General features: G+C 37.9%; 10 protein-coding genes, 1 long non-coding RNA gene and 2 pseudogenes across 28 annotated transcripts; 6 read left to right on the forward strand and 7 right to left on the reverse strand.

The window, feature by feature from the left end:
* Positions 1-31289: 31289 nt before the first annotated feature.
* On the forward strand, positions 31290-51232 carry MRPS14 (mitochondrial ribosomal protein S14). Its single transcript, XM_079697110.1, has 3 exons — positions 31290-31344; positions 45390-45548; positions 50788-51232. The coding sequence occupies exons 1-3, from the start codon at positions 31300-31302 to the stop codon at positions 50968-50970; spliced, it is 387 nt and encodes a 128-aa protein (XP_079553236.1). The 5' UTR covers positions 31290-31299; the 3' UTR covers positions 50971-51232.
* Positions 51233-74813: 23581 nt separating this feature from the next.
* On the reverse strand, positions 74814-80644 carry CACYBP (calcyclin binding protein). The gene is made up of 5 exons (XM_079698051.1): positions 80454-80644; positions 78525-78621; positions 78199-78298; positions 76865-76962; positions 74814-75162 (listed from the first exon to the last, which is right to left on the reverse strand). The coding sequence occupies exons 1-5, from the start codon at positions 80557-80559 to the stop codon at positions 75006-75008; spliced, it is 558 nt and encodes a 185-aa protein (XP_079554177.1). The 5' UTR covers positions 80560-80644; the 3' UTR covers positions 74814-75005.
* Positions 80645-96951: 16307 nt separating this feature from the next.
* RABGAP1L (RAB GTPase activating protein 1 like) lies at positions 96952-727454 on the reverse strand (the record flags this gene model as incomplete). Of its 8 annotated transcripts, XM_079698674.1 has the most annotated exons (25): positions 96952-97104; positions 98334-98531; positions 100623-100694; positions 104148-104231; positions 106530-106634; positions 113464-113574; positions 123541-123633; positions 230448-230576; positions 280426-280467; positions 322345-322488; positions 324684-324809; positions 341961-342035; positions 384916-385029; positions 587623-587773; positions 595884-595977; positions 650877-651018; positions 676126-676292; positions 679333-679435; positions 685367-685433; positions 704731-704841; positions 706330-706487; positions 713815-713989; positions 717137-717347; positions 725634-725826; positions 727317-727454. In XM_079698674.1, 25 exons carry the CDS (start codon positions 727452-727454, stop codon positions 96952-96954), a joined length of 3156 nt encoding a protein of 1051 aa, XP_079554800.1. The 8 variants fall into 8 exon arrangements, with proteins under 8 accessions (XP_079554800.1, XP_079554801.1, XP_079554802.1 ...); XM_079698675.1 differs by lacking the exon at positions 98334-98531; XM_079698676.1 differs by lacking the exons at positions 280426-280467; positions 322345-322488; positions 324684-324809; ... (12 more) ...; positions 725634-725826; positions 727317-727454 and adding an exon at positions 239101-239442.
* GPR52 (G protein-coupled receptor 52) lies at positions 548497-549582 on the reverse strand (the record flags this gene model as incomplete). The annotated part of the gene is made up of 1 exon (XM_079698683.1): positions 548497-549582. One exon carries the CDS (start codon positions 549580-549582, stop codon positions 548497-548499), a length of 1086 nt encoding a protein of 361 aa, XP_079554809.1.
* Positions 727455-746784: 19330 nt separating the features above from the next.
* On the forward strand, positions 746785-747736 carry LOC307049067 (large ribosomal subunit protein uL18-like; the record flags this gene model as incomplete). Its single annotated transcript, XM_079698428.1, has 1 exon — positions 746785-747736. The coding sequence occupies one exon, from the start codon at positions 746785-746787 to the stop codon at positions 747676-747678; it is 894 nt and encodes a 297-aa protein (XP_079554554.1). The 3' UTR covers positions 747679-747736.
* A 95671-nt stretch (positions 747737-843407) lies between these two features.
* LOC307048209 (heterogeneous nuclear ribonucleoprotein H-like) lies at positions 843408-844754 on the reverse strand (annotated as a pseudogene). Its single transcript has one exon. The product of its transcript is annotated as a heterogeneous nuclear ribonucleoprotein H-like (transcript).
* Positions 844755-940421: 95667 nt separating this feature from the next.
* RC3H1 (ring finger and CCCH-type domains 1) lies at positions 940422-996453 on the forward strand (the record flags this gene model as incomplete). Of its 2 annotated transcripts, none has more annotated exons than XM_079697980.1 (19): positions 940422-940652; positions 949190-949310; positions 950326-950565; positions 951015-951190; positions 962584-962784; positions 966978-967110; positions 972909-973027; positions 974383-974495; positions 977278-977559; positions 977872-978086; positions 980346-980716; positions 981214-981381; positions 986820-986972; positions 989366-989579; positions 990025-990115; positions 990240-990372; positions 992477-992656; positions 994021-994136; positions 995623-996453. In XM_079697980.1, the coding sequence occupies 19 exons, from the start codon at positions 940422-940424 to the stop codon at positions 995771-995773; spliced, it is 3408 nt and encodes a 1135-aa protein (XP_079554106.1). In that variant the 3' UTR covers positions 995774-996453. The 2 variants fall into 2 exon arrangements, with proteins under 2 accessions (XP_079554106.1, XP_079554107.1); XM_079697981.1 differs by having other exon boundaries at positions 992504-992656.
* Positions 996454-1014058: 17605 nt separating this feature from the next.
* Positions 1014059-1024081, forward strand: SERPINC1 (serpin family C member 1; the record flags this gene model as incomplete). Of its 6 annotated transcripts, none has more annotated exons than XM_079698643.1 (7): positions 1014059-1014099; positions 1016150-1016519; positions 1016830-1017045; positions 1017735-1017872; positions 1019602-1019992; positions 1021128-1021192; positions 1023897-1024081. In XM_079698643.1, 7 exons carry the CDS (start codon positions 1014059-1014061, stop codon positions 1024071-1024073), a joined length of 1398 nt encoding a protein of 465 aa, XP_079554769.1. In that variant the 3' UTR covers positions 1024074-1024081. The 6 variants fall into 6 exon arrangements, with proteins under 6 accessions (XP_079554769.1, XP_079554771.1, XP_079554770.1 ...); XM_079698645.1 differs by having other exon boundaries at positions 1019659-1019992; XM_079698644.1 differs by having other exon boundaries at positions 1017735-1017851.
* Positions 1024082-1041114: 17033 nt separating this feature from the next.
* ZBTB37 (zinc finger and BTB domain containing 37) lies at positions 1041115-1053754 on the reverse strand (the record flags this gene model as incomplete). The annotated part of the gene is made up of 4 exons (XM_079696938.1): positions 1053640-1053754; positions 1050884-1051843; positions 1048864-1048963; positions 1041115-1041603 (listed from the first exon to the last, which is right to left on the reverse strand). The coding sequence occupies exons 2-4, from the start codon at positions 1051804-1051806 to the stop codon at positions 1041115-1041117; spliced, it is 1512 nt and encodes a 503-aa protein (XP_079553064.1). The 5' UTR covers positions 1051807-1051843; positions 1053640-1053754.
* A 310-nt stretch (positions 1053755-1054064) lies between these two features.
* LOC307048853 lies at positions 1054065-1057995 on the forward strand. The gene is made up of 12 exons (XR_013810724.1): positions 1054065-1054077; positions 1054639-1054704; positions 1054904-1054936; positions 1055138-1055179; positions 1055496-1055548; positions 1055866-1055904; positions 1056186-1056222; positions 1056398-1056427; positions 1056629-1056684; positions 1057355-1057382; positions 1057566-1057605; positions 1057786-1057995. It is a non-coding gene; the product is annotated as an uncharacterized lncRNA (long non-coding RNA).
* Positions 1057996-1061064: 3069 nt separating this feature from the next.
* Positions 1061065-1062978, reverse strand: LOC307066593 (ADP-ribosylation factor-like protein 5A; annotated as a pseudogene). Its single transcript has 2 exons — positions 1062972-1062978; positions 1061065-1061820 (listed from the first exon to the last, which is right to left on the reverse strand). The product of its transcript is annotated as an ADP-ribosylation factor-like protein 5A (transcript).
* A 2414-nt stretch (positions 1062979-1065392) lies between these two features.
* DARS2 (aspartyl-tRNA synthetase 2, mitochondrial) lies at positions 1065393-1090263 on the reverse strand (the record flags this gene model as incomplete). Its single annotated transcript, XM_079696579.1, has 17 exons — positions 1065393-1065607; positions 1067100-1067175; positions 1069408-1069518; positions 1069722-1069940; positions 1072506-1072655; positions 1077506-1077568; positions 1078897-1079004; positions 1080405-1080584; positions 1081481-1081550; positions 1082346-1082452; positions 1083467-1083513; positions 1084106-1084229; positions 1085642-1085737; positions 1086130-1086231; positions 1088176-1088242; positions 1089384-1089483; positions 1090143-1090263. The coding sequence occupies 17 exons, from the start codon at positions 1090261-1090263 to the stop codon at positions 1065393-1065395; spliced, it is 1956 nt and encodes a 651-aa protein (XP_079552705.1).
* Positions 1090264-1095355: 5092 nt separating this feature from the next.
* CENPL (centromere protein L) lies at positions 1095356-1107172 on the forward strand (the record flags this gene model as incomplete). Of its 3 annotated transcripts, none has more annotated exons than XM_079698433.1 (4): positions 1095356-1095532; positions 1099021-1099272; positions 1104554-1105096; positions 1107091-1107172. In XM_079698433.1, 4 exons carry the CDS (start codon positions 1095359-1095361, stop codon positions 1107160-1107162), a joined length of 1041 nt encoding a protein of 346 aa, XP_079554559.1. The 3 variants fall into 3 exon arrangements, with proteins under 3 accessions (XP_079554559.1, XP_079554558.1, XP_079554560.1); XM_079698432.1 differs by having other exon boundaries at positions 1095359-1095532; positions 1099021-1099206; XM_079698434.1 differs by lacking the exon at positions 1104554-1105096 and having other exon boundaries at positions 1095359-1095532; positions 1107091-1107162.
* Positions 1107173-1128144: the final 20972 nt, after the last annotated feature.

Genomic DNA, 1128144 nt, shown 5'->3' on the forward strand with positions numbered 1-1128144 from the left:
CAGGCCTAATCCACGGTGGAAAGCATTGATTTGTCTGCCTGTTGAACAGCCTTGCCCTTCCTCTTTCCCAAGAGAACCCCAATTTTATTTAGATATCCACTCACCTCTTCCTGATCTTGGGCTTCAGGGGAGTCTGGGCTCCAGGAGATGACTTTTGACTGACCTAAACCAACCAGTAATCCCATGATCTTTGCCACTGACTGATTCAGACAGGAACATGCGATGCATTTGGGATCAGTGAGTTGTGGGGAGAGGCTACTGGCGGGGCTTCAAGGAAAGGTCTTCACTCAAAAAATAAATAACTGACACAAAGAGGAGACAGACATCGTTACATCTTTATATAATGCCTGAAACTGTGTCAGACACCTTGCAACCAAATGTAAGGGGTCCTAGCCAAAGACAAAGAAAATGTACCAAGTGTGGCCAAGCAGAAAGATGGAAGGAATCTGGGTTTTTTATGACACTACTGAGCTACTGGATTCACTGCCCCTCAAGTTTTTCTACTTCGGAACTTTCTTGAGTTAAGATTTTGTTTCTTAGAATTGAAAGCATTCTAAGGGATTCCACATTGCTCAGTTAATTTCTTGGTAGCAAAGAAATTTATTGACATCCTGTTGAGAACATAGAGAGAGAGATGCAGGGAACTCCAGGAAGAAATCGTTACAGCCAGGGACAGGCCATAACTTAGAGTCTGGGAAGTCAGTTTCCAAAGCTTTCTGTTCTTCTAGCTACACTGTATTGCCTTCAGTTTGAGAGTCCATGGTGGATTTTAAATGGCCATAGATTCTTTGCAGCTTCTCCCTGCAAGAGGTTGGGTCTATTTCCCCACCACTTGAACCTGGCCTACCTTTGTGATTTCCTTTGCCCTAGAGAATGTGACACTAAGTGACACTATGAACCTGAGCTTGGGCCTTAAGTGGCCTTGCAGCTTCTGCTCTCACTCTCTTGGAATACAAGTGCCTTCTGAGGATGAAGGAGCATGAGGAGAAAGAGGCCGCACTGTCCTAGCTGAGGCCGCAGACACATGAATGAGCCCAGCCAATACTATGTGGGCCATCCCAGTTCAGTCTACCCCAAACTGCCAACCCACAGAATGATGAGCAAAGAAGTAATTATTTTAAGTCTCTGTATTTTGGACAGGTTTGCTATGCAACAATGGAAAAATGATACAGAGCCTATATCCAAACTAGGGGAATGGTTTAACTCGAAACTAATTTCACCCCTTTATTTCATCCAAATAAGTGTAACCCATTCCAGAACAACCTGGAAAAAAACAAAGTTGCTGGATCAAATGGTGGTTCAACCAACATGTTATTATATCAGCTTCTTTTATTTGAGAAATATGTTGGAAAAAGCATGCCAGCTGCAGTCATATCCAATTTTATTTGTCTTAAGAAATCACCCAAAATCCAGAAGACCAGTGTGCTGGCTCTGAGGGAGCTTGAATCAGTTGTGTCTAGTTTGGAGACCTGGAGCTGGTTTGGGTCTGGTCTGAGCTGGTTGGAAGATATGTCTTAGTATCTTTCATTAGGATTCTGCTGAATCTAAAGGAACTGAAACCAAACCTGAATAGACCTCCACTGTCAAGATCTTGTCTCAGCTCACTTGCTCACTCTCTCCGCTATAAATTATATCTATTCTCTACCCATAGGAACACTTTCCCTTCGTGGTAGTTTCTAAATTCAAACTTCTAATAGCGTTTATAGGGACGTGCCATCTTTGACTTTAAATGCACAAGTGTTTGCGAAATAAACAGAATATGGCATTCAACAGACAGGAAGTTTTATTACTCCCTTCAAGACAATGGAAGACCCTGATTCTTCTTCCATCAATATTTTCTTCTCTGGTTCAATATTTTTTGATATCTATCTCAGTAGAAGTCAATATCTTCTTATTAATCTCTTTTGGCTATAACAGTTGCTATGAGCCAATGACCTGAAGTGGATGGGGTCAGAGGGCTAGATTTGCAGCTAGGGGCCTGGAACCGTGTAGGGGATGGCAGTTTGGTCTGTAAGAGGCTCTTCATGTATCACTTGCCCATAGATCACTGTTTTGTAGATATCATTGCTATTTTCATTATAAAAGTAACATTATTATAGACCAACTAGAACATGGAGAAAAATGTAAAGAAGAAAATTAACGTTTCCTAAAATTCCCACAACCCGAGATAACCAATGGTTTTTTTTCTACAAATGTATACCTATATGAAGAGATGTATATATCTGTGCACACGTGTAAAAAAAGATTAACAATTAAGATTACATTATATATTTTTTCTGCTCTTTGCTCTTAACATAGTAAATTTTTTTCTCCATTTCTTATATGTATTTTCAAGGACCTGCTTTTTACTCTTGCATAGTATTCTAGTACATGCATCTAATACATCGGGGAAAGGACTGATTACAAAGGGAAATGAAGGCATTTGGGGGAGTAATGGAAATGGTCTCTATCTTGATTGTGGTGGTTATCAAAGGACTGTATACATTTGTCAAAATTCATTAAACTGTATACTTTAAAAGGGTAAATTTTAATGTATATAAGTTATATCTCAATAAACTCAAGGGGGAAAAAAGAATTAGCTAAAGAACCATCTCAAACTATGAACCAGTGCTACCCAGATCTTGGTCTACTTTTTAATTTCTGTCTTGGCAACACATGGGAATCACTTGGGAGTTTTTAATGAAATAAGATGCCAGGGATTTGGGGAAGGAAACCAGAGACTCTGATTTGATTGGCCATGGGTGGAGCCAAGGCATTATGTTTTCTGAAAGCTCCCTTGGTGATTTCCAAAATGTGCAGCCAGGGTTGAGAACCACTGATCTGTACAATAATTCTTTGGACCAAAGAGGCAGAAGGAGATAAAATGGAATGTGTAAATTTTAGAATCATAAAAGAATTTTGTAAATTTTGCAAACTAAACATTTATTAGCCCACTGATTTTTTTTTGTCCAATTCTACCCGCCCCCCCACCAAGGCCTGAGACAGTCCTATAAATATTTTTGTTGTAATATAACTCAAATACTATAGAATTCATCCTTTTAAAGTGTACAGTTCAGTGGTTCTTAGTATATTCATCAGGTTATGTAGCCATCACTATTATTTACTTTGAGAACATTTTCTTCAACCTAAAAACAAACCCCATATCCATTAATAGTCACTTCTCATTTCCCCCTCCCCCAGCCCGTGACAAACCCTAATATGCTTGCAGTCTCTACGAATTTATCTATTCTAGATATTTCAAATAAATGGAATCATACAATATATGACCTTTTGTGAGTGGTTTCTTTCACTTAACATAGTGTTTTTAAAATTCATCCATTCTATAGCACATATCAGTAGTTCATTCCTTTTCCTGGCCAAATGATATTCCATCATATAGATATATCACATTTTGTTTATCCATTCATCCATTGATGGAAATTTAGGTTGTTTCCACTTTTTGCCTATAATGAATGTTACTGCTATGAACATTTGTGCACAAGTTTTCGTGTGGATGTATGTTTTCATTTCTCTTCATATTTACCTAGGAATGAAATTGATTGCTAGGCCATATGGTAACTTTATTATGCTTAAATTTTTGAGGAACTGTCAAATGGTTTCCAAAGTGGCTATACCATTTTACATTCCCACTGGCCATGTATAAGAGTTCCAGTTTCTCCATGTCCTCTCCAACACTTGTTATTGTCTGTCTTTTTTATTATAGTCATCCTAGTGTGTGTGAAGTAATATCTTGAGGTTTTGATTTGCACTTCATCAATGATTAATAATGTTGAGCTTCTTTTCATGTGCTTATTGGCCATTTGTATATCTTCTTTGGAGAAATGTCTATTCAAATCCTTTGTCCACTTTTTAATTGAATTATTTATATTCTTATTGTTGAGTTGTAAGAGTTCATTATATATTCTGGACAAGAGACTCAATAAATATATGATTTGCAAATATTTTCTCCCATTCTTTGGATTGTCTTTTCACCTTCTTAGGTTTTTTTTTTTTGTTTGTTTGTTTGTTTGTTTGTTTTTTGCGGTACGTGGGCCTCTCACTGTTGTGGCCTCTCCCGTTGTGGAGCGAAGGCTCAGCGGCCATGGCTCACGGGCCCAGCCACTCCACGGCATGTGGGATCTTCCCGGACCGGGGCGCGAACCCGCGTCCCCTGCATCGGCAGGCGGACTCTCAACCACCGCGCCACCAAGGAAGCCTCACCTTCTTGATAGTGTACTTTGAAGTACAAAATTTTTTAATTTTTAAAAATAAAAATTTTTTTATTATTTTTTATTTTGTTGCTTATGCTTTAGGTGTCATATATAAGAAACCATTGACTAACCTAAGGTCGTGAGATTTACAAGTTTTCTTCTAAGTTTTTTATGGTTTAGGCTCTTACATCTAGGTCAGTGATCCATTTTGAGTTAATTTGGGTATATGGTGTAAGGTAAGGGTTCGACTCTACTCTTTTGCACGTGGATATCCAGTTGTCTCAGCACCATTTGTTAGAAAGACTATTCTTTCCCCAATTAAATTGTCCTGGCACCCATCTTGAAAATCACAGTCATGTATTTTTTTTTGAGTGTTTACCTCTGCTCACTTGGAAGAAATGTTTATTCTATCAGTTGATTAGGAACTCTCAGTCCAATTGGCCATGTCCACACATCAGTGGGTCCAGTGCCTAATAGTTGTGACTTTTAAGGGCCAGGTTCCCACTAGGTCCTTAACAAATACTTTTTGATAAACTGATCTTGAGATTAATCAATTAAGTAAACATAGCATAATTTGTTTCTTATCAAGTTGATTGACCTGATTCAAGTGGCTCTCTCCAATCAGTCAAAAGGACCAAACTGGCCTGTACAAGCCAACAGTCTTAGGATAAGAACAGTAAAAGAATCCTTGGGATGACAGTTGCCTATCAAACAGGACTACAATATTGTCTGTGTTTACCTCTCTCTCTGGTTAAATCTGATTTATTCTAAGCTAATCATAGTGATTTCAGTCTCTGTGAAATGGTTTGATTTAGGAAAGAATATTTGACCCACTTCTGTCAAATGGGGTTTCTGAAAACATATTCGTGTATCAGAAGAATTGGTCCTTCTCCTCCCAGAGGCTGTTGCCATGCTTGCCTGGGATATGGCAGCCATCTTATAACCATGAGGGGAGCTAAACAGGACAATGTATGACAGAGCAGAGCTATGAGAGGAATCTGGGTCCTTAATGACATTCTTGAACCCCTGAATTAACCCATCTTGGTGATTTCCTACCTTGGGACTTCTCATTATCTGAGATAATATATTTCTTCATTATTTTAAGCCAACCGGGTCAGAGTGTTTTGTTACTTGTACTCAAATCGTTCTAACCAACCAGACCTCCTGACTCTTCACAGAAAATGCCTTCAAACTGCAAAACTTTAAGGGGACTGTAAAACTGAGCACAGTGACCCAGGGACTTGACATTCTCCAAGGGGAGTTTCCAAACTTAGCCGCAGATGAGCTTCCCTGAGATCTGCAAGGAGACCTGCCCTCTAGTCTGATGATGATGGCAAAAGTATTGTACCTAGGTTGAACTTCATCCCAGCACTGAGTCCTTGGCTTCCTCAGGAAGGACAGCTCATCTCTACGGCTTTTCTACAAAAGGAATAGTTATGATATTAATGTGTTTAATATATTCTTATGCTCTCAAGATGTTTGGCTATGAAGGAAGTGCTTTTACGTTCCAAGTGGAACAATGCAATCTCAACATCTTTGGCATGAGAGGGAGCCAGGAGAAGACATACATACGGAGTCTCCTCCCTGATAATAGTCATTCTGCCTACATCTGAGACCTCCAGCCAGGGCTACTCACCACCATGGTAGGAAGGAAATTTCAGTTGTATGTTGAAGCCAGCATGTATGGGATTTTGAGAGGTTCCTAACTCTTCCCAGTTCCACACTCAGTGACATCACATTGGTAGCTTAAAAATCAGTGAGAGTATTTATAGCATGGAAATCGGCAAGGAGCTTTTTCTTTCTGGAGAACCAGGTGTTCAACGTTACCAGCACACCACTGGAAATTCCTCTCTCGGTCATTCTGGGGATTAGAGGTTCCTTTATACCACCAAGATATTATAACATCTCTTAAACTTCGTGGCTGTAAATCAAAGAAAATATGGACCCCACTGTCCTTCCCTGAAGATGACTGACTGCTGATATACGATAGGAAAATTCAATCAATTTCTTTACAAACTGAGTCATAACTTCCTATCTCAAATTTTCCTTCTACGGCCAGGCTGTTCAGGCTTTTGTTTATGGTTTTTGTTTTTATTTTTAATGCAACTTTGATTCTGCCTAATGGCCTAACTGCCAGCATTTTCATTTAAGGTTTTTTTTTTTAATTGTTGTATTCTCAGAGTGTAGGATTACAGCAAGGCTGCTGTGCAGTAACTATTCCATTGCAAGCAAGGGCAAAGCCACAACTAATGATAAGGTTTACTGTGGAACTGCTGAGGTCACCCATTTGAGGCCAACTGTGGTCTCTGGGAGATGAGTCTACGGGTGACTCCCTGGTGACTGAGGGTACCTCTGTAGACTGCCATCTCTCTGGCCCACTCTCCTCCCATCTCCTTCCATCTCTATTATCCCAAATCTATCCCCAACCAGGCCTTACAGGCTCCTCTTTCTCCCACTCCTTCCCAATTTCAAGTTTGGGAAAGTGGGCAAAATTCATTGTCAACACAACATCATTCCCACTGGAGTCTAAAGCTGAAGACAATATTATTTTGAATTGTGGAATATTTTAGATATACAAAAAGGTATAGAGAAGAGTATTATAAACACTCTTGTACTTCTACCCAGCTTAGGAAATAAAACATTATAAACACTGTTAAAGTCCCTGCATGTGCCTCTCTGATCATATTCCCCTCCCTCCAAGAGAGAAACACTTTCCTGAAATTGGGACTATTATTCCAGTGCATGTCTATATACTTTTTTTTTTTTTTTTTGCAGTATGCGGGCCTCTCCTTGTTGTGGCCTCTCCCGTTGCGGAGCACAGGCTCCGGACGCACAGGCTCAGCGGCCATGGCTCACGGGCCCAGCCGCTCCGCGTCATGTGGGATCTTCCCGGACCGGGGCACGAACCTATGTCCCCTGCATTGGCAGGCAGACTCTCAACCACTGCGCCACCAGGGAAGCCCTATATACTTTTACTGTATACATCTGTATACATCTATACATAAGCCTAAAAGCAGTATACAGAATTGGTTTGTATGTTTTTAAGCTTTATGTTAATGAATATGTTAATGAATAATACTGTGTGTCTCTTCCTGAAACTTGCTTTATATCTATTAATATTATGTTTTTATCAATGTTTATATTAGGCTTTTTTCTTTTCTTTTTTTTTTTTTTGCCACACCTCACAGATTGTGGGATCTCAGTTCCCCAACCAGGAATTGAACCTGGGCCACAACAGTGAAAGCACCAAATCCTAACCACCAGACCACCAGGGAGCTCCCTGTATTAGTTTTCTATTGCTGTGTAACAAACTACCCCACACGCAGTGGCTTAAAACAACACACACTTATTATCTCATAGTTTCTGTGGATCAGGAGTCCAAATGTGGCTTAACTGGGTCCTCTGCTTGGGGTCTCATGAGGCTGCCATCAAGGTGTTGGCTGGGCTGTATTCTCATCAGGAGGCCTGACTGGGGAAGAATCTGCTTCCAAGCTCATTCAGGTTGTTGACAGAATTCATTTCCTTGAGTTTGTGTGGCTGAGAGCCCTGGATCCTGGGGTACACCCACTTCCCTGCCAAGTGGCCTGCTCCCTAGGCAGGTCACATCATAGTAGCTTGCTTCTCTGAAAGGCCAGCAGAATCTCTCACTCTAGTCTGCTAAAATGGAGTCATATAATGTATAAGATTTATTTCATCAATTTTGTCATATTCTATTAATTAGAATCAAGGTACAGGTTCTGCCTGCATTCTAGGGGAGGGGATTGCACAAAGGTGTGGACACAAGTATATGGGAATTATTGAGATCTGTCTGCCTAGGATCTACCTGACACAGCATTGATACATGTTACTCTGGTCCATTTATTTCTGTTGTTATGTACATTGTATTCATTGTACAAATATACCACAAAAATCTACCCATTTTGCTATTAATGATTATGTTAGGGTGATTTCAGTTACTTACAATTATAAATAATGTGGTGCTTAATACTTTTTATAGGTCTCTTCTATACATGGGAAAAAGTTTCTAGACCCTGAAGTATTCACGTCTTCAACTTTATTAGATATGGCTAAGTTAGTCTCCAGAGTAGTTATACCTATTTCCATTCTACCCAGAAGTGTATGACTCTCCTACCCTTGAAATTGACAAAATTACTTTAATTTTTTTATATTATGGGCAATCTGGCATGTGTGAAGTAGTATCTGCTGGTTCTAATTTTTATTTCCCTAACTAATACTGAGGTTGAGTATATTTTCATATTTTTGTTTGTTTCTCCTTCTGGGAACTGTCCTGGATTTTGTGTATTTTTCTTATTGATTTGTAGTTCTTTATGTATTCTGGTTCTTAATTCTTCGTCTGCCTTATTGCACTACTGATATTTTCTTCTTATCTGTGCTTCTCTTTTTTACTTTTTTTCTGGTATTTTTATGAGCAGAAGTTTTTCATTTTAATTTGGTAAAATGTATCAGTCTTTCTCTTTATGATTTGTTCTTTTTATGACTTATTTAAGAAATAGTTTCCTATCTTGAGGTCAAAAAGGTAGTCACCTATATTTTGCTATAAAGGTTTTAAAGTTTTTCTTAACACATTTAGGTTTATAGTATACCTGGAATTTATTTTTTTTCCTAGGGTAAAAGAAGGGAGGGAGATGCATGAGGGAAGGGATGTGGGAACAGATGTATAAGCATGACTGATTCACTTTGTTATAAAGCAGAAACTAATAAAAATAAAAATAAATAAAAAAAAAGAAAGCATCCAATTTTATTCTATTTTTCTATGCAGATACCTAGTTGTTTTAGCATCATTTATTGAATAGGCCATGTTAGCCCCTCTAATATGCTATGTCATCTCTCAATTATCAAGTTTTCATATACGTGTGGGTTTGTTTCTCGATTGTCTATTCTGTTCCCTTGATCTATTTGTTTATTCCTTTACCAATATACTCTGCCTTAATTATTACAATTTTATGTTAGGATGAGATCTAATAAGTTTTAATACACAATCAGGCCTTCCCTACCGTCTCATTCTTCTCTTCAAAAATAATTTTAGTCTATATGTGACCTTTGCTCTTTCATATATACTTAGATTCAAGTTCCATGAAAAGCCTTGCTGGGACTTCACTGGGGTAGTCTTCAATTTGTAGATTGATTTAGGGAATGTTATAGGCTGAATATTATCCCCCCAAAATTTATATGTTGAGGTGCTTACACCCAGTACCTCAAATGTGACTGTATTTGGAGATAGAATCTTTAAGGAGGTAAAGTTAAATCAGGTCATGGGGTGGGCCCTAATCTGGTATGACTGGTGGCCTTATAGGAAAAGGAGATTATGGCACAGACATGCATGACCGTATGAAGACACTGAGAAAAGATGACCATCTACAAGCCAAGGAGAGAGGCCTCAGCAGACACCAACCCTGTTGACAGCTTGACCTCTTCTAGTCTCCAGAACTATGAAAAAATTAATTTTCTGTTGTTTAAGCCACCCAGCCTGTGACATTGTTATAGTAGCCCGAGCAAACTAATACAGAGAACTTTGACAGAATCACAACACTGAGTTCTCCTACCTACAAACGTAGGCTATCTCTCCATTTATCCAGATCTTCTGTTAAGAAAGTTTTACAATTTTCTCCATAGGGATCTTATATATCTTTTGTTAGATTTACTCTAAGGTACTTTATATTTTTGTTTTTATTCTCTTTTAATTCCAACAATTGTTCCATAAATTTTCACAAGTTTCTATGTAAGGACTAATATCTTCTAAATAGTGACCATTTAATTTCCTTCTTTCCTATCCTTATAATTTTTGACATAATTGAATAGAAGCACTGAAAGCTGGTGTCCTTGTTTTGATCTTGATCTTCAAGGTGATGCTTCTGCAGTTGCAAGGATATACTGTACATTTTTCTGAAGGAGTTTTGCCACCTGACATCCTACAGCACAAGCTCAGTAAATCCCTCTCCTGCCCCCTCTTTCTTTGACCCCTTCTCACTCCTCTTCCTTCAATACAACCTATCTGTTCTGAGCCTCATGTCTTAAAAATAAATTGAAGTCATGTGGTAATTCACACCGAGATGCTGATGGCTAATTATTAATCAGATGGCACATTCACATTTTAAGACAAAAGTCTAGGCCCAGGGAATAAATGTGACTGTTGGGGTCTGAGTGTTAACATCTTCTCACATCCCAACAGTAATGGGAAACATCTACAACCCCCTTTACAGCTTCCTTTTAAAAATACCACTTCTGGGACTGCCCTGGTGGTCCAGTGGGTAAGACTGCACGCTCCCAATGCAGGGGGCCTGGGTTTGATCCCTGGTCAGGGAACTAGATCCCACATGCATGCCGCAACTAAACATGTTGCAACAAAGATCCCGTGTGCCACAACTAAGACCTGGTGCAGCCAAAATAAATAAATAAATATTAAAATATATATATATATAAATACCACTTTTCTCTGGGCATCCACATCAGACTAGCTCAGATGGAACCAGGAGAAATTCCAAAAGATGGGGACTTGATGTGTTCCCTTATTTATTTATTTTTTTTACCATTCCAATAAAGCATCTTTTTATTTTTTATTTTATTTTTTATAGTATTTCTTACATATTCTTTTTTTTTAAACATCTTTATTGGAATATAATTGCTTTACAATGGTGTGTTAGTTTCTGCTTTATAACAAAGTGAATCAGTTATACATATACATATGTGTTCCCTTATTTTAATCAAACTACCCAGGTTCACACCCCACTTACTTAAGTGGCCTTGGGTAAGGTGCTTCCTCTCTCCTGCCTCAGTTGCCTGACCTATCAGATGGGGATCATAGTAGCACATACTCATGAGTGGGGTTAAATGAATCACTGATGTAACTTATTGGGAACAGTGCCTGGCACATAGTAAGCACACAATAAACATTAGCTAAGCCCATGGGATGCCCACCTTTGCACTACCATTCAGTTACTTAATGGGTTTTTACTTTTTTCTTTTTCTTTTCCTTAAAAATCTCAGAATATGGTATTTAAGTGTTACCCCATCCCGTGTATTCCACACTGTGGCCTGGCACAGAACACCACTCTAGTTCATTTGTAAAAGTTCATCCAACCCTGCCTGGTAACAATCACATTACTACTCTCCTTGCCTTTTTTCTAGTATTTAGGGTTGAATTCCACTGGTTTTCAGGCCAGCTTTCCACAATGAACGAAATGCTGAGCAAGAAGCAAGCAATGCTGAAAAGACCAAGCCGAACCTGGCCATGGAGAAGCTAGCATGCTGGGGGGACCCCAGGCATGGCCTGGTTTGCAGCCTCATCTCCTAGAAAGTCTAATGCTGCGCTGGGGGTTCAGTAGGCCTGGTAAGCTTGATGACATTCACGCCAAGGTCACAGGGAGAGGGGGTGGGAATAGTGAGCAACAGGCCTCATTTCTTTTCAGTAATACCCATTGATAAAAGAAAATTTCACATATTGAGATATAGGGAAGTCATTCTGGCTTACACATGAGTTAACTTGAATTTTATGCTAAACAAAACAGCCTGTTTGTGGCCTATCAAACATACATTGTACATCTGCTTTAATTATTCAAGAAAAGGGCACATTGACTAGAAGTAAAGAATGTCCATGTTAAAAATAAAGATTAAATGCCCATCTTCCTGGGACGCCAATGCTGGTACTTCTTAGATGATAAGTCTCCCTTCCCAGGTGCCAAGGCCATACTGTCCATGCTGTATATGTATGTGCTGGCATGTTTTTTGAAAACTTGAAGAAATGTATCCCTGACTTGTTTAGTATTCTTTACTCTGACAAGATATAAAACTGCTGAAAACCCTGCTTTTCTGGAGCAACTTCTCAGAGAGAAGCTGGCTTCTGGGCTAGTCCTCAGTTTGGCTCAAATAAAACTCTTTTCTATTCTTACTATTAACTGTTTATTGATTATTTTCATCGACACCATCAAGCAATGAGATGGCTAGACGGTAATTTCAGGAAGGGGAGACAGCTGCTGCTCTAGCACCATGCCTGGTACATACAGGCACTTAACAAATAGACACGAGTTTGTTTTAATTTTCCCCTGCATCCAGCCCCCATTAGGCCTAATGCCGGCCCTAGACACGCAATAGTTAAAAAATATTGGTGGGTACTTCGAGCAATTATTGTGCTGTAAAATTGGTGTTAGCCTCAGTGAGCTGAGTCACTGACAGGTATTCACCTGCCTTAAGTACTTTTCTGTTATGTTTGTGTAAGGACACACATCCTCAATATGTTGCTGTAGAGGAGAAAGTTAAATCACTAAACAAATGCAGCTGTGTCCACTAAGTAAGTTGTTTTGCCTGCAGTGATGAAGTATCAGGTTTACTGTCATTCACAGCAGCAGCAAGTATGTGTGAGGAAATAAGGCAGGTTAAGAGGGTACAAAGAGGCACCAGACACCAGCCCACAGGAGAGTTCAGCAAGGCTTTGATCAGAAAAACAGAAGCCCTAAAACAGAAGGCAAGAGGAAGGGACAAAAGAGCAAAGGCCAGCTCTCACGTTTGCCTCTACCCTTTAGAAAATCAAGAGCTTCCAGGACTGCGAGAAATCACCACTGATGATCCCAGCTGCCTCCAGCATCAAGGTAGGAAATTTTCAGGGGACCACCCAGCCACACAGGTGCTTCCACAACCAGAGGAGCAATAAAAACACTTCTGCCTCTCTTTCTCACTCGAAATCTCAGGCGAATGCTTCTCATTTGTGGAATCCAACTGGGAACATGGGCCGTAAAGGATTCTGGGGAATGTGGTTCTCAGGCTTCCAACCCCTGAGATAAGGGCAGAGTATAGAAGGGATGGAATGATGTTGAGCTGTCAACAGACAATTCAGCATGAAAAGCTTCTAAGGTAAATTTATTTATTTATTTATTTATTTATTTATTTATTTATACAATTTTATTGGACTATAATTGCTTCACAATGGTGTGTTAGTTTCTGTTTTATAACAAAGTGAATCAGTTATGTATATACATCTGTTCCCATATCCCTTCCCTCTTGCGTCTCCCTCCCTCCCACCCTCCCTATCCCACCCCTCCAGGTGGTCACAAAGCACCGATCTGATCTCCCTGTGCTATGCGGCTGCTTCCCACTTCTAAGATAATTTAGAAAAACAACACTAGAAGGCAGTTAACCTGTGCTAAGGACCTGAGAAGCAACACAACCTGTGCTTAAAGACAAGCATTGTCATTAAGACAAACTACTATGTATAAAATAAATAAGCTACAAGGATTATTGTACAGCACAGGGAATTAAGCCAATACTTTATAATAACTATAAATGGAGTTTAACCTATAAAAATTGAATCACTATGCTGTACACCTGAAACTAATATAATATTCCAATATAGTAATGAGGTAAACCAACTATAACTCAATAAAAAATAGTAAATTTTTGCAAAAAGATTAGGATTGGCATGAGAGTTGGAGCCTTTGAAGAAGGTTTTGGATAGAGTCAAACCCCAAGGCAAGACTTCATCAAATAGGTAACAAAAAAGAGGAAGAGCACATGGAAGTGAGTAGGCATACATTTATTTACTCATTGACTCATGCATTTAGTCATCCATTCAGTGAATATTTATTGCCAAGCATTGGGCTAGGCACTTGGGCTTCTAGACAGTAAGGAGCCACCGACTGTTTCTAAGAAAGGAAATAATATGATGAGATTTTTAGTGTAAAGAGATCATTATGAAAATGCATATGTGCATAGACACAACTGAAAGGAAATGCACTTCAGTGTAATCAGTGCTCGTCTTTGGATGGTGAGATTGTGAATGAATATTATTTTCTTTTCTAAATCTTTCACTATTTTCCAAATATCCCACAATAAATGTGTACAATTTTTTATCAGAAAAAAAAAGTTTTAAGAAAGAAGATAGAAAGATCAAACTGGTAACAATGTGAAAGAAATTCATCACACATTTGTCATTTGATATTTTTCTGTAGGGGTACCCTTCCTTTGCTTTCCCTTTCTTCCTCTTGTTGTCTCGTAGTCATTGCTCCATTTTCAGTTGAAACTGTCCTTCACTGAAAAGACTTGCCTGCCTGCTAAGGCTAGGTTAGTTGTCCATGTTTGACACTCTCAGCCCCTGGGAGTGTCTCCCACCACTTGCTATACTTACAGGTATGGGCTTGATGCCCGTCCTTCTCATCAGAATGTAAGCCCCATAGGGAAGGCATCTTACTGGCCTTGTTCACAGCTGTTTCCCAAGTACATTGGTCATTCCATAAATATTGTTTGAATGATCAACTACCTCTATAAAATATGTAAGACTGGAGACAGGCAGATTAGTAAGAAGGTGATTATGATAGCCTGTACAAACTAAACTAAAGAAAGGGCAGAGTAATGAAGGGGAGGAACCAGCCTGTGGAGCTGTTATGGTATCAAATCTGCAGAACCTAGTGACTTCTTCCTGGATTCATTCAACAAGAAGCAACGGTTTGGGGAATATTTTGGCGGTAGAACTTACTAAGACTTGCTGATGGATTAAACGTGAGAATGATGGAAAAAGAACTACCAAGAAGGCCTCAGGAGTTTTGGTCTTGAGCAGCTGGATATATCATGATACAATTTCCTGAGATGGAAAAGGCATTTGTGGGGGTAGGAATCAAGAGTTGCAATTTTGGATGAAAAGTAAGGATGGGGGAGAAATGTAGGGGAAATTGCCAATTTGGGCTAGGGAGTTATTCTCTCAGGCAGGAAATACAGAAGGTGAACCAAGCTTGAGGAGAAATATGAATTCAGTTTTGGATATGTTGAGTTTGAGGCGTTCACTGAGACATCCAAGGTATCCAACGAGATTATCGGGGTCTAGAATTCATGAGAGATTTCTGGACAGAGACAGAGATGCAGACTTAGTGGTGGTAGTTGAACCCATCGGGTGAATGAGAACATGTACAAAATGAGAAGGGCAGAAAGATACCAACATCAAACCCTTGAGAAACTGATATTTATGGAAGAAGAGATGCCCTAAAAGGAGATTGAGAGGGATTCAGAGGAGTGAGAATATCAGATTACATGAAACAAGGAGTGCCATTTTGATCAAAACAAGAGTTCAAATAAGGGAGTAATACATTGGAGTGGTAATAGAAGCCAGATTTTGGAGGTCCTTGAATGCAAGGCAAAGAAGTTGATTCTTTATCCAGAGCCTTCGTGATTAGTGGTGGTGACCGTGTATATGTTCTGGCTGTACCTGACTGAGCCTCCCAGCCCTGCAGGGAAATTGAGAAACATCGGTAGGTGAAGGGTCCAAAATCTTGATCCACATGGTCAAGACTTGGAGACAGGAAGTAGAGAGTGGCCCGTTAAGAATATATTTCTTAAACAACATGTCATCTAACCCAAGTCACCACTGACTTGAGTAAGCTGAAGGGTACAACCCAGACTTTCAAAGGCCATCATTATTTTTGGTTGGTTCTTATAGCCAGACCTTCAGCAAAGACAAAGGACAAAAAACATCCCCCAGGAATCCTCCCAGTCTAGCCAACTCCAAAACCAACCACAGTGCATCCAATAGCCTCCGTGATAGCCTCTTTGGCACCACACGAGCCATATGTTAGTTTATGTTCCAGAAGGAGCCATCAGACAAGTGCAGAAAAAATGTCTGTCTTCCTTTCCATTACAGTGTTCCAGAAGAAGAAGAAGAAGATGGCCTGAGGCAAGGGAAGACAGGCACCATGACTCTTCTAAACCCTGGCAGCTGTACCTTCTACCATACCACCGTGGTTTGGGGAGAGTTTTGAAGCTAAGCTTCAAAAACAATTACAAACTAAGGATCTGGCTAAACATAACCACAGAGGGAGAGGAAGATGAGCTGGATCTTTGCAGAAGGCATCAGGGTGTATGGTGAATCTGTGAACCTGAATGTCCAGGAAGGTGCCTCAGCAGATGTCTTGGTGGGCAGCTCATATTAGGGAGCATGCATGTCACAGAAGGATACGTCTCTCCGTGTAGATTGGAAAAATGAACAGCAATTCAGACCCATGGAAAGAGTACCAATGATGGTTAGCAACTGGCAGTGTGTTTGTGAATGTCTGCATGAGACGCACTTGGCATAAACACTTTGCAGACACACATTGTGTGGTTGTTTTCAGAAAGCCCTAAGGTTCCAGTCACTGACAGAAGACAGAAGCTGCAGAGTCTTGACTGGGAGATGAGCTGGACAGGTCTGCTGCCCTCGGGGAAATGGGCTGGCCCTGAGAACTCTGTGCTCGAGAGCCTGGTTAGGGAGAAGAGGGAAGAAAGAGCAAGGTAAGCCCAGTTGAATAGGAGGCTCTTTGTTCCAAGCTTTTGGTCAACTCTCTCCCCAGTCCCCAGTTTCACTTCTAGGGGAAGGTGAGTGAACAGGCAGAGAAGTCTTTTAAGGAGAGAGGCCACCTCTGAGGGATGCAAAAGCCAGAGCACGAGTAGCTGATGTTCTGAAGCACAAGAAGCCTGTCGTTGATCCCTTTAAGTGTCCTCAAGATGAGCCTTGTTGAGGCAAAAGAAATAAAAGCAAAAATAAACAAATGGGGCCAAATCAAACTTAAAAACTTTTGCACAGCAAGAGAAACCATCAACAAAACAAAAATGGGAGAAAATATTTGCAAACGATGCAACTGACAAGGGGTTATTATCCAGAATATACACACAGCTCATACAACTCAATTGCAAAAAAATAAACAACCCAATCAAAAAATGGGCAGAAGACCTAAATAGACATTTCTCCAAAGAAGACATACAGAGAGCCAACAGGCACATAAAAAGATGCTCAACATCACTAATTATTAGAGAAATGCATATCAAAGCCGCAATGAGATATCAACTCGCGCCAGTCAGAATGATCTATCATCAAAAAGTCTACAAACAATAAATTCTGGAGAGGGTGTGGAGAAAGGGGAACCCTCCAACACTGTTGGTGGGAATGTAAATTGGTGTAGCCACCATGGAAAACAGTATGGAGTTTCCTTAAAAAACTAAAAATAGAGGTATCTTATGACCCAGCAATCCCACTCCTGGGTATATATCCAGAAAAAAGTGAAAACTCTAATTCAAAAAGATACATGCACCCCAATGTTCATAGCAATATTATTTACAATAACCAAGACATGGAAAAAACCCAAGTGCCCATCAACAGATGACTGGCTTAAAAAGATGTAGTATGTATATGGAATATTATGGAATCTAATAGTGGAATACTACTCAGTCATAAAAAAGAATGAAATATTGCCATTTGCAGCAACATGGATGAACCTAGAGAATATTATACTTAGTGAAGTTAAGTCAGACAGAGAAAGACAAATACTATATGATATCACTTATATATGGAATCTAAAAATAATATAAATGAATAGAGAATGGATATGTGGACACAGGACAGGGGGAGAGGCGTGGGATGAATTGGGAGATTGAAATTGACATATATACACTACCATGTGTAAAGCAGGTAGCTAGTGGGAATCTGCTGTACAGCGCAGGGAGCTCAGCTCGGTGCTCTATGGTGACCTAGAGGGGTGGGATGGGGTGGGGGTGGGGTCCAAGAGGAGGGGATATATGTACACTCATAGCTGATTCACTTCACAGCAGAAACTAACACAACACTGTAAAGCAACTATACCCCAGTTAAAAAACAAACAACAACAAAAAAACAGAAATAGACTCCAGACAGAAAATAGACTATGGCTACCAAAAGGGAACGGGAGAGGGAGAGGGATAAATTAGAAATATGGGATTAATAGATACAGACTACCATACATAAAATCGACAAGCAGCAAGGATTTACTGTATTGCACAGGAAACTATTCAGTATCTTGCAATAACCTACAATGGAATATAATCTGAAAAAATCTACAGTTGAATCACTTTGCTGTACACCTGAAACTAACACAATATTGGAAATCAACCATACTTCAGTTTTTTAAAAAAAGTTGAGAAGATGTGCCTTATTGGAGAAGACAGGCCTCTCTTTACTCTTGACTCTGTGGTGAGGCCCAATATGTTTAGTGAAATCAAGGAGGCAAAACTGCAAGAGGGAAAGTCACAGGTAAAGAGGGACCAAGAAGGGGTCAAGGATAATAATTAGGCCTAAAAGTGAGGTCTGAGGCTAAGGGTATGATGTCAAAGCCGGAGTGAAAGAGGAAGATATGCACCAAAGAGACAACCTCTGCTAGTTCCGCCCAGTCCTGCCCTGTCCAACAAACACACAGGGCACCAGGCATCCTTCTGGGTGCTGCAAATCCAAAAGACAAGGTTCCCGCACTCACGGAGCTCACAGTATTATAGCCAAACAGACTCCTAAAAGACTGTTAACACAGTGAATGCTGCAGGTCCGGGGTGCTAGGAACCAACAGAGGAGCAGCCCAAACCCTGTCTGGGGTCCCTAGAAAAAAGCCTCCTGGAGAAGACAGGTATAGGTGTTTTGAAGGCGGAAATAACATTGTGTGCACACGTGTGTGTGTGTGTGTGTGTGTGTGTGTGTGTGCGCCCACGTGTGCACACGTGCACGGGTGTATAATCTATATTCCCCAAGGTCCTGTAGAGCATTTTGCATATGACAGATAATAATAAAGCTCGCTGAGTGAACACAAGGATTAGTTATTTTTTCTATTTGTATCTTTCTAACTATTCCTCTACTTTCTTCCTAACGCTTATTCTTCTTTTCCTTTGCTGAGAATGATCAGGGACTTTCATTTTGAGGTAAGGTCCAATAATCTGGCTGTCAACAAGATATAGAAATTGCCATTTTGTGACATGAGGCAATATTGGAGGAGAGGATACAGTGGCCTACAGTAAGAAGGACAATCATCGTCATCATAATCATCACAGAGCATTTATTGAACGCAAACATCCAGGTGCTGTTTTAAGGGCTTTTAATAGGAAATGTACTAAATCATTTCATCCTCACAATAACACAAAGAGGTGGTACTGTCACAGGTGAGGACTTCAGTTGATGTACTGACAGCTCGTGTAACTTGCGCAAGGTCCCAGAGCGAGTAGATGGTGGAGCCAACCCGATCTGGCTCCAAACCTGCACCTTCTAAAGCATCCCACCCTCAGGACTGAAGACGAAGGGCAAAGCATCTTGAGCTTGCCCCCAGTGTACCGGCCAGAGACCGCTGATTATTTTTAAACTTTTTAAAGCTACACAATATCCATCAGTTCATTTTCCCTATTTCCTTCTGTTTCCCTGTAGAATTGAGCAGATCCTAAATTCAAGGAACTCTATAGATGATCACTTTTGCCTCAGCTTTTATTCCAGTGGTAAGAAATATAAGTCGTAAAAAAACAAGATAATATTAGAATCACAGAGCATCTTACTGTCTTCATCAGATAATAGCAGGAAGCCAAGGACCTACTGCTTTCTGGCAACAGGAGCTCAGGAGGGCCTGGGGATTGGGATAAAAGACCACAAGGGCAGGACTGGCTTTACTGGCCTCAGGTCAGTGTCCATGCTTTGGTGTCACCATCCAAAAAAATAGAGCTAATGCTTTTCAGGCCTTGTTAGAGCACTACAAGATGAACAAATTCATGTCTGTATCTGAGAAGTCTGAGCCTTCTCAGAGGAAACAATTATCACCAAGATCAATTAATCCAAATATGACCAACAAGGACTAGTTGGTGCCAATCCTCTTTGATTCTTCCCCCGTATTAAAATCAACATTAATCAAAACCCAACCTATTACTATTGAGGGGTAAAGGATAACTAAATGAAACAAAAGGAAGAAAGAGAATCCTGCAAGAGGCTTCTGTGGTAACCACGGCTGTCCCACACAGGCAATCATATTCTACAGTGAAGTGGCCACGTGTGCGGGCCTGTTCTTCCATCTTCATTACATCAACTTTTCCTACTGGGCAGCCACTCCCCTTCATGACTGCAAATGCTCCTTCTCTTCCAGAAGCAGACCCTTGTGGTTACTGGAAGCATGAGGCTGAGGTTTTGTACCAAATCCCAGATCAAATCAGAGTGGGAGACACTTGGCCTGAGTCAGACCTCAGATGCATGAGAGGACAAGTCTAGTCTCTGCTGATTAACAAAATCTGTAAGGATATACCAAATATAACCTGAACTCTATTCATTCAAATATTTATTGAATGCATGATATGTACTAGGGACTGTTCTAGGAGATGGGGATATAGAATTGAACAAAATAGACTCATCATTGTCACTGCCCTCTGGAGTTTACATTTCTAGAAAGAAAGACTGATTAGCTCTCCCTGTAGTAGAAGTGAATCAATATTAGTGAAGTACTGCCCTGTGGTTCTATGAAAGAAGTAAATGAATGAATGGCAGTTTATGTTCTTCATGTGTCTTTTAGGGAATATACACTACATTTCTCAGTGCTGTATAGGATACTAATGACCCTACAGCCTGAATCCTATGGAGGTGTAGCAATTTAGGTAATTACCATTGTACTTTTTTTCTCTCTTCTCTTCCCTGAGCAGAGAAATCGAGGATGCTTCCTCACCATGAATTACACCCAAGGAAGAAAAAGACAAAACCCCAAGTGGAACCCTGAAAGCAGATGTCCAGCAAGTCAAATTCAATCCAGTAATTTAATTACTTGATGAAAAGGTATTTACTGAGGACTGAATGCCCATTATGTCCTGCACATTGTGTGAAATCCAAGAAAGTGTTATGACATGAATCCTACCCTCAGAGAGACTAGACATAAAACAATTAGTGAATAACACCAAAGATTATATTAGCTATCTATGATGGCAAAGAGCAGAGAATGAAAAACACATCTAGAAATGTAATTTTTGGGTGGTAATTTGGTTTTGCTAATTTTTATTGAAGTGTAGTTGATTTACAATGTTGTGTTAGTTTCTGGTGTACAGCAAAGTGATCCATATATATATTCTTTTTCAGATTCTTCTCCCTTATAGGTTATTACAAGATACTGAATATAGTTCCCTGTGCTATACAGCAGGACCTTGTTTTTTATCTATTCTATGTATAGTAGTGTGTATCTGTTAATCCCAAACTTCTAATTTAGCCCTCCCCACTTCCCCTTTGGTAACCATAAGTTTATTTTCTAAATAAAAAAGTGTCTGTGAGTCTGTTTCTGTTTTGTAGAAACACAATTTTAACTTCCTTTTCTAAAATAAATCAGGACAAAATCCAAATTCACCCGGTTTTCCTGACAACTGATAAACTCAGCAGAAGACAAGGTATATCCAGGAACATTTTTCTTAGTGTAACTATGTTAGCCTGGAGGTGAGGGATGGCAGAGAACTTAAGGATTGTGGGTTTCTGGGAGAAAGCCATGGAGAGGGCTGCTGGACAGACATGTAAAGTGAGTGTGCTCTCCCCTTGCTCCTTCCCAGGCCCCAGCATGGACCATGAACATGAGGACACGATACACACTTCTGCTCCCGGGGCTGCTGGGTGGTCTGCAGAATCACACCACGTATCTTCTCCAGAAAAGGGGACCTCTGCCTTGTGCTGGCATCATCAGGACTCACCCTGTGGCTTTGCAGAGGTTTTCTACCCTTGAATCCCACTAACTTCTGACTCTTTGGTATTTTTGTCCCTATAGCTACCAAAAACGATGCATTTCAGCTAAACTGCTAATATTTTGCCTTTTCTTCAGGGTTTGAAATTTAGAAAACTTAAGAAAAGGAGAAAGAAAAAAAAAGGGGGGGAAACAATGTGAAAGAAAGAAGCTATTTTCCTATCAACTGTTTATTCCCCCAAATGAAAATCTATTAAGAACGTTGCAAAAGAAAATGGGTGTGACCTTATCCCTGAAACCACACGAAACATTTTGTTTCAGCCTGGGCCACAGCAGCTGGAGGAGAGGGCCTTGGAGGCCCCTGAGTTGGATCCAAAACCTCAGAGTAAGTGTAGACTTTCCTTTGGTAAGAGGAGAAGGAGGCACCCACACAGCTGGAGAGGCAGGAGTGAGCGACAGAATCAGCTTGACAATCAAGAGGACCATGCGGGGGGTGGGGGGAAGGGCAGGGGGAGGGATAAATTGGGAGATTGGGATTGACATATACACACCACTATATATAAAATAGATAACTAATAAGGACCTACTTATAGCATAGGGAACTCTACTCAATACTCTGCAACGACCTATATGGGGAGAGAATATAAAAAAGAGTTGATATATGTACACATATAGCTTATTCACTTTGCTGTACAGCAGAAACTAACACAACATTGTAAATCCACTATACTCCAATAAAAATTTAAAAAAAAAGAGGACCATGGTCTTGGGCAAGGAGGCCACAGGGAAAGAGAATGTTGTAGCCCTCCTGGAATTCCACTGAGGCAGGAAGTCTGGAATCCACAAAGGCCAGGTAACCCTGGGGGTCCTCTCTCTCCAGGTAGCAGGCCAGGCTCTCTTGGGCATTCCAGGGGATAGCAGAGTGACTGCATGTGCTTGGGTTTCAGACAGATGAATAGGCATTGTCATCATTATCCAGGGTTTGTTGGGTCTGGCATTAGGCAGGGCAACATGCTTGATCCTAGGAATAAGGGGGCCAAGCCTCATCTTTACTTTCTTGCCAGGGGACAAGGCACTTGCTTTATGACTATGTTTTAGAGAAGGCCATGAGAGCCCTTCACTCCCCCATCGTCCTCTGAGGCAACTCAGGTTCTTCTCCAGAAGAGACTAAATGTCTATGTTACCCCATCAGCACTGCAATCATGGTCTTCGCCATGCCTGGAAAGGGAGAGACAGAAGGGCACTTTTTGCTAAAATACTAGGCCAGCAAGTTGTATTCATAGAGGCTGAACTTGAAGGGAATAACCACGAACCAGGGAGAATTTTGTGCCAGTCCAGTCTTTTCCCATTCAGATCGACCATGTCTGGTTAGGACATGGTCAAATATAAGAGTTTGAATAATTTCGATCCAGCAAATATTTATGAACACCTACTACGTTACTAGACATTCTGCTAGGAACTTGGGTATTAAGTTGAAAACAACGTGTTGCCTTCAGGAACTTTCAAATAAGTAGGGGAAATTAATACAAATTAATAAAACATGTCAACCAAGTACGGTATTGAAAGAGCTATATGTGAGTCTATCAGTCCCACCCTCCCTAACCTTGACTTCATCCCGTGAGAAATTCTAGTAAACAGGTGCTTACCTTTGGATATCTCTTTAGAAAGTCAGGATGGCTGAATTTGGAGCGCACAAACTACAAGTCACTCTTAATGGAGTCAGATAGGAAAAGAGGATCTTGGAAATGAGACTGGAAAGAGCATTAGAAGTAGACGTGCTGCACTGCCATCTTGATAAAGCTGATGAGTGTAGTGGGTTGAATAGTGTCCCCCCAAAATTCATGTCTACCCAAAACCTCAGAACGTGACCATATTTGAAAATAGGGTCTTTGCAGATGTAATTAAGGTTAAGGGCTGAGATGAGACCATTCAAACGACCTATATTCAAATGAGAATGTTCTTGTAAGAGGCAGGAGAGTGAGCAAAGACCACACAGGAAAGACGGCAAGGAGCAGAGGTTGGAATAATGATGCTGCAAACCAAGGAGCGCCAGGGGCCACCAGAAGCCGGAGGAGGAAGGAGCTTCCCCTAGAGCCTTTGGAGGGAGTGTGGCCCTCCTGACATTTGACTTTGGACTTCTGGCCTCCAGACCTGTGAGAGAATAAATTTCTATTGTTTTAAGTCACCCAGTTTGGGGCAATTTGTTGTGGCAGCCACAGGAAATGAATGCAATGAAGAAAAGTAAACCAGGTCCTTGGAATGGGGAATTAGCCCGAGAGGAAGGAGGTAGGTAGCTAAGATCGAAAGAGGAGTTGGTAGTAGGTGCTTCTGCATGCAGATACCAAGGCCATGACTGAGGTTATAAATCCTGGGAGCTGGATGGAAGGGTTGGGAATGACCTGCTGAGCTGTGTCTCATTGGTTAAATAAGATTATCTTAAACCATATGTATCTCAAGCACCAACATACTTGACATCTCTGAATCATGGAAGAATTAAAGAAAAGCAATGCACCTACGAGCCAGGGAGCCAGGCCTGGCAAAACGAGGGGGCCGTCACCTTAGCCAGTGCCAACCTGCACACCGTATCCAGTGGCCTGCCGCAGAACGAGGGAGGTGGAAAATCAACAATTTCAAGTCCTCGAGTCAGGAAGATACCGAATATGGGGATGGAACCTGAGACTCAGAAAGGAAAAACCTCTTTGTATGCATATTATCTGCAACAAATCAAAACAAATATGCAAGCATCTCCTTGGAACTGCTGGGAAGAAAATGTAACATATTTCTTTGAGTCCGGGATGGTAAGTGGAAACTGAGTACCACATCCGCCACTACTAATTTAAAATGTGTAAGATATTAATCGCATCGCCTTTATTTAGATATCAGTCTTTATGATTAATGTAAAAATAAAAAGGCTTTTTATATATTTACCCCCACTCAGAGCCTTGTTTTTCCACAAGATCTCAAGTTCTACAAATGCAAAATTTCCTATCTCCTTACCAAAACCCCAGCAGTGGTTCTGGCCTGGTGAAAAAGTATTTTCAGTCCTCTCCACTGGGGTGGACTAGCTAAAAGCCTTTACGTGGGATTGTGTCCACACGTGACATATCCTGTGCTAACCCCAGTAACGTGTAGAGTCTTGAACTAAACAGAACTGGATGGAAAGGTTGCCTGAAATAAAGTCTTCACGAGGAAGAGCCACCGAAGGGAACCTTGGAAGGGGGTAATCGGTGTGTCTAGGGGCTCTTGTGGGGATGGAAAGGGAGCTGCGGAGGGCTGGACTTCATTTTGCAGGAGAAAGGGATCTACCAAACGTGAGTCGTTGCAGTGTTTTAGAAAGTTCACTCTAGTAGCAGAAAAGCATGGAGGTTTTGCGGGGGAAGGAAATGGGTTACGTTTTAAAAAGAAAGGAGGCAAAAGAGCAATTAGGAATACACTTAATACTAGAGATAAAAGAGGGTCTGACCAAGAGGAGCAGCACTAGGAGAGGAGAAAATGAAAAAGACAATTAGAAGTAGAATCAGCAAGATTTGGACGATCTGTTGGATGGGATATTTTTGTCTTAGCCTGAGTTCCCCTATGCACCCACCACTTGCCAAAGCAGATTCCGTGACAGAGGTTTACATGCAAGTGGTTGATATGGGCAGCAACCCCAGGGAGCAGGAATGAGGGGTGAGGATGGTGACCAAGAAAAGGGGGAAAAGGAAACACAAGGATGTGTTACTGCATTGGTGACAGGTGTTTCTATCGCTGAGATCTTCCAGGAGCCACAGGAAGCACGTTAACCATAGGCTTCCATTGCCGGTTGGTTCAGGGTTTCCCAAGGGCATCCACAGCCCCTGCATTTGGTGGCTGTGCATGTGTGGGTGCCAAGCTGTCCCTTGGTTCCTCAGGTGTCCCACATCAACCTCAGAGAAGACCCAGAGCAAGAAGTGAGACGTGCCTGAGGTAAGTCCTAGGGGCTATCTCACTGCACCTGAGCTCCACTGGATATTTTACTACCTTTAACAGCAGCTTTTTCCTGCTTTATGAACAAAGGGCTCTACATTTTAATTTTGCACTGAGCCCTACACATCATGTAGCCTGTCCTGCTCTTGAGTCCTACAAAAGAGGCAAACTCAGTTGCAAACACAGGTCGTACCTGATGATAGGCAACCTGTCATTAACTTACTTGGAGGACAGGTGTGTGCGGGGCACAGCTTCCTGGCAGGTGTTGGAGCTCAGATGTGCCGCTACTGCCACTTTGTGTTCAATTCCATGAACTACACACAGCTCTAGGAGGAGACTTCCGGGCCGGGGCCACGGCAGCTGCTTCTAGAAAGAAGCGCTAAGGCCACCACACTCCAAGTTGGTACAGCAATAGGATTACTTTTCAGCTGGTGGTGTTTAATGAAGGCAGACTATCCATACACACTATTTCAGAGCCACGGCTGAAAATGCTTGTGTGTGTGTCTATGCCTTTCTCTCTCCCTCCAACACATTCTTTTTCTCCTCTCCCACCTTCCTCCTCTTTGTTTTTCCTCTTTGCTGTCCCCACACACAGACCACCACAAGCCCAAGAAGTCTGGTTCTTTTAAGTCAAACCATATCCAGCTTTCCACGTGGGGGAGGCCTGGCCCTGGAGGCCCCTCCGGGAGAACGTCGTGGATGGGAAACACTGCAGGGGTGAAGCAAGGAGGGTATTCAGGTCCTAGGAAGTTGCTGAGTCAGCCTGGGCCAGACAAGGTCTCTAGGGACAGGCATAGACAGGCATATCACCAAGTCAATATTCTTACTCTGTGACTCGAAGGGCTGCAGCCAAGTTAACCCTGTTATTTACTATTTACAAAACAATAAAAAGGAATAATTAAATAATCCTCCCCCAAAACAAAGAGGCAAAGGACATGATCAGTCCTGTATTAGGTATAGACTAGACACCAAAGGAACAACTTATTTGATGGTAGACACAGAGGAGCCAGAGACATGAAACCCAAAGGGAGAGTGAATGACTAGTACTAAATAGGAAGGCAGCAAGCATCCCTGGATTCTTCATTTCTTCCTGCTTTGTCCAGGGTTCTGACTGTGCCTGTCCCCAAGGGTTAGCATAGGCTATTGACTGGGGCCAGGTCGTGACCTTTTCCTTCATGCCCTCTGAGAAACACATTTTTCAAATATTTTAGGTGAAATAACAGAGACATAAAAAGACAAGAACAGGTTAATTTTTTTTTTTTCTTGGCTGCACCGGGTCTTAGTTGCTGCATGCGGGATCTTCGTTGCTGCGTGCGAGATCTTCATTGTGGCATGCAGGATCTTTAGTTGTGCCATGCAGGCTCTTAGTTGTGGCATGTGAGATCTAGTTCCCTGACCAGGAATTGAACCTGGGCCCCCTGCATCGGGAGCACAGAGTCTTAAAACTGGACCACCAGGGAAATTCCAGTTAATATTTTTAAATCAACTTCAACATTTTTGTGAGTCTAAAAGTAAAATCTATACATGATAAGGAAATTGAAAAAACTTTTAAAACATAAATATCTCCAGTAATCTGGTCACTCAACCTATTACTCTTAGTATCTGAGTGTATTTCCTTCTTCATCTTTTTTCTATCTATCTGTCTATCTAACCTATAAATATACCTGTATCTTTAAATATATATATTTAAAATTTTGGAACCCATCAGATTTTTTAAACTAGAATTATAACATGTTATTTCTTAATTCATTTAACTCTCTCCCTACTGTTAGACTTTTAAGTAATTTATTTGCTCTTATTATAAATAATCCCAGGGTATGTGTCCTTGTATATAAATTTTAGAGTTTCCCAGTATTTCCTTGGTATAGATTCCTAAAAGTGCCATAACTAGGTCAATAGATAAAAACTTTGAAAAGAACCTTGCCAAATTGCTTTGTAGACAAGTTATACCAATTTATTTTTCTACCACTAGATGAAATCTACCATTTCCCTATACCCATAACAACACCAAAATTTTTTTTAACCTTTGTTAATTTGCTAGATTAAATTGTCATTGTTTTAATTTGCATTCTCTTGGAAACTAATGAGGTTGGATACTTGTAATGTTATTAGACATTCTGAGATTTGTCTACTGGGATTTAAGTTTTAAAATATGTTCACCTAATAAGAACCTGCTATATATAGAAAAATAAAATAAAATAAAATTCAAAAAAATTAAAAAATAAATTAAATTAAATTAAATTTGTTCACCTATCTTTTCTTCTTTTTCAAGGCATTGTTAGCATTTAATTCTTTAACTTATCTAAAATTTATTTTGATAAATGGTAAGAGGTAAAGATATAATTAAAACAGTTTTTCCCAGTTCTTTAACCAAGTGTTCCAGTACCACTTGTTCAGTGATTTTATGCTTCCTTTAAGATATAACAAATTTTAAGTTTCTTTCTGACCTAACTAATCTAGTTCAAATACCTGTCTGTTGATTTTGGCATCAGTATCACACTAGTTCAATCACAATGGCTTTATAATATATGGCATTTTATAATCTGGTAGAGCAAGACCATTCATTATTTTTCCTCTTTGAAAATTTCATAGCTTTCTACCTCTTTCCCATCCCACTTAATCTTTTATATACATTTTAGTAGTATTTTAAGAAAATTTGCATTGAGGGTTTTTATTGAAATGGCATGAAACCTATACTTTAGCCAACTGATATGTTTTATAAGTAAGGATCCCATGACAGCAGTCAGGCCTTTGTCCTGGAGCTGTTGTTTCTCCAGAGGACAGTGTTGAGCAGGGATTAAGGTTGTAGGTCTTGCTCTGGGACTAGTTCTGTGAGCTTGGCAAGTCATCTAACCTCTCTGTGCCTCAATTTCATCATCTATACAATGGTTCCTCTTATTTTATTATACCGAGAATCAATATGGTAACTAGAACAGTCTCTCTCAATCAAATCTCAAAAGGTTTAACAATTAACTTTTAATCTGTCTACCCAAAAAATAACGTTTAAGCCTCCAAGGGAAGGACTATCTGAAAAACCAAAGGCAACATAACTGGCAATGCTGAATATCTCCACCTACATCTAAATAATGCCCACCTGCATCAGAAGGGCAGGGATTTCTTTCTGTCACTGTGCCTCACGCACATACACCATGGTACATGACAGGCATTTAATACATGTTTCTTGAATGAATAAATGAATGAATGCTGATGTTTCTCCTGATCTTAGAATTCCAGGACAATAAGGCCAACAGCTTTCCCAACTTTCTGTCAAATGGCCAGGGAGAATCATAGACTTTTTTGGGAGAACACAAGGTAAAGTGATTCTCCTTTAGGCTTTCCCAGGCTTCCCCACACACTAATGGAGGAGGGTGCACTGGGGGAAAACTCTTAGGCTGTTTTACAAAACCAACACAATGAATTAAAGAAGATCCTGGAGTCTTCTCTTACTATCTCAGAGCTTCCCATCTTACCAGCCATTAAATTGCTTTAATCTCTTCTAAAGAAAAACAGCCTAATAACATACTAATACTGTTTAAGATATTTGTACATACATATTCATAGTAGCATTATTCACAATAGCCAAAAGGTAGAGGGAAAACAAGTGTCTATCGACAGATGAATAAAGAAACAAAATGTTGTACATCCACACAATGGAGTATTATTCAGTCATAAAAAGTAAGGATGTATTGAACATGCTACAACAAGGATGAACCTTGAAGACGTTATGTTAAATGAAAGAAGTCAGACACAAAAGAACAAGTGTATGATTCCACTTATATAAGGTATATAGAGAGTAGTCAAATTCATAGAGACAGAAAGCAGAATGGTGGTTGCCTGGGGCTGGGATGCAGGTGGAAGAGGAACTTACTGATTAATGGGTACAGAGTTTCAGTTGGGAAGATAAAGATGTTCTGGAGATTGATGGTGGTGATGGTTGTACAACAGCATGAATGTACTTAATGCCACTGAACTGTACACTTAAAAATGGTTAAGATGGTAAATTTTATATAATGTATATTTTACCACAATTTTTTTTAAGTTACAATGCTGTTTAAAGATGCTTTCAGAACTAGATTTACAGAAAGAAAACAAAAGGCTGCTGTGTATAAAGCTGACTCACCTACTTTGTGAGCTAATTGTGTTACCGAGTCTAAGCTCATGCTGCCCACCACACGACAGGCCAATAAATCAAGAGACAAGTTGTTGGGACAAGGAATAGTGACTTTATTCGGAAAGCTGGCAGAGACAATGGTGGACTAGTGTCCCGAAGAACCACTTTCCCAGAGTTAGAATTCAGGCTTCTTTTATACTAAAAGGGGAGGGGGTAAAGTCTTGGTTCTGGCCAGACTCTGGAGGGGATGAGTTAATTTCTTCCTTCCTGCAGCCATTCACAGGTGGGCCTGGTCAGGATGTTTCCTGTGAGCTAAATAAAGGTATTTTAGCTTAATGCTCATTGTCTAGAAGGCAGGGTTCCCAGAAATGCACCATTACATATAATTTAAACTTATAGTAACATCCCTTTAGTGATTAACTTGTAATAGAATACAACTGCAGAAGATAACCCTCAACTGTGCAGAGGTATTACATGGGCTAGAATTAGGACTAGATGCCTGCCTGACACTGGTTCAGGAATTTTCTGATTCTACCATGACAGGGGCTTATGCTGTCCTTTCCTGCCAGCTGGCCTCAATCAGTCCCTCCCCAATTCATTACACATATTCCAATAAACTTAAATCTCTCTCTAAAGAAAGGAGTCTGCACTCAGCTTCCCTTCCCAGAAGACTCCTGTCCAATAATGTAGACACAAATAGCACACAGGGGCATCTCCTCACTTCATCAATCAGCACATCTAAAATACAGGTCTTTGCCAAGCTAATATATACTCCTTGATACTCTTCTACCAGGATGGTAGGTGGGTGGTACTTGCCTTACATCCACACAAAGTAAAGGGGTCCCACAAAGGGTTCATTCCAGACCAAGGACATTTGCTATGAAGATGAACTGAAAGTACCCTGTACTACAGACTGAAAACAGCAATTTTTAAATGGCAATGCTCCCCGCCCCAGCCCCGCCCCCGAAAAAAAAAAAAACAAAATATTTTAAGCGCTTTTCACCTAAAGCTCCAATACACAATATACATATTTTTAAATATATATATTTTAAACCCTAGACATATAAATGGGAAGTATAGCATTGCCATTCTCATCATGATCACTATGACCTTTATAGCAGAGAGAAGGAGAGATTTGCAAAATCCACAGGAAGGAGGACAAAGAAGGAGCTGTCCATACTTGTAGGCTTCTGGCAAGTAGCATCCTAAACTAATGGAGGATACAGGAGAAGTAGGTTGAGCGAGAAGAATTTGGGGAAAGAGAAATTGGTAACAATGAACTGGTAGGTAAGGGAGGGTGGAAAAAGGAGTTGGGTGGGGACAAAGGTAATTTAAGAGGGTGTGTAAAGCGCTCAGGAAACGAGGAACAGGTAAGGACCGTCAGACTCCACTATCAGTACCACAGCTCCGCTCCCAGAGAGTTAATTTGCCTATATTCCGTTGAATACCGCGAGAACGTACATCCAATTAACTAACCCCTCCTTCCGGTACGCTAAAGACCCTCCTGCCGCCCCGCCCCCTGCGGCCCAGGTCCCGCCCCTCGTGTCTTCGCCATATCCGGCAGCGTTAATAAAGTTGCGGCGGTTTGACGTTTGCGGCGGACAACATGGCGGCCTCCACGCTCGGCTCTCTGCTGCGGACTCTCCGTCAGGTCTGGGCCTTTATACCCTCCTCCCCCTCTCCTCTGAACCTCCAAACCCACGGGGTCCCCCACTATTCTGCCAGCTGTAGCGCCCAGTGCAGACCCGTCTCAGGGTTTTCCCTCTGCCCACTTCCCTCCTCCGGCCTCCCTCCTCCTTCAGGGGAGGGCCGAGCTGCAGATGTAAATTTGGTATTCGTAAGCTTAGAGCTGACAGGCATTGAAAGCTACAGATTGACTCCAATTTATAAGGAGTGTAGGTGGGGAGAGAAGGTGTCCGAGGAATGAGGCCCCAGAGCCTTCAATGTTAAGAGAGCCGAGCAAAGGAGACTTGAAAGAAGCAGAGCAGGGAGGAGAGCGTGGCGGCCCGGAAGCACTCCAGGAGCAGGGAGTGGGCAGCTCTGCTCAAAGTCAATTAAAAGACGAGCTGAGAATTGCCTGTTGGGTTTAGCAGAGTGGAAATCGTTGGGACCTCGATCATAGCCGTTTCGATGGCGTGGTGGGGGCGAAAGCGTTCACGACAGAGTAGGAGGAAAGAAATTGGAGACTACGAATATAGACAAGCCTTTGAAAACGTTTTGCCGCAAAGGGGAGCAGAAAAATGGGTCAATAGCTGGAGAGGAGGTGGGTTAAGAGTGAGTGTTATGTGTTATTTTTTTTAACGTGACAGAAGTAACTGCATGTTTTTGTGTTAAAGGGAAAGATTCTGTAAAGTGGGGAAAATGGATGCTGTAGGAGAGGGAAGAATTGCTGGAGCTGTACCCCTGTGTAGGCAAGAGGTGATGAGTTTCGTGTTCAATTGTTTGGTCTTAGGAACATAGTTAATCTGTAATAGCGTTGTCCAGTAGAAATAAAATGCCAACCACATATGTAACTTAAAAGTTTCTAAGTGGCCACATTAAAAAAAGTAAAAAGCAGATGAAATTAATTTTATTAAAATATTTTATTTAACTAGGTATGTCAAAAATATTATTTAAACATGTAATCTTATAAACGTGATGTATGAGATATTTCCTTTTTTTTTTTTTTTTTTTTTTTTCGGTACGCGGGCCTCTCACTGTTGTGGCCTCTCCCGTTGCGGAGCACAGGCTCCGGACGCACAGGCCCCGGACGCACAGGCCCAGCGGCCATGGCTCACGGGCCCAGCCGCTCCTCGGCATGTGGGATCTTCCCGGACCAGGGCACGAGCCCGTGTCCCCTGCATCAGCAGGCGGACTCTCAACCACTGCGCCACCAGGGAAGCCCCGTGATGTATGAGATATTTACATTCTTTTTTTCATACTAGATCTTCAAAATCAGGTTTGTATTTTACACTTAAAGCACATCTTAGTTTGGATGCTAAATTTTCCACCATTAAAATGGAAAATGTAGGAGCTTCACTGGTGGTGCAGAATCTGCCTGCCAACGCAGGGGACATGGGTTCGAGCCCTGGTCCGGGAAGATCCCACATGCCGCAGAGCAACTAAGCCCATGCACCACAACTATTGAGCCTGTGCTGTAGAGCCCGCGAGCCACGACTCCTGAAGCCTGGGCACCTAGAGCCCATGCTCTGCAACAAGAGAAGCCACCGCAACGAAGACCCAATGCAGCCGAAAATAAATTTTAAAAAATAAATTTTTTTTAAATGGAAAATGTAGTCCTACCAAAACACTAAAGTTTATGTTTATCTTGCTTCAGTTTAAATTTTGTAATTAATTGAAATTAAATAAAATTAGGAATTACGTTTCTCTCGTTACATTTCAAGTGCTCACTAGCTGTGTGTGGTTAGTGGCTACTGTATTGGACAGAGCAGATCTTTAATAACAGGATGGAATGTAGTACATGTGATTACAGATGCTTTTTTTTACAATTTATTTTAATTGAAGTATAGTTGATTTGCAATGTGTTAATTTCTGCTGTACAGCAAAGTGATTCAGTTGTACATATATATTTTTTCATATTCTTTTCCATTATGGTTTATTATAGGATATTGAATATAGTTCCCTGTGTTATTCAGTAGGACCTTTTTGTTTATCCATTTTATATAATAGTTTGCATCTGCTAATCCCAAACCCCCATCTGTCCCTCCCCCTTGGCAGCCAGGAGTCTGTTCTCTAGATCTGATTACAGGTGCTTTTAATTTCGTAATTAAAGAGAAATTGAAGTCATCAGCTAAACGTGGGGATGTGGGAGCAGGTGTCAGAGATTTGAGGAAAGACAAGATGGTGTAAAATAGTCAAGAGTAGATAGGGAAAATAGTGGCAAGAATTAGAGCCAGTACAGTGAAGTGAGAGAGGGACCAGGGAGTTGAGGGTGTATGAAAGACAACGTTGTGTTTACGGACCATGGAATTCAGGCTGGGTAAGCGGGAGATAGGAAATCAAAAGCTGAGAGACAGTGAAAAGCTGGTAGGAACAATGGATTAAAAGTCTCAGAGGAGCTGTTATGAGGTGTTAGAAGGAACAAGCTAGAAAGAAGTGATAGAGAATGAGATAACACACAGCTGAGACAATGGACGGCTTGCACCTACTGGTAATAAAAGACCTAGGGTTGGGGCTTCCCTGGTGGCGCAGTGGTTAAGAATCTGCCTGCCAATGCAGGGGACACGGTTCGTGCCCCAGTCCGGGAAGATCCCACATGCCGCGGAGCGGCTGGGCCCGTGAGCCATGGCCGCTGAGCCTGCACGTCCGGAGCCTGTGCTCCGCGGCGGAAGAGGCCACAACAGTGAGAGGCCCGCGTACCACAAAAAAAAAAAACAAAAACAAAAAACAAAACAGACCTAGGGCATGGAAGTGAATAGGTAAAGAAGAGTGGAGGACAGAAATCACTGGAGGAAAAGAGTTCGAGGAATGGAGAGATCACAGTGTAATTTCATGTGTGTTGAGATCACCAGGAATTAAGACAGGAAGAATATTGGAGAGAGCGACAGTGAGCCAGCATTTACAGTGAGTGAAAAACGAAAGGGAATGGTGGGGGCTGTGGTAGATGACTGCAGTCGTGACGGGTGGTGGGAGTATAACCCAATGGCACGAGAGCCGAAGCTTCCTTTCAGGAAGGAGGGACAGTCTGGAAGCTGCAGCAAAGAGCAAGGAAGCTTTCTTCCACTCGTGGGAGAAAAAAAGAGCTACTGGGAAGCTATCTGGGATTCAAGATTCTCTAGAGCAAGCATCTGAAGGAGATGTTAAGGAATTGAGGATTTAGAAAATTTCGACAGTGGTAGACCATGAGTTGAAGAGGGCCCAATGGAAGAGTTACAGGAGGTGAAGAGGGGTGAGAGAGGGGCAGGATAGGATAAGTACAGAACAGAATGCAATCTTAGTATATAAAGCACTGTTATCAACTGGTAAGAAAATGCTGACAATAGAAATGTGGGCAAAGGACATACACTGTTTACAGAAGAAATTACTATAATAGACCAATAAATGTTTATTTTAAGTGTATTGCTTTTATAGTCAGAAAAAAAGTTGTGCAAAAAGAATGGAAGATGTTTTGTTTTCTTAAATAAATAGAAACCTGTTAGGAGATGGTAGAGAGGATGTTGATTAGGAATAGTCTGGAAAAGAATTGAGGGGGAAAATGTTTAATTTTGTTTTCTAATTCTCTTTAACTTTCAATTTCATAGATAAAAACAAACCTTGCATTGACCCTTAATGTGAATTGTTTTTTTCAGCCAAAATGATCTCCTCAGACCTTACCACTATATCTTGTTCATTTCCTCTTTTGGTTTGGAAAAACTTCACCGTCTCTCCCTTCCTTTCCGTGATGCTCATTTCCAGCCACAGTGACCACGTGTTCATTTGACTCAGTCATGTCAAATCGATATTGAAATTTCCTTCATGCTGTCTTATTTCCAAAAAGCAGATTTTAGAGTTGTTGTATTTCCCCATGAGACTTTGAAGCATTGAAGATGCTCAGTTTATCTTTTGTTCATAGATTGAAAAAACGTTTTCTTTCTAATCTAGTATTCTCATTTTCAGCTTTATATTCTGTATAATGCTGTACGTATATTTGTTTCTAAAACAGCAGTTATAAGAGACCATCATTATTTTCTATAGCTGCAATTTAACGAACATATAATATTTGCTGTGGTTTGGGGGAGACTAGAGTTTCTAGTGGCCTATACTCTCTGTGCCTGTACTGTCAGTCAGAATTGTAAACTCTCACCATGTAAACATGTGACAATGAGGAGCCTACTATTTTATTACTGGACAACTCATGCTAAGAAATATTAGGTCAATGATAATTTCAAATTATCATTTTGAAATAATGCTTTGACCCAGCAGTTCTGCTTCCAAGAATTTATCCTACTGATACATAGAAATATATATGAAATGATTTACATAAGACATTATTCATTGCAGCATTGTTTATAATGATAACTGGTGAGGTATGGTCTGGCTGTCCACCAGTAGGTCACAGGATAATAAATCATGATGCATCTGTGGGGAGGAAAAAGTAACTGCTTTATCTTCTTCTAAGTTCTCAGCTGGGGCCCTTGTAACAAGAGAAAAGCATACAAATTTGTAAGTTTTACCCGACACGGGAAGTTTCATAGGGAAATGAAGACCCAAGGAAGTTAAACCTGAGTGGTTTTGTGCTAGGTTTGATGAAGCCTGGAAAGTCATGGGGAAATGTGATAAGACAAATGGTATGGGCTAAGTGTAGAAAACTAAGGGAAACTTAGCAAGGCCTGTTATTCAGATTCTTCTCAGTGTCCCTCCGGCTTCAGAGATAAAGATGCTTCTTTCATACCCTGGCTATAGGGAGGGCACCTCTCACATAAGGGTCTTATGACCTGTTTCAGGGGAAGGTCAGAAAGTCCTTCTTGCACCTGCTGTTTCTCAAATTCCATTTGCTTGAAATAGTCAGTATGCCAAAGGAGCCATATTTTGAGGTAGTGTCTCCTGAACCTGGTCACATCCATATAGTGGAATATTATGTGACCTAAAACAACGTGGAAGCTTTTTGGCATATGGATATGGATAGATCTCCAAGATGTATTGTTAAATGTGAAAAAAGGGTGTAGGGGAAGAAACATGGGAGTGGGCGTGTGTACATGTATTTTACAGACAAAAATCTCTGGAAGGCTGCATAAGAAACTAGTAACTGGATACCTCTGGAGGTGGGGGTGTGGTCACTCGGCTGGTGAGGGACGAGGTGGGAGGGTGAATCCACTGTATGTCTATACTTTTTTAAAATTTTATTTTTTTATTGAACTATAGTTGATTTCAGCAAAGTGATTTGGTTATATTTGGTGTGTTTTATATATATATTTTCGATTCTTTTCCATTATAGGTTATTACAAGATATTGAATATATTTCCCTGTGCTATACTGTAAATCCTGTTTATCTGTTTTATATATGCTAATGTGTATCTGTTAATCCTATATTCCTGATTTATCTACCTCTCCTTCCTCCCGTCCTGTTATCCCTTTTGGTAACCATAAGTTTGTTTTCTGTGTCTGTTTCTGATTTGTAAATAAGTTCATTTGTACTATTTTCTAGATTCCACATATAAGTTATATTTGTCTTTCTCTGTCTGACTTGCTTCACTTAGTATGATAATCTCTGGGTCCATCCATGTTGCTGCAAATGGCATTATTTCTTTCTTTTTTATGGCTGAGTAATATTTCATCTTCTTTATCCATTCACCTATTGATGGACACTTGGGTTGCTTCCATGTCTTGGCTATTGTAAATAGTGCTGTTATGAACATTGGTGTTCATGTATCTTTTCTAATTAGAGTTTTTTTCCAGATATATGCCCAGGACTGGGATTGCAGGATCATATGGTAACTGTATTTTCAGTTTCTTGAGGAACCTCTGTACTGTTTCCCATAGTGGCTGCACCAATTTATATTCCCACCAAAGTGTAGGAGGGTTCCCTTTCCTCACAACCTCTCCAGCATTTGTTATTTGTAGACTTTTTGATGGTGTCCATTCCGACCTGTGTGAAGTGATACCTCATTGTAGTTTTGATTTGCATTTCTCTAATAATTAGCAATATCGAACATCTTTTCATATGCTTGTTGGCCATCTGTATGTCTTTTTTGGAGAAATGTCTATTTAGGACTATTTAGGTCTTCTGTCCATTTTTTGATTGGGTTTTTTTTTTTATATTAAACTGTGTGAGCTGTTTGTATATTTTGGAAATTAATTCCTTGTCAGAAGTATTGTTTGCAAATATTTTCTCCTAGTTGGTTGGTTTTCTTTTTGCTTTATGATTTCCTTTGCCGTGCAACATCTTGGTTTAACTGGGTCCCATTTGTTTATTTTTGTTTTTATTTCCATTACGCTAGGAGGTGGACCCAAAAACATATTGTTGCAATTTATGTCAAAGAGTGTTCTGCCTATGTTTTCTTCTAGGAGTTTTATAGTATCTAGTCTTACATTTAGGTCTTTAATCCATTTTGAGTTTATTTTTATCTATTGTGTTCTAATTTCATTCTTTTGCACATAATTGTACAGTTCTTCCAGGACCTTTTAATGAAGAGACTGTCTTTTCTCCATTGTATATTCTTGCCTCCTTTGTCATAGATTAATTGACCATAGGTGTGTGGGTTTATTTCTAGGCTTTCTATCCTGTTCCATTAATCTATGTGTCTGTTTTTGTTCCACTACCATACTGTATTGATTTCTGTAACTTTGTAGTATTGTCTGAAGTCAAGAAAGGTGATTCCTCCAGTACCATTCTTCTTTCTCAAGATTGTTTTGGCTTTTTGGGGTCTTTTCTGTTTCCGTATAAATTTAAACATTGTTCTAGTTCTGTGAAAAATGCCATTGGTAATTTGATACGCCATTGGATTACACTTGTCTTTTTCTTGTGGTTGATTTCTATCTATTGCCATTGGATTGCACTGAATCTGTAGATTGCCTTGGGTAGTGTGGTCATTTTAACAATATTGATTCTTCCAACCCAAGAACATAGTATATCTTTCCATCTGTTTGTGCCATGTTCAGTGTTTCTCATCAGTGTCTTACAGTTTTTGCAGTACAGGTTTTTTGCCTCCTTAGGTAGGTTTATTCATAGGTAGTTTATTCTTTTGATGGGAAACTTTAGCTGTGCCGTCAACTTTGGAGAAGTATCCCAGTTGTACCGTGTTGGGTTGGCATTGTACAGAAATCAACAGCCATATTGGTCTAGAAACATTAAACATAATTTTTTCCATTTGTACAGGGGTAACACACTGTACTAAATGTGTAAGGTCTTCATGGGTTTGATTACAGAAACTAATAAAGTATTCTCTAAATTAAAAAAATTGTTTATATTATTGTTAATAATATAAATTGTTTATATTGTTCATATAACAATATAAATTGTTTCCTCAATTTTTCATTCTGATATTCCATTGTTTGTGTATAGAAATGCAACAGATTTCTGTGTATTAATTTTGTATCCTGCAACTTTATCAAATTCGTTGACGAGCTCTAGTAGCTTTCTTGTGGCGTCTTTAGGATTTTCTGTGTATAGTGTCATCTGCAAACAGCAACAGTTTTATTTCTTCTTTTCCATTTTGGATTCCTTTAATTTCTTTTTGTCTCTGATTGCTGTGGCTAGGATTTCCAAAACTATGTTGAATAAAAGTGGCACGAGTGGCCATCCTTGTCTTGTTCCTAATCTTAGAGGAAATGCTTTCAGCTTTTCACCATTGAGTATGATGTTAGCTGTGGGTTTGTAATATATGGCCCTTATGTTAAGGTAGGTTCCCTCTGTGCCCACTTTCTGGAGAGTTTTTATCATAAATGGATGTTGAATTTTATCAAAAGCTTTTTCTGCAACTATTGAGATGATCATATGCTTTTTATTCTTCAATGTGTTAATGTGGTGTATCACACTGATTGATTTGCAGTTATTGAAAAATCCTTGCATCCCTGGGATAAATCCCACTTGATCATGGTATATGATCCTTTTAACCTATCGTTGGATTTGGTTTGCTAATATTTAGTTGATTTTTGAATCTGTGTTCATCAGTGATATTGGCCTGTACTTTTCTATTTTTGTGTGGGTTCTTTGTCTAGTTTTGGTATCAGGGTGATGGTGGTATCATAGAATGAGTTCAGAAGTGTTCCTTCCTCTGCCATTTTTAGGAATAGTTTCACAAGGATAGTTGTTAACTCTTATCTAAATGTTCGGTAGAATTCACCTGTGAAGCCGTCTGGTCCTGGACTTTGGCTTGTTGGGAGTTTTTAAATTACCAACCCAATTTCACTACTTATAATTGGTCTGTTCATATTTTCTATTTCTTCCTGGTTCAGTCTTGCAAGATTGTACCTTTCTAAGGATTTGTCCATTTCTTCTAGATTGTCCATTTTATTGGTATATAGTTGCTCAAAGTAGTCTCTTATGATTCTTTGTATTTCTGTGGTGGCAGTTGTAACTTCTCTTTTTTTATTTCTATTTTATTGATTTGGGACTGCTCCCTTTTTTTCTTGATGAGTCTGGTAAAGGTTTATCAATTTTGTTTATCTTTTCAAAGAACTAGCTTTTAGTTTCCTTGTCATTCCTATTTTTTTAGTCTCTATTTCATTTCTGCTCTGATCTTTATGATTTCTTTCCTTCTACTAACTTTGGGTTTTGTTCTTCTTTCTCTAGTTGCTTTAGGTGTAAGGTTGGGCTGTTTATTTGAGATTTTTCTTGTTTCCTTGCATCTCTGTAAACTTCCCTCTAAGAACTGCTTTTGCTGTGTCCCATAGATTTTGGATTGTTGTGTTTTCATTTTCATTTGTCTCCAGGTATTTTTTGATTTCCTCTTTGACTTCTTCAGTGATCCATTGATTGTTTAGTAGCATATTGTTTAACCTCCATGTGTTTGTGTTTTTGCAGTCTTTTTCTTGTAATCGAATTCTATCCTCATAGTGTTGTGGTCAGAAAAGATGCTTGATATGATTTCAGTTTTCTTAAATTTACCAGGGTTTGCTTTGTTGCCCAGCATGTGATCTATCCTGGAGAATGTTCCATGTGTACTTGAAAAGAATGTGTGTTCTGCTGCTTTCAGATGGAATGCTCTATAAATATCAGTTAAGTCCATCTAGTCTAATGTGTCATTTAAGGCCTGTGTTTCCTTATTGATTTTCTGTCTGGATGATCTGTCCATTGATGTAAGTGGGGTGTTAAAGTCCCCCACTAAAATTATTATATATTCTTGTATTGATCCTTTAATCATTATGTAGTGTCCTTCTTTGTCTCTTGTAACCGTCTTTTTTTTTTAAAGTCTATTTTGTCTGATATAAATATTACTGTTCTGGCTTTCTTTTGATTTGCATTTGCATGGAGTACCTTTTTCCATTCCCTCACTTTCAGTGTGTATGCGTCTTTAGATCTGAAGTGTGTCTCTTGTAGGCAGCAAATATACTGGTCCTGTTTTTGTATACATTTAGTTAGTCTGTGTCTTTTGGTTGGAGCATTTGGTCTGTTTACATTTAAGGTAATTATCAATATGTATGTTCCTATTACTATTTTGTTAATTGCTTTGGATTTGTTTTTGTAGGTCTTTTTTTGCCCTTTTTTCTCCTGTTCTCCTGTGTTGTGATTTGATGACTATTTTTAGTGGTATGTTTGGATTCCTTTTTCTTTTTTGTGTCTGTATCTATCATAGATTTTTATTTTGCAGTTACCATGAGGTTTTTGTATAGGAGTTTATATTTATACATGCTTGTTTCAAGTTGCTCATCTCTTAATTTCTAATGCATTTTAGATACACTGCATTTGTAGTCTCCTTTCCTCACTATTACTGTTTTTGATTTTACAGTTTACGTCTGATTGTTTTGTGTATCGCTTAACTGCTTACTGTGGTTACAAATGATTTTACTACTTTAGTCTTTTAACCTCCCTACTAGCTTTGTGCATGGATGATTTTCTACCTTTATTGTATGTTTGCCTTTATCAATGAGCTTTTCCATTTTGTAATTTGCTTGTTTCTAGTTGTGGCCTTTTCATTTCTGCCTAATGAAGTTCCTTTAGCAGGTGCTGTAAAGCTGGTTTGGTGGTGCTGAATTCTTTTAGCTCTTGCTTGTGTGTAAAGCTTTTGATTTCTCCATGAAATCTGAATGAGAGCCTTGCTGGGTAGAGTATTCTTGGTTGTAGGTTTTTCTCTTTCGTCACTTTAAGTATACCATGCCACTCCCTTTTAGCCTATAGTTTCTGCTGAAAAATCAGCTGATAGCCTTATCGGAGTTCCCTTGTGTGTTATTTGTTGCTTTTCCCTTGTTGCTTTTAATAGTTCTCTTTATATTTAACTTTTGTCATCTTTCTTACAATGCATTGTGGTGTATTCCTCTGTGGGTTAATCCTGTATGGGACTCTCTGCACTTCCTGTACTTGGGTGACTGTTTCCTTCCCCAGGTTAGGGCAGTTTTCAGCTATTATCTGTTCAATTATTTTCCCAGACCCTTTCTCTCTCCTTCTGGGATCCCTAAAATGCCAGTATTAATGTGCTTGATGTTATCCCAGAGGTTTCTTAAGCTGTCCTCATTTCATTGTTTTTTCTTCTTTCTGTTTAGTGGCAGTGATTTCCACTACCTCTGTCTTCCAGCTCACTGATCCATCCTTCTGAATCATTTAGTCTACTATAGATTCCTTCTAGTGTATTTTTCATATCAGTTATTGTTTTCTTTAGTTCTTTATATTCTTTATATTTTCTAATTCTTTTTTTAAAACTTCTGATTTCTTGCTCTGTGCATCTATTCTCCTCCCAAGTTTTTTGATCGTCTTTACGATCATTACTCTGAACTCTTTCTTGGGTGGATTGCCTATCTCCATGTGACTTAGTTGTTCTTCTGGGGTTTTATCTTGTTTATTCATGTGAAACATATTCCTCTGTTGCCTCATTTTATGTAAATTGCTATTTGTGTTTTTATGTATGTGGTAGGTTGGTTTCAGTCCTCCATCTTGGAAAACTGGCCCTCTGTAGGAAACGTCATTTGTGTCCCAGCAGTGCACTCCTCTCTCATCCCTCAAGGACCAGGGGCCAGCTGGTCCCAGGGTAGTGTCTGGCCTGTGTTTGTGGACTCACTCTGCAGGCTGCGGAACTGTAGTTTTCTTGTTTCTAGTGACTGCCCCCTGGTAGGTGAGCCTGGTGTAGAGGCTTGTGCAGGCTTCTTGGTGGGAGGGGCTGGTGCCTGTCCCCTGGTAGGTAGAACTGGGTCTTGGTCCTCTGATGGACAGGACCATGTCTAGGGGCGTATCTAGAGGAGGCTGTGAGCTCAGGAAGTCTTTAGGTAGCCTGTCTGCTGATGGGTTTGACTGTGTCCCTGCCCATTGTGTTGTTTGCCTCAATGTCTCTCAGCACTTGAGCCTATGGACTGCTGGGTGGGGCCAGGTCTTTGTGCCAAAATGTCAGCCTCCACAAGAGCTCACACATGCAGATGAATGCTCCCTGATATATCAGGCACCAGAGTCTGTGTCCCCAGGGTGGGCCACAGCCACCTCCCCAGGAGACCCTCCAAGACCAGCAGGTAGGTCTGGCCCAGGCTTCTATCAGATTACTGCTTTTGCCCTTGGTCCAGTGCATGTGAGATTTTGTGTGCGCACTTTGAGAGTGAAGTCTCTATTTCTCCCATTCCTGTGGAACTCTTGCAATCAAGCCCTGCTAGCCTTCAAAGCCAAATGCTCTGGGGTCTCCTCTTCCCCATGCCAGACCCCTGGGCTGGGGGTGGAGTCTGACAGGCTCAGAACTCTCACTTCTATGGGAGAACTTCTGCAATATAATTATTCTCTAGTTTGTGGGTTGCACACCTGGGAGTATGGGATTTGATTATATCATGAGTGTGCCCCTCATACCCATCTCATTGTGGTTCCATCTTTATGTATTTAGATGTAGAGAATCTTTTCTGCTAAGTTTCAGTCCTTTTTAACAATGGTTCTGCAGATTGTTCTGATTTTCGTGTGCTCATGAGAGGAGGTGTGCTTCGGGTCCTTCTCTGCCATCTTGGCTGCTCTCCCTTCAGCATTTTTATTACTTCCTTTTTGGACTTGGGGTCATGTAGACTGGAGAGGTCTGTTTCATTGCTTGTTCTTTCAGGGGATTTCACCTGTTCTTTTAATTGGGAGTAATTCTTCTGCTTTTTCATTTTACTTATATTTCTCTTATTCTGAATTTATTTTTTTAAGTATTAAATTTATTTATTTATATTCTGTTTTTGGCTGTATTGGGTCTTCGTTGCATGTGGGCTTTCTTTGTTGCAGCAAGCGGGGCTACTCTTCATTGTGATGCATGGGCTTCTCATTGCAGTGGCTTCTCTTGTTGCGGAGCACGGGCTCTAGGTGCACAGGCTTCAGTAGTTGTGGCACACAGGCTCAGTAGTTGTGGCTCACGGACTCTAGAGCACAGTCTCAGTAGTTGTGGCACACGGGCTTAGTTGCTCCATGGCATGTGGGATCTTCCCGGACCAGGGCTCGAACCTGTATCCCCTGCATTGTCAGGCATATTGTTAACCACTGTGCCAGCAGGGAAGCCCCTCTTACTCTGAATTTAGGGAAAACAGTTGTCTACTGTGGTTTTGAAGGGCTGTTTTTATCTGGGAGTGACCCTGTGTAGACTGTATGAGTCCAGTATTTTTGGTGCGAGGGCTGTTTTTGGCTTGCTGTGTGTTTCCTCAGGGTGTACTGGCCCTTGTCTCCTTGATATAGGTGGTGTGTTTGATATTGTGTTGACTGGAGCCTGCACTGGATGTTGGGCAGGGCCTCCTCTTTTCTCTGTGATTGTTACAGCCCTGTCAGGGGTAGAGTCTGCTCCCCATTTGTTGGAGTGGAAGCCCCTAGATCCGATTCTAAGCTTCACTGTGAGGTAGGCAGGACTAGAGCACTCCCTCTGGGAAAGGAGCCCCTGTGTGTTCCTCCTCAGGAGCTGTTTGCTGTGATGTGCAACTCTGACACTGCCTGCCACCTGGTGTGCACACCCACAAAGATCACTGTTGCTGGCACTGCCCTCGGGGGCTGCATCTGCTGTAGGAGTGCTTGGAATCGGCTTGGAGATTAGGTATGGGTGAGAAACCCTCACAAAACCATGGGCGAGAAAGTCCTCTGGAGCTGCAGCCCCACACCTAAAGCAGGAGTGCCAGTGATCACCTCAGTATTCAGTGCCATCTCCATGTGTGCATGCCCACAAAGTTTGCAAAACCCGCTGCAGTTGGAGCTGTGCCCTGCTGTGAGCATGCTGATATTGAGGCTGCTATAGTGGACCCATGCCCCTCCCTTCCCATGTTGACAGTGGGGCTCCTATGGCAGCCCTATGCTCCATCCTGTGCACACCCCCAGTTGTGGCTTGGGCCATACTCCAGGCCCTTTGAGCTGTCTTCACACAGCCAAACCGAGTCATCTCCCCAGGTATGTCTGCTGAAGCCTGAGTTTCAACACCCAGTCGCTATGCACACTAGCAGTTGCGCCTCAGACTAGAAAGTGTGGCAATGTGGCAAAGACTGTCTGTGCTGGTCTCTCTACCCTGTGGGGCAGCAGACCAGCTCCTGCACTCTGCTTTTGAGCCTCTGAAGCTCCCTATCTGTCCCAGCAGACCTCCCAGCCAGTGAAGGAGGTCCCCAGGGTGAGGGAACCTTTCGTCTTTCACAGCTCCCTCCCAAGGGTGCAGGTCCCATCCCCGTTTCTCTTCTCCCTTTTCCCTTCTTGGAAATCCTTCTTGCAGCTTTGGTTGTCTGAGATCTTGCGCAAGCTTTCAGTAGATATCACGTATGGATTGTTCCATGTGTAGATGTATCTTTGATGTATTTGTGGGAGCAGGTGAGCTCCATGTCTCTCTACTCCACCATCTGGGTCTCCTCCCCCTTTCTATACTTTTTTGACTTTTGAACCATATATTTATTAACCTAAGTAAAGGTAAAACAATTATATTAAAGATCTCAGAAAAATTTTCACTTTCCAACCCACGTTATTGGCATTGTATTAATTACCACAGAAGTTATTTGTTCTGAATTAAGAAGTCTATTATTTTAAATTATTAAAGTTATCCATAATTACTTGGGGGATAAAAGGTCATAAATAGTGACTAAAAGAGGATCACAGGATGGAGAAACTGGCAGAGTCTGGGTCTGACTGTCCTTCACTTGTTCCTTCTCTCTGTCTCTTAGGTGGTTCCTTCATCAGCTTCAGGCCAAGTTCGAAGTTACTACGTAGACTGGAAAATGTTGCGTGATGTGAAGAGAAGAAAAATGGCCTATGAGTATGCAGATGAGAGGCTTCGGATCAATTCTCTCAGGAAGAATACCGTTCTGCCAAAAGACCTTCAGGTTAGCTAAGTAACATGAGTATCTACCATAAAATCATTAACTCAAATCAGATCACTTTTAATACTGTTTGTTATGACTTAATATCAATATACTTTCTGGAGAATATAATCAGATTTTTTTCAATCAACGTAAAGAAATACACTTGTAACTGTTTTTGATGAGTTTCAAATTAAAAAAGAACTATTCATTCTTAACTAGCTCTTTAACCATTTCATTAGGTGCTGCTTAGAAAGTACTGATGCATGGTAACCACACAGAAATTGGATAGTTATTTCTCCAATCATCCCAATCATTCAACTCTCAAGGCATTGGGAGTCTTTGCCAATGCATGGGGCCAGGTGCCCAGCACATGGCCTACACAGTTCCTTATCCAGGGCCATCCCTAAGCCTGCTTCTCTGAATTCCTCTGCCCATGAGGTGGCCTTCCATTTAGGTTTACTTTCTTGTCACACTCTTTAACTTGAATAAGAGAATGTCAACTCTGTTTGACTCCCTGAATCATAAGTCCTGCCTAACTGGTGACATAAAATACCTGCATTCAAGAGTCTTATCAGAGAGTATAACTCAAATTCAAGGCCATTAAACTTATCAAAAGCTCAGAGTAAATAATATTTCATTTATATAAATTTGGAGAATAATATACAGGCCCCTCATTACTGTGGATTCTTTTTAAATCTTGTCTAAATTAAGCCAGAGAAGCAGAAAACTGAGTGCCCTGGACCATTCTGTTATGGCTTTTACTGTAGTGACATTAAGCTACTTGCCTATATTTAGGGAGTAATAAGAAGTGGCTCCTGAGAAACTCAGCTTAAGATGTTGTGGAGGACAAATGTATGAAGATCCCCAGAAGAGTCTGTGGTATGAGAACCAGCAATAGCTGTGCAGAGACTCTGTGAATCATGGGAACTGATCATGGCACTATGTTGCCTGCCAACTAGCTTACAAGTCAAATTTATGCCCCAGTGCTAACAAACTTACAGGCTCTCACAGAATGCTCTTTTGTTTCATTTTCCCTTTGCCCAGTTTCCTCATTTGTACACTGCCTTAAATCTTTACATTCACACATATGTAAACAATTTGTAGGTATTCTTCAAGTTCTGTCTCCATGAAACTTTACTTCAGTCTGCCAGCCCAATCATTTCTCCTGTCTCTATAGCATTTACTATCTACCATTCATTGACTTAATCATGTTGTTTTATATAATTCTCCCAGTATTTCTTAATAGCAGCACATGCATAAGCTTTTGGAGATCAGGAACTACTCTTAATGCTTAATAGTTGATATAAATTTAGTGGCTTTCATATACATTTTCTCATTTATGTACTTTTAATATGTTAGAGTAATTGTTTTGCTTCCATCATAGTCTAGTACAGGGTCAATCACACACACACACACACATGCACACACACGCACAATAATACACATACTTTAACCACATACATAAGAATAAATCTGTACTGACAAAACCTTAGTGCTAACTACTGCAGTAATCTGTGTTTTTCTCCCCTGAACCATTTTTGCCCTTACCATATTTATTTCCCTACATTGCAAATCATCTTTTAAAAATGTAAATCTCACTTGATCTCTCGTCTTTGCATCTCCAGCCGACAGAGTCTTTAGGTGTCAAGGTTCTGTGGGCTCCTGCCCTTCCTTCTTCTTCAACTTCACCTCAACCACATTTTCTTCCTACTTGATGTTCAGTCCAGAGGTTTCAGACTTTTATGATTCAAAAATCTTATGGGAAATAACCTAACTTACACCTTAAGGAACTAGAAAAAGAAGAACAGGTAAGCCCAAAGTTAGCAGAAACAAAGATCAGAGCAGAAATAAATGAAAATAGAAACTGGAAAAACAGTAAAGATCTGTGAAACTAAGAGCTGGTTTTTTGAAAAGATAAAATTGATGAGCCTTTAGCTAGACTAACCTAGTAAAGAAGAGAGAAGACTCCAGTAAAATCAGCAATGAAAGAGGAAACATTACAACTGATACCAAATAAATACAGAGAATCATAAGAGACTGATGAGAGCAATTGTATGCCAACAAATTGGCTAGCCTAGAAGAAATGGATAAATTCCTAGAAACATATAACCTATCAAGACAATCATGAATAACTAGAAAATCTGAAGTGACCAATAATGAGTAAGGAGATTGAATCAGTAATCAAAAACCTACTAAGAAAAGCCCAGGACTGTGTGCCTTCATGAGTGAATTCTGCCAAACATTTAAAGGGGAATTAGTTCCAATCCTTCTCAAACTCTTCCAAAAAATTGAAGAAGAGGGAAACATTCCCAAAGTCATTTTACGAGCCCAGCATTGCCCTGATACCAAAGCCAGATCAGGACACTACAAGAAGAAAACTACAGGTCAGTATCCCTGATGAATAGAGATGTAAAAATTCTCAACAAAATACTAGCAAACCAAATTCAACAGCTTTTCCTCTAAGATCAGGAACAAGACAAGGATGCCTACTCTTGCCACTTCTGTTCAACAGAGTACTAGAAGGCCTAGCCAGAGCTATCAGGCAAGAAAAAGAGATAGAAGGCATCTAATCAGGAAGGAAGAAGTAAAATTCTCTCTATTTGCAGACAACATGATATTATACATAGAAAACCCTAAAGACTCCACCAAAAAACTGTTAGAACTAATCCATAAATTGAGTAAAGTTGCAGGTTACCAAATCAACCTACAAAATTTAGTTGTGTTTCTACACACTGACAAAAATAAAACAATCCCATTTACAATAGCGTCAAAACTAATAATAAACCTAGAAATAAATTTAAGAAGGTGAAAGATTTATACACTGAAAACTATATGCACTGATGAAAGAAATTGAAGAAGCAGAAATAGAAAAAATAATCTTAAAACTTGCATGGAACTACAAAAGACCCTTGAATAGTCAAAGCAATCCCAAGAAAGAAAAACAAACAAAAAAAAAACTGGAGGTATCACATTTCCTGATTTAAAAGCTGTAATATTCAAAATTGTATGGTATTGGCATAAAAACAGACACATAGACCAATGGAACAGAATCAAGAACCCAGAAATAAAGCCACAGATACGTAGTCAACAAATATTTGACAAGGGAGCCAAAAATACTCAGTGGGTATTGGATAGTTTCTCCATAAATGGTGTTGGGGAGACTATATTCACATGTGAAAGAATGAAATTGGACCCCTATCTTACCCCACTCACAAAAATTAACTTGAAATGGGTTAAAGACTTAAAGGACAGACCTGAAAGTGTAAAACTGCTAGAAGAAAACAAAGGGTAAAAAAGGTCTTTGCCATTTGTCTTTGCAGTGATTTTTTAGGTGTGACACCAAAGGTGCAAGCAACAAAAGCAAAAATAAGCAAGTAGACTGCATCACACTAAAAGAAACAACAACATGAAAAGGCACCCTACAAAATGGGAGAAAATATTTGCAAGTCATGTACTTGATAAGGGGTTAATACCCTGAAAATGTAAGGAAGTAATAAACTCAATAGCCCCTCAAATTTTTTTTTGATTAAAAAATTGGCAGAGAACCTGAATAGACGTTTTTCTAAAAAAGACATAAAAATGGCCAACAGGTACATGAAAAGATGCTCAACATCACTTATCAGGGAAATGCAAATGAAAACACAAAGAGCTATCACCTCACACCTGTCAGAATGGCTACTATCCAAAAGACAAGAGATAAGTTTTGGCAAGGATGTGGAAAAGAGAACCCTTGTGCACTGTTGGTGAGAATGTAAATTGGTGGAGCCACTATGGAAAACAGTATGGAGGTTCCTCAAAAAATTAAAAATAGAACTACCATGTATGATCCAGGAATTCCATTTCTCAGTATAAATTTGAAGGAAATGAAATCACTAGATAGAAATAGAAGTGATATCTGCACCCCTGTGTTCACTCCAGCATTATTCACAATAGCCAAGACATGGAAACCACTTGAATGTCCATCAACAGATGAATGTGACACTCAATGTGATTCATACACAGACACAGAGTACGATACTATTTAGCCATAAAATAGAAGGAAATCCTGCCCTTTGCAATAACGTGGATATACCTTGAGGGCATTATGCTAAGTGAAGTAAGTCAGAAAAAGACAAATACTGTATGATCTCTCTTACATGTGTTATCTAAAATAACAAATTCATAGAAACAGAGTAGAATGGTGGTTACCAGAGGCTGGGGACTGGGGAAAATGGGGAGATGGTGGCCAAAGGGTACAGACTTCCAGTTTTAAGGTAAATAAGTCCTGGGGTTGAATAGGTACAACATGGTGACTACAGTTAACAATACCATATTATATACTTGAAAGTTGCTAAAAGAGTAAATCTTAAGTGTTCTCACGCACACAAAAAAGTAATTATGTGGGGTGATGGAGGTGTTAACTAACCTTATTGTGGTAATTATTTTTCACAGTATATACATGCATCAAAACATCACATTGTACACCTTAAACTTATACAGTATTATATGTCAATTATACCTCAGTAAAGCTGGGAAAAAATCGTTTGCGGAGACAACAGAAATGCACTCATATATTTTCCAAAAAAGAAATGAGAATGTCTATAGCAGCTCTATTTGTAATAGTTCAAGACTAGAAACTACCTGGATGTCCATCAGCTGTACAATGGATAAATGAATTATGGCATATTCACACAACAAAAATTAGCACCAATGAGAATGAACAAATTACAACACATGAACCAGTATGAAGACTCTCACAAACATTTTATTGAGTGAAGGAAGCCAAACAGAAATGAATAAAAAAGAATAGTTTTTATTATACTCCATGGTTACATTTATATAAAATCAAAACAAGAAAAATTCATCTGTGGTGTTAGTAACCAGGTTAGCTCTTAGCCAGGAGGTCAGTGACCGAAAGGAGGCAGAGGGAAGGCTTGGGGTGCGGATAATTTTTCTTAATCTAGTTGCTGGTTACACAGCTATGTTCTGTTTGTGAAAACTTGTTGAGCTTTTACACTTACGGTTTGTGGATTCTTGTGTATCTACGTTGTTTCAATTAAATTTTGAAAAATTACATTGTATGTCAAACATTTCTGTCATTTTTCTGATCTGTTTGTCTCTACTCAGAGCTTAAAGTTCACTATGGTGTCCAGGGTTCTTTTGCCAAGCTTGGCTCCATTAATTAATCTAGCCCTTTGTTCTCTTCCTCTGAGCATTGACTAATCATCCAGAATAAGTAAATGCATGTGATCTGTGTAAATAATGTTGTGACTTCCCTTAGGAAGTGGCTGATGAAGAAATTGCTGCCCTTCCCCGGGATAGCTGTCCCGTTAGAATCAGAAATCGGTGTGTTATGACATCCCGTCCACGAGGTGTAAAGCGGCGCTGGAGGCTTAGTCGTATCGTCTTCCGTCACTTAGCCGACCATGGGCAACTGTCTGGGGTGCAGCGAGCAATGTGGTAATAATAATCAGCTCCAGAACCTACTGAGCTTACAGGAAAACCAGTTCTGGCAAGAAGAGACTTCTCTAGTAGACAAAAACCTCGTTTTTATGGGGGTCCAGGATAAAGGTCTTCTCCACCTGATGCTGTCTATAGTTAAATTACTTTTAAATTTTAAATGAAAAAATTTGGAAGTTTCATTCTGTCAGTGAATTATCTTTTCTCTTGGACCTAATAAATTACTGTTCCCAAGCATAGTGTGAAGAGTAGAGTAATAAAAAATATTTCTGTGGAAATATGGTCTGTATAGTTGTCTTTTCGATCATGTTTATCTTTTAGCAACATGTAAGTGTTCCTGTACTTTAAGAGCATTATTTCATACAGCAGTATTATCTTCTTGTTAATTCAACTTATTGACATACATGTCATTGCTCATCTATTGCAGTTTTTAATCCTGGGATGGCTACCCTGACCTGCACAGCTCACTTTACTTTTAGTTGATTGTTCGACAGACAGTACATTGGAAGGTAAAGCTGATGCTCTGGATTATCTAACTAATGCTCAACTTCTTTATGTGATGGCTGAACAAAAACAGAACCACTAATTGTTTTCTTTTTCCATCTTCAAGGGCCCTTAGAACAATATATGTCTCTTTAAGCCCTGAAAATCTGTTCAAAGAGGATGAGTTTTGCTAGAATGGTATATATTCTCTATATTCATATTTATTTCATCTGTAACAGAAATGAATAAAGATAGCAAAGTGTTGTCTCGTGTGGTAACTCAATAGTGTCATCAGCCCAGTGATAAAATGTACACAGGGTGGTATGGATGCACCTACCTAACATCCATCTGGAAGGTATTCCTGGAGCTGACACCTGAATTTAAATCAGGAGGCAAGGGATGAGGTTGTTTGCAAAGAGAACAGTGGAAGCAAAGGCACTAAGGTGAAATTGCAGTCACTTCAGTGTATCAGAACTAAGCAGCATACGACACAGGCCGTACATACCAGCTGTTGGAGAGTTTTAAGCAAAGGAACGACATGATAGTTTGCTCTACAGACAAATGACAGCTGTGTGGTAGACAGCCATGAGAGGAAAAGACTACGAGCAAGATAAGCAGCTAGGAGGATGTCTTAATTGTTCAGGAAGACTGGGGCCTGATCTAAGGTAGTGAGTGGTATTAGCAAAGTAGACGAGGACAAATTTTAAAAGTGTTGTTTAGGAAGGAAAATTGGGCAACACTTAGAAACTGATTATGTTTAATTGGTAAAGAACTTTCTCTGGGTTCCTGGTAAGGGCTACTATATAGATGGTAGAAGGCAACTCCAAAATAGATAATTTGGGGGATAAAAGAATGGGTTTAGGGGAAACAGAAGATACGTACCTGAGTTCAGATTTCAGTTGTACAATGTTTGAGATGCAAGTGTCATCCCGATGGGAAAGTCAAGTCTGGAAGTCAGGTGAGGTCATGAGAGGGAATTATGATATACCTTGGATTCGTATTTCCTAAATTTATATTACAACTTACTAACTGAAATGCTCTAGCTAATATCTCAACTAGTAACCAGTATTAATCAAATCATAGCTAGAACAAGAAAGTTGCTGATTTCTGGCATATCACTGATAACCTCCCTTTTCCTTTGAATCAGTGTCCAAGCATTACCCACATATTTGTTTTGATTGCCATCTCCTACTCCTCCCTTTTTTCTTCATATCATTCATTTGTTGAAGGAGCCAGGTCATTTGTCCTGTCGAACGTCAACATATGGCTGTTTGCTTCTTTATGTGTCCTTTAGCTTAGTCCTCTGTCCCTATAAAGTGGAAGTTACATCCAGAGGCTTGACTAGATTCAGGTTCAGTATTTCAGGAATGAATTTTCTCAAGTGTGCTGTGTACTGTGTCCCTTCACATCAGAAGGCACATATCTGGTTGTCCAACTGTTAGTGATGATTTATCAGTGGATTCAGGTGGGGTTAGCCTGATCCCTGCATTTGAAGTTCACCATTTATTAACCTGTCACCTAATGATTTTAGCATTTCACTGGTGTATGTTACCCTGACCTCTATTTCAATTAATGGTGATTTTCTAAATTCCATCACTTTTTCTGCATTAGCTGGAATTTTTCTGTAAGGAACTTAACAATTTATCTTCCTGAAATACATTTCTTAAAGACCAGATAAATGCATGATTCTCTGTCAGTTTTTAGAGTGAGTTGGTGCTCTAGAAACTTCCAAAGGAAACAAATGACTTTTCACTACAATGAGCTTGTAGATTTCCTGTGTATTTAATGTTTCAGTCTACTCCAGACATTATTTTGATGCTCAAATTAATCCTTCCACTCTTGGGTCCTGTATCTTGTTGACTTGATACACTTTGACTTCATACAGGACTTTTTGATAGTTCCTTGCTTTCTAGCATAAGATAACCCAGGCTTACCTTGTATATTTCCTGCCGCAGACACTTTTTTCAAGGGTCCCTCTTTTAGTAGGTGATGGTAGAGACCACATCTGGATGTTGTAAATAGTGCTACTGTGAACATTGGGGTGCATGTATCTTTTTGAATTTTTGTCTTTTCTGGATATATGCCCAGGAGTGGGATCATATGGAAACTCTATTTTTAGTTTTTTAAGGAACCTCCATACTGTTGTTCATAGTGGCTGCACCAATTTACATTCCCACCAGCAATATAGGAGGTTTCTCTTTTCTCCACACCCTCTCCAGCATTTATTTGTAGACTTTTTGATGATGGCCATTCTGACCGGTGTGAGGTGATACCTCATCATAGTTTTGACTTGCATTTCTCTAATTATTAGCAATGTTGAGCATCTTTTCGTGTGCCTGTTGGCCATCTGTATGTCTTCTTTGGAAAGATGTCTATTCAGGCCTTCTGTCCATTTTTAATTGTGTTGTCTGTTATTTTACTATTGAGTTGTATGAGCTGTTGGTATATTTTGGAAATTAAGCCCTTGTCAGTTGCATCGTTTGTGAATATTTTCTCCTAGTCCGTAGGTTGTCTTTTTGTTTATGGTTTCCTTTGCTGTCCAAAAGCATATAAGCTTGACTGGGTCCCATTTGTTTATTTTTGCTTTTATTTCTGTTACCTTGGGAGACTGACCTAAGAAAACATTCCTACAATTTATGTCAGAGAATGTTTTTGCCTGTGTTCTCTTCGAGGAGTTTTATGGTGCCATATCTTGTGTTTATCTTGTCATATCTTGTATCTTCAGTTTATTTTTGTGTATGATGTGAGGGAGTGTTCTAACTTCATGGATTTATATACAACTGTCCAGCTTTCCCAACACCACTTGCTGAAGAGACTTTTTTCTCCACTGTATAGTCTTGCCTCCTTTGTCGGAGATTAATTGACTGCAAGTGTGTGGGCTTATTTCTGGGCTCTCTATTCTGTTCCATTGATCCATATGTCTGTTTTTGTGCCAGTACCATGCTATTTTACTTAGTGTTGCTTTGTAGTATTTTCTGAATTCTGGGAGGGTTATGCCTCCAGCTTTGTTCTTTTTCCTCAGGATTGCATTGGCAATTCTCGGTCTTTTGTTGTTCCATATAAATTTTAGGATTATTTGTTCTACTTCTGTGAAAAATGTCATGGGTATATTGATCACATTAAATCCATAGATTACTTTTGGTAGTATGGCCATTTTAACTATATTAATTCTTCCAATCCAACAATATGGCATATCTTTCTGTTTCTTTGAATCATCTTCAATATCCTCTATCAATGTTTTATTGTTGTCAGCATATAAATATTTCACCTCCTTGGTTAGGTTTATTCCTAAGTTATTTTTTTGTCATGATTTTATTTTATTTTTATTATAATTAAATGTTTTATTGAAGTATAGTTGATTTACAGTGTTGTGTTTCAGGTGTACATCAATGTGATTCAGCTATACATACATACATACATATTTTTCTTTCAGATTCTTTTCCCTTATAAGTTATTTTAAAGTGATTATAATTCCCTTTGCTATACAGTAAACCCTTTTTGGCTATCTATTTTATATATATAGTAGTGTGTGTATGTTAATTCCAAACTCCTAACTTATCCCTCCCTCTCCCCTTTCTCCTTTGGTAACTGTAAGTGGTTTTCTTTGTCTGTGGGTCTATTTCTGTTTTGTATATAATTTCATTTGTATCATTTCTTTGAGATTCCACATATAAATGATATCATATTATATTTGTCTTTCTCTGTCTGACTTCACGTAGTATGATAAAGTGTAGGTCCATCCGTGTTGCTGCAAATGGTATTATTCATTTTTTATGGCTGAGTAGTATTCCATTGTGTGTGTATATATGTGTGTGTGTGTGTGTGTGTGTATGTGTATATATATATCACATCTTCTTTATCCATTCATCTCTTGGTGAACATTTAGGTTGCTTCCATGTCTTGGCTATTGTAAACAGTGCTGCTGTAAACATAGGGGTGCATGTATCTTTTTGAATTATGGTTTTCTCTGGATATATTCCCAGGAGTGGGCTTGCAGGATCATATGGTAACACTATTTTTAGTTTTTAAGGAAACTCCATACTGTTCTCCATAGTGGCTGTACCAGTTTATTTTGCCACCAGCAGTGTGAGAGGGTTCCTTTTTCTCCACGCCCTCTCTAGCACTTATTATTTGTAAACTTTTTGATGATGGCCATTCTGACTGGTGTGAAGTGACACCTCATGGTAGTTTTGATTTGCATTTCTCTATAATTAGCAATGTTGAGCATCTTTTCATGTGCCTTGTGGCCATCTGTATGTCTTCTTTAGAGAAATGTCTAGATCTTCTGCCCATTTTTTGATTGGGTTGTTTGTTATTTTACTATTGAGTTGTGTGAGCTGTTTGTATATTTTGGAGGTTAAACCCTTGTCAGTGGCATCATTTGCAAATATTTTCTCCCATTCTATGGGTTGTCTTTTCGTTTGTTTATGGTCTCCTTTGCCATGCAAAGGATTTTAAGTTTAATTAGGTCCCATTCATTTATTTTTGTTTTTATTTCTATTACTGTAGTAGAGAGATACAAAAAGATACTGCTGCGATTTATGTCCGAGTGTTCTTCCTATGTTTTCCTCTAAAAGTTTTATAGTATCCAGTCTTACATTTAGATCTTTAGTCCATTTTGAGTTTATTTTTGTGTGTGGTGTTAGAGAATGTTCTAATTTCATTCTTTTACATGTAGCTGTCCAGTTTCACAGCACCACGTATTGAAGAGACTGTCGTTTTTCCATTGTATATTCTTGCCTCCTTTGTCATAGATTAATTGACCATAGGTGTGTGGGTTTATTTCTGGGCTTTCTATCCTGTTCCATTGATCTGTATTTCTGTTTTTGTGCCAGTACCGTACTGTCTGGATGACTGTAGCTTTGTAGTATAGTCTGAAGCCAGGGAGCCTGATTCCTCTATCTCAGTTCTTCATTCGCAAGATTGTTTTGTCTATTCGGGGTCCTTTTTGTTTCCATACAAATTAAAAAACTTTTTGGCCTAGTTCTGTGAAGAATGCTGTTTATAATTTATTAGGGATTGCATTGAATGTGAAGATTGCCTTGGGTAGTATAGTCATTTTGACAATATTGATTCTTCCAGCCCAAGACACAGTGTTTCCATCTGCTTGTGTCATCCTCAATTTCTTTCATCAGTGTCTTACAGTTTTTGGAGTACAGGTCTTTTGCCTCCTTAGGTAGGTTTATTCCTAGGTATTTTATTCTTTTTGATGTGATGGTGATGGGATTGTTTCCTTAATTTCTCTTTTTGATGTTTCATTTTTAGTGTATAGAAATGCCACAGATTTATGTGTATTAATTTTGTATCCTGTGACTTTACCAGTTTCATTGATGAGCTCTAGTAGTTTCCTGGTGGCATCTTTAGGATTTTCTGTCTGTGGTATCATGTCATCTGCAAATAGTGACAGTTTTACTTCTTCTATTCCAATTTGAATTCCTTTTATTTATTTTTCTTCTGATTGCCATGGCTAGGACTTCTAGAACTATGTTGAATAAAAGTGGCAAGAGTGGACATCTTTGTCTTGTTGATGATCTTAGAGGAAATGCTTTCAGCTCTTCATCATTGAGTATGCTATTAGCTGTGGTTTTGTCATATATGGCCTTTATTATGTTAAGCTTGGTTCCCTCTATGCCCACTTTCTGGAGAGTTTTTATCATAAATGGATGTTGAATTTTATCAAAAGCTTTTTCTGCATCTATTGAGATGATCATATGGTTTTTATTCTTCAATGTGTTAATGTTGTGTATCACACTGATTGATTTGCAGATATTGAAAAATTCTTGCATCCGTGGGATAAATCCCACTTGATCACGGTATATGATCCTTTTAACCTATTGTTGGATTTGGTTTGCTAATATTTAGTTGAGAATTTTTGAATCTAAGTTCATCAGTGACATTGGCCTGTAATTTTCTTTTTTTGTGTGGTTTCTTTGTCTAGTTTTGGTATCAGGGTGATGGTGGCCTCATAGAATGAGTTCAGAAGTGTTCCTTCCTCTGAAATTATTTGGAATAGTTTCAGAAAGATAAATGTTAACTATTCTCTAAATGTTTGGTAGAATTCACCTGTGAAGCCATCTGGTCCTGGACTTCTGCTTATTGGGAGTTTTTAAATAATTGATTCAATTTCAGTGCTAGTAATATGTCTACTCATATTTTCTGTATCTACCTGGTTTGGTCTTGGGAGATTGTACTTTTCTAAAAGTTTGTCCATTTCTTCTAGGTTGTCCTTTTTATTGGCATTTTATAGCTGGCAGTGTCCGTTTTATAGTTGCTTATAGTAGTCTCTTATGGTCCTTTGTATTTCTGTGGTGTTGGTTGTAATTTCTCCTTTTTCATTTATAATTTCATTGATTTGGGCCCTCTTTTTTCTTGATGAGTCTAGCTAAGGGTTTATCAATTTTGTTTATCTTTTCAAAGAACCAGCTTTTAGTTTCATTGAGCTCTTCTATTCATTTCTTCTTCTCTATTTCATTTTTTCTGCTATGATCTTTATGATTTCTTTCCTTCTACTGACTCTGGGTTTTGCTTGTTCTTCTTTATCTAGTTGCTTTAGGTGTAAGGTTAGGCTGTTTGAGATTTTTCTTGTTTCCTGAGGTAAGCTTGTATCACTATAAACTTCCCTATTAGAACTGCTTTTACTGCATCTCATGGAGTTTGGATCATCTTGTTTTCATTTTCATTTGTCCCTAGGTATTTTCTGAATTCTTCATCTCTTTAAATTCTTCAGTGATCCATTGGTTTTTCAGTAGCATATTGTTTATCCTCCACGTGTTGGTGTTTTTTACAGTGTTTTTCTTGTAGTTGATTTCTAATCTCATAATGTTGTGGTTGGAAAAGATACTTGATATGATTTCAATTTTCTTAAATTTACCGAGACTTTCTTTGTGGCCAAAAATGTGATCTACCCTGGAGAATGGTCCATGTGCAATTAAAAAGAATGTGTATCCTGCTGCTTTCAGACGGAATGCTGTATAAATATTAAGTCCATCTGGTCTAATATGTCATTTAAGGACTGTGTTTCCTTATTCATTTTCTGTCTAGGTGAGCTATCCATTGATGTAAGTGGGGTGTTAAAGTCCCCCACTATTATTGTATTAGTCAGTTTCTCGTTTTATGTCTGTTAACATTTGGCTTTTATATCGAGGTGCTCCTATATTCGGTCATATATATTTACAGTTGTTATATCTTCTTGGATTGATCCTTTGATCATTATGTAGTGTCCTTCTTTGTCTCTTATAACGTTTATTTTAAAGTCTATTTTGGGGACTTCCCTGGTGGTCTAATGGTAAAGAATCTGCCTTCCAATGCAGGGGACACGGGTTCAATCCCCAGTCAGGAAACCAAGATCCCACATGCCGCAGGGCAGCTAAGCCCACACACCACAACTAGAGAGAGAAAACCCACATGCCACAACTAGAGAGAAGCCCACGCACCACAACGAAGAGACTGCACACCTCAATGAAAGATCCTGCATGCCACAACGAAGATCCCACATGCTGCAACTGAGACCTGGTGCAGCCAAAAATAATTAACTAATTAATTAATATATATTAAAAGAAGACTTCAGAGACAGACAATTGCAATGTAAAAAAGAATCAAATAATAAAGTCTGTGTTGTCTGATATGAGTATTGCTCTTCCAGGTTTTAACTGATTTTCATTTGCATGGAATACATTTTCCATCCCCTCACTTTCATTCTGCATGTGTCTTGAGATCTGAAGTGGGTCTCCTGTAAACAGCATATCTACGCGTCTTCTTTTTGTATCCATTCAGCCAGTCTGTGTCTTTTGGTTGGAGTATTTAATCCCTTTACATTTAAGGTAATTATCGATAAGTATGTTCTTACTGCCATTTTGTTAATTGTTTTGGATTTGTTTTTGTAGGTCTTTTTTCTTCCTTTTCTCCTTTGTTCTCTTCAGTAGTGATTTGATGACTCTCTTTAGTGTTGTGTTTGGATTTCTTTTTTGTTTGGGTTTTTTGTGTGTGTGTATATCTATTACAGATTTTTGGTTTTCAGTTACCATGAGGTTTTGATATAATGGTCTCTATACATACATGACTGTTTTCAGTTGCTGGTTTCTTAATTTCAAATGCGTTTCCAATAGCCTACATGTGTACTCTGCTCCTCTCATGATTACCTGTTTCTATATCATAGTTTTGTGTGGATAATTTCTTACCTTTACTGTATGTTTGCCTTTAATGGTGAGCTTTTCCATTTCATAATTTTCTTGTTTCTACTTGTGGCCTTTTCCACCTAGAGAAGTTCCTTTAGCATTTGTTTTTTGTGTTTTATTTTTAATAGCCTGACGTCCTAGAGGTCATCTCAGTGTTTACATAGCTTAATGATAAGTAAATGATTTGGACACAGATTTTGCTCAGACACCTCAAATCTGGTAAGTCTTTTACCCTCTGGTGATGGGTCTGGTTGGATATGGGTTGGGGAGTTCATTTAGTGTTCAGCCAGTTATCAAGTCTGTCTTCGGTTTTTGTTTTTTTTTTAAATTTTTTAATTATTTTTTTATACAGCAGGTTCTTATTAGTTATCAATCTTATACACATCAGTGTATACATGTCAATCCCAATCGCCCAATTCATCACACCACCACCCTCACCACCCCTGCTGCTTTCCCCCCTTGGTGTCCATACATTTGTTCTCTACATTTGTGTCTCAATTTCTGCCCAGCAAACTGGTTCATCTGTACTTTTTCTAGGTTCCACATATATGCATTAATATACGATATTTGATTTTCGCTTTCTGACTTACTTCACTCTGTATGACAGTCTCTAGATCCACGTCTCAACAAAACAAATTTTGTTCCTTTTTATGGCTGAGTAATATTCCGTTGTATATATGTACCACATCTTCTTTATCCATTCATCTGTCGATGGGCATTTAGGTTGCTTACATGACCTGGCTATTGTAAATAGTGCTGCAACGAATATTGGGGTGCATGTGTCTTTTTGAATTATGATTTTCTCTGGGTATATACCCAGTAGTGAGATTGCTGGGTCATATGGTAATTGTATTTTTAGTTTTTTAAGGAACCTTCATACTGTTCTCCATAGTGGCTGTATCAATATACATTCATACCAGCAGTGCAAGAGTGTTCCCTTTTCTCTACACCCTCTCCAGCATTTGTTGTTTGTAGATTTTCTGATGACGCCCATTCTAACTGGTGTGAGGTGGTACATTGTAGTTTTGCACTTTTCTAATAATTAGTGATGTTGAGCAGTTTTTCATGTGCTTCGTGGCCATCTGTGTGTCTTCTTTGGAGAAATGTCTATTTAGGTCTTCTGCCCATTTTTGGATTGGGTTGTTTGTTTTTTTAATATTGAGCTGCATGAGCTGTTTATATATTTTGGAGATTAATCCTTTGTCCGTTGATTCATTTGCAAATATTTTCTCCCATTCTGAGGCTTGTCTTTTCATGTTGTTTGTGGTTTCCTTTGCTGTGCAAAAGCTTTGAAGTTTCATTAGGTCCCATTTGTTTATTTTTGTTTTTATTTCTGTTACTCTAGGAGGTGGATCAAAAAAGATCTTGCTGTGACTTATGATAAAGAGTGTTCTTCCTATGTTTTCCTCTAAGAGTTTTAGAGTGTCCAGTCTTACATTTAGGTCTCTAATCCATTTTGAGTTTATTTTTGTGTATGGTGTTAGGGAATGTTCTAATTTCATTCTTTTACATGTAGCTGTCCAGTTTTCCCAGCACCACTTGTTGAAGAGACTGTCATTTCTCCATTGTATATCTTTGCCTCCTTTGTCATAGATTAGTTGACCATAGGTGTGTGGGTTTATCTCTGGGCTTTCTGTCTTGTTTCATTGATCTGTGTTTCTGTTTTTGTGCCAGTACCACATTGTCTTGATTACTGTAGCTTTATAGTATAGTCTGAAGTCAGGGAGTCTGATTCCACCAGCTCCATTTTTTTCTCTCAAGGCTGCTTTGGCTATTCACAGTCTTTTGTGTCTCCATACAAATTTTAAGATTTTTTGTTCTAGTTCAGTAAAAAATGCTATTGGTAATTTTATAGGGATTGCATTGAATCTGTAGATTGCTTTGGGCAGTATAGTCATTTTCACAAAATTGATTCTTCCAATCCAAGAACATGGTATATCTCTTCATCCATTGGTATCATCTTTAATTTCTTTCATCAGTGTCTTATAGTTTTCTGCATACAGGTCTTTGGTCTCCCTAGGAAGGTTTATTCCTAGGTATTTTATTTTTTTTGTTGCAGTGGTAAATGGGAGTGTTTCCTTAATTTCTCTTTCAGATTTTTCATCATTAGTGTATAGGAATGTGGGAGATTTCTGTGCATTAATTTTGTATCCTACAACTTTACCACATTCATTGATTAGCTCTAGTAGTTTTCTGGTGGCATCTTTAGGATTCTCTATGTATAATATCATGTAATCTGCAAACAGTGACAGTTTTACTTCTTCTTTTCCAGTTTGTATTCCTTTTATTTCTTTTTCTTCTCTGATTGCCATGGCTAGGGCTTCCAAAACTATGTTGAATAATAGTGGTGAGAGTGGACATCCTTGTCTTGTTCCTGATCTTAGAGGAAATGCTTTCAGTTTTTCACCATTGAGAATGATGTTTGCTGTGGGTTTGTCATATATGCCCTTTATTATGTTGAGATAGGTTCCCTCTATGCCCATTTTCTGGAGAGTTTTTATCATAAATGGTGTTGAATTTTGTCAAAAGCTTTTTCTGCATCTATTGAGATGATCATATGGGTTTTATTCTTCAGTTTGTTAATATGGTGTATCACATTGATTGATTTGTGTATATTGAGGAATCCTTGAATCCCTGGGATAAATCCCACTTGATCATGGTTTATGATCCTTTTAATGTGTTGTTGGATTCTGTTTGCTAGTATTTTGTGGAGAATGTTTGCATCTATATTCATCAGGGATATCGGTCTGTAATTTTCTTTTTTTGTAGTATCTTTGTCTGGTTTTGGTATCAGGGTGATGGTGGCCTCATAGAATGAGTTTGGGAGTGTTCCTTCCTCTGCAATTTTCTGGAAGACTTTGAGAAGGATGGGTGTTAGCTCCTCTCTAAATGTTTGATAGAATTCACCTGTGAAGCCATCTGGTCCTGGACTTTTGTTTGTTATAAGATTTTTAATCACAGTTTCAATTTCATTACTTGTGATTGGTCTGTTCATATATTCTATTTCTTCCTGGTTCAGTCTTGGAAGGTTATACCTTTCTAAGAATTTGTCCATTTCTTCCAGGTTGTCCATTTTATTGGCATAGAGTTGCTTGTAGTAGTCTCTTAGGATGCTTTGTATTTTTGCAGTGTCTGTTGTAACTTCTCCTTTTTCATATCTAATTTTATTGATTTTAGTCTTCTCTTTTTCTTGATGAGTCTGGCTAATGGTTTATCAATTTTGTTTATCTTCTCAGAGGACCAGCTTTTAGTTTTATTGATCTTTGCTATTTTCTTTGTTTCTATTTCATTTATTTCTACTCTGATCTTTATGATTTCTTTCCTTCAGCTAACTTTGGGTTTTGTTTGTTCTTCTTTCTCTAGTTCCTTCAGGTGTAAGGTTAGATTGTTTATTTGAGATTTTTCTTGTTTCTTGAGGTAGGCTTGTATAGCTATAAACTTCCCTCTTAGAATTGCTTTTGCTGCATCCCATAGGTTTTGGATCGTCGTGTTTTCATTGTTATTTGTCTCTAGGTAGTGGTTTTTTGGTGGGTTTTTTTTTTTTTTTGCGGTATGTGGGCCTCTCACTGTTGTGGCCTCTCCCGTTGTGGAGCACAGGCTCCGGACACGCAGGCTCAGCGGCCATGGCTCACAGGCCTAGCCGCTCCGCGGCATGTGGGATCTTCCCGGACTGGGGCACGAACCCGTGTCCCCTGCATCGGCAGGCAGACTCTCAACCACTGTGCCACCAGGGAAGTCCTCTAGGTAGTTTTTTATTTCCTCTTTGATTTCTTCAGTGATCTCTTGGTTATTTAGTAATGTATTGTTTAGCCTCCATGTGTTTGTGTTTTTTACGTTTTTTTCCCTGTAATTCACTTCTAATCTCATAGTGTTGTGGTCAGAAAAGATGCTTGATATGATCTCAATTTTCTTAAATTTATTGAGGCTTGATTTGTGACCCAAGATGTGGTCTATCCTGGAGAATGTTCCATGCACACTTGAGAAGAAAGTGTAATCTGCTGTTTTTGGATGGAATGTCCTATAAATATCAATTAAATCTATCTGGTCTATTGTGTCATTTCAAGCTTCTGTTTCCTTATTTATTTTCATTTTGGATGATCTGTCCATTGGTGTAAGTGAGGTGTTAAAGTCCCCACTATTATTGTGTCCCTGTCAATTTCCTCTTTTATAGCTGTTAGCAGTTGCCTTATGTATTGAGGTGCTCCTGTGTTGGATGCATATATATTTATAATTGTTATATCTTCTTCTTGGATTGATCCTTTGATCATTATGTAGTGTCCTTCCTTGTTTTTTGTAACATTCTTTATTTTAAAGTCTGTTTTCTCTGATATGAGAATTGCTACTCCAGCTTTCTTTTGATTTCCATTTGCATGGAATATCTTTTTCCGTCCCCTCACTTTCAGTCTGTATTTGTCCCTAGGTCTGAAGTGGGTCTCTTGTAGACAGCATATATATGGGTCTTGTTTTTGTATCCATTCAGCAAGCCTGTGTCTTTTTGTTGGAGCATTTAATCCATTCACATTTAAGGTAATTATCGATATGTATGTTCCTATGACCATTTTCTTAATTGTTTTGAGTTTGTTTTTGTAGGTCCTTTACTTTTCTTTTGTTTCCCACTTAGAGAAGTTCCTTTAGCATTTGTTGTAGAGCTGGTTTGGTGGTGCTGAATTCCCTTAGCTTTTGCTTGTCTGTAAAGCTTTTGATTTCTCCGTCGAAGCTGAATGAGATCCTTGCCGGGTAGAGTAATCTTGGTTGTAGGTTCTTCCCTTTCATCACTTTAAGTATATCATACCACTCCCTTCTGGCTTGTAGAGTTTCTGCTGAGAAATCAGCTGTCAGGCTTATGGGAGTTCCCTTGTATGTTATTTGTCGTTTTTCCCTTGCTGCTTTCAGTAATTTTTCTTTATTTTTAATTTTTGCCAAGTTGATTACTATGTGTCTTGGCGTGTTCCTCCTTGCGTTTATCCTGTATGGGACTCTGCGCTTCCTGGACTTGGGTGGCTATATCCTTTCCCATGTTAGGGAAGTTTTCGACTCTAATCTCTTCCAGTATTTTCTCTGTTCCTTTGTCGCTCTCTTGTCATTCTGGGACCCCTATAATGCGAATGATATTGTGTTTAATGTCGTCCCAGAGGTCTCCTAGGCTGTCTTCATTTCTTTTCATTCTTTTTTCTTTATTCTGTTCCACAGCAGTGAATTCCACCATTCTGTCTTCCAGGTCACTTATCCGTTCTTCTGCCTCAGTTATTCTGCTATTGATTCCTTGTAGTGTAATTTTTATTTCAGTTATTGTATTGTTCATCTCTGTTTGTTTGTTCTTTAATTCTTCTAGGTGTTTATTAAACATTTCTTGCATCTTCTCGATCTTTGCCTCCATTCTTTTTCTGAGGTCCTGGATCATCTTCACTATCATTATTCTGAATTCTTTTTCTGGAAGGTGTCTATCTCCACTTCATTTAGTTGTTTTTCTGGGGTTTTATCTTGTTCCTTCATCTGGTATGTAGCCCTCTGCCTTTTCATCTTGTCTGTCTTTCTGTGAATGTGGTTTTTTCCCCACAGGCTGCAGGATTGTAGTTCTTCTTGCTTCTGCTGTCTGCCCTCTGGTGGATGTGGCTATCTAAGAGGCTGGTGCAAGTTTCTTGATGGGAGGAACTGGTGGTGGGTAGAGCTGACTGTTGCTCTGGTGGGTAGAGCTCAGTAAAACTTTAATCTGCTTGACTGCTGATGGGTGGGGCTGGGTTCCTTCCCTGTTGGTTGTTTGGCCTGATGCAGCCCAACACTGGAGCCTACCTGGGCTCTTTGGTGGGGCTAATGGTAGACTCTGGGAGGGCTCATGCCAAGGAGTACTTCCCGGAACTTCTGCTGCCGGTGTCCTTGTCTCCACAGTGAGCCACAGCCAGCCTCCACCTCTGCAGGAGACCCTCCAACACTAGCAGGTAGGTCTGGGTCAGTCTCCTATGGGGTCACTGCTCCTTCCCCTGGGTCCCAATGCACACACTTCTTTGTGTTTGCCCTCCAAGAGTGGAGTCTCTGTTTCTCCCAGTCCTGTTGAAGTCCTGCAATCAAATCCCACTAGCCTTCAAAGTCTGATTCTCTAGGAATTCCTCTTCCCGTTGCTGGACCACGTGGTTGGGAAGCCTGACGTGAGGCTCAGAACCTTCACTCCAGTGGGTGGACTTCTGTGGTATAAGTGTTCTCCAGTCTGTGAGTCACCCACCCAGCAGTTAATGGGATTTGATTTTACTGTGATTGCGCCCCTCCTACTGTCTCATTGTGGCTTTTCCTTTGTCTTTGGATGTGTGGTATCTTTTTTGGTGAGTTCCAGTGTCCTCCTGTCCATGATTGTCCAGCAGCTAGTTGTTATTCTGGTGTTCTCGCAAGAGGGAGTGATAGCACGTCCTTCTACTCTGCCATCTTGTATGGAAGTCTCTCCTTTAGCATTTGTTATGAAGCTGGTTTTGTGGTGCTGAATTCTCTAAGCTTTTGCTTGTCTGTAAAGCTTTTAATTTCTCCATCAAATCTGAATGAGAGCCTTGCTGGGTAGAGTATTCTTCGTTGTAGGTTTTTCCCTTTCATTTCTTTAAATATATTGTGTCACTCCCTTCTGGCCTACAGAGTTTCTTATGAAACATCAGCTGATAACCTTTTGGGAATTCCCATGTATGTTATTTGTTGCTTTTCCCTTGTTGCTTTTAGTATTTTTTCTTTATCTTTCATTTTTGTCAATGATTATTATGTGTCTCAGCTTGTTCCTCCTTGGGTTAATCCTGTGTGGGACTCTGCGCTTCCTGGACTTGGGTGGCTGTTTCGTTTCCCATATTAGAGACGGTTTCACCTATTATCTCTTCAAATATCTTCTCAGGCCCTTTTCTCTCTCTTCTCCTTCTGGGACCCCTATAATGCAAATGTTGGTGTGTTTGACCTTGTCTCAGAGGTCTCAAACTTGCCTCTTTTCTTTTCATTCTTTTTTTACTTTATTCTGTTCTATGGCAATGATTTCCACCACTCTGTCTTCCAGGTCACTTATCCATTATTCTGACTTATTTGTTCTGCTATTGAGTCTTTCTGGTGTGTTTTTCATTTAATTTATTGTGTTCTTGAACTCTGTTTGGCTGTCCTTTATATTTTCTCTTTGTTGAAAACTTCTTGTAACTTCTTGCTCTGGATAGTCATTCTTTTCCTGATTTCCTGGATCATCTTTACAATCATTACTCTGAACTTTTTCTTGGGTAGGTTGCCTATCTCCACGTCACTTAGTTGTTCTTCTGGGGTTTTATCTTGTTCCTTAGTCTGGAACATACTCCTCTGCCATCTCATTTTTTAAATTTCTATTTGTATTTTTATGTATATGGAAGGTTATTTATGTTTCGTGACCTTGGAGAGGTGGTCCTCTGTAGGGGATGTCCTGTGCGTCCCAGTAGTACACTCCCTTCTCTGGCCCTCCCACCCAAGGGCCAGAGACCAGCTGTTCCCAGGGTAGGTCCTGAACTGCTTTTGCAGACTTGGTTCCACAGGTTGCTGGATAGTAGTTTTCTTGTTTCTGGTATCTGCCCACTGGTGGGTGGAGCTGGATCTTGGCCCTCTGGTGGGCATGGCCATGTCAAGGGGCATGTTTAGAGGTGGCTGTGGGCTCTGGGAGTCTTTAGGCAGCCTGTGCTGATGGGTGGGACTGTGTTCCTGCCCTGTTGGTTGTTTGGCCTGAGGCCTTCCAGGATCCTACAGGCTGTTGGGTGGTGCCAAATCGTGGCCTCCAGAAGAGCTCACACTGATGAATATTCCCCAGTACTTCCGCCACCAGTGTCCTTATCCCCACAGTGAGCCCCAGCTGTCCCTGCCTCCCCTGGAGACCTTGCAAGACTGGCAGGTAGGTCTGGCCCAGGCTCCTATGAAGTCACTGTTTTTGCCCTGGATCCCAGTGAGCACAAGACCTTGTGTGTGCCCTCCAATGGAGTCTCTTTTTCCCCCATTCCTGTGGAGTTCCTGCACTTGAACCCCGCTGGCCTTCAAAGCCAAATGCTCTGGAGGCTCCTCCCTATTTCAGACCCCCATAGGGGGGAGCCTGACGTGAGGCTTAGAACTCTCCTATTAGAGAACTTCTGTGATGTAATTGTTCTCCAGTTTTGGGGTCACCTGTCCCAGGGGTATGGGATTTGATTATATTGCAGGTGTGCCCCTTTTACCGTCTCATTGGGTTTCTTCTTTATGTCTTTGGATATAGAATATCTTTTCTGTTAGGTTCCAGTCTTTTTTATCGATGGTTGTTCAGCAGTTTTGATTTTGGTGTGCTTGTGAGAGGAAGTGAACTCAAGGTTCTTCTACTCTGACATCTTGTCCTTGTAATAGTTTTAAAGGGGATTGTTTTTTACTCTATGATATTTCATTGTTAGTGTAAAGAAATGCAACAGATTCCTGTATGTTAAGCTTGTATCCTGCTACCTTGTTGAATTTATTAGTTCTAATAGTTTTTGTGTGTTTAGGGTTTTCTATATAGAGTATCATGTCATCTGCATATAATTACAGTTCTACCTCTTGCCTTCCCATTTGGTTACCTTTTATTTCTTTTTCTTCTCTGAGTACTAGGACTTCCAATACTATGTTGAATAGAAGTGGTGGAGTGTTTATCCTTGTCTTACTCTTAAATTTAGCAGGAAGACTTCTAGTATTTACTGTTGAGTATTGTGTTGGCTGAGGGTTTGGCATAAATGGCTTTTACCATGTTGTGATATATTCCCTCTATACCCACTTGAGTGAGAGTTTTTATCATGAATGGATTTTGAATTTTATCAAATGCTTTTCCCATGCCTATTGCAATGGTCATGCGGTTTTTGTCTTTTCTTTTGTCAATGTGGTGTATCACTTTGATTGATTTGCCTATGTTGAACCATCCTTGTCACACTGGGATTGATTGATTTGCCTATGTTGAACCATCCTTGTCACACTGGGATTAATTCAGCTTGGTCATGGTGTATAATCTTTTTTATGTGTTGTTGGATATGGTTTGCTAATATTTTCTTGAAGATTTTTGCATCTATATTCATCAGTGACATTCGCCTGTGATTCTCTTTTCTTGTGGTATCTTTATCTGATTTTGGTACCAGCATGATCACAGCTTCTTAGAATGACTTTCGGAGTGTTCCCTCCTGTTTGGTCTTTTGGAAGAGTTTGAGAAGGATAGGTATAAGTTCTTCTCTGTATATTTGGTAGAATTCCCCAGTGAAGCCATCTGGTCCTGGACTTTTGTTTGTAGAGAGTTTTGGGGGGGGGGGGTTGTTTTTGTTTTTGTTTGTTTTTAATTATTATAGATTCTATTTAACTTCTAGTGATCATTTTGTTCAAATTATCTATTTTTTCTTGATTCAGTTTTGGTGGGCTGTATGTTTCTAGAAACTTGCTCATTTTTTCTAGTTTGTCCAATTTGTTGGCATATAATTGTTCATAGTATTCTCTTATGGTTTATTGGTAATTCTGTGGTATCAGTTGTTATTTCTCCTCTTTCATTTCTTATTTAGTTTATTTGGGTCCTGTCTCTTTTCGTCTTGGTGAGCCTGGCCAGAGGCCTGGCAATTTTGTTCATCCTTTCAGAAAACCAGCTCTTGGTTTGATTGATTTTTCTATTGTTTTTTTAACCTCTTTTATTTATTTCGTCTCTGATCTTTATTATTTCCTTTCTTCTGCTGACTTTAGGTTTTGTTTGTACTTCTTTTTCTAATTTTTGTAGGTGGTAAGTTAAGTTGTTTGAGATTTTTCTAATTTTGGGGGGAAAGGCTTGTATTGCTATGAACTTTCCTCTTACGACTGCTTCTGTTGCACCCCATAGATTTTGTATGGTTGTGTTTTCATTGTCATTTGTCTCAAGGTATCTTTTAATTTCCTCTGATTTCATCATTGACCCATTGGATATTTAGTAGCATGTTGTTTAGTCTCCCGGTAATCGTTTTGTTTTTTTTTCCTCATTTCTCTTTATGTGGTTGATTTCTAGTTTTATGCCACTGTGGTCAGAAAAGATGCTTGAAATTCTTTCCTCTTAAATTTGTTGAGGCTTGTTTTGTGTCCTAGTTTGTGGTCTGTCCTACAGCATGTTCCATGTGCACTTGAAAAGAGTGTCTATTCTGGGGGTTTTTTGGATGTAATATCCTAAAAATATCAATTAAGTCTAACTGTTGTATTGTGTCATGTAGGGTCTCTGTGGCTTTATTTTCTGTCTGGAAGATCTGTTCATTGATGTCATTAGGGTGTTAACGTTTCCTACTATTATTGTATTCCTGTCAATTTCTCCTTTTATATCTGTTAGTATTTATTTTATATATTTAGATGCTTCTGTATTCCTTGCATATATGTAAATGAGTGTAATATCTTCTTGTATTGATCCTTTTATCATTATATAGTGTCCTTTAGCTTTTTTTATGTCCTGTTTTAAAATCTATTTCGTCTGATATGAGTATTGCTACCCCCTGCTTTCTTGTCATTTCCACTTAACCCATTGACATTTAAGGTAATTATTGATAGGTATGTATTTATTGCCATTGTAAACCTTGTTTTCCAGTTGATTTTGTACTTCTTCTGTGTTCCTTTCTTGTTCTTTTTGTTTTCCCTTTTGTGTTTTGTTGGTTTCTTTTCTATTATGCTTGAGTTTTCTTTTTGGTTTTTGTGAATCTATTATATGTTTTTGATTTGTGGTTACCCTGGTTTTCAAGTACGTTAACCCATTACTATATCTACATGCTTTAGGCTGGTAGTCATATAATCTCAAACACGTTCTTTTAAAAATCTACATTTTCTTACTCCTCTTCCCCACATTTTGTGATTTTGATGTCCTATTTTATATCTCCCTATTTATCCTTTTGGTGTTCATTGTAGTTACAATCACTTTCACAAAGTTTTTTTTGATATTATTTTCATCTATGTACTGGCTATTTAAGTGATGTACAGTCCTTTTATATATTTGTCTTTCCTACTGTGACTTTCCCTTTCCTATAGATTCTTGCTTCTTTTTTATTTAAAGCAGACCTTTCAATATTTCTTTTAGGATAGGTTTAGTATTGCTGTATTCTTTTAGGTTTTACTTGTCTGAGAAATTCTTTCTCTCTCCTTCTATTCTAAGTGATAATCTTACTGGGTAGAGTATGCTAGATAGTAGGTTTTTCCCTTTCACAACTTTGAATATATCTTGCCACTCCCTTCTGGCCTGCAAAGTTTCTGTAGAGAAATCAGCTGATAGCATTATAGAGGTTCTCTTGTAACTGACTCCTTGTTTTCTCTTGCTTCCTTTAGAATCCTCTGTGTTTAGCTTTTGCCATTTTAATTTTGATATGTCTTGGTGTAGGTCTGTTTAGATTCATCTTGTTTGGGACCCTCTGTGCTTCCTTTACCTGGATATGTTTCTTTCTTTGGGTTTGGGAAGTTTTCAGCTATAATTTCTTCAAATACATTTTCGATCCCCTTTTCTCTTTCTTCTCATTCTGAGATCTGTTATGTGTAGATTGGCATGCTTTATATTATCCCATAACTCACGTATGTTGCTTTCATTCTTTTTCATTTGTCTTTCTGTCTGCTGTTCTGATTGGGTGGTTTCCATTATTCTATTTTCCAGATCATGTATTCGTTCTTCTACGTTATTTATTTTGCTATTTATTGCCTTTAGATAGGTTTTCATCTTGGCAATTTGTCTTAATTTTAATTGGCTCCTCTTTATAGTTTGTTACAGTGATATGCATTTCTAAAAGTATTTCTTTCTTAATCCCTTCAGCATTTTTATTACCTCCTTTTTGGACTCAGGGTCTGGTAGACCGGAGAGGTCTGTTTCACTGTTCTTTTAATTGGGAATAGCTCCTCTGCTTTTTCTTACTTATATTTCTCTGAATCTATTATGAATTTAGGGAAAACAGTTATCTACTGTGGTCTTGAAGGGCTGTTTTTATGTGCAAGCATCCCTGTGTAGCTTGTGTGAGTCCAGTATTTTTGGTCGTAGGGCTCTTTTTGTTATGGATGCCTACCACATCTTGCCTCAGTGTGTGCTGGCCGTTTTCCCAACAGAGGGAGACAGAGGGAGTGTTTGGTGTTGTGACCAGAGGCTGCACTCGATGTTGAGTGGGGCTTCCTCTTTCCTATGTGGTTGTCATAGCCCTTTGGGGGCAGGGTCTGCTCCCCAGTTGTTAAGAGTAGAAGCCCCCAGATCTGATTATAAGCTGTGGTGTGAGGTAGGTGGGGCTGGAGTGCTCCATCTGGGAAAGGAGCCACTGCGTATTCCTCCTCAGGAGCTGTCCACCAGGACCTGTACTCTCTGATGTCATTTGTCACTCACTGTGTGTGCTCACAAAGTACACTGTTGTTGGCACTACCCTCAGCCCTGCCTCCACGTGTGGGCAACCCACTGGTGTTTTGTCTGCTCCTAGAACTCATAGTGGCTGACCTGTGCCCACTGTGAGCAAGCCGAGAATGAGGCTGCTATGACGGGGCCATGCCCCTCTCTCATGTGTGTGTTAACAATTGGGCTCCCATGGCGAACCCAGGCTCCATCCTGCACACCCCCACTTGTGACCCTGAGCACATTCCAGGCTGTCTCCAAAGAGTCCTCTCCCCCAGTCTGTCAGCTGAAATCCAAGTTTCAGCAGCGACTTGCTGTGCACATCAAGCAGGTGCTTCTCTCCTGCTGAGAAATGCAGCAAGGTAACAAGGACCCTCTGCGCTGGTCTCTGTCCTGCTTGCCACAAGTTAGGTGTTGCACTATCCTCCAAGTCTAAAGCTATCTTTCCTAGCTGACCTCTCAGCTGGTGTAGGAGGATCCCAGGGTGAGGAAACCTTTCATAGCTCCCTCCCAAGGGCACAGGTCTCATCCTACCCAGTTACATGGTGTATTTCTTGCTGCTTTGGTTGTATGAGATCTTCTGCCAGAATCCTGAGTATTATTCCACATGTAGGTGTATTTTTGATGTATTTGTATGAAGAAGTGTGCTCCACATCCTTTTATTCCGCCATCTTGATCTCATTCCCCAAGTTTTTATTTAGGTTTCAAATGCTTAAATTTTAGATGGTCAAAACTATAGAAAAAGATAGTCACAGTATTGCTTCCATTCCATCTCTTTCATCCCCCTATTGGTAACCATTTTTATTTGGGTTTACTCTTCCTTTTTGAATTTTATGCAAATACATGTATTATATATTCACATTTCTCTTTCTGACACTAAGGTAGTTAAGTGTAGCGTAAACAATGTTTCTGCATGTTGCTTTTCCACTTACTGTAGCCTGATTGATCCCTGTGTATCAATATCTGGAAATAATCATTTTTTGGTGACTATTAGTACTTCCTGTGTAGATGTCCCAAAGTACTAGTTTACTCAGCTAGTCCCCTATGAGTTGACATTTGGGTGCTTCCAATCTTTTGTATATATCACTCCAAATTTTTGCCAGTGTTATTTTTGGGAAAGAGCCTAGAAGTAGAATTGTGAATTAGAGGATAAATGCACATATAATTCTGGTAAACTACCAACAACTACTCTTCTATACAAGTTTTAAGCTTCTCAGCCTTTTCATTCCATTACCATGTATGTATTTCCCCATACCCTGAATAGACCGTATGTTTTAGTTTTTCCAATAAAAGTTAAAATACAGTATGTTCTTATATGTTAAATTCTTTTTATATGTTAAATGGTCACTTAGGGATTCCCTGGTGGCACAGTGGTTAAGAATCCACCTGCCAGTGCAGAGGACACAGCTTCGAGCCCTGGTCCAGGAAAATCCCACACACTGCAGAGCAACTAAGCCCACACACCACAACTGCTGAAGCCCGTGTGCCTAGAGCCTGTGCTCTGCAACAAGAGAAGCCACCACAATGAGAAGCCTGCACACCGCAAAGAAGAGTAGCTCCTGCTCGCTGTGACTACAGAAAGCCCATGCACAGCAACGAAGACCCAACACAGCCAAAAAGGTTATAAACAAACCAAAAAAAGGTCACTTATATTCCTTTTTCTAACGAAGTGTTTGTTAATAATTTTGGAATTCTCTCAATGTGTCATGTTTTTGGTAATTGTGGGGGGGTTTTGCCATGTAAACATTACATAGTTAAAATTATCAATATTTAGCTTTGTTACATCCAGATTTTAAGGAAGTCACATAGTATAGTTTTCCCTCACTGAGGTTATGATGGAGTCTTTCAGTACTCATGTGGCTTCACTTTTACATTTAGATCTTCTGATCAGTTTGGAATGTACCCATATGGCTATTTTTAGTTATCTCAATAAGAGCCCATCTCTTCCCCATAGTTTTGAAATGCTATTTACTGTATTCTAAAACTTCCATACACCTTAGGTCTTTTTTATTCTGTTCCACTGGTCTGTTTATTCATGTGCCAACATCACAGCTTTAATTATAGAGGTTCTATAATGTGTTCAATATTTAGTAATAGTTATCCTATATATTGGCTGTTTTTTTGTTAATTTTAAACCCCACCAAACTTTACCCTAGTACTTCTACCAAATTTTCGTATTAACTGTAGTAGTTTTGGATTTCTCCTCTATGCATTTAATTTGCTCTTTTCTAACTGCAGTGGCAAATAGCTCTAATACAACATAGTTATGGAAATTACAGGCATCTTTCTTGCTCTTACTTCTGATTTTAGGGGGAGTAATACCCTCTGAAATAAACAATTCCCCTAAAAGCCTGACTTTTCTGACATACATCTGGACATCTGCTAGATGATAGGTTTTTATTCAGCAGAATAGATGGATTTTCATATTTATTTTTACAGTTATTGTTTTTACAAGCCATCTGATCCATGGCAAAACGCACTTACCGGTACATATGTTTGTGTATTCTCAAGTTTTGATTTATTTCCAATTTATTCATAAATATATTTAAATCTAGAGAAAAATATTTGTGATTAGATTATTAGGGCATGATAATTCATGGTATATACATTACTTAAGCTGTGAATACATCAGTCTCTGTAACAACCATGAAACACAGGTATGAATTTGCATTTTATGCAAAAATTCACGTTTTATTTTTATTCTTACATTGATGGGAGCTGATGTCAGAACTGAAAGGCAAGCAATAACTTTTGTTTCTACCTCTTAGCTGAACAGTAATACACACAATGTGGCATTTTCATTAGGTAAGATTTGCTTCTTTACATGTCACACTAGAATACATTACCCTTTTCTTGAATAAAATGACCCAGTTACTAAGGAAACCATCTTTGGAGGGAGTGTGTTTAATAAGCATATTTTATTTAAATAAATCCTCCAGCAGGAAATGGAGGATTCAATGCCTTTACTTAGACTGTGTAAGTAGTTATATGTCAAATTTATCTGTGCAGCTCACCAACATTTCCTTATTGGAAACATCAATATTTCCACATCACAGTTCCCAAAAAGACTTTGAAGTCTCAGAATTCTGTATCTCCTTTGGCTTGCTTCTCTCTTGATTCCACCCAGGCTTTATTAATGGTTCGCTTCATATCATCATCTCCATCTTCATAAATTTTCTTTAGAACATTCATTAATCCCTCACTAGGATCTGTTTCAGTGTCGTAGGAGGGCTTTCTATTAAAAAGAAAACACATGCAATCAATAATGGGTAAATATATATAATGTACATGAAACATAATAATAATACTATATGGAATAAAGAAATATATATAAATAATCCCATTTACTAACAAATTTTATAGGTATGATTACTAAGTATGAAAAGATACAAATTAGTATGTAGGAAGTACAAGAGTGGAGGTAAGAGGAAGACAGAGTATCCAAACATGCCCTGACAATCAAAACACGCACAAATTCATCTTAAACAATCTATAACCACACTTAGTGCATCAAAGAATGGGCATCAAAAACGGTTAAGGGGGACTTTCCTGGCGGGCTCAGTGGTTAAGAATCCACCTGCCAATGCAGGGGACACAGGTTTGAACCCTGGTCCAGGAAGATCCCACATGCAGCTAAGCCTGTGCGCCACAACTACTGAGCCTGTGCTCTTGAGCCCACGTGGCCCACAAGCCACAACTACTGAGCCCACATGCCACAACTACTGAAGCCCACGCATCCTAGAGCCCATGCTCCACAACAAGAGAAGCCACTGCAGTGAGAAGCCCACACACTGCAACGAAGAGCAGCCCCCACTCGCCGCACTAGAGAAAGCCCGGGTGCGACAACAAAGACCCAACACAGCCAAAAATTAATTAATTAATTAATTAATTTAAAAAACGGTAAGGGGTTATCAAGACTATGGGATTTTAGGTTAATTTTTAGCAGGAGAAGTAAGGAAATAAGCTTTTACTTTTCTAAACTTTTAATTTTCTTAAAAAGCATGTTTCCTCATATGAAACAATTTGAGAAAAAACAAATGTATGTTATATATGGACACATACTGAAGCTCATATTTTTTAATTAGAAAAGCCTTCTCTTAAGCCTGAGATACCTGAGTTTTGGGCCTGGTGGTATAAAAGCACAGTCCTCAATGTAGTCAACACTTCTAGTTCAATCAGTGTGCGAACTGGGCTCATTAACCTTATACTTAATTTTTCACTTACCTCATTTATTAAGTGCCAGATTCTGTACTGGACCCTGGGGATACAGTAACAGTAAAACAGGTTCCTATACTCAGGTAATCCATTCCAGATTTAAAAGCAATTCCACAGATAATGCCTAACACCTTAGCCAACCACATCCCAAGTGCACACTGGCTATGGGAGGGAGGAGTGAGAGAAATGTGGGTGGCTAATTGACTCAACGTAGTACATTACCACTGCAGGAAAGCAGAGGAATGTTTTACCTAGGATGGAACTATCTTTGAATAAACATTTTTCAGAATAGCCATTATTAAGTAGGATAAAAATATTCTCTTTTTCACTCTATACCAGTGATAGTGAAATTCTAACCATATATCAGAAACTTCTGTGGAATTAAAAAACCATAAATGGGTATCTGGGCTACTATGGAACTACTGAAATGTAATCTCTCGGAATGAGCACAGTACCTATATAGCAGCACCACTGGCCCAGGGTTAAGAACCAGCACAAAAGAACCAACCACAAGTACAAAGACCTCCTTAAAAAGCAACTTGCTAGATACATGCCCTCTTCAGGTGCCCTCTGACAAGTGAAAGCAGATATAACTGGGTTAGTCAGAGGACATTAGAAGGTAAATGGTCAAATTGCAGACTATACACCTCCATTATTGATGAACATCCACAACCCTAGCAGAGAATACATTATAATTTTTAAATAAATGAAAGTAGACTCACTCTTTCTCTTTGCATTCTTTTTCAACCTGAGTCAGGTAGTCCCACCGTGTGTTTTCCGCTTTCTTCCTACATAAGATAAGAACTGTATCTGTCTTAATCTGGAAGAAAAGTGGAAAACAGGTACAACTTAGAACACATGGAGATAAGCATGAATATTTAGAAAATAATTATTTACTCAATTACTCGAGTTACTGTTACGTACAGGACCCGTTTTAGGTGCTAGTAATACTTTTATGAATAAGCTGGAAAATCATACACAAACTGTAACTCCTTCAAATACTAGGTGCTATCAAGACGAAGAGGATGTTAATGAGTATTGGGGAAGGAACTTCACTAGGAAAGCCTCTCTGGGGTGAAATGTGAGCTGTGGCCCAAGCTCCAGGAAAGAGGGCCTTCCAGGCAGTTGACACAGGAAGAGATGATTCTGGTGTCTTTGAAAACGAGGAGGAATGGCTGGATTCTGATGATTGAAGGAGAGAATAAAACAGTAAGAGGGGTCAGAGACAGGCAGAAAATCATGTAAGGCAGTATCGGTTAGGGAGTTTGGAAGGTGGGCAGAAACAGCAAGAATATACAACCCTTTCAACAATGATCCACATAACTCTAGGACTCTTGAGTAATACTTCAACATGTGATTAGTGGACGAAGAAGGGAGCAGGGAGTCACAAGTTAATCATTAAATTATATTCTGATATTACCTTTAAGCTGCTACATAACTCTATGTAAACACAGCAGAATGGCACATCTGTGTACCAGGAGCATTAAACTTCATTTATTTAAATTAGGTAGGAACAGAAGGATTATCTGAATTAGTGAAAAATGAATAATATTGTTTCAAAGACAGTTTATTTCAATTTTGTAAAACAAATTATTATTCCCATTGTACAAATGAGAAAACTGAGGTATAAAGTGATTAAGTGAGCTGCCAAAGGTCACAACAAATGTGATAAAACTGGCATTAAAAACTCAAGTCTCATTCTTAACCATTTTCAGTTTATTCAACACCCTCCTGATTCTAATGCAATATTCTTATAATCTATTTTTCTAGAGCAGGAGCTGGCAAACTTTTTCTGTAAAGAGCTAGATAATTAGTATTTTAGGCTTTGTGGGCCACATGGTCTGTTGTAGCTACTTAACTCTGCCATTGAAACACAAAAGTAGCCACAGACAACACATACACAAATGAGCACTGATATGTTCAAATAAAACAGGATAAATTAATTCTAGTTCATCTTAATTCTAAACTGGCCAGGTAATTTCATGAGGTTTCACAATATTATGAAAAAAATATTATGACAATTATGACAATATTACAACAAAAAAAGTAAACCTACCTTTTTTGAACTGCCTTCCACAGAGATGGGTTTCAAGAGATTGTTAACAATCATGGAGTAACTCTTCCCATTTAGATTCTTTACCAAAAGATCAAATGACCTACAACACAATAGTGAACACTTTATCTTTCTGGTTCTGTGAAAGGTGCTCTTCAGTCGTTGTGGAAATAAAGCCAGTTTTACTTTAGGATGTGCACCTGGCCATCCCAGATGATAAGACTCAACCTTTAAAGCAGATGTAAAGGATAATTTTAAATTTGAGCAGAATTTTAGAAGCTGAAAAGAACCCATAATAAGGCACTGTCTTCCCCATTATGAGAACTCACCTCTCTGTGAAATGCACCTGCACATTCTCAGCGGGGACTTGATGAACTCCAGTTAAGGTAATGTAGATTTTCACAAACTTATCTGACTGATCCCATCCTGGTTAACAACAACAAAAAATGCACCCTGAATAAAGTCTGATACTATCTCTGGAATGGCAAATGCACACAGCTCATAATAAAACTCACTAAGATAAAAATCTAGTAATAGAAACATGAAAGAAATAAAGATATAAGAAACTTTTTAGATGGAAAAATTGAGCTTCAAAGCAGTTAAGTAATCTACCCAAAGTTAGGCACCTAGCTAGTGAAACAACCTGGATTCAAATCCAGGTTTACTGAACACAAAGCCCATGTTCTTTTTATTCCTTAGAGTAAGCAATATGGTCGTTAAATACTTCCTTACCCTTTTTATGGATATAATTTTGTCCTATTCCTAAATATTGATAATCTCCACCAAGCTGGATGGCTAAACATCAGCTTTGTCTAATCAGTATTAGCTAATTCCATAATTCTACTTCTCTAAGAAGTTCAACAAATGTAATCCTAGCTTCCTCAATTCCTTTCCCTGATAAAGCAGAATATAAATTTAGAGTCAAATTCATACAAATCTGCCAATTTAATTAACCTACCAATATCTAGAAGTTATTTCATTTTTTTTATTATCAAGCTAGTCTCTAACCTAGATGAATTCTGCTAACAGAAAATACACAAAAGTCACATAAAAAGCACATCATATAATAAAATATATATTTATGTATTGTACTATATGACTTTTTCTTAGTCCTATAGAAATCTAGTGTTAATAATAAAAAAAAAAGATGTTCTAGAGGGTTCTGTACTTCATTTAGTTTCTTCCCATCCATTCAACCCATCCTCCACATTGGTAACTATTTCTCCCTAAACACAAATCTAGGTTCCTAGTTACTATGCCAGAATCCTACCACCTTCAGACCAGTTTCCTATAGTCAACGAAGTACACAGAGTATCTCCTATAGTACTGCAGTACATCACTTAAACACCACACACACACTGCTTTTTGCTATGACAATACCCAAAACACATGATGCGTTTCACGTCTCTACTCATGTCCTCTGCTCATGCAATTCCCTTCTTTTCTTCATACTTGATGAACTCACCTTTTAAACTCAAATGTCTCTTCTAATTCTCCCTGACTGTTCCTCCCCTCCAGCAGAATTACTTTATCAGCTATATTCTCATAATACTTTATATTTATAAATCTCTATTCACTTAATGAAATATTTATTAAGTACTTACTATGTGCTAGATACTGTGAGCACAAAGAAAAATAAGACTGTCCCTGCCCTCGTGAGAGCTCATTACTCAGACTTCAAGTTGCATTGCTTCCAAAATAAAAAAAGTCTATAATCAATTTAGGGAAAATGGTATTATGACATTGTTATGGTATTAGTTGTACGTCTATGTCCCAACTACACCATGAGCAGGGATTGGGTCTTGCTCACTGTTGTGTATCCACAAGTCCAAGTACAATAAAGGCACATACTAGGTGCTCAAAAATGTTTTTTGAATACAACTGGATTCTCTTCCTCAGTTAATATCGGTGGTTGTTTGGCAAACAGAAATGCAAAACAGGAAGAAAAACAAAACAAAAAGCTGTGTCCATATATACTGAATATATTTCAGAATAGGTTCCTTCTTGCTGCTACTCACATTGTACTAATCATCTTGCTCTCTTATTAATTAATTTGCTTTTAGAATGTAGCATTTTCTTTTTAATCTCTTAAAAAGCATCTTATTAAATAAGAACTAATGGGTCTTCTCTTTAAAATCGCCAAAAACAAACACTCAAAACTATTAAAAAATTGATTTTGTTAGTGGGTCACTACTAAGGAATATGTTGCTCAGAGGCAGAAAGAACTGTATAGAGCTGTATGTAGGGGCGAGTCATACCATAATTACTGATTTTCACTGTATATCCTGTTGTAATAGGAGCAACCACAGCGGCTGGCTTTTCGTTTTCCAGAAGTTCTGCTTTCCTCTGTGATTTCTGCTGCATCTTGTTCTTGATTTCTGTCTCAATCCTGGATTTTTCAACTGTCAGGGCATCACGTACTCTTTTTCTAGTGGCTTTTTCCAGCAGCACCTTCACCTCTTCTAGATCTTTCTGTAGCTGTGTTAAAATAAAAGATCAATTAGCTATGATAAATAAGACAATAGTTTGATATTGTGCATATTGGTCATTTCAATTTACTGAATAAGAGCTAAGAATAGGAGGTTCATTTAAATTTCCTAGGGTTGGGTAGCAACAAGGATTCTTTCCTCCAGCCTACTGAATTGTAAATAACTCAAGATTCCTTTCTTTTAAAAAGGAAAACTTAATCTTGAAGTAACAATAGGTAATCAAGCCAAATTTTTCCAGTTTGGTAGACTATTATCTGCCTTTGTTTTATAACATTTTATTTACAAGATACGAGTGTGATTTATAAACATTTTCTGATTATAACATGAAGAAATCCAACAAAAGGGAATCGTGGATTTCCTTGTAACATCCAGTCCTAGTCATGAGATATTAGGAATTTTTTAAATATTGAAATAAAAGAGATGAGTGAGTGCATGGTAAGTGTGGTGAAATGCTACAGCAACTTGACTGAGGTAATTACTCTACTTTCCGTCAGTGATGGGTCCTCACTGATCTTCCTACCCCAAGTAATACACATAAGAAAGTTTAAATTTTTAAGACAAAAGATAAAAAAATAAAGACATATTTCTTCTTCTAAGAAGTTAGACAACTTCTTAGTTCTAAAGCTCCTGGTTAATTTTACTGTCAAAAGTCTGGGACTTGGTTGCACAGCAGAGGATAAAAACCTGGACAAACAATCCAACATGCAATGCACTCCTGGATCACTGAAAAAGCCACCTGTTTTTTTCTTCTCACGCCAATACACTGCCTACCCAAGTCTATTTCTATTACTTTCTAGAGACAGAGTCAACATTGTGTTAAGTTTAAGAGTTAAAGACACTGTTAGAAAATCAATGGGCTTAAAAGCTTTTTCCCAGTTACCCTCTGACTTACTGCAAATGCATGAGATCTTTATAAACAAGGGATTCATTTCTCTTAAAATGACTCTACATTCTGGCTTGATACTAGCTAGCAATCTGACAGGAAGACTTTGACATTATAGCCTGAGATCATGTAAGGCTCAATATAAAAATCTTTAAATGCTTGGTAACTTAGTATAATATCCAAAGTACAGCTTGAAAGTCTTTAGATTTCTTGAGTCTTAGAAAATGCAAAACAGAAAAACACATGCTTTTCTTTTATCCCAAGTCTTTTATCTCATTTAACTCAGATGCCCTTGTTTCACCTATCTGTAACTGCTAACTTGGTATAAAAAGTCCAACTGTGCCCAGTCTCCTGCCCAAATTCTATCCCCACCTCCCAAAACTCATATTACTAAGAAAAAAAAATTGCAAACTCATCTTTCAATCATAGAACCAAGATGCTTTTAGTTCAAAGCAATCTTTTTTGTTGTAATGGCTTTCAAAATTCACACTCATTCTAATAACAAGATGAAAAAAAATTAAAATGTTAAATGAGTATATTTTGTTTCCAGAGTAAGGATTTAGTTAAAAAAAAAAAAAAAAAAGAAGAAGAAGAAGAAGAAAGTAAACGTATAGAGTCTAAACAAAAGGTTTTACTTCTTGACTGGAATAGGAATCCTTTTTCTAGGAGACTCAGAAGAGAACTCTGAGAATTAAGCAAGAGATCCCCAGGCCCTCTTTACAGCCAGTTTGGCTCTACAGTACTACAAAAATAAGATATCCACTGTAAGTCTGAAGCATTTTACAGCAGGCCTGTTTAAGGTAATTCCTCAATTCTTCTCTGTTATTTGCAGATCTGAAACCAGTAAAATTGATCCCTTTGGTGCTTTTCCTGCACACACATTTAAGATGCCTTAGATACAGCATTTCTTACCTAATTTATCTAGGCATTCACTTGTTTTCCTTATGCAAAATCACACCTCCCATTTATCCCTATCCATAAACACATTAAAGCTTTCTCTTCTATTTCCAAATTCTTCACTAGGAAGCAATAAAACCAAAGTGCCTCAAAATAGGCAAAGACCTTGTGCAGACATTTCTCCAAAGACAGACAAATGGCCCTCAAGCGCATGAAAAGATGCTCAACATCATCAGGCATTAAGGAAATGCACATTAAATCCACAACGATACACCACTTCACATCCACTAGGATGACGAACAACAACAACAACAAACTCCAGCAAATAACAAGCGTTGACGAGGATGTGCAGAAATCGGAAGCTTCATACACTGCTTGTGGGAATGTAAAATGATGCACTTTGGAAAGGAGCTTAGCAGTTTCTCAAAGTTAGTTACCATATGACCCTGCAATTCCACTCCTAGATATGTACGCAGAGATTTGAAAACGTATATCCACGTAAAAAGCTGTACAAAAGTATTCATAGCAACACTGTTCATAACAGCCAAAAAGTGGAAATCATCCAAATGTCTATCAATTTATGAATAAACAAAATGTGGTATATCCATAAAAAAGATTATTCTGCCATAAAAAGAAATACATGTTTCACCATGGATGAACTTGAAAACATTATGCTAAGTAAAAGAAGCCAAAAAGCAAAAGGCCACACATTGTAAATCTCCATTTGTATGAAATGCTCAGAATAGGCAAATCCATAGAGACATAAAGTAGACTGGTGGCTGCTGGGTGGGGAGGAGTAACGGGAAGTGACTGCTTAATGGCCACTTAATGGGTTTCTTTTGGGGTTGATGAAAATGTTCTCAAATTATATAGTGGTGATGATTGCACAACACTGTGAATATACTAAAAAGCATTGCACCGTACACTTTAAAATGGCTAAAAACTGAATTTCATCTCAAACAAACAAAAGAAAGTGTCTCTAAATGTATACACCGCAATTAGAAAGCCCCTTACTTTAAAGAGGATTAATACTGAACACGCCAAATGTAGGACTGTAACGTCACTTCAGGGATTCTTTCCTCAGGGCACATGGTACCACAAGGCCAATCTTTAACACCCAACAAACTTGTGGCAAGTTATCCAGAATAACACACACACACATACTTTTTCTTCATTTAAAGCAAATTCTCAGACTTAAAAAGTCAAATGTGAGGTTTCCCACTCTTGTTCATATTAAGCAAAAAGATTTCCGGAGAACAAATCTAGTCAATGGATACCCAACACTTTACTGTGAATAACAGTACTGTCATCTTAAGTCAAAAAAAGAGCAACCCAAGTTTATTATTCCCATGCTGCAACTGTGCAAACTAAGTCTCCAAAAAAGTTAAGCTGCCTCTGTTTAGAGTTTAAAGAGCTTAAAAGAGAAAAAGCTATTTCCCACCACTAGTTACAACTAACTTTCCAATTTATTTATTTTTAAAAACGCCTATAGCAGACTGTTTTGTCAAGCACTGTTTTGAACATTCAGAACTATTACTTGGTCTTTACAACCCTATGAAAAGGATACTGTGGCCCAGAGAAGCACCATAACTTGCCCAAAGTCTGTGTAGAGAAAAGATGACTAAGAGAATTTAAGTGCTGGGACCGAAGACTTCTCACCTTCCAAATGCCCTCTACCATGGGACGAGACTCAGTTTTTTGTAATCAGCTTTAATTTAACGACGCTTCACGTCCTCAGGCTAGTGTAACGCGGGCGGAAAGGGCCTGAGGATAACGTGAAGGTGACCAGCCCTCAGGTCCACCATCGGACCTACCTGCCGCCGGGAACCACGACACACACCCCCGCTCACCTACACCACCGACCAAGGCTGAGCCGGGGGCATCGATCGTCAACTTTCCGGGAAAAGCGAAGGCCCCGAGGCCCGCAGTAGCCGGGTCGGCAACGGGGCGGCTGCAGCTGGGCGGGTGGGAGGCCGAGGGGAAGCGCGGGAACCCGAGTACGCAGGAAGGCGGTCCGACAGGCAGGTGCCGCTTGCGGCCGCTGGGCAGCTCCGCACGGGAAACGGCGGTGGGGCGGGAGACGGAGCGGAAAGCTCCAACAAGGCCGAGCGAGGAAGATGAAGGCCGGACCCCTTACCTCCTCCACAGTTGAAGCCATGCTCGGGCTGCGTGAGGGAAGGCCCCAGCTGCAGCGGCGCAGGGGCGAGAACAGGAAACGCCGCACTGACCGCGCTCACCCCGAGCGCAGACCGCACCGGCACCTTTCACAGTGGCCGCGGCCTGAGGGCACACCCGAGCCCGCTGGAGATCTCGGCCCGCCTCCCGCACGCGGCGGCTCTAGAACGTTCGCGACTCCGTCGAGGCCGCCCCCGGGGCCCAAGCACCGCCTGCAGGGCTCCGCCCCGCCCCGCCTCGCCTCGCCTGGCCCCGCCCCGCCCACCTCGCCTCTTAGCAACGCTCAACTCTCGCGATCAAACCGGAAGTTCGAGAAGAGAAACGCCTCTACCTCCACGCCCGGGCAACCGTACGTAGTATACTTTGACCCCGTAGGTCCCGGCTGCGCAGTCGCAGCTCAGAACCGCTGCTTTCCCGTACCATAACCCAACCCCGGAACTCACGCACTGATCTTCAGGGGTCCAAGCCGGAAGTTGCCTAGAGAGTCGGCTGTTTCCGTGCTCTCTAGGACCCAGTGCCATCGAGGCGGCCATCTTGTGTAAGGTTAATCTGTGAAGTGCGAGAAAAGGACAAAAAAGGGGAGAAAAGGAAGCCTGTTTATGATAAGACGGGACAGAATGAGAACGTTAAGTGTGCCGGGTCCTGAAGGGAACAGTTTTATTTTCAGTGACTGCTGGCGCTCTGGAGACGTCATGATTTAGCCTGTACGACGTGGTGACGTCATCATGGATTGCGGGAGGAGGTGGGGTTGCGTTGGCCACGTGACGGGACCCAGTAGCCCCGCGGGGGAGAAAGCGTGCTAATATAGCGGGCACTTCCATGTGTCACCGCATTTGGGGTCCCGGTTTCCCTTCCTAGACTGTTGAAGGACTTCCGTAGTACCTTCACCTGCGAGTCTCTAGTTGTCACCCAGGTTTGGATTCGGTTTAAGTGAGCCTATTCGCTAAAGAAAATGTGGGCTGAGCTTTCCTGGGGCTGCCTTCTGCTCCTGTTCTGGCTCCCGCAATCCCGCTATGTAAGGCCCTTGAGAACCGCCCCCCCCCCCTTTTCAGACTGTTTTAGCCTCTGGCCGACTGAAAATGTCTGCAGCCCCGTTGAGAGCATAAACAGTAACCCCGGAGAAGTCAAATAGCCCACACTCGGCTTAATATATCGCCCGAGGTAGCGATTAGAATCAGCACGTCAGAGGAGGAAAAAAGGACTAGAAAAAGGCAGGCTGACCATTATGGTAGTAAAGAATCTGAAGTACAGCACAAAAACAAATTACAGCTACGTACAACGTGCATGAATCTCAAACGTGACGTTAAGGGGAAAGAAGCCAGACAGAGAAGTTCTTCTCTTTTGGTTCCATTTAAATGAAATCTAAAACTGCGAGACATTCAAAATCGGGTTCGTCTTTCCTTCAGTGGGGAGGACAATGACAGAAAGGCGCCAAAAGGGGACTTTTGAGGTTCAAGTAACGTTCTGTTTTCTTTCTTTGGATGCTGGTTACAGATGTGTTCACCTTGTAGAAATTTCATTGAGCTGTAATTTGTGTACTTTATTTTGTATGTTATAGTTAACTAAAAGTTATATTTAAGTAGGCCCAGGAGGGAATTTTCCAGAGATGATAGAATGTTACACTGACACATGCAATTGTCAGAATTCACAGAACGGGGACTTTCTGGTGGTCCAGTGATAAAGAATCTGCCTTCCAATGCAGCGGACGCAGGTTTGATCCCTGGTTGGGGAACTAAGATCCCACATGCTATGGGGCAACTGAGCCCGCGGGCCTCAGCTAGAGCCCGTGGTGCTGCAAACTACAGAGGCCACACCACAACTAGAGAGAGAAGTCCATCCGCATGCCACAGCTAGAGAGAAACCCTCACACCACAACGAAGAGCCTGCGCTACAATGAAATATCCCACATGCCACAACTAAGACCAGAAAAAGAAAATAAAAAAGATTTAAAAAAGAGGCCAAGAAAATATTTTTTAAATGTATGCTGTCTGTAAATTAAAATAAAAAAAGAATTCATAGAATGAACTCCTAAGATCTGTGCATTTTGTTTAGTTATACCTCAAGTTTTTTAAAAAGTGTCTAGGGAGTTCCCTGGTGGTCCAGTAGTTAGGACTCCCGGCACTTTCACTGCTGAGGCCAGGGTTCAATCGCTGGTCAGGGAACTAAGATCCCACAAGCAGCACAGCACAGCCAAAATAATAATAATAAAATAAAATACTCCACTTAAAAAAAGAGTGTCTAACTGGAAGCCTGGAATTATTTAGGTACTTAATTAAATAGGAACAGATATCCTAGTCCTCTGCGTGAGAACTTGACCTAATGCAGTGATTTTTAAATTTGCTTGATTATGCACCTTGGGCAACTTCTCCGCCAGATATCCTAAAGCCGCAGGTTTTAAGTACCACCTGTTACCAGTGACTCCCAAATCTATACCTTCAGTTCCATGGTATCTCTGAGCTTCAGACTCTGCCTTTGCTTCGATGTCTGACAAGCACATCAAATTCAGCTTGTCTGAAAAACAAAACCACCAAAAAAACCTCCAGATTTCTCATCCTCGCACACCAAATCAGTTCTTCCAGTTATTCTCCAGCTCTGTGAATGGTCACCTCATTTTCTTAATTGCTCAGGCCAAGCATACTTGAGCTCTCAAGTCATACTTGAGCCTTCAATTTCAGGTCCTACATCCCATTCTCTGGCAAGTCTTGCTGGTTTTATCTTCAAAATATAATGAGAATAAAATCACTTCTCTCACCTAATCTGTGACAAAGGAGGCAAGAATATACAACGGAGAAAAGACAGCCTCTTCAATAAGTGGTGCTGGGAAAACTGGAAAGCTACATGTAAAAGAATGAAATTAGAACACTCCCTAACACCATACACAAAAATAAACTCAGAATGGATTAGAGACCTAAATGTAAGACCAGACACTATAAAACTCTTAGAGGAAAACATAGGCAGTACACTGTTTGACATAAATCGCAGCAAGATCTTTTTTGATCCACCTCAGAGTAATGGAAATAAAAACAAAAATAAACAAATGGGACCCAATTAAACTTAAAAGCTTTTGCACAGCAAAGGAAACCATAAACAAGACAAAAAGACAATCCTCAGAATGGGAGAAAACATTTGCAAACAAAGCAACTGACAAAGGATTAATCTCCAAGATATACAAACAGCTCATGCAGCTCAATATCAAAAAACAACCCAATCAAAAAATGGGTGGAAGACCTAAATAGACATTTCTCCAAAGAAGACATACAGACTGCCAAAAAACACAGATGCTCAACATCACTAATTATTAGAGAAATGCAAATCAATACTACAATGAGTTATCACCTCACACCAGTCAGAATGGCCATCATCAAAAAATCTACAAATGGGACTTCCCTGGTGGTACAGTGGTTAAGAATCCGCCTGCCAATGCAGGGGACACAGGTTCGAGCCCTGGTCTGGGAAGATCCCACATGCCACGGAGCAACTAAGCCCGTGCGCCACAACTACTGAAGCCCATGTGCCACAACAACTGAAGCCCGCAAGCCTAGAGCCTGTGCTCCGCAACGAGAAGCCACCGTGATGAGAAGCCTGTGCATTGCAATGAAAAGTAGCCCCTGCTCACCACAACTAGAGAAAGCCCACGTGCAGCAACAAAGACCCAAAGCAGCCAAAAATAAACAACAATAAAAAAAAGATGTTTAAAAAAACATCTACAAAGAATAAATGCTGGAGAGGGTGTGGAGAAAAGGGAAGCCTCTTGTACTGTTGGTGGGAATGTAAACTGATACAACCACTATGGAGAACAATATGGAGGTTCCTTAAGAAACTAAAAATAGAACTACCATATGACCCAGCAATCCCACTACTGGGCATATACCCTGAGAAAACCATAATTCAAAAAGACACATGCACCCCAATGTTCACTGCAGCACTATTTACAATAGCCAGGACATGGAAGCAACCTAAATGCCCATCAACAGAGGAATGGATAAAGAAGATGTGGTACATATATACCATGGAATATTACTCAGCCATTAAAAGGAATGAAATTGGGGAATTTGTAGAGATGTGGATAGACTTAGAGACTGTCATACAGAGTGAAGTCAGTCAGAAAAACAAGTATCATATACTAATGCACGTATGTGGAAAAATGGTATAGATGATCTTATTTGCAAAGCAGAAATAGAGACACGTGTAGAGAACAAATATATGGATACCAATGGGGAAGGGGGGGTGGGATGAATTGGGAGATGGGGTTGACATATATACACTATTGATACTATGTATAAAGTAGCTAACTAATGAGAACCTACTGTAGAGCACAGGGAACTCTACTAAGTGCTTTGCGGTGACCTAAATGGGAAGGAAATCCAAAAAAGAAGGCATATATGTATACATATAGTTGATTCACTTTGCTGTACAGTAGAAACTAACACACAACACTGTAAAGCAACTATACTCCAATTAAAAAATTAAAAAAAGATAAACTCCCTTTCTACATGATACTATTAAGAAAGGTGGTTGCTACTCTGGACAAATTCTTTTTTAATTTCTAGTGAGTATAATAGTGAAATTAAGTTTAAAAACACTGAAAACATTTAAAAGATATCAGACTCAAAATTTTAATTACCTCATTAAATGATTAAATTTTTAAAAAATAAATAAATAAAACCATTTCTCACAATCTCCACTGCTACTACCCGAGACCAAGACATCATTATTTTGTCTGGATTTTTAGCCTCCTAGCTGGTTTCTCTGCTTCCCCACTGTGCCTTTACAGTTAGTTTTCCACAGGATAGCCACAGTAATCTTTTCAAATGATTATATCCCTTTGCTTAAAAACCTCCAATAACTTCCTGTTAGGCTTAGAATAAAGTCCAAACCCCTTACATAACCTGGAATGTTTTGCATGATCTTATATCTCATCTTTATGAGTTCCTTTATCTCACGGAACTCATCTCTCACCAGTTTCCCCTCTCCCTGGTTTAAACAGTGGCATTTTTGTTACTCCTTGAATCCACTGAGTTTGTTCTCACCTCCAGGCCTGTACTCTGTGCTTCCTGTCTGGAACGGTTTTCCTCCAGATCGTCACAAACCTTTTTCTATCTTCCTTTTGTGCCAGCATTTAAAACAGCTCATAATTCCCGTTCTTAAGGGTCAACAAACTCAATGCTGCTTCTCTCCAGCTGTATCCTATAATTGCCCTTACATCTATCATGTAGAAGCAAACTGACTTCTTGCCCTGCTACCATTAGGAGTAATTGGGTACATCAGATCCCAAAGTCAAGAAAAAAAATTAAGAACTTTGCATCCTGAGATAAATCAAAAACAAAACATCATCAACAAGACATACACACATCAGGGTCATTGTGTCCAGTTCTAGTCCCCCAAAAAATGAAATTCTGAACCTGAGCCTTTCCTGTAAAATTGGACTCCCTAAAATCAAACAAACACTTTATCTCTGACTTTTGCAATGCTGATGTCTAAAACTATGGATAGTAGTGTGAGAATTGCTGTTTTCCCACCATGAACAAACTAATTATAGATCCTATACTTGGAAATTGTGTAGTTTTTTCCTATAAATAGTTGTAATTTCTATTTGGTGAGCTTGTTCTTCTAAAGCCTGAACTTCCTTGCAAACTTTCTTTGCAAGTAAACTTTCAAAAGATTTTGCTCTGAGTGTCCCTTTGACAGTACTGAAAAGTTTTGTTAAAGTATAATTTCAAAAAGGTGAAATCAAGATTCTCATGCAAATATAAAACAAATATTAACAAATACTTTATGCAATTCATTGCATAAACCATGAGGGTAGCAACAAGTTCTTAAAACTATCAAAGAGTACATTTGCACAGGTGGGTACTTTAGGCAATTTAACAATGGAATATTAGTGTAAGGTTGCAAAGTTAGACACAAACTAGTTAATGTCCTACAGGGTAGTAAACTATACATAACCTTTCAAGTCATCTATTCCACTGGAAAGAAAATAGGGATTTGCATCCCTACTGGACAAAAATCTACAGGTTAACAGGTAACTTCACTAAGTGTAGGGCCTTTAATCAATAATGAACAGTAAGTTCCACTTACTGTTCATGTCAAGACCACTCATGACCTCCTCACTGCCAAGCTCAGTAGATATTTTCTGAATAATTTGACTTTTTTTTTTTTTTTTGCGGTACGCGGGCCTCTCACTGTTGTGGCCTCTCCCGTTGCGGAGCACAGGCTCCGGACGCGCAGGCTCAGCGGCCATGGCTCACGGTCCCAGCTGCTCGCGGCATGTGGGATCCTCCCAGACCGGGGCACGAACCCGTGTCCCCTGCATCGGCAGGCAGACTCTCAACCACTGTGCCACCAGGGAAGCCCCGACTGTTTAATTTTTATGTAAAACTTCTCATTTTTTAAAATACTGCATAGGCCAAACAAAAGATGTCTGTGGCTGGGTGTGGGCCACAAACTAATTTTACAATCTCTGATTACTATTTTTTAATACATGCTGAATTCTAAGAGGAGCTGACTAATCTGGCATTCATTCTGTTCCATGGACACCCAAAACAAAATTCAAATTAGAACAAAATGCAAATAGGGATTCTCTGCACCCTGCCTCCACTTCAAGAGAGCCTCTGGAGTTCTGTTTGAATTATATGATGTCACCCACTGTGCTGTACTCTGAAAGATGAGCAGCAGCAGCCACCCAATCCAGGATTAGCCAATAAGATTTTTGCAAGATTTTGAAACTGGGACACTGAGATGCCAGCCCATCTCTGCCGGTCACTTGAAGAGAGGACATGTAAACTTGGAAGTTGTGCACTTAGAAGCAGGGGATGCGTCTTTTCAGAGAGAGAAGCAGCAGCAGATAAGCATCACCTGGCAAGACAAGCAGAAGAGTGATTATCAGAACAATTGCTTAGGTTGCTGATGGCAGTCCAGTCCCTTGTCCCCGTGCCTCTTCAGGCCCAATGGTTTGGCCTTTGGTAGCTATGAGCTAAATATACTTTTTTCCTTTTAATTAATTGCCTTATTATTATTAAGCTAGCTTAAGAGAGTTTGTTACTTGCAACCAAGGAATCACTATAGAGAGGAATACAGGGCACTTGGCTGTACCTGCTGTACAGGATATCATTTTGCAGGGTATAACCTGGAGCAAACTCCTGTATATTTCTTCTTGCTAAATTCACTAGAGTCTAGTGTCAGATAAGTTTTTCACAAACATTGGGTTCAGATGATTCAGAATAAAACCAACTAGAAAAAAATTAAAAAGCCATATGGATTTCAGAACAAATGTTTATTACTGCTTAATGGGGCCAAAGGAGCAACACAAAGCATTGAAAACATCACTGGCTCACAAAAACAGTCATCTTGCTACCTTCTCGGTTGCATTTGTTTATTTCACAAGGCTTCACTCACACATGAAAACAAGATACTAATCCAATTCAAGTTCATAACAATTATAAAAGTAAACATTTGTTGGGACAATGTACAATAAATTGCACTTTTTTTAAACAAGCATTACATTTACATTTATAGAGTGTACTATACATAATACATGGAATTATGGAAACATCTAATTGGTCAGTGTTGATAGAGGAGAGAGGCTGCTCACTAATTTCTTTTGAAGTCAATTAGCACTGTTTGAGCTAATCAACTCCTTTATTCTGGAACCTGTTTTCACTGGAGAAGCCATGGGCAAAATCATAGAATTCATAAAAATAGATGGCACAGAATTTCTACTACCTCCTCAGCAAGGGAAAGGTAGGAGTTGAAAGAAATGACGTGGGGCTGACTGAGAAACGTTCTTCCTTATTTGAACTAAGGATTCATACATTCTGCAAAATACCAAAAATAGAGAAACTGATGCAAAGGCTATTGGGATCTTGGATTCTGGGGCCATTTCCAGGCTTTATTCTTGTGCTTTCATGACACCAGAGTCTTGATGTGTTTATGTCCTTATCATTCAGTTTCCTATATTTTATTCCATATATAATATATAGTTATTAAAAGTTACATTTTAACAGAAAAGATTTTACATGTTAACTTACTGCCAATGAAAAAGGAAAATAACTCAAAATATTCATCTTCTACTCAATGATTCTTTTTTCTTAACGTTTTCAGAATACCACTAATGATAAACCAGGGGTGGAGGTGGGGAGAGTAGGACATGTTGATGAACATGTTTTTATAGCAGGTAGCAAATACATTTGGAGATAAGCTTGACGTGTAGTCTTTTAGATGGAAGCTAAGAAAGGGACTTCTGACAATTGACTGTAGTCACTAAGCTACTCATAAACATCCACTTTTCTCCTTACAACTCAAGATCATCATCTCCTATTGAGGTGCAGCCTGCACTGAAGTATTCATTTTGGTAGCTCTTGAAAGATAAGGAAATCCCTAAGGGCTTTACCTATATTATATGGAAGCCACTATGAGAGAGGAAGGATGTTTTCGAGCAGTTCCAGTTCAATGTGACAATCAGCATGGCAACTAGAGAGAAAGAGTTTTATATATCTGGTAGTAGGAAACACAGGCCACTGAGCTGTGCCTGGCCTTCTGTATCTGATCGCCATGTACATATTCAGTTGCGCGGTACCTGGGTATACCAAAGAGGCAGGGATACTCCATATAAAATTCTACCAATCACACACACATACACAAATCTCACAGCATTCAAATCAAACAACAGAGTTTGTCCATGCTCTCATTTACCTGTAATTGAAGCAAGAGAATTGGAGCTACTTTAGAGTGGTTTTTTTTTTTAAGAGTAAGTTATACAACAGAATAATCTTACTAAGTAATTAAAAGTGTTCTTTTCCAGAAAGATAAAACAAACAGGGTACTTAATTTTTTGAAAGCTTTTTTTCCCTAAAAGGGTCTTGAAATCAGACAACCACCTTAGCAGAATAATGAGTAGACTGATTTCAGCTCAAGAAAAAGAAAACTCAATCCCTTACATTAGTTACATATGCGATTCTCATCCTCAGTAACTAATCAATTCCTTTAAGGATCTAACTCTCATCTCTTGTGCCCTAAACTGTGTATTCTCTTGTTTTTCTTACTTTAGGTAGGAAATGAAGCTACTAGTTATTAACTAGAAAGTATTTTAAGAAAATGGAGTAAGGGTTTGAGAAAAATGAACATTAATACACAGTATAAGAGGATGGAATTTTTGAAAACAATGAAACAAGATAAATACTATTAAATACCCCAACATCAGTACAAACATTACTTTTCTACTTTATTATGGAAATTTAAGAAAGCCAATGCAGAACAAATTAATACCTTAATAGTTGGGAGAGATGAAGAGAATTATTGGTTTCACGGAAAGATAGGGTCATAAGCCTATGTGACATTCCTATTAATGTTTCTGATAGGCATTCATATACAGACAATTAGGTAACTGAGAATTTATTTGCATTAAATTGTATGTAACTAAATATAACCAAATTGTGCCATGGCTCAGGATGTGGGAAGCTAGCAAACATATGCACTGCAAAATTCAGCTTGGTTTCTTTCAGCTTTAAGGAAATGTGTTAAGATTCTCAAGATATAAAAGCTAATGACTGAATTATCCAATTGAATTTCATTCTCTTAAGTTATTCTGCAGAATTTAATGAAAGGAGAAATCGTCACTTCTCAGAATGTTGCAAATGTTGGATTTTTGGAGGAATGTTTTATATAATGTATGCTAGGAAAAGATGAATAACACTCTAGAGTATCGGAAAATTTCCTGGATATTTGAGCTGGTCAATCTCTTTCTAAAAGAAATCAAGAGAAGAGTAACAATTCTCAAATATACTTCAAAAGAAGAGAAATTAAAACTAGCAGTTATTTAATGCTGGAATGCATGAGTTTTCAAACAACACATGGTGAAGGGCATGGGGTCTGGGATAGTGCTATTATAATATTGTATGAATAATATCATACACCAACTTTTGAATTTTCTTTCCTTCTGTATTTGCTATTGCTACTTACCCAAAGACATTGCAGTGAGGGACAGTTTAGACTATGGTACCAATACACATACCCAAGTATGATATGGAACTGGAAAAGGAAAAAAAAAAATCTATGGATGGCCACTGTAATCTTTTAAAAGAGTTAAAAGAAAATGAAAAAGACAGATTTATTAAACATTTGGAATATACGTACCTAGTTATTTTGTTTAAAGAAAAAAATGTAATGGGCTATGAAGTTGAGCCAGGTCTACAGATAAGAACTGGACCTAGAGCTATTTCTCTCTCAACTACCATTTAAGGAAAATTATGCAATTTAGGCATTCTGTGAAATGTAAAAAGAGCTCTGTACAGTAGAATTATGAGATTCACAAAACACAAAAGAACATTTAATTTAGCTAGCCATTTGATAAGGCAACTTGTACAAGGCTTCTTGGGATCAAAGCATAAAGTACCAGTAAAGCTAACAAACTGTATTAAAAGATTTACAGAAACAAGTACCAAGATGCAATTTTCTAGCCATTATATTCTGCAAAAAAAAAAAAAAAAAAAGGAAAAAAAAGTTAATTTTTCTAAACCACCATGTTGGGAATGTTAAAGTCAACACAGATACTCAGAATGCTATTTTCCTTTTGGGTGAAAGGAAATGAAAACTATGATGAGAGATGTCAGGACAAAAAAAAAAAAGAATTCTGTAAGAAAAGTATTATTTGATGAGTGTAAGGAAGGATAACAAACAACCACATCAGTTTTATGGGCTGTAGATGATACGAACACTTACCGATGAAGGGGATTTCACTTTTTAGAGTTTAATGATTACTTTAGAGGAAAGGATCCATCATGAACAACTTGTAGTACATGCTCCTGGAGTTGAGATGGCTCTTAGATGATTTTTACTTCCAAGAGTGTGTTACTTTTAACTGCAACATATGGCACAGATGAGAGTCACTCTGGCACTACAGAGTTTGAGATACTTTGCAAAGAATATGTTCAACAGTGAAGCCAAGCATGAGTATCAATAAATGTTACTATACATAGCTGACAGTAGTTTGGTTGCTGTAAAGGACCAAAGCCCTCCAAAATAGCTTAAAAAATGGGAAAATTAGTTTTTCCCTTACCAAAGGATTTCCTGCAAGGACTATTTATAAAGACATGTTAAATATAATTGAAAAAAATATTTCCATCAACTTTTAAACAATAGCTTTACCTTTCCATGAGATAAGCATTTCTATAAAGGTTGTATATGCAATCAAAAATGTTACAAATGCATTTGCATCTCTTCATCTAGGGGTACAAAGGGCACATTTTTAGGAAGCTACAGAAATCAGAAAAAGTTGCCTAATATTAAACTAAGATGATATGAAGCTGACTTCTATTTCCCATTTCATAACTTTAACAAAGTTACAGTATATTAGTGTTTCCTTAGCAAGTATATGTCAACATTAAATGAATACTCTGTCCCTGGTTCTACATTCCATTCTAAGCACAACAGCTGTTCCTTTCTAGGGCCTTTCTAGGCTTCTCTGGTGAAGGTTTCCTAAAGATGTAACTCATAATATCCACTTCTGACTTTACATTTGTCAGAAGTCACAACTGTGTTCTTACTTAGGAACTCGCAATTCCCATGTGGAGTTCTTAAAAGGACCTGTTAGAAGACCAGGACCAAAATGATTTATTTTATCCTGCATTTATCAAAATCTCAGTTCTTTTTATCTAGTGTGTGTTTTCAATAGCCTATCTTATTCCATGGTTCTTGGAACTTCATTTCCACATGTACCCAACAGAAAATGAAAATAAACTGTCTTCGGGAACTGTTCAATCCCAGGTCTGTTCTTTCCTTTGGATAGGATTACCGCTATCCTGGGCATCACTTTCAGGAGGAAACCTGACAGTGGTCATGACTGGTCTCACAATGTGCTTTATCTGAATGAATCCTGAAAAGTTAAGAGGTTTAGGTTGCAATCTCTTTTTCTTGCTGTGACAAATACCTGCCTATCACTTCAAACTTGGAATAAAAGACAACTCCATTTTTATGTAAGATAAAAATAATATGAATAATTAGTTCTAAATAAAAAGCATTTAGTTCTGAATTACTTATTTCCAACCAAACATCAGGCATGTAAAATAATGTGTAATACTATGATGGATCGGAACACAGTCTTCCATGAAGAAGCACAAAAACAGGTATTCGACATAAATCAGGTTAGTTTAAATAACATCCCTTTTTTAAAAGTGTCAAACAAGAAAGAGTAAGAGCTACTGAAAGATCCTGGCTTGCTTTCTGGCCTCCTTTCCTTCCTTTTAAAGGGACACCAGGAATCATCCTGGGTTTCCGTTGCTTTGATCGTTGTGCTCTTGTACTTGGGTGAGGCTGGACCTATGTGCTCTCCTTGGGGGGCTGGGTGGCCTGTGGCGGCTGCAGTGGCTGCGTTCCCGTGGCCGTTTTGATAGAGTTAAGGGTTTTGCTAAACCAAGAGTTTTTTGCAGCTTGGATTTCATTCATAAGGGCTCCCCTCTGATGTTCAAGTTCCTAATTCAAGAAAGAAAATCATCTGAGTTATATAAATATCTTCTCTCTGCCAAAAAAATTAGAGTATAGCTTTTTGGAATCCACAGGTCTACACAGCCGCAGTTTTCTTCCTACAAAACCCAGGTGAGATTTAGTTGGCTTCTGAATGCAAGAAAAATAATTAGAGCTAAAAGAATTACCACTAAAAACCAGAATCTGTGCTTTCTCTGATCAGTGAAATGAAACCTCATTTTATCCTTTTTTCCCCCGGCAATTTAGGTCTAAATCTAGGTTTAGGCTACAGCCTAAGAGAAGATGTTTAAAACCACAGGTAAACGTAAACATACAGATGGAATGAATTTTTACTGATAGTGTAAGCATGAATAAATTCTAGTTCCAAACACATGGCCTGTGCCCTTGAGGATGTACAAGGTCAGAAGCAGAAAGAGTTCAGGATCGTTAGTGTGGTGCAGCAGGTGCCATGGCAGGATACGGCAAAGGTGAGGGTCACTGGTAAGAAGGAAGTGGGAACAGTCCATCAGAAGCCAGGACTGCTTTTCTAACTCTGATATCCTCCAATATGGAAAGAGATTATGGGGAAAGGGATTTGGCAAAATCAGGTAAAGATGAAAAGAAGCTCCAAAGAAAGAAAAGAATGGCTGTCAGCCAACATTCAACTGTCAGGGGAAGGATAACAGGAGGGGTTTGGCCTTTCAACTTTCAGGATCAGCTAAGCGACCAAGTTCAATGGGAAAGGACCATGGCCAAAAAATATCAGGGTAAACTAAAAAGGCATATGCTTAAGTTCTCACAAGATATATATAATTTTAGTTATTAAAATTTTATTTAAAACTATGTGTTTATATCAGTGTTTAAAAATGATGTAAGGGCTTCCCTGGTGGCGCAGTGGTTGAGAGTCCACCTGCCGATGCAGGGGACACGGGTTCGTGCCCCGGTCCAGGAGGATCCCACATGCCGCTAGCGGCTGGGCCCGTGAGACATGGCCGCTGAGCCTGCACGTCCGGAGCCTGTGCTCCGCAATGGGAGAGGCCACAACAGTGAGAGGCCCGTGTACCGCAAAAAAAAAAAAAAAAGATGTAAAATGCAACTCATTTGTGGGCAGAAAATGTATTCATCTTATATGGTAACATCGTATGATTCTGAGCTCGATAGGCCGACTCTACAGTACTAGACTATCCTAGACCACTAACTGTTTATTTTTTTAATTGATCTTTTATCAAATCACCAACCTGGATTTTACACTTGGCCTCCACCAGCTGCAGTTTGGTTTGTGCCAATTCCAGCTCCATCTCCCTCAGTTGCTTCTTAAGAGAGTCCTTCTCATCATCCAATTCAATTCCCTGGTCCTCTCTGCTTACGGCTGCTACTTTCAAAGCACCCTCCTTGCTGAAAATGTCACTGCAGTGTTTACATGCCATCATTTTACCCTGAAATATCCAAAAGAGATAACCAATATCAAACTGCATTTCACAGCATAAATCATGTCCTGAAACAATGCAATATGATTTTTCTTTAGACACTGCTTGTCGTCATCAAATGCAGGCCCATTTATAAAAGTAATTATTTTTCTTGTACTATGACCAAAATGGTTATAGTTGGCACAAAACCCAACTATCCAAGACAGGTGCTACTTTTTCTTACAGTATCTCTAGAGAGACTCTGGGGATAGAAAGTATTATAGCATTTCTTTGAAATCTTTTCTAGAAACTTTGTGCTACCATTATCCTTACTAGACGCCAAGCCCCATGGCATATATGCTACATGCATTACCTCATTTAGTTATGATTAGGTGTTATCACCCCCATTTTACAAATGAAGAAATTTAAGAGTTTAAGTAACTTCCCTGTGGTAGACTGAGGAAGGTCATTATGACTAACCTAAGTCTACCCCTGCAACAAGTGTAGTATATGTCCTTTTGTTCAACTTTAAGTGAAGATGATCATTATCGTTCAAGGTGATAAAAGCAACTCCGCCACATGCCTGGATGGCCAATCAGGCACAGAGCACTGAACAATGGCAACTCTTTTCAAAACAACAGTGCTACTGTTTTCTTAAAATATCTTCAAAAAGTTTAGAGATAAGAGATACTACAGGGCTCCCCTGGTGGCGCAGTGGTTGAGAGTCCGCCTGCTGCTGCAGGGAACACGAGTTCGTGCCCTGGTCTGGGAGGATCCCACATGCCACAGAGCGGCTGGGCCCGTAAGCCATGGCCACTGAGCCTGCGTGTCTGGAGCCTGTGCTCCGCAATGGGAGAGGCCACAACAGTGAGAGGCCCGCATACCGCAAAAAAAAAAAAAGAGATACTACAGAATTTTGATCTATTTTGATGTCCTACTGTTACAAGCTCAGCATGTCCATAACTGTAACTATACCCCTCTCTTCACACACACACACAAAGCAACTCTGCCCACACTTCTGTGTCACTGTGCATTACCCCACCATTTAGGCCTAAAGACTTTGGTGTCATCTTTCCATTAGCTTCTCCTTCACTCCATATTCAGCTGGTCATGAAATTCTTCCTCTTGATATGTCCAAGCATGTCTCCCAGGCCTGAATCCCAAAAAGTCACCTTCTCAGAACAAAGTTCCTATTTTCAGTTCTCATGTCTCAGATTTTCAGGTTACAACTTTAAAAATATGTATTTACTGAGCATTTATTGTGTGCCAAGTAGTAGACTAAGCACTTTATTAACAGGATCTTATTTAATCTTCAAAATGACCTTATGAGGTAGGTAATATTATCTCTATTTTACAGAACACAAAATAAATCTGAGAGAGGTTAAATAACTTGTCAAGTTAAGTGATATACGAAAGTGCCTAGAATGCATTTATTTACTAGTATAAAGCTGAATATATTCAAATAGAATTATATCAGGTTTCTGTAACACTGGCCCCAAGAGCTTGGTTTACTGCTTTTTCTATACAATAAACAATCACTTTTTTCAAGTAGGTAATCACCATAAGGAGTTTTACCACCAGGGGGCAGCATAGAAATAAATGCTGCACGTTTTCTTTAAAAACAAATCTCTACTTTTGGTGGAAAAATCAGTTACCCAACATGTTTCCTCCAGCTGAGTTCTATACTGCCCATGGTGTCCACTGTTTAAGAGATTAATGGGATGATCCTACTAGGTTGCACAATGAAGTCACATCAATTCAGGCACAGTTGGGATGCAGGCTGCTGAGGGTTCGGGTTTCCAGGTTTCCAACAACCAAGAAAGCTCAGGGGCCTCTTGTGACAATGCTGAAATCCTACCTCCTTTCCTGTTACCTGTCTCTGACAGCCCAAAAGATTTCTGGGAACATAACCTTTCATCTGGCCCACACCCCAGTCAGAAGAGGGACCCTATTCACTCTAACTCCTAACTCCTTTAAAACAAAGGTGGGGTGCGGTCGTGTCTACAGGCTGTCCTGCCTGTGGTGCATCACCATATATTGGGATCCTCCTATCAGGTGCCCACTCAAGACTACATGAATTTGGAAGAAAGTGTATCATAGGACTGTTTCATTCTTCCTCACCTTTACCACTTCCAGCTCCTCCTTGCTGGCTGCTTGCTGTTTCTCCAGTCTGGTACTCAACTGGGAACAGATCTACGAGAAAGAAAAGAGCTACTTTACTAGAAAGTAGAATGTCTCTTGTAGCATGTGCACACAGCTGTTTATTCACTCACATCTCGGATGCTATAAGAAATTTTGCAAATGAGTAGCACTGCAAATGCCGGTCATTCCCATAAAACAAGCAGCAGAAAGCCTGAGAGTGTTCCGTGTGTAAAGCACACCTCTATCTCGATCAGTAGAAGAAACACATGGGGTAGACGCTTTCTTTCTGTCACTAGCTTCCGTGACTGGTCCCAGTGAATTCCTGTCCTCACTTTGGAATCAATCTATAGAATCTTTGCTGAGTATCTACTTTGGGCAAGGTACTATCCTAGGAATCTTTTTTTATTTTTTTTTATTTTTATTTTTTTTTGCGGTATGTGGGCCTCTCACTGCTGTGGCCTCTCCCGTTGCGGAGCACAGGCTCCGGATGCTCAGGCTCAGCGGCCATGGCTCACGGGCCCAGCCGCTCTGTGGCATATGGGATCCTCCCGGACCGGGGCACGAACCCGTATCCCCTGCATCGGCAGGCAGACTCTCAACCACTGCGCCACCAGGGAGGCCCTATCCTAGGAATCTGATGAAAAGAATTCTGAATTTCTTCATGACTGAAAAGTGCTGTGCTGTGATAATCAGTGAGAAAGAAAATGTATGTGAAGGGTTTAATATAGAGCACCATTAAATAACATCTCATTATTACTGATTCTGAAATAAGGTGCTAACAAGTACCAGGAACAGACAGAAATAAGTGCTTTCAAAGCCCCCTAAAATTGTATTTAAAAAAGAAAACAAAAAAACAGAAGTTCAAGTTTTGCTAAACTTGAGTGAAATAAGAATTTTTTATTTTGGAAAAAAATGGAATAAAAAAGTTAGGGGATGTCAAATTTTCAAGTGCAATTTGGACTAAAAGCATAAAAGTTCTACCTCTATTATCAAAACGGACATTAAAAAAAATCCCAGTCTACGCAAAAATAGTTCTAGAGACCTGGGACCAGGTTGAGTTCAGTCTCCAATTTGTCCAGATCCAAGCCTGGAAACAATAAATAGGACTATAGGGCTGATGTTAAAAAGAAGAGATTTCTCAAGCAATTTTGGCAAACAAATAAACCCTTTTAAATAAGCCCAAACATATAGCCAGTAATAGCCAATTCCAACTACAGAATGCATTTAGATTACGTTATATGTTTAATTGTCTTCAAAGAGATGGGTCTGTTGCCTTTTACATTACTTCAAGTGCTTGCCAGATAATATTCAAGAATAGTCCCAAAGATTGCTCTTTGAAGAGTGCTGCATATGGTGGCCACTCAGGGCCTGATGAAAAAATGATGAAAAAAATGCATTTGCAGCAATGGCAAGCTCCATAGCACACGGTCTTTAACGTTCCTTTTATTGCTTAATGGCTAACCAGCCCTTCTCCTAGTTACCTAAATTCAAAATCTCAGGATCTCTTCCAGTATTTTCCCTTATCTAGCAAAAAAATGACTCTTGTGTTTCCTGCTTCTCCATTTTCATTACTACTTATAGTAGTTCAGGGCCCTATTTTTTTCTCCCCTGGACTCTGCTGTTGGCCTCTTACTGCTCTGTGTCTTTCTTTGCCCGTGCATCTCTCCACTTGGTTCCACATTTCTCCCTGGACAGAGTAGTGCCAATTATATGTCCCTGGTCATGCCACTGTCCTCCTATAAACAGAATAAAATCCGAACTCCTCAGCCTATCCATGAAGACCTTCCTTGAACTAGGCCCCAACGCACCTTTGCTTCTCTTGTCTGTACTTGAAACTCTTGCTAAACAAGACTCTTTGTCACTAATCTACCTCCCATGCCTTTGCACATGCTGTTTCCACCTTTCCACCATTTCCATCCTCTCCTTCTCCATCTCCAGATACCCAAACCTCACCTAGTCTTTGAAGCACAACTCAACTCACTTCCTTCTCCAGGAAGGGATTCCTCATTTCCCACATGTAAGAAATTCCCTCTCCTCTTAATTATGGACAGGTTTTACCTCCGTATTACAAGATCAGCTTCCAGAGAAGAGCAATTGAATGAATTTACCTTTTATTCCTCCAAAGTAACAAGCCTCACATGTAGCAGGCATTAAATAAACATATATTGATGTTGTACGTCTGTATGTAGATATAGATATATAGATATAAATAGATTATAAAAGAGAAGAAGATAGCTCTGAAGCCTTATTTCTAAGCAATCTTCCATGGAGGGGCAGAATCCTTATGGAAAGGTGTTCATAATATACAAATGAACTAGTTTCCCCCAAAATGCATGAACAATATAACTTACATTTTTATTTATATAGCAACAAAGCATACTCAGTGTATTTAGTGATTCTTTCTAGTTGGCAAGATTAAGGGAGGCTTGTTTTCCTTGTGCTCTTCTGCACTTCCACAAGGAATGTAAATTTCATTTATAAGCAAAAAAACACTTTTTAAAAAAGTAAGCCTAGGGCTTCCCTGGTGGCACAGTGGTTGAGAGTCCGCCTGCCGATGCAGGGGACACAGGTTCATGCCCCGGTCTGGGAAGATCCCACATGCCATGGAGCGGCTGGGCCCGTGAGCCATGGCTGCTGAGCCTGCGCGTCCGAAGCCTGTGCTCCGCAACGGGAGAGGCCACAGCAGTGAGATGCCCGTGTACCGCAAAAAAAAAAAAAAGTAAGCCTTAGACTTCAAACTCCTCTGTGAGGCAGGAGACCCCAGGGAAATTTCTGGATAAGTAGGTGGCATACAGTACCTTAACAATTCTGGAAAACTGGAACTTGAACAGTCCAGTCAGAGTACTTCGGCAACAAGAGGAGTCCTTGCCATGTCCCAGCATAACCAGCAGGGACAGGAAGATACTACTGGAGCTGGAATGAAGGCTTTCTGAGACACGCCGCCACGCCCCCTCCCCCGCGATGGGACTAGACCTCAAGGAGAAGAGCGCCGCTCCACCATTAAAAGATCTTTTTAAGGTTAACAAGAGGAGGTTAACTGCTAGCACTGGCCCCTGTTGGGTAAGGCCACATAGCCATGTGGGAAAAAGAGCTCCCATGTTCTCTACTGTGACAGCAAAGGACTCATGGATCTCCTAGCTGTTGCCATTTAATAGTGACTAAACTTTAGTGCTCCGCCAAGAGGCAAATGTTACTAGTGTGATCTATTGGAAATTAGCTTCTGAGTAAGGCAGAGACAGGATCCCAATGGTAATAAGATTTCTTGTTCCTCTAAATCTATCAAATATTGAAAACAACCAACAGATTGTTTTGCTCAATTAAACTTCTCATGTTATCAGCAAGCAGTTCCAACCACTGTCTGTTTCAGAGGAGAAAATGAGCCAACAAATATAATCAATGCAGTACAGTTACTGTTCTGGAAACTCTGAAAACAAACAAACTTTCCCCAAAGAAAAGAGCAAAACAATTAGTTTTATAGTGTCGAAGCCCACAATGGCACATTACCTGTTTATACTCAGCAATGATAGCTGTAGTCTTCTTTATTTCATATTCTGCCTTCTCTAGCTGTTTCCTGAAGACTTCTTTCAGCTAAAAGAGTAAGAATGAGAAACATCAAGACTCAGTCAAAATCTTAATAAATTTCCATGAACATCCATATTCAAGTCTGCCTGATTCATAGTCAACAACAATGTAAACAGCTGTAAGTACACACATTTTTCCTACTGCAGTTGCATGTTGGTCATTTGAAAAACCTAATCATCTCCAGAGATACAGAAATCTTACTTTTTTTCCTGCAGTGTATAAGAATATGAGCAATCCTAGTATAAAACTGCTTATGCTTTTTACTACTTTATAAATATATTGTTAAATAAGTGTCCATTCAGAAGCTATCTTTATCCTTATGAGAGTCTAAAACAAAACATCAAGGCAGCATTGCATGTACTCTTGATGCTCTGCAATAAATTACTGAAAAAACATTTTAGGGCTTCTTCTTTCGTCCCATATCGACACTGCTGTTACCCCTCAGGAGGTAGGAACAAGAGGCTTTGGGGACTGGAGTCAGACATGGGAGATGGGGACTGAAGAAACACTGACTTTAGAAGAAGTTAAAGTGACATAATGCAGTACTTGTTACAGTAGCAGAAATACTAAATTATGAATGCTAAACCTAAAACCACAGTTATTTCTTAGCCTGGCAGCTCTAGAATTCTAGGTATAGAAGAAGGTTAAGGCGATGAAAAAGCTCAGGTGCCACCAGATAAAAAGGAAAGAATTCGATTCTCCCAAATTGACCAAACAAAAAACAACTCTGGTTAATCTTTAAGTACACAATCAGAAAAAAATGATGAATTCTGCTTTGCAGTATCCCAAATTATGAATGGAGTATACTCGGTACTTGTAAATTCACAAGTTACTGCAATTTATAACTGGTCTTATCATTACAAGATTTAGGAATTTCTTCACATTTGCTACATTCTAAAATTCTAACAGCATTTGTAGGTTATACTGATTCAAACTTAGTTGTTTATATTGGTCTCTGTTCTCTCTGTTACATAATTCAAGGACTTCAGCCATACCCTTCGTCCCTTCTTCAATAAGGCCACACTGACTCAGGGTCAACTGAGATAGCTGAGATGCTTTGAGCAAGTTCATTTAATTTCTCTAAGCTATAGCTTACTCATCTGACAAATGAGAATAATCCCTATCTCACAAGGGAACCACAACAATTAAAACAGGATATACACACATATATAAACACACATACACACACACACACACACACACACACACACACACACACACAGAGAGAGGAGAGGGGCATGGATTAAATTCATTTGCTAACAGCTTCATTCTTTACCTGAAGTACTGAAGTGGGCCACCAAAAAGTAGGAAGTAAAGAAAACAGCAAAACCCATCCAAAGGGCTAGATCAAACTGGATAATCGGCCCCCGAATATTTTTGAGTATGTTAAAGAAAAACAAAAATCTTGGTCCACAGTAATTGCCGAGACTCATTTCATCATTAAAAAAAAAAATCATGGAATACTTTTTATAAATCCCGGAAGGTGCTAAATGACACATCCCTCCATTAGTAACTTCACTGGAACTTTTTCTGGTTGCTTGGATGTAGGTCTTTGAAATGCTTTGTGTGCTGTTTTTATTTAGTATTATTGATGTCTCCGAACTGAACTCATTAAAATAAGTGAGCTAATCATGCCTGGCTGGGATGGACAGAGATGGAGACCATGGGTGAAGCAGCCTGCTCTTCCTCAGGGAAGCCGGAAGCTTTGACTCCTAGGGTGGAGAGGTCCCTCCTGTCACCTCTGGGTCCTTGGCAATGGTGTGTCTTCCAGGTGCTCGGCCTCACAAGCCATATGAATACTGCAGAGAGCTAACTTCAGGGCTGGCTCCCAAAGGGTTTCTTTTTATTCTCTCAGGGAAGAAGATTTGAGAGCTCTGCCACGAACTGAAACGTGGGTGCTCCTTCTTCTAAGGCATGAATCGGGAAAATGAAGCGTGACTGATGGAAGTGACTCCCAGCAGAGATCTCTGTAGGCTTCCAGCTTAGCAATCCTCATAAACTACTTCAGAGAAGTCAAACATCTTGGAGACACAACACGAAATCTGCGGATGCCTCAAAGCTCTTGGATCATAATTCCAAGTTCCTAAACTTGGAGAAAGCGTACCACTCTCGCTAGATGTCTCAGTCAAGGCAAATCCCTAAAAGCTGTTCAAGGGTGGAAAGGCTGCCTCAATTCTACTCACATGTACTGCTTCAGCATCGCCCTTGATCTGAACAAATTTCATGTGACTTCTTGTTTACAGTATTAATCAACTCCGCATACCAATACACCTGCGTAAGGACAAGCCCGCCTACGCCTGTTACCTGAGCTGTCTCCTCCTCTTGTTTCCTCTTCTCTTCTTCAGTCTCTACCAGCCTCTGCTTGGTCAAGAGGAGCTCCTTATTCAGCACGTCTGCCTTGTCTTCTGCCTGCAAATCAGAGTCCATCACAGTCATAAAGAAGGTGAAGAAAGCACGTGTATACTTCCTCCGACCTCCAGTTATTATTGTTCTAACATTACCGGAATCCTTTCTATTCCCTCTGGCTCACCCAGGGGGTGGCTGCTTTCACTGAATGCCAGCCAGGTGCCACGCACTTAGCACACGTTATCTCTAATCCTCACAACAAAAATTATTTTCTAGGTAATGACAGTGAGGTTTGGAGAGATCAAATAAACCTGACTGGGACACACATCTAAGATCAGAGCCACGATCTGAATTCAGATTTGAATGGCGCTGAAGCCCATGCTCTTTCTAAACACCTCTTCCACATTTTCAGCTGTCACTACAGCACTCACTCGGAGACTGCGTGGTAAAATGGGATGAAGGGGTGGAGCCTCACTTGGAAGCTTCCACCTGGTGGTGCGTGGGGCGGGTCCAGAGAGGATGAGCGGACAGGCTGATCCATGGACCACAGTTAGGTGAGAACATTCCAAGAGCAGCCCAGGTTAACCTGGCCCACCAGGCCACTCACAATAGCAACGAGTACAGGAGGAGAAATTAAGACCAAAACCCCGTGATAGAGACAGCCCTGAGGAAAAGTGAAGGACCAGGAATCCAGGCAGAAAAGACCATATTTCTAGAATAGCCAAGAAAAGCTTGGAGAGAGTACACTGCTCATAATTTGGCTACAGAACCAAAATTCACCGTGAAAGCACTGTGTGTTTGTATATTTAACTTAGTTAACGCGTGTCTGCTTTACGCGTCAGGACACTTAGCTCGCCCTTTACGTCTCGGCTTCCGGTTCATCCCTGCAGTGCAGCGCGGCCTGAGTCCTGTTCCCCTCACCCCATCCGCACCAGCTCCCCACCCCACCGAAGCTCGTATCTCCCTTGACAGCACACGGCACGACCTACAGTGACAAACTGCGTGTGTGATATGTGTGCCTCGCCCAGCTGTCTGCAGCTGTGGGAGGCGGGAAACCTCTCTCGTTTGCTTGTCACTACACCCCCAGCCCTGAGCCCAGGACTGGGACAGAGCAGGTGTTCCATAAGTGAGTGAATGGACGTGGCGCTCTGAGGCCCTGGAGAAGCAGACAGGGTGGAGGGGGCGCAGAATGAGCTCAGCAGAGAAAACCGCAGTCACAGAAGAGAGGCAGCTCTTTGAAGAAGCCATCCCGGGCTGACAGCAGCAAAACGCTGTCCAAGTCTTTGTGAAAACTGGCCAGGTGGCCTTCTGTCTGTGTTTCACCATATCTCCCACATGTCCAGATGGCCAGGCCAGCACAGTCTGCTGGGTCCTGGCAGAGAAACTACATTCCAGCTTCTCGACTCTGTGTTTCAGTTCCTGATGTCCCAAAGCCTAGGGCTTATAGCTGTTTTCAGATAATTTGGAACTGTCGGGTAGTTAAAGTGAAAAAGTCTCTTTTAAAGACTTTGAAATTTGTTCTGATACATTAGATTTTAGGGGGGAAAATCTACACAGCAGAAACGCATCCTAAAAGTAGAGGTGGGTCTCAAAAAATGCAACATGCATGTTGCAAGTTTTAATAAATCGTAAGATATCAGATGTAGATCATGGAAACTCAAAACTGCGAATTCTAGAGCTGCAAGGCAGATGACAAGTTACCTACAAAGCAGGAGGTCCTTCCCAAGGTCTCCAACAGAGGGTCTCCCGGTGGCGAATCATGAGCTTGCATTGGCAGGTGCTCCTCTAATGCCCTGAGAATTTGGTTCAACTGTCCTTTGGTTGTTCCACTATGGCATTAGCCTTTGAAAATATTTTTAAATAAAAAATCCAATTTTTCTAGTGGAAAAAAAATGCTGTCCTGATGGCCTCAGCATTCTTAAAAATCTTACCAAATCTGTCTCCCTAGAATGGCAGTCTACTCAGATATTCTACCCCAGAATATCTGAGCGACCCCTGCTAATAAAGAAGACTGCACTTTAACCACCTCGTACCGTACCCTCAGCAATCTCCATTTTGTGAAGAAAATAGTCCTTTTTATAATATATATCATGACATACTGAAACAAATGTTTTCTAAGTTTGGTTTCTTGAAGGGAGATTCACTCAAACTCAAAAGTGAGCCTTTTGACAACTTCTGAATAGTCAATGCTGTCCTGACATTCAGCAACAAGCTTCTAAAATTCTGCAGCATATCTAGATGTTGTACTATTTTGGAAATATCTATAAGAAAAGGGATGGGACTTCCCTGGCGGTCCAGTGGTTAAGACTCCTCACTTCCACCACAGAGGCAGTGGGTTCGATCCCTGGTTGGGGAACTAAAAGATCTTGCATGCCGTGCAGTGAGGCCAAAAAAAAAGGGAAAAAGCTCACTTCCCTGAGGAAATTTTTGACGAGAGGGACTTTTTTTTTTTTTTTTAAGATTTATTTATTATTTATTTTTGGCTGCATCTGGTCTTCGTTGCGGCAGCAGGATCTTCGTTGAGGCATGCGGGGTTTTTTCATTGCGGCGTGCGGGCTTCTATCTAGTTATGGTGTGTGTTTTCTCTTCTCTAGTTGTGGCGCGCAGGCTCCACGGCACGTGGGCTCTGTAGCTGTGGCGCGCAGGCTCCAGGGCACGTGGGCTCTGTAGTTTGTGGTACGTGGGCTCTAGTTGAGGCACGTGAGCTCAGTAGTTGTGACGTGTGGGCTTAGTTGCCCCGCGGCATGTGGGATCTTAGTTCCCTGACCAGGGATCGAACCCACATCCCCTGCATTGTAAGGCGGATTCTCTACCACTGGACCACCAGAGAAGTCCCAGGCCTATTAGTTTTATGTACACATTTTCTGTTGCACATTCTTCACTATGCCAAGGTCAGGTGACCTCCCTCTATTTCGGTTGTTATCAGATCTGACATCTGCAGAAATTGCTGTGGGTCCCACAGGAAGCTGTATCCAGAGTTTCCCCTCCATGCTAAACAGTAAAGTAGGACTGATTCTGCTCATCAAAATAGAACCAGATCTGAATTCTCCTTTTAAAAGGTTCTCCTTTTAAAAATGGTCTTCTGGGTCTCTATATAGCCAACCTCTATACCTCACTTAAGTAGAAACCATCTTTACTGTTAAAGGAATCTCCAGGAACAGAATACTAAACAGATAGATACTCTAATTCTATCTGAGCCCAAATGATAAAACCTTCACCATAATTTGATAAGACTGAGTGGACCATTGTCATTACTGTCTTCTAATCACCTACCAACATCTTTTAATGCCTTATTGATATGGAAACTTCTAATTGCTCTCTAACTTCTATGACATATATATATGAGAGAAACAAACACTGCAATGTGTGATTAAATCATGAACCAACTGATAACCTGCTCAGAAGGCTCAGCTCTCACGTTAGGGATGAGGCTCTTTCAGAAATAATTTCTCAAAGAACTAGCCAAGGCAATTGTTCAGTTTAAAACAGAACAAAAGAATGTGCCACTTGCGATATGCAGCTTCTGGTTTGACACGAACTCCCTCTGGTCAGAAGGGACCTGGGCCCAGGCTGCAGTGGGAAAGCACTGGTTGTGTCTCTTGTTTTTTGTTCTTGGGAACAGAAAGAACAGGAAGGGCCTGAAAGCAGATAGCAACAGAAACTGAAATGGAGATGTTGTATCTTTTTTCATTTCTGATCACTGAGAAGTCCTTATTTAAGGAGTCTCAGGGAGGGCAAGTTGTCAAAAGAGAAGGCTGTCAGAGAGAAAAATGAAGAGCTGCTGGGGGCCAGGAAGCCTGAAGCCAGCCCTAAAATGACACAGGTATGAAATAACTTACCTAATTACCTAATTAGGTTTGTTTGCTTTACATATTATCTCAAATACAATCTGCTCTCATATTTGTTTAATGTATGCCAATGTTTTGCTATTTTAATTAAAAGATTTGATTTTGAAAAACTGGGAATGGAAAAGTACTGGGCAAACTGGGTGAAGGCAGGCAAAGCCTCACGCTAATATCCTTCCTCTCCTCAAAGACTGGAGGGGCAGGACACCTAAACTGCAGGGACAGCTTTTTGATGTGCAAATAAACCCTGCTCAGGCAGAAACTACAAAATTAGATGTTAGGAGGAGATAGCAATTTTTGAGTTAGCAATTCAATGAAATGGCAATTTTTATTCTTTCATCTAGAAAATAAGCTTCAAAAGGCAGAGGGGCCAGGTCTTAACTACTTTTTTAAAAAGAGAAAGAGAGGTATGAAGGGAGGAAATAAAAAGAAGGAATAAATGAAGGGATGTTTTCTTCAGGGATTGATCTAGTAGCTCCATGAGGTACCTAGGTACTCAATAATTTCAGGAGGACCCTAGCAATTGTTCCGGACTAATCTACAAAATGGGTTTTTTGGGTGGTGAAACAATTTTTTAAAATAAAATATTTTTTCTGATCACTAAAGAGTTATAAGGCACATTATTACTTAACCAAAGGTGGTTAAGTAATTTCAGGTCTTCTTATAAAAGATATATAATTGAAAAAAAGTATAAAGATGAATATAAAAATTAGATTTACTGTTATCACCCAGAGACATCTAGTAGTAACATTTTGATGTATTTCCTTGTAGGCTTTTTTTCCTGTCAATGTATATTCCAGCCTCCTTTCTTTTCCTACAGGATGGCCCTTTGCCAGCATATATTCCTTGCAATTTAGATGCAAACATTATATATAGATAAATTTACTTTTTAAAAAAAAATTATTATATCATTACCTTCCCATTGTTTTTAAAAATGATTCCAGAAAGATATTTTACAGATATACCTTCATCCTCTCCTTCTATTGGACATATACATTATTTCAATTTTTTATTCTTGCAAGTAACGCTGCAGTAAACAACCTTGTACCTATATTTTTGAGCAAATCTCTACTTTTTTTAGGATAGCTTTCCAAGTCACAGTATATACGTCAGTTTCCTCATTCATAAAATGGAAGATAAAATACTTGCTTAATGGCGTCATTAGGAAAATTAAATGAGATAATGCTTATACATTGCTGAATGAAGTGCTCGGTGCATAGTAGGAGCTCAGTAAGTATTTAATTTCATTATTGTTCAACCTTTTAAATATACCAAATGTACATTTTAATGTACCAAATACATTTCCCACATAACTTTCAATTTACAACTCTAACTTATTTCACTGCATCCCTACTGAGTCTAACTGCTTAAAACTTTTGTTCCTTCTAGTTTTATTGAGATATAATTGACATACAGTACTGTGTACGTTTAAGGTGCACAACAAAATGATCTGAATTACATACATCATGGAATGATTACAATAGATTTATTGCAAAACTTTTTCATTTAGCTAGCCATCTTAAGAAAACTATTAATGGATAAAGATATTCAAAATGGCAGAATCAAGTGTCAGCCATTTGGAAAGCTAATATGGAACCAAAAATTTCATTAGAGTACTGAGTCACACTGTGGTCTTATTGCCACAAAAGTACAACAGCCAAGGGCAGGCTGGGTGTGGCCCTGTTGAATGGGGACCCCTCTACCTTCCCTGGTTCTGACTCTCTTAGTCACACATTTTTCATACCATCTCTAACAACCTGCAGAGAGGCTCGCTGAATGGGGTTTGCAGTTAAAAGGGCCATCCCCCTGCCTTCCACCATGGGGCTGCTGCTTCTACCTTCTACATCCTGTGTCCCTAGCAGCACAGTTTTTGTTTTATTTTCAAACTCCATTTAGTGTTGACGCCTTCAGCTTCCTCCTCTCCCCCTTCATCACAATTTTCCTTAACAGTGGTTTTATCTCCCATCTTACTGTGACTAAAACTTCTGAGCTGCAAAATTAGCTGTTTATCTGGGAAAAGGAGTTGTGGCAGGGACCATTTTTAAACATTAAAAAAATTCCTGGAATTCTAAACATCCAATCATATCTATATTATTAACGGATTTGTATTTTAAATATTGTCAATGCATAGTCAGAGCACAGGTAATGCCTCTTTTTTACAGATTCAACCAGCTAAGTCTCAACTTTTCTGACCCTGCACCATTGGGAATATGGGCTTTTTAAAAGTCAGAAAATAGAGTGATGACTTTAAATCTGTGCAAGATTCCTTCTATATTGCCGATTATTTCCCAAAACACAACCAATGGAAAAACAGTAAGTCCTAAAGCTGTGAGTACTGTTGGAAAGGACAAGGAAGTTAAAGAATTTAAGGGCTTCCGAGCAACAGCTAATGTTTATTGAACACATACTCTTGTAGTGCTTTACCTCATTTAATTCTCACATCATCCCTATGAGGTCAACACTTTTTTAAACCTATGGGCAGGTTAAGAATGGCCCTGGGTCACGTGATTAGTGAGTAGGGATGCCAGGATGCACACCCAGGCAGGCTTGGCTCTCAACCTTTAGGATGCCTGTCAATCCAACAATACATATCTCAATGTACATACTTCATATAAAATCCTCACATTTACTGTAGACGAGAAATCTTTTTGGAATAAAAAAGTACAGTGCCTACAGATATTAGAGTGGCACTGTATACTCTTGGTGACTGATATTCTCAGGTAATGATGCTGGCAGTCCTTGGTTTAGGAAAAGTAGAGATTAAGAGAAGAGACACCAGAGAAGCGTAGAGCTTTTTTTTAAAAAAAATATGTTGCACATGCTGTTTGGAAATGACCGAAACCTATCTCAAAAGCTTGCGCTTTCCACCATCTCCGGTGAGCACAGCAGTCCCCTCCCACTTACCACCCACCCATTCACCCATCAGGCAGCTCACTCAGGGTCAAGTACAGAGCAAGCCCTGGTGGGACTGCCCAGAAAGCAACTTGGTCCTTGCCCCGGAGGAGGCTGTCATAGTCTTATTTCCGCCTAGTGAAGGACAGGTTTACCTGATCCAAGTCATTCCGCAGAGCAATTTTGCTGGTTACTAGTTCATGGGCAAGGTCATCATTCTCTTGTTCCAGCCTCATGCTGGCCTCTTGTAATCTCCGGTTCTCCCTCTGCAGAAAAAGAGCAACAACAAGAGGTGGGCATTAGGGCATTAGTGCCTGGACATACTACCAGAAACAAATGGAACCGGTGAGGAAAAACAAGCAGCAACAACAACAACAAAGTGAACTTTTCAAGGTGTAAAAAGGAGAAGGCGCGAGTGGCACAGGAAGGCAGGATTGCTGTCTGGGAAACAACAGTGAGTTAAGCGAGCAGAGCAGATGCGGAACTCTACCCAGTGAAACTTACAATTGTCCCTTAAGCCCTCCAGACAGGACTTCATCATAAAAACTGTGCCATGAAAAGCAAAATTTCCAAACACACCCCCAATCTTGTGAGGTTTCCATATAGACCTAGAATACAGACACAGGCAAGTCTTTGTTTGAAACATGCACGATAATCCCACCCTTGACCTCAAAGGAAACTGCAAGACACCGTAAGGATGAAATTGGGGAAACCACTAGACATTTCTCTAAGTGGTTTTTCCCATATCAGAGTTTAAATTAATTGAGTATATTTAAGATACACGGTTTGGATTTGTTTTGCTATCAACTGACATTTTCGTTCTTTGGATATGAATGTATTTACTTTTCTGAACGCCAATTTTTGTGTTAGTAAGAGCAACTGTCCTTATGATAATGTCTCTGAATGTTTGTTTTGCTTTTTTTAAAAACTTCAGATTAAAAGGTTCTGGGTAAACTAAATTACTGAGTTGTTTTTTTCCCCTTGAACTCCTAGAAAAAAAAAATGAAACAGTTATATGATGAAAGAAGCAAGTCACTAATTCTTAGGAAGCAAGATCTCCCCTTCACCAGTCATTATGAACTGTGTACATTCACTCTGTTTTCTGAATAGCAATTTAGCGTCCTCCCTTCCAAAGTATCAAAAGTGCTGTCTCTGCTATTGTTAGCAGTTACGGAAGATTCAAAAGAGAGCTGACAGGAAAAACATCAATGTGTTGAGACCTTCCTGTTTTTCAGAGTTACACTCCTAACAGTGTTTTCTGCAAGGATGGCAAAAACTCAGACAAAGCAGTGGTGTACAACCAGAAGACAAATCTATGCCCTGGAAGATAGTTATCAGAGCATACTGGAGGCAAGGCAGGGATGGGGGGAGGGAGTGAATTTTATCTTCTGTAGAACCACCTGGAGTTTGTTATATGGAAAGAAGAGCCCTGATTTCTTTTTCTTTTCTTTTTGTTTTTTAAAAAGGGCTAAGAAACAGATGGTAAGGGCAAAGCCTGAGACTTTCAAGGAGGTAGAGGATCCAAAAACAGGGCCAGCAAAGATGCACTTTGACTACAGCCAGCCAACAGGGTCCATTGCTGCCTTTTCCTTTGTTAAAGGTAGACTGCGATAGTTGGGAACAGTCAAAGCATTTTTGAAAAAGAGATCTACTAAAAAAGAAAAAAAAAACAATCTTAAATACTTCTAAATAAATTAATGATAGAATTCTATACAGTGTTAAAATATAAGTGAAAAATATCTCTCTAATGACAGGAGAAATGCTTATGCTATTTTATAGGGAAAAAAAGACAAATAACTGGAAAATCTCATTTTCATAACAACATAAATAACATTAACCCTGGGTAGTGGATTATTTTAATTGTTGTCTTTGTGCTTTTAAAATGTTTCCAAGCTGTCTACAATGAATATATAATACACGTGTTTAAAAAGTTGTTTAGAAAATAAAAAGCAATTCAGAATTTCAATTCCATTGGAAAGGATAAAATGCCAAAATGAGAATTTTTTAAAAGTCTTCTCCTATTAGAAGCTCATATTCTATGTGAAACCCTAATGGATCTTCCTCTGTGACCAAGATACAATGTAACCCCTCACAAAAAAGGACGCCTTGCCAGGAACCCTTTCCCAAGATATTCCTGAAAAGACAGTGTACATATTTGTAGGGGCAAATTATACTCATCAAATTCTGTCTGTCTCCTCAATCTACAGAAGTTCTACCCTCCCACAGAAGCATAATAAAAGTGGGAACTAAAATATAAAAAAAGCCAGGGTGTCTACAGCTGAATCTTTCAATCTTTGCTGCAGTCATCCAAATTCTAGCAGGGGCTAGAGATTAGTCTTTCATCCTGATATATCAAACTATTACCCCTTTTTACAGGAACAACTTACATGCTTGTTGGAAACATTAAAAAAATATGGTTCAAAAGCTTCTCCAACAAATTTCCTCCTTGCCAGGAACAAGCAGCAATACCAAGCACAATTTCATCATACCATATTTCACAAGGCAGACTGCTTTAGGCAGGGAAGAGATTTTTCTCATTTCTTGATAAATCCCCTCAAAAGAGACCGTGATAAGACTATTCGAATACCTATTCTTAAGTGTCCTATTTCTACTGAAGTTGTACTTAGGTCTCCAAGATACAAACAGCTCCCTTAACTACTAATTTACACTGCGTTAATTTGGCACAAGCGAAAAATGTTGCAGCTACCAGTTTTTCAGGTTACAGTGACATATGCTTAGAATCAAGTTAAAATAACCTCCAGGTAAAGTCATACAACGCTATGGAAAAGCACTTTGTTCAAAGTACTTAAAAACTGCACCAGGAGCTACTTCACTACTGATTAGAGATACATGTCTGATGGGTTATGTTATATTATATATGAAAGAGGTGTGAGCTCGGCTGAAACCTGACTGGTCACTTCCCATTACCATGACTGTCGCAACTCAAACCTTTCCTCGCAGACACATAGCTAAGGGGGTGGGGTGGATAGGGGAAGACTGGGGAGAAATTAGGGGTGTCTGAGGGTCCCTAAAAAGCAAAATAGCCTAGGGGGCAAGCCTAGTGGCTTTTGCTCTAGCAAGAAGCTTCAGTTCAGTGTGTGCAAAGCAAGCAGCACAGTGGGAAGTGTGCAACTCCTGCTCTGCACTCAGACACGTGGGAAAGCAAGCTCTGGGGCCAAAAATGCAGTATCGTCCTCCAAAGTATGAACCTGGGGGCGGGGCAAGGTGGAGATTTTCTATGAAGAAGAACCCGCCCACGCTTACCAAGGGTTAAAGAGAGACAACATGACTTGGCTGTCTTTTCCAGCCTTTCCCAGGGAGCCAAAACTGTTTTTAGAACTGACTGAAGAAAAAGTCTGCCTTTATACTAGAATAAAGAAGACAGTTTAGCTTTGGGAAAGGTCGGAATCTTGCTTGGTTCATTCTGAAATGTTGGCAAGGGCGGCCCACCCAAGAAAGACGTGAAGTGGCCCCATAACCTCAGCCAGTGCAGAGATACTCACATGCCCTAAGTCTGCACAAGCGGATGTGCTGAACGCTCAGAGCCCATAAACAACACAGGCAAATCGCTTCCCTTGCCTTTCGGAAAAGGCTACAGGAGACAATGCTTACATAACCCTTAAAATTCACAGCACACTGTTTGAAACCTCCTCCATGTCACACAATTAACAACATTCGAACAAACAGCAGACAACAACTTTCCTCATTAGTTCCCTCCCCTCTTGCATAGGAGATGTGCAGCTGGGAAAGTTGGGTTAGTAACTTTGGGGAGGAGGATACTGCATTTTTCAGAGAGACAGACGCTGATATTACAGACATACATAGACAAAAAACTTACCTCCTGAAAAGCCATAGACCAACTACCGTTTTCAATCATAGGTACAAAGACAATTGAAAAAAAAAAGAATATCCAATGAAATTGCACACCTACTAATACAATTAGGAAATGGCAATAACAAAAACAGACGCTTGTTAATGTTATTTTGCTCTTTTGTTTTTCCTTAGAGTGTCATTTACTCTAAGTTCTCTCCAGGACAGCTAACATTTGATGCAAGAAAGTATACTTGAGGCAGCCAATGGGCAAAGTCTCAACTCAGGAAGACTGATACACTAAACTCCGCCCTCTCCACGCTGTTATTTGCAGTTTGCATGACTGATGAAAACGCTGTCTGTGGAACTATTTGCAACTACGGTGTGAGTTGTTTACACTGTTATTAGAGCTGGCTGGAAGGAACTTCCTTATATGACAAAGTCAGAAACATTGCAAAATATTTCATCTTCAGGCAACAGAATGAAATTGCTGGGCAGGGAAATGCAAAAGAAAAATGGATCCCAGCTCTCCTCTGTGTCTGGGGGCTGGAGTTTGGGTGAAGCAGTATAAGGAATGGTGAATGTGATTTTTTCCAAGATGAGAAGCCAGAGAAATGTGAACTGGCAATCAGAAGAAAATAAACTCAGCCTCAAAGGAAAAAATGATGAGGAAGGAGGCAGCTTTACAACTCTAGCTCAGTATTTTGGGTGTGCTGTCTGCTGCTATAATGAATTCTTGGCACAGACTTTTAAAGACGTTTAAGGGTCAGGAGAAAATGTTTTCCTAAAAGACCCAGTGCAATTTTATTAGCAACAACACACTCAACTCTCACATCTTTTCTTCTGGATGCCTCTTTCAAAAGAGTTGACAGTCATCATATTCAAATTTCATCAAACAGTTTTTTGACATTCAAAGACAAATGCCTATAGATGAAATGTTTAAATGTCTACATTATCTGTAGATGAAATTTGAGAAAGAAAATCTGGATGTCTGAAATCATTTTATGCTCCTACTTTACCCAGCATATCCAGTTTTATCTTTCTGGTGGAAATTTAAACAATTTTAAATGCCAAACTAAAGAGAAAATCTTGTCAGTACTAACTAACTGGCAGTTGGCAAACGAGACTGCATTTCTCATAGCACTTAAAAACAATCTTAGATTATTACACTTTAGCACAGGGGTCAGAAAACTTTTAATGAAATGCCCAGAGAGTAAATATTTTCGGCTTTGCAGGCCATATGGTCTTTGTTGCAGCTACTCAACTCCATCATTGTTGTGCAAAAGCAGTTATAGATAATAAGTATGTGGCTGTGTTCCAATAAAACTTTATTTACAAAAACAGGCAGTGGGCCAGATTTGGCCCACAGGCCATATGGTTTGCAAATCCCTGTACTATTCTAGCATACAAATCAAATTTTTAAAAAGCAAATGGGTTACAGATGACGTAGAAACATAGGAGTGTGATGTAATTTTCTCCGTCAGACTCCTTTAACAGGAAACAAGACGTACTAAAAATTGAAGAAAAGTTTTGGAGAATTAATTCTGAAGATCATTGATAAATATACCAAGAGATTCTTAATATGCATAACATTTATGCCTCTCCTGAGTGTTAAGTATAACTCAATCAGCGGACAAGCATCATCAGAAACCACCTGCTCCTTCTTAGCTAAGTGGCTCGAGAAGCATCAGGAGAACTTAGGCTTGCCTTCTCCACCATCCTATAACAGTGAGTTCATCGAGTTACCCAAGTGCAAAAAGAAAGAGTGGCAGCCTTTTGAAGTTTATCATTAAGTTGTTAGAGGCAGATAGAAATCATCCTCTTGACTATCATTGTTCATTAAAAGCACATGATTTCATAACATAAATATTTCCAAAAGCCAGCAATATCTCTGTGAGGTGAAAAATAATAAGTTTATTTTCATTGGAAGAAAAATACTTTTCAAAGATTGATTCACTTATCTTGACTTCTCTGAGTAAGGAAGGGTCCAATACAGTAAAAAAAAAAAAAAAGGGGGGGGTGTCTTTTTTTGCCACGTATGTTTAGCATAAACTTCTTCACTTATCAAGTTAAAAACAAAATGTGACAATTGTTCTAAATTATTTCCTTAGATATGTAAGGATAGCAAATACTACAAGTTACGCTTTATTTAGAAAATCTTGTTTGTACTGTTTGTACTATTTATAATTAAATAGCTTAATTTTAAATCACATGCAGGGATGACTGCTCTACAAAAATTAGTATGGGCAAGAAAAACCTTCTGTGAACTTACAGGAATCATTTTCTTTCTATTTGAATTACATTTTGATAAAAAAATGTACTATGTCTAACCTCAAGAAAGAAGTTAAACATTCTAGATTTAATTATACTGAACACAGATAAGATTCTTCCATTAGAAATTATGTATTTATAATACTGTCTCCCAAACCCAAGAGAGTTTAATCATTCCTGATTCTTTCTAGGATTTGCCCATCTAGAACAGGTAATAACATAACCTTCATTACACACTGGGAGATTCACTGAATTTAATTAATTAGCTGTGCTTTTTGAAGGCTTAACCCACATTTGTACAAGTAGTTCTTTAATTAAACAAGAAAAGCATGTCATCCTCTAAAGACTGATGAAGGCTGTAGTTCTCTAAAATTGCCATCAGTAGATTACATCATTAGAAAACTAACTTCCCCCAAATGAAAACAATTCATCACCTTAAAATAGCAAATAATATTTTAATTTATGAAGTTGATAGCTGCTTTTTAGGGGCTTGGCTACTAATTTTTAAAATGACTAAAACAGCTGCACATATCCATGAATGTTTGTTTTCTGGGGATTTGTATGAAGATAAAAGTATACATGATGTATTTCTACAGACAAATCTTTATCCTGCATTTCACTTCACTTGAAATCTATAAATAAATTTACAAACCAAAATATCAGAGCAGATAAATACCACTACACAAATCTGGCCAGGTCAAACTTAAGAAGGACAATAAAAGAGGCTTAGAATAAATACTGTATTTTCTTCTTCCCATAAAGTTTCCTTTCTGTGTCTTGGAATCTAGTCAGGAAGATAAACAGAAAGAGTACACCAAAGGCTATAAGTAGTCATTATAGAGCTCACTGGTTTCAAATACAAACTGATGCCAACACCAGGTAGCACAGGCAGTGTGTATATATATGCATTATCTATTTATATGTTTATGTCTGTGTGCATGTATATATGTATGCATATATACTACATATATATATACACACACGTACGTATATATACATGAAAATGAATGCATCACCCACTTACGTTGGCCTTTGCCTTATAAATATGAGTACACATAAGATCTATAGTCATTGATTAGCTCCAGTTCTGACAGGAGGTCTCCCTCCCACAAGTATGGCTTGTGCACAGGTACCTCTGGTGTGATTGAGGTTTACGAAAAAAAGACGGCAGGCAGATGCCAATTCTCTTCAGACATCTTGCTTGGATTTTTTTTTTCTTTTGAGATATTCACATACCATAAAATTCATCTTTTTAAAATATACAATTCAGTGGTTTTACTACATTCTCAAAGTTGTACAACTGTCACCACTATCAAATTCCAGAACATTTTCTTTGTGCTTAGGGTTCTAAAATTTAAATTTATACCAACACCATTTCATCAAGTGTTAGATACAGGTGAGCACAGTGACATAACCTCAGAAGTAGGTATTTGCATATATCATAAAAATAGACACAAAACACATGTTTAGATAGCTACAGCAAGAATGTGACTACTGAGCACTATCCTCTTTTTGTACCCCACCATGCCCAAGAGAAATAGTATCAAGCTGAAAAAAATCTCTTGGCATATCTTAAGGTATGACATTTCTGGGCCTTCTTTTTTTTTTTTTTTTTTAACTGACACAATCTTCCTAACTCCCTTGCCATATGCCAAGCTAGAGGATAAACAAGGCATTTTAAACACTATGGATCCTAACGGTTGAGGAGCGGTTGTCAGTGAACTGGTGTAAGTTCTGACTCAATGCCTTCAAAGATCTTCCCAAGTTACTCTTGAGAATTTTTGGGTTCCCAGTCCAAGAACTATGAATTATAAAGTGCTTATTCCCAGGGCACAGATCTTATTCTTGACGGGATTAAACTTATAAGTTGCTAAAATGTATTTCCTAAGACACCTTCCTACTTTAATGAATACAACTGTAATTAGCTTCTTAAACTAGATATTGAATATCTGAAAGAACAAATCTGTTGATGGTTGGACACTATGTTGTCAACTGTCACCTTGAAAATGTAATTATAATGTGAGGACTATAACTACCAAGTTTATCTCCAGTACAAATTTCTAGACATTATTAAAAGTGTATAGAAATATTAGTTGGATGACGTATTGACAAGCTATTACAATAATACAAAAGAAATAGCTATAGAGGGTATCTGATATGCATAAATAGGGCATTCAAGCTTAAAAGTAGTACCTGTTTGTAAAACAAAGACCAAAAAAAAGTTTAATTCTACTTTGTCCCCTCAGTAAAAACTGTACACATCCATAGTATATGTGTGATAATTACTTTTTAAGAAATAAGATGCATTGTACTATTTATTTATACATAGCTGCTTTGACACAAAAAGGATATAAGAAATAATAAGTCCAGTTCCAGGCTGATTTTAAATACACCATTTTAGTCTTTCATTTCCCTCTCTTCTATTTTGAAGTATCCTTCCTAGGTTTTACTCATAACGATGGCAGCAATAAGAAAATCAGAATGATGCAAGCAGTAGGAGAGCTTCACTTTGGATCCTTAATAATATTTTATAATTACTACTTCAAGCCTTTCTAAAGCAGCATGCTACATAAGCTGCATTAAAACAGGTTCTATTGAGGGGTGGAAATTAACTTCGAACTTTATCTATGAGCACCTTATATGGTAATAGTTATCTGCCACAGCAATATGTAGGATTTTATTATCAGCTGGTTTTATAAACAAGGGCAGTAACACACTGATGTTAGATTATTAGGTAGCAATACTCGAGAGAAACAGGAGAAAGATAATCAAGGGACTGGTGGAGCAGACACAAATAAGGTGATATTATTCTAGTAATAATTGGGTAATTAGAGGCAGTAGACCTAGTAAGGCTAATCAGAACCATTTATTGAACACCAACTATGTGCTGGGTACTTAACATATAACATCCCTCATCCACACAACAATCTTTCAAGGAAATGTGTATACTATATGTTTTACAGATGAAGAAGAGGCTCAATAATTAGTCCAAGATGCTGAACAATGGCATAGGGATTAAAACCCCCAACTTGGACTCCAAATTCTGTCTCCTTTTTCAGAAATTCAGGTTTTGAACTCAGATCTGACTACAAAATCCATACACTCCTTCCACCATTCCCCTATGTGAACCTCCAATGCTATTCAATTCAGCAACGGAGACGAGATACACTGTGTAACTGCAACTGTCCGTGTCCAGCTCTCTGACCACATAGAGGCAACTCTAGTTATACAAGCAGAAGTCATCCCACAGTGGGTGGTTTAATTAATAATGTCATTGCAGTACTTTTTGGCATTGCTGGTGCTCAATGTATGAATACAATATTCTCTTGTCCTAATGTACTGATGTGGAGAGGGAGGGAATCATTCTGTATCTGTAGGAATCTGAAGAATTAAAACATGTTGAAGAGAGACAGGAATATTTCAGTTGGAAAAAAAATAAGTTTGAAATCAGTACTTCCCCAACATTGTTTCATGGAAACACTGTTGCTAATTACCATTGAGGAGATCTTTATGACTGGCCCCCATTTCTTAAAATACTACAATTAACTAAGATGTTAAACTGAAATCATCTTGATTCTTGAACTGCATACTGTAATGAAATGTCACTGTTACTCATAAATTTGTTTGTGGAAATAAATGTTGCAACAAACACCATGACTGTGCTCAATATAGCTTTGTGGTTTTTATTTTTCCTTTCGAGTGGGTTTGTATTTTGAACATTGGCTACAGACAGAGGTAAGTCTGAAACATTCTTGTGCCAGTCTTGGAGCAGTTCGCCTTCTACAAGTCTTTGTGGATGTGACTGTGCACAGCTAAAACCGTACTTTGCCATTTTCCTTTTTTCTCATTTTTGAAAGTAGTCGATAGCCACTTTCTCTCTTTCTTTTTCCCTCTCTTTCTCTCAGCTTCTTATGAAGACTCCCAGTATAAATGCAACGGGTGAAGTTACCTACAAATATACAAACTGAAAGAAAAGAAATATTATGGTTGGCCACTCAGGAGTCTCCTGAGATGAAAACATACCTGGACATTGAGCATGGTCAGAGAGTCTACATCAACCAAGAAGGAACAGAGGGAACAAACTTCCCACAGCTGCTACTTTAGGGGAAAGAAGGCACTTGGCTCTGACAGGTGACCCCTGTCTCCCATACCTTGTATCTATCCATTGGGTCTTCCTGCTGCAGCTGACTCTCTCGCATTGTCTGATATTCTTTCTCATATTTCTTTAGCTTCTTGGTCGGTACCTGCAGGGATTAGAGGACAAGCATGTTAGTCAAGGAGATCATTTAGGAAACCATTTTCTGATGTGTTTCCCAACGAAGTCTCTGGCATTCTAAAGGAGCGCACCAGACTCAATGTAGGGGGAACATCTAGATTCTAGAACAGGGTCTGCAAACTTTTTCTGTAAAGGTCCAGATAGCATATATTTTAGGCTTTGCGGGCCACACAATCTAGGTCACAATTCCACTGTTGTTATTGCACAAAAGCTGCCATGGGTAATACACAAACAAATGAGTATGGCCGTGTTCCAATAAAACTTTATTTACCAAAATGCGCTGTAATCTGTTCTACAACATTGCTGATACAGCATCACTTTTACTTGTTAATGTATTTAACAGTGGTGTTAATTCTGTTAACTAACTTTCTTTAAGTAAAATTCACTCTCCCAACATGTTAAAAATGAGAATTATTATTTTATAAAAATAAAATATTGGGCAACACAAAAAATTCTTAATGGAGTTAATAATATACCAGAGAGAAAACAGATTCTAAAATTGGTAGGCAAATTTCTATTTCATAATGGTTGTCAGGAGAATTAAATGACAAAATATCTAAAATAATGCCTGGTTCATTGAATTTTTTAAAACTGTGTTTTCAGAAAATATTCGAAAAAATTAATCCATTTTAATCTATTACATGTTATATATAATAGACTAAGTCTACTCTTAGGCTTTTCTTGGACAATCAAAATTATATAATTCCTTTAGACATCAAAATCTTTCCTTAACGTTTAGGTCCTAACGTAAATGACTTGAAATGAAGAATAAGTTTATCTAAATTTTTAAAAAGATAAGTGCATTATTTGGCTAATTACTGGGGACTCAGTGAAGGCAAGGACCATGTATTGATGCCCCTCAGCATCCATCGTGATGCCTACCAATGTAATTGGCCCCTAGGAGGCCCTCAACAGATTGTTTCTTGTCAACTTCAAAACATGGTATTTAGAAAACATGTAAGTGTGTGAGAGAGGGAGAGCAAGAGAGAATGGAAAGCACCAATGAAAATAAAATTATCTTATGGTTTTCCGGGATGAGGATACTTTCAATTCTCTTAAATCTGGCCGCAGAATTTGTTAAATAAAACGCAAAGACACCAGGTGTCATTCCCCAGCTTATTCTAATTACTTTGTTCTTCCCAACCAGGAGCACTGTGAGTACTGGAATCATATGCTTCTCACCACAACTGGGAAGTTGCACACAGTCCAAACCTGTCAGGTAGTGTAAATCATTCAATTACCACATGATGACAGTATTCACCTGGCTGACGGGGGACTGCCTACCCAATGAGACTAGAAGAAAGAACATTTTCCAGCACGTAACTGAATTGCAAAACCACTGCTGAATATTGGCATGAGAAACTCTAACCCTTTACTACTCCATCTCCAGAGACCTTTAACAGTATGCTGTGACCAACGAGAGTGCAAGAGAAAGAAAAACACCACCTGCCAACTGCGTGGCCTCAAGATCATCGATAAACAACAAGGAAAATATACATGATCGTGTGCTAACAAAACAGCAACAACATTATTTTTCTTGACTTTGAGAGGCGCAATTTCCTCTAGTTTTCTTTTCTCTGTATTAATCATATACTCTGAAAACCAAAACCAGACTCTCAAGACCAAGTGGCAAATCACTGGCACTGAAGTAGCCCTGGAGCTGAGGAGAAAAGGGAAGAAGTCCCAGAGTTTTAAGCAGTGGCAGGGGTTTCCTGTGGATCTCTAGAAGGAGGGGTCAAGGGAGAAGTGAGAGGATTTGTGTGGAGACACTGTGAGCAGGGAACCTACTCCAGCAGCCACTTAGCACAAAATGAGAAGGAAGTACAGTATGTTAATATTTTTGTAGCTGAATACTGGGAACATCAGTCTTATGTGGAAGTATTTTCCACTTAGTTCTAAAATGGATCCATTCACCAATACGTGAATTACATGTTACAAGCTTGTCTCTAGAGAATTTCTTCTAAAACTGTATTTTTTAAATTGGAACTATTACTGAGGGGTTTTTTTTAATATGTAAAAGAGTGTCCTTTTAAAAGTCAATCTTGGGGCCTCCCTGGTGGCGCAGTGGTTGAGAGTCCGCCTGCCGATGCAGGGGATACGGGTTCGTGCCCCGGTCTGGGAGGATCCCATATGCCGCGGAGCGGCTGGGCCCGTGAGCCATGGCTGCTGAGCCTGCGCATCCGGAGCCTGTGCTCCGCAACGGGAGAGGCCACAACAGTGAGAGGCCCGCGTACCACAAAAAAAAAAAAAAAAAAAAAAAAAAAAAAAAGTCAATCTTGTTATGTTAAGAGGTTCATTTCAAAGTGAAATTTTAAAAAATGCATTAAACGCCCCTCAATAAGCTAATCCTTTCCCATCTGGCTGAGATTCTAGGATGTTTGGCTTCATCTTGTTCAGGGAAACAGAGCAGGTTCCCAGAACAATATGTTGCTAGGAAACCTTCCAAGCTTATTTATCTTGTGCTGTGGGGTGATATTGAGCATCCACCTGTGATTGGCACAAAGTAAAAGGGGAAAAAAGGTGGAGGAGGAAGGAGAGCTGATATGAAACTCCTGTGCTTTATGAGATAATCAAAGAAAACAGACTTACAGTTTTCAAAACTATATTTCAGGACAAAATTGATTTTATTTTAGGGAATGTAATATTGAGCTTGAATTTTTTCTTATGAAAGAAAGGAATTAAAAAACCTCTTTAGTATGTAGTTTTAATTAAAAAAACATAAAGTCGGGCTTCCCTGGTGGCGCAGTGGTTGAGAGTCCGCCTGCCGATGCAGGGGAAACGGGTTCGTGCCCCGGTCTGGGAAGATCCCACATGCCGCGGAGCGGCTGGGCCCGTGAGCCATGGCCGCTGGGCCTGTGCGTCCGGAGCCTGTGCTCCGCAACGGGAGAGGCCACAACAGTGAGAGGCCCACATACCACAAAAAAAAAAAAAAAAAAACATAAAGTCATTAAGAATTATTAGAATTTAAACAACCTCCTGTCTCAAGAGCAGTATAGGCATCTCTCCCCTTAAGTTAAGTAAATTTAGTGTAAGTGTGTACTTGAAGAATGACATGTATAGGGAAGAGGGGACTTCCCTGGTGGTCTAGTGGTTAGGACTCTGAGCTTCCACTGCAAGGGACATGGCTAGATCCTTGGTCAAGGAACTAAGACCCCACATGCCTTGCAGCGTGGCCAAAAACAAAACAAAACAAAAGAATAGGGGAGGATCTGCGTAGGTTATATGGAAATACTATGCAATATATAAGGGACTTAAGTATCCTGGAGTTTGGTATTTGCGGGGGGTCCTGGAACCAATTCTCTGTGGATGCCAAGGGATGACTGTAATTACTAATTTGCATTACTCTTTCTAAAGGTTAATCATGCAGGCCTCAGGTGGAGATGTAGGCGGGGAAGACTGAATAAGAATACAGTAGTTCCCTCTCATCCACAGGGGATGTCTGAAACTGCAGACAGTACCAAGCCCTACATACACTCTATTTTTTCCTATACATACACACATACCTATGATAGTTTAATTTATAAATCAGGCAGAGTAAGAGATTAACAATAACTAATAATAATATAGATAACATGCTGTAATAAAAGGGTTACTTGAACACAAGCACTGTGATACCACGACAGTTGATCTGATAACTGGGGTGGCTAAGTGACTCCTGGGCAGGTAGTGTACACAGAGTGGATACGATGGACAAAGGAATGATTCCTATCCTGGGCGAACTGGGGTAGGATAGTGTAAGATCTCATAACCCTACTCAGAACTGCTCCAAATTTAAAACTTATGAATTGTTCACTTCTGGAATTTTCCATTTAATATTTTCTGACTGCAGTTGACTGAGGGTAACTGAAACCTCGGAAAGCGAAACCACAGATAAGGGGTGACTACCGTATGCTCAACATTCTTCGTTTCCCATGCTCTCTCTCTTCTTTTCATTTAAAGCACGTATTTCCTGTTTTTATACGACTCTGATAGAATACATATATATATACATATAAGTATACCAATTAATTTTAGATGAACTTGTCTTAATAATCTTTACCTCAGTAACCATATCCACCTGAGTTACTTTATTTCATATTTTTTACTTTTATTACATTATTTTGAATACTCCTTATAAATACTTGAATTTCATGTGCATTAGTTATTTCTAATAAAACATACTTCTCTTATGTATATGATTTGGTTAGGTTTCCTGCTTATCAAATGTGATTTTTATATATTTAAGGAGTTCAGGTGCCTTAAAACAATAAACCTGAAATTTTGGGTAGTAATTAATGGAGTAATAGAACCCTTAAGTCACAAATTTGGAATACACCTATTATAGTAACTTAAGGAAAATTTATACATAGAAAGAGGGAAATGACACAATATAGCAGAACACATGTGTGGAGATTTTCAACCTGATCTAAACTCCGCAGTATATATGGAATGATTGTTGACATATGCTGATCTTATAAAAATAGTATTTCAATTTTGTGAAAAGTTGGTTTTGAATTTAACTAGAGAAAAGAATCTAGGAGCCACTAGTGTTTCTCAAGGTGGGGGAACTTCTGGCGTTTTGGGTGGAATAATTTTTGGTTGTTAGACCCCACTTCCCATTTCTGAGCCTCTAGCATCCCTGGCCCATTTGACATATCACCTATTAGATGTCAGTCACGCCCTCCAGTCATTGTGACACCTAGGACTCACACACACCTTTCCAAACAGAAAGGGGAGGGCATTGGGGGATGGGAGGTGTGAAGGGTAGATGCTTGGGAAGTGGAATTCGTACTAAAAACCACTGTGCTAAAAATTATCAATGAAGGACTTCCCTGGTGGCGCAGTGGTTAAGAATCCACCTGCCAATGCAAGGGACACGGGTTCGAGCCCTGGTCCGGGAAGATCCCGCACGCCGCGGGGCAACTAAGCCCGTGCACCACAACTACTGAACCTGCACTCAAGAGCCTGCAAGCCACAACTACTGAGCCCACGTGCCACAACTACTGAAGCCTGCACGCCTAGAGCCCGTGGTCCGCAACAAGAGAAGCCACGACAATGAGAAGCTTGTGCACTGCAACGGAGAGTAGTCCCCACTCGCTGCAACCAGAGAAAGCCCACACACAGCAGCGAAGACCCAACACAGCTAAAAATAAAAACAAATAAATAAATTAATTAAAAAAAAAAAAAAGAAACCCTCTTCTTTAAAAAAAAAAAAATTATCAATGAAGACAAAGGAGGCCTGGCCAGCATGCGATGTTTTCAGCACTGCATTCACAAGGGACGCTCTGCTTTTGATCAGCAGTAATCGGCATTAAGAAAAACATGAAATGCCTCCACGTCAAAGAATTTCCTAACAGTTTTAAAGCTATAATTTAGAGAAATCTATATTTAAGCCTATCAACAACTCTGTGAAGTAAGTATTATTTGGATTTTACAGATAAGAAAACTGAAGAGAGATAACTTGCCCAAGATCATATACAACTAGTAAACAGAGTCAGAAATGGGATCCAGGCAGTCTACCTCCAGAGTCTACCCTCTTCAACCACCTGGATCTACTGCCTGCGACCAGATGATTAAGACAAAGCTCCTCAAGAAGTTGACAGTCTAGACACAGTGCCGATTATGTGTCTAATTACCATATAGTTTTATAAGTGCAAAAGCAGATGTTCATAAAAGGTACAAGGGGGATCAAGAGGAAGTTTGTTGGGGTTGGGGGGAGCGCCTCAGTGGAGGAGGATTTTCATTATGACTGGTTCATGTAGACTCCCTTGCCCGATTAAATAATGCTGTATTTCCCTGTGCTAAATTTTAACAGAGGGCCAGTCACTTGTAAGAACTATTTCAGGGCTTGACGAATCTGCTTCTCTATTTCAGAAATAAACAACATAAAAATATTTAGCGATAGATACAAACGCTGGCAAAGTAAATCACAAGTTTTGAAAAAGGCTGATAAGATCTAGTCAATATTTTCCTGATGGTCAGAGGCCTGAGTGCCTAAAAAATGAACAGGATGAAGGTATTAACCATTACATACTGCTCTTGCTTCAGATAATTTCTTAGGATAAACAACAATGATCCCAATTTAATATATTAATCACTGGACAGAGAAAACATAGATAAGTAGCATAGTTCCACATTTCTTGGTGATGGGGGGAGGGGTGCAGGCTGAGAGTTTTGGGGTTTTTTTGGCTGCGTTGGGTCTTCATTGCTGTGTGTGGGCTTCCCCTAGTTGCGTCAAGCAGGGGCTACTCTGTTGTGGTGCGTGGGCTTCTCATTGCAGTGGCTTCTCTGGCTGCGGAGCACGGGCTTTGGTGTGCGGGCTTCAGTAGTTGTGGCACGCGGGCTCAGTAGTTATGGCTCGCGGGCTCTAGAGTGCAGGCTCAGTAGTCATGGCTCACGGGCCCAGTTGCTCCGCGGCATGTGGGATCTTCCCGGACCAGGGCTTGAACCTGTGTCCCCTGCATTGGCAGGCGGGTTCTTAACCACTGTGCCACCAGGAAAGCCCAGGCTGAGAGTTTTTAATTCAGAGTCACTTCTGTGAAGACCTATCAAGATCTGTGGACAGAAAGTGGATCAGTGGGAACCGAAATTCTACGTCAGTTTGCAGAAGCCCAAAGGACGTGGAATGAAATAGATGGGAAGAAATCAAAAGGAGAAGTCATCTAAGAAGAGGGAGCATGTCCTTATAGGCTTCACTTAACCCTCTTCATGGTATTCAGCAAAAGAAGCTATTCTGACTCTTTTAGAGCTTTTAACATTAGGAGGAGGGGAACAGAGTCAATTTTACCCCAGGGTACTGGGGGAAAAACCTTCAGAGAACATAAAAGCGTATAAATGATTATTCACTGTGTTCCTTTTTATTGAGGTATAATTGACTTATGACATTATATCAGTTTCAGATGTACAACCTAATGATTTGATGTTCGTATATATTGCAAAATGATCACCACAATCAGTCTAGTTAACATCCATCTCTATTGTTACATATTTTTTGTCTTGTGATGAGAACTTTTAGGATCTACTCTCTTAGTAACTTCCAAATATGCAATACAGTATTATTAACTACATCCCCGTGACTTATTTACTTGAAGTTTGTACCTTTTGACCCCCTTTCACCCATTTCACACGACCCTGAGCCTCTGGCAATATTAGTGGTATTCCAATACTTAAGGAATACAATGGTTGAAGGGAGTGAGAACAAGAAAAGTATTTATCTCTTGCTGTAACTCTAACATAACTCCCAAGGCTTATAGACATCAAATGACTAGGCATTCTTTTCCTGAATCCACACATTAGTCCACAGTGCTGCACTTCCTGTCATTCCACTGGGCATGCTCAGTTTCCCCAATTACTCAAGCCTAATGGTGCACACACCTGTGACAGGTTCCTGTCCTCATTCATGAATAATTGTATGAAGTGAGTCACTTTCCGGCATTCATGGCTCACTCCTGAATGTAGTGTGCTCGTCAAAGTATCTATGAAAGCTTCTGAAATATTGATTTCTACTTTCTTTACCATGTTGTAATATAAGCTGTCTGGTCCCAATGCTGTAGCAACTTTAAGAGACACTTGCATTTTATAGAAACTGCTTATCTGTTCATTTCTAATTTCTCATCTCCAGGCCTAAAATCTAATCTCGTATACTATTTTTATGGAACTCCTTGGCACTTCTGCTCTAGAGCTTTCCTATCAATAAATAATATCTGGAGGTAGAGTAATTTCTTTATTATCTATGTTTTGACAACTCCTAAATTTATAGTTCCCAGCCCAAGACTTCTATTGAGCTCAACCTACATAATTCAACTGCAAATTTCATATTATCTTTTTGGATGTTTCACATTTGAGATTATTTTCAACCTGGAGACACAACCTACTCCCTACCCCCCAACTTACTCTTCCATGGGTCATCTTCATCCAGATGCTCAAGCCAGAAACCCAGCAGTCACCTTTGACCTCTGCCCCCATCAATGATCATGAAGTAAGTCACTAGATTCTATAGTGTATGCCTCCAAATATATCTCTAGCTTGTCTTCTTCTTTTGAACCTCATTGGCACTGCCCTAGTTCAAGTCATAATCACCTCTCATCACTGCAATAACCTCCAAGCTGGTCTCCCTGGGTCCATGCTTGCTATACTCCCAAAGGCAGTCAACTTTTTTTTCAGGGTGCAAATCTGATGTCATTCCCTTTCCTAAATTTTTCAATTGCCTCTTGTGCTTAGGATAAAGAGAAAAATACTTGACATAGTTCTGCTGGTGCTATAGGATCTGGTCTCTAGCTACCTCTCCCCCTCACTTTCTATGCCTATATTTCACAAAAGTGGGGTTCACCCATCCCAAGGGGTATATAAAAGGATCCAAAACATGGAAAAGGCAAAAGGCAATTATTAAAACTTTCAGTTCTACTTCTTTTTTTTAACCTCAACTTTTAAAAATGTCTATATTTGTGCCTATTTTATCAAAGTACCTGTACATAATTTACTTTTAAGTGAATATTCATATACTGGAGGTATAGGCTTAAATTCCTTTTACTGACAGGAATGCACGATCAAAAGAGTTCAGAGACAACCAGGCTCTGCTCCAGCCACACTGGACTTCTTTCAGTTCCTCTGACGCATCATACTCTGTCCTGTTGCAGGATTTCAAGCCTGCTGTTGCTCCTGCTGGGACGGATCCAGCACATTCACCTCAAGATTCTAATTCAAAAGGTCTGAGGTATGGTCAGGCACCTCTATTTTTATAAATTGCCTGCTCCTCAGGCAATACACTGTCCATTTGAAAACCACTGGATGAGAACATCAAGTGCTGGAAAGGGAAGAGTGACAGACAGGCTAGAGAGGCTTTTATGAACTGGCCTGAGAACATAATCATCGGTTTCTGAGGGAATACCCATCCTGAGTTTCAAACAACCAATTATTAAATAAACTCTAGGAGAGAATAAATTTCTTAAGATCAGGAAGAATCTCAGGAAAAACTGATATTTTTAATGTTCTAAAATATTTCAAGAATCTATTATATAAGCAGTTTGGATATAAGGACAAAATCAAGTTTTAAATAAGGGAAAACCCATACGCTTCAAGAACAATTATTTAAACAATAGAGTTACTTCTCAATATTATATGTAGGGTGATTTAGGGGTTAAACAGGCTTAGTTTATACTTGAAATCTTGCTCTGTCAAATACTAGATATGTAATTATAGAAGCAATTCATTTAAACCTCTTAATCAGGGGACTTCCCTGGTGGTCCAGAGGTTATGACTTTGCACTCTCAATGCTGAAGGTCAGGGAACTAACATCCCACAAGCCGCGTGGCAGGGCCAAAAAATAAAAAAATAAAAGAAAATAAATTATCATGCAATAAACCTCTTAATCAGAGCTTCAATTATTTACTTTTTAAAATGGGAGTGTAACACAAATAACAACTACCGTGTCCATCTCCTTTTATTAAGCGCATACAGCATGCCATGGCACTGGGCTAAACACTCAACATATTTTATATTACTTAAGCCTTACAAAGTTGAACTGGGTTTACTATGCCCATTCAATAAATTGAGTACACTGAGAAAGATTAAGTGACATGCACAGGGACCACGGTAATGACTGACCCAACAGGCCTTTTTGACACCAAAGGTAAAGCCTTAATTGCAGTATGTTACATGCCTGTCATCCACCCAGCACACAGAGCTCTCAAACCCAAGACCCTTGCTAAGCCTCATCAGTCGCCTGCTGCAACTAACTGAGCAAATCAACTGCAAGATGATAGAGACACTTTATTTTAACACCTGACTGGGAGATGATGAACCTAGGATATCTGCTATCTTACCTGGCATAAAGCAGAAGCTCAGAAATATATACACCTCCTCCCTGAACTTTCTGGGCAAACTAGAACAAAAAAGGGAAGGTCAAATAGACCCTAAGGTGACTGAACCAGGAGTTTAACTCTGGTAGAAGCCTGCTTAAAATTCCGTAAAGTCTCAAGAGGGGGCAGATTGAAATGATATATTTTCCTTCTCTCCCAGGCTTCTGAAAAAAGTATTGAGGCATAAACAATCCAGGAGATTTACAGCTTAAAGCAAATTATCTTAAGGTACTGGAATCAGTCAGAGCTTAGATGGAACATTTTTTGAGGCCTACAGCTTCATTGAGAATGCCCTTCTCTGGGTATTGTTTCTCATATCTATTTCTTTCTGTTCCGCCTGCTTCATGTACTGATTTGTACAAAAAAAAAAAAAAAAGATGGGTTCTTTTTTTCACCCACATGCAGCAGTTGCAACTGGGTCACAACTATTCCTTCTGTTGGTTTTTAAGTCTTTTTCTCAAATTTTTTTATACTTGAAGGAGAAAAAAAGACATTTTACCTGTTTTTAAGCAATACAAATCCTTATCTCACTATGTTGGTTAACTTCCATTTTAGGCTGAATTATGGAAATCCTGTTTTCTCTTTGGAATGATTAAAAAGCAATGATATCTTAAGTTGGTATACCATACTGGATGCTTTTGTTTCCTTTGGTGGGAGGTGCTCAAAATCCACTGTAATATCTCATGTAAAATTCCACTTCTGAATGAGTTTTTTATTAGAAATGTATTGCTTAAAATGTTTATTATAGTTTTGGAAAATAACAGAATGACTACCAAGTGCTAAAAATTAAGACTGTAAGATGGTATGTAATACACTAAATCTGGTTACATGTTGAATTGTATTGGTCTGATTCCAGGGAGTAGATTAACCAGATGTAGTCCCCAAACTGGGCCACAGAAAGCTGATACAGCTATGCATTCAGAGCAAGCTAATTAAGCTAATTTAAAACTAGACAATGAGACAGAGGGGAAGAATGATAGGGGAGCTAAGTAGGACACTGTTTTTTATTACCATCAAATGCTATGTTCATTAGAATAGTGCTGGCCTTTGCACTGAGGATGCTGAGAAACCTGAAGCAGTACTTTTATGTCAGTTTCTACTGGCAATTAGATCAGAAGTAAATATATACTATTGCGAAAAATATTCACAGTAGACAGAAGGCTATAGATATTTATGCTACAAGATATTTAATTCAAGACTAATATGCCAAACAGCAGCTGTATAAAACAGTCTGAGTACTTCCGTCTTCAGAGGGATTCACCTTTACCATACCAGACTATCTGAAAAGGAAAGCAGTGGGAAAGAAAGAGAAATGGGGAAACTTTTCTGTATTCACCTATCTTTAAGGTACTACCTTAAAGGTAGTAAGTCAAACTGGTTAGAAGTTATCAGCAGCAGTATTAAACTGCATGATGATTGCACTGCCATTTTTTTTTTTTTTTTTTTTTTTTTTTTTTTTTTTTTGCGGTACGCGGGCCTCTCACTGCCGTGGCCTCTCCCGTTGCGGAGCACAGGCTCCGGATGCGCAGGCCCAGCAGCCATGGCTCACGGGCCCAGCCGCTCCGCGGCATATGGGATCCTCCCAGACCGGGGCACGAACCCGTATCCCCTGCATCGGCAGGCGGACTCTCAACCACTGCGCCACCAGGGAGGCCCGCACTGCCATTTTTATACACCAACTTTTTAACATGGGAAGAAAAACTCATCCCTCCTTTGCATTTTTAAAAATCACCCATTCAGGGCTTCCCTGGTGGCACAGTGGTTGAGAGTCTGCCTGCCGATGCAGGGGACACGGGTTCGTGCCCCGGTCCGGGAGGATCCCACATGCTGCGGAGCGGCTAGGCCCGTGAGCCATGGCCACTGAGCCTGCGCGTCTGGAGCCTGTGCTCCGCAACGAGAGAGGCCACAACAGTGAGAGACCCGCGTACTGCAAAAAAAAAAAAAAAAAATCACCCATTCACTCACTCATTCCACAAGTATGTATTGATTATATACAGTGTAGCAGGCATAGCCATCCAGGAACAAATGCACAGTGTGTCCCCTCAAGGAGATCAGTCTGGTGGGGAGGAAGTCTTTGAAGAAATGATCACACAATTGAAATAAATACTGCACTTACATAAGGTGAGTGCTCTTAGGGAGAAGTAAAGGTGGAGGGATAACAGTGCACAAGGTTCTAATTTTGATTGCTTCTCTGAGGAATGACAACGAAGCTGAGACCTGAAGAGTAAGTCAGCCAGTGAAGAGTAGTGGGGGAGAGTGTTCCCAGCAGAGGGCACGATGGGCACAAGATGGGAAAGAGGAAGACCAGCTACATAATTTGCCAGGACCAATACAAAATGAAAATCAAGTCCCCTTGTCCAAAAAGTGAGAATTTCAAGGCGGCAGTAGAGCATTAAACCAAGTGCAGTTGCGCAGGTCACATGCCCGTGAAGCTGGCTGGAGGGACTGAAGGCCAGCTGGAGCACAGTGAGGAGAGAAAAGGCTAGCTGAGGCTGAAGAGGTATGAGAGGTACACAGGCACCAGCCCAAGGTACAGGGCCTCCAGGGACCAACCTCACAGACCAACCTACTATTGTCTCCTTCATAGTTCCACAAATAGTTACTAAAGAGCTATTGTGTAAGCCAGGCTGTTATGCAAGCACTCTTCTGTGTGCTAAGAGGAAGACAAAGAAGATAGTCTTTGCTTTTAAGCAGATTACAAATAATTGCATTATTTAGGGTAGAATGTGATAAGTTCCACAAGAGAGTATAAGCACCAATTTGTGGGAGATTCAAGGCATGAGGATTACTCATTTGAGGTAGAGTGTGTAAACACACAGACAGAAGGACTTCAAACGGACTGAAATTAGCATTCTTCTGCCTTTAGAGCAATGATTTGGCCATATCACTGTAGGAGCAGCAAACACACCGAGCACTGCTTTATATACCAGGCACTGGACGCTATATGCTTTACATGTATTAATTTATTTTAGCCTCACACCTATGAGGTAGGTGCTATTAATTTTCCTCACTTTACAGAGGAGGAAACAGAGAGCCAGAAAGGGTAAATAACTTGCCCAAGGTCACAGAGCTAGCAAGATGGGGATTCATTCCAGCCCAGGCAGTCCAGATCCAAAGTCCTTGCTCTGAACTACTATATGATACTACCATTTTTACAAACATTGTTTTATTTTGCTTTTGAAAGTCTCTATGTTATTCTTGTGCCTTTTTTGTTTCTTCTCCCTGATCTTCTGTTGTTACTTTAACCTTTTTATGTACTTGATTAGCTCTATGTACTGCCTCAAATTGGCTAAGAGATACAGAACAAGAAAAATAATTTTCCTAAAGATTTTTCCATCGTCATCCTCTAGAGCCAGAGTTGGCAGAAATAGCAACGTGAGATACATTTGAGTATGGATTTCTGAAGATGACACAGACAATGCTACTTTCCTCTGCTACTGATGACAGTCCTAATGTATCTTTGTACTGATGGCCAACTAGAACTGAGGTAGTTATGGACAATTACTACTGACTCCTTGAGAACTCTGAATGCTGAATTAGTGGAACACTGGGAACCCACACATTGGCTCCCAGTGCCCCCATGACCCAATGCTGGATCTGTTCCTTACAGAATTGGGAAGTGCATGTATGTGCTCATTCATTCAACAAATATCTACTATGTACAAGGCACTATGCCGGATGCCATGTGGGATACAAAGATAGCTATGACACAATCCTTTCATCAAGAAACTTACAATACACTACAGACTTTGATTTATGCCATCATTGAAATATGAGCCTCATACTGTTATGGCTTAGAGGAGAATATTTTCACAAATCTACAAGGAAATTTAGGACAGACTTTAAAATGGAGCTAGCATGCAAACAGGCATTGTCCTGGAGGGAGCTGTTGCTATTGACCATTTGCAAGTGTCGGGATTTTTCTTTTCATCTTCGTCTTCTTCTCCTTTTTTTTTTTTTTTTTTTTTTTTGGTAGAGATCAGTAGCCTCCAAGGATTGGAGATAAGCATGGCCATTCGTCTCCTCCCCACTACCTTTCTACCAGGCAGGAAGCATCGTTTGTTAGGTGAGAGTCGACAAGCCCAGTGTATTTGGCTGCAGGTGCCATCCTGCAGGTTTCAGACTGCTAGCTTACCAGAATCTTACATGCAATCCATGTAAGGCTAGAAGGCCTATATAGCATTTCTAGCCAATCTAATTAAAAATTATTTGACATCCTTTATGCTAATTAGAAAACCCTTTAGTGTAGAGTTAAATATAAGTAGGTTGAATTTATAACAGTTATCTCCTGGTTAGGGTCTTTCCAAAGCTAACCAACTACCCCTGGACTGTGTATTACCATATCAGGATGCTTCAAATATCAAGTCCAAGGTGTAGACTAAAACTAACACATATTATATCACACTGTGTAGGTGTTAGTATTTTAATGTAAATTACAGAGAGTATAACAGTAGGGTAGGACTGTAAGAGCTACAGAGAGGGGCAAGATAAGGAGGAAACAGCTCATTATGGCTTATTTCTTTCTCCATTCCATAAAGGAAGCTGAAGTGCTATAAGCAAAGGTATGGATCTAAAAACATGGGCCTACAAACTGTGCTACACAGCTATGTTTGTCTGGGTGAGGACCTAGGTGCCTGGTGTATGGCACCTGCAGAGCAGGCTGGAAACAATACCCTGGAGCCAGGTCATTAGAAGATCTAGGTCGCTGCCAAACTGATGAAAGTGTGAACCTATTTTGGTAGTTGCTAGTTCAGTGACCATATTTTCTGCAATAAAAAGCAGGCACATGGGCTTAACAGATGTTTGTACCCATTCTGGATATGAGAAGCAATCTAGAATATGAAAGAACATAAAATACTAAAATTTTAAATTGTTTCGGTAACTTACAGGACTTAGAAGGTAGAATATTTGACATTAGAACTATCTTTTAAAAAGTCTTGTCCTTGGACTTCCCTGGTGGAGCAGTGGTTAAGAATCCGCCTGCCAATGCAGGGGACACAGGTTCGCACCCTGATCCAGGAAGATCCCACATACCGCGGAGCAACTAAGCCCACGAGCCACAACTACTGAGCCCGCATGCCTAGAGCCCGTGCTCTGCAACAAGAGAAGCCACCACAATGAGAAGCCCGCACACTGCAACGAAGAGTAGCCCCTGCTCACTGCAACTAGAGAAAGCCCGCGTGCAGCAACGAAGACCCAACGTAGCCATAAATAAATAAATAGATAGATAGATAGTATTTTAAAAAAAATAGTCTTTTCCCAGTTATGATAAGAAGTCACTGAGGTTTTTAAAATAGGGCAACAGGAAGATCCTAACTGTGCTGGTAAGAATGTTCATTGGAAATGGTATACATGCTAAAGTAGAAAGGGGGATAAAGAAAAGGAGGAAGGTGGCAACTGAAAGAATATTTATAAAGTTATGAAAGTAGTTCAGGAGACAATGCCTTTGTTAAGAAGGTGACAATACAGGAATTCCCTGGCTGTCCAGTGGTTAGGACTCCATACTTTCACTGCTGAGGGCCCATGTCTGATCCCTGGTTGGGGAACTAAAATCCCACAAGCCATGTGGCGAGGCCGAAAAAAAAAATTTTTTTTTAAATAATAAAATTTAAAAGAATAAAAGAAAGCAACAGTAGAAATGGAAAGGAAGGACCATTGAAACCAATACAAGAGAGGTCTTCTAAAGCAAATCTTCCCCGGTCATTTTGGTTAGGCCAGGTCATCCCTCCCCTCCTAAAGCTTCTTTAGAATTAGTCTATTCCACTTTTAATAATCACATATGGCTGTAATGAGTTTTTCCTGGGTTTGAACTTTCTTAACCCAATTAGGATGCCTTATGGCAAAAAAAAGAACCCTGCCTTATTTAAAATTGTTATCTACTGCTTTAATCGAACACAAAGCCAAATACTCAGTAGATGCCTAATGCAGATTTGTTCAGTTAAGTATATTCTTTTTTGGGTTTTTTTGTTTGTTTGTTTGTTTTTCGCGGTACACGGGCCTCTCAGTGTTGTGGCCCCTCCCGTTGCGGAGCACAGGCTCCGGACGCGCAGGCTCAGCGGCCATGGCTCACGGGCCCAGCCGCTCCGCGGCATGTGGGATCTTCCTGGACCGGGGCACAAACCCATGTCCCCTGCATCGGCAGGCGGACTCTCAACCACTGCACCACCACGGAAGCCCCAGTTAAGTATATTCTTAATGTCTCAAGGTTCAAAGGGATTTTGTGAAGTAGTTTAAATATTGGAATAAAAAAGACAGATAAAGACTATGCCCATGTATTTTCCTTGAGTATGGGTATTATGGAGATATGTGATGACAGAGAGTTGATAAGTGGAAAGACATAGAAATCCACTTAACATAGGATATTTTTGTTACCTAAATGAGAAGATTGTGATAACCAATTAAAAATGGCAGTTTTCCTTGATATGTTTGACAGAGCCAATAATTACCTCTGCTCTGTGGGGCAATTTCTAAAGCACTGCATAACAATGAGACTATTTGAGGAGACTTTTTATGCTATGCAATTGGATGCTGTTTCCTAAACTGAAATTCATTTCTTTAATCTTGGGGGGAAAGACATAAGTAAAAACATCACGCATACTAAATGCTTAAAACACGAAGGACAGATATATAGACATATACCTGACAATCAACAAGAGTATGTCTAAGACAATTCTCACTTTGAAAAAAAGGTAATATCAAACTAACTTTCTAAAAGTTAATTTAATCATTTTTGAGGGGAAGTAGATCAAATAAAAATATATTTGCAATTAGGCTTGGCTGCACAAATAGAGAAAAGGCTGTAAGATTAGTTTTTTGTGTATGCCTGTTTAAGGCCCATCTACTGCTGTTTACACATGAATGGTTGTTCTCCAAAGCTTGGGGAAGAGTGGCTTTTATGTTCCCATTTCCATGGCAACTGTGAGGAGGCAAGAAAAATAAGGTATGGGGAAAGTGTATGTCAACCCTCACTTCCCTTCCACCCATCCAGCCCTCCTCATTTCCATGGGAACAGAAACTGAAAGACCTCCAGCAGCTGAAAGTGAAAGCTCACTCACAGATTGCAGCTGTTTGAATGTCAGCTGAGAGCTGACAAATGAGAGTTTATAGCAGCTGTTAAAATTTTTAAATGATGTTTTCCCTAATAAATTCCCTACTGTAATAATTTACAAGGGGGGAACTGACTATATAACTAGCATGAGGAAGAACACTCGAAGGGATCTCTTGAGGCTTAGTCTGTTGCTGTCTTTCATAATTCCAATATCATGTATCATTTTAAAACAAATGACTGCGATAGGACAGGCAGTGAAATGAAGAGTGTGCTCAAGTCACTCTGATGTCACAAACTTCCTCCAAATGGCGGACGTGGAAAAGTGTGGAGGAGCTAATTAAATGGAGGAAGGAGAGAGAAAAGGAGAGAGAGGGGGAGGAGGGACCTAATTTAACTTTTAAAATTGATTTAATTATATCTTATTACAAGAAACTATGTGAAGATTGTCAGCTACACCTAGAGTTGGAACACTGAGTCCAATGATGTTGGTGAGAGATCTTGACTTAAGCATTTGTAAAGAATTCTATAAACATACAGTATTGTATTCAAATCTCCCTGGTTGGAGTTCAAATGGGGAGGTATACCCATATATATACATATATATATATATATATATTTTTTTTTTTCCTACTGTAATTGAAAAGGACAGGCCAGAACTTGCTAAAGATTATCCATTTCCCTTCTACATCCAAGGGCTAAAGGATACACATGTAAAGTGACTTATAGATAGAAATCTGTTTTAAGCTTTTAGCTCAAGGGGAAATATCCTCTTCAACATGATCCTTTTAAACATATGCGAAGGTTGAGAAAGAAAAAGAAGAATTCCTTTTGTTTTATATGTCGGTGACTCAATTTTATCTCTGAGGTGCTTTTTCACTCTTTATGGAGAGGTTGTTACTCCAAATTGTTCCCTATAACTTGGCTTCTACTCACACATGCCTCAGGCAAATACAAAACCTGAACATTATCTAATACAATTCAACAGAAAGGTGTCAAGAGCATTGGCCAACAAGATAAGTAGGAATATTATGATAAACCTTTTGGGGCCTAAATGGGCTTTTTATTCTTACCACAATCTCCAACGTGATATTTCCACAACAAGGATATAAGAACAAACTATAGAGGAGCTCCAAGTTAGGATATCCAGTTTTCACTGTTGATTCAAGTAAAGTCTAGTTTCATTTACATCAGAAAGTACACATTGAGAACCTACTCATCATCTAGCTCCAGGTGCTAGTAATACTAACTTTTATGAGTAAGACAGAGTTTCTGCCAGGTACTTTTTATTTAATGAAATATTACTATTTTAAAGTTAATCTTATAAAAAAAAATATATGGAGCTCTCCTTCCCCAGCTTCCACTACTATAGACCTTGGTATACATAAGGGTTGTCCTGAGACTGTGTAAATCATTTATAATGTAACATATAACTTACGCTATAAAATGCAGGTTAGTAGTTGAAAAAATGAAAATGAAGGTGAATCTATAAATATGGGACCAAAGTTATTGATAAATTCTGGTACTTTCCAGTTCTCCATAAATGTTTTTTCTTTCTCTTTTCATAAGCAAATTTTTACTGGCTAACATAATAGTTAAGATAGTTTTATGAAGCACTTTGCTGCTTATATAAAGTATACAGTGATATAGGTTCATAGCATAGATAGACATTACTATGAAACTTCATAAGTTAAAGCATGCTTTAGCTTATTCCAAATTTTTATTTTCTTGCTTAAAACCATAACTTCCTTGGCCTTCATGTTCTCCTCAATTCTACCATCAGCACTAGTAGCTGGCTCTCTCTTCGGAGATGTTTTCCACTCGGAAACAAAGTTAAGTTGGAATCTAGATGCTGAAAAGAAGTCTTGGCTCATCAAGCCTTGCTCCTCAGCAACCTCACAGGGTATATATTGACAATCAGGACTTCTGCAAAATTACAAAATATTAGTGTCATGGCTCTCAGGGGAAAACTCACAAAAATGCTGAAATCACAAATCATAAATTCATGAATTTAAAAATCTATATCATAAATCTTGGAATACTAAGTTTTTCAAGTTTACTTTTTCAAAGCTAATGATTTTCTGTGAAACATTTTCAAAAGATTACTCATAAATGCAAATATGTAAGGACCAGACCAAATTAAGCCAAAGTTCATACTAAGTGATTTACTTCATCTCCTAGACTCTAAATTTGAGTGGGTATGTATTTACGTATCTACTGTTTCCAGTCCAGAAAAAGTCAAAGGTATTACATACCTAGATATTCTCAAAACTATTATTCACATGAACACAGAACAGAGAACCCAGAAACATTTACAAAATTTTTGTGAAAAACAGTAATAAGGTCCTTCTTTTAGAACAAAGAAAATGAAAAAAATCAGAAATATCAATCACTTTTTAAGAAGGGAGTCAGTTTTAATTTAAGGGAACCTTTAATACAAATTGAAAGTATTTTTAATTCAGGTACTGTGTCATAATTATCCCTTTTTGCTGACAGAAATGCTAGAGGATACAGAATATATCTGGCCCAGGAATCTAAACAAAGAACAGATTCCCTGATAATCCAGTTAAGGTGAAGGTCACAACACTGAACCAACTATGCTTTGTTCTCTAGTATAGACACAGGTATTTTTGGCTTATATTTTTATGCCATTCAGGAAAAAAAGATGTTTTCATAATGATTATACCAATTTACATTGCCACCAACGGTGCACAAGGATTGCATAGAATATTTTAATGGCTGCAGAAAACATAGCTTGTATGTATGGGAAAGTAATAGTTCATTAATTGTATATCTTTATATGTGACCTTAGAATTAAAAAAAACAACAACTGTACAACTTCCATTGTTTTGATATTGCTGTTACCATTTCTGATCCCTGCTTTAACTGTTTCTGTTAGGCTTTAATAAAAAGGTTTCTAAACCAAAAAGACGAAACGAAGTTTAATTCTTCTACAACTTTATAATTTTCCCTAGAGGACTGGGCTTTCCACAGACTGTGAGTTGATCTGGATAGATACTCCAGTCTGACCCACGCAAGGCCATAAATGCTGGGATGGCTCCAAAACACTAAAAATGGTCCCTAGGCACACCTGACAACCAGGGAATCTTCATTATGCAAGAGATAACCTCAATAAAGACTGGAATACTAAGTAGAAAATCTATCTTCCCCAGGACAGTGGGTCTCAAACACTAGTGTGCATCAGAATCTCCTGGAGGGCTTCTTAAAGCACACATTACGGGGCCCTATTCCCAGAGCCTCTGATTCATCGAGTCTGAGGTAAGGCCTGAAACTGTGCATTTCTAAGAAGTTGCCAGGTGATGTTGATGCTCCTGGTCTAGAGAACACACTTAAAGAACCTCTGCCCTAGTTTTCTCTTATTAGGGCCATTTCTTGAGTACTTGTCAGTCGTCCAATTTCCTTTTGTAACCAACCCATGAAAATAGAGTGCAGGGTGGCCTCAAGCAGAGAGACTGGGCCCAAGCAAAGTGAGGAGGGTAACCATGCAAGGAGATGGCCTCATGGGGGACATCAGAGCCCAAGAACGGTGAGGAGGGCATTTACACAGAGAGGCAGCCTGGCATGGATGTGCTGCAGTTCAAGTGGAAGACGTCCATGAGAGGGGTGCAATCTGACATGGGGAGTTAGGGCCCCAGCAGAGTGAGGAGGGCAGCCACACAAGGTGGGGGTGAGGGACAGCAGAAATAACAGACTTATGCATACAAGGGGGTTGACGGAACAAGTTAAGGATCCAGATTTCTCAGTGTCAGAGAAAGTAGTTATAATAATGGAAAGAACACCTATGTTCATAGCAGTACTATTCACGATAGCCAAGACATGGAAGCAACCTGAATGTCTATCAACACATGAATGGATATAGAAGTGGTACATATATGCAATGGAATACTACTCAACCATTAAAAAGAACAAAATAATGCCATTTGCAGCAACATGGATACAACTAGAGATTATCATACTAAGTGAAGTAAGTCAGAAAGAGAAAGACAAATACCATATGATATCACTTATATGTGGAATCTAAAATATGACGTAAATGAAACTACGAAACAGAAACAGACTTATGAACACAGAGAAAAGACTGGTGGTTGCCAAGGGGGAGGGGGATGGGGGAAGGATGGAGTGGGAGGTTGGGTTTAGCAGATGTAAGCTATTATATATAGACTGGATAAAAAACAAGGTCCTACTGTATAGAACAGGGAACTATAGTCAATATCCTACGATAATCCATAATGGAAAAGAATATAAATATATATATATATGTATAACTGAATCACTTTGCTTTGCTATACAGCAGAAATTAACACAACATTGTAAATCAACTATAGTTCGATAAAAAATGTTAATAAAAAATTAAGGGAAAGAGAAAAAAACTAGGCTGAACCCTGTAGTGTTGGATTGGAAGTGGAGGTAATGGTGCAAAGTCAGAGTTTTCACGTGTGTGTGTATGCATGTGTGTATTCCCTAGCTCTGTCTGCTGAGGGGGCCTAGAAGCAATGATACCTCCCTGGTGAGCATAGCTTCTGCACAGATCTTGGTTTCTAAATACCATTCTCTACTAAAAAGAACGAGGGCTACTTAAATAAATACCTGGTTTCAGGGCTAGAGCCAGGAAAGCACAAAAAAAGCCTGGAATATCTTGTTCCAAAAGCAAGTTATGCTCAGAGAATAATGGGAACATGTCAAATGACACAGACACCATCTTGGAGGAGCTCCTAATGGCCAAAAAGGGGATAATTTGAGCTTTAAAATGAATAATGATAGGAACAAAATAGAATATTGAATAGGAAATCACAAGTCCACATAGATACAAATGAAATAAATTTAAAGTTTGATTAGGAATGGGATACTGACACAATTTCAAAGCCCTCACCACAAAAATCTTATTAGTTATGTAGGGGAATAGAGTAACTTTACATGGAGAACCTGGCAGGAACCACCATTAGTCAAACGATCAAAATGAGCATCACCAGTAATGGGACAAATCAAAATTGTGCTCCCTCTGATAGAATGGACACAATGAGAAAAACAAAGCAGCATCTCTATGGTATCTGGTCAAAATGTATACCCTCAATCTAATCATGAGGGACCATCATAACCATCAGACAAACTCAAATTGAGAGACATTCTACTAAATAACTTAGTCTGTAATCTTCAAAAGTATCAAGGTTATGAATGTCAAAGAAAGACTGAGCAGCTGTTCCAGACTGAAGTTTTCTAAAGACAGAGGTTGAACACAGAGTCTTGCTCAGAGTTCATCTTTAAAAAGTTCTTTTAAATAAACGAATAATTTGAAATATTAAAGAAGAGTACTGACTTTCCAGAGTGGTTCTGACATAGTCCTACATGAAGAAAGGAGAAGTACAAGAGGATTTCTCTAGGTCCTTTCTAGTTTACCAGTTCTATCCGGTTTACTATCTACCTTCTCATCTATCATTCAGAGCACATTGAATAGTAGAATTTGAGTGTGGATAGCTCAGAACTGCACTGGACAGGCAAATAACCACATACCAAAGGAACGTGATCAGTCTAAGGAAAGCTGCTTTATAATTTAAGTCTTAATACTAAGAAGGCAAATCTCAAAAATCTATATACACCTGGACACAAAATGGGAGGCAGACAATGTCTTCCACAAAAGAGGCCAGCACATGCAGTCTTTCACATGGTATTTCTGCCACTTGATTATAGGCTCAACCAGGAAGTAATCAAAAACAATACATTTACATGTTTTTAATTTTTTTTTAATAAATTTATTTATTTTTGGCTGCATTGGGTCTTCGTTGCTGCACGCGGGCTTTCTCTAGTTGCAGAGAGCAGGGGCTATTCTTGGTTGCGGTGCGCAGGCCTCTCATTGCGGTGGCTTCTCTTGTTGTGGAGCACGGGCTCTAGGCGTGCAGGCTTCAGTAGTTGCGGCACGTGGGCTCAGTAGTTGTGGTGCACGGGCTTAAGTTGCTCCGCAGCATGTAGGATCTTCCCGGATCAGGGTGCGAACCCGTGTCCCCTGCATTGGCAGGCGGATTTTTAACCACTGTGACCCCAGGGAAGTCCCTACATGGGTTTTTTAAGTTAACTATTATCCAAGCCTTCTGGTATAAAATAGGAGTCATCTTTTTTGCTTCCTACAGTGCCTAGGTCTGCTGGCAAGTAGTAAATGTACATCTAAAGTACTATCAGTTTATTTTATAATAGCTTGAGGTGGATACAGTTACCAGTTGGTCAGAATCTTTAACACCTTTAGGCAAAAAGCAGCGCAGAGCTATATATGTTATACAGATCCAAAAACTCCCTGCCTTCCTCCTTCCCTCATAAATACTCCCATTGGCTGAGACAACTAATTCTGGTTCAGTATAGCTGAGTAAAACACATGACAATAGCTGTCCTCCCTAATCTCTCTCTCCTTGTATTATTATTATTATTTTTTTAAAATATAAGTCTTGCCAGGGCTGAAGCAAGCTTTGATTTGGCCCAAAGCACTCACTTCTATTAAGCTTGAAAAGCCTCACAAAGAAAATCCCGGAAAGAAGATCAGTGAAAAAAGCATTAACTGTTAGAAGCCATAAGAAATGACTTCCCTTATTCAAAGAATTCAAAGCTAGGCTTAGAGCTAGAGTATTAAAATATCAATCTTACTATTAGCACTAGGGATTCTGAATTTTATTCTTAAATATAATGCAAAAGACATCCCATTAGCTTTCTCCTTTAAAGCAGATGGGAAATGTTCATCATATAAGAAAGTACTGAGTTTCACTGGACACATATATTCACTCCCACCACCCAGAGCCTGGCCTGGAGGAGGTACAAGTATATTGTGAAGTACCCTGAGTGTAAATAAAATCAGGCATTAAGAGCATGCACATTGCTTACTTTATCTCTCTCCTTTAAAAGAGGGGATGATGATGGTATGATTTTTTAAATGTTTCTGGTGAAAACCAAACCAGAACAACAACAAAACCTCACTAGAATTGGGGGTTTAAAAAAAAAAAAAAAACTATTCCCCATTTGGTAAATCAAAACGGATAAATTCCTTTACTTGGACTTTGGTGGTTTCATATTCATCTGGATTTCAAAAATGCACCATTAGATTATTGTTAATTTTATCAGGTATGATATCAATATTTGGTTATAATTTTAAAGTTCTTATCTGTAAGATATATACTTAAATACTGATGAATGAAATATGTCTGAAATTTTTACTTAATTCCTCCGCAAAAATAGTCGAGGAGAAATGAAAAAAGAAAAGTGGGAGACTGATGGTTACTAAAGCTGGGTGATGGGTACATGGATATGTATGGTACTCTTCTCTCTACTTTTGTGTGTGTTTAATAATTTCCATAATACTAATTAATATATATGTAAAACAAACAGACTCACAGATATGGAAAACAAACTGCTTACCAGAGGGAGAGGGGAAGAGAAAGGGGCAAGTAAGGGGTGTGGGATTAAGAGATACAAACTATAGGGCTTCCCTGGTGGCTCAGTGGTTGGGAGTCCACCTGCTGATGCAGGGGACACGGGTTCATGCCCCGGTCCGGGAAGATCCCACATGCCGCGGAGTGGCTGGGCCCGTGAGCCATGGCCGCTGAGCCTGTGCGTCCGGAGCCTGTGCTCCGTAACGGGAGAGGCCACATCAGTGAGAGGCCCGCATACCGCAAAAAAAAAAAAAAAGAGAGAGAGATACAAACTATGTATAAAATAGATAAGTAACAAGGATATATTGTACAGCACAGGGAATTACAGCCACTATCTTGTAATAACTTTTAATGACGTATAATCTGTGAAAATACTGAATCACTATGCTGTACACTTCAAACTAATACTGTAAATCAAATATACTTCAATAAAAAAACTGTGAACAACAAAAAATTTCCATAATAAAAAGATATTTTTATTGCATCCATTATTAAAGCTCTTATGTATAATTATGGCAATGACTCAATAAATTTTGGTCTGGATTTCAGTCCTTTCCATTTAAAACACTGGTTAAGAAATCTAACTCTATCCTTGATATTCCAACCACCTAATGTTATAATTAGAGATATTTAATAGCTATAGTCAACCCCAAATATAACATTACCAATTTTCATTCACATTCAGATATACCATGGAGCAAACATTTAGTAAAAGTTAGACATAAAGGTTTATAAAGTAAGTTGGTCCTATTTCCTAGTGCCCATGTTGTAAATGACTTCATCATAAGTGGATTCCATTATATTTCAATTTCTGGATCATAGTTCTTTAAGACACATTTTTCCTTATCTCCTCCTCAACATGGAAAATGAAGAAAATAAGTACCAAGTAAATCATCACTCAACAATAACAAAATCAAGCTCATTGAATTTTGCTTTATAATCAATAGGAATTTACACACTTCCTACATTTCTAATTTCTAATCTAACCAGAGCACAAAAACCTAGTCATATAAATATATATATATATATATATATATATATTTTTTTTTTTTTTTTTTTTTTTAACGAGTCTGAGGAACAGAATCTTTCTTCAATACTGACAGTGGAGAACAGAAAGAGGGCAATAAGTAAAATAAGAAAGTGGCCTCTCAGACAATTTCTTCCCAGCACCCCATCCTCAATCATTTCCAATTACTCTCTTGTTCACAAAACACAACTCTTAAGACCAGTAAGCAGCAGACTTCCTTAACAAGGTAGAGGTCACAGTGGAAAAATGAGAAGTAGGATAATATACAAAAGCACTGCTATATTTGTTTGTTAACAAGTTTGTATCCCCTACCAGCCAGACAGACTCTCCAGGGTGGGGACAGGCTCTAATTAGTTCCAGCACTAGCACTGAGCATGTGCACAGAAGGTACTCAATAAATATCTATCGATCAAATACATAAATGAACTTAAAAGAAAATAAAATCTCCAAAAAAGAGGGAGGGAAATTACAGAAAAACAAAAATGGCAACAAAGTTGCAAAATACTGCAGATGGAAAGCATCAATTTCAATCAGTCAATCATTAGACAATCATTGCAAACATTTTTGGAGTTCCCTAAGGTTCTACTCAGTGCTCTAGGTAGATAATGAAATTAACAGTCAAAGTTAAATCTTTATAGGCTTTTTGCTTATAGTATTTTCCTTCTGGATAATCCCTTTCTCTTGTATCTCAATGATTGCCTGTGTGTCTGTTCCTTTGTTCATCCATACAATACGTAAGTGAGTAAAGACCATAAAGTGTCAAAAGATTAACCAAGATCTGTATGGGGTACAAGTCAGGACAAGTATCACAGAGGTAGGTAAGTCCTGGGCCTAGAAAAATAAGTGCTGAACAGCTGGACCAAGGGAAGTACACCGAGAACGGCCCCACAGAATGACCAGTTCTCAGGGGAATCAACGGGAAGTGGGGTGTAATGAGAAGGGGTTGCAAGGCTAAAGAAGGGCCAGATCCTGAAGGGCCTCATAGGGCACAGTGAGGAGTTCAGATTTCTAGATATTATGAATTAGGGAATCACTGAAGGATTTTAAACAAAGGAATTTCATGCTCTAGTAGAAATATGGAAAATGATTAGGCAATGAGAAAGGAATCAAGAGGTGAGGACAAAGGTTAAGAAGCAGAAAATGAACAGAACTTGGTCACTGAGTAGATGTGAGCAATGCCTAGACCAGCTCCTAAGTTTTTTGGCTGGATGGTACCATTCTCTGAAACACAGAAGTGAGAAGGAAGAGCAGGTTTAGAAGATAAGCTCAGTCTTACATCCCGGATTTTGAACCGTGTCATTTTGCCAATTATTTAAAATAGTATTAAATAAGAAGAAATATTACTGTAATTCACATATTCGATTAAAGAAGAGAAATGATAAAATCACCTAAACAGATGCACAAACAACTGATAAAATTAAACAGCCACTAATAATTTACAAAAACATTTAGCAAATTAGTAATAGAAAGGACTGCTTTAGGCCCTACAAAGGCTATCAGTCTAAAACCTAGAGTAAACATAATATTTCCTGACGAAATCTTAGAAACATTCCCTTTAAAACCAGGAACAAGACAATGATGCTCATTATCATGGCTCTTTTAACAGCTGCTAGAAGTTCTTACTGATGCAATTAAAAGGGAGAGGACTTCCCTGGTGGATCAGTGGTTAAGAATCCGCCTGCCAGTGCAGGGGACATGGGTTCGAGCCCTGCTCCGGGAAGATCCCACATGTCCTGAAGCAACTAAGCCCGTGCACCATAACTACTGAGCCTGTGCTCTAGAGCCCATGAGCCACAACTACTGAGCCCTTGTGCCACAACTACTGAAGCCCGTGCGCCTAGAGCCCATGCTCCACAACAAGAGGAGCCACCGCAATGAGAAGCCCGTGCACCGCAACAAAGAGTAGCCCCCGCTCACCACAACTAGAAAAAGCCTGCGCAGCAACGAAGAGCCAATGCAGCCAAAAATAAATAAAATAAATAAATTTATTAAAAAAAATAAAAAATAAAAAGGGAGAAGGTAAATATAAGGGTTAGAAATCAGAAAGGAAGACAAAAACTATCATTTTTTACAGATGATTGTAATCATTTAATTAGAAACAGCTAAAATAATCTATGGATAAAAGAATAAAACTATTTAGAGATTTTTAGCAAGTTTATCAGATACAAGGTCAATTTACAAAATCAATAGTATGTCTTTACAGTAGCAACAACCAGTTAAAAAACATAAAATAAAGCCCGTTCATACTTGCCACAAAAACAAAGGTCTCTGGGAATAAATCTAACAACAACAACAATAACAAAACCCTCCTGTGAGGAAAAATTTTAATTTTGTTAAAGAACTTAAAAGAGGACCAAAATAAGATAGATGGGAAGACAACAGCATTAATATATCAACTCTTCCAAACACAATTCCATTTAATATCCCAAAAGATTTGTTTATATAAGCCATGGTAAGCTGACTGAAAAAATTTATACTGAAGAGCAAAGGGCCAAGAATAGTCAAATTTTAAATAAAAATAAAGGAAGAGGCATATGCCCCTCTTAGATATCAAAGATTTATAATAAGTTTTATTAATTAAAACTGTGTCTTAGGGCTTCCCTGGTGGCGCAGTGGTTGAGAGTCCGCCTGCCGATGCAGGGGACACGGGTTCGTGCCCCGGTCTGGGAAGATCCCACATGCCGCGGAGCGGTTGGGCCCGTGAGCCATGGCCGTTGAGCCTGCGCGTCCGGAGCCTGTGCTCCGCAATGGGAGAGGCCACAACAGTGAGAGGCCCACGTACAGCAAAAAAAAAAAACAAAAAAAAACCTGTGTCTTAGAGCTCAGGGATAGACACAATGACCAATGGAACAGAATTAAAGAGCCCAGAGACAGGTCCATGTACATACGGGACTTGGTATAAAACTTAGGTGGTATTATTACAAATCGGTGGGGAAAAGATCGGATAGTTAATAAGTGGCGATTAGACAACTGGTTATTAAAAAGAGGAAAAAAAAACAACTAGGTTCTCTACCTCACATTATAGAAAAAATCTGCACAGATGAACTGAATACATAAATAAGAAAAACAAATATTTTTAAAAATTTATATATAGAACACTATCATCTCTATGAAAATCTATAAAAATCAGTTTTTAAAAAGTGCCTGGCACACAGTAAATACTTAATAAATATCATCATCATCATCATCATCATCATCTATGACCTCTAGGTAAGGAAGAAATTTAAAATAAAAAACCAAAAGCACAAACCATAAGAAAACAGAAACCACATGCCTTACCGTGGCCTACAAGGCTCTACCCCATCTGGCTCTCTGTCTTCCCTCACTTTTCCTCCCTACAGTTTCTCCAGTGCACCAGGCACACTTCTGACTCAGTCTTTTCACTGGCTGTCTCCTCTCCCTTCAACACTTTCTCTTCTATACAGCCACGTGGATCACTCCCTTGCCTCAGCCAAGGCTTTGTTCAAATGTACCTTTTCCGTGAAGTCCACCCTGACCCCTCTATTTAACACTGTACCCCCTGCCAGCCCTACTGATCTCCCTGACCTTCTTCTACTTTTTCTGTATTACCTATCAACTTCTAATACACTGTATAGTTTTACTTAATTATTGTGTTATTACCTGTCTTCACGTAAATGTAAGTTTTACATTTTGCCTCCTTTATTTACTATCATATTCCCAGAGTAGAAGAGTGTCTGACACATAGTAAGTACTCAATAAATACTGAATGAAGGTAAGTCTAACTCATTAAAATTAAAAACTTTGGGGACTTCCCTGGTGGCACAGTGGTTAAGACTCCATGCTCCCAATGCAGGGGGCCCAGGTTCGATCCCTGGTCAGGTAACTAGATCCCATATGCATGCTGCAGTGAGGAGCCCGTGTGCCACAACTAAGGAGCCCTCAAGCTGCAACTAAGGAACCCGCCTGCTGCAACTAAGACCCAGCACAACCAAATAAATAAATAAATAAATAGATAGATAAATAAATTTTGGTAAAGAGAAACACATCACAAAGTTCAAAGCTAAGAAAAAATCTGAAAGATGTGTATAACAAATATAACCAATAAAGGATTAATACATAAATATCTATATAAGCTAATAGAAAAAGAGACAATCCATTAAGTGAGCAAATGATGTGGATAGGCAATTTAAAGAAAAGGAGAGCCATCAAACACATGAAAAGAGGCACCATCTCATTAGTCATCAGCGAAATGAGGAAACCACAAGGAGATGTCTTTTTTTCCCTTTCTTCCCCCCACCCAGCTTAACTGAGATATAACTGACATATAACTTTGTGTAACTTTAAGATGTACAGAGATACCATTTCATTCATAGACATAAAACTGGAAAAAATTAGAAAATCTAAAGATACCAAGTGCAAGTGATGATGAGGGGATGCTGCTGGAGTGTAACCCAGAATAACCACTTTTGGGAACAAGCTGGCAATATCTAAAGTTGAAGTTGTACATATCCTACAGTCTAACACCTCCATTCTGCAGTATATACCCCAGAAAAGCTCTTGATCAGGTGCTCAAAGATATATATACAAGAATGTCTGGGGGAATATTATCAATATTTATAATAGCAAAAACAAGAAATAACTAAATGACCGTAAAGAAGAGAATGAATAAACAAACTATGTTACAGTCATACAATGGATCGCTAGTAGATGTACATGTAATAATACAGGCACATCTCAAAACCAATACTGAGTGGGAAAAGTAAGCTTAAAAAGGATAAGCATAGTATAAAATCATTTATGTAAAATTTAAAGACGCATAAAGTATAGAGATTCTAGAGCCAGGCTTTCTGGGTTGCAATCCTGGTTCTACCACCTGGTACCTGTGTGACCTTGAGCAAGTCACTTACCTCTCTGTGCCTCAGTTTCCTCATCTAAAAATGAGAACAGTAACTGTACACAGGACATTATGATGAAAGCAGTTAATGCATGAGATAGTTAATGTTATGTGTCAATTTGGTACGCTGTGGTGCCCAAATGTTTGGTCAAACACCAATGCAGATGCTGCTATGAGATTAACATTTAAATCAGTAGACTTTGAGTAGAGCAGATTACTCTCAGTATGCGGGTCCTCATATAATCAGTTGAAGGCCTTAAGGGTTAAGACCTAGGTTTCTTGAAAGACAAAACATTCTCAAGACTGCAACATAGGATGAATGGATAAAGAAGATGTGGCACATATATACAATGGAATATTACTCAGCCATAAAAAGAAATGAAATTGAGCTATTTGTAATGAGGTGGATGGACCTAGAGTCTGTCATACAGAGTGAAGTAAGTCAGAAAGAGAAAGACAAATACCGTATGCTAACACATATATATGGAATTTAAGAAAAAAAATGTCATGAAGAACCTAGGGGTAAGACAGGAATAAAGACACAGACCTGCTAGAGAATGGACTTGAGGATATGGGAAGGGGGAAGGGTAAGCTGTGACAAAGTGAGAGAGTGGCATGGACATATATACACTACCAAACGTAAAACAGATAGTGGGAAGCAGCTGCATAGCACAGGGAGATCAGCTCGGTGCTTTGTGACCACCTAGAGGGGTAGGATAGGGAGGGTGGGAGGGAGGGAGATGCAAGAGGGAAGAGATATGGGAACATATGTATATGTATAACTGATTCACTTTGTTATAAAGTAGAAACTAACACACCATTGTAAAGCAATTATACTCCAATAAAGATGTAAAAAAAATAAAAAATAAAAAATAATATAAAAAAAAGACTGCAACATAGAAATCCTGCTCAAGTTGCCAGCCTGCTGCCCTGCAGAATTCAACCTCAAGACACAACATCAATTCTTGCCTCGATTGCCAGCTAGCCAGCCTGCCCTACAGATTCCACACTTGCCAGCCTCACAATCACTAAGATAATTCCTTAAAATAAATCTCTCCTGCTTTCTCTGTATCCTATCGGTTCTATTTCTTTGTAGAGCACTGACTAATGTGATATATGCCAAGTGCTTAGAATAGTGGCTGGTACATAGTAAGTGCCACATAACTATTAGCTCTTATTAAATATAATGTATTAAAAATATTAAAAAGTTAATGGGATGAATACACACCAATTTTAGGATGGTAGAAACTCTGGAAGAAGGGAGGATAAAGTGATTGAAGGTAACTGAGTGTTTAACTATATTTGCATTGTTTGATTTCTTAAAATATGATCACAAATAAATATGACAAAACATTACTATTTATTAATGGGGGCACAAATACTTGGGTATTCATTCTGTAATTCTGTTTCTGAAATATAACTGACTCAAACATGGGTTTGAGCTACGCAGACCCACTTATTAGCAGATTTTTTTTCAGTAGTAAATTCTACAGTACTACATGATCCATGTTGGTTGAACCCACAGATGCAGAATCATGGCTACAGAGGAACCACATAAATGGAGGACCATCCATAAGACATATGTGGATTTTTGACTGTGCAGAGTGTCAGGTGCCCCTAAACCCCACATTGTTCAAGGGTCAACTGTAGTTCATAATGAATAATGTTTTTTAAGTATGCAGAAAAAGTTGAGACAAGTATAAACTCTTCATTGATAGAGTTTGTCTTTAAGGGAAGCAGGGACAGGGAGAGGTGATTATCAGTACAAGGGGGCCCAAGAATTTTCTGGCTGTTTTTTCTTAATATGAGAAAGATAACATGTTCCAGGTTTAAAGAAAGAGTCACCAGAGGAGAAGTTGAAACTGTTATGTCAAGTGAGATTATCCCTGGGGAAGATGGGAAGGGATCAGATTGGGAGCAAGGCCGAAAGAATTAGTGTTGACCAGAGGGGGACAAATCTTTTCCTAAGCCTGGAGAAAATAAGAAAGGTAAGTTTAGGAGTAAAAAAATGTATCTGAGCAGAATCTGTTTACCCTAAATTTTCTGGAAAGTAGGAAGCAAGGTTATTATTTACAGCTCCCCATAAATGTCATTTCTTTCATAAACCCCTCCCTTCTGATTATGCAAGGAGAACTGTTCTTTCCCCTTTTCCAGATTTCTATAGTATTTTGTACCTTTCTCATGAAACTGACCGGACTGTAGTTTAAAAGCGAAGCCCTTAGAAGCCTTAGGTACCTCTGACCCAGGTGTGATAACTCAGCCACGTTTATATCTCCCAATGGAACCACTTGGCAACGTAAGTTTTGACTAAATACTTTTTTGATTTAACCTTAAAGGTGACAAAGTCTACAATTAAGCAAATGACTTTGCAATCTTTTTTGATGTGGAATATACTCAAGTGATTAACATTACTGTGTAATTTGACTACATATCATTTATCCAGACATGGCACTAAGGCTTTGGGCTCCTGTTCATTGGGAAGGTTCTAGCAGAATTCGGCACTGTGAAAATCGTGGAGAAGGACCATACACTTAAAATAAACCAACCCTTTAAAACCTGTCATTCATTGTCTTTGAAAAAATAGTCATTTATTCAATAAAGGCTCCATATGTACTTGATATATTTTTAACTATTATCCAACATTCACTGAATACCTACTATGCTTTACACAAACCATCAGCCTTAAAGGTTATTTCAGTTGTTTCTAATATCCAAATACCTAATAGGTAACAGTATAATGACTAGTATTTATTTAGCCTTTCCTATGTACCATATGCTGTTATAAGCATATAACACATTTTATCCTATTTAATTCTCAAAACTTTACATACATATTCTATTACTGTCCACATTTTACAGAACAGAAAGCTGAAGTACAATACGGTTAAGTCGATTTGCCTGAAGTGGCACTGCTGGTAAGTGGCACAGAAAGGATCTGAACCCAGACAGACTCCACACTTTAACAACTATATTGAATTTCTTTACCAGAAAATGAAAAGTTTCGGTATCTTTGAGATGTGAATAATATGCATGTGTTCCAGTTTTAGAAATAATGTTGTCATCTGATTTCTCAGTTGGAGGAGACCAAGAAATCTCACAAAACGATCAAAAACCTGGTCCTTATTCAGAAGCATTTCTCTCCTGGTACATGAGTAGGTCATGTTCTTAAATTCCATGGTGAGAAAGCAATGCTGGGAGAGAAAGCCAGTATCTAAAGAACATGTCAGGAAAAAAAGCAGTTTTAAAGATTGAAGGGCAGAGTGAATGCCTCAAAACAGCAGTTAACAATTGAAAATAAATGTCCTTTCCCATACTGATTTCAATAGTTTGTTTCAACAGTAGAGACCTCAATGCAGTCACTACATCCAATTTGGACTGCATGTACTCAAACTGATACTGAAAGATAAACGAAGACCTTCCTTGTTAAAGCCACTGTCTGTTTAGGTCTATTTGTTAACCTGTATTTTAATACAACAAATACTACATCTTTGTGACTATAATTTTTTTCTTCCTTTTTTGGAAAAGGTTTCAACCTTTTTGCCTTCTGTACTTACATCTGGCCTGTGAATATAAAATTTTGCTTAGTTCCTGTGCTACTCTTTTCAGTGATGTTTAAGTGTTATGAGGTCATTTTAAGTCCCATCACCATCTAGACTGGATGACAAAGAAAGAAGATAAGTTCAGATATACTACTGTGAAAGTCTTAAAAATCTAGCCAGGTGAGGATAAATATATAGATCAATGGAACAGAATTGAGAGTCCAGAAACAAACCCTTACATTTATAGTCAATTGAGTTTTGACAAATTTGCCAAGGAAACTCAACAGGTTTTTCAACAAATGGTGTAGGAACAGTGGATATCCCTATGTGAAAAAAAAAAAAAATGTATGTAGACTCTTATACACCTCCCAGCAAAAAAAATGAAAACAAAATAGATCGTAGGCCTAAATGTAAGAGCTAAAACTAAAAAACATTTAGAAGAAAACCTAGGAAAAAATCTTTGTGTTAGATCAGGCAAAGATGTCTTAGATATGACACCCAAGGCATAATCCATAAAAGAAAAAAAGATGGTAAATAAAAAATTGTTGCTGTTCAGAAGACATCATTAAGAAAATAAAAAAGAATAGCACAGGGAACTCTATTTAATACTCTGTAATGACCTATATGAGAATAGAATCTAAAAAAGAGTGGATATATGTATATAATAAACTGATTCACTTTGCTGTACAGCAGAAACTAACACAACATTGTAAATCAACTATACTCCAATAAAAATTAATTTAAAAATTAAAAATAAAAGTAAATAAATAAAAGGGCAACAGAAAGGATCCTTGCAGTGATGAACTTTTTCAGCCTCTTGACTGTGGTGGTGGACACACAAACCTATATATGTGATAGAAGTGTATAGAAATCCAATCTTCCAATTCATCCCACTCCCCCATTCCCACCTTGGTGTCCATACATTTATTCTCTACATGTCTCTATTTCTGCTTTACAGATAGGTTCATCTGCACCATTTTTCTAGATTCCACATATATGCGTTAATATACGATATTTGTTTTTCTCTTTCTGACTTACTTCACCCTGTATGACAGTCTCTAGGTCCACCCACATCTCTACAAATGACCCAATTTTGTTCCTTTTTATGGCTGAGTAATAGTCCATGGTATATATGTACCACATCTTCTTTATCCATTCATCTGTCAATGGACATTTAGGTTGCTTCCATGTCCTGGCTATTGTAAATAGCACTGCAATGAACACTGGGGTGCATGTGCCTTTTGGAATTATGGTTTTCACCTATAACACTATTGATACTATGTATAAAACAGATAACTAATGAGAACCTACTCTATAGCTCAGGGAACTCTACTCAATGCTCTGTGGTGACCTAAATGGGAAGGAAATCGAAAAAAGAGGGGATATATATATATGTATGGCTGATTCACTTTGTTGTACAGTAGAAATTAACACAACATTGGAAAGCAACTATACTCCAATAAAAATTAACTTCAAAAAAAGTATATTGAACTAATCCATACATACACAAATGAAACAAGTAAAACAGACACAAATGATTATATCAATGTCAATGTTCTATTTATAACATTACACTATATGTTTACAAAATGTTACCATTGGGAAAAACTGGATAAAGGGTAAATGACATTTTTCTGTATTATTTCTCACTGTTGCATGGAACCTACAATCATCTCAATTAAAATTAAAATTTAAAAACAAACAAAAAAAGTAAAAAAGAAAAGCCATAGATTGTGAGAGAATATTTATAAATCATATATCTGATAAAGGACTTATACCCAGAACACATAAAGAACTCACATAATTCAACAAGACAAATAACCCAATTAAAAAATAGACAAAATCTTTGAAAAGACATTTTACCAAAGAAGCAATACAAATGGCTAGTAAGGACATGCAAAGATGTGCAACATCATTAGGAAAATGTAAATAAAAACTTCCAATGAACTACTACTACACACCCACCAGAATGGTCTATAATGAAAAAGACTAACAACATTAAGTGCTGTTGAAAAAACAGAGAAACTGGAATCCTCAGATGCTGCTAGTGGGAATAGAAAATGTTACCGCCACTTTGCAAAACAGTTCAGCAGTTTCTTAAAAAATTAAACACGGGCTTACTATACAACTCAGCAATTCCACTCCTAGGCACCCACCCAAGAGAAATAAAGACATGTTCACACAAAAACTTGTATATAAATGTTCATAGGAACATTTCTCACAGTAGCTAAAAACTGAAACAAGCAAAAAGTTCACCAGCTAGTAAACGAATAAACAAAGTATGGGATATCCATACAATGGAATACTATTATGCAACAAAAGGGCAAAAATGACTGATATATACAATAGCAGAGATGAACATCAGAATCATCAAGCTAAGTGAAAGATGCCAAGTACAAAAGATTATACATTGTTTAATTCCACTGATATAAAATTAAGAGAGAATGCAAATCTATAAAAACAGAAAGTAGATTACAGTTTGACTGGGTCTGGGAGTGAGATGGGGACTGACTGTGAATGATGATGAGGGAACTTTTTGGGGTGACAGAAATATTCTAAAACAAGATGTGGTCATCGATGCACAAGCCTATAAGTAATTATCCTTCCTGAGTTTCAACTGGGCTCATGGATACCCATCTAAAGATTATCTTTCCCAGCCTCCCCGAAGCTTGATGAGGCCATATGACTAAGTCTGGCTTTAAGCAAAGATGATGTATACCATTTTGCACCAGTGCTTTTAAAAGGGAAGGGGTTTGTCCTCCTCTTCTTTCCCCTATTGGCAGTGAGATGGCAAAAGCTCTAACAACTTCTTGGACCCATAGATGGAAGCAGCTTGTGAGGATGGCAGAGCCGTCCTACATCCTACCAGCCTCGGATCTCACAATGTTGGACTGTATGTGAGAAAACCACTGAACTTTAGGAATAGTACAATTACATTTGAGAAAATGAAGAATGGAGTTCACCACTCAACATCTGTTGACTGTGAAGTATCTTAGGCAGCAGCTATCTTTATGAACTGTCTGCAGACCAGCAATAAGAATGTTCTTATCTAATTACAGAAAAATTTATGCAACAACTTCTGTTAGTTTTCAATATTTAAGATCCACTGTAGATAAATATGTGGGGAAATCTGTCCTGGACACTAGTATATATCTGAAGTATATGTGCTGAAAAGTTATTGAAGCTTTGTAACTTCCTTCTATCTTTTAGATGTCAATACTTATTTTCTGAAACAACGAATCACCAGTCTTTCATTTCATACAATCATTGGCGTTAAAATAGTGCTAAGTAAAATCTGTCTTTTTTCTTTTTCCTATCGTTCTCCAATAAAACTTTAAGATAGCTAAATACTACAAAAAAGCCTTTTGGGGACAGCTCATTTATATAAAGAAGCTAGGTATTTCCTTACCTGCCACCTGACTTAAAATAGAATGGTGTGAGAGGAGAAAGCTGAAAATCAGAAGGCAGTTATTAACCTTATAAGTGATAAGGTTAGGTGGTAGGGTTAATAAACTTTGTGAAACTTCCACAAAGTAAGGGTTTGGTAAACATATTTACCTCATCAGGAAGACTCTATCACAAAAATAGGTATGTTCTTCAGGCAAGACAAGAGAAGCTGCTTGTCCTAACTGACAGTCCATAGGGACAAACATCTTGTCTCTAGAAACACAAGGTTTAGTGCTGATACCCTACTCATGTGGCAATGATGTGCAAGTCAAAACCTCGGGGGAAACAATCAAAATCCTTATAGTTATATGGCTTCATCACATGGCTCTTATAAATAAGCATGCAGAGTGGGCTATGGATGGACACCACTACTTAGAGCCAATGGTACAATCTGTGTCATATACAGTAGAGACATAAGCTTTCATAAAGTGCTAGGCAATAATTAAACTTTGAATTATTTTGCTGCTTAGTGGGTATACCAGATGACAATAGAAATGACAGCAGTAGGAAGTTGATGCCATTAAAATGGCACATATTTCATTTATTTTCACTATTTTCTAGGTTAAAAAATCTGAAAACATACAGGCTATAAATATCTGAGATAAATTTTATTGTTAAATGAATCCTTTTCTGAAAATCTAGAAGAGAATGGAATTCACGTAATTTCAACTACCTGACATGACTTCTCTCTCAGATGGATACACATTTCCATAAGAAATAAACTTATCTGAGTAGACACAGCTGGTGCTGCCCCAAACAGATTCAGTTTGTGCTTGCTCATCTGTACCTGTTTATACTTTGCTTTTAAGACATTTCTAGATGTGGGTGTGTTCTTTTCTGAGAACATTGAAACTTCTTGAGATCAATGATCATGTATTTGGCTTTTTTTGATAGCTCTAGTAATAAGGCATGGTATACTCTTGTCACATATAAATGCACAGCTCCAGCTTGTATAAGGATGAAACAAGTATCCAATCCTTTGCGTTACTTTTCCAGGACAATGGATGTGAGCTGGTCTGTTCATATTCTCTTGCCTGGTCCCTTTTGTGAGATAAATTTGAGAGGCTATTGGCAGAGAAAAGTAGTAAAATCTACAGAACAGAACATCTGTCTTGTACGGATATGGAGCATATGGCTTGTACGTCATCAATGCCTGCCAGCCATGGACAATGCCACTGACCAATATTTTATGTTTTATCAAACAATGAGTTCATGAAAACATAAATGCTTACCCAACTTGATTTATACTTTAAATTTTCAGAAGTAAAAATCAAATCTTATCTATTTACTCACTTGACCTACAAGGTAAAAACAGGGCTGCCAAGGGTAGGAGCTACTGTGAATAACAATGCCAGAAACATAGCAATAAGAGGAAGTTTCCAAACTGAGCAGAGCTTATTGCATTACTCTGAGCCTACTCAGCATAGCACAGAAGCTCCAGGGAGAAAACTGGGATATCTGGAATAAAACACATCCTGGTTCTGGGAGGAGTTTAAAAATTACTGTCTCCAGAGTCATCTGTATCTCCTTTCTTCACCTTCAAGGTAAGCACAGCCTGATACCTGGAAGCAGTAAAAATCTCTTACTGTTAAGTCATGTGTAACTATATTCAGCAGTTTAGAAGAATCCTAGGAGTAACAAGGGAGCTTAAATTTTTATAAAAATAAATGATGATTCAATTACATAATAGGAGTATTTGAATGGGCTACTTTTAACATCTTGAAATCCAATAAGGTATTACTAAGCAGATATTATGCTCACAAAATTTACTGCCAGTCTTACAAGCACATTCTCAGATTCTATAAGCATTAGTTAAAAATCTCAAAATATCCTTCATAGGTAAAATGGAACCTTTTCACGGAAAGATAAAGCTTAGAGAAGGTAACGAAACTACTCAACTCACACAAATTTTCATTCAATTTAGCTACTATATTATTCTGCATGTATTCAACTGAACAGTTTGCATTCTTATTATTAAATTACATAAAGGTTCACTCTAAGTTTTTTTTCCTTCTGTTTTTTAGCCATGCCACGTGACATGCGAGATCTTGGTTCCTGGACCCAGGGATGGAACATGTGATGCACCCCCTGCACTGGAAGCTTGGTGTCTTAACCACTGGACCCCCAGGGAAGTCCCAAGGTTCACTCTCTTAAATAGATGTTTTAATGAATTTTATGGTGCTTTATGTCAAGTAAAAATATCTTTGACACAAGAATAAAAAAAAATAAGTTGGACTTCGTCAAAATTAAAAATGCTGTGCAAAGAACATCAAGAAAGTCAAAAGACAATCTACAGAATGGGAGAAAATATTTGTAAATCACATATCTGATAAGGGTTTGATATCCAGAATGTATAAAGAACTCTTACAATTCAACAAGACAAACGACAGTTTAAAATGGGCAAAGGACTTGAGTAGATATTTCTCCAGAGAGGATATATAAATAGGTAATAAGCACAAATGAAAAATGCTCAGCATCATTAGTCATCATAAGGAAATGCAAATTAGAACACAATGAGATAACCATTTCACACCCACAAGGATGACTAGAATAAAAACAAAAACCAAAAAAAACGGAAAAGTGTTAGAGTGTCAGTGAGGCAGTAGAGAAAGTAGAACTTTTGTACACTGCTGGTGGGAATGTAAAGTGGTTCAGCTACTGTGGAAAGCAGCACGGTGGTTCCTCAATATGATAAATCTATATTTAATATACTAGCAAGCAATTCCACTCCTAGGTATATACCCAAAAGAATCAAAAACAAGGACTCAAACAGATACTTGTACACCCATGTTCACTGTCGCGTTATTCACAATAGCCAAAATGTGGAAACAATCCACATGTCCAGCAACAGATGAACAGAGAAATAAAATGTGCTCATATAGTATATACATACAACAGGATGTGTTCAGCCATAAAAAAGAATGAAGTTCTGATACATGCTACAACATGGATGAACTTTGAAAACATTATAGTAAGTAAAATAATCCAGACACAAGAGGACAAATATTATATGATTCCACTTACATGAAATATCTTGAATAGGCTAATTCACTGAGACAGAAAGTAGATTAGAGGTGAGCAGGGGTTACGAGAAAGGGGGGGAATAGGGAAGAACTGCTTAATGGGTACAGAGTTTCTGTAGGGAGGGGAGGAAGGTGGGTAAACCTGTTTGGGAAATAAATAGTGGTGACTATAACTAATGTCACTGAATTGTACACCTAAAAATGACATACCGAGAAATCAGTTAAAAACTTCAGGCATCTCTTCAAAGTCAAGACACCTAGCAGCTTAAATTACTTATCTTTTTCAAGCAGGTATTAAATTATTCTTCAGGTCAATTATGTGTTCATCAAAATATGTAATGAATTAAAATTCCAAAATAAAACTCTTAATATGGAGTCAAAGTTCATATAATTTAACTTCCCATCTGATGTTGGAATTTCCTCAGTAATATCCCTAGGTGACTACATACTGCTTAAACATATGTAGTAATTTACTGGAACACCTACAGGCATTCAGAGGAATGCCTTAGTAACCTTCTGGTGCATGAACAGTTCTAATTGTTAGTTCTGTTTTTTCCACTTCTGAGTTGAAATCTGTATCTCTAGCAGCCTGTACTCATTAACCATGATTCTGCCTTTTATTCCAACTTCCACACAATACTCCTTCAGAAATCTGAAGACTATTACTGGACCTCCAATATTCCCGTCCCAGCAAGCACTATTTCCCTTTCGATAAGACTTCAGGTCAGTTTTACCAGCTTGTACCCTTCACTCTAGCTATATTCCAAGTATTTTAGTATCATGGTATCCATCATTATGATTTCCTTCTCATTCATTTTCCACATTTAAAATTTTTCCATAATACATCTATATTACCTTTATGATGACAAAATTATGTTTTAGAAAAAAACCACCACATCATAGGAATAATTAGAGTACTTTCTGTAAAATACTGACTAAAATATGTTTCATAACAAAATTTATATTCTAATCTGAAAGGAAGAAAAATAGAATCAGAGCAGAGCAGATGAGAAATACTGTGTTACTTCTTCCTAGACATGATACTTTCAGGATGTTTACACGCACATTAGAGATCTTTGATCTGAAAGGGCTAACCCAAGTCTCTCGCTCTAAAGATGAGAAAATTTAGAACTAGAAAGGTCAAGTGAATTGCCACGTTTAAATCATTAGCCTAGTGTTTTTGACAGTGTCATAAAATTAATGCCTTCCCTGTTGAAAACCTTGAAAGTGTTCCATCGCCCCGTGTTTGAAGTCCAATTTCCTTAACACGGCCATTAAAGCTCCTCGTGATCTGGTTCTATCTTCTCTAGCCTAATTTTGAGCCACTCCTTGCTTCCCTCACCCAGCACTCTCCGCTCCATTTCTTTAAATTCTTCTGCTCATTTCTGAGACTTAGAATATACTTCCTCCTCTTACTGGAACACTCTTCCCCTTATCCTCATTCTCTTCAGTTGACTAAATCCTACTCATCCCTCAGGTCTTCCTGATCTCAAACTTAGATTAGTTCTCCCTATATGTTGCCACAGAACCTAGACCCCCTAAGTTGGACTATATCTCCCTATAAGTCCCCTTAGGACTCAGGTCTCCCTCTCTTCATAAAACCCATAACCTTTTGTGGAGATTGTTTAACATCTATCTTGCCTACTAGATTGTAAACCCCATGAAGGTAGGAACCCCACTGACCTGGCTCTCTCACGGAAGCTCAGCACTGACTCCACTAACGTTGCTGGGCTCAAAGTACATAGTTAATAAATACTCAGTTTTACAAAGGCTTAAGTTAGCTTATAATTACTAAAAATACCTATCAAATGCTGTTAACATGCTACACTACACAGAATTCTTTTGGACTTGAATCTCATATATTACCCTTAACCCTATTATGTTTCATGGACACATTGTTCCAGCCAGACTCTTCTGGGTCCTGATTCTGTCAACCAATACACTGGCCATCCACATTGGGTCCTCTATACATTTGATAAACATGCTAACAAAAAATAGACTTCCTTTATATAATTAAGTGTCCTTCCTTTAAGAAACTGTCCAAAGATAATTTTTACTATAAGCCATCTTTGTACCTGTCTGATCTTCTTCTAAACTGCCAGTTTCTAGACTATCAAAGTTTTTTTCTATTACACTAGTAAGTTCACAGACTTATTTGAATAAACAGACTAAAAAAATGAGATTCAAGTAAGACGGCAGCAGTTCTACATTCGAACAATAACTTTCTCATTAGCATATGCCTTCTCCACAGTCAGGGAAATTCAAAATAGACAGAACTGTTAACTGGTTTACTTATTCTTTGTAAGTATGCTTGCTATATAAGAAGAACAAGGCTCCCTTTTCATGTATAGAATGCAGAGTCAAACATGGAACTTTTAGAATGTAAATAAGCACATTTACCTTAATATCCACATACCTGAAAGAAAGTGAATAAAAATCTAATAGTAACAGTACCAATCATCGTTGGAGCAATCTTTCGCCTTCAAGATCCATGCTACAGAAATTAAGGAAACGTTAATTACCGTTTTAATGTCTAACTGATCACCTTTCCTTAGAAACTGCTGAAGTGTAGCAAAGTTCAGGATTCTGATAATTAAAGGTATATAATCAAAGGAATATTTGGTATAACTAATGAGTGAGAACAAAGCATAACACCATGCATTTTGAATAATGATGAAGAGCACTACCCTAGAGCCAGGGAGCCTGTGTTCAAATTCTGACTTTACTACTTTCCTGCAGTGTGTTCTTGAGCTAGTTACCTTAATTAATCTGTGCTTCAGCCTGACCATCTGTAAAATAAGCCTAGAATTTTGTTAAGATTAAATGAGTTTAAAAAGAATACTGAATTAAGTGAATTTAAGATAAAAAGTAATGTGTGATTATTTTTATTGTGTCATTTTAGCACTATTAAGATGCAACGCAGGTTATAACAGTGTAGGACTTGTGGACCCTGACCCCTCTAAGTTCCTTACTATGTCAATTTCCTTCCATCCTAATTTGCCAGTGTACTAATTTCCTATAATCACTCCAAATCTCTTAACATGAAGTCACTGCAGAATCAAGAAAGGAAATTAATTCTTTCTCTTTGTAGGGAGTACCAAAGGCAAGTACATTTTACTGTTCTATGAAGAATTCTCTAAAAACTGAGGAGGACCAATTATACAAGCATCTGGGCCACTGAGGCACTTAGAGCAAGATGGGTTAGTCTAATGTCAGCAGTGCTGTGGTCACACAGTCATTGTCACACTTATCCTGGCACAGCTGGGCCCAGGCTCCTGAGGCCAGAAGCAAGCTGAATCCTATGGGTTTGGTCTAAATAGGTCACAAGTGAGTGAAATTTTTCAGTATGAATTCAGTCATTTTATATCATGTTCAAATATGTTCAATATATTAAAAACTTCCACATAGTTTAAAAGATTGAGTAGGGTGAATGCCTTCATTTCATTCTGGATGGAATTAGTACCTTTTACATTATTTTAATTTCTGTTTTCCCCTTGAAGATTGCTTAGGGGAGGCAACGAATGGTAATTTACTGTGGGATACCAATATCACTTCAAATTTGTATACCCTTTAAATATTTTCAGTACTCTATTCTCAACTCTGCAGAAAATACTTGGGACAGTTTCTATTATTTCTAATTAACAGAAGTGAATAGTTTCATTCAGTTATTCCATTTACTTATTTGACCAATTTTGTAGACTCTCTACCATGTTTTGATCTGGTAAGGTTTGAGAAAAAGTCCTTGTGTCTTGGCAAGTGTTGTTAACAAATGACCTCTTTTCTCCCCTAGGTCCAGTCTCAATCCTCTTGCATCAAATGCAGTGCGCTAAGCTCCACTTCCATCAATGATTATAAAGAGTGCTCACTTCCTGAGGAAATAGGTGAAAGTCCTTCTTAGGAGGAAAATGAACTTGTGAGTCCAGCCACCTCAGTCATGGCCGTCTTAATTAGACAAAATATATTCAGATGTACCCCAGCCTTCTCTCATATCCTCTCTGCAGCCTTCCATCACTGGGAAGGCTGATCCTTGAAAACATCTCATTCTTGTTTGTAACAGTCTTGAGTGCTAAGTTACACCTTGTTTTTCATATCTTCTTTGAAGAGTTCAATTCAATGACAAATTAGACTACATATTTACAGGTGACATTAATCTTCTAAATGGACATAAATCTTGTGTCTCTTTAATAAGAAGAAAGCTGAACAGCCTACACCCAAGAGAGAAAGCAATTTGCGCCTTTCAGGCAGGAGCAGTAAAAATGATCGTTTTACATGAAGGAATCAAATTAACGTAAGTGTGTCTGTTAGGTTGGAGGGCACTGCAGAGCTTTTGGGCTTCTAACCAAAGGTCACCTTTTAACGATTAAGAAAGATTTTGCTGATTCCACCATTTATCACATGTGTATATGTATGGTTTACCACTATCTTGTATATACTGAATTCCAAAACATCAGAATTATTGTCACAATCTACCAGCTTGGAGTCCTTTAATAGACAGCTCAGTAAATGCACCTAGGACCTTCCTCCCCTTCCCCTTATAATTCTTAGGATCTAATCAAGGAGGGAAAAATTATTTGAAGGTACCTGTGAAGCATGCATTGGTAGGACACATGTATTTAAACAGAGCATCAGTGACTTGGAGATGACGTTTCTCAAATCCTATTCTCAAAGAACAGCCTGAAAAGGATCTGCCACAAACTGTTCCAACAGACCCTACAAGTGGAAGACTTGGCTATTAATAATACTAGGATTATTCCACAAGAGGACTACTGAGTATGAACTGTGAACCCCAGCTTTCTGAAACTTACCATCCTTCCACACATTTTGTATGGCTGATAATTGTTGCGATCCTAATTAGAGAAGTACCTGCCAGTGAAATGCCACAAAGAGGAAAAACAGTACATATAATCAGGATTTATTTAAAACAGGGGTGCCCAAGGGACTTACCTGGTGGCACAGTGGATGGGACTCCACACTCCCAGTGCAGGGGGCCCAGGTTTGATCCCTGGTCAGGGAACTAGATCCCACATGCATGCCGCAACTAAGAGTTCACATGCCACAACTAAGGAGCCCGAGTGCCACATCTAAGGAGCCGGCAAGCCGCAACTAAGGAGGCTGCGAGCCACAATTAAGGAGCCCGCCTGCCACAACTAAGACCCAGGGCAACCAAATTAATTAATTAATTAATTGTTTTTTAAAAAATAAAAAATACAACAGGGGTCCCCAACCCCAGGGCCAAGGACCGGTACGGGTACAAGGCCTGTTAGGAATCGGGCTGCACAGTAGGAGGTGAGTGGTGGGGGAGTGAGTGAAGCTTCATCTGCCGTTCCCCATCACTCCCCATTGCTCGCATTACCGCCTGCACCATGCCCCCCAACCCACAGTCTGTGGAAAAACTGTCTTCCACGAAACTGATGCCCGGTGCCAAAAAAGGTTGGGGACCACTGATTTCAAAGGTTGTAGTAAGGCCCTTAAAGAAAATAAAAACAAAATGGTTCTTTATGTCTCTAAAAGGCACCCATATGTTTAAGAAAAGGCCTTCATTATATATCCCTACATTAACAATTATGCTGTGATTTATGCAGGAATAATTATTAGTTTTTCTTTTCTTTCCGGAAGAAATTACAAGAATCTCTTAACAAGTGGCTGTCTTTGGAAATCATTGTCTGTCTTTTTTAACCTAATACATATATTGATTTTATTTTATTGTTTTAAGGACCACAGGAGTTCTTTGGATAGAGAGAATCTCTGAGTGATAAAACTTTGAGTAATTTCTTTTTTAGTTTTTATTTATATGTCATTTTCCAAATTTTGTGTAATCAACATTATTTTACTCATTAATGAGAGAAAAAAAACCTTTAAGTTGCAAGATCTTTAGGGAATAAACTTATTTGGTATGCTTCACTTTAAATAAATGATACAAATGGCTATTCTTTCTGTAATATGTATTAATCAACTTTAGTACATCATTTCCCTACTCAAAACTTTGTCTAGAATTTAAAATATTGGTCCCTTAGCATAACACACAAAACCTTTCATGACCAACTCCCATTCTTTTCCTACTTCCTGGCCTTCCTCTCATATGCTAGCCAGATGGAACAAGATGAAATCTCCAGACGTGCTACCTTTTTCTCAGTCCTGTGTGCTTCTGAAAGTGTTCTTCCCTCTACCTGGAATATCCTTCCTCTCCACGTGACCACCTGAAAATTTTCTACTTCTTTTCTTTAGAATGTTTCTCAAAAGTTTCCACCTTTAAATGGGCACAGAAATACATTGCTGGTGGGTGAAATGATGCGTCTTTTAAGGAGAGCAATTTAGCCCTATATATCAAAATTACAAATACACACACCCTTCAACCTAGCAATTCCACTCCTAGGAAATGAACCTATAGATATTCTCACACTTTTGTGAAATGACATAAAAAAGATTATTTACAGCTCCATTGTTTGTAACAGCAAAGTACTGGGAACAACTCTACATACACATATATTGGGAGTTGGTTAAACATATTACAAAAACAGTGAAATACTATGCGGCTATCAAATAAATAAGGAATCCTTGATGTACTGACATAGAAGAATCTCTAACACATATTGTTACATGAGAAAAGCAAAGTAAGGAAAATAATGGGACACCAAAAGTTCTGTAAAAAGGGAAGGGAAGAATACACACAAATTTGCTTGTATTTGCATAAAATATTTCTGGAAGGATACTTCTGAATAATAAAAACCTCACTGGAACGACACGAACAACTTCACTGGATACCATTTTATACTTACTGAAATTTTAAACCATGTGAATGTACTACTTATTGAAAAGGTAAAAGTGTAAAAGTTTAAAAATCAAAATGCTAAAAAAAGTGTTCACATCTTTTGATAGTATCTCTGTTTCCCATACTCTCCTCCATCATCTCCTTCAGTCATTCATTAGAATATTGGACTGCAGATATTTTGTGCCAGGTGCTGTGGTAGGTAGAGAGGGGAAATAAAAACGACGTGCAAGGACATTGAACCTCAAGGTACAACTCAGAAAAGCAGACAGAATATCTCATTTCAGTGAGTGCCCAGGGTGGGGGATGTGACAGGCACACAAAAGGAGAGGCAGGGATCTAACCCATCTCTAACAGTGCTCTCACACCACTGCTTCATAATAACTGTTTACATGGCTGCCTCCCAAACTAGATTGTTATCTCTGGGAAGGTACCATAAAGGTTAACACAGTGCATTGCACATAGGAGGTATGCATGTTAAATGAGCCACTGAATAAGCCATAACATAAATAAGCAATGCATTATTTTTTAACAGTTAAGAACTAATATTTAAGTACTCAGCTAGACTCTAACCTAATTCTACAATCAATTTGATAAGAATTTAGTAAAAAGTCTAAGGATAAAAAGATTTTAAAGATAACTTTCCCTATCTTATGTGTACAGATATTTATGAATGCATCCAATTGTCACAAACATATTATCCACTGCAGACCATGATTATACTTATGCAGTGCTTCATTCCCCCCCCCCAATACTATCAATTAAATATGTACAGAGAGCATACAATGCACCAGGTACAATGCTGGGCTGCAGATACAATGGTAAAAAAAAAAAAAAAAAAAAGACATAGCCCTGTTCTCATGGAGGTTACGTGTTAATGAGAGACTAATCAAATAATCACACAAGTTTCACAAGTATTTTTCTATATACTCAAGAAGAAGACAAAAACTGACAGGCATGGTCAAAGTTCTCCTAGGTGGCCATAAGGAAAGGAAAAGTTACCTTCATGTCTCAGAAAATATAAGTTAAATGTTATTTTAGGGAATTATGGAGAGAATTCAGTGTCCTTGAGCTTGGATGGAAAAACTATCTTTATTTTCCTGAACCTCTGAAATTTATCAGCTCTTTTAAATCATGAATGTAGGCAACAATCCACTGCACTATTTGTGATTCTGTCATCAATAGACCTTACAGATATTTTCATTCACATTGCAGTAATTGCATATATCTCAAAATACTATCTATATTTATGACTTTTTTAGAATTATAGTAGTTATTCTACTTGCTACCATATCTTGTTATTTAATGTGTTAATAAAAAAAAGCACATACTACTGTATCATAAATCTGATTTTGGGGGGTAGGGAGTGGGCAAAATGGGTGAAGGTGGTCCAAAGACATAAACTTCCAGTTATAAAATAAATAAGTCCTGGGAATAAAATAAATCCTGGGGTTGAAACATTAACTTTAGTTAATAATACTCTATTGTATATTTGAAAGTTGTTAAAAGAGTAGACCTTAAAAGTTCTCATCACAAAGAAATAAACTACGTGCAGTTAACTAGACTTATTTTGATCATTTTGCAATATATACATATGTAGAGCTATTACGTTGTACACCTGAAACGAATATAATGTTATATCTCAATGTTCAAAAATCTTATTTTTCTCTATTTTGATACCTATATTTCAATATAATTGGTTTCCTTTAATTTAGTGTATTTTATTCATTTAAAAAGTTTTCTGATAAGGGGTCCATAGACTTAACCGAACTGCAAAAGGAGACCGTGACCACAAAACTGCTAAGAATCCCTGAGCTATAAAGGTTGGAATAACAATGCCAACAATTCCATGGTTGGCACACAAGGAATCTCACTGGAGAAAAGAGATTTCTGTTTTTAATCATGTTTGGGAGGGACAGGAAAGAATAGTACTGATCCACTTCAGTTCCAAGAAAAATGAAAAAGGGTAATAGAGTGTTTGCTAAGCTTGAATTTCAATCAGGTTTTACTGTATTTTCAATGCGTGTATGTCATTTTCTGATGACAAATCTGTGGATATACAGCTTTGGTGAATATAAACTATGTATGCTGTTGAGAAACACAGTGTTTATATATTTTAGATAGCTAACCTAACCATGACAATCACATAAAAAGTCAATTATTATACATGTGGTAGATGATTGTTCAGCAAATATTTGTTTTCCTCTCTTCCAACCTCTAAGATGGGGTATACTTTCCTGACCCACTATGTTGGAAGTGGCCTTCTGACTTGCTTTGGCCAATGGAACATGGACAAAAATCAAAGTGTGCTAGCTCTAAGCCTAGGCCTTTAAGAGCCATCAAATGTTCCTAATGACCACTCCAGGAACTTCTAAACTCTGTCATGAAAAGAGCACACTCCAGATAGCTTGCTGATCTCAGAAGAGTGAGAGGTGTGGAACAACAGATCTAACCAAATCTGGGTCCTGAGCCCAGTAAGCTCAGCCATGCCCAAGTATGCCCAGCCATGTTCTGCCAAACGTTGCCACCCAAAGACTCATAAGGCAAAAGATACATGCCTATTATTATCTGCCACCACCAAGATTTATGGTCGTTTGCTGTGCAGCAATATCTGACTAAGAATATATGATAAATAATACTCTTTAAAAACCTCGACTGACTAACTAATGCTCTCGGTTTTCTCTATCAAAGAAGTCTGATACTCTGGGCATGCTGAACTCCTATGGCTACTAGGCTGCTCCCACAACTGAATTTATGCTTAAAAAAGAGTTAATTGCTGGTTCCCAAACATGTTTATGATCATAATAAAATGAATGTGAAAAGAAACTGAGCTGTTATTTCTATAAAAACGAAGTTGAGCTATTTGGAAAGACAACAAAGATGACTGGTTAAATACAAAAGTCACTGTCACATTAAATGGTGGCAATGCCACCATCGAAGAGGTAAAAATAGTTATAAAAAAAACTGTAAAGTTTGCTTTAGATTGCTTCATGAGTTTATTAATTTATTGCCCCTCTTCAGGAAACTGAAATGACAAAGCTTTATGTATTTCAGAACTCCTATTCAAAGGCATTAGGGCCCTATAACAAAATTGATAATATGTATTTATGTTTTAAATTAAAATAAGTGTTTATGTGAGTTAGTATGTACTATTTTTGTTTTGTTTTGTTTTTGTTTTTGCAGTACGCGGGCCTCTCACTGTTGTGGCCTCTCCTGTTGCGGAGCACAGGCTCCGGACGCGCAGGCTCAGCGGCCATGGCTCACGGGCCCAGCCGCTCCGCGGCATGTGGGATCTTCCCGGACTGGGGCACGAACCTGTGTCCCCTGCATCGGCAGGCGGACTCTCAAACACTGCGCCACCAGGGAAGCCCTGTATGTAATATTTTTAATGCTTCACCTAAACCAACATTTTCTGTTAACCAACCAACCAACTACAGGCCTGGCTGTGTCAGATACGAGGGTTTCCTCAATGTTTCAGCCTGTTAGAAATTCTATTGTGGGCATTACAATGATCAGAGCAACGGTGTTATTCTTGTTTGTTTTGTTGCAAATCCCATTCATAAGCTAGCCTGTAGTCCTTGCATTGAATTTGAATGCTACAATTTGATTTCATATTGAGCTTGAGCACTGTGGTGAGTTGTTGTTTTCTTTTTCCTGAAAAGATCTTTGCCTCATGTTTATTTTTTTCTTTGGTTTTGAAAAACTCTTTCTTGATTTTGACAACTGGATCATTTCATTTTTTCCAGATGAATAATCACAGGGCAGCGTAAATAACAATTAAAACTAGCATATGCATGAACCCACCGATGGATTTCCGTGAACATTTTGCTTTGGGTTTTAGCAGTGTCCTAAAAAAAATTTTTTTAAACATCTTTATTAGAGTATAATTGCTTTACAATGGTGTGTTAGTTTCTGTGGTGAGTTTTTGATGTAATACTGGCTTCTCTAATAATTTAATCATCATTTAAAATTTCTGTTAGCCAAGTCTAAAATCTGATTCATTAGACGTAATACAGGCCATGATATAAGGAATAAAACCTCAATTCCTTCTTCTGACTTACAAAGTCCTATGTCATAACCTGACCCCCAACTCCTTCCCCAGCCTCATTTCTTACCACTGTCTACCCCTGGCACATGGTGCTCTAACCACACTGATCCTACTGTTTTGCTAATATACCAAGCTCTGTACCACTTTGGGGCCTTTCTCTCAGAGATTTCCTCTGCCTGAGCTACTCTTTTTTCCTTATTTTCCCTTGGATGTCATTCAGATCTCAAATGTCACCAGTGAGGTACTCACTGATTACCCAACATAAAGTCTCCAATTAAAGACTTTAATTACATTACTCCATTTTAAGTCTCTGCATAACACTTATCACTGGCTGATAAGTGATATCATTAGCTAATATTCATGTCTTACCTCTCCTCCAAATAGTATAAGATTCACAATTGACACAGGTCTTTATTCCTCACACCTAGATTCCCAGGGCCAAAAATACAGCATAGCACATAGGAGCAGATCAATGAATATTTTGGATTAATTACTAAACCGAATGCAAATATGGGTGCTAAAACAAACAAAAAACTAGAATAAGAATTTTCAATCATTGTAGACAAGCTATGATTTTTTAAAACAAAAATTTTATGTATTATATGTTTCATGTCAACTGCTCCTATAACACCTTCTGAAAAAAATATTTTGAATTGACTCACAAATCAACCCCACTCCCAGAATCAAGTATAGAAAGATTATTTTTCCACATCTGAAACAAGATTAAATGCAGAAGAGTTCTAATTATTATCATAGAAGCTGGTTTAATAATTTCATATTTAATAGCAAAACAACCTAAATGATCTTTAGATAGTGAATTTATAAAGTCTTGCTAAATGTTAATCTTTTATTTCATGATTTTGTAAAGGAAGAATCAGTTTGGAATTATATCAACTTATATACATATACCTCTTACTATGTGCTGGGTATTCATAAGTGCTTTAAGGTATTAACTGACTTAATCCTATAAGGTGCTTCTAATATGCTTCCAATTTCATAGATGAGAAAAATGAAACTCAGAGAGGTCAAGTAACCTGCCCAAAGTAAATGAGCTAGTTGGAGGTGAGGTGGGATTTGACCCAGATAGTTTGGCTCCAGGGTCTGTGCTCCTGGGCTCCACTCTATACTATGTCACCTCCCTTAACACTCAGATTTTTCTCTGAAGAATCTACAGTTGTGATTCAGGGGTAGCAACTGAACTCTGCAAATGACAGAACTATAAATTTGAATGCTGTATGGCAGCCATATTCAGCCATGGGATTGAAGAAGCAGAGAGCTTGGGGAAAGAGATAAAGTAGATGCAAAGAGAGAAGTTAATTAGATGGCATGAGATACGGAGAATGTTTGCCAGCATCAGTCTAGTACCAGCTCTGCTGAACTCCTGCTCTTGTGTTTAAAGGAACACAACCTGGTGCCCACATGATAAATTCCCTTCCTTGTTTAAGATAGCTCAAGATTTTATTACTTGCAACCATAAGAACCTTAACTCATATCAAAACTGATAAAACCACATGAGGGATGATTTCGCTCCTTGTGCTAAACTGAAGTTGATGAAATACTACCAAAATATGTTCACTTCAATAATAATGAGAATGTAAAATATTCAGATAATAACATTTTTTAAAAATATGGATGAGTCAATTGGTGTTATAATGCTTTATTTTAATCAATATTCTTGTATATACAGTGAAGATTTAGAAATAACTACTGATTTCATTGTTTTCTCTGTCTCTGGCACAAGGAATTGCTCTGAATTTTTTTTTTTTTTGGCATGCTAGATGAAATCTATGTGCCAACCCAATAAGAAGGAAGTAATTTCAGAAAGCCTACCCTCATCTCCCAGTTATACAACAGAGAAACTGGAGCTCCCTGAAGAGCTCCCTTCCTTTATTACACAGTGCTGCTATTTTGGTATCTGTCCATTAAGAACATATATCCAGTGCTAATAGAGTATAAACATGTGTTAGTCTGGGTAAACAGTTTTTGTTAATGGACAAACCACTGAACAACCAAGTCTCTTACAGTGATGCTGTGATCTAGAATTTCAAGACGTGGAACATAATAAAGCCAAAATGGGCCATCTTTTCTCCATTACATGCTTGATATCCAACTTTCCCATTCAAGCTGACACAACAACAGTCTTGCCAATTTTATAAGGTGGAAAGCTTACAGTAATTTTCAACTTGTCTCAATCATTTACTCTTCTTGTATAGATCAGCTGCTTGCTTCTTCCTAAGGAATACTACTGTACCTATCCACTGCAAGAACTAAGCATCATGTGTGGACTAATTTCTTTATTCACACTGCTCCTGTCAAAGTGTCAAGCAGTCCAGACTCCTGTCAACTCAATTTTTAAAGGGCATTACAGCAGGTAATGCCCTTTAACTTTTTTTTTCCGCACGCGATGCGGCCCCCATCAGTCCACTACTGCCTATTACTGCAGTAACTGATGTATCTACTCAGCAGATGGTTTGGCCCACATAAATCCCTCTTATTAATTCCATTGCATTCGCACCATCCTGAGGCTCAAACCTAAGATCCTCTGCACCCCCAACCCAACGTCGCCAACCCCAGGGCTGTGGACGGGTACCGGTCCGCAGCCTGTCAGGAACCGGGCCTCACAGTACGAGGTGAGCGGTGGGCGAAGAGGGAAGCTTCACCTGCGGCTCCCCATCGCTCGCACCGCCTGCACCACTGAACCGCCACCCAGCCCCCAAACCCCTCCCCGTGGAATAACTGTCTTCCCCGAAACCGGTCCCTGGGGCCAAAAAGGTTGGGGACCGCTGCTCTACACCATCTTCATGGCAAAAGGCTTCAAGTTTCCTGTAGGACTGATATCCTGATAGTGATTCCCTAATCAAACAAAGCAATTAGCCAGGGTTACCCAACTAGTCCATTTTGTCCATCCCATCCCCTGCCTTCTTCCACATCCCTGTGATACCTCATCTACTCACCACACTCTTTCCTTTAGGCCTTCTCCAAACAGTTACAAGGGAAGACAGTAAGAGCTTTCACCGCGCTAAATACAAGTGCTCTCATTTAATCCCTGAAGTAATCTAGTGATGTAATGCTACTATATGCCTCATTTTTCAGATGAGGAAACTGAATCTTAGAGAAATGAAGTAATTTACCAGTAAGTAACAGATGTAAAATTTGAACTGAGGACTGTAACTTTAAAGCCTCTGAAATAGTTAACTTCTTGGCCTCTGCACAAGCTGTTCCCCCTGCTCAGAAAGGTCCTACTACTTTCTATTCACTGGCAACACCTGATCAGCCTTCACAGCCTCACTCAATTGCTTCCACCCCCTTTGGAATTCTGCCTCCACACTGTTCAATCAGAGGTAATTATTCTCCACTTCGTTCTACCCTAAAAGAGTAAATATCACCCCCATAAATACTGATTTTGCTTCTCTTTTATCGTGAGGTCTTTGGGGGAAGGGATATTGTATTTATACCCAGCATGTGCAATAACCCAAAAATGTTTGTAATATTACATACTGGCCTCTACTAACATACTTTGGAAAGCAATGTTCCCTTCATAACCACTTTATAGACTAAAAAGTTGAAATAATTCAGTAGAAAATAAATTAACATTTAACATGAAATATTCAAGCTCGACAGAGTATGCATTGGTTATTAGGCTTTTCACTGTTTAAACATTAAATTGTATATTCTGAATTTAAATACATATTCAAAGCTTTCTTTTGGAATGCATAATAACTGTAACAGGTGTGATCTTTTCCCTTTATTTATACTAGTCAGATATAAAAATAATTAGAAGTGGTGGAGGTGGTAGAGGGGAATGCTGGCCATTCCACTAGGAGACAGAAGGTCCTGACAGGAAAACTTCAGAGACTCCCTCCTTCACTTATTATTCCTTGTGTGAGCACTTGTGCTAAGGGAAGGATTGAGGGGAGGCGTACAGTTTTGTCTCACAATGCAAGAGTTAACAACCAAAGCCTGTGAACAACCAAAGAAAAAATAATCTGTTGGATTTAAGGAAAGGCAAGAATACTGCGTCCAATGAGGCAGCTTTATCAATGCTCGAGTCATTTTGATTAGACTGGATTTTCACCTTACATACCAACTTATTCATGTTGTAATTTAAAAGTTGTTAAGTTCTGCTAGTGGTGACTCTAGGCTTTTGTTTAGTTTATCTTAGCAAATACAGTACTGACCCACGTAATCTTGTGTGTGTGTGTGGATGATCTGGATGATAAGAGAAATTATGCTTGACTTTCTTATCCTTTTTCTTATCTGTCATTTATGAAAAGGACCTATATAAAGGGATCTGTGATTTTCCTGCAATATCATTCATTTTTAAAGGATCAATAGGATCTAGCCATATTTTTCAAAGTGTGAATCGAGACATTTCTGAAATTAATGGTTGCTCACAACTAGCCTTTAAACAATTAAATATAACAGAGCAGAAGAAAACACTTGAATACATCACCTGGTTTAGTCAAATTTTCTTTTAGTCTTGTGTGTACAGTGTCTTATATTTTTCACTATGTGTCTCCATCAAAAATGTCAGAAAGGGCTTCCCTGGTGGCACAGTGGTTAAGAATCTGCCTGCCAGTGCAGGGGACATGGGTTCGTGCCCTGGCCCGGGAAGTTCCCACATGTCGCGGAGCAACTAAGCCCGTGTGCCACAACTACTGAGCCTGCGCTCTAGAGTTCACGTGCCACAACTACTGAGCCTGTATGCCACAACTACTGAAGCCCAAGTGCCTAGAGCCCGTGCTCCACAACAAGAGAAGCCACTACAATGAGAAGCCCGCGCACCCGAACGAACAGTAGCCCCCGCTCACTGCAACCTGAGAAACCTGCACGCAGCAACAAAGACCCAATGCAGCCAAAAATAAAAATAAAAAATAAATTTATAAAAAAAAAGTCAGAAAGCCACAGAGCTACTTATGAACATGAAAAGATTCAGTGTCCACACCAAACACACTGTACTTACTGGTATTCTACCATTTAAGGAATCAAGATAACTCTTATTATGAAACAAAGTCCAATTACAGAAAGATATTTAATTAATTCTGTACTAAGAAAGTTTCTAAATACCCTTGCAATAGTCAACCTAAACCCAGGGGATTTTATATGTTAGCAAGAATATAATTTGCTTCACAGTGCAGTAATAAATCATATTGAGAAGCAATATGATTTTATTTTATACTATAGAAAATCTGAGTATTTATCTCTTTCATACAATTTAAAGGGTTCATCTCAAAGCAAAAAATTCAATATGGAATCAAAAGCAAATGATAAATATTTTATCTTACCACAATTTTAGTATAACTTTCTCAGATAAACTAAAACCAAATACCACCTCCAAAAGATGTTACCAGTAAATAAACTATTTAAAATTTCAAATCTGATAAAGAAAACTCAGTATCTCCAGAAAGTTCTGCAATTAAGTTTAACACCCAAACGTCTAGACTATTTAAAAGTTTGGTGTACAGAGCAGTATTTTGTGTCTTTATCACACCTCTGAGACTTTCCATATTAGTGACCAAATTTCATATCAAATAAACTCCAGGGCTAAATCCCCTTTGGGGGAGCTAGAATTGCATCAAGGCGTAACATATATCAATATGTAGAATATGGAAGAATGTTCCCTGGTAAGCATATTAATATTCATTCATTCATTCATTTTTTCTCTTCCTGTCTCCTGTACATGTGTGAGCACACACCCTGCACACCCCACAACGTCTTTTATTTATTGAGCACATGACACTCTCCATGACCTGGTCACTGCCTACTTCTTCAACCTCCTCTGTCCTCTACACTGTGTCACTTTACATCTCCCTGTTTTTGTTTCTTCTCCCCTCTGGCCTGGAAAATTCCTATAAGGTTTTGAAGACTCAGCTCAGACCCCTTAAGAAGATCTTAATAGGACCATCAGAAAAAAGTGAAATAGAATTCTGAATTCTTTGGTTAAGTTTTCATGATGGAATATTGCACAATTAATGGCTAAAATGAAGCTTAAAGATTATCCACAACTGTGAACTAACCAATCCTGACTTGGTATATATAGTAATATTTATGGTTAACTAAAAATTGGCAATAATCTCCATATAATATATATAATTATAAAAATAGAAATTATATTAAATAGGAAAAGAATGCAATAGGCTGGATATTTCTTTATTAATGAACACTTACAGAAGTATATTATGGTTTTATATTTGTTTTGCTTTTGCTTTTTTTTGTCCAGCTGATTCTTTTAAACTGCAGCTATACAACATCTACAAAAGGAGAGAGTGTAATGAATACCTGTGTACTCACCTTCTGTTTCAACAATTATCAACACATATTCATTTAGTTCACCCACATCACCAACCCCTCTACTGGATCATTTTGAATCTTTGCAGACATTAACTATCCCTACCTATCTTAATCATCATCATTAACTATATCCATAAATCTCTCTAAATCATCATTTTAAACATAATCAAAATATTACTGCATACACAAAAATTGAATAATTCTCCTAATATCACTAAATACCTAATTAGTGGTCAAAGTTTCCCTGACTGTCTTATAGATTTTTTTATGGTGTGTTCAAATCAGCATTGAAACAATGTCAGTACACTGCATCAGGCGGATATAACCCTTAAGTCTTTTTAAATCAACCTATGAGTTCACCCCCACCCTTTTTTTATCATTACAATATATTTTTGGAAGAAATTGCCGTATTATGTTTAAGATTCCCATGTTGTAAAATAGAGAATTAGGATTTCATACTAGTAAGATAATTATTATCATATACTTGTTCATTCTGTTGCTTGTGATGAATACTACTGAATATAATGAATAAGAGGTTACTACAACAATAGTTAGGAAAGTTTGTTAAAAGGTATGGATCAATGGCCATTATAAGGATGACATCTACAGAGAAGAAATAACAAACACTCACAAGGACTTCGTTTTTCTATTATGCCAGGACATATAATCTAAGACTCTTGGAGAATGGTTAAAAAAAATTTTACAAATCCCAACTAAAATTATACTCATAATAGTTCTTAGTAATAATGTAAAGACTCTGAAGGTAATTTGATTTTTAGATAGTTCAATTCTTAACGTCTACGTTATGGCCCACTGGTAAAAATGCTCCACACCAGAAAGACTGAATTATACGTGTGTATATAGTCTTCACCTAATAATCATACACATACATACAAGGCAAACATGTGGGACAAATTTATGTTTGGCACTATAAAATTCCTCTCAACCTCACTACATAAGAAATCATTAACCTAAGTGTTACTCCTAGGACACTTTTAAATGTACTATTAAGGTATAATACTGTTTAGTTATGTAAATAAATCCTTGAAAACCTGTAGACCTTTTTGTAGCTGTAACAATGCCAACAGCAATACTTCTATTTTAATTCCCAGGAAGTTATGTCTCAATTGCTACAGGAGTATAACTATCATATTAGAAAAGAAAAAAGAGCCCCAGAGTAGTGTGCAAGGCCCCACCTACCATAGACCTGGGCTTGCTGATGGCCACCAGACTAGTGAGGAAGTCTTCATCGTGCAGCTGGCTGAAAACATGGGCGTCATAGGCTACCATAATGGAGATTTCTTCCATCATCTTGCCAGCTGGCCTTTCCACAGCAGCAGCTGCTGCCCCAGCTACAGACCAGACTATCCAAGGGAAAATCCTATTGCAGCTCAGTGCCAATGCACACACCCACCTGAGTTTGAGGGGGTGGAGTGTCAAAATTCCAGAAGGAGAAAAAAAAAGCAGCTGCTATCATAGGCTTGTCTAGCAATTCATCCCCAGTAGAAAACTGAGAGAGGTCTCTTATCTATGGAGGAAGTATAAACTATAAACACCTTCTGCATTCTTAACAGAGCAGCTGGGAAAATTCAGTTTTTGGAAATCTTCTTTAGACTTCAAAAAGAGAAATAAAAGTCTCCTATGTGGAAATATCCTATAGCAAAAATGAAAAACCAAAAACCAAAAAACACAAAACTTGATTTATTGTTATGTTCTTGATAATTAGAATTTTTTTTAGTTTATCTTCTTACTTCAGTATTATATCAAGATTCTTCTTCTTGGAGGAGAAGTGGATTTTCTTACTGCTTATTTTTTCACATTCATAGAAAATAGATGGCAGCCTTTAGATTTTCAGAATTTATAGAACTCTTGGTGCAGTTAAAAATTATTTCCTGAAGTACGACAAAAAAAAAAAAGGTTCTTTTTTCCCTCTGAGTATTTCTGTTAAGAAAAAAAGTACCAAAATATAAAAATGAAACAGGGACTGCAATATCAGTGAATAACCATTTCCTCTTCTCCCACTTAAAAAAACATGACTATTTTAAACAGAATTCTTGATATTGAGAGCTTAGTTTTTTGTTATTCTGAAAGCAACACAAGGTCCTCATTTCTAAACTGATTATTTTTCTCCCATAGATAGATGTTCTCTTGGTCTCTATTTTTAAGCTTAGAGGTTTCTTTTAATTACCCAAATCAGCAGATAGTAATGAACTATTGGTGCCTTAGCCACCAGAAGCGTTTTTTTTAAAGTACAGCTGGAGACCGTAAATGAACCTCAATGTGCCCTGAAGAAAAATGTGAAAGCTGCCCATAATTATCATTACAAGGTTGCCTAAATCACCAGGAAATATAATGTATGCTAATTTCCATGGGAAAAGTATTAAGCAAATAAAAAAGGGGGGGAGGACAGATAAAGCTCCTCCAAAAGTTGTCTTTCCAGTATTTCTAATTAAGCTATTATCTTCTCTGCTTTTTATAGATTATGACACTGCAGTACCAAGAGAAATAATATTTATTAGAATTAGAAATCAGTTTGGCAATGTTTGTCTACAATCAAATACAGATACTGTTTGGAACTTTTAGTCCTAATTACCAATAGCAGTATTACGTTGTCTAAGTCTGCTTTTCAGAAAACAAAACTTGGAATGAAATTTATAGTGTCTATTTTTCCTTGTTTTTCAAAGTATTTCCACCTAGATGAACATGATTACTTAAATAGTACCTGGTTCCATTTAAATGTGATTAGAAGAGTTTTGCAATACTATAGCATTCTAGATTACAAACGCGCACACACACATACATGGAAGGGGGAAAACACCTTATTGCTAGGAAACAGAAGCAAGACTAATAGGCTTATTTAAACAGAAAATGCAATACTTTAAATAAATCCTCAAGATTAAAACAGCTTCAAACTGAGTTTGACCCTTGTTGGAGCTGGTAAAGCATTTTCACTTCATTTTTTCCCTACAATGCAGCTCTGCCCTTTAAGCATTATTTTCCTTAAAAATTCTTCCAGCACATTCATCTTAACGCTGACTAACCAGGTAAAAATTAAATGGTCATCAGGAGACAAGGTATTATTAAAGCGTCAGGCAGTTCATACCTTTTCAATTCCTTTTTATCTTTCAGAAGTACTTTAAAGGATACTGTGAATCTCTTCGTGCATTCACTAGCACCAGAAGGTTTCCGATTTATCTTACAGGACCATTTTCTAGCTGTGAAAGCAATTCCTCTGACTTTCATATTTTCCTTTGCTCCAGTGACTCAGTGCTTCCACAATGGTATCTGACTCAGGTGCACTGACAAAGACACCTGTTGTGGAAGGTAAAGAAACTACTTCCCATAATGCCTTATTCCCTGCTGGCAACCACCCAGGGGCAAACAAGAATTATAACCGCATTTGAGCAGTTGCCTATGCACCCTGGGAGAGCACATTCGGTGTAACAATAGGTAATCATCTTGGTTAAGAACACTCTAACCAAGAAAAAAAAAGGGCCAGGGAAAACAATAACAAAGAGTTTCAGGTGCTGTGTGTTAAACTCATAAAACTTCTAAGGCGACAGGGCTAGAAGAGTGCAAAACACTTTTAGAAACATAAAGGCTGTAAAGACAGTTTTAAAATTACAAAAACAAAAGCTAACAATTTCAAATAATTAAGTCCTTTGAGAATTCCACACAGGTTCTTAGGTAAACAATTAGGTACCTTTAAAATGCTTCTGATTTATTACCTTCAAAAGACTCTTTTAATTAGCCACAGTGCCTTAGAATTATTAACAACATTTCACGCCTAAATCCAAGGGGTCCTCTCTCATAGCCACAGTGCATATGTTTTCTAGAGCAAGGACTCCTCTAAGTTTGATGGGCATCCTTCATTTTTTGTCACCCTTAAATGTTTCTCCATACTTCAGGGTCTGGGAAGCAAAAATTCAAATGTTCCTTTTGTCATACAGTTAAATGTATATTTGTGGTCCCAACAAAAAGCATACTTTTTGCAAACCAATGATCTATTTAAAAAATTGTCTTTGTGTTCTCTTTTCCTAAAGATATTTTCTCCAGTGTCAGAAATAACAGCTAACGTACCCTCCCAAACTTCAGGAGTCATTGTACACAGCCATGTTTACATATAGTACTTCACTCCCTTGCAAGACATCTTCCTGACTCTTTTGCCTTTTTCCCGGTGAACTGAGACCCACTGATCTCCCCGGATGGTTTCCACCTGAGCTTCTGCCGTCCTATCGACTTCACACTGTGCAGCTCCACTGAAAAAAGGCGTGGGGGTGGGGAATTACCTGAGATCAAGGAGTGAAGTGCCGACAACACCAGTTGCTGCTAAAATTTACCAGGAGAGGATTGGGTATCAAACAGGCAGCAGAAAACAAGGCACTCGTGGTAACCAACAGAGGGGCTCCAGTTCCAGCAGGAACCATCTAGCTGTCTATCCCAGGGCAAGTCATTTAACCTCCTGAGGTTTCAGTTTCCTCATAGTCATGTAAATTGAGAGGGATGGAATATATCGGAGGTTTTCACGTGTGCTCAGTGTGCTCAGAAAGAGTCAAAAGCAGTGTGTCCTATTTCCCTCCACTAAATAGGCTTATTGGGGGATTTGAAGGTGAAAATACCTTTTTAATCTCTATCAGAATAAAAAACAAAGAGGAACAGTAATCCCCGATGTTAAGAAAGTACCCCCAGCGTTGCTATAATGTGTCTCGACAAATGCAGTCTACTTTGTACCTTAATTTGGATTTTCTAGTATCAACTCTTCTGCTTTTAAAAGAGGATTTGGTGACAGTTGCTACACTTTTTATTAGCTACTCTTTACAGTCTTTCTATTCAGAAGCCAAACTGCCTACAAAATAATTTTCAAAAGCCTCTCTAGATCTCATTAAGATAAGAACAAATTAACAAATAAAATATCTCCAAATATTTTTAAATGCTGTTTTAAAATTTTTACACAGATTTTACTCTGTTAGCTGATTTGTTCCAACAGCCATTCTTCTAGGATTATTACTGTTTAACAAAAACATACCTGGGTCATACTAAATGAGTATGAGTCTAATAAACCATTCCTGGCCTTCAGAGAACATCTATTCTCAAGTATCAAATTTAGAAAGAGCCAAAACAAAAATCAAGAGAAGCCTGAATAAGATGTGAACTTTTTTCAATTTCTGTGTTCTCCCCAAATGCAGCAAAGCAATGTAGTTTAATTATGGGAGTAGTATTCTTTTTATCCACCATCAAAGTAGCAAATACATTAAAAAATGATCACACATCATTAAAAAATTATCTCACGTCACAAGACTGGCTGTAAGGACCCTTTTTCCCATGCCTCAGGTTCTACTTGTTGAACATTCTCATCACAACAGCCATAAAATCAGGACAAGACAGAAAGGAAGACAAAACCACTAGGACAGAAATATGGCCTAGAGGGCAGAAAGGTCTTCTATATCCCCCACATGTACTGGCAAAGCCCTGTAGAGACTGTTCTTCATTCCCCAGTGGTCTTTGTCTAATTATTCAGGAGCATCTTTATAGATTCAATTAATATATAATAGATTCAGTTCAATATAAACATTCATGAGGTAAACATGACTCAATTTTAACGGACTGTCACAAAATGTTCATGGTATTGACATAAAGAACTCTAAGAAAGACAAAATTCTACAATTACTTTCTTAATCACAGGAAAACAATATTCCAAGTAGGTTTCTCTTTACACTTAGGAGTGCACATTACAGAGCCCAAGTGCTCTAAGTGGCGGAACAAAAGATAAAATGAGAGAGAAACCATTGAAGTATCAACAGAAGAAAGCTTTTCAGAATATTTTGGATTTCAGAATAGTCCAGTTAACATGCTGAGTTTTTACAAAGGAAAAAGAACATGAAGTAAAAGATAAATAAGTGAAATCTTAGTTCTGTTTAAAATCATGCAAAGGTAAATAAAGAAAACCATTATTCTCGCGTCAAATTCCAACCATTCAGCTCATTATCTTTGCTATCTTTGCTAGTAATTGCTAGGCAAATTCAAAACCTCAGAAAACACATATTCTTTAAAAAAAAAAAAAAAAATCCCCAGAGTTAAACTAAGAAAACAAAAACCAGTGGGACATAAATACTTGCTTAACAGTTACACTGGGTATCTTACTTCCTCATTTGCATCTCACTACAAAGAATGAGGGTGAGGTACATTCCAGACTATGAAAGAGTAGCTGCAACTCTTTAACAAGTCAGCTTTCTACCTCTTTTGTAACTCTGAAATCCACAGCCAACTATTAAAAACAAGACAACAGGTCCAACATGGAGTCACTTATGCTAAGCCCCATGTCACCAAAGACTTTATTACAGTTTCCACTCTCCCAGAAATGAAATCTTAAACCAGGAGTCACCTCATCAGCACTAGTTAGGTAATCTGCCTGATAGACCCCTGCTATCCCCTAAAGGAAAGTAATCTTGTGATAACCAATCCACTTTTTTGCTTCATGTAACTTTCTTGTTCCTGCTCCCTTCTGCCTATAAAAGCCTTTCATTTTGTACGGCTCCTTGGAGCTCCTTTCTACCTGCTAGATTGGCTGCCGCCCTTTCGTGAATTGTTGAATAAAGCCAATGAGATCTTTAAAATTTATTCAGTTGAATTTTGTTTTTTAACACAACACATTCATTTAAATTTTACCTAACCAAAAATAAGCATTGCAAGTGCTCCTAAGCATTCACTGATATTTGCTATCACCCCAAGTGAGGACAGTTTCAAACACATCTAAGAATATGAGTAATGCTTCATCTTGTCTCATTTTGAGCAGAATATACAACTGAATTGTAATTGCAAATAACTTTACCTTAATTTCTAAAGCATTTGAATAACTTTTTAAAGTTTTACGGACCACTAAATCAAACCATTCCACATGGAATATGTTTCAAATTCCTTTTTCACAAGGTCAGAAGGTAGGTTTAGAGAACAACAAAGTGTTAACTCGTTTTCATTCAAGTGTTCATTTGTCTCAAGTTCTTCCTGTAGGGCTGGTGACCCAACCTGAATAACTCTTCCAAATGGGCCCTCAGATCCCTGCAGTAGGTCATATACAGAAGCTTGCAGTGGTGGACTTGGCTAAAATCCTGCAGTTAAAACTGGAAGAATTTAATGGTATGTGAATTATATCAATTAAAATTAAAACAGCAGCATTTACTAAATGCATGTAATGTGCATGAGGAGGGCTTATAAATGTGTAATATAGTAACATATAATCTAGTTATAATAATGACTAATATATACTAAAAAATTCTTCTGTAATAATAATGCAGCTAGTATTTAGTAAGCACTCACTATGTCCTAGACATAGAATCTCATTTAATCTTTGTGTAAGTCAATGAGCTAGGTACTATAAATATCCTTGCTTTATAGATGAAGTAACTAAAGTGTGAAGTTTAGTGATTTGACTCCATTCTCACAGCTAGAAATGGAGCTGACAGGATTCAAAAACAAGCCTGGCTGCAAAGTGTGTGCCCTTCATGACTAAAGAAAGATAAGGGAAGTAAGCAAACATGTACAGAGAATCAGCCCTGTGCCAGACACCACTGCTTCTCCCACGCTGGGATCTCCTTGACACTCACACACTTAAGGTTACACAATACAATACACCATGTCTGTCAAGTCATATTAGGATTGTAATAGAATTAAGTCCTTCTGCAGACAGGAAAGTCTTCATGGAAAAAATGGATTGGATTTTCATAAGCAAAGTGAAGTAAGTTTTTTAGAGAGAAAATAAAATTAGCCTGGCCAGAGTGGTGAATTTATGTTAGGTACAGTAGGAGGTACAGTTTCAAAGGCAGATTTGAATCAGCCTGTGGTAGGTTTCTAATCTCAGGTCAACAAATTTGGAATACAAGGTATGTAGGCCTTGAAGACCCGGTAGTCTTCAAGGGCAGTCCTTGAAGACTACAGGGTTTCTGCCTTTCTAGCCTCCATTTTTTATCATTAGAGTAAGTATAGCATAATGGTTAACACATGGGCTCCAGGGTTCAAAATACCCTGGTTTGATACAATGCTCTGAAATATACTAGCTGTTTGACCATGAACAAGTTCCATAAGCTGTCTCACCCTTGGTCTTCTCATCCATAAATGAGAAAATGATAACAGTGCTGATATTATGAGGAATAAGGTAATGCACATAAAAGCCCTTAGTAAGGTGCCAGGCTCTATAAAGTATTTGATTAGTGATAGTTGCTGTTATTATCAACATTAATAAAAATGATGGAGAGTTCCCTGGTAGTCTAGTGGTTAGGATTCGGGGCTTTCATTGCTCTGGCCTGGGTTCAATCCCTGGTCAGGGAACTGAGATCCTGCAAGCTGCACAGCACGGTGAAAAAAAAAAAGAAAGAGAAAAGATGACTGGAGCGGTAAGATCATCTGCCAAAAACTGAGGAGAAGATGGAATATAACCTTTAGAAATGAGGTGGGGTCTCTTCTCAGTACGTAAGAACACAGACAATGCCTCCATTTTCTATTTTCTTGTCCAATTAACAAAAATCCTGAAGGGAGAAATAAAAGGTGTCACACAACTCCAATCCTGTACCAGTTTTCCCTATACAATGAATTTTTCTAGATGTTGCTTTGTTTGAGAGCAATTTGGTAATTTACACAAGTCCTTCTGTCAGAAACAATTGAGGCAGGTCAGAGGAGGTAAAAGGTTGATAATGGGGTGGGAGGGGATCTCTTACAGTCTAGCTTCCCTCTCCAGTTTCCTGACTACAATGCAAACAGAGCCTAATCAATTACCTCTTATTAAATTGAGCAATTGTGACAAGAACAGGGAACAAAGAGAGCATTTGTTGTATAACGATATTCATCAGTTATAACCTGATCAAGAAAACACTGTTACTATGGGCTATCATGTGGAAATACATAATCCTTCTTTATAACTGTATTATAAAAAGATTTTCCAGTGTTCATTTGGATCTTAGAGTCAAAAGAAATATCCTATGCAATAGTTTAGAGTAACAGCTTATCCAGAAGCTTAGAACTGACCAATAAACCTGTAATCTACTTCCGTTCAAAGATATCAACTGAATTTGATTAGGGGTGAAGAGGAAGGAGGGGAAAAAAACACAAATTTAACAGTTACTGTGCTGGGGGGAGCTTTAACTGCATTGTATCTCTTAGTTTTTGCAACAATACTGTGAAGCTGGTTTTATTATCCCCATTTTACAGAAGAGGAAACCACTGCCCTAAGTTTATTTGAGATCACACCACCAGTAAATCAGAGACATGATTAAAACCGAAATACGTGATTACAAAAGCTCTGGGGTTTTTTCTGCTTTTTGTTTTTTCTCCACCTACAACAAGTTCTGCATAACATGAATTCAAGAGAGAAGAAAAAAAATTCAATTTGGAGATCCTGAAATAGAAACTTTAAAATTTCTAAAGCGGGACTCTATTTCTCTTCTCTTAGTATTTTGTTTTTCATATTATATCATTATATATTGAAAATATGAACTAAAAACTTATTGCATCTGATATTATTTATTAGGCATTTGCAAGCACAAAGAAAAAGAAAAGACTGGAGGCAAACTACTGCCAAGTGCAATGCACATATTAACAGTCTGTTACAACAGAAAATACCATGTGGACTGAGGCAGCGTTCTTTGAACTGTCAATGGTGGCTTTCATGATGCAAAAAATTGGCTTTTTCTTTGCGTTAAGGGCAATAGTAAATTGCTTCAAATTGGCTAATAGTAAAATAATAAAAAGTATTAACTTTTTAACAGCAGTGGCAATGCCCAAAGCATTCTAATTTTATTCATTTTGATAAGTTTATTTTTTATGTTCAATTTAAAATCTTTTCCCAAAAAGTGATCATTTCAGGTTTAAGAATTGTTATGTGTCATCATAGAGAACATCTCTCTAATATCATGAGGATCATAAAAATAGCTAAAATCCATATGCTTTAATTCCTCTTCAAATTAAGCAGGAAGTTAAGAGATAATATTAGTGCCTGCATAGCTGACCAAAGATTTTATTTTCAGTAAGATATTCTAATATGATAAATGCCTTTAGGCATAAGGACATATGTATTCTGCAAAACATCTTTCTTATTTTAAATGTCCATTTGAGATCTAAGTAATGCTGCAAATGTTTAGGTGAAAAAGGCCTATTTACTAGTTAACCAGATACATAAAGAATCAAAGGCAAAACAAGCAGCTGTCAATTTCTAGAATTTCTGGCTATGCATTCCTTATTATGTTGTCCTTATTGTCCTGTACTAAAATTTTCAATGTGTTCTTAAATATAAATTTTAAATGTTCAAAACTGCTATGAAACTGTTATTTTATATTAAACTTAGCATGCATTTAGGGAGAATTTTAATTATGCAATGTAATATGAGATTATGACTTATAATACTAAAATGACCAACATTTAACTATTATTGAAATAATGGTGTAACAAAAAATTACTTTAGCTGAGATTATATGTTTCTATACTAGCAAATCTGAATAAATGGTCAGATTGTAAAACCAAATACAAATATGTATTAAATATTAGTGGTTTGTGGAGAATTTAAATTTATGTAAATAGTGTCTTTTGCTTCTCCTAATGGCCAACTAGTTCTTTGTCACTTCACTACTTGTATCTCTCTTTCAAAGAGTGCAAAAATAGGGAAAGAAGGAAAATCTCTCATTTGTGACTCTAATTGGTAGATGTTATTTCTAATCATCTATGTCAAATAGGCTATGGGAATAAGTTAAAATTAAGAGCTAAAATAAATAAAAGTTTCAGTTTATGAAAATTTCAGTTATCAAATGTTCTAGCCATACCTTCAATTTTCTATTCCCATGTATAAGGAGAACTGCCTAAAATAATTACAGGAAAACTGGCTCATAAGCCTGGATAAATAAACTTAATGTTAAGCAGAGTTCTGGTATTAAACTTTATAAAGGATAAAAGAAATTGCCCATTATCTACGCTTGCAAACACAGAATTGAAGCATTAATAAGTGGCTGCTTTTATTAACTATTTTATTTACTATTAACAGTCTTGTGAATTTTTTTTTTTCTTTTCCCCTGGAAAAACTGAACAGTAAGCTGGTCTTGAAGCTAACATGTTAATGTTCAAACAGTTTTTTAAACTTCAACCATAACATTATTTTGTCTTCTCTCCATTCTTCTCCCCATTATCTATCTCCCTTTCTCTGTCTCTCTATCTCATACATACCTCTCTTAAAAGATTATTTTTTGTCCTAACTATTTGACTCTTCGGCATATACTGTATTTATATCAGATAGTTTATTATACTAAGTATTCATTTTTACATACATCTTTAAACTTAACTCCAGTTATTCTGCACTGTTCTCTTTATACAAGGGTTGACCATATGAGCTGTGAACATAATATATATGGTTTTACAGATTATAGTTTATTAATGGGTCCTACATTAGCCAATTATAGGTGAATTACTCTATTATTTATAGCTATTGCAGTTTTCGGTAATTAACTATTATTTTTTTTAAAAAACACTATTTTACATTAGGATAATATTTTACTGAAGATATTCCATTAAAAAAAAAAAAGCACCTCCGACATGTGGAGGGGATAATTAACCATTATGCAAGATGATATTCCAGGAGTTACTTCCTGTGAAAGAAAATAAGCTATAAATTTGGCCAAAGCCTGCAAGATAGTGGCCATTTTGTAAAGGAGTTTCATTCCAAGACTACAGCTCTCCTGAAAGCACATGCAATTTCTTTTTAATGCAGATGGCCTTGGCACTATTAATATAAGTTGCCTGTGTTCTTTTTATTAATATTTTTGTAGAAGTGGTCTTTAACTTTTCGACACCGCAGAATACAAAAGGAGCCCCAGGGCAGTTGAACAGAGCAGAGTGAAGCAAACAGGTCTCAAATTTGGATAACACTAAAGCGCTATATGCCAGAGTGGGAAGACTTAAACTTCTGACAAGCAAACAAGCCAAGGCTAAGTGACAGGAGTCTGATAGGAGACTGCAATGAGATAGCACCACTTCCCACCCCAAGCCCTTAGCTCAGATGACTCTTCTGAGATACTTCTGGGTCAAAAAACCAAAAATAAAACCATTATGGGTAATATCAACCACTTCAATCGAATCTCTAAGTATTTCCCTCTCTTAAAACCTTAATGTATTTCTTCCTTAAAAAATTAGCCTCTTAGGCATTAAAAAGCAATATTGTAGAATTCTGTATCCAATGAAGTAGAAAACATTTCTTTAGTCAGCATTATCACTGATAGGGTATTCTGTTAGAAAAGAATAACTAAAGCAAATGGTGAACACAGAGCAATGTTAAGAGGTTGATGGGAGAAAAGAGACATTCATGTTAAACATACTATGTGTTTTGTTTCTGGTACAAAATATGTAGCCTATGTAAATTAACCAAAAAAATAAAAAGCAGAACTTGAAAGAAATTCAAAGTGAAACAAACTTCCTCTTGATTTTAATGGTCAATAAAGAAATACATAAATTTAAAATAAATAAGTCCTTTAAGGCTTTACTAGATATAGGCTTATTAGTTATTTTGGCGGTTGCTAAGCAACATTCTCTTCTGTAGGGCTAACACACATGAAATTAGCAGGTTTTCAGAAAAAGATAAATTGAACGCAAAATCAGGGAACAGCATTTGAAAAGCAAAAAGGAAAATGAGTTAACCAGCTAATTAGGCGGTAAGAGAGGTTTAGTGATTTTTGCAATAATGGTTAAGCATTTTCTTTTCCACTGGCACCAAATGAGATGGTACTTTAGCACATTAATATTTCAACTTTATTGAAATGATGATGATTATACTCACCTTTACACTCAACAGCCTAATTATTTTGAATATCTCAAATTAAATCAGATCAGGATATACTCCAATTACTACTACTAATAGTGATCTCTATAAATCTCTTTCTCTGATAGTATTTTCTTCAACTCCCCAGTTTCAGGATATGTCATAAGCCTGGTTTACACTTTATCTTAGTAAAGCTATGGCTTCATGATGTTGCTTAAACTACTAGATCCCTGAAAATTTTGTTCTTTAATGTCAGCATTTTGGAATAATCTTTTTTACATCTTACTATAGCAACTCAGTGAGCAAAAAGGAATGCTATTTAATCTATTAGGTATAATAATGGAAACTTTTTTAAAAAGGAAAAATGCAAATAACCAAAGGGAAAATTACTGTAGAATTTGAACTGTTGTTGGGAAAGGAAAGATAGTAAGTAGAATTCCAGTTCTATCATATTGAGGATTCAAGGGAAATTCCCCACCCTCCGCTTGCACTTCTCTCCCTCCTCATTTTTAATATTATGTTGCAAATTGTGTAAATGCTGTAGGGTTGCAACTATCAATCCCGTTATTCACAAAATCAATTCCTCCCTGAGTTTTCTTAAAGTCCAGGTTGAACAAACCTTGATGTAGAGTCTAGTGAGGGTCAACTTTAACAAATGAGCCAACGAAAAGAACCTACAAATGTGATGAATATCTACACGGAGGAGAAGGAAGTGCCTTGTGCCTCGGTTGTAAACATGGCTTGTATTAGTTCTGCAACCAAAACGCCATGTGAGCTTAGACAGGCAGCTTCTTATTTTATTTTAAAACAACAGCATTGGACTAGATGATCTGTCGAGACCACTTTAGCTTTATAGTCCATGATTCCATTTTGAAGCATACTATTATACAAGAATTGTTATCTATGAAAGAATTACTCAGTCCTTAAACCTGCTCAGATGGGACAATTAATACCAATTAGTAGTATCTTTTAAATGCTTTCTCTTGAGGGAGGCACAAGAGGGAGGGGATATATGTATACATATAGCTGATTCACTTTGTCCTACAGCAGAAACTAACACAACATTGTAAAGCAATTATACTCCAATAAAAATAAATAAATAAATATATGCTTTCTCTTTATTGTTTTCCCATAGTAATAACATTGCTTCCGACTACACTCAAGAATCCATTGTCAAGATCTAACTATCCAGGTAAAAGTAAAATCTAAGAGTCAGCAAGCAGTTTGTCATGATGTGCATGGCTGAGAGGTGAGATTTTAATGACCTTTACTGTCTTCTCAAGACCTACCAGAATTAAACATGAGTAGACACTCCAATTTGAAGAACTCATCCTGAGTCACAGAGTCACATATAGAAAAGTTTATCAACCTTGGTACTATTAACATTTTGGGATGGATAATTTTTTGCTGTATGAAGTTGTCCTGTGCATTTTAAAATATTTTGTACCATTACTGGCCTCTACACATTAGAAAACAGTAGTACCTCTCCCCTAAGGTTGTGACAAAATTTTCCAGACATTGCCAAACGTCCCCTGGAGGTAAAAACTGCCCTGAGTTGGGAACTGTGGATATACAGTAAATTAAATTTATGGAGAGGGATTATTTTTGATCCCAAATTGACTTCTAACCATCAGACTTTTAAAAATAATTTCTGTAGTTTCAAACTCAACTGATGGTGTCTCAGAATTATCCAAAAGGGACTTCCCTGGTGGCGCAGTGGTTAAGAATCCGTCTGCCAATGCAGGGGACACAGGTTCGAGCCCTGGTCCGGGAAAATCCCACATGCCGCAGAGCAACTAAGCTCGTGCACCACAACTACTGAGCCTGTGCTCTAGAGCCCGTGTGCCACAACTACTGAGCCTGCGCTCTAGAGCCTGCGAGCCACAACTACTGAGCCCGCATGCCACAACTACTGAAGCCCACGCACCTAGAGCCCATGCTCCGCAACAAGAGAAGCCCCCACTCGTTTCAAGTAGAGAAAGCCCACGTGCAGCAATGAAGACCCAGTGCAGCCAAAAATAAATAAGTACACTTATTTAAAAAAAAAAGCTAATAGCCTCACTAAGTTTAAATTATGTTATCTCAATTTAAAAAAATTATTCAAAAAATGAGTCATTGATTAATAGCTGTGACAAATTTTCTTTCACTTTGACAAGGTCTTTGCCTCAGAGATTACAACCAGAACATTCAAATACTTTTTTGTTTTTCAGCTTTTTTGAGGTATAATTGATGAAAAAGTATGTATTTAACATATACAACTTGATATTTTGATATTAAATATTCTTAAAATTGGAAAATCACAAATCACCTGTGGGTATCTCATTGTTATAGGTATTGTCTATGTATCAGTATTAATTAGTTACATGTTGAAATATGCATCATTCAACTTCATCAATCAGTTTTATAAAGTAGTGAAAGGGAGCAGAATATGCCACCAAAAAAATGCCTCTTAGGCATAATGATTATTTTAGGGTGACTATTTTTAAGAAACAGCAGACATAGGAAAAGCTCTGAAAACCAAGTAAAAGTTACCCTTTTGTAAGAGACATTTGCATTTTATAAGAGCAGTCTCCATTTTTAAGTGTGTGTCCCTCTCTGTACAGGAAGAGAGGATGATTCTAAATTTCTAGAAACTCTTATCATTGGAGAAGGCAAGGACTTAACTGTGCATAACAACCTTGCCCTTGTTTACTGTGCTTTTCCTGGCAACCTCCCATTAATGGCTGTCCCCCCAAACATCATCTGCTTTTAGCCAGAGATGTTATTTAAGGTGGTTGCTTGGGCTATGTGGGGAAGGTACTCAGTTTTCCTAGGTATCTCCCATGTATACAGGAGGTATGCATGTTATTAAACGTCTGTTTGTTTTTGTCCTATTAATCTGTCTTTTATTACAGGAGGTGTCTCAGCTGAGAACCTAGAAGGATAGAGGGAAAATTATTGATGCCTCCCCTACACTAGTATCCATGAATTTCAGAGACACAGGCTTCTAAAGGGTTTTCAAATTCTTATGTTTCTGAAGGTGATCACAATACACCACCCCAAAATTATGCCAAGGTGACTTAAGGATTATTTGGAGCTGAAGGCAACTGAGAAACAGCAGACACAGGAGGAGCTCTCTGCCCTCCCCCATCTGCCCAAAAGCAGGGCATACGTTTCCCTTTTGCAAAGGAAATTTCCATTTGTAAAGGTGTCCCCTCTGCAACCCTTATCTACCATGTTTCCCCCATACGTTTCCTAGTCATCTTCCTACAATTCACCCCCCTACAAGCCCCAACCCCTTTTTCTCTGTCTGGTCACAATTCATCACCCTTTGTTAAATGGTCCCCAGGTCTAACGGCCTCTTTGGTTTTTCACTGCTTTTCTGTGAAGCTTTCATTCATGTAAAAATATTAACATCTATAAAGAAACAGATGCCTTTTGTCAATTTAATTCACAGGCCCCAAGAAACCAAACCTGAGAGGGTGGAAAAAAGGTTTTCTCCCCACACTCATACCCCACCACCATAAAACCTGAGACTGAGAGCCACGTGGTAGAGCAGCTCTCCTGGGTTCCCTTGCCCTGCTGCTCTCCCCCCGGGTGCCCCTTCCCAATAAAGGCTTTTGCTCTGTCTGCACATGTGTCTCCTCGGACAATTCATTTCTGAGTGTTAGACAAGAGCCCACTCTCGGGCCCTGGAAGGAGTCCCCGTTCCTGCAACAAAATGAGGAAACCAAAGCCTAGGGGCTTAGGCAACTGAAAGGGGGGACACGGAAAGGATTTGTACCTGGGAGGGCCCCACTGTGTGCTGCTAGGTTTCAACAGGAAGCACTGACTCTGATCAAAGCTATGTAACTACACCCATCACCTCTTTAGCTCTTATTCTATATGCATCCCAGGGGCTGAGGTCTACAGCTTGTCAGGCTTTGGTTTGCCACACCCTGGCACACCCCATCAAAGACATTGTTTTTCTCCCACTTGGCTTTGTTTTCTTCTTCCTTCTTATGCTACTTTCTCCCTTTCATTTTCCTCTCATTTTTAAAAATATAATATATTCTTGCCTAGACAGTCCCTGATTTCCAAAGAGCAGATTCAAACAGCTACTAATTAGGGAAGGGAGGGAATGCAGAAACAAAGGAGGAGCAGTCAAGAAACAACAGTGCAGGGCTTCCCTGGTGGCGCAGTGGTTGAAAATCTGCCTGCTAATGCAGGGCACACGGGTTGGAGCCCCGGTCGGGGAAGATCCCACATGCCGTGGAGCAACTAGGCCCGTGAGCCACAACTGCTGAGCCTGTGTGTCTGGAGCCTGTGCTCCGCAACAAGAGAGGCCGCGATAGTGAGAGGCCCGCACACCACGATGAAGAGTGGCCCCCGCTTGCCACAACTAGAGAAAGACCTCGCACAGAAACAAAGACCCAACACAGCCAAAAATAAATAAATAAATAAATTAATTAATAAAAAAAACAAAAACAAAAAAAACAACCGACTATAAATATGAAGGTTTATTCTGCAAAAAAAAAAAAAAAAAGAAAGAAAGAAACAACAGTGCACTGATAAAGCAGGGTCTTGGTTCCTCCCTCAAGGGATATATTGATACATAAAAATACCTTTGAGTTCTTCTGCTGGAACTAAGGCCCCCACCCAGGTGGAGGATGGTAACTTCGCTGAACACAAGATTCCTGGAGCACCACCCTGCGACCTCACCACCAACACATCAGAAGAAGGTCACATACCTGCAGCCCTCACCCCAAATTTTGCCTATAAAAACTTTTTCCCAAAAACCATCAGGGAGTTCAGGGTTTTTTGTTTTTTGTTTTTTTTTGCTGTACGTGGGCCTCTCACTGCCGTGGCCTCTCCCGCTGCGGAGCACAGGCTCTGGACGTGCAGGCTCAGTGGCCATGGCTCACAGGCCCAGCCGCTCCGCGGCATGTGGGATCCTCCCGGACCGGGTCACGAACCCGTGTCCCCTGCATCGGCAGGCAGACTCTCAACCACTGCGCCACCAGGGAAGCCCCTGGTTCAGGGTTTTTTTGAGCAAGAGCCACCTGTTCTCCTTGCTTGGCCCTGCAATAAACCTTTTGCTGCTCCAAACTCCGACATTTCTGTTTGTTTGGTCTCACTGTGTGTTGGGCACATGAACTTGGGTTTGACAACACTGTCAAGGGGAAACTGTTGCTGGTGGAGACCTATAAAAGCAGGTGATGGGGTGGATAGAGCCTCGATGCTTTTAGGGTTATACTACTTGATTAACTTGATTTGCTGCTATTAGGTGGGATGTAGATTGGGAGGAAGAGTGTGGTGTTGTTTTAAACTTAAACTTGGAAAGGTTTCCTTGTGTGTTTATCCTGGGGCTTTTTAATCTAAAGGTATAACTTAAAAATATAATAAATAAAACAGAAAAAAAAAAAGGTAGACCCAGTAAAATGTAGTGGTGAACCTTTGGTTGCTTCTGTATAAATTTTATTTTATTTCATTCATTTCATTTTATTTATTTTATTTTTTTTCCTGGGCCACACTATGTGGCCTGTGGGATCCCAGTTCCCTGACCAGGGATCAAACCTGTGCCCTCAGCAGTGGAAGTGTGGAGTCCCAACCACTGGATTGCCAGGGAATTCCCTTAAGTTGTATTTTAAATTGGTCCAGGTAAGATATGGGGATATATGTATATGTATAGCTGATTCACTTGTTATAAAGCAGAAACTAACACACCATTGTAAAGCAATTATACTCCAATAAAGACGTTAAAAAAAAAATAAAAAATTTAAAAAATAAAAAAATATATTGGTCCAGGTATTCCAATATGTAATTAGTCAGTTTGATCTGAGAGCATTTGCATGGGAATAGGACTATATAATATTTTAAAATTAAGAATGATGCCAAAAACTTGGCCACTGTGCACAGGTGTCAAATTGAATCTTGGAGACAGAGTTTTGGGTGAAGTAGAAAAGAATAGCTTTATTGCTTTGCCAGGTAAAGGGGAGACACAGCAGCCTCATGCCTCAAAAACTGTGTGTCCCAACCTGGGAGGTTTTGATGAGGAGTTTTATAGCAATGGTTCAAGGGCAGATTTGCTAACAAGGATCAGGGTGTGTGCAGGGCCTGCACCCCTTAATCTGGCCTCAGGTGGTCTCCTGATGAGCTTCTCTAGTTTCTTTGATCAGGCCTCCCTTGTCTCTGCATTCCCTCCCTTTCCTGATTAGCAACTGTTTGAATCTGCCCTTTGGAACTCAGGGAAGGTCATGGAGGCTGGAGTCTATTCCCTACAAACAAGAAACGGGGGACACAGAAAGGCTCCCGTGCCCAGGAGCCCCACAGGGTCCTGCTTGGCTTCAAGAACACAAATTATCTTCTCATTTGAACTGTCCATTTAATGAAGGCTATGCTCTGTTAGTACAAACAAATAAAAGTGGGCCACGGCATAAACATCAATCAATCATTAAAAATTGGCTTAAAACAATTCAAATACTAAAAGGCAGTTGATAACTTTACTTTTTAAAATGGTACTTTAGTGAAATTCAAGAGAACACATAGTTGCTGAGTTTTTCCTATGTACAGAGGAGAGTGCTAAACATCTGGGGTACCAGAATGAAAAACTCAAGGAATTCGAACTTTAATCAATAGGCTGTAGGAAGAAAATGAAAGAAATTTCTATACACGATGAAAATCCATGTATTAATCCCTCATTTCCTATAAAAAATAAACAAATGTCTCTTCATCTCATTTCACTTAAAATGTCTTTGAGCCTTTCTTTCCTGATTTTAACAGTCCCTCTATCTCAAGAGCCTGTATCTTTGTTTACCATGTGCAGAAAAAAAGGCCCATTGAAGGGGAGTAGAATGCTTACTTCAGGATCCTATGAAATCACAGGTGGAATTTAGACTAATATGGTGTAAGAGCTGTACAGGGCCTCTGGGGTCCTCTAACTCAACTGCTTATATCAAAGGCCCCAAATAAAGCTATTCAGTGGTGAAGTTAAGGTGGGAATAAGCACTCTTGACTCTTAAGCAAGGGCCCTAACAGAAGCCATGCCTGTCTTGCCTTTGTTCTATGTATAGGATGCAGTCACTCCCAGTCTTCCACAGAGCACAGCTAAACTCCTCGGGCTAAATAAAGTGGAAATAAGCTTCCTCCAGCACCTTTTAGACTGGAGAATCTCTAGACCCAAATAGGGCCATCAGAATGGTCCATGGTGGCTGCTCTGTCAGATTGTTATAGATTCCCAAAACAAGACCAGAAATGGATTAGTCTCTACTACTAAAACACAGGATCTAGGCTCAATGGTAACTGACTCCCCACACTCAATATAAACTAAGGCTTTCCTCAAAATATGATTTTAGGTAATTTCTTCTCCTTACTGAGAATACTAGACCTTCAAAAGCGCTGGGATAAGAGAGGAGAGAAAATGTTTTAAAAAGCATTTTTAAAAAAGCATTTACATTGGGTATTGCAGTTAGAATTTTTAATAGGCAAGAAGTTTTACTTCAAATTCACTAGTGGAATCTATAAATATATTGCTCATTTCCTGGCTGCTTAGGCCATTAAGCATCTAATCTGTTTCCTGAGCTGAAACTAGCTAATGGAAAAATATTTAGAATACTAATCATCTAGTGAAATGGGCATCTGGCATTCATTCACCCAAAACATATTCTTGGTCATATTTCCCTTCAGTAATTTATACGGTTTCTAAAGGAATAATCTCACTTTTTACAATAAAAGGTCTTTGCTATTAAAACATGGAAAGGCTCCTCCTTCTCTACCCCTAATGTTTTATGAATAAAGGCACTCCTCTGTATGACATTCTTTAGCCTCAACACATACATAATATCAGGTTGGGAAGTGTATTACGTGCTTTTCTACCAAGCAATTCATTCATGAAATCATTGAACAAAAAATAAAAACAAAAACATGAGGATAATATTATTACCATAACAAAACTGAGATTTTTATATTTACTTGATGGAACTCTGTTAAATAAACTTATTATACCACCTGTATGCAATATTGCCCCAAAGCTGCAGAGGTCCAAATTACTGAAGGCAAACTGTGTGCTGATGCTGAATTTACCAGGCGCTAGATTTTTCTTTTCTTTTTTTTTTTTCTTATTAGTCAAGATTTTTCTACAATATGACATTCACAATACTTCTCAAAGCCTCATTCCCACAGGTTTCTTTCTCTTTTGTGGCTAGCATATCATTACCATCAGCATGACTCTGACACATCTGTTATGAGGTGGAGGGTTCAGACAGCAAACTAATTTTTTTATATTTAGCCTAGGAGAAGCATTATTCAGAAGGTAAACATGCCAGAGGAAAACCCCAAATGCAGGAGAGAGTCAACAAGGATTTTAGGGTGATCTGTACCATTCCTCCTTTCCTTTAGCACAGTTCATCAAGAGTCTTTGAAAATAATCTACCAGAGCCAAGCTTGGGCTTTGGAGGAAAGCTAGCTTTTGAGTTGAGAACTGGAAGTGTGACCCCCCTAAATTATGCACAATTCCGAAATTAGAATTTCCACTAGAGGGAATTTCTTTTAAATCAGTATCTGTAAAGTATGGTTTATAAAGGAGACAAAGCGCACTGTAAGGTGTAGTTTGATTAGATAAAAAGATTACTGGACTTCAAGAAAAGCACCCTGCTTTCTTCCAAACAGCATTCTTCTATTATACAAGTTTTTACCTTTTCATAATTTAGACACCAATCAGTGACAGGCATTATATATGCTTTGGCACAGAGCACTAACATAATTAGTGTGGCTGCTCTGAATGCCTCCATCCACAACAGAATTAGCAATAATACAGTTCCCTTCCTTTTAGAAATATTAAAGACAAAACAAAAATATTCAACTTCATTTCCTTAAGAAAAATGACAAATTTCTGCTAAACATGACCAATACCTTCTTTAAAGAAATTTGATTATCAAAGCAAAATGTGTCAAACGTGTTCTGTCAAACAGAGTCATTTTAATGACCCTGTACAGTCATTAAAATCAGTTGTTTAAAATTTTCCTCCTGGGTTTCACATTTATCATAGATAAATCTTTTTATACCACACTGCTCAGAGGTGTTGTACATGAGGCAGAAGCATTTCCTGACCTCAGTAGGCTATTGACAAGCCCCTGGAATGGGCCAGGAAAGGAAAATTGGACAATGTAACTTAACTAAAAAGAAAAGGCATCAAAACTCAGTATTAGAGATTCTGTATGTTATTGCATCTGCTGATCATGCTGGGCTCCTGACACTGACTTGCTTGTGAAATGCTCTGTGCTTTTCTACTTGGAATCTGAAGTGATGGAGACCACAGAAGCAATTCCCCACACTCTTGACTCTTCCTGTGCTTTTTGGAGACCTGAACAGATATGCTTCTCTTCTGCAGTTCTTGGGGTTAACATTTCGAGGCAAAAATTTACAAAATTCCAATCAATTAAATAAAAATTAAATATTTGATTCCCACACCACTAAACTCAAATAATTAATTGAAAGATAACTTTTAGTGTCTACCAATTTAAAAGGTAAACCATATTCAGTCTCAGATAAAATTGCCATTGGAACAAAACTGGGGCAAGTCTAACAAGTAAGACTCTGGAAAAACTAGTCAAAGAATTACAGTGTCATTTGACCCCACTGCCATGATCAAAAACTGTTCTAATGACAAATTTAACATCTAGGTCACAAAAACAAAGAATTTTTAGAAAGGTAGGGGCTAATTTCCTAAGATATCCAAAGAAAAAAAATTCCAACTTCCTCACTGAAAACAGAAAAGATTGTTTAAAATGGAAATGCCCCCCAAATTGCTTTCAAGACTATAATCTGAACAGGGAAAAAAAACAAAACAGGTATAAAAAATTTATTCTCTTCATTAAGATAATAAAATTGTTATCTGACACACTGAGACCCTGACTAAAAAATAATAATAATAAAATTGGACTTCTACACAATTAGAGAAAATAATGAAAATACAGCAGAGTATATTTTACTTACGGCACTTAACAGGAATCACATAGACCCTGACTCTACATGTGGTCCCTGTGCCTGGGGCTCTGAAGCTGATTTGCACCATCTACCACCTCCAGACAGGAGGAAAGATGGCTCCCATTTCTAAGTCCTCATAAAGCCCCACATGTTTGGAGGTTTTAAAATATAATTTTACTCTACTACTTTTCCATTACTGTGTAACAAATTACCATAGACTTAGTGGCTGAAAGCCACAGCCATTTATTATCTCACAACTCTGAAGGTGAGAAGTCCGGGTGGGTTCTGCTGGGCTTTGCCCAGGTTCTCATAAGGCTTGAAATCAAGATATCTGCTGGGCTGGCCTCTTATCTCAAAGATCTGGGGAAGAATCCACCTGCGAGCTCTTTCAGGTTGTTGGCAGAATGTAGTTCCTTGTGGTTGTATGGATGAGGTCCAGTTTCCTTGCCAGCCATCCCTGGGGGTGGGGGGCAGTACCCTCAGCTCCTCAAAGCTGCCTGCCTTCCTCCTCCCATGGTCCCCTCCATCATCAAAGCAGCAGTTGTGCATGGAGTCCCTCTCATACTTCCTCCCTCCTTGACTTCCCTTCTGCCATCAGCCAAAGAAAGCTCTCTGCATTTAGGCTCATATGATTAGATCATGCCCACTCAGAAAATCCAGGATAATACTCCTATTTTATGGTCAACTGTGACATATAATCAGAGAAGTCATACCTCATCATATTCTCAGGTTCCAGGAATTAGGCTGGGACATCTTTGAAAAGCATTTAAGAAATTCTACCTACCAAAAAATTAAGGTAAACAAAACAAAATAACAAAAGCCAAATGGTGTCATGTACTTGTCCAAGTGTGAAACAAAGGTATTCTAAATTCCTCACACTTGAATAAGCAACATATGCAAATGGTATAAAATAGTAAAGGTACAAAAGATATTAGTAAAAAATAAGACTTCCTTCTAATGTTGTCCTTTAGTCCCAGTTCCACTCCCCAAGAACAACTGTTTACTAGTTTCTTATGTCTCCTGTGAGAAATCTCCATGTTAGGTAAAGCACATATATTTGGAAGGACTGGTATGATCTGGTCCTGAAAGGTTATTAGCATTCCTCTGCTACATCACCCGGGCCTCACTCAGGCTTCCCCTGAGGGTGCTGGGGGGAAGTTATTCTGTGATAAATAGTCAGTTTAGATTTTCTAATTATTTGAGATTAGTATTGATCATTTCTGTTTTCCTAGAAAAGCATCCATTCCTTCCAGGTTCTCAAATTAATTTGCATAGTACTGAGCAAAATATTTTCTTATAATTATTTTATTCTTTTCTGTTTCTATCATTTCCCCATTATTATTTCTCATTCTGTGTTCTCTTCCTCACCCAAGTTTCAATTTTATTAGGTTAGCTACAGATTTATCTATTTAATTGATTTTTTAAAAAAAAGAACCAGCTCTTTTATTTATTAGTCTGATTAATTTTCTTTTTCCAATTCATTAACTTTTATTGTTATTCCAACTTTCTGCTTTCTAATGTTTGTTTTATTGATTATTTTTCTAACTTTTTGAGTTAGATATTTAATTCAGTTATTTTCTTTCTCCATCAAGATAGGTGCTTCTGAATTCTACTTTTCGCTATCCCATAGGTTCTGACATGTAGTGCTTTTCCCCCTAGATTTTCTATAACCTGTTTGGTTTCCTCTATGATGCAAGAGTTGTTTAAAAACTTTTTAAAAATGTTCAGGTGATAATACAATTTTTTTCTATTTATTTTCTTAATTTCTAGTTTTACTGCAATGTGATTAGACAATGCTATATGTATTCATTTTGCCTTTTGGAATTCACTGACATTTTCTTTATGGTCTATTTTGTTTTTATTCAGCATTTAAAAAGGTCTATTCTTAGCTTTCAGGACACAGAGTGACAAATATCAAATAGGTAGTTCATTCATTATTTTTATTCAGGTTTTCTTTTTCTTGTTTTTTGTCCACATGGTCTCTTATGAACTAAGACGAGTGAATTAACATTTCCTACCGCTATCATGTAACTATTTCTTTTCACATTTCCTGTAGTTTCTGTTTTATAGGTGACCAGTAGTATATTGCTGCTATGAATCATCTTTCTTTGCCTTATTTAAAGCTTTCTCCTCGGGACTTCACTGGTGGCACAGTGGTTAAGAATCCGCCTGCCAATGCAAGGGACATGGGTTCGAGCCCTGGTCCAGGAAGATCTCACATGCCGTGGAGCAACTAAGCCCATGCACCACAACTACTGAGCCTGCACTCCAGAGCCTGCAAGCCACAACTACTGAGCCCGTGAGCCACAACTACTGAAGCCCACGTGCCTAGAGCCTGTGCTCCACAACAAGAGAAGCCACCGCAATGAGAAGCCTGAGCACTGCAACCAAGAGTAGCCCCCGCTCACCACAACTAGAGAAAGCCTGTGCTCAGCAACAAAGACCCAACACAACCAAAAATAAATACATAAATTTTTTAAAAAAAGCTTTCTCCTCTAAATCTACTGCTGTCTTATATTAAAGATGCGATCCCTACATTTTTGTTTGTGTTTTCCCAGTAAGGTTTTGTTCACGTTTTCAGCCTTGTCTGTGTGATTCTTCATTGAACCCATTACCCTGCTTCTTCATGCCCAAGGAAGCTCCTGCTGCCAGCCCATACATCTCGTCCTGTTAGTCTAAACTGGGCATTACTGGTTTTGTCCCTCAGAGAGTTCTTTCAACTTCATCTGGGATCTGAAGCTGTGGGTATCTTTCTTCAACTGCATTTATTTGTTCTTTATCACATATTGTGGCGTGGGGTTGTACACGCCTCCTACTTTCCTTGAGATGGGGTCGTGTTTCTTCTTTTTGTTCTCCTAGTGCAGTTGGATGCCATGCCATTTGCTCTGCCATTTAAAAACTACAATCTAGAATTGGTTTTTTGCCAGTTCTCCACTGTCTATACCTTACATCATGTTCTCTGGTGAAAGGCTTTGCTGTACTGCGCTCTGCAGATGTTCCTGATAACAGCATGTTCTGGTCCTTAGTCCTATGAATGAGGAAGGCAGTTTCTTATCCGGCTCTTTGAAATTCCTTCCATGGTTTCTAGGCTATCCTACACTATCTATCTCTACCTCTCCCAGAAGCTTCTGGGAATTCTACTCTCATCTCTCACTCATGTCTCTCTCTTCAGTTCAGTTCAGTTTAGTCTGCCTGAAAGTATATTTTTTTACCAGTCAATTCAAAGAAGATACTAAACTTTAAGACAAACTGATAGCTGGGCCACATTATGTGCTCAATTTTGTGTTTCACCTGCTAGGTGCAAAGCCCTCTTCTTGGCATTGGAGATGCATACCGCGATGAATGCCTTAAGAACTCATACTGTAGTGGGGGAAAAGAAGAAATATTATTCTTACATTATTTTGTTAATGCACATTTCCATGTAGGCTCCTCAAATGCCATGTTTTGTCGTTAGCATTACCCATCTTTCTCTGGTCCCTCCCTATATCACATCATCTTTAAGTTGCCTTTTCTGTTCAAAGTCTGTACCCTCTTCAGGTGGACACAAAACTGCTATTGTAAGGGTAAGCTGGGACAAAGTGAAAGTGGCATGGACATATATACACTACCAAATGTAAAATAGATAGCTAGTGGGAAGTAGCTGCATAGCACAGGGAGATCAGCTTGGTGCTTTGTGACCACCTAGAGGGGTGGATAGAGAGAGTGGGAGGGAGGGAGACACAAGAGGGAGGAGATATGGGGATATATGTATATGTATAGCTGATTCACTTTGTTGTACAGCAGAAACTAACACACCACTGTAAAGCAATTATACTCCAGTAAAGATGTTAAAAAACAAAACAAAACAAACTGCTATTGTTCATCAGTCCTTGCCTTGGCTGCAGAGCCAAAGTAATAAAAGTTGAACTTGTAGAGCAGTTGCGTCATTTAGGATCCTTTGGCTACAAAGAATAGAGAATCAATTATCTCAAGTCACTGTGTGTGGCTGTACATGAGGGTGTGTGAGAGGAGTACAAGTGGGAACGTTATTGCAAGGATTCCAGTGAAACTCTGGAACAAAGGTATGCCATGTGGCTAGGCCTCATAGTAATCCACGGAAAGCAGCTTAACCAGGCCTCATGAGAAATACAGGAACATAGACTGAGAACTGCAAGTTGCCCAGGATGAGAAAGATGTGTAATGATTTGTTTAGTTCCTTGTGCCTTTGGCAACAATAATTTGTTGATCATGCTCCTCCCCTACAGATATTAAGTAAAATCTTTGTATCTCACCCACACACAATTTTTAAAAATTTTATGACCTAGCTTTTACTTACTCATCACTCTTGCTTACTCATGGCTTCTACTGACTCATGTCATCTCTGTCTGCCTTTTTTCTGGTTAAGCATTTGACTTCTGTTCCTACCAAATAATTCTCTCTACTTCAAACTTTCCTAAGAGAGGATCTGATCAGCCTACTATGTCACCATCATCAGTTAGGTAAGGCACACGTGCTAGGTCTTTTCCAAACAGCCTGACTGCTTAAACATTTTTTTTTTTCTTCCTGCTTTAGGTCAAATGTAGGTGGTATGGTCAAGCAATACAGAACATGGCCACCTATACGCACTGTGTAGAGCTGATATCTTCAGGAAGAGGCTACAGGTAGGAGCCCTTAGAAAAGGACTGTGGGTATACAGATACTCCTACTACAGTAGTTAAGCTTTCCTCAGTTCTGATACATAAAATCATGCATTTTTCCCAAGGTTCTCTATGAAAAAAAAAAAAAAGCTTTTCTTTTATACTTAAACGTAACCACTAAGGGCTTCCCTGGTGGCACAGCGTTTGAGAGTCCGCCTGCCAATGCAGGGGACACGGGTTCGTGCCCCGGCCCTGGAAGATCCCACATGCCGCGGAGCGGCTGGGCCCGTGAGCCATGGCCGCTGAGCCTGCGCGTCCGGAGCCTGTGCTCCGCAGCGGGAGAGGCCACAACAGTGAGAGGCCCGCGTACAGCTAAAAAAAAAAAAAAAAAAAAAAATGTAATCACTACCAAGATAAAAGTCCATATACTATACCACAAAAGGCATGGGAATTTAGTCCAGCCAGCTAGAAATTCCCTGGAAAGAGTTATATCAAATAGTACCTACTGCTAGTATTCTAAGGAACTAAAGTTATCAATATACCGACTTCTGTAAAGGAACTATCCATTCACTATGGTTAGGCACTAGCGTGCCTAGAAGAAATTGGGGTTTACTTGTAATCACATTTCTGTCATCTAAGACCATATAGATGAAAGCTTTTTATTTCACTTACAACAATTCAGAACTGAATTTCATTTTGCTTATCATGATCCCTATGAGAACAGGTTTTATTATCATCTTATAGACTGGGAAAGAAAATAATTCCAGAAGCCAACAATGCCATATTCTAGATTAGAGGTACACTGTATTCAGAGAATAAACTGCTACGGCTTTAGAATTTCAAGTAGGGCAGAGCTGTAAATTTCAGCCTGGCCTAACACCTGAGCTGAGACAGTAAGTGCCTGATTTGGTACAAACATCTGTTTACCCAAGCCTAGCCATATGCCACTGGAACTGAAGAGAAGGCAATTACCAACAGGGCTACAATGCATTCCTTTAAATCTCCTGTAGGGGCATGTGCCCAACTTGTCCCTACGTGTGCAATTTGCCTAATTCTTGCAAAATTATAAACTCTGTCAACTGTATGATGTGATAGTTTTTTTAGAGCACACAAATTGAAGATATAGTCATCAAAAGGGATGAAAATTTTGATAAATTCCTTATACAACAAAGATTATAATAACAATGTTTTTCATAAAAATACTTTCAATTGCCAGATAATGGACCATATCTATTTTAAAAATTAATTTTTATTGGAGCATAGTTGCTTTACAATGTTGTGTTAGTTTCTACTGTACAGCAAAATGAATCAGCTATACATATATATATATATATATAGCCCCTCTTTTTTGGGTTTCCTTCCCATTTAGGTCACCACAGTGCATTAAGTAGAGTTCATGTGCTATACAGTATGTTCTCATTAGTTATCTATTTTATACATAGTATCTATAGTGTATATGTGCCGATCCCAATCTCCCAACTCCTCCCAGCCCCCACTTCCCCCTTGGTATCCATACATGTGTCTTCTATGCCTGTGCCTCTATTTCCGCTTTGCAAATAAGATCATCTATACCATTTTTCTAGATTCCACATATACGTGTTAATATACAATATTTGTTTTTCTCTTTTTGACTTATTTTACTCTGTATGACACTCTATAGGTCCATCCACGTCTCTACAAATGACCTAATTTCGCTCCTTTTTATGAATGAATAATATTCCATTGTATATATGTACCACATCTTCTTTATCCACTCCTCTGTTGATGGACATTTAGGTTGCTTCCACATCCTGGCTATTGTAAATAGTGCCGCTATGAACACTGGGGTGCACGTGTCTGTGTGAATTATGGTTTTCCCTGGATGTATGCCCAGTAGTGGAATTGCTGATTGACCCATACCTTAAAGGCACATCACTGATGTGGTTAAAAAGAAATTCTCTGCAGCAAATAATCCATATACTGCACACTACTAGGAACACTTTTCCCATCAGCCAGATACAAACCATACTACTTTCATCATTCATTTGGTTTTTAACCAAGGAATTACTAAGCACTTACAATACCAAGAAGCCAGGAATTATGTTGGATATTTAGTACATGGAACTGAATTTACCTCCTACCTTCTCTCGAGGGAAGGAGTCCTAAAGGTCCAGCAAGGCAAATAGACTGGTAAATAAATTATAAGAAAATGGTGTAAGAGAATGTTTAACTGGCTAATCCAATGGCCAAAGATTCAGAGGGGGATGTTCTGATTTCAACATGTCCTATGAGAGATGTACACATCTTCTGATATATTTTGCATCTCTCCCCAAAGTGTTTACCATGAGAGACCCTGTGGCGTCTATTATCAGATGTATAAAGGAAAAAAAAGTTTTAATTTTATGATTATTTTGCATCCTAGTGTGTAAATTTGATTATGTGAATGTCAAACAAGGCAAGGGAGAGGTGATCATGGTCTTCATCAACTCTGTTTTGCAATGAGGGTGCTATCAACAGGTGGGAAGAAGTGGCTGCAGGAGTATAAATCTTTGAAATGAATTATACAGCCAGACAGAGGAGGAGTGATGGTTATATGGTTACATGGAGAATAGGAGGCAATTATATCCTTCAGCTCCTCTCTCATACCTCAAGCATCTCAAATTCCCTCACTCCCTATATAAACCTCCTAACATCCTAACCTACTCGAATTGCCTGGTTACATATGACAGCAAACATGCATGGAAGAAAAATGGGGAAAAAAGTGAATGGACATGAAATTAGGTCCTTGATATCACCTTGAAAGAAAATCAACATATTCTTTTAATATGATGCAAACTACTGAATCTGTTAAATCACAGAATCTTGGTGATTTAAAATAAAAACAGTGTATTTTTAGTTCATGCAAAGTTCAGCTAGCACGAGGGTGGAGTTGGGGGTTTCTGAACTCTGTAGTCATTTAGGAACTCTGACTGATGGAGATTCTATCACCTTCAGTATGTGGTTTCCAAGGTCACTTTGAGGTCATCTAGTTGGCAAAAGGGTAGACAGAAAGCATGGAAGCTATATGGGAATTTTGTTTGTTTTTTTTAAACAGCCAAACCAAAGGAATAAATGTACATCACTTGAACTCTCATTCCTCTGCCCAAACTCAATAAGATGACTATACTTAATTGCAGAGGAGGCTGGGAAATGTAGTTCAAGCTGTATCAGCAGGAAGAAAGGAAAATAGGTTTGTTGAACAATTAGCCAATTTCTGACAGTGTCTTTCCCAGAATATTATACTTTATCTGCAAATATATCCAGTTCCTGCATCCTAGGGATGTGAATTTAAATGGGTATTTATTACAATAAAATCCTACTACTTAACAAATTTGCCTCTCAAGTAAATTTACTATAAAACGGATTGCCTGTAAAAGGTAAATTTCCATTATCATTACACACTGGCTTATTCAAATATGAGTTTGACTATATAAATATATTTTAAATACCTTTAGTTCTATTACATCGAATTGTGGTTCTGTCTCCACTTGCATTTCTTACTTGTCAAACTTAGCATTTCTAAAACTCAACATCTCTAAAACCAAACTCATGATCTTCCCTCTCCCTATCTCCTCCTGACTTCCTCAACTCAGAGGAAGACCTCTGGACAACCAGTTATTCAGGCCAGGTGCTTGGGGATAGCCCTTTATATTCTACTCATTCTCAAACCCCCATCCAATCCATCAACAGGTTTTACTTTCAAAATATATCTTGAATCCATTAATGTCTTCCAATTGCCCCTAATCCAGCCAAATCTACTCCTCACCTGTATTACTGCCGTAGTTTTCTCTCTGCTTCTATCTTGAGAGTAACTCTCTACTTTTATATTTTCTCTAATCTATTCTTTCTTACATAAATCAGATAATCTCTTGAAAACGCTTCAAAAAGATTTGCATTGTACTTCGGATAAAATCCAAAATCCTAGCCAAAGCCTTTGAGGACCTGCAAGGATCTGGTTCCCGGTTTCATCTCCAACCTCATTTGTCAGCACTTATTTTGCTCAATCTATACCAGCTATCTTAGTTTTTTGTAAAGGTCAAATGCCTTTTTCCCTAAGGGCCTTCCCACATAGCATTTCCTCTGTCCAGAGAATGATTTTTGTTTTTGTTTTTAATAATGAAATTCATTTTCTTTTTACCATGAAATATCTTTTCATATAGAAGAATGTGATTGATGTATATGACTCTCACTCACTCAAGCACCAAAGCCAAGATAGGTGATTATCCCAACTGTCTTCCTCTGGGAAGACGAGGTATACGGAGTGGCTGGGCTTTTCCCTCTAGCTCACCTATGAAACAGAAGCCTTTCAGAAGTCCCAGATTTGTCTTTGTCTTCTGCACAAGGCCTGCTAAAGGCCAAGATATAGGCCACCAGAGATCAGTAAACACCCAAAGAACAAAATATAGGTTTAGAATTTACTTGTATTTCAGAATTCAGGTTTTCACATAATTTCTGGCTCCTAAAATTCTTCCTTATTGTCTCACTCACTCAGCCACACATTTAAAAATATATTTTAGGGGGCTTCCCTGGTGGCGCAGTGGTTGGGAGTCCACCTGCCGATGCAGGGGGCGCGGGTTCATGCCTCGGTCCGGGAAGATCCCACATGCCGCAGAGCGGCTAGGCCCGTGAGCCATGGCTGCTGAGCCTGTGCGTCTGGACCCTGTGCTCCACAACAGGAGAGGCCACAGCAGTGAGAGGCCGGTGTACCCCAAAAAAAGATATATATATATATATATATATAGCTTTTTTTTAAATTATTTTATCTAGAAGTTTTAGATGTTCTGTACCAGAAGAGTTTATACCGACATTTAGTCCACTGTTTTGCCAGAAACAAAAGATCTTCTATAGCACAGTTTGCTACTCCTCTCCAGCTGGTTAGCTTCTGTTAATCTTTTAGAGCTTCAGCTTAAAATGTCACAAGTTTTCCTTGATCCTCATTCCTCAATCTAAATTAGATTCTAACTATTTTCTCTCTTGTAACAAACTTCTTTCCTTTTGCAACCTTTATTACAGCTTTTGATTATACTTTGTGTTATCTGCCCCTTCCATAACTCTGTAAGCTTCAGGAGGACAGGAATCCTGTCTGTTGTGATTATTACTGAATAGAAAGCCTAGTGCAGGACTAGGACACAGTAGGTGCACAAGAAATTTTAAATACTTATTAAGCAAAAGAATGAACAGATGCAATGTAATGTAATCATATTGAGTCACAGTAGTCTTAAACCCTGTAAGCGACCAATAAATACTGGCACTATTAAACAACATTTAAATGGACTGCCTTCAAAAATTATGTAGTATAGTGTAAGATGAATACAAAAAATAGTATACAAGAGGAAGTAAAGCACAGACTCTGGAACCAGACTGCCTGGAATCAAATTTCTTATCTGCCACTTACTAACCAAGTGACCTTTGTTGGAGATTTAAACATTCTGTGCCTGTATTCTCTGATCTGTACAATCAGGTCAGTAAGAGTACTTGGTGATGTTAAGGTGATGATTAAATGACAAACATGCCAGTCATCCAAGGAAGCAAGATGTAATTGTTGTGCCTGTTATCATTACAAAGCTAATGATAATCAATGGTCTCATCAAAGAAAAAAAGAAAGTTACACAGAATCAGACGGGGAAAATAAGTAGGAGCAGCAAGCTGCAGAAAGGGAATTGGGTTGCAGACGTGCCGGCAAGAGGCAGGAGCACACAGGGACATCCGCAAGGGACACAGGGAGTAGCGGGCTGCGTGGGTGCCCAGGGCCAGCACGCAGACACTACTGACACAGTGGCTGGAGAGAAGGGGCTGCTGGAGAGAGACTGAGACAGGCCTGCCATTTCCCTGTGCCACATGTTCGGAGCACTTAGTTCACTCGAGCCATCCACCTACTCGCTGTGGGGAAGTGTCTTTGGATCTGATTTTGGGCTCAGTTAATAGAAAATAGTTGGGAACATCAGCCAGTAGGCAAGATTAAGTTGTGCACCTTTTGACAGCAGCAAATATCTCTGGGAATTAAAGGCAAGTTCTGTCTCATACGGCAGTTTTCCTGACAAACGCTGTACTCTACTCGTGGATCCTAATGGGGGAAAGTAGTTTCTTCATTTTCTTTTGTCTTCCTTCATTTTTCAATGGCATTTCCCTCACAATACTGAGAACATATTATACAATCTCCTCTCTGGTATCCATTCCCCACTCCCCAGATCCTGGATCCATTTAAAACAAAGTCATTACAGTTTGGATCTTGTGATACTACACTGACTAAAGGTCTGATTATTTTATAAGAAATAAAGTTTTACCCTTTTCTCTAGCTGTGAAACTAGTTCTTTTTAAGTTACCCCTGAGACCATCTACACATGGCCCACCATGAAAAATTTACATTAAGATGAGTTTAACTACATCACCCACATTAAGAGTCTAAAGTTACATCTGTTGGGATAAAATGACTACAGCTGAACCCTGAGGTGATTTAAAACAAAAACAGATGAACTAGGTGCTAAGAAAGAGTCTGCCTACAGCAAAGCATTGAATAGCTAGGTTGGTATCTTGTGGCAAACTTTCATTTGTTTCTACCATATTTTCATTGCTCAGTGTCAGACTGTCCTTTCTTTAAAAGAGGGTGAACTCATCCTATCAGAAAAAAAAAAAATGTGGGACATTTATCTTGAGAAATCAATTTCAATAGTCAACCTTAACTTCCTAACCAGAATATGTGAATCTAAAGGTCAGCTGATGCTCTACTTTGGCCAAAAAAGTAGGTATTTTAGGGGATTCAGATTTGTCTCTAAATCTTTGATTGCAATATTCTTATGTACTATTGTGTTAAGAAGGTGTTCATTTTGGCAAATGTATTCTTCACTTCCCCCAGTGATTTATGTCATCTGAACCTTTTTAATCAATAATGTTTGATAAGGGCTTCCCTGGTGGCGCAGTGGTTGAGAGTCTGCCTGCCGATGCAGGGGACACGGGTTCGTGTCCCGGTCTGGGAAGATCCCATGTGCCGCGGAGCAGCTGGGCCCGTGAGCCATGGCCGCTGAGCCTGCGCGTCCGGAGCCTGTGCTCCGCAACAGGAGAGGCCACAACAGTGAGAGGCCCGCATACCGCCAAAAAAAAAAAAAAAAAAAAAAAAAAGTTTGATAGAAAACACATAGCACAATGGAAATAAACCAAAATATTTTGAAAATAAAACAGTTAAATAATATTTATTTCAAATCCCCTATAAATTCTTGATAGGTATGAGGTAGAAAACCTTAAAATTTTTGTTTCCTCTGAACTCTGGAAACCTAACTTTCTCATGTATGATAAAACTCAGTATCACAGGCTGGATTTTCTTTGTAATCAGAGTACCTCTTCTCATGTTTTATTAAGAATTCATAAGCAACTATTGCTTCTGCTATCAGGGAACCCAAACTGAGGATGGTTTACTCACTCACTTGCATTGTGAAAAAAGTTTTGGTTTTTTTTTTTGGTCAATTGAAGAAGCAATACCAGTAAAAGAAACTGTATAAAAGGATATTATTAAATAAAAAGTATTAATAAATGAAAGTAAATATATTAAATGGAAAGGAAGTCTCCTTTCCACATTAAACTCTCAGCCCTCTCATCAGAAACTAAGTTAATGTGGGGGGTTGTTTGTTTGTTTTTATGTACTGAAACATAAATTTGCCATGCATGTGTGTGGTAGATTGTTACAGGAAAGGCTCCTAATCAATCATGTCTCCTGGCATCATTTTCCCTGTATATCCACTCTAACATTGACTCTCCATGTAATTTGCTTTGGTCAATGTGACAATGACAAATGTAACACAAGCAGAAGCTTGATAAGTGCTTATGCCATTGGGTCTTGCCTCCTTGGAAACCTGAGACCACAAGGCTGAGAAGCAGCCAAGGATGAAAAAACATGTGGAAAGGCAAATCCTACCCTGAGCTGCCCCACCAGCTGAATGAATCCAGAGATAACAGCAGAAGAACTACCCAGCTGACTCACAGAACTGTCAGAAATATTGTTGTTGTAAGCCAGAAAGTTTTGGGATGGTTTGCTACTCAGCAATAGATAACTGATACAGTATGCAAGCACAAATAGGCAGATATATTGTTGACATTCCTTGATTTCAGTTTAAAATAAACTGAAGAATAAAATAAAGAAGAATAAAATATAACTGAAGAATAAAATATAACTGATAATTATGAGATACATAAAGAGAATGTCACAGAAAATATAAAACGTGATTATAACTTCATCATACATAAAGAAGGAACAGACTAGTCTGTCATTTGGGATCTGTATTAGCAGTCTTTTGATTATAAACTCTACTAATTTGGTATTTTATTTTATCTTATTTATGTGTTGGTCGCATGGTCTGTGGGATCTTAGTTCCTCGACCAGGGACCGGACCCGCACCCCCGGCAGTGGAAGCTGGGAATCTTAACCACTGGACCACCAGGAAAGTCCCATGTCTACCCTATTTTAAAAGGATGTGGCATATACATCTTAGCTTCAGTTCTTTCAACAGTTATTTTTACCATAGACAACCAAGAGGTTTATGCAAGTAAGACTTGAAAAAACTTTTACAATTCTAAAATGATTAAATAATCTGAAAAATCAAATAGTTAAAGATAAGAAAGGGCATCTGGTTACCCAAGCATCGAGGAAGAAAGCTGACCTTCTATCCAAGTCTTAAAGGTCTTGAAAGATGGAAAATTCACAAGTTTATATTTCATGATCCCTGTAATCTACACAATATGATAGACACCCTTCTTAAAGCTGAACTCAGACTAAAAAACTCAGATACTTCACTATTCTATAGGAAGAAACCTGGAATACTATTCAGTGAGATACATGAGGATTTTTCTGTTTATTTCCAGAAGTATTTTCAGAGAGGATTTAAAGCCCAACACTCCTCAACCTAAATGAATAGGACAAAAAAAAAAAAAAAAGGAAAAAAAAATGAATATGTTAACTGAATAAATATTTAATGAGTGACTTCTTTGATCCAGCTATTATGCTAGGGGTTGGACCAGGCCCAAGGCATCTAGAGAAGAGCAAGGTAGAGACAAACTCTTGAGGAACTCACAATGACAGAAACTGACTCAAAACGATTACGGTAATAATGACAAACATTTTTTTGTATACTAATGATGCACAGCATTTGCTAAGTTTCTTACATATATTATCCCACTTAATCCTCACAGTAATCCTATTGTATCAACAATGTAATCCTCATTTTACAGAAGAGATAACTGAGATACAGGTAACTTGCCAGATATCACACAGGTAATAAATAGAGAAGCCAAGGTTTAACTCTAACAACATGGCTTCAGAGAACCACATTCTTAACTCCAACTGTGGTGCTCTAGTGGAGGAATTGCCAGAATTAGAATAAATAACAGCCTAGGTTCCCAGAGGAAGTGGTGTCTGTTCTGGGTCTTAAAGGATGAATAGGGGTTTGCTTGACCCCATAACTGCAAAAGGAATTGATGGGACTTCCCTGGCATCCCAGTGGTTAAGACTTCCCCTTCCAAGACAGGGGGTGCAGGTTCCACCCCTGGTCAGGGAGCTAAGACACCACATGCCTCGCAGCCAAAAAACCAAAACATAAAACAGAAGCACTACTGTAACAAATTCAATAAAGACTTTAAAAAATGGTCCACATCAAAAAAAAATCTTTAAAAAAAAAAGGAATTGATAAATAATTTAGCCAGTGCTTCACACATGTTTAGCTTTCTTAATTCTTACAACATCCTTGTGCAGTAGGTATTAGCCTCACTTCATGATGAGAAAGCTCATACTCAAGGAGATTAAGTAACTTTCTCAGGATGGTGAGTAAGAGTTCCAGGTAGAAGGCGCAAGATGTGACGAGCGAGGCCAGGAAAGGGCATGGCACATTGATGTGAAAAATGGGGATGTGTGCTAAGCTGAGAAGGCTGTGGGGTTTACCCCACAGGTAACAGGGAGCTGGTAGTGCTCTCTGAATGAGGGGTAGTACAAGGAGGTTGGTTCTCTGGGCAGAAAACTCTGGTGGTAGTGAGGAGAGCAAACTCTAGAAGACAAAAACTTAAGCCAGAGAGACGAGTTAGTTAGTCTGAGGCAGCTATAGCAGTCCAGACAAGCAATGTCAGGGGCCTCCCACTATGAATTCTGAAGGTTCTAAGAAGATCCTACCATGTCAAACAATTTTTTTTTTTCAAAAATTTTCCCTCACAGGTGCAATGTCTACAATCTGGCTTCTTAAACAATGGCCATCCTAAAATTTGATGAAATAGTTTAGAATAAAAGGTTTTATGCAAATAATTCTAGAATATAAACTAAGTCCTTTGGTTCTATACAGTATCCAAATTATGTTGTTGCTTAAAATACTCATTCTATTACAATAGAATATAGATTTTCTTTTCTCACTGGACATCCTGCTAAGACATAACTTATTTCCTTGCACAACTCACTGCCTCTCTTTTAGGAAAAAAGGGGAATCAGGGAGGTTATCGTTGTATAAGATATGATACAATAGATAGACAGGATTATAAGGAAGTTAATGCATTTAGATCATACCAGAGCAGGGTATATAAGTTAGAACTTACAACAAGCTAACATGCATGCCAGAGGAAATTCCTTGCCAGCCAAGTGGGCTGATGGAAGTGAAGGGTGGAATTGTGAAGAAAAATAGGCTATTTTAGAAAATCTGAGAGTTTAGGAGAAAATGGAAGAACTTGGGTAGGCTGACAAACACAGGAAACTGTCATGTGTTATCAGATGTTGGAGACACAGTTCAGGGCTGCCAAGAAAGATTCATGTTCAGAAGAGAATGTTTTCAGAGAAATTGGGTTGAAACTAGCATTCTGTTGACTATGAGAAAGACATTGCTATGAGCTGAACTGTATGTCCCCAGAATTTATATGTTGAAGCCCTAACTCCCAGTACTGGTATCCTTATAAGAAGAGGAGATTAGACACAGATAACACAGGCAGCAGGATGACCATGTGAGGATGCAGTGAGAAGACGGCCATCTCCAAGACAAGGAGAGAGGCCTCAAAAGAAACCAAACGGCTGATACCTTGATCTTGAACTTCTAGCTTCCAGAACTGTGAGAAAATAAATTTCTGCTGTTTCCCAGCCACACATCTGTGGTAATTTATTACAGCAGCCCTAACAAACTACCACAGACATGAAACTGGGGGCAGACATGAGACTCAGGAAAAAAAAAAAAGTACTGCCTGTTTAGGAACCAACTTAGTGAGAAACTTCAATATGTAGTAAGAGCTGGTAGGAAGTACAGTGACCCTAAGGGCAAGGGATAACAGAGGGTAATGCAGTGCCTGGAAAAGAGGATGAATGAAACGCTGCACAGAACACACTGACAGAGGCACTGAGCCTGTGCCAAACTGAGTAACTGAAGCCTCCCCTGACCTGAGTGACACAACAGAACACGAAGCTTTACCACCTCTTCATGTGGTTTGTATGCCAGTATTCCCTCACATAATAATAATGATACTAGTGATGATGATGATGATGGTGACGGTGATAAAACCATTTGAACTACATATTACAGAGATTTGGATAGATTACAGGCATAGAAAAGGAACAGGCTAGACATTCCAGATGAAAGAAATCGCTCCCTCCCACAGGTGGCAGCAATAAAAAGTCCCCAAGCCAGAGGAATTGACAATAAGAAGGGAGTGCCCATTTAATCACAACTATCAACTACAGCAAGGAATATAATTTTCCCCTGAGCAGTTTGTTTGCCTTTAAGCGGAGCTTCAGAAAGCTTGACAAACAGTTGGAGATATGTGAAGAACACTTAAAAATCTTCACTATCTTTTTTTGGTTGCTATTCTCATTTACATGTTACTTCCACCATTTCAAAAGAAAAGAATTTTTCATGGTTGAGCGGGGAGGGGGAGAAAAAGGCTTAATAGTAAAATAAGTAAGTTCTCCAGAGTACTACTTAGACTCACTCGGTCATCTCCCAGCTAAATGCTAAATGGATACATGAGCTTGCGAAACAAGAACATGACTAACTAGGTAAATATAATATGATTATACTTCATTCGCCCCAGAGAAGAGGCACTGGCATCTGACATAGCTGTGGCTGAAGTGTTTGAAATACCCCCAAGATCCAATGGCCCAGCCTTCCTAACCTAACCTATTTTAAACACCTAAGACGTTTAAATTTATTAAAAATAAATGTAAATTTAATTAATTAAATTTGAATTTTAAAAAAAGTTAAATTATTTCCAATGAGCAGCAACAGGGGCACAGAGAAACACATTTATTTTCTTGTCTAAATCAGATCCCCAAACACAAACTGAAGCACACTTTAAATATAATCTTAGCATGAATTCAAGTAGTAAAAAAAAAAAAAAAAAAATCAAAGAGGTGTGGCTCTCATTGTAAATAGCTGTGGGAAAATTATTTATTACCTCTGCTTCCAAAGAATGAAGACAAGTTCTAGCTTTATTCTCCAACACAGATAAACATAAATCATAACAACTGGATAAGAGGTAATTGGCAAAACACAGCAGAAAGTTATATGAAATATGGAAACTCCCACTTAAGAGCAAAACCATTTGTCTTACTATGTCTTTAGAAGACTGCTGAGAGTGAATTAGCTGCAGGGAAAAAGAATAAAGTTTGAGAGGAGAGGAACCACTAGTTGAAACAGCAGTTCTGAAGTGTCCCTTTTTGTCGTTAATGTATGTGGAGAGCTCTAACGACATTGTACCAAGTTTGGGATGCAGGTAAGGGCATGTGCTTTATTCTTATGATTTATTATTTCTTTTTCTGAAAAAAAGAGATGCCCATATAAAAATCAATTTTTATATCCATTTATCTTATTTTTCTTTGGAGTAGGACAATTTAATGATTTATATAGATCGGTTCATGATACAATATCCAGGTTCACCCATCAAGTTAATTTTAAAATGTTTCTATGGCTTTCTCTTTAATAAACGGAAAGAAATGACTGGCAGAAGCAGTTATGATGGTAGAAGAAAACAGCAGAAGTAATAAAGGATACAAATGTATTCCAGATGATTAGGAACAGACAGAAAAGCAGAGTTTTCTTAATGTGGAGGGTGCCTGAGGCCTGGGCATCCGGAGCTCTGGCCTGTTTTCTCCACCTGTTATAAACTGCTTCAGAGCATGTCTAACATTTACGTGTTTTCTGCTCATTCTCACAATGCATGATTTGTGAGAGGCAAGATCAAATTGTTTAATCCCTGTTTGGGGGAAAACAATGCCCCAAATCTCAGACACACTGAGGGTTATCAATGTTAACAGAAGCCTCAGAGGAAAAATGAAGCAACTGTTTTGATATAAAAACTACTTCAGGGCTTCCCTGGTGGCGCAGTGGTTGAGAGTCCGCCTGCCAATGCAGGGGACACGGGTTCGTGCCCTGGTCCAGGAGGATCCCACATGCCGCGGAGCGGCTGGGCCCGTGAGCCATGGCCGCTGAGCCTGTGCGTCCGGAGCCTGTGCTCCGCAACGGGAGAGGCTACAACAGTGAGAGGCCCGTGTACCGCAAAACAAACAAACAAACAAACAAAAACTACTTCATTATCAGTTTGTTATCATACCACTGTAGCCTATAACAAAATTAACATTTGCCTGGGAGAAGATTATGACACTCTAAACCAAATATTCCGAATTGTGGCTGTCAATGTGCAGAGGTCTTTATAGGAAAGGAACATGAAATGTGGTTCCATTAAAAATGAACCCTTTCCACGGTGCACATAAGGGCACATATTTTAGATTCACAGAGTCAACAAAAGCCTCTGTGTGGCCTCATTGCTAATGCAAAAAAAGCCTCTATTTGGGAGATTACATTCTTGTTTATACCTAGCAACAATAGCCAGAAAGAAATAGCAAACAGCATGAAGAAATTAGAGGTAAATTGCTCTTAATACAAATGTTCTTTATAGTTTTGCTCTAGTGTGAAAGTTATTTTCAAACAGTTAAATTCAAATCCATGGTTACAAATATGGAGGTCTGAGAGAGAAAAATATTAAATCTCTAGATAAACGAATTTACCTCTATCCCATTAAAAGCATGACTTGTGAGAGGCAAGATCAAATTGTATTAATCCAGTTTGGGAGAGTGGATAATTGTCTGTCACAATACATAGATAACTGAGCTGGAGCAGAGCTTAGAGTTTTCTGAGGCAGGTAGTTACCATGGTAACATATAGTCAATGATGGCCTCCTCTCTAGCATGGGTTAGGAAGACAATTTTGGTGTGAAAGAAGAAGATGCTAGGGCAGGACTTTGTTTTTAGTTGCTAGGGCCTTCCTCTGCCTCTTATTTCCCTTACTCTTACTGCCTCTGCCATCTTTGTTTATTCCTCCTACAATGCATTTCAAATCTCTATGATTAGAGTAAAATGGTAGTGATGGTGGTAATGTCATTAGGACAGAGAGAAGCAAATCACAGGAACTCGCCATAGATGGCAAAATAGCAATTGGCCTGATTTTGCTGCCACTAAGTAACCTGAGCTACCAACTGAAAATTTTGAGCACAGGTCAGTGTTATCTTCTGATGTCACTAAACTGTCCTTAAAATATAAGTGGTTTTGGAGAAAAGATGTATTCCTCTTGGGTAATCACCAACAAGTCATTTAGTGTCCCCCTCCACTGCTCTCTGTGTTCTTAGAGTTCAATCCTTGGTACCTCTCCCTCACTCCCTTGTCCTGCAGTCTCTCAATCCCTATCTGTCTTTGCTTTCTCTTCTACTAGTTCTATTCCACTATCTATCATGTCAACCACTCTCCTGCTACTAGCCTCATCTTCCTGACCCTGTAGCGTGCTGGGGTTAGCAACTACCAGTCCAAAAGAAGTGACTTAATATTCGCAAATTGTGTGCCACTTGTTAAGTCACTGGTGCCTTGAAATTGGCCATATTTTACCTGGAAATTGGCAAAAGCTACAAATCAGAGATTCCCCCTTTACTCCTCCCTCTCGTATCCCCAAGGTCTGGTTTATTAGTGCACCACCGCCCTGGTCCCACTGCCCTTCCTTTGTCTCATGCCGGCAAGCCTCAACTATAGGTGAAAGTAACTGCTTTCTTCATGTATACGTTTGGATTGCTGGGTATTTCTAGAGAAACTCCCAAAACATTGCACGTTTTTGCCACTATGAATTCATGATCTCCAACAATTCAGCCCAAAAATTATTTTGTCTTTTCCCAGTTAGTTCTTCCATTCTTTGCAATATCTAAAAGTTTGTGCATGTTCTTTGAATCTCTAGCTCCACTACATTCCCTTAGTTCTAGATCCTGCTTAATAGAAATAAGAGAAACCTTCAAATGGAATATTCTCAATTTCTTTCCTCCTCACCTTACCTTACCTTACTTAACCTGCACATTTGTCTTTATCCCCATCTATTCCTTGCTCATTCTCTCCTGCTGTAATGGAAGAAAAGTACATTCTTTAGAGTCTAATCCTTTATCTCCTCTGAGGTCTGTCTCTGTTGATATATTCCAATTTCTTTATTGAGTCTTCAACGTTTCTCTTGTGGGTCTTCCCTTCTTATTTGAAGAGGGATGGTCTGCCCGGCCCCTGGATATCAACCCTCATCATTCCTTGAGCCATCTCCTAGTTTCTTAAACATACCATACTCCCTCCCACCCCACAGTGTTTACACATGCTTCCTTCAAGTCTGAAATGCCTTATAATCTCAGTGCAAGAAAGCTTTTCCTAAACCATTGAGCCAGTCAGGTTCCTTTACTCTTTGTTCTTCATATATCTTTATTATATCTCTTCTGAGCATTTGTCTCACTTTGTAATTATACATTTATTAAGGCAATTATATAATTAACAACTTCTGCATGATATAAACTCCATGAGATCTGGGAGTGTATGTGCTTTTGCTCAACCTTGTGCTTCCTGGACCTGGCACAGTGCCTGGCATATAGTAGGTACTCAATGAAGAAATTGACCATGAGCGTTTTTTAAGCATTTAAAGCCATCTTTCCCATCCTCCAAAAATTCATCTCAACCTCATGTCTACTTATCTCTCTCTCTCTTGTACTTACTCTCTTACTTACTCTCAGGCTTGCTGACTGTTTCTTCCATCCTCCATCGTCTCCCCACACTAACCTCCTTAGAAGAGTTGTCTCATCTTCCTTTGTCCATTTACTCACCTCCTGTTTATTCCTTGCACCATAGGCTTTTATACATCATCACTCCACTGAAACTGCTGTCACTAAGCCCACAAGGAACCTCTTTCATTAACTGTCGCACGATGTCCACTTCCACTCTCAGTACCTTATGAGACCTCTAAGCATCACTGACATTGTTCAACTTCTTCCTTCTTGAAAATATATCTTTTCCCTTAGCTATCACACTTCACACTATTCTGGGTTTCTTCCTGCCTTTTCAGTCTCACTAGCTGCTGTTCCTCAGCCCATCTTTTATATGTTAATGAACCTACCCTCAACCCTTCTCTCTGCTCCTCTGAAAATTCACCCACTCCCATGGTTCAACTACTGATGACATCCAAATGCCTACTTTTAGCTCAGATCTGGTTTCCATTCCATATCCACCTGTTTGTTGGATATTTTTACGTACTTGGATATGAGACTGTAGATATACACCACAAACTTAACATGTCCAACACTTAACTCATTATCTTCTATCCTTGCAATTGGTTCTCCTTTGTGTGTTCCCCTTCATAGAGTGACTACTACCAAGTTGCCTAAGTGAGAATCCTGAGCATGATCTCGGCTCTCTTTCTCTGCCCTAATGCTCTCATTTAATCACTAAGATCTGTTGATTCTATCTCTTGAATATTTCTGGAATCTGTCCACATCTCTTTGGCCCATAACAATTAGTCTGGTCACTTCTCAACTGGATTACTGCAACCACCCCTGAATTGGTCTGTTACCAATATCTAATCTTTTTTTTTTTTTTGCGGTACGCGGGCCTCTCACTGTTGTGGCCTCTCCCGTTGCGGGGCACAGGCTCCGGACGTGCAGGCTCAGCGGCCATGGCTCATGGGCCCAGCCGCTCCGCGGCATGTGGGATCTTCCCGGACCGGGGCACGAACCCGTGTCCCCTGCATCGGCAGGCGGACTCTCAACCACTGCGCCACCAGGGAAGCCCTCCAATATCTAATCTTATCCATTTTAATCTATTCTCCACAAACCAGCCAGAATAGCCTTTCTAAAACATAAATCTGATCATTTCTGTCTCCTCTTTAAAAACCCACAATACTTCCCCCTGTCTGAGGATAAAATCCAAGTTGCTTACCGTTGGATTACAGGCTTACATGGCTCTGTACCAGCTGTTTGGCTCCTGCTTGCCTCTCTAAGTCTTCTATCTACTCCCCTCATTCCCTCCGTCCTTGAACCCCATTCTCCAGTCATGAACTGCGCTTAAGTCTTGGACAGCTCCATCTTTTCTTACCTCTGGGCCTCTGCATATTCTCTGCAGGGAACTTCCTTCCCCCTCCCTCAATATACTACTTAATTCCTGCTAATCCTTCAGGTCTCATCTTAAATCTTACTTCCTCTGAGAAGTCTTCTTGCATAGTTCCTGGCACACAGTAGATACTCAATAAATGACCTTTCTTTCCTAATTCCCTTGTTTTAGTTTAATGTCAGATTTTGCAGTTTTAATATTGTTCAAGTTATTTTACTACTAAAATACAAACAAAATAGGCTATTTTACTTTTTAAAACATTCTGTTATGAAGATCTACCAATAGAATATTTTGAGTGACATGATGAACTTTTCTACTAATGAGGTTCATCATAACTGTGGCACTTGTAACACTGTTCCAAATAAAAATCAACTTTAAAAAAAAAAAAAAAAAAAAAGACTTGCTCCCCAGCTTTTGGAGAGTAATTCTCAGGAAAAGTTGACATGGCCATAGAACTAATGTGTATTATATATATATAGTACTCTAAATTATGTTATAGATGTTTTACTCTTTTAATTCATCTCTTTATTTTTATCAGAGCAGTGCCCACTAAGTGATGTTTAAAAGAACCAAATTTTTAATATTTCATCATCTACATACATGGCACCTATTTGAAACATAAGGAGGCATAAAATATTGCATTAAATCACATACAATGTCTAATACCTGGCAGTTTTTGACCGACAAGAATGGTAATTTCATCAATTCAACCTAATACAATATAAGTGAGTGATATTGAATAAAATTATGTAAAAAAAAATCAAGAAAAACTATAAAGGTTATATGTATATGAACTTGAATATATATAGGTATCACATTTATAAATTCTTATACTCTAAAGAAATATCAATTTTCTTAACAAGCTTAAGATGATCCCACAGCAAAAAAGTTAATTTTTTTGAGTCACTGAGTTCCCTTTAAGAATCTAATAAAAGCTACATATTTTCTCACCAGGAGAAACAAAATGCTTAAACGCTTATATAAAGAAAGTCAAATTTCTAGTGACTCAGAGTCCATGAAGCCAAGATCCAAGTTTAAGAAGCTCTGCAATAGCAAAATTTTAAACTATAAGCTAACAACTGAATAACGATATTCAACAAAAGTTGCCTTCCTGTGAAAGTGCAGGATATTCATATATTAAGTAACCACATTATTTTTCAAAGTAAAGTCTGATGGGTGAATGTATTTTCTCATTTTAGCCTGGCTGGATCATAGGAACAGAAGGGATATCAAAATGATTTAAAGTCATGTTAGTAAATTAGAAAAAAATAAACACCGAAAAATATTCCTGATATTTAATGTCACACGGGTTTCAGAAGAATAAAGTTATTTACCCAATCCAATGTGCTTTATTAATAAATCCTGTTATCCACACACAGAGGTAACAATTTATTTTTTACCTGTAACAGTTGCATTTATTTTAAAACCAGTCAGTTTACTAAAATAACTGGGTCACCTAGTTCCTTGAAGTTAGAAGAAAGTGATTCATTTTTAAGGATAATTAAATGAGAACATGTCCATTCCAAGACTATACGACCGTACACAAATCCTATAAAAGTAATTAAAATCAAAAAAAAAATGTATTACCTTTGACAGAAATTCTATTGTTAAACAGGCTGTGGATAAGAAATCATGAGTTCCAACTTTTTTGCCTGTTCCATGCCTGTAGTCACCTTTGTCTGTGAATGCTTTAACATGCAGCCGTGGTCTGTAAGTCCATGATTTCCTAACATTTCCAGTTCCCAGCACATGCTGCTGTAATGATGGCACGATGACTCACATCCTTACCACACTCCCACTTTCATTATTCAGTGTAACACCTCATCCTCCACAACCTCTCACGGGTTACAGCATATCAGATTGGGGAACGCGGAGGAGGGGCCGACAGTGGAACAGGCCTAAGTGCTTTTTCAAAACTGCAAGCTGCTGTGAAATCCATGTAGTGGGTTGTGACTAGCAGAGGGAAGGGTAGAAGTTTAAAATGGAATAGAATATAATATAGTAGAAGAAAAACATCAGAGTGCATCATACATTGTAGCGTAAGTATCTCTTCAGATGTGTATGCGTATGTGTGTGTGTGTATCTGTGTGTGTGTGTGCACGCGTGTATGTTTAAGGTCTTGATATAAAAGCTATTTCAAAATGTAGGTCTTGGTTTAAAAACAATCTTAAATTTTCATGTTGGAGATCTACGTTCTAGTCCCAGCACGATCCCTGAATACTGTACAATTTATGTCTTCCTTCTTTCAGTTAAACCTCACATCAGCCTCACGATCACGCTATAAATTAAAATGGTGTCCCTTGGGTACTGTTTTAAGTATCTAAGAGAAAGTTACTCTCCTTAGATAATACAAAAAAACTGAAACAAAACACAAAACAAAATAACAACCATATTATTACTTTAAAAAATTCCTATCTATCTGTTCATGCCTAAATAAATCACTCTGGTTGCACATAGCACTTTCATCCCAGGAACAATCCATTCACATCATATTTTGAACTTGTCTTCTAACGTTTTATGTTTCAGTGTCTCTCAGGTCTCATGTTTCTGGCTTGACAATCGTTAGTTACCTCCATCCTCTGAGGAGCTTCATAAATTATACCAGGAAAAAATCTTTCCCTGTACATTTCATATTTTTAAATCACTTTCCTGAGTTTTTTGTTCTCAGTTATTTTTCCACAGTTCTAGATTTCCCTTGAAAACACTTACCTATACCTCTTAACTCTCTACTCTTATTCTTAGAAATGCATGCTGTGTTTTAATGGATCCCTATAGCACTGCCCCAAGTTATAGTACTTCCTTCTGACAGCTCTGGAACAATCAGCTGGCTGAAGCCTACCTTTCAAACCTACTACCCACAAAATTCAATCAAAGGCACCATGACCACTGTGTTTTCAACGTCTACAGACAAATGTGGCTTATGCTTAGTCATCTGGCTTAGCCAAATAAAACAATCAGTCATAAAGCCTTTAAAAGTTTGCATTTCAGGATGAAGACTTCAGAGGTCTATCTTTCTTAATAGCTTTGGAATATGATCTCTCTGAATATAGAGTTCATTTGGAAGACAGTGTAATCTTTTTCTCCTCAAGTTATTTACGTTCCGCATTGAGTTGTACTTTTGAAACGTTTAGAATTTAGTTTAAAATAACTTAAAATTCAAAAAAAGTCTTACACCAGAAAAGTGTTACAGTGGGTATTGTGCTTAAGTGAAGCCTGTGTCAAAATACATTTTAAGAAATGAGCTTAATAAATCAATGGCTACTCTATCTTCTAATTGCTCAATCCCAAATCCGTGGAATCACTTTGACTCCTCTTTTCCTTTCATACCCATATTTAATACATCATGAAATCCCGTTGGTTCTCTTTCAAAATATACCCAGGTTCCAACCACCTCCATCTCCAATCCATCTTTAACCCCACTATTATCACCCTGGTCAATCTATCATCATTTCTCTACAGGGTTACTACAAACCCCCTATCTGATCTCCCTACTTCTACTCTTACCTTCCTATTGTCTGTTCTCAACACTGTAGGCACTATAATCCTCTAAAACCTCAGAGAGATCTTATCACTCTTCTACTCAAAACCTTGTAAGGGCTCTTCACTGCACTCCAAGCAAAGCCTAAAAACCCTTATAGTGGCCTACATTTTTAGGCTCCTTGTGAGCTCTCTAACTTCATCTCCTATTGCCCTCATTTTCATTCACTTCTTTCCAGCTACACTGGTCTTCTTGCTGTTCCTCCAACTCACATGGCATGAGCCAGCCCCAGGGCCTTTGAACTAGCGGTTGCCTCTGCTGAACTGCTCTTCCCCTAGACATCTCCATGACTAATTCATCTCCTTCACCTTCAGTGAGGTCTACTCTGACTACCAAACAACAACTATAACTTTCCTTCTCCCCACCAATCCAATCTTGCTTATTTTGCCCTACTTTTTCTTTTTTCATAGCTATTTATCACCTTCTAACATATTAAATATATTCTTTATTATGTTAATTGCTTACTGACTCCTTCGGCAAGAATGTAAAGTCCATAAGACCTGGGATCTTTGTTTTTTCAGAAAACAAATTTATATTTTTGTCAATGGTTAGGTAAGAAGATTCCCTAGTATATTCCAAAAGTACAAGAATTTACATCAGTAAATTGGTTCCAATTTTTTTTAAATGTGCTATCTCACCTTGATACCACAATTCTCTAGATAGAGATTTCTATTTTAACTTATTTATAAAAGTTGTTTATTTTTATCAGACATCTGATAAGGAGCAATGTATCCACACACATTTGTCAGGTGTGGGATGGAAATGGGTAGATCAAGACAGAGCTTTCCAAGTCTCTTAGAGAAAGAAAAGCACGGCCTAAGCAGGCTTTTCTTGCTTGGTCCTAAATAATCTTAAAACAGATGGCAAAAGCTAAATACTAAGTCTGCTGCTATGGAAACCACTATCACGGCAACCCATTCTAGAGCCCCACCTATGAGATAAATGTTTGTCTTCCTCTTATTACAACCTGAACCTGCTAACGTTCACTCTAAGTCCTACTAGAAGGTACAGCCACTATAGATACATATCAGCTTGACAAAAAAGTCTGAGAGAAACTAGGTCACACACCATTTCACCTTAAACATAGTCAAAATCCAGCAACACACTGAGAAAGAGTTTTATATAATTTGCCATGTTATTCTGCATTCAAGTTCCACCTTTATTATCTATAAATTCATATTATCTTACCTTAATATTGCAAGCCTGCTCCATTAACCTTCTTGCATTTTCCTCTGCCCTGTATCTCTTTGGAAGCTGGACTCTGAAGAACTTTAAAGCACCTTCAAAATCAGCCTGCAGAAGATCTTCCTTTGAGGTCTAAAAAATAATCACCAAGAATCATCAATTACATTTTAACCTACATTCAGAACGAATACATTGAAAAAGGAATTTCTATTTTCCTGAATGTACTTTTATAGCCAAGATCTAGGTGAGCTCCAAAAATTTTTAGGAAGAGATTTCTAACCTCTTTACTATAAGCTGAAATAAGTCACCATAAATCCTAGACGTGACAAAAGAATTAACAGACTAACATATTTAATTTATATTACCTGAAGATTTGAATAGTGGATCCTGGCAAAGCTAACCATGTTATGGCTCTAAAAAAAGAAAAATGCCAGAAAAGGAAACACTTTGAACTCTGGGACTAATCTGTGATTTTAGCTTGGTAGGCATTTTAAGGATATTTTACAAAGCTGGCTGAAGACATAGACAATGCAATCAAAGCACAGCAGAGTTATATAATAAACACCTAATGAAAGGATGACTTTTCAACTAGTGACAGTAGCAGTTCAAGTGAAGAAAATAAGAAATTGTACCCATATCTTTTTTTTTTTTTTTTTTTTTGGCAGTATGCGGGCCTCTCACTGCTGTGGCCTCTCCTGTCGCGGAGCACAGGCTCCGGACGCGCAGGCTCAGTGGCCATGGCCCACGGGCCCAGCCGCTCCGCGGCATGTGGGATCTTCCCGGACCAGGGCACAAACCTGTGTCCCCTGCATTGGCAGGCGGACTCTCAACCACTGCGCCACCAGGGAAGCCCTGTACCCATATCTTAAAGATTGCTATAAAAATGTAAATGAAGCAAACCACTTAACTACTGAACTTCTTATGAAAACTACTGCTTACCAGATTTACTTAGGAAATAACCACCACTTATAAATATATGTATGCACAGAAAAAAGACTGAAAGGAAATAAAAGAAAATGTTTCTCTGGATAGTGGGATTATAATTTTTTTCTTCTTTATATTTTGCTGTTTTTTCTGCAGTAAAGATTTTGTAATAAGAAAGGCAATAAATATTTTAATAAACAACTATAAGTAATCACTGGCAAACACTGAGACACAAATTAAGAGATTGAGAAAGACTGGGTACACAGAAGTAGGCCAAGACAAAAAGAAATAAGGTGTTTTAAAAGAGTCAGCACTTAATTGTCAAAAACTGCAGAAATAAAACAAAAACAAACAAAGAGACAAAAACAAACAAGCAGACAAAAACAAAACATGGTGGCTAGAAATCACAGAACTACATGCTAGTTCAAAATATTACTTTATTTACATTCAAATTTAAAACTGATTAACCTTAAAGACTGCATTGAAAGAGTATAAGGAAGTCAGAGGAATCCTGCTCATAATGAGTTGTTGTCATCACCACCAGCCTGGTCTAAGCCATTGTCATCTCTCAGCTGAGCCACTGCAGTAACTCCCCAACTGGTCCCCCTCTTTCTGCTCTTGCTCCCCACAATCTACCCTCCTTACAGCAGCTAGATGATACTTTTTCAAATCATGTTGTTCTTCTGTGTAAAGCTCTCCAGTGGTTCCTACTGTGCTCAGAATAAAACCCAAAATCTTTACCATTGTCCATAAGACCCTTCAGGATCTGGGGCCCTTGCCTTCCCCTCCAACCTCATGTTGAATCACATCTCCCTCCTTGCTCTCAAGCTCCAAGCACACTGGCCTTTCTGTTTTCTTGTACACACCAAGTCCATTCCTAACTGAAGGCTACTGCCTATTCTCTCTGCCTGGAATATTCTTCCCCCAGATCTTCATAATGATAACAACTTTTTGTGATCTAGATTTTAGCACAAATATAAGATCTGAGTTAGGCCTTTTCTGAGCACTTAAATTCTTCCCCCCAGCCCATCAAGTCATTTTCCATCCAGTCATTTTCCAGTTTTACATCTGTTTTTGTCCTAAGGAAAGGGGATTTGTCTGTCTTGTTCTTTGCGGTATCCACAGCGATAAGACTACTGCCTAGAGTACAGAAGGTACTCAACTAAAATTTACTGAATAAGTGAATGAATTCTACTTCCGGCTCTCTTTCACTATACATATATAATTTTTTCTTCCCTTCTCTCCTTCCCTTTAAACAGAAACATGTAAAATAGAATAATATGTTAATTCACACAGCAGGCATTTTCACAGGGAACTAGGTTGGCCCAAGTTTGGATTCACAAACTATTAATCAGAAGACAGAGCCAGGCTAATAGTGCCAGGGAAAGAAACAAGCTTCAGTACATCTCAGATTTATTTCCTCCCTCACAGATACTGAGAGATGGTGGCAAAAAGCAGTGGAGAGAATATTTAGCATGATAAAGTGCTATCATCTCACCTTAACTTAGTTGGAAAAGGCAGTTACTGGAAACAACTTCAGCCCCAAAGAGGGCCTCTTCAACTAAAATATCAACAGCTGAATTACTGAGAAAGCAACCACCTACCAGTTATGCCAGACATACTACATCCTTTTTCACCTGTAATACTGGTTCTGATGATTATCTCTTTGGCAATTGTTGGGAAAGTTCAACACAGGCTGCTTACAGAGTTTGTAGCGAAACAGGATTAGTAGCTTTCTTCATTAGTCAAAAACCTTTTAAGGGCACCTCTTCTATTGCCAGTGCAACTAACCTCTAGTTACCTGCAAACAGATGCCCAAAAATGGTGGGGAGCAGTCTACTGCCTACAGGCAGCAGCATGGTTACCTAATTTTCTAATACGGCCCAAGGCCTAATTTCAAGTCCAGCCTCTGAGTTCATACAAAAGCAGAAAGATTAGGATTAAAGATGAGAAGTCAAATATCCTGTGACATTTGCCCTCTGGTCAGGCAGGGATGGCCAGGCACACAGAGATGCTGTTTGGAGGAGGCTGTAGTCTCAGGGGAGGTACAGCAAGGAGCTCCCTACCCAGGTGGGGCTGAAGCCCAACTCAGGTTGAGTCTCTGGAAACCAGAATTCAGAGTGCCCTGTGACTGCCCTTTCCAAGACACCACTGGTGTTAGTGAAGCTCCAGATTGCGTGACTGGCCCAACTCAAGCCCCTGAAGAGAGGAGTTCTGATAATCATGAGGCAAGTGTAGAAAATGCATCTTATTTTTTTTTTGTTTTTGTTTTGTTTTGTTTTGTTTTTTGCGGTACGCGGGCCTCTCACTGTTGTGGCCTCTCCCGTTGTGGAGCACAGGCTCCGGACGTGCAGGCCCAGCGGCCATGGCTCACAGGCCCAGCCGCTCCGCGGCATGTGGGATCTTCCCGGACCGGGGCACGAACCCGTGCCCCCTGCATTGGCAGGCATACTCTCAACCACTGCGCCACCAGGGAAGCCCCAATGCATCTTATTTAATCCTCTAATTTTAGCCTCTAGGAAGTACTTGTCAATTAGAGGTCCTCAAGCAAGGTTGCAAAGGATGTAATAGTCATTTTAATTCCAACTATGGCTAACTCATGGTACTGCATAATTCTCCACTGTTCTCCTACTTTAAAAGTGGGACTGTCTTCAACCTTGAGTATTTGAGAATGAAAAAAGTTAAGGCATATGAGTATATTTTGTGAACCCCAAAACAAATGTAAGGGACAACATTTTGGAAAGTTGTCTCTGTTGCTCAAATATGCTCAGATACTGAAATTTTAGTATAACATTTTGTTACATTACTTATAGTCCTTTTTTCCTAACCTTACAGATACATCTCATATATATTTAACAAAATTTGAGTCACTTTGTACATATTATTTTGTTAAATATATACACCTCATAAATGTCAAGCATTGATGTAATAATATTAGTCCAAAATATAGGTAGTGGTGCTTTCTATGAAACTAAAACATGGCTTCAATCACACATACTAATTATTAATGAGCTGACTATGGAGATATTAACTTAATTAATGGTTATAATTGAGTTTATAATTGCATGAATGCTAACCCTCCACTCCAACAAAGAAGAGAAGTTTAACACATGATCTTGTGATACGACCCAAGCTTTAAAAATACACCCCTAAAAGGCAGACTAACATTTCAAAAACTAAACCAAGTACCTGAAAGAGGTTGGGCTGGCTTCTGGATAACATTATCCATTTGTACTCACTACACAGAATCCCATCAGGCTAGAAGAATTGATTTAAATTGGAAAGGCTGTTCTTCAACTGGGAAATTCTTAGAGTTTTTCTATATTACCTTCAGAACAATAGTGAAGGAATAGTAAAATAATGAAAATGCAATTACTTTCCTAACATTATTTGCTAAGTAATGTCAGCCAGAAGATAATATAGACAAGAACTAGGGAATTTGAATAAGCAAAGGCATGTTTTCTTCCCTTGTACAATAAAGGAAAGAACTCTACCAGCTTTTAAGTAAGAACTAATAAATGATAACTTTTGAAAATCAGTGGCTCTACTAATACTCATCTTTTGCTCTCCAAACTTTCTGTCAAATCCTTTTAAGTGATGATAGGAAACATGTTTACCAATTAGACCTTCAAAGGTAACATTACTTCTTCTTCATTTCTATGAATAGAGCTATATAAAAAGATTGCCTGGATAATTAAAAAACATTTAAACAAGTCCTACTTCTATTTCCTTTCAAGTAGGTAGAAATAAATATCCAGAGGGAAAGGTAAGTAGGATGTTAATGTAGGAATCCTTCCCACTCACCCTGGTAAAATGAATTAAGCACATTGCCAGGCACACAATAGACACCAACATATATCTGTTCCATGAGTTTATAAAGGATCTACTTCAAGCATACTCACTATTAATAAGTCAAAAATTTATAAGATGCAAATTAGAAAGGAGATGTAGGACTTACTTTGATATAAAAATTGACTTTTATATTTGGGGGGCATCAGAAGTATACATGGCAACTTTTATACTTGAGTCTTTAACTTCTTTTAAGAGTTATCATCTCTCTTCAGTGAGTAATCCTTGCAGCCATCAGTAACAGAGGTAAAAATGGGAGAGAAACTTTCTCCTCTGCTCTTTTATTCCCTCCTTAAAATTAATGTTTTAAGGAAGTCCACAAATTAAAAAAACAAAACTAGGATGCAGTTTGACAGCATAAAGAAATATGATCAAAATTAAACTTTAAATGGTTACTGGAGGGACAGCTGGAACATTTGGCTATAGATATATGTCAATCCTCTTCAGCCTGAGAGTCCTTTGGATTCACCGTGCACAGTGCCCAGAGTATCAGATAGAAACTATAGCCAACACTGGTACCAACATATAATGATCTGATACTAACTTCCCATGTCATATAAAAGCAAAAAGAAAAAAATCTAGGAGGATAGGGAAGATTTTGAACCTGAGTAAAAGTTTTTCCTCTTTCTCCAAATTTCACACACTTACAGAGGAATATGAACTCTGGCTATGTGCCCCTGCTAATACCATTTGGAGTGTGTTTTTCCCACTGAAAAATTCAGTGCAAGAGTATCACATTTTAAAGTGATTTTTTTTTAAAAAAAAGAAGGGAGGGTGGGTGGAAACGAACAGTTCTAACATTTGAGTGTTAGCTCCAGATGCTTCTATTCGAAACCTCTCATTTTCTTGGATGACAAATCTTTCTTTAAGGGCCTCTGATAAGCAGCAAAATCTAGGCTTGATTATTTTAGGGGATTATTTGAAAAAAAAATCTAGGCATGTTTCTCTTTCTCACCTTCGCTATATTCACCACAAATGGCTTTTCTTCCTTTAGTTATAGTGTCTAACAGGATTTCCATTCTGTTGAGAAATGTTTCTGGAGGTCTGAGAATCATTTGGAAGCACAGGCTTTAGAAGAGGACATTACTTAGCTGGTATCTAGGATACGTATATCCCTTGCTTTGGTATTTTAATTTCACCAAAGAAACGTGTGTTTGGTGAGTCTGCACACAGAATTTATGCCTTGTGGTAATATCTAAAATGGAGTACTTGTACTTGATTTATTAAAGGGAAATGATTCTTTACTAGGTATACCTTTGAAGGACAATAAGCAAAAATTCCAAATGTGCTTGGTGTTCTCATAGCTTGATGGTCTCTCTGTGAATCAGGGAACAATAAATAAGGCTCAAAGTCCAAATCTACAATACTGTCTTGGTAAATCTTCATTTATTTGATCAGTTTCATTAAGAAAATTAACTTGTCTTATATGAAGAAAACTACTGGCATCTTAAAAGTAAAATAAGGGATTTGGGGCTTCCCTGGTGGCACAGTGGTTGAGAGTCCACCTGCCGATGCAGGGGACATGGGTTCGTGCCCCGGTCCAGGAAGATCCCACATGCCGCGGAGCGGCTGGGCCTGTGAGCCATGGCTGCTGAGCCTGCGCGTCCGGAGCCTGTGCTCCGCAACGGGAGGCCCGCGTACCACACACACAAAAATAAATAAATAAGAGATTTGTATGTGTTTAACCCCCACACACATTCATATTTAAAACATGATTAAAAACCTAAACTTCAGTGCTTGCCCTCTTGACTGGTAATGGAAAGACTGCAACGTTGCATGTGGCAGGATTCCTCTTAGGATTACCCTGTGCAGATTAGCTGCTGATCCCACATCATTAGCCAGTCCAATAACACAAGGCTGAACAACTGTACTTCCCTCTGGTACACATGCTAAACTTTGAGCAATAACTCATTGGATAGCTGATCCCAATTCACAGCCATATTGCAAATTAAAGGGCATGTGATTTCTCAGAATGTAGAGTACCCTAGTTCTATCGACAATCTTTTAAGTACAACACTGTACAACAAAGTCAGAGATTTCCAAACGGCCCTATACACAACGCAGCACACATTTTTCACATATAATGCAAATGGCACTATTACCTGCAGTATTAGAGGCCAAAACAACCTGAGGGCTGTACCACCACCTCAGGTACCTAACTGAGCAACCAAGCCGACTTTGTACAGTTGCAACATATAGATATCTATGACCTCCCACAGATCTGAAGCTTGTGAAGCTTATGGGTTTTGTTGTTGACAATCGTTTTACGCTAGAGTCATCCGGATTTTGATGCAGATTTTAGTATGAGTGATATTGTTAGTTATCAATTTTATGTTTTCCTTCAAAACACTGAAAATGTAAATGCCAAAGAAAGGCAGCGCCGGATCACTGTAAAGTTATCAGTGGAAGCCCGTGAGACACAAAGTTAAGCAGTCTTTAAGAATATGGAAGTGTATTAGACCAAAAACTGATTCCTCAAAGAGAGGCAGAGAATTGGTTGAAATATATTTTAGCACTTCTTAATGTCAAAGCTCCTGAAAAAAAATGCTTTTTATTTCACTGTTAAAAAACAAAAACAAAAAACTCCTTTCTAATAGAATCATGAATCTTCAGTTTTCTCCTTTATTAAGAAAAAAATGCGATGATTCAGGGGAACAAAATTCAAGTGAGCACTGATGACCTCACCTAGGCATTAAAACATATATATTGATCTCTTCTTTCTTAAATGACAAAGGAACCATATTTCTCAAAATATACCACCCCCTTCTCTATAATTGTATGCTGGTCACTGCATCTAACTTCACCTTGCAATGATAAACAGACTTTCTTCTGGGTGAGAAATCCCTTATGTGCACGGCTACCTAACATGTCTGTTATGATGATACAGGAGAGATTGTATTTACATGCAAATAGATACATGAGACTTAATTAATAATCGTAAACATAAGCATAAACAGAGATGAACTATACGAGAGGGAGATATGTGAGAGAAAAGAGTTAAATTCAGTCAATATTGTACTTCTGAAAAAGACTCAAATATGAGAGAACCAAATGAGGGAACAGTCTAGAATGGTATTAAACTCCATTGTATAAAATAAACAAAGCAAAATTATTCTTGCCCAATTACCAAATAATGGTATAGGACTACCACAGACCAATCACATTATAGAACAGTTGCTAGGTATAGTTCTCAAACCACTAAAAAGAAACACTGCAGCAGTGATTGTGGGTATTTAATTTTAACCCTTGGTAGGAAGTGCAGAAGGGTGATTTTTCTCTTGTTCAGGAAATCAAAAAACAAGCAAGGCAGACTTCCCAGACTCAGCACAGACCCAACAGCTTTAAGCTGTTTCATAGATACACAGTCCGAACATTCCAGGAGAGAAATCTGTAATTTCCTAACCAATGATTTTTAAGGGGCAAAATTCCCTATTAACACAACCAAATTGGCCGTCAAATGGAGAGGTTAGAAAGCAAACCAGGCATAGTCTAGATAAGTCACAATAATGTCTGGTGTAAAATTTAACCCCTTGGAGACAGAAATAACAGAATGCATCCCTCAAGCACTTGGGTATTCTGCTTTATTGCTGAGCCTGGCCAGCCATAAGATCTTTTTTTTTTTTTTTTTTTTGGCTGCCACAGAGATAATGCCACTAACATGGGCTTGGAGAGGAGAGCCATATCTCCTCTAGCCAATTAAGGAGTGGCACAGACCAGGCTCGGACAGAGCCCCATGCCTGTGGCCACTCAGCACTTCCTTCTCGGTAGAGTGGGGAGAAGGGGAAGGACACAGGAGACCACAAGCCTCTTCCAGGGATACAGGGAATTCTCACAGAGGGTGGCAGATTCTTTACAAATGAAGTTCAATGAAAAACAGTCTCACCGCCAGAAGCCGAGGCACAAACAGACGATGCCCCATCCCCAGAAGTTCCAGCACTCGACACGCATACTCATTCACCAGCTTGTTCCTCTCGTCGTGCATGTCCTGGGACTTTTTGACAGGAGCTGTGAGCTTAGCAGCTGGGGCTGGGCAGGGCACCCCTTCTTCCATGAGCAGTAAGTAGTTATCCAGAATGAGAAAGCTGGATCTCTTATCCACAATTTTGAGAACTGCGGTGGGAGGGGAGCCAGGCTTAGGTCTCCCCAGGAGCACGCACAAGCCAGTCTGTGGTGGGAACTGCCAGCTAACGTCTCCACAAGAAAAACATTTTGGCTAAATTATCTACGGCGCAAGAGCCCCAAAGTAGACTGGAAAGGAAATCAAATGCTGATCTAAATAAAAAAACAGCAAAAGCAAGTGAATGCAAGAAAATGGCCAAGAGTGATGCAGGAGAGTTCACATACATGTGTAAAAATGGACAAGCTGCTTAGAAGGGTCTAGCATGTGAGTGTGTGTGTGTGCTGTGTGTATGTGAGAGAGTGAGTGTGTGTGTGTGCGTGAGCAAAGAGCAGGAGCCAGGAAGCCAGGGCAGTTGTGAAGCTGCAAGGAGAAAAGGATGAGCTCATTGCAATCCTTGATTCGTGACAAGCAGCTCTGCTGTTGCTGCCTCTGCCGCTGCTGCCTCTCGCTGTGAATCAGTAATGAAGGGGTAGGGAAGGAAGGGGAGGGAAGAGAAGGAGGTAGGTGAATGAGCATGCAGAGTTTGTCTCGGGGGAGAATGCTGTAATAGGAAGCCAATGGCGAGCCGTTGGACAGATGCGCTTCCCCTCCCAGTCCACCTTCAATCAGTGTTAGGCTGACAGCTTATGCTGTTGAATCTTAAACCCACAGACAGATGAGGTAGCTTCTCCTAACATGTGATGCTCACAGAAAAATCAGACAGCCTGCCAGCTGAAAGGCTGACCTTTATTCATTCTTGCTTTCTAATAATGGTAACAGATACAAGTCTGATTTTTTTTACTGCATATTTAAAGTGGGATGCTCCAATCCTTGTTAGATTACTGAAATCTCTAACAGAACAGAGGCTTAGGGGAAAATGATAGAGTATGGGCAGAAGAGCAAGGACCGAACACCCAAGAAACGACATGCCCTCAAGTTGAAGTGTTTATGCAGTAATGACTTTTTGCAATGCTAGGATATACAGAAGTATTTCAGCATTCTGGGAAGGCTAGCTGCAATTAAAAGGAAGATTCTTTTTAATGTATTTTTATTTTTTATTGTGGTATAGTTGATGTACAGTATTATGTAAGTTTCAGATGTACAACATAGCAAAAATGAAGACTTTTATAAATACACAATATGATAAAGCATAAAAACCTACAACATAATAATAAGAGTATACCTTTAAGGAACTATTAAAGTTGAGATTCTCAAAGCAAAAATAACTTTCCTAACCTAAAGACTTTGATAAACACTCACTTAATATTTCAAAACATTGTTTTGATGCATTCTGGTCTAATCCTTCCCTTGTAATAGTATAACTTAGAGTTATTCACAGTTTAAAATTTTACAATCTTACTATTGAAGTTTTATATTAATTTCCTTGATGTGAATCATCAGTTTTAGCCAAATCAAGGCAGAAGGACAAGATTCCCTTTAAGGGTAGTTTCTTAACTTTATCCTAACAATTAACTACTATATATTCAGAATCTTGGAGCTACTGTTCTGTAGTTGGTCTCATATGAGAATACCAGACCAGTTTCTCCATGCAAGCTGTAGCATGGTGCAAAGACTAATGGGGCTAAGAGAGCTGGAGAAAGTTCCTTCTGAGTCTTAGTTTCCTATTTTGATAAATAAGTTACAGATCTCTGCAAGTAAGAAAAGAGAGACATATTTATCAGCATACCTCTGTGATCTTCGTTACAGAAATACATTAATTACAGAATTGGGGATAAAGGGAAATATTGCCTTCCTTGAGAGAATACTGTTTGGTTTATTTTTCCAAAACCTCAGATAAACAAAACTTTTTTTGGTTAAACATTTAAAGTATTAATTAACAAAATATCTTAAATAAGATATGTATATTTTGCTGTCAGGCCTTCTATTTCTTCCAAAAATGATTTCTTAAAAATCTATACAAAGTAAAGATTTTAATGTAAAATGATAAAAGCCATTAGAATATGATATGTATATATATATGTGTGTGTGTGTGTGTGTGTGTGTGTATATATATATATATATATATATATATATATATAAATATATATAAATTTCAGTTCCCTAAGATTTTGGAGGAAATGTCTTATGGGCTACCCAGGGTGGGAGTTGGTTTAGCCAGAAGGGGGAATAGGGAAGAGGTTCTGGGTCTCTCATTACTCGTGCTCCCTGCCCTCCCCCCATCAGCAGCAACAGCTCCATTTTCATCTTATTTACATAGTGAAGTTCTGCAAGAGATTTTGTTTGAAAAGACTGTGCTACTGCTGTGTAAGTGTGAAAAGCACTGCCATAGAAGCTTTACATTGAAGAGCAAGGGGACATTTTGACTTGCAAAAGAAGAGAAAATTCAGTGACTCCTTAGCTTATAGGATTTTTTATGATTGATTTTTTTAAAAGATAGGGTAGATGTTTCCATCCATCTGACTTGGTCTCAAAGACCACTGGCAGAAGCATTTTTTTTTTTTTTTTACTTATATAAACCAGAAACAAAAAATTATTGCCCCAAAGGAATTAAATTTAAAAATTAATCAAAAGACTTTGGAACTGGTTTGGCTCTGATGCTCACAAAAGAAGTTAAAACTATATGCACTAAATATTAAATGTAATAATTAAAATATGATAGTTTAATAAGCAAACCAAGTTACACTTAAAAGATTTAGGTACATTTAACAAAATGCTGTGTAAAAGGCACTACAAACAAGTGGTCATGTGTTTCAGTTTTCCCAGTCTCTCCATCATCCTTCCCCTCAAATACATATTATCCTTGAGGAGGTAAAAGGTACAGGCTCAGCTCAGGCTCTGAGTGGGCCCTGCTGGGATGGAAGAAGCCATTTTTGGCAGCAGGGTCCAGGGCACACCTACCCCAATGAGGCTGAGGAACTGTCACATCAGGGGCCTACAGAAGGCACTGGGGATTAGAGGAGTGGAGAGCCTGAGGAAGAAGAACAGGAAGAAATGGGGGCAGGTCCAGCTAGCTGCTCCTACCAGCCCCTGAACCAAGACCCCGAACCAGAAGGGGCAGAGCTGGCACCAGTGGGGGGTGCAGAAGATGGAGCTGCTGACGTCCAGGGTTGGAACTAAGGCCCTAGGGCTTCATTCCCCGGACAGGCCAGCCAAGAGTGAGGATGAAGATGAGGAGGGAGCTACAGCACTGAGCAGTCACAACTCTACAGCCATGGACCCAGAACATGTAGAGTTGGTGAAAAGGTCAAAGGAGGTGATATCAAATGCCCAGTGGGAAGATGTGGTACAGAAGGCCCTCCGAGCCTGGCAGGTGTCCCCTGCCTGCCAATGACCACACCGAGAGCTGCCTCATCTCCCTGCATTCCAGGGCTGATCATATCCCAGGTTGTAATGTTCATCCCCATGCTCCCATCCCCCTTTCCACATCAAGGTAAACCAGACTTCTTCTCCGAGACTTATTAATTCAGTTCTATACACATGGGGACATCAGCCCAAGCCCAACCCACCTTAGCATGTATCACTCTATGGAGAATAAAAGCACCATACATACATAGCCCCCTTCCAAAAAAAAAAAAGAAAAGAAAAAAGAAAGAAAGTGTCATCCTTGCCTTCAAAATTTCCATAATTTTCCAACCCTGGTCCTGTTTTCAGGTTGTCCCTTGAGAATAGGCTGTTGATCAATATCAGGTAAAATAACTCTTCTAGAATATCACTTGGCAAAAAGAATGTATTCTAGCGATTTTTTTTTTTTTGGTACACGGGCCTCTCACTGTTGTGGCCTCTCCCGCTGCGGAGCACAGGCTCCGGATGCGCAGGCTCAGCGGCCATGGCTCACGGGCCCAGACGCTCTGCGGCATGTGGGATCTTCCTGGACCAGGGCACGAACCCGCGTCCTCTGCATCAGCACGTGGACTCTCAACCACTGCACCACCAGGGAAGCCCTCTAGCGATTTTTGAAGCCCTATGAGAGTGAGTAATCTCAGTGAGCATTTCCCCTTATGCCTCCCCAACTCCCCAAGTAATTTATTTATTGCTGATCAGATTCAGCAATAAATACAGTGTACTTATAACTCAAAGATAAATTTTTGAGTTATAAAGTAGTCCAAAAATGAAACTAATGATAGAAAAGAAACTCTTCTGAATTAACCAGTTAATAATACATGATTTCTCATATTTCCTTACACTATCATAAAGGAGATTTAAAAAAAATCTCTGTGAAGGAAGTTCAACAGCAAATTGAAGATAATATGGGAAATTTGGATGAATGATCCAATGAGGCAGAGTGAGAGAGAGGTAAAGAGGGCCAGGCAGTGGTCCCAAAGCCATGGTCTAAAGAACAGGAGCCTCACTCTGGAGTGCTAGAAGCAGGTGGATGGTGGTGCAGTCCTAATGAGAGCCCTGAGCTTGAGTGCTCTACCTGAGCCGCTCCACTCACTGATTGTGGACATGTGCAGGACATAAATAGATTTCCACTGTAAAATGAAAAGATACTTAATTTATGGAACTGTAATTAAGAACTGTAAGTGCACAGTAACACATGAAGTAGTTACTTCAAGGGTTACAAAGGTGAAAAAGGAAAACACTTTCCAATCTGTAGGAGCTTAAAATCCGGGAGGCATTCAAACACAAAGATAAAGCAGGATGTGGACACTGTAAAAGGAGGAACACACTGTGTGTTATGATCTAGTCATGTCTTTGTTGTCCACAGTGGATACAGTCAAAAATGGGTTTAGACTAGTGGGACTGTCCTGGACCCAAATGTAAGAGTAATGAGAATTAAACATACTTCTAAGAGCAAAGCAGGGCATTGTTTATTACATCATCTTTTAGTCACATTTACTGGCTGAAAGACATGGGTAAGTTACTACTCTCTGGGACTCTGTAAAAAGGCAGTATCACCTACCTGGTCAAGTGGCTCTGAAAATTTAATAAGTTAAGGTATGTAAAGGAATATTTCATAGTGCCTAGCACAGGATGGGTACCAGATAACCAGTAATTTCCTTCATTCTTTCTATGAAGTCAGGAAAAGAGGAGAGCAAGTGTAAAAGCATTTTGTTCATCTGGGTTAGGGTTTAGAAAGACAAAAGACTCTGGATGTATTAACACTAGAAAAAGAGTTAGCCAATATATACAATGGAATATTACTCAGCCATAAAAAGAAACGAAATTGAGTTTTTGTAGTGAGATGGATGGACCTAGAGTCTGTCATACAGAGTGAAGTAAGTCAGAAAGAGAAAAACAAACACCATATGCTAACACATATATATGGAATCTTAAAAAAAAATGGTTCTAAAGAACCTAGGGGTGGGAAAGGAATAAAGACTCAGACTTAGAGAATGGACTTGAGGACACGGGGAGGGGGAAGGGTAAGCTGGGACGAAGTGAGAGAATGGCATGGACATATATACACTACCAAATGTAAAACAGATAGCTAGTGGGAAACAGCCGCATAGCACAGGGAGATCAGCTTGGTGCTCTGTGACCACCTAGAGGAGTGGGATAGGGAGGGTGGGAGGGAGATGCAAGAGGGAGGAGATATGGGGATGTATGTATACGTATAGCTGATTTACTCTGTTATACAGCAGAAACTAACACACCATTGTAAAGCAATTATACTCCAATAAAGATGTTAAAAAAAAGAAAAAGAGTTAGCCAAACACTGATAAAAGACACTCCTGTAAGACCAACTGCCTCTTCAGTTCACCTTTATGATTTAGACAGCTAATAATATGTAGCAAAGGATCCATGCTCTTCTGAACTAGGAGAGGTGAAACAGCAAAACTCAATTCTCTGCCTATTTCTTTTTTGTCTTCTAGACTACTTTTTAAAAGATGAGCCCTCAATAATTTGGCAAGTTCCTAAGATCCAACAAACAGGTTAAATAAAGGTGACACAGTGAGTAGTCCGGTAATTTGGTACTGTAGAATCCCAGGCAACTCACACTCTGCCATTCAAGTCTTGGTTCTTCTCAGCACTGTGCTATATGCTTCTGGAGGTAGAAAGGTACATCATATGCTTCTTCTAACTTTATGCATTATTCAAGCTACTTGAAGAAAAGGCTAAAATGAAATGTCAATGAGACTGAGCATACAAGTTATATGACAGGGGAATGAGTCTCATCATCTTATAGTTGGAACTCAACACATTGAGGAATTAGAGTTCAAAATAAAAAAGTACATAATTAACTGACACCGTGGTGGGTACTTCAGGTAACCAGACTGTTGGAACTCAAAAAGAAAAAAGATTCCTATAAAATATTATAGACTTACTAATTTTTTAGGAATGTTCTGACCTCTTGTGACACTTCAAGCATAACTATTTTAAAGGAGTTTTTTGATTTGTTTCTGCTTTTCAATAGAAGAGAGAACTTTCCCCTACCAAAAGCAATTTAATAACATTCTGAATAGTCATGGTAGTATCACTATTACCTTATTACCTACTCTTGTGATCAGATTTAAGAACAATGCCTTTAGTAATGCAAGAACTTCTTCTACAGTCTCTTTGAGAGTTAGTCATTTTGCCTCTGCTTCCTTATCTTCATTGACAATTAGCTGAAAAGGCTGCCTATTTTTATTACTGGACATTTATATTTGTTTAAAAAGGACTACTTATGGTAAGCTAGAAATCTGAAGCTTCCAGTCACTCAGTTGAGGCATATACTTTATAACAACACAGAATGGGTTGACTTTTTTCCATGTGATGTTAGTTAAAATATCTGAACACAGTTTCCTTTTCTTGAAGCTAATTATCCCTGCTGCTAACTAGGCCTCCAATGAGCTGGTTTCTGCACCATTCTAGACTGTCCTACTTCCTGCCCCAAGGAGACACTTTTTTTGAACAGCGTCTCTCAATAAAGTATCAATATTACCATCACTGACATACTCGATACTCTAGATATAACAGAATCATGAAATAATGCAACGTTGTTAGACCCTAGAAACATCAAAGTCTAACATGTTTGTCCTATTGATGAAAAGAGTGAGTCGGCAGATATGTGACTTGCTCACAATCATAAAACTTGTCTGAGGTAGAGCCAGGAAGCCAAGATCCCAGAGCCCTGCTACATAGCAGAGAACCTAGCATTTCCAGCTCTGTAACTTGCTCTGTTTCAATTAATGTAGCCCATTAAAAAAACCTATCTCATTAGGAAGACTGTGCTCCACCATTTTACTCCACATGGAATTGGTCCAGAGCCTGTGCCTGCCATCTGGTATGAAAGAACCTAAGATTCTTAGATCTGAGTTGAGAGGAGGCTTCCAAAAGCCTGCCTTGAGAATAGTCACTTCTAAACACACACCTGTGATAATAAAGCACATCTGCCTTCGTAATTTTTAACTGTGAATCACTCTCTTTTTTAAAAAATTAATTTATTTATTTTTGGCTGAGTTGGCTCTTTGTTGCTGTGCACGGGCTTTTCTCTAGTTGCTGGGGGATGCTCTTTGTTCGGGTGCGTGGGTTTCTCATTGCAGTGGCTTCTCTTGTTGTGGAGCACGGGCTCTTCAGTAGTTGTGGCTCGCGGGCTCTAGGGTGCAGGCTCAGTAGTTGTGGTGTATGGGCTTAGCTGCTCTGTGGCATGTGGGATCTTCCCAGACCAGGGCTCGAACCCATGTCCCCTGCATTGGCAGGTAGATTCTTAGCCACTGCGTCACCAGGGAAGTCCCTCTCTTTTTCAGTCAAACAGAGAAGCTACATCCTTGGCCGCTCGGTCACAGTGTCTACATAACAGCAGCTTTTTTGAAGCCATGTTAGTGATGCAGGCTTAACAATGGAAGCCTATCTCAGTTCATTTATCCCCTCCTCTGGACAGTTTGTATGAGGCTCATCTTTATTTCCAAGTTTAGGCAGAAGGCATAAATTAATGTTAGCAGAGGTCTATTTTTTAATTTTAAATTGATCAGATTAAAATTATGACATGGAATCTAGACTATTCCTTGATGCTCTCAAGCTAGATCAGCACTTTATCTTTGTGTGTGTGTGTGTATGTGTGTGTTTTGTCATTGTTGTTGAAAATAATGAGGTGCTATATTCATCTTGATAAGTTGTGAACTGCCTCTACCTCCTTCCCATGGTCCACCTCCAGTTCTCTATTAAATTTGCTATCTCTGGCATCTTCGTGTTACATAGAATGCTAGGTGTAGTTTAACATCTGTCACTGTGAAAAACAGTATTTTCAGTGGAGGAGTTATATGGGTCAGCCCATGTATTAGCAAGTGAATTTGTCTCCACAAAATGAATATGTCAAGATGGGGACATTTTTTTTTTGAATAGACAAGTCCATATTCTGAAACAAAGATGGTAATAGATTGTACAGCCATACTATTTCCCTCTCCCTACCTCCCACTCATGGCTTCAAAAGGGTTCAGTAGACTTTCAGAGGTAGCAAACTGGTGACAGTGGAGGTGATTTTTCCTCCACTTTCACTGGACGTGATTGGATTCCTCTCCACCTCCCTTCTGAGCTCAGCACTCCTATACACAGAGAGTTGCCACAAGATGTCTTGTATGATGATAGTAACAAGTGAACATGTGTGTACAGGTCTTTCCTGCTTGGTGGGCTCCTTTCTCTACCTCATAGGCATATTTGTTCCAAGCAGGGCCTAACAAAACAACTTATACACCACAAAGTCTTGATAAATATTTCAGTGACTAAAAGTATGAATAATAATAGTTACCATTTATTTAGTATCTACGACAGCCATAAACTACACCAAGCGCTTAGAGTATGCAGTATTGCAATTAATGTTAACAACAAATTACACTCATTTTACATAGGAGACACCTGAACTTAGAAAAGTTAAGTGACTTGCCAGAGATCATGTAGCTACTAAGTGGTAACTGCAACTATAATTTACACATCTGCTATATAAGTGTTTTAAATCTAATTTGAGTTATTTGAAACAATGAAGGAGGTAGAGTCAAACAGGCTAGATCCTAAAAGCTAATCAAGTTAGTCCAGTGGAAACAACAGGATTTTCACAGTCCAGTCACTATGAATATATAGAGGGACTAATGTGTCTTGGTTCTAAAAGAAATGACAAAAAAAAGCAAAAACTTATGCTCACTGTACCCTGGTGATCTTATCCATACCTTTCTTTTTTTTACTACTGCTGAACAACCCAATCCTGAGATCAGCCCTCTCTCCAGAGCTCCCAATCTGGATATCTCCTTGTTGGACAAATGCAGCCTCACACGCAAATTAATCCCAGCATGTCCAAAGTCACCATTTCTTCCCCAATGCAGTTCCTCCCTTACATTTCCTGTCCTAGCAAAGAGTGTCCTCATCTACCCAATTATACCAGCAGACACCTGGGGGTCATCCTAGAGTCCTCTTTTTACCTCCACTTCCCATACTCAACCCATCATTCAAGTCCGGTTGATTTAACCTCTTCAGCATCTCTCAAAACTATCCCCTCTTCTCCATTCCCATCTCTTCTGGTTTGAGCTCACCTCTTAGTATGACATGCTGGGACGTCTACCATCTGCAATACTCAAGTTACTTGAAGTTCCTCTGCACACGCCAGGTAACTGCATACCTCAATGTCTTTGTTCTTGCTTTCTCCTTTTCTTGAACTGTTTTTCCCCTCTAGTTCACTTACCTTTTCCTAATTTGTTTTTATTTATTTATTTACTTGGTTGAACCAGGTCTTAATTGCAGCAGGCGGGCTCATTAGCTGTGGCATGCAAACTCTTAATTGCAGCATGCATGTGGGATCTAGTTCCCTGACCAGGGATCGAACCCAGCCCCCTGCATTGGGAGCGTGGAGTCTTACCCACTGTGCCACCAGGGAAGTCCCACCTTTTCCTAATTTGTTAAGACTCAACTCTGGTATTACCTCCTGCAGGAACCCTCCCTCAATCCTAGGGTTGGGGTACATGGCCTTCCTGCTTGCTCTCTTTCCACCCTTGCTGTCTGTCTCATAACACTTGCAGGCTTGTACTTTAATGAGCTGCATTGAAATCAACACACAGGGTCCTTCTCCCCTACTAAGGCACTTAGAGATAGGTATCATGTATTATCCTTCTTTTTGTCCTAAAAACTTAGCAGAGGCAATTACTTAACACATAGTGGCTATCCCAAAAGTGTATGTTGAAATGGTTCAGCATTCAAAATGGATAAAATATGATTATTATTCATGGGAGGGATAGATAAGCATTTCTCTGATTAGAAATATTGATGCTTTAATATTTCTGAGCCTTTAAAAATGTTCTTCCCTCTTTCTAGAATGTTTTCCTCCATTATTTTTCCTTTAAAAAATTTAACAATCTTGGGGCTTCCCTGGTGGCGCAGTGGTTGAGAGTCCACCTGCCGATGCAGGGGACATGGGTTCGTGCCCCGGTCCGGGAGGATCCCACATGCCGTGCAGCGGCTGGGCCCGTGAGCCATGGCCGCTGAGCCTGCACGTCCGGAGCCTGTGCTCCGTAACGGGAGAGGCCACAGCAGTGAGAGGCCCGTGTTCCGCAAAAAAAAAAAAAAAAATCAACAATCCTGCAAATTGATGTCATGGAAAAAATAAAAGCTGAGATGTCGGAGAGATCTGGATTTAAAACCACAATTTCAAGTCTAATTAGCTGCATGATTTCAGTAAAGTTAGCCTCTTTGAGTCTTAATTTTCATGAAGAAAATGAGGTTTAATATAGTAATATTATTAAGTTGCTAATGTTATTAACATCTGTGACATTTCTAGCTTGGTAAACTGGTGTGAGAGTAAAGATATTAACTGATAGGGAAAGCACTGGGGACAGGAAAGTATGGAGGATGAATGCGGTTAGTGAGGAACATGTGGTAATCCACTGGAGACGTTCCATAGGCCATGGGAAATAGAATCTGGAGCCAAGAGTTGGGTTTAGGAATCACTGGTAGCCATATGCAAGATGGAACATGGGAATAAATGAAGTAAATTAGGGAAATAGAGAAGTCATGAAGAGATGTTCTCACAGTATACCTTGATATTCTTCTTAATCATCCCAAATGTAATTTAGTAACTAGTTGTATAATTATACTGTTAGGGAAATTAGTCTACCCTACCAGACAGAAAGTTCCATAAGGGTAGGCATTGCATTAGCTTCACTCATTAGTATTTTCCCAGCACTCAGTACAGTAATTACCTACACAAGGAGCTCAGGAAACGCTTACTGAGTTGATGAATGGTTGCATTGCGTATAATACTCACCAATGGGCTTTCTAATCATTTGCTTTTGAAATTTGGTGACCTAAATAAATGGTAATGTGAGAATATAAATTCCTAATGAAAATGTCCTGAGGTGGGGGTAAAAATAAAAATCTCACAAGTTCCTGTTGTGGGCCAGACATTGTGCCATCTGCTTCCATACATGATCTCACTTCATTCCCATAATGTGCTGTAGTAAAATCAAAGCTAAAATAAATGATTTGCTCATGATGTGAAAAACCAGCTTGCTCCATCTCTACAACATCCTTGATTTCTCACTTTCCCTCAGCCTTCCAAATCCAATTTATCTAAATATAAGTCAGCCCTGTCAGCCCTATCTACAAAGCTATCTTAAATCTGTCCTCTTTCTCCATCTTAATTGTCACTACCTTGGTCTAAGCTACCATCATTTCCTGACTGGTCTTGAAATAACATCTTAACTAGTCTCCGTGCTTCTATTCTTGCCTCTTTTCTTTTTTTTCTTTAAATTTTTTATTTATTTTATTTATTATTTATTTTTTGGCTGCATTGGGTCTTCGTTGCTGCACGTGGGCTTCCTCTAGTTGTGGCGAGTGGGGGCTACTCTTCGTTGCGGTGCACGGTCTTCTCATTGTGGTGGCTTGTCTTGTTGCGGAGCATGGGCTCTAGGTGCACGGGCTTCAGTAGTTGTGGCATGTGGGCTCAGTAGTAGTAGCTCGCGGGCTCTAGAGCGCAGGCTCAGTAGTTGTGGCGCATGGGCCCAGTTGTTCCACGGCATGTGGGATCTTCCCAGACCAGGGCTTGAACCCATGTCCCCTGCATTGGCAGGCGGATTCTTAACCACTGCGCCACCAGGGAAGCCCTATTCTCTCCTCTTTTCAATCCACATTCCACACACCAGAATTCCTCAATCAAAATGATGTCTTAAAACCATAAATCATATCAAATTTCTTCCTGCTTAAAACTTACCCTGGCTTCCCATGTTACCCAAATGCCAATGCATTTCTATTCCTTATATGTCTCTGCTGATCTGGCCACTGCCTCAATCTCTGACCACATCTCCTTCCTCTTTATATCTTGCTCACTTCCTCACTAGCCTCCAGTCACAATGGCCTCCTTTCTGTCTTGAATATACAAAGCTTTTCCTGCCTCAGGGCCTTTATTTATTTATTAATTTTTTAAATTTATTTTTGGCTGCATTGGGTCTTCATTGCTGCGTGTGGGCTTTCTCTAGTTGCGGTGAGCAGGGGCTACTCTTCGTTGCAGTGCGTGGGCTTCTCATTGTGGTGGCTTCTCTTGTTGCTGAGCACGGGCTTCAATAGCTGTGGCTTGCGGACTCTAGAGCACAGGCTCAGTAGTTGTGGCACGTGGACTTAGTTGCTCTGCGGCATGTGGGATCTTCCCGGACCAGGGCTTAAACCCGTGTCCCCTGCATTGGCAGATGGATTCTACACCACTGTGCCACCAGGGAAGTCCCTGACTCAGGGCCTTTGAGCTTGCTGTTGCCTCTGATTTTCGTAAGGCTGGTTCCACTGCATCATTCAACTCAAATGTTATTTTGCTCATAGAGGATTTTTCTTAACATCTTATCTGGTGGCGGGTAGTAACACATTAGACTCCTTTGTATTATTTCTTTCATGACATTTATTACTATTTGAAATTGTTTACTTCTTTCTTATGTATTTTCTTTCTCTGCAACTGTAAAATATAATGACAAAGCTCACAAGGGAGAGGAGAGAGACCTTTTAAATTATCTTGATTGACAAGTTATTCGACAAATATAACCATAAAATAAGATTCTTGTCTCAGCTTCTTTCATTAATTCATTCATTCATTTTTACTTTAAAAGATTATTATTTTACTGGGCCTTTTGAATCTCTCTTTTCTTTAGCAAGCAACAGTCAACTAAAGTGACCCCTTGACATATTTAGATTTAATATTTATTGCTTCAGCTCCCTGAGAGACCCCGTGAGGCCACAACATAGCACCTTGTGGGTTTGCTAAGGAATGAATTTAGTTACTCTCATGTAGCAGATGGTGAGTAAGCTTTGCTTATAGAGTCATTCTCAGTTATTATATGTTCTTATAGGAAGGCAGTTATTTTATCTCAATTTTATTAATAAACTGAATAAAAAAACATAGTGGTATTAAAAAATTAGGAAATTTAAGAGCATCTTAGAATATAGTCTTCATGAATGTCAAGTTGTTTCCCCAAATCTATGTCTATACACATTAAAGAAAGAGATAATACTCCAACTAAATTGGTCTACCTGGTTAACTACAGTAATGCCATGATTAATAACAAATGTTATGCTTCCAAAAAGCCTACTATTAATCGATAACCATCATAAAGACTGGCCACAGAAAAATGCAGAAACCATTTTAGACATGCAAGTAGCTGAGTCACTGTGGCTTTTGGTAAAGGATAGGTTTCTATATTTAAAAACAAAGATATCATAATATTGGTTTTTAAAGTGTCCTGCAAGCTGTGGATAATATATGCTATATAACTGTTGACTTATCTTAGGAAGGAGGAAGAAATTAAACACAAAACAACCAGAAACAGCCCTTAAACCCAGTGTGGATAGAGAGGAATAAATGAACCCTGGGGCAAGGGATGAAAGAGGAAATATTCCATTCTTTTTGTATATATCATGAGCCCAGAGTTGTGCCTGGTGCTAGGTAGAATACAAAACTAGCACACAATGTGTTCCCTATCCTCAATGGCATCCTAGACTTTATGGTAGAGACAAGACCCATGAGCAGGACAGTTAGGAGGTCCACGTGACATTGTGTAATAATGTGCCCAGTAGGTACAGTTGAGGCCAGAAGGTACATCTGAAGCTAGATTATGATGAAAATGAAATGCTAGAGGATGCACTTACAGCGGACAACAGACAGGTGAAGAATACAGTAAAGACAATTTTTAGAATGACTAATCTGGTAGCATAGGTCAAGGGAGTTTAAGAGAGGAAGACATCGAAGGTAGACATGTCACAAAAGCTCTTGCAGTATGCCAAATGTGAGAAAATGAGAGCCTGGACTGGTGTGGTTGTCATGGAAACAGAGCCATGCTTGAATTTGAGAAGCATTATGAAGGAATAACAGCTCTTCGTTATCTTTGTGTAACTTTCCAAGTATATGTAGCTTATTATGTCCTCCTTTATATAACTCACTGATACAAAACTGCCAGAGATAATATTCTTTACCAAGTCAGGGAAGAAGGTCCACCATGGAGAAAACACCCATGATATATGAACAAGGTGGCTCTCTTAAAGTTGCTGACTTTGAGGCACAACGTTTGGTTAAAAGTTCAATTGGTTTGGTCACTTTCTGTCAAAGTCTAATTACTAATGGAGTGCAAACCATAATATATTAAGCTGAACTGAGCAGAAGCTGATTCAGTAGCACTATTCAGTTGTCTAGGGACACCCTGATTATCACCGAATGAGCAGTAAGTGAGAATGTAAGGTCTAGTAAGCTGCCTTCTCTAAAAAGAAACACTTCATATGCAGCTCCTTTCCTTAAAACTGAAGAAAGAACATGACAGGGAAGTTTTTGAGAGGACGAGAAAGAGAGAGAGAGAAAATGAAGAATAGCAATGACTCTTAGTATCTTGGCAAGTCTCCCTGACGGCACCTGGAAAATGCTGCTGAGTTTGCCGCTCCCTTTCCATCCCCACTGTTACAGCCTTGGGCCTTCATTATTTCTCCCCTTAACAGTCTTCTAACTAGTCTCCATATTTATTACCAGTCTCTTCACATGTCAGTCTCTTTCTCTCACTATCTTCAAAATTATCTTCCTAAGATATCCTATCTGACCCTGTAACTGTTTAAGGGTACCCTCTGGCCCACAGGTTCAATGGCTAGTACTCAACTCTAACCATAAGACACCTTCCAGACAATCTAGACCTATCCTACCTTTCCAATGACATCTGTTACCTTGACCCTTCATGCCCAATGTTCTCATGGAGCTTCTTCCCAAAAGTGTTGTATTTTATGACAACAATTTTATGACAATAAAATATTGTATTTTATTCTGTTCCTTACATATGCTGTTCTCTTTACCTGAAATATCACTCCTTGTCTTCTCTTGCTAATCTTTCAAGACCAAATGTCATTTTCTCTTTCAAGTAATTCTTGTCATTACCTCCCTCCTCCACCTTTGCATCCTGTCCCATTTGTTCATGACTGTATTTGTACACCTGTCTGTCTCCCCTACTTCTCTGTGAACCCCTCGAGATTAACTACACCATACTCAGCATTGCATCTCCACTACCCAACAGCTCCTAGTCAGGTGGCCGCAGATCATTCAAATAAATGTTGAGTAAATGAATGAATGACTGAATCTCAAATGAAGAAGTGAGTTATGAATAGATTAATATGAGCTTAATTTTTAAAAAGATATGTATTAAACTAGAGAATGGTAAGTATGTATCTCTTATTTAATGTCTAAATTTGTAAGAAGAAAGGTCAAAATGAAAGCAAGTGCAATGTTTATGGATTTCAAAAGAAGAGAGGGAAAATACTGACATAACACAACAGTGTAAATGCCATAAGAAAATAAAAATAAAACACAGTGTTATTTAGCAATTTGCTCACTCTCATTTGATAGTTCTTTCATAAACAAATAAATTTGATTTGGGGAGGGTAGGGGCTCAGTCATCAGACTGGCTAGCTCTCTGGAGGTGGATCAATGGACAGATCTACGTACTTTGCAGAAGGGAAACAAATGGAAGTCCAGAAGTTACTGTTTTAGTTTGAATTTTGATGCATAAAATATATTGAGAAGGGGAGTGTTAAATAAAACAAGATGTTCCATTTCACATGGAAACAAAGTATAAGTGTTGATGGAAGTAGTGACTTATCTGGCTATGGGTAATAAGTATGCAAAATCAAATCATTAACGGTTCTCAAACAACAGTTTCTAAGCAATGCCAACATGCACCCAAACTAATATTAATATAAAATACACCTTTAAAAAAACATCTGATTGACAAATTAATGTGCCAAGAAGGCAGATGTTCAGAATTTAGTAATAAAAGGGCTGAAATCAAACTCAAGAAAATGACACAGAAATCACTGTGGTAGATGGAAGACACTTCCATATGTCTCCCCTACAAGCTATTACATTTAGAGAAGATAAAAACTACAAGTAGGGGCTTCCCTGGTGGCGCAGTGGTTAAGAATCTGCCTGCCAATGCAGGGGACATGTGTTCGAGCCCTGGTCTGGGAAGATCCCACATGCCGTGGAGCAACTAAGCCCGTGAGCCACAACTACTGAGCCTGTGCTCTAGAGCCTGTGCTCCGCAACAAGAGAAGCCAACTCAATGAGAAGCCCATGCACCGCAACAAAGAGTAGCCCCCACTCACCGCAACTAGAGAAAGCCCGTGCACAGCAACGAAGACCCAACACAGCCAAAAATAAATAAATAAATAAATAAATTTATTTTTTAAAAAGACTACAAGTAAATGGGTAAGATATTTGAAATGGAACCAGCCAGGCTAGATAAACAATATAACCAAAGAATTAAGTTCCAATTTCCATCTGTTTCACATTTGCATATAGTTTTTTTTCTTTCCCACCAGTGACACCCCAGGTTATAATGCTCTGATCATGGGATACCACAACATTTAAATCAAAATTGAAAAATCTAGCCAACCTTCAATAACTGAAAATCTAATGCGTAAGCATTCCACTGTATGTAAGACAATGGACCCTAAGAGCAGGTGTAACCACTCTAAGGCTTGTGGTCTGCCCATAACCCTGGAGAAGCAGTGCAGGTTGTAGACCCGACAGAGTGAGTACTTGAATACATGCACTCAAAAGCTCCTGCAGGGCCTGAATGGTCCTGTTTTTAAAAGAGGTCTTAGTCCTTTAGGTGTCCAAATACCACTGTCAATTCTGCTATCTTTGCTCTGAAATGAGAACACATTTATTTTCCAACAAGAATGCATCACCTGTAAGTGTGCTCAGCAAGAACTTCTTTGATTTCTTCTCTTTACCTTAAAAAATTGCCTAAACATAGCATAAAATACCAAGTCATGATAATCACAATTATACATATAATCCCTTTACTAAAATTGCTTATTTTATTAAAGTGGTAGTTGAATGAAAAACTAAACAATGTGAGAGTAACATTTAATTCTCTATTTTAACATCACTTATCTGGAAATATTTTATTTTGAATACTGCAGTATATTCCATCCAATGAGAAAAAAAAAGAACTTTCCAAGAGCCTGCTTAAATGTCACCAAAACCAAAATCGGTCCTATTTGAAGCATACCAACTTCCGTAATTTTATAATTAAGGAGAAGGCATTTATTTATTTAAAAAAATTTTTTGGCTGTGCAGTGCGGCTTGCAGGATTTTAGGTTCCCCGATCAGGGACTGAACCTGGGCTGCCACAGTGAAAGCGCCAAGTCCTAACCACTGGACCACCAGGGAATCCCCAAGGAGGAGGCATTTATAATTTAATAATTAAGAATAAATTGATATACTCAGCTTCTTCCAAGGCTCACCCTTAAAATGGAGCTGGCTTACCCATGCAAGGCTTGCAGAATATGTAAAAGTCTAGTAGCAGATCAGCACCCACTCTACTACCCATTCCCTCATCCTCTCCTCCCACCTCTGGGCTCCCTATCTCTGGGCTGCCCTCCTTTACACTTATTTTGATTTGCATCCAGGCAGGTCTGTCTATTCTTGGCTTTGTACTCAGGTTCCTAAAACTCACCTCAGGCCAGCCTTACCTGATGGCCCAGGCTTGTTTCAGTTACTTCCTTCAGTTCATCTGCTCAACTCTCCACTTTTACAGTGTAATAATACCACCTCTGGGTAGATGATACCCCCACTACCAGTCCCACACCTGCTGGGATCAGTCTCTCCCACTTCCTACCACAACACGGGAGCAATCTCACACTGGTGATTTCGAGGTGATGTCAAAAAAGAAAAGAAACCTGAGATAAGGTAAATACAATAAATTAACAAAGAGCACTAAAGTGAAAGGAGAATAGAGCAAGAGTAGTCAAATCTATAGTTATTCAAATAAAAGAGAAAAATACCAAAGATGTAAAGATATGTACTGACCTCTCAATTATCAACAGAGAAAGGTGGCACTAATTTCAAACTAAGGATTAATATAGATTCGAATGTGTATTGCAATTCTATTTGAATAGCTCATATAGTAGGAAAAACCTTAGTTTAATGATTGAAGTCATTCAGTGAAGAATTAACTCAGAAAGAGCTAGGAATGCACTTAGATTTCTTATCTGATATTCTCTCATAGCTTCACTCCAATCTAGCATACCCACAAAAAGTGTAATCTTGCCCATGATGCAAAGTGCCACCTACACAGAGATGCAGAGCTGACCCAGGGGAGAGTAACAAATGAACAAGCTAGTTTCAAAGAGCTTCCCTCAAATTCTTTAAACAGCATTTAAGTAAAGCAGGTATTCAAAAGCACTTACTCTACAAGAATTAAATCACAAGCCACTGCAGCCGCTGACCTTCGACACACCCTGAAAGGAGTTCAGGGTTGGAGGTCAGGAATGAGGCACTCTGTGCTCTGGGGAAAACTGATGGAACAGGCCTTCAGATAGTTGGATGTTTTCAGGATAAGATTTTATGCGCCCAATTTCTTGCATCTTCTCATATCTAGAAAAGCACTAGAATCATTATGGAGACATCTGCTCCTCATGACTAGAAGCAACCTTCACGTGAGTAGCAGCAGCCTTCTGCCAAAATGTGTGCTTGACTGCACATATCCCCCTTCACCAAAATCACATATACACTGACCTCCCCCTTTACCACTTTGGAGCAGTTCCTCAGAGCTCTCTGAATGGCTGCATCCCAGGCTAGAGTCCTCATTTCGCCCAAAAATAAAACTTAACTCACAACTCTCATGTTGTGCTTTTTTCTTGTTTTTTCAGCCAACATAAATAAGCTATAACACAACAGTATTTCCTGGGAGTTATCTCTGTTTAGGATGGTAATGTAAAAATGGAGTAAGGTCAGCGATAATCAGAGGTTAGATATGAGCTGGACCTGAAAAACATGTAGATTCAGAAAGTCTGAAAGGCTATTCCCAGACAGAAAGCAGACAAACCCAAGGTGTATGAGGCTAATGTGAGTCTACTTCTAGTTTAGCCAGAGTAGAGATAGGTGATGAGATTAGAACCACCCATGTGAACAGAGTGTGAAAGGTTTTCAGGAATAGACTAAGGTATCTGAACTCCATTTTCAAACTTTAAGAATCAGTGAAGTCCTATTAAATATAGGAAAAGAGGGATGGAAACAGTGTCTCAGCCTGTACTTGACACCAATAGCATTAACTGAGGGAAATTTTAATCAGTGCATAATTATTTAAATTAAAAATATTTAATTTGGGAAACATGAGACTTTTGTATTCAAAAGAAGGAGTTTTCAGCATATATAAACTATGTGAAAAGATCTGTATTTACTGGATAAACAGTTAACAAATATTAATCAAAAGAAGCAATGGTTAGTGTGGTTTCCTTCTCTCCAATATAACACTTGAAAACAAAGCATAGATCTTTAGGGAAAAAACAAATCTACCTCAAATATTGCTTTCGATGAGGTGCAATCTACTTAAATACAACAACTGCAAAAGGGATGAGGTTAATCCTTTGGTCCTTTGTTACTCTGTGCATCAATCCTGGAATTAGGGATGCTTGCTGAACATGCAGAAATGCACTTGCCACTCTGGGGAATAAATAGTAAGCTTCAGACTGTTTCTAAGAAATAAATAGACTACCTGGAGAATGCAGAACAAATACATATGAAATATCTGAATAAAACCAAAGAGCAAATGATACATTTTGTAACTGCAGCAGATGCTCATTTCAGGCAGAAAGAGTCAGGAACCATTCTTTAAAGGAGGTAGGATTTAAACTAGAACATAGGGGCTAGAAGGGCACTGTATAAAAAGAGAAAAGGGGACATGATGTGTAAAATGAAGATGGTTTCAGGATACAGTGCTAGAGTTTAGCTCAAAGACTTTCAATGATAGAATGAAAAGATGAATATAGCATAAGAATCAAGGACATGATAACAGATGTGCAGATATTATCTATGTAAATAGCGCCCCCTGAAGTTGTGTGTATATAAGCTGCCTTACCCACATATGAATAATGATAATAATAATGAAAAAGAAATATCAAAGGCCTCTGAAAACTTTATACAGGGTGGCTAAAGATATCAAATTGGAACTTGAGCTAGGACAAAATTTAGGAATTATTTTCTTTGGAAAGTGAATCTATGAAATGCAAAAATGCAGAAGGCCCAAAGACATATCTATTGCTAAAAGCTCAGGAAGAAGAGGAACCCACCAAAGGGGTGAGCAGAGAAGTAAGGGTTCTGAACAGTAGAGAATTGGGGAAGAACAGAATGGTACCATCTCTTCAGAATGTTTTTTCCCCCCAATCAGTTTAAATAGAGAGTTATGACTAAGTGGGAAGTAAACCACAAAAACTTCTGTTCATATACTCCATCAGCTGTTTTTCTGAGCAGTTTCTATGTCTTAAGACACAAGATTAACATACCATTTTGTTCAGCTGTTGGAATTTAGTACCCATGTGTCCATGCTTCAATTTCTCCAGTTATTAAAAATTTCAAGTTGCAAAATTAAACATATTGTGCAAAGAGTACCCTTTAATAGATACAGGGCTATTCAGGCGATCAGTTTCTTCTTGAGCGACCTTTGGTAGTTTGTATTTTTTGAGGGATTTGTCCAAGTTCTCAAATTTCTTGTCATAAAGTTGTTCACAATATTCTTTTATTAATGTTTATAGAATCTGTAGTGATGTCATCTTTCTCATTTCTGTTACTGGTAATTATGTCTTCTCTATTTTTTTTCCTGGTCAGTCTGCTTAGAAGTCTTATTAGGTACATAAACATTTATCATCTTGACATGTGTTCTCTATGTGTTTGATCTACTCTTTTCCCCTTTTCCTTTTTTCCTGCTTCTTTTAAATATTTTTTATGGTTTTATTTTATTTTCTTTGGCTTTCTAGCTATAACTCTTTGTTTTGTCATTTTAGTAGTTGCTTTTGAGTTCCTTTAACTTATCACCATCTACCTTCAAGTGATATTATACACTTCACATACAGTATAAGCACTGTACAGTGGTCACACTACCACTTCTTCCCTCCTGGCTTTTATTCTATTTCAGGTATCCCCTGCTTTTTGAAAGTTCACTTATGCCACTTCACTTTTACTAAAGACCCACATTAGCACCTGCTTTCGCTAACTAAAGAAATCCAAAGAGGACCTTCACTTTTACAAAAGCGAAGCAAGCTGAGCTGTTATGGAGGCAGCACGCACTCAGAGCAGGGAGAGTGGCACCGGCAACTCTTGGGAACTATACTCAGCATCTCAGCATCAAGATACCATAGCTTTGAACTGTGTCTGTGAGCATCTGTGCTTCATCTCGATTATCCCACAATACAGTGTTATTATTTTTGTTTGAACAGTGAATTATATTTTAGAGACAATTAATATGAAAAAAGTTTTATATATTCACCTTTCAGTCACAGGATTTCCTTCAACATTTTTAATAACTCATATCTGCTATTATGAATTCTTTCAGGTTTTGTGTGTCTGTAAAAGTATTTTGCCTCAGTTTTTAAGAAATAAATTTTCCTTTTTTTTGGTTACGTACTTTATTTTTTATTTATTTATTTATTTATTTCTTAGTTTTTTTGCAGTACGTGGGCATCTCACTGTTGTGGCCTCTCCCGTTGTGGAGCACAGGCTCCGGACACGCAGGCTCAGTGGCCATGGCTCATGGGCCCAGCCACTCCGCGGCATGTGGGATCCTCCCGGACCGGGGCACGAACCCGTGTCCCCTGCATCGGCAGGTGGACTCTCAACCACTGCGCCACCAGGGAAGCCCTGGTTATGTACTTTAAAGATGTTGTTCCTATGTCTTATTGCTTGCATCGTTCCTAAAGAGAAATCTGCTTAACACTGATCTTTGTTCTTTCGTTAGATATTGCATCTCTTTTCTTAGGCAATTTAAAGATTTATCACTGGTTTTGAGCAATTTGATTATGACATGCCTTGGTGCAGTCTTCTTCATGTTCCTTTTGCTTGGAATTTTACTGAACTCAGATCTGTGGGTTTATAGTTTTCATCAAATTTGGAAAAACATCAGCCACTATTTCTTCAAATGTTTTTCTGCCCCTTCCCCCTTTCTTCTTCTTCAAGAACCCCAATTACAAATCCAGGAGGCTTTTGAAGTGTCTCACAACTCCTTATTCCTTTCTTTTTAAAAATTCCTTCTTTAAATTTTGCATACTTTCAATTGTTATGTCTTCAAGTCCATTAATCTTTTCTTCTATAATGTCACATCTGCCATTAATCCCATTTAATATATTAGCTCTATTAAACATAGTAATTTTTATATCTTGAAATTCAATTTGTATCTTTTTAAAATATTTTCCATTTTTTCCTTAACTTTTTGAACATATGAAATAAAGTTATAAGTAGTGTGTTAATGTCACTGCTAATTATAACATGTGGACCTGTTTTGATCAGCTGGTTTTTCTCTTCACTGTGGATCAAAATCTGCTTTGACCACATAAATGAAGATGATTCTAAGAGATTATAAAGTAATGTTTCATAACCAGGGGTGATTTTGCCCCCTGGGAGACTTTTGGTATTGTCTGGAGACTTTCTGTCTTCACTGGTGAAGTACTACTGGCATCTATCAGATAGAGGTCAGGAATACTGCTAAACTTCCTATACTGCAGAAAACAGCCACTCATAACAAAGAATTAGCTGGCCCAAAGTGCCAGTAGTACTGAGTTTGAGAAACCCTGCTGTAGAAAAATAGGATGAAAGGAACTCAGGTCCCTGAATGATCTGATGGAGCTGAGCTGCATGCAGGCCTGTACCACCGGCCTATTTCTACAGTCTGTCACATTAAAAACAAAAACAAAAACCTTCTTTCTTATTTAAGGCACTGTATTTTGGGTTACTACAGCAGTTTAGCCTATACTCCGATACAGAAATTGGTACCCAGGAGTGAGGTGCTGCCAAAATTAAAACTTAAAACTTAGGTTCTCTGGCTTTGAGTCTGAGTGAAAGACAAGGCAAGAGAACATATACTGCAAACTGGTAAACTGGTGATCCTTTTTACTCCATGTCACAATATTGGTAGAACTGTTGGCCTGTGATAACTTAAAAGGTACACTAGTATGTGTCTATGATACCTGTCATTCTAGAGAAAGTGGTTGGAAAGTGGTCTATAAACTAAACTGCTTGAGTACAGTGATCTGAGGCCTCAGAGCTAGAAAATCTAACTTGTCCCCCCACTAGAAGGATAAACAGGCTCTATATTTTTCCATAAGTATCTCTCATTACGACCTCTCAGCCAAAATACAGAGACAGCCAAGAGGCGAAGATCAAATTAAGGGTGTTGCCTTCCTACCCAAACTTGTGGTTTTAGCTGGCCTTAGTGAAACCACTATTAAAATGGGGGAAGAAGAGAATGGGCCACTAAAAACAAACAAACAAATAAGACAAGACGACTTAAGAACTATGTCTAGAGGAAAGCTTTGGGTCTGTTTACTCATAATGAACTGATTGCAACCAAAAAACCAAAACCCTACAAAAATATTGAGGGAATTAATTTCTAAAAGAAATAAAAACGCTGATCACACTAAAACAACCCTCAGGCTTCCAAATCTCCACAAATAGGAGGCAACCTCTGAAAACTGTACAGCTTCCAAGGAGAGTGTACTCTCAAACACTAACTTAGATGTCGCCACAGGGGACAATAGATAATGGCACAGCTGTTAGAAATTAGAACCAGTGGGCAGCCAGATGGGCTAACCAGGAAAGCTTCTCTACTGCTAGAGCAGGGAATCTTGTACATTTCTATGGACCACTGATTATGGTGTGTTTCCCATTCTTCCCTTTTCAAAATGAGAGTTTTAATTGCAGTTATACTTTTGCCTACCACTTCTGTACACTGGATGTGAGATGAGCAGATACCTTGTCACTGGACTGTGAGGAACCATCCCAGACCTGATATACAGGAGTGTGAATTATCCAGAGAACCTTGACTTTGAGCAGATGTAATAACTGAATGGGGGCCTTTGAATGTCTCCCTTGGGAGGGAGGGAGTATTTATGTGTGGGAATAAAGGTGATCATAGATATTGAATGGCCAGAGGGACAGGTAAACTACGACTGACTGTAAATTGTTCTCTAAAAAATTTCCCCCTTCTTCCACAGACATAATTGTTTTAACAGGGCACATGGCTGCTGAGCTACAGACTGTATTTCTTAGTTCCCTTGCAGCTAAGTATGGCATGGACAAACATTTTGTTGTTGGAATATGAGCAAAAGTAATATATTCTAATTCCTCACTATTTGCTTATAATAAAATTGTTTGCTTTCCATTTTTGCTTAAAATTTCCCCCTCTCTCTGAAATGGAACTTAGATATGGCATTGACTTAGTTATGTACATGAAGACAACATCCTAGGTGACAGCAGAACAAAAACATATATGGAATCTAAGTCATCTCATGGAGCTGCCTGCCTTTCTGGGCCAGTCTTCTTCTTTCTGGACTGGTATGTATGTGTAAAGAGAAATAACCTATCTTATTTTAACCACCATATTTTTCATGGTTTCTCTTTCATGTGCTCTTTCTCTTTTTAAACAGCAGCTTAGCCTATACCCTAATTAATCAAAGTTACATATGCCACAAATAAAAGATTTTGTTATAAATTCATTTGGTTATGCCAAACCCAAATTTCCCTAGTCAAAGGAAAACAGCAAAGGAGAAAAAAGAGCGAGCCTATGGAGTGTTTGGTTATTGTATTTCTGGTAAAAGGAGTATATTTTAACCTTTTCTCAATGTGCATAAACCAAGTATCAAATAAATTTTTATATGCTTCAGTTGAATTTCCTCTGACTGGTTATCCTATTGTGATAATATCTATCGATTGCCACAGTGAGTCATCAACCCTGTCAGCACTTTAATGAACAAAATTAGTCTATTCCATGCTGAAAAGCAATACCAGCAACTCTTGCAGATAAAAAGGGTCATAAAGGGCTTCCCTGGTGGCGCAGTGGTTGAGAGTCCGCCTGCCGATGCAGGGGACGCAGGTTCGTGCCCCGGTCTGGGAGGATCCCACGTGCCGCAGAGCGGCTGGGCCCGTGAGCCATGGCCGTTGAGCCTGTGCGTCCGGAGCCTGTGCTCCGCAACGGGAGAGGCCCACATATCGCAAAAAAAAAAAAAAAAAAAAAAAAAAAAAGGGGTCATAAAAACTTATTGAACAGTGACATCCTCTGACAAAGGCTCTTGATAACACCTTCCTATGATCAGCTCGCACACAATGATTGGTCAGAGTGAAATGGAGTTTGAGTATGGCATTAAACAGAATTCAGGGATGATTTCATACATCTTAAAGGCTATGAAAGAAGAAATGGATAGGCTGAACTCAGGAATCAGATATTATTCTAGTTAGTCAAGAGCAGAGAATATTTTAATTTCATGATCATTCTTGATAGTGAGTTGGTTTTCATTAGCCTAAATTCAATTATTTGTTGACATAACAATGGCTCCTAGTTGCTCTGGCTCTGTTTCTGTCCTATTCGACCAGTGACATTTAAAAATTGGGATGACTATCTTTAAACATGCAGTTGAAGGAGTTCAAAACGCACTACCCCAAAATATGGCACCCTGGAACACTGAATATTTTAAGCTGAAGGAGTTTGAGAAAATCGCCTTTTCCTACCCTTCCCCCTGAAGCAGGTCATAACACCCTCATGTGAGAGGTGCCCTTCCTACACCTGGAGGAAGAACCATCCTTCTTTCCCAGAGAGAAGGATGCTGAAAAGAATTCAAACAAACAGGTCTTGCAAAGTTTTTCTCAGTTTATCGTATTTCTCCACGACTGTCCACTCTTCATTAAACCTAGCATGAAAACATTCAAGCTTAGCCAGTTCTTCAGGTCTTCACTTTCTTTTGAAGGCTCCTATGTCATGTAAAACATATTAAATAAATTTGTAAGCTTTTCTTCTGTTAATCTGTCTTTGTCAATTCAATATTCAGATCCAGCCATGGACCCTAAGAGGGTCGAGGAAAACTTCTCCCTCCCCTACAGTCTTCAAACAACTTGGATAGAAAACTTTTTCATTCATAGTACAACGTCAACATGGATTTGTGAAATGGAAGCAGATTTCACTACAATTTAAGAGTCTCCTGCTATACAACGTGAAAAAGCATGGAATTTGGGGTGAGAGCTACTGGGATTGTGCATCAAATGAGAATAATAATCTCTTCTTCACAGGGTAACTGTAAAGTGTAACACACACACACACATCTACAGTTTAGTGGTTAAGAACATTGGTTCTATAGTAAGACAGGCCCAATTCTGAGGCCAGTGTGTCATTCACCTAAAGGAATGACTTTAGCCAAGTTATTCAGCTTCTCAAAGCCTTTGTTTCCTCATCTGTAAATGAGGATATTGACTCATAACAATCTTTATAAGATTAAAGTGAAAGGTCATACATTATGGTAAGTGAAATAAGCCAGTTACAAGAGGACATATACTGTATAATTCTACTTATATGGGGTACCTAAAGTAGCCAAATTCATAGAGGCACAAAGTAGAATGGTGGCTGCCAGGTGCTGGGGGTGGGGGAAAGAGGGAGTACTTATTTAGTGGGCTCAGAGTTACAACTTGGGAAGATGAAAAAGCTCTGGAGATGGATGGTAATGACAATTGAACAACAATGTGAATATATTAATGTCACTGAACTATATGTTTATAGAACCAGTAAAAATAGCCAATTTTGTGTTATGTATATTTACTACAATTTTTTTAAAAAAGAAAAAACTAAAGGTCATGAAGATTAGTTTAAAAGTACAGCATCAGGCACATTTTAAGTGCTTTACAAATGATGAGTGTGTTATAGTTAATTTTGTTTATTATTTTTAAAGTGCATTTGAGTTCATCACAAATGATAAATGCTGCACGATTACAGAATTATTGATGCTGGTCGTTATATTTTTTTATATGGATCCAACATATTCCTTGGGTGTCTGGAAACACCTGGTAAGAATAATGGTAATACAGAGGAGCATGCACTAATCACAAACCCTCACATACACCCATGCACACAACGCAATTTTACTAGTTTAGAACAAATGGGTTGTTCACATTCAAGAATGTTGCTAAAAGTGGCTTTTAAGTGAGACTATAAGCAATTTGCTGGTATTCATTTTTAATTATAACAGATTGATTATTCTTTTGCATCTAATTTTATTATATTGCTCTGAAAACTCTTTTTGTAAGAGAGACAAAGATAAACTTCAGCCAAGAAGTTAAACAACAAATGTGATAATTATAATTCTTATCTATTCATTAAGGGACTGAGATGGTTGTGTATAGCACATATATTGTGTGTATGTGTATATACATATATATATGGGTATATACACATACATTTATACACACTCACACGTATACATACATATAACAAAGATTGGCAGTCAGCAAGACAGAAATTTAGAGCCTTAGAAACCATATTTTCTTATCCCCTTATTTGTAAATAAGGAAATTATGTGTTAGAAGGTGAGATGATTTGATTAAGACCCCACATTAAATTGGTGGCAGAAATGTAATCAAAGCCCTTCAGACCTTATCTCATGTATCACCTTCAAATGCACCACAGCAAAGGACTTGTCTCAACCGTTCCTCTGCATGCCTCTTTTGCATGCTGTTCACGCTGCCTAAAATGCTCTCCTCAAAGTTCAGTCATCTTTGAAAAATCTTTCCTGGTTCCCCCAGAACGAATATAGTTGCCCTGCCTTCAGGCTCCTGAAGCTCCCTTTTAAAACCCCAGGGCAATCATGCTGGATTATAAGTGTCTACGTGTCTGCCTTCTCCATTACACTCAGGACAACTTGAGGACACACACTGTCATCTCTGGATGCTCCCACACCTGACGCTGGACCTGTCAATAGTAGGCACTCACTGAACATCTGTGGGATATGTGACCTAACCAACCATCCCAGACTTCTCCAAAAGGAGGCAGGAAAGTTGGCATCAAGAATGCAAGTGGGAAGTTAGCTTTGGAAGGAAGGCAGAGCAAACCTTGTTTAAAGATAGGAGAATATCCGAGGAAGATGGAGAGGGATTTTTTTTAAGTAAAAGAGCAGAAAGCTTGAGTGTTTGTGCTAAGAGTGCTCATAGGGGGACACTGAATTTTATTGTTCTTATTTCTGTCAAGTGACCCCATATTTCCTAGGATACATTAAGTTCACATTAATTATTGACAACTTGGAACATGGCATGTTTAGTCAACCATTCTCCCTTCCTGGCATTTTGGATTGTCTCATGAGAAATAAACAATGAGAAATCACTTCAACAAATTAGCAGTGTTATATAATACACACATAGTACTATGATGATATTTATATATTTTCTGATATAAATCCCTAATCCATAAAATGTATGATTTCTGGAACTTTAAAACTTTAAAATTCCTTGAGTATCTTGCACTAGTTAGAAGCTCAAATTTGTGTTTGTTGGTAGTTTTAGCGTTTTCTGGATAGAATCCTAAAACAAACCTACCCTCAAACTAAACATACAACAGAGAAAAGTTGAAAACAAACTAAATATTCACACAACAAATTATGTTGGAAGGGGAAACCAATATAAAGGAATACCAATGTCACAGAATTGGAGTGCAGGACTACTAGCTTTCCAAAGGAGTAGTGTTTTGCTGCCACCAACAGGGCAATAGGCATGCCTTCATGTAAGTTACAAAACTAACTGAAGGCACAAAACCCATTGCAAATCCAAAAGAATGTTTACGGCTTGCTTCATTTTTTCAGTTCTTTAGCCTCCTAATTTTGTAACCTGAATGACAGCTGCAGAAACTACAGTCCTAATTTCAGTCTGTCACAGATCACCATCTTCAAGCTCAGAAACAAAATTTTTTTTACCCAAGTTGGTGAATCAAAGACTAGGGAGAACTAAAATCCATTGTCTATTTTCAAGGTGTTTTGCTCTTCACTTCTTGTTTTTTAACCCTGTATGGTATTCAAATATGGTCCTGCAGGGAGAGAATCTCTGGAACATGAATTGATCCTTCTTTCCGATGTCAACAGAAAGGAAAAGGGGAATTATACTTTGAAAGGTCAAAGGAATACTTAACCAGCCAGCACAGTGCTGAATAATAACTGACTTTTTACTCTCTCAAATAAACAAGGCCCTATTTTATTTTATTTTATTTATGGGTTACATCACAGAGTTCTCAGGTACTCCCTACTTTTTTAATGTTTATTGGTCATTTTTGTTTCTATTTTTTTAAATTTTTACTGAAATATAGTTTATTTACAATGTGTTAGTTTCAGATATATAGCAAAGTGATTGTTATACATATATATATAAAAATATATATATGTTCTTTCTTAACATTCTCTTCCATTATAGGTTATTACAAGATATTGAGTATAGTTCCCTGTGCTATACAGTAGGTCCTTGTTGGTTATCTATTTTATATATAGTAGTATATGTATTTTAATCCCAAACTCCTAATTTATCTCTCCCTCCCACTTTCCCCTTTGGTAACCATAAGTTTGTTTTCTATGTCTGTGAGTCTATCTGTTTTGTAAATAAGTTTATTTGTATCAATTTTTTAGATTCCACATGTAAGTGATATATGATATTTGTCTTTCTCTGACTTCCTTCACTTAGTACCATAATCTCTAAGTCCATCCATGTTGCTGCAAAGGGCATTATTTTATTCTTTTTATGGCTGAGTAATATTCCATTGTGTATATATTATATATATATATGTCCATGTGTGTGTGTGGAGATATATATATATATATATATATATATATATGCACACAACATTTTCTTTATCCATTCATCTGTCGACAGACACTTAGGTTGCTTCCATGTCTTGGCTATTACAAATAGTGCTGAAATGAACATTGGGGTGCATGTATCTTTTCAAATTATGGTCTTCCCTGGATATATGAACAAGGCCCAATTTTAGAATTTTGGGGTTCTCTATTAAGACTCTTTTCCTGGTTTGAAGATACTAACAGTGGATGAGCTATGCTTTATAAATTAGGTTTTCTGGTTAAAGCAACCCTTGGTAATTCACCATGAATTAGCTGAATCACAATCCACACCTCAACCCAGGTACTTCTTTTGTCTCCATTTTAAAGGGGCTTCCCTTAATATACTCCTCAGGAACCTCAAGGCCCCACTGAGCAATTTCTACAATCCTAAAAAACGGGCATGGAGATGGAGGAGCACAGAGACCAAACAGACACTTTAGCAATTGCTAATGATGAAAATAAGGACCAGCCATTTTCTAAGTGTGACTGAATGCTTCCTCTAATTGCACATGTGTTTTCTTCTCCTTGTTCCCTCACTACCACTTTGCTTAGATAATTTAATTTTGAATGTTTGATCACAGTGTAGTAGATGCTTAGCTGCACACTGGGATCACCTGGGGAGTTTTTAAAAATAGTGATGCTTGGGTCCCACCTAGATATTCAAGTGAAATTGTTCTGTACAACTCAGAATCAGAAAATGTTTAAAGCTAACTCTAATATACAGGAGATTCTGATGTAGAGTTAAGACCGAGAATTCCTGCTCTATGTAACTCAGGAGTATCCCTACCCTTCTGGTTCCGGAACTGCCTGCATCAGATCTTGAGGGTGAGGGATGGGTGAGAGAAGACATTCAGAAATGTTCAATTTAAACAAGTTCCTTGGGACTTAGGTGATTCTGGAGGACACTAATGGTTAAGAATCACTTTGAGTTATACTGCTGTAGGGACCTGCAATACTGTGACATAACTAAAATAAATTGGGACAGTCTTACTGTAGATTGGTGGGAAGATTTTTTTTTTTTTGAGGGAGGAGAAGGGAAGTGAGAAAAAGAGATTTTATTTGTTCACATGCATTAAGAGGACTGTCAGATACTACTTTAAACAACTTAAGAAAAGGGACTATGTGTCTACTGTTGTATCCATATCATTAAGCACAGTGTCTGGCTCACAATAGGTGCTCAAAAGTCATTTGCTGAATGAACAAATAAATGAACAAATGTTATTAGTATACAATGCATTTCATGTGTCCTAGGAGAGTTCTGAATAGGGAATGGAAGATGAGTTGGTAGATAGCAAGTGGAAGATTACAAAATAACAGGTTATTAAAGGTGAGAAAACAAGGAAGTCCCAAAAAGGAAAGGTAGGAGGTTATTTTAGCTATAGAAGGGGCACTAGACAAGGAAGAAGGATAGGACACACAGGGCATGGTTTATGAGAGAGCTTCCAGCCTACTGACAGCAGGGTAAACTGGAAGCTTTTGAAGAAGGCCAAAATAAGAAATATGAATGGTTATTTCTCCAATGGAATTCCAGACAGATTTCTGGAAAGAAGGTTCAGTGACATAAAAACTTGTAGTAGCAAGCTACTGATATGAGGGAAGTTTATTTGAGGAAAGAGATGTTTCAGTTAAGCATTTGGATTCTATTTGACATACAAATCAGAATCACACAAGCTGAACTGGAAAAAAAAGAAAAACAAATGTATTGTAACACAAATATATTTTCTATTTCTCATGTAATGTGAAATTATTTCTTCCTAAAAGCTGAATACTGAAGTAAACAGAGTAGGCAGGGACAAATGAATAATCTCTGAGAAAAAAGTTTTTTACTTAAGCAAGTAGATTACATACACCCAGACATACACAAAGGTTCTTCTTTTAAAAATAATAAAATCAGCAAAAAAGTCAATTATATTTCAATATAGCTGAAAAAAAAAGTACTGGAGTTTCCTATAAATCTAGTCTGAATCACAGTGATGACAAACACAAAAATCACATATAAGAGTACAATGAAGGTTTCGCCAGAATAAGGGGAAGAGCTTCACTACTCCTTATGCATGGCAATTTTGATCTTTAGCAAATAATTTGTTCATCACCCTAATATGGTTGAACTACTACCACACGTGGCAGAAAAAGGTGGTGATGATAGTAGTGGTAGTGGTAATCCAGAAATGGAGATCTAAGGAATAAAACTTTTCTGAAAGAAAGTAAATGAGATCAAGAACAAGAGAAAGATGTAGGCTCTTTCCACTTTTATTCAGGGTGTTCTGGAGCACCCTGAGCCCTGCCCTCCCCATGCAGCAGTTGGGTCACAATTGGTCCAGGCAAGTGTCCTGAGCCCCACTCTCCCCATGCAGTAGCCTAGAGGCAACCAGCCTGGGTGGGTGTCCTGAGCCCCACCCAACCTGTGCAGAGACTGAGCCACAACCAGTACAGTAGAGCTTCCCAAGTCCCACCTTAGCACAGAAGTAATAGAGGTGCAACTGGGCTGGGTGAGCACCCTAAGCCTTGCCCCCCTTACACAGCAAATGAGTCACAACTGGTTCGGTGAGTGTTCTTAACCTTTCCCACTCCACACAGAGCTGGGACAGGTGAGGACCCTGAGTCCTGCCCTCCCTGCATAGCAGACCAGCAGAAACCAGGCTGGGCCAGGGCCCTGAGCCCCGCTCTCCCTGTGCAGCAGATGAGGCACAATTGAGCAGGTGAGCACCTGGAACTCCACCCTCCCCTCACAGCAGCCTCAGCCCTATTACAAGCAGCAGGTGCATGTAGCCCACGTGACAGATACCCATAGAGGGACTGGTTCTGGTGGCCAGCGGAGATTGTGCTTCTTGGCCACAAGGAACAGCTCCTAACAAAGACCACTCCTTCAAGACTTCAAGAGGGAGATAGACATCTTCCCTAATACATACAGACAAACACAGAGAGACAGGCAAAATGAGGAGATGGAGGAATATGTTCCAAACCAAAGAACATGGCAAATCCCCAGAAAAAAAGACCTTAATGAAATGGAGATAAGCAATCTACCTAATATAGAGTTCAAAATAATGATCATAACGATGCTCACTGATCTCAGGAGAAGAATAGAAGAACACAGACAGAGCTTCAACAAATATATAGAAAATATAAGAAAGAATCAAACAAAAATTATACTAAACTGAAAAATACACTAGAAGGGTTCAACAGCAGAATGGATGAAATACAAGTACAAATCAGTAAGCTGAAAGACAAAGCAATGGAAAACACCCAGACAGAGCAGCAAACTGAAAAAAGAACTTTAAAAAGTGAGGAAGGGGGCTTCCCTGGTGGCGCAGTGGTTGGGAGTCCGCCTGCCGATGCAGGGGACGCGGGTTCGTGCCCCGGTCTGGGAGGATCCCACGTGCCGCGGAGCGGCTGGGCCCGTGGGCCATGGCCACTGGGCCTGTGAGTCCGGAGCCTGTGCTCCGTGGCGGGAGAGGCCGCAGCAGTGAGAGGCCCATGTACCGCAAAAAAAAAAAAAAAAAAGTGAGGAAGGGACTTCCCTGGTGGCGCGGTGGTTAAGAATCCGTCTGCTGGGCTTCCCTGGTGGCGCAGTGGTTGAGAGTCCGCCTGCCGATGCAGGGGACATGGGTTCGTGCCCCGGTCTGGGAGGATCCCACATGCCATGGAGCGGCTGGGCCCGTGAGCCATGGCCGCTGAACCTGCACATCCGGAGCCTGTGCTCTGCAACGGGAGAGGCCACAGCAGTGAGAGGCCCGTGTACTGCAAAAAAAAAAAAAGAATCCGCCTGCCAATGGGGACATGGGTTCAAGCCCTGGTCCAGGAAGATCCCACATGCCGCAGAGCAACTAAGCCCATGCGCCACAACTACTGAGCCTGTGCTCTAGAGCCCGGGAACCACAACTACTAAGCCCTCGTGCCACAACTACTGAAGCCCGCGCACCTAGAGCCTGTGCTCCACAACAAGAGAAGCCACTGCAATGAGAACCACGTGCACCACAACAAAGAGTAGCCCCCACTCGCCGCAACTAGAGAAAGCCTGTACACAGCAACAAAGACCCAACACAGCCAAAAATAAATAAATAAATTAATTTTTTTTAAAAGTGAGGAAACATTAAGGGACCTCTGGGACAAGATCAAGTGAAATAACATTTACGTGATAGGGGGTCTCAAGAGGATAGGAGAAAAAGAAAAAGCCAGAAAAGTTATTTGAAGAAATGACAGGTGAAAATTTCTCTAATTTGGGGAGGGAAAAAGACATCCAGGTCCAGGAAGCCCAGAAGGTTCCAAATAGGATGAATCCAAAGAGAAACACACTGAGATACATTATAATTAAAATGGTAAAAGTTAAGGATAGAGACTCTTAAAACCAGCAAGAGAAAAGCAACTTATTACTTACAAGGGAAACCCCATAAGGCCATCAGCAGATTTTTTTCAGCAGAAACTTAACAGGCCAGAAAAGAGTGGCATGACATATTCAAAATGCTGAAAGAAAAAAACCCCTGCCAACCAAGAATTCTCTATCCAGCAAAGTTATTGTTCAGAATTTAAGGAGAGATTAAGAGTTTTCCAGATAAGCAAAAGCTAAAGGAGTTTGTCACCACTAAATTGGCCTTATAAGAAATATTTAAGGGGCTTCCCTAAACTAAAAAGGAAAGGCACTAATAATGAGAACATATGAAAGTAAAAATCATACCAAAAAAGGTAAACAAATACTAAAGGTAGTGGATTAATCACTTACAAAGCATATATGAAGGGTTAGACAAAATTATTAAAATTAATTAAAAATACAATTAGGGACCAGAAAAAAAAAATAGAAAAGATCAATAAAACTAAAAGCTGGTTCTTTAGAAAAATAAACAAAACCAATAAACCTTCAGCCAGACTCATCAAGAAAAAAGGAGGGCCCAAATAAATAAAATCAGAAATGAAAGAGTAAAAATTTCTACCAATATCACAGAAGTACAAAGTTCTGTACAAAGAAGTACAGAAGTACAAAGGATCATAAGAGAATACTATGAATAATTATACACCAACAAATCAGACAACCTATAAGAAATGGATAAATTCCTAAAAACATACAATCTTCCAAGACTGAATCATGAAGAAACAGAAAATCTGAACAGACTGATTACTAGTAATGAAATTGAACCCATAATCAAAAAACCCTCAACAAAAAAAGTCCACATCCAGAGGGTTTCACAGGTGAATTCTACCAAATATTTAAAGAAGAGTTGATACCTACTTTTCTCAAATTATTCCAAAAAACTGAAGAGGAGGCAACTCTTTCAAACTCACTTTACGATGCCAGCATTTCCCTAATACCAAACCAGACAAAGACACTACAAAAAGGAAAATTTCAGGCTAATAACGCTGATGAACATGGATACAAAAATCCTCAACAAAATATATTGGCAGGAACTTCCCTGGTGGCGCAGTGGATAAGACTCCATGCTCCCAACGCAGGGGGCCTGGGTTCGATCCCTGGTCAGGCAACTAGATCCCACATGCATGCTGCAACTAGGAGTTCACATGCCGCAACTAAGAACCTGTGAGCTGCAACTAAGAAGCCCTCCTGTCACAACTAAGGAGCAGGTGAGCCGCAACTAAGGAGCCCTAGAGCTGCAACTAAGGACCCTGCCTGCTGCAACTAAGACCCAGTGCAACTAAATAAATAAATAAATATTAGCAAACCAAATTCAACAGTACATTAAAAAAACATACACCATGATCAAGTAGGATTTATCCCAAGGATGCAAGGGTGGTTTAACACCTGCAAATCAATCAGTGTGATGTGTAACATTAACAGAATAAAGGCTGAAGGTCAATGGTATCCCAAATTGATGACTAGGGACAAAAAAAGGGGTGAGTAAAGGAAAATGAGAAGAAGCAGAGAGGGAGATAAAAAATAAGAAGCCAAAGGAGAATGTAAGAAGGAGAGAAGGAGAAGAAGAGGGAGGGGGAGGGGAGGGAGAGGGAAAGGAGGAGGAGGAGGAAGAGGAGAAGCTCTACGTGTAATAATAGCACCTGCATGAATGTAGTACTTACTAAGTTACAGGCACCAATCATATATTAACTCATTAAACTCTAACAACAATCCTATGTGATAGGTTTTACTAATATCCCCATTTTAAAGATGGGTAAACTGTTAAGTTCCCTAAGATCACTGGATAAACTGTCAGAGATGGGATTTGACCTCAGGAGGAAGAGGGGGAGGAGGAGAAAAGGAAGTGCTATGTCATGCTGCTTTGATAACTGGTGAGAGATCAAGTTAGATAAAAATGGAAAGATTGTTCATTGCAGCTCTATTCACAATAGCCCGGAGCTGGAAACAACCTAAGTGTCCATCATCAGATGAATGGATAAAGAAGATGTGGCACATATATACAATGGAATATTACTCAGCCATAAAAAGAAACGAAACTGAGCTATTTGTAATGAGGTGGATAGGCCTAGAGTCTGTCATACAGAGTGAAGTAAGTCAGAAAGAGAAAGACAAATACCGTATGATAACACATATATACGGAATTTAAAAAAAAATGTCATGAAGAACCTAGGGGTAAAACGGGAATAAAGACACAGACCTACTTGAGAATGGACTTGAGGATATGGGGAGGGGGAAGGGTAAACTGTGACAAAGCGAAAGAGAGGCATGGACATATATACAGTACCAAACGTAAGGTAGATAGATAGTGGGAAGCAGCCGCAGAGCACAGGGACATCAGCTCGGTGCTTTGTGACCGCCTGGAGGGGTGGGATGGGGAGGGTGGGAGGGAGGGAGATGCATGAGGGAAGGGATGTGGGAACAGATGTATATGTATGACTGATTCACTTTGTTATAAAGCAGAAACTAAAAAAAAAAAAAAAGTGGAAAGATGTCTACTAGATTTCATTAGTGACAACCAAAAACGCTTCAATAGAATGATAAGGAAACACACCATAGCGGAGAGGCTTGAAAAGCCAAAAACATCAAAGATATATACTTAAGAAGTTTCATGTAATACATAAAGCCGCTTCAAGCTAAGGCTCATTCTTCTAAAATTTAGCCAGGATCAGCTGACTTCCTTAAAAAAACTAGATGTTTCTAAACAAAAGAACATAACATTGGAGTCTTCAAAACTGTCTGAGGAGTTTCATTTGTTTACAATGAAACAAATTATTATTAATAATTACTTTTTAAGCTGCTTTGTTTTAAAACTTGCTTTCAGGGTCCATAAAAGTGCATATTTAGAAATATTGTTTTTTCAAGAGTATGGTTGCTAACAGAAAGCAATTTTGCAATATGCATCAAAAATTAAAATGTGATTATAGTTTGACCTAGCAATTACATTCCTAGGAATTTATCCTAAAGATATTATTAGATAAGTATGCAAAGATAGACGTTTAAGGATGTTTGTTACAGTTTTGTTTAACAGGAAACTCTGGAAACAACTTTAATGTCCATAAAAATTAAATATAAAATGGTTAAATAAATTATGATACATCAGAAAAATAAGCAGCCATTTAAAAGGCTAAGCAAGTTCTATGTGTAATAATAGCACCTGGGTGCACTGCAGTGCTTACTAAGTTACAGGCACCAACTGTATATTAACTCATTAAACCTGAACAACAATCTTATGGGATAGGTATTACTAACCTCCCCATTTTAAAGATGGAGAAACTGTAATTTACCTAAGATCACCGGATAAATTGTGTGAGATGGGATTTAAACTCAACCAGTCTGGCTCCAGCATCCATGCTTTTAACCACTACATGTGTGTAGTGACAAGGAAAGATATGCATAATATATTATTAAATGAAAAACAGTCTTGTTCAACAGCATTTTTTAAAGAAAATAAATATGTTCATCCTTTCACATTGTTCTTCTAGATTTACCCACTACCCCCCCATCTTCTTATCTGTAACCCTCAAAGCCATATTAAAACATATTTGTTTATACATACACTTATGTGTATATGTAGGTAGGTAATGCATGCTTACATATTCAATAGACTAAAGCATGGGAGAAAGATTTTATACCCAATTTTTATTATGGTTACCTCTGGGGTAGGGTTATGAATGGACTTTTCTGTTTTTCTACTGGAGTATAGCTGATTTACAATGTTACATTAGTTTCAGGTGTACAGCAAAGTGAATCATTTGTACATATACATATATCTACTCTTTTTTTTAAATTCCTTTCCCTTATCGGTTATTACAGAATATTGAGTAGAGTTCCCTGTGCTATATGGTAGGTCCTTATTAGTTATCTATTTTATATATAGTAGTGTGTGTATGTCAATCCCAGCACATGTAAGACAAAAAATGAGCTTGGGGGTGGGGGAGAGAAAAACATTCTGTCATTTACTTCTTAATCATTGTTGGAAAGCAAAGAGCCTATTCTGATTGGAAATTTTCTCTGCCAACATGAAGTGGCTAAGATTAATTCTGACTGATCATCTCCAATCTATTATAATGTACTAAGCTATGACTACTGAATGTTTCATATAATAAGTGAACTAGATTTTTAGGAATATATCCAACCTACCTAGTGGACACTGCCAACATCCTAAATGATTTAATGATGCTACCTACTACAGCGAATCATTCTTTTAGCTCAATAGCTTTCTAGCTGCCTGGTAGACTGTTTCTAACCCAAAAGGAAGTAGCTCCCATTCAGAAAGTAGGTGTCTGTAAACCATACTGAGCAATAGAGACATTTACCTATGTTTATGCTGTTTAAAATGATAAATTCAGCTTTGCCTTTTCTAAGCCAAAAGATTTTAGGCCATCTGGGGCCTTGGCTCCCTCAATAATCAACTGAGGAAGAGAATTAGATAGTTTTCTCTAACACAGTTCATGATTCTCCTACAAATAACACATTTGATGTGTGCTAATGAGATAACCTACGTTAAACGTTAACACTTAGCGCAAAGTAAGTGCTCAAGTAATGTTATTTCCCTTTCTGATTTCCCTCATCACAAGAAATACAGAGAAATCTAAAGTCCCTCTGCAGCTATACTGCAAATTAGTTAGGCTGGGTTCATAAGCACTTTGAACTATCCCTAATTGTGTTATTCTGATATAAACAAGTTTATATTCTTTTATCTGATAGATTAGAAGCTGAAAGTTAGTCACTGTCAAATGTGTTTGGAGTATTCTTTTTCTAGGTGGGGCAATCAGATCAATTAAGTACACTTCAGTGCAGCCTATATATGTACTGTCTCTATGTGAGGTCAGCTCCAGGATTCAAACAAGGAAGAGAGATAAATATAAACCTATAGTAATGGGAAAGCTCTCCTTTTTATTTTCTCTAACTAGACGTTCTCCAAGATGATATTAGATGAGTATCCATGCATTGCTAGGAAGATACAAAAGCCTTTCTGCCCAGTGGCCAGAGAATGTCCCCTGCACAGGCCATGTCTGGGTTAACATGGCCATAAATAAATGAAAACAATACAATCAAGTCCCCAAAACCTGTCAACCAGGGGGATAATTTATCAGATGAATAAATTATTAGGCTGACATGGAGTACAGGTCTGATATCCAGAGGCAAAGTCCTGGGTTACCCGCAAAAGACAGATTAAGCACGGGCTAAGAGCACTAGTAAAGAAAGGTCATTAAAAATGAGAAAAGGCATTTTGGGAAAGATGTAATATCTGAAACAAAAAAATTAGACATGATAGGAAAAATCAAAATTTTGTTGGACTTCCTTATACTTACTTTATGGTTTAATATTGTTTTTAGTCTTAATTACATAATACTTTCACTGCTTAGGCAGTTTAAAAGTCCTATTCCAGCCCTCTGCAGAAAGCATCTTTTGGTTTTGATTTGTTTTAATGACAAGAAAAAAAAATGAGGTGGAGATCCATGATTTCATTGAAAGATATACACAAAGACGCTTGTTACTTTATTGAAAATATTTAAAATATTTTCCTTAACTTCTAAAGCAACTTTGTCATATGAACTGTTCATATCTAAACTCAAAATGATTTAATGAAAAGTTCGAAGTACAGTTTACGAACTTCATAAAAAACAAATGCTTAACAGAATAAGAGATGAGGCGCAGCAGCCCACATTTTGAGTTGCACAGGGCCTATATTATGTGATGCCTTTGTTTTGAATCAAGGCATTTAATGGTTAAGTATGGAACCTCTCCTAAAATATCAAGAGCTTCTCTGAAGATTCAGATTATTATCTTTTGGGAAATCTGGAAGAATTATAGGGAATCTAGTAACAAATTCTGAATTACTATGTCAATATAATGGTAATCACAATAATGACAGCTACCATTTATTAGGCGATACAATTTTCCAGACATTACGTTAAGAGAGTTTTATGTATCATATCATTTAGCAAGCCTATAAATTAGTTTTCATTATTATCTCAAAATTCAGGGTCTGAGTAATTTGCCCAAAGTCATACACTAGAACTGATATTAGAACCAAATCTGTCTGAGTCCGGTGCCTGCAATTTTAACCATTACATTTTACTGGGAAAAGGGTGAGCTTGTATCTTTTTATAAACAAGGCAATTATCACCTTCAATAACAGAACTTCATCTTTAACTGAAGGACAAAAACCAACCAGGTTATTTTCATCAACTCTGCAGCAACTGTCTTGCTGTTTCCACACTTTTAAAACTGTACTGATATGTTGATATAAAATCCAACAAGGTAATTATAATTGAATTCTAACATGTCTTATAAATTTCTAGCTATCAGCAAATTGAAATGTAGCAGTTTCTTTTTTAGTCAGTGTATTAGAGAAGCTTTCTAATAATTCAATTATATGTTTAGGTACCTTTAGGGATGTTATTATAAGTGTTTTAAGAAGAAAGCTGGCATTATTTTGACAGAAAACATGTTTTTTTCTCCTATCATACAACTTGAATGAATGGAAATATTTTTATCTTACTGGAAAAAGTGCTGTGATAGCAAGATTAAATGGATTATAAGAAAACCAAACTTGAAATAAACAACAACAAAAAAGGATGGGGGAAGGAGAGAGGACCAGAGTTCCTCAGAGAAATCATTTTTTTTCTTGTTTTCAAGAATCTAGAATGAGGCAAAGGCTGTAAATTGAATGATGCCCAGTTCCAAGGGCAGAGAGGTAAGACAGTTTGGTAACTTAAACATAAAAACAGACTTACCTTTAGGAGAGCCAAGGCTACATGAAAGATTATGTTCAAACCCTGAAATAGAAAAAGAGAGTCAAAATCAATACTGTCACATCTATCACTATTTGATTAAGTATTTTCCCAAGACTTCTGTATATCATTAATAAAATCTGTTTTCATTTTCACATACAATAATAATTAAACATGAGATTTCTAAAGGTATTTTTTCTTCTCTGAGAGGCTTATTATAAATTTTAGGTGCTATTTAATTAATGCTCACATAAAATTATTGTTTTTACAACAAATTGGCTCAGGGCTTGGAAAAGTCAAGTTCCTTGATCAAAATGGCAGCGACACCGAAGTCTAAAATTATTAATTGAAATTTTTAAGTCTTATCTGTGTGATGTGGTTAAACTGCCAGTGGCAAACAAAACAAAACAAATAAAAATAGTGTTGCTGATAACTGGGACAGATTCTGTGAGGGGAATTGTAAGCATCACACTGGATTTCCACTACTGTTCTTATTGCTTTGCTGTTTTTTTAGTGCTTGCTTTCAAGTAGTATGTGTACAACTAGAGGTGGTAATTAGGGGCTATTTGCTAGACTCCCTTGTCCCTTTTTTCCTGAAAACCAGAGCAACATTTCTTCATGAATAAAGAAATTAAATAGTTTGTTAAGAAGCCATACTGGGGCTGAATTTTGACTCTGAGTTCAGCCCAATGACTCTGAAGAAATGTTGAGATATTAAAGTCAAGAGACAGGAATCTCAAATGCTCAAGATGACAGAGTCAGAAACAAAGTTGCCACAGAATACGCAGTTTCCTTGTCATGCAAGTCATCATACATGAGAAGAAAGACCTTTCAAATTTGTGCTGACATCTCCCATAAGTCCAGGGCCTATTTGATGTGCCCTCTTCAGCTTGGTCACAAATATAATCTATCTACCTTCTGGATATAGAGTTGTACCAGATGTGTTATGCAAAGAACCTTTAATAAACCATCCTTTTACTGTCTCCAAAATCAGAAGAATTAGGACTAGGTAATTGATGCTGAAAACTCGGCTTCTGTGCACCAGTGTCGAATTGAATCTCGGAGACAGAGTTTTTGGTGAAGTAGAAAACAATAGTCTTTTTGCTTTGCCAGGCAAAGGGGGACGCAGCAGGCTCCTGCCCTGAAAAACTGTGTGTCCCAACTGGGAGGATTTGGTGAGTTTTACAGCAATAGTTCAGGGTGGGGTTGCTGATAAGATTAGGGTGTGTGCAAGGCCTACACTCCTTTAATCTGGTCTCAGGTAATCTCTTGATGGGTTTCTCTGGTTTCTTTAATCTGGCCTCAGGTGGCCTTCTCTGGTGCTCCTCCCTCATCTCTGAATCCTCTCCCTTCTCTGATTAGCAACTGTTGGAATTTGCCTTTTGGGACTCAGGAAGGTCACGTTCCCTGAAAACAAGGAACATGGGACGCAGAAAGGTTTCCGTGCCCCGGAGTCCCAGAGGGTCCTGCTCAGTTTCATAATTAGAGTGCATTCCTGTTATAATATGCTCATCTTTCATATTCAACTACCAAACATATGTCATAATAGTAAGAAGGGATGAATGATAAACGCAAAATCTTTGGTTGAAGGTTTTGGGTGTACTCAGTTAATCCTTTAAGAATCAGAAAGCAGTAGGAAGTATAATCAGGCCAGGAGACAAAATCAAATTGACAGAGTGCATCACCACTCCAAACAAGGATTCTAGACTGGTTTTGATCACAATTAGAAAAAAAAGGAGACCACGATCACAATCAAAAGAACATGGGTTAGGGGCTTCCCTGGTGGCGCAGTGGTTGAGAGTCTGCCTGCCGGTGCAGGGGACACGGGTTCGTGCCCCGGTCCGGGAAGGTCCCACATGCCGCGGAGCAGCTGGGCCCGTGAGCCATGGCCGTTGAGCCTGCGCGTCCGGAGCCTGTGCTCCGCCACGGGAGAGGCCACAGCGGTGAGAGGCCCGCGTACCGCAAAAAAAAAAAAAAAGAACATGGGTTACAATTAAGCAGAATTTGCTTTCCTCATCTAAATTTGGGTCCTCACCTGCTAGCTGTTGCCCACTTGTAGGCCCTGCTACACGTATCCTCCAGCCCCACGTCACAGCGGCTAGGCATAGTGAATCCTCACAACTTGAGTGCTGATCAAGCCGCCATCAGGACTAAACCTACAGTGTCTCTGGCTCTTGTTTTTCTAGTCACTGCTGGCAATGTAAACATCTCTTGTCTCTCGTTCTCTAATCCTCAAAATGCTCTGGTCCTGAGGCTTCCCTGGTGGTGCAGTGGTTGAGAGTCCGCCTGCTGATGCAGGGGACACGGGTTCATGCCCCAGTCTGGGAAGATCCCACATGCCGTTGAGTGGCTGGGTCCGTGAGCCAAGTCCGCTGAGCCTGTGCATCCGGAGCCTGTGCTCCGCAACGGGAGAGGCCACAGCAGTGAGAGGCCCGTGTACCGCAAAAAAAAAAAAAAAAAAAAAAAGTTCCGATCCTTTCTCCTAAACCAGTCTCCTACTCTTCCCTCTCCTTCCCAAACCCCTTCAGGGTATTCCACTCCATGTTAAACTAACTCTGCTATGTTCTCGACCTCCCTGCCAAAAATTTCCCCTGCCTGCTTGCTTTCACAGGAAGAGTGAAATCTCAGTGATCCACATAACAACCTGTATTATGATTCCCATTTTTCAGAATATGAACTTGACTAGCCTAAGGTTATATATGCATTTAGTATTAGCAGGTTAGGATCATTTGCCAAGCCTCTTAATGTGTAGTTTAAGGGCATTTTCAGCACACAGTGCTGGTGTAATGTACTTAATAAGGGCTTATATGATGACCAAATGAATGAACTATACTAGCTATCCCCAAATTTTCTGGGATTTATTCTTTTCCATATGGACCTAACTAGACCAATTTGTAGAATCACCATCAAATGACAGTAAGAAACCTTGTTTTTCAATGATCTCAAAGTCAAACTATTGGACAACTGAGCTATAGAAAACACAAACAAGAACTTGGAGAAAAAAAAAAAATCTCTAGATAGCCAAAATAGCTCTCGCTAATACCAGGAAAAAAATTTATTCAATTTTAATTTCATTTACACTTAGAATTAGTTTGGTAATACGATTTTATAGTTTACAGATATCAGAAGTAGCAAAGTAAAAGACAAAGTATGTGGAAGATAGGGTTAGGGACAGAGCCTGTTGCGATAGTTACCAGAATCAAAATATTAGATCTGATAGAAACAGAAGATAAACTTTAAAAAAAATGTGTAGCTGTCCGGGCTCATTTAGTGGAGCCAATAGCCCTTCAATAGTTAACATTAGTTCACTGTGGTAATCTCAGCAATGTTAACGAACACTTACATTATATTTGAAACATCGTGCTTAAGGGAGCATAGTCTGTGTTTTAAATAAAAAGTAGATTTTCTTTAAGTTTGGGAAGCTAAAGAGGTAACTTTCAGTTATCAGAAAATTTTATATATGTAAACTCTTTAAATAAGTTCATAATAATAAAGTATTATTGCACCTGCTTACATGAAACCCTAGATATTATCCACAAAAATGAAGAAAAGTAAAGACTTCATAAACCTTCAACTAAAGTAGAATAGTGTGGCCAGACTGTGCAAACAAAGGTATTTTTAGACCTCTAAGTTGTTGGAATCAGGAAAAACTTGCTATTCTACCCAGTGCTTTACTTCACTACAAAATGTATCCTGATTTCCTAAGAAGAGAATAAAAAAGGCAACTTTAGTCAGATATTTAAAAATATCTATTTTTCTCTTTTAAATAAGACTTATTCCCATTTAGGGATACAATTAGAGGTATCATTAAATTACAGTAACCTTCCTCAGGCCAACATCTGGGCACTACAAATAGTTTTTTTTAAAAAAAATAAATTTACTTATTTATTTATATATTTATTTATGGCTTCATTGAGTCTTCATTGCTACGTGTGGGTTTTCTCTAGTTGCAGCGAGCTGGGGCTACTCTTTGTTGCGGTGCACAGGCTTCTCATTGCGGTGGCTTCCCTTGTTGCAGAGCAGGGGCTCTAGGCACATGGGCTTCAGTAGCTGCAGCCCGCAGGCTCAATAGTTGTGGCTCGCAGGCTCTAGAGTGCAGGTTCAGTAGCTGTGGCGCACGGGCTTCGCTGCTCCACGGCATGTGGGATCTTCCCAGACCAGGGCTCGAACCCCTGTCCCCTGCACTGGCAGGCGGATTCTTAACCACTGTGCCACCAGGGAAGTTCCAATAGGTTGTTTTTAAGATGACAATGTCAATGCAAGCTTTGGTCCTCAGCCTGCTAGCCAACAATGAAGTAAATTATAAGCGAACCACCTTTCACTCTTCCAAGCTACCATATGAACTAAATCCCCCATTATTTTATTGTCCACCTACTTTTACATGGTCCAACTTTTGCCTAATTGAGCTGAGATATATTTTTAAAAGAAAAAAATTGGGCTTCTCTGGTGGCGCAGTGGTTGAGAGTCCGCCTGCCGATGCAGGGGGACACGGGTTCGTGCCCCGGTCCGGGAAGAGCCCACATGCCGGGAGCGGCTGGGCCCGTGAGCCATGGCCGCTGAGCCTGTGCGTCCGGAGCCTGTGCTCCGCAACGGGAGAGGCCACAACAGTGAGAGGCCCGCGTACCGCAAAAAAAAAAAAAAAGAAAGAAAAAAAATGTTATACATTTTCAAGATGTTTCCCCTTCAGGAATATGTAATTTGTAGCACTTTGATTGTTACTGAGGGGTAAATAAGTGTTCCTAATAGGATTGAAAGGGTTAAAGCATTTGCAGAGTTATTAAGAGTAAAAACAAGTAAATACATCGTTACGGCTTATTTATAGTGCAATGTCTAACTCCAAGTGCAAGATAATAAATGAGTCGACATCCACTGAATATTTTCTATGTGCCAAGATCTAAATTAATTACAACAAAAACATGTCCTTACTTAATCCCACGACAACCTGAAATTCCATTTTACCCACAAGAAAATTAAGATTTAGAGAAGTCAAATTAAATTTCCCAAGGTCACACAGCTATTAAGTGGATTTAAACCTACACAGTATAACTCTAGAACTCATACTCTTAACCACTAAGTTAGAGAAGATGGCTCAAGGAATAAATGAATGAATGAATGAATGAATCACTTAGCTGGGTATTATTTAATGCGGCCTCTAATTCCGAAAGGATTAAAGTGCTTCTTCCCATTTAAAGGCAAGTACATTTTGAGAGCAGGGAGGAGAAAGATAACAAACAGGTGACTTCTACCAAAACCAAATTTTATTATTTGTCTCCATACTGAAAACAGACAAAAATTAGCTGACTGCTTGCAGGATGTGAAGCAATAGAAACTCAGCTTGCCGTGAAAAGAAAGGGTCACCACCTTCCTCCAGTGACAACAGACTGAGATCAGCCTTGTGTGTGTGAAGGAGTAGTTCCTTAACTGATTGGGAAGCTGCTGTTTCAAAATTCAGTCACAGCCTGGCAAAACCTTCACTTTGAAGAACACCTACAAGTAATTGCCCCAAATTAAATAATTGCTCCAAAGTGCAGATCATCGTGTTCCTGGGTAGGCCAACAACTGAGCACCCACAATCTTGCATAAAGGAAGGCTGACAGCAGAGCACTCACTGAAACAAAGACACTGAACATTTTGGGTCTGATGAGTAGGTAATCGTGGGCTCACAGGGGGCTGACAGATTGTGTGAGAAGCTGTCAGAAACTGCACTGACAGCACGGAGAACAAATGCTGAAAAGGTAGTGTCAAAAAGTGCCAGAAGTGCTTCAGCACCTGGGTCCTTAGGGATCAAAATAAAAGTAGTATGTGGAAATGGAGATCCAAACAACAAGGCAGGGAATAATTATCAAACCAGGTAAATGGAGCAGGCTTGCAGGCAAATACAACTAAAGCTACAGGAAATAGGTGCTGCCCTTTCTGGCCCATCCAACAATGGGACACGTCACCTGAGGAAGGGGCAATGAATAAATGAGACAGCATATAAAAAGCATATCAAATGAACTGAGCACTTGCTAAGTATTCAGTAAATGCTAGTGAGTATTATTAGGTTCACATATTTATTGTCTGTCACATCTTACATTTTCTATGTATATTTTTTCACTAATTCTCTCAATAACTCTGTGGCATATGTGCTACTGCCACCATTTTAGAAATGAGGAAACTGAGGTTAGGAGACATCACACTTTAGTAAATGGTAAAGACAAGACTAGAATTTATGTATGCCCAACTCCCCAAAAAAACAAAACCGTGACTTCTTTCACTGATTCCACCTCTACTGAAAAGTCAGGCAGATTTTGGTGAGATATCTGTTATGAATTAAAGATAGTCATAATTCTTGGACACTTCTCCCATTGAGAGGTGGGGTCTTGATCCTCTCCTCTTGAATCAGGGAAGACTGTGCTACTGCTTTGACCAACAGAATGTGGTAGAAGTGAAGCTATGCCAGTACTCTGGGCCCAGGTCTCGTAAGAGACTGACAGCTTCCACGTCCTATCTCATGGAGCGCTTGCTCTTGGAAGCCAGCCACTATGTAAGAAGTGCAATTACACTTAGACTCCCATGCTCTAAGAGGCCAAAAAAAGAAGGGACCTGCAGGACAAGATGCCATGCACAGAAAGACAGGCAAGGATCACCCAGGTGCCAGATATGTGAGTGAAGATGTCATCCTGAAAGTGAATCCTCCAGCCTCAGGTGCCCCAGAAGATGCCATGTAGATCAGAGATGAATCACATTAGCTAAATTCTTCTCAAATTCCTGACTTATGAAATTGTCAACAAAATAAATGGCTATTTTTAATTTTTAAACCCCTTTCATTTTGAAATAATTTCAGGTTTAGAAAAAATGTGCAAAAATAGGACCAAGAGTTTCTGCATACCCTTCACCTGGCTTTATCAGATGTTAACATCTTACATAAACATAGTATAACTATCGAAACCAAGAAAATAATATTCAAATTTTGTCAAATGTCCCACTAATGTCTTTTTTCTGGTCCAGGATCCAATAGTTGTCATGTCTCCTTAGTCTTTCATCTGGGATGGTTTTCAGTCTTTGTCTTCCACAAACTTGACACTTTTTTTAAGACTACTGGCCAGTTATTTTGTAGAATGTCTCTCAAGTGGATTTCTCTGATGTTTCCTTATGATTAAACTTAGATTATGTATTCTTGGCACAAACACCACAGAAGCAATGTTGTGTCAGCGCATCATATCAGGAGGCTACATAATATCACTATGTCTTGCTCTAAAATCATTGTTTTAAAGCCACTCAGGTTTGATGTAGTTTGTTATGCACATCAGGTAACCTGAGAAGAAACCCTTCAGCTTCTCTTTGTTAAATTTTTACTTCTGTGATCTATAAAGTAATGCATTTTCTTCCACAGAAAAAAGAGAGTGACAGATAATTACCATGCAAATATAAAGAAGTAAATACTGGCTGCTCTTAAATATAGGTCCTATAACAAGAATACTGTAAATGTCAGCCAAAATGTATTTTACTTTATTCTGTGTTTCTCGTATTGTAAGCACTTTACAAGTTCAGTTTTTTAGGATGACTAAATGATGGACTTTGATGGAGTAATAAGTAAAATGATGTGATGTTTTGGCTTTTGGTTTGTTTCTGGATGCCCACTAGAGGTCAGGATTGTAGCACTGAAAACCAAGAAGGAGCTTTTAAAAAAAGATTTCAGGGACTTTCACAGCAGCCTTGCATACAAATTCACTGTAAGTCCTAATGTTTCAAAACCCTCATGGATAAGTCCTCCCTTATGTCTACTACTAATTCACTAATATAATATAAAATATAACAAAACTTGGATGATTCCCACCCTTCCTTTCCCCCAGTTGTATTATATATTGTCCATTTTTGTTATAGAATCATTTGTCAATTTTTCATAAGTAGAGTGGTGAAGAAGAGTTCAAGAATGGAGAGGGATGAAAAGTAAATGTAACATGAATGCATCTGTCTGGTTGTGGGTGATTATCTTTGCTTGACTTGGATTTGTTTTTTGAGTGAAGTACTGGAAACAGGTATATCTATAAAGTCTGAGTCCTTAATTATGAGTGACTCTGGAGAGAATTCTTAGAGGTTAATGTCATCTGAATTAAATAAACCTTTCAGAAGCAAGGCATATAAAATAAGAGAAATAAATTAAATTATAAATTTATAAATTATAAATTTATAAATTATAAAATTATAAATAAATTAAATTATAGCTTTTGACAAGTATTCATAAAATCTGTGTACCAGGAATTCTGAGAACTGCTTAGTATATACAAGCACTTGTATGTTTACAAGGATGGGTAAATCATCCCTCTACCAAGGGACTTCCAGACTAGGATAGGAGATAAAAATGTAAACAGACAACATATCACCCCTGCTTAAAACGGAGAGGTGTGACCTGGAAAGCACTTTGTAGTTCCTAGAAAGATGTCCTACTGACAATGAACACTGGCAATCACCTTTCTGTTCTCCTCAAATCCCCTCAAGTCATGATGTGCCTTGGATTATGTTGTCTTCTAGCTACAGTTATCAGTCAGTGATCCCAGTCTGCAGGGGTGGTTTTTTTTGTTTTTTGCAGAACGTGGGCCTCTCACTGTTGTGGCCTCTCCCGTTGCGGAGCACAGGCTCCAGACGCGCAGGCTCAGTGGCCATGGCTCACGGGCCCAGCCGCTCCGCGGCATGTGGGATCTTCCCGGACCAGGGCACGAACCCGTGTCCCCTGCATCAGCAGGCGGACTCTCAACCACTGTGCCACCAGGGAAGCCCCTGCAGGGGGTGTTTTTGATTCCCTTCATAAGGACAAAGTACTCTCACCAATTCCTAACTACCAGCTGATCTTGATTCTCTCCTTCCTCCAATCTCCTGCTAGAGTTTCCATTGACCCAACTCACCCAGAAGCCAGAAGGTATAGGAACTCTGTTACAGTTCTTGTACCTACACCCCCTCCTTTCTTTTAAAATAGAAAATTTTTAAATAAAAAAATGAGAGATGAGACAGATGTAGATGTATGAGAGATGCAGAAGCTGAAACACATTGCTGAAGGTTCATTAATTCACCCAAGATCACACACAAATGCTTGAAGCTGGGATTCAAGACAGGCAGTCTGTCTCCAGAGATAGTGTTTGAAATGACCATGGTACACTATACATTTTCCTCAAATTTGAAGCTATTAATTTAAAGTCAGAATAAGATTATTTTAAAGGTTAGCTGAATTAACAATGTAGATATTTTAATACTGCATCTTCAGACTAAACATGGCTCCAGAAGACCATTAGCTAAGAGATACATGAGAGTGTATCAATTTATCATTACAAGGTATATATTAATATATCAACTTGAGTGGCATTAAATATATGCTTGTGAGACAATAGAAAATACAACCCGGCCTCTGCCCGGGTTGTTGGCCCAGAGCTCCAGAAACCCTTGTAATTTCCAAAGTGATAAGAACCCTCGGAGCACCTCTGTTCGAATATTTCGTCTTTGACACTGGTTCCTGATACAGGGCTCTCGGAACCTTTGTAATTTCCTGGGTGACAGGAGTGTCTTTTATTCTAGTGAAGCAAGAACTGTGGGTGGATTCCTGGATGGCTCCTGGATGAGGGCTGGTCTCTGAAAGATCAAGCTATGATTAGAAGCTTGGAATTTCCGGACCCGGCCCACACTCTCTTGAGAAGGGAGAAGGGTTGAAAATGAAGTTAATGATCAACCAAGCCTGTGTTATGAAGCCTCCATAAAAATCCCAATAGTACAGGATTTGGAGAGCTCCTAGGTTGGCGAACACATCCACACTGGGAGAGTAATGTACCCCAAACTCCGTGGGGACAAAAGCTCCTGTGCTTGGGACACTCCCAGACCTTGTCTTATGTATCTCTTCATCTGGCTATTCATCTGTATCCTTTATCATATCCTTTAATAAACTGGGAAAGGTAAGTAAATGTTTCCCTGAGCTCTATGAGCCCCTCTAGCTAATTAATTGAACTTGGGGAGGGCTCATGGGAACCTCTGATTTGTAGCCAAAATGGACAGAATTGTGGGTAACCTGGGGACCTATTACTTGCAACTGGCATCTGAAGTAGGGTGGGAGCACAGTGCTGTGGGACTGAGCCTTTAACCTGTGGGATCTGACACTATATCCAGGTAGATAGTGTTGGAATTGAGTTAAATTGTAGGACACCCAGCTAGTGTTGCAGAGAACTGCTTGGTGTGGGGAAAAACATCCACACATTTGGAGACTAAAAGCGTCAGAAGTGAAGTGTTCTGTGTGAGTGTGCTAGGAGTATGAGAGCAAAGGAGACACACAGAGAAGAAACACAGGAGATAACACTGAACTGAGATTTTACCCTACAGCAGGAGGGAAAAGCAGGGTTTCCTTTACAGTGCTAACCCAGGGAATCCCAACCGGAAGATTTAGACCTACCGGTAAACTATAAGGTCTTCCTTGATAATTCTCTCAGTAGGCTGCTACTGTGTCATGTACCATCATGCACGATGTCAAGAGGAAATGGCACTTCCCCCCGCTGCTGCTTGTATGGATTTCACTGGTGGTACCCACTCCCCCCAAATCCCACCCTCCTTAGTCATCTCATAGCTATAGGGAAATGAAAAATAGGTTCTTTTCAAGGAATTCCCCCATATTAGACCATGCCCTGAACCTCTGGACCTTACTGTGTGGTGTTTTTCTCTACCTGGAACATTCTTCCCTCTTCTCTTAGTTACTGTTCCCCTTGTCTAGGTCTGGGATTAGACACTAATTCCTCTGGGAGGCTTTTTGGCTTTTCATTGCTGGGTTAGGTACCCCTCAGTAATGATCTTTAAAAGCACCTATGTTCTCCATATCACAGCACTCATTCTACTGCTATGTAACTACTCATTTACCGGTCTCTATTTCCCTGTAAGTTACATGAGGGCAGAACCCTGCCTGTGTTTTTACTGGTATATTTCCATCTCTCGGGACACTACCTGGAACAGAGTAGGTGCTCAGAATTAGTTGAATGAATTGATGAAATGAATAGGGTTGTTAGGATCAAGGAAAAAAACCTTGAATGAGAATTAAAATTCATGAAATGTTCTTCAAACTAATTTGTTTCCACAATTCCTTGATATTAACTACATACTTTGTTTTTTTGGTTGTTGAGCCTCCTTTTCAGGTTATTTGGAAAGATAAACATGTTATGCTCAGTTCCTTTTTAAATATAAAAATTGAGCTCCTGGAGAGTAACACTAAAATACACACATGTTATCTTTCATCTTTTTCTGTCCCTGAAGGTTCATCACTTCTTTCCAAATCTGAAAACTAGGGTATAGTGCATCAGGAAAACAAAAACAATTACACATTAATCACGGTCTTCAGAGATAAAAAGGAACTGATATTTTAAGTACTCTCAAAGCAGAATCATACCAAAAAACAAAACTCAAGAATTTTCAGTCAAATATACAGTTGAGAGGATTTAAAAACCTCAAGAAATTGTATGTAGGGGCTTCCCTGGTGGCACAGTGGTTGAGAATCCGCCTGCCAATGCAGGGGACACGGGTTCGAGCCCTGGTCCGGGAAGATCCCACATGCCTCAGAGCAACTAAGCCTGTGCACCACAACTACTTAGCCTGCGCTCTAGAGCCAGTGAGCCACAACTACTGAACCCACATGCCATAACTACTGAAGCCCGCATGCCTAGAGCCCATGCTCCGCAACAAGAGAAGCCGCTGCAGTGAGAAGCCCACGCACCACAACGAAGAGTGCTCGAGCCCGTGCTCGCCGCAACTAGAGAAAGCCTGTGCGCAGCAACAAAGACATAACACAGCCAAAAATAAAACTAAATAAATTTAAAAAATTTTTTTAATAAATAAAATAAATAAATTTTAATAAATAAGATGTGCTTGTTAGAGGCATTTTAATAAATAAATAAATAAATTTATTTAAAAAATGAATAAGCTGTTAACGTTAAAAAAAAGAAATTGTATGTAATTTTGCTTGGCTGATGAATCCAGTGAATGGCTGCACCTAGACTAACACACCAGGGAATGTCCTGCATAGTTAATTCTTACCCCTCCATGGCTGAAGTCCTGAGGTTTGTGTCATGGTGGGAAACCATTAGTGAGTGTATTCATCTTTGGAGACCCCTTCTCTTTCTTCTGTCCTCACTCAGTATATGGGTAAATGTTGGTGAAGCTTAAACACTAGGGACAGTAGACATAGAAGAGGAAAGCACTGAAAAAGAGTCTGAAAACTTAAACCAGGTAAACAACTCCACTGTTGCCCACCATGTCTCTGTCAAGGTATAAGAAGAATATTACTAATTACAGGAATTTACAAAACTTTAAAAATCTCCAGATGGGGCAGCTCCATCTTTCTCTCCACTGCCTGACCCCTACCATCCAGAGAGAGCCACTAGCAGCCTGGTCTGAATAAAAATGCAGTGCAAACTTTAAAAATCAGAATGATATACCCTGGGGATAACCAAGGAGCCCAAATTTCTTTCTGCCTCTGAGACAGATGTAGCTTCTTTCTGCCAACAACCACACAGGACTTAGTACCAAACTGAACACACCACTTTACAGAAGCCATTCCATGGTAAACCTTAATTGCTACCATCTCATATAGGCTTTACTGAAAAGAACTTCTGAGTACACTGTCTCATTCAACTGTAACAATATCTGTTCATAGACAAGCTGATAGTAATACCTCCATTTTACAAAGGAAGCTCATATATGCCAGGTGATTTATTTTAATTCACAGAATTAGAACTGGAATGGCAAGCTTCCAGACTCTAATCCAGTTCTTTGTCATTAGATGAGTGGTTCTCAATCCGAGTTTTTTATTAGAATCACCTGGGGTGCTTTTATAACACACAAATGCAGGAGTCCCATCTCAGATCAAAGAAATAAAAAAATCTCGAGGGTAGAGCTTGGCCACTTGTATTTTTAAGAATTTTCCAAGAGTCTCTAATTTGAATTCAGACTGAGAGCGGAGCATTACCTAATGCAAGCCAACCGCTCGTTAGAATCACCTAGGGAGCTTTCCTAACACCCCAAGGTCTAATTTTATTGGTCTGGGTGGGGCCAGGTGATTATAATATGCAGCCAGGTGTGGGAATCACCACACAATGCCTCTAACAAGCACATCTTAAAACTCCTTAAAGTCTGCTTTTGGCTATTTCATAATATTTTATATGTTTCTAAAGGTCACATGTGGAACATTCTTAAAGTCAAACATCGAAATTAAATGTCACTAAAAATATTCTGAGTTTCAGTATAGCATTATTTAATTAAAAGGTACGGAATCTAGCTGAAGAAGATGATGATGATAGAAACAGAAGCAACTGGACTTCCCTGGGGTTACAGTGGTTAAGAATCCACCTGTCAATGCAGGGGACAGGGGTTCGAGCCCTGGTCCAGGAAGATCCCACATGCCGCGGAGTAACTAAGCCCGTGCGCCACAACTACTGAGCCTGCGTTCTAGAGCCTGTGCTCTGCAACAAGAGAAGCCACCACAATGAGAAGTCCGCACACCGCAACCAAGAGTAGCCCTCGCTCGCCGCAACTAGAGAAAAGCCCGCACGCAGCAACGAATACTAAACGCAGTCCAAAATAAAAATTAAATAAATAAATAAATAAAAGAAATAGAATATATCTTTAAAAAATATATATCAAAAATATATCTTGGGCTTCCCTGGTGGCGTAGTGGTTGAGAGTCCGCCTGCCGATGCAGGGAACACGGGTTCGTGCCCCAGTCCGGGAAGATCCCACATGCCGCGGAGCGGCTGGGCCCGTGAGCCATGGCCACTGAGCCTGCACGTCCGGAGCCTGTGCTCCGCAACAGGAGAGGCCACAACAGTGAGAGGCCCGTGTACCGCAAAAAAAAAAAAAAAATCTATCTATCTATATATATATATCTTAAAATATATATATATATCTTAAAAAAAAAGACTGATATGGTGCTCAGTATAGTTTTTTAGAAATTGTGGTCAAATAAATGAAGATGTTAAATAATCTCTCCATAATCTATTAATACCAATCATGTGTTATAAAAAAACTGGAACATATTCAATTCTCTAATGAATGGTCCTTTCAAGTATATTCATGTAGGTAATAATCCACTAAGAAAAGATAGTTGATGCTTCCTACAGCGAGTAAATCAATATATCAGATTTTATTTGAATTATGCAAAAAATCTCATCAAGTACTTAAAATATCAAGGCAAATTATATTTTATGCATTTAAAAATGAATATATGACAAATTCTAAAAAAGCATACTACATTCTCTATAAAATATGAACATAACTCTAACATAAATCAAAACTAAAATATAATATATGTAAAACATATGTATAGAAAACTCACAACCTCTAGCATGGATGAATTTTATAATGGAAAATATCTGACCTTTTATTTCAATGAGTACAGCAAAAAAAGAGAGATATGATGCATATCTGAGAAAATGACTAATAAAAACATAAATGCTGGGATCCACTGCAGGCTAGTCTATATACCCCGCCAGCAGAAAAAAAAAAAAAAAAGTGGTCTCTTTGAATGTTGTTGAAAATATGTTACTTGTGTCCAATTTCACAAATGTCTTCAGTAATATATGTCCATGTATACATGTGTACATATTTATATACAGGTGGTATTATTCTGTTTTAATAGGAAACTCTACAATTGGCTATTTTATTTTAATTAATTATTAATTAATTTTAATATATTTATTGGAGTATAATTGCTTTACAATGTTGTTAGTTATACAATTGGCTATTTTTAAATCTACAGTAAATACAATGAAATGAGTTAAGCTTAATAAAAATGCAAACAGGAAAATCTGAAAGTGATAAAATTTGGCAGATTAATGGTGAGAAAAGAACAGCATATAATGAAAAACCAAGCAAAAACCGAGTCAATTTAGCAGGTTAATTTTATGAAACTGGTAATAGAAAAAATTTCAGAGAAAACAAGCTATGAATATTATTTTCTTTAAAAATTCCAGGGCTTCCCTGGTGGCGCAGTGGTTGAGAGTCCGCCTGCCGATGCAGGGGACACGGGTTCGTGCCCCAGTCCGGGAAGATCCCACATGCCGCAGAGCAGCTAGGCCCGTGAGCCATGGCCACTGAGCCTGCGCATCCGGAGCCTGTGCTCCACAACGGGAGAGGCCACAAGAGTGAGAGGCCCGCGTACCGCAAAAAAAAAAAAAAAAAAAAAAAAAATTCCAATGAAAATCAGAACTTCTCTGGCGGTCAAGTGGTTAAGACTCTGCGCTTCCAATGCAGTGGGTATGGGTTTGATCCCTAGTTGGGGAACTAAGATCCCACATGCCGAGCAGCACGGCCAAAAAGAAAAAAAAAAAAAAACCCAATGAAAATCAACATTTGCTCATCAGTTACAAATGTGCCCCAAACTTTAACATAAATACATATTACCTGCTTGACCAGAAACCACATTCCTTACTAGAAGAGACAATATACATGTTTTGAAAATAGTAATTTTTTACTGCAACCTGAAAACTAAATTTTGAAACTAAAAATGTTTACAATACAGAAATGACCCATTTTTAAATGTAACAAAATATTCTGATGAGCAACTGATTTTCCTTGAATACAAAAACAGTTATAAGTTGGCAAAGGTCCTATTTTCTATAGCTCTATGATGTTCCTAGTCAAGCATTTTTGCACAGCAATCTTAATAATTTAGAGTATAATTTTCCCTTTTCCACCTATCCATTCATACATCATGGATATGTAAAATCTACAACCTCTGACCCGTGAGCTATAATGATTATCCACTTTTTTAAAAAGCAAAAAGTAAATGAGCTTCCAGTATATTTTCAATTAAGTACTATGATTTATGCAGCAAATCTTTTTTTTTTTTTTGCGGTACGCGGACCTCTCACTGTTGTGGCCTCTCCCGTTGCGGAGCACAGGCTCCGGATGTGCAGGCCCAGAGACCATGGCTCACGGGCCCAGCCACTCCACGGCATGTGGGATCTTCCCGGACCGGGGCACGAACCTGTGTCCCCTGCATCGGCAGGCGGACTCTCAACCACTGCTCCACCAGGGAAGCCCGCAAATCATTTTTTGTTAGTAATTAGCTATCATGGAGTAAAACACCGAGGAATTCAGGTACTATAAGTATAGTCATTTGATTGCTCTAGGATATAATTCAGTTCATTCACAATTATGCTAAGCTATAAAATGGATGGGGGGAGCTTGTTCCTTTATTAAGAGCTGACCAAAAGAAAAGTATCTGTCTAAAGGAGGCACATAATTGAATCACTTATACTGGAAGTTCTTTTCCAAGAAATCCTGGCCTCACATCAAGAAACTATACTAGAAATCACAGTCTGCCTGCCATAGTGAGGAGATGTCTCCATTTAAGAAAAGATAGAAGAATTAGTTCAGTTAATTTGGTCTGAGATCTACTAAATGACAAAACAAAAACAAACAAGTTAAAAGTGAGAGCTATAACAAATCAAAGAGACCTAATTAATAAAGGACACTGTAGCAACAGGAATATAGTAGTTGCTTCAAAAATTCTATAATTATAGGGAAAAATTCCAGAAGCCCTGTGAAATTCATTCCCATTTAAACATAGTAAATTAAGCCTCCTATTAAATAATCTGGAAATTCACTGTAGAAATTCATTAATGCTGTAAACCGAAAGTTTCAGAGCAGGAGTTAAAAGATCTGTATCATAATTCCATTTCTGCCACCAACTGGCTTAGGTAAGTGTCTTAACCTCTCTGTGAGTTAAGATTCTTAAATAATAAAATGCGGAACACTGGTTAAAAATAATAAAGGGGGGTTTGTTGAAAGTTCACTCCCTGAATCCCACCCTGTAAGATTCTGATTCTTAGTGCATTGATTCTTAGAGGTTCTAGCACATGGCCTCAGTCTCAAAGAAGAGTAAGGATTTCTACAATCCAGTATTTAAGAGGCTGAGTATCAAGATAGGTTTGATTCTAGCTCATCTCATCTTGTGCCTCATTTATAATAGATGACATCTGACCTTCTCCTAAGACCAAGTTTTCATCTCCTTATTGAATTCTGGTTCTGAACTGTTACCTTTGTCTAAGTTGCTGTCTTGAGAACTTGCTCAATTCTCCAGGCGTTTTTAGGACAGGGACCTTATTTTACTGTTACTAGTCCCCTCCTTGGAAATGAGGTCCTGCTTCCAAATCCTACCCATTTGGGCAGGGAGCTTCAGTGGACCTACCTTCCATTCTGAATACTACCCTTTTCTGGGGTCCTTATAGTCATGCAGGTGTTCCTGCTAAGAGCTATTCTTTCAATATACTAACACTTACCAACATCTGTAGTAGGAACTCTAAAGATAAATAAACCACAGTCCTGCCCTTGAACATTACATGCTCTAGTAAAGGCATGAAATGATTCCCCATCAGGCTGCCCACTACAGTTCCCTTTGCAGGATTCTCCATACTTTCTTGTCTAATGTTGGGTGTCACAGCTTCAGTCTTTGACCCTCCTTTATTGACACTCACTCCCTAGGTGACCCCATCAAGTCCTCTTTAAATACATACTATATACTAATGACTCCAAAATCAGCATCTTTAGCCTCACTATCTCCTCTGAATTCAGACTCATTTATCCAGCTACCTCGAGATCTCTGTTTGTAAGGCCATATAGGAATAGGATATGTCTGAATCTGAACTCTGTATTTTTCCCACAAACCTGTTCTTCCTCCAACCTTTGCCACCCCAGTTAACATGCCACTGCATTCTTCTAGTTGTTCATGCAAAAAACTTTAGAATTTTCCTTTATTTCTCTCACAACCCACAATCAATCCATCAGCAAATCTTGTAGAATCTACATTCAAAACATATCCAAAATTCAACTATTTCTTATCAACTATTTCTTATCATCTCTCCCACCCTAGCCCAAGCCACCATCCCCTCTTGACCTGGATTAATGCAATAGCCTTCTGGTATCCCTACTTCTACCTCTTGGCCCTCCACAATCTATTGTCAAAACAGCAACCAGAGTGACCCTTTTATTTTTAAATTTTTTTTTTAATTTTTAAATTTTATTTTTATTTATTTTTTATATAGAAGGTTCTTATTAGTTATCCATTTTATACATATTAGTGTATATATGTCAATCCCAATCTCTCAATTCATCCTACCACCACCACCCACCCCCGCCACTTTCCCCCCTTGGTGTCCATACATTTGTTCTCTACATCTGTGTCTCTATTTCTGCCTTGCAAACCAGTTCATCTGTACCATTTTTCTAGGTTCCACATATATGCATTAATATACGATATTTGTTTTTCTCTTTCTGACCAGAGTGACCCTTTAAAAGTGACCCTTTTAAAGTGACCGTTTTAAAAGAGACATTAGATCAAATCATTTCTCTGCTCAAAATCCTGCTTTTTTTTAAAACTTAGATAGCTTCATTAATTCAGAAGCTTGGACTGACTGATTTCCCCATTGTTTAGAACAGTGCTTGGCACATAGTAGTGTGAAATAAATAGTTGTCAAATGAATGAATAGAAGTACAGCAAAAGAGGTATGTATATGACACAGGGGGAGCCCAAAGGTAGGAACATGAGTTCCTCTTGGGTAAACTGGGAAAGGCTTCACAAAGCAGTGGATGCTTGAACAGATTTGTGGAATAAACACAAATCGGTCAGGTTAACGTTCTGAGAGGAAGGCACCGAAAACCAATAGCATGACACCTGTAAAGGCAGAGAGAAACAAAGAAGCATGGTGCACTCTGGAACTGCATGGGATCCAGGAGAGCTGAGATGGAAAGTGTAAGTGAGCAGAGAAGACTGAGCTGAAGAGGGAGGCAGGTGCTCCACTGCTTGCTGGCTCTCCTTGCCTCTTGCAACTTTCCAGACCCAGGTCCACTTTACAGTCAGTTTGAGAGGTACTTGGGCAACATTAAAGACGTAAAACGCAGTAGGGTGTGGGAGGTTATGATATGGACTCTGGAGCCAGCCTTCCTAAGTCTGAAGTGACCTTTCAGTTCCTCCTACCTGGATGACTTAGAGAAATTAAACTCTCTCTGCCACCATTTCCTCATAAAAGCAACCTATCTCAGAGGGTTGTTATGAGGATTAAATGAGTTATTATATGTAAAGCACTTAGAACAATGCCTGACACAGCTCAGCATTACATATCTGAACACATTATTATGGTAAAGTCTTCAAGACTGAATTTCTCAGAATTTTTATATGGAATTTCATTTATTTGAGATATTAAGGAATTTGTTCCATATTTTGATAAAAGCTGACCTATACATTTCTTATATAACTTCTTGAAAAAAATTTTTCTCCCAATCAATTTGGTCATATCAAAGACTCAGTCTTAAAAGGAAAAGCTTAGATCACTAGGAAATAGAAGCATCTAGTACTTCAGGAGAAAGAGATCAAAGGATTAATAAACTAAAAATGAATACAGAGGAGAGGTGGTTCTAGTTTCACTTCTTAGAAAATGATAGAAGCTGACTAATTTAGTCTTTGAGTATTTATTCCTTAATGGCTAGTTGCAGTTTTTAAAAAGCATTTAAATAAAACAGAACTTGGTTGCACTAATAATGTCAGAAGTTTGCCATGGATAGGCTGCTATTTTGCCTCTGACAGTCAATATTAGCCAGCCTGTGCAAGATCACTGGGCTGAACAGGATATCTTAGAGGTGCCTCCAACTCAGGCCTTGAGATGTCAAATCCCAATCATAGGAAACAGATACTGAAAATAACCAGAGAATTTGAGGAAGATAACCAGGAAGCCAAATATTCCTTCTATTGCAGAGTTTACTGGCTTCATTGTGTGGATCTGCTTCCCATCTAACTGCTGTTCCTTTTACTATAGTATATATTTACTTCCTTTTGTTCTGTCCTCAAAGGAAATGGAGAACACCTGATTGCAATTTTTCATGTCGCTGAGATACTTCAGAATGTACGCTTTTCAAGTTTAAATATTCTTAATTCCTTTAATCAGTCCTCATATGTACTAATTGTAAATTCTTTCACTGTTTACCTATGAACTCTCTTCAAGGCCTTCATAAATCTCCTAATAAAAAATGCAATTAGATAGTATACTGTAGCATCAGTCCAAATAGTGCAGACAGCTTTTGAAGAGTTACCTACTATACTCAAAGTATTCAGTTTAATTCCTAATACCAAACTGCCTTCTCCTGCTTTGAACTTAAGATCAGCCATGGATCTTAGAGCTTGTCCTGCCATACTTACACAAGTCTTCTTCTTTTTAAATAAGGGCTATTGCCTTAAACTACCCGTAGAGTACTTTCCAAGTCGAACAATCCATGATTCTTTATGATTTAAATATAGTAGACACACTTGATTTTCTGGTTTCAAATAAAGAACAGATCGATTTATAGAGATACAGCTGTCTTTTAAGTTCTGGTTCACCAGAAGATGCAGCAAGAAAGTCACTAATATTACCAGGGCCAGAGTCTGGAAACCAAGACTCATTTACAGAATATGCCTATAGAATCTAGCCTTTTTGAGACTAGAGGAATTTCCAGGCATGTTGAAAACTTAAATGGTGGGTGAGTTCATTAATAAAAGTAAAGATGGACTGCCAGGAATGGTATGAAAAAGAAAATTCTCAAGTTGGAGATCTAGGTTATAAAGGTTTCATTTTTGCTTTGTTTTGTTTTCTGGATTAGCCACTTGAAAAAATATTTTTCAAAAAAGCATTGTAATCTATTTTTCACAAATGTTGAGAAAAGCAAGAGAATTAAAAACCCTGAAAAAGTTACCAAAGTAGGAAGTTCCTTTTTGAGACATACTAAGCAGTAGGACAAGCACTCATTTTAGAGGGATATCTACTTGTCTGCAGATAGGATGATAGTAAAAACTGTCTATACAATTCCCAGTGGCCCTCATGGCCTTTCAGTAGTCTCAGGGCAATGCTTCTCAGGGCAGTGAGCGGCACTAGGTAAAAGCAGGATCTTCTTTAAAAAAAGGAGGTTGCTGTTAGAAACACCTCGAGGGAGGTGGGCAAAAAGGGCAATGTTGTTCTTCCACTTAAGATTGAATTTGGAAAAAATGTTCTGCCCATTAAATTATTCTCCAGGCAATAATTTTTACTTTTTAAATCAAATTCATATGTCCCAAAGCAGAATTTATTTTATGCCTGCTTTGATTTCCTTTAGGACCCTGAAACTGTGTGACTGGGCTGGATGATCCCTCAAGTGTGAACAACTCTATGCCTGGGTAAAATCAAAGCCATTCCTTCTCAGAGAATATGTGGACAGACATTGTATCCTGGTGAACCCACACTGGTTCACTGAGTATTCAGGTTTAAACACAGTCAACCAGTGTGGGGCAAAATTCAAACATCAAGGGAGAAGCACTGTATACTCAATGCACCAAAAAAAAGACTTACTTGATTCAAGTTATTGCTCTAGAACTTATATTGAAACTAATTTGCTTAGCTTTTCATTATTTAATGCTGTAAAATTTTAAAGACAATATAAATGGGTAACAAATTACAAACAGAAATAAAGATTGATGTTGAATTTTGAATTGGTTCCAATGAAGTATTTGGAGGTTAGAGTGCTTGGGCAATACATGATTAGGTCTTGAATATCATTCTCTAAACAATGTTACTGCTGAGAGTGAAGAGTAAGACATTAGTCTGCATGTCTTCTGGAGAGAGACTCTGGATTTTTTTTCTCCTCTACAAAGAAATGTAGTTCTGATGGTTCATACATGAGATTAACTGTGTGGAAGGACAACTGGGAGCTTTACCAGTTGTTCTGTTTGTTTGTTGTTCTCTGAAGCCTTGCTACACAAAGTGTGCTCTGTGGAGACATTATCAGCATCACCTAAGAGTGAGTTGGATATGCAGACTCTTCGGTTCCATATCCCAGAAATGCCAACCGGAATCTGAATTAGCAGTTAAATAGGATCACCAGGTGATTCAAATGCATAATAAAATTTGAGACCCACTTGCTAAAGTTCCTTTGAATGGAAGAGCTTATGATTTTTTGTTTTGTTTTTAAATTTTTTCCTTTTACTGGATTTTTAAAAACATCTTTATTGGTGTATAATTGTTTTCCATTGTTGTGTTAGTTTCTGCTGTATAACAAAGTGAATCAGCTATACATACACATATATCCCCATATCCCCTCCCTCTTGTGTCTCCCTCCCACCCTTCCTATCCCACCCCTCTAGGTAGTCACAAAGCACGGAGCTGATCTCCCTGTGCTATGTGGCTGCTTCCCACTAGGTATCTATTTTACATTTGGTAGTGTATATATGTCCATGCCTCTCTCTCACTTCGTCCCAGCTTACCCTTCCCCCTCCCCGTATCCTCAAGTCCATTCTCTATGTCTGCGTCTTTATTCCTGTCCTGCCCCTAAGTTCTTCAGAACCTTTTTTTTTTTTTAGATTCCATATATATGTATTAGCATGAAGTATTTGTTTTTCTCTTTCTGACTTACTTCACTCTGTAGGACAGATTCTAGGTCCATCCACCTTACTACAAATAACTCAATTTTGTTTCTTTTTATGGCTGAGTAATATTCCATTGTATATATGTGCCACATCTTCTTTATCCATTCACCTGTCAATGGACACTTAGGTTGCTTCCATGTCCTGGCTATCGTAAATAGTGCTGCAATGAACATTGTGGTACATGACTATTTTTGAATTATGGTTTTCTCAGGGTATATGCCCAGTAGTGGGATTGCTGGGTCGTATGGTAGTTCTATTTTTAGTTTTTTAAGGAACCTCCATACTGTTCTCCATAGTGGCTGTATCAATTTACATCCCCACCAACAGTGTAGGAGGGTTCCCTTCTCTCCACACCCTCTCCAGCATTTATTGTTTGTAGATTTTTTTTGTGTGTGTGGTACACGGGCCTCTCACTGTTGTGGCCTCTCCCATTGCAGAGCACAGGCTCCGGACGCACAGGCTCAGCGGCCATGGCTCACAGGCCCAGCCGCTCTGCGGCATGTGGGATCCTCCCAGACCGGGGCAAGAACCCGTGTCCCCTGCATCGGCAGGCGGACTCTGAACCACTGCGCCACCAGGGAAGCCCAATTGTTTGTAGATTTTTTGATGATGGCCATTCTGACCGGTGTGAGGTGATATCTCATTGTAGTTTTGATTTGCATTTCTCTAATGATTAGTGATATTGAGCATCCTTTCATGTGTTTGTTGGCAATCTGTATATCTTCTTTGGATTTTATAATAACAAAATCTGACTCTTGACAAAGGTGTCTTTAAGGTAAAAAGGAAACTCACTGAATTTGAACATAATAACATTTTAACAAAAAGAAAGGACTGTGCCAGGTATGTGACAAGTATTACCTCATTTAATTCTCACAGCAACCTAAAAGATGGATAGTATTATCTTCCTTTTACAGAGGAGGAAACAGAGCTGCTAAGAAGTGAAATGATTTGCCCAGGGCTGCACAGCCTGTAAGCAGCAGTGCTGGCTGGGAAACCAGGTCTTTCTCACTCCAAGTTCTATACTCCTTCTACAACAAGGCCAGGAGAAGGATTTCAGAAAAGCTGCCCAATGTAGTCACAAAAACCAAACCAAGTGAAGCTTAATTGACCAACAAACAAATGTTTACCGATTATCTACTCTGGGCCAAGAAACGTGCTACTCTAAGAGGAAACCTAAGACATATGAGCAAGAAAGCAAAATTAAGACAATATAATGAGCATAAAATCTTGTGATTCATGTAAATACTAGAGATAATCAGATTTTTAAAATGATTTTACATGTTAATATTAATTATCTCATGGTTCATAGAATTATCGTTTTAAATTTTCTTCTTTGAATTAATCAAATTCTCTAAAATAAGACATTGTTTTTAAAACACATAGCTATGTTTCCACCAGTTTTACATGATATCTTAATCAATAATAAAATAAATTAGTTAAAAAATTATTTTACATTAAAAAATAAGCAAATAAACCATGGCCTGAAAGTTTCAAACCGGTCATACTCCTGTATTTTTCCATTTCATCTATTTTTGCATTTTTCTTTTAGACATTATATATCTATTCTGCCTCATTATTCAAACTATAATCTACTTCCCACAAACAGCAGATGGCACCATGCATCAGTGAAAGAATGGCAAAAAAGTCATAAAGGTCAAGCTGTCAAAATTGATATCTTTTTGAAATAAATCAAATTTTCTAATTAGCTTCATAACAGTGACAGATAATTTAAAAGACTTCATTTTGAAAATTCACTTTAGGTGAGAAAGTTACTTTTGATCCAGCCTTGCTGATGAAAAATTGTGTGAGGAAATAAAAGAAGAAAGAAGTATCCTAATTTATAAAAAGTCTACTGCAAATCAATTTATAAATAAAGCTGTTTAATAGAGGTGTTAGCCTCTATCAATCCTAACATGAATCCTAACATTAAAACCTCAACCCAGGAGAGATTTCTGGAAAAATAAAAATTCAAAGGGAAAACTCAGAGGGAAAATTCAAAGTGCTAAATTATTAAACGAACAAATCTAATGTACAACTTAAGGGCCATAAAATAATTACTATATCTTCAAAACTGATTTTATTTTATTTTATTTTATTTTATTTTTTTGTGGTACTCGGGCCACTCACTGTTGTGGCCTCTCCCGTTGCAGAGCACAGGCTCCGGATGCGCAGGCTCAGCGGCCATAGCTCACGGGTCCAGCCGCTCCGCATCATGTGGGATCCTCCTGGACCAGAGCACGAACCCGTGTCCCCTGCATTGGCAGGTGGACTCTCAACCACTGCGCCACCAGGGAAGCCCCCAAAACTGGTTTTAATCAATAAAGATAATCTGTGGTATTGTCAACTACAGCTCACACAGAATTATATTTTTTGCCACCAAACCACATCATAATTCTTTCCTTTGACTCCAAACGCTCCCAAGCATTGTCCCAGAACACGATAAAAAACCTGGGAGCTATGCTAAATCAAAACACTGTTCGAGCGTAAATGAGCCCTTTCCTTCTTTGACCCAGTCACACAGCAAGCAAATCGACATTACTTCAGAGGCTATTTCATTCCTGGAAACATAAAGCACCTAGACTATCTTTTTAAAAAGACAGAAAACAGACTCCATAGGCACAATTTTTATAAAAGTTATAGAATGAAATGAAAGGTTAAAAGACGTAAACTAAAAAGTGATGTAGAAAGTTATACCTTATTGATACTTCCAATTTGTAAGTCTAACTTCCACTAAATCTCTTTTTCCAAACAGAAAACTCATAGGGGAGAGAACAGAAGACCATGTTTTCAGAAGTTTAAAAAAACAAAACAAAACAAAACCAACAACAACTCATCAAAAATTATCCTGTAATATTTTCCTGTTTCTCAACCTTTAAACTATGTATGTAATGCTTTGGGAACAAGGTGATGTTTTCCATTGTCTCAGGTATTTTTCCTGAGTAAAATATAGCAATAATACTTCTTAAGAGTTTAACTTACAGATAGCTTTGACCTTCAGTTGTTCATTTTAGGTCCAAACAATAAATAAAGGCAAAATAAAAATTCATTTAACAACATGCTCTTGGTTCTAGGTAGGCATTCTTCTCCGATTCAATTCAACCCTATTCTACCCTACCTCATCTTTTCTCATTGAGCTGTCAGAATCCATCAACAAGCTCTCCAATCCTTAACCATGCCCTTAACAACAACCATGGCCTCTTTTCTGAAATATGAATTCATCTACTACCCTTCATCTCCTCTGCTGCCACTTTCAACTAACTACCATCGGCTCTTCTGTGAGCAGTAGTCCCTAACTTGTCTCCTTGGTCTTCTCATCCCCCTTCAATGCATTCACAACAGCCATACTCATCTCTGAAACAATTAAATCAGACCATGCAATTCCATGCTTAAAGATCTTCACTGGCTCCTCACTGCACTTGGAAAGAAATCCCAGGTCCTCCTCAACATGGCTGCCAAGCTCTGTATTATTTGGGTCCACCTACCTCTTGGCCAACTGCTCTCTGTGATCTAGAAGTTCTGGCTTTCTTTGATATCCTCCCACTCGAAAGCCTTACACATGCACCTTCCCCACCCATCACTGGGAATTCTCCTACTCATCTCTCAGATCTCAGCTCTAAATGTCACTTACTCAGAGAGACCACTCCTAAAACCCTAATCTAAAATAGGTTTACTTATTACAAAATCTTGAGGCAGCTTGTACTTTCCCTTTATAGCATTTATCAAAATGCATAATCATATATGTTTTTGTATTTATTTATTATTTTTGTCTGCTCATTAGCCTGTTAACTCCATGGATGGAAAGATAATGTCTATTCTATTAACCATGATATCTGTTAGGTCTAGCTCAGTGTCAGGACATATTTATTAAATAAATGAATGACTGGATGAATAAATAAGACATTTCCCTTTAGTGAGTATCTCCGGTCCCCTAAATGTTGAATTGATAAATTACTGGTTATTATTTTTCTAGAGACAAAAGACAAAGCTTTGCTTCAAAACAATTTGGAAGCATATGCTGCTCCTTTTCTGGCTTTCCTGGCATCCTCCTAACTGTTATAAGTACTAGTTTGTCTCATATTCATGTTTGGAACTAGATAGTTGTCTACTTTTCACTCCTTTTCAATGCCTTTGAAAGCAAATTAGTCACGAATCCTTTTAGACTCTCATATAAACCTTTAATAGCCCAATCTTTAAAAATCTAGTTATCCTGCTGACATAATGCAACACACTAACTAATGTATTCTATGAACTCCTATCCCCCCCAAATAAAAGAAACCATATGAAAAAATGCTATAAAAATCTAATTAAAATTTTTGCATACATTGTATAATGTGTTCCTTTCCCCATAATTACACAAAAATGTAGTACTGTTAGACAATTTGGCATTATACCCCATACTCATAAATGTATACTTACTGCAAAAGATAAAAGGCAAGAGTATAGATTTGTACAAGCCACAATCTACAACATCAGCCTTCATTCTTAATGTTGAATTCTCACTGAAGAATATATGTCAGTTGATATTACACAACTATTTTGGCTTTCCCAGAATTACCTTTCTAAAACATCTATTTCATCATGCCATTACTCTGATTCAAAGTTTCAGTGGCTTCCCACTTATATAACTGTGCTTCCCAAACTGCAGATGCCAAATCTGAGGTACAGCGAGTTATGTGTGAGGGAAGGAAAAGCCAAAGCAAATATGCTACATGTCCTTGGACAAACAGTTTTTACTTAAACATTTTTAGAAAAAAAATATTTATAGTAAAACAGCTCTGACTCTACTGTGCAGCAAAATGCAAAATTCAAAAATGAATTTAATATATGATATGCAACTTTAAAGAAGCTTTGAGTTTGGGAAACTGTCAGACACAAGATAGACAATAAATGTGTCAAAAAGACAACACAGAGGACTTCATTCATTTATTATATAAATAGTGACAATATGGCCCAGCAACACTGGGCTTGAACAGTGGACCTCCCTCCAGTTTGGATCAGGTGTTCCTTTTCTTATGAGCTCATCTCTAATATATCACTATTCTCAAATATAATATTAGGTTGAACCATAAGAAATTGCCAATATTCAATGACTTTTGATTTACAAAAATGGTACACTCCTGTGGTTCAACATAATACAAGAGTCTTTCTATCTTCTTTGTATGCTATCACCCCAACTTGCCTCCTTTCAAAAATATCTGTTAGTTCTTTGTCTCCACCATCAAGTACTGTGTGACTGGCCTAAACCAGACCACAATAAATGTTGACTTAGGGCTCAACCTAAATCAATTTGTACACAACAAGCATAAGCAAGCATCTGAAGTTCCGTATTTTGAAAAAAATTCCCTCTTCTTCAGGTTAAGGCACAAAGGACTCCTATTTGCCATTTAATAGTACTGGTGGAGCATGACATAAAAAAAAGTGGGAAAGCCAGTCACAGACATGCTCCCACACCCTATCTGAACAAAGTACTTGTCCTACAGCATGCCACTGGGCTTATGTATAACAAAACCTTCTAATAATCCATTTATGTAAGTGTAGAATCTTTTAAGCTTGATCATCTGTTTCTATTGTCAAAGAAAGAAATAGGCTTAGTCAGTGCCTGATATCGACCACAAAGAATTGAGTATCAAGCCATACTTCTCTTTGTAAAAAAAAGATACTTGTGAATCTGATTTTTGAAAAGCTTTGATACTTTATGAGAACGAGAAGTTTTAGATTTTCAAAAGAGATTTTGAAGCTTTATGTATATACAGCATATTATTAATGATCATATTATCATTTTCTGATTTGGTGAAAGTAAAAATCTGAATAAGCCTCACAAATAGTCTGTATTGAAAAAAATGCATATTCATTTCATTCCCTACTTGACAACTGCTAACTCTAAAAGGTTCCACCTTATTCTTCATCTAAATCTTCATGAAATAAAATATCTGCCTATTTTGAATCATAATTTGTCTTGCTGCAGCATTGCCGTGCAACAAAACTGATCCAGATGCCAGTGCTGAGGAAGTTTAGCTGTTAAAATACACATCTGTTTTCTGTCAACTTGGCTTTGTTGATAGGCCCGTGGTAACAGACGGCCAAAATAGCCTTGAAAAAAAATCAACAGAACAAGGTTTTTACCCCCAGAATCAACCTGAAAATACAGCAAACACATAAACACTGCTGGGTATTTCCCTTAAGTTCTGTGTTTCTCTGAATTCATTACCTTAGACTATTATCTCACTTCCCAGAATTTGCCAAAGAAATGAATTCTAAGAAATGAAAAAGTGCACTATCTCATGCTTCTCCATTTCACTCTTTTCAATCCTCCAGAAAAAGGACTACGCCTGTACCATTCAATAACTCCCATATGGGACAGAAGACAGATCCCCCTGCTGCTATTGATGATTAAAATAATCACAGAGTATATATCCTTTAGCCCAAACACATTTCAGTGTATAAGTACATGAAACTATTAAATGAGCATTCCTTAAACTTTAGAGAATTTTAAAATTTGGAAATATTTGTTAAACATGTAGATTTCTAGGGTCATATCTTCCATGAATCTTGAACCTAAGATGGATCTACAAAATTTGTATATTTAACAAGCACTCCCCACCCCCCTTCCAAGTTGAGATATAATTCAAATTCCATAATATTCATCCTTTAAAGGTGTACACATCTGTGGTTTTCAGTATATTCAAAAAACTGTACAACCATCCCCACTATCTAATTCCCGAACTCTTCATCACCCCAAAAAGAAACCTTGTATCTAATCCCTCTTCCCCCTAGTTCCTGGCAAATACTAATCTATCAATACTTTCTGTCTCCATGGATTTGCATATAAATGAAATCATACAATACGTGTCTTTTTGTCTGGATCCTTTCACTTAGTATAATTTTTTTCTCTCTTTTTTTTTTTTTGCGGTGCTCGGGCCTCTCACTGTTGTGGCCTCTCCCGCTGCGGAGCACAGGCTCTGGACGCGCAGGCCCAGCAGCCATGGCTCACGGGCCCAGCCGCTCCGCGGCATGTGGGATCTTCCTGGACTGGGGCACGAACCCGTGTCCCCTGCATCGGCAGGTGGACTCTCAACCACTGCGCCACCAGGGAAGCCCCACTTAGTATAATGTTTTCAAGGTTTATCCATGTTGTATCATGTATCAGCACACCATTCCTTTCTATAGCTGAATAACATTCCACAATATGGGTATACAACATTTTGTTTCATTCATCAGTTGTTGGACATCTGGGTTGCTTCCACTTTTTAGTTAATTACAAATAATGCTGTTATGACCATTAGTATACAAGGTGGTTTTTTTTTTTTTGGTAAACTTATGGTTTTAGTTCTTTTGGGGGTGTGTGTGTGTGTGTGTGTGTGTGTGTGTTGCACTTCTGGGTAATATGGTAACTCTACTTTTAATTTTTTGAGTAATTTCCAAACTTCTTTTCAAAGTAACTATACCACTTAACATTCTCACCAGCAATTTATGAGGCTTCCAGTGTCTTCACATCCTCACCAATGCCAGTTTTTGTCCTTTTTGATTATACCTACCTATCCTAGTGAGTGTGAAGTCGTATCTCTCTGTGCTTTTAGTTGGCATTTCCCTGATGACTCATGATGTCAAAGATCTCTTAATGTACTTATTGACCATTTGCGTATCTTCTTTGGAGAAATGTCTATTCAGATTCTTTGCCCACTTTTAAATTGGGCTATCTGTCTTTTTTTTTTTTTTTTTGCGGTATGTGGGCCTCTCACTGTTGTGGCCTCTCCCGTTGAGGAGCACAGGCTCCGGACGCACAGGCTCAGCGGCCATGGCTCACAGGCCCAGCCACTCCGCGGCATGTGGGATCTTCCCAGACCGGGGCACGAACCCGTTTCCCCTGCATCGGCAGGAGGACTCTCAACCACTGCGCCACCAGGGAAGCCCGGGCTATCTGTCTTTTATCAGTAAGTTGCAAGAGTTCTTTATATATTTTAGATACAAAGCCCTTATCAGACATGGGATTTACAAATACTCTCTCCCCTTCTGTGGGCTTTTCTTTCACTTTCTCGATAGTGTCCTTTGAACCATAAAAATTTTTAATTTTGACAATATCTAATCTATCTATTCTTTTGTTGCTGTGATTTAAGTGTCATATGTAAGAAACCATTGTGTAATCCAAAGTCATGAAGATTTACACTTAGATTTTCTTCTAAGAGTTTTATAGTTTTAACTCTTACATTTAGGCCTATGATTTATTTTTTGAGTTAATTCTTAAAAATGGTATGAGGTAGGCGTACAACTTCATTCTTTTATATGTCAATATCCAATTATCCCAGCAACTTTGTTGGAAACACCATTATTTCCTTATTGAATTGTCTTGGCACCCTTGTCAAAAGTCAATTACCCAAAAATGTATATTTCTGAACTCTCACTTCTAATCCATTAATTTATATATCTATTCCTATAACTAATCAGGTAACAGGGAGACTTTTTTTCTTTCAGTATTGCACTGTATCATCATGCTCTTCTAATATTAACAAGAAGGTTCTCACAGAACAAGGGATATTTGCAAAATTTCCATGCAGTGCACTATCAGACATAACAACGACAAAAAAAAACTAAACCGATTTTGGGGGAAAAATAGTATCTGGAACAAGAACTGGATAATATTTCTAGATAGGTGAGTAGGCAAAGTAATGTCTTCTAAAGATGACCTATTTTTCAGAAGCCTGATAATTTTGTATATTTCAAGGTTGACTCATTGTATCTGAATGTGTTTATTTAGCACTATTAGCTTCAACCCAATCACTTATTTTAAGCTGGTTACATTTCAGGTTGAACACTTATTAATTATTAGATAATTAGATAATAATGTGCTTTATTCTACTGAATAGAAAAAAAAGAGCATTTAAATTAGAGGTTTTATCAGTACTGCTGGATATCTATTGTTCATCTTTTTACAAAGAGTCATATCATAATATTAACAAATAATATTTTCAATAGATTTACAGGAAGACAGATTCTGAATACTAAGAATGCACTAATTTTCCTCTGTATTAAGGATTCTTATGAACGAAATGGACTCTTGCCTATCTGTCAATTAGCATAAACAAGAGAACTAGTCATAAGTAGTATGTGCCTACTTCATTGGGATGTTGGAGAACAACTAGACCATGACCACTAAATGCTGTAAGAAACAACCACCAGACTGTGACACAGCCTAAGCTGCAACTCAGTAGGTCAATGAGCCAGTGGAACATGCAGGAAATTGTTCTATTCAATTATGGAAAATTTTCTGGCATTATTCCTCACAAAGAAGAGCAAAATGGGCTATATTACTAGGACATGGACAAGAAGCAAAATGTCAAGTAGACTTCTAAAAAAAAATAAGAGCTTCTGAAAACCCTGGTGAGACAATCCAAAAAGCAGGAGACCAGAATGTTCCATTATGCCTCTTTTTTTAACCAATGCAATCAGCAATTCTAGTAGTGGTAGGTGGTTATTTTATGTCTAGATATGATTGCTCTGGGTAAATAATGTAAAGGTCAAATCACTGTTTGGTTAAAAATGCCCAACAATGGAAGCTGATGGTAAAGTACCTGAAAAGGGAAGCTAGAGAAGAATACCAGGAACATCAGAAGAAGCCATTTCATGATGAAAATTCTGCTAGATCATAGAAGGAGCAACTGAGATATAAGGTCAACAAATTCTTGGACTGAGAGACCTCAACCAATGTTGAGAAGCGATAAGACTCCAATCTTTAAATAAGAGTAGATAATGGGGATTTCTTAAGAGAGGCAAAGATCACTGGTTTATTTGCTATAGAAATGGACAAGAATAATCAGACTATCAAAAAAACGATTTCTAATTGGCCAACCATATGAGGAAGATGAAGGGCAGCGGTCTGTTTGGAGAAGGTAAGAAGAAGTAGGACAGGGATGTAAAACTTATAGGGAGGTGTGTGGCCCAGAATTACTCCCCTGAAAATCCTGCCAGTATCCTGTCCTCAAATCTTTGAGACTTAAAAAGGGAAGCCTTAAAGTTTATCAGCAAAAACTGGGTATGAATAAAACTGAATGGTAAGGGTAAGGAACTACTCTCCAAAAAAGGTCTCATTTCCAATCTACTTCCAGCTGACACTGTATGATAGAGTTTCATCTCTACTGTACAATCTAAATAATTTATAAATCAGAGACTGTTGTTATGAATAATAGCAATGGAGGTCTTTAAACTAGTACTAGTTAGAAGATGCTTTCACAATCCAATTTCCAGACAATGGGAGGCATTCAAATACTTTATATTGCTTTGCAGATAATTATTAAAATAATTTACATAGACTGAAGTTACATGCTGCCTTTACTCAAAACCCTACTTGAAAAACTATATCATGAAAATAATTTGGAACACTGCTACCACTTCAACCCTGAGGGCCGTAATTTTTAAGATTATACTGTATATTAAAACTGTGCTGGGCTTCCCTGGTGGCGCAGTGGTTGAAAGTCTGCCTGCCGATGCAGGGGACACGGGTTCCTGCCCCGGTCCGGGAAGATCCCACATGCCGCGGAGCGGCTAGGCCCGTGAGCCATGGCCGCTGAGCCTGCACGTCCGGAGCCTGTGCTCCGCAACGGGAGAGGCCACAACAGTGAGAGGCCCACGTACTGCAAAAAACCCAAAAAAAACAACTGTGCTACTCTTCATTCTAATTAAATAAATATCTACAGCTGGATAATACATTTTTGAGATGTAATTTTGAGATTGATAACACAATTTTGAGAATAAATATGTATTTAATAAATATTTATCAAATGTCAAATTTCAAAGCAGTTAACACTAATAATTTCAATCCATGAAGTATATGCACCTAGAAATGTTTTGTTTTTCCAGATCCACCAGTGACCCTTCTCCGAAAATCTGCTTCCATGTAGAGTTCCTGTTGAGTGGGCTGTAGGTCATGTGACTCCCCCCAAGGCTAACCCTTATCACAGAATATTGGACAAGAGATGGACAACTAGCCTAAGGTGACCCATACCTTTGACCCATGACTATGCAGGCTTATTTAAAATACGAGCAGGACCAATTAGGTTATCCCTCAAAAGTTTTATCTTAAAAATATAAGGAGCTTGCCAAGAGCTGTTGATCCAAGAGCTGTTGATCCTAGAGCTGTTGATCCTAGAGCTGAAAGGTAATAGCAGACTTTTCTGAGATATTTTAGGCCCTGTACAAACAAAGCTACAAAGATGTAGGTCATGAAAGAAGGGAGAACATCCAATTCATAAACAGAGAGAGATCAATACAGATGAGTGCCTGGAGCTTCTGTGGCACCTGTCCTTCCTGAGGTCTACTTGCTCATCCTTTCCTGGGTTCCCTCTATATTTATAATAAATCCCCACTGTACTTGAGCTACTATGTCTGGATTTCTGTTTCTTAAAATTTCTTAACTAAAAGAGAAGGAATTCCTAAATATATTAACTTATTTTTTTCTCTTAAGAATCAAAGGCACAGTTATTTTTCAGCCCATAGGATTTCATAAAAACGTCTACATGAAGACAATAAAAATAATTTTGTCCATTAATTTTTCATTCCTACTTTCCTTCAACAGATATTTCCTGTGTGTCTACAAGTTGACTAGGTATACAGTAGGACATGAAACAGACATGGCTTCTCTTTTCAGAAATGTATAATCTAGTAGAAGAGATAGGTATTTGAAAAGTAATACACAGTAAATAAATAAATAACCACCAACTACAGGGTGCTATCAGAGAAGGTAAAAGGATGCACTACTTAAGAATGGGTGATCAGGCAAAACTTCTTAGAGGAAGAAACATTTAAACTTAGATCTGAAGGAGTAAGCCAGGTAGAATGAAGAACACACTGTAGGCAGAAGGGAAAGGCTACACAAACATTTTCAACCTGAAAAGATCTTAAGTGTTTCAGAAACTAAAAGGCCAGGGTTGGATGTACAGTGAGTAAGGGGAAGACTGACCCAGGGACAACACTGTGGAGTAAGGAAGAGTAAGATTACAGACCAAGTGAAACAATTTAAGTTTTATTTAGTGGGAAATCACTGAAGCATTTTCAGCAGAGGAGTTACATGACCTGATCTGGGTTTTATGAAAATTTCTCTGGATGCTGTGGAGAATAATGGGATAAAAGAAGGCCAAGTGGTAAGATGAGTTAGGAGGTTACTGAATAGGACATGATACTGAGGAGAAGACACATTTTGCTTTCAAAACATATTTTGGAAGTGGACTTGATAAACCAGTGAGTACAATAATATTTTCCAAATATGTTCAACTGGAAATTGCTCAGAGATACATATATACATAGCATACGTATAGACATACATGGGAAACGTATAGACATACATGGGAATGATAAACACTGAATGGTTCCTCTGAGGAAGGCAAAAGGCGGGAGGTGTGATCACAAAGAGATAATAATATACAAAGCTGATGTTGTTGGTATTGTTTTATTTCTTAACCAGAGAGGTAGACACAGGAGTTCATTGTATGTCTTTATGATTTTTTGGTATGTTTAATTTTTTATTATTCTTTTTAAAATTTTTATTTTATATTGGAGTATAGTTGATTCACAATGTTGTGTTAGTTTTAAGTGTACAGCAAAGTGATTCAGTTATGCATAAACATATATCTACTCTTTTTCAGCTTCTTTTCCTATATAGGTTATACAGAATAGTGAGTAGACTTCCCTGTGTTATACCGTAGGTCCTTGTTGGTTATCTATTTTATATATAGTAGTGTATGCATGTTAATCCCAAACTCCTAATTTATCCCTCCCCCCGCCACCTTTCCCCTTTGGTAACCATAAGTTTGTTTTCTATGTCTGTGGGTATGTTTTAAATATTTAATCATAAAAATAATAGACTATGTTTAGTTATTTTATTCAATCCATGTATATACAGTTTAACTGTTATGAGTGTTTCTGCAACCAAAAATACTATAAAGTAACTTTAGTTATTCCAATTTATGATGAACTGAAAGATTTTTATTGGAAAAAAATCTGTCACCCCACAACTTTAAGTCAGTGATCTTTGCTCTGATTATGAGAACTAAACACTCAACAACTAAATACTATGGGTTACTGAACAGGTTCAAGGTATATAAAGTCTTTGTGAGTCTTCACAGTAATGTGAGTCTGATTTTATTGAAGCAAAATACCACTTCTATTTTTAGCAGTAAATATGCAGTTGTATTTTAAAGTACTAGGTTTAACATGCTTATTCCCCCATTGATCATCTTTCATAATTATTCCACCCTCTATATTTCTTATTTAAAGACTGACCTTAAATGTTCCCAGGGGCACTAAAACCTGCTTCTGGAAAAAACCTGCAGAGAATTTGTAATCCAAGCACTTCCAGAACAAAGCATGTAACAGTAACATTCCCCATTCACTCCACAGCACCATCTGTCTCCAAGATGCTCCCTGAAGCATGGAAGCTACACAACCAGCCATCCTTCCCTCTCACTACTACCTTAAATGAAAACATGTAATCAATAAAACTTACCCCAGATGCTCCATCAGCACATCCTGTTTTCTCTACCTTTGAAATCTGTCCAGAGTTCAACCACTTTTCCCCACCTCCACTGCCACTGCTTGGTCCAAACACCAGATTACCTCAATTGTCTCTAACTGGTCTCCCACTTCTCCCTTCAAATTCTCCCCATATCTTTTTTTCAACAATGCAACCTGAGTTCAGGATAAAACATATATCAGAGCATGTCATTCCTATACTCAACCTCACTAGTGGTTTCCCATCTCAGCCCAGTAAAACCTAAATTCTCTACTATGGTCAAAAGACCCTGTTAAGATCTGCCACATTTCTCTTCTTTCCTTTATCTTTCTCCATAGCATTTAACACCTCTGATATACTGTATATTCTACTTAGTCATGTGTTTATTGTCTGCCTTTTCCACAAGGATAAAAACTTAATGAGGGCAAGAGTTTTTTATCTGTTTTTTATTTACTGTTGTATCCCTGAACTTGAATGGTGCCAAGCATTAGTAGGAGTTCAATAAACGTTTGTTGAATAAATGAATATTCCTCTCAAAGTCACAGGAAGCACAGATAGTCGTTCTGCCATTTTTTAACTTGAGGTTTCTGCCTCTTTCTGTAATGTCAAAATTAACAGAAACACAAGAAAGAGCTGTTAAGACAACTGATGGTATGGTGAGAACCATAAAGACCCTAGTAGGTAGGAAAGATATTAGCAGCCAGAAACGAGATTTTAGAGTTTTTTCTATTCCTGAGGATTTCTACTGATAAGTAAAACATTAAAATAGCCTCTACAGTATTTATTGGTTAGTCAAAGCATTTTTTCCTCTCTTGTAACCAATTACTATTCTTAAAGTTTTCAGAAAATTTTATGTTTATGTTCTTAATCTTCCTTATATCAGCCCATTGTGATGTGCTTTAAATTCAATGTATTACTTGATAAAGGTATTAATGCTACTGTAGTAATCATAGTGCAATACATAAATGTATCAAACTAACATGTTGTGATACACTGTGATACAAGCTTACACAATGTTATATGTCAACTATATCTCAATTAAAAATTCAATGTATCACTATTTGAGGGAGGAAAATGGGGGCAAAGAGTAAAGATATTATACAATGAATCTATTCTTCAGATAACAGCTTTAGAAAACTGCTTTGAAAGGGGGATTATACTTGGTGGTATTTAATCAGATATCCCGTACTGTCATTTCTTTTCTCATCACCCTAAGAAGAAAGGAGAGGCAGGAAATATACTCCAATTTGAAGAGTCAATGATTTCCTTAAATTTCAAGAAATACCAAGTTACTATATAAAGCTGAATATATTTGATACTCTAAAACCTGAACTATCTGGGAAGAGTCAACTTTAAGCACCAGCTGTCAGTTATCTTGTCAAGACTAAAAGAAACACTGTTTTCCTTATGTCTTTTGAAAGAAGGTGGAAGAAAAAACACTTTTGGAGGACTACTTGAATCACTATAGTCAATAAGAAATAGAATAAAACTTCTATTAAGGTCAACGGCTAAATTTTTGGTTTTAGCAAAGAGGCGCCTCAACTGGGGGGAAAACAAAGGTGGTTAGAAAGATAATAACAAACCAACAGCCAGTTAACCCTCTCTTAAGAATCCCTAAAGTTGGTTGTTAATTGAATAAATTGAGAAGCAACTAAAAGGACTATACAGGTGGATGGAGCAGAATGGAAGATAATATTATTAAGTAAATATTTACTACATAGCAGACAGAGTGCTAGACACTTTATATTCATAATTGCATTTAATCCTTAAAATAAACCCAGGAGCTAGGTATTGTTAGCTTCATTTTACAGAGAAAGAAACTAAGGCATATATTGGCAAAGTAATGTGAAGAAAGTGATACAGGAAGGGTTAACTAAAAAGCCAAATAAATACCTTAACGCCAATGTTAAGCTGTCCCTATGTTGCTTCTTCTATAACTGAATACATTGCTGAATTTTCTACATCAGGGTAACTGCCCTCATATAAGCACAAAAGTGATCTGGGTCTTAGATCCAGCTCTTAGTTCCCATCTGTACGCAACTTCAGAGATTAAGTGAATGACTTCAATCACCAAATGAGATTCATTTTGCTCCATGTTCATGAACACTAATCTGATCTAGGACCTGCCATCTACAAAAAAAAAAAAAAGAAAAGAAAACAAAAACTCTGCCCCTGATCACAAGGAAGACTTTTACTGAACAAAAACAACACAAAAGGCAATGCTCAAAATACTTTGGAAAGCTGTTTGGTAGCATCTACAAAACCCTAGCTTACATATGCCCTAACCCAGAAATTTCACTCCTAGATGTTTACCCACTGAAATGTGTACACATGTTTACCAAAAGACAGGTTCAAGAATTCATAGCAACACTATTCATAATAGCCCTAATCGGGAAATGACCCAAATGCCCATCAACAATAGAATGGAAGAACAAATAAATTGTAGCATATTCACAAAATGGAACAAATAAACCACGCCTAGATGCACTATATGGATGAGTCTCACAAACATAATGATGAATGAAGAAGCTAGATGAAAAAGAGTTCATATTGTATGATGCCATTTATATAAAGTTCAAAACCAATTAACACTAATCTAGGTGTTAAAAGTCAGGATAGTGATCACTCTTCAGAGGAGTAGTGACTGAGGGGAGGAGGGCTTATGAAATGCAGATAATGTTCTTTTTCTTTTATCTAGGTACTTGGCTACATTAATGTGTTCGCTTTGTTAAAAATCAGCATGTTTTACACTAATTTTTGCACATTTTCTTTTATTCTGTTATATTTAAATAAAAGGTTCTTTTAAAACCAATGTTTTATTCTTGGGGGATTAACAGCATAGCATCTACACTGTAATTAATACTTTTAGCCTTCTTCTTATCCCTCCATATAAACAGAGACAGATAATAAACATAGGAGGCTTTGTCCTTTAAAAAGATTTTTTTTTTCATTTCAATTTTGGGCTAAATGTCAATTTACAGAGTTCCATTCATCTCAATATAAGAAAATGTATTTTCAACTCTAGTTTCAAATCCTGTTGCAATCCATCTTCACCAAACAAAAGGATTAACCCAAGTCACCGCATATTCAGCTTTAAGTAAATATTTTAAATAAAACTACCGATAACTAGTTTTTGATTCCAACTGCATTGTCAAAGTCTACTAAAATCCTTCCCTTTTCTGCTACTTAATTAACTTCATATTCTTAACCTCAGAATGAATGAAGAAATCCTTAAAAATGAATGAAGAAATCCTTAAAAACATTTAACTTAGGAAAACATGAAATGAGGATATACTTTCTAAGAGTAAAATTTCAAGCTCAATGACTTTCTCATTTTGCAATAGGATCTTTGCGCAAAATATTCTGCAGACCAATACGTTTTTTTGTCAGAATAATGAACTTTGAAAAATCAATATTTTTTCCATCTAAGAATTTCTAAGCCTTCCATTTGTAACTCAATATTAATTCATAACCATCAAGATTTAAATTGTTTTCTTTAAAAAGAGAGAATATGACAAAAACAAATACCTATGGATGATTCTATTTAAGACTATGTTTCCATTTCTTCTTTTGGAATATTTTATCACATATGAAAGAATAGCCTTGATATAAATATTTTATTAACCACAAGGAGGAAAGGGGCAAAGAGAAAACACAGACAAGCAGGAAATAAAAGTTTATCTAAAAATTTCCTTTGCAAATTAATCCTCTGACAAAGATGACTTAGTGGAAAGAACAAATATCCTGAAGCACACTACAATACTGTTGCCAATAAACTTTATTTTGAAAGGCTACTTACTTTGTTGAGGGATGTTATCATTTATTTCCTTGGTTACCATGATGCTGTGATTACAACCTACTCCCTGTTTTGGAAAGCTATGCAACTTCCTTAAACAGCTGCAGAGTACAGGTTTAAGGGAAGAAAAAGTAACATCTATGATGCTCTTATTAATTTTAATGAGCATTAAGATCTTTCAAACACTGTGATTATGAATCGCAGCTGACAACTGATGAGAAGACTTATAAATTTACTTTTCTTTCCCCTACCATAAATGTTGCTAATTTTTTAAGCAACTGATATTAGAAATTCAAATATCTTCAAGATGAAATTTTCTGAGGAATTATGAATCTGGGTTCCAGAAGACCCGTGGACAGTGCTCCAATGTCAGGTATGGCACCATTGAGGTAGAGACAATTTTACAAAGTCACTAGTCCAGTGTTACTACCTTACCAAAAGTGACCAAGAAATCCAATTTAACTGTTATGATTAAGCATATTAATTTCATTCTCTTTTCTATAATGAACACCACCGAACCAATCTACTCTGAAGTTAGATAATATCAGCAAAAAACATGAAGCAATGATAATAAGTATTTGCAAGCTCTTACTATGTATAAAGATAAAACTGTTAAAATGTCATGCCCCCACTTTTTCCTATTTTTATAAATACCATGAAATACTGAACTCAGCTCAGTGTGCAATAAGTAAGACCTATAAATATTTATCAGAACTAACTTTTAGTATCACATTGTTTGAAGATTACAGAACTCAATGAATTTGGTTTTACTTTCAAAGAATATTAAACTAAATTAGAGGAGTCAGAACTGTTCACCACACCCATTTGGATAATCAGGCAAAGTAGAGTTTTTAGTACAAATGTCCAGTTTGCTTTGTGCATACTGTGATCACACCATTTTGACTTTGAATAAGGTTTTAGCTCCTAATTTTGCATTCTTCCTTTAGGTTTAATTTAAATAGGCATTTTAGGAACTAATCTGTAAGTAAGACAAATAGAATTAATGCGTCATCAGTCAGGTACTCTGGCTGTTATAATATTCAGAATTCGGGAACTTATTCTGTGTCTCTCAGCAAGTCACTGAACTCTTCTTTATCAAAATATGTTACAAATGTTTTAAAATCTTACATGTTTACAAAATGCTCTGCACCCTTCATATGTTGTGCTTCTGCCAGCTAGAACCTTTGAAGAGCAAAACCCAGCTGTGCTTGCATATCAGATGGTTACTGCAGTAAGTAGGCTGAAAAGTAAGCTATGCTTTATATAGCTTATACATTTTTATCTTTTTTAACCTTATTTTATGATGAAATTTCTAGTTCCTGGGGTGATTAAAATGGTTAGACTTTTCTTCTAAGAAAGAAGAAACTTTGTGTTAAAAAATTAATATTGTAATATAAAACTGTCTAGATTATATTAAGTTTATACTTTTGATTACTCCAGCTTTTTACATTAAGACAGTTATATTTTTATATACATTTATATTCCTAATAAAAAAGTTTTTCTTATCCAGCAACTTTTTCATCACTGCAAAGACAAACATTTTGATGGGCAGTATAAGATGTATGTGTGTGTAATATTACTTACATCTTTAAAAGAGTAAAGTAAATAAATACAGCCATCTAAGGAACTAAAAACAATAAAGGAAACAAATATAGATACCTAAGGAATTCTGCAAACTAATTTTTGAAATATTCTACTGTCTAAGCATATAATTTTATGATATAGAAGCTTTAGTTTATCACTTCTCAATTGTCTGGTAGGAGTCTCAAACACCACACAGGAAGAGATATGAATTGAGAATTTAATTACCATAAAGTTTTCATTTATATTCACTCTTGGAGTATAATTACATTACCATTAAAAACACCTGATTCTAATTTCACTTATTTAACTTTAAAGGTCCTTGGTATTAGTAATGCATAATTACACAGATATAGGCTTATTGTGAATTTAATGATACAAATTTATTTACCTCATTTTACTTTGTAGAAATTATATATGCCTAACATTTTCATTTCTCACAAATAATAAAATTACTATTAAAGTAATCTTTATTAAAAATTCAAATAGAACTTTTTGGTCAGTATTTATGGCTTAATGTTCTTTTTTAAGGTAAAAAGAAAATGAAGAAAATTGTTAATCGTGTTAGGTAGAAACTATTTTCTATTTTGACTTAAATATGAGAGATGGGAGTCACTCTACCTCACAAAGCAGTAAGTCAATGATGTGGAAGACCATGCAGAGTGGGAACTTGGCAGTAAAAAGAGTGAGAAACCACTGGGATGCATACATATGAGCTTCCAGGTTCAGATCAGAAAAATGGCCGTGCAGGTCCGGTAACTGCTCCTGAAAGTCAAAGTGGAAAATTGTGGAGGGAGGAACACTGAAGACGCCTCATTTCCTGCCACAACTGCGATTTATGACAAGCTTGCTACGATCACTCTCAATTTACTACAGCATTTGTTGACTTTTATATAACTACATAGAAGTGATGATAGAAGATGAGAACTGGGCATATGACAGAGAGAGAACAAGAAAGACGTGTTATGAACAAATAACAAAGATCAACTCTTGCTCACTTGACTGTTCCTGTTTCTTGGGAAATGCTTGCTCTGACAGAACACCTGTGGTCTAGTGAGTATCAGGACTCCACGGTCAAGTCACAGCACTCCATTCAGGGTTGAACTCCTAACTAGCCAAAAAAGAAATGTATCTTTTCTTTGAAGACCATTTAATATCAACATCATCTGGGTTCTATGATATTACTTCAGTGCATTATGGTACTGAAGCCCAAAACATAACCGTACTTTTAACAATCTATCTTCAACATATTAAAAATTACAAAGTACAGAAATTGTACAAGTATATAATGTATAAAATTGGATGTCTCCTAGAAAAACCCTTTATGGGTTTTTCTGGAAAAAATACTGGGAAAAAGAGGAAAAAACCTCTTTTTCCCCGAGTTATACAAGTAAATGCTTTTCAAAAGCATGAAAGGCAAAGTATAAAGCATTAGCATAGCTATTCCCATAACTGAAAGACAAAGGCAAAGATATATAAAAGCCCACTTTAGTTTTGTTTTCATAAACAGACCACAGAAATAAAAAACCTCACTTTTTGTACAAGATGCTCTTTGAAAAACACCCCAATGTACCCATCAGGTACTTTTAATGGGGTATCGAAGTGGTCATTCAGTTAACAGACAGAAGTCCTAACAGAAAATGTATTTGGGTTTCTTCATAGTACCATGAGCATGCTATTCATTTATCAGGTACTTTTATTTGACTCTCAAAGCTCTTAAGAATACTGACCTTTGAAAAAATATGAACTTTTTAAAATGAAAGGTAAATGAAAGATAAAAAATGTGAAGAATCCCAAAATTTACTTGGAAGAATGAAATCTCTAAAAAAGAGCCCATTGCTTTTACTGCCCATAGTTACCAGATTCTTCTACACAGTCTTTTTCCCCCTCAATGCCCATTTGTCATTGTGCTTACAGTTCTTTTGACATCCTCCTCCCCCTTTATTTCTTCTTCACGTTTCAGGTCTTCTATCCTCCTACATTCCCTTCTCCTAATACAGCTGTCCTTAACCTCACTGCAAACTCTCTGCCTTCCACTTCCCTTTTCTAGTCTTTGTCTCCTATTGGCTTCACTTCCCCCTTAGACACCTACTGATCTGCTGACAGGTCATGTCAATAAGCTCCTACCAGTATCCTCTACTGCCACATCCCAGTAACCTTCCTCCCCAACCACTTTACTTTTCCCCAATATGGAATCAATTCAATCATGTATTTTCTTCACATTTCTCTTGGATTCCCAATACCTCTTACAGAGAAAGCCATATAAATATGTTGCATAGACCCATTACAAATTTAAGATTTACAACCTCAGGTGGAATTTCAAAGCTACTCAGTAATTCCTTTAACAGCACTAGACAATAATTTTGTCCTTGCTCACAACCTTTTTTATGACAGATATATAAAAGAATACCTATTTCTCATACATATAATTTACACATATACATTATGAAATAGTTAACAACATTGTGTGAGATCTGGAAATTACAGAGGAAAGAATTTAAAGTGTGTCCCTACACTACAATATTTTAGGTGGTTTTTAATTTCATCAATGTCTTTCTGTCTCTTTAAAGTGTTCTCTACATGTGGACCTAAATATGGTACTGGTGCTAATTAATACTGAGAAAAATCTTAAGTACTTCAGTTTTTATTATGTAAATATCTTCATTTATTTACAAATAATACTGGGAAATCTCTTTACTGACTTAATTCACCATATTTACACTTCAAAGTGCATTAAGTTGAATATTTTAAATGGAAGACTATTTTTATAAATGGTCAAATAGTTAAATAAATATTTTATGATATTAAGACCACTGTAGATATTGGTCAGAAACCAAATCCATTTACCTTTTCTGTAACTTTCCATTAGATTTTCATAAACCATTATTTTTCAATTTTATTGGACTTTCCCTACAAGTCAACAAATCCCTGAGTGATAAAAGTTCCTAATGTTTATTTACCTGCATTAGTCTTTCCAACTGATAGAATTTGCAGTGAAGATCTTCAAAGTTGTTTTTGTAGAGGTCTCGTAAACCATAGTCATACATGATTTTCACCAAAACACAGAATGCTTGTTCCTCTGGCATCTACAGGAAAACATATACATACAGAACATGACTGAGTGGCATTTGACCAGAATGTCAGAAACATCCCTTCATGTTATTAGTCCCCTGTATTAGTGGTTGAAGGCCACTAATGAATGAAATTCTTCAGAGCCAGCTTTCTGCAGTGACATAGGTAAAATCTATGTTCCAAGTTTCAGGCTTCCCTACTTGAGATGAATTTCCCTCTTTTGCTAATTTTAATCACCTTGTCATTTACTCTTAAGCCATCTTAAAAATAGGTAATACAGACAGATGATGTAAAAAATCAAAACAATTTAAAAGTATATAAAGGTTTAAAAAAGTCTCACTCCTCTCTATCCCTATATCCACTAATCCCTGTATCTGTCCCCCCAACCTCTTTTGCATAATCTCATAACTACTCAATAATTTCTCATATATCCTGCCAGTGTTTCTTTATGCAAATAAAAGAATTGCATTTCTTATTTTACTTTTTCCCTTTCCTGTATAAAAGACAGCATTCTAAATACATTGCTATGCACCTTGCTTTTCTCCCTCAATAATTTCCCAAAAGAGGGATTGCTGAGTCAAAGGATAAAATGCATTTTTAATTTTGATAGATAGTATGATACTGTCCTCCCAGAATCTTGATGTTGCTATTTTTCTCTCTATAAAAAGGTTTTCAGCTGTTTCAGAAGCTTATGAGCTTCTCTCATTAAGATTTAAATGACAAATAAAATCTGATATACCTTCCCAGATATTTTTATCTGAACAGAGAATAAAATCTGAAATCAAAAGAACCGATCTCTAAATTATGGTATCAATGAGCTGAAAGAATTTAGAGAGGGACATATTCAATATTTTAGAATTTGTACCAAGCAAACAGAAAAAATTGTCCTTACTCAAGGTCCTAGGATGTAACTATTATGTAAACATTTACTTTAAATGTCACTTCTTTGAAAGTCTGACCTTGGCTGATTATGGTATTTGACACATTTGTTAGACCAACTTCCTGCCTGAATAATTGAATCAAGTAGAGTTCTGTTTACCCACTTAGAAATGTAACTGTTTATTTAAGTTCCTATACAAACTGACCACTTCTGTTTTCTACTATAAACCATGAAATATGTAAATTAGTTAAATAAAATCTCCTAAAGTTAAATAAGTACAGTTAGCTGTTGTCATTTTGCTTCTCTAAGTATTTGCTTATTTCTTTTTTACCTATGAGTTGGGGGCCTTGGCTTTGACCACAGCAGTTCAAGTTAGCAGACATTTTTCAGTTTTTATGCAGTTATTTAGAATGTAAGCACACTGTATTTTTTTTATCCCTTTAGCAATTCTGTCATTGAAGCTTCAAGTGACACTAATGTGCACATAAACAGTCTACAATACTTCTCTTACTACCAAGTTATAAGCCTCTTTGTCTTCTCCCTGATCTCTACTAAAATGGCTATACAAAAATGCTGCCCGTAAGATAACTATTACCAGCCCTAGAGAAACTAGTTCACTCAACCTTTCCCTCTTCCTAAGTAAGTGATGATTAGTTGAATATACAAGGTATAAAAGGGATTAACCTTTATTTCCTTGAATGTGGTGAGACCATTAAAACAAAAGTTTAAACACCCTTCAGCATTCATACATGCAGTCACTGAACATATAAGATGCATGTACTGTTCTAGGCCCTGGATACAGAGGTAAAAGTAGAGTGCCTTCCCAAAGGACAAGGAAATAGGCAACTCTACTTGAGTCTGATACAGACACAGAAGTTGTGGAGTAGGGGAGGATGGGGTGTGGAAGAGGAGTTAGATGTCACTACAGTTACAGTGCAAATAGAGGGATGGCCGGATATGAGCTTTATCAGGATAAACTATTTAAGAAAATGACAGATAGACATAAAGTTCTGCTTTGCTTTTAGATATGGAGCTTAAATTGATTCATATTCATTCATTCACACTCATTCTCTCTCCCTCTCTCCCCGCACCCATCTCTGTCTCTATCTCTTGGTCCCCTTCCCCTCTCCCTCCACCACCTTCCCCATTCAACTGTCTCTCACACATATACAAACAATATATTTAATAAATGTTCTTTAAAAACAAAAGCATTTGAAAGTTTGAACTTGATCCCTAAAAATAAAACTGACAATCCCAGCCTATTTTTAAAAATATATCTATATTTTAGGTGTGGGGGGCAGCCTTGGAGTTAGTATCCTTCAGGTCTAGCGTCAGCAATATAGCCAAGGTTTTGATTTTTAGTTAGTTCATGTGTTACATGAAAACAGTAGACTAAACCTACAAAACACCAGTCCAGCTGAGTAGAATCAATACTGACTATCTGTGAAGACTAAGGTCAGATATAATAAGCTCTTATGGGATCTCAGATACTATCTCAACATGAAAGTGACTAAAAATGAATCCCTGTGAAAACAGAAAAAAGGTTGCTAACAAAATGAGTGAGAAAGTAATGGGAAATAGGTATAATCCTTTGGAAAGTGTAAATTCAACCTTCTCTTTCTGGTTTAAAGATGAAATGGGATCTATTTAGCATGTCTAATTAAGCTTCCCTTGGTATTTCTCTTTCTTCAATTAATGTATTCATTATTACTAGCAGCAAGCAGGGTGAGCACACAAAATGAGAAAAATGTCAAAGATATTAAAAATGAGAATACCTAAAAATATATAAAATATAGCTAAACAACAAATACCAATTGACATTTACACCACAGAGAAAAAAGGAAGTTCACACGTAGACTTATAATGGTGTTTTGCTTTGAAGGATAAGACAATGCATGTTTTTGAAATATACCTCAGTGAAGTGTCAATAACAGGGAGTGAAGGCTGAGCCTAGATTGATGATATTGTAAAACATAAGATATATGATAAAAACATACTTTGGAAATTATAAACAATAATCACTGGTGGCTACTAATGACTTCAATGATGGCAGAAAAACTTACAACAATGAATTATAGCTTTCTTAATGCAAATAAATATAATACAAATAATTATAATAATAAGTTGGGTAACAGGGACCTAGCTGTAGCGTTAGCAGTAGTTGGCCATTACCATAACTCATCAAATATAGAAAATAAATAAACTGGAGCTGAGAAGCAATGCTCAACAACATACCATTATATGCTACTTCCATCAGATAAAACAGACATAAACAGACTAAAAAGTACAGATAACAGTAAAATGTGGCAAAATAATTAGTATTTACCACTTTCTGTTTTTAATATATGTAATTGTACATTTATATTGTTTAATTTTTCCCAGCTTTATTGATATAATTGACATACAACATTGTGTAAGTTTAAGGTGTACAAAGTGATGATTTTACTTATTTATATATACATATATCACCTCACATAGTTAACGATTTTTGTTTTTTATGGTGAGAATTTTTGTCTTTTTTGTGGTAAGCAATTTTCAAATATACAATACAGTATTGTCACCTACAGTTACTATGCTGTACATTACATCCCCTGAACTTATTAATTTAATAACTGGAAGTTTGTACTCTTTCACCACACTCACCCATTTCCCACATCTCCCACACCTGGCGACCATCAACCTCCTCTTTGTCTTTTTTTTTTTTTTTTTTAAATCTTGTGGCCACGCCACAGGGCATGTGGGATCTTAGTTCCCCTACCATGGAGCGAACCCATGCCCCCTGCAGTGGAAGCGTGCAGTCAACCACTGGACCACCAGGGAAGTCCCAACCATCAACAAACATTTTTCGTTTCCACATATAAGTGAGATCATACATGTCTTTCTCTGACTGACTTACTTCACTTAGCATAAAGCCCTCAAGGTTCATCCATGTTGTCACAAATAACAGAATTTCCTTTTTTATGGCTGAATAGTATTCCCCTATATGTATATACCACATTTTCTTTATCCATCCATCACTCAATAGACACTTAGATTGTTTCCATGTGTTCACTATTGCAACTAATGCTGCAATGAATGTGGGGTGAAGACATCTTTTTGAGTTAGTGTCTTTGTTTCCTTTGGATAAATACTCAGAAGTGGAACTGCTGGATCAAATGGTAGTTCTATTTTTGACTCTTTGAGGAACCTCCATACTGTTTTCCACAGTAGCTGCACCAATTCACATTCCCACCAACAGTGCACAAGGGATCCCTGTTATCCATATCCTCCCAACACTTGTTAATTCTTGTCTTTTTGATGATAGCTATTCTAACAGGTGTAAGGTGATATTTTGTTGTGGTTTTAATTTGCACTGCACTAATGATTGGTGATATTGAGCACTTTTTCATGTACCTGATGGCCATCTGTATGTCCAGAAAAGAAGTGTTCAACCTTTCACCACTGAGTATGTTAGCTGCTGGCTTGTCATATATGGCCTTTATTACGTTGAGGCACATGTCATCTATACCCAGTATGTTGACAGCTTTTCTCACGCATGGATGTTGAATTTTGTCAAATGCTTTTCTGCATCTATTGAGATGATTATATGATTTTTATCTTTCATTTTATTAATGTGATACATAACTTTTATGACTTGCATATGTCGAACCATCCTTGCATCCCAGGGATGAATCCCATTTGATCATGGAATATGATCCTTTTAATGTGTTGTTCAATTTAGTTTGCCAGTATTTTGTTGAGAACTTTTGATCTACATTCATCAGGGATATTGGCTTACAGTTTTCTTTTCTTGTAGTATCCTCCTCTGGTTTTGGTATCAGGGTAAAGCTTGCCTTGTAAAATGAGTTTGGGAGTTTTCCCTCCTTTTCAATTTTTCTGGAAGAGTTTGAGAAAGATTGGCACTAATGCTTCTTAAAATGTTTGGTTTTAATGTTTGGTAGTATGCACCAGTGAAACCATCTGGTCCCAGGCTTTTATCTGTTGGGGGAGTTTTGATTCTTGACTTAATCTCCTTACTTGTTACTGGTCTATTCAGATTTTCTATTTCTTGAGTCTTGTGTGTTTCTAGAAATTTATTCATTTTTTCTAGGTTATCCAATTTGTTGGTGTATAATTTTTCACAGTAGTCTCTTATGATCCTTTGTATTTCTGAGGTATCAGCTGTAATGTCTCCTCTTTTTAAATAATTTTATTTATTTGCACCCTCTTTTCTTTCAGTTAATCTAGCTAAAAGTATATAATTTTGTTATCTTTTCAAAGAATCAACTCTTAGTTTTGTCAATCTTTCCCATTGTTTTTCTATTCTCTATTTTATTTATTTGTCTTATAGTCTTTATTATTTCCTTCCTTCTACTAACTTTGGGCTTAGTCTGTACTACTTTTTCCAGTTCCTTGAGGTGTAAAGTTAGGTTGTTCATTTGAGATATTTCTCTTTGCCTGATGTATGCATTTATCACTATAAAATTCCCTCTTAGTACTCCTTTTGCTGCATCCTATAAGTTTTGATATGTTGTGCTTCTATTTTCACTTGTTTCAAGATTTTTTTTTTTTTTTCTGCAATACGTGGGCCTCTCACTGTTGTGGCCTCTCCTGTTGCGGAGCACAGGCTCCGGACGCGCAGGCTCAGCGGCCATGGCTCACGGGCCCAGCCGCTCTGTGGCATGTGGGATCTTCCCGGACTGGGGCATGAACCCATGTCGCCTGCATTGGCAGGTGGACTCTCAACCACTGCGCCACCAGGGAAGCCCAAGATATATATTTTTTAATTTCTCTTTTTTCATCCATTGTATGTTCAGGTGTGTGTTTTTAATTTGCACACATTTGTGAATTTTCCAGCTTTCATCCTGTTATTAGCTTCTAGTTTCATAACACTGTGGTTGTAAAAGATACTTTACATAACTTCTATCTCAAATTTGTTGAGACTTTTTCTGTGACCTAACATATGATCTAGCCTAGAAAATGTTCCATGTGTGCTTGAGAAGAATGTGTTGCTGCTGGTAGATGGACTGTTCTATGTATATCTGTTAGGTCTATTTGGTCTACAGTACTGCTAAAATCTGCTGTTTCCTTATTGATTCTCTGCCTGGATGATCTATCCATTGTTGAGAGTGGGGTACCGAAGTACCCAAATATTACTGTATTGCCATTTATTTCTTCTTTCAGTTTTGTTTCTATTTGCTTTATATATTTAGGTGCTCTGAACATACAGGTGAGTGCATACAAATTTTATAATTTGTTATATCTTCTTGATGGTTTGACTCCTTTATCATTATATGAATTTCTTCTTCTGTTTTGAACATTTTTACCTTAAAGTCTATTTTGTCTGATATAAGCATATAGCTACCTCTACTTTCTTTTGGTTATCACTTACTTGAAATATCTTTTTCTACCCCTTCACTCTCAGTCTATGTGTGTCCTTAAAGCTAAAGTGAGGCTCTTTAGGCAGTGTACCAGTGGATCCTGTTTCTTTTTTTCCTCTGTCCAGTCAGCCATTCCATGTCTCTTGATTAAATAATTTATCCATTTAAAGTATTACTGATAGATAAGGACTCACTATTAACATTTTGTTAATTGTGTTCTTTTTTGTAAATCCTTTGCTCCTTGCTTCCTCTCTTACAGTCTTCCTTCGTGATTTGATGATTCTTTGTAATGGTATGCTTTGATTCTCTTTTCTTTTGTGAATCTACTGTCGGTTTTTGCTTTATGGTTAACAAGAGTCTTATATAAAACATCTTATAGTTATAACATCCTATTTTAAGTTGATAGCAACTTAACTTTGATAGCATACAAAAGCTTCATACTTTTATTTCTTCCCACCTCACACTTTAAGTTGCTGATGTTACAATTTACATCTTTTTTATATATATTGTGATAAAAATTGCTGTAGTTGAAGTTCTTTTTAATACACTTGTTTTGTAACTTTTTAAAAAGAGTTGTAAATGAATTATGTACTACCATTATGTATTAGAGAATCTGACTTTAACTGTGTATTTACCATTACCAGTGAATTTTACACATTCATGTTTTTATGATGTTAATCAGCATCCTTTTATTTCAGCTTGAAGAATGCCCTTTAGTATTTCTTGAAAGGCAGGTCTAGTGATGATGAACTCCCTCAGCTTTTGTTTGGGAAAGTCTTTATCTCTATTTCATTTATGAAGGACAGCTTTACCAGGTATAGTATTCTTGGTTGACAGTTTTTCTTTCACTATTTTGAATATATCATCCCACTCCTTCCTGGCCTACAGTGTTTCTGTTGAGAAACTAAATAGTCTTATGACTCTGTAAATAGTCTTATATATGACTAGTAGCTTTTCTCTTGCTGCATTCAAAATTCTTTGTCTTCAATTTCTGGCAATTTAAATATAATGTGTCTTGGTGCAGCCCTTTTCAGATTCTAACCATTGAGGTCTTTTGGGTCTCATAAATCTGGAAGTTCATTCTCCCCCTAAGTTTGGGAAGTTTTCATCCATTATTGCTTTAAATAGATTTTCTGTCCCCTTCTTTTTCTCTTTTATTTCTAGGATTCCCATAATGTATACATTGTTTAATTTGATAGTATCCGATAAGTTTTTCTCCACTTTTTTTCTTTTTGTTCCTCGGACTTGTAACTTCAAATGACCTACCTTCTAGTTCATTAATTCTTTCTTATGTTTGGTTGAGTGTGTTGTAGCTCTCTATTGAAGTCATCAGTTCTGTCGTTGTATTTTTCAGATCTAGGATTTCTATCTGTTTGACATTTCTATTGTTTTGTTGAACTTCTTTTTTTCATCATTGCTTTCCTAACTTCCTTTAGTTGTCTGTGTGTCCTTGTAGTTCACCAAACTTCTTTCAGAGGATTATTCTGAATTCTCTGTCAGATAGTTCATAGATGTCTATTTCTTTAGAGTCAGTTATTTGATCTTTGTTAGTTTCCTTTGGTAATGTCATGTTTACCTGATTCTGCATGATCCTTGATCCTCTGCATTGCTATCTGCACACTTGAGTAAGCAGTCTCCCTCTTACAGACATTACAGGTTTGCTGTGGCATGGAAAGACCTTCACCAGTTAGCTCAGTTTGGAATAATGCTGGTAGCATCCATGGGAAAAAGCAGGACTTGATCTCAAAGTCTTTAGTTGGGGGAGGCCACTGTTCACGCTCTGAGGTTGGGGTAGGGAGTGGTGGTGACACTGGGTTGGCTCTGTGGTTAGGTGGGCCTGCTGGCTGGGATCCACATACAAGCAGGGCCATTGGGTGAACTCGCTGATTGGGTGGGGCTGCTGGCTGTGCTCCATGGTCAGATTGGCCACTAGCAGGGCTCTGCAATCACCTCTGTCATTGGCAAGTTCACAGGCTATGTTCACAGGCTATGTTCATAGGCAAGTTCATAGGCAAGTTCACAGGCTATGTTCCCTGGCAGGGTGGCACCACTGGGTAGACTCTACAATTAGGAAGAGCTATGGGCTGAGTTCTGCAATAGCTCCTGGTTGGATGAGGTATCAGGTTGTGCTCCCCACCAGATGGTGCCACTGGCTGGACTCTGTTTAGGTGGGGCCATAGGCTGTGCTTCGAAGTTGGGCAGGACCACAGGACCATGATCAGAGAGGCTGTTGGCTGTGTTCCACTGTTGGGCAAGATAACAGAATGGGCTCTCTGATCAAGAAGGGCTTCCAGCTATATCACACAGCTGGGTGGGGCTGAAGACTTCGCCGTGTGGTCAGGTAGGGTTACTATCCAGGCTCCTTGACTAGATGAGGCCGCAGGCTGTGTTTAGCAATTAGGCAGGATTGTAGGCTAGGCTTCATGGCTTGATGGTACTATAGGCTGGGCTCTGAGGCTGCCCAGGGTGACTCTTCAGGCTACCTGGTTATGCAGGGGCAGAGGCTATGCCTAACAGTTGGGCAGGGCTGCTGCCTTGGCTCTCTGACTGAGCAGGGCTGTAAGATGGGATCTGCAGCTGCTCTGGTTCTCTGGACAAACTTCCTAGAAGGTCAGGACTGAAGCCTAAACTGGCAATTGTGTGCGGCCTGTGAATTTGCTTCCCTGCCTGGGCAGGGCAGTAGAACAGGTTCTATAGCCATTATGGCCCACTGATAGAGGATGTAAATTCAGCAGAACTGCCAACCAATTCCTCTGGCCAGATGAGGTCACTGGCTTGGCTCTGCACATGGGCAGAGCTATAGGCTGGGACTTCTCCTTGAGTGCCATTGCAAGCAGGGATGTGGTCTGCCAAGATTTCAGCATTGGTTGAGACTCCTTCTCTGTCTCTATCTGATCTCTAGAGCACAAGCCCCACAGATTCCCCTAGTGATCTCTATGAGGTGACACCAAAGTAGGCATCCTGGGAAGCATTTTGCAATGCTGGGGGAGCTGGATGTCCACCTTGGGCTCTCACCTTGGGATGTTGTAAGGATAAATGAGATGTATGTGAGACACAACGTAGGCATGTGGTAGGTGACCAATAAATGTAGATTTCCCTTTTCTTTCCCTCCTTGAACACACAGACTATGTCTTACACATCAACAACTACCATAGTGCTTTATACACAGATACTCAAAAGAATATCAAGGCTCCCCTTGGAGTTAAGGCACACAAGCTTAGGGTGAATGGCTGGGGTGGCGTATACTATGTAGCATAGCTATGTCTTTGAAACTTTACTGATCTTTTAAGGCTGATCATAAATGGCACTTAGAACATGAAGTCTCTGTTATTCACTTTAACCTGATGAGATCTCTGCTTTCTTTGAATCCCAAAACTCTTTGTGGCATGTAGTATAGTAATTTGTATGCCCCTACTAACCTCTGGACACTGCTTTAACTTTGTAAATTTTCCCCCAAAACTCTTAGCACAGAGAGTTAAATAAATAGCAAGTATTCAATACTTATTTAAGATAATTTTAGCAAAACTCTGAATACATCTGCCTTTATCAATGAAGGCATGTCACTCACACAGGGCAATCTGTTGGCAACTGTGAAGGTAAGAGCCAACAAAAATGTAGAAGGAAAGGATTGGTGTGAAAGTGGAAGCAAGGTGCAGCCAAATGTAACTATATTAGTACTTGATTTCTTTTAATATTTCAAATGCTAAACATAAGAAATTTTTGTATTATCTGTATTTTGTATTGGCTATTAAGCTTGTCCCTCAATTAACATAAAAAATCAATCAAGATCTGATAATCAATACCTAGCTGTACTATCAAACCTCACTAGTATAAGAGTGGGTTTCCCCCACTAAGTAGTATTGTGGCATCCACCTATTTTTTAAAAAGCATTAAAATGACTATTTAACTTATTACAATGATTAATATTTCATTGAACTAGACAATCCAATTTATCATTGATATGCAATTGATATGTCTAAATTACAATAAAAATAAATGACTGAACAACACATTTTAAAATAAAGTATTAAGAAGTTGGAGCATGGTGTGTCTCTAATAGTGAATATCCATCTTTGCTATGTATAGGAGCTTTGTCGTGGAATCAGTATTGTTTTATTGGGGAAACAAAGAGATAAACATTAAAATCTTATAATTTAAGATATCAAAATGTCATCCATGGCTCTATGAAATACAAAACTAAATACCTGCCTCACATGTACAATCTGAGAATCAAGCATGATGTAATCACTGTTCGTTAACAAATGTTGATAATGGTCTGCCACCTGTATTAACAGAGGTGATCACTGAATGGAGCCAGTCTCTAAGCTTCACTGCTTCTCTCTGCAGTGAACTATAAAACAAAGCAACCTAAGTGCTTCAAAAGTCTTTAAGACTCACCTGAAGTAACAGACATCAAGATGTTTTTTGAAGTAAAATTATAGGTTGGTAATTTAAAATAATCCCCTTATTTAGGATAAAACTAAGTTTTTTATTTCACATGATTGTGTTTCACGTCTTTTTGTAGTCAATCTACCTTTTTCCATGAAGATAATGAATATTCCACTGATTTTGTTTTGTTTTCTTCAACAAAGGTGGATGCTAGTGACTGTTCTGAAAACCATAAATCAATGAGTCTTCATTTTCTATTTACAAATTGAAAAGCAAATAGATGAAAACTTCTGTTTATTTTCCTTTTAAATCAAATACATGCAAAAATACATTTAAATTTAATGTCTATTTGTAAGTCTTAAAACATACTGTACCACATATTAGTTTGCTATGTGTGCCCAGTATAAGCTAGGGTCCAAAAGAGAATCGGCTGAGCAAATAATGATTAGTTTAGAAAGAACAGCATTGTTAGAGGCATTCATTCATGACCCCATTTGATCCTCACAAAATTCTGTAAAGTAGGTATTAATTTTACATTTTAAATACTAGACTAGTGAAGTTCAAGGAAGTTAAGTGATTTGTCAACAACTACACATCTATTAAGTAAAGCCTGGACTTAATCCCCGGGCTGCACTCTTTTTGTGCCAGATACAAAATAAGACTCTACACTTATAATACAGCTATTCAATATTCATAAGAACCCTAGAAGGATGATAATATTATTTTCACTTTATATTATAAATGAAGAAACTGAAGCTCAGGAAACTTGTCCAAGGTCATGTAACTTGAAAGGTATTAAACCACAATTCAAATTCATAGTTGTGCTTTTTACTATCTTTTGAAGGAGTTCAGCTTTGAAAGGGCAAAGAAACCTGAGAGAGCTAAATGGGAGGATCAAAAGAGGATTTTTTTTAAGGTAAAATGTCTTGAGTATATTTATAGGACACAAAGAGAAGATGCTGGGTAATGGCTCCAAAGCACTGATGCAAGAATTAACAGAGAACAGGAAAACCTCTTGGATTTATAAGGAAAAAGTGATTTGGGAATATAGAAGGGCTTATTTAAAATATACTAAAACTCTTATTGTAAATAATCACTATAAGATAACGTGATGTATCTGTCTAGCATCCCATCTCCCTATCATCTGATGTCAAAATCTCCTTTCCTGTAGGAAAACCATTCCATTTTTCAGGAGGAGTTGATCCAGTTCACTGTCAGCACTGAGGTGGACTCAAGACTGGGCCAGCCCAATCAGATACCTTACCTTCCTGCCCTTAGTAATTAATTCAAGGATGGCAGATTCCCAAGGCAGGCCAACCAGAATCCTTCAGGGGTTTTGTTTGCTTATTTGTTTTGTTTGTTTGTTTGTTTAAGTGCAGGAGCTATAGCAAAAGATGATCCCTTTTAAATGAAGTTGTAAAACTGAAAGGATATGAAGCCAGGCCAGTCTGCAGCCAGGCTGCCCACTTTGTGGCCTGCCCATATAAGTTAAGGCAAGAAATTTAAGCAGAACAGAGATACAGAGACACAGATTTCTGATGACAAAATATGGACTCTGGAATCCAACCATATCAAAAGCATCTCTGCTCTGGACTTCCCAGTTATGTGAGCCAATATATTTCCTTTTTAATTTAAACTACTTTTAGTTAATGTTATATCACATGTAGCAGAAAGATTCCTAAATAATATAATGGCACAAATATTTTCACTTATATATAAATATAAAGACACTAGGAAGCCTCTATTCTGTTACCTTGGACTCTGTAGAATCCTTAATTTCAGGAAAACTAAGAAGTAGCTCTGCTTCTCATTTCTTATGCCCACTGGTTAAATCTTATCTGAAACTTGTCTTTTTTGGGGGAAGCATTTAAAGATCTGTGATTTTTAAACCTTATATTATTTTGAAATATGGCACACAGAAGAATACATAAAAGTTAAATTTATACTTCAATGAATATACAATTATGAAGTAAAAACAGATTAAGAACTAGAATACTGTTAATACTCCTGAAGATCCCTATGTGTCCTCACCCAGTCATGACTCCCAATTTCTCCTCAGAGAAACTACTGTCCTGGTTTTAACAGTAATCACTTCATTGGTATAATGTATATTTTCCATGAATGGAGCATCCTAAAAATAGAGTTTACTTTTGTCTATTATTGAATTGTACTAAAATGGAATCATACCAAATGATACCAATAATTTGCTTTCTTACTAAACATTATGTTTGTATGATCCATTCACATTAGCCTACGTAGTGTGAAACGTTTCTTTAATTGCTGTACAGTGTTCCACAAAATGAATATACCACAATTTATCCATTTTCATGTCTAATTATAATTCTAATATTAGACATTATAATAGTGGGCATTTGAGTTGTTCGACTATTATAAACACTGATCCTAAAACAATTTTAATACATGATTTTAGTGTACATGTTCATAAATTTGACTAAAGTATATATCTAGGAGTGGAGCTGCCTGGTATGCATATCTTTATCAGATAAAAGCCAAACTGGTTTCCAAACGAGTTGTGCCTGGTTACAGTTTTCGAAAAAAAACAATACTTTAAAACATTCTGGGTTAACCAAAACTAATGCTTTTTGCAGTTGGAAAGCTTCCATACATGTTGATATTAGTTGACATACAGTGATTTAACCTTAAAAAGGAGCATAATTTTCTGAAAGTCTAAAAAAGTATATGTTCAATTAAAAAAAAAAAACCTTAAAGCTGCTTGACAATAAATATGTGAGAGAAATATATTGGGTTTAAAAATTATCTAAAATGTTTTATATGATTCTTAGAATAAATGAAATGTATAAAAGGACATTATTTATTACACTAATAATATAATGATGATATTACTGATAATTATTACATATTTAACTTCAAAGGCAGATAAACACTATAATGGTTACAAGCAATCTGTGCTGTAACAGTTTTTCCAAACTGTAAATGATAAATTTCTTATAATTCCATCAATAGATATAACAACATCTATGTGATAAACATTTAATTCTTCCACTGTTTAAACTACTACAAGTTACAAAGCTATTATCAAAGCTTCTGGAAATTTCCAAGCACCAGGAGAAGATACTTATTTCTTAAAACTATCTAGACATGGAAAAACTTTAAAATTCTATATTTTTGTTCTTGAACCTACTTTCATTTTTGGTCTTTCTTTCCTCTTAGGCAGTGAATGTGAAATATAAATGACCATGGGTGAGGAAAAGACAGCATCCCAAAAAGAAGCAGGTTCTGACAATGATTAATATGGAGTTGCCAAAGGATGTCTGGCAGCAAAAAGAAGCAATAGCTTATGTAACTGATAAAAAATTAGTCAGTAAGACCCTAATAACATATCTCCCTGGAACCCGAGATAGTGTATTTGATGAATTGTTTAAGCTAGAGTGTATTCTTCTACCTATTTAAACCACAGAGGCAAAATTAAATATGGAAAAGAAAAAATTACAGTTAACTTCTCTTATTTAAATTGGTTAATGGATGGGTTGGTCAGTCAATGAAATATGCTGATTAACAGAATTATCACATATACTTTTAATTAAAAATTACAATGTAAGATTTTTTTCATTAACACTGAATATCAGTTCACCTTTCCTCCAGGATTCTGAAGGCATTTCTATATTTCCAGTTATTTTTACAAGCCATGGCAACAACTGCATAGTTCTATTAATGTAGAAAGTGTAGAAACTAAACTGAATTTCTATTCATCTTGTCACATACTTTGGAGGCAATTTTGTTGTATATATTTACAATGGCCGACTTTCCATGACCCTTGTAATAGGACAGTAGATAATGTAAAAAAAAAAAAAAATCTGGGTTATTTGAGTTTCCTAGTAATTTGAATCACTGCCTCTCTTTTTTTTCTGGGAGGAAGTATGTCCAGAGAAATATGAACTTACAGTTGACTAAACTTCCGTTAAGTCTCAGAACAGATTTCCTGGAGTGATATTCTTCTCACTGAAGTTTAATCAGTATATTATAATGTGTTTAATGGGGCTACAGGTCTAAAATGCTAAACTGTGACATATTCAAAGATTACTTTGTGGAAGATAAAGCTTCACTATCCATGGCTTGGACATCAGCTGCTTGTCAGAATGATCATAAAATCTCCTTTTAGAAGAATGGTGGTTATGAAACTTGGTGAACACGTCTATGTCACTGTTTATAGTCTCCAGCCCCCTGTGGTAGGGACCTGACTATTCTAATTACTAGGTGGGTTTAGTAATAGAACAAAGGCTCCAAGAATTTGTGACTATAAAGTACTTGATTATCACAAGAAATCTGAAGAACATGGGCTGTGGAGATGACAAAAAAAAGGACAGCAAGGAGAAGATCAAAAAGACCATAAATAGATGACGATGCCACAGAGAAAGAAGTCAAAGTTAAAGTGAATAATCACAATAAAACCACTGTATATTATTAGTATCATTAAAATCAAATGATCAGCATTAGGACCACGAGTCTATTATAATTGTTCTTCGTTTCCAGAATGCAAACCTAAAAGAAATGCTTTTGTTTTAAACTTGCTGGACCTCTCTGCTGCATTTGACATTATACAATGCTTCTTCTCTGTTGAAAATCCAGAAATTCTTCAAGGATTCCTCTTCCTCATCAGCCCTCTAAATATCTGGCATTCCTGGGATCTATCCTGTCCTTCTTCTATTTATTCTTCTTATATGGTCTAATCCACTCTCATGATTTCAGCTTTGATTCTTCCCCCAGTGTCAGTCTCCAATAAACAGTTGGTTGCTGGAAAGCTTTACTCAGATATCCCCAAAATAGCACGCCACCCAAATTTCAAAATAAAATTCATCATCAACTCCTAACCTTTCTTCTCCATTCAATCTCAACGGACGTGTTTTCTGTCTCAGCTCAAAATACCATACTTCATCCAGTCACCTAAGCAAGAAAACTAGACATGTTACCTCTGACCCTTCCTTTGTCAATCCACCCATGAAACCTAGCAATTTTGCCTCCTGCATGTTTTTAGATATTTTTTAAAAAATAAATTTATGTATTTATTTATTTATTTTTGGCTGCATTGGGTCTTCGTTGCTGTGTGTGGGCTTTCTCTAGTTGCGGCGAGCAGGGGCTGCGCTTTGCTGCGGTGCGTGGGCTTCTCATTGCGGTGGCTTCTCTTGTTGCAGAGCACCAGCTCTAGGTGCGTGGGCTTCAGTGGCTGTGGCACGCGGGCTCAGTAGTTGTGGCTCGTGGGCTCTAGAGCACAGGCTCAGTAGCTGTGGTGCATGGGCTTTGTTGCTCCACGGCATGTGGGATCTTCCCGGACCAGGGCTTGAACCCGTGTCCCCTGCATTGGCAGGTGGACTCTTAACCACTGTGCCACCAGGGAAGTCCCCTCCTGCATGTTTTTAATTGTTTTTCTCTCTGGGTCTCAATATCTCTCATTTAGATTGCTGTTTCCTAACTGGTCTCTCTGCTATTGCTTGCTCCCTTCAGTTCAACTTTCTACATGGATATAATAATTTATCTGAAGTGAACATCTGATTGTCATTCCCTTGCTTCAAACTGATCAATGGCTCCTCATTAGCTTTAGCATAAAGCCCACATTTCTTGACATTATTAAAAAGTCTTCATAATTTGGTCCCTGCCCATATGACCATTTTTACCTCATACCTCTTTCTGCATACAATTTCTATAGCAACAGTATAGGAACAGTATTTCATACTGTTCCCTTTATATGCTGTTCCTGTTGTGTTTCCATACATTTGCTCATGTTGTTCCTTTTGTCTACCAATCTCTACTCCTTCTCTTACCCAGCTCACCTCCCCCAATCTCAATTATTTATGACCTGGCAAAGCTACCACCTCCTCTAGAAAGTCTTTTCTGAAAGTTCTGGCAGAGCTGAGTTGGATAATTCTCTTCTCTATTCTCTTATTCTGTGCATCACTTTCACTTAGCACACTATAAGTTCCTCTATAGTGATCATCACAAAAATCAGCACAGATACATACAAAGAATTAAAATAATAGGTATGTGCATATATTACCTGTGCCCCATCCTAGCCCATGAGGCCTTTGAGAACACAAACGATAAATTATTCATATTTGTAATCCCACTTCCTAGCCCAGTACTGACAACTGATTCTCAATAAATGTTCTGTTAAATGAAGGTGACTAAGAGAAAAGAGAGTTTACAAAAATAAATCAAAAAATAGATAAAAGACTTCCTTGTCACATTCCTTCATCATGGCTCTGGTCCTGCTCATATTTGGGCAGTTACATTGACTTCTTTAATTCTAGAGGGTTCTAGTTAAAAATAACTCCAAATAAGCAATTTATTCCCTACCAGCCAGAAAAATTAATTCTACTGAGAAACTGTCCTGTTTGTGACATCAGATCTCTTACTTTATCACCAAAAGTACATTTTAAAAAAGATATGCCATGTGTAATCTCCATCAGGTAAATGGAGAATAAGAAGGGAAAACAAAACCAAGCAGCAAATAAAATAAACTTGGCAGCATCATGACCTTTATTACATGGAAAATTACTTACATGCAGCAGCAACACAGCAGCAAGAAAAGACTGTCCTTGACAGTACCCAATGTCTTCGTCATAGACAGAGTAGGCCTAGAGAAAAGATGGAAAGAAATAAGTATCATAAACATTCACAGAGTTTAACCTAAGTGCTAGCTCACATCAAGCTGCTGCTTGTTCTTGTCCCTGGCCTGTCCACCACAATTTCACTGATCCCTCAATTTGGATGTGTGAGCCATTAGCACAGTGGGATCCCTCAAAGAGGCTGTACATTTCCTAAAGCAATTCTAGATGTACCATTATCCCCAGGTTCATCTTTAGAATCTGGAATAAAGAGATGCTCAGAGCACCCAAATTAATTTTTAAAGATCCATTATGGTTTGTGGTCAGGCAAATGAGACTGTGGGAGGCAGAAGCAAATAGTGGAAGAGGGAGGGAAGGTTCTACAGTTGATGTGGGAATTCTAATGCACCATACGGGGGAAACCTTAATGCTGTGAGAGTGCAGTGCAGATCCCCTAACCTAACAGAAAAAAAAAAATCACCCTCTCTAGCCTCTACATGTTCTCAGACACCTTCTAAACTACTCTCACACTTTCCAGAGGCTAAAGGGTGATTCCTCCCATCTATACCACTAGGGCAAACCAGAAACGTTTAGTATTGCCCTGCATTTTTAGCAGAATGGCTGGGAGAGAGCCTCTTGCCGCACACGCCACACGCTATCATGAAATGTTCTGGCTATTTACCATCTTCAACATCATTCTAACCAGGCCGCTAGTACAGAGCCAGAGGCCCATTCACAGGAAATACAGTATCCCTAGAGAAGCAGCTATCATACAATTCAACTTAATATTCACCTTAGTCTTTATAGGAAAGGAAATAAGGTTGTATGCTTAATACTTCAAACTGCTGAGATTACCATTTTTTTTAAAAAAACACCCTGTTCAAGTTTTTAAGAGGTTGAATCAATTACAGTAGGCGGACCATGCTGATCAAAGACTATAGTATAGGAATTAGTAAGGTTTTGCTGTAAAAGTCCAAATAGTAAATATTTTAGGCTTTGAGGGACACTTACATATCTGTTGTATATTGTTTTTCTTTTCTTAAACAACCCCTTACAATATAAAAACCGTTTGTGGCTTTTGTGGATTAAGGGTAGTACTAAGTCAGACAGTGTAGGCTATAGTTTCCTGATCCCTGATTTAGAACAACAAAAACAAAAATCATTCAGATGCTCCTACATTTATTTTTAAAAGACAAACACCCCAACTGTGCTGTTTAAATCCTGGACATGTATCCCATTCCATGTATCCCACCTATCTGTTGTGCTTCATTAAAGTGAAGGGAATCTCCATTTAATGCACTATGATTTTGTGAGTATATCTCTGGGGCTTCCCTGGTGGCGCAGTGGTTGAGAGTCCGCCTGCCAATGCAGGGGACACGGGTTTGTGCCCTGGTCCGGGAAGATCCCACATGCCACAGAGCGGCTGGGCCCGTGAGCCATGGCCGCTGAGCCTGCGCGTCCGGAGCTTGTGCTCCGCAACGGGAGAGGCCACAACAGTGAGAGGCCCACATACCGCAAAAAAACCCCAAAAAAACAAAAAAACAAAAAACAAAAAACAAACAAACAAAAAACCTCTCTGTCCAGAGCAGTGGTTATCAAAGATAAATACGAATGGTTACCATAGGGAGGGTAAGTGGGGTATCTCCCATATGCCAAGGTAGTCAAAGTACAGGGACTAGAACTCTTTTTTTATTTAAAAAAACTTTATTGAAATATAGCTTATATTCAGTGAAATGCATATCTTTTAATTTCACAATTCTTTGAGTCATTTATGTAACCCCGTCATTATAGAGTATTTCCATCATTCTAGAATGTTCCTCTTGCCTCTTTGCAGTCAAACCATCTCCACTCCAGGCCACCAGTAATCTGATTTTTTTCACAATCTATTATTAGCTTTGCATTTTTTTTTGCTGGGTACGCAGGCCTCTCACTGTTGTGGCCTCTCCCGTTGCAGAGCACAGGCTCCGGACGCGCAGGCTCAGCGGCCATGGCTCACGGGCCCAGCCGCTCCGCGGCATGTGGGATCTTCCCAGACCGGGGCACAAACCCGTGTCCCCTGCATTGGCAGGCGGACTCTCAACCACTGCGCCACCAGGGAAGCCCCAGCTTTGCATTTTTAAAAGAATTTCATATAAGTGGATTCATATAATATATACTCTTTTGTGTATGGCCTCTTTCACTCAGCATAATGTTTCTGAGATTCTTCCATGTTGTTGCATGCATTAGTAGTTCATCCCTTTTAATTAGTAGGTAGTATTCCACTGTATGAACATACCACAATTGGTCTATCCATTCTCCCACTGATGAACATTTGGGTTTTTTTCCAGTTTGGAGCTAGTACAAATAAAGCTGGTTTGTATACACAAGGCTTTGTGTGTACATAGGTTTTCATTTCCCTTGGGTAAATACTGAGGAGTGGAGGTTCACGGTTCAAACGATAGGGGTATGTTTAAGTTTATAAGATATTGCCAAATTATTTTGCAAGGTGGTTGTTCAATTATTGCATCCACACCAGCAAAATATAAGAGTATTCACTACTTCAGATCCTTGTCAATACTTGACATTGCCAGTCTTTTTCCTTTTATTAATTCCTGTGGTTTTGACTTAAATTTCTCTGATGGGTAATGACATAGAGCATATTATCATGTGCTTTTAGGCAACTGATACATATTCTTTTGTGATTATCTCGTCAAGTTCTTGCTCATTTGTTTAATTGGGCTGTTCATCTTATTATTGCTGATTCATGGGAGTTCTTTATACATTCTGTTGACAAGATCATTGTCTGACATATGTATTACCAATATTTTCTCCCAGTGTGTGACCTGCCTTTTCATGCTCTTAATGGTGTCTTTTGAAGTACTACTGTTATCTTTTAACCTTCTTCTGCCAATGTTGATATTATGGCACTCTCTTCTAATAAGAGAAAAATTATATCATGGAATCATTAGCTAAGGAATTTGAAAGAAGCTTTTCTTCATTATAACCAGTTTCCAGAGCTCAGCCTAATTTTAGAAACTGAAAGATGGGTTAGCATCCTTTTACTTATTTAATTTTCTTTGATTTATATAGTTATGAGTCCTTATTTCTACTTTTATCCAGAGCTCATGGGTGTGTATGTGTATGTGTGTGTGTGTGAGTTAGGGTGGAGGGAGAGTTACAGAGAGAAAAGAGAAGGAAAAAATAACAAAGAAAGGGGAAAGTTTCTAATACTATCCCTATTTAGTGCATTCCTGATGGTGCTCCATCACTTCCTTTTCCATGAACAAGGAACTCAGATCTGTTGGTAAGAGATTATGTCACATATATTTTCAAGGCTTCCCTTACCCATAAAAGATGTCTAAGTTGAGGATTCCTTAAAACTGGGGATCTCTAAAGTCAATCATGCTTCATCAACCCTGACAAAACTTTGACAAATGTTTGATCCATCTTTATATATTTCATGTTTACTGAGAAGTGTGCTATTTATATGCTCGTTTGTGTTACAAGAGAAGTCCAATATAAAATGAAGGTCTACAACACACCAAAGAAGGGATGAACTCAGTGACCTCACAAACTATTCTCTAACTGGAGAGCAGAGAACAAAAGTGCAAATCAGCAATGTATTGATCTTACTTTCTAATTGTGTTATGGCTTTGGATTAGGTTAGCAACAAAAATGACTTTTCAGAGGCCACATACTAAATTTGATTTTATGCTTCACAGTTTGAAAAACACAATGCTCTAGCAAGTTCTTTCCCTTGGAGTTCTTCTAAGCACTGTTTGGCTTTATTCTAAGCCTTCTGTGAGTTGAACCAAATCCTTTCCCTCTATCTGAAACTTGCCTCTCTTTGCACCATACCTCTCCCCACTCCTCATTTTAATTGTTTTTCTGGCCAGATGCCTGCTTTCAGACTGACTTTCAAAAACCATCTGAGTACCACTTCTATAATGGAGGAGTAATTCCTACTGGACCAACCTTCCCCCGGTAACAAATTTAAACTATATCGAGACAAATATATAAAACAACTATCTGAAGGCATTGAACAAAAAAGCAGGAAGAAACTGGAGGGGAAAATAAACTTGGATGAAGGGAATGACACTGGGTAAAATTCTCATTCTTTATGGCTTTTGCTGGAGGTCATGCAGCAGTGTGGATGGCTAAAACTTGGATATAAAACTGTAGACTTATTCGTTTGAAGAACCAGGGAACAGATTGGGGTGACCATAACAGCTAGAAAGCGAGAGTGGAAACACTAGAAAAAAAAAGTAACAGAAGAGAAGCTTTTACTACACTTAGTGTAAAAGTATTTACAATATCCAAGACAAGGTAAAACTGATACATATATAGACAAATAATTAATTGAACAAAATAAAAAGTCTAGAAGTAGAGCCACACTCATACAGTCATTTAATTTCAACAAAGTTACCAAGATAATACATTGAGGAAAGGAAAAATTTTTATATATGTAAAAATGTAAATACATAAAAACTGTTTCAACAAATGTGCTCAAACAATTGGATATCCATATGGGGGAAATAAATGAACCTTGATCCCTACTTCACTTCATATGCAAAAATTAATTCTAGATGTACTATGCTCCTAAACATAAAACTAAAACTATAAAGCTACTCAGTGAAAACAAAGAACATCTTTGTAACTTGGTAAATGCAAAGGTTTCTTAGCCAGGGCACAGACACATTAACTACTAAAAAAATAAACTGATACAGTAGACATCATCAAAATTTAGAAACCTCCACTGATAAAAGGACACCATTAAGAAAATAAATAGGTAAACCACAGACTGGAAAATATTTGCAAATATATCTAAACATAAAGTCTTGAATCAGAATATATAAAGAACTCCTACAACTCAATGTCAAACAATCTAAGTTAAAAATGGACAGAAGATATGAAAAGACACTTTACAAAGAAATATCTATGAATGGGCAATAGGAACGTGGCCAAGTGTAGAGGAGATGAAAACGGTGGATTAAGGAGGATGTGGAACTCACCTCTCCCCATGAACACATCAAAAACACATCTACTTGTGGAACAACTGTCACTGACAACTAACTGGACACTGGCAGAAAGACTCCTGTACAACCAAGACTGTAAGAAAGATCCACAAAGAATTGAGTAGGAAGGGAAGGGAAGTGATCAGGTTGGGACCTGTGCCACTAAGAGGAGACTCAGAGGAAAAGGGAGATTACATGAGTAGAGATCCTCCCTGGAGAGTGAGTGATGTGAGCCGCATACTGGGTGCCACAGTCTTGGGGACCAACACAGGAAAGACAAGCTCCTTGGCTGATTGGAGGGCCAATGGGACTAACAGGAGGGCTGTGAAAAGACTGGACTTCACTTGTAAGAAGCATGAACATGCTCGCTCCTGAAGCAGGACAGAGAGGGTGGTTTGTAAACTGCATGGGTTGCTGGTCAGCTTCCTGTGACCACTCCAGTGTGTGCCCCCATTTGAACCAAATGAACACTCTAGCCCTGCTTTCTTCATAGCGCAGCTCCACACTGGGGTGAGGGCTGCCATGGTTGAGGAGGAAGCTTGGCTGTGAGACACAGAGATGGCTCAGACCCAAAGCGGCATCTGAGCAGGCAGAGGGAACCATTATTTACACAGGCAGTGTGTCAGAAGCAGTGTGGGTCTCAGACCCCAACTGGACTGCCACAGCCCAAGCCCTGACCTACCCCAAATGCGCACACCAGCACCTCTTGCTCAAACACCGTCCCTCTGGGGAGAAGGTGCCAGTGCTGGGAAGGGAGAGAGCACATACTGTTCAATTTCATTTGTCTCCAGGTATTTTTAAATTTCCTCTCTGATTTCTTCAGTACCTATTGGTTGTTGAGTAGCATACTGTTTAGCCTTCACATGTTTGTAGTTTTTTGTAGTTTTTTTCTTGTAGTTAATTTCTAGTCTCATATCATTGTGGTCAGAAAAGATGCTTGATATGATTTTAATCTGCTTAAATTTATTAAGACTTGCTTTGTGGCCTAGGGTTAATGTTCCATCTGCACTATCAATTTCTCCATTTATGTTTGTTAATGTTGGCTTTATGTATTTAGGTCTTCCTGTGTTGGGTGCATATATATTTATAATTGTTATATCTTCTTCTTGGACTGATCCCTTTATCATTAAGTAATGTCCTTCTTTGTCTCTTGTTACAGTCTTTGTTTTAAACTATATTTTGTCTGATATAAGTATTGCTAGCCCAGCTTTCTTTTTTTATTTCCATTTTTATGAAATATCTTTTTCCATCCTATCACTTTCACCATCTGTGTCTTTAGATACGAAGTGAGTCTCTTATAGGCAGCATATATGAATCTTACTGTTTTTAAATCCATTCCACCACTCTATGTCTTTTGATTGGAGCATTTAGTCCATTTACATTTAAAGCAGTTCTTGATGGGTATGTCCATATTGCTATTTTGTTAACTGTTTTCTGGTTGTTTTGCAGTTCTTTTTTGTTCCTTTATTCTTCTTTTGCTCTCTTCCTTATTGATTTGATTACTATTTTTAGTGTTATGTTTAGATTCCTTTCTCTTTTTTTATGTGTATCTATTATAGATTTTTGGTTTGTGGTTACCATGAGATTCATACATAACAACCTATATATATATATACATGATAAGCTGATGATCACTTAAGTTGGAATGCATTTGTACTCACCCATCCCCAACTTTAATGTTTTTGACATGATATTTTACATTTTTTGTTTTGTGTATCCCTTAACTACTTACTGTGGATATAGATGACTTTACTATTTTTTTCTTTTAACTTTTGTACTAGCTTTACAAGTGGCTGATTTACTACCTTTATTGTATGTTTGTCTTTATTGATGAGATTTTTCCTTTTGTAATTTTTGTATTTAAATTTATGATCTTTTCTGGTTAGTGAGTTCCCTTTAACATTTCCTGTATAGCTCGTTTAGTGGTGCTCAACTTTTTTAGTTTTTGCTTGTCTGTAAAACTCTTTCTCTCTCTTTCAAATCTGAGTGATAACCTTGTTGGGCAGAGTATTTTTTCTTGTAGATTTTATTCTTTAATCACTTTGAATATATCGTGCCATTTCCTTCTGGCCTGAAAGTTTTTGCTGAAAAGTCAGTTGATAGCCTTATGTATGGGTTTCCTTGTACATAACTCGTTGCTTTTCTCTTGATGCTTTTAAGATTCTCTATCTTTAATTTCTGACATTTTAATTACATTGTATCTTAATGTGGACCTCTTTGGGTCCATCTTGTTTAGGACTCTCTATGCTTCCTGGACCTAGATGTCTGTTTGCTTTCATGGGTTATGGACATTTTCAGCTATTATGTCTTCAAAAAATTTCTCTAAGCCCCTTCTCTCTTCTCTCTCTGGGACCCTATAATGTGAATGTTAGTATGCTTGAGGTTGTCCCATAGGTCTCCTAAACTATCCTCATTTTTAAAAATTATTTTTCCTCTTTTCTGTTCAGCTTAGGTTATTTCTACTACTTTGTCTTCAGTTTGCTGATCTGTTCCTTTGTATCATCTTATCTACTGTTGATTTCTCCTAGTGTATTTATTTGTTCAGCTATTTGGTTCTTCTTTATATTTTCAAACTCTTAAAATTTTCACTGTGTTCACCCATTCTTCTCCTGAGTTTGTTGAACATCTTTATGATTGTTACCTTGAACTTTTTATTGGGTAGATTGCTTACCTCCTCCTTGTTTAGTTCTTTTTCTGAGGTTTTGCCTTGTTCCTTCATTTGGAACATATTCCTCTGCCTCCTAATTCTGCGTAATTCTCTGTGTTTATTTCTGTGTATTAGGCAGGTCAGTTATGTTTCCCAATATTTGAGAAGTGGCCTTAGGTAGGAGTTGTCTTATGGGGCACAGCAGCACACTCCCTTCTGGTCACCAGAACTTTATGCTCTAGGGGTATCCCCTATGTGGGACCCTTCTGTTGTGGCAGGGTACACTGGTAGTCAAGGCTGGCCCCTGACCTGGCTGGCTACCAGGACCTCCTCATGTGGAGGCTGCCAGCTGGTGGTGGGTGGGGCCAGGTCCTGACAGGGACCTGCAATTTACTTTAAAGTATTAAAATACTTTAAAGTATTAAAATGGATTAATTAATTGATTATAAGGGTAGATGGACAGGGACATATGTGATAAAAAAGTAACAAAATATTATAGAATCTAGGTGACAGGTTTATGGATGTTCACTGTACAAGTCTTTGAGTTTTTCTGTGTATTGGAAAATTTTTTGTATCTTTTGGGGGAAAAAATCTGTGTCTGTATTCTGTCTCTTCTCTCTGATCTGGACTATAGACTACTCTTCTGGCTGGGGTCCCAAGAGAACTTTACATATTCATTCAGCAAGTCACTATTTACTGAGCACCTATTATGTAATCAAACATTGTGCTGAGGTAGACACCAAGATGAAAAGATATGGTCTATACTCCTCAGCTCAGAGTCTTGTACAAGAGTTCAGCATGTACAATGGAAAAGTACACAGTGAGATAAATTCTGATAATTATATGGAAGATCAGAGGGGAAGGGTGGGTAACCAGGTCATAATGCCAGGAATAGAGACAAAGGCAAGGGAGGCATCTCAGACAAGGTGATACTGTCTTAATCTTAAAGAAGAGGATGTGACCAGAATTGCTGCAAGCCTGGCCTCACATTCTTGAAGGAAGAATACAGACATGCTTTAGGTATGCTGCAGGGAAAAGGCATGTACAAAGGCAGACAGTGCCAGACACTGTGATAAGTGCTTTTCTACATTTTCAATTAATCCTCACAAAGCCTATGAGATAAGAAAAGTGACATTTAGAGAGGGTAATTAACTTGGGCAAGGTCACATAGCTAGAGCCAGAATTTGAACCCAAATCTTTTCAAATACAGAGCCTGTACACTTAATACCTTTATTACACCACTGCTATAGATTGTGTTCTCCCAAAATGAAGGAGGGCCTATTTTCTGATTTGCCTTGGGGGTCAAGAGAGATAGGAATAATATTCCATATTCTCAAAAGAAATGACAATCTGACCAAGGGCAGCTTAATATTTTTCAATCCATAACTCATGGGTTTAGGGAAGGAGAACTTTCAATTTCTTTATGTAATATTCATGTTTATTAACATACTGACTACAGGTAAAACTTAGACATGAAAACAGAGATAGCTGTTAACGCTTAATCATGTTGGTGCTAACATTTATATATAATGTAAGTTTTCCTTATTGAAATTAATATGGAAAACACTTAACTTTTTTTGTCTTGTGAAAAACTGTTATGCATCGATAGGGATGCTAACTTTGAAAATAATTTCCCACAGGGTACTGGGACTTTGTTTGCCAGCCCAAAATATACAATAACCACTACTGCTCTTGAATTACCTTAAAATCATTAAGGAATGTTTTTAGTCTTACAGCTAGATTGTCTAAAGACTTATCTACAACCTTATTTCTCCCAAAACACTCTCACACACAAATCTTTATCAGATTGGTACAGGAAATACAGAATGGTGTTTCTCTTTTGTCCCAGAAATAGGCAACATACAGTACTATTTTATCAGACAATCACACTTAAAGATGAAGGAAGGTCAGACTCACAGGAAGAATGAAAAGGAAATCAGAAGATGTTCTCTAACAAGATAGAAAGGCTGCTATGTGGGCATGCAAGAAGGGATTAAACTTTTAAAACAGATTCCCATTTAGCTTCTTGGTACTGCTAAAGTACTGCTGTGTTTGCTGATTTACTGGCTATCGATAGACAGTAGTTAAGTTCACCAGTTTTAACCATGATAACATTTCATGTTTCTCCAAACCCTAATCTAAATATTGAGCTGTCACACAACTTAACATAGCTCTAAGGACAATACTGAGAACAGGAAATACTAACTCAGATCTCCTCACTTTAACAGGAGCTTGACATTTATGTAAAACAATTTGCCATTTATTAGTTAGACAAACTGTTTCATCTATCAGTACAATGAACTTCTGCCAACATGAGGTCAAAACGAACAAACAAACAAACCAGCCTTTGGATTATTGCTCAGTAGCCCTTAAGTGAGTATGTTAGGGAGAAACAAACAAATATAAAATATGTGGAATAAACTCATTTACAAACTGAAAAGAGATCTGTTCTCACAATCTGAGAGACAAAAAAAGAGATACCCAGGAAAGACTATTTTAAAGTAATGCCACAATAAGCTAAATGAAAAGAGATCACAGGGTGACAAGAATCGTTAAAACACATGGTTGTCTAAAAGAGATTAGGATAACATTTAAAGAAAAGATTATTTAATACAGCACAAGAATACAAGTGGCTTTTCAAATAACTTTTAGCATTAATTTTTCTAATTGTTAACTAGTCAATAACATTTATTTATCAATAACTACTATCTATTTTTTCAGATATTTATATATATAGTAATTTATTTAACCCTTAAAACAACCTCTGAGGTAAGTACTCTTAATATCCCCATTTTATAGAAGAAGAAACTGAGGCAAAGAGAAAGTAAACAACTTGTGCCACATCACCCAGTTAGTAAGCAGCAGGCCAGAATTCAAACTCAGGCAGCTCCAGAGCTCAAGGCCTTAGCTACTGTCACTATACAGTCTCTAGATCTTAACGATTGTTGACATATGTGGCAGAGTTTAGGTGAGCAACAATAAAACCTAATGATAAAACATAAATTTTTCCTTTTTCTATGTATTCAATAAATATTCACAAATTAAACAGAAAGAGAGAACTTTCATTAAAGAATGCAGAGGAATGATAATCACAAAGTTTAGGACAGTGGTTGACTCTGGTGAGGGAACACTGAATCTGAGAGGAGCACCTGGAGTGTTCAAAGATATTGGTAATAATATATTTCCTAAGTTGTATGTACAAGGATGTTTCTCCTATTATTGACTTTTAAAACTCATAAGTACAAATTAGGTTTACTCATTTGAATGTACGATATATTTCATAATTTTAAAATTTTAATTAAAGTTTAAAAAAATTATTTATTAGTAACATTCCATTCAATGGTTTGTGTTAAGATTTCAATTTGGGTGACATCTCTAGAATATAAATATATGAAAGACACACACTGAGCTTCACTGGGGTTTAATATAATGATTAAAATAGTGAAACAGACAACCAATGGAAAGTTCTCTTCATGGAGAAAACTGTATATATGTACAGTAGATTCTCATTACTTACAGTAGATATGTTCTATGAAGTTTCTGCAAACACTGAATTAGCAGATACTCAACCACTGTCTGTAGGGGATAGAGTGTGTTAGGCTTCTGCAAGTCTCTGGTCACATTTTCAGCAACTGATCAATACATAACCTTGTGTTACGTGTGTTTCTATTTAAATGCACCTTATTTAATATTTATTTTGACTCATTAATACTGAAATCACTGTTAACAGTGCTGTCACGCACGCCGGAACGAAATTTATCTAACACATGTATTTCCTCCCTAAGGCACATCACATCCTTCCTGTGCTCAGTAACACTAGACACTTAGCACGACACTTGGGGGACATTTTAAACAGCAAAATCACCTAAAGCACAAAAACGTGGCACTAACTATACTGCAAAAAGACACTTGGGGGCTTCCCTGGTGGCGCAGTGGTTGAGAGTCTGCCTGCCGATGCAGGGGACATGGGTTCGTGCCCCGGTCCGGGAAGATCCCACATGCCGCAGAGCAGCTGGGCCCGTGAGCCATGGCCGCTGAGCCTACGCGTCCAGAGCCTGTGCTCTGCAACGGGAGAGGCCACAACAGTGAAAGGCCCACGTACCGCAAAAAAAAAAAAAAAAAAAAAAAAGACACTTGGGTAGAGTATGAGAGTTGAAACAAGAAGGCAGAACAGTACCCAGTTTCATCTAAACTTGGAACGTATGCATCAGGCGACTCAGATTTTCCACACTGCACATGGGCACATCAGTGAATGACCACAAAAGAACCAAGAGTATTGATTTTGGGGTTACAAATAAATCTTAGCAAGTAGGTGAATCTGCAAATATGGAATCTATGAATAATGAGGATTCACTTTGTGTGTGTGTGTGTATGTATCTGCTTAGTACAATATCTGCATCTATCCACGTCTACATACCTTCTTGAAGATATATATCTTTTTGGATACATACACACACACACACACACACACACACACACACACACTCATATCCAGAATTAAGCTGAAATCGTTTATTTCTGAATTAGTCTACAAAAAGCAAATTGATACAAAGCATTTTTAATTAATAAAGCCAAAATTGTTATCGATAAATTATTAATTTTAAGAAGGGCCACAAACATCAGAAAAAGCAAGTAAATGAAAACTTAATGTGAATGTATCCCCACACTACAATTTAAAAGTTTTAAATTTGGTTATAAATCAATATTTTTATTAAAAATTTTCAGTACCCAATATCCCTTATCATATTCCTTTCACTCAAGCTTTTAGAATATTATCAATGACATGTTTTTTATTTCTTTACTATTCAGTACCAGTAGTCCACAGTGATTAACCATTCTTTTACCATTATTTTCCGTGAAAATCATCATGCGCTTTACCATTAAAGCAATATGGTTATGAGGTTCTCAGATTAGGAGAAATCACAAAATTAGCCCCTACCTGCAATGACCTGGACAGTAACTCTAAAATAACTGACTGTTAAAAAGTTTACTTAAAAATTTTCTAATAGTGGATCTAAATGCCAAATACTTCAAATTCCAGCTCTGCCATTTATCAGAATTATTTAAATTCCCTAAGTCTCAATTCTTTGAGGCAACAAATATTTATTGAGAGTCTACTATGTGAAAGACTGGTCTAAGCAGTGAACAAAATGGACAAAAACATTTTGCTCTCACCATAATTCAAAAAGAGTCATGTACCACAATGTTCATTGCAGCTCTATTTACAATAGCCAGGACATGGAAGCAACCTAAGTGTCCATCGACACATGAATGGATAAAGAAGATGTGGCACATATATACAATGGAATATTACTCAGCCATAAGAAGAAACAAAATTGAGTTATTTGTAGCGAGGTGGATGGACCTAGAGACTGTCATACAGAGTGAAGTAAGTCAGAAAGAGAAAAACAAATACCGTATGCTAATGCATATATATGGAATCTAAAAAAAAAAAAAAAAAAGGTTCTGAAGAACCTAGGGGCAGGACAGGAATAAAGAATAAAGACACAGACTTAGAGAATGGACTTGAGGACACGGGGAGGGGGAAGGGTAAGCTGGGACAAAGTGAGAGAGTGGCATGGACATATATACACTACCAAATGTAAAACAGGTAGCTAGTGGGAAGCAGCCACATAGCACAGGGAGATCAGCTCGGTGCTTTGTGTCCACCTACAGGGGTGGGATAGGGAGGGTGGGAGGGAGACGCAAGAGGGAGGGGATATGGAGATGTATGTATATGTATAGCTGATTCACTTTGTTATACAGCAGAAACTAACACAACATTGTAAAGCAATTATACTCCAATAAAGATGTTAAAAAAACCCACTTTGCTCTCATAAAGCTTATTTTCTAGTGGAAAAAGATAACAGCCTAAATAAATACCAACATATATGCAAACATACATACACATATGTTTGAAAGTAATAAGTGCACTGGCAAAAAGCAAAGCAGGGAAAGGGGCTAAGGAGTTCTGGGCTAAGAGGAGATTGCAATTTTAAGTAGGGTGGTTAGGGCAGACCATACCGAGAAAGTAACAGTTGAGGAAGAAGTCGAGAGAGGTAAAAGAGCAAGCCACGTAGATCTCTGTTAGTAGATTGTTCCAAGCAGAAGGAACAGCCAGTGCAAGGGCTCTGATGTGTGAGCAAGTCTGGTATGTATGGCTAGGGCAGAATGCATGATGAAAAGAATAGTAATACATGAAATTTACAGCCTTGTAAACCACTATAAAGACTTTGGCTTTTACAATGAATAAGACAGAAAGCCACTGGAAGCAGAAAGACCAGGTAGGTAATTATAGTTTAGACCAGGGTGGCTACAGTGGAAGTGGTGATAAACAGTCAGGTTCTGGGTATATTTTGAAGACAGAGCCAAAAAGACTTCCTAATGGATAGATGTGTGGTATTGTGAAAGGCAGTCATGCACACCCTGTCGACCTTTGCATGGTGGTAAAAGAGTGTGCCATAGGCCTGGAACATTTCTACACATGGAGATAAGGAGCCCTCACAGCTTTTGCTGGGCTTACTGCCTTGTTTGGGAATATCCTTCCCTTTTCCAGGCTTCATGTGCACTTCTTTGTTCTGCTTAAGTGTGTGTGTCACATGGCACCTAGCCAACCCCACTGTTACCTATATTTTCAGCGACGAGGGAATGTGGTCCTTCCCTGCAGCACAAGTAGGGTGCATGCAGACCATCTCCCTGAGACGGCTGCTGGGTAAGACTTGTTCACCACAGGGGACTGACACTCACTACTGAAGCTGACCTTGGCTCGCTCTCTTCTATGAGAATAAAGCATTGTCCCTTCCAGTGCCTGTGTGAGTCGTATCTTTCTTAGTAACCCCAACACCTACAAACCGTGCGGTGGGTTGACATCCTGCGACTGTTGCCCCTGATGGTAGGTAACAGTTGTTACTTTCTTAACATGTAGTGTAAGAGAAAAAAAAGGAGAGTCAAGGATGATTCAAGGTTTCCAGCTGAGCAGCTGGAGAATGGAGTTACTCCTAACTGAGGTAGAAGAGACTGATGAACCTTTGTGATTTGGAATACATTTGGTTTCTGACCGGACCATTTTCAGTGCAGTGATACAGGTGAAATCCTGACTGATATAAGTTTGGGAAAGCATTGGAGAAGAAAAAATGGTTACAGCAAGTATAGTCAAATCTTCTGAGGACTTTTGTGATAAAGGGGAGCAATTATCTTCATCTATAACACAAAGGTAGTAATAGAAACCACCATATAAGCTTTTTGAGAATTAAACAGAGTGCCTAGCACACAATGAAGTGCTGAATAAATGGTAGCACTGACAAGCTGACATCACGGAGGATTACTATGCCCTTTTCCCAAATATCCCATTTGAGCCATCTTCAGAATGAATATGAAGCTGTCTGAAAGGGGTCTTACTCACTACCAAAATTTCTTACAGATCCTTAGGTTCACTGACTTCTTGAGAATGATCAGTTTTCTACAGATGCCAAAAAAAAAACCCCACCAATTTGTTTAGAGATGTAAGTTGTACCTTTTTTTTTTCACTCTTTGAAGCCAGATATGCCAGTGTAAGTCTAATAAATCTTTATAAACTGCCACAAGAAAAACTCATGAAAGACAGAAAGGATAATAAAATTCATCTTTAAACCATCATTAAGCTACCATTTCCTTCCTGGTGCCATTAATGAGAGCAAGATGCCATTAATGAGAGCAAGATAGACACACACAGGGGTGGCCTGGCATGTTATACCAGACCCTAACCAGAACGACAAGGCCATCCATGTGGAGAAGTGGTGGCCAAAAAAGGGGAATCAGTGGCTGACAGGATGAGGAGTACCTGCAGGGTGACATTCTGGCATGGGGTGTTAGAGCCTTACCATGGTACAGTCCATTTGTGCAAGACAGAATTGACAGCAGCAATGGGAGATTGGTTACATACAGGAACGTAGATCTAATGGATAAATATTAAGGATTACGGGAGCTAGGTTTCTCATTGCCAGAGAAGGGAGTTACAAATGTAGGAATGAAGAACACTAGAATTAATCCTCTGGTGTTGGACTGAAATTGGAAGTGTTCCTATGACTCCATGGTTTTCAACAGATATAAACAGATATAAAACCAAATGTGGCTTTTGCACAGCAAAGGAAACCATAAATAAGATGAAAAGACAACCCTCAGAATGGGAGAAAATATTTGCAAACGAAGCAACTGACAAGGGATTGATCTCCAAAATATACAAGCAGCTCATGCAGCTCAATATCAAAAAAATGGGCAGAAGACCTAAATAGACATTTCTCCAAAGAAGACAAACAGATGGCCAAGAGGCACATGAAAAGACGCTCAACATCACTAATCATTAGAGAAATGCAAATCAAAACTACAATGAGGTATCACCTCACACTGGTCAGAATTGCTATCATCAAAAAACCTACAAACAATAAATGCTATGAAGAAAAGGGAGCCCTTTTATACTATTGGTGGGAATGTAAATTGATACAGCCACAATGGAGAACATTATGGAGGTTCCTTAAAAAACTAAAAACAGAACTACCATATGACCCAGCAATCCCACTCCTGGGCATATACCTGGAGAAAACCATAATTCCAAAAGATACATGCACCCCAGTGTTCATTGCAGCACTATTTACAATAGCCAGGACATGGAAGCAACGTAAATGTCCATGAACAGAGGAATGGATAAAGAAGATGTGGTACATATATACAATGGAATATTACTCAGCCATAAGAAGGAACGCAATTGTGCCATTTGCAGAGACGTGGATGGACCTAGAGACTGTCATACAGAATGAAGTAAGCCAGAAAGAGAAAAACAAATATCGTATATTAACACATATATGTGGAATATAGAAAAATGGTACAGATGAACCTATTTGCAAAGCAGAAATAGAGACAAAGAGGTAGAAAACAAACATATGGACATCAAGGGGGGAAAGAGGGAGTGGGATAAACTGAGAGATTGGGATTGACATATATATACTACCATGTATAAAACAGATAACTAATGAGAACCTACTGTATAGCACAGGGAACTCTACTCAATGCTCTGTGGTGACCTAAATGGGAAGGAAATCCAAAAAGGAGAGGATATATGTATATGTATAGATGATTCACTTTGCTGTACAGCAGAAACTAACACAACATTGTTAAACAATTATACTTCAATTTTTAAAAAATGTGGGCGGTAAACATCAGCAAAGAAAGTCAGAGTAAGGATCTCCAAAAATGTGCTTCTGCTTAACAACAAGAAAAATATCAAAAATTGTCATAATCAACTTTTTCAGAGCTCTGGATATTGACCAAAGGTTTGCAGAAGCCTGAGGAACATTCATTCCAGAAAAACAACTGAATCTTGGTAAGAATAAGGAACTTTGTGGAATTTTTAACTTGCCATAGTTCCATCCCCTGCTCTGCAGCAACATTATGACCTTAAAAAACTAAGAGCCTGCATTTGCAGTGAAAACAAGCAGCCTGGCAGCCACCAGAGGGAGCACAATGGGGCTAGAGCTCCTGCAAAGAATCACTCCCAGAGAATTATCATTATTTTACCTGTCCAGTGGTCCCCCAAAGATTCTACCTGCAAGGCTCACTCAATATGAAAGCCTTTTCCCCCAGGGGCATTTGTCAAAAACAATTACAGGCAACTGTTTAATATTGTGACTGCCTGAGGTGGTAGATAAAAGTTGGAGTAGAGGGACTTCCCTGTGGTGCAGTGCTTAAGAATCCGCCTGCCAATGCAGGGGACACAGGTTTGAGCCCTGGTCCAGGAAGATCCCACATGTCGCAGAGTAACTAAGCCCGTGCACCACAACTACTGAGCCCACATGTCACAACTACTGAAGCCCGCGTGCCTAGAGCCCGTGCTCAGCAACAAGAGAAGCCACCACAATGAGAAGCCCATGCACCACAATGAAGACCCAACGCAGCCAAAAAAAAAAAAAAAAAAAAGTTGGAGTAGGCAAGAGATTATAAGGAAAAGCTTGGAAACAACATGTCCATAAGGGCTATGAAAGACCCAGACATACTTCTGGGAATTTATAGGGCCATACCTATGCATAAGGCTGTAGAGATGCCCAAAGCTTTGTGTATGCTCAGGAAAGGCCTGAGAAGGCTTTAAGCTCTCATCTCTGGCTGACCTTGAGAGTCTGCACAAGCAGAAAATGAAGGCAAAACAGAGTTCTCAACTGGCTGATTGAGTAATAAAGACACACCTAAATACACACACAGAGCCCCATGACAAAGAATGAGAAACTTACTGGTACAGGCATAAGGAAATCTCTGTCCAATCACTAGCTGACCACCAAGCAGCAACTTCAGTGGCCACATATGACAAAGAATATAGACTTCACAGAATTAGTTCACAAAAGTTACCAACCAAACTACTATAACAAACAACAACAACAACAAAACCTGGCAAACCCACAGAGACAGAAAGTTTAATGACTGCCAAGGGCTGAGGGCAGGGATGATGGGGTATGACTTCTAATGAATACAGGGTTTCTTTTTGGAGTGATGGCAATGATTTAGAATTAAATAGCGGTGATAGTTGCATAAACTCTTGAACATACTAAAAATCACTAAATTTACATTTATGCAAAGGTGTGAATTTTATGGTATGTGAATATCTCAATTAAAAATGTATGTTTGTGTGCATACATATGCATATATATGTCTATCTGTATATTTATATGTACATACATTTCCTAGCCCTGTCCACTGAAGTGACTTGTGCTATGACATCCCAATAGCAATGAATACATGTAGCATACAGATCTTGGTTTCTTACCTTTTTTTTTTCCTTTTTTTTTCTTACCATTTTTGACTACAGAATATGGGGCTCCTTGGAGAAATGGCTAATCATAAAACTAGGGCACAGAAAAAATCTTGGAACATCTTTTTGGCCAGAAAGACAGGCAATGCTCCAAGAGTGATAGAGTATGTCTATCACTTGAAGGTCTTAAAGGTCTCCCACTGCCTAACTGGGGACAATCTGAGCACCAAAACAAATAATGATAGTAAGAGAATATAATCCCCCGAATAAAATGAGGATTCATGAGTCCATGTGAATATGATAAGTAATAAATAAATAGAAAGTCTGATAAGGAATAGGATATATGCATAGTTACAAATTGTCTCAAAATACTTATTAATTACAAAGGGAAAAAGAGTAACTTTATAGCAGAGAAGCAGAAGGTAAACAGTATCCTATTTATGTAATCAAAGTGAAAATGGGAAAAACCACAACTCTGTGCTTCCTGAGAGAGAGAAATAAGAGAAGATCATTCCTTCTGTGTTACTCCTGCCAAAGATGTATAACCTAAATCTAACCATGAGGAAACATCAGACAAATGAAATTGAGGGACATTCTAAAAAATGACTGGTCTGTAATCTTCAGGTCAACAAAGTGAAGGAAAGAGTGCAAAACTGTTCTAGATAGAAGGAAATCAAGAAGGCAAGACAACTGAATGAAATACGTGATTCTGAACTAGATCCCTTTTCTATAAAGGATAATATTTGGACAACTAGTGAAACCTGAATGAAGACTAAGCCTTAGGTAGTAACAATATATCAATGTTACTTTCCTGATTTGGATGTTGTATTAAAGTTACATGGGAGAATATTCTTGCTTGTTAGAAAATAGCCTAAAGTATTTGGGAGTGATGTGGCATCATGCTTGCAAATCACTCTCAAATAGTAGAGAAAAATAAAATCCTGTACTTGCAACTTTACTCTATGTTTGAGATTGTTTTAAAATATATATATAAATATGGAAATACACATACATAGATATAAATAAATTTGACAGGATCATTAAGTCTGTTGATTCTAATAATAAAAACTTGGAGCTTAAAAAAAGGTTATTAAGTTTTTCCTATATGCTGATAAAAGGGAAAGTATCAACATAAGCTCTAAAAATAGATTCACTGATATGAAATAATCTAAACACTGGTGATGAGAAATGTAGAAGGCTAGATGTTCTCACAAATATTCACTCACAAAGCAATTTTCTTATCTAACATGGCTGGCAAAATTCCTAGATGTAAGTTTCCTTTTATATAAAACTTTAAAAAAAAACCCTTGGCAACAACTTAAAAGTGAACTGATATACCCAGTTTTTATAAAAAAGGAAATGTAAAATAACTACCATATCCTTAAAAAAATTTTAATGTCCCTATTACAAGAAACTACTGTGTGATTATGGTGAATTACTCAGAGGGTTTAGTTTATACTCTTGGATTTCTTTTTTTTTTTTTTTTTTTTTTTTTGCAGTATGCGGGCCTCTCACTGTTGTGGCCTCTCCCGCTGCGGAGCACAGGCTCCGGATGCGCAGGCTCAGCGGCCATGGCTCACGGGCCCAGCCGCTCCGCGGCATATGGGATCCTCCCGGACCGGGGCACGAACCCGTATCCCCTGCATCGGCAGGCGGACTCTCAACCACTGCGCCACCAGGGAGGCCCCTATACTCTTGGATTTCTGATTTTTAAAAAATGGTACATAAAGGACATCATGAAGGAAATCTACAAAATAAAGAAAATCAGCATCCATGCTCTGAAGAAGCTTAACCTGAATGTTTATGAATAAAATTACAGAAGAAGGAAATGGTAGAAATAAAGAGCTCTTTCAGAGTATATACACATTAAATTTTCATCTAAAATATCAGTATGGTGACCATGAAAATGTACCTCTCAGGTCTCCAACAGCAAGGAACATAATTGACCAAGGGTCTCAACTGCTGTGCACCAAGCAGTTGCACTAATATCACACTTGCCATGGGCTGCTCCCAATTAATGACTGAGCACAGCAAGAACACTAAGGCAGGCCAGCTTCTGGGAGAAGTGGGAGCTTACAGGCAACCCCAGTGGCCTTGCCAAACTTTCCTAAAAAGTGCACTACAGTCTAAGACACTTCCATCTGACCTTCTTTCCTTCCTCTCTTCTTCTTTCAGGGTCAGACCAGCACTGTGGTCCAATGGCTCTCCCAGCTTCCTTCTCAGTTTCTCTTACAGGCATTTCCCCTAATACATTTTTTTACAATTTAATCCTGTCTTGGCAATAGGCTTCCTAAAGGACATGGAATAACACAGTCAGTTTCATTAAGTCAAGGCTGTAGAGTTAATTATATTGACACCGGATAACTGGTACTGCACTCTGCTCTCTGGGACAAAGAAAAAGAAAATGTCAGAGATAGCCTCTTCCCTCAAAGACTGAACACACTGCAGAGAAGACGTAAATGAAATTAATCAGATACTGTTCAAAACATAATCCACAATAACCTAAATTTTACAGAGTATTTTTCATCTGTAAATCACTGTGGGTAGGACAAGCTTCACAAGGGAAGTGGGCAACTAAGATCTGGACAGATGGGAAGGAGGAGGAGAGCAATTCAGATTCACACCCTTCCAAAGTCTTTAAAAGATGCAGGAAGAGCTCTGGTTAAGGAGGAGGCTTCAAAGTTATAAAGACATTGCCAACTGCATAACAATTAGTAAACAGGAAATAAGTGCCCATAAGTCTATAACTAATTAACTCAGAAATAACTGAGAGTGTATTATTTAGGATATTTAACGTATCTGAATCTGGTATAGAAATAGATCTCTATTTTAAGAAAAATCATAAGTTCAGGAGGTACCATGAGTAGAATTTTATTTGAAGGTTCTTTGTGCATGTCTTTGCAGGTTAGTGTTGTTTTTCCTCTTCTCTTTTAAAAAGTAATCTTACTTTTCTCCTTTTCCTCAAACAGTAATGTTTTCTAAAAAGAGTGACTATAATCAAACACTTAGGATATACTCTAATCCCTATGTTCTAATTTTATACATTTTTATCATCCCCATAATCCCACCCTTTCTCTTCTTTATTCTAATAATGGTGTGACAGCTTCAATTAGACTTATAGTTGAAAGACTACAGGCTCCACAGAAACTACAAAGCTATTTCAAGAAAAGCTCTTACCGGGCCAAGCACATAAAGAAATTTTTAAAATCTCTTCAGACACTCTGAAGAGCATTATAAATCACTCATTCTCTTTCCAGGACTCCAGCTTCACAAATTTGACCTTTTTATTGTTATAGCTGCAGAAGAACTCCACATTTAAAATAACATTATATCTTCCCAGTTGAGCTCTGACTCATAGAATATGTGTATTAAAGAGAACAAAACCCTCCAAAACATCTCTAATGTATGATTTTAGTGATACTAACAAATATAAAAATGTTTTTGAAATATTTATGCAAAAGCTAAGCATGAAGTTAACCCCCAAACACACACATACACACACACACACACACACACACACACACACGAGTGAAGCTTTTCAACTTTAGGTTAGGATCTCTTTTTATGTGTATGTATATGTGTAAGCATGCATCTGATGTTCTGAATAGCTACAAACATAATTGTCCTTGGCAATGAAGCAGAATTAGCCAATTCTTCTAAAACATAAAACGTGAAATGAGTGATTTAAAAGGAGGGGGAAAAAACTAAATAAGCTCTTACTCTGAGAGATTAAGATTTATCAGTATGATAAACTATTATCCCACTGTAAACAATATCATCAGTGAAAGTTTCCCCTCTCCTCCAGAAAATCTGAAGCTATTAACCAACAATATGTCTACTGAAAAGTTTGAGGAAAACATTATAAAAGTTTGATCTCTCATATTTCCTCACAGAAGCTAAATACATCTTATAGAAGGGGAAATTTGCAGAAAACTGCCTGCAGTAATGCTAAGATTAGCTAATCAGAGATTTCAGTGGTTTCATACTGCCAAGGACATGAGAATTAAAGGGTAGGGTCCCATCAAAGAGGAAGGTCTCCAGTAAATACCTCAGACTTTTAGTTGAGATCCTGGAAACTCACTCTCTAAGCAAGAAACAGTCAAAACTGGCTCAAAGGGATACACCGTACTCCATCTTCCTACCAGAGGAAAACTGAATCTGCTCTGGAGTAAAATATCAATAACATCATTGAAAGTCCTTATAATTTTTCAAACACAAGACCCAGAATTCTATTAAATATGATCAAGCATGAAAAAAAATGAGCAAATGAATAAAAATCAAGAGAAAATAGGAATACATTCATAAGTGATCAGATATTAGACTTTATTGGACTTGGACTTTCAAATAACTGTGATTAATCTGTTCAAGAAAATAAAAAATAATTTCACCAAGGAACTGGAATCTACTTTTAAAAAGAATCAAATGGAAATTCTAGAACTGAAAAATAAAACAACAATAATTAAGGATTCAATAGACTGGAGAAAGGATTAGTAAAAAATATCCAGATGGAGCCACCAAGAAAGGATGGAAATACATTAAATAGGGTAAAAGACAAAAGGGATAGTAAAATATTAGTACTTGGACATCCAGAATAGAGGACAGAGGCAAAACAGTATTTGGGGAGATATTGGCTAAGCATTTTCTAAAAGTGACAAACTATGTCAAGCCGCAGATTCAGTAACAAACTCCAAGCAGTATAAAGAAAACCACACCTAGGACACATTATAGAAGAAACAAACATAAATTTAAAAATTTAAAAGCAGAGAAAAAAAAGATGCATTACCTTTAAAGAAACCATGATAATACTGATAGCCATCTTTCAACAAAAATGATGAAAGCCTGAAGGCAATAGAATAGCATCTTTAAAATCCTAAGGAAAAATAATACTGACCTAGAACCAAATGAAAATATCTTTCCAAAATAAAGACAAAATTATGAGGTTCTCAGAAAAGTAAAACATGAAAGAATTTTCATCAGCAGACTTTCACTAAAGAAATATTAAAGACAGTTCTTTAAGCATAAGGAATATGATCTCAGATGTACTCAGGCAATGCAGAAAGAAATGAAGAGCACAAGAACAGATACGTAGGTGAATAAGTCTAAATGAACACTGATGGTTTAAGACACAAAAAATAACATCCTGTGCGTGTGTCGGGGGGGGGTACTGATACACAAACATAACTAAATACATGACAAAAACAGAACAACAAGCGGAAAGTGGTACATGGAGTTAAAGAGATATAAGTTTCTTGCATTATCCTGGAAGTGATCGATGATTTAAGTGATTGATCACTTAAGGTGTGATTGGTCATTTAAGGTGGATTCTAATAAGCAAAGAATGCACATTGTGATCATAACTACTAAAAGCATAAAACTGCATAACTAATAGGGTAACTACTAAAAGCATAAAAACTGCATAACTAATAGTTACAGTGTGGAAAATGAAAAAAAGAGGAAAAAATGAATAACAGATGAGACATATACAGCACAAATAGTGAGATATTAAGTTTAAAATCAACTATGTCAGTAAGTTCATTAAATGTAAATATACTCAATACCCCAATAAAAAGATAAGATTGTATATAGTTTAAAAATTCAATTATAAGATGCTTAAAGAAGACACACTGTAGGGCTTCCCTGGTGGTGCAGTGGTTGAGAGTCCGCCTGCCGACGCAGGGAACGCGGGTTCGTGCCCCGGTCCAGGAGGATCCCACATGCCACGGAGCGGCTGGGCCCGTGAGCCATGGCCGCTGGGCCTGCGTGTCCAGAGCCTGTGCTCCGCAGCGGGAGAGGCCACAACAGTGAGAGGCCCGCATACCGCAAAAAAAAAAGAAAAAAAAAAAAGAAGACACACTGTAAATACAAGGGCTCAATTGAAAATGAAAGGATATTAAAAGTATTACAATGCAAAAATAAAGCTAAGGTGGACATACTTAAACTGAAGCTCAAACTAGCAACAAGAAAGACATTTTATAATGATAATAAGGTTAATTCAATACGAAGACATAACAATACTAAATTTGTATGCACTTAATAACATAACCTCAAAATACATAAAGTAAAACTTGGCAAAATTAAAAGGAAAAATAGACAAGTCCAAAACTCATAGTTGGGAATTTTAGCACAATTTCATCACTAACTGATAAACAGACAAAAAACAAAACCAAAAACAAAACACATAACAACAAAGAGAGTAACTCTAAAGAAAATCAGAAAAACATGATTACAAAGTTTATCTAATTGAAACCAAAACAGGACATGTTCAGGTCATAAAGCAAGTCTCAACAATCCGAAGTTTTAAAATCACACAGAGCATATTTTTGACCATAGTGAAATTAAGCTAGAAATCAATATCCAAAAAAAAAGAACTTAGAAATCAATGAATGTGATGGATCAAAGGAATCACTATGGAAATTAGGTAATATTTAAAACTAAATGATAATAAAATATGACATCAAAATTGGAGAGGTTACAATGGAATACTACTCAGCAATAAAAAAGAATAGAACACTGAAACACTCAATGACATGAATGAATCTCAAAAGCATTATGCTGGAGAGAAGCAGAAGTATGTGCTGTATGATTCATTTACATTAAATTCTATAAAATGAAAACTAATCTATAATGGAGAAAGAAGATAATGGGGTTGCCTGGGGACAGGTATAGGTGGGGGGATTGACTGCAAAGGGGCATTAGGGAACTTTTTTGGGTGATATTAATTTTTTTTAACATGCAGAATTTTGTTGAAAAAGAAAAACTGCAGATATCAATAAAATAGAAAGCAAATATATAATAGATAAGATCAACAAAGCCAAAAGTTGGCTCTTTGAAAAAACTATTGATAATAAAATTGATGAACTATTTCTTCAATGCAATACCAATCAAAATTCTCAAAGCATGTTTTCCCCTCAAAATCTGCCAAGCTGATTCTAAAATATGGAACTACAAAGGACCAAGATAGTAAAAATAATTTTGAAGCAGAACAAAGTTGTAGGCCCAGCACCACCAGATAATAAGACTTCTTGTAAATCTATTTTAATTATAATAGTGTTGTATTGGTATAAAGATAGATAAGCAGATCAATGGCATAGAGTGGTCCAGAAATGAAAACATCATTTTTAAGAGATATATGCAATCCCATGTTTATTGCAGCATTAGTCACAATAGCCAAGATATGGAAACAGGCTAAATGTCCATCAATGAATGAATGGGTAAAAATGATGTGGTATATATACAGTAATGGAATGCTTTCAGCCATGAGGAAGGAGGATATCCTGCCATTTGGGACAACATGGATAAACCCTGAGCACATTATGCTAAGCAAGATAAGTCAGACAGAGAAGGACAACTGCTATTTTATATCACTTATCTGTAGAATCTAAAAAAGTCAAACTCCTAAAAAAACAGAGAGTAAAGTGGTGGTTACCAGAGGATGTGGTGTGTAGCGGGTAGATAAGATTGATGCTCCTTAAGGGTACAAACTTGCAATGAGTTGTAAATAAGACATGTAGATCTAATGTACAGTATAATGAAAATAGACAATACTGTACTATAATCATCAAAGATGTTAAGAGACTAAAACTTAATTATCCCATCCACTAAAAAGATAGGATAATTATGTAATGTAATAGAGGTGCTAAATACCAATACAACAGCAATCACATTAAAATATATAAATGTATCAAATTAACATGTTGTAAAACCTTAAATAATACGTCAAATATATTCAACAACAACAAAAAAGAAATTAAAAAGAAAGCCAGAAATATGGAAAAAAAAAGAATGGTCCGGGGGCTTCCATGGTGGCGCAGTGGTTGAGAATCTGCCTGCTAATGCAGGGGACACGGGTTCGAACCCTGGTCTGGGAGGATCCCACATGCCGCGGAGCGGCTGGGCCAGTGAGCCACGGCTACTGAGCCTGCACGTCTGGAGCCTGTGCTCCGCAACAAGAGAGGCTGCGATAGTGAGAGGCCCGTGCACCACAATGAAGAGTAGCCCCCGCTTGCCACAACTAGAGAAAGCCCTCGCACAGAAATGAAGACCCAACACAGCAAAAATAAATAAATTAATTAATAAACTCCTACCCCCAACATCTAAAAAAAAGAATGGTCCAGCTACAGACCCATGTATACATGGACCTGATTTATAAGAGAGATGCTACAGCAATACAATGGAGAAAGAATGATTGTTTAAAAACAATGCTGGACCAATTAGAAATACATATGGAAAGAAAATAAACCTTAACTTCTACCTTATACAAAAATCAATTGTAGATGGATCATAACCCTCAATGTAAAAAGCAAATGAATAACATTTCTAGATTACATCAGAGAATATTTTCTTGACTTTGGGCTAGGCAAATATTTCTTAAGCAGGACACAGTAACACTAACCACAAAAGGAAAGATTAATAAATCTGGACTCTTTAAAATTAACAGCTTCTCCCGACTTCCAGGGAAGATGGCGGAAGAGTAAGACGCGGAGATCACCTTCCTCCCCACAGATACACCAGAAATACAGCTACACGTGGAACAACTCCTACAGAACACCTACTGTACGCTGGCAGAAGACCTCAGACCTCCCAAAAGGCAAGAAACGGGGATCCCCACGTACCTGGGTAGGGCAAAGCAGAGAGATTCCCGCACAGAGGATAGCTGCCAACTGGCACTCACCAGCCTGAGAGGCTTGTCTGCTCGGCCGCCGGGGCGGGCGGCGCTGGGAGCTGAGGCTCGGGCTTCAGTCGGACCGCAGGGAGAGGACTGGGGTAGGCGGCGTGAACACAGCCTGAAGCGGCTAATGCGCAACAGCTAGCCGGGAGGGAGTCCGGGAAAAAGTTTGGACCTGCCGAAGAGGCAAGAGACTTTTTCTTCCCTCTTTGTTTCCTGGCGCGCGAGGAGAGGGGATTAAGAGCGCTGCTTGGAGGAGCTCCAGAGACGGGCGCGAGCCGTGGCTGAAAGCGCAGACCCCAGAGACGGGGGTGGGACGCGGCGGCTGCTGCCGCCGCCGCGAGGCCTGTGTGCGAGCGCAGGTCACTATCCACGACCCCCTTCCGGGGAGCCTGTGCAGCCCGTCACTGCCGGGATCCCGGGATCCAGGGACGGCTTCCCTGGGAGAACGCATGGCGCGCCTCGGGCTGGTGCAACGTCACGCCGGCCTCTGCCACTGCAGGCTCCACCCGCACTCCGTGCCCCTCCCTACCCCCCGGCCTGAGTGAGCCAGAGTCCCCGAAGCGGCTGCTCCTTTAACCCTGTCCTGTCTGAGCGAAGGACAGACGCCCTCCGGCGACCTACATGGATAGGTGGGGCCAAATCCAAAGCTGAGACCCGGGAGCTGTGAGAACAAAGAAGAAAAAGGGAAATCTCTCCCAGCAGCCTCAGAAGCAGCGGATTAAACTCCACAATCAACTTGATGTACCCTGCATCTGTGGAATACATGAATAGACAATGAATCATCCCAAATTGAGGAGCCAGGAGTCAGTGCTGTGCCTCTGAGGTGGGAGAGCCAACTTCAGGACACTGGTCCACAAGAGACCTCCCAGCTCCACATAATATCGAACGGCGAAAATCTTCCAGAGATCTCCATCTCAACACCAGCACCCAGCTTCACTCAACGACCAGCAAGCTACAGTGCTGGACACCCTATGCCAAACAACTAGCAAGACAGGAACACAACGCCACCCATTAGCAGAGAGGTGGCCTAAAATCATAAAAAGTCCGCAGACACCCCAAAACACACCACCAGACGTGGACCTGCCCACCAGAAAGACAAGATCCAGCCTCATCCACCAGAACACAGGCACTAGTCCCCTCCACCAGGAAGCCTACACAACCCACTAAACCAACCTTAGCCACTGGGGACAGACACCAAAAACAACGGGAACTACGAACCTGCAGCCTGCAAAAAGGAGACCCCAAACACAGTAACATAAGCAAAATGAGAAGACAGAAAAACACACAGCAGGAGAAGGAGCAAGATAAAAACCCACCAGACCTAACAAATGAAGAGGTAATAGGCAGTCTACCTGAAAAAGAATTCAGAATAATGATGGTAAAGATGATCCAAGATTCTATTTCCAAGATCCAAAATCTTGGAAATAGAATAGACAAAATGCAAGAAACAGTTAACAAGGACCTAGCAGAACTAAAGATGAATCAAGCATCGATTAAAAACACAATAAATGAAATGAAAAATACTCTAGATGGGATCAATAGCAGAATAACTGAGGCAGAAGAACGGATAAGTGAGGTGGAAGATAAAATAGTGGAAATAACTGATGCAGAGCAAAATAAAGAAAAAAGAATGAAAAGAAGAGAGGACAGTCTCAGAGACCTCTGGGACAACATTAAACGCACCAACATTCGAATTATAGGGGTTCCAGAAGAAGAAGAGAAAAAGAAAGGGACTGAGAAAATATTTGAAGAGATTATAGTTGAAAACATCCCTAATATAGGAAAGGAAATAGTTAATCAAGTCCAGGAGGCACAGAGAGTCCCATACAGAATAAATCCAAGGAGAAATACGCCAAGACACATATTAATCAAACTGTCAAAAATTAAACACAAAGAAATCATATTAAAAGCAGCAAGGGAAAAACAACAAATAACACACAAGGGAATCCCCATCAGGTTAACAGCTGATCTCTCAGCAGAAACTCTACAAGCCAAAAGGGAGTGGCAGGACATAATTAAAGTGATGAAGGAGAAAAAACTGCAACCAAGACTACTCTACCCAGCAAGGATCTCATTCAGATTTGAAGCAGAAATTAAAACCTTTACAGACAAGCAAAAGCTGAGAGAGTCCAGCACACCAAACCAGCTTTACAACAAATGCTAAAGGAACTTCTCTAGGCAAGAAACACAACAGAAGGAATATACCTACAATAACAAACCCAAAACAATTAAGGAAATGGGAAGAGGAATATACATATCAATAATTACCTTAAATGTAAATGGACTAAATGCTCCCAACAAAAGACACAGATTGGCTGAATGGATACAAAAACAAGACCCATATATATGCTGTCTACAAGAGACCCACTTCAGACCTAGAGACACATACAGATTGAAAGTAACGGGATGGAAAAAGATATTCCATGCAAATGGAAATCAAAAGAAAGCTGGAGTAGCAATTCTTATATCAGACAAAATAGACTTTAAAATAAAGACTATTAGAAGAGACAAAGAAGGACACTACATAATGATCAAGGGATCGATCCAAGAAGAAGATATAACAATTGTAAATAATTATGCACCCAACAAAGGAGCACCTCAATACATAAGGCAAATACTAACAGCCATAAAAGGGGAAATCAACAGTAACACACTCATAGTAGGGGACGTTAACACCCCACTTTCACCAATGGACAGATCATCCAAAATGAAAATAAATAAGGAAACACAAGCTTTAAATGATACATTAAACAAGATGGACTTAATTGATATTTATAGGACAATCCATCCAAAAACAACAGAATACACATTTTTCTCAAGTGCTCATGGAACATTCTCCAGGATAGATCATATCTTGGGGTCACAAATCAAGCCTTGGTAAATTTAAGAAAATTGAAATTGTATCAAGTATCTTTTCCGACCACAATGCTATGAGACTAGACATCAATTACAGGAAAAGATCTGTAAAAAATACAAACACATGGAGGCTAAACAATACACTACTCAATAACGAAGTGATCACTGAAGAAATCAAAGAGGAAATTAAAAAATACCTAGAAACAAATGACAATGGAGACACGACGACCCAAAACCTATGGGACGCAGCAAAAGCAGTTCTAAGGGGGAAGTTTATAGCAATACAATCCCACCTTAAGAAACAGGAAACATCTCGAGTAAACAACCTGACCCTGCACCTAAAGCAATTAGAAAAAGAACAAAAAACCCCCAAAGTTAGCAGAAGGAAAGAAATCATAAAGATCAGATCAGAAATAAATGAAAAAGAAATGAAGGAAACGATAGCAAAGATCAATAAAACTAAAAGCTGGTTCTTTGAGAAGATAAACAAAATTCATAAGCCATTAGCCAGACTTTTTTTCATCAAGAAAAAAAGGAAGAAGACTCAAATCAATAGAATTAGAAATGAAAAAGGAGAAGTAACAACTGACACTGCAGAAATACAGAAGATCATGATAGATTACTACAAGCAACTCTATAACAATAAAATGGACAACCTAGAAGAAATGGACAAATTCTTAGAAATGCACAACCTGCCAAGACTGAATCAGGAAGAAATAGAAAATATGAATAGACCAATCACAAGCACTGAAATTGAAACTGTGATAAAAAATCTTCCAACAAACAAAAGCCCAGGACCAGATGGCTTCACAGGCGAATTCTATCAAACATTTAGAGAAGAGCTAACACCTATCCTTCTCAAACTCTTCCAAAATATAGCAGAGGGAGGAGCACTCCCAAACTCATTCTACGAGGCCACCATCACCTTGATACCAAAACCAGGCAAGGATGTCACAAAGAAAGAAAACTACAGGCCAATATCACTGATGAACATAGATGCAAAAATCCTCAACAAAATACTAGCAAACAGAATCCAACAGCACATTAAAAGGATCATACCCTATGATCAAGTGGGGTTTATTCCAGGAATGCAAGGATTCTTCAATATATGCAAATCAATCAATGTGATACACCATATTAACAAATTGAAGAAGAAAAACCATATGATCATCTCAATAGATGTAGAGAAAGCTTTCGACAAAATTCAACACCCATTTATGACAAAAACCCTGCAGAAAGTAGGCATACAGGGAACTTTCCTGAACATAATAAAGGCCATATATGACAAACCCACAGCCAACATCGTCCTCAATGGTGAAAAACTGAAACCATTTCCACTAAGATCAGAAACAAGACAAGGCTGCCCACTCTCACCACTCTTATTCAACATAGTTTTGGAAGTTTTAGCCACAGCAATCAGAGAAGAAAAGGAAATAAAAGGAATCCAAATCGGAAAAGAAGAAGTAAAGCTGTCACTGTTTGCAGATGACATGATACTATACATAGAGAATCCTAAAGATGCTACCAGAAAACTACTAGAGCTAATCAATGAATTTGGTAAAGTAGCAGAATACAAAATTAATGCACAGAAATCTCTGGCATTCCTGTACACTAATGATGAAAAATCTGAAAGTGAAATCAAGAAAACACTCCCATTTACCATTGCAACAAAAAGAATAAAATATCTAGGAATAAACCTACCTAAGGAGACAAAAGACCTGTATGCAGAAAATTATAAGACACTGATGAAAGAAATTAAAGATGATACAAATAGACGGAGAGATATACCATGTTCTTGGATTGGAAGAATCAATATTGTGAAAATGACTCTACTACCCAAAGCAATCTACAGATTCAATGTAATCCCTATCAAACTACCACTGGCATTTTTTACAGAACTGGAACAAAAAATTTCAAAATTTGTTTGGAAAAACAAAAGACCCCGAATAGCCAAAGCAATCTTGAGAACAAAAAACGGAGCTGGAGGAATCAGGCTCCCTGACTTCAGACTATACTACAAAGCTACAGTAATCAAGACAGTGTGGTACTGGCACAAAAACAGAAAGATAGATCAATGGAACAGGATAGAAAGCCCAGAGATAAACCCACGCACATATGGTCAACTTATCTTTGATAAAGGAGGCAGGAATGTACAGTGGAGAAAGGACAGCGTCTTCAATAAGTGGTGCTGGGAAAACTGGACAGGGACATGTAAAAGTATGAGATTAGATCACTCCCTAACACCATACACAAAAATAAGCTCAAAATGGATTAAAGACCTAAATGTAAGGCCAGAAACTATCAAACTCTTAGAGGAAAACACAGGCAGAACACTCTATGACATAAATCACAGCAAGATCCTTTTCGACCCACCTCCTAGAGAAATGGAAATAAAAACAAAGATAAACAAATGGGACCTAATGAAACTTCAAAGCTTTTGCACAGCAAAGGAAACCATAAACAAGACCAAAAGACAACCCTCAGAATGGGAGAAAATATTTGCAAATGAAGCAACTGACAAAGGATTAATCTCCAATATTTATAAGCAGCTCATGCAGCTCAATAGCAAAAAAAACAAACAACGCAATCCAAAAATGGGCAGAAGACTTAAATAGGCATTTCTCCAAAGAAGATATACAGACTGCCAACAAATACATGAAAGAATGCTCAATATCATTAATCATTAGAGAAATGCAAATCAAAACTACAATGAGATATCATCTCACACCAGTCAGAATGGCCATCATCAAGAAATCTAGAAACAATAAATGCTGGAGAGGGTGTGGAGAAAAGGGAACACTCTTGCACTGCTGGTGGGAATGTGAATTGGTACAGCCACTATGGAGAACGGTATGGAGGTTCCTTAAAAAACTACAAATAGGGCCTCCCTGGTGGCACAGTGGTTGAGAGTCCGCCTGCCGATGCAGGAGATACGGGTTCATGCCCCGGTCTGGGAGGATCCCATATGCCGCAGAGCGGCTGGGCCCGTGAGCCATGGCTGCTGAGCCTGCGCATCCGGAGCCTGTGCTCCGCAACGGGAGAGGCCACAACAGTGAGAGGCCCGCGTACCACACACACAAAAAACAAACAAACAAACAAACAAACAAAAAAACTACAAATAGAACTACCATATGACCCAGCAATCCCACTACTAGGCACATACTCTGAGAAAACCATAATTCAAAAAGAGACATGTACCAAAATGTTCATTGCAGCTCTATTCACAATAGCCCGGAGATGGAAACAACCTAAGTGTCCATCATCGGACGAATGGATAAAGAAGATGTGGCACATATATACAATGGAATATTACTCAGCCATAAAAAGAAACGAAACTGAGCTATTTGTAATGAGGTGGATAGACCTAGAGTCTGTCATACAGAGTGAAGTAACTCAGAAAAAGAAAGACAAATACCATATGCTAACACATATATATGGAATTTAAGAAAAAAAATGTCATGAAGAACCTAGGGGTAAAACAGGAATAAAGACACAGACCTACTTGAGAATGGACTTGAGGATATGGGGAGGGGGAAGGGTAAGCTGTGACAAAGCAAAAGAGAGGCATGGACATATATACACTACCAAACGTAAGGTAGATAGCTAGTGGGAAGCAGCCGCAGAGCACAGGGAGATCAGCTCGGTGCTTTGTGACCGCCTGGAGGGGTGGGATAGGGAGGGTGGGAGGGAGGGAGACGCAAGAGGGAAGGGATGGGGGAACGGATGTATATGTATGACTGATTCACTTTGTTATAAAGCAGAAACTAATAAAAAAAAAAGAATATCTCTCTTCCTCCAATTTAAAAAAAAAAATTAACAGCTTCTGTTTATCAAAAGATACCATTAATAGAGTAAAAAAGCAAGCCATAAAGGAAACATTTGCAATACATATATCTAAAAGAGGATTCATACCCAGGATATACAAAAAAATCTCCTACAAAGCAATAAGAGAAAACCCAGTTGTTAAAATAAGCAAAAGACAAACAGGTTTGTCATGATAGAGGATATCCTAATGGACAACAAGCATGTGAAAAGATGCTGATCCTTGACAGTCATAAGGGAAATGCATGTGAACCACAATGAGATAACCACTACCCATCCACCAAAATGCTTAAAATTTAAAAGTTTATCAGGTTTTGTGAAAAGCCAGAGCAACTGGAATTCTTATACACTGCTATTTGAAATGTAAATGGTTAAACTTTGAAAACTTGTTTGGCAATATCTACCAAAGGTGAACATGCCCATATCCTTTGACCCAGCAATTCTATTCCTAGTAGATATCTAACAGACATGCATACATGTGTGCACAAAAACGTTATTAATAGAAGTGTACACATACCAGCATTATTCATAACTGAAAACAACCCCAAATGCCCACCAAGAGTAGAATGGGTAATATATTGTGATATAGTCTTGCCATGGAATATTATGCAGCAATGAAAACAATGAATTCCTGCCATGTACAATAACATGGTTAAACCTCATAGACAATGGGAACAAAAGAAACTATACACAACAAGATACATTTTGTGAAAGTCAATTTTTTAAAGATCCAAAAGAGGTCACACGTATGACATGTACAATATGGGAAATATAGTCAATAATTATGTAATATCTTCATCTGGTGACAGATGGTAACTAGACTTACCATGATGATCACTTTGAAATATATAGTAGTATTAAGTCACTATGCTGTGTAACAGGAACTAACATAGTGTTGCAGGTCAATTATACTTTAAAAACAAACAAACAAATTAGGATCAGATTGGTAGTTACCAAGAGGCAGGGGGTGAGGAGAGGGAACTGGATAAAGGCAGTATGTTATACATGAAAGCTGTTAAGAGAGTAAATCCTGAGAGTGCTCATCACAAGAAAAAAAAATACTTTTTCTATCTCTTTAATGTTGTATCTGTATGAGATGACAGATGTTCACTAAACTTATTGTGGTAATCATTTCATGATGTATGTAAGCCAAATATTAGGCTGTACACCTTAAACATATAGAGTGTGGTATGTCAATTACACCTCAATAAAACTACAAGGAAAAAATAAAGTTCAAAATGAGGCAATACTAATATATGGTAATATATGTCAGAATGCTGTTTACCTTTGGGGGAAGTAATTACTAGCAGAGAAAATAAGGGAGGCTTCCAGAGTGCTGGCAAAATTCTTTATCTTTGTCCTAGAGCTTACACAGCAGTGTTCACTGGGTAAGAATTCACTGAATTATAGCCTCAATATTTGTGCACTCTACTATGTGTGTATTAAATGTTAGACTTACTAAAAAATTTGAATGGTAACAATGGGATCTAAAGTGATTTTTAAGGAAACTATTCTTTATAAAGATGAAGGCCTAACATGGATGAACCTTGAAGGTATTAATGCTAAATGAAGTAAGTAAGACAGAGAAAGTCAAATACTGTATGATCTCACGCGTATGTGGAATCAAACAAAACAAAACAAAACCACAACACCAAACTCAAAGAAAAAGAGATCAGATTTGTGATTACCAGACTACCAAAGGTGGGGGTGGAGGGAGGGGAAAGTGGAGGAAGGTGTTAAAAGGTACAAGCTTCCAGTTATAAGGTAAATAAGTAGTAAGGATGTACAACATGATGACTACAGTTAACACTGCTGTGTGACAAGTAGGAAAGCTGTTAAGAGGGTAGATCCCAAGAGCTCTCATGACAAGGAGAAAAAAATTTTCTTTTCTCTTTATTTTATCTACATGAGAAGATGGATGTTCACTAAACTTTCTGCGGTAATCATTTTACAATATATGTAAGTCAAGTCATGTTGAAAAAATTTTTTAAGTACACCTTAAATTTATACACTGATGTATGTCAATTATTTCTCAATAAAACTGGGGGAAAAAATGAAGACTCTGCCTTCTTACAACCAGCTACAAGAAAAAGCCACATTTTGTAAGTTTGATATCCAATTTCTATTTATTACTATTAGAAGTCCCTAGGGTCTCATTAAAAGCTTTAAAGGCCCTAAGCACTGAAGAGATTATGGTGCCCATTCCCCATATGTAGTTCAAATAATCTAAAGATTTTTTGAAAAAGGAATCAAAAGTTGCATGCTGAAATGAACATAACTTCTTTCTAGAACTTCAGATTATAAAATTCTAGATGAAATTATTAAAGATGAATTTATTTTTCTTTTGTGAGACCCCCAAAGCATGTTCTTGTACTATCTTCTGACTAATCTTGTACTGGCTGTACCAGGAAGAAAATAATCAAAACATTTACCTTGACTAGGAGCCTGAGTAACTCCAAGTACTTTGGTGAAGACTCCATTGGTGTCCCTGATTTTCTCCTTATTATTATGACATTGATATGCATGAGCATATAAGATCATTTTCTTCTTCACATTTAATTTTTAGTCTGACAGAAAAATATTTTCTACCCCACTGGATTTCCCTTGCAATAATGATGCTAAGATTCACTTGCAGTTTAAATATTGTCCCTCTAACACTAAGAAAAGCCACCATAGTACAAAGAACATGGACTCTGCAGTTCGACAGACCTGCCTAGAATGGAACACTAGTTTCAAAATTTCTTATCTGTGTGATAAGAGTAAATGCTTTTAACCTTCCTGAGAATTTATCCTAAGTACAAGAACAGAAATATAGTTTTTATTTCCAGGATAACTGTCAAAATATATAACACGATATGTGTAAAAGTGCTCAGCATAGTTTCTGGTATTCAGGAGGTATATAATAAATCATAATTTTTCTTCTTCATCACACATGTACAATCATAATAGTATTGTAGAAATATTACAGAATTTTAAGCTAACACATCTGGGTTCAAATTAGTCTCTGCCATTTAGTGGCTACATAATTTTAGGCCGATAATTTAGTTTCTCTGGAGTTCATCTATAAAATGCAGGAAATTCTTCCTGCCTTAGGGAGGACCTATGGGGATCAAATAGCAACATGTACAGAAGTGCTTTCTAAACCACAGTGCTTCACAAGTTTCCACTGTTACTGTTGTGATTATGTCAATCATCATCTGAATATAAGTAAGTTACTCCAAGCCTTCCTGTATGGCCTGAAAGAATTAATTTTTCCTTAAGGAAATTAATTTGTTTGAGAATACTCTGCTATCCCTCAAGGTCTTCTGAAACCACTTAATTCAGTGTTCATTAGGATGTGCTGGCAAAGCAGAGTGGCCCCAGGGGCTCAAAGGACTCCTCAGCAGCCCCCCGTTTGGATCCGCCTTAGAAGGTTATTGTAATTCAAAGAAGCACGCCAGCAACCCAAGGGTGAGAGAGGAGGTACACAGAAAACAGAAAAGACCTGCTTGATTCTCCAAAGGCTGCCTGATTCCCCCTAGGTACCACTCTAAACTAAATCCTTTTGGTGCATTTTGATCCAGGAATGCCTGTCATTCCACACCAAAGAGCCCTCATTCTGGGGCTAATCAGATTCCAAGGACATGAGTAAGAGGAGTCCCACAGGTTGCTCAAGCTGTTGGTAAAATTGGGCTATGTAGAGTAAATAATAGAGGGCTACAATGTGTTCAGAAAATCTGTCATTAAAACTAGGGATCATTCAGGAACCCCAAGGAATGGAGTTGCATTAGGAGTAGTCAAACAGACAGAAAACTATGGAGAGTACTGTTGACTCCATGAAAAACAATTCAGCCCTATAATCATAAATACCCCCATAAATCTAGAAAACAATATAAATAATGTATGATTATATATAATTTCACAAGAGTTGGTGATCATTTACATTCTTCAAAATCAAGCATCAGATCACTCATTACTTTGGTATCAAAATAACTCCTGAAATGCTTCAGTTCTTATATTAAATCCAATCTTGTTTTGAGAAAAATATTTTCTGCAACAGGGGTTAAGTTTATTTTTGTCCTTCTACAAACCATTATACTATCAAATTATTAACCCAGATGAACAAAGGTATTGATTTCTCTGTAATATATTCAACCCCTTCCATTCAGTTCACAGCCGTAGCCTCTTTGATATAAAGCAGTTGCTGTAATCAGAAAATGTGAAAAAGCAATATGCCTCAAATTAAAGGGCACAAGAGTCACTTCAATCTATTCTGTTGTGAACAATGTTTTAGCTAATTACTATGACTGACTCGTCTTAGGTCTTATAAATAGATGTATATCTAGAAGTAAATCACTAAATGCACTACATTTCATGTGTGCATGAAACACACTCCCAAACGTAATAACAGAAAATCAGGTAAAGTTTTCAAAGTAAAATCACATTCCTTTATAGTCCTGGTATTGATAAACAGAGCTAAGACCTAACACAGGAATTAACTGTTAAATTCTGCATTCAATATGTTATATTTTGGAAAAAATTTTTTAAACAACACTTAAAATCACAGCAAATTGTAATTAAAATAATCTTATCACACCCCACACGCTTACTGAGGAGGAACTTTAAAAAGTGATTTTCCCAAAGTCTTAGATCTGCTTAGAGGAGGAATCAAGACCAGAACCAGACCTCTTAACGTTTAGTCCTTTAAACTATGCCAACCTGTCTCCCAACTAAAACCAGATTTTATATCATATGTAAATTAGAAAAGTCCTAAGGATACTTGGGGAGGAGTAGTATATTTTTCATCCTTTAAAGGACATAATTTTAAAATATGTTATTGACATAACAGGAAAGAAAGGAGGGAGGGAGGGAGAGAAGGGAGGGAGAGAAGGGAGGGAGGGAGAGCAGGGAGGCAGGGAGGGATGTCAAAACCATCTCATTTCCAGAATCCTATGAATCCTATTATACTTTCAGTTCTACTTCTGCACATAAATTTATGACAACAGAAGAATCTTTGAACCACTTCGATTTCCTCCTACTCTGAAAAAGATATTAAGAGGCATAACCTAAAATTGACAGGGCCATTAAAACATGACAGTGAGTTTTAACAGTCCTCCCTCTAATCTGACAGTTCAGATGATTCTTCATTTCACCAGAGTCACAGAAAACTTTTCAGCTCCAAAGTCATACTCTTATATCCTTGAAACCAGAGTTGATTTCTGTACTTATTCTAACTGAAATTCTCTCAATAAATTTGTCTCAATTTAACAGCACAGCATATTATATTTCTAGAATAGGCTCCATTGATGAGGAGTTGTCAGAAATAAATGAGGTAATATATACGGAAATACTCTGTAAATTTGAAATTACTATAACACATGGAAGGTACTGTATTAAAAAGAACTCTATAAGTGTGCTGCTGATGTGAATACCGCCATTCTTAGTGGTAAATCATTAAATGCATTTCATTTACAATCAGGAGTGAGACAAGGATGTCTACTATCATTACTTCATTTTAGCACTATAATGGAGGTTCTGGTTAGTGCAGTAAGACAAGAAAATAATTAAGGAAAAAAAAGAATAAGAATTGGTAAAGAAGAAGCAAAACTGTCCTTATTTATACATTATATAACAAAGTAGCTGATTTAAGGTCAAGGTTTTATTAATGTTTCTTCAGTTTTGTGCAAGGTATCCAGAATGGAAACTCAGTTTTATTGCCAAGAATGTGAGGTATGATGTTAGATATTATTCTAGAAATAAAAATGATAGAACAGGTAGACCACACTCAGTGACCTTAAAAGTCATACATGGTAGGATAAAGGCCATATGGCTCAAATTGAATACAAAAAGCAAAGGAAAGTGGATGTACAAACTTGAGAAGAATATTCAATTCTAAATTACTCATAAGTAGGCTCTCCTCTTTGTGATTATCACCACCATCTGAGGTTTCCCTGCATGAGGACTGGACTACTAAATCATAGTAGGTCAAGAGAAGAAGGAATTATGTAGATTAAAAACCAAGAGTTCCACATGGTAGGAACCCAGCAAATTTTGGTTTCTCCAGCATTTTCTGATATATTCATCTCTGCTCTCCTCCATTATCAAAGACTATTGTAAAGTTATGTTTAGGTAGCATATATTTTAGTACAATATTAAAAGCCTTATCAACTTTTATTTACTACCTTGAATTCTGTAATGTTTTTAACAGGATTCTTTTGTTTTCCATAAAATTTAGTGCAATTTAAGCTACTCAGTAATTATAATATGTCTTACACCTATATTTTTATGATATTCTTTACTCAGAAAGAGATTTAAAACTGTTTAATCATGTTACAAAATACACATTGATAATTTAAAATGGTTACACAAGCTGTGTGAATGTATAACAAATACTTTCTAGTGAATTCAAGGTTGAATTATCTGCAATATGAAAGCAAGGGGTATCAGTTACTTAAATGTACCAACTATTTAACTTTTATCTTTGTGTTTAGCAGTGTGTCAGATATTTCCCCTCTAAATATTACATAATGAAGCAAATACTGTTTTTACTACAATGGAGCAAAACTGTAAGGCAGAGGCTGCAAGCACATAGAACATAACTGTTTTAGCTATGTGAAAAAATGTATCTAGTATCAATCAGAGAAAAATTGAGAGAAAAGTTACTGAACGGCTGAAAATATACTAAATGCTAGGAGAAAAATGTTGTTCCATATACTATAAGCCAGACCTTTCTAAATAACTTAGAAACTATATAAATTTTGATATCTTCCTTACACAAGCCAGAGACTAATTAGCTTGAAGAATTTCAAAACTGGTGGAGGGCTTCCCTGGTGGCGCAGTGGTTAAGAATCTGCCTGCCAGTGCAGGAGACATGGGTTCGAGCCCTGGTCTGGGAAGATCCCACATGCCACGAAGCATCTAAGCCTGTGTGCCACAACTACTGGGCCTGTGCTCTAGAGCCCGTGGGCCACAACTACTGAGCCCGTGTGCTGCAACTACTGAAGCCTGTGCGCCTAGAGCCTGTGTTCCGCAACAAAAGAAGCCGCGCAGTGAGAAGCACGCGCACTGCAATGAAGAGTAGCCCCCGCTCACCACAACTAGAGAAAGTCCAACAAAGACCCAACGCAGCCAAAATTAAATAAATAAATAAGTTTATTTTTTAAAAAAACTGGTAGAAATTTTTTTTTAATAATTAGGTTTTCCTTTCACAAGCATATAATATATTATACATTTTTTGTGGTGTTTGATGGTTTTTGGCATTTTAAAAACTAGATGACATATCACCTTCTAGAAATTAGTACACTCTCAGACTTTACGTTAGTTATGCATTTCTAGCTCTAAATGATATATCCATATAAAAACAGATTTCTGATCAGTGTGTACGTTTATAATCCTCCAAAATGGCTACATCAAGAGAAAAGAAAAAATAAAGACAAGAAGGACAGGAGGGCTTCCCTGGTGGCGCAGTGGTTGAGAATCTGCCTGCTAATGCAGGGGACATGGGTTCGAGCCCTGGTCTGGGAGGATCCCACATGCCGCGGAGCAACTAGGCCCGTGAACCACAACTACTGAGCCTGTGCGTCTGGAGCCTGTGCTCCGCAACAAGAGAGGCCGCGAGAGTGAGAGGCCTGTGCACTGCGATGACAAGTGGCCCCCGCTTGCCACAACTAGAGAAAGCCCTCACACAGAAACGAAGACCCAACACAGCAAAAATAAATAAATTAATTAATGTCAGATGCAGGCTTGTGACATCCTCTGTCACATAGGGGAGGACGTAAGTCAGGCACCAGCAGATAAGCAAAAAAAAAAAAAAAACAAAAAAAAACAAAGAAAGACAGGAGTAGGCAGAGGGCTAAAACACAAACATGAAGGATTTTAGGCAAAGTGTGCCATTTGCAGAATTAAATATCAATCCTACTTGGTTAGCATATGCAGGTAGTACTTTATAAGTGCCATTTTTTAACAAAACAGTAAATATTAAATGATACTGATATGTGAGTATATTTCTGACTACCTACTGGCTAATCTTTGCTACTTAGTAAAAGGCTAAATTTGATTATTCAGAAACTTACTACCTAACTTGAAAATTAGCCATGGTGTTTGTTTTTTCTCCATATTATTACAAGATTTTTGGTGTTGTTCACTATTCATCAGCAATCTCTAGTGGAATGGTAGGTAAGGACAAATGTTGAGTATACCCATCACACTTTGCAGGGCATCTTAACTTTGAGGATAAAGGGCAAAACTTTATTTGATGGAAATTTTGCAATTTTGAGTCTTTGGCCTTGATTAACATGGACAATATAAGTTAACAATATATAATGATTTGAAAAGTCATTCTTCATTTCTAATATAACTTTGAGAAATTAATAATCTGATAGCTATTCTCCACTATTAAACACAGAGCCTTTTTTATCCAAGCAATGCATACGTACTGAAAGTCAGGAAACAGTTTTCTTCCAGATCTACTAATAATGAGGGAGGGCTTCCCTGGTGGCGCAGTGGTTGAGAGTCTGCCTGCTGATGCAGGGGATGCGGGTTCGTGCCCTGGTCCAGGAAGATCCCACATGCCGCGGAGCGGCTGGGCCCGTAAGCCATGGCCGCTGAGCCTGCGCGTCCAGAGCCTGTGCTCCGCAACGGGAGAGGCCACAACAGTGAGAGGCCCACGTACCGCAAAATAATAATAATAATAATAATGAGGGAGAAGATAGATTTCAAAATGGGATATAAAAACTGCACAAAGATGTATGATGTGACATAACTCAGAATACATCAACAATATCAGAGAACTTGCCAGTATTCAAAAACAGGTGCCACACTGTTTCTTACTCTTGCCTACTGTCAAAAAATTGAGACAACTGCCACGTTACCTTGTCAGATGAACAGAGTCATCAGGACTCCTCTGAGCCTTTACTGCAGTAGCCTGAGAGGACCTTCTATTCCTTTCCTGTTAGCATCAAAGCCAAACTGAGGTCATACTACACCTCTTCCCTCACAAGAAGGCACAGAACATGCAGCCCAAAAGTCAGCCTCAGGACTCAGTACTGAGGATCTGGTAGTGTAAGTATAAAGCAGAGAACATGGCACAGTGCAAACCTAAAAATCTTTAAGATGGGTTCCTAAAATATAGCCCTATATAATAAATTAGAAAAAAATAAGGTGGAGTGTCCTACCTTGCAGATCTTGTACAGAGATTCCTGGCCATCTCCTCCGGTATCTTTAAAGTAATCATGTGCAGGAAATGTACGATGAATATCTCGAGTAATAACACTCTCCTGGGCTGAGTCCTAAAAAAAAAAAATAGACTTGGTCATTAATTTAAAATTTCTTAATTATGAAAAATAATGTCAAAAAATTTCAAACAGCACAAAAATAGTATGCTGCCCTCTCCATAAAAAAAAAAAAAACAAAAAAAACTGTCTTCCATCCCAGACCCATAATCCCATTCATCAGAGATAAATACTATCAACAATTTCTTTTGTGTCCTTTCATCCATCTATCTTTAGACTTGTGACTGTGTGTTTATGTCAGGGGAAGGGGAGGGAGGGAAGTTGTATACACACATCTCCATCCTTTGCTTTTTGAAGCACAAATAGAAGAAAACTATCTGCTCTTTTCACTTAGTGGGATAACTTATAGAATATTCTTGATCAGTACATGCAAATGTATTTTATTCTCTTTAATAGCAACTATTAAAAAGAATGAGGCACACCTGGATATGGACATATCATAATTTATTTAATATTTTCTTATTAATGATTTTTTTTGTATTTTTTCTATTTATATCACAAATAATATCCCTAGGAACATTTTTATACATACATGTTCAAGATATATTCCTAGAGGTGGAATTGCTAGGTCAATAAATATGCATTTCCATTGTACCAACATATAATCCAAACAGTGGTAGAGTATGTGTTTCTCCACACCTGCCCCAAACCAAATATTATTTGACTTTTTAATTTTTGACAATCTGATATGTGAAAACTCAGACCATGGTCATTTAAAAAATAAAAAATATTATCAATCTTTCATCCCAACGGGTAATTACCCAACTCACTCACTTCAGAAAATAAAAAGCCCTCAAACCAACATATTAAAATGACATATGCTTTAAAGATAAATCTAGAGGTTTTTTGTTTTTTGTTTTTCCAGACAGATTCAAGATCCAAAAGTTCTAAGCCTTATAAAAAATGATTAATCATTCACTTGATTTTATTTTACTTCTGTAAATGTTTTTATCTGTTTAAATGTCAAGAAAATGGGATGGGACTACTTCTACCAACCCCAATAATGAAAACGTTCTGCACAATTAAAGAAGCATCAACGACTACTAATGCAAATTAAAAGTATTATTTAATGTCTCGCTCCCATAAAGATTTGAACAAATCCCCTCTTTCAGTTAAAATCAAGAAAAGAAAAAAAATGAGTTTTAATACATGAGTTACTTTAATAATGCTATTTCTCTGTCTCTCTCTAGCTGAGAAGTACATAAGAAGGAAGTAGTTGATTAGCTCTAAATTAAGCCAGTGCCTTCTCTTGCTGCCTTTTTCATTTCAGATGCTATATCATGCTGGGTGGTAATTAGATCTTATATCACGTAGAGAAAGGATGAAAACTGAAAAGTTCCAAATTTGCTAGCAAACATCAAACATATTACAAATCAGTCCAGAGAAAATTCTGATGGCTTACCAGAATGGAATGCTAAAACCGAATAAAAATGGAACGTTCAAAAAAATTACCATAACTTAAGTAAAAGGATACCTAGAAAGTTTATATTTATCACAGTAAATATAATTTCTAATGATAAAGAAAACTGGGGTGAGATAGGGGGTTTAGAATACTGTAAATATAAAGGTAATGTATAAAGAGATATATTATGAAATGTATGGTTTATATGGTCTGTTATGGAGTCTAAGTAGGGGAATCTGGTACCAGGCAGATGAGTTTTCACTGCCCAGGTTTTCTCCAGGAGAAGGGTGCTCTTTCCACACAGTAAGTCTCCACTTACAAACTATTTGGAAAAATAACCAATGAAAAGTTTACTCCTCCCAAGCTGAACTATTTTAGGGGCAAACATGTTGAATGGTTCACAGGATATCTCTTTTTGCACTTTTTGAGATGTTGAGGGAGAGAAATCATTGGACTATATTCCCTAGAAACTGCCTACTCTACTGGCATCATGCTGGGTTTAAATGGTACCAACAGCCTGATTCAGAGAAAGGGAAACTGAGCAAAAGTTTCTAGGAAGTAACTTTGTATAATACTGATTAATTTTTTTCTATGAATACTTGAATCTTCCTTGTTTGTTTTAAAAAATAAAGGGGCAAAATCAAATGAAAATAAAAATCATAAACTTTTCTGTACTTAGTAAACTTTCCTTTCGTATGATTACTTTTAAGTGCTTTCTACATATGTGTGTTTCTAGAGTTTTCTTCCTGCATATTGCTCTCAGTTGGCTAAGGGAATAATTTCTGGAACTTCACTTTATTAACTAAATAAGCTATTTTGCTACATTATTCACTGATTCCTTTCATATAAGTGAAGGTTAAGAGGTACACTAGAGTCTTACAAATAGACTAATATGAATGAAATGGCACACTAGATTAGAGAAAATAATCGTGTTTTCAAAGCAAAAGCTAAAGTTAACCATCTCCCAATTACCCATACTGCTGAGAATAGGAACAGTATATATTCAGGAGTCCACATCTAACCCCCCAAATTTACTCACTCAATCATTAAAATATTTGAGTCAGGGAGTCACTAAACCTAACGTTGTAAAAGGAAGACAAAATCATTTTTCTCTTCAATATTCATTCCTTTTTTCTTTTTTTAAAGACTTATTCCAATGATAGCTGTCAACTTTTACAAGAAATAAAATGAACAGAAAAGGACAAAAAAGAAGTTAAATAATTCACCATCCAAATATCTGGAGTTAAAAAGTTTCATGTGAAAACCTTTTTTAAAATATAGCTAAAAACATTTTATAGCACAACCAAAACTGACACGAGGTCATTTTCTTGGAAGGTCCCTATAACCAGTCTCCTTAAGTCCTGACAGTTATCCTCAGAATGAGAAGAGGGAAGAATTCACTCTTTCATGGACAGCTAATTCACCAATATCTAGAGACTCACAACTTCACCCACAATTTACTTCCCAGTAGATGCATCTCCCATTCTGATCCTCAGTCCAATATGGTGGTTTGGTGGCTCTAGAGCCAGACAAACTCATGGGTTCGATTTCTGGCTACTTCACTTAACACCTATAGGATCTCAGACAAGTTATTTAATCTCATTAAACTCAGTTTCCTCAGCTGTAAAGTGGGATGGTAATACCAAATTCATGTTGTTTAGAATAAGATAACGTGTGTAAAGTGCTTAGCACACTGCCTAGTATAAATTGAATGCTCATTAAATAAATAAATAAAAATTATTATTATTCGCCCTTTTATATATTTTTTTACATCTTTATTGGCGTATAATTGCTTTACAATGGTGTGTTCGTTTCTGCTTTATAACAAAGTGAATCAGTTATACATATACATATGTTCCCATATCTCTTCCCTCTTGCATCTCCCTCCCTTCCATCCTCCCTATCCCACCCCTCTAGGTGGTCACAAAGCACCAGGCTGATCTCCCTGTGCTATGCCGCTGCTTCCTACTAGCTATTTATTTTACGTTTGGTAGTGTATATATGTCCATGCCACTCTCTCGCTTTGTCACAGCTTACCCTTCCCCCTCCCCATATCCTCAAGTCCATTCTCTAGTAGGTCTGTGTCTTTATTCCTGTCTTACCCCTAGGTTCTTCATGACATTTTTTTTCTTAAATTCCATATATATGTGTTAGCATATGGTATTTGTCTTTCTCCTTCTGACTTACTTCACTCCGTATGACAGACTCTAGGTCCATCCACCTCATTATAAATAGCTCAATTTCGTTGCTTTTTATGGCTGAGTAATATTCCATTGTATATATGTGCCACATCTTCTTTATCCATTCATCCGATGATGGACACTTAGGTTGTTTCCATCTCTGGGCTACTGTAAATAGAGCTGCAATGAACATTGTGGTACATGACTCTTTTTGAATTATGGTTTTCTCAGGGTATATGCCCAGTAGTGGGATTGCTGGGTCATATGGTAGTTCTATTTGTAGTTTTTGAAGGAACCTCCATACTGTTCTCCATAGTGGCTGTACCAATTCACATTCTCACCAGCAGTGCAAGAGTGTTCCCTTTTCTCCACACTCTCTCCAGCATTTATTGTTTCTAGATTTTTTGGTGATGGCCATTCTGACTGGTGCGAGATGATATCTCATTGTAGTTTTGATTTGCATTTCTCTAATGATTAATGATGTTGAGCATTCTTTCATGTGTTTGTTGGCAGTCTGTATATCTTCTCTGGAGAAATGTCTATTTAGGTCGTCTGCCCATTTTTGGATTGGGTTGTTTGTTTTTTTGTGATATTGAGCTGCATGAGCTGCTTGCAAATTTTGGAGATAAATCCTTTTTCAGTTGCTTCATTTGCAAATATTTTCTCCCATTCTGAGGGTTGTCTTTTGGTCTTGTTTATGGTTTCCTTTGCTGTGCAAAAGCTTTGAAGTTTCATTAGGTCCCATTTGTTTATTTTTGTTTTTATTTCCATTTCTCTAGGAGGTGGGTCAAAAAGGATCTTGCTGTGATTTATGTCACAGAATGTTCTGCCTGTGTTTTCCTCTAAGAGTTTGATAGTTTCTGGCCTTACATTTAGGTCTTTAATCCATTTTGTGCTTATTTTTGTGTATGGTGTTAGGGAGTGATCTAATCTCATACTTTTACATGTATCTGTCCAGTTTTCCCAGCACCACTTATTGAAGAGGCTGTCCTTTCTCCACTGTACATTCCTGCCTCCTTTATCAAAGATAAGGTGATCATATTTGCGTGGGTTTATCTCTGGGCTTTCTATCCTGTTCCATTGATCTATCTTTCTGTTTTTGTGCCAGTACCATACTGTCTTGATTACTGTAGCTTTGTAGTATAGTCTGAAGTCAGGGAGCCTGATTCCTCCAGCTCCGTTTTTTGTTCTCAAGATTGCTTTGGCTATTCGGGGTCTTTTGTGTTTCCATACAAATTGTGAAATTTTTTGTTCTAGTTCTGTGAAAAATGCCAGTGGTAGTTTGATTGGGATTGCATTGAATCTGTAGATTGCTTTGGGTAGTAGAGTCATTTTCACAATGTTGATTCTTCCAATCCAAGAACATGGTATATCTCTCCATCTATTTGTATCATCTTTAATTTCTTTCATCAGTGTCTTATAATTTTTTGCATACAGGTCTTTGTCTCCTTAGGTAGGTTTATTCCTAGATATTTTAATTAAGAATCACATTTAATTGTTTAAAAATTTTGGTGAATGTATATTTTAGACATCCATCTGTATTTGTACACTTTAAATAATGAAATAAACCACTGTTTTTCTTTGGATATCATGAACGTTATGATTATGAAACCAATACCCTTTGAGCTTTCAGCATGATGATACATTAATGCATACACACCCTCTTCTGAATTTTCTATCATGTATCTTATGTGTCTGAAATTATCCTTGTTTCTATGAATCCATGAAAAAAAGCAAAAGTGAACAATTATTTGGATAAATTGATGTTTTCATCAACTGATATACACTCTGGCCCCAGCCTTGCATATATTCATGCAAGAAAGGAAGATGTACACAAATATACCCAGAAAAAAGACTGGGAAGGACAGGGTATGGTAAAAGCTAAATTTGTCAGAACAGCTACCATTTTCATTCATTACTTTAGAATTCAGCTTCTGAGGATCAGAGAAGGGTTGAAGCCATGGTTAGGGACAGAACAAATGCCACTGTCACTATTGCATGGCTCCCTTCTGGACCATCACCATCAAGAAAGTAACTATGGGCAAAGTCCTTGAGATCATCTTCTATCTTGCCTAAGGAGGTGTCAGGTTGGGCCACATATAAAAGCTGACCAGAAGCAGGCAGTAGTAGTGAGAGGTTTAGAAGAAAGTCTTTAAAGTTGAGTTTTATCATCCACCCAGACACACACCCCTGACACTACCATCACGCAGAAATGAAATTTCTATTTAGTTTATCTTCAAGGATTTTCTTTAATTTCCAAACTGCTAAGTCATAAGTCAAAACTTATCTTAAAAAAATACATCAATCCCTAGTGTGATAAAATCCATGGCCCAACAGAGGATATAATTCAGCTTGTTGAAGATCAGTTTAAAACCAGCTCTAAGAGGTATGATAAGTATCTCGCTTAACTTTTGATCATTTTAAGTGGAGACAATTTATAGCCTGTTATCAAGAGTATTACATGAGCTGTTCTTCCAGTATAATGTATATACCCTGACATCTTTGTAATCCTCTTAATTCCTATTTGAAGAGAATCATCACTTACTTGCTTGCTGTGAGAAAGAAATGAATACAGCATTGAAGTGTCAACAACTATTAGGAAGACAGGTTTGGATGACCATACCTTATTATTTCTTAGGAAACAATTTCTAGGCTGTCAACGACTGGAAAGGTATTTCAATGAGGATGAGTGTTTTCACATGTGACCTTAGCACCAGATGAAGTATAAAAGTAATGTCCTGATAAACAAACTCCTTTGGCTGTACCCTGATTTGCTACATTTTTACAACGACAGCATCTTTTCTTATTAATCCCCATTTTGAAATCCAAACTATAACTGCATTTTCACTTTTCATCTACTACAAAATCATTTCAACTTTGTAAGTATCATGTCAACTTGTTAATGTCATTAGAAATGCCAATGGAGACCATGCGTAGCCACAATCAGTCAGCAGATAAATGATTCAGAGCTTTGAAAAAACTTGACCTTAAAACGTGTCTGCTATTCTTACTCCCCAGGGATCCTCCTTTAGTTCTATGTTGGAGCTAGATCTATGGTAAAACATCACAAACTAGTCAGCTTACATGTCCCTGAAAGCAGATGGGTTTGCAGTGGTGGGTCTGATTTATTTGCCTTGATGTTTGCCAAAAATCCAAAGAGGCAGAGATGAAAGGAGAAAACACAAAAGTTCATTCTAGTTTCAAACATGCTACTTAAATCACGAGCTAGAAACAGTAACACAGAAAGGTTGGATCATTGCCAGCCTTCTTTCCTTGAATATGGGGCGGCGGATATCTCAGCATAAGCAGGGTAATATGGAAGCAAAGAAATAAACGACAACTAAATCATATTGTTAGCAAGCTGCTGCCTGGGCATTGTACACATGTGCTGCCAAATGTCTCAGAATCAAAGTCTGAGAAAAAGGTCAAAAATATAAGCCATATTCTGCCTTCACCTAGAAAGAAATCTCTTAGCAGGGAGTAGCAACAATGAGAACAAAGGGCAGGGGGGAAGAGAACAGAGAGGAGAGGAAGGAGTGTCTTCATAAGACCAGTCAATATTCATGATGAATACCTTAATCTTGAAGTAAGTGCTGGGACTGCAGTGGGAAGTATGTGAATAGAATAAAGCAATTCTTTGGAACTAGAAGACTAAGAAGCATTGCAGCCTATGAGCACAGCCTGGATTTCCCAGAGATCCTATGGAATCTAGGTCAGACACCTCTCAATGATGATATGTGGGGTTACTTTTAGACTCCAAATGCATCTATAGCCATATTTGGATATGTCCTCATTCCCAGGGTTGCTGACCACTCATTCTCCCAAAATAAAGGTTCAACTGGGGTACCTGACAGTCTTGGAAACTCGTATCAACAGGCAATGATAAACTCTGCAACTCCTGTTAAAATGAAGCACAATAACTGAACTCCATGCTATTATTTTCCAAAGTTAGATGTATTTCTGACTTTGTATTATTTTAAAATTATTAATTATAATTTTTTATCAAAACAGCCCTTTAAACCCTTTTAAAATAAATAAAAATTTTAAGTGCTACATATTTACTAACCATTGTGTAAAAATAACACTCTTTCATTTTTTCCATAAAACTTTAAAGAATGCTTCTGATAACCAGCATTTGATAAACATGCTTATTTTTGCCTAATCATTACATTTTATAATTTTATTAACTTTGACCATGTATACACTATTGTTTTTACAGGTTGAATATTTTTTAATAATTTATAAAACATTCTACCATTCCTTCAATCATTTTAGATGCTTCTCTTTGAAACTCTTTGAGCTCAATTAACCTTCTTGAATTGAATGACATAAAAATTGAGTGTACATAAAAAATTAAGCTTTCTATTTGCTGCATAGTTCAAATTTGTTCACGTATTCAACACATACTTTTCTGAGTACCTACTAAGAATCAGACACTATTTTAGGTGCAGAGGATATAATTGTTAGCAAGCCAATGTCCCTCCCCTATGGACTTTATGTTCTAGTAGTTGAGGAAAAAGACATAAAAAGCATGTATATAATATTGGTTAGTGAAACGTACTATAAAAAATAAAACGATAAAGATATAGTGAGGAATAGGATGATATTTCAGGTAGATTGGGTTTGCTTCTCTCAGTTAGTGTTCAAATATTTAGAGAAAAAGCATTACAGGCAAAGGTTCAGAAAGCATGAACAAAAGCCCTGAGGTGGGAGCAGGATGGCAATATTTCTCTGGACATTTTCCAGCATTTTGCTGACCTTTATGCTTGCAGATGCCTTCAATGAACTGCTAAAAATAACTCTGACACTCTCTTGGATTAACATGGTTACCTCAGAAATTTGTTAGTATAAATTAGATTATTTTTACAAGATGTTTTAGCTCTTATATTTGAACAATGTGTTCCTAGTTGCACCTGTCTGTATGAAAGCTTACTATTCAAATATTTATCTAACACTTACCATGTGCAAGACATTGTACTAAGATCCTGTACTACAGGATCAAAAAGGCATGAGATATAGTCCATAATGTTCCTAACTTGCAAGAGGTTAAGATCTACTTGTAAAGACAAAATATCAATGGAAGGAACCATATGCCAACAGCCAAATAAATGACATATGAGTAATGTTAGCTACAGGAATTCAGTAAAGAAAGTGATTATCGAAAGGTTCAAGTGGTAAAAGTGGGCTTCCACAGGAGATGGGGCCTGGGCTGAGCACTGTAGACAAGATGGGCTCAACAAAATTGAAAGATCTCAAGAGAATACAAGTGTGGTGTGAGCAGAGGCTCCAAAGCAGGGAAGCACTTGGCATGCCCAGGAAATATAATTCTAATTGACTATAGAAGGAAATTTATAAAGGGCAAGTTGAGTGGGATCTAGAATATGGAAATGTAATCTTGAATGAAGACGTTTTAATCCTGCAGACAACAAGGAGTCATTTCATCTGCCATGATCTTTGCAGTCACAGATTTGTGAACTATTGTTTCAGTTGGGCCTCATCTGCTTTTATTATCTGAAAGAATTGTGTGTAGTGAAGACTCAGCCTTACCCAAAAAGAACTGGCTTTTGCCATTGGCTTCTAGGAGGTGATCTCTAGGCCCTTGCAAGTGTAATAGGAGGTCTTTGTTTGCATGTGGGCCTTGACCACTCAACAGCCTAACAATGTGACTTACCATGGGGCTTCGGGGCATGCAGTATTAGTTCTACCTATGGAGAGGCTGGAGACTAAAGGTTAGTCATGTGAGCAGTACATGAATAAGCCCCTGTGAAACCTCTGGACAAGACTCAAGTGAGCTTCCCTATCTGGCAATACTCCACGCATATCGTCACACACTGATGTCAGGAAAGCTACATTGTCCAAGACTCTGTGGGGAAAGGACAAAGGAAGAGCCATGCTTGGTACTTCTCCTGGACTCTGTCCAATGTGCTTCATCCCCTGGCAGGCATTAATCTGTATCCTGCAGCTGTACTACAATGTCACCATGAGTATTACAGCTTTCATTGAGTTCTGGGAGTGCTTCTAGTGAATTACTGAACCTCAGGGTGATTTTGGTAACAACTTGACACAACTAGTGTTAGAAGTAAAGGCAATCTTGTGTGGACTATGCTCCCTCTCTAACTTTGAAATTGGTTAAATTCTAACAAGTTGGCCATCAACAAATATGAAGTTTTTCACTGTGGTATTCCCACCAGTAAATTTTCTCTGTTCAAAGATATCTATCATTGCATCTGTCTTTGACAAAATACTATTCACAATAAAATAGTCCTCCAATACCATGTTAATTCAGATGACCTTTTAATGTAGAACCTCAAACGTTAAAAATGTTGGACCACCATTGACCATTGGCCATCTGTTCAATGAGCTCCTCAAAAATCTATATGTAATCAGTAAAGACCATTAAATTAAAAGTAGGTCACACAACTGCTGATATGATCCTCTCATTAACTTGCATAAAGGATCATCTGGAACTTAAAGGAGAGTGAGTGTAAGTAAACAATAACTACACCCCCCCAAGTAAATGTCAATAATATGTATACTTTTAAAATCCTTTAGGATCAATGAAGTTACTCTATAGTGGGATGTGGGTTTTGAAAAATCCAATTAATTTTTATATCAAGTCAGGTTACATAAAATTGCCATTTTACTCCTTTTTGTAACAGTACATGTTTCCATTAATATAAGTTTTTACTCACATAGGAGTAGGAGATGCACTGATCAGCATAAGAACAATAACAAAAGAAATAGGAAGGGCTAAGAACAGAAGGATTTGTTCCTGAGAGACTATAATAGTTCTAGTTCTCAATTATAAAGGTCATTTCAATAAATTAAATATTCGGGCTTCCCTGGTGGCGCAGTGGTTAAGAATCTGCCTGCCAATGCAGGGCACACGGGTTCGTGCCCCGGTCCGGGAGGATCCCACATGCCGCAGAGTGGCTGGGCCCGTGAGCCATGGCCGCTGAGCCTGCGCGTCCGGAGCCTGTGCTCCGCAATGGGAGAGGCCAAAACAGTGAGAGGCCCGTGTACCGCAAAAAAAAAAAAATAATAATAATAATAAATTAATTAATTAATTAAATATTCTAATTTAATATAGAAAGTGTACAATGAGGTATTTTTTGTTTTACAATATTTCAACTTTCTTTTTGATACTCTACTTTGTTCATAATTCTCTATCCAAGAGGGTCAATTTCTGTTTCTCCAACAGACTTCTCTGGAAGTAGTAGCAATCTTTTTCCAAGAGGGCACATTTGAAATCTGATTAATCCTTTTTGGAATAAAGCCAAATAATGAGTAGAAACCTAAAGATTTTTATTCTGCACTGTTTTTCTCTATATGGACTCAGAAATGAGCATTACTATTCTAAGCCTTAGAGGATCTAGGTAAATATATTCCAGCTCCTTGACACAGTATATTCCTTTTTTAGTTTCTTTGCTGATTCCTCCTCTGCCTACTCCTTATCTGATGGTGTTACATCCTTAGCATTGTTCTGTGCTCACTCTTCATGCTCTCCCCAGGAAATCACATCCACTCCTGTAACTTCAACTACCATCTGTCTTCTCTCTCCTGGATCTTTACTAAAGTAGATGCCAAACCTTACTGATTATCAGAATCATCTGAAAATTTATTTCTGAACCCAAATCCCCAGATTTCACCTAGATTTAATCTACCAAATTCTCTATAGTACTTCCAGGCAATCTGTATTTTTTACAAAGATCTATGCAGCCTTGAGTAAAAGTTCACAAATTGTTACTTGGGAACTACTGGTCTAACAGACCTACCACTCCACATCTAAAACTTAACAAGTCAAAAATTCAATTCAGAATTTCCTATATTCTAATTCTCAGCAGAGTGAACTTCCATGTCTGAGCTGACATACAAAGAGTTATTCTAGGAGTCTTCTCCCTTTTCCTCTCTTAATCAATTTGTCCTTTGGTCTTCTACTCTGCTTTTTTAATTAACTGGTACCCGTGTCTGACTATCCCCACTTGATTGCCACCCCCAGGTAGACTACAGTCAGTTCTTATTTATCTTTGTTTCCCTTGCAGCCTGAGACTTTAGTAGGTGCTTCATAAATGGGTGCTGAATAAATCAGAATAAGTGAAGCAGGCATGGAAAGTATGTATGTATTCCCTATGATGAAGAGACTCAAGTTTTATAATTTTTACTTTGAGTTTTCAATTCTCTTCTAACCTCATTTAGTCAAGAACAGTGACAAAAGGAAATAATTTGCACCAAAACCAAAGATGATGACAAGGAGTCATAGACTTCCAAATCAAAATTTCACAGCAAAATGCATACCAAAATGTTCTTGCTCCTAATACCAAAGAAGACACATGAAAATAATTACAGACATTATATAAACTACAAAAAATCAAAATGGATCTCTATCTTAAAACAGAAATTAGAAATTCTACCACTATTGGAATTGCCAAAAATCATCATTACAGAAAGCTGTTTGGAGTTTTCTCACTGAATTTGACATCATTTTATATGAAAAGCCATAAAAGATAAAGACACACTCAAGTGCTGCCTTTTTTTAAAAATTAGTCTTTTTACTTTAAAAGTGAGAGAGACGAATCACATAATTAACATGTTTAAAACCCTGCTAGAAGCAAATTACATTAAATATTATGTTTTAGAAATGTGAAGTATCTTTCATAGTTTACATGTTAACTCTTTCTCAATAAAATAGCTTGAAGTAGGGGCTTCCCTGGTGGTGCAGTGGTTGAGAGTCCACCTGCCGATGCAGGAGACGCGGGTTCGCGCCCCAGTCCCGGAAAGATCCCACATGCCACGGAGCGGCTGGGCCCGTGAGCCATGGCCGCTGAGCCTGCACATCCAGAGCCTGTGCTCCGCAACGGGAGAGGCCACAACAGTGAAAGGCCCGTGTACCGCAAAAAAAAAAAAAAAAAAAAAAGCTTGAAGTAGTAGATTGAGATCAAGGTTAGGTAAGAATCAGGAAATTTTTTCCTATTCATTGTACCTCTGGATTATAGTACTTAGTCGGTTCAGGTTCTTTATTAGTCTTAATACCATATTAAATCAAAGGAAGATACAGATGGTACGTAGGTACAATTTATAAGTAGTTCACAATATGAAAATAACTAATATTACTGCTCAGAGAAACCAAGCATTATTTAGGTCAGCTAGGACGTATGTCCTTTTCGGGCACCATCACCATAGTTCGGGATATTATCACTTTAGGCTTAGGCTCTTTCAATGGCCTCTAAATCGTCCCAGAGATTTTCTCTCTTTCAATCAGGCTGCACAGTACTTTCAGGTTAATCTACCTAAAATGCTGTTTTGTTGTTGTTGCTGTTGTTTTTCTACAGCATCACAAATGTTTTACTATTATTTTTGGTAATACATAGTTTTTTTTAATTGAAGTATAGTTGATTTACAATGTTGTATTAGTTTCAGGCATATAGCAAAGTGATTCAGTTATACAAATATATATATATATTCTTTTTCAGATTCTTTTCTATTATAGGTTATTAATAGATATTGAATATAGTCCCCTGTGCTATACAGTAGGTCCTTGTTGTTTATATATTTTACATATTTTAGTGATAAAGCAATGTTTTGCTCCTGGGTAGCATTCAAATCCAGCTACAGTATGGTCCCACCTGTTATCCTCAAATAGAAAAAAATCCTTATCCATTCCATCTGAATCACATCCCATTCCACATAGTTTCACTGTTCTTTCAAATTTTAATGTTTTTGTGCACTTTCCTCTGTCTTGGATGACCCTACTTCCCACATTTTCCCCTACTGAAATCCTGTCCATTTATAAAGGCTCATATCAGACTTCTTCCATGGTAAGGTCCTAATGATCCAAAGTGAAAATAGTATCTTCTTCCTTTATGCTCTTATAATACCAACTTGTATATACTTATATAAAACTTATTATATATTGCCTAGGGGTAAGACATATTTTACCTCCACGAAGCTCCTGGCTCCTAGAGATGGTGTCTTATAGTAACTCATGTAGTACTCTATGTAGTAGGAGCTAAACAGAAATACTTGTGGAATAAGTGATTCTATGAAAGGAGAAAATGGTCAACCAAAGCAGAAAGGCAGAGAATAAAGGAAGAGCTTGTGTTTCTAGTTAAGTAAAGGGTAGGTCATGCCCCACACTGAGCCACAAATGAAAGCTAGGTTGGGGCAAATTTCCTGTGCTTGGTCATTCACATCTGCCCTGTGAAATGCTTTGAGCAGGCTCCTTGGGGACAAGGATTATAAAAACCATCATAAGGCAGAATGTTATCTGTCATAGCCAATGCCACGGTTAACATTTTCACCCACAAAAAACATAGTCTCATTGTTCAAAACCCTGCTTTGCTAGGGGATACTTGGAAGTAACTGTGGACCAAGTTATCACATTTTAGTTCATAATTCTAACTGCCTGATATACAGAAAAGAATCAAAGAAGCCTTTACACAGATTTATCATGATCATCAGAAAGCATACATTTTACCTAAATCTATCTTCAACCTAGCATAGGCTGAAATGCTTTATGAAGATGATGTAATGCTGCAATTATCTAAGGAGCCACTGAAAGCAGTGCTCTTCCAAGTTGGTATTTCATGCTATAGCTGTGATAACGTGTTCAAAATCACAATAGTAAATAACACAGCCCTGAAACATGATAGCATGAGCCAGACGACCTAGGATAGCATGAGCCAGAAAACCTGTCACAAACGTAGCAAATCTGAGAGCCACAGAGAGGGGAAAGGATTTTGATTCTTTAAACAACAAAGATATAGCACTCTGACCCTGAGTATCAGTCAAGAAGACACCTCCGCTTTTGCCACTAGAGGAATACCTGCAACTCCTAAAAGTAAGGAAAGAGATGGAGATGGGATGGGCTAACTGAGGCAAAAAAGTGCTCTGGCTTTAACCCTGAACACAGGTATCGCAATACCACTATGCCATTACCCCTAGGGAGATCAAGGCCATGTGGGCAAAGTTGGGGTGGGGGGGAAAGAATGACATTGGAGGGGAGGAGGGCTCAACAATATTTCATGAGTAGAACTCCTGACTTGTTAGCTTTTTGTTTGCATTTTACTGAATGATTTAAGTAGGGCAACTACTACGAAAATCAGTGCCCTATAAAGAAAATGTATTCAATTCAATGTGCTCAGCTATAATGTGAGCTTTAGTTGTCTTAAAATTTCATAATTCCACAAGGCTCAGAAACTACTGTGCTTTGCCCCAGGTTTAGGGTTCCCAGATAAAATATAGGATACCCAGTTCAACTGCATGGGATTTAATATTGCATAGGACTTACTTGTTTATATTAAAAAATTATATTTTTGTTTATCTGAAATTTGAATTTAAGTAGGTGTGCTGTATTTTTATTTTTGCTAAATTGATCAGTCTTATCAGATTACTATTATCACAGTATAGGGAAAGTCAATTCCTGAGTACTCTTCATATATCATTTTGTTCAAGTTGCTTTGGTCTAAAAGGTATCATATTTGATATAAACTAGTCACATTTGACTTCTCAAGAAAGCTGTGTTAAATTTACTTAAAAATTGAGCAAATATTGTTTAAAAGCTACAGCAACTGTTTTGAATAGAATCAGAAAGGTCTGTTCTAAACTACAAAAGACTGAGAGGAAAATGAGGACATCTAGATAACAATGGACAGACACCATTATTAGTAAGAATACCAAGCCTGTGAGGCACAGAAAAACTGAATTGATGACCTGGAAAATAAGATCAAATTAAGATATAGCAGACTGATCTGAGGTCCCCACAGACATGAAGGCAGGGAACAGATAAAGATTCCTCCCAGTGAATAGAAGACAAAGATGCTGAGAATGTTTACTTAGTCAACATTGTCTCTCCTCTGTTCAAATGCCAAATAAAGACCAATCAATTAACATATGAAAAGCTTTTCTGGTCTAAGAAGAAAATGGCTTCAAAATTAGCAGAATGACATAAAACTACACCTGAGTTTTTAGTACTGTACTATGCCTTACCAAAGGATGATTTATTGCCCTGGTATTTACATTGCAAATATTGATATGAAGAAGTATTAAGGCACAACTTGAAAGAGTTGGTGGGTATGATGGCCTGGGGACAAGCAACCTTCACATACAACTCCAATCCAGGAAAAATTAAAATTTATGGGTTGCATATTTTAAATGATCTTTTTAATTAAAAAGTTGAAGTAAATAAATATTAGAATCCATTTCTTAAATATTCTTAATTATTTCTCTGAATGGTTTTAAAATTCCTAATTGAAATTTCATAGACCAAGTAACTATAGTATCTGATTATAATATATACCTTTGAACCAACTGTTACTCTTTGATTATATTGTAAATTAATTGAAAAATGTGATTTTTCTTCTCATATACTCATTAAAAGAGAATTTCCAATTGAAAACAAATTAAACAGAAACTTCTTTAATAAAACACGCACACACAAATCCACTTCCTTTCAAACAATTTTCATCAGCTACTTTTATCCTTTTGGCTGCAACCAACTAACCACAGCAGGAGTTTAGCTCCCAAGGCTCAGAGAGTGACAGCCTACCATCCCAGCCCCTACCAGCCCCTAATGGGGCTGGACTCACTAAGGCTTTGACAGTCTCTGAAGGTAAACCACACAGACTGTGACTAGGTGAAACAGGGGCACTGAAAATGAGGAGCACAATTATTTTGGAAGTACTTGATATTTCAATCAAAAACAAAACCCCTGAGACAGTCAAAATGGGAAAAAGCTGAACTTTGCTGAACTTCCTTAAAATTGCTTCACAGAATATCCTCAGCAAATCCATTGCCTCTGGGCCTAGTATTCCCAGCCCATCCAACAAGACCATCTGTCCTCACCTCTAATTGAGCAAACTTGACTGATTTTCTTTTATGTGCCCTACCTGTCCAGTAAATTGCCAAATACTCCTTCAAGCAGGAGTAGGGAGGTGTACAGGATCAAAAAAATATATATATTGGGCAAAATTTAGCCCTCTCTGGGTAGAGAGAGTCCTGAAATTAGTTAAGGGGCCATAATTCATAGCTAGGCTGGGTGATATGGCTGAAGTATTGGTCTAGAATCAATGCTGTCCAAAAGAAGTACAACACAAGTCACAAATGCAAGCCACATATGTAATTTCAAAATTTTGTGTAGCCACATTAAAAGAGTAAAAAGAAATAGGGGAAATTAATTTTAATAACATATTTAATTTAACCCAATGAATCTAAAACATTATTATCTCAACATGTAATCAATATTAAACATTAACACTGAAATATTTTACATTCTCTTTTTCCACACTGTCTTTAAAATCTGGTATTAATTTTTTTAGACTTATAGCATTCTGATTTGCTGAATTTCAAGTGCTTGAAAGTACATGTGGCTAGTGACTACCACAAATGGACAGTACAGGTCTAAATTTTAACTCAAAAGCCACATTCAATATCTTCCATCCCTTGTCACAAAACTTTCTCTCTGTAGGGGGAAAAGAAAAATGTCTTTTGAGTGGGGAAGTAAAAACAGAAAGGAGGAAAAAAGAACGGCTATGAAGTTCTCAATACCTGCCTCCAAGCGTGCAAGTTGTAGGCCTATGTTTAAACATTCCAGAGAAGAACTGCTTATGCTTTTGCTTCTGCCACTCCTGATATGCCAAGGTTTCTTTCTTTTTTTAAAAAAAATTTGTATATCTCCCCCTTTTTCTTTAAAAAAAAAAAAAATATATATATATGTATATATATATATATATATATTTTTTTTTTTTTTTTTTTTTGCGGTACGCAGGCCTCTCACTGTTGTGGCCTCTCCCCTTGCGGTGCACAGGCTCCGGACGTGCAGGCCCAGCGGCCATGGCACAGGCCCAGCAGCCATGGCGCACGGGCCCAGCCACTCCACGGCATGTGGGATCTTCCCGGGCCGGGGCACGAACTGTGTCCCCTGCATCAGCAGGCAGACTCTCAACCACTGCGCCACCAGGGAAGCCCTAAAAATATTTTTAATGAAGTGTTGGACATACAATATTATATTAGTTTCTGGTGTACAACATAATGATTTGACATTTGTATACACTGCGAAGTGATCATCACAATAAGTCTTGTTACCATTTGTTACCACACAAAGTTATCAATTGTTTTTTTTTCCTCGTAATAAGAACTTTTAAGATTTACATTCTCAGAACTTTCAAATTTACAATGCAATATTATTGGCTATAGTCACCATGCTGTACATTATATCCCCATGATTTCTTTATAACTGCAAGTATGTACCTCTTGATCTTCACACATAACACCCACCCCCCGATCTTTCTACCCTCTGCTGACCATCATTCTGTTTTCTGTATCTGTGTTTTGTTTTGTTTGTTGTGTTTTTTAGATTCCACATATAAGTGAAATCATATGGTATTTGCCTTTCTCTGTCTGACTTATTTCACCTAGCATAGTACACTCAAGGACTATCCATGCTGTCACAAATAGTAAGATTTCATTCTTTTTTTGAGTAATATTCCATTATATATACATATATATGTATATATAAATAAAATACCTTCATTATCCATTCTTCCCTCAATGAACACTTAGGTTGTTTCCATATCTTGGCTATTGTAAATAATGCTGCAATGAACATTGGAGTCCATATATCTTTTCAAATTAGTACTTTCACTTTCTTCAGGTAAATACCCAGAGGTGGTACTGCTGGATCATATGGTAATTCTATATTTAATTTTTGTAGGAACCTCCATACTGTTCTCCATAGTGGCTGCACCAATTTACATTCCCACCAACAGTGCAGGAGGGTTGTCTTTTCACCACATCCTTGCCAACACTTGTCATTTGTTGTCTTTTTGAAGATAGCCATTCTGACAGGTGTGATGTGGTATCTCATTGTGGTTTTGATTTGCATTTCCCACATGATTTTTATGTGGCTGTTGGCTACCTGTATGTCTTTGGGAAAATGTTTATTCAGTTCCTTTAACATTTCTTGTAGGGATAGTTTAGGGATTTTAGCTTTTGCTTGTCTTAAGTACTCTTTATTTCTACTTCAACTCTGAATGATAATCTTGCTGTTTAGAGTATTCTTGATTGGAAGCTTCTTCCTTTCAGCATTTTAAATATATCATGCCACCTCCTTCAGGCCTGTGAAGTTTCTGCTGAGAGACCTGCTGATAGTCTTATGAGGGTTCTCTTGTATGTAACAAGTTGTTTTCCTCTTGCTGCTTTTAAGATTCTCTCTCTAACTTTGGACATTTTAATTGTAGCGTGCTTGCTGTCAGTCTCTTTGGGTTCATCTTGTTTGGAACTTTCTAGGCTTTCTGGATCTGGAAGTTTGTTTCATTCCCCAAGTTAGGGAAATTTTCAGCAATTATTTCTTCAAGTAAGTTTTCTTCCCCTTTCTTTCCCTCTTCTCCTTCTGGGACCCTTACGATGCAAATTTTTTCCATTTGATAATTGTCCCATAGGTTCCTAAAGATACTTTTTTTTTTTTTTTTTTTTTGTTTTGCGGTACGCGGGCCTCTCACTGTTGTGGCCTCTTCCGTTGCGGAGCACAGGCTCCGGATGCACAGGCTCAGCGGCCATGGCTCACGGGCCCAGCTGCTCCGCGGCATGTGGGATCTTCCCAGACCGGGCACAAACCCGTGTCCCCTGAATCGGCAGGCGGACTCTCAACCACTGCGCCACCAGGGAAGCTCAAGCTATCTGTTTTTTAAATGCTTTTTTCTTTTTGCTGTTCTGTTTGGGTGAGTTTCACTGCACTGTCTTCCAGATCACTGCATTTTTCTCTGCTTCATCTGGTCTGCTGCTGAACACCCCTCTAGTGTATTTTTTAGTTCAGTTACTATATTATTTGTGAGTCCTGTTTGATACATTCTAATATTTTCTATCTCTTTATTGAAGTTCTCTCTGTTCATCCATTCTTCTCCCAAGTTTGGTGACCATTCCAACATCTTTATAACCATTGATTTGAACTCTTTATCAGGCAAATAACTTCTTTTTGTTTCATGAAGGTTTTTTTCTGGAGTTTTATCTTGCTCTTTTGTTTGGAATATATTCCTCTGTTTCCTCATTTTGCTTGACTCTTTTATGTTTGCTTCTACATGACAAGTGAAACAGCTCTCTCTCCTGTCTTGAAGGGGTGGCCCCATGCAGGAGATGAACCTTACTGTTTAACCTTGTCCTAGTTTCTGGATGTCTCTCTAACTATCTCTCATACTGTTTCAGATCTGTGGGGCCCAGAAACACAAACCCCCCTTGGTCACCAGAGCCCAGGGTTCAAGGGGCATCCCTAGGGTGGGCTGCACACACGTGCTAGCCTTGGGGGGGTCATGGAGGGATGGGGCACTTGCCTGCTGCTTCTGGCAGGGCATAGCAGCAACGAAGTGAGGCAAGCAGCAGCAGCTTAGAGTGAGAGTGCAAAAATGGCTCCTACCAGCACCAGCACTAGCACTAACAAGGTAGAAGCAAAACATAAAAAATGGTGCTTGCAAATGCCTCTGTGCCTGGAGAGAATTCCAATGGGCTTTTGCCCCTCTGACAGATACTTTAAGATTAGCAAATGAATCTCCTCATATGGTCTAAGATCTTTTCACACTGTTGCTTTTACACTGGGACCCCAGGTGAGTGAATTTACATGTGAGCCCTTTAAAGGCAGAATCTCCATTTTGTACAGCCCTGTGGTTCTCCTGGACATAAGCCCTGTGGTTTTCAAAGCCAGACATTTTGGGACTCCTCTCTCCAGTGCAGGTCTCAAGGGTTGGGGTGCCTGATGTGGGCACAAACCCCTTTCTCCTCAGGGAAAAGTTCCATATTTGTGAGATCCTTTCCAATTATGGGTCACTGTACCTGGAGTGGGAGTTTTGGTGAGACCGCATCTCTGCTTCTCCCTACCCATCTCAATGTGGCCCTTTTATACTTCATTTTGAATAAACCAAGTTTAGTTCTCGGGTTTTTTTCAGAGGGAAGTGTTCCATATGTAGCTATAGTTTTGTTGTGTCTGTGAGAGCAGGTGAGTTCAGGATCTTCCTATGCCACCATCCTGAAGCTCTCCTCTGCCAAGGTTTCTTATGAAATGGCTAAGCCCATTACCAAGAACAATGTTTCTTAGCCATACTTCCATATGGGATATAATTAACTAGGATTTATCCTACCATCCTGGACTAACAGATAAACACCAGTAAAAAGTATAAACAGGGACATGGTCTTAAACATTTTCTATAGGCCTTGGCTTCAAAGAACTTCACAGAAGATGTGAAAATCTCAGAGATAGCTGCTTCTGGTACTGCCAAAAATTATGGAAGCAAGCTTAATTAACCCTGCATTGAGAGAGTATTGACCTAATTATGTTGACACTGCCTGAATTCTCTATTTAAGGAGGGAGAATGCTTACAGGCTAGATTACCAAAGTCCATTTTGGGGCTTTTGTTTTTTTCCAAGTCTCTCAGTATTCTTTAGGCACAATAAAGAACAGCATTAAAGAAGACCCTTCACAATGGAATGCCCTTTTCTGAACGTGTATGGTAGTGAAAAAATTTAGGCTTTAAAGCCACCTGCAAACTATATAATCTTGGACAAGTTACTTAATGGCTCTAACCTTTGTTTTCTTCATCCTCACTACTCCCCCAACAAAATAATGATGCTAATTCTAATTTTCAGAATTTTTTAAGATTAGATATTACATATGCCAATCATAGTACCTGGCACATAACAGGCATTCAACTCATGGTGGATATCATTAAGCCTGAAATTCTTTTGCTTTTTTCCTATAGCACGAGGGCAGTAATTCTAGGACCTGGAAGCTGGGTAACTGCTGAAGGCTTCTGATGCTACCCGGCAAGCAGATCATACCCAAGATTTCTAAGACAGAGTCATGGTGAACAGACTGGGGGTTAGCGAATACATGGCCATTCTTGGAGCTTCTCCAGGAGCCATGGGAACTTTAAGTCTCCATTTCTGAATCATGATAATGATCTAATACTCAGTGTGGTGGGTCAAAATCAGAATTAAAAGAAAAAAGGAAATAGTAAATACCACAGTGCATCTAATAGAATCATTTCTGAAAACTCTTGCTTCTGACAGACAAACATATTGGGGTGGCCAAAAAGTGCCTTTGGTTTTTAAGTAAAAATAAAAGACACATTTCTCATTTTCACTGAGAACTTCATTGAACAACGTATTCATCCTTCTGTTCCATTACCTTCTGCCATTTTTCAGGCAACTTCATAATTCCATCTTCCCAAAACTTTTTACTTTTTGAGCAAAGAACTGTTCCAGGTGCCTTTTACAGTCTTCCTGGGAATTGAAATTTTTTCCATTAAGAGAATGCTATAAAGACCGAAATAAAGGGAAATCCAAAGGTGCAGTAAATACGGTGGATGAATCAGAACTTCCCAGCCAAGCTGTAACCGTTTTTTCCTGGTCATCAAAGAAACGTGTGGTCTTGCGTTATATTGATGGAAGATTATGCATTTTCTGTTGACCGATTCCAGACACTTTTCATCGAGTGCCACTTTCAGTTGGTCTAACTGGGAGCAGTGCTTGTTGGAATTAATCGTTTCGTTTTCTAGAAGGAGCCCTTAATAGAGGACTCCCTTCCAATCCTACCATAGACACAACATCACCTTCTTTAGATGAAGACCAGCCTTTGGTGTGGTTGGTGGTGGTTCATTTAGCTTGCCCCACAATCTCTTCCATTCCACATTATTGCACAGTATCCACTTTTCACCCCACGTCACAATGTTTTAGAAACAGAACATTTTCATTAAGTTTAAGTACAGAATCACAGGCAGAAATATGGTCAAGAAGGTTTTTTCACTTATATGTAGAACCCAAATATCAAAGTGATTAACATAACCAAGCTGGCACAAAGGATTTTCAATGCTTGATTTGCATATTTTGAGTATGTTGGCTATCTCCCGTGTGGTATAACGTTGATTTTTCTCAATTAATGTATCAATTTGATCGCTACCAACTTCAACTGGTCTACCCGACCATGGAGCACTGTCCAGCAAGAAATCTCCAGCATGAAACTTCACAAACCACTTTTGACACGTTCAATTAGTCACAGCACCCTCTCCATACACTGCACAAATCCTTTTTTGCACTTCAGTTCCATTTTTACCTTTCTTGAAATAATAAAGCATAATATGCCAAAAATGTTGCTTTTTTTCTTCCATCTTCGATGTTAAAATGGCTACACAAAAATTCACCAATTTTGATGTCTTTTAAATGCACGCTGATATGACAGCTCTCACATACAATCTAACAAAATGGTTTTGAATGAAGTTAGAGACAACTTAGTGCTACTAGAGCCATCTTATGGAAAAAACCAAACAAACATTTTGGCCAACCCAATAGATATATATATGGGGAGGGTCAAGAATGTTTGACTACCCCTGCCTTAGAACACACTAGGATTTCAAGGAGCCCTGAAATTTTTTAATTCTAAGGAGATATAAATAAGCAGGAAAGAAGAACATCTAACTCCTTTGAAAAGGAATTTTTAGGGCAACCGTGAGAGCTGCCAAATATGGGCTCTAAAACATAGATACTGGGATAAGGATATAACAATCCTAGCTTCAATCCATATGGCTGTGTTAAGATCAACTACCCCCAAATGACTATAGAACAAAGCATAGCTGGTTAGCTAGATGATATAAATTCTTCATTGAGTAAGACATGTTCATTTTTTCTTAATGGCTATTTCTTTTTAAAAGCATTTGGGAAATAAACAAGTTAACGCTCTAGTGAAAGGAATTTTCCTGACTTTATAAATAGAATCTGATATAAATCCTTTTTGTGTATGGGATTAGAGATTTACATAATTTGAGAATACTAATGTGTATAATATAGATGCTATAGTTTGCAATGCTATTTTTGGTTATGAAAAGAAAAACCAACCTGGATTTATAAAGCACATGTGATTTTTTTAAAATGAAGTACCATGGATTATAAATGCTTAGATTAAAGAAAAACTTTCTAGCATTAAGACAGAAAAGAATTAAGGAAAGTAAGTTTATCTGTTATAAAGTGAACTCTATCTTATCTCCAAAGAAACCCTCCTTCAAACACCTTATGGATTCTACCCTCAACACTCCACCGAAACTGCTCATTAAGGTTGCATTGACCTCAAAATTGTCAAGCACAAGGATAATTTTCAGTGTTCATACTGTGTGAAGTGGACAGCATTTGGGAAACCTAACTACTCCTTCCCTTTTTTGTGTGTGATGAGAACTTTTAAGATCCACTCTCTCAGCAATCTTTAAATATACAATTTACTATTATTAACTATAGTCACCATGCTGTACATTACATCTCCAGTACTTATTTATTTTATAAACCATTCCTTTTTTCTTGAACCTCTTCCCCTACAGGCTCCTGAATACCTCTTCCCTGATTTTCCTCTCATCTCTTTACAGCTTCTCAGCCACTTTTGCAAGCAACTCTTCTTCTATAAAATTCATATATATTCTCAGCCCTTTTTCTTCTTAACCAACACTGTCCTTTTGTGGTTTTGTACATACAAGGCCTCAACTTTAAGCCATTCACTAATGATTTTCAAATTATGTCCCCAGGCTTCAGACCCACATTTTAAATTGCCTACTGCACATCGCATCTCCGCCTGGTTGCCCTGCAGGCACCTCAAACTCGGTGTGGTAAAAAAACAAACTCAGCATCTTTTTCCAAAAGTATTCTTTCCCTCTCATATTCCTGCCCCCTTGTGGTGAAGGGCACCACTCTCCATTTAGTCCCCCAAAGCAAGAATCTGGGAGTCCTCACAGATGCGTCCTCCTTTATGACTGTTATTGTCAAAATCAATTACAAAGCACTATCTGTTCTTTCTCATTATTGACCCTCAAATCCATCATCATTTTATTTTCATTTCTATTGCTCCTTATTTCAGTACCTGAGCTTCCTCTCCCTAGAATATTATAACTTGTTTTCTTTTGAAAATAGATTTATTGAGATAGAAATGACTTACCAAAAATTCACCATTTAAAACATGCAATTCAATGGTGTTTAGTATATGCACAGAGTTGTGCAACCATCACAAGTTTAGAACATTTTCACACCCCCCAAATAAACCTCACACCATTTAGTCATCACATCCCATTTGCCCCATCCCTCTTAGCCCTAGGCAACCTATGCTTTATGTCTCTATAAATTTGCCTATTCTGGAGATTTCATATAAACAGAATCATACAATATATGGTTTTTTGTGACTGATTTTTTTCACTTAGCATGTTTTCAAGTTTCATCCCTGCTGAAGCATGTCCCAATACTTCATTCCTTTTTATTCCTGAATAATATTCCATTGTATGGATATGCCACTTTTATTTATCCATTCCTTCCTTTATAGACATGTGGGCTGTTTCTACTTTTCAGCTATTATGAGTAATCCTACTAAGAACATTTGTGTGCAAGTTTTTGTGTGAACATATTTTCAGTTCTCTTGAGAATATATCTAGAAGTGGAATTGCTAGGTCATATGGTAATTCTCTACCTAACTTTTTGAGGAACTACCAGACAGTTCTACAAAGTAGCTGCAGCATTTTTAAATGGCCACCAGCAGTGTATGACAGCTTCAATTTCTCCACACTTAACTTTTTGATTATAGATACCTTAGTGGGTATGAAGTGGTAACTCGGTGTCTTTGATTTGCATTTCTCTCATAGCTAATGATCTGGGGCATCTTTTCATGTGCTAGTTGGCCATTTGTATATCTTCCTTGGAGAAATATCTATTGAAATCCTTTACCCATTTTTCAACTGGGTTGTCATTTTATGATTGAGTTGAAAGAGTTCTTTTCATATTCTGGTTAATAGATCCTTATCAGATATATGATTTGCAAATGTTTTCTTCCATTCTGGGTTGTCTTTTCACTTCCTTGATAGTGACCTTTGATGTACAAAAGTTTTAAAACTTGGTGAAGTCAAATTTATCTTTTTTTCTTCTGCTGCTTGTGCTATTAGTTTTTTTTAAATTTTTTTGATTAGTTTCTGCTTTATAACAAAGTGAATCAGTCATACATATACATCTGTTCCCACATCCCTTCCCTCCTACGTCTCCCTCCCTCCCACCCTCCCCATCCCACCCCTCCGGGCGGTCACAAAGCACCGAGCTGATCTCCCTGTGCTCTGCGGCTGCTTCCCACTATCTATCTACCTTACGTTTGGTAGTGTATATATGTCCATGCCTCTCTTTCGCTTTGTCACAGCTTACCCTTCCCCCTCCCCTTATCCTCAAGTCCATTCTCAAGTAGGTCTGTGTCTTTATTCCCGTTTTATCCCTAGGTTCTTCATGACATTTTTTTTTAATTCCATATATATGTGTTAGCATACGGTATTTGTCTTTCTCTTTCTGAGTTACTTCACTCTGTATGACAGACTCTAGGTCTATCCACCTCATTACAAATAGCTCAGTTTCGTTTCTTTTTGTGGCTGAGTAATATTCCATTGTATATATGTGCCACATCTTCTTTATCCATTTATCCGATGATGGACATTTAGGTTTTTTCCATCTCCGGGCTATTGTGAATAGAGCTGCAATGAACATTTTGGTACATGTCTCTTTTTGAATTATGGTTTTCTCAGGGTATATGCCCGGTAGTGGGATTGCTGGGTCATATGGTAGTTCTACTTGTAGTTTTTTAAGGAACCTCCATACTGTTCTCCATAGTGGCTGTACCAATTCACATTCCCACCAGCAGTGCAAGAGTGTTCCCTTTTCTCCACATCCTCTCCAGCATTTATTGTTTCTAGATTTCTTGATGATGGCCATTCTGACTGGTGTGAGATGATATCTCATTGTAGTTTTGATTTGCATTTCTCTAATGATTAATGTTGAGCATTCTTTCATGTGTTTGTTGGCAGTCTGTATATCTTCTGTGGAGAAATGTCTGTTTAGGTCTTCTGCCCATTTTTGGATTGGGTTGTTTGTTTTTTTGTTATTGAGCTGCATGAGCTGCTTGAAAATTTTGGAGATTAATCCTTTGTCAGTTGCTTCATTTGCAAATATTTTCTCCCATTCTGAGGATTGTCTTTTGGTCTTGTTTATGGTTTCCTTTGCTGTGCAGAAGATATGACGTTTCATTAGGTCCCATTTGTTTATCTTTGTTTTTATTTCCATTTCTCTAGGAGGTGGGTCAAAAAGGATCTTGCTGTGATTTATGTCATAGAGTGTTCTGCCTCTGTTTTCCTCTAAGAGTTTGATAGTGTCTGGCCTTACATTTAGGTCTTTAATCCATTTTGAGCTTCTTTTTGTGTATGGTGTTAGGGTGTGTTCCAATTTCATACTTTTACATGTACATGTCCAGTTTTCTCAGCACCACTTATTGAAGAGGCTGTCTTTTCTCCACTGTATATTCTTGCCTCCTTTATCAAGATAAGGTGATCATATGTGCATGGGTTTATCTCTGGGCTTTCTATCCTGTTCCATTGATCTATCTTTCTGTTTTTGTGCCAGTACCATACTGTCTTGATTACTGTAGCTTTGTAGTATAGTCTGAAGTCAGGGAGCCTGATTCCTCCAGCTCTGTTTTTTGTTCTCAAGATTGCTTTGGCTATTTGGGGTCTTTTGTGTTTCCATACAAATTGTGAAATTTTTTGTTCTAGTTCTGTGAAAACTGCCAATGGTAGTTTGATAGGAATTGCATTGAATCTGTAGATTGCTTTGGGTAGTAGAGTCACTTTCACAATGTTGATTCTTCCAATCCAAGAACATGGTATATCTCTCCATCTATTTGTATCATCTTTAATTTCTTTCATCAGTGTCTTATAATTTTCTGCACACAGGTCTTTTGTCTCCTTAGGTAGGTTTATACCTAGATATTTTATTCTTTTTGTTGCAATGGTAAATGGGAGTGTTTTCTTAATTTCACTTTCAGTATTTTCATCATTAGTGTATAGGAATGCCAGATATTTCTGTGCATTAATTTTGTATCCTGCTACTTTACCAAATTCATTGATTAGCTCTAGTAGTTTTCTGGTAGCATCTTTAGGATTCTCTATGTATAGTATCATGTCATCTGCAAACAGTGACAGCTTTACTTCTTCTTTTCCAATTTGGATTCCTTTTATTTCCTTTTCTTCTCTGATTGCTGTGGCTAAAACTTCCAAAACTATGTTGAATAAGAGTGGTGATAGTGGGCAACCTTGTCTTGTTCCTGATCTTAGTGGAAATGGTTTCAGTTTTTCACCACTGAGGATGATGTTGGCTGTGGGTTTGTCATATATGGCCTTTATTATGTTGAGGTAAGTTCCCTCTATGCCTACCTTCTGCAGGGTTTTTATTATAAATGGGTGTTGAATTTTGTCGAAAGCTTTCTCTACATCTTTTGAGATGATCATATGGTTTTTCTCCTTCAATTTGTTAATATGGTGTATCACATTGATTGATTTGTGTATATTGAACAACCCCTGCATTCCTGGAATAAACCCTACTTGATCATGTTGTATGATCCTTTTAATATGCTTTTGGATTCTGTTTGCTGGTATTTTGTTGAGGATTTTTGCATCTATGTTCATCAGTGATATTGGCCTGTAGTTTTCTTTCTTTGTGACATCTTTGTCTGGTTTTGGTATCAGGGTGATGGTGGCCTCATAGAATGAGTTTGGGAGTGTTCACCCCTCTGCTATATTTTAGAAAAGTTTGAGAAGGACAGGTGTTGGCTCTTCTCTAAATGTTTGATAGAATTCACCTGTGAAGCCATCTGGTCCTCGGCTTTTATTTGTTGGAAGATTTTTTTTTTTTTTTTGCAGAACGCAGGCCTCTCACTGTTGTGGCCTCTCCCGTTGCGGAGCACAGGCTTCGGACGTGCAGGCTCAGCAGCCATGGCTCACGGGCCATGTGGGATCTTCCCGGACCAGGACACGAACCCGTGTCCCCTGTATTGGCAGGTGTACTCTCAACCACTGCGCCACCAGGGAAGCCCTGTTGGAAGATTTTTAATCACAGTTTCACTTTCAGTGCTTGTGATTGGTCTGTTCATATTTTCTATTTCTTCCTGAGTCAGTCTTGGCAGGTTGTGCATTTCTAAGAATTTGTCCATTTCTTCCAGGTTGTCCATTTTATTGGCATAGAGTTGCTTGTAGTAATCTCTCATGATCCTTTGTATTTCTGCAGTGTCAGTTGTTACTTCTCCTTTTTCATTTGTAATCCTATTGATTTGAGTCTTCTCCCTCTTTTTCTTGATGAGTCTGGCTAATGGTTTATCAATTTTCTTTATCTTATCAAAGAACTGCTTTTAGTTTTATTGATCTTTGCTGTTGTTTCCTTCATTTCTTTTTCATTTATTTCTGATCTGATCTTTATGATTTCTTTCCTTCTGCTAACTTTGGGGGTTTTTTGTTCTTCTTTTTCTCATTGCTTTAGGTGCAAGGTTAGGTTGTTTATTTGAGATGTTTCCTGTTTCTTAAGGTAGGATTGTATTGCTATAAACTTCCCTCTTAGAACTGCCTTTGCTGTATCCCATAGGTTTTGGTTCATTGTGTCTCCATTGTCATTTGTTTCTAGGTATTTTTTGATTTCCTCTTGGATTTCTTCAGTGATCACTTCGTTATTAAGTAGTGTATTGTTTAGCCTCCATGTGTTTGTATTTTTTACAGATCTTTTCCTTTAATTGATATCTAGTCTCATAGCGTTGTGGTCGGAAAAGACACTTGATACGATTTCAATTTTCTTAAATTTACCAAGGCTTGATTTGTGACCCAAGATATGATCTATCCTGGAGAATGTTCCATGAGCATTTGAGAAAAACGCGTATTCTGTTGTTTTTGGATGGAATGTGCTATAAATATCAATTAAGTCCATCTTGTTTAATGTATCATTTAAAGCTTGTGTTTCCTTATTTATTTTCATTTTGGATGATCTGTCCATTGGTGAAAGTGGGATGTTAAAGTCCCCTAGTATGATTGTGTTACTGTCGAATTCCCCTTTTATGGCTGTTATTGACCATTATTATGTATTGAGGTGCTCCTATGTTGGGTGCACAAATATTTACAATTGTTACATCTTCTTCTTGGATCAATCCCTTGATCATTATGTAGTGTCCTTCTCTGTGTCTTGTAATAGTCTTTATTTTAAAGTCTATTTTGTCTGATATGAGAATTGTTCCTCCAGCTTTCCTTTGATTTCCATTTGCATGGAATATCTTTTTCCATCCCCTCATTTTCAGTCTGTATGTGTCCCTAGGTCTCAAGTGGGTCTCTTGTAGACAGCATATATATGGGTCTTGTTTTTGTATCCATTCAGCCAGTCTATGTCTTTTGGTTGGAGCATTTAATCCATTTACATTTAAGGTAATTATTGATATGTATGTTCATATTACAATTTTCTTAATTGTTTTGGGTTTATTATTGTAGGCCTTTTCCTTCTCTTGTGTTTCCTGCCTAGAGAAGTTCCTTTAGCATTTGTTATAAGGCTGGTTTGGTGGTGCTGAGTTCTCTTAGCTTTTGCTTGTCTGTAAAGTTATTAATTTCTCTGTCAAATCTGCATGAGACCCTTGCTGGGTAGAGTAATCTTGCTAATAGGTTTTTCTCTTTCATCACTTTAAATATGTCCTGCCACTCTGTTCTGGCTTGCAGAGTTTCTGCTGAAAGATCAGCTGTTAACCTTATGGGGATTCCCTTATGTGTTACTTGTTGTTTTTCCCTTGCTGCTTTTAATATTTGTCTTTGTATTTAATTTTTGATAGTCTGATTAATATGTGTCTTGGCGTGTTTCTCCTTGGAATTTTCCTCTATGGGACTCTCTGCTTCCTGGACTTGATTAACTATTTCCTTTCCCATATTAGGGAAGTTTTCAACTATAATCTCTTCAAATATTTTCTCAGTCCCTGCCTTTTTCTCTTCTTCTTCTGGGACCCCTATAATTCGAATGGTGGTGCATTTAATGTTGTCCCAGAGGTCTCTGATATTGTCCTCAATCATTTTCTTTGTTTTTTCTTTATTCTGCTCTGCAGTAGCTTCTTCCACTATTTTATCTTCCAGGTCACTTATCCGTTCTTCTGACTCAGTTATTCTGCTATTGATCCCTTCTATAGAATTTTTAATTTCATTTATTGTGTTGTTCATCATCGTTTGTTTGCTCTTTAGTTCTTCTTGGTCCTTATTAAACATTTCTTGTATTTTCTCCATTCTATTTCCAACATTTTGGATCATATTTACTATCATTATTCTGAATTATTTTTCAGGTAGACTGCCTATTTCCTCTTCATTTGTTTGGTCGGGTGGGTTTTTGCCTTACTCCTTCATCTGCTGTGTTTCTCTGTCTTCTCATTTTGCTTAACTTACTGTGTTTGGGGTCTCCTTTTCACAGGCTGCAGGTTCATAGTTTCTGTTGTTTTTGGTGTCTGTCCCCAGTAGCTAAGGTTGGTTCAGTGGGTTGTGTAGGCTTCCTGGTGGAGGGGACTAGTGCCTGTGTTCTGGTGGATGAGGCTGGATCTTGTCTTTCTGGTGAGCAGGTCCATGTCTGGTGGTGTGTTTTGGGGTATCTTTGGCCTTATTATGATTTTAGGCAGCCTCTGTGCTAATGGTTGGTGTTGTGCTCCTGTGTTGCTAATTGTTTGGCATAGGGTGTCCTGCACTGTAGCTTGCTTGTCATTGAGTGGAGCTGGGTCTTGGCGTTGAGACGGAGATCTCTGGGAGATTTTCACCGTTTGATATTACATGGAGCTGGGAGGTTTCTTGTGGACTAGTGTCCTGAACTTGGCTCTCCCACCTCGGTGGCACAGCCCTGATGCCTGGCTGGAGCACCAAGAGCCTGTCCTCCATACGGCTCAGAATAAAGGGAGAAAAAATAGAAAGAAAGAAAGAATAAGATAAAATAAAATAAAATAAAAGTAAAATAAAATAAAGTTATTAAAATAAAAAATTATTAAGAAAAAAAATTTTTAATAAAAAAAAGATAACGGATAGACAGAACCCTAGGACAAATGGTAAAAGCAAAGCTATACAGACAAAATCACACACAGAAGCATACACACACACACTCACAAAAAGAGAAAAGGGGAAAATATATATATATCTTTGCTTCCAAAATCCACCTCCTCAATTTGGGATGATTTGTTGTCTATTCAGGTATTCCACAGATGCATCGTACATCAATTGATTGTGGAGCTTTAATCTGCTGCTCCTGAGGCTGCTGGGAGAGATTTCCCTTTCTCTTCTTTGTTCACACAGCTCCCAGGGTTCAGCTTTGGATTTGGCCCCACCTCTGCGTGTAGGTCGCCTGAGGGTGTCTGTTCTTCGCTCAGACAGGATGGGGTTAATGGAGCAGCTGATTCGGTAGCTCTGGCTCACTCAGGCTGGGGGGTGGGAGGGGCACGGAGTGTGGGTGAGCCTGAGGCGGGGTGACGTTGCACCAGCCTGAGGCACGCCATGCGTTCTCCCAGGGAAGTTGTCCCTGGATCACGGGACCCTGGCCGTGGCAGGCTGCACAGGCTCCCAGGAGGGGCGGTGGGGATAGTGACCTGTGCTTGCACACAGGCTTCTTGGTGGCGGCAGCAGCAGCCTTAGTGTCTCATGCTCGCCTCTGGGGTCCACGCTGATAGCCGCGGCTCGCGCCTGTCTCTGGAGCTCCTTTAAGCAGTGCTCTTAATCCCCTCTCCTCGCACACCAGGAAACAAAGAGGGAAGAAAAAGTCTCTTGCCTCTTCGGCAGGCCCAGACTTTTTCCCGGACTCCCTCCCGGCTAGCCGTGGCACACTAGTCCCCTTCAGGCTGTGTTCAAGCTGCCAACCCCAGTCCTCTCCCTGCGATCCGACCGAAGCCCGAGCCTCAGCTCCCAGCCCCGCCCGCCCCAGCGGGTGAGCAGACAAGCCTCTCAGGCTGGTGAGTGCTGGTCGGCACCGATCCTCTGTGCAGGAATCTCTCCGCTTTGCCCTCCGCACCCCTGTTGCTGCTCTCTCCTCCACGGCTCCGAAGCTTTCCCCCTCCGCCACCCGCAGTCTCCATCCACAAATGGGCTTCCTAGTGTGTGGAAACCTTTCCTCCTTCACAGCTCCCTCCCACTGGTGCAGGTCCCATCCCTATCCTTTTGTCTCTGTTTTTTCTTTTTTCTTTTGCCCTACCCACGTACGTGGAGAGTTTCTTGCCTTTTGGGAGGTCTGAGGCCTTCTGCCAGCATTCAGTAGGTGTTCTATAGGAGCAGTTCTACGTGTAGATGTATTTCTGATGTATCTGTGGGGATGAAGGTGATCTCCGCGTCTTACTCTTCCACCATCTTCTCAAATCTCTCCTTGTCATATCTTTTGCAGTGATACTTAACTTTGTGGGAATAGAGAATCTGATGGAAACTATCCCCAGGCACTGTGGATGTGTATGTACATATGCATGTGTACACTAACAGATACACACACACACACACACACTTTTGCGTGTTATTTCAAAAGATTCCCCAAAGCACTAAAACCCGTCAAAGACCACCAGCCCGAAGAATAAAGCCTCAACTCTTTTGCACTCCTTTGGCACCATGCCCCCATGATCTGCCCTGACCTATCATTCTAGCCTCCTTGCCTTCCAGTCTGCAACCTGGCTCCCCACAGGTTAGCATTAAAAGCTCTCCGACTCTATCTAATATGTCATACTACATTATATAACCACATTTCTTTGCACATGCATGTTATTCTTTACACCCAAAACACGTTCCTCAGCTCACGAGATTGTTTTAAACGTTAAGTATGATAACTATGCAAATGTGCCTGGTATATAGAAGGCATAATGTTTGCTAAATTTGAAAAAAAAAAAAAAGACTTAGCAAATGTTGGGAAATGAAGATTGCATGTTTTATTTCCAGAAATTTGAGTGACTTAAACAACTGTGTTATATCTGTATTTCTTCATTCACTAGTTAATACTGGAAAACCTAATATATATATATATGGAAATCATATAGCACAAGACAATTTCTAGGTAATAATAAGTCTAATGGAAGGTAAACTGATCACAAAACCGTCTCACTTGTATAAGTTCCTCTTATAAGTTTTTAAGGAAGATTACATTGGTTGAAGTATTCATTTGAAAAAAGTTGTAACATAACACTGAAGAATTTATCTCAGAAAGTATGATGTTCTGTCTCTAGAAAAAGAGATTCAATTAAAAGGTTACAAATTTTCACCTATATATGTTCACTCCAATACATCAATGATGTTTTCCAAACATCACTTTAAAATGTATCAATTTACTTAAATTTTGTTAAAATTAAAATTACCACTCTGTGTATATATCTGACGGAAACAAAATCACTATCTTGAAGAGATATCTGCAACCCCATGTTCACTGCAGCATGATTTACAACAGCCAAGACATGGAAACAACTAACTGACCATCAATGAAGGAACAGATAAAGAAAATGTGATACATGTGTGTATGTGTACACACACACACACACACACAAAATGGAATATATTCAGCCATAAAAAAGAAGGAAACCCTGCCATTTGAAACAACATGGATGGACCTTGAAGGTACTATGCTAAAGTGAAATAAGTCAGACAGAGAAAGACAAATACTGTATGATTTCACACATATATAGAATCTTTAAAAAAAAAAACTCATGGAAACAGATAATATATCTATGGTTGCCAAAGTTGGTGGGATGGGGTAATGTGTAAAGGTGAGCAAAAGTACATACTTCCAGTATTAAGACTAATAAGTTCTGGGGATGCAATATAAAGCATGATCACTACAGTTAAGAATACTGTATAATGTACTTGAAAGTTGCTAAGAGAACAGCTCTTGGAAAAGTTCTTATCACAAGAAAAAAAAATTGTAACTACATGTGATACATGTACATCACCATGAGGTGATGGATGTTTACTAAACTTATCGTGGTAATAATTTCACAATATATGCATGTATCAAATCATTATGCTGTACACCTTAAGCTAATGTGATATGTCAATTGCATCTCAATAAAACTAGAGTTGGGGGAACCTAACACCACAGAAAGCCTGTATCTTGGCAGGGGAAGAAGTATTCTCTTCAAATTGCAGATCAAGTGTCCACAGTTGTATCAGCTGAGAATCAACCCTTAAGAATCATGACAATAGAACAACTAGTTCTAAAAAGCTGGACATATTTGAGAGGAAAAATCCAGGAAGATTGATGTAAAATAATTAAAAAGTAACTGGGTGAATTTCAAGGAGGAATAGTTATCAAAGTGTAGTATGCAAGTATTACTGTTATCCTGAGGGAACTGCACATGAAATTTGTGGAACTAAGACTAAGGGAAGGCATAAGAATAAAGAAATAGTAGTAGAGCTGAGAATGACTTTTCTTAAGATTTATAACTTTTTATATTTATAGCCTTAAGGCTTACTTGAAATCCCTAATGAAAAATGGTATAAAACACCGGTACTAACAGTTTTAACCCTTACTAAGGAAATCTAACAAATAAATTAACAGATTGTGTGCTATATTTCACCGAGTCTATGTTTAGATTTATCTTATTTTTTTATTAAAAAGAGATTTTGATTGAGTACATCAATTAAATACATAATGCTTGATGAATCTCAGAGGCTCATCACTGGATATGTTAGAATACGTATTAATCAAGCAGAAGGGTGGAAAAAATAAAATAATAGTAATTACATGCAAGGGCATAGATAAAGTCCAACTCTTCACCAAGGTTCAAACAGAATCACAAACAAAGAGACTTTGCTAAATAAAATGCAAACTCTATTTCATAAACTTCATATTGCTAAAGCACTCTTTTTGGCAATAATGAGTACAATAAACTCATAGATTATTCACTGCAAAAAAGAAAATTAACTTCCTTATGCAAATTGCCTCAATTTGTGACATTTTGTGTGGAAAAAAGTAAAGTGGTACTTCAAAAGTCATATTGTAATTATTATCATAAAGACAAAATAGCTTCTGTTTCTTATTACTGACTTTTAAAAAAAGTTTCCTACTATTACAGTTTAATTTTTTAAGTATAATGGACAAAAGAAAATATCCAAAAAGGCAAATATGAGCTATGTTTTTATTTTTTCATTTTTCTTTTTATGATTATATTTATTTCAATATACAAAAGAATGGTGTTCCCATTATTTAAGCTGTTTCCAACTAGATAATATTTTCTTCAGCATTTAACCAAGTGTTGGCAATTGAAAAAAGAGAAGGTCAATGTGATTGGTTAATTAAGATTTCAAATAACATGCTGCTCCCTAGAGGGGAGGCTAATTTCTCATTTATAAAGCCCATTTATAACTCTAGCTCTGAGAAATGGTCCTAATAAAACTCACAGTTAAGTAGGCCTTCAAATGCATACCAGCCATTAACATTTGGGCTGCCTGCTGCTAGCAAAATATTAATATTTGATGCCACAGCATTTTCATTTTATGACTATTTAGCATAAATCTGTTTCAGGGTCTTATGAAACAGCTTTATTTATGTGTTAAATTAAACTCAGGTTGTAATGGTTGGTTTTTCAATGACTTGAAAATAGTTTATAGCCACTAGGAATCTGTATATTTTCTGATTAGATTAATAGCTGTATTTCCTCCAATAAATACACTATTAGGGACAAAAACAACTTATTGCAGGGTCCTTTGAAAAAGAAAAAAGAAGAGGAAAAAAGAGCCAGGAAGACAGTAAGGGAGAAGAGAGCCAACTGAAGGAGATAAAACCACTTTACCTTGTTACAGTGTTTGTAGTTTATTGAGAAGTTCCTATATATTACTACTTCATCTAATGCTCACAGCAATCTGGTGAGATGCTCAGATAATTACTATGCTACATTAAAGATGAGAAAACAAAAGCTCCAGAAGGGTTAAATTACAAATCAGTTACATGGCTAGAAAATGGCAGGGCAAGGTGAGAATCCAGGCCTTGTGATAAAAAGAATTTGTGCAGGTGTTCATCTAATATTTGAGCTATATCTTAAATCTTCAAAAGCATATAAGTGTAATGGGTGTGTGAGTGTGTGTGAGACTGAGAGAGGGAGAGAGGGAGGAGGGAGAGGAGAAGAGGGGAGGGGAGGGGAGGGGAGAGAGAAGATCCCAGGTTAGAAGGACTCTGATGGATAAAGTCAGAAATGCATGGAACTGTTTAGTGTCCCATTTCCTTCCTTTGACTGTAACCTCTTTGAGGGCAGGGAATGTGTCTTTTTTCACCACTTAAATGCCAAGACCTACCAGAGAGCACCATAAATACTGGCTACACAAATGACAGAGAGAAAGAAAACAGAAACTAAAAGAGAATGGTGATAAAGACATAAAAGGAGGAGAAACTGTCAAGAAAGAGTACTTAATATCAAATTCACATATGTATTATATCTAAATAAGAACCTCCCTTGCCTTTGGATAAAACAAGGAGATTGAGGCTGACTCTAAAGGATGGGGGTGGAGGACAGTAGTGGAGTGATGGAGGTTTATACAGTCAATGTTCTGCAACTTAAATCTTTATCTCTTTGCTAGTGTGTTACTAGAGTGTTAACATGGTATGTTAACTATGTTTCTGGGCCTAACAAAGATCAAAGTGATACTCCTCCAAGGTCTAGAGAAAGAGAGAGGGAAAGAAACGAGCCATGTACCAATTATTATTTCAAGATAAAACATTATCATACCTGAATAAAAACTCTAAAAAGAGGTAGAAATGACTTAAGAGAATCCATTCTATCCTTTCTTCCACATAATGAAAAAAAAGTATGACTGGTTTCTTAGGTACAAACAATGAAGTCTGACCGTTTGGCTATTTTCATTTGTTTGCACTATTTAAATATTAGGAAAAATAAAACACAACCAAAAATTAAATGGCACAGCAACCAATCAGTTGTTTTGTAATGATACCTAAGAAGAATATTTCAAGTTAACAAAAGATGCCACATAAATACCTATAATAATAATAACTACATAACGTTCTTTTCTAAGTAATAAAATTACCATTTTAATACATGATTGTTCTACATGTGGGATAACAAAACTGACACAATTTAAATATGAGCTATATTCTCTAAGAAATGAAACTGATGATACGTCCTTTCTGTTTAAGGCTTCAATCTTCACATCAATAGGAAAAACTAATTTCTTTTTTCTTTGCTCCATCAAAGAACGAAAAGATTAGTCCTGAGATCTAAGAAGGTTGTTACTTCCACTAAGAACAAGATCAATATGAATCTTCCACCACGGATCAATTAAAATATATGTAAAAGAGATTTTAAACTTTCTCCTCAAGATGGTAGTGTGGAAAACTAGAAAGGATGATGTTTTCTAACAAACAATTACCATCTTGCTTTTTCAAACATCAGTATCTATTTTGTACACATACCAGGAAATGCATGGTTATTTGCTTAAAGTCAGTTAATGAGGGCAATGCCATGAGAAAAAGATTTAAATCTGTACAATTCTTAATTACAAAGAAAGCAAATTTATTACTTTCAAATTCTACCTAGTAACAGAAAGGTCCTAGAGGACCTGCTGTAATGACCAGATAAGGCTGCCTATAATTAGCATGCCTCTTCTCTGTGTGTTAATCAGGAAGCCAAACTATTTAAGGCTGCTCAGAAACATTTTATTCTTTTTTTTTTTTTTTTTTTTTTTTTTTTGCTGTACGTGGGCCTCTCACTGTTGTGGCCTCTCCCATTGCGGAGCACAGGCTCCGGACGCCAGGCTCAACGGCCATGGCTCACGGGCCCAACCGCTCCGCGGCATGTGGGATCTTCCCAGACCGGGGCACGAACCCGTGTCCCCTGCATCGGCAGGCGGACTCTCAACCACTGCGCCACCAGGGAAGCCCACATTTTATTCTTTTAAATATTTAAAACATTCCCTTTCTGATCTTGCTCACATTATTAGTTTGTATAGGCAATGAAGAAAGAATTCTGGTAGCAAAAGCAAATTTCATTTCAGGCACTATTTAACAATCCTTAAGAGTTTAAATTAATGAGGTCTTTACTAAGTTTGTTTTCATCTTTTTCTAAACATTTCTCTGTTGAGCATTTATTTCTCTCAGTTGCTTTTATTGTTGTTGTTTTTTTGTTTGCATTCAATAGTTTGTTACGGTAAAAGAAGCAGAACAAATCTGCGATCTATACTGTCCACTTCTTATCATTTCTACTCTTATTTCAAAAGCAGGAAGAAAAAAAAAAATCTTTGTGAGACAAAAGTCTACCATATCATACTGAGATAATAGATCAACTCCCTTAAGAATAAGTTTTTTAAAAGAAAAGATGCCAGTACTTAGCATAAAAATTGGTATTCAGTAATTATTATTTTTTTATCCTAAGAGCAAGGACTTGTTCTTATATAACCACATTATATGATCAAAACCAGAAAACTATAAGCTACTTTTAATGGTAGTATCTTCTGAATTCGGATTTAATTTCAGTTGGCCCTTGACATTGGAAAATGACCTTTAAAACTTTGCATATACTAAAATCAATGATTTTTTGACCAGGCCGCACAGATGCGGGATCCTACTTCCCGGATCAGGGATCAAACCCCCTGCAGTGGAAGTGCAGAGTCTCAACCACTGGACCACCAGGGAAGCCCCTAAAGTCAGTGATTTTTTGAAATAATGGCCAAGTGAAATGGGCACTGGCTTGGGATTCAAGAGTTTCTGCCTTTTCTGCCATTACTAGTTATATAGCCATTACTGAAATCCCTGGATTTCAGTTCACTTAACCACAAAATGAAGGAATTGGCTTAACTAATCACCAAGGTCTCTCCCAGCTCCTATATACTCTGATTCTGAATAAGGATTACTAAAAGTGGAAAACTACCATTTGTTTTTCAACTCAAAAGTGTGAGATCTTCAACTTATTTTTCTGCCTTAAGCTTTGCTGCCAAAGCAGTACAGCAAGTTTCAACCAAGTGCAGCCATTCTCTGGAGTCTCTAATGTTGAGATATAAGGCCTTCAAAAACTATATGTTCTGACTTTAAGGTATTTAAAACACAACGGGGACTTCCCTGGTGGTCCAGTGGCTAAGACTATGCGCTCCCAATGCAGGGGGTCCAGGTTCAATCCCTGGTCAGGGAACTAGATCCCACATGCCACAGCTAAGAGTTTGCACACTGCAACTAAGGATTCTGCATGCCGCAACTAAAAACAGATCCCACATGACGCAACTAAGACCCGGTGCAGCTAAATAAATAAAAAAAAAAAAACCCACAATGGTTAGAGGCTTTAAAGAAAAATGTGTAACAATATCTAACAATAAGGTTTATAAGGAACTTTCACATGTTATCTCATTTAGTCTTTTCAGTAAGTTGGAGAGCTATTATATTACCCATTCTACAAAGGTCAAGTTCCAAGACGGCATTAAGATTGGGAGATTTCTTACTTCATAGTCCATGCTTTGTCCATTACACTACATTACTTTAAGTGCACATATAAACCCCCTAGATCTCACTTTGATTTAGTGGGGAATGTTTTTTTAAATGCTTAATTGTAAGCTCTCACTGTCTCATTAGAGCAAAATATTGTCCAGAGTACATCAAAATTTCTTCATTTTTATTTGCAAGCTGTTCCTGAAAAAAGATTCAGGATAACTTAAAAAATTAAATAATTAAGACTAATCCTGTAAATAAAGACAAGTATTTCTGTTTGCAGCTAAAATGGAGCCATGTAAATATGGTTGATAATTCATTTGGTTCCCAACACTGAAATTACATAATTCTTTTTTTTTTTTTTTTTTTTTTTTTTTGCTGTAGGTGGGCCTCTCACTGTTGTGGCCTCTCCCCTTGCGGAGCACAGGCTCCGGACACGCAGGCCCAGTGACCATGGCTCACGGGCCCAGCCGCTCTGCGGCACGTGGGATCCTCCCAGACCGGGGCACGAACCCGTGTCCCCTGCATCGGCAGGCGGACTCTCAACCACTGCGCCACCAGGGAAGCCCTGAAATTACATAATTCTTAATTAATCTGGGATATTTCAAAATTTTATTGCCCTTTTGAGACTCCACATAATTTGAATTTAGACTGTATGAGAAGCTCCGGTCTGAAGACCTCCGATATATATATGACTTAGAAAGACTATATGATCTTGAAATCCTCTAGAAGAAAGCATTATATTGCCACTGATTATTAAATACAACTCTTTATCCACTAGTCACTGAGATACAAAGCTTTGTGTTCATTCAATCTGTTCAGAGCAGAGAAAAAATAAAACCCAGTTTAGCTGAAAACCAGCCCAAACCTATCCAACCCCTATCACTGTGATACCTCTATAAGCAATGATGATGACTGAATTATTTGTTTTAAGAAGTATTTCAGGTTGAGGATTTCTATGAACATGTAACACTGGTAACCTTCTATTAGTTCTAGCTAATACTTCAGGACTGCGCATCAGCAACTGATCAACTGATATAATTCCAACATCTTTTAGTTATTGTTCAAAATAAGAATCATAGAATAATAGTTCTGCAGCATCTAAAAGCACATTCACTTTCTATCAATGGTTTTCCAGAATTTATTTTTTGCATAATAATAACTACAATAGGTTCTTAGCTTAAAGATAGGTATCACTTTTCCAAAAGCCATTTATAAATCACTGCTCTTGATACTCTTCAACTTTTTCCTTTCGTGGGAGGGTAACTTTCTCCAGATTAGAAACATTTATGCAACGGAAAAACAAATGTAAGAAATCTTGTCTAGGAGGAGGTAGAAGTAGCAAAGCTTTCAAGTTTCTCTACTTAGCTGAGAGAAAACACTGCTAGATTCTTGAATCCATTTCTGGACATATGCCTAACCTCGATAAATTTGGCTTTCTGCACTGCAACATCAGAGTTAGTTTTTTAACAATTCCTTATAAAAACCAGCAGACATCTGAGGGTTGCCAAGGTAAAGAATACAATGAGGCAGTATACAGAGTGGTTACAACAATCTCCCGAGTCAGCGTTCAGGTGCAACTCCTAGTTCTTCCCTTATGAGCTTTGTTAGTGAGGATTCTGTTGGCTGAAAACAATAATAGGAAACCCCAGACAGAAGCTAATTTTTTTCTTTTGTGTAAATGCCCAAAGATTGGCAGTTCAGGGTTGGTGCAGAGGCTTTGCTCCCCAAAGCCCACAAGGACCCAGTTCTTTCCAGCTTTCTGCTCTACCTTCACAGGTGCAGCCCTGGCCGGCACATCTAAGACGTGCATCAACTGTCACATGCTTGAGACAGGAGAAAGGAGGAGTAGAGAAGGGAAGAAGAAGGCAGAGGACGCAAGCCAACTCTCTCTTAAGAAAGTTCACCAAAATTACCCACAATAGTTTCTGTTTTTTTCTTGGCCGCAACTAGTCACACTTACCTGCAAGGGAGGTTAGGAAATATGGGCCATGTGCCCAGCTGGAGCTGTTATTACTGTGAGAAGAGGGTGAAAACAGATATTGGGGTACTAGCTATCTCTACCACACTATCTGTGTGATCTTAAACACTTTATGCCACTGACGTCTCATCTGTAAAATGGAAAAAATATTAGAATCTCCCATCATAAAGTTACTGTGAACATGAAATAATAATAATCAACGTAGAGGAGTTAGCATAGTGTCTGGCACATAACACCCAACAAAGTAAACAATTATTTATCCTTCAGACGTTTTCTTTTGCTTACTGATTTTATCCATTTTTCCCAACCCCCAAATTATCAGCACAACGTAAACAGACTGATACTCTCAAATCACTGCTTTCAGCAAGGCCCCTCCTCTTTCTAACGCCCTTGCCAACACACACACACACACACACACACACACACACACACACACACACACATTCTGTCTTTCTGAAAGAAGACTTTAGTGCACCTCACTACCTAAATTCACGTGCAAACTCCTTCTAAATCTATGCCATAACCTCTAAAACTCCCCTTTCTTTACCTCCCCAATACCTTTTCAACAATATCCCCCACTATGATCCAATGTAGATAATACTAATGATAACAATTACAAAAAATGATGACCAAAAGTACTAAATTTTAGAGGCTATCATTTTTTTTTTTTTTTTTTTTTGCGGTACGCGAACCTCTCACTGCTGTGGCCTCTCCCGTTGCAGAGCACAGCCTCCGGACGCGCAGGCTCAGCAGCCATGGCTCACGGGCCCAGCCGCTCCGCGGCATGTGGGACCTTCCCAGACAGGGGCACGAACCGTGTCCCCTGCATTGGCAGGCGGACTCTCAACCACTGCGCCACCAGGGAAGCCCGAGGCTATCACTTTTTGAAAGTTTTTTCTTTGCCAGGTAATGTGCTGAGTGTTTTACATGAATTCTCTCAGTTTTTAAAAAAATTTAAGTATAGTTGATTTACAATGTTGTGTTAATTTCTGCTGTACAGCAAAGTGATTCAGGTATGTGTGTGTTATGTATGTGTATAACATACATAACACACACATTCTTTTTTCATATTCTTATCCATTATGGTTTATCATAGGATATTGAATATAGATCCCTGTGCTATACAGTAGGACCTTGTTGCTTACCCATTCTATATGTAATACTTTGCATCTGCTAACCCCAAACTCCCACTCCATCCTTCTCCCACCGCCCCCCCTGGCAACCACAAGTCTGTTCTCCATGTCTGTCTGAACTCTTTCTTTTAATCCTCATAATAATCCTGTGAGGTTATTACCATTATTATCCCCATATTTTAGATTACAACTAAAGCTTAGAAAGGTTACACCCAAAGTCACACAGTAAGTATATGGCAGGGCTGTCATTTGAACAGAGGTCTATTGGACTTCAGAGCTCTTCATTTAACCACTGTGTGACACCTGTCTTGCACAAACATACCACCTGCATTCTCTGTATATACCTGAGTCCCCTTAGAATTCTTTTTCTAACCACATCCTGCAGAGTGTCATTAAGGTCTAGCTCATTCCTGATCTCTTCCATGAGGCCCTCATCAACTATAATGTAATAACAATTATAGTAATTATACTCTAGTAATAAAAACAAATAGCAAAATTGCACTTATATTATACTGTTATAACACTAGGCAGTTCTAAGCACCATATACTAACTCATTTAATCCTCACAACAACACTGTGAGTTAGACCATAATTATCTCCATTTTACAATGAGGAAATGAGGCCTAGAGAGGCTAAGCAACTTGCCCAAGCTCACATAGCTAGTAAATGTTGGAGCTAGGATTCTAACCCAGATCTCCTAGATGCAGATCTTGTGCTTTTCACCACTAAACGATACTGCCACTCATTTATCTTCCATAATTTATCTCCTCTCCTGTAACCCTTTCTTAGATATTAAATTACATATAGCCTTATATTATAAACTAATATAACCATTTCACATATTAAAATATCAGGCACAACATATATGAATAAACAAAATGTGGTATACTCATACAGTGTAATATTATTCAGCCATAAAAAAGGAATGAATTTTGACATATGCTACAACATGGATGGACATTGAAAACATTATGCTTACTGAAATAAGCTAGACAAAGAAGGACAAATATTGTTAAGATTCACTTACATAAGGTACTCAAAATAGGCAAATTCATAGCGAAAGAAAGTACAAGAGAGGTTACCAGAAGATGGGGGCAAGGGCAAAAGGAGAATTATTATTTCACAAGTATGGAGTTTTCGATGGGAATGATGAAAAGGTTTTGGGTACAGATAGTGGTAAGGGTTACACAACACTGTGAATGGATTCAATGACAGGGAATTGTATACTTATGGGTGGTTAAAATGATAAATGTTATATTTTACCACAATAAAAAATATCATGCACATTATATTACAGTCACAGTTCACAGACTCTTGAAGGCCAATGAAAGCCTTCTGGGACCAGGAGATACTAGGAAATTTACTACATCGTTGGTTTATAGTTCTTTAAAATTTGTGGCAGACAGAAAATGAAAACTAACATTTCTATGAAACACCTAAGCAGTAAATCCAAAACCATGTCTTGCTTTCCCAACATGATCAACAATATCTTTAGAAAAAAAGTTTTGAGCAGGCACACACACACATACTCACAAACAAGATGCTCAATAAAATTTTGTTTAATTAAACTGAATATTCAAAGCCTCTCAAAGACACAAATACATAAATAATCTTTGCAATTATTTCACCAGCATTCAAGGAAAATCCTAAAATCTCCACTTTGTAAATGGAGAAAATAAGGCACAAAGAAGAGAAGTGATACTCTTTGGATAACTGTAAATCTGACATGATAGCTACCGTTCTCTGTCTCCCATTTGTAAGTTACTGGATCATACAATCTTGAAAAATGCCACAAAACACCAACTGTGATACTCATACTCATACAAGAAATTAAATCAGAGTAGGGTGAATACGGATTACCACCTGCAGCCCTCCTCCTCCACCTTTCCCCCCTACGACATTCAACATACTCTCCAAATTAAAAGGGGAGTATTTTCAGATCCTAACTCAGGTGAAGAAACAGATTATTACCCACCAGCAATGAACATGATCAAAAAAGAAACAAAGGTAGCACCTGTTCTTTAAGGAAGTGACCTGAACCCCTTCTGATGAAGAAGTTCCAAAACCATTTTTAGGTGAGACTACTGCTCAGTAGCCATACTCTTCCTCATCTCTCACCACTCGGGCTCACCCCCTTTCCAGTTACTGACAAGAAGCAACATGGAATTTCTCTTCTTGCTCTCTGCTTGGCTTCTATTGGAGGCACAAACCATAAATAACAATGGAATTACTAAAAGTTTTATACCAGAGGAAAAAAGATGCAATAGAAGCTAAAGTATTCATCAACTGGATACTTAATAACTGGAAATAGTGAGATATCTTTGTATTTCTTGGAATGAATTCTAAAGGGATTTAAGAATCCTAATTAGGACTTCCCTGGTGGGACAGTGGTTAAGAATCCACCTGCTAATGCAGGAGACATGGGTTCAAGCCCTGGTCCGGGAATATTCCACATGCTGCAGAGCAACAAAGCCCGTGCACCACAACTACTAAGCCCGACCTCTACAGCCCACGAGCCACAACTACTGAGCGCATGTGCCAAACTACTGAGGCCTGTGCACCTAGAGCCCATGCTCCACAACAAGAGAAGCCACCGCAATGAGAAGCCCGCACACCGCAACAAAGAGTAACCCCTGCTTGCCGCAAATAGAGAAAGCCTGCACGCAGCAATGAAGACCCAATGCAGCCAAAAATAAATAAATTAATTAAATTAAATTTTTTTTAAAAAGAATCCTAATTAGGCATAAAGAACTGTTACTATAATGCTATACCACAAGATCAATATTTAACCTGTCTGAATAACAACAGGATTATTTTACATTTATTAAACAACCAAAAGGTTACATCTTATATATATAAGGAAAAGAATCCCACTCAAAATCAGCCAAATCTTCACTAAAGTTTTCACAAAGTGAATGGATCTGATCAGCTTCCTGAAGCATCTCATCCTTTTTTTTTTTTTTTTTCCCCGACTATAGGACCTTCCCTGACTCACTAAATAATGTGTGCCCAAGCTCTCAATACAAAGCAATTGGGGGTTTCTCTGGTGGCGCAGTGGTTGACAGTCCGCCTGCCGATGCAGGGGGCGCGGGTTCGTGCCCCGGTCCGGGAGGATCCCGCGTGCCGCGGAGCGGCTGGGCCTGTGAGCCGTGGCCGCTGGGCCTGTGCGTCCTGAGCCTGTGCTCCGTGGCGGGAGAGGCCGCGGCAGTGAGAGGCCCGCGTACCGCACAGGAAAAAAAAAACAAAAAGCAATTGGGATATGGGGAAATAAGGCTTGGGTAGAATTTCTTTGGGTTGTGACTGGTGCTTAAGCTATAATGCAGCACAACTTTGTCTGATATTAGAAATTTAACTTCATAAGTTAAACACAGAAACATTCCAAACTGTGTCAAATCCAGACAATTAATACCTTACAAATATTATGACAATCAACTGAATATTAATATACACAAAGGAATTCAGGGGAGAAGAGAAGGAAAGTGGAAGCCAAGAGAAGCTAGAGAGGTCATAAGAGGAAAGTAACCAGTCAAAAAAATAAAAGTGAAGGCAATTAATGGGATGTCAAGTAGTGAGAGGATCCTGCAGTGAGCTTAGTGATAATTAAAATTTAAGGAAGCAAAACTCCTCTATTGGGAGTAGGTGATGTAGTATGTCCACAGCATAGCTGGACACATGCATTATATGGAGTGTAAGTAGGTAGATAATAGGGAAAGACCATGTTTCATTACATGTGTCTCAAGAGTAGAAGATATGTGCTAGGTTAGAAAATAACCATTTCCAGCTCTTTTATGTTCCTGTTGCCTGAGTGTGGCCTCAGACACCTCACGCTCCCCACCAAACCCATCCCCTTCTAATAATCCCCTCACTAATCTATTAAATCACGAATATTCCTTCACTTCAAAGCACACTGCCTACATACCCTACAACACATGCTGTCATTTTAAATAGAATCATTCAACTAAAGTTATGGCAAATATTTGATATTCTATGCAGAAAAGACTACAGTGCTCAAAAGGATGAACATGATCTCATAGAATAACTTTTGGCGGGGGGGTGGTGAGGAAGTTGTATTGTTTTGTGGGAAGTAGAAGACAGTTAATCCCTGGCATGAGTTCAAGGTAGCTCTACCTTTTTTCCAGTCTACCACTTTCAAAACAATTTTACCTCCTATAAGATCTAGAGAGTTCTAAACATACTAAATAAGAGATTCCCCAGTAATTCCACATATATTTAACTTCTCTGAAGTTGATACTTCTAACCCAGCAAAAAGTTTCCAAGGCATTTCAGGTACCTGAGATCCAATCAGAGCCTTCGGCAGGTAGAGCTCCCCTTGGGAAGGAGAGAGGCCCAACAGCATAACCACAGGAAAACTGGACCATGGAAAGAAAGAGTGTGAGGAAGAGGTAGGGGAAGGACCTCTGGACCAGCATTTGTAAATAGCTTTCAGAACCCTTCCCACCAGAGACAGGATTTGGAGAGACCATGATGAGTCCCTCTGCCACTGTCTACCCTCTGCCACACTAGATGAAATAGATTCACAATAGATGAATCCCAGAAAAGTGGTCATGTTAATACCTAAAGGATTCCAGGGACACAGACCAATGCTGCTACTACTGAAAAATTCTTATTATTCTAAAGTTCTGCCTAGGATTGATAAAGTACCAGACATTAAGACTATCCTACGACTACTTTATGAAAATAAGGGTCATTTTTTTGGAAGTCTTTCCCATAGTAGAGTGCTACAGGAGTCCCCCACAAAACCCACTCACCCTTCATTCAGGTACCATCGCTCCCAGGAAGCCTTCCTCGACCCCCTAAGATGGGAATCATAACTTCCTCTATATTCTCATAACATCCTCTAGAAAGTTCTAGCTGAACATTTAATACACTAAAAAGCCACTGATGCTTTGTCTACTTCCCCAGTCAGATTGTGAATGCCTCAGGGAAGAGATTCCTGATGCGTGTAATCAGTAAGTACTCAAAAAAATATTTTTTGAATCAATGAAAGATAATCTTTCCTCTTTGAGGATACTTTAAATTACATCTGTCTCCCCTGCCCAAGGGATTTGAGATGTTTCAATCAAGCAGGAAAAGAGTACAAGGTGGCAGAATAGGAGAGTGGTTAAGAATGTCAGCATCTGGGACTTCCCTGGTGGTGCAGTGGATGAGAATCTGCCTGCCAATGCAGGGGACACAGGTTCGAGCCCTGGTCCGGGAAGATCGCACATACCACGGAGCAACTAAGCCTGTGCACCACAACTACTGAACCTGTGCTCTAGAGCCTGCGAGCCACAACTACTGAGCCCGCATGCCACAACTACTGAAGCCCACACGCCTAGAGCCTGTGCTCCACAACAAGAGAAGCCCCCGCTCGCTGCAACTAGAGAAAGCCCGCATGCAGCACCGAAGACCCAACGCAGCCAAAAAGAAAGAATGTCAGCATCTATCACAGTTGGGTTTAATGCCTATATGCTACTTTGCCAAATACATGACTCTGAGCAGGTTACTTATCTATGCTTCACTATCCTCACCTGCAAAATGATGATAATAATGGTAGACATCTCACAGGCTGTTGTGAGGATTAAACAAAGAAACACATGCAAAGTACCTGGTAGAGTGACTGATTCATCGTAAATGGTCAATAAACGTTAACTGTTACTGCCAAGGAGAAAGCATGTTACCACGGAAAGAGGGCAGATAAGAGCTTAGAAGACTTGGATTCTACATCTCCTGGGATTCACCTGCTGGTCATGTGGCCTAGAGTTAATAAAGCACAATCTCTATGAGCCTCAGTTTCCTCATCTGAAAAATAAAGATGAGGAAAACAACCTGCTTAACCTTGCCAACTGTGTGAATCAAATAAGGTTAGATATGTGAAACTGCTATAAAATACTACAAAGAGATGAATTTTTGTGACATGGAGCTCTGCATTTTTAATTTTGTGTAATATATGTCTGTCTAATGAGAAGCAAGAAGTTCTCATCTCTGCTTTCCTCACTGAGGTAATGATTAGTGCATATGTGTGCATTATTTTAAGAATGAAAATCTCTTTTCAAAAAAGAGAAACATTTGATAAATGTTCTGCATGGCAAGTTATTTAGGTAGAAAAGAAAAAGGATTATTTTAGAACAGACTTTTTAAAAAACCACATGAATATATTCTCAGGCATTCCCTCTACCCTTTATATTTTCATAATCTTTATTAAAGCATTTACTATATTCCTGCCTATAGTAAAAAAAAAAATGATATCTGTCACCAAATTATAACACCCAGAGGAAACATATTATCTGGTTTATGTCCCCAGTCTGAAGTACAGTGCCTGATACTTACAAGGCCATAATGTTTGTGGAATTCAGGACAAATACACTAGTCAATTTTTACAAATACACTCACTATAGTTCAGTTTCTTCTCTGAACATAATATACTCATCATCTCTACAACTATTTGATAATTACTATGAAAAAATCATGTGGCATCTCTTAGAATGCTTTTAGAATATTGTGTGGTTTCATGTTGCTATTAAAGCAACTATAAATGTAGTGTGGTCTTCTCATACAGTAAGTAAACTGCATGAGGGCAAGATCCAGGCCTTATATTTTCTTTCAAATTTTACATTGAGTTGGCCAAAAAGTTCATTCGGGTTTTTCTGTAAGGTGTTACAGAAAAACCAGAACGAAGTTTTTGGCCAACACAGTATTATTTAGCATCATGTCTCACATACAGAGGAGTACAATAATTAGCTGCTAGCTGATCGGTCATAATGTATATAGCAACTTGACATAATCATTACGTCTGAGGAAAAAAAGTTGGAATAAAAGTTTCTTCTACGTATTACTGACCTTCTCTTTTTAGTTTTCTACCTAGAAAATAAGGAAACTATAAGTGTTAAATATTCTGTAAGAGGATTAATAAGATCATCTGTAATCATCTTTGTGCATCCAGACAAAATGATACTCCATAAATAGAAAATTGTATGAAAATATACATTTCTAGGAAGCCAAGGAGCCTTGTGCTTGGGGTTCCTAAACTCTGATGGATACAAGGTAGAGCTTTACATGACTTGGAACAAGCATCCCAGGAAGGGCACTGAAAGTGATAAACATTTTGAAAAAGCCATAATGTTTTTTTAGAGGTAATCTATTTTCTACAAGTGCCAAGACCTAGGGTGACAACATTTGTGTATGTGTGTGTGTGTGTGTGTGTGTGTGTGTCTTAAAACAATTCTCTGGATGGAATTATTATTTTTTTAGCATCTTTATTGGAGTATAATTGCCCTACAGTGGTGTGCTAGCTTCTGCTTTATAACAAAGCGAATCAGCTATACATATACATATATCCCCATATCTCCTCCCTCTTGCGTCTCCCTCCCATCCTCCCTATCCCACCCCTCTAGGTGGTCACAAAGCACTGAGCTGATCTCCCTGTGTTACACGGCTGCTTCCCACTAGCTCTCTATTTTACATTTGGTAGTGTATATCCTCATTGTGGTTTTGATTTGCATTTCTCTAATGATTAGTGATATTGAGCATCCTTTCAAGTGCCTGTTGGCAATCTGTATATCTTCTTTGGAGAAATGTCTATTTAGGTCTTCTGCCCATTTTTGGATTGAGTTGTTTGTTTTTTTGACACTGAGCTGCATGAGCTGCTTGTATATTTTGGAGATTAATCCTTCATCAGTTACTTCATTTGCAAATATTTTCTCCCATTCTGAGAGTTGTCTTTTCATCTTGTTTATGGTTTCCTTTGCTGTGCAAAATCTTTTAAGTATCATTAGGTCCCATTTGTTTATTTTTGTTTTTATTTCCATTTCTCTAGGAGGTGGTCAAAAGGGATCTTGCTGTATTTATGTCATAGAGTGTTCTGCCTATGATTTCTTCTAAGAGTTTTATAGTATCTGGCCTTACACTTGGGTCTTTATTCCATTTTGAGTTTATTTTTGTGTACAGTGCTAGGAAGTGTTCTAATTTCATTCTTTTACATGTAGCTGTCCAGTTCTCCCAGCACCACTTATTGAAGAGGCTGTCTTTTCTCCATTGTATATTACCTCCTTTATCAAAGATAAGGTGACCATAGGTGCTTGGGTTTATCTCTGGGCTTTGTATCCTGTTCCACTGATCTACATTTCTATCTTTGTGCCAGTACCATACTGTCTTGATTACTGTAGCTTTGTAGTATAGTCTGAAGTCAGGGAGCCTGATTCCTCCAGCTCCATTTTTCTTTCTCAAGATTGCTTTGGCTATTCGGGGTCTTCTGTGTTTCCATACAAATTGTGAAATTTTTTGTTCTAGTTCTGTGACAAATGCTATTGGTAGTTTGACAGGGATTGCATGGAATCTGTAGATTACTTTGGGTAGTACAGTCATTTTCACAATGTTGATTCTTCCAATCCAAGAACGTGGTATACTTCTCCATCTGTTTGTATTGTCTTTAATTTCGTTCATCAGTGTCATATAGTTTTCTGCATACAGGTCTTTTGTCTCCTTAGGTAGGTTTATTCCTAGGTATTTTATTCTTTGTGTTGCAGTGGTAAATGAGAATGTTTCCTTAATTTCTCTTCCAGATTTTTCACCATTAGTGTATAGGAATGTCAGAGATTTCTGTGCATTAATTTTGTATCCTGTTACTTTACCAAATTCATTTATTAGCTCTAGTTGTTTTCTGGTAGCATCTTTAGGATTCCCTACATATAGTATGATGTCATCTGCAAACAGTGACAGTTTTACTTCTTCTTTTCTGATTTGGATTCCTTTTGTTTCTTTTTCTTCTCTGATTGCCATGGCTAAAACTTCCAAAACTATGTTGAATAATAGGGGCTTGACTGGGCAACCTTGTCTTGTTCCTGATCTTAGGGGAAATAGTTTCAGTTTTTCACCATACAGAACAATGTTGGCTGTGGGTTGTCGTATATGGCCTTTATTATGTTGAGGTAGGCTCCCTCTGTGCCTACTTCCTGGGAGTTTTTATCAAAAATGGGTGTTGAATTTGTTGAAAGCTTTTTCTGCATCTATTGAGATTATCATATGGTTTTTCTCCTTTAATTTATTGATATGGTGTATCACACTGACTGATTTGCGTATACTGAAGAATCCTTGCATTCCTAGTATAAACCCCACTTGACCATGGGGTATGATCCTTTTAATGTGCTGTTGGGTTGTTTGCTAGTATTTTGCTGATGATTTTTGCATCTATGTTCATCAGTGATATTGGCCTGTAGTTTTCCTTTTTTGTAACATCTTTGTCTTGTTTTGGTATCAGAGTGATGGTGGCCTCGTAGAATGAGTTTGGGAGTGTTCCTCCCTCTGCTATATTTTGGAAGAGTTTGAGAAGGACAGGTGTTAGCTCTTCTCTAAATGTTTGATAGAATTCGCCTGTGAAGCCATCTGGTCCTGGGCTTTTGTTTGTTGGAATGTTTTTAATCACAGTTTCAATTTCAGTGCTTGTGATTAGTCTGTTTATATTTTCTATTTCTTCCTGGTTCAGTCTCTGAAGGTTGTGCATTTCTAAGAATTTGTCCATTTCTTCTAGGTTGTCCATTTTATTGGCATAGAGTTGCTTGTAGTAATCTCTCATGATCCTTTGTATTTCTGCAGTGTCAGTTGTTACTTCTTTTTCATTTCTAATTCTGTTGATTTGAGTCTTCTCCCTTTTTTTTCTTGATGAGTCTGACTAATGGTTTAACAATTTTGTTTACTTTCTCAAAGAACCAGCTTTCAGTTTTATTGATCTTTTCTATCATTTCCTTCATTTCTTTTTCATTTATTTCTGATCTGATCTTTATGATTTCTTTCCTTCTGCTAACTTTGGGGGTTTTTTGTTCTTCTTTCTCTAACAGGTGTAAGGATAGGTTGTTTATTTGAGATTTTGCTTTTTTCTTGAGGTAGGATTGTATTGCCATAAACTTGCCTCTTAGAACTGCTTTTGCTGAATCCCATAGGTTTTGGGTGGTCGTGTTTTCATTGTCATTTGTTTGTAGGTATTTTTTGATCTCCTCTTGGATTTCTTCAGTGATGTCTTGGTTATTGAGGAGTGTATTGTTTAGCCTACATGTGTTTGTGTTTTTTACAGTTTTTTCCATCTAATTGATATCTAGTCTCATAGCATTGTGGTAGAAAAAGACACTTGATACGATTTCAATTTTCTTAAATTTACCAAGGCTTGATTTGTGACCCAAGATATGATCTATCCTGGAGCACTTAAGAAGAAACTGTATTCTGTTGTTTTTGGATGGAATGTCCTATAAATATCAATGAAGTCCATCTTGTTTAATGTGTCATTTAAAGCTTGTGTTTCTTTATTTATTTTCATTTTTGATGATCTGTCCATTGGTGAAAGTGGGGTGTTAATGTCCCCTATTATTATTGTGTTACTGTCAATTTCCCCTTTTATGGCTGTTAGCATTTGCCTTATGTACTGAGGTGCTCCTATGTTGGGTGCATAAATATTTACCATTGTTATATCTTCTTCTTGGATTGATCCCTTGATCATTATGTAGTGTCCTTCTTTGTCTCTTGTAATAGTCTTTATTTTAAAGTCTAGTTTGTCTGATATGAGAATTGCTACTCCAGCTTTCTTTTGATTTTCATTTGCATGGAATATCTTTTTCCATCCCCTCACTTTCAGTCTGTATGTGTCCTTAGGTCTGAAGTGGGTCTCTTGTAGACAGCATATACACGGGTCTTGTTTTTCTATCCATTCAGCCAGTCTATGTCTTTTGGTTGGAGGATTTAATCCATTTGCATTTAAGGTAGTTATCGATATGTACGTTCCTATTCCCATTTTCTTAATTGTTTTGGGTTTGTTTTTGTAGGTCTTTTCCTTCTCTTGTGTTTCCTGCCTAGAGAAGTTCCTTTAGCATTTGTTGTAAAGCTAGTTTGGTGGTGCTAAATTCTCTTAGCTTTTGCTTGTCTGTAAATGTTTTAATTTCTGTGTTGAATCTGAATGACATCCTTGCTGGGTAGAGTAATCTTGGTTGTAGGTTTTTCCCTTTCATCACCTTAAATATGTCCTGCCACTCTCTTCTGGCTTGCAGAGTTTCTGCAAAAAGATCAGCTGTTAACCTTATGGGGATTCCCTTGTATGTTATTTGTTGCTTTTCTCTTGCTGCTTTTAGTATTTTTTCTTTGTATTTAATTTTTGACAGTTTGATTAATATGTGTCTTGGCATGTTTCTCATTGGATTTCTCCTGTGTGGGATTCTCTGCACTTCCTGGACTTGATTGACTATCTCCTTTCTCATATTAGGGAAGTTTTCAGCCATAAGCTCTTCAAATATTTTCTCAGTCCCTTTTTTCTCTCTTCTTCTTCTGGGACCCCTATAATTTGAATGTTGCTGTGTTTAATGTTGTCCCAGAGGTCTGAGACTGTCCTCAATTCTTTTCATTCTTTTTTCTTTATTCTTCTCTGCAGCAGTTATTTCCACTATTTTATCTTCAAGGTCACTTATCTGTTCTTCTGCCTCAGTTATTCTGCTATTGATTCCCTTCTAGAGAATTTTTAATTTCATTTATTGTGCTGTTCATCATTGTTTGTTTGCTCTTCAGTTCTTCTAGGTCCTTAAACATTTATTGTATTTTAAACATTTCTTGTATTTCTTGTTAAACATTTCTTGTATTTTCTCCATTCTATTTCCAAGATTTTGGATCATCTTTACTATCATTACTCTAAATTCTTTTTCAGGTAGACTGCCTATTTCCTTTTCATTTGTTTGGTCTGGTGGGTTTTTACTTTGTTCCATCATATTCTGCATATTTCTCTGTCTTCTCATTTTGTTTAACTTACTGTGTTTGCGGTCTCCTTTTCGCAGGCTGCAGGTTTGTAGTTCCCGTTGGTTTTGGTGTCTGCCCCCAGTGGGTGATGTTGGTACAGTGGCTTGTGTAGGCTTCCTGGTGGAGGGGACTGGTGCCTGTGTTCTGGTGTGTGGGAATGGATCTTGTCTTTCTGGTGGGCAGGACATGTCCGGTTGTGTGTTTTGGGGTGTCTGTGAACTTAGTATGATTTTAGGCAGCCTCTCTGCTAATGGGTGGGGTTGTGTTCCTGTCTTGCTAGTTGTTTGGCATGGGGCATCCAGTACTGGAGCTTGCTGGTCATTGGGTGGAGCTGGGTCTTAGTGTTGAGATTGACATCTCTGGGAGAGCTTTCACCAATTGATATTACGTGGGGCCGGGAGGTCTCTGGTGGTCCAATGTCCTGGACTCGGCTCTCCCACCTCAAAGGCTCAGGTCTGACACCCAGCTGGAGCACCAAGACCTTGTCAGTTCTGGCTGGAATTAAACAAGTAGCCTGGCTAGATGCCAATTCAACAACTTTTCCCCTATTCATCCATTTCTGTATAACTGAGCAGACCAGACCAGACCAGACCATGTATAGTCTGTGCCACTGAGGATGCTGGAATTAGGAGGAAGAAATAAATTAAGTAAAACTGTTTGCCCTTATTTTACTGGGAAAACAACTAATATTACAAATTTACATCTTTTTTTTTTAAAAAGATTTTTTTTTAAATTTCATTTATTTTTGGCTGCATTTTGGGTCTTTGTTGCTGTGTGCGGGCTTTCTCTAGTTCCAGTGAGGGGGGGTTACTCTTTGTTATATCGCACGGACTTCTCATTGCGGTGGCTTCTCTTGTTGCAGAGCACTGGCTCTAGGCATGCGGGCTTCAGCAGTTGTGGCACATGGGCTCAGCAGCTGTGGCTCGTGGGTTCAAGAACACAGGCTCAGCAGCTGTGGTGCACAGGCCTAGTTGCTCTGTGGCATGTGGGATCCTCCCGGACCAGGGATCGAACCCTTGTCCCCTGCACTGGCGGGTGGATTCTCAATGACTGCACCACCAGGGAAGTCCCCACATTCACATCTTTAAACTGTACTTCTAGGTAAAGAATTGTAGAGGCCAAATATAAACTGAGTTGATTTCTGGAACCCTTTGGCTATCACAGTAACAAGTATTGTGCTTATTAGATGCCAAACACTGTTCTGCATGCTTTGCATATGTTAATTCATTTATTCCTCACAGATTTTAATATTATCTTCATTTATGGATGAGAAACTGAGGCAGAGAGGTTAAGCCACTTGTCCTAAATCCTACAGAAGAGCAGAGCCAGGATTTGAGCCAGAGCAGTCTGGCTCTAAAGTTTTTGCTCTTAGTTAATGTGCTATATCGTATATCCATATAGCAGCCAGCACAGATATATGCAATAACTGTTTGTTAAATTTAATTTTACACCTAATTTACACACTTGTACAAATTGAAATATTTTTTCACCAAAACCTTTACATAAAACTAAACAATTTTAAGTCTTAGCATTCATGGTTCAGTGCATGGGAAAAAAACATTCTGTTAAAATACTCTAAAATACTCCAAAATAAGGGGTGGACAAACTTTTTTGGTAAAAGGCTAGAGAGAAAACATTTTAGGCTTGTGGCCCAAACATCTCTGCAAGAACTACTCATCTCTCCTCTGTAGCACAAAAAAAGCCGTAGACAATGTGTAAATGATAAATTTCAAACTTTACTGCAAAACAAGTGGCAGGCCAGATTTGGCTTAAGGGTCTTAGTTTGCTCACTCTTGCTCTAAATAAAAAGAATATATACATAAACAAAAGCTCTACTTTGGTAACATTAGAATAACTGCATTACTAGAAGTAAGTTGATTAAAATAATTTATTTGGTTCAAACAGTGGTTCTCAGCCAGGGGTGATTTTTCCCCCAAGGGCAACATTTAGAGACATTTGGGGTTGTCACAACTAGGGGACTGTTACTGACATCTAACAAAAAGCAGTTAGGGATGCTGCTAAATATCCTACAATGCACAGACCAGTCCCTACAACAAAGAATTATCCTGTCCAAAATGCCAATAGTGCTGAGGTTGAAGAACCTTGATTTTAAGAGTGACGATTTATGTAAATAATCTTTTCTATCTATCCCTCTTAAAACAGCTTTTTTATTTGGTCCTGAAATAACCCTGTAAAGCAGAGAAGGCGGGCACATTTTTCTGATTTTCTACAGAATAAAACTAATATTCAGAGAAGTTAAATGACGTAAATCAGTTCACAAAGCCAATTATATATCAGAGCTAAAACTCACACCAAGGTCTTAATGTTTTAAAAGCTCTGTTCATCCTCCCCTTACTTCGTAGGATTTTAAGACATGTTTATAATAGATAAACTTGAAAAAATGCTTTTAAAATTGTATTGTCAAAATATAAAGCTAAGAACACTGAATTCCGTATTTTACATCTTGTTGAATTGCTTTAAGAGTCAGTTCTGGGAGGTAAGGTACAAAGGAAATTCAGAAACGTTAAATCAGTTTTCAAAAATATCCTAGGAGAGAATCATCACAATTAACACATAACTTAGAAGGTAGATTCTCCCCTCATATTCTCTGCTTACTCATTTACAGAGTCATCTATCAGTCCCAATATTCTTTTTTACTCACAGTTCTTAAATTCCTTTCTTAACTGGTAGAATGGGGCACCCATCAGGTGCATTACTCTTATACGACTGCAAAGAGAACTGAATATATAGAACTACTGTGACTACTATACTGAGGAACATTTTTGGTGGAAATGGATGTGCATTTTAGTTTCAGTCTGCAGAATCAGGGAACATGGAAGAAATAAGTCCCTCCAAAGCCCAGTGTACTCCCTCCACTGAAACCCAAATGGGACTACAACTGTCAATCCTAAAATACAGCTTCCATCAAAAGGAATCTTTTTGAACACATGTGTCAACTCCATTCTCACAGTATCAGAGCGACTGGTATTTGTGGACTTTGGCAGAATCAAGAACTCATGGGAGCTCCCAGGTTACGCTTTTGGCTCTATCAACTCTAGTTCTCATCAATATGACTTCACTAGAACCAGAACCAGAAAAACTGACCAGTTTGGAAAGATATGAAATACCACTATATTTCAAATGAAATTATTTCCTTCCATCCGATTCTCTATTTTATCTTCAATCCCACTCAATAGTACAGGAAAACTGACTTCTACCATCTTTAAACTAGAGATATATAAACTAAAAAGTAATATTTCAATTCAGAGACTGTTTTAAGTATATTCTTGATGTGTTATCAGTCCAGGACAGTTTGATCTCCAGCACAGAGGAAGATACTCTATCTTGAATCATCATAGATGTGGATAAGCCCCTTGACAACACAATGATTTCAGGTCTCTGTCCTTGAACTCAGTAGTAAATAATTTGAATTTCTGGCATTCTTTTTTTTAATGAAGTAAAAGTTCGATGTGCATGTGTTTGTTTGTTTATGTCACTATTTGGTTTTCTAAGGTCTAGTTGAGACATACTGAACTTGAAATTTTTATACTTTGCAATACGTAGTTAAAAGTTCTAAGACTTATGTGTTCATGATTATAATGAGCAATAGAAATATAGTAGTACTTCCTTCAAAAACATATTTAAACAATTTAAGAATAAATTAAAATTTTAAAATAATAATAAATTATAAAATGAAACTTTGGGAGTATAAAACATGATAAAACATGTGATTTCAAATTTCAGTAAATTCTTAATTAGGTAAAAAAAGCATAGTTTGAAAAGGATGACTAAGTGACCCACTTCTGGATGGGTTATTTCTTCTTTTCTCTGTCAACAGAGAGCTAGGTCTTCAGATTCCTTCCATCATATTCTCTGAGGGAAAAACACCTACATTTGTCTAGCATTCAAGACTCATAATGACTGAGAAATAAAACCAAAAGAAAACAACCGCCTGAGTTATAAGTCCATAGATAGATTGGCCTTCCCTTTATTTTGCTTTCTCACTCAGCTTCATTATAGCCTCAAACAATACACCTGTGGGTATAGCAGTTTATTTCCCAACACCATGGTACCAGTAACTTTTCATTATCAGGAATAATAAATATAAGGTAACACTTAGGAAATTATGGGTAAGCAGCAGCACAATGATTTAAGAAGACATATTATGGTTTAAAACAAAACTCAGGAATAGCATCTCTAAATCTAACTTGAGAGTTTATTTGGAGTAGAGTCAAGCTACTTCTACCTTCTACCAACAGTTGTTCCTCCTTTGTTTAGAAAGATCAGTCAAATCAACTGTGGAGGTCAACAGAATGACAGATGTCACAGACAGAATCTGTGTATTTCTAGGGAAACTCTTAGCAAACCTTGAAAGTGAGACAAGGTTATACAAGGTAAAGAAGCAAACTTATTAAGCTATATATATATATATACTTGATTTAACGGAAATTTTAACTTAATCTGGCAGTAAAACTATAAAATGGCATAAGGAGTTCCCTTAGGCTGAGGCAAAACAGGGTTTTTTTTACAGAAAGCACCAGGGTGGCTGGCATGCAGCTCCAGGGTGGACCTTTTGTGTGAAAAAGGAGGTCACAACACAACTGAACTGTGGGAAGATTAACAGAGATTCTTAGACATATCAGGTTCTCAAAGAGTGGCTGGAATAAACTGTCCTTGCCTTTATGTGACTTAAAATTTTCTCTGTTCAATTTTTGGAGAAAACTCTGAGGGGAGAGGAGAACGTTTTCTCTATCCCCTTCTCTTTAGGTAAAAGAGGTTGCAAAAGGCTGCAATATAACTCTTTGAACTGGGAACAGTTAAAATGCAGGGATTAAGCTAGAGAGCTTTTTCTTCTGAGGAAGGCAGCTGAGGTGATAGCACTGAGACTGCCTGCTCCCTGACCCCAAATTGTTGTGGTCTTTTTGCTTTCCATGGGCTCATCATCTTTCTCAATCAGAAAGCAGCTAACCCCCCCCCCCGGCAGAGAATCCTCCTTTCCCAAAGTATATCCGGAAGGACAGGAGACCCTAGCCCTAAAAACTGTGCCATACTTCTGTAGACAGAGGCTTAGAATTCTCAGGCAACATCTCCAGCTCATCTGAGGCTGGCATAAAGAAAAAGGAACCATGGGGATCCAAGCTTGGGCAGACTGTCTTCATATGTGACCAAGAAGGCAGTAAGATGATGTAATTCAAATACAGCCTCTGACCTGATCTAGATAGGAATTGTTTAGCAGGATGCTAGCACCTGGTCTTATACCAAGGCTATGAAGGAGGTACAGGTCCCCAAAGTGGTAGACTGGAATGAAGGGATTGCAGATAAGGTCACAGGAGTGAAGAGAAGAATCCCTGGAGGATGGTCTTGTGGTATATATAGCATGTCACTGGTTCAGGCCAGAACTGGCACCTAAGCAAGAGATACACATGTCCATCAAATCAACAGAAGTGATACTTGTTTCCAGAAGATGAATACCATGCCACCTGGCTTCAATCAAGGCATCTACAATAATTTCCGCTATTTCCAAACTGTTAGTAATTTCCAAACTAAAGATATTAGACCTGCCATGGCCCTGAAAAGTTTATGGGAGAACCTTAAGTTTGAGCCCGAGCTAAATTTCCATGCAGTACTTGGGGAAATCATGGGCAACTTGGCATCATCAACCAAGGGTAACTGCAAAGGTTCCTGCACAAGCCAGTCAGGTTGACCTTTCCAGACACAGAGATTAGCATGTGGATGCACTTTAGTCCCTCTGCACTAGTTATGCACTTCCCAATTAATTCATGACATTTAAGAGTGTACATAGATGAGATCAGATCCTTTGCAGACATATGGCATTAAAGAAATGCCTTTACACTCCTACAGCATACTTTCAGCGATAAAGATTCCTTGATTTGCTCAATTTTTGGATGGTTGAAGAATTCAGAGACACAAAACTCCCTCTACAAAAATGCCCCTAACTCATTGGTACAAACCTCCAGACTCCTCCTTCATACCAAAAGCAATGCTACTATAGGTTTATAAATGTACACCCACTGACTAGCAGAAAGCTGATTTCAAAGCTGAGCTCACTTCATCCATCTACAAATAATTCCAAATTTCTCAAGCCCTCAGGAAAGAACTTCCTCAGGACCCAAAAAAGAAAATTAATGGGCAATGTCTACTTTTATTTCAAACTTTTAAACCTAGTCCCAGAGTTCTACTTGGATTGCATCCTTAACTGGGCTCTGATTCAGATTTCAAGCTTCTGCCACTATATAGCCAGTTGATGAGAAAGAAGAGTACAGGGTGAAGAGCAAGGGAAAGAGGACCATGGTAATAGTATCCTGATTGGCTTCCTGTCTTCAGTCATTATTTTCCTTATTTCATTTCACCCATCCTGGATATCAGCAAATTAGTATTTCTAAAAACCTCCATTTCATGTCTTTATTTTCTACTTTTTGCTTATCAGTATATTCTGGTCCTTCTAAAATGGACATATATAAGGAAATTATTTTAAATGAAAAGAAAAACTCCACTTTTATTATTTCATTCTCAGAGTATAGTCTAAATGCACAGCCCTCCACCATCAAGGCTCCAATGCCTCCCCATTCTGGCCATTCACTGATCTTCCACAATGAATCCTACACTCTAATTTAATTGATCGATCCACAGCCCTTGAGTACCTATCATCTTCTTACCCATTCCTGTCATCTGCTCTTTTTCCTCTACCACAGTGCAGCCCTAGCCCTTCTCTTATCAAAATCATCTTCACTCACAAAGATTCCATCACCTTCAATGTTATTTACATCTACTATAAACCAAAAGTGAGATTTTCCTCCTCCTTAAAATGTCCCTCCAAACTGAGAGCCAACTGATAATTTACTGGCATGGACTGTTAGTTGTTTTCCTATGTAAATGCTACCTATACCTTCCCTAATCATGCTAAACATTAAGGAAAAGGAAAATATATTGCATTTTTCTTCTTGGCACATAATAGATGGTCGATAAATGTTTGTTGCATGAATCCTGAAACATACTTACAACACTTTAACAAATAATTAAACCAGGTGCTCGATAAATATTTGGTGTTTACATGATTAAGAGAAATGACTGCAAGGGCTTTTGCCATAAAGCTATTGAAGGGTATCCTATCTATATTACTAACATACTGTGGAGCATTTTAAATCTTGAAGAATGTTGGTATTACTCAATGGTGAGTTAAGCAGTGATGGAAAACAGTTACAATTGAGTATGAAAGATAATTTGTACCTTGGCATAATTATACCTTTTTAAAAAGGGTCTAAATATATATTCCATTTATTTAATGTTCATATTATTACTTCTCAATGCTTAACTCTAAACAAAGAGTTCTCATTTATAAAGAAAGTAAAAAGTAAAAAGTGGAAGAATCCTTGCTATTTTCTCTTTTGTCTTTAACTACAGCCAAGGGAAGCCTATTAGGACATACTGCAATACCATAAGCCAGGCACCCTCTTGCTTATTCTAACTGCTGGAAACCTAATTAAGGAGCAATAAACAATTCCCTGCATGCTGGCCTTGGAAACTACAAGTGTAAGCAAAAATACAACAACGTGAACAAGGCTAGACAACTATTACTATTTATTATTACCTCAAGAGTTATTAAGCACCAAAAAGCAAAAAGAGTTATATTACCAAATAAATTTAAAGAGGATTGTATTTTCTTGCTTTAAAACTGATAATATCTGTGGTAAGATATGTGACACCCCTTACCCCTGAAAACATTTTTTCAGAGAATCATCACTTTTAGAGGGAAAATGTTAATTTTAAACTTCTAGGAATGTACTACGCCTAAAACTGAAAGAAATTATTTCAAACAAGTACAAGATGTCTTTTTAAAGAAGGGAATTACAGTGTATAAATCAAACCAAACACTTCATCCTATGGTACATGCCATGCCATATTTGACTTCCAAGTAAATCTACTGCTTTTTGAAAATCTACCATCACAAAATTTCAAGGAGCTTACTTACAAATGCCATGGGAATTTAGTAGATTACTATAACTCAAACTGATTTCAGTTTTACCAGGTGAGAAAGAGGAAGGTTTAACCTAGTCATGACACAGTGCCAGACACATTTTAGATATATCCTTTAAAAAGGAGAACTTTAGATTGAGCAGATTTAATACTCTAAAAAAATAGAAAATTAAAGAAAATGTGCAAAACCATTTTCAGAAAAGACAAATGAGAGAGGCTCAATTTTCAAAAATAATACCAAGGATTTAGTCTGATTTGTAAAAGCAATTATCTTATATTTGAAAAACATTGGAGATACAAATGAAGAGAACAAAATGAAACTACAAAAACCTGCTGAATTTGACTATAAATCAATTCAATTTTGAGGCTATGGTAGGAGTAACTAAAGGAGCACCGAATTGATATTTTCACTTAAGTGATAAACTTTATTATTACTCTCTATGAGGAGGAATACTGATTGTAATTACCTGTGGTTCTATGATTCCTGATGAGGATTTCTGTATCTAAGTAAGTGAGAAATAATGGTCTATAGTGTTTTGTTTTGTTTTTCTTATACTAATTTTGTCTATTTTTGGTATCAGAGTAATACTAGCTTCAAAAATTGAGTCAGGAGGTGTTCCTTCCACTTTTCTAGAAGAGACTGTGTAAAATTGGTGTTAACTTTTCTTTAAATGTTTTGGTAAAATTCTCCAGTGAAACATCGGGAACTGGAGATTTATTTTTCAGAACTTTTTAAAATTACAAGTTTAATTTCTTTCTTTCTTTTTTTTTTTTTTTTTTTTGCGGTACGCCGGGCCTCTCACTGTTGTGGCCTCTCCTGTTGCGGAGACACAGGCTCAGTGGCCATGGCTCACGGGCCCAGCCGCTCCGCTGCATGTGGGATCTTCCTGGACTGGGGAAGGAACCCGTGTCCCCTGCATCGGCAGGCAGACTCTCAACCACTGCGCCACCAGGGAAGCCCCACAAGTTTAATTTCTTTAATGGTTAAAGGGATATTCAGATTATCTATTTCATCTTGGTTGAGTTCTGGGAGTGTGTGGTTTTCAAGGAATTGATTTCTTTCTTCTAAATTATCCATTTAAGGGTATAAAGTTGTTTATAGTATTCTCTTGCTGTCTTTTTTTAAAAATAAATTTATTTATTTATTTTTGTCTGCGTTGGGTCTTCGTTGCATTGCTCAGGCTTCTCATTGTGGTGGCTTCTGTTGCTGTGGAGCACGGGATCTAGGCACACAGGCTCCTACCTCTACTAGGCACAACTACTACTTCAGTAATTGTGGTATGCGGGCTCAGTAGCTGTGGCTCGTGGGCTCTAGAGCGCAGGCTCAAAAGTTGTGGCGCATGGGCTTAGTTGCTCTGTAGCATGTGGGACCTTCCCAGACCAGGGCTTGAACCTGTGTCCCCTGCATTGGCAGGTGGATTCTTAACCACTGTGCCACCAGGGAAGTCCCCCTTGTTGTCTTTTTAATGTCTGCAGGATTAGTACTTATATCTCCTATTTCACTCCTGATACTGGCAATTCGTGTTTTATCTTCTTTTATTTTTTTCCAGTCTTGCCAGAGGTTTATCAATACTATTGATTTTTTTAAGCAATCAGTTTTTTGTTTCATTAGTTTTCTTTTTCTTTTTTTTTTTACTATTTAGGTATATTTGACAATTAAGATTGGTATATATCTAAGGTGTACAATTTGATGATTTAATATACACATACACTGTGAGATAATCACCACATTCAAGCAAATTAACATATCCATCTTTTCAGATAGTTAGCAAATTTTTCCTTTTCTGTGGTAAGAACACTTAAGATCTATCCTCTTAGCAAATTTCAAGTATACAATAAAGTATTGTTAACTACAGTCACATTGCAGTACATTAGATCTCCAGAACTCATTCATCTTGCATAACTGAAACTTTATATATCTTAACCAACATTATCCCATTTCCCCCTTTTCCCAGACCCTGGTGACCACCATTCTACTCTCTGCTTCTATGATTTCCACTATTTTAGATGTCAAATCTAAATGAGATCATGCCATGTTTATCTTTTTGCATCTGGCTTATTTCAATTATCATAATGTCCTCCAGGTTCATCTATGATGTCACAAATGACAGGATTTCCTTCATATATATATATATATATAATATTTTTAAAAATTTTTCTTTATCCGTTTGTCTATTGGTGAAGACTTAGGCTGTTTCTGCATCTTGGTTATTGTGAATAATAATGAAATGACCTTGGGAGTACAGCTATCTCTCCAAATGATGATTTGATTTCCTTTGGGTATATACCTAAAAGAGAGATTGCTGGATCATATGGTAGTTATATTTTTACTTTATTGAGGAACCTCCATACTTTTTCCATAATAGCTGTACCAATTCACATCACTACTAACAGTGTACAGGGCTTCCTTTTTTCCCACATCCTCATCATCACTTGTTATTTTTTGTCTTTCAGATAGTAGCCATTCTAACAGGTGTGAGATATCTCACTGTGATTTTGATCTGCATTTTGTGCAGCTGGGCATCTTTTCATGTACCTCCTAGCTATTTGTAAGTCTTCTTTGAGAAAAATATGTCTGTTGAAGTCCTTTGCTCATTTGTAATCAGGTTATTTGCTTTATTTTTGCTGTTGAGTTATAAGTTCTTTATATATTTTGGACATTAATCCCTTATGTGGTTTGCAAATATTTTCTCCCATTCCATTGGTTGCTTTTTCATTTTGTTGACTGTTTTCTTTGCTGTGCAGAAGCTTTATAGTTTGATGCAATCTAATTTGTCTATTTTGCTTTTGCTGACTGTGCTTTTGGTATCATATCCAAAAAATCATTGGCCAGGGCTTCCCTGGTGGCGCAGTGGTTGAGAGTCCGCCTGCCGATGCAGGGGATGCGGGTTCGTGCCCCGGTCCGGGAAGATCCCGCATGCCGCGGAGCGGCTGGGCCCGTGAGCCATGGCCGCTGAGCCTGCGCGTCCGGAGCCTGTGCTCCGCAATGGGAGAGGCCACAACAGTGAGAGGCCCGCATACCGCAAAAAAAAAAAAAAAAAAAAATCATTGGCCAGACCAATTTCAAGGTGTTTCCCCCACTATGCTTTCTTCTAGGAGTTTTATGATTTCAGGTCTTACATTTAAGTCTTTAACTAATTATAAGTTGATTTTTGTATATGGTGTGACATAAGAATCCAATTTCATTCTTCTACATGTGTATATCCAGTTTTCCTAACACCATTTATTGATGAGATGATCCTTTTCCAATTCTGTGTTCTTGGCACCACTGTCAAAAGACTGATTGACCACAGATGTGTGGATTTATACCTGGAATTCTCTATTCTGTTCCATTAGCCTATCCATCAGTTTTTATGCCAGTACCATACTGTCTTGATTACCATGGATTTGAAATATATTTTGAAATAAGGAAATGTGATTCCTCCAGCTTTGTTATTATTTCTCAAGACTGCTTTGGCTATTCAGGGTATTTTGTGGTCAAATACAAATTTGGGTTTTTTTTTTCTACTGCTACAAAGAATGCCATTGGTTGGGATTATAATGGGAATTGCACTGAATCTGTAGATTGCTTTGAACAATATGGATACTTTACAACATTAATTCTACCAATCCATGAACATGGGACATCTTCCCATGTACCTGTGTCTGCTTTAATTTCATCAATATCTTATAATTTTAAGTGTATAAGTCTTTCACCTCTTTGGATATATTTATTCCTAAATATTTTATTCTTTTTGTCACTGTTATGAATGGGAGTGATTACTTAATTTCCTTTCAGATAGTTTGTTGTTTGTCTATAGAAACAATCGATTTTTGTATGTTTATTTTGTATCCTGCAACTTTACCAAATTCGTTATCAGTTTTAACAATTTTTTTATTGTGGTTGAGTCATAGGGTTTTCTCCATATATGATAATGTCACCTGAAAATAGTGATCATTTTACTTCTTGCATTCTGACTTAGATGCCTTTTATTTCCTTTACTTGTCTAACTGCTCTGGCCAGGACTTCCAGTACTATGTTGAAAAGGAGTGGCAAAAGTGGGCATCCTTGTCTTGAATCAGATCTTAGAGGGAAAGCTTTCAGTTTCCCCACACTTATCATGATACTAGATGTGGGATTTTCATATATGGACTTTATTGTGTTGAGGTGAGATCTTTCTATACCTATTTCACTGAGAGTTTTAATAAAGTATTAGGCATTTCTTATAGGGCAGGTCTAGTGATGATGAACTCCCTCAGTTTTTGTTTGTCTAGGAAAGACTTCATCTCTCTATCATTTTTAAAGAATAATTTTGCCAGGTACAGTATTCTTCATTGGCTGTATTTTTATTTCAGTATTTTGAATATATCACCTCACTCTCTACTGGCCTGCAGCATTTCTGCTAAGACTAGACTATCCTAATATGTGAAGCGATATTATATATAATAAACAGTAGTGCCTCTATCTTCAACACCTTTGAAAGTCACTGGATGGCACTTTACACTCTCCAGAGATGTTCTATTTTATCTCCTCCTCTTCTTGTTAAACAATTCTGCTCACAGTAGAACTGATGATATATTTTAAAAATTATTATTAAACATTTGTACTTTGGAAAAAAAAAAAGAAATCCATCGATAGTCTTACAGGGATGCTCTTCTATGTGATGGGTTGCTTTCCTCTTGTTGCTTTCAAAATTCTCCCTCTGCCCTTAACTATTCACAATTTGATTGTAATGTGTCTCAGTGGAGTCTTTGTATTGATACTATTTGGGGACCTTTGAGTCTCAAGATTTGGGAAATTTTCAGACATTATTCTTTCAGGCATTATTTCTGCATTGTTTCAGGCATTATTACTGTTGCTTGTCTACCCTCTTCTCCTTCTGGGACTCCCAAAATGCATATATTAGTTCTGTTTTAAGTATCCCATACATCCCACAGGCTTTTTTAAAACTTTTTTTCTTTTTTCTCCTCTGCCTGGATAATTTCAAATGACTGGGTTTTAAAATTTCAAGTTTGCAAATTCTTTCTTCTGTTTAATTCAGTCTACTGCCAAAGTTCTCTGTTGCATTTTAAAATTCCATTCACTGCATTCTTCAGCTCCAGAATCTCTATTTGGTTCCTTTTTATTATCTCTGTCTCTTTGTTGAATCTCTCATTTTGGCCATGTATTGTTTTCCTGATTTCATTGAGTTGTCCATCTTTGTCTCTTGTAGCTCACTGAGCTTCCTTAAAACAATTATTTTGAATTCTCTGCCAGGCAATTTGTAGATCTCTATTTCTTCGAGGTCAGTTACTAAAAAATTATTGTGTTCCATTGGTGGTATCATTTTTCTTGGATTTTTCATATTTTCTATAGCCTTGCATTGATGTCTGCACATCTGAGGGACCAGTCACCTCTTCCAGAATTTACAGATTGGCTTTAGAGGGGAAAAACTTTCACCTACAAATGGATATGCGAGCACCGGCTGGGTGGGGTATGATAAGTCTGGCTCTGTGTGAGGGTGCAGCAGTGAGTGTAAGTTCTGGGAGAGTGGAGCAGTGTAGTCTCCATGGAGCTCTGTCAGCTGAGGCTGGCATTAGCAAAGACTGTAGTCACCCTCAGCAGCCAACATTCTGGGTGTCCTCAGTGGCAGTAAGGGCTGTTGGGGTTTTGATGGTAAAGACTTCTGGGATCCTCTTGTTCTCTTTTTTTTCCTACAGGGGAAGTACTGGCCAAAGGGATCTTTCTTGGCACTGAGTGTGGCATGCAAGTGTGTATATGACAGCAGTACCATCTGGGGCACTTGTGCCAGTGGTGACACAAATGACTGAGGTACAGGTGCACATGGAGCACCCATGAAGCTTGGGTCTGGAGCTCAGATACATGTAGAACAACTGCAGTTCCTGAGATGAATACATAGGCACACTCACTGTGGTGGTGGCACCAGTATGCAATGTGTGGGCATGTATGGAGCTGAGGTCCAGGTGTTGGGGGAACAGAATGACCACAGTGCCTGGGAATGGGAAAAAGATGCACTTGCTGAAGTGGTAGAGCTGCTATCTAAGTGGGCATGCAATGAACAGCTGTGGAGCCAGAGTCAAGTGGGGCTAACTGGTACTTCTCCTGGGAGTAGGTGGGCATAGCAATGTCTCATTCACTTGGGGCAGAGGGGAGCACAGCAATGTGGGACTCTGGGCAGTTCTGTCAGCTGAGCTCAGGATCAATGATGACTGCATGGGTCTTCAATGGTGAAAGCTGCCAGCGTCGACAGGAGTGATGAAGATTGCTAGGGTCCACCTATTCTCCTTTTCCTTGTGGGAGAAGGTCACACCAAGGGGATGAGGTGACATAGGCAAAATGCTTTCTATGCAGGATTCTCAGTTTCTATGTTCTGCAGGGTTTCTGCAGCTCCCCTACTGTAATCCATTGTATTTTTATTGATATGCAGTTGTTTATTCATTGTTTTTGCTGTTTCTGTGCAGGGGCTGAGCACTGGAACCCCCTCGTCTGCCATTTGTTGATGTCACTCTCTACTGTTTTCTATTTTGAATTTCCTGGTTTCTGTTCTTATCTTTATTATTCCTTCCTTTACTTGCTTTGGGTTTATCTTTCTCTATTTTTTCTAATTTCTTGTGTTAGGAACTCAGATTATTGATATGAAAACTTTCCTCATTTCTAATGCAACCATTTAGTCCTATAGATTTCCCTGTCAGCACTGATTTAGCTACCTCTGATATGTTTTGATATGTTTTATTTGCATTTAAACTCAATTCTATGTATTTTCTTAAATTTCCTTTGAGACTTCCTCTTTGACCTATAGATCATTTTTCTTCCTGTTATACTTGTTATTGATTTCCACTTTGAATCTATTGTCAGAGAACATACTCTGTATGACTTCAATTGTTTTAAATTTGTTGAGGTTTGTCTTATGGCCAAGAATATGATCTAACTTGGTGAATGTTCCACTTGTATTCTGCTATTGTTGGTAGTATGTTCTATACATGCCAGATAAATTCTACTGGTTGATTGTATTGTTCAGATCTTTTATATCCCTGCTGATTTTCTGGCTAGTAGTTCTATCAGCTGCTGAGAAGGGAGTCCTGGGTGCACTTACATTTTAACATAATTTCTAGAATGGTCACATCTAACATACTTTGTTCTTTTGTCCACTGAATATTAATTAATAAATGCTGAGCAGGTATGCTGAACATTATAGTAGCAGTCATTGATTGGATGACTTTCAGAAGCCTGGAGCTATCATTGATTTGTTAACTTTCAGACGTGTAGTTAGGAGTGAGGCTGTTATTGACTGGCTGATTTGCAGAGGCATGGCCACTGGAGTGAGGCTGTCATTGACTGGCTGATTTTCACAGCTTGTGCACTGATCCAGAGTTATGTCTAATTAATGATGGTTACTTATTCATGACTTGGGACTTCGGGCAAAGAACAGTCTTTTCCTTTCTTGAACATAAAAATTAAATACTTTTAATTCTCAGTTCCCTTCAGAATAACGTACAGGAGAGACCATAAAGGAGTATACAGATCTATATCTCTGGAGGTATGATTTTTCAGCTAGTATTGTCATTTAAATGATTTAAGTGCCAATTACTGCAGTGGGGAAAAAAGCTCTAACTGCTGAATTTTGATACTGTATTAGAAATGCTGAATACATGATATTCAGTGCATCCTAATAAAGTCAATATAGGACATACAACAGAATCATTAAATACAGGATGCTTGGCTACCCTAATTGTGAGAGAATGTGTATTTCTTGATAGAGACTTTGGACTTCAGGCAGTAAGTATCATGGCCATTTTTAAAATAGGACAAAGACATGATTAGATTAATGTCGGGGGGAAGGGGGAGTGGTCCAGAAAGTAATGACTAAAGGAGGGAGATTAGTTTAAATATAACAGTAACCCAGGAAAAATATTAAAAATGAGATCCCTCAATTATTACAAGAGTACTTCTTTAAAAAAAGGTCAGGGAAGGATAGAGAAAGGGATTATAAACTAAAAGAGAGCTTGGTTCCTGGCTAGTTTTAGATTCAAGGGTTCCAAACTGGTATGGTGCTCAATTCCTATTTAATGGCAAAGCTAATTCCTCTACACTATTTATAGGAAAAAACCTAAGCTTCTGGAATTATTCTTGGTTTTAGGGATTCAGGAACAAGTTGGGCTGGCCTTTCAATAGTTTTGCTTCTACAGTTTTTTCCATTTCTTGAGATCTCAAGAGCTATTACTAAAAGTCTAAAGCTTTCACTTCATCTCTGCATAATTCTAAACTTTAACTTAGAAAGGTGACTAAGTTTGTACAAACTTGCTTTTCCCTTCACCACCATTCTAGGTTTGAATATCTATACAGGACTGCATCACAATATTTAAAATCCAGTCTCCCCTTTCAAAGCATTCTTACTCTATCAAGTATCTCCAGAAACCACTCCAACAACCTCCACAAGCCAAGAAAACTTTGAGCTTTACTTTCTGTAATTTTCATTATAAAGAAAATAGCGTCAAAATAATGCACCACACTGTAGAAATAAGGTTGCCTTTTCCATCTGCTTCTGAGAACTACTAGTGTGTGTGCATATATATACATACACACACACATATATATAAAGTTATATGTTTAAGAAGAGTGAGGTACAGTATGCTAAGAGCTGTTAGCAAAAATTGCCAACAGAGTAGCTTTTGGCTTTACCACCATTGTAGAGTCGGTGATAACCTAACAGATGGATTCAAGGGCAGTAATCTAGTTTTCATTGCTTCACTTCACTGTTCACAGGGGACTCAAGGACAGGGGTTCAGGTACATTGACAGCATGACTTAACACATACTATATAACATCTGTCTATATTATTTGAGGAATCAGTCACTGAATTTTTAAATATTCATGGTACAAGAACAGTAGTAAGACATTTTTATTGTGAGATTTTCTTTTTTCAATCTAGGAGACTGTTGCAGCTTTAAATTATTTTTTAAACCTGTTTGATACTTTCTAACTAAACTTGTAAAATACCAACTGGAGATTCAGGTATACTTTTAGTGTTATTTGAACATATGCAGCTAAAGTAACAGCAAGTAGTTACTGAATGTCAAACTTAAAAATGAGAAAAGTGACAAGGAGACAGAACCTGAAGCTTTAGTAGTAGTTAAGCTTTCCAACCAAGATGAATTACTTAAGCAAAACTGAGGGGACTCCAGCCAAGTAATGAAATATTGGAAAATGAGTGGCATACAGATGCCCCTGCAAATTTATGTGGAGATGATAAAAATGTATGTCAGAAACAGATGAAGAGTAGAGGTTTTACTCTCCTGAAAAACTTAGAGAATAGTTCCATTTGTAAACTGGCATGAGAAAATCAGGGTGATTAGCACTATAATTATCTCTAATACTAAGCATATAACATGATACATCCATAAATAAACAAGTTCAGAGTTTCTTCATTATTTCTATTCATACTCCTAAGAATCCTGGTAGACAGGACTTTTAACATAAGGAGCAGAAAGCACTTGGACAACAGAACTGTAATTTTACAAACAAACAAATTAAGAAGGTAAACAACTTAATTAATATTACAGGGCAAAGAGTTTAGAAATCTTAGATTGTTTGGCTTCATTCTGTAGGTTATGCTTTCTGTTAATTACCTTCACCCTGAGAGATTATTCATACAGGTTCTAAAGTGAACACGTGTGACAATAACCAGGGAAATGATCCATAAATTTACTTCTAAACTCTAAGCTCCCTCACACAGAGAGCAGCACTCATGTCAAGCCGCCAAGAAGCACTGACAAATATAACAGGCATTAAGCCTCCTAAGAAGTTGGTGTTTTAGGACATATTTGTACAATTAAGGTTCATGAAAAGAACTAGAACAAAAATATGAGAAATTAGAACATCTAATCAAATGATAGCTGGTGACAGGATGTCACAGAGACCTTCACAGAACCTAAGCTACATTTTAAGATCATCTCTGACTAGATAAATTGTCTTTCTCAATGTGAAAGTAAATTTACTCTTGCTGAAAGACAATATAAATATGATCCTTTTCAAATATAATATAGTATGTAATAATTGATGGATCTGAGGTCAGCTTAAATACTAATACTATGACTGTATATCTAAACTTCGTAGAGAAATTCTCCATCTCTAAAAAACTTAGGTTTACTTACAATTTTTGTTCTTTTAAAGTAAGTTAATCTCTACAGTATAAGAAGTGCTTGCTCCAGAAGATGTGGTATATATACAATGGAATATTACTCAGCCACAAAAACGAATGAAATAATGCCATTTGCAGCAACATGGATGAACCTAGCGATTATCATATTAAGTGAAGTAAGTCAGAGAAAGACAAACATCATATGATATCACTTATACATGGAATCTAAAAAAATGATAGAAATGAACTTATTTACAAAACAGAAGTAGATTCACATAGGAAACAAACTTATGGTTACCAAAGGGAATAGCAGGGGGTGAGAGGAGAGAAAAATTAGGAGTTTGGGATTAACATATGCACACTACTATATATAAAAAAGGTAAACAACAAGGACCTACTGTATAGCACAGGGAAATATACTAAATATCTTGTAATGACCTATAATGGGAAAGAATCTGAAAAAGAATATATATATGTATATGTATAACTGAATCACTTTGCTGTACACTTGAAACTAATACAACATTGCAAGTTAACTATATGTCAACATGTACCACAATGTTCATTGCAGCACTATTTACAACAGCCAGGACATGGAAGCAACCTAAGTGTGCATCAACAGATGAATGGATAAAGGAGATGTGGCACATATATACAATAGAATATTACTCAGCCATAAGAAGAAACGAAATTGAGTTATTTGTAATGAAGTGGATGGACCTAGAATCTGTCATATAGAGTAAAGTAAGTCAGAAAGAGAAAAACAAATACTGTATGCTAAAACATATATATATGGAATCTAAAAAAAAAAAAAAAAGGTTCTGACGAACCTAGGGGCAGGACAGGAATAAAGACGCAGATGTAGAGAATGGACTTGAGGACATGGGGAGGGGGAAGGGTAAGCTGGGACGAAGTGAGAGAGTGGCATGGACATATATACACTACCAAACGTAAAATAGATAGCTAGTGGGAAGCAGCTGCATAGCACAGGGAGATGAGCTCGGTGTTTTGTGACCACCTAGAGGGGTGGGATAGGGAGGGTGGGAGGGAGACGCAAGAGGGAGGGGGATATGGGGATATATGTATACATATAGCTGATTCACTTTGTTATACAGCAGAAACTAACACAACACTGTAAAGCAATTATACTCCAATAAAGATGTTTAAAAAATGCAATAAGTATATTTCACTTTCAAAAAAACAACCTGTATGTCAACATAAATAAATAAATAAATAAGAAGGAAAAAAAGAAATGCTTACTTTTTTCACCACCTCTACCACCATAACAATAATAAATGCTGACATTCACTCAGAGCTTGCTTGCTATGTGGCAGACACTGTACAGGGACTTTCTACAATAAATCTAGGAGGAAGTTACTGTTATTACTCCCACTTTCCCCACAAAGAGATATCACTGCTAGCACAATCAAGAACATGGATTCGAATTCAGGTCTGTCTAATTTTATATCACTGTGTTAAAACTCAGTTTTCAAAAGTGAACTTAATGAAAGTCTACTGGCTTTGTTTTAACTTAACTGCTTTATCTTAATCCAACAGATATAATTTAAGAAAAACAAATAATCAGACAAATCAGTTCAATAATCTTTTTCCTCAATTTTTGTAAAACAATTCTAATGGCTCTAAATCCCCCACTTCACCTTTACCAAAAGAGGCATCTTTAAAAGAGTCTACTATGGAAAAAGACTCAGAGCAAAGTTCTTATTCCCCTTATTATGTATGACACATTACAGGAAATGAAAGATCTGATGAATTTAGAGAACTGAGTAATATCCAAATTATACCACCAGCAAATATCTAAACTTTGTTCATACTAGAACTTCTGTTTTATATAACTAGTCTCGAAAGTGGTAGTCTAGCCCCTACCTTAATATATTTATGCTTAGTAGATTTGCTATATGCACTACTGTCAACCTATACATTAAATACTTCTAGATAATACAAATATAAATGGATTGTCTAAAATGTCCCCTTACCCTCTGGGTTATAGTATACTCTGCATTTTGGAGACCATGGAATGAAAGAAGCAGAATTCTTCTGGCTTATTATTTCACTAGAACTGCCACCAGACCCAACTGCACAGCAGTGCAAGGGCTTTTTTCTAACACTCAGGAGTGTCAGTGGAATATCCAATCTCATAGTAACCTTTAAAAAAGTTTCCAGGACAGGTCTGGAAAAGCCTTATTTTCTTTATATTTACACTTAGATCTATTCTTCTTTAACTTTATGATATTTTTATCTTTAAGACAGAACTCCTTTCTACTTAAAAATTTCTACTTCTATGCTAATATAAATACCACACAGAATTGAAGCAGCCTGTGTGAAGAAGACAACGGCAGAACATCATAAGTATAATCAGTTGATAATGTCTGTTAAAAATTGCCATGCACCAAGAAATATGTTAAACATTTTATATGTATTATTTCACCCAATTCTCAAAAAATCTAATGGAAACAATTAGGTAACTCCCACAAAATTATACATGTAGCACAAGAAGAGCAAGAATTAAAACCCAGGTTTATCTAATGCTAAGCTCTTAACCACTTAGCCTGACCTCCAACTAAGCCTAACTAGGTAGGATTTTTCCATGAAAAGATTATAATAATAACAACTAATGTGTTTACTATGTGTCAGTATTAATTTAATTATTCTTGAAAATGATACTCTAATTAAGAGTAGTTATTATTATGATTTTATAAATGAGTAAAAAAAAGCACAAAAAGTCAAATAACTTGCCCTAGGTCAAAGAAGGCTAAAAAGTGACTTCAACCAATGAATTCTATCTCCAGAGCCCAGACTCTCAACTACTACACTAAAGTAATATGTTTTTCTGTGACAATTTCAGCCTCCTAAAAATTTAGCAGACACACTGGTATTGGGGTCTCTTATTGGTATCACATTATAAAATAAACTTGTAAACAGGAAAAAATACACACACATACATACACATGTGCTAGTACTGGCCCTGTATTTCTAGACTATTTGATGTTTAAACAAAATTATCTCTAAATTGTGTTCAAAATTTTCATATTGCAGAGGCAAAATCTTGTGGTTTTTTTCTATAAATTTGACCATTTTCCTCCCAGGGAGTTCAAAGCAGTTCTTTGATAAATAACATAACTTTATAACACAGAGTGAAATATCATTACACCCACTTTGTGGGTAAAAAAAACGAAGTCACAGAAAAAATTAAATGTCAGGCTGCAATTCAAAGAGTAAACGGCAGCAGTGGGAATGGAATACAAAAGTCCTAGATTAGTAGTATGTCTATAAGGTTATACTTCGATAAATAATTTTATAATGCAGAGTGAAATATCATTACACCCACTTTGTGGGTAAAAAAAAACCTAAGTCATAGAAAATTTAGTGGTGTATCTGTAAGGTCATCCTTCAGTAGACATTTATGGGGCACATACTATGTAGAATACATGGCACACAATATTATGTTTGGAAAAATGTAAAAAAATTGTTCTTAAATAGTTTATAATCTGGCAGAAAATAAAAAGAGATGTATGAAGAATCATAAGGGAAGAATGAGGTAAGTACTAGTAAAAACTGTAAGATATTCACAAAGAAACTGAAAGAGGAAATATTACTCTCAGGTTGAAAAACAGGGAAAAGCTTCCAAGGGAGTTAGTATTTAATCTGAACCTTAGGAACAGTTAAAATATTCACACAGAAAGGTAGAGAAATGTGCATTCCAGATAGAAGTATCAATCATAAGCAAAGAAACGGTTTTCCCAAAGAACAGCTCAGAGGTAGTTGCACCATGGTACACACAAGAGGACAGTAAGACCTGAGAGTGGAAAAGCGGGCTTGATGCAGATTAGAGAGGGTGTTTTCAAGCAGGCTAAGGAGTTTGGAGTTTTCTTCTAAACTAAGAAGGACAAGGAAATAACATAACAGAATGTGAGCTTCAAGGAGACTGCTCTGGCAGCATTTTACAAGATTGACTAGGGAAGAGGGTAACTAATTGGCTGCATACTTGATGAACGATAGTGTGCCTGGGGTATGTGAAACCACTGGATATTCATGGAAGATCTTCCTTAAAATTTAATTTTATTGGAAGATTTGGAGAGTTGTAAACAATTATAACTTTTTGTGCTGCTTAAAAGGTCCTTACACATGCATAAGGATCACACTTTGCACACTGATCACAAACAATGTGGAAAAATATGTAAAACTCACATGATGGCAGACCATTAGGGTTGTGCTCTAAGGCAGCACCACACTCCTCTTCTCTACTCAATTACTAGGCTCCCTCTCCTTTGCTAGCTGTTGGAAGTTCTAAGTTGCAGATATTTGAGAAACACTGTATAACGTTTTAATAATGTAAGTGGGAAGGTCTAAAATATGACAATTACAGTCAAAATTGCAGAGAAGAAATGGGTGGGATAGATGTTAGGGGTAAGGTAATGGTGGTCATCCCTTTCTTATCCTTCTGCCCAGATTCAGTTAGGTGTCCAGCCTACAAACTTCCACAGAACACTGCACACTGTTGGCTCAGCACTTATTATACCAAATTGACTGTTTTCCTGTTTGTGTATCCCTCACTTCAATTCATACCAAATCAGGGACTGCCTTGGGTTACAGTTGTATTCCTAATACTTTGCACAACTTCTGGCATCTAGTAAAGTATTCAGTAAATGTCTGTTGACTAACTAATTATAGAAGCAACAGATGAAATGGAATTGTAACTATTCATATTTCCCTTTCACAGAGGGAAGGAACTAGTCTAACCATTTGACTTGAGAATGCTCCTCCTTCATCAAGGATTTAATCAGGCCCAAAGCGAGAATGTACTCTCAGCCAAGGTGAGGTGTACTACAGTCAGTCTAGGAGACACCTCCAACCATCCTCCCTACCCTGTCCCCACAGATTTCAAAAGAGTGCTCAGCAGTAGCTGCTGCATTGTCCTTCTGGTATCTCTAACCACTTCCCTAATGACTGCTAAGTTAGGGCAGCACACATGCACTGATGCTGTATACAAAGTAGCAGCACGTTCATGGAGATTGGGACGGTTACCCTGTGTAATGCAATGGAGGGACACCAAAGGCAACCTCTGCTATATTAATGAGGCTATCTCTGGACTTAGTGAAACAAGGAGTTTTATTCGAATGTGAATATAAATTTCACATTTATATGCTTATGTTTAAAATATTAGTGTAGGGACTTTCCTGGTGGCGCAGTGGTTGAGAATCCGCCTGCCAATGCAGGGGACATTGGTTCGAGCCCTGGCCCGGTAAGATCCCACATGCTGCGGAGCAACTAGGCCCATGCGCCACAGCTACTGAAGTCCGCACTCCTAGAGCATGTGCTCTGCAACAAGAGAAGCCACCGCAATGAGAAACCCGTGCACCGCAACTAAGAGTAGCCCCCGCTCGCCGCAACTAGAGAAAGCCTGCGCTCAGCAACAAAGACCCAATGCAGCCAAAAATAAATAAATAAATAAATTTATATTAAAAAAAAAATTAGTCTAGAGGTACCGGTTTTAAAGTAACATTTCTTAATGGACTAATGGTATACCACCTATAAACCTAGTATATCAGTATCTCCAGATAAGATTATAATGTTTAAAGTATTATGGTCACAACAGTTACATTTTCAATAACATCTTTTAACAAAAAAACGTAGAAATATACACTACAAAAATATGCCTAACATGAGGGTCATAAATATTTAAAACACAGGAATGCTTTAATGAGCTTTAATTAAAATTACAAATAAGGTTTGAGGAAAATGTTTCTCAAGTTAAATTTCATCATCATAGGTTTTGAGAATGAGAAGACTGCAAGAAATAACCCTCCTCCTTCCCTTCCTTCCCTACTTATTTCCTTTCTTGAATCATCCAATAAGAAAAAACAAAGTACTAGCTACACATGAGGCATAGAAGAGAGGCCAGACTCTACCTTCATAGAGCTGAGTATGGAAAAAGGGAGGAAGCAAAGACAGAAACCTGCTCTTGGTGATGTGATTAATGCTAATGGTAGAGCAAATAAGCAAAGTTGCAAGTAACCTTCTAAAAATCAATAAAGACCAAGTATGAGCGTCCCATTTAGTCCTACTAGCCTTGTCAAGAAATCTGTTTTCAGAAGTTTACTAACTGGGCTACTTAATATGGGCTTTTGAAACTATTTCCTCCCTAGCATGTAGTACTTCAAATGAGCTGGAAAAAAAACAAAAATATTTTCTTTGTATGTTATTGTAAAAAGTCAGCATATAGTGCTTTAAAAAGTAAAATAGGATTCTTTGTACTTCATGGTAGAATATTAAAAATTCTATCAGGAAATACTCAACAATAGGAAAATGGTTTAATATATACAGTAAAAGCCTTACCAAAAAATATTATGCACCCCTTAAACATTATATTATGGGAAAATGTTTAGTGGCATGGAAAAATATTTATAATGATTTATTAAGTGAAATTAAAAGAACAGGTTATAAGCAGAGAAGAGCATATATAAAATGTACACGATTAGTTAGAATGGTAGCCCTACTTCCCCCATGAAGAACCAAGCTTTTCCTGAAATCTTTCCATTTCACCTACCTACAGCTCCGTCTAGAAATGTGGAAATAAACGTGTTACATATATGGTTTCTGATATCTGAATTTTCATTATACAAATGAATTTTATTAGCCATCTCCTCATAGAACTAGAGCTGCCAACTTTCTTCTCTTTTATTCTTCTCATTTTTAGTTGCCAGCAGTGTTCTGTAAATGGAAATCTTTTCTTAAAACAGCCAGTTAAAATGCTGTTTGCTTTCCTGTCCAATATCTAAGCTTAATGTCCAAGGGCACATTAATAATAGAATATTAAAGTTTCTTTGTAGGCACACAGATACACTTTGCAATACTCCAAAAATCTGATAAATAAATAGTGTACAATATGGCAGAATCTGACTTAGAAAATTCCATAAAGAAAGGAAAAATCTAAATTTCCTTGATTCAGAATCAGGAAATGCAAGAGTTACTGATGGTATGTAGATTTATTAAGCATCTCTCCTGAGGACTGGCTATAGAGGACTGGGGAGACAGCCATATAGAAATGACTGTTTCCCCAAAATCTTTTACCCATATCCACAAACGGGAAAGAGGGGTGCTCCTTAGGAAGACAGGTTCTTAGTAGCAGTGAGTTCAGGGCTACAGGCTCCACTTATTCCCCCCAGTTAGCCTTTTGTCCTCTGAGAGGAAGACATGTCCCTTTACACCCACCCCAGGTTAAAGAAGGGTGATCATTAGTACTAATATAGCTCTATGTTTCTCAAATCTTATTAAGCTACTTTTACTTGGTTCAACCTCATAATATGAACTGTCATAGCAACTCATTCAACTGCTTCCCACATATAAGTTTATAGTCTATTTTTAATTGAAACTTCATCTAAGTCACAGAAGAACTGACAAAATACAAAAGCTCAGCTGGGAATGCATTTCTGAAATTATCTTTATGGTTTGTTGAGGGAGAAAGGAAAGGCGATTCTATTTCAAAGAAATTAATACATGAAACTGTTGGCCTTTTTTTTTTTTTTTTGCTGTACGCGCTTCTCACTGTTGTGGCCTCTCCCGTTGCGGAGCACAGGCTACGGACGCGCAGGCTCAGTGGCCATGGCTCACGGGCCCAGCCACTCCGCGGCATGTGGGATCTTCCCGGACCAGGGCACGAACCCGTGTTCCCTGCATTGGCAGGCGGACTCTCAACCACTGTGCCACCAGGGAAGCCTGAGACTGTTGGCCTTTTAAGTTAAAAAACCAACTTCAGAAGCAGCAAGATAAAATTTCAATATCTATTTATGTTCTTCAATTTTAAAATATCCTTGGCTTAGATCTATTTCATCTTATATCAACAAAGAAAATTATTTTAAAGTGTAAAATAAACACATAATATCTAAATCTGCCTTTTCCCTATTAAAAGAAAAAGTGAATTATTTAAAAGGCCTTAGTGCAAAACCAGCAGGCAATAATTCAGATACTATACTTTTTGCTCAAAAGGAATAACAATATTCCTTGTTAAATGTTAGCAAATTTCCTTAAAGTGACTATAAAATATTTCTAACATAATACACACCTTTTTCTAAAAGATTTTTCCCCCCTCTAGTCAATGACTTAAGCTATTCTCTAAAAGCAACTATCAGTTTGATCGAAAAGTTACTATTTGTTAACCTTGTTACTACTTGTTTTGATGAAAACCAATTTTTTAAAAGGAAAAAAGTTTAACTCTTCCCACATGAAAGAAAAATGTTTATTTTTCTTTCTACTTAATCTATCACTCCCAGTCATCCTGGAAATGTGTCACAATTTCATAGAAGGCACATGTAAAATCTTCCCCTCTCTGTCTCCCCTATCTGCCCTTCCTCTATCTCTCCTTCTTCCTCAATCTTTTTACACACATACACAAGCATACACACACATACACACATACACACACACTCATAGAGTTGCAGAAAGTTAAGATTATTTTTGCTTTGGAGTTTTTCATTTAAACTGCCCCTTTAAGGAAAGTGATATAAACACTGAGAAAAGACCATATATTAAATTTCCAGAGTGCTTTCTTCCCTGACGCTGATATTATTCGTTTGAATAAATTCTCCCAGTGCAGACCTCATCAATAATTAAAATACTGATGAAAGGATATCTACAAAGAGGAAAAAAATGTTATGATAAAAACCTGAGGTGAAATAAGGACAAGATTTCCTATAGAAAACACATATCCACATTATTTTAGCATTTATAAATTCCACTAATATGAGGCTATCATATTCATTTAACAATATTAAGTGCCTACTACATGCAGACACTATTCTACAACAAAATGAAGTTTTAAAAAAGATGAATTTTTCAAGACTCTTTTTGATTCTTATAAAATTATATACATTCAATTTAATTTTAAAATATGCCCAATTTTTCTATCAAGCCCATGGAAAAATTGAAGTTCTCTAATTCAGTGTAAAGCAATTCTGAAAGATGAAAGCCTGTTGTCAGAGCATTTTTCATAGCCACAATGAATATTTTTTCCTCTGGAATTAATACTTAATCATTTAGGAAATGCATGTTTCATAAAACTAATTATTTCTCCATAACTATGAAAACATAACTCTCAAGAAGGACAAAGGTTGAAGAAATTGGGAAATGGAGGGCTATAAAACTGTAAATATGGAACACATAATACATTCCCACTGAAGTAAACACCTCAGTTCTTCCAAAAGGATTCTGAGTACATCTTCTAGGGTCCTCTCATAATAGTAACTTTCCAGACTAAAGAGAAACTTTCTTTGGCAAATCAATCACCAAGTACATCTTCTAGGGTCCTCTCATAATAGTAACTATCCAGACTAAAGAGAAACTTCCTTTGGCAAATCTATCACCAACTAATTGGGAATCTTTGCTTCCTGGCTATTATATAGCTCCTGTTTATGTCACAAGTAATCACTGCTGACTGAGTATACACAACACGCAGAGTAACTAGTTCTCTGAGATCCTAACAGTCTGGACTTGCAAAGTTCTGGGCTTTCTGGACCATTCCAAAATCCTGAGATATGTAGGGGAGATTTCCTTTAAAAAATGACTGGGTAGAATCCTGAAAAGTCTATAACTTTGTATATAAATGGGGCTGTCATAGAAATTCTGCTTGATTTTGTTTAATTTTGACATATGTGCAACAGAGGAAAGACATGGTAAGCATCACATCCCATGAGATGAAACACAAATATTAATTTAGAAAATTCAAGGTTTGGTAAACTAGAATAGTACTAACTACAACAGTAGTGGTCTTTAGAGTAAATACCAATCACTCACATCAGGAAAGTGGTACTTTAAAGTTCCAAAGTCCCAAAGGAGAGAAGCAACATTTAAGCATAATTTCATATAACAATCATGACAGCTTTAAGACCTAGAACCATGACCCCATTTTAACACAAACACTCAGTCTACTGGAATACACAAAGGTAATAATCTACTAAAAGCAAGGGACATAACTAAGACATTTTAAAACCTTTGAAAGATACGTACATGCACACGCATATCTAAAGAGACTAACAAAATTGAATATAATTAATTCTACAGGGAAAATGAATAACCATTTCTTTGTGTGTGTTTATTTCTTTTTAACTTCTAAATAATGACAAATCTTTAATAAAATCCAATTCTGGACACCAGAATCCAGCAATGTTTAAATCCAAATGAAAATAAAAGCTCTATAGAGAAAAAACAAATTCACGTACATTCTAAACTTCATCACAAAGAAAGCTAGTAAACCCCCCTGAGAACTGTTTGAGTCTAACTTTAGGATCAAATACCTAATTAGAACACCAGCATCCATGATCAATGTCTTGTCTCTTTCCACATTAGTCACAAAGGTAAGCATTTTGACTTTTATCCTCCAGATTACCTCGATGCATATACCTTTTTCCTAACAATAATATGTTCTCTTATTGCAGGCTCATCAAAAGTTTCAAATATAATTTTAATAGGTACTGTAAAGTTATGGAGATTAATTATTTTGTGTGTATTGTTTACTTTTGGTTTTACCCTCATTAACTTCATTTTTTTTTAACTTTCATTTTGTTGAGACTCATAGGATCATAATCTAACCTTTCAATTTCCTACCTATACCTACTAATGGTCGATTATTTCCTTTCATCCCCAAATAACGCCATGAAATCAGAAGTTTCTTTTGAAATACTTAAGTAACCAATTCATTCTTGCTTATTTCTCATACCGTATACGAAAACACTTAAAAACACAATCTTGGCATACAATTCAGGAGACTGAACACACTAGCACCTTTTTTCCCCACAAGGTTAGGAAAACAATTGGGTTGTAATAAAGAATATGCTCAGTGGGGAATGAGGATGGAATGATGGTTTACAAAAGTAGATGGCTTATAATAAGTCTGAAGCCAGAAAGGGAGAGAAGCATAATTTAGGGAGCATAGTTTAAAAAAAAAAAAAAAGCAAAAATTAGAGACAGTATCCAATTTTTTATTCACATATATATATTTATATATTAATTATAAAGAATAATTATATATACATATATATAAAGAATCCTAGCTGGTACATAGGAGAGGGAGGAAAAGATTATACCACAGATCAGAAAAAGGCAGGCAGGGCCATATTTATTCAGTGTTCAAGAGATAACAGTATTCTTTGGCAGTGAACAGCCTCCTTGGAACTTTCCCAAAGATTTACTTAGCCCAAATTTTTTTTTTTTTTTTTTTTGTGGTATGCGGGCCTCTCACTGTCGTGGCCTCTCCCGTTGTGGAGCACAGGCTCCGGACACGCAGGCTCAGAGGCCATGGCTCACGGGCCCAGCCGCTCCGCTAGCCCAAATTTTTGAGTAGAGTTGGCAGATATAGCAAATTAAAATATAAGACATCCAATTAAATTTGAATTTCAAATAAACAATAAATAATATTTTAGTGTATATATGTTCCATGCAATACTTGGGATACACACATGCTAAAAAATTATGAGTTGTTATCTGAAATTCAAATTTAACTTAAAGTCCTCTATTTTATCTGGCGACTCTGGTTTGGATGCTTAGTAAGTATTTGCCATTTACTGAATCTAGTTCCTTCTGAACAAATGACAACAATGGTATCAAAGCTTGAAAATACAGGATCCCAACTCCAAAGAGACTAATAGTGAATTATAGTTTTAAAGACCACAGACACCAAATATCTAGTTTCCTGTTTGCTAGTAAAAAGAATGGAGACTTGGGTTTAAATCACCACCTGTGTGATCCTGGGCAAATCACTTAACTTCTCTCCAAGGCTAAAATTTCACATAATACTGAAAGAGAAAAAAAGAGCTGTAGGAAAAACTGGAGACAATGCATGTAAAGCATCTTATACCACTCCTAAAACAAGAAATACTGACATTACCTAAATATATTCTTGTAGCTTTACAGTAAACAGTCACATGGCATTGTCAGTGACATTGATTTTTATATTTGAATTATAGGCTTCCATGGATCTCCTGAGAATATATATATATATATATAAAATAATGAAAGTATTCATTCATAAAACACTAAACAAGAAAAGTCACATCAATTAAATTACCATAATTACAAATTTAGGATCATGCTAAAGGTAATGACAAAAATCATCCTCTTCTGCCAAGCAAAATTTCTTTTGGCTTACTGATTTAATAATTCCATTTCTAAAAATTAAGTTATCTTTCTCTTTGTAAATCATCAAAGCTTAAGTACTATAATTATTGCACTAAGATCTATTCCTAGTTTTTTTTTAACTATCAATTTAGTTAAAATGTACTAATTTGTTTATTAAAACAATCTACTACAACAATTGCAAATAAGTCAGGCAAATGTTGCTTTCAAGCAAATTACACTCATGGCACTATTTGAGTGCTCTGTTGACAAATCAGTCCCTCAACTAGTGGTTGTAACAAAACATAATCAATCCTCCCACACCCCCATTTACTTACTTAAAACTTTGTACAACATCCAAAATCCACTTTACTGTCAGATCTGCCCTGGTAACAATTTAAATTAGAAACACTCTGCTTAACTTGCTGCATCAGCTTAAAAGCAGCAAGGAGCTCTCTTTTCTCAGAGGAAAAAAAGTTGCAGGAAAAAGTTAGGTAAGGTTAAAAACTGAAAACTGGATAGTTCTATTTTGGGGAAGTATATTTCCTACAGAAAAGAAAATTCATACTGATAAATAAATACGAAAAATAAATTCCAGAGCCAAAAATATAGTATTTATGAAGTATTTATGCCATGATCAGCTAATAAATTAATAATATTCTGGCTAGATTTTAAAAAGATGTTGTTAGTCAATCCCAGACTCCAGACCTTACTACAAAGCTACAGTAATCAAAACAGTAAGGTACTGACACAAAAAGACACATAGGTCAATGGAACAGGGTAGAGAGCCCAGAAATAAACCCATACACTTACGGGCAATTAATCTATGACAAAGGAAGCAAGAATATATGATGGAGAAAAGACAGTCTCTTCAATAAGTGGTGCTGGGAAAACTGGACAGCTACATGTAAAATAATGAAATTAGAACATTCTCTAACACCATATACAGAAATAAACTCAAAATGGATTAAAGACCTAAATGTAAGATGGGATACTATAAAACTCCTAGAGGAAAACATAGGCAGAACATTCCTGGACATAAGTCACAGCAATATTTTTTTGAATCTGTCTCCTAAAGCAAACAAGCAAAAATAAACAAATGGTTCAAAAAGAGTTATGTACCACAATGTTCATCGCAGCTCTATTTACAATAGCCAGGACATGGAAGCAAACTAAGTGTCCATCGCCAGATGAATGGATAAAGAAGATGTGGCACATATATACAATGGAATATTACTCAGCCATAAAAGGAAATGAAATTGAGTTATTTGTAGTGAGGCGGATGGACCTAGAGACTATCATACAGAGTGAAGTAAGTCAGAAAGAGAAAAACAAATACCATATGCTAACACATATATATGGAATCTCAAAAAAAAAAAAAGGTTCTGAAGAACCTAGGGGCAGGACAGGAATAAAGACGCAGACATAGAGAGTGGACTTGAGGACATGGGGAGGGGGAAGGGTAAGTTGGGACGAAGTGAGAGAGTGGCATGGACATATATACACTGCCAAATGTAAAACAGATAGCTAGTGGGAAGCAGCCACATAGCACAGGGAGATCAGCTCGGTGCTTTGGGTCCACTTAGAAGGGTGAGATAGGGAGCGTGGGAGGGAGACACAAGAGGGAGGAGATATGGGGATATATGTATACATATAGCTGATTCACTTTGTTATATAGCAGCAACTAACACACCATTGGAAAGTAATTATACTCCAATAAAGATGTTAAAAAAAAATGGGACCTAATTAAAATTAACAGCTTTTGTACAGCAAAGGAAAACATTGACAAAATGAAAAGACAACCTACTGAATGGGAGAAGACATTTGTAAATTATATGACCAATAAGGGGTTAATATCCAACATACAGAAACAGCTCATATAGCTCAACATCAAAAAAAAAACCTCATTAAAAAATGCACAGAAAGGGCTTCCCTGGTGGCGCAGTGGTTGAGAGTCCGCCTGCCGATGCAGGGGACACGGGTTCGTGCCCCGGTCTGGGAAGATCCCACATGCCGCGGAGCGGCTGGGCTCGTGAGCCATGGCCGCTGAGCCTGCGCGTCCGGAGCCTGTGCTCCGCAACGGGAGAGGCCACAACAGTGAAAGGCCCGCGTACCGCATAAAAAAAAAAAAAAATGCACAGAAGAACTGAATAGACATTTTTCCAAAGAGGAAATACAGATGGCCAATAGGCATATGAAGAGATACTCAACGTCACTAATCATCAGGGAAATCAAAATCACAATGAGTTAAGCACCTCACACCTGTCTGAATGGCTATCATCAAAAAGAACACAAATAACAAATGTTGGCAAAGATGTGGGGAAAAGGAAACCCTCATACACTATTGGTGGGAAAGTAAATTGGTGCAGCCACTGTGGAAAACAGTATGGCTAAAAATAGAACTACCATATGACCCAGCAATTCCACTCCTGGGTATATATCCAAAAATAAAATTAAAACAACCCACTAACTCAAAAAGATACATGCACCCCAATGTTCATGGCAACATTATTTACAACTTCCAAGGTATGGAAGCAACCTAAGTGTCCTTCAACAAATGAATGGATAAAGATGTGGTGTATAGACAGACAAAGAACACTATCACCCATTAAAAAAAAAACAAAAAAAGAATGAATTTTTGCCATCTGCAGCAACATGGATGGACTTGGAGGGCATTATGCTAAGTGAAATAAGTCAGACAGAGAAAGACATACTGTATATCACTTATATGTGGACTAAAAAATAAAATAAAATAATGAATAAAACAAACAAGAAGCAGACTCACAGATACAGAGAACAGACTAGGGGTTATGAGTTGGGAGAGGGAAGGGGGGAGGGGCAAAATGGGGTAGGGGGAAAAGAAGGTCATTGTGGGATTATATGAAATCATGTGTGTGAAATTTCTGAACACTGTAAAGCACTAAAGAACTGAATCTTTCATTCAATTAAAAAATGTGAAAAAAAATTTAAAGGAATAAATTTAAAAAGCTATTTAAAAAGATGTTGTTAGTGAATGACAGTCTAATAAGTCAGATATATTTTATTAATTTACTTGTTAAAAAATATTTTAAGTGCCTATTAGTTACAATAAGACCAAGGAAAACACTCTTAAAGATCCTAGTAAACTATCTGTAAATAAGCACTTGGTAAATGTTAGTTCTGTTACCCACCTCTCCTCTGAATCCACTCATGTATTATGAGGGATTCAAATGTGAATATAATATAGGTTCACAAATATCCACAATGGAGAGTTGAACATTAAAAAGTATTCAAAGAAAACTACAAACCAAGTTCTGTGGGACTCGAAAAGTGGAGGAAATTATATTCATGTGGAGGTGAAGCATCTGAACTAGGTCTTAAAACATCAGTAGTGTTGATATTTTGACAGATAGAGACAGTCAAAAGAACTTCAACAATACAGACAGTGGCATAAGCAAAAGCATGAAAACAGGAAAGCACAGGGGATATTCAGAAGCCTAAAAGAGTGGAGATTGGCAATAGCAGGGATCCGCGAAGCTTTTCTGAAATGGGCCAGATAATAAATATTTTAATCTTTGTGGGCCATATTGTGTCTGTTACAACCACTTATTCTGTCTTTCTAGTACAAAAGTATCCTTAACAATAGTCAATGAATGAGTATGGCTGTGCTCCATTAAAAATTTATTTATGGACACTGAAATTTGAATTTCATGTAATTTTCTCATATCATAAAATATTCTTCTTCTTTTGACTTTTTCTCACCATTTAAAATGTAAAAGACCATTAGCCTTCAGGCCACATAAAAGTAGGCAGTGAACCAGATTGGGCCTGCAGGTTGTAAGTTATCAGCTCCCATTTGAAATTCCCAATAATTGGTACCTAATGTTTCAATTTTCTAAAAATTTAACTATATTCAAAGTTTATTACTTTTCTTTCCTGAGGTGACTTTATTTAAAAGAACAGCAGGTCAGAAAAAGAACCTCAGGATTTCACTTTTTAACCATCCTTAATCTAACTTCCTACGTATCAACAGGCCTATGTTCCCTTGATGTTTAACTGCACTCAATATTCAGGTATTAAACTGTTTTAATACCTCAATTTTTCCACTAGGTCTCATTAAGTGTTTTATTGCTTCTTCCTGCTTTTCTTTGTATAGCTTAACTAATTATAGTTATCACTATTTAGTTTTTGTTTTGATACACATACTTTTATCTTCTTTCTCTTGGAGTTTTTGTAACAACAATAATTGCATTCCATTTCACTGTACTTTTGATTTTAAGATACTCTAGTCATTGCCTCCACCTTTTGGATCTGAATACTTTAGAATCTTATCAAGAATCCCAAAAGTTTTGTCTATTGAAACAGAAACTTCTTTACCCTAAATTTATCTATTTTCATCTCCTGAGATTATTACAATCTTTGGCCATGGTAGAAAAGTTTCATCCATATGGACCCCATAATGTCAAAACCAAAAATTTTACCATATTCAAAAGAGAATATGGTAGAGTTAACTTGGGTAAGGGCAGCAAAAACCAAAACTTTTTCAATTAAATTAATCAAATACAATCATATGTATATTGAAAATTTTGAAAACTGCTCAGTGGGACACAAATCCCTTACATATATGCCTTATAATGCAATATACCAAAATTAGAAGATGAAAATCATTTTGAAAATCATTTCAAAAATTATTTTTCCCTAGAGGATTAAGAGAATAAAAGATACAATATGGCATACATACCTTGAAACAAACTGTAATAAAAACCACCACTCACTTTCAAATCTAAAGAGCTAATACACTTAGATTTAATTCTTTACCTTTTAATTAAAGACCCAAATTTGTGTCCTGCAATAAGACATAATACTGCAAAAGGCTACATATTATCTATAGTTCACCTAAGTACAGCTAGCAGCTGTTCGGAAAAAAAAAAAAGTAAGGAAGTACGTGTTTATGGCAAACGATTCATTTTTTAGGAAATAAAATACTTAATGTGACATAAAAGTCCTCCCAGGGGAAAGAGATTGATGATGATAATAATAATGGCTGTTAATGTTGATTGTGTGTTTACCAGGAGCCAGGTGCTCTTCTTTATACTTTACGTGTAATAATCCTCACAACAACCCTATGAGGTAGGTGCTATGATTACTCCCATTTTATAGATGAAGAAACTGAAACTCAATGAGGGTAAATAACTTGTCCAAACTCACAGAGCTAGAGAGAGGCAAAGCTGCGAGAAACGCGGGCAATCTGGCTTCAGATCCTTAACTCTTAAACACTATGCTATTTGTTACAATACAAAAAACTGTATTTAAGGCAGAGGACTATGGCTTTACAAACTGGAATTCAAACCTCTTTAATTTTCAACCGTGGCAGTTTATATATAATATAAAGTACAATAAGGTTTAGCATTTAATCATACTACAAACATTTCATATTATTACTTAGCAACAAGGCTAATATTTACTAGTCAACAGATGGTTGAAAGCTGTCTTAAAATGATGCATGAGTATTATTTTGAAAATGAGACAATTTAATGTGATGAATATCTCAAGTAGGCATGAGCTGATGAGTGACAGATGAAAGAGCACTGCGTTACTTTAGAATTTACATCAGTGGTTTTCAAGGTGTGGTTTCCTAGCCAACAACATCAGCACCGAAGAGTCCATCTCCTGGTTAAAAACCCACGTATGATTTTCCAGACCCGACCAAGGCTTTACCAGGAAAAATGAAGGAAGCTAAACTCCTGAAACCAGACTTGGTGCACAGCCAATGCATTGCAGTTTCTAAAAGGAATTGCACTGAAGGACTCGGGCCCCCTGGCCAGTCATGCTCTTTCCCATACTTACAATCCTAGTCCAGGAGCCTTCATTCCCAGATCTCTGATTGGGGGCAGGGGAGGGGGACATGACACACACACACCTTGAAGCCACTTTCCCCCACTAGTCAGTACTTTCCCACTCCCAGTCCTTCCCCTCAGGTTCCCCAGACCCCATCTGGGGCCTTTTGTTCAGGGGTCCCTCAACAGTGAGACAACCTGCATATCTGTGCTTATCAACCTGATCCTCAACCAGTGTGCCCTTCCATGGGGGAAGATGGAAAACGGAAAAGGGGAGTCAGCATTTCCTCCATTTTAGGCTCTTGCTTATACCATAGCAATAAGCAATTAAGGCTTAACTCTTTCATCTTTGGCTTGTTGCTTTAATTGCTACTCCAACGCTTGGCAGCTCAGGGCACTCTCTTACCAGCTCAGCTGAGCTCCCGAGCAGCATCACCTGGGAACTTAGTATAAAATGCAAAATCTTAGGCCCTATACCAATTGAATAAGAAATTCTGGGGGTGCAGCCCAGCAATCTGTGCTTTAATGAGCTCACCAAGCTTTGAGAATACTGCTTTAGAGAGACCCTCTCCCTTCTTCCAGGTAAATGATTCCTAGTTATTTCTTGGGGCACTTCCTAAGAGCACTTATAAGAGAAATGACCAAATTCACAGCTCGAAAACTTCTGAAAGAAATAATCTAAGGTTTATTTCTGCTCCCTTTCTCCATCATCCTTCCAAAAGGTTTGCTTTAGTCCTTAAGATACGTATTTTTATTCCTTTTACAAAATAAGATAAATTCTTTTTAACCTGCACAGTTATATAATATTTTGACTGATAACATTTCAAAGGAGAAAACCACTTACATCTACACATAAAAAATGAAGGTAAGTTGTCTTAAATGCAACAGAGAACTCTAAACAATAGTTCACCTTGTTGTCTTAGTTTGGGCTATTATAACAAAGTACCATAGACCTAGCGGCTTAAACAACAAATATTTATTTCTTACAGTTCTAGAGGCCAGAGTCCAAGATTAGGGTACCAACATGGTTTGGTTCTGATAAAGGCTCTCTCTCTTCCTGGTTTGCAGATGGCTGTCTTATTGTACCCTCACATAAAGGAGAGAGGCTAGATCTCTTGCTCTTTTTATAAGGACACTAATCTCATCATAGGTGTGGCACCCTCATGACCTAATTACCTCCTAAAGACCCTACCTTCTACTACCATCCTATTGGAAGGTTGGGGTTTCAACATATGAATCTTGGGGGGACACATATAGTCCATAACACTGATGGTATCAAATTAAACTGTGGAAATCAAGGTTTGTATTTTTCTCCTTAAAAAAAAAAGGTGGAGATACAAACTATGCCTTCTTTCAGCTTTCTTACTATAGTTGCGAGCATGACCTCTATGACTCAAATTATACTCGTTTGTTAGAAACTCTCTGGTAATAAGCTACTGAGTAGAAAACATGGTACCTTTGAAAATTTCTAAGGCATTAGTGAACTAATATGACTTGGAGCTAATGAAATTCATTATGTTTAACTCACAATCAAAAATTAATTTAGAAACAGAACATTTACATAAAATGTAATGCAACAAGTTAGAATATTGAAAAACTCTCATGATAAAGGAAAGCTCCTCACATTATCTTTGACATCTGTTTTATTTAGTTCTAGTTTAATTGTTGTAGGCATTATATGATATACTGGAATATATCCATTAGTGTAGAGCTAAGAAACAACAAACTGCAGAAGAATACATACAGTATACCACCATTTACACAAAGTTTAAGAACATTCAACTTGCTAAATACTGTTTAGGGATAGATATAGTATAAAGATATACATAGGAATGACAAATGCAAACATCTAAATAGTGGTTACCTTTAGGCAAAGAGGAAGAGGGATGATACCAGAGAGGAGTACACAGGGAGCTTCCATTTCATTTGTAACATTTACATCTTAAGCTCAGTTGTGGATATATGGATATTTAGCACATGATTCTCTACAGTTTTTTATGAGTTTTTAGAAACATAACATACCAACACTTGATGTAAATGGTATCAAGTGGCATGTATTCCTAAATTTGCTTTTCTCACTCCACATTATGTTTTTGGTATCCAAGCTGAGGATTATTTGTGATTCACCCCTTTTTGCTGTTTTCATAGTGTACTATCTGCATGAGACATTTCTATTATTAGTTATGTACTTACATAAGCTATTCATAGTTGATCCATATAATACACTATTATTATTTTTCTTTTTCCTTTTCCACATTGTTTTGCCCAACCTCAGAGTTCATACTTGTCCTGTTTCTTAGTTTTCTACATACCCAAAAGTCTCCCCTAATTTTGTAAATCTCTTCTCAATAGATACAAATACTCTCAATATCAACTTCATCTTCTTGAAAAAAAAAATCTCCCCAGATCCTTCTGAATTCTGATTTGAACTGGTTGTTCAATAGGCTTTCTATGCAGCTATCAGGTTCAAATTTTCCTTTCCCTCATCTGGAGGGTTCTCTGTACCTCTCTTTCATGGTAGACCTTCTACCTGCTATATCTTATGTTTCTCTTTATTTTCCCTCTTACCTTTCATGGTGAACATTTCACAGTAGCTTCTTGAGAAAGGATGAATGGAGACTTAGCACATCTTAAAATGTCATTAATCTATGTTCATATTTGTTCATTTTTGCTGGGTATAGAATCCTAGGTTGGAATTAATTATCCCTCACATATTTGAAGGTGTAGTTCCATTGTCTTCTTCCACCTTTTTATCCAATATGCTGGATATTTGGTGTGCCCTATCATTCTGGAAACTCATGAAAATGTCTTTGAATTACTTCTTTTATTTCCTGCTCTCCATTTTTATCTCCTAGAACTCTACCTGTTCAAGTGTTGGGCCTCTTAGACTAGCTAATATTTTTCCTCTATTTTTTATGGAGTTAACTTACACAGTAAGGTACATAAAACAAAGTACAGAAAGGCATACAAGTCAAAAAATTTTTACATTTTACATTTACATCCAAGGTATAAAACCTAGGGAGACACATTCATATCAATACACCATACAGTATTACAAGGGTCCCCAACCCCTGGTGCATGGCCTGTTAGGAACCGGTGTGCAAAGCAGGTGAGCGGCAGATGAGCAAGCTAAGCTTCATTTGTATTTACAGCCGTTCCCCATCACTTGCATCACTGCCTGAGCTCCGCCTCCTGTCAGACCAGTGGCGGCATTTGATTCTCATAGGAGCACGAACCCTACTGTGAACTGCGAATGCGAGGGATCTAGGTTATGCGCTCCTTATGAGAATCTAATGCCTGATGATCGGAGGTGGAGCTGAGGCGGTGATGCTAGCGCTGGGGAGTGGCTGCAAATACAGATTACCATTAGCAGAGAGGTTTGACTGCAGGGAGACCATAATAAATCAATTGCTTGCAGAGTCATATCAAAACCCTATCAGTGAGTGGCAAGTGACAATTAAGCTGCATCTGGTGGCAGGCTATATAGTGGCAGGTGAGTTGATGTCTTTCAGTTGTACAGCTGTATCTGGTGGCAGGCTTTAAGTCAGAATCTGACACTAATTTTAGTCCGTGTGTGGCCCACCCATTATTTTATTTACCACTTTCGTCCATGCCTCTTTCTCACACTGCACACGTGTCTCAGTCACAGTTTTGGTAAGCCCACAAGCTAACCCTAGCCAAAATGAGTAAAAAACAAACGTCACTGGAGAGCTTCTTTGAAAAGAGGCAAAGACCCAATGATGAGACAGCAGAAGACTAAGACTGCCAACAAAAAGAAAGTGCATTTAAAAGAGAATACCAAGAGTCCTACTTAAATTACAGGTTCATTGCAACAGGTGATTCACATTCTCCAAGCCCACTTTGTACAATATGTGGAGACCGGCTATCCAATGAAGCCATGAAACCTTCAAAAGTGCTTCGCCACATGGAGACCAAGCACCCTGCATTAAAAGACAAGCTCTAGAGTTTTTCAAAAGAAAAAAACATGAACACGAAGAACAGAAGCAATTATTGAAGGCCACCACTTCATCAAATGTGTCTGCACTGAGAGCATCATTCTTAGTGGCTAACCACATTGCTAAAGCCAAGAAGCTCCTTACTATGGCTTCTTCTATTGGTGAAGAGTTGACCCTGCCTGCTGCTAAAAACATTTGTCATGAACTTTTAGGAGAAGCTGCAGTTCAAAAGGTGGCACGTGTTCCTCTTTCGGCTAGCACCATAACTAGACGAATTGAAATAGCAGAGGATACCGAGGCACAATTGTCAGAGAGGATTAATGAGTCACCATGGTATGCAATCCAAGTTGATGAGTCTACTGATGTTGACAACAAGGCAACAGTGCTTGTTCTTGTGCAATATACTTTTCAGGAGGATGTGCATGGGGATATGTTATGTGCACTTTTTTTTTTTTTTTTTGGCTGTGTTGTATCTTCATTGCTGCACACGGGCTTTTTCTAGTTGTGGCAAGTGGGGGCTACTCTTCGTTGCAGTGTGTGGGCTTTTCATTGTGGTGGTTTCTCTTGTTGCTGAGCACGGGCTCCAGGTGTGCGGGCTTCAGCAGTTGTGGGACGTGGGCTCAGAAGTTGTAGCACACAGGCTCTAGAGCGCAGGCTCAGTAGTTGTGGCACACAGGCTTAGCTGCTCTGCAGCATGTGGGATCTTCCCGGACCAGGGCTCGAACCTGTGTCCCCTGCATTGGCAGGCAGATTCTTAACCACTATGCCACCAGGGAAGTCCCTGTTATGTGCACTTTTGTTGCCAACCAACACCACAGCTGCAGAACTATCCAAGTCTTTGAATGATTACATATCAGGAAAACTGGTCATTTTGTCTCGGTATATGCACAGACAGAGCGGCTGCCATGACTGGACAGCCTTCTGGCTTTACTACTCGGGTCAAAGAGGTTGCTTCTGAATGTGAGTCTATGCACTGTGTCATCTATAGAGAAATGCTGGCTAGCCGAAAAATGTCACCTGAACTTAGCAACGTTTTGTAGGATGTGATTAAAATTATCAACCACATTAAAGTACATGCCCTTAACTCACGTCTGTTCCCACAGCTCTGTGAGGAGATGGACATAGAGCACACACGTCTTCTCTTATACACAGAAGTGAGATGGCTTTCTAAAGGCAGATCACTGGCCAGAGTTTTTGAGTTATGAGAGCCACTCCAGAGATTTCTTTTAGAAAAACAGTCACCACTGGCAGCAGCACATTTCAGTGACACAGAATGGGTCACAAAACTTGCTTACTTGTGTGACACATTCAACCTGCTCAATGAACTCAATCTGTCACTTCAGGGGAGAATGACAACTGTGTTCAAGTCGGCAGATAAAGTGGCTGCATTCAAAGCCAAACTGGAATTATGGGGGAGATGAGGGAACACTGGGATTTTTGACATGTTTCAAACATTAGCAGAAATTTTGAAAGAGACTGAGCCAGGGCCTTCTTCCTCCCAGCTGGTGTATGATCACCTATCTCAGCTTTCAAAAGAGTTTGAGCATTACTTCCCAAATACAAAAGACCCCCAAACTGGGAAGGAATGGATCTGTGACCCATTTGTGAATAAGCCAGGTGAATCAACTTTGTCTGTGCCAGAAGAGGATCAACTGCTTGAGATCGCAAAGGACGGTGGCCTTAAAAGTATGTTTGAGACAACTTCAAATCTCTATACGTTCTGGATGAAAGTCAAGGTGGAATATCCTGAGATTGCCAAAAAAGCACTGAAGAACCTGCTTCCATTTCCAATACCCTATCTTTGTGAGGCAGGGTTTTCTGCAGTGACAGCAACCAAAACGAGATTATGGAGTAGATGGGACATAAGCAACACACTTCAGATGTCACTGTCTCCCATCACCCCCAGATGGGACCATCTACTTGAAGGAAAACAAGCTCAGGGCTCCCACTGATTCTGCATTATGGTGAGTTGTAGAATTATTTCATTATATATTACAATGTAATAATAACAGAAATAAAGTGCAAGTAAATGTAATATGCTTGAATCATCCTGAAACCATTATCCTCTCAGCCCCCCAGGCCCGTGGAAAAATTGCCTTCCACGAAACCGGTCCCTGGTGCCAAAAAGGTTGGGGACCGCTGCTGTATGATACCCACTCCTGATTGGTAGCCACTATTCTGACCCATGGCCATAGTTCTGATTATTCTCGAAATTCATATAAATGGACACATGCACTATATATTTGTGACTGGTTTCTTTCACCCCATAGTTGCATTTTCAGATTCACTCACGTTGTTGCTTGTGGTAAGTTTTGTTATTTCTAATGTTACGATCTAACTTTATTAAATTATCTATTCTATTTTCTACCTCTCTTTATTTGTGTATACTTGCTGGGAGACTTCCTCAACTTCATTTTATAACCCTTTATATAATAAATTTTTTTTAATTTTTGCTTTAAAAAGATTTTTTTAATTCCCCTTGCTCATTTTAATTCCCTGAATGTTCCTACTTACAGGAACACATATGTGCATGTATAAATACACTGTTTTTGTTTGATTGTCTCTTATCTCTCAAGATATTAATTTTAGTTTATTCTATTTTTTATGTTTTTTCTTCTCCCTGCACATTCTCCATGTTCTCCAAGTAGCTTTTTATCTGTTTGTTTTGGTCTTTTTTTTCTTTTTTTTAATGTCAAATGCATCCATCTAATGCCTAATGATATTTAACAGTAGGGCACTGGCTTCTCCAGCTGTGCAGGACAGTGCCAAAAAGACCCATTTCTTTCTTGCCTCATCCATAACACTGAGATGTGCTGCATGAGGAGGGAGTGGGAAACAGCTAGGAGAACAGCAACTGAGGCTCTCAGAGGGCATTAAAGGGATGTAGGTCCTACAAATGCATCACAGACTCTATTAGGAAGCCTGTCCATGAGCCTCTGTGGATGCCTCACCTGAGGATCCCATCAACTGGTCCCTGGTTGGCACCTCCAATGCTCTGTGCATCTCATCCACACACATTCCCACCTCGTGGCCAGCTCCCCGCACACAACCACAATGCAGCAAGAGTAAACCTACGCAGGTTGCTAGTGTGCACATGAAGAAAACTGGTCCACCTCTACAGTATTAGGAGAAACCACATAGACTCACACATTCAGCACTACTCTAGGGAACATAAGCAAACAGGAGGTTGCTAGCACCAGCACAGCTTTGTAGGATCAAGAGAAGTCATACAAGCTTAAGAATTCCACCAGAAGAAGGAACAAGAAGTGTGAAACAGGTATTTCCATAGAAAAGGTCTGAGAAACATACACAAATCAATGTGATACACCATGTTAATAGAAGAAAATACAAAAATCACATGATCCCTCAATAGATGCAGAAAAAACATTTGAAAAATTCAACATCCTTTCATGATAAAAACTCTCAACAAATTGTATACATACCTCATAATAAAGGCCTCAACATAATAAAGGCCATATGTGACAAGCCCACAGCTAAAATCATATCAATAGTGAAATCTTTTCCTTTAAGATCAGAAATAAGACAAGGGTATCCAGCCTCAACACTCCTATTCAACACAGTACTAAAAGTCCTAACTGAGCAATTCAGCAAAAAAAAAAAAAAGTATTCAAATTAGAAAGAAAGAAGTAAAAGTGTCTCTGTTTGCAGATGATGTGATCCTATATATAGAAAATCCTAAAGAATTCACCAAAAAACTGTTAGAATTACTAAACAAATTCAGTGGTTTCAGAATACAAAATTGATATACAAAAATCAGTTGAATATATGCTAAAAATGAACTATCTGAAAAAGAAATAAAGAAAACAATCCCATTTACCATTGCTCAAAACAATAAAATCCTTTGGAGGTGAAAGATCTATACACTGAAAACTACAAAACATTGATGAAAGAAACTGAAGAAGACACATAACTGAAAAAATATTCCATGTCCATGGATCAGAAAAATTAATATTGTTGTTAAAATGTCCATACTACTCAAAGTCATTCAATGTAATTCCTATGAAAACTCCAATTGCATTTTTCATAAAAATAGAAAAAAAATCCTAAAATTTGTATGGAACCACAAAAGACTTCAAATAGACAAGCCAATCTTGAGAAAGAACAAGCAAACAAACAAACAAAAACTGGGGGCATCACATTTCCTGATTTCAAACTATATTTCAAAGCTATAGTAATTAAAACAGTACAGTACTAGCATAAAAATAGGCACACATACCAATGGAACAGAATTCAGAGTGAGAAATAAACCCATGAATATACAGTCAACTAATATTTGTTAAGGGATCCAAGAATACTCAGTGGGGAAAAGACAGTCTCTTCAATAAATGATGTTAGAAAAACTGGATGTCCACATGCAAAAGAATGAAATTGGACCCCCTATCGTACACCATGTACAAAAACTAAGTCAAAATGGATTAAAGACTTAAATGTAAGACCTGAAGCCACAAAACTCCTAGAAGAAAACACAGTGGTAAAAAGCCCTTTGACATTGGTCTTGGCAATTCTTTTGGATATGACACCAAAAACACAAGTAACAAAAAATAAATAAACAAGCAGGACTACATCAAACTGAAGCTTTTGCATAGTAAAAGAAAAAATCAACAACATGAAAAGGCACCCTAAAGAATGGGAGAAAATATCTGCAAAATACATATCTGATGAGTGGTTAATATCCAAAATATATAAGGAAATTACACAACTCAACAACAAAAAACCAACTAACCAGGGAAGAGGAACTGAATAGACATTTTCCAAAGAAGACATACAGATGGCAAAAAAACCCAAATGATACATTTAAAAAATGGACAGAGGGCCTGAGTAGACATTTTTCCAAAGAAGACATAAAAATGGCCAATATGGATATGAAAAGGTGCTCAACATCACTAATCATCAGGGAAATGCAAATCTAAACCACCATCAAAATTAAAGAATGAGATATCACTTATTTGAATGACTATTATCAAAAAGTAAAGAGATAAGGGTTGGCAAGAATGTGGAGAAAAGAGAACCCTTGTGCACTGGTTGGTGGGAATGTAAATTGGTACAGCCACCATGGAAAACAGTATGGAGGTTCCTCAAAAAAATTTAAAAATAGAACTACCATATGATCCAGCAATTCCACTTCTGTATATGTCTGAAGAAAACAAAATTATTATCTTGAAGAGATATCTGCACTCCCATATTCACTGCAGCATTATTGAAGCATTATTCACAATAACCAAGTCATAGAATCGACCTAAGTGTCCACTGATGGATGAATGGATAAAGAAGATTGATACACACACACACACACATACATACACAATGGAATATTATAGCAATCCTGTCACTTGAGACAACATGAATGGATCTTGAGGCCATTATGCTAAGTAAAATAGGTCAGAACAAGAATGACAAATACTGTATGACTTCACTTATATGCAGAATCTAAAAAAGTCAAACTCATAAAAGCAGAGGGTGGAATGGTGTTTGCCAGGGCCTGGGAGATGGGGGAAATGGAGAGATATTGGTCAAAGGGTATAAACTTCCATTTACTGTAGAAGACAGATAAGTTCTGGAGATTTAATGTATACAGCATGGTGACTACAGTTAACAGTACTGTATTATATACCTGAAAGCTGCTAAGAGAGAAATCTTAAATTTTTTCACCATTAAATAAAAAAGGTAATAGCATGATGTGATGGATGTGTTAACTAACCTTACTGTGGTAATCATATCACAATAAATACGTGGATCAAATCATCACACTGTACACCTTAAATTTACATAATGTTATATGTCAACTATAGCTCAATAATGCTTGTGGCGGCAGTGGTGGGGGAAGAGTAGGGCACTAAAGAGCTGAGTGGAAGGTCAGTAGAATGGATGGGGCTTGCTGACAGTGGTACTCACTGAAGGATGATCTGACTAAGCCATCTCTTTGGGGAACCTCCAAAGGATCTGTAAGTCTTTCCTTCTTGGACTTTTTACATTCGTTAGAGAAAACTCTTCCAATCTCTTGCCTTGGCAGTATATGCCTGATTACCTACATCCTGTGAGCTGACAGAGAAGACTGGAAGTCTCAATATTCAACATGCAGAAATTTCATTTACTATCCCTGATTTCAACAGAGTACCCATCTGCCTTATGCCTTTTACTGTTTTGTGGTATTCTTAGTCCTGGTACCCTTATTTTACCCTTTACAGAAAATATGCCTTTAGACTTCTGCCACGTAAGACAGGCACTGTAGCCCAGCTACATTGAGGAGGTGAGGAGGTGAGGAGGATGGGATCTTGGAAACCAACTGCTTCTTAAATAGATTTTAAAATCAGTTCTCCTGTTTTTAACCCCATTTTAACTTCCACTTCCAGAGGTACCCAGCATTTTCAATCCTGAGTAGTATGAGATCCTGGTATGTAAATCAGTTTTCTCAGTTTTCCCCTCTGCCAACTTATAACTGAGCTTTCTCAGGTCTGCTAAGTTAGCACTCATGCATCTGGCTTTCCATCTTCCAAATTTTATAACTTATCTCATCTCCCATTTTCTTTGCCTTTGTGAGTTTATTTATTTTAAAGCCCCTTTAGTTTCCTTTTAGAGGGGCTTTGGGAAGGACCTGAGCTATCAGCATGTGTTTAATTTGTCACATCTAAGCAGAAGCCCTTTTTATTTATTTATTTATTTTTACTATATTTCATTAATGAATAGAAAATTCACAAAGCAAGAAATTAAATTTAGATTGTAGTTGTCCCTTTCCAAACCTAGCTTCCCATAAGCTCCTTCTTTCTCAGTACAAGCCAGAGGAAAGTGAAAATTTTAAACCAAGCGGTTATTTCATCTAAATAAAACCAATAAAACTCACATGACAAATATTTTTCCATGATTTAAAATGGATAGATGTTTCGGCATAATTTAGAACATGACTAAATAATCTGCTAAATTCCAATACATCCACTCAAAATATTTTTCTTTTATGATAGAATCAAATTAATTTCTTTGACCTATAATAAAAATTCTTTATTTTCTGTGGAATATAAATTTTATTTGCCACTATCATTAGCTCACTGTTATATTTCAGATTATCTGGGCCACCTAAATTCTAAGTTGTTTAATAGGTTGTTTTAGTTATCAACACATTATGTTCTTGATAATAAAACACTTTTTAAATCAGATGCCTCGAAGATAAGAAAGCCTAGATAATTCACATACTATTTTAATTCTGAATACAAAATTTCTTTCAACGTGTTGATAATATAAAATATTTATCAGGGTTTTAAACAATCAACCTTTAAAAAATATAAAGAATCAAATGTGAAGCAGTTATTTTGTATTTTATTCTGTGGTAGTCAAGAAATGATTATTGAGAAAATAAAAGACAGCCATAGTTTAAATAATATATTTGATGGTATTAAATAATTAGTTCTTATCATAAACCTATTTTATTCTTAATAATTAAAATTCACTCTGCATCACGTAGCTATGGCAACACAACTTCACTGAAAAATAAATTCTTCAAGTTCTGCCATGAAGCATGCTGCTGACCTGAAGACTTTATTTTGAGAATAGGGAGAAAAATATATAATTTTCCAGTTCATAAATGTCTAATCAATACTTAGAATTGCTTTCCAATCTATAGCAAGAGTTTTGCTCTCAGAGTCTTGGGGACTGAGGCTTTTTATTTGGCTTTCATTTCCTTATACCTTTAATAAATGAAAACATTCTTGATAAGAACCATTTCAGCAGGGCTCACCTCAGGCAAATTGGCTCCAACTATAAATAGTAAAATCTGCCATCTGCCTTTCTATTCTTGTGCTGAATGCAGTGCTGGCATTGTGTTCACACTTCACTGGTGCCAGGGCTGATGCTGTATAGCCAGCAGCAACAGAAAATAATAGTGCAAGACAGAGATAATGAAGTGAAGAACAGAAATGGTATTACTATAATTAACTGCTGTTTTGATATTCACCACAATAAAGGATATACAATGGTGTGGAGAGAGCCTAAAGCCACATTTTGTCTTAGCCTCATAAATGGGTTTGAAATCAAACTCTGGTTGAAGCCTAGTGATTTTACATCACTGAAGACTAATTCAAATGTAAAGAACCTAAGCACAGTTAGCAATATATGTTTGTCATGTTAGAAAGAGGCTCCATAGTTGTACCACGTATTTTTTATTCTAATGATAGTTAATGAAGCATTTCTTTCTAAAATCACAGGTATTTTCCTGTTCTGTTTTAAAGAGATAAACTCTTGAAATGATGAAAGAGCCCTTTTGCTGTACCTAACCCTTCCTCACTCTTTCAGTTCTGAAACCCCATGCAAATTTTCATTTCAATGCAGCTCCCATTATTTCTCTTGGGATATTTTGAATCCTCGCTACTGTAAGATACCGACCTTTTCTCAGTCTCGCCATTACATACATCCGACCTATTTTAAATAGAGAGTGATTGTCAAGGAAGTCATTTGTACATTGTAATTGAAGAGGGATGTACACAGGGCAACTGCCATATTGTATATTCCTATATAGTAACCCTGTTATTCCTGTATCAGTAATTACTGAAGCCATTATCTTACTTACATAGTCGGCAGCCAACGCCAGGAGGCACCATTCACTCCTGGAGTAAGTGCCATTTATATAAGAACACAACATGAATGGTGGCCCTAGAGTTGTGCAACATGACAGTACTAAATGTATACTTAATGCCTAGGATGAGATGAGAACAGAGTAGATTGTTTTGTTTTTGTTTTTGGTATGTTTTATTTGTTTTTAACTTCCCCAAGTGGTTTTAACACACAACCAGGATTGAATACCACTGGCCTAATAATATCAATATCTGATCCAAAGTCTTTCAAGATGAAAATGAATGGTTTAACCCTCTAAAAATTTTTACCTAAAATTGATTCCTAGCTTTTACATTAAAAAAATCAGTAATATTCTTACTGATTAATGTTAACAAACATCAAATATAAAGCATTATGTCAATGCAAAAATGGCATCAAAAACAATGTCACTTTTGTAAAGATATAAAACAAAGGCAATTAGGGAATTACAACGTAATACATGTAAGACCACAAAATATTCTTTAGGTGTGGAACACTTTGCTTCATGAGAGAAATAAATTTACTGAGATAAGTAAAGTACCATCTGGAAGGCTACTATAACCACATAGCATTTACAGTGGCTTAGCTGATTTTTTACTTCCTAATAAGCTAAGAGGAAGTTTAACAGGTACAGCTCTGACTGACTGCTACCATGTATTTCTACAGTGTCTATTGCTATGGATCCAGACTTAAAAACTTGCCTTCCTAGAAGCTGTATTAGTAGTCTCCTAGAATTGGAGGGATATTACTTGTTCACTACCGATCTGTAATGTTTTACAGAGAGTCACGTGCCAGGAGAGAATTTCTGGCTCTCTTAGAAATAAAGATGGAGGATCTTACAAGGATTTTCAAAGACAAAAATATTGCAAAAGATGTTAGTATTTCTTTCAAATTATTTTTAATGGGTCCTATTTAGCCAAGTCCTGCTTCTACATTTCCCCCTATAAAACATATTTGAAATAAAATAAATATTTCCCATGTTCAACTTGATATAATAAAACCTTTTTTAATATCATAAAGTTAGACTGCATCCCCGTAATACTGCACTAATTATAATAATGTTATACCTAGTGAAATATTATTCATACGTGTAACTGAAATCTTCCTGTTAGTGAAATTGCAGGGATCTTCCAACAGGTTTCTTTTGGAAATAATTCATTAGCTCCACATTTTAAAGGAATTATGAGTTAACACTTGAATAAAGAACTATATTTATTAATATGCATTTTATAGCATCTATAATTTTTTAAAAATTACTGTTCAAATACCTGGATTCAAATCTCACCTCTGCCACTTACTATGGCTATTTATTTAACCTTGTTAAGCCTCAGTTTCTTCATCTATGATACAAGGGTAATTTTAACACCTAATTCATATGGTTGTTTTGAGGATTAAATGAGATAAGGCATATAGTATTTATCACAGTGCTTGGCATATAGTGTGCACTCCATAAATATTATCCACTATAATTATCTCTTATGATTTAATCATAGTGGGCTGGTCTAAATTTAGCCTTTACATTAAGCTAATAACCACTGTTTCTAGGATGTTATTCATACTAATACAGAAAATTTTAATGCTTTAGTCTTAGCTTCTTGACTTTCATAATTATCTATTTTGTTAACAAGAGTTCAATTTTTTGCATTTGAATATTTGGAAGTGATCTTCCAAGAACCATTATTCCTATTTTAATTAACAAAGATTTAGCAGGTGCCTAAGGAATGTCTTCAAGTGATCTAAACGACAAAATCGGTTAAAACCCAAACTCAAGATAGGTTACTAGCTACATCATTTTTTTCAATAAAAATGATTTCCAGCGTTATACCTTTAACACTACTGCAAGTAATAAGAAAGACTACCTGTATTTATAGTATGCTTTACCTGAGTATGTGTTAGCCAATATGCATTAAATGCTCACTATGCACAGAGCACTTCAATACATCCAGTCACAGTGAGTTATTACAGAGCTTAAAAATATCATCACTGTTCTTAAAAAACTTGCAATTCAATGAAAAATATATAAGTATGGTTACCACAATAACAAATACATAGAAAGTAACAACAGGTGTGGTTATTAAAGACCATATGTAGGAACTGGCCAATTGGCAAATGAAACAAATCAATTTTTCAACTACAGAATAATACTTAAGAGCTCTCAGAATTATTAGATGTATGACCTCAAACTACAGATAAGCAGGAAAAAGAACTCCCCTGCCAAGTAGCAGCAAGCTCTGTGGGAGAGTTTTCTGCTGATAAATCTCACACACACACACACACACACACACACACACACACACACACACACACTCACACAGAATTTTCAAAGCTAGAATAACTCAAGTACCTTCTAACTGATTTCAAGATTTTGTCCAATCTTATTAAAGGAGCAGATCATTTTACTTTGCAAAGGTAGTGAGTATTTCAGATGAATTTGACTTGATCGTAGTATTTGTCCATTCCTCTAGATTATCTGTAATTACAAGACCTACTTCATAGGATTATTTTGAGATATAAATGAAATAATCCTTGTTGGGTTTAGCACAACACCCAGTATCTACCAAGTGCTCATTGCTGGTTAATGATTCTTTTTCTTATTGTTATTCAGTAAATACTATGTAACAGTGCTAGCAGATTTTATGGAATGCCTAGTCATGGCCCTGCTAGTCCATAAAGCACCTTTGTGCACATTAGGAAAAAGCAACCCTCTCCCTGGACTAGTGGATGGTACAATCCCAAGCCAAGGGGCACATCTGAGGGAGCTGAGTAGCAACCTGCCTCCTATCCAGGCTCCCTTCAGCTGGGTATCAGCCCTGAATAAAGTACCTGCAGGTGGGGAGGGAGAAAACACCTCCTGAACAAAATGAGTTTTAAAGCAGAGGGTGAAATGAGGGAAGAAGCATTAGAAAACACACAGGAATATTAGGAAATAAATCAAAGAAATTTATTCAAAGGGATGGCAGGTGTGAATGTTAAAGAATAATGTACTTCATAAGCAAGACTCTTTATTAGAGTAGATATGGACTCAGACATAACAGAAGAAGAAGGAAATCATCTGGATGGGGAAGAGAGGGTTAAGGGTAAAATCCTGAAGGAACATGGTGTACCTAGAACCATATAGATAAAGGTGTAATGAGAAACCCAGATACTATGGGTAGGGGATGATTTGGTATGAAGAGATGAACCAAATTCAGTTCCTGGTTGTAAGTCTTCATACAACTAGTCATTTCTATCAATACTACAAAATTTAACATATACTGGTGGGCTGATTCTCAGAAAGGGAATATCTATAAACTCGTTCACTGGAGCACTACATCAGCTAATTTCCACAGTGAGAACCTCAGGTCCTATAAAGGCAAGTGTGCAGAGGCTCTCTCCAGCAAACTTACACTTCATCTAGACACCTAGCATTGGTTAGTTTTGTAAGTGTCTCTAACAACAAAATCTCCACTTAGTCAAATTCGCCAAGGATCACTAGTTTTCACACATTTCCTTCCTCTTTGTCATTTGTATTTATCATCCTTGGCACATTCTGGCCAAATGCTTAATATTATCCATGCCTACTCTGCTCTTAACCGAGACCATTCTGATGGCACCTTTCATTGAGCCCTTGTGAATAAATGAGTTAACTCTCCTATAGTCTTCAAGTTTTCATTGACTGTTCCTTTAACAATCTGGCTTTCTTTCTTAACCTCTCCAATGCAAATGATTTCTTGTGCGACACCCCACTCTTCAGTACCTCTTTGCCAATTACAGATCACTGCTCCACCAACTTCTCATTTTCAAGTCCTAGCCATAAACTTCTACCAATCTATTCCCACCCTCATAACCCTCCTCCATGGACTTTAAAGGTTAGTCTTTGTCCTATTCCTTCTCTTCAAAAGTGACCTTAATAGCCACACTGACCACTAGCACTTCCTGAACTTCAGTGATCTTCATTTCCACCCACTCCAATTATCTACCATTACCACTATCCTAATAGCTATGACCTACTTCATATCCCAGACTCTGAACACTATAACCGTCAACTCTCTTTCCACTATCTGATTCCTCATTCCAGTAAACACTCCTTTTAATCTCCCATCAATTCATCAAAACTCTTTTGGTTTCACTTGCCTCTCTACCCAGCTTCATTTGCAACCATTTCAAATACATCAATAGCACCCTCTATTCCTTCTCCTCCGGAAATTTTGCTATGCAAAACTTACAAATTTCCAACTTCGGATATTTTCTAGTCTATTGTCTTTACTGTCAGTTTCTTTACTCTCATTTCCAAGATGCTAAACACTGCTAAAAAAGCCACCAAACCATGCTTCTTTGGGCTAAAGCAAATGTGTATCTAACTTCAGTAAGGCTTTTGTTATGGCTAAGTAATCCATGTTGTCTTTCCTTGTGTCCACTTAAGCAGGTTCACATTTCCCACGATGGTCATTTAAAACCTTTCCTGCTCTCTTCAACCTCAAACTCCATGTCACCTACTCTTAGTCTTAGCAGATGACCTCACCTATACTAAAAAGCTGAAATTCTCTCAAGTTCCCTCTTCTTCACTTCATATCTCAACATCTGTTCTATTTGCTGGGTATTTAGAAATTGTTCCTTCTGCTTTTCAGTGTGAACCCTGGACATCTGACTCTTCACTCATCTCTTTCTAACTTCTATTGTATTCGTTATGTGAACAATCTCTTATATCTTTCATTCCCTACATGGATTCTTCCCAACTCAAACAAACAAACAAAGAAAATAACCTCTCTTAACCTCAAAAGCTGGTCTAAAGATACCATCTCCTCACCCTTTTCTTTTGTGGTTTAAGCCACAACTGACTGGGCTTCCAAAGTGAGGGAAAGGCAACAAGGGGGTATGTACCATAATCCACTTGGATGTAGAAAGAAAACAGTCAAATTTTTCACATTTATTTTAATTTAATCTAGTTTATATTTCCATACATTTTATAACATAACATATGAGTGCAAGAGTGTATGTGTGCAACTCATAAATACATAAATATATGAGTGCAGTTATGTATATAACTTCTGAATAAGTAAATTTACAAAAATTAAAACTGTGTGCTCAAATGTATTTTACTGACAGGGTATGCACTCAAAAAAGTTTGGAGAACAGCCAATGGCAGCTCAGAGCTGGAGGGGAATACCTGAAGCCTCTCTTGTCACGCAGTCCAGGATTTAATTCCTCTAATTTCTGTCTGAGCGTGGGTTTAAGAATAGAGAGAGAATGCTGCTGAATTTAAGCCTCCCTTTACAAAGAAAAAGAAGAAAGGACAACAAGGTTGAGGAAAAAACCCCACTGGCGTAAATAACTGAAAAGCAGCACAGCAATCAGAGCTTCCTTGCACAAGAGCACCACAGGCTAGCGTACACACACGTGCTAATTGGATGGTGGGTAACAGGCAGAGAGCATCAAAACTTAATTGGGGGGAGGGGCTCAAGACCCTTTTAGAGGGTCCTCAAGGTCAAAACTATCTTCCTGCTAACACGAAGGTGTTATTTACCATTTTTACTCTCTCAAGCGTACAGGAGCATTTTCCACAGGCCACATTACATGTGATAATGCAACAAAGTGAATGCAAAGCGGATGTGAGATCCTGACTGTCCTATATTAAGACAGATATTAGAGATTTTCAAACATGTAAAACACCATTACTCGTCTCACTTAATTAGTTGTATGTTAGAAAAGTTATTTTTCATTAAAAGTGCTATGGTAACATATAATGAACTTATAAATGTTATTTTAGATAAATTAATAAAACATTTTTAAAATGTTTCAGTCTTTCATTTCTAACATGGTAAATATGAATAGCTAAAATTCACATAAACAAAACCTTTTTGTGATCCTCAATAGTTTTTTAGAGTAAAAAGCAGTCCAGAGACTAAAATATTGAGAATGGCTATAATAGACATATAAATGAGATTTAAGGTCTGGGTTGCAAATTTGGATCTAATCAAAAATGTGTCAGAAAAAAACTGTGATTGAAAAGAATGGGGTGGGCTTCCCTGGTGGCGCAGTGGTTAAGAATCTGCCTGCCAATGCAGGGGACACGGGTTCGAGCCCTGGCCCGGGAAGATCCCACATGCTGCGGAGCAACTAAGCCTGTGCACCACAACTACTGAGCCTGTGCTCTAGAGCCTGGAAGCCACAACTACTGAGCCTGCATGCCACAACTACTGAGCCTGTGCTCCACAACTACTGGAGCCCACACACCTGGAGCCCCTGCTCCACAACAAGAGAAGCCACGACAATGAGAAGCCCATGCACCACAACGAAGAGTAGCCCCCACTCACAGCAACTAGAGAAACCCTGCTCCCAGCAACGAAGACCCAACAAAGACAAAAAAAAATAAATTTATTAAAAAATAAAAAATAAAAAAATAGAAAGAATGGGATGTTTGCAAAAAAAAAAAAGAAAGAAAAAGAAAAATCACCATCCTGCTCAAGAAACCAACGTTAGCTAATATAAAAAAACCAAAAAAAGAAAATTTCTCTTAGGAAAAAAACTCCACACTGAATCTTTGAAGTTTCTGGGACTGTAGGTTCTGCATTCAACTTCTTATACAGAGGTTTTGACCATGTCGCATCTACTTAAATAACAGAGTGTAATGTTTAAACACACAGGTATCATTATATTACATGATAAAAATCAGTAAACTGTATGAGCTATAACTTATAGCAAATTACCTTCGTTTATCTCATGGTGTTTAACTTCTGAGTAACTCCCTTACCTTAAGACTAAGCTTTTTTTTTTTTTTTAAAGATTTTTTTGATGTGGACCACTTTAAAGTCTTTATTGAATTTGTTACAATATTGCCTCTGTTCTATGTTTTGGGCCGCAAGGCATGTGGGATACTAGCTCCCCGACCAGGGATAGAACCTGCACCCCCTGCACTGGAAAGCGAAGTCTTAACCAGTGGACTGCCAGGGAAGTCCCAAGATCAAGCTTCTTGAAGGAGTTGGCTATGGTTGCTGCTCCACTGCCTTCCCATTTCTTGTTCCCTTACAGTATGGCTTCTACCCCAATCTAAAACCCTAAGCTTTGAAAGGTCGCAAATAAACTCCACCAACAAAAATGATAATCTCCTCCCCTTTTCTGGCTTAAAATGTAGCACAAACTTCATGATTTAAAAGTCAAGTAGCAGGCTTCCCTGGTGGCGCAGTGGTTGAGAGTCCGCCTGCCGATGCAGGGCACACGGGTTCGTGCCCTGGACCGGGAAGATCCCACATGCCACGGAGCGGCTAGGCCCGTGAGCCATGGCCGCTGAGCCTGCGTGTCCGGAGCCTGTGCTCTGCAACGGGAGAGGCCACAACAGTGAGAAGCCCGCGTACCGCAAAAAAAAAAAAAGTCAAGTAGCACAAAACAGCCTATGTTTTCTCTTTTCACAAGATTCCTCTTCCCAGAAGCAACTGTTTTTCTTCTAATAATAATTAGCATGATACCTAAATATCCATAAGCTTATATAGCTATTTCTTGATTCATTCATTTCAGATTTTACCTATAGTTTCCTGCTCTGATAGCTGAACCTTCATCTTTAAATGGATATCAGCATTCATTGTTACCACCTTTAGTTTTCAAGCTTCTCTCTTCCTTTGACTTTCACCCCACTATGCATCATCCCAATATATACCACAAACTCATAAAAATGTGTACAATTTATTTTGTTTGGTTTTATAATTTTTCATACGAAGAGCGCTTAAAATGTAGACTATTACATATCTAAGTTATTTGTGCTAGAAACTCACTGTAGATAATTTTAAATAAGTAAAATTGATAATTTTAATTTCAGTACACCATTAGGAGAAATTCATATCAAAATAGACAAGCTATAAATAAATTTTAAATATTTTTACATTAGTTAAAACATGATGCCATAATACAACTTAGCCTATATCATATGCTTTCCTAGAAGAGTGGCAACTGACAACAGTTTCTAGGCTCAACATTTATTTCTTAGTTAGTAAATAACCTACTGAATGTCAGACATTATATTTCAAACTAGATAAAAGGAAATAATACTTAAAAATATATTGAGAAATATTATTGAGGGATGCTGTAGAATCACTGCTTTACAAATATTTAATGGATGCTAACTATCTAGGCCTTATATGAATGATTAAAATTGAAATAAAAGCACAGTTTGGTTATAATATTAACATCTGTTATGAAGCCTTCCTTTAATGCATTTGCATGACCTGCCAGCATGATAGTGCTATGACAGAACTCATTCTCAAGGAGGACTGTGGCTATCAGAGAGACTTAATTCCACTGCATTAATGTCACTATAGGTGAAGAATGTTAGCAGGATCTAGAAAAACTAGTACTACATACATTTCTGATTTATAACACAACTATCCTGAATAATATATTTTATACATGTACATGTTTAAACATTCACTCTTCTCTGAGTAGAACAATCTAGCCTAAAGCAATGTCTTCAGCAATCTGGGCTCCAGAAAAGAGTACATTTAGAACCACTGTCACAGAGGCCCCTCCAAATTCACCAGATGAGTCATACAGTTCCAGATACTAAGATTCTAATTTACCTAGCTACCTCATTTTGAATTCTTGGCCTGCTGCCCACATGTAAATTTAGAGAGGATGAGAGAAAGATTGAAGGCTTACAGTTGGTCATTATGCTCTGAAAACATGACTTTTCCTACATGCAAGATGATAACTTTCAGTTGTCCCCTGTGCTTCCAAGAAGCAAATGTTTTAGAGTATAACATGTAAATTCTAGTACAGTCTTAAGCATGGACTTCTATATCTCTATTCTATTATCTTCTATATTAGAGTAAAAGGGGCTAAAATACGTACTACCATACATTTCAAAAGTTATGTGAACTGGTAGTTAGAAAACACACAAGTTTGCTAGAAGCCAGTAACTAGAATGGAAGAAATAAAAGTGATAGTACTACCATTACCACTGTCTCCAAGAATAATGTCAGCTATTAGCTATTGCCTTGAATAGAATACGAGGCTAGAAATGTTTGTCCCAAACAGTTAACTCTTACTTTCTAATGAGTGCACCTGTTCTAAGAATAAATATATGGAGAAATCCTTTGGTCTTACTAATTAAAATTAAGATTGGTTTACTGTTCATTAAAGAACATCTAAAATACTTCACAACATGATTAGGTGTGTAAATAAGCCACATGCTATTGAAAAGTCCAGCAGGACAGAAATTAACCAGGGGACTTGATGGAGAATCAGAAAATTTAATCAGATGGAAGGATGCATGCTCAGTATATCTAAAATTACTCCAGTTAAGGGAAAAAAAGCATGAAATTTTAATTTCTCTTAGGTGAAAATTATGGCTTAATTTATTTTAGTTCCAGTGTTCTAAATTTGTGCTTTTAAGAGCAGGCTTACTTTAATTGTAAACATTTAGCAATACATGTGAGCCTCCTAGATTCTTTTATGACTAAAGAAAATTAGTCATAACCTAGTCTTCACTGAAAACATACATCTCTGCCTAAGTGTTTTGCTGGTAAAGAAACAGGTCTCATTCTCCTTAATCTGTAGCTTTCTGTACATTATAAACTTATTTCTTGACTTTGTGCTTAAAATCTATGTTGTCCTTTTCTTTCATATTCTTCCATATAATCAAAGCCATGTGGTTGCCTTTTCATGATGTTCTAAGCATTTATTCAAACAAGAAATACAATAAGAGGTTAGGAATGTGGAGTCCCCTAAGTCATGTCTACTAGTTAAAACTTCAAAGTAATGACATAACATTTTCATCAAGATTCTGTTCCTCCTTCTGCCTAAAGTTTCAGTCATTGAATAAGAAAGAAAATCTGTGGATACTGATACATGGGAATATTTTTATTGTGGTTTGACCATCAAACGACTTAGTGTACTTTGAAAATCAACTAATTAATGTCCTGAATTAATATTTCTTAATAGAACAGTCTGTTTAACTATAGTAAGCTTTATAATTAATACATGACAAATTTCTTTGTTCACATGTAAGCAAAACATGGCATGCAGAGTCACTGAGAAACCCTGCATACATTTAATGAGCAGTTCCACTGCGGGTGTCTCCTCATTCAACACATACTTGGGTTGTAGGATACCTGACCTCAGGGATGAAGTTTTGTTTGTTTATACCTTGTGAAGGCAAAGGTGAGAGGAGCCACAGGAGCCCTAAGGTCTCTAAACCAAGTTCCTTTATCCAAATTCTGAAATAGTGTCTTCCCAACTTTTCTATTTTCATTTGATTAGAAGGAACAGGATCTGCTTAAGTTAGTACAGAGAAAGGGAATTTACTGAAAGGATATAGGACCCTTACTCAGAATCTTTGCAAATTCAGAAAAGAAAAGCTGAGTCCCATGAAAGGTACCTTCCAATTCCTTCTTTCATTCATTTACTTGTCAATTCATTCAACCAATATTTATTGAGTACCTGCTATGTGCCAGGCATTGTCTTAGGAGCTGAGGAAAGAACTGTGAACAAAACAGATGAAAAGAAAATCACTGTACTCATGAAGCTTACATATTAATATGAAAAGATACATGAATGGAAAAGAATGTAAAATATTTGAGGGAAAATATTCACTGCATTTGATGAAAGTATGGCACATGTGTAAAAAGAGGTTAAAAAGCTAAACTAAGATAAGCTTTGGAAGTGAGGTTGCAAATTATTGTCTTAGGTTATTTAAGATGCAGTAAAAACCCAGTGGAAGTTTTTAAACAGGGTAATGGCATAATCAGGCCAGAACTTAAGGAAGACCTGAGCTATGAACAGTGGGTGGAATGGATGGGGGGGTGGGAGGAGGGCAGGAAGACCAACAGCAAGCATTGTTACATTCCCAGTAAGATGTGTGGGCCTTAACCTTAGCAATGGGTAGTAAGAATAGAAATGAAGGAGATAAATTAGATGATGGTGGTTACATAAGTAGAATGGACATGCCTTTCACTGAATATGTAAAACTTGAAAAATTGTCAAACGTGACTGACGGTGCCATGAACTGAAAATGGTAAAGACTGTGTGTAGCAGAGGGTAGAGAGTTAGAGAGAATAAAGAATGATTCTTGACTTTTAAGATACTTAGTGTGAGATGTCACTACACTTCAAGTATAGATATCCAAGCAATGCAGTTTTTGGAGTCCAGGAGACTTGAAGACCAGAAATATATGTTTGGGAATCACTGCATAGAGTGTAAAGGTAGGAATATAAAGTACTTCTAAGGGATGGAGGGGGCGCTGAAGACAGCTCACTGAAGGATGCCTGTATTTAAAGTTTGAGAAAAAGGAATAATAAATGCTTTGTCAGAGAGTTAAGAAGAGCATAAAAACCCCAGCAATCTCATCTTAGATTATTGTAATGCATTCTTTTTTTTTTTTTTTTTTTTTTTTGCAGTACGCGGGCCTCTCACTGTGTGGCCTCTCCCTTTGTGGAGCACAGGCTCCAGACGCGCAGGCTCAGCGGCCATGGCTCATGGGCCCAGCCGCTCCGCGGCATGTGGGATCTTCCCAGACTGCGGCATGAACCTATGTCCCCTGCATCGGCAGGCGGACTCTCAACCACTGCGCCACCAGGGAAGCCCTGTAATGCATTCTTGTACATTACCTGAGGAAAAGGGATGAAGGAGGAGGAGGTGGGGGTTAGGGGATTATATATATAAACACGCGCAAAGTTAAAATATGACAAAAGAAAGGCAAGATGAATATTTTTAACTTATATAAGCTGTTACGTTATTAGGCCACATGCATTTCCCTTCCTCAGCAGGGATATAATATAGGGTATTACAGTTTATCTTAGTAGTACCCACTGGGCTAGTTTTGATTACATAGAAATTTCTAGGCTAGGGTTCACCATGTTGAATGTAAGGCATTAAAGCTAAAATAAAGAAAGGGTATCTGAGCAAAAGGTTTTCATCATTATTCTTCAAGCTTTAATTACCTTTCTCTAACACTATATGAGACTAGCTATTTTTACTCAGAGATCTTCTAGCCAAAGATGCTCTAATTACCTTGCCCTGAATAGACTTTGCTCATCCCTATTTATATAGTGCTTTGAACATTTAAAATTTGCCAGTAGTTTTTAAAAGATGGTATAATACTATATCACTCCAATTTAATTAAACACAAATGTGCTCTTTTTCATTCCTAACAAAATGAACACAACTAAACAGGGCTTGCATGTTATATAGAAGTAATAAAACAGGCATTGTTTGTATATCAGAGTCACAAGTCTTTAGAGTCATATAATGTGTTTAATATCACTTCCAGGATGAGAAGAAAATAAGTCTTCTAATAAAAATATGTGACATTTGTTCAGAAAGGACAATCATTTCCTTGAGATATCCTCAGACTAGATGTGTCTCACAGATATATTCTTATGAATAACTTTTCTGAGGAATGATGCTATAACAATTTCTCTAGCACACCCAGGAGAAAACATCTCCCTCAAATAGAGAGCTGGGTAGAATACACAATTGCAAATGACATGCCAATTCATCATATGTCATCAGATCTTAACCATTTTTTCTCTGGCTATGGTATCATTTAGCTAAAAGGCAATCAAGATTCTTCCAAAGAGAACACTACAGAAATGATGAAAAACTATATTAAGAAGTAAGAAAATAACCTTGAGATTCGATAGCAAAGTAAACTGCATAATTGTATGGGTTCAGAGAAAAAGCAAAGGACTATGAAACAACAGTACATAAAAGATTTACTAAATATATTTCAAGGCACATTGAAAGCCTTGTAGAAAACTGTAGAAAACCACATTAGAAAAATGTTCTCTCCCAGCATGGTGAAATTTAGGGGAAAAATAGTAGATAGGGGATCTTGGGCTTTGTTTTATAACAACATGCTTCTGGAATTGTGTGGAGAGGATATGGGCTCCTCTTCCAGCAGAGTGGAAAATGGTAGAGCCTTTATCATCACTAGCACAAACAAATATATATATGAAATCAGGAAAAATAAATGTTTTTATTTATTCAAGATGTCATAATACTCATACAATTTTTAACGTACTTAACAACTTTAAAACTCTCTTGAAATGCAGCTACAACATGCTAATTCATAGGTAGTGAAAATCCATTCAAGATAAAGCATGCCTTTATCGGCATGACTATGTTGTAGAGGATACAAACACTAAATAAAGTGTGTTTTCTGCCTTTAAAGAACTTCTAACTATGTGAGCAATGGCTCTATTTGGTGAATATAAAATATGGTACACTAAAGATACTTAATAGTAAATCAAAATTCATCTTATTATCTATCATTAGGTTATAGTGTTTACTCATCTGATCCACTTCAAACCAATTCACTAGCCTATGGATTATCAAGGCCACTGCAACTCTCGCATATTTTTCCCCCTCTGTGTTTTTTTTGTTTTTTTGCTTTGCTTTATTTTTACTATTACCACCTCTGAAAGAATGTACCATGTGAGTAAATCAGTTTTGTTTGGTTTTTGGTTTTCTTTTCTTTTCTTCCTTCCTTTCTCTTTCTTTCTTTCTTTCTTTCTTTCTTTCTTTCTTTCAGCTTCTTGACTTCAGCTATAGTAAAAAAGAAGTTGTTGCATGGAAGTTTTAAAACTAATGATAACATTAAAGTAAGAGATGGAGGTCAGCTATGAGTATCAATTACCTACTATAGTTGTCCCTAAAAACAGATAATAAAAACTGATAGAATAGGGTGTTAAAAGGTACTCATACTTTTTATGTCTATATATTTCCTATGGTATCTCTGATGCCTTTTGTTTAAATATGTGAATTCTGCATATCTTTAGTGATACAATGGAAGCACCAGTATAACATGGCAACACTATATCAACAAACATAATTCTGGTCACTATATTTTTTAACTTTTAATCAAAGCAATAAATGTACAAGGTTTTAAAATAGTATTATTAACCTAAAGTGAAAAGCCGCAGTGTTCTGTCCCATCTCTCCCCAGTTCTGATTCTTATTCTCCTGAGAAAATCATTTTCAATTCTTTTAGCTATTTCTTCCTGTATTTACACACATATTTCTAACGTGCATACCCCTCAACAAACCCCATTGCGTATTACAGGTATAGGCAAGGTGTGCAATATACACATTATTGAGATGGACCAGTGACCTGGCCAGTACTTTGGGAGACTTTTCTTTTGGAACAGTCAGTTTCCCCAAAGAGGAATCCTTCAATTTCTTCACTGTATATGTCTGGTTGCTAATATTCTGCCTGGTGTTCTAACTCCTTATGCTAATTACATGAACTTTTTTGTGTACCTCTTGCTTATAAAAAGTTCACTGTGTTAAGAAATTTATTTTAATATACATTTCAGTATTATGAAGAGCAGCAAGTTGTGGTGCACATTTTTATTAACATAATTTTCTATTTATAATTTTCAGTTTCTGCACATGAAATACATCTTTATATCAATTAATAGTTTTCAAAGATAATCAGTAGTTCCAGTAGAATAGCAGAATTTTAGATCTAGAAAAACTCTGAATACCTTCTAGACCCACTCCATCATTGCTCAAAATTGGAAGTTAAGGAAAAATTCATACGTACCATTTGGAATGTACCAAATGGTACGTTCCTCAAAAAGAGGGCATATACAACATAATAAATATTTTCTAAATGGATATATTTTTTCCCCACTGAAAATCTTTTTCGAAGCCAGAGCAACCAAGTATTTTAAAAACACCTACAAAAAGAAATTATTATGCAATAGATTTAAGTATTCTAATTGTTAGTATCAATATATAGCTGCTCTCCCAAAAAGTGTTTTTTTAAATAACCAACTTATAGTTGGTTACCTAGTACCTTATGTACCTATCCAAGAAGCAACTAAAAAGATTTTATGGAGGTATAGGAAGAAAAAAAAAAAGTAATAAAAGTAAATGAGGTGAGAAGACCATGTAGTTTTGAAAATGTAGGCTCTCAAAGGACATGGAAGCTTTTGTGTCTTTCCCAAGCTTTGGCCCCTGCCCTAGATTTTGACTCAGAAAACATTAATAAAAATAAGAGAAGAGGGGCTTCCCTGGTGGTGCAGTGATTGAGAGTCCACCTGCCGATGCAGGGGACACGGGTTCGTGCCCCGGTCCGGGAAGATCCCACATGCTGCGGAGCGGCTAGGCCCGTGAGCCATGGCCGCTGAGCCTGCGTGTCCGGAGCCTGTGCTCTGCAACGGGAGAGGCCACGACAGTGAGAGGCCCGTGTACAGCAAAAAAAAAAAAAGAGAAGAACGTTCACAATAGAAAATGCTTGTTCCTCAGTTTAGTCACTGAAGTTGCTCTTCTAAGAAATCAGACCATGTCTTCCACTCAATTAAGGCAATGGACTTAAAGAAAACAAATTACAAAAAAAGCAACTTGGGATTTAAATACACCTGCAGGTAAAAAATGTGGCATTTCAATGATTCATCACTCCCATTTAACCATGAAACAATATCTACCAAATCTTTTATAGAAGCCCCAAGTCCTGACGAGCACTGAGTTTTTTCACTGGGATTCAGGGCTGTTGCGTCTCCTCACTCTTTCTCAATCAGGGACTGCGCTTTGCCAAGAATCAAAACTATGGATAGTAATACCTACATCAGAGGGTTAGGGCTACCATTAAATGACAGTGTACGTGGCAATCATGTGAGTTACCTGTCTCATAGGCCCTTCATGAACGTTAGTAGTTCCTCTCCTTTCTTTTTAAGTTGCACTTACTACGCCCCATTTTTATAATACTTACTGCACTATCATGATTGCCAATCAGTTCCTTTCTCTATGAATGCTTGCATAGTAGGAACTCTATATTCCTCATCTTTGTATCTGGGCATTTAGCTTAGTATTTGGTACACAATAAGGGCTCACGTGAGTCAACCATAGTGACAGAACTGGTTGACACCTGAATTGAATGGTACCTAAGCAGCAGGAAGGAATAGTAAAATGAACATTGTTCCACTTATCAGGAGACCTGCCACAAGCAATTTACAGTGGGTAAATCACTTAACATCTCTGGACATCATTTTCTCACTTGTGAAATAAAAGGTTTGGGTTAAAAGATCCCAAAACTCCCTTCCAGCTATAAAATTTTGTAATTATATGACTGTGACTCTAAATGATACAGAAGTTATGAGGGTCTAAAATTTATATTATGATATATGAACTTAAGAGTTCTAGGAACAGAGATTTAAAAGAACAGAGAAAGCCAAGAAAGTGACAGGGTGATAGATGTTTCAGGTTTTACTTTCTCATACTAAACAAAACTGTCACTGCTGCCACCTCTACTGCTAGCAGCTGACGCTTACTGAGTCTCAACATGTGCCAGCACTGTGTTAAACTCTTCATGTAAATTTTATCATTTCATCTTCACGAGAATTCTATGGGGTAATTACTGCCATTATGGCCAAGGAAACTAAGACTCAGAGTGGTAGCCCAAAGTCACAGTGGTTGGAGCTAGAACTCAAGCCAAAGTGTGTCTGATGCCAAAACCCACTATTAAGAATACATGTTTCTAGGTATCTATAAGCTTTATAATTCTATATAAAAGAAAATCTCACCACTATAATTATCTAAGTATTGACCTCATACAAATAATAAACAATCACCCACATGGTACTCTTTCTTATACCAAAATATACCTCTAGTATTCCTAAATGTTCTAAGTCATACCAACTGTATACATTAACTTTAAAACCTTTGATGATTATAATCATTATACTGTGTTATTCCTTTTAAAATTATTGATTCCCATAAAAATAATCAGGTGTTTTAAACTTGAATTTCTATGTGTTGTAAGATTTCATCAAGAATATATGAACTACACTATAATCTAAGCCACTTCCTGGATCACAGTGTGTTATACGTGATAAATGATCTTGCATAAAGGAACTCATTTTAAATGTTTTCCCAGTTCTACTATGCATGTTGCATTGTGATATTCTGGCCTTTTGTAAGACTGAAAGAAAAATAACTTTGGGTGAATAATTACAACTTATTAATGTACAGAAAGCATATTCCATTTATAAGAGCTAATTCCTAATATTATCCAAAAGGAACTTATTAGAATGTAAAGAAAAACTACAGTTGTAATAAAATCCATAGCACATCACCAACTAATATTGGCTTAGAGATTGTTCCTCTGGAAAGAGAGACTTCTTGAAGTGATAAAGTATATAGAAATTAATTAAAATCATTATATCAAATTCAGTTCATGGTCTGGCATTAGATAATAGAGATCAAAGAGTCAATTCTTAGCTTTTATGAGGAGAAAGTAATGCTAAATAGTCACAATTAAAACTTTGTTTCTGTTAAAAATGCTTATTCCTCATATCCATAGGATTCAATTAATCTTACCTACTGATTAAATTTACGGGAGTCTACACCATAATAACAGGAAATTATTAAAAGCAAGATTATAAAACATATTTGATTTCAACAAGCTCTCTTTATCAATGAATATCCCTAACCAACATCATGTGAATATTATATAATCACATATAATACTTATGAAAGCATATGCATATTTCTATAAATAGGTTTACATTACATGTAAATCCCTACATAACCTCACTCTTCCTTAGCTGAATCATTACACTCTTACTTGCTCAATTACCATATTCCAGTATGAAACAAAAAAATACAAATTAATTAGTTCAAAGCTAAAAGAACTGAAAGGGCTAAATTATGACATTTTTTCTAAGTATGATTTAGAACTTTAAAATTAAGAAATAAAAATATAAAGCTAGTTTTCCAAATGTGATGAAAGTAACTTATCCATGAAACTAACAGGATCTTGAAATAAATCAAGCCTGTAAGGTAATGTGCTTTCAGGGATTTTATTTTCCCTTCTGGGAGATATTACAATAATCACTGTGTAGTTAAGGCCTCTGAGACAGAAATCAGTAAGTAAAATTAACATACAGGCAGTCACTGTCAGAGCTACTAATACTGTAACATGTAACTCCCGGACATTAATAGAGATACTCAACCAGAGATGAAGTGGCTAATCAGTTTTTTCAGTCAAGCAAATCAATAGCCAACCTACACAGGGTTTGTAGAATCTTTTGTTCAAATGACAAGGCTGCTGCTCTTTCTAAGCAGTCTTTGTTGGACCGAGAGAGAGAGAAAAAGAGCAAAGGAATCCGCAAAGGAATCTGCAAGAAGCTGCCAATGACAAAAGGGCAAAGAGGGGGAGGGGGAGCATAAAGAACAGGCTCAGAGAACCAGAAATCAGTGCACCAGAAAGACTCCAGGTGATAAAAGGAAGGAAACAGAATTCATACAATAAAGAGAGACCAGAAAACCAATGCAACAAAGGGGTGGGGGAAAGGGAGTTCAGGAAGACAAAGAATTTACACAAAACACAGCGGAGTTATGAAGGAATGGCTGAAAACTAAAACGCAAGGTAGTGGACGCAATGCAGCTTCCTTGGTTCACAGCGTGAATTCTAACTTCAAATTCCACACAGAAGTTCCTTAACTTCCTTGTGTCATTCAATTACAAGTTCAACCTCTTTAAGGAATTTTCCCAACCCTCTTTTTTTTTTTTTCTCTTGGGGTGGCGGCTAGTTAAAAGGAGGAGGATGAGTTGTCTCATGGTCATGGTGAACGGGAGATGGGTGCTGATTCACTTGCTGTGGCCCAGGCAACTGACTGGCTTCACCTTAGACATTTGTCATTCTACCTAGTCACTGTCTGTCCTATGCTTGTATCTATTGAGATCTGGCTGGTCTTTTTGGCTGACAACCTTGAATATTGCTATAGCCTATGGGTTTGAGAAGCTTGTTTTGAGGTCCAGATACTCTGCAGTATCCAGGCTTTCTCTTTACAGGCCTCAGCTAGCAGACCAGCGCTCTTAGAATTTCTCTATCCCTAGACAGTCAGCTTTTTCAGGCAATCCTGCTGTTCTCAGATTCTCTTCTGAAACTAGCTGGTTGTTCTTATTTATCACAATCACTATCATCATCAACACTTCCCTGTCTTCTACTTTGATTTTCAGCCTCTGAAAAGGTATGTAGGGGAATGAAGACACTGACCTATGGCTCTTCTCAGCACTAGAAAAGATTTCTTCTGGTGTGGCAGAAATTGCCTATACACCATCCTGAGTCCTTTACATACCATTGTTTATAGTGAAATTATGTATAGATTTTCAAATTTTGCTCTTAATACATGCTGAGGAGTTTCTAGAATTTAGAACATCCTCATTTCTCTCAGACAACCCAAAATGTCATGACTCCTATTTTGTACAGACAAAAAATTAATTTAAAACACAGTTTAAGGGCTTCCCTCGTGGCACAGTGGTTAAGAATCCGCCTGCCAACGCAGGGGACACGGGTTCGAGCCCTGGTCCGGGAAGATCCCACATGCCACGGAGCAACTAAGCCCGTGCACCACACTACTGAGCCTGCGCTCTAGAGCCCGTGAACCGCAACTACTGAAGCCTGCGCACCTAGGGCCCATGCTCTGCAGCAGGGGAAGACACAGCAGTGAAAGGCCCATGCACCGCAATGGAGAGTAGCCCCGGCTCACCGCAACTAGAGAAAGCCCGCGTGCAGCAACGAAGACCCAATGCAGCCATAAATAAATAAATAAATATTAAAAAAACAAAAAAATCCCCCCAAAAACCCCACAGTTTAAAATATTAGACTTTGACCCAGTAATTCTACTCGTAAGAATTTATCCTATTAATAAACTCATATGTATGCAAAATGATGTATGGTCAGGATTAAAACTGTAGCATTATTTTTTTTATTGAAGTATAGTTGATTTACAATGCTGTGCCTATCTCTGCTGTACAGCAAAGGGACTCAGTTATACACATATATACATTCTTTATTATATTCTTTTCCATTATGGTTTATCACAGGGTATTGAGTATAGTTCCATATACATTGGGACCTTGTTGTTTATCCATTCTAAATATAACAGTTTACATCTACCACCCCTTCTAGCATTATCTGTAAAAGCATAAGATTGGATATGGTTACTATAGCTGGTAAGAATGAGATAGTTTTATACATACTGATATGGAATTGTACAGAGATATTATGTGAAAAAAGCAAAGGTGTACAAGAGTGTAAACTATGTATCTTTTGTGTACACAGAACTGAATGACAGAGATAAAGGGTGGAGGCCAGTTGGGGAGCAAGTAGGGGGAGGAGATTTATGTAAAATTATATCCTTTTGTACCTTTTGAATTTTGTTCCTACACATGAAAATAATTTATTGAAAATAAAACTCAGAGTTGAGCAAATGATTCCTTTACTCGAGGCTGTATCTACCCTCATCCTGAAATAAATAACTCATGTCAATGATTCCATGGGTGGATGGGGCAAGCTCTGGAACCACAGGAACAAGGGAATACTTGGAACAAAGATATACTTTTAATAGCCCCTAAAGACTCCTCACATTACCAGAGGAACTAGGCAAAGTTTCACTCTCTGACATACTTCCATTCCATGAGTTTGTGACACTGGAAGAAAGTAAACTACAACAATGAGATTTCATGGCATACATCTCAGAGGGAGACCCGTTTCCACCAAGAGTTCCAAGGACTAGAGCAAACACGCACCACAGCATTACTACCCATGTTGGAGAGTCCCACAGGCTTCAGAGGAGTTAGCAGCTTCCTGGAGCAACTCTTCTAACAGTAACTTAAAATAGCATCAATAAAAGACCAAAGATTATTCTATCAATAAAAGACCAAAGATTTCGGCTGCTAGGAATTCTTTCTAATGGCCAACTTAAAATTTCACAATAACAATGAAAACCAAGGAAAAAATTAGCTTTATTAACTTTAATCATCTAAACTGGAGGCAAAATAATCTAGTGGTTAAGATTCTAAAACCAAATATAAAGAGGCCCAAATCTCCAGAAATCATTTTATTTCACATGGAAAAACCATAAAATATCTTGTAAATTATAACTACTTGGTAGAAATTATCTCAGAAGAACTTTTTTCCCCAAGAAAAACAACAATAATAATTCAACTGAGGATGAAATGAACAGTGTGTCAAGTTCTACCAACTAGTTCCACAGTGCTTTAAATAGCAACAAAACAGAGCAAATTTCCTTCCCTACCATGTTCTTATCTTACAAGAAACAGCATCTATTGGCCCAAGGGAAAAACAGTACATCAACACAAAAGCAACCCAGCTAAAGCTGGCTGTGGCTTTATCTGCAGGAGCCCATCAACAGTATAAGCCCACTTAATTTGACCTAAACCCTTCCAAGCCTCCAACAGAGTACTATTTTCAAAAGGCAAGAAACAGATCAATGTCATTTTCTCTCTAAAAAAAAAATTATACACCATCAATGTTCTAAATATATGCTCTTAAAAATGCTAGACTGCAATGAAGAAAAGTCACAGAAAAATAAAATTATTTCCTAAAAAATAATAACTAAGTGTAAAATGGCAACTTCCAAGAAGTATTTAAATTCAAATTTAAAGGTGAAACAGATTAAGCTTTGAGATTAAATGTCAAGTTTGAAGTCTGAGTAAACTTCAATAGTATATTTAAAAATAAAAGTAGATTTTACTGCTAGAGATTGCATTCTGCCTATAAACCTATTATTAAGTTTAATGTTTAGTAGGGTTATGAACTTCTACAGATAAGCAAAAAAAGAACTTGCAAACAATACTTTACACATAAATTTAGATCATATGTGTTATTTTTGACACATGTGAGATTGTTACTATATTTCATGAATGTCATTCAATAAATATTTATCAAATACACATTATGCCAGGCTCTGGGAATTCAACAGTGAGCAAAAAAAGACATAGCCCCTGACAATGACAATGAGAAAGACAACTAAATGGGTAATAATACTACAGTGTGTTAAGGCTAAGATGGAAGTACAAGGTACAATGGGGCCACAAAGCAGGTACACTGGACAAGTATGGACGAGCAGGAGGGGCAATGAGTGGTGAAGGAATTTAAGACCCTTCCTAAAAGGTTTCACACGTAAACCAGGACTTTAAGGATCACTAGGACTTATTCAAAGGGAAAGAGGAAGAAGGCTCCAAGTAAAGGAAGCATTATTCATATGAGAGGAGAGGCAGGGTAGGGTAGGTAGGGAGAAGAGTACAGTGCATTTGAGAAACTAAAAGCACTTAATTCATTTCTTAAGAAAATGAATAAAAACATTCTCCCTTCACTCGTCAACTCCACTTGTTCATTCATTCAATTAATATTTACTGAGCTCTGATAAAGTTAATGCATATATCAGGACCCACAAAATGGAGGCAGCCCCATTAGCCCAGTCCTCATTGCAAATCTAAACCTAAGTCAACCTGCACTTATGGGAAACACTTCAGTGTCAAGGAAACCTAACATACGCTAATCACAGTCCTCCAACTCAGCTTCAGCTAGCTTACCTTAGCCTGGAAACTAGGACCTGCTTGCCTAACAAGGAAATCCCTGACCTAGCCAATCATGCCCTATTTCTGAGTTGCCTCTTCTAACGCTCTGTAAAACCCGCTTTTCCCCAGATCCCTCCACAACAGTGCTCCACTGCTTGTAGGCACTGTACTCCCCTCATGGATTGTTTTCCCTTGAATAAAGGACATCCAACTTGTTACTAAGTTGTTTTAGTTTTGTCATTTCACAGCTTCTACTATTAGCTGCCCTGTTCAACAGCAAGGTATCGTTATCTTTTTCAAATTATAAAGCCCAAATAAAAGGAAATCAATATACCTTATGAAGGCTCTTTCTCTTGGGATGACATTACACACAATTCTTTTGAAAAACAACCAGAAAAAGCAATTATTGTAAAATTGGTAAATTCCCTGAGAAGTAATTAAGTTTTAAAATAATTGGTTTACTTTCCCATTTTTCTTATCCCATTGCCTCTGAATTATCATAATATGTACATCTTAACAGTTCAGTAGGCTGGAAATCTGACACAGGTTTCCCTGGGATAAAATCAAGTGTCAGCAGGGCCACATTACTTCTGGAGTCTCCAAGGGGAGAATCTGTTTTCTTGACTTTTTAAGGGCTGCTCACTTCCTTGCTTTTGGCTCCCTTCCTCTATCTTTAAAGTAAGGGCTAATCAAGTCCTTCTCACACTGCATCACTCTCTCTCTTCTGCCTCCCTTTTCCATTTTTAAGGACTCATGATTACACTGAGCCCACCAGCATAATCCAGGATAACCTCTGTATTTTAAAGTTAACTGATTAGCAACCTTAATTCCATCTGTTACCTTAATTCCCCTTTGCCATGTAACCTAACATATTCAGAGGTTCTGGGGATTAGGGACGATAGGGGAGTCATTATTCTGCCTACCATAGCACATTAAATGAATATTTAAAGTTACTAATTAAACATAACATTGAGGAAATTGCAATGGTGGCCTTTTTACTCCTGTGATTTATATCTGCTGGGGTAGATTTAAAAATGTGTACAAAATCATACTGTCAGGGAAAAAAAATGCATCTTAAAAGTACTTTAAGTAGGAACTAGACGACTATAGGAATGAGAAAGAACATTTTTAAAAGCTTAAAGGGAAGATGACATGTAAAGTAGGTCTTAAAGCACAGGTAGGATCTGTAACAGGCAGAGATGAGAATGGGTGATATTTCAGGTGGTGGCTTTGCGTGACTGAATGGAAGGAAGATTAAAAAAAAAAAAAAGGAAATCCTACTAGACTGTAACAAGTCCCAGTAGGATGGAGTAAAGAGCACTCAATGGGAAGCAATGAGAACTGAGAATTTCAAGGAGAGAGTAGCCAAAAATTAAAATGTGGCAGAGATGAAGGAATGCAAAGCCAGAGAAGAGGTCACTGGAGTTTAAATTAGTGGATCACTGGTGAACTTTGAATAAGCACTTAGTCAAGTGCTGGTGGCAGGAGCCAGATTACAGCTCTTACAGAAGTGAGCTGGCACAAGTGTAAATGGTTTCTTTGACATATATATATATTTTTAACATTCTCCATTTGTTTTATTGAACCAATATAAATGTACCAAAAGTATACAACAACACTGTGGAAAAAATAATTATAGGTGAATACCAGCAAGTTAAAATCAGTGATATGTAAAAATAAAATATCGTCAACAGGTATATTTGAATTCCAGGACTAAAAGACTGAATAAACATTTAAATATAAACTACTCAAATGCAGTGGAGAAATAAATTGACTACATTAGTAGAAAAGGGGTTAAAAATCATGTAATCTTTAAAAATGTAAAAGTGATCAAATTCAAAACACATTCATAATAAAAAATTCTTAGCGAAGTAGGAATATAAGAGAGATTTCTTAATCTGATAAAATTCAGAGGAATCCTACAGTAGACATAGTTTTCATAGGGTTAATTAAATTTTAACTATATTTTTCTATTACCTTTTGAATAGAGCCCAAAGGCAGAATAAAAAAATTTAAAAAAAAACTTTTCAATACTGTGTCTTTTCTTTCAGAACACTTTTATGACACTGTATCCTTCTACTGAGAGGAAGGCTGGATGGTGACCATGCCATCACTAATTCCCTTTTATTAGAGAGCATTCTCATCTTGGCAAGGGAGGAGTGGAGGCAGGAAATTCTACTGGCATTTTTCAGCATCACCAAAGGACAGATGGCTGGGTAGCAAGAGGACAGAAATCCAGTGATGTGCTCTAGCATCATGTTACTTTCAGATTTTTAAGGACAAGTAAGTGGTAAGACAGCCGTTGGTCCTATAAAAGAAGACAAAGCAGCTTACGAGCAGAATGGTGTTGGTAGCTTTGGTTTCAGGAGACAATCTGGGAAAAAGGTTGTTGCCATGAAGATTCTGAACTGTCTTGTGATGACTGTGGAGGAGCATCACCATGTAGCCACTAGTCCAGATCATGAGGTTGATGTAGAGGAAATTCTAGATGAGCATGGCACTCTGAAATACTGCTGACACCCTGTAATCCCCTTGCTTTGTTTTACAGTAAGCCAGAGAATAGCCAGGTTGGGCAGCTGAGGCATTGGTGATGGCTTTATTGTTTGTGATGATCCAGATGTAGATGAGCATATTGATGACCCAGAAAAAGAGGAACGAAGGCAAAATGCATGTGGAGATTTGGGGCTTGAGCCATGCCCGCTTAGGGTTTCTGGGGCTAATTCTAATGACCTGAAAAGTGTTCAAGATAGAAATTGTACAAAGAGAAATGCCTTGAGTCACCCTATGAACGTACAACAATGATTTACAGCCAATATCACCCATTATAGGCCAAATTCCAAAAGATGACATTGCATCTTGAATGCCCCTGAACAAAATGGTCATGATATTAGCTAGGTTAGGTGCATGAGAATCATACCTGTGGGCTTCTTCTGGTGTGGATGAATTTTTTAAATGTACATGTATAATATTAATAGGAACAGATTTCCCAGATACCCAATGCCAACTTAAAAGATGAAGGAAATTCCCAAAATGGTATCACTTGAATACCTAATTCTTACAAATTTTATAGAACAGTCTAAAAAGGACCACACCTGTGTTAAATGAATAAAAATTGGAAATAATTGAGTCACAGGAAGAAAATATCAATGTAATAATTCTGTCTCAGAGGAAGAGATTTCTCAGCTACCCAGAATTCCAAAATTCTAGGTCTTTTTCAAAGGTCAAATTTGCAATTGGTAATTGACAATTCTTCTCCTAAACATTAGAGTTAATTTCAGCTATACTCTTGTATTTTTAAGTAGTCTGGTTAAAATATCCCTGAGAGCCATTACCTATTGATTTTTTAGGATAATTTTTGTGTTTTTTATTTATTTCAGTATCTGATTTAGTAGATTCATGGAATATTAAGGATAGAATTGATGGCTGCTACTGTGACAAAGTTACTTGATGAGCTTGTTTATGTAGATTGTTTTGAATTTGTGTATCTAAAATCTTTCTCATCAACAATATTCTTCTCATTCAATAAAATAGTGAGTTCTCGCTTATTGGCACTTATCTTTCATTTGGCTGTGCAGCATCACGCAAGTGTTTCTATTCCAGTCTAATGTTCTTCAGACCAAAGCTACATAAAGAGCATTTCTAACATTTAAGAACCAAACCTATTTCTTTAGCTATAATCCTTCCTTTAACACTCTTTCCCATTTTCTTCACTATAATTTTTACCATCTAGGAATATAATCTTATATTAATGCAGGGTCTAGTATATAAGACATTCTGTATCACAGATCTCATTTTCCTCACTTGGTTATATAAACTTTGCATTGTTATCTTTATTTTGCAGACAATGAAACTGAATTTCAAGAAACAAACATCTGTGTCTACATTAACTGTGTGTGTGGTTGCTGGTAATATGGCTTGAACCCAGATTCATCTAATTTCAAACCTTCACTGATGACCTTGGAGATAAATACATTGTCCTAATCAATGTTCAATGCTTGTTTCACAATATCTTTGTGATGTCTGATTGCTGTTTTTAATGAAAAACTCTGTTATCACTGCTTCAATTGCATGACATTTTTCTAGCTCTTTTTTAAAATTTCCAAAGACTTCTGCTAGCATTGTGTGCATAGTTACATTTCTGCCCTAACTTTTAATTATGTAGGGCACCAACCTCACTTTTACTTTACTCTGATGCATTCTTCCCTGCACCCTCCTATTATTCTATGACCCAAACACCACTTATATACTGATAGAGCCTAACAGTTGATCTATAACCCAGACCAGTCTCTTGAATTCCAGAATAACAGACAGTGGCCACAAAGGACTTCCCAGTCTCTCCTGGGCATGTTATTCCTCTCCTAATATTCTTTTCTTGATCAGTAAAGTAAATAAATCTAAGTTCAAAAAGCAAAATCTTTTTAAAAAGAAGGTTGAACAGACAGTAAGATAACAGGTTTGGTAGTACGCAGTATGCCAATGGACAGAAGTCAATGAAACTGGACAGATAAAGAAGAGTAAGAGTAACAAGTCAGATCAAAGACACAGGTTGCAACCCCCAAGTCAATACATGAGGGTAAAGAAATTTATAATAAAGTCACTGACAGTATCAATTAGAAATCTCTGTTCTAAAATTTTAATTTGGGGAGAGGGGAATAGTACAGCAAGATTCACCTATTAACCTCACTTTACAAATAGATTACTGGGCTAATAAGTCCATTGAAAATACTGTCTGTCTTCATTCTTACCGGATTCAAATAGGAAATTTCCTAGGAAATTCCACAAGCAAAATTACACAGGCTCTTAGGCAAAATTAGAACTAAAGAAAGCCTATAGCAGTAATGGTCACCTCCCAGCACGTAAGAAAATACAAACTCAACTGTTGCCAAGTTTTACTGATGGTTCCCTTTAGAAGAAGAAAAATATATTAACTGTTTGAATTCTTAATATATGGACTTCCAGAGTCTCTCCTAAATGACAATAAAAACGTGTTTGGAGAGCATGGGAACAACCTAATGACTTAAAGACACAAACCGTTAAACAGGAATCACAAGCCCTAGAAGCTTACACCATTTTAACTGTCTCTCTTTGAACATAGGCTGAAATAAGATTTCTTAAGTTATAAGTCATAGCTATTTCATATCCATCTCCTTCTGATAATGTAGTCTTTTTAAGGTCTCTATCTAAAAAATCAAAAGAATATAATTAAATATTTAATTGTGTAGCACTGAGGAACTACATTTGACTTAAACACGAGTCTATTACATGTTCTAAGACCACTCTAGCCTGTTTCTACATCCCCCATGAAATATGAAACAACATATTGAAACAACATATGAAACAACATATAGAAGCTATATGAAACTGGCACCAAAGGAATTACAAGAACAGTGGTGGTAAAGTTGTGTCACACAAGAGCCTGTGATCAAAAAGCAGAATGGCAGTTGAATGTGCCCTCCTTACTATCATATTTTCTCACACTCTTTCTAAACTTCCTGATAGTGCAGATAGACATTTTAAAAGTGAATTACTGAAAACACCAGTAATTAGTGAAAAACAAAGAAAAATAAAGAAAATGGCAAATAGAAAATTTTGATTCCAACAGAATAAAATGTGTAAATAAAAATAATACTGAAAACATTAATAGCAACTTTCCATTTTTTAGTGAAATCAACTATAGATTATGCTGCCTATTAACAAACATAAACAAAATGTTAGAAAACATTACATTATAAAATGAAGAATACTACTCTTCTGAAAAGTATCATTCCTGACTAATTAATTTGCTCATTTCATTAATCTCAAAGTATTTTAATTTGGACAGTTTGGGCTAAATATCTGAGCAAAACCCCACACAATTGAAGTCTTAACTCAATAATAACATTTCATAGATAATATGACAAACTATTACTTTAAAAAATAAAAAGCTCAATACTGAGCTCCAAGAACATGAAAAATGGGCACAATAGGGATTATCCAACTAAATTTGTGATTTCTGAATGACCTCTCTGCCTCAGTTAAATGAGGTAATATTATTTGCTTCCTATTGCTCTCCTAGGTTTTAGAACGCACTACAAAAGAGTTTTTACTCCTAGAAAAATTATTCATTTAAATTAATTTCTAAATATTAAAACTAATTTCTCATTGGCTCTTCTGAGGAACTTGACAACAGCAAGGCCTCTCAAAAGAAACATGCTGCTGTCCTGTCCCCTCTTGTGGTTAATATTGGCAATGTGAAAAATAAAATGTAAGTCCTAGCCAATGACAAAGTGTTCTATGACAGTTAAATGGGAAATCTTAAAAAAGAGGGAAATTGCTTCCCTTCTTTCCCTCTTTCCTCTGCTGGAATGCAGACTTGATGGCTGGAGCTTGAGCAGCCATCCTGAACCTCAAGGTAGAAGCTATATGATGGCAGCACAGCAGCAAAACAAGAATCAGTTTAGGTTCTTTACACCATGAAGCTACCTCGCTAGTCTTGGATTATCTATTTCCAGACTTTATTTCTACAGGAGGAAAATAAACTTCTATCTTATTTAAGCCACTGTTTTCTATGGTGTCTAGCCTTACATAAGTGAACCTAATCCTAACTGATACAATGTGCATATCCTAACAATTCCACACCTGGCATATACTCGAAAATCTAGACCAGTGCTATTGAACAGAGTGACAGAAATGTTCTGTATCTGTGCTGTCCAATCAAGTAGCTGCTAGCCATGTGTGATCACTGAGCAACTGAAATGTTTTTTAACATTTAACACAGAATATTTTATTTTACTTAATTTCAATTAATTTAAATTTAAATAGCCACATGTGGCTAGTGGCTATTGTATTGGACAGCACAGCTCTAAGCATCAAGGAACATCAAAACTGTAACTGAGTTAATTTTAAATGATAGAAAATTTCTCCCTAATTTATATATAACAATATAGTAAAGCTGTAAACATTATTTTCATAAGAGACATGCCTATAATTATATTTTGCTAGAGTAATGTTATTCTGACTAACTTGAGCTATACCTGTAGAAACTCAGAAAATGTTAGTTGTGAAGATGAAGACAACTTGACAGTGGGTCTAAAACACAGATCTGAAACACTTTAGTACAAAAAGCTATCCTGAATTTCATCTTAATTAGAAATCCACTGCTCTTAAAAATGTGACAGGATTTAAATACTGTTTACCTTTCTTTTCCATTCATGTCTCTTAACTCAAAGCAGCTGGAATATACAAAGGACTATCAAGAAAAGTGTAATGCCTTTTCAATTCATTAACAATTGAACTAATATTATGTTGGAGAATATCAAAGCAAAATTTTTACTCAAATCTAAATAAAACTACTTCCTAGCATGAAATGAAAAAAATTTTGGGTCTGCTTTAAAAACTAGTAGATACTTTTCCTCCCCATGCTCACTACTTTTGTGTCAAGAGGTACGAATATTATGAATAGTGAAGCACAGTTCTCAGGTTATTAATAAACCAGAAAATTCACAACAGAAAGGTACCTCAATAAGGTCACTTAGTTTATATCCTCATGATTTGTCTATCTTCTTCTCCCCTTTCCCTTCAACAAGCAGAATTAATCTCTCTCTGTGATCATAAAGTACTTTGTGTGATATCCTCACACAGCACTTACTGTACTAGGTCATGATGGTTTTCAAAACTGTCTCTGCTCTACACCTTGAAATTCTCAAGGGCAAGAGAGACCTCAGAGGGGTACTGTGGCAGTGGAACAAAACCATCCAGATGTGGCACAAAGGAATTTGCTCTTGAGGGCAGAGGAGCAGAAAAGGAGGAATGTAATCACAGCTCACTAATCCCACATTTCTGTCTGGGGCTGGTCTTGGTTAAAATCTGTTTTAATTCAATTCATCCTATACTTCATTTTTGGGTACACCTTTGTTTGCTTAAAATTTCTGAATTGCAAAATCACATGCAAATTAGTGAATAAATGAGATAATAAATTTAAACATATGATGGATTAATCCTAAATAAACCTTTTAAATCATTTTGGTTAACATTACACAGTTTGCAGCAGATCAGAGTATTCTAGATGGCAGTCACTGTTTCTGCAACCTCTGTATAACCCTTTTATTTTAAATAATTTGTATAGAATCAATTAGGCATTACATAAATACCACCCACATCCTTAAAAGAGAGACATGAGCAAATGAAGAACTTATTTTAAAGTTATGAAAAGATGTCATTTTTAAAAATTCACTTTGAATGACATACTTTTAAATTTTAACTGCTGCCTTAAACTGAAATGACAACTCATTAGTTACCTGAATTCCTATTTTTTTAACTTGAGAACCAACTCTACATTTTACATATGAAACAGGCTAGACTTGTGATACTAGGTATATATGATAGCAAGTAATATTAGAGATATAAATGTATCCCAGAGAGAGTAAATATCCTGGTCAGAATACCCAAGAGCAGAATCAACACTGGCAACCATTCACCATCATTTAATATACCCACCCACCTATTACGTCTAACCAACTACAGTATCCAATTTAAGACCACTTCAAGGTTAATTAGGGAGTAAATGAAGCTATGGTCTTCACCATTGATGTATTATAATAAATTATGCACCTTCTGCCTGAGGCAATGGGATAGAACAGCGAAACATACAAACTTATACCACTGCTTCCTCATTAACCAAATTCTACATTGGCATTTTAGGCAATCACCTTTCAGATGGGCTTTTCATGGCATCTTTGCCATTAAAAAGCTGTCATTCCAGAAAGGTTTGAGAATTTCCATAGTAATTTCAAACTTTAAAGTACTATTTCTCGAAGTATGGCTTTAGACCACCTGCATCAAAAATCTGAGGAGGTTTGAAAAATGCAGATTCCTGGGCTCCAAAGCCCCACCAAAACAAACTCTGAGGAGTGGAGCCCAATTTTTAGCAAACATTCTCCCACAAGATTCCAGTGCCTGCTAAAGTTCGAGAACCACTACCTAAGAACAAGCTATTACTGTGACTCTTGGTATATGCGTTAAAAAGCACTAGACATACAGATATAACCTATACTTTCAAGGTGTGCTCTCTAGACCAGGAGCAGTAGCATCACCTGGGAGCTTGTTAGAAATGCAGAATCTCAGCTCCTTTCCAGCCCTGCTGAATCAAAATTTGCATTTTAACAAGATCCCCAGGTGATTCATACTTACATTAAAGCCTGAGTTGTACTGGTCTAGAGCAGCATTATTCTGGAATGCAGGTGTCCTGGGGCACCTTACACAGGTCAAACAGCAAAGTGTATTAGGGATACTGTGGTAAACACCCAAAATATACTTTACAGTAAAATAGGCAATCAAAGCCCCTGTTAAAACACAGAGGGAAGATTCTGAGTATCTTTCAGTGAATTCTTAAATGTTCATGGTAATATCCTTTCCATTCCATTCTACCAAGCATTTTATTAAACATGGAAGACAGAGTTAATTCAAAATACAATTGAGAACAGACAAAAGCTAAAAAGGAGAGGTTGCATAAGCAGCAATGGTTTGTGAGTTGCTTTAGTCCCCAATTTCAGACCCACTTAACATATAAAGAATAACCAGAGATTGGTTCAAGATGGCAGAGTAGAAGGACATGCTCTCACTCCCTCTTTCAAGAACACCAGAATCACAACTAACTGCTGAACAATCATCGACAGGAAGAAGACACTGGAACTCACCAAAAAAGATACCCCAAATGCAAAGACAAAGGAGAAGCTGCAATGAGATGGTAGGAGGGGTGCTATCGCAATAAAATCAAATCCCATAACTGCTGGGTGGGTGACTCACAAACTGGAGAACACTTATACCACAAAGGTCCACCCACTGGCGTGAAGGTTCTGAGCCACACGTCAGGCTTCCCAACCTGGGGGTCTGGCAATGGGAAGAGGAATTCCTAGAGAATCAGACTTTGAAGGCTAGCAGGATTTGATTGCAGGACTTCAGCAGGACTGGGAGAAACAGAGACTCCACTCTTGGAGGGCACACACAAAGTAGTGTGTACATCGGGGCACAGGGGAAGGAGCTGTGACCCCATAGCAGACTGAACGAGACCTACCTGCTAGTGTTGGAGGGTCTCCTGAAGAGGCGGGGGGCAGCTGTGGCTCACCAAGGGACAAGGACACCGGCAGCAGAAATTCTGGGAAGTACTCCTTGGCATGAGCCCTCACAGAATCCACCATTAGCCCCACCAAAGAGCCTGGACAGGCTCCAGTGTTCAGACGCCTCAGATTAAACAACCAACAGTGAGGGAACCCAGCTCCACCCATCAGCAGACAAGCGGATTAAAGTTTTACTGAGCTCTGCCCACCAGAGCAACAGCCAGCTCTACACACCACCAGTCCCTCCCATCAGGAAACTTGCACAAGCCTCTTAGATAGCCTCATCCACCAGAAGGCAGACAGCAGAGGCAAGAAGAACTACAATCCTGCAGCCTGTGGAACAAAAACCACATTCACAGAAAGACAGACAAAATGAAAAGGCAGAGGGCTATGTACCAGATGAAGGAACAAGATAAAACCCCAGAAAAACAACTAAATGAAATGGAGATTGGCAATCTTCCAGAAAAAGAATTCAGAATAATGATAGTGAAGATGATCCAGGACCTCGGAAAAAGAATGGAGGCAAAGATCGAGAAGATGCAAGAAATGTTTAACAAAGATGTAGAACAATTAAAGAACAAACAAACAGAGATGAACAATACAATAACTGAAATGAAAAATACACTAGAAGGAATCAACAGCAGAATTACTGAGGCAGGAGAACAGATAAGTGACCTGGAAGACAGAATGGTGGAATTCACTGCTGCGGAACAGAATAAAGAAAAAAGAATGAAAAGAAATGAAGACAGCCTAAGAGACCTCTGGGACAACATTAAACACAACAACATTCACATTATAGGGGTCCCAGAAGGAGAAGAGAGAGAAAAAGGACCCGAGAAAATATTTGAAGAGATTATAGTAGAAAACTTCCCTAACATGGGAAAAGATAAAGCCACCCAAGTCCAGGAAGCACAGAGAGTCCCATACAGGATAAACCCAAGGACAAACATGCCGAGACACATAGTAATCATATTGGCAAAAATTAAAGACAAAGAAAAATTACTGAAAGCAACAAGGGAAAAACGACAAATAACATACAAGGGAACTCCCATAAGGTTAAAAGCTGATTTCTCAGCAGAAACTCTACAAGCCAGAAGGGAGTGACATGACATACTTAAAGTGATGAAAGGGAAGAACCTACAACCAAGATTACTCTAGCCGGCACGGATCTCATTCAGATTTGATGGAGAAATCAAAAGCTTTACAGACAAGCAAAAGCTAAGAGAATTCAGCACCACCAAACCAGTTCTACAACAAATGCTAAAAGAACTACTCTAAGTGGGAAACACAAGAGAAAAAAAGGACCTACAAAAACAAACCCAAAACAATTAAGAAAATGGTAAGAGGAACATACATATCGAAAACTACCTTAAACGCAAATGGATTAAATGCTCCAACCAAAAGACACAGGCTTGCTGAATGGATACAAAAATGAGACCCATATATTTGCTGACTACAAGAGACCCACTTCAGACCTAGGGACACATACAGACTGAAAGTGAGGGGATGGAATAAGATATTCCATGCAAATGGAAATCAAAAGAAAGCTGGAGTAACAATATTCATATCAGATAAAATAGACTTTAAAAAAAAGAATGTTACATGAGACAAGGAGAGACACTACATAATGATCAAGGGATCAATCCAAGAAGAAGATATAACAATTATAAATATATATGCACCCAACATAGGAGCACCACAATAAATAAGGCAACTGCTAACAGCTCTAAAAGAGGAAATCGGCAGTAACACAATAACAGTGGGGGACTTTAACACCTCACTTACACCAATGGACAGATCATCCAAAAGACAATTAATAAGGAAATACAAGCTTTAAATGACACAATAGACCAGATAGATTTAATTGATATTTATAGGACATTCCATCCAAAAATAGCAGATTACACTCTCTTCTCAAGTGTGCACAGAACATACTCCAACATAGATCACATCTTGGGTCACAAATCAAGCCTCAGTAAATTTAAGAAAACTGAAATCATATCAAGCATCTTTTCTGACCACAACACTGTCAGATCAGAAATCAATTACAGTGAAGAAAACGTAAAAAATACAAACACATGGAGGCTAAACAATACGTTACTAATTAATCAAGAGATCACTGAAGAAATCAAAGAGGAAATCAAAAAATACCTAGAGACAAATGACAATGAAAATGCGATGATCCAAAACCTGTGGGATGCAGCAAAAGCAGTCCTAAGAGGGAAGTTTAAAGTTATACAAGCCTGCCTCAAGAAACAAGAAAGTCTCAAATAAACAATCTAATGTTACACCTGAAGGAACTAAAGAAAGAAGAACAAACAAAACCCAAAGTTAGCAGAGGGAAAGAAATCATCAAGGTCAGAGCAGAAATAAATGAAATAGAAACAAAGAAAACAATAGCAAAGATCAATAAAACTAAAAGCTGGTTCTCTTAGAAAATAAACAAAATTGATAAACCATTAGCCAGACTCATCAAGAAAAAGGAGAGGACTCAAATCAATAAAGTTAGAAATGAAAAAGGAGAAGTTACAACAGACACTGCAGAAATACAAAGCATCAAAAGAGACTACTACAAGCAACTCTATGCTAAAAAAATGGACAACCTGGAAGAAATGGACAAATTCTTAGACAGGTATAACCTTCCAAGACTGAACCAGGAACAAATAGAAAATATTAACAGACAAATCACAAGTAATGAAATGGAAACTGTGATTAAAAATCTTCCAACAAACAAAAGTCAGGGCCAGATGGCTTCACAGGTGAATTCCATCAAACATTTAGAGAAGAGCTAATACCCATCCTTCTCAAACTCTTCCAAAAAATTGCAGAGGAAGGAACACTCCCAAACTCATTCTATGAGGCCACCATCACCCTGATACCAAAACCAGACAAAGATACTACAAAAAAAGAAAATTAGAGACCAATAGCACTGATGAATATAGATGCAAAAATCCTCAACAAAATACTAGCAAACAGAATCCAACAACACATTAAAAGGATCATACACCACGATCAAGTGGGATTTATCCCAGAGATGCAAGGATTCTTTGATATATGCAAATCAATCAATGTGATACATCATATTAACAAATTGAAGAAGAAAAACCATATGATCATCTCAATAGATGCAGAAAAAGCTTTTGACAGAATTCAACACCCATTTATGATAAAAACTCTCCAGAAAGTGGGCATAGAGGGAACCTACTTCAACATAATAAAAGCCATATAGGACAAACCCACAGCAAACATCATTCTCAATGGTGAAAAACTGAAAGCATTTCCTCTAAGATCAGGAGCAAGACAAGGATGTCCACTCTTGCCACTATTATTCAACATAGTTTTGGAAGTCCTAGCCACAGCAATCAGAGAAGAAAAAGAAATAAAAGGAATACAAATTGGGAAAGAAGAAGTAAAACTATCACTATTTGCAGATGACATGATACTATACATAGAGAATCCTAAAGATGCCACCAGAAAACTACTAGAGCTAATTAATGATTTGGTAAAGTTGCAGGATACAAAATTAATGCACAGAAATCTCTTGCATTCCTATACACTAATGATGAAAAATCTGAAAGAGAAATTAAGGAAACACTCGCATTTACCATTGCAACAAAAAGAATAAAATACCTAGGAATAAACCTACCTAGGGAGATAAAAGACCTGTATGCAGAAAACTATAAGACACTGATGAAAGAAATTAAGACAATACAGATGGAGAAGTGTACCATGTTCTTGGATGGAAAAATCAATATTGTGAAAATGACTATACTACCCAAAGCAATCTACAGATTCAGTGCAATCCCTATCAAATTACTGATGGCATTTTTTACAGAACTAGAACAAAAAATCTTAAAATGTGTATGGAGACACAAAAGACCCCGAATAGCCAAAGCAGTCTTGAGGGAAAAAAACGGAGCTGGAGGAATCAGACTCCCTGACTTCAGACTATACTACAAAGCTACAGTAATCAAGACAATATGGTACTGGCACAAAAACAGAAATATAGATCAATGGAACAAGATAGAATGCCCAGAGATAAGCCCACACACCTATGGTCAACTAAACTATGACAAAGGAGGCAACGATATACAATGGAGAAAAGACAGTCTCTTCAATAAGTGGTGCTGGGAAAACTGGATAGCTACATGTAAAAGAATGAAATTAGAACACTTCCTAACACCATACACAAAAATAAACTCAAAATAGATTGCAGACCTAAATGTAAGACCAGGCACTATAAAACTCTTAGAGGAAAACATAGGAAGAACACTCTTTGACATAAATCATAGCAAGATCTTTTTTGATCCACCTCCTAGAGAAATGGAAATAAAAACAAAAATAAACAAATGGGACCTAATGAAACTTCAAAGCTTTTGCACTGCAAAGGAAACTATAAACAAGACAAAAAGACAACCCTCAGAATGGGAGAAAGTATTTGCACATGAATCATTGGACAAAGGATTAATCTCCAAAATATATAAACAGCTCATGCAGCTCAATATTAAAAAAACGAACAACCCAATCCAAAAATGGGCAGAAGACCTAAATAGATATTTCTCCAAAGAAGACATACAGATGGCCAAGAGGCACATGAAAAGCTGCTCAACATCACTAATTATTAGAGAAATGTAAATCAAAACTACAATGAGGTATCACCTCACACCAGTTAGAATGGGCATCATCAGAAAATCTACAAACAACAAATGCTGGAGAGGGTGTGGAGAAAAGGGAACCCTCTTGCACTGTTGGTGGGAATGTAAATTGATACAGCCACTATGGAGAACACTATGGAGGTTCCTTAAAAAACTAAAAGTAGAATTACCATATGACCCAGCAATACCACTATTGGGCATATACCCTGAGAAAACCATAATTCAAAAAGATACACACACCCCAATGTTCATTGCAGCACTATTTACAATAACCAGGTCAGGGAAGCAACCTAAATGCCCATCGACAGACAGATGAACAGATAAAGAAGATGTGGTACATATATACAATGGAATATTAGTCAGCCATAAAAAGGAACGAAATTGGATCATTTGCAGAGACGTGGATGCATCTAGAGACTGTCATACAGAGTGAAGCAAGTCAGAAAGAGGAAAAACAAATATCGTATATTAACGCATATACGTGGAACCTAGAAAAATGGTACAGATGAACCGGTTTGCAGGGCAGAAATAAAGACACAGAAGGAGAGAAAAAAAGTATGGACACCTAGCGGGGAAGTGGGGGTGGGGTGGGGGTGGGAGGAATTGGGAGATTGGGATTGACATGTATACACTGATGTGTATAAAATGGATGACTAATAAGCAAATAAATAAATAAACATTGGGAAAAAAAAGAAATCTAAACCCTTCTTGTAAATAGATTATGAAGTATTTAACACACTGATCCTAGCCTCACCTGTATTAAACCTGTATTGTGTATCAGTCAAAATCAAAACTGTGTCGTTAGAATAAAACACCTTAAAAACAGTGCTTCATCCACTTCTCTGTTTCAAAGCCCATGAAAATTAGTTCACCTCACTTGCTTTGGCTCCAGAAGAGTTCTTTACCCATATGGGAAAAAAAAAAAAGAATAACCAAGCTCTTATTCATTTAATTCAGCACATTCTAAAAGTTGTTTTCCCATGTTTGAATGCACTTGTGGTTGGGGTACAGTTTCTTATTGAATAAAAAGATTTGCTGAAAAGAATCAAAAACAAAATGTTAAGAGACAGCCCTCCTTGAATCCTTTTTGATTTGTTTTGTTCTGTTTTTTAACAAGGTAGGGCACAAATCAGAGAGAGGACTAAAGTCTAGAAAGATACACTTGAAAGCTAGACAGGCAAAACAAGAATTAATGTGCATATTCTAGATAAATTTTGTGCTCCCTGACAAAATATTATGTGGTCATAACACTTTACATAGAAATTACAACTTATTTTCTTAATCACAGAAGCATATTAAATTAGTTATAAAATTTCTTACTAGGTAATGACACTATTACCACTCAACAATGGGAATACTATCTACATATTCAGCTTATTATAAAATGTACTATGCAGGTTTGATATAAATACGTTAAAAAATCTTTGGAGAAATGATCTCTAAGCACTCTTTTAAGCACTGACTGATTTCAAAGCACTTACTAGAAATCTTAGTAATGTGGATACCAATAAGTTTCATGTACAGTCAAGTACAAAGTAAATGTAAAAAAAAAGTCAATATCCTCTTGAATAAATATATTGTTGCTATTATCATGCATCATGTCAGAGTCCCTGTTGTATACTACAATATTAACTGTTTCATCAACTTTACATATAAAATATATATCACAGTTTATGATAATATTGGTAGAGAAAGAAATTTGTCCAGATGTCTAGTACCTTTCCTCCATCTTAATACCTTAGAACTGAAGTTGAAAACAATGTTACAGGAAGCAAATACCAGAAAATCATGTGAAACAGCTATCACATATTGGTTGATTCTGAATCAGCACTAAACTTTAAACTTACATTACTTCATTTTCTACTTTCTATACTAGAAATGAGATAAAAATACAATGCTCAGTTCATTGCTCAGAAGTCCTAAATGTTAGAAAATGATGATTACTAAATGTAAACATCACAGCAATGTCTACAGCCAAGAAAATAACTCCAAGATGCTTAGAAGCACAGGGCAGGTTATTTGCTTATGAACAGCATAATTTTAGCTTGCAATGCTATTTGTTCATATATTTCAATAGTCTGGCTGCCATTCACACATACAGATTAACTGCAATGATTTGTGAAAGAAGCCTACCCAGTAATAATTTCCGCATTTTATCTTTAATAGTAATTATAACACCTTAATTACAATAATCTGGCAGAGACCACAAGCAAAGCTTTGATATCTCAGCACACTCAGTTCTCCTGCAACTATGGTACTCAAGCAGTACCACCCTCAGATCCAGGAAAGAGGGGACACTACCACAAACCCTGTGTTTCAGAGGATCCTAGTATCGCAAATAGCCCAAATCAAATCCACCGAAGAACACGTGGATGCCTTCTGCAACTCGGATCTGGGGCTCACACTGATACAGTGTGACCCGTGACCCTGAACACCTACTCTCACAAGTAATACCCTTCAAGCCCCAAGGAAATGCTTCTCCACATCTCTTGCCCTCAAAATAAAAGGGGATTATGTCAGAATGCTCTGAAGGTTTATGGGCTACACTGCCACTGAAGACAGAGATAGATACTGCTTTGGAGCTTTGGGGAGATTTGAGCCATGAAAGCACTTAGGTAAGAGAAAAGGCAAATTAATTAACTTGGCAAATCCTTCCTCTCAGATATCATGAATGCAATAAATCCCTGCTTAACCAAGTATCTTTTCCCAATAGTGCCAAAGTCCATTTTATTGCTTCATGTTTTCATTTGTGGTTCTGGAGGTACTCACAAATTAACATGGTATTTCCAAAAGTTGCACATAGCAGCTGAAGAGTATTTTCCATATTAACGAAATTCATAAATATCTTGTGTTTGTCTTTTACATCAATAGATAATTTTGCACATATTAAAAGAAAAATAACCTGAAAATAATTAGTTTTTAAAGTGTTTACATTTGCTTTAATTTATATTTTTATTAAAATGTATTCAAGTTTTGGTGAAATAGCTAAAATATTTCATTGGTCAGTAAATTGCTCCAAATTTTATTAAAATCTTATTAACAAAATGAATATAATTAAAATAAAAATAGTATAGGCATAATTAACTAATTTTTAGAGTACTTAATAGTTTTAAATTTAAAATCAGAATATTGAAGATTAGAAAATTGTCTCAGGTGAGATCTTTTCTTACATAGAAGACTGGGAGCTTTGTTGAAAAGTTTTCTGTATAAAGTATCATGAATGCATAAAGTTAGAATTAACTCTGACCTTTCCAAGGTTACTCTGCTAAACTTTGTTGGACCCAAAACAGAATTCATATCTCCTGACTCCCAACCTTGTGCTCTTTCAATTCCAATTTAGGAAGATTTATAAAGTTCATCTTACATGGGATATTTAGGTTTATACTTCTAATTTCTTGACCTGAAGGCAATTCATATACAGCAAGAAGAAAATGGCCAAAGACTTGATCGGCCTTAATGTGCTGAAAGTCCATGCTTGGTATCCTTTCAAATTCAAAACCTCCAAAAGTAGACAGGATTGTCATGTTTACCTTAATTGTCTGCCCTTAACTTCTTGATACCCAGCACTGCAAGCTTTTAAAAATATGTATTGTGCCCTTGACATTTTAACAAAAGTTGTTCAAAACAAAGCAACGTATAAGTCCAAGATATTATTGTTAACTACTTTAAAAACATTGTAACGGTGTCTGACAAGACATACAATGACTGCAAAAAATAATCCAATCAATTTGACATATACAAATAGAAAAAATACAAATAGAAAAAATGCATGATGGGAATCTCAAATACTCTAGTACCTTGCTATTTCAAGACACTGCGAACAGTTAAGTATAAAAGAAAATGATAAGCATTACGTGTTACGTGTACACAAAATACCACAGGAACAGCTAATTCCACTCTACCACACCTCACAAAGAAAATGGAGTTAGTCAAAGACAGTCTAGAAGAAGTTTGGTAAGGCCCTCAGAGAACTGATGGATATGGATTAATTCCATGGGCATTTGTTTTCTCATCTATAAAACAATGGAGTTAGAGATCAGTAATCACTGAGAACCTGTAACATTCTATGCAGGAGCCGTAGAGGAATGGCTGACTGTAAGACTCCTCAACCTGCTTCACTTAGAGCAGCTCAGCCATTATATGTTTTATGTATGTATCTAAAAAAGATTCCGGGACTTCCCTGGCAGTCCAGTGGTTAAGACTTTGCCTTCCAACACAGGGAGTTGCAGGTTCAATGTCTGGTTGGGGAGCTAAGATCCCACATGCCTTGAGGCCAAAAAACCAAAACATAAAACAGAAGCAATATTGTAACAAATTCAATAAAGACTTTAAAAATGGTCCACATCAAAAAAAAATCTTTAATTAAAAAAAAAGAAGAAGGGCTTCCCTGGTGGCGCAGTGGTTGAGAGTCCACCTGCCGATGCAGGGGACACGGGTTCGTGCCCCGGTCCGGGAAGATCCCACATGCCGTGGAGCGGCTGGGTCCGTGAGCCATGGCTGCTGAGCCTGCACGTCTGGAGCCTGTGCTCCGCAACGAGAGAGGCCATAACAGTGAGAGGCTCGTGTACCGCAAAAAAAAAAAAGAAGAAGAAGATTTTGCTGGCCTTAAAAGAATGTTTGAAAACAATAAAATATACAGCACTGTGGAATTATATATGCCAAATTATGCTTACCTCAAAGCATGTCTAGCCTGCCAGGAGACTATCTCTATTAACAGCTAAGGAGCCTCTAAAGTAATAAATCATCCTAAGGGAAAAAAAGGGCCATAGGTACTGTAAAAAGGGAAAACATCATCAGCATGTCTTGTTCCCTGGATACCCCTGAGCCTATGCTGAGTCTACCTCCTAGTTCTAACTGGGACTTGACCCAGAGCTCTGGAGAGCAGATGCTATACCAAGAAGAAAACAAGATGTTGCTCAAAAAATATCTTTGAGACACTCAGAGCACAAGGTAGGAAAGCTTTGGAATCCATGTAGTGGATTATAATAAATACACTTTTTTGGGGTGGAAAGAGCTGGATATACTAAGGTAACACAGAATGCAGCATGCTTCTGCAGAGCCCCAGAGAAAGTGACACACACCTGGCATACGAGGAATTCTGCACACCAGCACGGTTCACAGGGGTCCTATGTTATCAAGAGACAGTACTCACAGCACAAACATCAAATAGCAGCGGCCTCCCAGGAGGCAGAGCTGGGTGTCACCAAACCACTGTGGCTGCAAGAATATGAAAGCCAGGGCAGAAGAGAAAGGTAGATAGGACCAACTGGGCTCTTGGATATACAAGCAATGGGGAGAACGTTGACAGGGCAGAATCAGAAAAATACCAAAAACCATGTGAACATTCCTATACCATAATTTTGCCCCTGTTATGGTTAGGAAACATAATTTTATGACTGGCAGGTAACAGATAAAATAGCATGTTGGAAAATACAACAACAAAGAGAAATGACTGGCCAACTTTGTTTACTGTACTTGATTTTTTGGAGGGAGTAAATTTGCTAGTTCGTTATTTCTCTTGCAGAGAGTTCAGTTCTTAGCATTATTTTGGAGACCATAAAAAACTACCTGTATCTAATTATTTGAAAAGATTTCACAGAGTACAAGGAACAACATGAATGTTACTCTTCTGACTTTATGACAAAAATCAGAGACCAGGTCAAACCATCTTTACTGTAATTATTATATTTTTCTTTCCCCGTCATAATTCTTTTTTTTTTGGCAGTACGCCGGGCCTCTCACTGTTGTGGCCTCTCTCGTTGCGGAGCACAGGCTCCGGATGCGCAGGCTCAGCGGCCATGGCTCACGGGCCCAGCCGCTTCGCGGCATGTGGGATCTTCCCGGAACAGGGCACGAAGCCGTGTCCCCTGCATCGGCAGGAAGACTCTCAACCACTGCGCCACCAGGGAAGCCCCCCCATCATAATTCTTGATTACACTTACAACATTTTCATCACTCAGCTCAAATGGATCTTTGTGTTTTTCTTGTTTAATGTCAATAAGTAAACAGCAAGACCTTGGACAAACATTTAAGACACATTCATGTCATAAAACTCAAGAAATATCAAATCTCCATTTTCAAATTTCAACTAAATATTATTCTGGAAATGGTCCTGCATAACACTTGATGCTGTTTTTTTCTTGATGCTGAGTTTTTCAAAATCACCTAATGTGCTAGCTCATGCCTCATTTCATATGAAGAAAGTTAAAAGTCCATTTAAATAGGGCGTAAATTTTCACAAACACTAAACTGCTCAAATGGCTTTCCTGGAAATTAAATTAACAGCCCATTTGATTTTCAACATGTTCACATTTTAGTCATGCCTATTTTTTAGCAATCATGCAAAAGCTCAACTCATGGTAAGTTATAGAGTCCTTCTAGAGACAGAATAAAAATTTTAAATTCTTTGACTTAACATTCTGGCAGGGATAGGGAGAGAATGTAACAATACACTATATATGAAAAAGGGTTAATATTCCTACTAAATAAGGAATTCTCCTGCAAATTGAAAATAAAGAAATGAATCTAATAAAAATGTAGATAAGGGCTTCCCTGGTGGCGCAGTGGTTGGGAGTCCGCCTGCCAATGTAGGGGACCCAGGTTCGTGCCCTGGTCCGGTAGATCCCACATGCCGCAGAGCGGCTGGGCCCATGAGCCAAGGCCACTGAGCCTGTGCGTCCGGAGCCTGTGCTCCGCAACGGGAGAGGCCACAGCAGTGAGAGACCGGCGTACCACACACACACACAAAAAAAGTCATGTACCACAATGTTCATTGCAGCTCTATTTACAATAGCCAGGACATGGAAGCAACCTAAGTCTCCATCAACAGATGAATGGATAAAGAAGATGTGGCACATATATACAATGGAGTATTACTCAGCCATAAAAAGAAACGAAATTGAGGTATTTGTAGTGAATTGGATGGACCTAGAGTCTGTCATACAGAGTGAAGTAAGTCAGAAAGAGAAAAGCAAATACCGTATGCTAACACATATATATGGAATCTAAGAAAAAAAAAAAAGGTCATGAAGAACCTAGGGCCAAGACGGGAATATAAACACAGACCTACTAGAGAATGGACTTGAGGATATGGGGAGGGGGAAGGGTAAACTGTGACAAAGTGAGAGAGTGGCATGGACATATATACACTACCAAATGTAAAATAGATAGCTAGTGGGAAGCAACCGCATAGCACAGGGAGATCAGCTCGGTGCTTTGTGACCACCTGGATGGGTGGGATAGGGAGGGTGGGAGGGAGGGAGACGCAAGAGGGAGGAGATATGGGGACATATGTATATGTATAACTGATTCACTTTGTTATAAAGCAGAAACTAACACACCATTGTAAAGCAATTATACTCCAATAAAGATGTTAAAAAAAAAAAAAAGGCCACCTTACAAGTCACAAAAGGATTCCTAGGTGTGTCCATAAGTTATCAGGTAAACTAAATCTCCTATGATTTAAAGTATTTACATTAAGAATATAATAAAACCATACATGAAGACTGAAAGAAATTGATCTAAGTGGGGTTGCTCAGAGATGGTATCTTAAAAGACAGTAAAGAAAAAATCAGTACAAATTGGATTCTGAATGAAATGGAGAATGAGGGAGAAGAAAAAGTCCTGATAGTCTTTTATTCAATGAGCATTTATTAGATACACAGAGCTATAATGCAGAGATCTAGGAAGATACTAGGAAGGTCCCAATGAAATAAATAAGAAAACAAAACAAAACAAAACAAAAGGAGATAGTCAATTTAAGGAATAAGAGTTGGCAATAATGAATTCCCTTTGTAATTGTTTGGGCTTCAAATTTTTAGGAGAAATCCAGAATAAAAAGGCAAAATATACATGACTGGAAAGTAGGTACAAGGCCAGATTTAAAGAGCTCCATTTAAAAATACTTGCTAAAAGAATGGTACTTCAGTCCCTGAGAATGGATGAGCTTTCTGTGGAAATATTTAAAGGGAACAATAAATGAAGGACAAGGAGAGCATCGAAATTATAGCTCTGTAAGAATCATTTTTAAATGCCATCTAATCATTCATTTGTCCTCGGCATAAGTCCACTTAAATAAAAACTCCAAAGGTCATTATCATTCATCTTCTTAAAATCTCCACTAAAATGTATTCTTAAAAATCTTCCTGCAACATATGTTCCAAACAGTAAAGATATCTGCATTAAAATCTTTCTATATTTTAAATGCAGTTATGGAATACAAATTTTAAATTTTCTTATAGTAAATGCTATCACATAATCATATATTAAATTATATTTTGATTTGCTAAATAAATAAGCAGAAGGACTTACATTTTTCTTGGCCTTTTAAAAATTTATAATTCAATATATAAGCTTAGAAAATAACATATTCTCTTCTAACAAGTCCAAAATATCTATGTGTATTATATCAAATTAAGAACTTCTTAAACAGTGAAAAAAGGTTTCTGCACTTCCATAAGTGCCCCAGTGTTCTAAAATAAACAGTAACTTTCTGCATCAACTTAAGACAACATAATTAATGAAATTTACATTATGAAGGTCTAGTTGTTGCTTTTAATCCAAATTGAGAAATTTACATTATGAAGATCTAGTTGTTGCTTTTAATCCAAATTGTGATTTGTTGCTGTTGTTATTGTTAATTCTCTTCTCAACCGTTCCCAATCATAAACAAGGTTAAAAGAATAATAAAAATTAGAGGAAAATTAGGTTTTAAAAGTTGTATAGCATCTTTGTAATTTAGCCACTTGGAAGTCTGAAAGCTACAAAATTAAGTATTTTGCAATTAGTAGTCAGGAAGAAAAAGGAGAGGCAAATGTTAAACATTCTTATCAAAATATTGTATCACTAAAACTGTTGTTTAGAAGAAATCAATATAAGTGGTAAGGTAAGGTGTATTTCAAGTAAAAGGTCTACTGCTGTAAAAATAACAGGTCTAACCTAATCAAAAGGCCCACATTCAATTATTTCTACGAGCATAAAAAGAACTGAATGACTCCCCTTGGTGAATACTACAGGAAATTGTATCCCACCAATATCCTAAAACATTTACACTATATATATATATATATATATATATATATACACACACACACACACACACACACACACACACATATATATATATACACACAGACACACACACACACAGAGGAAATGTCAACATAACATAATGTATAGAAAAGAGTTAATATAGCAGGCCTGAGACTGCCTGTCCTTACAACAGCCTCCTTGTAAGGCTGGCCCATGGCTAGCTTCTGGAAACTTGGCTGATAAACATTTCCCTACAATCATATAAAGCTTCCCCTAAACGACAAGGATGATTCATTATGCCTGGACTGTTTGTGCAAACAATATGGTTTATGTGAAATATCTGTTGTCCTTCTGGGAGCCTGGGATTTCTGGTAGGTGCTGGGTAAAGGATGCCTATATGACCAGCCCCAAGTAAAATCCTTGAATACTGAGTCTCTAATGAGCTTCACTGGTACACAACACTTTGCAGGTGTTGTCACAAGTAGCTGGAGGAATTAAGTGTATACTCTGTGACTCCATTGGAAGAGGGCTCTTAAAAGCTTCTGCCTGATTCCCTTTGCTAATTTTGCTTTATATCCTTTTGCTGTAATAAACCTTAACCATGAGTACAACAATACACTAAATCTTGAGTCCTTCCAACAAAACACCAAATCTGAGAATGGTCTTGGGGACCAATGACAAAGATAGTTTGGGACAACATCAATTACTTGGATTTACACATTAAAGATGTTTATCACATATGCAGATGGCAAAAGTTTAATGAATGTATTAGAAGATACGATGAAGTTTCAAAAAGGCTGGAACAACTGAGCCAAGTCTAACATGATGAAATTTAAGAGAGATAGTCTAAAATTGTGTTTAAAAAAACATGAACTACTGTACATGTAGGGAGAAGGTCCATGTAATTAAGTAGGTATGAAAAAGACCTAGGGTATTATTGAAAATAAACTCAGTATGTTAAATGGTAAAACATAACTATCAAAGATATCTAATTTACTTCTGTGCTGAAAAAAGCAGTATGGTATATAAACCAAGGGGAAATAATAACTCCATTATCCTCTGTTACTGGTCATATCACATACAGAGCATTATATTCATCCATTTAAAGAAGAATATATTAGAGCAAATTCATGAAAAAGCTGGTGATGAGCTCCAAAACCATATTTTACAAGGAATGGCTCAAGACTAAGAGAAGACTAGAGATAGGAACAATGATTCTACTAATGTATACAGAAGGTTCTTGGGTAAAATAGAAATGTTAATTTTTTCTGTATAATCACAGTGAAAAGAAATCAGAAAGACATTCATTTCAGCTGAATATAAAAATTATTCCAAATCCAAAGTTACCCCAAAGTGCATTCACCTACATTTAAAACACGTATTCAAAGCCTACCAAGTCCACTGAATGTGGATTTTGGACGGAAGAATTCAATTAGAGTAGGTAGCTATATTAAATGATACCTGTATTAAATAATCTTTCATCTCTTCTAATGTACTCTTTTCCATTGCTCCCTCATATATACTCTACTAGAAAGGCAGGGGGAAAGGATTTTGATGTAATTTTCAGTCAAACCAACGCTCAACTGAGTGGGGGGGAAAAGGAGAAAGACCTCAAAATACAGTTAAGCCAAACAATTAAATTGAATTGAACTCAACAAATAAATGACTTAACTATAATAGAGAGCACTTTATACTCAGTTCAACAAAGAACTGAGTAGCCTATATACAAAGTACTCTGAGGAACCAGGGCAATGTAAAAGACAGAACAGGGAGAAAAGGTGCAGACTTACAAGCATCCCCTGCTCCGCAGACATCCACAGCAAGTGTGCCAGCTCCAAAGTGGTAAAGCCACTCACTGGCTTACCACAGCTCCAGTCACCACTGTGGGAACTATACCCATGGTTCTATGGGTTAGAAAAATCCCAAGTATCAAAACCAGGCCTGGGGTTCTCAGCCCTTAAGAGCTGAAGTCTTGATGTCCACATACACCCCAAAGACACAGGCCTCAAAAGTCTCTGCTTAGGAAAAGATCCTCCCTCACAGAGGCAGAAGAATACAAGGGGGAAAATGTTCTAGGTCTTTCTCAAACTCCAATATAGGCAGCTGTGTGGCACACACCACATGCAATGAATAGGCAATGCTGAAGACAGTACCAATAACGGGACAACAGCATTGTCAGAATTCAACATTCTTAAAATAACACCTGGTCTTAACAAGGCAGCAACACAGAGTAAATGGTGAGCTAATAAAAGTGAGAAGATGACCTGAGCTCAAAGGTTTTTTTTTTTTTAATGTTTCTTTAGTCTATTTTTTTTAACATCTTTATTGGGGTATAATTGCTTTACAATGGTGTGTTAGTTTCTGCTTTATAACAAAGTGAATCAGCTATACATATACATATATCCCCATATCTCCTCTCTCTTGAAATAAAGAATTTGAGTACATTGGTTTAAATGAGGCTCAGCCGGCCCATCTCAGTTTTAGGTTTGTTTGTTTGGTTGGTTTTTGGTTTTTTTAGTGCAAGGAAGAAAAATACCACAAAAACCATATTAAACAAAGCAACCTCTGTAGGGGATCAGAGGGGATAAAATGAAAATCAATTCCCTTAATTTACTTGTTAATTAGAATTGCTGCTGGCAAGTCTGTGGTGAAGCAAGGTAGGTTGATAGTTACTGGTATGAAGATAAACCGGCTCACTTCTTTTGGAAAGTAATTTGGCAACATGCATAAATAATCTTAAAATATTTTCATAAGTTTGACTCAGTATTTCTCTTTCTTAAAAATTCAAAGAAAATAATACTAAATAGGGACAAAGTTTTATTTATAAAGATGTTCATAAAAAGTATTCAGTAAAATAGAAAACTCCTTAAGATATAAATAAATACATTAAAAAATCCTTTACATAGAAGTCCTGGTCCACGGTGGAAAAATGGAAGGGAAAAAAAAAAAAATGAAGAGTTGCTATATCTAAGTATATATGGGTAATGGAATTATGGGCGATTTAGTCTCTTTTTTTATCCTTTTAAATATTCCCTGTATTTTCTTAAGGAGTAATATTTCTTTAAAAATTAAAAACAACTAAAATGAATCTTGATTGAGGATGAAAAATGGAAATTAGCTATGTAGAAGGGATGACAATTAGAAAAGGCAGGATTTTGAGATAAGTTTTCAGCAGTTAGCTATAACTTGTCCTTTTATAGAGTTGTGTGAAATTAAAAAGTGCTAATTATGGAAGGGCAAGTTGGTGGATATATAAAGAAGCAGAGAAAATATCTTAACACTCAAATTATCTCTATAAGAATCCTTGAGGTCTTCCCTTACAGTCTTCCAGTCCACTGACTGTTCCAAAAAAGGCAACAATAATCCTAATAATCCTTTGAGATCTTTCATTTAAAATCAACTAATGGAAACCTGACAATTTACTATTTTTTAACATCCAGCTTTACATGAAATTTTCCTTTCATTCATTTAGAGAAAAATATACAATAAATAAATTATTATGGTGTTCAGCCAGACTATATGGGTTCAAATGATGGCTCTCCTACCTCTGATATGGAAAAGTACCTAGTGCATGGAAAGCATATATAACTGTTTGCTTTTATTCTAATGAACCAAATGAAGTGTGTCTTCAATAAAAGTTTCAAGATCATTTATTCATTTTCTCACCCATTTGACTAAACTTGAGGAAAACCAAAACGCTGTGACAGGTTAGTTTAAAACACCTTTTGACATCTGACAATGTCAAAAACCATAAAATTCTTTTTGATGTAGGCACTCTGAGCCATGAGTGCAACTATATCCATTAATTTTCTAACATATATTACCAAGAGCCTACTAATAATGTTATATATAAATGCAGAATTATAAACTCTTTCTTAAATTTTTTTAATATTTTGGCCACGCAGCACTTGTGGGATCTTAGTTCCCCAACCAGGGATTGAACCCCGGCCAGGGCAGTGAAAGCGCCAAGTCCTAACCACTGGATTGCCAGGGAATCCCTATAAACTCTCTTAAGTCATATACATTTTAGAGTTGCATACAAGTGTGGCTCTTACATAGCTAGATCTTCTGTTTCACTGCCTATTAGAGCACTACAAAAGAGGCCTGCTTATTTATAAGTTAATCAATTTTTTCAGACTATAAGTTTATCACTTATTGAAGGAAAGTTTAACAAATGCTTTTGATGTTTGAAAACTACATTCAATATTAAGTATTATTGACTCCACATTTAAAGGTAAAATAATGTATGATTATATACATTAGCAGTTGAATAAAGAGACTAGGAAGTAAGTTTCATATGCAAAGAATTTTAGCCAAATAGGAAAAGGTGTAAATATAATAAATATGTAGATTAACTGTAAAAGGTAAGAATTAATTAATTAGAAAGAATAGTTCTTTGTTTCATTTAGAGTGAGGTAATCAGTTGACAAACCTCAATATCTATGGTTTTACCCATATGCTGGAAATTTTCCTGATATTTGGGTGAATCAGTTTGAAATTAACAATCACTCCTCCTTATGAGATCCTTAGCAATGATAAAAGCACAACGTTCTATTACTGTGAGTACCATGTACAAGGTATATATAATGTCTTATATCAGGGGTCAGTAAATGTTTTTCTGAAAGGGCCAAATAGTAAATATTTTAGGTTTTGTAGGACAATAAAATCTCCGTCACAACTACTTAACTCTGCCATTGCAGTATGAAATATGGAGTCAGCCAGAGGTTGATTTATAAATGAATGGGTGCAACTATGTTTCTATAAAAGTTTATTTACAATAGTAAGCAGTAGACTTTGTCAACTCCTATCTTATACTATAGTTACCTATATGTGGTCCATCTATCCCCTATTAGTCTATATGCTCTTAGAGAACTGAAAATCTGTTTTACTTATAAATCTCACTATCATGCATAGAATTTAGTATAGTCCCTGTATAGTTTTTACACAGGAAAAACCTGATAAATACTTAAGGAACAAATGCATAAATGATTCTATTAATCAAAAAAAATCAGGTATACATCATATGATTAGCTTAGTAGCAGACAAATTAAAACCTGCCTGTCACTAAAAAAGCCTTCATAAAGTAAGATTCATCGACAATCAGATGACAACTATTAGGGAAAAACTAGTAGTAGTGGTCTAGGATGATACCTGAGTTGGTAGAATGTGTTGTCCCCATGTACAGTCCCTGTAGCTACTTCTACCCATGTTAATATTCTTGTCCTAATCTTAACGCTTATACCTAACGATTTTACTCCAATTAGATTTAATCCATATAAAAGAATATTTTATTTTAAATATACTGCATCCCAAAGTTATTGTGTATTTCTCTCAACGATACTATGTTAAACACTGAACATTTCCTTTCCTTTCATTTTAATAACTTCTCAAGTATCCCAAGGTATCCTCTGAGACTAAAGCATCTAAATACATGGCTAAATATTTATGTCAATTCATCTTTTAAAATAAATCAATCCCTCTAATTCTTCAATCTATTTCATTGTTCCTAAAATCTCTCCCTCAAATCCTAGAAATTAGATAATCTGCCCCTTTGTTTGCTTCCCACAATTCAATAAATTATTCTTTGGACTTAAAAGCATCCAGGAGTATCTGTAGAACCACAATTCATGTCACATAAAACACAATCAATAAATATTTATTGCCCTAAGTTGTTGATATGGAATGCAAACATATCTGGTTAATTCAGACTGCAATAATTTGAATTTTGCAATGACTCATCTTGCAAACCCTTTTAATGAGTACCATAAATTAAATAGTCATAAATTCTCACAAAAATCTTAAATGTTTAAGGCAACAAACTTCAAATAACTCAGTGAATGCAGTTATATTCAACTGATGCATGTACTTTTGAAACTAAGGAAAGGTTTCATCTTAGGACATTTAGAAGACAATCCTGTGTTAGCCTAATTTGAGTTCCTTTAATTTTTCTATAAACATATTATTTCATTGAAAGAAAACTGAATTATATATTAATAGGGTTTTAGGTAAAACATCACTAATTCAGACTGTTCTCTCTGATTCCCTGAGTACTATTTTTTAGACTATACACAAACATATATAGGACTTTATAAAGTACTGTAGCCAGAAATGTCAAAACCTTTTCCATGATAATGCTTCAGAAAAACCCATCCTATTATGACTTCAACATTGCAAATCCATTACAAAGAATGTTCAGAACACAAAGTGCACAGCTATGACATGTTTACTTTTCAAAAGCAGTTATATGAATATAGTAGTGTGTTTTTGACAATTCTTCATCAAGGTTATAGTTTTTAAATACATAACTAATACAGTTGAATTCAGTCTATATAGCTCTCAATAAATTCAGCATATGTTTTCAAACTGTTACGCTTTTAAAAAGAGAGAGAAATTTTCATTACCCTCTATGGATAAGAAATTGCTTTAAGAAATATCAACACAATTAGCAGTGCTGAGAATACATCTTATTAAAAATTTCCATGACCTCAAAATCCCACCTTCAACATATAGTCAACCTTAAGGTAATCTTTCCCACTTTAAAAATTAAAAGATAAAATTTTATATGGAATTTTCCTGTATCAACTAAGTCTTCATTTGCTACTCAAGGAAGAAGGGTCAGGTCACGCAACCACCAGCCATCCATAAATACATTATTCAAGAACTTTATCACAGGCAAAACTATTGCTGCACAAGACATATGGTCAGTAGTATCTCTATCTGGTTATGTGATCTTGTGAGGGTCACTTAAAAATCTTATCTCAGATTTCTATATGTGAAATTAGATAGGGTGTACTCACAGAAGCTTTTAGAATACATCTAATTCATAATGACGAGGGCATTTTACATGTTCAAAAGCATTTTAAGCTTTTTCAAATTTTAACGTGCAGCGTTTTCTAATAATTTCTTAACACACTTGATAGGAGAGGCAGGTACTTGTCTCCATTTTCCTCACTGCATACGGAATCATTTGAATATATCTCATATTAACATTCCAAAACTAAGACATTATGGGTAATCTCACCAAGGAATGTTACTTCAAATTCTAATAAGTTTTCTATTAAAAAAAAAAAGATGTGTACCTTTAACTATGGCAAAGTAATTAAACACTCTACAATGACTGCAAATTGAGCATGCAGGGATTTTTTACTAAGTTTGTAACATTGGTAAAATCATTATAACAAATACACACATACCTACGTGCACACACCTTTATCTTGTCCCACAAATAAATGCTACCACAGGATGTCCTGGACTTCAAAATCTATAAAAGTCAATCAAGGTATAGTCCTCTAATAAATTTTAATAGTTTGTTCAATGATAAGTGTTAAATCATATTTAGAAACTGAGAAAGTAGGGCTGTAAGTGAAGCTGATGACTGAAATAACAGAAGCCATTACAAGACCCATTTAATAATAAAACACTCTAAATAGGAATCTTTAAAATGTACTTTTCCATGTTTATCTCCAAGTAAATACACCTAAAAATCCAGTAAAGTTTTAAGACCTTGGACATGTAATAAGTGTTTAAGAAAAAACTGTGTTGGGGCAATAGAAGCAGAAGTGTGATAAATCTAATTTTTGGGGGTGTCAAGTTTTTCCTCAAATTCTGTTTGAAGAGAGCAAAAAGTTAAATGCATATTTATTTGTAATTTTTATTACATTTTAAAATCTAACTTATGGCAAAAACATTTCACAAAAACCTAGATATACATTATACAGAAGTTGTTTTCTTGCAAATAAGAAACTATGCTTTATTTTGAAATTGGTAACTTAAAGCAATTCTAAAGACAGAATTTTGAACCATCTTTTCCTTGCCAAAATAATAAATTTAAGAAAAATACAAATATAATTTAACTTGTTAAAATATTGAAACAAGGATTTTCAGGATTTTTTTTTTTTTGCGGTACGCGGGCCTCTCACTGTTGTGGCCTCTCCCGTTGCGGAGCACAGGCTCCGGACGCGCAGGCTCAGCGGCCATGGCCCACGGGCCCAGCCGCTCCGTGGCATGCGGGATCCTCCCGGACCGGGGCACGAACCCATGTCCCCTGCATCGGCAGAAGGACTCCCAACCACTGCGCCACCAGGGAAGCCCTTTCAGGATTTTTTTAACCTGCTTCTTCACAAATTATATTTTAACCTTAGCAAAATCTATCATTTATAATATCAATTTTACCAATTTACTATTTTTAATTATAAAACTCCTGGAAGAGTAAATAGAATAATAACTGTGAAGAGGCTATTTATTATTATAAAATGTACAATCTAATACCTATTTTAAACTTCAAACTCTATTAGAAACATAAGTAAATGTTTTAAAACTGTATTTTACACAGAGTAAATACACGAACACTTGCTTGTGTCAGGCATAACCTCAGACAATGCACTGGTCATTTCTTGCTACAGTCTGCACTGCATTCAAAGATACATTTTGAATTTTAAAGAACAGGCTATATAACTTTGTACTTGATTTGTTGTGTGTGGGCCATCCACCTAAAATAATGCCACCACTTTGAATTTATAAAGTATATCTGGGCACTTTTCAGTGAACTCAGTAAGTTAATGACCCTTAAGACATGCTCTCTGCACACATAATAAACAATAATTTATGGAAAGGTGACATTTCAAAGTGAAAGACCCTCATTGTACTTGAGACCTGAAATAATTTTTCCATAGTGCCTTGACAGTCCCAGCTTGACTGTGTAGGGACAAGAAAACTCCCCTGCCCAAACTGGAGGAGGAGCTGATGATGAAAGTGTGATATTTACTCAAGAATGAGGAAGGTGATCTTTTCCTCCTCCCCACTTTTCCTTTGATTATAAAAATGTAACCCACTAAGAAAACATAAAATTAAGTAGAAAACAGTAAAATTGGAGTCAAATTTCTAAAGTCAAAGATAAATGTGATTTCTCTTGCATAAAGGAGCATTTGGGGAAATTTTAGAATTTAAGCAAATATTTCCATTCAATAAATTCTACCATTATGCACTATGTTTCTTGATATTTATCACCAACATATTTTAAAAATTTACAATCTCCAAAACTAATCTGGTGGTCCCATTTACTATAGTGAAGATACTGATATCACATATGCCTTTCTGCTATCAGACATAACAGACTCCTGCTGAATTTATTACTCTGATTTTCTTCACCTTCATAGGGAATCATATATAAAAATAGAATAAAAGTTACCATTAAAAAGTTATAGATATGATCTTTGGGGACGGGGGACTGAAAGCAGAATCTTGCCTATCTGTGAAATGCAGTTAACACACCAGCGGGACCCTATTTCCCTAATGCAAGGTCATCCTTCTGTTATTTAAAGATGTGAAAAATGCTAAAAGGTGCCATCAAGGGTGCATTAAAAAAATGGTGCAGTAGAAAAGTGGTAGGTGATTGAGATCCCTTTCAGAGTCAGCAAATAACACTTCAAACTGATTGTGCTGAAGCAAAATTACGTCAAGGACATCTAATATCATAGGCAGAAGGGCATCAAACTTCTCTAAAAATTTTACGTGAAATAACAAATGTTACACAAGTCAGAAACTACATAAACTGTCTTCAAAAGAATATAGTATTGAGACAAAATTGGATAATGTTCCTTGTAGAATCAACAAAACTTTTGTGAAACATCAAAATATTTTTTAAACAGTCAGCATTCTTTTTAACAAAACAATTTTCCCATTATAACGTAAGTAAACGCTCACTGTAAAAAACTTTTAAACAGATTAATAAAGAAGAAAAACCTAACCACATCACTTTTAATATTTTAAAAGACAATAATTTACACTATTAAATAAAGTTAAAATATTTTAAATTATAGAGCAAAACTAGCCCTGGATAAAACTTTCATACATAAGAAACACTGAAAAGGGGATTTATATTTTTTTCTTTTCAAGTCATTTTGTTTTCCTCAGTGTCTATATATTTGGTTGATGATTATGCAACTTTCTACATATCCTTCTAATCTTAAAGTTTTACTCAGGGAAAAGAGTAACTTTTGGAACCTATACATCAGAATAGAGCATCAACTCAGTAACATAATCTCCTGTGCATTGTGATGGTCCTACCTGGACACAAATGATGCTACGCTCAGCATGTTATACAAGCAAATTCCCCACATCTTAATCTTCTTTGTTTATCGCATATTTATAACTTTTTCACATCTAATGATTAGCTTCCAGGGTAGGGAGAGACAGAGGAAAGTCATTTAATTTAAGGCAGCAACATCATTTCTAATCTTCATTATAGAAGATACATGTAGAGCGAATCTATTTATTAATCTTTGTTTCTTCGAGGTAACATGTACATGACAAAATACCTTAAATTCCATTTTAGTAAATGAGGAAAACTAAAATGTGAAGACAAATGGCAAGATATTCCTGAACAATGCTTTCCTTCTATTGCCAACCTGATGAAAGAAAAATATTTAAGCATATTTAATACAATAAAGTAAGGAGGTAGGTTAATCTCAGAATCATTCCTGTCTCATCCCATCGTCTGCTTGCTGGATGTCTTTAATCTCAAATGATGTCTTCATGAATAACTATTCCTGGAAAATGAGCTTTCAGAGATTATGGAAGTTTTCTACATTTAAAAATATCTGAGTTTAGGCCAAAATCTGAGTTTAGACAGATTTGGGGAAAAACGCTGTTTTAGAAAACTCTAATTGTTATAAAACACAATTTTCTTAAATTGCAATTAGTGATCTTTAAGTTGTGATGGCAATAAATCTGGCATCCACAAAGATGATAAAACAGGAGCTATCACATTCCAAATACCTTCTATGTGTCAGGAGCCATGCTGAACACAGAGATTACTTTATCTCATTTAGTCCTCAAATCCAGCCTAGTAGGAAGGTACAAGTCTCTGGATCTTCCTGATGAGAAAACTGGAGACGTGGAACATTCAGTATTTTTCCTAGGGCTAAACAGCTTATGAGGGCCAGGGTTTCAGTGCAGGTTTCACAAACTAGTAGCTTATAAAGCCTTCCAACACTATATAACTTTAGAAACAACGCCACAGATAATAGAACCTTTAGTAATAGACTACATCATTATTGTTTGGTTGTCGTTTATAACCAAATTGGATAATTACCATAGAATACAATATAATAAGAATAATGGTTATGCTTTCTATTTTTAAAACATATTCATCTAAAAGACAGAATAATTTCAAAATAAGTATTATTATCTAAACACATATTAAAATATGTCAAAAGCAAGTTAAGTGGCTTGCCCTAGAGTTGCACATGAAACATTAAAATAAATGAAGAATCTAAACCGAGAACTTGCCTTCTAGAGGCTCTCCTTTCAGCCTAAAACACAGATTTCCTTCTCCACTCTTACCCTTCAAAAAACATTTTTTTTCAATAAGAAATTTATAGAGACTTGAAAAAGATATTCAATGAAAACTTAACAAAAATGAACAAAAGTAATGTCAAGGGAATGTCATGCCCCAGGGTTTCAGTTTGATTGAAGACTAAACTGGTAAGTGTGGGCTTACCAGATTGCTACTTTAATAAAAGAGATTTTTAAGATCAAGGAAAAAGATATCACAAGGAAAGACCTGAAGCAAAAGATTTAAGTGAGAAAAAAAGAAAACTCAAACAAGTTCTGTCAGGGAAAGGTATAGACAGAGGTACAAAGGTCTGGAGGCTTTGGGGGGAAAAGACAGCATAGCATAATGGTTAATTGAGTGTGAATGAACCTCTACCACTGATTAATTGAGTGACTGACCTTGGATAAATCACTTTTCTTTGGTTTCCTCATCTTTAGGATGGGGATAAAAACAGTACCTATCTCCATGGGCTGTAGTGAGGATTAAATGTTTTCATATATGTAAAACTTCACACAGTGCCTGGCATATAATTATTGTTATTAACTACCATGAGGAAAAGCCAGAAGAGGAAAATGCAATAAACACAGCCTCAGGTTTTCTGCACAGAGGATCTATGGAGTCTTTTCTAATTATACTTACACACCAAACTAAAGGATCAAAATCTGATTCTCAAATAATACATATAATGTTGAAAGTTCTATTTATGCCACCTGAAAAGTCAGCAGCATTATGTTTCCTTGACGTTTGTTTTCCTTAAACGGGTCTGAACTCAAAAGGCACATTTCAACTTATCCAAGATGTCAATGGCAAATGGGATGAGAATTAATGTAAACAACCCAAACCACAAAAATGTGAAACAAATTTTGATTCCCCAACAGTAAACTCTTATTCTAAGTGTTTTATTAAACTGAAGCAAAGTCTGATTTTGAATATGTAGAATACTGTTTTATTCTTTATTTTAAACCTTCCTTACATGTTTAAAAATATACATGGGTTCAGAACAACCTCAATAAAATGATGACTTTTCTTTTACTAAAAGACCTCTGAAGTCAAACCACCAGTGTGCAAACATGGTTGGCTTCCAATTTGAAGAGTCATAGGCACATTTCACTAAATGCATTTCATAAAATAAAGAAATAAAAAATGCTGAGAAGAAAAATACTCAGTAGTTTGATATAAATTTTAAAATATCTGTCAGGCAGGAAACTTATGGTAAAAAAAGTAAGATTTAGATGTTTTAGCACTTACACCTGCTTCACTACTAATCTCCCAAATGGTGTTTTGCTACATCTAAACCCCTGATAATTTACTACACAATTCCATGTAGCACACTAAAAAATAAGTTAATTTGATCTCTGAATATGAAAACAGATCATTACAAAAGAAAATACTGACAGTTCTTACCTGTATTTGATAATTAAGTATATTTTATTCTCAGCATCACTAAGAATGCAGCTTGGTCTAATAGAAATATCTAAATAACAACTACACAAAAGTATTTTTCTCTTAAAAGAAGTTTTTGTATATTTTTGTCCAGTGTTGATGACTTAAGCAACACTGATCTATATAGTGTGCTAAGAAGACATTAGGCACAGATCACATAATGTAATTTACATTTTCTTTGTTGTAAAAAATATAGTATGTGCAAATGCATTATCACACAAATAATTAGCAGACACAACAATAAGCTTTGTAAATCTAACACAAAAAGGTTAATATTTTACTCTTTAAAAAAAAAAAGGATACAAGTAGCTTTAAGAGCAATACCTCACTTCTGAGTGAGTACTCTGCATCTGCATTAGAATTATCTGTGAATTATCTTAAAGAAAAACAAAGCTTAACTATAGCCCCCGCAAAAAACAAAAAGACACCACTTTGGGCACATGAAATAATTCAAAAGAAAACAAATAAAAATGTTTCCCAAAGCCATTAAAAATACTTAACACAATATCTCAAACAACCTATAGAATGCTATTTTGGAAGGAATAAATCATTCAACATTATGACTTTTATATAGTAGATTCTTTCATTAGCTAAGACACTTCTGGATTAAGGTACCAAAGGATGCAGATCAAGAAAAATGGAGAAAAAAAAATAGGCTGTTAGGAAGGAGGAGGGAGCATAATTTTACCTAGAAGAAACAAAAATACTGTTTCTTTTTGTTCATAGCAGAAATTTTGTGCTACGGATATTATAAAAACACAAGCAAAATGGTTGTGTGGCAGGTAATAAAATACAATGCTTACTATGCATCCTCCATGGAGAGACCGTTTAGGGATTGTAGATAAGTGAGCTTAAACAAGTACACTTTGATGCAAAAAATTATACTTTACCACATATATAATATGTAGCATTTTTTTGTAAAGGGCAATTTATGTAAGTAATTTCCACAAACACTAAGAGAGTGAGAGAGACAGAGACAGAGAGAGTCCAGTCAGAGAGAGAGACAGACGCCAGGGGCTTTGCTCATGCTCTGTGGAAGATCTGAGGTACTTTTCCATCCTCAGTGCTTGATTTTGCCTACTACTGCACATTCATACTCACACACTACAATTATCTCACGAGATTACCCTCTATACATCCTTTTCTTCAGGTTTTTTTTTTCCATGAAAAAAAACCCTTTAGTCCCTTCCTCTCATAGTCAACTATTCAAGTAAATATTTCTCTAGTGGCAAATTTCCAGATGAAGCAAGAATACAATTCCAAACTACTGTCAGATTACATTTGATTTACTGTGTGGTTTTCTTCAAATAGAGCAGGAATTAGCCCGTTTCCTAGGTTGGGGGTCTCGTGCTTCCTGATCCTTCACACACATACAAGACGTGCACATTGTCTCGGACAGTCTTCGGAGGCCTAGCCGGAAAACACTGTTGGAGAGGCTGTATATTACACAGTTACAAAAACTATTACTTATAGCAAGCCAGGTTGTTAGGAAGGACAGTGTTGGATTGTCCAAGACCCGGGAGCTTTCTAGAAGAAAGTATATGATATACGGGAGCCAGAGCATGTAAAACACACTGGTTATCCGAAACAAAACCATGGCGTAGCGACGGTCAGGGCTATGCCCAGTCTCTCCAGAGGCAGCGACTTCATGGCTAGGGAATCGGGCCCTCCGGTCATTTATCTCTTTGGTGTGCTGCCGGCAAATTGTGAAAATGTGGAAGTAAGTGAAGCAGACAACAAAGGCAGCAGGAGCATAAAGTAAACAAACAATAAAGCCAGTAAAATAGACACTGGTGAGCCAAGAGGTGGCACACCATTCAAAAATGTCACCGTGGTAACCGGGTTTCCCCCAGCCAAAAAAGGAAGGCAAGAAAATTAGGCAAGAGTAGATCCAGATTAAAACAATGCAAATTCTCAGGCGACAAGGGGTGACCAGTTGATTGTAGGAAAGAGGCTTGGTAATTGCAAGATAGCGATCCACACTTATGCAAGCAAGACATGCCATAGAAACACTTTTTAGAACTGAGATGATATATCCAAAAACCTGGCAAGTCAGTGACTCGTGGATACCTGTGGAGTAGTGGAGAAGTGAGAGAGTAGGAACCAAGCAGCTAACTCCAACGAAAAGATCAGCATATGCCATTGTCTGAATGAAATAGCTGGTCGTATAATGGTGTAAGAGTGGAGCACAGTGAAAGACAAAGATGACCGTTAAATTCCCAGCAATGATTAGAAATGTCAGCAAGACAATAACAACTGTCTCGAAGATGCAGACATCCACCGCACTGTAGTGGCCAAATCCAAGTGGGCAAGAGTGACGTTCGGACACATTCAAAATGCCACTGCTCATGTTCAGGATCCTCCATTCAGTCCACCTGGATTCATTCATGGCTTGGAATTAAAAGAACCTGCAGCTCTGGCTACAGCAAGCAGGTGCCCTGCCTAGCATCTGCTAAACTCTGCCCATGAGTGTCTCAGAATCAGCTTCAGTAGACAGTGGCAGCGCTTCTGTCACAGCTGAGCATCCCAGGGAGTACTCAAGTCTCTTCATCAGCCTCAGTGCAGCAGTAACACACCTCAGCTTTGGGAGGGGGGAGGAAGGGGTATAAGCTAGAAAGGAGGTGAAAAAAAGGTCACCGATTAGCTTCCCTCCGGTGCTTTCAAACAACTTTTTGCAGACACAAAAAGGCACTTCTAGAGAAAACGGACTTTGTAATAATATCTTGCACTATGAAAAATTAAATCTGTAAAAAAAAAAAAGCAATTGCCAAAGGAAGAAAAGCTCTTGTGGGCCGTTTGTTCTCCTCAGAAAGGTAGTTTCTTAGGGATCAACTCGAAAGAGTGAGAAAAAAACCTTAAACAGGCTCAGGCTTTCTGTTTCATCTGTCAGGAGAAATGGATTCATATTTTAGAATTTAAATAATTAAGATCTCAGATTTGGTTGGAAAGCTAAGAAAAAGTTCATTGTGGCAAAGTGTGTCTTTGGCTCAGTTCAAGATTTGATGCTGGTGGGTCAACTTTATGATCCATTTCTCTCTCTTTTCTCTCAAAAGCTAAGAACCCCCTTCTCCAACAAGATTAATTCTAAAAGACTCGTCTCTACTGGGGCACAAAGGAGCAGAACAGCGGTAATGGACTCCAGATTGCCTTGTAACTCTCATAAGAGAAAAAAAGCATACTTCCAGTAGAGAAGATAATACACAATGGGTCAACACTGACAAAATATGAAAAACTTTTGAAGTTTTAATTCTGCATGCATTTTTTTAAGCATTCAGATGAAAAGAGTTTTAGTCCATTACAGTTACTGGTGCTACCACCAGCATCGTAATTTATACTCCTTCCTTTTCAAAAGGAAAATAAAATCATTTTTGCTATTAATTTCAGCATCAATAACTGAAAACAACCTTCATTATCTGATACACCACCTTCCTTATAATGGAGCATGATCATAAAATATACAGCTCAAAGTTATTTCTCACCTTTGCAACCACACCTATATCTCACAAATATATGTAAATATATATGAAATTTAGACAATAGAAACTTTCCTATATGCTCTGAGCTTCTGACTAGAAATGCTGCCATTATTTATTACTTAGGTATTTCTAGTAGGCTTTCTAATCTATATTGCTATATCTTTTCTGTTTTCATTAAATGATTAACACATTAAATCATTACTTCAACTAAACCTTTTCAAAGTGGAAAATTACCTTGTTTGTTATATTTGCAGTTATATAGCAGCCATATGTTAAGAAAATGCCTCTTCTAGTTTTGTATTCTATTTTGAGCAAGTGCTCAATTAATACAGGGGCCATTGGATAGGTTATAAGATGTTCTTGTTTTAAAATACTTCTAAAGCATCAAGATGAGTTTAAATCCTAGAGTTTGAAATGCTGAAAGACTGGCAGGATAGAATCCATCCAAAATGCTTCCAAGGTCATTCTGATATGAGGTTAACATTTGTCAAAAGTCTTTTTTAAAGTACAGGCATTTCAGAGAGTCTCTTGTCAGTCTTTGCTGTCATACCTTTTGTAGAAAGAACATGCATTAGAAATAGAAACATTTCCTTCAGGAACAATGCAGGAGCTTAACAGAAAGCATTCTTCTTAAAGTTATTTTCTTGTGCACCACCAAGTCATTCAGGGAAGTCCTTCTTCTTTTATAATAATAGCCACAGGATATTCCTCCTTGCACATTCCTAGTTTCACTTATCACAAAATAGTTCTTGTTACAGGAATAAAACAATGCTTCTCACCTACATTCACTCTTATCAGCTGCTAGGCTGGGCTGCTTGATTCAGAAGTCCGAGTTACTGTGATGCAGTTACCGAGATGCTGTCGGTGTATTCTTCACAGTCTCTCAGTATCACTGCCTCCACCTGAGCCGAAGCCCTGCTCCTCCTCCTCATCCTGAGCTGATGCAGAAGAACTCACCATCAGAAAGGTGACTCGGTCCTCCTGCCCCAATCAACAGCACAGCCAATGGCTACTGCAGCTGAAACTGTCACTAGGTAACAGTTGCCAGGCACATGCAGGCTTATAGACTTACTCGGCAAGCTCCGATCAAGATTGACAAAAGAACACAATGGAACTGACCAATCCTTATAACATATTAATGACACGTATGAATTTCTAGAGGTATTTTCCTTATAGCATGTGTAAAGATTATTTCCTATGAGCAGGACAGAAAAAAAAAAAAAAAAAAAAAACCCTGAGATACACCTTTAAACCCTGTAGAGAAACTACCACAAGGTACTATGACACTAAAAAGTCAGCAGTAATCTAATGCTCATTGGCAGAAAAAACCTATTAATTATTAAAAATCGTCTAAGTCTTCATGAACTCAAGTGATAGAGCTACTATTTTTACTCTTTAAAATATATTATATTTTGATTAATAGAAGTTATTTCATAATCTCTCCAATCCCTGCCACACCCACACTAAATTGCTGAATCTGATGTATTTAACTGTACAAACAAAGCATTGGAACTAATACCTCTATACTAAAATCTACTTGCTGGAATATTTAAGGTCAAATATGACCTCAGAAGAGAAGACATTAGAAATAAATAGAATGACTGCTTAGTCCACTTTTTATCCTAATAGAAAAAGAGTCAAAGAGTCAAAGAACTTTGTCATACAGTGCTTGAGCTACTCATACCCAAGTCAGAAGAAAGTAATTAAGCTCATTTATATAATGGAGGTTAAAAATATTTCCATTTGGGGCTTCCCTGGTGGCACAGTGGTGGAGAGTCCGCCTGCTGATGCAGGGGACACGGGTTCGTGCCCTGGTCCGGGAAGATCCCACATGCCGCGGAGTGGCTGGGCCCGTGAGCCATGGCCACTGAGCCTGCGCGTCCGGAGCCTGTGCTCCACAACAGGAGAGGCCACAACAGTGAGAGGCCCGCGTACCGCAAAAAAAAAGAAAAGAAAAAAAAATATTTCCATTTATTTTGACTTACTATAGACAAACATTCAGTATTTTAAAAATATTTCTTATGGGGTCAGCAATTTTCTTAAAAGTGATTTAGAATTACCTTACACATTATTTCAGAATTGAATCAGGAAATTTGAGATGAAAATGGATAACCAACACTTGGAGCACATTCTATGTGCCAAGCATTATGTTATATACTTTACATTTTTGTCTCAATAAAAATATTAAATCTCTATGAAGTAGATACCCATCATTATTATTTTCCAAAGGAAGAAAGTGGGTACCTAGAGAAGGTAAGTATAACTTGCCCACTATTACAGAGCCATGAAACTAGGAATGAAACAGATCAAAACTGTCATTCTTAACACCATTTTGATGAACCCCTCCCTCATTCCCTCTCTTTTCCACTAGAGCAGCTAGTCAGGAAATGTCTAAGAAGAATTATTTTGGATTTCAAAAAATGATTTCTAAATAATAGAAGATCTATTCTTTCCCCCATGTTGAACTGCCTTTCAGGAAGATCATATTACTGTTAAAATCTTCAGGGGGTTAGGTGGAATATAGAATGGAAGCACATTGCTCATTACCAGAAAAGTGTATGAAATAAGTTAGAATAACAATCTTAGAATGAGTACCATATTGAGATTTGAAAGTAAATATTTAAATTTAATATAAAAATGCTAGAAAGTCCTATTTTACAGGAAAGCATTTTGACTTTTAGGGTTACATAAAAGCATGGAAATCAAACAAGATTCTATTTAACTAAAACTCTCTTTCACAATAATAATAAATATTCAAAATAAAAATTAAAGGTGATAAATATTCATGAATGTAGACAGTTAAATACGAAGCTTTACTATAAAACCACTGAAAAATAAAATGCTATTAATAATTAAAGCTACCTCATCACCAAAATTCAAAAAAAAATCCTTCTAAAAGTATAGACTGTGCATTATTTTTCAAGTTTTGAATCATATTTTTTAAATCAGAGAAATGGCAAAAAATATCATTTAGGGAAATTCAAATACTAGATCACTTTTTTTTTTTTTTTTTTGGCTACATTGGGTCTTCGTTGCTGCACGCGGGCTTTCTCTAGTTGCAGCGAGTGGGGGCTACTCTTCCTTGCGGTGCACAGGCTTCTCATTGTGGTGGCTTCTCTTGTTGTGGAGCACAGGCTCTAGGCACGCGGGCTTCAGTAGTTGTGGCATGCAGGCTCAATAGTTGTGGCTCGCGGGCTCTAGAGCGCAGGCTCAGTAGTTGTGGCGCACAGGCTTAGTTGCTCCGCGGCATGTGGGATCTTCCTGGACCAGGGCTCGAACCCGTGTCCCCTGCATTGGCAGGCAGATTCTTAACCACGGCGCCACCAGGGAAGTCCCTAGATCACTTTAGTTTGACACATTTATTTCCAACAAATAATCACTGGTAGGGATTTGAGTCTAAGAATACTGTAAATAATCCCTAGTTGTATATGCTGCCAAAGGTATATGATAATATGAGAGGGAGAGTTTAAGAAGCAATAGCTTTGACCCACCAAGCTTCCTTCTTTTCTTCTACCAACTTCAAAAAAACAGTTTCAGGAGTTCAAACAAGATAATTTTCTTCTTTTCTGAGATTGACTGTTTTTACTAGCCCCTCACTTTTCTTCCTTTCCATCCTTTTGTGTGATCTGATTATAATAGAAACTAATTTATAATGTGAAGCTCCAATAACAAGAGCATTAATATCATATTTACACAGCTCATTACATAAAGCAATCTTTGTTTTTATACTATTCATAATTCTATTCATTTTAGGGGTCATTAGGTGTTTTATTATTGTCATTCTTATTAGCCATTATCAACCACCCCCCTTCTCCTTTCAACTGATGAACACTAGCTGTGAAATATCTAAGAGGAACCATTATTTGGAATTACTTCAGAATTACTTCTAATAGCTAAAACTGTATAACTTCTTGAGATGATACATCACAGATGTTTAATTTTTCATTTATACCTTAAATGTTTTATATGTCCTTTTATATGTATCAATATTTCATTATTAGACATCTAAGCAACTCAAGCAACTACTCAATAGGATCTAAACAGCAAAGCAAGAGAGGATCATTAGCCACCGACGGTAAACAGGATAAACAGTAGGCAGTGATTATCAAGGAGAAATGAGCAACCAATATTGTAAAAAACAAATATAGGGTAAAGTAAAAGGTTTTTTAAAGGTACAAAAAGGTGTATGGATTCAGAATTTATTTCTTCAACTATTCCTCCCATCTGTTAACTTTTCTCCACTTCCACTACCCTAAACAAACTAGCACCATCTTGTGTGTGAACCACTATAGTGGCTTCCAATCTGGTCTTCCTGAGTGGTCTGTGGCCTCTCTTCAATCCATTATGTGCAAAACAGGCAGAATAACCTTTCCAAAATGCAAATGAGATGATATCACTCCCATTTAAAATACTTCAGTGGTTTTATACTGCCCTTAGGATAAAATACTAACAGGTCCTATAAAATCTGGTCTCCATATATCTATTCAATCTAACTTCTCTTCTACATTGTTTAGGATTAGCTAATCTGGCTCTACCTCCCTCCACTCCACCCTTCCCCCATCCCACACATATCTGCTATGCTCCTTACTGCCTCAGGGTATTTGAACCTGCTGCTTAATATGCCATCACATTTCTTTTAGTTAATTCAGATACAATCTTCAGGCTTTAGTGCAAATACCACTTCCTCAGAGGAAGCGTCCTTGAATTCCCAGATTAGACCAGATTCCACACATACCATAGTTTATAGTATATTTTCGTTCAGTTTTGTCTTCCTGACTGGATTGCAAGCTCCATGAGGGGAAGAACATCTGTTTTGTTCCTCATTATATCTCCAGTGCCTACACTACAGTGTTGGGCAAAGAATAGGAGTTGAACAAATAAGTGTTTAGTATAAGGTTAATATAAAGCATATCAAATAGCTTGACGAGTCTATAAAAAGACAGAAAAATACTAATAAGCAGTTTTGTGAAGGTCAAACATGCAAAGTTCCTTGCAATCCCTTGTATGAAATACAAGATTCACAAGAAGGTTATAAAATATATGACCAGATTGCAGGGGGAAAATAATTAACCTCTTAATATATTCAAAGTAAGCACAATGTTATTCATCTATACCTCTACCTAAACCCAATTCAATATGAATATTTGACTACTGATTTGTAAAATCATATCTAGCAAGAGATAATGATTATTTACCTATCATTTTAAGAATGTCAAATGCTGCAAAATGCAGTGTCAATGTATTTTAAATGTACTATCAAATGTAGTATTAAAGCAACTTGGTCTAAGTGCTAAGGAAAAAATAAACTCTCTAAAGTGGGACATGTTAGAATCCACTGATTTCGTGACCCCTCAAGAGCAGAAAACAAGTTTGTAAGTTAAATTCATTTTATTATGAGGCAAGTTATTAACAATTAAAAATATTTAACAAATGTTAAGATAATGGCACTACAGAAGAAAACTTCCTCAGCCTGACAAAGATACTATATGGGAAAGCCTACAGCTAACATGATATTTAATGGTGAAAGAGTAAATGCTTTCCCTTTAAAACTGGAAACAAGGCAAAGATGTCTGCTTGCACCACTTCTATGCACAATGTTCTGGAGGTCCCAACCAGTATATAAGCAAGATAAAAAAATAGTTAAGCAATACAAGAAAAGGAAGACATGATTGTATACATAAGAAATATGCCCCCCCAAAATCTACCCAAAATCCCATTAGAACTAATGAGTAAATTTTGTCATAATACAAGGTCAATATACAAAAATCACTGCATTTCTATATATTTGCAATAGACAATAGTAAATGAAATTTTTAAACAATAAACTATTTACAACAGCCTCAAAACACAGAAAATATGAATAAATTTAACAAAAGACATATAAGACCTCTATCTTAAAAACTATAAAATGTCATTGAGAAAAATTAAAAGGTCCTAATGGAGAGATACGTCATCTTTATGGATTAGAAGACTCAATATTGTTACGAATATTTGTTTTTCTCAAATTGATCTACAGATTTATTGCTATTCCAATTAAAATCCAGGTAGGCTTTTGGTAGAACTAAGAAGTTGATTCTAAAATTTACATATAAACACAAAGGACCTAAGATAGCTAAAACAATCTTGGGAAAGGATTAGAAAAAAGTTGGAGGACTGGTACAACCTGATTTCAAGACTTACTATAAAGCCACAATAATCAAGATTGGCATAAGGACAGGCAAACAGATGCCTTAAAAGAATAGAGAGTCCAAAAATAAACCCATAATTGACAAATGAATTTCAACAGACTCTAAAACAAGTCAAGGTGAAAAGAAAATTTTTTCAGTAAAGGGTACTAGAAAATTTTGAATATCTGGAGGAAGATAAACTTAGACCCCTTTCTCATACCATACACAAAAAGTTATTTGAAATGATCACAGATCTAAACACAAAAAATAAATTATACTTAAAATTAAAATTCTGCTTTTCAAAAGATGTAATTAAGAAAATCAGTAAGCAAGTCAAAAGACTGAGAGAAAATACTAGTAAAACATATATCCTACAAAGAACTTGTATCCAAAATACATAACTGACTCCTACAACTTGTTAATACAAATACAAATAACTCAATCAAAATGGAAAAATACAGACATAGACACTTCACAAAGGAAGATATACAGATGGTCATTCAAGAAAACGAAAAAGTGCTCAGCATCAATAGTCATCAAGAAAAGACCAAGTAAAATCACAATGAGATACCACTATATACCCATTTGAATGGATACAATTAAGCCACTGATAAACACTAAATGTTGGTAAGAATGTAGAACAACTGAAACTCTCATAAATTGCTAGTGGTAATGAAAAATGGCCCAACTTGGAAATTTTTGAAATAGTTTGGGAGTTGCTTATAACATTAAACAAATCTGCCCTATGACCCATCAATCCCATCCAATAGAAACAGAAACATATATCTGTAAAAGACTTGTATAAAAATGTACATAGCAGCTTCATTTTTAATAGCCCAAACCTAGAAACAACCCATACATCCATCAACAGGGGAATGGATAAACGGGAATGTGATATGTCCATACAATGAAGTTCTGGAACAGGCAAAACTAATTTTTAATGAAAGAAATCAGAACATACTTGTTTCAGGAGTGTGTGTGTGTGTCTGTGTGTCTGTGTGTACGTCTGTGTGTGCGTGTGTTTACTGGCAAGAGGTATAAGGAAACTTTCAGGGACAATGGAAAGATTTTCTATCTTAATAGCTGTGGGTTATATGCATGCATATGTGTTGAACTCACCAAAATGTTCACACTTAAGATCTGTGCATTTCACCCATATGTAAGTGATAGCTGAAGAGAATGATAAAGATGATTGCATTTGCTTTTTTCAAGTGCCCCCATTTCAGTGCAACACCATCAAATTAGAGACCTAAATTGCTTGAGCATTTTAAGGCATTGCCAGGAAATCATAAATATTGATGTTGAAAAAGAAAAATATCAGAATCCTCAGAAGCAAAGTCCCACCAAGAATAAGGGCTACTGAAATGTCTAAAAGAACAGATACTGCTGGACAGAATAAGTACATTTAGCCCGTGTCTACTTTCACAGTCTCTCAATCATTATACCTGACTCATGGCTCACTGTTTGTACTCACAGACACAACAGCCCAGATGCAAGTGAGACACTGAGTGAGAAAAGACTTCTTATTAAATGCCAGTTATACAATACTCTGAGACTGCCTTAGCTAGCTGGGACCTAAGACAACTGTCTGAGAAAGCAAAACCTTTCAGAGAATCCATTATTTTTAGTCAATCACAAAGGAAGATGGACAAAGAAAATACTAATTTATGGGGATGTTTAACTCTTAGTGGGGGAAACCCTCAAATATAAAATATATACTTAAAATCAAATTAATTGGTCAAAAATAGTATGCAGAACAATAAAACCATGTACTGTATGATCTTTCCTTCCATTTTCCCCAAGTTATGTTATTACCTTTAAAAAACATTTATTTAGTTTGAAGACTAGGAAAGACTGTGACTTAGAGAAGAAAATGTAGGCTTTAGAATGAGCCAGATTTGGGTTGGCACTGGCTGTGAGGCCTTGGGTACATCATTCTCTCCACATGTCTCAGTTTCCATCTGTAAAATTGAGATAATAATACTTAACTTTTAAAGTTGGTTATGAAAATTAGTAATTAAATTAAACCAGAAAAAGCGTATAGCAGTTGTTCACTCAAAGCTCACGGATAATGAAGTTAAACATATTCTTTACTATCAACAGGCTTTTTGTTTAGTCATTTTTCCTTAAGAAACCACACCCACAGTAACCTGATGAGATTAGGAAATTTAAAACAATACTTTCACTTTTCTCTTGAGTTGCCAAATCCCTCAACATTCCTTTTAAAAAGTACATTCTTAAAAGAAACACATTATCTGAACCTGACCACACATCTTAGGAAATTTATGTGATTAGCAACACAGTAATATAAGAATTACCAAACCTTGGTCCATAAAAATCTGTGTTACATGGATCCTGCAATTCCCAGATAATTGAAGGTTTCTCTTTTTTAAATTTTTAAATTTTGCTTTACTTTATCCAATTTTACATTTAAATCTTTATAAGATGTATCATCCACTCCTCTGCCCTCTTAAATTGAGAATTCTGAACATAATTTAATGTTTGCCTGGTAGGCTGGGATCATCATTGTTAATGTCAGTTAGAATACTCTCTTATAACACAATCATACCTTGGATTCAATATATATGTATATTGAATCAAGAGAGACTTTAATTTCTACAAGTAACTAGGTACCTAGATAAGAATATATAGCTCCCTATATTTTCTGACTCTATTTGCATAGAAAAGAATACATAGCTCCCTATATTTTTGACTCTATATAAATATAGCAGTACTCTTCGTTCCTCTTCTAATTTGCTATCTTTAATTTTCCAGAGGATTAAAAATCAGAAACTAAGCTTATAAGAAGTTTTTATCCAAGAGTAAACAGAAGTACTGCTCTATGAGTAAAGTGTCATAGCTCAGGTCTGAACTGTCAGTTATTTCTAGGTAGGTGAGGTGGTAACTATTTTAGTAAGGCAATAGACATAATAAATACACCTAAAAATAACACAGGAAAAAAGGAAATTCCAAGCTTTCTTACATCTTTCATGTAAGAGCTATCAATCATTCATGTTCTTTTCTTACTTTATACAAGAGCAAATCTGGAAATTAAATTGTTTAAGAGGATTTTTATATCAATGAAATCCCATCAAGTATTAATATTATCTCACAGAATGGGTTCAATACATTTACCTCCCTTTAATTTTTGTACAATAAAAACATAGAGGGAAAAGTTAAACCTTAAAACTTTTCCTGGCAAAGTCTGTTAAAATTATATGAAAACAGAACAGCACAAGTACATTTTAAATAATGGGTTCACATTATAGGAAAGAAATGTTGATTCAAATTCATTTTTAATTGAAAGAGATTTTTCCCTTATAAAAGAAAATTGCTATTTTTTAAGATATCTTATTGTTATGGCAACTGAAGTGCTAAAAATAATAAAGAAATATCAAAGTTGTTATAGCAACTGGAATTTTAAAAAGCCATGAAGTGTAAAATAATCAAACCTTTACTTGGCTTTAAATGCAACATCTATGACTCAGTTTTCGAAAGAAAATGTGAAGTACTCATGCTCTTGTCTTTACAAGTTGTCTCTGGAGTCCAAATTAAAAAACAATAAATGCATGTTGAATTAAACTCAACTATTCAGAGTTGGCACAAAATCTGGATTTTCTGATTTTCTAACTTGCTTCTTACCTCCAGTCTTCACTGCTCTGATCTAGAAAACACTAAAAGTGGGAAAAAAATTTATTCACTGCCAAAGTGCTTTGCTCAGATTCATCCAATTAGAGTTCAATTATTTAAAAATTTATTGAAGTCCTACTGCATGCTAGGTATTGTGCAAGGTTCTGGGACTTTTTTTTCACAGAGTTCACAGTCTAGTAGAGAAGAACTAAAACATGTCACCATCACTGAAATGTAAAGTGCAATGAAGGAATATAATGAGATTATCAAGGGAAAATTCATAAAGGTCCTTCCTATAAGCAGTGGTAAGATCTTTGAAGGATTTAAACCATGAGGTAACATAAATTTATTGTTTTCTCAGAGATGCCCAGATTAAGAAATTAAAACTTCAGATATACGTGCTTTACATTAGAAAATCAAGATAAGTCTTCACTTTCACAGTTTCATTTGTTCCTTTCTACTAACTAGCGACCAAGATTCAGGTAACAAATGTAGTAACATATGGTGCTAACATAGCACATCTCTCCAGCATTTATGTACTGAAGAGAACTGGCCGGGAATAGACTCCGTGATACCCCTGTTTTATTTGTATCCATCTGCTTTTCAGCATTTGCCCACTAAAACCATCGGCTTATTTTTAAACTAGCAGTGATTTATCTTGTGAGCTAGTGATGACGACTTGAGAAGTTCAGACTGGACTCAGTGGGAAAGAGAGCCATTATTTGCCTTAGACCTAGAAAGGGAGAGTTGGTGTACCTGTTGGTTAGTAAAGCCTCCTGTTACATATAATATATATAGTCTGATAACTCTATAGAAAGAGAATGATTACAAAAGCACAAACTCTTCCCTTACCTACCTTACCCAGTAAAGAAAATGACTACTGATGACCACTACTGTTTTGATCCTGAGGCCAATACAATTCTATTGCTTTTTATTAAAAATAAATGTTATGATCCTTTACATGAATGATCTGTAATATCTTGTTTTACTCTTAATCCATGCTCATTAGCATTTTTTAATTTTCAATTTTTTTCCACAACAATCTAAAAGCATTACTAGAAGTAGATTCTGATAATCTGACTGCTATCTCATAATGAAGTATTGTTATGCTAACAATGAGATAAATCAACCTCTGGTCTTTTTTTTTCATATATATATGTTTATCATATATTTTTTCTTTTATCATATATTTCCTGTGCTATGCTATTTGAATAATATCAAAACCTTGAAGTCTTTTTTTAAAAAACAACATACACTATTTTTTTTTCAGCTGCGTTGGGTCTTCGTTGCTGCATGCAAGGTTTCTCTAGTTGCAGAGAGCAGGGTCTGCTCTCGTTGCGGTGTGCGTGCTTCTCATGGTGGTGGCTTCTCTTGTTCCAGAGCGTGGGCTCTAAGCGTGCAGGCTTCAGTAGTTGTGGCATTCAGGCTCAGTAGTTGTGGCTTGCGGGCCCTAGAGTGCAGGCTCAGTAGTTGTGGCGCACTGGGCTTAGTTGCTCTGCGGCATGTGGGATCTTTCCGGACCAGGGATCAAACCTGTGTCCCCTGCATTGGCAGGCGGATTCTTAACCACTGCGCCACCAAGGAAGTCCCAAAACCTTGGAGTCTTTTTTTTTTTTTTTTTTTTTTTTTGTTTTGTTTTGTTTTTTGCGGTACGCGGGCTTCTCACTGCTGTGGCCTCTCCCGTTGCGGAGCACAGGCTCCGGACGCGCAGGCTCAGCGGCCATGGCTCACGGGCCCAGCCGCTCCGCGGCATGTGGGATCTTCCCAGACCGCGGCACGAACCCGCGTTCCCTGCATCGGCAGGCGGACTCGCAACCACTGCGCCACCAGGGAAGCCCTGGAGTCTTAATACTCCGTTTTTCAGCAGTCTTGAAAGGGAGAAGACATGTATTTGTGATAAAAAAGTTTTGGAAAATTTTAGGAAACCACTTATCCAACATCCCTAGTATGTCTTTATACTTGTAAATTTAAGAGTCCTGTTTAAATGTTTTACATATGCAAGTATTACCAAATTTTTGTACCAAAAGATGGCTGCAGAACTGTGAAGGATTCTAGTTACAGTAATAGGTTAGAATGACATTTTCTTTAATAACTCCTTTTATAAATGTACCACCCAAGCTGAATGTCATTATGGGACTATTTATAATTTAGACCTTTCTGTCAAGATGATTTTATGCCCTGACATGACACCGAGTAGGCTGGAAACAGCTGTATGCCCCAAAGGGAAATGAAATTATTGGTGTTATTCAAGAGCAAAGGTATTAAATACGAAAAATTTATTAAAGAACTTCATGAGAATGATGGTGGCCAATAGACTGTAACATACAGTAAAATTATGCCTTTTGAGCAATAACAATTACAATAGTTAAGTGTTATTCCACCAATAAAGCTTCTTCCCTCTGAGTAGATGAAAGTTAATTATAAATATAACTCTAATCCTTTGAGCTTCCTAATAAACTAGATGTATGGCACTACTACAATTAAGGTTTTTGCACACAAAATGGGTGTTAGAAAAGCTTTGGAAATTTTCAGACAAACCATTTACCCAATATCCATGGAATGCCTTTACATTTATCAATTTTAACATTGCATAAAATGAGTTTAACCAAAATGAACAGCATCAAGAGAAAAATGCCAATTACTAGGTAACATGAGGATTAACTGTATTTATGGAAAACATTGGTCTAAACCCCACCATTAATATAAGACAATAGACAGGACAATCAGACTAAGGTGTTTGTTTCTGTTTTGTTTTATTTACTTTTTAATCTATTAAAATTTAAAATATTAAGTTATATCTAATTTGCTCCTTATATTTGGGGGGCTTTACACAAGAATTCAAGTTTGTGGAGATTTCTGAATACAGCAGTTAAAACTGCTATTCATGTCTTAGCCAAACACTACTGGAAATGAGAGAAGAAAGCTCTGGTTCACTTATTCATTGCATGATATGGAGGAAGTCCCTTGACTTCTCCCAGTCCCAAATGCCTCGCCTCATTTATAAAATGAGATGCTTAACATATGAAGCATGCACTAGATCCTTTTTTAGAGTTCTTGAGAGCCCTGAAATTTTTGCATCCAAAACAGTGCCTATTAAGAACATATTAAATGTGAGCTCAAACACAAAGACTGTAGACATGAAAGTTACAGAAAACTACTAATAAAGAATAACATACTACAGTATCTGTTGGTTTTACAGGTCTAATCCTATTTACAGCAAATGCCATAACAAATTCCAGTGAAAAAACTCAGCATGACAAAAAGATTCCCAATGCTGTGGCTGATGACCTAAACATCTCAAATAATATTACGCATGTAACAGTGTTCCTTACCAACTGAAATAGAAAAAAAGAAAAAGGGAAAAAAAGCTAGAAAGTCCCCTATTATTTGCTAACATTGACCAACAAGGATGATCTAATAATTCTGTTCTAAATGTTAAATCATAATCCTATTGTTGGCTTATTTTAATTCCACAAAAGCTTGCATTCCATTGTATACTATAATTTTATAACAATAATAATGCCAATAAAGTGTTAATCATGGGCATAAATGGAACATAAAGGTGTACCATAACTGATGCTATATACAGGTCAATAAAATGCAATAAAGGCTGGAATTTATTCCTCTTTTTATTTCATATTAGCAATAAGACACTTCAGAAAGAATGTGATTTCAAGGAGATTACTATATTGAATGTGGTTTAAATTACTCAGCACCTTTTTCCAGCAATTTTGATTTTAAATAGTTATTATTTGTTTATTTAAAATATGGCTGCATACACGTGACTAAGATGTCTTACATTAAAGTCTGAAAAATAGATGATAAAACATTTCTAAAAGTCAATAAAATATGTATTTTACCACTATCAAAAACATTTAATAACTAAAGAAATACAGAAATGACATGGACTTGAGGAAATAAATGAAGGTTAAATCTGCAGTTTACTCATTTAAAATGCAAAGTTGAGAATGGAAAAGTAGCAGAAATTAAACTAGGAGCCAGTATCTCTACCTACCCTAAGGGCATGAAGTCTGAGAGTAAGACACATAAAGGTTATTACTTTCACACCATAAGCACATCTTGTTCTAGGCCAATACTACTGAACACAGCAATTTTACAATCTTTCTTTGGTAGTGGGTCAGAAAGAAAAAAGATATATCCTACATTGTAGGTAGGCCATAAAAATGTAGACACACACTTTCCTTCATTCATCATTCAGTAAACTTCTTGAAAGACTACTATATACCATGCTTTCTTTTTGAAATCCTTTGGTTTTGGTCAAATAATCTTTTCTTATAAACTGAAGTGACTTTTCCTTTAGGAACAAGGATGCTTACTTCTCAGATCATTTGCCTTTGGCCTACATGTCCCAAAATAATTTTTTTCCTATTTCTGAAAAGAGAGAAAGTCGAGTTCTAAACAGATGTCATATACAAGTCAAAAGTAAAATGAGCACTTAGTCTGCCTTCTGTACTTAAATTACCTACAGAAGTTGTTCCAAAATTAGATTTGAGGGCTTGGCAGAATATAGACTATAGCTTTTACAGAAATGTACTCTATACTAAGAAGGGAAAGAGGGAGGAAAGAAAGGAAGGAGGGAGGAGGGAAAAGAGGAAAGAAAGGCGCAAACAAAAAAGAAACGTTCAAAAGACTTCCAAAAAAGGAATTTTAGAAAAATTATTAAACTTAAATATTTATAATGCATTTTCATCCCAAAGCATATTACATAGCATTTAAATCGCCCCTCTGGCCCAGAAGTCTTTTAAATTTTTTTATTAGTTGACTCAAAATTCAAAGTACAGGTACAAAGCATTTTGGAAACACTATGTGGTTCATTTTGAGATAAAGAAAAAGCAGTTTTACTCAGAGTACATTTTCCAGAAGAGAATGAAGAAAAGTCCAAAAGACATCAGGAGACAGTGCTAAAATATTTATCTGTATTCATTACCTGTCAATTCAATAAAGTGTTAAGTGCTTCCCACAATGTCAGGTGCAGTCTAAAGATACTATGGAAAAATGTTGGTGAGATAAGGGTATATTCTATACTGGCATAGTTACCTATAAGCAAAAGAAGATAGTGTGCTATAGAAGAATGGACCCAGAACTTAGTGTTGGAGATCTAGGCTATAGCTTCAGGTGTTATAATTATCACTATGTACTACGTATCCCATACAAATAAGTTCTTGTATCTTTGATTTCTCATCTGAAAATAGGGTAATACACCAATTGTTTTGTGTAACCATCTTATCTTAGGTGGTTACTTGGAATATTAATTGACAAAATATTTATAAAACATTTTGAGAAAAATATAAAGTATGTTTAAAATGTCATTATTTTTACTAATAATACTTAAAGGAAAATATTTTAAAGCAGATTTAAGTTAAAGAAGAATGGACCTAACCAACATAAGACTCTTTCATATAACTTCCACTGGGCCTCTATTTCCACACCAATAAAGGGGGTAGAATTATTACTGGCCTAACTCAGTATTATATGAGGCTTTCATAAGGATAAAACTAGAAACTAGATATAAAAAATATTATAAACTATGAAGGGCTATTTCTATGAACTTAACGTTTATGTCCCAACAAAATTCATATCTTGAAATTTGAATTTTAAAATATTAGGAAATGGGGTCTTTTGGAAGTGATTATAAATGCAGTCCAAGAAAGCGTGCCCCTTCCACCATGAGAGGACAAAGCAAGAAGGTACTGTCTATGAACCAGGAAGAGGGCCTTCATCAGACACTGAATCTGCCACTGCCATGATCTTGGAATTCCTAGCCTCCAAAACTGTGAGAAGTAAATTTCTGTTGTTTGTAAGCCACCTACTTTATGGTATTTTGTTATAATAGCCCAAAAGGACTAAGACAACTATGAAATAAATACTATGAATTTAAGTTTCTATTCCTAAAACTTTTTTTGGAAGTTGTTCAAATGTTAAAAAAAAAATTACTTAAATCTTGATGATCCTTATTAATCAGGCACAGGAGCCTAGACACAAGGCGATTCTTACCCAATAGGCAAAGAAGAGATTCTCCTTTGTTACATTTACAAGTCTCCAAACTGAAAGAAACCACAGAAAACTCTTTTTTCCTTATGAAAAGTAATCTAAAGCATGTGCTCTTTTTTTTTTTTTTTTTTTTTTTTTTTTTGTGGTACGCGGGCCTCTCACTGCTGTGGCCTCTCCCGTTGTGGAGCACAGGCTCCGGACGCGCAGGCTCAGCAGCCATGGCTCACGGGCCCAGCCGCTCCGCGGCACATGGGATCCTCCCAGACCAGGGCACGAACCCGTATCCCCTGCATCGGCAGGCGGACTCTCAACCACTGCGCCACCAGGGAGGCCCAGCATGTGCTCTTAAACCAGACATCTCTACTGTTTATTATAACTTTGCGCAAGTTATATAAAATCTTTGTGCTTCAATAGCAACCTCATAGGGTAAGATTAAATGAGTTAATGCATTCAATAGTAAATACTCAAAATTATTAACTATCATTATTATATATCATTAATATTTATATTTAAATATAATTTAATACTATAATTATAAAAATTATAAAATTTCTACCTTCTTAGCACCATATGCTAATAAGCCTCAGAAGAATCACTCTTGCTTCCCTTCAAAAGTACTAAAGCTTGATACATACAGGAGCTATACTTCTAGTATGACAGGGTAAGCCTTAACAGACCAAGTATAAGCTCTAGACTAAATACAAAAAAAACAACTCACTGAGGACTCTAGAGAGAGAAAAAGAGCAGGCATACTTTGGAGAGGTAGTCAAAACCTGGAGAAAGGAAATAGCTGAGATAAGTTCACATTTTTGCAGCTTTGACCTGAGGGCAGGTCACACTAACAGTGTGATGCAGGGTGGCTGAAGTTCCAAAAGAAAGCCCACTACTGTATCTTTTTCTTTTCTTTTTTTTTTGCGGTACACGGGCCTCTCCCTGTTGTGGCCTCTCCCGTTGCAGAGCACAGGCTCCGGATGCACAGGCTCAGCGGCCATGGCTCAAGGGCCTAGCCGCTCCGCGGCATGTGGGATCTTCCCGGACCGGGTCACGAACTCGTGTCCCCTGCATCGGCAGGCAGACTCTCAACCACTGCGCCACCAGGGAAGCCCTACTGTATCTTTTTTGACTGAGGAACCAAGGACAATACCCAGGGTAATTACAACTGCCACAGTGAGGAGGGAAATAATGGGGAAACGGAGCTAGAAAATGAGAACTCTAAATTCTGTGTATAATATCTGCCCAAGTTGCTGGTAACCCCCAAATCAAGCATACACATGACAGATTACAAACTGGTAGGCTCAGGATAAATGGACTGAACTGAGAATTGGGCTGCTGACCACCACAGGCAAGACAGAGTTTATAGTTTAAGTAAAACAAAATTAAACACTTGCTAAAACAAAAAATCAATACTCTCATAACATTCACACTTTCCAGAAGAGAATTCCAAAATTATTTCACAAACAAATACCAGGAAACTGTAACCCATTTGCAAAGGAAAAGGCAATCAAAAGAAGCCAATTTTAAGATGATCCAAATGTTGAAATTATCAGACAAGGACTTTTAAGAGGCTATTATACAGGTATAAATAATGCAAAATAAGTAAATGGCTTCACTTCCTGAATGCTTTTATTCATAGAAACTGTTGCCTATATGAAATAGTTATTTTGTTTATATTGATACTGGGCCTCATTCATGCATGAGATTTTGTGAATAAATTCTTTTACCTCATTAAAAAAATAAAAATAACATTTAAAATGTATTCCGTGAATAAGCATGGGCTGTACATGGAGCTATCAGCAAAGTAGCCCCAGCATTAGTTAAAAATATGTTCAGAGGGCTTCCCTGGTGGCGCAGTGGTTGAGAGTCTGCCTGCCGATGCAGGGGACACGGGTTCGTGCCCCGGTCCGGGAAGATCCCGCATGCCGCGGAGCGGCCGGGCCCGTGAGCCATGGCCGCTGAGCCTGCGCGTCTGGAGCCTGTGCTCTGCAACGGGAGAGGCCACAACAGTGAGAGGCCCGCGTACAGTAAAAAAAAAAAAAAAAAAAAAAGTTCAGAAAATTAAATTATTATTAAAAAGTCAAAAACATTTCTATATAACAATTATACCCTGATTAAATATGTTATTATGCTTTCTTCTCTTCATTCCAGTGTCATCATCACCTCATTTTTAGTCTGTTTTATTAAACATATCTTTGCAAGGGAAAAAAAGAGGCTATTATAACTATGCTCAGTGATGGAAAGAAAATTATAGTTTCAATGACTAAAAGGAGAAGAAATTTCAATAGAGAAACTGAAATATAAAAAAGATCCAACTGAAAATTCTAGAATATAAACATGCAATGAAAATTCACTAGATGGACTAAGAATTGAGATAAAAAATAAAAGTTAAGTAAACTTGAAGAAAAATCAACAAAAGTTATCCTATCTAAAGAAGAAAAAAAAACAACTGACGAAAAATAAAGAACTCCAGGGATGTGAGGGCACAATACCAATACTGAGAATTCCAGTAGTAGAGGAAAGAATTGGGGTGTAAGAGATATTTAAAAAAATAATGCCCCCAATTTTTCCTAATCTGGTGAAAGACGTAAATTTATAGATTTACGGCCCCAAGCAGGATTAACAATGAAGAAAACCATGCCTAGGCATATCATAGTCAAATTGTTGAAAACTAAAGTGAAAGAGAAAATCTTGAAAGCAGCCAAAGAAAGACAACGTATTACATACTGGAGATATGAAGGATGATTATATGAATGATGCAGGACCAGCTATATAATTTGTGAGTGTCAGTGCAAAATGAATATACGGAGCCCTTTGTTCAAAACTATTAAGAATTTCAAGACAGCAACTGCAGAAACTGTAACCAATCACAGATCCTTTCTAAGTATGGGACTCTACGCACCCGCACAGGTCACATGCCCATGAAATCGACTCTGAAATGATCATTTACTTTCATCAGGAATTATGGAAGCCAAAGGAAGTAAACAACATCCTTAAAATGCTGAAAGAAAAAACTGTCAACCCAACAGTCTACACCCAGGGAAAATACCCTTTAAGAATAAAGGCAAAATAAAGACATTTTCAGATAATAGAAAACTATGTTGTTACCAACAGACCTGCACCATAAGAAATGCTAAAGAAAGGCTCAAGGATAATGACAGCAGAGAGAAAACATAGATCTTCAGGAATGAATGAAGAACACTGAAAATAGTAATAAATATCTGGATTTTGTTCTTTATCCTAAATGCATCAATGAAAGTTTTTTAAAAAGCGTTTTCTAGCCATAATATGGAAAATAGGCTGTAGGAAGGGGGCAGGGTATGAAAAAATGGAATTGGGAAGACCATTGAGAAAGTTACTGTTGTCGTCTTGGAAAAAGATGTACCTAGGGCTCTAGCAATAGCAAAGATGGAGAAAGCCCATGTTTGAATCCTAACTATGCTCTTTCCAACTATACTGGGCTACACTTCGACAGGAAAAAAAGTACAAAGTATTTTCTCAGTTTGAGATACTGGCAAAAGATAAAGCTTAGCTTAAGCTTCATTCTTTTCTGGAAGGGTCCCAGAAATATGTTCACATTATTATGTGCTTTGGTAAAATTTGCACAGAAAAAAAAAGATTATTTTCCTTAAAAAGCTTCCCCTGCCCCCCCCCCCAAAATTATATATGCTTCAGGTCCAAAATCTGAATCCACATTGGCTACTCAGACAAAACTAAGGAGCATAAAAGGGAGAGATTAAAGGTATATTAGAAATGAAAATTAAAAGCTAGTTTATAAATCCTCTTGGGTATTTAGCATAATACCAAACATGACTTGAACGACGAGTATCAGTTAAAAAGCACTCCCATAAATTAAATTAGTAACATTCAACCTAATGGTCTCTAAATCAATAATCTAGATTAATACGTAGTATGTTCAAGATTCATACAATTATATCTATGTCAGTGATCAAATATGTCATGAAGAATATCTAAACTCATTTTCTTCCTGGGAGTGATTTCTAAAAGGTAATATAAATAAAGAGGCTTTGGGGGTTAATGCATTTTATATGCATCACTTCACTTCCACAGCAAAGGCAGTGGCCGGGTTTCCCCAGAGGGCTGTTTGTCGCAGTATTTTTCTGGCTACATATTCACCCATTTCCAAAAAGAAAAAAAAGCCCTCCAATAACCTTAAACTCTGTGTTAAGCTACTATCTCCAAGACAGAACATTTCAAATTAATGTGGTTGGCTCTTTCACTAAAGGACTCTTTCTTCTCCAGTATAACCCAACAGAAGGAATGGGAAACAGGACTTAGCTTCCTGGGAAGTAAAATGTATTACAGTTTTAAATGTGATGGGTCGAGTAGTACAGGAATGCAGATTAATGGAAGTAAAATTTAATTCTTGTTCTTTAGGCTCAAGCGGAAAACCTAAAAGGCTCCACACATTTTGAGAATTAAAGAAGAAGCCTGAATCAAAAATGAAAGTAGACAGCCAAAACCCAGGAGAGAAAAATTGTTCAGAAGAATCATCTTCTACTTCTCTGATTCTCTGACCTTCACTCCTTCTTTTGCATCAAGTAAAAGCCAAATATCACATGATTTGTTTGTTACATAAAGCATAAATTAACGAAAAAACCTTAAATCTTATAAGGCAACTATATTTAATCCATTTTATATTTATTTACATAGTATTCTTTTGATAAGGAACTACTGTATAACTATTTTACTTTTTAAATTATATTGTCTCATCTGTCTGTGAACTCTCTATTAATGAAGACTATCCGTGATTATAAAAAAATTTAACTATTTTACAGTAAATAGTAAACTATGTTATGACTTTTTAGCATTTTTATCTTTCTTAACTAAAATAAGCCAGGACTAATTACACCCATTCACTGAGCTAATAATCATTCAAAAAATACTTCAGAAACATTTTAGAGTTTAAGGTCTAGGACCCAGACCTTTGCTACTCAAAGTGTGGTTCATGGACTAGTAGTAGTGTTGGCATCACCTGATGGGTTGTTAGAAATGAGAATCGCAATCCCCATCCCAGACCTATTGAATCAGAATCTGCGTTTTAACAAGATCCACAGGTATTCTGAATGCCCATTAAATGTAGAGGTCTGTCCTAGATAATGTTTCTGGCAAGAACAAAAAAAAGGTGACAGTGAACTTAGAACTGAATGCAAACAAACCAAAAACAGATTCTCAAGAATTGACTCAGTGTTTAATGATTAAATCAAAACTTGCAGAGGGATATGGAATCAGCATCTTAGACTGTATTCTAAGTTTATACTCTACATAGGATCAAAGTGACGTAATGTTGGCATTTAGTTTTACTGACATATTTTCATTGGACTAAACACTCTTTAAAGACTCTTTGGAGTGCCCCTGAAGTACATAAGATTCTTAAATAACCTTTAAAATTACCGCGATAAGACATGGGTTTCTCTTGTTTTTCAAGGATGCTTCACTGCTGCAGGCATTGTTAAAGAACATCTCTGTCTCCAGAATAAAAAGACACAGTCATGATTTAATTGTAACCATTCTCTCAAAGTATTAATATGTCACCAGAGGACCCTATATTCAAGAATTGTCAGTGACTTAAGACACCAACTAATTTGGTACAAACTGGACAGAATTTAATACCAAGAGAATCTCTCTTATATGGTAATAAAATCATTCTATGCAGAGTTCCACAAACAATATAAGTGGAAATAATATCTACTACCTTGCTAAATCTGAATATGACCTGTTACCTAAGAAAATTAAGTGACTTGAGTGCCTAATTTGGAACAGTTCCACATCATTTTGGGGTAAGGCACAGTTTTCATCCACTGCCATGTGTATACCTTGGAGGGTAGGTATCAACATTGGTGAGCAACCCAGATAACAAACAAAACAAGTTCTACACATGTGCTGTCATGCCTCAGCATTCAAAAGGCCAGCTCTAGAAAGCCAGCAAGTTGCTTCTTAGTGTTTAGTCTCAGGAGGTAGTATTTATTAATGAAAATTTTAATAAGCCTGCAGTTTTATCACAATATAAAGAAGAAATATTCTCTATGACCGTATGCTCCAAGCAAGGTTCAATGAAAAACATTAAAAAGAGAGTTAGAAACCACAGATAAATTAAGGTAAGTCCAGTTTTTATTTCTACTTCTGACACACATTTGACCTTGGGCTGAATATTTAAACCTTTAGACTTCTGCATTAATTTGTAATACTATTACTTGAAATCAATCTATTCCATAGATAAGTCACAAAGATAAATTAATAAATGTTTCTAAATCAATTCTTAAAATTAATGTATTTAATAAACATATGAGAATACTTCAAATAAGGTGAACATTTGAGTAACTGAGTTATTCAAATTAACACAAATCCATACACCTAAAGTTCAAAGAAAACCCAAAACAAAAATAAGACCAGATATAAAACCTAAATAAAAGCTATGGTTCCCGGCTTTAATACTGTTCTTGTTCAAGACACTGTCTTGCTCCCATCAGACCCATCACATATAATATAGGTTAGTGGCATTTTGGGGTTAATAACTTTTCTTCCTTTCTTTAAACAAACTACAAGTCTAATAGAAATTCATCTACCTTTAAAAAGCAATTGCTCCTTCTTTCATAAGACTATGTTTGCCCTGGCTAAGCATGCCATGAGGTTTGTAAATATTAGATTGTGTTGTACCAGCAATCATTTGTACAAGATTTACCACCTTAAACTACAACTGATTTGAAATAATGGTACAGAATAAATTGATCCCCAAAAGGCCACAATTCAAATCAGCTTCATATGCTCTGACTCTACCATGTGCCAATGGTTGGGAATGGGAGGGTGGTAAGGATACACAGAAGAGTAAGTTACAATTCCCGCCCTTGCTGAGGGTAGCTTTCCAGCTCTTACCTCCCTAATTTTTCCAACTACCTGCCCATTTTAGAAATTAATAAACCTCTGTGTATTAGGACAAATATCAAAAGATTGGAAGTAAAATTAACAAAAGCAACACCAGGAAAAATTATAAAGTTTTTATTGTAGTTCATAATCAATTACCATTTGGTAAATTAAGAAATATCTGATATGCTGGATATAATAATCATCAAACATAATCAGGCCTGGGAAACAAGACATATAATACATACATAAAGCACACACCCTTGTGAAGTAACTTCTCTTATACAGTAATCCTCTAAGATGACTTCAGGTAAGCCAAATAGATTGTTAAGCTAACAGAAATGCCATTGTGATTTAAATAGGTAAATTCACTAATCGTTGTTAGATATTTATGTTTATTTTGATCTTGTATGTCATATATATGTTTGTTTGTATTTATATGTATCTACATACAAACCCAAATGTTATCTACTAATATTCTTTCTATATAGCATGGCTTGTTCCAGGATTTAAAAAACATGATAAGATTACAAGTTAAAAAGCCTTGCAGATCAACCAAAATATTCTAACTCCAGTATTATTGCTATTATGTAAATTTACATCTGAAAACAAGTCCATTAAATATCAAAGTTTATTACTACAAAATAATCTGCTAGAAATCCCTAAATTACCCCTTTCACCTGGGACATAAGCAGTTAAAGAACGTTGCTAGAAGCTAGAGAGCAAGTAGCTAAGTCTACAGTTTCTTTCTGTAAAATATCCTGAGAAGGCAGCTGATGAGCAGTTTCCTTTTTAATTAGAGTCATTTCCTGATTAATTAGTCTCAGAACACTTAATGCAAGACTACACTGTGCCACTGGGACGAACAACAATTCTCCTCATGGTACAACTAAGTATCACCTTTTCTCTAGGATCAAGCTCAATCTAATTTCTGTTCCAATGGGAAAGGATCTTTTCTCAGAAGGAGTGAGCTGGAAAACTATAGCTCAACATGGAGAGGTATGTCATCAGCCCCAACAGGAAAAAAGAACATGTAGATTATCTAGGGGAATTCCTTTACCTCCTTAATTTAAGATTCTGGTATAGTTTTTTTTTTCTTTCTTTTTTTTTTTCTGGTATAGTTTTATTTACTTAGAAAATCTTGATTTTAAATAGTATGTAATAAAGATCAATTCCCCTTTTGACTGCATGATCAACCCTATAGGACTGAATGAGACAAATTTTGCAAACATACCCAAATCATCTTTGCATATACCTGAGCTTTAAAACCCTTCAAAGTAAAGATCTGAGGTCCCTAGAAAGTTAAGTAAGAGAGCCTCAGAGACTTTGATTAAATAATCTGTATGAAAAGAAAGAACCTTACTTAGAGTATCTAAGTACCAACTAGACAGATGGGTAGAAAAATTAAGATAAGCATTGAATTAAAAATTACCATTATACTTTTTCAAACAAGAACTGAAGGTTTAAAGAGTTTAATGGAATTGCTCCTTTTCACATCGTCTTTGCAGGTATCAAGGTAAAAGCTTCATGATGCCGTCTTCAAAAAATTAGTCATCTATTAAAAGATTAAGTAGCTTTTATAAACATGTCAGAGATCATCCTCTTAAAGGGTAGAAGTGATTGAGTTATTCTGACAGTAATAACAAGTAAAGCTCTCTCTTGTAGAAGAAAGTGTGCATACCCATAATATTCCAATCCAGATATTAAAAAGTTTTGAGCAACTTTTACCTAGACTATTCATCCTTCATTAGGAATAAAAATGTTTGTATATAAAAAATTAAAGTCTATTGTGTGCTTAATAGAAGTATAACTGACAAAATAAATTGTGACATTGGAAAAAGTAAAGATTTAATACAGAGAAAAAAAGGAATCAAATGAGAATCATAATAAGGTGTTATGGTATAACTATTCTTTTAAAATTGCAACATGTTGAATTAATTACAATACTTAGTTTCAAACACTCTATGGAATGAATATATTAATTAAACCAAAAGCCAGTTTATAAAATAAAGCTTTAAAGTCTGAAAAAATTTTACAGCATCAATAGTATCCCCAACATGGTATTTTTACCTAGTATCTTTTGAAGAAGCTCAAGAAATTTCACAAAGAAACTGAAGTTTTCTAAGGCCTACAACAACCTTAAATTTATTCATTGATTCTTTTGGTCTTTTCCATTTGTTTATTTTTTTTCTATTTGATGGAAAAAGGAAGTAGGAACTAGGATGAGTTTGCAATAGGAGACATTCTCCATGTCATATTTTGGGGTCTTTGTGTGTGTATATTAACAATTACATATCAACTCCATAAGCTCAAAAGAAGTAATTATTTATCTTATAACAAAAAAGAATAAATTAAAAAGACAACTTTTCAAGGACTAGTCTTGTGTCTGGTCCCTAAGAGCTACTCATTAAATGTGATGAAAAAAGTGAGACTTCAATTAATCATCTCTGGTCTATAACTTGAAATGGTCTATTAAAAAAAAACAACATTCATAAATTCTAATCAAATTCTTCACCACAATGCCATAGCCATTAACCCCTACTTTTTCTATTCCAATCATGGAGCACTGACCTATAGAATTTAATTCATACAGTCATTCAACAAATATTTATTAAGGACTAATGCCAGGCTCTGGGGATACAAAGTACAACAAAATGACAGTTTCTCTACTCTATGATGACACAGTCTACTGTCTTGTTAGTTTAAAAATCAACAAAAAGCCATGCAAGTAAAAAGCAGCCTAATCTGAGAAATTCACAGGGAACATGAAACCCAGCAAATATAAAACAACAAATAATAAAAAATCACTTTTCAGAGCTACATTATGACAATTAAGAAATGGAGGCAGGTAAAAAAAAGAATGAAAGATATGATGGAGAGACAAAGAAATATAAACTATAAAGAGACACAAAAAGAGAGAAGGAAGATACTGAGAAATTCATGAAGTAATCAAGCAAGAAGCTGCAAATAGAACTGTCACCAAAATACAAGCAGAAACGTGTGATATGTTGGGGAGGGAGTTTTGGTGCCTGCCTCATAGTATCCGCTGTCTCTTCCTTTTTTAACTTTGGCACGAATTAACGGTAAACATATCTAAACATAAATTTGAATGGAAAAGTAAATCAAAGCCAAAGCAAAACCCTGGAGAAAACTCATCACACTATGTTACCCAATAAAATATAAATATGCTCTAGAAATACATGCAGATAAGTCCATAAAGTTATCATGAAACTGTGATCCAGGAATCACATTATAATCTCAGGCTCTTGAAAATTGTGAGATTTAAGAAAAATATCCATGTTTTCCTCTTATCCTTAATTCTATAGCTATAAATATAGCTTTTATGCCACTGATCCATGCTCAGCAATAGCCCAGTCTTCCCTCAAAACAGTGTACTCCTACTCTAATTCATTACAAAATCTTTTCCTTAATTAACCTCAAAACTATGTATTATATTTAAAGAATAACAAAAACAACACTTACCACTAGAAGCAGAACATTATCACTTAAGTACATGAAAACAATTAAGAATATATTTTTAAATTTTTACAGAAACGTATCAATGCTGGCGGGAAAACTCTGAGTTCTCAGATTCACATATATAATCATAGTTTTACACATGTACGTGTCAGTATTGATATCATAGAAAGTGAAAGACCTCAGGTAATAAGAACAAAGAAAATTTAATAAAAATTATGCTGTGAAAAAAATAATAAGCAAAGGTATAATTATGTAGTAAGAAACCATTGCCCTGATTATGCAAGAAAAGAGGAAATAAAAGGTACATTTTCTTAAAGAATCTCAATAATTCTTAGTTTCCTTTAATAAAGACCTTCTACTATGTACAAGCTCAAGTCATTTACATTACAACACAGTGAGTATTCTTTAGTATCCTTGCCCCCTTTATTTTTTTGGTTAATAAATTTTAAAGAACTATGAATTTTCTGGAGAAATTTTTAAATTTTATGGCTACATCTCCAACATACCAGTACAAGAGTCTGTGATTTTTATAATACCAATGGTACAGACTCAGCAGGAGTAACCCCATTCTATCAAAAAGCTCATTTCCTACAACTAGACAAGGTGATGACAGAGAACAGAGCAGCCATGTAATTAAGCAATGCCCTACCTCTCAACAAAACTAGTGTTGAGTGTTATTTGACTAACATACAGCATTGAATTTTTAAAAAAGAAACCACGTAAAGAAAAAGCAAATATCTACCTGGCTAAACGATGTACAAAGTTTAATTTAGTTGTAGAAACTTAAATTAAAAAATACATAACTGATACCATAATTTGACTTTTCAATTAAATATTCACTAAATGTTATTTGATCATAAGAAAAATACCAATTTAAACATTTCCTCTTGAGACTGTCCAGTATTTATAATTATAGTACGTTCCACTAAAATAGGGTAAAATTTTTTCTTTAGCTACATGTTTTATTAAAAGCCATCTGCTACAATAATGCACTGGAGAACAGAGAGAAGACAGGCTTTACTCTGAGCGGTACCAATAATCTGACAAGAATGAACACAGTGAAGCTTCATCTGTCTATACAATGCTCAAGAAAGCAGAGAACTTGCAGAATCTTAAAACAGGCCACTCTTATCATTGTTTTTTATTTATATTCCAAAAAAGATTTTTGGCAGCAACTACCAAAGTAATACTTGCAACTTTGCCCTTTTTACTCTCTGATAGAGGTTTAAACACATGCTCTCTGTACTTTATCAAACTAGACTTTGTCTTTGCAAGTTTATACTGTTTTGTATTTAGCCAATAGATGGTACTTTTCAATTCATTGATTTTAAAAATTAATATGCATTACCATACTAGCACAGTACCTGGCACACAATAGGTACTCAAACATTTATTAAATAGACACTGTAAAAATTACTTGTTAAAATTCTATTATGTCGACCCTAGGTAATCAACTAAATATATCATTTTAATATATTTCCTGAGGTTTTTCACTTCACATATTTATTATAACAAGAATAAACTTGTATTATGTTCTTCCCATTTTACCAGGGGACAAGCACTGACCCATAAATAGTGGATGTGGTTGGCCAATTGAGGTGGAAGTGAGGGAAGGAAGGAGCACATTGAATTCACTTCCTGAGGCTTCCAGGATAATCCAAGCTAAGTCACGAAATGGCAGCTGAATCATTACATAAGCCACTCCTATACTGTACTTCCTCTCCTATCTTGCTCAGACATATTTAATTCCCACCTCAGACATTAACTTCCCCATGAAGTCTTCCCTGACTTACCAAAGCAGAGTTGTCACTGCCTCTTTTGCATTCCACACACTTGATTAAGTACCTGTTATAACCTGTATCATCATATATTTGATCTATCTGTGTACTGGCCTGGCTTTCCCTAGGCCATGCTCCTCAAGGTTGAGAGCCCGTTTCGTCTACATAGGCCTAGAAACCACACAGAGCCTGGCCCATAAAAGATGCTCAATAAAGAGTTACTAAATGAGTGAATTAATAAGTGAATGAGATTGATATCTGCTTTGCAGTCTTGATGAGATCATACAGGCGTCAGGAGTGATTTTTAGAGAATATCATTTGACTTTATGATATACTTGAATGTGCATAATCACTGAAATAATAATTCACATAATCATTACAAAGTCAAGTCTAAGGATGCAAACATTCCAAGATATTCACTAGTCAGAAAAAAAAATTAGAAAAAGACAAATCTGACTTTTCATACTTCTAAAAAGATCACTTCTCAGTTCTATCAGCTGTTGTTCACATCATATGCTCTCATGAAAATTATGTGACTAGAAGTTGTCAAACACATATTAAAGTAGAAATATACACTGACACCAGTATCCATTATTACTAATATCATGCATTCATATCTTGAATACTTACTATGTACCAAGCACTTTATCATTTTATTTAATTCCCACAATAATCACAGTAGGTACTATTATTATCCCTGCTTTACAGAGGATGAAACTGAGGCTTAGAAAGTTGGGATAACTTCTCAAGATCACAAGTTAATACATGGGAGGTGTAAGACTCAAATCCAGGTCAATCTAACACTAGAACTTAAATCCTTTAAAAAGAAAATGTATGTGTGTGTGCACACATACTTCAAGAAGTATACATATACTTCTTGAAGAGAAGATTCATTTGGAAAACAACAAATTCAAGTGAGAGAAGGAAATAAGTTATGATGATATTTCTGAAAGCTTATCAATTAAAAGCTTGTTCTGATTTTAACAAAGTATAAAGTATGAATGCTATCAATTAGATCACTTCTACAAAAAAGCACAGAATTATAGTCTAATATTTCCTATGCTATATAAGGAGTATCAGCAGACTGGATAAACTATACCATACATGCCATGTAATTACTAAAATTACACATACAGTTCTGTAAAGCTACATAAAATTCAGGTTTCCTTAAAACACACACAATCTTCCCTATGTCAAATGGCTCATACTGTGTGAAAATGTGATCATTACTCGGTGGCTCCTAAAGCCAGCAATTAAGATTTAATCCTAAGTTTAGAAGCTTTAAATTCTGTTTGTTTCTATAAAGGGCAGCAAGGTCACAATCCTTCCATCGTCCTTTCAGATCACCTCGATATTATGAAGAATGCTAATTTAACAGAAATAACAAGAAATCTCAATGATAAGCAATAAAGAACTTACACTTTCAGAAATATGCGGTACAAGTCTGCCACTGATTCATCAACGTGTTGGTGCCCTCAGCCTCTGGCAGAAATCATGTAGCAGCAGACAGTGGTTAAAGCCGCCAAGTCCACTTTAGGACAGATGGTGTGAAGACCCACTTTAAAAGGGACGGCTTGAAGTTAGGTGATTTCGACTTTTCTATTACTAATTCTAGAAAGTACTGTTTAGAACGTTTCCATCATTTAGAAGGTTTACACGTTTCTTGATATAAACAGAATAATTCCTCAAGTGAATTATAAATTTCATTTCCATACAATGAATAGCAAAAGTAGAGAAAAGGGATAGTACTGCTTTTATTTCTTTAAACTTTTATTACCCTTAAGGATTAAATGATGGGGAAAATACAGAGAAAGAGTTTTTCCTTCCAAAGGATCTTTAAAAGACAAAATGTAAGAATGCCCTCTTTCATTTCTATTTTAGAGTTTTCTACTTTGTGGATTCAAATACTGACTCTGCTATTTAGTAACTGTGCGTCTCTTAAACTCTCTGAACCTCCTATCTCACTGATGGTAAAAATGGGAGTTATATCACTGAAGCTGTCAGGTTTACATGGAAAGGGCGTATGAAAGCACTAGACATAATGCCCATCACACACTCCACTACTTCCTCTCAGCAAGTGTTTTCTAGCATCTGCTAGAGGGCAGTCCTAGCATTGAGTGGTAAGATCACAGTGGTGAGCAAAATCCACACACAATCCTTGCTGACTTAGAGAGTTTACGGTGTAGAGTGTCCCCATGTGTCACACTGAACTTCCCACAGGCTCTGACCATGGCAGGACCTTTCACAACTCTGTGTCTTTGGGAATGGCATTGCCTCAGACTAAACATCCCCTCCTGTTCTTTGCTCCTGGGCAGAGCTGGCTGCTCCAGTCTCTGTGCTCCCTTATCACCTTGTTCATATCTCTGTCACAGCACTTAACCATGTCATCACCATTTCTCTGCTTTCTGGACTGCCTCCTACACTGGACTGTACGTTCCTACAAGGTAGGATATCAGTGTTACTCTTAACACAGAAGATACCTTAATGTTTAATAAATGAAAGCATGAATTAGTGGCACAAGTACATAACAGAGTGTTACACATATCTTGTTTTCCTTCTTTCTCTTTATTTCTCAGATGGAAGTCCCGAAACCTGCACAGACATCAAGAACCCACAGTAATCTCCATATTTCCTAAAGTTCTTTTCTGTGCCACTCATTTAGCATTGAAGCATATACTGCTTTATAATTTTCCCCATCCCCTGTCACTAATGAGTGCTTACCATATATTAGGCATGCTCTGAGTGCTTTACATGAGTTATCTTATTCAATCCTCACAACAATTCTGTACGATATGTATTATTCAGCCTATTTTACAAATGAGGGAATTGAGACTAAGGATAATTAAGGGACTTGCCCAAGGTCACAAGCTACTAACCAGCAGAGCTTGAAATCTGAACCCACGGTCTCCTTCCAGAGTGAGCACCAACATTTCCTCCCAAAGTGGAGCTGCAGCCTTCAGCAAGCAAGGCAAGTTGTGCCTAAAAGCTCCTTGATGCTGCCAGTGGGATCAACATAATTTCTCCATTATTTAGATGGATCAGCTCTTTTGGCTGGTCCTGCTTGGTCCTCGGCTCCAGATTAAGATTACCAGTTAGCTTGCAGCTCCTGTCCTGCTTCATCTTAAATCTAGTCTAGAGTGTTTCATCCTTTTTAAACCTTTGGTCCCTAGAGTCTTTTCCTATCGGTCAAAAAGATTTGCAAAGTTTTATTTTCCATAGATTACACTACAAAAACAACAAGGCCAGAGAGAATGACTGTTCCACACTGTAACCCCAGCCCTCTTCCCTGTTCAATACTACTCTCTAGCCTTGACCTACTACGATTCAGGGTGGCTCAATCTACATGCCCCACTGGCCATTGCAAAACTCTCTATGCCAGTAATTCTGAGTGGCTCCTACCTACTCTCTGGCAAAAACAACATTCCTGGCTAGCACACCAGGACCTGCTGCTCAAATTAACCCATTGCTGTGCTCTCCCCAACTAGATGATAAAATTCCTGGGAAAAGACACTGTGCTTCACACTTTACCAGCTTTATCCACAACACAATGTAATGCTTACAATTTAGGGGAAGAAAATAAAAAAGAATAAATGACTCTATGAATAAGTCAACAAATGACCTTGGGTCCCTCGTGAGAGGGACAAAAACAAATTTTACTGCTAGTCCAGTACATGCCAGGCCCTATACCAGACACAGGGTATCCACAAAGAGTAAAACAGTTGTGGTCTTTGCTCCCCTGGAGTTTAGAGTCTACTGGTGAAGTAGAACTTAAACAACTAAAAGCACACTGTGACAGCTCCCTCCCCTGAGGCAATGGTCGATATGCTAATATAATGGAGTCACAGAATCAAATATATTTGAGGGCTTGTCAGGTATTACAACATATGAAGAACAGAGAGTAAGTAATAAAGAGTAGTATGTCTATGGCAAAACAGAAAGTACAAGCTTGAGCCAGAAATGTATATTATTCTTTAATGTATTGTATTGATGATTACACAAAGCGTATGATAGGCTGGATCCAGCCTGCTATATGCCATCTAACCTGAAAAGGATGCTTCAGAATGTGATTTGTTTTTTCAAATTGTGGACTAGTGCACTATACTATAGGATTTAATGATAAACAGACTACTTTCTCATAGAAGCCAAATCTTAGTAGGTTTTCTATAAATACTTCATATTCCTTCTTCCTTATATAAGCTGATGTCTTTGGGAGGTCTTTAGCAAGTTTATATGCTCAAGCTGAACTATTTTATTAACCGACCTTGAAATCTTGCCATTCCCTTAATAAGAGAGGAAAAATTAACTGGACCAAAAGAAAATACTACCAGCTTTGGACCAGAAAGTGCCAAATATGCAGGCACTTCTTACTGAAAATCCTCTGGGTGTTTATGTTCTTTCTCCTGAGCAGCTCCTAAACTCATATGCATTCACCACCAAAGTGCATTCTTAATGCTCTTGGCTACAAGCACTTGCTGTCTTATTTCTACCCGTAAGCATAGAGAAAGAACAAAATTATTTTTTAAATACTGACATTATTCATCTTATTTTTATTACATTTGGCTATGAAGCAAGGAAGACAATGAAATTAACTATACCACTGTACTTTCTCTCACAGAAATGTTATGATTTGAGAGCCTGAAGAAAGGCACAAGATCAGAGCCACACATTTCTACATTGTTTGTAAGAAAATGTTTTTGATAAACTGCACTGTTAATGATAGAAGTAACATTAAAAATTTTATGTGGTCATTGACTTATAAAGCAAAGTTGGAAATATTTATTACACTATCTTAAATTGTACATTATTAGTCAATCTCAAGTGGCGATTAGTAAACATTTGCTGTCCTAAAATAAATAAACTACTAGGCTTACATGTTTTTCATGATAAATTATTGCACAACAGATCTCAACTTCTGTCTCTACTAACAAGGCAGCTGTGGCAGAGAAAGGTAGCTGTCTACCTAGTATCTATTCTCTTTCTTCCTTATTAATAAACTCTTATTTCAGTGGATGAAGAGGGGCAGCAATGTACCACCTTAAAAAAATATTTCCCATCTTTCTATGGAGATAGCCATGTAACAGAATCCTATCAAGGAGATTAAGTGGAAACTGCTGTTTGGGGCTTAAGGAAAATAATCTTTAAAAGGGTGACAGACCTGGTTCTGTCAAAAGAGATATGCCAAAAAGGGGTCTAGGCTCATGGAAGGTTCAGGCTCATGGAAGGTCCAGGCTCATGGGACGTAACCTCTAAAAGCTTGGAATTTCCCAAATGACAGGGACATCTTTGTTATTCATGGTGGGCCCCTCCAACCACATCTGACAGTTTATGCTTACATTTTGGGTGACTCATGGAAGGGCCCTAGACAGTTTATGCTAATAAGAGGACTAAGCATGGGAGCTGGCCAACCCAGAAAGACCAACCATGTAATTAGAGGATAGGGGTGTTGAGCCAGGTGATATCAATCCAGTCTCAGGGGAGGGAACAAGAGAAGGCTAAAGACTGAGTTCAACCAAGTGGGTGATGATACAATCAATCATATATACATATGATGAAACCCCAGTAAAAACTCTGGACACCAAAGCTTGCTGAAATGCCTGGGATGGTGACAGGTACTACTACAGATTGATGCTGGGAAGGTAATATGTCCCTGAGGACAATGCAAGCTTCCTGTTTGGAACCCTCTCAGTCCCAGATTCTGCCCAATGTATTTCTTCCTTTGGCTGGTTCTTATTTATATCTGATTTGCATCCTTTTGCTATTAAAAAAAAAGAACTGTAATTGTAAGTATAACACTTTGCTACATGCCTGAGGAAGTCTATGGGGACCCCCCAATTTGTTGCCAACTGGTATGAAGTGAGAATGGTTCTGGGGATCCCCAAACTTGCAGCTGGTGTCAGAATCTTGGGCAGACTTGGCAGTCTGGAGGACAGTTCCCTTAGCCTCAAGTCTGGCTGCCTTTGTCTTTTCTCTTCTCTTTTCTGGACACAACACTTGATGTAGAGCAGTCATCTTGTGACAACAAGGTGGCAAGCATATGCCAGGTATATCAGACAGGGTTCAGTCAGGGACACAGAACCCACTCTAAGTATTTCAAAAAGGATTTAATGCAAGGACTTAGGCACTTACACACTGGAAGACCAAAAGATTAGGAACATCACTGCTAGCTTTCAGGTATTCCACCACAACTACAGTCCAAAGAATCAGGAGGTTGCTATTGCTACTCAGGATAGGAAACTGCAGGAAAAAGAAACTACAGAATGAAGGCATGTGATTCAGAATGGAATGCCCAGAGCAGGTGCAAAATCTCACAACTGGCAAGGCCCAGGCATCTGCCCACCACTGCCAGAGGAAAATAATGTGGCTTTTTTTCCTCCCTCCAGTCTTCACAGGCAGAAAGTAAATCACAGCCAGAACCCCACAGTGAAGGCAGTCCAGGAATATTTTATTCAATGAAAACATTTATGTCATTCTGTCTCTTGATCTTAAACTTCTTCCTAAAAATTGTATATTAAAAACTACCATGTTGCTTGGTATATATAGCAAAGCTTTTATACATATATGAACATATATATTGTCAGGAGCTTATAAATAATATTTTGGGAAACTATTTTCATTTTTCTTCCAAAGTTTGAAATCTTAAAAGGTATGAATTAACAAAGCCTCTTAGTGGAGGAAGGAATATGACAGTCGCTGCTATGCCATGAGCAGCCACTAAAGGTATACAGCTTGTTAATTATGTGCAAAAGTGATTTGACGCCAAGAGTTATGGTCTCTGGACATTTCTGCTCAGATATCCTCATCAATAAAAATGTCTGAGCATAAACTTCCAATATATGTATATTTATTATTTATTTTTATTAAAAGTGCTACTGTACTAATATAAATACTATAGAGCATAGAAATGTAGAGAAAAATTAAAAAATGAAAAACGTTTGCTTAAATAAAATACTACAAAAATACTATTCAATATTGAACATGGGCCATTTAAAATTTTTTTATTTTGTGTAATTTTTCTGTTGAGATAAACTTCACATGACAAAAAATTCACCATTTTAAAGTGTACAATTCAGTGGTTTTTAGTATATTCACAATGTTGGGCAACCATCACCTCTAATTCCAGAATATTTCCATCACCCCAAAAAGTAACCCCACACCTGTTAGCAGTCACTGCCAATTCCTCCCTTCCCCATCCCCTGGCAAACATTAGTCTACTTTCTGTCTCTCTATATTTGTCTATTCCAAACATCTCATATAAATAGAATCATACAATATGACTCCTCATCTTTTGATATGTTTGTTTAGCAGTTTATGAAATGACAATTTGAAAACTTTCCAAAATCAGTTTTTTGGTTCATGGTTTTAATCGTGATCATATCTGGAAAATAATAACAAAGAGCAGTAGATCCAAGCATCATTTGTTTCAGTCCCACCCATCAACCATTTTGTTGAAATCTGGCTAGGAGAGTACTCATTTTCTCAAAGTATTCTTACAAATAAACCAGAAGGTGTTGTATTTTCATATTTTTAACAATCAGTCTCAAATTCTCTGCAACCATTTGCACAAGTTTTAAACATACCTGAAATTTCTGATTCCAGATTTTAAAGTAAGAAAATGGTAAGAGTTTTGTAATAACACAGGCATGTAGTTTTCAGTCACAAAATCACATAGTAATGTTTAAATTGCTAAATGTTTCAAACATCCTTCTCTATAACATGAATTTATTTCCCAAAGTAGTTGCTTTGTCATCCATTATCATAACATTAATTTTTGCTTGAAGGACAGATTAGTGTGTTTATGTTTTTTAATATCTTGATATGCAACATCCTGTGACAGCAGTCTTTATGAATCACCCATCTATCCTATGAAGATTTAAAACTAGATAACCTGTAAATCCACTTAATCTAACACAAGCAAACTGCAAGAAAACTGAGTATTCTAAAAGCGAATATATGAGCGTGAGCACCACTGTTATTCCATTCCAAGGTGTGCAAATCCCTTCTTCCCCCAGGTCACTCCTGAACCACAAGGGACAAGTGGCCATCAGACCCAAGGACCTAGCATGGCACAACAAATATCAGTATAGCTGAATAACATTTTGCATTTGTAACTTAAAAAATGCAAATGGAACTTTAGACATCTCTGCCCCCAACATCAATGGATCATCTTGCACATCCCACTATAGAAAATACTAATCACAAAAAATGGTATAAAGGTTTTTTTTTAAAAAAATGCATGAATTTAGCAGTGACTGAATATACTAGGCACTCAGAAAATATTTGTGAAAGGGAGGGCAGCAAAGAGGTAAGGAAGGGAAGAAGGAATCAGAGGGGCTAAAGAATTTTAAAAGTTGATATAGCCTGAGGAATAAAGTCTTACTTATCAAAAAAATTTTCTAAAAAACAAACAAAATGTTACCATTACTTTAAAATCCATGATTTATTAAAGTAGATTAAGAAATTAGGAGGTAAGACCTAAGAAGAGAGCCTAGGATCAAGGATTACTTTTACCTGTGCTCTAAAATCAATTTTTTGGGCATAAGCAAAGGAATTTACAGTGGAACCAGAGGCTCCTGACAGGATAAGGATATGGGCAAGTATCCACATCATTTAAGTGTAAGGTTACATAAGCATAGAAGGCCTTATAATTTCATTTTAAGTTAATTTGACTTTAAAATTATACTAGAGTACAGTTATACTGTGTACAACTGTACATAAATCTCATACAGTAAGAAAGGTTGAGAGTACTTGAAGTATAAGTGTATCCCAACTTAGTAAATAGTTATAAAGTTACTCTAACAAAAAAATGAAAGCCAAGGCATTAAGTGTTCATAGATCACTACAGTGCATTGTTTATCACTGTCCAACAAGTGTTTAGAATAAAAGGCAACTATTCACTGAACAACAATAGAGTTTTTAAAGAAGTTCAAATCATTTATGACTTACTGGAGCTATGAAAACAGGATTTACTTAACATACTGTTGCATGAGAATAATATGAAAAGATCTCCTACCTTTGTGATAAGAAGTCGGTACCTATCCAGCATTGCCTGGTTGTCATGGCAGCCTGCTAATAATTGCCATACCTCTGCCCTCAATGCTTCAGGAACACCACTCTTCACCAGAGTAGATAGCCCTTTTGGTCGCGCACCAAGATTATTGTGCCTGAGAAAACAAGAAAATAAACCATTCATACTCCCTTCACCACTGCTGACCTGCTGTTGTTATGAAAAGTATATTGATGAGTTTATATAAAACTGCAAGACTGGATCAGGAGAAAAATGGCAGGGAGGGGCATGAAATAATAATAGTAGTGTTTAAGTTTAGCAATGTCTTCAACTTTTTTTCTTGATTGCATCTTCTTTATTAGTGAACCATGTTATTCCACCCACAAGGAAAGTTCTTTCTTCTCCTCATTTACTTTTTAATCATCCTATGAACCTACTCATAATAATGAATGTGTTAACTATATATTTCTAGGCAGCATTCCAAGGCATAAAAAGAGCCATTTGAATCCCCTGAGATGAATGTATGACAAGTTGGCTAATGACGTGTGTATGGTAAGGGTTGGGGGCAAGGGATGCTGAAAGTAGATCAGGGGCCTATCACACCTTGACTATATACCTCTACATCCTGACCCAAAGTGCTTCCTAAAGGAAGAACCTAGACCTTTCCTACAAAACATATACAACCTATCCAACTCCCCAGCAACATACACTTATCAGCCTTACCCATTTCCAAGGGTGTTTAGAATTGGAACAATGACAAATACATTGTCATGAAGTCAATGATCACATAGCAGGTATGCTACTACGATAATCTGCCCAACTGAACAAGAAACTGAACTGTAGTTCCCAGTCTATGCCTAGCTTGAACCTGGAGCTATGTTCTATGCCTTTTTATTCAGACTTTATCTCTACTTTGCTGCTCACCTTTGATCTCTTAGAGCTGATCCTAGTGTAACCATCTGGACTCCAAACCTTAATGATGTACTCTGGTTTGGTCTAACATCCCAGGTTCTGGTTTCAAGTTTTAAGCCTGAAAAGTCATAGAAACCATATGTCTATTTTCTAAAATTGGCCTCCCATCTACTTTACCTCCTTCTCTATCTTTACACACTCTTCCAGCTCCAGGCCAGACCTCAGTTTTGGCATGCCCTTCATCTGAAAATATGTTCCATGCTTTCCCCATCCTCTCATAGTCCAGCTATCTTGGAAGAACTGTAATAAGTTCCATAACTTGAAAGTTCAAGTAAACTCATCTCATTAATATCTTTAATAAACCATCAAATTTATGACCATTCTGCTTTCTTTCAGCCTCATAAAGGAAAATGTTTATATTGTTGAGTTAGGGAACCTAAGCTGATAATACTGACAGGCTTGAAGCAAAACAAGTAAAGTAAAGTAAAAAGAGGTAGCGCTTACATGATTTAACATGCTATGACACCATTAAAGAACATAATTATGCTGCTAAGTGAAAAAAGCAGGTTTCAAAATAGTATATATGGTATTATTTAAAATACACATTTTCTCTCTCACACTCTCTCCCTAACACATACTATTTTGAAACCTGCTTTTGACATGCATAGGGAAAGAATATGGAAGAATAAACTCCAAAATATCTATGTAATGGAATTAAGAGAGAAAGTACTCCTCTTATTTTCCTATACTGTTTGAAATATTTACAATGGTCTTGAATGTTTTTATAATAATACACCAAAAAACCCATTTCAGGTCTTTAAATTTCTCTCATGGACTTCAATTAAAATATAAATTTAGTTAATTTGGAAAAACACCATAGCTAAATATGTTCCATAAAATATGTCAAGTAGATAGAGTATTAATTATTCTTGAGAAGACTTATACCTGAGTAAACTGTATGACACATGGATTTCCTTCCTACTGCCTCTTCTTCACTATCCAACTGAATTTAAGATTAGCAAAAGAATACTGCACCACAAGAGAGCCAGGATCAGTCATAAAAGGATATTTTTTGTAATTTATTATTTGATTCTGATTACACTTTTGAATAGGAAAAACGTATGTGGTTTGAGGGCTAGGAAAGTTTCTGTACTCTTAATGTAAAAAAAAAATGAGTTAACTAAAAACAACAGTGTGCAAAGGGCTAAGCTCATTTCCTATGAAATTAAATGCAAAATATGCTGAATTATGAGTCCCATAATGTACAATATCATATAAGAATTCAAATTAATTAAATATATTACATGTTATACAGAAATCAAGGTCATCACTGTGTATCTACAGCTATTAAAATTCCAATAAATATCTCCTATAAAAGAAACCTTTATTCCACCCCACGTCACACTCTAGATATCATACTGTCTCCTACCTTGCACATCAAATTTCTCTAAAGGATCGCTGTATACTCAATCTCTATTTCTTCCCCTCACACTCATTCCTCAGCTCAACTCAACATGGCTTCTCTCTCTCTCCTAGAAACAGTTTTCACTTAAGCAATACATGACCTCTCTCTATGTCACTAAATTCAAAAGACATTTTTCACTCCTTTCACTGTTGACCACTTTGTTTCCCTTGGCTTCAATAACAAAGCACTCTCTTTCCCTCCCACCCACAAACCCCACTGATGACTGCTTCTCCTCTATTAACCTCTTCTTAAGTGTTCTGAGCTTTTAATCTCTCCAGTTTCCCTCAGTGATCTAATTATCTTCAGTCTCTTGTCTCTGGGCATTGTCATCCATGCCCATGTATTCTGAGCTCCAGAAATCAACATGCTCAAATCTAAACTCATATTCTTTCTCCCTAAACCTCATCATTTTCCAGGGTATCGTACCTAAGTGATTGTCACTACAATCCAACCAAATTAGAAACCTAGGAGTTATGGTTGACATTACTCTCTGTCCCATAATCCATTACTAATCCATCAAGAAGTCTAATGCATTTTATTTTCCCAACCTGTCCAAAATCCATGCACTTCTACTTCCACTGCCACCAACTGTAGTCACTCTACAACCTCTACAATGACCTCCTAACGGGCTTCCCTGGTGGCGCAGTGGTTGCGAGTCCGCCTGCCGATGCAGGGGACGCGGGTTCGTGCCCCGGTCTGGGAGGATCCCACATGCCGCGGAGCGGCTGGGCCTGTGAGCCATGGCCGCTGAGCCTGCGCGTCCGGAGCCTGTGCTCCGCAACGGGAGAGGCCACAGCAGTGAGAAGCCTGCGTACCGCAAAAAACAAAAAAACAAAAAAAAAACAAACAAACAATGACCTCCTAACATCCACTCATCCTACTATGATATGCTTCCAATATGGCAGACAAAATGAAGAGGACAAACAGCTTGATTAAGTGTTATGTTGGCTCAAATTACTTTGTATAATGATTTATATAAGATTTTGAATCTGGAATATCTCTTCCTACTCATGCATACACACACCTTAAGGTTAATAGTCAACAGTCCCTAATACACATTTTACCATAATATGATTCAACTGAACCAACATTCAGCTTCTAGCTGACCCTCAGCCATCTGTTTGGTTGGGTACAATAGAAAAGTCTTTTCTCCTCTCTTAAAAACCCAGGCACTATTTATCTTTACAGACTGACATTTAAAAAGAACTATGTCATTCATAACACAACATGATTAACAGCTTTAATTTACTGATTATTCTTGTAATGACACAGTAGTTATATTGCATATAGCACCCTAGTACTTAAGGGATATTAGTGGATACTAAGCCAAATGCTACTAGTATACATCTATGACCAGAGAAGACCCAAACAAAAGAACAATCTATAGAAATAATCATTGTTTCAATATTTCTAATAAAAATATAACTATATATGGCCATTGCTTTAATAGTGTACAACATTAACTGCAGCTATCAAGAGACTTGGAAATAGGCTATGACAGGTGCTGAACTCTGCACTAGAAGCAAGATAGTCATCAAATTATTCAAAAAGTCACACATAAACCAGACATATACTAAACAAGTAGTAATCGGGCAGTTTTTAATGCATGAATATAAACTCCACAAGGGCAGGAATCTCTGTCTTCTTTAGTTATGTATCCCAAGCACCTAGAACAGTGCCTGGCATATAAAAGGTCTTCAATACATTCTAGGTAAATGAATAGATTTATGAAACTAAATTAATATGATCAACTACTAAGGCTAAGCTAAAGAATGCTTTTTTAAAAGCAAACATTCTCATTGATTCTAATAGCATCATAAAGCTGTTTTATATTCATCTAGTTACCTTCAAAGAGGCATCTTTTCTCGAAACTATCTGGGCATGTAAGAACTTTCTCTATTGTTAAAGCTATCCAGAAGAGAATTTCAAAGGGAAGGTATCATTTCTAACAAAAACAGCGGAGAAATCAAGAGATGAGAAGAAAAGCCATTGAATGAAACTGAGTGGTCACTGATGGAATTAGGGCAGATTTGATAGAGGGGAGGTAGAAGTAAGTGTTTAGAAGATATGAGAATGTGAGGGCAGCAACCTGACCCATTTTAAAAGGTTTTCTCAGAAAAGGGAATAGCTAGAACTGAAACTAAAAGATGGAGAACATCAAGTAAAGTTAGGCATTTGTCCTTCCCCCATTAATGATAAGACCTAGATATGTCAACCTAGGTCTTACTTTAAGTTAAACAAGCTACATGAAGAAAAGTTTCAAGAAAAGAGACACATTAAAGGTCACTGGGAAAATCAAGAACACATATTTTATTCTGATTTGTATACGTTTTTGCCGGGTTTTTTCATTAGTCAAAAAAGTGAAACATTATACTGATGTGAAATGGAAGGAAGCTATGGATGTTCATGCTTAGTGATTCAAATCCTTCATGTTTCCCAAATTTAGATTTTTTTTCCCCCTGTCAGTTTGCTGATGCTTAGCTAGGTTGAGAAACCATGGATTAAGAACACATTTTCCCACTGTGGTAATAAGTATAGCTATGAAAAATATAATCAAAGTGCCTATTAAATGCATACTGACTTTCTGAAAGTCTAATAAAAGAGAATGAATAGTTTGAAGATGGTTTTATTTATATATAATAAACTAATACTCAATTTTTACCTCAGAGGTTCACTTCATTTTTTTGGTTAGAAAATCTTCCTGCCACAAAAGCTGACTTACACCTAAGGGTTCAGCATCAGCACTCTGCTTTCTTAAGCTATCCAGAAATAATTCTGCCCCAATTCCTTAAATTCTTTAAATAATTTAATGTATAAGCCATCAGCATTACCACTCTGAATATATTCAGGAAAAAGAAATCTTGCTACCACTTCAGTTTGTTTCCAAGTCCTCCCTTCACAAACATCTCCTCATTTCCTCTCTCCCTGACCCTCTCCCTCTCCTCTCTCAATCCTTGTTTCCTCATTTTTTAAAATTTAGTTCATTCATCAAGACACCTTAACTCCAGTCTTGTACGAAGACCTCCATTACTGAACATTTTACAGTCTGTTTTCCATTTTCTTTTCCATAGTATCCTTATTTTTTTCTGATAATTTCAAATTAGTATTAAATAGTCTTCCTTTATATCTTTCTAATAGTATATTTCATTATCTGAATTCTGATTTTAACCATAAAAGCTTCACTTAATTTTAATAGAGTGATCTAGTTGTTTTATAATAAGTTGAAAATACTTTCAACTATGTTTTATTTAAAAGTTCCTTGAGAACACAGGCTGTCTCCTCATAAAAATCTCCCCAAGCACAAAATGTAGTGTTTTCCCCAAAAGGTGCTTTACCTAAATAAATCACAAAAATATCTTCATGTAAGTCCCTAAGCTAGTATTCCTAAGACTCACTGAAAAGCTCTAAATCTAAAAAAGATGAGTGTTTAAAAAAGATATTCCTCCCGTTGCGGAGCACAGGCTCCGGACGCGCAGGCTCAGTGGCCGTGGCTCACGGGCCAGCCGCTCCGCGGCATGTGGGATCTTCCCAGACCGGGGCATGAACCCGTGTCCCCTGCATCGGCAGGCGGACTCTCAACCACTGCGCCACCAGGGAAGCTCTAAAAATTTTTTAATTTTTAAAAATTTTAAATCAATTTTGTGTAATAGATATAAACTCTCAAACGGGCAAATTTTATCATTTTCATATGAATTTTCATGACACAACTGCAATAATAAGCCAAATAAAATAAAAATACATACTTGAATGGTAAAAGATCCAGCAAGTTTTATAAAGGTCTAAAAATCAGTTATCTTAGTCATTTAAAATAGTTCCCTCAGATTCTTTCAATGAGTTTCTTGAAGTCCACTACTAAAAATATAATGTAGAAAGATGGTATTTTATTTCTGCAAAAAATGTACACTGAATGATAGCTGAGAAATCCCATGAACTCTATTTCAGAATTCTTTCTCTGTTTGGAACTCCTCTCCATACAAAAGACCCATGAGTTTGGTATAGACCTCATCAATCCATGCAATTACATCCTAACCAGCTTCTCTATTAACAGTTTCTTCCTACTCCAAAATTACCTTTCTAAATAATAAAAAGCATCATAGCAATTTCACCTTTAAAATATTTGTTGGGGATTTTCTTTATCACATTTATTGTATTTTTTTCTACTTTTGTGTTCATTCTAAAATTTCCATTGGGTCCTCAGTGCTAACAGAAGCAGTTATCCATTATGTCACAATTATCTGTTTAAATGTCTATATGCCTCTATAAAATGGTAAACTCTTTGCGGGTAGGAATTATCTCCTATTCATCTTTAAATCAGCATACAATTCCTAAGAGAGAATAGATGAATTTTTTAAGTTGGGTAAAAAATCAAGTGATTGTCATTTTATAAAAAAGAGATTTCTTAACCATTTTCTTAACAAAATGGTTAAGAAATGTGAAACAACCTCAGTGTTTCAGTTATTTTGTTAAAATGGTCTGTTATGAGTGTATATTCCCACCCTTCTTGATTACGAACCTCAAAGGTAAGAACTGTGTATTTATCTATGTATCTCCTAGAACCTAAAAGGGTGCTGTATATTGAACAAAGTTATAAATCTTGCTTTTTATAAATAAAGATCTCAACTGGCTGTTTAATTAGTCATAAAAGTATTTTGTTTTCCTGTCCACCATACTGCCATTCTCATGATCTCTCTTTAAACTCATACGAGAAGTCTGGGAAGGGTATCAATTTTCCTAGTTTATTCTCTCTTGTACTAAAACTTCTACATGCTCCCATAAAAAGTAATCCAGAAACCTATGTACATTATAGAAATGGCAGCCTGTCCAACTGGTTAAAAAGTTCTGGCTCTGGAGCCAGACTGCCTACATTCAAATCCTGTCATTTACTTGCTGCATGATCACAGGCAAACTATTTATTGACCATGGGATCTTGAGCAAGTTACCTATTTGCTGCCATTACTTGTTGTGTATTTTTATACTAGCTACCTGACATAGCTACGCCTCCATTTTCTCATCTGTAAAATGAAGATAATAATAATCCCTAAGTCAGAGGGTTGTCACGATGATAATTAACTAAGGTATCTAAAGTGCTTAAAACAGCACCCGACACACAGTAAGTCAGCTATTACTTTTGTAGCCGTGCCCCACCTTTCCTTCTGTTACAATGAATGTTCTGCGCTTCTAAATACAACTCCTCCACTAGTCAACAAGTCCATCTCTTCTTGCCTATTCATCGACTTCTCTTGCAACTGTGTCCTCTTCCTCTGGCATTATCAAATTTTCTCTTCCTACTAGATCATTTCCAACAACATACAATGTACAGGCTATATTGGCCATCTTAATTTTCAGAATAATCTCTCAACCCACATCCACTTCCTAATTATGTCCCTATTTCTTATCCTCTCCTTCTAGCAAAACTTCTCTGAAGACCTATCTATCTATAACTGCTGATTACCTTTCCTCTTAGACATAGTCCAATCAGGCTTTCATTCCTACCTCTCCACAGAGGGGTTCTTGTCCAAGTAACCAGTGACATTCAAATCGCTGGACCCAATGAAATTCTCAGGCTTCCTCTGACTTGACCTATCAGCAGTTGATCACTTCCTCCTTCTTGATAGCCTTAATTCACTTGATTTCTACCTTGGTTCTCCTCCTACCCTTGGTTCTCCTCCTCCAAAGGAGCTTTCTTGGACTCCTTTGCATGATCTTTCCTACTCATCTTTCTAACTGCCAAACACTGGAGTGGTTGAGGGCTCAACCCCTAGATGACTATCTATATTGACTGCCTAAGTAATCTCAAGATTAAGATATACAAACACATAGATTTTAATTAATAAAGCAAATTAACATCAATTATGTAAATATAAAATTTTCAAGAAAAAAAAAATTGTACCATCTTCCTAGCAATTCTCCCCAAGAATATAGGATCTTCTCAGGACAATCCTTAGACACATCACCTGTTCCACTCGAGAGTTCATTATCACTCTCTGCAGAAGAAATACAAGAAGAACAAACATTATATTACATACTATATTAGATATTAACGTATTTTAAAACAAGAAACATGATTGTGCATCTAATGAACAATCAAATAATACTTTTGCTTAATTATTATACCCATTGCAAAAATAACAGTATTTCATTAATACATTTTATCTTTAGTGCCTAAATAAATATTTTCAAATCACAAGTTTTTATGAAAATTCTTGTCTACAGTTTACACAGTATGAAATTGAAAATACCTATAAATAAATATCTTTACCCAAAGAGAGAACATTTAAAAGCTAATGGTAACACGATTAGAAATTCTTATATAGTGCTTTACTCATCAGTTGAACATTCTCAGATATTAATATTTTATTTAAATTATTTATATTATTTTATTACTATAGTTATTAATATTTAGTGAGACAAATAAATACTAAAAACAAGTCAGACATATATATCAATATATAACACCAAGAAACATGTATAGTATGATACAAACACACAACCAGAAGTCTAAAAAAATTTTTTAAGGTTTTTTAAAGATATACTGATAAGTACAAGGTATTTTTGACTAAGGAAAGATGAAACTATTTGGCCTTTTAAAATGACAACTGTATAAAACATCCCAAGATGTAAAGTAATGGTTTCAGAAAGAATAAGATAGGTTGAGTTACAGTTTACAATCGGTGGTGAAAATGAGTAATTCTAAGGTTTATAAATCTTTTGAGTGGTAACAGAGTTGGTAGAGAAAGGAGATGTAATGGGCACAATTCACCTACATTATAACAAAGGCTTTGACACAGTACTACCTAAGAAAAGGCTGGAGAAGTATTGTCTGAATGATGAAATAAACTAGATAAAAATCTGTCTGGCTGATGGCAAGTACTAAGGTTTAACCAATGCTGTTACAGTATAGTAGGGATTGGAATTAAGTGAATCACATTGGGATCTGTGTTAAGAACAGTTTTACTTAGCATGCTACAAATCCCATGATCCAATCATAAACTCATTCATGTATCAGTGCTGAATAAAAATTCAACACCAAAAATTAATGTGATAAATAAAGGTTTATACAGCCAGGTTAAAAAATTTGGTATTCATCCAAAAAGGTTTTATCACATATTTAGTAAAATATAAACAAACTATATGCACACGCACAGACAAATGCTTCACCATCTTTAGGATGATACCGGATAAACAAGAATCATGAGGGACATTTTATTCAAAAAGTAAGTATTGGGACTTCCCTGGTAGCTCAGTGGTTAAGAATCCACCTGCCAATGCAGGGGACATGGATTCGAGCCCTGGTCCGGGAAGATTCCACACGCCATGGAGCAACTAAGCCCATGTGCCATAACTACTGAGCCCAAGCTCTAGAGCCTGTGAGCCACAACTACTGAGCCCACATGCAACAACTACTGAAGCCCGCACACCTAGAGCCCGTGCTCCGTAACAAGAGAAGCTACTGCAATGAGAAGCCTGCTCACTGCAACAAAGAGTAGCCCCCGCTCACCGCAACTAGAGAAAGCCCGCATGCAGCAACGAAGACCCAATGCAGCCAAAAATAAGTAAATAAATTTATTAAAAAACAAAACAAAACAAAAAAAACTAATGAAAGCCAAAATTTCAAAAAAAGTAAGCATTATTCTGGATGGTAGGATGAAGGTTAAAAGGATATACACTAACATCACTGCTCTAGAAATACCTCACATAAGCAACTCTATGAACTTTGCAACAAGTTCATCATGAAAATAATAGAAATGAGAGATTTTTTTAAAGCTAAAGCACATGAAGTATTACTAAGTACTGGAGGAATAATGTAAACAGAAACAACTGAAGCCTTAATATTAAAATATCCTAATGTGAACTACTACCCCTTATAATCCTTATAATTTTTTAAACTGAACTGAGGCACTTCTGAGAGTAATATGAAATGAATAAAGGAAACCTCATTTAAAGTGAAGCCAGGAAGCCATGAAGGGGCAGTTCTCACACATGTATCATTCACCGCAGCTTACAGACCCCAGCAGGAAGAAAGATTTCCTCCTGATCCAGCAAGGACAAGCTGCCTGACATCTGCAGCCAATGAAGAACCCCCGCAGCCCTCCCCAATTTCCTCCTTTCCTCTATAAAAGCAAGGCCCTCTCATCCGTTCTCCAGATATGCCTACAGTTCACCATTTTTTGCTTGTCCCAAACTGCACGTCTCTGCTATTCCAAAATAAACTTATTTTCCTGGTAAAATAATTGGCTGGTTTTGTTTGTTTAAAATCAGCAGGGAAAAGGGACACTATTAAAAGTTACACTGGAAAACAGGTTAAACTTAGACTATCTCAGGCAAACAGACTGCTGGTCACCCCTCTTATTAATTAGTACCAAGCATAATATAAGTACTTATAAATTGATATTCAGTTAAGCAGGGTCCAAGACGATCTTACTTTATACTCTAATTTGCTACACAGTAAATCATAATACTGCAAGGTGCCAAATTATTTGATGAAGTTGTACATGCTAAACTGGAGACCAAAATCTAAGAACACAATGAAAAGGAAAAAGAAAAAAGGAAACAAACACTGATGGACATCATTAATCTTGATTGTGATAAAACTCAAAAAGTACTACTGATATAGAGAATCTTTCAGATTCTTATTATTCTTGCTTGGAAAGGAATCCCTAAGCATGAAACAAAACCAAGATGCTATAAGAAAGAATAAGAAATATAACTACCTATAAATTAAAAATTTCTATAAAGTAAGGTACAATATATATTAAAAAACAAGCAAAAAAATTTTTCCAACATATGACAGGGCTATTTTACCTAATATACCAAGATCTTACTAAGCAATAAAATAAAGAACAATCCAACAGAAAATTGGGCCAACGACATGAACACAGTACAGGTCAAAACATATAAAATACAACTAGCCAATAAAGATATTAAAGAAAGCCCTATCTCAATAATTTTTCAACACAAATTAAAACAATGAAACATATTCACCAATTAGACTGGCAGATAGTATAAAGAATAATAATACCTAATGTTGATAAAAGTATGGGGAAACAGACAAGAAGGCTGATGTTTAAACAAGCAATGTTTTTTAATTTATTAAGATTCTAAATTAATATATCATTTGATCCAGCAACTCCATTTCTAGAAATTTATTATCCAGAAATACATATGCCAAAAATATATATGTAAGAGGATTTTCATTGCATCACTGCTTATAATAATAAGGAATTGAAAACTATCAGGAATCCATCAATAGGAGTTTTATTAACTAAATTATAGTATATCCATTCAAAAGAATACTATCAGGTAGTTTAAAAGAATTGGTGACTCTTTATATGCTAACATGAAAATCACCTAAAATATATTATTTGGTGATGAAAAGAAACAAAAGAGTAATTTTAAGTATGGTTTTATTTTAGTAAATATTATTACTTATATGATTACAAAGACCTTTAAAAATAGCTGTAAGCATATACACCAAACTATTAACAGCAATTATGTTCCAGCACCTAACAGTATCTTATCACATAGTAGGCACTCAATAAATATTTAGGGAATGCATCTTTCACTTTTAAGTTTTATATTTCTGTAATATTTTTATCTTTTAAAATAAGTACGCATAACTAATAAGAATGGGGAAAGTATTTTAATCTTTTAATGAACCCTGTTGCTATATGAAACAAAAACCTATTTTATTATTATAAACCCCTACTAATATGTCATGAAACATGAATGATAACAATGCCTCATCTTCCTGACAACCTCCCAAGTTACTGTCCACCACAAAAAGGAAATCAGAACTGTAAGCACCTAGACTAGCAAAGGAGAACCCCAAGGAGAAGGAAAGAAAATGGGCACACTGAAGTAAAACCAGATCCCTGATGAACAATTAAGGCAGAAACAACAGCAAGTCAGGGGCCAAATATTTGGACAAAAATAGGACTTAGCCAAGGAAGATAGGAGTCCCAAGCTTTTATTGACTGTCTGCCTTTTTTATTTATACTCCAGGCACTCTTCTAAGTTTTACAGGCATTAACTCATTTTATCCCTAAACAATCTAACGAGGTAGTCACTACTAGTGTGCCCACTTTAAAGGTGAGGAAACTGTGGCACAGAGAGGTTAAATACTACTGACCATGAGTCTTATATATTTACTGGCCATCTTGCTAGACAGGAAGAAAGGGGGCTAAAGAAAAGTAAATTTAAGTCTCTACTATATTGGATAAGACAGAGTTTCTAGGGAGGACTAAAGAAATAAACTAAGAAAGAAATAAGAAAGAAAAAAGACACAAAATATGGTGGAAAACATAGTGAGGAGGTTGGCAAGTAAAATGTGACAAAGAAGAAGAGAGAAGGAACAATGGAATCATGCAGATACATAAAAGGATAACTCTGAAGGTTCTGACAAAACAACTGCACTCCATTCTACATAGAGAGAAAAAAAGAGAGATAGTGAGGACAAATGAAAGAAGGCTGGGATTCCTATCCTTGGCTAAATCCTACTCCATCAAAATTCAGGTCAGGAGTTACCCTCTGCTGGCCAGGCTAAGTACGCTCCCTCTAGGCATCTTCAATCATAGCACTTACCACATCCTATTATAATTGTCTGTTATCCTCTACATCTTCTCCCATGAGACTCAGTTTCTTGGCAGTGGAGACTAACTTTTATTTCTATATTGCCAGTGCCTAGATTAGTACTTGGCCATAAGACCGATAAAAGTTTCCTAAGTGGATAATCAGAGGGGAGGTGAAGAAGGAAAATCCATTACAACTAGAAAAAAAAATTAAAAAGTAATGCCTTGAAAATTAGTGACATTTAGTATATGAGCATCTGTGTGCAGACGTGGGTAAATGGGAACCAGGTTCATTCAATCATTCATAACTGGTCCTGGAGCCAAACTGCCTGCATTTGAAACTCAGTTCCACCACTTACTAGCTGTGATCCTGGTCAAATTACTTAACCTCTCTATACTTCAGCAGCCTATTTCTTTTTTTTTATTTATTTATTTATTTTTTTTTTGCGGTACCCGGGCCTCTCACTGTTGTGGCCTCTCCCGTTGCGGAGCACAGGCTCTGGATGCGCAGGCTCAGCAGCCATGGCTCACGGGACTAGCCGCTCCGCGGCATGTGGGATCTTCCCAGACTGGGGCACGAACCCGTGTCCCCTGCATCGGCAGGCGGATTCTCAACCACTGCGCCACCAGGGAAGCCCCAGCAGCCTATTTCTAAAATGAGAATAATAACAGTAACTATCTTATAGAGTAGTTGTAGGAATTAGGCAAGTTACTATATGCAAAAACATATTACAGTGGCTGGCAAAAGGCAAGAGCTATATAAATGTTAGCTATTAAAGCTATCTTGAGATGTAAACCTGGGGTCCACACGCAAACCCCCCAGATGTAAACCCCCCAAAGTGGTAAACCAGACCCAGATGTAAAACTGGGATCTGGAAGTAAACCCTCAGACGTAAAGACCCCAAGTCGTAAACATGGAGCCCAGATGTAAACCTGTGGACTAGATGTAAACCTGGGTGGAAGCCGTAACCTGGGCCTCAGACGCCAGCCGAACCCACCAATGCTGCACTCAGGAGCAGAGAAGGCGAGCGCCCTGCATGACTCAGACCCAACACCCGGCCCCTCAGGTGACTGCACCTGACTGGGAAGCCCCTGACAGGAGGCCGCCCACAGGCGTCTCCGGGATCCGAGGAGAGGAGCCCCCGACAGGATGCCTGGCCCTCAGATGACTCTGTGACAGGACAGCTGACAAAGCCGTGGGGCTGATACAGTCTTGGTGCTCCGGCCAGGTGTCAGATCTGTGCTTCTGAGGTGGGAGAGCCGAGTTCAGGACACTGGTCCACCAGAGACCTCCCAGCTCCACGTAATATCAAATGGCAAAAGCTCTCCCAGAGATTTCCGTCTCAAAGCTATGACCCAGCTCCACTCAACGACCAGCAAGCTCCAGTGCTGGACACCCCATGCCAAACAACCAGCAAGAGAGAAACACAACACCATCCATTAGCAGAGAGGCTGCCTAAAATCATAATAAGGTAACAGAAATCGCAAAACACAACCGGATGCGGTCCTGCCCACCAGAAAGACAAGACCCAGCCTCATCCACCAGAACACAGGCACTAGTCCCCTCCACCAAGAAGCCTACACAACCCACTGAACCAACTTTAGCCACTGGGGGCAGGTCCCAAAAACAACGGGACCTACAAACCTGCAGCCTGCGAAAAGGAGACACCAAACACAGTAAGTTAAGCAAAATAAGAAGACACAGAAACACACAGCAGATGAAGGAGCAAGGTAAAAACCCACCAGACCAAACAAATCAAGAGGAAATAGGCAGTTTACCTGAAAAATAATTCAGAGTAATGATAGTAAAAATGATCCAAAATCTTGGAAATACAATAGAGAAAATATAAGAAATGTTTAACAACAACTTAGAAGAACTAAAGAGCAAACAAACAATGATGAACAACACAATAAATTGATATTTAAAATTCTCTAGAAGGAATCAAAAGCAGAATAACAGAGGCAGAAGAACGGATAAGTGAACTGGAAGATAAAATAGTAGAAATAACTACTGCAGAACAGAATAAAGAAAAAAGAATGAAAAGAACTGAGGACAGTCTCAGAGACCTCTGGGACAAGATTAAACGTACCAATTTCGAACTATAGGGGTCCCAGAAGAAGAAGAGAAAAAGAAAGGGACTGAGAAATATTTGAAGAGATTATAGTGAAACTTCCCTAATATGGGAAAGGAAATAGTCAATCAACTCCAGGAAATGCAGACAGTCCCATATAGGATAAATCTAAGGAGAAACACACCAAGACACCTATTATTCAAACTATCAAAAATTAAATACAAAGAAAAAAATACTAAAAGCACCAAGGGAAAAGCAACAAATAATATACAAGGGAATCCCCATAAGGTTAACAGCTGATCTTTCGGCAGAAACTCTGCAAGCCAGAAGGGAGTGGCAAGACATCTTTAAAGTGATGAAAGGGAAAAACCTACAACCAAGATTACTCTACCCAGCAAGGATCTCATTCAGATTCGACGGAGAAATCAAAGGTTTATAGACAAACAAAAGTTAAGAGAATTCAGCACCAAACCAGCTTTACAACAAATGCTAAGGGAACTTCTCTAGACAGGAAATACAAGCAAAGGAAAAGACCTACAAAATAAACACGAAACAATTAAGAAAATGGTAATAGCAACATACGTATCAATAATTACCTTAAATGTACATGGATTAAATGCTCCGACCAAAAGACATAGACTGGCTGAATAGATACCAAACCAAGACCCGTATACATGCTGTCTACAAGAGACCCACTTCAGACCTAGAGACACATACAGACTGAAAGTGAAGGGATGGAAAAAGATATTCCATGCAAATGGAAATAAAAAGAAAGCTGGAGTAGCAATTCTTATATCAGACAAAATAGACTTTAAAATAAAGACTATTACAAGAATCAAAGAAGGACAACTACATAATGATCAAGGGATCAATCCAAGAAGAAGACAGACCACTTGTAAATATTTAGGCACACAACATAGGAGCACCTCAATACACAAGGCAAATGCTAAAGCCATAAAAGGGAAAATCGACAGTAACACAACCATAGTAGGGGACTTTTTATTTATTTATTTATTTTTAATTTATTTTGCTTTATAACAAATTTAATCAGTTATACATATACATATGTTCCCATATCCCCTCCCTTTTGCGTCTCCGTCCCACCCTCCCTATCCCACCCCTCCAGGCGGTCACAAAGCACCGAGCTGATCTCCCTGTGCTATGCGGCTGCTTCCCACTAGCTATCTACCTTACGTTTGGTAGTGTATATATGTCCATGCCGCTCTTTCACTTTGTCACAGCTTAACCTTCCCCCTCCCCATATCCTCAAGTCCATTCTCTAGTAGGTCTGTGTCTTTATTCCTGTCTTACCCCTATGTTCTTCATGACATTTTTTTTTTCTTAAATTCCATATATATGTGTCAGCATACAGTATTTGTCTTTCTCTTTCTGACTTACTTCACTCTGTATGACAGACTCTAGGTCCATCCACCTCATTACAAATAGCTCAATTTCATTTCCTTTTATGGCTGAGTAATATTCCATTGTATGTATGTGCCACATCTTCTTTACCCATTCATCCGATGATGGACACTTAGGTTGTTTCCATCTCTGGGCTATTGTAAATAGGGCTGCTATGAACATTTTGGTACATGTCTCTTTTTGAATTATGGTTTTCTCAGGGTATATGCCCAATAGTGGGATTGCTGGGTCATATGGTAGTTCTACTTGTAGTTTTTTAAGGAACCTCCATACTGTTCTCCATAGTGGCTGTACCAGTTCACATTCCCACCAGCAGTGCAAGAGTGTTCCCTTTTCTCCACACCCTCTCCAGCATTTATTGTTTCAAAATTTTTGTTGATGGCCATTCTGACTGGTGTGAGATGATATCTCATTGTAGTTTTGATTTGCATTTCTCTAATGAGTAAAGATGTTGAGCATCCTTTCATGTGTTTGTTGGCAGTCTGTATATCTTCTGTGGAGAAATGTCTATTTAGGTCTTCTGCCCATTTTTGGATTGGGCTGTTTGTTTTTTTGTTATTGAGCCGCATGAGCTGCTTATAAATTTTGGAGATTAATCCTTTGTCAGTTGCTTCATTTGCAAATATTTTCTCCCATTCTGAGGGTTGTCTTTTGGTCTTGTTTATGGTTTCCTTTGCTGTGCAAAAGCTTTGAAGTTTCATTAGGTCCCATGTGTTTATTTTTGTCTTTATTTCCATTTCTCTAGGAGGTGGTTCAAAAAGGATCTTGCTGTGATTTATGTCATAGAGTGTTCTGCCTATGTTTTCCTCTAAGAGTTTGATAGTGTCTGGCCTTACATTTAGGTCTTTAATCCATTTTGAGCTTATTTTTGTGTATGGTGTTAGGGAGTGATCTAATCTCATACTTTTACATGTCCCTGTCCAGTTTTCCCAGCACCACTTATTGAAGAGACTGTCCTTTCTCCACTGTACATTCCTGCCTCCTTTATCAAAGATAGGGTGACCATATGTCCGTGGGTTTATCTCTGGGCTTTCTATCCTGTTCCATTGATCTATACTTCTGTTTTTGTGCCAGTACCATACTGTCTTGATTACTGTAGCTTTGTAGTATAGTCTGAAGTCAGGGAGCCTGATTCCTCCAGCTCCATTTTTCGTTCTCAAGATTGCTTTGGCTATTCGGGGTCTTTTGTGTTTCCATACAAATTGTGAAAGTTTTTGTTCTAGTTCTGTGAAAAATGCCAGTGGTAGTTTGATAGGGATTGCATTGAATCTGTAGATTGCTTTGGGTAGTAGAGTTATTTTCACAATGTTGATTCTTCCAATCCAAGAACATGGTACATCTCTCCATCTATTTGTATCATCTTTAATTTCTTTCATCAGTGTCTTATAATTTTCTGCATACAGGTCTTTTGTCTCCTTAGGTAGGTTTATTCCTAGATATTTTATTCTTTTTGTTGCAATGGTAAATGGGAGTGTTTCCTTGATTTCACTTTCAGGTTTTTCATCATTAGTATATAGGAATGCCAGAGATTTCTGTGCATTAATTTTGTATCCTGCAACTTTACCAAATTCATTGATTAGCTCTAGTAGTTTTCTGGTAGCATCTTTAGGATTCTCTATGTATAGTATCATGTCATCTGCAAACAGTGACAGCTTTACTTCTTCTTTTCCGATTTGGATTCCTTTTATTTCCCTTTCTTCTCTGATTGCTGTGGCTAAAACTTCAAAAACTAAGTTGAATAAGAGTGGTGAGAGTGGGCAGCCTTGTCTTGTTCCTGATCTTAGTGGAAATGGTTTCAGTTTTTCACCATTGAGGACGATGCTGGCTGTGGGTTTGTCATATATGGCCTTTATTATGTTGAGGAAAGTTCCCTCTATGCCTACTTTCTGCAGGGTTTTTATCATAAATGGGTGTTGAATTTTGTCGAAAGCTTTCTCTGCATCTATTGAGATGATCATATGGTTTTTCTCCTTCAATTTGTTAATATGGTGTATCACGTTGATTGATTTGCGTATATTGAAGAATCCTTGCATTCCTGGAATAAACCCCACTTGATCATAGGGTATGATCCTTTTAATGTGCTGTTGGATTCTGTTTGCTAGTATTTTGTTGAGGATTTTTGCATCTATGTTCATCAGTGATATTGGCCTGTAGTTTTCTTTCTTTGTGACATCCTTGTCTGGTTTTGGTATCAAGGTGATGGTGGCCTCGTAGAATGAGTTTGGGAGTGTTCCTCCCTCTGCTATATTTTGGAAGAGTTTGAGAAGGATAGGTGTTAGCTCTTCTCTAAATGCTTGATAGAATTCGCCTGTGAAGCCGTCTGGTCCTGGGCTTTTGTTTGATGGAAGATTTTTAATCACCGTTTCAATTTCAGTGCTTGTGATTGGTCTGTTCATATTTTCTATTTCTTCCTGATTCAGTCTTGGCAGGTTGTGCATTTCTAAGAATTTGTCCATTTCTTCCAGGTTGTCCATTTTATTGGCATAGAGTTGCTTGTAGTAATCTCTCATGATCTTTTGTATTTCTGCGGTGTCAGTTGTTACTTCTCCTTTTTCATTTCTAATTCTATTGATTTGAGTCTTCTCCCTTTTTTTCTTGATGAGTCTGGCTAATGGTTTGTCTATTTTGTTTATCTTCTCAAAGAACCAGCTTTTAGTTTTATTGACCTTTGCTATCGTTTCCTTCATTTCTTTTTCATTTATTTCTGATCTGATTTTTATGATTTCTTTCCTTCTGCTAACTTTGGGATGTTTTTCTTCTTCTTTCTCTAATTGCTTTAGGTGCAAGGTTAGGTTGTTTATTCGAGATGTCTCCTGTTTCTTAAGGTGGGATTGTATTGCTATAAACTTCCCTCTTAGAACTGCTTTTGCTGCATCCCATAGGTTTTGGGTCGTCGTGTCTCCATTGTCATTTGTTTCTAGGTATTTTTTAATTTCCTCTTTGATTTCTTCAGTGATCACTTCGTTACTAAGTAGTGTATTGTTTAGCCTCCATGTGTTTGTATTTTTTACAGGTCTTTTCCTGTAATTGATATCTAGTCTCATAGCATTGTGGTCGGAAAAGATACTTGATACAATTTCAATTTTCTTAAATTTACCAAGGCTTGATTTGTGACCCAAGATATGATCTATCCTGGAGAATGTTCCATGAGCACTTGAGAAAAATGTGTATTCTGTTGTTTTTGGATGGAATGTCCTATAAATATCAATTAAGTCCATCTTGTTTAATGTATCATTTAAAGCTTGTGTTTCCTTATTTATTTTCATTTTGGATGATCTGTCCATTGGTGAAAGTGGAGTGTTAAAGTCCCCTACTATGAGTGTGTTACTGTCGATTTCTCCTTTTATGGCTGTTAGTATTTGCCTTATGTATTGAGGTGCTCCTATGTTTGGTGCATAAATATTTACAATTGTTATATCTTCTTCTTGGATCGACCCCTTGATCATTATGTAGTGTCCTTCTTTGTCTCTTCTAGTAGTCTTTATTTTAAAGTCTATTTTGTCTGATATGAGAATTGCTACTCCAGCTTTCTTTTGGTTTCCATTTGCATGGAGTATCTTTTTCCATCCCCTTACTTTCAGTCTGTATGTGCCTCTGGGTCTGAAGTGGGTCTCTTGTAGACAGCATATATATGGGTCTTGTTTTTGTATCCATTCAGCCAATCTGTGTCTTTTGGTGGGAGCATTTAGTCCATTTACATTTAAGGTAATTATCGATATGTATGTTCCTATTCCCATTTTCTTAATTGTTTTGGGTTCGTTATTGTAGGTATAGTCCTTCTGTTGTGTTTCTTGCCTAGAGAAGTTCCTTTAGCATTTGTTGTAAAGCTGGTTTGGTGGTGCTGAACTCTCTCAGCTTTTGCTTGTCTGTAAACGTTTTAATTTCTCCATCAAATCTGAATGAGATCCTTGCTGGGTAGAGTAGTCTTGGTTGCAGGTTTTTCTCCTTCATCACTTTAATTATGTCCTGCCACTCCCTTCTGGCTTGTAGAGTTTCTGCTGAGAGATCAGCTGTTATCCTGATAGGGATTCCCTTGTGTGTTACTTGTTGTTTTTGCCTTGCTGCTTTTAATATGATTTCTTTGTGTTTAATTTTTGACAGTTTGATTAATATGTGTCTTGGCATATTTCTCCTTGGATTTATTCTGTATGGGACTCTCTGTGCCTCCTGGACTTGATTAACTATTTCCTTTCCCATATTAGGAAAGTTTTCAACTATAATCTCTTCAAATATTTTCTCAGTCCCTTTCTTTTTCTCTTCCTCTTCTGGAACCCCTATAATTCGAATGTTGGTGTGTTTAATGTTGTCCCAGAGGTCTCTGAGACTGTCCTCTGTTCTTTTCATTCTTTTTTCTTTATTTTGCTCTGCAGCAGTTATTTCCACTATTTTATCTTCCACCTCACTTATCCGTTCTTCTGCCTCAGTTATTCTGCTATTGATCCCATCTAGAGTATTTTTTATTTCATTTATTGTGTTTTTAATCGATGCTTGATTCATCTTTAGTTCTTCTAGGTCCTTGTTAACTGTTTCTTGCATTTTGTCTCTTCTATTTCCAAGGTTTTGGATCTTGGAAATAGAATCTTGGATCATCTTTATCATCATTATTCTGAATTCTTTTTCAGGTAGACTGCCTATTACCTCTTCATTTGTTAGGTCTGGTGGGTTTTTATCTTGCTCCTTCTCCTGCTGTGTGTTTTTCTGTCTTCTCATTTTGCTTATGTTACTGTGTTTGGGGTCTCCTTTTTGCAGGCTGCAGGTTCGTAGTTCCCGTTGTTTTTGGTGTCTGTCCCCAGTGGCTAAGGTTGGTTTAGTGGGTTGTGTAGGCTTCCTGGTGGAGGGGACTAGTGCCTGTGTTCTGGTGGATGAGGCTGGATCTTGTCTTTCTGGTGGGCAGGTCCACGTCTGGTGGTGTGTTTTGGGGTGTCTGCGGACTTTTTATGGTTTTAGGCCACCTCTCTGCTAATGGGTGGCGTTGTGTTCCTGTCTTGCTAGTTGTTTGGCATAGGGTGTCCAGCACTGTAGCTTGCTGGTCGTTGAGTGAAGCTGGGGGCTGGTGTTGAGATGGAGATCTCTGGAAGATTTTCGCCATTTGATATTATGTGGAGCTGGGAGGTCTCTTGTGGACCAGTGTCCTGAGGTTGGCTCTCCCACCTCAGAGGCACAGCACTGACTCCTGGCTCCTCAATTTCGGATGACTTGTTGTCTATTCATGTATTCCACAGATGCAGGGTACATCAAGTTGATTATGGAGCTTTAATCCGCTGCTTCTGAGGCTGCTGGGAGATGTTTCCCTTTCTCTTCTTTGTTCTCACAGCTCCAGGGTCTCAGCTTTGGATTTGGCCCCGCCTCTGCGTGTAGGTCGCCGGAGGGCGTCTGTTCTTCGCTCAGACAGGACAGGGTTAAAGGAGCAGCCTCTTCGGGGACTCTGGCTCACTCAGGCCGGGCGGGAGGGAGGGGCACGGAGTGCTGGGCGAGCCTGCAGCGACAGAGGTCGGCGTGACGTTGCACCAGCCCGAGGCGCGCCGTGCGTTCTCCCAGGGAAGCCGCCCCTGGATCCTGGGACCCCGGCAGTGGCGGGCTGCACAGGCTCCCGGAAGGGCGGTGTGGACAGTGACCTGCGCTCGCACACAGGCTTCTTGGCGGCGGCAGCAGCAGCCCCAGCGTCCCACGCCCGTCACTGGGCTCCGCGCTTTCAGTCGTGACTCGCGCCCTTCTGTGGAGCCCCTTTAAGCAGCGCTCTTAATCCCCTCTCCTCGCGCACCAGGAAACCAAGAGGGAAGAAAAAGTCTCTTGCCTCTTCGGCAGCTCCAGAGTTTTCCCGGACTCCCTTCCGGCTAGCTGTGGCACATTAGTCCCCTTCAGGCTGAGTTCTCGCCGCCAGCCCCAGTCCTCTCCCTGCGCTCTGACCGAAGCCCGAGCCTCAGCTTCCAGCCAGTAGGGGACTTTTAACACCCCACTTTCACCAATGGACAGATCATCCAAAATGAAAATAAATAAGGAAACACAAGCTTTAAACAACACATTAAACAAGATGGACTTAATTGATATGTATAGGACATTCCATCCAAAATCAACAGAATACACGTTCTTCTCAAGTGCTCATGGAACTATCTGCAGGATAGATCATATCTTGGGTCACAAATCAAGCCTTGGTAAATTTCAGAAAATTGAAATCGTATCAAGCATCTTTTCCAACCACAACACTATGAGACTAGATATCAGTTACAGGAAAAAAACCTGTAAAAAATACAAACACATTGAGGATAAACAATACACTACTTAATAACCAAGAGATCACTGAAGAAATGAAAGAGGAAATCAAAAAATACCTAGAAACAAATGAAATTAAAACACGACGACCCAAAACCTGTGGGATGCAGCAAAAGCATTTCTAAGAAGGAAGTTGTTAGCAATATAATCCTACCTCAAGAAACAAGAAACATCTCAAATAAACAACCAAACCTTACCTAAAGCAATTAGAGAAAGAAGAACAAAAAAACCCCAGAGTCAGCAGAAAGAAAATCATGAAGATCAGATCAGAAATAAATGAAAAAGAAATGAAGGAACAATAGCAAAGATCAATAAAACTAAAAGCTGGTTCTTTGAGAAGATAAACAAAATTGATAAACCATTAGCCAGACTCATCAAGAAAAGAAGGGAGAAGACTCAAACCAATAGAATTAGAAATGAAAAAGGAAAAGTAACAAATGACACTGCAAAGGATCATGAGAGATTACTACAAACAACTATATGTCAATAAAATTGACAACCTGGAAGAAATGCACAAATTCTTAGAAAAGCACAAACTTCCGAGACCGAACCAGGAAGAAACAGAAAATATAAACAGGCCTATCACAAGCATTAAGGGGAGACTGTGAATAAAAATCTTCCAACAAACAAAAGCCCAGGACCAGACGGCTTCACCAGCAAATTCTATCAAACATTTAGAGAAGAGCTAACACCTATCCTTCTCAAACTCTTCCAAAATATAGCATAGGGAGGAACACTCCCAAACTCATTCTATGAGGCCAAGATCACCCTGATACCAAAACCAGACAAAGGTGTCACAAAGAAAGAAAACTATAGGCCAATATCACTGATGAACATAGATGCAAAAATCCTCAACAAAATACTAGCAAACAGAATCCAACAGCACATTAAAAGGATCATACACCATGATCAAGTGGGGTTTACCCCAGGAATGCAAGGATTCTTCAATACACACAAATCAATCAATGTGATAAACCATATTAACAAAGTGAAGGAGAAAAACTATATGATCATCTCAATAGATGCAAAAAAGCTTTTGACACAATTCAACACCATTTACGATAAAAACCCTCCAGAAAGTCGGCATAGAGGGAACTTACCTCAACATAATAAAGGCCATAAATGACAAAACCACAGCCAACATCGTTCTCAATGGTGAAAAACTGAAAGCATTTCCCCTAAGATCAGGAACAAGACAAGGTTGTCCACTCTCACCACTATTATTCAACACAGTTTTGGAAGTTTTAGCCACAGCAATCAGAGAAGAAAAAGAAATAAAAGAAATCCAAATCAGAAAAGAAGAAGTAAAGCTGTCACTGTTTGCAGATGACATGATACTATACATAGAGGATCCTAAAGATGCTACCAGAAAACTACTAGAGCTAATCAATGAATGTGGTAAAGTAGCAGGATACAAAATTAATGCACAGAAATCTATTGCATTCCTTTACACTAATGATGAAAAATCTGAAAGAGAAATTAAGGCAACACTCCCATTTACCATTGCAACAAAAAGAATAAAATATCTAGGAATAAACCTACCTAAGGAGACAAAAGACCTGTATGCAGAAAACTATAAGACACTGATGAAAGGAATTAAAGATGATACAAAGAGATGGAGAGATATACCATGTTCTTGGAAGAATCAAAACTGTGAAAATGACTATACTACCCAACATAATCCACAGATTCAATGCAATCTCTATCAAACTACCAATGGCATTTTTCACAGAACTAGAACAAAAACTTTCACAATTTGTATGGAAACACAAAAGACCCCGAATAGCCAAAGCAATCTTGAGAAAGAAAAACTGAGCTGGAGGAATCAGGCTCCCTGACTTCAGACTATACTACAAAGCTACAGTAATCAAGACAATATGGTACTGGCACAAAAACAGAAATATAGATCAATGGAACCGGATAGAAAGCCCAGAGATAAACCCATGCACATATGGTCACATTATTTTTGATAAAGGAGGCAAGAATATCCAATGGAGAAAAGACAGCCTCTTCAAAAAGTGGTGCTGGGAAAACTGGACAGCTACATGTAAAAGAATGAAATTTAGAACACTTCCTAACACCATACACAAAAATAAACTCAAAATGGATTAAAGACCTAAATGTAAGGCCAGACACTATCAAACTCTTAGAGGAAGACATAGGCAGAATACTCTATGACATAAATCACAGCAAGATCCTTTTTGAACCACCTCCTAGAGAAATGGAAATAAAAATAAACAAATGGGACCTAATGAAACTTAAAAGCTTCTGCACAGCAAAGGAAACCATAAACAAGATGAAAAGACAACTCTCAGAATGGGAGAAAATATTTTCAAATGAAGCAGCTGACAAAGGATTAATCTCCAAAATTTACAAGCAGGTCATGCTGCTCAATATCAAAGAAAACAAAACAACCCAATCCAAAAAAGGACAGAAGACCTAAATAGACATTTCTCCAAAGAAGATATACAGATTGCCAACAAACACATGAAAGACTGCTCAACATCACTTATCATTAGATAAATGCAAATCAAAACTACAATGAGGTATCACCTCACACCAGTCAGAATGGCCATCATCAAAAAATCTAGAAACAATAAATGCTGGAGAGGGTGTGGAGAAAAGGGAACCCTCTTGCTCTGTTGGTGGGAATGTAAATTGATACAGCCACTATGGAGAACAATATGGAAGTTCCTTGAAAAACTAAAAATAGAACTACCATACAGCCCAGCAATCCCACTACTGGGCATATACCCTGAGAAAACCGTAATTCAAGAAGAGTCATGTACCGCAATGTTCACTGCAGCTCTATTTACAATAGCCAGGACATGGAAGCAACCTAAGTGTCCACTGATGGATGAATGGATAAAGAAGATGTGGCACATATATACAATGGAATATTACTCAGCCATAAAAAGAAATGAAATTGAGTTATTTGTAGTGAGGTGGATGGACCTAGAGTCTGTCATACAGAGTAAAGTCAGAAAGAGAAAAACAAATACCATATGCTAACACATATATATGGAATCTAAAAAAAAAAAAGGTTCTGAAGAACCTAGGGGCAGGACAGGAATAAAGACACAGACGTAGAGAGTGGACTTGAGGCCACAGTGAGGGGGAAGGGAAGCTGGGACGAAGTGAGATAGTGGCATAGACTTATATATACTACCAAATGTAAAACAGATAGCTAGTGGGAAGCAGCTGCATAGCACAGGGAGATCAGCTCGTGCTTTGTGACCACCTAGAGGGTGGGATAGGGAGGGTGGGAGGGAGACGCATGAGGCAGGAGATATGGGGATGTGTGTATATGTATAGCTAATTCATTTTGTTATAAAGCAGAAATTGACACACCATTGTAGAGCAATTATACTCCAATAAAGATGTTTTAAAAAAATGCTATCTTCACCCAAACAGTATGAATGCCCATGATGTAGAGTGCTGGGGTAGAATCTGGAGTGCAAGTTTTGAGGAATGAATGAGTGGGAAGTAAAGATGCTAAATGTAGATTTTTCTTTATGCAAACTCATGAAATATGGGAGGTAAGAGAGTAATAGAGCTAAAGGGAACTGCAGGGTCAATTCAAGCATTACATTTCCCTTATCAACTCCGATTCCCCACCAAATTGGCCACTTCTTCCTTTTTGGCCTTACACAGACTCCTACAATAATATCTAGAAGACTTCCATGAAAACATGCCTGTTTACATTATCTAGTCATGTATTTAATATCTATAACATTCATGTCACACTCTTAAAACCCAAGCTCTGTGAGGGCTGGGATTATGTCTTATTTGTCTTTATATAGTAGCCTTTAGCACATAGTAACACTCAATTGTGGAATGCATGGAAGGATTAGTTCATTGCTGCTTTATTTTTAGAATATGTTCATACACTTAAGGTAATTGGGAAGGAAAACACTGGAGAGAGGAAAATGAGAAATCAGGCAAATTCTCTCTAAAGACATGAAATTGCCCAGGTTTGTGAGTATTGACTGACGAGGAGGACATTTCCTATTCCGACTAGATATGAGGCTTTGATGAAGTTTGACAATGTTAAGAGAGTTAGTTGAGGAAATTTGTAGCTAACAGTTTCAACTTCCTGTATAAAGTTTAACTTTAGGAGAGGTCTCTGACAGACTCTCCTTAACTTAGAGAGTAGGATTTGGTAGAGACTCTTCTAATATGAGTAATTTCAACTTCTTCTCATGAATGTTTTCCTCATGGATTTCAATTTCCCTGCAGCTACTGGTCTCCTTCAGAAAGCAGGACCATACAGAGCATTTCAGATGTCATTGGACTCATACTGTAGGACTATTACTTTCTTTAATCTAAACATCAGTGAAATAGAGAATCAATTAGGTAGTGTTGTAAAAATTAAATGAAAATGCATGTGAGGTACTACACACGGTGCCTGGCACATAGTAGTACTCAAGTGTTAGCTATCATTTTTATTCTTAATGTTAGTGAGTCCTCAGTAGCCTGCCCAGCAGCACTTCAAAGTAACTAAAAAAGCATTCCAGGTTTGCTCTGTCTTATCCACTGATTTCTAGCATGCAGAGAGCAGAAACCAATTGTGCAACACCAAAAGAAGATACAATAGATGTAATTTTTTAGATCAAACAAAATAAATATGTATGATACTGCAATCAAAATAATTTAAAGGGTCTCTTAACTTTGGCCACTCCCTGCTTTGAAAAAAATCATGTTTCTGTTAACAATGTTTTTCATCCTAATCATAAAAGAAAAATTTCAGAACTAGTATCAACAAACATCATAAAAGGAAAAAAAATACAGACACACACATACACAATGCTTTTTTTTTTACAAACAAAGTTAAAAATAAATTACAAAATTAGGGACAAATAAGCACAAAATCTCATTTTATTTTCTTTTCAACTAAAGAATTACTCATAAAATAAAAGGCTGAAAAGTAAGCGCAGACAACATGTGACTACTGAGGGTTTTCAGAGATTTTTCCCCTTAATTTTGGTCTTTCTTAATAAGTAATAAACGTTTGTTGAAGATAATATAGGCAACCACAGGTTGGTATAAACTCTCTTCTAAACACACTGGGGAGAAAAAACCCAAAACCTTACTGATTGTGCAAAGTCTGCAGGAACACAGGTCTGTATAATGATACCTGCCAACCTGGAATAGTACAAAAGTGATTCATTTTGATTAATTAGTTGTAAATAATGTCATTTTTGACAGCCAAACAATAAGGCTACATTTTAATGACTTAATATAATATAATCTCTAACTCTTTCTCACATCACAGAGCCAGAATATATTTGTTCTATATAGAAGCTTATATACAAATGTAAATCATTAATGTAAAACAAAAGATATTCCTTAATTTCTGAAATGTTCTAACATTTCCCATGGTCAAAAGCAAGCTGATTTATCATAGAGAGAACATCCATGGTACAGGAGACCACAACTTGCATGTTTCTTTCCAACTAAATCATCATCACTGTCATTCTGAATCTAACTGCAAGTTTCTAATTAATAATTCCTGTAGTTGCTAAGTGTAAGTGATTAATAAAAATGTATCATTAATTGTTGAAACCTGTCAACCATACTCAAGAGAACTAGGGCAGCCAATACACCTTACCTGAAGGACAATTAACAACATTAAGCAAACTGCTTTCTTAATCATGACACTAGGATATTCCTTTGTATGTGTATATGTGTGTTTCATATTACATTTTTCTGGGATGTTAATGAGTTAGAATTTATTTAGTTATTTACATTTTGAATTTCAGTTTTTTGCAAATGCATTTTAATTTTCCTTCCATTTTCCTTTTTTTAAAGTGTATTATGTATGACTGACATACAAAAAACTGTAGATATTTAATGTATAAAACTTGATGTGTTTGGAAAGGCTAGTATAGTCTTAGAATAAGAAATATGAGCAATGTCTATTTGAATGTATTATCTATGTCTCTTCAAAATAAACTGAGGTGGTGAAAGAGGAAAATAGTATCTGGTAGATTAAAAAAAGAACATATATGAATAGTTATACTAAAGGTTAAAACATATTATTCAAAGAATGACTTTTTTAACATCTTTATTGGAGTATAATTGCTTTATAGTTGTGTGTTAGTTTCTGCTTTATAACAAAGTGAATCAGCCATACACATACATATATCCCCATATATCCTCCCTCTTGCGTCTCCCTCCCACCCTCCCTATCCCACCCCCTAGGTGGTCACAAAGCACCAAGCTCATCTCCCTGTGCTATGCAGCTGCTTCCCACTAGCTATCTATATTACATTTGGTAGCGTATATATGTCCATGCCACTCCTTCGCTTTGACGAATGACTTTTTTAAAGGCAGCTAATCAATTAGAGAAAAAAAATTAAGCAAGGGTTAGAGATAACTACAAACAAGGAGGAGCAAGAGAAAAAAGAACTCATTAGAATAGGTCACATCTAACTAACAGGTGGAAAGGGAAGTCACTGACATCTACCACGTGGTGCACAACATACTCAAGAGTCCTCTGCGCAGATCACCCTCTTCAACCAGGAGTGTAACTATGAAAGGGAAAATATTCACAAATAAATAAGAAAGGAAGGGGAAATGACCACAAAACTTGCCAAAGCAGCCACATGAAATCAGGCAGTCAAGGAAGTAACAGTAAGATCAGGTTCATGTCTGCATTTGGGGTTTTTTTTTTTTATTCCCCTGAGAGTCTATACTTCTGAATATGAACCCAGTTGAGTTACTGAAAAAAATCAGAAAACTAGACATGATAAATGAGTAACTATCTATCTGTATGTATGTATATATAACACATATATGGGCACACATATGAACACACACACACACACACACACACACACACACATATATATGGAGAGGAAGAGAAGGAGGGAGGGAAAAAGAGATGGAATGCATGTTTCCAAAATTAGGGAGGTGGGGGATGTAAACTCTGGAGGAAATGGATCCCTTTAAGGGAAAGCATATTAAGTGATGAACAGATGGCCAAGTATAGAACACAATGGGGGGAAAAGCAGAAACTGCCAAAATAGACTTACGTTAGTCTTTAATACAGACTATCTCTTACACATAGGATCTTAAAATTCAAACATGGCAACAAAAGTATTTGTGAAAACAACAGTAAATAATGGATTTTTGAGAAAAACTCAAGGTTTTGGAATGTAAGTTCCATTTTGTTGAGCCTGCTAAGCATTTTTTGCATGGCCCTAGGATAATACGTCTCCCTATAATGGCCTGAATACTTGTCTGTTGAGACTAGTCGCTTATGTAAGTAGTCATCACTGTATTCTTCCCAATCAAAGCACTTAGCGATTTGGCTGGCAAGATGGCAGAGTAGAAGGACATGAGCTCACCCTTTCATACAAAAACACTGAAATCACAACTAACTGCTGAACAACCATCAAAAAAACAAATGCTGGAATCTACCAAAAAGATATCCTACATCCAAAGACAAAGAAGAAGCCACAACAAGATGACAGGAGTCATCGCAATCACTATAAAATCAAATCCATTCCCACCAGGTGGGCAACCCACAAACTGGAAAAGAATTATACCACACAAGTTCTCTCACAGGAGTGAAAGTCCTGAGCCCCACGTCAGGTTTCCCAGCCTGGGGGTCTGGCAATGGGAGGAGGAGCCCCTAGAGAATCTGGCTTTGAAGGCCAGCAGGGTTTGATCACAGGATTTCCACAGGACTGGGGGAAACAGAAAACTCCACTCTTGGAGGGCACATACAAGGCCCTATGTGCACAAGGACCCAGGGAAAAAAGCAGTGACCTCATAAGAGACTGGGCCAGACCTACCTGCTAGTATTAGAGGATCTCCTGCAGAGGAGGGGGCCAGCTGTGGCTCACTATGGGGACAAAGACACTGGCAGCAGCAGTTCTGGCGAGTACTCATTGGCATGAGCCTTCCTAGAGGCCATCATTTTCTCCACAAGACCTAGTCCCACCCAATAGCCTGTAGGCTCCAGTGCTGGGATGCCTCAGGCCAAACAATCAACAGGGCGGGAATACAGCCCCACCCATCAGCAGACAGGCGGCTTAAAGTCTTCCTGAGCACAGCCCTGCCAACCAGAGGGACAAGTCCCAGCTCCACCCACCAGGGGAAAGGAACGAGAACCCTTCCACCAGGAAGCCTGCACAAGCCTCTTAGACAGCCTCATCCACCAGAGGGCAAACAGCAGAAATGAGAAGAACTACAATCCTGCAGCCTGTGGAACTAAAACCTCAATCACACAAACCTAGAGAAGATGAGAACGGGAGAGAAATATGTCCCAGATGAAGAAACAAGATAAAACCCCAGAAGAACAACTAAGTAAAGTGGAGGTGGGCAATCTACCAGAAAAAGAATTCAGAGTAATGATAGTGAAGATGACCCAAGATCTTGGAAAAAGAATGGAGGCACAGATTGACAAGATATAAGAAATGTTTAACAGAAGAACTAAAGAACAAATAAGCAGAAGTGAACAATACAATAACTGAAATGAAAAAATACACTAGAAGGAATCAATAGCAGAGTAACTGAGGCAGAAGAATGGATAACTGAGCTGGAAGACAGAATGGTGGAAATTTTCTGACACAGAACAGAATAAACAAAAAAGAATTTTAAAAAAATGCAGACAGCCTAAGAGATCTCTTGGACAACATTAAACGCACCAACATTCACATTATAGGGGTCCCAGAAGGGGAAGAGAGAAGAAAGGACCTGAGAAAATACAGTAAGTCCCCTACATACTAACCTTCAACTAACTCACGTGATTGGACATGCAGATGCGTGTCCAATCACATAAGTTAGCTCATATCTCTGGCATACATTGTGCATGCATCCTCTACAAGTGGTTGTGCTTTTATGTACTTTACTGTACAGTACTGTATAGAGTTCAGTCATACAGTATCTTTATTTCAAGCCCAGGATGTCCAGAAGCAAGTGTAAAAGCAGCAGTGATATAGCTCATACTGCTAAGAAGGAGGCACTGTTAGTTTTTGAAACACAGGACTTGAATGTAGAATGGTACACAAAGGTTGCAGCAGTCATTCAGAATGCAATCCAGTGCTACCGTGTCATCTATGACAAACAAAAAAAGAGCTTCTACCCAGACATCACTGGATCATTTTTTCAAGAGGGTAGATAGAATTGAATCCAGCAAGGAACCAGAACCTATGCCATCAACGTCAGGAGTAAGTGGAATTGCAGCTTGCCCTCTGTCTCCTATTGCTGATGATCCTTCAGCTCTACTATCTCCCACCTCCTCTCCTACCTCCAGTCAGTAACTCTTCTTCCCTGTTCACTTGATGCCAGCCCCTGTATGCCAGCTGCTGTACTGTACTACTATATTTTTCAAGATACTGTAAGATTAAAAATGTTTTCTTTACTTTTTGTGTTTGTTTTTTATGTATTATTTGTGTGGAAAGTATTATAAACCTATTACAGTACAGTACTGTATTGTGTTAGTTGGGTACCTAGGCTAACTTTGCTGGACTTATGAACAAAATGGACTTATGAATGTGCTCCCGGAATGGAACTCGTTTGTATGTAGGGAACTTACTGTATTTGAAGGGACAATAGCTGAAAACTTTCCTAATATGGGAAAGGAAACAGTCACCAAAGTCCAGGAAGCACGGAGAGTCCCAGGCAGGATAAATGCAAGGAGGAATGCACCGAGGCACACAGTAATCAAATTGATGAAAATTAAAGGCAAAGAAAAAAATATTAAAAGCAACAAGGGAAACGCAACAAATAACATACAAGGGAACTCCCATAAAGTGATCAGCTGATTTCTCAGCAGAAACTCTGCAGGCCAGAAGGCAGTGGCATGATATATTTAAAGTGACGAAAGGGAAGAAACTACAATGAAGAATACTCTTCCCAGCAAGGCTCTCATTCAGGTTTGATGGAGAAATTAAAAGCTTTTCAGACAAGCAAAAGCTAAGAGAATTCAGCACCACCAGACCAGTTTTGCAACAAATGCTAAAGGAACTTCTCTAAGCAGAAAAGAAAAGGCCACAACTAGAAACAAGAAAATTACAAATGGAAAAGCTCACCAGTAAAGGCAAACATAAAGTAAAGGTAGGAAAGCATCCACACACAAATATGATATCAAAACCAGCAACTGTAAGAAGAGGAGAGCACAAATGCAGGATATTAGAAAGGCATTTGAAATTAAAAGACCAGCAACTTAGGGGACTTCCCTGGCAGACCAGGGGTTAAGACTTTGCCTTCCAGTGCAGGGGGTGCAGGTTCGATCTCTGGACAGGGAACTAAGATCCCACATGCCTTACAGCCAAAAAAAAATGTAAAACAGAAGCAATATTGTAACAAATTCAATTAAGACTTTAAAAATGGGCCACGTCAAAAAAAATCTTAAAAAAAAAAGCAACTTAAAACAATCTTGTTTATATACAGACTTCTAAGAAAATGGCAATAGGAACACACATATTGATAACTGCCTTAAATGTAAATGAATTAAATGCTCCAACCAAAAGACACAGACTGGCTGAATGGATACAAAAACAAGACCCATATATATACTGTCTACAAGAAACGACTTGAGATCTAGGGACACATACAGACTGAAAGTGAGGGGATGGAAGAAGGTATTCCATGCAAATGGAAATCAAAATAAGGCTGGAGTAGCAATACTCATATCAGATAAAATGGACTTTAAAATAAAGACTGTTACAAGAGACAAAGAAGGACACTACATAATGATCACAGGATCAATCCAGGAAGAAGATATAACAATTATAAATATATATGTACCCAACATAGAAGCACTCCAGTATATAAGGCAAATACTAACAGCCGTAAAAGGAGAAATCAACAGTAATACAATAATAGTGCAGGACTTTAACGCGCCACTTTCATCAATGGACAAATCATCCAAACAGAAGATCAATAAGGAAACACAGGCCTTAAATGACACATTAGATCAGATGGACTTAGTTGATATTTACAGAGCATTCTATCCAAAAGCAGCAGAATACACATTCTTTTCAAGTGCACACGGAACACTCTCCAGGATTGATCATACGTTGGGCCACAAAGCAAGCCTCGGTAAATTTAAGAAAACTGAAATCATATCAAGCATCTTTTCCAACCACAACACTATGAGGTTACGAATCAACTACAAGAAAAAAACTGTAAAAAACACAAACATGTAGAGGCTAAACAGCATGCTACTGAACAACCTATGGATCACTGAAAAAAATCAAAGAGGAAATCAAAAAATACCTAGAGTCAAATGAAAATGAAAGCATGACTATCTAAAACCCATGGGACGTAGCTAAGAGGGAAGTTTATAGCAATACAATCTTACCTTAGGAAACAAGAAAAATCACAAATAAACAACCTAATCTTACACCTAAAGCAACTAGAGAAAGAACAAACAAAACCCAAAGTTAGTAGAAGGAGAGAAATCATAAAGATCAGAGCAGAAATAAATGAAATAGAAACAAAGAAAACAATAGAAAAGATCAATGAAACTAAAAGCTGGTTCTTTGAGAAGATAAACAAAATTGATAAACCTTTAGCCAGACTCATCACAAAAAAAGGGAGAAGGCTCAAATCAGTAAAATTAGAAATGAAAAAGGAGAAGTTACAATGGACACAACAGAAATACACCACAGCAAGGATCATAAGAGACTACTACAAGAACTACATGCCAAAAAAAATGGACAACCTGGAAGAAATGGATAAATTCTTAGAAAGGTACAATCTCCCAAGACTGAAACAAGAATAAATAGAAGATATGAACAGACCAATCAGAAGTACTGCAATTGAAACGTGACTGAAAAACTCCCAACAAACAAAAGTCCAGGACCAGCTGGCTTGACAGGTGAATCCTATCAAACATTTAGAGAAGAGTTAACACCTATACTTCTCAAACTCCCCCAAAAAAACTGTAGAGGAAGGAACACTCCCATGCTCATTCTTTGAGGCCACCAACACCCTGAAACCAAAACCAAAGATATCACAAAAAAGAGAAAATTACAGGCCAGTTATCACTGATGAACACAGACACAAAAATCCTCAACAAAATACTAGCAATCAGAATCCAACAGTACATTAAAAGGATCATACAGCATGATCAAGTGGGATTTATCCCAGGGATGCAAGGATTTTTCAAATATCTGCAAATCAATCAGTGTGATATACCACATCAACAAATTGAAGAATAAAAACCATATGTTCGGGCTCCCCTGGTGGCACAGTGGTTGAGAGTCCGCCTGCCGATGCAGGGGACATGGGTTTGTGCCCAGATACGGGAAGATCCCACATGCCGCGGAGCGGCTGGGCCCGTGAGCCATGGCCGCTGAGGCTGCACGTCCAGAGCCTGTGCTCCGCAATAGGAGAGGCCACAACAGTGAGAGGCCCGCATACCACAAAACAAACAAACAAACAAAAAAAAAAACAACCACATGTTCATCTCAACAGATGCAGAAAAAGCTTTTCACAAAATTCAACACTTATTTATGATAAAAACTCTCCAGAAAGTGGGCATAGAGGGAACATATTTGAACATAATAAAGCTCATATATGACAAACCCACAGCAAACATCATACTCAATGGTGAAAATCTGAAAGCATTTCCTCTAAGGTCAGGAACAAGAAAAGGATATCCACTCTCATCACTTTTATTCAACATAGTTTTGAAAGTCCTAGCCATGGCAATCAGAGAAGAAAAAGAAATAAAAGGAACCAAATTGGAAAAGAAGTAAAACTGTCACTGTTTGCAGATGACATGATACTATACATAGAAAATCCTAAAGATGCTACCAGGGGCTTCCCTGGTGGTGCAGTGGTTGAGAGTCCGCCTGCCGATGCAGGGGATGCGGGTTCGTGCCCCGGTCTGGGAGGATCCCACGTGCTGCCGAGCGGCTGGGCCCGTGAGCCATGGCCACTGAGCCTGCGTGTCCGGAGCCTGTGCCCTGCAATGGGAGAGGCCACAGCAGTGAGAGGCCCGCGTACCGCAAAAAAAAAAAAAAAAAAAAGATGCTACCAGAAAACTACTAGAGCTCATCAATGAATTTGGTAAAGTTGCAGGATACAAAATTAATGCACAGAAATCTGTTTCATTTCTACACACTAACAACAAGAGATCATAAAGAAAAATTAAAGAAACAATCCCATTTACCATCACATCAAAAAGAACAAAATACCTAGGAATAAACCTACATAAGAAGACAAAAGACCGGTACTCGGAAAACTGTAAAATGCTGATGAAAGAAATCAAAGATGGCACAAACAGATGGAGAGATATACCATGTTCTTGGATTGGCAGAATCAATACTGTCAAAATGACTATATTACCCAAGGCAATCTACAGATTCAATGCAATCCCTATCAAATTACCAATGGCATTTTTCACAGAGCAAGAGCAAAAAAATCTTAAAACTTGTATGGAGACACAAAAGACCCCAAATAGCCAAAGCAATCTTTAGAAAGAAAAACGGAGATGGAGGAATCAGGCTCCCTGGCTTCAGACTATACTGCAAAGCTACAGTATACATATAAAACAGTATGGTACTGGCACAAAAACAGAAATATAAATCAATGGAACAAGATAGAAAGCCCAGAAATAAACCCACACACCTATGGTCACCTAATCTATGATAAAGAAGGCAAGAATATACAATGGAGAAAAGACAGCCTCTTCAATAAGTGGTGCTGGGAAAACTGGACAGCTACATGTAAAAGAATGAAATTAGAACACTCTCTAACACCATACACAAAAATATACTCCAAATGGATTAAAGACTTAAATGTAAGACTGGATACTATAAAACTCTTAGGGGAAAACATAGGCAGAACACTCTACGACATAAAATGTGGCAAGATCTTTTCCGAGCCACCTCCTAGAATAATGGAAATAAAAACAAAAATAAACAAATGGGACCTAGTTAAACTCAAATGCTTTTGCAAAGCAAAGGAAACCATAAACGAAATGAAAAGACAACCCAAAGAATGGGAGAAATTTGCAAACAATGCAACTAATAACAGATTAGTCTCCAAAATTTACAAACAGCTCATGCAGCTCAATATCAAAAAAATAAAAAACCCAATCAAAAAATAGGCAGAAGACCTAAATAGACATTTCTCCAAAGGAGACATAGAGATGGCCAAGAGGCACATGAAAAGATGCTCAACATCCCTAATTATCAGAGAAATGCAAATCAAAACTACAATGAGGGGCTTCCCTGGTGGCGCAGTGGTTGAGAGTCTGCCTGCCGATGCAGGGGACACGGGTTCATGCCCCGGTCTGGGAGGATCCCACATGCTGCAGAGCGGCTGGGCCCGTGAGCCATGGCCACTGAGCCTGCGCGTCCGGAGCCTGTGCTCCGCAATGGGAGAGACCACAACAGTGAGAGGCCCGCATACCGCAAAAAAAAAAAAACAAAAACACTACAACAAGGTATCACCTCTCACCAGTCAGAATGGCCATCACCAAAAAATCTACAAACAACAAATGCTGGAGAGGGTGTGGAGAAAAGGGAACCCTCCTACACTGTTGGTGGGAATGTAAATTGATACAGCCACTATGCAAAACAGTATGGAGGTTCCTTAAGAAACTAAAAATAGAGCTACCATATGATCCAGCAATCCCACTCCTGGGCATATATCTGGAGAAAAACATGGTTTGAAAGGATACATGCACCCCAATGTTCGCTGCAGTGCTGTTTACAATAGCCAAGACATGGAAGCAACCTAAATGTCCATCAACAGATGAATGGATAAAGATTGGTAATATATACAATGGAAAATTACTCAGCCATTAAAAAGAATGAAATAATGTTACTTGCAGCAACACAGATAGACCTGGAGATTATCATACTAAGTGAACTAAGACAGAAAAAGACAAATATCATATGATATCGCTTATATATGGAATCTTTTTTTTTTAATGATACAAATGAACTCATTTACAAAACAGAAACACACTCACAGACTTAGAGAACCAACTTATGGTTACCTGGGGGGTAAGGGTGGGGGGGGATAGATTGGGAGTTTGGAATTGCCATGTACACATCGCTATATTTAAAATAGATAACCAACAAGGATCTACTGTATAGCACAGTGAATGCTGCTCAGTAGACTTTAATAACCTAAATGGGGGAAGAATTTGAAAAAGAATAGATACATGTATATGTATAACTAAATCACTTTGCTGTACACCTGAAATTGACATAACATTGTTAATCAACTATGCTCCAATATAAAATAAATTTTTAAAGTACTTGGCAACTGGTAAGCACTCAATAAACGTTTGATGAATAAAATAAGGAATGCAATATTTTCAGAACCTATATCAACTGCCTACATAATATTTCCATTTGGATATCTAATAAGATTTCAAAATAAAATGCTTAATTTTCTTCCCATACCTGTATTTGCCTGATTTCCCACCCTTCCTCACCATTTTCATAAATGACAGCACTATTTATTCAGTTGTTTACATTGAAAATCTACAAGTTATTCTTGAAACCTTGTACCCTCATTACATAAATACATTTAATTACTCAACCCTGTGGACTCCACCTCCAAAACGTTAACTCGAATCTACCTACTTTTCTCACTTTCCGAATACAACTCTAACCCCAGCTTCCAACATTTTGACAGAGATTACTATGAGAGTCTCCCAAAAGGTCTCCCTGATTCCTTCCATGCTCTGCTGAACTCTGTTCTCCATGTATACAGCTGATGTGGTGTTCTGAAATCATGAATCAAATTTTTGTCCTTTCCAGCTTAGAACCCTTCAAAGGCTTCAAAAAGGAAAAAAGGAAAAACTCCTCCCTTTGGCTTACAGGAATTCCATGATGTCCCCTGGCTCCCTGTCCACATCTGCTTGTACTACTCCCTTGCTTGTCCCCTACCCTTCAGGCATCTGTCCTTCCTTCCTCCTCTTCAAACAAACCAGGCACACTTTCACCTTTGAGCCTCTGTACCAACTGTCCCCCCTCCTGAAATGCCCTTTCCCCATCTTCCAATGGCTGGCCTTCCCTTGTCACTCAGATCTCAATTTAAATGCCACCTCCTCAGAGAAATTTTTTGCTGACCACCTAATCTAAAGGTGGTCCAGACCTATCAAGCATCATTAGTTCTTGATATTTTTCTTATTTATTTTTTACCTGTCATCTCTCTCCCAATCAGAAGTAGAGAAAAATTATCTATTTTATTATGTCAGAGGTCTTCAATATCACCACCAGGTTCAATGATTCACTAGGAGGACTCACAGGACTCAGCTTATAGCTGTACTTAACACTTATGATTTTCTTTTCTTTTTTTTAAAAAAATGTATTTATTTATTTATTTATTTATTTATTTAGGCTGTGTTGGGTCTTCGTTTCTGTGCGAGGGCTTTCTCCAGCTGTGGCGAGCACGGACCACTCTTCATCGCGGTGTGCGGGCCTCTCACTGTCGCAGCCTCTCATTGCGGACCACAGGCTCCAGACGCGCAAGCTCAGTAGTTGTGGCTCAAGGGCCCAGCTGCTCCGCGGCATGTGGGATCCTCCCAGACCAGGGCTCGAACCCATGTCCCCTGCATTGGCAGGCAGACTCTCAACCACTGCGCCACCAGGGAAGCCCAACACTTATGACTTATTACAGTGAATGGACACAAAGAAAAAAATAAGCAAAGGGAAAAGGCACATTGGATGAAGTCTGGAGGAAAGAAGGTACAAACTTCCGAGAGTCCTCTCCCAGTGGAATCCTCTCCCAGAGGACACACTTAATTCCTCCAGCAATGAGTTGTGACAGCATGTGTGAAATGTTGTTTACCAGGAAAGCTCATGAGAGACTCTGTGCCTGAAGTTTTTCTAGGGGCTGGTCATGTAAGTACCCTATGCCTAGCATGTACCAAAATTTCAGAAGCCAGAAGGAAAGCAGGTGTTCAGCATAAACCATACTGTTAGTACAAACAGTTTAGGCACAGTGAGCCACTCTTCTCAGTTAGGGAACGTGGGAACCCTCCTGAAATCTAAGCTTACCAATACCAGCCAAGGGCCAACCTTCCAAGCAGTCTGAAGCCTGCTAATGTTAACTCATTTCTGCACATTTATTAACCCGTATATCACCTATTCTAACTTCCATTAACAGATTTTTAAAACAAAAATGTTTCTCTTCTCTGAATCTAACATTTCAAAGAGATTTCCACTCATTAAACAAATATTTACTTAACACTTGCCACATGCTAGGCATAGGGAACTCAAAAAATAATAAAATACCATGTGCCCCTTAGGAACTCTAGAATGTGAGAGAAATGAATTTAAAAGACCATTTTTATAATCAAGTATTTTAAGAATTATTAAGTGGTGTATCCAAAGTACCATTAGAACATAATGGCAGAAAGACTAACACTGCCTCAGTATGTAAGAAAAAAACTTCCAGAAAAAATTAAGAGAGAGAAGACAGGGCCTACTTTAGCTAGAAATGGTCAAACAAGATTATCTGAAGGGTAACACTTGAGCCTTGAGCTGAGATCTGAATGATAAGGAAAAGGCAGCCAACAGAAGTTCTGATCAAAGTACCTTCCAAACAAACAATAACATATGCAATGGCACTGAGAAAGGTCCATTAAAGGGAAAGCTCTAAATACCTAAAATACAGTAAACATTTGATAAACGGTACCTATTAGTACACTATCATGTCCTCTCCATTTTTAAGAAACTGATGATTTTAGAGATTAGATACATGAAGCCCATACCACTAGAACATTTGTATATTATTTATGTCTACCCTATTCATTTACCAAAAAAAAAAATTTTTTTTAGGTAGAAGTTAAAAATAGTACAAGTAAAATGAAGCAAAAATCAATTAATTACTCATTGATTCAAATATTTACTAAGTACTCACTATACGGCCAAACTTAAAAAGGTGAAACAGCCATGCCTCCTAACTTTGAGGACTTTATGTTATACTAGGAAAAAAAAGGAAATGGATGTAGACACATGAGAGCAAAGCAAAACACGTGCTATAACAGAAATAGGAACAGAAAAGTCAATGGCTGGAGTGGGGTAGGAAACATGCCTTAGATCAGAACACCTAAACTAAAGCAACATACAACAGGTAAATGAAAAACTAAGCCTTAACCTGATCAAAAAAAAAGGCAAATAAGGAAAAAAAAAATGAAGGGTTATATACACAACTCTTACCGATAAAAGATTTTTTAAAACTTCATTAAGAGAGATACCTTTTCCTAAGCTGTGTAAGAAATTTATCTGCTAAATCTTTTACACTGAATAAAATAAATCATGTCTAAGAAGACATTTTTAACTCAACTGTAGAAATATCTATTATACCAACCTTTGATTAAAGTAGAAAATACAAAATTAGTATGACATAAAAGGCCCTCCATTATCCAACCTCTGTATTCGCTCTAACCTCATTTCCCACCCTTACAGGTGAACTATATATATTTTACTGCACTCATAATGCTATTTCCCATCACCTGAAATTTTCCTCCACCTGGAAAGGCTCCCTTACTATAGCGTCCAAATATTTCTAGCTAAATAATATGCATCAATCAAGGCTGAACTCAGAGGCATAATTTTCAAGACAGCTTCCCTGAATTTTCAAGCTAAACTAAGTTCCTTTTAGTCACTTCACATTATACCCTGTTTTCATCTTATTAAAGTTGGCCCTCCTCATCCATAGGGTCTGCATTCGTGGATTCAAACAATCGTGGATCATCTGTAACGAACTTGGGAATCCAAGGATTTTGGTATCTGCAGGGAGTCCTGTAACCAATCCCCTGCAAATACACAGGGATGACTGTACTGCATTTACTGTATTTTACTAAAATTATCTGTCTATGGGTCTTCTTCTTCATCCAGACTATAAGCTCCTCAAGGACAAGTCACATCTTATTTTTGTGTCCACAGCACTTAGCAGACAAATGGGTACCCCCTAAAAGTTTATTAAACTTTTACAATTTTGATAAAACCTACTGAAAAACAAATTTGAGCTACAGATGGCTTTCTAATGATCAGAACTGATCCAGGAATAACATTTGAAAAACTTAGAAGAATAAATCATTAATTTTCTTTAGAGGGAACATCCTAAATATCAATAGTCTACATTTTTCACAGTCTATAGTACAGACTCTTCAAAACGGAGATCATTAGCAAGTGCCAAAGTACCTGTGGTCTGTACTGTGAAAGAGAGAAGATCCAGTTGCTCTGTGCACTTCTTAGGTGAATGAGTGGTAAAATGAAATTGTACTGCAGAAGTCAGAGCCTTCCATGTATACCCACTTGGATTGAGGGCCACTGAATCTCAGAACAGGTGACCTTCTATAATCAATGGTTCTCAATTCTTTCTGCCTCTATATCATTCACATATGTAGCCCATTCTCAAGAATTATATTTTCCAACATACACAGTGAATTCTCAACTTAGAACACACACTTCTGAAGTAACAAGGCACTTCTATATATTGAGAATTACTGATGTATATATATTATTTCAATGTGAAAACATTATATAGGATTTGATATGTTGATCTTTTTATGAGTATATTTATAACTTATAATACATTTATTTTTTTTTAAATGTGATAAAGGCCAACATACAAAATGTGACATGTGAAGGTCAAACACTCTATTAAATTCAAACTACAATCTGCTCCTTTGCCCTAAAATCTGGTTGCTAGTCATAGTGAAAGAAATGGAAATCTACTGCATCATTCTATGATTAAGGTGTATTATTCTACTATGCAAAATATCATCCTCTTTTCAAGAAAATTGTGAGAATGAAACTCAAGATTTCTCTTTTTTTTAACATCTTTATTGGAGTATAATTGCTTTACAATGGTGTGTTAATTTCTGCTGTATAACAAAGTGAATCAGCTATACGTATACATATACCCCCATATCACCTCCCTCTTGCCTATCCCTCCCAGCCTCCCTATCCCACCTCTAGGTGGTCACAAAGCACTGAGCTGATCTCCCTGTGCTATGTGGCTGCTTCCCACTAGCTATTTTACGTTTGGTAGTGTATATATGTCAATGCCACTCTCTCACTTCTTCCCAGCTTACCCTTCCCTCTTCCCGTGTCCTCAAGTCCATTCTCTACATCTGCGTCTTTATTCCTGTCCTGCCCCTAGGTTCTTCAGAACCTTTTTTTTTTTCAGATTCCATATATATGTGTTAGCATATGGTATTTGTTTTCCTCTTTCTGACTTACTTCACTCTGTATGACAGACTCTAGGTCCAACCACTTCACTACAAATAACTCAATTTCACTTCTTTTTATGGCTGAGTAATATTCTATTGTATATATGTGTCACATCTTCTTTATACATTCATCTTTCAATGGACACTTAGGTTGCCTCCATGTCCTGGCTATTGTAAATAGTGCTGCAATGAACACTGTGGTACATGCTCTTTTTGAATTATGGTTTTCTCAGGGTATATGCCCAGTAGTGGAATTGCTGGGTCACATGGTAGTTCTATTTTTAGTTTTTTAAGGACCTCCATACTGTTCTCCATAGTGGCTGTATCAATTTACATTCCCACCAACAGTTCAAGAGGGTTCCCTTTTCTCCACACCCTCTCCAGCATTTATTGCTTGTAGACCTCTTGAGGATGGCCATTCTGACCAATGTGAGGTGATACCTCATTGTAGTTTTGATTTGCATTTCTCTAATGATTAGTGATGTTGAGCATCCTTTCATGTGTTTGTTGGCAATCTGTATATCTTCTTTGGAGAAATGTCTATTTAGGTCTTCTGCTCATTTTTGGATTGGGCTGGTTTTTTTTTTGATATTGAGCTGCATGAGCTGCTTGTATATTTTGGAGATTAATCCTTTGTCAGTTGCTTCATTTGCAAATATTTTCTCCCATTCTTTGGGTTGTCTTTTGGTCTTGTTTATGGTTTCCTTTTCTGTGCAAAAGCTTTTAAGTTTCATTAGGTCCCATTTGTTTATTTTTGTTTTTATTCTCATTACTCTAGGAGGTGGGTCCAAAAGGATCTTGCTGTGATTTATGTCATAGAGTGTTCTGCCTACCTTTTCCTGTAAGAGTTTTATAGTGTCTGGCCTTACATTTAGGTCTTTAATCCATTTTGAAACTCAAGATTTCTTAAATTATGGAGTTTTAATCCCTTAACTGGATTAACATGACGTTATAAATATTCAACAGAAATCTTACTTTGGAATGATCATAAGTACAAAGACTTCAAGAGGTATCCAAATTCTAACTATTGGAATTCAACTCATCTTTCTCTAAGTGTCTGTACCTCTAATATCTTGCATTTATTTTACACGTCTCTTTCCATCTTTAGACTGTAAGCTCCTTGAAGACAGGAACTGATCTTAAGCATTTAATACAGCATTTAATATATGCCTTGCATAGAGCAGGCTCTAAATATAATTGAATGTAGGATGAAAGAACAGAATCTGAAAAGGAAAGGTAAGTAGAACAGAGCAAAGCTTGGGAATGATGGAAGCAAGGAAAAGAAAACTAACACTAGAGAGCCATAAAGGTATGGGGAGAAAGACGAGTGAAAAAGCTATTAAGCAGGTTATAGCCGGGCAATTCTGAAGAGACATAAAAAATCGAATACCCTTATTTCTCTGATGTAAAACTTGTTTGTGGTTTTTGTACAAAGAAAAAAGACAAATTAAAGCTCTAATTATCTAAAGCCAAACTTCTGTTTTATTTTTTAAATACCACTCAAAAAAATTTAATGTGCTCAAATGGGTACCACTTAGAATTTTTATTGAATAATTTGTCTGTCTCTACTTACAGTATAATGGAAACACTAACAGTACTGTATTATGTAGACCTTCTGCTGACATACACTTTACAAATATTTACTCCAGCCCAAATACTAAAGCCAGTGTGATATTTTTAGCACTAAGTTTTGAGAAAGCTCAGCTTTCCTCCTGTAGTTATAAGAGATCCGAGTCACTCAACTCCCAGAGCCATATTCAAATCATTAGAACACCATATCCCCCTGGTGTAACAAGAGCCATAATTTCTCCAACTGAAAAATTAAGCCCTTTCCTTTTAGGAAAAGAGAGAACGGCACATGAATTAGTTCCGAAAGAGAGAATGCTAAAGAGAATGGCATATGAATTAGTTCCATAATATTTCTGCAAATTGTTAATAAACTCTCAGTCTTGCTTCAGCTAAAGGAGTTAACTGTTTAAAAATGCAATTATAAAGTAATCGGGAGACTAGATTCTGGTCCGGACACTGTCACTTAATCTCAGAGTCTCAGTTTCCAGAACTTTAAATGAGATAGTTCAGTATAATTAAATTCAAATAACATTTATTGAGTACATTCTGTGTGCAAATATATAATGCCTAAATTGTTGCCAGGCTCCAACATTTAAATATTTTAATGATTTGAGGTTATCAAAATTGTCCTTGTTGAAATAGACTGTATAAAGAGAACCCAACAACTAGCACCCTCCTCCTCAGTGATTTTCCTCAGACACCTACCTCCCCAAGCCCTGCCCTTGGGAGTCATAGTTGCTCTCAGCAATTTCTGGCTTCAACCCAAACCCCAGCACAAGGCTGATAAAGAATGGCAGTCTGACATACTCAACTCCCACCTGAAATGGGGGCAGTGCCTGAGGATGAAAAGGGAGATTCAAATAAGGTGCTAGTCTGAAAAACAAAGAAAAGGTTTTAGCATGAAAACCACTCATAAACCGTGTGACCTTGGGCAAGCGTCTTAACCTTCCTAAGCATTTTTTTCTATACTAAAAAAAAAATGGATAAAATACCACCTCACAGGACTGATGTGAGAAATAAATGGATAATTCACATAGTTTTCCATACATAGTTTTCATTATTATTAATAACTAGAAAGTTGAATTAACTTGTTGAATCAGTTGCTCAACCTGTTTCCAGGGACCAGTCTACCTACCAAGTATTAAGGACATTCTACCTCAGGAGAGGGCAAGCAGTAGATGACTCTAAGATCTCTTCTAATTCAAAGGCTCACTGAAAATATGCAGCTGTTATCACCATCGCCATCACCAGGGTGTGTGAATGATCACACCAAGGTAGTCACTACAATCTTACAGTCTGTATCTTAATCACTAAGTTAGCAGCAAAAGGGGGTAAGGTGGCCATGCAAACACCAGACACAAGGTCTCTGAAATGGGCATTGCATAACTATCATCTGCTATTACTTATGGGAATAAAAGTCCAGAGGCTAGAGAGGGCTCACTTCACAATATGGAGAACAGCAATAAAATGCTGATAATAGTCCCAGGCATATGGATATGTTCAATAAAGTTAGCTTATACTATTGCTATTATCATGTCATAGAAGCAGTCTCTGGGGACTATCACAAAAATAAGTTTCAAGTACTATAGGCTTTCAGGCACCCTATATACCTTAACACTGCTGGCAAACTGTAGGATCTCCAGATTTCACCAGAGATCATTCTCCAGAACATTTAAATTTCTTCAGTCAGCTGAAACATGATTAAGATATCTTAATCTAACACAAATACATTTTGTTATGGTTTATTACCACCACACCAAGTAAAGCAGGTGCTGGTCAAAGATGAAGCAAGCTTAAGTAACCACAGTGCTGACAGAGTAGGCACTCAATAAACATCTGGGAGGGAGAGAGAGAATCCAAGGGGAAAGCAAAAGTCCCTTCCCCTCAAATACAATGGATATTTCTGAGTTCCTAGTACTTTTGATCTGTATATCCATGGTTTGATGGGATCCCAAAACAATATATACCTCTTAACAGATAAAAATCCAAAAGGAGTGGGTGCGAGTAGAGAGAAGCAATGGTTTTTCATGACTCTTCCCCCACATTACCACAATAAAAATGCTCACTCTCTTCCTGATTTCCCTTTAGACTAATATTCAGGCAGATATATCAACCAAATGAGATTTTTAGAATTTGACTATAGGTATTGTGAAATACTAAATCTCTGACAGGAAGAGCAGTTTATATGAGGTTTAACAACCAAATAGGTACTTATAAATTAAAATCTATTAGCCTAATGAGCATATAAAACATGTTCAATCTCATTTATAATCAAGGAAATGTAAACAAAATGAGATGCTATTTATCACCAATCAGAATGGTAAATATTTAAAGACTGATAATATCTCCTGTTGTTGAAGGTAGGAGGTAAAGGGTGCTCAGATAAACTACTGGAAGGGACATAGATCGGCAGTCTTTCTAGAGAGCAATTTAGTAGTACCTATCAAAAGCCAGATTACGCTTCAGAGTATATATACAAAGAAGACTATTCTTTACGACATCTGTAATAGCAAAAAAGAAGAATGGAAATTGCTGTTAGAACCTTCAAAAGAGAAATGGAAAAGTAAGTTATGCTATAAACATGCCACAGAATACTATGCAATTTGAAAAAGTGAGAAATAGTTTAATGTAGTGTTCATAATAGATTGTTAAATGAGAAAATCAAGTTGCCAAACATGATATACATGATATACACAATGTCCCTTTTGGAAACCAATACATAAACTGTTAAATGATTTCTCTTGAGAATTAGTATTGGTGGACAATAGGAGTCCATTTTATATTTATTTTAAAAATTTAAGCAGTGAAAAAGAGAAAGAAAACTCCATGTATTTTTGTGTGTTTGTTTTTTAAGTAATACAAAGATGATTATTCTTCCCAAATCATAAATCAGTGACTGGCTTTACACAGTTGATTTTTCAGTAGTACTGTTAATATATTTAAATGTCTTAAAGATTTGATTAAGTAAATGATTTTCTCAGTCAAAACCCATTTTAGTTGATTCACATGCTTGGTTAAATTGAAATGACAAACATATCAATAATATTTGCAAGGGAAAAATAGAACATGCTATTATAAGTATACCTCAGAGAAAATCCACTTGGGGTTTTTTACATTTGGTTCATCATTTGTCAACAGCAACAATTATTTTAAGAACTCTAGCCTGTTTCTAACCAATCTCCTCTCTTTATTAGGCTACCGTTTAAAATGTTATTGTTATCATATTAAGCTGAAGCCACTGTGGATAAATATTCATCTCTCTCTTAGCATGCTGGATCTAAACAACATTTTCAAACACATGAACCACTTTTTGGTTCACTTTTACTGAACCACTCAGGAAAATATAATTACACCAAAAACGTTAATAGAAAGATGAATAAAATCAAGTCAAATTTCTATAAAAACTGTGTGGAATTTAGCCAGTTGCACTGACCCTTCAAGTACAAGGTTCATTTAAAAGTAGGCCCTACTATCAACAATGACATTTATAGGATTAAATTAAGCCTTCCAATTTTCAAAAAAGTACCAGTATATAACTTTATTTAGAATATGATTGATGTGCACATAAATGTGTGAGATTTCTGTACTTTGAACACATTTCATTAAAACAAGAATCCTCAGGTTATGAGATGATTACTTTCCTTTAAAAAGAAACGACAAGAAAGAAATTTTGTATTAACCTAAAACTTTAGATATCAAAGATTTTCCCTCAATTCCCTTAAATTAAGTAGGAAAAAGGGGTTTTCATGAAGGAGGGGAATCCCATATCAGTTAAATTTCTGGGATTTCAAATAAAAACACCTTTGTATGTAATGTGAATTCTGAATAATATGATAAGAAACATGAGTAAGTGGTCAAGTTTTCATCCATACTTGATGTAGCACTAGCCTTGGTGCTACATCCAACAATTTGCACAACCAAATTTTATAGAATTCAATCTCCCTCTTATCTTCTAATATTCTTTCCTCTCCAATCTCATCCTACTCTGTAATATTTATAGAAAGTATTGATAGGGAAATTACAAAGGCAACATTGTGACAATGTCCATAAGTAAATTATAAATTAATTTTAACCTCCATCTATCAAGAAGTTTAAGACATGAAATCAGGCAATGGAGTATCACATTAGTTGGCATTCAGGAGAATTTGGGGGATTGGGAAACATGAAGAATTCATCACACTGAAGTTAGAAAAATGATGAAGGAAAGCTGCATGCATATTGGAATGACATGAAAATAGTACTAATTAGAAAGACTAGGGATAAGTTTCTACAGGAGTACTGGTTAATTCAAAACTAATTTTCTAACTTGTGAAATAAATATTTTAAACAAATTAGGAAGAAATAAAGAAAAGTGAACATGATCAATTAATGCTCGAAAGCGTATCTTTACATTAATAATGTTCCAGATAATGTAAATAGTATATCTACAAAGTACTAAATGAACCAAATTTGACACCAGCATGAAAACAAAAACACCAAAAGAAAAAAAAAGGAACACCAAAAGAAAATCAAACCTATAAAAGTTTAAAAACCAAATAGGAGCATTTTTAAATAAACATTTATTTAATTAACTCTTTTCTAAAAGCATACAATACAAAAAGAAACAATAAATAAATAAAAACATACAATATAAAAACCCACAACTCATATTTACTATAGTCACAATCTTATACTTACTATAAGGTTACAGTTTAAGTTTCATGCAATATATTTATATTTTAAAATCTTTTGGATAAAATGTCTTAAAGTCTGATTTTCTTACCAAAGATTCTGCACTGCACTAACCTTGAAGAGGAATCCTCCCTGGATCAATATGAAAAAATATTTTTATGATCTTAAGGTGTACTTTTTCATTAGATTATCCATTTATGACAGTTTGAATTAAATAAAACATTTTGGACTTGCCAAACCAACCAACAGCACAATTGTACCTTGAATATTAACAAACTGTTCAGGCACACTTAAGTAACTAAATGAGAGGAAGGGTGCTTGCCATCACACCCATGTGATAAAACACTAACTCTAGCATGCTTTTCTTTTTCTTCTTGCTACTTCTCATATTTCCTTTCAAATATATTTTCTATTAAGAACAAAATCAATTCATGAAATTTGAGTTGCTCTACCTAAGGTCATTTCAAAATGAAAAAGAAAAATTATTTTTTAGATACTTTCCACTAGAAATACACTAAAACTTTACTGTAACACACTATACGTAGTAAGTTTTATAAAAACAGTTTATTTTCAAGCACTAATAAAAAGGGCATTTATTATGTAATAAAATGTAACCAGCAAAAAGTAACATCAACTATAATGTGGCCCCATGTTTTGTACCCAAAGGACAGTACAGTTATAACAGAACATTCCATAGTTTCAAAAATGACATAAAGCATACTTAAAGCTATTCATAAATATGCTGTGACTGTCAGGGATGGCCAACTTTTCTGTAAAGGGCCAAATAGTAAATATTTTCGACTCTCACATGTTCTTATCTTTCTTATTTCTTTTATTTGTGGGGGAGGAGGGCTGGCGAAGACTGTATAAAAATATAAAAACCATTCTTGGCACAGAAGCCATACAAGAAAGAACAAGTTGTGGGCCAGATTTGCCAGTAGGCTATAGTCTGCCAACCCTAGGACCCTTCCCTTTCAAAGTAGCTATTCATTCCTATTTGCTTCAAAATATTAAAGATGAAAGAATTTTTAAATGCCCAAACTACATTTTCCAAAGGAATTAATTTCATTAAAAGTAAGAGTATACCTATAGTAATATAAAAGACTAGACTATCTATTTGACAATTTAAATGTAAATCATTCCCATACACGTTGAACATGTCAGAATCAGAGTTCGATCTGCCAAATTCAAGAATCTTATCACTTAAAAAAATAAAACTCTAGATCCCAGTGAATTTTCCACAAGTTAAAGACAGTATAATAAACTTTCCAGGCAAAAAAAAATACTGTGGGAAATGAATTAAAATATATTCTTTGTCAACTGAAAGGTCAATTACTCTTTAAAACTGCATGAGAACTTTTGTCGTTTTTGGGGAGGGCGGGTGGGGGGTAAAAGACATGCAACCTAGAAACATGAGAATGTAGTTTACTTTCCACTGAATGCTTACAGATATTCATCCTTGGAGGTACTGTATTTTAAAATATAAATATTACTACATGATTGAGGTGGAATAAGATTAGACTTTAACAGACTGTACTCATGAATTAAACACTACAATTTTGTATTTTAGATTTCTAAATGAAATACAAATCACAGGGGAGGAAATTAAATGCTTGAGTTCAGCTGATACGGGACCCAATCATACTCAATCATCCATTGGTTAGATCTCAGTGTTTTCTGAAACACCACCGGTTATTTGCAGGGGAAAAGGTCAAAAGCCCAAACAATACTCCCAATCTCACAGCACTTAGGATCTAAGCCACATATTTGGCACTTGATTATACTTAGGTCAAATGCAATACACACTGTGATGTGGCATAGTATTACTTAATTCCTGCAATGATTTTAAATGCTTATTCCCACCTAAAATGTAAGTAACCTTAAAGGAATTTTTGTCACTCTCAGTACCAAGCATAATGCTAAAATATGTAGGTACACAAATATTTCTTAAATAAATGAATGAAATTAATTAATATACAAATATGCTCTCTTCCAGGGTGAACTAACCCAGCACTAAGCCTTTAAATATGGTAATTAAAGACAGGTATGACTCAGTCACCTTTTCCTGTCAATTATTTCTCTAAAATCGGTTATTTTTTATTTCCAGGACCAGCACCCTAGTTCAAGCTTTATCTCCTCAAAGTAGACGTATATATCATGGATTCTTCACTATTCTAAACTGCATTTTACATAATATACTGCCAGCTTAATCTCCCTAACACAAACCTTTGCTCATGTCATGCCCGAGCTCAAAATCCCTCTAAGATTCTCCACTGCTTTACACAAAGTCTGTGCTGTTCAGTGTTTCTAGGGAGTTTCTCCAAGGCCTTCTCTCAACCTGCCTCTCCAACCTTACATTCACTGTCTCCTAGGCATACTGAAGATTCTGTTCATGTCTGTTCTTTTTGTTTTCACATATGTCAAAATGCTATGCTTCTTACTTTCTACTCTTGCAAATCCCACTAACTCTTTCAAACTTTCCCAGACTTGGTCATTTGAAAATGAACTGAAACTAGCATTTACCGGAGACCCACTGCATGGAACTCTCTGACAGACCCACAAAGATGAGTAAGAATTGAGCTTCTCAGAGGAATTTACAGTTGCTAGGAGAGAGAAGACACATGTAACTATAATTTAATATGGAATATCATAAATGACACTAAAAACGTGTAAGTAGAATTATAGTGGAATTCTGTAGTCAGGGAACAAGAGATTACTTCTGACTGGGGATAAGTAGAGGTATCATGAGAAAAACATCATTTAAACTGATAGCTGAAACTTGGCTTCAAAAGGCAGAGATGGGAAGGACTTCACAAGTAATGGAAATAGCTCAATAAAAGACACTCGAAACCTACAACAATCAATGCTCTTATAATTCATTTGGAAATTCATCACGTACTGTTTTGAAGTTGTCTAGGTCATTTTTTGGTCTTTTTTATTTTTAGAATTTAATTTTTTTCCAGTTGTATTGAGATATAAATGACATACAGTACTGTATAAGTTTAGGTGTCCAGTATCTAGGTCATTTTTTGTTTAGCTAATACTGCATATATTTATACCCTTGGTAGGGCCTGGTCTAATAGGAGAGATGAGATATAAACTTGTAAAATAAGGGGAGTAATAGTAGTTATCTTGCATGGTTATAGTAATAAGTGAGGTAACATGTATGCAAACGTGGCTACTACATAACAGGTGCTTGAAAAAGGATAGTTTCCTTCATCTCTGGTACCTAACTCTTTGTTACAGGCAGTTCTAAAATGACCCCTAAGATTCCTGCCTCCTGGTATAAACACCCTATAAAGTCCCTACACTTGAGTGTGGGTGGGACATATGAATATGATAGAGGTCATGGCTGTGATCACATTGTGTTACATGGCAAAGGTGAAGGGATGCTGCAGATATAAAGTCCTTAACCACTTTGGCTTTAAGTTAATCAAAGGGAGTCTATTCCAGATGAGCCTGACCTAATCAGGTAAACCCTTAAAAGAGGCCTGGGCCTTCCCTTAGAGAGATTCTCCTGCTGGCCTTGAAGCAAGTCCCCATGAGTGCTACAACTGCAAAGAAATGAATTCTGTGAGCTATGAAGGGAACCCCAAGTCTTAGATGAGAATGAAGCCCCAACCAAAACTTTGATTGCAGCTTCATGAGACCATGAACAGAGGACCCAGCTAAGCCATGCCCAGACTCTCGATCCATGGAAACTGTGAGATAATAAATGTGTGTTACTTTAAGGTGCTAAATTATTTTGTAACTTGTTATGGAGCAATATAAAGCTAATTAATACACTCTCTCCCTCTACTTTCTCTCAAACACCTTCCCTTATCAAATGTATTTTTTAATCATTTTAATTTGTTGAAACAGATAATGTAAAAATGCAAGAATGGGGCTTCCCTGGTGGCGCAGTGGTTGAGAGTCTGCCTGCCGATGCAGGGGACACAGGTTCGTGCCCCGGTCCGCGAAGATCCCACATGCTGCAGAGCGGCTGGGCCCGTGAGCCATGGCCGTTGGGCCTGCGCGTCCGGAGCCTGTGCTCCGCAATGGGAGAGGCCACAACAGTGAGAGGCCCACATATCGCAAAAAAAAAAAAAAAAAAAAAATGCAAGAATGAAACAACAATATTATAAAGTCCTTTCTTCCCTCTTACTCTCTCTCTTACACATGTGTGCGTGTGCACACACACACCTTTTTTATAAATATAGAAAGTATCTGATTGGAAAAGAAACAGTATCTAGCCTACCAATATTATTTTATTGGAACATATTTCCTCATCTGTAAAATGATATAATAATAGTATTGACATTATAGGGTTGATAAGAGGATTAAATGAATTAAAGTTGGTAGGCAATTTAAATCCTTGTTACTCAAAGTCTGGTGTGACCAAGAGCAATGGCATCTGGTAGAAGATTTTTTTTTTTTTTAATAAGACTTCATTTTAACAAGATCTCCAGGTAATACATGTGCACATTTAAAGTTTAAGAAGCACTTCATTAATGAGCACTTATCACTCATGTAAGTGCAATATGATCATTATATTTCTTAAAAAAACTCATTTCTTTTCTATACTCTCTATCTTCTTTTCATTTGAATATAAAGAAATTTTATTTGCAAACTGATTTCTATAGTAAAAGCTGTTTGTGATTATCTTTTCTCTAATCAGACTATGAATTAAGAAATTTAAAAAAATAAACCTCTAGTTGAGTTTGAGACTATTTTGCTCTCTATTCACAATGAGTTAGAAGTAGTATTAGACAGCTAACGGTCACTCAGATCAAGGGGAAAATTTTTTTTCTAGATAGCATTTAACCAATCCAAATACAAAAACAAAACTGCAGATTACACGAAACATAAAAAGTACAACCAAGTGTGAAGCTTGCCTAATATTACTGTGAATCTGGTCTTTTACAATTACTTGGGCATGTGTCTTAAAGGAAATCACACTGTATTTGCCAACCACTGCCTTCTTGTAACTTTATCCATTTTACAAGTAACTAAATACAATTCTGAGGTCAACAAACAGAAGGCCAGTTTGAAATCCAAAGGAAGCAATACCAAGTGCACCTCAAGTTTCAAAAGCAGGAGCAATTCAGAACTTGTGGGAGTATATAAACGTGACAAAGTAGTTTAAAGGCAATCCCTATAGGGCTTCCCTGGTAGCACAGTGGTTAAGAATCTGCCTGCCAAGGCAGGGGACACAGGTTTGAGCCCTGGTCCGGGAGGATCCCACATGCTGCAGAGCAGCTAAGCCCGTGGGCCACAACTACTGAGCCTGTGCTCTAGAGCCTGTGAGCCACAACTACTGAGCCTGCTTGCCTATAGCCCGTGCTCCTCAACAAGAGAAGCCACCACAGTGAGAAGCCACCGCAATGAGAAGCCCCCGCTCGCCGCAACTAAAGAAAGCCTGCACACACCAACAAATACCCAACGCAGCCAAAAATAAAATAAATTAAAAAATAATAATAATAGTCCCTATAATGTTGCATTGGTGGACTTAACTTTCTGCTAAGATTCCTTGCATTCAAATTAATACCCTTTAACACACTTCACTTTTTGAACAGCATTTGAAAAATATGCAAAGGTACCTTAATTCATTTTATTTTAGATCTTTCCCAGGAAATTAAGAGCAACTTTAGTCCTTTTAAATCTGCATCCCTTTTTAGTTAAATTACAGGCTAAGGTAAGACAATTTAGAGTGACTTGAACTTCCACTTTTGCTTTGACAGGCAAATTGTTGAAAATAATTAAATAAAAGAATACTCCAACTCCCCCTAGCAGGAACACATTTCTATGCCACCTCCAGTTCTAACTTTTGATATTTGCGTTGACAGAAATGTCAATTACAGAACTAATAATAAAGTGTATTGAAAATGTATGAAGTGTCTGATCTATAAAAGAAGAGAAACTATTACTTCCTACTCTGTGATTTTTGTAGCTTTTTTAATACAGGTGATGGCTAATAGATTTTCAAAAGACAAGGTGACATCTCAAACAGTGAAAAACTGTTAAGAACAGAAGTGAAAAATTTTTAGGGAAAAACAGAAATCTGATGACTTGTTCTTATTCAGACCATATATAAGAATGAGAAATTGAAATTTTTATGGATTTTTTCATATTTTCAATTGCAATTCCATAAATGTTACCTCTTTTTTTCTAGTCTTTCTCAGTATGAAATCACATGAAACAATGTAAAAGGAAAAATATTTATTCATTTATTACTATAATTTTATTATACTAAATATATTTATTATTTATTCCTTCATTTATTATTTTTCATATTGTTTACTGAATCTCATTGAGAAGGTGGCATTTGAGGAAAGATTAGAAAGAGAGGACGGAGAGACCCATGTGGCAATCTAGGAAACAAGGAGTTCCAGCCAGAGGGTACAGCAAGTGCAACAGCTCAGAGGCAGAGTACACCTGGTGTGTTTGAAGAATAGCAAAGGACAAGGGTGGAATTTGTGGGGCAGAAAGTAACAGGAAATGAGGTCAGAAAGGTTAAAAGCAGAGAGCAAAATCACAGACAGCCTTGTAAACTATGGTAAAGAACTTTGGCAAGTGAAATGAAAAGCCAACCGAGGATTTTTAGAATAGAAGAAATCTGATCTGAGAGATTTCAAAAGGATGACTATGGTGATATGGAATACAGACTAAGGGGTTGTGGACTAGGGTGGAAGGCAGCAGACCCGTTAGGAGGTACTGCAATAATCCAGTCAAGAAATGATAGGGCCTGAGAGAGGTCAGATTCTGGATTCTAAGACTTGGAGCCTAGGAGTTGCCACTTGCTGACAGGGGAAGACTAAAGGCTTGGTTGTGGGAGAATCAGCCTTCACCCATATACTCCACCTGGAACACATCCTCTCCGTAGAATAGAAAAGAGAGAAGCAAAACCATCGTACGCATGCAAGGCCTCACGTCCAGCATGGATCTGTGACTAGCTAGGAACCCCTCTGGTCTGAGTGTGTGCACAGCCTTGCATGTGTACACAGCCTCCCAGACCACCAGTGATATGTAGAATCTAATGAGGCCCATTCATCCCTTAAATCTCCTTATTAAAATTCTGGTCAATCTGTGGTTTTCCCCAACCAGAATTACAACCTCATGCTACTTAAAACATTGGTCTTCCCATTCTTTTGCCATAAAAAAATCACTATCGCTTCCAACAACGTTCTAGAAATATGGGGGTTTTCTACATTTGCTCCAAATCAAGTGAGTCCCTTCCACGGGTGAAAACAAAGCCACTAGTTTCACAGCTTGCCCCACCCTAGCAAAACCACTACGATAATAAGCCAGTGGTGGGAATGAGCAGAATGGGAGCAGCCTCAAGCCCAAAACACCAGACTGTTCTCACCCAAGGTTCAGTGGTTTTTCTTAAATAAATGCTTCTCAATTTTTTATATAATTTGATCACTTTCTCAAGACCTTAACTGGCTGTTTTCTGACAATTTTATTGACATTTATGATTGCTTTTTGATGAGCAGATTTGCCAAGCTCCTCACCCAAGCCATTCTGCACTAAACACATTTTAAATGTAATTTGCCTGAGCAACCTACTAAAAAATGTCATAGAAAATATTTTTAAACATTTCTAAGTACGGAAATTGCCAGTATGCTAAAATCACTATTTTCTTTTGACTGTTAACATGCCTTTGTTGAAGAGCTTACTCAGGTGACCTTAAGTAGAAAAAGCCTCTAAGCAGAGTAAATAGCATTTGCAAAGACACAGAAGCACGTCAGGGAACTTCATGCATTTTGTTAAGTGTTACGTTAAGTGTTGGGTGGGAAACTATTTTTAGCTCTCCCTTTCCTACTACAGATGAGCTCAAATCTCTTACACCCTAAAAATGCCCTTTGTTGGCCAGATGCAACACAATGTTTTTACTCCAATCTCTTTTCTCGTCTTCTCCATCAACCTTCTTGAAAGAACAGTTTGAACACTATTCAAACTTCTCCCCTTCCTCACCTCTAGCCAATCCTCAATCCACTACAATAAGGCTTCCTTCCCAACACTACTAAAATTACCCTCAGAGGGGTTCAGTAATCTCTCAGATTTACCAAATCCAATTAACAATTTTTGGTCCTTATCATACTGAAACTCTTGTTCCATTTGTCAATACTGCACATCACTCCTTCCTTCTGAATCTCCACTCCTTAGTCTATTACTACATTGTCTTAGCTCCCCTCATATTGTTCTGATCATTTTTCTGCAGATAAGTCCTTTAGCTGCACTTACAGGATCTCTTAAACTCTACTTCTAACCCCCCCCTCCCACATTTCTCCCAAGGAAATTTCAGCCATTATCACTGCTTCACACTGATGACTCTCAAACCTTTATCTCCAGTTGTAAAACTTCTCTCACAATTTAAGACTATTTCTAATAACTGAAAAGTAGTTCCACTTTAATGTTCCACAGTGAGTTCAAATTCATCAGCGTCTGAAACGGAATGAATCTTACCCTCACCACCAAACCGACTCTTCCCAGGTGTTCCCTATCTCATTTGTTGGTATCCACATCATCCAGTCACCTCAGCTACAAACCTAGATTGAATTTATGATTCTTTCTCCTCCCTTCTCTTCTGCTGCCCATGACATCCAATTAAGTTACAAGCCCCACTGCTTTAACCTCAGAAATATTCTCATATCTTTTACCCCTCATTCCTTACATTTTGAGGTAGTCATTTTGACACTGTGTCAAAAGAACGTTGTCAAAATGGCTATGTCAGAAATGAAGGTTGACAGCATAGCACAGGGAGATGGGCTTGGTGCTTTGTGACCACCTAGAGGGGTGGGAGAGGGAGGGTGGGAGAAACTAACACGGTATTGTGAAGCAATTATACTCCAATAAAGATCTATTAAAAAAAAAAGAAATGAAGCTTGAGCCCAATTTAGCTCTCTGCCAAGACTGGAAAATGATGGCCTATCCAATACGTCCTACATGATTTTAAGATCCTGGCAGTGAATGTTTCTAAATATTTTGCTGATCAATAACAAACGAACACTGGGACCATTTGGTTTGCCATTTACTTCTAAATGTATCCGTTTTCTAGTAATGTTACTTTCCATAAGTAAATGGTTCTTCCCTTAAAGTACACATCTATACAACTTTCAGATCTCATCAACCCTAAAGTAATTTTCACTGGATCAAAAAATAGCTTTCCAAGACTTGAATGGCACTGAGTAATATGTCGGACAAAATGCATGGTAAATAAACTAATGGTGTGCTTCTGTGTCTGAAAGACTTCTTTTGAAGAGAATATTTTGGCTTCCAGTAGATTTTGTACAACCTGTCATTTAAAGAAGTATGTGTGGCTTCTAGCTGACATATTTAAAATATTCTATATCTAAAGTTCTTTTTCTTTTTAATGCACCAGTTTGTCTGCATGCTTTAAATCACTCTTCAAAATGCTTTCACATAAAACAATGCTATTTGGAAAATAGGTCTCATGTTATATTTTCATATTATATTGCATTACATCCTTCTATCCAAAGTTCATGATTATAGACAGATGTAAAATATGATCTAGAAAATGTAAGATCTACAATATCTTGTCTGTAAAGGGAATACTAAAAACACTACCTTTTAAGCAATTAGAAGCAGAGTTACAATTCAGTGGTTTAAAGAAGAATACAGGCATGCCTCATTTTATTGGTCTTTGCTTTACTGCTCTTGGCACATATTGTGAACTTCACAAATTGAAGGTTAGTAGCAATCCTGGGTCCAGCAAGTCTATCAGCAGCATTTTTCCAATAACATTTGCTCACTTCAAGTCTCTGTGTCACATTTTGGTAATTCTCACAATATTTCAAACTTTTTCATTATTATTACATTTGTTATGGTGATCTGTGAACAATGATTTGATGTTACTATTGCAAAAAGATTACAACTTGCTGAAGGCTCAGATGATGGTTAGCATTTTTTAGCAAAAAAGTATTTTTTAATTAAGGTATGTATACTGTTTTTAGCTATAATGCTATTGCACACTTAATAGACTACAGTGTAGTATAAACATAACTTTTATATGCACTGGGAAACCAAAAAATTCATGTGGCTCACTTTATTATGATATTTGCTTTATTGCAGTGGTCTGGAACACAACCCACAATACCTCCAAGGTATGCCTGTACTTTGATTTTGTGTGTCATGAAAATTCATGCGCTTTAGGGTAAGACTGCCATAGGTTTGAATTCTGTAGATTATACGTTTTTAGCCCTATGACCTCGAATAATTTACTTAAAATTTTTTAGTCTATTTCCTCACATGTAATATAAAGATGATAATAGTCATTTCTCAGGAGTAATGTGAGTAAAATATGAAACTAGGTCTATTAAATATCAAATACATTATATACACAAAGCAGATATTTAATCCATTTTAGTTAGTTATCCTTCTTTTAAGTTAGTGGATAGAAGTGAGGAATTTTTATTGACTAAACTAGAATAAAAGGCATAATTATGTGATACTAAATTGTATAATATATTTTTACTGAGTAGGGCTGAGTCATTCTATTATTTTTCTTCTTTCCCAATTCTAGCTCCATATGTTTTTTCATTTCTAAAGAAAATGGCATTTTTGCAAGACATTACCTGAAATCTTGTGTTCAAGTAACTTTCTAGTACATACTTGTCACACCTATTTATTCTTCTTCCTGAGCACACAGCTCAATTATATTCCCCAACCACCCCTGTGGTTCTTGTTTAGCAGAAAAGAATGTGCACAGCTTCCACGTCTGGCCCAAAATTCTCCTTCATGTGATCTCTGGTCTTTTCCTCTTCATGTTGGCTGGGATAGAGATGACAACAGTGTTCCCGGAAGTCATATAAAATATAATGGAATGGGCTCCCCTGGTGGCACAGTGGTTGAGAGTCCGCCTGCTGATGCAGGGGACACGGGTTCATGCTCCGGTCCGGGAAGATCCCACATGCCGTGGAGCGGCTGGGCCCGTGAGCCATGGCCACTGAGCCTGCGCTCCGCGGCGGGAGAGGCCACAACAGTGAGAGGCCCGCGTACGGCAAAAAAAATAATAATAATAATAATGGAGTCACACAATGGAAGTAAGGGCTGAACTCTGTGATCACTAGAATACTAAGAGAGTGAATGTTCTGTGACTCCAAGGCTAGGACATAAAAGGCATTGTAACTTCCACCTTGGTTTCGGGGATTGCCATCTGGGGAAAGCTAACCATTATACCATAAGGACATCCAACCAGAACCATGGGGAGGCCTATGTGAGAGGAAGTGAATTTTCTTGCCAACCGCCAGCATCATTTTGGCAGCTATGTGAATCAGCCCCTTGGAAGCTCCTCCAAGCTTTCAGCCCCACCCAATGAAGTCTTCAGATAACTATATCCCCCAGATAATATCTGACTCTTCCTAAGAAACTCTTAGCCAGAATTGACCAGACAAGCCTAATTCCTGACCCACAGAAACCATGAGATAATGAACATTTTTTAAGTAAAAAAAAAAAAATTACTTCCAACCACATGTAAAAATTTAAATAGATCACAGACAAATCATTAAGGAAAAAAACTGACAGGGAATTCCCTGGCGGTCCAGTGGTTAGGACTCCATGCTTCCACTGCAGGGGGCCCATGTTCGATCTCAGGTCAGGGAACTAAGATCCCTCAAGCTGCACGGCACAGCCAAAAAAAAAAAAAAGACAAATTAGACTTCACAAAAATTAAACTTTTGTTTCTCAAAAGACAATGTTCATTTCTTTTTATGGCTGAGTAATATTCCATCGTATATATGTGCCACATCTTCTTTATCCATTCATCTGTCGATGGACGCTTAGGTTGCTTCCATGTCCTGGCTATTGTAAATAGAGCTGCAGTGAACATCGCAGTACATGACTCTTTTTGAGTTATGGTTTTCTCAGGGTATATGCCCAGTAGTGGGATTGCTGGGAGTGAGGTGGATGAACCTAGAGTCTGTCATACAGAGTGAAGTAAGTCAGAATGAGAAAAACAAATACCATATGCTAACACATATATATGGAACCCCTCACCAAAAAAAAGTGGTTATGAAGAACCTAGGGGCAGGACGGGAATAAAGACGCAGACATAGAGAATGGACTTGAGGACACAGGGAGTGGGGAAGGGTAAGCTGGGATGAAGTGAGAGAGTGGCATGGACTTATATATACTACCAAATGTAAAATAGATACCTAGTGGGAAGCAGCCGCACAGCATAGGGAGATCAGCTCGGTGCTTTGTGACCACCTAGAGGGGTGGGATCAGGAGGATGGGAGGGAGGCACAAGAGGGAGGGGATATGGGGATATATGTATACATATAGCTGATTCACTTTGTTATAAAGCAGAAATAACACACCATTGTAAAGCAATTATACTCCAATAAAGATGTTAAAAAAAAGATATTGTTCAGGAAATGAAAAGGCAAACTACAGAGAGGGGGAAAATATTTGCAAAACATATCCGATAAAGGACATTTGCCAACATATATAAAGAAATCTTAAAAATCAACAAGGAGACAAATAACCCAATTTTAAAATGGGCAACAGATTTGAATAGAGTCTTGACCAAGAAGATAAACAGATGGCAAATACCACAGAAAAAGATGCATGACAGCATTAGTCATTAGAGAAATTCAATTTAATATCACAAGATATGATTATACACCCTCTAGAATGGCTAAAATTTTAAAAACTGACAATGCTGAATGTTGATAAGGATACAAAGCAACTGACTCATCAGGAAGGAAAATGGCACAGCTACTTTGAAAAACAGCTCAGTTGTTTCCTACAAAGTTATCAACATACACTTACTGTAAGACATAGCCATTCCACTCCTAGGTGTTTACCCAAGAGAAATGAAAGCACATATTCACTAAAGACTCATACTCAAATGTTCATAGCAGCTCTATTCCTAATAGCCAATAGCTAAAAACAACTAAAAGGTCTATTAACTGGTGAAGAGATAGATAAACAAATCATGGCATATCTTTACAACAGATTACTAATAATAATAAAAAGGAACCACCTATTGATACAACATATATAAATCTCAAAAGTATTACGCTATGTGAAAGATGCTATATATCAATACAAAAGTCTGTACTATATGATTCATTTTATATGAAATTGTAGAAAAGGCAAAACATGGTGACAGAACACAGAGCAGTGACTGACAAAGACCACAAGTGAGGGGGAAAGATGGACTGTAAAGGGGCATGAGGGAAATTTGGCCGGGGGGAGGGTGGAGTGAGGAGTGGTTAATGGAAATGTTTTATATCATGATTCTTGCGGTAGTTATACAGATGTATATCCATTTGCCAAAATTTGATGAACCATACACTTAAAACATGTACATTCTACTGTATGTAATTTATACCTTCATAAATTTTTAAAATGAAACAGAATAATGTCTAGCATACTAAGCACTCAACAAATATTAACTAAAAATAACTTACTTTTATGGCAATCAAAGAAAGGAATGGTTTCATAGAGAGAAAGACTGAGAATTCTAAAATGCCCTTTTCAAAGATAACATAAATTAAGAAATTTTCTTTTAATAAACCCTACCCTGTAAGCAGATAATATAAAGGTTAAAAGTAAAGATCTGTCATTTAGCTCCAATTTCTATAAAAAGAACTGAGCACAGAGCCAAATGAAGTGTGACTCTCGTGAGGTTGGTTAGCATCTCTCAGCAGCATTCAAGTAGTAAACAGAGCAGATACCAGCTAGTATTTCAAAAAAGTGAATGGTAAGTGAAAAGGCAACAACAAAAAACAAGTCAGAACTGAATAATGTCAAATGAGGAGTAGGACATGACATATCACTGAAATTCTAAAAACACTTGAGAGAATTTGAAATTTCTCATTAAACACTTCAAAAATACTTAAAATAGGGAGCAAGACAACAAAGTTAGGCTGTCAAATTTAAATAGTTGCATAAGTGGGACTGGGGAGTATTCAACCAAGGAACCAATAGACCAAATTCTCTTCTGCATCTAGTAGAATCTAGTCTAAGAGTAGCAGAGACTACAGAGAATCACCACTCCTCCCTTTATCCCTCCCATAGGCACGCGCGCGCATATACACACACAAACACACACACACACACCACACATCGTTGAGGATTATAAGTAAAGCAGCTCTGTAAAGATAGGGAACTGAATAAATTTCACTTCTTACCCTCTTCTGCTTCATCCTCCTGGGGTGACAACGGGCCCCCTCCACTAGTAGGAGTGATTGGTTCCTCCTTCTCAGACTCTCGCTGTAGACTCACCACCTCATATATTGCATCTCCAGCATTGGTATGGCCTTTTCCCTCAGACTGAGAAAGATATAAACATGTTTCAACATTAGAAATTTGAAAGAGGGACTTCCCTGGTGGTCCAGTGGTTAAGACTCCACGCTCCCAATGCAAGGGGCCCAGGTTCAATCCCTGGTTAGGGAACAAGATCCCATATGCTGCAAGTAAGACCCAGCGCAGTCAAATAAACAAATATTTTTTTTTAAAAAGGGAATTTGAAGAAAACATTGAAAGATAGTATATTTCAGTGGTCCTTAAAAAGAGCTAAAATGAGGAGCAGCATGTCATGTTTGATCTACAGCATGTGTGAAGTTGAAAAAATTTTTAAAGTATATTGTTCTTCACATAATATTCTAAATGTATGGTTATTTTAGTATTATTTTAACCAATACAATGAAACCTACTAACCATTTTGAGAAAACCCAATTTCTTTTATCAGAAAAACCTGAGACAGCACAGATTCCAGGGCAGACAGATAAGCAAGTGATGCTGGATTCTCAGGACTGACTACCTTGCTCTGAGGTAAAGAGATACCAGCTATATCCATCAGCTAATTCATGGAAGTAGATACTTATCACCTTATAAATGGTTTATATTCTAAATGGCCTTTGATTAAGGAGGAAAAATTAAGGCAGCAGGCAATTAACCAACCTAGCACAGCCTACAAAGCCCTAGATAAATTGGACCTTGCCTCTCTCTTAAGCCTCATCTCACACCCAAAGACTGTTACTACATTTCAGCCACTCTGGCCTTGTTTCAGCTCTGGGAACTTTAAATTCTTTCCCCACTCAAGGTCTTGGGACATCCTTTTCTCTCTGCCAATACAGCTTTTCCTCCTACTCTTTGCTAACTCCCATCAATCCTGGATACTTACCTCCTAATGTCACTTTACAAAGAAGCTAAACGAAGTTTCCATGTTTTTGATTCCCAGCATACCTTGTCCTTCTCCTTCACTGCACTTACTACAATATAACTACACATATTTCTTATTATTATATTTATTTCTTTAATGGCTATCTCATCCAGAAGAGAGGAAACATTATATGCGCAAGGATTATGTTGACTTCCAATCAGAAGTAATATGGTACCTGACACATACAAGGTACTCAACAAGTACCAGTGAAATGAATGACTAGACTAATGGTAAAACATGAATTTTAGAGTCAAATAGATCTGAGTCTGAACTCAAATTTCACTACTAATAAGAGTGTGCTCGGCGGAAGAGTAAGACACGGAGATCACCTTCCTCCCCACGGATACACCAGAAATACAGCTACACGTGGAACAACTCCTACAGAACACCTACTGAACGCTGGCAGAAGACCCCAGACCTCCCAAAAGGCAAGAAACTCCCCACGTACCTGGGTAGGGCAAAGCGGAGAGATTCCCGCACAGAGGATCGGTGCTGAGCGGCACTCACCAGCCCGAGAGGCTTGTCTGCTCGCCTGCCGGGGCGGGCGGTGCTGGAAGCTGAGGCTCGGGCTTTGGTCAGAGCGCAGGGAGAGGACTGGGGCTGGCGGCGAGAACTCAGCCTGAAGGGCGCTAATGTGCCACAGCTAGCCGGGGAGGAGTCCGGGAAAACTCTGGAGCTGCCGAAGAGGCAAGAGACTTTTTCTTCCCTCTTGGTTTCCTGGTGCGCGAGGAGAGGGGATTAAGAGCGCTACTTAAAGGAGCTCCACAGACGGGCGCGAGTCGCGGCGGAAAGCGCGGAGCCCAAAGACGGGCGTGGGACGCTGGGGCTGCTGCTGCCGCCGCCAAGAAGCCTGTGTGCGAGCGCAGGTCACTATCCACACCGCCCTTCCGGCGGCCTGTGCAGCCCGCCACTGCCGGGGTCCCGGGATCCAGGGGCGGCTTCCCTGGGAGAACGCACGGCGCGCCTCGGGCTGGTGCAACGTCACGCCGGCCTCTGCCGCTGCAGGCTCGCCCCGCACTCCGAGCCCCTCCCTCCCCCCCGGCCTGAGTGAGCCAGAGTCCCCGAAGAGGCTGCTCCTTTAACCCTGTCCTGTCTGAGCGAAGAACAGACGCCCTCCAGCGACCTACACGCAGAGGCGGGGCCAAATCCAAAGCTGAGACCCAGGAGCTGTGAGAACAAAGAAGAGAAAGGGAAACCTCTCCCAGCAGCCTCAGAAGCAGCGGATTAAACCTCCACAATCAACTTGATGTACCCTGCATCTGTGGAATACATAAATAGACAACAAATCATCCCAAATTGAGGAGCCAGGAGTCAGTGCTGTGCCTCTGAGGTGGGAGAGCCAACTTCAGGACACTGGTCCACAAGAGACCTCCCAGCTCTACATAATATCAAACGGCGAAAATCTTCCAGAGATCTCCATCTCAACACCAGCACCCAGCTTCACTCAACGACCAGCAAGCTACAGTGCTGGACACCCTATGCCAAACAACTAGCAAGACAGGAACACAACGCCACCCATTAGCAGAGAGGCTGCCTAAAATCATAAAAAGTCCGCAGACACTCCAAAACACACCACCAGACGTGGACCTGCCCACCAGAAAGACAAGATCCAGCCTCATCCACCAGAACACAGGCACTAGTCCCCTCCACCAGGAAGCCTACACAACCCACTGAACCAACCTTAGCCACTTGGGGACAGACACCAAAAACAACGGGAACTACGAACCTGCAGCCTGCAAAAAGGAGACCCCAAACACAGTAACATAAGCAAAATGAGAAGACAGAAAAACACACAGCAGGAGAAGGAGCAAGATAAAAACCCACCAGACCTAACAAATGAAGAGGTAATAGGCAGTCTACCTGAAAAAGAATTCAGAATAATGATAGTAAAGATGATCCAAGATTCTATTTCCAAGATCCAAAATCTTGGAAATAGAAGAGACAAAATGCAAGAAACAGTTAACAAGGACCTAGAAGAACTAAAGATGAATCAAGCATCGATTAAAAACACAATAAATGAAATAAAAAATACTCTAGATGGGATCAATAGCAGAATAACTGAGGCAGAAGAACGGATAAGTGAGGTGGAAGATAAAATAGTGGAAATAACTGCTGCAGAGCAAAATAAAGAAAAAAGAATGAAAAGAACAGAGGACAGTCTCAGAGACCTCTGGGACAACATTAAACGCACCAACATTCGAATTATAGGGGTTCCAGAAGAAGAAGAGAAAAAGAAAGGGACTGAGAAAATATTTGAAGAGATTATAGTTGAAAACTTTCCTAATATGGGAAAGGAAATAGTTAATCAAGTCCAGGAGGCACAGAGAGTCCCATACAGAATAAATCCAAGGAGAAATACGCCAAGACACATATTAATCAAACTGTCAAAAATTAAACACAAAGAAATCATATTAAAAGCAGCAAGGCAAAAACAACAAATAACACACAAGGGAATCCCCATCAGGATAACAGCTGATCTCTCAGCAGAAACTCTACAAGCCAGAAGGGAGTGGCAGGACATAATTAAAGTGATGAAGGAGAAAAACCTGCAACCAAGATTACTCTACCCAGCAAGGATCTCATTCAGATTTTAAGGAGAAATTAAAATGTTTACAGACAAGCAAAAGTTGAGAGAGTTCAGCACCACCAAACCAGCTTTACAACAAATGCTAAAGGAACTTCTCTAGGCAAGAAACACAACAGAAGGAAAAGACCTACAATAACGAACCCAAAACAATTAAGAAAATGGGAATAGGAACATACATATCGATAATTACCTTAAATGTAAATGGACTACATGCTCCCACCAAAAGACACAGATTGGCTGAATGGATACAAAAACAAGACCCATATATATGCTGTCTACAAGAGACCCACTTCAGACCTAGAGACACATACAGACTGAAAGTAAGGGGATGGAAAAAGATACTCCATGCAAATGGAAACCAAAAGAAAGCTGGAGTAGCAATTCTCATATCAGACAAAATAGACTTTAAAATAAAGACTACTAGAAGAGACAAAGAAGGACACTACATAATGATCAAGGGATCGATCCAAGAAGAAGATATAACAATTGTAAATATTTATGCACCAAACATAGGAGCACCTCAATACATAAGGCAAATACTAACAGCCATAAAAGGAGAAATCGACAGTAACACAATCATAGTAGGGGACTTTAACACCCCACTTTCACCAATGGACAGATCATCCAAAATGAAAATAAATAAGGAAACACAAGCTTTAAATGATACATTAAACAAGATGGACTTAATTTATATTTATAGCACATTCCATCCAAAAACAACAGAATACACATTTTTCTCAAGTGCTCATGGAACATTCTCCAGGATAGATCATATATTCGGTCACAAATCAAGCCTTGGTATATTTAAGAAAATTGAAATTGTATCAAGCATCTTTTCCGACCACAATGCTATGAGACTTGACCTCAATTACAGGAAAAGAGCTGTAAAAAATACAAACACATGGAGGCTAAACAATACACTACTTAATAACGAAGTGATCACTGAAGAAATCAAAGAGGAAATTAAAAAATACCTAGAAACAAACGACAGTGGAGAGACGACGACCCAAAACCTATGGGACGCAGCAAAAGCAGTTCTAAGATGGAAGTTTAAAGCAATACAATCCCACCTTAAGAAACAGGAAACATCTCGAATAAACAACCTAACCTTGCACCTAAAGCAATTAGAGAAAGAAGAAGAAAAACATCCCAAAGTTAGCAGAAGGAAAGAAATCATAAAAATCAGATCAGAAATAAATGAAAAAGAAATGAAGGAAATGATAGCAAAGATCAATAAAACTAAAAGCTGGTTCTTTGAGAAGATAAACAAAATTGATAAACCATTAGCCAGACTCATCAAGAAAAAAAGGGAGAAGACTCAAATCAATAGAATTAGAAATGAAAAAGGAGAAGTAACAACTGACACCGCAGAAATACAAAAGATCATGAGAGATTACTACAAGCAACTCTATGCCAATAAAATGGACAACCTGGAAGAAATGGACAAATTCTTAGAAATGCACAACCTGCCAAGACTGAATCAGGAAGAAATAGAAAATATGAATAGACCAATCACAAGCACTGAAATTGAAACTGTGATAAAAAATCTTCCAACAAACAAAAGCCCAGGACCAGACGGCTTCACAGGCGAATTCTATCAAGCATTTAGAGAAGAGCTAACACCTATCCTTCTCAAACTCTTCCAAAATATAGCAGAGGGAGGAACACTCCCAAACTCATTCTACGAGGCCACCATCACCTTGATACCAAAACCAGACAAGGATGTCACAAAGAAAGAAAACTACAGGCCAATATCACTGATGAACATAGATGCAAAAATCCTCAACAAAATACTAGCAAACAGAATCCAACAGCACATTAAAAGGATCATACACCATGATCAAGTGGGGTTTATTCCAGGAATGCAAGGATTCTTCAATATACGCAAATCAATCAACGTGATACACCATATTAACAAATTGAAGGAGAAAAACCATATGATCATCTCAATAGATGCAGAGAAAGCTTTTGACAAAATTCAACACCCATTTATGATAAAAACCCTGCAGAAAGTAGGCATAGAGGGAACTTTCCTCAACATAATAAAGGCCCTATGTGACAAACCCACAGCCAGCATCATCCTCAATGGTGAAAAACTGAAACCATTTCCACTAAGATCAGGAACAAGACAAGGCTGCCCACTCTCACCACTCTTATTCAACATAGTTTTGGAAGTTTTAGCCACAGCAATCAGAGAAGAAAGGGAAATAAAAGGAATCCAAATCGGAAAAGAAGAAGTAAAGCTGTCACTGTTTGCAGATGACATGATACTATACATAGAGAATCCTAAAGATGCTACCAGAAAACTACTAGAGCTAATCAATGAATTTGGTAAAGTTGCAGGATACAAAATTAATGCACAGAAATCTCTGGCATTCCTATATACTAATAATGAAAAATCTGAAAGTGAAATCAAGGAAACACTCCCATTTACCACTGCAACAGAAAGAATTAAATATCTAGGAATAAACCTACCTAAGGAGACAAAAGACCTGTATGCAGAAAATTATAAGACACTGATGAAAGAAATTAAAGATGATACAAATAGATGGAGAGACGTACCATGTTCTTGGATTGGAAGAATCAACATTGTGAAAATGACTCTACTACCCAAAGCAATCTACAGATTCAATGCAATCCCTATCAAACTACCACTGGCATTTTTCACAGAACTAGAACAAAAACTTTCACAATTTGTATGGAAACACAAAAGACCCCGAATAGCCAAAGCAATCTTGAGAACGAAAAATGGAGCTGGAGGAATCAGGCTCCCTGACTTCAGACTATACTACAAAGCTACAGTAATCAAGACAGTATGGTACTGGCACAAAAACAGAAAGATAGATCAATGGAACAGGATAGAAAGCCCAGAGATAAACCCACGCACATATGGTCACCTTATCTTTGATAAAGGAGGCAGGAATGTACAGTGGAGAAAGGACAGTCTCTTCAATAAGTGGTGCTGGGAAAACTGGATAGGGACATGTAAAAGTATGAGATTAGATCACTCCCTAACACCATACACAAAAATAAGCTCAAAATGGATTAAAGACCTAAATGTAAGGCCAGACACTATCAAACTCTTAGAGGAAAACATAGGCAGAACACTCTATGACATAAATCACAGCAAGATCCTTTTTGACCCACCTCCTAGAGAAATGGAAATAAAGACAAAAATAAACACATGGGACCTAATGAAACTTCAAAGCTTTTGCACAGCAAAGGAAACCATAAACAAGACCAAAAGACAACCCTCAGAATGGGAGAAAATATTTGAAAATGAAGCAACTGACAAAGGATTAATCTCCAAAATTTATAAGCAGCTCATGCGGCTCAATAACAAAAAAACAAACAACCCAATCCAAAAATGGGCAGAAGACCTAAATAGACATTTCTCCACAGAAGCTATACAGACTGCCAACAAACACATGAAAGGATGCTCAACATCTTTAATCATCAGAGAAATGCAAATCAAAACTACAATGAGATATCATCTCACACCAGTCAGAATGGCCATCATCAAAAAATCTAGAAACAATAAATGCTGGAGAGGGTGTGGAAAAAAGGGAACACTCTTGCACTGCTGGTGGGAATGTGAATTGGTACAGCCACTATGGAGAACGGTATGGAGGTTCCTTAAAAAACTACAAATAGAACTACCATATGACCCAGCAATCCCACTACTGGGCATATACCCTGAGAAAACCATAATTCAAAAAGAGACATGTACCAAAATGTTCATAGCAGCCCTATTTACAATAGCTCGGAGATGGAAACAACCTAAGTGTCCATCATCAGATGAATGGGTAAAGAAGATGTGGCACATATATACAATGGAATATTACTCAGCCATAAAAACAAACGAAATTGAGCTATTTGTAATGAGGTGGATGGACCTAGAGTCTGTCATACAGAGTGAAGTAAGTCAGAAAGACAAATACTGTATGCTGACACATATATATGGAATTTAAGAAAAAAAAATGTCATGAAGAACATAGGGGTAAGACAGGAATAGAGACACAGACCTACTAGAGAATGGACTTGAGGATACGGGGAGTGGGAAGGGTAAGCTGTGACAAAGTGAAAGAGCGGCATGGACATATATACACTACCAAACGTAAGGTAGATAGCTAGTGGGAAGCAGCCGCATAGCACAGGGAGATCAGCTCGGTGCTTTGTGACCGCCTGGAGGGGTGGGATAGGGAGGGTGGGAGGGAGATGCAAAAGGGAGGGGATATGGGAACATATGTATATGTATAACTGATTAAATTTGTTATAAAGCAAAAAATAAAAATAAAAAATTAAGAAAAAAAAAAAAAGAGTGTGCTCTTGGACAAAATACTTAACTTTGCTGAGTCACAGTACTATATCAATAAAATGGAAATAAACCACCTTAAAATCATTAAGAAGATTAAATATAACAATACTTTGAACATAAACCAAAGTGCCTGGAACAAATTTATACTACTATTATTATTATTTCAATGTTTGTACCACCATACTAGACTCTAAAGAAAACAAAATAAGAATAATATAAATCTAACTTTACACCTAAAGGAACTAGAGAAAGAAGAACAAACAAAACTCAAAGTTAGAAGAAGGAAAGAAATCATAAAGAACAGAGCAGAAATAAATGAAATAGAAACAAAGAAAATAATAGCAAAGATCAATAAAACTAAAAGCTGGTTCTTTGAGAAGATAAACAAAATTGATAAACCATTAGCTAGACTCATCAAGAAAAATAGGGAGAGGACTCAAATCAATAAAATTAGAAATGATAAAGGAGAAGTTACAACAGACAGTGCAGAAATACAAAGCATCCTAAGAAACTACTACAAGAAACTCTATGCCAATAAAATGGACAACCTGGAAGAAATGGACAAATTCTTAGAAAGGTATAACCTTCCAAGACTGAACCAGGAAGAAATAGAAAATGTGAACAGACCAGTCACAAGTAATGAAATTGAAATTGTGATTAAAAATCTTCGAACAAACACAAGTCCAGGACCAGATGGCTTCACAGGTGAATTCTATCAAGCATTTAGAGAAGAACTAACACCTACCCTTCTCAAACTCTTCCAAACAATTGCAAAGAAAGGAACACTCCCAAACTCATTCTGTGAGGTCACCATTACCCTGATACCAAAACCAGACAAAGATACTACAAAAAAAGAAAATTACAGACCAATATCACTCATGAATATAGATGCAAAAATTCTCAAAACAATATTAGTAAACAGAATCCAACAATACATTAAAAGGATGATCAAGTGGGATTTACCCCAGGGATGCAAGGATTCTTCAATATATGCAAATCAATCAATGTGATACAAAATATTAACAAACTGAAGAAGAAAAACCATATGATCATCTCAATAGATGCAGAAAAAGCTCTTGACAAAATTCAACACCCATTTATGATAAAAACTCTCCAGAAAGCAGGCATAGAAGGAACCTACGTCAACATAATAAAGGCCATATATGACAAACCCACAGCAAACATCATTCTCAATGGTGAAAGACTGAAAGCATTACCTCTAAGATCAGGAACAAGACAAGGATGTCCACTCTCACCACTATTATTCAACATAGTTTTGGAAGTCCTAGACATGGCAATCAGAGAAAAAAAAGAAATAAAAGGAATACAAATTGGAAATGAAGAAGTAAAACTGTCACTGCAGATGACATGACTATACATAGAGAATCCTAAAGATGCTACCAGAAAACTACTAGAGCTAATCAATGAATTTGGTAAAGTTGCAGGATACAAAATTAATGCACAGGAATCTCTTGTATTCCTATACACTAATGATGAAAAATCTGAAAGAGAAATTAAGGAAACACTCCCATTTACCATTGCAACAAAAAGAATAAAATACCTAGGAATAAACCTACCTAGGGAGACAAAAGACCTGTATGCAGAAAACTATAAGACACTGATGAAAGAAATTAAAAATGATACAAAGAGATGGAGAGATACACCATGTTCTTGGATTAGAAGAATCAATATTGTGAAAATGACTATACTACCCAAAGCAGTCTACAGATTCAATGCAATTCCTATCAAGATACCAATGGCATTTTTTACAGAACGAGACCATAAAGTCTTAAAATTTGTAGGAAGACACAAAAGAGCCTGAACAGTCAAAGCAGTCTTGAGGGGAAAAAAATGGAGCGGGAGGAATCAGACTCTCTGACTTCAGACTATACTACAAAGCTACAGTAATCAAGACAATATGGTACTGGCAGAAAAACAGAAATATAGATCAATGGAACAGGATAGAAAGCCCAGAGATAAACCCACGCACCTATGGTTAACTAATCTATGACTAGGAGGCCTGGATATACAATGGAGAAAAGACAGCCTCTTCAATAAGTGGTGCTGGGAATACTGGACAGCTACATGTGAAAGAATGAAATTAGAACACTCCCTAACACCATACACAAAAATAAACTCAAAATGGATTAGAGACTGGACATTATAAAACTCTTAGAGGAAAACATAGGAAGAACACTCTTTGACGTAAATCACAGCAAGATCATTTTTGATTCGCCTCCTAGAGTAATGGAAACAATAAATGGATTAATCTCCAAAATATATAAACAGCTCATGCAGCTCAATGTTAAAAAAAAACAAACAACCCAATCCAAAAATGGGCAGAAGACCTAAATAGACATTTCTCAAAAGAAGACATACAGATGGCCAAGAAGCACATGAAAAGCTGCTCAACATCACTAATTATTAGAGAAATGCAAATCAAAACTACAATGAGGTATCACCTCACACCAGTTAGAATGGGCATCATCAGAAAATCTACAAACAACAAATGCTGGAGAGGGTGTGGAGAAAAGGGAACCCTCTTGCACTGTTGGTGGGAATGTAAATTGATTGATACAGTCACTATGGAGAACAGTATGGAGGTTCCTGAAAAACTAAAAATAGAACTACCATACGACCCAGCAATCCCACTACTGGGCACATACCCAGAGAAAACCATGATTCAGAAAGACACATGCACCCCAATGTTCACTGCAGCACTATTTACAATAGCCAGGTCATGGAAGCAACCTAAATGCCCATCGACAGACGAATGGATAAAGAAGATGTGGTACATATGCACAATGGAATATTACTCAGCCATAAAATGGAACGAAATTGGGTCATTTGTAGAGACATGGATGGATCTAGAGGCTGTCATACAGAGTGAAGTAAGTCAGAAAGAGAAAAACAAATATTGTATATGAATGCATATATGTGGAATCTAGAAAAATGGTACAGATGAACCAGTCTGCAGGGCAGAAATAGAGACACAGATGTAGAGAACAAAGGTATGGACACCAAGGGGGGAAAGTGGTGGGCGTGAGGGGGTGGTGGTGGTGGTGGGATGAATTGGGAGATTGGGATTGACATGTGTACACTAATATGCATAAAACGGATAACTAATGAGAACCTGCTGTATAAAAAAAACAAATAAAATTCTAAAAATCAAAATATATATATACGGGCATAGATAGAGAAATAATACCTCTAATATCTACCTGTACTATAATCCTTTTAAATTATAAAAATAAAACTACTTTAATTATTCACTGTTTTCAAGAATTACTTTTGAACCATAAATCAAATTTCGGGTGCATTTTCAAATCATTCAGCAAATAATAAAATGTAAAACTGTCTACTACATTAAACATAAAAAAAAAAGAAGAAGAAGACAGCCATGAAAAGTTAAGTGGTTAGGTTTAAACCAACCAAATTTTTATTGCATTTCTGCTATATTTAAGAAACAAAGACCTCAATCCCTAGAGCAACCATTAAAATAATTATATAAAGAAATATAATAAAAATGAAATACTAACTGTTCAAATAATCCAAAAGATGACAGCAAAGGAGAAATAAAGAAATGTAAAATAAGAAACAAGTAGGAAACGAATAATAAAATGGTAAACTTAAATTTAAACATATCAATATTTATGTTAAATATAAACTGCCTAAACAATTAAAAAACAAAATTTTCAGATTATGTTTAAAAAAAGACAACTATTTTCTGTCTACAAAAAAACCCACTTTAAATATAGTGACATAGGCAAGTTGAAGGTAAAATGAGCTTAGAAGACATACCATGAAAACACTAATCAAAAGGAAGCTGAAGAGACTATATTAATAAAAGACAAAGCAGACTACCAAGCAAGAAAAAAAAATCACTGCGTATAAAGAAGGACACTGCACCATGTTAAAAGGATCAATTCAACAAGAACACATAAGAATCTTGTAAGTGTATGCACCTAACAACAGGCTTTCAAATATATGAAGCAAAAAATTCATAGAAATGAAAGGAGATGGACCAATTCACATTTATAATTGGAGACGTCAACATTCCTCTCACAGTAATGAAGTTTACAAAAATTCAGCAATGTTATAGAAGAACTGAACACCATCAACAGCAGGATCTAATATTTATATACCACTCCACCAAATAACAGCAGAGTACACATTCTTTTCAAATGCACATGGAACATTCACCAAAACAAGCCATTTCCTGGATTATAAAACAAACTTTAAGAAAATTTTTAAATGTGAAATAATATGTTTAGTGACCGTGATACAAGTAAACTGGAAATCAACAACAGAAATACATCTGAAAAATCCCCAAATACTTGGGAATAAAATAACACACTTCTAAATACTCCATGGATCTAAGCCAAAGAGGAAGGCTCAAATTAGAAAATATTTTGAACTGAACAAAAATGAAAATACAATAAATCAAAATTAGTGGGATACATCTAAACAGTGTACATAGGGAGATTTAGAGGTATAAATGCTTATAAGTATTTCAAGTGAGGCATCCAAAAATCAATAACCTAAACTTCCACCTTAAGAAACTAGGAAAAGAAGTGCAAAATAATCTAAAACTAGCAGAAGTGAGAAAATAAAGATAACAGCACAAATCAATAAAACTGGGGGCAGAAAAAATTAAAAATAAATGGAACCAAAAGGTAGTTCTTTACAAAGACCAATAAATTGATAAACCTCTAGCTAAATTCACAAAGCAAAAAAGAAAGAAGATACAAATTACCAATACCAGGAACAAAAGAGTGGATATCACTACAGACCCCATGACATCAAATGGATAATAAATAAATACTGCAAATGGCCCTATGCATATTAATTGGACAACTTAGAAAAAATGCACCAAGTTTAAGATGTACAGCATAATGATCTGATACACTATATCAATATATATTGCAAAATAACTACCACAATAACATCCTTCACCTCACATAGTTACTCTTGGTAATTTACTGATTATACTTTTTGTTTTTCAATTGTATAGTTGATTTACAATGTTTCAGGTATACAGCAAAGTGATTCAGTTTTATATGCATATATGTGTGTGTGTGTATACATATATATTCTTTTCCAGATTTCTTTCCATTATACGTTATTACAAGATATTGAATATAGTTCCCTGTGCTATACAGTAGGTCCTTGTTTTTATCTAATTTATACAGTAGTGTGTATCTGCTAATCCCAAATTCCCAATTTATCCATCCCAACTGATTATACTTTGATTTAAATAGGTTCAACTCAACATGCATCTTCAAAAGGGAATTTTCCTTTTATGCTTTTTAACTCTAATAACTGATAAAAGACTTTGCCTCCAACTGAAAGGAATGTTAAGGGACCTGAAAACAAAGAAGAGATTTGGGAGGAGGACAAAAAAAAAAGTTATTTTAACATTAAACCTATATTTAGCCCAGAGCCCATAAAAAGCCTAAATGGGGACTGCGCTAGGAAAAAGATCTAAGAAAGGGCCGCTACTTCTACTTCCAGCCTGGCTCATGCTCTCCTAGAGAGGAAAGAAGAGGTGGCTCACTTTCCGCTATTAAGGGCCAAGCCACAGGAGCTTCTGAGAGCAGATAAGACTGTGATGACCTTTTGTCATTCCCTAAAACCTACCCTTTTCTTCAGACAAGACTCCTCCCTCTAAACTATCTCTTGACTGAAAACACAGAACAGGATGATGGCCTTTGGAGAACAGACTTGTCAAGAGAGAAGCTTTTCCTCCCCCTTAACACTTGACCTCCAGTCTTATTTTAGGTCTCTTGGACATTATGACTCTGCCTCTCATTTCTCTATAACTTCCCCTTGTAGGGGAGCAAAATTTCCCACGCCAAAATGTCTCTTTGGCATGCAAATTATTTAGAGATGGAACAAACCAAGGCCAAAAAGACTCAGGAAAAATCTTTGACCTTCCCCCTAACTGACTAAATTTAGATAGAGGGCCTGTTCCTGGAACAGAGCTGCAAAGGATATGGGCTAGGTGTGATGGGGGAAACTCAGCAGGGCCTAGAGATCACAGTCCATTCTGTGTCCCATTGTCTCTGCATGGCCCAGCAAACATCTATTTACCAAATATTTGCTTTTCCATCTCCATGTGAACTGCCTTTTTTCCCTCTGAAGTTCCAAAACACTACCCCCAACATCCTCTTTTGTCTTCAACTGAAGATGGTATTGAAGGAAGGGCTTCAGCCATTTTGGAGAATTACTCCGTTTTCCTGGGTCTCTACCATGTATACATGTTACTAAACTTTTGTTTGATTTTCTCCTGTTAATCTAGCTCATGTCAATGTAATTCTTAGGCCAGCCAAAGAACCTAAAAGAGTAGAGGAAAATTTCTTCCTAACACCCTTCTCGCCTGTTTCATGAGACTTCTCTTTTCTGAAGGTAAATTTTATTCCTAGCAGATGCAAAAAAAAACCCCAAAAAACAGGTAAAGTACTTGGAACAGTGCTCAGCACATAGTAAGTGCTATGGAAGTGTTACTTCTGGTACTGTTTTGTGCTGTTAAATGATATAACACTTTGAGGCATGAGATAGTCTAACCTGTGGTACAATATGCAGAATAACTAAGAAACAATAGTGGCTTCCACATCCTATTCTAGTGCTCTTCCAGAAATCTTTCTGGGCAAATAATTATGTTAATAACAATAAGGATAGCAAGCATTCAATCCTGGCAACAACCCAAGCTCATCCCTTGAAAGGTCTTTTTCCCCAGATCTTCATTTGGTAAGTCCCCTCCTGTCACTCAGACCTTAGATATTTAAATGTCACTTTCTTACAGAGGCCTTCCTTGACCACCCAATGTCCACCAAGTCATCATAGCACTCTGTTACTATCTGCTATCTTGCCATTTGTTTGCCTGCCCTTCTGTCCCCTCCATGTATCCCCCATACATAGAATGTAAGCTTCATGAAGCAGGGACTTCGTCTGCAGCATTTACCACTATATCCCCAACATCTACAACAGTAATCTGTCAGAGCAGGCACTTAATAAATGTTTATTTAATTAATAAGTAAATGAGCAAACAACGCTACATGGTGGGTATTATTTTTACCTCCATTTTACATATGAAGAAGCTGAAGCTCATGGATACAACTACCAAACGACAGAATGGTGAACTAGCCTCATACCTACTAACAGAATCAAATCATTAATATTTGGGGTTACCCTTTTGTGTCACTTTACAGTCTACAAAGTGATAGCACAGACAGTATCTTACATGCTAAAATATACTGCAGGGGAGCAGAATTTGTCACCCCAAAATATGCCACATTAGCATGAAACCAAGCAGGACCCTGTGAGGCCCTCTAGGGCAGGAGTCTGCAATCCCCGTACTAGTCCGCAGCCTGTCAGGAGCCGGGCTGCACAGCAGAAGGTGAGCAGTGGGTGAGTGAGCAAAACTTCCTCTGCTGCTCCCCATCACTCCCCATTGTTTTCATTACCACCTGAACCATCCCCCACCCCCACCCGGGTCTGTGGAAAAATTGTCTTCCATGAAAACGGTCCTGGGTGCCAAAAAGGTTGGGGACCACTGCTCCAGGGTACAAATCCTTTCCGTGTTCCCCATTTCTTGTTTGTACGAAATAAGCTTCATTCAGCCTCCCAGATCTTCCCTGAGTACCAAAGGGAAGATTGAAACAGTTACTAATTAGGGAGGGGTGGGAATGCAGAAACAAATGAGGAACAGTCAAGAAACACCAGTGCAGCATGGGACAGAGACGTGGTTCCTCCTCAAGGAATATACATAACAACATATCTTTGAGTTCTTCAGCAGGAACTATGGCCCCCCACCCAGGTAGAGCACTAGATTCCTGGAACACCACCCTGTTACCTCACCACCAACCAATCAGAAGAAAGTCTGGACACAGTGGAAGATAACACAGACTCTGATCCCCTCCCCAAATGATTAAATGCGATTAACTTCCCCTTTCTCCCTTTAAAAAACTTTCATGGTCAAGCAGAATCTTAGGAGTTGGTTCTTGGACAGGAGTCTGCCTTCTCCCCAGGTTGCCGGCCTCCTGAATAAAGCAACCTTTCCTTTCTAAACAACGTGTATTGGCTTTCAAGCGAGTATTGGCTTTTGAGCGGCAAGCCGCCAAACATGAGTTCAGTGACAAGCATAAGGATTACTATTTTGAGCTAAAGACAATCAAAACCTAGCAGATTCAGGAAAGCTCTTTTACCTCTCCCTCAATTGCCTAAATTTACAGAGCAAAGGAAGAGAGCTATTACCAGAGATACCTTTTTACCTAAGAAATTTACCTGTATACCAGGGCAACCTTTGTTTTCCAAACATCTCCTCTCCCTTCCTCTGAAAGGCCTTTCTCCCCTTGTATCCATAGATCCCTCCCCTTTCTTTGGCTCAGGATGGCATGTAAGTTTCAATTACCAGCAACCTTTTGTGTCTGCATATCTTTATGGTGCTCCCATATGTACATAATTAAATTTTCCTCCTGTTAATCTGTCTTATATTTATTTAAATATTAGACAAGCCAAAGAATCTAAAAGGGAAGAAGGGAAATTTTTTCCACCCCTACAATATTCCCTCTCTGCTGTGATCACAGAAAACAACTCACATATACCCTCAAAGGAACTCCTTTTAACCACCACTTTGTGTCATTCTACTACTATTGTCCCTCCTTTTTCTAAACCCCACAGCATTCTGTACATTATTTTCACCTAGTATTTATCATAACCCTCCTTGTAAAATGGTAATTTTTATATATTTCCTTATTAATAGGAGGTGACACAAAGTTCCTTTGGGGATAAGGTTGTATTTTAAACATCTTATCCTTGCTGTGCCACTACAATAGATAATATAAATTAACTTTGAATTAACTTGACTACAACAGTCATGGAATTATTTGTGCTAAAAACTGTTTTTATAATTCACTAATTCAAATGGCATAGAATTTTAGAGACGAAAAAAGAATTCAGGAATACCATTAACCCACATACACTACGTATCTACACTGGAATAGGTGATTCCTTCTCAATCAAATGTAAATTTCACTATGTCTTTTTAGGCCAGATGCTCCAATAACTAAACATAACTTAATTTGTTATTATTATTAGTTTAAAAATCTCCATAATAAGCAGCAGCACATTTTTTTCAGAAAATTTGTTCATCGTGATAATCAGATATGCTAATAGAAATTATTTAAATTATTTAAACCTTACTAATTCCACAACATGTGCTTTGTATCTGAAGAAGTGTCAATCTACACTAAAACATGTTGTACTGGCCTCAAAATGTTCTGGATTTCCTAAACTAATCTAATGTAAACAACATTTCTTAAGAGTATCTTTAAAATGAATATTATATAAGCATTTCTTTTTTCATAACAATGTTTTTTCTCTATAATTGTCTCAAATTGTTCTTTGTAGTTTATCACACATCCCCAAATTAAGCAAGAATTCAAGAACCACCCCCTACATGTTTTCAATGCTGCTGACTCAGCTGACCCCTTGACAACTGAACTCTATTTTACCCTAACTTCATCTAAGCAGCTAAATCTGCTCCTATTTTTCTTGAAACTCTATAGTATTCATAAATGCCTAATTTATAAAATAAGAGGTCACTGAGTTCAATGAAGTTAAGTGCTGCATTTTCCAAGCTCCCATCTCCATACGCTTCTATTCTTTTATGCCTAACATAACTGCTGTTATCAATTTTTACTACATTTTGGCACAAGCAAAAAGTAGAAAATATTTTTATGAAGAACAACACAGCTAAAAATGTTGCACACCACTACTGTGAACAAAAGCAGGTACCTCTGTCCATAGAAAATAATTTCATTTCAAAATTTCAAACAAGTAGTATTTTAAGAGTAAGACCATAGTCTTAAGTACAAGAATATTATCTGGACCTAAAGTAAGTAGTATATCTGACTATGAAATAAGCAAAATTTCATTATTAAATATCAGTTAGGTTGCTACTTCCCCATCATACCCAAGGAGCTCTTCCTTGTCACACTTTTCTCCAGGTGATAAGCCTTTTGTTTTATTTATTAAATCTTCAACACACTAAAAGTCTTTAGATACGAGAATCATTTATTCCTCACTAATAGGCCACTTAGTAATGTGGCCTTGGTAATGTAGTAATGTGCAATTTCTTAAACTCCACAAATGAAAGACAAGGGGAAGGAATGCTAATACTTAACGAAAGGATCCCAAGTCACTGTGCTTGCCATCTTGCTTTTCTTAACAACTGGCATATTACTTTTTAAATGCATTGCAAAAGAGTATATGTACATAAGGATTCTCTCTTTTCTGCCTTACAATTTCAAATCTTTAAATACTAATTTTTCAGAATAAATCCTTTTCAATCAACTAATAACTCCTCAAGTTTTCAATGAAGGCCTATAATAACTGGTCTATTCTCATTTCAGTACCCAGAATGAAATACTGCTTTATTCAATTTTATTTCCTTTGATGTAGTCTCATAGTAAGATACACTCTATAGCACAATACAAAGCAAATCTGAAAGTAAGTGGTAACACCTAAATGTCTTATCGTTCTTTAGGCAAAATACAACCAGAAGAATATAAAATTATTCTATGATTTTAAAAATTATAAAACAAAACAAAAACACTACTACAAAGGTTATAACTTTCCTATCAAAGAATCCTGCCGATAAACATCTTATGATGGGACTCACAGCATTTATTTTCAGTAATAGGAAAAGGAAGAAATAATAATTCATCAAATTACTTCCTAGGCAATTTATTAGTGTAGCAACAGGTGATGTCACTATAGTTTAAAGTTATGAGTATCTTCAATATGAATTCTATTTTGGGGTACTTCAAAACTGTCATTTAAAAAATCACTTTGAGGGCTTCCCTGGTGGCACAGTGGTTGAGAGTCCGCCTGCCGATGCAGGGGACACGGGTTCGTGTCCCGGTCCGGGAGGATCCCACACGCCGCGGAGCGGCTAGGCCCGTGAGCCATGGCCGCTGAGCCTGCGCATCCGGAGCCTGTGCTCCGCAACGGGAGAGGCCACAGCAGTGAGAGGCCCACGTACCGCAAAAAAAAAAAATTTTAAAAATAAATAAATAATAAAAAATAAAAAATCACTTTGAAATGACAGAATAATAAGCACATAAAATTTGAAGCAGCAGAACCTTCCAAAATTCTAATTTTGCTTTCAGGTGTTTTGAAAGTCCTCCCATGAATTAATAAATTTTTTTTAAAAAGAAAATATCAAGTGATGCATAATTTCTTTTTTGTTGAGATATAACTGACATATAACATTATGTAAAGTGTACAACGTGTTGATACATTTATATACTGCAATACGATTACCACTGTAGCATTAGCTAACACCACTATCATGTCACATCATTATCATTGCTTTTTTGTGGTGAGAACAATTATGACTTAGTCTATTAGCAACTTTAAAATTTATGGGGCTTCCCTGGTGGCACAGTAGTTGAGAGTCTGCCTGCCAATTCAGGGGACACGGGTTTGAGCCCTGGTCCGGGAAGATCCCACATGCCGCGGAGCAACTGGGCCCGTGAGCCACAGCTACTGAGCCTGCGCGTCTGAAGCCTGTGCTCTGCAACAAGAGAGGCCGCGACAGTGAGAGGCCCGTGCACCACGATGAAGAGTGGCCCCCGCTTGCCACAACTAGAGAAAGCCCTCACACAGAAACGAAGACCCAACACAGCCATAAATAAATAAAGCAAAAACTGTCAACAAGTAAAAATAAATAAAAACACCATTAAAAAATTATAATACAGTACATTCATTCCCTGGTATCTATGGAAAGATTGGATTCAGGACCCCTCCATGGACACAAAAATCTACGGATGCTTGTGTCCCTTATGTAAAATGACATAGTACAGTTGGCCCTATGTATCTGCAGGTTCTGCATCCACAGATTCAACCAACCAAGAACTGATCCATGGACTGATCCACAGACGGATTAATGGTTGACTGAATCAACCCTTGAGAAACCCGTGGAAAAAGGGCACACTAGACTGCTGACTACAATCACTAAGCTGTGCATTAGACCTCCAGAACTTTTTAATCTACTAGTTGCCAGTCTGTACATAATTTCTTAACTATACTGTTTCTGAAGAAAGAAATTAGTTCACTTTCCAAATATCTGCCATGCCATTCCTCTAAATGTTGGCAACAATAGGTTTTCAGCACTTGACTCCATATTTTGATGGGTATTCATTCAGCAAAATCACTAGCAGAGGGTTTGACTTCCAAACCCAGGAAAAATAGAAAGAGAGAATGAATTTTCTAAAATTCTAACTTTGTATATAAAAGTTGTATATAAATAAAGTGTACCCTAATACTTTGGATTTGTACCCAGCTTCTCTTTTGTTCCCAGTTGTAGAGGTGAATTATGACATTTTGTCTCCCATTCAAGCCTCAATCAACTGCAGTCTAACTTCTGCCCCACTACTCCTCTGAAATTGTCCAAGTTTTACAGTCTAAGATCTTTGTCTCTTATTTACCAATCAAATCCTTAGCTAACCTTCCTGAAGTACCTGATGCTGAAGGCATTCTCTCCTGCTGGAAACAATTTCCTCCCTCGCCTTTCCTGGCCTCGTGCTCTTGTGATTTTACCCCTAGATCTGTGCTTAATCCTTCTACATTCACTTGGCTCAATCCTCTTCCTATACCAATCTTTTCAAGGTCTCCCCATTCAACACTTGGACACAGGGTAATTTACCTACTCCTAGTCACAATTCTCAAGCTTTAACCACTTCTAAAATCTTTATTTCCCAAGCTTAGGATACAAATACCAACTGCTCACTAAACCTAAAAGTTCCACAGAAATGTGAAATTCAGCATATCTGAAACTCCGCTAGCTTTCCTCATGAGCCTCGAAACATTTCTCCTTGAAAGTCTATTTCTGTGACAGGGAAAAGCTAAATCGGACTCCAGGTTCGATCTGTTTCTTTGACTTTAACCTTTGCTTTTTGTTGCTTTTATTATAATCATACGTAATGTCCTGCCTCAGGGAACCCTGCTCCTCTGCCTGAATGTTAAACTAAAGTGCCTCTGTTCAGTTCACAGGGAGACAACCTCACCCCACCCACCTGTGGATGTCTCAAGAAAGAAGAAGAAATTAACACATCCCCTCACCGAGGCTGGCCATTCCACCGGGTATTTGCAAAACGTATGACCTTTTGACTTTACTTACTCATCTCCTCCCCCTCTCTGTGCTATAAAAGAAGCTGGCATCCAAACCCCGATAAGATGGTTTATCAGAGACACTAGCCTGGCATCTCTTCCGTCTGCCGCCTTTCTGAATAAAGTCATATTCCTTGCCTCAACACCTCGTCCCCGATTCACTGCAGCGAGCAGAGCAAGCTTGGACTCTGTAACATCTCAGTCAAAAGGATCAACAACCACCCAGTCACCTGAAAATAATCCTAGACCCCTTGTTTTCCCTCAACCTCGCCTCACATCAAACACCAGATCTTGATTCTTACTTCCCTAAGGCCTCTCAAATTCATCTTTTCTACTATCCCCACTGCCACCGCCTTTATTCACGCCATCATTTCTCATCTTGGCCACGATAGCCTTCTTTCTTCATATTTATTGCCTCCAATATCAGTATCTTTTTCACTGCTGTCAGAGTGACCTTTCCCAATTATAAATATAGTGTCATTCACAGCTTAAAATTCTCCCAACCTGAGGATAAAGGACTAAGCATGGTAATGACCTACCTATTCGGAATAATTACCCACCATGCCCACTGATGCTTCGGCAATATCTAATTTCCTACAGATCTTGAACATATCAGGTTACATCAGAGTTCTATGACCTGACTCAACTCTTGTCTCTGACTGAAATGCCCTCCTCTGCCTTACCACACTCCAAAATCCTGACCTTTCTACCAGAGTTAGTTATTCATTTATTGGTTCATTTATTCATTCATTTATTTTAGGCTTAAGAAACAAAGGATTCTGCCCAAAAAGAATAGAGACTCGATAGAAGACAAACAAGTATTAATTAACATTAATAAAAACAATAATAGCTAACATTTACTGAACATGTACCAGGTGACAAGCACTGTCCTAAAGGGCCTTACATGAATTCATATTTATTCATCATGACAACTGTGATACTGTGATATAATAAGAAATATATATTTTGGTATTCATCCTGGCTCCTGAAACAGTGCCATAGCAATAAAGGCAAAAGAAACATCTTTTGTTATAATATTCGGTTTTTATCCCATCCATTTCTGAAATAGTTCCAGAGCAATAAAGGTATAAGGAGCATCTTTTGTTATTCCTAATGAGCTTCTTTCAACCACACTTGAATTTTGTTAATGAGGTGACTTTTGGAAAGCCCCTGAGGATATGGGGTGGGGGGAAGATGGATGCTAGAGGAATCAATCACATGATAGAGGGCAGGAACTTTCAGCCCCACTCCCCCAACCTCCAGGGAAGGGAAAGGAGCTGGTACTTGAGTTAATCACTAATAGCCAATGATTTACTCGATTGTGCCTACAGAATGAAGCATCCATAAAAAACCCTAACTTAGGTGTTCAGAGAACTTCTGGGTTGGTGAACACATGGAGGTACTGAGAGGGTGGCGAGCCTGTAAAGGGCATGGAAACTCCATACACCCTCCCCCATACCTTGCCCTGTGCATCTCTTCTAGCTGGCTGTTCTAGAGCTGTATCCTTTTATAATAAACTGGTAATCTACTAAGTAAACTGTTTTCCTGAGGTCTGTGAGTCATTCTAGCAAATTATCAAACCTGAGGTGGAGGTTGTGGGACCCTCCAAGTTATAGCTGGTTGGTCAGAAACACAGATGACAACCTGGACCTGCAACTGATGTCTGAAGTAAGGAGGAGGGGCACAGTCTTGTGTAACTGAGCCCTTAACCTGTGGGGTCTGTGCCTACTCCAGGTAGTTAGTGTCATAATTGTATTGTAGGTCATCCAATTGGTGTCCAATTGGAGAATTAATTGCTAAAGGAAAAACACCCATCTGGTGTCAGAAATGAAGTGGTGTGAAGAGTAGTAAAGGAAACAGAGTTTTCTTTTAACAACTCTGAGAAGTTAGAGGGAAAGTTATAACCTTAAAAATTAAAAGATATTAGGAAAAAAAGTTTAAAAAATAATCCATGATATAATCTTCATATGAAGAAACTAGAAAAACAAGTTAAATCCAAAGCAGAAATAAAAAAGGAAATAAAAAAGAAAGCAAAAGGAATCAACAGAAGATAAAACAGAAAAACAATAGGGAAATCAATGAACCCAAAATCTGTTTCTTTGGGGGGGAATAAAATCAGTAAAATTAATAGACCTCTAGCTAGGCTGATAAAACAAAAAACAAGAGAGAATATATAAATTACCAATATCAGAAATAAAAGCAGATCCTACAGATCCTAAAAATATTAAAAATAAAAAGGTAATATTTTAAGCAATAAATTAAATATCCTTGATTAAACTGAAGATTCCTTGAAAGACACAAATCACCAAAAATGACTCAAGAAGAAATAAAAAAAATAATAAACAGAATAACACAATATCTACTAAAGAAATTAAATTATACCACTAAAGTTAGAAACCATGTTCTTATTTGATATTCATTTAAATCAGTCTCACATTTATTGGAGCTGAATGTAATTTAATCTTTTTATGTCACATGAAATGGCCTCAAATAGTATTTTTAATGTTTTAGTACTAAGAAATTCTTAACTCATGGTACTTACCACTCAGTCACTCAACATCAGTAGTTTTAAAAATACGAAAATAACATTTAATAATAAAAATCCACTCTAATATATATATTCTTGAAATTTATATAAATATATAAATTCCAGTACTCTTGTTTATCTTGCCATATATATTATATATATATTATATATATATAATATATATATAAAAAGCTAATTTGGGGGGGCAGGGTGGGAGGGGGGAAGCTAACTTTTTATCAAGTCTCTAGGAAGAAAAATTCACAGCATAATAATTTATTAATTGTCACTAGAATGATGACAACCACTTTGTATACAGCTCCTTTATTCCTTTATTTATTCTTATGCAACCCTGAATAATCCTTTGGCTCAAAATGACAAACAAACTCTTTGATAGTCATTAACAATTAAGCTACCAAAAAAAAAAAGAAAGAAAAGAAAGAAAGAAGGAAGGGAGAAAAATATCTCAGAATAAAACATGAAAATATGCTCAGGACACTAAAATTTTAAATATTGTTCATATTATCTTCATCAGAATATGCTACAAAAACTAAAAGAAAAAAAACAGTCTACACAGTAATAAAAGCTGTGTCAAACCACAGCTCTAATAATTTTATGAAAGACGAAAACCACAACAATTTCAAAGCATCTAATATATGAAGCCTAACTGAGCAATGACAAGTTTTTTTTAATATGCAAATGGTTAAGCGGCTTCTATATTTGTTCACTGAACTGATGCTTGCTTTTACCACATTACATTTTGCATATTATAGTATATGAAGCAACAAGCATTTTTTAAACTTGGGAGAGAGGGAGCACTAAACAGGATGAAAAGGATTTTCCATCACTCAAATAGAATATTCTACTCTGATTTCATAAAATGGACACTACTAGAATTCAAATTATTTTTCACTGTTACCTTCTTCCTTCATTACATAACAAAAAGTGTATTTTACCTACTAATACTGCCTAATTTAAGAACTTCACAGAAACCCTAATTTTGTTCATTTAATATTAAAATAATTTTATAACCTTACTAATAAGAAAGACAACACCTTCACATAATATTATATAGGTAGAAATAACTATAACAATTAGTCATGTATTACTTTTTTCACTATTCATAATTTTTTCACTATTACTTTATAGTAGGGTGAGAGGTTTTACTTTATAAAGATATGATGTTTCTGTGCCCTTTCTTTTTGGTTTTATGTAATTGTATATAAAAGAAAGAAAGAAAAGCTGTTTTAGATATAGATTCGTTATTTCTATTAAGTATGTTGATACTTTACAGGTTTCTAAAACAAATTCCTACATAATTATTACTAGTTGTTTTTTTTCAACTGACATTACCTACATATGGATTTTTCAAATACTCTGTTGGTTGACTCTAAATATCATTTGATTATCTGAGGAATTCTATCACTTTTTATTGCTATTTAAGAAATTATTTAAAATTTAAAATTATTTAAAATTTAAAATTAAAACTTTTAAAAATTAAAAATATGCTATTTAAGAAATTATTTTATTGCTATTTAAGAAATTATGTTGGCATTAAAGAAAAAATGATGGAAAAAATGTATTATGTGAAAAGAACAAAAAGGTCCTACCTGTTTCAACCTCATGAAGAAAGTCTCCGTGAAAGTCTTTCTGCTGAAATACCAAAATCGCTCGTTTGCAGGGTACACGCGTACTACTGTCTCCAGGAGAAAGCGGACAGGCTCCACCACCTCCGTGACTACCATATCCACCGCCACGGTCATGTACACTCGTTTATCTGCAGTAGAAATTTTCTGTGTTTTATACCAGCTTTATTATTACTTATTTAAGAAAACAAAGTTAAAGGATTAAGGTTCTTTATACTCCTGTTACCTGCTATGTTTAATTTTAAATGTTTTATTGTCACTTAGATTAAATAGGTAACCAAGTTTCCCAAGTATGTTTCTCAACACTCCTGATCCCACCTTAATCAAATGTTCAAATATCCTCTGACAACTTTAATTTTTCCTTCTCAAAATCAGGCCCTTAATATAAAAAAATAAATAAAATAGAAATTTCAGAATGTCTTTTACACTAAAACTATCTTTCAGGTTTAAAAACAAAACCTGGAAAATCACAAAGATCTGCCCTTTCATTTTATAAAAAGAGATACTAGAAATTATTAGGTCTGTTTGATGAGTTGCATGGGAAGGACTGTCAAATCAGAAGAGATGCTCAACCTTCATTACGTTAAATTTGTTTGGGAACATGTTATTAATATTTCAATGTTGTATGCTTTAAGGGAAGTCCCCAGAGATTTGTCAGTACCCTCACTGTCCATAATACATATTAACCATCAGGAAAATCATTGACCAAAGCTCTAATGTGTAATTTTCATATATATACTCTCTATATAACATATAAAATACGCTATATATACTCTCTCTATATATATAACATATAGAGTACACATACACATATATACTCTCTCTACATATATAGAGTATATATACACACTACATATTTATAGTATGTATATATATTTTATATACATAAAATATATATCAGAGACCTGGCAAGTGCTTTTAGAGAACAGTATACTGTTATCAGTCAAAATTTCAGTTACTATTTAAAATGTTTTCTTCACCATAGCCTTCCTCTAATTTGAATCTAGACTTTCTAGACCAGTGTCTATTGGTTTTCTTCAGTTTCGCTATGATAGATTGAAATGTGGATTTCATTTTATTCTATTTACCCTGCTTGAAATTCATTGGGATTTTTGAAACTGTGGTTTGCTTATTCCGTATCATTTTGTCATTTCTTCATTATTCTAAAAATATTTTTAAAATTTATATTGTCTACCATTTTCAGTTCTCAGTTAAAGGAAAGTTCAAATAACCAAGCCTACCATTAGAAGAAACCTTCAATAGTGTCTTTTTAACCATTATACAACATTTATACTCATCAACTACACTTCCATTAATATCATTAAACTCAACAAAAAATGTATTACATTCATACTAAATACAAGCATTCTATCTGCCAATTCAAGAGGAACTAGGATTCTCTAGACATTGTGCTTGACCTAAGGACCTTATAAAGTCTCAGGGGAATAAAGTAGAGGGGTTAGGGAAAATAACAAAACACAGAATACAATATACAACTTGACGTAGCAAAAAGATCCCAGACATTTCATCTCTCAGGGCTTCAACTTTTGTAGTTTTGATTCATGACTCCTCTGAGTAATTTATAATTTCAAGAACACCATTTAAAAATTTAAGAAATTAGGTCAACATTTTTGTGTGGCATATGAAATGATTTTAAATTTAAAACACATTATCTTTTGCATTAGAATATTATTGTAATATAGTACTATGTAGTTTCTTTTAATTGAACAAATAAATTTTTTAAAATATATTTTTAAAAAATATATAATTCTTTATTTTTTTACTATTATTATTATTTTTGGGCCACACTGCACGACATGTGGGATCTTAGTTCCCCAACCAGGGATCGAACCTGCAACCCCTGCATTGGAAGGTGGAGCCTTAACCACTGGACCGCCAGGGAAGTCCCTAAAATATATTATTTTTAATTGAGGACCAAATACATATTAAAATACAAAATGAAACTGAACTATGTGTTACATTAAGAACAGGTAAAAAGTGCTTTTATAAGTTATTATTTGAAATTTCTATATTTTACTTCAAAATTATCAACTGGCTTAGTTTTTCCATTTTCACGTTGATTTTCTGAATGATTATAAGGAAGAAGTTTACAGACTGGTATTCGCAAGCCTGTATCCAGAAATAACAAACTGTGGTGTAAAAATTATTTATTCCTAATATATGAAAAGCTAAATTTTACATAATCATCATTATTTTTCTCTCTTTTAGCCCTCAGTTTGAAATAGCTTGATGTGTGATCAAATGCATGCAATTTGTGGAACTGGTAAATACTTTTATCAAGGAAATTCAAAAATAATTATCATTTAATGTTCTTCATTAATATATTATATTTCCATATCAGTATTCACTAATGCTCCTGTCTTTAACCAAAAGTCTATTGTGGGTATAAAGTAAATAATATAAAACTAAAGATCAAACAAGCTGATCCATTATTTTCTCAATATAAATTATTGGTTGAATCATAGTAAAGCATTTAGTAGAAGATTATAACTCATGAGATAAAACTAAATTTTAGTTTAAAGGCAGACAGTGGAGGGGAAAAAAAAAACACATGGGCAATGAACAGATATTTAGATAAAGTAGGAATAAAAATAAATACAATGGGAAAAATGACAAATGAGCCTACTTACCATCTATAAATTCTGTTCAACACTAACATATTAAACAAAATGAAAAGGTAAACAACTTGGAAAAAAGTATTTGCCACAAATGAAATCCTAAATATACATTACTAAGTTCCCAAAGGTCAAAAGACTGGAATGAATAATAGTAAATGAAAAGATATAAGTAATCTGTAATATAGCGAAAAAAAGTTAAAATAGTTATAAGATATGAAAAAATTCCAGAATTTGCTTCATCATTTCTTTCATACTCTTCCATCATTTCCCCCTTAAATAAAACAACTCTATAATGACATATGAAACACAAAGCCCAAATACTTTCTTAACATAATGTAATAAAATTAATCCACATATCATCAGGGGGCTTTCTTTTGAATAGTGGAGATTTTCCCCATAAGTGTATAAAGCATGAAAACAAGAATAATTCCATTTAAAATGAGCACCAGAATTTTTCTAAACATGGCAAAACAATATTGTCCATAATGTAAACTTTAAAGTAAATAATAAGGAATTTTTAAAGAAAATTCACCTTTTGGGGTTTCTTCATTAAGTGCCAGAAATATTGGTGCATTGGGGTTCCACATGCCGGTGATAACATAAGCTCTCCCATCATAGCTCTTTCCCATGGATTCCTATAAAAGTTCAAACAGGAATCACTGAGAATATATACATCAAAAAATCATCATTTTAAATTATAAGTAAATCTTACTTTAAGCAATCCAATTTATTAAAATTTGAATTTACAGTCAAACAGGGGACTTATTTTCTTTGTAAACTTTTTTCATCCCACAGAAGCATTTCTTTAAATATTAAATTCTCCTACAGCTTTCTCCAGAGTTTCTATTTAGAGACACATACTCTTGGATAAAAGAATGTATACCCTTACATGCTGACTCACAAAAACATAATACTGGTATGAAGTTATATTTAACTTTATCTTAGGCTGGTTGTCAAAGTCTCACATACCTACACACACAGGATATAGGAAGTTTCTATTAAAACTGTATCACGGATCTCACTGAAGATAGTTAAACTGAATTAATAGCTAATCACAGGAAAATACGTTAGGATTTTTCCTCTAATTTCTAGTTTTTAATATATTCTTAAAATATTAATGTACTTTATCACAATGAATACCTTTAAAGTTAATACTTTTTATTGCCTATATGCCAGATATAGGTACACTTTCTAACAATCATAAATCAATATTAGGAGACTAATACTGGTTTGTAATCGGCACTCAAGGTAATTAACTATCTCCCTTTACCCTCATACTTATTCTCCTTTTGTTCTCTCCTTCTCTTCTTCCTCTTCATTTCCTCCACCCCTTAAGACTTTTACCAAGCCAGCTCTTGACTCTCGCTAAAGCAGCAACTCCACAACTATATGTGGCCTTGAAAGCAAGGCCACACGTAGTGTGTGTGTGTGTGTGTGTGTGTGTGTGTGTGTGTGTGTGTGTGTGTGTGTGTGTGTGTAGTGTGGGGGAGCTTAGAGGTTGTCCCGTGGGAGAACAGCATACGTATATAAATATGTGCACGTGCAAAAGAGTATTATCCACAGTACTTTCAATTTTCTGTACCGATTTCCTTATATTATAAATGGAGAGTGCAAAAAGGGTCAAACTAAAAGAGAAAAAACTTTTTTTTCAATATTTCCCCCATAGAAATGCTTCTCTGAATCCCTATGAAATTATTGTAGTCATTTGGCAAAATGACTATGTACATTTTTCTAGTGTACTCGTGATATTTCACTAATCAGATTGTATAGCTTAAGTGCAGGGACCCTGAGTTCCAGAGGTGAAATACACTCAAGGCCATGTAAAGGAAACCCACTCAGTACCTCCAACACACTTATATATTCATATCTTTCTCTCTCTCTCTCCCTCACTCCCTTCCATGTGCCTATCCTCTCTCTCTTCTGTCTAATTAGACGTTCAGAACAAGAATGAGCACCTGACCCAAAAAAGTCCAGTCCATTTCTGGACAAGAGCTCGTGCTATGCTTGAGTCCAAACAAATGAGCTAGACCAGTCAAATTCTTTCTTTCAATTAACAAATACCAAGGAAAGTGGGCAGTTAGCAGTGGGGCTGAAAGGTTTTGATAAGAAGTCAGGTGATGTCAGGCCACATACAAAACGAAGTTATAACAGAATTTAATGTAGGGAAAAAATATATAAAGAACAGCAGAGTACTAGGAAACTGCTAAGTGGTAAGAGAGAAATGGAGAAAACAAACACCGAAAAAATCCTTTAAAATAATTAATCCTGTAGTCAAAAAACAAAGGCAGATACAAAGGAGGCAGATACAAGTTGAAGGGGAGGAAAGAGAAGGGCAGAGAAGAGGCAGGGAGGGAGAGAAAAGGGCAAGGAGGGAGAAGGGGAGGAGAGGGAGAAAGAGGGAAGAGAAGGAAAGAAGGGGGGAATGGAGGGAGGAAGGGAGGCAGGGAGGGGGAGAGAGGAGAAGGTGCAGACAGGCAGAAGGGGGGCGGAGCACCAGAGGTTGAGAGAACAGGGGCAGCAATAAAGAGTCTCACAGAAAGAGTAAGCCCATGGCAGGAGAGGCAGACAGGAAGAGACCAGATAGAGACCACTTTGCAGGTTTAGGTACAATTTCATGAAGATCAATAACCTCTTTTGCCTTTAAGGTGCTCTAAGTGAATCTTTGTTTCTTGTAACCAAAACAGCCTAACCAAATTAAGCATATTTTTATTTCTTTTTAGTCTTCACAACATACAACCACAATAATACTGTCTTACACATCAAAAGCCCTCAATAAAAGTTTCTCTTTATCAAGTCATTTTTGATATTGAACTAGACATTTCTATTACATAGCCTGGCTTGCTCCCATCCCCTTATGAAGATAGTGTCACAATCTTTGCTCTAGAGTTCTTTCCTGACTCCTCTGCATGCCCTGGCTCCCCCAGGCAGGCTGACAAGATCAGGGACACCAGGTAAAGGACATCTGGACAACAAAAGCCTCTGCCCAAACTAGGCCAGGCTGGAACCACCAGATGCCCTCTTCTTAAGAAAATAAACTGGGAAATATAATGAGAATATGGCACTTTGCAATGGAAACATAAGCTGAAGAATCATGCTAATTCATCTAAGCCATGAATGAACTACTGTCAAGTTATGAGTAAGCTGAAGCTATGAGGTCAAGTAGGCAGACAGCAGGGTAAAGCACACAGATGGCATCAGAAGGAGGAGGTAACACAAAAAAATAAAAATAAAAAATGTAAGTTCATGCTAATCTATCCATTCATTAAACAAATATGAGCCTACTGTGAGTCATGCTCTATATCTGTGAGTATCCAGCAAGGAAAACAAACAAAATGGTCCTGACTTTATGGAGCTGACAGGCTAATGATTTCCAAACAGCAGTTTGTGACCCATTTGTGGATCATAAAATCAATTTAGTGGATTATGACCAGACTTTTTACTCAAGTAGAGGAAAAAAATTGCAGATTTCATCGCACATGTAAGGGTTAAGAATTGTTTCATAAAAATTTTACTTTAGCTTTTTTATACATAAAGATTACAAGTATATTGGATTACAATGTAAATTTTATTTCTGTGAGTCCAGCTACTAGCCTAATGTCAATAAATAGTTAATTGTGAAGATCCACAAGCTTTCTGTGGCGTCTCTAGGACTTTTTTTTTTAATATTATTTTATTTTACCTGCTTCTGAGTTTTTATAAAAATGGTATTACATTGTTTATAGTCTTCTGTGACTTGATTTTTTTTTTAACATCTTTACTGAAGTATAATTGCTTTACAATGTTGTGTTAGTTTCTGCTGTATAGGACTTTAAGTTGTGCTCCAGTTCCATGAAATCTGACTCTACCTAGTTTTCAGCTTTTTGGTACATTCCTGTTAGGCTTTTCCTAGGTATCAATGGCTATGAATCAAAAATTCTCATTTCCTTATTCCTACTACAAGTATATTCACCAAACTATTCTCACTCACTACTGGGAGAAAATTGAGAGTCTGTTATCTGTACCCACAAAAAAACCTAACTAATTTTATTTATATATGATTTTATTTACATACTATGTATAATATATATATATATAAGTAATATGGCTATTTGACTAAAAAATATATTTCATTTATAAGTATAACTTTCTCTTTCATGTAGATTTTATATTAAACAAAATTTATAAATTTATAGAAAAGTCTCAGTTCATCTTGCTTATTTAGCATTCAGGGAAGAAAGTCAGCATTGCTTAAAAATTATTCACGTCAAATAGAATAGTCTCACAAATTCTGAAATTAAATATAATTAAACACTTTTAAAGTTTGTCAGAATAAAGTGCAAGGTGAAATTTGTTTTCAAAGTGTACACGTATTTGGATGTCATAGAAGAAAAAGTATTAACATCTGGCTCTAGAGGGCAGAACTAAGACTAATTAGGCAAAGTTACAAGGAATATGATTTCAGTTGATTACAAAGTTATAACCTGTAATAACCAGAACTGTCCCATAGTCTTCATTATAAGGTAACAAGTTCCTTTTTATTAGATGTAATCTAGGGGCTTCCCTGGTGGCGCAGTGGTTGAGAGTCCGCCTGCCGATGCAGGGGACACGGGTTCGTGCCCCGGTCCGGGAGGATCCCACATGCCGTGGAGCGGCTGGGCCCGTGAGCCAAGGCTGCTGAGCCTGCACGTCCGGAGCCTGTGCTCCGCAACGGGAGAGGCCACAACAGTGAGAGGCCCACGTACCGCAAAAAAAAAAAAAGATGTAATCTAGCTAAAGCTCCATAACCGTGTATTAAAGATAGCATGGGGCTTCCCTGGTGGCGCAGTGGTTGAGAGTCCGCCTGCTGATGCAGGGGACATGGGTTCGTGCCCCGGTCCGGGAGGATCCCACATGCCACGGAGCAGCTGGGCCCGTGAGCCGTGGCCGCTGGGCCTGAGCGTCCGGAGCCTGTGCTCCGCAACGTGAGAGGCCGCAGCAGTGAAAGGCCCGCACACCGCAAAAAAAAAAAAAAAAAAAAAGATAGCATGAAGATTAATAGCATTGGTAATAACAAATCACAATTGCTGATAATTGTACATATAAACCCTCCAACTTGACCAACTATTTGTGGCACAAGTAAGCCCACTGCTCTTTCCAGGAGCTTCAGTGCTGACAAGTCCTTTGATATCAATTTGGACTCTTAAAGGTGGAGGGCTGCACCACAAGCAAGACACTAAGACTACGGGGGATCTGAAGTTCATGCCAGGTCTGTAACTCTATAATCTAAACTTAGGTTTAATAGAAAAATCTTTGCCAGTGATTCATCTTAATCTTTTAAACTCTGAAAAATCATTACTAATTAGGATCTAGGAGCTTATAAATGTTTAATGTCCCTGAAACTACCTCCTCACGGAATTTTCAGGGCTCCAAAATGCTATGTCCTGCCTTAAGTAAAACCACTTGCATTACTGATATGCTGTAAAGAGCGAGGGAAGAGAGATGAACCAATACCTAGTTCATTTTCACATTTAAAGTAACTGGTTGTCCTTACCTTACCTACCCATGCAGTGCTTCCTCTGTATTTCTGTGGCTCATTGTACCAACTCTCTGAGAGCACTTAACCCACTGCTGTCATTACATACTTAAAAGATCTATTTCCATCACAAGATTATGAACCCACAGATGGTAAGATCTGTTTTACAATGTCTATAACACCAGCACTTCACACAATACTTGACACAAAATTAGGTCCTCAAAAAGGCTGAATAAACTATTCAACTATCAGTAGAAAATCCATGTGATGTTACCATGAAATAACTCAAAGAAAAAGTTGATATAATTTGTGGTATTTAACTGACATTTGCAAAATACAGCTGAAAGGAAGAAAACATGTAGTGCTACGTAAAAAAATCTCAGTTAAGTAAGTAAAAAACTTTATACTTACACTAAGATAACTATTTCCTGTAACATTTATAAACCACAAAGTAAATGTTTTCATTAACTGCAATATTAGCAGGTATTTCTGTTTAAAAGTTAAGATGGCTTGCTATTTTTACATCAAATACCAACTCTTAAATATATATTAACCTTCAAGGGCATTCCTTAAATAAGTACCACTCCTACAGTAAATATACTTTGCTAATGAAAGGTAATCAAGAAGGAAAAATTCAGAAAGGGAAACGCTTTAAAGAAAACAAAAGCATCCATCACGGTACTCGAATTAATAATACTGCATTAAAAAAAATGAAAGGCACCATATTCATTTATAACATTGTGCCTGTTATAATCATGTATTTGTTATTTTGGCTCAAAGAAGAGACACATTCCTAAGAAGCCAAACAGATGAATAGATAGATATTTTCATTACACTATCCTTTTATTTGCTTCCCACTTGCATATGGTTTTTTTATGAAAGTTTTCCTAAATCTCTCCCTCATAAGTAATTTTAAGTTTGGGGTTCCAAATTAAATTACTACTATCACAGTAATTGATAGCTGAAAGTTAGAAACAATTTTGACAAAATGACAAAATTTCAAAATAGAAAATACTTTAAAAATATAAAATAACTATCATCTATACTTTGTTAAGGTGCTTAAGATTTTCATTACCATATCCAGTAAATGCATGTCACTGTTCTTCACGTTTCGACCTGGGCTTAATAACATCCCAAAACATCTGAAAATATTGGGGGGGAGAAAAAAGGAGAAATAAGGTATCAAGAATATATAGAAGCCCAGTGAGCAAAAGCCTCAATAGTAATGATACAATCTGAGCTCTGTACTGACAAATAGCTTTCATTTTTTAGAGAAACATCATAAATAAGAATTCATTAAGATACATAATAAAATCACATAGAAATAAGTTACCTAAATTCCCAGATCTTTATTTTTGCATGTAAAAGATTACCAATGATCAGAAACTGTGATAAAAATAGCCATAAATTGTTAACTGAAACAAAATACAGTAGTGACATATAAATTAGTTTCTGGGTAAAAATGAGATTGTATTTGCTTTAGAGTTACTCCAAACATATTGGTCAAGATCAACTAACCTAGTTAAATTAAAAGAAAGAAAAAATTTTTTAAAATTAGAATAAGACTCTGTACTCTCTCTTTGCATCAAGCCAGATTAATAGAAACAGTCACCCTGGCCCTCAACAGTCATGTTCACTGAGTAGCCTAAATCCTCAGTTTGAAATACTATATCCTCAGTTTGAAAAAAAAAAAAAAAAAAGTTATATGAAACTCATTACTAAAAATGCTATTATATTAGTGAAGATATTACCCAACATACTGTATACTATTAACTACTTTATTCTGTGCTTCCTAATGCTAGGGAAGCTTTAGGAATCCCATCAACACTACCAATTTGTTTGTAAAGGATTTTCATAAACTCTAAAATTTAGCTAATTCAAACATTTTTTAATATTTGTTAGGATATTATTGTTATTTCTTCTTTATAGGTAAGAAACATAAAGTCCAGAAAAGTTATTTTACTCAAATTTATGTGGCTATTAAGTAGGTCTTGTACTCGAGAAACAATGTGATCTGTCCACAGTGTGCCTCTCTCCGCCAAAAATGCATACCCACACTTACTAAAATAGAGTGTTTTTATTGTAGCTTTCCAAAATTTTAAAGTATGCTATGGAGCATTTTATACAAGACTAAAAGCAAATTAAATATACCATTTTTTAAGTTTCAAAATAGCGGCAGCTGAGCAGTCAATACTTAATCTGATCCTTGTTTTCCAAAGGTTTAGTTTTCTAGTAGCATGGCTTTTTTTTCCATAAACAAGACAAGAGATTAGTCCTGTACAAATATGAGCTTAGTAAGTAGTAAAAAATATATATATATAATACTTCCTGCGAATATTTGAGGATACCTTGCACAAGGCATCCAAAAAGATCAAGTATATAACAAAGATAAAGTCAGTAAGTTCTGAGGAAATTCCAAACATATAATTGTACCAGTGAACAAAATATAACTTACTAAAATAGAAATTATTATAATCTAATATTCATAATTTTAATACGATTCCTTTAAACTGCTATGAACTCTCTATGAACTCCTATAATAAACAGTCTATACAAATTAAATGCTAATTAATCATGTACTTTATTGTACTATTTCTTCTAAGTTTGCCTTAAATTCCTTATAAGAATAAAAGAGTTAATTCTTTTTCAGACATAAAATTTAGTTCCCTCAACTTAAAAGTCAGTCAGTGAGGACAGAAGACTTCTCTCACATTCCCTACATACTTTGCTTCAGCTTGCACCTCTCATGGGTTTTAAAATACTGTTTTCTATATTATGGTTTTTAAGTTACAAAACTATTATATATACTCATTGTAAAAAGCTAATACCAAAGTGTATAGGGAAAAAATAATTTCTCCTTTCTCTCTCTAATCTCAGACCCTTTGGAACCAATACTAAGAGTTTAGTATGCACCCTCCCTACCTTTCGTTTGCTCTTTTTGAAAATTTAAAGTTTTATATTGTTTGTCAAGCAGTCACAGGTAAGTGGCAAAATGGGTACAATTTTCCTAATATAATGTCCTATCTTAAACTCCACTGCAAAAGGAAATTTAGGTTTTCCTTAAATGGGAACACACATCACCTTATTTTGATGATCTTTGATGCACTGCTTTTTTCCTGGGTTATAAATAAAAAATCCTGCCACCAACCAACAGTGCGACCCTAGACAAAGCACCTAACCCCCTTGGGCCTCTGCTTCCTCTTCTAGAAAATGGGAGAGGTAACAATACATGAACTCTAAGGATCCTTCCAGCACTAAAACTGAGTAATTTTTTTCTATCAAGCTGTATTAGTCATTTCCAAAATTATATTTCATTAAAGCACATAAGGTTTCCTATAGAGACAAGCAAGGTCTATTACGAATAACATGTCAGAAATTAGATAGATATTATTAGCACCACAAGCACCTAATGCGATTATTAAGTGTTTCATTGTGGAGCTCAAAGCGTTCAATCTTCTCTTATTACCTCCATAAATAATGTAGAAAGAAAACTGCTATTACACCTATTTTCTCAGGGATGTCACAGTCTAGTAGGGGAGGAAAATAAGTAAACGGACAATTACAACCTGTATGGTAAGTTCTACAATAGCCTTAAGTACAGAATGTTAACAAAGCAGAGAGAAGACACACCCAACATTATTTATAATATAGCAAATAGCTAACTTGACCCAAAATTTGAAATCAAACCTCCTAAGAATGGGATGATGGTGTTATCATATTAATAATTATTATTATATTAATTATAGCAGCTGTTTATTGAATGCTTTGTCAGACATTACTATATTGCTGCATTTACATTTCAAAACAACCTCCATATAACAAATAATAAAACCGGTTTCCGGAAAGTAGAAGTGATTTGTCCAAACCACAAAACTATTAAGCCCGTGACTATGACTCCAAAACTGCAGAGTCTTTTACACATTATACTCTGTCATCTCCCTAGCCTATCAGTAGAAAAGATTATAAATTCCCTGTGTGATCCTGGGCAAGTCACACACTTCAAAGTCTCACTTTCCACATTTCTGGAACACAAATATTACTTGTTTACAGGTTGACTATGTTAATGTAAAGCTGAAATGAAAAAACTCACAGGGAAAGTACACTGTAAATTCTAGAGCTGTTGCCGATTATAAATTATTATTACAACTGCCACTATTATTTAGAAGAGAAGTTTGACCTTCCATACTGCCCAGTGAGTCTTTACTCAAAACAGAGCTTTAAACAGCTTTTAACACCAAGTTAGCATCCATACAGACACCAGAAATTCTGCATATCTTGCATGGCTTTAGGCTTAATTGATGGAAAAATAAAGATGAAATGTCACATGTCACATATGCAACACGCTTATAGAGACTCGGTTCTTCTCAGGGCTGGTCACATAGGCATCCTCTGCCTAGCATGTACCAAAAATCCAGACTCCAGAAGGAAAGCTGGTGTTCAGCACAAACCACATTGCTTGTGCTAAAAGGCACAGTGAGCCACTATTCTCAGTTCTGGGAATGGTGGAAACCCTCCCGAAAGCCAAGTTTCGAAATGCCAGTCAAGAACCAACCTTATAAGCAGACCTTTTAGGAATAGTAGTGTCAGTACTCCTATGTTAACTCTTTTCTGTACAGCCCTATTTTGGTATTTACATTTTAAGTAAAAAAAAAAAATTTAATACAAAACAATATCATCTGTGTGTAAAATAATATGGATTCCTCAGAAGCTCGATTCCATTTAAAGTAGTTGAATCAAGCCATATAAAGCTTTGATCAATTATCAAAAGCATAACAATTTTCTATGGTACAATGAAATAATGGAAAAATTTACCTAAATATATAAACCTTAAAGGAAACAGGTAAAGAATAATTTTAAATAATATGAGAATAAAGAGGATGGATAAACTTATTAAAATATATTAAAAATAGAAAAAATCAAATTAATATTTAAAGCACAAATACAATATTCACACATAAGACTTATTTAACTTTTGTTGACTTGCTTTTTTTTGGTTGCACAGCATGTGGGATCTTAGCTCCCGCACCAGGGATCGAACCTGCACCCCCTGTTATTTCACTTTTGTTAATTAACTGCCTGAAGTCCTAATAAATAAAAATAACATTTTATGTAGTCATTCCTCCCACTTCCCTTCAAATCAGCCAAGATCTTTAAAAAAAAAAAACTATGCTGCCATTATAAATAAGAACAAAATATTAGTAACTAAGCAGTGTTTACTAGTGATATAAAATAATTATATCATATCTATAGATACTTAATACCTCCCCTCATCCCTCCCCCAAAAAAAGTCATACAAAAGAGACAAATACAAAGACTTTAGGAAGACTAGCAAAAAGCCCTGGATTCAAATCCTCATGTTGCCTCTTCTTAGCTGTTTCTTAGCAGGCAAAATAACATGCTTTAGTTTCCTCCCTCTGCCAAAAAAAAAAAGTAAATAAAAAGATAATTTACTTTATAGGATTCCTTGCTTTAGTATGAAAAATACTATGCAATAAACACTTGGGATGGATGTCAACATATGGTAGAAATCATTAAATAGTGGTTATTATCCTTGCCATTATTATGACAATTATAAGACTATCAGTTAAGAAGACTATCTAAAATAAACACTTTTTTTCCCCAGAAATGTATCAGAAACTTTATCTGTGGGACTGGTTAATTTCATTAGATACTAGTTCAATTAGATACTGTCAGTATAGGTCCAAATAGGAGAGAGAGCAAAGAAATAATTTGAACAGGAAAAGTTTATTATAAAAAAATTATTCTCTGTAACAGGAGAGTGACTATAAAGAGAATTCTAAAGAACAACCTAAGGCTGAGGAAGAGTACCCCAAAGAAGAGCAAACTTGGAAAGAAGATCCTCCCCCTAAAGCTGGTATTCTGATCTCACTGTAGAAGATATGACTGCAGCCCAGTGGATGACAAAGAAGTTTTCTGGACTGCCCAGGCAAAGCTGGACCACAAGCAAACAGGAAACAACCCTCTAGGGTGCAGGTAGCCAAGGGTGGCCGGCAGGTGAACAAAGGAAATCAGGACTCCCCGAGGCAGCTCAGAGGCAGAGTGGTACAAAGCCTGAGGCCCACAGTGTCTGTATCTGGAGGACTGCAGGAAGATCTCGCTGAGCCAGGACCAGGACTATGAGTTCACAGGGGGAATGCATGCACTGTGTGCACAGCTGGAGCACAGCAGCACTGGATGTCCCAGAATCTTGTAGCAAGAGCAAGAACAATCACAGCACACCAGAACCAAGAAAAGTCCCTCCCTCCTGAGGTATCTCTCCAGCACCCTCTACTGGCACAATTTAATATTGTGCTTGCTGCAAAGAAGATGCATAAAGTTGCACTAACGCAGATCGAGTAAGAGGGTAGATTTGGAACCAAGAGGCAATAAATTGATAATTGGCATAGGATACAGTTAAAATACCTCATCTCTTCTAATAACTTAACAGCCGGGTTAGAAATCAAAATTTCTTAAACCTATAAATTAAGAAGTTATTTTCTTAATCAAGGATGTAAATTGTTATAGCCACTATGGAAAACAATATGAAGATTGCTCAAAAAGTTAAAAATAGATCTACCATATGATCCAGCAATTCCACTTCTGGGTATATACCCAAAGGAAATGAAAACAGGATATCAAAGAGATAAATGCACTCTCATGTTTATCGCAGCATTACTTGCAACAGCCATGATATGGAAACACCCTAAGGGCCCAGCAGTAGAAGAATACATAAAGAGGATGTGGTATATACAGTGGAATATTATTCAACCATGAGAAAAAAGGACATCCCACCATTTGCAACAACAAAAGTGGATCTTGAGGACATTATGTGAGATAAGCCAGACAGAAACATAAAACTGTAAGATATTACTTATATGTGGAATCTAAAAACATCAAACTTGTAAAAACAAAGAGTAAACTGGTGTTTACTGGGGAGTGGGGGAACAGGAGAGATGTTGTTTAAGAGTACAGACTTTCAACTAGTAGTAAATAAGTCCTAGAGATCTAACACACAGTATAGTGAATATAGACAACAACACTGTATATAATCAAACTTTCTAAGAGACTAGGTCTTAATTACTCCAACCACAAAGAAGAAATAATTGATAATTATATGACGTGACAGAGGTGTTAACTACTGCTACAATGGCAGTCATATTACAATATATAAATGTATCAAATCAACACATTGTATACCTTAAGTTTACACAATGTTATATGTCAAATATATTTCAGTTTTAAAAAAAACAAACTACTACATTTGAACAACCTGGAACTCTCTCCTCTGCTAGGACCTGGTAGCCCCTTTGTCCATGACTATCTTGATTAGTCACCTTAAGTTAAATAAAGCTAAGTAAAGATCTTTTGCCACTGGAAAAACAATTAATTAATTAAGAAATTATATTATAGAAGCATACTATGATTTACAAAAGGATTCAAAAAGAGCTCCAGTAGAGGTCTATCAATTGTATCAATGTCAATTTCCTAGTTTGTGCATTATACTATAGTTATGTAAGATGTTACTATTGGGGGAAGCTGGGTGAAGTGTACATGGGGCCTCTCTATACTATTATTTTAACTTCCTGTGAGTCTGTAATTATTTCACATTTAAAAGTTCATTTGAAAACAAGCCTTGGGCCTCCCTGGTGGTGCAGTGGTTGAGAGTCCGCCTGCCGATGTAGGGGACACGGGTTCGTGCCCCGGTCTGGGAAGATCCCACATGCCGTGGAGCCGCTGGGCCCGTGAGCCATGGCCGCTGAGCCTGTGCATCCGGAGCCTGTGCTCCCCAACGGGAGAGGCCATAACAGTGAGAGGCCCGCGAACAGAAAAAAAAAAAAAAAAAAAAAAAAGAGCCCCAAGACATCTAGAATAAACTTAGAAAAACTTTTGACAGAAAGCAATGTACGTTTTCATTGCTAATATGGAAAAAGTAGTTCTTAAGATACGATGCTAAAAAGTTAATAGTATTATATACATACCTCTGGAGTGCCACCACCCCCCACCACTGGGTGCCAGCGAAAGCTAGCAATGGAAGACACTGAAAATTCTGTCCTAATTACAAGTTCCAGTCCAAAAGCTGAGAGAAGATAGAAGCTTCCAATTTCTCATTCTCCAAAGCACCTGATGATGCCGATAACTCTTTATCAATTGTCACTTGAAATAACTATCAGAGAACAATGAAAGTATTTTGTATAAATATATCCTGTTTTTCTAAGGTAAAAGAGAGTTACCTTTCTACTGCCTTATATGAAAACTCAAAGAGGACAAATGAGTAAGTTCAAAAACAGCTTGTAAAATATTATGCAGGGGCTTCCCTTGTGGCGCAGTGGTTAAGAATCCACCTGCCAATGCAGCCAGCCAACATGGGTTCAAGCCCTGGTCCAGGAAGATCCCACATGCCGCGGAGCAACTAAGCCCGAGCACCACAACTACTGAGCCTGCACTCTAGAGCCCGTGAGCCATAACTAATGAGCCCACATGCCACAACTACTGAAGCCCATGCACCTAGAGCCCATGCTCCTCAACAAGAGAAGCCACCGCAATGAGAAGCCTGCGCACCAGAATGAAGAGTAGCCCCCACTCACCGCAACTAGAGAAAGCCATGTGCAACAACAAAGACCCAATGCAGCCAAAAATAAACAATAAATAAATTAATTAATTTAAGAAATATATATTATTCAGACTTTGGGTCACCCCGCTAACTTTTTCTCATTTTCAGGATGGAGAAAAATGATGTCCATTAAGAAAAATTATTAAGACATCTAAAACTCTTGATTTTACATCTAGGCAACTTAAAGTCAGTGACTTGAGCGCCTTTCTAAATAAAACTATTTAACAACTTGCTAGGGTGAAGGCAAAAATAAGTGCTAAATAAATTCAGCAAAAGATCCTCAGAATGGTCTAACATCCAATTATATCAGCCCCAAAATAATTAACAGTTCAGGTTCTACTATCTCTACTTTAGTGATAAATCATATTAGAAAATTGCTTATTCTGTGAGAAGAAAAGAGCCCTAGGTGATTTTTTTTTCAGTACCCCATGGCTTGGAAATCTTTTCCTCAAGAAAATAACACAAGGAAAGGTACCTATCAATCACTCATGCTATGAGGTATGGTACTTAACACTTCAACTTCTCACTATGTAGTTTTTGCTGCAAGCCAGAAAGCACAAATTAAGAACTGAAGCAGAATTTATTATCAAAACAGGCACATCTCTGAATCACTCTACAAATGATCAAACTGCTTTCTAGTAATGATGTGTTTTATATTATATACATATATATATATACTTTAATGTATATGTAATGATTGTACTCCCCAAAATTAGAATCAGATAAAAGTGATTCATGGAAATTCTTTCTTCCTAGCAGTAATGGCCTATGTTACTCAGTACAAACAAAGCTGTATACTTAAAACAAATCTAGTAATTATACTCTGCTTGCTGTATCAATACTTCATTCTGGTTCACACATCAAGCATCAGGGCAGATCCCTGGGAACAAAGTGATCTGACAGACATAAAACCCTGAAGCCAAAATTCTCTTCCCAACTAACCCTCCAAAAGGTCTGGAATTACCATCATTAGAACTCCACTTCTTGTTAGGGAACTGTAAAGAGACCCATTTTCCAAATGTATATGGTATTATTTTCCCTGAATTATTTTATGACAAATTAAGATGTAATACTTGGCAAAAATCAACTAGTCAGAAAATTAATACAGCAAAAAATGAAAAATTTCCCCCTCGCTTTTCGGGTATCTAGCAAAACTAGCAATCTATTCAAAGCATTGATGTGGGTGCTATATAATAGTGTTAGGGTATTTTAAATACTAAATAAGCTTTAAAAATCTGTATAAATTTAATAGTATGTAAGAAAATCTTTTGAAGTATTTCTACACATGATGAGACCAAAACCCATGAAAATGCCAGCTGGAGAGGGACAGAGGAGATCGCTATCTCCACTTTGGAAACACCAGAAAGAGACTGACCTGATCAGATCTGCTTTAACATTTTAACTGGAGCCTCTCAATAATTAGGCTTAGGCTGCTCTTCTCACACATTTCAGATTACAATCACCTTGCTTTCTCCTCTCAGCTCTTATTGTTGGTCTTCTCGTCTACAAATCTATCAGCTTTTCTCCCAGAGCATGGTGCCCCTGGGTTTGAAGTCACTGAACAATCACTTGGATGCCCATCTATACTCTCACTTTCAAATTCTGCTGGAAATACACCAAAGAATGCCAATCCATTTATTTTCTAACTGGTTTGATTAATTTTAAACTTAGCACATAATCAAAATTTAATTGGGTACAGTCTCTAAAAGTATACACTCAGAAGTCAGATGGCCTTGGTTTAAACCCTGGCTCTACCAGTTCCTGGCCAAGTGACCGAGTTACTTAATCTCATTAAGCCTCTGTGTCTCATCTTCTGCAAAAAAAAATAGGGTAATAATTAAAATGTTTTCCTCACATGTTGTTATGACAATTAAATTTTACAATGGCCATGAGACAAAAATGTTAATATTATTTTCTTTCTTATGTCCAGTTCCTAAATAAAGCTTAACTTGTAAAATCTAACACAGGTGACTGAGAAAAGCAAAAGAACATTAGAAATTTTCAAAATATGAGAGCAGTTTTCACATACCCTCTAAACAGGTTAGGATTCTATTAGGTGCAATGTTCTATTACTCTCTGCACATTACAGTGAATGTAGCCAATACTCTTAACTTTATAAAATTTCTATATACTTTTTATTCATTTACTCAACAAGTTTTTAAAATGAAGTAGAGAGTAAGAATATTTATTCTAGACCAGATAGACTTGGTATTTAATTGTATGACCTTGAGAAAGCTATTTAACCTCTCTGTGCCTCAGTTTCCCTGACTGTACAATGAAGATAATAGTACCTATACCTCATAAGTAGCACCTAGAACAATGCTCAGCACAGAGAAAGTGCTAAGTAAGGACTAAGTAACTACAAAGCTCTGGTTCCTAGCACAGGGCTAGATATTGGAGATTCTGAGATAAACGACACAGTACTTGCCTTCAAAGGGGTTGAGACCAATAATCACAGTATAATTTGTCAAATATCTATGCATGAGGAATGCTTGAACTCTTGAATGCACAGAGAAATAGATTTTTTCATGATAAAAACTAATATTTTTAAAAACCAAAATACTGAAAATTAGCATTCAGAATAGCTGATGGGTACACTGCCGTTCAATATATTATTCTTTCTATTTGTGTGTATGTTGGAAATTTCACATAATGAGAAGTTGTTTTTAAAAATCATTTTCTCAGAAAGTAAGCCAAAATTATGTAATTTGAAGGATTTACTTTCACACCGATGTCTTTATACTATAAATGAACTTTGTCAGCAGCAATGCTTTTAAAAAAAAAAAAAAAGAGGTTAAGAATTCTTTTGACAAGACTGCCACCTACTGGATTACCTTAAATTCCACTACTTAACATTTTGTGATTTAAACACATTAAGTACCACATATAATCCAATAAAAAGCAAGAGTTTCTTTTTTGAAAAAACAAAGATAAATCGAAGTATTTAAAAAATACCCCATATCACAGGAAATTCTGTCTGTTATGTTGAACAAAGTATTCTTTGGGGAAGACCCATTAGCCTGAAGCAATCTCAAGTTAATTTTAGTTTGGATGTTTAGAGGTCATCTGACAGAATGTGTGAAAAAGGAGGCAAAAACACTTAACAGATTTGGTAATTACTGCTGAGCATATAAACCCATAGTTGTTAAATATTATCATCGACATTAATTATATTAAAATAAAAGCAATATGTTAAGTGGTTATATATGGAATGAATTTTTTTAGCTATCTTAATGTTATAAAAATGGTAGGTAAAATTCTGGCTTAGGTAGAATTTCTAATGATAATGATATATACTGATTCAAAAAGTGCTTTAACTCAACAACTTAAGTTGAGATAATGTGCTCTGGAAAAATGCGTTAAAATTATTCAAAAAGTAGCTTAAGTGATGATGAAGACACTGATGTTGAAGATTATTGTGGAGAGTCTGAATAAATTGGTCTCATGAACATGAGAGTGGGCAAAAAGCAACATTTCTAAGTTATTATGTATAATATATTTTAAATGTATGCATAAATGTTTATCTAAGTTAACAAAGAAAACATAATTAGGTATCTGACTATTTCACCTATATTCACCAAGGTTTCTATATTTAAGTTAATCCAAGACTGGATCAGACAAGAATTATGAATGAAAGCTAACCAAGGAGTAAATTTTGATGAGAAGCAAGATATTTTCATGGGTCTCCCCACAAACTGCCTGCTAGCTGCAAGGGAGGGGGAAAAAAAGGAATTACAATGGAGAAATCAGACATCTTGACGGGTAACCAAATTTAACATCACCAGAAAGGGACAGAGGGTTATCAAGTGCCTCCAAATGTGATACACTGTGAAGGAGAGAACATCACCTATGCAGCAATAAACTATCTGAATCTAATCACGAGGAAATATTAGATAAACCCAAACTGAGCAATGTTATATTAAAAAGAGGGGAAAGGAGGAGTAGGAGGACATGGAGTTCATCTCTCTCCACGGATGCATCAGGAATACATCTATATACGCAACAACTCTCATAGAACACCAGCTGAACACTAGCAGAAGACCTTGGACACCGGAAAGGACTGTAAAGATCCCTGCATAACTGGTATGAACAACTTGTGGGGTCTTGGTTCCTTGACTGGAAGTTGGGCCTCAGGCTCTGAGGTGGGAGCACCAAGTCCAGGACACTGGACCACTAGAGAATTCCTGGCCACAGGGAAGATTAATCACCAAGACCTCTCACAGAGGCCTCTATCTGAATCCAAGACCCAGCTCCACCGAACTGCCAGCAGCCTCCAAGCACTAGATGCCTCACATAAAACAACAAACGAAGACAGGAACACAAACCCACCCATCAGTACACAGACGACCTAAAGTCATACTAAGCTCACAGACACCCCAAAACACACCACCTGACACGGCCCTGTTCAACAGGGGGAAAAGACTCAACTCCACCCACCAGAATGCAGGCACAAGTCCCTCCCAACACGAAGCCTACGCAAGCCACTGGACCAACCTCACCACCGGGAGCAGAGCTAACAGAAGCAAGAGGAACTATGACCCTGCAGCCTAGGGAAAGGAAACCTCAAATACTGTAAATGAGACAAAATGAGAAGACAGAGAAATATCTTTCAGGCAAAGGAGCAAGATAAAAACACACAAGACTGAATAAATGAAGAGGAAATAGGCAAACTACCTGAAAAAAGAATTCAGAGTAATGACAGTAAAGATGACACAAAATCTCAGAAATAGAATAGAGAAAATACAAGAAATGTTTAACAAGGACCTAGAAGAACTAAAGAGCAAACAAACAATAATGGACAATACAATAACTGAAATTAAAAATACTCCAAAAGGAATCAATAGCAGAACAACTGAGGCAGAAGAACAGATAAGTGAGCAGGAAGATAGAATGGTGGAAATAACTGCCGCAAAGCAGAGTAAAGAAAAAAGAAAGAAAATAATGGAAGACAGTCTTAGAGACCTCTGGGACAACATTAAGCGCACCAACATTTGAATTATAGACGTCCCAGAAGAAGAAGAAAAAAAGAAAGGGTCTGAGGAAATATTTGAAGAGATTATAGTCAAAAACTTCCCCAACATGGGAAAGGAAATAGTCAATCAAGTCCAGGAAGTGCAGAGAGTACCATACAGGATAAACCCAAGGAGAAACACGCCAAGACACATATTAATCAAACTAACAAAAATTAAACACAAAGAAAAAATATTAAGAGCAGCAAGGGAAAAGCAACAAATAACATACAAGGGAATCCCCATAAGGTAAACAGCTGATCTTTCAGCAGAAGCTCTACAGCCCAGAAGGGAGGGGCAAGATATATTTAAAGTGATGAAAGGGAAAAACCTACAACCAAGATTACTCTACCCAGCAAGGATCTCATTCAGATTCGACAGAGAAATCAAAGGTTTACAGACAAGCAAAAGTTAAGAGAACTCAGCACCAGCAAACCAGCTTTACAACAAATGCTAAAGGAACTTCTCTAGACAAGAAACACAAGTGAAGGAAAAAACCTACAAAAATAAACCCAGGGGCTTCCCTGGTGGCGCAGTGGTTGGGGGTCTGCCTGTTGATGCAGGGGACACGGGTTCATGCCCCGGTCCGGGAGGATCCCACATGCCGCGGAATGGCTGGGCCCGTGAGCCATGGCCACTGAGCCTGCGCGTCCAGAGCCTGTGCTCCACAGCAGGAGAGGCCACAGCAGTGAGAGGCCCGTGTACCACCAAAAAAAAAATAAAAAAAATAAGAAGGGCTTCCCTGGTGGCGCAGTGGTTGAGAGTCCGCCTGCCGATGCAGGGGACATGGGTTCGTGCCCCGGTCCAGGAAGATCCCACATGCCGCGGAGCGGCTGGGCCCGTGAGCCATGGCCGCTGAGCCTGCACATCCAGAGCCTGTGCTCTGCAACGGGAGAGGCCACGACAGTGAGAGGCCCATGTACAGCAAAAAAAAAAACAAAAAACAAACAAACAAAAAAACAATTAAGGAAAATGGTAATAAGAACATACATATCAATAATTACTTTAAATGTAAATGGATTAAATGCTCCAACCGAAAGACACAGACTGGCTAAATGGATACAAAAACAAGACCTATACATATGCTGTCTACAAGAGACCCACTTCAGACCTAGGGACACATACATACTGAAAGTGAGGGGATGGAAAAAGATAGTCCATAAAAATGGAAATCAAAACAAAGCTGGGGGCTTCCCTGGTGGCGCAGTGGTTGAGAGTCCGCCTGCCGATGCAGGGGACGTGGGTTCGTGCCCCGGTCCGGGAAGATCCCACGTGCCGTGGAGCGGCTGGGCCCGTGAGCCATGGCCGCTGGGCCTGCGCGTCCATGAGCCTGTGCTCCGCAACAGGAGAGGCCACAACAGTGAGAGGCCCACGTACCGCAAAAAAAAAAAAAAAAAAAACAAAGCTGGAGTAGCAATATTCATATCAAACAAAATAGTCTTTAAGATAAAGACTATTACAAGAGACAAAGAAGGACACTACATAATGATCGAGGGATCAATCCAAGAAGAAGACATAACAACTGTAAATATCTATGCACCCAACATAGGAGCACCTCAATACATAAGACAATGCTATAAGAGGGGAAATCGACAGTAACACAATAATAGTAGGGGATTTTAACACCCCACTTACACCAATGGATAGATCACCCAAGCAGAAAATAAATAAGGAAACACAAGCTTTAAATGACATATTAGACCAGGTAGATTTAATTGATATTTATAGGACATTCCATCCAAAACCAACAGAATAGGACTTCCCTGGTGGCACACTGGTTAAGAATCTGCCTGCCAATGCAGGAGACATGGGATCGAGCCCTGGTCTGGGAAGATCTCATATGCCGTGGAGCAAGTAAACCCATGCACTGCAACTACTGGGCCTGCATTCTACAGCCCACTTGCCACAACTACTGAGCCCACATGCCACAACTACTGAAGCCCGCAAGCCTAGAGCCCATGCTCCACAACAAGGAGGAGCCCCCACAGTGAGAAAACCATGCACCACAAGGAAGAGTAGCCACTGCTTGCCACAACTACAAAAGCCCACGCGCAGTAACGAAGACCCAATGCAGCCAAAAAATAATAAATAAATTTATTTTTTAAAAAAAAACAGAATACACTTTCTTCTCAAGTGCACATGGAACATTCTCCACGACAGATCACATTATGGGTCACAAATCAAGCCTTGGTAAATTTAAGAAAACTGAAATCATATCAAGCATCTTTTCCAACCACAACACTATGAGACTAGATATCAATTACAGGAAAAAAAAGTGTAAAAAAATACAAACACATGGAGGTTAAACAATATGCTGTTAAATGACCAAGAGACCACTGAAGAAATCAGAGAGAAAATAAAAAAATACCTAGAAACAAATACCAATGAAAACATGATGACACAAAACATATGGGATGCAGCAAAAGCAGTTTTAAGAGGGAAGTTTACAGCAATACAATCCTACCTCAGAAAACAAGAAACACCTCAAGTAAACAACCTAACTTTACACCTAAACCAATTAGAGAAAGAAGAACAAAAAATGCCAAAGTTAGTAGAAGGAAAGAAATCATAAAGATCAGACCAGAAATAAATGAAAAAAGAAATAACAGAAACAACAGCAAAGATCAATAAAACTAAAAGCTGGTTCTTTGAAAAAATAAACAAAATTGATAAACCATTAGCCAGACTCATCAGGAAAGAAAAGAAGACTCAAATCAACAAAATTAGAAATGAAAAAGAAGTAACAACTGACACCACAGTAATACAAAGGATCATGACAGACTACTACAAGCAACTATATGCCAATAAAATGGACAACCTGGAAGAAATGGACAAATTCTTAGAAAAGTAAAACCTTCCGAGACTGAACCAGGAAGAAAAAGAAAATACAAACACACCAATCACAAGCACTGAAATTGAAACTGTAATTAAAAATCTTCCAACAAACAAAAGTCCAGGACCAAATGGCTTCACAGGCAAATTCTATCAAGCATTTAGAGAAGAGCTAACACCTATCCTTCTCAAACTCTTCCAAAATATGGCAGAGAGAGGAACACTCCCAAACTCATTCTACGAGGCCACCATCACCTTGATACCAAGACCAAAGATGTCACAAAAAAAGAAAACTACAGGCCAATATCTCTGATGAACATAGATGCAAAAATCCTCAACAAAATACTAGCAAACAGAATCCAACAGCACATTAAAAGGATCATACAACATGATCAACTGGGGTTTATCCCAGGAATGCAAGGATTCTTCAATATACACAAATCAATCAATGTGATACACAATATTAACAAACTGAAGGGTAAAAACCATATGATCATCTCAATAGATGTAGAAAAAGCTTTCGACAAAATTCAACACACATTTATGATTAAAACTCTACAGAAAGTGGGCACAGAGGGAACCTACATGACATAATAAAAGCCATATATGACAAACCCACAGTGAACATCATTCTCAATGCTGAAAAACTGAAACCATTTCCTCTAAGATCAGGAACAAGACAAGGTTGCCCACTCTCACCACTATTATTCAACATAGTTTTGGAAGTTTTAGCCACAGCAATCAGAGAAGAAAAAGAAATAAAAGGAATCCAAATTAGAAAAGAAGAAATAAAATTCTCACTGTTTGCAGATGACATGATACTATACATAGAAAATCCTAAAGATGACACCAGAAAACTACCAGAGCTAATCAGTGAATTTGGTAAAGTAGCAGGATACAAAATTAATGTGCAAAATTAAGGCTCCCGGACTTCAGACTATACTACAAAGCTACAGTAATCAAGACAGCATGGTACTGGCACAAAAACAGAAACACAGATCAATGGAACAGGATAGAAAGCCCAGAGATAAACCCATGCGACTATGGTCACATTATCTTTGACAAAGGAGGCAAGGATATACAATGGAGAAAAGACAGTGTCTTCAATAAGTGGTGCTGGGAAAACTGGATAGCTACATATAAAAGAATGAAATTAGAACACTTCCTAACACCATACACAAAAATAAACTCAAAATGGATTGCAGACCTAAACGTAAGACCGGGCACTATAAAACTCTTAGAGGAAAACATAGGAAGAACACTCTTTGACATAAATCACAGCTAAATCTTTTTTGATCCACCTGCTAGAGAAACGGAAATAAAAACAAAAATAAACATATGGGACCTAATGAAACTTAAAAGCTTTTGCACAGCAAAGGAAACCATAAACAAGACGAAGAGACAACCCTCAGAATGGGAGAAAATATTTGCAAATGAAGTGGCTGACAAACGATTAATCTCCAAAATCCACAAGCAGCTCATGCAGCTCAATTTCAAAAAAATAAACAACCCAATCCGAAAATGGACGGAAGACCTAAACAGACATTTCTCCAAAGAACACATACACATTGCCAACAAACACATGAAAAGATGCTCAACATCACTAATCGTTAGAGAAATGCAAGTCAAAACCACAATGAGGTATCACCTCACACTGGTCAGAATGGTCATCATCAAAAAATCTACAAACAATAAATGCTGGAGAAGGTGTGGAGGAAAGAGAACCCTCCTGCACTGTTGGTGGGAATGTAAATTGATACAGCCACTATGGAGAACAGCATGGAGGTTCCTTAAACTAAAAATAGAACTACCATATGACCCAGCAATCCCACTACTGGGCATATACCCTGAGAAAACCATAATTCAAAAAGATACATGTACCACAATGTTCACTGCAGCACTATTTACAACAGCCAGGACATGGAAGCAACCTAAATGTCTACTGACAGATGAATGGATAAAGAAGATATGGCACATGTATACAATGGAATACTACTCAGCCATTAAAAGGAACGAACTTGGGTCATTTGTAGAGACATGAATGGACTTGGATACTGTCATAAGAGTGAAGTAAGTCAGAAAAACAAATACCATATGCTAACGCATATATATGGAATCTAAGAAAACGGTACTGATGAACCTAGTGGCAGGGCAGGAATAAAGATGCAGATGTATAGGACACACTTGAGGACACAGTGGGGGAAGGGGAAGCTGGGACTAAGTGAAAGAGTAGCATTGACATATATACACTACCAAATGTAAAAGGGATGGCTAGTTGGAAGCTGCTGCATAGCACGGGGAAATCAGCTCGATGCTTTGTGACAACCTAGAGGGGTGGGATAGGGAGGATGGGAGGGAGGCTCAAGAGGAAGGGGATATGGGGATATATGTATACATATATATATATATATATATATATATAATTCATTTTGTTGTACAGCAGAAACTAACACAACATTGTAAAGCAATTATACTCCAATAAAAATGCAAAAAATAAATAAAAATATAGTATAAAAATAAAAAATAAATAAGAAAAATTAAAAAAGGGAAAGGGATGTATTCTTCAAAAATGTCCGTGTTGATGGGACTTCCCTGGTGGCACAGTGGTCAAGAATCTGCCCGCCAATGCAGGGGACACAGGTGCAATCTGTGGTCTGGGAAGACCCCACATGCCGCGGAGCAACTAAGCCCATGCGCCACAACTACTAAGCCTGCACTCTAGAGCCCACAAGCCACAACTACTGAAGCCCGCGCACCTAGAGCCCATGCTCTGCAACTAGAGAAGCCACCACAATGAGAATCCCGCACACCACAACAAAGAGTAGTCCCTGCTCACCACAACTAGATAAAGCCCGCATGCAGCAACAAAGACCCAATGCAGCCAAAAATAATAAATTATTTATTTATTTATTTATTTTTTAAAATGTCCATGTTTTAAAAGAGAGAGAAAGACTGTGGAAATCTTTCCAAATTAAAGAAACCTAAAGACATATGGCAGCTAAATGCAATATCTGACCCTAATGGAAATCCCAAATTGGATGGGGGGAAAGGATGGTATTGGGTTAACTGACAAAATTAGAGACGAATAGTAGGTTAGATAAAAAGTATTGTATGAAAGCTAAATTTACTGAGGTTGATACAAATAATGTGGTTAAATAAGAGATATTCGTATCCCTATTTTTAGGAAATATAGATTTCCTAAGGAAGTAGATAGGGATAAAACACCATGATGTATGTAGCTTACTCTTAAATTGTTTAGATAAACAATCACGTGTGTGCGCGTGTGTGTGTGTGTAGGAGAGAGAGAGAAAGACAGAGAGAGAGAGAGAGAGATTAAGAAAGTGGGTGCAAAGCAAATGGGGTAAAATGTTATTAATAAGTGATTCTGAGTAAAGAGCATTCAGGTGTTCTCTGTACTAGGTTTCTTTTTCTTTTTTTTTTTTTAAGTCTTCTGTAAGTTTGAAATTACCTCTAAATAAAAAGATTAAAATATTGCTATGTCTACTGCTAACAAAAAAATTAAAATATAGACATAAATATATAAACGCATGCAGACACACGTGTGTGTATATATGTGCATGTGTATTTATATATTTTAAAGAAGTATCTCTTAAAGATTCTGATATCTCAGTAACTAAATGGACTTTTTAATAATCAAAATGATTGAGAAATTAAGGTATTTGTCCTATATGTAAATAAGGGAGAGATGGAAAAAGCCCAAATAGGGTAGAAGCAGTTATTACTGATAAAACAAAGCCATTTCATGTTTATTTCCCCCATCAATTGACATTTTCAATGAACCAGTTATATCTAACTTATTTAAGTGGGGAAAGCATTAGGTTTCTCATTCTCATTTTTAAATGGAGAAACTGAAGCATGGTGAAAAGTCACAGTAAGTAATACAGCTGAGATTCAATAGTATGTCTGTTGAAACACAGTAACAATGTCAATACAAGTTTTGGTAGCATTTAGGAGCAATCTGCTTACCTTTCAATAGCTAATTCTTTGTTAGAAAGTTGCTGCACTGTAATCACAACCTTCTTCTCTATTCCTTGTTTTAATTTGAAATAAAATTTATCTCTATCCTTAGGCACAGGACTGAAATATGCAAAAAGAACAGGAATTAACAATAATTAAAAACAATAAAAGAGATCCCTCTTTCAAGGTTAGAATGAGGCAACAAACTATTTAAACAACAGCACCCTTATTCTTAAGATATCCTAACTCTCATCTTGCCACAGAGTAACTACAAACTTTACAGTCAGCAAAACAGAGTTGTTATTAATTTTTAAACTGGGTTTACAAGAGCCTTATAATTTATCCCTAACGAGATTAAAAACAAAACTTTTTAAATGACATCATTTCAAATTTTAGTTTTCAAATTTTAACAAATTTAGGAACATGGTTTATTTAATTACTTTTAAGACTGTCACATTTCTGGTTTAGCTGGTTGTATGAATGCCTTTAACACAGTGAAACCCAAGGCAAAAACTGAGAAGAAGAGCTTACTTTTAAATATCTAGAATTTGAGATGACTGTGACAAATCCAAGTAAATATAAATAAAAGATGAACAAAGAGGTACAGATCAGGGCAAGTTAAATTCTAGCCTAGGCCAGACTGACAATTCTCAAGAATTAGTTCCTTAAAACAATAAGTGTCTAAAAGAAACAAAACAAAAACAGTCAAGTGTCTAAAATATAGGTTGCCTTATCTGAAAAGGAAAAATACCTTTAGCAACTTATTTGACCTAAGACTCAATTTCTGTATCTGTAAAAAACAGGTAAAATACCTACCTAACAGTTATGGTTAGAAACAAAGGCAAAGTAAAGGCCCATAACTGATCATTAAAGAGTATAACTGTTTCCTATTATCTGCCTATTTTTGAACTAAAGAAAAACATTCCAAATACACAGCAGAAGGAAATGGTTAATTAAATGATGGTCAAACCATACAATATACTACCAGTAACCATTAAAAATGATTTTAAGAATATTTTAATTGAAAAATTCTTATATCATGAAGTTAAAAGAAAAAACTATATATATATATATACAACTGTATAAAAATACACCCTAGAAATCAAATATTAAAAGTGACTGCGGGGCTTCCCTGGTGGTGCAGTGGTTGAGAGTCCGCCTGCCGATGCAGGGGATACGGGTTCGTGCCCCAGTCCGGGAAGATCCCACATGTCGCGGAGTGGCTAGGCCCGTGAGCCATGGCCGCTGAGCCTGCGCGTCCGGAGCCTGTGCTCCGCAACAGGAGAGGCCACAACAGTGAGAGGCCCGCATACCACAAAAAAAAAAAAAAAAAAAAAAAGTGATTGTGGCTGACAAAACCATAGCTTTTTATTCTAATTTTATTATTTTACTAAATTTTCTACAGTAAATATCAGTATTTTAAAATATTAAGAAAATAATTTACATAAAATATCTGAAAAGCATGACAAAAGTGAACCATGCATTCACCAGTGAAATATTTATCATCCTAAAGCTTTATACCAACATTGTATATTCTGGAAACTTTAAATTAGCCAATATTATATTTCAGACACAATACCAATTTTTAATCTTTCCAATCAACCTCACCTAAAGTTTCCTTTTCCATCATCTTCTTTTACCTCCAAGGAGACACTGAAGGTAAATACATCACTGTCAGGGGTAGGAATAACTGAGTCTTTAACATCAGATACTTGTCTAGAAGACCGTTTGAAAGCTGTACAGAAACTATACAAAATTCTGCTTACCTAAAAGAATAAAAATGGAAACAAGATTAGACAAAGATTTAACTGCATTTTGATAAACTTCTTTCCTAATTCTTGAATCTATAATTTCCCATGGTCACAATGCTCTTTTAGCAGATAAAGCAGATATAGTCTAAGCACATACACACACACATACACAGTTTGTAATATACAGTGTGTATATATACATAGTATAAGCATATATACACACACACAGTTGACCCCTAAACAACATGGGTTTGAACTGCACGGGTCCCCTTATATGCAGATTTTTTTCAATAGTAAATACTACAGTAGTATACAAGCCACAGTTGGTTGAAGTGGCAGATGCAGAACAGTGAATAAGGAGGAACCGCTCATATGGAGAGCCAACTATAAATTATACATGAATTTTTGACTGGGCAGAGGGTCAGCACCCCTACCACATGCCACCCCCCAGCCCCAGCGCACTGTTCAAGGGTTAACCGTAGTTTGCTTCTTTCAATCTGGCATTTAAACACCAAAATAAAGGCGTTTAATTTAAAGTCAGAAAAGAAGCTGTATGTATGTATAGATGTTTCTATGACCCCTAAGATACTATATTACAATGAATGAATCCTAAGATAATTACTAGAATGATACTGGCATCTAAACCTTCCCAATGAACACACACAAACAAGGTTTTAGTCCAAGGTGTCAATTTCTCTTTTCACTTCTCTCAGCTTCAAAGGGGTAGATCCTGAGGCATAGAATAAATACTGGTTTTTGCAAAAAGAAAACATGGTAGCACGAGTTAAAGAGCTTCCAGTGTTGTTACTCAATGTTGTTGTTGTATAAATGTGTCATAGAATGAATGAATCCTGAAATGTTCTTATCTAATGTATTAGTACTAAGCCACCCTGGTGACTTTATATACACACACATACATAAATATACGTATGTGTGTATATATATGGATGGCTTTTACTCCTCCCCTGAAGTGGAGGAGTACTCTACATCCCATACTCTTCCAGACAGTATCATCTTCCTTGGTTCCAAAAGAAGCATCATACCATGTCAAACTTGTCCGCTTCAAACACAAAAGAACTTCCAAATCTCTCAGGCCCCTCATGGGTTGAACAAATAAAAACAAGATGAAATAAGAAGGGTTTGAACAAAGGTCATATTTTCAAAATCTCACACTGGGAGGTACTAGTAAAGAAACTTCTCTGAATATTAAATCCTTCACTTTAGATAAAGTGAATTCAAATTATTCTTTGTATTAATCTAGGATTATATTTTATAATTTGCTTGAAATAAGAGCACTCTCATTAACAGTAGAATTTCTTCAAGTATGGGGGTCTTTCCTCAATATTCTATTTTTATTATATTTATACATTCTACCTTTTCTCACACATACATACTCTAACACATTCAATGGTCCTCAAACTTCCAATGGCCACACTTACATCTCGTAATCAATGATTACCCTAAACTGCCTTTCCAGTGCCAAATCAATAGTTTTCTAAATTAACTGACTTACACAGGTTAACTGTATAAGAATGCTGCCTGCCAGCCTAAAGTTCAACTTCCATCAACAGCATCATATTTGTTTCACAGCATTTGTAAAATGTTTTAATATGTTAAAGTTATCTCATTATAATTTTATATAAATGAGTAACAACAAAGCAGCAATGGATTCATATCAATAATAACTGTAGACCTCAAATCTTATACAATTAAGACAATGATAAGTTCACTCATTCATTCAACCAATAATTTTTGAGTGCCTTCTGTGTACTAAGTATTATTCTAGGAGAGAGGGATACAGCTGTGTACATGGAGCTTTCATTTCAGCACATGTAAGTTGAATGTGCTTGGGGTGAATGGGAGGAATCATTAGGTAAGGCAAAAACAGATATGTTCAGCCTCAACTGGACCCTTATTGGGCTTAGCTCAATAATTTAAATGTTATAGAGGAAAACAGAATCAAAGAACATGCTAGAAATAAGTCACTGAAGATTATGCCTACAAGGTAAAGTGTAAACAGGGACTTTAAACTATTTTTAGTACTTTGAGTACTCCCCACTTCCTAACTCCAAATAAAATGTGACGTCTCTTATTTACATTTTATGTGTATTTAAGAAGACATTTTTAAGCATATTTTTAAGAAAACATTATATGTGAAAACAGAATACCTGTACTTAGTTTTTGATACATTAGTAAAGTTAAACCCCAACCCTATTTATTATTTTTTCTTCTCTCCTATATTCTTCTATTTCATTTTCTTTGTATCAGAGCTGTCCACAAGCCTACACATCATGCCACACCAAAAAAAAAGTCAAAGAACTTGGCAAATTCTAAAGTAGATGGGCAAGGCTCAGGAATTTCTTTTTAAAAAGGCTAAGCATATGGGGCTGAGCCAGAGTGGTAGAGAATGATGGGGGGAAAATCAGACTACACCTTTCTCTCTTCTTGGAGGAAGGACACAACAGTACCTTAACAGCAATCAAACTGCATTTAATCCTGACCATGTCTTAGAAGTTGCTATTTCTAACAACAAGGTTAAAATCATTTGTGACTTCTAGAGTCTGTGAATAAGCTGGAATGATGATCCAAGAATTGGTAAGGTAGAGTAGCTTCAAAAACAATGATTATCAATGTCTATAGTTACTGGAACAAATTGGGTAACCAATTTCATCATGAAAAAATTTAAAACATAATACCATGGAAAACATTTCTATACATGTCACACTATTAAATACACACACACAAACACACACGCACACACAATAATCTAGAACAGGCATTTTCTCTGCAGAAGTCATAAGGTTTATTGACAAATAATACAGTACAATTTTTCCCCAGAGGCAGTACCTACCTACAGAAAGCATTAGTTAAACACAAAACTATCTCTTCGAGTTGTTGTTTTTGAAGAGGTGGGCAGGAGGACACATGTAGATATGTGGAAAGGAGACAAACCAAAATCTTAATTCTGATGGAATTCTGAGTAACTTTTATTTTCTTTTGTATTTCAGTATTTTCCAAATTCTCAATTATGTATTTCACATTAACAGTCCAAGAAATGCTATTAAATGAAATATTTATTTAAAATAAGTAACACAGGGGGAGTTCCCTGGTGGTCCAGTGGTTAAGAATCCGTCTTCCAATGCAGGGGACGCAGGTTCGACCCCTGGTCAGGGAACTAAGATCCCACATGCAGAGGGGCAACTAAGTCCATGCACTCTAGAGCCTGCACCACAACTAGACAGCCTGCATGCCGCAACTACTGAGCTCACGTGTCGCAACTAGAGAGAAGCCCGCGCGCCACAACAAAACAACCCGCACGCCACAACAAAAGATCCCATGTGCCGCAACTAAGACCCGACACAGCCAAATAAATAAAATATTAAAAAATAAATAAATTAAAAATAAAATAACAGGGCTTCCCTGGTGGCGCAGTGGTTGAGAGTCCGCCTGCCGATGCAGGGGACGCGGGTTCGTGCCCCAGTCTGGGAAGATCCCACATGCCGTGGAGCGGCTGGGCCTGTGAGCCATGGCCGCTGAGCCTGTGCGTCCAGAGCCTGTGCCCCGCAACAGGAGAGGCCACAACAGTGAGAGGCCCGCGTACCGCAAAAAAATAAATAAATAAAATAACATAGCAAATTCTTCTAAGATAAAGCCTTTTCACTAATATTGGTGAAAAAGGAGCAACTCTTTTAAACACATTTATCAAGAAAATGTTCACCCAAAAAAGTAAATGTAGAAAAGCTATCCTATAAAAGATACCCAGAAAAATATGTGTTAAAATTTTAAAAACAACTTGCTCAAATATATTACTAATTGAAAGGAGCTAAAACAAGAGGCAATCATACAAGAATTTTTTAAATTACAAAAATCAATTTATTTGAGAAAAACAATATAACTTCCAAATTAATTTCCAAAATAAGGTATTTTGCTAAAATACCATCTCAATAAATATATGTTTAGCAATAATATTTTCTCATACAAGGAATTAGGTTTTCTTTTATATAGTAGTGTACCAGCAACCCTAAGAAAAACCAATGCATTAAGAGTAAAGATGTTCCTAATGATACCCTTGGTATTATGAAATACCTCTGAATGCCTGTAACACCAGCTGATAAAAACCTGCTTCTAAAACACAACACTGAGAATTGCTAGTAATGGTAAGTATGTCATAACATACAAACAAACAGCAAAATCTGTTTTGAAGAAAATGGTTACACTGAGTAGTAGAAATAAATTCTTAAAGAGAGTCAACTAATTATCTTTAAAAACAGTTTTGTGTAATATATTCATAAAGATGCAACAAGAATAGGTGCCTCGCTGGCTTTTTGCACTGTGCTTTCTGATACTCTGCTCTGTCTGTAATTCTTCAGCAGAACTCTAGTACATCGTTCTCCCTGTACAAAGATCATCAGCATCAAGATACTTCTGGCTGGATTCCCCAACTTTTTGCCGTAGATAACTGAGATCCACTCCAGCAGAGTCCCACAGAAGAACAGCCAGGGCATTAAGTCAAATGTGTCCTAACCCTTCTGTGGGAACCCCTAATCCTGTGTCACAGGTCCAACAAAGCCATCACCCTCACTGGGCTTCCCCTCTACCACTGTTGGTGTCTGCTGCTTGTGGGATATTATGGTGAAATAAGAGCACATCACAGTGATAACTGGTAGTGGCAGCCATGCTGCTACTCCCTCTTGAGAAGATGTCTTCTTGCCTTTAACTGACAAACTTCTTCAAATCTTGTCCAGGGACTCTGCAAACAGTGGAAAACAAATCAGTGCCACTGCTGCATGGTACATATTTAAGCAATAAGAATGTCTGTCATCTGTTCCTGAGCTATCTTTGCCAACTCTCTGTGTCCATTAAGAGGGACCCAAATACTAAGGACTAATGTTGTCCCTTCACCACACAACAAGAAACTTCCAGGAACCAGATAACTAGACAACCAGTAAATGCAACAAAAAGACAAGTAATTATTTTTTGAGGGGAGAGAGGAAGATGTCAGACATTCTATAAAAGGCATGAATAAAACCCAAATGTTGCTGGAATGCAAGCTATATGACCGAGAAACCCCTTTATAAAGCATAATTGAAAGGTAAAAATCTATATTTACTTTTTATAATAAAGCAACAGGAAAGCTGTGACTGAAAATTAAATGGGTCTTCAGAATCATAAACTTCCTTAGGAAACCAGCTTTATCATCTGTTCTCTCAGCCTTTGGATAAGGAAAGGGTAACCATAAAATTTGTCAGCCAAACCAGAGCACTTCTGAGAATAAAATGAAGTGCTTTAATAATATACTTGGACAACAGGCATAAACTAGGACTGCTCCAGGCAAAGAGGAGCATAAGGTCACTAGTCTAAATAAATACCATCTATGTTATTGAAATGTCATGAGTATCAAGTAAATGCTTAGCACAGTGCCAGGCATAAGCCCTATATTTATACTGGGTTGTATAGAAATGATCTCTCATAATAAAGTTCAATGAAAACTGTCATTTATTTCTCCTTCAAACAATGAATTTTACCACCAATGTCCCAGAATGTAACACTTTGAAAAATTTACTCAAAAAAATTAAATAATAAATGGACATCACTTTATCACAACCCACAATGTACCAAATATCCTCTCCAGAAATACAATTAATCCTATTTAATACTATATCCAAAATGGTCAGGCCGAGAATTCCCCCCCAGTTTTATCCACTGCTTACCACTGTTAAAGCTCTCAAAATTGACAAATATCCCCCCCATAAACAAGTGGATGCTATAATCCAAAAAGAGAGTTTCATACCATCACAGTTATGAAAAATGCTTGCAACCAGGTGCCTTTCAATTTCCTTCTACAGCAGTGTTTCTGCCTCTCCAAGCAGCAGGTTCTCCAATTCTTCAAACTTCTCTTTCTTACTGTTGAGCACCAGTTATCCAGAATCCACACAGGTATGTTAAATGATGGTTGCCAACATGAAATGCCAGGACTCTACCATCTGCTTCCCCACCTCTGTAGTGGAGTTTTAAGGATCAGAAATAGACCCCCCAATTTACAAACACACACACACACACACACACACACACATTCTTTCAACATATTTATATCCACTGCCTCCTATGTGGCAGGCATACTTGTACTCATTCACTCTACCTATCACACACTTGGCCAAGTAGTCAGTATAGGTATATGTATAGGTATTATGCATGTGTGTGTAGGTATATATACATACACACATTGGGATGAAATAGATTCAGAACTATATAAAAAACAAACAAAAAGAAACAAATTTGAACTTCTTACACAGGCATGGTTCTGACAGAGAACTTCTATGTCTGTACATGTTCATTTTAGTGTAAAAAAATTAATCACCAGGGCATAATAACAACTGACATACCCCTCACGCTTAGTATCAGACACACAGAAATCTACATTTCTATGAGTTCCCATCTTGTGGCCAGAAAAAAACTCCCAGAACTCCTGTTAATACAATGGTTTATTTATGTTTCATAGTAAAGAGAAAATAGAACAACTGCTACTTTCAGCATTTTCTGCTGACAATTTATATTTCCAAAAGCAAACACACCTGAGACCTTGCCCATCCAAATCCATTTAATAATGCCTTTGAAATGGTTGTATAAGTACTCAAGTTCTAAAAGTACAAATTATTTTTAATTTGGGGAGAAATCAATAGATACAGAAAAGAAGGCAATTTCTCCATGTATGTAACAGCCATTTGATTCTGAGTCTAAGAATAAACTACCATTTAATAATTGGTAAGAGGAACTCACTGGCATCTTCAAAGGACTATAAGTTGACAACCCTGCTGTATGGGAGCATTTCTATTTATAATTAATACCAGTTCTATAGAGCAAAAGCCAGCCTCTGAATGAATGCACATAATAAATGATCACCAGTGAAAACCACAGACATCTCTGAAACAATCTTACTGCAGTATCTAAGTGAAAGGCCCAGCAGAGAAACAGGTATTGTTACAGGCATTTTTTAAAGTCACATAGACCAACCAACTTAGGCAAAACAATAAAAGAGGGGCAAAAATATTCTTCCTTTCTAAGTCTGAGCAATTACTACCATGGTGGGGTGGGAGGAAAGCTTATCAAGGGGGACTTTATGTTAAACTGAGAGAACCACTTTAGTGCACAGTTAGCAGATTTAGCTTTCCATATACGGCTCTATGCTATTATAAATATTAACTTTCTCTTCAGAAAGATACTCCAAATTTATGTAATATGGTATATGGTCATACATACTAAATTATATGACAGTGAAATTAGAGTTTGAAAATATTACCCTAATTCATCTCAATAGCGAATTGCTACAACATATTATACTTACTGCCTCTTTAATTTCACAGGAGAAAACATGTATCTGGAATTCTTCTGAACCATGGGAACTCTCTGTAAATGCAAAGCAATTGCTCTCTACTGTCCCATCATGTCCACGTGCACAGAATAACACCTTATAAATTGGAAAAGATGCTATCTCCATGTTGTTGGATTGGTCTATGATTCTGCAGAACAGTGATGAAAAATGAGATAAAATATTAACTATCAAAGAACAAAGGCAAACACTTTTACTATGCCAATAACATACAAAATAATTATCTTAAAATCACAAAAATAAACTGGTACTAATAAAGCAAGAAAACAATTATCTTCATATTTTTGCTATACACACACACAAACACAAATTCTTCAACTTCTTTTGACAATTACTTCATTTTTGTGTCCTATGATCGAATTCATTTACTTTCAAAGTCAAGTATACACTGCCTGGTAAAATCCATGTCACGCATCCCTAAATGCTAGTCTTGTTCTGTTATGGCAAGAGGAATGCCAGTAAAAAATAGCACAGACCATCTCTGGAGAGTTAATTTCTATTTAAAGCAGCACCTGTAAGTTTATCCAAGTCCAGGTCATTCATCGTTCAACAAAGACTTCTCTTACCCTAAAAAAGGTCAGAGTGGTTCCAAAGATAAACTTAACAATGGAATTTAAGAGGTAAAAGGAGTTTGTGGGACTTAGTAGCAAATATTTCTCTGACTTTCCCTATACAAACCCTAAGCCCTAGTTTGATCCAAAACCTCAAGACCACCTCAGGATCTCAAATTGTAGAACTGAGGGGGACCTATTAGGAATAGAGATGCAAATCAAAACACTAAGTCTTTGTTAAGGTATGTTTGGCACTTTGAAACTCAATAGATACAAATATCAAAATGCCTTTTCCTGTTAAGAGATATCATACAAACAATATACCTACAAAACGCTTTCCTGAAAAAGTCAAAGCATTTTTACCAAAACCTTGTAAATTTATATTGCTATTATTTTGGTACTCAGAACTTTTCTCACATTCTAAACTTCAGAGAATGAGGCAAATCAGAAAGGGTTTGGAAAAGATTAAATCAGTCTTCAGAGAATAGTATAGGTTCAAGACACATTCAACCTAATTTCCCAGACCTGGTTCATTTATTTGTTCATTCAGCAAATATTTACTAAAAACCTGCTATGGACTGATACTGCTCTAGACAGTACTATCAGACAGAAGCTGTAGCAGGAAAAAATACCAATAAACTGCCCCCATGGAACTTATATTCTAGTGAGGAAGACAGATAATAAACAAATAGGCAAATAAATATATGATATCAAGTCAAAGAGAAGTTCTGTGAAGGAAAAAAGGCCCAGTAAGAGGAAAAAGGGATAGTTATGATATGATCAAAGGAGGATTCTTTCGACAATTTGGCAGTTTCTTACAAAACTAAATATACCCATACTATAGGATCTAGCAATTACACTCCTTGGTGTTTATTCAAATGAGTTAAAAACTTACGTCTACACAAAATCCCGCACACAGATGTTTACAGAAGCTTTATTCATAATCACCAAAACTTGGATGCAATCAGAATGGCCTTCCATAGGCAAATGGAAAAATAAACTGTGGTACACCCAGACAATAGCATATTATTCAGCACTAAAAAGAAATGAGCTATCAAGCCACAAAAAGACATGTAGGAACCTTAAATGCCTATTATTAAGTAAAAGAAGCCAATCTGAAAGGGCTACTTATTACATGATTCCAACTATATAATTTACTGGAAAAGGCAAAACTATGGAGACAGTAAAAAAGATCAGTGGTTGACAGCAGCTGCAGGGAGGGACAGATGATCAGGCAGAAGGCAGGAATTTTCAAACAGTGAAAGTACTCTGTATGATACTCTACTGGTGGATACATGTCATTATATATTTGTCCAAACCCATAGAATGTACAACACCAAGAGTGAACCCTAAGGTAAACTATGGACTTTGGAAAATTATGTCAATGTAGGTTCATCAACTGTAACAAATGTGGGGACTTCTCTGGTGGTCCAGTGGTTAAGAATCCGCCTTCCAATGCAGGGGACGTGGGTTCGATCCCTGGTCCAGGAACTAAGATCCCACATGCCATGGGGCAACTAAGCCAGCGCGCCGCAACTACAAAGCCCATGTGTGCACTCTGGAGTTCGCGCACCACAACTACAGAGCCCACGCGCTCTGGAGTCCGTGCACCACAACTAGAGAGCCTGCGCGCTGCAACAAAGAGTCCACGTGCTGCAACGAAAGATCCCATGTGCTGCAACTAAGACCCAATGCAGCCAAAAATAAATAAATAAATAAATAATTTTAAAATAAATAAAAAACTTGTAACAAATGTACCACGTCGAAGAGGATGCTGATGGTGAGAGGTGTGTTTGGGGGAGGTGGGGGGATGCACATCTGGGATATGGGAAATCTCTGTACTTTGTGCTCAATTTTGCTGTGAACCTAAAAGTGATCTAAAAAATAAACCCTATTAAGAAAAACAGGGAGGAAGAAAAAGAAGCCTTCTTTTGATAAAAAGGTTTCTTGAGGTGAAACCGGAGAGAAGTGAAAAAGCCACTGGAAAGCCAAGGAAAGCTTGTTTAGGCAGAGTAAAGAGACTACACAAAAGCCCTGAGGTAGGAATCCTGACTGATATGCCTTGAGGCAGGATTCATGACTGCGTTTGAGAAAGAGCAAAGAGGCTACTATGACTGGAATGTAGCAAATGAATGAAGTGAACGAATGAATTAAGTAAATGTAGTGAAAGAAATGAGAGAGCAAAGGAGGGAGGGAAGAGAGGGGAGAAGGGCAGAAGATCAGGTCAAAGCAGATCATCAGGGCCAGACATGGTAAGAATTTCAAATATAATCACAAGTGTGATTGGAGGCTACTGGAGGGCTGAATGTAGGAAAATAACAGTTATCTGATTTACATTTAAAGAAATTCAAGGTTCAGATGACATTAAATATTATTCCTAGTGAAGCATGTGAGAAAAAGCCATTTTGCTTCTTTCCAATCTGACGTAAAGAGCTTGAAATCTAGGGATCACTAGTTTTTTGAACCACTGCTACATGACAAGGTGAAACACAAATCATAGGTATTTTTACAGTTATAGTTGCATTTATAGTATTCTAAGCAAATTTTACAAATGCCCCTTGCAAATAAGGAATACAGTCTAAACCTGAACATGTTTACTTTGCATGGCTACAGAGTAAAAGTGAATTCAGAGTAAGTCCAAGGCCTCACTTATGATAAAATATCATCACCACTACCCAAAAAAACTTCACACATGTCTAAGGGGGTAATAAAGGATTAGAGCTTACCTCACAGAACCTTCCGGAACATTTGGCACATACAGAGTAACAGGAAAGGGGTGCTGACTGGAAGATTTCATAGTTGCCATTGCCCGTAAAGCCTCCACTTCATTACGTGGGGAAGAAACCTTCATACATCCTAAATAGGTCAGTTTGTTAAATAAAACACTATCTTCTTCAGGTATTCCACTTGGAGAAGATGGTCTGGGTGTAGAAATTTCTGAAGAAAAAAAATAAGAAACACTCAAAAGTTAATATAAAACTTCACAGTATAATTTCACCTATTGCCCAAAAACAAATGAAAAATTGCAAATAAAATTTAGGTCTCTCTGTGTTTTCATTTCTTTTAATGTTTATCCTACATCTTAACTTAGAGATCTGGAACTGGCGATTTTGTACTTCAGATCTCTCAAAGTATTACCTTACTTAGCTATGACTTCTTTAGAGGAAAAGAAAAAAAATTTCTAAGCTTTGTATTTTAAAAAATCAAAAATATGGAGTTCAAATGATATAAAACAATAAGGAGAAAAGACTACACTAAAGACAGTGTGAATTATCCTAAAACTAATGAGAATTAAACAAAACTAAAATCAGTTAAAAGTGTCTCTGGTAAAGATCCTGCGTAGCACCAAATTTATTAATCAGCCTAAATTCCTCAGCAAAAGTCAACAATGTTAAAATGTTCCATCTCATACTAATACCAACAAAGTCAACTCCTTATTTTTCTCCTTCCTAGCTTGCTGGCTTCTATAAAATATGTAAGTATTTCAATGAAGAATTTTTCCTCAAAATAATTATTTTGATGAATTATCCTATGATTGCTTCCCCCAATTCTTTAAAAAAAAAAATCCACTTTAATTCTAAGCACAGCATGCATGTAGCAAAGTCCCAACTGTGGTTAGAGAGTATTTATCTGCATATATCAGGTAGCATAAAGCTTCCCCTCTGCCACTGTCCCCATCCCCACCTAAAAACCCACATTCAGCTACTCTCCAACTCTTCCTGCTACCCACATCCATGCTGTACAAAATTAAGTCTCACCCAAACTAGATCACCCAAACTAGATCCTTGTGACATGCTCTAATTCTCATTACCAGGATTACACTTACAGGATATTAATAAATAATTCACAAAAGCCATTCCCAACCTCCCCACTCCAGCTCCCAAATATTATACTAATAAATCATGTACCCTTCACCACTTTTTTTCTATTGAAAAACTAAAGCTATTCAAATGAAGTACTTCATCTACCATGTTCGTCAATCACTGAAACATGTTTTTCCCCCTTTTGAATCAGTTCAATGTATATATTTCAAAAGGGACATATAAAAAACTACAAATACATTTTAAGGCCAAATACAAACATGTTTAGAATATACATATATGCATTTTTGTTAATTTAGCAAGTACTTATGCAAAAACAATTATTTGCAAGATCGTATGGTAAAACTATGCTTTGGTGACTGAAGAACACGGTAGATCAAGTAGTTCAAATGGTCTAACGTATGTGTAATTGGAATCCTACAAAAGAGGAAAAGGTGGGGAAAAAGCTTTCTGAAGAAATAAATGTTTTACAAAATCTGTGTAGCTCACAGATTCATGAAACTCTGTATACCCCAAATACAAAAACAATACATATATGGATCCAAAAAAGACAGATAACAAAATTGTAGACAAGACCGTTAAAGTAACTATTATAAATATGATAGAGAATTAAAGAAAAACACCTAACAAAGGAAGGAGAAAAATGGTAGACAGAAAAAAGAACCAAAAGAAATTCTAGAGCTAAAACATGCAAGATCTGAAATGAAATATTCCCTGGGTGGACATAAAAACGAATTCTAATTTGCATAAGAAAACAAGGATATTAAAGAAGATCGCTGGGATAAAGAAAAATGATACTAGAGGGAAACTGAAGAGCACCAAAAGTTATAAATATGAGGGAACGACTTTTTCCTTGCCGTTTAATTTCTTTAAAATACAGCAGACTGCTGGTCATCCCCATTTGGAAATCTTATTAATCAGTATGTCCAAAATTGAATTCATTAGATGTCCACTCAACTATTCATGCCTTGAATAACTCTTGAATCCATCCCACTTTTCTTTGGCCCCATAGTCATTACCCAAATTACTACAGCAGTAACCTCCAGTCTTTCTTTCCTCCAATTTATTCTCCACACTGCAGCCACCAAGATCTTCCATAAAGATGAAAGAAAGAGGGACTTCCCTGGTGCCACAGTAGTTAAGAATCTGCCTGACAATGCAGGGAACATGGGCTCAAGCCCTGGTCTGGGAACATCCCACATGCCGTGGAGCAACTAAGCCCGTGCACCACAACTACTGAGCCTGCGCTCTGGAGTCCGCGAGCCACAACTACTGAGCCTGCATGCCACAACTACTGAACCCCGTGGGCCTAGAGTCTGTGCTCCGCAACAGGAGAAGCCACCGCCATGAGAAGCCAGTGCACCACAACGAAGAGTAGCCCCCGCTCACTGCAACTAGAGAAAGCCTCCGTGCAGCAACAAAGACCCAACACAGCCAAAAAATTTACTTATTTATAAAAATAAATAACTAAATAAAATAAAATGCCAAAAAAAGAAAGATGAAAGAAAGGGAGGGAGGGAGGGAGGAAGGGATGGGGGGAGGAAATAAATAGATATACCACACAAACACTAATTATAAGAAAACCAGAATGGCTATATTAATATCAGAAAAATCAGACTTCAAAACAACAAATAGTAACAGGAGAAAAAGAGACATCTCACAATGATAAAAGGGTCAATTTATAAGGAAAACATAATTTAAAAAGTGGCTATGTCCCTAATACCAGAGCTTCAAAATACTTGAAGCAAAAACTAGCAGAACTGAAGATCCTCAAACTGAACCAGTCAAATTGAAGTAACAAGTCTGCTATAGCTTCTATGTATTAACTGAAAACACTTGGCAGAATATAAAAAGTAACTACCTTAGGATTGTTTTTGTTGTTGTTGTTGTTTTTATTTTTTTTAATTTATTTTATTTATTTTTGGCTGCATTGGGTCTTTGTTGCTGTGCGCAGGTTTTCTCTAGCTGCAGCGAGCAGGGGCTACTCTTCATTGTGGTGCACTGGCTTTTCATGGCGGTGGCTCTCTTGCTGCGGAGCACAGGTTCTAGGCGTGTGGGCTTCAGTAGTTGTGGCTCACAGGCTCAGTAGTTGTGGCTCACGGGCTCTAGAGTGCAGGCTCAGTAGTTGTGGTGCCCGGGCTTAGTCGCTCCATGGCATGTGGGATCTTCCAGGACCAGGGCTCGAACCCGTGTCCCCTGCATTGGCAGGCGGATTCTTAACCACTGCGCCACCAGGTAAGCCCAGGATTGTTTTTTTTTTTAATGCAAGTAACAGCAGACAGATTGAAGAGAGGTCAAAACTTGAAGAACTACCAGTATAGTACTGAATTCCCTTTTACATTTTTTCATCCTTTATATCCCACATTTGACCTAAGGGCAGCCCAAGTTGCAGAACTGTGCAGTGAGCAACAAAACTGTGAGAGAAATCCAATTTTTCTGGCCAAAGGACAGAAAAAAAGAGCCCCTGTAAACCAGAGAACGTTTGGGGAATTATAACTTTTTTTTTTCTCTCTCTCTTTTTTCTCTCCCAGTTCTATCACAAGGCCAGCCCCAGTGTTGGAGCTGCACCACTATGTGGGAAGTAGGGCTGGGGGGAAAGGATGGAGTGCTGTAGCATATGCAACTCGAAGAAAAGGAACCTCTCAGTGGTTAGAACACCCAAACAAAGGGGCTTGGCTCTTGTGGTTCAAAAAGGAAAAGGAAACCTCTGCTATTTTCTTTCTTTTCTCTCACCACTCTGTCCTGAAGTGAGAAACCTGTCTTTCTACGCAAGAGAAGAAAGAAAATGGGCCCCAAGAAGCCAGAGAGTATGGGGGAAATCCTGAGGAGGAGAGTTGGAGAAGGTAATCCCCTAATTTTGTGTATGAACTAACACAAGTCTTGGTTTCACCACCATGCTATACATGTGTGGAACAGACCAAAGAAGCATAGCAAAGGTTTTGGAATTGATTGACTTTGGAACCAGAAAGCAAGAGAGAACTTGCAGTCTGGATGTAACCAAGTGGACTGCCTGCTAAAATAAAACAAAATCAACATTCTTCAGAGGATTGTATCTGGAAACAGAATCTCAAAACGTAAGTTTCAGAAAGTCTGGAAAACAATTCAGTTACTCAACTAACAAAAAAAACAAAAACAAAAAACAAAAATAGAAAAAGGTGACCAATGTCAAGGGAAAAGCAATCAACAGATACCAATCCCAAAATGATGCAGCTGCGGGAATTATCAAAGACTTTACAATTGGTATTATAACCATGCTCTATGACATAAAGGTGAACAAACCTGGAATGAGTGAAAATATTAAAATCTGTGGCAGAGGAACAGAAAATGTAAAAAGGTGAATTTAAGACCAGAAAAATAGAATATCTAAAATTAAAAATTCACTGGATGGGCTCAAAAGAAAGGAGATAACAGAACAGTGAGCCAGTAAACTGGAATACAGATCAACAGAAATTTTCTAAACTAAAGAAGGGAGAAAAGAAAAAGATTGGAAAACAATGAAAAGAGCCTTAGGAATTGCAGGACAATATGAAAATATCTAATAGTTTTGTTGTCTGAGTCATGGGAAAAGAAAAAGACTATGCACAAAAAAATTTTCTAAAAAATGTCTGAAAACTTCCTAAATTTCATAAAAGATATAAATTTACAGATTCAAGAATCTCAGTGAACACCAAGAAAGATAAATTCAAAGAAAACCACACCTATATAATCAAACTGCTGGAAAATAAAAATATTGAAAAAAATATTGAAAGTAGACAAACATCATGTTACAAATAAGGGAACAATAAGTGATTCAAATGACTGCAGATTTCTCATCAGAAATGATAGAGAAGGGTTAGGTATGTCGATGGAGGTAAAGGGCCTACACCCTGCCCCATGCCCTTTGTTTTGTTGTTGTTGTTGTTGTTGTTTTGGCCAAGCCACACGCTATGCCGGATCTTGGTTCCCTGACCAGGGATCAAACCGTGCCCCCTGCAGTGGAAGCATGGAGTCTTAACCACTGGACCACCAGGGAAGTCCCCGCATGCCCATTTAAAGTGATATGTTATAATTACTGGGCTTTGACCTAAAACTGTATGTGATTTTACTCTGAGGTTCAAGATTTCCAAAACTATTGATGATGAAAAACATTTTATTTGGTACTTACTTTGTGCCAGGCATTTTACAAAATACTTTATATGGATGGTATCATTTAAACTTCTAAATCCCTATGAAACGGGTTCTATTTTATCTCTATTTTACAGATGAGATAACTGATCATTAGAGAAGTTGAATAACTTGCCCAGGCCGCAGGCAGAGCCTGGATTCAAATCTAGGTCTGAACTACAGATATCATGTCTTAGCCTCTATGAAAGGTCTAAAATAGAATGAATTAAAATCAAAATGAAGTTTATTCTGCCCTTAATTATAGAGTACCAGCTCTTCAAGGGAAGGAACTGTTCTACCCTATTTTTATTCCCAGCACTTATAACAAGTGTCTAAAAGACTAGAACTCAATATATGCCAAATGAATTAATCAGTAAATAAATGAAATTTTTTAGAGCTAGTGGTCCTTTTAGCAACCAATTAATGGCAAACACACATCATCTCTGGGTACCACTTAGATCCTATCTCATCCACAACTAAATGTATCATAACTGCAGCTTTCATGTAGACAAAACTCATGACTAGTGGAAATCTTAAGTTAAGCAGGCAAATAGCAAAATATTTTTAGCAAGGCAACACTTTTAGATCTCGTAAAATCACACATCGATGTAAGAAATTCATATCCCCCTAAATATAAATTCAGTCCCATTCAAGTCATACTTTTGAATTCCATCATCCCTTCCTTAGCAGAAAGATGCAAAGAATAACAAAGAGCATGAGAGAGAAGACTCATCTACGTATCCACACAGTATTTTAGTACATTACAGTAAATTAGTAGATTCCCTGTAGAGGTGAATCCAAGTAGCCAGGATATACGATCACCAAATGACAAAAACCAACAAGTTATCATGATGTTTAAACAAAAGCCCTTATCTATCTAATTTTATCACTGGCAAATTATATATCTTTAATATTCACTTTAGCCCATTTAAATCTAGATACTTTCCAGACAGTCCCTTACCTTTGAAGTTATGTGTCATTTTAATTGACCACGACAATTCTGTTAACAAAAACTGCAACTATGAAGAGGCAGCTGAAATGTCTTCTCATAGTTCTTTCAGGCTGCTATATAACAAAATACCACATGGGTGGCTTATAAACAACAGACATTTATTTCTCACAGCTCTGGATGCTAGGAAGTCCAAGACTGAGGCTCTGGAAGATTTGGTGCCTCATGAGAGCTCACTTTCTAGACAGCATCTTTTCACTGTGTCCTCACACGGCAGAAGGCACAAGCTAGCTCTCTGGAGTCTGTTTTAGAAGGACATAATCCTAATTATGAGGGCTTTGCCCTCATGACCTAATCACCTCCCAAAGGCCCGACGTCCTAATACCATCACCTTGGGGGCTAGGATTTCAATATATTAATTTTGGGGAGAACACAAAACATATGTCTTTTCATTGAAAATGAAAAGAAACAATATATAACAAGAAAAGAATGCTTTTTAAAAACTTACTTGTAAAGCAAAGTGGAAATTCTTATCCACTGAGATCTTCAGGGAAAGATACATTTTTTTAATGTATTTAATATAATGGGTGTTGAAAACACAAAAGTACATTATACATGGTCCCTATCAAATATGCTCAGAAATAAGAATATTATCTAGGCCATTGCAAAGGACAACTGATTCCAGTAACCCATCAGAGCTATCAATACATGAGAAGATAAAGGTATTTCTTCCTTTTGATTAATCTATTAACCAAAAAAATAACTATAGGAATGTTGATATCAGTATGCTTTGGGTTTGGGGGGAAGGCTAGGGATTTAAGAAATTCAAAAGATAAAGAAAAGCACAATGAAAAATATAATCTCTCATGTTCCCTCAATCAAAAACTACAAAAATTAATATTTTGTAAGGTTTATTTCCAATCTTGTGTACACACACACACAAACACACACATATAAAGTCCCCGTGAACTTAAATCTAGCCATGAATATGAATATACACTGAAACCTACGAGTCTTTATAATGAATCATTAAACTAGGGGCACTTTTGGGGACCCCCAACACATGGCAAATATCTTCTCTGAGCCTCATTTAGCCATATTTATTATGGTACTTTTCTCATTCAGATTTAAGCTTTTATGTATTAAAATGCAAGTAGCTTTTCCTTTATGATTTGGTTTTTCCTACACTGACAATCACAAAAATATTCTCATTATTTTCTTCTTAAAGGTTCATTTTTCCCATTTAAATATTTGATTCACTAGGAATAAATTTGGGGTACAGCGTAAGGTAGGGCCACTGTGTTTCCACGGTGTAGCACTTTGGCCTATATCTACACTTACCCTACATGAACATTCAGAAATGGATCATGAGTGCCTTAAATCAATCAGGATGATCTCATCTCCTCTGTCAGAATGACTCACTGAGGAGTCTGAATATAACCAAGGCCTACGCCTATTGGTTCATATCATTCCCCTGACTACTAGAAAATGATTCAGTTGGTCCAATCAGAGTAAAACTCACAACTTTTGTTCAATGGGTAAAAGATCAGAGCCTTTCTCTCGGTCACCAGACATGAACAAATCACCTAGCCTTACTTATCAATTTCTGCAGCTACCTATTTTGTGACCACAAAGGAAGCCAGTTAAGGAGAAAGATGGCATGGAGAAGATCAAAGCTGAGCAGTTTACAAAGAAATACTACCAGAGCCCAGATCAAACCACACCTCCAGTGTTTAAACCAGCTGAAGTAGGAGTTGGGTTGGGTTTGGTTAGGCTTTTCCTTCATCCAAAATCATTTTGACTTACAAGCTGGTATTCCTACTATAAATCCTACTCATTCATGCATGTACATATTATTTATTACACTGTAATAAATACTTTTACAGTATTATTACACTGATGGAGTTGATATGTTATTTTACTTAGAATTTTCACAAATTGTAATTTGAAATAACTGTAGTCAAACTGAGTAAGAAGTCACATTATATGAAAGAATGTGTCCATTACACTGTTCTTTGATACCCAAGAATTTATTCATTTGTTCAATAAGTATTTATTGACGGCCTACTATATGCCAAGTACTAGGGGTAAAATGAATACACAGACATAGAGCCAGTTCTCAAAGAACACTGAGACTGATTTTACAGGTGGAGATACAAACAGAAACATAAGAACCAAAGTGGGAACTGAAAAGCTGCTGGCCTTGATCTTAGAAAATGAAGCTAATAAAATTTTCTAATATTCATCTTAAAATTTTCATTATCACTTTATCCCATTTCTATTATAGTTCCTAAGAGTTCAATACAGTACCTGTATGTGACGGATCCAAAATTAATTGAAGAGATGGCTTATTTATTTGGCTGGCCGAAACATCTCCAAATGAATGGTCTGAAGTCTCACTGGAACTCAGACAATCAACAAGAAGGCTGCTGTGCCCTTTCTCAGAATCTCTCAAAATCTCTTCCATGGCTTTTTCCAGTTGTTCATCACCATTAGAAACTATCTACAGACAAAGCAAGACAATTCGTTTCAATCATAACATGGTTCTGGAACTTAATGAAAATATTTCATTTCTAGAAGAAATTTAAACAATCTAAATATTTAAATTTAACTATAGTTACTGAATACCATGAATTTATACAGCTGTACCTAATTTCATTAGATATATACAAAATCCTGAGTTATAAACTCAACTAAATTAGAGGATTATTAGTATCAGAAAAGGATTCTTCAGAAACATACCAGGCAGTTTCCAACTATATCTGATGTAAGATCTTATTTACAGATATTTTCTTTTCTTATTTTTTTCTTTTTCTCTTTTAGAAACGTATTCTAAAAACTGGGTAATCCTAAATTTATGTGTTTTAAAGAGGAAAATGGATACATTTAAATAGATAATATGTAGCATTGATATCATTAAAAAGATCATATTTTTTGCTATCATTGCATAAACATATTTCTGACTCCTTTACAAATTTTGCTTGAGCTGTCAAGGAGTATTGCTAATTACCTTACACTTAAGTTGACTCATCTTCTTCTTAAAAGCAAGTGAGACACAAAGCCTAAGTAAATAAATGCCTTAAACACATTAATATGAAAATACAGAGTTAAATGAATTTAAATAACTGTTTATTTAAATACAGATATTTGAATAAATTTAAAGAAATCCATTGATTAATAAAATTGTAAAAAAATATATCCTCAACATAATGTAAAATGAGTACTTAATAATCTAATTTTTATAAAATTTCCTTAGATTGATTTTATTAGATTAACATACTAACATACCTTTGATATAATTAATATTAAATAAAACTCATAAATAATATACAGCATTTTTGGCTAATTTCTCTCTTCCTATTTCTAGAGGGTAGTTATACAATTCCCATACATGTATACCTGGGTTTGTTTGGTTCTTTTTTTTTTTTTTTTCGAGTTAGGAAAGGCAACATAAAAATGAAAAAGAAAAAGGACCACATCCAAATAAAAACTCAACTGCTAAAATTATAAAACATATACTTCAAAAGTATTCAGACAAGTGTTAAATCACATACTTGAATGTTACCAGCTGACTTAAAACATAAAAATCATAAAGAAAATTCTCTCAAGTGAAAATAATACATAACTACATACTTATATAATTAATTTTTAAAACCCAGCAGCAGTAAGAGAGACAAAAATATCCAGATAAATTAAATTTATGTAAGATTTAACCATTAAGTCTAACTTGCCAATTACCCTTTCTCTTCTTTTTTCCCTCCTATTCCATCTTTCTGAATTCTAAAGTAAAAGATAAAAAACCGAAAGCAAAAACTTTAAAAATACACAAACCAAATAATTAGCATCTGGATAAATCAAACACTGATTCTAGTCTCGAGGTCAGTATTCAAGAAAAACCTTTGGATTTTATAGATCTCCTGAGATAAGTTTCACCTAGTTAAAAATAATAATAATAATTTAAAATAATATCATTTGTAGAAAAGGGAAAAATACCTTCAGTTCAGGTTTTTCATCATCTTTTGTAGAAGTATCATCTGCATGCTGAGGAACCAAAACAAATTCTTCACTGTTCAGTGTAGTCACAGAATCCGATGACCCACTAATCTTCTGTAATGAAGCTCTGACCTCCATTTCAGTGCTGCAAACCTCTCTTCCCACATCCACCTGGTCAAAATCACAAGGAGTAAGAACAAAAATTAGTGAATAAAAAACATGAACTATTAAGTACCTGATCAATCTCTGGCCTTTAAAATTGGTTCATGCAAGGAAGAATTCCGCTGGCTAGATAATTATCTCAAAACTAGGGAGGCTATCTTCTTGGGCTGGCCCACATAATGGAAATGTACCCTGAGTTTCCACGCTAAAAGAATCATATTATTCCCTGAAAAACAACACAAACCTGACCATATCTCAACTAAAAGGATTTACTACTATTTGGCGCACTACATATTTCTCCTAGAAATACTTTTTGTTCTTTTTAATAAATAGAAAACTAAATAATAAATAAATAAGCTAGAAGTATCTACAAATTCATACACAAACAAAAATACATTCACTGAAATTACTTTATAACTAAACCTAAATGTCTGCAAAAACTTATCTCCTCAAGACTAAGTATTGTACCTTAAAATATTTTTTCTGTGTCACTTAAGTTGACTGATTAACACAGAATTCAACACCCTAAGCCATGTATCTTTTCTTTTCCAGACATGTAACCACTTATCTACACAGGAGGCAAAAAAAGTAGGGGAGGTGAGGGGAGCAAAGCTTTCACATTGCATTCATGCAGCAGTAATCAAATACAGTGTGATTCTGTTTTCTGGATAGATCTCTAGTTTACACCATAGAAACTCAACATTCTCTATCACTTCCAGAAATTCAAATATTCACACAACTAATTTTAACTGAACATGTACACTATATAACAGTCAGTATACTCACAACTGCGGTTACATGAGCGAATAAGGCAAACAAGTTGCCTCCTCTCGTGGAGCTTATGTCTAGTGAGGAAACAAGCAAGTAAGGTAATCCCAAATCATTATCAGGCTATGAAGAAAATACAACAGCCTAATGTAACAAAGAGTAGCTGTACGGAATACACGGACAACTTTAAGTAAGGTGGTAGGAAAGGACTCTCTGAAAGGGAAATATTTGAGCTGAAACCTGGAAGATAAAAAAGAACTGTATATTAACCAATCTGCTCAGTGACCAAAGGGGTAATGTGACAGAGAGGTAGGACAAGTAGACCAGTGCTAAAGAACGAAGGACCTTGTAACCATGGTCACTCTGCTCCATGCCAAAAATTCCCCCATAAATGTTCCTTTTCTCTTTCTAATTAGGTTATTTTGTTCACTGCCTCATATAAATATGGCTGCAATATCTCATTTTGCCATTAGGTGACACTAACACCATTACTCTCAGAAAAAAAAAAATTAATAATAACTTCCCCCTTCAAGTTACACTTTAAAAAATTACCTCCTAACGTTATCAAAAATCAAAGTTTCTAATAATATCAAAACAAAGAATAATTACTGCAAACTCCAAGGCCGGTGTAATTAGCTAGGCTTCATTTATTTGTTAGGCATATAAACATCCTTCCTTTTTAAAACCCTTCAAGCACATTCATCTGTCCTCTAAAGGTTTTTCTCATTTTGCATATTATATATTTCTGAAAATGCAGTATGCGTTAGAAGCCATGTTTTTACCCTTCAGGCTGCCCCATGAATCCTTGATTGCCAAGACATCACACATTCCAGGTGTTCTTTCTGTGGCCAATCCTTCTCCAAATCTTTTTCAGTTGCCACTCCTCTACTTGACCTCTAAATGTTGGAAATTCCCCGAGTTCAAGTCCCGAGCTTTTTTTTCTGATTCCTTGCCACACACTCTAAGTAATATCTCTCATTGCCATGGATTTAAATAGCATCTCTATGCTGAAAGTCTCCCAAATTTCTATCCTAACTCAAATGTCTCCTCTAAACTCCTGATTTGGAATCCAACTCTTTATTTGATATTTCCATGTGGAATTCTTATCAGTATCTTAAAATGTGACCCACATGGATTTCCTAATGTCCCATCCAAAGCTGTTCCTTATTCAGATTTCCCATTTCAGTAAAGAACACCACCTTCCACCAAGTTGCTCAAACAAAAAATCTGGTTATCATCCTTGATGCATCTCTACTTCTTCATTCCTCTCATTACCAAGTCATGTCAGCCCCACTTCCAAAACAAATCCCACATCTATCCCCATCTTTCTCCACATCCATTTTACCAACCTAATCCAAGCTATGATCTCATCTACTATAAAAGTCTCCTAACCCATCTCCTACCTCCAGTCTTCTCCCTAACCTACTCTTCAGAGAACAGCCAAAGAAATCTTGTGGAAAGTAAGTTGGATTACATTAAAACTCCAGACTAAAATCTTTTCATTAAAATTCAAATAAAATCCAAACTCCTTGCCAGGACTTAAAAGCCTGACACACCCTTGCCTCTGTCACTTTATCATTATGGCTCTTTAGTCATAGAAAGTTTTTCCCACTTTAGGGTCTTAGCTCTTATCTCCTACCTTCATATGGCTGACTCCTACAGGTATCAGCTTTGTTTCGTCCACTCAACAAATATTTAATGAGTCCCTACTGTGTGACAGAAACTGTAACGGGAACTGGAGACTAAACGATTAGTGAGATGAACGTAGGCCCAGTCTTCTTAGAACTAACATGCTTATGGATGTGATAAATAATACAGAAGAAAATTAAATAGGATCACATACTGGAATAAGTACTGGAAAAGATGATGAGAAGGGGCAGGGAGCAATATGGATTCAGTTGACATTTGGATTTAATAAGAATAAGCAAACCATGGAAAGAACTAGGAAGAAAGAACTTCAAGTAGAAGAAATAGCAAATACAAAAGCCATGATGTAAGAAAAGCCTTACTGAGGAACAGAAAGGAGGCCACAATAGCTTCATAATAGTGAGTATGGGGGTAAGAATACAGTTGTCCCTCAGTATCCATGGAGAAGTGGTTCTAGGAACGACCACAGACACCAAAATCCACAGATGCTCAAGTACCATAGCTGGCCCTCTATATCCTTGATTCCTCATCTGTGGCTTCAACCAACCACAGATTGTGTAGTATTGTAGTATTTATTGAAAAAAATCTGTGTATAAGCAGACCCAGACAGTTCAAACCCATGTTGTTCAAAGGTCAACTATAGTTAGTATGAGATGAAATATAGACAGGAAAGGCAGAGAAGCCTGAGGCCACCCCTGATGTTAAGGCTATCTAAATATACTCCCCCCGCAATCCCAACTCTGTTTTGTTCACCAGGGAATATTCCATTCCTACTTTAGTGTCTAGTACATAGTAGATATTTAATAAATGTGTTGAAAAAAATGTTAAAAGCCCCAATCAGGCTAACGTTCTCACAACTACCAAATGTGGAGCCAGTATTCAAACTAGGTAGTCTGACTTCAGAGTACATGCTCTAAAGCACTACATTATACTGTCTCTTAAAGTCTCCTCATCTATTCTTGAGATCCAGGGTTGGTATCAATAGAACATCACTATGCGTACTGAACTTTCCCCACACCTCTCCTCCTTCAAAACTTATCTGTCTCTTCCTCCAAAGCATTCTTCTTAGATAAGTGATATTTACACTAATAGTTAATTCTGAATTAGCATGTGAATGAATACTAATGGTTGTTCAATTCAAATAAGATGTCCATTTATAATAGAGGTTTTCTTTAGCCCAAGAGAATGTCAGATATTCTGCCATGCTAACAAGAAAACTATTAGTTTACCATACGTAATTTTGTGACCTCCCCAGAACACAGCTCACCACTTCTCATTCTACTCAAAATTAAGACAGCTCTCATTACAACCATAAAAACTCTGCCTTGAAGGGCCTTATGGATACTTTTAGAAGTTTACCTAATGCTACTTTATTGGACTGAAGATTGCTTTGAACCTCAATATAGAGATGACATGCTTATCAAATTTGCACACAAACAAAAAATCTGAGAATGCAAAGTCAATACTTTAAAATATTTCCACAGGTAAGTAATAAGATTTAAATATGGAAAGAATAGTCTTTTCAATAAATGGTGTTGGGACAATTAGATATCCACATGCAGAAGAATGAAGTTGGACCCCAACCTCACACCATACACAAAACTTAATTCAAAATGGATCATAGACCTAAATATAAGAACTAAAACTATAAAACTGTTAGAAGAAAACATAGGAGTAAATCTTCATGTCCTTGGGTTAAGAATGGTTTCTGACATGGCATCAAAAGCACAAGTGGCAAAAGAAAAAAATAGTTAAACTGGACTACGTCAAAATTTAAAATGTGCTGAAAATGATACCATGAAGAAAGTAAAAATAATATCCACAGGATGAGAAAATATTTGCAAGTCATATATCTGATAAGGGTCTAGTATCCAGATTATATGAGGAACTCTTACAAGTCAGTAATAAAAAGACAAATAATTCAACTTCTGGTATCAGCTAAAGAGCCTGGAAGTCATCACTCCCTTCCCTGTAACAAGAAAAGGTTGGACAAACTGAAAATCAATAGCTTTTCTTGGATCCATCAGAGAACTGAGGTCACAGGACCAACTGCCATTCCAAATCAGGGGGAAAGCAAAAGAGAGACAGCAACTGAGATCTGTTTACCTGCAGCAGAAGCTGCTGGAGCCATAAACTGGAAGAAACACTTAAATGATAATTTTGACAAATTGCTGGAAGCTAAGTGTGGAATTTGGGTGTGAGAGGGGAGAGTGGGTTGTGGAAGGGTGGCTTCCAATCTTTTGTATATTTAGTTGGTACTTAATAATAAATAATAATAAAGAAATTTCTAACATACAAAAAAAAGAGAAAGCTGGAATAACTATATTGATTTTAGACAAAGCAGACTTCAGAACTAGAAAGATTATCAGAGATAAAGAGGGGTATTATATAATAATAAGAGGGTCAATTATCCAAGAAAACACAAGAAACTGAAATGAGTATGCACCTAAGAACAGAGAATTAAAGTACATGAGGCAAAAACTGATAGAACTGAAAGGAGAAACAGACAAATCCACTATTATACTTGGAGACTTCAACACCCCTATCTGAGACTGACAGATCAAGCAGGCAGAAAATTAACAAAGATATAGATGACCTGAATAGCACTATCAGTCATCTTGATCTAATTGACGTTTACAAAATACTAATCTAACAAGAAAAGAATATACTTTCTTACAGAGAACAGTCACCAAGCGAGACCATATTCTGGGCCATAGAACATACCTTGGCAAATTTTAAAAAATTAAAACCATATAAATATTGTCAAACCATAATAGAATTAAGCTAGAAATCTGTAACAGATAGCTTGGAAATTCCCAAATATTTGGAAATTAAATAACACACTTCTAAATAATCATGAGTCAAAGAAGATGACTCAAGAGAAATTTTAAAATACTTTGAACTAAACAAAAATGAAAATACAGTTTATCAAAGGTTGTGGGATGCAGTGAAAGCAGTACTTAGAAATATGTTGCATTGAATGCATATACTAGGAAAGAAAAAAAAAACCTAAAATTATAAAAAACTTATGCTTCCTTAGGAACCTTAGGAAACTTAAAAAAAAAAGAGAGAGCAGATTAAAAGAAATAAAAAATATAACAGAAATCAATGAAATTGAAACAAGAAAACAATACAAAAAAATTTAAAAATCAAAACCAAAAGATAGTTATTTAAAAGGGTAAAAAAATTGATAAATAGTCTAGCCAGGCTAAACAAGAAAAAGAGAATACACAAATTACCAATATAAAAAATGAAAGAAGGTCATCACTACCAATCCCCTGGACATTAACAGGATAATAAAGGAATACTACAAGCAATTCTATGCCCACAAATTTGGTGACTTAGATGAACGGGACCAGTCCCTTGAAAGACATAAAGTACCAAACTTCACACCAGGAAAAATAGATAACCTGCATAGCTCTATACTTTTAAATAAATTTAACCAACAATAATTAATAAGCTTCCAAAAAAGAAAGTACCAGACACCGATGGCTTCACTGGTTAATTCCACCAAACATTTAAGGAAGAAATAGTATCAATTCTCCATAATCTCTTCCAGAAAACAGGAGAGGAAATACTTGCTAACTCATTCTATGAGGCCAGCATTACCCTAATATCAAAAACAGATTACAAGAAAACTATAGACAAAATATTACAAAATCATCTCCAACAATGTATAAAAAGAAATATACCCCAGTGATGCAAGACTGACTCAAAAATCAATGTAATCAAATATCAATAAGCTAAAGTAAAATCATGGTCATGTCAATTGATGCAGAAAATGCATTTGACAAAATGCAACACCCATTCATTATAAAAACTCTCAGTAAACTAGCAATGGATGGAACTTCCTCAACTTGGTAAAGAATATCTACAAAAAAACCTATAGCTAACATTATACTTAATTGTGAGAGACTGAAGAGATTGGACACTTTCCCTAAAGACTGGGAACCACGCAATGATGCCCCTCTCTCACCTGTGATTCAATATCGTAAGAAATAAAAGTTATAAAGATTGAAAAGGAAAAAATAAAACTGTCTTTATTCACAGATTACATAATTATCTATGCAGAAAATCCCAAAGAATCTACCAAAAAATAACCTTAGAATGAGTGAGTACAGAAAAGTCACAGGATACAAGGGCAATACACAAAAGCCAATCTCTTCCCCACATACACACAATAAACAATGGGAAATTTTAGTTTTTTAAAAAGCAACAGCATTTACAATAGCACCAAAAAATTAAATACTTATGTAAAAATCTAACAAAATACCTATAGGATCTATTTGTAAGTAGAAATCTACAAAACACTAATGAAAGAAATTAAAGAAGATCTAAATAGATGGAGAGATACTCAACATTCACAGACTGGAAAACTCAATACTGCTAAGAATGTCGATTCTTTCCAATTTAAGTACTTAGATTCAAAAAATAACTTGCTGAGACTGAATAAACAGACTGAGCACTCAACTACAAGCTAAACTATCTACACAAGAACAGAGACCATGTCTATTTTTATTTTATTCACCAACACATCCCCAGCACAGTGCCTAAACACAGTATGGGCTCAATAAATAATCTGTTTAATAAACAAGTCAATTATTTTGGACATAGCAGGCTGGACTCCTGCATCAGGTAGGAAGTTGTACTGAATGGATTCTAAAGGCACTTAATCTTAAGATTCTCATTCTATGTGATGTGTAGAAGAATTCCATTCCAACAAGTCAATTCAAAATATAACCTAAGTCTACGATTATGCAGCAGAATGCTAAGCAAAATGTTACTTTCTCTTTATATACGGGGATCTGCTATTACATCAAATCAAAAGAAATAGCAGTTGGAAAATTTTCAGGAGTCTTTTAAATAATATGGAGCTCACTGTTCTGTGAACTCAAGACTAATACATCCATTTCAACTCAGCATGTAAAACAGAGCAGTGCACAAAAGCAAAGCTGCTTTTAAAAGCATTTTGTTCAAAGTCTGTCCTATTATAACCCAAAAATTATAATGTAAAATCTGACAAAAGATTTTTATGTTTCTTCAGGCACAGAAGAAGAAAAAAAGACACCAATACTGGGAACTATAGTCTAGGCATAAACTTTTTGTTTGTTTGTTTGTTTGTTTTTGGCGATATGTGGGCCTCTCACTGTTGTGGCCTCTCCCATCGCGGAGCACAGGCTCCGGACGCACAGGCTAAGCAGCCATGGCTCACGGGCCCAGCCGCTCCACGGCATGTGGGATCCTCCCGGACCGGGGCACGAACCCGTGTCCCCTGCATCGGCAGGCGGACTTCCAACCACTGCGCCACCAGGGAAGCCCCCAACATTTTTATTTTTACAGCATTTTAACAGTATATGAGAATAAGGAAACTAAGCAGTGCTACAGAAAATCTGATAAATGTTTCTTCTATCCATCTTCCTTCTCCCCAGCTCCAAACCCAAAGGAACTCAATAAATTAACTGACTTAAATCACTTAAACACACACTTATCTCTCACACCTATAGTAATTGTACTAATTCTATTAAAATAGCTTTTACTTCTTAATTCAATGCCATGTCATTTTTGTCAAATGAACAATATGATATCTAAATTAACACCTCACTTGGAGGCCTAAAACTACAATTTTCACATGTACAAGAAATAGTATAACAACATTCAGCAAAGTCTAACTGGAAGCTATCTTCTTCCCAAAATAACCAAACACATTCAGAACTATAAAATCGTTGTATACATGGTCAAATTTCTTTCTGTGCCGAATGTGGTTAGCCTACTCCTTGCTTTTAGATTATGTGCTTGTACCTATTCATTTTCAAGTGACTCAAACTGAAATAGAAAACTGAAAATATGAGTGTGAGTCAAAATTGGATAAGCTGGGAGGATAACCAGGGCACGGAAATTAGAATGACTATAGTAGGCCCATTACAAAAGTGGAAACAGGAAATATGCTTAATTTACAAAAAGAAAACAGACATGAATAATTTAAAACATCATTTACCAACCATAATTCTTCTGTGCTTTGAAGAATCAAGTCAGTCCTAGAAAAAACTACCACGACCTCTTTTTACTAAACAGTCCATCCACTATTCTAGTTCTCAGGCAAGAGCCACACCAATATGTATGTATATTTGCAATCGTGTCCCTGCCCCGATTCAAGGCACAGAAGGACCTTATTAGTTCACTTTACTTTGGTGGATACCTGTTTCTATTTGTCCAGCAATGCTCTCCAAACCTTTTTTTCTGAGAATATGCTTTCCCTCTACTCAAATCACATGGCTTTTATAGAAACCTCAACCCTTTGGCTAAACAGATCCAAAGGTGGGCACTGAATCCAAACTAGACCAATTAACCCATTTCCTTTCCTATAAATTCTTTTTGAATAAGCATGCTTAAATTGCGTTTCTGTCAGGTGAAGTCTAGTAAGTCCTAACATAATTATATGCTAGCAAAAAGATGTACAAGATATATTTTAATAGGTTGCAGATGGCCATATGGTTTCATATAGTATTTGTAAAAACAGAAATCTAGGTGAAGAAGACAAGAGAATCTGAAAAGCTGACAATAATTTCCCAGATCAACAGTACAGTGAATGTGATGAAAGAAAGAAAAAAAAGTAGATAAAACACTTAACTTGAAATAATTATAGAAAAAAAAAGGATAATACAAGTACTTACAGTCAAAGCATCGTTTAAAAGGCAATAGAAAAATGTTTTATAACCAAAATAGGAAGCCATGATAGGACAAAGAAGAATTTTAAATGGTAGGCACATTATGATTATTGCTACATAATATTCCTATGTCATAAAAACAGACTGCAATACAGGAAAAAATTTTTATTTAAGAATTTATATTAGGAAGGTGAGATGTGTGGGTGTCTGTGGTAGATCAGATTACTGTTAACAATTTTTTACTTCCTCCCTATTACAGAATTGTACATTTATGCCTCTTGCCATGTTTACTTGGTACTATCTCCAGTTAGAGTAAGTGAAGCAAAATATTTCCCTGCCCAAATAAGTTTGGGCTTAGCCAGGTAATCTGCTTTGGTAAATGAATGTCAATAAACAAAATTTGAGCAGGACTTCAAACGTACTTGAGTTTTTGGCTTGGTCCCCTGAGTTTCTTCCATCTATCATGAGAAGAACATGTACCAGGAAGCCAATGACGCCAAAATGCAACATGAGAAAAAGACCTGGATCCAATCTACAGCTGGAAGAGTCTCCCTCCCAGACCCACAGAACCATGAGTTAAAAACTAAATGTTTGTTTTCGTAAGCCATCAAACATTCCAGCATTGTTCCATAGCATCGTAATAGCTAATTCAGTGACCTACTATTTTTAAATTTCTTCAGCATTATTATACTATTTTCAAATAAAAATCAGAAAAAGCTAACACTGCAACTAACAAATCAATCTCCAAGGAGAGATTAATATACTTCTTCAACTATTACCTAAAAAATCTAGTTGTTTCTATAATTATCATTTATATTCCACTGAATTAAAATGTACTTCAAGAGGCTACTCTTCTAATACTAATATTCAACTCTAGGTATACTCAACTGTGTAAAACTTTGACCCATGCATTCTATTGTAGTTTAGAAAAGCCTACTCAGCAAAATCTCCTAGGCAATAATATAAATGAAAAATATTTTGAAAATAAATAAAATCAAAATTCTAATGAAGATTGACTTTAACTCTAGATTTTTCTCTTGGTTTTTCTGCCATAACTACATATGTAATTTATTCAAGAGTCAGCCTGAAAGGGCTTCCCTGGTGGTGCAGTGGTTGAGAGTCCGCCTGCCGATGCAGGGGACACAGGTTCATGCCCCGGTCCGGGAAGATACCACATGCCGTGGAGCAGCTGGGCCTGTGAGCCATGGCCACTGAGCCTGCGCGTCCGGAGCCTGTGCTCCGCAACAGGAGAAGCCACAACAGTGAGAGGCCCACGTACCACAAAAAAAAAAAAAAAAAAAAAAAAAGAGTAAGGCTGATAAAATTATATACATTATATAGTCACTTTTTGTCTGGAAAACCAAGGATTATCAGCTAAGCAGTTCAGTGTTCCATAAACTTGGCTTAAGACTAATAAACAGCTTTATGCCCAGCAGGTACAGACATATGGTCAAGAGGAAAAAAATCCATCACATGATAAACTACACTGAAGAGTCCACTTAACTACAGCCCCCCTTCTTCTGCTGGTCTAGTAAAACCACCTAATACTTCATATGTTGTGTGCTGCTGCACAAAGCACATAACAGTCAAAAATCTTGAGCTCTTTCTTGCCATGGGAAAGGCATCTCAATTCTATGAACACACTAGTTTCTTCATCTGAAAAATAAGGGGTTTGACTAGTTGATCTCCAAAATATCTTAAGCTCTAAAAAATTTACACATAATTTATTTTCCTTTTTTTTAAAGATTTTTTTGATGTGGACCATTTTAAACTCTTTATTGAATTTGTTACAATATTGCTTCTGCTTTGTTTTGTTTTTTGGCCACAGACATGTGGGGTCTTAGCTCCCCAACCAGGGATCGAACCGGTACCCCCTGCATTGGAAGGCGAAGTCTTAACCACTGTGCCACAAGGGAAGTCTCCCAGTTAATTTTTTAACAAACTTTCATTGTTGTCACTGATGTTGAACACTTATTATTTGATAGGTATAGTTATAAGACGGTCTTCTCCAACTGTATATCCAAGAGACATTTCAAATTCAACATATTCAAAAATCATACTTCCAATCTTTCCCCCACCAACCTACCAGTCAATCCACACCACCCTCCTGTAGACTTTCTCATCTTGATTGATGGCAACTCCATCCTTCTAGTTACTCCAGCCAAAAATATTAGAGTCATGCTACTCCTTTCTCTTTCTCTCCTTCATCAATCTTTCTCTCTTCCTCCCTCCCTCTGATTTCACAGCTATACTGTCAGCAAATTCCTTTGGCTCTACATTTAAATCACATCCAGAATCGTCCATTTCTCATCACTTCCCCCGCCACTACCCAGTTTTAGCCACCATCATCTCTTACCTAGATTATTCTAAAAGCCTCCTAACTAATCTCCCTGCTTCTTTACTTGCTCCTCTATGGTCTATTTTCAAAAGAAGCCAGAATGATCCTTTTAATTTAGTTCTTACCAGTCCTCTGAACCCTCCAATCACTCCCCCATTTCATTCATATAAAAGCCAAACGACCTTCAAAGTCATTACCCGCCTGTACTACAAACTTACCCCTTCTCATTACTTCCCTCACCCCACCTTACCTTACCTTTGTGACTTATTCCCTACAATTCTCCACCTTGTTGACTCAACTCTACCTAAAATGATCTCCTTACTTTCTCTCAAACAACCCTGGCACACCTGCTCTGGTTGTTTAAAAACAGAACACTCTTCTCCCAGATGTCTGCTTGGCTAACACTTTCAGTCCCCTGTTCATATCTTCACTCAAATCTCATCTTCCTGACTTACCCTGATTACTTTATTTAACACTGCTTCCCCACCACCAACTTCCAATCCCCCTTTATCCTGCTCCACTTACTCTCTTTTTCCAGAACACTTATTTTCTAACATACAATCTACTTCACTTTTGTATTATATTTACCGTTTATTGTCTTTCTCTCCCACTAGAATGCAGCATCTTCAAAGGCAAGGATCTTTGTTTTATTCTTTGATGTAACCCAAGCACCTAGAAGAATATCTGGCACGTAGCAAAGAGGTAAATATTTGCTGAATGAATGACTGTCCAAGATGAATAAACATAAAGTTCCTAAAACCCAAAGAGCCATCTAGTACCCTCCAGCCTGATCAGGACTTTGTCTCTAAAGGGACATGGTGAGAACATTGATGGTTTCTTTCATTGGGTAACTATCCAGCATACATTCTGACATTATATAGAACTTCCAGGGGTTTATAATATAATGAGGTAAGGAGAAGACAGAGTAAGTTAAAATGTTAGAGACCTCCTCACCGAATTTCCCACTTATGCAACAATAATGAGAACACCGACTAGAGAGTCAGTCATATTAAGACGTTGTTGTATTTTTGAGAGTGTGAGTATAGTGGTATTGTTCCGAGGGAGTCCTTGTCTTTTAGCAATACATAGTGAAATATTTACAAATTAAATGATATGATATCTGAGATTTGTTTCATATAATCTGGGGTAAGCACAGGGGAAACTAGATTGCCATCATTTGAAAATTGCTAAGTTGGTAAAAGGTCATAGGAACACATATCATTTGCCCTGATTTTGCATATGTTTGGAAATTGCCAAAATAAAAGGAACAAAAAAGCAAAGTAATAATAATATGGAAAGTAAGTTTAAAAAAAATAAAAACACAAAAACAAAAGCCTATATTTTGGGGGCTTCCCTGGTGGCGCAGTGGTTGAGAGTCCGCCTGCTGATGCAGGGGACGCGGGTTCGTGCCCTAGTCCGGGAAGATCCCACGTGCCACGCAGCGGCTGGGCCTGTGAGCTATGGCAGCTGAGCCTGTGCGTCCGGAGCCTGTGCTCTGCAATAGGAGAGGCCACAACAGTGAGAGGCCCGCGTACCGAAAAAAGAAAAGAAAAAAAAAAAACAGGCCTATATTTCCTTTAGCATCTAGCACATTACATGACACCTAAATAATAAATAAATAATGAAAGACTAAAGTACAGGTCAAAACTAAACAATAGTTTCTATAAACTACCATAAGGACGAGCAGATTAAAACAAAAATTAGTGACCAAACTGAGGCCCTCCTTCAGAGTCAAAAAAAAATGACATTCACTGTGATGGTCACAGTGACTTCGGATTTGTATGGATGACTGGGACAGAATGGGGAACACAATGAAAAGATTTTTCATCTTTTTTCAAGATAAAAGGCATTGCCCTATGTTCCAAAAAGGTCATTTATATAAATGCAAAATATAATCAACAAGGACAAGAGAACATGGCTGAAATTTTATGTACCAAATAACACTGCAGCATAGTTATTAGAAATACAAGGATCAGGACTTCCCTGGCGGTCCAGTGGTTAAGACTCTGTGTTTCCACTGCAGGGGGCATGGGTTCAATCCCTGGTCTGGGGAACCAAGAACCCACATGCCATGAGGTGCAGCGAAAAAAAAAAGAATACAAGGATTAAATTGAGTAGAAAACAAATATAGTGGGAAACAAACACTATCTCAATCCCAGAAAGATCAAGTAAACAAAAAAATTTTAAAGACATAGAAAATTTAAATCTTTGAACTATTAAGGTAATATAAACTAGATATAATAAAATTTTTATTCTTCAAAACATAACTTGTACCACTGGAAGCAGTTTCAACAATCTCCCCAGCTGATTAAATCTACTCTAGTAAAATGATATTAGCCTAATTGAGAGCTACCCATTAGCTCATGTACAGATAATGTTTGTTGGTTTTTTAATTCACATTCAAGTAACTGGAGATAAAAATTTAATGGACTAAGTACAAAAAGGTATAAAACTTTCCCATCAGGAAGAGAAACTGTTATTTATGCTAACTTACTCTGCTAATTTGCCAAAGAGTAAGATGTGATATATGTGTTTCACATTCTAGGAATACCAGATTGTTAGCTACCGCCTACACAAGAGCTTATATAAAAACATCTCAAGTACCTGAGTGTCTGCCACATGGTAAACACCAAATACATACTGAATTAACAAAAATCACTGAACACTTGGGGCAATAAACACATCAGAGCTACAATCACAGATTATTTAAAATGTAAAAATGAGAATACTACATATCAAAGTCTTACTGGTTTTGTTCCATAATACCTTTACAGTAATATTATTGTGCAAACGGCCACAATCTGAAAGTGTCAACTGAAAAACCATTAAAACTAATAATAGATTTCCCTGGTGGCGCAGTGGATAAGAATCCGCCTGCCAATGCAGGTGACACGGGTTGGAACCCTGGTCTGGGAAGATCCCAGATGCCTTGGAGCAACTAAGCCCACGTGCCACAACTACTGAACCTGCACTCTAGAGCCCGCGTGCCACAACTACTGAAGCCCGCGCGCCTAGAACCCGTGCTCCTCAACAAGAGAAGCCACTGCAATGAGACGTCCACGCACCGCAACAAAGAGTAGCCCCTGCTCACCGCAACTAGAGAGAGCCCACACACAGCAACGAACACCCAACGCAGCCAAAAATAAATAAAATTTAAAATAATAAAAAATTAAAATTTCTGAGGCAAATAAATATATGATGGGAGGACAACCAGATAACCATTCCAAAAAAGATCAAATTGGATTATACCTCAAATCATACACAAGACTAACTTCCAAATGCATCAGAAGTTCTAAATGTAAAAAATAAAATTAAAAAAATTTTTAAAAAATTAAAAAACTAATAATAGATTTCAAAAAAATAACATCTTTTAGGACACTAAGTACACGAAATAGTGCTCGTCATTATTATGATATTTCTCTACTTTCACACATTTCGTAATTTTTTACTTTATATATTGACATTCTCAGCCTACCTTTTTATAATAAGCGCCAAATGCAGTAATTTATATCCACAGAGCAAAGATTATTTCCTATTCTTCTATGGTGACATCATCTGCCCCAGAGGAAAAAGGTCAGATTTCCTCTGCAGCAGTGCCCATCAAGTAAAATCCCTACCCTCACCACTAACAAGGACAGGTGTATGGTCCCATCCAAAGGCTTCCTTGGCCGATCAGGTAGTGGGAAAGTGAGTGGGTCTCCCTCGCCAGGGACCCTGAGTCTCTGGAAAGAATTTCAACCAGCCTCAGGATTTTCCTCAGCCTAAAAGCAGTATCTGGCTGTTATCTAGAGATTTCACACTTTCTTAGCTATGTATAAACAGAATATACTCACCCCACTTGCACACATAAATCAATCATGTTACTATTAGACATTTAATCTTTAAACTTTTTCTGAAATATATTCTCTGTGAAGATAGGAGATAATCAGTATTGTTTTTATTATTAAGCAAGCCTGCCAGAAATAAAATATATTAATTCAATAGCTTTCTTTTAGGCCAGCTGCATCTCATTACCCTACGTCCAAAAGGAGGTGGGAGGAACCCATTCATGAAAGTCAATAAAATAAGTGTCTAAGAATAAACTTCTTAAATATACAGACTTAACAAAAAATACTAGTAAACTCTACTGAAGCCAAAAAACTGACAAATAGAGACAACGGTGCAGGATAGTAAAATTCAGAAAACAAACCATTAGGTAACTACATAGTGTAAAGATGTCAGTTTCTCCAAGTTGATTTACAGGTTCAGTCGTATTACATCAAAATTTTAAAAAGAGGTTATTGTGAAACTTAACAAAATAAACTAAACTTCAGGATGGTGGTTAAGGGCATGAGCTCTAAAGCCAGAAGACTGCCTGGGTTTGAATTCTGGTCCCTCAGCTTAATGGGATCTCAGACTAAGTATTAAACCTTTCAGCATCTCAACTTTTGTGTCTCTAAAATCGTGGTATAACACCAACGTCACTGGGTTGTTACAAAGACTGAATGTGCCAATACATGCATTAAAAAACAAACAAACAAAACTTGGCCCACATTATGCACTCAGTAAATATAAAGTGGAATCAACTGATTCACTTTGCTGTACAGCAGAATCTAACACAACATTGTAAATCAACTATACTCCAATAAAAATTAATTTTCAAAAAATATTTGGAAGGAAATATGGGGGGAAATAATCAAGAAAATGTGGGTAAGCAGGGAAGGTATATTACCACATAGTAGAAGATAGATAAATTAAAATTATGTAATACTGGTATAAGAAATCACTGGTAAATCAAAGAAACAGAACAGAGAATTCAAGAGCCTACCAGTATAAGAATCTGGTATAGGATTAAAGTGGCATGTTACAAACCACTGGTGAAAGGACAAGTTTATTCAAAACATTAGTGGAAAGAGGAATTATTCAATAAAAGGTGATGGGACAACTACTAGGGAAAAAATTAAATTTGATCCCTACCTAAAACCAAACTCCAAATAAATGTTAAAAAGATTTTGGTTCAACAAATTAACATGACTAGGAAAAAAAGAAAACTATGACTATTTCTGATATCAGGGTGGGAAAGACTAAGCACAATACAAAGGAAGAAGTCATAAAGAAAAAGACTGATAAACTTAAGTTCATAAAAATTTAAGACTTCTACATATCAAATAATCTGAGCAAAATTTAAAGGCAAAAGTTTGAAACATGACAAAATGGTATTATCCTAAATATATAGCAAGCTGTTAGAAATAAATAAGAAAAAGATGAATACTCCAATAAAAAATAAAATAAAGGACATAAAAAGACAAATGACCAATGAATATATTATTAAATGTTTTTTAGCATCCATTCTATCTCTTCCCCAACTGTATAGCAGCTGTATCCCTAGCCTCTGGAGGAGGGAGGTAAGCATGCGGAGTGGGGGTGGAGGTGGCAGTCTCTAATGAACTCTAGGCCAATTAACTTAATACCTTTTCTTGAATACTTTGTTCCAAGAGGGGTGCTAAGTCTTCAGTCAATTAACAGGGCATTTTCCTGACAACGGTTCAAGAAAGAATACAAGAACTTAACTGTCTCACCACATTGAATCCATAAGAGAATGTACTAAAGAAGAAAAAGAAGTTGCCCTCCCTCTGGACAGTATGGCCATAAAGACATGAGGCTTATCAGAGATCTCAGGTGTCAGGGAAAGGGTAAGGAACGGTTCCAGAAGAAGTGAAAAAGTTTTTACTCCACTAGAAGCTAAAGAACCTGAAGAGACATGCTTTGCAGTTAATGAGATAATTCCATTTTAGTTTGGATCAAAAATAACAGTAAACTGGAAAACAACACAAAATATTGTTCAAAGAACCAGTTACTAAGACATATAATAGGCTAGACAAATATAGTAGACAAAGCTAAATTCTATACCTATTGTTGACCTCTATCTACTTGTATTAAAAAGTTACATAAACACATATTTTCATTGTCTAGGTAAAGTAAATGTGCTAGAAAATTATATTGCCCTGTACAAATCTTACTGAAATTGTTCAGATAGAGAGGTAAAGCTTCTCTAGAAAGAAAAATGATCATCTTTAGCTGGTCTATAAAAAATAAAGTTTATATTAAAACTTAACTACTCATGCAGGAGGAAGGAGTGAATAATTAAGTTATGAAACAAATGCTCCATGTCAAAAAATAACAATCATTCAGCTTTGTGGCAAAGTCATCCAAAATGACATTGTTTTCATCTTCTCTTATTCTGAAATAGAATAAAAATGAAATTAATACAGGAATAAATGTTTGAGGACTTCTTGAAACTGATAAAAGTTTTCCCTCAAGAAGATCCAGCTATTAGAATTTACTGACTACCAGTGACTACTGTGAAAAAAACAGATGATCAACCACTCTAAACTGAAACAAAGCACAACTCCAAAGAACTTAACAGTCAGAGATAAGCCCAAAGACAAAACAGGTTTTCCTTAAGGTAGAAAAGAAAATCAAAGGTAAGTTCATCAAAATATGATAAAAGATATCTTTCTTTAAAATGTATACTCTACCTGGAATTAGATAATGGTGCACAACCTTGTAAATATACTAAAAACCACTCAACTGTACACTTTCAAATGGTGAACTATATCTCAAAAACAAAAAATCAGTGTCTAACTGACATTTATATGCAAAACCTTTCAACAAGATATGGAAAATATATGTAAATGATGTTACTCATCAGAAATTTTGTGTTTAGCAAGAATTTACTATTAAGCTGTAGCTTCTATATGTTCCAAGATTTCTCTTCTAAAAAAAGGGGGGGGGAAGGTCACAAGTACATATTTTGTCTCCCTAATAAGCTACAAGATTTGAGTATCTGAATGGACGTGTAAATCCTTCGTTAACATTCTCCATAAACAGTCTCTATGTGAGAGAACCTTGTCAGAGCTTGCTAGAGTTTCAGTTTAGAGTGGTTGGTCACTAGTTTTTTTTTTTTCACATTAGTCACTGACGCTCAGTAAATTCTAATAGCTGGATCCTCTATTGTGGGAAAAATGCTCATGTCTTTGCAGACCTAAGCTGGGAGTTGGGCTGCCTGATCCCACTGACAGCTACAGCTATGTTCATACAATAAAGAATGTGACACCTGCCACTTCTGATTAGGAGCTCTATGTTCTAAGCAAGACAAGTTCTAGGTTGTCTACCTCAGACAGATAACTGTCACTTCTCTAAAGCCTCTAGACCCTAGAACCCCACATGCATAGGATTTCTCTTTTCCAGGACACAAAGGGCAGAAGGCAGCTAGGGGAAGTCAGAATGGCATCTCTTTACCCTGAGTCCAAAGTGATGCTGCTTTTACCTCTGTTCTACAAAAATAAATAAGAGAATCCCCCAAAAGTATAATCTAATATACCTAATTTGTATTTCTTATGAAAATACTATAAATAAGTAAATATTAAACTGCTCATTATAAAGGTTTATTTTTCTATTTTTATAGAAAAAGTATAATTGAGTTTACTGTAGACTAAGTACTCAATTCAGACAGCCATCAGTGTCAGGGAAAAATCTAGCCAGCTGGCTCACGTTTCCAACCCAAGAAAATACAACTGACCTGAATTACAGGCATCACGCCTATGATAATTACCATTTACTGAGTATCTGTGTATTTATAATACTTCCAAAAACTCTACAAGGTAGCTATTATCCTCGCTTTATAGATATGAAAACAGGAAAAGAATAGCTGTTAAGTAATTTGCCTGAGGACACAGTGTTAGTATACAGCTGGGCAAAAATGAAAACCAACTCAACCCGACCCCAAAGATTCTGTGTTTTCCACTATGAAATGATGCCTCTCAAAAGAAATAGATATCTTCCCCCCACTCCCCAGAGCCGTGCTGGTTCTGCAGCTTGGTGGAGGCTAGAGCTTCTGTTCTACAGGATGGGGTTTGTTAAAGTTGTCAAGAATAAGGCCTACTTCAAGAGTTACCAAGTGAAATTTAGAAGACGGCGAGAGGGCAAAACTGACTACTATGCTCGGAAACGATTGGTAATTCAAGATAAAAGTAAGTACAACACACTCAAATACAGAATGATAGTTTGTGTAACTAACAGAGATATCATTTGTCAGATTGCTTATGCCCATATAGAAGGAGATATGATAGTTTGTGCAGCTTATGCTCATGAACTCCCGAAGTATGGTGTGAAGGTTGGCCTGACAAATTATGCTGCAGCATATTGTACTGGCCTGCTGCTGGCACGCAGGCTTCTTAATAGGTTTGGTATGGACAAAATTTATGAAGGCCAAGTCGAGGTGACTGGAGATGAATACAATGTTGAAAGCATTGATGGTCAACCTGGTGCCTTCACCTGTTACTTGGATGCAGGACTTGCCAGGACTACTACTGGGAATAAAGTTTTTGGGGCCCTGAAGGGAGCTGTCGATGGAGGCTTGTCTATCCCTCACAGTACCAAACGGTTCCCTGGTTATGATTCAGAAAGCAAAGAATTCAATGCTGAGGTACACCAAAAGCACATCATGGGGCAGAATGTTGCAGATTATATGCATTACCTGATTGAAGAAGATGAAGATGCTTACAAAAAACAATTCTCTCAATACATAAAGAACAATGTAACTCCAGACATGATGGAGGAGATGTATAAGAAAGCTCATGCTGCAATACGAGAGAATCCAGTGTATGAGAAGAAGCCTAAGAAAGAAGTTAAGAAGAAGAGGTGGAACCGTCCCAAAATGTCACTTGCCCAGAAGAAAGATCAGGTAGCTCAGAAGAAGGCAAGCTTCCTTAGAGCTCAGGAACGGGCTGCTGAGAGTTAATAAACCAAACCACAATTTCTATGAAGATTTTTCAGATAAAGACAGTAATAAACTTATTGAACAAGTTAAAAAAAAAAGAAAAAAGAAATAGATACAATAATAACATCTAACATTTACTGAGTGCTTATTTTGTACTATGCACTTTACATTCCATTTCATGTAACTCTCACAATATAAGATAGAGCTAACATTAATCCATTTTTATAAATGAAGAAGCAACAGAATGCTAAATGATTTACCCAAGGTCACAAGACTAGTATGGCAGTTGAACAGAGAGACCACATTCTTAACCACTACACACACACACACACACACACACACACACACACAGGCATGTGCACACTGCCACTCATTAAGCTCATTACCTAGCAGGCACTGTGCTATATACTTTTCTTTCTCTTTCTCACATAATCCCTCCAAGAACAACTAAACAAACTCTAGATTTTTAAAAGTTCAGCAACTATTATTCCTCAACTAAAACAGCCTTTTACTTTGCCATTTCAGTGAATTTTAAGTGGTAAGTTTAAGAGAAAAAGTAGCCTAAATCCAGAAGACAAATTTAGAAAGTCCTCAATACATTAAAAATAAATTTTTACTATGCTGCCACAATTTTATCAATTGTACAGTCTTCCTTCATCCTCAACTACAAACATTCTAAATCTGCATGATTAACTCTGCTTTTTCTTTAGTTAACATACAGTCAGAAGCTGATAGTTATTATTAGCATTTACCATTTGTCAGTTGCTTTGCCAGGAGCTTTATATTTGTTAATTAATTTAATTGTTAATTGGGATTAAAAAGGAATTAAGTAACTCACCCAGGAACTACACAACCAGTTAGCAATGGAAATGAGACGTAAACTCAGGTCTACTCCAAAATACCACTCTCAAATTATGCCATACCTAGGGAATTTATTGAAAGAGATGTATCTAGGTTGAAGTAAAGGGGGAACAGGGCAGAGCGATCCTATATTTTACAGTAGGAACAACCTTGGAAATCAGAAACTAGTCACTCCATCTTTGATTTATTTAAGAAACATTTAAATGATCAATTGGTTAACAACAACGAAAAAGTACAAGAACGTGCAACACTGGATAAAAACTAAAAATTTCTATAAATGATCATGTCTATCCAACTTTGAGAAAATGGAACAACCAGAATGTGTCATAATTTCCAAAAACAACCCCTAAAAATGGAAGAAAAATAATTAAGTACTTGCCTAAAAGATGCCAAAGAATCTTTTTTTAATGTGCATGACATGGATTCATTAATTCAAACATTTACTGAAAGTCCATTATATACTTAACACTATAAGCTGGAGAATGAATCAAATCTGTGGGCTCTTTTAGGCCCTAATACCTATAACAGCACAGAGAGTCCCTGAAGCTTCTCCAATTGCCACATATGCTTTGGGGATTATTTGATCTCTTTAAAAATAAAGGAAAACAGGGGGCTTCCCTAGTGGCACAGTGGTTAGGAATCTGCCTGCCAATGCCGGGGACACGAGTTCAAGCCCTGGGCCGGGAAAATCCCACATGCCACGGAGCAACTGAGCCCGTGTGCCACAACTACTGAGGCCCTCGCGCCTAGAGCCCGTGCTCCACAACGAGAGAAGCCACCGCAATGAGAAGCCCGCGCACCGCAATGAAGACCCAATACAGCCAAAAAATAAATAAATAAAAACAAATAAATAAATCAATTTAAAAATAAATAAATAAAGGAAAACAAAAATTTCAGCACTTCCAAACAATTCTCCCCTACTCTCCCAAAATATTATTTAGACTCTTAGAGCAAACTATTTATCTAAGCCAGTTATTGAACTTGACACAAAATCAAAATGAGAATATTTCAAAGCATAAGAATTAAAGGGACAGCACTAGTCCCATGTAACAGGTTCACAAATGGAAGCATTCATCTAGAGGAGTTTAAACAGCCCCTCTTAATACTGGCTCCTTAAATCACATTGCAAGTCACAAAGCCCGCAGCTTCTATGTAAACTTAACATAAACAAAACAAAAATCAGTCTTATCTGAATTCAAATACTCCAGGCTTTCACAACTTCAATCATCAGGATAACAATTTTTAACTCTGTACTGATTTTTACAAACATAAGATGGAATGAAGACATAAAAGAAAGTTCTAGTTAATTATACTGAGCTATATTTCTATGCCAAAACCAAATCCCACCAAGAAGTTATAAAATACTTTAGGTTATAGGTTAAAGCTGGTGAGTAAAGTGATCTAACTGGTTCCCAAAGTCTGACTATTGTTACATTTTAAAGCCATGGTCAAAATTTCAAATATAAAAAAGCACTCCAGGACTTCCCTGGTGGCACAGTGGTTAAGAATCCGCCTGCCATGTATGACTGATTCACTTTGTTATAAAGCAGAAACTAATAAAAAAAAAAAAAAAAAAAAGAATCCGCCTGACAATGCAGGGGACAGGGGTTCGAGCCCTGGTCCAGGAAGATCCCACATGCCTCGGAGCAACTAAGCCTGTGTGCCACAACTACTGAGCCTGTGTGCCACAACTACTGAGCCCGTGTGCTGCATCTACTGAAGCCCGCCACCGCAATGAGAAGCCCGTGCACCGCAATGAAGAGTAGCCTCCGCTTAACGCAACTAGAGAAAACCTGCGCCCAGCAACGGAGACCCAATAAACGCAGCCAATAAATAAATAAATAAATAAATAAATAAATTTTTAAAAGCATTCATTCTAAAAGCTTGGAGCAAATACAAATGTACAAAATGTTCAACCTAATTCTATCAATTAATAAGTTAAAAGCTGGTATAGATCCTCCAACATGACAGTCTCACTTAGTAAAGACGGAAAGATAAACTCTGGCTGTCCCAAGGATTTTTATTTTACTACACTGTTGGGAAATTTGAGCTCAGTTTAACCAAAGGTATCTTCTTTTAACCTAGTTAAGTCACAGCTGAGATAACAGTGAAATAAACAAGTATTTCTACCATAAAAAACATAGCCTAGGTTATAAATACAAAATAAAAATTGACTATTCCTAAAGGGTATGAATAGGCCCATACAGTAAATATATAGTCATAAACACAGTAATGCTACTTTATACAAGCAATCCCTTCTTGATTCCCAGAGTTTACACTTGGGAATTTAACAACTGTAAACCAATACCCAAGCACAAAGTAAGAAGTCAAAGGTCCCCTCATCACCACTTAAATTCTCCAGCTTATCTTTTTAACATACAGCTAAATGTTATTTGTTGTACTTTTTCCCTAAAGGTAAAAAAAAAAAAAAATGAGGCAGGAATTCTCTCCTGCTTCTGAACAAAGGAATTCCAATAAAAACTCATATATATGATAACAAAATTACCACCTCTAAACCAAGTTCTACAAATGGGAAATTGTTTCCAAGAAAAAGCAGCAAAGAAACCAGAGTAGTTAGCTTGACATCTGAACTTCACTTCCCCCCCTCCCCCAAATATCAGCAAATAACTTTCCTCCCACTAGTCAAAGCCCGCCTCAGGGCCTTAAATTCTCTGTCCCTGACTTTATTTTTTATTTATATATGTCATTTAAGTAATATGTTCTTAATATGCTAAATATCACTAGTCTTTCATAATAGCCCTAGCACACAACTTCAATAACACTTGATATTATGACAAACCAGAAGATGAAAGTTTAAAAAATGAAAGGATGGGACCTTTTACAACTTGTCATAGTCTTGTCAAAATACATCAAACTTCTGTAAGCCAAGAACATATTTCAATGTGTTCTATCAAGAGAATGATGAAAATAAACAGTTGGAAAAACACAGAAATAAAACTCATATTTGATATATCCAGAAATAAAACTCAAATACTACATCTGAAGTAAATTCTAATCTATTTATTATATTTTAGATATAGCTACCTAATAACAGTACACTGTGCTTTGGGAGAAAAAAATTCTCAATATCCTCCTTGCTTCACAAAAGTACAATAGTATTCCAAACCCCAGGTCACAAAGAGATGTATTTACACATGTTGTACAAAGTTCATGTGTGCCCTAACAATAAGAAAAGGAGTGGCCAGAGAGCAAGGCTATCTGTGCAGTGACAATATCCACGAGCATCACAGTAGACCAAGGCTGGCTTCTATGAAAATATCTTCATCTAAATGCAGTTAAAGGCATGTTCCCACAGCCTAAATACTAACTTCTGGTACCTATCTCTTCACGTTCTGGCTTCTAAGAAGTAAGGCTTAGAAATCCCCTGGGGGAACTGCTGTCCTTTCAGTTCAGTTCCATTATGAAGTATTTTCTACCTTTCAAATGCCAAAATTTTAGATTAGCATACTTCATAATGCAGAGTAACTTCTGCAAAATAAATTCTTTAAATAAAATGTCTTAACCAGTGAAAGAAATAGAGAAAGAGAGAGAGGGAAAAGGAGGGAGGGAGAGAAGGAAGAAGGGAGGAAGGGGGGAAGGGAAAGGTTTAATGCAGACAATTTAGGAAACTCAGCAAAGCCATGTCTTAAATGGCTTTCTTCATGTACATTTTTTAAACCAAATCAGTAAACAGTAACTGGTCTCAGAAGAGCTCCAGACTTCTTTATCCAAAGAACAACATAATTTAGTACCCGGAACCCCAACCCCTGTTACAGTTTCTACCTATGTTTTAACCTTATTTCATTCCATAGATAAAGGGAGTATTTACCCTGTTACACATATTCAAATCTTAATGAAGTACTTTAGGATCTCCCTTAATCTGAGTTTCTGAGTAAACAAATATACAGCAAGAGACCAGTCAAGAAATATTTAGTAAACAATAATTATGTGCAAGGCATTCACATAAAGTTTAAAGCAGGTCAGTGCTTCTGGGGTGTGTTGCCACACGCTGATATAAATAATACCTTTCTTTCAAAATATCAACATGTTGGCTCAGACAAATTAAAGCTCCTATTTCAAATGACACAAGACAGTTAAGATAAACAGATGTTCACTAATGCATGGTTTACCCATATGCTCCCTTCCCCCAAAATGTGGAGCATACTATTGAGATTTCATTCTGACAAGAAAATGAAAACTTATACCTGGCAGTCTGTATAATACTCATACAGTCAAGTTTGCAATATAAGGGCACATCAGCATAAAAGCAACTGTAGCCTTTGCTTTCATGAAATGAATAGGTCAAAGAAGCAATATTAATTTGAAGGCATACATGTTTTCTATTAATAATACAATTTGGAATGTAACAAGTATCACATACTATGTGTTTAATGTGGCAGTTGTCATTTTTAAAGATTTAAACATTCAAGGTCTATTTTGTTGAGAATAAATAAGTTATCATTTTATTACTATTATTTACTAAATGCTTACTATGAACCAAACAGTATTGGGTATTTTAGTTATCTTTTTGTTATTTACATTCACAACAATCATTGAACTAACTGTATTCCCACCTTACAAATGAAGGAATACATTCAAAAGATTAAATAATTTGTTTTAGTTAATACAGCTAATTAAATACAGAGTCCAGATTCAGAGCAACCAAATCAATCTCACTTTACAGCAGTGTGTTTCCTACAAGGACTGCCCACTGGTTGGGTGCCTGGAGGTGATCAGGGAAGGGACCAGGTTAAATGGCTGAAAACACACCTGCCTAGTTCCCTGACCAAAGTTTCCATCTGAATGAACTCCGGCTGTGGCAGGTTTTCACTGCACTGAAAAAACAAAAACAAAGAACCCTACTCTTCTGTTCTCTTACTTCTGTGGGGGTGCTTTCCCTTCTTGCTAGGAAGAATGCAATGCTGGAATCCTTACTACATTTCCTAACCCATCCTTACTAGTACTAAAGCACAACACTTGTATTTTGTCCCACATTTGGCTCCTTTTTTCTGTTCTCAATGAGTTAAGAACCTGGAAAGGTGGAGAAGTGACTTCATCAGACCCTTCTGAAACTCTAACAGACATGTACAGCAGAGTTAGAGAAATAGAGGAGGTTAGAGATCAAGCAGCTGTCATTAATGAAACACACTAACAACATCAAGAGATCCACAGGGAGGAGTATTATCATCTACAAAATAAGCCAGTAACATAATTCCTTTTGATGTTTAACTACAAAGTTTCAAAGATAATCTGTTTTTGAATATGCACTACTCAATCTATGAAATCTTCAGACCATTTGGTCTAATACCCTGACCACTTTGGAAAAAGGTAAGTCGACACCACTAGCTTTGTTGCTGCTATGAAATTGGACTTTTATCAATGCACTCAGTCTTACATTCTAAACCCAAACTTTATAGTCTGTCCCGTCTTCTTTCCCTTTATTAATATACTCGCCTTCCTAGACTTTTGCTAACTTTGATGTGCCAAATCTGATCCTTTCCTTGTATATTGAATGCTCCTGACTTGGCTTTTCTCTGCTATTCCAGGAACATCCCTGCTTATGCCCCAAACATCTTGTAGTATTGTTCACTATTCACTGGCTCATAAAGAGCTGCAGGGCAGTAAGCAAAATGATCATAGCATACCAAGCAATTACAAGACCAGAGTAAAGAAAAGGAGAAAGAAAGCAACACGAATGTGGGAGGGAAAGGAGGAAGAAGAATGCAATGTTCCATGATTAGACTGATCAATCTGTTTTTTCTCCACCAGTATACATATACCCCCAGGCACAAACTGAGCATGTTGGGGATACATCAAGACAAAGAAGGTGTCTCAAACGCAGTGTCAGCTCTCTTCATTCACCCCAGTTTTCCAAAATTAACAGACCAGCAGGAATTGTTTTTTTCTTTTCTGGTAGTAAAATATTACTATATTTACATAATCAGTATGCAATAGAATGCAACATTCACATGAATTCTTAAGATAAAACAGAGAATTTAAGAAATTTTCAAGCTGCTCAGAGGCATATTCTAAGCTTCCAACTTACTCTCCTCTGCCTTTGACGTTCTTTGCAGGTAGCTTAAGAAGCCCTATTTTATACAAATTTGGGAGGGTAAAATCCCAACAGTTGGATTTTTCTGGCTAACAAATCTGAAAATTTTCTGCAACCCTTCCAGAAAGAGTAGATGACTCCCTCTACAGTGCTTCTACAACATTCTACATTAATTTATATTCCTACTTTAGCATTTATCATACCACATAATTATTTATGTGCCTATCTCATCAGCTACAACTAATTCCTCCCAGACAGCAACTATACATCTATTCATCTTTTATTTCCAGCTCCTGGGAAAATGTCAAGCACATAGTACACCACCTGACAATATCACACTTATTGAATGAATGAACGAATAGGTTAAACTTACACATTTCAAAGATGAAAATAGGGCTTCCCTGGTGGCGCAGTGGTTGAGAGTCCGCCTGCCGATGCAGGGGACACGGGTTCGTGCCCCGGTCTGGGAAGATCCCACATGCCGCGGAGCGGCTAGGCCCGTGACCCATGGCTGCTGGGCCTGCGCGTCCAGAGCCTGTGCTCCGCAACGGGAGAGGCCACAGCAGTGAGAAGCCCATGTAATGCAAAAAAAAAAAAAAAAAAAAGATGAAAATAATTTCTCTCTAGCTAGATCATGTCAACACAGAAGAAATGTTAATATGTTAATTACATTAGACAACCCATACAAATACCAAACCCAAATCCACTTTACAACTATAATGGGATTTGAAAGGCTAATTCACTACCCACAGTCAAGAAACCACATTCCATAAACTTAATATAAAGACAAAAGCTGAACACTTACTGCACACAGTTCTCTTACATGAAGCATACCCTTTCAAATCTGAGAATTTCCGGTCATTCAAAAACAAAACTATGATTAAAAACCTTTACAAATGATGCCTGCCATTCTGTTTATCCCAGTACATCTTATTAAGGACAACAGATCTTAAGATACAACAAATCAGAATTGCAGTGTATTAGTTTAGCTTTAATTATCCATGCTCTACTTCTAGTACTATACTTTAAACCTATTTGGTTCTCCAGAGGGCAAGTATAACTACATTATGCAGAGTCACAAAGAAAATCTTAATTACTTCAGGGGGAGAAAAGGCTACAATGTTTATGATCTTCCCAGCTTTTCAAAGCTTTCCACAAGATGATCAGAATTCTCAAGACAGTGTCAATAAAAAACGACTACTTTTCAAAGGATAGGCAACATTTTCTCCCATGTTTTAAAAAGGGTTCTGTTTACTTCAGTATAAAATTTGCATATTCTCTCTAATATTATCATCTGAAAAATTTTAAGGTCCTATATTTTACTAAATATGATGCATACTTGAATGTACACATTTCCATTTAAAAATATACTATAGGCTACCAATAAGGTGACTAAGTGGCATTTTATTAATTAATGCCCCCACAGTACCTGACACATATGCAATTAATAAACATTTGATTAATTAAGTCAACAAATATTTAAGTTTATTTTATGCAGGCACTGCTCTAAGCACAGGCTATGATAACATGATAAACCTAACAGATATGACCCTTGCCTTCATACCACCTTCAGTCTTATGAAAAGGCAGAAATTCAACAAACATACTAATATATACTTATCAAATGTGGCAAGTAGAATGAAGGAAAACAATAAGGTGATAGTAGTAGGTGGGGGGAGGGGGGTAATCCTGCTTTAAACTGGAATATTAAGGGAATATTAAGGACGCCTCTCTAAGAATAGGGCATTTAAGATAAGATTCTCCACTCAAAGACTTGAAGAAAAGATCATTTCGGGTTCTGGGAACAGCATGTGGAAAAGCCCTAAGGCAAGTTTCAGAAATTGAAAAGTCAGCATAACTTGACCACAGAAAACCAGAGGAAGAGTCAATTCCTTAGAAACTGGCAAGGGGCAAGACTGTATACAGTTCTGTACCACATTTAAAGATTTAAGGTGTTGGGAGACCTTCAAGATGACGAAGGAGTAAAACATGGAGATCACCTTTCTCCCCACAAATACATCATAAATACATCTACATGTGGAACAACTCCTACAGAACACCGCTGGCAGAAGACCTCAGACCTCCCAAAAGACAAGAAACTCCCCACGTACCTGGGTAGGGCAAAAGAAAAAAGGAAAAACAGAGACAAAAGAATAGGGACGGGACCTGCACATCTGGGAGGGAGCTGTGAAGGAGGAAAAGTTTCACACACTAGAAGCCCCATGGCGAGCGGAGACTGCGAGTGGCGGGGGGGGGGGGGGGGGCGGGGGGCGCTTCGGAGCCAGGGAAGAGAGCGCAGCAGCAAGGGTGCAAAGGGCAAAGTGGAGAGATTCCCGCACAGAGGATCGGTGCCGACCAGCGCTCACCAGCCCAACAGGCTTGTCTGCTCGCCCACCAGGACAGGGCAGGGCTGGGAGCTGAGGCTCGGGCTTTGGAGGTCAGATCCCAGGGAGAGGACCGGGGTTGGCAGCGTGAACACAGCCTGAAGGGGGCTAGTGCGCCACAGCTAGCCGGGAGGGAGTCCGGGAGAAAGTCTGGACCTGCCTAAGAGGCAACAGACCATTGTTTCCTGGTGAACGAGGAGAGGGGATTAAGAGTGCTGCCTAAACAGAGCTCCAGAGACAGGCGCAAGCCGAGGCTATCAGCACAAACATCACAGATGGGCATGAAACGCTAAGGCTGCTGCTGCAGCCACCAAGAAGCCTGTGTGCAAGCACACGTCACTATCCACACCTGCCCCCCCGGGAGCCTGTGAAGCCCACCACTGCCAGGGTCCCGTGATCCAGGGACAACTTCCACGGGACAAGACACAGCACACCTCAGGCTGTTGCAACGTCACGCTGGCCTCTGCCGCTGCAGGCTCGCCCCACATCCGTATCCATCCCTCCCTCCCCCCGGCCTGAGTGAGCCAGAGCCCCCTGATCAGCTGCTGCTTTAACCCCGTCCTGTCACAGCAAAGAACAGACACCCCAAGGCGACCTACACACAGAGGCGGGGCCAATCCAAAGCTGAACCCCAGGAGCTGTGCAAACAAAGAGGAAGGGAAATCTCTCCCAGCAACCTCAGGAACAGCGGATTAAATCTCCACAATCAACTTGATGTACCCTGCATCTGTGGAATACCTGAATAGACAACGAATCATCCCAAAATTGAGGCGGTGGACCTTGGGAGCAACTGTAGACTTGGGGTTTGCTTTCTGATCTAATTTGTTTCTGGTTTTATGTTTAACATAGTTTAGTATTTAGCTTATTAGCATTGGTAGATTTGTTTATTGATTTGGTTGCTCTCTTCCTTTTTTTTATATATATAGATATATATTTTTTTACTTTTTCTCTTTTTGTGACTGTGTATGTGTATGCTTCTTTGGTGATTTTGTCTGTATAGCTTTGCTTTTACCATTTGTCCTAGGGTTCTGTCTGTCCATTTTTTGTTGGTTCTTTTTTTCTTCTTTAGTATAGTTTTTAGGGCTTGATATCATTGGTGAATTTGTTTTTTGGTTTGTTTGCTCTCCTCTTTCTTTCTTTCTTATTACTTTTAAACTTTTTTCATTTTTAATAATTTTTTTAATTTTTTATTTTAATAACTTTATTTTTCTTTCTTTCTTTATTTTTTTCTCCCTTTTCTTCTGAGCTGTGTGGTTGACAGGGTCTTGGTGCTCCAGCTGGGTGTCAGGCCTGTGCCTCTAAGGTGGGAGAGCCAAGTTCAGGACACTGGTCCACCAGAGACCTCCCGGCTCCACGTAATATCAAATGGTGAAAGCTCTCCCAGAGATCTCCATCTCAACGCTAAGTACCAGCTCCACCCAATGGCCAGCAAGCTCCAGTGGTGGACGCCCCATGCCAAACAACTAGCAAGACAGGAACACAACCCCACCTATTAGCAGAGAGGCTGCCTAAAATCATAATAAGGTCACAGACAGCCCAAAAAACACCACCGGACGTGGTCCTGACCACCAGAAAGACAAGATCCAGCCTCATCCACCAGAACACAGGCACCAGTCCCCTCGACCAGGAAGCCTACACAACACACTGAACCAACCTTACCCACTGGGGGCAGACACCAAAAAAAATGGGAACTATGAAAATGCAGCCTGCGAAAAAGACCCCAAAACAGTAAGCTAAGCAAAATGAGAAGACAGAGAAACACACAGCAGGTGAAGGAGCAAGGCGAAAACCCACCAGCCCAGGCTTCCCTGGTGGCGCAGTGGTTGAGAGTCCGCCTGCCGATACAGGGGATACAGGTTCGTGCCCCGGTCTGGGAACATCCCACATGCCGCGGAGCGGCTGGGCCCGTGAGCCATGGCCACTGAGCCTGCGCATCTGGAGCCTGTGCTCCACAGCGGGAGAGGCCACAACAGTGAGAGGCCCGCGTATCGCAGGAAAAAAAAAACAAAAAAAAACCCCACCAGCCCAAACAAATGAAGAGGAAATAGGCGGTCTACCCGAAAAAGAATTCGGAGTAATGATAGTAAAGATGACCCAAAATCTTGGAAATAGAATGGAAAAAATACAAGAAACATTTAACAAGGACCTAGAAGAACTAAAGAGCAAACAAACAATGATGAACAACACAATAAATGAAAGTAAAAATTCTCTAGAAGGAATCAATAGCAGAATAACTGAGGCAGAAGAATGGATAAGTTACCTGAAAGATAAAATAGTGGAAAGAATTACTGCAGAGCACAATAGACAAAAAAGAATTGAGGACAGTCTCAGAGACCTCTGGGACAACATTAAACACACCAACATTTGAATTACAGGGGTCCCAGAAGAAGAGAAAAAGAAACGGACTGAGAAAATATTTGAAGAGATTATAGTTGAAAACTTCCCGAATATGGGAAAGGAAATAGTCAATCAAGGCTAGGAAGCACAGAAAGTCCCATACAGGATAAATCTAAGGAGAAACACGCCAAGACACATATTAATAAAACTAACAAAAATTAAATACAAAGAAAAAATATTAAAAGCAGCAAGGGAAAAACAACAAATAACATACAAGGGAATTCCCATAATCTTCCCATAATCTCCCATGATCTTTCAGCAGAAACTCTGAAAGCCAGAAAAGAGTGGCAGGACATACTTAAAGTGATGAAAGGGAAAAACCTACAACCAAGATTACTCTACCCAGCAAGGATCTCATTCAGATTCGACAAAGAAATTAAAACCCTTACAGACAAGAAAAAGCTAAAAGAATTTACAACACCAAACCAGCTTTACAACAAATACTAAAGGAACTTCTCTAGGCAGGAAACCCAAGAGAAGGAGAAGAGCTACAATAACAAACCCAAAACAATTAAGAAAATGGTAATAGGAACATACATTATCGATAACTACCTTAAATGTAAATGGATTAAATGCTCCAACCAAAAGACATAGATTGGCTGAATGAATACAAAAACAAGACCCGTATATATGCTGTCTACAAGAGACCCATTTCAGACCTAGGGACACATACAGACTGGAAGTGAGGGAATAGAAAAAGATATTCCATGCAAATAGAAATCAAAAGAAAGCTAGAGTAGCAATTCCTATATAAGACAAAATAGACTTTATAATAAAGACTATTGCAAGAGACAAAGAAGGACACTACATAATAATCAACAGATCAATCCAAGAAGATATAACAATTGTAAATATTTACTCACCCAACATAGGAGCACCTCAATACATAAGGCAAATGCTAACAGCCATAAAAGGGGAAATCAACAGTAACACAATCATAGTAGGGGATTTTAACACCCCACTGTACCGATGGCCAGATCACCCAAAATGAAAATAAATAAGGAAACATAAGCTTTAAATGAAACATTAAACAAGGTGAACTTAATTGATATTTATAGGACATTCCATCCAAAAACAACAGAATACACTTTCTTCTCAAGTGCTCATGGAACACTCTCCAGGATAGATCATATCTTCAGTCACAAATCAAGCCTTGGTAAATTTAAGAAAATTGAAATTATATCAAGTACCTTTTCCTACCACAGTGCTATGTGACTAGATATCAATTATAGGAAAAAAGTGTGTAAAACATACTAACACATGGAGGCTAAACAATACACTACTAAATAACCAAGAGATCACTGAGGAAATCAAAAAATACCTAGAAACAAATGACAATGAAAATACAACGACCCAAAACCTATGGGATGCAGCAAAAGCAGTCCTAAGAGGGAAGTTTATAGCAATACATTGCTACCTCAAGAAACAAGAAACATCTCAAGTCAACAACCTAACCTTCCACCTAAAGCAATTAGAGAAAGAAGAACAAAAAACCCCAAAGTTAGCAGAAGGAAAGAAATCATAAAGATCAGATCAGAGGGCTTCCCTGGTGGCGCAGGGGTTGAGAGCCCGCCTGCCGATGCAGGGGACGCGGGTTCGTGCCCCGGTCCGGGAAGATTCCACATGCCGCGGAGTGGCTAGGCCCGTGAGCTATGGCTGCTGAGCCTGCGTGTCCGGAGCCTGTGCTCTGCAACGGGAGAGGCCACAACAGTGAGAGGGCTGCGTACCGCAAAAAAAAAAAAAATCAGATCAGAAATAAATGAAAAGGAAATGAAGGAAACAATAGTAAAGATCAATAAAAAAAGCTGGTTCTTTGAGGAGATAAACAAAATTAATAAACCATTAGCCAGACTCATCAAGATAAAGAGGGAGAAGACTCAAATCAATAGAACTAGAAATGAAAAAGGAGAAGTAACAACTGACACTGCAGAAATACAAAGGATCATGAGAGATTACTACAAGCAACTATATGCTAATAAAATGGACAACCTGGAAGAAATGGACAAATTCTTAGAAAAGCACAACCTTCCAAGACTGAACCAGGAAGAAAGAGAAAATATAAACACACCAATCACACGCACTAAGGGGCGACTGTGATTAAAAATCTTGAAAAAACAAAAGCCCAGGACCAGATGGCTTCACAGACAAATTCTATCAAACACTTATGGAAGAGCTTACATCTATCCTTCTCAAACTCTTCTAAAATATAGCAAAGGGAGTAACACTCCCAAACTCATTCTACAAGGCCACCATCACCTTGATACCAAAACCAGACAAAGATGTCACAAAAAAAGAAAATTACAGGCCAATATCTCTGATGAACATAGATGCAAAAATCCTGAATAAAATACTAGCAAACAGAATCCAACAGCACATTAAAAGGATCATACACCATGATCAACTGGGGTTTATCCCAGGAATGCAAGGATTGTTCAATATATGCAAATCAATGTGATAAAACATATTAACAAATTGAAGGAGAAAAAAACACATGATCATCTCAATAGATGCAGAAAAAGCTTTTGACAAAATTCAACACGCATTTATGATAAAAACCCTCCAGAAAGTGGGCAGAGAGGGAACTTACCTCAACATAATAAAGGCCATATATGACAAACCCACAGCCAACATCATTCTCAGTGGTGAAAAACTGAAATCATTTCCTCTAAGATCAGGAACAAGACAAGGTTGTCCACTCTCACCACTATTATTCAACATAGTTTTGCAAGTTTTAGCCAGAGCAATCAGAGAAGAAAAAGAAATAAAAGGAATCCAAATTGGAAAAGAAGTAAAACTGTCACTGTTTGTAGATGACATCATACTATAAGTAGGGAATCCTAAAGAGGCCACCAGAAAACTTCTAGAGCTAATCAATGAATTTGGTAAGGTTGCAATATACAAAATTAATGCACAGAAATCTCTTGCATTCCTATACACTAATGATGACAAATCTGAAAGAGAAATGAAGGAAACACTCCAATTTACCATTGCAACAAAAAGAATAAAATACCTAGGAATAAATCTACCTAAGGAGACAAAAGACCTGTATGCAGAAAACTATAAGACACCGATGAAACAAATTATAGATGAAACAAAGAGATGGAGAGATACACCACGTTCTTGGATTGGAAGAATCAACTTTGTGAAAATGACTATACTGCCCAAAGCAATTTACAGATTCAATGCAATCCCTAGCAAACTACCAACAGCATTTTTCACAGAACTAGAACAAAAAATTTCACAATCTGTATGGAAACACAAAAGATCCCAAGTAGCCCAAGCAATCTTGAGAGAGAAACATGGAGCTGGAGGAATGAGGCTCCCTGACTTCAGACTATACTACAAAGCTAGAGTAATCAAAACAGTATGGTACTGACACAGAAAGAGAAATATAGATCAATGGAACTGGATAGAAAGCCCAGAGATAAACCCATGCACATATGGTCACCTTATTTTTGATAAAGGAGGCAAGAATATACAATGGAGAAAAGATAGCCTCTTCAATAAGTGGTGCTGGGAAAACTGGACAGCTACATGTAAAAGAATGAAATTAGAACACTCCCTCACACCATTCACAAAAATAAACTCCAAATGGATTAAAGACTGAAATGTGTGGCCAGACACTATAAATCTCTTAGAGGAAAACATAGGCAGAACTCTATAACATAAATCACAGCAAGATCCTTTTTGACCCACCTCCTAGAGAAATGGAAATAAAAACAAAAAGAAACAAATGGAACCTAATGAAACTTAAAAGCTTCTGCACAGCAAAGGAAACCATAAACAAGATGAAAAGACAACCCTCAGAATGGGAGAAAATATTTGCGAATGAAGCAACTGACAAAGGATTAATCTCCAAAATTTTCAAGCAGCTCATGCAGCTCAGTATCAAAAAAAGAAATAACCTAATCCAAAAACGGTCAAAAGACCTAAATAGACATTTCTCCAAAGAAGATAATACAGATTGCCAACAAACACATGAAAGGATGCTCAACATCACTAATCATTAGAGAAATGCAAGTCAAAACCAAAATGAGTTATCACCTCACACCAGTTAGAATGGCCATCATCAAAAAATCTACAAACTATAAATGCTGGAGAGGGTGTGGAGAAAAGGGAATCCTGCTACACTGTTAGTGGGAATGTAAATTGATACAGCCACTATGGAGAACAGTATGGAAGTTCCTTAAAAAACTAAAAATAGAACTACCATGTGACCTAGCAATCCCACTACTGGGCATATACCCTGAGAAAACCATAATTCAAAAAGAGTCATGTACCACAATGTTCACTGCAGCTCTATTTACAATAGCCAGGACATGGAAGCAACCTAAGTGTCCACTAACTGATGAATGGATAAAGAAAATGTGGCACATATATGCAATGGAATATTTCTCAGCCATAAAAAGAAACGAAATTGAGTTATTTGTAGTGAGATGGATGGACCTAGAGACTGTCATACAGAGTGAAGTAAGTCAGAAAGAGAAAAACAAATACCATATACTAACACATATATATGGAATCTTAAAAAAAAATAAAATGGTTCTGAAGAAACTAGGAGCAGGACAGGAATAAAGATGCAGACGTAGAGAATGTACTTGACACGGGGAGGGCGAAGGGTAAGCTGGGACGAAGTGAGAGAGTGGCATGGACATATATACATTACCAAATGTAAAACAGATAGCTAGTGGGAAACAGCCACATAGCACAGAGAGGTCAGCTCAGTGCTCTGTGACCATCAGAGGGGTGGGACAGGGAGGGTGGGAGGGAGAGACAAGAGAGAGGAGATAGGGGATATATATGTATGTATAGCTGATTCACTTTGTTATAAAGCAGAAACTAATACACCATTGTAAAGCAATTATACTCCAATAAAGATGTTAAAAAACAAAAGATTTAAGGTGTTATTCTAAGTGCACTAAAAAATCTAAAATGAAGCATTATAGGTGAGGTGTATGCAAGCAAGACCAATATATAGAATGCCAGAAGGCCTTGGCCCCACATCAAAAGCTTGGTAAATAAAGGTACACATAGATTTCAAGTTAACATGTTAAAAGGTGTATTTGTGTTATGTTTTCATGATTCCCTACTTTAAACAACTTTTTCAGTTAACTCATCATCTACCAGACATGATCACAATCTTCTCTTTCCCTTTATATGTTCACATTAGCAGAGATACAAGTGAGCAGTAAAATGGTTAAATACAAGAAGAATAAAAGTACATGGATATGCAAAAAGACCATAAATAACAAATATTAGTGAGATGCCGAGAAAAGGGAACCCTCCTTCGCTGTTGGTGGGAATGTAAATTGGTACAGCCACTGTGGAAAAGAATATGGAGGTTCCTCAAAAAACTAAAAATAGAACTACCATATGACCCAGAAATTCCATTCCTGGGCATACATCCAAAAAAAAAACACTGGGACGACGTGAGAGAGTGGCATGGACATATATACACTACCAAATGTGAAACCGATAGCTAGTGGGAAGCAGCCGCATAGCATGGGAGATTGGCTCCGTGCTTTGTGACCACCTAGAGGGGTGGGATAGGGAGGGTGGGAGGGAGAGAGCCGCAAGAGGGAAGAGATATGGGGATATATGTATATGTATAGCTGATTCACTTCGTTATAATGCAGAAACTAACACCCCATTGTAAAGCAATTATACTCCAATAAAGATGTTAAAAAAAAAAAACACTAATTCGAAAAGACACCTGCACCCCTATGTTCACAGCAGCATCATTTACAATTGCCATGATATGGATACAACCTAAGGGTCCATAAACAGATGAATGGATAAAGATGTGGCAACTACTACTCAGCCATGAAAAAGAACGAAATTTTACCATTTGCAGCAACATGGATGGACTTGGAGAGCATTGTGCTAAGTGAAATAAGTCAGACAGAGAAAGACAAACACTGTATGATACCACTTATAAGTGGAATCTAAAGAATAAAACAAATTAGTGAATATACAAAAAAAATAAAAAACAGACTCAGATACAGAGAACAAACCAGTGTTTACCAATAGTGGAAGGGAAGAGGAGAGAGGCAAGATAGGGGTAGGGGATTAAGAAGTACAAACTACTATGTATAAAATAAATAAGGTACAAGGATATATTGCACAGCACAGGAAATATAGCCAATATTTTATAATAACTATAAATGGAGTAGAACCTTTAAAAATTGTGAATCACTATGTTGTACATCTGATTTTAATATCGTAAATCAACTATACCTCAAGAAAAAAGAGGGGCTTTCCTGGTGGCACAGTTGTTGGGAATCGCCTGAGGATGCAGGAGACATGGATTTGAGCCCTGGTCCAGGAAGATCTCACATGCTGCAGAGCAACTAAGCCCATGCACCACAACTACTGAGCCTGCGTTCTAGAGCCCGCAAGCCACATCTACTGAGCCCACATGCCACAACTACTGAAGCCTGCACGCCTAGAGCCCACGCACCACAACAAAGAGTAGTTCCCACTCGCCGCAACTAGAGAAAGCCGGCGTGCAGCAACGAAGACCCAATGCAGCCAAAAATAAAAATAAATTTTAAAAAAAGAAAAAAAGAAAAAAATAGTACATGGATATGTAATGACAAATTGGGAAACCACCCTCTGAATAACTAAGCTGAGTAGTTCTTCTGCAGGCTGGGGTGGAATGGGAGCAGGGTTCTATGCAAAAGATACAGACATTATGAAACTGTGTAAATTTTAACCATGTGCATTCACTATTTTTAAAATCAGAACATTAACTATATTACATTTCTCACTAGGAAGCAGCTTAAAATGATGTAGCTGCTTACCAAAACATCACCAAGTCTTTCAGAAATTATTTCCACTTAGTTTTTTTTTATTAGTTTCTGCTTTATAACAAATTGAATCAGTTATACATATACATCTGTTCCCATATCCCTTCCTTCTTGCGTCTCCCCCCCTCCTACCCTCCCTATCCCACCCCTCCAGTCGGTCACAAAGCACCGAGCTGATCTCCCTGTGCTATGCGGCTGCTTCCCACTAACTATCTACTTTATGTTTGGTAGTGTATATATGTCCATGCCTCTCTCTCGCTTTTTCCACTTAATTTTTAATTAAAATGAAAACGTAAGTATTAGCCATTATTTTGTGAGATTAACTATCCTTACATCTTCATCTACCTGAAACTCAACTATGTAGAAATTCCTTGGGAGTTTCTACCTACAATATTCTATTTGACAAACATCTTTCATTGTTCAATGAAACATTTTTCATCTCTAACAAAACAAGTTTGAGCATTAGTGACCCCCCAAAAAATCTAGAAGTTGACATTTAACTCTACTAGAACTTTAAAATTTTTAACCAAATTTTAAAGTAAAGGTACACAATGATCCAGTGATCCACCTGCAAAAATGTGTCCCAGATAAATACCCACCAATATATGAAAATACAATAACAAGAACACACACATTAGATTTGCTTTCAGGGGAGGGGGGAATCCAAACATCTAACAATAAGGAAAAAGTTCAATAAATTATGTGGTATTATGCTGCCACAGAATTGTCACAGAAAGATATCCAAAATATACTAAGTCTATTGTAAGCTCATTTCTTTTTTTTAAATGTGTGAATTAGTAAACAATGTATGAGGAGAAGATTTCACTTTTTACCTGTACTTTTCTTTTGAATATGTTACAATGATTATTATATACTACCCAGGATTTTAATATAAAGGTGGAAATTTTCAAGAAATAATTATTTGAATGTATAATTTTACATTTCTTTAAATAAAATTAAAAAATAATTTCAATTATAAGTAAAACCTAAGAGAAATAAAATTTTAAATTACCCTTCAAAGTACTTTAGCTCTATCGTTCTCAAAGCAAGCTGCATACAATTTTTTGCATCTCAACTGGGATCCTTACTTACTGAACAGTACCTAGCCAGTAGGCTCTGAGTTAGAGCTGAAAGGTTGTAAGGCATCTCCAGGTCTCCTTACATTTCCCAGATCCTGTTATCAGAAACAGGAGGATGGCAGAGAGCACTGATAGATCCCTTCTATCCCTACAATCATGTTTCAGTGGAGCCCACAAACCCTAAGAGGTCAAGAATCAATGCCCTATACAGAAAACATCAATATGGGCAGGTTAGGGTTGCCACCACAACTCCACCCCAACCTTGAGTGACCTATGGGATCACCTTCCACACCACTTAAGCTGAGCACCTTCTTAAATAAGGTGGACATTCTTAGCATACAAGTGCTAAAATCAAAAACTAAATACCTTGACTACCACAAACTGAAGAAGTAGTTAAAGAGCAGTAGGTCTTAGTCTGGGAATCTGACCGATAAAGAAGTCCTGAGGAGAGTACAAGAGATTAACACTGCAGAGCTTCATGAAACTTCTCTACTAAAAGAGACTAGATGAGAACAGCTGCCAGGAGATTTCAGATTTTAAAATAGTTTTGATATGGAACATCTCAGGCCTATCTGCTCAGCCTCAACCTACTATTAACTGTTAACAGTATTTAACATCTGTAAAGAGAAGAGGAAGTAGGGGGAGGGGGTGTTACATGCAGAGGAACTTTCATTTTTAACTAGATATACTTGTGTATTTATTGAATATTTTACCAAGAGAATATGCTCATGTGGTACCAATGTGATTTTTAAAATTCAATAAAGACTGAAAATATAAATATCCCTAAAAATCATACACAAATTAGTGTGACTAAGTTTAGCAGAAGCTTTCTAGAGGGAATTCAGTAAAAAGCAGTGATTGATGATGACTATATGAAATGATGGAATAATAAATACCATGTACTAACATTTATTAAGTACTTACTACAGGTCAGGCCCTACTCCAAGCCCTTTATATGTATCAATTCATTTAACCACCACACATTATTAACCCTTCTTTTACCAAGAAGGAACCTGAGGCACAAAGAGCTTATTTAACTTTCACAAAGTCACAGTTATTAAATGATGGAGACAGGATTCTAACAGTCAATCTGATTCTAAGGGACTTAGAAAAAGGTATCAAAATAATAGCATGATAGGGAAATGAACAACCCAATTTTAAAAATGGGCAAAAGACCTAAACACATACCTCAACAAAGAAGATATACAGATAGCAAATAACTATATGAAAAGATGTTCCACATCATAAATCACCAGGGAAATGCAAATTAAAACAACAATAGATACCACTACACACCTAGTAGAATGACTAAAATCCAGAATACTGACAACACCAACTGCTGACAAAAACGTGGAGCAACAGGAATTCTCAGTCACTTCTGGAGGAATTCAAAATGATATGGCCACTTTGGAAGACAATTTGGTGGTTTCTCACAAAACTAAACATTCTCTTAACCATATGATCTGGTGATCACACTTCTTGTTATTTACTCAAAGGAGATGAAAAATTATGTCCACACAAAACCTGCACCATGTATGTTTACAACAGCTTTATTCATAATTACAGAAATGTGGAAGCAACCAAGATGTCCTTCAGTAGGTGAATGGATAAATAATAAATATACGTATACATATAGCTGATTCACTTCTTTGTACAACAGAAACTATCACAACATTGTAAAGCAATTATATACCAATTAAAACAAACAAATAAATAAATAAATAATCCAGACAGTGGACTATTTTTCAGTGCTAAAAAGAAATGAGCTATCAAGAAATGAAAACACATGGAAGTACTTCAAATTCATAATACTAAGTGAAGGAAGCCAATCTGAAAAGGCTACATACTATATGACTCCAACTACGTCAATATTCTAGAAAATGCAAAATTATGGAGGCAGAAGAAAGATCAGTGGTTGTCAGGGGTCTGGGGGGAGGGAAGGATGAAAAGGCAGAGCATGTAGGATTCTTAGGGCAGTTAAACTATTTTGTATAATACTACAGTGGTGGATACATGTTGTTATACATCCACACTCATAAAAGGTACAAAACTAAGAGTGGGGCTTCCCTGGTGGCGCAGTGGTTGAGAGTCCGCCTGCCGATGCAGGGGACACGGGTTCATGCCCCGGTCTGGGAGGATCCCACATGCCGCGGAGCGGCTGGTCCCGTGAGCCATGGCCGCTGAGCCTGCGCGTCCAGAGCCTGTGCTCCGCAAGGGGAGAGGCCACAACAGTGAGAGGCCCACATACCGCAAAAAAAAAAAAAAAAAAAAAAAAAACTAAGAGTGCATTCCAGTACACACTATGGACTTTGGTGATTACTATGTATCAATGTAAGTTCATCAATTGTAACAAATGTACCACTTTGATGTCTGATGTTGACAGTGCGGGAGGCTGTGAACCTAAAACTATGAACCTAAAACTTCTCTGGAAAATTGTCTATTCAAAAATTTAAAAGAAATAAAAATAATACCATCATGGGGTTAAAAGCAAGAAGATAAAAGAGGGCTGCTTGTGTAACATGAAAGCCATGTTGCCACCTTCCTCCCAAGCTTCGCTTATATTTCAAATAGATAATCATGGCCCTTTCTGGCCAATCAACTTTAGGAGTTTGAAATTCCTGAGAATGCCAGGTTGGGAGTGGGGGGTGTTTGGTGCTCCAGGATCAACAGATTCACATTCACCAACTGAGCACTACTAATCTAAAAAACAGCTTTCCACACATCTTTGGTATTCTTACTGCCCCCACCAAATTTTAATTCCTATGACAGTTTTCTCCTTCATCTGCCATTGTAGCGGCTTCTACGTAATCCTTTATAAGAATTTCCATTCAAAAAGATTCTATTCTCTTCCTTTTAACACCTTTCCCTTTGGCATTTCACAGCTTGTAAGACTGAGGAAAGGACCAAATCAAAAGAGAAAAGAAAAAAAAAGAGAGCGAACAAAGGTTATATACCACCTATCACTTAAGCCCAGTTCCAACAAGTCGCTACAACGATACTTCTACTTACATCCCAAGGGCCTGAACTTAGTTATACAGCCACTCCAGCTTTCAGGAAGGGCTGGGAGATGTAGTCTTTATTAGATGAACATGAGCCCAGCCTAAAATGCTATTACTTCAGAAGAAAGGACAGGCAGCTGTGGAGGGACAACCTGCAGGCTCTGCCACACTCGTCCTTATATCCTCACTGCAATGGCTGACACATACATAGCTGGCACGCAATAAACATTTTTGCAATAAATATTTCAAATCAATTCAACTTAAAAAAATCAAACATTTATTGAGAGTCTCCTGTATCAAGTTCAAATTCCTCTGTTTTAAGATTCCTTCATAAGCTAGTACCATCCTCCTTATATAATCTTATTTCTTAATATTTAAGAGGCAATTTAGTATGCTCCATAAAAAGCACAGGCCTTGGAACCCAGCTGCCTGAGTTTAAATCCCAATTCTGCAACTTACTGAGAGTGTGATCTCAGGTGAGTAACATAATTTCTCTGTGCCTCAAGTTTCTCATGTGTAAAATGATGATGATGATAATAATAATACTACCAACTTTCTAGGGTTATTTGCAGATTAAATGAATGAATACATGTAGTATACTTAGATCAGTAACTGACACACTGAAAGCACTCAATAAAGCAAGCAACTATTACTTCCCATCATTACCAGCCAACTAATTGTACAATGGCCTTTAAATTATCCTCTAGACTTTATCAGATCCCAGTATGTGGCAATCATTTTTACTTTTGTTCTACCTCTTGAACTCAAGGTAACTGTTTCAATCTTTTGCTCTTGAGACATTTAATTTTCCATAACTTTGTTTATACTATTTTGCCCCAACGATAAAGCCTTTCTATTTCCTCCTGTTTATCTAATGCCTACAAGCCTCATCTCAAATCTCACCTCCTCCACAAAATCTTCACTGTTTATCTTATTAATTCTGGTTAAATAGTATGCATAGGAGACCTTCAAATACCTACACTCTCAGCTCCCCTCTCCTCGCACCAAGATGAGTGGTGGTTAAAGGTAAAGGAAAATGGCCAGATTCCCTTCATATACTTCAACACAAACAACATACTACAATAGGGTGAATGCAGCAGCAGATATGAGAATCTGTCTTCTACTAAGGCAGACATTAAAGGGATTTGCAAAATGTAAAACGATGCTGTCTTCTCACCGAATTGTTTGTTTTAGAAATAGTTACTTTTTGTTTTAAAATATGTCATTTATGTTAACATGCAATGGATTTATTACCATTACTGTTAATGAATAAATAAGCATTCTAAATTATCAATTTTATTTTCTAATAGAGCAAATATCCCCATATACATATTCAACATCTTACCTTTGGTCATACTACTCCCTTTACTTAAAGCCCCTTTCCTCTCTCATCTGGCTATAACTAGACACTACCAAGCCTTCAAAACTCAGCTCAAATTGTACCTCTTTCATCATCTCCTACTCCTCCTACTGCAAATGATTTCTTCCTCCTTGAGTTGCCAGTGTACTTTATCTGAACCTCTCTCAAGATTAACATCTCTATGTGATTTATCTTCCTCGAGGGCAGATTATTATTCATATTGTATCTCCAGCTCAGCTCACAGTGGGCATAAAATGAATGCTTTTGCAATGAATACTTCTAAAACTTAACAACAGATGACAAATTATATCTCAAAGAACAAGAAACAAGAATATAAATATAAATATAAAATGACTTTTAAAAACTAAGAATGGGTAGACAAATATAATTACAGATTTAAAGAGGACCTAAGATGACACTGGGTCCAACTTCTGATCTAAATTATCCCTTCAGTGTTTCTCCCAGTAAGAGTTCTTAGTTATTAAGAAGAAAAATAAATTATAGCTACCTAAGCCAAATGGAATTTATTAAAAAGATATCTCCAGAAAAGCAAGGAACTGGACTTATAAAAGGCCACACAGCCAAGACTATGCCCAAAAGCATGCCTCAACCTTTCCTGTGATGCCACCACTGCTGCTGACACAGATGTCAGAGCTTGCACCGCCCGCACTACTAACAGTCTAGACACTGGGTGGATGAGACACTTAGAACCACTGACACTGCTGCTTCCTAAACTAAATGAGATTGTGGCTACTGCTACCAACTCTCAGTGGAATGGATTTTTTCCAGTGTCATCTTTATAATACTAGCTTCCAGTCCAAAACTGGAGATAGGTATTTGATTGATGGAACCCAGGCATGTATCCATGCTCTAGATGAAAAGGGGGCTGGGAATAAAGCATCGAACATTTTCAGCTTTTCTAGTGAAAAGAAAGCTCTGCCTCATAAATTGGGGAAATTTGCCAAATACAGGAAAGGGGTTCAAGTGCTGAAAAGCCAAAAATGAGAAATGTTCACTATTCGTAACAACCCTTATTGACAGCATTCAGGCAACCACATTGCCCTAAATAGCAATTATCAAAACTATATGACACTTAAAGCACTGTGCCACAGATAACTTGTTGGTAATAAGGGAAAAAATAAACTTTATAATAGAACAATTAGATTTTGTCACCACTTTACCCAGTGATCAGTATCAGCATCACTAAGAGTAGGACAATGAAATATGTGCCTCTAGATACAATGCATTATGATACACACAGCACAAACTATAAATACTGGTGCCCAAAATGCTTTATACCTTTAGATCTAGCTTTCAGCTTATAGGAAATAGAAAACAATGAATTAAATCAGACAAATTCAAAACGTGAAACATTTTACAGGACAACTGGCTAGGTATCTGAACAGTCATGAGAAGAAAAAGGAAAAAGTGGGGAGATACATGTAGATTAAAATGTACATAAGAAATCTACAACTAAATGCAATTGCACAGTCCTTAAGTAAATCTTGCTTTGAACAAACCGGCAGTATAAAAGACATTGTTGTGGGCTGAATTGTGCCCTGCCCCCTCAAAAAATCATATGTTGAAGCCCTAATCCCCAGTACCTCAGATTTGGAGTTAGGGCTTTTAAAAAGGTAAATTAAAATGAGGCCATTAGGGTGGACCTTAATCCAAGCTGACTGGTGCCCTTATAAGAAGAAAATCTGGACACATAGAAATGCCAAGGATGTGCACACACAGAGGAAAGATCATGTGAGGACACAAAAAGAAGACAGCCATCTGCAAGCCAGGGAGAGACCCTCAGGAGAAATAAAACCTTCCAACTCCTTGATCTTGGACTTAACAGTCTCCAGAACTGTGAGAAAATTAATTTCTGTCGTTAGAGCCACCCAGTGTGTGGTATTTTGTTATAGCAGTCCTAGTAAACTAACACAGTCATTTTGGGTATAAAGGGCAAAATTTTAATAGGGGCTGGGTTTCTGATGATATTAAGAAATTGTTAATTTAGTTAGGTGTGATAATGTGAGAATGTGATTATGCTTATGTAAGAAAATGTTCTTACTTTTGAGAGATACATTCAAGTATTTAGGGATAAAAATAAAACAATTTCTGTAATTTGCAGTGCTACACCGAAAAAAGAGATGAAGCAAAAATGAGAAATATAAGAACTGTTCAATTTAGATTGTTATGTGGATATTAAGTAAACAGTTTTCTCTTCTTATAAATTTGAAATTTTCCACAATGAAAAGTGAAAAGAAAACTACCCATATGATACTGATTTTAAGAGGAAAAACTGATCATACAATAGAACAGAGATTCCTGAAATAAATGACAGGAATGACACAACTAAAAGACTCAAATGATGAACAAAAATAATAGAGAAAACTGTAACTATTCATTTCACAAATATCTGTCGAGTGTACCCTATGTGCCAGTACTGTGCATACAGAGGTGAACAAAGGAGACATGGTCCTGCTCTTAAGGGGCTTATAATCTAATAGAGGAGAGACATGTAACAAAACAAAGTAAACACAATAAACACAAATAAACAAGAAAAATATACAAATATGTAAGATTTCTGAAACAATCATTGTTTTTTTTTTGTTTGTTTTTGTTTTTTTTTTTGCGGTACGTGGGCCTCTCACTGTTGTGGCCTCTCCCATTGTGGAGCACAGGCTCCGGACGCGCAGGCTCAGCGGACATGGCTCACGGGCCCAGCCACTCCGCGGCATGTGGGATCCTCCCAGACTGGGGTATGAACCCGTGTCCCCTGCATCGGCAGGCGGACTCTCAACCACTGCGCCACCAGGGAAGCCCAATCATTGTTTTTTAAATAAGTTCCTCTTCCATCTCTAAAAGGGAGTTCCTCAGGGTTCTATTCTGGGTCTCTTCTACTCTACCCACTTAATCTCAATTAGCATATTTCAAACCCAGACATCTTTCTCATGTTTTATAACCATTCTTCAAGTTGCCTACAGACATCTACAGTGTTTACCTCACAGACATCAAACCTTGAACTCATATTTTCTTCCCCCAAAACTCTGTTCCTCCTTTAATCCCTCTTGGTAAAGCTGCCCAAGAATTATGACTCCTTCTCTTTCACCCCTAAATCAAACATATCACAAAGTCCTAATGATTTCATCTCATGAAAACTTCTTAAATCTGTCCACTCCTCTCCTAGTTCACTTACCTGGATTATTGCAGTAGTTTTCTAAATTGTCTTCCCGACTCCAGCCTTACTTCTCTCCAAATTCACTCTACACAGGCCAAAATAATCTCTCTAGAACAAAATCTGGTGCTGTACTATTCTTAGAATAAAGCCCAGACTTCTTAAGTGATCTGTAGGACCCAGCATCATCAGGCCCCTGCTTACCTTTACAGCCTCATTTGTAAGGCTCTCCCCCTTCCTTCATACACACTGCTGTCCAATCCATACTGAACTTCCTTTTTTCACTCTTCAAATTTGCTATGTTCTTCCCTGTCTCTGGGCCTTCATATCTACTCTCAATCTCCAGTACTCCCACATCTATTTCCCTGGCTAACTCCTACTCCTTCTCATCTTAGAATCTCTCTTCTGGGTAAAGTGCCCCTGCTCTGAGCTACCACTGCAGCTCATATGGCCTATCACTGTACTTATCACAGAGCAAAGTAACTGGCTACATCCTCATTAAACTATAAATTCCTCGAGGGCAGGGTCTCTATCTGTTCACTTAGTGCCTGCTATATCAAAGGCCTTGACTGAATACATTAACTCTGTCAATGATGATTACTAAATTGATCTTCATCTTCATATTATTTATCTTCAGTTGGGCCCGAAAATTTCATGATATTTTTTTAATCCCCAAAGTCCTGACATGTTATCCTGTGGGAAGATTATCTATTTTAAGATTCAGAAAATTGTTAGAACTTCTTACAAGTGTCATTTTATTTTCACTTCAAATATGAAACTTGCAAACAAAAAGTTCCAGTTTTCAAAGCAGAGTAGTTATAACACTATTTCCCCTTTCCCCCTTATTCTAATTTCCTTGACCTCTCAAACATTATAAGTTTGCTATAGGGAAAGCACCTTCCCAGATATATGTATAAAGATATTTCACTGCAGAAATGCCTTTTTTTTTTTTTTTTTGACTGTGCCAAGCGGCTTATAGGATTCCTCTCAGTGAAAGGGTGGAGTCCTAACCACTGGACCACCAGAGAATTCCAGAAATGCCATTATTTTTAAGACTAAAAAATTGTTAGCTTAACAAATCATCCTTCTATCTAAGGTAAACAGGCAGCATCCAATATTATGTTTTTGTTAAATAACAAGAGTTTTTAATTACTCTTGCCAAACACTGAAGCATATTTCCTTCAAGCATCACTCAAAAACAAGTCTAGAAAAAAAAATTAGACCATAAGAGTAATTTTCCTAGCTAAATAATCTTAGTTGTTTTATTTTAAAAAGTCAACTGAATTTAAAACAATATTTAGAATTATTTGGGCTATTGAGTGTCCCAACATTTCTCAACAACATTCAACTATAACCAAAATGTGTTATACTTGGGGTTGTCAGATAAAACATAAGACACTCAGTTTAACCTTGAATTTCAGAAATACAATTAATTTTTAGTCTAAGTACATCCCAAATATTGCATGTATTTTTATTTGCTAAATCTGGCAACCCTAGTTATATTAATAAAATTATCACACCTAGCGAAATCTGACTTTACTTATACCTTTTTCATTATAAAAGTTATACAAATTTAGAAACAAACAAAAATGTCCATAATCCTACTAAGCTAACACAATTGGCATTTTAGTGCATTCCTGATCTTTTTCTTATGTATTTTAAATGGTTATATTCACCCTTCCCTAAAATGATAGTCTTTGTAATTATTTTCATGCTACATAATGGTTCTTGGAATAGATGTATCATAACTTAGTCTCCTATTGTTGAAAATTTAAGTTGCTTCCAATATGCTGCTACTATAAATAACATTGCTCTGAATATTCTCCTGCATACACCTGTTTCTTATCTTTTTCTTTCTTTTACCTGTAGTTATTTCTTTAGGATATTCTCAGAAGTGAAATTACTGAATCAAAGGTTTATGAAAAGATTATGAATAGTCTAACAATTCTAGATACATCCTGCCAAATTACAATCCACCAGCAATATTTGAATATGCCTGCTTTACTAAAATCTAACATTACATATTATTATTTTCAAAAAATCTGGGGGCTTTCCTGGTGGCACAGTGGTTGAGAATCTACCTGCTAATGCAGGGGACACGGGTTCGAGCCCTGGTCTGGGAGGATCCCACATGCTGCAGAGCAACTTGGCCCGTGAGCCACAACTACTGAGCCTGCGCATGTGGAGCCTGTGCCCCGCAACGAGAGGCCACGATAGTGAGAGGCCCGCTCACCACAATGAAGAGTGGCCCCCTCTTGCCACAACTAGAGAAAGCCCTCGCACAGAAACGAAGACCCAACGCAGCAAAAATAAATAAATTAATTAATAAACTCCTAGCCCCAACATCTTAAAAAAAAAGAAGTCTCGGGCTTCCCTGGTGGCGCAGTGGTTTAGAGTCCGCCTGCCGATGCAGGGGACACGGGTTCGTGCCCCGGTCTGGTAAGATCCCACATGCCGCAGAGCGGCTGGGCCCGTGAGCCATGGCCCCTGAGCCTGCGCGTCCGGAGCCTGTGCTCCGCAGGGGGAGGGGCCACAACAGTGAGAGGCCCGCGTACCGCAAAAAAAAAAAAAAAGAAGTCTCCAAGGGAGGTTTACAAAAAATCTGAAATAAGTATAAAATAGTATTCCATTTTGTTTTAATAAGCATTTCTTTGATTACTGAGAAGATCTAACATTCTTCTGACAATTGCTTATAGGTTGTATTTCCTCTGCTATCAACTGTCTGCTCATTTCCTTTACCCATTTCAAAAAATGTTTTTGTTCATTATAATAATAAAGCTTTCCCAAGCGAAGACTAAAACAGCCAACTGTCTAAAATTCTAGTCACATGGACCAAATGAAAAACTAGTTTATATCTACAATTCCCAGTGCCTTCCAGAAATTACTACAAAAATACTTTAAATGTAAACTTTCATTTTATTTATATGTATATTATCTCAAGGTTCATTTCATGGAAATCATAACTCTCATAATTAAAATTAATTAAAAAGTTGAGATGACTGAAATTTCCTGATATTTAGAATAAATACCAGAAAGATCAGATCAACCTAGTACTTGGATATGCCACAGAACTAACTTGATCATCAAAACAGAAATCATGTTGCAGATCTAATCTCTTTAATAATCTACAGACACCAAAAAACTCTGATTCTGCAAACAGTTAACTCTCCAGTGCTGTCAGTAATCTTACAAACATAAATATGCACTACTGGTTTCAAGAGAAGACAGAGTAAGAAAGTAAGTAGCTCAGCAAAACTTCATCAACACCATTAGAGCAGAACTCAAAGCTCACATCAAGTTAATAGCAAGCCTTTAAATGGCAGAGATTTTAGAAGTAACCTAATTCAATCTCTTTCCTCTCCCATCCCCCACTCATTTTGCAGGGGAAGAAACCAAGGCATAATGAAGTGAAATAAACTTTCAAGATAGTCATAAGCTACTTCGGGGAAAGAGTATCTGCTTCATCCTGTAATAACAAATTTTTATTGAGTGCATTATTTGAAGCTCTAGAGATAAGAGAAGTGAAAAAACCGGTTAAGTCCTTGCTCTCAAGGAGCTTACATGCTACTGGGGAACGGAAGAAAAGAAGGAGGGAGTGAAGGAAGGAACAAAGGAGGGAGGGAGGGAGGAAGGAAGAGAGAAAGGAGGAAAGGAAGGAAGAAAGGAAGTTTCTGATAGGGATAAGTATTCTGAATTAAAATACATAGGGCAACATGGTAGAGCAAGCCTAGAGCATCAAGGACCACTTCAGATGGGGTGGTGTGGGAAAGACTCAGAGAAAATTTTTTTAAAAGCTGAGATGTGAATGACAACAAGAAGTCACCAACAGGAAAATCAAAGGAGAGAGCATTCTGATTAGAGATTCTCTTATATCCAAATGTTAGTCAAGGTACAGCAGGGGGTGAAAGGGAGAGTGGCAATGCTTCTTTTGAACAAAATGTGTACCATTTAAGTATAAAAGATACTACAGATTCAATAATAAATATGGCACTAACATGATGATTTTTTTCAAATGATACACAAACTAAGATAAAATACTGTGAAAGGAAAATATCTAAATCATGATGATTTAACTTAATCTACTTTGAAAAGATACATGGAATAATTAACCAACTTTTCAATGATCGCATTTGAAGGTGACAAAGTAAAGACACTTTAAGATTTACAGATAATTTTTTAAATTCTTAGAAGATATCAGAAGGAATCAGGACAAGATAATGCTAATAAAGATTTTCAAATAAGATGGAAAATTAACATTAGTCAGAAACTTCAGTTTCTAACTTTTCTAATCCATTTTTGACACCTGCATATACAACAGCCTAAGACTTTCTTCCAGGAAAACTATTTATATTAAATGACACTAGGAATATTGGGCTAAGACAATAAGATGTTTCAGTCAATAATTCTGCTTTTTTAAAAGATCAGGGGTTTTTTTGTTTTTTTGTTTTTTGTGGTATGCGGGCCTCTCACTGTTGTGGCCTCTCCCGTTGCGGAGCACAGGCTCCGGACGCGCAGGCTCATTAGCCATGGCTCACAGGCCTAGCCGCTTGGCGGCATGTGGGATCTTCCCGGACCGGGGCACAAACCCGTGTCCCCTGCATCAGCAGGCAGACTCTCAACCACTGCGCCACCAGGGAAGCCCAAATCAGTTATTTTTAATACATGTATATTTCACTTTCCCCACTGCAATCACTGAAATACATGGTTTATGCTTATACTTCTTTACATTCCTCCACAGCACCTAACGGTAGAGATGTAATGAAAGGGCAGATCCCAATAGGATCCCAATAGATCTCAACAGCTTGTGCACTAAAGGGGAAAAGAGAGGGGGAAAAATACTTCATTCCTAGAAATGTCTTAACACATTATCACACAGGAACAATTCTACAGCTCATAAACCTTGAATAAGTGGTACCCAGCTCACTGAAAAATCATTCTGTAATCAAATAAGTAGTTTAGCACTGTCAGCATTTTAATAACTAAAAAATAAATAAAACTTTTAAAATTTAATTAAAAACCACCCAACCAGTTTATGAGGTTTTAAGCCAGACTATAGATATTATGCCATATCTGATCCAATCTGGTTCCACCCGTCCTCCTTCACATAAAGCTACAAGCCCTCCGCACCTGTGTCTCCCATCTGAGGTCACGAGTGCTGGTGCAAAATCTCTGCCACCATTCCCCAGGTCATCCAGTTCTCCCTCACCCCATTTTTTGGTTTGCTGCTGTCAAATAAAGTTACTAATACAGAAGGAATACTGAGGATTCTGGCTTGGTAAAAGTCCTAAGAATACCTACTATCTATGGAGCACCTTCTATAACCAGGCACCTATTTCTTAACTTTTACAGAGTCTTGAGGTATTATTACTTTCATTATACAGATATATAAACCCAGAAGTAAGGTTACTTACCCAAGGTCACACAGTTAATTAGTCTGTCAGGTTCAGGGTTCTTTCCTTCCCAAGAAACAGATCAATGACCATCCCAACATAAAAAGGCCAAAATGATGGCAATAAGAGGCAGAGCCACCAATACAAGTGAACAAGGTCAGAAAGCAGCAAAACCAGAAAAAGGAACTCCACAATCTTTTCCACCTACTTTAAACCCACTGCCTCACAACAATTATAAGCTTGAGAAGGCCTGGAGAATGTTTTTTCACGCTGATAATCTAATTTGGAGACTACATGATTTGCTGACATCTAGCACAAAGACTGCATTTTTATATACTCATTATTATTCATTTTAAGAAATATTCATTTATAAGGTTAATGATACATAGATAGATCCAATTCAGCTCTAGCACAGTTTATGAAACCATTTTGAAAGTATTATTGAAAGTCCTACTAAGTGCCAGACACAACAAGAAAGAAAGGAAGGAGGAGGAAACATTTATGAGAACTAAACAATGTGCCAGGAACTGTGTTATGTCTCCTCTACATTCATTAACTTATTTAAGATAAATAACCCTCTGCAGTAAGATTATCCCCACTTTACAGATATCATCCCCAATGCCACACAAAGCCAAGATTCAAACCAAGGAGAGACCAACTCCAGAGCCCTAAACAAAGTAGTTTTTGTTTTTTTGCATTTCTCGAAAAGCCTATAGTCTAAAGCAGAAACAGACAAGCTACAATGCAATGTTTATTAGTATCACAACAGGGAGGAAAATAGAATGCTCCAAAAGCACAGATGAGAGATTACTAACAGAGTCTATAGTCTCAGTGAAGGTTTTCAAGATGATGACATATAGGCTGAGAGAGACCACAACTATAAGCCATCCAGAACAGAAAGACAATCTGGTCCACACTCTCTAAAAATACCTGATACCCAAATGGTCAAGAACCCTAATTTTGATATTTTATATAAGCAAATAATTTCTAGCCAATGTTATATAGCAAAGACTGTGCTGAAATATGTCTAGTATCCCATAAAATACACAGGTCTATGTATCATATATACGAAGAAAATTAAATCTAAGCTTATTCAATGCCCTTTAGAAATCAATCATTCAGGATAAACAATTTGATAACTGAACTAAGAGTTTACCCTCTGGCTTTCATACTATTTCATATTAAAAAATCTTTTTAAGAAAAAACGTTAATGCCCCTGTAAATGTATATAGACCATATATTTAACCTTTTCTTGTAAGAGAGAACATGACAAACTTTCATTATTATTCTAATACTATTAGAAACACAATTGATACCCAAAGCTAAGTAGGTGCGCAAGGTTGTTTTCCTTTACTATCTACGGTTTTTAGTTTTTCCTATTTCTTTCCTGCTATCATGTCAGCAATCTTGCTGTTATTATCAATATGTATATTTATGACAACATTTCAATTCTAAATTATTCCTTTTAATCTATTACCTTAGAAACCACAAGCATCATGTATAAAATAAAAATAAGTTCTCAGTGAGAGCTTTATTTATAAGTAACTACTTATAAAAATGATATATACTTTGGGGTTTTTGCATGTTTCAGAGAGATGAGGAGCTGCCACTGGGTCTACATAAGTTAAGAGTTATAACTTCAAATTTTCATAGCTCTATCTAAGATGTCTCTCTTGCCTTCTTTAAACTCAACTCAGATATTCCAAGCAACCTTACCTGAAACCCCAGACCAGGTTACATAACCTTCTGAAGCTTTCTGTAAGACATATCCTAAGCTGCCCCATCCTTGCTACACACCACTGCATTTGCAGGTTTCTCCAGTATGACTGTCAGCTCCTTAACAGTCTCTTATCTCTCCTTCTCTAGCACTGAACCCATTCTCTGCCTTATAAATGCTTGCTGAATAAAACAATGCCAGAGAATGAAACCAACGGTATAAAGAGCCATAAAACCATAACACTCCATACAATAAAAACGAACTTTCATACTCTTAATGATATTAACTTTCTTCTGAAAATACACACTTAGGAAATATAAACTTGAGGGAAAATCACAAGAAAAGTATTAAGCACAAGCATGTGACAAAATACTATTAAGCTGTTTTACCCACTGCACCCTCAAAAAAAATCTGTTTATCTTGGGGGGAAGAAAGCAAAATACATAACTATATTTTTCCCAGGCAACCATATACTTTTTTTCCACCCTAAGTTCAAAAAAACCCTGACATTTAAGGAATGGTGATTGTTAATTATCCAAGCTAAAATAAAAGTTTTTGGGTGTATCTAGCTATTTTGAGGTGTTAAAATAAAATAAAAGTCACCCATTACAAACAGCCATAGATCTTGATGTTGGAAGGCTCTCAGAGGTCATCTAATGTCACTTATATACTCCTCCTCATTGCAGAAAGAGTTCAGGTTGGTAGAGAGCATCCAATCCACTTTTCATTCAATACACCCTACATTTCTGCCTCCCTTTGTCTTTCCCTCACGGATCCTCTGGACCCACGCAAAACATGTCTTCTGCCTTGCAGATAGCAGCCTTTCAAAATCCATTTTATTTTGCTCTACTTATTTTATTTTATGGTTTGACTTATTTTAGTGATTAAAAGTAATATACATGCTTATCTATTTCAATGACTTCTTTGGCTTCTCAAAAATTATCCAGTAAAATGAAAACACCAGGCACGTTTATAGGTGTTCCTTTGTAAACCTTACCTTTTTGGTCCTTATAACCACCCTATGAAAAAGGCAAGGCAAGTATCATCAACCCCATTTAATGAATCAGCAATACAGAGTAGTAGTCGAGAGTCACTATGAGGCAACTTTAGAAGCAAGAGACCTGCCTCTTACGAGCTGTGTGATCATAAGTTACTTTCTCTAAGCCTGTTCCCTCATCTGCAAACTGGGAATGACATTATAATAGTTCCCACCTTAGACAGTTTTTGCAAAAATTAACTAGATAATGCATATTATCTTATATAATAACTAACACATTAAACACTCAATAATGTTAGTTTATTATTACTATTATTATGCAAAGAGGAAAAAACTGTGGCAAGTCACTTACGCTCTCAGAATCTCATAGCAGCACTAGGTCAAGAACTAAGGTCTTAAGTTCTATCCACCTGTCTTCCACAAAACCAAAAAATGTTTTTAGTTATATTTGCAGCTTAAAGTTGATTTTTTTTCCATTCCCTTTGGCCAATCAAAGTTTCTAAAATCTACTATTATCATGCTCCTCTTCCAAATGAAATTCTCACAAATACAAAAATTGCTAGAGTTCTCTATCTAGAAATGTAAATTCTCAGTGGAGCATAATAAAGTTCTACTACGTCTAGCATGCAAACATAATGAAATTTACAAGCAAAATGAGAAGTATAATATTAATTGCTAAACGAACTGGTTTCTCTAACCTACTATTGTTAGATTATCTTTTAAAACTTTTATCTGATATTTTCAAATGGTAGAGATTGCTATTTTATTGTTTGTGAAACCAAGTGCAACAGGAGAAACCTGTTTCATCTATGAAAACTATTGACAAGGGCTTCCCTGGTGGCGCAGTGGTTGAGAGTCCGCCTGCCAATGCAGGAGCCACGGGTTCGTGCCCCGGTCCAGGAAGATCCTACATGCCACGGAGCGGCTGGGCCCGTGAGCCATGGCCGCTGAGCCTGCGCGTCCGGAGCCTGTGCTCCGCAACGGGGGAGGCCACAACAGTGAGAGGCCACAACAGTGAGAGGCCCGTGTACCACAAAAAATAAAAAAACTATTGACAAAATTGACAAGAAATATAAAACACATGTCAGAATTTTTTAAAATTAGAACACCCCATTGTTCATAGCCGCACTATTTACAATAGCCAAGACATGGAAGCAAACTAAATGTCCATTGACAGATGAATGGATAAAGAAAATGTGGTATATATACACAATGGACTATTACTCAGCCATAAAAAAGAATGAAATAGGGCTTCCCTGGTGGCGCAGTGGTTGGGGGTCCGCCTGCCGATGCAGGGGACACGGGTTCGTGCCCCGGTCTGGGAAGATCCCACATGCCGCGGAGCGGTTGGGCCCGTGAGCCATGGCCGTTGAGCCTGCGCGTCCGGAGCCTGTGCTCCGCAATGGGAGAGGCCACAGCGGTGAGAGGCCCACGTACAGCAAAAAAAAAAAAAAAAAAAAAAAAAGAATGAAATAATGCCATTTGCACCAACATGGATGGACCTAAAGATTATCATACTAAGTGAAGTAAACCAGGCAGAGAAAGACAAATATCATATGATATCACTAATACGTGGAATCTAAAAAGTGATAAAAATGAACTTATTTACAAAACAGAAATAGACTCACAGACATGGAAAACAAACTTATGGTTACCAAGGGGAAAAGGGAAGGGGGGAGGAGGGATAAATTGGGAGTTGGGGATTAACATATACACACTACTATATATAAAATAGATAAACAACAAGGACCTACTATATACGGAACTATATTCAATATCTTGTAATAATCTATAATGAAAAGAATCTGAAAAAGAATATATATATATATATGCATATATATATACATATGTATAACTGAATCACTTTGCTGTATACCTGAAACTAACACTTTTTAAATCAACTATACTTCAATTTGAAAATTAAATAAAATAGGGGACTTCCCTGGTGGTCCAAGGGTTAAGAATCCACCTTCTAATGCAGGGGTCGCAGGTTCAATCCCTGGTTGGGGAACTAAGACCCCACGTGCCGCAGGGCAACTAAGCCCGTGTGCCACAACTACTGAGCCCACGCACCACAACGAAAGATCCCACATGCCACAATGAAGATCCCACGTGCCGCAACTAAGACCCAATGAAGCCAAATAAAATAAAATAAATACATAATTAGAGGCCTAGACTCGTTAGTGAAAAATTAAGCTGCCTAACTCATGCATAAAAATTTTATAGGTTCACTACTATTGGCAAACAGGTGGTCCTAGGATTTAAATAATAACATCTAATCTCATTTTTCCCATTAATGTTAACCAGGAAGCTCGGGTTAGTGTTAGAATCAATTCTAGAATATTGAGAGGAAAAAATGGATGGAGGAAAGAAGACATTAACTGAATTACAATTTAGTACCAACTTGATAGGCAGTAATACATCTTTGCATAGGAAGACTAGGACAAAGTCAAATCAAAATATTGTTCCAAATTTGACCACTAACAGCAGGGCAAAATATGAGACAAAGATTTTAAATGAAAGAATACAGTCCATGAGAGAAGATCTTTGTGGAAATAAAATAATAAATGAATACGATCTGATGGCTATTAGCTGCTGAGACAACAAAATTACTATAAAACAACCTAAGAAACCATACTGTCTGCCAGTATATATATAGGCTCACGTCAATGGTTGACTTTTCACTAAACTAAAATATAATTTATTCAAAGTGTCATACTAAGATAAATTTACTAAAGAGAAACTATTCAAGGAAATACCTAATATCCACTCTAACAACCATTTGCATTTATACAATGCTCCTAGCAAGGGGACTCAAAAATGACAAAGTACATCTTGAAGCACAGAATAAATACTCTACATTGTTTATGAAAAACTAGTGTTACATGTCTCTTAAACCTTCAAAACTGAAAACCACAAGTTTGTATTTTTACTAAAAATAGTGTTTGTTATTTGCATCCCCTCTGGTGAAGTTCGATTTTTGAAGTCCTGTAATTTTGCCTACTGCTGATAATGAGGGAAGAATATGGGTGTACATAATACACAGGGTAAGGGAGAGGTTGAGAAATCCTTCACTGGTACATGAATGAATTCTACAGTTGCCTTTTAAAATGTGCTACTTTTCTGGAAATGCGGCATCAAAAAATCCCTTTGGGTTTGCATTATTTTCATATTTGTGACTTGAAAGATAGTCTTCAAAGAGCCAGACCACTTATATTTAGTCATTTACCAGGTAGACTGTGTTTTCACCATAAATTCCAACAGCTAGTGGGTGGGGTGTGTGTTATACATACATATAAACATACACATCCATGTGCATGTGTATATCTTTAGAAAAATGTTTGCATAGTTTAAATTAAGGACATCAACATCACACTTTGTATCACAAAAAAATGATGGTAGAAAATTTGGAAGAATTTTAATAAACTCTATTTGTAAAACCTAACACGTCTTAAAAAAAAAACCCACCTCTGTGCAGACATGATTAGCTACACCATTCAAATGGTGCGAGGTATCTGAAGCATGCTGCATCTAAACTCTTATCATGCTATTTGGGGTGTGCTATTTTGTGGAGAGGTTCATATGAAACTGCTAAAACCTAAAGTAACAGGACAATATACTTTACATATCAGAAGCTCAAATAAATGAGGAAAACAGTATGGCAAAGACATAATTCACATTTATCTTGGAACCAAAGCTCATCCCAAAAATTCCTTGTCAACCATCCAAAAGTAGCCCAGCTTTTTACCAACCAAGAAGCTTTTTACTATAGCAACTTAATTACCAAGATTACCGAAATTTTCCACACACTTCTAACAGTCTGTATGTGTTGTTACCTGGGCAACATTCAAAAAGGGCTTTTAGCTTTATAAAACTGGTAGGTCAAAGAGAAGTAAAGCTTCTTCAAATTGACTGTGCATCATTTTAATTAGAAGCAGTGAGCATGAAATCATCAACAGACAGAAAACCTGGAGAACTACCACCAGAGCTTCAATTTGATTAACAGACACAACTTACTGTCATTTGTCTTCATTTCTAGCCACCTAATTCCCCTGTGGAACAAAGCAAGCTCCACCCAAGACTTCAAAACATCTCCAGTCATACAGGCTGTCAAAGACATAAATGCTGAAATCAAAGGAACTTCTTTGAGTAAAGAATCGATCCTTCACAACTGGCTATAGTATGAAATACCCTGCTTTGCTGCCCTAAATTCTGAAAAGCAGTCAGCTCAGCTGTGGATCTGTATAAACTGCCTTTCTGCCTAAACCAAACCTGCCTCCAAAAATTAAGATCCAGTCATTTAGAAAGCACATTTTTAAAGACGCTTTGAAAAGACTTTCACAACTGCTTCCTGTACTGCTACAGCCAATTTGATGCTGTCTATTTGGCCAAACAAAAAATAATGGCATCTCCTTACAAAGAAAATATTTTCCCTTTCTTTCCAACAGTTTTAGGATTGATAAACTCAAGGTTGTTTCTCTTACACTAATAATTTTTCCCTCAGCTTTTACTCTAAGGATACTTAAGTGTTCTCTGGGTCATAGTCTAATCAGGAGCACAGCATACAAAGCTTATTTAACATTAAGAAGTACTAGATGACTCCAGAGACAAAAATGAAAGACGAGTTGAAAAGCAGAAAGGAAAACTGGCCTTCAAGGCTCTTCACCATCTGGTACTGACTCTTTCTTGCCTAGCTCTTTCCCTCCATACCTTTGATCAACCTGGCCTCTGGCCCAGAAAGGCCTTTCTCTATATACTATTTGTCCTATTTCCACATGTCCAAATCCTACCCATTCTTCAAAGCATGGTTTAAATGTCACCTCTTCCCATATCCTTACAACTAAAAGTAATCTCTCCCTCCTCTCTCTAACTTGTACTGCCTTATCTTTATCTCTTTAGCACACATTACTTTCTGCCTTACATTATCTTTGTTTCCATATTTAATCCCCCACGTAAGCCTCACGGTCAAGGTTCATGCCTTATTCATCTCTATTCAAACTGCTTAACACAATGTCTTACATATATTAAACACTCTAATTGAGCTACATGAATGGCTTGGGTTAGGAAAAGAGATAAGTCCACTAGAAACAACTCCAGATTAGGAGTCCCCAGACCTGGCTTCGCTAATGACTAGCTATGTGACCTTGAACTTCAATCTTTTAGTGTGTTCATCCACCAAGTGAAGAGGGTGAACTAAACCAGTTTTTAACTATAAACTGTTATCCATTATCTGGCTGTAAAATCAATTTGGGTGTCAAAACCCAGCATTTTTTAATAAAATGAAATAGAATAGAAAATACCAAAGTGTGTTGTAGGCAGTGCTGTGGTATGCTGTAAATGTTTAACTGGCTATCCAAAGGAGAGAGAAAAGCTCTGAACTGTAACATTTACAGGTGTCCCTGGTGTAAATCTCCCACCAGGGCCAATTTCAAGCTACACATGGAGTTCCGTGGGAAGAGAGGCAGGATTGCTCTTACAAGCCAACTGATGAGACAGCTCCAGCAAGGTCCTGAAAAGATAAGTATTGTTTCACCAAACTTTTCTTTCAATCGTGTGTGTGAGTGTGTGTGTGTGTGTGTGTGTGTGTGTGTGTGTGTGTTTTGAATCAGGGTATAAGATGTATTTCTTACTGTGAGCCACAGTCAAAACAGTTCATAAATGTTCAGCTAAGCAATCTCCTAGTCTCTCTTCCATGTATGCTACACAATGCAATAAATCTCACTCTTAGTTACATATGTAATCTCTTCACCACCAAAATTGATATGTCTCTTCAAAAATGAGAGTAACAGAGGTGCCTATTGATACCGCCAGAAGGCAAATTACAGGGAGTGGAAATTTGGCTTAGGAAGTACTAGCAAAAGGCCAAGGTTCTCAGCCTTTGTTCAGTTACAACCGAGGGCTACAACACCCTACTAGTAGCAATGGCTCATTTAGCAAAGGGTTAGGAGAAAGAGAAGGAGAGGAAAAGGAAATACAGTATGAAAAAAGGGCCATGTAATTGTGATATGTGCCCATTCCCCCACTCCACTAAGAACCTGGGTACAGAGAAAACCAGTGCTGTAAAAAAAAAAAAAGTAAATTTCCATACCTGGTGTTTCCCTGTCAAATTCTCCAGCACAAGCCTGCACTGAGAATCCCCTACTACTAAAATTAAGTTTTTGCCATGGGCTAGAGACATGTAGTACTTGTTGAACTTAGAAGAGGCAAGAGGGAAAATAGTACAGCAAACAGTTGTTAGACTTGATATTCTGGGAAAACCAGGCTTTTATTGAAAAAATATACTTTATTTTCTTCTTATTTAAGCTTACTAAACTGGGTGAGAAGGGAAGTTTCTTGAATATATTTTTGGCTGTACTATGTCTATCACAACAACACAGTCTGTAGCCAGATTTTTCATGAGTGTTTATAAAGAATTGTGTTTTCTATTTTTAAGGTTATTTAGAAAACAAGAAGGCTCAGAATTTCAAGTGGGCTAATAATCTTAGCCCAAATCTAACTCCAAATCAACTGAATATATGCCTATAAGTTTCCCAGGAAAATCCCAAAAATTACACCAAAAAACACCAAAAGATGACAAAAAGAAGTTAGCAAGAGCACAAACTTGGAATACTCAAGTATGGCATCCTATCTGTTGAATGAGTGCAGTATGGAAAGTAAATGAAGTATGAAAAAGAGAAATGTTGAGATACAAGTTCTGCTTAATTCCATTAACTATTCCTTATTAGGGTCCACTGAGGGTCAGGTACTTATACCTAATTTCAAATATTGATCATAAAGTGAAAATTATTAACCACTCTGAAAAGCCAAGAGTCAGGTCAAGCAATGTCTTTCTCCATGCTCACAATATTAAACCTCTCCTTAAAACCTGAGTATGTTTTGGGACTTCCCTGGTGGTCCAGTGGATAAGACTCTGCACTCCCAATGCAGGGGGCCCAGGTTCCATCCCTGGCCAGGGAACTAGATCCCACATGCATGCCGCAACTAAGAGTTCACATGCCACAACTAAGGAGCCCGCAAGCCGCAACTAAGACCCGGCACAACCAAATAAATAAATAAATAAATATTTAAAAAAAGAAAAAAACTGAGTATGTTTTACCGTACCTCAGGCTCAAGGCTCGATTTTCTTCACCTCCACTATCTGTGGTGCCAAATGCTCATAAGACTATCTCTATAAGAAATTCCAGAGCTGTCCTTGCAGTACCAGAGGCTGGAGTAGCCTTGGGCTGCTGGTCATGCTCAGACCCACCGGCTGACCTATTTATATAAAGCAAGAGCTATACACATGTAGCAACTCATTAAAACTTGTGAGACATAGCAAAAAACCTCTGTGCCTGGCAATCCCATAGCCTACAGTATCTATGTCATTCTCCAAGCACCCTCTAACCATCCATAATCATCCCTACACCACTTCAAGACAATAGTAGGCTAGAATGCAGACCCAGTTCTACACCCTCAATACAAGAAAGTTTTGCTACTTATCTACTACTCTCTTCAAAGCTAATCTCTAGAAACCTGGCTATCTCCAACTCATAATATTTTTACTTGGCACAAGAGAATTCCTTCTTTTGACTACTCCAAAAGAATGGATAAAAGGACTATCAGCTGTAATGCTGTATCATCTGAGTTCAATATACGGTAATTGAACGAGTTCAACTTTGGGTTAAGGCAAAGAAAATTTTAATTATAAGTTTTTAGAAGTCACAAATTTAGAATTGGTGAGCTGATAAACATAGAAACTTCTGTTTCACATACTCAATAAAATTCTGTTATTCAAATTAAAAAACACCATAAAAACTACTAGAGTGAAAAGAAAATGATCTGAATCATGAAACAATTAGCAAAAGAACAAAAATTCTCAGAACATCACAATTGTAATGTATAAAAATTCCCATAAAATAACTCAGGCCAAAAAAAAAAGTTATACACTTACAGTTATACCTTTTTTATGTTGGTTGGTATATTCACTACATGTCCCAGTGTACTGGGACCTACTACCTTGTTTCCAGCTTTCTAGAATACAATGTAGGCTATATAGTACATTCACCTATAAAGACTACATCCACTTCTCTCCAGATGACTTGTTAATACATAATACCAGGGCACATTTTTTTTTTTTTTTTTTTTTTTTTTTTTTTTGCGGTACGCGGGCCTCTCACTGCTGTGGCCCCTCCCGTTGCGGAGCACACCCTCCGGACGCGCAGGCTCAGCGGCCATGGCTCACAGGCCCAGCCGCTCCGCGGCATGTGGGATCTTCCCGGACCGGGGCACGAACCCGCGTCCCCTGCATCGGCAGGCGGACTCTCAACCACTGCGCCACCAGGGAAGCCCCAGGGCACATTTTGACCTGATTTAATAGAGACATCAGTCTAACTCAGTCTCAACTAACTCCCCTACCAAGCGAGCATTTAATACAATTTGAAGATAATGCATACATTAAATTCATCTGGTCTTTCTCCTTTGTAATTTCGTTGTCAGTTTCACATGGAACTTTGTTGAGATAACGAATCACAGGCCAGTTTTCCAGTAGGAGCAACTTGTGGACCAATATTTTCCATGCACAAAATCCACTTCCAATTTGACCACAAGCAAACTTCATGTTTGTATCTTCTGACATCATACTACTGGATATTCTACAGAAGTGCAGCAGAAGCCACATATAAACACTATTATGAGAAAAGTCAGAAGGTTTTCACGATATTGTGTTGTCAGAATCGTTAAGAAGCAACTACTAACCTCCCACCATGTACAAGATAATTTAAATGTATTTTTTAAATCCCTAAACCCTCCTGTACCAAAAATGCAGACCCTGAAATCAGTTTCCAGTCAGCGCTGAAACCTGTCAGGCAAGCAAAAGTTCTCCTTACCGTTAGCATAATGAGGTTGACAATTCTTATCACTTACATGAAACCCTCAGTTCTGCAAGTGACCAGGTGAATTTTGGTACATTTTCTATGATGATCCTGAGAAGTATAAGGAGAATACACAAGCACCTGGACACACTGCCCTGGGATCAGAAACAAACCCTGTCGGTCCAGTCCCCTAGCACCCGGACACCTACCGCTGGCCAGTGGCCCCTTTCCACATGCTGACGCACTGCCCAGTCCTGCACCGTTGGCGACCAGTGTAAACTACTAGCCCAGTCTCAGAAACTTTGACTCAGTTATCAGGACACTGAGCACCCACAACCTGGACGGGGGTTGTTTGGCATGGCCAGGCGTCAACTTTGAAGCGGGGCATTTCTTGCAAGTAGAGATCTGCCCAGGACGCAGCCTATCCCATCCAGCAAAACCACAAGCATCAACAGCAGCAGAGGAGCAAAGACCCGGGCGGAGACAGGGGGAGCGCGAGGGCAAGACGCGGTCACGAACAGATGCCTGAATGTGGGTAAGAAAATAACCTAACCACACGCCCCCCGGACGTGGGGCTGCTGGGACTGAGAACCCGGCAGCAGGCACGGCGAAGCAGCGGGCGGCAGCGGCGGAGGCGGCGGCGATGTCAGGAGGGCACAGCTGGAAACGAACTCCCAAGTCACCAACCCCGCCCCCAGGTGAGGGGCGCCGACCCCGACAGCCCGCCCGCCCGGGCCGCGAAGAGCCGCCGCCCGGGAGAACCGCGATGTCCGGGAAGCCACCGACAGTCCCGAACCCTCCCCGAGCCTTCCTCCCGAGGTCCTCTCGCATCCCGTCCCGGGCCTGGCCCCCACCGCTACCCTCCCCGGCTCGTCCCGAAGCCAGCACCCCCAGCCCGGCTCCGGGTCTCTTGTCTGCCCGCCGGCCCCTAGGAGGCCGCCCTCGCCTCACCTCCTCACGTCTCCGCGGGCAGGGCCGGAACAACTCTGCCAGGCGCCCGGGTCCCACCCGCCGCCCTGCGCTCTGCGACCGGGCCCGTCCCGTTCACTCCGCCGCCGCCAGAGCCCTGGGAGGGCGGAGGGAGCAGGGCGGAGGGAGCGGAGAGCTGAGTGGAGGAGGACCGCCCGGCAGGAAGAAGCGAGGGAGGGGGCGGGCCGGGGAGGAGGAGGAGGCGGTGGCGAGTCGGGAGCGCGCGCGTCCGGGCCCCTCGGCGCGGCGTGCGCGCTCCTGAGGGCGGAGGCGCCTTCTCTGCCCTGGGCGGCGGGCGCGCAGGCGTGTACACGTCCCCACCTGGCCGTGGTTGGGTTAGGGCCAGCGAGTGAAAACCCGGCCGACCTGGCTTGCTACGAGTAGGGACCCGCGGAGGGGCTAGAGGCGCTCGGGGCGCTTCAGAACCTCCCGGAGGGTAACCGCGCCGTGAGCCAGCCCGCGCGGGCTAGCTGAGGCCGTCCCCGAGCCCCGAGCGAGTCGGGCTGAAGCCCTGCCCGGCGGTTACCGAGCTCTTAGATAATGCTGAGTTTGGGGCGATTGTGTTCTTGCTCATAAACCTGGCTTACATATATTTTCATTCTTAATAATGTCCAGTAATCCTCAGGGAAGTCACCTTTTAAAGAATACTAATATTTCTCGCCAGTTACTCTTTTCTGTGCCTCTTTCAAGGTGTCTTGTGTACTTACGAAGTGCTCCCTTGCCGGTTCGTTCTGTGCGACTCAGGGGAGATTGAAGAGGAAAATAACCTGCGCGCAATGAACAGGAAGCACTCTTACGTATTTATGAAGAAAACGTACCCTCATTTGCACCTTTTTATCCTTTGGGGTCATAAATTGGGGGGAACAAACTAGTAGAGATAAAATAAGCTAACTCTTTTTCATCTACTAATATTGTACTGATCCGTCAACTGTGGATATCCTCCTTCCCAGATACTGCAGGCAAAAATGACCAGGAAATTTTCTGTATTTCCTTAGCACGTTGTTTCTATAGGTTTGTGGCGCCGAATATATTCACCCTTACCTGGGTAAATCTGTGCAATACTTTATCCCACTAGAGAATCTTTGAGGCCCTGCTTCATTCATTTTTATCTTCCACCATGCCTAGCATAGTGTCTGACTCATAGAAAGTACTCCATAAATGTTATTGTATGAATAAGTGAATATATTGCAGCAAGAGTTAAGTGTATGTCCAATGATTTCTGATCTAGAGTGACTTCTTTAGTTTAAAATTCTCCCTCTGTCCTACCTCAATTCCCCTGCACTCATTTCCCCACCTAGATCCAAAAGCTACCTGAGAAATATGACATTTGTCCAAAGAGCCCTCTCAAGTTCTACACACACACACACACACACACACACACACACACACACACTGCGCCCTCCACCATGCCTTTTTCCTAATTTAAATGTTTGTAGATGTTGGGACATATTAAGAGTGTTGCAACTGTTTTGTGTTTCCCCTACCTGCTGGGCTTCTTTAAGCTCTGTAACCCAAGAGACTACCTAGCTCTGGGCCTGACCCAATAAATGCTGGTCTTTTGATGTTTAATAAAGTTAAATATAACTCAAAACATCTATATCTATTAATAAATAAGCCAACAACTATGTACTTAGCCTCTACTAAACGAAATACTAGTAAAGTTACACTGGACACCATAAGAAAGTCAATAGATGAAAAAGAGTTTCTGCCTTCTGATATCTGCTAACCAGAAAAAAGCTTTCTGACAAAAATGGCAACACTGTGATAATTAGCTGCATTCAATAAGAAACAGCCCCCAAAAAAGGAAATAAAATTTTTAAATCACAAGTCCAAAATAAGTTTAGTGTTCCCAAATTCATTACCATATGCCTTCGGCAGCAATAACAGTGTCCACCATTGGCTGTTGCCAGTTAATTCTCCTATTAAAGTGGAACATAACAGCCAAGTCACTATTATAGGATCATTGATGTGCCAGCTTGCTACAAGGAAAAGAACTCTGTCCCATGACCACATGTTACACCTCTAATCACCAGGGGTCATTCTGTAAAACCAAGCTGTTCCTCACAATAGAACTTGGATAAGAGATGTCACAAGAGAACCTAGATAAGAGACAAGTCACAAGAGAACCTAGATAAGAGAGAGTGAAGGTGATTTGGTACAAACTCATCCTCACTACCAGAAAAACAGTTCTAAGTACATGCCAAAGAACTAATAACAAAGCATTCTTTCTATAATGTGTGATGCTCACTTCTCTCCCCACTATGGCTTTCTTAGTATTAAGCATACACTAGCAGCCCTGGTCCATGAAAGGACTGAAGCTCTTACTTTGAGGGGAGGTGTTATAAAATGTTCTAACATGATTCATAACATGACAGAAACTGGTGGCCTAGGTCCAGATCTAACCCACAAATGCATTTTGTTTGGCCTGCATGGTGCTTAAAAAATTAGCCAAAGTTAAAAGCCAGAAGACTTCACATGCTTTTCGGGGTTCTTTTTAAAAAGTGGAAGATTTGGAAACAGTGGGCTTACATTTTCACATGACGACAGTAAGCTACAGGACATGCTTTGTCTCTTTTCCAAAGTCTTTACATTCCTTATTGTACCTTACACTGCTCTGTTTCCTTCATGTGGGTCTGCAATTCCCAATTTAAAATATAATACTGTATCAAAAACTGGAAACAAGTTCAACGGTGAACAAAAACATTAGAATTTAAACTATGGTATTTAATGGAGTGGAATATTATTATATTGCATTTATAATGTGCACTATTGGTTGACTCCCACCCAAGTGTGCATTTCCACCCCTCTGCAATTGTAAGTTAGCTAATGATTTGAATGGGAACAGGCCCAGCTCCAGCTCCAAGTGTAGACCCTAACTGAGGTACATAATCAGCCTAATCAGGTCCTCACCTGACTCTGTCAGTGATAGACACTAACACAAGTCTAAATTGGTCCAGTCATAAGGAAGGCCAGATCTTGTGTTTGTTGGGAGAAGAAAAGTCCTCTCTCTCTCTATCTCTCTGTCTCTCTCTGTCTCTGTCTCTGTCTGTCTCTCTCTGTCTCTGTCTCTCTCTCTCTCTCTGTCTCTCTCTGCCTGGTGTGATGGATGCATGTGAGTCCCATAGTTATTGTAGCCACTTTGCTACCATGAGGGCAGCCAGCCTGCGGATAAAGCTGACACATGGTGCAAGAGCTAGAACCCAGATTGAAACCTACCACCTTCTTCTGGATTTAGTAACTTCCCTGAGCCAATAAATTTTCTTAGCTACTTAAGAAAGTTCGAATTTGGCTTTTTATTACTTGCAGCCAAAGCTAAATTTTCCATGCATGTTACAGAAGAAAAGGCTGTAGTTGCATTATTTGACTCTTCTAAGGATACACTTCCAATGGAATGAATAGGTAACAACCTACATGATAAAATTTTACAGGGTCTTGAAAGGAACTTCACCACCATCACCCCAAAATCCTTCCCTGACTAGGTTACCTTATACCTTAGAATCCTTCACTATACCTTTTTTAAAACTTTGACTTCAGTCCTATGCCCTATTTAAATCAACTTACCCTGAGAAGAGCACTTCATGACTCTAATCAGGAATCTTGTATAAATGAGTTTATCATATGGTTTTTGAGTGGTTTTTTTACTAGTGGGAAGATAGAAAAAGAGACAATGGGAACCTGAGGAAGGAAGGAATCACAGAGCAAAGATGTAATAGAAGAAACTACAGATATAGAAGATAAATTCTTATATTTCACAGTTCTATGCAGGGCTGAAATACAGAGTAATTCAGGCAAATCATACTAAGCCTATATGATAAATCAAACCAATATTATAATCACCCTTTTAAGAGTGAATAGGAACAAAATCAAACAATACGTATATAAGGATCAGAAAATTTCCTCAGCAGTAGAAGAGGCAAGCAGAGCCATAAATATCTCTCTGAAGAAGAAGCGCTGATGTATTACTTTTGTGATTCGATAAGAAATGAAAAGGACACCTACCAAAAACTATTCCCATACCTTGTGGCAGGAGTCTGAAATTCACTTCACTATCAGAGTCCTTTTCTTGGTCTGGGGCAGTGATCCTCATTAATGTATAACAAAATCACCTTGGGAGTTTATTTTTTAAATGCAGACTTCTATACTTAACCCCGAAGAGATTCAGTAACTCTGGGATGAGACTTGGGACTTATTTTATTTTTAACTTTTTATTACAAAAAGTGTTTAAGCACACAAAAAGTAGAGAGAATAGTATAATGTCTTCATGTGCCAATCATTCAGCTTGAACAATTATCACCATATGGCCAATCTCCTCTTCCCTACCCCTCACATGGATTTCACCTATAAAAAAAAAGATAAACATATATTTCATTATATAGTTCTAAAAGGTAAGGATTATTTTTTTTTGCAATCAATAAAATCCAGAATGTTGGAAACTCTACGGGACAAACCACCAAGTTCCTTCAACAAATATATTGCATAAATAAAAATAGGAAGGAGGATATGCTTCAATTCCTTGAATCTTCATTTTGTTTGTTTGTTTTTTAACAGCTTCATGCAGTATAACTGCCATACAATGAACTCTACATATGTAAAGTAAACAATTTGACAAGTTTTGACATATGTATACACCTGTGAAACCATCACGACAGTTAGGACAACAAACGTATTTATCTCCCAAAAAAGTTTCCTTGTGCCTCTTTGTAAGTTCTCTCTCTGATTCCCCCATCCTCAGGCAACCACTGATCTGCTGTCATTCTAGATTCGTTTGCATGTTCTAGAGTTTTCTATAAATAGAATCACACAATAGGTATTCTTTTCGGTGTTGCTTCTTTCGCTCAGTGGAATTATTCTGAGATTCATCCTCGCTGTTCATGTATCAATAGCCGTTGCTTTTTAGTCTTCCAGTCTCACAACATGCTTCCAGTTCCAGTATCCACGTGAGCCATTGGGCTTCAGCATGTACTTGGCTTCAGCTCCCTCTAATACTCCATTTTTCTGTTTTCCTTTTTCTAGAACCTGGCAATTTCCCCTTTCTTGATTTCAAAATATTGAAATTGTCAATGTATATTTTTTTCAATTTTTTACATTATTATCTAGCATGTTTATATTTTTGGAAAGGTAGAGAGTCTTCGTCAGCCAACTTTTGACTTTGCCATTTTATTCTGAATTTGATTAATTTTTTAACAATTTTTTTAAAAAAACTCCTTTTTAACAATATAAAGAAACTATTGAAAAGGAACTCTATTTTTTAACAGTGTAAAGAAACAATACAAAGAGGGGAGCCTGCCTCTGTGTTGATGTGATCTCAGACATTTTAGCAGAGTTCTTGCACCCTGATGAACTCCTGACCCGAGGCATGCAAACATAGCTTTGGCAGTGACCCCAAGTTCCCTTGAAGTACTTGCCAGAGGACTAGAATTTAGATTTTGGACATATAAGAAATATTCCTTTTTTTTTTTTTTTTTTTGGCCATGTGGCACGTGGGATCCTAGTTCCCCAACCAGGGATTGAACCCGTGCCCCCTGCAGTGGAAGCATGGAGTCCTAACCACTGGACTACCAGGGAAGTCCCAGAAATATTCCTTAAATACATGTGTTTTGTATTTATTCCTTAAATACATATGTTCTAAGCAACTTCAAAAATTACAAATACTTTCATGGGAAATCCACCCTCTCCACCACCTCCCACCCCTCCCCCAAGACATTCTTTTAGTCCCTTTTCCCTTTGCCATGTTAAAAAATAAGCTGCAAATTTGAAAAAAAAAAGATTTATGTCAAAGTTCTATGAGAGTCTAACATTAAATTAATTGAGAATTATCAAATGACACTGTTGCTTTAGAATATATTAAAAGATTCCCAACACATTCCTCTAATACTTCTTCAATTTCAGGAAGATTCTCACTACTCTTTACACTTTGATTTGATGACAATAACAACCTCTAGTGGAAGATCATTTGTTTATGATATTTATACCTATATACATCATTGCTAATAATTTCAAACTTCATACCAAAGTTGAGGAATATTTTTCATAAAAAGTATATCCTGCGATTATATTCATAATATCTTATTTCATAAGATAAATGGAGAGTGAGTGATGTTCATTATGTTATTCTCTATGCCATTTGGTATATTTAAAATTGCATAATAATTTTAAATTTAATTTCACTGTCACTTTGTGCTTTACTTTGGATACATACCCTTCAATCTCTTTTGTAGAACTAATATCTCTCTCTTCTGTATCCCCACAACACCTGGTACATACTTCCTAACAGCACCTATAACACTTTCTTACCTTTAAATTTTTTCATGACTATCTATCTCCACTAGATTTTATCTCTTTGAAGACAAAAATCATGTCTTTCTTTTCCCTAGTACCCAAACAATTAGTAGATGTTTATTGTATGCAAAATTGAAAATGCATTCATACATTTGTCTTGGAAATGTTTCTCTTCTCAATGAAAGAGAGAACTTAAGTAATATAACAAATTACTGAGTTTGCTGATAATTTATCATAAATTACTTTCTTTGGTTGCAAGCAACAGAAATGTTCTCTGCATAGAGAAAGCAAGCATTTTTAAAAAATTGTATCAACAATACAATTAAGGATCTCTATCAATAATGCTAATTTATCAGCAATCAATGCTTGACCTAGCTACTTTATTAGAAGAAATATATTTGTCTCTATGCCAGTGACTCCTAACTTCTTGCCTCAACATTCATTTTCTCTTTCCACCTTAATAACAAAATCCCAAATTTATTCAAGATTAGAATGTGCATAGTTAAAAGATTACAATTCCTGGACTCCCTTGCAGCTATGTACTCTGGCAAAAAAGAAGTAACTGAGAAATTATCTTCAAAGAAAAGGAATGGGCTCCTCTCCTTTCATTCCTCCTGCTCCCTTGAACATAGATGTGGTCGTTGAATCTAGCAATCATCTTGAACAAGAGTACAAATGCACACCATAGGAATGGTGAAGTAATGAACTGGGAGCAGTTTAGATGAACTGGAAGGTGTGATGAACTGATGACTTTGTAGAACCCCCAACCCACCTGGAACACCAACTTCCAAACTTCATTTATACAGAATGAAACCTTGTATTTTTAATCCATTATTATTTTTTTATTTTTGATTTTACTCACTGCAGCTGATCCTAAATCTAACCACTGCTACAATACTTAAACCTTATTTTAAGGTCATACTCCTTCATTGATTCACATGATTTTAGAATAGTTAAAATATTTTCATAATACTGTAATTCCTTTAAAATTGAAATTCTTTATTTAGACCCATTATACCTAGGATAGCTGATACAGGAAGGTTGGATGAGAATTTCAGTAATTATTTTGTCTTAATAACCATGGCTAAAATGCATGTTTTATGTTGATTTGAGTTTGATATTCTTTTTACTGAAAGTACACTGAATTTTCTCTCTGCCTTAGGGAAGTTGAATTTTCTCATTCAAATTTTACATTTATTTTTCCATAAGGTTTGAATATTCTATATTCATTTTTTTCAGGATTCTACTGTAGTGACTGGTGAATAAAACTAATACAGGAATTGTAAATTTTTTATTTTATACATTTGGGTTTGCAGTGCTTATTTCCTCCTAAAACCTGAACCTGCGAGTTCTGAAAGGTTTCCACTAACCGTACAGTGGAAAATCTGTGTACTCATTACATTGAGCTAGTGTGACTTGTGAGATATAGTCAAAACAGAACTGTTCTCTTGAAATTAATTCAGAGGGCTGATTTTTACCCTCTGCCACTAAGAAGAAAATTCCAGCAAGTCTCGTGATTTTTCTGCTCACTTATCTTACAATCACTTTAAATCACAAAATTCAGCCTCAATTTGACACTTAGAAAGGAAAGCCTTAGAGAAACGGAATGTGGTCAGCTGCTTCTCTCTTTCCTACTTGCTTTCTTCCCTACTCAGTAGCTGCTGTTACTGACTCTCTGGGTTGGAGTAGAGGGAACGAATAGGGAAAAGGGAGCAGAAATGTCTTAATTGGCTGGCATTATAGTAAGATGACTTTGTATTCTTTGGGACTCACAGATGTTTAAAACTGATTATTTGTCTTCAGGGGTTCACATGCTTGACCAATCAAGCCACAGCTCCTCCAATAACTCCTGACACTGGGATATATTCTATTCCTCTTGCTGCCACTTTTCCCTTATCCTCAGGTTTCTTGGACATCCACACCATTCTGTTCTTTCTGTTAGAGCCCAACTGACGTTTTAGTCAGTTCTTCTTGGACAGTAGTCAAAAAGATCTCTGGACTGATTCTTTCTCCCTTGCATGGCCCACATCTGCTCTGTGGGAAGCTTTATGCATCCTTTGTCCTGACAAACTCTAAGAGAGCTTACTGGTCCCAGTACTATTGGGTATAGCTTCTCCCATAATAAAGAGCCTGCCAGGCCATCTCTTTCTGGCCATCTAGATTTTCCCGGGGCGGGGTGGGGGGGAGTCAGACCTCAGTCCTTTATTCTCCTTCCTTCCCACCACGGTTCTCTGAATAATCCTGTAAGATTCCACACTCACTAGGCTGGAGGTGAAAGGGCAAGCACCCTCTCCTCCTTTACCTTTGTGAGAGGGCTTAGGATGCACAGCATGGCTTTCTCTAAAGAACGCCTCTTCCCAAATGCAGTCTCACTATACAGCTGTCTGACCCTTGTGGTTTTTAAGAACCATCTAATCAGTGGAAATTTGTTTGAAATTTCTGCTTGGTGGTCTGGTACTTCACTCTGAAAAATCACACCTGTTGCATTGGAGTGCTTCAGTCACAATTTCCTATGCAACTTCCTGTTACATTTGTTACAGCTTCAGGATTCAAAGAGCCAGGTTTTTCAGACGCTTGTTTAACCAAGAGAAAACTAGCATATTTTCCAAAAAATTATGTTTTAAAAAATAAAATCCTTTATTAGAACAACAGGAATATAAGCTGGTGATAATAATCACAAAGTGGTCACTTATATTCAAAGTAAAATTTGGTATTTTTCTCTCTGATCAGTAACTTATCAGTAGTTTCTTTGAATTCCTACATCCTCTTCCCCACTCCACCATGAATACTTTCAGAACTAAGAAACCTTCCTCTAACAAATCCTAAATTCTTCCTCTCAGAGTAAAAAAATCTTTCAGAATACATATTTGGCGGCCCTCTTTAAAATCAAATACCTCTTTAAGAATCAAAAGCCCTTCTTGATATATGTGTTGCTGCTTCTACATATTTTAACTTTCTCTTATCTAAAGACTTTCCTTTTTTTCTAAGTGGATAAACAGAAAGAAGAAAAGAAAACATGCAGGCATATAATAGACTTGTATATCTGGCATGATTACCTTATTACTTTTTTCTCTAACCAGCATAAAATATAACCACCTTTACTCACCCCTAAAACTCTGCCTTTTGAGGGATATTACTTCAAAGTCCTCCTCTTCTTTCTTAGTCAAAGCTTTCCATATATTGACTCGTGATTTCTTATTTTATGTAACGGGTTGTAATCTATTTCCATCAATATTTAATTTAATGCTCAAAATGGACCAGATTTGCCCATGGAGACCTTTCAGGCTGGATTCTGTGATATACACCCCACCACCACCACCATCATTCCTGGAGCACTTTGCTTTCTGGCTCAGCAAGATGTTCCAAGCTTATCTTGCACTTTTGCTGCCCCAGTACTGGAATCAGCCAGTTCTCCAAGAAGCCTGGTTACAGTTGTGGAGAATGGTATTTAGAAGCCAAAATCTGGGGAATAGACGTGCTCAATTGTATTGGGGTGTTGTTACTCCCAGGCCCTTTCAGTGGACAGAGCTAGGAAATATAGAGGTACAAAAACACATATACACTTTTAGATCTATATTTATTTTATATCTATTTATATCTGTCTATCTATCTATCTATCTGTCTATCATCTATCTGGATATATAATCATGAATTCACACAAATACCTCCAATAATAATCCAACACCACAATGTTTATTCTAGTTTTCTCTTTTTCTATCTGATAGTGGGAAACCTGGTTCCAACTTTTTAATGTATTTATTTATGTAATCAACTCCCTGTTAAGTAACAGCTCTTCCAGAGTCACCACCACTCCCTTTTCCATATAGATATCCTCTTCACCCATTCAGGCTCTGAAAACAACTCCTGTCTGCCCCTACGATATGAATGTCCTCCTCATACTGCTGAGGCTTTGACTCCTCATGCATGGCCAGTTTTCTGTGTGGATCCCTAATAGCCCATGTCAGGCTGCCCCTCTGCATGGATGCCCTCCTCACTTCAATCAGTCTATGACTATCCATACTAGACAGTCCTCCTATATAGGCACCTCCTTTCACATATGGCCCCCAAACCCCTCTCTGAGCTCTCTGATTCTTCCCAACTCAGACCCAGTGCCAGCCTTGCTCTATCCTACCTAATGGCTTTGGGAAGGAAAAGGAAGTAAAAGAAAGAGGAAAAGTCATATATATAGTTTGAAAAGCCACAAAACTGGTTAGATCTCCTAGGAAATGAGGATAGAGGAGAACTGAGCCTTGGGGGAGCTCCAACTTTGACATTTACTTGTCAAAATAATGAGGAGGAACAAAAAAAGTACACTGTGATGAAGGATCTAGAGATCAGGTAAAACCAGGAGAGAGAAGTTTCTTGGAAGCCAAAGTAGAATGTGTTCCAAAAAGGTCAACTGCATTGAATACTACTAAAAGGTGAAGCATAGTGAAGAAGATTTTATCATTGGGTTTAGTGATATGGAGAGCAAAGGTATATTTGATGAGAGTATTACCAGTGAAATGGTGAGGGGAAAAAATGTAATTGGAGTAAATTCAAGATAGAATGAGAGTTAATGATATGGGACAGCACATATGAAAATTTTTTCTGAGTTTTTCTGTAAAGAGAAGTAAAGAAATGGGGGAGTGGCTAAAGAGAGTTGTGAGATCGAGAGGGTTTCTTTTATTAATTAAGAGATATTAAATATAGTTGTATGTTAGTGTTAATGATCCCACAGGGAGGGAAAAATTGATACAGGAAAGAGATGGGATAATTTTAAGAGCAAAGTTCTTGAATGGGCAAAAGGAGGTAGGACCCAGAGCACAAGAGGAGAGTTTGGATTCAAACAGAAACAGGAACAGTTCAGCCTTCATAATAGGAGGGAAGGTGAAATGCAAGTAGGTGGGTGGAATTAGTGGTGAGAAGCTGTGAAAGTTGCCTTCCGACTGCTGCTTTTTTCTCAGAAATAAAAAGCAAGGTCATCAGCTGAGAGGGAGAAGGGAGGAAGATTCTTGAGGGGAATGGCATCATCTGGAAGAATGGGAGAGACAAATGACTAGGGAAATGTAAAGAATGGCTGTGTAACACTGAGAATCCACTGGAAACTTGAGGCCATAATTTTAAAGTGAGTCCAGTCAGCACGATGACTTTTTTTCTCTAGCTGATTAGGTGCAGGCACTGAGGAGGTGGGAAGTTGTATTACAGCAGAGAAGAGAGAGAAGGGCAAGCGTGTTGAGGGTGTGAGCTGTGACTGCTCACAGTACAAACCATCTCATGAAAGAGTTTAAAAAATATTAGCCATATAATGTTTAAAAATGCATTTTAGGGACTTCCCCGGCAGTCCAATGGTTAAGACTCCGCAATTCCAATGCAGGGGAGCAGGTTCAATCCCTGGTCGGGGAACTGAGATCCTGCATGCTGTGTGGCAAGACCAAAAAATAAGAAATAAAAAAAATTTTTTAATTAAAAATGCATTGGGCTTCCCTGGTGGTGCAGTAGTTGAGAGTCCTCCTGCCGATGCAGGGGACATGGGTTCGTGCCCCAGTCTGGGAAGATCCCACATGCCGTGGAGCGGCTGGGCCCGTGAGCCATGGCCGCTGAGCCTGCGTGTCCGGAGCCTGTGCTCCACAACGGGAGAGGCCACAGCAGTGAGAGCCCGTGTACCGCAAAAAAAAAAAAAAAAAAAAAAAAACCATTGTAATAAAAATTTAATAATTCTAAAGTAGTTTCACCATAGTGACATATGTATATGTGTAGTGATAGATAGATAAAATATTATTCTTCTTAACCATAATTGCCAGTCACATTTGGAGTTAATATTGTTTCTGTGTGCAGGAATTATTGATACAAATACTAAATAAATTCAGAAATCAATATTACTGTCATCATCAATATTTTCACTATACAACCATAAGCTCTATAATAAATGGCTATTGTTTCTTATCTCAGAACTGAACGCAGTTTAGGAAATTCTGGGCTAAATTTTTCCCTTTGCATCTAGGAGGCTATTAACCATTTTGACTCATCTCACCTCTGTCTGTCTTGAGGCACCAACAGTTTAAATAGCTATTAGGTCAGTAATTTTATTATCTCACTCCAAACATAGTATATGCCAATAGGAAAATCCATTGGTACTGACTTTGTGATAATAGTTAGGTGTATATCACAGATGGCTCCACTTTTGACATCCAGATGTGCCTTAGGCCTCAGTCCCTTTTAGAACTGTGTGGGTCAAGGTCTTTGTATATTCATTCATTGTATATCCTCTTACAAATACTTGAATAACTGCCTTGTGTTGGCTCAGTGGGGGGACAAAAAATTAATATGCTGTACTTTCTACACTCAAGAGGTTTCCTCAACAGTAGGCCAGATGAGACATACACACAAATAATTCTATAAAGCAGTTTATGATGAGTATTATACTGTTGATATAAATTGAATCTATAGTTACACAGAGTGTGTGGAACCAGGAACCAGAAAATTAAGAACCAAGGTTATTCTTTCCTTCATTCCTATTTTTCTTGTCTATTTCTTTTCTCTTTCTCTCCACCCTGGTGTGTCAGTTTGGATCCTCCGAGAAGTAAACGCCAGAACATGCACATAGGAAAAAGCCCACCCTAGCTCCTAGCACTAGTTCCCGATAACTTATCAGAGGCTCTGTAAACCATTTCCAATTTCCTGGTATGGAGAATTTGAATGATTCAGTTTGGGTCAAATAAAAAAGCGTCTCTATTTTTAAAAATGCTCAAGTTGGAACAAGGAGATCTGGGAATATGTGTACAATGCAGGGAATATAGCCAATATTTTATAATAACTATAAATGAAGTATAACCTTTAAAAATTGTGAATCATTATATAATACACCTGTAACTTATAAGATATTGTACATCAACTATAATTTAAAAAAAGATCTGGGTTTGAATTGCGGGTCCGATATACATTGCCCATGTGATTTTCTTAACTAATAGTTACTCTCTACATGTGTTGCTGCCTTGTCTGTTAAAGGAGCATTAATAATACTTTACAATAATACTTTAAGAATTAAGCAATATAATAAATATGAAAACTCCTTGAAAATTGTAAAGTCTTATACAAAGCAAAAGCGAAAGGATTAAAGGAAGAAAAAGTAGTCCAGATTCGATAATCGGGGTTTGTTTCCTTTAATAGAGAAATGCATAATGAATCAGAGCAAAGAATAGGGAGTCAGATAATCTGTTAGGAAGCTATACAAATAATCGGTTTGGAAGGATGTGGTCCCAGCTCATGGCAGGGATGAAAGGCAGTGGTGGTAACTATACAATAGTAATAATAGTAATACAATTGGGATAAAATAGTACTAGAATTAGGATAGTAATGGAATTAGATAAGAAAGTGGATGGAAAATAATTTTGAAATTTTATGCAATGTAAGCCAACCCATGCAGATTAACCCCTCTTTTGAGTAATCTTCCAGACTCTAGATAAATCTATGAAAAAGGGAAGAGACTACATTTCATTCAGGAATACTCTTCCAGAAAAAGAATTAGGCTCCTTGCATATGAAACTCTTTAGAAGGAAAGAAGATAGAATAATGTTAAAATGATACTTTTGAGCCAGAACTAGCCTCCATGGAGAGGGGGAATTTGTTTATGAGAAATATAAATAGATGGCCAAGTACGATATTTTTGACTGGTACCAAAAACTATCTTGCCCGATAATATATTCTCAACTGGTCATGCTATGGTGGCTAATGTTTATGCTTCGAATTAAAGACACTGAAGGTTTCTGTTAATATGTACATATTATCTTGGAATAATTCAGCAAGGAAAAGTGGCTTGTTACAAGATACCAGCAGGGAAACCCACTAATAAAGAGGAAGATTTTTAAGGACACAAACCTTGTTGAAAATATCACCTTAAAACTAATCAGTTTATCATAGTATCTGTCCTGACACCTAGAATGACCAGAAGGAAAAGCAAAGTAGGACTGGGGAATTTTGCTGCAGAGGCAGAGGATCACGAATGGGCTCAAGCTGAGATTGACTTCTGAGAATTGTTGTAACTGTCACAATTCATCTCCCCTTCCTCACCCCTGGCTGCTATGTGTAATATGAAGCAGAACATTGGGAAATATCCCAGGAGAATTGCATTTTAGGTTCTTCTAACAGTAGAGAAGACTAGAAAGATGGAGTTGTTGCATACTGAGATAGGGAAAATTTTAGGAGGAAATAGAAGGGGACAGAATCAGGAGCTAATTTTTGGATGCATAAAGTTCCAGGTGCCTATTAAATAACCAAATACAGATGTCAAGTAGGCACTTAGATATACAAAGTTGGATTTATGAGACTGAAGTTCAGGAGAGAAGCCTGAAAGAGATATATAAATTTGGGATTGCCAGTATATAGGGACAATATTTAAAGCCATAGGCTAAAAGAGATCATCACAAGAGGGAATAGAAACGGAGAAGAGAAAAGAACCAAGGACTGATCCCTAGAGCAGTTCAACATTTAGAGGCTGAAGAGATAAGGACGAACTCTCAAAGGAAACTGCAGATGAGTGGCTGGTGGAGTAGAAGGGAAATCAGATTAAGTGTGGGAGCCAAATGAAGATAGTGTTTCAAGGAGAAAGCAATTATCAGCTGGTACTGAATGCTGCTGATAGGGTCAAGAAGATAAAAAGTGAGCAATTCAGTATCAATCCTGAGTTTCAAGGAAATGAAGACAACTAAGATTTTTTTTGGTTGTCTGTTTGCTTTTAAAATCACAGTGATAGAGGTGATGATTTCTTTTAGGTAAATATATGGTACTATCGTAAGAAGATTATAGTCAGAATACTCATTGAGTTTACTATAGTTCCCCCAAATAGTCACATTTACTGAGTTCCTTTTATGAAGAAGACCCTGAGATGAGTAAGATATGGGTCCTGACTTGGAAAATCATTGCCAAAAAAAAAAAAAGGAAAAAAATCATTACCACCATATTCTGAATATATACTATGTGTCCAGCACTAGGTAAGGCACTTTATAAATGCTATCTCATTTAATAACAACAACAATCCTATGAGCCAGGTATGTTTTATAGTCATTTTTAAAATGAGGAAACGGAGGCGCAATCAGGTTAAATAATTTGAGTAAGTCACTCAAGCACTAACAGTAAGAATAGGAAGCGTGTGTGTGTGTGTGTGTGTGTGTGTGTGTGTGTGTGTGTGTGTGTGTGTGTAAGACTTAAAACAACCATTTCTTTAACTCACTGTTTTATGGGTCAGCAATCTGGGCTCGGATTACATGTGTAGCTCTTCTGGTTCAGTTTGACTCATTCACGCGTCCGCAGTCAAGAGCCTGGCAGCTAAAAGGTCCTGCTTCTGGGGCTTAGCAAGCTGTCAGCTGGGCGGGTGGGGGGCCGAGCCATATGTCTCTCATCCTCTGGCAGACTAGCCTGGGCTCAGCCCATGGACTGTCAAGGTTGTAAGAATGAAAGTAGAGGCATACAAGGGCTCTTAAGGCCTAGGCTAAGAACTGGCACACAGTATTACTTCTACCACGTTGTATTGGTCACAGTATATCACAAGGCCCACATTCAAGGTGTGGGGAACTTGCTCAATAAATATGTCCACAACATCTTGCATTTAGTGGGTGCTCAGTAAATGCTTATCAAACAAATGAAAATAACAATTTCAATCTTAAAGTATATAGACTCCATTCAGTGTAATCAATTGATAAATTTTTTTCCTCATCTGCACGGGGCCAGAAGCCTCAACCCATTCATTCTTATCTTTGCTTTCAGAATAGCAAATGAGGATCTAGGAAGGAGAAGTAAGAGGCAGCTCCACTTAAAGTCACAGTGAAGAATCTCAGCTGGCCCCAAAAAAGTTCCTCTAAAGAGATCCAGGGCATCATCAGAAGGCTAGGCCAGGTACCTGGCCCAAGCCTGGCTACCTGAATTGAAAGCCACATGCCTTACCCTTCACCTATGGGGAAGAAAGACTTTTAGGCCTTTGTGAGGGCATGGAGACAGCCTCCTTTAACTCTTTTTCCTCCAAAATTTAATAAGTTTATTAAGATTGAAATGATGTAGAATGAATTGTATATATTTAAAGTGTAGAATTTGATACCTCTTGACATATGTATATATAAAACTATTACCTGTTAAACTATTACCATGATCAAAATAATGAACATATCCATCACCCCAAATTTTCTTTTTTTTAATATATATATATATTTTTTTAATAAATTTATTTATTTTATTTATTTATTTTTGGCTGTGTTGGGTCTTCGTTGCTGTGCGCAGGCTTTCTCTAGTTGTGGCGAGCAGGCGCTAAGCTACCCTTTTTTTTTTTTGCGGTACACGGGCCTCTCACTGTTGTGGCCTCTCCCATTGTGGAGCATAGGCTCCGGACGCGCAGGCCCAGTATCCATGGCTCACGGGCCCAGCCGCTCCGTGGCATGTGGGATCTTCCCAGACCGGGGCACGAACCTGTGTCCCCTGCATCAGCAGGCAGACTCTCAACCACTGCGCCACCAGGGAAGCCCTAAGCTACCCTTTTTTGAGGTGCATGGGCTTCTCATTGCGGTGGCTTCTCTTGTTGCGGAGCACAGGCTCTAGGTGAGCAGCCTTCAGTAGTTGTGGCATGCGGTCTCTAGAGGGCAGGCTCAGTAGTTGTGACGCACGGGCTTGGTTGCTCCGTGGCATGTGGGATCTTCCTGGACCAGGACTCGAACCCGTATCCCCTGCACTGGCAGGCGGATTCTAAACCACTGCACCACCAGGGAAGCCCCACCCTAAGTTTTCTCATTGCCGCTTTTTAAGCCCTCCCTCCTGCCTCTCCCTGTCCAGCTCTGCCCTAATCAACCTCTAATTTGCGTTCGGTCATATAGGATTAGTTTGCATTTTCTAGAATTTTATTTAACTCTGCTCTGGAAGTTGACATTTGTCCTTGGGAGATCAATGTGTGTATGTGTGCCTTAACTGATGATTATCTCCTAAATCCTTAGAATACCAAAGTTCTTTCTAGATCCTAGACTATGCAGCTGGACTTAGAGTAGAAAGTGCACCTGAAACCCCCATGCCTTTTCCATGGTATTATTCTAGATTAAAACATGCAAGGTGGGGAAATTTGCTGCTAGGAGATGCTCAGATCCACAGACTATCAGGAGGGGAAAAGAGGCTGTGGGCTCTAATCTATGATTCAAACAATCCATTAGCAGCAGAAAAATGAAGAGTGTTTTCTAATAGGACAGAGAATGCCTTTCTGAGCACCAGAGAGTATGTGGGTAAATCCGTAATAGATGTGGTGAAACACCTCTTACCCTTCATTTTCCCAAATATACCAAGGAAGGTGATTCTAATGAGTAGGTGAGGGAAATCTGAGGTTTGGGGTGTGCCCTACAGAGGGAAGACTAGAGAGCTCTGGGAGCACATATGAGCGACATCTAAGGAAGGAAGGCTCTAAAGGAATGCTTCCCATAGGAGAAGACATCTGAGCTGCATTTTGGATTAATAACATTTTCCATAAACTGTCTGGCAAAACCAATAGAAATCCTGATGAGCAGAGTTTTTAGGGAACTGATGCATAGATAGGTGAATATATTTCCCCAAAGAAAATATGAAGCATATGGTCTGACATCTGATTTGGCAATACAACAGAATATTTGAAATTGGGACTCTCCAGAAAAAGAGAGCATATGGTCACTCTAAGCGTAGGGTGTAGTTTGGGCGAAGGCTCTAAGGTGTGAGAGGAATAAGCCAAAGAAAGGGTGACTGACAGCACTGAGATTAAGCAAATGTCTAATGTCATCAACATTGATTGCAGAGAGTTAAAAATAGAGCTAACATATAGAAGCCAACTAAGATCCCCTGAGGAGTTTCTCGCCCATTCTCCTCTCTGGTGTGACAGATATTGACAGAAGCCAGCAACGCCTACCAGGTAGGCTTTAGAAGTGGGTGATGATAGATTTTGAGGCAATAGTGGACGTGAGGGTCAGCAAAATCAGTGAAGTAGTTGGGAAACAGCCAGCAAATACTGCTGCAAAGATACTGATTATACTTCCTCTAAACTCCCACCTTATGACAAATACCAGCATTGTAACTATTTAATAGTTTATATGGTCCTCAAATAGAAGAAAAAGACAAAAGATGTTCTTTTTGAAAGGGAGACAATACTTTTAACCTAAAGAGAAAATGGATTAGGTTAATTGCATTTTGGTACTACCTGCTTGACTTCTTCCTATACAAGGTATAAACTCCTAAGTGCCTGTACTTAAAATAGTGTACTTCATAGGATAAGAGAAAATAAATTTTAAAAATCTAAGGACTTGAGAAGGGAATCAAAGAGTGAAAGTCAACTAGAAACCTATTTCAGGGAGGAAGTAATTTGTGAAAATCAAATAACTGGGTGATGGTGACAAAAGAAATAATGACAGTTCTTGGAGGGGATGATACATTTTCAGAATTTTAGTTTACTTCTTTGCATTTCATGACAGAATGAAGTGATTAATATCATACATTCACGTTGAGGAAAATGGGCATCTTGATAGGAGCAGATAGTTTTAAAAAGAAGAAATTAGATAATCTCTTTGTTTATCAAATTAACAAAAATTTTTAAAAATGATAGTGCTGGGCTTCCCTGGTGGCGCAGTGGTTGAGAGTCCGCCTGCCGATGCAGGGAACACGGGTTCGTTCCCTGGTCTGGGAAGATCCCACATTCCGCGGAGCGGCTGGGCCCATGAGCCATGGCCGCTGAGCCTGCGCGTCCGGAGCCTGTGCTCCGCAACGGGAGAGGCCACAACAGTGAGAGGCCCGCGTACCGCAAAAAAAAAAAAAAAAAAAAAAAAAACACCCCAAAATGATAGTGCTCAGGGACATCCCTGGTGATGCAGTGGTTAAGAATCAGCCTGCTAATGCAGGGGACACAGGTTCGAGCCCTGGTCTGGGAAGATCCCATGTGCCGGCGGAGCAACTAAGCCCGTGCACTACAACTACTGAGCCCGTGAGCCTAGAGCCTGTGCTCTGCAGCAAGAGAAGGCACCACAATGAGAAGCCCGCACACTGCAAGAGTAGCCCCCACTCACCGCAACTAGAGAAAGCCTGCGCGCAGCAATGAAGACCCAACACAGCCAAAAATAAATAAATAAAAATTTCTAAAAATGATAATGCTCAGTGTTGTTGAGGGTAGAAGTATGTAGTCTCACAGATGACTAGTGGGAGCATAAAAGCCATGACTTTTCTGGGAAGCACTTTGGAAAAATATAAGAAAAATCTCAAAAGTGAGCAGAGCAACTGATGTAAAAATTCTACTTCTAATATTTATTTTTGGGAAATAATCAGAAAAATGTTCAAGGATAGATATATAATTTTAATAGTATTGTTTACAAAGCTGAAAATGTCCAAGAGTTAATTAATGAATGTGATGATACTTCTATACATTGTAAAATGTGCAGTCATTTAAAATATATGTATATACATGGGAAGAAATTCATAATACTAATAATAAAGTAGGTTCTGAAATAGTATGTATAGTTTGACCTCTCAAATTTTTAAAAATTCTACAGCTGTAGACATGAATGCTTACAAAAAAAAAATACCAAAATGTTCTCAGTGACAGAATTATGGAGGCCTATTCTATTTGTCTTCTTGTATCTTCTATTTTTCATTAATAAAGATGTACTGTTTATGTAATAACATTTTAATTGAAGTATAATTGATATACAATATCATATTACTTTCAGGTGTACAAAATAGTAATTATATGTATTCATATATATTGAAATGGTCACTATGATAAGTCTAAAAAATATGGAATGCTTCACAAATTTGCATGTCATCCTCACACAGGGGCCATGCTAATCTTCTCTGTATCATTCCAATTTTAGCATATATGCTGTCAAAGTAAGCACTATAATAACATTTTAATGACCACTTTATGAACAGAAGTATCCTCACTGAAGGTTTTCTCTCCAAAGGATGAAAAATCAGAGTGCAGGAGTATGAAGATGTCCTGAAGGTGAAGCTGAATGAGAAGTGCATATGTTCAGGAGGGATGTCTATCAGGAGAAACGACAAAGAACTTTTATATATGCTCCAAAAATGAATAAATGAGCAGATATATTTTTAGGTAACCATTTGCTTCTATTTTGGGGGGCTTTAAAAATTCTTCATCTGGAGAAATAAACATTCATAAATTTGGGGGTACGGGATGAGATGGAGTAGGGAAATTCAAATATTTTCTGGCAGCAACTTTACTTCTGTCAATGTTTGTTTATCTCATCACCAAGGGAAAATGGTGCGCAATAGTCTCGACCATCAGAAACATCTCAGGATTTCAAAAATATAGTAAGAATAATCATTATTGATGCTTTTGCAGCACTTTTCAAAATGTTAAAAAAAAAATTTCACTAACATCAAATAGTGTCTGTAATAACCTTATGAGCCAAATCAAATCAATATGATTCATAGGGTCAACGTGAAATGCAGGTTTCCAAACTGCTGACACACAAAAGTGTCTGTTTCGGTCAAGGATCTTGGTAGCAGTAATAGAGACCAGCTCTCACCGATTTAAGCAGATCAATAGTGGATTAAAAGGACATTGGGTTATACTTCTATAATCTTTTTTTTTTTTTTTTTTTTTTTTTTGCGGTACGTGGGCCTCTCACTGCTGTGGCCTCTCCCGTTGCGGAGCACAGGCTCCTGACGCGCAGGCTCAGCGGCCATGGCTCACAGGCCCAGCCGCTCCGCGGCATGTGGGATCTTCCCGGACCGGGGCACAAACCCGTGTCCCCTGCATCGGCAGGCGGACTCTCAACCACTGCGCCACCAGGGAAGCCCTATACTTCCATAATCTTTAAAAATGATATTGGGTGGCTTACAGAATTGCTGGAGGGCTTGAAAAACTAGGCTTGAAGCTAAGCAGGAGGAATAAACCACCCACAGAACTGATCTGATGAGGAAGTTGGCTAGAATAACCAACCGTCCTGGTTTTCCTGGGGCTGAATGGTTTCCAGAGATTCAGAGTTTTCCATGCTAAAACTGGGTAAGTGCTAGGCAAACTGTGAGAAGATGGTATGCCCCTACCCAACCCCCGCAACCCCCCACCGCAGCCAGCGCCATGGACATCAGGCACTAGACCACACAGTCTGCCCTTTGGCTATCTCTACATTGGAAACTGTAGATTGCAGAAATGTTTCCTGTCAGTAAGTTAAGAGAGAGAGAGAGAGAGAGAGACTGTTGCTTGTATCTTCAGGGCTGAGTCAAAAGTCCAGTAGATGTCTGATTGAAAAGCCTAGGTCACATGCCTTCACCTTAGTTGCAAGGGAGGGAGAGAAAGTGATTATCTGACATCTTCCACTTCCATTATGGGAGGTATCTTTGCTCACCACCAAGATTTACACAGTGAGGAATTCTCTAAATATAGGAAAGCAGTTCAGGTGGCCCAAATCATGACCAATTTCCACTATAGAATCCAAATTATTTTTAATTCTCTAATATTATTTATTTAAGAACACTAAGGCAACTGTTTTTCTGGTATATAGTAGTTTCTTTGATTTAAAATTAAGTTTTAAAAGTCAGATTAACAGCATGTTACCGTAATACCATCTTAATTACTTGGCCACAAAATAGCTTATGCCTGTTATAACTTTTACAACTATGTGACAAACATAATCCTATATTTAGGTTGTAAAAAATTTAATCCTTCTGACTTTTGTCCACCACAATGGACTGTTCCCTTTCCATTATTTACCCAGGAAAATTTTTTTCTCTTTTTTTTTTTTTTTTTTTTTTGCATTACGTGGGCTTCTCACTGCTGTGGCCTCTCGCGTTGCGGAGCACAGGCTCCGGACGCGCAGGCCCAGTAGCCATGGCTCACGGGCCCAGCCGCTCCGCGGCACGTGGGATCCTCCCAGACCGGGGCACGAACCCGCGTCCCCTGCATCGGCAGGCGGACTCTCAACCACTGCGCCACCAGGGAAGCCCTATCTTTTATTTTTAATATTTCTAGAGGAGATAAGTGTATGCCAAGAAGAAATGGATTTAAATGGAAACATTTTATCGAGGACAAACCTTAAGAAGAGTAATGGACAATGAGCTCTGTATAACCCTTTGGCCTTCACTCTTATGTTTATTGTGATCAAGTGATTTGAGCAAAGGATTTCAAGTCAGTGCGCATATATTTTTTGCCGCTTTTCATTTCTCTTACAGAACAACCTGGAACAAACCCATTGAGATTTTTTGTCTTGTCTTCATATACTGAACTATAAAATGGGAATGCCTGTAGTTAATCAAAGATACAGTTTTTACTGATAGTAAACAACAAAACAATGGACCAAGAATTCTGGTCCTGCCCTTCATGGTGTAATTGTGCAGTCTTGAGGGTATCACTTAAATTCTGTCAGTTTCCCCAATCTATAAATGATAATAATACCTGCACTATCTATTTGAAAATATATATGAGAAAAAGCATTTTTAAAAGTATAGAACAGTGTTAAGTATAGCAAAGTGTTATTACTGAATTACTCTTGCAGCATTTAGTGCTAAAAATGCAGAGTGCTTCCTTTGATTTTATGTAGGAGATATATCTCTGAAAATCAATTTAAAATTATAGAAGCTAATAGATGAGTCCTTTTTAGTTTGTGGTTATCTTCTGCATGGCAGATTTTTTTAAATAAATGTATTTATTTTATTTATTTATTTTTGGCTGCGTTGGGTCTTCGTCGCTGCTCGTGGGCTTTCTCTAGTTGCAGCGAGCGGGGTCTACTCTTCACGGCGGTGCGCGGGCTTCTCATTGCAGTGGCTTCTTTTGTTGCAGAGCACGGGCTCTAGGCGCGCGGGCTTCAGTAGTTGTGGCGCATGGGTTTAGTTGCTCCGTGGCGTGTGGGATCTTCCCGGACCAGGGCTCGAACTCCTGTCCCCCGCATTGGCAGGCGGATTCTCAACCACTGTTGAGAAGCCCTGCATGGCAGATTTTTTTTTTTTTTTTGCAGTACGCGGGTCTCTCCCGTTGCGGAGCACAGGCTCCGGATGCGAAGGCTCAGCGGCCATGGCTCACGGGCCCAGCTGCTCCGCGGCATGTGGGATCTTCCGGGACCGGGGCACGAACCCGTGTCTCCTGCATCAGCAGGCGGACTGTCAACCACTGCGCCACCAGGGAAGCCCACTGCATGGCAGATTTTTAAGTGGTAATTATTAATGCAGTTTTCTTACACTTACTCTTTCCTAAATGCCATTTTTTTTTTAAGTTTTCTGAATTATATTTATAGTCCCTGAAGTCCTGGGGATGCTCTTCTGTGGGGTTGTTTGTTTTTTTTTTTAACCTAAGATGTCCAAGGTATAAGATTGTATACAGGAAACAACCATTAATACAGGAAACAGAAAGTAGTAGAATTGTTCTACTTAAAATAACTGCCCCCTAATGGAGGTATAGAATATAAGCTCCATTTATAATGAGAGGGAACAAAGGGAGAGGAGGAGAATCTGTTGAAAGAGATTTGCTTGACAAATATACCGTATCTACTTTGTGAAATTACCAAGCACCTAAGGACTAGAAAAGTACTCACATACCCCCTATGAAGAGGCTCCTTTGTTTCCTTGATCTCCGGCCCTTTAAATAGTGTCTGGATAATCTCATATTAACTCTCTGGAGCTGTTAATTTATAGATTAAAAACTGCTGATGTAGGACAGCCATGTGATTAATCAAGATACCAGAAATACAAGCAAGCAGGCAAGATACTTATTCTGGCAGCTTCATAATTGGGACTCTTCAGTAGGAAAAAATATCTCAATCCCACTCCTTTATGAAAGTTCTTTCTATATCTCAGTCTTCACTGTCTAAACCTAAATAGAGTTCCTTTCTATTTTTAATCCCCTTTCAACAAAATGAAAGCTGAATTTACAAACCAGTTTTTGTCTTTTATCCATCAACACTTTAGTTGAAGAGAAACTACACTGCCTGTTAATCTCAAGTGGGATAAACCCTTCTGACTTTTCCCTCACACCTACTCTAAGTGTGTTTATCACAAAAGTTTGGCTTAGGCAAATAGTTTGATTTGAAGAGATGGTATTGCCTATTTCTCTGGGTGACCTTGAGCAACCTCTCAGATTCTTTTCCCAGAGAATGTGATATTGTTAATAAAGAACTACGTGATCTGTCTTGCCCATAATAATTTTTTTGTTGCTTGATTTCTTGATTGCAATGCAGAGCTTAGATTCACAGTACTGAAAATAATAGATCTATTTGTAAAGTTAAATGTTCAACTCAGGATTGTTTATAACTAAGAATATGAAGGAATTTGACTTAGTTCTTCATGAGACTAAAACATGCAAAATCCTACACATTAATACAAGTAAAATGCAAATGATCCCACACTATGTCCTGGGGGAACTATAAAAATGTATAAGAAATAATCCCTGATCTCAAGGATATTACAGCCTAGTAATGACTTGTTACAACAACTTCTGACACATTTTAAAAGATTCAGTACAATTGAGAGTACTCACTATGTACAAGGCATGGTAAAAAATAATAATAATTACTATTGCAGTGTCCTAAATAATATCTCTGAAATGCTGTGATTATCAATTAATTTTCTGTCCTTGTTTTTAAAAAAATCAACAAGTTTTACAAGATATTTAAAACAGAAGAGTCCTCAGTCCTTCCACTGTTTCCAAACAAAACGACTTTCAGCTGTAGGTGATTTTCTTCATATGTACCTCCATACTTTAAATAACATGCTTGTATTGCTATATCATGTTCTTTCAGTTGTAGGTATTCTCTGTTGTCTTCCCTCACTCCATCACAATTAAACACATACACACACAGTCAGTTCCCATTCCTCATCATCACAATATATTGACTAGATAAGTGTATAGTGTTTATATTATTATGAGTATATATGTTTTCAGAACAGTAGTCAACTATGATCATTTTTGAAAAATGTTTTGCTTTCTCTGTAGTTAATAATTTCCATTTAAGTTTAGTTAATTTTCTAATCCTTAATTCAGTCAAACTGTCAGGTGTTTAAATTTATTTATTTATTTATTTATTTTTCCGGTACGCAGGCCTCTCACTGTTGTGGCCTCTCCCATTGCGGAGCACAGACTCCGGGCGCACAGGCTCAGTGGCCATGGCTCACGGGCCCAGCTGCTCCGCGGCATGTGGGATCTTCCCGGACCGGGGTATGAACCCGTGTCCCCTGCATTGGCAGGCGGACTCTCAACCACTGTGCCACCAGGGAAGCCCTAAATTTATTAATGTATACTATTAATTTCATTTTCCTAAATATTTCTGTCTGAGGGCCTCTGACCTACTCCAGCTTGGACTTGTTGCATAACTATCATCCTAGGGTCTCCCTTGACAAACATCTTGGAGATTCCTTTCACTTCTCTCCTACAACAGATGTCCCATTTTGATGGAACACAGCCTTCATTAAGTTCATGAGAAAGGATATATATAAGGGAAACAAATTTTCTGAGACCTTGCATGTCTGAAAACGTCTTTTTTTTCCCCCTCTACATGCATACTGAGTATAGAATTCTAGGTTGGAAATAATTTTCCTTCATGATTGTGAGGCCATTTCACCATTGCTTTCTGCCTTCCAGTATTGCTTCTGAAAAAGCAAAAGACATTCTGATTCTTGATCGTTTGTATGAGACCTCCCTTTTTTTTTTTTTTTTTTTGGAAGTGTATAGGATCTTCTCTTTGTCTCCAGCGTAAATTCATGGTCATGTGCCTGGGTATGATCTTTTTTCATCCCTGGTCATATATACTCAGTGAGATCTTTCAATCTGAAAACTCATGAGCTTCAGTTCTGGGAAATTTTTGTAAATCATCTTTTTAATTCCTTCTCAATTGTTTTCTTATTTCCCTCTGTCTGGAACTCCTAATATTCAGTTGTTGGACCTCTTGGACTTGTTCTCTGGATTTTTTTTTTCCTTCTCTCTAATTTCCTAGCTCTTGCTCTTTTTGCTCTACTCTCTGAAAGATTTCCTCAACTGGATCTTCCAAGCTTTCTGTTGAGATTTTCATTTATGCTACCACGATTTTCATTACAAAGAATAATTTTTGCTATCTGAATATTATTTTTATGTAGCATATTGTTTCATAAACGTAATATCTTCTCTTGTATTTAAGTTTTTTTCTCCTTGCCTAGTTGCTATCTCCTCAAACTTTCTTTCTTGTATTTATTCATTTTGGTTTTTATCTTTCTATTATATGATTTTTTCAACTTTCTGGTACTCAATTGCTTTTTTGCTCATATTTAAGAGTAGGACACTAAAAGCTGATTGAAAGCTTTGAGCATGTCAACTCTGAGTTCTAGTGTGAAATGATATGGCTGATTTGTTTGTTAAGGAATCCCTGAATTGTTATCTTTAGCTTTATTTATGGACTGGTCTGATCCCCAGAGAAGGATCTTCCAATCTCCTGCCTAGAAGGTCTAGGCCTGACTGCCAGTATTTTGGAGTCAACTGTGGTAAGAGGACTTAGGCCTCACACACTCACATTCTCCCATGTTTGGTACAGTACTCCACATTCAACTGTGACTGATGACCCTCAGATCAGAGACCCTCTGTTTTACCCTCTACAAAGAAAAAGTCTCTAGTCTTTTGTGGGAGGCAGGGAGTAGATAATCAATCAGCAGCATAGAGTGAGAGATAAAATTTAGCTGTTTCTTCATTATCTTTCAACTAATATTCCTTTTTTAACATTCCCCCTACTTTTATTTCTATTTCCAGAGGAACCTGGTCCTGCTAATTCCTGGCTTTTTATGCATTTCTGCAATGCAAATCAGTTTAGTTCTTGGCTTTCCCCCTGCTAGTTTAGGAGTCCGTTTTCACTGGACTCCTCTCAGTAACCACCAATCTATCTGCTTCATAGCATGCAAAATGTTATTAATTTTGTTTATTCTCCTGTTTTCTAGCTTGTCAGTTTATGGCCTTAAATTTTTTTTAAACTAAGTTTTAGTGAAGTTTCATGAGGGAGCAAAATTATATGCATATGCAAAAGGGTTCTCCCTTTTACTGAGAACCCCCCATTTATTTTTTTGCTGGGAGACTAGTGAATCAAAGGAATTTAATCCAAACCAAAATCATGAGAGAGACACCATCAAAGGCTAACATAGCTCTCCTCTTGTTCCAGTAGGCCATTATGAAGAGAAAAAAATGGCATGTTGCTCCACACAAAAAAATGAAAGCCCATTAAAATATGGGTAGGGTGAAGCATTACTAATCAATGACATATTTCCTCCCACAACATTGATTTAGACTGTACTATTAGTAAAAATTAATGCCTGCTTTTTTATTAAAATACTTTATTTTTAGAAAAGTTTTAAGTTTACAGAAAAATTGTATAGAAAATACAGAGAGTTCCCAAATACCCCTCTCTCCACCCCCATACAGTTTCTCCTATTATTAACATCTTGCATTAATGGAGTACATTGTTACAATTGATGAACCAATATTGATGCACTATTAAAGTCCGTGGTTTCCTTTAGGGTTCATTCTTTGTGTTGTACAGTTGTTTTTTTGTTTTGTTTTGTTTTGTTTTTTTTGGTTTTGAAAAATGCATAGTCTCATATATCCAGCACTACAGCATCATACCAAATAGTTTCATCACCATAAAAATCCCCTTTGTACCAACTATTCAATCCTTCCTTTTTTCTCCTCTCCAAATCACTGGCAACCGCTGATCTTTTTACTATCTCTACAGTTTTGCCTTTTCTAGAATGTCATATTGTTGATATTATAGAGTATGCAGCCTTTCACACTGGCTTCTTTCACTTAAAAATGCACATTTAAGGTTTTTCATATCTTTTTGTGGATTGATAGCTTATTTTTTTAATCGCTGCATAACAACCCACTGTATGGATGTACCACAGTTTATCTACTCACTTATCAAAGAACATCTTGGTTGCTTCCAAGTTTTAGCAATTATGAATAAAACTGCTGTAAACATTTGTGTATATGTTCTTGTGTGGGCATGAATTTTCAGGTTATCTGGGTAAATACCTAGGGCACTATTGCTGGATTAGATGGTAAGATTATGTTTAGCTTTTTAACAAACTGAGGAACTGTCTTCCAAAGTCGCTGTACCATTTTGCATTCCCATCAGAAGTAAATGAGAATTCCTGCTGTTCCTCATCCTTGTTAGCATTTGGTGTTGTCAGTGTTTGGAATTTTAGCCATTCCAATAGATATGTAATAGGACCTCATTGTTGTTTTAATTTGCAATTCCCTAGTGACATATGATGTTGAGAATCTCTTCACACATGCTTCTCATATGTATATCTTCTTTGGTGAGGTGTCTGTTCAGATCTTTTGCCCATATTTAAATTGGGTTGTTTGTTTTCTTATTGTTGAATCCTAAGTGTTCTTTGTGTGGGTACAAGTTCTTTATCAGGTATGTGTTTTGAAAATATTTTCTCCCAACAGATGGCTTGTCTTTTTATTCTCTTAACAGTGTCTTTCACAGAACAGTCTTGAATTGTAGTGAAGTCCAACTTATCAGTTTTTTCTTTCATGGATCCTGCTTTAGGTGTTATATCTAAAAAGTCATCACCAAGCCCAAGGTCATCTAGATTTTCTCCTATGTTATCTTCTAGAAGTTTTATAGTTTTACATTTTGAATTTAAGCCTGTGATCCATTTTGAGTTAATTTTTGTCAATGGTGTAATGTCTGTGTCTAGATTCATATTTTTACATGTAAATGTCCAGTTTTTCCTGTACCATTTATTGAAAAGACTATCTTTTTTCTTTTGGATTGCCTCCGCTCCTTTATCAAAGATCGGCTATATGTGGGTCTATTTCTGGGACCTCTACACTTTTCTGTTGATCTACTTGTCTATTCTTTCATCAGTACCACACTGTCTTGATTACTGTAGCTTTATAGTAAGTCTTAAAGTCAGGTAGTGTCAGTCCTCAAACTTTTTTCTTCTTCAGTATTGGGTTGGCTATTGAGTCTTCTGCCTCCCCATATAAATGTTAGAGGAAGTTTGTCAATATCCACAGAGCAACTTTCTGGGATTTTGATTGGGATTGCACTAAATCTATGGATAAAGTTGAGAAGAAGTAACATCTTAATGATATTGATTGTTCCTATTCTTGAACATGTAGCTTTCCTCTTATAGATCTTACACATATTTTGTTAGATTACACCTAAGTAATTCCCTCTCTCTCTATCCACCCCCTCCCTCAATTTGTGCCAAAATAAATGATGTTTTGCTTTTAAGTTCAAAATCCAATTATTCCTTGATAATATGTAGGAAAACAATTGGCTTTTGTATATTAACCCTGTATCCTGCAACCTTGCTATAGCTGCTTACTAGTTTCAGAAGCATTTTTTGGTTGTTGATTCTTTGGGATTTTGTACATAAACAATCATGTCATCTGTGAACAAAGATGGTTTTATTTTCCTTCCCAATCTGTATACCTTTTCTTTTTCTTGTCTTATTACACTTGTTAGGATTTCTATTATGATGTCGAATAAGAACAGGGAGAGGAATTCTGATCTGGGGAGAGGTTCCATGAGTAATTTAATCAGTCCCTGAACTAATGAAACCAGCATGCTTACAACTCATACTGTGGAAATATAAAAAAGGCAATCTGAACTGTAGACTGCACATGCACTATTGGCATGGAAGCAAAAGACTCTCACTCCCTTTCACCACTACTCCCAAACTTCCCAGCATGATTTATGTGGCATCAAGCAACATTCAATACCTAGGTGAGGCCTCAAGCATGCTACTACAAAATAAATGGCTCAAGCTTGGGGCATTTTATCAGGGTGGGGGAGGGGTTATGGACGATTTATCCAGTAACTTAAATCTCTGTGAGTAGGAGGTTTTTCCACATAGAGACAAGTAAACAACATCCCATTTAGTGGACTGTGCCTTAGAATAGCATGAAACTGGCAGGAGATGACATAGATAATGTGACCATACAAACCAGTTTGCCTGAGGTAGTTTTTGCCTGTTGTCTGAGTGTAATTATTAACAGTGTCCCCTTCATTATCAAAATTGTCTCAATTTGGGAGATAAACTATATGGTCACTCTACTTACAGGGGAAGTGAAAATAGTGAAGAAAGACCCCATATGCTCAGAGAGTTCTCCAGAAAACCCTATGCTTACTCATGTAGGCTACAAGAGTCCCCATTCTTAAAAAGAAGAGAGAGATGTCATACAGTTTGGTTAAACATTCGTACATGCATTAATAACAGGGCTTCCTGAAATCAGAGATGCTATAGCCATTGTTGCTCAAGTAGCTGTCAGAGGCATTTTAAGCTATCAAATGGCTTTTAAACTAGATTATCTCATATCTCCCTGCTCACTTTCACCCTGCCTGGAAAGTCCCTCTGAATTTAGAAGTCCTTTACTGGTCTTTGAGAAAATTTCTATGCTCTGAGGAGCCAAATGTAGCAATAACCTGCTTCAGACCACAGGAAGACCCCTAGATATTTAGATGATCTAATAGTTTATGTTTAGAACTAGGTCACAACATTTCTTTCCCATTCAGGGCCTCCTTCCTGTTACCATTTTGAATATTAAATAGAGTCCTCAAAAAATAAATAAATAAATAGAGTCCTCAGTGGGAGGAACTACCTAGTGGATGGCAGAAAAAGTCAATCAACAAATAATTTTTGAGCAACCTCTATGTAGGTCCTTGAGTATATTGTCCTTGGGTACAAAAGCTGGCAATATAGTCAATCAATCAATATATTAAACAATTGCTTTAAAAGACCATATTACCCAAATAGTACTGTGGAAGTACAAAATAACCTGATAATTTATGCAGTTTAGAAATTAAGCACAAGAGGAATTAGAAAAAAGGGAGCTGAATTTTTAAATAAGTATTGGAAGAGATTTGGTTTAATAAGAGGACAGATTGTGTGTGTGTGTGTGTGTGTGTGTGTGTGTGTCTTGGTAGTGAAGTAATGAGAATATCTTTGAAGTACTCAAATTAAAATAGCACCTCTCAAGTTAAATTGGAGCTATCATGTTGACATTTTGAAGAAAAGTAGTGATGTAGAGTTGTACTATTCATAAACTCTAGATACCATAAATCTAGCGCTATTTAAAGAAATGCAGGAAGGAACTATAGTAGGAAAGGGCCATAAGATATTATTTTTTAAGGCAGATTAAGAAAACCAACTAGATCTTTTAGAAACTAAAAAATACCTTAATTGAAATGAAAAACCCAAGGGAAAATTATTTAATCTAGCTGATACTCATTTATAAAAAGAGCTTCATGACTGTGTCAAAGGATTATTTGGTAAATGTAGAAAGAATGTATTTTAATCTGAGTTATTAGTTCTAGGCAATAGAAATCAACTCTGGCTGATTCAAATAGAAAAGGAGTTTATTGAAAAGATGTTGGATAACTTATAGAATCTACTGGAGAATTGGAGAACCAGACACTGGTATACCTAGCCTTAAGTGATGCTCATAACAACAATTAGGATTGGTACAGTGAGGGCACTATTCCTGCTTACACAAAGCAATATTTGCAACAACCTGCACCACCAATACCATTAACACCAGACACTGTGTCACCAAAAGACAATTCTACCACTCTGCTCCAGGGAGTTGACCTTTCAGCAATTTCCCCTGAGTTTCTCATAGTCTCATTACCACTAGCACCTGCTAAATGTTCTAGGAGAGTGCCTCTGATTGGTGCCATAAATGCAAAGGGTGCTGGAAGAGCAAGTGTCTGGAATAGTCAGCTTCTCTAATACAAGATGGAAGCCCTGTATATATACAAAAGAGCTTCAAATACTAGGCAGCCAAAAAGAAAAAGGCAAATGTCACTGCAATTCACTCTTGTAACTGCCCAACAGACGCAAACATACTTCTTCCTGTTCTTATACCACTAACTACTTCTGCTCAATATACTGCAATATACCCTTCAACAACTGAAAACATGTTCTCCATCTCCCCAAAATGGGGACATCATCATTTGGTGCAGGGGGTGGTAAACAATTTTTTGTAAGTTGTTCTTGTAAGTAAAGTTGTATTGGAACACAGCCATTCCCATTTGTTACACATAATCTATGGCTGCTTATGTTCTGCAATGTCAAAGTTGAACAGTGGCAAGAGACTGTATGTTCACAAAGCCAAAAATATTTCGTATCTGACCATTTACAGAAAAAGTTTACCAACCATTGAATTAGTTCATTCAACTTCAAGTCCACAGTTCCTGAGCAATGTCTATTGTTCCTTTAATCCTTTCATTATCCCATCACAATATTCTGTAACCTCTAGACTAATTTATAAAGACAGACACCAACTACACATCCAATATAAAATAGTGGGGAAATAGAGAGAAAATATTTTTAAATAATTTTAAAAGATAAATATATACTTTATTACTTAACTCAACAATTGTTCATTTTTAAAAAAATTTTTTTTGATGTGGACCATTTTTTAAGTCTTTATTGAATTTGTTACAATATTGCTTCTGTTTTATGTTTTGGTTTTTTGGTCCCGAGGCACGTGGGATCTTAGCTCCCGAACCAGGGATCAAACCTGCACCCCCTGCATTGGAAGGTGAAGTCTTAACCACTGGACCACCAGAGAAGTCCCAACAATTGTTTATTGAATACTTACCATGTGCACTCCTCTATACACTGGAGTTACAGCTGTGAACAAACTTTCTATTAGGAGTGACAGGCAATAAATATCGTTTAGATAGTGATGAGAAGAAAAATAAAATGGGTGGGGGAAGGAAATATATGGAAGAGCAATAGAGTTGCAGATTTAGACAGGGTAACCAAAGATGGCCTTGTTGAGAAGTTGACATTGAATAAAGACCTAAAAGAGATGATGAGATGAGATAAGATATGAGTTATGCAGGTATGTGGGGAAGAAAAATTGAGACAAGGGGAACAGCAAGCACTGAAGCCCTGAGGAAGAAAACCGGTGATGGTGAGAGTAATAGAAGATGAGATCAGGAGCTAGATGATGTAGAGTCAAAAATCATTATGAAGGACTTCCCTGGGGCGCAGTGGTTAAGAATCCACCCGCCAATGCAGGAGACTTGGGTTCGATCCCTGGTCTGGGAAGACCCCACATGCCGTGGAGCAACTAAGCCCATGCACCAGAACTATTGAGCCTGCGCTCTAGAGCCCATGAGCCACAACTACCGAAGCTTGCGCACCTGGAGCCCGTGCTCTGCAACAAGAGGAGCCACGGCAGTGAGAAACCCTTGCACCACAACGAAGAGTAGCCCCCAACTCGCTGCAACTAGAGAAAGCCTGTGCACAGCAACGAAGACCCAACACAGGCAAAAATAAATTAATTAATTAAAAAAAAAGTCATTATGAAACCTTTGACTCTTTCTCTGATGTGACACAGCAGGGGAGAAAATACAGATCTATGCTACAGTTCTTCTTCCTGAAAATGGTCATGAGAGCATAGGAGATATTTATGAACTTCCTTCTTAAAGGAAGACTGCACATTCTCATTGCCTTTAGCCAGATATTCACCAGATACTCATCCTTCATACCTGAAAGATCTGAACCTTTGGTGGTCCTGCCTGTATAATTTGCTGTAGTCTTCCATTACCTTATACCTCTGAATATGTCAATAACAGCAGGAGCTCCAAATGATCACCTGGTCTCCATCTATACTACTCCTTCCCCCATTTTGGAGTAGCAATCCTTTTTTCCCCGATATCCCAAATCAATTACCTCAATAAACCATCATAATTCCCCCCCCCTTTTTTTGTCAATTGGACCAGTGTTAAAAGTGACCTGAAATGACCAGATAAGCATCTGAGTTTCAAATTTGATTAATCTACTGTTGTATTCCCTGGGAGAAGCATTCTTCTCTTGCTTTCTCAGACTAATAAATAATCAGAGCTCAGAGCTGTAGGTACAGGAAGCAAAAACATTTTGAGGAGACTATTATGCATTCATTTAGAAGACATTTATCAACAACTGGCATGGACTCTTTAAAACTATCAATGCTATAAAGTAAAAACAAAGAAGCTGGGGAACTGTTCTAGACCTCAAAATGTTAAGAGACATGACTACTAAGTGTGATGCAAATTCCTAGATTGGCTGCTGTTTCAAATTTTTTAAAACAGCTATAAAAACATTATTGGGACAATTGAGGAAATTTAAAAATAGACTGGATATATACACCAATGTGAATTATCCTGAGTGTGAAAATTGCATTGTGGTTACATAGTATATGTATCATAACTGATGCATGTTGAATTATTTAGGAAGGAAGTGTTCTGATGTCTCCAACTAACCCTCAAAGGAACAGCAAAAAAAAAAAAGTGTGTGCATGTGTATATGAATAGTGAAACTGAAAGAGAAATAAAGCATATGTAACACAATGTTGACAATTACTGAATCTAGGTGTTTATGAGCTCACTCAGCAAATACTTGGTTGAATGGGAAAAGAGGCCGAGTTTCATCTATAGTATTGGACATTTTGTCTACCTGATTATTGAGATCTTCCTCTGAAGTGGGCTTCTTCAGTGAGCATTCTCATGGGACATAAATATTCTAACATTCCGGGCCCATTCTGAGAAATGTGCCCTCATACTGCTTTTCTAAAACTCTTTGTAAGCCACTCTTCAATTATTTTACTTCCAAGTCTCTGACCGTTCATCACAACTATTAGTTATTGTCCATGAATCAGTGTACATATTTACCTCGTCACCTCTTTTTCTAAGCAAAGTGAACAATGCAATGACCTGCTTAAAATTTAATTGATGGGGTAGGAGGGGTTCTCTCTTCCACTGCCTTTCAGGATCACCTCTAAATGGAACTGTAGCCTGATCCTACTCCCTAAAATCCAGTCATGTATCCAACTGAAGACATCACCACTTGGATGAATAATACATGTCTCAAACTCAATTTGTTCAAAATTAAGCCTCTGATCTGTTCTTCTGGCTGAATAGAACTGTAAGCCTTCTGGTTGTAAAACCTGAATATATGTAAGCCAGGATGGGATTTTTTTTTTCTCCTCAGTGAATGATCATAGAGAATTCCACATGAAGCCCTAGGTATGGGCTAAGGAAAAAGCAGCAGAAAATGCTGTAAATGTTACTTACTTTGCTTGTTCATGGCCATAAATAAAGCACTTTCTCTTGATGATGGAATGCTGCTGGGAACATCAGACTTTATGGCTTGGTTTATGGAGGGCTCCTCAGAATTCATGGCCCCCTGGTATCTTATGGTCAGATATTCAGTCTCTATAAGAGACCGGTATCAAAACAAGAGTTGCTTATCAAAAATAGAGTAGCTACTTGCCAAAAAGAGAGTAGTTTTTCTCCCAAAATATAGGATGCCTCCATTTTGATTCCCCTATTAGAACTTTCCATCATCTCCATACAGCTCCTGGACCTGCCTTGATCAGCTAGAGAAACTCCTCTTGCTTTGAAGCCCTCTCAAAGCTGAGAACCTTTTGCGTTAACCTGAAAATGGGTCAGAGCAGCATACCCACGTGGCATATGTTGCCTCTAAAATCCAAGGGGGCTCACCAAGCATTGTGTCTCTTTCTTAGTGGTAGGTAGAGTAGCAACCTGATGTTCATTTTAGAGAAAATATCCCAACTTATTGACGCTAAAGTGCAAGTAGTTCTGTGCCAGTGGTGTTCGAAATGCATTTGATTATGTTATATAGAGAATGTGCCAAAGTTTGTTAGGAGAATCATACCAGGACTTTAAAGCAAAACAAATCTATGCTCTCTTATTAAAAATTATATAATATATAAGATATAATATATTGTATAAAATATAATAAAAAAATATATGTATATACATATATATGTCACTTTTTTTTTTTTTTTTTTTTTTTTTTTTTTTTTTTTGTGGTACGCGGGCCTCTCACTGTTGTGGCCTCTCCCGTTGCGGAGCACAGGCTCCGGATGCGCAGGCTCAGCAGCCATGGCTCACGGGCCCAGCCGCTCCGCGGCATATGGGATCCTCCCAGACCGGGGCACGAACCCGTATCCCCTGCATCGGCAGGCGGACTCTCAACCACTGCGCCACCAGGGAGGCCCTATATGTCACTTTTTAAAGAAACAGCCTGTGGCTTGCTATACTGAGCCTTAGTAGATATTGATCCCTGGTGGGTACTGAATGCATGCCCATGAGATACTTGTATTCATCATAAACTTAATATTATCTAACTAGACATAAAGTCAAGCATCAGCACACCATCATCAAGGGGAAACAATGTAAACAGAACTACACCCAAGCAGGTCCCAAAGTCACAAGGAAGTCATACAAATAGGTGGGTCACACTCCCAGCATGATGTTTCTGACTTCACTGACATACCTCCCACAACCCATTTCTGTGGCTTCATGGTTATTTGCTTCTGATCACTTGCCTGCAGAGGGGAAAAAAAAAAATCTCACAAAGTTTATAGAAAGCTCTGTACGATATGGTAGCTCTTGCCCTAAAAGGACTTCTGTGACATTCAGCTCCATTTAGGTGAACGCTGAAGAGCAGTGTGAAAGAAGTATCTCCCTGTGAGAAAAACTTCAAGAACTATAACTTAGTGGATACTCTGTTTCGTGCAACTGAAAACATTTTATATGATGTGAATTTTCCATAACACTGCTGCAGACAAAAAAGAGCTCTGTAAGTCAATAGTATGATATCCATTGGATTTACAGGTCTTATCTTGCATCCCATCACTCAGAAGCAGTTGGTACTGATCTTTTTTTTTTTTTTTTTTTTTTGTGGTATGCGGGCCTCTCACTGTTGTGGCCTCTCCCGTTGCGGAGCACAGGCTCCGGATGCGCAGGCTCAGCAGCCATGGCTCACGGGCCCAGCCGCTCCGCGGCATATGGGATCCTCCCAGACCGGGGCACGAACCCGTATCCCCTGCATCGGCAGGCGGACTCTCAACCACTGCGCCACCAGGGAGGCCCCAGTTGGTACTGATCTTATAGAACAGTGACATGGCTATTAAAAACTCAGTTACCTTGCCAACTGGGGGATCATGCTATATTGAGATGTGAAGACGGTGTGGTCCTGCAGGATGAAATAAGTTCTCTAAACCTTTGATTAATATATGATGCCCTGGGAATTTCCTGGTAGTCCAATGGTTAGGATGTTGTGCTTTCACTGCTAAGGGCTTGGATTTGAACCCTGGTTGGGGAACTAAGATCCCACAAGCCGCGCAGTGTGGCAAAAAAAAAAAAAAAAAAAAAAATATATATATATATATATATATACACACACACACACGTGTGTGTGTGTGTGTGCATGTGTGTGTGTGTATAATGTCCTTTCTCCTCTCCAGGAACCAAAATAGTAGAAATGGTGGTTATGCCGCCCACAGTTTAACCAATGACCCTTTCACAAAGTGTTTCTTTCCTGTCGCCATGACTTTGGGTTCTGCTAGTTTAGCAGTTTTAATAATTAGGGTAGAAGTACATCTTTCAGGGACATAAGAATTTTGTGAAGTGGACAAGTAGAAATGTCTTTTAATCAGAAAATAAAGAATCACAATTTAGGTGAGAAGACAGGACTAGAGGCAGAAGTTTGAGAGTCATCAGGTATCAGATGTAAAGGTGTAAGAGATGATTAATCCTCTGAAGGAGAATGCAGACTGAACAGCCAGCCAAAGACTGTGCCCTGGGAAATACCGCAATCAGAGGCTCGATGGAATGAGAACAGACTGATGCAATTGTAATAAAAATCAATGAGACATTTCTAGTTTTAAGTGTTATTTGGCAGCCCCTGACTCAGCCTCTCCCAACTGCTGCCTACATTAAAAGACAAAGAAAAATGATAAAATGTATACCAGTGCAGAACATGAAGACTGACAGGTTGCTGACTGCCAAGAGGAATTATCCTGATTTATGAGGCCAATGGAGTTGAATTCAGAAAAACATTTGGTGGCTCACCCATAGTCTGCTTCATGAGTCAGAGCAGATCCAACCCTCTGAAAAAAGGTAGGATGTCTGGGCGTCCTTCCCCGATTGTTGGCTTGGTGACTCAGAAAGCCAGGATCCATACAGAGCTGCAAACTGAGCAATCAGCCCTCTTTTGCCTACAAAATCTCAAATCATGCTTTTTGGTTATAGCACTGTTAGAGGCTAGCATCTTTCTGTGTATTTCTGAAGACTGCGACTTCCAAAGTTCATCGGGAAAGGATGGAGTGGGAATGAAGAAGCAGGGTAGTGGTCCATTGTGGTCTGGCAGATTTGTCCCTATGAACAAAGTCTACAGACAGGGCTTCCCTTGTGGCACAGTGGTTAAGAATCTGCCTGCCAATGCAGGGGACACGGGTTTGAGCCCTGGTCCGGGAAGATCCCACATGCTGCGGAACAAATAAGCCCGTGTGCCACAACTACTGAGCCCACAAGCCACAACTACTGAGCCCACGTGCCACAACTACTGAAGCCTGCGTGCCTAGAGCCCGTGCTCGACAACAAGAGAAGCCACGACAATGAAAAGCCCACACACAGCAACAACGACCCAACACAGCCATAAAATAAATTAAATAAATAAATAAATTTATTTTTAAAAAAAAAGTCTACAGACAGAGTGCTGGTCACAGTGTTTTCTGAGCTGATAGCAGATCATGAATTCCACTGGTTTGTTTTGTCAGAGAATCAGTTAGTTCCTATCCCTCAGGCAGTAACATTAGGACCACAATGTCCCATCGAAGTATAGCAGAGCAAGGTAAGAAGAAACACTGGGGCTACCCTGGACATGGGCATACTAATCTGGCCTCTAGCTAAAGATCTAAGAGTAGAGCCAAAGGAAATCCATACTTCCTCCTGGGCATATGAAGAGTATACTGCCTGTAGATGAGAAAACAAAGAGCAGAGAAAACTGTCCAAACTGACTTAAGGTCTTAATAATTTCCACCAAATCTAGCACTATGAAAAGCTATCACATGTTCATGTGTTTTATTTCCACAGGTTAGCGTTCCTGGCTTTGTCTCCAGCACCTACTAACTAAGGTCAATCTTGCCTGACAATCTTTTTTTTTTTTTTTGCGGTACGCGAGCCTCTCACTGCTGTGGCCTCTCCCATAGCGGAGCACAGGCTCCGGATGTGCAGGCTCAGTGGCCATGGCTCACGGGTCCAGCCACTTCACAGCATGTGGGATCTTCCCGGACCAGGGCACGAACCCGTGTCCCCTGCATTGGCAGGCGGACTCTCAACCACTGTGCCACCAGGGAGGCCCATTGCCTGACAATCTTTGAAAAAGATCCAGTTCTTGGTTCACCTTATCCCACAGATTTCATGTTTCAGATTATTGTCTGCTTCTCAAGACTGCAAAGCTCTTAGACTTGGGTTACCTTTTGCTCCCTACCCACAGCTAGTGACCAGCCCTGCCTACTGGCATACAACTTGCCTCAAATCCTGGGAACCCTGGTCCATATTGGATACCCAAGCCCTTTTCTCACCCAAGAGAAATATGAAAAATAATATAGAAAAAGGAAAATGAACATAGTCCAGAAGATTCAGAGTTTTACTTATTTCTGAAAGTGATTTTCATTTAGAAAACTGTTTGACACCCTCAATAAGAAAGCAAGAAGTTATGGCCTGTCCAAAACATATTCAGAAGGACAAAAGAAGAGAAGATGAGATAAAACCCAAACTGAGAATTATGAGTATGTCTGAAGAGTAACCCAAAAGAACTTGGACAGAAGTAATAGTAAATCAAAGACAAATTGAATAAAAATGTCCAGACCTTACAGAAAACTTAAAAATAAATTAATGAAATTAATGGAAGAAGACTCACATCTAGACATACCTTGGGGAAAAAATTAGATAACAAGGATTTTATAGGCATTAGGCACACTAAAACAGATTACTTATAAATGACCAAAAATCTGGTAGTCCTCATTTAGAGCTTCCACTATAACAGACTTTGTAACAAATTTTCAGGGATACAATTTGAAATCCAAGCTATTGTGTAAGTATGAACAAAGTGTGAGCCAATGTGTTCATGTGTAACAGCAAGAGAAAAATGAGAGATTTCAGAATAAGCATACCATTCATGTTCGCTTCTTTAAGGAAATCTTAAGTACGTATTCAGCTAATTAAGAAAGAAATCAAAATAAGAGTTCCAAATGAAGAAGTTGTGCTATAAAATATGGGCAGTGGACATTAAAGCCTATTAAACATCATTCATTCATTCATTCATTTAACAAGTATTTATTGAGCCATTACTATGTGATAAGTGTTGGAAATGCAACAGTGAACAAAACTGTTGTCCAGGAGTTAGTGGGAAACAAAGAAAATTCAACAAGTAATTATAATCATCAATGTGTGCATGAAGCATATAGTAGAGGGAACTAGCTTATTTTAGGGGTCAAAGAGGATAAGCCAGAAATTAAATTCTTAACTGAGACCTAAAAGGTTGCTAAGAATTAGCCAGGCAAACAAAAGGAGGGGAGAGAGTGTTCTAGACAAACTGAAGAGCTCTTATAAGCCTCAGAAGAAATATAGGACATTTGAAGAATAGAAATATGTTTGGGAATTCCCTGGCGGTCCAGTGCTTAAGACGCTGCACTTTCACTGCCAAGGCCGTGGGTTCAATCCCTGGTCAGGGAACTAAGATCCCACAGGCCATGCAGTGTGACCTAAAAAGAAAAAAAAAAGTTCACTGTAGCTGGAACTTGGAGACCAGGCTAGAAAGATAGTCTGGGCCTGGATAATGACTGTAAACCATGCTAAGGGGGTTGGCTTTTATCCTAAAGGTAAGTCAGAATATTATAGAAAAGTTTAACAGGAAATAGATGATCAGATTTGAGAAAATCTGATTTGAAAAAATTCAGGAAAAAATTTCTTGTATGTAGATAATGGATTGTACTGTAGCATAGGTAAGTGGGTAGATTCAAAATATTTACCAAAAAAAAGACATTTAGGAGACAATCAAGGGCATATGGTGGGACTTCCCTGGTAGCGCAGTGGTTAAAAATCCACCGGCCAATTCAGGGGACACGGGTTCGAGCCCTGGTCCAGGAAGATCCCACATGCCGCAGAGCAACTAAGCCCATGCTCCACAACTAATGAGCCTGCTCTCGAGAGCCCACGAGCCACAAATACTGAGCCCGTGTGCAACAACTACTGAAGCCTGCGCGCCTAGAGCCTGTGCTCTGCAACAAGAAAAGCCACCGCAATGAGAAGCCAGTGCACCGCAACGAAGAGTAGCCCCCCCAACGCAGCCATAAATAAATAAATAAATAATTGATTTTAAAAAAATAGGACACGATGAATGATTAGACACTGCAGAAAAGGGAGAGGAGGAGTTAAGACTGACTAGTAGTTTCTAGCAGGGGCTATTGGGTGGATAGTCATGCTGCTGCTGAGAGGGGAGATATTAGAGAAGGATCAGGTTAGGGGGATAGTTCAGTTGGGGACATTTTGATTTGAGGAACCTAGAAATCATTCAGGTAGGCAACTGGGTATATGAATCTGCCACTCAGGGAAAAGATCTGTCCCAATGTATAGATTTTTGAGTTAAAAAGCAGTTGTCAAAAACATTGACAGACATCAGGAGAGGCAGGCGGGAGGGGCCCTCCAGGAGGAGTGGGAGAGGAGCAGAGGGCGATTGCTCCACCCACTCAGGCCCAGGTAGCCTGCTGAGCTCCTAGGTGAGGTACCCTGCCCTCTGAGACCAGGGGTGGGGGGCACACCTGGGCCCCTTCTGTTCCTTGAGCCTAAGGCCCACCTGCCACAGCCCCCAGGGCCTTTTCCAGCCCTGTGGGTCCTAAGCAGAGGCCCCACCCACTGCCCAAACCTCACCCTTGCTTAGGTCCCACTCTCCACAGCCAAGGCCTTCCCCCTCTCTCTTCTTTTTTTTCTTTTCCCTCTTCCAAATTTTTACTATTGTGGTACTGATGTACCTTCCAGTTGTTGATTCATCTATATTTTTATTTTTACATTCTTTCTAACATATCTGTTAGTTTCCTGGTCTAATTTTATTTTTTATTTTGTTACTCTTCTCTCTCCTCTTTTTTTTTTTGCCACCCCATGCAGCTTGTGGGATCTTGGTTCACAAGCCTGGGGTCAGGCCAAAACTCCTGTGGTGGGAGTTCTGAGTCTGAACCACTGGATGAACAGAGAACCTCAGACACCAGGAAACATTAATCAGACTGAGGTCTCACAGAGTTCCTCTTCTCAGCACCAAGACCCAGCTCTACACAATAGCCTACAAACTCCAGCGTTGGAAGCCTCAGGCCAAACAACCAGTAAAACAGGAAAACAATCCCACTCAAAAAAAAAAAAAAGGGACAGCAAAAAAAAAGTCACAGATGAGAAGCAAGGTAAAAACCTACAAGACCAAATAAATGAAGAGGAAATAGGCATTCTACCTGAAAAAGTATTCAGAGTAATGATAGTAAAGATAATCCAGAATCTCGGAAATAGAATGGAGGCATGGATTGAGAAAATACAAGAAATGTTTAACAAGATCTAGAAGAACAAAGAAACAAACAAACAGAGATGAAGAACACAGTAACTGAAATGAAAAATACACTAGAAGGAATCAATAACAGAATAACTGAGGCAGAAGAACGAATAAGTGAGCTGGAAGACAAAATGGTGCAAATAACTGCCAAGGAGCAGAATAAAGAAAAAAGAATGAAAAGAATTGAAGACAATCTCAGAGACTTCTGGGACAACACTAAATGCACCAACATTCAAATTATAGGGGTCCTAGAAGAAGAAGAGGAAAATGAAAGGGTCTGAGAAAATATTCAAAGAGATTATAGTTGAAAACTTCCCTCACATGGGAAAGGAAATAGTCACCCAAATCCAGGAAGCACAGAGAGTCCCATACAGGATAAACCCTAGGAAAAACACACCAAGACACATATTAATCAAGCTAACAAAAATTAAATTCAAAGAAAAAATATTAAAAGCAGCAAAGGAAAAACAAAAAATAACATACAAAGGAATCCCCATAAGATTATCAGCTGATTTCTCAGCAGAAACTCTGCAGACCAGAAAGGAGTTGCAGGATATACTTAAAGTGATTAAAGGGAAAACCCTACAACCAAGATTACTCTACCCAGCAAGGATCTCACTCAGATTCAATGGAGAAATCAAAACCTTTTCAGACAACCAAAGATAAGAGAATTCAGCACCACCAAACCAGCTTTACAACAAATGCTAAAGAAACTTCTCTAAGTGGGAAACACAAGAGAAGAAAAAGACCCACAAAAGCAAACCCAAACGATTAAGAAAATGGTAACAGGAACATACATATCGATAATAACCTTGAATGGAAATCGATTAAATGCCCCAACCAAAAGACACAGACTGGCTGAATGGATACAAAAACAAGACCCATATATACGCTGTCTACAAGAGACCCACTTCAGACCTAGGGACACATACAGACTAAAAGTGAAGGGGTGGAAAAAGATATTCCATGCAAATTGAAATCAAAAGAAAGCTGGGGTAGCAATACTCGTATCAGATAAAATAGACTTTAAAATAAAGACTGTTACAAGAGATAAGCAGGGACACTGCATAATGATCAAAGGATCAATCCAAGAAGAAGATATAACAGTTATAAATGTTTATGCACCCAGCATAGGAGCACCTCAATACATAAGGCCAATGCTAACAGCCAGAAAAGGAGAAATCGACAGTAACACAATAATAGTAGGGGAATTTAACACCCCACTTACACCAATGGACAGATCATCCAAACAGAAAATAAATCAGGAAACACAAGCTTTAAATGACACAATAGACCAGATAAATCGAATTGATATTTGTAAAACACTCCACCCAAAAGTGGCAGAATACACTTTCTTCTCAAGTGCACATGGAACATTCTCCAGGATAGATCATATCTTGGGTCACAAATCAAGACTTGAAAAATTTGAGAAAATTGAAATTGTATCAAGTATCTTTTCTGACCACAACACTATGGGATTGGAAATCAATTACAGAAAAAAAAACTATAAAAAACACAAATACATGGAAGCTAAACAGTGCACTAGTAAATAAGCAAGAGATCACTGAAGAAATCAAGGAAAGATACATAGAAACAAATGACAATGAAAACACTATGACCCAAAACTTATGGGACACAGCAAAAGCAGTTCAAAGAGGGAAGTCTATAGCAATTCAATCTCACCTCAAGAAACAAAAAAAATCTCAAATAAACAATCTAACACTGCACTTAAAACAACTAGAGAAAGAATAACAAAGAAAACCCAAAGTCAGGAGAAGGAAAGAAATCATAAAGATCAGAGCAGAAATAAATGAAATAGAAACTAAGAAAACAGTAGCAAAGCTCAATAAAACTAAAAGCTGGTTCTTTGAGAAGATAAAATTGACAAACCCTTAGCCAGACTCATCAAGAAAAAAAAAAGAGAGGACGCAAATCAATAAAATTAGAAATGAAAAAGGAGAAAGCACAACTTACACTGCAGAAATACAAAGGATTATAAGAGACTACTACAAACACCTATATGCCAATAAAATAGACAACCATGAAGAAATGAATGAATTATTGGAAAGCTACAATTTTCTAATACTGAAGCAGGAAGAATTAGAAAATATAAACAGACCTATCACAAGTAATGAAATTGAAACCGTAATTTAAAATCTTCCAACCAACAAAAGTCCAGAACCAGATGGCTTCACAGGTGAATTCTATCAAACATTTAGAGACGAGCTAACACCCATCCTTCTCAAACTCTTCCAAAAAATTTCAGAGGGAGAAACTCCCAAATTCATTCTACAAAGCCACCATCACCCTGACACCAAAACCAGAAAAAGATATCACAAAAACAGAAAATTATACACCAATATCACTGATGAGCATAGATGGGAAAATCCTGAAGAAAATACTAGCAACAGAATACAACAGCACATTAAAAGGATCATACACCATGATCAAGTGGGATTTATCCCAGGGATGCAAGGATTCTTCAATATACGCAAACCAATCAATGTGATACACCACATCAACAAATTAAGGCATAAGAACCATATGATCATCTCAATACATGCAGGAAAAGTTTTGCCAAAACTCAACACTGCTTTTTGTTAAAAATTCTCCCAAAAATGGGCATAGAGGGAACCTCCTCAACATAATAAAGGCCATATATGACAAACCCACAGCAAGCATCATACTCAGTGGTGAAAAACTGAAAGCATTTCCACTAGGATCAGGAACAAGACAAGGATGTCCACTCTCGCCACACATTTTTTTGTTTTTAGTGAATTTATTTATTTATTTATTTTTATTTTTGGCTGCGCTAGGTCTTTGTTGCTGCGTGCAGGCTTTCTCTAGTTGCAGTGAGCAGGGGCTACTGTTTGTTGCAGTGCACAGGCTTCTCATTGCAGTGGCTTACCTTGTTGCAGAGCACAGGCTCTAGGGGCATGGGCTTTGGTAGTAGTGGCATGTGGGCTCAGTAGTCGTGGCTCAAGAGCACAGGCTCAGTAGTTGTGGCACAAGGGCTTAGTTGTCCCTGGCATACGGGATCTTCCCAGACCAGGGTTTGAACCCATGTCCCCTGCATTGGCAGGCGGATTCTTAACCACTGTGCCACCAGGGAAGTCCCCACTCTTGCCACTCTTATTCAACATAGTTTTGGAGGTCCTAGCCACAGCAATCAGAGAAGAAAAAGAAATAAAAGGAATACAAATTGAAAAAGAAGAAGTAAAGCTGTCACTATTTGCCGATGACATGATACTGTACACAGAAATTCCTAAAGATGCCACCAAAAAATGACTAGAACTAATCAATGAATTTGGCAAGGTTGCAGGATACAAAATTAATGCACAGAAATCCCTGGCATTCCTATGCACAAACAATGAAAAATCAGAAAGAGAAATTAAGGAAACACTCCCATTTACCACTGAAACAAAAGGAATGAAATACCTAGGAATAAACCTACCTAAGGAGGTGAAAGACTTGTACTCAGAAAACTATAAAACACTTATGAAAGAAATCAAAGAGGACTTCTCTGGTGGCGCAGTGGTTAAGAATCCGCCTGTCAATGCAGGGGACACAGGTTCGAGCTCTGGTCTGGGAAGATCCCACATGTTACGGAGCAACTAAGTCTGTGAGCCACAACTACTGAGCTTGAGCTCTAGAGCCCATGAGCCAAAACTACTGAGCCTGCGCCTAGAGCCTGTGTGCAACTACTGAAGCCCATGAGCCTAGAGCCTGTGCTCCGCAACAAGAGAAGCCACCGCAATGAGAAGCCCACGCACCACAACAAATAGTAGCCCTTGCTCGCTGCAACTAGAGAAAGCCCGCATGCAGCAACGAAGACCCAACACAGCCATAAATAAATAAATAAATAAATAAATTTTTTACAAAAGAAATAAAAGATGACATAAACAGATGGAGAAATATACCATGTTCTCAGATTGGAAGAATCTATTTTGTGAAAATAATTATACTACCCAAAGCAATCTACAGATTCAGTGCAATCCCTATCAAACTACCAATGGCATTATTCACAGATTTAGGACAAAATAATCCTATAATTCGTATGGAAACACAAAAGACTCCGAATAGCCAAAGCAAAATTGAGAAAGAAAAACGAAGTTGGAAGAATCAGGCTCCCTGACTTCAAACTATACCACAAAGCTACAGTAATCAAGACAGTATGGTACTGGCACAAAAACAGAAATACAGATCAATCGTACATGATAGAATGCCCAGAGATAAACCCATGGACATATGGGCACCTAATTTATGACAAAGGAGGCAAGAACATACAATGGAGAAAAGACAGCCTCTTCAGTAAGTGATGCTGGGAAAACTGGACAGCTACATGTAAAAGAATGAAATTAGAACACAACCCAACACCATACACAAAAATAAACTCCAAATGGATTAAAGACTTAAATGTAAGACCACACACTATAAAACTTTTAGAAGAAAACATAGGAAAAACACACTTTGACATAAGCCACAGCAAGATATTTTTTGACCCACCTCCTAGAGTAACAGAAATAAAAACAAAAATAAACAAATGGGCCTCAATGAAACTTAAAAGCTTTTGCACAGCAAAGGAAACCATAAACAAGATGAAAAGATAACCCTCAGAATGGGAGGATATATTTTCAACTGAAACAACAGACAAAGGATTAATCTCCAAAATATACAAACAGCTCATGGAGCTCAACATCAAAAAAACAAACAATCCAGGTAAAAATGCACAGAAGACCTAAATAGGCATTTCACCAAGCAAGACATGCAGATGGCCAAGAGGCACATAAAAAGATGTTCAACATCACTAATTATTAGAGAAATGTAAATCAAAACTACAATGAGGTATCACCTCACACCTGTCAGAATGGCCATTATCAAAAAAAGCTAGAAACAATAAATGTTGGAAAGGGTGTGGTGAAAAGAGAACCCTCCTACACTGCTGGTGGGAAAGTAAATTGATACAACCACTATGGAAAACAGAATGGAGGTTCCTTAAAAAACTAAAAATAGAACTACCATATGACCCAGCAATCCCACTACTGGGCATATACCCAGAGAAAACCATAATTCAAAAAGAGAAACGCAGGGCCTTTGTATGGAAGTATTATGGCAGCACCATAGCACTGGTGGAGGATGAGGAACAGGTGAAAATTACTGCAGTTCTCTCAGGATCTCTTGGGGGGAGCTCCACTGCCCCCCTGCCAACCCATTGGACTACAGCATTGCTTCTTCAAAGTGTTTAGAGGAGAATCCTTGAGCCTGTTGGAGAGGCAGCAATGGTGAGATGACCCATTCAATCTCCTGACTGGAGCATCAAACTCTGGCAGCTGACATTCTGGAGTTGTTGGCGAGGAGAAGATTAGTGGTCTTGACATTCACCATGTAAATGACAGGGTCTAGGGGCTCCAGCTGGGTGTCAGGCCTGTGCCTCTAAGGTGGGAGAGCCGAGTTCAGGACATTGGACCACCAGAGAGCTCCTGGCCCCACATAATATCAATTGGCAAGAGCTCTCCCTGAGGTCTCCATCTCAGTGCTAAGACCCAGCTCCACTCAACGACTAGCAAGCTCCAGTGCTGGACACCCCATGCCAAATAACTAGCAAGACAGGAACACAATCCCACCCATTAGCAGAGAGGCTGGCTAAAATCATAATAAGTTCACAGACACCCCAAAACACATGACTGAACGTGGTCTTGCCCACCAGAAAGACAAGATCCAGCCTCATGCACTAGTCCCCTCCGCCAGGAAGCCTACACAACACACTGAACCAACCCTACCCACTGGGGGCAGACACCAAAAACAATGGGAACTATGAATGTGCAAACTGCGAAAAGGAGACCCCAAACACAGTAAGTTAAGCAAAATGAGAAGACAGAGAAATACGCAGCAGATGAAGGAGCAAAGTAAAAACCCACCAGCCCAAACAAATAAAGAGGAAATAGGCAGTCTACCTGAAAAAGAATTCAGAGTAATGATAGTAAAGATGATCCAAAATGTTGGAAATAGAATGGAGAAAATACAAGAAACGTTTAAGAAGGACCTAGGAGAACTAAAGAGTAAACAAGATGAACAACACAATAAAAGAAATTAAAAATTCTCTAGAAGGAATCAATAGCAGAATAACTGAGGCAGAAGAACAGATAAGTGACCTGGAAGATAAAATAGTGGAAATAACTACCGAAGAGCACAATAAAGAAAAAGAATGAAAAGAATTGAGGAGAGCCTCAGAGACCTCTGGGACAACATTAAACGCACCAACATTTGAATTATAGGGGTCCCAGAAGAAAAGAAAAAGAAAGGGACTGAAAAATATTTGAAGAGATTATAGTTGAAAACTTCCCTAATATGGGAAAGGAAATAGTCAATCAAGTCCAGAAAGCGCAGAGGGTCCCATACAGAATAAATCCAGGGAGAAACACGCCAAGACACATATTAATCAAACTATCAACAATAAAATACAAAGAAAAAATATTAAAAGCAGCAAGGGAAAAGCAACAAATAACACACAAGGGAATGCCATTAAGGTTGTCAGCTGATTTTTCAGCAGAAACACTGCAGGCCAGGTGGGAGTGACAGGACAAATTTAGGTGATGAAAGGGAAAAATCTACAACCAAGATTACTCTACCCAGTAAGGATCTCATTCAGATGAGAAATTAAAACCCTTACAGACAAGCAAAGCTAAGAGAATTCAGCACCACCAAACCAGCTTTACAACAAATGCTAACGGAACTTCTCTAGGCAGGAAACAAAAGAGAAGGAAAAGAACTACAAAAACAAACCCAAAACAATTAAGAAAATGGTAATAGGAACATACATATCGATAACTACCTTAAATGTAAATGGATTAAATGCTCCAACCAAAAGACATAGACTGGCTGAATGGATACAAAAACAAGACCTGTATATAAGCTGTCTACAAGAGACCTAATTCAGACCTATGGACACATACAGACGGAAAGTGAAGGGATGGAAAAAGATATTCCATACAAATGGAAATCAAAAGAAAGCTGGAGTAGCAATTCTCATATCAGACAAAATAGACTTTAAATTAAAGACTATTAGAAGAGACAAACAAGGACACTACATAATGATCAAGGGATCAATCCAAGAAGAAGATATAACAATGGTAAGTATTTATGCACCCAGCATAGGAGCACTTCAATACATTAGGCAAATGCTAACAGCCATAAAAGGGGAAATCAACAGTAACACAATCATAGTAGGGGACTTTAACACCCCACTTTCACCAATGGACAGATCATCCAAAGTGAAAATAACTAAGAACACACAAGCTTTAAATAACACATTAAACAAGATGGACTTAATTGATTTTTTTTTCAGTTTTTAAAAGGAAGACTTATTCGACAAGTTTCACTTAGCGCAATACACCTAAAAGGAAAATCACAATACGATGAAAAGATTTAAATTGAGGCCTCAGAATTTCGTACAAACACCAAGACCAAAATCCTAAACTACTGGTATTGCGTCTCAAATTTTCCCCATTAACTTAAAAAAAAGCTTAAACTTACATGCCATAGAGGTTATTAAATGAAACTAGAATTAATAAACATACCAAATGTTTCACTTTTAATTGTAGACACAGCTCCTATATTGAGTTTTACAAAAAAGCATGTCTTTCAACAATGCATCCAAACAGTGTTCAATGTAATGTGGTGTAAGCAACATTTAACATAATTCAACTGCTTTAACCTAAAAAACCTACTGCTTAAATACATCCTACAATATAACTAACTTGAGAAAAGCTGAAAATTATTTAACAGTAATAGATTACTCAACCTAGTTACATCCTAAATGAATGTTTGTGTTCAAAAATACTGAAACTTAAGTCTTTAAAACAATCCTGATTTCCACTTAGAGTAAGCATAAATCACAATCTTGTATTGCAAAACTGTTAAAACTTAAGTTTTATTTTTCTTTTAAAAAATGTTGACCAAGAGTCAGTGATCAGAATCAATTACAGTTCCCATCCACCACTCATACTGGACATGCTAGACATCCCTCCCATTCCATTCACTCCCATAGACGCTCGGCTTCCACTACTGTAGTAGCTTCTGTTCACTGCTCCTTGGCTGCCTATGCAGTGTTTGATTGAAAATCACTGGAGTTTTCCTGTAAAACTTGGTCATATCCACTCATGCTGCTCTGGCCACCATAGCCACCTCCATAATGACCACTCAGCTGCTGGCTGGCTGGGCCGCCATAACTGGACTGGTTTGACAAGCCCATGCCTCCCATCATTTGGCTACCATAAACACCACCGCTTGCTCCTGCTGTAGAATTCAAGGAGAGCTCTACATATCTGTGTTCGTAAGCAGCACCGCTTGCTCCTGCTGTAGAATTCAAGAAGAGTTCTACATATCTGTGTTGCATATTTGCTTTGTCTTTTGTCATAGCTGTCACAGCATCTTCATGAGTTGAAAACTTGACATCTGCTTCACCATTTGCTCTGCCATCAGGACCAATTTCAATATGTACTCTCACAGGGCTGAGTGGTGAAAAAAAATTATAAGTGTCATTCTCAGTAGTTCTGTAAGGTAATCCCTGCATGTGTACACAGTGTCCTGTTGTGCTCTGGAAAGTAGAGCCACCATCCCCATATCTGTGATCTGACATTCCTGAAAAACAATAATTGAGGTCTCTTCCAAATCTATCTGACCCAAATCCATAGCCATCACTATAGACATTATAATCATCATAGCCTCCATAACCTCCACCATAAGCACCATGCCTCATCCTTTCAAAGCCAGCTCCTCTTCCAGTGCTGTTATACCCTCTGCCAGCCCCAGGTCTGTCATAGGGACCTGGCCACTGCATGGGCATAAGTTTTCATGGTGGATCATAGTGAGTTCTAACTTCAACTCGACTGCTCTTAAAGATTTCAATATACCTGTGCCCTATTCTTTCCTTGTGTTTCTTTAGAGCCTTTTTAGCTATTTCCTGTGAAGCAAACTGCACGAAGGCCTCCCCCATACTGCTCCCCTGGAAGTCCACCAGCAATGTTATCCCATTTGGCACAATTTCCAACCCTGAGAAGAACTGAACAATTTCTTCCTTGCTACATCCAAAGGGGAGTCCTCTAAGCCATACAAAACCATCACGGGCTGTGTCAGGACTATTTGGACGAGTATGCTTCAACACCCAATCCATTTCAACGTTGTTTGACTTGAATACTTCAACATATCTGTGTCCCATAGTTTCTCTGTCTTTTTTCAGGGCCAATTTGACTTCATCTTCTGATTCAAGTTCAACTAAATCCTCGCCACTCGGTCTGCCTTCTCTGGTGTAGATGAAACGAATACCTTGAGCCCCATTTTGAATTTTGCAGTCAGAAAATAACCGCTGCACTTCGTCGGCCAAGCAAGACCAAGACAAGCCCCAGACCTTCACCACGAATCCCTCGCCACCTTCGGTGCCCAACATCAATGTCTCTTAGGGGGTCCTGGCATCAAAACAGACTCCACACACAACTTCAGCACGGCTGAGAAGAAAATCAATTGATATTTATAAGACATTCCATCCAAAAACAACAGAATACACTTCCTTCTCAAGTGCTCATGGAACATTCTCCAGGATAGATCATATCTTGGGTCACAAATCAAGCCTTGGTAAATTTAAGAAAATTGAAATCCTATCAAGTACCTTTTCTGACCACAATGCTATGAAACTAGATATCAATTACAGGAAAAAAACTGTAAAAAAAATACAAACACATGGAGGCTAAACAATATGCTACTAAATAACCAAGAGATCACTGAAGAAATCAAAGAGGAAATCAAAAAATACCTAGAAACAAATGACAATGAAAACACCATGACCCAAAATCTATGGGATGCAGCAAAAGCAGTTCTAAGGGGAAGATTACAACAATACAATCCTATCTCAAGAAACAAGAAAAATCTCAAATAAACAACCTAACCTTACAACTAAAGCAATTAGAGAACAAAGAACAAAAAAATTCCAGAGTTAGCAGAAGGAAAGAAATCATAAAGATCAGATCAGAAATAAATGAAACAGAAATGAAGGAAATGATAGCAAAGATCAATAAAACAAAAAGCTGGTTCTTTGAGATGATAAACAAAATTAATAAACCATTAGCCAGAATCATCAAGAAAAAAAGGGAGAAGACTCAAATCAACAAATTAAAAATGTAAAAGGAGAAGTAACAACTGACACTGCAGAAATACAAAGGATCATAGGAGATTACTACAAGCAACTATATGCCAATACAATAGACAACGTGGAAGAAATGGACAAATTCTTAGAAAAGCACAACCTTCTGAGACTGAACCAGAAAGAAATAGAAAATTTAAACAGACCAATCACAAGCACTGAAATTGAAACTGTGATTGAAAATCTTCCAACAAACAAAAGCCCAGGACCAGATGGCTTCACAGGCAAATTCTATCAAACATTTAGAGACGAGCTAACACCTATCCTTCTCAAACTCTTACAAAATATAGCAGAGGGAGGAACACTCCCAAACTCATTCTAAGATGTCACCATCACCCTGATACCAAAACCAGACAAAGATGTCACAAAGAAAGGAAACTACAGGCCAGTATCACTGATGAACATAGGTGCAAAAATCCTCAATAAAATACTAGCAAACAGAATCCAACAGCACATTAAAAGGATCATACACCATGATCAACTGAGGTTTACCCCAGGAATGCAAGGATTCTTCAATATACGCAAATCAATCAATGTGATAAAACATATTAACAAACTGAAGAATAAAAACCATTTGGTCATCTCAACAGATGCACAGAAAGCTCTTGACAAAATTCAACACCCATTTATGATAAAAACCCTCCAGAAAGTAGGCATAGAGGGAACTTACCTCAACATAATAAAGGCCATAAATGACAAACCCACAGCCAACATCATTCTCAGTGGTGAAAAACTGAAACCATTTCCACTAAGATCAGGAACAAGACAAGGTTGCCCACTCTCACCGTTATTATTCAACATGGTTTTGGAAGTTTTAGCTACAGCAATCAGAGAAAAAGAAGAAATAAAAGGAATCCAAATCAGAAAAGAAGAAGTAAAACTGTCACTGTTTGCAGATGACATGATACTATATAAAGAGAATCCTAAAGATGCTTCCAGAAAACTACTAGAGCTAATCAATGAATTTGGTAAAGTAGCAGCATACAAAATTAATGCACAGAAATCTCTTGCATTCCTATACACTAATGATGAAGAATCTGAAAGACAAATTACGGAAACACTTCCCATTTACCACTGCAACAAAAAGAATAAAATACCTAGGAATAAACCTATCTAAGGAGACAAAAGACCTGTATGCAGAAAACTATAAGACACTGATGAAAGAAATTTAAGATGATACAAACAGATGGAGAGATATACCATGTTCTTGGATTGGAAGAATCAACCTTGTGAAAAGAACTATACTACCCAAAGCAATCTACAGATTCAACGCAATCCCTATCAAACTACCACCGGCAATTTTCACAGAACTAGAACAAAAAATTTCACAATTTGTATGGAAACACAAAAGACCCCAAATAGCCAAAGCAATCTTCAGAAAGAAGAAAGGAGCTGCAGGAATCAGCCTTCCTGACTTCAGACTATACTACAAAGCTACAGTAATCAAGACAGTATGGTACTGGCACAAAAACAGAAATATGGATCAATGGAACAGGACAGAAAGCCCAGAGATAAACCCACAGATATATGTTCCCCTTATCTTTGATAAAGGAGGTAAGAACATACACTGGAGAAAAGACAGCCTCTTCAATAAGTAGTGCTGGGAAAACTGGACAGCTACATGTAAAAGAATGAAATTAGAACACTCCCTAACACCATATACAAAAAATAAACTCCAAATGGATTAAAGACTGAAATGTGTGGCCAGACACTATAAATCTCTTAGAGGAAAACATAGGCAGAACACTCTATGATATAAATCACAGCAAGTTCCTTTTTGACCCACCTCCTAGAGAAATGGAAATAAAAACAAAAAGAAACAAATGGGACCTAATGAAACTTAAAAGCTTCTGCACAGCAAAGTAAACCATAAAGAAGACGAAAAGACAACCCTCAGAATGGGAGAGTATATTTGCAAACAAAGCAACTGACAAAGGATTAATCTCCAAAATATGCAAACAGTTCATGGAGCTCAATATAAAAACACAAACAACCCAATCCAAAAATGGGCAGAAGACTTAAATAGACATTTCTCCAAAGACGATATACAGATTGCCAGCAAACACATAAAGGGGTGCTCAACATCACTAATTATTAGAGAAATGCAAATCAAAACTACAATGAGGTATCACCTCACACCTGTCAGAATGGTCATTATTGAAAAATCTACAAACAATAAATCCTGGAGATGGTGTGGAGCAAAGGGAACCCTCTTGCACTGTTGGTGGGAATGTAAATTGATACAGCCACTATGGAAAACAGTATGGTGGTTCCTTAAAAAACTAAAAATAGAACTACCATGCGACCCAGCAATCCCACTACTGGACATACACCCTGAGAAAACCATAATTCAAAAAGAGTCATGTACCACAATATTCATTGAAGCACTATTTACAATAGCCAGGACATGGAAGCAACCTAAGTGTCCATCGACAGATGAATGGATAAAGGAGATGTGGCACATATGTACAATGGAATATTACTCAGCCATAAAAAGAAATGAAATTGAGTTATCTGTCGTGAGGTGGATGTTCCTAGAGTCTGTCATACAGAGTGAAGTAAGTCAGAAAGAGAAAACCAAATACCATATGCTAACACATATATATGGAATCTTAAAAAAAAATGTTACTGATGAACCTAGTTGCAGGGCAGAAATAAAGAGGTAAACATAGAGAATGGACTTGATGACATGGGGTGGCAGGGCGAAGCTGGCGTGAAGTGAGAGTAGCATTGACATATATATACTACGGAATGTAAAACAGTTGTCTGGTGGGAAGCAGCAGCATAGCACAGGGAGATCGGCTCGGTGCTTTGCAATGACCTAGAGGGGTGGGATAGGGAGGATGGGAGGGACTCTCAAGAGGAAGGGAATATGGGGACATGTCTATGCATACGGTTGATTCACTTTGTTGTGAAACAGAAAGTAACATGGTATTGTGAAGCAATTATACTCCAGTAAAGATCTATTAAAGGGACTCTCCTCGTGGCACAGTGGTTAAGAATCCACCTGCCAATGCAGGGGACACAGGTTCAAGCCCTTGTCCGCAAAGATCCCACATGCCGCAGAGCAACTAAGCCCGTGAGCCACAGCTACTGAGCCTGCGTGCCACAACTACTGATGGCCTAGAGCCCGTTCTCCACAAGAGAAGCCCGCACACCACAACGAAGAGTAATCGCCACTCACCGCAACTAGAGAAAGCCTGCACACAGCAACGAAGACCCAATGCAGCCAAAAATATAAATAAATAAAATTATTTTTTTAAGAAAAAGATCTATTAAAAAAAAAAAGATTAGCACAAGAATGTTCATAGCAGCTTATTCATTGTAGCCGCAAACCCGAAACAACCCAAATGTTCATCAGTAGGGGAATAAATACACATTGTGGTATATTCATGCAATGGAATACTACTGAGCAATAACAAATAATGAACTATTGATACACATAATAAAATAGATGATTTCAAAAATGTATTGAGAAAAAAAGCTAGACACAAAACACTGCCTACTTTATTATTCCATCTATATGAAGATTTAAAAGATGAAAAATGCATCTATACTGATAAAAATTAGAACCGTTGTTGCCTGGCATTGCTGGGCAGCAGGAGGTGGAAGGGAGAGACTTGAGAGACTTGAATAGAAAGCGGCTGGAGGCATCTTGCTGTGTTGATGGAAACGTCCTGTGTTTGTCTTGACTGGGGTGTTTACTACATGAGGGTGTACAATTGTCTTAAATGATCAAACTATACACATAAGATCTGCACATTTTACTGTATGTCAATTATACCTCAATAAAATTAATTAATGAAAACTAGGTTTTGTAAAATTTTAGTGAATTTTTCAAAATTATTGTTTCCAAATTGACCTTACTTACTAATGCACTGAGAAATTAAAAGCACTCAAAAGAGAATTTCCTCAAGTTCCTACTATTATCACATCTACCCACTGTATATATGTGCCCAGATCCTGCCTTTCTTCCTGTTTGTAAAAATGAATTATCTGTGCTCCTAAAGCCAACCCCTCCATTTGAGCACTAGATCCCATTCTTTCTCATCTCAACTCATCAAGGACATAACTCTAGTAATTCTCCCCATGCCCTCCTGCACATTAACTCTTCTGTCTCTACTGGATCATTCACACAAGCATAGAAACATGCTCTAAAACATCCCATCCTAAAACAGAGAGAGAGGAGTTGTCCCTTGAGTTGACACTTTCCTCCAGCTCCCACTCTAGTTCTCCACTCTTTTTATAAAAAAACTCTTCAAAAATGTTGACTGTATGCTCTGTTTTATAAGTTCTTTCCATGTATTCTCTTAAACCTACTCCAATCAGTTTTGCCAACAATACTCAACTCAAACTGCATGCCAACATGAACAATGGGCTTTGTGTGGCCAAATCCAATGGTCAATTCTCAGTTCATTAATCTCTCTTTTCTCCCTGAATATACTCTTCATTTGCTTTTAGGAATCAGTTTTCCTTTTACCTCATTGGCTGTTCCTCCTTTGTTGGTTCATCTTCCTCAACCTGATCTCTAAATGTTGGGTTTGGCCCTTCCACCTCTTTTCTTCATGTCTAAACTCACTTTCTTGGTGAGTAAGTGGCCACAACCAATCTTATGGCTTAAATATAATTTATATGCTGATAATACCCAAATTAAAAATATATATATCTCCTCAAGACCCACATCAAGGATCCCACCAAGCCCACAACAATAACTAGTTCCCAGTAGAGCTCAGAAGGAAAGTTGCACGATATACTGAAGAGGAGGAATTACCATATACACAGAAAACACAGCAGTTAAAGGACAATTTGCATTGTCAGAAATCTGGGAAGCATGTTTAGAGTATATTCTACAGGGGTCAGTCCAAGGGAAAAAGTAAGGAAGGATCTGTATGGAAACAACCTAAGTGTCCATTACATATGAATGTATAAAGAAGATGTGGGATACTACTCAGCCATAAAAAAGAATGAAATTTTGCCATTTGCAGCAACATGGATGGACTTGGAAGGTATTATGCTAAGTGAAATAAGTCAGACAGAGAAAGACAAATACTGTATGATATCACTTATATGTGGAATCTAAACACGTACAACAAACAGTGAATAAAAGAAAAAAGAAACAGAATCACCGATATAAGAGAACAAATTAGGGGTTACCAGTGGAGAGAGGGAAGAAGGGAGGGGCAATATAGGGGTAGGGGAAAAGAAAAAAGAGATTATTATGGGATTATATGAAATCATGTGTATGAAACTTTTGAAAATTGTAAAGCACTATAGAATTTAAAGAATCTTTCATTCAATTAAAAATTAGAAAAAAATAAGATAGGATCTGGCCAAATTTATTAACATAGGTGCTCTTACCTAGGATTGGAGATTTAACATGTTTGTTGAGTCTCTGTGTATGACTCTAACAATTTGCTTGGTTGCTAGTGGGCCTGGCTTCAATGATGGCCTATAGCAAATAAAACTGAGATGCAAAAACCTCTTTGGGATTCTGTAAGAATGAAACCTAAGGCCTAGGGAAATGGATATGTTGGAGCAGATATTCCCAGCCACACACTAACCATATCTACTTGGGGCCTAGATGGTATTCCATTCACCAAGATATGAATAAATTAATAAGTAAGAAAGAATTTATCAGTCATTAAAATGTATGCATTTACAAACATAAAACTTGATATTTAATTATGTGCAATATTAGGTATTTTACGGGTTTTACATTTTTAATTTTGAATTTGTTCTTCAAAAATATTTTTAAATATTTGAAGATGACCAGAATATACCATTATTGAAAAAAGTAAAACATAGAAGAGTATAAGCGATATGATAAAGAGCCTATTAAATACACATATGTGTGTATGTGTGTGTATGTATGTATGTATGTGTGTGTGTGTTATTTTAAAAAAAGACTAGAAGGGACTTCTGATTTCAGCCAAGCCTGATTCACCTTCCCACCTAAAACAGCTGAACAATTAAAGAAAATATATAAAACAACATTTTTTAGACATTGGCCATCAAGCTATACAGAACAGTGATTCCTTAGAAAGAGGAAACAAACAATTGCCTCCGCCTACTGTCTGGACAGAATTTTCAGGCCAGAGCACAGGAAAAGAGAACTTAGGTGGAGCCCAGTGATATGCCTTAGTTGAGAAGACACAGCAGGATGTCCAGATAAGCCAAGGCAGGTATGATATGCTGGGCACAGTACTGGAGAGGAGAGAGATACATAGTAGAAAGTTCTGGAGATCTGCAGAATGTCACCCTTTGAGTTTTTAGTTAAGTACTGATCAGAGCATGTTTATGAAGAAACTACTTAAGGCTAGGGAAATAACCAACTGAAAAGAGCAGAAGGTACAAGCCCTGGGACTCAGAGCTGGGGATAGTGAAAAATTATAAGGATAGAAAATAGTGGAGGGAATCCCCTGGTGGTCCAGTGGTTAGGACTCTGTGCTTCCAACTCAGGAGCATGGGTTCAATCCCTGGTTGGGGAACTAAGATCTTGCATGCCGCATGGCATGGCTGAAAAAAAAAAAAAAAAAGAAGAAGAAAATAGTGAAATAAAAAGGTGGAAAATTGTACTTCATAGGCATTGCCTCAGCAGTGGAATAAAAATTAGCTCTGGATTAAAGTTTACTCTGGTCACACCTAATGAAGTTAAAAGCAAGCTTCAAAGGATCAAAGTATTTCTAATTAACTATGTCCAAAACAAAGCTCAGGAATAATTATAGGAGGGCAAAAATATACAGCACCTAACAAGGTAAAACAACGTCTAGCATCTAATAAAAAGTTACCAGAAATAAAGAAAGCAGGAAAATACAACCCATTATAAGTAGAAAAAAATTAATAAATAGAAACATACTGAGAAATGAGACAGGTGATATAATTACTAGACAAGAATATTAAAAGTTATTATAACTATATTCCATATGTTCTACAGGGTAGAGAAAAGACTGAATAATAAATAGAAACATGGAAAATAGTAAAAAGGCACAAATTGAACTTCTAATGAGGATAGAAATAACAGCAGTTTAGACGTTGCAGAAGAAAATTTTTGTGAATTTGTAGGGATAATAATAGAAACTATCCAATATAATTTTTCTATGTATATGTCCAGATTAAAAACAAAACAAAAGATAGGAAAAAATGAATAGAAAGTCAGTTGTGAGACAATTTTAAGCAACTTAAGATATATGTAATTGGAATTCCTGAAGGAGATTTAACTTTAAATGTGAATGAACATCAAGAATCATCAGACACTTGAGGATAGTCTCTAACATGGAAGAGACCAATAGAAATAGTCAAAAGGAACTTGAAGAAAAGTAGGTAACAGGAAAAAAAATCCTATTAAAAAAAACAACAATATAAAGTATCCTCAAAGAGAAAAAAGAAGAGATAGCATCCATGAAATAAGATGATAAATCTATTTTTAAAAAGGATGACACTTAGAGAACGACAAAAACAACAAAATACTTTTGGAAATGGAAAATATAACAATAATTATAATAAAAATTATGTATTAGTTTGGCCAAAAGGTTAGTTCGGTTTTTTCCGTAAGATGGCTCTAGTAGTGTTTAGTCGTCTTTAACTTCATTCCAAACAATTTTGTTAGATTGTATTGTGACAGCTGTCATATCAGCCTGCATTAAAAAAAAAAACCTACTGGGACTTCCCTGGTGGTCCAGTGGTTAAGAATCCGCCATCCAATGCAGGAGACCCAGGTTCAAACCTGGTTGGGGAAATAAGATCCCACATGCTGCAGGGCAACTAAGCCCCTGGGTCACAACTAGAGCCCACGTGCTCTGGAGCCCACACACCACAACTAGAGAGAAGCCCACATGCCACAACAAAAGATCCTGCCTGCCGCAGCTAAGACCCCATGCAGCCAAAAATATAAATAAATAAATAAATATTTTTTAAAAATCAAAATTGGTGAATTTTTTAAAAGAAAGTTTTGTTTGTTTATTTATTTATGTATTTTGGCTGTGTCGGGTCTTAGTTGTGGCACACGGGATCTTCATTGCAGCATACAGAAACTTTAGTTGCAATATGCAGGATATTTTTTAGTTGCAGCATGCATGCAGGATCTAGTTCCCCGACTAGGGATCAAACCTGAGCCCCCTGCATTGGGAGTGTGGAGTCTTATCCACTGGACCACCAGGGAAGTCCCGAACATTGGTGAATTTTTGTGCAGCCATTTTAATATTAAAGATGGGAGAAAAAAAGCAACATTTTTGGCATATTATGTTTTATTATTTCAAGAAAGGTAAAAACGCAACTGAAATGCACAAAAAGATTTGTGCAGTGTATGGAGAAGGTGCTGTGACTGATCAAACATTGTCAAAAGTGGTTTGCTTGTCAAAAGAGTTTCGTGCTACAGATTTCTCACTGGACGACGCTCCACAGTCAGGTAGACCAGTTGAAGTTGATAGTGATCAAATTGAGACATTAATTGAGAACAATCAACCTTATACCACGTGGGAGGTAGCTGACATACTCAAAATATCCAAATCATCAAACGATGAAGATCATTTGCACTAGCTTAGTTATGTTAATCACTTTGGTGTTTGGGTTCCACGTAAGATAAGCGGAAAAAAACCCCTTGACCATATTTCCGCATGCGATTCTTTACTTAAACGTAACAAAAACGTTCTGTTTTTAAAATAAATTGTGACAGGCGATGAAAAGTGGATACTGTACAATAATGTGGAACAGAAGAGATCGTGGGGCAAGGGAAATGAACCACCACCAACCACACCAAAGGCCGGTCTTCATCCAAAGAAGGTGATGTTGTGTATATGGTGGGATTGGAAGGGAGTCCTCTATGAAGAGCTCCTTCCAGAAAACCAGACAATTAATTCCAACAAGTACTGCTCCCAGTTAGACCAGCTGAAAGCAGCACTCGATGAAAAGCGTCTGGAACTAGTCAACAGAAAACGCATAATCTTCAATCAGGACAATGCAAGACCACATGTTTCTTTGATGACCAGGCAAAAACTGTTACAGCTTGGCTGAGAAGTTCTGATTCATCCACCATATTCACCAAACATTGCGCCTTCAGATTTCCATTTATTTCGATCTTTACAAAATTCTCTTAATGGAAAAAATTTCAATTCCCTGGAAGACTGTAAAAGGCACCTGGAACAGTTCTTGGTTCATAGAGATAAAAAATTTGGGGAAGATGGAATTATGAAGTTGCCTGAAAAGTGGCAGAAGGTAATGGAACAAAAGGGTGAATACACTGTTCAACAAAGTCCTTGGCGAAAATGAAAAATGAGTCTTTTACTTAAAAACCTAAGGAACTTTTTGGCCCACCCAATAGAAGAGTTCAAAGATAAAACAGAGGAAACCTCCCAGAAAATAAAACAAAACCATAAACTGAAGGAAAATGAGTGATGAAAAAAAAGAAAGAAAGAAAATTTAAGGGTCAATTGAGCTCCAACATCCAAATTTGGAAAGAAATGAAAAAGAAAAAAGCATATAGGATATCACTGAAGAAATAACACAAGAATATTTCCTATAATTGAAGGACAAGTTTTAGGACTGAATGAAACTTATTGAGTATCCAGCACAACAAACGAAAAAGACCCACATCAAGGCACATCATTGTTGAATTTCAGGTCTGGGATTAGGAAAAGACTGTAAGAGCTGTTAGAGAAAAAATAAGTCACATGCAAAGAGTTAAAAACCAGAATATCTTCACACTTTTCAACAGCAACAGTTGAAGCTAGAAAGCAATGAAGCAAGAACAGCATGAGGGAATATTATTTCTAACCTAGATATCCATCCCTGCCAAACTATTGGTCATCTGTAAGGATAGAATTAAGATATTTTTGGACGAACAAGATTTTTTTTAAACAACTTACTTCCCACATACCCTTTCTCAGGAAGCTGCTGGAGAATCTATCACCAAAAAGAAGGAACAGGGCTTCCCTGGTGGCGCAGTGGTTGAGAGTCCGCCTGCCGATGCAGGGGACACGGGTTCGTGCCCCGGTCCGGGAAGATCCCACATGCCGCGGAGTGGCTGGGCCCGTGAGCCATGGCCGCTGAGCCTGCGCGTCCGGAGCCTGTGCTCCACAACGGGAGAGGACACAGCAGTGAGAGGCCCGCGTACCGCAAAAAAAAAAAAAAAGAAGGAACAAACCAGATGACAGATGACACACTCAAACTGGGTAACTGAAGAGAGTTTAATAAAGGGACTGTTCAGAAGGGTGTGGACAGGGCTTAGGAAAAGCAGTGAGGAGTAGTACAGCACTCTGGGCCTAGTTAACAGCCCTAGGCCTGAAGGGGCAAGGGGAGAGAGTGGTTTCTGGAAGCCAGAGACAATGCTATCTGAAGAGGACTACCAGGCAGGAGCTGTGGCTTCAGACAGAGGGAAGAAGTCAGGAGAATAAATACCCCATCCTCACTTCTCTCCCTAACATCGAATGCTGAGTCTCCCATTGGCCAAACCCAATCAAAAGCCAAAAAGAATGGCATATCTCAGAGTTATTGAGGATTCGGTTCCAGACCACCACAATAAAGCAAACATCGCAGCAAGTCACACATATTTTTTGGTTTCCCCGTGCATATAAATGTTATGTTTAAACTATACTGTAGTCTATTAAGTGAGCAGTAGCATTATGTCTTACACAACAACAAAACAAGACAAACAAAAAATGTATGTACCTTAATTTTAAAATACTTTATTGTTAAAAATGCTGACCATCACCTGAGCCTTCAGTGAGTAATAATCTTTTTGCTGGAGGAGGGTTTGAAATAGTGCAAGAATTACCAAAATGTAACATCAAGATACAAAGTGAGCAAATGCTGTTGGAAAAATGGTGCTGAAAGACTTGCTCAATGCAGGGTTGCCGTAAACGTTTAATTTGTAAAAAATGCGTTATCTACAAAGTGCAATAAAACAACGTATGCCTGTACATAGCAGAGTGGCAAAGGGAGCAGAGGGTGTTGAGGGAAGAGAGTGAGGCAACTGGAATATCGGAATGTATCTAGTACAGAGGGAGATCCAGGATCCAGGAAATGGGATCCAATACAGCACCATGGCAAAAGGATTTCTCAACTTGAAGATGAAGCAAACACCTGGATGACTCCTATGTACCATAATCCAGATTGGAACAAGACATTGGAGAATTACAGGATGAGTACCTTAAATTTTAAATAAAGAAAGAAAGTGAAAAAGAAAACAGTAGATTACCTGATATGTTTAATATTATGAAAGGATATTTACAATTCTTCCTAAAAGTTGGGAGAGTAATTTGTCATAGTTGTACAGCAAACTAAGCAAAGGAACCAGGCAACTATTAACTGAAGAAAAATAAAAAGTAGTACCAGGGAGGAAAAATAAGAGTCTGCATAATTAACTCAACCATGAGTATAATGTGTATATAAAGGTCATAATAACAAATATTGAGTATTCATCTAACAATATGATCTGATGAGGGGATGAAAAGAGGGGAATATATTTGTGTCTATGAATGTGGGGGTGATAAACAGCAACAAATAGTTAATATTTAAAACTGAAATATTAAGAAATAGCAGTATAGGCATGTTATTTAGAAATATGAGTGTAAATACCAGAACAGCCAGTTAAAAGACTTGAAAGTAGTGACTCGTGGGAAATGGAGGTAGAGGGGGTAGTCTTGGGGGAGAGATGGGTCCAGAGATTGCATTCTTCATTACAAGCCTTATAGTACAATTTGGCTCTTTAGACTATGTACATGCATTAATGTGACAAAAATTTAAATTAAATAAAAACCCTAACAAACTGAAGATTTTTCTTTTATTAAAACAAAATTAAAATGTGGCCAACTCCTTTACACCAGTATAGTAAAATACACAAAATCTTTTTTGTCCTATCTTCTTCCATGGTTTCCAGGTTTCCTCTTCTCTGTGCTCTAGACCCTCACATTTTAGTAAATGAAGATTATTTAGCACCTTCACAAAGAATGGGGAAGAATTAATAAAAAATGTTTGATGAGTATAAAGAGGTCTGAAGGGATAGGAATCTGGGGCAAGTCTTTCTGGCTAAAAATTGTTATAACATGAGATATGAAAAAGAATTATAGAATGTGGGGATCTTCTTCAGAAGTTTCCTCCCTTGAGAGAGATTTTTATTAAACAAATACATTCTGCAAATACTGTCAAGTATAGCAACAACTAGTCCTTCAGTGCATTCACTCAGCCAGTGAATTCAACATTTAAGACAAACCTAATGCTTAAGCTAAAATATAACAAAAAATAATTAAATAATAGTAAAAGCTAACAGTAACTGAGCAGTTGCTAAGTGATAAGCACTGCACTGAGCACTTTATTGCATTATGTCATTTGAAACCTCACAATAATCCTAGGAGTTAGATTTGACTATTTCCCCATTCTACATATGGGAAAATCTTTTAAAGGATGAGTAACTTATTCAAGGAAGTGGCAGTCTGGATTTAAACTCAGATCTTACTCAAAAGCCCAAGCTCTTATAAACTTCCAGTGTATTTTGAATGAAACCAAAACTGACAATCAGGGGGCTGGGGGTGGGAATGGGGAAAGATAAGAAATCACTCTGGCTGTCAAGCCTCAAGGCAGGACTATAGGAGTAGAAGAGAAAGTTACTGAGGACCAATGAACACTGCAAAAGAATGATATTACTTTACAAAAGAATGCCACTGCAGACTGTCACATGAGCACTACTAGAATAAACCAAAACACATGTTAACTAATTCACCAAACAGTTATTGAGTGACCTCCGAATTGGTCACTGAGCTGGGTACTGGCAATACAATTTCTTCACGTATATAATGTAATATACTTAGAAATGAAGAATTTGTTGAAGAGCCACTACAAAATTGGAGGCCCTTTGCTATCCTGAGAACAAACGATAATCAGTTTCTTAGAAATTAATTGTTATACTATGGCTCTTTCAGTAGAGGGCACTAGGCGATCAAGATAGTTTTGAACATCAGGTGGCAAAATAGTTAATAGAAGCACCTTTTTAGAACTGCGTAGTCACTATTTTAAAAAGCGCTATCAAGGGTTCCGAAACTGGAGTAAGTCACGAACCAAAGAAAAGAGGTTTAATATATGAATATTGGTGAGATCACTAAGGTTAATATTCTAGATGCTTGCATAATTATAGGTTTCTTTTGAGTGATTCTATTTATAAAATGATTTTCATGACTTATTTGCAAGTCTCTATTAGGGCCACCAGGAAATGTCAGTTTAGCACCTAGCACTTGTGAGAGAGATAGTCTAGGGTAGTGGAATGAACTACGGGTCAAAAGTCAAAAGGCTAGAGTTTGAGAGCACTCACCCACCTCCATCCCCCTCCCCTAACCCCTCCCCATTGGCATTTACTAATTATGTGGCCTGAGGGCAAATTATGTAATTTCAGGTTCCATACCTCTAAAATATTGATAATTTCTCCCCTGTTTATGAATGTAAAAATGTATTTCAAAATGTTGTAAATATGTAAGGTACTATAAAGTGTGAAAATTCAAGCTTTTAGAAAAAGAAATTCCAGAAACTAAATGCAATATACCCTTTTGATTCCAGGCCTATGGAGATTGGCTTTAGAACCTTCTGACAATAGTGTACATCTTGCTAGTGTAGACAGAGATAAAAGGCAGAAATCTACTGTCACAACTTCAGGATACTTTCTCCCCTCTTAAGGTTTTGCAAGTCTCTTTTCTACCCCCCGTATTGAAGAAGTACAAATTAATGAAGATTTGTTAAAACATCTTTTTATGATGTAATCATCTCTATCAACAAACTTTCATTAATTTGCATAGACAAATTCTCCAGTTTTCAGGAAGCACATCCAGCTGTACACTTTCATGAAACACACACACACACACATACACAACCCGTTTGCATGCCTAATTAGCAGTATGATCACTCAAATCACTTCCAAATGCCTTGATGAGTAATGTTTCCATTAACAAATTAATAGGGTATGATTATAGTTTACTTATGCATGGGAAGACTGAGGAACAGAAAGATCAAATGATTTACTTAAAATGACATAGTATCAATCATGGACTTTTGCATTCTAACCATCTTAGAACCACTGGGATCACATAAGACTATTGGAAAATTAGCATTCTAAGTTCCATTCTATTTATCTTATTATTCATTTGGTTATGAAATTAACAAATATATTTCAAACGGCTACTATATGCTAGGCCCTGCGGAAGGTGCTAGAGCTACAATAAGGAGGGGGGAAAAAACTAGCACAGTCCCTACACACTCATGAAGTTTATAATCTGGAGGGGGAAACAGACCAAAAAAAAATGTGAGGAGAAAAATAAAATAGCTGTGAGTTGTGAACATTCCATGAAGAAAAGAAATAAACATGAATTCATTATGTTAAAATAGAAACAAACAGAGTAATGTGATCTTAGAGAGAGTGCTGAGGAAGAGTCAGGTCAGGAAAAGATGGTGACATTTAAGCTGAGACCTGCAAGAGCAGTAACGTTGTGAGGGTTGCAGCTCTCTTGACAGAGGCAATAAATAGCATGTGCAAAGACCCTGAGGAGAGAAAGATGTTGATGTGCCTGAGGAGCTGAAAGAAAACTGGATAGAGCACTGCGAGCAAGGGGAGAGTGATTTGAAAAATGAGATTTAAGACATATGGTGGCGGGACTTCCCTGGTGGTCCAGTGGTAAAGAATCCACCTTCCAATGCAGGGGATGCGGGCTCGATCCTTGCTTAGGGAATTAAGATCCCGCATGCCGGGGAAACTACGCCCGTGCACCACAACTACCGAGCTCGCGCCCTTCAACTGGAGAGGCTGTGTACCGCAAACTACAGAGCCCACCCGCCCTGGAGCCTGCAAGCCACAACTAGAGAAGAGCAAACCCGTATGTCACAGCTAGAGAGAAGCCAGTGTACTGCAATGAAAGATCCCGCGTGCCTCAGCAAATATCCCGTCCGCCAAAACTAAGACCCAACACAGCAAAAAAAAAAAAAAAAAAGACATATGGTGGGGTCAGATCACACTGAATTTTACAGGCCATGGAAAAGTTTGGATTTTATTCTAAGTACAATATGAAGTCTCTGAAGGATTTTAAGGAGAGGAATGACATGACTGGAGTTGTATTTTTAAGAAGATTCTTTCTGCTACTGTGAGAAGAATGGGTTGGAAAGGAGCAAGAGGGGCAACAGGGAGATGGAATGAGAGTGAAATGCAATAATAGCCTCTCAGATAGATGACAAAGAACTCAGTGAAGGTGGTGACGGAGATGAAAAGTTGTTCACGAACTTGAGGTGTATCACAGATACTCATAGTTCTACTGGTTATTAGTGAAGTGTTTCTATGCATAGTACACAAGATACAAACTTTTCACTTGACAGAATGAATTCTTTTAACTCTTTCAAAGAAATCAAGGCTGTTATCAAGCACTGTAATCAATTCACCAAATATTAATTGAACACCTTCTAACTGTGTAGAAATTAAATTTGAGAAATTTTGCTCCCCTTCAAAACATGTACCAGTTTGGAAATTGGAAACTCCCTGAATTAAACAATTAGAAAATAACCTATTGTTTAACATAATACTAAATACCAAGGGTAGAAAGTAAGTTCTCAAGACGGACAGAAATTTTAAAAATAATAATAATTTGTATCTTTATGGTCTAAAACAGGAGATTCCTTCTGGAATTTTAAGGATACATAAAGTTCAGGTAAACCAACAAATTCAGACAAGGAAAGGATTTGCGTAAGACCATTGTGGCAGATATTTTGGGCAATTTCTTCTCAGCTCAAAATAATTCTCCCCTTTTCTCTCAGAACTGACCCTCCCTTCACAGGAATGAGTACCTGACCCATGTTTTACTATATGATTCCTACTTTTATGGCAAGACTGACTAGACTGCACTGGATGCTGGACCCAAACCAAGTCAGGCCAATCAATTTTCTATCTCAGAAATTCTGAATTGGGACACAAAGTAGGTAGGTTAGTCTTTAAGCATGGCTGGAACTGTGACATGTAACATCAGGAGCTGTAGAGGGCAGAGAAGTGGGAAAAACTGATCTGTAAAAAGAAGAAGAGAAAAATCCTGATTTTTTTGGTTCAAGAGCCTACTACACCCTTCCAGAGTCTCTCACTGCATTATCCTTGAATTCTGTAAGAAAACTCCATATCCTTAAAATAATTACCCTGTTTGCTTAAGTCACCTTGTTAGTTGCTTAGAACGAATATGCCTTATCTGAGCCCAGCACAGCCATGAAAATGGGAATGATCATGATGAACAGGACTGACTAAAGCAGAAGATCATTCTATACACAGAACATTTAGTAGGACAGAAAAAGGATAAGGCTAGGCACCCTCTTTAACAGGCATACAGCTAGTGGAGTATGATAAACAGCATACCAAAAGAGCAATCTCTCATGGATGCTATCAAAGATATGTAACTATCAAAGAATGTAAACTACATTGTCTGACAAGAAAGCGAGGCATGAGTCAGGCACTCACACACTCAGGAGGAAGTGTTAATTTACGGAGATTAATTTGGCAAGATTCTTAAACTGGACATACTGTTTTCAACAAACAGTATGACAAACGGTATTTATCAAGTCCTTACTATGTGTCAGGAACTCTTCCAGATACTAGAAATTAAGTACTAAACAAGAAAGACAGATTTTCTGCCCTCCTGGAACATACTCTTACAGGGGCAGGGAGTCGAGGAAGAAATAACGAATAATAAATGAATTAATATGGCTCATAATTTCTAAGAACTTAACAAAATAAATAATTAGATAAATGGACATAGATCTGAGCACAAGGATACAGACACATTACAATGTTAAAATATTAAAAAATTAGAAACAACCTAAATGTCCAATAATAAGGGATTGATTATATAAATTATAGTATATCCAAATTATGCAGCATTATTTTACATTTCAAAAATATTTTAAAATAGTAATAGCTAATGTTCATTTAGTGCTTATTTGCAAGGTATTCTTCTAGTGTTTTATATATAGTAATTTTGCAAGGTATTCTTCTAGTGTTTTATATATAGTAATTTGTTTAATAAACACAGAAATCCCAAAGTAGGTATTTCATTACCATCTCCATTTTATGGGATAAGAAAACTGGCACAGAGAGGTTAGGTAACTTACCCAGAGTCATACAGCGAGTAAGTGGGAGATGAGAGATTTAAACCCAGAGACGAATTTGACTGTAGAGCCTGTGCTCTTAACCATACCATCTCCAGAAAAGCATTCCAATGTGGGAAAATACCCATACTATAATTTTTAAGCTAAAAAATGCAAGATATTGATATAACTTTATATATAATTTTAAATTAAATTATGTAGACAGTATATTTGTGCTCTAAAAAAGCATTAGAAGATATTCCAAAATATTAATAAACTATTTCCTCTGAATGGTACGATTACACATTTTTATTCTCCTCTCTGTTTTATATTTCCAAAACTGTTTTTCAGTTAAGAGAGATTACTTATTAAAGGTGGTAAAAATTGTGCTGAGGCTTGACAAATGAAAGGAAATTAAGTAAAAATTGGCAGAAAAGTAAGTGGGAGGAGGTTTTATGTTTGCTACCATAATCCCTGTAGTGAATCAGAAAGCAGGGGAATCATTTATATGTTGAATCTGAAATATGACACAAATGAACTTATCTATGAAACAGATTCACAGATATAGAGAGCAGACTTGTGGTTGCCCAGGGTGGGGGTGTTGGGGGGGCGATGGATTGGGAGTTCCAGATTAGAAGATGCAAACGATTATATATAGAATTGATAAACAACAAGGCACTACTATATAGCACAGGGAACTGTATTCAATATCCTGTGATAAATCATAATGGAAAAGAATATGAAAAAGAATATATGTAACTGAATCACTTTGCTGTACAGCAGAAATTAATACAACGTTGTAAATCAACTATACTTCAATAAAACAAATGTAAAAAAAAAACAAAGAAAAGAAAGCAGAGGAAAATTGAGTTTCTGTGAGTTGCTTCCTCCAAGGTGTTTTTTAAAAAGAGATTTGGTGATTGACATTTAGGGCATTTTATTTGTCATTTTTACAAAATGAAACTAAGCCCAAGAGAAGGAAGGTTACATGTCCACAAAAATTAATGACGGAGCTAGGAAAAAAAAAAAAAAGCTCTTCTGATACTCCAGGCACTTGTCTACATTGCTAATAATATTGGGGGAAATGTTTTTCTAGGGTTAAAAATGAGTTTTTGGAGCATCTCTGTTGGAGAATAGCATTAGGATGATCACATTGAATTGTATTTGAACAGAGCTTTATAAATGTAGAATGAATGAGAATGACTAGACATCTTATCATAAGCATTGTCAACCATTCATAAAATAGCTAATGTTGGTAGTTGGTTTCAAATTATTTAAGAATTGGTGGTACCTGCTGCCATGGAAGTCTCTGACAATAATTTGGCAGCAGTTCAGAAAAGGAAATGGAAAAAGAGTTTTATCTTAATATTTATATATTTGACACACTGTTCCACGTGGGAGTTACCTGATATAAGAAGATGGTGGGCCATTACATCTCTATTCCTGTTACATTTCCAACCACACAATGCACTTTTCTGAATGATGTCTCTACAACCAAATGAATAAAATCAAAACTGTCTCTCCAGAAAGCCCTAAAGAATCAGAAGAGATATATCTTGGACAATATTAATGTAATTTTGTGATCACTGGTCATTCTACAGGTATTTGTTAAAAGCCTATAAAGGGCAGGATAACTATGATACAAACCTCCATTGTATAGACACAGTCACTGCCCTCAAAGAGTTTGTCTCTTGTAAAGAGATAAGTAAACAATTATTATATATGATTCAAAGCAAGCATGCTTAATGTGCTGAGTGGTATGAACCATATTTTAAATCATCACAAAAATGGGAAGTATTGTTTCTAGGCAAGTCAATTGAACTGATCTCTGAAGAATGGTGGAAATTCAATAGACAAAGATGAGGGGCAAAGAGTGCATTCTAAGCACTCTACCAGGTGTAAATATAGAAAACCATGGCATATGTTAATGTTGATACCACACCCAGAGAATTTTGAATTCCAGACATATTGCCAGGAATATACTCCTTCAGTTCTTTTCCCCTATTCAGCTCCAAGAAGCTGAAAACTAGGCCAACAGCCTCCAGGCAAGAGATTTTAAAAGTTTTGAGATATATTTCCAGGACTATTTGAGGTGTCCAAGAGGAAAGATGTAAAGATGCTAGCATTGGGGGTTCTTTAACATAGTGGCCAAAGCAGCTCACTCTACAGTAAACTTCACAATAGGCGAGACTTCCTCATGGGCTCAAGCTTACAATCAGCTCTTCAGTGGTTTAAAACAGATGAGTAAAGATCACAGTTATCTCAGAAAAGCCTCTAACAAATATGTAAAAGTAACTGGAGGGGAAAAAGACCATGTGGAGAGAAGAATACTCTTTTTAAAAAAATCCTCATTAGTCTCAGAGAAATAAGAGAAAACACTGCATCCACAAAACAAGAACATGATGCCAAATAAAAAGGACATTCATAATACAAACAAACAAAACAAAACAAAATCAGCCCTTGTAAATTAAGACTTAAACAACCCAAATAAAAATTCAATATCTGGAAGATGGTGCTGTAGAAAAACAAGTACAGCAAAGAGTAAAAAAACAGAGATAGAAAATGGGAAGGGGAGTGGGAAAAAGAATAAGAAGACTCATCCAGATGGACCAACATTCAAATAATTAGGGCCCCAGAAAACAAGAACAGAGAAAATGAAGGGGAGGAAATAATCAATGAACATCTTCAAATTGGATTGAAAGATGTGTGTTTCCAGATTGAAAAGACATATAGTGTGCAACACAATAGATAAAAATAAACCCATATGAAGGCACATCATGAAATTTCAGAAACCTGAAGACAATGAAAAATTCTACAAGCTTCCACAGGTAAAAATAGGACATATAATATATATCATGAATTAGAATAAATCTGGACTTCTGTGGTAGGCAGAATTCTAACCTCAAGATTCCCCATCTCTTGTGTACATGTGTACTATGAAAATATTTACTATGAATATGATGGATATCACTCCCATAACTAGGTTGTGTTATATGGCACAGCTGACTTTAAGAAAGGCTTGACCTAATCAGCATGAAAAGGGTGCCTAAAAGTGATGGGGCTCTTCCTGACAAAGGAGATTCTCCATAGCTGGCTTTGAAGACAAGGAGGTCACATGCCAAGAAACAGCTGTAGTAGCTGAGAGGGGTCCCTGGCTGCCAGCCAGCAAGGAAATAGGGGTCTCAGTCTTATGACCACAAAGAGCTGAATTCTGCCAACCTCCTGAATGAGCCCAGAGGTGATTTCAGCCTTGTGATATCCTAAGCAGAGAATCCAGTCACGCTGTGCTCAGATTTCTGAACTATGGAATTATGAGCTAATAAGTGGGTATTGCTTAAGTCTCTAGATTCATGGTGATTTGTTAACAGCAAGAGAAAATGAATACAGCTTCTCAGCAACAATGGAAGCTATACAACAATGGAGACAACCTCAACATTCTGAAGAAAAGTTATTTCTAACCTAGAATTATATGCCTCACCAAAATTGCCAATTAGCTGTTAGAGTAAATTAAGGATATTTTCAGACATACAAGATCTCAACAATTTACCTCCCATGTATCCTATTTTAGCAAGCTACTGGTGGGTGCTTCATTAAAATTAGGGGGGGGGAAATAAAACAAGAAAGAGGAATATGTGGTATACAGGAAGAGGTGTGAAAATTCCCAGGATATTGGTGAAGGGAGATCCCAGGATGACATGCACCACACAGCTAGTCCATGTTGGAGCAGTTTAGAATGCTCTGGAGACATTTTTGCCATGAAGATTAAGTTAAAAGAACACCTAATATAGCTGAAGGAATAGAGAGGAGATTTAGATATTTGGTGAAGAGATGGGGTTGAATTATTGATAAGTATACAGAAAGCTAACTGCATAACAACAGCCTCAAAAAAGACACTTACTAGTTCTAGGGGAAACAAAAAGTTGTACAGGAATTGTTGTCATAGTTTATTACTTGACTTAACTGTTAACAGTTTTTATGTGGTCATAATAGAACATTTCACCACAGTGAAATTGCAGGAAGACCTAAAGCTCAAAATTAAGAAGTAGTTGTGGAATCTAACAAGCAAAACAAACCAATGATATAACAAAACAGAAACACGCTTAACAGACATAGAGAACAAACTAGTGGTTACCAGCAAGGAGAGGGAAGTGGGGAGGGGAAGCAAGATAGAGGTAGAGGATTTAGAGGTAAAAACTACTATATATAAAATAAATAAGGGGGGGAGAGTCAAGATGCCAGTGTGGGAAGACACAGAGTTCGAATCTCCCCACAACTAGGGCACCTGCTAGACACTGGTGGGGCACCCTGATGCCCAAGGAGACGGGAAGAACCCCCAAACGGGTAGGATGTGGGGGGACTGAGGGAGGAAGAGAAGTGGAAGCTGGACAGGATTGGCACCCCTGAGGGGTGGCTGAGAGGAGGGAGGGGTTCCCACACCTGAAGGAACCCTCAGGGGCTCAGAGCAGGGGATTTGGCCCAGCGTTTCCCTTGTCCAATCGGCTGGGGAAGTCTGCTTGGCTCTCAGACTGGGTCCTATGCCCTCAGAGGTCCCCTCCGGGCCAGGTTGGTCCTGGGGACGTAGGAGGGAGGCCAGGGAGATCAGGAGAGGCAGGCAGAAGGGGCCCTCCAGAACGGGAGGAGCAGAAGAGCCTGCTCGAACCCAGGAAGGCTGCTGGGCTCCCAGGTGGGGTTCCCCGCTCTCTGAGAACAGGCCTGGGTGTCTTCTGTTCTGCTGAACCTAAGCTTCACCTCCCCACACACCACCCATGGCCTTTTCCAGCCCTGTGGGTCCTAAGCATAGGCCCCGCCCACCACCCAAATCTCACCCCTGCCTAGGTCCTGCCCTCCACAGCCAAGGCCTTTTCCAAAAAAAATTTTTTTCCCCCTCTTTTTTACTACTGTGGTTCTATTTACCTTCTGGTTGTTGTTTCATCTATATTTTTATTTTTATTTTTTTCTAACATATCTGTTAGTTTCCTTGTCTAATTTTATTTTTACTTTGTTATTGTTCTCCTTTTTTATTTTTATTTTTTCCTTCCCTGCACAGCTTGCGGGATCTTGGTTCATGAGCCAGGTGTCGGGCTGAAGCTCCTGCAGTGGGAACTCCGAGTCCAAACCACAGGACTAACAGAGAACCTCAGACTCCAGGGAATATTCATCAGAGTGAGGTCTCCTGGAGGTTGTCATCTCAGCACCAAGATCCAGCTCTACCCAATAGCCTACAAACTTCAGTGGTGGAGCCTTAGGCTAAACAACCAGTAAGACAGGAACATAATCCTACTCATAAAAAAGGTAAAAAAAAAAAAATGAGACGGCAAAAAAATATGTCACAGATGAAGGAGCAAGGTAAAAACCTACAAGACCAAATAAAAGAGGAAATAGGCAATCTACCTGAAAAAGAATTCAGAGTAATGATAATAAAGATGATCCAGAATATTGGAAATAGAATGGAGGCACGGATTGAGAAAATACAAGAAATGTTTAAAAAAGATCTAGAAGAACTAAAGAACAAACAAACAGAGATGAACAACACAATAAATGAAATGAAAAGTACACTAGAAGGAATCAATAACAGAATAACTGAGGCAGAAGAATGAATAAGTGAGCTGGAAGACGAAATGGTGGAAATAACTGCTGAGGAGCAGAGTAAAGAAAAAAGAATGAAAAGGGTTGAAGACAATCTCAGAGACTTCTGGGACAACACTAAATGCACCAACATACGAATTATAGGGGTCCCAGAAGAAAAAGAGGAAAAGAAAGGGTCTGAGAAAATATTTGAAGAGATTATAGAGGAAAACTACAGTGGAAATAGTCACCCAAGTCCAGGAAGCACAGAGAGTCCCATACAGGATAAACCCTAGGAAAAACACACCAAGACACATATTAATCAAACTAACAAAAATTAAATTCAAAGAAAAAATATTAAGAGAAGCAAGGGAAACACAAAAAATAACATACAAAGAAATCCCCATGAGGTTATCAGCTGATTTTTCAGCAGAAATTCTACAGGCCAGAAGGGAGTGGAGGGACATACTTAAAGCGATGAAAGGGAAAAACCTACAACCAAGATTACTCTACCCAGCAAGGATCTCATTCAGATTCAATGGAGAAATCAAAAGCTTTTCAGACAAGCAAAAGCTAAGAGAATTCTGCACCACCAAACAAGCTTTACAACAAATGCTAAAGAAACTTCCCTAGGAAGGAAACACAAGAGAAGAAAAAGATCCACAAAAACAAACCCAAAACAATTAAGAAAATGGTAACAGGAACACAGTTATTGATAACAGCCTTGAATGTAAATGGATTAAATGCCCCAACCAAAAGACACAGACTGGCTGAATGGATACAAAAATAAGACCCATATATAAGCTGTTTACAAGAGACGCACTTCAGACCTAGGGACACATACAGACTGAAAGTGAAGGGATGGAAAAAATATTCCATGCAAATGGAAATCAAAAGAAAGCTGGGGTAGCAAGACTCATATCAGATAAAATAGACTTTAAAATAAAGACTGTTACAAGAGATAAGAAACGACACTACATAATGATCAAGGGGCCAATCCAAGAAGATGACAAAACAGTTATAAATATTTATTCACCCAAAATAGGAGCACCTCAATACATGAGGCAAATGCTAACAACCATGAAAGGAGAAATCAACAGTAACACAATAATAGTAGGGGACTTTAACACCCCACTTACACCAATGGACAGATAATCCAAACAGAAAATAAATAAGGAAACACAAGCTTTAAATGACACAATAGACCAGATAGATTTAAGTGATATTTACAGAACATTCCACCCAAAAGTGGCAGAATACATTTTCTTCTCAAGTGCACACAGAACATTCTCCAGGGTAGATCACATCTTGGGTCACAAATCAGGCCTTGGAAAATTTAAGAAAATTGAAATCGTATCAAGCATCTTTTCTGACCACAACACTATAAGGCTAGAAATCAATTACAAGAAAAAAACTGTAAAAAACACAAATACATGGAGGCTAAACAGCACGCTACTAAATAACCAAGAGATCACTGAAGAAATCAAAGAAAAATACATAGAAACAAATGACAATGAAAACACAATGATCCAAAACCTATGGGACGCAGCAAAAGCAGTTCTAAGAGGGAAGTGTATAGCAATTCAATCTCACCTCAAGAAACAAGAAAAATCTCAAATAAACAATATAACCCTACACCTAAAGCAACTAGAGAAAGAAGAAAAAAAAACCCAAAGTCAGTAGAAGGGAAGAAATCATAAAGATCAGAGCAGAAATAAATGAAATAGAAACTAAGAAAACAGCAGCAAAGCTCAATAAAACTAAAAGCTGGTGTTTGAGAAGATAAACAAAATTGATAAACCCTTAGCCAGACTCATCAAGAAAAAAAGGGAGAGGATGCAAATCAATAAAATCAGAAATGAAAAAGGAGAAGTCACAAATGACATCGCAGAAATACAAAGGATTGTAAGAGACAACTACAAACAACTATATGCCAATCAAATGGACGATCACGAAGAAATGGACAAATTCTTGCAAATGAAAAATTTTCCAAGACTGAACCAGGAAGAATTAGAAAATATAAACAGACCTGTCACAAGTAATGAAATTGAAACTGTAATCAAAAATATTCCAGTAAACAAAAGTCCGGGACCAAATGGCTTCACAGGCAAATTCTATCAAACGTTTAGAGAAGAGCTAACCCCGATCCTTCTTGAACTCTTCCAAAAATTGCAGAGGGATGAACATTCCCAAATTCACTCTACAAAGCCACCATCACCCTGATACCAAAACCAGAAAAAGATATTACAAAAAAGAAAACTACAGACCAATATCATTGATGAATATAGATGCAAAAATCCTGAACAATATACTAGCAAACAGAATCCAACAACATATTAAAAGGATCATACACCATGATCAAGTGAGATTTATCCCAGGGATGCAAGGATTCTTCAATATATGCAAATCAATCAATGTGATACACCATATTAACAAATTGAAGAATAAAAGCCATATGGTCATCTCCACCGATGCAGAGAAAACTTCTGACAAAATTCAACTTTTATAAATTCCATTTATGATAAAAACTCTCCAGAAAGTGGGCATAGAGGGAACCTACCTCAACATAATAAAGGCCATATATAACAAACCCACAGCAAACATCATACTCAATGGTGAAATACTGAAAGCATTTCCACTAAGATCAGGAACATGACAAGGATGTCCACTCTCGCCACTCTTATTCAACATAGTTTTGGAAGTCCTAGCCATGGCAGTCAGAGAAGAAAAAGAAATAAAAGGAATCCAAATTGGAAAAGAAGAAGTAAAACAGTCACTGTTTGCAGATGACATGATACTATACATAGAAAATCCTAAAGATGCCACCAGGATTTCCCTCATGGCACAGTGGTTAAGAATCCGTCTGCCAATACAGGGAACACGGGTTCTATCCCTGGTCCGGGAAGATCCCACCTGCTGCAGAGCAACAAAGCTCGTGCACCACAACTACTATGCCTGTGCTCTAGAGCCCACGAGCCACAACTACTGAAGCCTGTGTGCCTAGAGCCCGTGCTCTGCAACAAGAGAAGCCACCGTAATAAGAAGCCCACGCACAGTAACAAAGAGTAGCCCCCGCTCGATGCAACTAGAGAAAGCCCGCGCACAGCAAGAAAGACCCAATGCAGCCAAAAATAATTAATTAATTAATTAATTTCAAAAAAAGAAAAAAATAAGATGCCACCAGAAAACTACTGGAACTAATCAACGAATTTGGTAAGGTTACAGGATACAAAATTAATGCACAGAAATCTCTGGCATTCCTACACTAACAACAAAAAATCAGAAAGAGAGATGAAGCAAACAATCCCATTTACCACTGCAACAAAAAGAATAAAATACCTAGGAATAAACCTATCTAAAGAGGTAAAAGACTTGTACTCAGAAAACTATAAAACACTGATGAAAGAAATCAAAGATGACAGATGGAGAAATACAACATGTTCTTGGATTGGAAGAATCAATATTGTAAAAATGACTATACTACCCAAAGCAATCTACAGATTCAATGCAATCCCTATCAAACTACCAATGGCATTCCTCACAGAATTAGAACAAAAAATTTTACAATTCATATGGAAACACAAAAGACTCCGAATAGCCAAAGCAATCTTGAGAAAGAAAAATGGAGCTGGAGGAATCAGGCTCCCTGACTTCAGACTATACTACAAAACTACAGTAATCAAGATAGTATGGTACTGGCACAAAAACAGAAATATAGATCAATGAAACAGGATAGAAAGCCCAAAGATAAACCCATGCACAAATGGTCACCTTATCTTTCACAAAGGAGGCAAGAATATACAATGGAGAAAACACAGCCTCTTCAATAGGTGGTGCTGGGAAAACTAGACAGCTACATGTTAAAGAATGAAAGTAGAACACTACCTAACACCATATACAAAAATAAACTCCAGGGCTTCCGTGGTGGCACAGTGGTTGAGAGTCTGCCTGCCAATGCAGGGGACACGGGTTCATGCCCCGGTCCAGGAAGATCCCAGGTGCTGCAGAGCGGCTGGGCCCGTGAGCCATGGCCGCTGGGCCTGCGCGTCGGGAGCCTGTGCTCTGCAATGGTAGAGGCAACAACAGTGAGGGGCCTGTGTACCGCAAAAAAAAAAAAAAAAAACCTCCAAATGGATTAAAGACCTAAATCACTACATAGACCAGACACTACAAAACTCTTAGAGGACAACATAGGAAAAACACTCTTTGAGATAAACTACAGCAAGATCTTTTTTTTTTTTTTAACTTTTTTTTTTTTTTTTTTGCGGTACGCAGGCCTCTCACTGTTGTGGCCTCTCCCATTGCGGAACACAGGCTCCGGATGCGCAGGATCAGCGGCCATGGCTCACGGGCCCAGCCGCTCCGCGGCACATGGGATCCTCCCGGACGGGGGCACAAACCCGGGTCCCCTGCATTAGCAGGCGGACTCTTAACCACTGCGCCACCAGAGAAGCCCCCAGCAAGATCTTATTTGACCCACCTAATAGAGTGATGGAAATAAAAACAAAACTAAACAAATGGGACCTAATGTAACTTAAAAGCTTTTGCACAGCAAAGGAAACCATAAACAAGACAAAAAGACAACCCTCAGAATGGGAGAAGATATTTGCAAATGAAACAATGGACAAAGGATTAATCTCCAAAATATACAAACAGCTCATGAAGCTCAATATTACAAAAACAAACAATTCAATTAAAAAATGGGTGGAAGGGGGCTTCCCTGGTGGCGCAGAGGTTGAGAGTCTGCCTGCCGATGCAGGGGACGCGGGTTCGTGCCCCGGTCTGGGAGGATCCCACGTGCCGCGGAGCGGCTGGGCCCGTGAGCTATGGCCGCTGAGCCTGCGCGTCCGGAGCCTGTGCTCCGCAACGGGAAAGGCCACAACAGTGAGAGGCCCACATACCACACAAAAAAAAAAAAAAAAAAAAAAAAAGGGTGGAAGACCTAAATAGACATTTCACCAAAGAAGACATACAGATGGCCAAGAGGCACATGAAAAGATGCTCAACATCACTAATTATTAGAGAAATGCAAATCAAAACTACATGAGGTATCACCTCATGCCAGTCAGAATGGCCATTATCAAAAAATCTAGAAACAATAAATGCTGGAAAGGGTGTGGTGAAAAAGGAGCCCTCCTGCATTGTTGGTGGGAATGTAAATTGATACAGCCACTATGGAAAATAGTACGGAGTTTCTTTAAAAAACTAAAAATAGAGCTACCATATGACCCAGCAATCCCACTATTGGGCATATACCCTGTGAAAACCATAATTCAAAAAGAGTCATGTACCACAATGTTCATTGCAGCATTATTTGCAATAGCCAGGACATGGAACTAAACTAAATGTCCATTGACAGATGAATGGATAAAGAAGATGTGGCATATATATAGAATGGAATATTACTTGGCCATAAAAAGAAACAAAATTATTTGTAGTGAGGTGGATGGACCTAGAGTCTGTCATACAGAGTGAAGTAAGTCAGAAAGAGAAAACAAATACCATATGCTAACACATATATAAGGAATCTAAAAAAAAAAAAAAAAAGGGGGTTTCCCTGGTGGCACAGTGGTTGAGGATCTGCCTGCCAATGCAGGGGACACGGGTTTGAGCCCTGGTCTGGGAGGGTCCCACGTGCCGCGGAGCAACTGGGCCCGTGAGCCACAACTACTAAGCCTGCGCGTCTGGAGCCTGTGCTCCGCAACAAGAGAGGCCGTGATAGTGAGAGGCCCGCGCACCGCGATGAAGAGTGGCCCCCGCTCGCCGCAACTAGAGAAAGCCCTCGCACAGAAACAAAGACACAACACAGCAAAAATAAATAAATTAATTAATAAACTCTTAAAAAAAATGGTACTGATGAACCTAGTGGCAGGGCAGGAATAAAGACATAGACATAGAAAATGTACTTGAGGACATGGAGGGTGGAGGGGGAAGCTGGGGTGAAGGGAGAGTTGCATCAACATATATACACTACCGAATGTAAAATAATTAGCTAGTGGGAAGCAGCAGCATAGCACAGGGAGATCAGCTTGCTGCTTTGTGACGAATTAGAGAGGTGGGATAGGGAGGGTGGGAGGGAGGCTCAAGAGGGAGGGGATATGGGGATATATGTATGCATACGGCTGATTCACTTTGCTGCACAACAGAACTAACACAGTAATGTGAAGCAATTATACTCCAATAAAGATCTATTAAAAAATAATAAATAAAATCAAATAAATAAGCTACAAGGGGCTTCCCTGGTGGCGCAGTGGTTAAGAGTCCGCCTGCCGATGCAGGGGACAAGGGTTCGTGCCCCGGTCTGGGAAGATCCCACATGCTGCAGAGCGGCTAGGCCCATGAGCCATGGCGCTGAGCCTGCGCGTCTGGAGCCTGTGCTCCGCAGGGGGAGAGGCCACAACAGTGAGAGGCCCGCCTACCGCAAAAAAAAAAAAAAAAAAATAAGCTACAAGGATATATTTTATAACACAGGGAATATAGCCAACATTTTATAATAACTTTTTTTTTTTTTTTTTTTTTTTTTTTTTTGCAGTACACGGGCCTCTCACTGTTGTGGCCTCTCCCATTGAGGAGCACAGGCTCTGGACGCGCAGGCTCAGCGGCCATGGCTCACGGGCCCAGCCGCTCCATGGCATGTGGGATCTTCCCGGACCGGGGCACGAACCCGTGTCCCCTGCATTGGCAGGCAGACTCTCAACCCCTGCACCACCAGGGAAGGCTTATAATAACTTTAAATGGAGTATAATCTATAAAAAACTTGTATCACTATGTTATACACCTGAAACTAATACAATATTGTAAACCAACTATACCTCAATAAAAAAAAAAATTCAGAAATAGAAAGATAGCACACTTACAGATCTAGACTACCAAATGAATTAATTAAAGAGTTGAAAAGTGCTGCCTCTACAGAGAAAGAATGGGTGAGATGTGAGGGGACTGTTCATTTTAGTTTCAAACCTTACAAAATTATTTTTCTCTTTAGAGGCGTATATATCTTTCATGAAGATAAACACTAAAAAGAGAAGGAGGTAGTGAAAGAGATCTTTACAAATTAATGTGTAAATGGCTTTCTTGAGAGGGAAACTCCTGACAACCCTCTGATCATAATAAAGTGTTTTCATGTTAATATCCATTTTAAAAAGCAAAGAAGTTTTTATTTTATTTGTGAAACAATGAGCACTGTTGTACATTTTTCAGCAGAAGCAAACCATTCATTATGGCTAGTGAGGATGGAAAGAAGTAGATTAAAAAATCTTGGGAAGTAGACTCAACAGAACCTGGTAATTGACTGCTAAATGGATGGGAGCAGTGATAACACAGAAGGTATGAGAAAGGAGGGAAGAGTCAAGGATGGTTCCCAGGTTTCTGCCGTGGAGTACCTGGGTAGATGGTGGTATCATTTTCTGAAATAGAAAATATAGAAGAGAAATAGAATTGGAAAGACAGGGAGAATGCAAGTTTGATTTTGGCGTGATCAAATAAAGTACCTACAGGATATCCAGGCAGAGAAGACAGGTGGCAACTAGATATAGAGAACAGGAGTTCGCAGGAGAGATTTGGCCTCAAAAAAGAGAACTGGAAATGTAACAAGATAAATAAGATGACTGGGGGGAAGGGAGCAGGAGAATCCTTCCCCAGGGTCAGACCTACTTTGCTAAACCAATTTAGAGAAGGCTAGGCTTCAAAAGTCTATGGGGGGCTTCCCTGGTGGCGCAGTGGTTGAGAGTCCGCCTGCCGATGCAGGGGACACGGGTTCGTGCCCCGGTCCGGGAAGATCCCACATGCCGCGGAGCGGCTGGGCCCGTGAGCCATGGCCGCTGAGCCTGCGCTTCCGGAGCCTGTGCTCCGCAGCGGGAGAGGCCACAGCAGTGAGAGGCCCGCGTACGGCAAAAAAAAAAAAAAAAAAAAAAAAAAAAGTCTATGGGAAGGTTGAGTGATATCACATATTAGGAATCTAAAAAAAAAAGATGCAAATGAACTTACTTACAAAACAGAAACAGACTCACAGACATAGAAAACAAATTTATGGTTACCAAAGGGGAAAGGCCGGGAGACAGATAAATTAGGAGTTTGGGATTAACAGATGCACACTACTGTATATAAATTAAACACCAAGGTCCTACTGTATAGCACAGGGAACTATATTCAACACCTTGTAATAACATACAATGGAAAAGAATCTGAAAAAGAATATATATATGTATATACATATATATATAAATAGCACTGAATCACTTCACTGTACACCAGAAACTAACACAACACTATAAATCAACTATACTTCAACAAAAACATTAAAAAAATAAAAGTCTATGGGAAGGTTGAAAATTATAACTTGGAGAAGTTGAAAAGTGCTAAATTAGTCCAAGGGGAGGGTATACAAAGGGTTAGAAGACAGTGAGAGACCCTGTGGCTGGCAGTATTTGGGGAAAGGGACAAAAATGTCCAACTGGGAATTGAAAGTTATATGTTGCGTGATATGCCTTGCAACTCTACACCTTTTTCTTCCCAGAAAATCATTAGTAAAAACTGGCTTTCCTTCTCAATATTTTGTGGAGCATATTTGTTTTCAGAATGTGACAAAAAACTGAATTGTGTCTCAAGGTTTGTACATGAAGGCAGACACGGTCTGTGGAAGGATGGCTACATGACTATAGGTATCACCAGTAAAGTGTCAGGGAAAGCATTTGCAAACAACTCCGGTGAAGACTAAAACCAAGAGGGAATCAGGGAAGTCACTGTGGTTACACAGGAAGGTCTCTGATAATCTCAATTCTTTTTTTTAACGGCTTGTTGTTGTTGTTCCATTACTGCCTTTTTTTTGGCTGCGTTGGGTCTTCATTGCTGCGTGCGGGCTTTCTCTATTTGCTGCGAGCAAGGGCCTCTCTTCGTTGCCGCGCGCCGGCTTCTCATCGCGGTGGCTTCTCTTGTTGCCGAGCATGGGCTTTAGGCGCGCGGGCTTCACTAGTTGTGGCCCGCGGGCTTAGTTGCTCCGAGGCATGTGGGATCTTCCTGGACCAGGGCTCGAACCCGTGTCCCCTGCATTGGCAGGTGGATTCTTAACCACTGTGCCACCAGGGAAGCCCGCCTTTTTGTATTTTTTTAAACTGAGACATAATTGACACATAGCATATTAGTTTCAAGTATGCAACGTATTGTAATCTCAATTCTTAACAAAAAATACAAAAGACAGAAAGTAGGGCCCATAGCCAAGAACAAATATAAGAGGTTGGCTCCAACATAAAGTTATCAGGAAGGCTGAAACCAGATGAACTAAGCCTTGTGAATAAATGCTAAGAAGGGTGTGAAGAAAAACGGACTAACCTACTTCTTGAGTCCAATGGCAATGTTAATTCATTGGTTCCTGCCTCTGTGTCAACAAGGAGCCCATCAACTATGATTCACCAATATTTTAGTCCCTTTCTGCCCCCACCACCTTCACACCCTAGGCTCTTAACTCTACTTTACTTTATATCCTAGCACCTATCAATACCTGAAACTGTATTATATATTGTTAATTTGTTTGTTGTCTGTCTCCCTCACTCTAAGGTAAGTTGCATGAGAAGAGGAGTTTTGTCTTTAATACTCTGTCTGGAATCGTACCTGTCATGTAAAAGATATTCAATAAATATTTATTATCGAATGAATCAATTCCTGTCTTGTTTCTGTCTTTTGTCAGAAATGACCTCTGGATTAAAACAAGTAGGAAACAATTGGTTAAGAGAGAATTTAAGGGATTTCCCTGGTGGTGCAGTGGTTAAGAATCTGCCTGCCAATGCAGGGGACACGGGTTCAAGCCCTGGTCTGGGACGATCCCACATGCCACAGAGCAACTAAGCCCGTGCGCCACAACTACTGAGCCTGCCCTCTAGAGACCGCGAGCCACAACTACTGAGCCTGTGTGCTGTAACTACTGAAGCCTGCGCGCCTAGAGCCCATGCTCTGCAACAAGAGAAGCCATCGCAATGAGAAGCCCGAGCACCACAACGAAGAGCAGCTCCAGCTCGCCACAACTAGAGAAAAGCCAGCGCACAGCAACAAGGTGCCAATGCAGCCAAAAAATTAATTAATTAATTAATTAATTAATTATTTAAAAAACCTTAAAAAAAAAGAGGGAATTCAAGTCTAAAGCAGCATAAGCTTGTACCAAGGTCTTCAAAGTACTGTAATGATAACTGAAATCACTTACTGATCACCAAGTAGGTGCCAGGCACCGTGCTAAGCCCTTAACCTGCGTTATCTAATACAATCTTCAAAGCAAAGGGATTGTTATCCCCTTTTGTAGATAAAGAGGGTAAGTTCCCAAAGGCTTAAGGAATTTGCCCCATCTGGCCAATGTCCAAGCCAAAGTTCAAACTCAGGTCTCTCTGACTTCAGAGCCTGTGTCCTTAAGCATGCTGTGATTCTGCCTAATGAAAGTAAGACATTTCCATACCATATTTAAATCCCTTGGGACCCAACCAAATTATCTATCAGGATCCTAAAATTATTAAATTGCTTTTTGTAATTATGAATTAGGAAAAACGGACTAAGTGCTAGAAGACTGGTGGTGGGTAAGTATGTTTATGATTTTTTTTTTTTTTTTTTTTTTTTTTGTGGTACGCGGGCCTCTCACTGTTGTGGCCTCTCCCGTTGCGGAGCACAGGCTCCGGACGCACAGGCTCAGCAGCCATGGCTCACGGGCCCAGCCGCTCCGCGGCATATGGGATCCTCCCAGACCGGGGCACGAACCCGTATCCCCTGCATCGGCAGGCGGACTCCCAACCACTGCGCCACCAGGGAGGCCCTATGATTTTTAAGAAGAGTAAATTGTACAATAAAGGACCACAAAACTAGATAGTTTAGTAGTACTATGTATATAACAGTCTTGGTATTTGAAATACCTTTAGACTGGGCACTTCAGTTTGTACCCTGCCCTCCACTTCCTGCTGTCTTCTCCCAGCCATTTTACATATTTTGATTTCCTGTCTGGCCCTCAAAGAAATTTCAATATGTAACCAGAAACCATAGAAATCTGTCCCAGCAGAAATTCAAGGACACACACACATTGTTTAGGATCACTTTTAGAAATAGTAATTGAGGGCTTCCCTGGTGACGCAGTGGTTGAAAGCCCGCCTGCCGATGCAGGGGACACGGGTTCGTGCTCCAGTCCAGGAGGATCCCACATGCCGCGGAGCGGCTGAGCCCGTGAGCCATGGCCGTTGAGCCTGCGCATCCGGAGCCTGTGCTCTGCAACGGGAGAGGCCCCAGCAGTGAGAGGCCCGCGTACCGCAAAAAAAAAAAAAAAAGAAAAAAGAAATAGTAATTGATCATTAAGAGCCAACAGAGGTTTACTATAAAATCATAAGACAAAATTATGACATTGATTCTAAGTGACAAGGAGATAGTGGCAGCAAAAATAGAAAGTGTGGCTTTTTAAAACCTACATTTTAGAATATCTTAGGGGCAAATACACAATGGAATGGAATGGAAACAATGCTTGCCTCTGGCAAGGGAATGAGAAGGCTGGAGAACAGAGGAGGGAGGAAGACTTATATTTCGCAGTCTATCTAAAGTACCTTTTGAATTTTACAGCTCTAACATTCCATGGTTGATGGAGCTCTTGCTGACACAAAGGCAGGAGCCATTGAGCATATGGAACAAAATCCAACCAAATGAGCCTAACTCCAGAGTTTCCTGAAGATTCTCTGAGATGATGCTGAAACCATCTTCCCAGCCTTTATTGTGACACAAAGAAACCAACTTAAGTTGTTCTCAATTACCACATGACGCTGAATTCAGCTGCCCGTTGAAGCTCAGTTGTTCCCTACACATGACTCAGCCACCGCTTCTCTTCACATGCATCTTGTCATGTTGAACCCATTAAGTCACCACCTAACAAAAATTTGCTCCCTCCCTCTTTTAAAGTTTCAGGTTAGTTGACTAATGTTCTTCAGTTTCCCAGCAACAATAAGAAATAGGCTCTTAAGCTGTGAAGTTCCCTTTTTTTTTTTTTCCTTTTTTTTGCGGTACCTGGGCCTCTCACTGTTGTGGCCTCTCACGTTGCAGAGCACAGGCTCCGGACGCGCAGGCTCAGCGGCCATGGCTCATAGGCCCAGCCACTCCGCGGCATGTGGGATCTTCCTGGACCGGGGCACGAACCCGTGTTCCCTGCATCGGCAGGCGGACTCTCAACCACTGCGCCACCAGGGAAGCCCTAGTGCGAATTTTTGACTATTATTTTTCTGCTCTGTTAACTGAAGTTGAAATACATTGAGTGTTTTATTTCTCCTGAAGGTATTGTCTTTGAACTTATCCCAAATTTAACACCATAAACATAAAAACTTTGGCTTCATGTTTAAAACCTAAGAATGGGGAATTCCCTGGCTGTCCAGTGGTTAGGACTCCATGCTTCCACTGCAGGGGACACAGGTTTGATCCCTGGTTGGGGAACTAAGATCCTGTGAGCTGCGGGGCATGGCCAAAAAAATAAATAAAATTAAAACCTAAGAATGATTGTTGACCAAAGTAAGTATACTCAAAATGCACAAATGAAAGAAGTAACGTGGAATAAAAATTCTCAAGCCCCTGGAGAGTTTATTCCATTCATTTTGTTTCTTGGAGGCTAATTACCTGGTTTACGGACTGAACAGATCCTTTGTTCCTTCTCACTCCAAATATAGTTACACTTCTGCCATTTAACCATTCATTTTCTTCTCCCCATAAGAATCTAGGAGAAGTGAAAGGAAGAACAAATATTTTCGCTCTTAAACTTTCAAGAGGTCAGTACTTTATATAGTATAGACGATACTATGGTCTGCTACCCCAACTCACTGGTGACCAAAACTTCAAAACACTCTGGAAATTGCCATCAGTTAATGAAAGCCACTTCCCCAGGAGTTTATGCTTCTTTCCTAAGGATAGTTCTCATCCAACAACTGGTCAATGTGAGGTTATAAATGTCTGATCTCTTGTCTCAAGGTAGAACATCTCTGAAGGGACTCCCAGATCCAAAACTTCTTGTGGGATCAGCTGAGGCCTCTGTTGTGACTGCATCAAAGGTCAATTTTTCCCATTGCCCTCACTCTTTACAGGTGTTGTCCCTAGATTACTTCTCAATAAACCTTTCTCCACAAATCACCCTCTAAGAGTCTGCTTCTGGGGAGACAATCTAAGGCATATTTGATTTTCCACCAGCAGAAAACTTTTGTTCCCTTTAAGTTCTTGTAGCAGCATAGGACACAGAATCTTAACAACAGCAGTAAAATGAAAGCTGTGTTATTTCTTACCTATTTTATAGCTACCCAAAACAACATTCTTTTTTTTTAATTAACTTTTATTGGAGTATAGTTGCTTTACAATGTTGTATTAGTTTCTACCGTACAGCAAAGTGAATCAGCTATATGTGTACATGTATTCCCCTCTTTTTTGGACTTCTTTCCCATAAAACAACATTCTTGACTTTCTCTGTGAGTTGAGGGAGAAGATGGAGCCCGCGAAATTAAGTAAGGCTATTGACCTTCATGAAGATCAAACTCATGACCTTGGCATTATTTTACCATGCTCTGCTCAGCTAAACTAATAGGTTCAGACAGAGAGCTTAAAAGTGAGATTTAAAGACACTTCTATAAATCTTGCTACCTCCGTTAATGACAGCCAGCAAGAGTAATCCAAAAGTTGTCTTTCTGAGAGCTTTTACACTTCTCCAATAGATTCTAGTTGAAGATGACAGATTGATCATATGAATTTCTCTTCTCCTGCCTAAGAACTCCCTAAAATTAAGACAATGAGAGAAGAAACAGCAGCAGATAAAAGATGTCAACAGTTTTTGAAAACTGAAATCAGATGAAGTAGCAGTTCAGTGATTTCTGCAGAGCAGAAACTGAATAGCTCCAGAAAAAAAATATATTCTCTAACCCTCCAGTGAAACGGCTGGCTCCTGCCTAATCATCCTAAACTAAGTAAACAGAACAAAGGGGCCCAGAGACCACAGAGCCAACCTAAGAAGAAGAAAACTCTTTTTAAAACTCTAAAACCTTCAAGGAAGTAAGAGATTATATGACAACCAATTAAAAAACCCAAAGGGACTTCTATAAAAAAATAAACAGGAAATGTAAAAGCTATCTTAGAAATTAAAAATATAATAGCCAAAATAACAATGTGATTAGGAGGGTTGGAAGAGAAAGTTAATTAATCTCCCAGAAAGCAGAGAAGGATAGAAAAGAGAAAATAAAAGAGATATAGAGGATGAATCCATCAAGGCCAAAAACCAAGTATAAAATTTCTGCAAAAAGAGAAAATAGAGATGAGTAAATTATCAAAGAAATAATACTAGAAAATTCCCCAGACCCAAATGACAGGAGTCTATGAATTGAAAAAGCCCAGATACTCGGAGCAGTGGCTGAAGAAACACTCACACAAAAGTCTGACATTGTGAAATTTTTAAATACCAGAGATAAAGATTCTAAAAGCTTCCAGAGAGGAAAAACAGGTCATATGCAAAGGAGCAAGAAAGAGAATGGTTTCAGAATTCTGTTATCAATAAGAATGCTAGAAGATAATGAAGCAATGCTTTCAGAATTCTGAGGAAAAAGTACCATTCAAGCCCTAAGATATTTTCATTGCTTCAAGGACCTAGAATTTTTTTTTTTTTTTGCCTGCACAGCAGGATCTTAGTTCCCCAACCAGGGATCACCCTTGCGCCCTGCGGTGAAAGCGCAGAGCCCTAACCACTGGGCCATCAGGGAATTCCCAAGCTTTTTTTGTTGTTGTTGTTTTGGGGGGTTTTTTGGGGGGCGGGTTTCAGAAAATTTATTTTCTGTCCATCCTTCTCTGGATTTTACTAAAGTTGCACTCCAACAAAAGAGAGATATAGATCAAGACAGGGAAAGACATGGAATCTGGGAAACATTGCAATGCAACATGGAAGAAGCAGGCCCAGAGAGCAATCAATACAGACTGAAACAAGACAGAGGCTTCCACATCTAGGAATATAGAGATATGTTTATACACACACAAAGAAACAGCTAATATAATTTTTTTTTAAGTAATAATTTCTGGGAATTCCCTGGTGGTCCAGTAGTTAAGACTCCATGCTTTCACTGATGAGGGCCCGGGTTCAATCCCTGAACTAAGATTTCATAAGCCAAGCGGCGTGGCCAAAAAAAAAAAAAAGTAATAGTTTCTGAGGCAATCATTAGGAGGTAATATGAAGGGAGTGGGGCAAGAAACTACTGTTTGTCTTTATAACTTATTTGGTGCAATTTGATTTTTTAAAAATTATGTGCATAAATACTTTGATTAAAAATTTTAATGAAGTAAAATGGATTTAAAAACATTAAAATAAAACAATTTTCTCATAAAATATTTTTTTAAAGGAAAGTACTGAACAATAGAAGCTGAACACAAAATGATCACTGGTCCTTAATTACAAAAAATATGCCAAACAAACTCCCACTTGCTCTTTTGGCCCCTTGACAATCAATTTGATACAAAAGGCAAGGATGACTGAGCCAGTAAAATTCAAGGTTTAATGCACTGCCCTTGAATGGCATGAGCTTATAATGGATTTAGAGCATGCATTGACGGTGACTTATTTTGCACGGCTTCTGATTTAACTTAGCATTATGTCCGCAGGAAGGTTAAATTACGCTTTATTATGCAATTATGGCTAATTATTGTATTGCTGAACAAATGATATATTTATTCATTTGGTTATGTTACAAAATCTAGGGTTCTTTCAAATGGAGCAAATGCCAGGTAGACTTGACTAATTCCCTTGCCTTAACTTTGGTGTTAAACTTTAACAATTCTTATGGGTTTCTTTTCGCACCCTCCCACCAAATCAGAATGTTTACCACCTTCCCCTTCCAACGTTAGTGACATGTCTTTTGAATTGAGCTTTAGTAGATCCTTTGACTATAGTTGGTAAAACAAAGTGTGTGAAAATTGCTAGTTAAGTGATGGGTACCTAGAGTCTTGATTATAACATTCTGTCTACTTTTGTTTGCATTTGAAATTTTCTGTACTAAAAAGCTAAATTAAAGGTGGGCTCCCCAAAATGGAAAGCATTTGTTGGTATCTAGCCTTGATTGTTCAGTGAATCAACTTAGAAAGGCAAGAGACCATTTTCTTTGCAATTTTTTCCATTATAGATTCTATTTTTGTTTTTATTTTTAGTATAAAGAGAAGCCCACATAACAATAATGAAGCTTTCATCCTCTTCAGCGAAATAGGCCTTGGCCTGCTACACACCTGAAGGAGAGACCCTCCAGGGAAATCTCAGTAGGAAACTGTGTTGATGAGTCAGCCTGTGGCACACTTTCTCTGCCTTGATACTAAATCAAAGCTTCAGTTAATGAGTAGGGCTGCTTTGTTGCTGCAGCACTGGTCCCCGGAGGGACAGTAACACTGAGGGTGTAGCTATTAATAGACTCTAACACTCCCTTTTTTTTTTTTTTTTTGGCACCGTTTGTTGCAAAAGCCCGAGTGTTGCTTGTGGAAACCTAGACAAGTTGTTACCTGGATAGTTAGTCTCTCACTGAAACTCCATTAGTGGTTTTAGTTAAATAAAAAATGATGTTGCCTTTCCTTCTCTGAACGATTTGACTGGGTTGTTTATACATTAAGTTGTGCCAGGCCTGGTCTTCCCTACAAAGCCTGTGTCCTGCTGATCCTTCAGGTCATTCATCTACTATACACACATAAAAATTACAGTTCACAAGGTTGCTGTTAGAATTAGTTAATGTTTGCCGTGTGCTTTATGATCCTCAGATGAAAGGCACTAAGGAAGTGCAGTGTGTCTACATAAAGTAATAATATCAGTACACATTGTAAAGAATAGTGGGATCTTTCTGAATGTAAGGTGGAATATTAACTTCAGGTTATTTTTATTAGTGTTTGCAGAAGAACACGATGAAACTGAAGAGGTTTTCAGGTGAACATGTAACTGACAAAAGCAGACACAATTCTGTTGTAGACTAAGGAAATACAGACTAAGGATACCTAAATATCAAAAGAAAGAAATGAAGAAAGAAAAGAAAAGAAAAAAGTACATACTCAATGTTCAAAGAAGGCAGACTAAAAATAATAATGAAGATTCTTGATTCTCAAGATTCTTTTCCCATTGAGATAAAACAACTATAAACTGGCCCCCAAAGAGTTTACCAGAAATATTTGATCTTATTTTACTCTGTATAGTTTTACATGTAGTTGATGGAAGACAGTTCAAAGAAAAAGGAGGAGGGAGGAAAAACTGGCTAAGCATAAACATCAGTGAACACAGGAGAAGCCTGAGAGTTATTTTGAACCTGCCCTTTATTTCCCTCCTCTTGATAATGAAGGCCTAATAATATTGCCTTCCAAATATCAGTTCCTCCTCCTGTCCCATTCCCACCTGCCTCACCCCAGTTGGATCCCACAGCACCTCAGATCCGGATTGCCACAGTAGGCACCTGGCTGACATTCCTGAACACTCTCACCCTGTGTGCCAAACTCATCCTATCCAAACTCCTTTCGTGCCTTTGAAGGCCTGTTATTATCAGGCCCCACTCTACCTACCCTGCATAACTCTCTATTCAGCTACATTGTTCTTCTTGGAAGTTATTCCCTCCTTCATAATCTTTAAACCACTGAGATGTACTATCCTTCCCCTCCACCAAGCTAAACCAAAACCATTCTCAAAGTTTCTGGTCAATTTTAAAGCCTTCCCTAACAATGCCAGCTCTCAATAATACTTTCTTTTCTGACTTTTTAAAAAATATAACTTTATTTATTTTTGGCTGCATTGGGTCTTCGTTGCTGTGTGCGGGCTTTCTCTAGTTACGGCGAGCGGGGGCTACTCTTCGTTGCAGTGTGCGGGCTTCTCATTGCGGTGGCTTCTCTTTGCAGAGCACGGGCTCTAGGCGCTTGGGCTTCAGTAGTTGTGGCACGTGGGATCTAGAGCGCAGGCTCAGTAGTTGTGGCACATGGGCTTAGCTGCTCCGTGGCATGTGGGGTCTTCCCAGACCAGGGATCGAACCCGTGTCCCCTGCATTGGCAGGTGGATTCTTAACCCCTGCGCCACAGGGAAGCCCTTTTCTGAACTTTTTGACATCTAGGCATCTAGAGTTTGTGCCACAGACTTCCGTGTTTGTTGCTCTTAACTACAGGATGAGACTGTAACCTCCTTGAGGGCAAAGACTTTCTTTTCTTTTTTTTTTTAGTGATTCCATTCAATTTAATTTCACACTTAAGTAAACCTGCCTCTTTATTTTGCCAATTTCAAAGACTGTTCTTGATATATGTTTTGCAGGTCACAGAGTGAGGTGCTTCAGAGGAAATGAGTAAACATTTGTCTGACTGGCTGATCCTAACTGTGGTCTATTGTTGTCTCCCTTTTAAAACAGGATTGGCGGGGGTGGGGGCTGGGGGTGCTGTGAAAAACACTGGCTTTGGAGTCAGAGCTGAATGATAATTCCACAGTTACCATTCCATCTCTGTTGCATGAACGTGGGGAAGATTTTTCTTTTCTAACATCCAGAGAGCTACCAAGACATGTTCATCCAGCCCCTGACCCATGTAGAAGGACATCAGATCTGGCAAAAAGAGCCATCAGCTTGTGTCCTCTGGCATGGGGGAAGGAGTATTTCACTAGCCATGTCCAGAGCCTAGAGGAAATTTTTTTTACTTCCCTTGCTACAATTCTACTCTCACTAATAAACTTTCTGGTTTTCCAGGTTCCGTGATACCAGAAGAGGGACTCTCAGATAGAGGGTCAGAGTTTCCAGACACTAGAAAGGAATATATCACTTGACATTATGGCTGTTAACATTAGTGTCCTACGAGTTTGGTTAGTGTGAATTGTCATCAAGACACTCATCATCTTTGGGAAATTGAGAAATTCCAGTTTATGAAAAGGGCTGAAAAACAGTCACTGGGCATTGATGATCCACCAGGTACTCTACCAAGGAAGGCCTGCCAGAGCAGCTAGCTCCTAAGCCATACTTCCACTTGGTCCCCACACTGTTACACACTTCTGCTTGTCAAATCACCTGTCCCAATTTTGGTTACACCAGAGTAGCCATATATTGTGGTGGCCTCAGTTTGAAACATGACCCTATTATGTACTAAATCACCCTGAGCAAATAGCCAAGGCTTATGTGCCTGTTTCTTCATATGAAGTAAGATGCTAGCTGCATCTGCCTCACAAGGATGTCATGAGACACTAACATACATAAAATACTTCAAACAGTGCCCAGCATCTAATTGCTCAATAAATAATTATGAAAAAAGCAAGTTCTACATAGGACTATGATAAAATTAGTTTAGTCCCATTCTCCTGACTCATTTTGGTAAAATATGAGGAATAATTTAAAGAATTTGTCAAGATTTTGTAAATATTTCTTATGTCTCCATTTTTGTCAGTTTCTTTTGGCCACAAATTTGTTTACACATAGCAATTAACGGTCATTCTGTGAAAACAAAAAGGGCTTCTGGGCTTTATTTCCTGAGGTCATTAAGCATGGTTAAAGAAAGCTGAAGAGGTAGTTTCTCAGATAGCTTTGTAAAGAGAAAAATAGATGGGGTAGTGGCAACTGTGAAGAAGAAAGGAATATAGGAGGAATCCCATAAACCTGAGGGAAGAAAGGTGTTCAGAGGTGTTACTGGATCTCAAGATCTCCTTATGAACCAGAGCTTCTGACTTAACTAAAGGTCGGCTTGATGCTTGCTCTCAGCTCTGCAAAGAGACAGTCTTCAATCCTTCAGTAGCTAAAGTTGTTTGTAATACAAAAAGCTCTTAGTTAATACTCAAGAATGTGCAAGATATGCTTTTTCGTGGACATTCTCTTAGGAGATTGAAATACATTGTATCTGATATATTCTTTGGATGATTTAGAACACTGATAGAATTTTTGAAAATTCACTCCAAACTCCAACAAACATTTCTGGGTCTTCAGCATCTTATGAAGGTTCAAAACCAAATTTATCTCTTGCTTTGATTCCAAAATCTCCACTAAGCATACTTGAAAAGATGTTTTCTCTTACCCAACTATATTGGGTGGGTTTTTTTCCTTCTACTCTTTGGCAACAGCCTGAGAGTCCAGATTTTGGGTTGGACTGTCAGGGCTCAGTTCCCAGATCTACCGCTTTTTGATGAGTGACCTTTGAGCAAGCAACTTAATATTTTTCTTTCTTCCATTTCCTCATTTGTATAATGGAGATAATAATACTGATTTATAAGTCTCTTATAAGAATTCGAAACCAGTATATTTGGAACAATGCCTGACATATAGTAAGCACTCAATTAGGATTAGTTGCTGTTGTAAGTTTTACTGTTGTCATTTATTGAATTATCTAAAAATGAGTTTTCATACAGCTTACTTAAAAGGCAAAGTATGGTGAGCATGCAATTTTATTTTACTATTTTTAAAATTAATTAATTAATTTTTATTTTTTTGGCCATGCCATATGGCATGTGGGATCTTAGTTCCCCAACCAGGGATCGAACCTGTGCCCCCTGCAGTGGAAGTGCGGAGTCCTAACCACTGGACTGCCAGGGAATTCCCAGCATGTGATTTTTAAAGATATTGAATATTATAACATAGATTTATCTGCCTAGCCCCCTTCTTCTGGTTCCATGTGGTCTTGGAGTTATTAATTTATTATTATTATTAATATATTATTAATCAAGGTCCCCATTTTCCCAACCACAAGGGTGGGTACATGCCACAGGCTGGGCCAGACCCTTCCTCTCCTGGACTTTCCTGCATATTGATGTGCTGAGAATGGGATTGAGAGGGGGGAGCCTCTCTTGCTTTTGCATTATGGACTATCGGAATGTAGCCCTGGGCTACTAACCACATCCTCCCTCCCCTTTCTGCTACAGAAGAGAATGATGCCATGAGACAAAACGTAACAGTCCCAAGAGATGCAGAGAGAACAAATCTCTCCCTGCCTAAATAATCCAACACAGTTACATGAGCCAATAAAGTCACCCTTTTAGTGAAACTAGTTTGATTTGGACTTCTACCAGCCACACGTGCACACAAAAATCCTAGATTTTCCAGCATAATTTCAATTTCAAACATTCTGTTTTATTGTTCCCACAAATACTACCACTACTACTAAACAGTTACAATGTATACTGCTTTGTATGTTCTAAGCACTGTTCTAAGCATTTCATATGTTGTAACTCATTTAAACCTCCCAACTATGCTATGAAGTGGTATTATTATTATCCTTACCTTACAGATAAGGAAAGTGAGAAACAAAGAGATTAAGTAATTTGCACAAGACCACATAGATAGAAAGTGGAGATAGGATTCAGATCAAGGTAGTATGAATCCCAAGTTCATGCTTTCTGTGCCTCATGGTGTGTCAAATGGCCACTGATCATAGATGTTGGTAGGAATTAAACTCTCTGTAGAGTACCCTAAGAAGAAGATAGGAAGTGGCCCATATGATACATGTGTACTAATTTGAGAATGGGGAAGAGGGAAGGACACAGAGGCCAATTATGCTTCTATAGCTACTAAATGGAAAGCATGCCAGAAAATTAGTTATCAGTGATTTTCCAAATACATAAGTTCCTTAGGTATTCTTCTCCCATATTCCATTCATTCCTCATGCCATTTTATGTTCTCTAACCCGTTTCCAATTTTAGAGAAGTCTGGCACAATTTTCATTCATTTCTGGGATTCTTGAAACACTTGATACCTCTACTATTTTACCTCCCTTTTACTCTGAAACCCACTGCATTTTGGCTTAATTGCCATACCCTCTTCCTTATGAAACAGCCCTGGAAAAGGGTGCCAAGAGCTTCCTGCTCACCAGGTCCATTCAGCACGTCTTAGTAGATATGATGCTTGATAGATACTTCTGGTTTTTTAACCCGTTTCTCTAGCCTTCCTTGGCATCCTCTCCCTTGGTGTTTGGGCCACCACCTCTCCTCATTCTCTTCTTCCATGTTGGCTGTTCTTTTCAATCTCTTCGTAACATCCTTTTCCTTTTTACCATTAAATATTGATAATCCTGTTCAACTTTTTAAATTCAGGTCAATGTTATTTCCTCCAGAGAAGCTTCCCTGTCACCTACACCCATAGAGTTCACCAAACCTTCATTTGGTATGTATCCGTTGCCCCTCTTGTGCTGTATTGTTATTTTACTTGCTACTTATATCTCTCCTGCTTTGGGTTGAAAATTCCTACAAGGGATGATGTTTTATTCATCTCTGTACCCCAGCACTTAGCAAATTTTCACTGTGGAGTGGATTCCCAGTAAATGTTTCTGAATGAATGAATAGGCTTGTCTGGTTTTCAATTGTGGAATATCTGCCTATTATGACTCAACTTGGCCTTTTTTTCTGTAAAACAGGAGAGACATTACATTATCATAAAGATGCCTGGAGATATAAATTACCTAATAAGTCAAAGGACACTTGGATACCCAGTAGTGAGCATCTCATACCTAGTAAGTCTGAATATCTGTTTTCCTGCTAAATAAATTACTGGTGATGTGTGTGTACTTGTGTGTTTACAGGAAATTAGAGAAAAGTAGGCTTTTAGTACCTGACACAAAAATCAAAACACCTGATTGCTAGTCTTGGCTCTATGACTTAGCCCAGTGACCTTGGGCAAGTTATTTAGATAATCTGAAGCTTGAATTTTTAAAATGATAATGAAAATCTCTAGCCTGCCTACCTCACAGAGCTGAAGTGTAGATAAGATGGAAGAAATAGGAAAATTCTTTCAAAACTGTTTTAGGTTGTTACATTGGTTGCAGAAAATATAAGCACACTCAGACTATGTTAGGTAGTAAATGGTTTATTGAAAGGATACCTGGGGAAATTTTTAAAAACAAAATAAAGCAGAAATTTCAGCCACTAGTTTCAGCCAACCAGGGAAGTGGAAAGTGGCACAATCATGGGGTCGCACAAGAGTAATGGGAACCTGAGTATAGCTGAAGTGGACAGAGACTGTAATGTGGTTTCTGAACTGGAAGTTTCTTCAGGCTCTGGCACAGATAAAGCAAGAGCTTGCTAATCTCTCCTGAGTGCTCTGCAATTGACATGATGTTTCTCTCTGTCTCTTTTTCTTTCCAGGTGACTTTCTGCCTTTGATTCTACCAACTAACTGACCCCCTTAGTCTATAAAGCAAACAACAGATACATTGTTGCTAAGGTCCTAATGGCAAAGCTCTCTGCTCCAGGTTCTCTCATAGGAAGCCAGCCAGCCAATAGTTGGCTGTTCTTGGGTCAGAGGCACTCCCCTGGTCCAGTGAGTGGTGGCCATGGGTGATAGAGCCAAGAAGAACAAACACACTCATGTATGTACCCAAGGCTCTTGCTTTAGATTAGCCACAGTAGGATGTCACTAGGCTAAAGGGTCGAAGGGAGAAAGGAGTGTTAAAGGAGCCCAAGGACTAGGGGTTACCCGGTGGAAGCCTGCCCAGAAAGCAGCTGGAACCATGAAAGAAATGGCTGATGCCCAAGATGCCACCTGAAGCAGTTAGAAGGGGGTTCGATGAGAAGTAACCTGGCTTCTTTTCCTTCCTGCTCTCCAAACTCCTCCCTTTAGGCAAGCATACCAGGAATCCAGCTGACACAGGAAAGTAAGTCTTACCTGCGATACAGAGAAAATCAGAGAAGGGCAAGAAATGGATCTGAGGGCAGAGAGGTTCAGGACCAGCTCTGTATCTTATCATTAACTGAGTCAAATCTTCAGTTTACTTGGGGATGGCCAAGAGAGTCAACACTGTTATAGTGTAGATCTAGTACGTTGGAATGAGCAGAGCTGGCTTTGAATCTTAGCTCTGCTATTTATTCTCTTTTATTTGGGTTGAGTTACTTAACCCTTCCAAACCTGTGTCTCATTCTGTAAAATGGTGATAACAATACCCATCTTCCAGGATTATAAAGATTCAACATAATGAACATAAAACTTTCAGCACAACATCTAGACATGGGGAATGCTTTATTGTTACAATGATGATAGTGACGGTGGTAGTGGTGGTGATGGTGATAGTGCTTGTCCCTGCCACTAGGATATGTTTAATTTTTGCATCTCCAATAGCATGTCTTAGAGGTTTTTAAGCTGGTTAAAAATATAGGCATTACTGGGCCTCTGAGTAACTTTATCAATATCAAGGTTACCTGCGGTTAAAGAGTCTAAATTGGAAAAATGCCATGGAGGTTTCTGCATCTCATCAAAAAAAAAAAGAAAAAGAAATTATGAGGTGCTTTACACATATAAAATGCTTGCCTATGTACATGGTAACAGTCATACCACAATATTAACCATTTAAGAAAAAGTACAGGGGCTTCCCTGGTGGCGCAGTGGTTAAGAATCTGCCTGCCAATGCAAGGGACACAGGTTCAAGCCCTGGCCCGGGAAGATCCCACATGCCAAGGAATAACTAAACCCATACGCCACAACTACTGATCCTGAGCTCTAGAGCCCGCGAGCCACAACTGCTGAGCCCACGTGCCACAACTACCGAAGCCTGTGCACCTAGAGCCCATGCTCCACAACAAGAGAAGCCACGACAATGAGAAGCCCGCGCACCACAACAAAGAGGGGCCCCCGCTCACAGCAACTAGAGAAAGCCTGCGCACAGCAACGAAGACCCAACACAGCCAAAAATAAATAAATAAATTAATTAATTAATTTTTAAAAAAGAAAAAGTACAAAGCATATGTTGCTAAGGGACTGTATCTTTGAAAATGCAAATATATTTGAGTAGACCAAGCAAGCAATTTCAGGGGAATTATGTGACTGTGAGTGTGAACAAGTGATTGATTCATCCATTGTGATGGATAGGAAGTTAGTGGATAGTCTAATAGTGTTTTGGTGATTTAACCAAATTTTGGGAAAGTACTCACACTAATTTCTTTGTCATTATCTGGAATGTCAAGTTCAAAATATCATAAGGTTTATTTATTTATTTTAAGTTAAACCTCCTTTTGTTTTATTAGCAAATTCCCTGAGAGGAGAAGACAGTGCTTTCGGCTCTCTATTCTGATGTTTCTATGACTTCTAAATTTTTCAAATTTTAAAAATTATATAATATATAATGTACATAAGATAATGAATGAAATTGTACAGTTAAAGAATAATGATACAATGACATGTGTGTATTCACTACCCACGGCAAGAAACAGAATATTTCCACCCAGGAACTCCCTTATTACTACCAAAGTGAACACTGTCCTCAATTTTAATTAATGTATTAATAGTTCTTGTTTTCTTTATATTCTTAATCACTTGTGTATATATCCTTAAATATCATATTATTTAGTTTTGAATGTTTTTGAACTTTAAGTGAAATCATAGTGATTACATTCTTCTAAGACTTGCCCCTTTCACTCGACATTGTGAGTCATTCATGTGAACACAGCTCTAGTTCAATTTTGCATCTATATCGTAAGTTGACCTACAATGTTCTTTTATTGTATTGTCTTTATTGTGTTTTGAAATCAAGACTATAGCTTTCTTTTAAAATGAGCTGGGAATCTTTTGTTCTTTCTCGGTTTCTGGAATAAACTTCTACGAAGCAAGAATTAGTTGCTCCTCAAATGTTTAGTAAACTCACCCATAAGAACATTTTGACCCGTTTTGTTTTTATTTTTGTTGGGGGGGAGGTCTTAACTACCATTTTAATTTCTTTAAACTTAATGTTTATTCAAGTTCTCATGTCAATTTTGAAATTTTATAGTTTTAGATGTTTTGTATTTAATTTAGATTTTCAAATTTATTACATATGGCTGTTGTAATTCTTCACTGTCTTGTAAGTGCTCTCATGTCTTCAAGATTTCAAAAATATTTTCACCAGCTTTTCTAGTTCTCAAAAGAGGGTTGATTTGAGCTCCCTAGTCCATCAGTATCAGAAAGAGATGTGATTCTTTTTTGAATCTGCCTACTTTTGATTCATGCTTTAAAGTTTTATTTCTCCCCAGAAACATTAAAATTACTTACTGATTTTCTGTGTTGAATAATTCAACAACTGAAAATTCCATGGATCTGACTCTGCCATTTCTGTTCATGATACCTTATTATCTTGGGTGATTATTGCTTATTGACATTATTATTATTTTTCTTGTTTTTACTGTGAATTGTGCTTTTTTATTTGAACTCTCAATGAAATTCTTGAGGCCTGGGATGCAGGTAGATTCCTCCAGAAAAAAAATTGCCTTTACTTCTGTCAGGTGTCTGGAGCAAACTAGTCAAGAGCCACTTTAAATGAAATGATTGGCTTGAGATATTTTTGGCCTACTCAAGAAGTGAGAATTCAAACTATAAACCTGCAAAAGGGTTGGCTGGTGATAATGAATTTTCAGAGGAAAATTTTTCCCCTCCATTCATCACCAAAGTTTAAAATAGGTAATTTTTTGCAGTCCCAAGGAGGGAAGAAGCATTCATTTATAGTTCATCCTAATACTGAGGGTACAGCCCTCTGGATCCTGGCTTTAGGAGGGAAAACTCTCATGTTAGACTTTATATTTTGACTCTTGCTTTGTCTTTTGTGCCCCTAGTCCTTCTGGGCCATGGAAACTGAGTTTACCAAGAGAGGAAAATTCAGCAAATGTTCTCAAGGAGAAAACTCTCAGAGCTTCTTGTAAAGCTCAGAGCTCCTGACTTTATTCAGAACTTGGTCTGAATATTCTTCACTTTCTTGCCAGCTGATGTATATATACAAGATCATTTTTAAGAGAATATTTTAACCAACATTTTTTGTTGCTTTCAGCAGGAGGGTCTAAGTCACTAAGAGTATTGTTCTCTGTTTATATGATTAAAAAGAATCATATTATATACATGGTTTCATAACCCGCTTTTTAATATTCATAATGTAAAAAGAACACTTACCTAACTTAAGGAATATGCGTCTGCAATCATTATTTAATTATTTATTCATTCAACAAATATTTCCCAAGGCCCTAATATAGAGACATTTTTTGTCCCCAACGATACAACAATGAATAAGACACCACAGTTGCTACATGTACGAAACTTAAATTCTAGGGGAAGGGAAATATTAAACCTATTATTGCACAATAAGCTATATAGTTACAAACTTTTCTTATCAAGAAAAATTAGAGGATACTTTGAGAGAGCCACTCAGTTTAGACTGAGAAGTCAGGAAAGGCCACTGTGAGCAAGAGACATTAGAAACTAAAGGATGAACAGGAACTAGCCAGATGAAGAGTGAGGGGAAGAATTTCCAGGCAGAAGGAACAGCAGGTATGAAGGCCCTGAGACAAGAGGGAGCATGCCATGTATTGGAGATGAAATAAAGCAAGAGAAGCTGTAGTAGAGATCAAAGGGGAAAAGAGTGAGACATGAGCTGGAGAAATTGGCTGGGGCCAGAGCATACATGGCCTTCTACTCTGTATTCGTCAGCTCTGGATGCCACAAAAGCCTGGGTGGCTTAAGCAAGAGAAACTTATTTTCTCCCAGTTCTGGAGGATGCAAGTCCAAGATCCAAGTTCCAGCATGGGCAGGTTCTGGTGTGACTTCTCTTACTGGTTTGCACACAGCTGCCTTCTTGCTGTGTCCCTATATGGTAGGGAGAGAGCTCTGGTATCTCTTCCTCTTCTTATTAGGGCACCAGTTCTGTCAGATCAGGGGTCCACCTTTAATCCTAATTACCACCTTGAAGGCACTATCTCCAATACAAGCCATGGGAGGTTAGAGCTTCAGCATATGAATTTGGGGCGGTGGGGGGATACACAATTCAGCCCATAGCATATGCCATGGATGTTTATTTCAAGTGTGATGAGGAGCCATTGAAGAGTTTTGTGCCAGGAAATGACATGATCAGTTTATGTTTTGAGAGAATCAGTGTGCTTCTTGAATTGAAGACAGAAGAGGAAAGACCCGTTAGGAGACAATTGTAATAGCCGAGATAAAATATGGCAGCTGGGACCTCTTTGGTGTGAGGAGTAGAGAGGATTCATTGCATTCTAATACAAATTTAGGAATAATAATTTAGGAATTTAGGAATAATAATTGTCATCATTTAGTGATTTAGGAATTTAGGAATTTAGGAATAATAATTGTCACCATTTAGTGATTGTTTGGATGTAAGGAAGACCTAAATATTGAGGAGGTGTCTAGATTTATGGCATGGGCACATGACTGGATGGTGGCATAATTTACTGAGGTGAGAAACACTAGAATTGCAGGTTTGGAGCAGGAAGAAGATAAATGTAAGTAAGTCTGTTTTGAAATGCTGAGTTTGAGATGTCTACTAGACATCTAAGTGAGATGTCAAGTAGCAGATAGATCTGGGATAATGATACAAATGTGCAAGCTGGTATTTGAAGTCATAGGAGTGGATGAGATTGGACAGGAAGAGAGAACAGAATAGAGAAGGACAGGGGGCCTAAAACTAAGCTTTGAAGAACATAATTTCCTCACAACACTCTATGATGAAAATTTTTAAACATAAGAAGTCACACTCTGAGCATCCATATACCCACCACCAAGATTCTACAATTAGCATTTTACTATATTTGCTTTATCCCATATCTATTTATCTGTCTATTCTTCTATCCATCTATCAAGGCATCTTATTTTTTGATGCATTTTGAAGTAAGCTGTAGATATTTGTACATCTCACCCCTAAACACTTCAGCATGCACATCAACTAGAGTTCAAAATTTATTTATGGTTCTTTTTTATTTTTATTTTTTATTTTTTTAACATCTTTATTGGAGTATAATTGCTTTACAATGTTGTGTTAGTTTCTGCTGTATAACAAAGTGAATCAGCTATATGCATACATATATTCCCATATCCCCTCCCTCTTGCATCGCCCTCCCGCCTCCTTATCCCACCCCTCTGGGTGGTCGCAAAGCACAGGGTTGATCTCCCTGTGCTATGCAGCTGCTTCCCACTAGCTATCTATTTCACATTTGGTAATGTATATATGACAATGCTACTCTCTCACTTCATCCCAGCTTACCCTTCCCCGCCCCCGTGTCCTCAAGTCCATTCTCTACATCTGTGTCTTTATTCCTGTCCTGCCCCTACGTTCTTCAGAACCATTTTTTTTTTTTTAGATTACACATATATGTTAGCATACAGTATTTGTTTTTCTCTTTCTGACTTACTTCATTCTGTATTACAGACTCTAGGTCCCTCCACCTCACTACAAATAACTCAATTTCGTTTCTTTTTATGGCCGAGTAAGATTCCACTGTATATATGTGCCACATCCTCTTTATCCATTCATCTTTTGATGGACACTTAGGTTGCTTCCATGACCTGGCTATTGTAAATAGTGCTGCAATGAATATTGTGGTACATGACTCTTTTTGAATTATGGTTTTCTCGGGGTATATGCCCAGTAGTGGGATTACTGGGTCATATGGTAGTTCTATTTTTAGTTTTTTAAGGATATGGTTCTTTTTTAAGCTGAAATTTACATATAATGAAATGTGCCAACCCCAAATGCGCTATTTGCTGAATTTCAACAAATGCATACTTGCCTACTTAATGCAAATTCCTATCAATATTTAGACATTATGATTACCCTAGAAAATTCCCTCAAGTCCCTTTCCAGTCAGTCTCTATCCCTTCTCCCATAGAAGCAACCATAGTTCTGATATTTTTCCACCAAAGATTGCCTTCTGGAACTTCATATAAATGGAATCATACAGTATATACTCTTTCTTGTATGTAAGGCTTCTTTTATTCAGCATATTATTTTTGAGATTCATTCCTGTTGTTGCATGTATGATTAGTTTGTTCCTTTTTCTTGATGAGTCTTATTTTATTGTATGGCTACACCATGGTTTGTTTAGCTTTTCTTCTATTGATGGACACTTAAATGTTATTTCCAGTGTGAGACCACCACGAATGAAGCTGCTATGAGCATTTCTGTATAAATCTTTGTGGACGTATGTTTTCACTTCTCTTGAGTAAATATCTAGAAGTGGAATTGCTCATGAGGTCAGAAGGTCGATAGATGGTTGCTCTGGTTTTGTTTTGTTTTGTTTTTGTTCTTTTGTGATAGAATCTTTATTTCACATGTTAGCATCATAGCACAAGAATCCATCCCAGGCATTGTCCTGATCTGAACCCCCACCCATTATGTTTATACAAGTACTGTTCCGTGATCATTTGTGTTAAATATATATAAATATAGAAAACTCCTTCTGCATATCCAGCTAATCTAGAAGCAAAATGATGTTTATAGACTTGCAATCCTTCCCCTAAAAGAAATTTGTTTCTGGATTAAATATGTCTGAATTCTTTTGAGGTCACATGATGAGGAAAATCCAATTTACAGTCTGCAAAAGCTACTCAAGGAGTCAAGAAACTCCCTTGCATGGACAGGATTTTTGGAGCCTTCTATAATATTATTTTTTAAATTAATTTTTAAAATTGTGAGAAAAAACACAAATTAATTTACCCCCCTAACCATTTTTAAGTGTTCAGTTCAGTGGTGTTAACTATACTCACATTGTTGTGTAACAGATCTCTAGAACTTCTTCATCTTGCAAAACTGAAACTCTATACCCGTTAAACAACTCCCAAATTTCCCTCTCCCCTCCCCAGCAAACACAGTTCCACTCTATGTTTCCATGAATTTGACCTAATCTAGATACCATGGAACCATACGGCATTTGTCTTTTCGTGACTGGTTTATTTCACTTCACATAATATCCTCAAGGTCCATCCATGTTGCAGCATGTGACAGGATTTCCTTCTTTTTTTTTTTTTTTAATTTTATTTACTTTTGGCTGCATTTGGTCTTCGTTGCTGCACACAGGTTTTCTTAGTTGCGGCGAGTGGGGGCTACTCTTCATTGCGGTGCACGGGCTTCTCATTGCGGTGGCTTCTCTTGTTGCAGAGCACAGGCTCTAGGCGCGGGCTTCAGTAGCTGTGGCATGCAGGCTCAGAAGTTGTGGCTCGCAGGCTCTAGAGCTCAGGCTCAGGCGCATGGGCTTAGTTGCTCCGTGGCATGTGGGATCTCCCCCGACCAGGGATCAAACCCGTGTCCCCTGCATTGGCAGGCGGATTCTTAACCACTGTGCCACCAGGGAAGCCATCCTTCTTTCTTAAGGCTAAATAATATTCCATCTGTGTATATACCACACTTCCTTTATCCAGTCGTCAGTAGATGAACATTGGATTAGTTCCACCCCTTGTCTAATGTGAATCAGACTGCAATGATAAATAATTTTTTTTAAAAAGACTGCAATGAACATGGGTGTGCAAATATCTCTTTGAGATCCTGCTTTCAATTCTTTTGAATATATACCCACAAGTGGGATGGCTAGATCGTAGATGTTTTGTTTTTATAAGAAACTGCCAAACCTTTTTCCAAAGCATTTCACACTCTTACTAACAACACATGAAAAAACTAGTTGCTCCATATCCTTGCAAACTCTGTGGTCAGTCTTAGAACACCAACATTTAAATGTCTAATAAAATAGGTGGACCGATTAAAGGAGACTATGGAGTAGTAGAGAGATGGGAGAGAAACCAGGTGTGATTACATAAGAAGGCAAAGGAAGAGAAGGTTTAAGAAAGAGGGACTGATCAAGATCTTCTCATGTACTTTTGCTCTGCCTCTAATACAGCTTCCACTCTATAATTAGTAATTTTTCAACAAGCAAATTTTATCATTTCCCTCTTTTACCTTTCAGACCTCACATTGCTATTAAAATGGAGTTGCCAGGTTTAGTAAGCAGGATGTCCAGTTAAATTTAAATTTCATATAAATAACAGATAATTTTTTCAGTGTAAAGTATGTTCAGTGTAATATTTGGGACTTACTTATGCTAAAATATTGTTTATCTGAAATATAAATTTCAGGTATATATCTGAAATATAAATTTAATTCAACATCCTGTATTTTATCTAGCAAATCTATGAAACTAAAGTTCAAAAACCCCTACTTTGGCTTCCAATGCCTACCTGCTTACCTCTGCAGCATCTTCTTTGCTAGACTTTTTCTGAATCTCTATACTTTCTCGTAGTCAAACAAGAAAATTCTACAAACTTTCTCACAGGCTTCTTCTGCCTCAGTGCACTTGCATATGCTGTTTTCTCTGGCAGAAACATTTTGCTTTCTCTCTTTGCCTAGCTAAATTCTACTCACCCTGTAGCTTTCAACTTAACTGTCACTTTTGTTTTTCCCCTTGGCCACGAAGCTGCATGAAGGATCTTAGTTCCCCGACCAGAAAATGAACCCGTGCCCCCTGCAGTGGAAAGGCAGAGTCCTAATCACTGGACCAACAGGGAATTCCCTAACTGTCACTAGGACTTCTCTATGCATCTCAGGCTAGGTCAGTTCTCATTGTTATATATGCCCTTTGGCCTTCCAACTTGTGGTTATTTAATTATTTATATGTATTTTATCTTCCCTGCTAGGCTATAGGCCTCCAAGGAAGAGACTGCCTGTCTTGTTCATTGCTGTATCAACATAGCATAGTGACTGGCATAAAACAGGTTGTCAAATATTTGTTGTGATTGCTTGTGATAAAGTGGATGCAAATTAATTTTGTTCTGTGACTTTTACATCATCAGTTGAGAACATCTGATGCTCAATTAGATGTTGCAGAAATGAGGTTACAAATCTCTGCAGAAAAGAACCACAAATGAACACTTCAAGTATAGGAGTTGATATACTTTTGCAAAAAATTTAAAAATAATTATTTTTCCATGTAATTTTACCAAAGAGGAAATGCTTGATTAGGAAGATGCCTGTTAGCAAAAGGAATTCAAGAAAAAACAAAAAGCACTTTGCATTTGTCATAATTTTTTGCTAAGAGAGATATTTACATGGAGGCTTTCCCCTTCAGAAATCTGTGAAATATTAGTTTTTAATGTAGACACTAAACATTCTTGGCAGGGCTTCCCTGGTGGCGCAGTGGTTGAGAGTCCGCCTGCCGATGCAGGGGACACGGGTTCGTGCCCCGGTCCGGGAAGATCCCACGTGCCGTGGAGCGGCTGGGCCCGTGAGCCATGGCCGCTGAGCCTGCGCGTCCGGAGCCTGTGCTCCGCAACGAAAGAGGCCACAACAGTGAGAGGCCTGCGTACCACAAAAAAAAAAAAAAAAAAAAAATTCTTGGCAGAATGAGAAAAAAAAATCAAATTGAAAGCTTGAGAGGAGTGCTTATTATTTGAGTATAATCAATGAACTGAGTAACAGAAGGAAACGTAATTTAACATACCTCCACTTCAGTTTAAGTGAAATGGATACAGATGTACTCTTAAGTTTTGAGACTGTAATGACTAGAGTCATGAAATCAGGGCCCAAAGAAAGAAAAAACATGGATAACTCCATTAAACTGAGTAAAGGTCAACTATATGAGAAATGAGAAAATCGATTATTTCTGCAAACCCTTGATTTCTGTACACTTCCTCTTGTATGTTAAACTATCTCAGTGGCTAACTTAAGCAGAAAGGGAATTTTCTGGAAGAACACTGAGTGGCTCATAGTTTTGATTGTAAGGAAGGGAACTGAGGGAAGCTAGATGGCCAGAACCAGAGCTAAAGTCAATCCTGAAATGGCCTGGTAAGGGTACTACTGCCATGAACAGTAGATGCTGGACATAACCCCAGGGATTGCTGCCATTGTCCCATCAGATTCTGGGTATCCGAGGTATGAGTGGGATGAATTCTACTTACTTCTGTGTAACTCAGTCCAGATTTAAAGTTCCAAATAAGAGCATCCAGTCTACCAAGCTTAGATCATTTTCCCTCACCCTAGGATTGCTGTGGGGCAGAGGTGGGAGGAGGTGGTGGGTGGAGGGCAGAAGGCAAATATCTGGACTTTCTGGCCTGTAGTGGGAGAAAAGATTCTGCCACCCACAAAAATTCCCAAATGGAAAATTCCCAGTGTAAGGAGGGGAGGGTAAGATGATGAGCAGCCACAAAATTATAAATATCCATTATATATGTCTATCTTTCAGGGGTATGAGGAGATATAAGAGAATCTTGCTCTATCTGACAGCTACTATTGTGTCATTTCTACAATTGTAGGCAGTAGGTTACTAAATCACCAATAACTTGATTTAAACATATCCATATATACATGTACACACAAGCATACAAATTGATCCACTGACTTTTTTTCTAAGTTAACTATTCCTATCGAGAAAGGGAAAGCTTTTTCTTTTTTTCAGGTCAAATAAAGGGAATGGTCACAGGTGTCATTAAACTACAGCTATATCATAGCCCCTAACCTCAGAGGATAAATTTGACAATAATGTATTTTGATGAAATTACATCGAGAGAAGGCAAATTCAGCCATGTGGAGAGTCATGAGGTCCCATTTAAAGGACTCCTTTAAAAGATGCTCCCTGATCAGCTCAGTGCTTTGTGACCACCTACAGGGGTGGGATAGGGAGGGTGGGAGGGAGGGAGACACAAGAGGGAAGAGATATGGGGACATATGTATATGTATAACTGATTCACTTTGTTATAAAGCAGAAACTAACAGACCATTGTAAAGCAATTATACTCCAATAAAGATGTTAAAAAAAATGTGTTAAAAGGGTAGACATATGAAATGTCCTTAACACAAAAACAAAAATCAAAAAAACAAAAGAGCCTAAGGAAGTATGTGGTGGTATGTCTATTACCTTGATTGTGGTGATAGCCTCATGGGTGTACGCATATGTGCAACCTCATCAAATTGTATACATTAAATATGTGCAGTTTTTTAATATACCAATGATACCTCAATTAAGCTGTTTATAATTAATTAATTAATTCATTCGTTAAAGTTATGCTTAAAACTATTCCAGGATTTCTGGAGGACAATTAGGCACTATTATAAAATCTTCAAATATCTGCATAACTATTATCTAACAATTCCACTTCTACAAATTTATCCTAAAAATGAAAGATATGTTGAAAGATTTAGCAAACTTTTAGTTGTGAATAATTTCAATGGTGTGAATAATTTCAATGGTGTGATATATCTCAAATAAAAATGGAAATAGGGGCTTCCCTGGTGGCGCAGTGGTTGAGAGTCCGCCTGCCGATGCAGGGGTCACAGGTTCGTGCCCCGGTCCGGGAAGATCCCACATGCCGCGGAGCGGCTGGGCCCGTGAGCCATGGCCGCCGAGCCTGCGCGCCTGGATCCTGTGCTCCACAAGAGAGAGGCCACAACAGTGAGAGGCCTGCGTACCGCAAAAAAAAAAAAAAAAAAAAAAGGAAATAAAGTCTCAACAACAGTGGAAAAAAAAAAAAAGATGCTCCTTTATACAGCTTCTTGCTGAAAAGGAAGATCTAATCTGGGGCATTGCTCTCCTCTTCACATTGGTTCCTGAATGAGCCCTTGTGCTCCTTTGATTTTATCTGATATTTGTAAATCAAAAGCATTAGGAAAATCTGCCCACCTCTGAACTCAGTTTCCCATTTAGTCTTGTAGAGTCATCTGTATACATGACAATTACTCACACGGGATTACTTATAAATATTATGTCAGTGCTGTTGTTGTTTTAGATTACTAATTCCTTGGAAAGGCAGGAGCTCTGTCTGTTTAATTAATTGCATTTAACACCAAACATTGGTCATTACATGTAAGGTTTTTAAAGCTGCTGTTGGACATTATAATAATAAAAGACTTTACTCTGGCTACAGCAAATCAAATCTCTCTTCACGTAAGACAGGTCTGACAAACAACAGTGTGGGGGCCAAAGCGAGCCCACCACCATCTCTTTATCTCTGTTCCTGTAAATAAAGTTGTATTGGAACACAGTCATGCTCGTTAGTTTACATACTGTCTATATCTGATCTCGTGCTATAATGACAGAGTTGAGTAGTTGTGACAGAGACCGAAAAGACTGTAAAGCCTAAAATATTTACTATCTGGCCATTTACCAAAAAACCTTGCTGACAATGGATCTACTTCAGTGGTTCTCACCTCATATAACAGGATGGGATCCTCTGTAAAATCCCAAAAAAGAAAAAAATCCCTGGCCCCACACCAACACCCCAAATCAAAAGATCTGTGGTGGGACTTCTTTGGTGGCTCAGTGGTTAAGAATTCGCCTGCCAATGCAGGGGACACGGGTTCAATCTCTAGTTCGGGAAGATCTCACATGCCGCGGAGCAACTAAGCCCATGTGCCACAACTGCTGAGCCTGCGCTCTAGAACCCACGAGCTACAAGCACTGAAGTCTGCACACCTAGAGACCGTGCTCCGCAACAAGAGAAGCCACCGCGATGAATAGCCCCCGCTCGCCGCAACTAGAGAAAGCCCGTGTGCAACAACGAAGACCCAACGCAGCCAAAAATAAATAAATAAATAAATGTCTTTAAAAAACCAAAATGTCTATGGTCAGAGCTGGAGATATACAGCTTTTAAAAGTTCAGACAAAATTGAGAATCATCAGCCTAATGCAATACACAGTACCTGGTATAATTTTAATAATTTTCATTCATTGTCTACTAGACGTCAGGCATTGCCCTAGACGCTCGACATGTATTTTCTCATTTATCTCCATAAAAACCATCTTAGATACATTTTACAATCCTTATTTTATAGTAAAGGAAATGGAAGTATTCTAAGGTTAACTTGTACAAGCTAACACAGCCAGTAAGTGGAACAAGAGTTTGCACTAGGTCTTTCTACCTATCCAAGATTGACAACAGAAGACAAATATCCAGGTGGAAAGAGACTCTGACTCTTATCCCCTGAGACGTGCTTTTCCCTGGGAGAGCTGTAGGTATTTCCCATTACTGATGCTACACTGACCTGCATAAGAATGACTGGCCAGGGACTTCCCTGGTGGTCCAGTGGTTAAGACATCGCCTTCCAATGCAGGGGGTGAGGGTTCAATCCCTGGTCGGGGAGCTAAGATCCCGCATGCCTGGTGGCCGAAAAGCCAAAACATAAAATAGAAGCAATACTGTAACAAATTCAATAAAGACTTTAAAAATGGTCCACATAAAAAAAAAAAAATGATTGGCCTACGTAAGAACTCTCCTGTTGATAGAAGGTAGCACAGCTGAGAAAAGACTGGAACATTCAAATAAGATGTTATTCAAACCTAAAGGATAACAAAAGGGAAATAAACTCATGGAGTAACATGAAGCTAAGTATTCATCTTCAATGAGGAGCGCACCATAGGAACATCTTTCTGGTTCGTGACCTGCCTCCAATTTGTAGAGCTCATCTTTAATCCCTAGCCTCTTGGAACATCATAAAGAACTCTAAAGACTCCCCCACGTCCAGATCCTAGAAATTAGGGCATAGAGCAAAAGGAAGTTTCCTTTCCATCTTGCCTAAAGCACAACTTTCAAATTCTGGTCTTCTGAATGATTTATACACTAATGTTCAACTTTTTCTTAACTGGTTACTCATGACATGACAAATCTAATAATGTCTAAGAAATATTGAACATCCATTTTTGCTAGATGATATCATTTGGTTACAATATGTATTTGACCTCAGTGTATCTATAATTGCTTATTTAGGCACAGCCCTAAATGATCTTCAAATCATTAACCCTATAAACAAAGTTTAATCCTTTCATACTAATCTTGGGTCTGTTCAAGTTCTGGTACTTGTTTTCTGCTAATTCTCATTGTGATGTGACTCAGATAATTTTGATAATCAGTTTTTAAAAAAAATTCTAGTATCCTATTTATTGTTGCTAATTTATACCCCCAAAAGCATTGATATTTTATGATGCAAGGAGTAATCAGAAAAAGAAAAACTTCAGATTTCATTGGGTAGATTTAAAATTGTACCCTCATAAGGGTGCCTTTTATTCATAAGTATGATACTCTAAAAATGAGCATTTATTATTGTTATGGGCTGAATTGTGTCCATTCATCCCACCCGCTCCCACCACCAAAGTCATATGTTATAGTCCTAACCCCCAGTACCTCGGAATGTGACTGGATTTGGAGATAGAGCCTTTAAAGGAGATAATTAAGGTAAAATAAGGTCATATGGGTAGGCCTTAATCCAACATGCCTGGTGTCCCTATAAGAAGAGATTAGTACACAGACACAGTGAAGACCATGTGAAGACAGAGGGAGAAGATGGCCATCGATGAGCCAAAAAGAGAGGACTTGGAAGAAACGAAGCCTGCCTACTCTTTGATTTTGGACTACTAGCCTCCAGAATTTTGAGAAAATTTCTGATGTTTAAGCTATCCAGTCTGTGGTATTTGTTACAACAGCCCTAACAAACTAATACAATAATGAAAACCAACAATATTCCAGTGAGTTTTGCCCAAGTGAAAAGTGGAGCTGCTTTCTCCTATGACACTGTTTAAAGTAATACCTAGAATGCCACTCTCTGCTGAAAGTTGTCTGATGTCTCATAAAGGGGTGCTGTTTACCATCACCCTGGAATACGTCTCAGGAGATCAGTTAAAATTCAGATATTCTCAATTCATAGAAGGTAGGCCAGTTCAAAAGCAATTTCAGGCAGGACTCGGAAACATCATTTTCTTTAGCTCTTTTAGAATCAAGTCTACAGGGACCTAGTTCCGGAAATCCCAGAACTAACTTGGGCTACATCTGCCATGATCACTTTGGATTGTTTCCCTGAATCTGAGGCAATCCCTTAGGTTTAGTGACTTGGGCCTGTTTTGGGACTGGACTCTAAAGATTAAGGGTAGGTCAGAAACTATTGACTTCCTCATATTTCCTTGGGACATCTTTATTTCTTACTCTACAGATTTATCTTAATGAACACTGGTAATAGGACTGTAGACTGGGGGAGAAAGTAGATTATGGAGAATCTATGTATAGGAAAAGAGGAGGGTGGGAAGAGGACGACTAAATTGGCCTCCCACACTTACTTTACCTAAAGCAATTCAGAAAATCCAAATGACTCAGCTCCAGTACCCCCTATTTTGTGTATGTGTTCCTGTTTGAGGATGTCATTCCTTCCCCATACATAAATGATTTACACTGGAGAAGTCTCAGGTCCTAGCTGTACTTTAATAGAGTTAATCCAAACTCTATTCTCACACCCTCCAATTAGCCCTGTATTGAAAGCTGATTGTACTTGTATGCCTCTGGGTACAGACCTAATACATTGTATTGACATCTGTTAAAAGGTAGGTTCTATGACATTAGAATGAAGATTCCTACTAGTTTTTCCTTTTAACTTTCATAGAACTTTATACTTTTTAATGCAATAATCACCAAGCTATTTTATACTCTAGTTGTTGACATGTACTTCTCATTGTATTCGACATGTACTTCTCATTGTACTAGATTGTTACATTTCTTCAAGGCAGGGACACATGACTCATTCATTTTTCAATTTTTTCCTCCTATTCCACTCCTTCCCACTCTCTGACCCCCTCCCCAATAACATGGCGTTTATCTATAACAAAGAGTTGTGTAGATACATGATCTAACTTTTCTTAGTCTCTGTTTCAGCTGTTGCAGTAAGTGGGTTGGTATCTTAGGTCTTTTCTAGTCCTATACGACAACCAATGCTTTAGGTTGATAATTACACATTCCAGAGCAATTTTAAAGCATGTGGTAACTTAAAAAATAGTTTAGCATAAATGAAAAAGCATAGGCTATTCTAAATAAATAAATAATCAAAGGAAGAACATTATAGTACAGGTATATCAGAAAATACATTTAAAAGATTCATAAGGCCTTATTAGCATTAATTTTTTTTAGGGTTCATGCTAAGAGCAAAACTGTATTTGGTTACTTGTCATCCTTATTTGACTGATCAAGAAACTAAAGACTATAATGACATACCTAAAATGGATTTTAAAAAAACATTTGAGTACTTACTGTGTTCCATGTGCTGTTCTAAATCCTTTACATGAAATGATGCATTTAATTTTCATAGTATATCAGTGGTGGAGGCCGAGGCAGAGTCTAAATTTCTAGAACTAGATAATAAAATATAAAATAAAACCAAATTGTTTAAACTGTGTTAAAGCTACAAAATAGTGATTTTTAAGCACAAATGACTATGAGACATTTAAGCTGTTTGTCTTTAGTAATTCATTCTTAATCAGTTAGCTTAGCTTAAGGTACTTCTCAGGCACTATTTTGCTGTATTAATACAAATTTCACTGGATGAAAACAAATTATACAATTTTAAGAGTTTAGAAGCTAAATATAATTTAAATTTTAACATAATTATTTAATCCTATTCATATTAACTCTCAAAACCCTAAAAAAAGTCACTATTATTTAACAATAACATAGCAAAAATTTTAAACAGCAAAATCAGGAAAAAAGAGCTTAATTCACCACCTAAAATTCTTACAGAGTTAATTTGGGAATAAAACCCAGAATATCTTTTTTTTTTCACTGAATAACCATATTATCTTTCTTCTAAATAGACTCAGTCTCAAGGGATAAATTATTCACTGTATCTTATATGTCTGCCTTAACTGGGGAGTTCAAAGCATATAAATGACTTTTTGTAGATTAGTTTTTATTGCAAACACTTAAGTGTTTTCTTCAGAGCTGCTCTTATCCTTTTTCTGCCAAATTTTTGTTTAATTATATCATTAAAATGAATTTTGGGAAGCCCCTCCATTTAAAACTTATTTTTAACTGAAATATTTATGAAATAAAAACAAATTTAACTTAAAAATCATATTATTTTAAGGGAACGTTGAAGGGGGTCTACCTGTTGAGGTGTAACTATTAATAGTTCAAAGAAATTATATTATCTAGGTTGATTCTATTGAAAGTTGCCTCACCTAAACAGGGAAGTTGGCATGTTTGCCTAGCAACAGCCGCTAAAACCTTCTGTTGTGGAAGGTTCCCTAGGAGTGAGAAGGGAGGAGGAGGAAAAACTGGAGGAACAGATTAATCTGTTTTTTTCCCAGCAGGGGACTGAGGCCTCGCTGAGGGATAGCCTTTAGATTAGCACACACTAACCTAATCCCTCCATGGTAGCTAGAAATTTGTTCTTTGTAGGACTGGGGTTACTATTTAGTGGGTTGAAGAGATGGTTACAGATTTAGCCCACTTCAAAGAGAGTAAATTCCAATCAGCAGAAAGACATCAAGAGGTCTTCTAAAAGAAGCTGAAATCTGAGTAGCAGGAGGGTGTTAGCAACTAAAAAGAACTCTTCCCTGCTTAGAGTTTAGGAAGGTGTGTGATATATTATTTACAAATAATATAAGAACACTAGCTGTTACAGTAATTGAATTTATCACCTTAAAAGCAAAAGCTTCTCTAAATATAGTACTTCTCTTGGTATTGGGGACGTATGCAATGAAGAAAGGACAGGAAAGCAAAATCTCTGCTCACTTGGCCAGACCTGAAGCAAAAAAAAAAAAAAAAAAGCGGGGGGAGGGTGATAATGAACAAGAGTATTAGCTGGGTGCTTACTTGAGGACCATCTCTCTCCTCTATTCTAAACGATTTATTTTGAAATTAGGACTGTATGGTATGAAAAGAATTCCATTTCTCTCCTTTCTTAAAAGCAAGGGTTTGGCTAAACCGAATTATCTTGAAGGGGACTCCCATTTTACCCAAAATGAAAATGGCTTCTTTTCCATAATGGAGAAGAAACTTCCAATAATCATAAGGTTAGCTTTAGATCCAATAGCTCTTCTAAGGGCCGAATCTTTATCTGTCCTGCCCCAGACAGCTCTTAATTGGTCACATAGGCCTGGAGAGACGTTTTGGGGCAGTGAGTGTCCAGGCCTTTGGGCTGTTTACCCCTGCTGGGAGGCTGAACTCTTTGGGGGACTCTGTGAAGGAAATGAGTAGGGCAAAGCTGGTGTGATCAAGAACCAGGATAAAACGGGATAAGAACAAATTCTTCTGGGGTGGAGGAGGAGAGATGTGAAAAAGAAACAAGAGCAGAGGAACGAGGCTAAGAGAAAGCCAAGGGGGAGAGGTAAGCGCGGGATTGAATGGAAACGTCAGAAATTTTCCAATTCACCATCTGGCCATTTGCCCGCTGGGCGCCGAGGCGCTGGTGGACCAGTTCTTCTGCTCAGGGGGTGGTGCGCTCCGGGTCCAGACGGTAAGCGACACCACCCTGCCTCCCAGGCGCTGGTGGCCGGTGACTCAGAGCTTTGCTCCCGCGCCCGCTCCGCCCGTCTTCTTGCCCCGCCCCCGGAAGGAGGGGCCTCATTCTGGTCTCCGCCCCAGTCTCTGGGGCGGGCCGGAGCCCGAGGAAGAGGAAGGGGACGAGGACAACGAGCGACGGGGCGGAGGAGGAGGAGGAGGAGGAAGAGGAGGCCGACCAACAAGATGGCTCCTGCTGCAGGAGCAGCCTCAGCAGCAGGTGGGAGGCCGGAGGCGGCGCTGGCGGTGGCAGCGGCGGCCTTGGTCCGGCGGCCTGGGACAGAGTCAGAGTCGACGGTGGCATTGGCGGCGGCGGTGGCTGCCGCGGCGGTGGCGACGGCCGCGGGGACTCGGAGCTGAGAGGAGCTGCTGCTCGGACCAGCGCGGTGAGCGAGCGGCAGGCGGCGGCGGCGGCGGCGGCAGCGGCAGCGGCGTGGGGAGCCGGGCGGCTGCGGCCAGGCCTCCGTCGGGAACAATAGGCAGCCGCGGCGGGGCAGGGGCTGTCCTCGGCCGCCCTCGGTTCCTCGGCCGTAGCGTCCGCCCGCCCGGCCTCAGGCCCCGCTGGCGGCCGAGGGGCTTGTCAGTGCCCGGCGTCCTTTAGGCCTCGGGCCTCCGCGTGCCGCCTGGAGGGCCTGCCGGGGTGGGTAGGCCGTGGGGAGGTGCAGACGCCGCCCTGGTCGAGGGGAGGGCGAGGGAGGCTTCGGCCAGAGGGAGGGGGCCGCAGGGCTGCCCAGCCCCGCTGTTCGTCCGAGGACCTTGGCGGGAGCAGAGTGCGCTCGGGAAATGCTTTTTGGACCCCCAGTCTGTGGGGGTGGGGGAAGTGAGGGCGTCTGTAAACAGGCGCCGCCTGCACCTCAAGGCTGCTCCCTCCCCCTCCCCCTTAAGCACTCCCGTTCCTCGGCCAAGTGGGTTTTACGATGTCTGTTTCCCTGGAGCTACGGCAGATCGAGCCCGATAGTCTTTTTTTCTTCCTGGCGGCGCTAGGGAGGTTATGTTTGCAGGTGTTTTTCAAAAAAATTTAAGTGCAGCAACACCAACAATTCTGCCTGGCAAAATGTGATTATCAAGGGATGGAGAGAGATAGAGGGCTGAAGGATGTTCCTCTTTAAACATTTCTAGGCATCAGTTCTCTCTAAACATCAGTTTTGCCCACGTCCCGGTGAGAGTGGAACTAGGGCTCTTTTGGAACAGTAGATAATGTAACTCTTGACATCCCAGAATAGTCCCTGAAACTGGAAACAAAGCCGCTTGCTGGCAACGCGAAGACAAATTGTAATGTTTGAATAGAACTTTTTTCTTCAGAGGAACCGTTGTGAATTATTAATGTGCCGCATAAGAAACAATGTTAACTAGCATAAAATGGACCTAATGAAGCATTTTTTCAGGAGACAGAAGAGCTTCGTCTCCAGGCTAGAACTTCTTGTCCTTTTTTATAATTTTCAAAAACTAGGAACAACTGTTCTGTATTGAATGTTTAGGCTGAAAAAGAGACAGCTCCTCATTATAGTTGCTCTGCATAGTTATTTCTGAAACTTCAACAGTTAACTATTTCTCCTAAACTTAATTTCTCAAGACATCTACCATGTACCTTTCCAAGTGAAGGGGAAAATTATCCAAGTTATTTCTATGTCCGTTTCTATACGTATGGAGAATTTATATTAAAATTGTTTGGATGTCTCCAAAAGACTGCTTTCCACTGTTTAATATTAAATTGCGTGGTCCATCTAGTTTAAAAGGACCTGTGCTGGGCAGAGAAAATGCCAGTTAATATCTTTCACCAATTTTTAAGGTGAATTTCTAATTAGAATTGTGTGTATCTGTTGTAATTCAGAGCATTTTAAGGTTATATGAAGTTTAATGAGAGGCACTGGGCCTTGGTTCTTCCACAGAAGTTGACAGTAAGTAGACTAGAAATTGAATAAACGTGGAGGTTGGACTGTTTTATTGTTGCTTAGGATTGAAGTATAATGGATGAATATGAATGACTTTCATTTTAAGCCTAGTATAAATAATGTGGATGTTTTGACTTTTTAGGTAGTGGGGAAAGAACAACTTTCACATGGCTTCTACTGATGTGAATTTTCTGGGAATAAATTTCAAAAGGGACTTTTTTTTTAAGTGTTCAAAGTCGTGATTTAATCAATGAATTTTTTTTGCTGAATTTTATTAGTTGGTACAGAATGCGAGTAAACTATCTCATAATGATACTTAATCTGTGACTCTAAACCTATTAGAATAATTGTAGTAACGTACGAATTTGTAAATTGTAAGTGGTCAGTGTGCTTTGTTGTGAAAACAAATCTTATGTTGTGTCAAGGACTAATTTGCCTCATCATTTTCCTAATAACAAAGATTTTTTTTTTTTTTTTTTTTTTTTTTTTTTGCGTTACGCGGGCCTCTCACTGTTGTGGCCTCTCCCCTTGCGGAGCGCAGGCTCCGGACGCACAGGCTCAGCGGCCATGGCTCACGGGCCTAGCCGCTCCGCGGCATGTGGGATCCTCCCGGACCGGGGCACGAACCCGTGTCCCCTGCATATGCAGGCGGACTCTCAACCACTGCGCCACCAGGGAAGCCCCCAAAAACAAAGATTTTTAAGTGTTAAGGTTTTGTGTTTGAAATTAGATGCTGACCCAGCAGTCATTGAGTCTGGGTCCCAATTTATGCTTGATATTGAATTCTGTTTTTATTTGTGTCAGACTGTTTTAAGATGTGATCCCTCAATTGTTATGTCTTCAATATCAGTGTTTATTCCAAATATGTCAGTTCAGATTTTCTCAAGTAATATCTAAGAATTTCCTTCCAAGAAGTTTTGGGACCATAGCTTAAAAATTAGATTTGGGGGCTTCCCTGGTGGCGCAGTGGTTGAGAGTCCGTCTGCCAATGCAGGGGGCACGGGTTCATGCCCCGGTCCGGGAAGATCCCACATGCCGCGGAGCGGCTGGGCCCGTGAGCCGTGGCTGCTGAGCCTGCACGTCCGGAGCGTGTGCTCCGCAATGGGAGAGGCCACAACAGTGAGAGGCCCGCGTATCGCAAAAAAAAAAAAAAAAAAAAAAAAAAATTAGATTTGTATTTTCTCGGTAATATTAAAAGTTAATATATGTTTGTTTCGTTTGGAGAAATTTGAAAGGGTTTTTTTTTGTACATAAAAAGTTTAAAATTACAATTTTTCAAAGCACATTTGTTAAATGAGTAAAAATATTCTCATTTATTCGTCCTAATTAGTCTGTAATATAGGAAGAATCTGAGGCTTAGGAGAAGCTAAGTAGCTATAACTAGCAAGAAGGCCGCTTAATTAATAGGCAAAAAAGCTTACTCAAACCGAAGTCTTGTGACACAAATTAGATGCTTTACTATTGCTACTGCTGCCATATGTCCCAAGGTTAAACTTTGAAGTATCTCCTGTATTGACGGATTCCTTTTTTTTTTTAAACCATGAACTGTGTTTTGTAATACTGTGCTTGCCTTCAGCTCTAATATCTTTTCTATTATCATTATTTGTACACTGCCAAATTATTCACTTATAAGTTTGAGAACGTATTTACTCGTGTGAGTTAACAAAAGAAGCACTTATATTTGCTTTTAGCAGATCTGAATGCCGTAAATATAGAAACTCATACGGTTTACATAGGACAGATTTGTGGTATTGCTGTAATTGTTTCATGGCTTTAATTTGTTATATAAGCAGTTAACTAAGTTGTACCTTTGAAATAAATACTTATGAAAGTTTTATTTTTTTATTTTATTTTTTAAATAAATTTATTTATTTATTTTTGGCTGCGTTTGGTCTTCATTGCTGCACGCAGCCTTTCTCTAGTTGCGGCGAGCGGGGGCTACTCTTCGTTGCACTGCGGGGCTTCTCATTGCGGTGGCTTCTCTTGTTGTGGAGCATGGGCTCCAGTAGTTGTGGCATGCGGGCTCAGTAGTTGTGGCTCGCAAGCTCTAGAGCGCAGGCTCAGTAGTTGTGGCGCATGGGCTTAGTTGCTCCACGACATGTGCGATCTTCCTGGACCAGGGCTCGAACCCGTGTCCCCTACATTGGCAAGCAGATTTTTAACCACTGTGCCACCAGGGAAGTCCCTTAGGGAAGTTTTAAAATGACTTTAGTAACATTCGGTAGTGTTAAAGTCAGGTCAGCTAACATTTGGAATTCTTCATTTATAATTTTTTAAAGCCATAGACCATTTAGAATTATGCAGTATTTTTTATCTCCAGATATTAGAGCTTGAAATGGAGTTTGGTGGAGTCTAATTGGTCCACTCTTACATATATCTTGCCAATGGTTGGCACCCAGTAAAGTGAAGAATAAACTGATAAGTGATCCTTGTTTGGTGGACACTTCGGAGCAGGATGTTCCTTGGCAGGGTATACTGACCTGGTTTAGCTTTGGCTATGTCCATGCTCAGGAGTTGAGGTATTCTTTGGGATTGGATTCAAGTGGATTTAAATTCTCAGATTGACCTGCATCAGAACAGTCACAGATTTCAAAATCAGCCTGTTCGTTAGGATCTTCTTTAATCCTGGAGTCTAGACTGGATTTGGACTAGCCTTGGAGGTTATAGCATAATATTAATTTTTTCAGCCATTTATATAAAGGAATTTTTCTTACTCCAAAGTTTTTTAATGTTGATTCTGTACATTTTCTCTTTTTTAAAATATTTATTTATTTATTTATTTTTATTTGGTTGCACCAGGTCTTAGTTGTGGCATGAGAACTCTTAGTTGCGGCATGCATGTGGGATATAGTTCCCTGAGCAGGGATCGAACCCTGGCCCCCTGCATTGGGAGCATGGAGTCTTAACCACTGCACCACCAGGGAAGTCCCGATTCTATACATTTTCAAGTGTGAAGTTTACTTAATCTGAAGTGATGTTGCGCTACATCCCCAAGACAATTAGCTTTAGCATATTTATTTATATCCATTATTGGTCAGATTTGTGTCTGTTTACTTCTTATATTCTTATTTATTCTTTATGTAATGTTAGACATTTCTTATCAGTTCACAATATTTTCTTGATTGAGGTTTGAGAAAAGAATTCTAATAAAAAATTTGAGTTCATCTTACATGCACAGTTGAACTGACTCAAATTATGTTCTGCCCTAGAGGAATAAATGTTTTAAGGTTCATTCATATTTATTTGAGATTGTTTATAAATGTATGTTTGATGTTTATCAAGCATTTTAGCACTGATATCAGTACACACCCATTACTGTGCATATAAGGTAATAATTTAGTTTGTAATGCATTTTTTTCTAAATATCTCCAAGATCTAAATAGCATTTGAATGCGGTAGCAATGTTTTTGAAGAAGAGTTCTACAGTGGTCTATATATCTTAACATAAATTTTTTTTTAAATGGAGGTTTAAATCGCATAACAAAATTACAACATACATTTAAGGTTCTTCCATGTCTCTCTGTGACTTGATAGCTCATTTCTTTTTATTGCTAAATAGTACTCTGTTGTATGGATAAATTTAAGTTTTAATTAATTAAAATCAAAATTTTAAATTCCTCAGTTGCACAAGCCACATTTCAGGGGCTCAATAGCCACATGTGGCTAGTGGCTACCATATTGGAAAATGCAGATATAGCACATTTCCGTCATCTCAGGAAGTTCTATTGAAGAATGCTGATATAAACCAAAGTCCGGTTCTCCATTTATATTCACTCTCACAGAGAACTTACCATTTGCATGGCTTCAATTTGTCCTAAGCCTACCTTTTCAATGTTTTTGCTTGTGCTGCCAGCAATCCTAAACTTGACGTAATTTAAAATCCTTTACTCTCCCCAAAGAATCAGCCTTTCCAGATGCTGTCTATTATAATATGGTTTCTTATCAGGGCATCATCTTTTACTCCACTCTTCTTGTCCCTAAAATCTGGAGTCATCTTTTTCTTTCTTATTTTTTTCTCTAAACCTTTTGAATATTTATCAGAGATAAACAGCTCTCAGAGCTAATAACTGGCAGAGTTGAGATTAGAATCTAGAACTCCTTTTTCTAGTTCTCTCTTGGGATCTCCACTAGTTGGGGTTGCTTTTACAATCAATTTTAAAGTTGCGGTCACTTTTGAAGAGATTATTGGGGACTGTTTGATTATGTACTATGTAATTTAAAATACTATAAATCAAAACTATAGAGACTATAGCTATAGATTTAATAAATACTAATGTACTCATTCTTTAAAAAATTAGAACTTGAAATGAAGAAGTTTATCTTATTTCTTATCTTAAATAAGAAAATTATTTCTCTATAATTCAGTTATTATGGAAAAATATTTTTTCTTCTGTGTGTGACCCACTTTACATAATAAAAATTAATTACCTGTACTAATATGAATTGCCTGGTAAGGGTGAATAGAATTTAACTGAACATTGTTGCCATCCAAAATTCTCTATTGGCACTGATTTACATTTGTATTCTATTCAAATACTTTGTAAAATCCAATTTGGTTACCACATGAACTTGTACCTTCTTTTTTTTTTTTTTTTTTTGCGGTACACTGGCCTCTCACTGCTGTGGCCTCTCCCGTTGCGGAGCACAGGCTCAGCGGCCATGGCTTACGGGCCTAGCCGCTCCGCGGCATGTGGGATCTTCGCGGACCGGGGCACGAACCCGTGTCCCCTGCATCGGCAGGCGGACTCTCAACCACTGCGCCACCAGGGAAGCCCTCTTGTACCTTCTTAAACATTATTTAAATTATCATGTTAAAGTTTCCAGAGCTCTTTTGCCTTTTTTGGGGGGTAAGCTTTACCTCTCCTTTTGCTGAAAATAGCTATACTGTGTAAGGTCTTCATTTGATCTTCTCTGTATACTGGTTATGCTTGCTCAAAAGTTCATTTTTGTGGAGACATTCTGTTAAAGAATAGTAGTCTTCCATGTTTAAGTACTGTATTTAAAAAAAAAAAAAAGCCTGAATTTTAAACTTCATTTTGAAATGCTTTCCCTATAATTACTGCTCTTAAAACCCATGTTTTATATGTCAGCTTTTACATTAATTACTGTTTTGATTAAAACTGTCACTCTTTGCTCAAATCTGTCCTCTCTTTAAATTAAAAACTTTTAAAAAACATAAGGCTCTCCATATATTTAGAAAAGTTGAGTTATGAGTTATCTGAGTCAGTTTTTTCAGAAATGTCATTTTATTATGTAGGTTTGCAGTTGACAAAATCTGCTCATAAGGGCACAAAAGTTCCTTCCAATATATTCTCTTTCTACTGCGTTAGAAAAAATGAGGGCAGGAGAGAGAGAGGGTTTTTTGAAATAAGAAAACCCTTAGAATAGAAAATGTAATATTTAAAACTCTTTAAAAGCATGTAAGAGTAACTTAGAATATCACAAAGCTTAGAACAGATAATGTCATGAAAGCATCTTTGAATATTGAAGTTGTAGTACCTATTCCCATAGTGATTGACGTGCAGTATTTAATTCATTGTTCTCAGAGTGTTAAAACTTTAAGCGTCTTAAGTGTATCATGACAAAATGGTGAGGGGCAGAGAGGAAAGAATGGGTGGGGAGCAAAATCCTGTCAACAGAATCTCCATTTTTGAGAGAGATTTCAGGTTCACTTGTTGATTTTTTTTTAAGTATTCTTTTTCGTTTTTAAAAGACTTGGTTGGTTGGTTGGTTGATTTGTTTGTTTTAGAGCAGTCTTAGGTTACAGTAAAATTGAGAAGAAGGTACAAAAGTTTACCGCATACTCAGCTGCCTCCACACATGCATAGCCACCCTTATCAACATCCACTGCCAGAGTGGTATGTTAGTTACAATTGATAAACTTACATTGATGCTTAAAGTCCATAGTTTATATTAGGGTTCACTCTCGGTGTTATACATTCTTTGGATTTGCACAAATGTATAATGACAGGTATCCATTATTATAGTACCATACAGAATATTTTCATTGGTTTAAAAATCCTCTTTGCTTTGCGTATTCATCCTTCCTCACCCCAGCTTCTAGCATCCACTGATCTTTTTATTGTCTCCATAGTTTTGCCTTTTCCAAAGTGTCCTATAGTTGGAATCATACAATATGCATTTAAGTTTCTTCCATGTCTTTTTGTGACTTGATAGCTCATTTCTTTTTTAGTACTGAATAATACTCCATTGTCTGGTTGTACCACAGTTGTACCACTGGTGGACATCTTGGTTGGTTGCTTCCAAGTTTTACAATTATGAATAAAGCTGCTATAAATATCCATGTGCAGGTTTTTGTGTAGATACAAGTTTTCAGCTCCTTTGAGTAAATATCAAGGAGAGTGATTGCTGGATCATATGGTAAGAGTATGTTTAGTTTTGTAAGACAATGTCAAACTATTTTTCAAAGTGGTTGCCCAATTTTGCATTCCTATCTGCAATGAATGAGAGTTCCTGTTGGCGCCACATCTTGGTCAACATTTGGTGTTGTCCGTGTTCCAAATTTTGGCCATTCTAATAGTGTGTAGTGGTATCACATTGTTTTAATTTGCATGTCCCTGATAACATGATGTAGAGCGTCTTTTTATATGTTTATGTGGAATATATAATATTGTATAGTTGGACTCATGCAATATGTAGCCTTTTCAGATTAGTTTCTTTATCCTTATCTTTTTAATCTGTCACTTCACTTTTAGCTTTACCTCACTTATAGGTAGTTTTAAGAATGTGGTTAATTTTGGAGGCATACTATCTTCTAAAGATTAAGTACCAGCATTAAAAAAATTGAACTCATCTTGTGATGATAGATTCAGCTCTCTTACCTTTTATATGAATTGTCCAACACTATCTTTAGAAATATGAAACTTGCCACAATCAAGTAGTGATATTTTCCAGTCATTTAACAATTGTTGAGCAAATATATGCCATACAACAGCATACAACAGTATGGACTTCCTCTTATAGAAAGAGTTTAGAATGTATTGGGAACATCAGAGGGGCAACCTAATATACACTGGGCTATAAAAAGATTTCTTGAAAGAGCTTCCTGAGTTGAATGCGACTTAAAGGATGAATAGGGGTTTAACATCCCAGATTTAGGGGAATACATGAGCCAAACAAGACCTAGAGTGAAAAAGAATATGTTGTATACAGAGAAACCTTCATACTTTTGTTGCTAGAGTATAAAACATGAGGCAGATGGTGATGAAAAATAAAGCTGGAGAAGTAGGTGGGGGCCACATCCCAGGAATCTTGTATGGCACGTTCAAGCACTTGGGATTGATTCTGCTAAGGCAACATCTAAGAGGTTTTTTTAAATTTTATTTATTTATTTATTTATTTACTTACTTACTTACTTACTTACTTACTTACTTATGGCTGCGTTGGATCTTCATTGCCACACGCGGGCTTTCTCTAGTTGTGGCGAGCACGGGCTACTCTTTGTTGCGGTGCATAGGCCTCTCATTGCGGTGGCTTCTCTTGTTGCGGAGCACAGGCTCTAGGTGTGTGGGCTTCAGTCGTTGTGGCACGTGAGCTCAGTGGTTGTGGCTTGCAGACTCTAGAGTGCAGCCTCAGTAGTTTAGTGCACGGGCTTAGTTGCTCCACGGCATTTGGGATCTTCCCAGACCAGGGCTCGAACCTGTGTCCCCTGCATTGGCAGGTGGATTCTTAACCACTGCACCACCAGGGAAGTCCCTAAGAGTCTTTGTTGATGTTGTTTGTTTTTTAACTTGAGATACAAAGTACATGCACTAAAGGGCAAAAATCATAGTGGTAGATCTCGATTACTTTTTACATATATACACTTGTGTAACCACCACCCAGATCAAGATATGCAGTGTTTCTAACACCCAAGAATTCTTTCTACTCTTTCCCAGACAGTACACTCTCTACTGCCTCCCAACTTTCCTAAGAGTTAATTCTGACTTCTAGCACTGTAGTCTATTTTGCCTCTTCTTAAATGAAATCATGCATCATGTCTTCTTTATGCTTCCTCTATAAATTAAATTCTACAGTAGGTGCTATTTTGTATCTGGCTTTGTTCATTGTAATATCTGTGAAATGTGTCCATGTTATATGTAACAGTGGATCAATTGTTTTATTTTTATCATTGCTGTATAGTATTCCTTGGTATGAACTTACCACAGTTTATCCATTTTGTTGATGGACATTTGGGTTGTTTACAGTTTATTTTTGGCTTTTTATGAATAAAGCTGTTATGAACATTACTGCATATGATTTTTGGTGGACATACTTAGTCATTCCTCTCATATAAATACCTAGCAGTGCAATTTGTGGGTCATTAGTAGACTTTGGTTTAGCCTAAGGAGATACTCCCAGTTTTCCAAAGTGAATGTACCAATTCACACTGCTGTCAGCATTGTATGGGAATTTGGTATGCTCATATCATCTTTCATACTTGGTATGGTCAGTAAAATTTTTTTTAGCCATTCTGATAGGCATGTAGTAGATTCCCATTGTCATCGTAATTTAAATTTCCCTTGTGAGTAATGACATCTTATGACTCTTAAATAAACATATTATACACTTATTGGCCATTTTGATACCCTCTTTTGCGAAAGAGGATCTTTCAAGTCTATTGTCCTTTTTTAAAAAATTTATTTATTTTATTTTAATTTTATTTTTGGCTGCGTTGGGTCTTCGTTGCTGTGTGCAGGCTTTCTCTAGTTGCAGTGGGTAGAGGCTACTCTTCCTTGCGGTATGCGGGCTTCTCATCGTGGTGGCTTCTCTTGTTGTGGAGCACGGGCTCTAGGCACGTGGGCTTCAGTAGTTGTGGCGCATGGGCTCAGTAGTTGTGACTTATGGGCTTAGTTGCTCCATGGCATGTGGGATCTTTCCGGACCAGGGCTCGAACTCGTGTCCCCTGCATTGGCAGGTGGATTCTTAATCACTGCGCCACCAGAGAAGCCCTATTGTCCTTTTTTTTTATTGAGTTTTTTGTCATAGAAGAAAACCATAAGCAAATGACCAGCAGCTGTGAGGACTGTGGATGAAGGCAAGAACAAAGCTAGAGACAGAGATCAGTTAAAAGGTTACTGTGTCATCCAGGTGAGAGAGACTGTATGCTGTATGAGAGCAGGGACTTTGTTTCATTCAGGGCTACAGCTTTAGATCCTAAGACACTGTCTGGCACATGGTAGGTGTTCAGTAAGTAATTTTTGAATGAATGAACACAAACTTCAATCAGGGAAGTAGAGATGGAAAGGAAGATATAGATTTAAGAGATAATAGAAAATTTTAATAGAGGTAGATGAGGACAGAATCTAGGATGATTACCAGATTACCAGGTGTGTACAGAGTGTCAAGTTGTATAGTGATGTTAACTAAAGAAACGAAGGCTACAGAAGGAATTACAAGTTTAAAAAAATAGGGACAAGTTAATTACCATGTGACCTTGCACATATTACCTGAAGTTTGTGCTCAGTTTCTTCAACTCTAAAATTAAGATATAATGATATGTAATATCTAATAATAGGGTCATTGTGAGGACTGAGATAATGCATGCAAAATTTAGAATAGTGGCTGGCATATAAAATATACTCAAAAAAGATCAGAGATAGAAACAGTCGAAAATCCCTGTCTTCATGGAGCTTACATTTTAGTAGTGGTGGGTCCACACTGTAACAAAATAACTAAAATAAAGCATATTGGATGGTGAGAAGTATTGTGGAGAAAAATTAATCAGGAAAGAGATGGGAAGCACAGATTGTGGTGGTAGTGTGATTAGGGTTGAGAGATCAATTTTAAATAAGGTGATCAAGTAAGGCCTTCCCTAAGGGAATTCACATAGTAATATGTGTAGGGAAATGGGAAAAAGGTTCAGGGTTAGGAGAAGAGAGGGACAAATTGTTCATAATTTAAGATAAGAAAGCAGGGCCCCCTATTTTACCAAAGAATAGAGTGTAATAATAGTAGATTTATTTGTTTATTGTGCAAACCCACAGCAGTTAGGCTTGTCCCATTCTTTTATCCTCTCTTCCCTGTAATACACTACATAAACCTAAGGACGAATTTATACCCTAAAAGATCTTCGTTACATATGTTGGAGGAAGTGTTTTATGTTTAATTCTGACATAGTCACAACAAATCAGTGGGTTCTCTAGCAGTAGCTGCTACTTGGGAACAGCAAAATATCTTCTTACAATTTATATAACTGTTTCAAACCACTTGATATGTGTAAATGACATACATTATAACTATAGGCTTCTGTGTTTGGACTCCATGTAGCAATTCGTTCATTCTTTTAAAATCAAAATGAAATATTGTCTGGGATGACAGTCTAGAAATAGTTCTAAAATGGAAAATGAATCTATCCTTTTTTTTTCTTTTTAAGCATTATTTTTCAAGTATGCGCAATTGAAAATCATTGGAAATAGTTGGAATTCTTTCAGGCATATTCCATAAAAATAAACAGTGATAAAAAAATGTCCTTGGGCTTCCCTGGTGGCGCAGTGGTTGAGAGTCCGCCTGCCGATGCAGGGGACACGGGTTCGTGCCCTGGTCTGGGAAGATCCCACATGCCGCGGAGCGGCTGGGCCCGTGAGCCATGGCCGCTGGGCCTGCACGTCCGGAGCCTGTGCTCTGCAACGGGAGAGGCCACAACAGTGAGAGGCCCGCATACCGCAAAAAAAAAAAAAAAAAAATGTCCTTAAGCCTTGGCCAGTAGATTATGGGGGCAGTTTAATAATACTAACATTATGGTTATTTTACTGTTATTAAATATGTTAGATTTTATCTTTAACACAAAAATTCCCTAGGTCATAGTATACACTACATATCACCCAACCATTGCAAAAGAAGTATGCTGCATATGCAGCTTGCCTATTCTGAATAATCTGCATGTTTTCTCTTTGCTGTCCAGTTCTAGAATCAGTCAGAGCCCTATGGTATCTACCAAGTGCCACAAGGAAGTCTAGGACACAAGCTCCCTCAGAAAAAAAAACAGAAACAAGTAAAAGTAAAGCAGTAGGGGCTATTAGTGTGACACATGTGCTGCTTTGTTTTCTTGAGTAAAGAGGGAATTCTTTGTTCCCAGTTTTTGTTATTGATACTTGTTTTTTTTCTTCCAGTTCAGCACCAGAAATCTGCTACATTCCAAATCCAAATGTCATCACTACTCCAAAATGGAGTTCATGAAGGGTAGCTTTCTAACTGTGGTAGATTTAACTGGAGTGTTTTGTAACAGCTTAGTAATATAAATGTAGAACAATCTAACAAATATGTTGAGTGAAAGAAGCCAAAATACAAAACACATACTGATGATTCATTACATAGAATTTTAAAACAGGTAAAAGTAATCTATAGCATTAGAAGTTAGGATAGTAGTGGCCTTTGAGGAAGAAAAAAGAGATAATGATTGGGAGGCATGGTGAGGGAGCTTTCCGGGGTGCTGGTAATGTTCTGTATCTTGGGTATACAAGTATGCTCACTTTGCTTACTATGTTCATTGAGCTGAACACTCTTGATCTGTATACTTTTTAGGTGTGTATGTTATATTTCAATACATTAAGTATCTTAAAATATTTATAAGATTAAGATTAATTTTGTGTTTTAGTCCCCTGATTATTTCTCAGTGAAATATTCTGATAAAGTATTCTTTGTGATTCTCTTCAAAAGAAATAATAGAAGTTGCTGTAACCTGGTTTAAAAAAAAAAAAAACCTAGTAGGCTTAAATAGTTCCAGTATTCCTGTACTAAATCTACTTAATTTAAAACTAATCATGCTCAGATTAAACCTAAAACAGGCACCATTTAGTTTAATTTAGACATATTTATTTGTGGTTGACTAATAACATAATTATTAAGAAGTATAAAAAATTACAGGTGCTGGGACTTTCCTGGTGGCGCAGTGGTTAAGAATCCGCCTGCCAATGCAGGGGACACGGATTCAAGCCCTGGCCTGGGAAGATCCCACATGCCGCAGAGCAACTAAGCCCATGTGCCACAACTACTGAGCCCGCATGCTGCAACTACTGAAGCCTACGTCCCTAGGGCCTGTGCTCCGCAACAAGAGAAGCCACCGCAATGAGAAGCCCGCGCACCGCAACTAGAGAAAGCCCGTGGGCAGCAATGAAGACCCAATGCAGCCAAAAATAAATAAATAAATTTATTTTAAAAAATTACAGCTGCTGGGCTTCCCTGGTGGCGCAGTGGTTGAGAGTCCGCCTGCCGATGCAGGGGACACGGGTTCGTGCCCTGGTCCGGGAGGATCCCAAATGCCGCGGAGTGGCTGGGCCCGTGAGCCATGGCTGCTGAGCCTGCGCATCTGGAGCCTGTGCTCCGCAGCGGGAGAGGCCACAACAGTGAGGCCCGTGTACCGCAAAAAAAAAAAAAAAAAAAATTACAGCTGCTGAAAGTTGGAAGACAGTGGGAAAAGTACAGGATTTGGAGTTGGACAAGTGTAGGTTGAAATTATGACTAGATCACTAAATTATCCAAGTAACTGTTTTCAGTTTTCTTTCCTTCCTTCATTGATAAAGTAGAGGAGATATTTCAGAAGGTTGTTGGAGGATTAAATGAGATGATTTGTAAGTGCTTAGCACTCAAATCCCACTCCCCCCTCCCACAGTTTTGGGATAGAGGGGGAAAGATTTGAGGAGTATATAAAGAAGTTGTAGGTAGGTGTAAACAATTATAACTTGCTGAAGATGACTAAGGTGATGCTGGTAAGGAAGGTTAAGTCTTTATATTGTAACCAGTAAAGACTAACAACTTGGGAGTACTTGAATCACTTTCAATATTAAGAGTTAATAGTGCTGCCCTGGCATGTTGACATGGAGGACTGTTATCCAGATGACAATTTATATTCGGTTAGAATGTAATACGAAGTTCAGATAGATTTAAATTGAGCCTAAGTAGTACGTTTGTTTGTTTGTTTTTTGCGGTACGCAGGCCTCTCACTGTTGTGGCCTCTCCTGTTGCGGAGCACAGGCTCCGGACGCGCAGGCTCAGCGGCCATGGCTCACGGGCCCAGCCGCTCAGTGGCATGTGGGATCCTCCCAGACCGGGGCATGAACCCGTGTCCCCTGCATCCGCAGGAGGACTCTCAACCACTGCGCCACCAGGGAAGCCCAGTAGTACGTATTTTTAAGTCTAAAGGATTTGTTATCCATGCTGTGCTTTGAAAATGTTACCGTTTTGGTACACTTGAATGCTCTTCCTTGTAGTTACTTATAATTTATGCTGCAAGAATAAGGAGCTAAATTTAGGCATGTTGTGTTTGTGAAGGTACTTAAATATATTAGTAAGTTTTAGGCCTTAAAAAAGAGGATAGATTCATTCTATGAAAAATTTGTAATTCAACTGAGGGAACCTTTCACATTCCAGTGTCAGTATTACATTCAGTATTACTCTTTTCTCAAAAGGCTATGATGAAATTTATAAATGTAAAATTGTGTCTTGATTATATAAACAATCAGATATCTATTATTGAGTAACAAACCACCCCAAAACTTAGTGGCTTAAAACAACAACTATTTTATTTGCTTACAATTCTGAGTTAGTGCGTGGGACTAAGTTAGCCACAGGTGGTTCTGCTGCTGGTCTCCACGGAGGTCACTCATGCAGCTTCAGTCATCTGGCAGCTAAAATTGGAGCTGATTGTTCTAGGGGTCTGAGCTGGGACAATTTTTCTCTGTTCTGTTGGTCTCAGCTGAGGTCTAGCTCAAGCCTTCTCACATAGTGGCACCATGTTCCAAGAGTGGAAGTTGCAAGGTTTCTTGAGGCCTATGCTGTGGAGCTCTCCAAACATCACTAATGCTATATTCAACTACAGTGTTCAAAATAAGTCAAGGCCACCCAGATTCAAAGCGTGGGGGAAAAGATTCTATCTCTTGATAGAAAGAGCAGCAAAGTCAAATTACAAAGGGGCATAGCTACAGGGATGGGAGGAATTGTGGCCATCTTTGCAGACTACCACAACAAATGATTAAGAAACCTAAAGAGAAAGTCTTATAATAGTAAAGTTAGACAAACCTGGGTTGGAATCTCAACTCTACCCCTTACTGGCTGTGAGACCTTAAGAACATTGCTTAACTTTTCTGGGCCCTGATTTTCTCAAGGGTGTGATAATATTTTGCAAGGTTATTATGAGTATTAAAAGAGAATGCAAAAAAAAAGATAATGCACTTTAAGTTTTTAGAATGTTTTGACCCATAGTAAATTCTATTGTTATTTTAGAACTTGCCATTCGTTTAAATCTCCATTTGCTTGTATTGCTCACTTATTACCTGAACCTGTGATCATCTCCTTCAAAGATAGGAATGCCAGCATAGCTTGCTACTAATAAGTGGTGTCCCAGAGGCCCTCTGAAAGATAACGAAAATTGAGAGTTTTTTCCTCTGTTTGCCAGCTTTGGTATATTAAGACTCATTTGCTCATATTAGAAGTTGTCTGCTTAAAATATAAAACAAAAACCTAGGTTTTATATTTGGGTACATAAGCCTTGAGTTATCTCCCCACCTCCCTCTTCCAAAGTGGAAATGTGTGTGTTCATTGTAAAAAGGAACTGTCAAGATTTTTAAAAATTGCATTTACACCTCATAAACTAATTAATATTAAACTGTTTGGGATATAAGAATACTTGGGTTTTTAAGCTTTTAATGTCTTTTGTTTATAAGTTTCTGTTTTGTAGTGTTTAGGGAAGAAATCATCTAAAATTGGCATCACTTGCTAATAATATTAAATTCAGAGTTTATATTTTGGCCACAGAGAATTTGCCATCATGTTGCTGATGTTAGATACCTTTTTTCCCCAGTGCTTAAGGTGGAAAGTAAGATTACTGATTTGAGACTTTCTTCTTTTTTAATATAGACAGTTAAAGCTATAAATATCCATCTAAACCTTGCTTTAGTTGCATCCCATGAGTTTTGGTATGGTGTGTCTTCATTTTTTCATTCATTTCAAAAGATTTTCTGATTTCCCTTTTGATTTCTTCTTTGACTTACTGGTTATTTAGCAGTATGTTGTTTAGTTTCCCTGTATTTGTGAGTTAAAGTTTTTTTCTGTTTGTAATTTCATTTCATTGTATGCAGAGACTATAATGTTTATGATTTCAATCCTTTTAAATTTATTGAGACTTGTTTTATGGTCTAGCATATGGTCTATCTTGGAGAATGTTCTGTAAGCACTTGAAAAGAATTCTGCTGTTGTTGTACTGAGCGTTCTGTGGATGTCTTTTAAGTCTAGTTGGTTTATAGTGTTATCCTTGTGTTATATATTCTTGTTTATCCGTGCATGTTACTTTTGGAAAGGCCCTAGGTTCCTCCCCTAGCAGCTTTCTGTTAGCCCAGTTGACTTTCTATTGGCAAAAACATAAATATTCCAGCTTGATAGGTTTGCTAACGTATATTGTCTGGCTTCTTCTGTATTAAAACCATAGAGAAAATAGCAAGAGAGGAAGAAAACCCAAGACATGCTCTGATTTTAAGGAGCTTACAGTCTAGCAAGTAGTGGCTTTCTCTGTTGAGGATACCTTTAACATGGATACCACATAAGAAATTGTCACAGTAATCCAGGTAAGAGATGTTGGCAGCCTAACGTAAGGATTTAGGAATGGATGGGAAGGTTTCAAGAAACATTAAAGAAATAAAATGAATGGGACATGATGACTGATTAGTTGAGGAGAGGAGCAGGTTTGAGGAAAAGTGAATAGTGAAGGATGATTCCCTATGCTTCTGTCAACAGGAATGATTTAGAATCAACAGAATGATTCTGTCACTCAATCATTAACATAGGGAACAAAAGGTTTTGTAAGGTTGAGATGGTTTGAGACCCCAGTTGGACATGGATGACTAGTAGCCAACTGGTTATGTGACCCTGGCACTCAGAAGAGAGGCTTGAACTTTTGGAAGTCATCAGCATCTAGTTGGTAGTCGAAAGCTGAAAATAGTTGAAGTCACTGAGGGAAATTTTGTAGAGAAGAGAATTGAGGAAGGAATTCTGAAGAGCCACATATATTCCAAGGATGGGCAGAGAAGGAGAAGCCTTCAACAGGGACATGTAAGGAGTGGCCTGTTAATTAGTGGAATACCTGGACAGTGCCGTTATAGAAGTGCCGTTATAGAAGCCCCAGAGGGACAGCATTTGCAGGAGTAACTGGTCAGCATTATTAAATGCTGTATAGAAAGAAAGGAGTTAAGGACTGAGATGTGACTGTTGTATTTCATAAGAAGGTTGTTGATATACTTGTTAAGAATAGTTTCAAAATCGTGGTTGGAATAAAGTGACAGTTTGCGAACTGAAAGGTGTGGGAGAAGAGAATAGAGACTAGAAGAAGACAGGAACAGGGACAGGGCTTGAGTGACTTTTTTTTTTTTTTTTTTGATTAAATATGACAGGGTGGAGATAGAAATGTGGTGTGTTTTTGGTTTTGTTTTTAGTTTTGGGTTTTTTTTAGCTCCTCTGCAGAAAGATTTAAGCATGCTGGTGAGGAAAGAACTAGTAAATTGGGATACATTGAAGAAACAGAATATTAGTGCTGTCCCTTAAAACAGCAGTCCCCAACCTTTTTGGCACCAGGGACCAGTTTCGTGGAAGACAATTTTTCCACAAACTGGGTGGGGGGGGGTGGGTTTGGGATGGTTCAAGCACATTACATTTACTGTGCACTTTATTTCTATTATCATTATATTGTAATATATAATGAAATAATTTTACAACTCACCATAATGCAGAATCAGTGGGAGCCCTGAGCTTGTTTTCACTTGCCACTCACTGATAGGGTTTTGTTTTGTTTTTTAATTTATTTATTTTTATTTTTTGGCTGCGTTGGGTCTTCGATGTTGCACGTGGGCTTTCTCTAGTTGCAGCAAGCGGGGTCCACTCTTCATTGTGGTGTGCGGGCTTCTCATTGTGGTGGCTTCTCTTGTTGTGGAGCACAGGCCCTAGAGTGCCTGGGCTTCAATAGTTGGGCACTTGGGCTTAGTAGTTGTGGCTCACAGGCTCTAGAGTGCAGGATCAGTAGTTGTGGCACACTGGCTTACTTGTTCCGCGGGATGTGGGATCTTCCTGGACCAGGGCTCAAACCCATGTCCCCTGCATTGGCAGGCAGATTCTTAACCACTGCGCCACCAGGGAAGTCCCTGATAGGGTTTTGATATGAATCTGAAAGCAATTGATTTATTATGGTCTCTGTACAGTCAGACCTCTCTGCTAATGATAACCTGTATTTGCAGCCGCTCCCCGGCGCTAGCATCACCATCTCAACTCCACCTCAGATCATAAGGCATTAGATTCTCATATAAGGAGCACGCAACCTAGATCTCTCGCGTGTGCAGTTCACAGTAGGGTTTGTGCTCCTATGCGAATCTAATAATGCCGCTGATCTGACGAGGTGGAGCTCAGGTGGTAATGCAAGCAATGGGGAGCGGCTGTAAATACAGATGAAGCTTCGCTGGCTTGCTTGCCGCTCACCTCCTGCTGTGCGGCCCAGGACCTCTGTCTTAAAATGTCTCAGTTTCACTGGATTTCTCAGGAGCTTTATAGATTAGTATTTAACAATCTAAAATATAAATTTATGAGACAAGTTAAATTTTCTTTTCATTGTGACCATTTTCCCCTACATTCAAGATTACTGAGGACTTGCCAATCAGACTTGTCATTGTGTTTCAAAATAACTTCTGGGGATAGGTGGAGCAAACTTCCTCTTTAAAAAGGAGCCGTTATTCTAGCAGGAGGATGGATTTCAAAACGTGACCTGAGAAACTATTTAAAGTCTTGTTAAAATATTTGGCCTAGCCTTCAGATTTTATTCATGTATCTTTTGTTTTGGGACTGAGTTATCTTTATGGTTTAGAAAAGAGCCTTAATTAAGCGGGCATTAGTTTTCTTTTTTTTTTTAAGCTTATTTTCTTATTTTTCTTTTTTTTAGGATATTTAATTTTTAGAGTAAAATGAATTAATACATAGAAAGGGCTCAAAACAGTTCCTATGCATTGTTATTGGTGTTGGTTTTGTTATTGTTTTTTAGCAAGTGTTATTATTAAGAAGAGATCAATTTTCACAAAGAAAACAATTTTCAGACACTTGCATTTAATTTGAAAGCAGTTGACATGATAACAGATCAACTAAAATGCTTAGCGTATTCCAAAATATGTCTGATTTTGGTTATTAGTTCTCATTATGTCCTTGATGTTTGGACTGCCACTAAATGGTGAGGACATATTTACATACAGTGTATGTAATATTCAGCAGAATATTAATGCAAAAACTGAAAAAATAACCTTTTGATGTTTTGCTATAACAGGTCACTTTCCCTGCCTACTGCCTCACAGTTCCTTTGAAGATGATGCTTTTGAGTCTGGCCTTTTCATTCTACTACCTCTTTAATAACTCTGATGTCCTATTCAGTGGAGTACGTTTTACACACAGTGTAGAACTTTGCTATGTAGAAGAGAAACCTGGAGCTTCAAACTATGTACACAAAGTTAGAAACTGTCCTTCACTTGCAGTGTTTCAACTTCAGATCAGGCATTTTCTCTGTGAATGGTTTTATTCTTCCTTACTGTTTCTTCTTCTAAATTTGGTGTTGGGTTGGAGGTAGACGTGTTTCTTTTTGTCCCTCTGAACCCTAGGAAGGTAAGCCACCTAAATTAGCCCTTTGTAGCTTTCTCAACCCTTCTTGATCAAGTTCTATTTTCCAGGTGTTTCCTCCTCTAAATCAGAAGCCCTTCTCTTTATACCTGTCCCAAGTATTTGTCAATATTTGTACTGACATTAGCGTACTAAGTTATTTATATCTAGGATGATGTGTACAATATAGGGTTACAATTCAATCCGTTTATTTTGGGAAGAAGTATTTTTACAATCAAAATTGAGTTTTCACAGGGTATTATTGCTGGAAAAACCTTGAACCTCCAAAAATCACACACTGTTTCATCTGTAAATTAATTAATACTCTGCAGAGAATTATAACACTGAGTAGTGTTATAATAAGCCTTCATTTATTTTTATTCTTTTTGTTTTTATTTTCTGCTTTTAGCTTTATTTTTCAAGATAGTTAACATTTTTCTCTTCTCTGATATTTCCCTGCTTGTTGGTTGCTATGGAAATGTCCCAGAGAAATGGCAAATTAAGTTAAGGCCAAAAATAATAGTTAAACTCATCTCATGGTAGGATGACGTCAAAGGAGATCCAAGATTTTCTTCTTAGAGACAATAAGGTTTTGTTTGTTTGATGTAATATCTTACTCAGGGCAACTTACACTTTAAATTCACATAAGAACTGAGTTTTAGTCTCAGCTCAAAGATTTATTAGCTTTGGGCAAGTTATTTAATGCTGCTGAAGCTCAAAATGGGTATAAAATTGGTATAAAAATGCCGCAGAGGAGTGACTAGGCCAGAGTAGATATTTTATGAATTTCAATTTTCATATTTCTTCCTCTAAATCAGAGACACATAAAATGAACCTTAATAGAGGAGATGGTAATAAGTTTTTAACAATTTTAAAAATGTCAGTTTGTAACGTTTAAATGAAATCTTCAAAGCAGTATAATTTAGCTATTTAGTAGGGTTATTGCTGTGCTCATAGAACAATCTGAAAGGTGTCTTTATATTTTTAAATTATTACATTAAAAATTTGAAAACTAAGAGTTTATAAAAAGCCTTTAATGACTATTTAACAGTTTTATTAAAGTATAATTTACATACTGTAAAATTTACTTATTTTAAGTGCACCATTCAATGAGTTTTAGAAAATTTGCAGAATTGTGCAACCATCAACACAATTCAATTTTAGAACATTTCCATCACCCCTAAAAGCTCCCTTGCCTTAATGAGTATTAACTTTCACCTGTAAGTGGCACAAATTACAGAATTTAAAAGTACCAGCTTGTGAGTTAGGCTGGACTGAGTTTGAATCATAGTCCTGCCACTTACTAGCTTTATGTCTTTGGGTAATTCTCTGTATTTTGGATTCTTTATCTTTAAAATGGAGATAATAATTATATTACAGTATTGCGGTGAACATTTACTTAATTAGATACAGTATATAGAGCACTGAAAGTGCTGACACCTAGTTGGTGCTTAACAAATACTGGTTACTGGTGGTGATTTGTATTGTGGTTTAGATTTGTGGTAGACATTTAAATGAGAGAAGCACCTGAAAACACCTAGCATAAGGCCTGACACATGATTTACTTTCAGAAACCCAAGCTCTGTTATGCATCATGTCATCATAATTTTGTTTGTAGTAGCTCTTTGGGAATTGGTTTAATCACGCTTAAACCTTAAGGCTCACGACATGTAGTTGTTTGTTATTTTGTAGAGGCATGGATTTGAATTGAGTAACTACAAGGCAGCTACAAGACTTAGAGTTTGATGTCTGCAAACTAGTCACTTAGCTGGTGGAGTGAGTCACTGGTCTTATTGTTTACTGTTCGTCGAAATAATTTTCTTACTCTGATAAGATCTTATTTCTTTGTAAAAAAGAAATAAGCTCTGAAAAAAGTCTAATGATAATATTGATGATTAATTTTATTAACATAAAAGTATAGAGATTTTTCTTTTTGAGTTTTAATCAGAACTTAGAAGTTGGGATGACTTAGTAAAATGTCAAATGTCAGATACTGTACTGTAGCTCCTATCAATGACATGAAGAAGGCAAATAAAACAACCTTTTAAATGCTGTCTACGCACCCACCTAGTGGTGTAAAAATGTGTATTTTATTGGGAAAGTTATATTTTTTAAATTTGGGCTTTCTTCAAGGTTGGACTGATTGCTATTTAATTTGTGTGTATTCTGAATTATCTATTATGAATTATCAACAGTAAGATCACTAATTGTTGCCATTTACATAGGAGAGTAGGCCTTATGGTAAACTGATGGGCAAGTTAACCATTGCTCTAAACACTGAGCAGCAGAGTCACTCCTGGATTTTTTAAGAGATAAAGAGGATTCATCATTCATGGTCTGTTTCTGATTAGGAAGGTTCCAGTAGAATTATTCCTAATGAGCTAGATTTGGGCTGACCCCTAACACGTAACTATTTATCTGCAGACTTTGAGCACATGTGCATTAATTAATAGAATTTTTTTTTTCTGACAAAACCTTGCTCTGAAGAAGTTTAAAGAATCTGAATGTTGGTATTTAGTAATTTTATCTCATATGTTTACTCTTGACTGAAAGAATGTTTGTTTATTACATCCACAAAGCCGTATGTCCTGTGTGGTTTAGATATGTTTTGTGGTTGAACAACTGTCTTTGAGAAGCTTGGAGAATGTTTGGAAAGATGACTTTGGAGAAAGATGTTTAAAGAATGAGGAAGTGGAAATTCTTCTTAGACCTAATAACTACAATTGATGACACTTTGTAGTCTTTAAAAAATCTTTGGCTTAGGACTTTGATGATTGAAATAGAAGCATCAAAGAGCGACCTACTGTTCTTAACCATCAACTTTCCTAGGCAGTCAAACTTTTAAAATACTATTTTCCCCTTAGTCTCTCAAACCTATCTTTATGGTCAAACAAATGCTTATATTTTTAGTGACGATATGGGTGCTGATTCTGAATGTTAACTCTATGAAGTTTGTTATATATCTCTAAGAACTATTTTACTGGAAAATTTAAGAGGTTAGAACTCTGTACTTCATTTTACTAGGTTAATACAGATGGAAATGATACATAAAAGTAATAAATTATACTAGTTCTTTGAAACAAATTCTAGAAAAGTTATTAAAAGGGTTTTTAATGAATTTTAAAAAGAAATAAGTTTTGATGATTTGGCTATCCAAATTTGTAAAAGGTCAATTTTATAAGGAAAAAATGTTTTGAATAGCCTTATAGTAATTTATCTTAGAGCCTAAATTGTGTTCTAAATGTGCCCTTATCTTCTCTTGTTTTCATTCTTTCAAATTTTTTGCACTTATATAAGTAATTCGTGGTTATATACATTTTCTAAGTTGCCCAACTGGGTAACTGCTGTTAAGTTTGTTAGGTATCTTTCCAGACCTTTTTCTTCTATCCATTTATATTCATTAGTACCAAGACTAATACGTAGGATTTTTTTCCCCAACACAAATAACATCGTATTTATTGGTCAGAAAGTTTTGCTTTTACTTAACGTTTCTACATGCTTAACTAATTCTCTTTTTAATTATTCCATATGTTTTCATAGTATAGGCATACCCTGTGTTAGAAACAGTGAAGTGGGTCATCTCCTGCCTCTTCAGTGCCTTCACATTACTCTTCACATTATTACCAAATACCATACTATGAGTTAAAAGATCTTGTAGGGCTTCCCTGGTGGCGCAGTGGTTGAGAGTCCGCCTGCCGATGCAGGGGAAGCGGGTTCGTGCCCCGGTCTGGGAAGATCCCACATGCCGCGGAGCGGCTGGGCCCGTGAGCCATGGCCGCTGAGCCTGCGCGTCCGGAGCCTGTGCTCCGCAATGGGAGAGGCCACAACAGTGAGAGGCCCGCGTACCACAAAAAAAAAAAAAAAAAAAAAAAAAAAAAGATCTTGTAGTTTTTGGTTCCTTCTAATTCTTTAGTCTCATCTCATGTCTTTCTCTTTTGCTCTCTGTTTATTTTTTGTTTTGTTTTGTTTCTGGCTTCCCTGTTGCTTTGGTTTTTTTCAAGCTCCCCAACTGTATTATATTCTGTCTAGTCTCAGAACCTGTGGTTATGCTTTTCCTTTACCTAAAATCTACATACACATATTACGTATTATTCTTTCCATAAGTTTTATTCAGCCTTAGTCTTCAAATCTTTACATAAATATCACTTCTGCAGGGAAGCAATGCCCTACACACAACCTCACCCCCGTTTGGTTAGATTATCTCAGTTATATGTGCTTATATCTCCCTGTCCCTTACCTGCATATCATTTACCATAACTTGCAGTCATGTTATTTAGTTGTATCATTATTGTTTGTGTAGCTAATGAAGGAAATAATGTTAGCCCCATGCAGACTTGGAATGATTTGCTCACTATTTTTTATCTCCAACACTGGGCATGTAATAAAGACCAATAAAAATTTTTTTGCAAGTAGCTAATGTTTAATTTTTACTGGGAATGGAAAAAAGGTTTCTGGGTATAATTTCTCAGAAAAACTGGTTTAATGAAGAAAGAGAAGAGTTGTAAATAGTAGCATTAAAATACTTTTTTTCCACTTCATATATATTTGTAAATCAACCAATTTGGATAAAGAAACTAAAAGGAAAGTATAATGGCTTATCTGTGGAGGTTGGGTGGGAATGAGGACTAGAGAGGTGGGAGACAGCCCTGGGAGGGAGATATTTCACTGTAATTATTAAAATTCTTTTTGACCCACGTGATCATATATTACTTAACTTTTTTTTAAGAGTCTGATGAGATTGTGGTGTAAATACAGAGAAAATATATGTTCTTATAAATTATTGCTTTTATTTTTTCTATATTCTTAAGTTTTCAACAGTTATTTTATTTCAATATGCCTGGATCAGTGATTCTTATCTTCCCTTTCCCTCTCCAAACAAAACACATCTTTAAGAATCTGATAAGTCATGGATCTTATTCCTAGAAGAATGAGCATGTTGTATATAAACAGCTTTATGTGGCATTTCCAAGGTTGATGGATACCTTAATCTGTGCCAGATATTGTTAACTGTAGTTTTAATATGCAAGGATATTTTTTAAATCTTTCAGATATTCAGTGATGGCTTTATGTGCAACGTAATCCACTGGGGGAGCAGGGGATACTAAAAGTAGGATTCAGGAAACTTGGTTTCTGATTCTGGCTCTGCCATTATTAAGCTGTATGACTTTGAGTGAAACTCTTTTACTTGTCTTTGGTATCCTCCATGTCAAGTTGGTATAGTGGAAAGTGCATAGACTTGATTGTCAAGTACTGGCCTGAAGTTGATGTGTTTTGACTTTGCCACTTACTACCTGTATGACCGTGGACAAATTCTCTGAATGTTATTTTATTTCTCTGTGAGAAGAAGGAAAATGATTCCAGCTTCTTTGGGTTTTAAAGATTAAATGAAAAGAGGTGTTTGAAAAAGCTTAATAACACTTACTACTGATAGAGATATAAATAAGTATTACTTACCTCATCTTGAAAAATTAGGCTAGATAGAACTAGATGTTCTCTAAGGTATCTTTTATCAATGATTTCTCTTAGGATTCTATTTTAAATAGTTCTTGTTATGACAGAATAATTTGCAAAATTTGTTATAACAGCACTGATCTGAAATCACGTGGGAGAGCAGTGAGGTATTTTAAGTCTGTAAAACTGATGTTGACCATATTTTCTGCCTGTTTTCTGTATTCTACTGTGCTGGATATGTAGTAAATCTCCAAATACTTGCTGCAATTCTAAGATTCATGAAACACTAATGTAGGTTAGACTTTCTTAACCTAGAGTCTTTAAATACCCAAGAGATCTATGAATAGATTTTCACAGGTCTCTGAACTCTTTGAAATGAAATGCAAAATTTTTACTGTGCCTAAATTGTAGTGAGAAACAAGCTATAGCTTTAATAGTGAACAAGGCAGATTAGGTCTCTGTCCTCATGAAGTCTACATTCTAATATAAGATAGACATTGAGTAAACAAATAAAAATGTAAGAAAGTATAACTTATAGATGGTAGAACTATTTTGTAGAGAATTTAAGTACAGTGATGGATAGAGACTGACTTAAGAGATTATTTTAGCGTTTTAAGTGGTCAGGGAGTTCTGAGGAGTTGACATTTTTGGTGATATCTAAATGATAAAGAGTGGCCTTCAATTCAAAGATTAGAGAGACTAGCTAGTACTAATATCCTAAGATAGGAACAAGCTTCACTTGAGTAGCTGAAGGATAGTGGAGTGATGGAAACAAGTGTTAGAAACTGAAGTTGGAGAGAGAATTACAGGTCTTATCATTTAGGGCTTTGTAAACCAGAATATAATATCCAGATTTTATTCTCAATGTAATAGGAAGCCATTTCAAGATTTTTAACTGGAGAATGATGAGAAAAGGAAACTCAAGATAGAACCCTGATAACTCACTTCAGCATTTAGGAGTTTAAGAGATCAAAAACAATAAGCCAGTGAGTTGGCAAGGATGAGGGGAGTGTAGTTCATTGACACTTTCAAGAAGGAGGGAATAGTCATGTTTCATATCTTGTTGAGAAGACAAGTAAGATTAGAACAATGACCTAATCATTAGATTTGTCAACAATGTTGTCTGCCAGAAGAATGAAATTACTGTGAAGTCAATAAATAGCTATTAGGGGACTTCCTTGGTGGTCCAGTGGTTAAGAAACCACCTTCCAATGCAGGAGATGCAGGTTCAATCCCTGGTTCGGGAACTAAGATCCCACATGCTGCAGGGCAGTTAAACCCACATACCACATCTTAGGAGCCCACGTGCCACAACTACTGAGCTTGCACACTCTGTAGCCCGTGTACCACTCCAAAAGATCCTGCATGCCACAACGAAGATCCCGCATGCTGCAACTAAGATCCAACACAGCCAAATAAATAAATAAATAAATATTTTAAAAAAATAGCTATTAGCAGCTTTGTGTCATTGGCCTTTTCCTTTTTAACTTTCAAAAAATTTTTAAATTTTTTTAAATTTCATTTTTGTGACATTGGTTTTTGAATGAACCTGCAAGTAATTCTTCCTTTTTTAACCTTTAATCTGTGGGTGGTGATATGGTTAAGAGTTAGGGTTTTGAGCCAGACTGTCTGGGTTAATATTGCATCTCTATTTGTTTTTAGCTTATTCAGCCTCACTAAACCTCCATTTCTCATGGAGTTGACAGTTGAACACGGTGGTTAGGGGTGCTGACCCTCCACTCAGTTGAAAATCTGTGTATAATTTATAATCGGTTCTCCGTATATGCGGTTCCTCCTCATCTGCGGTTCTGCATCCAAGGATTCAGCCGACTGCAGATCATGTAGTACTGTAGTATTTACTATTGAAAAAAAAATCCATGTATAAGTGGACCCTTGCTATTAAAACCCATGTTGTTCAGGGGTTGACTATATCTGTAAAACAGGATAACAGTAGTTACCTACCTTTTATAATTTTGTTCTGTGTAAAGCAGTTAGCTGTATAAATAGTAAAAATTATAATGATTGTGCAATAAAACGTTTGTATTTTGTGCTTTTTGGGGTTTCTGTAGTTTTATAGTGTTTAAGGAAATAAAGTGCTGTGTTTTAACTTTGTTTTATGATTAATTAACAAATGTTAAGTGCTCTACAAGGCCATACTGGTAAAAAGGAAAGAACCATTAACTCAACTCAAGTAAAGATTAACTTAAGATCAGATTCTTTGTAGGCATTATTTTAAACTGCCATGCTAATCTATAGAAAAGTTCGTATGGATGATACTTTATCAACTTAATCAACTTCAGCAAACATTTCTGACTAATATCCAGTCCTCGTTCTGAATATTATATCTTTCAAACACTTTTTTTCCTTTAGTTTGGAGCATTCTGCAACCCCATGTACAATTGTAATTGTAGCACTTGACTGTACAGTTGAGTGATTAGATACTGTATTTTCTTTTTTAGCACTCTGGATGATAGTCTCATTTTATTAAGTAATAATTTAATATAAACATACTTGTAGCTACTCATTCTGTTTGCAGATGCATGTTATTTAAATTATTTATAATTAAAACATAGAAATCAAAATGTGGGCGATTTCTTTATCACTTTCTTATTATTGCAAGGGCAATTTGGACATATACTCAGATAACTTTAATTTTAGATCCTAAACGTGAAATTAACTTGGTAACTATTTAGGTTCTTAAATTTTTTTTCCACTGTCCATTTATCTGATAGCACACTTCGCAGAAACCCAGACAAAGCTGAGGTTACTCAGAAGGCAGATACTATGAGTATGCTGTTTCACTATTTCCCTGACAATTCAGAGTCTGGCACACAGTAGCAGTAGTGCTTAGTAAATATGTGTTGAATGAATGGATAAAATTTTTAGCATACCTAATAGAAATTGTTCTCTCAATAATGGGCTTGCATTTAAGGTTGAGTTACTTCAATAAAACATTAATTAAATGTAATGCTCGAAGAGTAAAATGTGTAGATAATTTACTTTTCTAATAATTACAGCTTAAATGACATTTTTGTTTCCATCTTTGTAAGCAGTCTCTGTTGAGCATAATCAAATCGTTAAGAACTTGTAACACTACATTACTTTATTGTTCTGTGCACCAGTTCTCACTTTTAGAAACTACAGTTAGAGTAAGAACTGCAGGTATTGTTTAAGATGTGTGCTAGAAACTTCAGATTAGATTTTATATGTAAAGAAAATTTCTATTAGATGCAGGTGATAAGTTTTGTGATTTGGTTTTTATCCCCTACCAAAAGGAGAGGGTAGACAGTGAAATTTGACTGTATATGTGTTCTGGTTAACTGTATTGACCTATCATTCTTAAATTTGGGAATTTAAAAAATCTTTTGAAGTAAATACTTTTCACTGTGTTTTAACACAGCATACTGTGGCAACAAGTATAAGCCGTAACAGAGGCTTAAAAGATCTTTACCAGTAAATAAAACTCTTAAAAATAAACCTTAGGGCTTCCCTGGTGGCGCAGTGGTTGAGAGTCCGCCTGCAGATGCAGGGGATGCGGGTTCGTGCCCCAGTCCGGGAAGATCCCACATGCCACGGAGCGCCCGGGCCCCGTGAGCCATGGCCGCTGAGCCTGCGTGTCCATAGCCTGTGCTCCGCAACGGGAGAGGCCACAACAGTGAGAGGCCCGCGTACCGCAAATAAATAAATAAACCTTAAAAAGAACCCCACAGTTTCTTTTTATCTCATTACCCACACTAAATTTGATGATAAAGTATTTTAAGGTAGATTTTATTTTAGGCCAATTTTTTTTAAGACTCTTTATTAGGGTGTAACATACACCAAAATGCCTACGCCGTAAGTGTAAAGCTTGATAAAATTTCACAGCTGAACATATTAACGTGTTCAGATCAGAATATTATTAGCTATCTTAAAAAGACTAATTTTAAAATATAAAACAACCATAGACTTAGATAAACTTGAGAGACTTATATCTTGGATCTAACTTTATTACTAACTTGTCACCTTCAGCAAGTTATTTCCTCTTTTTGGGGTCTACTCCCCATCTCCAAAATGAGGGGAAAAGACTAGATGTTTTATTACGGCTCTCACTTTGTAAAAATGCAAAGAGGTGGACTATGTTGATATAAATGTGGTATAAAATCTTACAGGTAGTAGGGTGAGAATATACAGTTTAATTGAAAAGAAGACGCTCATTTTTTTTTCTTTGTTTTTCAGGTAATATTTCACACTATGTGCTGACTGTATTTACAGAAGATATTTAAAAAAAAAGATAAACTTTTTTCAAAGATTTTGATTCCAGTGGAATCTTTGCTTTAGATTTTGTTTGTGTGTGTGAGTGAATTGTAACTCCAGAAACAATGCCTGTACAAGCTCCACAGTGGACGGATTTCCTCTCCTGCCCAATTTGCACTCAGACTTTCGACGAAACAATTCGAAAGCCCATCAGTTTGGGTTGTGGCCATACTGTCTGCAAGATGTGCCTGAACAAACTCCACCGCAAGGCTTGCCCATTTGACCAGACCACTATCAATACAGACATTGAACTCCTCCCAGTAAACTCAGCATTGCTGCAGCTAGTGGGTGCTCAGGTAAGTTGAGTAACTTGTTATCCTTTTAAATTTCTGTATGTGTCTTTTTTTCTCCCGAGGGAAACTTGTTAAGATCTGGTAATATTGCATTCTATTTTTTTTTAACATCTTTATTGGAGTATAATTGCTTTACAACGGTGTGTTAGTTTCAGCTTTATATCAAAGTGAATCAGCTGTACATACACATATATCAACATATCTCTTCCCTCTTGCATTTCCCTCCCTCCCACCCTCCCTATCCACCCCCCCCCCAGGTGGTCACAGAGCACTGAGCTGATCTCCCTGTGCTATGCGGCTGCTTCCCACTAGCTATTGGTTTTACATTTGGTAGTGTATATATGTCCATGCCTCTCTCTCACTTTGTCCCAGCTTACCCTTCCCCCTCCCCCTCCAGTCCATTCTCTAGTAGGTCTGCGTCTTTATTCCTGTCCTGCCCCTAGGTTCTTCATGACAATTTTTTTAAAAAAAATTTCTTACATTCCATATATATGTGCATACGGTATTTGTTTTTCTCTTTCTGACTTATTTCACTCTGTATGACAAACTCTAGGTCCATCCACCTCACTACAGATAACTCAGTTTCGTTTCTTTTTATGGCTGAGTAATATTCCATTGTATATATGTGCCACATGTTCTTTATCCATTCATCTGTCGAAGGACACTTAGGTTGGTTCCATGTCCTGGCTATTGTAAATAACGCTGCAGTGAACATTGTGGTACATGTATCTTTTTGAATTATGGTTTTCTCAGGGTATATGCCCAGTAGTGGAATTGCTAGGTCGTATGGTAGTTCTATTTTTAGTTTTTTAAGGACCTCCATACTGTTCTCCATAGTGACTGTATCAATTTACATTCCCACCAACAGTGCAAGAGGGTTCCCTTTTCTCTACGCCCTCTCCAGCATTTACTGTTTGTAGATTTTTTGATCATGGCCATTCTGACTGGTGTGAGATGATATCTCATGGAAGTTTTGATTTGCATTTCTCTAATGATTAATGATGTTGAGCATTCTTTCATGTGTTTGTTGGCAATCTGTATATCTCCTTTGGAGAAATGTCGATTTAGGTCTTCTGCCCATTTTTGGATTGGGTTGGGGTTTTTGTTTTTTTTTTTTCTTTGCAGTACACAGGCCTCTCACTGTTGTGGCCTCTCCCATTGCGGAGCACAGGCTCCGGATGCGCAGGCTCAGCGGCCATGGCTCACGGGCCCAACCGCTCTGCGGCATGTGGGATCTTCCCGGACCGGGGCATGAACCCATGTCCCCTGCATCTGCAGGCAGACTCTCAACCACTGCGCCACCAGGGAAGCCCCAGCTTTCTTTTGATTTCCATTTGCATGGAATATCTTTTTCCATCCCCTCACTTTCAGTCTGTATGTGTCCCTAGGTCTGAAGTGGGTCTCTTGTAGACAGCATATATATGGGTCTTGTTTTTGTATCCATTCAGCCAGCCTATGTCTTTTGGTTGGAGCATTTAATCCATTTACATTGAAGGTAATTATCAATATGTGTGTTCCCATTACCATTTTCTTAATTGTTTTGGGTTTGTTTTTGTGGGTCTTTTCCTTTTCTTGTGTTTCTTGCCTAGAGAAGTTCCTTTAGCATTTGTTGGAAAGCTGGTTTGGTGGTGCTGAACTCGCTTAGCTTTTGCTTGTCTGTAAAGGTTTTAATTTCTCCATCGAATCTGAACAAGGACCTTGCTGGGTAGAGTAATCTTGGTTGTAGGTTTTTCCCTTTCATCACTTTAAATATGTCCTGCCACTCCCTCTGGCTTGCAGAGTTTCTGCTGAAATATTAGCTAACTTTATCGGGATTCCATTGTATGTTATTTGTTGTTTTTCCCTTCCTGCTTTTAATATTTTTTCTTTGTATTTAATTTTTGGTAGTTTGATTAATGTGTGTCTTGGCCTGTTTCTCCTTGGATTTATCCTGTATGGGACTCTCTGTGCCTCCTGGACTTGATTAACTATTTCCTTTCCCATATTAGGGAAGTTTTCAACTGTAATCTCTTCAAATATTTTCTCAGTCCTTTTCTTTTTCTCTTCTTCTTCTGGGACCCCTAGAATTTGAATTTTGGTGCCTTTAATGTTGTTGCAGAGGTTTCTGAGACTGTCCTCAATCATTTTCATTCTTTTTTCTTTATTCTGCTCTGCAGTAGTTATTTCTACTATTTTCTCTTCCAGGTCAGTTATCTATTCTTCTGCCTCAGTTATTCTATTGATTCCTTCTAGAGAATTTTTAATTTCATTTATTGTGTTGTTCATCATTGTTTATTTGCTCCTTAGTTCTTCTAGGTTCTTGTTAAACGTTTCGTGTATTTTCTCCATTCTATTTCCAAGATTTTGGATCATCTTTACTATCATTACTCTGAATTCTTTTTCAGGTAGACTGCCTATTTCCTCTTATTTGTTTGGTCTGGTCGGTTTTTACCTTGCTCCTTCATCTGCTGTGCGTTTCGCTGTCTTCTCCTATTGCTCCACTTACTGTGTTTGGGGTCTCCTTTTCACAGGCCCCAGGTTCGTAGTTCTGTTGTTTTTGGTGTCTGCCCCCAGTGGCTATGATTCGTTCAGTGGGTTGTGTAGGCTTCCTGGTGGAGGGGACTAGTGCCTGTGTTCTTGTGGATGAGGCTGGATCTTGTCTTTCTGGTGGTCAGGTCTGCGTCTGGTGGTGTGTTTTGGGGTGTCTATGACCTTATTATGATTTTAGGCAGCCTCTTTGCTGATAGGTGGGGTTGTATTCCTGTCTTGCTAGTTGTTTGACATAGGGTGTTCAGCACTGTAGCTTGCTGGTCATTGAGTGGAGCTGAGTCTTGGCATTGAGTTGGAGATCTCTGGGAGATTTTCGCCGTTTGATATTACATGGAGCTGGGAGGTCTCTGGTGGACCAATGTCCTGAACTCAGCTCTCCCACCTCAGAGGTACAGGCCTGATGCCCGGCCGGAGCACCAAGACCCTGTCATCCACACGACTCAGAATGAAAGGGAGAAAGAAAGGGAGGGAGGGAGGGAGGGAGGAAAATAAAGTTATTAAAATAGAAAATAATTATTAAAAATAAAAAAATTTTTTAAAGTAATAAAAAAAAAAGAAAGAGAGCAACCAAACCAAAAACAAATCCATCAATGATAACAATCACTAAAAGCTATACTTTAAAAAAAAAAAAAATGGAGAGACGGAACCCTAGGACAAATGGTAAAAGCAAAGTTATACAGACAGAATCACACACAGAAGCATACACATACACATTCACAAAAAGAGAAAAAGGGAAAAATATATATATATCGTTGCTCCCAAAGTCCACCGCCTCACGTTGGTATGATTTGTTGTTCATTCAGGTATTCCACAGATGCAGGGTACATCAAGTTGATTGTGGAGATTTAATCCACTGCTCCTGAGAATGCTGGGAGAGATTTCCCTTTCTCTTCTTTGTTCTCACAGCTCCTGGGATTCAGCTTTGGATGTGGCCCCGCCTCTGCGTGTAGGTCGCCTGAGGGCATCTGATCCCCGCCCAGACAGGACAGGGTTAAAGTAGCAGCTGATTAGGGGGCTCTGGCTCACTGCAGGGGCAGGATTACAGAATGCTGGGTGAGCCTTCAGTGGCAGAGGCTGGCGTGATGTTGCACTAGCCTGAGGTGCACCATGTATTCTCCGGGGGAAGTTGTCCCTGGCAGTGGCCGGCTGCACAGGCTCCAGGGAGGGGAGGTGTGGATATTATTGACCTGTGCTTGCACACAGGCTTCTTGGTGGCTGCAGTAGCAGCCTTAGCGTCTCATTCCCATCTCTGGGGTCCACGCTGATAGCCGTGGCTTGCGCCCATCTCTGGAGCTCGTTTAGGCAGCACTCTTAATCCCCTCTCCTGGCGCACCAGGAAACAAATAGACAAGAAGACGTCTGTTGCCTCTTCAGCAGCTCCAGACCTTTTCCCAGACACACTCTCGGCTAGCTGTGGTGCCCTAGCCCCCTTCAGGCTGTGTTCACGCAGCCAACCCCAGTCCTCTCCCTGGGATCTGCCCTCCAAAGCCGGAGCCTCAGCCCCCAGCCCCTGCCCATCCCGGCGGGTGAGCAGACAAGTCTCTTGGGCTGGTGAGTGCTGGTTGGCACTGATTCTCTGTGCTGGGATCTCTCCGCTTTGCCCTCCGCATCCCTGTTGCTGCGCTCTCCTCCGCGGCTCCAAAGCTCCCCCCTCTGCCTCCCGCAGTCTCTGCCCGCGAAGGGCCTTCCTAGTGTGTAGAAACCTTTCCTCCTTCAAGGCTCCCTCCCACTGGTGCAGGTCCCATCCCTATTCTTTTTTTTTTCTTTTTCTTTTTTTTTTTGCGGTATGCGGGCCTCTCACTGCTGGGGCCTCTCCCGTTGCGGAACACAGGCTCCGGACGCGCAGGCCCAGCGGCCATGACCCACGGGCCAAGCCGCTCCGCGGCACGTGGGATCCCTCCGGACCGGGGCACGAACCCGCGTCCCCTGCATCGGCAGGCGGACGTTCAACCACTGCGCCATCAGGGAAGCCCCCGTCCCTATTCTTTTGTCTCTGTTTTTTCTTTTTTCTTTTGCCCTACCCAGGTACGTGGGGAGTTTATTGCCTTTTGAGAGGTCTGAGTTCTTCTGCCATTGTTCAGTAGGTGTTCTGTAGGAGTTGTTCCACATGTAGATGTATTTCTGATGTATTTGTGGGGAGGAAGGTGATCTCCACGTCTTACTCTTCCGCCATCTTGAAGCTCCTCCTGTCTTCTATTTAAATAGATAACATTTTGTTCAGTACTGAGCAGATCCTTTATTTCAGTACGTGAGGGGATTTGTTATAGTGGTGCAGTTTGTCAGTCACTGTACAGTAACATTCATTCAGTCTGGTGGGCAGACTTTCTCAACAGCCTTAGCTATCAGATCATTAGAGAAACCTAAGAGGTACGTCACAAGAACTTCTTAATATTGAAGAAAATATTATTCACAAAATAATTGCATTTTACTTAGTAGGAAAAGTGAAGCTGCTTCAGACTATTTTACTTAGTAGACACTAACTGAAATGAAAGATCGAGAAAGTGACGAAAACTATAGAACACAGCCTTTGGGAACCGTTTGTCTAGAGTAGGACCAAATACCCCTAGGTACCTAAATATAAAAGTTACTCTAGTAATTGTGAAGGTAATACTCTGAAAGTTTTGTGTCAGTGTTCTCAAGGTAGAGATCAATAGTATCCTCAGACGGTTTCACAGCCAAGGGAAGGAAGCAGGCTTTCCAGAGTTAGGTATGATTCACTTAAACAACCTCTCACTGTTAATTTGCATAGTGTGAGTCTAAAGTATCATATGTTTACCATAAATCATTTTCCAAATAAATATACGGGAACTTTGGACATTAATATTTATATTATTATTAGTACCACTAATATTAATATTTATATTAATATTAGTACCACTAATATTTGCTAGATCAGTCTTCCTATAAGTTGATAAAAAGTAGGGAAGGTTGGTATTATGTATGTAGGAGATAAAGAGAGCAGTTTTAGAACAGCTTATTCAAAAGGAAAATTTGCTGGGACTTCCCTGGTGGTCCCGTGGTTGGGACTCCGTGCTTCTGCTGCGGGGGGAGTAGTTCAGTCCCTGGTTGGGGAACTAGGATCCTGGATGCCACATGGTGCAGCCAAAAAAAAGGGAAAACTTACTTTATTTACAAATCTATCTTGATGATGTCTCCAACACTACAAAATATTAATATTTGTCAGAGGGAAATTGCATTTGATTGTTTTTCTTCTCTTCCTTACTTAATTTTTCATTTCATAATCATTTCTCTTTTTGTTTTGAAAATTCCATTATGACATTTTGGAAATGTTTTAAAAATATACTTATTGGGGATAACAATTTTAGTAATATAATATTTTAATAACAAATAACCAAGACTTACTTTTTTTCATAAAGTTGTCTAAGGATGAGCTAATTCTTTTTCTACAAAATGAGTAAGACCTTGTCATGTCTTAACTGTAACAACTAATGTTTATGAAATTGAGGATAGGACATTTTAATCCATAATAGCCGTTATTTTAACCCCACAGATTTCCATTAAAAAACTGTTAGAAGTAATAAATGAATTAAGCAAAGTTGCAGGATACAAAGTTAACATGCAAAAATCGGTTTCATTTCTGTACACTAACAATGAACAATCCAAAAGGAAATTAACAAAATAATTTCACTTACAGTAGCATCAAAAAGAATAAAATACTTAGGAATAAATTTAGCGAAGGAGGTGAAAGACTTGTACATTGAAAATAAAACATTGCTTAAAGAAATTAAAGAAGACATAAATAAATGGAAAAACATCACCTGTTCACAGACTTAATATTACTAAGATGACAGTACTACCCAAAGCAATCAACAGATTCAATGCAAGCTTTTTCAAAATCCCAGTGATGTTTTTTGAAGAAATAGAAAAACCCATCCTAAAATTTATATGGACTCACAAGGGACCCTAAATAGCCAAAACAATCTTAAAAGAAGAACAAATTTGAAGGAATCACACTTCCTGATTTTGAAACTGCAAAACTCTAGTGATCAAGACAGTGTGGTGCTGGCATAAAGACTGGCATTTAGATCAATGGAATAGAATAGAGAGTCCAGAAATAAACCCATATATATGGTCAAATGACTCTTTACAAGATTGCCAAAACCATTCAATGGGGAAAAGACAGTCTTTCCAACTAATGGTGCTGAGCAAACTGGATATCCAAATGCAAAAGGATGAATTTGGACCATTACCTCACACCATATACAAAAATTAAATCAAAATAGATCAAAGACTAAAAGTAAGAGCTAAAACTGCAGAACTCTTTTTTTTTTTTTTTTTTTTTTTTGTGGTACGCGGGCCTCTCACTGTTGTGGCCTCTCCCGTTGTGGAGCACAGGCTCCGGACGCACAGGCCCAGCGGCCATGGCTCACGGGCCCAGCCACTCCACAGCATGTGGGATCTTCCCGGACCGGGGCACGAACCCGTGTCCCCTGCATCAGCAGGCGGACTCTCAACCACTGCGCCACCAGGGAAGCCCCAGAACTCTTAAAACAAAATATTTGCATAAATCTTTGTGACCTTGGAGTAGGCAGTGGTTTTTTTGTTTATTTTATTTATTTATTTGCTTGTGCCAGGTCTTAGTTGCGGCAAGTGGGTTCCTTTAGTTGCAGCTCGAGGGCTCCTTAGTTGCAGCTCGAGGGCTTCCTTGTTGCGGCACACAGGCTCCTTAGTTGTGGCACGTGGGCTCCTTAGTTGTGGCATGCATGTAGGATGTAGTTCCCTGGCCAGGGGTCGAACCCGGGACCCCTACATTGGGAGCATGGAGTCTTAACCACTGCACCACCAGGGAAGTCCCTAGGCAGTATTTTTTTACCTATGACACCAGAAGCACAAGGAACAAAAGATAAATCAAACTAAATCAAAATTTAAAACTTAGTGCTTCAGGGAATTCCCTGGCAGTCCATTGGTTAGGACTCCGCGCTTTCATTGCTGAGGGCCTGGGTTCAATTTCTGGTTGGGGAACTAAGATCCCACAAGCCACGTGGTACAGCCAAAACAAAACAAAAAACTTAGTGCTTCAAAAGACACTGTCAAGAGAGTGAGAGAACAACCCACAGAATGGGACAAAATAATTGTAAGTCATATATCTGTAAGAAACTTGTATCTAAGAACCCTTACAACTCAATTATAAAAAGAACATGGTTTTTAAATGGGCAAAGATCTGGACACTTCACCAAAGAAGATATGCAGGTGGCAAATGAGCAAATAAAAGCTTGCTCAGCATTGTTTGTCATTAAAGAACTGCAAATTAAAACAACAATCAGAGGTAAAAACTATGTGTAAAATAAATAAGCTACAAGAATATATTGTACAACAAGGGGAATATAGCCAACATTTTATAGTAACTATAAATAGAATATAATCTTTAAAAATTGTGAAAACAACAGCAACAGTGAGCTACCACTACACATAAATTAGAATAGCTAAAATTCAAAACATTGACAGCACGAAGTACTGGCGAGGATGTGAAGCAAGAGAGACTCTCATTTATTGCTGGTGGGAATGCAAAATGGTACAGCTACTTTGGAAGTTATTATATAATTCTGTTTATATGAAATGTCCAAAATAGGCAAACCCGTAGAGACAGAAAATAGATTAGTTTTTTCCTATGGCTGGAGGGGGTTTGGGAGGAAATACGGCAGGGGTGACTATGGGGTTTTTTTGGGGGGGCCATGAAAATGTTCTAAAATTGTGATGGTTATATAACTGAGAATATACTTAAAGTCACTGAATTATATACCTTAAATGGGTCAGTTATATGATATGCAAGTTATATCTCAATAAAGCTGTTACAGAAACAAAACAAAAATTTTAAAATGCAATAATTTTGTGTGTATGTATATAAAAGATCTTTTGAAAGAATTCAGTAAATTTAATGGGAGTTGTGATGTTACCAGTGTTAGGAGTGCATAAAACATACTCAATAAAACATTTGATTATAATTAATTAGTGAGCACTCAAACACACCTTTTTTTCTTTTTTACCTCTAGGTTCCTGAACAGCAGCCCATTACTTTGTGTAGTGGGGTTGAAGATACAAAGCATTATGAGGAAGCCAAGAAGTGTGTAGAAGAATTAGCATTGTACCTGAAACCACTCAGCAGTGCTAGAGGTAAATCAGATGAAATTATCCATACTGAGCATGTGTTCATTAAAGATGCTTTTGTTACCATAAAAATTGTGAGCTATAAGTGAATGTTAATGAAATTCATTTATTTATTGTAAGCCAAACCCAGGGGTGCTAAATAATATTATAAACCACGTCAAATAAAGTAGTGAGTTTAAAGTTTATGTACTATTTATTGGAAACATTTTTTGAATGAGTTGCAAAAGTAAGTATAAGCACACTAGTGGTTTCAGAAGGGCTCTCTATCATTTGACAACTCTATAAATTGTCAGCCTTCTATCCAGTTTTGTGTGGTATGCTGTTGGGGATACAATAAAATTGGAAGTTGCCATTACTGTCTTGCCATTATGGCTTGTTTTCATTAGGAAGGTGAGCTTAACCACTAGGAAATATACCAGACCTGTTAGGACCTCAAGATTTGGGTTTTGTTTTTTTTTAACATCTTTATTGGAGTATAATTGCTTTACAATTGTGTGTTAGTTTCTGCTTTGTAACAAAGTGAATCAGTTATACATATACATGTCCCCACATCTCCTCCATCCCCAGTTTTCCTCCCTCCCACCCTCCCTATCCCACCCCTCCAGGTGGCCACAAAGCACCGAGCTGATCTCCCTGTGCTATGTGGCTGCTTCCCACTAGCCATCTATTTTACATTTGGTAGTATATATTAAGTCCATGCCACTCTCTCATTTCGTCAAGATTTGGGTTTTTAATTATTAATATTGACTGGCCTTTTTTTCTTTATTTCTCCATGATTAAAATGAATAATGATATATTTAATGTCATGAGTGTTACATTTGCATGCCATAACAACTTTTGTATACTTTTAAAATGCAAACTAGGCTTCACTTGTGTAATTTGTATTGTTTATTTTAAATATTCTGATAGAACCCAGAACTATTCCACATAGCCATAAGTCAATCAGCCCATCAGAGGAAGTTTTTCTGGACTCTAAAATTACATTGGAAACCTAGAAATAACTTTATTTTCTGTTTTAAAGGAGTGGGTCTGAATAGCACTACTCAGAGTGTTCTGAGTCGCCCAATGCAGAGGAAGCTGGTGACTCTGGTCCACTGCCAACTAGTAGAAGAAGAAGGCAGGATTCGTGCCATGAGGGCAGCTCGATCTTTAGGTGAACGAACAGTTACAGAGCTCATTCTCCAGCACCAGAATCCTCAGCAACTCTCTTCCAATCTTTGGGCAGCAGTCAGAGCTAGAGGCTGCCAGTTCCTTGGACCAGGTATATAATTAAAGTTTGATATTTACTATACTAGTAATTCTAAAAGTATTTATAGTGTAGGAACTATAAGTGATGTACAAAGGCTAGTTCTTTACAATATTCTGTTGTTATCAAGTAATATCCCACTTGGTATCCCACAGTCATGGCTTGGGTAATTCCATGTCAGTTTTTCAGGATACTTAAAACTTTTAATGCCAAAAGTTTATTCATTTTCATAGAGGTTTTCCCTAACTGTATTAATCTTTTATCTGCTTTTTAAAATAAAGTATATAGAATGTAATAAAAAATTGCCCCCAAATGGTTCAAAAGTATAACTGAACATCGGTTGTTGTTGTGTTGCCCATTAATGAAGGGGTACCTGTAGAAATTATTAAATGTTTCCCTTCTAAGAAATGGATTTATCTTATCTCTGTACATGATAAATTTTGGTTTTGCTCAACTTTTCCTAGCAATGCAGGAGGAAGCTCTAAAGCTGGTTCTCCTGGCCTTAGAAGATGGTTCTGCTTTGTCAAGAAAAGTATTGGTTCTCTTTGTGGTGCAAAGGTTGGAGCCACGGTTTCCTCAAGCCTCTAAAACTAGCATTGGGCACGTTGTCCAGCTCCTTTATAGAGCCTCCTGCTTCAAGGTATGAACCTATGGTAACTTTCAGCTTAAAAGGAAATGTCCTTTCCCCAAACTTAGGTAGTAAGACTTTGAGTTTAATAAAGTTGCCTGTATCTTTCCATAAAATTTTAGCAGTTTTTCTTTTCTCTTTTAAAGAATATAGATGGTGTCCTGTTAAAGTTAAATCTTGTATTGAATTTTGTATGTTAGATATTGTGCAACATAGATTAAATCAAGGCTTATAGATTTTTGTATTTGAAGAGACTAAAAAGCCATGGCAGTTTTCCACCAAGACTGCAAACAGAATTGGTCTAAAGAGAGAGAGTCATTGAAGCAGGAGTACATTTTATTTGGCTATTTGCTCCTGACAAAATTCCACATATACAGTACTGGAGCTCCATTTGCCATTTTGGTTTTAGTATATATAGTAATGCTGGACATGTCCTTTGTATGCCAAGTTGAATCAGCACTACTTCAGACACTGGTGCCCACTATGTATCACTTATTGTTCATCCTGTTTTCCTAACTTCTTAATGTCAGGGCTTCTTGCTTTTGACACAACACATAACAAGTACTTCATGGGCCAGGGAAGCATGTCTCTAAAAAATTATTAATTCATACAAGCTATAAGGAGGTCACCACATTCCCTCATCTGACACTGAAACTAAAAAACTCCCACATTAGCCATCCTGCTATATTCTAATCTCGTCATTTTTTGAGAAGGATAAAATGGTTCACAAAATCAACAGAGCATATAGATTTAACTTAAAAAATTTTTTTTAAGTTCTAGCTAAATGCCAATATTATTCTGTTTCTTTCTAGACTCAGATTATATACTGAAAATGGGGTGTAGATTCCACATCTGTACCCACCCCTCTTGTTTTCCCTACGTCCCTCTGGAGCTCTCAGAACCTCAACTGGTCCAGATTGTCCCTGAATAACTCACATTTGTTGTAATGGTTGTAATAACCTGACTGTACAGTGTAATCCGGAATACGTTTCAGAATGTCAGTCTGCTTCCAGTGTTACTTCTCCTTAAACAGCGCCAGATAGATACAGTATAGGAAGCTTAAGAAATAAAGGGAAAGAAATCCAGCCTTCCTCTGTGAAGAAGAATAAGGGGCTCAAAAACGCCAGAATACCCCAAGTGAACCCTTCTCAATCCTAATTAAAAGCGTTAATAGTAATTTTAAAAAGATTGGAATATGTAAAAATCCAATTATTTTTCACTTGGGTCATGATTATGTCCCTTTATTTCATTGTCCACCTGCTTTCTTCTTTTGGTGGCAGTTTGTACTATACTCTCAATCATGAAAAGATTCATCTTCTCTCATCACAATAGGTCCATACCCTAAACTGTATTCACTATCGCAGAGTTTCTATTAAGTGTCTGCCAATACCCATTTCATCTTCTTCATGGAACTCAAATCAGCATTTTCCTTTCTTTGCAGTTGTTTGTGTCCGTATAGCAGTATTCTAGCTGGGTCTTTTTAGCATCTCTTTTATTTCCATTGGAAAAGCCTTTCAAGCTGCAGTATAATTCTAGGCATTTTAGTACAGTACAGTTCCAGGACTTCAGACATTGCATTTCTTGGAAATCTTTGAGTGTTTTTAGTTAAAGAGAGTTTTGAGAGCCAAGTCCACGGAACCAGTACATCATATAGAAAGCATATACTACATTTTAATGAGATTTAATGTATATTGAGAGGGTGTTTCATACATATACATATACATTTGGTCTTTTGACTTGCCTTTGAATAGGGGCAAAATATATTTAGTTTTTGTGACTATAGTTCTTGATTTTTTTATCTGTTTGGTCTCTCTATGGACTTACCTAACAAATTTAAGTTAGACCTTCTTATAATAAGAATGGAATACAAGTAAAAATATATCAGTATGACCTGGAAGTCCTGACTAAGATAGTCTATTGTTTCTTTGATGGGAGGGAAAAAAAAAGGGGAATTTTCTATAGAGGAATTTGAATCCTTATGGGAATAAAAGATTAGCAAGGCAAAAAATGTTGTAAAATATGTTAGGATATAGGTGGTCCTAGACTAGAATTAATTCTTTTACTTTGATTTATTAGGCCTTTGGCCTGAATCCAGCTTGACTTAAAATGTGAATTATTAGGGGTGATACCACTAGTACCTACCTCAACAAGTTTAAAGAATTAAATGAGTTAATATGTCACTATAACAGTTAATAAGGTAATTTAACACACTGGCACATACTATGTGCTCAATAAATGTTAGTTATTTTTATTGCTAAAAAATATTATCATCATTGTCGTACAGCATCTTAGAATTTGCACTTTCAGGTGGTGACCTAACCTACAAAACTGCAGGGAGAATTAAACCAAGTACAAATTAGTCATCTTTAGAATCACACCAGCATCTGAAGCTCTTTCAGTTATTGAGTACCAGCTATCTCAATACCAGGCAAGCCCAAGAGTAATAATCCATAGATATGAAGAAGCAGCATGGTGTTTTTCAGAATACTTGTATGAGTATTTTCTTTTTTTTTCACATCTTTACTGGAGTATAAATGCTTTACAATGTTGTGTTAGTTCCTGCTGTACAACAAAGTTAATCAGCTGTTTGGATATATATATATCCCCATATCCCCTCCCTCTTGAGCCTCCCTCCCACCCTCCCTATCCCATCCCTCTAGGTCGTCACAAAGCATCGAGTTGATCTCCTTGTGCTATGCAGCAGCTTCCCACTAGCCATCCATTTTACATTTGGTAGTGTATATATGTCATTGCTACTCTCTCACTTCATCCCAGCTTCCCCTTCCCCCACTGTGCCCTCAAATCTGTTCTCTATGTCTGTGTCTTTATTCCTGCCCTGCCACTAGGTTCATCAGTACTACTTTTTAAAACCCCATATATATGTGTTAGCATACGGTATTTGTTTTTCTTTTCCTGACTTGACTTCACACTGTATGACAGATTCTAGGTCCATCCACCTCAATACAAACAACTCAATTTTGTTCCTTTTTATGGCTGAGTAATATTCCATTGTATATATGTGCCACATTTTTTTTATCCATTCATCTGTCGATGGACACTTGGGTTGCTTCCATGTCCTGGCTATTGTGAATAGTGCTGCAATGAACATTGTGGTACATGTATCTTTTTTTTTTTTTTTAATCTTAAGGAATTTATTGATTGATAACAGGAGTCTAGAAGTAGGGAGGTTCCCATCTGGCTAATTCACTAGATCATCCACATCCTCAAAAACCCAGGCCTCTCCCATCAGTCTTTTCTGCATCTCAGGTGGATCAGCTGCTCTTCACATGGCTGCCCAATGGTGGAAGAAATTCCCAGCTCGCATGCTCAGACACTAAGAAGCAGAGGAAGAAAGTTTGACTTCCTTGTGTCTCCTCTTAAAAAACCTTTCCCTGGGCTTCCCTGGTGGTGCAGTGGTTGAGAGTCCGCCTGCCGATGCAGGGGACACGGGTTCATGCCCCGGTCCAGGAAGATCCCACATGCCGTGGAGAGGCTGGGCCCGTGAGCCATGGCCGCTGAGCCTGTGCGTCCGGAGCCTGTGCTCCACAACGGGAGAGGCCACAACAGTGAGAGGCCAGCTTAGCGCAAAAAAAAAGAAACCTTTCCCAAGAGGGACTCCACTCTCCCTCCAACAGATGTCCCATTGCATCTCATTGTGAATGTGATACACTAGGTCACATGACACTTCCTAAGTAGTCTCCAACTCGGATGATGGAATTGCCAGCATTGGATTAGACCAGGGTTTATTCATCTTTTCTGTGCCATGGGCCCCTTTGACAGTCAGGTGAAACCTAGGGACCCCTTCCCAGAATACTCTATTTAATTGCATAGAGTAAAATGACCGGATTACAAAAGAAACCAACTATATCAAAAAATATATTTTTTAAGTGATACAGGAATAAACTTGCTTCTTTATTAGTGCACTAAATAACAAAATCTAGCGGCAGATCTAATAACAACCATAATTTTTAAGTAGTGATGAAGGTAAACAATGTTTTGAGATACCTGTAATAACTGTTTTGTGATATGAAAACATTTGTGTTTTCCATTGGTGACAAAGTCACAAGTTACTGCTAATGATACTGTGGTTTGTTGCTTACATTCATGATAGAAGGAAATGTTAAATTTCAGTTGGAGTTTAATGAAAAGAAAGACTTTTTTTTTTCTTTTTTCCCAATGCAAGATTGTGAATCCCATGCATTCCATCCATGGACCCTTGGTAGGGGTGGTCTGTGGACTACATTAAAAGCCCCTAGCTTAGATTAATTAAGATTCACATATTGAGTCTGGGAGTGGGCATGTCTTTACTGAGACAAGTGGCTTCAAAGGAGTGTGGATATCTAAACTAAATCAGGACTAACTCAAGCGAAAAAAGAAGTAAGAGGCTGGGAGAGTAGGGTAGAGGAGGAGTGGGGTGATCTTGACTCCAGGGTCTGCTCCGTGTAGGGTCAGCAAGGGCTTCCTTCAGAGGGAGAACACTTCTCATCACTGGAGGAAGAGACCTTGTCAAGGGGACTCAGACATACTAGGATTCCTGCCAACCTTGGCATCTTACATAGCCCCCCCCGTTTTATTTACTTTTGTTTCTTGGTTGGTTTTCTTTAAACAACTGTATGTATTTCAAGCTACAGATATAAAACTTTCCCTTTACAAATATTCAGCCTACTGGAATATATCCTTTCTATACCACTCCTTAGAAGTGACCACGGCTCTCAGCTTAATGGGTGTCTTTTCAGACTACTTGCTATGCACATGTGATATCCCACCAGCTTACAAACTTTCTTGTGTTAGCAATGCAGGGTACCAGGCCCTGCCCTCCCCCATGCTGGTGAATGAGAACAGCCTCAGTGTGCTAGATGCTAAACTCACAGCGTCCCCTTCGATTCCCCAAAGACACTTGAAGTTCAGGCAGGGGAGGTGGCCCTCACACCACATACCTCAGAAGTGGCAGAGCTGAGATTTGAACCCATGTCTATCAGACCCCAAAGTCCATTCTCGAAATGCCATATGTGTTGGTTTGCAGAGCTGTACCTGATGGTCCGGTCATTTTTTCCCTTTTTTTTTTTTAAGGAGTGGGGTGGGCATATTCCTGGAACCTGGCTTGGATGGTGCCAACTTGAAATGGACGTTCATATTGAAGTGTTCGGGTGTCTCATCACTAAGACTTGAGTCTCCTAAATCATTCACAGGAGACTCCAGACGTATATTCAAAAGGCAGCATTGGAAGTATGAGAAGAATTTACAGTAAAGCTAAAAAGCAAGGCAAAGATGTCCTCTATGAGTTCCATAATTTAACATTATCTTGGAGGTACTGCCCAATGCAGTTAAGACAAGAGAAAAAAAAAAAGCTTATATAGATAGGAAAGAAATGAGAAAGGTAATCTTACTTGGGGAGATCATTAATCAGATGAAGAACTATTATAAGCAAAAAAAAATTCAATAAGGTGGCTGGATACAAAAGTTAAAATACAGAAACCAATAGCACTCACGTTTATGCAAGCTGCATCTCGTTAGAAGACATACAGAAGAAAAGATTACATCACAATAGCAGCAACACAGGTGTTTTGGAATTAATTTTTTTAAATGCGAAGTCTATAGGAAGGAAACATCTAAATGCTCTCTTCTCCTTAACATCTTATTATAAAAATTTTAGGGCTTCCCTGGTGGCGCAGTGGTTGAGAGTCCGCCTGCTGATGCAGGGGACATGGGTTCGTGCCCCGGTCTGGGAAGATTCCGCCTGCCACGGAGCCGCTGGGCCCATGAGCCATGGCCGCGGAACCTGCGCGTCCAGAGCCTGTGCTCCACAACGGGAGAGGCCACAACAGTGAGAGGCCCGTGTACCGCAAAAAAAAAAAAAAAAAAAATTTAAAACATACATAAAAGTTTAAATAATTATATGGAGAACACCCATATACCCACCACCTAGATTCTCCAGTTAACATTTTTTGTATTTCACATGTATTACACATATCAGTCCACATATAATCCTTCTATTCATTCAAAAATCCGTTATTTTTGTTTCTTTTAATTAATTTATTTTTTTCTTATTAGTCATCCATTTTATACACATCAGTGTATACATGTCAATTCCAAACGTCCAATTCATCACACCACCACCACCACCCCTTGCTGCTTTTCCCCCTTGGTGTCCATAAGTTTTTTGTCTCCTTCTGTGTCTCAATTTCTGCTCTGCAAACCGGTTCATCTGTACCATTTTCTAGGTTCTACATATATGGGTTAATATATGATATTTGTTTTTCTCTTTCTGACTTACTTCACTCTGTATGACAGTCTCTGGATGCATCCATGTCTCTACAAATGATCCAATTTTGTTCCTTTTTATGGCTGAGTAATATTCCATTGTATATATGTACCACATCTTCTTTATCCATTCGTCTGTCAGTGGGCATTTAGGTTGCTTCCATGACCTGGCTGTTGTAAATAGTGCTGCAGTGAACATTCGGGTGTGTGTGTCTTTTTGAATTATGGTTTTCTCAGGGTATATGCCCAGTAGTGGGATTGCTGTTCTCCATAGTGGCTGTATCAATTTATATTCCCACCAACAGTGCAAGAGGGGTCCCTTTTCTCCACACCCTCTCCAGCATTTGTTGTTTGTAGATTTTCTGATGATGCCCATTCTAACTGGTGTGAGGTGTTTCCTCATTGTAGTTTTGATTTGCACTTTTTTAATAATTAGTGACGTTGAGCAGCTTTTCATGTGCTTCTTGGCCATCTGCATGTCTTCTTTGGAGAAATGTTTATTTAGGTCTTCTGCCCACTTTTCAATTGGGTTGTTTGTTTTTTTTAATATTGAGCTGCATGAGCTGTTTATATATTTTGGAGATTAATCCTTTGTCTGATGATTCATTTGCAAGTATTTTCTCCCATTCTGAGGGTTGTCTTTTCGTCTTGTTTATGGTTTCCTTTGCTGTGCAAAAGCTTTGAAGTTTCATTAGGTCCCATTTGTTTATTTTTGTTTTTATTTCCATTATTCTAGGAGGTGGATCAAAAAAGATCTTGCTGTGATTTATGTCAAAGAGTGTTCTTCCTATGTTTTCCTCTAAGAGTTTTATAGTGTCTGGTCATACATTTAGGTCTCTAATCCATTTTGAGTTTATTTTTGTGTATGGTGTTAGTGAGTGTTCTAATTTCATTCTTTTATATGTAGCTGTCCAGTTTTCCCAGCACCACTTATTGAAGGGGCTGTCTTTTCTCCATTGTATATCCTTGCCTCCTTTGTCATAGATTAGTTGACCATGTGTGTGTGGGTTTATCTCTGGGCTTTCTATCCTGTTCCATTGATCTATATTTCTGTTTTTCTGCCAGTACCATATTGTCTTGATTACTGTAGCTTTGTAATACAGTCTGAAGTCAGGGAATCTGATTCCTCCAGCTCCATTTTTTCCCCTCAAGACTGCTTTGGCTATTCACGGTCTTTTGTGTCTCCATACAAATTTTTAAGATTTTTTGTTCTAGTTCTGTAAAAATTGCTATTGGTAATTTGATAGGGATTGCATTGAATCTGTAGATTGCTTTGGGTAGTATAGTCATTTTCACGATATTGATTCTTCCAATCCAAGAACATGGTATATCTCTCCATCTGTTTGTATCATCTTTAATTTTTTTCATCAGTGTCTTATAATTTTCTGCATACTGGTCTTTTGTCTCCTTAGGTAGGTTTATTCCTGGCTATTTTATTCTTTTTGTTGCAATGGTAAATGGGAGTGTTTCCTTAATTTCACGTTCAGATTTTTCATCATTAGTGTATAGGAATGTAAGAGATTTCTGTGCAGTAATTTTGTATCCTGCAACTTTACCAAATACATTGATTAGCTCTAGTAGTTTTCTGGTGGCATCTTTAGGATTCTCTATGTATAGTATCATGTCATCTGCAAACAGTGACAGTTTTACTTCTTCTTTTCCAATTTGTATTCCTTTTATTTCGTTTCCTTCTCTGATTGTCGTGGCTAGGACTTCCAAAACTATGTTGAATAATAGTGGTGAGAGTGGACATCCTTGTCTTGTTCCTGATCTTAGAGGAAATGCTTTCAGTTTTTCACCATTGAGAATGATGTTTGTTGTGGGTTTGTCATATGTGGCCTTTATTATGTTGAAGTAGGTTCCCTCTGTGCCCACTTTCTGGAGAGTTTTTATCATAAATGCGTGTTGAATTGTGTCAAAAGCTTTTTCTGCATCTATTGAAATGATCATATGTTTGTTTGGTTTTTTCCCTTTCATTAACATCTTGGATTAGTGTGATACATTTGGTCATATGGTTTTTATTCTTCAATTTGTTAACATGATGTATCACATTGATTGATTTGCGTATATTGAAGAATCCTCGCATCCCTGGGATAAATCCCACTTGATCATGGTGTATGGTTCTTTTAATGTGCTGTTGGGTTCTGTTTGCTAGTATTTTGCTGATGATTTTTGCATCTATGTTCATCAGTGATATTGGCCTGTAGTTTTCCTTTTTTGTAACATCTTTGTCTTGTTTTTGTATCAGGGTGGTGGTGGCCTCGTAGAATGAGTTTGGGAGTGTTCCTCCCTCTGCAATTTTTTGGAAGAGTTTGAGAAGGATAAGTGTTAACTCTTCTCTAAATGTTTGATAGAATTCACCTGTGAAGCCATCTGGTCCTGGACTTTTGTTTGTTGGAAAATTTTTAATTACAGTTTCAATTTCATTATCTTTGATTAATCTGTTTATATTTTCTAATTCCTCCTGGTTCAATCTTGGAAAGTTGTACTTTTCCAAGAACTTGTCCATTTCTTCCAGGTCATCCATGTTACTGGCATATAGCTGCTTGTCGTAGTCTCTTACGATCTTTTGTATTTCTGCGGTGTCAGTTGTAATCTCTCCTTTTTCATTTCTAATTTTATTGATTTCATTCCTCTCCCTTTTTTTCTTGATGATTCTGGCTAAAGGTTTATCAATTTTGTTTATCTTCTCAAAGAACCAACTTTTAGTTTTATTGATCTTTGCTATAGTTTTCTTCATTTCCATTTCATTTATCTCTGCTCTTACCTTTATGATTTCTTCTTTCTACCAACTTTGCATTTTCTTTCTTCTTCTTTTTCTAGTTGCTTTAGGTGTAAGGTTAAATTGTTTATTGAAGATTTTTCTTGTTTCTTGAGGTGAGCTTGAATTGCTATGAACTTCCCTCTTAGAACTGCTTTTGCTTTGTCCCATAGGTTTTGGATCATTGTTTGCATTGTCAGTTGTTTCTAGGTATTTTTTTTTATTTCTTCTTTGATTTCTTCAGTGATCTCTTGGTTATTTAGCAGCACACTGTTTAGCCTCCATGTGTTTGTGTTTTTTATTGTTTTTTTCCTGCAGTTCATTTCTAATCTCATTGTGTTGTGGTCAGAAAAGATGCTTGATATGATTTCAGTTTTCTTAAATTTTCCAAGGCTTGATTTGTGACCCAAGATGTGCTCTATTCTGGAGAATGTTCTGTGTGCACTTGAGTAAAAAGTGTAGTCTTCCTCTTTCGGGTAGAATGTCCTAAAAATACCAATTAAGTCTATCTGGTCTGTGTCATTTAAAGCTTCTGTTTCCTTATTTATTTTCTGTCTGGGTGATCTGTGTATTGGTGTAAGTAGGGTGTTAAAGTCCCCCACTTTTATTGTGTTACTGTCAATTTCTCCTTTTGTGGCTGTTAGTATTTGCCTTATGTATTGAGGTGCTCCTATGTTGGGTGCATAAATATTTATAATTGTTATGTGTTCTTCTTTGATTGATCCCTTGATCATTATGTAGTATCCTTTCTTATAAGTCTTTATTTTAAAGTCTGTTTTATCTGATATGAGTATTCCTACTCCATCTTTCTTGTGATCTCCGTTTGCATGAAATATCTTTTTCCATCCCCTCACTTTCAGTCTGTATGTGTCCCTAGGTCTGAAGTGGGTTTCTTGTAGACACCATATATAAGGGTCTTGTTTTTGTATCCTTTCAGCCAATCTGTGTCTTTTGGTTGGAGCTTTTAGTCCATTTACATTGAAGGTGATTATTGATATGTATGTTCCTACTACCATTTTCTTAATTGGTTTGGGTTTGTTTTTGTGGGTCTTTGTCTTCTCTTGTGTTTCCTGCTTAGAGAAGTTCCTTTAGCATTTGTTGTAAACCTGGTTGGTGGTGCCGAATTCTCGTAGCTTTTGCTTGTCAGTAAAGCTTTTTATTTCTATGTCAAATCTGAAGGAGACCCTTGCTGGGTAGAATAATTTTGGTTGTAGGTTTTTCCCTTTTATCACTTTAAATATGTCCTGCCACTCCTTTCTGGCTTGCAGAGTTTCTGCTGAAAGATCAGCTGTTAACCTTATTCGGATTCCCTTGTATGTTATTTGTTGCTTTTCCCTTGCTGCTTTTAATATTTTTTCTTTGTATTTAATTTTTGATAGTTTGATTAATATGTGTCTCTGTGTGTTTCTCTTTGGGTTTATCCTATATGGGATTCTCTGCGCTTCCTAGACCTGATTGACTATTTCCTTTCCCATGTTACAGAAGTTTTTGACTATAATCTCTTCAAATATTTTTTCAGACCTTTCCTTTTTCTCTTCTCCTTCTGGGACCCCTATAATTCGAATCTTGGTGTGTGTAATGTTGTCCCATAGGTCTCTGATACTGTCCTCAATTCTTTTCATTCTCTTTTCTTTATTCTGGTCCCTGGCAGTTATTTGCCCCATTTTATCTTCCAGCACACTTATTCGTTTTTCTGCCATTGATTCCTTCTAGAGTATTTTTAATTTCAGTTATTGTGTTGTTCATCATCTTTTGTTTGCTCTTTAGTTCTTCTAGATCCTTGTTAAACATTTCGTGCATTTTCTCCATTCTATTTCTGAGATTTTGGATCATCTTTACTGTCACTACTCTGAATTCTTTTTCAGGGATTGCCTATTTCGTCTTCATTTATTTGGTCTTGTAGGTTTTTACCGTGCTCCTTCGTCTGTAACATATTTTTTTGTCATTTCAGTTTTTTTTTTTCATGGCTAGGGCTGTATTCCTGTCTTACGGGTTGTTTTGCCTGAGGGGTCCTTTGCAGGCCATTGGGTAGAGCGGGTCTTGGTGCCTAGATGAGGACCTCCAGGAGGCCTCACCCCAATTAATATTCCCTGGGGTCTGAGGTTCTCTGTTAGTCCAGTGGTTTGGACTCGGTGCTCCCACCACAGGAGCTCAGGCCTGACCTCCGGCCCAGTCGCTGGGGGTTCCTCCTGTCCCCTCAGGGGACTGGTGCCTGGTAGGTGCCCTAGTTGTACCAAGACGCGAATTCCACATCCTTCTAGTCCGCCATCTTGACTCCCTTTCTTCTCTTCAAAGTATTTTCATATCTCTCTGTAGTCATATAAAGTATAAGCCCAGTTTGTTTCTTACCTGACTCATTATGAGATTACGTGTGTCTTCCTAGGTCACCAAACGTGATGAAGACTCTTCTTTGATGCAGCTGAAAGAAGAATTTAGAACCTATGAAGCTCTGCGGCGAGAACATGACTCCCAGATAGTGCAGATTGCTATGGAAGCAGGCTTACGAATTGCACCAGACCAGTGGTCCTCATTGCTTTATGGAGACCAGTCTCACAAATCTCATATGCAGTCCATTATCGACAAGGTAGACCCTTTTTTGTTCCTTATTTCTTGAACTAATCATGGAGTTTTTTTAATTCATTTATTTAACAAGTGTATATTTAAGTGAATCCTGGATGTCAGGCTCTTATAAATTATATTCTCTGTAGTTGAGTGTCATGTCATAACTAGTCACATCATAATAGCAGTTTGTTCATGTAAAGGTTTTTTAAGTTGAGGTATAATTGACATTGTTCATATAAGATTTGATTTAATTAGTTTTAATGCTTTATCCAGTGCTGTCTCACATTCCTGTGACAGTCTCCTATCTCTATTTTTTCATTGCCTTTCTTCCTTCTTTTATTGTTTTCTGAGTTTTGATCACTGTATTAGTTGAATTCATTTTCTAAATGCCTTTATTGTCTTCCTGGAACAGCCATTTAATGGCCTGGAAGATGTATACATTGAGGTTTCTTGTGATTCTTAGCCAGAAAAATTTCACATTGTAAGTTACCAACCATTCTATATTTGATCAAATTTTCAGTAAACTTATTTCTACTTTATTTGTTGTTTGTTATGATGAAAAGATCACTTGAGTACACATGAATTTTAGGTCAGGCCCCACTATTTTTGACTCTAAGAGTTATATTTAATTCTTTTAAAACTATAGAATAATACTTAAACTGGTTTTGTTGCAGTTCAACATGAAATATGTGAAAGTGCTGTATAAAAATCTTAAAAGTGCCATGTAAATATATTATGTTCAATAATTTTTAAAAATTTTTACTATTTACCTTAATTTTTACTATTTTATCTTAAATCCTTATAACCATAGAGATGATTAAACATTAGAGTCCACCTTACATTTAATTTAAAGAAATAATGTCAGGACTTCCCTGGTGGCACAGCGGTTGGGAGTCCACCTGCCAATGCAGGGGACACAGGTTTGGGCCCTGGTCCGGGAAGATCCCACATGCCGCGGAGCAGCTGGGCCCGTGTGCCACAACTGCTGGGGCCTGTGCACCTAGAGCCCATGCTCCACAGTGGGGGAGGCCACCACAGTGAGAAGTCCACACACCACGGTGAAGAGTATCCCCCACTCGCTGCAACCGGAGAGGGCCCGCGCGCAGCTGCGAAGACCCAGCGCAGCCAAAAATAAATACATTAAACAAATAAATTTAAAAAAAAAAGAAATAATGTTAGTATGTAAGAGTAGCCTAAATAAAATAATATTTAACACTTACTGAGAGCTTAGTGTGTGTCTGGTGGTTTTATTTTTTGATTTTAGTGCGTTAATACTTTGCTCAGAATATTTTAGTTTAATTTAGTTTATGTTAGTTTAGTTTAGTTTCGTTCAGTTCAGTTTTTGGCCGCACCACGTGGCTTGCAGAATCTTAGTTCCCTGACCAGGGATTGAATCCTGGCCACAGCAGTGAAAGTGCCAAGTCCTATCCACTGGACTGCCAGGGAAAGCTTCCTATCTGGTGGTTTTAAATAATTCATTTAATCTTCTCAACAGCCCTGTATTATTCCTTTTATACAGAGACAGAGGGAGATTAAATACATTTCTCCAGGATCACATAGGTAATAAGTGACAAAGCTGGATTTGAACTTGGCCATTCTGACTCTAGAATCCCTGCTCTTAACTACTAAACCTCTTTCCAGACTATTCTCCCCCCACCCCACCCCACCCCCCTTTTTTTTTTTTTGGTATTCCTAAAGGTAGAATTCTTGAAATAAGTAGAAGGTTGATGTCAAAGGAGAATTAGGAAATGTTTTATAACTGCATGGTGTGTAATTGTCAGTATAATGTGTATTATTTGTTCTGTCCTATAGATACCTTTATCAAAACTTCACCTGCAACTCCTAGGCCTGAAATTATGCAGTGGACTGATTATAACCTTAATCATGATCTTGTAAAGGAGTGGCTTTCTACCTCTGAAGAGAAACTTGACTTGCTTTTATGAAAATTCTACAAGGAGGTTAAATTAACCTTCTTGTCTGAACTGGACTATATAACTAGATGTATATCCTGAAATAATTTTCTCACACCATGAGCAGTAATTTGAATTTAATATCCTAAACCTTCTTACAACAATCTGGTAAATGAAGTTAGCAGTGTGACATCTTATTATTATATAGAGCAATAGAACTTCGTGTGATAATGAAGTTGTTCTGTATACATGCATTGTCCAGTATGGTGATCACGAGCCACACTTGGCTATTAAACACTTGATGTGTAACTTCTGTAACTGATGAACTAAAATTTTTATTTTACATACTTAAAATTTTTAATAGCCATATGTTGCTAATGGATACTGTATTGGACAGTGCAAATGGAGAATTTATTAAAAGTGATAGGGGGCTTCCCTGGTGGCGCAGTGGTTGAGAGTCCGCCTGCCAATGCAGGGGACACGGGTTCGTGCCCCGGTCCGGGAAGATCCCACATGCCGCGGAGTGGCTGGGCCCGTGAGCCATGGCCACTGAGCCTGCGCATCCAGAGCCTGTGCACCGCAACGGGAGAGGCCACAACAGTGAGGGGCCTGCGTACCGCAAAAAAAAAAAAAAAAAAAAAAAAAGTGATAGGAAAAGCAATAACCCTAGTAAGTTAATAGGCAAAGAAACATGAAATAACAGTTCACAAACAGTATATCTAACTGATGGGCTAGTACATCTAATTGATGGGCTAGAATTCAGTGCCAATAATAAATATATTTAAAGCAGTGACATGCCAAATATTGCCTATTAAACTATAAAGAAACATATACTCTCACTCATTGCTGATGGTTTGTAAAATGTATTACAGGTCTTTTGAGAAACAATTTGTCAGTGAAGCCTCAAAATATTTGTGTACTTTACCAAACCTACTATTTCCAGGAATTTATTTTAACGGAATAATCCAAACTTTCAAAAAGGTTATGAATGCAAAGGTGTTAATTGCTAAATTATTTACAAAGGATAAAATAAAGGGATGGTTAAAGAAGTTAAGATATATCTGCTCAGAACACTGTTACATGGCCATTAAAATTGTGTCAGGACAGATACTCTCTTCAGCTATTAAGTAGCATTTGATTTCCTTTAAAAAAAATGTTAGTGAAATATTTTTGTTAAGTCTCAATGGTAGATATATGGGTATTATTATATTAGACAGTTACTTTGAAGTATTTCATGATAAAAATGGTTAGGTATCTTAAAAATACCTTTGTTATAATATTAATGGTAGGCAAATCCATAAGTTTATAAATAGCTGATTATAAGTATATGAAAAACATGCAAAGATGAAAAAATTGAATAAAAACATGCCAGCATTTTAATGATTAGTTGTGTTATTCAATGTTTTTTAAAATGTATGCTTTTTAAAAATTTACCTTTTAGAATGACCTTTGGGGGAGAAAAAGTTCCACATGTATATATATATATATTTTTTTTTTGAGTGAAAGTGAGTTTATTTAGAGAGATATACATTCCATAGGCAGAATGCAGTCAGTCTCAGAAAAGAGAGCAGCCCTCATCTATATTAATAAACTACATAGAGAGCTAAACGTTTCCAAGTAAGAACCCTTAGTTAGTATCACATAACCAGTTTTTTTACTTTACAGGTCATATGTATTGACCAGCTTAGGGGAGCTAGTGCAAGTATGTGTGTCATTAAGCCTTAGGAAAATACACAACCTGATAGCTTCCAAGAATCCCAAACCAATATAGGATTTTTTGAACTGGAATGAACTTCTCAAATTATTTAGTCCATACAACAGATGGAGTTCAGATACAGTCTGTAAAGGTTATATCTGATGTCATAATCTTTGGTCCATAACAGAACTTGAATTCAAACACAGTTTGAGTACAGTTTCATTGTTCGTGCTGTTGTATAGCATTATCTCTAGACTGTATTTCCAAATTTCAATTATTTGGAAAGACCCCAAGAGCCAAACTAACACAGTACTGTAAGAACTGGAGATGTAAGAGTATTTCCAAATTGAGGAGGTGAGAAAGATCTCACATTTGAGGAATGTGATGGCAGAGGGAAGAGAGAGTATACAATATACCAACCTGTGGATGCAGAGAAGTGCAGGGTTTGTTCAAGTAACAAGTGATCCAGTCTGGCCAGCGCATGGGATGTGTGGGAGGATAAAAATTAAATATAATTAATTGCAAAAATGGTTGTGATATTGTAAATAATCTTTATTTTAAAAGGATTATCTGGTCTTTGGGGGAAGTTAATATTTACCTTTTTTTAAGTTGCAGACCCCAGCCTCTTTTGCACAAAGTGTTCAGGAACTAACAATTGCTCTTCAGAGGACTGGAGATCCAGCAAACTTGAATCGACTAAGACCCCATTTGGAGCTATTAGCAAACATTGACCCTAGTCCAGGTAAGCCCAGGGGAAATTAACGGACTATCTTATATGTGCCTTAGTGCTATTCAGTGAGTCTTTTAATTATCTTTTGTTACATTTCTCTAGAATTTCCCGGTGTAGTAATTCCAGATCTTTTCTATAGTATTTAAGTTTCTGGCCCCGGTCTTGTCTGTCTCTTTATTACTTCAACTAATATTTATTTAACACTTTTTACTGTGCTGCTCACTTTACCAGCAAAATGGGTTCCCTCTGGGATTCTTTATGTTTCCTCCCTCTCTCATCACAAATGGTGCTCTATTTTTACCATTTTCATCTCTTGACAAAACTCAAGTTTTCTCAATTTTTCTGTATCATGTGTCCTTAGTTGCATTTTTTTGGTCCCAACTTGACTTTCTCTACGATAATCTTGTTCCATCACATATCCTCCCTTGTGTGTCTACTTTGTCCAGCCATTTCCTGTTCCTTCTCCTTGACCTAAAAATCACTCAACCTTCATTTTTCACTTAATACTTACATCTAGGGTGTGTTAGCTTATATCCTATTGCTGTCCCTGTGTTTATTCCTACTACTGAACTAAAATTCTTTTTTTTTTTTTTTTTTTGCGGTACACGGGCCTCTCACTGTTGTGGCCTCTCCCGTTGCGGAGCACAGGCTCCGGATGCGCAGGCTCGGCGGCCATGGCTCACGGGCCCAGCTGCTCCGTGGCATGTGGGAATCTTCCCGGACCGGGGCACGAACCCGTGTCCCCTGCATCGGCAGGCGAACTCTCAACCACTGCGCCACCAGGGAAGCCCTGAACTAAAATTCTTAACATTCACTAGTAATTTCCTAGTTTCTAATTCCAAAGATTTCTTCTCAGTCCTTAAATAACTTGATTTGTCTTCAGCATTTGATAATGTTGTTGACCACTTCCTTGATATAGAAACTCTCCTGATACCTTATCTTTCTGTAGTCTTATGTTCTCTTCTGGCCTGTCTGAATGCTGGTTCTGTTGTATTTTGACCACTCTTTCCTCTTCTGCCTCCTATGGAGTAAGCTGGTTGTGTTCTTGGAATTTTGTTTTTTCTGCACTCTTCTGTTGATGATGATGGTCATTCATTCTCAGCATCAGGTATTATTCCTTTATAGATAATAGACTCCCAAATATCTCTATCACTATTATCTCTTCATCACTCCGGACCTACCTTCCCAAATGCTTTCTGAGATTCTGTATCCTCTCCTCTCCTCAGTGTTTTTCAAATCAAACTCATCTTCCCTTGATACCTGCTCTTCCTCCTGTCTTCCCTTTCTCTGTAAATGACCTCATTCTCTGAGGTATGTAAGCTTAAAACTTGAGTCTTTTGTCTTGCTTCATATCTTTTCCTTTCACTTGCTCTACATACCATTTCAGACAGCAGGATTTTTTTTTTTTTTTACTTGCATTGGGTCTTCGTTGCTACGCACAGGCTTTCTCTAGTTGTGGTGAGTGGGAGCTACTCTTCGTTGCAGTGCGTGGGCTTCTCATTGCGGTGGCTTCTCTTGTTGCGGAGCATGGGCTCTAGGCACATGGGCTTCAGTAGCTGTGGCACGTGGGCTCAGTAGTTGTGTCACACAGGCCCTAGAGTGCAGGCTCAGTAGTTGTGGTGCATGGGCTTAGTTGCTCCGCGGCATGTGGAATCTTCCTGGACCAGGGCTCGAACCCTTGTCCCCTGCATTGGCAGATGGATTCTTAACCACTGCGCCACCAGGGAAGCCCGAGACAACAGGATTTATCTGTTCTTTCACAATATCCCTCTATCCAATGCCTATTAATACTGCCTCAGTTGAGGGCCTCATTCCTTTTCCTGAGACCAAACTTAGCCTTCATTTTTCTCTACTCTTTTAATTCTTCCTTCTAGTGTAACTGCCGCAAAATGAATCACATCTCAGATCTTATTTTACACTTAAGAACTTTTAGTGGCACCCCTTTGCTTATAGAATAAGGTTTGGAACTCTTGACCATGACATTCAGAGTAGTAAATTTATTACCAAAATCGCTTAATCAAACCAGGTAAGATCTTTTTTTATGTTTTTATTTTATTTTTAAAAATTATTTATTTTTTTTGGCTGTGCCACATGGCATATGGGATCTTAGTTCACCGACCAGGGGTTAAACCCAGGCCCAGGGCAGTGGAAGGGCAGAGTCTTAACCACTGGACTGCCAGGGAATTTCCCTAAGATCTATTTTTAGAACACAATGATTTTTTTTTCCCCACTTCTGTGCTTTGATCATTCTGAGCAATCAAAAGAGCACTTCACAAGCTCACTACCTCATCAACACCGATCTATCTTCCTACTTCTGTGCCAATATATTCTACTCTCCTTGTGTAATAGTGGATAAACCATGTAACAGTGGATAAACTTCTAGCTAAGGCCACCCTCTCTCCTCATGTACCAATATCATCTTGTCAAATATATCCTTCCAGGGCTTCCCTGGTGGCGCAGTGGTTGCGAGTCCGCCTGCCGATGCAGGGGACGCGGGTTCGTGCCCCGGTCTGGGAAGATCCCACATGCCGCGCAGCGGCTGGGCCCGTGAGCCATGGCCGCTGAGCCTGCGCGTCCGGAGCCTGTGCTCCGCAACGGGAGAGGCCACAACAGTGAGAAGCCCGCGTACCGCAAAAAAAAAAAAAAAAAAAAAAAAAATATATCCTTCCAGTATCCTCTGTTTCTTATGTCATCAGTTTTCTTTCTCTACTAGAGTAGCTCTATCAACATACAAACATTTTATTTTTCCTGTCATCAAAACCCACTTTTTTAAAATTAATTTATTTAATTTATGTATTATTTTTGACTGTGTTGGATCTTCGTTGCTGTGCGTGGGCTTTCTCTAGTTGCAGCAAGCGGGGCTTCTCTTGTTGCGGAGCACGGGGTCTAGGCATGCAGGCTTCAGTAGTTGTGGCACGCATGCTCAGTAGTTGTGGCACACAGGCTTAGTTGCTGCGAGGCATGTGGGATCTTCCCAGACCAGGGCTTGAACCCATGTACCCTGCATTGGCAGGCTGATTCTTAACCACTGCGCCACCAGGGAAGCCCAAAACCCACTTTTGACACCATTTGTCATCTACCTACGATTCCAATTCTCTCCTTTTTGTAGCACTCTCTTGAATGCAGTCCAATCAGGCATTTATCTCTACCACTCAATCAAAATTGCTTTTGTCAAAGGCACAAGTGACTTCCATGCAGCTAATTCCAAATGTCAATTCTTGGTTCTCTTTGTGTTTGACCTGTTAGCAACATTTAACATTGTTGTTTACTCTCTACTCCTTGTACCACTCTTTTAACTTCCAGGCCACCACACTCTCCTAGTTTTCTTCTTACTTTATTGAACCCTCCTTCTCAGCCTCTTTTGCTGATTTCTTCTCATCTCCATAGCCTCTAAACTTTTTTTTGTTTTTTTCCCATAGCATATCACCTTTTTTTTCCCATAGCCTCTAACCCTTGAAGTGCTTCCAGAATTTAATCCTTGTGTCTCTTTTCTGTTTATACTCATTCCCCAGGTAATCTCATGTAGTGTCTTCAAAGTCTCATGGCTTTAAATATTATTTATATGACTCACACATTTACTATATTTCGTCAATTCTGAAGCTCACATTTTTTTTTCAGATTTTAGCATTTCCGAACCTGGGCTGCATTTGTATAATCAATGACACGTGATAATTAGCAATCTTTTCCATTTTGGTAGCACATAAAATAATGGTATGTGTTACAGTTCATGGTGTTTTAGAATCTGTGTAACATAGTGTATACAGCCTAGACCTTCTTTCTGAATTATTTTGTATATCCACCTGCCTGCTTAATATCCAGTAGTTCTACTTGAATATCTAATAAGAATTTCAAAAGTAGTCTGTCCAAAAGTGAGTTCCATCCCCTGTCCCCCACCCACCCACCATTCCTGTTAGTGGCAACTCCATCCTTCCATTTCCTCAGTCCAAACACCTTGGAGATACCATCAACTCATCTTTCTCTCATAAGGTACCTCTGATCTATCAGTATATCTTGTAGGCCTTACCTTTAAAATCCATTAGGAATCCATCTACTTATCACCTTCACTGCTACCCCCCTCATCCCTCTTCATAGATTATGGAATAGCCTTCTGTTGTCTGTCTGGTTCTAACATAGGAGCCACAGTGATCCTATTACCCCTCTGCTCAAAAACTCTCCAGTGCTTTCCATCATTCAGTAAAAGCCAGTCTTTTCTATGACCTACCAGGCCTCACATGATCTGGTCTTCCTTTACCTCTCTCCAACTTCTTTTACTCTTTTCCCACCTCATTCATTCCAGATTTCACCTCCGTGAACATGTCAGGCATACTCCCATATTAGGGCCTTTGCACTTATTCTTTCATTTTCCTAGAATGTTTTTCTCCTCATATACCCTAATATATCTACAAGGCACACTCAAACCCTACTTTCAGGTCTTTAATCAAATGTAACCTTCTCAAGGCGGCCTTTTCAGGCTACCCTGTCTAAAATTTTACACATACCTGTCCCACTCCCTTTCCTTGCTCTATTTATTCAACTCAGTATCTAAATACTTTGTATTTTGGTTATTTATCTTATTGATTATCTGGCTTTTCTCCTTGAATAGAATAGAGATTCTTCTTTTGATTGCTACTGCTTCCCTCCCAACTAGAATAATACCTGGAATTTAGTAGGTGTTCATTAAAATACTTTGTTGTATGACTGATCTCTTTACTTTCTCTGCATCTTTATCCTTTTTTCCTGTTGAAATTCCACCTGTCTTTCAAAGCCTAGTTCAAATGCCATCACCCAGAAGTTTTTTAGAGTGTTCTAACAGGAAGTCATTTCTACATGTGTTCTCGCTTCATTTTATATTTCTTTTAGAGAACATTTCATATTTAGCCCTACAGTTAATTTTTCCTTTATAAAGTCACAGTACTTAACTAGACGAAGAGTGTGTATAGCATAGCTGCTTTATATGCTAGCTCTTCTACTAAATTTTTTAAGCATTCTGTTTAGCAATACTTGCTTTACAAAGAATTTCAAAATAGACATTACAAATTGGCTGACTGTAGGCAGTCCACAGTCAAGTTTGTTTGATCCACAAAGTGTTGGTCTGCACTATACTCTAAAGTTTTTAGGTGCAAACACTCAAAAACTAGAAATTTTTACATAAAAATCTCAAATTTCAGTTTTCCCTAGGAAACAGTGGTGTATCTGCCAGTGTCAGCCTTGCATCTTCACATAACAAGTCAGCTAAAGTTGAATAGTAACGATAATCTTAGATGTGAGACATACTCTTTTTTTTTTTTTTTTGCTGTACACGGGCCTCTCACTGTTGTGGCCTCTCCCGTTGCGGAGCACAGGCTCCGGACGCGCAGGCTCAGTGGCCATGGCTCACGGGCCCAGCCGCTTCGCGGCATGTGGGATCTTCCCGGACCGGGGCACGAACCCGTGTCCCCTGCATCGGCAGACGGATTCTCAACCACCGCACAACCAGGGAAGCCCAAGACATACTCTTTAACACAATCCCTGTCACTCTTTATTGCTATTTCCAACACTAAGGGTCTGATGATGGTTGCCATTTATTATCTGTCATATTTAATTCCTTTATGTTACCTTCACTGTCCCTGAAGCTATTTTAGATTGTAACCCCTGCTTTAAAAGGATATATTTTTTCCTTTAAGATGATGTTTAGGTGAATAAGCTATTTCATGAATAGCTGTACGAAACTTAACTTGATTTCACTGGAATGCTGACACTCCTTTACTAATTTAATATTGGGCAGAACATTGAATAACATAGTCTGAAAATTTTTTAAATTTGTTGTGTAGATGCTCCTCCTCCTACTTGGGAACAGCTAGAAAATGGGCTGGTTGCTGTGCGTACAGTGGTACACGGGTTGGTTGATTATATCCAGAATCACAGCAAAAAAGGAGCAGATCAACAGCAGGTAAAGGAGATGTTTGAAACTTAGAAGTAAGCCACTGTGTCTATCCTTACAGATAAAAACAAAACAGAGCCAACAGGATGACATGAATATTTTTAGACTCCGTAAAAACTAGAAATTAAACTAAAATAAAAACCTATTTTTAACTCCCTGTTCCATTAGACATCATGAAGAATGTAACAAAAATTATAAGATTTATAGTTCAGAATGGTTAGCAGCCAGTTTATTGGATTACCCTAGTAATTTTATCTGACAACATTGAAATTAAATAATCCTTGTTGGTCTAATGTGCTGGAGTCAGTTTTCACATTGGATATAGCAGCATTTGATTCTTGCTAAAGGTTATTCCATTTATATAAAATTATTCTCTTTGGTTACTATTGCACTTCAGTTTGACAATAGATGTCACTTTTTAGTGCTAATGCTGTATCTCTCCAGTACTGTTCACATATTTTGTAAATGCTTTTTCTGCATTAGCATTCAGATATTTTTCATTCATAATGTCTCTTACGACAGTGGGCCAAATTTTCCTCAAGTATTTTTAGATGAAATATATGGCAGTAAAATATAATAGCCTGTGTTATGGCTAGAGTTTTTAATTTTACTCCCAATAATTTCATTTTGCCCTCAGAATTTATGTTAGGTTCAGTACATCTTTTATTTTGTAGTAGTAAGCTTGAGAAATTAAAACTTTGTTATTAATTTATCTGGCTCAGTAAATATTAACAGTAGATTATTCAGTATTCCTTTTTTCTTTAAAAGTAAGAAATATTAAAAGTGTTCTAGTAGAATAATATGGATATGCTTTTCCCAATCTAAGCACAGATCAGGGCTTTATTTTATGATTAAGAAATTTAGAAAATTAAAAACTTACTTTTAACTCCCTGTTCCATTAGACATCATGAAGAATGCTACAAAAATAATATTAACTTTTAAGTTCTGCCTCTTGTAAATTTGTAGTGTGTTATAAGGAAACATAATTGTAAGTATAGCTATATTGAACATTGTCCACAACAAATATTAGTAGACAGTTTAAATATTTGAAAGTCCTAATCTCCAGTGGTGTGCTTGTCCACTGTAAAACGTTGGAAAGAAGGTCATAGAGCTCTCATGAGATTGAATCAAGAATTTATGTGATGTTACATGTTTGATAGTTAATATCAGCATATCAGAAAAATCAGGACTCCTTTTTTTTTTTTTAAGTAATTTATTTTGCACACTTTCCAGGACTTTTGTCTGGGCAGTCTAGATAAGTGTATGAGTTAGTCTGAATTATTCATATAGATTATTAAGATCCTAAAATGGCAATGCAAGATTTACATATTTTTAAATGGCTAATGTTTTAATTTTGATCGTAGCCTCCACAGCATAGCAAATATAAAACATACATGTGTCGAGACATGAAGCAGAGAGGAGGATGCCCTCGTGGGGCCAGCTGTACATTTGCACACTCACAGGAGGAACTGGAAAAGTAAGTGTGAAAGTCATCAGACTCAACCTCCAGTAATTTGTTAGAGAATAAGATAGAATTGTTAAGTAGAATAATTTGCTGCCATTGAGAAATATGTAGATGTAGTTGCATTCCCTTTGATGAATAGGAAATGTTTAGAAAGTAATACAGAATTTAAAAAAAGAAAACCAAAGCAGTTTCTTCACCTTTCATTACATTGTGCCTACAAGTAGGAAGCTACTTGTGGTTAACTGAATCTAAAAGTGAGTCATTTTCACTATCTCCTCCCCACCCCCCCAATTAAAAGTCTAAGGATTTTCATCAACTTTAGCTGATTGATTTTAATAATTGAATAATGCATTTCCAATGGAAAAATTTGCCCTTTGCTCTATTCAAGAAATTATTTATTGCCTGGCTCATTTTCACAGATTATTTCAAATTTCAAGGACCAGATAATTTCAATGATGTTAAATTACCAGCACATAGTAGAAAGAAAGGAAAAGCTTCTTAATTGTTTTATAAAACCAGTATAACGCTGACAGTAAATTTGACGAAGCACAATTAAAGAAAACTACAAATTCATCTCACACATTAATATTTTTAAAATCCCAAATATTAAAACTTAGAATTCAGTAATACATTAAAATAGACACCATTACTAAGTGCAAAGGTAGCATAATATAATTACTCTGGGTTAGAGAAGAACGGGTATGATAACCACGTGATCATATCCAAAGATGCCAAAAGGCATTTGAATAATATCCGATGTCCGTGATAGATCAAGATCCCTTAGTAGAACAAAAACATCATAGATGTTTTCCCAACATGATAATTATATGTCAAATCAAAAGCCAGCATGATAGCATGATGCTTAATTGGTATTAGTTTATTAGATTCAGTCTTGTTACAGACAAGAGTAAGGGAAAATTTTCTACTAGTAAAAAATGTTATTTAACATTCTGGAAGTTGTAGCTAATGTATGTAAACAAGAGAATAAAATAGCCAAAATCATTAAATGGTAAAACTCAAGAGAAATACTAGAAACAAAAGAAACAAGAATTTAGTAAGGTAGCAAATCAAAAAATTAGTTTACAAAAATGAAGTACTCTCATATAAACTAGAAAGAGAAACATAACCAGTTAAAAAGTAAGGTGACATTAAAATCCCTTTTGCGTTAACAACAAAAACAAAAAAGATAAACACCAAATAATAAGCTAATAAGAAATATCCAGGATCTCTTGAATTGAATTAGTAAACTACATAGGAACATAAGAGAAGGGTTAAATAAATAAAGAAGCATACTGTGTTCTTGCATAAGACGTGGCATTATAAAGGTTTTATTTCCTCTTAAACAGTAAGTTCAGTGAAATCCCAATTAGAATCTTAACGTGATGATTTTGGGAACCTAACAAAATCATTCATTTGGAGAAAAAATATGCCAATAGCCAGGAAAATTTTGGGGAAAAAAGGTCTTCAGCAGGGACTAGACTAGTAACTATTAACCTGTTTTATGAGCTAAAGTAAGTATAAAGACTGTGGTATTAGCATAGGAATAGATAGACCAATGAAATACAATAGAAAATCTAGAAAGAGTTCCAGATACATATAGGAACTCAGCATATGTGCAAAAGGTGGCATTTCACATCAATAACAAAAAAACATGATGATGAAACAACTCTATCCATTTGAAAAATAGGGCTGGATTATTACCTTTACACCAAAACAAACTATAAATTTATCAGATATTTAAATATTTAAAAAGGAAACTATAGAGTACTTAGAAATTTTTGTGGTTGTTATATAATCTTACAGTAGGAAGGATTTTTTATGAATGACACCTAGCATCTATAAAGGAGATCAATAAATTTGATTATGTGAAAATTAAAAACTAAGATAATGGCCCAAACACCACAAACTTAAAAAAAAAAAAAAGTGGGGAAATGACATAGAAAAGGCTGATATCCGCAACATAAAATGAGCTCCTACAAATCTGTAAGAAAGAGAAGAACCAGTAGATATGGATCATGTAAATAAGCAATTCACAGAAAAAACACTAATGACCAGCAAACATGTGAAAACTGTGTTCAATATCATGAATTGTTAAAGAAATATAAAGTAAAATAAAACTTGATATTTTTGAACTGTCAAATTGTCAAAAACTGAGGCTAGCCAGTGTTTAATGAGGTATTGAAAAAAGCCTCTTTTTGTTAATCAGTAGTAGTTATAATAGCTTTGGAGCATTATAAGAGTTTCTAACGTGCATACGTTAGACTTAATAATTCTGCTTTTGGTTATTCACACAAGTGCAAAGTACATGTACATAATTTTCTGTTATTGCATTGTTTTAATAGCAAAAAATGAGGGACAACCTAAAATGTACTGACATAAAGAAATATTTAAGATTACGAAGTAGAGGAAAATATTTACTATGCAGCCATATATGACCCTATTTCTGTAATTTATAATCTTACAAATGTAAGAATATTAAGCCAGTGTATGGAGTGGAAAAATCTGTATTATATACCAAGCTATTAACAGTAGTTACACCTGATGGGTGGTCCGCCCCCTGCCCCCTACCCCAAAGTGTGTGTGTTTGTGTGTGTGTGTGTGTGTGTGTGTGTGTGTATACACATACACAAGTTTTCAAGTTGATAGCTAGAGCCAGTGTTTCAAGAGAATTTCTAGAAAATGATGTGCTTGGAATCCTTTCCTTTTTTATCCGTTTCTTAAATACATTTTAGTTCTTGATTTTTAAAAGTTTTTACAGTTTTGGTTTGGTGTGTGCTTTGTGCTTTTTATATAGGTTTCGTAAAATGAACAAACGCCTGGTTCCCAGAAGACCCCTGAGTGCCTCTTTGGGTCAACTTAATGAGGTGGGCCTGCCTTCAACAGCTATCCTTCCGGATGAAGGTGCAGTGGATCTGCCTAGAGGAAAAACCCCTGCTCTGCCAAATGGAATTGTATCAGCAGGGAGTACAGTAACACAGCTGATTCCACGAGGGACAGACCCCAGCTACGATTCTAGTCTGAAACCAGGAAAGATAGATCACCTGAGCAGTAGTGCCCCTGGATCCCCTCCTGACCTGTACGTTGTTTTTCCTAACTTTTATTTAAAGTTTCTTTATAGACATAAAGTAGAAGGAAGAAAGAATAATCAGTGCTTTGTTTGGGGGGCTTATTTTGTTGTTTTTTATTTCTATTTCCTGTGCCAGTGATTTTTGAGAAACAATTAACATAGGTGACATAAGATCAAAGTTTGCAAATTTTGTAGAAGAAATGGCTATTGGAAGAAACCAGTTTCCCAAATTGTGGCAATTTTTTTTACATTTAACAATTTGTGTACATTAGAAGTATTTTCAAGACCTTAAACTTGACTTGCAGAATCTTGCTCCCATAGGCTAGAATCTGTCCCTAAGAGTATTTCTGCCTTGCCTGTTAATCCACATCCTGTACCTCCAAGAGGGCCAACAGACCTGCCCCCTATGCCTGTCACCAAATCACTTCAGATGGTACCACGAGGTTCTCAGTTATATCCAGCACAACAGGCAGATGTTTATTACCAGGATCCTCGAGGAGCTGCTCCACCATTTGAACCAGCACCTTATCAGCAGGGTAATGATCTTTCATTTATGTCACTCACTTTTCTTAGAAGTTACGAGAATGATTTCAAGAGTGATCATATTTTCAGTAATCTCAAAATAAATAAATGCTTTTTTTAACACTTGGAAAAAACCGAGGTTATGTGATCAACTAAATAGTATGAAATAAATGAAGTAGCAAAGCTATGAAAAGTAATTCGCCCTGACTACTAAAAGCAGTTGTATATTAAATATGTTTACATATTTATAGAAGTAAGTCATCCAAGTAGACAATGGAAATTTGCTGAGGCCGTATATATTTTCCTGACGAAAATTTTCTTCAAGTACAAAAAAAGAATTTAATATTACAGTGGATATAAATTAAACACACAGTACATTTTTTTGCTTTCGGTTGTCACCTAATATTTTTTCTAGGCCCTGTAATATATATGAAAAAATGCAAATACATACTTTTAGAGAGTTTATAGTATAGAATCAGTATTAGTAAAGAATAGAAAACTATATGTGTGGGGGTATATATATCTATATATGTGTTTAAAATGAAGTGTTCAGTTGTGGTAGTTAATATTTGTGTGGTAGGAATTAACTACAAGACTCAAGGAAGATCATTGAGAACTTGAGGGATCAAAAGACTTTGTGGAAGGATGCCCTAAGTAGAGGTATTGGGAATAGAAAGGAAAATTTACAAATGGATTGTAAAGATGAGAGTCTAGAGTCAAGGAGGAGTAAGGAGACTTGTTGTTAATCCAGGTGTGACTGTTGAGGTCTGGATTAGTGTGATGGGAAAAAAGAAAGTATTTGAGAAAATAGACAAATGTGGAAAATTAGCCAGTTTTAATGATAATATACCAGGTATGGAGAATGCAGGAGAGGACTTGATTGAGGTTTCACATAATGTAATTCATGTGAAAAAATAAGCAATGATTTGTAAACTAAAGTGTTGACTCTCTTTGTCAGAAACAGTATAGTGCTATTGTTTTTTCTTTTTTTTTTTTTTTTTTTTTGCGGTACGTGGGCCTCTCACTGTTGTGGCCTCTCCCATTGCGGAGCACAGGCTCCGGACGCGCAGGCTCAGCAGCCATGGCTCACGGGCCCAGCCACTCCGCGGCATGTGGGATCTTCCCGGATCGGGGCACGAACCCGTGTCCCCCGCATCGGCAGGCAGACTCTCAACCACTGTGCCACCAGGGAAGCCCCCTATTGTTTTTTAAACTGGGATAGATTCAAGGTGTTCTCCATTTCCTTGTATTAATTTCCTATATTAATTTTGAATCAGCAGTGTCTTTTCTGATTTCAAAAAAAGTAGTTTTAAGTTGGCATGGTGTCATTAATACATATAAGAATATGATAAAAGTTGATCTGTGTCTTCCTTTTGACCATTCGTTGCAGGAAAAACCCAACTGCTTTTGTTGAGTTAACCTTAAATATGCTGAATCAGTAAGGGTTCAATTGCAGATATTAGAAATCATTCTGGCTATGTTAGCAGTAAGAGGTTTAATGCAGAGAGTCCTACAAAATCAGTAGAAGCATTGGAAAAGCAGACTTAAGCTAGGCCTCCAGGAATGAGTCCCAGAGCTAGTTGCTGAAAGAACCTGTTACAATGAAGCTGTAGAAATAGGAAACTTCTGCCCTAATCGCCAACTTGAGGAGCTCATCAGTTGAGGCAAACGTCTTGAAATTGGGAAGCTACTGCCACGATTGTTGTCTCAAGAACTCTAGGGGTCTTCCCTGGCGGAACAGTGGTTAAGACTCTGCACTTCCACCGCAGAGGGCATGGGTTCAATCCCTGGTGGGGAACTAAGATCCCACATACCACACGGCACAGCCAAAAAACAAAGAACTCTAGAGCTATGCAGTTAGCTACTAGATCTGTACCAGCAGAATGGATCTCTTTCCAGTTAACTCAATTTCACATTCAAAACTTATGCAAATGAGTGATCTGTAGAACCTAAGCTTCAGGGAAATATATTTTTTTTGCTTTTTCAGTGTTTGCAGTATGTTAAGGCACACCAGAAAGATGATCAAATAACTGAGAGAGCCAATTTACTGTTGTAGACTATAAGTAGATCGGTGTTTTCAGTAACTTTTACGGATAATTTTTGCTTGTTATTTTTCGCAAAGCTAGCCTGACTACATAAGCAGAGGGAAAAACATCTAAAGAAAGGAGTGGATTTTTAATTCTTTAGTGTTGAAATATTTTAAAAGGAAAAGTCTTAAATAGAAAAATAGATTGGCTCATTGTTGCTTTTGGTTCCTCTTTTGTATTGTACAGGTATGTACTATCCTCCACCACCACAATGTGTGTCCCGCTTTGTCCGACCTCCACCATCTGCTCCTGAACCTGGTCCTCCCTACTTGGATCATTATCCACCGTACCTCCAAGATCGTGTAGTAAACTCTCAATATGGCACACAGCCACAACAGTACCCACCTATGTACCCACCACACTATGATGGCCGTCGAGTATACCCTGCTCAGTCTTATACAAGAGAGGAGATTTTCCGAGAAAGTCCTATACCCATTGAGATTCCACCTGCAGCAGTACCATCCTATGTACCAGAATCCAGAGAAAGATACCAACAGATGGAGGGTTACTATCCCGTGGCTCCCCACCCAACTCAGATCAGACCTTCGTACAACAGAGTATGCTGGGTTTTTGGGGTTTTTTATTATTATACAGATTTACTTGATTATTGCTAGCAGTGATTTTTTTTTAACCTTTTGCCATGGTAATAACTCTTTGATCAATCAGTTCTTTTTTAAAAGAAAACATCTTCTCTTTTTTCACCTTTTCATAATCTGCATAGGTTGGTTTTTTTTAACTTTTAAAGGGGAAAAAAATTAATACCCCACCCCCGCTAACCCATCTTAGTTTCTGAACATTAGATGATTTTATTAACATTTCTTCATTTATTTAGAAATTATGGTCTCTGACCAAGAGAAAGAAACTTAAGTTTAGCTCTTTGGGAAATCCTGAGAGCTTTTGGGGGTTTTGTTTGGTTTGTTTTGCTTTGTTTTATTAAGTCTTGCTATTTCAGCTGTTAAGATGAGTATACAAGCTGCTTATTTAAAATATGTGCTAAGTGAATCAATGTGTCCTGAAATTCTTTTTCAATTTTTACTCATCTTTGCATTTTCAGGAGCCTCCTTACAGCCGGCTTCCTCCCCCTCCCCAGCCCCATCCTAGTCTAGATGAGCTACATCGAAGACGAAAGGAAATCATGGCACAACTAGAGGAAAGGAAGGTTATCTCTCCACCTCCTTTTGCACCTTCACCAACATTGCCTCCTGCCTTCCAACAAGAGGAAGTAAGCACATCTTTTTTAGTCTCTTTATCAGTTTTTCCTTAATCAGTGATTTATTGTATCCTATTTAAGTCATCTTCACCTATTCCCAAGGTCAGGAGGATATTTTCCTCTAAAAGGTTTATTATTTCACATTTAGATCTACAGTCCATCTAGAATTGATTTTTGTATATAGTGTCTTAGGAGTTCAGATCCATTTTTTCCCCAAAGGATATCTCATTGATCAAGCATCATTTAATGAAAAGACCATCCTTTCCCCAGTACCCTGCAGTCACCTTTATCATAATCTGGTCACCTTTGTCATAGTCAGGTGACTATATGTTTCTGAACTCTATTCTGTTTCATTGATCTATTTCTCTATCCTTGTAGCAACACCACATTGTCTTAATGTAGTAGTATTGTTCATCTTAATGTGGTGGTGTGTGTTTTCCAGTTTTGGTCTTCAGGATTACCTTTGCTGTTCCTGGTCCTTGGAAATTCCAGACACATTTTATTTTATTTTATTTTATTTTATTTTATTTATTTATTTATTTATTTTTGGCTGCGTTGGGTCTTAGTTGCTGCGTGCGGGCTTACTCCAGCTGCGGCGAGCGGGGGCACTCTTTGTTGCGGTGTGTGGGCTTCTCATTGCGGTGGCTTCTCTTGTTGAGGAGCACAGGCTCTAGGCGCGCGGGCTTCAGTAGTTGTGGCTGGGGGGGGGGCTCTAGAGCGCAGGCTCAGTAGTTGTGGCTTGCGGGCTCGGTTGCTCCGCGGCATGTGGGATCTTCCCGGACCAGGGCTGGAACCCGTGTCCCATGCATTGGCAGGCAGACCCCCAACCACTGCGCCACCAGGGAAGCCCCCAGACACATTTTAGAATCAGCATGTGGATGTCCACAGAAATATCTGCTGCAGTTTTGATTAGAATTACATTGAATCTCTGGATCTGGGCAGCCCAGTATGGGAACCACTAGCCACATGTGGATAATGATGCTTAAAATGTGGCTAGTTCGAATTCATGTGTGCTGTAAGCATAAAACATATATTGGATCTGAAGGTTTAGTACCCCCCCCAAATATCAATATATTTATATTAATTACATGTTAGAATACTACTTTGGGTGTATTAGATTAAATAAAATATATTGTTAAAATTAATTTTACCCGTTTCTTTTTATTTTTTAGTATGGCTACTAAAATGTTTTAGATTACATATGTGGGTCAATTATATTTTCATTGGACAGTGTTGCTTTAGATCCATTTGAGGAGAAGTGACATCTTTCCATTATTGAGTCTCCAAGAACATGGTATACCTTCCACTTCCTTGGATCTTCTTTAATTTTTGTCAATAATGTCATATATCATATAGTTTTCAGTGTCTTGCACATCTTTCATTAAACTTATTCCTAGGAAACTAATGTTTTTGAAGCTATTTTAAATGGAATCCTTTTTGAAATTTCATTTTCTCTTTGTTATTATTAAAGAGAAATTAAATAGATTTTTGTGTATTTTGACACCTGTGTTCAGCAGCCTTGGTAAATTTCCCTATTAATTCTAGTATTTGTTAGTGGATTCTTTTGGATTTTCTGTGCACACAGTCATGTCCTTTGTGAATAATGACCATTTTACCTTCTCCTTTTCAATTCTTAAGTCTTTTCTTTTTTTTATCTTGGTTGGGTGAGCTAGATCCTCCAGTATAAAATAAAAGTGATGATAGGTTTTCTTATTTCCAGTCTTTGAGCAAATGGAGCTTCTAATAATTTACCATTATGATGTTTGCTGTCAGCCTTTTTGTAGGTAATCTTCATCAGATGAATGAAATTTCCCTATATTCCTAGTTTTTATAATTGAGACTGTCAAAGTTTTATTTAACTCAGTAGTGAGGAAAACAGCAGGATGATAAAGTTGATTCAAAGAGTAGGAGAGACAGGCTAATATAGGTTGTGAAAGGCAGGAAAAAAACACTGAAATAGAGTTGCTAGAATAAACTGGTTAATGTACTAGAGGATAATAAACCATAATTTGAGGGTTATCAGTATTTCCACAAGGCAGTACTAATAGTTATCATGAATGAGTGTTGTCTTATTATCTTTTTAATGTCTTCAGGGTCTATAGTGACCCCGTAGACATTTTTCCACTTCTGATAATTTTTTTCCTTGGTCAGTCTTGCTAGGGATTTATCATCAGTTTTATCTTTTCAGAAAGCCAGCTTTTTGCTTTGTTGATCTTATTTATTTAATTATTTTGGTTTGTTGATTTTACATAACTGCCTCAGCTCAATGTGTGTGTATGTGTGTGTGTATATATATATATACACATACATGTGTATATATATATATGCAAAAATATATATATATTTTTTTTATGTCAAGTAGGTTTTCTCAGTAGGGTTGCAGTTGATATTATGTAAGGAAAATGTTTTACACCCTTTATGTGTAGAATTATGATTCTAAACAATATTTCTAGCTGACAAATTATGAATAATAAGCAATGAAAATTGAAATATATCACATTGCATATAATAAACAGTAAACTTTGGGGTCTACAAAAGTAATCTACTAAATAAAGATTGTTCATAGTATCTGGCTTTCCTCTCTAAACACTTTGGATGAATTTTCCACAATAATGTAGGTTAATTAGTAAAGCTATAACATCTTCTATTAATATAATTTTACATGTAAAGTATCAACATTACATGATATTTTTTCAAAAACTTACTATTAGAGACATCCCAGAGCCTTGTTATGCCATACCATTTTTTGAGAAATATGGAAAACAGTATGACACTGTGAAAAGTGAGCTAATTTTGGAATGAAATATACTTATCTGTGAGGTTCAGCTTTGTGGCTCAGTGTGTGATCTTTTGTAAGTTATTTAGCCTTCATTAATCCTGAGGCTCAGCTTTCTCTATTTGTAAATCAAGCATAATAAAACCTACCTCACAGTGGTGTGGTGAAGATTAAATGAGACATAAGGCATCTAGCACAAAGCAGACATTCAGTAAATAATAACTGTGTGTATTTATTACTCTTTTACTTGTAATAAAAATTATAATAATGCCTGGCTGTTATGGAACTTTATCTATTGACACAATTATTTTAGTTACTGACATACAAAGCTATATAATTAAACTTCAGTTCTGATTATAAACAACCTACATATAATTATACTAAATTCATACATTATAAAAATATATAATATAGAAAGAAATTTCTCCAAAATCTCATTTTCTATATCACTGTCAGTTTATTATATATTTTAACTTTTTATATATATTTCAACTTTTCTGTGCATGAACTAACACATCATTATAATTTTTAATCAGATCATTTAGTAATATATTCAGATTTTACGTTTTGCATTTTTTTTGTTTTTGTTTTTACTTAACCAGTTATCCTGGATGTCTTTCTGTATCAGTATATAAATTTATCTCATTCTTTTTTTCTTAATAAATTTATTTATGTATTTATATTTTACTTTTGGCTGCATTGGGTCTTTGTTGCTGCACAGGGGGTTTCTCTAGTTGCAGCGAGTGGGGGCTACTCTTCATTGCGGGGCATGGGCTTCTCATCGCAGTGGCTTCTCTTGTTGCGGAGCACGGGCTCTAGGCGTGTGGGCTTCAGTAGTTGTAGCTCGCAGGCTTAGTTGCTCTGCGGCGTGTGGGATCTTCCCGGACCAGGGCTTGAACCCATGTCCCCTGTATTGGCAGTCTGATTCTTAACCACTGCACCACCAGGGAAGTCCTATCTCATTCTTTTTAATTGCTGTATAATACATTGATTGCAGGGGAAAAAGCACTCTTGTTAGTAGGTCATGTCTTTAAAAAGCTAGCTGTTCTACACAAAATTTGTAAGCGGAGGAGAAATGTAAAAATGAGCTGGAGGGGCTTCCCTGGTGGCGCAGTGGTTGAGAGTCCACCTGCCGATGCAGAGGACACGGGTTCGTGCCCCGGTCCGGGAGGGTCCCACATGGCGCGGAGCGGCTGGGCCCGTGAGCCATGGCCGCTGGGCCTGCGCGTCCGGAGCCTGTGCTCTGCGACGGGAGAGGCCACAACAGTGAGAGGCCCGCGTACCGCAAAAAAAAAAAAAAAAAAAAAATGAGCTGGAATTTTTAAACTAGAAGTAGGACAAAAAAAAAGGAAAGAGGTTATAAACAATGGAAACAGGAGTTGTGGTTGAAAATGAGTGGTACTGTGAACAGCATATCCCTCTGCCAGTGCAGAAGACCAGAGTGATGACTCAGAAAATAGAAGGGTTTTTTTTAGTATAGGGGGAAGCATAGAGCCATTTAAATGTACCAGTACCCCCTGGATTATTAGTATGTCAGTATATACATCTGTGATAAAGTGAGAGCAATTTATTAGTGTTCTAGCACTCCCTATACTGGTATAACCTTGGTCCGATCACCCACATTGTTTCTCATGGACTTGAAGAACATATGAGATAGTGTATACATAAAAGTACTTAGAAAACTGTAAAACATTACACAAATGTGAATGTAAGTAAAAATGCATTAGACCTAGAATGCCTATTTAGTTATTACATAATTTCAGAGCTCATCCTGAGAAAAGAAAATTAGGAATCTTATCCTTTTCACTTCATTGACTCAACCCTAAGGACCAGAATTTATTCAAGATATGAATTACTGCTATTAAAGAGATATAGGTAAAAAAGTTATTATGTCATCACGTACTATATAGAACATTTAAGATTGCATTTTAGGACCAGAATTTATTCAAGATATGAATTATTGCTATTAAAGAGATTTAGGTAAAAAAAATTATTGTGTCGTCACGTACTATAGAACATTTAAGTTTACAATTTAAAGAATTTCTAATGCTCTTGTTTACCTGGAATGGTATTGAAAGAAGCGTTAAGGAGGGTCTAGCAAAACTAGGGCCTAGGGCTTCCCTGGTGGCGCAGTGGTTGGGAGTCCGCCTGCCGATGCAGGGGACGCGGGTTCGTGCCCCGGTCCGGGAGGATCCCACGTGCCGTGGAGCGGCTGGGCCCGTGAGCCATGGCCGCTGGGCCTGCGCGTCCGGAGCCTGTGCTCCGTGGCGGGAGAGGCCACAGCAGTGAGAGGCCCGCGTACTGCAAAAAAAAAAAAAAAAAAAAAAAAAAAAACACAACAAAACTAGGGCCTAGTAACATACTTGCTTAAGTGCTAACTGAATCTGATGAGAAAGAGGATGGGCAAAATCTCTTCAAAAATCCTAATTTGATTCTTTGAAAGATATTGAGATACTTCTTTTTGACCCTCTGTTAACAAAGTGTAAAGGCTGAATATCATTTTTCATTTGTTTTATGTTTTTCATAGTCTACAAAAATCTTCTAGTGACACAAATCAAATAACGGTTACTATGTTGCTTCAGCATGCTGTTCTAAAGAAATTCCTGCTTTCTCTGTGCTGTTACTCATAGACCCATTTCCTATTTTGTTTCTTTTTTCCTTTTTCCATCTGTAGTTTTTGGATGAAGACTTGAAGGTAGCTGGGAAATACAAAGGAAATGATTACAGCCAGTACTCACCCTGGTCATGTGACACCATCGGCTCCTACATTGGAACCAAAGATGCAAAACCCAAAGATGTTGTGGCAGCAGGGAGTGTGGAAATGATGGTATGTGTAATAACTAAGCCATAATTAATACAAAATCAAGATAAACCAAATAAATTATCCCCAGTTATAGTGTAGACACAAGTAACTGAGCTTTGCTTAAGTTTCAGACCATATTCTGTTCTATGTGATTGAATTATATTTAAACTATATGTTTTTTTCTTTCAGATATGTATAAAAATCTTTTCAAACTTGTCTAGACAAAGGAGAACGTTTCTTATGTTTCTGTGAAGTTAGCAATTAACCCAACAGCTGTTTAGAATTGAAAGTAAATTATTTTGCATAATTAAGATCTTGAATTTCTTATCCAAATAAATTATAACTTTTTTACAACTCTTAAGTTTAAACAGTAAAGTTGAATCTAGTGAACAATACTAGTGTTTGAGTCAGAATTATAGTTACTTAGCTTCAGATGAGCTGTGGTGTACTGAAATGTATTACACTTATGCCATTTTATTTTTTAACAAAAAATAATGTAACCCCAGTGTATCTAATACTCAAGCTTAAAATATATCACTATTTTATCTTAATTGCTTCTTTATCCTTTAAAGAAATAAAACTTTACATAAGTAATTAAATCCTCCTCTCTTTACCTCCCTAATCTCATTTTCTCCCTCCCTCCTTCCCTGGAGATAACCCCTATCCTGAATTGAGAGTTTATCATTTCATGGATAATTTTATACTACTTCTAAATAATTTTGTTTTGAATGTTTATAGACCTTATACATATTATAAACTTCAACTTGCATTTTCATTCAGCATTGTTTTTGAGATATATCCAAATTTATACCTATAGTTCAAATTCATTCATTTTCACTGCTTTTATCAGATACCATTGTATGATAACTGATATCATACAATAAATAAATATATATATAATTGTTTATTGATTTTCATGTTGATGAACATTTAGGCTGTTTTTAATTTTTTTATTATTATGTACAGTGCTACAGTAAACATTCTTGCATATGTTTCCTTGTGCACATTGCATGAAAGTTATGCTTAAGAGTAGTATTGGTGGGTAAAAGGTATGCCTTGACTATTATTCTTTTTTTTTTTTTTGACTATTATTCATTTGCCCTTGTTAATTCTAACAAAGGTTCCCTAGGTTGTTATATAGATTTTCAAAGACAAAGATTTGCCCAGCTGGTTGAGAGAAGGCCAATTCTTGGTAATAGAAAAGGAAGACTTAGATGAGTGAAGTGATATCTATAGCATAAATATGATTAGATGCCAGACAATTAAAAAAAGAAGAGAAAAAAAGGAATATAGAAGAGAAAAAAGCGAAAATGAACCTTTTGTTTTTCTGTGGTAGGATTAAGGAAACATTGTTTTTAGGCCATAAAAAATAATCTTCCTAAGAATCGGAGTGAGATGAGGAGGTAGAGGTAGATAGGAACCTTTGCTTTGTACCTGACTTTCAGAAAGAGTTATTATAGTAAAGTAACATAAACATTAGCAAAATAAAACTCATTTACTTAAATTAACAAAGAATAAAAGTGTTTTCCAGCCTAACCTAGATGTAATTGAACATTTACCAAATGGATAAAAGTCTACCCCAGTGTTTCTCAAACATGAATGTGCATGTAAATTACCTGGGGAATCTGTTAAAATTCAAGTTCTAATTCAGTAAGGCTGGGATGAGACCTGAAATTCTGTATTTCTAATGAGTTCTCTAGTGATGCTGATGCTGCTGGTCTGTGGACTATTCTTTGAGTAGCAAGGGTCTAGCAATTAGATTTCCATTTATCTTTCTGACTGGAATGCCTTTTAAAAGCCTATGTTGGCACTTATATAAGTGCGGTACGCTGGCCTCTCACTGTTGTGGCCTCTCCCTTTGCGGAGCACAGGCTCCGGACGCGCAGGCTCAGCGGCCATGGCTCACAGGCCCAGCCGCTCCGCGGCATGTGGGATCTTCCCGGACCGGGGCACGAACCCGTGTCCCCTGCATCAGCAGGCGGACTCTCAACCACTGCGCCACCAGGGAAGCCCGGCACTTATATTTTTAAACAGTATTTTTCTAACTACTGATTGTTGAAAATTAATTTATTGGTCATGATGGGCCTTTTTTTAAAGAAATGAATTAGAATAACTAAATACAAGAATACATTACATATAGTAAGGATAAATGTTTGTCATGAAAATATATATGTATACATATATACATTCAAATATATATATATTTGAATGTATATATGTACTGGGTCATGATGTAAAAAATATTACAGGAAGTGGTCAGAGGTTTGAAAAGCAATGTTTTATATGACAGCTAAAGGCAACTAATGATTTTAGTCTTATCATTAAGTACATTGAGCTAGAGGAAATTATGTTAGAGATCTAAGTGTGGGGTGGATTTCTCATTTTACTTTTTACCTTCTCATTTTACTTTTTACCAGAATGTGGAGAGTAAAGGAATGAGAGACCAGCGATTGGACCTTCAGAGAAGAGCAGCAGAAACCAGTGATGATGACCTCATCCCATTTGGAGACCGACCAACAGTATCTCGATTTGGTGCCATTTCTCGAACTTCCAAAACAATATATCAGGGTGCTGGCCCAATGCAGGCTATGGCACCTCAGGGAGCTCCCTCAAAATCTATTAACATTTCAGGTAAGAATCTCAGAGGTAAGCTGATTTGGAGTGTTCATAGTCACAACTCCCAGCACTCCCCATTTACTATCAGTGCTTTTCATAATCTTGCAGGGCAGTAGTCTTCAAACTTTCCTGTGGAATTATCCCTGTAGAAAGGTAATTGTAACCCAGGGAATTGTAGGGGTACAAACTAAAATATCTGTATATGAAGGTAACCTATGTGTTATTTTTAATAGTTTCATTGCTTTTGTTAAAATAATCTCATTTTTTTTAAAAAAAATCAAACAAAAGAAAAAATTACAAAGACTGACATTTTAGTGGGGGAAAAACAAATATCAATACCCCTCCATCTTTCAAGATAACTGTGTACATAATATGCCTACGCCTTTTAGATTGTGGCTACCTAAAAAGAAGAATCAAATCTATGAATTGCATCATTCCATTGTAGGTTACTCTCTTACAGATTATGGTCCGTATGGAACCCACAGTGGCTGGGGAGGTTCTCCATATTCACCTCATCAAAACATACCTTCTCAGGGACACTTCAGTGAGAGGTATAAGTCATTCTTTTTACTTTTACAAGCCTTTAAAATGACTCAACTTACTTTGTTTTTCTGGTCATAACATTTTTTTAAAATAAAATTTTAAATTTATTCCATAATTTCTTTCCCACAAAAGGGAGAGAATATCTATGTCAGAAGTGGCCAGTCATGGAAAACCCCTTCCATCTGCTGAGAGGGAACAGCTACGACTAGAATTGCAGCAATTAAACCAACAAATTAGCCAACAGACCCAGCTACGTGGACTAGAGGTACCAGCCTAGAGATATTTTTTCATTCCAGTTTTTGAAGAGTTTTAAAAGGAGGAACTTTTGAGGTAAAATGAACAAAAAACTTTAAGGTTTGTTTCCTAAGAGTTAGTATAGTTGTCCATTTTTCAAAGAATTTAAGTACTTCGAAGTTCTGAGACAATAGGAAATTTAGAATTTCTATTACCTGAGAATAGAAAACATATTTTATATGTTTTATATATTATACATTATATATGTATATATATAAGCTCCTTTTATATTTTTATACTGTATAATATTTTAGATAATCTAAAATTTGTAGATTATCTAAAATACCTAAAATAAAAAATATAAAAGGAGCTTATATTCCTTGATGGCACATTTAAGTTGAAGGTATATAGTATATAGTTTTTTGTTTGTTTGTTTGTTTTTTGCGATACACGGGCCTCTCACTGCTGTGGCGTCTCCCGTTGCGGAGCACAGGCTCCACAGCCATGGCTCACGGGTCCAGCCGCTCCGTGGAATGTGGGATCTTCCCAGACCGGGGTACGAACCCGTGTCCCCTGCATCGGCAGGCGGACTCTCAACCACTGCGCCACCAGGGAAGCCCCTAGTATATAGTTTTTTAATCAACAGATGCTTTTAGCTTAAGATTTGTTTCTAATTTCTTACATTTTCTTTAATTTTAAAAAAATTTCTCTCACTTCTTTTACTCATCATCATCTTTAGTAGAAGCTTAGAACTTTGACCTAAAAAATATAGCCTCTGTATAATAATACCACCTTTCATTAATATAGTTCTTTCAGTTTATAAATTACTATCACATATCTTATTTGACCCATACATGTCCCTGACAATTAGATTAGGCAGGTGGTATTGTCTGCCCCCCTTTTTGGTTGAAGGTTATTAGTTTCACAGAGGTTGAAACATGAACCCAGCTCTTCATACTCCAAATTCAGTGTTCTTTCCACCATGCTACCTGATACTTAAGAGAAACAAAATGTCAGAAGGCAAAGAATTTAAAGTTCTTTAAGTGCCACATCAGGAAGACTAGGTTTTGTTTATATTATCCTTTGCATTGGAACATAGACTTTGAATATGGAAAGCTAAAGACATTCTAGTGATAAATGCATTGCTCCCTTCTGGAGAAAAAGATGCTCTTAGAACGTTTCTTTCTAGATCTATATCTTTCCAAGATCTGTAATAGTAAGTAAGCTATTGCTTTGGAAATAAATTTCTAACTGATTCGATCTTAGACCTTTTTTTTTTTTTTTTTTTTTTTTTTAGTTTCTGCTTTATAACAAAGTGAATCAGTCATACATATACATCTGTTCCCATATCCCTTCCCTCTTGCGTCTCCCTCCCTCCCACCCTCCATAGACTTTCTTATTAGCAAGACCAGTAGGAGGGATTTGTGTGTGTGTGTGTGTGTGTTTGTTTTTGAACATGTGTCTAGCTTGTTCTCTTATGAAATAAGAAATAAAAACCTGTATAGTATTCATGTTTGTCTCCTTTTTCCCATTGCTTTATTAACATTGGTCCAAAACTTCTTGCTGATTCCTATCGCAAGAAAAAAGAACGCTGTGTTTATTATGTTCACCTTTAGTTTATTAACTTGTTGAAGATTTGGACCTTTAACTCCATAAAGCATTATTCCTTACCTTGCTATTTCATGGCTTTTTGTCTTAGTTGAAATTTCTAGACTGATTTTCTGTTCCAAAAGAATTTCAGCACTATTTAACTCACTGTGGTTAAAAGTCCCTGCCATTACTGAGGTTTCATGAAAGAAATTATAGAATTTACATCAGAGAAAATTCAATTAAAAAACAAAAGGAAAAAAACAGAAAAGGAAAGAAGCACACTTTTAGTTGACTTCTCTTTCCACTAAGAAAATAAAAAGAGCAACTTACACCAAACATTAAATTACTATTCACTAAGTTTAAATGCCCCATCTTTTCCCTTTTGTATTCAAATGGTACTCAGAGAAGAAGCAGTGCCTTACGTTTGCATCATTTTTATTGCCAATCCATGAGTAGTAAGTTGCTTGGGCGGGTCTGGCTTCGGGCCTGGTCACTCTGTGCGCGGCGTGACGTGTGTTGAGCTGTGCGCTTGGCTTTTGCACTAGGCTGTCGGTAGCAGGCTGGCGCTGCAGAGGGAGGCGAGCGCCTTGGCAGGCCAATCACAGCCCCCACCGCCGCCGCCGCCGCCGCAAAAATGGCCTGGAGCGCCCTCAAGTGAGCAGCTGAGCTTGGAACTGCACCAGGTGGAAAGGGAAATCGGGAAGAGAACCCGGGAACTGAGCATGGTAAGTGCTATGGTGGGAAAAGAGAGGAAAGCTGAAAGGAAAGCCTCTGTGTAGTTGTGTCACTGAACTCGTGGCTCTGGAGTTCTAGAATCATCTAGAGCTGTAGAATCATCACTCCAAGGCACTGCACTGAGTGATTAATACTGACAATGAGTGTCCTGAAGATGGTCTGCCTCCCTGTTTTATCACTCTTCTCCTCATTCTCTTTTGGCTTGAGTGTGTTCTTTGTCTTAGTTTTCTGCATTACAAAAAACTTTCCAGGAAAACAAGGTGGTTATCTGGAAGTTACTAAATTTCTGTTAAACGTATTGATGAAGGAAGCAGAGGGGATGGTGTTTTTTGCAGTGCCCTCATGTTAAACAAAAATGTATTACCAAATAACATTTCTATGTTTCACAGCCCTTATGTTATTGATGACCTATTTTTTTGTCATGAGTGAGATGCCATCTACATATTATTTCTTGTGGAATTATATCCATAGATACGCTTAGGGTTTGTTTCATAGTGCATGAACACTCATTTCAGTAAATTTTTAGTCTTAGGAGACTGAACCATTCCCTCAGATTGCATGGTAATTGTTTTTTTTATTGTTGCATAGTTTTCACATTCTTTTTAAGCAAATAGGTGGGATATTTCATTTTTCTGTTTTCAATAAATGTATTATAGATACTTATTATATTTTGACTTGCTTTTTCTGAGTCATCAGTTTTTCTGTGAGATTTTTCCATGTTAACTTGAGGCATTTGTCCCCTTGCTATCCAGCTTGGATAGTGAGCAAGTGGGCCGTACTCCATTATGTTTTTGTGTATGTCTCTCTCTCTTTCTTTTTTTTGGCTGCATTGGGTTTTTGTTGCTGTGTGCGCGGGCTTTCTCTAGTTGCTTCATGCAGGGGCTACTCTTCATTGCTGCGCAGGCTTCTCATTGTGGTAGCTTCTCTTGTTGTGGAGCATGGGCTCTAGATGCACAGGCTTCAGTAGTTGCAGCACACGGGCTCAATAGTTGCGGCATGCAGGCCCTAGAGCACGCGGGCTTCAGTAGTTGCAGTGCATGGGCTCAGTAGTTGCAGCGCATGGGCTCTTCGGGCACGTGGGCTCAGTGGCGCACTGGCTTAGTGGCTCTGCGGCATGTGGGATCTTCCTGGACCAGGGATCGAACCCGTGTCCCCTGCATTGGCAGGCAGATTCTTAACCACTGTGCCACCAGGGAAGTCCCTATGTCTCTCTTTTAATCTGCCTGTTTCTTTGGTCATTTTACAGAACTAAATATGATTTCTGATCATCATTTTGTATTATATATATCTGTTCTCTCTTCCATTAGCACCATTAAATAAAAGATAATTGAATTTATTTCCTTTTCTTTCAAAGGAGAACCAGTGTTCTCTGGACATGAAAAGCAAATTGAATACAAGTAAGCAAGCAGAAAATGGACAACCAGAACCACAAAATAAGGTTCCAGCTGAGGACCTTACATTGACATTCAGGTAAAGAAAGGGACATTTTCATAGTCTTATACAGTCATGACAGAAGTACCCTCATACATATAATTTGATTTTTAAAATATTATTTTGTATACACTGAGAAAAGAATATTTTTGCATAAGTTTAGGAGTTAAAACTTATTTTAGATCAGACCCAAGGTTGAAGTATCTGTTAATACCTAAGAAATAAAATTTTCTGCTTCCATCTCCTTTTTCCCCTTGTTTTTTAATTTATTTAAAACCAGTGTTGGGCTTCCCTGGTGGCGCAGTTGTTGAGAGTCCGCCTGCCGATGCAGGGGACACGGGCTCGTGCCCCGGTCCGGGAAGATCCCACATACCGCGGAGCAGCTGGGCCCATGAGCCATGGCCGCTGAGCCTGTGCATCCCGAGCCTGTGCTCCGCAACGGGAGAGGCCACAACAGTGAGAGGCCTGCGTACTGCAAAAAAAAAAAAAAAAAAAAAAAAGCTGTGTTAACATTTTGATGTATACCCTTCTGGTCTTTTTATTTATTTATTTATTTATTTTTTTTGCGGTACGCGGGCCTCTCCCGTTGTGGAGCACAGGCTCCAGACGTGCAGGCTCCGCGGCATGTGGGGTCTTCCCAGACCAGGGCACGAACCCGTGTCCCCTGCATCGACAGGCGGACTCTCAACCACTGCGCCACCAGGGAAGCCCTCTTCCGGTTTTTTGAAGTGTGTAGGCATTTAGCCTCTTCCACCCACCTACCTGCCCCGCCCTCACCCATCCTCCTTGTTTTTAATTTGGTCTATCCCATGTCATCCATTATTCTTCTACAGGTAGGGAAGGATACATATCAGCTATTATGAACAACCCTGCAATAAACAATATTATAGTTAATTCTTTGTTTGCATATCTTGCATCTTAGAGTATTTTGCACCTTAGGGTATTTTGAGGCTTTTGATGCATAGTCCCGAGTTGCCCTCCTGATGACATACAACAATATCTAATGCCCTGTTGCTTTCAGGCTTAGGTTTTTGGCTGTTTAAATCCATGCATTATCCTGGGTTCAAAGCAATTTCTTGTACTAGTAAACCTGCTAAAAGCAGGGGTCAGCACTTTTTCTTAAAGGTCAGATAGTGAATATTTAAAATTATGAGTTTTACTATTTCTGTCAAAACTCTCAATTCTGCCATTGTAATGTGAAAGCAGCCATAGACAATATGCAAGCAAATGGACAGGCTGTGTTCCAATAAAAATTTGTTTACAAAAACAGGCAGCTAAGAAAAACAAAATTTAAAGAAAAGAAAGAAAGGCAGCTAGCTAGCCTTAGTTTGCCAGCCCCTATGCTAAAATAAAGCATGGATATAGAGCTGTAAATTAAAGTTTGAATGCCATTCATGTATGCCATTCCATACTGCTAAAAAGAAAGGCCCTGTTGATTTTATTCTACTAAATAATCATTTTTATCTCTCTCCTTTTTTAAAATCCAAACTCCTTTTTTTTTAAAAAAAAAAAAAACCATTAACAGTGATGTGCCGAATGGATCAGCCTTGACAGAAGAGAACATCAGCCTCCTATCAAACAAGACCAACTCTCTGAACCTGTCAGAGGACCCTGAGGGAGGAGGGGACAATAATGACTCCCAGAGATCAGGAGTTACATCCAGTTCTGCTCCCTAAAACATGAGGAGTCCTACTTTTATCTTCTGTTCCTAACCAATTTGTGGGGCGTAGGGGTAGGAGAACAGATAACTTCTAAACCTTTTCTCTGAGAGTGGTCAGAGAAATCCAGGAAAAGCACCAGAGGCAATGTGCACAAACACCACTACTAAAAACAAACCCTGCACATAGTTCACAATAATGCATTTTTTAATTTAAAAAAAAAAGAAAAAGAAAAAGAAAATTAGCAGTATCTGCAAGCAATTCAGATTAAATTTGTTTTTGTTCTGTGAATGAACTTTATTTTAATAACTTAGGACGCCTTGGATCCAGGGCTTTAAAAAAAAAAAGATATTATATATACACTCTGTTTGATTAATTGTATGATCTTAATGAAGTAGGTTTTTCTTGTATTTTGGTATTATTACATACCCAGTGTATAATTCCTTACCCCCAATCCTTTCTAACTCTCACAACCCAACCCCATAAATTACAGCAGACAAAAAGCACTGGCCTTTCTGAGAATTCTGTGGTGCTTGAGAAATAGACAGTAATAGACTAGTTATTAGAAAATGTGCAGCACACCAACTTTCCAAGAGCTGTTATTTAGAAGCCATAATCTGCTTTCTCTTTCTGGGTCACTAGCTTCATGTGTAGGTAGGTTTTTCATATGGCATTAAAACTTTTTGTAGTTATTGTTCAGGAGGGCTTTATTTCTTATTTTTGTGTTTATTTCAGCTTTTCAGAGAGATAATTACCAATTAATTTTTGAAGCCCTCATTTCTGATATTATGGACGGACCTCTTTCATTCTCTTAATGTAATCAGAAACCTGAGCCAATTTTAGATTGCTTGAGGAGATTCAAATGGAGATTACTTTCAGGATAAACTAATTTAGTAGCACTGAAAATACATACTTGGTTTATTACCTATATTGAGGTGATGGTTGGAAATTTAGAGCTGTGCTTTTTCAAATTGAACCTCTGCTGAAATCATAGAATGTTCAAAAACCAGGACAATCAACCATGTTGTAAAACTGCAACACTTGATTTGAACTTAAAATGAACAGAGCCACATTAGTTCAATGGATGTGTATGTTTTACTCTCAAAAACCAAAAGTATAAAATTCCCGTATACTGGAGCCCTTGGCTTTCAGAGATTGGCAAATACGAACTGCCTGAATCTTAAGGATAGTTCATGAATTAATCAGTTGCTGCTTTTCAGAATCATTAGCGCAAGTAGATAGTACCTAGAAGTCAATTTTTGTAGTCTTGGCTTTACAATATTGAAAAGATTCTTCATGAAAATGTTGAAAAGAATAAGGAAGAATTTTTATTACTTAGTTCTGCTGCACATATTCTGATGCCACATGTCTGTACTGAACTAAGACCATATAAAACATGTTTAGTGGGGATTATTTGATACAGCACCCACCCTATCCCTATGTTTGCCTGAATTTCTAAAAATTTCCCTTTCTGGATTATACTACTAAAACAGAAAGCACTGGTTATGTAATAAGTTACTGCATTGCTTTGGTTGGGTAAAAGCAAGAGTTTGTATTTTTCTTGTTTCTTATTTTCTTAACCCTTAACTCCTGCTGAGGTCATAACAACCTCAGTCTAAGCTCTGTGTCCATCATATTGTTAAATGAAACAAATGGGGGGTGAGGGTGGGGGGAGGGTAATACAGTCCTGACATTGCCTACCAGTAGGAGAGTCCAAACAGAACACTCTTTTGAGTAGCAATTATTTAATTTGCCCAGTCAAGGCACCGTGTTTATATACTATTTCACATTGAATTTGATTATGCCCTACAGACCTGGCTGGTCAAGGATTTGATATACACATATTGGCTTGGGATTCGAGCTTTCTTTTTTATTTAAATAAAAATTTATATATATATTATATATATACATATATACATAGCTATATCTGTATATATATTGGGTATGTTTTATGGATTTTTTCGCATGAGCGCAGCTGTTGCGATAAAATGACTGATTGGGAGGTAGAAGCACTGAATGAAGATGAGGCATTTTATCAGTTGATATCCATATTTTCCTTTTTTTTTAAAATACACTTGCTTTTTTGCCTTTTTTATTTGTTTTATTTTGCTTAAAACCCTCTTACATTTACTCTTTAAGTACTTACTGTTTTTTTGGGAGAAGGAGAGAAACTTTTATGTCTGACAGTCCCGAGATTTTTCATTTCTCTCTATAGCCATAAAAGACAACATTCTTGGCCTCTAACCTTCTGTAGGCAGATTTGGGCAGATGTTATTTCTCCTTTGTACATGTTTAATTCCTAAATTTTAGGAGCAGTTGGTTCAATTTGGAACTCAGAATGATTCTGGTACTGAAAAGGAATTTATGGGTATTGATTTTGTTGAAATTTGGAGTAAAAGTAAAATTCCATTTTGGGTATCTGTTGAAACCCCTAATAACTCAACTTCTGTTGTTCTTGTTTATTTTCTTCAAATATACTCATTCTTCCTTTCACCATTTTGATTTTGTAAGCTAGGCAGAAACAGGGATTAATATACACAGTATTCCTATTATGAATAAAACCAGAGAAGCCACTGTTTTGAACTGACTTAAAATACTCTTTCTCTTTTTAAGGTATTTTCATGGAGTGAAGATGGGGGGAATCTCTCAAATTGTAGCCTTAACCCTAGCTGTACCTCTCTAAGGCCTCACACTCTAGAGGAAATCTGAGTGGGTAGAACAGCAAGAGAAAGGTATACTGTCCCATTGTGCCTGTAATTTACCTATTTTAAATTGGTTACTCTGCCTTACCTCATAGAAATTCTTACAGCTTTCGCAGTGCTCACAGGCAGTTTTAGGAATTCAATAAAACCTCCAATTTTTTTTTTCTCTTTTCCTTTTCTCTGTTGTATACCTTGTGATATGATGAGCCTATAAGGGTCAATGGCCTGTTCAGGCAAAACTGCTTGACTTTCTAACTGCTTTTTTGTTAAAATCTATGAAAAATAATTGACTTTTCTAGCTTTTTAAATTTATTCCTTTAGAGACAGGTAGAAGATGAAACCAGTCAGATAGGAAATACAGTTTTTATGCTTTCTACTTATTCAAATGTTAATTTCTTCTGAAGATGACTGTTTGCTTTTCACTGAATTAAAAGGCAAGACTCAGACATCTCTGATGAAAATGAACAGTTCTGAGAGGGTTAAGGTAGGAGTAATAAGCATTGTGTTCAGTCTGGATAACAACACCAGAATTTTATTACAGCTAGGAATATAAAAGTACTTGGACTTTTTCTTTCTTCAGTGAGTCTCTGGAAGAAGGTAGAAGAACCGAGAATAAGATATCTAGACTCAATTTTCTCACTTACATGTAGTTCTTTTGCCTTACTTATAGATATTGTCATAAGTTCAGTAGGTGCCATGACTTGGGTAATTTACAGAGGCTGAAGTGACCAAAGATCCATTCCTTGTTACTTTTCTAATAAAAAGAAAAGTTAGTTATAACATAGGTTTCTAGTAATATTCAAATAATAAGACACTATTTCTAATGCCAGCTACAAAATACTCAATTACTCAGAATGTATAAAAATTTATTTCATACAGCATTAATGTGGTTGATTCCCTTCTCCCATTTTATTTCCCTTCCCTTCTCCTAGTCTTTCCCATGTATTTATTTATTTATATATATAGTTTTTTGCCTAAAAGACATAACATTGGTATGATTCTCATTTGCTACCTTGAATATGTAACTCCATCAGACTTCCCATTGGTCTTCAGGGTTGGAGCTCAAAGTTTTTGTTTTTCTTTTTTTCCTCTGTCCCTTCTGTATCTTGCAAATTCCCCTTGATTTACCCACTGCCCTCCCCAATCTGCAACAGTGACAGTTTGCTGCCTCAAAACAGAGCATTCAAATGAATTCGCTTAGCCAATAACTTCTATGAAGTTGCCTTTTCTAATGGTGTTATTACTCAGTGATGCACAAATGTGGTATTTGCCCTACTGGTAGGCAAACAAAGGTCTGGTTAGGAACGGTAACCTGCTGGTTTCTTTAAAGGAGAGCCAAAGACTTGTGCTTTACTCTGTTTTGGTTTGGGAGGAAATAGTAGCCATTTCGATTGTGAAGCCTCTTAGTAGTTGTGAGTTGATTATACTGTGTAGGGAGATGTATCTAAAGTTAACTGTTAAAGTTAGCTGGCCTTATAAAATGTAAAAGTAATGAAAATTCTTCAGTTTTTCTAAACCATGAATGTCATCTTTTACAATATTGTGTGTAAGCAGTTCCTCCTCCCTTTTGCTGAGATTATCCTGTCATGATAGCATGTTGTAGTTTTGTTATTTTACTTGTGCCTAAAGGACAATCTACTATCACTATGGTCAAGTAACTATAGTCAGTACATGTTAGATTATATTCAGATTCAGAGAAAAATAGATTCTTTTCACTAAAGAGTACTCGGTTGTTATTGCTTATGTACAAATGGTTATAGATGGAGATCTAACCATCTTCTTCTACTTTTTTTTTTTTTGCTCATTTTAAAGCATTGAGTAAAGGTTTCATGTATAAAATCTATCTGTAAAAAGCACTTGTAATGTCTTATATATCATTAAAAGGAAAGGCTCAGTTACTTTTTAGGGGAAATTAATAACCTGTCTGGAAATTAACTGCAGTGTTTACTTAGATTTTTACCCTAAAAGAGTCCAATTATGTTTATTTTTTATTGACGATACATGGTTATAGTGTTTGCAAGGTGATCTCTTCCCTGAAAAGTCTGCCTATCCTTTTAGATAAAAATTAGACAGAGCTACTAAACTAAGCAGATTTTACGTTCAACATTAGGGATTGAACAGGCAAGCAGTCTACTACTGTCATCATTTTACCTGGCTGCCCATTTTGCTGGCCCACATTCATACCTTTCTACCTTGGACAACTATGATTTTTATATTTATTTGTTGCTTCAGCTCAGCTTTATGAAACTTTCCTGCTGAAATTACTTATTGGGAATTGTAGGTGGATTGCAGTTAATATTTTTTAAAATTCTTATTTCAACTTTCCTGAGCCACTTAGAAAAAGAAAGTTGTTTTTGTTGAAAGATACTGTTAATTGTAGTAAATGCCAGCTTACCATTTGGTTCTTAAGATTTTATTTCTTTGACTGCTAAAGGTGTTTTCACTTGCATTAGATTGTAACGCTAGCTATAATGTTAATGAAGAATAGGAAACTGCCACCACCAAGAAGAAGTACCACCTTTTAATAATAAATATGTTCCCAGTGGGTAGATTCTCAATACTGCACTGAACAAAGTGGGTAAAGAGCCCTTTGAAATCCTGTTGTGATAAAGGGACTAACCTCACCACTGGAATCCTTGTTTTCAGAGCTTCTGAATTTTCAGCCAAACACTGAACTTCCCCTAAACTTTATTCCTGAGCAGAACATCCCTAGAGTAATAACCATTATTTTCAAAAGAAAATAAGGCACAGTAACCCAAGAGAGAGAACTTAAGCCTCACAACAATATTGTGTCCAAAAATATGTATTTAGAGAAATAAAATCCTGTGGAGTTTGTTATCCTAATGTATGTTGTATACTAGATAAGGTGACTTATTTTCTTGTATTGAGGTCTCATTATTTCTAGTTGGGTTTTTTTGTTTGTGTTGTTTTGTTTTTAATTTAAACTCTAAGTAGACAGAGCTCACAGGTCTTTGGCATCCATTCTAGGTTGTGCACTCAGAGTCATCTTATAACTGGAAACTGTCAGGTGGGCCCCTACCCCAACTCCAGATGGTGTATGAAAGGGTCAAGAAAAGAGTGGAAACAACTATTGGGTGGATAATTGGTAGCCTTTTTTTTTTAACCTGATTTTTTAAAATCACCATTTATTAGTGTAATCTCTCTCCACTGATAGGCTGCCATTCTCACAATAATATCTGAACCACCCTGTAAAATACTCCTCTGATTTCAAGGCATTTTAAGCTTTTGCTTATCATGTTTACATCCTCTGTTCAACTAAGACACTGTTCTGAGAGCTACTTTTTCCAGGTGTATTGTTGCCTAAATTTCCTTTATTCCCCCTTTCATCCTTTCTCTTCTTCCCACCTTCTGGGAATGAAAGGAACTTGGGGAAAAGAAGTTTTTCTTTTTTTCTTTTTTTTTTTTTAATTTTATTCATTGATCCATAGGCTTCATTATCTTACTTGACGATGAATCTGTGAGTTTTTAGAACAACAGAAATGGAAAAAGTGAATCAAGATAATGAACAAATCCTTTCACCCACTTAAAACATTTTCCAGTTGTGAGATTCCTCTTCTTGTGTGTGGTCTCTTCCCCTTGTTACCCCTCTTACCCTTTTTCCCTGACTGTGGTCAATTTGGCTCATACCAGTCTCCCCGAGACATGCTGCAGTCATTATCACCTTTTTGGGTGGATTTTATTTTGTTTTATTTTGTTTCTGTTTTTTTAAGTAACTTTTTAACATTGATGCATATTTGCTTGGGATAGAGCTTGTGTAATTTACCAATCGTATTGATTGTATGTGATTGTGCCCTGCGGAGGTATATTTAACAAGTCAAAAATAATCTAGGATAATAAAGGAGCCCATGAGATTTGAGTCAGGTTATAAATGACTTCATGAAATCATTTACAGTTTGAATAGTGAGAATTTATATCTCCTGTTCTTAAATTAGTGCTAGACAAGATACCATTTTTTTAAAGTTCTTGCATTCCTATTTTTCTCCCTTGCCTTTAGCTCCCTGTTCTTTCTTGCCTGCCTCCTGTTCAGAAATAAAAATATCGAGCGTTAAAGAGACAGCTTATGTTTAAATTGCTGAAGTTTGTGAAATTTTACTTTTTCCAAGTGTTTCCAACTTTTCTTTAAAAAGTGAAGACATAATGAGTTGGAATTTCACAAGCTGTGAAATTAGCACTTGGCAAACTGTGAAATCTTATTTGAAGACTTTATCTCCTGGAAGTTCTTTTGGAATAGGAAAAAAGAAACCTGTTTTTGAAATAGACCATTTCCCTCTCTTTTTAAAAATCTGTTTATATTTTGAATTTTTAAACAGACTTCAAAAAAGTGAAGTGGAAGAAAAATAGTAGTAGGAAGATGTTTAGGACAGCAAAATGCTGGGTCTGAATAAGTACATACTCTCCTTGTTGCAGAGTTTTGAGAGGATGAGGGCCATCTTTTTAATTTGTGTTATCTGTGTGCATGTTGTCTACATCAAAGATGCCACATTTTGTTAAAATGCTGTTCCTTTCTTTATTATCTTGGAAACTGACTCAGCCTCATGTTGCTCCAAATTAGTGTTTAAGGCTCCCACAAGTTGCAGATAAAAGGACTATCTTAACAAGTAGAAGGAGGTGATTCGCCTTTTGGTTTGTAAATATATGAAAGTGTCTACAAGGTCTTTATCTGCTTTCTGTCAGCATTTATATTAAATGATAAATTGATGAGGAGAAACGCGTAGTCTTTTTTTGTAAATGAGCCTGTGCCCTCTTATTCTAACCTTGGGATTGTTTTCTTACACCTTTTTTATGGAGTTATGTTTTTTTGTTTGTTCGTTTTTTAGGTGAAAAATAGAGAAGTAGGTAATGTATACAAACACACATACTTGTAGTGTCAATTTTATATATATCACAGGAATTAGTCCAACACCACAGTTCAGAATACTTCATTTGTTATGCAGTGATTGCACATTAGGAGTAAAAGTAATGGTTCTGAAATCCTAGGGTCAGTGTTCAGTGAGACTCCATGGTTAACATCCAAAGTTCTGGGTTTTATGCCTTCTCTTAAAATCAGAACCTTTTTATGCTTAAGCAACATGGCCTTGCTCTGAATACCTTCCTGATGCAAATATTTTTTGTCTTTCCGTTCTTACTCACTTTTCCTAATTGTCCTGAAATCCCCACCAGTTAGTCACTCCTGGCATTTAGAGGATTTTCTCTTAGAGACCACTGTAAAATATACCCTATTCAAGAACTCAATGGCATGAAGAAGAAAAAAGGGGAGGAGAGGGGAATACTCTAGATTAAAAGGAACTTTGGAGATATAAAAATCACATGCAACGGGTGGACTTTGGATTCTAATTCCAACAAACCAAACATTCAAAGACTCTTTTATATAATATAGTTAGGGGAATTTGACTTAAGTATTGAGTATTAGATAAAACCAAGGAATGACACTTTTGTTCAATGTGATAATAGCAACATTGTTATGTAATAAAATGTCCATATTTTTAAAAGACAATAACTGACAATGGCTAGAGTTTCCTTTAAAATAACTGAATATTTTTAAAAGAAAAATAATATACATTACCAGTGAACAAACATCACTCCTTGTACCATCAGTTAGCAATTAGTTGTCCGTTAGTACCATATCTGACCTCAGGAGAAGGGGCCACAGTAAGAAAAAGTTCAGAGGGTATGAAGGATGGTAACTATTGCAACCATTCTTGAATGCCATAAAATCTAGAATGGGAATTCCAAAACCAGACTTGCTGTCTTTACCACTTACCTAGGCCTACCCTGCTTACAAGCAACAGGGTACTTTGTGATCCCTTACACTGAGACTCATTGATTAATATGAGTTTGAGGGCTTCCTTGGTGGTGCAGTGGTTAAGAATCCAACTGCCAATGCAGGGGACACAGGTTCAAGCCCTGGTCTGGGAAGATACCACATGCCACAGAGCAACTAAGCCCGTGTGCCACAACTACTGAGCCTGTGCTGTAGAGCCCGCAAGCCACAACTACTGAAGCCCCCGCGCCACAACTACTGAAGCTCGTGTGCCTAGAACCTGTGCTCCACAACAAAAGAAGCCACCACAATGAGAAGCCCGCACACCGCAACAAAGAGTAGCACCTGCTCACCACAACTAGAGAAAGCCCGTGTGCAGCAAGAAAGACCCAATGCGGCCAAAAATAAATAAATTTATTTTTTAAAAAACATGAGTTTGTTTTTTTGTGTATATTAGCATCTCAATCCCAGTAATCAGCTAATCTGCAATGATCAATTTGTAAATCCCTCTGCTTTCCAACATGGTGGCTCATTTAGTTAATGGCTGCCACCCTTATTTGGAACACCTAGCACATCAAAAGTAAACTTTCAACTACTCACTAAACAGTACAGTATTTACTAAAGTAATTTACTGAGTACTCCCTATATGGCACAACACTGTAGGGGATAAAGAGGAAATACTCTCTACCCTTAAGGAGCTCAGACTCCACTTATGAACTTGACATGTATACAGTTTAAGGATACATAACATAAATCATCTACAGAGCACTGGACAGAATTACCAAAGGATTATGCAACCACAGCTATCCTCAGAAGAGCGGACTTTCCTGGTGGCACAGTGGTTGGGAATCCACCTGCCAGCGCGGGGGACACAGGTTCGGGCCCTGGTCCAGGGGGGCCCCGCATGCCGCGGAGCAGCTGGGCCCGTGGGTCACAGATGTTGGGCCTGCGCTCTGGAGCCCGTGGGCCACAGCTGCTGAGGTCTGCACGCCTAGACTTCATGCACCGCAGCGAAGAGTGGCCCCTGCTCGCCGCAACTGGGGAGAGTCCGTACACAGCAAAGAAGAACCAACGCAGCCAAAAATAAATGGATAAATTTCTTTAAAAAAAGAAGAGCCAAGGAGCTGTGAGGCTATACACAAGGAAGATTTAGCCTTGCTTGGCTAGCCAGCAAAGGCTTTCTTGAGGAAGTGGCATTGAAGGTAAGAAACAGCTTGGGGGGAGTGCACACGGGCGGGGCAGGAGACTCCTAGTCAGAGAAAAAAAGATGGGTGAACTCTGAAAGAAAGACTTATGGAAACGAAGAAGGTCATTGAAGTTAGAGTAGAGAGAGTGAGATAGTGGCTTTGGATGCAGAGCCAGATCACAAAGTTGCATTTTATTTATAAAACGAGTCCAAGGAAGGGTTGTAAGCAGGGGAATTAAAGGGATCAGATTTGTGCCTCTTTATTCACGTTCATTGAGAAGCTTCTGTGTCGGTGCTTCTCAAACCTAACATGAATGCAGTCACCTGGGGCTCTTGTTAAAGTGCAGTTACTGTTTCAGTGGGTCTGGAGTGGGGCCAGAGATTATCTAACAGGCTCCCAGGTGATACCAGTGCTGTTTGTCCGAAGACCACACTTTCAAATAGTAGGGTTCTTTCTACGTGATAGGCAATTTTAGAAGCAGAAGGATCCAGTTTCTGCCTATCAGACTTAAACTTTTAGTGAAATGAGTGAGATGTAAGGCGTAATTGGAGACCACTTAAAGGCAAGTGTGTAAGGCTGGGAGAAACAAGGTAATTCAAGAAAGTTTTTGCATGTGAGGTGTTGATCCTGAAAGGTATAAAGAAGGGTTTATACGATGAACAAAGTGGGAAGTGGAGACTCCAAGCCTGGGAGCACATATATAATCATGAAAGAATACGGCCTGGAATAGAACTTCAAGGAGTTGGGGATAACTAGAAAAGTTAAGTTGAGGCCAGGTCTTGAAAAGCTTTATGTACCCTTCTGAGTTGTGATTTTATCCCTTAGCAATTAAAAACCAGTAAAGATTTTAAGCCCGAGAGTAATGTGATGATTGTAATTTGAAGTGGAATAGGGCCTAAAACAGAGAGCTCATTATGAATCTGTTGCAGTAGACTTACAAGAAATGATGAGGGCTTGCACCAGGACAATGGGAATGAAGAGGAGGGGAGGAATTTCTGAGAACAGCACGAGCATAACTGGCATTTCTAAACACCCAAATGGGTGCCATCAAACAGATGCCACAAAAATCAGGTGCTTCCCGTAATTCCCTTGACCAAGCGCAAGACCTGATCCCATATTATCAAGTTAAAGGGAAAAAATTACCTTTGCAGTGTCAAAGCCCTTAAAAAATACAGTTTTATGGAAAACCTACAGTAACCTTAGTTTATCATCACCTTTCTATCCTCCCAAGTCCGAAAGTGTTCAGGTTATTATGAACTAAAACATACTCTCTAATTTTCCTCAGTCCCTATGCTTACCATTGGCATCATCTAACTGGGCATTTTGTTATCCTGACAGCAAGCCAGGCAACCTGATGAAATCCTGGCCTTAGGGCATGACGCAGGCTGCCTCTCCAGAGTGGGCTGGCCCGTTTCTCTCTGAGCATCTCGAGGGTTTTGTCTCCAGCAGCATTCCCTGGTTAGCTGAACCTCTGTAGCCATACCAAGATGTGATTCCTGAAACTTGTTTCTGTTCAAAGTTAGAACAGCCTGTGCCCAAGCAGTATCTGTTGGTTTACAGCACTGGCCATTTGGAAAGGGCCTGAAACCAACTATGTCCTGATGGTATAAAAGCTGCCAAGCTACATTCATTTCTAGCCCCTTATTTCCTCCTCAACCCTCAAATGGATTTGGTCAAATTTGCTAGAGCAGCCCTTGGCAGAGGTAGGTAAGAGACACCAGTCACACAATTGACCTGTACTTATCAAAACATACACCCTTGGCCTTAGCTTTACTGTGAGTTTCTTCCCATTGCTTCTTGGTCTGTCCAACCCAACCCCTATCTCTCCAGGGAACTTTCTCCCACTACCTCTACCTCTGCCTCTGCTGTCTTCCCAGTTTCTCTTTTACCACCTACGACTTCCTGAACTAACATAGAAGCAATGAGCTTTGACTCCATGCAACTCTCTCTTGCTCAACCTCCCAAGAATACCCTTGTCTGGTGTTTCTGTTCATACAAGGTGTCAATTCCCCTGGATAAGTAAGCATTTTTACTTTACTTGATAATCTTAACTTTCCATTTGGGAGGAATTTAAAGTTATTTTCCTGTTAATAAGCCAGCAAAACTACTCTGAACCTGGGTTTCTTCAAACACAAATATTTATTGAGTACCTGGTACATTCAAGACCCAGTGGCATGTGCACTGGACATGTTCAATAAATATTTGTTGTTTTGATTTGGTTTCCATTTGGTTTCCCTGAAACCAAAACTGAACTTTCTAACAGTTGTGAGAATTTGGACAAATTCCAATGAGATGCTTTGAGAATCTCACCTGAAAGCTGCCAAATGATAATGCAGGATTTACTTCGATAAAATTTATTTCACCTTAATTAAAATGTCATAACCACCAAGTAAACTAGAAACCTAAGAGAGCTGAAGACAACTCTGTTTTTTGTGCTAGATGTTTTGCTGAATTTCTGTGGAAGAGTTAAGCTTTGAGTTACTCAGTAACCACAGCAGGAGCTCAGCTCTACTGTTTGTTCTCTGCCAAGGTCTTACTCTTGGACCCAAAGAAAAGAACAGAATAGCCCAGGAAATGAGGCAGTGGTGAGGATCAGCTCGATTACCTGCTCACAGGAGTTACTAGTGAGACCAGAGGCAAGGCTAGGGAAAGAGGAATTTTTTATTTTGTTACTGATCTTGAAGGAAGTATTAAATAGAAAAGAGAGGGTGATTGAATGCTACATTCTTTTCTCTCCATGGCTCCTCAAATCTACCCCTAACACAGCAAAGCACAGAGGCCTCTGAGATCCTTCCAACCTTGTTTTTGTTCAGAATAGAGAGAAGTAGTGCTAATTTTTACCTGATAAAAGTTCTTAAGTCTGCCTCCAGTTCCAGAAATGGTTAGAAGTTTCCATGAAGAATTTGATTTTAAAATATACAATTATTGGGCTTCCCTGGTGGCACAGTGGTTGAGAGTCCATCTGCCAATGCAGGGGACACGGGTTCGTGCCCCGGTCCGGGAAGATCCCACGTGCTGCGGAGCGGCTAGGCCCGTGAGCCATGGCCGCTGGGCCTGCGCATCTGGAGCCTGTGCTCCGCAACGGGAGAGGCCACAACAGTGAGAGGCCCGCGTACTGCAAAAAACAAACAAACAAACAAAATATACAATTATTAAAACACTTTACAGAATACCAGTGACAGTGGAGGGGAGGGGAGAGATAGAGACCCAGATTAGTTTGCCCAGTGTACAAGCTGATTTTTCCTTTCCTCATCAAATCAGCCTAAGATGAACCAAGAGGAAAGGGATTTGGGGTCATCAAAATCTAGACAATGAAAGCCAAGGGGAGCTGTGTGCAAGAGAACCAAAGACTGGGCTGGTATTAAAGACTCCAAAAGACCAACTGAAAGTCTCATTTGGAATGTGCGTCAGAGACAAATGCTTTCTAATTAAATATGGGCAACCAAAGGAAAAGGTGGCAGTCCCTGAGTTTGCTTCTGGACCCTGAATTTTGAAGGACACCTGGGCAAACTTGATAGAGACTACCCAGAGGAGACGAACCAGATGGTGACATATCATAAACACTACCCCAAGAAAAACAATTGGACACTGTAAGTTTTAACCTGGGAAGGCATGGACATTTTCTTGATAGCTATCCAGACAAGGCTTTGAATCTCACCTTTGCCAGCTTTGTGATTTGGGGCAAGTTCCTAACCCTTGTAAATAGCAGTTGTTTCGTCTGTAGACTGGGCATATTATTATCTTCCTGGTAGAGCTGACAAGAGAATTATATAAGTTAATGCCTGTAAAGCACTTAGCATAGATCCTGGAATGTAGTAAATGGAACCTATCATTATCATATTCAAAGATTTAAAGATTTTGGAATTCCCTGGCGGTCCAGTGGTTAAGACTCTGCACTTCCACTGCAGGGGGCACGGGTTCGATCCCTATTCAGGGATCGCATGCTGCGAGGTGCGACCATAAAAAACAAAACAAGAAAACAAAGATTTAAAGATTTTGACCTAAGCTAATGTGAAGTAATGGTTAAATTCTAGACAATGAAATATTATACTGTCATTAGAAATAATTTTGCCAGTCAGGGCACACCTAAACACCTCTGTTCCATCAGTTCCACCTGAACTGGGCTTCTCTCAGTCTCCTTTCCTCCTTTGTCACCAGCCAGGGGCTCAGGCTGTTTCTAGTCCCTCTTTGGTGCTGATACCACCTTTGTGTCATGCCCTGGTACTCCTCTCTCCCCAAGCCTCTGTGGGACACAACCCTGATGCCCTGTTGCTCACAAAGTCCAGACCTTCTTGACTAGGTGATATATTGACATGTTCAAAAATAGAAAAATAAGAAGGTTCATATTGACAAATCTCACTTCCACCCCTGTCAGTCTGCACCTGCCCCATCATCCCCACTTTGTGATAGAAAAGTTAGCATACTATAAGCACTGCTCTGCAGCTTGCTTTTTTCTACTTAGTGAGCCTAGAGATCCTTCCATATCAGTACAAAGAGAACAGCCTCATTCTTTTTGACAGTGGCATAGTTTTCCATTGTGGGGATGTACCTTGGTTTAACTAGTCTTCTATAGATGGAAGTTGTTTCTAATCTTTTGCCATTGCAAATCAAGTTACAATTGGTAACCTAATTTATACCCATGCAGATATATCTGTAGGATACACTTTCTGAAGTGGGATTTCCAGCTCAAAGGGTAAACTCATTTGTAATGCTGGTATTGCCAGATTTCCTTCAAAGGGTTATAGCATTCTGCACTCCCACCAGCAATGAGTGAAAAGGCATTTTCCTCACACCCTAGCAAGAGAGTGTGTTGTCTAACTTAGTTGATGTCTTTGAATTCTAATGGTTTCAGTGATAATCCTTTTTAGGGAATCAGGTGGGAACTAGGAAAAGAACAGTGCTTAAAAAGTCTGCAAAGAACCACCGAGGAATGCTAAAATTAGCAGGTGAAAGTCTGATGAAAAATGATGTATCTTATATTCTCAAAGTATCTTCTTACAGGATATTTGTTTAATAAAAAGGGAAATATTGTAATTTTACAGCAGAGAAAGAAACTCGGCAGTCCTGATCTTAACCAAGTAATCAAAATTAACATCACCAGTAATGGGGCAAATTGATATCATGTGCCTCCTGATACGATGCACTAAGAAGGGTACAATATTATTTCTTTAGTATTCCTACAAAGAAAGTATAACTTGAATCTAATCCTGAGGTAACCTCAGATATACTCAAATTGAGAGACATTCTTCAAAAATAACTGGACCGGGGACTTCCCTGGTGGTGCAGTGGTTAAGAATCCACCTGCCAATGCGGGGGACACAGGTTCGAGCCCTGGTCCAGGAAGATCCCACATGCTGTGGAGCAACTAAGCCCGTGCACCACAACTACTGAGCCTGCGCTCTAGAGCCCAAAACCACAACTACCGAGTCCACGTGCCACAACTACTGAAGCCCACGTGCCTAGAGCCAGTGCTCTGTAACAAAGAGAAGCCACCGCAATGAGAAGCCCGCACACCACATTGAAGAGTAGCCAGCGCTCACCGCAACTATAGAAAGCCTGCACGCAGCAACGAAGACCCAGCGGAGCCATAAATAAATAAATAAATAAATTTATTTTAAGAATAAAAATAAAAATAACTGGCCCATACTCTTAAAAAATTCCACAGTCATGAAAGACAAAAGAGAGCAACTATTCCAAACTAGAGGAGACCAAAGAGACATGACAATTAAATGCAATGTGACCCTGGACCAGGAAATGGGGGGTAGGGGGGAGTGGAGTTTTGGGGGCTATGAAAAGTTTCCCAATGTGTGATCCAGGGATCCAAGGAGGTCTGCAAAACCTTTCAGTGTATTCATGAAGTCAAAACTATTTTATATAAACTATTTAAATAATTATATTTAGATGTAATTTAGCAAGACTATAAAGAGATCCTGAGACCAAAAATTTTGAGAACAACTGCTATAAAGAACATTAGTGGAACACTTGGCAAATTTAGAATAAGATTTATGGATTTGAAAATGGTACTATATTACTGTCAATTTCCTATCTATGATCTTATACTGGGGTCATATAAGGGAATATCCTTGTTTTTAGGAACCTCAGTCTTCATAAGGGTAAAAGGGCATTATATCTGCAAATTATTCTCAAACAGTACAGAAAAATAATAGGGAGAGGGAGTCAGAGAGAAACAGAGAGAGGGAGAGGGAGAGAGAAAGAAGAATACCAAAAGCAAAGCAAAAAGCAAATGTGGTAAAATGTTAACAATGTGAACATTTGGGGAATCTGGGTGAAGGGTATATAAGAATATTTTGTACTATTTTTGCAACTTTTCTATTACTTTAAAGTTATTTTAAAATAAAAAGACTTTGTGTCTTGCAAATTAAGAAATTTTTACATTATCACCTCCTGATCTTTCCCTCTCCTGACCCCAGTTCCATGGACACCCACCTGTCTGCCCTTCCCCTTCCCCTATACACACTTTAGTCAGATGGCCAGTAGCATTGATTGGGATGTTTATCTTCATGTCTGGGGTCTGCTGTGAAGCACGGTGCTCCTTGAGGACAAAGTCATCTTTATAACCCCGGGCCCAGCACCAACCATGCCTGGTATGTATTGGCATTTATTAAACATTTGTTAATTAAATGATCATTTGACTCAATGAATGGATGAAGAAATTAAACACAACCCCTGATGTATAGTTCTTCACTACCTGGCCAGGTGGTATCTGCACCCTTATCTCTTTTCCCACAGATGTTCACCAGACCCCCTTCACCCCTTGGGCAGGGTCCCCTCACCTGCCTTCCTCCAAGGACCTTCTTTACAAGGCACAAGTCTCACAACTCCTACAAGCTGGAACAATCGGTCTGAACAGCATATTCCCACCTCAGGATCTTTGTATCTCCTGTTTCTTCTGTGAGAAAAGCTCTTCCCAAAGATATTTGGCTCCCTCCCTCATTTTACTCTGGTCCTTTAGTGTCAGTTTATTAGGGAGGCCTTTCCCACCTCCTTTCTACAACAGTAGACTCCTTACCTCCTCCCATCACTTTCTATCCCCTTGCCCTGTTGTATTTTCCTCTGTAACCCTTATTAACACCTGACTGACATGTTATAGATTTATTTTTTATATACTGATTCATTATGTGATCACTGCATGTCTTCCTGTCTGGAGCTCCCAGACCCTAGAACAGTGCCTGCTGACTCAGGTAGTGCTCCTGTGTTTGCTGAACACAAGTGGTTGAATAGGAGACTTTCCACTTGTCTTTAATCTGGAGTGACAAGGAGCCTCTGACCATTCTGGGGCTTTTTAGGCCAGTTCCTTGTAACTTCATACTGTACACAGGGGCCCTCGAGATGTCCAGGGTCTAAATCAGTCAAGAACTTAGACGCAGCTTCAGTCTAGGTAGAAGTTTCCTGTCTAATGAATAAAGAACTCTTTAGAATGCCTATGACTGTACCAAATTCAAGAAGTCTTCAGTCACACAGAAGGTGGCATACTTGTATCCTGTGAATACAGTTGCAGCAATCCTTATGATACTGTTTTAGGCTATTTAGGAAGAGGGAAATAAACATAAACCTGCCCTTTATCTCCATTAGTTTGACTTCATCTCCCCAATAACTAAAATAAGTCAAAATAACAATATGCATATATAAAAATAATTCGTTCTGTTTGCTTCTTAGAAGTATGTCAGTAGTTGCATGTATGTTTTTCACCTTCCCCACCCTGTCTCCTGATCCCCCAAGAGAATTTTTCGAAGTATTTCCCACCCAGCTCATCCACCCTAGAAATGTCCTTGGCAGCACCCTGAGGCCCCTGCTCCTGTGCCCCCTCCCACCACTTCAACGCTGAATGGGGAATGAGTCCACTGTACACACAGGAGTAACCATTGTGTGTCCTTGACTGGGTCACTGACACATCAGCTCTTAGAGGCCTGAAAGTGGCACCTGTTTCAGAATATTTCTCTTCTCTCCCCTATGATTAGATAACATGGGCTCTTTTTCTCTCTCTTTCCCTAAAAACCTGTGAGAAAGAGGATATTGCACTGAGAGGTAGAAGACTACCCCTCATTCTGGACATTCAACTTGGTTAGTTATATACTATTTTATTTATGTAGAAAATAGACTATCTTCTACCTCCTGGTTTGGTTAACCAGGAAAAAAGAAAAAAATTCCTGCAAAGTTCTCATCAGCTAGGTATTTTCTGACTAAGTTTGAATTTGTGAACATGTTCTCCTTTTCCTTTTCTATAAAGATGAAGAAGAAAGTGAGGGAGTATGGGTAGGAAAGGTGGTATTTTCTGACTAAGTTTGAATTTGTGAATATGTTCTCCTTTTCCTTTTCTATAACGATGAAGAAGAAAGTGAGGGAGTATGGGTAGGAAAGGTGGACCTTCTTTCTCTGGACCTGACTGAACTTTAAAACTTCTCTACTAATTAACCAGTACTGGGCTCTACACTTTGCTTAACCCTGGGAGCAGGTCATCAGCCTTTGACCTCAGGCCTCCCCTCCTCACCAGCTCCATCCCCCATCCTAGCCTCTGGAACCTCATCCAGATTTAGAGAAAAGAACCAGTTCAGAGGGATTGCCTCAGACCACACTATCTCCACTCGCCCAGACCTGTGGAAGATTAGCAACCATGCTTTCCAATGGGATAGGAACTGTAGCTGCTGGAAAAAGGTAAGAGGGGTGAGCTTTCCCTTTGCATGCCCTCCTGGGTTTTCTGACCTCTGAGGGACTCACCAGGATGACCTCGACACCTTCGAGAAGACCAGGCCCTCTCCCTGATAGTTTTAATCAGACTTGTTTGGAAGACGTCATTCCAAGTGCCCTCCCTCCCACTCCCTTCTAGGGGTAAGGCCTTTCCCTAAGCCACACCTTGGATTCTTAATCCAAGAAACAAAGGGGATATCTTCCCTTGTACAGAGATGCTGCATCTGTGTCAGCCCTCACAGCAGTCCAGGAGATACTCCAAGGGGAATTGCTGGGCCTGCCATACATCTGAAAAGAGGACAAATTTAATCTGTGAGGACCTCCTAACTCCCTTTTTGCTCCTCCTTCCACTCAATTCCCCCCTGCCCCACCCCTGTCACACCCCCCATCCCCCCACCCAAGGTCTCAGTGACCTTTGACAAAGGACTGCAGCCCTCAACATCACACACATTCCCTTCTTGATCTGGTTTTTTACAGGAAGCTAGAAGTGAGGCTGTGGCTTGACCACCTTGGTTTTTCTTCGTGCTTAACAGAGCTCCTAGGGCCCCCTCAGCCTCCACTTGTATTTCCAAATGTAGCTGAGGGACAAAATGGGAAACAGAGGCAAGCAAGCTGAGGAGAAGAATGGCAAGATTCTCTCTGCTTCCTCACCCTGCCTTCCATGGCTCCCTCAGTGCCTCTGCTCTCCCATTCTGTGCCTCTGTTCTTAAAAGGACTGCAGGGTTCACTTCAGATCATGCAAGAAGCCAAGTACCCCTCAGCTGCCCCCAGCTTCCAGCCAGCCCCACGCTTGCCCAGCAGACCACTTTGGTGAGTCCTTTCTTCGCTGTGTGCATAACCTGCTTTTCTGCTGGGGGAAGACTGAGAAGACTCAGTACCCTCATACAGACTCCCCTCTCTAGACCTAAGGGCCCCAAGTCAGCCACAGGAAGTTCCTGGCCCCTCATGTCTTATCTACAAAAACATTACAAGAGAGTTTATCTCTTGGTTTACTTAATTGGGTGTCCCAATTCTCCTAATTTGTCAATTTCATGATCTCATGTTTTTAAAAAGTGAAATTAGTTTTATTTACTTTAGCGAATACACGTTGGAAGTTACTAAAACTTCTAGGAATCAGAAAATGCTGAGGGCCTGAACTAAGGCAGCGAGAGAACAAGGAAACAGAATGCATAGAATCTAGGGTGTGACTAATGAGAAGGGTAAGAGGGAGAAATCCAGGATGGCTCTCAGGTACCTGTGGGTCCCATTTGCTGAGTTGAAGGACACAGAAGGAGAAACATGTGTGTGGGTGAGAGTTATGAGTTCAGTTTGCTCCCATTTCACTAAGGAATCTGCAGGACATCCAGGTGGAATTGTCCAGCAAACAACTGGTCTGGAACTCAGTGGAAGGATTAGGCTGGAGCTAGAGACTTCTGGTGTTTTCAGCACATTGATTGTGGCTAAAGTAAATAAAACTAATTTCACTTAAAAAAAAAGAGAGATCATGAAATTGACAAATTAGGAGAATTCATTCCTTCTTAACCCTCTCATGTTGCTGAAATCCCTCTGCTGAATCAATCAAAATCCTCCCAATCCTTTAACATCCAGGTTAAAAATCCATCTATTTCTGAGGCCTTCCCTAATCAGCTTCTGTTAATGTCTCCTCCAACTGACCTAAGTTTTCATTGGGCACTAAAGTTCTCTGCCATTTTTCTTGTGTGCATGTCCCATCTCACCAATTGGAAACTTTGCATTCTTTGTATCTTCCAGCATGAGGCCTTGGGCACACAATACTTCTAATAACCTCAGTTGCTTCAATAGTTGATTCTAATTTCAACATGACTATGGCCAGGCAATTGAAACTATCCACTTGTAAGGAGTCCAGGACTGGACCCTTGTACATTTCCAAGATTTTGGCCCTCCTCCTGGCCACAGCAGGTGGGATGGTAATCTATGCTTTACTGGGGCAAATCTGTGGTGGGCAGTGGGACAGGTGATTTCTCAGCCTAGCTTAACTTGGCTTTCTGTCCCCCTATAGGAGTGTATGTCTTCTCTCCTTGCTGCTTATTGGCCTCTGGAGCTGTGTGACCTGTCAGCGGAGCCCTGGGGAGGACATCTGCACAGCCAAGCCTCGGGACATTCCCATGAATCCCATGTGCATTTACCGTGCCCCAGAGAAGAAAGCAACCGAGGTCGAGGGCTCAGAGCAGAAGATCCCCGGGGCCACCAACCGGCGGGTCTGGGAACTGTCCAAGGCCAATTTCCACTTTGCCACCACCTTCTATCAGCATCTGGCAGACTCCAAGAATGACAAGGACAACATTTTCCTGTCACCCCTGAGTATCTCCACAGCTTTTGCTATGACCAAGCTGGGTGCCTGTGACAACACCCTCAAGCAGTTGATGGAGGTACAACCCAAAGCCCTTCTGCCTAACCTCCTTGCTGGAACACCCAGGAGAACATCTATGTGTTGGTCTAGAGCCCTTTAGAGACTTTAGGTGGTATCCCATTCTCTTTGTGTTTCTTTATCTCTTTCTCCTTCCTACTCTTTATTCTTCTTTTATCCATTTATTCATCTAGAAAACATGAGCTGAGCATTTATGCTGTGCCAGGCACTGTGTTTGAAGGGACTCACAACTATTGGTCAGGGGCTGACTGGCACTGTACTCACCACCCATGTTAGCCAGACCCACTGCTATTTTCTTTTGGCTTCTACAGGTTTTTAAGTTTGATACCATCTCTGAGAAGACATCTGATCAGATCCACTTCTTCTTTGCCAAACTGAACTGCCGACTCTATCGAAAAGCCAATAAATCCTCTGAGTTGGTATCAGCCAACCGTCTTTTTGGAGACAAATCCCTTACCTTCAATGAGACCTACCAGGACATCAGTGAGATGGTATATGGAGCCAAGCTCCAGCCCTTGGACTTCAAGGTGAGTTGCAGATGTCACCCCTGACCTCAGAGTTCTTCTTCTCCACTCAGAAATTAAAGAGATAGAGAAGCAGGATCCAAATTAACACTGCTATGGTAGTTGAAAGCAGGTGGAGGTGTTATAATACTATAAGTCAGAGCCCCTGGGATATGTATTCTTGCTTGAAACCTGAGAAATCAATGTTATCTCTGGATTGTAGAGGCTGCTCTGAAAAAGTTATATAAAAGTCCTGCAACAAAGAAATCTACTGACTTTATTCAATCAGTATTTCTCAAACTTTTTGGACCACATGTGCATCTCTCCTGCCCACCCCCCCACTCCTGCATCACTCATTAGCTTCCCATAGAACATATCTCATGAATACTAATAAGAGTTCAAATTTCCAGAGTCAGAGAAGATAATATTTGGTTTTCTTTTCTCAGACTATCTTTCTCCTCTTCTGTTTCTTTATTTCTTCCTCTTTTTCTTTCCTTTCTTTCTCTTTCTTCTGTTACCATTTATAACGATATGGAAGATTCACAACATTATACTAGATATGTGAGGTTTCCCCAATCTGGATTAGAGAGATGGCTTAAACCAAATGGTGGGAAAGAGCAGAGGGATGATGGACAAAATAAAGTGCTTCACAGGGAAATGGAGAAGCCAATTGAATAGCACAGTTGCGTAGGTTTGTTTCCTGTTCTCCTCAGGGAAATGCAGAGCAGTCCAGAGTGACCATCAACCAATGGATATCCAATAAGACTGATGGGCGTATCACTGACGTCATTCCCCCAGAAGCCATCAATGAGTTCACTGTCCTGGTGCTGGTCAACACCATTTACTTCAAGGTACTCAAAGTGTCCCTGGAGAGACCTCAGGAATGACTTGTTTTCCCTCCAGCTTACCCTCTTTCATACCATTGGGCATGTGTCAGTAGATCTTTTTGAGAAATGGTACATGCATGGTCTGGGTAAAATACAAATTTGCTGAGTCTAGAGTCATGTCTAGGGCTGTGGCTACTGGGCTGAGGTCCAAAGGGGGCCTGGTAGTGTCTCTGGGCCCAAGGCAAAGTGTACACACTCACAGACCCAGCATGCTCAGCAGCAAGGTGTGCGTGGTAATAAATTCTCATATGTATGTGACGATTTCTCCTGTCCTTAATTAACTCCATTTTGAAATCTGGAACAAAATGACAGTCTATAGACAATCCTCAGTGATGAGATTTTCTCCATCATCTAGAGAAGCTTCTGCAGTGACTCAAAATTCCTGTTGCCTGAAGCTTCTGAACCTCTTGATGCCAGACTAACCTCAAACTTTGCAGAGGCCCTGTTACATGATCATGCAGACGGCTTTGTCTTTCTCAGAGAGTCAAGAGTTCTAAAGACTGTTCCAACTTTATTACATTTAGGAAGGATGAAGGAGAAGGTCCTGGGAATAAACAGACCATTGATACTCAGGAGGGCCTCCAGCTTAACGCAGGTTGAATTGTGCCCTTCCCGGGTCATGCTCCAGATACACTCTTCTCCCCGACTGGGCCCAGGGGTTTAGCCAGTCACTGCTGTTGTCAATTACTCTGTTGCTTGGGGGGTCCCTCACCCTAAGAATGGAGTAGGTTGCATTTCTACAATGTGTACTGCCCTTTACAATTTATGGAACACTTTGCCTTTTATTAGTCCTCCTGATCTTCATAACATCACAAATGTGAACTTGGGCTGCTCAGACAGATTACTTAATTTAAATTCTGACTCTTCCATTTCTGACTGTAAACTTGAGCAAGTTACTTGGGACTTTTCTATGCCCCAACTTCTACATCTATAAAATGGTAATAATGATACATCTACCTTACACAGTTACTGAAGGGATTAAGTTAATGCACATAAAATGCTTGGAGCAGTGCCTGGCACACAGTAAGCATCCTACAAATATTAGTGATAACCAGCTCCTAATCTTTCAGATGAAGAACCACCACTCAGAGAGTTAAATGACTTGTCCCAAAATCAAAGAGCCAGAAGATGACAAGGAATGATAATTACAACTCAGAAATGTCAAAGGAGTGTCTCGTATCCCCTCCTTCTTTGAACAGAAAGTTGGCCAGGCCTCACTCTCTGCCCGGCAGGACTCCCAGATGACCCCCTGGGGTTATTACCTCTGTCCGGCTTTATTCATCAGGAACAGAGCCCAGCATTTTGGAGGATGGCCTTTGAGAAAGAGGCTGGTGGGAGGCAGAAAGCAAAAGGCAATTAGACTTAAACTCCAGAAGAGACTTGCAAAGAGGCCAATAGGTTGTTCTTGTTTTTATTTTTCTTGTTATAAAAGCAAATAGCCACTGCTGAAAATCTAGGAAAATCTAGGAAATACAGAAAAGTTCACAGAAAAAAAAATGACTCATGATTCTATCACTCTGACACAGTCAGTGTTAAGACCTTTGCATGCATATCCCTCTAGCCTTTGTTCTTAACAATTACACTTACATATTAATGTAATAAAATATTGTGACTACTTCCCATGTCAATATTCTCCTACGGATGTTTTTGGTCTTCTTGCTTTGTGATTCTCCCACCTGGCGTCTTCTTCCAGGGCCTGTGGAAGTCAAAGTTCAGCCCTGAGAACACAAGGAAGGAACTTTTCTACAAGGCCAACGGGGAGTCGTGTTCAGTATTCATGATGTACCAGGAAGGCAAGTTCCGCTATCGGCGCGTGGCAGAGGGCACCCAGGTGCTTGAGTTGCCCTTCAAGGGTGATGACATCACCATGGTGCTCATCCTGCCCAAGCTTGAGAAGAGCCTGACCAAGGTGGAACAGGAACTCACCCCAGAGGTGCTGCAGGAGTGGCTAGATGAGCTGGCAGAGACACTGCTGGTGGTCCACATGCCCCACTTCCGCATCGAGGACAGCTTCAGCATGAAGGAGCGGCTGCAAGACATGGGCCTTGAGGACCTCTTCAGCCCTGAGAAGTCCAAGCTCCCAGGTGAGTGCAGGAAGGACTTTCCTCCTCTCTCTGTCCCCAAAGAAGTCTGACCAAAGGTGGAAGAGATGGGGAAAGAGTAGAAAAGGGCGAATCAGGACACCTGGATTCTAATCCCAGTTCTACTGCTAACTCAGGGAAATCCCTTCCCTCTCAAGGTGTCAGTTTTCTCTTCTGTAAAATGGGACGTTGGCTCTTGGATCTCTTGTATCCAGGCCCATATGGCACTGGAACCTTTTGAGTCTGTAACTGATAGAAGAGATGGGACCAGGTAGAAAAGAACTTGAAAAGCATCAGAAAATTCAGAGCAAGGAGACAGATATGATTAAGAGCCAGGGACATCCGGGTCCCGCAAAATAGGCATAGCTGACATGTAATAGCCCTTCTTCACCTGATATTCCAAAGGGCTCATGTGATTTCTAAGGTCACATGGACAGATACAGTCACCCCCTTCCCAGTTTTGATACTTTGATAACGGTGTTAAGTTGGTTTGGTTCTTCCAACCCACCATCCTTTAAAAATATGCATTAAAATCTCTCTCTCTCTTTTTTTTTTTTTTTGGCCGCACTGTGTGGCTTGTGGGACCTTAGTTTCCAACCAGGGATTGAACCCTTGGCAGTGAGAGCACGGAGTCCTAACCACCGGACCGCCAGGGAATTCCCTAAAATATCTCTTTTTTAAAAAGGAGTTTACAAAAAAATAAAATAAAATAAAATAAAAATAAAATAAAATAAAAAGGAGTTTACAACATTAGTTAATTGGATTTACCTTTAATGGTCTATCTTTAAACTAAGTCTGAAAACCACTCCCAAAGTGTTGCCACACTGGAAGGGAAGACACTCCTACCAGATGGAGTGAGTTTTTCTTTAAGAACAGAGTCCTCACCTCCCCCCACCCCAACCCCCCATGAGCTGAAGCAGGAGATTAAATTCACGGGAGCCAGGCTGAATAAACCCAAAGTACTTTATTATTTATAACATGTATTTATTTTTCAGGGTATCATTAAGTGAGGGTCCAGAATTTCTTTCTATTTTTCAAAGAAGCCCCAAAGGACCTCTTAATTTAAACTGAATTCCTTTCTGTGGGTTGAAGCCAACCTTCTCCCATTTCACAAAGCTTTCTCTGGTCTTCCTTCTAGGTATTGTTGCAGAAGGCCGGAACGACCTCTATGTCTCAGATGCATTCCACAAGGCATTTCTTGAGGTGAGTACACCTCTCTTCGCTCTCTATTCTTCTGCTGCTTTTTTATTCAATACATCAATATCTCATGTGATTAGTAACTTTGGAGTTGTTCCTCCACTGGCTCTTACAGTGTAGACAGCAGATGTGTGAACACTAGGAGACGGCTGTGGAAAAAGGCATGATTCCAGTGTCCCTCAAACCCCAAATCTGTAGCGCCCTCCTCCACGAGGACTGCTACAATATAGCCCTGACTTGAAGCCCTCATGGTCTAATTGTTCCACCCTCCATCCTCTACCTCTCCTGGGAACATAGACATTAAGGGGAAGGTGACACAGGAAAAACAGCCAGCAAAGGCATTCAGATGAGGAGAACCAGGAGAGGATGAGCTAATGGAAACCCAGGAAGGAGTGTTAAGACAATGGAAAGCATCTAGTAAGAAGATTTTTTGAAAAGTGACCAAGGTGACTTTTCCCTGAGGAATTTGGACAGCACAGTAGGGGCACATGCCTAGTTGTAATGGCTGAAGAGCAAGTGGAAAGTAAGGAAGGGGAGCTGGTGAGTGTAGATCATGTCCTAAAGTGTGTTCCAGAAAACTAGAGCTCTAGACTATACTGCAGGTAACAGAAAGTTAGATGGTCAAATAAATGTACATCCTCTTCTTGAGAAATTAACAAGAATTAATGCACATTGGAGTGCCGACGTCTGAGCAGTTCCACAGTGAAGAAAATGGTTCAGTATTGCTTAACCTAGTGTTGCCCCAAGTAAGATGCTCATGGAAACCTTTACTAGAGTTAGAGCTGTATAAAGCCTTTAGAACTTCTGGTTCTCAAACAAATACTGAGCTATATAGATCAATGGCATTAGCTTTCTGGGGAGCTTGACTCAGGATGGGGTCTGAGAATCTGTATATTTACAAAGCTCCTCAAGGAATTCTGATGCACAACCAGGTTTGGGAACCATTTACATAGATTATTCTTTGGGGGAACCAGGCTATGAGGGAAATGTGATGGGGCAATGTTAGAGAAGGTCACAGGATTGAGGAAATTGCAAAGAAAGAAGATTGTGGTCAGGGAGAAAGGTTTCAGGGCATCATGCTAGTAAATATAGTTGCAGAGTCCAAGCTCAGTGGGAAATATGTAGTTAGGAGGAAAGTGGAGGGATCAAGGGACAGGAGGAGGTCAGAGTAATTGTAATGGGAGTGAGGAAGTGTGATAGCTTAAAAAAACCGAAGGTTATATAGTCTGAGAGAAGGATAATGTAATTATAATCTCAAAAGTCTAGATGTTCTGAGAGATGGCAAGTTCAAGGTATAGCCAGGGACTGGTTTCCTTAAGTGAAGGTAATGCTCATTGGGTTTGATGAGATGAAAGACATGGGAGGTTAGAGTATTGAATGGGTCTCCTACCACGATATTTTAATTGTCTAGGTCCCATGATATCAGGAGTTAGGATCGACAGAAAGGCTACGGGCTAGGCAACAAAATCCTCAATGTGGGAGTATAATCCATAGGACAATAGATGTTAGTGACCTGTAGGACAACAGCAAGAGTAGAGGGATATATCTTAAAGATACTGAGGTCAGAACAGGGGATTTTACATGAGTACTGGATTCATGGTTTTGGAAGTAAAAACAACACCGATACCATATGGATTATGGAAGAAAGAGCACTTAGAAAGGCTGTAAGGGAAGATGAGTCCTCAGGGTTTTAACTATGATTGAGAATCTTCTTCCAAGGACCCCAAATCGAAGTGGTCAGCTCAGACCTCCTTGAGGGCCTTGAGTAACTATTAAGAAGAAGCAGAAGTTTACATTCATTTTGTCTACTTGAGCCAACTAAACAATGATGCAAGGCTCCTCCATGGCTCTTGGGAATCCAATACACACACCCCAACTGATTGTAGATCTCCTGAGAAGCCATTAAAAACCAGAATCTGATTTGAATAAAAGGATCCTGGTCTTACAAAAGCTCCAGTCTGCTCATAAATTTAGTACTAGAATGATCATGAAATAGATAGTATGGCCAGAAGGAAGGTGGTAAGGAAGGAGGGAGGGAGAGAACAGCATCAACCAGCTCCTCAAGACTCAGGGATCTGAAGTGCTTTCATTAGAGGCAGGGACAGAGTTTTAGTGACATTCTGGGTCCCCAAACAAAGTTTTCTAAAGATATCTCCCTCCAGACCTGTGCAGTTCTACTTATCAGCAAGTTCAAATACCATCACTTCAGCCTACTGCTCCAAGAAGTACTCACCTCATCCAGCCAGAGGACCCTCCTCTTTTCATAGGCCCTAGTTCCTGAGTGGCTGCTTACAGTAGTTGTATCTGGGATCTTGATGCTCCAGGAGTGAAACTATCTCAACTATAGTGCTCTAATCTGGAGTCAAAATGTCTTTTAGTATCTAGTACAATACCATATACAATGGTGCCAGCCAGAAATGTGACAACCTCGTATACATCCAGATTTCTGGTTTACAGATTATCTGAATGGACCCTGGCACTTATTATTCAGCACAAGGCTTGGATGAATACAAGTGCTTACATCAATATTCAGTGGACGAAAGAAAGACTAAAAGTAGGGTTCCAGAGGGAACCCAACCTGACCCAAGTGTACTTTCACCTGGAAAACAAATGGCATTTTGAGGAATTGCTGTGTCGATGGATGATTTACCTGCCTGTAATGAGCTGCAGAGTAGCTAATGTAGCAGTTTGTTTCCTGTTTGACCTGCAGGTAAACGAGGAAGGCAGTGAAGCAGCAGCAAGTACCGTCATTGGCATTGCTGGCCGTTCGCTGAACCCCAGCAGAGTGACCTTCAAGGCCAACAGGCCCTTCCTGGTTCTTATCAGGGAAGTTGCTCTGAACACTATTATCTTCATGGGCAGAGTAGCCAACCCTTGTGTTAACTAAAATGTTATCCTTTATAGTTCTTCCTATTTTGGTTTGTGAATAGAAGTAAAAATAAATACAACTACTCCCATATCTCACAATTACGAATGGACTTTGCCACCTGAAACGAAGACAAGGAAAGGAGAAATGGCTAGAGATGCTGTTGGGCATTTGGTAAAATGAGGCTTTCAATTGTTCTCTACCAGTGAACACATCTGGGTAAAGAAAGTGAAGAAGGGAGATATGTCACTGCTTCATCTTGAAAGATGGTAGGCATCCTGAGAGGGCAGGGGGAGCTTGAAATCTAGGTAATCCCCTCATACTAAAAAAAATCCAAAAATTTAAAATGAATTAATCTCTATACAGAAAAGACAGAGATTCACATCTGAATATTAAATCATTTAATTCTCAAACCACTCACATGCATAATGTTCTTTTACACAGTGTTAAAATAAAGAGGAAAATGTATTTTTATACAAACAGAATTTCAAGTATACATTAATAGACTTTTCAAATTACTAACCAAGTTGCTAAGATTTCATTCACATTGTTCTTAAAGCTGTTCAACGAGAAAGCTTTTGCTAAACTGCTTTAAATATGTTTATATAAACCCATATATTTTCACTTTCTCTGAATCTCCCTCCCCCAACCCCAGTCTCTGCCCACCCTCCTGCCCTCCCCCCTCCCCCGACACAACAGGGCTCCTGGGGCTCTAGGAGGCATGCAACCCCACCAAGAACTATTGGCTTGTCATCAGGGGAAGGACAGAATCTACAGGAGGAGAGACTGAGAATGCCTGTCAAATTAAGGGGGAGAACAAATCTCATACTTAGAAACGACACAAATCAGGATCATATTTTGTAGCCTGTGATTCACTTGCCTTTTATTAAAAAAAAAAAAGTCTCAGACTCCCACGAAACCACCCACAAGTTTCTGATAATTTGGTAGCTGAGAAAATAATTTAACATTGGGTATTTTCCCCAGTGAAACTTCCAAAATCAAGGTAGGCATTTTGAACTTTTTCATTTGGTTGTTTCTTTTTCCCTTTGGCTGGGGGTGGGGGGCAGCTTAAAAATGGTTGATTTCTGTGTTTACATTATGGAATTTAGTTAATTTCATGAGGTCTACCAAGAGTTCTCCCTCCTCAACTCTCCTCCTGAAGTAATCTGGCTTCAGGGTGAGGAACAGCCACTCTCCTTAGGAATTAAAGTGCATTTTTTCAGTAAAAGTGGGGTGGGGGGAGGTGTGGTTTACACTTAAGTGATAATGATTAAAAGAGGGTGGGGTGAGAGAAAATCCTATTCCTATATATAGGTATTTATAGTTAAGGTCATAATAAAAACAGATATTCTCTAAGGAAATAAGATGTACAAACCCAGTCCAGCACCCTCAGAGGTGCAAGAGTGCTAGCCTGGCTCACCGACTTTTCTGAGGCATCTTTATTAATGGAGTAATCGCTTCAGATGAAAGACACAAACCTCAAATGTTAGTTTTTTCAAAGGGAAAAAACAGACCGGTAGGTTCTTCTAGTTAAAAACTCTATCTCATTCCCTTTCAGGGATAACAACATTTTAGAAATTGATTGTCTGTTTTAATATGAATCCTTGATTAACAAGTTGTGAAAAAATGTTAGATAAGTTTGTTGCTTAGAAATATTATGGTAGCCTTTAGAAACTCAGGATGAGGAGGCATAGTTGGTTCTTGCTATCAATAAATATCAGCTGAGGGGAAGTTAAATTTTTCCTGTAATCTCTTAATTTGATAGCTACCACCAGAATCTTGCTTTCTGTTTTCCTATAAATGCTTTACTATTTCTTGGGGGACAAACCCAAGAATTTTCCAAAGAGAAGTAAATGCTACATTATTAGCTGTATGAAGAAGTGATGAGAAGGGGGAAATTGTCCTGGATTCTGGCCTCTGAGTCCAGTGTGATCTGCTTTTCACAGTGACCAGTGGGAAGGCACAGTGCCAGGGACAGGTAGGTGGGAGACAGCTGTCACCCACCATATAAGCACCATTGAGAACAGGTGGACAGATTTCTTTCCGACTATATCCATCTGAAGGAAACCATATTTCGGATACATTGACTTTTCTATCTTAGAACCCTCTGTCTTGTCTTTTCTTCTCGGAGACAGAGCATAAGTGGGTCCCACCTGAAATTATGAGAAGCCAGGATATCTAAGGGAAATCTAAGTGGCTTGAGGGATCTTATTAGTTCTCTGACCAGGGATTGAACCCAGGTCTTTGGCAATGAAAGCGCCAAGGACCCACTAACCACTGGACCGCCAGGGAATTCCCTAAGTGCTCTTTCAACCTACTTCTCCCTTTACTCACTTATGCTGACGTGCCAAAAATTGAGAGTTCGGATTTTAAGATTTCTTAAAGGAGAAGCCATTGGTTCCTGGCTGATCTGGCAGATCTATTTAAGTTCTGCCATTAGATCACAAAATAATTCAACAGGCTAAAACAGTGAACATAGACCATAGAGGATGAAAAGTTAACGGACTGAGACATTTCTTTTGCCTATAGTTTGGGAATGTTTTTCTTTTGTTGTGAATATGGGGATGGGACAGGGTGGTGAAACTGCAGTCAGACCAGCTTTTGTTTAGCTCTTTCAGAAAGGATTTCTTAGAGGTTTAAGAGGAATCAGCAAGCCAATCAGTAGGACAGAAGAACTTGGCAGAGCTTCACAGTCCTGACAGAGAATTCCTGATAGGGAATTTGTTTCATTACTGGTGTAAAATATAGTACAAGTTTCTCTCTCTATATTTTTACCATTACTTCCCCCTCCTCCTCCTCTACTCTTCTTCCCCAAATCTTAAAATCCAGTGCGGTGTGATTTGCATAAAGTTCAACAGTGTTTCACAGTACTCTACCATGTTCCTCAGTATGAAAACCCTAATGGGCTACTACTCTCTGGATGCAAACAAGTCTCAAAGGCTATTGCTCTTCTATTCCACCCAGTATAAGGAAGCCTTCACAAATCTTCTAAGGCATAGGAGGCATTTTTCTCTGACATTGCAGCATATACATGCTAAGCAAACAGCCAGGCCTTAATGTTATTTTAATGAAATTTCATAGCCTGATGCTAATTCAGTCCTCTGCACTAGCAATTTTTCCTTCCACCCACTTTTTCTTCTCAAACACACCACCTATTTGAAATTTAACTTATCAATTATTTGTAGGCAATATATGAATGAAAATTTCTACAGTGCCGGTAGTCTCTCAGATGAGAGACTGCTATATTTGAACTTGTTCTTAAACACAAATTTCTTTCATGAATTAGAAATCACTTGGTAGCTAATTAGTTTGAATGGTGGTTCTCACTTTTTTAAGGATAATCAAACAGTTCTCCCCTCCCCATTATCACGTGTGAGGTTGCCATGGGCAGGTATCTTTATACCTGGGGGGAGAATGAAAGATATGAAAACTCGTTTGGGAATTACTGGGTTAAGTCTTTGATATCCTGGAACAAAGATGCTGAAATGACTCACTTCACATTTCATGTAAAACTCCAATATTTACACCTTAGCTAGTGCATTTAATTCACAAAGAAACATGGAAAAGTGAAAGTCACTTTACATCGAAATCCCACTTAGAAGACAGGCTAAGAAACAATCAAATACATCACCATCACCCCAGAAAGGGCCCTCCTTTTTCTTCATTAACTTTAACAATGCCACCTGCTTACTTTACAAATAAAAATCACCCTAGGTGGCTTGGGCTTGGCTCTCTTAAAAAGTTCAAGCGTTCCATTTCACCTAGCAGAGTTAAAAAAAATCTCCACTTAAATCACATATGCAAGGGAAAGAGGATTCTAGGGAGCAGACTTTGAAAATTTGTTTTGCTGACTTATACATACTTTGGTATAGAGAGGAAACTGGGTGGATGGCAACATCTCTCTACTGAATTACTCCGAGGACAAATAAATGATCCATTTTACCACTTGAGCCTTGGCCCACTCTAAGTTTTAAACTCAGAGCCATGCCTGGGATACCAATAAAGGTATCTTATGACAAAAGAGAACCAGGTAGAGGTTATCCTGCCAAAGACCATTCAGGACTACCTAGAAAATGATTCTCAACCTTTGCTGCCCATTAAAATCATCTGAGGAGCTTTTAAAGCCCAGGTTGCACAGCAGGCCACTTAAACGTCAATGTCTAGAGGGGGCCCCAGGCATCAGTACTTTTTAAAATGCCCCAGGTGATTCTAATGTGCAGCCAAGATGGAGAACTACTTGCCTAAGTCAACTGGCTCTGTAACAGAAAGCATTAAGGTCACTGTTCACCCAAGCCAGACAGAAGAAAGACAAGACTCTATGCTTCCTCCCAGATTCATAGATTTAACATGCCTCAAACAAATTATCTAAGCATTTCTCACTTTTTTGTTTGTTTTGTATTTCAATAAATCACTGTGGCTGTAAAACAGGCTACACTGCCGACAGTACATCATTGACTTAGTAAGACTGCACCTTAAGTATGTGTTTGTAGCAAAACAGCTCGGGACAGGCCTAGGCCAAAACTCTGGGCACAAACAAAAGGTAAGCCAGCAGGAGTTAATTCCTGAGTCTAGGATATTAGGAGCATGGCTTATAGGCTGACAATGATTCTATAGTTAGAAAAAAAATAGCTGTGGTGAATAGATTCACATGATTTTACTGCCTATCTCCCTACAGCATTCATACTGTATTCGGGCAAACTTATTACATCAGTTTTCACCAATGAGTACTGCTTGTCTCATTTGGAATTTCACACTGTATTGTCACTTGCCCTACCCAGTCACCAGGAAAGTAAATACTTATCAGCTAGTACCTAAAACACAGATGCCAACCTCTAAAAATCTGAAAATAGATCACTCTCTCATTTTCACTCCTAATCAGAGAATCCCTGTTTGGAATTACAACCAGCCAGTGCATTAGAAATGAAAAGGTGGAAAGCATTCTGGGATATTTCTGAAAAGGCCAGTAGTCCTTCCTCAGCTGTAACAAATGTTCAAGCGGTAGGTAACCTGACTTGGCTCAGTGTACTTGTGCCCCAAACAGCAAATCAGTTGAGTGCTACAACTGCATTTAAAGATTACGTGGCCTTCCTAGTGGCATTTTACTTCCGAAACTGAATTTCCTGACACCCACAACAGGCCATCCTGACTATTTTAACAGTATTGGCATTAAAACCAGAAAAATCTCTCTTCGGAGTGTCTAAAAGCAAAACAGGTCATCCAAAAAACTGCATGCAAAACTGCAAGTTAAGATATTGGCAGAAGGCTCATTATCAGGAAAATATGGTTGATATTCCAGTCCCCCAAAATGGACTGCAAATGGCAATTTAAAAATAAAATTTAAAAAACCCCTCAGGATTCAAACAAAATTTTCACATCATTAAAAGGAGTTGAGTGCACCTTTAAAAACAACAGAAAGACTCCACTTCCACGGGCTACTCTTGCCAAATAGAAGCCAGTGGATAAAAGCACTAAACCCAAGTGTTCTGACACTGTTTGATTTGGCCAGCGAAACCAAACATTGACATCTGAACATGACAAGAAGTGAGATACTGCAGTCTCTATATTTTGGGTCTGGCTTTCCTTTGCTTGCTACAGAAAGCTACACTCTATCTTCAGCCAAGTGCTCAGAGGTAGAGGAGCTGAAGTGAGTACAAGAGAATGGGGTGGATGGTGGCTGAGGAATCCAGCCTCCTGCCTAAGGGGCTACAGGGCAATCTTGGAATATTCTCAGTCTTTAATGGGAGGTAGAATTTTCTACACTGACTTATCTGCCTTCATCAGACACCTTTTTCTCACATACATACATAAAATCACATACACATAGCTGGCAACTCACAATGATAATGCAACTTGCAGCAACTGTACACCTAGACCAACAGATACTTTCAATCTAAATTTTATATTATCCCCCAGCTTTTCTCAGGTAGATGCAAGCCAAATTTGTTCTTTTGAGATCCCTCCTTTTGCCAGGCTTCTAAACATACATTTCACTTTAACGCCTACATCTTCTGTCGCTGAAGAACAGCTGCACTAAGTGGGTGCAAAGTGTTATAACATCTTTATAAATAGAAAGTGCAAGAAACAATTTTCTTAGCCAAAATACAAACAAAGCAACTAAAAGCTCTCATAGCCTACTATGCCAAGAATTTGATTTTTATAATCAATGATACAGCTAACACAATGCTTCTAAAGCTACCAAGGTCATAGTGGATGAGTAAATATATTTATAAACATACATTTATGAAAAAAGATATTAAGAAAATAGCCAAACTTCCCACAAAAATTATTTGCATGAACTATCTTTAGTATACCACTCTGTGTTCAATGCACATGCATATACAATTGAATTATATTAGTGTTATTTTTATTGGCCCACTTTTCCAAAAAGAAAACAGGCTCATTTTTTAAAACTTCAAGTTACATGATTTAAAATCATTTTTGTAAAAATATCAAATACCATATAAATTCTAAATATCTTTGCTATCTGGCTGATAGCCATTCTAGAGGTGGATTCCAGTCACACGTAGTGACTCCTGATTTAGCATCTTGGCTTCCAGAGGAAACACATTTTAAGCTTTGTTCCCTGTGTTGTAATTCTGTTTTTGCAGTGGTTCTTTAAGAACCACTGTAGTTAGGATTCTATTTATAGGAAACTCAGTAGATCATCTTCAAAAATGTCAAAACATCTGCTACAAGATATGCTAAAAGCAGAAATCTAAACCTTAAGGAATTTCTCAGGATGTGGTTATTAAATGGTTTAGACTTGTGATGCTGAAAAGAAAGAATAAATATTTTGTCAATCTGCAGGTTCCCTTTCTCTTGACTTTGTTCTCTTTTTCAATTTGAGACCACAGTACAGTTGACCCTTGACCGACATGGGTTTGAACTGCATGGGTCCATTTATAGCCAGGTTTTTTTTCAATAGTAAATACTACAGTACTACACCATCAGTGGTTGGTTGAATCCCTGGATGCAGAGGAACCACAGAAACGGAGGCCAACTATAAGTTATAGGGGGATTTTCTACTTGCAGAGGTCGGCACCCTAACTCCCACGTTGTTCAAGAAACAGCTATACTTAGTTTTCGTGCAACCACCAGGTGATTTCAAATTTAAGAGTCACAGAGAATCTAGAGGAGGGCCCAAAGAGCTGTAAGAAACCGAATGAGAGGCATCGTCATAGATTATCAAATATTTTTCAAGTGTCCAGTATTTTCACTATAAGCATCTTTGCTGCAAACATTTTCACAGCATAACTAATTGGTCATAAGACAATTTTTACCACAAAAGATAAAATAAATGGATGAATTTTTGGTTTGATTGGTTTCGACTGGCATTTCTCCCAGTTAGCAACATTACTGATGCCTTTATTGAGCTGACAGATAATGATGATTTGCCCCAAGAGTTGGTTTCTTATTTTGAAACACTACATTGGAGGATAAAGAGGCCAAAAGGCTCAAAGGTGCAGAGTTGAACTCACATTTCCCACAGAACTTTGGAAGGTCTATGAATGGACATATGACAAAATGCCCAGAACAAACAACAGTGCAGAGGCTTTCACAATGCAATACAAAGCTTGGCTACAAATATGCATCCTGGTATTTGGAAACTGATACCTCTCTTAATGAAGGAAGAAATTTAAGCAAAAAGAAAAAGCACAATGCTGAATGAGGAGACGAATCAACAAGCAAAAAAAAAAAAAAAGTATAAAATACTAAGAATGAAAGACCTGGAAAACAAGTGCTTAGGTACAACACACAAAATCAGTTATTTGTGCAGGATTTCCATGAATCTACACACATTTTAGAGGTATTCAAGTATTTTGTAATTTGCAATAAAGTTTTTTAAATTTTGTTATTCATTTTTCATGCTTCATTATGTCCTTTTTAATGTCCCTCTTTTATTTTTTATTTTTATCTTTTATGGCAAAATTGCCTTACAGCAAATTAGTTATAAGGTGAAAATGCTTGCAGCAAAGTTGACTATGGCAAAGATGGTTCTAGCAAAAGTACCTAGAACCAATTTTTCATTACCTGGGAGTATATTTTCAAAGGCTTCTCTGTCACAAAGAGCAGACTTTGAGGTACAGCAGAGTGGAGATATGGATAAAAAAGAAAATGTTAAGGCTATTTTATTTTTATTCATCAAAATTTGCCCCGATCATTATATGATAAAATCTAATTAATCCTGATGCCTAAATGACTCAAACATTCCAACCCTGGTTATTCAACTACAAATGCCAAAATCTTTCTTATCTCTTCCCAGCATTTTCTAGAGTCCTAAATTAAGTCTTCAGCCCTGAGTACCCCTTTTATATCCTGTATTTGTAATTTCTGAGGCCTGACCAGGGAACAGAGATCTCTTCACTATATGATAATTGGGGATGACCAGCAAGAAGCCCTCACAACTAATTCTCTAGGAAACCACTATACATGGAATGGATAGATAATACCAAACCTTTCTTTTCTTAGAAAGTGTATTCATTTGGGGATGACCATTTTTAGAGCAGAATCCATTCTCTGCCAGTATATCTTCTGAAGGCAATAAAAGTCCATTTATAAGCCAGCAGGAATTTAAATAAAGCATCCTAAATTTGACAAGTCTAACCAAAAATTGTAAAAATTCAATGATTTTTTATTCTATATAACAGAAGCTGATAGCAACTGATAATTTTAAAAGATTAACAACTATAAAATTGGGCAACAGATTTACCCATATGGAAGGTAATATAAATGGAATGAATCTATTCTCCTAGCATAAATTTGTGCCAGAGGTGGTATGGTGGCAGTAAAGATGTGTAGGATATGTAGGCAAAACTTGCAATCATCTCAAGAATATAATCCATCTAGCCACTAATAGAAACTCCTGTTGAAACAGATTTAGCAGCCATATAAATTTTCCATACCACAGGAGTTCTTGCCTATTTGTAAATTAAATACAGCTGACATCTCTAATAAATCAAGGTCTGTAACAGCAAGCTTTTTAATCCCTCTAGAGTATTTCTGGTTTAGCATAGACAGTTACTGTGGCTTCACAGGAAAAAAAAAAACGGCAAATGCTCACAGTTTGGAACTTGGAACAAAAGAAAACGTGGAAATTTTGCTATAATATAAATGAAACTCAGGAGGTGGGAAGCTAAAGAAATCTGTTCCAGGTATTTGTCTCATTCTCCTTCTAGCTCCTTTACTGACCCATGGTAGATATAAGAAATGGTTTCTATGGCACAAACAACTGACCTAAATGAACACACAAGAGTTAAGACAAATCACAAAAATCTAATGCTACCTATAACAGATTAAAGTTGGCCCCAAATCCTTGACACATCTTCCATCAAGTGGTAAGGTATTTCCTCTCCCCTTAAATCTGGGCTGACCAGTGACTTCTTTGACCAGTAATGTATGGTGATGACTCTATGATAGCTCTGGGCCTGGCCTTGAAGGGGACTGGCATCCTCTGCCCAGCCTCTTGGAGGCCTGAGCTGCCATTTCATAACTCTGACTACTATGATGGAGAGATCAGATAGAGAGTCCCTGAGACTCCAGAGAGGGAGAGGAGGCCTGCTGGGCCTAGTCTTCTAGCCCTCCCAACCAAGGTGTCAGGAATGTGAGATCATCTTGGACACTCCTGACCAGTCCAACCACCTGCTGAATACTACCAGGTGACCTGAGTTATCACCACAGGGAGTAATAAATTGCCTAGAAAGCCTTTCCTGAATTTCTGACTCACAACATCATGCGATATATAAAGTAGTTGCTGTTTTCAGTCACTAAGGTTTAGGATAGTTCATTACACAGCAATAGATAACTGGAATGCTATCTATCTTTCAATTTTTGCCTTGGTAGTAACTCAATCACTCATTCACAGTTAGAACTACCAAATGGGTGACTCCTCTAAATTGGTGGGCAATATCCCCAGAAAATATTCATCATTCAACATCTGCTCAGAGGTCAACTGCTTTATCTCGTGAAGAAATCTTCCACTTATTCCTGAATTAAAAGTTCACTAAAAGCAGTGCTGTTACTGGCTATTGTATATTCTAGTTCACTCCAACTCTTATAAGTAAAGAGTTAACACGATGTACTGGAGATAGCCTGGGCTTTGGAATCAGATAGGTAAATATTGGCTCTGCAATTTATCCATTGTGTAATCTTGGGCTCAACAGTTTCCTCGTCTATAAAATGTAGTATAATTACACCTATTAAAGGCAACATAGTCTACTAAGAATGTCAAGTGTAGTGAAAGACTGCCTAGGTCAACCTCTCTGTGTCTCCGTTTCTTTCTCTCTAAAGTGAGGATAATAACAGTATCTACCCTAATGGGATTGTCATAAGGATTAGATGAGTTAACACACAGAACTGTGCCTAACACATAGTAAACACTTAAAGTCAGCTATTTTTAGTTACTACCATTACTACCTCATAGGATTATTTTCAGAATTTACTGCAATTATGTCTCTAAAGCACTTAGTATGGCTAATTCTGTCCCCTTCTTTTTGATCTTTTATCTCTGTAGTGAAAAGTGCAGGCTTTTAAAAGTATACACCAGCCTCTAACCAAGTGGGTTTAGGACTCTCAAGTATAGGAAACCACATCTAAACTATGTCTAAAATCAATTTTGTTATACAAATTCCAAGCAGATTGTCTGGTACCAAAAATTACTTAATGGAACAAAAATTTACTTAATGGAACAGATTCTCCTGTATGCTACCAACCATTTAAGATAAGTGATTTCATAGAATAGGGAACATTTTCCTATGAGATACATACTTTGACTTCTGGCATTATGGATTGAGATTCTAAAATTCACAGTATATTAAATTGTGTTGTTGGTCATATGAGATACTGAACAAATATCTCTCTTAACTGGGTGGTGAATTCTAGCTTCCTTAACAGGACTTACTGAGTAGACATGAAAAAAGCAAGCATTAGAAAAGTGTTTTTTTGTTTTTTTTCCCCTAAACTGCTCTGCCTTTGTAACTAAGCTTTGTGTTTAAAACTTCCACTATTTGAGCTAATGGACCTTTCTTAATTATGTTACTATGGGAGGTATTTATTATACAGATAATGGGGAAGATGATAAGAAATTTATTTATCTTATATATGCACGCTCTGTGAACATAATGTATATTTCACGTAATATTTGCCTTCTAAGTCATTGCTGTTCCTTACAATTGAGGGAAAAGATAGTCTGCCTACACAACAAAACTGGATAGTCTGTACAGATATCTTGCAGGTTTTGATATCACTGCTCCTATCAACAATTACATCCTTTGGAATGTAATTAAGTCAGGTTTGAAAGTACTCAAAATATCCAACTTTGGCTTGTCCTGAGCAAGAAAACATACTTAATGCAAAGTAAAAAGACTGGCCCTGGGAAAAGCACCACTTAAGAATAAGAGTGAAAACAGACACTAAAAAGCAAAGGAGGCAAAGCAACATAAGACTGATAATTATCAAAGAAGTCATAATGCTTGGCAAACTCCATTGTTTTCAACAGATTCGTATTTAAATGACATCTATTACCAAGACCTCAAATGGTGGTGGATGCAGATGATTCACTGGGCTACCTAAGTACAATTTCTTTCACAAGTCCTCTACCCCAGATTAATCAGAATCCCAAATTAACCAGAAAAGTAGCACTGCAAAATCTAAAGAACTATTACTATAAGTGCAAGGCAGATATCACCTATGCAAATATTCTGGAACCTTCTAGATGAAGATTATCTATTACTTGGAGGGTGTAACATATAAAACCTACCAATATCCAACTTAGAAAAAAGGCAACTTTAAGAATAAAATGCCTACTGAAGAGGTGCCGTATATGCGGCTAGGTCACTCATCCAAACTTCGTATGTCTTGGTAGAGCCTACAACAAAGTAAGAATCAAATCCACTGTATTGTATCAGCATGGCCTAGAACAGTTTGCCCAGATAAATTTACCTCAGAAGTCCATGTATTGTTTCCAAATGGGGAGCAATTATATTCTCCTCTTGCAAGGAATTCTGTTTATTATCATCCTAACATTTTCCATTTTTTCCACATCTGGCATAAATAAGCTATTTGAAGAGTAAGAATGAACATTCACAAATCAAATACATAATGGCTCATTACAGATTTAGAAGAATTACAAACAATAACAGAAATTGGAAGGTAGGTCTAAAAAGAACTTTAAATCTTCAGATGTTTCATTATGTTTTAAAACACTGACTTAAAAAAAAAAAGGAAGATTTTGGCTTTTTACTATTCCACATGGAACAGAGTGAGTTTACTTGAGGAAATGAAGATTTATAGTAAAGGAAATGGGTAGAGGTTTCTAATCTAGAAAAACAGTACTTTGGATAAGAATCAAACCACTTATTCATAACAGAAATTAATTTTTAATACTAGTGGGAATAAATTCATTCTTGCCATCATCATCATTATGTTAACTTAGAGAAATGGCAAAACACTTATAAAAACATTACTTTTCTTACAGTACTTTATGTAAACATGGTATTCATTTAACCCTACATTATTATGCATGGGAATTATTTTTAAAAATTACTTTCTTAAATCTGTAATTACCACCCTAAACTTTAATGCACCTTTAAGGCAAGGACAAATCATAAGGCCTACTCTAAATGCTTTAAAGCAATGGGATTCAAGAAGGAGCACAAATGAGACAAGGATCTAGAAAAAGATGGCAACCTCTTTCAAGAAACTGATGCATATATGGCAGTATGAATTCAAAACCTCAACTAAACTATCATTATAAAGGCAAAATGGCAAGAGTGACAACTTGAGAGGCAGTGGTGTAATCGTTTCAAATCTGATTCTGGACTTGGAAAACTTTTGTTTTCAAGCTTTGCAGGCCATGTGGTCTCTGTCAAAGTACTCAACTTTGCCACTATTGCAGAAAGTAGCCATAAACAATACCGAAAGGAATAGGTGTGGATCTATTCCACTATCACTTTCTTTACAGTACAGGTGACCACAGGATTTGGCCTGGGGGCTATGGTTTGCTGAACCTTGATCTAATTACTAAATCCTAGAGATATACTTTGCTAAGGGGCATCCTCTCAAATTAAGGGATTTACCTGGTTTAATTGCTAGTTGTCCCTTCTCTAAATCTTAGCAACCAAAATACTGAATGAGTAAGTATACTGATAAGGAGAACATTTGAGGAAGAGAAAAAAAAACCCACATCTGTTGCAGCTGAAAAAAATTAAAACTTCCAAGATTCCAACTCCTTCCTGATTAAATGCCTTTTCACTATGACTAAGAAGACTTTTATCTTTGTTCAATTTAATTTCCTTTCCATTACCCATTGCTTTCATTTCTTTAAATTAGATCTTCCAGTCAAATAAAGTGTCGTTTTTACCAGTTAAAACAAAATTAGTGTTAAGTAACAGCTAAAACTTTTCAAAAGTTATTTCTTGACTAAAGACTATTCAGCTATTAAGGATGAAGTTCACTATTTCACTCTTCCGTAAAACCACTTCCAACCAAGGCCTGATTTCAACTATGAAGTTAGTAGGAAAATGGTTTATTTCTATTGTCATGCCATCTTTGGAAAACCCTGTTTCAATGATGTAGAGGGAACTGGAAACATTAAAAAAAACCCAAAAAATAACAAGAAGAAAACTTCCCTTAACTGCTATCTCCCTTCTTTTCCAATTTTTATCCTTCAGGAACGAATTTATTTTTACACATTCAAGATTAGATTTGACCCTCTAGTATAACAGATAGCTTGGGGGTAGTTTGCAACTCACATAAAGTAAAATTCAACTCAGTTCAGAGGTAAATATGGTTCTGAGTAAAGAGAGAACAAGTCATTAGAAAGAGCCTTCTGCCTAAGTACAGTATTACTGTTCATGCCAATGCCATATTTTAAACTGGTATCAGAGTTCTGAGAGAGAATAAAAGGTACCTCTTAGAATGAAAGCAGATTAATATATTGTCATCTCTCTTCTTTTGCTGAGAATATTGGGTAGCTCCTTTGCTACTAAGTGCTACTCAATAAATGAAAACAGTCCCAGTGTTTGCTATTTCATGGCATTAAAGTACTTAATGATGATTTAGCTCTCACTGCTAATGCTGTTCCCTTCACAAGGTGACACGTGCAAGTTAAAATTTGGTGACGAGTTTTCAGCATTAGCTAAAGTCCATTTAGTACATCCTTAAGAGAGGTATCCTCTGTGCACACACCTATATAGCTATTCATTAAGGTAGATAGAACACTACTAACTCCTATGACCCTACAGTGATGTTAGCTAAGAACTAGGACAATGTCACAGTGAACCTGGATAAGAATCTTGGATAGTTATTTAGAATAATATCTCTTCTAACTAAAATGGGGAAACTGCTTTCAGAAACTTAAATTTGTTTAAAAGTTAGGCTGGCTTGAATTTTCATGAATTTCATGGCTCTGCCCTAGGCCAGTTAAGAAGAGAGAACCAGCAAACATGATTGTGCTGATGTGGTCCTAGATGACCGAGAAGCACTCTATTCACAGTACAGATACAGCAAAAACCTATTAGCAGTGAATGAAAAGGGAGGGGGAACCCATCAAACACTCATAGCATTTCCACATCTATCAGACAGTCCCTACTTCATTTAAAATGTCTGTTGCTAACCCTGGATGGAGTACTGACAAATGCTGCAAAGTTTCTCTTTACAGAAATTACTGCACCTCACTTTTACAATTTGGTAATAGTTTAAATAGCTCTATTTTCTCAAATAACATCTAAGAAACTAACAAAGCAATAAAGAACTTTCCAGCATAATACTTCTGAAAAGTAGGATGGACTTAACAATTTTTTGGTAGGCTTAAAAGCTCCATCTAAAGCAGCATATTCTCTACCTCTCACCTCCCTGCCTATTTAGTAATGGCAAAATCTGTCCACTGAAAGCCTTGATTACCAGCTGAAATGTTTCCTTAAAGATTTCAGTCTAATTTCAACTTTACTTTTTCTATGCCACAGAGCATAGTTGGTCCCTAAGACGGCGCTAGGCAACAGTTTTCACCCTATCATGCTGTTGCCCATCTAAAGAGGAGAATGCCATAGTCTATGTCTTCTGAAGACAAAATACGGCTTCAATATAATGTTTAAGGGTAGGCTCTAATCAAATGGTAGCATTATTACATTCCTATTAAAAGATGCATTGTTTTTCCAGAAGAAAAAATAACCGTTCATTAGTGATATGGTGCAGCTGTATATATATGTACAGGTCTCAGATTGCTTAAGAATTACCCTTTGCATTCTAACTTCCTATCATCAAAGCAACGCCATTCTTTCCTACCCACTTTTTCACATACCCAAAGCAGTCTCAGGAAGGGAGCACACTACTAACGTTCTCACAAATGGCTCACCACCAGTTCAGGCATGATCAGCCCCTCTCCCAAATCTCTTTTACAATCATCTGTGCCCCTGCACCAAAACAATTTCTTAAACCACTACATATTTAAATACTCTTTAAAAAATTAATGATCAATTAAGAGAAGCTAAAGATTTTTCTCTTTTCTATTTGCACTGTAACTTGTAAGCATCTACTTGCCTGCATCCCTTAATAATCCTCCTTCATTCTCTGCACGCAAGACAGGGCATCTAAAGCTCTACATGTTTGGTAAATTCTTTCTGACTCTCAGTGCTGGATTAAGAATCTCAGAAATACCCAGAATTACCAAAAAGGTCCCTTGAAGTTTTAAAAATCTTAGGAATGATTAAGTAACCAAACCTGATCAAAATCGATCCCTTGATCAATTTATTGCAACATGATTGTGCATGATGTTTCCTGGTAAATGCCCTGCAGTGTATTATTAAAAAGCAAAGCTCTTGGAGTCACCAGCAATTTGCTGATGGTTGGTTTATGAATTACTAAGTTTGCAGACGCAAGACATGGATTTAGTGAGGTTCTTCTATTGGACTGAAAATATAAACTATCACATATGTAGAAGGAAATGGAACTGTAGTTGCAGTAAGAAGCATAATGTTGAATTTCTACAACCACAATATTGTGAAAAAAATGTGTTTAAAATGTCATATAAAAGTTATCAAATATGGAGACCTGTGGATTTAAAAATACAATCCAGGCTCATTTCACTGTAAAGTGACATTTTTGATGCATAATATTGCTGTTATGTGAAGCTAGGAGCCGAAGAGACTGGATGAAACTTTGGTAGTCAGCCTTACGCGTTAATTCATCTGGACTAGAGCCATTTCCTAACACCTGAAGATATATAAGCACTATGGCTTACAAATACCAATCAGGAAGTTGCAGTACGGCTGGCTCTGTGCTGTTCGATAATTGCAGAACAAAAACACTTCCTTCCCTGCTCCCCCTTTCCTCAACACAACACCCAGGCCCCCAAATGCAGAACTACCTATTGCAAACACTTCGCTGCTCATTTCACTTCCAGGTGCCTAAAGTGCTTCAGGTGATGCTGCCCATTAGAATACTGCTCCAAGATGGCTGCATACATGAAACAATCAGGCAAAGTATCAGATGCCTTGTCAGGGCAAAGATTAATCTAACCTTTCAAAACAAAAAGAACCACTGGGATTCTTTTTTTTTTTTTTCTTCTTGAGATAAGAAACTGCTTGTTCTGGCAGGGAAGGAAGAAGAGAAATTCCCCCTCATCATCATCATCGTCATGATAACTTCATTCTCTCTTGTGGCTGGCTGGTTCAGATGACCAAGGCTCCTGCTTCATTTTTCAGATCTGGGCAATTACAGCCACCAGGGTGATATGGACCAAAGTACAGTGTTCAAACATGACTGGTAGATAAATGATCATTTATCATTGTTTTGTTAAAAAAAAATTTTTTTTATAAAGTTAACAAACCAAGGCTGTTGATCCCTGAATTAGAAAGTTGATTTCCTTGATTATTTTCCAAAGTGTGAGGTGGGAAGAAGGAGGGGAAGAGCCTCTAGTGCTTTTGTGTATGTTGCTGATACAACATCTTGCTAACATCTTCTGATCTGGTGTTGTGGCATTTTGTGAATCTAAGTACCAGCCCATGGCCGTGATGCTGGTTACTTACGGCCCAAAGGGGAAGAGGGTCTGTCCCACCTCCTCGCTGTTTCAATCTGGCCCAGTAGTGGACACAGAGCCCTGGGCAGTTTCCCCAGAAGCAACTGTCTCTTCTTGTGAGGGTGACTCTTCCTCAGCTTGTCCCCGAGATGTGACAGTTGTTTCAGGGGAGATGCTATGAGGCCCCTCCAGGGGTATACAGCCAGGGTGGTTTTTGCGAAAGTGCTGATTCAAGATGGCCTGGAAGGGGAAACTTTTGCCACAAACATGACAGTGAAAGGGCTTGTTGCCTGTGTGCTTGCGGATGTGATACTCCAGCTGATCTTTCCGGGTATATTTCTTACCACACATGCGGCAGACAAATGGTGTAATCCCCATGTGCAGGCGCATGTGGCGGTCCAGGCTCCCCTTCTGGTTGAAAGATTTGGCGCAGTAGATACAGGTGAGACGGGGGTTGTACCGGAACCACCGCTCAGATACTTCCTGCTCTCGGAGATACTCCACATAGCCACTTACTCCCATCATTGCTGACTCTTCTACCTGTACCAGGTGAGGACAATAAGAAAGAATATATATCATTACGTATATATAGTAAAAGATATCAAATCTATTTTTACCTCTGTTACTAAGCTATTGCTTATTTTTTGTAGTGATCCAAATAGGAAATTAATTACTACGAAAAAGTAAAGATGTTAAGATAGAAATTAAAAAAAAAATCGAGGCCACTCTATTCCATTACCATAAAAGAACAGGACAGCTGAGTTACTTTCTTGCTGAAAAACTGCATGCTTATTAAACCCCTGCTGAATGTTTAATTTATGGTGATAGGAGAATCTAAGCCCACTAATACCATCCATTTGGACTCTAAATTGCAATTATAGTCTAGACAATCAGGTAGGTACTTAGGCAATGTTGGTCCAACAGAACTTTCTGTGATGATGGAAATACTTGATAATCCGCACCACCTAATACAGTTGCCACCAGGCACATGTGGCTATTAAGCATGTGTAATATGCTAGTGTGACTGAGGAACTGAATTTTTCATTTTAATTGCTTTCAGTTAACTAAAATTTAAATTTAAATAGCCACATGTGACATGGCTAATGGCTACTATATCTGACAGTACAGAATACATTATGGCAAGCACACTATAAATCATATTTATGGCATTATCATTAATACCAAAATTTAACCCAATAGTAACTAGCTTTTTTTTTTTTTTTTTTTTTTTGCAGTACGCGGGCCTCTCACTGTTGTGGCCTCTCCCGTTGCGGAGCACAGGCTCCGGACGCGCAGGCTCAGCGGCCATGGCTCACGGGCCCAGCCGCTCCGCAGCATGTGAGATCTTCCCGGACCGGGGCACGAACCTGTGTCCCCTGCATCGGCAGGCGGACTCTCAACCACTGCGCCACCAGGGAAGCCCAGTAACTAGCTTTATAAAAATGTATATAATTTGTAGGTGACAGTATTCCTCTTTACCCAAAAATATTTTAGTACCACACCAACATATTTTCTTCATTCTAAAGACTAATAAAAGTTTAACTGACCTCAGAGAAAACTGGCAAAAGAGCTGGGAAAGGAAACTAGGCTGAGATATGAATTTACTAACTTGGTTATTCCCTCCTATAACCTCTTCACAATTTGATACTCAGTAAGTATTTACTGAGTGACTACTGTCCACCAAATACAATGACAGGTGCCACAGAGAAAGAAGTACAAGACTTGGTTTCTGGGACCTCCCTGCTGGCGCCGTGGATAAGACTCCGCGCTCCCAATGCAGGGGGCCCGGGTTCAATCCCTGCTCAGGGAAATAGATCCAACACACATGCTGCAACTAAGAGTTTGCATGCCACAGCTAAGGAGCCAGACTGCTGCAACTAAGGAGCCGCCAAGCCACAGCTAAGGAGCTCTGGAGCTAAAACGAAGACCTGGCACAACCAAAATAAATAAATAAGTATTAAAAAAAAAGTCACCAAAAATAAATAAATAAAAGAATTGGTTTCTGATTTTGCCCTCTGAACAAAAAGATGAAACTTCTGAACAAAAAGCAGACAAAACAAAGAGCAGTAGGAGAAATACATATTCCTAATGATGTTGCTAATTCACTGTTTATAGTAAAGGTAAGTGTCCTTAAAATACACTGCACAGAAGTATTATCATCTAATTTTACATACCTATTATTTGTAGTGGTTTGATTTAAACAGATTATTAAAAGTAAAGAGAGGGCTTCCCTGGTGGCACAGTGGTTAAGAATCTGCCTGCCAATGCAGGGGACACAGGTTTGAGCCCTGGTCCGGGAAGATCCCACATGCCGCAAAGCAACTAAGCCTGTGTGCAACTACTGTGCTCTAGAGCCCGCACACCGCAACTATTGAAGCCTGCGCGCCTAGAGCCCGTGCTCACAACAAGAGAAGCCACCGCAATGAGAAGCCCGCGCATCGCAACGTAGAGTAGCCCCCACCTGACGCAAGTAAAGAAAGCCCGCATGCGGCAACGAAGACCCAATGCAGCCAAAAATAAATAGAATAATCTGTGAGTTATATATTATTTCTCCAATTTCTCTTAGTTTATAAAGTATCTCCCCACTAAGTTAAATTTCTTGCATTGAAATAAAATTACTCAAGACATAAAAAAAGCAATTATTATAAAAACATTAAAACTCTGCTATTGTTACTTAGATTACTAACCCTTTACATTATTGCAAAATAAATGCTTTCTTTTTCTGATTTAATTTCTTTTTTAATGAAGGGAAAATGATATACCGTTTAAAACTTTTTATTAAGTTTTAGACACAAGTGTGTTGACTCCTCATCACCCAACAATTATCAACACATGAGCAATTTTGTTTTTTCTTTACCCTCACCTATTTCTCTCCTTTTTCATATTATTTTTGAAGAAAATCCCAGACATAATTTCATACATAAATATTCTAGTATGCATTTCTAAGAGACAAGGATTCTTTTTTCTTAATGTAATCAAAATACCACTATCGCACCTAAAAAAACCACAATAATTCCTTAATATAAATTAGCTAAGACCTTAATTTTGTTTTACTTAATCTGAACATGAACAATCTAAATAGTCAAAATATTTAACATATGAAATAAACATGGTTTCCTCCTATCTGAAAGCTGGGAGGGAGAGGGAACAATATATTCGTTTGAATGAATAATTTTAAAATCTTGCATTTATAAATCCTTTGCTTTCAAAATTCTATATTAAAATATCACCATTCATAAATTTCTGATTTATTTAGCCTGCTGACTTCTGAAGTCCTTGTGTACGTGGGTGTATATAGCACATATATGTTTTATGTATAATGTTTTGAGTAAAAAGCTTATATATACATACACACACACACAAATATATATAGGGGCTTCCCTGGTGGTCCAGTGGTTAAGATTCTGCACTTCCACTGCAGGGGGCATGGGTTCAAGCCCTGGTAAGGGGACTAAGATCCTACATGATGTGCAGCGCGGCCAAAAAAAAAAAAAACAACCCCCCCCATATATATATATGAGCATTTTATTTATTTATTTTTTGGCCGCACAGCATGTGGCATCTTAGTTCCCTGACCAGGGATGGAACCCGTGCCCCCTGCACTGGAAGCACAAAGCCTTAACCACTGGACCTCTAGGGAAGTCCCTATATAAGCATTTTAAATATATAGGAGAAAATTCCATACGTGTAGCAGAGGTAAAGTACAATGCAAAGAGGAGAATATGTAAAAGTTGACTCTGGATTAACTGGAGAAAAATGAATCTAATTAGCAAATAATCTTATACCCTTTCCTTGAATATCTAAAAATGTGTATTGTCTCCTTTCACATGTTAGCTAACAATGCTCTTCAGTATTTCCAACAGAATAGAGGTGGTTCTCAGCAGGTTTGGGAAGTAGTATGAGTTCAAGCATTGAATGGTAAGGCTTTAGATGATTTCTGATTTATTTCATATAACATTTCTTTCTGCTCCAATTCCCTGGATAATCAAAACTGAACTCACATAAAGAATGAGGGATTGGGACCTCCCTGGTGGCGCAGTGGTTAAGAATCCACCAGCTAATACAGGGGACATGGGTTCGATCCCTGGTCTGGGAAGATCCCACATGCTGTGGGGCAACTAAGCCCTTGCACCACAACTACTGAGCCTGCGCTCTAGAGGCCGCAAACCACAACTACTGAGCCTGTGTGCTGCAACTCCTGAAGCCTGTGTGCCCAGAGCCTGTGCTCTGCAACAAGAGAAGCCACCGAAATGAGAAGCCTGTACACCACAAGGAAGAGTAGCCCCCACTCGCCACAGCTAGAGAGAGCCTGCACCCAGCAACGATGACCCAACACAGCCAAAAAAAAAAAAAAAAAAAAAAAAGAATGAGGGATTATCCCACTAAAAGGTCCTGGGTGACCATGGGCAGAGCATAGAATAACTTCTCTGAGGTTTAGTTTCCCCATCCATAAAATAAAAATGTTAGAATATGTTTTGCCAATTCCATTGGATTCTCATGGGAATCAAATATGATAATAATACCTTGAGATATCCCTGAATGCCTGATGTTATACTTTACAGCAATTAAGGGTGCTGGAACCTGGGTTCAAACCTGCATCCTACTTATTGTTCAACTTTAAGCAAGTTATTTAACTACTCTGTGCGTCAGTTTCTTCATCTGTAAAATGAATATAATAATAGCATCTACCTTATAGGTTGCTATGAGCATTGAATGAAAGTGCTTAATGTAGCTCAATAAATGTTAGCTATTATTAAACATTACAAAAATTCACAATATTATTCATAATCTTGAGGATACCTATTCCCTAAAAAAACCTGCCTAACTTTAAGGAAAACAATGTCATAGCAGTATTATCCACAAACAGAAAGTAAATGTATTTTAGTTATCTGTCATGAACCATAATCAGAAAACTCACACATTATGATCAATTTCACCTAAAAATTATTGCAATAAAATTGCAATAAAAGAGCAAATAAATGAGCATAAAATGTAGATTAGGTCCTTGTCAAAGATAACAATGTATCTTTGGTAGTTTTATTCCTTTATACTCTAAAAAAGAAGCAAGGACAAAAATGGCTGCCTCCTGGTTCTCTCTGTCACGAAGAAGTGGATCATTTCACTTCTCCCAGTTGGCAATTCCCTACTAGATTGTAAACTCTGTAAGCACAGGGATAATTCTATATTGCCGAATATGCCAGGACTTGACAGTGCCTGATATGTAGCTGGTGTTCAAAAACTATTTTTTAAATGAATTATTCCATACAATGAGTAAATTCCATATAAATGAATGTTTCCCATATTTTCTAAAACAAATACCAGTCTAGATTCTTGACATGGCCTTCACTGCTGTCCACAATCCTAATCTTCAGTTACTAATCAGAGACTAAAAGAACTGAAGGGACTTATCTGATTGGTTCACTAATTTTATTTAAATATCTCCCAAACTGAGGACTTCACAGGGAACTAAATAATTCCTTATTTAGTAGTTGTCTCTTTATTGGGCACCTACTCAGTAATCTTAGCTACTCAGAACTACTTAGAGGTAAAACAACTCCCATTTAGTGGGCACCTGATAAGACAATGTCAGATACTAAGATCAGAAAATGTGGGCTCTGTTCTCAAGGAGATTTCAATCTAGAAGGAGACAAATTAATATAAATAAGAAAAGAATAATTTATATGAGTCAGTAGAGAATTAGGAAAAAAATTATACAGTACCATGTATAAATGCTACAGTGGTTTAAGAAGGGGAGATCAAAGAGGACTAGGCTAGCTGGGACAGATGGAACTAGGAGTTAGGCCTTGCGTGGACTCAGACACCTGGGAAGAACAGAGTATTCCAGACTCAAGGTGCAGAGACAGAAGTCTGATGGAGTTCTGAGGCGCAAAGTCTGCCTGTTTGGGACAGTTAATGCTGATGAATGGTGGGAAAAGCTGGGTTAGAAAGATTATAAATTACTTGGAAAATTAGACCAAGTATTTTAACCTTCATGTGGTAGAAAAAGGAAAAAGCCATAGAATATTTCAAATAAAGGAGTGACCTTAAGTATTCTGTTCCAGTTAAATCACCCTTATAATCAAGAAGCTCTTCAAGCCTACCAAAATTTGTTTTTACTACAACATAAGTCCATGTCCTGTTTTGGTTCTATGTGGTGGGAAAAAAATAACTGGTGAGTAGACTCGTCATAATAAACTTTCCATGTTAAGGCAGCGGTCCCCAACCTTTTTGGCACCAGGGACCGGTTTCATGGAAGACAATTTTTCCACTGACAATGGGGAGCCGCAGATGAAGCTTTGCTTGCTCGCCGCTCACCTCCTGCTGTGCAGCCTGGCTCCTAACAGGCCACAGACCGCTACTGGTCCAAGGCCTGGGGGCTGGGGACCCCTGTGTTAAGGCATATATTAACTCATCTCTTAATAGCAATTCCAGACAATAGTACTTATCTCCTATTTCTTTACAGCCTGTACCTTCTGCTTCAGTCAGGTAAACAACCTTGTAGAATTCCAATTTTTGTCCCTATCCTAACTATGTGTGGAATAAGTCATCTCTTTCTAACTACTTTAAAAACCACACTTAAACTCTCCTGAGTAACACTTTCCTTAAGTGGATATTGATTCCTGTAACTGCCTTTTAAGCACTCCTACTCCCACAACACAGTTATTTAAGTCTATATAGTCTTATCTATATGTGCTTTGTGTATGTGTTAGTCTGTCTTATGCCCACATTAAGTTGTAAGGTCTGTCTCATTGCTGTTATTTTCACAATAGTTACCATCACATAGGTCACAGAGTCATCACATTTTATTTGAGAGATGCAGAGAAGAAGGGCTCTAATAATATGAGTAAACTTACTTTTCCTCCAAGCTCCTAATACTTTCTCTCACACCTTATTAAAACTAAAAAATTCTCCTATAATGGTTGCAGTTCCTTTTCTGATACCAAATAGCATGATAATATACAAGTAAATACAGTTTATAACAATGTCTTACTGCTGTTACTATACTATATACACAATAAACATCTAGTGGTTTAGATAAAGATTAAACAAGATACTATCAGTATAGTGCAGAAGATAAAAATTTAGCTACGCAATCTTAATCCACCAGTGTTTCCTTTTAAAGGGCCACAGTGTTTACAATTTATTGTGTTCTACTTGGTGAGCTCACCAACTTTTTAAAAATCAATCTTCAATGATAGACACCTGTGAGAAAAAATAAACAAAAATATCAACCAACTACATACTTATACTACTTGCTAAAAAGAGTTGCAAATAAAATAGAAGACATCATTCCTAACCTTTCTAGAACATTTTAGTCTAACAGGATATTTAGGAAGAAAATAAATGAAAGGATACAAGCATACTAAAAAGCAAACAGGACACAAAAATGCATAAGCAATTCATTTACAAATCTACAATACTATATAAACTAATAATTATGTAGTCTTATATCCACACATGTACAAAATCAAACTCTCTCCATCCCAGGTCCTACATTAGCTGCATGTAGTTTTCAGAGGTTATTTTTATTACTCTTAGGACTATAGACGGGCTCCTATAATCAGGAAAGAGTTTCACAATCTTATCCTTTTCTAGTTCCCAAAATCTGCTGACACCAAAAGTGTATTTCCTGCATGCTCGCAAGCTAGAATAAAGAGAAAAGTAATCATATACAGTATTTATTAAACAAGGCCAATGTTACCTCTCCTACATCTTTCCTTTCTTATTCATAATACTATGTTCACACACAGTGGCAATTTCTTCAACCACTGCAGCCATTCTAAATCCACAACTACATACCTGGGAGCTGGGTTGCTTAGGCTCATCCATTCTCCCAGGAGACTCACTTCTGGCTCTGTGTCTCTCCGTCAAGGGAACAACACTGCCGGAGGGGCTAAATCTGTTGGAAGAGGAGCACAAAGGGGACTAATAGAAAAGTAGTCAAGGAACTTAAAAAATGGTGATGTCTGCCTCCTTTATCCCATAGTCTAGGAAGGGGGAACAAAGTGAACAACAGATTTCTAAGAAGTCCTTTCATGGAGCCAATACAGAATCATACATGAAAGAAGAAAAGCTTGCCCTAGTAAATTTAAGAAATACAAAGTGGGCCTCCCTGGTGGCGCAGTGGTTGAGAGTCCGCCTGCCGATGCAGGGGATACGGGTTCGTGCCCCGGTCTGGGAGGATCCCATATGCCGCGGAGCGGCTGGGCCCGTGAGCCATGGCTGCTGAGCCTGCGCGTCCGGAGCCTGTGCTCCGCGGCGGGAGAGGCCACAGCAGTGAGAGGCCCGCGTACCACAAAAAAAAAAAAAAAAAAAAAAAAAAAAAAGAAATACAAAGTGATGCAGCCAATATGACCTGGTGAAGCTAAGGCTAAATATAAACTTCTATCCTTATATAAGTACCAGAAGACCAAGAAAGAATAAATTAAAACTGGGTCTGTTGGGCTTCCCTGGTGGCGCAGTGGTTGAGAGTCTGCCTGCCGATGCAGGGGACACAGGTTTGTGCCCCGGTCCGGGAAGATCCCACATGCCGCCAAGCGGCTAGGCCCGTGAGCCATGGCTAATGAGCCTGCGCGTCCGGAGCCTGTGCTCCGCAACGGGAGAGGCCACAACAGTGAGAGGCCCGTGTACCGCAAAAACAAAAAAACAAAAAAATCCCCTAGGTCTGTAATATTGTTTCTTCTATATAACTTTTAGGTTCTTGGTTGATCCTTTCCCCAAGCCCCATGATAATTTTTTAGATATTTCAGACTGTTGACGTAGATCATGAAGATCAAAAATCTTTGCATTTAAGCTATTATTTCTGATACAGTTCTAAGATGGGGGGGACAACAGTGCTAACATAGGGTGACAATAAGTATTATGCTCAAGAATATTTTAACTATTAAGGACACAAGAAGGAAAATACTCTAATCAAGACCAACTTAAATGGACATAGTACATACTCTCTGAATTTCTGTGACACACTTGTCTCTCAAGACCAGATGCGAACCAAAATCATAGCTTGTTTAGTTATCACTGTTCATACAGTCAATTTTAAATTTTTAAGAAAGGAAAAGAATATTACCCATCTTAGTTGGTAATATTTCTTTCAATTGAGACTTTCTTTCAATTTACTTAGATTAAAATTATTGTTATTTCCCCCCAAAGAAATGTTCTAACAACTGCAATACATTAGAAAGAGAAAAGTGGGGCATAGGGCATAGAAGCACTGGTGAAAAAAAGAAACTGTCAGGTTTGTGGTAGCAGCTGTCCTCAATGACAAAACAGAAAAAATATCATCAAATGACAAGTGAAAAAAAAGGAATGAAAAACACCCAAAAAGCTTTTCTTTCGAATTACTGTGATTACACTAAAAAGAACAATCACTGCTGGTACCATATTTCGTCTAATTTGGTAGATGGGGGCAAAGAAAAGTAAACAGTGCTACAAAGGAATGTGAAACTTCCAGAGGTCACCTACCTGTGTGAGAACATACCAAGGAAGGGCAATGCTGTCAGATTCCCAGCTGATGAGCAGCTCTCTTCCTGGAATTCCGAAGAAACCCTGGCAATTACTGATCCTAGTGTGACTGCAGATGCTATTCTGATTCATGAAGTGTCTAACTTTACCATAATTCTCACAACACTGTGAATACTTCAGGACTAGGAGCTTCCTGCTTTAAAAAAATTAGAATACAAGTCTTTTGGCACACTTCCAGTTTCCCCAACATAAACTTAGACTAAGAACATCAAGTAAGGAAGATACTCTTTGTATCACACAGAGGGCCTGCTTTAATTATGTCTGTACAACAGCCATTAGATGGGCAAACAAAACTTACCTGTCAATTTCACTGCTTGTTGGCCTAGCGACCTTGGCTCCTGAAGATCCTAACATGTAATTTTCCTGTCCTACAGAACCATGGCCTGTGGTGTCAATCACCATGGCTGTGACTTCCTCTGCACTACTCCCATCTTCTCCGGAAGGCTGATTCTCAGGCCCAAGCCACTCTTCTAGGTTTTCAGTTTTGATGTGTACTGCTCCAAGAACTCTAACTTCATCATCACTCCGGGCCCCTCGGTCTGCTACTCCTGTCTCCACGTACCACTGTCCTGCTCGGTTGATCCGAAGAATGGGCTCCCGGCTCTCTACATCAGAACTCTGTTCAATTATCTGAGGGCTGGTGGACTCCTCAGGAGGACTGAGCTCCCTGATATCCAGCACAGCACTAACCTGACCTCGCCGGTTTCCCTTTGGGGTATTATGTCGGGGGCTAAGGGAGCGGTTCAGATTTGGTGTAACTCTGTGAGACTCTGGAAGTCCCTCTGGGTGCTTTGTCCTTGTTTGACTTAATTCAGCTTCAACCTCAGCCACATTGATTTTGAAATGAATGCCCTCCAGGATCTGTGTACATTTGTCTATAATATGCTGCATCTGCAGAAAACTGGCAGCTGTCAGGTAGCTGATGATATCTGCCAGTTGCAGGCATATCCGCCCCGTATAACAGAAAGAAAGGAGCTGTTCAAAAACAGTAGGGTTCTTTATGACTGAAATGGAGACAGTACTCATCTCATTCAAGGACATGTGATCTCGGAAATAGGGGGAGCTGGCAGCCAGTACCACTTTGTGAGCCCGAAAAGCTTGTCCTTGCACGTTGACCACGATGTCACAGAGACGGCCCTGCATGCGCAGCTGGTTTAGATGGCTCAGGACAGAGTTGCTGAAGTCAGGGATCTCCAGTTGTATGTTCCCACTCTTCTCCATGGTCGTGCCTGAGGGTGTAGGCAGGCATTCAACCCTGCTGAAAGAGGAAACGAACTGTTGTTAGTAATTATAACCAGTCCCCTCAGGCTTTCTAATTCACACCTATTTAAAAATATTATCTAGTAAAATTTCAAAATCTCCAAATAAATAGAGATACTTTCCTTATGTTTAAACATGGAAAAGAAATACCAACAGGTTTAGTAGTTTAGGTTTCACAGCAAGGCACCATTAAAACCAAAAAGTGATTGTTAGACTTCTAAAAATTCAAGGTATGCCATATTTTCCTTATTAACAAGCTATATAACATCAAAACTAAAGTTCAACAGAATAGAGGGGGTAAAAAAAAGCAGTATGACAATTTTTATTTACTAAGTGTTAATCATAAGGTATTTGCACACAATATAAAATGCGGTGACAAGTTTTCTTTGGAGAAGGAAAGAAAGAAGCTTTTTGAATAAATGTAATTATACACAGGTGGGCTGACTAGATACCCTTAATATTTTACTACTTGATGCATGAGTTATGTTCATTATTTTATAAAGTGACTAATATCCCTCCTGAGTATAAGCCATTATTTCTAAGCTGAAGGTTCAGAGCTCCCCACAGAAAGGCTTTGGGTTTAGGACTTGGAGGTAAACTCTAGGTTACGAAAAACTCCAAGTTGTGTCGGGACGCAAATGCAGAGAACTTGAAGAAGTTCACTCTCAGGATTAGGTAAAGGTAGATAAGTCTGCCTCTATCTAAATTCAAAGCTGGAAATTTCAGGGTGGTAATGATGCTTTGATTCTGAAATTTAGTTCCCCAAAGCTGGTGAAAAACAGAGCATTTACCAAGTATGGCCAATATTTTTACATTAAAAGATTTTTGAAAAGTTGCTGAAGCACTAAGCCTGTAACTGCATCCAACAGTCTTCACTGGTTGAGAGTAGTTTGTATAAATCCCATTAGAAAGACACTGACTTGAGCATACATAGTTACCTAAGACCTGAAACTTCAGGAACTTATCCTGACAAGCTCACAGTATTGCCCTGCATTTACCACACACTTATCAGTAAATAGGGAAGTGTATACACTGCTTTCAAGAACCAACTTTAGCCAATCTGACCTTTTTCCAAAGCGTTTTTGTTTGTTTTGAAACTTTTAATCCAATAAGAGCCTCTGTCGATGCCATCATGAATTCAGATGTTTATTTTGGAGCCTACACCAACGCCTTTTTTGTTTGCTCTTCCCGGCAATTCCCCAGTGAGGAGGAAGCCCCTGGAGTAAGGTCTTTCTCTACCGTCGGCACTGGAGGGGTGAGAGCTGTAAGAGGGAGAATCGGGAACTGCATGGGGTTGGCCACTCCGGTACTTGAGTGGTTTTCGTCCGCGTTAGGAAGCATGGGGAACGGGGAAAAAGCAGAGGGGCGAAATGTCACCGAGGAGCGGGGGCGGAGAGGGGAGCAAGGCGTGCGGCCGGGGAGCGAGCAATCAGGTGAGGGTAGAGGACCGGGAAGGGGGCGGCGCCCCGGGACCCGGTCCAGGCGGTAGGCGTAAGCGGGCGGGGAGCTGCCTAGAGGTGGGTGTGTGTATCTGGGTGTGTCCGGGCTGCCGTTGGGGAGGGGGCTGCCCATCCCGGGGTCCTGAGGGAGGGGCCCACGAGGGGGCGGGTCCCGCAGCTCAGTCCGGCCAGGGGCCAAGCGGGTGGAAGGTCTCCTGGTGCCTTGAGGCGGGGTGGAGGGAGGTGGCTGAGCGCCCCAGGAGCAGGGTGCGGCGGAGACCGGGCGAGGCGGCCCCAGTGCAGGGCAGCGGGACTGCTGTGCGGGGCCCGAGCCCAGTCAAGGAGCAGCACCTACCTCCGGGGGTGGAAATGGGCCGGAATGGGCCGGAACACCGTCCCGGAAGTGAAACCCCCCACCCCCTCCCCCGGAGCGGGCGACGTGCCGGAAGGAAATCGCTCACCCTTACACCGCCCCCCTTACCCCTCCCCAGCGCTTTCCGTCCCTCGCGCCCCCTCCCCTCTCTTCCCCTCCTCCTCAGTCCGTAGGAGGGCGGGAGCCCTGCATCACGTGGGAGGTCCTGTCCCCGCCCCGGGGCGAGGCCAGGGGGCGGGGCCGAGGGGGCGGGCTTAGAGGACTGGACGGAGGTGCTGCTGAAGGAGGAAGAGAATGAGAGGGGGAGGAGTTGAAGCAGACGCTGGCGGAGAGTCTGCGTCATGACGTCATGGAATAGAATCCTTATATACAGGCGTCTGGACGCCATCTCGGTCTTTAGAAGGTACGAGACGGTTCTTGGTATGTATGTGTTTTGTGTGCTGTTAAGTAAGTTCTTAGCCTGAGAGGCCTCCAGCTCTTGGCAGTTAGGGTCGCCTTAAGCCGGCTGGCATTTCTAGTCCAGTCGCAGGCCTTCGCACGGTTCACAAGATGAAGATGGTGGAGGATTGCGAGTTGGGTGCGGGCGCGACCTAATTGTACACCTCGGGTTGTTGGGCCGAACTGCGGAAAAACCCCGGCTCGCGGGCTCTGCCTCTGATGAAGCCTGTGTTGGTAGGGACATCTGAGACTGTTGATGAATGCCAACGGCTCTGATGGCGGCGTGTGCCGAGTCACCGAGTGGGTCTTTTTTAAAGACCTCGGCCCGAGTCTTCCTTCAGCCACTTGCTCTCAGGAAGGCCACATGGTTCTCTAAAGGCTGCACTCCGCACTGCACCATTATTTCCGTCAGTGGTTCTTAATCTTAATTATGTGGAATGCTCTCACGCAATTATGGGTGGTGTAAACGACGTGCTTACATGGTATGGAAACGACGTAAGGTTTAGAATAAAATGAATTTTTTAAATCCCTAATCTTTCCTAGGAACGGTGCCAGGCATGGGTGCCAGGCATGAATGCAATGTGGCTTCTGATGGCTTCTGGTGGACAGGTAAGTAACGGCTAATTACAGTGGGAAGAATGAAATCTGCTTAGATGTGGTCTTTATGCTAAGCCTGTGATGGTTTAAGAGTAGTGGGCAGAAGGGATTTCTGAAAAATTCTGTTCTGAGGCTTAACTACTTAACGATATTAGTGATTAACTTAGCAGCACAGCATGTTTTATTGGATTATTCTTTGTCTATTTTCTAGTTGTGTACCAAAGGGATGAGAACCGCTGCTGGGGTGAGTTACTGAAATTCCCTGACAAAGGGAAGTTAGGTTGAAAGTCCACTGAATGTGCCACAATGATGACAGTTTATTTGCTACTCTTGACTGTGAGGGTGACGAGAATTATTACCACCATTATGCTAACTGAGGCACACAAAATGGTGGTTTAGAGAACATAGAGATTGCACCCAAGTTTATATGAAACTTTCTTCCCAGGTCTTAAGGCACAATCTTAATGCTGTATCCATGGGCAAACAGGTGAGAAACCTTTTTTATAGTCCATGTTTATCTAGTACTTTCAATTCTTTTTTTTGTAAGGGGTTACAAATTGTCAAGTCAATGTTGGTGCTTATATTAGGGTTTTCCTCCCCCTTTTTTCAAACGTAAATTGCTGCACTCTAGTTTTATATTTAGTATGAGGGGGAATCTGAAGAAACATACTATGATGGTTGCATAGTTCAACAGATTGAATCATGAAAAAGATAATACCATTTGTCTGATGTATCTGAGTTAGTAAAACTTTTGCTGATAGTGTAAGTAAAATACCACTACTAACTAGTTTCTCTTTTTGTAGGCACTATGCAGGAAGTTAAGCACTATGTAGGCACTAAGCTGAAAGTTGAAGGGGTAAGTAAAATTGTAATTGAACTAAACATTGGTGACAGGGCAAACATGACAAAGAATGCCACTAATGGCTTTTTAGGGTTGCCTTCTAATGCACAGGAGGCAGTCTTCCCATAAAGTGCTTGAACAGTGCGCTGAATACATTAAATAAAAGCCAGATCCTTGTCCTGTCTTAATTTGTGAGAGCAGCCTGTGTGATGATAAGCAAATACTGACTGAACGTGAAGGTCTTAATTAGCTCTATCTGATTTCAGGTACTTTTTAGATTTGTGGGGAGAAAATTGATTTTTGGCTGTTATAAAACCACTCTCATTTCTTAGGTGGACTTGAATCCTTGACCTGTCTGGGCCAACTTTTTGGTAAGCATTAATGTTAAAAACAATTCAGTAACCTCAACTGTTAACTGAGAATGCTGATAAAGTGGAATGCTTAACTACCAAGCTAGTTTCCTATGTCTGGTTTGCAAGTGCATGTTGAGCATGCTCTGAACAGGGTTTTTGTAATGATGTTGAGCAAATGTCTGACCTGAAATGAGCATGTAGACAAATCTAACACTGAAGAACCCTGTGACAAATATAAGTGAGAAGAATTTAACAGTAAGATTGACATTTTAATCAAAGGTGTCTCATTCCTCTTACAGATCCTGGGTACACGTTTTTATCCATGGATGGCTTGGGGTAAGACATGAAAACAGTTCTTTGGCTCCTGGCATTTGGGTTTATATTCTGAAAATGTGCTGGTCTTAGTAGTTGTTGACCTGTTAGTGTTTTCTGGTGTTGGACCGTTGAGAGATAAACAGGCTTTTAGTATTAAGCTGTTGTGAAGTGTGTCTAAAGAAATACTTCTTTGCAGGTACAAATTTTGGAGACTTTTTATATAAAGGTATGTATATGTGTTTTATCAGTCTTACCTAGTTACTGAGCAAGTTGCTGTTAGTGATGATTTTTAAAAAATTAAAAACAGATGGGAATCTCTCTGAAAAAGAATGAAGATTTTAAAATACTGAAACAGTATCTGGAAAGTTTTTGAAATCTACCTATTACTACCTATTCAGTTTGATTGAATTTCATTAAATTTTTGCAGGTGTCAAGAGAGGTACTACTGGCTACAACGCAGGGAGCAAGAAGTTTTAAGCAAAGGTAAAGAAGTCTCAACTTTGGTTTCTGTGTTTTGTTTAAAGCCGATACAATGATGATAACATAGTTCAGCAGACTAACAGTGATGAGCAAATAGTCTTTCGCTCCTATCTGATGTATCTGGCTGCAACAATTCTGTTTATATACCTTTGAAAGTGGAAACCAGCCACTGTCTCACAGAAATATTCAGGGATTTGGATAAGTGTAACAGCTCATGCAGATGTTCTGTACTGTTAATTTCAGGATTAGGAATTTACATTTTGGATAAGAACAGGCTAACAGGCAATTTTTATGGCATATAGTGTGGATTACACCAGAATGAATAATTTAGCTGATTATTTTTGATAGTCATTTCTCAGAGCAGTTTTAGATTCATAGCAAAATTGAACAGTAGGTTCCCATATATAGCATCCTCCCCATCAACATCTGCCACCAGAGTGGGACTTAAAAGTTTGAACCTGTGTTGACACATCTTTTCACCCAGAGTCCAGTAGTACATTGGGATTCATTGTACGTTCTCTGGGTTTGGACAAATGTATCGTGACAAAGATCCACCTTGCACAGAATAGGTTCACTGCCCTAGAATTCTTTGAAAAATTTAAAAATCGGCTACTAAAAATGGGAGAAAGGGCAAATTTTAAACAAAAGGCTTTTATTTTTTATTTTCAAACAGGCAAACGTGTTACCCTGAAGATTTCAAGGTCAGTCAGTCTCTGGTATATATGGTGAATTAGAATGTAACCAGTGATGTGATGATTCTGCCAAATGAATAGAATGATATCACCTGTAAAACCGTTCCATTTTGATTCTGAGGTTACTTCATCAACAAGTATCACAAGTTTTTTCCCTTCTGTGATTTGACATGTATGGTCTTTACTTTCCAGGGCATTTATGACAGCAGTCATGCATCTTAACAGTTGACAGGTGAGGCTTGAAAATATCAGTACTGTTGTCTTGTTCCAGAATACATGATGATCTCACCCCAACTTGAACTCTCTCACTGATTGCTTGATGATGTTCAAAGATCTGATAATTCTGTGTATCCCAAATGCAGTTAGAATTGGCATGGAAATGGGACTTAAAATGGTTTCTCTGTTCTTGCAGGCAGCTGGATGGATGCTCATGGGATAGGAGAGGAAACAACTTTCAATTTTTTTAAAGCCTACTTTATTGGCCATGCTGCACAGCATGTAGGATCTTAGTTCCCCCACCAGGGATTGAACCCGTGCCCCCTGCAGTGGAAGTGCAGAGCCCTAACCACTGGACCACCAGGGAATTCTCCAACTTTGAATTTTAATAAATATTTATGAACTATCTGAAGTGTGCTCATTTCAATTTAATGAGATGAACGAAGGGAAATAGGACATTTTTGTAATTGAGACCCAACGGCATATTTTTTGCAGAAATTTTCTGTGATTTAATGTGAAGTGCCTGGGTCAATTTGTCACAGTTGAAAACCAACCATTGGAGTTGTAGCCTGAGGCTGGAAAAGCAAAAGATGAGCGTGAACCACCTTTGTGCTGTGCAAGGAAGTAGGAATGAAAATGTTGAAAGAACACAGGAACTTCAATGATCCTTAATTTCCAAAATGGGCAATTAAATCATTAAAATACATTGTTGAAAATTGCAGAGAAAAGCAGAAGCTCTTAATGTTAAGTAGTGGTAGGAGTGCAGAAATTGGGAAAAATCTCCATTTGCTGTAGTAAGCACCAGGGTGATTGGGTCTGGCAAGTGTTGATGCGGAAATTGGTGTAGGAATTGGTTTCAGTGTTATCTAGAAGACTTTTTGAAAAAAACCTAGAACAGTGAGATCTTTTAAGAATGAGATCAGTAATACTGTGGTTATAACGTCCTTTAGAAAATGGGTACTGGTTTTGCAAATTTCTGGGGGGGAATGTGGTTTGTTCAAGTTAATGAGAAAACTAATGAAGCAGTGAGTTGCTGGTTAATTCCTAAATACCAAGGAAATTAGTTCTGGGAACACCTAAAAAGTAAATACCTGCCAATCCAATTTCAGCTTGCTTTCTAATTTGGCATTTGAGGTGTGTAGGAACATTAAATTTGGGGTTTTAAGTCTTAGGTACATGCCATAACATTTACTTAAACTCCCACTGACTGAAACACTATTCTAAAAACTAGCCAAAAAACCAGTTTATCTAAAAGCAAGTTGACAAGATTTTTTTTTTTTGTCTGCGCTGTGAAACTTGTGGGATCTCTCTTCTCCCTGAGAGTGAATCTGGGCCACAGCAGTGAATGCACCTAATCCTAACCACCAGGCCACCAGGAAACTCCCTGCAAATTGACAAATTATATAGTGTTAGTTACCCCTTGGTATCTGGGGGGTTGGTTCCAGGACCCCCCTGTGGATACTGAAATCCATGGATGCTTAGGTCTCTTAGAGGTAGGTATAGTACTATAGTGGGCCCCACATGGATTTTGGAACTTGCATTTTGAACATAATATCCAATGTTAAATACTGATCTCCCATGCCTGGTTGGATTATTTCATATTTTAGAAAACTTGTGTCAACATTTATTGTATGTGCTATTACTCATCAAAATCTTAATGAAATCTACAAAAGAGTAGCTATTTCTTGAATATTCTAAAACATGACTGGATTAGTCTTCAGGTTTTCAGGGCATAAAAGATATTAAAAGTATCCAAGAATATGTTTTTAAACAAGGGTAAGGTAATATAACAAAAATACCTTCAACTTTTAAGATACTGGGAAAGAACCCTAAGCAAACAGGGTATGTTGGGCCAAGTTAGTAAAAATGCAGCATGTTGATCAGTTTTAAACCAAATCCTTAAAAGTATTAAAATTTTAAGTAGTGTAAGAAGATAAAACTTATAAACAAAAAAACCTCAAACTATTCCAACTTCTAAGCAATAAGATTTCAAATTAAATTATCTCCATTGCTTGGAAAATATGCTTTTATCTCAAATTCACTTTAAATGCTTGACATATAATTAAATACCCAAGAAGACTCCTAAATTTGATAATATATGGTGATACTTATCTGGGATGACATTTCACACAATGGTTTTCAATTAATGCTGAAAAAAAATCACTTGATAACTTTCATCACAACGACTGGCTGATTAGTGGATTTACACTTAATAGGCACACGTTGGAAATAATGGTGAGTTCAGTTCCAGACCACCACAATAAAGCGAGTATCACAATAAAGTCAGGATTGCTTTCCCAGTACATGTAAGAGTTACGTGTACACTATATTAAGTGTGCAATAGCATTATGTCTTTTAAAAAGATGTACATTTAAAAAATAGAAGTATAGTAGATTTTAATACTGTGTTAAACATACTTTAAAAATATTTGACTGCTGGGAATTCCCTGGGAGTCCAGTGGTTAGGATTTGACACTTTGACTGCCGTGGCCCCCGTTCAATCCCTGAGGAACTAAGATCCTGTGAGCCACAAGGCGCAGCCAAAATAAAACTTGATTGCTAAAAGATGCTAACCATCTGAGCCTTCAGTGAGTCATAGTAGTAACATCAAAGATCACTGATCACAGATCACCATGACAAATAATGAAAAACTTTAAATATTGCAAGAATTACCAAAATGTGACACTGAGACATGAAGTGAGCAAATGCTATTGGAAAAATGGAGTGGACAGACTTGCTAGACTCAGGGTTGCCATAAAAAAACAAAAAATGCATTATCTGTAAAGCACAATAAAAAAAAAAAAAGCTAAGTGCAGTAAAAGAAGGTGTGCCTGTACTCAGTAACTTACATGGCATAAGGTCCAACAAAGGGAAGAATGTGATAATTGCTCAATGTGTAATTCTGCCTATTTGTACTACTAAGCCAAGACTGATAGATAATCCACTCATTTGGATTACATGTTTCTATGTATGTGATTTGATCAACCAAAAAATTAGGTACGAAATGTCAAGCTTTTTCCTTTTTTTCTTTAAAGGGCAGCTCAATAGTTTGGGGTTGGTTAGTACAATGCAGAGAATACAGAGGTTACTTATAAAATGTCTCTAACACCAATGCCAGTACTCATAAGTAAGGATATTATTAATTTTTGTGTTATTCACTTTTCTTTAGAACATAAAGTCATTAACTTGAACTTGCTGTATACACACAATACATATACAACCTTATGCAAAATACTTTTCATAAGTAACATTACATTTTAAAATATTGGAAACCGAATATCTGTGATCTGCATTTTGACTTAGTGGGAAAAGAAAACATTCAACTAGGGAGGATTATACTGATAATAAGACTCAAAAGTGTCTTCCTCTCCCCCTCTCCCTTTGTACTTAACACAGCTTATACAATGTCCTGAGAGATTCATTATGAGAAAAATGTCCATCACAGCTTTAAAACCTTGCTTTGGAAGGAACTAATGAGAAAGCAGATTGGAAGGTGAGACTTCATCTTTGTTTTCAAAGAAGTGGTCTTAATTTTTCTTCTTATAGAAAAAGTTTAAATCGGTTCATTGTAAATATATCTAAACTATTAATTTTTGCAGTTTTCAATTATACAAAAGTACGAGAAGAGGGCAGCAGAGATCATCTAATCTTAAATCATGATGTCATCCATTCAAGTCCTTGGCATAATCCCTGGTCAGTAAGAGCACAGAATACCTGCATATGCCACAAATGATCTTTAATATATATCAGAAATTATTTTCAAAAACTGGGAGATTTCTATTATAGCCATGCATTCTTTTAACATCTTGTTCATTAGCAAAAATCAGCAATGCAGCTTTCCTTAGGTCTTCATGGGCTAATATTTTATAGAGTTCCTCAGTTACAGCAATCCTTTCTCTGTCTGTACTGTCCACAACAGTTATTACAAACTCTGTTAGTGTAATAAGTGTTCCAGGAAGAACGAAGAGACTCTTGGCCACCAGTATCCCACATTATGAAATGTGTACTATTAATCACTATTTCTTCTACACTGCTTCCTATTGTAAGGGATGCATGTACAACTTCATTCACAGAAAACTGGTAAAGGATGGTAGTTCTCTCTGCATTACGCAGTCCAACAATGATAAGTATGTGCTTCTGGTGGTTGAACAGTCTCCCTATCCTGGTGAAGAGAATACACGTTCTTAGGCAGCAGGCCCCCTCCAGCCACCAGGGCCACCTGGCCTCTCCCACTCAGGCAGAAGGGAAGGCAGAGATGCGCCAGAGCCTCAGCCTCTTCCTTGGAACTGGAGAGAGACCAAGGCCCAGGCCACAGATATTGGCAGATATTTTCTCAAAAACAAATGAGTTTGGGAAAAAATCTGATGGTATTAGTTGCCAAAGATAAAATTCAAGCTTTCAAATGAAAATTACAATTTTGGAAAGCTTGTGTCTGTCACTGTGCACTTACACCTTCTCTATACTTAAAGACTTATGATGGGATCAGTTATGATGTTAATGTGATTTTTTAGATATTGTTTAATGAAATTTGTCAACACCTGGACGATCTGCGTAATTCAGTGATCCAATATTTTTCAAATGATCAATGTGCAGTGTTACAAAACCATGAGTAACACAGTTGTATTCAAAATATAAGACCAATGGATTTTAGAAAAATTTACCAATATGATTTCAGATTACACATTGCAACTAAACTTTAAGAACTTGTCAAGTTTTGGTGTAGTATCAAAGAAGAATATCCATAATTTTCAGAGAAGGCTATTAAAATACTCCTCGCTCTTCTAACTTCATATTTATGTGAGACCAAATTTTCTTCAGCTATTTCAACCAAAACAACGTATCACAACAGATGGAATGCAGAATCAGATATGAGAATCCAGTATCTTTTGTTAAACCAGAAATCAAAAAGATCTGCAGAAACAATGTCACTCTTCTCACTAATTTTTGTTTGGGAAAATAATTAATTTAAAAATAAAAATGTACTATTTTTGCTAGCATGTAATGGGTTAAATCTTAATCTTAAATCTTAATTCCTGCTACAATAAAAGAGCTATATAGAACTCTTTGGGATCCTCAATAATTTTTAGAGTGTAAGTAGTCCTGAGACTAAAATGTTTGAGAACTGCTATCCTAGGTAAAGATATAGGAGCCTAAAGAGGTTAAATGACTGGGCCAAGGTTGCATAACTACAGAGTGTTAAAGCCAGGAATTAAATCCAGTTATGTCCAACTCAAGTTATTTCTAGTAAGTCCATCGTCTTAAACACAGAAGACTGACTTAGAAGTGCATTTAATTATGCCTTACATATGCAGTTATTATACAGGTATCCCATCTAATATTTTTATTGTGTACTGGTTATTTCTCATGTCATGAAATAACTCACTTTCCATGAAACAAGAAAAAAGTAACCTTAAGGCAGCATCTTTAGGGTGAGTTAGGCTTAACAAAAAATCAGTAGCAAGGAATGTGATCAGTGTCACAGTTCTGGTTCTTCAGAGGGGGGAACTCTGGGAAAAGACAGTGCAGCTGTATAGATGCATTGTTTTATTCTGCCAAAGCCCATGAGCATAAAATGACATAAAAGCCAAAGCCCACAAGCATAAAACGTCACACTCAGCACGTAACACATCTCTTCCCAACAAGGAGAAATTGCTCATAAGACAAAGCTCTCTTGAAGCCAATAATAACTATCGATATTGTAGCTGGCAGTTGCTTACCTTGTTTTTAAAACTTGAAACATAGAATAAATCTAAATTCCCTAGGAGGCTGGGGAGATTGGACTTGGAAATGAAACCTGGCTTACAGTTTACAATTAGTTTGTGTGTTCCAAAACCCTGGTTGTGTTGTTTCCAACTTTATCAGTAACTAGATTCTTTATTTTTGAGAAAATATTTAATTAATGGGAATTCCCTGGCAGTCCAGTGGTTAGGACTCCACGCTTTTACTTCTGAGGGCCTGGGTTCAATCCTTGGTCGGGGAACTAAGATCCTGCAAGCTGCGTGGTGTGGCCAAAAAAAAAAAAAAAAAAAAAGAGTGACATTTCCCTGGATTTCAGGATAAGCTTTTTTTTTTTTTTTTCCCTGACAGGCAGGACTGAAGAAAAGCTGAGTGATGCCCAAAGTGACTAGGTCTCTGTGATGCTAACATGAGATTGTATGACATCTGGGGACTTGGGTCCTTTGGTGTCTGTAGCCTAGAAAATAGTCTCTGGATTTTGAGTATCTTCTGTAACTCTCATTTCCAGGATAGAAAGACAATATTTTGGTCAGAATTAGGTTCTAAACAGTGAATAGTAAATTTATTATATTTAGAAACTAGGTAATGCAGATGTGGGGTAAATGAATGTAAAGTTGCATTTTCTTACCTAATAAAGGGCATCTCTAGAAATTCCCTCCACTGAGAAAGGGTAGGCAGAGTTGGATGCCTTCCTCACCATAAGAACTCTGCCAGCAAGAATTTTCTGGCTCCAGAGTACATCCACAAATGGGGAGAGACTGGGTTAAAGGACAAACTTTAGGGAAAAGCTCCACCTAATGGCATCAGTGAAGGTCACACTCTTCACAGTCTATTGAGCATCACAAATCAGACCTGGAAGCAAAGCTGATTTTATTTTCAAACAGAAAGATCATAGTATCGAACTGCTTACAGCACTCAGAAAAATAGGCTGGAATATAAGACTGACATTTGGTGTTTATAAATTGTAAATAAATTGTAAATCAAAAGAATGTCAACGCAAAAGTGAAGATAAAGTAGAAAAGAACAATGTCATTAATCAAGGCCTTATTCCCATTTTATAATTACTAATTAATTGTAAGCCTTTATGTGTGTCAACAGAACGTATAAGAAAATCACAGTGAGTTTCAGTGTTCACTTTTCTACATTTGAGGTTGGTTTAAGGTCAATTAATATTTTCAATTACTTATAATGGAGGGAAAGTGTTATTTAGGGATTAATGATTATTTTAAAAAATAGAAATATAAGCAGAATACTGATTAATGAAATTACTGTTTTCCTTTTACCACAGATGTCAGTTTTGTTTAACCTTAAACTATAAAATACATATATCTGTATACTGTTTACAGATGGATAATATCATTATCTTACATTTAAGTAATGCTTTAAAGTTTTTCAAAGCATTTTCACTCACACTGTCTTCCACATATATTATCTCTTAGGATTCTGGCAAGAAGAGGCCAGTGAGGGAGCCAGGGCAAGTACTGTTTACATTTCACACATGCAGGAAGGGACGCTAAGAGAGGTTTATACAACTTGCGAGGTAAAGCACTGATTAAGATTTTGTGACTTTTATTTCAGTGATTTTTTTACTTTATATCATGTTGCTTCTCACTATATTATGTTGATAGCTGAAATGTCATTATCCAGCTTACTTTATAGGATTCTCTTGATGAGGCTGGTTGAACTGACCCCTCCATCAACGGACCAGTCTAAAGGGGCAAGAATCTTCCCACATTTCACATATGGTTTGATTACCTCTGTCCTAAGAGAACAATCTACTATCTGGGTATGAAAAACATGATTAGAAAACACTATGCCATTATGTTACTCTGTCAAAGAGCCATGTTTCACACCTCTCCAAGTAAAAAGAAACTTCAAAAAAGTCCCAAATAAAATAATCCTAATAATGCATGCTCTCGTTAAAATTGGATACGTTTTATCTGTTTCTTCATTGAGGTGAAGAATGTTGCCTGGATTCCTTCCATTTAAAAACTTGAAGTCAGATCTGTGGCTGAACTCCAGATCTGATTTTAGCCTTGGGGAAGCAAAGAGGACAAAGCTCAAAAGCTCAGCTTTCTGGATGGCATGGATGATTCAATGAACTCTTTTCTGTTTCTGAGTCTGTTGGCCAGGAGACCTGGATATGATAGGGCTTCAGTTCCTCAGGCGGGATAGAATCTGGGGCATTGCTCATAAGGTCGTGCCCCTGGAAAGATTTGGGGAAGGCTATGACATCTCTGATGCTTGGCGCTCCAGTGACAAGGCACATCAGTCTGTCTAACCCTGTAAAATACAAAGTTAATAGATGAGAATGTAACCTAAGGTTGGGGGTGACTTAATTTTTCTATAAAGGTTGTAGAAAACTTTTAAGTAAGAACCTTTAATAAGTTGCAGCTAAGCATAGTTCCCTGCCTTTTTAGAGAACTTTTGTTTGTTTGAGAGGTTTCTTTTATCTCATTCCAGAAAAGTGCTCAGGACTAATATTCACACGCTACTGGGATTAATAGTCACAGCAATTAATGAGTCCTGAGCAAGGGCTTACTGAAGGTTGAACAAAATTAGGTGCTGTGCAGGGGACTCCAAAAACACAGAAGGAAGTCCCTATTGTTGAGAGCCTACAACCTAGAACTTCTCACTCTTCTTTGCTCACAAGCAGTGTGAGCAACCAAGGCCATCAGAAAGGCACTGGCTCTCATTAGTTATCTATTTTATACATAGTAGTGTATATATGTCAATCCCAGTCTCCCAATTCATCCCGCCCTCCCCTTCCCCCCTTGGTATCCAAATGTTTGTTCTGTACGTCTGTGTCTCTATTTCTGCCTTGCAAATAAGTTCATCTGTATCATTTTTCTAGTTTACACATATAAGAACCTACTGTACAGGACAGGGAACTCTACTCAGTACTCTGTGGTAATCTAAACAGAAAGGAAATCCAAAAAAGAGGAGATATATGTATATACATAGCTGATTCACTTTGCTGTATAGCAGAAACAAACACAACATTGTAAAGCAACTATACTCCAATAAAAGTTAATTAAAAAAAAAAAAGAAAGGCACTGGCATATTCCTACTTTCACACAAGCTGAATACTGTGGAGCAGTACTTTTCACACTCTTATGAATTTGTCTGTGAGCCTCCAGGAATTTGAGCAATATTGACTTAAGACTCTGTAGTTTCATTCTATTAAAAAATCTTTCAAATGCAAATTATCAGTTAAGTTTTTTTTTTTTTTTTGCGGTACGCGGGCCTCTCACTGTTGTGGTCTCTCCCGTTGCGGAGCACAGGCTCCGGACGTGCAGGCTCAGCGGCCATGGCTCACGGGCCCAGCAGCTCCGCGGCATGTGGGATCTTCCCGGACCGGGGCACGAACCCGTGTCCCCTGCATCGGCAGGCAGACTCGCTACCACTGCGCCACCAGGGAAGCCCTATCAGTTAAGTTTTATCTTTATAAATGGTTAAATATATTTTTAAAGTATATCATCAGGGAATTCCCTGGTGGTCCAGTGGTTAGGACTTGGTGCTTTCACTGCTGAGGGCCCGGGTTCAATCGCTGGTTGGGGAACTAAGATCCTACAAGCCACATGGTGCGGCCAAAAAAAAAGTCATCAAAATGAAAAACACCAAATTAAATTCTTTAGAACCCTTGAGCTCACCCCCTACCCTTTTACTCCTCCATTCCCCCTAACCCCACCCTCTTCCCCATAAGCTGAGCATCCAAATTTGACACTTAGAGCTACAGAATTAAATTTAGCTTGTAAAAGGACAGATTGTTTACCTATGGCAATTCCTCCATGAGGGGGCGCCCCATAATCTAAAGCCTGGAGCAGGTGGGAGAGCAATTTCACGTCTTCCTGAAATTCAAAAGATAATTCAATTTAAATACACACTGAGGGTCCACTAGGTGCCACACAATACAAGAAGTTGCTAAAGGGAAAATAAAAGTTGAGTTAAAAAAGTACCTTAAGAGGTTTACAGTTTAGCAAGGGAATATGACAAGTCACCGATACTACAACATGCAGGGAAATGCCTGGGGCTCAGTAAATGCAGCTATTATTATGCTGGTAATGCAGGCAGGGTAAGACCAATTAAGGACATGGAGATGTGGCCTCAGAAAGGTAGGATGAAAGAAGGAACCGGATCTGTCAGGATCTGTCAGAGGGACCAAGAGGAGAGAATGTTATTAGAAGGGCAACACTGCAGATGCTGCCAGAAGGTAGGATGGCTTGTGGGCCAACAACAGCCCACTGGATTTGGTGGCCATGCAAGTTACTTTTGTGAGGCAATGCCTGTAGAAATGTTGAAAATCTGTCTGAATGGTTCCCTAACCAGTCTACAGATCACAATCAAGTGGCAAACTTTTAAGGAACAAATGCCGAAGCCTCACGTCTAGAGCTTTTTATTTAATTGGTCTGGTAAGGAGCAGTGAGTGTTTTTTTGTTTGTTTGTTTTTAATGCTTTCCAGGTGATTCTGTTCTAATGTGCAGAAGGGCTGAGAAACACTGGTTGGTAGGGAAGAAGTGGAAGCAATGTATTCTCACTGACATTTTGAGAAGCTTGAAAGGAATGAAAAAAATACGCTGGGAAACATTAGGGGCTTTGGCTTAAGAGGAGAAAAGTTAAGGGAGTTTGCAGTGTTTTTAAAGCTAAAGGGGGAGTTTGGTGTTGAGTTCTCCAATCCTATTCTTAGAAATAAAGTTCCCGGGACTTACCTGGTGGCGCAGTGGTTAAGAATCCGCCTGCCAATGCAGGGGACATGGGTTTGAGCCCTGGTCCGGGAAGATCCCACATGCCGAGGAGCAACTAAGCCCGTGCGCCACAACTACTGAGCCTGCGCTCTAGAGCCTGCGAGTCACAGATACTGAGCCCGTGAGCCACAACTACTGAGCCCATGAGCCACAACTACTGAAGCCTGTGCGCCTAGAGTCGTGCTCCGCAACAAGAGAAGCCACCGCAATGAGAAGCCCGTGCACAGCAACGAAGACCCAACGCAGCCAAAAATAAATAAATAAAATAAATAAATTTATTTTAAAAAAAAGAAATAAAGGTCCTCTATCCCACCTCACCCCTGGTAGTTAGTCCCACAAAATGATCTTTTAGGATCAGACTCTTGGACATTTGCCTTCCTAAAATCTATCCTAGCCTCTTAAAGAGTCATCAACAAACTGCAGATTCTTAGGCTTGCATCTATAGCGACTCTTCTTTTGAAAATTCTGATTAACCCACTCTCTGTCATTAAAATCTACCCCCACCTCAAATACTAAGTGACATAAAATCCTTTCAAACCTTTCTCTCTTTCTCTAGCATTATCAACATCTTCAGTCATTTCAGACTACATCCTTTTTTGAGCAGTGCAGTGGTTAGGAGTTTAGGAGCTTGGGTTCAAGAACCAACCTGCCTGGATTCGAATCCTGCCTCTGCTTGCTTCTGTGCTGTGTGACTTTGGGCAAATTAATTCATCTGCCTCAGTTTCTTATCTTTAAAATGAGTAGAATAAAGGTCTTAATTTAAAAAGTAACTGTGAGGGACTTCCCTGGTGGCGCAGTGGTTAAGAATCCACCTGCCAATGCAGGGGACATGGGTTTGAGCCCTGGTCTGGGAAGATCCCACATGCTGTGGAGCAACTAAGCCTGTGCGCCACAACTACTGAGCCTGTGCTCTAGAGCCCATGAGCCACAACTACTGAGCCCACGTGCCACAACTACTGAAGCCCATGTGCCTAGAGCCCATGCTCTGCAACAAGAGAAGCCACCGCAATGAGAAGTCCGTGCACTGCAGCGAAAAGTAGCCCCTGCTCACCACAACTAGAGAAAGCCCACGCGCAGCAACAAAGACCCAATGCAGCCAAAAAAAAAAAAAAAAAGTAACTGTGAGGATTAAATGTGTACATGTGTATAAGGTACCTAGTGCCTGGCATATAGTAGTCACTAAAAAATACATATTATTATTTATTTTTCAAAGTCTAAAGGTAGAGAAATAAGCTGATACTATTTTATATCTAGTGAATCCTCCATTCATAACAAATTTTAACAAAACGGACAAATATTACAGTTTTTTAAAAAGGCCAAGTTAGAAGATGATGTTACCTTTAGTACTGTTGCCAGGATGTAATGCTGTAGCTCTGCATCATGAATTCGGATAGAACCACCTCCTATCTCACTGCCGTTTAAAACCAAGTCATAGTGTTGGCTACGGACCTAGAAGATTCAAAGAGCCTTTATGTTAGAGAAAATCTCTGGTTTTCTGTTCTGTACGTTGAAGACCCTGTAGCTACTTAGAGACAATGGCTCAAACTCAGCAATTTCTTCTGGGGCTTCCAGAACTGGGTCAGACTATGAAACCTGAAGTTCTTTGCCTTGTTTCCATATTTCCTTTTAATTTGGAAGTATAGATACGTTACCTTTTGGGGCTCAGTGTAAAGGAGGTGGATGTCGCTGGGGTGGGGAGCAGTAAATGGGTGATGGGCTGTCTCCAGCTCTTTGGGATTTTCCTCCTTGGGAAAGAAGAGGGGGAAATCCACAACCCAAAGGAAAGAGAACAGAGCTGGGTCACGAAGCACCACTCCTCTTGCTTCTAGAAGGTCAGCACACTCCAGTCGTAATTTTCCCAACAAAGAGCACTGCAAACAGAAGATACAAACGTTGAGCTAACTGCTGTGACAGAGTAGGCAGAAAATGACACAACATGGATTCTAAAGCCAGGCCTTTCTCTGAGAAAGGATTAGCCAATTTACAGATGAGATGCTCTTAGCCTCTCAGGAGAGAAAGATCTGAGGATGATCTGACTGCGACATGGTTGAGAATCGTCAGACTCAGCCAACTTGGTGAGTATCTGCCAACACAGTGACTGAGAACACAGGTATCAGAGCTTGATTAACCTGGGTCTATATATCACTTTGGCTACTGACTAACTTCTCTGTACCTTTTTCCATAGTAAAATGGAGAAAGAAATATCTACTCCAAAGACTGTTGTGAAGATCAAGTCAGATAAGCTCTATAATACGAACCAGCTATTATGATTATTATTTCCTTATTGTTCCTGAAAGGTTGTGGTGAGGAACTGATGGGAGCCTGGAACACACTTAATGTTCAATAGTGTTGGCTGTTATTAGACAAACAGTATGGATTAGAGGTTACATTAAGAATGTGACTTCTGGAACTGGACTTTGTGGGTTAGAAACCTGGCTCCTCTCCTCTACCTCCTAGCTATGTGAGTGTGAACAAATTCTCAACCTCTGTGCCTCAGTTTTCTTATCTTTTAAAATGGTAACAGTATCAATACTTCTCTCAATAGGGTTGGCATGAGGATTAAGTTAGTTAATATACACCAAGTACTTGAAACAGTTGTGGGCAAACAGAGAATGCTAACTGTGATAAGTGCTAACGATGACAGGCAGGGCATCCCTGAGAAAGGGCAATTAGAACAGGAGACATGCCTGGAGACATGCACAGGGTGTCACTCTGTAGTCTCTTCTATCTGACACTTAGATATCCACAAAGGGCACCTTCACTGTGACATATTCAGAATGCTAATGTTATTCCTCATAAATCTGCTTTCTAGCATTCTCTCAAGGAAGTCCCAATAGGAATTAGAGTGATGCCTTTCTGGGAAGAGAACAGGAGCAGTTTTAGTTCATGCCAGGGGAAAGTTTAATAGCCAAATGAATTTGCAGCAGGATTTTTAATACAAAATCCCAAATTCTTTTTTAAGAAATGCATTGACAATAAAATTTGTAAGTAACTGGTGCATCCCCCAGCAAACTTAACAGTACTGGCTCATGGCTGGTATTAAAAACTAATGTTGAGGGCTTCCCTGGTGGCACAGTGGTTGAGAGTCCGCCTGCCGATGCAGGGGACACGCGTTCGTGCCCCGGTCCGGGAAGATCCCACATGCGTGGAGCAGCTGGGCCCGTAAGCCATGGCCGCTGAGCCTGCGCGTCCGGAGCCTGTGCTCCGCAACGGGAGAGGCCACAACAGTGAGAGGCCCACGTACCACAAAAAAACCCCCAAAAAACAAACTAATGTTGATAAATGAATTAATTAAAAAAAAAAAGACTGTAGGGAATTCCCTGGCAGTCCATTGGTTAGGACTCCACGCTTCACTTCTGAGGACCCAGGTTCGATCCCTGGTCGGGGAACTAAAATCCCACAAGCTGTGTGGCATGGCCAAAAGAAAAAAAGAAGGCTGTAATATCAAGAAAAGTTGTAATTACATAGCTTTCCTCACTCTACTACTGCAGGGAAAGGTAAGGACAGTGGATTATATTTAGCTTTGTAGCTGAACTCTGAAACTTTTCCTTTGGAAGATATAATGATAAATAAGCACAGTGCAAATATAAATTAGAAGAATGAACTTGATAAAGTACTAATCAGACACTATAAGGAGATCATATTATACTATAGTGTACGGATGAATTTTTATTTATTTATTTATTTTTGGCTGTGCCCCATGGCTTGCGGGATCTTAGTTCCCCAACCAGGAACTGAACCCGGGCCCTGGCAGTGAAAGTGCCGAGTCCTAACCACTGGACTGCCAGGGAATTCCCAAGGATGAATTTTTATCATGTTTGATCTTTACAGTATATTTTCAATATTCATGTTTGAGTTTTATACCACACTTTGTATATTTTATAATGATCTCTAAAGTTAAATCCATTTTTCCATACGTCTCCTGAAGAATGGTGATTTAGCCGGTGCGTGGCAGCCTGCACCACCTCCCAGCTGCTGCTCCTGAGGAAAAAGGGTACTCCCTCAACCAAGTAGGGCCAGGGGTGTCTGCCAGCCCAGCAGCCCTCCAGCAGTCTGATCTGTCCCTCCACATTTTCGGGAATGCATTATGTACAAAAGTTTGGGACAACCAACTTTTCTTAATCTGTAAAGCTTCAAAAATGAAAATATTTTTTCACAGTTGTAAAATGAATACCAATAGCTCTCTACCTAAGTGGCTTTCCTAGACCCAGATCTAATCACTGTGAGCAATGCCAATGTAGGCTGTTAGCTGATGAAAAAAACTCTAGTTTTTATACAGTGCCTTTTATTACAGTGCCAAAAGACATAAAAACTCATGCAGAGCAGCTCCAATTTATGAAATTAACAGTCAATTTCAAATATGTACTACACACACAGGAGAAGAGAGGCATCATTCAGCATCAACAGCACAGATGCCAGGAGGTAATGTTGCTTACTGCTTTCTTATGCTCTCCGGCAGTTAGCAGGACCACATCCTCCTCTTGGGTCTCCAACAGTCTGATTAGTCCCAAGCCTTGCTCCTCCATTATGAACTTAGCAACTGGAGAATTCCAGTTATTGGTTTTCAAGAATATAGGTAAGACTTCCTGTGACAAAGAAAAAGACTTATACATTTTTCAAAAAGCGGGGTTGATTTATTTTTCCTGGAGTACAAAGATTTCTTGTTTCCAAAAGAAAATGAACCTATATGAGATTATCTCTATTCCCTCCCTGAAGCCCTTCAAAACGATACTAAAGGAATCTAAAAATTAATCTCACCAAAATGAAAAAAAAAAAAAAAAGGAATGAAGAGTGGGAAGGGATATCAGAGCGAAGAGATTTCAGAAAATTTTTGGCAGGTTGCAGGTGAATGGAATAGGAATGACCAAAGAAGCAAGATGCAGGAAGCTCTGGCCTAGAGAACAATGGAGCAGCTTCAGCACAGGAAGGAACTGATCTTACCCTGCAAAATCCTAGAGGTGCAGGGCTCTTAAGAAGAGCCCTGGGGTGATAGCCAACTGTCTTGTTGCTCACCCAAAACTAAACCTAATCATTTACAAAACCTAACCATTTACAAAACCATTTACAAAACCTAACCATTTCTAAACCTAACCATTTACAAAAGCCCCTTTAAACAGCTTTTTAAATGGCTCATATTCTTACATATGTACAATTAACAATCACATCACCACACATTGAAGAAGCTACAGCATTAAAAAAAAAAAGAAAAAAAAGACCCAGATAAACAGAAAAAAAATGACCCTAGAGAAAAGAGATAATTTAGGGACCAAAAAACTTGAATCCTCAAAGATATTAAAAAAGGTATTTTATCAATAAGACCAGAATAAAATGCAATGAAAAGCAGTAAGAAAGAGCTAGTGGGAAATAAAAATATGATTGCTTAAAAAAAAATTCAACAGAAGAGTTGAAGAAATCTCCCAGAAAGAATAAAAAAGACAAATTTTGCACAGATGAAAGACATGAGCCTTCATATTCAAAGGACCCTTCAAGTGCGCAACACACTGAATGAAAAATGACTCAAAGTTATACAGACTGAAATTTCAGAGCATCAGGAATCAGGAGGCTGAAAGCTTCCAAAGGGAAAAAAAAATTAGGTTTACTATAAAAGAGTAAATTCATACAAACATCAGATTTCTTATTAGTAACAGTAGGTATAAAAAAATAAAGCAATGCCTCCAATGATCTAAGGCTCATTGTCACATGCAGCTATTTAAATTTAAAGTAAAATGAAATAAAATAAAAAATTCAGTTCCTCAGGTATACATTTGCCACATATCAAGCATTCAATAGCCACACTGGCTGGTGGCTACCATAGTGGACAATGCAGATATGAAACAGTTCCATCATTGCAGAAGGTCTACCGGACAGCACTGTTCTAAAGGGATATGACTACCAATTCAAAATTTTATACCAAGCCAAATTATTAATCAAGTGTGAGGTTTTGAACACAAAGACATTTTTAGACATATAAGGATTCAGAAAGTTTCTCTTTCATATGCTGTCTTAGGAAGTTACTTGAGGATATAATCCAGCACGAGTAAGAAAGAGGAAGATCTGGGATCCAGGAAAAGAGTAGCTTCAACTCAGAAGAGGAATGAAGAAAATGTCCAGAAAGACAGCTGTGAAGAGGTACAGAGTAACTAGGTAAGGTCTGTGTATGTGAGCCTTACCTCTCATTGCAGGAGGCACAATGAAAGGTTTAAAATGGATAAGTAGGGGCTTCCCTGGTGGCACAGTGGTTAAGAATCTGCCTGCTCGTGCAGGGGACACGGGTTTGAGCCCTGGTCCAGGAAGATCCCACATGCCTCAGAGCAACTAAGCCCGTGCGCCACAACTACTGAGCCTGTGCTCTAGAGCCTACGAGCCACAACTACTGAGCCTGTGCTCTAGAGCCCGTGAGCCACAACTACTGAACCCACGAGCCACAACTACTGAGGCCCGCAGGCCTAGAGCCCATGCTCCACAACAAGAAAAGCCACTGCAATGAGAAGCCCGCGGACCGCAAAGAAGAGTAGCCCCCACTTGCCGCAACTAGAGAAAGCCTGTGTGCAGCAACAAAGACCCAACACGGCCAAAAATTAAAAAAAAAAAGGCATTCTGATAAAACCAGAGGTACTCTGGTATGGGATTGGAATAGAGTGAGCTAGGTAAACACTTATTGTATTGAACTATTAATCCTTCTTTACAATTTTTTTTTAAACCATGTATATGCAGCATATTGCTAAAAATAAACATTAAAAACAATTCAAGCCAAATCAAGTTAAAACATATTAATACATTTTAAAAATATAAAAATTCAGGAAATTAGGAAAGTAAAAAAGAAAAGAGAAGAAAGAGAAGAAGAAGAAAATGTAATGATAGTCCCATCAACTAAAGGCCGCCAAAGTTAACTCTCAGGCTTATTTCATGTTCCTGTGGTTCCTAAATACAGGTTTCAAACACTAGTAAAATAAAAACAAAGAAAATTGGGAGATATAGGGTTGACAATTTTCAATTTTATCAAAGGCATAAAACTAACCCCAAATACCTACTATTACCATCATTTCATAAAAGAAAACACATTTCTATAGCAAAAAATGAGAAGTATAGTCCTTTAAATTCATTTAACTTTATGAAAAGCTTTTTATACCGCTGGCTTTTCTTATTTTGCCTTGACCCATTTTGGAAACCATTATCCTTTCTGTTTTCTTGAAAAATCCCTTTGAACTTGATGTATGAGACTAGTGATGTGTGGTAGTAGAGGTGGGTAGTCCATTTTCTTTTTTTTTTCCTCTCTTTTTTTAAAAAAAATTGAAGTATAGTTGATTTACAATATTGTGTTAGTTTCAGGTGTACAGCAAAGTGATTCGGTTATTCATATATATTTATTTTTTGATTCTTTTCTGTTATAGGTTATTACAAGATACTGACTATAGTCCCCTTGGCTATACAGTAAATCACTGTTGCCTATCTATTTTATATATGGTAGTGTGCATTTATTAATGCCAAACTCCTAATTTATCCCTTCCCCACTTCCCCTTGGTAACCATGTTTGTTTTCTATGTCTGTGAGTCTGTTGTTTGGTAAATAAGTTCATTTGTATTGTTTATTAGATTCCACATATAAGTGATATATTTGTCTTTCTCTGACTTACTTCACTTAGTATGATAATCTCTATCTCCACCCATGTTGCTGCAAATGGCATTATTTTGTTGTTCTTTTATGGCTGAGTAATATTCCATTGTGTGTGTGTACACACACACACACCCCACATCTTTATCCATTCATCTATTGATGGATACTTAGGTTGCTTCCATATCTTGGTTATTGTAAATAGTGCTATGAACACTGCGGTGCATGTATCTTTTCAAACTAGAGGTTTGCTCTTTTCTGGATATATACGAGGAGTGTGATTGCTGGATCATATGGTAACTTTATTTTTAGTTTTTTAAGGAACCTCCATACTGTTCTCCATAGTGGCTGCATCAATTTACATTCCCACCAACAGTGTAGGAGGGTTCCCTTTTCTCCACACCCTCTCCAGCATTTATCATTTGTAGACTTTTTGATGATGGCATTGTAGTTTTGGTTTGCATCTCTCTAATAATTAACGATGTTGAGCATCTTTTCATGTGCCTATTGGCCATCTGTGTGTCTTCCTTGGAGAAATGTCTATTTAGGTCTTCTGCCCATTTTTTGACTGGGTTGTTTGGCTTTTTGATATTGAGTTGTATGTGCTGTTTGTAATTTTGGAAATAAAGCCCTTGTTGGTCACATTTGCAAATATTTTCTCCCAGTCCGTAGGTTGTCTTCTTGTCTTGTTTGTGGTTTCCTTTGCTGTGCAAAAGCTTATAAGTTTGATTAGGTCCCATTTGTTTATTTTTACTTTTATTTCTTTTGCCTTGCGAGACTGATCTAACAAAGTATTACTACGATTTATGTCAGAGAATGTTTTGCCTATGTTCTCTTCTAGGAGTTATATGGTGTCATGTCTTATATTTTAAATCTTTAAGCCATTTTGAGATTATTTTTGTGTATGGTGTGAGGGTGTGTTCTAACTTCATTGATTTACATGTGGCTGTCCAGCTTTCCCAACACCACTTGCTGAAAAGACTGTCTGAGTAGTCCATTTTCAATCCACAAATACAGTGTTTATACATGGTTATGATCAGTGAATATATAGTTCTGTATTCTCCTTTTCCTACAAATCATTATAACCTGAATATTTTTCCTACGTTACAAACTTTTAGTTAAGAGACAAAATTTTTAAAAGGAACTTTAATATTTATTCCTTTAATTCTACCTTAATTTATTTAATCACTCCCATATGGTTTCATTGTATTCCTGTAAATGATACTGTACATAAGTGTCCTCATATCTAAGATCCTTTCTTTAAAGTATAGAAAATTATTGACTCAAGGAGTCATATTTTAAAATATGACTATTTTTAAAGTTAGTGATTGCAAAATGGCTGAGGTAATTTATACTTCCAGTGACAGTGTAAGAATGCCCATTCCCTGCGCCTCCTCTGTATTTTAGTGCTGCTGTTCACCAAGCCAAGAACACAAAGTGTATCTGTCAGAGGAAAGGTATATTCATAATTCTAAAAAGGGTATGGGAAGAACAATGAATACTGGCTTTCTTTCATATCTGCCATGCTTTCATTTAAACCTTGGGCACATGGGGTTCTATTTAATTTTCCCAACTGCATTAAAGTACCACTGTTTATTTTAAAAGGCTATGGTTGCACTTTCACACTCTGATTAATGGTGAATTCAACTAAGTTGAAGTTTTGGAGTTATACCCAGGGGTAAGATTAACTTTAAAAATAAAAAGAAGAAAAGTAGAATGATCTGAAATAACAAGCCCCTCAAAACTAATGATAGCATAAGAGCTCAAGCAATTAACAGTTAAAAATATAGAATCCCTAAAAGAAAGGAAAAAACCTGCTCCTTACCTGATTAAAATGGTCAGCTGCAAATTTTCTAATGGATTCAATGTCTTTCCTTTTTAAGTATTTCTGATGAAAGAAAATCAAAGTAAACTCATCAATATGACACTTAGCTTCACAAACATGTTTATGAAATGAAATGGGAAACAAATATATTTTGTGTTTTTCCATCACAATAATAACATTCAATAAAGATTTAATTTTTGTTGTCAAATGACAAAATTTTAAGCCTCGTTATAGGGTGTCTTTTTTTCTAATTATGCAGGTCTTATTGGAAATAGCTGTGAATGTATTCCACAGAAGACTGTGTATCTATAATATGTTCAAAATGAATCTTTGCAACTGAATTGTGAAGGATCAGTAAAATCAATAAGAGGATTCAGAATTTGATTATTTCAAGTCTCTTAAAATTCTTTATATCTTACTTTTCTAAATTATCTCAATGTGTTTCTAAGTGAGACATTATGGCTATCATCATCACTAATCATGGAGCACTTAATTAGGTATGGGAGATATAAAAAAGGTGAAAACATGGTTCATGACCCTGCAGTCCTTATAATCTACTTGGGAAAGAATTGGACATACTCCAATTAGGGTAAATAATAATAACAAGCAATATATGTTATACCGAGCTTACCCAAACACATTCAATATGTCTGGACTAGAATACAGACACCAAATTACTTTCCACTGAACATATGAAGTGAAAAAAAAAGTAATGAGACTCAATTCTTATCCCCATTTTAAATATACTAATATGCTTATGTATCCAACTGAATAGCCTTTCAAAATAGTAATCTTATTCAAAATACTTTTAGAACTCTTCTTAAATTATTTTCAAAGCAGGTGTACTAACTACAGAAAATAGACATGCCCCATTACTTAAGAGTCCATGCTTACCCAACCCAACCCAACCATTCTTTCTCTCTCCTACCCTCATTCCCTTCCTTTTGCTTTTCATAGCTCCACCTCCTTTCTCTTCCCATTATTAATGCAATAGACCCCAGAGCGTCAGAAGACCAAGAACCAACACGCAAGGGCTATGCTGGAGCTGATATGGGGCTGGGAGCTGTTGGACAAACTGAGGCTGGAGACAGAACAGGAATACTATTTTATACTCATCACTGGTGGAAATAAACCCAAATGAAGTACAGGAGAACTTTACAGCATTATTTAAAAGGAAAAATAAAAGCTCTAGATCTCGAGAGTGTAAACTCATATTCATAAAGTTTTATCATTTTCTACTTATAGTTTGAGACACTATTAGACTTTATATGAAAAAATGCATTTTTATTTAAAGAGAATTTTTCTTTCTAAAGTTTAAATGTACCAATGTTGAACATATTTAATTCCCAAATATACATTTTAGAGAAAATATAGAATTGTGCTCCACTTACTTCTCCTTCAGGGATACATATGGCTTTGATGGTTCCTTGGGGTTTACTAAGCACATCTTGAAGAAATCCAACCTCTGTGTTTCTGAACATATCACTGATATCTACAATCTGGAAAATGGATAACAGGAAAAGGTAATTAAACGTGAAGTAATGTTTATCTCAAAACCTTTTTAAAAAAAAAAAATTTATTTATTTATTTATTTATTTATGGCCGCATTTGGCTCTTCATCGCTGCACGCGGGCTTTCTCTAGTTGTGGCGAGCAGGGGCTACTCTCCATTCTGGTGCATGGGCTTCTCACTGCGGTGGCTTCTCTTGTTGTGGCTTGCGGGCTCTAGAGCACTGGCTCAGTAGTTGTGGCTCGCGTGCTCTTGAGTGCAGGCTCAGTAGCTGTGGTGCACAGGCTTAGTTGCTCCATGGCATGTGGGATCTTCCCAGACAAGGGATCGAACCCGTGTCCCCTGCATTGGCAGGTGGATTCCCAAGCACTGTGCCACCAGGGAAGTCCCTCAAAACCTTTTACAAACAATATTTTAAAGAGGAAAGTACGTCTTGTTAATGTTTATAGAGCACATTCATAGAGTGTTTACCATGGGCTGGGCACCATGACAAGTGTTAATGTACTAATTATTCATTAGTAATAATTCATTTCATCTGCACAACAAGAGTATGAGGTAGGCCCTCTTATTATCCCCATTTAATAGATGAGAAAACCAAGGCACAGAGAAAGAAATGACTTGCCCAAGATAACACAGCTAGTAAGTGGCAGAGCCAGAATTTAACTTAAGCAGTCTGACTTAAGAACCACCATTTCATATTACAAAAGAAGAAACAAGGAGTAGTCAAGCTGGCTGCTGTAAATAGGCAGAACTTTTTTGTGTGCTGTTTTTTTCATTCTGAGAATTGAGCACTGCCTATTCATGGACCGAGCAGAACTCAGTTCCTAAGGAATCTGCACTGAGAACTGAGATATAGAAATGTCACCAGCATTACAGTGATGAAGGGCTATTGCTTTCTAAGAGCAACAGAGGCCTGCTAAGGAAAACTGCTGTGTGTAAGTTCTACTGTTACCCTTAGTTAAATATGTGTAGATCTTAACAATGTGAATAAACGTTTCCATATGTTTGAGCTCTTTATAGACCAGGGAAAAAGAATAAGTAACTCTTAATCATTTGTCTTCCAAGTGCCATTTTAGCTTAAGAAAAATTCAAGAGGAAAGAACAGTTTTTTTTTTTCCTTTCAAGTTACCATTCATATCCATGTAACTAATAACTTGTCAGTAATAAAAACGTTATAGCAAGAACCTTGCTCTTGGAAATGAATCTGGGAACACAGTAGGTAGAGAAAAGGTACTGTAAGGCTAACATGCTATTATTCTCTCCTGCTGTAGCTGGGTAACAACAAAAAATATGATATAACAGTGTGTGTAACTGGTTGTAAACATCAAAGTGGTTCAAAAGACTATAGGACTATTTGGGGTCAGAGTCTTGGAAAAGTGAAGAAAAGTACCTTCATCCCAAAGCGAATGTCAGGTTTATCAGTTCCATAGCTGGCCAACGCCTCAGCAAAAGTCACAGAAGGAAAAGGAACCACCACAGGATCTTTGTCACTGGGCCATGAATACTGGAGCAAACCCTCAATTAGACTCTGGATGCCAGTCTGTTCTACAAAGGACATCTCTATGTCAATCTGAAACCAAAGCAACATATGGAAACTAACTTGAAGAGCCACAATATTAGTATATACATACATATTTATATATTTCTCTTGTTTCAAATTACCATTGGATTCTGTTCTTAATACATGGGGAAGCAGGTTAAACATTACTGTACATCTAATGCTTTACATACATCAAACTGTTAGTTCCCACAACTATCTCATGGCTTAAGGCTCAGAGAGGCTAAGTGACTTGCCTGAGTATGTTTACATTACATTTGATCTTAGGTCTGTCCAACTCCAAATCTTATGGTTTTTGTGCTGGTTACTGATTTCTGTGCCATACTAATTAATATGATATCATACAGAAACTAAATCCTAATAGCTTTGATGACGTTGACCAGATAAATAGATTAAATATCAACATACAGAATTGTCTGTTTTAGTGCACAAGAGATTTTTTTAAAGAACTTTGTCATATCATGACCATTAAAACACTGTAGGAATCTGTCATTCCTTGGTTTATGACCATATTCTTTATAAATGGGTCAAAAATTAAATAACTAATGCCTCAACTGCAGGTTAGTTTAATTAAATATCTGACAGATAAAATGTAATGGGGGCTTCCCTGGTGGCGCAGTGGTTGAGGGTCCGCCTGCCGATGCAGGGGACACGGGTTCATGCCCCGGTCTGGGAGGATCCCACATGCTGCGAAGCGGCTGGGCCCGTGAGCCATGGCCGCTGAGCCTGCGCATCCAGAGCCTGTGCTCCACAACAGGAGAGGCCACAACAGTGAGAGGCCCACATACCGCAAAAAAAAAAAAAAAAAAAAAAGTAATGAGAAGTATATATAATTCCTGTCCTGGTTTTGACATTCTTGGCTGTAGCAAGGCTGAATCAGTAAGAGATGAGTGAATATAACTTAGTACCTGAGTAAATTCGGGCTGTCTGTCTGGTCTTGATCCTTCATCTCGATAACATCGGGCAACCTGAAAATATCTACAATTGGAAAATAGTGTTAATTGAGTCAGGATTCTAGAAACACACACACACTTTCCCCAAAAGTTCCTGGCAATGCAGGGTATAAAATAATAATGATACTAAAAGGTCATAAGAAATTTTAAAATTCTTTATGATGCTCTAATCTAATCAGATACATAGTTGACCCATGAGAAATTAACTGCTCAATATATTGTCTTACAAATATACAATGGCACCTTTGGATATTCATATATTAGACTGACATGCAAGGCAGTCCATGCTTCTTTATATACACTCTTTTGCTTCAGCCAAATTGAAATACTCACTGCTCCATGAATACACTTGAGCTTTCCTGTGCTATGCCATTCCAACTCTCATCTTCATCTGCTGAAATGCAGCTCTGTCCCAGAAGGCCTAGTTCCCAAAGTTTTTAATGATATTTCCCAAAATAATATAATTTCAAACCTCTTAATACAACTAATTTGCAATGCTCAACATACTTATTTTCGATTTACATCACAGTTGATTTTAATATACTATTTTGTCTTACTAGATTCATTAGCTCCTTGAGAGCAAAACCTATTCTTTTTTAACCCCCTACCCCATCTACTAGCATAGAGCTTTGTACACGATGGTCACCCAATAAATCTTTACATAATGACTACACATTTTTAGGGTATTTTACAAGTATTTTCCAAACTCTCATATATTTTCAAACCTTCTTTTAAGAGATTAGACAATTTTGTGTTTCCTTTTCCCCTTTCTTCCCCCTCTTTTCCTTTTCTGACCAGTACTATCATAAAGAAAGCTCACCTGTCTAAACCACCAATCATCAGAAGCTGCTTAAACTGCTGAGGACTCTGAGGGAGAGAATAAAACTTTCCAGGTTCCCTGGATGGTACTACAAACTCTTTTGCACCCTTTGAATGAGAGAGAGGGAGAGCAGAGATATTCTTAAAAAGCAAATTCAAGAACTGGTAGAAGTCAATACTTCAGTTCATCAATGAAATCAACAAAAGAGCAAAGTTCCCACAATGACAGATCATTTCTTGCTCATCCTTTAGTCCCCAAAAGGCTTGCACATAGTAGGCTTTAAATATTTGTATACAAAGTATTAAATGTACGCTTGTTGAAATGAATGCCCAATTCTGTTACTAGCTAAAAAGGATTTTGTGCATCAATTCCTATTCAAGTAATTCCTAACTGCTATTCTAAATTTAAACTATAATTTTATAAGTCCATAGACTGTATAAATATCAGTGTTTGAAAATGTCAGTTCTTTTTTTTGTTTGTTTTTTTTACATATTTATTGGAGTATAATTGCTTTACAATGGTGTGTTAGTTTCTGCTTTATAACAAAGTGAATCAGTTATATATATACATATGTTCCCACATCTCTTCCCTCTTGCGTCTCCCTCCCTCCCGCCCTCCCTATCCCACCCCTGTAGGTGGTCACAAAGCACCGAGCTGATCTCCCTGTGCTATGCGGCTGCTTCCCACTAGCTATCTATTTTACGTTTGGTAGTGTATATATGTCCTGTCTCACTTTGTCACAGCTTACCCTTCCCCCTCACCATATCCTCAAGTCCATTCTCTAGTAGGTCTGTGTCTTTATTCCTGTCTTACCCCTAGGTTCTTCATGACAGAAAATGTCAGTTCTTAATGAACGATGGATTTATTTTTAATGAACCAATTCATTATTGATTTGTAGCTATAAACCTCAATGGAAAGAAAATGATGTAGGATTAAAGGATTCTGACTAAAAGTACTGACCCATATAATTTGCTCAACTCTTAAAATACCTAGTTAGTGTGAACATCCTAAGGCAGTAAAATAAATAAAAGAAATAGAACTAAGGGAATATAAAAGCAAAGTGGTCCAGTTTCATAACTAACAGGACATTTTCAGTAGGCTGATTTAAGGAATATACATACCCCTGGAGTCCTTTTAAATAATGTTGGTGTTTCTATATCCACAAACCCTAAAAAGAGAGAAATATCAGAATTTAATAGATGGGAATTTACCAAATATGATGTCTACAATACAGTCCAACAAATCTGAGGCTACCCTTTAATTAGGAATTTTGACTGAAATAAGCTACGAAGCATATTGATTCTGGTTTCTACAAACCCAAGAGAGAAGCTGAAGATTTTCATAAAATCCTATTCTGTTCATAAAGTTGGTAATTTTGTAATGAAATAATTCTGTTTGATAGATTCTTATGTACTGAACTGTTATGGTTTTCCTTGTGTTCTGCTAGTGTAGCAAAAATAACACAAATATAGTAGAAAAAAACCTAGGACTGACTGAAGAGTCTAGTTTCATTCACATGACATTTCTGAGCTCCCAGCAAATGATGTACAAGCATGATAAAGAATTAAGACAATTTACAGATAACAACCAAAGGGCTTGTCCACCTTCAACAGTGATGGTAAATACTTAGACAACATTAACAGGCACTATCACCTCTAAAAGGCTGTATTTATGACCCAGTAGGGAACTAAATTATGTTTTTATGTTACTAAATTATGTTCTAGGATAAAACACATGGAAATTACTGTTTCTTCCCTTACCGTGTAGATTACAGAGATATTCCCGCATTTTCATGACCATCTGGGACCTCAGTCGCAGGTTATACTGCATTTGGACACCACGCAAATCTAAGTAGCGATACCGCAAACGAAGAGCCTCTGTTTTCTAAACAAATTTAAAGATTTTTGTTTAAATATTTTTCAAATATTAAAAAGATATTAACTTTAGATACAGATTGTGAATTTTCAAGAACTTTAGCTCTACCTTTAGCTTCCACCATTTGTGCACACACACCACCATCCTTAATTCCTATGACCTCTAGGCTTGTTACTAGCATAGATTTTACATTTTCAGTGAACCACACTTCACTGACTGAAATTTGCCTACCTTACTAAACATTTATTCATTCTTTTTTTTCTGCCTTTTTTCTTTTTGACCACGTGGCTTGCAGGGTCTCAGTTCCCCGACCAGGGACTGAACCTGGGCCATGGCCATGAAAGCCCGGAATCCTAACCATTAGGCCACTAGGCCACCAGGGAACTCCCTACCCATTCAATTTTAAGCCTGGAGTTTTATCCTGAAAAAAAAAAAGTAAAGATTTCAAAGATCATTAGAAAATATATACCAGGGCCAAAAACAGCCACAACTTTATGACCTGGATGGGACGACAAGTTTAAGAAATGCAAGCGAACAGCAGACGAATCTCTACAGCTGTACTAGTAGGAACACAGTGATAAGGTCTGCTTATTTTCAAGGCTGGAATTCTCTGCATCCCTCCTGTGCTGACAACCTTTTTTAAAAAGTCCTTTTCCCTGGAACAGTTTATTTCTTTGATACTAGAAATAGAAATAGAAGAACTACCTGTCATTTCTCTTTCTAAAAGCTTAGAGCCAGTGGAAAACTGCATATTTCCTTTTTTTCCTCACAACAAGGTCAACTCTGTAATTATACTGCTTTTTCTAATTAAAATATTAAGTACTGGGAACTCAACTGTAAGACTAAGTGGCCATGCAATTAAAAAAAATCCTTTATAGATTAGTTTATAAATTAGGTATATATAACTCTACAACTGTAGACAATTCTGACAAAGCTGAAAATTAGCTGGGCTTACATATCCAGTGCTGTCTAGCTTCCTCAAAGAACATCCTAAATTACAGTAATCATATTTATATGCCTTATGAACATTTTATCACTGTTAGAGGCTTAAACTTAATATATACAGGATCTCCCATGCCATGTGGCCATTTCTAAGGTAAACATAAATTTCCTCTCAAAATGTAAAACCATAGCAACAAAAAAAATGGAACAAAATAACACCTAAGTCTTAAAGACAACCTTGTTTCCAGCTGTCTGAAAAAACATTCTAGGTGTTCAGGAGCTGCAACAGCTTAAAGAACTGTTGATATTTAAGAACAGTTCACCAGGAAATTGTAAAACTAACAGAATAATTCATGATATAGCTATAACATGCTTAATTTTGTAGAAGTTAAACTTTTTCTTTAAAAAACTCTGAAAACACTTTACTGGTTATCAACATTTTCTAGATACTCTATTTTATTAGTAACAGAGGATGGCACCTTCACAAAGTCCTTAATTTCAAAGGGCAGCTTCTTGCAGGAATTCAGAAGTTTAGCTGTTTTAACTTTGATTTCAATCTCACCTGTTGGCATTTTCTTAAAGAGAGAGAGAAAAGACCTATTTTAAAAATCACTCATCAGGACATGTACACAATGAATATTTATAAAACACAAGCATTTATTTACATATGTAAAACACGGGGTGCTTATAGTGTATAGTTTAAAACATAAATGTCTGTGTAGGACTTTGACATTCTTATGTATATCTGTGGCTGATGAGCTCATTACCAAATGACTTAACACGCATATTTACATAGGTGTTTATGTTTGCAGTGAAGATTTTAAAATCTGTAGGTTCATTTGTAGAACCTGCAGAGCTTTAGTGCTGGGTATCTAATAGATACTCAGTCGCTGTTGCCTGAATGTGTTGACAGACAGTGCACATGTACACAGGTAAAATTTAAATAGACAGTTTCTAAATTACTAACTGGATTCTCTTGTCCTGGAGGTCGGGAAATTACTGTCCCGGACACTTGCACCACAGATTCCATGGGGGCTTCACATAAAATCTTCTTCACAGAAGCAGCCGACTACAGAATAAGAGGGGGAAATAGTTCCAACAAATAAATGAACTTAAAGGACTCTGCAGCAACTGTAGATTATGGCTTAGAAAAATGTTAATACTCATAGCTTAATTGCAATAAATACTGGGGCTTCTCTTAATGACTTTATTAAAGAATTTGGTAAACTGCATCCCCATTTTGACTCCGTATAATACAGCAAGTAAAACTATTAGTTAAGAATTAAAAATTTTTTTCCTTAAAGGAAAATAAGGAGAAGAATGATTAATGCAAACAATTCCCACATACTTTAAAGGCAACTGTCTCCAGGGTTAGCCTTAGAGGCAGTTAAATCCAAGAGCAATAATGGAGTCCAAAGTGAAGGAGTTCTCCTGGGTTAGCTATGCTCATCTCTGCATCCTGATCCCTGAAAGATAACCCATGGCTCTTTACTTACTTCAAACATTAAAAGCTGAGTAAATCTTATTTTTCTCAGGTGTACAAACATTTGTAAATATTACCAAAATAGAAACCAATGATGTTCAGCAAGCATGATGAGAGCTCTTAATTTTATCTAAATTTAATGGTAATTATTTTTTGAGCAGGTAGTACCTTCACATGGCTCAAATTCAAAGGGTATAAACAGATCTACAGTGAAAAGTCTCTCTCCAACTCCTTAATTCCCCTCCCCAGAGATACCCAATGTTATGTGTACTTCCAGGGACAGTTCATAACATACACACACATACACATGCCCTTTATAGTACAGATAATATCACTCTACATGCTCTTCTGTGTCCCGTTTTTATATCTAACAATATACCTTGGATTTTTTCCCTATTAGTACATAATAAGCTTCTTTAGTCTTTTCCATAGCTGTAAGGATGTACATTATTTTTTACACCAGTCTTTTATTGGGGAACATCTAGATTGTTCTTTCTTTTCTTTTTAAATTTTATTTATTTATTTATTTTTGGCTGTGTTGGGTCTTTGTTGCTGCACGCGGGCTTTCTCTAGTTGCGGCGAGCGGGGGCTACTCTTCGTTGCAATGTGCGGGCTTCTCATTGCAGTGGCTTCTCTCATTGTGGAGCACGGGCTCTAGGCGAGCAGGCTTCAGTAGTTGCAGCACGTGGGCTCAGTAGTTGTGGCTCACGGGCTCTAGAGCACAGGCTCAATAGTTGTGGCACACAAGCTTAGTTGCTCCGCGGCATGTGGGATCTTCCCGGACCAGGGATCGAACCCGTGTCCCCTGCATCGGCAGGCGGATTCTCAACCATTGCGCCACCGGGGAAGCCCTAGATTGTTCTTTCGATTAAAAATATTTCAGCAGTGAATAACCTTGTATTTGTGTCATTTTGCATCTATGTAAGTCTACATGTAGGATAGCTTTAAGATCATTGACTACAAGTGGAATGAATGGTTCAAAGGATACGCATTTATAATTTTGATATTGCCAAATTGCCATCCATAGAGCTAGTGCCAAGTTATACTCCCTCCAGGAATGTATGAGCACTTGTTTCCCCAAACACAGTGTGTTGTCAATCCAGTGCATAAAAAATAACAATTCTGTGTAGCTTTAGTTCATATTTCTCTGCCTATGAGTGAAGTTGGGCATATTTTCATATGTCTACAGACATATAGAAAAATAGCCACTTATATATTTTTTCTATAAATTTTATGTTCATAATCTGCACTCATCATTCTAGTGGGTCACTGGTATTTTTAAAAAAAAATTTTAATTGATTTGTAGTAGCCTTTAGGATATTAGAGAAATTAGCCCTTTGTCTGTGACATGAATTGCACATATTTTTTCGCAGTTTGTCATTTGTCTTAATGTGGCTTATGGTAGTTTTAATTTTCATTAACAGTAAACTTCTTAATTTGAAACCTTAAACATACTTATCCAACATGCTTCATTTATTCTAACCACAGCATCAAAGAGGCTTGGAGATAACAGGAGGAACCTTCTATTACCTCATCCTGAGGAATGATAACTTGAACAAGCCCATGGAAATCTCTTAGGACCAGGAAGATGTTTTGCCTGATTAATGAAGAAAGTGAACATATTAGGATAAAATCTTTGAGACCAAAATTTAAGCAGGCAAAACAAATTAAACAAATAAAAAACCCATGCAATTTCACATGTTGCTTTTTTATAATAAATAATACGCATTCATAGTTATATTTGTGTAATTATCTTGTAGCTTATTAATGAAAAAACTTTTGCGTTTACAATTTCAACTTTTAGTAGCTATACGTACAGCTTACTAATGCTATCCAGATGGCTTATTAATGAAAAGGCAGATTTTAAAACTTAGGCTTAAGTCTTTATAAGAAATTTGAATTAAAATTGGAAACTTTCCATATATTAAAATCCAAAGGTAATATTTTAGCATATTAGAGACATCTGATTCGTCATTTTTTAAAATATGGCAATATAAAATCTTTTATTTTCCTAAAAATAAGATGTAATCTAAAATTTTCTAAAAGAGGTCCAGTACTAACTTAATACCTCTATAAGCCATCAAAAGGTCCCCCAAATCCCAATATTTTAGCATTCAACCAACATTTCTCATACAGTTCTTAGTACCATGAAGAGGTACAGAAAGCCTCCTCAGATTTTCCTTCAGGAGATAAAAGTCACCAAATGTATGGGTCAAATATCCACCCATTTGGGACATATTCTTTAGGAAAATCACTCAATCTATGTATTTTGGATCTCTCCATTGTGAATTAATGTTCCATTCAAGTATGTTCTGGAATATAGAGATGAACAACAACAATAATATGTCCTCTAACATTAAGGAATCATTGTTCATGTTTTTAGGCTTTTTCTCTACCTAAATTTAGCAAAAACTATGCTTTTTTATGCTATGGAAGCTTACCAGCTTACCCAATTACTGGTCCTAGGAACTCTTCAATCTTAGTAAACCTAGGGACATTTCTGTCCCTTGGTGGATCACACTTATTATACCCTTCAACAGATGTTACTGGTACTTACTGAGAGTGACACTATTTGAGTCTTTGAAGACAAAAACAAAACTGAAAATTCAATGACTTCTGAGACTCCTACAGGAGTTGCAAAGCTTTTATTCTTCTGACTCGTTAAAAATTAATAGCAGTTTGAAATTGCCTTAGGAAAACCACCATCGTGCATACTTAAACCACCTGCCTCTATCTACCTTCGGTACTGAATCCATCCACACAAGGTGACCTCTTGGCCTAAGTGAGAAGGACGCAACTCTCCACACGTGTTGGTCCGGGCAACAAAGCTACTGAGTTCTTAAAGAAACGAAAAAAAGTAAGATTAAAAAACATATCATTTGCACATTGTTTGAGAATAGACTCTCAAATCATACCATCTTTTTTCATGTCAATGGATGAAATTTATAAAGTTGAAGAATGTAATCACTCACTATTAAATTTACCTGCAAATGTGTCAAAAGCCATGTGAATAGCTGTCTTAATGTAAATTTTTGCCTTGTGTTAAGAATATAAATATTTTTGATCACCCAGCATCTGCATTAACCTAAAACGCACTCTTCGTAATAGTGCACATTTCTTCCCCAAATGAAATAGGATCTTGGGAATTTCATAAATTTGATGATGCAGTAACTGGTTTTAGTATGAATCTAGAGTGAAATAGTCACTTGTACATTTGAAAACCCTATTTAAAGTATTCTCAAGTATGAAAGAATTTTTTAGGCTTCTTATTCACAGCATGAGCTTAATGAATAGCCTATTCATGTGGTTACTTTTCTGCTCTTTTTAAATTCCAGGGAGAAAACTACATTATAAGAAATGAAGAGGGTGAATGATGTGCTTCTACCCATAAAGCTATCCAGTCGAGACTAGGGGAAAAATGGAATAAGCACTCTTGCTGCAGAGAAAAGGAGGAAGGGCTGGGCTGTTCAGAGGACAAACCTCTTCACTACATTCACCTGGAATTCTCCTCTGTGAACTCAGTACCAGACTTCGGGAGAAAGAACCCCAGATCAGCTGTGTGGTCCTTCTAGTGGGTCTGGATAAACCCCTGTACAGCCGACTTAACCAACAGAACATGTTAGAGCCGCAGGATGGCGAGACGCTCAGGAATCTCACGCTGCAGGTGTTGGATGGCGGTCAAAAGTCAGTTTTGGAAATACAAACCCCTTAAAATGTTAGGAGTTCCCACTCTCTTATATTTAAGCCCTTGTCCGCTGAACATTCAAGAGCTCGTGTCGGCAAACTAGATAAATCTGTAATCTCTCTTTGGGGTCTTTGGGGAAGTTGGGTAGGGGAAAGACCTTTTAAAATCTTTGTCCCCTCTCAACGCATCCGTTTCACTTCTATTAACAAACAAAGCTTCGGCCTGAAGTGACAAGCGTACGATTCCATACAGCAGCCAAGGTGGGACACCGCGGCCACGCAGAGGCAGCACGGGGCCGGTCAGCAGGCGCACGCCCTTCCCATCCTTCCACGCTTCCCCGAAGGTTCCTGCGGGCAGAACCGGAAAACAGGGAGGAAAACCAGCCCCGCGTTTCAAATCTCCCAAACCTGGTGGCCGACCTCGGGTCTTCAGAAGGAGGAATGCAAGCAAATCCAAAATGTTTCTAGGGCCCGAAACCACCCACAGATCGCCGCTGGGAGCCAAGCACTCCTTAACCCACCCCACGAACAACCAAGATTACGGTGGAGGGAGTCAACCAGTCAGAACACAGGGAATGCCGCCATCTTTACTACGGGCGGAAATTTGAAGGACCGCTTAGCACCGGTAGAAAAGCGCGGAAGATTAACACCCCGCGATTAGGAAAGTAGATGATAATGGTTAGAGCGCTCCCGTGCCCTCAGTTAAAATGGCAACCACAGTTGCTTCACTGACTTGGAATCGGCGCCATGGAGGCGTCCAGCGTCCTGCCGCAGAGCGAGTCGGGAAACGATTTTAAACTGAGGAGGCGGCTGAACGCGTAGTTGCTGCTTCTCAACGGCGGGATTTTGGAGCTGGCGTTCGCCCCTGAGGGCTCAGGTGGAGAGGGGCGAGTTGGGACACACTGTCCCTTGCCCTTTCCCTCCGTGGGCTGAAGCAGACTCCGCAGGAGCGAGGGTCGCGGAGCTGGCTGGCCGAGTAAGCGGAAATGTCCCTCACGGCGTGAAGTGTCGGGCTCGGCTGGCGCCTGCGGGAGCGGAGGTCTCCTTACTGGGCCCGTTTGCGTCCGTCGTGAACCCACCTGTGGTGGAGCGAGAGGGAATTTGGGAGCGCCAGGGGTTCCTCCGGACTTACTCTTCGCTGTCATTTTGGCGGCTGTTTTACTTCAGGGGATTTCAGTTTCGACGTAGTTTTGGATCCAGACTTGAAGAATGATTCGTGAAGGGAATGGTTGACAGCGTCATCACGGCATTTTATTGGTAAGATGCTTTGTTATTGGTCCGGGCGTGGCAGTAAACTTTGTGTTTTGCCCTGTTGTGTGGTCGTTATCTTTACAATACTTGGGGGTTCAGATGTGTTTCACACGACCTGCTTAGCATTGGCGTTAGGTGACGATGTACAAAAGTGATTTAAGTCAGGGTCCCTTCCTTCACGGACTTAGCACAAGAAAAACAACTGAGTTGTAATTGTGTGTTCTGAACTGCAAGTGCAAGAGGAATTGGCCGGAGAGCTAGCTCTGTGGATACTTGGAAGCTTCTCCTGAGGAGATGAAACTTGAAGGATAGATTGGATTTGGTCAGACAAATGGGTGTAGAGAAGTAGTCTTAATTGGCAATAGGTTGAATAAAAAAGTCCGGGAGCAGAGGCAAACATGACAGGCATGAAGAGCAGGAGGGTGATGAGCAGCCTAGGGGAAGGGGTGCACGTTTGGGTGTAGGGCAGTGGCTCTTAACCGTTTAAAGAATCATCTCCTGGACCTTTCTTCACCTCCTTCTCCCACCAAATACACACGTATACACCATTCTGCACCCAACCTTAGAGGGCTTTTAGATTTTGGAAAGACCCTTTGTCCATGGATCTTGGGGTAAGAACTGAAGTAGTAGAAAATGAACCTGGATAGGATCAGATAATATGATCAGGTGCCTTGAAACCCAGGCAGAGAAGTTTTGGCTTCATTTATTTAGAAGATGTGTGGGAATTGTTATGGGGTCTCAAGCAAGGTAATGACAAGATAAAAGTGGTGTCTATGGAGAAACTAGTCATGGATTGGGGAAAGGGGTTAAGACTGGGAATAAGGTAAGTGGCTGTAATTAAGAATGCAAGTGAAGGCCAAATCTGGGAGGGCTAGTATGTATGCTTTTAAGAAATATGTCAGAATTTGATGCTAATTCGGATGGAAACGTGAAGTTGAGGGAAGAGTAAAAGATGACTAAGGAGTATTTTAAGGGGCAGGGAGGAAAATGAGAAGGAAGAGTGGAATTATTACTGAGAAACAGGGTAGTTGGAAAGGAAAGATTGGTTGTGAAATAATGTTTAGCTTTGAACTTAATGAGTTTGAGGACAAAAAAGTTTAATGTTTTACAGGAAATTGGAAATGCAGGTGCAAAGGTCTGAAAATAGAGATTTAGGAGTCATGTGTAGAATGAATGTTATATGGAGAATGAGTGATTTCAGAGTCTGGGGAGACACGCACTGTTGGGACTGGAGGAAGGATAAGAATCAGCAAATGAATCAGAAGGAACCAGAAGAAACAAGGAGGAGAAATAATTGAGTGAAAAAAACAAGGTAACAGAAAGTTTAGAGGAGTAAGGATGAGCAAACTTGATGAACCAAGTATTTGGCCATGGTTTTCACAAAAATATTATTGGTAATCTTCAAAAGTGCCGTGTCTTTATAGTGATGGATCCGTAAGAGAGGTCACTGAAGATTTCCAAAAAAATATTTATTAGTAAGTGGAGGCAATAGTTGTATACCATATTTCCAGGAAATTGGTCTCAAAACGAATGAGACGAATAGGATTTAAACAAAAAATTTTTAGTGTTAGGAATACAAGAATATGCTTGGCAGTGGAAGAAAAATATCCTGTGAAGTAGAGATTAGAGATGATAGAGGTTTGAAATAAACATGGGAGATGGTGCCCAAGGGAAATGTGAAGGGACATGGAGATCTAAGAATATTGGTTGATGGATTGGCTTTAGAAAGGAAGTAAGAGGACCTCTTTCCTTACAGTTGGAAGGAAGAATATTGGGGCGGTAAAATATTAAGTCAAGCTATATTTTTAACCTCTTAATTATCTGGCAGGGCAAAATTGCACGTTATTGAGTATGGAGTGAGAAAGTAAAATAGGTATAAACCATTTTCTAATCTTTAATGCATGGATTGGGCTATTTCACATTACTGCAGTATTAAATTACTCAAGGGAAATGTTTTCTCAGTACCAGTCCTTTCAGAGCTAGTAGTCTTTCTCTCACCTAGATAGACTTTAAAATCCTTTTGGAATTCATGGAATTTCTCTTTTAAGGAGTCAAACTTAGTAGGGCTTATTTTGCCTTGAAATTGATCCCTATTGAAAGGCAGTGTGCAAGAAGGAGGTAAGAGCACCCACTCTGGTGTTAGACTGTCTTGGTTCAAATTCTGGCTCTGGGATTTTTAGCTGTATGAGTTTGGCAAGTTATTTAATTTCTTTATCTTCCTATCTGTCAACTGGGAATATAATAACCCACCTCATACAGTTGTTTGAGGATTAAATGAGACAATATTTGTTAAAGGGCTTAGAAAGTTACCTGGCACATGATGAATACTCAATAAATGTTAGCAGTTATTCCAAATAACAGATTTGAAAGAAACATTCAATGTAGATGGGACTGATTAAAATTCCATTTTGAATAGGCAATTCTGTACGCATTTAAAGCCAGACTGCTTTAGAGTAGCTGCTATTTAAGTTGTATGGTATATGATCTTTCTCTGGGCATTATCTGAATTTTGAGAACTATATATTTAACTTATGGAGTTTTGTGCAAGATATAGAGTGTGTCATACTTTGACATGATGAAATTTAAATATAATGATAAATAAAGCTCTTCATTTGTGAAAAAAAATTTTGAAAGGGTAACTGTACCACTACTTGGGAGTAATTTTTATAACTTTTAAATCATAATTCCTTTCAATTTTGGAGTTCCATGAGATACTTCTGTTCAATTAAACCAATACGTGCTTAACAATTAAACAGCATTCAGCATTATACCAGGGTAATTATACAAGAGAAATACAAAGAGCATGATTTCAGTCAAAGTAGTTTAGTCTTGCTGGGAAGAGAAGAAATGCACACCAAAAAAATAGTACAAGTAGATTAATTCGGGCTACAGTGAGTGGTAGAGACTAGGTGATTGAAGAGAGCTGTGTGGGCTGGTGTATTATTAATCTCCAAAGATTTTGTAGAATATTCTCGAGGGATTTTGTTAGACTCATTTAGAGGGCTTTTGGGCTTCTTCAGAATATTTACCCCTGAGGATCTCATTCTGTACACACACACACACACACACACACACACACATACACACACACACTCACACATGGTTTCAATGGAGGTGGAATGGAAAAAGAACACTTGAGGTAGGGAATACAGTTGATAAGCAAACACATGAAGACAAGAATGTGTTTATGTCTAGGAGAAGTAGGATAAGGACAAGCTGATTTATGAGTTGTGAATACCCAGCAGAAGAGTAGAATTTATCTCATCACTGCAAAGTTTTTTGCACAGGTGACTAATAATAAAGTACCATTTCTGAAAAATGGATTACCCTCAGATATGGAACATTTAGTTGTGGTAATAAGACCTGGCTAAGGAAGTAGCTTTGGGAATGGATGGAGAGACTGAGGAAGGAAAAATTCAAAAGAATGTGCTTAATGATTGTATGTTAAAAAATGAAAGTGGGAGACTACTTAAATAAATTTAAATTAACTTAGAAAATTGACAGGAATTTGAAAATGGACCAGCTAGCTTTTGGAAAGAGGACAGAAGGAGTTGAATTTAGTTTTGAACATAACTGTGTTTGAGCTATCTGTAAGATGTTCATAAAAATAGCCTATAGCCAATGAGAAATACAGGATTTGATTAAAAAGTCAAAATGGGGCAGGGAGTAGCAGGGAGAGAGAAAGAATTCCTCTATAGTAGATGAATCAGTGAAACTATGAGCATGAATTAACTTTTTAGTGTTTAGAATTCTGGTTTTATTTCTTTTTATGTAGACCATGGATTCTTACGATGCACCAGAATCGACTCCTAGACAGTGTGCATCCTCAAGGCTTAAAGATTACTTTATAGGTGCCACCCCTCTGCAAAAACGATTAGAATCAGTCAGGAAGCAGACTTCATTTATCCCGACTCCACCTCGAAGGAAAATTCCCCAGTGTTCACAACTGCAGGTATGCTCTTTGTGTTCCTTTGTGTTACTAATAATTGAGAATGTCTGTGAATGAAACATTTCAATTGTTGTTACTATTTATAGTATTTTTAGTATATTCTTACTCCCTGTGGTAATAAAATAAATGAGAAACAGCTATAACATTATTCACACTATCAGTACCATATGTTTTTTAACCTCTTTTTTTTTTTTAATTCTTTCTCTTTACTTACTAGCTTTCAAAATACTGCTAGGGGTTGGTTTCCTAGCATTCTCCAATGGTGACAAAGTTTTTGTTTTTTTGGTTGATTTTTTAAAAAACTTTTTATTTTATATTGGAGTATAGCCGATTAACAATGTTGTGATTGTTTCAGGTGCACAGCAAAGGGACTCAGCCATACATATACATGTATCCATTCTCCCCCAAACTCCCCTCCCATTCAGGCTGCCACATAACATTGAGCAGAGTTCCCTGTGCTATACAGTAGGTCCTTGTTGGTTATCCATTTTAAATATAGCAGTGTGTACATGTTGATCCCAAACTTCCTAACTATCCCTTCCCCCCTGGTAACCATAAGTTCCTTCTCTTAAGTCTGTGAGTCTGTTTCTGTTTTGTAAATAAGTTCATTTGTATCATTTCTTTTTAGATTCCGCCTATAAGGGATATTGTATTTCTCTTTCTCTGTCTGACTTCATTTAGTATGACATCCTCTAGTTCCGTCCTTAACCTCCTTTAATTTGGGACGTTTCCACAATATTTCTTTGTCTTTTTTAACATTGACATTTTTGAAGAATATGTTTCCTCCTCTTCCCCTTTTAAATAGAATATTGCTCATTTTGTATTTGTCTGATGTTTTCTCAAGATTAGATTGAAATTATGTATTGCTGGCTGGAATACTGTATAGGTCTTGTTGTATCCTTTTGGGAAATAACATCTGGTAGCACATAGGTGATGTTAATTTTGATCATCTTGTCGATGTGTTGCCCAATAATTACTGCTTTATTCCCCCCTGCAACTAATAAGCAGTCTGTGGGGAGACACTTTAAGATAATACAAATATCCTGTGCCTCATCAAAATTTTGCCTCACACTTAACATCCTTCATCCATTGATATTTTTTGCCTAATCCCATCTTTATGGTGATGGTTGAAAAATAATAATTTTCCATCTCTATTTGCTCCATATTTACCAACCAGCCTTTGGCATGCTATTTTAGGCCCTTCTTATTTCTATTCCATTTATTTATCTATTTATCAGTACAGATTCATGAATTCCTGTTTTTAAAATTTTTCTAATTACTTACTAAATTATTTTCGTGTTTATATTGTTCCAGATTTGTCTGGTGGCAACATGCTCTGTTTTGATCATTCATAAAAAAACCCTGTGTATAACATTAGTAATTTGTAATTTTACTGAACTATGAAATAAAGCCCCAGTCAATACAAGTTTTTTTGTTGTTTTATAAATTTATTTAATTATTTATTTATGGCAGCGTTGGGTCTTCGTTGTTGTGCGAGGGCTTTCTCTAGTTGCAGAGAGCGGGGACTACTCTTCCTTGTTGCCAAGCACGGACTCTAGGCACGTGGGCTTCAGTAGTTGTGGCTCCAGGGCTCTAGGCACTCGGGCTTCAGTAGTTGTGGCTCGAGGGCTCTAGAGCGCAGGCTCAGTAGTTGTGGTGCATGGGATTAGTTGCTCCGCGGCATGTGGGATCTTCCCAGACCAGGGCTCGAACCTGTGTCCCCTGCATTGGCAGGTGGATTCTTAACCACTGCACCACCAGGGAAGTGCCGTCAATACAAGTTTGATGGATGCTTTTGAGTCACTTAGCAAGGAACCTGGCTGATAAGTCACCCATATCTTCCTTTTAACTTTTTCTTATCTGTGTTGTGGGTCTAGTATCTTTTGGCATATGAGAAAATTTTTGCTTTTTTGTGAAAACTTCTTTAAAGAAAAATTATAGGGCTTCCCTGGTGGTGCAGTGGTTAAGAATCCGCCTGCCAGTGCAGGGGACACGGGTTCGAGCCCTGGTCCAGGAAGATCCCACATGCCACGGAGCAACTAAGCCCGTGCGCCACAACTACGGAGCCTGTGCTCTAGAGCCTGCGAGCCACAACTACTGAAGCCCATTCGCCTAGAGCCCATGCTCGGCAACAAGAGAAGCCACCACAATGGGAAGCCCGCGCACCACAACGAAGAGTAGCCCCCACTTGCCCCAACTAGAGAAAGCCCGCGTGCAGCAACAAAGACCCAACACAGCTGAAAATAAAATGTAAATAAAATAAATAAATTAAAAAAAAAAAGAAAAATTACTAGTCCTGGTAATGAAAGTTATGGTTCTTAACCAGAAAACAGAGATTTATATAAATTAAAGACTGGAAAAATAAAAAAACAAACATTGCAACAGTAAAAAAAAAAAAAAGACTGGAATGTCCAGTTCAGTGTTTCCTTTTCTCTATGATACAAATAATTTTGCCAGATCTTTTTTGTTTTTGGCTGCACCACACATCCTAAGGGATCTTAGTTCCCAACCAGGGACTGAACCTGGGCACTGGCAGTGAAAGCGCCAAGTCCTAAACATTGGACCCCCCCTTTTTTTCCCCCAAATCTTTTGATAGTAATAAAAAAAGTTTACAACTTTTCCATGAGTACTCTAGTCAGAACAGATATTTTTGTCAAGTCGACAACTGTGGTGAAAGTTCCAAAAGATATTTGGGACTGTGGAAGTATGGATTCTATAGAAAAGTTCAATTCAGGATAAAACTAGGAGCTTATGTGGGGGTGTATGTGAAGACCCTCAGTACTGCCATAGTGCCAATACAAATGAAGTGTTTTGTTTTTAGTGGTCCCTGTGATTCTAATAGAGCCTGGCCAAAATACTCCCATGTATCTTTTTATTTAATCTACTGAATTAGAGTGATGGAGTGAATTTACTGCCAAACAATTTTAGAAATTACTTAATTAAAACCAATCAAATTAGATGCTCCAGGAATACAGTGGTGACTATTTTTAAACTCTATAATTTGAAGTTTCTAAAAGTATTTAACTGTTCATCCAATAAATATTTATTAAACAGCTGTTCTAGATGACATTGTTCTAGGTGCTAGAGATATAGTAGTGAATAAAATAGGCAAAATTCCTGTTCTCATCAAACTCATACTCTAGTAGCGAAGACAGTAAAAATCAGACAAGTACCTAATGTCAGACAGTAATAAGTGCTGTGAAAAAAATAAAGCATGTTAAGGAGATATAGAGTGACAAAGCTGGAATGGGTGCAGGTGCTACTTTAGATAGGGTGGCCTCTTGAGTGACATTTGGGCAGAGACCTGAATGAAGGAAAAGAACATGCCATGTGAACATCCTGGGAAGGACATTCCAAAGGGAAAGTACAGCAGATGCAAAGATCAGGTACCCAGTAATGGCTTTGTTTTAAATATTTAAGATACTGTGATTAAGTTCTTAGTTACTCATGTTTCCTAATTCTTAAACTTCCTTTGTCTTGATTTTTTTTAGGAAGATGTTGATCCTCAAAAGTTTGCATTCCTTCTGCATAAACAATGGACTTTATATAGTTTAACTCCCTTATATAAATTCTCCTATACTAATTTCAAAGAGTATTCTAAACTTCTGAATGCATTTATTGCTGCTGAAAAGCAAAAAGGACTTGCTGTGGAAGTGGGAGACGACTTCAACATCAAAGTGATTTTCTCTACTCTCCTGGGAATGAAAGGAACACAGAGAGACCCTGAAGCATTTCTTGTCCAGGTATATCATATAAGCAGTACTTGCTTCCTAGGAGAAAAGAATATGCATTGTCTTGGTTTAGAAATTGTGATATTTTCTTACTGTTTTTAAAATTCTTAAGCTTATGATTTATAACCTATTTTATGTCTTGTTTGACCAAATTATAGTAATTAAATATGACCAACTTAAAAAAAAGTTTTTTTCCTTTTACAATATAATTATGTTTATTTTAGAAAACTTAGAAAATACATAAAAGTACAAAGAAAGGGAGAAGTTTGAGCTGCAAACAAGTTGGGGTTCTTCTCCTGAAGCTGAGTAAAACCTACCCCTAGCTAGGGCTCCTTCCTTCTTTCCTCCCTTCCTTCCTTTCTTCCTTCCTTCCTTTCTTCCTTCCTTCCTTCTTTCCTTCCTTCCTTTCTTCCTTCCTTCCTTTCTTCCTTCCTTCCTTCTTTCCTTCCTTCCTTCTTTCCTTTTGAGGTTCTTGGCAGGCGAACCTCTGCTCTTTGTGGGCCCACAGATCTTCTACTTACACAACCCCAAAGACTTGTAGGCTTGAGGAAGTGAGGCTCCATCTGTTTGTGGAAATTTCTCTCAGTAAACTAGAGCATGGTGATGACTCCAGAGTTTCATCCATAGTCAATATAATGGAAAATTCTACGACTTATGACTCTTTCCAACATGAACTTCAGGATTATATTAGAAAGCAAAGAGCCAGAGGCTTACAACCAGAGGTTTGCTTTAGAAAGGGGACAGAAGACTCTGTGTACAGAGAAAAGGACCACACTGCACCCAGACCTCCAATGCTGGAGCAGAGATTCCCCTTCAGGAGGCCCCACAAGTGCCCCAGTTCCTACAAAAGGCCGAAAACAGTGGAAAGCCACTTAACCCACACTGTCCAATATTCATCACTTCCGGCAAAGACTGGAACCTGTAAATCACTGTTAGAAAAACCACGACCATTTCTTCAGTAACTGGTGGTTTCCAAGCCCACCTGTGCAAGGAATGGCCACCGGCCCCCACACAGCACAACACAGAGAAGAGGCCAGCTGCTTCTCAGAGGATCACACCAGTGTCCATCAGGCAGGAGATCAGGACGGAGGCTGGACGGGAAGGTCCAGGGAGGAGGAGGACGTGGCGATGAGGAGCAGGTATCGTGGAAGAGGAAGCACCACAGGGATGAAGAGGATGAAGATTCCCACAAAGAGAACAGGAGGAAGGCCAAAGTGGCGCCAGGAAGCACAGAGAAGTCCAAGTACAGAAAGAAGAGCACCCATGATTGGGACACCATGAAGGAGGGAAGGAGGTCCAGTAGAGAGAAGAAGCATCCTGGCAAACATAGCGCCCAGGAGTGGGACTTGTGGGATGAAACTATCCTCGGTGGTTGTTACTGATGCTGGAGATTTGGGACCTGGATATTAAATGATTTGGATCCATTGGAAAGGCTGGATTAAATGGTATTGAAGCAATTCAATAGCCATGCTTCAAAGAAAATAAAATTAGATCCCCACCTATATCAGACTCTGTTCAAATATAAAAACCCAGTTGGTTTAAGGATGTCAATTTAAAACCAAAATAGAAAAGTATTAGAAGTAAATATAAGAAAATTGTTTTCAATCTTGGAATATGAATGGCTTTCCTGCACAAGACGTGTTAGCCAGGGGCCATAAAAGAAGAAAAAATAATACATGTATTTGCAAAAACACTTAAACTCTGCATGTAACAGAAGATTTTGTTATACATTTTCTTAAAAACAAATTAAAAGCTATGCATTGTGCATATGCATTGAGCAGCTCCAGAAAGATACACGAAACACTGGTAACTGGGCTCTGGGGGCAAGAACTGAGTTGGGGGAGGCGGGTAGACAGAGGTAGCTGGTAGACTAACTTTTCAAAGTGTACATTTCTATTTGAATTTTGTACTATATGAGACTACTACCTTTCCAATAAATAAATATTTTAAAGGTAAAAAAAAAACCCCCAAAACCAAAGAAAGTTAAAAACCACAGTTTAACCTTTTGGTATACATCTGTCAGTAGACCATCTGAATAGGCCTAGTCCTATTAGAGAAATTGAATCAATAATTAATAACCTTCCAAAACAGAAAGCAACAGGTCCAGATGGGTTCACTAGTGAATTCCACCAAACGTTTAGGGAAGAAATTATACCAGTTCTCTACAATTTCTTTCAGAGATAGAAGCAGAAGGAATACTTCCTAATTCATCCTATGAGCCCAGTATTACCCTAATACCAAAACTAGACAAAGACATTATAAGAAAATTACAGACTCCATCATGAACCTAGATATATCTATTTGGCTGTCTGTATCTATTAAAATTGTGATCATATTGCCCATACTTCTGCATTATGGCTTTTTTTTTTACTAATAATCAGTGCTGTAGATAGTTACTCATGTCATTTTGAGTAACTAAATGTAAATGTAAATTTTACGTTTTTGTAAATTTATCTGATAATTCTATGGTTTTTAGTGGGAGTAAAATCCTAGAAGTAGAATTTTAGCAAAAAAGTAACATTGTTACATATTGTGATATATCATACCAAGTTACTCTCAGAAATGTAACATTTTTCATTCCTTCCTATATGTAGTATATAAAAGTAATATGACTGTCCTTTGATTTATTAAGAAACCAGATTTATTATTTATGCCTGCTCCTTCTGTTTCTGCTAAATTAATTCATTTTAGTCATTGATAAATTAAATTCTGAAACAGTTGAAATTTTGTTTATTTGTATAGATCAGGGGTTAACAAACTATGGCCTGCTGCTTGGCTTTGTAAATAACGTTTTATTGGAATAGAGCCCCTTTCATTTGTTTACATATCGTCTATGGCTGTTTTTGTATTACAACAGCAGAGGTGTAGTTGCTACAGAGACCACATGGCTTGCAAAGCCTAAAATATTTACTATGTGGCCCTCTGCAGAAAAGGTTTGCTGACCCCTGGTATAGATCATAGTATTGGCAAGGATCTCAGGATTACTGGGATTAGGTTCAGCTGCATATAACAGGAAGTCTAAATAACAGTGACTTAAAGACAATAGAGGTTTACTTGTCTTCCCAAAAAGTGTCCAGAGGTAAGCTTTTCCAGGCTGGTAAATGCTTCATGAAATTATTAATAATCTAAGCTCCTTCTGTCCTCTCTATCATCCTTGGTGCATGGCTTCCCTCCTATAGTCACACTATAATCTAAATTGGCTCCTGGAGCTCTAAATACTATATGTAAATTCAAGGCAAGTAGTAGGAGGAAGATGGGAAAGTCAGACAGGATGCCTGCCACTGAGTAAACCTGTAACGAGACTTGCTGACACCCAACAGATACTTCTCTTTATATCCCAGATGGAAGGGAGACTAGAAAAAAATTTTTAGTGGGTACTTTGCAACCTCAAGTGAAAGCACTGTTTTACTGTGGAAGGAGAAATAGATACTGGGTAGATAATTAGAAGTCTCTGTCAAGTTGAAGCAGTTGATGCCCAAAGAAGTTACATGGTTTGCATGTCATCAGGCAAGCAAATATTCTTGTGAGGAATAGAAATAACCTCTTGAATTCCTAGTATAGTGTCCTAATAGTTTTCTAATTAAATCTCATTTCTTGCCAGGGTTACAGGACTTATAGGTTATAAAAACGTGATAGACATAATACATCTGGTTTTAAGGTATTTGAAAGTCTCATAACTTCTTGAACAAGGAGAAAAATGGCAAAAATAATTGTTCAAATGATCATCTCTAAAGGGATATAACATAGGGCTGTGATCTTCACCTTGTCCTGGTCAAACTTTAATTAAAACTTCTATTAATACCTGGAAGGTATGTTTGTTATATAATTTACAAATTTAAAGTTTGAGGGGTTAGTCAATCTGCTGGAAAATATAATCAAGATTCTAAAAGATCTGAATGGATTGACACAGTGGGCCAAATTGAAAGAGATTAAAATTTTAATAGGAATAAGTTTACTGCCTCAATGTAAGTTGGGGGGGATTTGCCTATTAATAGCAAAAATGAGTATGTAGGGCTAATTTATGTAAAGCTGTCAACTAAAAACCAGAAAACTACTATTAAGATTATATTAGTAGGAGTATAATCTAGGTTAAAGGTGGTGACAGTCCTGAAATCAGACCTTTTTGAAGTAATTATGTTCACTTATGAATGACTTCTTTGCCAAAGAATTTCAGAGAAGAGTGTCCAGATAGTGTGAGCACTTGAATATATGTCATAGAAGGAATGGTTGAAGAAACTGGAGATGTTGACCATAGCAGTATATATGATAAGGGTCATCAAATATTTGAAGGGCTTTTTCTGTAGAAGAGAGATTAGATTAGATTTCATCTACATGCACGTAAGGAAGAAAGTAGGACCAGTGGTTGGGAACTATAGGGCCTAACATATGAAAGAACATTTTAAGTGGATAGACAGAGCTCCCTTAGGAAATAGTGACGTCTTCCTCAGTGGAATAATTCAAGCACATTGGATTCGGTGACCTTTTATAGTCCCTTCTAAAGGTTTTTTTAAAAAATTATTTATTTATTTTTGGCTGCATTGGGTCTTTGTTGCTGCGCGTGGGCTTTCTCTAGTTGCAGTGAGTGGAGTCTACCCTTCGTTGCGGTGCACAGGCTTCGCATTGCAGTGGCTTCTCTTGTTGCAGAGCTCTGGCTCTAGGCGCGCTGGCTTCAGTAGTTGTGGCTCGCGGGCTCTAGAGCGCAGGCTCAGTAGTTTTGGCGCATGGGCTTAGTTGCTCTATAGCATGTGGGATCTTCCCGGATCAGTGCTTGAACCCGTGTTCCCTGCATTGGCAGGCAGATTCTTAACCACTGCGCCACCAGGGAAGTCCCCTTCTAAAGTTGAGATTTTTGTTTTCCATTTTTTTAAAGTCTTTATTGAATTTGTTTTATGTTTTGGGTTTTTTTGGCCAGGAGGCATGTGGGATCTTAGCTCCCTGACCAAGGATCGAACCTGTACCCCCTGCATTGGAAGAAAAAGTTAAAGTTGAGATTTTGAGACTTTTTTTTCAGGGTACTGTACGTGGTTATACCATATTGGCACCCCTTTTTGGATTTTGGTTGCACCAAGATCTTGCCATATACCATGTCTGTTCTAATAAAGAGTATTAGGAGAAAGGTCAGTTAACTTGATACACCCTAATAATGATCAGGGAGACTATTACCTCTGTGGTTTTTGGCAGGTAATACTACATATCTTCTTCTTTTTAAATGTACTAATTAATGCTGAGAAGATGCACTTTAGGAGTAGATGTACTTTTGAATTTAATGAACCTGTTTGATTTTTCTTCATAGATTCTGTCAAAATCTCAATTGCCATCTGAGCACAGAGAAGGTAAAGTGTTGTGGACTGGTTGGTTCTGCTGTATATTTGGAGACAGTCTTCTGGAGACTGTTTCAGAAGATTTCACCTGTCTACCCTTATTCCTTGCAAATGGTGCAGAGACTAATACAGCCATAATTGGAACCTGGTTTCAGAAAACTTTTGACTGTTATTTCCGTCCCTTAGCAATCAATGCGTTTAACCTTTCCTGGATGGCTGCTATGTGGACTGCATGCAAAATGGACCATTATATGGCTACTACTGAATTTCTTTGGTCTGTACCCTGTAGCCCTCAAAGTCTGGATATTTCTTATGCCATACATCCAGAAGATGCAAAAGCTTTGTGGGACAGTGTTCACAAAACACCTGGGGAAGTTACCCAGGAGGAAGTTGACTTATTCATGGACTGCTTGTATTCACATTTCCATAGGCATTTCAAAATTCATTTATCAGCCACAAGATTGGTTCGTGTTTCAACATCTGTAGCTTCAGCACATACTGATGGAAAAATAAAGGTTAGTTTGAGCAAATCTAGTTAAGTAATTTTCCCTTATTGTTGCATAGTTTTCAAAATGTATGGCAATTGTATTTCCCACATTGAAGAAACACTTTGGGATGTCTGCCAATTGACGACAGTAGAGAGATTTTATTTTATGCTTTATAAATGGTTTACTAAAAAGTCTTAAGCCTTCTATATGCAGCTTTATAGTGGAAGGATACTATACACTGTGTGCCCATAGACTTTGGTAATAATATGACTTATTCTGTAGTAACTTTGAAATTTTCAGAATTTTCTTGTCAACTTTGAAGTAATTATCAGAGTAACAGAGGATTTTGTGTGTTAGATAAGAAAATTATAGTAGAAACACAGAACTAAAATATCATCTTTATATTTTAGGCTTTTCTATCCCTACTGGGAAAGAAATAATAGAGACATTGTTTTAGTGTCTATGAAGGCCTTATTAGAGAAAGTATCAGAAATAAACTGAGAAAGAAAAAAAAGAAATAAACTGAGAGTAGGCACCTAAATATATTTAAGTGTATTATATTAATATATTTAAAATATATTAATATACAGCCACAATAAACACTCGTGAATATTGGTCTTGTCACTGGGCTAGGAGTTTAACATACTTTAACTCTAATCTTTAGAGCAACGCTATAGTTAGGTGTTTCTATCTACATTTATTTTATTTTTAAAACAAGGAAGCTGAAGCCAAGATAGGTTTAATTGACACATGCAAGATAGCTTAGTAAGAGGAAGAGTCAAGATTTAAACACTTAATCTCTTAGGTTCCAAGAAGTTCATACTCTATCTTATAAGCACTATTTTAAAGCTTTTCAGACTGGAGGTCACAATGCAGCAGTAGGTTAGGAAGTAATTTGATGGGAAGAAACCAGCTTTAAAAAACAAAAGAAAAATAGAGTGGAAAATATAAAAATGAGAATATATAACATATAGTAAGGATATACATTTGCTTGTACTGGGTCATGATGTTAAATTTATTTCTTACTATGGTTCACAGTAATAAATTTGAAATATTATATACTATTCCATCTTACTTTGACATTATAAAGAAATAAATTTACATTTTAGCACCTCAGAATTCAATTTCATGAAGTCCTTATATTTTAAAATGTTATTTCCATATTCTCACATTCTATTAATAAACTACATTTTAAAACTATTTTATATAATTGTTCTTAACCATCTATGAATATAAGGATGGCCCTGTTTTGTCTGGTCTATTCTAAGGGCCTCTCGTAAGGATCTAAGACAGTAACTGTAGCTCCTAGGTTCAAATAATGCCATGATGAAGCTAACATTTATCAAGCACTAACTGTGCCAAGCATTATTAAGCATTTACACATATTGTCCCATTTAGTTTTCACAACAACCTATTTGCATAGGTTGTAAAGAGGAAATTGTGGCACAGAGGATAAGTAGGCTCCTTCAAGATCACACAGCTAATAAGTGGAGTTGGAATTTAAACCCAGTCATCTGACTCAAAAGCTTATGCTTTTAACTGCAACACTGTACTGCCTCTCAAAAGTTTGAAATTAATGTATTAACCAGGTTTCTGCCTCTGCTTAGTTTCTACAAGACACTTTGGCATCATATATCCCTTTGAGAAGAAGGAAGCTATGGAACTCTTTCTAGAAGATGTAGACACTCAATTTGCATATAAGTCTAAGGGGTTCATAGATACTCCTTCTTCCCCCTTCTCTTTAGGCAGATAGTTAGCTTATCCATGGAAGCCAGGATAAATAAGAACCCTAGTCTAATTCCATCTAAGCACCATTGACTAATAGCTGTAAATTTATTACAGTCAGTCATCTTTATTAAGTAAAGTCTATTTGACTTAGAACAGCAATGGTTTGGGTTTATATTCATAGCTTAGCTTGTAGATATGGAATTTAAAATAAGCCTGGAGTATTTATCAAATATCAAACTGCTTTGCTATATAAGTAATTGTATTTTAATTTTAAATATCTTTTTTTTTTCCAGATTTTGTGTCATAAATACCTTATTGGAGTGTTGGCATATTTGACAGAACTGGCAGTTTTTCAAATTGAGTGAGGCCTTGTGGGGACTATAAGTTATGGATTATATACCTTTTTCTCATTGACTATCTGCCTAATTGCTATGCTGAGGGGGACTGCAGGAGAAATGGGCATCTGTGCATCTGTTTTCCTCACAGTGCCTTGGAGTTACCCAGATGAAAGCCAAGAAGGATCTAGAAGAACAAAGAAGGTGGTAGTGGATGAACCACAGCCAGGTGCTCGTGTAATATAGTCCTGGTCATCTGGGATGCCAGTCTCTAGAATATGACAAGTTATTAATTTGTTGGCCATCTTTCTAAAATATATATAATGTTTTATTATGTCAAATTTTTTAGGATTCAAATGACATACCTCTAATATTCAATATTTCTGATTTGCATCTTTAAAACCTTTAATCCCTAATTTTAAGCATTTTAGACTTGTATTCAGAGAAAATTTCTATGTTCTTTAGACATTTTTCTAGCATCATTTTGCTGTAGAGAACCAGCAATCAAAATCCTCCCCAAACGAAACTAAAGTTACTATACATTTTTTAAGCCACTAATATGCTTCTGTTTTTAATGCTGTTTAATTCTTATTGCAGTGTTGAATTAAATATTCGCTTTTAAAAGGAAGCCTTGTGTTTATCAGTGTCTTGGTGACAGATCTTTAATAAATATCTCAGGAATGGGAAGTCATAGGCTTTTTCTCTAGCACAAAGGTTACACAACAACTATATGGAGTCATACAAATCATAGAGTTGAAAGGCAGCTGTGAATCTCTTTTGAGGGCAGGGATTATATTATGTAATTTTCATGTCCCTAAGTTTGTTTTAGCACAATGCTTGCTAAATACCTGTAGATTAAGTGAATTCATTTTAACCAACTCTTACATTTTGCAGATGAAAACTAAAAAATTGCACAACTTAGATGTGCACAAGATGTTATATCTAAAACTCTTCTTTTTACTTACCGAGCAGAGGAAGATTTTGTTTTACTTTAGAAACAATGTTTTTTAAAATCTCTTTGAAAGAAAATAACTATAATAGGCTGTGATTCAAAAACAAGGACTAACTTCTGGAATGGGGTATTATTTCACATATACTAGGCACAGCAGAAGTAGTGAATAAAGCATGGGCTTTGGAATCAGACATTCATTCATTCAACTAAAATTAAGTTCCCACTGTCTACTCAGAATTGTATTGCATAAAAAGAGATATAGTAGTGAAGATAAAAAAGATCCCTGTCTTGTGGAAATTATATTCTAGTAGAGGAAGGCAAAAGATAAATAATTTCAGATGGAGATAAATGCTATAAATAAGGCAGTGCAGTATGAAAAAGGGTGACTAGGATAGTGCTTACTTTATATACAGTTGCCAAAGAAGGTCTCTTTGAGGAAGTGACATTTGAGCTGAGTCCTGAATGATGAGAGGGAACCAGCTGTTTGAAGATCTGAGGAAGCATGTGCTAGGCAGGTGAAACTGCAAGAGCAAAGGCCTTGAGATAGGTAAGAGCTTGGCTTATTTGAAGAGTAAAGGAAGTCTGTGTGGCTGGAGCATGGTAAGGGTGGAGTAGTATGAGACGAAACTAAAGAGATTGTGCAGGGACTTCCCTTGCGGTCCAGTGGCTGAGACTCTGTGCTTCCACTGCAGGGTCGTGGGTTCGATCCCTGGTGAGGGAACTAAGATCCCACATGCCATGTGGCCAAAATAATAGTAATTAAATAAATAAAATTAAAATTTTATAAAAGACTGTGCAGGAGAGACTTCTTCCATCGTGTTAAGTCTCCGAATTTTTGGCTGGGTGTGTGGTTGCCCATAATAAAGATGACATTTTCTAGCATTTCTCATAGGTAAGTACAGTCATTTGACTAAGTTCTGACCCATGGCATAAAAATGCAAGTGTCATGTGGAGCTTCTAGGAATCTTGTTAATAAACAGTAGGCCTGTACCCCTTGCCCTTATTCTTCTTCCAATTTTGCTGTTTGGAACACATAAAATGACTGGTACTCTAGCTGCTCTTTTAGGTCACTGGGATAAGGGTCAGGTCCTATGGACAGCAGAGCATGGCCCGGAAGGAGTTTGTGCCCTGAGGACTTCTTGAAGCTGAACTCTTGTGCCAACCGAGATGTTCCTCCTCCAGACTTAAGTATCAGAGATGTAAACTTCTATCTTGTTTAAGCTATTGTTACTTTGGTTCTCTTGCTCATAGTCAAACCTAATGCTAACTGATACAGAGAGGAAGGATCCACATCATCTAAGTTTTTACAGGTACTATGAAGAGACTGGATTTTATTCTAAATGCAATGGGGAACCACTGAAGTTTTATGCAAAAGAATTATATGATCCGATTTGTATCTTACAGGATTTTATAAGATATGATGGAGAATGAGTTGTAGGTGGACAAGAGTGGAAAAGGGAAAACAGATAAAATGTTGTTAGAAATGGTACAACCTCATGGAGAAGTTATCAATATCTAACAAAATTATGTGTGATTTACCCTTTGACTAGTAATCCCATTTCTGGGATTCTGTCCCCAAAATTCACTAGCAAAAATATAAAATGAAGCAGGAACGAGTCTATTTATTCCAACAGTATTTGTAATAGCAAGACTAAAAACAATCCAAATGCTCATCAGAGAGGGATTGGTTGAATAAATTATGGTATAGGCTGCACAGTGAACTACTACTGTGTAATTATAAAAGGGTTTGAGGAAGATAGCTAATATTGCCATGGAGTTCTCTCTAGGATATATTGTTATGTGAAAGAGCAAGATGAGGATAGAGTGTATAGTATGCGATCTTTTATGGAAGGAATGGGGGTGGAATATGAGTATGTGTGTATATTTCCCTACAAAAACGTTGGAAGGAAAAACCAAAAACTAGTAAAAGTGATTGCTAATGGAATGATGGGAACCAACTGCATAGAGGGGACAGGAATGAAAGGACTCATCTGAATGTTCCTTGTTTATAGTTTGGAACCATATAAGTGTTTTATGTAATTATGAAACAAAATTAGATCAAAAAGAAAGAAAAGCAATCCTTAAAAGTTGAAAACAAATGAACCTAACTATATTATGTTCAGACCATAATCACACAAAGAATCGTTTTTAGTATCTCTAAATCCTTGTAATTTGACTGTATATCATCAGTGGGCTATATCCTAGGAAAAGAGCAGCAAAGGAATCTTAAATTGCATTGAGTTATCTTATTTTTAATAATATTGGTATTGTTATTTTACCACTTTTCATAACAGGATAAAATATATGTAATTATAACAATGTTAGAAACCAAGATTTCTAACATTGTAAGAGAAAAAAATATACAATTATAAAATCAAGTAAGTTAAGTAGAAACTCTGTAATATTAACTTTGAATTGGAAATATCAGAATGAACTCATTTATTTTTGAAATGCAAATTTTAATTTTGATGAAGCCCAATCTGTCAAATTTTTCCTTTTGTTTCTTGTACTTTGGGTGTTGTATCTAAGAAATCATTGCTTAGTTCAAGGTCCCAAAGATTTACTCCTATGTTTTCTTCTAAGCATTTTATAATTTTAACTCTTAAATTTAGATCTGTAATCCATTTTGAGTTAATTTTTATATATGGTGTGAGGTAAGCATTCAGATTCATCATTTTGCATACAGATATTCATTTGTTCCAGCATCAGTTACTGAAAAGGCTATCTTTTTCCCATTGAATTGTCTGTTACCTTTCTTAAAAATCAGTGGCCATAGATGTTTGGGTGTATTTCTGGACCCAATTCTATTTCACTGATCTAAATGTCAGTCCTTATACCAGTACCACACTGCCTTGATTACTGTAGCTTTGTACTGTGTTTTGAAATCAGGAAGGTGAGTCTTTCAGCTTTGTCCTTTTTTCAAGATTGTTTTGACTCTTCTTGGTTTTTTGCATTTTCATAAGAATTTTAGGATCAGTTGGTCAATCTTTGTAAAAAAGCTGGGATTTTGATAGTAATTGCCTTGAATCTGTAGATCAGTTTGGAGAGCATTGCCCTCATAATGATATTAGTCTTCCAATCTATGAATGCGTGATATCTTTCCATTTATTTAAATCTTTCAAACTTTTCTTCAACAATGTTTTATTGTTTTCAGTGTCCAAGTTTTGCACTTTCTTTTGTTAAATTTATTACTAAATTGTTTTTTATGCTATTGAGAATGGAATTGTTTCCTTAATTTCATTTTTGGATTGTTTGTTGCTAGTGTATAGAAATATAATTGATTTTGTATATTGCTCTTGTATCCTATGATCTTGCTGAACTTGTTTATTCTAGTAGCTTTTTCAGTGAACTCCTTCAGATTTTCTATATATAAGATTCATGCCATTGAAAAAAGACAGTTTTACTTCTTAATTTCAATCTGGATGCCTTTTAGTTCTTTTTCTTGCCAAATTGCGATGGCTAGAATTGCCAATTCAATGGCAGGTAGAGGTAGTGAGAATGTACAGTCTTATCTTGCACTTGATCTTAGTGGGAAAGTATATTTCACCATTAAATATGCTGTTAGCTGTAGGATTTTCATAGATGTCCTTTATAAGGTTAAAAATGTTCTTTTCTGGGCTTCCCTGGTGGTGTGGTGGTTGAGAGTCCGCCTGCCGATGCAGGGGACACAGGTTTGATCCCTGGTCCAGGAAGATCCCACATGCCGCAGAGCAACTAAGCCCGTGCACCACAACTACTGAGCCTGTGCACCCTAGAGCCCGTGCTCAGCAATAAGAGAAGCCACCACAATGAGAAGCCCACGCACGGCAAAGAAGAGTAGCCCCTGCTCGCTGCAGCTAGAGAAAACCTGCACACAGCAACAAAGACACAACGTAGCCAAAAAAAAAGAATGCCTTTGGCGGGCTTATTAGTAGATGACACACCTGAGGAAAGAATCTCTGAGCTAGAGAATATATCAATAGAATTCTTGAAAAGCAAAGAGAGCAAAGATTGAAGAAAGAAACCCAAACAAACCAATAGCCAAGGTCTGTGGGACAACTGCAAAAGGTATAACATACAGTTGACTCTGAACAACATGGGTTTGAACTATGCTGGTTCACTTATACACAGATTTTTTTCAATAGTAAATACTATAGTACTATGTGATCCAAGTTTGGTTGAATCTGTAGATGTGGAACTGCAGATACAGAGGAACCATGGATATGGAGGAATTGTGTGTATGGAGGGCCAACTATAATTATATATGGATTTTCGACTGTGTGGAGGGTTGGTGCCCCTAACCTGTGTTCAAGATTCAACTGTTTTTTTTTTTTGTTTTTTTTTGTTTTTTTTTTTCTGTATGTGGGCCTCTCACTGTTGTGGCCTCTCCCGTTGCGGAGCACAGGCTCCGGATGCGCAGGGTCAACGGCCATGGCTCACGGGCCCAGCCGCTCTGCGGCACGTGGGATCCTCCCAGACCGGGGCATGAACCCACGTCCCCTGCATCGGCAGGCGGACTCTCAACCACTGCACCACCAGGGAAGCCCCCAAGATTCAACTGTTAACACACAATGAGAATACCAGGAGAGAGAAAGAAACAGAAGAAATATTGGAAACAATGATGACTGAGAATTTCTTCAAATTAATGCCAGACACCAAACCACAAATCAAGGGAGCTCAGAGAACTCCAAGCAGGATAAAAAAACAAAAAACAAATAAACTGTATTGAGGCATATAATATTCAAACTACAGAAAGTCAAAGATGAGGAAAAAATCCTGAAAGAAGCTAGAGGGAAGAAAACACCTTACCTATAGAGTAACAAAGATAAGAATTACATCTGACTTCTCCTCAGAAACTGTGCAAGCAAGAAGACTGTGTGTGGAGTGTTAAAAAAAAAAAAAAACCCCAGCAACCTAGAATTCTGTGAAATTATCTTTCAAAAGTGAAGGAAACACAAATATTTTCCTGGACAAGTGAAAGTTGAAATTTGTCATCAGAACTTCCTTGCAAGAAATGTTAAAAGAAGTTCTTCAGAGAGAAGGAAAATAATATATGTCAGAAACTTGGATCTGTATGAAGTAATGAAGAACATCAAAGAAGGAATAAGTGAAGGTAAAGTAAAAAATTTTATTTTTCTTATTCTTAATCGATATAACATGACAGTTCAAAATAATAATACAACAATATTTGATTATGCTTATGTATAATATACATAAGTATGTGTTTATATATAAATATATTACATAATATAAATTATATACATATAAACATGTATTTATATATGTCTATATATAAGTGAAATGTATGACAACAATGACACAAGGGACATAATGGGCTGTCCAGGTATTACATATGTCCTTAAGAAGTATTTCTAAATATTATTTAATTTCAATATCTTTATAGAGAAATGTAAGTTTGACTGCTTCTTTTACAATGGGGTGATACACACATATACATAGAATAGAGACTACAGAGGCTATAGAAGAATTTCCAAAAATGATTGAGCAAAGGAACAAAAAAGCAATTTAACCAAATGAGCAAATGGAAGGACAGGAAAAAAGCAAACTCCAAGGTATAATTGTAAACATAAATAAAATGATAATTAGGGAAATTTTAATATGGACTGGGTATTAGGCGATGTTAAAGAATTGTTAATTTTATCAGATGTGATAGTGTTATTGTTAGTAGACCTTATATGTAAAAATTAAATATTCAAGTGTGAGTGAAATAACATGATGCCTGGGATTTGCTTTAAAATATTCCAGTGATGGTGGGAGAAGTGAGAGTGGGAAGGAATAGATAAAACAAGATTAGCAAAGTATTAACAAAAATTGAAGCTGGATGGTGGGTACATGGGCATTCGTGGATTTGTTATATTCTTTTTTTTCATGTATTTGCTTCTCCCAGAGTGAGAGATGAGAGGGAGAGAAAGACACCCAATATGAAAGCAGGGTCTCTTATAACCTAATCTGGAAGTGACATACCATCACTTTTGTAGCATACAATTAGACTCACAGACCAGACCAACCTTAGCGCAGTGCAGGAGGGGATTACACAGAGATCAGAAGGCAGGGATCACTAGGGGCATCTTGGAACCTAGCCACCACACCCACACAGAAAAAAAGACTTGGGGAATAAACATCAGAAAAGAAAGCTAAGAGAGGAAACTATTGACAATGAGGTCCTTTATGATGGTACCTGCCGGCTGCCTGCTCCTCCTGTCTTATTTCTGGACACTTGCCTTTTTTCATTTGATTCTCCTGATAAACCAAACTGCTTTGATTTCCCCAAACAGTCCATTTTGTCTCATTGACTTTATTCTGTATATCTTGCACACGCTACTCTGTCTGGAATGCCCTTTCCACTCTTGCTACTTAGCACAACTACCCTGTCTTTCAAACCTTTTTCAGCTATAACTTGCTTTCTGATCACTCTTCCAGTCTACACCCTGCCAGACTATTTATTTATTTATTTGTTTATTTGGCTGCACCAGGTCTTACTTGCAGCATGCAGATTCTTATTTGTGGCATGTGGGATCTAGTTCCCTGACCAGGGATCTATATCTATCATCTATCTATGTATCTATCTATGTATCTATCTGTCTATCTATCTATCTATCTATCTATGTATCTATCATCTATCTATCTCTCATCATCTGTCATCAAGCTAGCTAGCTAGCTAGCTAATTTTTAAAATATTTATTTATTTATATATTTGGCTGTGCTGAGTCTCCGTTGCCATGTGTAGGATCTTTAGTTGCAGCATGTGGGACCTAGTTCCCTGACCAGGAATCGAACCCGGGCCCCCTGCATTGGGAGCACAGAGTCTTAACACTGGACCACCAGGGAAGTCCCTATCTGTCTATTTATTATAGGAACTGTTGCATGCAGTTCTGGAAGCTGAGCAGTCCCACAGTCTGCCTCTGCAAGCTGGAGAACGAGGAAAGACAGCAGTATAATGCAGTCCAAGTCTGAAGGCCTGAAAACTAGGAGCTCTGATGTTCGAGGGCAGGAAAAGATGGACATCCCAGCTCAAGAAGAGAGAATTCTGCCATCTTCTCCTCTTGTTCCATATGGCCCCAAACAGATTGGATGATGTCTGCCCATATTGGTGAGTGTGGAAATCTACTCAGTCTACTGAATCAAATGCTAATCTCTTCTAGAAACGTCTTCACAGACACACCAAGAAAAAATGTTTTACCAGCTATCTGGGCATCCTTTAGGCAAGTCAACTTGACACATAAAATTAACTACCACAGTGGTCCATACAACTTTCACAAAATTCTAATTTTCTCTTGAAAGCTAGAATTTTATCGTTGACGATAAAATGCGGTCAGTTGTTTTCCTTGAAGTGACAGCCTCACTGCGTTCATTTTCCACAAAATGTCCACCAACACCCAAGTCTGAATAACTTTGTCTGTCAGTCATTCTTCCAAAAAGAAGTGGCTTGTTCAGCTTGCAACTGAAAACAATCACACAAAGATTTTTCTTGTGACAATCACTCTTTTGGTATGCAGCAGCAATATTTCATATATCTAAGGGTTGAGATATCTTAGGTGAAATTGACTTTTTTTTTTTGAACTGTAAGTGGATGGTGGTGAATATTATAACTAGTAGTACAGTTTGGTGCCACTGCCTTGAACTGTGCGAACACCTCAGCAACTTTATCTACCATTGTTTTTGCATCATCAGTGCAAATGTCATCACAGTAAAGACAAAAAAAAAGGCAAAAAACTTCCTAGGATTACTAAGGAAAAAGCTTTGACTCATGGATACTCTGAAAGAATCTTGAGGACTTCAGGGTTCACTTTGAGAACCACTAATCAAACTCAAAGTTTGAAACTGTAAGCTTTTTTTCTTTTTTAACATCTTTATTGGAGTATAATTGCTTTACAATGGTGTGTTAGTTTCTGCTTTATAACAAATGAATCAGCTATACGTATACATATATCCCCATATCTCCTCCCTCTTGCATCTCCCTCCCTCCACCCTCCCTATCCCACCCCTCCAGGTGGTCACAAAGCACTGAGCTGATCTCCCTGTGCTATGCAACTGCTTCCCACTAGCTATTTTACATTTGGTAGTATATATTTGTCCATGCCACTCTCTCACTTCGTCCCAGCTATCTCTTCCCCCTCCCCATGTCCTCCAGTCTATTCCCTACATCTGCATCTTTATTCCTGTCCTGCCCCTACGTTCTTCAGAACCTTTTTTTTTTCTTTTTTTAGATTCCATATATATGTGTTAGCATACGGTATTTTTCTCTTTCTAACTTACTTTACTCCGTATGACAGTCTCTAGGTCCATCCACCTCACTACAAATAACTCAATTTCGTTTATTTTTATGGCTGAGTAATAATCCATTGTATATATGTGCCACATCTTCTCTATCCATTCATCTGTCAATGTATACTTAGGTTGCTTCCATGCCCTGGCTATTGTAAATAGAGCTGCAATAAACATTGTGGTACATGACTCTTTTTGAATTATGCTTTTCTCAGGGTATATGCCCAGCAGTGGGATTGCTGGGTCGTATGGTACTTCTATTTTTAGTTTTTTAAGGAACCTCCATACTGTTCTCCATAGTGACTGTATCAATTTACATTCCCACTAACAGTGCAAGAGGGTTCCCTTTTCTCCACACCCTCTCCAGGATTTATTGTTTGTAGATTTTGTGGTGATGGCCATTCTGACTGGTGTGAGGTGATACCTCATTGTAGTTTTGATTTGCATTTCTCTAATGATTAGTGATGTTGAGCATCCTTTCATGTGTTTGTTGGCAATCTGTATATCTTCTTTGGAGAAATGTCTATTTAGGTCTTCTGCCCATTTTTGGATTGGGTTGTTTGTTTTTTTGATATTCAGCTGCAAGAGCTGCTTATAAATTTTGGAGATTAATCCTTCGTCAGTGCATCATTTGCAAATATTTTCTCCGATTCTGAGGGTTGTCTTTTTGTCTTGTTTATGGTTTCCTTTTCTGTGCAAAAGCTTTTAAGTTTCATAAGGTCCCTTTTGTTTATTTTTGTTTTTATTTCCATTTCTCTAGGAGGTGGGTCAAAAAGGATCTTGCTGTGATTTATGTCATAGAGGGTTCTGCCTATATTTTCCTCTAAGAGTTTGATAGTTTCTGGCCTTACATTTAGGTCTTTAATCCATTTTGAGTTTATTTTTGTGTATGGTGTAAGGGAATGGTCTAATTTCATTCTTTTACATGTCCCTGTCCAGTTTTCCCAGCACCATTTATTGAAGAGGCTGTCTTTTCTCCATTGTATATTCTTGACTCCTTTATCAAAAACAAGGTGACCATATGTGCGTGGGTTTATTTCTGGGCTTTCTATACTGTTCCATTGATCTATATTTCTGTTTTTGTGCTAGTACCATACTATCTTGATTACTGTAACTTTGTAGTATAGTCTGAAGTCAGGGAGTCTGATTCCTCCAGCTCCGTTTTTCTGTCTCAAGATTGCTTTGGCTATTCATATCTTTTGTGTTTCCTTACAAATTGTGAAATTTTTTGTTCTAGTTCTGTGAAAAATTCCATTGGTAGTTTGATAGGTATTGCACTGAATATGTAGATTGCTTTGGGTAGTCATTTTCACAATGTTGATTCTTCCCATCCAAGAACATGGTATATCTCTCCATCTGTTTGTATCATCTTTAATTTCTTTCATCAGTCTTATAGTTTTCTGCATATAGGTCTTTTGTCTCCTTAGGTAGGTTTTTTCCTTGGTATTTTTTTTTAACATCTTTATTAGAGTATAATTGCTTTACAAATGGTGTGTCAGTTTCTGCTTTATAACAAAGTGAATCAGTTATACATATACATATGTCCCCATATCTCTTCCCTCTTGCATCTCCATCCCTCCCACCCTCCCTATCCCATTCCTCTAGGTGGTTACAAAGCACCGGGCTGATCTCCCTGTGCTATGCGGCTGCTTCCCACTAGGTAGTGTATATATGTCCATGCCTCTCTTTCGCTTTGTCACAGCTTACCCTTCCCCCTCCCCATATCCTCAAGTCCACTCTCAAGTAGGTCTGTGTCTTTATTCCCGTTTTACCCCTAGGTTCTTCATGACATTTTTTTTTAATTCCATATATATGTGTTAGCATACGGTATTTGTCTTTCTCTTTCTGACTTACTTCACTCTGTATGACAGACTCTAGGTCTATCCACCTCATCACAAATAGCTCAGTTTCGTTTCTTTTTATGGCTGAGTAATATTCCATTGTATATATGTGCCACATCTTCTTTATCCATTCATCCGATGATGGACACTTAGGTTGCTTCCATCTCTTGGCTATTATAAATAGAGCTGCAGTGAACATTTTGGTACATGAGTCTTTTTGAATTATGGTTTTCTCAGGGTATATGCACAGTAGTGGGATTGCTGGGTCATATGGTAGTTCTATTTGTAGTTTTTTAAGGAACCTCCATACTGTTCTCCATAGTGGCTGTGCCAATTCACATTCCCACCAGCAGTGCAAGAGTGTTCCCTTTTTTCCACACCCTCTCCAGCAGATCTGCATCTTTATTCCCGTCTTGCCCCTATATTCCTTGGTATTTTATCCTTTTTGTTGCAATGGTAAATGGGAGTGTTTCTTGAATTTCTCTTTCAGATTTTTCATCATTAGTGTATAGGAATGGAAGAGGTTTCTATGAATTAATTTTGTATCCTGTACTTTACCAAATTCATTGATTAGCTCTAGTAGTTTTCTAGTAGCATCTTTAGGATTCTCTATGTATAGTATCATGTCATCTGCATGACAGCTTTACTTCTTTTTTCCCAATTTGGCTTCCTTTTTTATTTCTTTTTCTTCTCTGACTGCTGTGGCTAAAACTTCCAAAACTATGTTGAATAATAGTGGTGAGTGTGGACATCCTTGTCTTGTTCCTGATCTTGGAGGAAATGGTTTCAGTTTTTCACTATTGAGGATGATGTTGGCTGTGGGTTTGTCACATATGGCCTTTATTATGTTTAGGTAAGTTCCCTCTATGCCTACTTTCTGGAGGGTTTTTATCATAAATGGGTGTTGAATTTTGTTGAAAGCTTTTTCTGCATCTGCTGAGATAATCATATGGTTTTTCTCCTTCAATTTGTTAATATGTTTTATCACATTGATTGATTTGCGTATATCAAAGAATCCTTGCATTCCTGGGGTAAACCCCACTTGATCATGGTGTATGATCCTTTTAAGGTGCTGTTGGATTCTGTTTGCTAGTATTTATTTGAGGAGTTTTGCATCTATGTTCATCAGTGATATTGGCCTGTATTTTTCTTTCTTTGTAACATCTTTGTCTAGTTTTGGTATCAGAGTGATGGTGGCCTTGTAGAATGAGTTTGGGAGTGTTCCTCCCTCTGCTGTATTTTGGAAGAGTTTGAGAAGGTTAGGTGTTAGTTCTTCTGTAAATGTTTGATAGAATTCACCTGTGAAGCCATCTGGTCCTGGGCTTTTGTTTGTTGGAAGATTTTTTATCACAGTTTCAATTTCAGTGCTTGTGATTGGTCTGTTTATATTTTCTATTTCTTCCTGGTTCAGTTTCGGAAGCTTGTGCTTTTCTAAGAATTTGTCCATTTCTTCCAGCTTGTGCATTGTATTGCAATATAGTTGCTTGTAGTAATCTCTTATTATCCTTTGTATTTCTGCAGTGTTAATTGTTACTTCTTCTTTTTCATTTCTTTTTTTAACATTTTTAGCCCCTTTCACTAAACACATGAATGAATTAATGTTCCCCCCCCCATTTAAAAAAATTTTATTTTATTCATTTTTCTGGCTGTGTTGGGTCTTCGTTGCTGGGCATGGGTTTTTCTCTAGTTGCGGAGAGCGGGGGCTACTCTTCATTGGGTTGCATGGGTTTCTCGTTGCGGTGGCTTCTCTTGTTGCGGAGCACAGGCTCTAGGTGCACAGGCTTCAGTAGTTGTGGCACGTGGGCTCAGTAGTTGTTGCTCACAGGCTCTAGAGCGCAGGCTCAGTAGTTGTGGCGCACGGGCTTAGTTGCTCCACGGCATGTGGGATCTTCCCGGACCGGGGCTCGAACCCGTGTCCCCTGCATTGGCAGGTGGATTCTTAACCACTGTGCCACCAGGGAAGCCCTCCTTTTTCATTTCTAATTCTATTGATTTGAGTCTTCTCCCTTTTTTTCTTGATGAGTCTGGCTAATGGTTTATCAATTTTGTTTATCTTCTCAAAGAACCAGCTTTTAGTTTTATTGATCTTTGCTATTGTTTTCTTCATTTCTTTTTCATTTATTTCTGATCTCATCTTTATGATTTCTTTCCTTCTGCTAAATTTGGGCTTTTTTATTCTTTCTCTAATTGCTTTAGGTGTAAGTTTAGGTTGTTTATTTGAGATGTTTGTAAGTTTCTTGAGGTAGGGTTGTATTGGTATCAACTTCCCTCTTAGAACTGCTTTTGCTGCATCCCATAGGTTTTGGGTTGTCATGTTTTCATTGTCATTTCTTTCCAGGTATTTTTTGATTTCCTCTTTGATTTCTTCAGTGATCTCTTGGTTATTTAGTAGTGTATTCTTTAGGCTCCATGTATTTGTATTTTTTACAGACATTTTCCTGTAATTGATATCTAGTCTCATAGCGTTGTTGTTGGAAAAGATACTTGATACGATTTCAATTTTCCTAAATATTCCAAGGCCTGATTTGTGACCCAAGATATGATCTATCCTGGAGAATGTTCCATGAGCACTTGAGAAGAAAGTGTATTCTGTTGTTTTTGGATGGAATGTCCTATAAATGTCAATTAAGTCCATCTTGTTTAATGTCTCATTTAAAGCTTGTATTTCCTTATTTATTTTCATTTTGGATGATCTGTCGATTGGTGAAAGTGGGGTGTTAAAGTCCCCTACTATGATTATGTTACCGTCGATTTCCCCTTTTATGGCTCTTAGCGTTTGCCTTATGTATTGAGGTGCTCCTGTGTTGGGTGTGTAAAGATTTACAATTGTTCTATCTTCTTGGATTGATCCCTTGATCATTATGTAGTGTCCTTCTTTGTCTCTTGTAATAATCTTTATTTTAAAGTCTATTTTATCTGATATGAGAATTGCTACTCCAGCTTTCTTTTGATTTCCATTTGCATGGAATATCTTTTTCCATACCCTCACTTTCAGTCTGTATGTGTCCCTAGGTCTGAAGTGGGTCTCTTGTAGACAGCATATGTATGGGTCTTGTTTTTGTATCCATTCAGCCATTCTGTGTCTTTTTTTTGGTTTTTTGTTTTTTTTTTTTTTTTTTTTTTAATTGCGGTACACGGGCCTCCCACCGCTGCGGCCTCTCCCGCTGCGGAGCACAGGCTCCCGACACGCAGGCTCAGCGGCCACGGCTCACAGGCCCAGCCGCTCCGCGGTACGTGGGATCCTCCCGAACCGGGGCACGAACCCGCGTCCTCTGCATCAGCAGGCGGACCCTCAACCACTGCGCCACCAGGGAAGCCCCATTCTGTGTCTTTTGATTGGAGCATTTAATCCATTTACATTTAAGGTAGTTATCAATATGTATGTTCCTCTTACCATTTTCTTAATTGTTTTGGGTTTGTTATTGTAGGTCTTTTCCTTTTCTTGTGTTTCCTGCCTAGAGAAGTTCCTTTAGCATTTGTGACAGCTGGTTTGGTGGTGCTGAATTCTCCGAGCTTTTGCTTGTCTGTAAACGTTTTAATTTCTCCATCGAATCTGAATGAGATCCTTGCTGGATAGAATATGTTGGTTGTAGGTTTTTCCCTTTCATCACTTTAAATATGTCCTGCCACTCCCTCCTGCCTTGCAGAGTTTCTGCTGAAAGGTCAGCTGTTAACCTCATGGGGATTCCCTTGTATGTTATTTGTTGTTTTTCCTTTGCTGCTTTTAATATTTTTTCTTTGTATTTAATTTTTGATAGTTTGATTAATATGTGTCTTGGGATGTTTCTCCTTGGATTTATCCTGTATGCGACTCTGCGCTTCCTGGACTTGATTGACTATTTCTTTTCCCATATTAGGGAAGTTTTCAACTATTATCTGTTCAAATATTTTCTCAGTCCCTTTCTTTTTCTCTTCTTCTGGGACGCCTATAATTCGAATGTTGGTGCATTTAATGTTATCCCAGAGGCCTCTGTCATTCTTTTTTCTTTATTCTGCTCTGCGGTAGTTATTTTCACTATTTTATCTTCCAGGTCACTATCCGTTCTTCTGCCTCTGTTATTTTGCTATTGATTCCTTCTAGAGAATTTTTAATTTCATTTATTGTGTTGTTCATCATTGTTTGTTTGCTCTTTAGTTCTTCTAGGTCCTTGTTAAATGTTTCTTGTATTTTCTCCATTCTATTTCCACAATTTTGGATCATCTTTACTATCATTACTCTGAATTCTTTTTCAGGTAGACTGCCTATTTCCTCTTCATTTGTTTGGTTGGGTGGGTTTTTTACCTTGCTCCTTCTTCTGTTGTGTGTTTCTCTGTCTTCTCATTTTACTTAACTTACTGTGTTTGGAGTCTCCTTTTCACAGGCTGCAGGTTCGTAGTTCCCATTGTTTCTGGTGTCTGCCCCCAGTGGCTGAGGTTGGTTCAGTGGATTGTGTAAGCTTCCAGGTGGAGGGGACTGCTGCCTGTGTTCTCGTGGATGAGGCTGGATCTTGTCTTTCTGGTGGGCAGGACTGCGTCCGGTGGTGTGTTTTGGGGTGTCTGTGACCTTATTATGATTTTAAGCAGCCTCTCTGCTAATGGATGGGGTTGTATTCCTTTCTTGCTAGTTGTTTGGTATTGGGTGTCCAGCACTGTAGCTTGCTGGTCATTGAGTGGAGCTGGGTCTTAGCGTTGAGTTGGAGATCTCTGGGAGAGCTTTTGCCATTTGATATTACATGTAGCCTGGTGGACTCTGGTAGACCAATGTCCTGAATTGGGCTCCCCCACTCAGAGGCTCAGGCCTGACACCCTGCCAGAGCATGAAGACCCTGTCTGTCACACAGCTCAGAGGAAAAGGGAGAAAAAAAGAAAAAAAGAAAATAAAATAAAATATAGTTATTAAAATAAAAAGTAAGAAAAATTATTAAAAATAAAAATAACTAAAAAGTAATAAAAGAAAGGAAAGAAGAGAGCATCCTAACCAAAAAATAAATCCACCATGATAACAAGCACTAAAATCTATATTAAAAAACAAACAAACAAAAAAAACGGACAGACAGAACCCCAGGACAAATGGTAAAAGCAAAGCTATACAGACAGAATCACACAAAGAAGCATACACATATACACTCACAAAAAGAGGAGGAAAAAATATCTATCTATCTATATATATATATATAAAAGGAAGAGAGCAACTAAATCAATAATCAAATCTATCACTGATAATAAACTCTAAATACTAAACTAAGATAAACATAAAACCAGAAACAAATTAGATGCAGAAAGCAAACCCCAAGTCTACAGTTGCTTCTAAGGCCCACCGCCTCAATTTTGGGATGATTCGTTGTCTATTCAGGTATTCCACAGATGCAGGGTACGTCAAGTAGATTGTGGAGATTTAATCTGCTGCTCCTGAGGCTGCTGGGCGAGATTTCCCTTTCTCTTCTTTGTTTGCACAGCTCCTGGGGTTCAGCTTTGGATTATAGCACCGCCTCTGCATGTATGTTGCCTGAGGGTGTCTGTTCTTCACTCAGACAGGACGGGGTTAAAGTAGTAGCTGATTTGGGGGCTCTGGCTCACTCAGGCCAGGGGGAGGGAGGGGTACAGAATGCAGATTGAGCCTGCGGTGGCAGTTGCAACAGCCTGAGGTGTGCTGTGTGTTCTCCTGGGAAGTTGTCCCTGGATCACGGGACCCTGGCAGTGGCGGGCTGCATAGGCTCCCAGGAGGGGAGATGTGGATAGTGACTTGTGCTTGCACACAGGCTTCTTGGTGGGTGCAGCAGTAGCCTTAGCATTTCATGCCCATCTCTGGTGTCTGTTCTGATAGCCGTGGCTTGTGCTCATCTCTGGATCTCATTTAGGTAGTGCTCTGAATCTCCTCTCCTCGTGCGCCCCAAAACAATGGTCTCTTGCCTCTTAGGCAGTTCCAGACTTTTTCCCGGACTCCCTCCAAGCTAGCTGTGGCACACTAGCTCCCTTCAGGCTGTGTTCACACAGCCAACCCCAGTCTTCTCCCTGGGATCTGACCTCCGAAGCCCAAGCCTCAGCTCCCAGCCCCTGCCCGCCCTGGTGGGTGAGCAGACAAGCCTCTCGGGCTGGTGAGTGCTGGTCGGTACTGATCCTCTGTGCGGGAATCTCTCTGCTTTGCCCTCCGCATCCCTGTTGCTGCGCTCTCCTCCGTGGCTCCGAAGCTTTCCCCCTCCGCCACCTGCAGTCTCTGCCTGCGAAGGGGCTTCCTAGCATGTGGAAACTTTTCCTCCTTCACAGCTCCCTCCCAAGGTGCAGGTCCCATCCCTATTGTCTCTGTTTTTTCTTTTTTCTTTTGCCCTACCCAGGTACATGGGGAGTTTCTTGCCTTTTGGGAAGCCTCAGGTCTTCTGCTAGCATTCAGTAGGTGTTCTGTAGGAGTTGTTCTACATGTAGATGTTATTTCTGATGTATTTGTGGGGAGGAAGGTGATCTCCATGTCTTACTCCTCTGCCATCTTGAAGGTCTACTCGAAACTGTAAGCTTTTTGAAGGCAGGGACTGTTTCTGTTCAGTAGGAGTCCAAATGTATATTGATCTAAATTCACACTGAAGATACATGTCCTCTTTTCCTAGGAATTCAGAATCCCTTTAGTAAATATTCTAACTTTCTAGGATAGGGATATTAATAGGTTACTGACAGTTATTGGAACACCCTGAATATTTAATGTTAGTATAATACAATCTGTCTTCTACATGTACAAGTTCCTAACCATGACTAAATAACTTAAATGTTACTATTGTTAAGGACCCTTAAGACAACTCTAGTTGAAGAGTTTTGTCATTTCTAGGAACTATTCTTATCAGTCACTTCCAGTACAGAGACCTCAAAGCAATTTACAGAGCCAGTGTCACAAACTACTTAGACAACCAGCCAGTGATATTTGGGTTTACTGGTCTGTTTTTGCCTCTTCCTTCTTCTCTCCTCTCTTTCCTTATCCCATTTTTTTTTCTTTTCCCATCTGTTTCCTAAGGTAATATAAAGTTTGAAATGCTTTTTCCCTACTTTCACTCAAATATTGTTCAGGAGGGACCTTTTCTACTTCACAGTTGTCAAGAACTAGTCTCTGCAGTGTAGATATTTGCAGGTAAAATATTGGAGAACAGAACTGGGGAACAGTGACATTAGAAATGGGAATGTGGAGAGTACTGTAGAGAAGAATGGGTTTGGAATCAGGGGATGTGCATTTGAGGTTCAGTGTCTACCATGTCATTTTAACTTTTCTAAGCTTCAATTTACTTATTTATAAAATGAAGATAACCACCAACCCAACCCAAGTTTACTTCATAGTGTTGTGGAAATCACTATGCAAATAACTTAATAAATATTCTATTTTACACCAATGTCTTTTATAGAATAAGTACACTTAACTCAATAAAACTGGAGCACCTTCAGTGTAAGGAAAAAAAAGACCCTTTAGACTCCAATGGTTACTTTGGCCAGTGGTATAGTTTCTGGGTCTCTACTCTTGAATCACTGCCATGTGAATTGCTCTCACTGGGGACTTCCCTGCTTATGGAAATTCTAATCCGTAGAATTTTGTTGCTGTTACTATTCCCTTCCTTTTCTTCAAATATCTGAAATAGTAGAGTCTTTGGAAATATGTGATTTTGTCTTGAAGACTGTTAGTGATGCAGTACCATAATGATCTCATAAAAATTTTTATACTTTTTCAATGTTGCATACCAGACCTTAAAATTAAGGTCTATTAGTATATTTAGTTTCAGGTAGGTCTGTAGTGGCTGTGTGGCATAGAAAGAGAAATGAAGTAGGAGTTAGGGGAACTGATTTAAAATGTTGGTTCTATCATTGACTATTTATGCTTAGGCAGGACTTCCTTGTTTTCAGTCTTAAAGCAGAGCAATAAATGGGTTTAGACCAGATGATGATGATGATTTTATTTAGCCATTAAAAAAATTTTTATTTACTTACTTTTTGCTGTGTTGGGTCTTTGTTGCTGTGCGCGGGCTTTCTCTAGTTGCGGCAAGTGGGGGTTACTCTTCATTGTGCTGCATGGGCTTCTCATTGCATTGGCTTCTCTTGTTGTGGAGCACAGGCTCTAGGCACAGTGGGCTTCAGTAGTTATGGCACGTGAACTCAGTAGTTGTGGCTCGAGGGCTCTAGAGCACAGGCTCAGTAGTTGTGGCACATGGGCTTAATTGCTCTGTGGCATGTGGGATCTTCTCAGACCAGGGCTTGAACCCGTGTACCCTGCATTGGCAGGAGGATTCTTAACCACTGCGCCACCAGGGAAGCTTGATGATGATGATGATTTTTTAATTAATTAATTTTTGTCTGCATTGGGTCTTCATTGCTGCACGTGGGCTTTCTCTAGTTGCGGCGTGCAGGCTTCTCATTGCAGTGGCTTCTCTTGTTGTGGAGCGCAGGCTCTAGGCGTGCGGACTTCCATAGTTGAGGCACATGGGCTCAGTAGTTGTGGCTCACAGGCTCTGGAGCGCAGGCTCAATAGTTGTGGTGCACAGGCTTTGTTGCTCCGCGGCATGCAGGATCTTCCCAGACCAGGGCTCAAACCCGTGTCCCCTGTGTTGGCAGGTGGATTCTTAATCACTGTGCCACCAGGGAAGTCCCTGGACCAGATGATTGTTAAAAGCCCTTCTAGCTCAAAATCGTTTGATTGCCAGTCCCACACCAGAAAATAAGTTTAGAGGTTAGGTAATATACTACTATTATATAAAATATATAATAAAAATTCATAATTCTAGCTGGCAATCCCTTTATTCCTTCAGGTTGTAAGTACTTATAACTTTATAATAGGAAGTGTAAATGGTATAGAAACAGAAAATCTAAATTAAGTAGCAAAGATACAAGCATTAAAAAGCATTAACCAAAATTTTTTTATGGTAAGTACTACCTTTATTTTAAAAAGTTATACATGCTAGAAAAAAGCATAAATGATGCATGTAAACAATTGTTTACCAAATACTTATTTTTTTTCCTTATAAAGGTGCAAATGATCTTTAAATGTAAACACAAATGTTGCCAAACATTTTTGTAGTGAGGGGAGGGAGAAGATTATTCCGTATGGTTGTGGTTAAAGTCTTTTTCAAAGCTTTTCCTGCAAGACACACTGAAAAAAACTGGTGTATGATCACAATAACAAAAACACTTTAACCACTGAAATCTGTATTCTTTTTTTTCCTTAAAAATGTTAACTTTTTACCAGAAAGTGCAATTTCAGAGTAGTGGTAATAGTGGCTTTATAGAATGAGGATAATGATATATAGTTTTTATAAAAGAACCAAGATTTTATTAATTAAATGCCTAAACTGATTTTATACTCGTTAGCATACTATTACATGAACTGAAGAATTCATTCCCTTGGAGGCTGTGATTACAGGTAAGCCTCAGCTTCAGCAGGCCTGAGCATCAAGTGTAAATTGCCTAACAGTATTCACTGCTGGGGAGAGGACATTTCTCCCTGCTGGTCCTTAGTAGCAATAGGAAATAGAAAGGAAAGTTGCTTCAGTCAGTAACATTTTTGAGCAAAAACTTGCAGAGTTACACGTGATTCTACTGGGGGATTCTCAAGACAGTATATGAGAATCATATACTGTTTTTGTAGAGGCACTGAGCAGAGCTCTAGATCTAGCAGGAACGCTATGGAAATATTTGCAAAAAAGACTTTATAGTGGCAAACAAGTCCATAAGGAAGGAAACAAGATGTGAGCTTCCACTGATGAAAACTTTGGCATCTGAGTCCTGGTCTTATTGATTTAATATTCTTTTGAATTGTTCTAGTTAAATGAGATGTTTCCTTTGTTTTTTAGATTTTCAAGTCTTCTGGTGCTTAGTGCAAGAATGATGGCTAACTAATACACCTTGCATACCTATCTTTGTCACTGGTAAGTTCCTGTAAGTAGTGGAGTCTTGTGGATGGAGTGCTTAGAACTGACAACTAGATCCCATATAGACCTCTTCCCTTATTAGTAG

The sequence above is a fragment of the Hyperoodon ampullatus genome (assembly GCF_949752795.1).
Source record: "Hyperoodon ampullatus genome assembly, chromosome: 2".
In the NCBI taxonomy this organism is placed as follows: Eukaryota; Metazoa; Chordata; class Mammalia; order Artiodactyla; family Ziphiidae; genus Hyperoodon; species Hyperoodon ampullatus.

What these genes read in the sequence shown, in the direction of transcription:
- CACYBP (XM_079698051.1), bottom strand. Translation starts at nt 80,559, where the DNA reads ATGCAGCAGAAATCACAGAGGAAAGCAGAACTTCTGGAAAACGAAAAG. An exon ending in CAGGTGCATTTCACAGAGAG is followed by an intron (nt 78,299 to 78,524) that starts GTGAGTTCTCAT and finishes ATTGTGTTGTAG; the next exon opens with GTCATTTGATCTTTTGGTAA. An exon ending in TGGAAGGCAGTTCAAAAAAG is followed by an intron (nt 76,963 to 78,198) that starts GTAGGTTTACTT and finishes CTTTTCTTCCAG; the next exon opens with ATTAAGACAGATACAGTTCT.
- MRPS14 (XM_079697110.1), top strand. Translation starts at nt 31,300, where the DNA reads ATGGCGGCCTCCACGCTCGGCTCTCTGCTGCGGACTCTCCGTCAG. An exon ending in TGCTGCGGACTCTCCGTCAG is followed by an intron (nt 31,345 to 45,389) that starts GTCTGGGCCTTT and finishes TCTGTCTCTTAG; the next exon opens with GTGGTTCCTTCATCAGCTTC. An exon ending in TTCTGCCAAAAGACCTTCAG is followed by an intron (nt 45,549 to 50,787) that starts GTTAGCTAAGTA and finishes GACTTCCCTTAG; the next exon opens with GAAGTGGCTGATGAAGAAAT.